At 36.8% G+C, this 1,126,083-nt stretch overlaps 18 protein-coding genes across 28 annotated transcripts; 9 read left to right on the top strand and 9 right to left on the bottom strand.

The window, feature by feature from the left end:
- Positions 1–23,784: 23,784 nt before the first annotated feature.
- Positions 23,785–30,914, top strand: LOC149088519 (chymotrypsin inhibitor-like). The gene is made up of 2 exons (XM_089248049.1): positions 23,785–23,952; positions 30,574–30,914. Exons 1-2 carry the CDS (start codon positions 23,883–23,885, stop codon positions 30,765–30,767), a joined length of 264 nt encoding a protein of 87 aa, XP_089104175.1. The 5' UTR covers positions 23,785–23,882; the 3' UTR covers positions 30,768–30,914.
- Positions 30,915–36,054: 5,140 nt separating this feature from the next.
- LOC149088518 (zonadhesin-like) lies at positions 36,055–58,021 on the bottom strand. 2 transcript variants are annotated; one of them, XM_089248048.1, is made up of 10 exons: positions 57,572–58,021; positions 53,868–54,047; positions 53,366–53,539; positions 53,084–53,263; positions 52,817–52,990; positions 44,229–44,402; positions 40,621–40,794; positions 39,386–39,562; positions 39,093–39,263; positions 36,055–36,322 (listed from the first exon to the last, which is right to left on the bottom strand). In XM_089248048.1, the coding sequence occupies exons 1-10, from the start codon at positions 57,645–57,647 to the stop codon at positions 36,141–36,143; spliced, it is 1,662 nt and encodes a 553-aa protein (XP_089104174.1). In that variant the 5' UTR covers positions 57,648–58,021; the 3' UTR covers positions 36,055–36,140. The 2 variants fall into 2 exon arrangements, with proteins under 2 accessions (XP_089104174.1, XP_089104173.1); XM_089248047.1 differs by having other exon boundaries at positions 57,563–57,925.
- Positions 58,022–81,781: 23,760 nt separating this feature from the next.
- On the top strand, positions 81,782–119,267 carry LOC149088517 (ubiquitin carboxyl-terminal hydrolase isozyme L3-like). Its single transcript, XM_089252071.1, has 9 exons — positions 81,782–82,015; positions 82,993–83,121; positions 83,497–83,653; positions 91,565–91,650; positions 92,521–92,568; positions 99,662–99,737; positions 99,907–99,965; positions 107,884–108,069; positions 118,920–119,267. Exons 1-8 carry the CDS (start codon positions 81,782–81,784, stop codon positions 108,019–108,021), a joined length of 927 nt encoding a protein of 308 aa, XP_089108197.1. The 3' UTR covers positions 108,022–108,069; positions 118,920–119,267.
- A 54,611-nt stretch (positions 119,268–173,878) lies between these two features.
- On the bottom strand, positions 173,879–233,507 carry LOC149088516 (uncharacterized). 2 transcript variants are annotated; one of them, XM_089248045.1, is made up of 4 exons: positions 233,037–233,507; positions 199,708–200,857; positions 195,576–195,635; positions 173,879–175,736 (listed from the first exon to the last, which is right to left on the bottom strand). In XM_089248045.1, exons 1-4 carry the CDS (start codon positions 233,175–233,177, stop codon positions 175,549–175,551), a joined length of 1,539 nt encoding a protein of 512 aa, XP_089104171.1. In that variant the 5' UTR covers positions 233,178–233,507; the 3' UTR covers positions 173,879–175,548. The 2 variants fall into 2 exon arrangements, with proteins under 2 accessions (XP_089104171.1, XP_089104172.1); XM_089248046.1 differs by lacking the exon at positions 233,037–233,507 and adding an exon at positions 218,990–219,065.
- A 19,651-nt stretch (positions 233,508–253,158) lies between these two features.
- On the bottom strand, positions 253,159–357,281 carry LOC149088515 (phospholipid-transporting ATPase VA). The gene is made up of 23 exons (XM_089248044.1): positions 357,054–357,281; positions 348,386–348,856; positions 282,245–282,452; positions 276,119–276,204; positions 275,726–275,832; positions 275,498–275,629; positions 274,379–274,509; positions 272,277–272,550; positions 272,101–272,141; positions 271,755–271,943; positions 270,019–270,364; positions 269,320–269,484; positions 265,807–265,892; positions 265,460–265,690; positions 265,170–265,250; positions 263,604–263,903; positions 263,413–263,467; positions 262,063–262,265; positions 259,265–259,465; positions 259,033–259,113; positions 256,336–256,440; positions 255,836–256,026; positions 253,159–254,166 (listed from the first exon to the last, which is right to left on the bottom strand). The coding sequence occupies exons 2-23, from the start codon at positions 348,847–348,849 to the stop codon at positions 253,929–253,931; spliced, it is 3,915 nt and encodes a 1,304-aa protein (XP_089104170.1). The 5' UTR covers positions 348,850–348,856; positions 357,054–357,281; the 3' UTR covers positions 253,159–253,928.
- Positions 357,282–364,769: 7,488 nt separating this feature from the next.
- On the top strand, positions 364,770–385,082 carry LOC149088514 (NEDD4-binding protein 2-like). Its single transcript, XM_089248032.1, has 10 exons — positions 364,770–365,204; positions 370,262–373,495; positions 375,180–375,281; positions 376,390–376,562; positions 377,525–377,643; positions 377,763–377,880; positions 378,227–378,442; positions 379,017–379,084; positions 379,751–379,975; positions 384,731–385,082. Exons 1-10 carry the CDS (start codon positions 364,979–364,981, stop codon positions 384,783–384,785), a joined length of 4,536 nt encoding a protein of 1,511 aa, XP_089104158.1. The 5' UTR covers positions 364,770–364,978; the 3' UTR covers positions 384,786–385,082.
- Positions 385,083–393,454: 8,372 nt separating this feature from the next.
- Positions 393,455–402,508, bottom strand: Vlet (COMM domain containing 10 protein valette). Its single transcript, XM_089248027.1, has 7 exons — positions 402,385–402,508; positions 400,452–400,542; positions 399,185–399,292; positions 398,822–398,893; positions 398,196–398,279; positions 396,322–396,486; positions 393,455–393,706 (listed from the first exon to the last, which is right to left on the bottom strand). Exons 1-7 carry the CDS (start codon positions 402,414–402,416, stop codon positions 393,668–393,670), a joined length of 591 nt encoding a protein of 196 aa, XP_089104153.1. The 5' UTR covers positions 402,417–402,508; the 3' UTR covers positions 393,455–393,667.
- Positions 402,509–402,660: 152 nt separating this feature from the next.
- On the top strand, positions 402,661–407,526 carry LOC149088512 (GPN-loop GTPase 2). Its single transcript, XM_089248019.1, has 5 exons — positions 402,661–403,067; positions 404,989–405,151; positions 405,836–405,960; positions 407,012–407,110; positions 407,244–407,526. Exons 1-5 carry the CDS (start codon positions 402,747–402,749, stop codon positions 407,454–407,456), a joined length of 921 nt encoding a protein of 306 aa, XP_089104145.1. The 5' UTR covers positions 402,661–402,746; the 3' UTR covers positions 407,457–407,526.
- A 651-nt stretch (positions 407,527–408,177) lies between these two features.
- On the bottom strand, positions 408,178–417,481 carry Tcs4 (Threonyl-carbamoyl synthesis 4). Its single transcript, XM_089248012.1, has 8 exons — positions 417,150–417,481; positions 415,988–416,087; positions 415,432–415,589; positions 414,519–414,648; positions 411,572–411,776; positions 410,668–410,947; positions 409,493–409,564; positions 408,178–408,538 (listed from the first exon to the last, which is right to left on the bottom strand). Exons 1-8 carry the CDS (start codon positions 417,341–417,343, stop codon positions 408,442–408,444), a joined length of 1,236 nt encoding a protein of 411 aa, XP_089104138.1. The 5' UTR covers positions 417,344–417,481; the 3' UTR covers positions 408,178–408,441.
- Positions 417,482–435,484: 18,003 nt separating this feature from the next.
- LOC149088510 (peptidyl-prolyl cis-trans isomerase D-like) lies at positions 435,485–454,843 on the bottom strand. Its single transcript, XM_089248007.1, has 11 exons — positions 454,694–454,843; positions 451,908–452,045; positions 451,694–451,800; positions 449,892–450,083; positions 448,078–448,203; positions 446,778–446,884; positions 445,094–445,183; positions 443,968–444,025; positions 443,026–443,112; positions 442,136–442,178; positions 435,485–439,606 (listed from the first exon to the last, which is right to left on the bottom strand). The coding sequence occupies exons 1-11, from the start codon at positions 454,758–454,760 to the stop codon at positions 439,518–439,520; spliced, it is 1,104 nt and encodes a 367-aa protein (XP_089104133.1). The 5' UTR covers positions 454,761–454,843; the 3' UTR covers positions 435,485–439,517.
- Positions 454,844–454,928: 85 nt separating this feature from the next.
- On the top strand, positions 454,929–474,702 carry LOC149088509 (AN1-type zinc finger protein 2A). Of its 2 annotated transcripts, none has more exons than XM_089248002.1 (9): positions 454,929–455,190; positions 456,936–456,978; positions 459,712–459,895; positions 462,179–462,223; positions 465,640–465,755; positions 466,359–466,509; positions 469,165–469,241; positions 471,988–472,057; positions 473,588–473,790. In XM_089248002.1, exons 1-9 carry the CDS (start codon positions 455,136–455,138, stop codon positions 473,612–473,614), a joined length of 768 nt encoding a protein of 255 aa, XP_089104128.1. In that variant the 5' UTR covers positions 454,929–455,135; the 3' UTR covers positions 473,615–473,790. The 2 variants fall into 2 exon arrangements, with proteins under 2 accessions (XP_089104128.1, XP_089104124.1); XM_089247998.1 differs by lacking the exon at positions 473,588–473,790 and adding an exon at positions 474,539–474,702 and having other exon boundaries at positions 454,957–455,190.
- Positions 474,703–479,683: 4,981 nt separating this feature from the next.
- LOC149088506 (uncharacterized) lies at positions 479,684–1,011,400 on the bottom strand. 6 transcript variants are annotated; one of them, XM_089247938.1, is made up of 20 exons: positions 1,010,878–1,011,400; positions 908,349–908,473; positions 848,563–850,125; positions 578,017–578,136; positions 525,418–525,575; positions 519,180–519,282; positions 517,004–517,055; positions 508,241–508,354; positions 502,868–502,975; positions 496,315–496,446; positions 495,758–495,877; positions 495,157–495,293; positions 494,791–495,010; positions 493,072–493,149; positions 492,854–492,958; positions 492,543–492,675; positions 492,290–492,438; positions 491,192–492,191; positions 487,414–488,288; positions 479,684–481,787 (listed from the first exon to the last, which is right to left on the bottom strand). In XM_089247938.1, the coding sequence occupies exons 3-20, from the start codon at positions 848,664–848,666 to the stop codon at positions 480,810–480,812; spliced, it is 4,686 nt and encodes a 1,561-aa protein (XP_089104064.1). In that variant the 5' UTR covers positions 848,667–850,125; positions 908,349–908,473; positions 1,010,878–1,011,400; the 3' UTR covers positions 479,684–480,809. The 6 variants fall into 6 exon arrangements, with proteins under 6 accessions (XP_089104064.1, XP_089104073.1, XP_089104091.1 ...); XM_089247947.1 differs by having other exon boundaries at positions 908,349–908,467; positions 1,010,878–1,011,352; XM_089247965.1 differs by lacking the exons at positions 848,563–850,125; positions 908,349–908,473; positions 1,010,878–1,011,400 and adding an exon at positions 815,008–815,097.
- LOC149088508 (uncharacterized) lies at positions 528,319–539,287 on the bottom strand. The gene is made up of 2 exons (XM_089247911.1): positions 539,007–539,287; positions 528,319–532,272 (listed from the first exon to the last, which is right to left on the bottom strand). The coding sequence occupies exons 1-2, from the start codon at positions 539,232–539,234 to the stop codon at positions 528,523–528,525; spliced, it is 3,978 nt and encodes a 1,325-aa protein (XP_089104037.1). The 5' UTR covers positions 539,235–539,287; the 3' UTR covers positions 528,319–528,522.
- On the top strand, positions 539,201–542,802 carry LOC149088507 (uncharacterized). Its single transcript, XM_089247923.1, has 2 exons — positions 539,201–539,859; positions 540,470–542,802. Exon 2 carries the CDS (start codon positions 540,474–540,476, stop codon positions 541,875–541,877), a length of 1,404 nt encoding a protein of 467 aa, XP_089104049.1. The 5' UTR covers positions 539,201–539,859; positions 540,470–540,473; the 3' UTR covers positions 541,878–542,802.
- On the top strand, positions 985,770–1,034,436 carry LOC149088505 (uncharacterized). 2 transcript variants are annotated; one of them, XM_089247990.1, is made up of 7 exons: positions 985,773–985,889; positions 1,025,302–1,025,374; positions 1,029,074–1,029,178; positions 1,029,957–1,030,070; positions 1,031,918–1,032,004; positions 1,032,204–1,032,342; positions 1,034,158–1,034,436. In XM_089247990.1, the coding sequence occupies exons 3-7, from the start codon at positions 1,029,109–1,029,111 to the stop codon at positions 1,034,171–1,034,173; spliced, it is 426 nt and encodes a 141-aa protein (XP_089104116.1). In that variant the 5' UTR covers positions 985,773–985,889; positions 1,025,302–1,025,374; positions 1,029,074–1,029,108; the 3' UTR covers positions 1,034,174–1,034,436. The 2 variants fall into 2 exon arrangements, with proteins under 2 accessions (XP_089104120.1, XP_089104116.1); XM_089247994.1 differs by lacking the exon at positions 1,034,158–1,034,436 and having other exon boundaries at positions 985,770–985,889; positions 1,032,204–1,032,346.
- A 7,526-nt stretch (positions 1,034,437–1,041,962) lies between these two features.
- On the bottom strand, positions 1,041,963–1,057,397 carry LOC149088504 (cardiolipin-specific deacylase, mitochondrial). Its single transcript, XM_089247902.1, has 12 exons — positions 1,057,312–1,057,397; positions 1,056,663–1,056,793; positions 1,054,626–1,054,710; positions 1,054,400–1,054,500; positions 1,051,523–1,051,604; positions 1,049,774–1,049,858; positions 1,049,593–1,049,620; positions 1,048,315–1,048,453; positions 1,047,270–1,047,359; positions 1,045,354–1,045,461; positions 1,044,680–1,045,188; positions 1,041,963–1,042,194 (listed from the first exon to the last, which is right to left on the bottom strand). Exons 2-12 carry the CDS (start codon positions 1,056,755–1,056,757, stop codon positions 1,042,089–1,042,091), a joined length of 1,428 nt encoding a protein of 475 aa, XP_089104028.1. The 5' UTR covers positions 1,056,758–1,056,793; positions 1,057,312–1,057,397; the 3' UTR covers positions 1,041,963–1,042,088.
- A 263-nt stretch (positions 1,057,398–1,057,660) lies between these two features.
- Positions 1,057,661–1,063,204, top strand: mIF3 (mitochondrial translation initiation factor 3). Its single transcript, XM_089253046.1, has 3 exons — positions 1,057,661–1,057,907; positions 1,059,279–1,059,525; positions 1,062,983–1,063,204. The coding sequence occupies exons 1-3, from the start codon at positions 1,057,687–1,057,689 to the stop codon at positions 1,063,148–1,063,150; spliced, it is 636 nt and encodes a 211-aa protein (XP_089109172.1). The 5' UTR covers positions 1,057,661–1,057,686; the 3' UTR covers positions 1,063,151–1,063,204.
- A 6,342-nt stretch (positions 1,063,205–1,069,546) lies between these two features.
- On the top strand, positions 1,069,547–1,106,129 carry LOC149088502 (P protein-like). Of its 2 annotated transcripts, XM_089247886.1 has the most exons (21): positions 1,069,547–1,069,700; positions 1,071,390–1,071,485; positions 1,077,655–1,077,849; positions 1,080,602–1,080,752; positions 1,082,632–1,082,704; positions 1,085,400–1,085,548; positions 1,085,678–1,085,790; positions 1,087,289–1,087,439; positions 1,089,740–1,089,811; positions 1,089,907–1,090,029; positions 1,090,533–1,090,657; positions 1,090,745–1,090,883; positions 1,090,993–1,091,128; positions 1,092,226–1,092,370; positions 1,097,588–1,097,636; positions 1,097,768–1,097,873; positions 1,100,731–1,100,858; positions 1,101,066–1,101,230; positions 1,101,327–1,101,414; positions 1,105,728–1,105,821; positions 1,105,940–1,106,129. In XM_089247886.1, exons 1-21 carry the CDS (start codon positions 1,069,651–1,069,653, stop codon positions 1,106,022–1,106,024), a joined length of 2,433 nt encoding a protein of 810 aa, XP_089104012.1. In that variant the 5' UTR covers positions 1,069,547–1,069,650; the 3' UTR covers positions 1,106,025–1,106,129. The 2 variants fall into 2 exon arrangements, with proteins under 2 accessions (XP_089104012.1, XP_089104018.1); XM_089247892.1 differs by lacking the exons at positions 1,069,547–1,069,700; positions 1,071,390–1,071,485 and adding an exon at positions 1,074,671–1,074,890.
- Positions 1,106,130–1,126,083: the final 19,954 nt, after the last annotated feature.

The raw sequence follows: 1,126,083 nt of genomic DNA, 5'->3' as shown, positions 1-1,126,083 counted from the left end.
AAAAAAAAATTAAATCCAAAAATGAAAAAAGACACAATGATTGGATTACAAACGACTTGATCAAAATGATAAATATTAAAGAAAAATTGTAAATTAATAAATAACTTTTTTATTCAATCCTAAGTGAGTTATACTTATTGATCCTTATAGAGAACAATGGAAATTCATAAATAACTTTATAAATAATAAGAAAAATATCCCTTTACCAAATTGTGATATAATCCACACCGATTAGTTAACTCTTTTAATACCAATTTTATTGATCGGGTGAAAAATGATGATATAAACAATCAAGAGAGCAATTTTACTCATATTGAAAATTCTAATATTAATTCATTTGTTCTTCGAGAAATTGATTTCACACAACTTGATAAAATTTAATTAAATCACTAAATAATAGAAAACCTGCGGGAAGTGATGGCTTAACACCAGAATGCTCAAGATTATCTGTCGTCACTTCAAGAATTGATAAAATTTTCAACAGTAATAATAAAGAAATTGTAATAATAATATTAATTAAATTAATATAAAAGTATTTTTTTTTAATATTAACTACCTTTTTGAGCTGACGCAGTAACGGACATGACAGCAACTACCAACAACGCAAAGAGTTGCAATTTTCCCATGTTCTGAAATTGACTCTTATTCGGTATTACAAGATAAATCCGAAGAATGAATGGATAGAGGTTTTTAGCTTTCGTGAAAGATAAAGGCTTTTTATATAATACGTAACATAAGCCTCCTGTTCGTTGAGTAAAATGAACAAACAAAATATTCTATTTTGTAACATCATCCTTCACCTGTACAAACCTTGTTTCAAAAGAGAGACGTGATTTCGTGTAAATGCTGATTTTCTTTGTATTATAATTAGACGGCAAATTCTTTAAACACGTGCTGACCGAAAAAAGCATTCCACGTGTTTTATCCGAAATGAATACGATGACGTTGGCATACTTATGAGAACTTTTAACTTTTCTGCGTGAAAATCTGTATTTACTTTTTTTCCAGGTCAAAGTCCAACTTCCACACATGGCGGAATGTCCGGTCATTCCATAAAGTAATACAATGTCTTAAATGGAAAAGATGTCGGACTAATTACGAACTTCTCTATAATTAATGGATTTTATAGCGCTGTAAATTAATTCATTATGTACATTATTTGTACGTGTTCGTTATTTGTTGTACATGGTATGCAGCAATGTGTGTAGCCGTGTGGGACACGTGTTTGACCATAGCACTACAAGAACATATGAAGCATGTAAGTCTTAAAAGTTCCGTCAGAAAAAATTTATAACTGAATGTGGTAGCAGTAATAGTGAAAAAATATCATTGACAGGAATGGTCATGTGATTGTTGGAACAAAAACACAGTGTAACATGGAGAATACGCTGTGAACAGAGGACAGGTTTAATATTACAACATAACGATGAAACTTTCTGCCGATTATACAAATAAAAGTACAATTGCCTGAACAACAAAAGAAGATGAATTTCGGGAAGAAAATTCGTATTCCTCCGTGGGGAAGTGGAATCGTCCGTGGGCCAGTGCTCTACCATTAAGCTACAAAGAACATATTTTATTCCCTTACGCTGAACGAGATTGCGCTAGTAGACAGCCTCCTAAAGCGGCAATAGCTCGGGACGATATTAGCTCTCAGTTAGCGACACTCAAAATAACGATGAACCCTCTCTGCCAATTATGCAAAGTACAATTGCTTGGACACCAAGCGTAGCTAAACGGTAGAGCAATCGCCCGAACAGTGAGAAAATGTTGGTCCGTTTCTCCACAGAGGAATGTGAACGCTTGGGTCCAGGCAATTGTACTTCGTAGGCTTAATATTGTCCGAAAACCACACACAACTATCTTAAGAAGTTTTTATCATCCTTTTCATGTGAATAAAATGGCATAATGCTTATAAAAAAATGGTCAAATGAATATCACTGATAATAAGGTATATATTTTTAGGTGTGACACATTTTACACCTGGAATGCTCATTGATTGATAGGTGACGCATCATTCTTTGTTCAGAAATAGTTGTGGAGGTAAATTCCGAATCTACGAATAGATATTGTGTTTGTATAGCTTATCCATTGTGTTCCGTTCAAGCAGGTGAACTGAATTACTGCGTCCTACATATAGATCGTTGTATGTATATATAACAAGTGAGAATTCGATTGCTTCAAACAATTCCAATTCGTAATCTGCAAGATCGAAACTCACAAGATGATTGGCAAGAAGACAGTTTTGGTCGCAATGCTCTTCTGCTTCTTCGGAAGTTTGTATGCACAGGACGCACCGGCCGCAGAGAGCTCGCTTGTACAGTACCCACTAAGTGAGTACAGTATATCTTTATTTTGTTATTTTGCTCATGAATAATTTTTATAAATAAATAGGAAACCGTGGTATAGCCAGTAGTACTAATAACAGAAATAATTGGATTTAATCCTTTAGCTGCGTGAATGTTCGGAGAATCTTTTGCATCCCTGCACGCAGAGGAAACTTCTTGTTGTTACATCGTTTATAGTCGTTTCTAGAAAATATAGATGGCACTTGAAAAAGAAATAAATTCGGTTTAATTTTCAGTTTTTTTTTTCTCAATATTTCGCGTGGCAGAGTGTAATGGAAAAAGTTGAGAGCTGCTAGGAATAGGGTTCGCCGTTAGGAAGATTTGATTTTACAAATTGCCTAAAAATCAGTTTCAGTAGTAGATGACCATATGTCCCACGTTTCATCCCGTGTTGTCCGTGACAGTCCCGGTTTTCATGTTCTTTTTCCTCAATCCCGACTTTTTAAGAAATGTAACGGTTTTACCCGTTATTTAGTCGAAGTTTTCTTGAATTTGTTACTGTAATATTATCTCATATAGAAGTTCCGAAAATTTCATGAATTATCTCATTTCGTTTGGAAGGGGAGTGGTGGATATTACCCCAATTACCCCCCCCCCCCGGCTAGGAACAAACAAGCATGACATCTATTACGTCAGTATAAGCACTGTAAAGCTACTACTACTTAACCGTAAACGAATCTCGTACACATTGCTCTGTGGAATTTCTAACGAATCGGTACATGCAGAAACATGTTGTGTGAGTGTAAGCATGGCCCTGACGTGCTTATGTTACTAGAGTCGTACTTGTTTCGTGTTCTTGCTAGTGCTGCCAGATTTTGAAGTGGAGATGGCAAATGCTTTGTTAAGTGACTGCCTGCTCTCTGCGAAGAGACTTTTTGGAATGGAAGACTTTCTCGCATTCGTGTCACGAAGTTGAAAAATCGCAGAAAATCAACTTCAGCCGACCACCACTCACCGATGAGAGTCCGGCACGATGCTCACACGACCGCACAGTGGCTGCATCTATAATACAGCAAGTATGTCCCCAAAATAGGAGACAGCCAATAGCACTAATGCGACTTAACGGTATTATTGACCGACAATCAGTTCATAAACTCTTCAGAAAATAATTTCATTATTTTATATCGGAAATTGTGTCCATGATTAAATCAAAAGTTGCTGCTATAAATTTAGTTAAGTTGAAGAAAAAGACGTATTTATTCTCTCGGCATTTTGATTTCTAAAATCTAGAAAATTTCAATTTTCAACAAGAGACAAATTTTAATTTTTTTTTTTAGCATGTGGCAAAATTTGGAATTATTAAATCTTGCAGATTTTGATTTTTGAAATCCGAAAAATTTAGATTTTCAAAGTAAGAAAAATCTCAATTTTTAAAATGTGTGTTTGGAAAGATGTGTTTGGCATCGCAAGGAGTGACAGAAAACGAATCACTTGTATAAGAAGCCACGCAAAGGTATATGATATCATGGAAAGAATTGAACGTTTAAAATGAAAATGGGCTGGATATATTGAAAGAAAACAGGACAAGCATCAGAGTGAAATGCAAAAACTTTAGAGGAGACCTTCATCCAGCAAAGGATTGAAGATGGTTGATGACGACGATGACCTTTATCGAATATGAGAGCTAACCTTCGGATTCTTTTCAAAACGGGAAAAATACATAGTATTCGTCATGTATTACCAACCTCTCTGGCCGTAACCTTTTTGCGGTCCTATGTCGAGGTGGAGCACTGGCATCTTGACTGCAAGTCAAGGTGGCAATGGATGGACGATCGCATCAGGAAACAACGGTACTTCATTATTACAACGGCTACTCGCGATAATAGGAAGGTCCCCTGTGAATTTGCTTTCTTAACTATAAAAAAAACCGCAAAGGGCCGAACATTCGGGAGGCTTCCTCATTCCGGGGAGGCGCTATAAAGTATGGTTTACAGAAATTACGCTCCGACATTTGCCGTGTGAGTGACGAGGTGATTGGATGAGTGGCCATGTGAGTGAATGAATGACCATAACACTGACTATGTTAGTGGGTGAATGACCGTATGAGTGAATGGCCATAAGACTAATCAAGTGAGTGGGTAAGTGATCGTATGAGTGAATAACCGTAAGACAACCAAGTAGATGGGTGAGTGACTATATGAGTGATAGACCATATGAGTGACCAATTCAACGGCTGAGTGGCGAGTGAACAAGTGAGGATGATGGTGGGTGACTGTATGAGTGAGTGACAATGTGTAACCGTTCGCCGCTGAGAGCAGCAGGTCTACAACGGTGTACTATTCCATCATTGCACTTCATTCATAGTTAGAAAAATTGATGACAGATGGCAGCACTACACATATTAAACATTACACAGAAACAAACTTCACGGAAGGTTTACTATACGCACAAACATTCCAACTTGTATCAAGTCGTTAGGAGTTCCGCAGAGGAATATGAACGAGGTGCATGTCTGGTTTAGTAGTAGTAGTAGTAGTAGTGTGTAACCGTATAAGTGTGGTCATTCATACTGTCACCTCCCATGGTCACTCATACGGTCACTCCCTTGGCCATGGCCATTTGGAAACTCACCCAATCACTTGGTGACTCACACAGTCAGTCACTTACTTGGTGACTCACTTGGTCACTCATACGGTAAGGGCAGGCTAAATGTACCGAGGACGAAACGTCGGGAACGAAATTTCCAGATTCCATAAAGTACGAACTGCCGAAAAAAACCACCTGAAAAAGCACAGGGTTAAAATGCATTTTTACGTACCTTTTCTCACGCCCGGATGAGTTTTAATGTGCTGATCCACCCAGACATTGTTCGGGTCTCAAGTGCATAGGAAGCCCCGTAATAACGAGTTTTCGTAAGTGCATCCCGCTAGGTACCCCCCCCCCCCCACAGATCATTTTACCTAGGGTAATGGAACTGTTAAGATGGCCCTGCACACACGGTACCCTTGCTCAGCGCTCGAGTGGCACAGTAGCAAGATGCTCGTCTTCCACTATGGAGGTTAGCTTCAAAGTCCATGGGTTCGAATCCGGATGTAGAACGTCAGCAACAAGTTCATTACCTACCGAGGACGGGGCGACCACTGATAGATAGAACCTTCATTTCCCCACCCAATTCCACTGATTAGAAATTGCCGTATGGCGATATATGACTGGAGTTGGTGTGCGGTAAAGTAGTGGTACCCTTACCCTATCTTTGATACATAGAAGACGAAACATTACACCAAAGTCATCGTAGCACGGCGTTTAGGTATCATTACTAATTTATCCTCTATATTATTTGGTGTCGACTGTATCATGAAACTTTATTGCGGTAATGCAATCCGACTAATGGATAATATAATTACCCAATTATTACTAATCCAGCTTCTTGATCAGACTTATTTCTGTGTTCATTTCTGTTTAGAAAGAAAAAAATATATTATTGATTTAATCATACTCTTTTTTCTTTGTTTTACTAGACCCGCCATGTTTTCAAAACAGCATTTATGATAGATGCGCAAGTACCTGTCCTAAACAATGCGGTTACTATTATGAAACCACGTGTCCATTTTGTAAACCTGGTTGCCGATGTAAAGCTGGTTACCTCACCGATGGGTATTTCTGCGTCAAGCGTGGAACGGGAATAAATTGTTAATAAGAAACGTCTCAGCGGATAGATCCTAACGTTGAGGAATTTCTCTCTTATCTTTGAATAAGTATGAAATAAATATATAATGAAAATATCACGTGCATTTTTACTTTTTGTAGTATTTTGACTCTTTGTTTTTAGTGAAGAATTTGAAAACACAGCCGCTCATAGCACCTGGGAATTGCTTTATAAAATGAAAACTAGTTTCGGAATGAGAAAGATAATTCAGAGATAATCTTAATTATTTATTGTCTAAATAGGCGTTGTGGCTACAAAATCTAAACTTGAGGTAGACTTCGTTGAAAACGTCGTTTTGGACAAAAATATCGATTTTTTTTTTAAATTTTGATGAGAGCCCCATTTGTTGTGATTCTGAAACCACCGAAGTTACGCCTAATTTAGTGTTGCGTGTTTACATTGAGTAAATCTGTGAATAAAAAAACGTGTTTTTCGAAGAATGCTCCTTTTGAAATTTTACTTGTGTTTAAAAGACCAGACCAGAATTGAACGTTTCCGTCGCCGCCTAGCCCTTGCAGGCTGTCTGAAGAGTTACTGATCACCAAAGGCGGTATGTGAAGGGGAAAAACAAGTTCGTGTATGTGCGTAAGTTGTGTAGTGTATGTATGTGTCGAGAATGAAAAGAACCAGGAGAGGATTAGTTTACAAATATTTGCAAAATGAGCGTTCATCGAGGTAAAACACAAAGCAACACAGTCGGAAGATGTAAAAGTCATAAAAGGGGAAAAAATAGCTGATGTTATGCTACCCAAACCCCCCCCCCCCCAAACATTACAAAATGTTACCAAATCGAGAGACACTAATCTGAGATATTTAATCACTACAAGATGAGTTCATGCCAAAATTTTGTGTGAGCAAGTTCAGTCGGCTGAATACTGATTAACACGCTAATTAGCATGCATCAGACAATGTAATTTTAACAAATTCTACTTGTACAGTAATCAATATTATTATCGGTTCCGTCATGTCAGAATCACGAATGTGCAAAAAAAAAAAAAAGATCATGAGAAATAACGTTTGAATGTTTACCCTACCCATGTTACTACGGAAGTTATTTTCATAAAATGTTTTGCAACATGTGCTTCAATAAGGATACACATTCGAGTTTCAGGCACAAGTTAGACAGCAAACCGAGGTATCCAAACAGCTCATAAAAAAAAAAAAAGGAAAATATGTACATTCGTTCTTCTGGCATGCGGCGGACGATATCAAGTTAGTACTTTTTTACAGCGTGAAAAAGTACTATTATTATTACTTATTATTTTTATTTATAGTAGTATCGAGAGAATCACTCGATTTCAAAATTGTATATTTCTAAAAAATTAAAAGCACAGAATATAGAATGATAAGTGATGTGTGAATATACGGGGGAGGGGGGGAATGTGTCTACGTTTTATGAACAATTTTTTTTTTTTTTTTTTGGACCAAATCGGATGATTCTTTTTTAATCACCCTGTATGCGAAAATCAAGTACACTTCCATCTTGCATAAGTGACACTAAGTACATCAAAAACAAAGTAAATATTTACATGATATTAAAAAAAATTGAATATCTTTGGAAGTGATTATCGCCTAATAAAAATCGAAACAAGCGTTCTGAAAGGCCTTTCGGGATATTATATTTACTTTCAAAAAATAAAGAAGAAAAATAAAAAAAGAAATAAAAAAATAAAAGATTTAAAAGAAAAGACCCAGGAGGTCGGATAAGGAGCCAGCTTTCCAATTGTAGGGTCCTCGTCGTGGATCTCATGTCCTCTTGCTCTGAAAACCAACGCACCAATAAAATTAGCATGTTTGTATATTTAAGGAATTAAAAGCGTCCAACAAGAAGGATACGAGTAGGGTATTCAGATGAATCCACCCCACAAGAAGTGCAATAATGTGGAAATACAGGACTCCGTGTAAAATACGGGACTGCAGTGATTATTGATACCCACAAAAATCTGGGCCCGACCACGGAAGGTGTGGGGGGGGGATGATTCTCTTACGAATACGTGCTATTATACGTACGTATTCTACTACGAATATGTACTATATATATACACAGTCGAACCCCGTTTTAACGAATACCGTTATAGCAAAAATCTCGTTTTAATGAACACTTTTCTAATCCCTCAAATAAGTTTACATAGGAGCAATGCTAGATAACCTGGAGTTCCTTTATAACGAAATTTCGTTTTAACGAAGTGATTTCTCCGGTCTCTTGGCGTTCGTTATAACGGGATTCGACTGTATATATATGTACATCAAAATAAATATTAAAATATTGTTTCTCTCGTGTATAACTAGTGCTGCCATCTATCGAAACAGGAAACGAATCATGAGCATTTGTTGCACTGGTTACGTCTTTCCAGGATAGAAAGTAGATTTTCATATCACGCAAAAAAGAAGATAATACTTTTCTTCATGGGCGGAGATGCGTGCCCCCCCCCCCCAGCGTCACAGGTGGAGTCGACTGATCTAATGTATGTATATATGTATATATGAGCTGACATCGTCATCATCATCGTGCCCCTCCCCCCATACTTCCAAATCAATCTCCGCCTATGCTTTTCTTATAAATAAACGTGAATCTATGACGTTTACAAACACATAAATAGTGAACAAATGAGATGATTATTAGAATATTAATGAGATGCCAGCACTTGAAATATCCACATAATAGTTTAGGTTGTTTTTTGTCCCCCTCCACGAAGATGCAAACACAATTGAAGTCTCTCCTAACTGAATATACATGGTAGCAGTCATACGTCCCTCATTTAACGAGTCATTCCCGTATTTCCACGTAATATATACGTTACTGCTAGAGTAACCGGATTCGGAAACTGTGAAAGATGGATGCCAGCTGCACTCTTGATGACGCCATTTTAACAAATTTCCATAACAGATGACGCCACTTTTCTTCCAGAAAAAAAAAAAGCAATCCCCCACCACCACAATAATTTTTCCCTATTAAAACAGAACCGCTATATACAGGGTGGGCAAAAAGTCCGTAGAAACTTTAAAAACGAATAAAAACCGAAAAAATAATCGAAAGAACGGTTAGCATCGCTAGGACACGGGGATTTTTTTGGCATAAAAAAACAACTCAAAAAATAGCCGATAGGTGGCGCTGATACGAGCGACTTCCGTGGAAGTATGCAAATGAGACGGTTATAAGAACTTGCGCTTCTAATCCACAATTAGTTCACCGTTGTAAACTATGCATATGGACCTACTGCACTCTACCGTTGCTAGATTTGTGACGATTGGAATGTGTTATACCCTGTGGTGGTGATCATGTGGAACACATACTGCTGTAATAAACGATTTGGTGGCATTCTGTTCGTTCTTTGCGTATCTTTTCTTGTGTACATCAGCGGCATCTATCGGCTGTTCTTTAAATTGTTTTTTTTCCTGTCAAAAAAATTCCCGTGACCCTAACCCTGCAAACCGTTTTTTTCATTAAATACAAATACAAATACAACGCCACAACAGGCAAATTGCCCAACGAGGTGGCTGACTTAAGAACATCATGGATCCCCGAGCCCCTACCGGGGATTAATTTATTTTTCCGGTTTTTATAAATGTTTAGTTTCTACGGACTTTTTACCCACCCTGTATATTACGGAAACTTGATAAATCCAGTTATGTATAATCAACAGCTATTGCGCGTGCTACAGTTACCAACAATTTTTATTAAATTTAATAAATTTTGTTTCTCACATTTACCAGTGATTATGTATAATCCCCAGCTCGTATCGGTAAATATGACGAATCGTCAATAAATTACTTAAATTTACAGGAAATTTTGCTTAAATTCCAGCCTAGAGTCACGGATTCAATCAATGGTGTTACTTATGTTTAAAAATGTTGATAAATGTAAAAAAAGCTAACACACATTGCAATGCTGATAATTTATATAATTTTTAATTTTATTTTTTTACTTCCATTTAATTTAGTTTTTATAGCAGTCACTCACCGAATCACCTGGTCACTTACACAGTCAGTAGCTTACTCGTTCACTCACGCTTGCTCGTTCAGTCACTTACTTGATCAGTCACTCGGTCACGCATACGGTCAGGGGCGAAATGTACCGAGGACGAAAAGTATCCGGGCAAAATGTCAGAGGAGGAATTTCCGTATCCCGTATTTGATTGCTTCTGCTTATGAAAATATGCCAAAAACGTCAACCTCGGTTTCATTGACAACTCGGTTATAACGACAAAATTTTCTTCCAATCTTCTATGTCGTTATGAAGTTTGACTATGTCTTTTTACTACGCCCCTAACGTAAACCTCGATACAATTCCGCGTCCAATGTCACAATTTCAGCACGTTTTTGTACGTAATTTTCTTTATCGGTCATAGAACATATATATGTTTTTATTTAATATTTTATTCTTCTTCTACGTGAATAAAAATTCAAGGCGATCCATGGATCGTAATACAATAAAAACCGATACAAAAAAGAGCGATCGTTTCCAATTTTCTCGATGGTTTTCACTGATCCCTTTTTGCTTTTACGTTCATGATGTTTTTTTTTTCTTCATTGTTTTTATTAGATCATTCCTTGACGTCAGACCATTTGTTTCGAAAAATGAAGGCCGAAACGCCAACCTTGTATTGGTCTACGGTTATTATTAAATATTGTTGTCCACACATGGCCACTGGCTAGAAAAAAAGAAGAGCAAATAATGATGTTTCTACACTTCACCTACTGAAGCACTATCGTCAATGAATCAAATTTTATTTGTGTTAGGTTGATTCAGGGCCGCGCTAGAGCTGTGGTGCTCAAAATGTAAGGTGTGCAACCCCCAGGGCGTGAATGATGGGTTATTCAGCGATACGCTAAAATAGTTTTTAAAAATTGGAAAACAAATTAAGTATCGAAAAATTTTACTTATTATTCGACATGTGAGGTACAAAAAGCCATTACACATGCCCATGGAGGAATTATACTCAACCAACTCTATCCAGGACTTTATGGCCTGCTTGCAGTCCTGGAATCAGAGCAGCCCTTAGAGGTGCGAGGTGTTTTGGGGGCACGCACTTACAGTAATAATGATTTCTTTCACAAATTCTGAATTTGCATCAGTTCTGGAAAAATTTCTGACATAAATTCTGAATTTGCATCAAGTTCTGGAAAAATTTCTGACATAAATTCTGAATTTTCATCAATTTTGGAATAATTTCTTTCATAAACCTTCAGTTTTGATCAGTTCTGGAATAATTTCTGACAAATTCTGAATTTTCATCAACCGGGATAATTGCGTTCTTGAATAATGAATTTTTATAAATCGTGGAATCCAGCATTTATTTCGTTCATAAATTCTGAAATTCCACCAGTTCTGGAATTATTTCTTACATTTATCCCGAATTTTCATGGATGCTGGAATTATCTCTGTCAATTATTTTTATTTTCGATTCATCGATTCTGAATTTTCATTAGTTCTCAGAAAATTTCCTTCATTAGGTCCTAATTTTAACTGGTTTATTTCTTTCACCAATTCGAAATTTTCTTTAGTTCAAAATTTTCGGTAATATTTTTGTCAATTTACATTTGTGCGTATATTATTTTGTATGGATATTTTTCAGCATTTCTGTTAATTCTGTAATAATGTATGAATTTTTTCGGGGGGTGGGGGGGAATGCTGGTTCCCCTCCCCTCATAGAATACATAAAATTGGAGCTAAGAGGCCCTGAAACTATTAAGACACCTCTGGCTCCGCTGTTACGCACCGGGCAGTGGCGTCGGAGCAGGGAGTGCTCGAGCACCCACGGAAGTTTGTAGAACGGGTCCGAGCACCCACGGAAGTTTGTAGAACGGATCCGAGCACCCATAGAATTGATTCAAAAATCTAAATTTCCTACATGAATCTCAAGACGGGCACCCACAGGTTCGAAACACTTCCGACACCCCTGGCACAGGGCCTCGCGTCTGGTAAAGGCAGCACTGCCTAAAATATTCTAAGGGTAACACGGATTTCTTGATTCAGATGTGAAGAAATGAAGCTTTTAATTGAGATATTATAGGGAAAAGAAGCATTATGGGCCAGGCAGCTCAGCATTGAATCCTCGCAAGAGGATATAGCTCACTGAACTCTAGCTCAGAAGCTCTGGGAGAGAGATAAACCTTATCTATCAATATTTCTCCACTAGAAATAGATAGGATAAAAAAAATCGATGCAATAAGTAGAAAGGGTCTCGCTCGTGAATGAGGGTGTAAATTTCTGTATAAGAGACGATGGCAATGAGAAGAAAATATGGTCCAAAATAGTGCAAAGATGACCATGGGCTAAAGAGACACCGGTCCAGAGCATAGTTTCCCAAACGTTTTGTTCCATCGTCTCTTTCTTCAGAGAAATGTTTTCTCTCATCGCCCCCCAACTCAAGTAAACCCATAGGATGCCATGTTAAACTCGTAGCTTCTATTCCCCCCCCCCCAGGACCTTTCGATCGCCCAAAATGGGGCGAAATTCCCCACTTTGGGAAACACTGGGTCTAGAGGAACATAAGTATCACGTTCAACCCTGTCATAACCTGATATTTGCCAGTTTACTGCCGTCTCACTCTCGAAGAAGCGATGTTGAAACCTGAAATATCTAAAGACATTAATTATGTGTGTTAAGCTGCTGCTCAGAGGCATAGAAGGTGTGTTAGACCCGCGGGTGCTCGACTTGGTATTTATGCAGGGTGGATATTATCGACCGTCCAATAATAATTGCATACGCGATTCCTTGTGAAAGACTAATATGGAAAAGTGTTTTCAGTTTTTTGATTTGACCAATAAATTATGGAGTTATATAACGCATTAAAAATTTATGACGTCACTTTCGAATCTAACCAAATTCACCGAACGTGCACCAAACACCCTAATCAAGATAGCTAAAGCTGTGCAAATGAGTTTTTTTCCCCTTGTCTATTCCCAAAAAAATTCGACTTAACAGTGATGATAAATGTGATCCCAAATGTGGTGATAAAATCACCACATTCGGGGAAAACAATTTTTACAATAGATCTCGCGCGGCTAAAGCTTTACAAATCTGGTGATAAATTTGCTAATATCATAGGACGAAGGGGTAACGCGCTATAAAAAAGGTTAGGATCACTGTAACCGATTGGAAAAAACGCCAATCGTGAAAGAGAATAACTGAATTTGACTTCGAACAGGGGATTGAATATTTCAGTTTATTTTCAATTGGCGGCACACAACCCGCTAGAAAAAATATTTTTTCGTTGGGTGTTTGGCCCATAATTTACCCTTAGAAAATTGGCACGTCACGAAATTCCAAAGCGTTATAACTCCCTTAATATTCGTCCGATCCTAAAATAGAAACACTTTTCTCTTTGCTCGTTTTTCACAAAGGATAATTACCCGAGTAATTTAATTATTGGGAGGTCGATAGTATCCAATACTGGATAGTATAAATACTGGGTTTACAAGATTCATTGAGAGACTGGTTATTTGTGGAGATGAAGATTACAAGGAAGAAAATTCATCACTGCCCCCACGAGGACACGAACCCCGGTCTCTCGCTTGCCGGACGAGTGCTCTACCATCTAAGCTATGGAAGCAGATAGAATATTTCAACCTTGGAGCGTATATATGTGTGTGTTGAAAGGCACCGTACCTGGACGGCGTCAACAATCAACTAATAGCGAATGACATACATAGCGAATGACATACATAGTGAATGACATACGCCAACCAGATGGCAACAATTGCATTTAGATCTTGTATTGACAAGTGGAGAGGACTTTTCTAAATGCAAATACTGGGTTTGCTTAATCTGGTGCAACTAAATACTGTAGATGATCGAGTACTAAATGCCACCCCCTGGGTGCGACGCCACTGTGAGTGCTGCCATCTATCATTTAAATGTACCTCTGATGTTGCCAGACTTTCCAACCGGGTAGTCCGAGATTTCTATACGGTCAGAAAAAGCAATCATGATATCAACTAGTTCACGCAGGCCATTATAAGCTTTAAAGATAAGATTTTAATGCAGGAATTCTCTCACCTCCCCCCCAGGCAGGTCGATAGTCCCCCCCCCCCGATCTCTTTCACTTTCGCGGCACCCATCGAGAATGAAATTGAAATTTTGAACATTTCGAGACCCCCATCAGATCTTCAGAAGCACCCTTAAAACCGCTAGAATCAGGAAAGGGTTTGAGAATTTTGCTTCCCGGTGCAAAAGCAGCTTTACGGTCGTCTAAAGCGGAATTTTCCAATCTCCCCAGTGTTCATAAACACCCTGGTGCACGCCCGATATACTATACCTCGCCTAGTGTTTATTCTGGAACCCCAGAATTCATTTTTTGGATTTGTCTCCCATGAACAATACACGGGTTTTTAATTTGAGAGAACTTTTTAATCAAATCGTAGTCCATTTCGTTATCAGGTGGTTTGTAAATGGTCGCTAATCGCTAGCGTCAAGTTTTTGCACAATTAAAAGTTTATATAAAACAATCAAATTGTTGACTGTAATTTTTGGGGTCAGACATTGTAATGATATATTGAGTGTCCCATGAATATGCGCGAATACTGAAAAAATTCATACGATTTGAAGAAACTGAAATATTTGAATGGAGTCTGGTAAAAGTTATCATCACGGAGGGGGATTTTTTTGGTGAAGAAAAATAATTTAGTTCAGATTTTTGTCGATAAGCGAAAATCCGGTAGGAATGATTGGATGAAAATTACTCAATCCTTACAGTTAGAAAAATTTATGGTAGATGGCAGCACAACACATAAAAGACATTGCACAGAAACACTCATGTCAGGTTCACAACACGTACACGCACATTCCGGCATGTACCAATTCGGTATAAAATGCGTACATGAATGTGTACGAGTGGGTTTCGCGTTATATTTGTGTTAGTGAACGATCTTGACCTCCCATGCTCTTTCCCTTTTGGAATAATCTCCTTCCTCTGAGGAATATTTAAAAATTTTCTATTCACTTTAGGCACTCAATTTTTTTTCCCGAGATTTACAGAGAATTGCATTAATGATTATTTACAGGCCAAAAATGGCATAATACATGATGAATAATGAATATTTACATAATTTTCGTAACAAAATGGGAGAAATAGGGCTTCCCTAAAAAAAAATGGGGGAAAAATCGATATTTTCTTCCAAAACGCCGTTTTCAACGTAATCGGATGCCTTAAGTTTAGATTTCGTAGCCAACGCTCCGATTTATATAATAAATAATTAAGGTTATATATCTCTGAATTATCTTTCTAATTCCGAAACGAATTTTCACTTCATGAAATGTGCATTGCCTGGTGTTATGGCCGCTATGTTTTCAAATTATTCACTAAAAAAAATAGTCAAAACACTACAAAAATAAATAAATAAATACAAATACTATATTCATGACTTATTTATTTTTATTTTATACTTGTGTGTGTCATGCTTTATTATAATATTGCATATCCAAAGACAAGGGTAATTCCTCGACGGTAGGATACATCCGCTGAGGTTCTGTTATGCTAGCCAACAGTTTCCGTCTCTTGGCAAGACGCAGCGATAACAATCGGTAACGTAACCATCTCTGCATCGGCAACCAGGCCTATAACCTGTACACGTGGTTTGATAATGGTAACCGCATTGTACGGGACAGGTACTTGCACGTGCATCAAAAGTAAAGTTTCCCGAACATGGCCATGCTGGTAAAACAAAGACAAACAGTATAATAGAATCGGTGATAGTTTTTTTTCTGAACTGAAATGAACATGGGGCCGCTCAAGTATTACGTCATCATCGATGGAGGGGGGAAGGTTCCCGATTTGCTGACTTTTGATGACAAGGGGGGAGGGGGTTTTGGATAATGTTTACGTCATCAACCCCCTTTTATGAAAATATGAAATATTTTTAATGGCATCTTTTACTCGTTGCGCCAAAAACGAGAAAAACCTTTCGATAGTTTGTGGGCAATTGAAGTAACATCCCCCTATTCATAAGTGCCATACAGAGCCACTTTAGTAATCTCAAGGTTTCGCGGATCCAAGTGATCTGGAAATCTGTCCGGGCCGCTTAAGTGCTCTGGAAATGTGTTCGGGCCGCTTAAGTGCTCTGGAATTGTGTTCGGGCCGCTTAAGTGCTCTGGAACTGTGCCACGCATCACTTAAATAATCTGAGAATGTACCGCGGGTAATTTGAGTGATGTAGAACCGCACTGGGGGCCACTTAAGTGCTCTAAAACTACGTCACATGTCACTCAAGGGATCGCATCAAGTAACCCTCAGGGCCATATTTGGTCCGCGGGCCAAGGAACTTTATGTGATTTATCATTATATGGCTAAGAGAGTGGGTCGCAATGAATTTATTAAAGATAAATTTTGAGTTCATAGCCTTCAAATAACATTGAAATTAACATAAATTGATTATAACAACATATAAATGTATTTTCTCTCCCGAAATTTCAATTTAAAAGAAAATATTTTTTTTGCATTAAAAAAAATAAATTTTTGATCGTGGGAAGCGGGCACGAGAGAGCCCCCCCCCACGCCCCCCGTGTACGTCTCTGATCCCGCCAATATGCGTTAGGTTTCAGAGGGGCAGAGCTGATGACGAAATTTTGCTGACAGGGGGAGGGTCAAAAATGGCTAAAAATTTGCTTACGTAATACTTGAACGGCCCCATAGAAATAAGTAAGAACAAGTAGCAATTACATGTATATATAATTGTAAACATTATAATATAATCCTTCTATTGCCTTATTATAATTATCATTAGTCGGATTACATTATCACAATGAAGTATCAAGATACACCGTCGGCACAAATCTATGGAGGATAAATTAGCAATGATAACCAAACGGCGTGCTACGATGAATTTGGTGCAATATTTATTCTTCCATCAAAGATTGGGCAAGGATGCCACGAGCAGGGCCATCTTAATGAGCACCATGTCCCCACCTAGGCCGGACAACGATCTCCGGAGCGATGGGGAGCCCACCTAAGCCACCACTTACCAAAACACTCGTTATTATGAGGCTCCCGACGCACTTGAGGCCCGGCTTGATGTATTCATTTTAGTGCCTGGGAGGGTGAACACGTTGAATTTGCTCTGGCTGTTAGGTAAGATGCCTAAAAATACATATTAAGCCAGGTTGGTACAGGGTGTCCCACAAAGGACTCCCTGATTATTTATTTGAAAGCCGTAGAAATCTGACACACATACAAACTAATTTCAAAATTTAACATATGTTATCGACAGATGGCGCTACATGCCTAAATCGCAGTACCGAGTGCGAGAAATAGTATGTAAACTGTCCTTCACAAGCAGTCGTTGCAATCGTATCACAATCGATTCAAAATCCTCACCTCCCGCAGAACAGATATGGTACAAACATAGACATAAAATAACTTGTTATATTATATTATTAATTGGTTATGGTACAAACGAAGAATGAAATTTACAGTCACTCTCTGTAGTTCCTCCACGGAAGTGGACGCACATGACTCACAGATCAAATCTTGAAACTCGTGAGGGGTTGCAGGATTGTTGCGGAAACAGTGTCTTTGAATTTCTACCACAGAGAAAGTAGTCTTTAAGTAACATCGGGTTAATATCTAGGTCAATCCATGTCCGTTCCAGTAAATATGAAATAGTTCAAAGCCCGTTTCATTATTCCCGAAGTTCTCTTCAAGAAAGCCAAAAACCGTTGTGGTTCGGTGTGGTTCATCTGTTCATCATAGGCGAAGATAGACTTGGAAGTCTGGGGGGGACGCATGATGATGATTACGTCAATTCATATATACATATATACATTATATCAGTCGACTCCACCTTTGATGATGGGGGGTGGGCAATGCCCCCACGCGCCCCCACCGTATCTCCGCCCATGCTGTTCATCCTCCAACCCGCAACGTACCGTTCATTAGTGATCGTTGGTGAAATCTCTGTGCTGCGAAAGGTGCACATTTTGAATCGAATATGATATTATTGCAACGACTGCTTGTAAAGTACAGTTTACAGCCTATAAAAGTGATATTGTCTCTTAACTACAGCTTCTTCTTCCATATTGTGTGTCCACGCGAACCCCCGCTCTGCGATGTTTATGCATGTACTACTGTAATTATTGTTATTTTTTACTTTTTATTCTAACTTTTCTTTTCTCCTGTTCCCTTCATTAACCGGCCAGACTACCGACTGGAGTTTTTCTTCCGGCACGACCGTTCCCTCCGGGACACTTACTTCCCGCGACAGAGCCTGGCCATTCTCGGTTTGTTCTGCTCAGTTCAGCCAATTCCTCGGACTCCGCATTGGGACTTCAGTATGTCGCGCCATCTGCCAGCACCACCTGTAACTATTATTGATACATCTGTGTATCCGATTTTTACGGCTTTCAGAACAAGCATACCATTTGTTTCAGTCTTCTATCGATCACCGTTTCCGAGTTATTAAATTTTAAAAGCAGTGAGTCTTTTTTGTGGGACACCATATGATGAATTTTACGTATTTTTCTCATTTTTAACAGAATCGGGCAGTTAGCGCTCATATACGATGATGGTATACGCTCCGACATGAGATACGATTTATTTTGGGTCGGAGGTGCGTAGATTCACATCAATTCATTGTTCAAGGCCACACCTTATATAGCAGAAAGCCTTCGCTCGAAGCTTTCACGTCACTGAAGTCGTCCATTTCACCTGTAGTCTTTGAATATAGCAATCTGACGAATGCGAAATCTTTGCCTTTTTTGCAGTAAGTATATTCAACGACTATAGGTGAAATGTGCGACTTCGGTGACGTCACGAGCTTCGCGCGGAGGCTTTCTGCTATTGAAGGTGTTGGCAAATGGTAAGAAAGTATGTAATCATGGGAATTTGCTGATGGAAAACGACACCCCGAAAAAGTGAAGATGACACTCGACAATGATCTAGACGATAATCAAACATCAGTGACCAGAGTAACACCCAGACGACCCTCTAGATTAGCAAACAGGCTAATCTCCTACACCATAACACCAAACATGGCCCCCGCTCTGTCCCTTGCGGGATATAAGCGGATTACCTTGCGGCTGGGCCATGCTGGAAGAACTCTCCTGACATCCGGGCCCGGCGAACATCCCCCGACTCGCAAGCCACCGGGTCCGTCCCACCGGGACCCCACTCCATTCCAAGCAGCCACACTCCGGGAAGCTCCCGGAAACCTCCGATGGTCAAGGAGTACAGGTGGACCGCCCGCCAGATCTCCGACCCAGCAAAAACATTCCGAGACACTCGGCTCCCCCAGTCCACGAGAGAACACCCCCGTCCGCCACTCATCGCTCAAAGGAGCAACAGAACGGAACCAAACGTCCGTCCCCCTCCGGGAGCCCGCGCCCGTCCATGCCAACACCGCACTCCATCCCCACCAATCCATCTGCAGATGGACCCGTGGGATCTCGGTCGCCAATCACTCGCTTCAGCTCCTTTGCCACCTGAAAGAAAACATGCATATATATTGGCACATGGAAGCACTGAACAGAAATGACAGCAAGTGCTTAATATCAAGTGGAAATTGTCAGGAAAGAACATGACAAACATCGCAGTTCTGTTAAAGGAGCGGGACAGAAGAAAAAAAAAAAAAACATATATATATATATATATACAGTGATATGGTTAAAAATATTCCCATGAAACATCACAGTCCATCCGATGAATATCCAGGATTACAGAGCAGTGGGAATTCGAGAGACTAGACACAAAATAGTCTCACAAAACATCACAGTCCAAAATGCATTCCAGAACAAAACCAGCGTTGTGGTAATTCATGGTTCACTACAGTAGATCGTAGGGCTTACAAATATACATATGGATACATGTGAGTAAATGCAAATACATAGAAAAGATTACAAAGATACATGAATATGTGAAAAAGTATAAAAAAGGCAACGGAAATCTGAAGAACATCATTGTCCTAATCTCCTACACCGACTTAGGAAGTGGCCAGGATTCAGAAGAGGAGGAAGAGGATGTAATGGGGATAGAAGGTGGCTGAATGGCCCAGCCGGCCCTAACGGGAAAAGAGGTAACTCAACCCACCGGACAACCTCCGGGATAGTAGTGCAAGAATAAGTATTCTGACCTTTGATAGAGGAGGGAAAAGAAGCTACGTAGGACTGGCCCTTTTGGAAAAAAGGCTAATATGCTCACCGGCATATCCTTTGATCTTACCTTGACGATGAACAAGAGGGAAAAGAAGATATTTAGCTCGGCCGGCCCAATAAGGGGAAAAGGCCCATAAGCCCACCGGTTTCTATTCGAGGATTTATTAGGATGAGGACCCTACAAGAGAGAGTGGAGAAGTTGGATACCCGTGTGGTCAGGGCAATGGAGCCCTGCATGTGAAGGAGAAAGAGAGTCCCGTGTGGACTGGCCACAGGGGCCCTGTACGTGAAGAAGGCGGATAACTGTGTAGTCAGGCCATAAGGGCCCTACACGCAATGCAATGAATATCTGAGGAACTGTTGAGAACTGACATTGCAACGAAACGGATGCGCCGTAATGTGTGTGCCAGTGTCGTGAAGCATCCAGATGTCTGCAAGTATGTTTTGTGTGTAACTTTTTATTGTTTTGACTTACAATGAAGCTCCGGAAGGGGAGCGATGGTTCTGGGGGCAGGAGAACTCGGTCGTGGGGAGTGATGTGGGTTTTTGTGTGGTCGGGTGGCGGCTGTTGTGGGACTTGGCTGAGGATGTTTAGTTGGGGTTGAGGGATCAAACGTCCTGGTGGTGCCGGGCGGAGATGCAGGGCTATTTTTGAGTTGGGAATGTGAAGGAGGCTGGGTGACGAGAGAGTTGGTGAGGGGCGCCCTGGGGGTTGGGTTGGCTTGGGGTGGCTTCGCTTGGCTGATACACCAGTAGGTTTTCCCGGTACGTCCGCGGTCTTATGACCACTGTGCTTAAATTGCAATAGCGATAGAGCCTGCACGTGCTCGGTTCATTCTGCATTCTGATGGAAAACGATAAAATTCTTTTGTGATGATTTTATGAACTGGTTGTTGGACAATAACTGCTAAGTCGAATTACTACTATTATTGGCTATTGCGTAGTTTTCGGGAATACCGGAAATACCCGCTGTATTAGAGATGCTTTACAAGTCGCTGTGCGGTCGTGTGGGCATCATGCTGGGCCCTTACCATGAGAATCCGCGTTCGAACCCCGTTGGCGGCACAGTGGTGGTCGTCTGAATTTGATTTTCTGCGATTTTCCAACTTCGAGACACGAATGCAAGAAAGTCTCCCGTTTCAAAAGTCTCTCACCGCAGAGAGAGCAGACAGTTTCGTAACATACATTCAAGCATTTACCATCTTCACTTTAATATCTAGGAGGCAAATGTCAGCACTAACAACAGTCGCTGTGCGGTCGTGTGGTCATCGTGCTGGACTCTCGTTCTGAGGATCCAGGTTCGAATCCCGTTGACGGCACAATGGTGGTCGGCTGAAGTTAGTTTTCTGCGGTTTCCCAAGTGGTGCCAATGCCCAAGTGGTGCCGGTCTCCCATTCAAAAATGTCTCTCCGCATAGAGCAGGCAGACCTACAACACGATACTGACGTAACATGGAAATTCAAGCATTTCCATCTTTACTTCAGAAAATGAAAAACAGATGGCAGCATGAACACGAAACAAGCGTAACTCGACAACATAAATACATTAGGGGCATGTGCCGATTCGTTAGAAATTCCGTAAACACGAAACAAGCACAACTCTGATAACATGAGCACGTCAGGGCCATACATACACTCACACAACATATTTTTCTGCATGCTCCAATTCGTTAAAAATTCCGAAGGAATCTGTACGAGATTCGTATATACGGTTAAGTAGTAACAGATGCTTATACTGACGTTATACATTACATTATTTGTTCCTAGGCCTTTTAACTCTTTTCCATTACATTCTGCATTACAAAGGTACAGAAAATAAATTAAATTTATTTCTTTCTCAAGTGCCATCTATATTTTTCTAGAAACGACTATAAACGACGTAACAACAAGAATGGAAATTTCGTTTCGGTGCGTGTGGGGATGCGGAAAATTATTCGAAAATTCACGCATTTAAAGGATTAAAGTGAATTATTTCTGTTATTAGCAAAAAGATAATTTTTTGTAGTGTTGGCTCTTTCCTACTTATTTTTAAAAATAATTCGTGTGAACGAAATAACTAAATAAAGATGTACTCACGTCGTGGGTAATTTACAGGCGGCCAGCACTGTGCATACAAACTTCCGAAGAAGCAGAAGAGCATTGCGACCAAAACTGTCTTCTTGTCAATCATCTTGTGAGTTTCGATCTTGCAGATTGCCAATTGGAATTATTTGAAACAATCGATTCTCCCATTTATATATACATACACGATCTATATGTAAGACGCAGTAATTCAGTTCACCTGCTTGAACGGGAAACAATGGAAGCTATGCAAACACAAAATCTATTCGGAGAATCGGAATTTAGCTCTACAACTATTGCTGAACAAATAATTATGCGTCACCTATCAATCAATGAGCATTCCGGGTGTAAAATATGTCATTCGATACCTAAAAATATATACGATATGATCCGTGACATTTAATCATTATTCTGTAGCATAATTCCATTTTATTCACATGAAGGTTGCTTACACCTTCTTAAGATGATAGTGGTTTTCGAACAATTCCCCCCGTTCGGATCATGTCCTTCATGTGCGGCAATTTTTCCATGCCAAGGACCCGTAACCATATACAACACTGAAGTTTTTCACTAGTACGTACGGCTACCTCATTCAATGCTAATTGCTACTGACGGAACTTCTGAGGACTTACGTTTGTTCTAGTAATGTCATGTTCAAACACACATGTTTCACCGCTACACAGCTTGCTGCATACCATGTAAAGATGCATAATGAATTATTTTACAGTGTTCTAATCCTTTGACTATGAAATTTTTTGAAATTTGAAAAATGTAACCAATAAGCGTATGGTCATATATTTTACATTCGGGCAAAAGTAACCGATGCATTTATTGGCTGCGTTTCTCAAATTTTATAAAAAAAACTTCTGTGAAACTTTTATAATGTAATCCTGGCCTTAGGCGTACTTTTGCAGTCTTCTTTAAAAATTGCGTTACTTATGGGATGATTGAACATTTTCCCATGTTTTGCAGTTGCATTTCGACTAAACACACACTTTGTTGTGGAAAAGTTGAATTTTCGTAACGCCATCGAATGAACTTGCATATAAATCCACTTCACAGCTTGTTGCATACCATGTAAAGATGCTCGATGAATTATTTTACAGTGTTCTAATCCTTTGACTATGATATGAAATTCGACAAATGCAACCAATAAGCGTATAGATTACATTCGAGCGAATGTAACCCACACGTTTATTGTGGCTGCGTTTTCCAAATTTCATGAAAGATCTTCTATGAAACTTTTATAGTGTAATCCAGGCTTTAGGCATCCATTTTCAGTCTTTTTTAAAAAATTGCGTAACTTTTGGGATGACCGAACATTCTCCCTTTTTTCGAAGTTGCATTTCGACTTGGAAAAAAAACGAAATACACATTTTGATGAGGAAAATTTAAATTTTCATAACGCCATCGAATGAACTTGCATATAAATCCAAAGACACGGAATGGTTTTTTTCGGTCAACACATGTTTAAAGCGTTTGCTGTGACTTTGCTCAATATAATTATACTCAAAGAAAATCAGCATTTACATCTCTCTTTTAAAACAAGATTTGTACAGCTGAAGGATGACGTTACGAAATACTTAGAAATACTTTGTTTGCTCATTTTACTTAACGAGTAGGAGGCTTATGTTACGTAGTATATAAAAAGCCTTTCTCTCAGTTTCACGAAAGTTAAAACGTTCCATCCATTCACTCTCCGGATTTATCTCCTAATATTGAATAAGAGTCAATTTCAGAGCATGGGAAAATTTCAGCTCTTTACGTTGTTGGTGGTTGCTGTCATGTTCATCACAGCGTCAGCTCAAAAAGGTAATTAATATTTAAAAAAATAGTTTTATTAATTAAATAAATATTATTATTATTATTAGAATTTCTTTTTTATTATCTTTTAAAATTTTATTTAATTACAGAGGGAAAAAAAAGACACTATTTGAAGTTATATAACGTGGATCCGTCTCATATTAACTTTTAAAAAGAATATCACAGAGTTTAAGATATCGTAATTTACTGCAGTAAAACCGTAACTTATACAGCTCTAAAAGATAATTTTTAGGCAGCGGCCTATTTAATAACTTCTCTTTTTTTGCAAATTCCGACTTTGAGTGATTTTAACGGATTTCGATTAACATGTTACTGTATGTAAAAACTTTTATTATATTTATTATGGTAAAAATATTTTTTTAATCCAGAAAAATTTAGCATCATAAAATACTCAAAGAAAATTAAGTTCTACTCATTCGTGTTGGTGTTTTCTCGATTCTTGAATGACAATTAAGTACAGCTTATAATGGCGTATAAAAAGCGATTGAGTTTCTACGAAAACTTTTATTTTCTCTCCGGACATTCTTCTAGATTCAGTTTATAAACGTCTTTCTTTTCAAAAAATTAGAACAGCCCAGATATTTACGAAAACACATCACGAAATGCTCAAATTGGAAAGCCAAAATTAACATTACGTTTGTAATTTGCATTTTAAACTTCTAAGAGTTTGTTCTCGAACATATCGGTAGCAAAAAAATTTGCGTGTAATAGATTGAATTGTGTCTTTAAAATGTCAAACTTCCTTTTCTTCTTTGTTTTAATAAATTAGAGCAGCGGTTCTCAACCGGTGCTCCGCGGAGCCCTTGGGGTTCCTTATGCACTCCCCAGGGGCTCCGCGACCCCTCGAGGGAAAAAAAATCAGTAAAATAAAAAGAAATAATTAAATATTTTTAAATAGTAAAAATAAATAAATGACTTTAATGAATAATTAAAAATGGGCCTATGGGACTCCGCCATAGAATTTTTTTACTAAAAAGGGCTCCGCGCAAATAAAAACAGGTTGAGAACCGCTGAATTAGAGCAACCTGAAAGTTGTTTCGAAAAATTGGAACATCTGAATAAAAACCGATTATCACATGATTATTTTCATGTAAACTTAGATCAACTTGATCGATTGAGTGTTGTATGTTTTCCCGGTTATGTATGTTTCTAGAATAGTTCAATCTCTTCGCATTACGGGAAGAAAAACGGGACATTTCTGCAAACGCAAAAATTACATGTGCATTTGCTTGGACAGTATGAGAAAACGCATGCTGATATCGTTGCGTACAAAGAAAGAACATGGTAATGGATTTATTTGTAATTCTCAAGAGTGATTTGAACTTGAGGGCTCACGCGGAAAGTGTCCTGTTGAAGTCCAATTAGTCCCTTGTCTTTATCGTTAGGTCGGCTGGACCATTCACTTCTGTCTCAGCGATGGTGCGACTGTATTTCACATATGTTTACCCTCACTTGAGTATGGCTCATTTTTTTTTTAATAAACAAATCACAAAAACACAGACATATATACAAATACAAACATACACATAGGTACAAACATAAAAACACATGAATACAAACTCTTTGTGACCCCAAGGGACTTAAAAGTCATTCCAGCAGGTCTAAAGGGGGTTATAATCACATATGTTTCAGACAACAGCTTTTATAAAGATTAGATATATGTTATATTGTATTTTTATTTATATATTTACGATTACGGTATACGTTAAGATGTTAGATTTCTCATTTTGAGAGTTATAATCACGGTTATATAATTAAATTATGTATTATGAATATCAGTTAGTACATTACATGTAACACCATACATATGCATATATCTATCTATACTTATATGCACAATAACAACGATATGCATCCTTTCATCATTTTACAATTTCTTTCTCTTTTCGTACACAGTGCACAGATTTTTATATCTGATTATAGCGTATTTGTTAAAATCATTTCATAATCATTATTTTAACAAAGTCGAATACTATATGATTTATGTTTTTTCTATTGCTAATTTGGTTTTCAGTATAAAATAAGTTTAAAATTAGGGGCTATGTAGGAAAAGCTCTTTTTATATAGCGTTTTGTTAGGCTTCGATACCTGATATACTCAATTGTATCTATCTGTGGTTCTATTTCGATTTTTTGTTAAATATTTTTCATTTGCTTGTGAAAATTTTATCGTTCTATATATGTAGTTTTGTCTTAGAGAGATATAGTGTGGCACTGTATTTTCGTACTATCTGTTATTATTTGAGATCTTATTCTATCATACATGCTATCTAATTTCCGGATATTGTCATAGTATGCTCCACCCCAAACACAAATTGCATAATTAATGATTGCATAAATCCGTGATATTCGATATACGGGTGTTGATATTCGATATACGGGTGTTGATATTCGATATACGGGTGTTGCATGGGGTAATAAAACGCTCAACGATATTCAAGTGGAAGACGTGGAGGTCCTAAATCTTCTAAGAAATGTATGTGCAAGCAAAGCACCAGGACCAGATGATATCTATCCCAGGGTTCTCAGGGAAGGTGCTAATGAATTGTTGGGGCCAGTCGCACAGATATACAGGAGTAGTGTTGCTGAGGGTATCGTCCCGAGAGATTGGAAACTGGCTAACGTTGTTCCTATATTTAAGAAGGGTAGTAGAGAAGTGGTGTCTAATTATCGTCCAGTGAGTTTGACGAGCTCCCTCGCGAAAATTTTGGAAATTATCATCAAAAGGCAGTTTGTGAAGTGGATAGACGAGAATAATGTATTGTCGGATAATCAGCATGGGTTCAGGAAGGGGAAGTCATGTGTAACTAACCTCCTTTGCTTCTATGATTACGTGACTAAGGCTTTGGGTAAGAGCAAAAATGTCGACGTGGTTTACCTTGATTTCCAGAAGGCATTCGATCGGGTCCAACATGGCAAACTCTTGAAGCGTTTACACGAGATTGGAATAGGGGGCAACTTGCTGAATTGGATAGAATCGTGGTTAAGAGATAGGTCGCAACGAGTTATGGTGAACGGGGAATTCTCTGGTTGGACAGACGTCACAAGTGGAGTTCCTCAGGGAAGTGTCCTTGGCCCCATACTTTTTTCACTTTTTATCGATAAACTCGATCAGGGTATCGATGGAATTACTAGCAAATTCGCAGATGATGTGAAGCTAATGGGGGTAATCGGGAATGAAAGCGATAGGGAGTTGCTCCAGACCAACTTAAACAAGATTGCAGCATGGGCAAATGAATGGAGCATGACGTTTAGCGTAGATAAGTGCATGGTCGCTCATTTTGGTTCGAACAACCCACGGTTCTCTTACGAGTTGAATGGTGTCACTATCCCGGATGCAACTAGAGTCACCGATTTGGGAATTCTCATTGACGAGCGACTTAAGTTTTCTGAACATTGTTCAGCGGTTGTCAAAAAATCGAATAGAATGCTTGGTCTCATTTTCAAAAAGGTCTCTTCGCGTTCTCCTAAAGTCATTCTTCCGCTTTTTCGAGGCTTAGTTCGTCCTGGACTGGAGTATGCTGTAAGGTTTTGGAGACCATACCTACAGAGGGACATAGACTTGGTTGAAGGGGTGCAGAGAAGAGCTACGCGTGTCCTTATTGGCACACAGGGCTTGAGTTATGAAGAAAGACTTCATTTTTTGAATATGTTTACATTGGATGAACGCAGGTGTCGAGGAGATATGATCGAAGTGTTCAAAATTTTCAATGGGATGGATAGGATGGACCATGAACTTTTAGTACACCGCCAATCGACTGCTTTTACAAGGGGACACCAGTATCGATTGGTGAGGGACAATGCAAGGTTATGGTGTCGCAGGGAATTTTTCTCCAATAGGGTTGTTAATAAATGGAATAGCTTACCCCCGGAGGTAGTAAATTGTAACACAATTGACACGTTTAAAAAGAAATACGATAAACATGTTGGGGTAAATCGGGAAGCTATCCATTCTTAGAATAAGACAACCATAAGTATTCTTTATGGGCATTGTATAATATTTTATCATGTGTATATATTGTTTGTAATTTGTGTTAATTGCATTTTTAATTGGGTTGCTGTATTTTTGAAACATATGACAACCATATTTTTATGGGCATCTTTTTATCAGCCACCTCGTTGGGCATTTTGCCTGTTGTGGTGTTGTATTTGTATTTGTATTTGTATTTGTATAAAATAAGTATTTCAAAAATTTTTCATCGATTAAGTTTTTCATTTTATATATGATTATTGCATATTTTCTGATTTTTTTTGATTAAAATATCACAGTGCGAGTTCCATTTAAGGTCAACAATTCAACAATTAATATGTTGTATTGTTATACCCAGATAATTGTACTCATGAACTTTTTCTATTTCTTGGCAATAGCAATCACTATTACCTTGGCAGCGACAATGATTATGTATTTTTAGGTGTATGCTTTCATTGATATTCATGTTTCTAGTTTTCATTTAGATGTATTTTGTTTTTTGAAAGTTAAGTTTTAGTTTATGTTTTATTAGACACATGCTATTATTTGTTAGGTCATCTTCTACTTTTTTTATTAAATCTAATGTATTTATATCTTCTACATAAAGCGCTGTGTCATCAGCAAAGGTTATCAACTTTCCATTTAATTTCAGATTGCATAAATCATTTATACATATCAAAAATAGTATTGGACCCATTACAGATCCTTGAGTTACTCCTTTCTTCACCTCTCGAAAGGAACTAATTTCTTTCTGAATCACAACTGCTTGTTGTCTTTTGTTATAGAATGACTCAAACCATTTAAGCATATTTCCTCTAACTCCCATTAAGAATAGTTTACTTGTTAATATTTCCAGATCAACGAAGTTAAATGCTCTTTTTAAATCTAAGAACACAGTTATGGAATACATATTATTATTGAAGCCATTGTGTAGATAGTTACTTAGATCTAATATTGGCATTTCTGTGTTTTTATTTTTTTGGAATCCATAGTTATTGGGAGAGAAGAAGTTTTGTCTATTTAGGAAATTTAGAAGTCGTTTTTTAACACATTTTTCAATTATTTTTGAAAAAACTGGAAGTATACTTATTGGTCTGTAATTTACCAGATCATTTCTATGTCCTGCTTTATATATATAGGATGAACGAGAGAGTATTTTAATTCATGATAAAAGATACCATTCAAAAGAGAATGATCAGTTAATTTTTTTAATGTGTTTAGGTGGTATTTTGAAATCATTTTCATCATTTTAGGGGTTGTCCATCATAGCCACTTGCTTTATTTTAATTTAGGTCTCTTGTTACTTGTTTCAGTTCTTCTTGATCTATCTCAGTACAATACATAGAGTTGGTTGAACTGGTAGATATACATAGTATTTTGTTCCATACAGTACATGCAAAAACTATTTTGTTCATTGGTGTCTAAATTCCTAGTAATGAAGTTATTTGCCAAGTCCATAGTACATCCATTTCATTTCATTTCATACCGTACACCGTCTACAGGCACTATCCACAATTGTAAATTGAGTATGGCTTAGTACATATACTATGGAGCCATATTCCTACAGCGATGGGAGTCCGTATTGAGCTGGTAGAGAAAAAGTTTTTGCGGTCATTATTCCGGAAGGCTTTAGGTGTGCATGCACCTACTTCGGATCTTCTCTTTTTTTTTCAAGATGACATCTTTCGATAGCAGACGTACAATGCGAGAACTATCATTTCTACCAAAAGTTTTTCATGGCAGAATTGATTACTCTTATTTGTTGAGCCTAATTAACGTATCCGTACCATCTCGCGAGCAACGGGCTCATAGTTCCCGCAATGTTTTTTAGTTATATCGTGCACGAACGAACATTTTGGATACTTCACACATTTTGCGAGAATGTACGAGTGACTTGTAAAAATTATTACACGACTGAATTCCCAGATATCTTTTGTGAAGTTTCCTCATTTTCCACTAGGTAATATACGTATTTCTCACTAATGCATCTTTTCATCTCTGAGTGTCTTACTTTTTTTCACTTGTTTTCATAAGTTTTCCATATTGATGTATTTCTGTTTACCTATCATTGTGCATTGTATTTTGGTGAAATGCATCTATTTTTCGGGATTTTTGTTTTTATTCTGGATAAACGTGGCTTTGTCTTTCTTGTATCGAGTTATTAATTTGTATTTCCATTACGTATGTACAAATTTGCATTATGTGCTTGTTTGAGGATTTTATGCTATTATTTTACTGTTCTTTTATATTTTCATTTATTTATTTTATTTGTGGCATTTATACGCCCGTGGCGGTTTTCTATCTCTGTAATTGGACTCGGCTTGTTGAGATATGAAAATAAATAAACAAATACATTGTGCTGTGGCCATCTTTGGCCTTGACCTCGAATTCAATGCATCAATATTTTGACCATGTCCAAGAAGCCGTATCGATGCTGCAGCCATTCACATAGGAAAAATTTGTTTCTATGAACGTCTAAAAGTGAATAAATGAATAAAGTGTTAGTAATGATTAATTGCACATGCATATGCGAATCAATATTTGACATGTTTTAATAATTTTCTCAATAAAATGCAGAATATATTAATTTTGCTTCTCGTGATCATGATAATTGACAATTTATGCTTGTATCCATCATAGATGATTGTCCAAAAAATGAAAGACGAGAGAAGTGTGGAAGCGCCTGCGAACCAAACTGTAAAAAGCCTAATCCAGAAATATGCGTGATGATGTGTGTCGACGGATGCTTTTGCGAGTCAGGCTACATCAGAAAAGAGCCCGCAAAGGATGGAGTGAAAGCACCTTGCGTCAAGAAATCCCAGTGCTCCAAGTAAAAAATACTACCATAAAAACTTGAAATTTTTTTCCCGGCCTTACTTCAACTTGTATTGTGATTATATGTGTGTGTGTGTGTGTGCATCCAGGTATAAATCCATGTTTATTCTAATAAATTAAATGCATTAAAAAGCATTGCACTCGTTTATCACTGAGGTTTTTTGAAAATGTCTACTAGCGTTACATTCTTTCGTCGTGATGGACAATAGCAAGCCGTTAAGTTTTCATTCGTTGAAAATAATGTCTGAATATAGTCTTATAGTCAGATTATCACTAGACTATGATTCTTTACTCAGAGACTGACCGCCTTCCTTACCTATGATATTGTTCGTCTCAATGATCTCTACCAGAATCAGCAGAAATCTGATGCTGCGTATACAATGGTACACTTCGTATAGGTACAACACCAAAAGAGTATAAATTAAATCTATCTATAAATATATAAAGTGGATGTAATTCATACAAATTTAAAATTTTATTCCGATCTTGATGAAATTTGTCATACTTGGCCTTCAAAACAAGAGGAAGGTCACCGTTTGCATGTGACTTCGAAAATTCACACCCACTGGGTCCATATTCAGGGCGTTTATATTAGACCGTTGTGCTCACGACACCCATCTTAGGTTCACGTCACCGTTGTTGCGTTCCCCCGCTGTTATATTTCATAAATTTCCATAGTATTCCATAAATTTTATTAGATTCCTTGAAATGACTTTTCTTTAACATAAACCTGTTTTTGCTGCTCAATAAAAATCAAATTTCAACTATCACTTCGAAGAATCAACTCTAGTTGAGGAAATTATAACATAATTTCTTAACCGATACTTTAAAGCAGTGTTTCCCAAAGTGGGCAATACCGCCCCCTGGTGGGCGATGGAATGGTCCAAGGGGGCGATAGAACCTACCGATTTAACATAGGATCCTATGAGTTTACTTGAGTTGGGGGCGATAGACGAAAAAATTTCTGATGAAGGGGGCGATGGAACAAAAAGTTTGGAAGACTATGCTTTAAAGTATTGAACTTCACCATGCTAGAGAGCTCACCTGCACTAAATTTCATTACAATAATAAATAACTTAGACCGGGAAATTCTGAAAAAAAAAAGAGCGATAAACATTCCCAAAATGCACATTAAATTAATTAGAAAACTTGTGTTTTAACTCAACAGCAGATGTCGCTAGTAAAAGTGTTTTGGTGCTCGTACTAATTGAATCTGAAATGTCGAAGATGTTTGAATACTCTCTGCAATGAAACTTGTGCCATGTTGTTATATATATTTGGGGGGCGGGGGCAAAAATTTACCATGAGCACTACAATTTGTAGAGAATATACCTTGTAATGGTGAATGTCTGAACTGATTGAAGAGGTCAACAAGCTTTTACCTTTGTTAAAATTTAACGTAGACAAGGGCTAAACGCATTTCGGAGTTATTATGTGGAGTTCCTTCCTCATTGGAGAAATACTTGAAACATTAAATATAAAATACGAAAACAAAGAACTAAAGCACCTTACATATTTATAAACATAAAAAGGTCATCATTTACAGCAAGGGTGCTCAATCGCTTGGAGAGTGTGGGCCACTTCATTGGTTTGGAAACGTGTCGCGGGCCATTTGAGTAATTTAGAAGTGTGCCACGAGTCACTCGGGTGATCTCACAATGTGCCGCGAGCCCCTTCAGTTATTTGGAAGTGTACAGCGAGTCATTCAGTTGATCTAAAAATGTGCAGCGAGTCATTCAATTGATCTGAAAATGTGCTACGAGCCACTTTCAGTTTTCTGGAAATGTGAAGAGTCACTCAGGTGATCTGAAAATCTGCCGCAGGGCCGCTTGAGTGATCTGGAAATCCGCCGCAAGCAATATAAATGACCTGGATATGAAAATGTTTTCGAATCTCGCTCCTAGTCACATAAATGATCTGTAAATGTGGCAAGAGTCACTAAAAATATTAATAAAAATGTCGCGAGCCGCCTAAGTGAACTGTAGATGTGTCACGGGCCACTTAAGTGACCTGGCGATGTGGCACAGGTGACTCAGGTGATTTTTTAATTTGTTTCCGGCCGCTAAAAGGTGGTTTACACCGACAGGGTTTAAACTGTAGTCACAATTTCTGGAAAGGAGGTCGACACGGATTGGTTAAATTCAGGTTTACAACCAATCTGTGTCGATCCCCCTATCAAAAAATTGTGACTATAATGTAAACCCTGTCCGTGAATACCGCCCTTAGTGATCTGGAAATGTGCCGGGGAACACTCAAGTGATTTGGTAATCTTTCATGGGACACATGCAGTTTGGTTATTTGTCGTGGGCCACATCAGATGACTCCAAGGGCCTCATTTGGCCCGCGGCTATGGGTTGAGTATATGTGATTTACAGTGGGAACTGGTGTCTTTTGCATTCAATTTTTTTCCCTTCCTTTCATTAAGATGTCCCTAATATTTCTTATGGGTAGTTAAGACTGCAGATAGAGAACACGCAAATCTTAATTATAGACCACCCTGTAAAACAAACAGTCTTCACACTAAATTTCCAATCTGTTATACGTATATAGTAATTTTTTATCTAAGTTCAGCCTAAGGTTCAGTCTAACTTTATTAACCCTCTATTTTCTGGTGTACATGTGAATATACATAGTAAATACAAAAGGTGTCCTATGTAAGTGCTGTAATGTGGCATTTATTTCATCAACCGTAAGTCGTAGAGGTAGGATTCCAATTTGAAAAATGCTCAAAAGGCGTTCAAAAATCACCCTATACCAGTTTTGAGAGTGAAAATACAGTGTGTAGCAAAATAAAAAAAAATCTGACTTTTTATACGGTCCCTCTGTCTTCTAACTTCCAGTTAGAAAGTTGTTGCCCTGTATCTCCTGAGCCCAATAGAAAAAAATTACAAATTGGCAAGTGCAATATTCGCTAAAATATTTGAATTCAAAAATCGGAGAAAAGTTATAAAAGAACAGCAAAAACTAACGGACAAGGGCGCTCCGTTCCATTATTCATTCTGTTCTTTTCCAAATTTTCTCAGATTTTTGAATTCAAATATATCCACGGATATTGCTCTTAGAAACTTGGAATTCCTTTTGTTAGCCTTAGGAGAGACAGGGCACCATCTTTTTAATTGGAAGTCAGATTACAGGGGAACCGTATAAAAATGTATGTTTTTTTTATTTTGTTACACACTGTATTTTCACTCTCTAAACTGGCACAGGGTGATTTTTGAACGTCTTTTGAACATTTTTCAAATTGGAATCCTACCTCTACGACTTACGGTTGATGAGATAAAGGCTACATCAGCACTTACAGGAAACCCTGTACAGTAAAAAAAACCATTATAGAAATTTATTTTATCAAAATTTTATTTTACCTTATAAAATATATCTTTCAATTTTATTTCAATGCAAAATATACGGCTACACAGGCTGCCCTAAATTGTTTGGACCGCAGATATCTGTGCAGCCTTTGACTTTAGAGAAACATGCTTCTAGTTACAAAAACTTTTCAAATCACGTGCAGTTTCTTAAAATTTGTTTGAAGACCCTTATGCTTAGAAAAGTAAAGAAATTTAGTTTTTATACAGTCCCCGTATGAAAAACTTCCAAATATTGAAATGTAACGAAAATGTCTTCGAAAAGTCAATCATTTTTTTAAATGCATTGTTTATCGAGATAATAAATTTATAAAATCACTATGTTTTGGCAACTTATCACTGTTTTGGATAGTTAGGGGCAGTTCAAGTATTACGTCAGTAAGTTTTTAGTCATTTTTGACCTCTTGCCCCCCCCCCTTGTCAGCAAAAATAAGCAAAACTCTGACCCCTTCCCCCTTGCCTGCAGCACTGCCCCCCTACCTCCTAACGCATATTGGTGGGATCAGAAACGTACGCGGAAGGGGGGCATTAGGGTGTTCGTGCACCTCTCTCTCTTTAAAAAATTCATTGCGACCCACCTTTTGAGCCATATGTAGTTAACCCTTGACACGCTGACCAAATATGGTCCTGAAGGTTATCTGATGTGCCTGTGGCCACCTCAAACCTAATTTTGTAAAAATGAACCAAGCCACACATTTACAAATCGCTTAAATGACCCGTGGCACAATTCCAGAGCATTTAAGTGGCCATGGCACATTTTCAGATCACTGAAGAAAGATCATACCTCAAAGATCACTTTCACATTCAAAGAGTAACCCGCGACACAATTCCAGAACACTTAAACGATCCGTGGAAAATTTTGAGATCGCTTGAGTGACATGCGGCAGTTTTAGAGCAGTCAAGCGACCCCCAGTGCGGCTCTATATCACTCAAGTTGACCCGGGACAATCCCAGATTACTTAACTATAATCCGTGGCATAATTACGGATCACTTGAGTGATGCGTTGCACAGTTCTAGAGCACTTAAGCGACCCGGAAACATTTCCTGAGCACGTGAAGGATCCGTGAAACATTTAGAGATCCACTAAAGTGGCTCTGTAGGGGACTTGTCAATAGGGAGAATGTTAGTTCCGGTGCCCAATAACTATCGAAAGGTATACAGAAATGTCCTCTCCACTTGTCAATACAAGATTCATTGAAAGACTGGTTATTTGTGGAGATGAAGATGAAGATTACAAGGAAGAAAATTCATCACTGTCCCAGTGGGGTCAGTCTTTCAATGAATCTTGTATCGGAAGGTATTTTCCGTTTTTGGAGCACCGAATATAAGATGCCATTAAGAATATTTCATATCTTCATAAAGGGTGGTTGACGACGTAAGCATCCTCCAAACCCTCCCCCCCCCCCTTGCTTGTCATCAAAAGTCAGCAAATCGGAAACCCGTCCACCCCATCGATGCTGACGTCATACTTGAATGACCCCTTATCATTTACTTAAAAATTGTCATTTATAGGGACTATACACAAACAGAATATGAAGACAATTATATTTTAACTTTTTTTATTCACGGTAAATAGCAATTACGAATTTTTAACAGTTTCTTTGACAATTACATAATTTTTACTGCATTTTACTGCTTAACGTCATGGTTGCAGAGATATCCACTGTGCAAAGAATTTGGGACATCTTGTATAGTGCATACTTTTTAGTATCCAATCGAAATGCGCACGTAAATTTCTCTCGTACGCGTAGATATGAAATATGCTCTTCGCATAGTACACCCATTATTATACACGCTATTCACCCGTTACTGGATTTCTTTCGCGTATCTTTGAACAGTCCATTACGTTCCCAGTGGAAGGTACGCGTACTACAGATCGGGAACTGCTGTCTTAGAAAATCGAAACAATGGACTTCGCTTTTTAAAAAGAAATGGTTTTATTAAGTCTAAATTTTATAAGTTCGAAAATTATACAGAAAAACAGCTCGAATTTTCGTGGAATGAAATCAGTCATATGACGGCCAACATCGTGATTCAGGAATGCATATTCTAGTCTTTTCATGTCTGTAGTAGCCTTTCCTGCATTCGCAACCCTCGTTGCAGACCAAGAACTGACAGTTGCCTTTTGTGAAACAGTCGTTGCATGGGTTCACGCATGTAGAATAGACCTCGTTTACAGGACAATTATCTGTTGAAAAATAAACGAAACAATAATTATTTATTATCTTTATTCGTTGAATCACCAATCAGAATCGAATAAAAAAGTTATTATTTGACAACTGCATAATTTTTATTGCATTCAATAAGATATTGTTGGTCCATCACAATCTAATTTTTAGTTGATCAAGACATTCACGGAAGTGATTCCAGAAATTAAACCAAATTTATAACAAAAATCCGTGAAAATTTCTGCATTAAAACCTGAATGTCAGACATCGACTGTCTATGTGTTTCCGTTCCCTGAGACAACCTAGGAGTTATGTCCTATCTGAGAATACTGATCATGGCAATTGCTGAAACGTTTGATGGAAGTGTAAAACGACACGTAAAGCCGGGTTCTCACCGGACACATTATACGAGTTTGAGTTGCGAAAAACCTGTTTTGGGGTGTTTCTGTTAATATGTGAAATTACACGTAAAACTCCGAGAGTTGGCAAATGGAATGTGACACGTTGAAAATCCGATGACATTCCAAGATTATCCAAATGAAAGTTTTAAATAAGTTAAGTCCAAAATCTTAATAATAATCTATCTTATCGTGATCGTAAGGGGTTGGGCATATCATTGTAACAATGAAGTGCAGGTTTTTCCTGATGTAGATTCCACCACGACACAGGACCGCAAAAGGTTAAATAAGCATGATGCTAATCCCTGAAAAAGTTGTTCAATTAATCAGTCAATTCCTCTCACACAGAAACACCGAAAGCTCTTTTGTGTTCATGTGAGCGTAGTAGTACCCGTGGTCAATGGGTTGAAGATGTCTGAAATGTATAGATCACTCGTCAAAAGTGATTTTTCTGACTCTTCCTGTAATTCTTATAAATAAGCACATAAGAGAGTTATTCAATGTACGCTAGAACAAAAGGATCGCAACACACTATCGGTATCGCTGGATCACAGTAGAAAAGGCAGTTCTAGCATAATGAAATGCTTCGAATGCCTTTCCTTCGCGCATTCAACTGCATAAGAAAGATCGGATACTCACGTGTGTGATTAGCCTTCGCATTCATGGATCGCAAGACTCCAAAAAAGTATCAAATGGTGACGAAAACGAATATTTTCCGTTCAGCCATTCGGTCGAAGTGATCTCTGAAATGTCAAACTTCCGCTTTTCAAGTGCTGGAAAGTGCTTTAGACGAAATCGATGTCTAAATTGATACAGGCTCAGGATATTGCAACACAATATTTGTTTAAAATGTGTTCTATCAGCGTTTCGCTATTAAATTATAATAATGCAGTGCTAATGCCAAAAAATGTGCATATCATTGAAAAAAAACACGCCACTATGAGATAGTACGCGATAATCCTCAGCATACGTAAACCGATGAGCCATTGAATTATGACACCAATCCCACTTACGTACCTGGAAACGGAGAAACAGTGTTTTAAGAGCCTTTTGAGTATCAGTCATCGTCACAGACGCAGACTAGTTTTTCTTGTAGTTAAACACATCAATATAAAATTTTATTTTATAGAATTATTCTAGAAAAGAAAAACTGACGCCAAACGGCATCTTCGCCAACCTTCTCCATGCGCATAACATGTGATAACATGATCCAATCAGATTCAGATTACGCGTTCGCGACGTACGAGTTTTGAGGCTCTTGTACATTAGAGAATGCGATGATAATGAGATGGCTTTTCAGTGTATACAGTTAAATCTCGATATAACGATATTCTATGGACAAAGAAAAATGTCCTTGGAGAGGGTTTATCGTTATATAGGGAGGTAGCATTAACATCAATCACCACCAAATTTATGTGATGTTGTCTATTCTCAATTGGCATTGTTTGTACCGCGACGGAATGCGTTTGTAAATATTTGTTTGCGGCAAAAAATTCTGTAATTTATTAATTGACGAATAAAACTCATTTATAGTTGTTCCACTCTGTAAAGTAGTTTATAACAGTGTCTCTCTCAACCGCCGGGCCGCGGCCCAGTACCAGGCCCTAACACTAGTCAAACTAGGCCGCGAGTGATTTGCCGTTCCTTTTTCCCCATTAATTTCTCGTTAGTTGTGTGTATGATCACGTCTTTTTTACTCACGCAAGACATTTACCGGGCCGCAGGTTTCTAAATGTTAAGACCCACTGGTTTATAAAACTTTCGTGTATTACACAGAAAACAGGTTTATAACAACTTCATTAACACTTTCGAAGAGGGTAAATAGTGCAAAATTATCTGTTGTTATTAAGAACCCTCTAAAAACAAACATTGGTGTTTGTTTCAAAAACATATACTGTAGGTGATTTTGAGTGAAATATATAAAAAATTTCGTTATAGTGGTTTCGAAATATCTTAAAAAAATATCGTTATAGATTGATTTTCGTAGTAAAGGATACCGTAGTAATCAGAGGCGCTTAACATTAGGCTACAGGCAATTACAAACAACACTCGAAAAAATATCGTTCTGGTTTATCGTTAAATCGAGTATCAGAAAAAATAACCGAGGGGTATATATCGTTACTTCGTTGTAGCGAGGTTTCACTGTGTATCAATTCTCTAAAATATAAATTTCAAGCCAAACGGCATCTTCGCCAATACGACAAAAGCAACCTTTTCCATGCGCATTCAAGTGAAAAAATGATCCAATCAGATTTCAGAGTAAGCGTATGCGACGTCCGAATTTTGAGGCGCTTGCACATTACAAAGGAGGTGATATTGCAATGGATCATTAAAGTATATTATGCAACGATGTCTCAAGAATAAATCGTATGACACGCTGACCTATACTTACACTCAGGACACTGATACTTTGGAATGCAAATTTTGTTTTGTGCAGATCTGGTGTATCCTGGTTTACAATCACAACCCCTGTTGCATACCAAAAAGTTACAGGCGCCAGTGATGGAGCATTCATTGCATATATCGACGCAACAAGAATATTGCTCGTTCAGCGGACACCCTCCTGTAGAATAAAGAAAATAAATTGTGTCTGTGGAAAAATTACATATATACGTTACATGAATTTAACATTCATAAATCATTATGAGTTAGATTCCTATTATAATAACGAGCACAATTATTCACCTGGTACACACTGGTTAGGTTCAACACATTTCCCCTCATCATTCCGTATGAAGCCTTTCTTACAGAAGCATCCTTTCACGCATACGTCTACGCAACTGATTCTTATTCCGTAGTTCTTGCAAGTTTGTGGACAAGCTGTTCCGCAACTTTGGTATTCTTCATTCTTTGGACACTGACCTGTAATCCGACAAATATTGCGATATTGTAGAAATACTACACAGGATGTCCTGTAAGTCCTGATTCGGCTTTTATCTAGTTTTCTAATTTGGAAAATGCTCAAAATGTGTTCATAAATCACTCTACAAATTTAGAGAGCGAAAATAGAGTGTATCTTAAAGGAAATGAGGCACCGCGCCCACCAGTTAGCCCCAACGAAAATGGTGACAAGCAAGGGAAAAGAAGCTAATAGCCCACTAGCTGCACAAGAAAAGAGCCCAACATCCCACAGCATGTCCTATATTATTATTTTCTTCTTCTTATTATTATTATTATTATTTTCTTCTTCTTATTATTATTATTATTATTTTCTAATTTTAATTTTCTAATTTTAATTTTCTAATTTTAATTTTCTAATTTTAATTTTCTAATTTTAATTTTCTAATTTTAATTTTCTAATTTTAATTTTCTAATATTATTTTCTATTATTATTAATATTTTTCTTCTTCTCTTCCTGTTCCCACGCTTACATGGCCGGACTGCCAGCTAGGGTTTTTCCGGCACGATCGCACACTCTGGGGGGTACCGAACTCATATCGCTGATGCGGCAGCGCCTGGTCAAGCTCAGTTCGTTTACTATTGTTTAATGTAGTGTGTCAAAAAATTATGGGGGGGGGGGAAATATCACAAATGAGGGAAAGAAGCGTTGGCCGTTAGTTTATGCTGTTCTTTCCCAACTTTTCTCCCGCTTTTGAATTCAAACATCTCAGCAAGTACTGCACTCTGAAATATGAAAATTTTGTTAGCTTCAGAAGAGACGGTGAAACAACTTTCTAATTGAAAGCACACTGCACCGTATAAAAAATTAGATTTTTATTTTATTTTATGACGCACTGTATTTTCAACCTCGAAACTAGTACAGGGTGATAAATGATCATGTTTTGAGCATTTCTTAAATTGAAATCATACCTCTCCGATGAACGGCTGATGATATAAAAACCGAATAAGGGCTTACAAAATACCCTGCATACGGAAAGATCTGAGTGATTCAAGTATATTCATAACTTATATCAACTCACCAGGACACTGCTCAGGTTTCACACATATGCCGTCATCATTGCGTACGAGACCATCCCTACAAAAGCATCCTTCCCTGCAGACCTGTATGCAAGCGAAATCTGTGTTGTAATTTTTGCACGTTCGAGGACAGGCTGTTCCACAATTCTTGTATATTTCATTGGCTGGACATTGCCCTGAAAACCCACATGAAATATAGAAGGTCTTAATTTCTTCTAATAAGACTTATTTATTTACGTTTCTATCGACATAAAATCCAGTTACAGTTGGAAAAGGAAGGAAGATAATCGCACAAAATATAACACAAGAAAACAAAAGAACACTTGAAATGACATAAAATAAACAATACATCCGATGGACTAATAAAAAAATCAAAAATGGATGAAACGACGAATAAAATGGACAAAAAGAGAAGTAAATGCAGTCGAACTTGGTAAATTCGAAGCTTTATGGACTCCCCCTTTGAGTATTATATCTAATTTAATGTTAAAATTTCTTGTGTTTATCAATTTTTTTTAATAATTCTGTATAATTCGGAGGAAAAAAAGCATGATTTTTGTAGGAGCAAATTTAGTTTGAAAAATTCCTAGAAGAAATCAGACTTTGATTTTATCGATCGAGTTGTTAAATAACAAATTTGTAAAATTTTTGGTGGTCGACTAAATTTGGTTTTATGTGGTATCCAACTTGAAGGCGCAAATGCGGCCGATCCCCCGTTAAAAAGTCTCGCCACACAAAACAACAGGTCTACAACGATACAACTATTCAATCATTACAACTCACTCATAGTTAGAAAAAAAACTGGTGGCAGATGGCGAGGCACTACACATTACAAGCATTATACAAAAACTAACTTCACAACACGTACAAGCACATTCCAACATTTACCATTCTGTTAGAAGTTCCGTAGACGAATGTGGCTTAATAGTCCCTTTGAAACTGAAATTACACTACGTACGTTACGCACGTATTAGGTAGCATTCCTGGAAGAAAATTAAGAAGTTGGGTTCTTGGGGGAAACAAGGGAGGGGGTCTCAAGAAGGAAATTCGAAAATTTTCGTTGCCTCAGATTATCCGGAATTTCAAGGAACGACAATTGATATCACCAGCCATAACTTCTAAATACCGGCAATTGAAGAAATGCCGCAGGAGAGGTTTGTCAATTATATTGTTTGGGGTGGTTTATAAATAACGCCAATTCTGATCGTTCTCTTATTTGAGACAGCGATTTCCATAGCAAGGGCCTCACAAGCCCTGGAATCAGGAAGAGAGAGATATAGTAGCTGAGATGTCGCTTGGTGTAAATAGCAACGCTGCCACCCCACCCCCTTCCCCCTTTCTCAAAATTACGATCTTTTCGAATAGAATCATAATTCGCAACTTTCGCTGAAATATGTGGTTTGAGCCAAGTTTCCCCCAATCAACATTTTTCTCAGCTAATGTACGACGAAATTCAGACATATTACTGTGTAAGTTTCTGGCATTCCAAGCCATAATGTTCAGGTTTCTAATTCACCGCTGTGGTGGTCGAGTGGTCATAGTGACGGACTCGCATCGCGGGGACCGGGTTCGAGCCCCACCGTCAGCACAGTGGTGGTCGGCTGAAGTTGGTTTTCTGTGGTTCCCAACTTCGAGGCGCAAATGTGAGCCGATCTCCCCATTAAAAAAGTCTCGCCACAGAGAACAACAGACCTACAAACAGTACAAATATTCACTCACTACACATCACTCACTTCACTTCTGAGATATAGATGGCAGCACTGAAAAATCATACACAACACTAGATACGCACTCAGACTGTTAGGTGCACGACTTACACTTCCGGCACAACTCACTAGGTAGTAAATTGCCTATGGCAATAGGCCTGAGTTGTGCTCGGTTTGAAAAAAAAAATCATAATTCGCAACTTTCGCTGAAATATATGGTTTGAGCCAAGTTTCGTCAATCAACATTTTTCTCAGCTAATGTACGACGAAATTCAGACATATTACTGTGTAAGTTTCTGGCGTTCCAAGTCCAGGTTTCTAATTCAAAAATTAGACATTATTACTGAGTAAAACGATGAGAAAAGCAGTTGCCGTAAAAGTATTTAGAAAAGATTTCAATTTTCTCTTCATTGGTTTTTGCGTCATAAGTTTTTAAAAAAGCAATCCTTAGTAACACGTAGCAGTTCTTGAAAAGGAAACATGTTATTGCTTTCATTTGCTGTGATTTTCTTAGGAAGTGAGGTAACTTCACCAGCAGGGTTACTACTGACTAGAGCTTCTTCTCGTAGAGAAGAAGTCGGGACGTCAGCGCAGTCTAAGTGTGTTCTACAAGACTATCAGAGTCGATGACTATCGAGCCTCTGAGTCAGTCAATGGAGGAGCGAACGTTTATCCTAATCCTTGGCTGCTTAGCACGGTGGGGAGCATATTGAGCATTTCTTGTATAAGTTGTAGGTGTTTGTTTTGCGACTTGGTTTTTGTGGTTTCAACGTAGCATACTGCGAGTACCCTGGCTAACCAATGTTTCCCTTCTGCGAGCGAATTGCCTCGTGTTTCACTTGTAGAGCGCCATCTATCAATATATTTTTAAGAATTTTTTTTTTTTTCCTTACGCCAAACAAAATTCCATTGCTTCAGGGGTATTCATGCAAATTTGCAAGCCATTCTGACGAGTGGTTCGTATTTTGAAATCGAAACTTTTATTTTTATGACTCTATACATATATACCGTATTCTCCAACATTAGCCGGTATGTCGATAGTTAGTGAAGGCAACCAGAATGCCAGAAGATATAAGTCACAGATTCCAGAAAACTCTTTGGACTTTTAAAGATTTTAAGCGGTTTTTAAGTTTGCCTGATCCGAATTATAACTGCCACATTGGAAATAAAAGCTTGTAAAGAACCCGCGATATTTTCGGTTGACCGAAATAAAGCAGATCGAGTTTGACGAGATATCTCAAGATTGCCGCTGTCAGACCTGCTGTGCAGGCATGGGTTCGAATCCCGGTTCGGGCATGGATGTCAACTAGGATAACATAAAAGAGTTAAGAATCGATTACATTTTCTCTTTTTCGCTTACCCGGCCGGACTGCCAGCTAGGGTTTTTCCGGCACGATCCCACACTCTGGGGGGTACCGAACTCATATCGCTGATGCGGCAGCGCCTGGTCAAGCTCAGTTCGTTTACTATTGTTTAATGTAGTGTGTCAAAAAATTAAGGAGAAAAATATCACAAATGAGGGAAAGAAGCGTTGGCCGTTAGTTTATGCTGTTCTTTCCCAACTTTTCTCCCGCTTTTGAATTCAAACATCTCAGCAAGTACTGCACTCTGAAATATGAAAATTTTGTTAGCTTCAGAAGAGACGGTGAAACAACTTTCTAATTGAAAGCACACTGCACCGTATAAAACATTAGATTTTTATTTTATTTTATGACGCACTGTATTTTCAACCTCGAAACTAGTGCAGGGTGATAAATGATCATGTTTTGAGCATTTCTTAAATTTAAATCATACCTCTCCGATGAACGGCTGATGATATAAAAACCGAATAAGGGCTTACAAAATACCCTGCATACGGAAAGATCTGAGTGATTCAAGTATATTCATAACTTATATCAACTCACCAGGACACTGCTCAGGTTTCACACATATGCCGTCATCATTGCGTACGAGACCATCCCTACAAAAGCATCCTTCCCTGCAGACCTGTATGCAAGCGAAATCTGTGTTGTAATTTTTGCACGTTCGAGGACAGGCTGTTCCACAATCCTTGTATATTTCATTGGCTGGACATTGCCCTGAAAATCCATATGAACAAGAAGATCTTAATTTCTTCTAATAAGACTTATTTATTTACGTTTCTATCGACATAAAATCCAGTTACAGTTGGAAAAGGAAGGAAGATAATCGCACAAAATATAACACAAGAAAACAAAAGAACACTTGAAATGACATAAAATAAACAATACATCCGATGGACTAATAAAAAAATCAAAAATGGATGAAACGACGAATAAAATGGACAAAAAGAGAAGTAAATGCAGTCGAACTTGGTAAATTCGAAGCTTTATGCACTTCCCTTTGAGTATTATATCTAATTTATTGTTAAAATTTCTTGTTTAATTCGATTTTTTTTTAATAATACTGTGTAATTCGGAGGAAAAAAAGCATGATTTTTGTAGGAGCAAATTTAGTTTGAAAAATTCCTAGAAGAAATCAGACTTTGATTTTATCGATCGAGTTGTTAAATAACAAATTTGTAAAATTTGTGTTGGTTGACTAAAGTTGGTTTTATGTGGTTTCCAACTTGTAGGTGCAAATGCGGCCGATCCCCCGTTAAAAAGTCTCGCCACACAGGACAACAGGTCTACAACGATACAACTATTCAATCATTACAGCTCACTCATAGTTGGCAAAAAAACTGGTGGCAGATGGCAAGGCACTACACATTACAAGCATTATACAAAAACTAACTTCACAACACGTACAAGCACATTCCAACATTTACCATTCTGTTAGAAGTTCCGTAGACGAATTTGGCTTAATAGTCCCTTTGAAACTGAAATTACACTACGTACGTTACGCACGTATTAGGTAGCATTCCTGGAAGAAAATTAAGAAGTTGGGTTCTTGGGGGAAACAAGGGAGTGGGGTCTCATGAAGGAAATTCGAAAATTTTCGTTGCCTCAGATTATCCGGAATTTCAAGGAACGACAATTGATATCACCAGCCATAACTTCTAATTACCGGCAATTGAAGAAATGCCGCAGGAGAGGATTGTCAATTATATTGTTTGGGGTGGTTTATAAATAACGCCAATTCTGATCGTTCTCTTATTTGAGTCAGCGATTTCCATAGCAAGGGCCTCACAAGCCCTGGAATCAGGAAGAGAGAGATATAGTAGCTGAGATGTCGCTTGGTGTAAATAGCAACGCTGCCACCCCACCCCCTTCCACCTTTCTCAAAATTACGATCTTTTTGAATAGAATCATAATTCGCAACTTTCGCTGAAATATATGGTTTGAGCCAAGTTTCGCCAATCAACATTTTTCTCAGCTAATGTACGACGAAATTCAGACATATTACTGTATAAGTTTCTGGCGTTCCAAGCCATAATGTCCAGGTTTCTAATTCGAGAATTAGACATTATATTACTGAGTAAAACGATGAGAAAAGCAGTTGCCGTAAAAGTATTTAGAAAAGATTTCAATTTTCTCTTCATTGGTTTTTGCGTCATAAGTTTTTAAAAAAGCAACCCTTAGTAACACGTAGCAGTTCTTGAAAAGGAAACATGTTATTGCTTTCATTTGCTGTAATTTTCTTAGGAAGTGAGGTAACTTCACCAGCAGGGTTACTACTGACTAGAGCCGTCAGCGCAGTCTAAGTGTGTGTTTTACAAGACTATCAGAGTCGATGACTATCGAGCCTCTGAGTTAGTCAATGGAGGAGCGAACGTTTATCCTAATCCTTGGCTGCTTAGCACGGTGGGGAACATATTGAGCATTTCTTGTATAAGTTGTAGGTGTTTGTTTTGCGACTTGGTTTTTGTGGTTTCAACGTAGCATACTGCAAGTACCCTGGCTAACGAATGTTTCTCTTCTGCGAATTGCCTGAAATGAAACACGAATTGCCTCGTGTTTCATTTGTAGAGCGCCATCTATCAATATATTTTTAAGATTTTTTTTTTTTTTCCCCTTACGCCAAACAACATTCCATTGCTTCAGGGGTATTCATGCAAATTTGCAAGCCATTCTGACGAGTGGTTCTTATTTTGAAATTGAACATTACAACATTTTGAAATCGAAACTTTTATTTTTATGACCCTGTACATATATACCGTATTCTCCAACATTAGCCGGTATGTCGATAGTCAGTAAAGGTAACCAGAATGCCAGAAGATATGAGTCACAGATTCCAGATAACTCTTTGGACTTTTAAAGATTTTAAGCGGTTTTTAAGTTTTCCTGATCCGAATTATAACTGCCACATTGGAAATAAAAGCTTGTAAAGAACCCGCGATGTTTCCGGTTGACCGAAATAAAGCAGATCGAGTTTGACGAGATATCTCAAGATTGCCGCTGTCAGACCTGTTGTGCAGTCATGGGTTGGAATCCCGGTTCGGGCATGGATGTCAACTAACACTAGCAAATTCCATGGACGGATCACGCTGGTCACTTGGGAATACGTGAGGATCACATAAAAGAGTTAAGAATCGATTAAATTTTCTCTTTTTAACCTTGGAAGAGTAGATAAACTTTGCGTAATTTCTTAGAATAAGGCAAGCGATAATGCCAAATCGAGTTAAGATTTGGTGTTCAACCCAAGTGGGATCCTCAGTCAGCGTGATAAGTGGTTATATATTAGTAAGGTTCCGGGACGAATCGTCAGGGAAGCTGCTAAACGAAGAAGCAAAAAAAGGGAAAAACTACCCTGAAAAATATAGCGCGGGAGCCACAGAGAGAAGAAAAGAGAAACGCTCCCCCCTGGGGTCTTTTTTCCTGATTATTATTATGATTGGTGTGGTGTTGTAAGGTGTGATGTGCTCGTTGTGTAGCACTTTTCTCTATCCTCCTTAATCAAAATAAATATGATTATTGTTTTGAAAGACGACTCATCAATGAGTACGTGTTCAGTTACTCCGAGCATCAGCTCCAGTGGCGTATTCAGCGAGCATCAGCTCCAGTGGCGTATTCAGCGAGCATCAGCTCCAGTGGCGTATTCAGCGAGCATCAGCTCCAGCGGCATAGTTGACGAGCATCATTGCTCCAGAGGCGTAGGTGGCGAGCATCAGCTCCAGTGGCGTATTCAGTGAGCATCAGCTCCAGTGGCGTATTCAGTGAGCATCAGCTCCAGCAGCGTAGGTGGCGAGCATCAGCTCCAGTGGCATAGGTGGCGAGCATCAGCTCCAGTGGCGTATTGAGCGAGCATCAGCTCCAGTGGCGTATTGAGCGAGCATCAGCTCCAGTGGCGTATTCAGCGAGCATCAGCTCCAGTAGCGTATCCTATTCAGCGAGCATCAGCTCCAGCGGCATAGTTGACGAGCATCAGCTCCAGCGGCATAGTTGACGAGCATCAGCTCCAGCGGCATAGTTGACGAGCATCATTGCTCCGGCGGTTCGTGTGGCGAGCATCATTGCTCCGGCGGTTCGTGTGGCGAGCATCAGCTCTAGTGATATACGTGAGAGCATTATTGCCCCGGTTGTGTGTCAAGTGAGAGCATCATTGCTCGGTTGTTTATCAAGTGAGAGCATCATTGCTCTGTTGTTTATCAAGTGAGAGCATCATTGCTCTGTTGTTTATCAAGTGAGAGCATCATTGCTCTGTTGTTTATCAAGTGAGAGCATCATTGCTCTGTTGTGTATCAAGTGAGAGCATCATTGCTCTGTTGTTTATCAAGTGAGAGCATCATTGCTCTGTTGTTTATCAAGTGAGAGCATCATTGCTCTGTTGTTTATCAAGTGAGAGCATCATTGCTCTGTTGTGTATCAAGTGAGAGCATCATTGCTCTGTTGTTTATCAAGTGAGAGCATCATTGCTCTGTTGTGTATCAAGTGAGAGCATCATTGCTCTGTTGTTTATCAAGTGAGAGCATCATTGCTCTGTTGTTTATCAAGTGAGAGCATCATTGCTCTGTTGTTTATCAAGTGAGAGCATCATTGCTCTGTTGTTTATCAAGTGAGAGCATCATTGCTCTGTTGTTTATCAAGTGAGAGCATCATTGCTCTGTTGTTTATCAAGTGAGAGCATCATTGCTCGGTTGTTTATCAAGTGAGAGCATCATTGCTCGGTTGTGTATCAAGTGAGAGCATCATTGCTCTGTTGTTTATCAAGTGAGAGCATCATTGCTCTGTTGTGTATCAAGTGAGAGCATCATTGCTCTGTTGTTTATCAAGTGAGAGCATCATTGCTCTGTTGTTTATCAAGTGAGAGCATCATTGCTCTGTTGTGTATCAAGTGAGAGCATCATTGCTCTGTTGTTTATCAAGTGAGAGCATCATTGCTCTGTTGTTTATCAAGTGAGAGCATCATTGCTCTGTTGTTTATCAAGTGAGAGCATCATTGCTCTGTTGTGTGTTGAAACGGCGGTAATTACGCGAGTACTGATTTTTTTTTTTGTTGGAAAGATACGTCAGTATTATTCGTTCAGAAAATGATTTTTTTTTTTTTTTGAAACGTCAGTTTATTATTGAGAATGTGATTTTTTTTTTTTTTTTTGAACAGCAGTATTATCGCACATACTAATTTTTTTTTTACAATTATCTTCGAATGTACGATTTTATATATATATATATATATATATATATATTTTTTTTTTTTTTTTTGGGGGTTTGTTTGAAATACGTCAGTATTATTGTGCATATATCTATCTATATATATATTTTTTTTCTCGAATGATTAGTCATTAGTATATGACGTAGACTAGGTGCGAACATTTATATAAGTGAAAAAAAAAACGCTATACCAAGCAACATGGCATACCTCGGGCGTGCAAGGAGGGATGATTTGGTGGTTTTGGCAGAAGAGTTGGGTCTGGTGGTCAAGGACGGATCGAACATATTGGACTTGAGGAATAGCATTCTCAAAAATAGTAGGTATAGAGGACACTAATTATTCAAGTCAAGTCAAGTCAAGTCAAGCATTCTCAAATGTGACGGCTATGACGAGGAGTTCATCCGAGAGCAGTTAGCCGTCATCAAGGGAGACAGGGAAGCACGAGAAGAGCGTGACCTAGCTGAAGGGAGGATGCGTGAAGAACGAGAACACCTCTTTCGAATGGAAAAACTCCGCCTGGAGATGGAAAGGACGAATGCGTCCACAAATGGACGACAGAATTTAACCTCATTCAGTACGGAACTGACGAGGCTTGTTCCAAAATTCGACGCCAAGGAGGATGACATCGCCTTATTTCTCATAATATTTGAACGCCAGGCGAATAGGATCGGGGTGGACAAAAGAAACTGGGTGTCAGCTTTGCTGACCTTATTGCCGTCAGACATAACCCAATTGATTGCCCGAGAATCGGAAGAGAAGTTTGATGATTATGAGTACATTAAGGAGATCCTCCTTAGGAAATTCAAATTAAGTCCAGAACATTTCCGGCAAAAATTCACCAAACATCAACGCAACCCGGCGAAATCATGGCGAGAATTTGTCTTCGAAATATCGAACTTCTTCGAAGAGTGGATCCGGGGTCTGGACGTTGGTGACTTCGAGACACTGAAGAGCCTTGTCATTACTGACCAACTAAAACGACGAGTTCCCGGCGATATACGTGACCATTTCGTGGACGAATGGGCCTCTTTCATATCTCCATCTATCCTAGCTGACAAGCTGGATGAATACGAAAGTGTGCGGTCAAACTTCAAGAAGGTGGTCTCGGGCAATGATAACGTGAAAGATGAAGCAGGCAAATATGGTAACAGTAGAAGTTTTCCTCCTAAAGCACCGAATTCCAGGCCAGGACTCAAAACCGAAACACGTAGAACCTTTGTGAAGCCAACTTGCTATTCTTGTGACTCGGTTGGGCACATATCGAGGGCTTGCAACAATAACGCGAAAGGGCATGCCGTTGTGAATGCACAGAGTCAATTAACGACGGTGGAACCAAGTGAAGCCTCGAATATTTTGACGGTGAAGGTTTCGGTTCCTGTGTCTTCTGCGAAGGTCACGGGGAAAATCGATGAACTTAAAATTGCACCCATCAAATGCGGAACGAAAAAATTTAAAGCGATTATTGATAATGGAGCTCAGATATCAGTTCTGAGAGAGGATTTGGTGCCTTCGAACTGCGACGGAGAAGGTACTATACGAATAATATCTGCGTTCGGGGAAACTGAGGTAGCGCCACTGAAAGTTATCCCGATGAGAATCGATGATGGTATGCACAGCGACATTCCTGTAACTTGTGCCGTGTCGAAGAAACTTGTTAACGACATGTTAATATGCTCAACTGCGTACGAGGCGCTGTCGGAAAGTTTGCAGCTCACTGGGTCCATTCGGCATACCGGAGACTCAACGATGTCGGTCGTACAACTCCTGGATTCGAACGTGGAAGGAGGGAACTGCATCCCTGATGCATCACAAGTCCCCGATAAAGGAGACAAAGACTTTATCGGTTTGCTAATTGGAGATGGCGATCTCGAGAAGGGCTGGGACTTCGTACGTCTGGGCCAAAGACCTTATGGCGTAAGGAATGGTGTTCTCACTCACTCCGAGAACGTAAACGGCGAAAATATCGTACAGGTTGTCGTTCCCACCTGCAAACGAATGGAAACGCTTCGGATGGCCCATGAAATACCTTTGGCAGCACATCTAGGGGAGCGCAAAACGAAACAACGCATGAAGTATTCGTCGTACTGGCCTACCATCAAAAAGGATGTTCAGAAGTTTCGTAGGAGTCGTCGAGAATACCAAGTCAGACGCACCGTCACGTATAGAGATCGCCTACCCATCCAACCAATCGTGAGACCCGAAAACCCATTCGAGGTCTGCAGCGTTGACTACATTGGACCCTTAGAACCCAAGTCAAGCAGAGGCCATACATTGCCAGAGTACAACACGTGGGACTGATATTTGATCAGGACGTAGAATTTGGAGATGTGGACTACGCTCCTGTTCACATAAAAATGAAATCAGTCCAGGACATTCAGAACCACGTAATGGGGTTATCTAATAAGCTGGAAGTTCACAGCAACGGCAATTACTCGAAACCGAAAGAATTTTTAGACGTGTTCAGCAGTCGGGGAATGTATATATTAGGAAAGTACACGGAAAATGTTTGTAAATGTGAATGCATTTCAGTGCATATGTATTACTAATGTGTATTCAGTATGGTATTTTCATTGATCCCACGATGGTAATTGTTGATTTTGTGATATTTTTTTTTTGTATGTGTGCTTGAACATGTTTTTCTTTGTTCATTTCTTTTCCTAAATGTGGTAAGCTCAGTTGTCTTGAAAAAAAAGATAGACAATGAGCTCCCAAGGGAGGACGAGTAAGGTTCCGGGACGAATCGTCAGGGAAGCTGCTAAACGAAGAAGCAAAAAAAGGGAAAAACTACCCTGAAAAATATAGCGCGGGAGCCACAGAGAGAAGAAAAGAGAAACGCTCCCCCTGGGGTCTTTTTTCCTGATTATTATTATGATTGGTGTGGTGTTGTAAGGTGTGATGTGCTCGTTGTGTAGCACTTTTCTCTATCCTCCTTAATCAAAATAAATATGATTATTGTTTTGAAAGACGACTCATCAATGAGTACGTGTTCAGTTACTCGACCACGAAGAGGGAGGATCGTTACTATATTCTTCCTCTAAAGACGACAGCCACTGTGTGTGGAAATGGGTTACTGAATTTCGTATTTTCCATATATTTGCCTTATTCGTTGGTGATTTCTCAGTATGATTTGAACCATGTCTGTTCTCTGCATTTTAGGGTATTCTGTTTTAATAACTATATAAGAGTTTTCGAGATTTATGTTTGCTCTTGCTACCATAAATCTTGGTTTATTGCAAATTGCAAAAATGCTATTCGTTCTCACAGCATAGATGAGCTAAATATAAAAATTAGAAGACTCCATAGTAGACTGCGAAGTATTTTAGTATTCGGCGATTATTTGTTCAAGATTTGAATAAGCTGAGCAAAAAATTAAAGCTTGCACAACAAAGCATAATTTTGTACTAAAGCTGGCAGCATATTTCTCTAATCTCTGAACACACAAACAAATAACAATAACAGCGGTTGGTGATAAGTATGTTAGAGCGATAAATAAATGCTCAATTCTTTATTGCTATCGAATTTCTGGACGAAACACGTTTGCTACCGTGAAAACTATTATTTTAGTCGGATTCGCGCATTCATTCAGTATTTAATATACATTGATAGCGGTCTTCTTAATATATCATGCGATTCTCAGAGAACTTCGATTTTCCCGGCATGCCGAGAATGAAGCGGAGGGCAAAGCTTTTTGGATGTTGGAGTCTGCTCCATCATTCAAAAAGGTTTGCTCCCCGATTTTCACGGCATGCAGACGAATGCGGGGGAATACGATACATAAAAGTGAAAATAGAAACATAAAATTTTAACACTTTTATTAGATTAGGTGCTTTTATCAATATGAATTCATTAATAAACACTGAATAACACATAGTTCGAGACTAAACTTCAAATTCTCAGAGATCCTTGTTCTTGAAAAAAAAAAATATGGTGCATTACTTACTGATTGGACATTGTTCTTCAGGAACACAAGTACCAGTGTATCCCATCATGTACTGTCCGGGTGGGCAGTCACAGCCTTTGACGCATTCATAAGGTTCGTCGCAAACTCCTCTTCTGTAGCAGTCATTGCAAGGATTCACGCAAGAAGTGTACACTCGATCTGCAGAACAACCTCCTGTAATCGAAAGTTATTCTATAAGTTAAATATGAATAGACAACCACAGGAAGTCGATATAGATACGATTGCTTTGAAATTTGGCAAACTAACCGGGAAGGCATTGCTCTGGTTTTACGCATTTGCCGTAGTCGTCCCTTATGAACTCTTCCTTGCAGAAGCACCCTTTCCTACAATCCGCTGTGCACTTTATCTGTGCTCCGTAGTTTGCGCAAGTTCGCGGGCACGCGGTACCACAGTCTTTATATACTTCGTTGGCAGGACACCTATTGTCTGAATTAAAAAAAAGAACGAAATAGGAAAAATACCAACAAATATTATCGTTCAATTATTTCATAATAGGTGACCGAGACTTACCGCGGACTTATTACTTACCAGGACATTGCGACGGTATCACGCACTTCCCATCGTCGTTGCGTACAAGACCACTCTTACAAAAGCAACCTTTTTTGCAGATATCAGGGCACATGATCCGAAGCTGGTAAGTTTTGCAAGTTTTTCGACAGTCTGTACCACAGTCTTTCCATTCTTCGTTTTTTGGACATTCGCCTAAATTTCATCATAAATTGGGTAAGAGACAGTCCGGTTATTTTCTTGTTATCGTATCGAGTTGAACAAGTGGAAATAGAGGCTCATTAATTCAAGCTCTTTAAATTTTTACCACCAAAATTAGCTGGTTTGTTGTGTTAAATTAAATACATTTTATCTGACTCTACTTGTCTTTTTTTCTGGAATCACCAGTAATGTAAATATAATGCAGATATCCGTCCAATGGCAATGTTTGGCTCCTTATCTATCTAATAGAAATACAAACAAATTTAATCTTTCAGTTATTTCCTCATGGATGACAGAGATTTAACACGTACTTATAACTTACCAGTAGGACATTGTGAAGGTGTCACGCACTTCCCATCGTCATTGCGTACGAGACCACTCTTACAGCAGCAACCTTTCTTACAAACAGCTGGACACATGTAATTTTGAAGCTTGTAATTTTTGCAAGTCTTTGGGCAGGCTGTACCACACTCATTCCATTCTTCGTTTTTGGGACATTCGCCTAAATTTCATCATAAATTGTGTAAGTGGTTATTTTCTTTGTTATCATATCTAATTGCAGAAGTGGAAAGTACAGACTCATTTATTCAGGTTCTTTAAATTTTAACCAAATTAGCTGGTTGGTTGCATTAATATCAATAGAATTTATCTGACTCTTTTTTTTCTGGAATCGCCAGTAATGTAAATCTAATGCAGAGCTCAGCCCAATGGCAATGATTGGCCCTTATCTATTTATCACATCGAACGGGAGATTCGGTAACCCACTAAACCATAGATGCACCTCATCCACATTACTCTGCGGAACTTCTAGCGAATTGGTTCATGTTGGAATAAGCATGCATGTACGTGCAGTGAGCTTCGCGTGGAGTTTTTTTTTTTTATGCGTAATGCTTGTTGCATGTTTACGTGTAGTGGTACCAGCTGTCATCAATTTTTATAACTACGATTGAAGTGTAATGCTTGAATAATTGTACCTTTGTAGGCCTGTTGTGGCAAAGAGTTGGTAAGCTACACGTTTTGCAAAGAATGTTTTGAAATACAGTATTTATGGTATTGCTTTTACGATCTTCCGTTAAAATGTCTCGCCACAGAGAGCAAGAAACCTACAACGGCACATTATTTAATTGCACTTTACTCACAAATTGAAGTACAGATGACAGCACTTGCAACTGACACATAATTCTTAGTATGTGTTATAATCTGGGGGAGGAGGCAATATGAGGGAATATAAAATAAATGCATATGCATTTGCATTTGTATTGATGCAATATATGCATTTGCATTTGTATTGATGCAATATATGCATTTGCATTTGTATTGATGCAATATATGCATTTGCATTTGTATTGATGCAATATATGCATTTGCATTTGTATTGATGCAATATATGCATTTGCATTTGTATTGATGCAATATATGCATTTGCATTTGTATTGATGCAATATATGCATTTGCATTTGTATTGATGCAATATATGCATTTGCATTTGTATTGATGCAATATATGCATTTGCATTTGTATTGATGCAATATATGCATTTGTATTGATGCAATATATGCATTTGCATTTGTATTGATGCAATATATGCATTTGCATTTGTATTGATGCAATATATGCATTTGCATTTGTATTGATGCAATATATGCATTTGCATTTGTATTGATGCAATATATGCATTTGCATTGATGCAATATATGCATTTGTATTGATGCAATATATGCATTTGCATTTGTATTGATGCAATATATGCATTTGCATTTGTATTGATGCAATATATGCATTTGCATTTGTATTGATGCAACATATGCATTTGCATTTGTATTGATGCAATATATGCATTTGCATTTGTAAATGAATACATATGTTCTAAGAAATTGAAAAGATGCATTTTAAAAACACATCTTTCTTTTTTTCTTTTCTTTTTTTTTTGCATGATGATTTTTTTAATGCATATTTTCTCATTTTTGACTTTTCCAAGATTTCTAGTGCATATTCTGGGGTGTTTAATGCATATTTTGGCATTTTAAATGCATATTTTGGCATTTTAAATGCATATTTCGGCATTTTAAGTGCACATTTTGGTATTTTAACCCACTAACGATGAATTAGATTTTTTTTTAAATACAAAAATTAATGAGTGGAACCGCTTCCACCATTTACTGACAAAGAAAAAACTTTAAATTTAGAATGGCAAATTTTGTTACCAACCGGCGTTAATGGGTTAAGTGCACATTTTGTATTTTAAGCACTTATTTTTCCTTTTTTAAGTGCATATTTGCATTTTGAAGTGCATATTTGCATTTTGAAGTGCATATTTGCATTTTGAAGTGCATATTTGCATTTTGAAGTGCATATTTGCATTTTGAAGTGCATATTTGCATTTTGAAGTGCATATTTCATATTTTTAGAGCATATTTCGCCACTTATTTTAAGTGCATATAACGCGGGCTCAAGTCATAATGTACTCATGCACTATCTATGATTCAAAAATGAATAAATAAATAAAATCAGCAAGTAAAATAAAAATAAAAGAATTAAATTAAAATTAAATGAAATAAATCCCAAGCTTTTAAAGTCACAAAAAAAATCATAGATTCAAATACTACTCGAAGACAAATCATCATAGGACCGAATATTTATTGAAAAATATTTCTATACCTGAATAGTCATCACAAAGCCGAATATTGTTGAAAATCGTTCGCAAAGTCGAATAATGAATGATAATAGTTCAAATAGCTAAATATTCCCTAAAAGTCGCTCACAAAGGCCGCTTGGCCGTCGATTGGTTTAAGGGAGCTGGCCTCTCCTTTCACTGTGCAGGTCTGCGTTTGACTCCTGATTTGGGCATGGGTGTCTACTAACACTATAGCCAGGTTTTCCTAGGAGCAGGTTACTACAGCGCGTGTACCGTGAGAACGCTGATTGGTCAAAAAAACCTGAATTTCAGGCTTTTAACCAATCAGCGTTTTCACGCTGCACGCGCTGTAGTAAACTGCTCCTAAGAAAACCTGACTTCACAAATTCCCTGCACAAATCACACGGCTCTCTTTGGAATACGTGATGATCACGTTATTAAAAAAAAAATAGTTTAATACTGTGTTCAACAAAGCTAAACATTAACTTGAAAAATAATCACCCAAGGCTGAATATCTTTTGAAAGAAACATAACCAACAATGCTGAATATTAATTGGAAAAAAAAAGTGATCAAAAACCCCTGAAAATATCAATTGTGAGGAAAAAATTGATTGGGGAAAAAATCATCTGAAAGCTGAATATAGCTTTAAAAAAAATTATAAAAAATAAAATACTTAAATCTTAAATTTCTACATCAATAGAAGAAACAACATTGCAAAACTGAATATAACACGAAAAATTATCGCGTGTCTGAATAGTGTTCGAAAATCCCTACTACAAGAGCCCTTGAAAATACTGAACATTGATAAATACATTGTGTTTTGAGAGCACGTAAGGCACGAGAAAAATTCATTTGATATACAAAGAACACTGTGATTAAGTCCAACGTTGGAGCCAATTCGGACTGTACCGTAACTTAAGTGTATCTTATAAGTGATTCGATAAGAGATAATGTAAATAATTATTGCATCGCAAAGATAAAGAAATTTTTTGACAAAATATGTCGCTTTCTATGAAAAAAAATACATAATGAGTCTCAACTATAAACTACTTTTAACAATTATTTCAAAAGCCGAAAAAATGAAATTTCAATTATTATTATTATTTATTTATTTATTTGATGGAAATGCTCGCACATATAAACTAATAATAAACTAATATTCTATATATTCAACTATTTCCGCTGAAATTCATGTGGAGTTCTGTTACAAACGATCAACACATGCTGTTGATTTAAAATATTAACGAAATATTTACAAAATTTCCAATTTTAAGATTGAAACTTTCCAAAATTTACCAATATTGCATGTCATGAATTTTTATATTCGATTTTACCTTTACTTCCACTCAGAGAAAGGATATATAACCAGTCTTAAATTTACCATATTCACCTCTTGCAGTAATCTCTTCACCAAGAACCACGGCAATAACAGCAAAGATAGTGGCTGCTCGTAAATAACTCGTCATATTGCTATATTCTACTTGTTACTATGTTGCTATAACCTTTAATACTTCTGTCACAGAAATAAATCAGGAATGTCTGGCAGTTTTCAAATTTCCTACGTTGATGTCGTAAATAGGATGATATTGTTCTCGTTTAATAAAATCTCCTCAAAAGTCTATTCTTTTCCAGCAATTACACAAGGCTTATATACATATATGCCTTATGTAAGTCGTATATAATTTATGTTACTTAGTAAAATATATTTTAGGTTCTTTCATGAATCAGCTGTGTTAATAAGAAATGAAGAAAGGAAAACGCATTTTGAAAAAAAAAAGAAGGCAATGTTCTGAAAAAAGAGCAAAAGAGCGTGACAGACACGAGATGCAAACTTTAGATTATCTATTTTTTCCATGCAGTCCCAGCTTTTGCTGAAACTGGAACTACGTCATATTAACACGATAAATTAAGACGAAGTTCACTTATATATGGAAAGAAAAAGGTCACACAAAGTGTCACATGAGGAAATGCAAGGTTTTCTGAGATGATAACGGTTTCTAGAAATGTGACGGTTGCAATCAAATTTGCTCGAGAATTAAGAAGATTGATAACATAAAATGTTAACGAAAGCTGCATAGAAATGCGTATCTCAGAATTTTCAAAAGCGGAATTTATTGCTTTGCCCTATGCACTGTGGCCGGTGATGTATGATACTGCCAAAGCCCGAAGATTGCCGATTCGCGTTCTGGCCAGCCCAGCTGATCCGGCCAATGTCCGAAATTCGGGCTTTCGTCGGGATTTGGCCGGCCCCTATATATCGATCCCTATGGTCGCCACGTTGGCATATTTTTTTTTGTGTGCGATAGTTGTGAGTATTTATAATTAGTCATAGCTAACCATAATTATCATCGTCAGTTATTAAAAATGTAATTCATTTTTTTTTTCTATCGCGTAAGGTTTTTTCACTCGATTTCATATGTTGGGGGAGGGAATAATTTAAATCCAGATATTTTGGAATTTTTATTTTATCACCTCATAAATACATACTTAACAATAAGGGGTCATTTAAGTATTACGTCAACATCAGCATCGGGGGGGGGGGGGTTCCGATTTGCTCACTTTTGATGACAAGGGGGGAGGGGGGTTTGAAGGTTGCTTACGTCATCAACCACCCTTTTTGAAGATATGAAACATTCTAAGCTGCTGACGAAATTTTGCTGACAAGGGGGGGAGAGGGGGTCAAAAATGGCTAAAAATCTGCTTACGTAATACTTGAATCGCCCCTCATATCGTAGTTCTGGCAATATAATTACAGGCTTTAAAATCAATGAAATTATATTTGGCAATGATTTACTATATTTATTCATAACGCACAGTTTCAATGTGATTTGTATGCTGCCTATGCATTACTATTGAAATTTAATTTTCACTTTATCTCAAAAACTCGATGCGACGAAATTTTTAAATTATTAAGATGGTCCCTTTACAACAATGACCATGATTCCTAGTCATGATCCTGCATCAAGCCACTGATCTTTCCGCCAAATTTTTCTGGGAATTACTGTAAAATCAACCTTACAGTCCGGACTTGTCCCTTTCAGAATTTCCCTTATTTAATCGCCCACATCTGATTCTTCGAAAACCGTCTGGAAGGAAGGAGATTAGTTCAGTGCTGACTGGACATTATTGCTCTCAAAGCCCAGTCCTTTTCTAGAAGCGGGAAAAACACTGATTCCATGTTTTCATGTTGGAATCCCCTTCAAACCCAAATCGTTTCATGCATGTCTGTAATAATTTCTTTCCTGTAAGTCCATTCTTGCACAAAATATGGATTCATCAAATGTTATTGGATAGTTTTCAATTTAAATTTGATAATTTCTTGCATCATCTAGTATAGAAGAACAGCTGCTTTTTGGTAATTTAATGAATCGTACACACAGATCAAAAATGGAACTAATCTATGAATCGATGAATGAACTCACTAGTAATGCATTCCTCCGGACTTACACATAACCCATCGTCGTCTCTCGCGAAACCTGGTTTACAAAAGCATCCTATTTGACAAGATTGTATGCAGCTGAATTCTGTTCCAAAATTTTGGCAGCTTAGTTCACTGGCAGATCTGCATTCACTGTATTCTTCATTCGTTGGACATACAGCTGTGAATGGCAAAAAAATAATAATTATTATTATTATTACACACATATATATATATACATATTGTTCAGAAATATATGATCGATGACTTCACATCTTAGTTGCTGACCTGAGTGTAAAATATTTCATCGTTTTTTAGTGAGTACTTTGCCATTTCTTTACCGTATATAATCCGGGCTTTAGTTATGAGGTAGATACGTTGAAACTTAATATCGAATTTAGAAGTAGGTTAAGCTACAAAGAGTGTTTCAAATAAAGAATAAATAAATAGTCAATAAGTATTAATTGTACTGCTGTGTCACGTTTGACATCTCACGTCGATTTTCTTTATGACACAGCGTCATCTGTGAGTGTAATTTTTAACAGTTTGCAAGCACGTGAATGAGCAAAAATGTAACTTGGAGCGTGTGCAAACACGTGAGTAACCAAAAGAGTGATCTAGAGCACGTGAAAGCATGTGAATGACCAAAAAAAATGACACAGAACATGTGTAATTGCGTGAATGATCAAAAGAGTGGCCTATCAAAGGAGCGATGTCAGTGAGCGACCAAAAGAGTGACCGAGAACGTATGCACAAAACAGTGTCAAGCATGTGAGTGACAAAACAGTGTCAAGCATGTGAGTGACAAAACAGTGTCAAGCATGTGAGTGACAAAACAGTGTCAAGCATGTGAGTGACAAAACAGTGTCAAGCATGTGAGTGACAAAACAGTGTCAAGCATGTGAGTGACAAAACAGTGTCAAGCATGTGAGTGACAAAACAGTGTCAAGCATGTGAGTGACAAAACAGTGTCAAGCATGTGAGTGACAAAACAGTGTCAAGCATGTGAGTGACAAAACAGTGTCAAGCATTTGAAAGACTAAAAGAGTGACTTAGAGGTGTATTTTCAGGAGTGGGGAGAAGCCAGAGCACAACAGAGTGGAGAGAGGAGTGGGAATTCGAAGAAAAAGTGGTCAAGGAAATTAAACTAGAATGGGAGAAGGGCGGCAAAATTCGGGCAGCCAGCAGGCGACAAGATCGTAAATGCGCCTTTGATAGTGTACCATGCTACTGGTAAATAACTATACACTAGAAATCATCTCACATTTCTAAATACCGTGAATATTTAAAACTACACTAAATTTATCAATTTCCTTCTTAATTTATTTAATCGTCTTTCACTGTTAAGAAGCTATTTTCAGAAATGTTCAGCGGGCCACATGCGTTGAAGAACCCTTACACTATGAAGTATGAATTGAGATATTTAAAAATTTGACCATATACTCAAGTGAATCGATATTTTTCTCTCAATGAGATATCATTACAGAATTACACATACATATGAAATTCATATTACATGCCTATGCAATTTACGTCGACCTCTTCGCTTATGTACTCCGCCACCGAAGAACATATCTAGATAACCAGAATAAGTTTCCGAAGACTGCGACCGATCATTACTGTTTGAAGATCGAATTCTATTCTGAAAAATCGTCTTATGAAATATATTTGCCTATGACCAATTTTTATTTTATTGACATAATCAGGGAAAATTTTCTGTTGCTGGAAATGTCATATTTTATTATGGGTTCCATCACGGAAATGCCCAGGTTATCTCGACCTAGTGTTTGGGCCAGCTTTGCTATAAATACTGTTACGATCTATAGATGATATATGGCGCGATTTGTTCGATGGCTCTCAGAAATACCGAAATCTGTTGGCAACAGCAGTTGATACCGGTTTCGGTTTAGCGCAAAGAAGTTCGATTGGCGGAGGGATGGACAGAACATTCCAGAGGGTTACGCCCCTCGAGACAGTGGCGCCACAAACCTTGTACTATGGAATAGAAATTTGTGGATTATTCTTTTTCTCGAAGTTTTGACCAGAGCTATAAATAGTGAGGCGATCATAAGAGGTGAGATTTCGATGAAAAGTCAGTTGTCATTGAACTTTGCGAGAAAGTTGTTAGCTCTCTGATTAGCTTGTAAATACGTGTGAATTGCTGCTCTGTAAATAAATCTGTGTTTGTCCGTCGAACCGCTTCATATTTTGTAATCTCGAAGTCTTGTGGAAATTTTCCGGAACAATATGCATATTCTTTCAATGTCTCGCATTAAAATGTTATAAAACCCTGCATATACGTGCCATATATCTATAATGCTCCGTTTTACTGATTTTTTTTTTCTGTATATAAATTCAGTACGGTCAACCCGCGACACGTTTTAGTTCCAAGTGTGTGATACGCGAAGATTGTCCACAAAAAGAGCTGCGAAATATCTGGTGATTGAAAGAAAATAATGTGAAAAGGAAAAAGAAATGTGTTTAATATATTTTTAAATACAGGCCTCAACTTTCGCTCAATCATTTTTTCCTGTAACTTGTATATATTTTTCTCATGCTTCTTTGAGCTTATAATCTGAAACTCTGTATATATTTTTCAAATATTGTATCTTTTACATTTTTCATTGTCTTTTTTCGTCAAACATGTTTTTTGAGAAGGCAGGCGTCGCGGAACAAGGACTGGCTTTTTTAATGCATTTAGGCATAGTCACCCTTCAGAAACGCCTACACTTTCCGAACCATGCATGGGGTTCCCCCTGATGAAGATTACCCCCCTGCATAGGTTGTATTTTACTCTCATAAAATTCGATTTTTTTTTTCCCCTTTTCTAAAAATAATTATTTCTTGTATACAGTCAAACCTCGTTAGTGCGTCACCCGGTTAACACGTCACTCCGCTTACCGGGTCACTTTTTTGGAAGTCCCAATTGTTCTCTGGTAGGAATTGGCACAGCTATGGCTTACTCCGTTTAACGAGTCACTCCGCTTACTAAGTCATATTTTTGCTCTCCCAAGAGTGACTCATTAACGAGGTTTGACTGTATATATATTTTTGAAAGAACAAGTGACCAGCACTAGAGCTTTTGTCAGTCAAAAGATATTTTTCACTACCTCTTCATTTTTGCATCTTCATTTCTCTCGTATAGTTCTGATTAACTAAACTGATTAAGATCACTTTAAAGGAGTCTTTAATTATTTAATTCATTAATTCTGATGTTATTTCCTTTGCATTAATCATGTTATTGTCACAAATTACGAAAATTATTTTTTTTTTCATTGATATAAGTTACATTTTCCCACTAATATTCTGAAATTATTTCTTTCATTAATTCCGAAGTTATTTATTTCATTAATTCTAGAATTAATCGCCTTTCAATGTTTCCAACCATTTTCTGAAAAATGACTGGCGAGCCACGACAAACAGCTGCTGGAGCCAAATGTGACCCTTGGGTCATGGGTTGAAGATCCCTGCCCTACACAAAGAAGTAGTGGGGCGGGGGGGAAAGGAAAGTAAGTGGCCGTTGAGGGGCCATGAGTTAAAGTATCGACTCAACGTTTTTTTCCAACATTAGCGGTTACTATAATCAGATGACATTAGGTGAAAATGACTGAGCGAAGTATATAAAGCTTGGGACTCGTTAAGATGATTTCCCATATTTTTTCAGAAGTCGAATCAGTTCTTAACTGCATGCAGTTAGCGGTCAAAGCAGGGGACGTGTAAAAAGTCCTTGCCCAGGAGCCCATCCTCATTCCTTCAGGAGGAGGTGGCTCAAGTCACGGGGCATACGTCCAATTAAAAAGTAAGTGGCAATGATACAATTGAAAAATAATCGGGGTATACGAAGTCCTTCGGGCACTTCCAGGGGTAATTGAAGCATTAAAAATTCTTAGCCATCATTCATTGATGCATTTCCCTCCAGCTCAGAAGAAAATGGCGTCTATATACACTAAAATTTGCCGAATGGTTTTTATTTATGTTGTTTTATTGATGTTGGTATTTACCTTCAAGAGTTGGATATTTATGTGTCATTTATGTGATTTTTTTTTTGAAAAGTGTAGATGTATTTTAACTAATTAGTTTTGATAAGAGGTTTCAAACCCTTGCGCTACGCGTAGTAGCATTAATCAGACGTGGGACCCCTTTCACCAATACGAATAGTTCTCTCTAGTTCCTTTTACGGAAAAACTTCCCATAACGATCATTCACCCCCCCCCCTTTTTTTTTGGGCCCTTGGAATAGAGCTTTAATGCATAGTATTCCACTCTGTAAAGCAATAAAGGTTCTCAGTGCTAAGGTCGGAGGGAGTATTTTAGCGAGAGATCTCATTGTATAATGTAATACAAATACATATACAACGCCACAACAGGAAAAATGCCCAACGAGGTGGTTGAGAAAAGAGTAGGGCTCTATTGATTTGGATAGCCATTGTGTCATAGATCTGGGGGGCTTCAACTTTTCTCGAGTGGTGAGCACTGTCTATACCCATCATCAAACGAAGAACACGCATTATGGCAACTTTGAAATCCATATACCTGAAATCTGCATTAATTGTAATCATTAATGCAATTTTTACAGGGTGTTCAATCGAAACGTTGATCAAGTGCTCGAGAGCATATGAAGTCGGACACGTTCATTTATCACTCTTGATGCTTCAAGCAGCGCCGTGCTGCTCGCAAGCAACAGGTTGAAGATGGCTGTCATAGATGAAGAGCAGCGCCAAATTGTTTTATTGTTAGAAAAAAAAAGTAAAGAAAAAAACTTTTCTTTTCCTCAAGTGTGAAGGAGCCTGTCAAAAGGTGATGTACCTATTCGTCTTTTCCCGTTTCAGACTTTTAGCAAAGTAGTGCCGTTTCATCGTCAGGTGATAACACCTTAACGGAGATGGGATGAGGTGTCTCTACTTTGGATAACATACCAAGTACCCATTGTATATTGTGCCTATTATACGTGATGCTCATTGGTTACCTAACACAAGTGAAAAAAAAATTACCTAATTGACTTCAAAAGGGAGAAATGCAAATTTTGCATAACTCGGGAAATAATTCTTTCTTTCCATTTCGAAAGTGTGAATGACACAGAAACTATCACTTATCAGAAAGAATCATCAATAATTCCAATTAAATTCTCAAATGAAATCTGAATTCTTCCGAATTGGCAATTCTTCATAGTGTCCGGCCAATCTGATTCATTCGAGGTTATGATATCAAATTTACTAGGACTATGAACAGGCGATTATGCATAAACACCAGAAAATGCGATAAATTCGTATTGGAATCACCATATAGCCAGTGTGCTGTATATGTGAAACGGGGTATTAGGTTTAAATGACGATTTTTTTTTTGAGCTAGAAAAATGTTACTTTGAATCGAATAATTTTAAAGCTGATATAACTTTTTTCCCAATGAAATAGAATTTGTTTTCAATGGTAACACTAAATGACAATTACTTGTCAAGTAAATGTTTTAAAGCTCCGTTGTGTGCCCGAAACGCCTCCAAAAGAGAATTGTTGAGGAGAAGAAATGCCAAGAAAAGAGATTTAAGCTAATTAATATTATTTCACCCGTCCTTTTTTTTTTTTTTCGTAAATGAATCATATGGTCCACGTGTGTTTGTACAACTGTACGGACGTTTGGCCTTCTAAAATAGAACGTCTCTTCCCAGTGTTCTATAATCCGTGTATGAACAGCTTAATGGGAAGATAATAGGAATCGCGCACGTGTTTAAACTAGACCCATGACGCTTTCAAATCCACAGGTTTTATTTTTAATCCGCACCTGCGAACGACGCTCCAAGCTGATGCGGACTGTCAAGTGATCAAATAGACCTTTTCTTAGTTTCGAAATTTTACGGGAACGTGAGACTGTGTGAGAGGAAATACCACGTGGATTCCTTACTCAAGGTCTCTTACTTCACATACTATCTATGCACGAAATTGGACGTATACGAGGGCAAGTAGAGTAATAGCCAGAATTTTTATTACAGTAATTTTTCAAAGAAATAAAAAGATCTAAAAATAACACATTCTTATTTTCGCTGTGCTCAAAATTTAAATTATATTTCTCCCAAAAAAATTGGCTTTACTTTAATCCCGTAATAGAAATCATAAGAGGGATGTATGTGAAGATAGAGTGTTGTTCGTGAGAACTCCGCTCCCGCATCATCATAATATCGCTGTGCCACCAGTGACTTTTTAAATAGATCAAACAAATAATAGTCGAAGGGGGATCAAATCCGAACTGTGAGGAGGGTGTTCCAGACCTGACTAGTGAATAGTGAAGTGTGTAGAAAAAAAAAGAAGAATGGCATAAGGAACACACCTACCAGACACTTTTCGGTACATTGATTGCCTAGGGACCCGGGTTCGAGTCCCGGTAACGGCAGAAATGAAGTTTTTACACAACTTTGCGTTATTTGACGTAACGGAAGTAAGTTGCTTTGCATTAGTCCGGGGTTATGAGCGGGGTTTCTATCTATCTATCGAGATCTATGTAGAACGTATGTGGATCTATTATAAAAAGTATCGTATTTTGTAATACACATTAGACAGTTCCATTCCAACCCCTCCCAGTGACTGAATAAAAAATGCATGATTTTAGCTTTTAAAAAAATGATAAAACGCGGAATGATTGGTGGTCATTCAAGTATTACGTCAGCATCGATGGGGGGGGGGGGGGGGTTTCGGTTTTTCTGACTTCTGATAACAGGGGGGGGGGGTTGCAGGAGGGTTTGAATGATAATTACGTCATCAATCACCCTTTATAAAAATATGAAATATTCTGAATGGCAACTTACTCCGTGTGCCAAAAAACTAGAAAAACCTTTCGCTAGTTTGTGGGCACTTGAACTAACATTCTTCCTATTGATAAGTCCTCTGCAGAGTCATTTTAGCGATCTCTATGTGTTCCGCGGATCGTTCAAATGATCTTAAAATGTGTCACGAGCCGCCAAAGTGCTCTGGACCTGTGCCACGCGTCACACAAGTAATCCGTGATTATGCCGCGGATCACTTATGTAATCTGGGAATGTGCTGCGGGTAACTTGAGTGAACTGCACCGGGGACGCTTAAGTGCTCTAAAACTGTTATATGTTTGGAGAGTAATACAGTCGAATCCCGTTATAACGAACTCCAAGATACCGGAGAAATCACTTCGTTATAACGAAATTTCGTTATAAAGGAATTCCAGGTTTTTGTATTGTTCCTATGAAAACTCATCTGGGGGCATTAGAAAAGTATTCGTTAAAACGGGATTCAACTGTAATGCATCAATACATTTATTTTATGAGATTATACGTCCCCCTGTACGTCCTCTTTAAAACCCTGTATACAGCGCAATTCGGAATTGATTTTTGCATATTTTGGCATTCTTGCATAAGCATGGAAGATGTTTGCATATTTTGGCCTTTTTCTGCGAACGCATTTGCATATTTTGGCCTTTTTCTGCGAACACATTTGCATATTTTGGCCCTTTTTCACATACGCATTTGCATATTTTGGCCCTTTTTCACATGCGCATTTGCATATTTTGGCACTTTTTCACATGCGCATTTGCATATTTCGGCCGTTTTTCACGTGTGTATTTGAATATTTTTGCTTTTTTTTTGCACAATCATTTCCATATTTTATCTTTTTTATATATTTTTTCATACTTTGGCCTTTTTACATATGTGTTTGCATACTTTGGCCTTTTTACATATGTGTTTGCATACTTTGGCCTTTTTACATATGTGTTTGCATACTTTGGCCTTTTTACATATGTGTTTGCATACTTTGGCCTTTTTACATATGTGTTTGCATACTTTGGCCTTTTTACATATGTGTTTGCATACTTTGGCCTTTTTACATATGCATTTGCATATTTTAACCTTTTTTTAGCATTAATGCACACAAATACATCAAGTCAAAGAATTTCAGAATAAATGAATCTTTTTTTGAAAGTTCTTGAAAATCTTGATCACTTTTTTGAATAATTTTTCAAATGAGTAAATTGTTCATAATAATTTTGATAACATCGGGTTTTTTTCCGCAAGTGGAATTTAGTGAATTAATGGAGAGATGCTTGCAATATTTCCCAAATATCATCCGTTTTATTGTGACGCTATTTCTGGAAATAGCTTCGAAATTCTCTTGTTACTGGTATTTCGTTAATGAGCAGCTACGACTCCCTAGAAATTAAAAATTCCTAAATAAAAAAATACGTAGAAGTTATTTGCATATGCAGTATGTACATATATGGGGATATTTTTTTGTGAATGAATATGCACTAAAAAAATAAGACGTGTGCATTTTTTGCACGGTGATTTTTCTGACTCGTATTTTCTCATTTTTGGTGCAGATTTTGGAATTTTTAGTACATATTTTGGGTTTTTTAATGCATATTTGGGCATTTTAAGTGAATATTTTTGCAATTTTAAGTTCATATTTGAATATTTTTAGACCATATTTCTCGGGCTCTAATAATCATGTATAGCCGTGTTTCTCAAATTTTCTGAAAGCCAGCACCAGTAAAATGTCTGAAAAAATTAGAAGGACCACTTGTGACCAGTATTATGGGGCGTGCCTGTAACTTTCGTTGTTGCGATTTTTATTTATACATTTGTCCCGTTTTTTTATTCGGCACTTATTTTAATTTGCAACTATTACTAACGCAGTGAAACACACACACACACAGGGTTTCCATAGTAGAAAATTATATTATGATAACTATATGGCAAAGATTGTAAATATTCATCTCACATATTTATCAGGTTCAACGTTTTTTCAGCAATTTTTCAGCAATTTTAATTATGATCGGTGATTGTGGCAATGACTTTTTGATGACAATCAGTGATGTCCCGTATTTTACGGAATATTATAGAGATCCAAATTTACCGTATTTTTCTCAATGAAATATGGTCATTAGGTTATTTGATTTTTTTTTTCGTGAGATACTGTACATTTTTATGGATGATTTGTACATTTTGGTTACTTCACATCCATATTTTTTTATAGACATAATTTCTTCAGCCACCTCGATGGGTAATTCACCTGTTGTGGCATTTGTATTTGCATTCATATAAGATATGTAGAAAACTGCGATTTTTGCAGCAGCCCTTCAAAAATTTTAAGAGTAATTAAAAAAATTGCATTTAAGGCATTAAATTGCAATTTTTGGCAAAATTTAGTGATATTCCGTATTTGAAATCGTGATTTCCTGCATTATCCTCGATGATGTATGGTGAACCTAAGTATGAAGGTATAATTTTATTTGAACCTGTAGGGATATTGCCAATATCAGTTCAATGGGTGAATAATTTTATCCAGTCTGCCACCAATGCCGTCACCACGGACCATCTCCGTTCCGTGGACCATAGGTTGAGAAATTGATATACATTGGCACCTGAGAATGACTATCAAACTATTACTTCGTGGTCATAAAAAAAACCATTTCACAACAAATATCAAATTGCTAGTTTGCCATTCTCCCAAAGGTTGGGGCTACCGGGGCAAAAGAACCGATCTACTCAGGGCAGCAAATAAGATACTCTCTAAGCCGGGCAAGCATGTATTGTGTCTCCCACCCGTGTAATTTTGAATAATTTCAAACAACTTGGCGTCCTCCGGTCCGTACTTGCGAACGGGACTTTCCGGATACAGTTATCATTCGGTTATTGTAATCAAACATCTGATTCCCGATGTGATCACATTAAGCAACGTGAACTTTATTAGAGACATTTCCAAACTAATGAAACCTGCATTGTCCATGAGAACCATGAGTATCGAAATGATTATTGGATAAGATATTTACAAAAAATAACTATTGTTATCTGGCTTATGTGAAATAAATTGTGAAACTTTGAAATAGATTATAAATACCGATTTCTGAATTACTTTATGAAATCAGTTAGATATGAGAAATTGCATCCGAAAAATAGCAATATTGCAATTTTCATTTCGATAATCCCCTTAAAAAAAATATCGTATTCCAAATCACAGTGCCGTATACACAATTGAATTTCTACTTATACAACGAAGATATCTTCCACCTGAAAAATCTCCAAGAAATATGACACAAACATGTATACAAGAGAAATAATGAATACAATGGCGAATGTGAACGTGAGTTCGTGGTAACGGTGAAAAATAAAATAAATACGTGTATATTCGAGACCCCAATAGCCGTATTGCGAAATTATACGCCACTGATGCCGGTTGTGGCTATTTCCTCAGTACACGTCATCAAAACCGTTTCCCTGGTGAAACAGCAGTGAGAGGGCGGAAGAGGGAGTTTTATAGAGAGAGAGAAGAGAAAGAGAGTAAAAGGGCGAAAGTGGAGCCGGGGCGCCTCGTCTGCTGCCATCGAACCAAAGTAGTAGACGACTCTCACACACACACACACACTTATTGCCTTTCCTGCTGAACTTGGACTGGGAGTTGGATCCGTCTTTCGACTTGGAGCCACCGCACACATTGCTGTCTGCGCAACATAAGGTGTCTGCTATCAGCCGGCGGCGTGTGCGAAATATTGAAAAATTACCAACCAGAGAGAAAACAAAAAGTCGTAAAAAGTTTTCAATTTTTTGCTTTTCTTGCCATTATCATCGTATATATTTTTTTTGTGATTTTTGACAATGGCTTGTGAAAAGAAATGGCTACCTTTGGAGTCGAACCCAGAAGTAAGTGGAATGAAAACACATGCAACATGTTTGTTGGGGAATATTTTAATTTGTGTGTGTGTGTGTGTGTGTGTGTGTGTGTTATATCTGGTGTGTATTATATTTGGTATTGCCTATGAGACGTATTTTCGTTTATCAGACGAAAAACTATCTCGTAAATCAGGGATCTGTCCAGTCGAAATTTTGGGTCCTTTTTCTCCGGACCCTTCTCAAAATTCTGAATCTGGAAAACGGACCCTTCACAAAGTACAAATTAATGAAACCATGAATTTAGCATTTCATTTTTTTTTGTTATTAATTAACTGGATCATTTCACTTCAAACAAAAAAAAAGTAATTATTTTTCACAAAATTAATGACCCTTTTCACAAAAATAAGGGAAATTTTCACAAAAGCAGAACCCTACAAAAAAGTCTGGACAGACCCCTGCATAAATACCAGAGAATACGTAAACAAAACTGAAAAAAAAATGAAGAAACTCAATATAGTATTTATTTCTCAAAAATAAAATTTGATTCTAAAAAATTGAAAAAAGACGTTTTATTTCAGGAAATTGAAATTTATTGTCTTAAAAAGGAATGTCCTTTTAAGGAATATACTCGTATATATATCGAACTAATTGGAAATATATAACAATATATAACATATGCACATTCCGTGTATATATAATTTAAATTTTATAGCATCAATTATTTTTTGCAATAGTTTCTACAAAGTCTTACTAAATTTTAAATTCACTGTTAGATTTCAAAATAATTACTATTCCAGCACAGCCACTTCTTTGGAGGTAAAATGGTAGTAAATTGCCTCTGTGGCGATAGACACGGGCAGTTTACGATTGAAAATGTAAATGACAAATTTCAATTCAGATAATTGACAGTTATTTTCTCAAAATAAAGTTGAGTATATACAGGGGTATGGCATTTTACTGGCGACCGTTGATTCCACAGGTATAGAAAAAGCTTCCAGAAAGCGGAACTTCGTAAAATTGCGGAGAAACAGCTTTACCCCGCATTTAACGCTGTTTTCCCCCTAATTTCCGAATTCGAATACCTTTGAATCGCACTATTTTTTTTTTCGCCATCATTAGGGACAGTGCAACAACTTCCTAATTGGGTTTTGGGGAACATGGGGACCGCATAAAAAGTATTTTTTTTTATTTTAACAACTATACAACCCCTTTAAACATGAATGACATATCTGAGTACTACACGTTATTTGAAAGCTTTTTCCAATCAGAAGTGTAACTCCAGGATCAACGGTTCACCAGTAAAATGCCGTACTCCCGTTTACTATGCATCCTATATAAATGTTAAATTGAAATTTGAGAGGATTTTAAAAAAATTGAAACTTAAAATTTCAGAATTTTTAGAAGTTTCAAATAAATACAAAAAAATCCAAATTTCAAACATGTATTGATTTTATCGATCAATACATGTTTGTGATATTGAATATATATAGTTCCCCACATCCTGCAGCCGGGGTCCTCTAGACTAGGATCTTTCACGGGGCCCCTCTACAGTGTGAAAAAAAAAATGTTGAAAATTATCCAGGGCTTCAGGGCTAGAGCCCTGTCTGCACTGCCCTTTTGGGGGCCATGCTCGTGCGACATTGGTGGCAACTATGAAGTATCCCAGTGAAGTGCACTGATTGGAAATTATCAGTGCACTTTAAAAAACAAAATTTTTAGAACATTATCACAGCCCTATTACTCCGTCACAGCAAAGTGCACTGATTGGAAATCACAACCCTATTACTGCATTCAATATAATTTTTACCGCGTAATATTTCGATTTACCCTGACCGATTTGACACATTCTTTGGGCAGGGCCGTAACTAGGATTTTTGCTGTCCGGGGCAAACATTATTTTGCCACCCCCTCAACTTTAAAATTCGATAATTTTATAACGGTGTTCTTTGTTCTCACCCAAAATTGCTAACCCCATAAATTTTTCTGCCTGGGGCAGTTGCCCCCCCCCCCAGTGGCGTCGGAGCCGGGGGTGCTGTGGGTGCTCGAGCACCCACGGTAATTTGTGGCACGGGTCTGAGCACCCCCAGAATTAATTGAGAAATCGTAATTTCCAATATAACGCTCAAGACGAGCACCCACAGGTTCGAAACATTTCCGACGCCCGTGCCCCCCCCCCATAGTTACTGCTTTGGGAAATGCTATTCTACATTGTAGATTAATATTAATTGTGCAAAGCAACATTAAAATCAATCGTGTTAATGTTATCACGTATTTCCATGAGAAAAATCTTCCGTCATATTTTTATGACTCAATTATTGATTTCCAGGCCGCTTTGAAGACTTAATTAGTTCCAGTCGATTACATATTAAGAATGGTTATTATAATAAGAATTATTTCTATAGTTTTCTTCTAATATGAAGAGACTCATTATCGGATGAAAGATTTATTGCCTCATAATATGTGTGACATTAATTTTTTACGTAGCCTCGTACATCTTGATGTGAGAAAGTGTTCAATTACATTCCCCGCTTCGAAATAGTGATTAATTACATTTTAAAATCGGGATAATGGGTGTTAATGGCATGTATCCCCGATATATCCATGGCAATTTTCTTATATACTTTAATTTTACTCACACACACACACACACACACACACACACACACACACATATGTATATATAAAAATTGCGTCAAAAATTTCAGTTAATGCGGCATTGAAATGGGTGTGTCTAGAGATATCCGAGTACGTGCTGCCATCTATTTTCTAAATCGATGGTAAAATGAATGTGTTTTTAAAATTTTGTGAGGGCTATCACAATCATGAATTAGTATTGGGCTATTATATTAACTGTTTAAAAAAAATCCTGAATTATATTTTAGTTTATCTTTAAAAAACATTAGTACTAAATTTTAATTAATCACGCATCGTTACTCATACTCGTAGTGAATAAATTCCTCTACAACGATATTCTTTCGAATCTTGTTTGGAATTGCTTATAGGCAAATGTCGAACTGCTCTCGGTACAACGATATGTTTTACCATGACAGCTAAATCCTTCTATAACGGTACTTTCTGAAGATATTTCGAAACCACTCTCTCTCTCTACAACGATATTATTTATATTTCACTCAAAATCACCTAAGCACTAATCATTCAACAGACTATATTTTGATTACGTTTTAAACAGGTTTTCGTCTCATACAGTGTCCGTCTTAGACAGGTTCCACTGTATTTTTAAATTCCTCACCGGTGTTCGTTCTATTGAAAGGATGTTCATCAACTTCGGTATTTTGACCCTCCGAAAGTGCTAATGAAGTTTCCGTGAAACTACCTCTCGTGTAGTACACCTAAGTGGTATGCACGAAACTACTTTACAGGGTGAAACATCCAAATGAATTTTTTTATCAACAATTGGAATTTTTTTTTTTTTTTGCTTCTAATGAATACCTTTAAATTTATGCATCTTTGTGCATTGCGCATCATCGTTGCGCGATTTAACAGCGTCAGTTCAGTAGAGATGCCAACAACAGCATAAATTTGGTGGCTCCTGATGATGATGCTAACTCTCGATATAACGGTAACCTCTCTACAACAATATTATATTTTTTTAAGGCCTGCAGCGTATCGTTATACTGAAGTCTCATTGTATATATTATTGAATGCTGACTAAAAATACTTTTAATAATTTGGTATTTATATATATATAGATATATTAAATACTCGTACATAGATTTTTTTTCAATGAAAATTCTGGAAAATACTTCAGTTTAAAAATATTTTCGTGGTACTAACGGCTTTTCTTTTGAAAATTTTAAATTTTCTTTATGCAGTATATTTGAAAAAAAAAACCCTATTTCTGGGATTTATAACGCTACATTTAATGAACAAAATTATCAAGAATTAGTATACGTAAGTTTACGTAGTTTAGTATACGTAAAAATATTTTTCTACTATTTTCATTCACATCGAATCACAAAATCATATTGTATGGCATTGATAAATGTTTAACTGTCGAAATAACCAAACAATTTTGTAAATTTCATTGCTTTTAATTACATTTTTTTTTTCATGTATTTCAGGTAATGAACAAGGTAATAACAAGTCATTTCTTTGCAAAAGTATTCATCCTCTTTCCATAAAAAAAATATTATACCACAAATGTGTCCAGTGAAGTTTATCTGGTTTTAAACCATCAATATGTAAGTCTCGTTTTAGTGGGTTTTTTTTTAATTTTACAAATGTCTCCAGGATCTTACGAGGAATGTGTCCTGAAGGAATGGAAATTCTAAGTTTAAGTGAAACTAAAATTAAAATAAAAACTAATACTTTACTGAAATTAAAGGAAAATATATAAAAATGCATTCACATCAGAACAAAAAGAGGTAAATTCATATGTGATGGTGGCACTTCCGTAAAATGTAAATATTGCAATCGTAAAAATTTTTGTATTTCTTTTACTCCTCGAATCTTTTTTGAAGTCGAAAATTTTTTAGATTTGGTTATTTCAGCGCATAAAATGAAACAAAAATCAGTAAATCAATCATGAATATCTCGGTGAATTTTCACTCAAATTAGTTTCAACTCACGGATCTGTTTCCTTGATATCTCGGGCTGAGATATTAACATTTATGTCTCTCTACCGTCCCCACCTGGGGGCCATTTGCTGAAGTTAAGAGAGGCTGTTAATGCCTCACTTCAGCGCCTCACGCCACAGTGCGTGAAATAAGGAAGGCAGGGTCTTTTCTCCAGTGGTTTAGATGGTAGCATGCTTCCCCGGTTTGCAAGAGGTCCTGGGTTCGAGGCCCTATCATATGACTTTTCTTTGCGCCTTTACCTCGGTATAACATCCAGATAACGTTTCCTTTGTTACACTAAAGTAAGGCATAATTTTTTCTTGTGTGTGTGTGTGTGCATCCGGGCAAATACGCTTACTTTCCCGGCTGATGAGGGATGTAGTAGCGACCCTGCTTGGTTCAACGCGATGCCTTTGACAAAGTTTGATGATGCCCTGGGGGGGGGGGCGGCACGGTATGCATTTCGAGCCCCACTAATGCAGAAGGATGTTTAAATTTCCTTGAGGATTTCAAACTTATCTATATATACCTTTGATGCCTTTACAGCAAGTGTTTTCAAGCTTTTGGAAAAAGCGGGCCCCTTCATTGGTATGAAAACGTTTTGCGGGCCACGTGAATGAGTTGGAACAGCGCTTTCAAAAGTCACTTAATGCGTCACAGAACACTAAAGTGATCCGTAAATGTTTCGCAATACTCTTGAGTGCTCTACAAGTATGCCGCGGGTCACTCAAATGATCTGTAATAATGCCACGGGTCTCTCAAGTTATTTTGTTATGTGCCACGGGTCTCTCAAGTTATTTTGTAATGTGCCACGGGTCTCTCAAGTTATTTTGTAATGTGCCACGGGTCTCTCAAGTTATTTTGTAATGTGCCACGAGCCGCCTAAGGGGTTTGGAAATATGTCGCGGGCCTGTTAAGTTCCCTGGAACTCCGCCACTGGTCACTTAAATGATGTGGAAATGTGCCACGAGTCACTCAAGTGATCTTTAAATATGTCATGGGGGTTCATAAATTACCTTGCAATGTCCCGCGGGCCACTTTAGTGATCTGGAACCCGCTGCAGGTCACTTAAGTCATCTGGAAATTTGCCACGCGTCACTTAAGTGGTCTAAAAATGTGGCGTGGGCCACTCAAATGATGTGGAACTGCACAACAGTGCACTCAAGTGATTTAAGAATTTGTCACTTGGTTCATTTTTACAAGATTAGGCTTGAGGTCATGGGCCACATCAGATGACTCCGAGGGATACACTCAACCGCGGGTTGGGCATGCTTTACAGGATTCAAGACGACAAACTAGTTAAATGTATTCATATTACTCATTTCTTTCCAATGGCGGTTCTTCGAAAAAGAACGGACTTTCTAGGAATTTATTGATCATAATAAGACGTATAGGCGTGGCTTCTTTTCTCATAGTTTTACCAATATTACTCCGGGTGATACATGGTTGATCAAATTTGTTCAGTAAATGGTTATGATTTCATGCAGAGTTCCCACATCTTCTTCATTATTACAAGACATTTCGCGTCTCTATATAATAGCGATAAGATATTGACGAGATGATGTTGCACAGCAGGGGATGGGCGTTGGATTGAGACGCATGCACCAGAGTTATTATTGTCTGCCTAATCTCCGCCAGCGAAAAAAAAACACCTCTCACTCCTTTCAAGGATTCTCCGTCCTTTCCAACATAGACCCATCATTCTCATCTCCGTCCATAAAGCCGTATCCTTTCCGGAAAAACGGGGATATATATGATGGACCTTGATCGATGTGCTCTGGGCGTCCACCGCATCCAATTATGTGCTATATACGTATATATATATATATATGTCGAACGATGCTTTGTTATGCTTTCCTACTAGACGACATCGCCCAAGCAGAAAATCATTTTTATATTTCTGGCCATATTCTTCTTATTTCGATTTTCTGTGTATTTTCAGCAACTCTTTGTGACTCTCGTCAGTTATTTTCCCGTCTATCCTGGGGGCAGTGCAACTGTCAACTATCGATTTAGATGGTGTCCTTGGAAAAGAGGCGTTTGAGTACACAGACTGTGGCTGATTGGAAATGGGTTTTTTTTTTTACGTAGAAAGGAGAAAAAAATATTAACGTTGAATATGTCAAGAGATTGACACAGTTAGTCCGTGCTCTGAGCTCAATAAATCATGTATTTGCTGTATCCTAATAAATCATTCCCACTCGTCCGCGTACTATTCACTGAAAAAACAATTCCTTGATTATTGAAATGTGGACATCAGCAAAACCTTTATTTAAATAGCATTGTTCTACAAATGAAAAAAATCGTTTTTCTGGGGATAACAGTCGTGATTCTTATATAAAAAATCCGACTATTGAATTCAAATCCGCAGTTTGTTTCTCGATGTCATATTTTTCAAGTTATAGGCAATTTCAGATTTTATTACTTTTTTCCCCGCTGTGTATCTATATAGACAAACTGTATTCCAAACAGAACAAAACGAAAAGTAAATACAGGCCTATGAATCATATATATATTTTATGGGAAAAACTTATTTAATGATAGAAAATGTCAACATATTTATGTTTTCCCCCAAGAATTTAAAAGGCTTATTTCTTTTCCCCTTGTGATCGCTTTTGCTCTCAAATAATGTTCCAGCAATAGTCAGCAAGCGTTGCAGGCATCTATTTCCCTCCATACTGATTTTTTTATGGTCATCATGACTTTACGAAACCTTTCATCATGTCCGTCGAAAACATCAATACAGTTGTCAGGAAAGTAATGCAGATATGTGTGTTACGCTGTAGTGGGGCGCGACGTTGTTCAGTAGGCTCGCTCATAAGTTGAATATAGCGATTGTTAATTATTTACATGTTTTATTTACAATTTATATAACTATTACAAACTCAACAGCGGGAGCGTGTGGCAGACGTAACGTGTGTGCCGAATGTAAACCAAACAACAATGATAGTCGGCTTTGACTACATAAAAATACACATGTTGCCACACTGACATAAATAATAATAATAATAATAAAAAAGAATGATAATAAACAGTTGAAGAAGGGTCGCTACATGTGAATCTAGAAAACACACTTTTAGGGACATGTTGCATCTTAAATCCCTGTACGAATTTATCAGCTGTTGAATCAATTCCTCATATGATTGTTAACTCTTTTCCTTCCTAAAAGTTCTGCGCTACATTCTTGAAACAAATCCATGCCATGGAAGCATTCGCGGAGATCTTGTTTCTCAATGTGTTTGCTGCTCACAATGACGATAAGTTTACGAGATCGCGCTTTCTTGGCCAAATTGCTGTTTTACCATAAAAGCAATTCCGCCGTAACTGCTCTATGGAAATATCAGACTTGGAAGAAAATTCGAAAAGGTCCAATGAATGTTAAAAACCTTTGGAGTATGATAACGAAATTTGAAACCACAGGATTGTTGGCTGTTCGTCCTGGAAGAGGAAGAAAACCCATTTCTATAGACGCAGTACAGGAGGTTTCACTTCAGGTGAAAACAGAGCTTCAAATTCTCGTGGTAGCACGCACTAGTGTCAGGCGTGCAGCAAAGGCGTTGAATAGGTCACGTTCAACTGTCCATAAGATCATGCGGAATATCCTCCGATATTATTCGTACAAACTTTCACTTGTGCAGCGGTTGCTTATGACGCCCGAACCCTGTTCTCACTGCAGTTTCTAACTCACGTTGAGGTCGATTAAGGATGGCCTTGGAATATCCTCTGGACAGACGAAGTGCATTTTCACTTGGTTGGTGCAGTCAATACTCACAACTGCCAAATTTGGGAACGAAAAAATCCGAACTCTATCTTAGAGGTTACGCTGCATTCACCAAAAGTGACGGTATGGTGTGGATTTACTGCATCATTTATTCTCGGTCCTTACTTCCACGAGGAATTATGTTCTACAGGTCCAGTGACATGTTCGATCACCGGGAAGCGATATGCATTGCTGTTACAGAACGAAATTGTTCCGGCGCTGCAAGCACGTCACTGCCTTGTAGACACAATCTTTATGCAAGACTTTGGGGGCATTTGGAACGTCTGGTAAGTCGTGACAATCCAAGAACTTAGCCTGACCTTAAAGGCATCATTTCAAGCCACGTGCTGAACATTTCCCCGCACACACTTCTGTCAGCTGTGGAACGTGCCATCATGCGATTTCACATGGTATCTGAAAATGATGACTATCATGTGGAACATGTTTTGTTGCAGTAACAATTGTAAAAGTGTTTAACAATTGCTAAAATTGTAAACGTGTGCCTAAATGTGTAATTTCTTAATAAAACGTCCTCTGGTGACGACATGTGCAAATAATTTTTCCCCCCGTATTAAATGACCATCACTTCATGAAGTCCTCCCCGTAATTTCACAATTTTCTGATGACTGGTTCCGCTTGTAGGCTACTTTAAAATAGGGTCTTTTAATTATGGACGCCCTGTATATACAGATTTTTTTTTAATTTCAAAGCTATTTCATTGTCCAGGTGACATCTAACACATTTATAGGTCTGTCATGCGTTATGAAAACTCTATGGTCATATTTGACGATCTCACGTAAGAGTGACTCATGTTTCCTCTACATGCATATGCCCACAGTGGCGCAGCATATGTCAAAATAAGTCTGATGATGGTCGTAAACAAGATGATCTTGTTCTGTAGTGAAAGTCTTGATTGAGGAAATGTGATTCGTCAAAGCATTCCTACAGTTTGTGATGCCTTATTTCTTACATAGATTACTTGTGGAGCAAAGGAGAGTGAGTTATCTAACATGCACCCAAGATATTGAGTTCCTTGGAAATTTATATCTTCTAGTGAACAAAATGTATTTACATTTTTGATGATTTAGCTTGATGTCATTTTCCTCACACCATTCCTCGACATCTTCAACTGATTCTTGAAGATTTTTGAGTCATTTGGCTCCTTTTACGTGGCATTCAAAAATTTTAACGCCTCTTCTTTATAGTTAAGATGTTCCTAAGCAAGCTGATAGGTCTAAAATTTTGAGAGAAAAGAGGATCTGTACCGGTCTTGTGAATAGGTTTACGATTGACAGTTTCCAGGCATTGGCGAAGAAGTTGATTAGAAGTATGCAATTAAAAAGGTTAGAGATGAAATAATAGATGATGATATACATGTTTAAGAGAAGGGTTAGAAATTTTATCAGAACCAGAAGCCATTTTAGTTTTCAGTTTATTAATGATGCCCTTTACCTCATCAACATTAGTCAGCCCAGCACAGCACCCACTCCGAACAAGCCATCCGCACGTAACCTATTCAGTATATTAGGCATGAACTGCTTTTCATAATTGTCGGCAAAAGTCTCTACAATTTCATCGTTTACGTACAACATCTGACCCTGACCATTGAAGATTTTATTGACTGCAGGGGATTTCTTTTTACACAGCTTAACTGCCTTCCATAGTGAACCCTCAGAAGCAGTGGCCTCCTCAACGAAATTAGCAAATTCGTTATAACAAAGTGTCTCCAGTCTCTTGGAATCCGTTATAATGGGATTAATTTCCAACCCTGCGTTATAACATAATGGCAGGAAATTGCAATATGGCGATATGGCCAGAGTTGGTGTTCGGTGAAGTACTTAAAAGAAATAAAAGCAATAAAACCTCAACAGTACATCCGATAGGCTGTCAAAAATATTTTTTTTTATAAAACCGACTGCAAATGGCAGTATTATTGGTGTGCGTGCCTAAGGGGTCATTCAAGTATTACGTCATCATCGATGGAAGGGGGGGAGGAGGTCAAAAATGGCTAAAAATTTGCTTACGTAATACTCGAGGAATACAAAGGAATTGAAATTGTTTAAAAACGGGATTTTTTTTTCATATAAACCTTTAACCACTTGCCTGATGGGTTTTAATTTTTTCTGCACAGAAAAAAAATGTCAGGTTTTTTTTTTTTTTTTTTTTTTTTCAAAATCATCAAATTTTGATTCACTTACATTTTTTTTTTTTTTTGAAATTAAAAAAAAAAATTGAGAAGCTCTCATTTGAATTTTTTTGCAAGGAATATAAATAATCTAGTTTTTACATAGATTATGTAACTGAACTAGATTATGTAATCTATGTATGTCATTAGATGAAAAGATTATGCATATGGATATCATTACATTGCTGTTGCACGAAGCCATATCGTTTGTGCAGATTTAGTTAAATGTTTACTTTTTGTTAGTGTCCTCTAGGGGCGAAAATTACGATTCTCGTGCTAAACACGGACAAGTCAGTTTTGGGAAGAAGCTTATGCTCATGTCTAGCACGTGTAAGTCAAACAAGTAAACACAGGAAACTCAAAGCAAAAATCAAATAGAAATGACTCGATTAGTTCAATTCGTTCCTCAAAAACTAATTTGTGAATAGAAATTGAAGGTAATATAAAATATGACTTTTATTTTTATACTTCTATTCAGTTTTTTCTTTAATATACTTTCTCCATATTCTTCTTCCAAAGGTATTTTTCAGGAAGAACTTTGTCCATTATACGTGTTAATTATATTCTTTCTCAGGTAGGAATCGTAGCACTTTCTGCGGACGATGCCATCACACTCACCAATCATAGGAAGGCTGAAAAATGCCGTGAAAAATCATGAAGAAGTCGTAGAGTATACTGAGGATTGGTGTGGCATCAATGCCATTGAACTGAACCACAACAAGTGGCCAATTTATTCTGTTTCCGAGAAAAACGGACCTAGGAAACGCTCCCATCTACATCGGTGGAGCAGCCGTGGAACAAGTAAGAAAAGTGAAATACCTAGGCTGTATTCCGGACCAGCCGATGACTTTTGGTCCGCTGATTGGCCATGTCAGGAACAAGGCCACCCATAGACCAACCCTAGGCATGCTCTCCAAAATGACATTTCCTCTAAAGCTCGTCTCTCCTTAAAGAATAAAGTCATATTATACAAATCTATACTTCGACCAATTATGGCATATGCAGCCCCGGTCTGGACCTACGCAAGTCATAGCAACATGCAAAAGCTACAATCTCAGCAAACCAAGATCCTAAGGTCTCTTGTGAGGGCACCTAAATTTATACGTGAAGCTGACATCAGGAAAGACCTGGGTATACCCCTTATACTGGACTTCATCAAGGAGCTATCTACGACCCACTATGACAAACTACAGAACTCCGAATATGGCCATCTCAATGAGATAGTGGATTACAACCCATTGCAGAGAACCATATACCGTAGACCAAAAAGGGTATTGCATACTGTGACTGGACACTCTACTGATCTTATAAAGAGAATTAAGTACTCTATTATTGTTTTTGTTAGAAATGTTTTCGAGAAAAGTGAAAAAAAAAGAGAATTATAAAAAAAAGGATAAATAGGAAAAAAGATAAAGTGGAAAAAATTTATACATATATATTGTGTATTTCTATTGTTCTGTGTGTGTGTGTTTTGTACGTAATTTTCCCCTAATTGTGATCTTTCGGAGCACATACTGCGTTTGTACTTTGGACATGACGTTGTATTTGATTTTTGTTTACTCTGCACACACTCATGCTCTACACATACATGTGCAAACTTGTCTTTCTCCTTCACAACGCCTGAGAAAGGGGCTATTTGTAAGTCGTCAGACAGCCTCATTGGACTGGGAAACGACGAAATAAATGAAATTATTTTCTGTTGTAAAAATTATAGAAACTCAAAACGTGTAGTTTTAAGAAATTTGGAACCTTGTCTTAGCAATGGTAAGCTTCAGCTTATTTGCATTTTTCAAGTTTTGTAAAGGAACATTTCTAAAACTTTTATAGTGCAATCCCGGCCAAAGTCAAAAGCAGTGGGTCTTAATTAGTGGGCTTTCAAGGATACTACAGGGGGTCTGTGAGCATGACTGAGAAAACAAATAACTCATTGTTTTTACATTGCTGTACACAGAATATTATCTTTTAATGGCCTTCATTTTTCTTCATTTTATTGGCACAGGGGTGCGTGGACTTTATCTTAATGACATAAATTTCCCCATGGAACACCAAACATTGAGAACCTTTGGTCAAATCCTTCCCATCCTCCCAATCTAAGAATAGTAGCTGAATTTGCATGCTGTCCCCCTGCTTTTAGAAAAGTTTATTTACATTTTTTTTAAAGGTTTTGAAAAAATTCTTTAAAAATGTTTTTGAAAATTACAAACAATGCAATATGTCGAATTTGTGTGATGAACAATTTTATTTTCAGTTTTTGAACCAACTTGGAGTTCCAGAAGAGTGGGGCTTGATTGATGTCATCGATTTAGACGACGACCATTTGGCGCAGCTTCCTAAAAATGTACAGGGCTTGCTGATGTTGTTTCCGACTGGAGAGAAGGTGAAGTTTTCTGTTCATTATAACAGTGAAAGACATCTGATGATAATGATATAGAAGCGATTCGTTTTCACTGCTAACACAATGCAATTAGTGAATGACATGAAATATCCAAGGCCTTACGATACTATTAATGGAATTGTTAGATGTTTTTTAAAATACATTTATGACACATTCATGAGGTTTTTTCCCGGTTTTGCTCGATGTTTACAATTTTATGAATTAATTTTTTTTTTTTAATCCATTCCACAAACAGTTATACATTTTTTAACTTGGTTCTGCTTTTTTTCTTAATTATAGCTGTATTTTCACCTTGTAGAATTTGAACGGAAATTAGAAACTTTTTGTATATATATATTTGTTTTGTTTTAATTTCAGCACGCGGAACATTGTGCCACGGAGCATGAAGCTATAGAAAACGAGGGTCAAGTGGTCAGCGATCGGGTCTATTTCGTGAAACTCGATTGCAATAACGCCAGTGGGACCGTCTCACTCATACACGCTGTCGCCAACACCGACGAAAGCTTCCAACTTAGTGAGTTACCCTGACGCATTTACATTCTTGGTTTGCGGAAATTTGTTTTTATCACTCGAAAATTACGTCGTTTATATCCGTTACATCATGAGGGTTTCGTACTCCAAAGGGTTTTTTGTCTTGTATCAGTGATTGCACAAGCATGGGATTATCAGTATCTTCAAGTAAGAGGTGTGTGATTTGCGGAGCAACTTTCCGAATTCAATGCACAAATTCATAAAAATTAGGACTTACAGCTTCATAAAACTTTAAAAATACTCACAACACTCACTGGTCCAAAAAACAGATGACAGCACGAACTTTTATAAATACAATAAAATTTCGATTAACCGTCACTTGTTTAACCGTCAGTTTCTGTGTGTGTGTGTTATGCATCATCGTCTAAAAAAAATACCGAAAAAACAGCCCCAGGTTTTAAGGTCCAAAAAGATCGGATCACTGCTATGGTCTGTGCAAATGCCACCAGCAATCATAGATCCCCTGCTTGTAATTGGCAAATCCAGAGAAAACCACTGCTTTCAAAAATTCAAATATGAACGCATTGCCTTATTCCCAAAAAAGTGCTTGGATGGACCAAACAGTGTTTTTTCGTGCCTCAAGTTAGAGCCCATGTGGCCGAAAAGCAATTGCCGCAGGAAGCACTGCTGTTAATCGACAATACCCGACAAAGTGATGATGGCAAAATAACATGTTTCTTTCTCCCAGCGAATACAACTTCACTTATTCGGCCTATATGGACCAGGGCATAATTGAAAACATGGAGTGACGTTACAGGACAGCTGTTATCGAAGGCTTGCTTTCATCCGATGATGCCATGAGTGTCAAAGAATTTTTAAAGAGACAACATGAAGGACGTTACTTTCAATGTCGCCACTGCCTGGGCTGGCCTTATATTCAAGTTGCAAATGCAACCGATAATCTTACTGGCCCCAAAGCAGAATGTTTTGCATTGTTCTGCAATGAGCTCTCGACTGACTGGAAATTTGCATAATAGTGTTTTCTACATTTTTCTTCATATGAAGAAAGTAGACTTCGGCATATTCTGCTTTGGGGATTATTGGTTGAATTTTTCAAGTTTTATGAAAGTACTTTTACAAAACCTTTATAGTGTGGTACCGGCCTTACTCATTTTTAAAGGGTTTTTATATTCATTTTCGTCCCAAGCGCGCAGTAAAATCACGTTAATATATTAAAAGATTTCTATTATCTCTATTCGGTTAGCTGTCACAGCCCTGGTCCAGACGGTGTCGGTTTTAATCGAAGTTTTACTGTATTTCTTCTTTCCTGGTTCGAAAAAGTCTCTCAGAAAGAAAAAAAAAATCTTAATTTCTCATTTTTATTTCTTTTTCTCATACCTCACGATGCATGATTTATTGTCAATTATATGAATTGCACTCAAAGCGTTATATCGAAATTCAACAAATTAGCTACTGCAATGCACACACGCCTCTTTCCCATCTATCGCACAGAACTGACATAACTAGGTCGATCGATGCCCTCGATAGTTATTGATTTTATTGGAATTATTTTACTTTCCGCTCATTTTTTCCAAATATTGAAGATGACCTTTCTCTCTGCCGTACTGAATCGCGTCTGGTCCGTATATAAGTCTTTCCTCCCAAACGCGTCTGAATTCAATAATGCGTCTACAGCCAAAGATGATATGTCCAGCACTCAAATTTATTTTAAAATTCAAATATACTGTATATATATTCTAGACTAGTATGACGACAATTCGTACCTCCGATGATGCATGCAATTTCATATTGGATTCCCCATAATTCCTTCGTGAAATTGATGGGAATACTGCATGTACTGTGTTAGGACACCTCTTAGGCTAGTATTCGGTAAATGGGTAGATTCGTAATGGATTCACACAGGGTGTCAGTAATCTTATTTGGATTCACTTCAGCCGCATTAGAGTTCTTTCGAATTAGCATTTTCGTGAATTGTATCAAATGTGGGTAACTCAAAGACAATACAGAACAGAACGGACCGTGCACGACCAGTCTCTGACGCTTACGCGATATAAGCTCATTGCCCCGGAAGGCGTGGTCGTGTTGGAGAAAATTCTGAGTTACAAGAAGAAAAAAGTAATAATAATTGGGGTCCGTATCATGGGATCTAAATGACCTTTGTCATATATGTGCATTCATATACAGTTACAAAAAAAGCATTTGTGAGGTCAGACGAAGAGCATCAGATTATAAAATGAATTTGGGGGGGGGGGGTAGCTATTTGTTTAGTAGCAATTTCTCTTATAATTGCTTTTTAAAAGGCAGCAAAACTTGTCAACTTTGACACCTCAGTGCATTAAGACGGTTTTGGATGAAACCGGACAAACCGTGGAAGAATATACAGTGAAGCCTCCTAATAAAAGCCACGACCCAGAAAACTTGGCCGTTATTGGGAGGTTACAGTTGTTAAGAGGTTCAGTAGTCCTAAAAAATATTGAAATTTTTAAAATTTTGAAAAATAGCTGTTTTTTGTAGCACAAAAAACGTTTACTTAGCATTTAAAATGTATGAATTTTGCATGAAAATCTTCAATTTTCGATTGGACATTTTTAAACTGCTAATTTCATTCACAACAATTTGCTATACACTAAATACAAAATGCAACTGGTTTAGGAAAAAAAACGTGACAATTTTATGAAGAAAATGCGTATTACGTGTGCTACAATCTTTGCATTTTCTTACATGTATTTGCGTATTTTTAGAGATGAGATCTCTCGCTGATTTCCCGATACATCCAGCTATCTATTGTTGTCTATAGGACAGAATTCTCTATTGGGGCTTACCCGAGCACCCTTGGTCAAACAGCAAGGAAACCAAGGGCTCCCTGAGCTATGACATAGTCACTCGCTATATTTAAGCCCTAATTTTTGCTTTGTTCTTTTGTGACCTGTGTCTGGTGCACTCGTTAGCTTGGAACCCCGGGGACTGCGAACCATATTTTTAAAACCACTAATATAAGGAAAAACCTACACATTGATTTCATGTTAGCAGGGTTCAGAAAAGAAAAACTCCTCCAGAGCAAACCCACAGGGTTATTTTCCTATGATATATGCATTATTTTCTTTCATTTTAATATCCAAAAGTGGCCGTAATTCGGAAATCTTTGTGTTTGGAGGTTGATTTTAATATTAACTCAATAGGGTGCGTTCTGTTCCAAGAAAATGTCACCGTTGTTCTGGGGTTAATGTTGTTTGGAGTTTACCGTTACGCGAGGTTTGACTGTATCTTGTGTTGTACGTTGGTATGTGTTAAGTCTGTGGCGTTTACTAAATTTCCATTCAGCAGTATATAACCGAATTGGTATTCAGTGCCGTCTTAACGCATGGGTCCACCTGGGCACGGCCCGGGGGCCTCGCAAAAATGGAGATGAGGTTGAAATTTTCTAGAATTTACCAGGTAGGGCCACAGAAAAAAAACTACTTGGCCCGGGGGCCCATGATGCTCTTAAAACGGCCCTATTGGTATTAGTTATCTGAGTAAGTTGAATGTATATATGGGATTTCGTTGATTTGCCGCTAAAATTTTATGTCATAATTTTAAAATCTAATGAACATGTTCCATGAATAATCATAATTTCATTAATTATATTTTATTTGGACTATTCACTGGTTCATAATGAATGTTTCTCCCAATCAATTTCGTTTCTTTATCCCAAGGGTGCTCAACCTTCAGGACATCGTGGGCCACTAGCGGGGACGTAGCGGGCCACTTAATTAAGGACCTAGAATAGCGCCGCAGGTTACTTAAGATATCAGTCAATATGCTGCGGTTCACTTAAATGATCTTAAAATATGCCGCGGACCACTCAAGTAATCTTGGGCTGTGATGTGCGGGTTACTTAAATGATATGTAAATGCACCATGGGTCGCTTCAGTGCTCTGGAACAGTGCCGAGGTGATCTGTAAGTACCCTATGGGTCACATAAATATTTAAAATATGCCACAGGCCACTTAAATGATATGGAGACGCAATGTGGGTAAATGCACCACGGGTTGCTTAAGTGATCTCTACAACTGTTCCTCTTACCACTTAAGTGCTCTGTAAATATACCGGGGTGACTCAAGTGTTCTGAAAATGTGCAGCGGGTCACTTGAACGATCTGTAAATGTGTCATGGCTCACTCAAATGTTGCGGAACTCTGCCACAGTGATTTGTAAATATGCTGCAGGTCACTTGAGTGATCTGGAAATGTTGCGCAAGCAACTCGAGTGATTTGTAATTGTGCCGCGAGCCATTTAAACGATCTGAGAATATGCCTCGGGCTACGCAAGTAATGTGGAACTGTACCGCGGGTCGCTGGAAATGCGACGCTCGGTTCATTTTTATAAAATTAGGTTTGAGTTCGCGGGCCTCATCAGATAACTCCGAGGGCCACATTTAGCTCACCGGCTATGGGTTGAGTTTATATTCTCTCTATCCCAATTATTAATTGGGATAATTTTTTCTAGGGGGGTTTTACTTTTGAACTTTCCGAGGTTGTCGAAGAAATAATTTCTAATTTCCAAAAAAGTTCTGAAATATACTCGTAGACAGCTTTTTGAAAGATCCTCCAACAAAATGATTCCCGATGTAGGGCGTTGGTTTGGTGAAGAAGGAAGCGAGATGTAATTACTCCACTGGAAGCGTCCACTGTTGGCGGCAGTTTTAATGATGATTATCGTGATCCCAGATGAGAGAAGCCTTTTCTTTACGAGTGAAGAAAAACGAAAAAAATAATAATAATGTGTGTGAGAACGAAAAGTTCGCTTTCACTCTTTTTTAGGGAAAAAGTTCACCGTCACGTGCCAAGACAGACGCGTGACAGGTGAGGAAGCCGCCACTGCCTCTGACATCGATCCATCGATCCATCTCACGCACACCGACGCAGAAAAAGTATACAGCTGTGAGTGAGGGAAGAAAATAATAAAGAAAACACAGTGTGTGTGTGTGTGTGTGTGTTGTTATACACAACAGACAGATCAATACATGCGAACGTGCCTTCTGTTTCTCCTTGACTGGAAACAACCTTTTTTCGACCTAGACAAATTTCTGTATTAAAAATTCTGAATATACGTGCTAGTAAAAGGTTTTTTTAACATCGCGAGGACCCGAAACCGACCATGACCCCCCGCTCTGTCTCCATAGGGAATATAAGCTGGTCACCCAGAGGGTTTGGGCCATGGTGGAAGAGCGATGCAACGTCCGGAGCACTAAGCACCGAAACACTACCAGCGGGCAAGAATCCACCGTCGCGAGGACCCAGGTCCGAACCCCACCGTTGCTATAGTGGTGGTCGGCTGAAGTTGGCTTTCTGTGGTTCTCAACTTCGAGATGCGAATGCGAACCGATTTTCCCGTTGTAAAGTTTCGCCAGAGCGCAACGAGACTACAAAACGATACAATTCTCTACTCCTGTTAATTTGTTTCTACACGTATAAAGTATCTATTTAATATATAGCTGCATGTAAGAGCGAAAGAGAACACGTAGGGTTGAGCGTGAAAAGAGAGCTCTAAAAAAATTTATCTACCTTATCTACTATACTCTTTTCTTTCATGTATTTTTTTTTAAATCCCCCTCCCTTTTTTTTTCTAACGTGTGGTTAGGTTAGGACAAGGTTACCAGATTTATCGTCGTTAAATAGGGACAATCCAAATTTTTTTTACCAAAAGCTTGTACGTGAAGACTTAATTATACATGCATCTCGTGAGTATTCCTCTAGGGAAATTCTAATGAATTAGTTCATGCTGGAGTGTGTTGAGTGGGAATGGGTGTGGCCCTAGCGTATTTATGATGTCCGATTTATGCGTGTTTCATGCACTAGCCGGGCTGCCATCTGGCTTCCGCATCAGAAGTGAAAGTGACAGTTACTTGAATTTATGCCATCAGACTGGTGCTGGTTCTATCGATGGTCTAGGATGTGATTGTTTGACTTTTAATGGCTCCATCTGCAAGTTTCGGTGCCTAAACAAAGTGAAAATATTTTCCTTCTCATTCCTTCAGAATATTTTGAAATGGGTCTGATATTTTTAGACTCATTCCCTTCCAGCATGGCCAATTTGTCATCACATAAGCCTTGACCAGAGGCGCCGACACGAAGAAAACACCATGGGTGCAGAAAGTTGCAGGTCGTCTCGTGTGTACGGGATTCAGTCACGTACGCAGGAAAGAGAAGATGCATTGCATTGCATTATTTTTTCAGGAATTATTGGGTGCGGGGGCAGCTCAGCCCTCGTACAAAATTCATTGGAGGAACTGTTCAAATGGCCTTAGCCCCTGGGTTCCAGTACCTATGGCATTGACTCATCAAAGCATGGTCGAATTTGCACTTAAAGAATTTCGAGGAATTGGACACTAATATTCTTAGAACTTTTTTTTCTATGAAAAAAATGTATTTTATAATTTAAATACCAAGTATGGAATCGCTAATAACAAAATGAAATGAGATATTGCAACATAAACTATAAAAAAAAGTCAATCAAAAATTCAGAACGAATGAACAAATTTAATGATTTAGGATGGTTGGTTCGAATTTTAGTCCTTTCTGCACCGTCGCCGCAATGGTTGTCGGCTGAGGTTGGTTTTCTGTGGTTCCCAACTTCGAGATGCGAATGCTAGCTGATCTCCCCATTAAAAAGTCTCGCCGCAGATAGAAATAGGCCTACAACGGTAAATCATCAAATATTACATTTCACTCATAGTTCGAATAGTACGTGGTAGATGACAGCACTATAACAAGCATTTCACAAAAACAACCTTCGCGTTAGCTTCACAACACGGACACGCGCATTCCAACATGTGCAATTCGTTAGAAGTTCCGCTGAGGAATATGGACGAGGTACATGTGTGGTTTAATAGTAATAATAATAGTCCTTTCTGCAGTTCAAATCCAGGACGAAGCTGTCAGATACCGGATGGGCTTTCCAGTTTTTACTACAATTTATGTCTGTGACCACTCATTTCGTAAAACGGCCAAACTTTGGCCACGGACATTAACAATGTATGTAACAGCTCTATCCAGTCAAAAATGATACTCATATACCAGACAGTAACGTCATAATTTGGCAAACCCACGTGGTTCTCCTCCTTCTCCTCCTAATCAGATCATGGTCCACCGCTCAGTCTCAGTGAAGAGAGTTTAGGGGCCATTCAAGTATTACGTAAGCAGATTTTTAGCCATTTTTGACCCCCCCCCTCCCCTTGTCAGCAAAATTTCGTCAGTAGCTTAGAATATTTCATATCTTCAAAAAAGGTGGTTGATGACGTAAGCAACCTTCAAACCCCCCCCCCCCACCTCGATGCTGACGTAATACTTGAATGACCCCATAACAAATGGTCGAAAATGACCTGGGCCAAGAAGGGATCCGATCCTATATATTGGGTTAAGTTAGAACAGCAATCAGAGAAAACAAATTCTGCGGAAGAGGGCGATGGAGAATGAAAAGCTTGGGAAACTGGTGTAAATGATCAAAAGAGTAGAAATAAAGTGAAAAGTAAAGCAAGGAATTATGTCAGTGAGCGATCAAAAGACATACCTAGAACATGTTCAAGTATGTGAGTGACCAAAACAGTGTGCAAGCATGTGAATGACTGAAAAAAAAGAGTGACTTAGGCACACAGGTGTATTTCCAAGTGGGAGGGAAGGAGCAAGGGGGTTACAACACAGGGTGGCGAATTCGAGTGAAAAAAGTGGTCAAAAAATTTAGCTGAAAAGGGGGAAGGGGAGAAAATATTTATTTAACCCACAGGCGGTAAAACCATAAATGCACCTCTGCGTCTGATGAGATGCAAAGCTGCGCGTCGTATGTGCTAAGTTATTAGTCTCAATACACGCGCATAAGATGAAATTATTATGACTGTTTCATCATGATCGGCATTGCCGTTATGATTAACTTATTTTCTTTCATTTCTTACGAAGGTGACGATTCGAGTTTGAAAGAATTCATTGAAAGGACGAAAGAGATGGCTCCAGAAGAAAGAGGCCAGGAATTGGAAATGGACGAGGTGATGACGGTTGGATAAAATAGCAACCGCATATTAACTGTAGAGTCAGACCTATCATTCATAAAATAATCGTAATAAGTGAATTATCATCATTATAAATCATCACTTTTATCACAAATGTTTTGAAATCCAAAAAAAAAAAAACCATGGATGCATGTAATTCAAGACGTCATTTAACTGACGAAAAAATGAAGTCATTTGCATGATTTATATGCGTTCTTTGCTTGCACGGTCCGTATTTTATGGGTCTTTACAGTACTTTTATAAAAAATGAACGAAATTTCTATATTTTAAAAACAAATCTGAAATATTAATTGATTTTTCTTAATAACACGAAAATAAGATTACGATTCAAATTACAGTACTGTTTGACTCAAGAAAAATAAGGAAAGACTCTCCGGATTGGTTGTATTATACTATGTCGGCCATACATTCAGCTTTTGGTTCCCAAAATTGGTGGCATTTAATTTCGATTAAATGACAGCGTATATCAAGGAATTCTAATTTAAACTGTTTCTGGGCACAAATTGACGACTATTGTCTGAATACATTAAATGGATATTGAATAGTTTATTCCATCTTTTGGCCAAACATGTTGTTCGGGGAAAACACGTTTACACAATAAATTATCATTTCAAAAGTTATATTTGCTTAACTTTGTAATTTTGTAATAGTAAAAAAAATTAAATGAAGTGATTTAGCTGAACTAGTGGATGACCACAAATGACCGCCTAACCCTAAGTGGATATTAATGGATATTATGATTTCGGCGGTTTTCCGCTTAGAGAGGTTTTTGTTGTATATCTAGTTTTCACGCTCACTTTTTGTTTTGCTTTGTATTCTGACAGTTCGTTTTCTGTATTTTGCTAGGCAATTTGCGGCGCTCATGAAGCTCTGGCACAGGAAGGCCAAACAGAGGTATATTTTTTCAATTTATAGCAAATCTAAGTACAGTCAAACCCCCACTTTTGCGGGCATCAGCGGGACAAAAAAATTCGCCACTGAAAAATGGGTGACTGTAAACGATGGGGGTGGTTATTGAAGAACTTTAAAAAATGGGTAGTTACAGAAAAATTTGGCCGTAAATAAGGATGTCTTACTATTTTTACGTTACCTTTAGATACGAGTTTATGGTGCACCAGCGGGACCGAAACTGGAAAGGAGGGAGTGACAAACGACTCCAGTGACCCAGACGATGGACCAGGGTGGGCACCGAATTCGCTTTTCAAATCATCTTTCTTCATTGCTCGGGAGCCCAAAATGCCTGATTGTCCCGATTAAACAAAGTATCTAGTTGCTGCCTTGATCACCAGGATAAGTGATTGTGCTCATGGTGTCCTGGGATCAGGACCGCAAGAATAAGCCAAAATCTACTCTGTCGCCCGGGCATTCATTATGACGTCCACCCTCTTCGTAATTTTTAACGGAAAAAGAGTAAAATCAACGCCTATATATATATCCTGGTCCAGCACATGGCCCGCTAGAGGGATAACTGATCGGTGACTGTCCCACAGTCCAACAGTTGACGTGATGGCTCCAACAGGGTGAAGTAATAGCTGACAGAGTTCTAGCCCCAAAATACCCACGTTATTTTAATTTTTCCCACATTATAAATAAATGCATTGCAAACAGTCATGGCAATATATTTTATATATGCAAAAATCATTTCCGCGAAATGGGAGAGATTTTTTTTAACGCGAATACATCGCGTTAATTTACAGAATACATCCCCCCCCCCCATACAATCAGAATAATTTGATATTACTTTTGCACATCTGACAATTATATTAGATTAAAAAATCCATGCTGAGATAGGCCATATAACAAATGGTTATATAATTCACAAAGCGATCATATGGCTTTCAAATATTACAATAATCAATTTAGTAAATAAATGTATTTACATAAAATATTCTCACTCTGCCATGTTAAAAATAAAATCGATCTGTAATGCTTAACATTGCTAACATTTGCAGCATTTTACAAAAAAACTGATGTAATTTATTTATAGTAATATTTATATATCTGTACTATGCTGTCGGTACATTATCAATAAAGAAAATGCACGGTATTCTCAGCGTTATAACTTCAGTATGATTAACCATTATTTTGCTTGTTCTAACAATTAAAATTCCTTTCTAAAATTTGTAACCAAGATATTCCTTGGTCTTAGCTGTGCTAATTTCTGTTCAGTTGGGTAGTTGGATGTTGAGCTGATAACATCCACATCTGAAGCATCTTGCTTCTCAAAGTACTTTTTTGGCCAGTTTCTTTATATATATATATTTGTTAGATGGATGGAATTTTAAGATCCGCGTACAGGTCGGTAAGTCTGAAGTGTTCTTGAGCACCTGTAAATCTCCTGAGAATATAATTTTGATGTTTCTGGAGATTGTAAATATTGCTTTTTTGAGCGAAAGCCCAAGCCTGCGCACCACATGTAAGAACAGGTCTGATCATAAATTATTTTCTTGTTCCTTAGTGATACACGTGTCTTTGAGTAGCAAAAACGGAGGAGACTTTCCATTGCAATTTGGGATTTTTTTATCACTTGCTTGACATGATACTTGGAATTTAGGCGAGTGTCTATGTATACTCCTAAGTACTCTTTGTCACTATGCCTGGGTCAATCGCTTGATATTCAATAAATAAGAATTTTGTGGAACCTTCTTTATGTGTCAAAAACATAAAAACACACTTTGAAACATTTAATTTGGCCCGATTTACTAAATTCTAGTATTCCACTTCTTCCATCCGCTCCTGGAGGTTGCTAAGAGCCTCAGAAGCTATCCTACCTGTGCATATCATGAGGAAGCATATAAAGATAAAAGGCTCCTTAGGATAATCATCAATAAAAATATTGCGTAATATGGGTCCTCAGTTTGATCGTTTCTCCTATTCCAACCTGAAAAATTTATTGATTACCGTGGGATAATCTCTATTTATCGTTTCCAGTAACAGGTTCATTTTAAGCTAGCAATTTAAATTTTAATGCACATTTTACTAATATAAATTTACCGCACAAAAATAATAACTATTAAAATTTAGAAGTAAATCTCATAATTAAACTAATATTATTGTTTAAAAAATATTTTTCAATATCATATTATATTGAATTTTTCAATTCCGTGCACCAATCATAAATAAGTATTAATTTCAATCATAATTTTTATTCGATAGGTGACAGCAGTTGAACCAGCTCAATGATGTTTTACATGCAATAATACATAATTTTAATTTAATAAATGTATATTACATATGTATATACAGGATGAATCCAATCCATTTTGTCAAATGAAAGAGGGTGATAGACGAGCCCAAGTGGATCATGAAACAACCTACCAAATCTGTCTTATCTCGAACCGTTTTCGAGTTACAGTGGATAATCGATTATGGGGGAAAAAAATGCGTCAAGTCTGGAAAAAAATTTGTGAAGTTTTCAATAGGCCTACAAGCAAACTAATTACATATTTAGAAAGAGGAGAAAAAATGCTACAAGGTGACATGAATTTCATCGAAATATCTGGTTTTAATAACGAGTTACAAACGCTGAAAGATTGGCGAGGTTAAAAATTGAATCGTCACCAACTTTTTTAATTGTCAATTCCACCAGCTTTCGAAAGAGCCTAGAACAAACCAAATTGGTCATCTAGTTCAGGAGACATTTAGCCTTTATTTACAACACATCGCTCCGACAAACGATGATTTCAGTGATGTATTGCAAACAAAAGACTGAATTTATCGTGAACCAGAAAGCCGATACGATTCATTGTAAGCTCTTTCTGAAGCTGATAGAATGGACACATTTTTGGCAGACTTGACCGATTGTAGGCTAGAAGAGTGTTTGCAGAATTGACAATTGAAAATTTTAGCGACCATTCGAACTTGGAAATCTTTCAGCGCTTGTAGCTCGCCATTAAAACCAGATATTTCTATGAAATTGGTGTTACATTATAGAAGAATTTCTTCTGCTCTTTCCAAATGTGTACTTAGTATGCGTATAGGTCTTTCAGAAACTTCAGAAACTCTGGTTTTTTCAGACTTGATGGTTTTTTTTTTTCTTTTCTGTAATCGCTTATCCACCATCATTCGAAAACGGTTTGAAATAGGACAGGGTTCTTGTAGTGTTTCATGATCCACTTGGGCTCGTCTATCACCCCTTTTCGTTTGGCAGAATTTGTCGCATTCACCCTGTATATTGCATATGCGAAAAATGGAACACATCCCCCCCCCTTAAATGAAATTCTTTTTAAAACATTGAAATTGAAAATTTCTGTAGCGGGCTGGACAGAACCTCTAGTGGGCCGTAGTTTGCCCATCATTATGTTAGGTTTATGCCTGGAGCTGTTGTAAAAGTTCACACTAGAAATCTTCTGAGTCACAAGAACAGATTAATTAATTTTACATTGATTCCTATGGGAATAATTATTTCGCTTCATGAACGGACTTCGTTCCTGAACCGAGAGTTGACTACATTGAAATTAAGAAATGTTACTTTCAAGTGGAACTTGTAACATTTTTAGTTGTATATTTGTAAATATAGATGGCAGCACACACATATCGAAATCTTGAATTTATTCATGACAGAAGTCATAGGATTCTAAAACTGAAAAAAAAGGACGCCCGAATGCAACCTGAATAATTTTCTTCAATTTCTGCAACAGATGGCGCCACTTTTTTCAAGAAACAAAACCCAACTACTACGATACTTTTTGCCGGATGATGTTAAGAAACTACATTCAATGCTCCTGAATTTTTCCGAACTAAAACAGAACCACTACATATGTTACGGAAATTTGATAAACCCGGTTATTACGCATAATCACCGTTCACCGGCTGCTACGCATATTTACCAACCATTTTTGTAAGTTTAGTAAATCGCATTTTTCACTATTACCGGTGATTGGAAATTTTGCTCAGATTTCAGTCTAGGATGATGGAGTCGATCAGTGATATTGCTTATGCTTTTATAAATGTGAAGAAAATATGCAGTCATTCTAAGATTCTTCAATTTTATGCATTTATGTGCGTTAATGCTAAAAAAGGTCAAAATTTGCAAATGCATATGTGCGTATAATCCGGGCTCTAGTTATGAAAAGGTTGTCTACAAAGAGAGGAACAAATATTAATGGTAAATAGCAGATGTTTGTGAGTTATAATTGTCATAATCAACAAAAAATGATACGTCGCTCTCGTACAGTTGTCAAACTCTTTTAATGCGGCTGTCCATTGGTTAATTTTCTCCCCCTTCAGACACACAAACACTCATGTCAATGAAGAGATATATGTTTGAGTGAAAAATAATAATTTCCCTGAATAAAAAAAAATTGAATGATTTCGGAAACACGAAAAGGGGGCAAAACGACGAATTTTTAATACTTAAGGTGGATGGTTGGTAACCCTAGACAAAACGTTCTGGGGCCCAGGGATATTCAATATTACTGCCACTTTCGGGATAAAAACGTATATACATATCCGATGACCATATGACCTGTATTTTACGGGGCATTACCGTAATTTTGGCCGTCCCAACATTTCTATAGAATGTCACGTTTTGTATTTTTCAACAAGGCTTACTTGAATTTTCGAGATCAAGAATTAAGATTATTTTCATGACTTATCGATTATATCATGACCCTATCAGAATTAATTACAGTGATCTAAAAATATTTATCTCACATATTTGGCACACACAGGGCCGCAACTAGGCACTTTGTGAGCCGGGGCAATCGCGCATTTTGGCACTCTGCGTAATGTATACGTAACACTTGAAGAGTGAATTCAGCACCCGCCCCCCCCCCCCGAGACCAGCGGCCGGGGTTCAGACCCGCCTGCTTCCCCCACCCACCCACCCACCCCAGTTGTGGCCCTGGTCACACACATCTACTTTTTTTGTAGGTAAAACTTGCCTTTGACAATTTTTTTTTTGATATAATTGACAACTTTTCCAGCTGTAATTGACAAATGTACTTGCTTCTGGCAATTCTTTTCGGCTGCAATTGGCAACTTTATTTGCATTGAGTAATTTTTTTTCTTGTCTGTCATTCGCATCCTAATCACACATTCACATCCCTGCCTAAACCCAATCGTAATTTGATGTTTGTTAAGTAATGACCTGTTACTAGGCGAATCGACTTGGCCTTATAAACCGATGGAATTTTGAAAAGCTAAGAATTCAACTGTGCTGCAACTGAAACTAAAATTTACTCTGTCGCCCTGGAGCAGTTTTCATTTTCGCGCACACCTCGTAATTTTCAAAAAAAAAGCGCACTTCCTAATCCAACTTCCGGGACACCAAAAGCCCCCCCCCCCTCCCCCCTCCTAGCTGCGGCCCTGGGCTTCAATAGCTTTCATGAGTCAGTATGTATGAAACGTTCTATATGTATTTTAATCTCAATTCACGGCTCTAAATATTTTGCGACCTAGTGCGGCAGGCAACCTCCACACACACACGCTCAAGAAGTCAGCAGGGAATGTAGGGTCAGGGGAATACAGTCAAAATAAGGTCAAATATAGCCGCTGGTCATTTTTATTTTTTTGTCCCACAAGAAAATCAACAGAGAAGCCAAGCACTTATCCAGGGAAGGGATAGTATGAAGGAGGATCACCTCTCCAGGAGCCGAATAATATGGGGAAAATTTGTCAGTTCCGTAAAATACGGGATGATTCGATGTTCCTATACAATAAGCCGCTTCTCCGACACATCAACCTAGATCAGCCAGCCTCCGCTCCATTCGCAGCTGGAGATGTTTGTCTTCGCTCTATTCAAAACTGAAAATGTCAACCTCGGCTTTATTCATGGTTGAAAATGCTTGTCCTTGCTTCATTCGCAGCTAAAGATGTCTGCCTTTGTTCCATTCGAAGCTGGAGATGTCTCATCCGGCTCCATTCGAAGCTGGAGATGTCTCCTCCGGCTCCATTAGAATCTGAAGATGGCTGCCTCCGCTGATGCGCGGTATAAAGGGCGCGGTAACTACCAAAGGTAGTACGCGGGAAGTACCTAAGGATGTTTAGAAGTGTCGCGAGTTCGATACTCGGTTCGTCCTTGTCGGAAAACTTTCCTCGCACAGAGGTACGAAAGAACGGCAACATGACCACAGAATATGGATTGCTACCACAGGGAGTCCCACATCGGAGGTTAGCACACCAACCTCTCGGTGAGTATGAAAAAGGCTGCCGTACGAAATCGGCAATAAATTGTAGGTCGCGGTCTAATTAGCCCTCGTGTGCAAAAAATGACCGTGGTGCGACAAAAATGACCGTGGTGCGACAAAAATGATCAACACTGATTCGCATTTGAAGATGTCTGCCTTCATTTAGGTGCCGATCAAGAGGTGAGGGGCAATAACAACGACCGGCCCTACTCAGAGCCGAATAATATAGAAATATTTATCTGTCCCGTATGATCAAACGAACTTGCACAATGCTGCTCCCCCTCCCGGCACATCGCCCTGAATCCACGCCTAACAGACGCCCACTAAAATTATTGGCTTTGTGTGGGGGTGGGGGGGCTTTCTTTGAAATTTCGATTCTGAAAAAAATTTCTATAAAAACTTTAGGAGAGAGAGAGAGAGAGATTAACTCCTTCACTTACAAGCTATAGGCAAGAAATTCGGATGATCTTTATTTGGTGAATCGGGGATAAATATGGTAACCTTGTCCTAACATAGCCGCACCTTAGAAAAAAAAGAAAAAAATAGAAGGAAAAGAAGTAGAGAGTAGGTACGATGTAGAGATTTCTCTTTTTTCACCCACGCCCCTACCTGTTTTCTTTCACTCTTGTATGTATATAGTAGAAGGATACATGAGATTTGGAAGAAAAATCACTAATAGGAGTACGGAAATAAACAGACGCAAAGAGAACAACTTTGTTCCATCGGGTTCGCTAGGATGAGGAGAGAGGAAAGAAAACAGGGAGCTTGTTTGAATTTATTCCGCTGGCGTTTGGACGCAATATTACGTCCTTGATCGTAAAGTGGTTAGTAAATTCAAATTTGTCGTTTCATTCCAGGCACCAGAACCAGATGAAGATATCAATCTCCACTTTGTAACATTTTCAAACATAGATGGACAACTTTATGAGCTGGGTAAATGGTTTATTATACATTTCATTAGTTAAAGAATGTGTTCCATGTATTCAAATTCAGTTGAATTCTTAAATAATATTTATAGATTATTAAAATATATAAAATATATTATTACACAACCTCTCTGGACATTATACATTATTATTGCATTTTGATTGTTCCGTTATAGATGCGAGAAAAGAATTTCCTGTGAATCATGGATCAACATCAGCGGAGAGTTTTCTTCAAGTAAACTGATTTTAATATTCAATTGATAAAGCTAATTGAGGATTTTGTAAATGATGACTTACAACATTGTCTTTCTCAAAAAAACTGAAATAGGAGACAAATAAGCATCCATCCTCTTTACAGAATAATATCCAGTATACAGGGTGTCCTGTAAGTCCTAATTCGGTCTTTATCTCATCAACCGTTCGTCGTAGAGGTATAGTTCTAACCTAAAAAATGCTCAAAATATGCTCAAAAATCACTGTGTAGCAGTTTCTAGAGTGAAAATACAATGTTTGTTTATGTTTTCATAACATAAAAAAAAATCTAAATTATTATACGCCCTCCCCCATTAGAAAGTTGTTCCCCCGTCTTTCCTGAGGCGAATAAAAATTTCCATGTTTCCAAGTGCTATATTCGCTGAGAGATATGAATTTGAAAATCGGAGAAATGATGGGAAAGAACAGCGTAAATGAGTGGAAGCTCGTTGTCCGTTAGTTAATGCTGTTCTTGCAGCTTTTATCCGTTTTGTAATTCAAATATCTCAGAGAGCAATGCACTTAGAAACGTGTGTGTGGAAATGTTTTTTTTTTCTCCTCAGGAGAACGGTCGATGAGATAAGGCCGTATTGGGATTTACACATGAACACAGGACACCCTTTATAATAAGGTAAAACCACTAACAAAATTGCTTTCTCCTTCAAGTTCACAGACCCCTCTAACTCACTCCAATGCACGCTATAATGAATATTTTTAGTATTTTATTATTATTATTATTATTATTATTCTCATAAGGTAGTGGTTCTCAACTTTCATTTCATGTATGTTAATTTTCCTCAAAGTGGCGAGGAGAAATACCCAAATTTATCATCAAAAATTTTCTAATTCTTCAGACATAAAATAGCAAATTTTCAGTCGCTCCCGGGCACCCTGTTGGAAACTACTGTCGTAATAGACTAGCATGCAAGTCGGCCAAGTCACTCCTTCACGTTGGATATTTTATCGCCAATACGCAAATAGCCACCTGTTGAGGAGCTCCATAGAAATATGTGTTCGGTCCTCTGGATACCGAGTCTCGTATTAGTCGTCAGACTACAGTATCCTCGCGAGAAGAGGCCCCTAAGACCATAAGACATCACGTTCTTGGCACCTTTGTCTACAAATACTACAAATGTAATTCAGTCAGAACACATCACTCACTTCACTTCTGAAATCACTCACTTCACTTCTGAAATCACTCACTTCACTTCTAAAATCATTTACTTGACTTATAGACCTGAGTTGTGCTCGGTTTGAAAGAAAGAAAGTACCTGAAAATACCATGACGCTCTGATTAACAATTGTAGTATATTTTATTGTTCTATATAATATTATAAAGCATCTCTGCACCCACATCCGATATTTCCTTGTTCAGGGTGCCATACTGCACCGTTTCCAAACGGTGCTTGGCAGTATACTTGCATGAAATGAATTTACCATAATCCGGGGCAACTTTGCTCCTACAATGGTGACTTTGCACCAATGCGGAAAAAAGTATTCAACGTTATCTTGTGCAGCTATTCTAATAAATATTTCCAAACAATTTATATTCCACTAGACAGGAGGCATGCACGGTCAAATCATGTATTTGAATTAGTGATGCATCCTCCATTTTGGATACACTTTGGTAACATATTTGAACTGCACAATTTCACAGCTGGAACTTTTCTCAAGGTAAACTTAAATTTTCAGTCACAAAATGATGATTGCATCAGTAACTCAAACGTATTGTGGTTCGCTCATAGTTCGAAAAATACGCGGCAGATGGCAGCACTATAACAAACATTACACAGATACAAGCTTCACGTTAGTTTCACAACACGGACACACACATCCCAACATGTACCAATTCGTTAGAAATTCCGCAGACAAATATGGACGAGGTGCATGTGTGGTTTTGTAGCAATAGTAACTCAAATACAGGAATTGACCGATAACGTCTCCTGTTGCGCGGAATCGAAACTGCTAGGAAATATTCATTGCTATATAGATAACGTTGAATTCTCTTTTCAACATTGGAGCAAAGCCACCCCAGTGGGTGAAAAGTAGCCCTGGATATAGACTAGAGGGGTGCAGGGGGGGGGGGCAACTTGTCCCGGGCAGCAATGTTTAGGAGGCGGAAGTTTTAGGTAGGAACAAAGAACACCATTGCAAAATCATCGAAATTTAAAATTGTGTAGGCGGGAAATAATGTTTGCCCCGGGCGGCAAAAATCCTAGTTACGGCCCTGGCGCCAGAAAAAGGTGATTACTATTTTCTAATTGTAATTTTTTGCTTATGCATTTATATTGGCAGAATATATCGTTGGTCTAGAGCATAGTTTCCCAAACTTTTTCGTCCCATTGCCCACTTCTTTTTAGAATTTTTTTTTTCTCCCATCGCCCCCCCCCCCAATCCAATCTAACCCACAGGATCCTATGTTATACCCGTAGCTTCTATCGCCCCCCTGGAACTTTCCATCGCCCCCACGGAGCTCCGCCATAGAAATTATATACCGGAAAGGGCTCCGCGGGTCAAGAAAGGTTGAGAACCGCTACTCTATAGGATCCTATGTTATACCCGCAGCTTCTACTGCCCCCGTAGCTGCGTTAACGCCTACGTTGAGAATCACTGGTCAAGAGTTTCGAGACGTACTCCTTTTTGATGTCATTTCAAGCGTTCCCCTACGTTTCAGAAAATTCGTCCTTTCTTCCTCCTTTTCCAGGTTTCCAGAATTCGTTTTCTTTTTTTTTCAAAATTTTTGTCTTTGCAACAAATCTTTGTGGTGTTTTACCATTCAGCATTAGCCGTTGAAATTTCCAGAATATATATTATTATTATTATGTAGTTGTTTTTATTCGGGAGACATCATTGTTGTGGTTAGTTTCGGATCAGAATGGGTAATAATTGTGGCGCCATCTGTTGTGCACATGTTGAAAGTGACCGAAGAGAAACCATCCGCGCGAGTTTCCTCCTTTCTCATTTTTCGAAGCTCGTAACACTACGTTGGTGAGACAACATTTTTAAGATTCAATCCTTTAATTGAAGTTAATTTTTTGATTTATATTTTTGAGTAAAGTGATTTAATACATATAATTTCATTTAAAGATTTGTAAATAACTGTAGTGTTTAATTGGTTACTAATTATGTATTCGGAATCGGTTTCGTTGGGCTGGAAAACGACGAGTTAAAAATTCTGTTTTGTTTTTTACTTCCACTAATAATGTGTACCTTTACGGAAGGTCAAAGTGTAACTGTTTGCTGCTGATGACATCAAAGTTGAGTAAAAGTAACCTGAATAGGTTAATGTGTTTTAACCGCTCTAGATGGTATCAATACAACTAAATTTTCTCCACACTCTTCCGATTCTGTGGATAGATAGAACCGCTCGCAACTCCGGACTGATGCGAAGCACCTTACTTGTGTCGGAAAAGTTAGCAGAGATTTATAGTGGTGTCTCCCCTTGCCCCGTGCTCGCAAGTATCGAATCACTCGCGTCGTTCTCCCCATGAAGACAGCCATCAACTCGATGCAACGTACAAGCCATTTGACAAAAATGGGTGACTGAATCCAATGACTAGGGAGAAAAATTGCACTTGCGCCCAGTGGCACATAAGAGCCGGAACCAGGGATTTCGAAAAAAGTGTGGAGAAACTGGCATGTTGAAGTGGGAGAGATTTAAGAATGGTCTAAATACATTCCAATTCCGTAATTGCTCGTAAAGAAATTACCATTTCGTTGCTTCTGATAGTAACCAATGGCAAAAAAAAACAAAAAAAACACTCTGAGCCACCAAATGCAAATATTGATGGCAAATGAATAGATTTGATTTGAAATGTACGGAGAGAGAGAGAGAGAGAAACCTCTTTTTTTAATACTTTCTCTAAAAAAATGAACTCTGGACGAACACCGTGACATTTCTTCGAAATACGGAATTTTAGGCAACTCTACTCAAATGTGTCATTTTATTTTTTGCGGGTGCCCTGAGAAAATGCCTCGCTTACCCGTGCGAATTATTCTTAGATAGGTGGTGTGTAAGAAATGCAGAGCTGGTTAAAGAGTTACACTCCTCTTTAACCAGCTTTGAAGAAATGTTAGGGATCACAATTTTATTATTCCTTGACCACTTTGGTGGCGCTGCGACGGACGTCATTAGCCTATAAGAATTCTCCAGCGAACTCTGTGCAATTGAGGATAGCGGACTTTTGCTAATTTTCAACACGTTTTCATTGAGTAGTTTCTTCATCAAGAAACCAATCTATAAATAATCATGAATCAATGAGGAAACGCAGAAGCGAAACCCGATTGATTATCGCTAGTTATTTACGAATTAATGACTAATTAATAAAAATCAAAACTATATCTACTCTCAATATGTTGACTCATGCAAAAAAAAACTGAATTAGAAATAAATTTTTATTAAGAAGCGAAGGCCATGAATTCCATTATTAATTGAAACCGTGAAATTCGTAGGAGTACCTACCGTAATAGTCGCAGTTTCAGTCACGATTCAATCAACGACTTTTTTCCTCGAGCTATCAAGGAAAATATATTTTTTTTCTAATGTGTATAATGCACAAATCTATTTTTGCTTTCAATAAATATTTTTCGTGACGGCATTGTATTACATTATACCAAATGAAACTCGGAAGAGAAGAGAAATAAAATTAATTCGTGAAAATCGTGAGTTTTCAGCCATGTTTTTTTCACCTCCTTCATCTGATATACAGGTTTGAGTGCTGATGAATTCCCATCCATCTCTCTTATCTTGATGAATAATTCATACTTCAATTCTATTTGTTTTTTAATTCCTAAGTAATGAATTCTAATAAATGGTCAATGGCTGTTTCGAAAATATGCAAATATCATACAAAGGAATAAGTCTATCAATAAAATCTTTAGACACGTAGGATTCACTGAACAGGGTATAAACCGTTCCTATAGTGATCGATCACTTTTTATATTAAAAGGTTCTTCATTGAAAAACTAACTATTGTAGTAGCCGTTGTGGAGGGCATTATAGTTCACTGATCGATCTATCAAATGTACAGGGTCTAAAATAAAATCTGTGTTTATTCTATTTACTGCTGAACGGACATGGCTGATCTAAATGAGAATTAGCCCCTAGTAGTGAAATTTGGAAGTTTGCGAATCCGGCTAGTGTAGATCAGTTTTATTTCTTTTAACCCTTTAAGCGGCACAGAAGAAATCTCACTGAATCTCCTTCAAAATGGACTTGAAATCATATCTTTTTTTTTTTCGACAAGTTTATTTAACATGATAAATAGCGCATAACAAATGTGAGAAACAAATTCATCAAGCGATCCCGTGGATCTGTACTGATGAATGACATGTACCAATTCGTTAGAAATTCCGTAGGGGAATGTGTACAAAGTGTTTGCACGGTTTAGTAGTAGTAGTACTCACAACAGGGCCGTAACTAGGATTTTTGCAGCACCCGAGGCAAACATTATTTTGCCGCCCCCACAACTTTAAAATTCGATAATTCTGTACATTCTGCGCTGTATATATATTTTGTACACATTGTGTATTAGACAATTATCAAAGCTCTCCCACTTCAACATGCCAGCTTCTTCTTCTTTCTTGCCCACAAGTCTTTTCCACACTTCTTTCGAAATCCCAGGCTACGGTCTCCGGCCCTTATGTGCCATTGGGCGCACGTGCAATTTTTCTCCCTAGTCATTGGGTTCAGCTGTCAATAAATCTTTGCTAACTTCTTCGTTCTTTGTTCCTATCTAAAACTGCTGCCTCCCACTAAATTTTGTAGTCACCTCCCCCCCCCCTTCCGGTTTCAGACCTGAGTCACAATAACCAAAACTATTGGTCATTTTTCCACACTTGGACAAAACCCAAGGAAAGACCATGTAATCACTTTGAACAACTAAAACGAGGAGCCTTAATCAAAGAGCTCATAATCTAGGCGCGATCAGTGCCTGTTTCTCACATGGAGAAATGGGCATGTGCCCAATGTCCAAACATTTCAATCCCCCCCAAATCATCTGCCCTCTGTGTATTTTATCTTAGTGAAATCGTAAGTACTAATCTGTCAGAGCCGTAACTATGATTTTTGCCGCCCGGAGCAAACATTATTTTGCCGGCCTCACAACTTTAAGATTCGATAACTTGATAACACGATGTTCTTTGTTCCTACCTAAAATTGCTGCCGAAACAGTTGCCCTCCTAGTTACGTCCCTGTTATCTGTGATGTAAAAAAAATTGAATATATCTCTCCCCTCTTGATTAAAAATAAAAATCTTAACAACGATAAATTAAAAAAAATCATTCTTTTTCATGCTTACAGACAGCCCTGTAAAATTTATTCATTAATTTTAAAATTATCTCTTTCCTTCATTCTGAAATTATCGCTTTCATTAATTTTGGAATTATCTCTTTCCTTCATTCTGGAATTATCTCTTTCCTTCATTCTGGAATTATCTCTTTCCTTCATTCTGGAATTATCTCTTTCCTTCATTCTGGAATTATATCTTTCCTTCATTCTGGAATTATCTCTTTCCTTCATTCTGGAATTATCTCTTTCCTTCATTCTGAAATTATCGCTTTCATTAATTTTGGAATTATCTCTTTCCTTCATTCTGGAATTATCTCTTTCCTTCATTCTGAAATTATCTCTTTCCTTCATTCTGGAATTATATCTTTCCTTCATTCTGGAATTGTCTCTTTCCTTCATTCTGGAATTATCTCTTTCCTTCATTCTGGAATTATCTCTTTCCTTCATTCTGAAATTATCTTCCATTAATTTTATTATTATCTCCTTCATTAATGCTGAAATTATCTCCTTCATTATTGCTGAAATTATCTCCTTCATTATTGCTGAAATTATCTCCTTCATTAATGCTGAAATTATCTCCTTCATTAATGATGAAATTATCTCCTTCATTAATGATGAAATTATCTCCTTCATTAATGCTGAAACTATATCTTTCATTAATTTTGGAATTATCACTTTTATCAAAGCTGAAATTATATCTTACATTAATTTTAGAATATTTTCTTTCATTAATTCTAGAATATTTTCTTTCATTAATTCTGGAATTATCTCTTTCATTAATTCTAGAATATTTTCTTTCATTAATTCTGGAATTATCTCTTTCATTAATTCTAGAATATTTTCTTTCATTAATTCTGGAATTATCTCTTTCATTAATTCTGGAACTGTATCATCGATGCTGAAATTATTTCCTCCATTTATTGTTTGAAAGTCCTGAGGATGCCATAAGAAAATAACGGGGGAATTGTGTTTGCTTTCACCGAGTCACGTGATCTTCCGAAAAAATGTTGGGGGACACCGTTCTCAGCACTGCCAAGGTGAAGACCGCTGACGTTATGCTCTCTCCTGTAATATAAGCTCGATGTGTTGGACCCGATCGAATGTCTTCTGGAAATCAAGATAAACAACATCGACGTTTTTGCTTTTAGCTAAAGCCTTAGTCACGTGATCATAATGAAGCAAAGGAGGTTGGTTGCGCAGGACTCCTCCATCCTGAACCCATGCTATTTTTCTAACAATGCAATAAGATAAAGGCCAGCGACCTCCTCGTCAATGAGATAAAGGTTATGGATCCGTTCAATAATATTTAACAATGGGTTAGAAACAATAAGTTAGTGGTTTTCTTATCCAAGTCCACAGACTCTCTGAAACCTTTCCAAGCAACCTTACCAGGAGTACGAGTACCCCTGGTTGAGAAAAACTTGGTTAAAGGATGTATTCGGTGGCCCCTCTGGTCTAGGACCCAGGGAACTAAACGCACCTATCCCCCCCCCCCCCCAGTTGTGACCCCGCTGATGGCCAGGGTAGTTTTAGCACACAGAAATTGCTTCTAGAATTAATATTATTTCTTTAATTACATTATCCACTGATTTCTCTGAAATCGTATTTGCAGGACGCTGTTGGAGCTTGTAAGAAGTTCATGGAACGTGATCCAGAGAACGTGAACTTTTCTCTGATGGCATTGGTCGAATTACCGGCCGAGTCAGAGGAAACTGAAGAAGAAGCCGTCGTAGAAGAGGCCGAGGAATGAACATCTTGAAAGAAAAATGCCGAAAAGTCAAGCACTTTAAAAAAAAAAGTACGTACGAAATACTTAAGGTATCCGACTACGCTTATAATGTAATTTTTGAAAGAAAATGTATTAAATAACGTGAAACCGAACTCGAGAAAAATTTTCTCGAATTAAAATTCGTAAAAATTATTAAATATTAGATACTATACAGTCGAATACCGTTATAACGAACTCTAAGAGACCGGAGAAATCACTTCACTATAACGAAATTTCGTTATAAAGGAATTCCAGGTTCTTGCATTGTCCCTACGGAAACTTGTGTGGGAGATTAGAAGAGTGTTCGTTAAAACGGGGTTCAACTGTATCGGAACTTTCGTAACGATTCTCCTAATTACACCACAACACAAAGTTTGTGTTTCCAATGTCCATGAATTAATTTTAAAAAATTGCCATGTTTGAAAATTCATTCAAACGTAGTAAAAATTTCAAAACTAAATAAAAGAATCCTCTCAATTCAACAAAGAAAATAACTTTTGCTTAATAAAGTAATATGTGCTTGTTAACTCAAATGAAATTGTCTTGATCAAAATATTTTCTCTTTAAAAATTCTTCAAAATTTAATTAAAATTTTCACATAAGTTTGATATTATAAATTATGCTGGGCTATGGAATGGTCCGGGGGGAGGAGTGATAGAAGAAGCTACGAGTATAACATAGGATCCTAAGGATTCGCATCAGTCGGGGGTGATGAGAGAAGATATATTTCTGAAGTGGGGGCGATGCAACAAAAACCTTGGGAACTATGCTTTATCTCTATGCTTGTCCCATTAGACCCAGAGGGCTGAAAGTTTATATTTTTGAAATCTGAACAACACCTGTTTATAATAAAAAAAATTTAACTTGTGATTTTATGAAAAGTGCAGTACTCTTAAATTATACCATTTGGCAATATCTTCACCAATGCAAAGAAATTCAATATTTCAAACAAAAAACAGTGTCAAACATACTTTTCAGGGTGAAAAAAACTGATTTCTTTTTCCTTTTCTCTAATAATCAGGAATGTTCTACGTTTGTGATTAATCACAGCATCTTGATTGTTGCCATTCAGATGTGAAAGAAATATTTGAAAAACAAATCAAAATTATTGTCTTTTTTTTCAAATATTCAATCTGTTTTCGCTCAGTTTAGTCTCAATAATTCAATTTTGTTTTTCCCCAGAAAAATTTTCAAAATTTTCAATTTTTTTTGTACTGAAATTTGGTCTTTTCTCATTAACTTCTCACTTTTCCCAGCATAAAAAAACTATTTCAAAATAAATCACAACTTTGATTCCTAAAACACATTTTCCTTCAAAGCAAAATATTTTTACTACAACAACTCTGTTTCGAGCATTGTTAAAAAAACATTAATGGCATTGTGTTTAAAAACTCTATCACATCCAGCATCAATGTCCGGTTTTTGCATTTCCTGGAAGGAAAAATATTTTTTGACGCATATGGAACCAACCCTTTCTCTTCAATCAAATTCAGTCTCACCGCGGAGTCCACACAAATAAAGGCAACTCCCGATACGTAAATAGAATTTTCTTTTGTCAAAGTCCAAAACAACCCCTTTCCATATGTATATTCCCAACGAAACATATGTTACGAATTTGGGAAGGATAGGGTTCCACAAAATCTTGTAGGTCGATGACCATCGTGGGCCATTGTAATATATATCTTCTACTCCCTCTACTTCTTTTCTTCGAACATGCGCCCGAGGATGAGCCAAGCCCTTATGTATGGAAAGTAATAACGGAACTACGTTTCAACTTTACACTGATGAATGTGTGTCCTGAAATAACATATTTTCTATTTTTTCCGCGTATTACCTGTATTCTTGTCCGTTTTTTCCCATGTGCTCAAGTAGAATCTCGAGCCGTTAACCGCAGAACATTGATCGAAGACCTGTCTGTGGTGCCGCGTCCTTTCTTAAAATTGATGTTTATCCAGTTTTTGCTTTTGACGTGGAGAAAAATAGCCCAAAATTTTCTGGAATTGTCCGATTTTTGAATATGTTTACGTGTGGTTGAATGCGAAAATTGATCTAATTGTGCACACGAATGTTTTAGCCGTATATACGTTTGAGGAAAATCACTACATATGGTCAATATTTCGGGTTTAGTATGCTCCTGTCGTGAACCTTTAAAATATTCTCAAAAAAATTTCCATCCCTTTGGTTTTGCCGCAGCTGCACATGATGCACATGACTAAATAAGGTCATGATCCGTCATTCTTTCAAGCAAATCAACACGACGAACATGAATTAATTTTTGATGCTTTTGGAAATGGTTGTATTTCATTGTTCATAAGTCATTGTTGCTCAGAGGATTTTCTGAAACTTCATTGTTACTTGAGTGTGTACCCTTGCGTAATCAAAATTATTAGTATTTCGAGCATTTATTGTGCAAATTATTATGGCTTCGAGAACTGTCCGTAAGACGTTGCTACTTTAAGAACCACCTTCTCTGATTGTTTCTTAGAAATTATTCAGAAAATGCAGAGAGTATTTTTAAAGTAGTTCCAAAAAGAAACAAAAAAAACCATTCGATAATAATTTCGAAAATGTTGTTGTAATAGTGGAAAAAATATTTTCTATTTGTAGGCCTAAACATATGCTGCTAAATTTTCCTAGTTGTTTGAAGGAAAAGCTTATCTTTTTACTTTTTTACTTTTTATGTAATAGATATAAAACATTTGTTAATTGTTCAAAAACATTTTGCATTTCATATAGTTAGAAAACCCTCAAAATCTTCCTCGGTGTAAATTCATTCTATATGATTAGTGTAACCGACTTACAGATCGATCGAAATTCATCTCATCTTAAAATATCGGTCAGAAACGATGTTTAACGTATTATTGATTAGAAAAATTATCATCTTAAATATTGATTAAAACTAATTTTTATTTAACATCAATTCAATTCGGTCCGTGGGACGAATGTTTTTAAATGTGGCCCGCAGCTCTAAATCTAGTATGAATATTAATCAATTAAAAAAATATGGAATTAGTCAAAATGAACAAACCAACGTTAGTTGGTTCCGGAAAAAATTTTGATCCTAAATTGCTAATTTTAGGTAAAAATTTATTTTTTCCCGATTCTGAAACGCTCGATCTCATTGCTTCTCGTGAGCAATTGCACAATTCCTCGTAGGCTCGAAATGAGCTAAAAGCAACTGAAGTAAACCGCACTCTCTGAACATTTGAGCACCCTGTCTCAAATATTGAAAAATATCCACAATAAACAATTATTTTGAATATTAATCAGAAATACTTTTGTTTAATTCTGACTGAAACTATTGATTTTTCCAATGATCTTCCATTGTCACCAGAAATATCATAATTGCCCTAAAATCTTCAACAAACTGTTGCTCTTAAACTTGCAAAACCATTTCCGTCTCAAATATTGGTAAAAAAACCCTGGTTAATTCAAGTATTGATTAAAATCCATTTAGAATCCTCATTTTTTGATTCCTCACGCTTCTGTTTCAAAATAAAATATTTTTTAAGGCAACAATGCTTAAGGACAGTCAAAAATCTTCATTTTAACATCCTCAATTACTACAGTCGAATCTCGTTTTAACAAATACCGTTATAGCGAAAATCTCGATTTAACGAACACTTTCCTAATCCCCCAAATAAGCTTACATAGGAACAATGCTAGGAAACCTGGAATTCCTTTATAACGAAACTTCGTTTTAACGAAGCGATTAATCTGGTCTCTTGACGTTCGTTATAACGGGATTCGACTGTATTTCAAAATTTTGCCTCGAACATTGATCAAAAAAGAAACCGTTGGTTTTTCAATTCCATTTTAGCAACAGACAATTATTCAGTATACGTGATAACAATGGTCAGTTGAGTTCGCAAATATGAATTCGGCACGCCGTTCGATTCTACGCCACTCTCCAATGACCATGTCAGTAAGTAGCCTGATCGAACTCCAACCTGTCAACACGGGGTCCATCATCCACCCTTTCCGCACAAAATAGCTACAGTTCCTTTCCATTGAAGACCATTCAAAGAAAAACGTTTCATTTTTTTTTTCTCTCTCTTTCTCACCAATGTCAGTATGGACCTTGCAGAAGTTCCAGCCAAAGAGAATCTCTCTTGATCCCGTCTCTTGCGTACGAACGTACGTCGAGGAGTTGGAAAAAGGTAAAAAAAAATTATTCTTTCAATTCATACATGAAATGAGGGGAGAAGAGAGAGACAGCCTAGGCATTTATAGCCTTTGACCTCTATTTGCTGACAAGCATATAATCCAATTTTCTGCCAAATACGCTACGATGCTTCCTGAAATGTGAACCTACCTAGTTTGTGTCCAATCTCACCACCCTGGTGTCACTTTTTTTTTACTCCCATACGTGTATACAGGACCCTTTTTTATGCGTGTTTTTCGTTTCCTGCGGGTTGTACTGTATTGGGGAAAAAATGCGTATTTTGTTGTAGGATTGTTCTGTATTTCCCTTTAAATTTCCGTGGTTTTCTTATGGTTTCCCTCGGATAAAAAAAAAATTATTGTCACGAGATTTTCCCACCATAGGAAGCTCATGTGCTTTAGAAATTAATTAGGTTCTTTTTTCATTTGAATTTTTCAAGAAATTCAAGTTTTCATAGTTTTGGTCAAATTTGAATTTTCATTGGTGGGAATCATATTATTGTTACGCGCGTGCGTTTATAATATTTCCTATGGAACTATTATACGATTGTGTAGGTGTGTGTGAATTGCGCATATCTCACCATGTGATTGGTTTGGCGTTTGGCAAACAGACCATAATCCCGTCTCAGTGACTCGGGTATTGGTAATCTTAGCAGATTTGACGTTCCGTATTCTTCCGAAAATCTTTTAGGCCAGCAGTTCTCAACCTTTTTTTTGAAATTGAACATCCACATCAATTCAGCTAAAAGCTACTGTTATTGTGTATAGCCGCGGAACGAAATCTTTCCCTCTGAGCATGAGAAATCAAGATACATAAATAATCACGGGAACCTCCACAACTCTATGGTTAATGCTAATTGCAATACCTTTGAAGTCATTTTCCTGTTACAAAAATTTTATACTTTATTGCTCTGAATTTCGAAACACCTACATTAGCGACAGACTTGGAAACGAAATATAAAGTATTAAATATATCTTACGGTACACCTGATTTATACTCGCGGCACTTTGGTGACAATTCAAACAGCTGTGATGCACGACCGTATTGCAGTAGACCGATCAGTAAATATTTATTACTAAATACGGTATCTCTCTCTGGCCGAACTTACGATAACTAGTGTGGCAAATATTTCGGGGATCTCAAACACGAAAGTTTCTTTCATTATACAGTATTTAGAATTTCCTTTAATATTTTTAGGTGATTTTTAATCTGCAATACAGCTGCCATTATAATGGTGCATACACAGGGTTGTCTCAACATCATCATTTATCCCCAGGTGAAGTGATGTTAAGTAGCTCCAATGATGTCATATCATAGATCTCTATGCATCTGAGACCAGAGGAGCCCACCAGAGCCGTTCTAATTAAAGCATGGGAAATGCATGCATAAATGAAAGTATCCCTTTCTTTGGCAATGTTACTCTCAAGCACAACATGAGTTTCTTATATTTTTCAAGTAAAGACATTTTATATTTTGAGTGAGTTTCGCCATTGATGCTTTTAAGCAACTCTTGAGTAAGTTGTTTCTCATGTCTCCCATAGAAGCTTCTACGGCCCAGAAATGCAAATTTCACTACTACCCTCTTGGACATTCAATTTTTACCTGTCAGTTATTCATGAAGTTTTTATAATTACCAGTAGAATTAGCTCAAAGGTACGTTTCCTATTTCTTGACAAGCCAAATAAGAACGATTTTTGACCTTTGCATTTTGAAGCGAAATGCCATGTGTGGAGGACAGACCAACTTAAAAGCACCATAGGAACCCACAGGCCGGCAAATTCTCGTAAATTTCAAATAATTCCAATTTTTGTGAGACCCCCCCCCCCCCGATCGCGGACAATTCACGGGTGAGCCTATACGTTAAGACGGCACCGAAGGAGGAGGTGAGATATGGCTTCGAATTCTTCAGTAATTATAGTTGACAAGCAAATAAATGACATTTTGGTATCGTTGAAATCCATGTAAATCATATAAATACGGTGATACACTATTTTTTGTGTGTTGCTTTTAAAATTCAAAAACACCTCATATTTTCTTAAATAGTAACACAAATGTTTTTTGTTGTCATTAATTGACATTTGGGTACTACATTTAATTAATATATAACACCCTCAAAATTTTCTCTCCTGGATGTTTTTATGCTTGCCGAAATTAAAGGGTTAAAATTAGTTTAAATTTATTTAACGAATTAAAATTATTTGATAATTTCACAGTGAATACGTAATAGAGATTGTTCAATATCGAAGAATTCGGAACAATTCCAGTCATCCGACTATTGAATTCAATCCAACAAATGATACAAACCAAAAAATGTACTATATTTAGAAAATACAGTTTCCGGTGCGTATTATTCTGGATGTATCGATCCTTCAGTCATCCATCGTATTCATCAGATGACAGTATCTATCTGGATGTGTCTTTGACCTCGAGACGAGTATTTTCAACCATCGATGATTATAATAGAGCAAGGTTTTGCTCCCACCAGTAAATCGAACCGTACCTATCCGTTCTTACCCCAACGTATCCATCCATCCAATACATAGTAAGTATTACAATATAACAATGTATCTATTCCAACAATGTGCATGCATGCTTCCCTTCACCACAGAACTGCACACTTGAAGGTACATGTCCCTCGTGTCACTCACTCGGTTCATTTTTCATCGAGGTAAAAAGACACAAAAAAGAGGCCAAAAAAAATGGCAGGTCCTTCTATGTACTTTTTTTTGGCTGCTATTCTTTCTGATGCAGAAGAAAGAGTATGTGGTTTGACGGGAGACTTTTACATGGATATCTTTCCACACATGCACATGAGAAGGAGTTAACAGAGTGAAGTTGAAGGGGGACAAAAACCCCAGTGAGTGGCTCTAGGAGCCATGGTGACAGGTCAGATCATTGCCGAAATTTACCCACGACCTTCAGATACGCTTCTTATAATACTCATAATATACCTTCCTTATTTTCCCTCCTCTTCAACGATTATAAAGTATTATATATACATTACCATCTATTATACATGCTGTATAATAGAAATTGAAGCCACGGAATATTTAAAAACAATAATTTTTAAAGTAATAATTTTTTCCAGTATTTTTATCATAAATGGAAATTATAAAAATAAATAAATTTAAAGTTGTTTTAATTTTATTGTTATAAATTTTTTATTGGTTTTTTCATTTTATCTTCTTCTTCGCTTCTTTTATCTTCTTTTGATTTTGAATTTATGAAAGAAATTACTATTACCGTAAATGTGGGACTTTTACCAAAACGCGACGCCCGGTGCGAACGCACCAGTCGCACACCCCCCAGCGGCGGATCTGTTCCAACGCATGACTTTTCCCATGGCTTGTGTGTTATACGTATTTATGAATTTACTTTGAAATCAATACAGGAGCCTGTTAAAAGTGGTGCGTTTGCTCCACTAAAAATCGTAGCCGATAGGTCTCAGTAAAATTTTGCATTTTTAAAAGCTACATAACTTTTTTAAGGCTATACAGAATTATTCACTTAGATTACATAATTCTATTTTGGAATTCTTAATTAAACTTTCAAGAATGATTATAATTTTACTACATATTATAAAAAATTCATGTAAATTTATATCGATTATGTACGAAATGGAATTTTTTTTATTATTCGTAACAAATTTTTGTCCTGGAAATATTATCGATGTTATAAAAATTGATGATACTGATAAAAAAATTGAAGAGTGAAAAAATATATCGGTATTTTTCGAATACAGTGTGTCCCATAAAATCGTAAATAGTTCAAAAATTCGTAAAAATTAAAGGAATTGTTATGTTAGTTCCAGTAACAGGAAAATTCAGGAGTTAAGCTGTTAATCGTGCACCCCTGAATTTTATAGGACTCTGATTCGTATGTTTCCAGTGGCTTGCTTTCTTGTAGCACCCTGTAACGGCGAAAATATGCACTAATTTCTTATTCTGTGCCAAAACAAAAATCCCTGTTCGTAAGAACAAGTTTTTCGCAGAAACCGCATGCAAATATATATGAATTCCTTAAATTTTTATGAAACTATTTATGAACGTATGTATATTGTTTAATTATGACTGAGATATTTCCCTATTTAAAAAACTACCGATTAAATTTTATAATTAACTTGTTTGCAAACATGTAATTAATTCAAAAATCTTATTCGTTATTTATGGAATACGAAATATGTAGCAAAATTATAAAAAAATAACAATTTTCTTCTTTACAGAACTTTCAGTGATTTTTTTTCTTAAAGAACTTGCTAACAAGAAAAAATTTGAACTAAATTGTTCCCTATCAAAAAATTCCCCCGTCATGAGAATAACTTCGCAAACGGAATTCACAAATAAACAAATTCCTTCACCTTTATATGAATTTTTAAATTATTTATGGGACAGCCTTTGCTTGATTCTGAGGAAAATGGCTTTTTTTTCTTCAAAATATTACAAAAAAATGTGTTGTTATATATTTTCGTCGATACTTCTAAGGCTGAACGGATCGATAATTCATCTGACAGGAAGTTTTTTAGATACGAAAGCCATACGTTGAAAGATACTAGTACTTCAAAATACCCGGCACCCGTTCTGTCCTAGGAACTATGCTCTATTTTGCTTAATCGATATGATGTTGTTGTTGTCGTGGCGATACTTACTATCCGGTTACGGACATATACAAGCGATTATTTGTTCAGCGTACCGTTTCGGTTTTGTATTCGGTTGTACCCGATTTGTCGTGCGATGAGGGTGTGCTGAAGAGGAGGATACCCGTCCGTACGCGACAAGTCGTGAATAATTTTTCTCAATAGGTTTTTTTTTTCATTGTCGATATTATTGTAATAAGCTCTATTGGGTCCAGTTGGCGGTAGGTGCGGCTATTTGATGATTGCTATTATGAATGGTACAATTCTCTGTTCTCGAGTTGCTTGACACGACCACCAGCACCAAATCCTTAAAGAGTACCTTCTCTATAGTTCTTCGTATCCACAGGGTGATTCCGATTTCATAATACAATTTTTAACAGTTGATTAGAGCGAATCGAAATAACATTTTTTTGTCAGAAACTGCATGAATGCAATCAATACGGCACTCGAAGCGATGGTCAACCTTGTATACAGGTCTCAAAAAAAAACAAAAAAAAACGAATGCTTCACTAAAACAAATTATTTACCTTCAATGTGCTCAGCTCTCGAAAAAGCAATCTATACGGCACTCGAGGCCTTATATACAGCTCCCACAAAAATAATAATTAACACCACAGTCGAAGCAATAACTCACCATATAAATAGCTCGAATTAATACTGTACTCGAGAAGCGAAGTAATGATTCACCTTGGTATTTAGCTCCGCAAAAAGTAATTTATACCCCAGTAGAGGCATTGATTCGTCTTGTATACAGAGCTCTTAATAAAATAATTAATACGTCACTCTAAGTAATGATTCTCTTTAGTATACAGCTCTCATTAAAGTAATTGATACGACACTGACCGCGCGCTATGTAAAGAGCTCTGAAAAAGGAATGATCACTGTACCGTACTCGAAGTAATGATTAACCTTGTATATAGCTTTCAAAAAAATTAATTAGCATATCAAGTAATGATTCACCTTGTATACAGCTCTCAATAAAAGTAATCAATGCGGCACATTAAGTAATGATTTTCCTTGCATAAAGTTCCATTTTTTAGCTCAATTAGTACGGCATACGAAGTAATGATTCACTTCGTATTCAGCTCCCAAAATAGTAATTAATACGACTTCCAAAAAATTAACTCAGATTTTTTTTTTCTGCTCCAGATAAAGCAGAGGTAACTTTGGGTAAGTAAAATATGACCCACCAAAATAAGGATAAAAAGATTGTGTGGGTCCCAATGGGTACCAATCAATATTCTAAAATAATTACCACCTCACATTATTATTATTATTATTTATAATTTTTCTCCTGTCATTGCTTAATTTTCACGTACCCTGAACCCCTAGAAGGCACGAGTACCACTAGATCGTCAAGAACTGTTATAAAGCATCAAATAGTTCCTAAATAGGCCTCTGGAGCCTGAATATGAAACTTATGTTTATGTCTGTTTCTTTGGCAAAAATGTTCTTTTTTCAAAGAACACTAAGAGAGCATGATACAAAGCTCTGAAGTTTGTACCATGACTTTGTAATCAGCCTGTACAAAACTTTGATTTTTATTTTCAAAAATTATCAATCATGACATTTTAGGATCTTTACTTTCAAGCAAGCGTTTTTCTCTTCCCATGTTTAAAAAAAAAAATCCACCATCCGGGAATCTCACCAGAGATAATCTTATCTGCAGTCAATAGGATTATTTCGAGACCTGGTTCTAACTTATTCAAAGAAAGCCAGAAAAACCAGGCATTGAGTTCTATTTTTAGCTGTATTTCTACTGGCTGTGTTCGAGAACAGAAACATGGAACCGAATATCCTTTACACTGGAACCGTCAAACCTAAGATAACCCAATATATACAAATCGGATTAGGAGAATCCATCCGTCCAGAAAGGATTAAGGTATTACCTTCCTTGGGAAGGATGGAGGAAATACTGTAGGTAAACTCGGTATACTTCTGAGGGGAACCAAGGACAGAACCAGATGTTTCTGGAAGCGAATGTTAACATTTAATAATTGAAATTCGATGATAATCTCACCTTAATCCTGAACATACGTAATATCCATCTAATGACTATGTATATTTTTGTCTTTTTTACAGATTGGCTATGTGCTACTGTGCATCGAAAGCATAGCAAGAACAGCTTAGGACCTTCAAAAAAAATCAAATTATTAATTAATGGGCATGTAATGAGTATTTTCCCCGATACCCATGATCGTGCAATCTAATTGTGCTTGATGTACTCAGCGTAAATACTATTGATTGTTGCTTTTTGTGCAAATTAGTATATATTTTTTTTTTTTGTTTAAAAATCTATACCCGATATATTGAAAGTTCGAAAATATGTGTATATGTTCTATTATTATATATCTTAGCACTAACATTATATCTGCATTACTTGAAACAGTGCGAGACAAAGGAAAATGAATAAAATATTCTTTGAGCTATTTTATACGTCTAGTGTCTTCTTAACTATAAAATTATTGAAAAATTTTGAGAAAAAATGAAATTATAATTAAATATTGCATATTCTCTATATTTTGGAAACTATCGGCATATCATGACCCTGATTGGTTCTGACTAGAGCCCCTGTAAAAACGTACATAAGGGCGTCTTAATTCCGCCAAACCAAATCGACATATGACAGCGTTTCTGAACTCAACGACCAGTAGTCGGAATGACTGAAATGTTTGACGGACCAATTGTGTCCCGAAATGAAGGGATATTCCTTTAATTTTGGTTTTTCCGATTTTTTCATACATTAACTATTGAATCTAATATTCACGAAGGTTATGAATTCATAGCGTTTTCATGATACTGTATATAAATTATATTATATGATAATTATGACAGTATTTACCTCACACATTTTTACAGGTTAAACATTTTTTCATAATTTTGATAGCAATTAGTGATTGTGCCTACTTCTGGCAATGTTCTTGACGGCAATTGGCGGTGCCCCGTATTTTTACCCTATTTAAAGAAAAGATCTCAGTTTAACGTATTTTTCTCAATGAAATATATCATCTGATAATTGAATATATTTTTCCCGTGAAATACATCTTCCTACTGCGAATTTCTAGGAATCCTTCATTTCCCTCCCCTTTTAGCAATAATTAGCAAATTGCACTTGATGCAATAAATTGCATTTTTTTGACAAAATTTACTGGTGTATTATACCCTGTATTTATCACATCCCGTAGGATCGCAATTCCTGACATTTTCCATGATGATATATGATGAATCCAAGTACGATGGTATAATTTTTATTTGAACCCATATGATTATTATTAAAATCAATTGCAAAGGTTGAATAATTTTTTCATTCAGTTGGAGAATCAAATCTAAATAGAATAAAGTTTATCAAGTATGCTTGTGGACCCCACAGGTTGAGGTTATGTATGACAATCCAATTAGAATTGCCAGATTTAATGACGTCATAATCGTTGACTTTGAGGGACAAAAAAAAATTATGATCACGTGGAATTTCAAAATGTTCAAAATCTTTTTTTTTATACTTTTGATATTTTTACACGTTTTCGTTGATTGTGGTCATAAATATGTAAAAACATTATCCCGAAAAATCTATTTGAAATAATGATTACGCTGAAATTATGGTATCCAAGAGCCAGGGTGTCTTACCGAGTTTGCCTGATGTCGAAATAATTTTAGGCTTCAGCCCTGGAGGCGGGGGTCGGGACAAAAATCTCATTATTACTTTTTTACGGCATAAAATTTAATCATTCGAGCCCGTGAACATTCCTGGCCTGAGAACCTGCTGAGCATTTAAACGTGGGAGGCCAAACTTCAGAATGTGTTGGTAATGGGTTTTACTACAGCGTAATTTTTTCTGTTTTCTAGTTATTATCAATAATTCTGCAGCTCATAGTATGCCTGTACTTTCATCTAAATATAATTAATATATTGCTCTTAATTATCGCACATAAAACCTGCGCTAATCTAGGTTTGGCAACCTCATAATGAATAGACGGAACACTGCGTTTCTCACATATCAACGCGAAATTATGTATATGCACAAGCATCAAGAGCGAGTCCTACGGAAAATGGATGGTTATGAATTAATTCTTTCACTCATTCATAAAGGTGATCACGATGCTTAAGGAGTATATAGATGCAGCAGGACCTCTCAAATCCGGACTATTCCGGACCCTATTGATTTCGGATTGGGGGAATCTTCCGGATTATGGATACACTTTTGTTTATTTCCTAAGTTTTCATATTTAAAGTAGTAATATACAGTCGAATACACTTATAACATACCCTAAATATAACATACGATTTTGTAATCTCCGATTTTTTGGCTCATTCACTTCCATGTATTTTTACCTCTGTTATTGCATACCCCCCCCCCCCTCTTAAAGCATGTACTGTGGATGTAACATACCAAAAACACTTTCTTAACCTAGAGAATGATTCGGATGAAACATACTCCTAACAAAAAACCTGAAAAAACGAAGCCAAAAAAGTGGCTTATTTGTGCAACATCCATTGTATTCTGGTGACATCTTGATTACTGTGGTTGCATGCCTGTGTGTGCTAGGTGGCTAGAAAGCGCTACCTGTTAGTATGTACTGCGAGAAATTTCTTGTTATTTAAAAATTAAAACATTAAATTTATGAACATTGGTAGCTTCTTTGTAAGTTAATTATAAATATGATGAAAATTATGAATGAAAACCATTAACATAAACCCAAATAATGTCAGTGAAATCAGTAAAAATTAATCATGTAATTTATGCTTATTCGGCATATCATATATACCGATATAGATTTTTGAAATTCCTCAGGACGCAATAATGTAATATATGCATGAACACGACTCATACATAAGCTAATTTGAAGGCCTCGCTTATAACATACACGTCGATTGTATAACGTACACTTCTCGGATCACCAATAGAGGGATGCTAAAAACGAACTCAACTGCACCTGTTTGAACACTTTGATTCATATTTTCCTTTGAAAAAAAGTTAATAAAGCAATATATGTGCGTAGAGTAACAGGTAGTTTTAATTAAAACCATATTTTCTGATTTACATACCGGTACTAGTTACCCATAGAGAAAAAAAAGGAAAATTCCTTAGTCTTTACACATTTTTTGTAGCCATTGCTCGGATCCAAAAAAAGGAAAACTGTAAAATAATTTTTTTGTTGTTGTTGTTTCTGAAGATTGTAAATGTAGCTCTATGTGGCTCTTCCGATTCCAATGTTCTCCACACAATTTTTGTACTCGTGTTCCACGTACTAGCTTTTTCAAGTTCACCTTTCATGTCACGTTAAATGTGGTAAATCGGTTAATATGCATTATAACCGGTTGTTATGCATACTTACCAATCGTCGACTGAGGTAGATACATTTTCTCAGGGCGTTCCAAGTCTTTTAGACTCCCACAAGCTTCCCTGTTCGATGCTGCTCCGTACGAGCTGAATGAAGAAGTTAAGAGAATGAAGAAGCTGAATGAAGAAGTTTAAGTTTGTATGTGATAGTTGAGTGTGTGAGAATACGTGTATAAGAGACGTGTCAATAAAAGGTAATAAAATTTACAGCCTATGTGTGCTGCAGGGCCGTCTTAACAGTATCATGGGGCCCCCGGGCCAATTGATTTTTCTGAGGCCCTACCAAACAACTTCTCGCAAATTTCAACCAGATCTCATTTTTGTGAGCCCCTTTTCGCTTGAGGCCTCCGGGCCGCGCCCGGGTGGGCCCATGCCTTAAGACGGCACTGGTGTGCTGTACTCAGAGTCAGTATATATGTTTCTTACCCCGACCCGGCGAATATCATTCGCCATACGGGGGTAAGAGTCAGTATACTGTATATGTCAAATTAATTGAGATCATTTTAGAAACTGAATTAGATAAGTTATGGCTTCCTGATTATGGTATTATGGTATCCTGCACCTAATAGAGTGTAACAGAGTATATATATGTTTATTCTAATGAATTGCGTGATTAAATACAATACAGTCGAATCCCGTTGTAACGAACGCCAAGAGACCGGAAGAATCACTTCGTTTTAACGAAATTTCGTTATAAAGGAAAATTCCAGGTTACCTAGCATTGTTCCTATGTAAACTTCTTTGGGGGATTAGAAAAGTGTTCATTAAATCAAGATTTTCACTAAAACGGAATTCGACTATGTATATAATTGCATGTGGATGCTATAGTAAATGCAATAAGTACGGGTAGAGTATCGTTCAAAGGAATTTTTGTAGTTAATTTCGAATAAATATATAATTACAAAAACAATTAATTAGCAAGATTCATCCGCGTGTGCCCTAAATAAAGGCTTGTTAGTCTTTTTCTTTCATGTGAAGTTTACGTTTTTTCATTGAATTTACAAAATTTTTGTGTGATCTAGATCCGTAATACTCTGTTTTCAAGATATTCGAGTACGGAAATTAATTTCTAATATATTCCGACAGATGGCGATACATAAACACACGATTCTATCTCTTTCAGACCCTGGTGCCACCAAATGTGTGGGTTGCTTTTTTTAATGTAGAATTGAAAATTTTGATCTCAGGGACAAGTCCTGGCTTGAAGGATTATGTAAGTTTTGAGTTACAACTACGGTGGTTACTGGAGGGGGGGGGGACTTTCATCAGTGGGGTAGCACTTAAAGTTGAACATTGAGAGAGTTTTAGGATGGCTTCCAGGAGCAAGTACTCCGGGAAAAGGGTGATTTATTACATAAAATTCTGGAAAAAGTTGTGTGAAAAAAATAAAGATTGGCTTCATTTATGATTTTAATTCATTTTTTGAGCATCAAAAATGCAAAAAGGTTTTGAAAATTCCAAAAAATGAATGCTCGTGTCTGAGAGGGTTATGAAATAGTAATTTACATCATCGACGACATTATTATCGATAATTATTCGTTTAAAAATTCCCTGCATCCTGTACATGGCCCGTATGTCAATATCTTTTGCGGGCATCCAGACTGAAATTTTCACCGACATAAAGTTAATTTGCAACGAAAATAAAACTAAAATAGGTTGGCTTGGGGCACCCGGGCTATATAGAACCCTATCAATCTTTCCCCCTTCCCACTCTTCCCGTAGGGATCAAGATTCCAACATTCTATATAAAATCACTGCTGAATATTGGTCATCTCTTCCTCCACGTTTTAAAAAAATTCATAATTTCAATTCTGACTCTAATTCAATTTTTATGCTTAAACTAGCTTACCCGTCGCGCGTTGCTGCGATCTCAGAAGAAAGGAAATTCAAGGAAATGAAGGAAACGGGAAAAAAAATTCAAAAAATGCAAAAAAAAACCCATGCCAGAAACCTTCGCGGGAGTGTACTCAACAACTTCCCAAAGTTTCATGGCGATCGGATGAATGGTGTAGTAACGCATAAAGGACAAACAGACATACATTCGTTTTTATATATACAGTCGAATCCCGTTTCAACGAATACCGTTATAGCGAAAATTTCGTTTTAACGAACACTTTTCGAATGCCCCAGATAAGTTTACATAGGAACAATACAAAAAACCTGGAATTCCTTTATAACGAAGTGATTTCTCCGGTCTTTTGGAGTTCGTTATAACGGGATTCGACTGTATAGAATAGTATATAGCCCACTAAAGAGGTGACACCGCAGTTCATTTTAGGGCCACAACTAAAGCAGAATAGATGAACCTAGAAAATAGGCGTAATGCAGGGAGAAACATAGGAGCCTCCTCCAAAGACGATGAAAAAATTAAAATTTAATGCTATCTTATAATGAATTTCTGTTTCTTAAATTGATTAAAAAAAATTTTTTTTCCTTGCTCACGAGCAGAGCCGCAACTAGCAGGCGGGTCTGGTGCCGCGGGCGCAAAACCAGAGGGAGGGAGCGTAAATTTTCCCTTTTAACCTTTCCTTCAACATTACAAGGGGGGGGGGTGCCGAAATAGCTGTTTGCCGCCCCGACTGATCAAGCATCAAGTTGCGGCTCTGCGCGCGAACAACAGGTGAATGACCAAGGAGGATTTGTCCGTCCACCGGACCAAGTGTCCGCAGGGCCGGACTTAGGCAGGTGCAAAGGGTGCGGCCGCACAGGGCCGCTAAACTGTTTGGCCGCAAAAGGGTATATAAAAATGTTTTGATTACATTTTGACTTCAACTTCTTAGCAAAACAATAGCTTAAAATTCAGTCTAAGATAGAGAACCTCTAAGGTTGAGGACCTGGGTAGATAATCGGTTTCCTAACCCTGGGAGCCCCAAATCTTCGAGTGCCTGGAGGTGCACTTGCAATTTTTTTCACTGGGAAGCGGACACTTTTGTCCATATTTATTGCCAAATGGCATTATTTTACGACTACGAATGAGTTTTACAGTCATTCTCGGGCACCATAGTACCCATGGACACCCTGGTTATTAGAAAACCCCCGTTCAGAGGGGCCGCAAAATACTCAAGACCGTCCCTGAGTGTCCGTCTGCCCAGCGGCGTATTAGCAGGACCGCTAAGCGCGCTAAGCAAACACCAAATTAAAACGAAAAAAAGCAGCGAAATTTGAATGGCCCTTGGGTGATGGAGTCGAAAATCCACCTCTGCGTCTCCTTTGAGTGTGGGGTTCTTCGGATAATTCTACTTGATTATATGGATTATAGTCACTATTTTTTCCCGCCATATTGCACTTGTGCTTCACATCTGCGTTTTTTCAACAGGTCTCTGTGGATAACCTGTTTTTTTAACAGGTCTCTGTGGCTAATCTGTTTTTAACAGGTCTCTGTGGCTAACCTGTTTTTTTTAACAGGTGTCTGTGGCTAACCTGCTTTTTAACAGGTCCCTTTTAATCACTTGCCGTGGTTGCCTTTACATTTGATATTTACATGTCCTCTCAACCTTGAATCATCTCAGGGCCGTTGCTAAGGGGGTTCATATGGTCCTGATTGAAATCTAGACTAACACCTAGAGCAGTCATCTTCAACCTCTGTTGCTCACATACAATCGCCAGGATCTTCGAAGCACCAACAAGTGTGCTCAAAGCTGGCATCCGAATTCGTACTCGCGAGCACTTGATCAACGCTTCAATTAAACACTTTGTAGAAGTTTTATTCAAGGATGCAATTATGGTTCCAGAAATAAGTATGTTGAAATTGTCGTAAGGAGAGCACTCTTCGTTTGGTGATGGGTATAGGCAGTGCTCCCTCGACTCGATAAAGGTTGAAGAGCCCTGCCCTAAACCAAAGGTGTCCAACCTTTTGGAGAAAACGCGGCCACTTCATTGGTTTGTAAACGTGTCGCGGGCCAATCAAGTGTAAATAAATATACCGCAGTTCATTTGAGGGATCAGTAAATCAACTCCAGCTCATTTGAGGGATCAGTAAATTTACCCCGATTCACTTGAGTGATCAGTAAATCAGCTCAAGGGTGTGCTCAATGCTCATTCCAGATTTCGTGCTTGCGAGCACTTTTCCAATGAAATACCCTGTAAAAATTGTATTAAAATATTAGGATTACGCATATTACATTGTCGTAAGGCATACATACTCATGGCCCGCGGGCCTAACGTGGCCTTCGGAGTGGTCCACGACCTCAAAACTTTATTTTGTGAAAATGAACTAAGCAGCACATTTAAAGATCACTTAAGTAGCCTGTGGTGCAGTTCTACATCTCTTCAGTGGCCCACGGTACATTTCCACATCACTTGGCTGACTGCGTATTTACAGATGACCTGAGACACAGTACCAGACAACGTGCCCGAGTGGCATGGTGGTAAGATGCTCGTCTACCATCGTGAAGGTTGTTGTCAGGGTCCCGGGTTCGAATCCAAGTGAGGATATCGATAAGATATTTTCCCTAACGAATTCGAAGGTGACCACCGATAGCTAATGCCATCTCACTAATGGCAGTAAATTAGTATAGCGATATGGCCAGGTTTGGTGAAGTAGTTCCAGACAGCACAAGCGGCCCGTGGTATATTTATATATCACTTAAGTGACCCGCGGCTAATTTATAGATCACTCAAGCGACCCGCGGCACATTCACAGATCACACAAACGGCCCGAAACACATTCTAGATCACTCAAGTGACCCACAACACAGTTCCAGATCATTTTAGCGCCTCGCAGCACAATTAAAGATCATTTAAAAGATCCGCAGAACATTCGCAGATCACTCAACAGGCTGTCGAGTACTTAAGTGGCCCGTGACACGTTCTCAAAATAATAAAGTGGCCCGCACTCTCCTAAAATTTGAGCATCCTTATCGCAAGGGGGGTGATCTTTGTTTGATGCTGAGCACAGGCAGTGCTCGCTACTCGAGAAAGGTTGAAGACCTCCCTGCACCCATCATTCTAATCCCCCCCGGGCGACGGCATCACATTTTGCCTCCCTTTGACCACTCGTCCATCATCACGGGCAGTGGACGTCGAAACACAAACTTGCCCCCGCGTCACAGAATAAATTTTTGTATCCAGTTGCTGCCCTTTATGATCATTTCTACGATTCACACAAAAATATCAACCAAAAAAAATATCCATATTTTTATGGTGTGACTTTCTTATACGGCCCATACCACAACGGGGGATGCCAGCCCTCTCCCCCCCCCTCAAAAACTCAGGCCAAAAAAAAAATGCATATTCTCACGAAAATTTTGGAAGGAAACACTCTTTTACGACTTTTTTCCTTGTTGTTCATTGAGCTCACACAGTGCCGCACATATGTGCCGCATACCGTTACGATATGAATCAGTGAAGGGAGAACCAGTATAAAGTTAGGAAAAACTGTACAATTGTACATTATTCTCCTACCCTCGCAGTACAGTACTGTACAGTATTCTCATCAGAGAGAGAGAGAGAGGGAAGATACATAATTTATAGGCAGGAGAGAGGGGGAAAATTTTTCTCTCGGTATCGATTTCCCGACCAAGGTATTGTACCTATTAAGGTACCTTAGGGGTTCCGGCCGCTATAAATCACGTGGACGATAATAGCGAGCGAAGAATAGCCACTAACAAACGCGGGCCCTCTATCGGCCCTTCTTGTAAACAGAGGGGAGGGGGGCCCTACACTGGTGTCACTCCCATGATACTGACATATTGGTAGGGAAAGGGCTACTATTATCATTACCTGGAAATTTGACAATATGTTTCCTCCTCGTGGGCCATATATTAAATGCTCGCTGAAGAAAAATAATAATATAAAAAAATATATATATTATATATATATAGGGTCTCCCTCCTGTATATAGACACACACACCTGTAATTTGAGACGGCTGTCTTCGAACAGGACAATGCAACAATGTTTTTTTCTCTCCAGCATTATTATCTATTATTTGATTTATGCCTTTTTAAAACTCATAGTGTTATTATAATGACTGTGTTGGAAAAAATGCCTTTTTTTTAAAAGCAAAAAAATTCAAGAAAGGGTTTTTTTTTTTACTTAAAAAATGGCTGAACAATGCTCTTAAGAAACCCCTAATGTTCATCATTTCCTTTAACACCTATTGTTGGGACTCAATATGGATTATTGATGGTTGGTTCAACAAGGTTATTATTTGAATAACAATCCATTTATTATTATTACATTTTTTTTTTTCGTCCTGCCCTATCTGATGGTTTATGTGTGTGTTGCTGAAATGGATGAGAGAATTTGACAAATGTCTTCTTCGGAATTTGTTGGGTTTTTTTTTTGGTTGCATATTATAAAATACAATGGAAACTATGTAAATTAGAAGGGGAGGAGCTACGAACCATTATGGAGAAGTTCAATTTGTTTTTTTTTTGGTGGTAATGTTCCGTGATTGGCTGGAGATGAAATAGTGGGAATGTGTGTGTATAGATTGAGCCGATATCGTTGGCCAAAATCCGGCTCTTTACCGACGTGAAAAGCTATCTTGTTAGCTGTCTATGAAAATTCTGGCGGTATGAGACTGAGTTTGGATATCGATTCTGGCATATTAGCCGATCCTTGGCTTCAAAATATAGGCTTTAATCTGTTTGGCTAATTTTTGCTGAAAATGGACATTATTAAAAATTGAAATCATTGATAGCTAACAAATACAAATACAACGCCACAACAGGCAAAATGCCCAACGAGGTGGCTGAGAAAAGATGTCCATAAAAATATGGATGTCATATACTTCCAAAAAAATATAGCAACCCAATTAAAATGCAATCAATGAAAATTATAAACAATATATACAAGTGATAAAATATTATACAATGTAAATAAAGAATACTTATGGTTGTGTTATTCTAAGTATGGATAGCTTCCCGATTTACCCCAACATGTTTATCGTATTTCTTACAAATGTCGAATCTGAGAAGATTATCAATGAAGGAGCCATTGCGCTTTAGAAGTGACAAAGCAATGTAAAGGCATATACATTTCTGGAACGCATTGCTAGGGAACCACGGTAACCAAAGTAAACATTCGGAGAGTAATTGTTGATACCCAAAAACCATTGTTGCCCTACGGTTTTTTGCCCATTTGGGGCATTTGCCCTGCTCTGACGAAATTTTAAAGTAGCCTATCGTTCAAGTCGGGTCCCATTTGGTATATATGCAAAATTTGGCAACGAACGATTCAAAATTATAGATTTGTATAGAGAACATACACACACAAAAAATCAATTTTATATATACAGTATAGATCATGTATACATTTTCTTTCGTTTGACTTCCACCATCCCCTCTAAAAGGGATTCGGCAGTAAATTGTCCCTAGTAGACGACTAGCCGGGGCCGAAGAAGACAGGCCACCTCTCTTTGCTTTCCGAAATTTTAATGTACTTTTGTCTTTTCTTGTGAGAAAGTGAGTTGAATTTCACTTATACGCTTCTCTCACTGAATTCGTCGTTTTATCTCGTTTCCTTGCCCCGATGGATAAGTGAGAGGCCGCTGTAATATTAGTATTGAGATAAGTCAGTAAGCATTATTGACCGAACGACACATTCCCATCTTTTTAAATTCCTACCTTTAACAAATTCAAAATTGCATTTCTATTCATAAAAGAATAGAAAGGTCCTATAAAATACAATCTCTGGCGTGTTTTGAATTCTGATTTCCAAATGTACAATCAACTTCGATGTGTAGGTTTCACTCTAATCAGTAAAAAGAGTGCATAATGTGATCATCGTGAGACCAAGAGAATTAAAGTACTATTAACAATGCGTTCTTATACCTACAGCATACATCCATACATGGATCGGTATTTCTAGCACGACGAAGGTTAAACAGATTCAAAATTCACTCCGTTAATTCCATGCATCGTAAATAAGCTGCGCCTTCTTTTGTTCCATCATTAATTAATAATTAATACTAGAAAAAATAAAATCCACAATGTAATATATTATTATTATTGTTAATAACACTCCTATGCAAGGCTTTGTGATGTGGGTTTTCGGAATGAAACCAATATATCGAGGTCGATGCTAATACGATAAGAAGCGTGTGTGTGTGTGCATTTTTCTATATCATCTCCCCTGTAATCAATCTTAAAAACCCCAAAGTAACCGCTAAATTATAGGTGTGCTAATATTATGGGTGGGTTTGGGCTGTCATCGGGGAACCTGATCATCGATTTCTCATTCAAATGAGTGACCATCACGCGAAGTATAGATTTATAACGATAGAAATATGTGAGTGATATTAACCTATGATAAGCATGGCCCCCACAATCGGGTAGCTGACAGGTCTCTATACTGGGGGGGGGGGGGGGGGGCTGAAAATCGACCACAATTTTCTTTTAATTTTTTAAACTATAGATTAAGGGGGAAAAAAATCGGCACCAGCTAGAAAAAAATGTTCCCAGGTACTATTGCTGTATACGGAATATCACCATGCCGACAGGTCAAAACTAAAATGAGAAGCCAGGATTTTTCTGCAAAAATTTTAACTTAGGGCCCTTTCTTGGGGATATGAGTGCTATGATGATAGACTACATGACGAATGCTTATGCCATCGAAAATAATAATGTTTATTTTCAGTCGTTTGAAGAATTATGACACGTTTAAAGCTATTATAATTAAGCTTCAAAACATGAGTCTTGCACTTCCTGTGGTAGTGATAACTACAATTAAACCTCGGTATAACGTCACTTCTGAGTATCGAATAAAAGTGATGTCTTACGCGGAGTTACTTCATATCGAGTAAGTCTAAATTTAACAAGTAAACATGCGTCATGAGAAGGTACATATATAAAAATTCACATTCGAAATTTTATTTACACATAGAACAGGAAGATTGGATCAGAAAAACACAAAGAAATAGACATTCACACATACACACACATTGAGTTTATGTTCATAGTATGTGAAAAAATCTGTTATAATTACAAGTTTGCTTCTCTGCAGGCTTAAACAATTGAGCCAACAACCAATCACCACCTTTTTCAATTGTCTCATAACGTTGAAATGTTCTTCAGGGAACTCGGATGCTGTGAGGAACTTGATAAGAAAACTTCTTCCTTGAAGTTTATAATATATAACTATAACAAAGAATTTCTATCCCATTAGCCGTGACTTTAAAAAAACTGATATTATAAGCAGGGTGACGTTAAAAACCATCGATGTTGTGCCGAGGTCTTACAACGTAATCATAATGGTATTCGGGAGGACCTGGAATTGAGAAAAATGAAAATCCAGAGAAGAATACCTGTCCGCCATGACAAGTCATTAAAGCCAACCCTTTCGTTTAGTCTATACTTTTTTTCATGGTTGCATGTTACATTCAACTGTTTATCTTAAAACACTTGGGAGAACCAAAAGCAATGAGACTATCGTGTGGAATCTTTGGCGTTATCATCTTATTAAACAAAGAGTCGGACCATGCACAATTAGAAGAATTTCTCTGTTTTCGAAAAGGCTTGGCTAGGTAACTTCTAGTGGTAGAAGGAATATTGGCTGCAATTGAAATTTAGAGTGATGTACGAGGCCCGTGTTTGACCGTGGCAAAGCAATCACCACACACCCCACGACTAACGTCAAAAACAACAAGTATAGCGTATGCTGTTTGAGTTCAATTCATCTAAATTATGGAGCTCTAATCGTACATGCAAGAAATTCAGTTCAAATATTTCATTTTTCACAAAAAAAAGTAACTTATTTGTTCTACCTGCTGTAAACAATACCACGATGCGATGCATTATCTCCTCTAAGGACTCAGATAATTTCGATAATTACCTCAGAGGAGGAATAAGTGTGGGTGGCTAATGACTAAATCTCCGAGATTCAAGCCTCAAGAGTTTCAAGACCGTATCGACCTACTTTCTTATGAATTCTTCACCGTCCCAAAGAATTATTAACTCGAGATTGCCCAAGGTATTCATATTTGTATCGATATAAACGCGTACGTGGCCACACTAAAGGCTCTCTCCGGATGGGTCAACGTGCCTTTCTTTCCACGTTAAATTTAGGCGTCTGTATGTGAAATCTCTCCCCTTTTTTATTATGATGATGAATCAATTTAAATGCATAAGTTGTAGAGAAAGATCCATCAAAGTCTTCACGCACCGTCATTGGCAATCACGGATCATTATATTCAAAAAAAAAAAAAAAATAGCGCATTAATAACAATAATAATAATGGAGGGCATCGGGAACAACAGTTAATGGTGTTAAGATAATGGCAATAAAAAGAAGAAAGAAATAGAAGGTGTCTTGTTGTTTCGTACTTTTGTTGGAAAAGGATTTTCTGTTTCTAAAGCTTAACCCTGACCGCATTACGACCATCATTCGAAGAATTCAGATGATAATCAAGAAGAGTTATCTGTATCCATTAAAACAGTCACTAGGAATTATACTTAATTATTAATCACACAGACATGCTTCGATTTTGTTTCACAAATTCTTTCGAAATATCGATATTCTTTTAACTTTCATATTAAACAAAATTTTCAATTTTAAATTGTTATTATTATTATTATTATTTTTGCATTTGTCAAGTATCATGATCATATTATCACATATTTTGCGTCATCAAGGAATTAACACCCATTCCTTGCATCAAATTCTAATGCACTTAACTCACCTTTGATCGGAAACACTGGCTTCAATATCTAATTCTAATGTCAGATCTTCTGTCGAAACACCCCCCTCCCCTGTTTGAAACTGCTGTTTCAGAGTTTCTGAACTCACTCGTTCTCAATCGAAAAGTCTTATTTCAGTTTCTTGCCATGGGAAACACCTGCTGTAACTTGTAACATAATTGTTACTCACTCAATTAGAAATCAATACTTCATTTTTCAACAGCAGTGTCGTACCTTGAATTTGAAATTCCCCTTTAGTTTCCGACATCACTGTTACGCTCTGCATCGAAAACACCCGTTTCAGTTTCTAGCATCACTTATTATACACCAAATCAAAACTATTACTTAAGTTTCTGATACCATTTTCCCACATCCTTTATCGGAAACCTTTCGATTTTTAGCATCACAGTTATACCCCCTGCTAGAAGTAGCAGTTTTCAACACCAATGCTACTTTCCCCTCAATCGAAAACTCCGGTAGTTTCCATTATCTTAGGCCCCTTTCACACGGAGCGGATGCGGACGCGGGTCCGCATACCCTTTCAAACGAGCGCTGAAGTTCGAAATTCGTGCATAAAAACTGTTTTTTCGCTATTTTTGTAATTAGTTTTCTCCTTCACCCCTGATTCAGTGCCCATAGGCGGCCTAGAGACATTCTTTGGTGGTTTTTATCATTGAGCCTAAAGATGCCTCCATTCCGATCCTCACAAGTAGTCGATGGGAGAAAATATCTTAAAATATTTTCAAAAAATTTTGAAAAAGAATCTGTCTTTTCGGAAAAATATGAAAGAAAATTCCAAAAACACATCCAATGTTCGAAAAATCCAATCCAAAAACATCCAAAACATTCGATGTTCCAAAAAAAAAAAAAAAAATTCAGCAAATATCAAAGAATTTGCAAGTATAAAAAAAGGGAGGGGTTGGGACTTTCAAAATGTCTGTGCTTAGAAATATTCACATCACAATTCTGTCTTAGGCCGGGATTACACTATAAAAGTTTTGTAAAAGCTCTTTGATAAAACGTGAAAAATTCAACCATTAAGATCATCGGTGGCATTTGCTTGAATGCAACCGATGCGCCTATTGGTTGAATTTTTCAACTTTTATAAAAGATCTTTTACAAAACGTTATAGTATAATCCCGGCCTCAAGTACGGATTACACTATAAAAATTTTATAATAATTCTTTTAAAAAAGCAACTAATAAATTTATCGGTTGCACTTGCAATTTATTAGTTGCTTTTTTCAAGTTTTATAAAATAACTTTCATAAACCTTTTAGAGTGAAATCCCATCCTTAGATTAGTCACTTCTGAAATATAAAATTTCATTTTTTCAAGTTTATAGACTAAATATTGAGTAAAATATACTTGTAGGTATCGGGGGAACCACCAAAAATATTCAAGTGCTAGGGTCTTCAAACGTCTTAATCCGGCCCGGAGTGAACACCGTACGTGGATAACGTTGTTTAATAAAAGTATTTTTTTTAGAGTTTAAAAAAATTAACAGATTAAAAATTAAAAAAAATAACAAATATTTAAAATAATATTTCAGATATTTATATTTTTTAAATAATTTTAAAAATTTAAAAAGAAAAAAATTAAAATTTTTAAATTAAATTTAAAAGTTATTAAAGTATGTATTCAATTAAATATTCGTAATGAACAGAACGGCTTATAATTTTGGTCCCGTCAGTGGCCGTTGTTGGCAGGTTTTATTGTATAAAATTGTAACGTATGGACAAAAGGCAGTTAAAGTTGCTATATCTCCATCTCAGAAGGAAACGGAGGGATAGACGTATGTAGGTACATTATATTAATGAGCAGGGACCATCATATGGTGTTTTTAAGGGTATTTATGGCAAATAATTAAAAAAATTCCGTGCAAAATCACCTTCAAAAAGTAACCAAAGATGCGGACGAATTCGCTCCGCATCCGCATCGTCTGAACAGCCCCGGATAAACCTATTGTCAAAACTTCTATGTGCGGTTGCGGAGCGCGCACTTAGGTTTTGACACATGCGGACGACGTCCGGACCCGCATGAACATTTCCTAGGTGCGGAGATTTTTCGGCTCGTCTGAAAGGCACAGTATATTCCAATTGTTAAAACTTCTTCCGGACCCGCATCCGCTCCGAGCGGATGCGGATGCGGAAGCGGGTCCGCATACCCTTTCACACGAGCACTGAAGATGCGGGCGAAACACCCGCATCTTCGAACAGCCCGATTCGAACAGCCATTGAAGATGCGGGTGTTTCGCCCGCATCTTTAGGTTGAAATTCGTGCATAAAAACTATTTTTTCGCAATTTTTGTAATTATTTTTCTCCTTCACCCCTGATTCAGTGGCCATAGGCAGCCTAGAGGCATTCTTTGGTGGTTTAGTCTAGAGCCACATAGAATATGGGAATAAAGATGTCTTAATTCCGATCCTCACAAGTAGTCGATGGGAGAAAATGTCTTCAAATATTTTCAAAACATTTTGAAAAAAAAAAAATCCGTCTTTCCGGAAAAATATGAAAGAAAAATTCCAAAAACATCCAATGTTCGAAAAATCCAATCCAAAAACATCCAAAACTAATATGTTCTTAAAAAATTCAGGAGATATCAAAGAATTTGCAAGTAGAAAAAAAGGGGAGGGGTGGGAACGTTCAAAATGTCTGTGCTTAGAAATATTCACATCACAATTCTGTCTTAGGCCGGGATTACAGTATAAAAGTTTTATAAAAGTTAGTTTATAAAACTTGAAAAATGCAACCGATAGGCCAATCAGTTAAGTTCGCTCGAATGTAACAGATGTGTTTATTGGTTACATTTTTCAAGTTTTATAGTGTAATACCAGCCTTAGGCCGGGATTACACTATAAAAGTTTTGTAAAAGCTCTTTGATAAAACGTGAAAAATTCAACCAATATTATCTTATTGGTTGAATTTTTTTAATACAAAATGTGTGTGTGTGTGTGTGCACCGGTTGCATTTCCTTGAATGCAACCGATGCGCCTATTGGTTGAATTTTTCAACTTTCATAAAAGTTCTTTTATAAAACTTTATGGTATAATCCCGGATTACACTATAAAAATTTTATAACAATTATTTAAAAAAAAGCAACTAATAAATTTATCGGTATTTGCTCTAATGCAACCGATAAATTTATTAGTTGCTTTTTTCAAGTTTTATAAAATAACTTTCATAAACCTTTTATAGTGAAATCCCATCCTTAGATTAGTCATTTCTGAAATATAAAATTTCATTTTTTAAGTTTATAGACTGAATATCGAGTAAAATAAACTTGTAGGTATCGGGGGAACCACCAAAAATGTTCAACTGCTAGGGTCTTCAAACGTCTTAATCCTACCCTGAGTGAACACCGTACGTGGATAACACTGTTTAATAAAAGAATTTTTTTTTAAGTTTGAAAAAATTAAAAGATTAAAAATTTAAAAAAATAATAAATATTTAAAAAAATAGCAAATATTTAAAATAATATTTCAAATATTTATAATTTTTTAAATAATTTTAAAAATTTAAAAAGAAAAAAATTAATATTTTTAAATTAAATTTAAAAGTTATTAAAGTATTTAGTCAATTAAATATTCGTAATGAACAGAACGGCTTATAATTTTGGTCCCGTCAGTGGCCCTTGTTGGCAGGTTTTATTGTATGAAATTGTGAAATATGGACAAAAGGCAGTTAAAGTTGCTATATCTCCATCTCAGAAGGAAACAAAGGGATAGACGTATGTGGGTACATCGTATTTGATGAACAGGGACCCTCATATGGTGTTTTTAAGGGTATTTATGGCAAATAATTAAAAAAATTCCGTGCAAAATCACCTTCAAAAAATAGCCAAAGATGCGGACAAATTCGCTCCGCATCCGCATCGTCTGAATAGCTCCGAATAAACCTATTGTCAAAACTTCTATGTGCGGATGCGGAGCCCGCACTTAGGGCCCTTTCACACGGAGCGGATGCGGATGCGGACGCGGATGCGGACGCGGATGCGGATGCGGGTCCGGAAGAAGTTTTAACAATTGGAATATACTGCGCCTTTCACACGAGCCGAAAAATCTCCGCACCTAGGAAATGTTCATGCGGGTCCGGACGTCGTCCGCATGTGTCAAAACCTAAGTGCGGGCTCCGCATCCGCACATAGAAGTTTTGACAATAGGTTTATTCGGAGCTATTCACACGATGCGGATGCGGAGCGAATTCGTCCGCATCTTTGGCTACTTTTAGAAGGTGATTTTGCACGGAATTTTTTTAATTATTTGCCATAAATACCCTTAAAAACACCATATGATGGTCCCTGCTCATTAATATAATGTACCTACATACGTGTATCCCTTCGTTTCCTTCTGAGATTGAGATATAGAAACTTCAACTGCCTTTTGTCCATATTTCACAATTTTATACAATAAAACCTGCCAACAACGGCTACTGACGGGACCAAAATTATAAGCCGTTCTGTTCATTACGAATATTTAATTGACTAAATACTTTAATAACTTTTAAATTTAAAAATTTTAATTTTTTTCTTTTTAAATTTTTAAAATTATTTAAAAAATTATAAATATTTGAAATATTATTTTAAATATTTATTTTTTTTTTAATTTTTATTATTTTTTTAAATTTTTAATCTTTTAATTTTTTCAAACTTTAAAAAAAATACTTTTATTAAACAACGTTATCCACGTACGGTGTTCACTCAGGGCCGGATTAAGACGTTTGAAGACACTAGCACTTGAATATTTTTGGGGGTTCCCCGATACCTACAAGTTTATTTTACTCGATATTCAGTCTATAAACTTAAAAAATGAAATTTTATATTTCAGAAATGACTAATCTAAGGATGGGATTTCACTATAAAAGGTTTATGAAAGTTATTTTATAAAACTTGAAAAAAGCAACTAATAAATTTATCGGTTGCATTAGAGCAAATGCAACCGATAAATTTATTAGTTGCTTTTTTTTAAATAATTGTTATAAAATTTTTATAGTGTAATCCGGCCGGGATTATACTATAAAGTTTTATAAAAGAACTTTTATGAAAGTTGAAAAATTCAACCAATAGGCGCATCGGTTGCATTCAAGAAAATGCAACCGGTGCACACACACACACACACACATTTTGCATTCAAAAAATTCAACCAATAAGATAATATTGGTTGAATTTTTCAAGTTTTATAAACTAACTTTTATAAAACTTTTATACTGTAATCCAGGCCTAAGACAGAATTGTGATGTGAATATTTCTAAGCACAGACATTTTGAACGTTCCCACCCCTCCCCTTTTTTTCTACTTGCAAATTCTTTGATATCTCCTGAATTTTTTTTTTAGGAACATATTAGTTTTGGATGTTTTTGGAATTTTTCTTTCATATTTTTCCGGAAAGACGGATTTTTTTTTCAAAATGTTTTGAAAATATTTGAAGACATTTTCTCCCATCGACTACTTGTGAGGATCGGAATTAAGACATCTTTATTCCCATATTCTATGTGGCTCTAGACTAAACCACCAAAGAATACCTCTAGGCTGCCTATGGCCACTGAATCAGGGGTGAAGGAGAAAAACAGTTACAAAAATTGCGAAAAAATAGTTTTTATGCACGAATTTCGAACTAAAGATGCGGGCGATTCGTCCGCATCTTCAGCGCTCGTTTGAAAGGGTATGCGGACCCGCGTCCGCATCCGCTCCGTGTGAAAGGGGCCTTAGGTTTTGACACATGCGGACGACGTCCGGACCCGCATGAACATTTCCTAGGTGCGGAGATTTTTCGGCTCGTCTGAAAGGCGCAGTATATTCCAATTGCTAAAACTTCTTCCGGACCCGCATCCGCATCCGCTCCGTGTGAAAGGGCCCTTGCTGTTACGTCCTCTATTTGAAACCGTTCCTTCAGTTCCTGGCATGTTCCAATCATGGGCCTCCTGTGGAAACTTCTGCTACAGTTTCAAATCAATGCTACTCCTTCAGTATCAGAAACTCCACTAATGTTTCCAACATCACTGTCAAGTCTTCCATCAGCAACCCTTTCTTCAGTTTCTGCAACGCACTCATGCACTATGTTGGAAACTCCCACCACAGTTTTCAACGTCAATCTTAATAACTCCTTCAATTGAAAACTCTACTGCGTTTCCTACATCCCTGTTTCATCATCATCAGTTTCAGCCTCACAGTTATGCCATCTGTACGAAATTCTTGGAATGGTTTTCAACAACAATGTTAACTCTGTGTCGGAAACTCTGCTATGTTCTAATACCACTGCCCCATCTTCCATCGGAAAACCCTTTCACTATTTTTCGCTCTTTAACACCCTCTATTAGAAACCCTTGCCTCAATTTCTAACTTCAGCATCACACCCTCTACCCTGTATACATCCCTTTTATTTAATTTTAGTCACAATTATCACAAATAGAAGAGACACATACTTCCTTAAAATTTTCAAAACTACTCCGAGATGACATTCACTAGTGGAAAAATTCTGAAAAAGTTTTGGATTAACTACTGATTAAATTAATTAATTCTGAGATTAATTTCAATCTGAAATCACTTTAAAAATGATTCTGTAATTATTCATTGCGGTAATTATACAATTATTTATGGTGGTAATTCTGAAATTGTTTTCCTTCTCAATATATCTTGAAATCATTCGTTTCAAAAATCATGCAATTATTCTTTTATTGATTGTGAAATATTTTCTATCAGAAATTAACAAAAAATTATTCCTCTCATGGATTTATAAGTTATTTCTTTCACCAATTCTGGAAAATTTTCCTTCATTAATTCTGAATTTTCATCAATTTCAATTTTCATCAATTTCTTCAGTAATTATGTCTTTCGTTTATTCTATAATTATTTCTTTAATATTTCCGAAATTACTTGTTTAATAATCAGTTTTCAATCATTTTATGAAAATGATCGGTGGACCACAACAAAAAACTTCGAAAGCAAATGTGGTCCTTGGACCATACGTTGAAGACCCCCACCCCCCCTGCGTTACAACATGTACCATTTCGTTAGAAATTCCCCAGAGCAGCGTTTCTCAACCTATGGTCCGCGACGATGGCGTAGGTTGTCCGCAGGCAGACGATAATTCAATTCTAACTAGATGGAAAATTATTCAATTGTTGTAATTGATATTATAGTAATATCCATATATGGATTCATAAATAAAAATGCATCTTCATACTTAGGTTCATTATACTTCATCAAGGAAAATGCGGGAAATTGCGATCCTAAATACGGGACATCACTATTTTACAGCCCAAAAATGCAGTTAATGACAAATTTACTAATTACTGCAAAAAGGGGGGGGGGGAAACATAAAACAATAAAAGACCCGATTACTGTAAAATAATGAGCATTGCCAATTGTCTTTAAAAACGTTGCCATAAGTCGGCAAAATCCCGAATTGTAGTTAAAATCACTGAAAAATAGAGGAAAAATACAGTTTAACTTGACAGTGTGAGATGAGTATTTGTATTTATACTCAAAATTATCATAAGTTATAAAAACGCTGTGTATTAACAATTTAGTGAATATTATCAATTTAAATAAACATCATTGAAAAAACGGGACAGATGTATAAAACAAATCCAGAACCACTATAAATACAGAAATATCCCGTAATACGGGACGCAAATGGTTCGTCGAATTGTTTTGGGCATTTTACTGGACCTTGGGTTCAGAAAGGTTGAGAAACACTGCCCCAGAACAATGTATACGAGAAGTATGTACGGTTAAATGGTAGAAAAGGGGGTACTCATATATAGCAACTACATAACAAACTCATTTCATTCACATTAAAATTACCATCGCTATAAAAAAAAATTCCTTATATATTTCATGGATTCGAAATCATGGAAGACGGAAACACTAATCAACAAGGGTTAATTTGAACTTAATAACCTAACTTGATAAGAAGAAAAACGCTTTAATTAAGAACATCTTCAACAGTTTCCTAAGAAAGAGCATCTCATATACACACGTGTATGAAAACTTTCTTAAAGAAAGAAAAAAGAAAGATTAAGGAAGAGAAGTGTGTGACGTGTAATGTGATCGATCGGCATGAAGCATGACCGACTATCTAATGAAACATGCGTTTCCATCGTCTCTTTCTTTTTTTTTCCCCCGTATCCCGCAGAGTGAAACAAATTTAAACATTATTATTATTGATTATCATTATAATCATTATTATTATTATTATTACCTGAAGGGGGTTCGAAGAAATAACTTTGTGTGAAAAAAAGGAGATATTTTTGTTCGGTGTTCTCCAACATGATCGATGTATCATCACATTGTGACGTTAGATTCCATGTTATGAACATGAAAAAAAAAAAAGGCTGATAAATTTCGTTATTATTGCTATTATTTTCTTACGGGGTCATCCACCGAGAGGGAGAGGTCGTTGATAATCCTTTAAAAGAACCCTTTCTCAACCTATGGTCCGCGGGCAGACTTGATAAAATTATTCATTCGTTGTAATTGATATTAGTGATATCCACATGGGTTCAAATAAAATTCTAGTCCTTTCATACTCGGCTAACACACACCACACATAATCGAGGAGAATGCAGAAAATTGCGATCCTAAATACGGGATATCACTATATTTTGCAAAAAAAATGCAATTCATTGTTTTAAATGCTAATTGCTAATTATTGCTAGAATTGCTGAAGGTGTGGAAACAAAGGGCAGTAAAGAGAAATGTATTCCACGAAAAAAATATTCAAATGATCTGATGACCATATTTCATTCAGCAAAATAAAATTCGGTCAACTGAGATCTTAAATAGTAGTTAGTAAAATACGGGACATTGGCTAATTGTCATCAAAAAACATTATCAGAAGTAGGCAAAATCACCAATCGTAAACTTAAATAATAAATTACGTAATTAAAATTCCAAAAAACAAAAATTTCAAACCTGACAAATATGTGAGATGAATATCATTCATAATTTTTGCCATAATTATCATATTTTAATTTATACTATGAAAACGCCGTGTATTCACGAATTTTTTGTAAATATTACAAATTCAAACAGTGAAGAAACGCTATAAATGTATAAAAAAAAATCGGAACAACACGGTAACGTCCATATAACGTCCCGTTATACGGTACGCAAGTGCTCTGCCAAATTGTTTCAGACATTTCACTGGTCCTTGCTTTCAGAAAGGTACACCTCCGAGGATTTAACTTCCTCCAAAAAAAATAAAATCAAAATTGAACATTTATTACTTCGCCATTTTCAACTTGGAAGTGACTACATAAATCTTCAGAGAGGACGAGCACCGTGATCTTTTTTGAGAAAAACCCACGCGATCGGGAACCGAAACGTGAACTTAAAATAACGATAATAAGAATTCATTGATAATCTTTTACGTTCTCCTATTTTTTTTTTTCTTTCTAGGTTATCATCGGGTGAATAAATATTCGTGACAGCATCAAACTCACTCATTGTCATTCTTATCTGTTCCAGTTCCTTCGAAGAAGTGTCCATTCTCAAGTCCTCAAAGAGAGAAGAAAAAAACACCAAATACAAGTCTGTGTGTCGAGAACTTGAAAATATCTGTCTCTTACTCTATATACATACGATATTATCTTATCTCAAACGACCAATGAAACTTCTTTTTTATGGAAATCCATCTGTATTTCGTTTCCGTTTTACGATTGTTGAGTCATATCTTGGCTTGAAATGTCTTGAAGTCATTCAGAGAATAATCCATTTATGTATTTTATTTATTTATTTTTGGAAGGGTCCGTTTGAAAACTGGACATTTATAACGTTTATTCATCTGATATGAAATGAGAAATTTGTGTAAGATATGTGAAAATAGGGCTAGGGGGATTTCTATGACTGCATATTTTTTATGATTGTATACATATTTTGCTATTTTTAGGGGGGAAGAGCATTTTTTTATGATTTTCAGATTGATTTTTAAGGAATGTTTTCATATTTTAGAACATTATGTTGCATATTTCAGCAGAACAATGGAGAAGGATGTTTTTTCCCTCCTTCAAGCTCTCTGTTAACTAGCTTAATTTTCCGAAATTGGCAAATTTTCGGCGACATTGGAGATTTTACTCACCTTTGGCATCGTTTTAGGGCAATGATTGGCGATTTCCCGTATTTTTCTCGGGGAAATATGGTCAACCTATTTATAAAAGCATATTTTTAGTTTTTCATTAGGGCATAAATACATTTTTTATGAAGCATATTCTGTCAGTTTCTAGGTCATAAGTATCCTAGCCTTACTCATTAGATCAGTGGTTCTCAAACTTTTGAACCCCCCCCCCCCCCACGCGCGGCTCCCTCGCCTAATTCGTGGTTCATCTGCGCAGGGCTGGAACCGGGGGGGGGGGGCAACTGCAGCAAAATTTATGGTGGGGCGGCAATTTTAGTGGGAACAAAGAACACTGTTATAAAATTATCTAATTTTAAAGTTGTGGAGGCGACAAAATAATGTTTTCCCCGGCAACAAAAATCCTAGTTACGGTACTTCATCTGTGGCTCCCTAAAATAGTTTAGTAGATATTTTCACTCTTATAAAAGAACCACTTCAAAGCAAAAATAGACGCATGAACCAATATCTCCAGCTCACCGCTGCGCCTTGGAAAAAGATTGGTGACGCTCCCAGGAGCCGCGACTCACACTTTGAGGAGCACTGAATTAGATACTTTTTTTTTCTCGTGTGTGTGTGTGTGTGTGTGTGTGTGGACCGCCTCGTCCTCTATCGGAAACTCCAGCCTTCGGGTTCTGAGACATCTCGTCCTCCATCGGAAATGCCTACTTTCAGTTCTGGACCGTCTCCCTCTCTCTCGGAAACTCCTGCCTTCATTTCCAAACCGTGTTGTTCTCTAGTGGAATCTCCTACCTTCAGGTTCTGTGGACCGTCTCGTCCTCTATCGGAAACTCCAGCCTTCGGGTTCTGGACCGTCTCGTCCTCTATCGGAAACTGCAGCTGAATTATTTTATACATGGAATTATCGAGCTTTCCATCAGAAACACCAACAGAAAACGTGTGCAACCAAAAAAACTAATGTGCAAGTAGGCCATTTTGTTTCTGTTTAGAGTTTACGGCTATTGGACTGCTGAAAGACTTCTCAAAATGATAAACGACATTTAAAAATATACTTCCTTTTATCAAACATTCACTTAACATGCCATGAGGAATCCAACATGTCTGCATTCCTGAATTACTCGAAGGACCCAGACGCGATTTTTTTATCGATTTCCACGGGTGTTTTTATTCATCTATTCGCCGTCCTTTGACGGTTGCCCATCAAAAGAACAAGGCTTCCATGTTTGTCTCATCATTCACCCTGTGAATGATGTAATAACTGGATGCTTTGAGAATTCGTTATTTCCATTACATGATGATGATATAAAAATGTTCGATTTTTATAAATCCTCGTCTAGACTTGAAGAGAAAAGGGAACCGAAAAAAAAAAATTAATCGGGAAACGATGTCATTATTTATTGATTGCTTGAAAGAATTCCATCCGTTTCCCGATGGGAGGATGATTCTGTCAGTCATTAAACATGATTTATAACCATCTAACATGAACGACGAGATAGGCGAAATTGATTCTAGGAGTATGCTATCCGGCATGCATGCATGCGGATTTTTTTTTTCTATTATCGAGATTTCTGGAAAAATTGCCGAGACGTTTTGTGTTTTTGAAAGGCAATTTTTTTTTTTCAAATATGCGGTACTTACAGGTAAATTTTTCCCACAAAAGTTATTTCCCTTCAATTTTTTTTCACTGAACCCAAACAAAAATAATATCAGAGGCTACTATGGTTTTAATTTTTTCAGAGGATATATGGTTTTTTTTCTGAACATTATGGTTTTACTGCCTGTTGACAACACGAATTTTGTCGCCCTTCTCTCATGCGCGCTATTCGATTTTCTTGACTACTTTTTCCTAGAAACCATCACCCTGTGCTATAACCCACTCCCCCATCACTCCTACAAGTGCATCTGTGCCTCTGAACTCACTCTTTTAGTCAATTCACATGCTGGCACACTTTTTTCGTCACTTACGTGCTTGTACACTGTTTTGCTCAATCACGTACTCAGACACTATTTTATTTAATCACGTGCTTGCACACTATTTTATTTACGCATGTGCTTGCACACACTTTTGGCCACTCACGTACTTGATTGTTGTTAACACTGTTTTGATCAATCACGTACTTGGACACTGTTTCGATCACTCACGTGCTTGCGCACTATTTTATTTGCTCACGTGATTGCACACTATTTTATTTACTCACGTGCTTGCACACAGTTTTGGTCACTCTCGTACTTGATTGTGGTTACCACTGTTTTGATCAATCACGTACTTGATTGTGGTTAACACTGTTTTGATCAATCACGTACTTGGACACTGTTTCGATCACTCACGTGCTTGCACAATATTTTATTTACTCACGTGCTTGCACATTATTTTGATCACTCACATGCTTGCACACTATTTCGGTCCTTCGCTCTGTAGATCACTCGTTTGGCCATTCACATGCTGGCTCTCGCTAAAAGTCACTCTTTTGCTCACTCATTAACTTTATTATTGTTAAGTTATGACGTGTATCATGACTATAAACAGAAATATTCATCTCAAATTCATCTTAATTCACCGCGATTTCTAGCAGCCTTAATTTTTACTTCAAGGCGCGAGTGCGAACCAATTTCCTCGTAAAAAACAATCTCCACAGAGAGCAACACGCCCACAACAAGATACAATTATTCAACGATAACACTTCGCTCTTAGTAAGAAAAATTCATGGCGGCACTACACATAACAATCATTACACAGTAACAAACTTCTCATTAGGTTCGCAACACGAACCCGCACATTCCAACATGTACCAATTCGTTAGAAATTCCGCAGAGGAATGTGGACGAGGTGCATGTGTGGTTTAGTAGTCAGTAGTATTAGTCTTAATTTTAATGAGAATTTATTAATTTGCTACTTTTTTTGGGGGGGGGCATGAACAATACCCCGTATTTTCTTATACTTAGTAGCTCAATTACCTAAATTTGTCTCTATAATAGTCCGTCTATACATGTGTTCTCCCGTGAAAAAAAGAAATCGGCCTGGGCACTGAAATGAATCTTTCAAACCGGACATCTAGCTAAACTACCGATTACGAGGGAAACGAGCCCAAAAAAAAGTGAAGAAAACAAAATTCAACATCATCGCATCTAATCACATGCTTCATTAATTCACGAAGAATAGAACCTTCCACCCCCCTCAAAAAAGAGAGAGAAGTGAAAACATGTTAAACTTTGAAGCCATAATATTGTACATCCGAATCATATTTCATGAGTTTTTCTTAGCGATGAAGGGAGTATGAAAATGTCCGAAGGTATATGGAAGACAGGGTAAAGAGATGACCTCTGGCTTCAAACGTCTTCTATTACGTCGTACCATTGCATTGAAATGGCCGCCAACCTCCGATCCCATAAGCGATTCATCTTCATTGCCCACGTTTTTATTATTATTATTTCTCCAGCTATAAAGCGATTGCTTTGGAAGTCACGTATCTACGCGCTATATCGCTGCCTTTTGTTTTCTTCCGCGATGTGCTTCTTTTTTTCTGTGTATAACATTATTATTTTACGATAATAGTAATAAGAATAATACATGCCTGAACTGTGACCCATACTGTTTTTCAACTCTTTCCGACGATGTTGGGCATCGTTTTTTTTTTTTTTTTACCTTTTTAATTCGCGTCTATCAGGAGAAGGCACTTGACCCAACCCTCCACTGCAATAGGGTCCATCGCATGTTTAGGAGGAGGGGGGGGGGGAGTGTGAGACAGACAGCACATGAGTCCGTATTTCCACCAAGTTATTAAAATTTTCATTTGGAGACATTCAAGTATTAAGTCAGCATCGATTGGGGGGGAGGGTTGGATTATGCTTACGTCATACACCATTCTTTTTCAAAATATGAAATATTCTTAGGGGTCATTCAAGTATTACGTAAGCAGATTTTTCAGCCATTTTTTGACCTCCCCCCCACCCCCGGTCAGCAGCTTAGAATATTTCAAGAACGGGTGGTTGATGGCGTGAGCAAACTTCAAACCCCCTCCCCCCCCCCTGTTATCAAAAGCCAGCAAATCCGAAACCCCCCCCCCCCCGATGCTGACGTAATACTTGAATGGCCCTTTGAGGCATCTTTATGGGAATGCCAAAAATGTGAAAAAACTTTCGTCAGTTTGTGGGCACCTGAACTAACATCCCCCCCACCTCATTGATAGGTCCTCTATAGACCTCCTTTTCTAATAGACCTTTACCGACCGATTCCCCACATTCTGTCTCACTCATAGACGGGGAGAGGGTGGGCTAAACTGTTTTGTGTCCACTCAGTGCGTCACATGCGTTGTCCTTGAGTGATTTGCTGGACTTCCTTCCTAAGTGGATACATGCTCTTCGAACCATGGGCGGAGATAAGGGGAGGGGAAGGCTTGTCAAAGGTGGAGCCGACTTATCTAATGTATATGTTTATATACGTATATGAATTGGCATCGTCATCATCATCATCATGCCGCCCTCCCCCCCCCCCCCGCAATCATCATCGTGCCCCGTCCCCCACACTTTAAAGTCTATTCCTGACTATGCTTCGAACCGAGAGGTGAGGATGTGGTTCACCGAAGGTGTGCATGGTCATTTTCGCCCTACCACCTAATGATATGCTAATGATACAATTTTGCGGGAATGGAGGATCGATAACCCCCTCCCCTCTGTACCGTTTCCTATATGATGTGGACGAGAAAACAAGCTGCGATGATTTACGGGACATGCAAAGAAACTACTACTCGTGACAACAATTTTCTTGCGTGATGGGAAGCTGTGAATTGTGCAACTAATTTGTGCGTGGGTGGTGTACCACCTACGTATTTGTGCGTATATTGAAAAGAAACCAACGTTCGATGAATTTATTTACTATTCCCCTGAAATACTTGATCACGGGTGGTGTGGGCCCACTTTGCACTTGGGAAAAAATTGGTAATCATTGGCACGTGGGTGAGTGGAGGAACGAAGAAGCAGACGCAATAGCCAAAGCAGTGACAATCAATGGCACACAATTAATTATAATATTATTACCATCATCTACAGCGAAGCAAAAGGCAAGAAAAGAAATACTCAATCTATGGCAAACCCGATGGAATGATGCCAAAACTGGAAGAAGTGTCCACAAAATAGTATCAAAAGTTTCATACAATGCAAAAAATTGGAGCAGAGAACTTGTATTTTTTACAACCAATCACGGACCTTTCCCAAATTACCTTCACCGCTTCAAAAAACGAGGAACAGATCATTGCCTATGTGGTGAAATCAAAACTTCCACCCATTACTTGACAACATGTAAATTAACTGCACATCTAAAGCACATGGCTGTGCCCGCTGCTAAAAATGCCACACTCTGGATCAGAGAGATTTTTAAAAACAAAAGTAGAATAAATAAAGTCCAGAAAATAAGAAGACAATGAGGGAAGACAAAGAGTGATCCCACAGACTCCATATCAACCATAGCACAAGTACAAACTGCACCACCTCGTCCCGTTCACAAAGAAAAAAGAAATTGATCAACTATAAGGAAAACTGACTGATGGCACAAGAACAGTATAATGCCGTGAAAATCGAACGATTTAAATAAAGGATGAAATCGATTTTGAATTTTATCTGATTTATTATTGATTTCAACATGCGATTTAGGATTTTATATTCGAATTAAGATTTAGTATGGAATATAGTATTATACGTTTGATTTCCGATTGTATACGTAGATTGTGAACTCGCAACTGATTTTATACTTAGTTTATAATTTTATACTTAGATTATGATTTTATAGTTGTTATGATTGTAATGTATGCTCTTTTATGAATAAATTGGCAGAGCTAATATAAATCCAGTCCGTGAGGACAATGAACCGATATTTCCATGTGGCGATGTGGCCTGGGTATCTTTCGGTTTGACGGGCAATCATTGGCTAGCAATGATCAGACATGAGCAATAATTTTATCAATCGCATCGATAGATAAATAGAAAGGAATTATACAGGGTGAGCAAAAAGTCCGTAGAAACTTTAAAAAGTGAATAAAAACCGGAAAAATAAACGAAATAAAAAAACGGTTTGCAAGTTTAGCATCGCTAGGTCACGGGAATTTTTTTAAGACAGAAAAAAAAAATAACTAAAAAAAACAGCCGATATGTGGCGCTGGTACGTGCGACTTCGGTGGAAATATGAAAACGAGACGGTTATAAGAACTTGCGCTCCTAATCCACAATCAGTTCACCGTTGTAAACCATGTATGTGGACCAGCTGAACTCTGCCGTTGCTGGATGTGTGACTCGCCTGCAATGTGTTATTCCCTGTGGTGGTGGTGGTGGTCATGTGGAACACATACTGCTGTAATAAACGATTTGGAGGCATTCTGTTTTCGTTATTTGCGTATCATTTGTAATTGTGTACGTCAGCGCCAGCTATCGGCTGTTTTTGAGGTTTTTTGTTTTGTTTTTCCTGTCAAAAAAATTCCCGTGACCTTGCGATGCTTACCCTGCAAACCGTTTTTTATTTCGGTTTTTATGCATTTTTAAAATTTCTACGGAACTTTTGCCCACCCTGTACTTCAAATTATAAACCATGATGAAGAAGACGAGAGCTCAATGCTCGGTGTACTTCGCACCAACGTGGCAACGGCTATCTACACCCACTCTTTAATTAATGCTTAACTAACGAATAATTAATAAACTTAAAACACAAGTGAAAACATAACAAAGCTCACTTCAACAGTGTCAAACGGAGGTGATCAAACTCCCTATGTATATTCTCGAAGGGCAATCCAATGTGGGGCGTATATAGGATCGACTTTCAGGGGAGGGAGGTACAGAAGGCTTAGGGAATGGGTCGCAATGAATTTCTGAAAGAGGAATTTTGAATTCTTGGCCTTCAAATAACATTGCGATTAACAGACAATATAATCATAATAATATAAATATTTTCTTCCGAAATTTCTTTTTTGCATCAGACGGTTTTTGATCGTTCAGGGGGGGGGGCATAGGGGGCTCGTGCCCCCTTCTCCTCCGTACGTCTCCGGTCCCAATATTCGTTAGGAGAGATAGGGGCAGAGCTGACGAAATTTTGCTAACAAGTGGGGGGGCGGGGGTGTCAGCAATGGTTAAAAACCTGCTGACGTAATATTCGAATCGCCCATTTCCGTGCCTACTACCGCAGGGAGTCCCCCATCGAGGGGTTAGCGCGCCAACCTCTCGATGAGTATAAAAAACAAGCATGCCGTTCGGAATCGGCAATAAATTGTAGGTCCCGGTCTAATTAGCCCTCGTGTGCAGAAAATGACCGTGGTGCGACAAAAATGATCAAATGATCAAACGTGCCATTCTCAGTCGTACGTACTTGTTGCTTAGCGGACGTAAAAAACTAACCAAAATAGTCATCAATTAAGTCACCAAACAGGAAAAAATACTGTATGCAAAACTTCCTTCGGTGGCCTACAGGTTACGTGCCCTGCGCGACCAAATCCTTTTCTATTGTTCACTTTTACAACAAGGGGCCATCCCTCATGTCGTGACATTATAATATTGAATTACTATTCTATTTCTGTAATCCATCTATTATAGAGATTGTGTAACATTTAGTTTAGTATGTGATGGGGAACAAAAAATCTTTTTTTTTAGTTTGTTTAAAATCGTTTTTATATTTTTTTATACCGTTCAAATCGTAAATTTTATGTCAAAATTTATGTGAAAATATATTGCCATATGTTCATATTTTATATAATTTACCCCGCAAAACTATTTCTTTCAGTATTTTAACGATAAATTAGTCGACATTTCAGCTCAAAATAGTGCACTGAAAATGTAAAAATAATTTCGGCCAGGTTTCCGGGTAAAATACCCCCCTATGCGTCGTATAAATGTGAAAATCCCATAAAGGAGGTATTCAAGAAGGTCGTATAAACGGTATATCTACTGTATCACTATAGTTCCACCTATATTGGTGATATGGGGGAAGTTTCAATAGAGAGGAAGAAAGGAAATCTAATCGATTACTCTATTCACACACCAAGATATCACAAAAGAAAGAATGGAGAAGGATTTGGTCGCTCAGGGCACACGATATCCATCTTGGTCGCACAGAGCACGACAACGACCTACAACCCCGGTTCAATAACGAATTATCATGGTGATGAAATTTTTGAATATCATCTCGGGCCATGAACTCCCATCACGGAGAGCTGATAAAGCTTCAACCAACGCCTCCTAGACTTACCATCTAGGACAGCGTTTCCCAAAGTGGGCAATATCGCCCCTTGGTAGGTGATAGAACGGTCCAGGCGAGAAAGGGAGTAATAGAAGCTACGAATATATAACATAGGATCCTATGGGTTCACTTGCGTCGGGGGAGGAGGAAGGGGTGACGAGAGGAAAAAATAATAATGAAGAAATGGACGATGAGACAAAAAGTTTGGGAAACTGTGATCTAGGACAGTGGTTCTCACCCCTTTTCAAGCCCGCGGCCCGGTTTCATTCATTTTTGTGACTCGAAGGCCCGGTCAAACACACGACCATCGGAAAATGAATGAGGAAAAATGAAACGGCTAATCACACGCGGCTCGGTATGAATGATATCAAGGCCTGGTACTGTACCGGCTGTTGAGAAACACTGATCTAGGAGGCTTTGTTACAACCCTGAGGCCTCAGGGATAAATCTTTAATTTTCATAAATAAATCTGACGCCTCAACAGGCATATTGCCCAGAAATAGAGTCTCGATTTCCTTTCTTGAAAGCCATGACAAAAAATCTAATCAAAGCCACTTGGACTAGTATTCATCCAGAACTTACGCTTTAGCCCCATATCCAATGAATAAATCTTATACATTTTTAGGGGACTCCATACTTTCTGTGGGCCCTTTCCCTTGCGAGCATCTATCACAGTTTCCCTTCCATTTGATTTTTACCCGCGTTCTCCTCAAGATTCATTTTTAGGTGGGCACAAAGAACACCGTGTGTTACAAAATTATCGAGTTTTAGAGTTGTGCGGGCGGCAAAAATCCTAGTTACTGCCCTGGTGTTTATGGACAAGTCTATCTCCTCCTATCAACCCGTTCAAAATGGATCCTTCTATTCGTCGGATCGAAAACTCCATTACTGCCGCCACCCGCAGACTAAACCCCATTAAAAGGAAGCGTTTTTTTTGTGTGTGTGATCGTTTCTTTGTAGCATTTGACGTCGTGGAAGGTTCGAGGTTGGATGTCCACCTGGGCGTTGAGTGACAACTAATCGATCTGATGACCCCTATCAGCAGGTTCTGGAATGTCTGCAATATTAACTCCATTCGACTTTGTCCTTCCCGAAAAAGCCTAAACCATTTAAAATCTATATGTATGCATGTTACATTTCCATTTTAACTTGATTACGCGCTTGTCAACCCGTTGACATTCGTTGCAGTGGCTAATGCCGTCCATAGATGGTAAGATAATGCTGGTCGTTCATTCATTCAATTCAGTCTCGATGAAAGTAAGAGTTTTTAAATTTTGCTCTTCCAAAAGCATTCGACTCAGTGGAAAGTGATTTGGGTCACTTTTGATCAACTGGTAATTTATTGATTTCTAAGAGTGCTTGTACACCAGTTGGACCTCGCTTATACGTCACTCAGTTATAAGACTTTCACGTTTATACGACGTTTGCCTTCGGTGGCGATCGGTTCCTATACATTTTAATGTTAAAATACTTTACTTATTTGACGCAAAACCTCAATTGTTCGACATTTTCATTTGACTCGAACTCCGAATCTTTGGAAAAAACGTCATTTACAACCATAAAATGCGCACAATTTTTGTATGCAGTGAAAATGCGTTGTTGCAACAGTTCTTCTTGCATATTGCCACCCCCACAAAAGCCATAAATTTTAGGTTAATTTAACCGAAAATTTATGGCTTTTGTGGGGTGCCGAAAATAGGCCAGTGAGCTGGATGATGGGCATTAATAGAGCGAACACTTGAAATGATTTTTTTACTGCTTGCTTTCGTTACTGCGAACACACTTGCGGTGAGCTCCAAAAAGAAAACGGGTTTCAATTGATTTGGCGGCAAATATGGCCCATAGAATCCCCCCCCCCCCTCCAATGCATACAGCTTATATTCTGTGTACGCCTATGTATATACATAGAGATGTAAAATTTTCGAGAATAATCTTTCGGAGAATATTCTCATCGAGGAGAATATTCGAGAATATTCTCTGCTAGGACTGCTATTATAAATAGCTTCAGAATACTCTTATAAGTTCTTGATGAGAATATTCTCTTATTTATAATACAGTTACATATAATATCCTTGAGAATATTCTCTGGAAGGACTACTTTCATAAATTACTGGGGAATATATTCTTATGGAAAATAATAATTATTCTGAAGTTATTAATAATAGTCCTTCCAGAGAATATTCTCCTCGATGAGAATATTCTTCAGTTACCGAAATCTTTCCAGAGAGTATTATCAAGAATATATGTAATAACATGTATTATAATAAATAATCTCGATAAATAACTTGAGAATAATAGTAATTATTTTTGATAAGAATATTCTCTAGTAATTTATAATAGTAGTCCTTTCCCTGTCTCTGTTTTGTTGTCTGTTTGTCTGAAGTTTGTAAACCACAATATTAAAGTTTGAAAGCAAGAAAATTAAACCAACACAGCTGAATTATACAACTTTTAAAAAAGGGAGTGATACAGAATTTAAGTGTATTTGTGCATTGAAAAAACAACAGTTCTGTATCTTCTTAGAATGAAGGTGATTGTATAACAATTGCTTCCTTTATCAATCAACTTTGATTCAATTTCTTTTGTTTTGAACTTATTTCTGAAAATTTATCTAATTTTAAAATTATTTTTTAATGTTTTAATTTAATGTCTTCTAAAATCTTTATAACCAAACTTTTAAAACCTCTCATCATGACCTGGAGAATATTCTGAGAATATTCTTGAACTGAAAAGTTGTCATTGGGGGTAGTTATACCAAAAATTGTTTTGTTGTAAATGTTTCAGGCAATTAAAACTGATTTATATTTCACAATATAAACAAAATTAATAAAAAAATTTAAATTATTTAAAAGAAAAATGAATATTCTCGATTATTCTCCAATTTTTCCATCCAGGACAATATTTTCAGAATATTCTCGTTCTCCGAGAATATTCTCCGGAGACCTCACATCTCTATATATACATATTAGTTAGAAAAATTTAGTTCTTTCTTTATCGCTTTTTTAAATGGTTATCAGTGCAAGAGAGCCAAACAAAGAATTAGTTTGTGAAATGGAACTTCACCATTAATTTCTTCGAATTTGTCTCTCCCCATTTTTTCTGGCAACCTGAGAAGCAGAGCAGTTCCTTCGTCCAGTGCATCCCAAATGCGATCACCCCACTCGTCAAACAACTTAATAGACAATGGGAGACACCAAATCCGCGTCCACCCGCCTCGCTGATCTGGGCGCTCAAACCTTTTCAATTGATAACCGAAGATTCAACCGCCACCAAAAATGTGGATTTTGTGTGGACGGGTCGTGGCGGGTAAAAACATCGCTACCACCCGCTAGCGGGTTGTCTGTGCGATTACGGAATAAACCTATTAGATGGTCGCTTCCCCCCCTCCCCCAATTGCAACCGCCAGCAACCGCCTCGCAGTCAGTTCTGGGGATGAACTGACTCGAGTCAGTTTATCCCCAAAGTCCACATTGTACGCAGTTGGAGGGTACAGGTCTGCCGATAAGAGACACATACGGTGCACATACACAGTAAGTTCTTTCGATCTCATTTCCTGTAAAATTTTCTTTCATAGTGGTTTGTATTACTGACTGTGAAATCCGCAGTTCGTACAATGGCGAGAAAACGAAAAGCTCTTTCTCGGAAAAAAAAAACCCTTGAAATTTTGAAATAATTCGATAAGAATTTTAAATTAATGATGAAAGATAAGCAAAACAGTTGGATATCCCTGAGTCAACTTATAAACAAATTATTGAGATTACGGTGGAAAACGAAAAAGACGATGACAGCAACGAAAATAATGAGAATTATGACAATAAATGAAGGCAAGGAAGTTTATGAGATGCCAAGCAATAAAAATCACATTCCTTAGAATTAAGACATATACACTCATGTCCATAAATTAAGGATAATTCAGAATCACATGGAAATCGAAATCTAAAGTAAAAATTTCACCTGTAGAATTATCACACACATCTGCAAGAATGATATGCAAATTTCAGGAAGCGACCAGATGATGCCGATAGTACTTCACAATGACGAGAGTGAAAGAGGGGGGGGGGGGGTATATAAGGAATGGTAGCAAAGAAGTGAAATTGTTCACAAGAGTTCTGTAAGGCGCTCAATGCCATAAGCGAATAGTCACAGACACAGAGGACGCATGTGGATGATTTTTTACGTGGTAGAATTATCGGCTGCCTGGAATGTGGGCGTACTCTGATGGAAGTATCCGAGGAACTTGGAATTGCCCAAAGTGTAATCTCTAGGCTTTGGCAACGATTCCAAGATAACGGAAATGTCAGTAGACGTTACAGTACAGGTCGCCCCCGAGTTACAACGCCGAATGAAGACCGGTATTTGGCAGTAACTGCCAAAAGAAGCAGACGGAGCACAGCATCCGACCTGTCTCGTCAGCTATCTGCAGCCACGGGTACCACAGTTTCAAGGCAAACCGTGTACAGACGTTTGGGAGATATTGGTCTATATGCTCACGGGCCTGTCAGATGTGTTCCGCTCACGGCAACTCACTGTCGGCAGCGATTAGCCTGGAGTAGAGAACATGCAATGTGGACATCGTCACAGTGGGCTTGTGTGATGTTTTCCGACGAGTCCAGGTTTAGCTTGCAGTCTGATTCACGTCGGACTTTCATATGGAGAACGCCAGGTACTCGTTACCACCAAGACAACATCATTCAACGACACCGTTACGGTGGTGCAGCATTGCTCGTTTGGGGTGGAATTATACTGGGTTCCAGAACAGATCTGCATGTTCAAACCGGAACCATGAAAGCCCAAATTTATCGGGACATCATTCTGGAACAACATGTACATTTGTTTAGGGGGTGCCATGGGCGCAGAATTTGTGTTTATGGATGACAACGCCCGTCCTCACCGAGCAAACATCGTAAACAAATGCCTTGAATCTGAGGATGTAACCCGTATGGAATGGCCAGCATTCTCACCTGACTTGAATCCGATCGAGCATGTGTGGGACATGCTTGGCCGACGAGTTGCAGCCCGTCAACCACCTCCTACATGTGTACCGGAACTTCGGAGAGCATTGCTTGCCGAGTGGAGTGATCTTCCCAAGATCAGATCGATAATTTGATACTCAGCATGCCTAGGCGTTGTACGGACTGTATTTCATCGCATGGGAGACATACAATGTATTAACCGTCATACCAACCATGTAATAGTAAGTTTTTGTAAAGGAGATATTTTTTACAATTGCTCCAGGGAGCAAAAACCGTAGTTTTTATGAATGGTATCATACATACACCATCGTTTTTGTTCTTTATCTTTTGTTTAATAAATGGGCTTTATGAACAAGTAACGTTTGTTTTGTTTCTGAACCTTTATTTGCCGGAGCTGGCATTATCCTCAATTTATGGACATGAGTGTATATAGCGACGAACCTATAAAGAAAAAATAATCAACTCTTATTCATGTGGAAAATATTGAAATCTTTTATTTTCCCCTGTTGTTATTCAATTGTCATCGAGAATCAAAAGACATTCCGACTAGAGAATATTTTGGGATGGCAACTTCACGTTAGGAAAGCCAGTGTGAAGTTGAAAAGTTATGGGTTTGAATGAACCATCACAAAAAGGTCGATATTCTCGGACCGATAGCATGAGATAACCTATGCAAGGGATCAGAGGATCCGGGGGTTTCTAAGGTCATTGAGTTGGTCATCCAGTGCCTTCATTTGGTGTCCTCTCTTCCTTTGACTTCAGAAGGACGCTCATGACAGTGTCCATCTGTCATACATTTCTCCCCCACGAGGTTTTGGACCTTACCTGTATATCCATAATAAACAAGATTTTGTACGGAACTAACTAACATTTATCTTTCTTTTCTTTTTTTTTTCTTTCGGGAGGTCAATCGGGCGACGTGGCGGCCGATTGTCTCCCCAGCATCTGCAGCTTGATTTGTGGGAGACCTTCACCGAAAATAATACTTTAACAACGATAAGGCACCTTCAACCCGACCGCACAGTGACTGCAGTTTCTGCCGGTAAATATCAGTACAACGTGCCACGAGAATGATGTCTTGTGTGCATGTGTCTAGTGTAGACGCATTTTTTATTCAATGCATTTTTGGTGAAAAAAAAATCTGAACTAAAATTGACCCTTTATTCAAATGAGAAGAATAATATTATTTACTTGAGGTCAATGCTTGTATCTATTATAATCTGTATAATTTTATTACCCATTGACTTTAAATATCACAATTGATTTTTCATACGAGCTCAACATGTACCCTATTGGATGTACTAGTAATTCAACCATTAATAAAAGTTCACACATGAAAAATTCAGTCCAGTCACAATCATCAGATTCCAGGCTATTAATAGTGGTAATATCCTTACTGGCCACCGTACTTGCATTTGAGAGAAGAATGAAGATAAAAATAAAAAAATGAGTGTCAACACTTTAACCCTTTGGTTCATTCCGAAGCCCGCTGATTTGGGGTGAAATGTCACCTGATTGAAAGTGACATCACCATCATCAATTTCAACGTTTTGCCCGGGCTAGAAAATTTTGTGGATGACGACAAGAAGAGCAAGTAGAATGAAATTATGATTCCTATTTCCAACCACACCATGTCGATGAGAGGCTGAGAAATCCCAATAATACTATGGATCCTAAATGCCAGGTTGGAACTGTTCCAATTCATTGTCAGTGAAGTCTTTACTAGTGGGCCCAAAGGCTTAAGTCAAAAAAGGGAGCCAAACTTAAGTACAACACTGAACGCAATCCCGACCTCCCATTGGATATCGGGTCATTGCCGTTGAGTGGAAATGGTCGGAAACTATGACAACCAACTCCAGTGAACAAGGATTTGACCGCAATTCAAGTTGGTATGAACAAGGGGTCCCAAATTACTGAAGAATACACGCATAAAATTATTTTAATGAACAAATTTTCTCACAAAGCCTCGGCCATAAACTCAAGGCGGTCTTAATGATGGTGGCTCAACATTGAGTTGGAGTGTTTTCCATTGACAATGTTTGGGATCTTTGGTACTACATGTACCAAGATCTCTGAATGCATTCGGTATGTACAGCTGTTAACCGACTGAGCAAGCTCTCAATTGCCTCGTCAACATTCTCTTTGGAACTCCTAACGACTAATGGGCACTTGACGGTAAAAGTAATCAATGCCCTCACCTTGCCACATAGACATGTGGTATACAAACTTAGGTATCCAAGCAACCACACGTAAACCTACTGAACAGCTAGCTATATTCAATTTCGGTTGTCATCCGTCCCGATGGACGAAGAGTGTACCAGTAGGTAAACAACTGCTCCTCTCGAATGTCGTGGTTATCCACTGCCTGGTTCGAGGAATTCTATGTAACGAATGGCAACCTCCATGATCGTATTTAAAACCTATCGAGCATCTTTAGAACCCGGTTACGCTGACTTTCCTGAGCTATGGAAAGCTACTTGACGCATTTGAGCATTCACTGCTTGCACCAATGAACCCGAAAATAACAAAAAAATTACCTTCAAAACAATGGTACGTACTTTCTAAATACACAAAAACTAAAAAAAAAAAAAAATTTTAGTTAATTTGTTCATTTAGAATAATTATTTCTTTTTCAGTTTTTCAGTCAACAGATATACTTATACTGATGATAACATGATAACATCAAATAAAAGACAATGCTAACAAAAAAATATACACCACCTAGTCAAAAATATCAACAAATAGCTCTGGAAGTGCACCATCTGGTCCGATTTTAAACGGATTCTACATCGGTAATATATAAAAGGTAAAAAAAAATTCCATCAGACTCATCGGTACATCATGAACTTTAATTCGAATCAGTTTCGGTACGTGTACAGCTTAGTACAGCTATGCAATTGCTATAAATTACTCCCATATGCAACATTTACGTCATAAAATTTCATCCTTTCTTTCAAATGTTAATCCGAAGGTCATGGATGGAAGAAGAATAATGCGTGGGGGGTGCGAAAAAACAATGGTTAATGAGAAATCAATTAATTATTAGCAATATTTTATTATTATATTTTTTTCTTCCCTTTTAAATCGATAATGAGATATGAAGTTGATGTTGAAAGACCAAACCTGCCAGCGTTATACTTTCCACCATCATCATCTTATTTCTCTTTTATTGTTTCGGAATACATTACAACGACGAATAATAATGGTTTCCATACTTTTTTTAGAGATTGATCTTTTTGTGGGTGCGTCATCTTGCCTTCCGGTCAACACCTTTCTGTGGTTTGCATGTCTCGTTGCAGTGAAGATGGAAAAATAATAATGACGATGGGGGATGATGATGATGATGATAATGACTTAATGACCTTCGTTGATTTGAATGGAATTTCGTGAACGCATTAATAGGGAATTGTTTTTGTTGCATCATTTCGCACCCACTCATATATGGACAAAAATTAATCGTCGTTTGGTCATCTTCGTCGCACCGTAGTCATTTTATACCAATGATTGTCAGTTTGAAAGACATCACAGACAGAAAACTAGAATATGTTAGAATAGCCATGTCTATGAATATGTTGGCGTTTTAGTGCCATCTGTCTTTCTAAAATGGACAGAATACTTCTAATTTGAAAAGATTCTTGCAAGGACTGAGTTGGTATTGAACTCATGAAACCGCTATTTTTGTTTTAATAAAAAAGTATTTTTAGATTTGAACTGCAAACCCGCAAAAATTCATCAATCGAAGTAAAATTTAGGCACAAATTTACATATAAACAAATATTTTAATTATAACTTATGAATGTGGTATATTTCGATTGAATTTTTCATGAATTTCGCATCTCTTCAAATCTATAACAAAATTGAAATTCATAAAATTTGGTATCTTGTATACAATCTCCGTAACTTGTATACTTTTTCTACATTTTTTTTTTAAATTTTCTCTCTCGTTATGTTTTTTTTCCTTTTTCCATGTTTAAAACTATTTTTTAAAATTACATATTTGTCTTTTTTGACTTTTTTAGGAAATCAAAATTCAGTAAAGTTTCAATCTTTTAGAGAATTATTAAAGTTTGAAAAATATGTTTTTTTTTTTAATAAATTCTTTACACTTGCGAAATTTTTAGAAAATGTATAATTTCCTATAAGTTTTAAAATGATTTTAAATTTTTGATTTTATCTAATTTCCCCTACATTTTCCTGCGTATAATCCCCAGTGATCCGCATAGGCAAATTTCATTCCCCAATAATGAAGTTTCAGGGAATGGTAGGGTCTATTGGAAACGATTTTTTTTCAAGTGTCAATTTTTCTACTCACTATACGCAAACTATAAATCATTGGAAAAACTATAGTTTACTAAAAATTAGTTTTTTGAAATTATTTGGAATTTAATTTCACAATTTCAAACTCTCGGGAAGATTAACTTACAGTCCGTGGAATTATACGCAGGAAAATATGTTATAAATAAACCTTGATAATTTTTCTGGATTTTCCAAAAAAAATATCGCGAAATTCTATTTCCATTCAATTATGATTAATATTCAATAATAATTCAATGTAAAATTAATCCATATTTTTATCTGACTTAAAGATAAATATTTGTATTTTAAATATGCCGATTTTTCCATCAAGAGTCTGAAAAAGTTTCACTTCCGTATAAGATATATCACATAAAATTATTTCGTATACATTAAATCCGACACCAAATCACGAACATGCAAATGCGTACATCATCGAACGCATATAACCATAAACATTCGTCACAAACAAAGCGTTTCATTGTATTTAATCCTAAAAGCGGAATCAATTACATTTGCACTTCCGCATTCGAAATTTCCCACAGTTCACATGTAAAAAGACTCTGTCTCATACCCAATGAAAGAAATCTCTTGATATTTATTTCAAACAACGAATAATGTTCATGCACATATATATGAATACAAATGAGCCTCAAGAGAGTGGACGTTTATAATGATAATGCGCTAAATGCTTTGCTAATTGAACTCGTATCAGCTTTTCAAAAGAAAATGTCTGAAGCCACATCAAAAGGCAAGAATCAAATTGAAATAATTGACTGTTGAAATTTAACCTTAAGGGGTCGTCATAACATATTAAGACAAGACACGTCTTTTTTTTTCATGTTTTATTTTAACATGTTAAAGTTTCTTTTTCTATTCGGGAAATGATGTCGTGGGAAGAGATTATTATCTCGTTTCTGATTCATTTTTTCTAAACGTCATATAATGGGTTTATCTTTACTTTAAGATTTATTCCAAGTTTTTGATATGTAAATGAATATATAGTTAATATATTCTGAAGGAAAACATTCTTAAGCGTGTATCTGTTAGTATGAAAGAGTGATTTATTTACTCGTTAATTTGTTGCTGTCGTTACTCATGAATTTATGGATTAGTGTATATACAGTATTATAATATTATTTTCTATCTTTCGCTTATGGACGATTTTCTGCTTTTTCAGATAGCGCTGGATTTCCGTCGAAATTTCATCGGCTCTTTAATTCTTTTTTTTTAAAGAAAGAAACGAGGTTTGTGAAATTTGAAAATTAACATGCTTTTTATTAACACGAAACAAAAAAAAGCTAGTGATGATTGCGTGGGATTTTTTTCATAAATTTCAGAATTTTTCAATTCTGTGAGTATTGCATAGAATAGAAAAAGATAATCTATTGAATTTTAGAATGTCAAATTCTAAAAACTCAGAAATATATTGAAAACATTTATAAATTTGGATTTTTTTCGGAAGTTTAAATCTATTTAAATATCCTTGAATTTTTCAGAAGTTCAAAACTCGGTAAGTGAATCTTGAGCTTTTCAAAAATTCAAAATTCAATATATAAATACTTAAAGGATTTCGGAAACTTAAGTCGAAAACTTTCATCCTATAAGACTAATATTTAAGAATAAAGAATTTGAAATTTAGAAAAATATTAAAATTAAAAAATAGGAAATTTAGCAGAAAATCAAAATGGGAAAAATTGGAAAACTTTCAAAAATTTGATTCTCATTTAAAAATTTAAGGAATTTTAAAAAAAAGTATAATTAAAAAAAAATTGTTTAAAACTGGTTTTTTTAAGTAAATTTCGAAAAGTGTAATAGATTTGAAAAATCTACAATTTCTTTGAAATTCCTAATTGTGCAAAGTATGTATTCTATTTCATTCTCATAAGAGCTAATTTCCTCCGTCCCTTAATTCAATCAAATTTAACTCTTACAGCGGCAATCCCAAGATATCTCGAACTTGATCCGCTTTATTTCAGTCACCTCGAAATCTCTCGAGTTCTTAACACGCTTTTCTTTAAGCATCCACAGTTATAATGCGGATCAGGAAAATTATAAAAGCCACCAAAAGGATTAATAACAAAAAAAACCAGAGGTTTTGCAGAAGGAAAAAATACAAAATCTTCCACTGAAACTTTTCCCAAAAAATCAGCAATTATTACGGTTTTTAATAACACAACTTTTGTAAACTTTTAATTATTTTTGAATACAGATTAATTTTAAATAGCCCCATATTTTTTTATTACAAAAATTACCAAACAAAAGAAAATTTCACCAGAATTCATGTTTAGAAATTTCCAAAGTACAGTAAAATCTCTCTTTTGCGGACAACGGCGTTACAAGAAAAATCGTCCGTGAAAGAGGGAGTGACCGTTAGTGAAATGCATACTTTAGTTATACACGGGGAAATTATTATTTGGGTGTTAGCATCTGAGTAGTGTCCGTTAAAAGGGGTTTTACTGTAGTTGTGATCCACAAATACGCAATTTTATTCATCGAATGTTAAAAAGATTTTACTTCGAGCGCGCGTGTTGAACATTTAAAAAATTCTAATGAATTAAAAAAAAAAATCGCATAAAAATGCGGCAAAAAAGAAGATATGGAAAAGTAAAAAAAAAAGACAGTGTGTATAAGATAAGCAGGAACACGTTTCTTTCCATAGGTTTTTCTTATCTTGAAAGTGAAATAATGCGAAATGTCCAAAAAAGATTAAAAAAAATAACCTGCGAAGTTTATGGTTTCCGTAATCCCACAGCTGCGTAAATATTCATTTACTTTTCATTTTTTCTTTACTCATATCTTCATTTTTTCCTATTTCTGCCGCCATTTTTTTCATCTTTTTGTCAAGGGAATCGGCTTTCATATGGTAATAAGCAGGGGAAATAACTTTTCATAACGCGAATTTTTTCGTAATAAATCCCTTGGATGTGAAATGTTCGTTATGACATATTCATATTCTATATCCATTTTGAAAGATCTATGAGAGAATATTTTCTTTTACTTTTAGGGAATCTTATTACGTAAAGTCATTAATTAACTTTATTATGAGATAAAATAAACAGAGAGAAAAAAAGATGATGTTTCGCAGGGCAATGACACTTTGCTTGAGTGTACCATAGTTACTAACGAGTAACGCGTGACTGAGATTATCACTTTCTATGGAATGTTCTGATATTATTTCAAGGTTAAACCTCATGTTAAATGATGAGTATTATAATTTATACGCGTAATATTCATATATGTTGCGGCCAAAGAGAGAGAGCCCGAAATCAGTTGACCCGAAAATATCCAAAATTCTGTGGAATTTCGGATGTTGACCGAAAGTGGCAGATAATCCCTATAATACCTATATCAGTCCTCCTAAGACGAGTGTCGTCTCGTCTTGACGCATGGTCCCATCTGGGTACGACCCAGGGGCCTCAAGTGAAAATGGAGCAGGATAATGAAATCTGGTTAAGATTTTTGAGATTAAGCATGCTAATTAGTAGACACACATTTCTAGTCAGATGGGAGGGGAGGGGAGGGGAGGGGGGGGGTCTCAGAAAAATCGATTTGCCCGGGGCGCCCATGATGCCTTTAAGACGGTCCTGCCTAACACAGAGGGTTCGCAAACTTTTTCCATCCACGGCCTCATAATGCCCTCTGAAAAAAAAATCAAGACATCCCGGTTTTCATCAGTAAATTTGCGTTATGTACCGGCTTTTATCAGGATTCGGACATGTTTCTCAGTCCCATGTTCTGTCAATCCTAACCTATACTCACGCCTGCCCAAGTCCGGTCCCGTACAGTATGTCGGCTATGATTATATAAGCGAGATGAACTATAACTTTATGACTTCTTTTCCGACGCCAATATAGCACGGCAATTGGTGCTTATCCGCATACAGCCAAAAATTTGCCTGTATTAGGATAAGCAGTTTTTTTTAGAAAAACTACTCAGAATACACACACGGGAACTTTAATTATAATCACCCTGTACATATAAATCCAGTGACGATATTTTTCAGCCGTGTAAAATATTGATTTTGACACCTATTATTCTGAGATTTGCCCAGCCCTGCTAGAGGCATGAAAAAAGGTTGACCCCTGGTCTAAATTGATGCTTTGCAATTACACTTACCCGACGGCCCATTGATCGCACACAAGATAAACAAGTACCCTGTGCACGTGTCATAGCGTCTTTTCCAACTCGCAAAAAAAATTCCAAAATCACTCCAAAAATCATAATCTCAATCATGATCAAAACCAGACCAGAGTAATGTTGTTCCCAGCCTTGAAGTATCTGCCACCAATTTCAACCTCACTCTTTAAAATCATAGTTCCAAGAGACCCTCTATGCATGTAAAACACCCCCCCCCCCTCCTCCCGGGTTATCCCATGCGTTAAGACGGCCCTACTGTTTATTAGCAGTCAGTGGGCACAGGCAGAGCCGAATTCAGAAAGTTTCAGTCAAACCAGACCGCAAAGCGTAATTAATATGCATTGACGACATATTCTGACTTTGCTTAACTCTTTAAACGGCAACGACGAGATATCTCGCCTCCTTAAAAGTCTGTTATTTTAGCATTGACAAGCCCAGATATTTTGTATAGTTTATTTCTCAATGGAACACTTTTCCCTTATACCCTTACCCTTAGTCTGCACCTGCTGAAAAAATCGGAAGAAAACCTACTTTATTTTAGAAAAAGGTGTTTTGAAGAGGTGTTATATTTTCTGCAGTGCCGCTTAAAAGGTCAACTAAGCACTAACTTGAAATTCTATCAATATATAGATACGCCATTTTCTAAAAACCTTATTTATATGCCTAAAAATAAATATATACATGCCTTTTTAATAAACACAAATACTAAAGCCTACAAATACTGATATAGGGCCATTCAAAATTACTTTTCAAGATAAGCTCGGTCTTCCACTCGTAAAATATGCATTGTCCAGTCCTTGACCTTGCAGGCCTAGGTTCTCGGGTATCAGACCAAAGGAAAAAAAAAGCAAGGGCTCGCTAGAGAATATCAGCTAATATCACGGTCGAAGGAAAAATTTCAAGTAAGGGCACGAACTATAATAAAAAAAAAAACAGCGAATATATAAACGAGCTTCGATTCGTTATCATCTATAAATTTTCCTCGAATGGATTCGTCACGTTTTTAATTGAGATGCATTAAAGTAGGAAGAACACAGACGTCGAGGCTTAATGGAAAAAAAAGGGAAACTTTCTATTGTAATTATGCAAATGATCCCGAAAAGAGTTATTTTCCATGATATGCTTTCTTTTTTTCTTTCATTTTATTTTACAAGGTTTGATGGATTAATTATCTTTTCCCCCGTTAATTACTTATTTTTAGTGGCTTTTTAATTACATTTTTTTTTTTTCGTCGTGGACTTTTGGGGCACGTGGCCCTCAAACGCCTCCGCGTTTCGAGCGGATTCCATATTTGGTGATTATAGAAATTCCATTTGAGATTCGGTACTTTTTGGATATCTGGAATTACATTGCTTCATCTTAACGAGAAGGACGCAGATATTCGGTTACTTCTTCGTAACTTTTTCTCCATTTAAAATGCGTTGATTTTTTTTTTTTTTTTGTGGAATTTAAATTTATTTCATGGCAGCGTATAACTATTATTACGTGAAGTTGATTTATGCATGAACTTGTGTAGTCAAATGGTCTAATAGCTATTTTTCCACATTTTAAAAACAATAAATATCTATTTCTGGTGATATCAGGGCCGCAACTAGGGGGGGAGCAGGCAGGTCTCGTGCCTCGGCGCTGTACCAGAGGGGGCGCAAATTTTATTCTCAAACCTCTCCTTCAACATTACATGGGGGTGCCAAAATGCGCACTTGCCCCGGGTGACCAAGCATCTAGTTGCGGCCCTGGGTGATATAGTATCAACTACAACAGAGTTACCTTTGGAGGTTTGCGACAAATGCACCGGGCTCTGCGATTTTTGGGGAGGAGGGTTCCCACACGTATAGTAACAGAAGTGAGAATAAGTATTAAATCAATCTCTCTTTTATTTATCAATCTCGAATTTACATGGTTGCTGAAAATATTTTTTTTCATTATTTCTGAATTTAAATAGGTGCGATGAAATTATTTCTTCCATTTATTCTCAAGTTATACCTCTTTAAAAAAATTATTTTTTCCCTTAATACAGGGGTTCTCAAACTTTTTCCACCGACTCCCCAGAGTTATTTAACAAAGAATCTCTTTGAAAACCTTTGTCTGGATCACTGCTCCGCGGTGCCTCTGACAAAGGGTGGAGGCACACCAAAGTGCCGCGGCACCCAGTTTGAGAACCACTGCCTAAAGACATTTTTCAGAATTTCTATATATTCTGAAATCATGCGTATATCTATGCTCTTTTAGATGTCGATGTTTCCATCCTGAAATTCAAGGGATAATGCCTGTAACGATCCTCCCCCCTATAACGTTTCCCCGCTTAATAAGACTTATTTTTTGGGTTCTAACTCTTGTAAATACTTTTCGAGATTTCTCGTTTAAAGAGTTTTCTCGCTTACAACGCTTATTATGACGGTTTTTTGGCCAGAACACGAAAACGTCGTAAGCGGGATCCACTTTATGTGAAACCATGGCTACAAAATTTGTTTGCCCCTTCCCCAACACGTTGAGACTGATAATGTGCTGAATACACAGCATCACTGACGTGTGTGGGAAGAATCTCACAGTTCAAAATACCACAGTGCTGCATAACTGTCGTCACCCAGTGGTCTATATCGAAATGATTGATCGAATATAAGGGAACCAAATTTTCTTCTCCCTTCAATTTCGTTATAACGGGGTCTAACTTCATTCCAAAATTCACTTCAACACACAAAAGCATACACCAGCCATGCAAAATAGCAAAACAATTTGAATACATCCAACGACCACCAACAAACTCAACTCTCTCCAACACACGAAGAATTTATCAAAGCTCTAAAAAAACCTAAGTTTTTTTGTTTTTTTTTACAAGAAAGGCTTCGCTAACTGCTAATTACCCTTAAATGAGCTCCCATCAAACACACTTGAACTTAATAATAGGGTTTAAATCTTCAATGGAGACCACCTGTTAGAGGTACAGATAAAAAAAAGTCGAATCACCTTCAATGGGTGTCAATTGTAAGTAAGAAAATGCTCGCAAGTACAAGCACTTCTCAAAAGCATTCAATGGCCACTTTCCTTGGCATCACGTCATTGCCATTAGGAGCCTATTCACTAACTGTTTTCTTGATGTCATTAAATCCGATGATATAGCCTCGAGGGTCATTTCAATCGATATCGAAGACGTTTCCTTCCTTATAAGACATGCATATTAAGGCTTTCCCCGCAAAGAAATACATGTAAAGAGCGGAAATTTCATCCCTTTTGACTTCTTTTTAATATTTTTAGCACGTGCTGGGATTTCACGCAGCGAAACAGAGCAAAAAATGGATTCTCTACCCCCATCTGAAGAAAATTATAACAAAAAAATGTTGTTTTGACGTTCTTCTTCGTCAAGGATGATTCGGACAGGTCTGTTAATGAGGTCCTAACCCCGTCCATCACCTTAACTTCAGAAAAGAAATTATTATTATTATTATTATTGTTATATCTTTTTACCTCAGTCAACGAAATTTCACGAGAAATTTTTATCTTTTAAGGTTATAGGATCCAGTTTTTTAGGTTAATGAACTCTGTTATTAAAACTGGATGATATACTTATATTCTGTATAAGACACATAGAGAGAAAGGTTAATGCATCTTTATATGTCTTGACTAGTCGACAAGATTTTGATGTATCGTCCTCGTAACGACATGAGACATGTGAGTTTTGAAGTATAATGATGTATTTGGTATGAAGGATTTGGGAGAATGGAAAAAAAAAAAACTAGGAGACGCCTTGCATATTGAATGTTAAGCCTATTAATAGCCGTTGGGGCCTTTATATGGAGTGAAATACTGGGTGGAAGAGAGAAATCCCGGACATATTTTACAAACCAACCAATTGACATTAAATAAAAGTAATACAGTCAATTCGTGGTAAGCAGATATTAATCTGCTGAAGTCGAAGTTTTGACTCGGCCCCAGAACTTTTTCCGTATTTTAGTGTTAAAATTTTCCCTTAACTCGAAGTTTTCTTCCTTTAAGTCGAAGTTTTTGGGTGTGGGAGAAATTTAAAAAATCGTATTTGGCAATAGAATTCATCATTTAGAAATAGAATTCATCATTTAGAAATAGAATTCATCATTTAGAAATAGAATTCATCATTTAGAAATAGAATTCATCATTTAGAAATAGAATTCATCATTTAGAAATAGAATTCATCATTCAACAGCAGAATTTAGCATTCAGCAATAAAATTCGACGTTTCAGTAACAGAATTATTCAGCATTTAGTAACAGAATTATTCAGCATTTAGTAACAGAATTATTCAGCATTTAGTAACAGAATTATTCAGCATTTAGTACAGAATTATTCAGCATTTAGTAACAGAATTATTCAGCATTTAGTAACAGAATTATTCAGCATTTAGTAACAGAATTATTCAGCATTTAGCTATAGAATTAGCATTTGAGAGCATTCAATTAACATAAGCATTTAGCAACAGACAATTTTTTTACAAGATTCATTTTGTTTGCACTTGCAAAAGTGAATGACTTTCTCACGAAAGACGGACAAAAATAGAGAGTATTGCATTTTTCGAGCGAAAATACTCGTCTTGACTTTATAATTCGTTTCATTTATACGCGTATCATGTGTATGCGTCCGTTCCCATAATAAAGTATGTACGTCTAGTTTATTTGTAAATATTCTATTCAATAATTAAATATAATTAAAGTAAATAACTTATTTTAATGCATCTTTCTTTCTCCCTACTCTCAAATTCGATTTCCCGATAAGTCGAACTAACGATAACTCGAAGTTGTTTGTCTGCCGCTGCATATTCGACTTATCGAGATTTGACTGTAGGTACTTATCATGGCCTAGAGCAGGGTTTCCCAAAATGGGCAATATTGCCCCCTGGTGGGGGATAATATGGCCCGGGGGGGGGGCAATAGAAGCTACGGATTTAACATAGGATCCTATGGGTTCACTGGAGTTGGGGGCGATGAGAGAAAAAAAATTCTGATGAAGGGGGCGATGTGTGGAACAAAAAGTTTGTGAAACTATGGCCTAGAGTAGTTGTGCGCAAACTAGGGCTCGGTTCTATCCGGCCAGTCGCAGACTTTTTAAATGTAGTGTTTTAAAATAATTTATTAAAGGGGTGATTTTTTGGATATGGAAAATATAGTTTTGAGGATTTAGTAGAAACTGATTTAAAAAATTTTGGTATATGTAACTAAAAATAGAACAAATATGCAATAAATATGCAGTAAGTTGTTAAAATGTATTTACTGTAATTTATTTTTTCACAGAGTTGTAAAGGATAACCCATTGTCTCATTTGCATCACTTTTCGTTTTGTTTTTTTGGTTCGTTTCTAAAAAAGTTCGCCCATCACAGGCCTAGAGAGCAGGGATCTTCAAAACCTTTCACGGCGGGCAAAATTGTAACTTCCCAGGAAGCCCGTTGGGCCACTAACTCATATAATTAAGTGGCATCTTCATTAGGACTGATCCGATTAATCGATCAATTGCTAATTGCAGATAAAAATTTTAGTTGAGTTAATTGACTCCATTAATCCGATTAAAATTAAATTAAAATTTTTAATAAAAAAAATCATCATTTATTTTTGTTTGATGAAACTGATAAGATGTCTTAAATTATATTTTTAGATCAACATCTTAGATGAGAGAGTGATCATGTATATTTTTTTAATATTTTGATCAAGTCTTTTGACAGGGCGATGAGATACAAGTGGATTCAAGGAAAATTAGTGATGATTTCAGTTTTATAAATGGTTTTTCTTTCAGTTATTGTTAGTTTTAGAGGGCAAGACCGAAATTAGTTGTCTCCATTGTGAACAGCATTTTTCGTACTCGGGAAACATCACTCGTCCCCGTCTCCCAGTACCATTTCAGATCTAATGACTACGCTGAAATTGTAAAAATGTGTTCACATTTTTTTCCTTGTCTCGGACTGTGACGTTCATTGAGCTTACCACAGATGTTTATTTTTCATTGTTCTCTGTTTTCCAGTGTTATATAACTGATATATAGCATATATAACTGATGTTTTCCCCCACCCTTTTCATGCATATGTACCTGGACTGTGGCGTGCATTGTGCTTCCACAAATATTTAATTTTCACATTATTTTGTGGTTACTATATATATTTTAATCCCCCCCCCCCCCTTATGTACTTTGGAAAAGTGCTCTCATGTTTGATCGGGTAGGGTGGATGGATTTGATGGGCTGGGGAAGGTGTTGCTACTTTTCCAACAGATACCCTTCACGTTAGAAGTTCCGTAAGGAATATTAACGTGGGTATCTGTCTGGTAGTTCAAGTTCAAGTACCATTTCAGAGCAGTTCTAAGAAGAAAAGTAATAATATGAAAACCAAAAGTAGTTTCGAAATCAGTGACTAACCTAAAATTATGGGGACTTTCAAAAAAACAGACAAGATCCCAGTGAAGAAATTCTAGGATCTGGCAAAAATGTGCAGCACCACTTCAAGCGTGGAGCTTTAATCCAATCTATCTATAATCAATATATTATAATATAATTATGTTCTAATATTTTTTTACATTCTATATATATAGCAAATACAAGAGTGAGAGAGAAATGAATAAAACATATTTTTGTATCATCAATTAATATAACAAATTTGCCTAATAAGTTTCTATAAAGTAATAAATACTATACCTCGTCCCGTACAGGGGTTACTTAAAAGTATTCGATTAAAGTTCAATTAATCGATAAAAATTTTCTGATCAACCAGTTGAAAACTTTAATCGATTCCCAGCTCTTAATCTTAATAAACGCGGCCAATGTGTCCCTAAATTGAACCAGGACAAAGACTTTTATTTATTCTAAAATTATTTCTTTTATTAATTGTCAATTCCGATTAGTTCCGAAATAGTTTATCGCTAATGCTGAAAAGTTTTTGATTAATTACTAATTAAATTAATTAATTCTGAGATTAATTTTGATCTGAAGACACTTTAAATGATTCTTTAAAAATTTACGTCTGTAATTCTCTGAAATCATTTCTTTCAATAACAAAATACTCTTTTCTCCATAGTGAAAAATAATTTCTGTCTGAAATTACGAAATTATTTCCCTCATTGCTTCTTAAGTTTCACTAATTCTGAGAAACCATTCGTTTCAAAAATTTTTAAATTATTTCTTTCAGTAATTCTAGAATTGATCGTTTTTCAATGTTTTCAACCAGTTTCTGAAAATGATCGGCGGACCAACACAAAAAGCTCCGAGGGCCAAATGTGGCCCGCAGGACATGTGTTGAAGACCCCTAGTATAGAGGTGTTTTCACTAAAATTAAGTTTAAATTTCCCTCACAGGCGTCGCTGTAAAACAAAAAGCTCAAAATAACTGTTTCATGTAACGCAAATTGTCATAAACATGACATTAGTTACACACTGCATGGTTCGCCTTTTATGTGTTATGTCCGAGTTTTTCGTTTTGCAGCTCCACCTGTTAGCGAGATTTTAATTTTTTTTCTTTGATTTTATGAGAAAAAAACTCCGCCATGATAAGTATTTTAGTGCAGAGACCGACAATTGGTTGATTTCATATAAATTATAAAAAATATTAAAATTATTATTATATTATTAAAATTATTTGATTACATTAGCTCCTCTTAACCAGGGGGGGCCCACTTGGGCATGACTCAGGGCCTCATGTCCTCAGGGGCCCCCCCTGCATAATGAAATCTGGTACTCTGACTTTCGAATGTGATAGATATAAATGTTCGAATCCCGTTATAGCGAACACTTTTCTAATCTCCCAGGTAAGTTTACATAGGAACAATACTAAAACCTGGAATTCCTTTATAACGAAATTTCGTTATAACGAAGTGATTTCTCCGGTCTTTTGGTGTTCGTGACAAGTCCAGTGCATAGGCGGAGATCGACTTGGAAGTCTGGGGGGGGGGGCACAATGATGATGATGTCAGCTCATATATACATATATGCATTAGATCAGTCGACTTCACCTTTGACGCTGGGGGTGGGGGGGGTGCCCACGTATCTCCGCCCATGGTCCAGTGACTAAGTTCTCCAGCTAAGTATGGGGCCCCCATGATGTTGAGACAGGTATAAGATTGTGACGTGACACGAAGAATTCGCGAACGCTCACATAACCTTAAATAACAATTTACGTGAATCTTTAGCTGGCTGATGGGTTCCTTCCAATGCATGACCTTTCACAATCACATCTGTGCCTTATGTTGGATTATAAATTTACTTTGAAAATCGTAATGTGAAAAGCAAAAATCTTAGGTATTATGATCATTGTAATTAAATATAATTTTCATTTCATTTTTTGGTGTCTGTGATTCATTCGAGAATCTTTATTTATAATGATCCTTCATCAGTTTTCAGTATACAAACTATACTAACGTTTTTAAGATGGCGATTGAATTGTTCGAATTCAATTGTTTTAAAAAGTGATCTAAAATTTCCCAACAATATTTTATACAAATGCAATACAATGCAACAGGCAAATTGCCCAACGACGTGGCTGAAGAAAGGTATCCATAAACAATATGGATGTCAAATACACTCGTGTGCAAAATTAAGAGAATTAGCACACTATGTCGAATTTCTGAAAAACTAATGGACAGATTTTAATGAAATTCGGTACGAATGCACAGTTATAACCGAGAAAGAGACGATATACATAAGTCATAGTACGCACGCATAATTGTCAGAAAAGCTCATCATTGCAGGAATGTCCAAAATTCACGTTGCGAGATCGAACCGAAAATGAGTCTAATACTGGGTATGGTAAACACTCCCTAAAGAAGGCTCCTCTTTGGTGGGAAGCTTGGTGTAGAGCAGCGGTTCTCAACCTTTTTTGACTCGCGGAGCCCTTTTCAGTGTATATAATTTCTATGGCGGAGCCCTGTTTGACTCGAGGAGCCCTTTTTTGTACATAATTTTATGGCAGAACCTGTGGTAGTAGGTATTTTCCTCGACTCGCCGCGGAGCCCCTGGGAAGTGCCCACGGAGCACTGGTTGATAACCGTTGGTGTAGAGGCGTTCTACTTTAGGAGTTGTTGGTATGGTCCCCTCTCACAGTCAGACAGGTCGCACAGCGCGACGGCGTGCTTGCACAATATTGAAAAATAATTTATCTAATCTTTGAACACGTAAATTGAAAACCGGGACAAACAGGCGTCCCGAAAGAACTTTTTTCGGGACATTACACTTTTTAGCAAACAAAAAAAACCGGGCCATCTGGTCACCCTACTCCAGTCTTGAGCAAAAAATAAATATTTTAATTTCTGCTTTGCTCTGAAAAACATATCCCATCAGAGTCCTCAGCAACCTAGGAGCCTCTTCCCCCGGGGATTCACGGACCTCATTATTAAGAAAACATTTTCTCCTTGAATAATAACAATTAATGAAAAAGACATGACAACCATATTTACGAAATTAATATAAAAACCATTTATTAACATATTTAAAAAAATATTCATAAATTACATGAATTCATGTTACGAAAAAAAATTATACTTCTGAACATGAAACAATTTTCTTTTCTTCTTTCAAATATGGCACTTGCGGAAAATTCACGATATTTTTCTATCATAACTAAAATACTAGTATTAGGAACATTTTTGATTTTGTTAATACGGGGAGGGATTTAAGGCACTTATAATAGTGTAAAATATTTAATTATAAAAAAAGCAAGACATTATTGTGAAAGCTTTTGTATCTACAACATTTATGGCTTGTAACAAGGTGCTGTTATAGTGAGCAAAACAAAGGATAATAATAATAATAATGATAATTACTGTGTTATTCGAAGTTGTTGTCCATCCATTGGTCGAGGTCGGTCCAACATTATCACGATTAGACCTCGCATTTCAAAGACGCACGTTCAAAATCACAGCTGATAACACTTACATAAGATCCTCACATTTAAGTCTTTGGGAACTATCTATTTGTCCTTAATAGGATTCCAGTCGTTATAGCTCGTCTACCACCGTGAAGGGTCAGCAGACCTCCGCAGTCTGCTTGTGACGTCTGTAAGTAGTCCATTTTCCCTCACACAGAGAATATTCGTGGAAAAAAAAATTCCCCTGCTCGTGCCAGTATCATCGTTGTGAGGAAAAGAAATTATCGGGCTCAGAATTGGCGATTTCTATGCCCCACATCCAATCACTATGCGGTATTTGTGAGCCAATCAGGAAGATTCTACGCCAAAATAAGAAGAAACGAAATAGGATGCTGTGTTTCAAACTGTGGCAAACTTTGTTAGGTAGTCTGAATGACGTTTATGGCAAGCAGTGCAGAGGCCTTCTATCTCTAGGAGGTGCTGGAAGGATGCGTCGCGGTCTCAGTTTCAATTCCGGGGGAAAGAATATACATATATTTTTTTCCCCTAACAAGCTTGAGGCGAACACCGATAGATGGAACCTTCATTTCCAACCCAACTCATTAAAGGCAGTAAATTGCAATATAGCGGTATGGTATGGCCAGAGTTGGTGTTTGGTAAAGTAGTAATTCTTATATAAGGACCGAAAAAAAAAAGTAATTGCCTCTCGAACTGTTCCTAATTCAGAAAACTGCTACAGAGCCGGTATACCATTTGATCACCATTTGTGCACCAAATTGATCAATGCGGATTAATATCAAATATGGCAACAAGAATATGATGACTCAAATTCCAAAAAAAAACCCTCCCAACAAAAAAATTAATACAACCAAATCCCATTTCTATACAATCATGAAAATCGATTAAAATTACCAATTTTATAGTAATTATATACAATTTCAAAAAAAGGCAATGTTTGACTCCCAAATTGGCTACAAAATATTATTGGCCCCTATTTATTATTCAACAGTATAAACATATGTATATAAAATATTTTTTTTCCACATATGTGGAAGACCAACGCACTGAAATCGTCTCGAATATTATTTACAAGGACTATGTCCGCGATGACGAGAAAATTTTCCACACAGTGGTCACGTCTCCTATCGGTCAACAGCTCTGTGGATAGTTCGATAGTTTTATCTTTAAGATATAACTTGCTACCGAATGTGCGTATTAATCACAAGCGAAACGTTGTCCTTCACACTTATAATGATTTTCACTTGATTTTCGGCATGTGTCTCTTCATGTGTAGGGCCAGGTGATCGGATCTTGCGAATGACCGATCGCACACTTTGCACTTGAAAGGTTTGGCGCCCGTGTGTTTCCTGTAGTGCCTGGTCAGTTCGTCCGAACGAGCGAATCTCCAGTCGCATTTCTCCCAGGAACATCGGTAAGGCTTCTCACCTGCAAAATAAGAACAAAACCGTTAATTAACATGGAATTTAATCACGATTCTTGACATAGTTTATACTTATTAAAGGTAAAAAAAATTCAAAAAGACTATTTTCAAGCACTTTTCTCAAGAAAATTCAAAAATTAAAGTGTATCGATATCGTGGTTAATCGATTTTTTTCCGAAGAAATGAACTTAATTGAATTTTTTTAAATAATATTCAACATTTAATCATATTTCAATTTGAGTTTGAAATTTCAATTTATAAAATATATAATTAAAATTTTTAAAGCAAATTATAGTTCTAATTCAAAATCATTTCATGTTTGAAACAGTACTGAAAAATTTGCCTTCGGATAAAATGACCATATGAAAACCCGTATTTAACGGGAATTATCGTATTTTCATGTGATTTTGGAGTCATGTCCAGTTATTTCCCATATTTTCAGCACAGCCTATTATAATTTTTATTCCTTACTGAAATAAAATATTAAAACTATTTTCCCAGCCTATATATAAATTATATTATGATGAAAATATAAACACTATGTATATGAAGATCCATTTCACATATTTGTCATGTGTTAGTTTCTATAGAATCCATTTATATAAACCTACATTTTCAATGCAATGATGGTGCTTTATTTTCTGTGTTTGGTGATTTTTTTAGCAATCAATCAATAATTGGCAATTTTGGTTATCTTTGGTATTATTTTTGGTGGCCATTGGGGATTTCCCCAAGAAAATATAGTCGATCTTCATATAGGATATATGTAACTGACATTCATTAATTCAATAGTTTAAAATATTTTGAAGCAATATCTTCAGCAAACTGCGCTGAAGAAATACCATAAAGATAAGTGACCATATGTCCTAGTTTGATCATTGTTCCGGAATATCGTTGTTGCTCTACTCATTTTTACCCCAGTGGGACATGGTTTGAGGTGGGGGGCAAAAATGTTTTGGTAGAAATTTACACAAAAAATTTTTTTCAAGCACTTTTGCTGAGCTCAGTTGCATCGTCTGGAATTCAGTTTTTGGTCTATCTGATATAGGCTGATCGAGGTTCCCGCAACCAGATTTTTCTTCAAGCTAATATTAATAGATTACATAGATTTTTCTATAACCATCTGATCACTGTATTGCCATCAGGCGTATTTCCTGAGAAATCATGTTTTTTTTTGGTCAACCCTAAGTATAGCCGAGAGCTTGGCTTGGCTAATGTCATGTACACACACGATCTGTGATCAGGAGTTGGGGTCACCTGTTGGAGTCACGTTTTCAGCCTTGAGATTCGCTGATCACCGATATTCTTGCAACCCGAGCGAAATTTCGTGCCGTATTGCGACCAGCTGTTCATTCTGAACAACGCCTGTTTTTGGTCAACCTGACATCATCGAGGTTCTTGCACAACCCGAACAAAACTTTTAAACCACCTGGTTAAGGCACTGTGATTAGCTGTGCCTGCTGGAGTCACACTTTTGGCCTTGAAATTTGCTGATCATTGAAGTTCTTTGCACCCCGAGAGATGTTTTGAGCCAGTTGATTGCTGTATTGCGACCAACTGCATCGGCTGGAATCTAGTTCTTGATCTTGAAATTCGCTGATCATCGAAGTTCTTGCAACCCGAGCGAAATTTTCTGAACATTCTGGCAGCCGTATTGCAATCAACTGTTTGTTCTGAAATCCACAGGTTTGGATGCAGTACTGTGAAAGCTGTACCTTCATCTTTTGCAACATTAATGTTTCAAGTTTTTTTTGCTGGATTATGAGCAAATTCGAATTAATAAATCAATGATTCTCGAACCGGACGTTGACCTCACCCATCAGATGTCTCACACGGAACGGAACAATGCAACGATGTATCAGTGACATCTACTTTACCTTTTACCTTTATATACAACTGTACTAAATATATACTATTTCTAATAGTGATTGAGTTCGGTCACATGGCATGCACACCGCGAACTATGATCAGATACCAATATTGCTAAACTTTGACTCGCTTCAATATTCAAAGCACTGCTGTACTGTTTCAGCATAATGCTAACTTTAACTCCATAGTCCAAGATGGGGAGGAAAAAACGAGAAATAACATCCTGGACAGATACGCATAGCAATTTTATTATCTAACATTTCCTCGTTAAGGATTTTACTACATTCAATGGAAAGAATCCATCTACGATGGGCGAACCAAAGGAGATGACGCATTCAATCTGAAATCGGCCTTGGGGGCCCCTCGTCAAGTTATTGAACAGAATGGGAAGTAATAAGGCGACGCGTAGAAATAACATTAAAAGAAAAACTAAGACATAGAGGCCGTCATTCCAGGCCTTAAAGGTCAAGCCTTCTTTTTTTTGTGGTCAATTATTTGACAGTGTTAAAAAAAAAAAACAGCATGGCGGCAAGCCTTCTAGTCCCTTGCGGGGCGAAACCAAAAAAAAAAAAACCCAGCTAAAAGTGCAGCTGTGGTGTATAATGTAACTAGTGTAACATAACGCTAGGCGTTCCATAATATGACTGAATGCAGTTGCTGCCATCTTTGTTATTTTTTTTTCACTCTTACAAAAATATACCAAAAAAAAAGTAAAATAAATCTAGAAAGATGTAGATTGAAAAAGTGTTGCCGCCGCCGCCCCTGCCTTGGTGAAAGGAACACACACGTCGTGGTCTTATATTATATAAGGTCTGTATAAGATTCATGATGGTTCGTACGTATATTTAATGCCTTTGCCTGCTTGCCCTTTGGTGAATGGGTATCTAATTATACATGAAATGAACAGAGGGGGGAAAAAAAGTTCCGAAGCCCTTTTATTTTAATGAATAAATAATTAAATGATTTTTTTTTAGTATATGTAAAGAATGTGACCATCTGCAGTAGATTTCTTCTGTTGTTGAAGATGGATATCGTTTGGCTGAGAAAACTAAATTTAGCAACAAGTATCGCGGAATTAACGTATGTTGACGGAATCAGATTTCTTTGGTGTGTATTGTTTATTGTTATGAATGATTCATACACGAGCATAGGATACCCAGAAGCGTCAGGATGTTATGCACCTGTGGTTGCCTGGCTTGAATTTTATATGGAATATTTTGATTTCCGAACGAGTTCTGGGGGTACTCAGACCGGGGATATAGAATACTGGCTAATCGAGAACCAAGGCGACCCCCACCACTGAGGATACCGTTTTAGCACCCACATACTTGGGTGGAGCCTTTAGGCCAAAAGTTCTTAACCTTTAGTGTTACATACAATTCCCTGAGCCAATAAAATGAAGGCTACGGACCACTTTGCAAAATAATATTCAATGTGTAGCAATGCAAGCTTGATTGTTGTATAATTTACGCTCATGCGAACCCCTTTAAATCTCCTCAAGGACCCCCAAGACAGATCGACCTTTAGAAATCACACATGGAATCTCATTCAGAGAAATTTTGAGTTTCCAACCCCCAAAAAGTTCTTGAATTAACAGAAAGTGGTTGAAATAGCATGTGAAGCGTTACTTTCGATATATATATATATTTCAATTCTTTTTTGCAAGATATTTCAAGAATTAATTGTAATTTTTGATCACCTAACGGAAAGGGGGGGGGGGGCGCGAGTTCCTTATGCCTTTTCCTCGCGTACGTTTCAGTCCCCAAGGGGTCAGTAGACCTCTGCTCTAGACCAAGATTTTTGCAGAATCACAGAATTTATAGCATAAAACTTTTAAATATATATATAAAATACAGCTTTGAGTTGAGAGCCCCCCCCCCCCCCCCCCGGCACGAATACCATAGCAAAAATCTAGAAATATCGATGGCTCTCGCACAAATTTCCCGGGTTTCGAACTGACCATGGTTTTACAGAAAATATTTGAATGTTTTCGCACATTATAATGATACGTTCAGGGCCACACTTGAACTTGAGAGGACCTCAGGCAGAGCGAGTATTTGGAGAACTCTCTCGACTGGAAAATCAAAGATATTTTCCTCATTTTTTTCTAACTAGTGAGAGCTTCTTTGGCATCAAAAGCTAAATTTTCATTGGTGTTATAGTGAACAAGTCACATACAACCATAAATTGCTGTGCGAACTAAAAAAAGTTAAAGCCTCTGATTATTCAGATTCGTGAGTCAGTTACTAAACTATGTGATATCTGGGTAAATTCCCTGAAATCTCCAACCGATCACGTATTAATCAGGTTCAGCCTAGGTTCCTATCCCAGCAAAGTGTGGCGTTCCGAATCCACCATTAAATTACAGATCCCATCACCAATTAACCCTCGCGTCCAATGAATAATCTTAACACGGCAGAAAAAAAAATTATTGAAACAGACACATATCACAAGCCATTCATCAAATAATGGACCGAAGACAGAAACTTTCTCCTCCACTGACTATCCCCACGCCCCAAAAAAAAAAATTACTACAGTATTTCCATCCGTAATTTTATATTTTCCACATAAATCACAAAAAAAAAAACTGTGGGAAAGAAATTAAAAAAAAAATGGCGTAACTAAAAAAATTCGCGGAACAAATGTTGCGTCTTTTCCGCCGTTACGTATTTAGTGCAATTTATTGGTATTTTGAAGCGAGGAAATCCCACAGAATACCCAAAAAACCAATGCGTAGGGGAAAAAAAAAAATTGAAAGTTTCTTAAGATCTCTTCTCCTAAGGAAAGAAAAAGAACAATACATGCGGAAGTTGCATCCTCAAGATTTTTTTTTTCCCCTTAGCCTATAGGCCTACCTTCTATATTAAAAGCCCACCTCCTATGAGAGAGTGAGAGAAGAACAGCACCGATCTATCTTCCAATTCAAGATTCACCCCTCCAATAATTCTTTATAAGGGCAAAAAATTTCACATCAGGACAATTGTTGTGGCAACAGCTAAAACGGACTCTTTCATTGGACAGGAAGCAGGTTGGTAAAAAAGCTGTTTTTTTTCCATCTAAGATCTATCTAAAAAACGGGACCTTCCCCCATCCAAAAAGTCGCCGCTATCTTAAGATTTATACCTTCCCCCCCTAAAAAACTTCGAGAGCCAAAGACCACACCCACGTGTTAGGCTCGTGCCCGCCATCTTGGGTAGCTTTTTCACGCTAAAAAAAAAATTGAACTAAACTGTTTTTTAGATGGGAGGGGGGGGGGCCCTCAAGCCCCCCTCAAAAAAAAAAAAATATTCCGAGGGATCGTCTTAAGAAAAAATTCTCAATACACGGAAATGCTGATACCTTCAGCATTTAAAGGGCGTTTCGCCTTTTCCTACTTATTATTTGTGTGGGGTGCTTGTGCTTCCGTCTTTTTTTTTTTTCTTTACTTATACTTCGGTGCTCCCTCCCTCTTAAATATTACTGTTAAGTAATATGCAAATGAGGTTCCAGTTTGATTCTTTTGAGAGAGAGAAAAGGGAAATCGGGGGTAAGGGATGTGTATAAAAAAAAAATTGTGAAGATAGCCTCCCTCCTCTTCAAGAAGATGATGAATTTGGGCAATCAATCTTAATAGGAATTCAATAGAAAAATGACTGGCCCTCTCTGTGATTTCAATATGGCGAGCGAGATCTTGGAAGCTGTGTAGCGGAAGTAAAAGCTGTGCTAAGAGGATTTCAGCCTTATTCTTTCTCCCTTCATGCTGCTCTATTTTCGTATAAGCGCCCCCCCCCCCTATTATTTTCGAATTTTAAGAAATTTTGTGCTATAAGCATTCGACCTTGTTTTGCATAGAAGCTGACTTCCACACTGGGCTCAAAAAGTAGTACCATCGGCGAGTTTGGAGATTATGGTTGCCGTTTCAGGCCTAAGCACAATATAATATGAATCCTGGCATGCATTGAGGGATTTCATTTTTTTGACTTATATACAGGAATAAAAAAAAAATGGGGCTATACAAGACACGCATTGGCTTTGAAGGGAGATGGAGGAAGTTTTACCTTTGGGAGTTGTGGTGCTTTAGAGAAGGGATGTCCAATACACAGCCAATCTGAAACAGACACAACATATGATTTACTAATTTTATTCAGTACCGTGTCAGGTAATCGTACCCTATAGAAAAAAGAACTCGGGCTCGTTTTATTTAGCTTGAAATATCGAGTTTGTCTCATCAGCTATCGTTTGCATCTTTATTTCGGCCATCAACGGTTCTTTTACCATCGTGGCCCTAAAGCAATTCTTCCAGTCTTCTAATGTGGCCCAGGAAAAATAAATGACTTGAACTCCTGTTTTAGAATAACTTTTTTTACATATAATTCTTTACGTTTTGCACTGAAGGTTGCATTGAAGGAAGCCCATCCGCTTCAGTTCACCACATGATTACTCAAAGGCTGCTTCAGGAGACGGCATACGGTTGTACCTTCTTCATTTCTAGTATATTTTATCGAATTGTCAAAACAAAGCAATGGGAGGGTGATCCGGTAAATTTGTGTTTTCAACAGCCCGGAAATCACTATGTGGAACTCTCGAGTCATCTAGCTAAACGTCGGTGAAAAAACTTTATCAACTGTTTTAGACAGAAGGTCATCACGCCAGAAAATAAAAACTTGAGCAGTCCAATGAGACTTTGCCAACGTACACGAACAAGGGCGTAGCCAGGGGGGGACGGGACTTAAGGGTATGTCCCCCACCCCCCGAAATGTGAGAAAATGACCGAGAAAAGGGAAAAAGATGGCCAAATCCATTGTTCTGTCACTTTGGTTCCCCCCCTCCCCGAACGAAATTTCTGGCTACGCCCCTGTACACGAACCAGGATGTTTCAAGTGATTCGTTCAAGCTGCAAGCCATTACGGATAGCCATCAGCCTGTGGCACCATTGATCAGAAATTTTTTGTGCTTTCCTGGATAAATTTTATTTTTCCAAAAAAATTCTGCTGAAACACTAAGCTGATTTGGCTTTCTAATAGCCGCAGCTCATTTCCGAGCGAACTACACTTGTAACGAACAATCCATACTATAACAGCAGTTACGCTCCATCCCTGAAATTCACGGAACAATAATACACCAATTAGGAATATAATCAATTCCCTTGAAGTGTGTTATACGAATGCACACAAATACGATTATCCTATTCTTTATGGTCTTTCAATTAATCCTTTTGGTGCGGGAACAACAAGGCCCACCTCCTTCCAAAGAAAAAGAAAAATCAGTCTTTTTCTGGTCTCCGAAAATTTCATCTGCGTGTTTCCGCCCAGCCGCGATGTTATTTATTTTTTCTTAGAAGTTTTAAGAAAGTATTAAAAGGGATGTAGAGAGAGAGAGGAAGTAATAAGAGAACTTGTCCAAGCATCGAATTACAGTTCAGGACAAGAACAAGAAAACGAGAAAAAAAAAAAGGACTCTTCTCGAACTACGTGCATTAATTCGGTTTTGCAGCATTAGTAATGGCAGTTGGTTTTCACAGTCGACTCTTTGTGCTTATCGTCTCGAAATCTTTTAGGACATTTTTAGGCTGCCGCTTTTGGCGGTGTATTATTCCCCCATCCACCACGGGGATAGATAGATGTGTTATCGGGATTCATCTTTCAAGGACTTATTTCATCGTCATTATTTTCAACTACGATTCTTCACTACGTTACTATTCTTCATTGATAAATCCGCATGAAATCAATACCCCACCAACAGGAGCGAGCTGCAAAGCCTTTAAAAATTTTGCCTATTCCAGAACAATTCGTCCGCGCCCCGAGAGACTATGGAATTTGTTGTCATTCTCTGCAAACTAGAATATTTTACGATGACACGCGGCAACGGCCCCAAAAAATTTGATGGGACGTTCTAAACGGCTTAAGACTAGTAATTTACTCTTGTTGGCCATGACTAGGGCAAGGGATTCGTAATTCTCAAATATTTGAAAAACACCAATTCGCAAACAAAAACCCATGCAACATAAATTCCTCATAAATATACATGTGCTTGTGAATGAACTTATATGATGATCAACTCAATACATAGCATGGGCGGAGATTAGGGGGGGGGGGCATTGTCCCTCCCAGCATCAAAGGTGAAGTCGACTGATCTAATATATAGATGAATTGACATCATCATCGTGCCCCTCCCCCCTCGGATTTCCAAGTCTATTTCCGCCTACGATACATAGCCATGTATAAATATTAAACCATCTGTGCTATATGCAAATACATATTTCCCCTTAGCAAACAGATGTGCACAAAAAGGTGGGGTAGCACACAGCAGGCCTGTGCTCCTCCCCCAAGACGATTGAAAATTTTGTAACAAATGTATAATATCGACAGAAAATACCTTTATATATGCTGTTTTAAAAAAAATTTCTGCTAATTTAAAATACTTTTTGAAAGATGGTAACTCGAGATTTCTATTGAAGTGTGCCCTCAAACCCTCCCATCCACCAGTGTCCTCCACCCGAAAGATAAGTCTTGCCTATGGGGGAATTCATGCTAAAAATTGATTAGGAAGTTATATAATTACAATCAGAGAAAGTAATTGCAGCATGAGAAAAAAAGGTACTGTATAGTTTAATTTAAAAAAAGAAAACATTCCCAGGAAGAGAACAGCTCACAAACACAGTAACGAAAAAATCGTTTGCTTGTGACTATTTTTTGCGCTACCGTAATGTATTACAAGATTCCACGAAACACTAGTTAGGGGCCATTCAAGTATTGCGTAAGCAGATTTTTTTGCCATTTTTGACCCCCCCCCCCCCCGTCAGCAGCTTAGAATATTTCATATTTTCAAAAAGGGTGTTTGATGACGCAAGCAACTTTCAACCCCCCCCCCCCCGATGCTGACGTAATGCTTGAATGACCCCTTATATCTTGGATATGATGATTACACTGAAGAAAATTCATCTCTACCTTTACGGAGACTCGAACCGAGTGCTCTACGCCTAAGATATGGAAACACAATATTTCTCCCTTGGAACGCATACATATGTTGAAAGTCTCCGTACATGGACGGCGGCAGCAATCAACCTAATAGCTCACGTCGGAGTCTTCCGACGTATATACGCTCCAAGAGAGAAATATTATATCTTTTTCCATAGCTTAGGGGGTAGAGCACTCGTCCGGCAAACGCGAGGCCGGGGTTTGAGTCCACGTGGAGGCAAATTTGAATTGTTTTCATTTAAAAAATCCGTATAATCGTATTAATTTGCTAAAATCGAACTAAATACGATAAAATCGTAACGGTTGGCAGGTATGCAACAATGATCGGGATTGCTATTAATAATTGATTGCAAAGGTCAGAGAGAAGGTTTTTCCGTCTTGTCTACAGACTCAGGAGTGATAGTCCGAGAAGTCATCGTACAGAAATTCAATGAGTGTCAGGGAAAACGTCCCAACCCATTTTATCAAACAGCAATTTAATTCCAAGTGGTCGCCAACGTGGTAGGACAAATATCAAGAGTTGATTTTTATTTGTGGGGCCCTGGACAAAGGAGCCATTCGAGAGGCCTCACAAGTATAGTCACTTGTGGTTAAACAAAACAATTGGCAAATCGAAATTTGACAGGCAATCGAAACAATTGACAAATTGTAGAAATTTTGACTGACCACCCCTCCCCCAGGGCAATGACTACAACTAGCGATTGTCAAGAGAGCCCTGGTGGTGTAGATTTGTAAGGAAAAGCAAATGTATGTTAGTTAGACTATTAGAAAAAAAAAATTAATAGACTTTGATGGGGTTATTTTTCTGGTAAACTGATTCGACAAGAACCATTAAAGCCTTACTCTTATATGAAACGGGAATGGTTTGCAAGACGTTGGCGAAAAAATGGGGCAGGGTTAACTGAAATTTCGTGGTTTAATTCAAGCTCACAACTAATCAGCTGGACAGACACATCGATTCCAAACCCCAGAGATCTCTCCGAGAGTCATTTTTCAATCCGTGTCCCATGAGACTCGTTCCAACTTGGAAGGGGAGGGGGGGCAACATCCAAACGCCGCGGCCTGCTATGGCCCAACGCATTTCCTTTCCGACTAGTAGGCTTTTTGGACAACGGTGAATAAAGTGTCATATTTTGCATCAAAAGAAGGGAAGTCGACAGAAATTCATGATTTACTGCCCGAAAAACGACAACAGGGTATTTTTACGAGAAGAATATGATGCACTCTCGCATATACGAAATATAGGCCTACCTACCCAAGAAGCTAATTTAGGTCGGAGAAGTTGGATGGAGATGAAAAAGAATGGCTATACATATACTACGGAAGTACTTAAAGGTCTAAATAGAGGTTAAGATCAAGCCTCTTTTCTTTTCTTCGATATTTTTTTTCCATAGGCGCTGAATAGGCGTCGCTCCGAAGAGTCTTTCATCATAGCGCCGCTAGAGGACGCTTGAGATGTCATCAGCATTGTTGTATGATGGACGATGGTGGCATGATGCAATAGGCAGGTTCAATGAGAAGAATTGAGGATCGAGAGAAGGAGAGGACCACGCTCACTCACACACACACACACAACCCCTTGGTAAATTGGTTGAAGATAAAATAGGTACGGTAACATACCTAGGCCTAGGTCGAAGGTATACTGCATGTGGGAAAGAAAAATCACCCCCTCCCCTCCCTTCTCAGCCTATTGACTGGATAGGTGGTTAGAAAGGGAGGTGCAATTCTACTTTTTTTTTTTTTTTGGGTATACAGTACGTACTTGCGAACGCCCCTCAATAATAAAGAGCGAGTGCACCTCCACACTACACACACAATGGATCCAGCCACTTAATAGAAAAGATGCGCAAGGGGTTGGCGTTCTTTTTTTTTCACCCTCTCTCATATACGCGCGTACCATACGCATTCATGGAGCTCGTCTCTTTTCTAGGTTAGTGTCTTCTTCCGCTATTTCACAAGTCATACCTATTTCTTTGAAATTTGGTGTCAAATGGAAAAATTTCCAAGAAAAATGCGTTCGCCCGTGATAATACGTATCAACTGTAAAAGATATTGCTAATTCCAAAAGACCTTGGATCAGTTCTTCCTCAAAATGGTTTTTGGACAGTGGCCACCATGAATCTCCAATCTTGAAGCGGGGTGCCTTAGGATAAGATCTTTCGTGGAGCCACCTTAAAAGAAATTTTTGGGGTATAAAAATTCGTTTCGGCCCAGGGCCTCAACTACGGGGTTCAGACGGAGCTGGTGCCCCTGGCACCAGACCAGAGGGTAGGGGATGCGAATTCTACCCTTCAACATTACGGGAGGGGGTGCCAAAATGCTTGCTTGCCCCGGCTGACGAAACATCTAGTTGCGGTCCTGTTCCGGCCACCCGTATGAAACATTTTAACGAGTTCGGAGACAAAAACACTTTCTTGCCGACATATTGCAGAATCCAGCAGAAGCAGAACTACCACCCGGACGGAGCCTTGTCATACAATGCTTAAGTTCAACAAACACACTGAGAAAACTCAAACCAATTAGGGGAGTATAGTTTTTATTTATTTGTGATTTTCTTAATGTGATAAAATAATGACAAAGAACATTGTTAGGTATTCACAAAAAAGCTTTTCACAAAAGCTAATTATCAACTAAATTTTAATAAATTTAAATAAACAATACATATCCCCTCATTGTTGAGGGGAGAGCACCGGTGAAAATCACGTCAAAAGGAAGCCATGATCGGAGGAGTCACATGGAGCTGGAGGGGGCCACAAAAACCTGTGAAATGAATTCAGATGTGGAGAAATAAAGTTTTCAAGTGAAATATGGAGAGTAGGACTAATTTCAGAAAGAATCCAGCACAACTACAGTACTTATAGAACTACTGCCCATCAGTGAATGTTTTCCATCCAGACACGGCTCGGAGGGGCATCATGATAATGGGATCTGATGTTATGTCACAGATCCCAGTATGAAATCTGATACTGTTGGTTTTTTTTCCCTGCCGAGAATAAGTATGTAAATTGGTAGGCAAGTACTCTTCCAGGCAGGTAGAGGCAGGCCTGATACTGTAAAGATTGCCCCCCCCCCGCATAGAATTAAGGCCGTCTTAAAGCATGGGCCCAGGACCTGATGTCGATAGGGGGGGGGGGCTACAAGATAAGATCTGGTACCATGATTTTCGAAAGTAAGTCGATACGTAAAGTGTTACCTCAAGCCATACATGCTAGCATTGGAACCAAGCCTCTCTGTAGTGGTAATGCTCATTGCCAAGGAAAAGGGAAAGGGGGAGCGGTCCCCCGAACATGAAAAAATCCAATTTTTTTTTTTCCATGAGTTTTTCATGGCTGAAATTCAAATCAATTATCTTCAACTTTGGAAAAAAATTGTGACTCTGATATTCTGTAACAAACTAGCAGTAACACTTTACTTCAACAAACACCATCTCTGCGTATCCTATATTGCAATTTATTCCCATTGACCAGTTGTGTTGGAAACGAAGGCGCATCTATCGGTGGTCATCACCTCAAGCTAGTTAGGGAAAATATCTTATCTATATTTTTCCCCGTGTATGAACCTTGAACTTGAAATATTAGACAGACACCCACGTTAATATTCCTTACCGAACCTCTAATGTAAAGGGTATCTGTTGTAACACCTTTTCCCGGGTATGAACCTGGGACCGTGAGAGCAACCTACAGGGTGGTAGACGTGCATCTTACCACCACGCCACTGGGACGCTCAGCAATGACACCTGGCACTGCCGGATTTTCTTCATATACTGGGAGCATTAAAAACGTTTACCAAAAGTAGACACACATTCCAAAAGCGATTGCTGATGGATAGTTTCTGACCCTATCGGGCATTTGCTTAACTTTGTCGAACTCATAAAGTAGCCTATCATTTAATTTTGGGCCTGTTTGGCACACCTACAAAGATTGGTATGAAATATGTAGATTTTTGAGAGAACATAAACTGAAAAGCCAAAAAAACTGGTACAGGCATGCGTATGCAAATAAAGAGATATGGAACCAATCAGAGTACGGCGCTGCGGTCGGCAACGCCTATATAACACGACAAGTGTCTGGCATAGTTGTTAGATCGGTTACTGCTGCTACAATGGCAGGTTATCGACAGACGTGACAGACGTGCAACCCTTCCGCAAATTGCTGCAGATTTCAATGCTGGGCCATCAACAAGTGTCAGCGTGCGAACCATTCAACGAAACATCATCGATATGGGCTTTCGGAGCCGAAGGCCCACTCGTGTACGCTTGATGACTGCACGACACAAAGCTTTACGTCTCGCCTGGGCCCGACAACACCGACATTGGACTGTTGAGGACTGGAAACACGTTGCCTGGTCTGACGAGTCTCGGTTCCAATTGCTTCGAGCTGATGGACGTGTACGGGTATGGAGACAACCTCATGAATCCATGGACCCTACATGTGAACAGGGGACTATTCAAGCTGGTGGAGGCTCTGTGATGGTATGGAGCGTGTGCAGTTTCCGTGATATGGGACCCCTGATACGTCTAGATACGACTCTGACAGGTGACAGGTACGTAAGCGTCCTGTCTGATCACCTGCACCCATTCATGTCCATTGTGCATTCCGACGGACTTGGACAATTTCAGCAGGACAATGCGACACCCCACACGTCCAGAATTGCTACAAAGTGGCTCCAGGAACACTCTTCTGACTTTAGACACTTCCGCTGGCCACCAAAATCCCCAGACATGAACATTATTGAACATATCTGGGATGCCTTGCAACGTGCTGTTCAGAAGAAATCTCCACCCCCTCTTACTCCTACGGATTTATGGACAGCCCTGCAGGATTCATGGTGTCAATTACCTCCAGCACTACTTGACATTAGTCGAGTCCATGCCACGTCGTGTTGCGGCACTTCTGCGGGCTCGCGGGGGCCCTACACGATATTAGGCAGGTGTACCAGTTTTTTTGGCTCTTCAGTGTATATATACACATAGGTGTCGAATTTTTCATTTTATAATGCCATCTGTGAGTGAAATTTAAACTTTATTTTATTTATCAATAGATCTCTAGGCCATGATAAGTCCCTTTTTATGTCAATTGGTTAGTTTGTCATTAATTTGATATTTTATTCTATGACGATGCGGTCTTGGCGTGACGTCATTTTGTACTCGATGGGATAATGGAATTCAAAGAAATCCTTGAATAAAAGAAGTTTATATTAAAAAATAACCTCAGATTTTTTTCCGTAGTTTCTTACGATTCGCCGTAGTTTCCTATTTTATGGTAGCAATCTGTAGAAACTACGGAAATCACGTAGTAGTAGTTGGCAAGTATGTTTGCTCCAAGCTTGGAACGTGGCCCCAGAACTTCACTTGGGGATTGACCTCATTTATGATTTTTTTTTCCCCATTATAAAATTGCTCAGAAAATGAATTTCATAACTGGGGATGCTGGACCAAAATTTTGTATTTTAATGTTTTAAACCATGCATGTTCAACCCATGGCCCGCGAGCCAAATGTGACCCCAGCGAGTCATCTGATGTGGCCCGTAGCCTCAAATTATAAAGCCTAGTTACAAAATTTTGTAAAAATAAACTAAGCGGCACACTTACAGATCACTCAAGTGGCCCGCGACGTAGCCTCAAATTATAAAGCCTAGTTACAAAATTTTGTAAAAATAAACTAAGCGGCACACTTACAGATCACTCAAGTGGCCCGCGACGTGTTTGAAATGGTCCCGCACTCTCCTAAAGGTTGAGCCAGAACTAGAGGGGGCGGGAGGAGGATGCAGCTGCCCAGGGTGGCAGTTTCAAGTGGGAACAGAGAATACCGTTATAAAATTATGGAATTTTAATGTTATGGAGAGGCGGTAAAATCATGTTTGCCCCGGGAGGGAAAAATCGTAGTTGCGGCCCTGGGTTGAGCACCCTTGTTTTAAACTGTACAGCACATGATATGCTATTAAAAAACAATCATTTTATTTTTGGTTTCTAGTCAAAAACAGGGGTGTAAAATTATTGAAATTTTGTGGGAGACACCATCCACCTGTGGCCACCTCAGGAAAATAATCCATTACGTAATATAACAATTTTGTTGTAAAGGGCATCTTTTTCCTCAGCCACCTCGTTGGGCATTTTGCCTGTTGTGGCCTTGTATTGGTATTTTTATTTCTACAAAAGAAATTTAAACTGGCGTTTTTTAGATTCAAAATTTTCAATTCATATAATAATTTTAATTTGAATTAATAAAATTCTTAACAATAAAATCATTTTGGCATCATCTTAATGTATTGAAGCATGCCTCAACCCTACCGGGGTCCCCAGAAGAAATCTAACTATTCTGTCTTCGTTATTTTTACAGAAACATTTACTGCGCCAAAAATAATCTTGGCATTAATGCCCGGGAAGATCTCAGCTAAATGAATGTAGCGAGACCCCCTGCATCAAAGCATTCCATCATTCCCTTCCAACCCCGTACTCATAATATAGTATTGTATCCCTCAGTAAATTCTCACATAATGAACTTTTCTGCACGTGTTGAAGAAAGGATTGAACCCACACACACACCTGTTGAACATGAGGTGCATTTATAGTAGGTGGATGCGGCGTATAGATACACTACTCGCACAGTCTTCTTCTACGGAGGAGAATCTTCAACATCTGCTTCAAGACGATACAACGTTAAGTGAAGACAACCGAAAAAAGCAGAGCTAATTTCGTTCCTCCCTCCAACCAAGACAGGGTCCTTCCCTCTACAAAGACGAGGTGGGGGCCTGCCTCCTAGTTCCAAAAGTGGCTTTTTATTTCCCTCTCATCTCCAGTATAGAATCATGCTGAATGTCTCTTGGACAATGACGGCCCGACGGGCGAACTTCCTCTCGTCGACAGGAGGGTAGAGAAAAGAAGCAATAATAATAAGAAAAGAAGACGAGGTGACAACATTCCCTACCGAAAATCTTCTTCTTCCCACAAGATTTTCGTTTTCCCAAATTCATCCCTCCATTTCATTACACAAGGTTGTACTTCTCCTCCCCATCAAAAACCACTGCTTTTTTACAACAAGCCCGATTCTCCAAAAAGAGATCCACTCGTTTTACCGTATGTCCTATCCAACTGCATACAACTCACAGGTTCAACGGACTGACTGTCAAGTCTTCATTTGAGTGAAAAAAAAAAAAAAGCGGAGTGAGAGTTTACCTTTTCCACCGCTATACCATTTCAATGTTTACCACTCTTGGTTCAGGAAAGTGTGTTTACACGTCGCGATTTCCTCCTTGTGTGTGTGTGCATTATATAGATATAACTGAACTGTAAAATTATTGAATGACACACAACGTACTATCGATTCCTTCTTCCCGATGATTCCATCGGAAATAGTGAAGAAATGTTTGCTATTCCCAGTGGATATGTCCTCTGCGATGTCTTAAAGAATTGAGGAAGACATTGGAGATTCAAGGTTAGGCCAGTTTCTAACGAATACACTACAGCCTCTACACCAATGCTCCCCTGTAGGTGAACCGAGTACGATGAAAATTCAGAGGAAATCAGTCTTCGTTAAATAAAAATTGTCCCCCCCCCTCCGCCTTGGAGACAGCGCCTAGTTTCAGGATTTTTCATGGTCATTTGTATGTTATTCGAAAATTTAGTGTAAAAAAAAGAAAATAAGATTCTTCATGTGGGGGTCCTTAGGACTTTATCCATTTAAGTGTTGATAAAATACAGATATTTTTTCCAGAAAATATATTGCCGTATAGGTTTATGGTGGGAGGTCCTTAGAGAGATTTCTGGTCAGCCGTGAGATTTGATAAGAAACAATCATCCCTTTTTCTAATTTCTAAAAACTGAGTATCACATCATAGGGGGCATTCAAGTATTACGTAAGCAGATTTTCAGTCATTTTTGACCCCCTCCCCCTTGTCAGCAAAACACTGATCTCCCCCCCCCCCCCGTCAGCAGCTTAGAATATTTCATATCTTCTAAAAGGGGTGGTTGATAACGTAAGCAACCTTCAAACCCCCTCCCCCTCGTCATCAAAAGTTAGCAAATCCGAAACCCCCCACCCCCGATGCTGACGTAATACTTGAATGACTCCATATTCATGTATAGTAGATCTAGCTTGTAATGTTCCCACTTAGAACGTTTTCCCGCTTAGTACGACTTATTTTCGTCGTCTCACCTCTAAGTAATTTTCATTAAGATTTCCCGTTTAAAGCGTTTTCCCGCTTACAACATTTTTCCACGACGGTTTTTTGGAAAACGTTATAAGTGGAATACGCGTATATAAGGATCCGTAGTCTTTATTTTATTGGCACATGTTGTTAGTGGAATCCCCATAATGTTACTGAAAAACTCCTATGAGGAATACTGGCCCAGGAACCATCTGTCAATATACGTGACCTGGAAACTTCAAGTTAAAATGTATACAGAAAGGCCAGGCCCAAATAAAGCCTAGAATTTTATAACTGCATAATTCTTGAATGAAAGAAAAACTTGATAAGACAGTATAATCAGGATTAGAAACCCGGCTATCGAGTGAAATTAAAAACAAGCACGTCGAGTACTTTTTGCTTATCCAGTAATAAGGAGTGAGAGCAAAACAGCACTTCAAGTAAAAAGTTGAAGAAGTCTCCGCGACCGGTATACAAACATGTACGTACAGTAAAACCTGTCAGTTTGGAATGATTTCACTGTACTAATACCACTTATGTTCCCTCAGAAGGTATCATTGGTTCATCACGGTCAGATTTTGCATTCTGGTGGGCTAATAAGATTTTATAACTGATCCGAGAGCCAAACATTCAATCCACCTAGATATTGAGTTGGTGGACCCATCGTCTTCAAAGTGGAATACAGCTATCAAGGGCCGTAACTAGGATTTTTGCTGCCTTGGTCAAACATTATTTTGCCCCCCCCCCCAACTTCGCTATTCGATAATTTTTTAATGGTGTTCTTTGCTCCCACTTAAAAATTGCCGCCCGAGGTAGTTGCCCCCCCCCCCTCTAGTTACGGCCCTGCAACTACCCCATTATTTCAGCAGCCGAAATGTTAATATAAAATCTTTCACCAACTAATTACTATCTAACCAATCACGTTTGACCCTTGACAGAGCTCATTCAACATAAAGTCTTGGACAGTAGGCCTATGGTAGACGCAATAACACCACAGATGCGAGATGACCAGGGGCCCTGGGGCGTATTTACAGGAGGGGGGGGGGGCTTAGCGGGTTGTAGTCCAGGGAAGCAAATTTGATGAATGATTGGTAGAATTCGTATAACCCTCAATAAATCTGCCTCTGCCTAGACGGCTAAAGGCTAGATCAGTGAGCGACCAAAAAGTGACCTAGAGATTTTGCAAACACGCGAGTGAGCAAAAGAGTTACCTAGAGTGCTTGCAAGCATGTGAATGGTGAAAAGAGTATGAAAGCGTGTCAATGACCAAAAGCGTGATTTTAAAGTATGTGCAAACTTGTGAATGACCAAAATAGTGACCTAGAGTGTGCAAGCATGTGAATGACCAAAAGAGTGACCCAGCAAGTTATCATGTCAATGGGAAATTAAAAGAGTGACCAAACATGTGAATGACAAAAACAGCGTGCAAGCATGTGAGTGACCAAAACAGAGTGTAAGCATATAAATGACTAAATTAACGACTTAAAGCAGCGGTTCTCAACCTCTTTTGACTCGCTGAGCCCTTTGAAGTAAAAAAATTATATGGCGGAGCCCCGTAGGCCAATTTCCTAATTATTTTTTCATCAAAGTTACAGATTTTACTATTTAAAAATATTTATAATTATTTTTTTTACTTTCCTTACGCGGCCGCGGAGCCCCTGGAGAGTGCACAAGGCGGAGCACCGGTTGAGAACCGCTTACTTAAAGAGTGTGTGAGCATAGGAGTGACTAAAAGAGTAACTAAGAAACACAAGTGTTCTTGCAGGAGTGAAGGGAAGCCAAGCGGGTTATTGCATAGGGTGGCGAATTCGAAGAAAGAGCAGTAAAGAAAATTAGACTAGAATGTGGGAAAGAGAGAGGGCAGCAAAATTCATGTAGCCCGCAGGCGGCAAAACCATAAATGCGCCTCTGGAGATGAGTGCACAGAAGTAATTTCAACTTTCCGTCCAGTGCAACTGTTGGTTCAACACACACAAAAAACGGTCCTTCCACCACGAAGCTGTAAAATATTTTCTTTATAGAGGTCTTGGCTCCCTAGAGTAAAATAACTACAACAGAAAAAGTCGTTGCTGGCATTCATGTCGTGCCACCGTATAGATTTTTTTCTGAAATATTAGCCGGCACACAGCACGATACCACCACTACTACTACTAGTACTACTGCTGCTTCTGGCCTGCATCCATCCATTCATTCTTTTTCCCAAATTTTCTTGAATGGGAGTCGGGCTCGTTTATGTGTCACGTCAAAAAAAGCGGGGGTAAAGATAGAAAAAAAAAGGGGGAACCCTCCCATCTTCCCTTGTCCCAAGCGTCATCTCCACGGGTCCCGACTCGGGTCCGACCCAAAAGAGAGAGGTCAATCTGTACAACCGAAACACGTGCGTGGTCGACCCCTCATATTCAAACGACCTTCCTTCCCCCTCCCGCTTTCCAAACATTCTTGTCATATTTATCTGGGAGCCCGCGTATTCTAGTAATAAGCCACGGGGGAATACGTACGTGTAGGCCTAAGTAATGCCACTGAGGGGGAACTTTGATCCATTCACTAAGTTCCGAAAGCTCCACAAGGTGTCTTCTCAATGCCGACTAGGCCTAACGCGCGTGATGAATATCTTGTTCGAAGAGGTCATTCTTCAGTATAAAATGATACATTGGATACTGGTTATGAGGTATTAGATTACGAATTTTTTTAATAGTCGTTATGGAACAACTTTCTTGTTTGTGGGGTTCCATTTCGATCTGTGTAACCTGAAACTGATATATGCGACGAGTTTTCCTCTCGACCTCTGCATCAGTTGCATATATTATCCTCTTTTTCTACCAATTCCACTAATTAATTCATTGAAATTAATGTAAGACATGAATAAATACTCACCAGTGTGTATCCGCTGGTGAGCCTTCAGGTGAGAACTCTTGGTGTAGACTTTTGTGCAACCTAGACGCAAAAGATAGACACGAATTCAGTATTTTTCAACAATAATAATGAAAGAAATACTGTGGAAAATGGACACTTCCCGTTAGCGGACATAATTGTCCGCCCCAGAGGTGCCCGTTTTCGGTAAGATCCTACATAATCACAGACATCCAAAAATCGAGCTCATTGCATCGCATCACGTTCTTTTATGCCGTCGCCCCCAGTTAGAGGCTGTCTAGGCTCCCAGCCTAGAGGCGCTCGTATTGAAAATCAGTGATGCATTTCTGACATAGCAAGTCAGAAGTGTTTCACACTAAAGGGTGCTTTTCTTTTTTAGCTCTATGTAGGAGATTTTCGAACCGTAATTAATTCTAGGAGTGCCCCAAGATTACCGAGACGAGCATTTCGATATGTAACTTCGAGGGGAAGTCTCTGAGACTCTGAATGTAGTAGCGATCTGATTTTGACCATTTTCGTTATATCCAGAGGCCTCCACATTCTGCATCAGGGCCGCTAGGTGGGGTATTTGGTGACCCTCCCCGGTCAAATTTTTCAAGGGTCCCTCAAAAGTTTAAACAGTCAATGACTGCGGCACCGCTTAGGAGGCGTTCAGGGGGGCCCCTATGTAGTGACTTTATTTTGAGGATAAAAAAATGACGAGTTGTCTTTTTTGACTCCCTGACTGAGTGAGGCCTTGTCAGCCCCACCCTTGAGTGAGCCATGACATTCTCCGCCCAGATGAACTCTATTGGAATCTTCAGAAATCTGAGTTTCGAAACCCATCAGGACACCCTGTAAATTAGATTTCCGAACTCCTGGGATGGAGCTAGAATTCATCCAGGGGATTCTAGTCATTCCCTGAAGACGTGCATACAGAAATTGTAGAGGGCTGCAAAATGATTTTTACTAAAATGTATGAGCCCAGCTCTACTAACTCCGGACACCAGTTATACCTGTGCAGGTGCAGTTTCTGGAACCAGTACTAGGTGATCTGTGGGGATATTTTACATTCTTCGATCTCTTTTGATCAGTTTGGATTTTTTTATACGCCGCGCGAATGCTCTAAAGTTCAAAATTTTCCAACATGATTTCCACAGATGATGCTTTGGGTGTAATTAGATTGGTTACGACTCTAAAAGTTATTAATTCAAAATAAAAAGAAGACGGTTAATGTGTTGCAAATGCTGATTAAGGCAACAATATTCGCACGCTAAATCATTACAGGGGAACTGATACTTTCACCGAAAGATTGGCATAATTTTCTCAGAATGGATGGAGATACCTACTCGAGGATGTCTCGATCGCTCGTCTACTCAGGGCCGTCTTAAGAACATCATGGGATCCCGGGCTAAGTGATTTTTCTGAGGCCCTACCAGGCAAATTCTGCAAAATTTCAACTAATTTCCATTTTTGTGAGGCCCTGGGCCGTGTCCAAGTGGGCCCATGCGTTAAGAGGGCACTGCTTCTACTCGTCCTTTTTAATGTGTATTGTTGGAAGTGCATTCCGGATTCCGGGAACATAAATGTTAACTATCCGGAACCGGATAGGTGACTTCAAATGAAGAAAGTTTAGTAAGTTCGTATCCGTGATTATCCGAATATTGAGAGAGAGGGAGAAAGAAAAGGTGTCAGAGATAAGTGCGTACCCCTGCAGTTAATAAATCGTTTCTGAATTCTTCACACACATTGTAAACAACACTCCCCAGTACTAAGCAGCTCAACTAATACTAGCACTCCTCAGCTAAATAGGCACTGAATTCTATTCATTTACTTACCAGTTAAGCCTATACAACACGTATTGTGAAAATAAATTAAATTTTCTTATCAGTTGATCTGAGAGTTGGGTGTCGTACGCCCCACAAAAAACGCGTTTTTTTTATCAGCAGGGAAGAGTACTTTTTAAGCATTCTTTACTTCTTATTACAGTCGAATGTGTTTATAACGAAGTCGAAAAAACAACAGCGAAACTATTCGTTACAAGCGAGCTCCGTTATACCCGTACCGGCTTGAAAAATAATGCATATAAGCAAAATGAAACACCCATTTACATGCAACGACACGCAATTTCCGATAATCTAAATATTCTTAAAATAAATAGATTAAAATAAAGTAATTTTATATAAAAAATTTAATTAAAAATCTTACATAATTACATCAACGTAATATGTGTCGATCATTGTTTGTTTCTTTCTTGATATGATCGTGGACGGAAAAAGCATCGGGGATTTTTCGATTTTCCTATGACGAGAATCTTTCATTTACCAATGCCATCCATGTTTGTACATACCATAGCCATGGCCCCCACAAGGGGGAGACTGACAGGGCTCCAGCCCTGTGGCCCCGGGACGATTCTCATCATTTTTTTTTATTTTTTCACGCCATAAATTCACTATAAAGGGGCCCCGTGAAAAGTCTGGTCTAGGGGCCCTGCTCCAGGATGTGGGGGCCATGACCATAGCTGATAGACGAAGTTTTTACCACTTCTGCATCCTTCTTCCCTTGAAAGTCATAGTTTTCGGAGGGAGCAGCAACTGATAAAATATCCCAGTCTCACCTGCATCGTATACATCCGCAGGTTTGTGACGGTAAAGATAAGTCCTTTACTAGTCTTAACCATTTTTCAGCGGCTTCACTGTCAACCGAAGCACTCACTTTAGCCGGAAATTAATTTACACGCGATACCATGGCGTTCGTTAAATCTTTGTAACTAACCTCTCGCGTTAAAATTATTTTTTACTATTAAGCATGCAAAATGTAACGGTTTCTCTTTCAGAAGCGGGGGGGGGGGGGGGGGGGCTGTCATTGGAACATTTTGTCGTCTCACTTCTTCGAACACCTTGAAAAGAGCCACACCAGCCAGGGCCGTCTTAAGAGCAACATGGGCCCCCGGGCCAAGTGGTTTTTCTGAGGCCCTACCAGGTAAATTATAGAAAATTTCAACCAAATCTCATTTTTGTGAGGCCCCTCTTCTTTTGAGACTCCCGGGTCGTGCCCGGGTAGGCCCATGCGTTAAGACGGCACTGACACCAGCACGAGCTCCTTCTCTGAATCTCTTCTTGGAGATGGTCAGCTTACCATCTGAAAACTTCAAAATTCTTCTTTTTCATTTCTTCTCTTTGTCTTCAAAATTGTGGGTATCGAACTTGGCGGAATGCCGAATTTCTTTGGAACCTCTTTTCCCCCCAATTTTCCGCTCTCGACCAACCGTATGGCTTCAATTGTTGAAGCAATAGATGACGTCTTGTGCTTGGGCATTCTCAAAAATTAACTCCCACACGAAAAATACTACCACAACCAACGTCCGAATCTAGCTACAAAATAGCACGAGTGCACTGAGATGTTGTTATATTGTTTGGAATAAAAAGCTTCATTTTTTCTTTCTAATGAGGTTTTCTATAGACAAAATAGAACTTGGCAAGCAAAAGGGAAGCAAAGAACATTATACAGTACTCAAAAACACCCTTCCAAGAAAAAAAAAAGGGGGGGGGGCATTATCAGTTGCAGCTACGCATTGTATGGAAAGGTAGATTTACTGATAAGATTACTGATTTAGATAAGATTACAAAGAAATTCCAGAAAATTCCTGCTTAAATACCGGTTGAAAATTCGTTATAGGCGTACTTTGCTGAAGTCGGTGTTCGTTTATAAGCAATCGAAATAACACAGATAAGCACTTCGAAATTCTCGGAACATGCAAAGACTTTGCTATAAGTGAAAATTCGTAATATCCGTGTCCGTTACAAAAGAGTTCGACTGTATTATAAGAGCATTTTGCTTTATGTTTTAGGGCCGGAACTGGGATGGGGGGAGGCAAAATTTGGGGGTGGCAGTTTTAGGTGGGAACAAAGAACACCGTTACAAAATTATCGAATTTTAAAGTCGTGGGGGCGACAAAATAATGTTTGCCCCCCCCCCGGGCGGAATTTGTTTTGTTTTTCTCCTCTCATAAATTCACTATAGAAGGTCCCACCAAAGATCACAGCCTAGGGACCCGCTGGAAGATGTGGGGGAGGGGATCCCTGGTGAGCCCAGTTCAAAAGGCATGGATCATTTTCGAACTTTACAGGCATCTAAAATTTTGTATGGCTCTTACCTGGAAATATGCATTTGTGTGTCCGCCTCTTCTCTAGGTCAGGATTGTTCCGCCTGTTGTAAGTACCTGTAGGCTTGTGAGGGAATTCGGACGGTACCATCGTCCCACTCTGATTGACTGCGACGTAAGCCGGTGGAGGTGATCTACGGACAACTGACGAGTCGGCCGAGTCACTTCCGGGTTCCGAGCTTGGGGGTGTCAACGGCAAGATGACCCTAGAAACAGCAAAGTGACCCATATAAGTGTTATGTATGGACTGTAGTGGACTTTGCTGCTGCTGGGAGGAGATCGGTGGCGTGTCCATCACAGTACCGTTGTATTGCTGCTGGATAGGCGGTGTCATGACTGGACTGCTGCAATTCAGTTCGTGTTTGACGATGATTTGCTGCTCTTGCAAGTTCATGTCATCTGCAACCGAACCGTAATCGGCAATTATTGGAAATGCGCAGGGTTGGGGTGACACGGATTCGGCTTTGATAGTCGGGGTAGTGTTATTAGTTGGCCTGGTACGATCGGGGCTGTTATACGGCGATGCACTGAACGGGGAGCTACTGGTCTCGTAGAAATTGTGGTTCTGTTGATGATGATGGTGGTGTTGGTGATGACCACTGGAGGCATCTGCACCATGAACGTCATGGAAAGGTGGGATAATACTCCTTGGACTCGAACTTTGATCAGGTACGAACAGTTCAGTCTCCTGCTGATTAGAAGCACGTACAGAGTCCAAGTTGCACAGATGTTGATCCCCGAAATTTATATACCTCGCGGGTGGTGGTGGTGGCGGCGCGATTATATCGCTCTGATTGCATGGAGAAGAAGAGTTATTGTTGTTGTTGTGGCCGTTGGATATCGGGAAGTCTGGCGGAGACATCTGATGCTTGAAGTTCGAGGCCGGAACGACCCTGCAGTCTCCTTGGTGTTGGGGATGCTGTTGATTTTGATTCATGTGGTTGTTGTTAGGAACTTGCCCGTTTGCGGACATCATCAACGAGTCGAACATCGCACCTAACACGTGAGGAGGCAGGACGACACCGTTCCCTTCGAAGAACTCGTCGACTTGCGACGCGCTTTCTCTCCTTGGCTTCTGGGAGGCGTAGGCGCCCCAGCCGTAACTTCTCGCCTGCTTCTCCAGGGCTGTATAAGGGGTAATCTGGAAAAGAAGGAAAGAGAGCTTTCAGTATAGCCACTGCAATTTACAAACAGACATAAATATCAATAATTTTAAAAAAAAACCCTCTGACGTTGGAACATCTGTTTAGGGGCAATTTCCGTGTGGGTTCAATTTCTTTCTGGTCCAAAAATTTTCCTGTGCATGTTATTTCTCTTCTATCAAGAATTCAAGGGGGCCACTTCTCTAAGGCCACACACATAGTGCGGTGACCAAGAGGCACGGGAGTGAAAAATAGGGACTAGCGAACAAAACTGCATTGTTCTGTTCTACACCGCACCTACTCGAGAAGCGAGGTAAACTCAACGAGGTGCGTGACTTGAACAAACCCATTTGCTTTCACCACGATTTGCTGATTTTCGCTATCTGCTGATTGGTCCATTCCTCCTTTTTTTTTTTGTTTAATTTCCCCCTTCTGTGGAGGGAAGAAAACTTACATTTCAGACCCCTTCGGTCAATTTCTCTATATTCCTTCTCGCTGACTATGTGCGGACGTCTCTCCCTTTCGTACAAGCGGCTCTCATACAGTTTGGATTCTCTATTTTTTTGGAACTTCTCCTGAATTTTAATGTGAGACAAATATGAATTTTGAATGCTAATTTCTTTCAAAAAAAAAACTGAAATTCAATGTCCACGCATTTGCCAACATGGCATTGAGACAGAGATTTGATTTCTGGCAGGATTCGAGTCGCAGCTGTGGTGGTCGAATGGTCATAGTGACGGACTCGCGTCGCGAGGATCCGGATTCGAACCCCACCGTCACGACAATGGTGTTCTGCTGAAGTTGGTTTCCCGTGGTTCCCAACTTCGAGGCACAAATACGAGCCGATCTCCGCATGAAAAAAGTCTCGCCACAGAGAGCAACAGGCCTACAACGATAAATCATTCAATCATTGCACTTCACTCATGGTTAGAAAAACTGGTGGCGGATGGCAGCACTACACATGTGACAAGCATTATGCAATCCGCACAGAAACAAACTTCACGTCTGGTTTCGCTACACGTACACGCACATTACAACATGTACCAATTCGTTAGAGGTTCCGCAGAGGAATATGGACGAGGTGCACATCTGGTTTAGTAGTAGTAGCAGGATTCGAGTCTCCAAATACATACAGTGAAACCTTGCTACAACGATACTTGATATATAGATAAGTCACTCTACAACAACATTTCCTGCCTAATATACTTATATGTCTTTATACTCTAATGTTAAGCTGCTGCCTCTCGATATAACGATAACCCTCTACAGCGGTATTTTTTTCCTGTCGCAGAGTATCGTTATATCGAGGGGTTTCACTGTATGTTAAATTCCAACTAAATAGACAAAGTTTAGCGCCATCTATGAATAAAATTTGAAAACTTTTTTTAAAGATGAAGTTACTGATCGATCACATGACAAGCAATATATATTATAGTTTTTACTACTCTCTCTCTCTGTTCCAGAAAAAAAATCTCATTAATTTAATATTTTTGACCAAAATTAAAATTTCGGTAATTGGAATTTAAAAAAAAAAATTCAAAATTTTAACTTTGAATTAACTTCGTAAATAAAGGACATCGGGACTTGTCAAATTATTTCATACTCAGTCAGTTAATTCCTGACTTGTTTTAGATGTTAGCGTATTTCTCAGGCCATTAGGAGCCCAGTTCAGATACTGCACTGTCATCAGAGCCGTCTTAAGAACATCACTAGGCCCCCTACGTAGTGTGCCTGACAATTTGCATGCTAACACTCAAAAATTTTAACCAGATCTCATTTTCATGAGCCCTCGGGAGTGAGACCGGTCGTTAAAACGGCACTGACTACCATACAGCAATTGGTTAATTTATTTATTCAGCAATCTATTAATTTTAATTGCGTAAACATAAGTTTTGTTTACCACCCTGGATTTTAGCATTATAATTTATTTAGGATTATTCATTACTCTGTCTATAAGGGAGGAGAAAGTTCTTATACACCGGTCATATACACCCCAGTTCCTGTGGGCACCGTAGCATGGTACCCCATGAAGACTGTGAACCACTGCGTTACACGATAGCTTTTACCACTTATCTCGTTTTACTATAATCAGAAAAGTTACAAATTTAGCAAAATGGGCCATGCCTCGCTATCAACTCCTTGCGCAGATCCTCCCAATCAACCACGTACTATTCACGTCATATCGAGATATATAAGACCACCCCCCCCCCCCACCCAGATTAGTGTTACTCGAAGTGTGAGTCGCGGCTCCTAGGGGCGTCGTATGAGCTGGATATACAGTATTCATTTGTGTAAGCATATTATTTATGCTTTAAAGTGGTTCTATTAAATGGGAGTAACCATGAATATCTGTATGAGCTCACGGTGATATTTGTTCCCAATATGTATTACCTTCATAGTAATGTTTATGTGCATTCCAAATACAGGGCGTCCATACTTACAAGACCCTACTTTAACGTAGCCTACAGGCGAAACTAGTCATCAGAAAAGTGTGAAATTTTGTGGAGGACTCCGAAGTGATGGGAATTCGTTTCAGGAGGGGGGGGGGGAGATTAGTTGCACATGTTGCCACCTGAGGGCGTTTCACTTCGAATACTGTAGTAAACATGTAAATTCATGTGATGTCACGCAGCAGCTGTTATAAAACCTAGAAACATTCGCGGAGATCTTGTTTCTACATCAGCCCGCCAGGCCTTTTGTAAGCCGTTGAAATAGCCCTGAGGGCAGGTCTCGGCAAATATTTTCGCATTCCGCAGATCTTGTTTGCTGCTCACAATGACTACTACGCGATCGCGCTTTCTTGGTCAAATTGTTTTACCATGATAGCAATTCCGCAGTAACCGTCCTACCGAAATATCAGACTTGGATTCGAAAAGGTCCAATGAATGTTAGAGTATTCGGAGTATGATAACGAAATTTGAAACCACGGGATCGTTGGCTGTTCATCCTGGAAGAGGAAGAGAAAACCCATTTCTATAGACGCAGTACAGGAGGTTTCGCTTCAGGTGGAAGAGGACAGAGCTTCAAATTCTCGTGGTAGTGTCAGGCGTGTAACACAGGCGTTGGATAGGCCACGTTCAACTGCCCATAAGATCATGCGGAATATCTTCCCATATTATCCGTACAAACGTTCACTTGTGCAGCGGTTGCTTCCACATGATTATGACGCTCGACTCCGGTTCTCACTGCAGTTTCTAGCTCGCGTTGGGGCCACTTCAGAATAGCCTTGGAATATTATCTGGACAGACGAAGCGCATTTACACTTCGATGGTGCAGTCAATACTCGCAACTGCCAAATTTGGGAATAAGAAAATCCGCACGTTATCTTAGAGGCTCCGTTGCATTCACCAAAAGTGAAGGTATGGTGTGGATTCACTTCTCGGTTCTTACTTCTACGAAGAGTTACGTTCTACAGGTCCAGTGACATGTTCGATCACCGGGAAGCGATATGCATTGCTGTTACAGAACGAAATTGTTCCGGCTCTGCAAGCACGTCACTGCCTTGCAGACACAATCTTTATGCAAGACGGAGCTCCTCCACACATTGCACTGTCCGTGTTAAGAATGTTCTTAAAACGCATTTCACAGAAGAATGTGTCATCAGCCGGCACTTCTCTAATCTATGGCCTCTCCAGACCTTAATTCAAGCGATTTTTGGCTTTGGAGACATGTGAAACGTCTGGTAAGTCGTGACAATCCAAGAACTTAAAGGCAGCGTTTCACGTCACGTGCAGAATATCTCCCCGCACACACTTCGGTCGGTTGTGGAACATGCCATCTTGCGATTTCACATGGTATCTGAAAATGATGGCTATCATGTGGAACATGTTTTGCTGCAGTAACAATTTTAAAAGTTTAACAATTGCTAAAATTGTAAACGTTTGCCTAAATGTGCCATTTCTTAATAAGACGTCCTCTGGTGGCGACATGTGCAACTAATTTTTCTCCCCGAAACAAATTCCCATCACTTCATGAAGTCGTTCACAAAATTTCACAATTTTCTCATGATTGGTTTCGCCTCTGTAGGCTACTTTAAAATAGGATCTTTTAATTATGGAACCCCTGTAGTATAAAAAAAAGAAAGTTTTCTAATGTAAAAAATAATATATGGGAGTAATTCAAATGTGCAATTGAGGCTCTGTGTGTGTATATATTGCATGACTATGCAATATATACATCCGTTAAAGGAAAGGGAAACGAACTGCCCCCAGCACTGTGTACGGAGGCTGTTTCTTCGTTTCCTGTCACAGTGGAGGCGCTGTATATATACCGTATATACTCGTGTGTAAGCTGGACCCCCCCCCCCCACTTTAGGACCACCAAAACCGCAATAAATTGAAAACCCGTGTATAAGCCGACCCCAAAAAAAAATCTCATATTTTTTCATGCAAAATTTCATGATTACGAAAATTTACAATAGAAAATGACTCCTTTTTGACTAACTTTTTAATCCGTTTCTTCTGAATCTCCAAGCTCATAGTAATCCATCAGATCATCATAGAGTGCGGCATCTTCGTTTCTATCTTCATCTGGGCTGTCACCATCATTGTCATTTTCAAAGAGGATATCATCTTCAGTTCCGTCCATCGCATTGCTGATGCAACACTTTTTGAAGGATCGGATGATAATTTCGGTGGAAACAGAATTCCACGCCTCATGTACCCATTGGCACACTAGGCCAATGTCAGGTTTCTTCAAGGCACCACTTTTTGTATAGTTCATTATCTGAACTCCACATTCGATCCACAAATTCCTCAAATAGTCTTTGAGAGGCTTGTTGATGCTCACATCTAAAGGCTGTACAATCGACGTTAGCCACCACTAACCAATGATGTCTTCGATTTCTTTGCCTCGGCTTTGACATTATCGGTTCTGTGGGGTTTGAACATGTCCCATACCTTCTCGAACACTGCTACAAAAATGACTACTGATTGCGGGGGGTCGACGTTTTCTCATCAAAAACTGACCAGAGTATAAGCCGGCCGACCCCCCTCCCTCCCACTTGGGGGAACGAATTTTTCCACAAAAAAACTCGACTTATACACGAGTATATTACAGTATTTTGTATACATTTTGTATTTAGACTATTGTCAAATCTCTCCCACATCAACATGCCACTTCTTCTTACTTGCCCACAAGTCTTTTTCACACTTCTTTCGAAATCTCAGGCTGCGGTTTCCAGCCCTTATGTGCCACTGGGCGCACGTGCAATTTTTCTCAATAGTCATTGGGTTCAGCTATCCATTTTAGTCAAATGGCTTCTATGTTGCATCGAGTTGATGGCAGTGCCGTCTTAACGCATGGGCCCACCCGGGCACGGCCCGGGGGCCTCAAGAGTGGAGGGGCCTCATAAAAATGAGATCTGATTAAAATTTACTAGAATTTATCAGGTAGGGCCTCACAAAAACCACTTGGCCCGGGGGCCCATGACACTCTTAAGACGGCCCTGGTTGATGGCTATCATCATGGGGAGAACGACACGTGTGATTCGATACAAGGGGAGCCACCGATATTAAATCTTTGCTTTTTCCGACACAACTCTGCCTCTTTTGAGGTAACGGAAGTAATGTGCTTCGCATCGGTCCGGGGATGTGAGCGGTTCTATCTATCTATCTATTATATGCAGGGCCGCAACTAGGTTTGCAATCCAGCCTGGTCAGCCGGGGCAAAGAGCGCATTTTGGTGCCCTGACTTTTTTGGCTGAAGGAGGGGTTAATTGGTAAAAGCTACGCCCACTATGGTTCGGCCCCCGGGGCACCAGACCCGCCTGCACCCCCGTAGTTGCGGCCCTGATTATATGGAAATACATATACCAAAGTATTTTCTGGGCAGCCGCAGATGAACCAAGAAATGGGCAAGGCAGCCACGAGCTGCAGCCAAAAGTTTGAGAACCACTGCCCTAGATGTTTACTTATCATAATTAATCCAAAGCAGGGCTGGAACGAACCGTTCAGGGCGAACCCAAAAAAATAAATCTAGGCCCTTTCCTCCCAGAAAAAAATTCTAAGCGCCAATTTTTCTTTTTCTATCCGAAGAAAAATGTCTAAAATAATGTTTCTTTTGACTTTTTCACGGCATAGTGACCCTTTCACGTTGGCAAATATGCTGCTATAAATTCCAAACATTTTGAGCTGCTCTCAGCCCGCTATTTATTAACTACGGAAGGAAAATGTTAGGAGCCAATACGAATTTTTTTTTTAGTCGCCATTGCTACCTGCCACCCGGGATTTGTCCATCCCTGATCTAGGAGGTATAAAAGGACAAAAACTCGCGTATTTTTATGTCACCCGGTCCCCACTACTCCGTGTACGACTCCAACAAACGGTTCAAAAAAATTAAAAGAATTCCGAGAATCATAAATATTTTTATAACCATTTCATTCCAAAAAATTGGAAAATCGACAAATTTTCACACACACGTATAAAAATCGAAACCAAATTTTTTTCCCACACTAAAATAACCATATTTCCTAGAAACATATGTCTCAAAAGAAGACATTTCCTCTACAATGTCGTCTCCGGAAAATTTTTTTAACAACTTTAAAATCGTAAAAATGCAATAAAAAACTGTGGTCACGGTGCACAGCTCCAGCGCACACACACACACCACACATACAGTACCATATATAGAAGTTTTTTTTTTTCTCCACCACACAAAACTCCGTATATTCTATTTAATTCTTTCCTCGATCATTGCGAAAGTTTCCGGTCACAATACACAATAGCGAAAGCCCCCCCATAATATATATTATGTATTTTTTTCTCTCGCGGGTGAAAGTCCCTTATACTGAAAATAGCGTATAATCTAGTTTTTTTCTCTCTCTCTCTCTTTTTACCTTGATCCTCCATTTTTGAATCCTAACACTAGTTCGCATGTTTTCGTTTTTCCGACAGGTATATATAAATTTTTTTTTTTTGTCCTTTACCTTATAAGGATTTTTTCGTAGGGCTTTACCATTTGCGAATTAGACTGGAAAAATCCCTATTTCTCCTCCTCATTGATAAAAATGGAGGGGGGGGGGGGAGAATTCTTTACCTCTCTGATATATAAAAATCCCAGGAAAATACAAGAAAAAAAGGTTCTTTTCTCTTTATTGCTGAGTGGCGTTATGTGTGTGTGTGCGCCCCTGTATCCTGTACCTATAGGTTGTTTTGGTTAGGTTCCCAGCGTGTGAACTAAGAAGTTCTCTCTCCTTATATATAAGGTGAGTTCTTTTCTCCTACAAATCTTCATCTCTTCCCCCGTTTTTATTATAATTTTTTTTTTCCTACGTAGGGTCATGTTCCGTTTGCAGGTTCCATTCATCCTTTCTTTTTTTTAAATAGTTCTTCTTTTTTTTTGTTCGTATTCAGGACTATTATCGTAGCGGAACTACAGTCGGATTTTGCAAATTACCATTCTGTTGAACGTGTGTATTAAAAAAATTAGGCTTGCATAGTGATATTTACTATGGTTTTTGGAGATATTATATATTTTTTGCAGATTCTGATAGTAATTATGGGTTTCTTCGTTAATAAGGACTCCAACCTTTTACGTGAGGATAGTAACATAGGACGCGGGGCTTGACGAAGTCCGAGCACCAAGTCATCATGGCGACTAAAAAAAATTGCACTTGCGCCTAAAATTTTCCAGGTGTTATTACTAAATTTTCGGGTCAGAGGACAATGCCAAATTTTCGGAATTTTCGTAAGCGTATCAGCCAACATGGAAAGAGGGGGGGGGGGGGGTCTCCATGTCCCGGGAAAGTGAAAAATAATATTTTGGACCGGTTTGGTAATGAAAAATATGCTTGCCTCTCTTGAGAAATTTTTATGTAACCGAATTTTTTATTCGAATTGTCAGGCTCTGATATAGGATCGTGATTAGTGTCGAGATTGGTAAAATCTAACAAGGAGACTTATAGCAATGGTTCTCAACAGGGCTTGGCAAATCCCATGTGCCAGGTCACCGTGACGCCTAAAATTTTCTAAATCTAGTTACTAAATTGCTCTGGCACCTAGATCCTTTTTCAATTTGTCAAGTCCTGGTTGTCGACATATTTGTGACCCTGAGATATTATGGGGGGGGGGGGTGCGTTAAAGAGCTACTGAAAAAAAATGTAAATGTGAAGATTTTTTTAGTGAATTGTATTCCATTGTCATACACGGCAATGTTCACGCGGCAAGTTTGGCATAGGAATGCATGAAATTAGGATGATTTCGGTCCTTGATTGCAATTTGTACGAGGTGCTTCATTGGAATGTTAATCAAGTGCTCGCGAGCACGAAATCGGACACGAGCATCGAGCACTCTGGATGCTTAAGGAGAGCGCCGTGGTGCTCGCAAGCAACGGGTTGAAGATGCCTGGGGTAGGAGAATTTTTTTTTGTTTTCTTGGGTCTGTTTAGCCGAAATTTGGGTCCATTTTCGGACCGTTCACAAATTAAAAATTAACGAAACCACAAATTAGGCATTTCTCTTGTGATAAATTAATGCATGATTGTTTCGTTTTCTACAAAATTACTTTGTTTTTTCACATAAATATAATGGAGATTTTCGCAAAAATAAGACCCCGCAAAAACTTCTGGACAGACTCCTGATTTTCGCGGGGGGAAGAGAAAACCCGTATCACTGCCCATAGAAACAGGGTCATCTGAAAACACATGGGTCTATCTGGGCATTGCTCGAATAGGCCTGATGCCCATTTGAGTGTGTGTGTGGGGTGGGGGGGGGGGTTACATGAACTACATCATCTAGTAATATAATTTTCAAGAGAAAATATGTAAATATTCAAGCTGTTACTCCCAGCAGTACAGAGGCTCAGGGCGTAACTTTACCTTATGGAGAGGGTGGTAATAGCCTTGCCGCACAGAACATTCAAAACGTTGAAGCTCTTTGAACTCCAGTTCAGATGAGCGGAGATCGATCTTATTTATAAAATTTTTGTTCACAAAAAATTTACTCGAAAAATCGATTCAGTAAGTAGAAAAGTTGTCTCTTCCTGAGTTGGGGGGGGGGGGGGAAGCATGAGAAGAAAATACGATCCAAAGGGGCCATGGGCGAAAAAAAGGGCCAAGAAATACCGATAGTCCAGAGTGAGGACCCAAGGCAGGGGATTCCAAACTAAAACGTATGTGCAACGAACCATCGATCTTCGTGGTGTCCCTGAAGCAGGACCGTAACTGGGCATCAGAATCATTTTTGTCCGTGCGCCCACTTGGCAGCCAAAGGGAAGGGAGCTCCTATAATTTTTCCATCCCTTCAACTGCGAAAGTCAATGATGATGATTTAATAACAGTGTTTCACGTTCCCCATGAAATTTGCGCTCGGGGTAACTTCCACCCTTTCCCTGATAACATACATTCCATGACCATACTTTAGGTAGAGCCAGAACTAGAGGGGGGGGGGGGGGCAACTGCCTCTTACGGCAAAATTTAGTGGGGGAGGGAGGGGCAAATTTTGGTATCTATCATAAAATTATCAAATTTTAGTGGTGGGGGAGCAGCAAAATCATGTTTGCCCCGTCGGCAAAATAACACAAAAGTTCTAGTTACGGCCCTGCTTTAGGGCACTGGTCATCATTAGAATCTTATTAAGCAATTGAAGACGACCAGTCGAATAAACCGACTTCAGAATTGATTAAAAAAAAATCATATTTTTTCAAATTTATAGTCGTCCGTAATTATTCCATTAATTTGCAGGACAGTCTCAATCATAAAAATTAGTTGGCATATTAATTGCATTGTATTTTGTAATATGATTATATCGTATGTATGGTAATTATATTGTATGTATTGTAATTGTATGTATTGTAATTGTATGTATTGTAATTGTATGTATTGTAATTGTATGTATTGTAATTGTATGTATTGTAATTGTATGTATTGTAATTGTATGTATTGTAATTGTATGTATTGTAATTGACATACTGGGAGAAGCTTTATGACAGTACGCTTGAACATAGCGTGTTTATCATTAAAAATTTAATTATTTTTATAAAGATAATTAAATATATAAAATATATTTTAATTTTCCCGTAATGTGTGTTTGGTGCCAGGTGTTCCATAAATTCAACAAAAAAAATTTTTAATTATAAAAAGTTTGAGAATTTTAAGTAGCGGAGTATGGTATATTATTGTGATTTTGAAAGTTGGAATTTTTTCACAATTAGTTGGAATTTTCGCCGGTAGGGGACACGGCATTATAATCTTGTTTCCTGATAATGAACAAATTTGAACCCTTTAAATAAAAGATGATGGGAATCAGCAACTAGCTTTTAAAGATTCTTTCTGTGAATAGGAATGGAATTCTAAGGCTTTTTGTTATATCATTATGCTTCTTTGAAAGACTGCGATGTAGAATCTAGTAGAAAAGACACATTTTGTGAAGTTGCTGTGATCCAGATGTTTTTAATTGACAAAAACATTAACTTTTTTTCCCCGTGTTTCGAAAAAAAATTCGACTTTTTTTTTTACAAGTCTAGAGTTCAAACCACTAACTGGTACGCCAGTTTTTTGATTTTCCATAATTTTTAAAAATATGCCTACATTTAAGGGAAAACCTATATACTGTATATATATATGTTACTGCCAAACTGGCCAATTATATCAATCCCTATGATTCGGAGGTCATCGCCGCATTGGCGTGATTTTTGTGATCAATTATGGTCATTTATAATTAGCCATAATTGTTATGGTTAGCTATGACAACCTTAGCGATCAAAGGAATCTTAATATCGATATCTTTAGTGATCCATACACAGGAATACATATAGGGATCGACGTATGGGGACCGGCGAAAGCGCGAAATTCGGACATTGGCTGGATCTAGGGGAAGCCTAGTTCGCGAAGTGGCCAACTTCGAGCTTCGGCAGTGGCATATATATATGTCCTAAAAATTTCTCTCCCCTCAATGCATTTTCAAAAAAAAAGGACTATATAAAAAAGTATTATATTAAAAAAATCCAATTTTTTTTTCAATCATGTAAGTGTAGGTTTCATCGGAAAATCTCTAAATAAATTCAAGCGTTTGAAAAAAGTACTGCGCGGTTCTATATAAATATGATAGCATATGATCTCGGATTTTTTTTCCCCATATCGATCCCCCACATATGCTCATTTTCCCCCCTTCAACCGACCTGCCATTGTGATAGTATCGGCAATGATCGACAGCCTGTAACCAATACATTAGAACCAATGATCCTTATCACCCGCACATATGGAAAGATTTAAAAATACAAAGACTTTTTTTTCTTGACATGTCTGAAATACATGTTTTTTTTTTGTATCTGATCGTGGAGGAAAAACATACAGCGTTTATTTTTAAGCATTATAAACGTGAATGTTTCCCAGCGGCAGGTTACTCAGATACACAGAGTCGAGCACCTATGGTATTATGTAGAATGGGACAGAGTGACCCCAAGATTAATTCAGAAATCAAAATTTTTCCTACATTAAGCTTAAGCACCGACACGTTAACAAATCCCTAGCTCCAGGTCACCATGACGACTAAAAACTTGGTATTGCCGCCTAAAATTTTTTACGTGTGATCACTAAATTTTTGTTTGAGGGACCCAGGTGAAGGAGAATAAAGTGACATCCTCATGGACAGGGCTGTCTCAACTCATGGCCCGGGAGGAGGGGGGGGGCCGGTTCTATAATAATTAGACCTGGTACTATATGATTTTCGGAGTAAGTATGTAAATCGGTAGGTGGCACTTCCAGTCGTGTAGAGGGAAGGGGGCCCTTAGAATGCCTGGGGGGCCCATGATGCTGTTCAGACAACCCTGCTCATAAGCATTGACTGAAGTGCAATGTTGTTATGAGCATTGAGCAAAGTTAATAGTGTCAAAAAATTTATGCGAAATCACTCATGACGTGATCATTGTGCATTGTTGTCATGAGATTCGTGCAAAATCATTCCTGTCAGGAACATTGAGCAAAATCATTGTTGCCTGTCATGGGCGGAACCATTACTGTCTGAAATTGATGAATCCCCAAAAGAGCGGAGCTCCAGGGCTTCACGGACCCCGATCCTTTTCATTTTTTTTCACACGATAAATTCACTGCGGGGAGGGGGGGGCATGGAAAATCGGTCATGGGGTACCACCTACGAATACAGACTGTGGGTCCCACTGCAGAATTTGGGGGAGCCGCGAAACCCATCAATTTCCCGAAGAATTTCGGAGAAAATCCACGTAAAATCTCAAGATTCCTCCGATATTTCTAGCAACTTTTCGGTCACGTGTTCACACATGAAGAATACAAAAGACGGATATATGTTCAAGCCAATTTCCAATGCGATTTTCCAGCTGCAGTTTAAGGTCCCGCGTAGGGCCCAGTGTGTGTGTGTGAAGAGAGAAGGAAATGGATCTTAATCCTTTTACCACTCTCACGGATCAAAATAAAACTTGTAAAATGTTCAATCAGAGCCTAGGAGGATAATCCTAAATAATCCCATTTTCGAAGCTCGGTATTCAATTTCAACACAAACCAGGCTCAAGGAATCCCTGAAAAAAAAAAAAAAAAAAAAAGAATCCCATAAAAAAAATTTTTTTTTTCCATTCCTCAGGTAGGTTTTCTGGGCCATCTGTTGTGGGAACCGGCAGAGTTATAACCGATAACTGTAATAGTATTACTTCTATCAACCGTAGGTACTGTACACACACACGGGAGATATCCGAATCTTTAAGAAGGGGGGAGTTGCATACACATACAGTATGCCATACTATGTATATACAGTACTACATACTTATAAAGGTTTTATATTCGCCTCCTTCCCTGTACAAACATTCACTTTAAATAAGTATTTCGAGAGCTTCTGTAAACATTTTGTTAAACGATTGGTGATGCTCAAGTTAGTGGACCCTATAACTGTCAATTTTTTGTTAATCACAAATCATCGATTAATAGAAACATAATAAGTTGAAACATAGTTTGTACTCAATATAGCTCAATTAGCTTATCTTTTTTCGGGCCAATCACCACGATTTTTACTAACTGGACAAAATTAGTGTCTTGATATTTTTCGAAATCATTGTTGTCTGGAGCATTTTTCATTATTGAAAACCCATCCATGTCTTTAGCGTTGACCAGACCCCACTCTTGTCTTCGACATTGTTAACAACACATTTATGTTTGGAGCATTGTTTAAGATGTATTAATGTTCTGAGCACTGTTGGAAAAATTGTTGTCTTTATATTGATTAAAAAACAATTTTTTTTCTTTAGCGTGGTTAGAAAACAATTTTTGTAATTGTAAAATGTTTAATCAGAGTAATAAATGTAATATCAGAGATGTAGCTTAACATTCATACGCATTCTCCTGTATAAGTCTTCTCGGCTAATAATATTGTGCAAATTAATAATTTTTTCTTTAATCAGTTTCTTTTTCCATTGTTGAAAATCTATTTGTTTCTCTTTCATTGTTGAATATATATTTGTTTCTTTTCCATTTTTCGATAGACTTGAACCACTCCAGAAAATTAAATAAAAACTTATTTTTGCTTCTACTGTGATTATTTTAGATACACAGAGCTTTTCTGATACCATAGTTGACTGGAACAATCTCTCTTCGGCTATTGTTGATTCGACCGTTCTAAAACCTAAAACAATATCTGTCACATTCATACGCATTCTCCTGTATAAGTCTTCTCGGCTAATAATATTGTATAAATTAATTTCTTTTTTCTTTAATCAGTTTTTTTTCCATTGTTGAAAATCTATTTGTTTCTTTTCCATTTTTCGAAACACGTTTCTTTCTACTAACTTAAAATATTTATTTGACCCTATGTAACAAAGTTGAAATCCTATTTTTGGTTATTAGTTTTATTCCGTTCTCGTAAGTTCTTTACCATTGTTGAAAACCTCTTAAGGTTATTTGCTGTATTCAAACCCTATTTATGTCTCTTATATGACAGATGACAAATTTAAGAACCCCATTGTTCGAAACCCATTTCATCTTTATCATTTTAGAAAGTCGTTATTTCCTAAATCAATTTTCGCCTGAAGAATTTTTTAAATCTCTCGAGTTTTCATTCTTATATTTACAACTGTTAAAAACCCACATAGGTACTTGACACCGGTAAACTCTCGTATTCGTGTATATCATCAAATCCAGTTATTTTCATTTAGCATTGTTGGGAATCAAGTTTGTTTCTTAAGTTTTATTTGGTTTTGTATTAGTGAGTTTTAAATAATATATTTTTGATTATAAAATGGGTATCGGAAAATGCTGAAGATTAAAAATGAATAATCAACAATGGTTTTGCAGATAAAAATATATTTACACTGCTCACACACACACACACAAATTTAAAAAAAAATGTTTTAAACAATAGTAAAGAGACAAAAATTATGTTTCAACAAGTAAATTTTCAATAATGTAAAGTAGCGAATATGAACCGAGAAACCAAAAATGAAATCAACAAAGTTAAATTGAAAGACTACTGTTACAGCCCAAAGCAATGCCGCAACGAGGTGGGGTGGGGGGCGCGCCTCCCCCCCCCCCCGAAATGTGAAAAAATGACCGAAAAGATGGCCAAATTTATTGTTCCCCCTCTCTCTCTCTCTATCACTCTGGTACTCTCCCACCAGAACGAAATTTCTGGCTACGGGCCTGGGCAAAGTAGGTCTTCAATGCTGTTGAAGAAAGGGCAAAAACTTGAGAGGTTTAAACAAACAAAAATTTATCGCAAAATAATGAAGACCAAAAAGAAGAAAATGCTTTAGATAAAATAGGTTTCAAACAATGGGGGTGGCAAATTCGTCATGTAAAAGACATAAATGGGAGATTCGATAGTTCTGCAGAACCATTCAGGTCATCTGCGTCACTGAAAACACATTTTTTGAATCTTTCGCCCTTCACAAAACCCATTTTAATCAACCATACCTTATTTAAAACTCACTGCCCACTATGAAACATTCACATGAAAAGTCATTCCGTGTAGAGTGATAACAATGTCTTTCCAAAAATGAATTTTTCAAAATCATTGTTGTTACGATAAGTGACTGAATGTAGCTATCTAAAAAAAAACAAACAACAAAGGTATTGCGAGGAATATAAATTAAATGAAATCAGGAATCGAAATTTGGGTATTACGCATAAGTTGGTGTTAAAAAAAAAGAATAATATCTCGAAAATAAACACTTGATCAGGCGACCCGATACTACGTAATTGATATTAATAATCATTTATAGAGAGGAATGTGTTCTTATTTGCATAATTTCAGCATTTATTTTCATTTAGGCCTGCAATTTTAATAATAATAAAAAATAACACATTAACTGAAATCGCCAGAGTAATTACGGGAACCCTTATCTACTACCACGACAACTAATCGAATGACCCGAATGTATGCTTACGAAACAGCCCAATTAAATCGATTGAAGAAGCAAATAAACATGACTTAATGGATAAAATACATCTGGTAACGGAAAACTATTATCGATTAATTTGGTCGAAAGCAATTTATTTCTCGTTCTTTTAAAAGAAAAATACAAATGGAGTATAATGTATTGAGCGATTTGTAGCAGTGAAAAAATTTAAATAATTAGAAAAACAACTGCAAATACTGCTACGATGATTACTTCCCGGATATTACGAGATAATGTCTGAAAATTATAGAATATACAGTACTTTTTGTATTTTTTTTTTTTTCCGTAATTAGAAATTGATGATTGTTGGATGCGATAATTTTATGATAGTATAGAAATACCAATTATATATTGATATTTATTTTATCAATTACTACGAAAACAAAATGAATGAAGAAACATCGAATGATGATAAGTAGAAAAAAAAAAACATAGTGAAGATGGTAAAATACCGTATTTTATCATTTTTACGTTGTATTTTAATAAGGACGTTTTATATTTTTATTTAAATATGTGATTTAGATTTTTAAAAAGAAACGCTTCATACATAAATTTTAAACCTAAAGTCGAATTTTATTCACGAAAATTTGTTTTCTAATTTCAATCATCGCTGCTTTTTATGATATATAGCACAACTCAAAATAAGTAATGAATATGGTAATGAAAAATAATCTTAAAGCCCTGAATTTTTATTTTCGTCATTTGATTAGAATTTTATAACTTTTTCATTTTAATTATTTTAACATCACAATCTCAGACAATATTTGTATTCATTAGGTCACATAGAAATGTTAAGGCAATGTTATTTCGAAATGATATATCGTATTTTAACATGTATAAGAAACCTCTCCCTGATTTTTTTTGAGTTTAAAATTTGGAAAAAAGTTGAAAAGGCATATTTATGAAATTATCCATGTATAAGGAGTCCCTCCTATTTTTAAGACCCAATTTTTGGCAAAAAGGGGTTCCTTATTTACATTAAAATCCGGCATGATACAGGGGTTCTAGACGAGAATTTTCCGGGGGCCCCTTTTCTGTGAATTGATATTAAATATAATAATAATAATAATAATCCCAACACCATTGGACTGAAGACCAGCGGTCTTCAACGAATGACCCATACGAGTCTCTCGAAGCTTTTTTTTTTGGGGGGGGGACCACCCAAGAAAAGGCATACATATATCCGGAAATACTCAAAGCAAAACCTTAATAAAAGAAATAATTTCATAATTACTTTTCAAAAATGTTTCAGAACTAATTAGAGAAATAAATATAATAAATAATTTCAGAATTAACGCAAATTTATAATTAATTTATGATTAATTTATGAAAAATAATTTCAGAATTAATGAAAATTCATAACTGATTAAAAAAAGAATTTCAGAATTAAAAGAGAAATAATTAAAAAATAATTTTTCAGAATCAATGAAAAAATAACTCCAGCTATGATGAAAATTGATAATTAATAAAGAAATAGTTTCATAACTAATGAGAGAAACAATTAATGAAAAAAGAATTCAGAACTGGGGGGGGGGGGTGTTTTCAACGCATTACCCGCGGCCCGTACGAGTCTCTCGAAGCCTTTTTTTCACGGCCCACCCACGAAAAGGCGTACATAAATCCGGAAATGCTCAAGAAAAAACCTTAATGAAAGAAATAATTTCATAATTATTTTTGAAAAATACTTCAGTATTAATAGGAAAAATAGATATAAATGAGGGAAATGATTCCAGAGTTGATGCAAATTCATAGTTAATGAGAAATAATTTCGGAATTAATGAGAAAAATAATTAATGGCAAAATAATTTCAGCATTGATGAAAATTCATAATAAAAAATAATTTCAGAACTAATAAGAGAAGCAATCAATGAAAAAAAGAAGTTTCAGAACTAATGAAAAACAATTAAGAATAAATAAAATTCTTCAATAATTAAATGCTCCTGTTAGACACGGGGCCCCTGAAAACGGTCCCTTTCGGCCCACTTAATGGAAGAATATAAGTTACATCAAGCCCTTAAGTGAATTTGAATACCATCTTACAATTCTACATACCACGCACACACACAGTATAAACCTGGCCCGGGGGATTTATGAATTAAATTCAGCCCTCAATGTTTGAAAGGTTGAAATACTCTTGCTTTTTTTTAAAGAAAACATAATAATGATATAACATAGGAAAAAACATATTTCGATTTTTAAAAAAACTATACATAAAATATTAAAATTTCGAATTACAATTTCTAATTTCATTTCAACATGCGACCACGATGAAAATTTCGACACTAAAACCTTAATTTACGAATAATACATTATTAATATCACCTTTTTTCCCCCATGCCCTTAAGATAAATGTTTTTCTAAATACAAGAATTACGGCTAAAAAACTGGAAATAATATAGGAAAATGGCCTATATCGAGCCCATCGACCTCTGTATGTAAAACTAAGGCAAAAGATCAACCAAAATTTGCTTCTTTTACAACGTAGTGTTATAATAACCCCCCACACCGCAAAACAGGAAACGCAAAATACTACACGTAAAGACAAAGAATAATTCGCGCAGGTCATCAACAATGATTCACGAAACAAACACTGGTCATCACGGATGTCTGTACGGTGTTGCATTAGCATCTAATTGCGAAATGATTGTGCAATAACTCTCCGTGGCTGCACGTGGAAAACCGCAAGATGACAAGACTAAAATGAAGATTATTTTCAGTTTTCAGACGGTCATAAAGTCACGTGGAATACATTACATTTTTCTCCAATTAGATAATTCTTACTTTCCATCTGGACGAGTCCATTTTCCCTCAAAATATCACACTTTATAGTGGGGGAGTCCAAACACGTACCAGTCTGTGCACATTCAAACAGAATAACAACAGTATTTTTGTGGTCCAGCAGCTAATCCCTACAGAATAAAGAAGTGAGGGAAAAAAGAACTGGACTGACGACTAGCTCTATTGTCAAAATTTTTTCACAAGTTTCGCTTTCTCTGCATATATAAGAAGAAAAAAAAAAGAAATTATCAGATAATCTGTATAGAGAAGCCTCCTGTAGAGAAGCGAATGTGCTAAATAATGCAGAATGGCTTTGTCCATTATAGGCATTAACTCTATTACCTCCCACATTCCTCTCTCATGAACAGTCACATGTATTATTGGAAATCTCCGTCCAGACCATTGTCTAATACGTGGCGTGCACCTGCATGTTCCGTACACCTTATTGTTGATGACAATGCCGGAGACTTGTGCAGCAGACTGGTATCTAGTCCCTATCTGTGACATCGTAGTAGTCGTACCTGTCGATGGTGAAGAAAGGATTCAAGCTGAGAAAATCCATTTAAAAAAAGAAAAATTATTTTCATTGAGAATTTGTACGATACAGATAAGCATGTCGGAGGATGATGTCACTCTCCGCTATCCATATACGAAGGTTTTTAACAGCTGGCTGATGCGAAGATATACGAAAAGTATTTAGGAAAGAGAGGAAATTCATCTGCTTTGAGAGGAATCGAACCCACGTCCTTTCACTTTCCGGGTCAACGTCCTAGAGTACCAGACTACAAAGGCAACGATTATCTCAATCTTTCCTTGGCCAGGGGCCGCATCTGGTGGCAGTGTCAGCAATTATGGGCTTTGGCCTGAGTTAGGTTCGATCGTCCCGTTAAGTGCACACGAGCTCCAAGGAAAGATTGAGATATTCGTTGCCTCTGTAGTCTAGTGATCTAGGACGTTTGCCCGGAAACTGAAAGAATGTGGGTTCGATTCCCCACAAGGACAGTTGAATTTTCTTCCTCTTTCCTAAATATATTTTCGCATCAGCCAGCTGTTAAATACCTTCGTATAGATAAGCATGTCGCTGAAACTGCCGGTATTTCGCAATATCGATTAGGATTATGCCACTTTTCCCGCCACATCCGAGAGCGTTGCCCCTCCTAGGAAAATGGTTTTCGAAGGGGGTCCGCGGGTCGTGAAAGGGATCGATAGAATGTTTTACGACGACGAAGAAGAACAATTCAAAAGAAAATTTTAAAAATCTTCATTACAGCGCAAAGGTCCTTGAAATAGACTTAGACAAGGATTTACAAACTTTTCACACGTCCACAGCACTCAAATATTTATCACATGGCTCCAAGCGGCCACCTTAAAATGCCGGGACACGAATCTGAAATCACAGCTAATACTATGTTCAAGGGATGCAACTAAATGCTTGGTTAGACGAGGCAAGAACTCTTTTTGAAAAACGCCCCCTTATAATTATGAAGGAGAGATTGGAGGGTTAAATTAGTGCCCCCTCCGATCCGACGCCCGGGGCATCCAACCCTCGGCTTCCAGTTGCGGCTCTTATGTTCCTCCCCTCAGTATGTTCGACCAATTTTGTCCCATAAACATATGGTGGCAGCACCCCGATCGATTGATATAAGTGCATTTTTAAGAACCAAGAGTTTTCACACTCTTTCCCCAATTTCGTTATTCTGGAACTTTTTTATTGATTTCCTGGCATCAGCTCCCCCCCCCCCTCCCATGGGAGACAGTCTCGGGTAATAAGATGGTAATGCCCTTCTAAAAGAGGGGTTGTTAATGAGGGATTCTTACAGGACCTGTGTTTCAAGCATGGGCAAACGGAGCACGTTCACGTTGCTCACAAATTTTCAGGGCGCCGAAGTTGGCTGCCTTTTTGTATTTTAGGCACAGCCCACATACCTCGTTTTCTTACATACACCTCTACCCCGCAAAGAAAACAACATAAAAGTTGCTCCAGAAATTCATATTTCCTTTGGGTCCGAAATTATGTTAACAGATCCTGGTTTCAAAAGTCCGTAAGCTGGGATGAAAAACGATTTAATCACCATTTTTACATAGTTTTATAGAATGCATTTCCATAAATGGATCCACGGCGTTCGGGTCTGTTGCCCCTTGGCGTAGGATCAGAATTGGCGCAAATTTAACCCTCCAACTTTTTCTTCAGCATTTCAAGGGGACACAGGGGTCTCTGAAACATGATTTCCACGGTGTTCGTTTTATTGGCGCAGGTATCCCTGGTACACAAAACCTCTTCTTCAGCATTACAAGGGGGCTCAGGGGTCTCTGGAACAGGATCTCCACGGCGTTTGTTTTATTGGCGCAGGGATCCCTGAAACACAAAAGGAACACAGAAGGTTAAGAACGCCTGTTCTTAAGAAGTGTAAAAATTACTAATATTGTAGGCTTTAAAAATTTTAATTAAAAAAATTTCTAACTATGTTTTTCCAGGAATTAATACCAACAATGGATTCCACTATTATTCTCCTCTCAAGGAAGAGACTGACAGGTCTCTAGCTTGAGGTCGCACCAAATACACCTGCCCAAAGGCAGGGCTTGATAAAATCAAAAAAAAAATACTTAAAAAATACGTAGCGTTTTAACGAAAATTTTGCATCCCCCTTAGACACCAATTTAGCAGACACATTTAGGAAAGTTTTCGCCACACAAATACCGATAACCTAGTTTCCACGGTGACCTGACACCTATGATTTGACCATCCTTGCCCTAAGGACGCTGCGGTGGTCGAGTGGTCATAGTGACGGACTCGCATCGCGAGGACCCGGGTCCGATCACCACCGTCGCCACAGTGCAGTGGTGGTCGGCTGAAGTTTGTTTTCCGTGGTTCCCAACTTCGAGAGCAACAGGCCTACAACGGTATGCTATTCAATCATTACATTTCATGCATAGTTGGAAAAATTGATGGGAGTTGGCAGCACTACACATAACAAACATTACACAGAAACAAACTTCACGTCAGGTTTGCTGCAAATACACACACATTCCAACACGTACCAATTCGTTAGAAGTTCTGCAGAAAAAAAAAACCATACACAACACTAGGTAGTCCCATGTCGATAGAACTGAGTTATTTATTTATTTATACAATATTGTTGGCCCTGTACAAGAGAATGAGATTGAAAATGACAAAGACATTGTTTGATATTGTATAAAATAGCTAGTGATAGTGGGGGATTCGACCATAGTTTGTTCCATTCACCAATGGTATGAAAAAAGAAGCTGCATTTAAAGCAGTCAGTGGAAGCAAAAATCGGTTTTATTTTAAGGGAATGGTCGAATCTTCGAGAGATGTAGGATGGTTTGGCTAAGATACCAGAAGTATTTATATTGAATTGACAATGAAAAATTTTATATAACAATGCTAATCGAGAGATGAGACGAAGAGTAAAGAGAGAGAGGAGATGAAGTTCGTTTTTAAGTTCGGACACGGAAATGAAAGATGACCAGCAGTCGTGAGCAAATCGGGTAAATTGATTTCAGATTGATTCGAGTTTGTCTATATTACAGAAGGTGTAGGGGTCCCAGATTTCAGCGGCGTAGGAAAGAACGGGGGACGTATAAGTCTGGTAACAAAGTAGTCTGATATCCCGAAGGGGAGTGTTTAAGGTTGCGGTGGAGGAACAAAAGTTTGTTCACACGCTTCTGGGGTAAACGTAGTTAACATGTTTGTTCCAACGTAGGTCGGCTGAGACTATGACACCGAGGTGTTTGATTTGAGAAACTTGGGATAACATTAAATTATTGATGGAGTGCAAGAGGAAGTAATTTACGGGTAACTTTCATGCGAACCGTTTTTGAGATATTGATTGGCATTTGCCATAAAGAACGCCAGTCCGCGATGGAAGCCAGGTTATGCTGGAGAAGTTCTTGATCAGATTCATGGTGAATGATACGGTGAATTACACAGTCATCAAAGTTGTGCTCGGTTTGAAAGAAGAGAAAAGCCCTACCCTAAGGGGGATCCGATCAAGATTATGGATTTTTGAAATGTTTCCCTTCCCATTGTAATCTTAATTTAGACATACAGAAATAATTTAAGTACTGTAATTATAAAAAAAATGAAATTAAATACACGTGCTGTGAAATCAATCCCTAATAATGAATTAAATTATTGTTTTCAATCTGAATATTTCATCCGGGAGTCTCATCAATGAAAAAAAGAGCACTTTCCTATACAAATACAAATACAAATACAAATACAACGCCACAACAGGCAAATTGCCCAACGAGGTGGCTGACTTAAGAACATCATGGATCCCCGAGCCATTTTTTGGAGGCCCTACCTACTACTGCTACACCACACATGCACCCCCCCCCCCGCGAAACCCCCCAATGAACCCCCAACGAATCGGTACATGCGGGAATGTGCGTGTACGTGTAGTGCAACCTGACGTAAAGTTTGTTTCTGTGTAACAAACATTTACATATGTTGTTCGTAACATAATCCGACTCAGCCTAGAGCGAGCATTGCATAATTAATCACTTAGCAAAAAAAAAAAAATAAACAAACAAACGAGAAACGTATTAAGATACGCCACTGGTTCAGTGACAGACACAGCTGTGGAAATTCGAAAACACACAACCCGGATGACGTTATATCCAATGGATATTATTAAACCCAGCAAATGCACAGCAGAGATAGCGAGGCATCTTAGGCCTAGTAGTTTTAAAAATAAGCTTCTCGGAAAAATTGAATGGGCGCAGGGGGGAAAAAAAAGAAAGGGTTTCGGATTTCATTCAATGTACCACTTCTAATTTATGGCTATAGGGACATTGTATTCCTTAAGAGAATACAAAAAAGAAAGATCCCAGGATCCATTTATATTATGGACAGCTTTCTCTGTCGTCTACATATATCAATTGATAAGCTGTGACTGAGTGAGTGAGTATTTCAACTTGGGAAAAAGGAATGGGCCGAGTCTGTGGCAAGTTGCGTGTGTCTGTCAGCCTCGGGTCTGTCACATAGGATAGGACATAGAGAGGAGCCAGAGGTCTCCACCCTCGTAATGCGATAAGCGTACGCCCTGTTTGGGAAGTTATGCGTTCTATCAACGAAAAGGCGGGTGGTTCTTTGCCATGTACGTTGGTTTTTTTTCCATGAGTATAATATGCTCTAGACAGAGAAAAAAAAAACTTTCAAAGGCATTTGTGTGGAAGTTGGGAAATTGCATAGCCGAATATTATACAGGATGATATTCCGTTACGGATGGTATTTAAGTTGATTCAATGGATATTTCAAGAATGGAGTCTGGAATGACTGATGTGGGAAAGATAACAAATAGATTGACCGTAGGCTGAGAACCGCTGCCTTAAATAAAATGCTATTTGAAAGATTGAATTTTGGAGGACTTTATCGTCTTTTAGGAGGACCTGTAGATATACTCATTCATTAACGCGCGAAATATGATTCAATTGTACCGGAAAAAAAGTCATAGCGGCTGATATGACTATACTAATGCTCTATAGCAGTGGTTCTTAACCGGGGGAGCGGAAGAGCACTTTGGAGGAGGGGGTGCGAGATGGAAAAAAAATTACATGTTGACTGATTATTCAGAAAAATTGAAATGATGATAAAACACGCCAATATTTCGATACCTCATCACTTGCGGTTTTCACTTGCAGAAATATGTCATACGAAATTCGCGTTGTGAAAGTTATTTCGATTAAGCGATCATGCAATTTATTATTATTAATTGAATATTCCATTTCATTATGTCACTAAAAATTCGACTCAGCATCTCACACTACAGAAAGACATTTCTCACAGAAACAGAATTTGTCCCAAAAATGTCCCCCCCCCCCCTGATTCTCACGAAACTCGTTAAATTCTGCCTGTCAATAGGATTCGAACCTGGAGGGTCGTTCGAGTTCAATTCCCACAGAACAAACCACAACACAACAAATAGAAGAATAATTAATTTACAACACTATTATAAATAAATCGGAATTTCCCACAAACACTTAAAAAAGGAGGGACCACCAAATAGGAGAGAATCTCCATATTCTCTACTCTTATCTTATATCATTTAACCACCTACGAGAACATTTCCTCAATCCCATTCATTTAAAAAAAAAGCAAAGAGAAACAAAACCACATCACAGATTCCCATATCCAGTACACATATAATGCGCAAGAACAATCAAATTTTATTGCCCAGCAATAAAACACACGCACAAACGCTTCGGGGAAAAACACCGGAAGAAGAAACACAGTGTTTTTTTTCTCAACACACAGTATATGCGGTTTTTTTTATTGAACAAGGGGCGTTAAAAAAAAAAGCAGGGCGTTTTATTGCTATAGCGAAAGATATAATAGCGGGAATAGCCTCCAAGGGACAAGTGACAACTTGCCTTGTGTATGTGTTTTGTCTCCAGAAAAACAGCTCCAAGAATGTCTTCAAACACAGCGTGTGATCACCGTACTGCGATTTCCCTCATTTCCCTCAAAAATATAAAAAAAAAACAACCTTAAAATAACACAATGGTGGGTAGAAGGAGAAGGAGTGGATGGGAAGGAATACGAGAGGGGGGGGGGAAATAAGTCTAAACACCTTACGGCAAAGTGAAGATTATATTGAAGGAAGGGGACTCTTCTTCGGCTATAATACAATCACATTCGGTGAGAGATTGACAGGAGTCCCGAACGCCCCATGGAGAATCTGCATGTGAGGTTTGAGAGTTGGCGATGTACAGTACTGTATGGATTAGCCTCAGGAAGATGCCGAGAAGAAAGAGGAAAAAAAGTTTTTACTGTATTTTCCAATCGGGAACAGATTCTATTAATAAGATGGAATTGATGAGCTCCAACTCCGTAAAAGTGCATTTTCATTCAAAATCGATAAGAATTTTTATGCAATAATCTGTCCAAAAAATTTTCGGGACCGATACAATAAAACCTATTTTAACGGGTAACACCCCCGCCCCACTTTTACGGCCAAATAATAATTTCCCCTTGTATAATAAAAGTATGAATTTCAAGCCCTTGAATAACGGTCATCCCTCTTAAACGGGCAGGGCCGCAACTAGGGGGGAGCAGGCGGGTCTCGTGCCCCGGGCGCTGGACCAGAAGGGGCGCAAATTTCATTCTCGAACTTTACCTTCAACCAAGCGTGCGCCAAAATGCACACTTGCCCCGGGGGGCCAAGCATCTAGTTGCGGACCTGTAAACGGATGACTTTTTTATTGTCCCGCCGGTGTCCGCAAAAGAGAGGTTCTACTATAGTGATATCTCATGAGCTGAATTTTTGCTCTAATCATCATAAGAATTACTGTCACTAGAGCCCAATTTACTCTTGTCCACCTCGGAATCATTTTTCCAGACATACTTACACTTCTCTTTCTGAAATTCTTTGAACCATTTCACGAAGATTCGGCTAATATATAAAAATTAATTGAAGGAAAAGGAACCGATGTTTTCAGAGCACGCGTGTTCTTTCAGTGCGCGACTCCTCGCATCAAGCCGAACAGTCTGGACATTCTAGGAGATTATCTTTTCCCATTTGCATGTATCAGACACAGAAATGAACTGACCGAATCACAAATGGATGAGGACACATACGAACTTAGGTTGTGTACATACTGGAAAACAAAACGATCTTCAGCATCTCTCATCTTCATGTAAATTCTCATTTATAAAGTTTTGAAGCTTTCATTTTAGCTTTCCGATCAATTCGCGTTCCTGCTAACGAACGTGATTCTGGAACGAATGATCTTCGTTAGCTCGAGGTGTTATTCTATTATAATCGCTGTTTCTCTCTTTTCGTGTTGAAGACGTGACCCGTTAGAAAGTATTTCAAATGCAGTCGACCTCACTTGAACAGAAATCAGCGGTTTCATCACACAAAATCCGATTAAGCGGGGGTATTCGATTATGTGAAGAACAATTGCCGTTTAGCACCGTTAGTATAGTTTGTAAATTGAAAACTGATGAAGGTTCAGTATTTAAAAAGCTCATGGAATAAATCAGACATCGAAATGCAATGAAGAATGTATTGATCACAATATCTGACTTTTACTCTCATTACGAATGTTAGCGTCCTCTATGGGCTCAACAGAGAACCAAAATAAAATAATTAATGTACATACTGAAGACAACTTGGAAACTTCGAAACCATATACTCACTCTAAAGTTTGATATTTGCCAGAACTTTTAAACGTTTTGTGCAATAAAAATAGTATGTATATAGTGGTTGATGTGTATCAACACACAATTGTCGCGTTGGATCTACTATTCCATTGAGCGTTAACATGATCTCTATAGGCGGAATTCTGGTTCCGAAGGATTTTATTCGTATAAATGAGGTATTTGTGTTTATCCGTTTCCCGATTAAGCTGTGTTGACTGTACATCTGATTCAGAGCTTGACAAATCAGAAAATAAGTTAAGCGCCTGCCGAATTTCTAAGAAGTCAAGCATGGAAGCATGGGTGCCCCCCCCCCCCAAAAAAAGCCGTAAACAATGTATTTTCCGACATTCCTGGGGCTTAATCACCTGTCGATGTTGAAAAGGACATTATTATGAAATCCAAAATTTTATATCGTCTTCAAACTCCAATTCAGCACGTACATTACAGAAAATTTTCGGCACCAATACCGATTTTCTAGTTACCACGGGGACCTAGCGCCTGGAATTTGTTAGATCTAAATACCTTGATGAGCTGAAATTCATGAAGAGAATTCACTTAAAAATAAAGGAATGTCCGGTTTAACGAATATCGCTTACAACGAGAATTTCACTATTACGAGTGATTTATGTCTAAGATGCAAAAAATATGCATTTATAGCGAATTAAAAATTAAAAAGTTCAGCTGTAACAGAGGTCTCAAAACTTCTTCTAGTCGCGAGAACTGTCTGTGCCCTCATCAAAAGAAGAGCACTCGTACGACAAATTTGATCCATGAATGCCTGAAATCAGAATTAGTTGTAATCCTTGGATGCAATTTGTACAGAGTGTTTGGTCAATTGGGATGTTGATCAAGTGCTCACGAGCACGAAATCGGACATAAGCTTTCAGCACTCTTGGTGCTTCAGGGGAGCATCGTGGTGCTCGCGAGCAACACGTTGAAATTTCCAGAGCTATAACGTCAACAAAATTCTCGAAAAAGCGCTGGTTTTTCTTCCCGTTACTTAAAGAATTAAATTAGGGAGATAGGGATAACTATAACTTATTATCGCACATGCTCCTTCTTAACATTATACTGAGGTACTTCTAATAAATAACGGGCACTGAAAAAAGTCATTTTTTATTATTCTTAGGCTTTACCCCGTGACTTTGGGCTTCAACTACTTTCAGTAAAGCTAACGATGCTCAAAGGACCAGAAAAACATATTATTATCGTTATATAGATTAAATATAATAACATGATAAAGCATCCGTTCGATAAAAAGTTTGAATGAAACAAATATTCTGTGTGAAATGAAGAGTTGATTAACTTGAAAAGTCTAATTAATAAATATTATTAATTACAGCATTCAACAGATTAAATTGAAATTTAATTGAATGTAATCAAAAATTAAATTGAAATTTAATTTAATGTAATCAAAAATTAAATTGAAATTTTCATGTGAACCAATTTTATAACGTTAATTTTGTTCTTTCTGTTAATTATTTTCCCCTCTCATTTCCATATTTTTAATAATTTTTCATTAAGCTAACAGAAAAATCAGCATCATAAACTTTATTTTATCAGTTTTTAATTGTCCTTTTTTTTTCAAGTTTAGTTACTCCTATCAAACCGATAGGCTACTCTCCTTGTTTTTTAATCTTTATATACCTCTTTTTTTCTCAGATCACGAGAAGTAAGAAGATACGTGTGCTCTAAAGAGATATCGTCAAGAGGATCGAAAGCATTCCACTAGCTTTTAAGAACGGGACGAATAGTGATTTGGCCGAACAACCGAATATTCTCTTGTTTCATCATATTATAAATATCTGAGTATTTTCACTGTATCTCCATAACTATTGCATTAAAAGAAAAATTTTTTTTGCAAATCATTTTTCGGGGAATAGTTTCTACATTTCATTAACTAGACGTTTTAGCGCTCAAGGACAGCATAAAAAATAAATTTCTTTATAGTTTTATGCGTACCAATTCTCAAAAAAATTACATTTGAAGAAACCGCGTGTTATTTAAAAACTTTCTGTATACTTCTAATGTCAGCGGTCTCAAAGATAGCCATGTGTGGTCAAACAATTCGAATCAGCCCTGATAAAAGTTCGTATTGATCGAAAACTATTTCGCTCATAAAAAAGTATATGCACGTAATTATTAAATCTGTTAAAATACTATAAACTATGCAGGGTCTCCACTTTGAGTATCCAATAGTTAATTCTAGAGATGGTACGAATATCCGACTGCTATTGGGTATTCGGCCGATTCGACCCTTCTGCCAAATATTCTTTTCGGCCGAATATCTGCGCAAATCAAAGCACAAGAAACTAATTTTTAAAAATTATATTAATTGAAATTTTTCCCATAAATTTTAAAATTTACTGATTACATTTTATTGTGTGGTAATCGTTACTTTCTGTGAAAAGAGGTTATGTCAGGGTGAATTTCTAGGATAAGCAAAACATGAATGTACCCAGACAAAACACTTAATAAGTTATTGAAAGAGGCAAAAGGGGCCAAGAATATCTAAAGAGAGAAAAATGAGAAAATAAGACGTACATTTTTTATTGCACATAATTAGTTGCGATTAAATAATGGTTAACATTTTTTTAATTAGATTCAAAATTGTAACAAGTCAAACATTATCATAGTTAAATTTGATTATCAGTCTTGTGGCAATAAAAATCTTTCAATTACCAGTTTTTTAATATTTATTTAAATAATGAATTGCATAACTGAAATTCAATATCAATCATTTGAAATTACCAATAATTTTACCAATCAATTTTATTTACAATTGTAGGGAATTTTAAGAAAAATTGATATTTTCGGCCGCCGAATATTCGGTATTTGGTCATTCGGACAAGTCATTATTCGTCCTATCTCTAATTAATTCCGGAATCATTATTCTTAGAGGAAACGTCCAATTAGAAACATATGATCATGAAGTCAAATAGTAAATTTCTTTCATATTTTAGCAAAAATATTCCTCCTAACGAACTGACACATGAGAAAAAATTCATTCTTTTATACGAGTAAAACCTCACCGAGTAATAGCTAATTTAAGTTGAAGCATGCATGAGAATTGGAAATGAGATTTCACATACAAATTTATTTCAATAATAACGAACAACTTAATTTATTCATCACGAACACTCCACCTCCTGATTTTATACCATCGGATGAAAATCTGAAGAAACTTATATTAGTTACTTGATATAAATGTTCATACGGTCTTTTTAGCTTAGCTGGGACCAGGGCCATCTTAACGTATGAGCCACCATGGCACGGGCCTAAAAAAATTAGAACTGGTTGCAATTTTCAAGAATTTCCCAGGTAGGGCCTCAGAAAAATCACTTGGCCCTGGTGCGTTTTTTAATAAAACAACCCTACATCAAAGCTAGAAATAAAGTACTGTATTCGGTGAATGAAACAGATTTTTCTTGGGCTAAGAAGCAGTCGTAAGGTCATTTAACGGCGACCGCGAAAGTCTTAATTCAAGAAAAATAAATCTTTATACTGTGGATATGTGTTTCATGCAGTCAAAACTGGATAAGTTGAATGTGCAGCGGCCAACAAAAAACTTCGAGTTGTCGTTAGTTCGACTTATCGAAAATTCCGATTTCAGAGTTGGAAAAAAAGAAGATTCATTAAAATAGCAGCGATGTTTAAGAATATCGTTCAGTAAAACATGCCAAACTACAGAGGATGAAGAAATTCACAAAGATAAAAATTACTTTAATGCAATGTTATTTATAATGGGAATTATTGAACAAGGGAATATTTAGAAATAAACTAAAAGTTAGACGCACATTTTTGACTGACTTTCTCTTCTTGTCTTTCGTGAGGAAGTCGTTCGCTTTTTGCAAACAGACAAATGAATCAGCTAAATGAATCTTCTAAATTCTATTGTTAAGTGCTAAGTTCTATTGCTAAAAAAATGCTAAATTCTATTACTAAATCCTGGTTTTTTTTTTAAAATTTGCCTCATTCCCGGAAGCTTCGACTTAAAGGAACAAAACTTCGAGTTAAGGAAAAATTTTAACCCTAAAATATACGGAAAAAGTTCTGGGCTGAGTCGAAACTTCGACTAAAACAGATATTCAAGTTATGAATTGACTTCATTGTCATTATCGCGTATACGATCAATATACTAACACGGCGCAACTTTTGGCCGAAAGCTAAAGAAAAAGGGATGATCATCCATATTAATCCCTAGCACATTTTAAGCTCGATATTCCAGTATTTTCCGGATATTACACGAAACGAAAACACAAACCGCAAGATAAATCACGACGATAAAAGGTGGACAGAAATAAAACAATTTTTTAGAACATTGTGGGTTTTTACGTGTGTGTGTCAAGGCGAACTAAAGAACCGTAGCCCGCGGTAACATGGCTAATTATGTAGATATTTCCAGTATTGCAGTTATTGTACTTACTTTTTAGAAACTCTCTCATTATGAGATTCAAACTTTTTCGTAAAAAGTCATTAATACCGAAAATCACCTGAATCAAATTTCTGCATGGACAAGAGGGTCATATTTTTTTCAGAAACTACGTAATTTGGGGACCAAATGAAGCACCTTTAACCAGAATTACAACCTAATTGATGTTTACTTTGCTCAAGAACCCCTTCCCCCCCCCCCCTCAAGTCAAATTTGAGCAATGGTCAAGTTCGCTTAATGAGGATTTAATGGTCTTTAATGAAAACAAGTTTAAACGAAGATTTCGCTCGCCGTTATCAATTAAATGCAATGAAATTTCAGTAAAAGGGGGTTTTGGTCTAGTCAGTAATTTTTCCTCAAATATATTAGTTTACTTCTAATTAGATCTAGGTATCATTTCTCCAAAGGGCCGATTTTCTGGTAGACGGAGGAGAAAGTTTTAATATTTAGTCCAATCTATTTTTTCTCCTGGTGCCAAATTAGTTAAGCCAGCGGGATCTCTCTTAACGGGAATTGCACGGCACCTCAAAATTACCCAAGATTTTTATAAGAATGCAAAAAAAATTTTCAATAATATACTTTGATATTTTCTACATGGCCACCAAAAATGAGTTGATAATTTGATCAAAATAATTCACTCTCTTTCCCCACCAACAATTTTTTCTCTTTTTTCCATAACTCAATCTAATCAGCATCGAAAACTGAGTCCAATTTCATTCAATTTAACATCCATCATGTCAAAATCTAGTTTGAACTAAAGTTCCAAATGGTGCCCCGCAAAATTGCTTAAGGAGATTTGGTGCACACAAATTTTCCAAAAAACACATTTTCGAATTTTTCAATTTTCAAATACTATGAAATTTTCTGCATAAGTTTTTTTTCTACCCTGTACTAGAAATATTTTTTTTAAATATTTTAATACAAACTGCTGACAGGCGTTATACATGCTAATGTTTTCCACTGAAATGCTCTTTTCCCAAACTAAGTTTTTTTGTTACATAAGGAACATTTTTTCAAACACCACTCATTCAAATGTCTTGAAACTTTGTGTGTGTCTCAACACTATGGTATTACATACTTTGACACGAGGAGTTTTTATTAAAATTATTTAAAAACTTTTTATGGCACAAAATATGGGCAAATTTTAGTGAGTTTTGAACAAGTTGCATGTTGTTGAACTTGAAATTCGAAAAAAAAACCAACTGAAATCCTAAATTCTCGAGTTAAATTGCACAAAAATATGCATAGTATTTGAGAGAAAAAAATTGAGGGCCTAAAGTGAATAGAAAAATTTTAAATGTCCCTTAAAGGGAAGAGATTTTTCTCATAGGAAAGCATGGGAAGCTAAGATCGTGCACCAACCCAAGTTAAGGGCACAAGAAATCACTGTGGGTTTGTTAATTGAATGAGTATATAAAAAAACAATTAATTAGTTAATTGATTCTTACCTTAGACTGATGAGACAACAGAACGGAATCAGTAGATACCGAAGTCGATTTGGTCTTGATCTGCAGAGAACAATCGGGAACAATTTGATCTTCTTCGAAAACTTGATCGATGTCGCATGCGATAAAAAAATCTTTTTCCATGCTTTTCCGAAAACAAAACAAAACGAGAAAAATGCGACTTTTTCTTTCAAAACAATGCGGAAAAATCCTCAATCATGAACGACGGCGATATAATGATGCACATAACATATGGAGAGGAAAGCAATAATCAATTGTTAATGATATAAAAACAAAAATCAATCACACGTCTTCATCACGCAGGCCCCGTGTGGTAATAATAACAAAATCACGAGCACTCATGTTTATACCACACTGTACGCGCGCATGTCTAGTTGTCCCGCCCGCTGCGTACGAGTGAATTGCGGTCCGTCCGTCCGTCCGCGCGTTTTTGCTCGAAAATGTTTTCTGAATGAGATGTTGACTCAGTCAATATCTCGCGCGGAGATGGACCTGTTCGTGACGTCACGCGTCTACAGATTCATTCTCAGGGTTGCCGTCATTTCTATCTTCATCTGATTGACGTTTCTCGTCGGAAATATTTGGCTATCTATTGCTTTTCTGGGAAAATGTATCACCCGTCTGTGGCGTCCTAACAGTTGACAGGGGTCTGCGTCAACTTCAAACAGGAGCCCCCAAATTCTTGCGAGCTTTCACCAATTCTGAAATTATTTCTCTCTCGTTGATTCTGGAATAATTTCTTTTATTAATTCCAGAATAATTTATTTCATTAATTCTAGAATAATTTCTTTCATTAATTCTAGAATTATTTCTTTCATTAATTCTAGAATTATTTCTTTCATTAATTCTAGAATTATTTCTTTCATTAATTCTAGAATTATTTCTTTCTTTCTTTGATTATTTCTTTCATTAATTCTATATTTTCATTAATTTTGGAATAATTTCTTTCGTTAATTTTGGAATAATTTCTTTCGTTAATTTTGGAATAATTTCTTTCATTAATTCTAGAATAATTTCTTTTTTCATATGGGATTATTTCTTTCATTAATTCTATATTTTCATTAATTTTGGAATAATTTCTTTCATTAATTTTGGAATCATGAAAAAATGATTCTAGAATTATTTCTTTCTTCAATTCTGGGATTATTTCTTTCATTAATTCTATATTTTCATTAATTTTGAAATCATTTCTTTCACTAATTTTGGAATTATTTCTTTCATTAATTTTGGAATTATTTCTTTCTTTAATTCTGGATCTTTATAAAGTCTTGAATTACTTCTTTCTTCAGTTCTTGAATTATTTCTTTCATTAATTCTGTAATTATTTCTTTCTAGTAACAGCGTCTTAACAGGTGGATCAACATTCCCTGAGCACACAGTCCTGAACCAAACACGTTGTTTCCAAATTACTGAAAGCATTCATTAATTCTGAAATTATTTATTCTATAAATTGTAAACTTCTATTAATTTTGAAATTATTTCTTTTATTAATTTTCTATTATTTTCATTAATAAACAGCGTCTTCACGGATGGACAAACGGCCTGAGCATAGGATTCCGAATCAAACAGAGCAACCTTCCCTCTCCACAAATTATCGACAGCTTTCACTAATTTTGAAATTATTACCATAAATTCTGTACTTTCGTCAATAATTCTGGAATCATTTTTTCGTTTATTCTGTAATAATAATATATATATATATATATATTTCTTTCATTAACTTCAAATTTCCGTCAATTTTGAATTTTCCTTATTTTTGCTTAGTGTGTTGATATTTTTCAGCATTCCCGTGCATTCTGTAGTAATGCAGGTTCTGTAAGCAAGGTCAATTGTAACTTTTCTTGTCCGACGAGACCAACGTGGAAAATTATAATTAGCGATTTGAAAAATTTTAGATATTTTTTAATGGTGATCGGTATTCACATTCCTTTTGAATTCTCATATTTCTTTCAAAATTTTCATTAAAAAGAAAAACATATTTTTCTCTATATTTTACACTTTCTGTATTTTTTTTAGAAAAACAAATTTGTTTCAAAATTTTTTTCAAGTCAGTAAATCCAGACATGCAGAATATTGTGTGATTCCAGTATCTATTATTTTAAGCTACATGGCCCCGTCGGGCATATACATTCTTGGAGGTTTGTTTTGCCCTGGTAAGGACCTTTAGGTAAGAATCTTTTGTTGACTCACAGGCCAGAAATTTTAGTAAGGCCGGCATTACACGATAAAAGTTATTTTATAAAACTTGGAAAACTAAACTAATAAGCGTATTGGTTATATTCCAGTTCTAGTCGATGTAACCAATAGGCTTATTAGTTGTTTTTTTTTTCAAGTTTTATGAAAGATCTTTTATTAAAAAATCAAATTTATTGATATGAATTAGCAGAGGGCCGTAACTAGGATTTTGCAGCCCGGGGCAAACATTATTTTGCCACCCCCACAACTTCAAAATTCGATAAGTTTATAACGGTGTTCTTTGTTTCCACCTAAAATTTCCGCCCCCACCTAAATTTCGCCACCCGGGGCAGTTGCCCCCCCCCCTCCCAAGTTACGGCCCTGTGAATAGCATCTTGGTATCAACAAATTCGTAGGCAATTATGCTAACATTGAAAACACTTCATTGCATTATAAGCAAAGTCTGACGATGATGAAGAGCTTTGTGATCTCCGGTATCATTGAGAGCATGGCCTTCTCAAGGGTCGGGGCTGCTAGGGCTTCAGCCCTGGAGCCCGGAACGATTCTCATCACTTTTTGTTTTCACGCTATAAATTCATCGTAAAGGGGCCCCGTGTAAGTCTGGTCTAGGGGCCCGCAAAAGATCCCAGTTTGGGGGGCCCTGCTCCAAGATGTGGGGCTATGATTGAGAGCCTTTTTCCCCCACACGTGGGCAGGGATTTTTTTGAAGAGCTCTTCCATATTGATTTACTATTGCGTTATTTATTGTGAAATAATTTCAAAACTTTGAGGATGCTTTCTGAGCTGGCCCAGTCAGAAGGCACCACTCCCTTGCGAGGGCCATCTACTCAGACAAATTTTAGTTATTCGTCTACACCACTTTCATTGACCTGGATATTATTTTTTTACTGACAACCAGATAAGAAAACAGTGGAATGCAAACTATCTGGCCCATGTAATAACCTTATTACCTGTCTTGATTGTCCAGATAACCTTATTCGTTTTTTTTTAATTACTCAAAGAAGCATTTCTTTTGTCCTAATTTGTCCAGATAAACGATTTATCGTCTTAGTATGTCTGGATAATCGCATCACCGCTCTCGATTATTTCGCGATAACCGTATCCTCTGTCATTACGTAGGCCTATTTTTCTAAACAAAATTCTCAGTCTCCGAATTAGTGGAAATTATAATACCATATTATATATACGGTGCCTCAACCAGATGCTTGGTAACCCAGGGCAAGCCTCCTGGCCACTAGAACCTCTAGGAGGTAATTCTCAGCCACCTCGTTGGGCATTTTGCCTGTTGTGGCGTTGTATTTGTATAATAAGTAAGCACAGATTTTGGCGCCTTCTAGAAATATTGAAGTAGGGGTTAAAGGGTGAAATTTGTACCCTCTTTGATCCGGTTCCGGGGCACAAGACCCTCCTGCTCCCTCTTAATTGCGGCCCTGATTATATCTCACATAATTCACTATAATCTCGTATTCTCGGAACTGCCGTCTAGATAATATTGTGTTATCAGTTATAATCAGTCCAAAGAATCAATATTTACTCTTAATTACATTTTTTTTCGCCCTATCGGGGGGATGGGGATAAGCAGATAAGCGAATACAGAGGCTCCTGGAAAGGGGGGGGGGAATGTCCACGTATACTCATACGCCAATAATACAATTTTTTTCATTTAACAATCACCCTTATTCCCCCCCCCGTATCCACTTATGGATAAGCATTTCTGCTGTGTTATACTTCAGGGACTTATAGTACATCCACAAGCATGCATTTTATTACCCTTATTTTATTGAATTAGCAGTTAAAGAGAAAAATTCAGTGCTCTCCGATGCCAGGGGCACTGGACCCACCGATATCCCTTCCAGGAGTGGATCCAGAGTGATTTATGGAGAGAAGCGACGACAAATTGTATGGGTTCGTAAGATATTCACTTATTTTACAGGGCAGAACCAACTTTTCCCATATTATCCGACCTTTTCCAAAAGCCGAATAATATAAGAAAAGTTGACACACCCATCCTCCTCTGGATTTCCATGCTTAAACCTGCTACATTCCTAGTACAGGCGTCCCTCGCTTCATGGGATTAATTGACTCCGCAAAATAGTCGCGTAAAGTAAGTTGAATTTAACATGGGGGAAAGATAGGGAGGTTGGTTTTCTTCAGAATGATTAAAAAATTGAACCCCAACAGCAAAGAAACCGTTTTCTTAATGAAGAAATTACTCAAACTTATGATAAAATCCCGTGAGAATTCAGTCAATATGAATGAATTAAATTAATACTTTTTCTGTGTCCACTATTTCTGAAAGATTCTTGTGTGAGTGTGGATGTTTTCTTTCCTGAAGAGCCTGGTATGATAGGCTGATAACTCTTTTTAATGAAACAGTCGTGATTCGGGTGACACAAGCAGCATTTTTCGTCTCCTTCTAAAAAAATTTAGTAGCAAAGCCAGAGAATTCTTCATATTTCTCGCAAATGTGAAAACTATAATTTCACTTGAACAGCTTTTTTTCGATGTAATTTCTTATTTCATTGTCAATGTGTTACCAAACGTTGTTCTTCAGTGAGATCTGGTGAGTTTGTATCTCAGAATTTGTCGTATTTGTCTCAACTACATAATCAAATCCAAGGTATATTTCGTCGTCAAATGATTTAACTATGTTATATGTTCGATTTGCAAGCCCGTTTCTAGCATGGAAGTTAAACTTCCAAGCTGAATTTTGCAGGTTGCAATTCTTAAAATGAACAAAAAAATCACGTAATCATCTTCGAAATCACATGAAGCGGAAAAAGGATACCTGTGTAATCTCTTTGAGAAAAATAGTTTCCTTCTCTCCTGCCCGGATAAGAATTTCTTCTGTGGACTGGATCCAATCGGATTTCGTGAGCATTTCTTCAGTCCTAATTTTCAACATTATGGGAACGACATGACACTTCGTTAAGGTGTAAAAACATTTGATTGTGGCCATGTTTTTGTGCGAAAAGTTCATTTGGATTCTGATATAATTTCATGGTTACACAATTCATGAGTTTTTCTTCTTCCCTGATCTGTCTGGATTAACATTTTTTTCTGTTCTGATCATTTTCTTCTGTTCGGATATGTCTGAAAAATCGTTTCTTCTGTCCCATTCTATCTGGGTAAGCGTTTTCGTGGTCCTGACCTATCTGGTTAAACATTTCTTCAGTTCTAATCTGATTTCATAAAGATATCTTTAGATCTAATCTGATTTCATTAGGATATCTTTAATTCTAATCTGTCTGGATAAGCGTATCTTCAGTCTTTATTTCATTACATGGGCGTTTCTCCTGTTATAATTTATCCGGATAAATGTTTCTTCTGTCCAACTTTGTTCATATAAAAACGTTCTATCGTATTTGCTGGTCTGAATGTGTGTTCTGTGTGAGCGACCCCACTCTTTAAAATTCAATGATTTTGTAACACACGGTGTTCTTTGTTCCCACCTAAAACTGACGCCCCCTAAATTTCGGCGTCCGGGGGCAGTTGCCTCCCCCTGCCCCCTTTAATTCCGGCCCTGAGTGCCTGATGGCCCAGACAATTGTAACATTCATAGATGATTGGTCAGCAAAGTTTTCAACATCCGTCATGATTATAGGGGTTATAGTAATCACTATCGATATGTTTCGCAAGATGAATGACTAAAAATAAGATACGCGTAATTTCATTTCCTTGTCGACGTGTCTGGATTCATCGAATCACATAGCAAAACGTGTGTCATCAAGGTATCGGTTGCAATATACTTTCACATTCCAGTCCAAACGTATCAAGAGATGTGATTAGATCATACCTTCAGAGATAAGTCGTACTTCATACACCTACAACTTTCTATATCCCAAGATAATGGGATGTAATATCTTTCTATATAGGTTATGAAGAGGGAAAAAAATGTAATAAAATTGTACGGTTTCGGTGCCATTTTGAAATGTTTACCTGACAATACGCAAGTCGCTGATAAGCGTGGTTGTTTTCTGGAAATTCGGTTTCATCAAAGAAAGCCGTTGCATTAAACACTAGCAACGACCATACAATGTTGTTGTTTTTTTCTTCTCCTTGTCAAACGTTTTCTTCGGAAAACCACTTAAAAGTTTTATTTTCTTAAAATACGATAACCGACATCTCATCTCGTCGAAGGTGAAATCTTTAAGAAAGAAAACCACCAGCGGAAAACAATAAATGATAACAACAACCGACTGATAATATTTGTTTCTAGCTTTTTTCTCACGTAATAACACACGATACCGTGTTTTCTTTTTCACACGGAAACTACTCAAACCATTCAAAGCCTAGAAGGACTTACGAAGCTGCAATCACACTGAGCCGCAAAATAGACCGCCGAAAAACGCAATTGAAATACGGTACATCGACAAATTATTTGACTTCACCTTTTACTTTTCGTCAAAACACTTTAGCTTGAAATTCTGTTTATTTATAGAGACGTTGAGTCCTACAAACATTAACATTTTTAAAAATAGGGACCCCGCTCTACCCTGGGAGTTTTGATGGGCTTCGGGTAGGACTTGACAGTTTTAGCAAGGCTCCTGCACGTTGACTTGGAGAGATATTGAGTCTTTTACAAACATTATATGAGGGGTTCACAACCGTAGTAGAGCAAGTCCATTTATCTTTATCATGGGTACTAACACCTTAAAGTTTTTGTAAAAGCCCTGCTTTTAGAAATTTTGTTTAAGCAGGACACTAAAAAAATGACAGTTTTAACTGAACTTTAACATATTTAATGCCTTTACATCACTTGAACTGAATTGATTGTCTATCAAAGACTTTAAGGTGTTATTATATATAATAAAGATAAATGGACTTGGTCTTTATGGCTGTGAACCCCTCATATATAACACTTGAAAAATTAAATGAATTCATCTCCCGCAAAACACCCTGTCACCAAGGCCGTCATAAGAGCATTGTGGGCCAAGTGATTTTTCCGAGGCCCTATCTGGCATTTTTTCGAAAATTTCAACCAGATCTCATTTTTGTGAGGCGCCCGGGTGGACCCATGCGTTAAGACGACACTGCCTGTCACCCGTTAGTTTCAATCGCAGTGTAGTCCATTATAACGAGTATGACTTATAATTAGTGTGTCTCTTTATAACGACTGATTTGCAATTCACTGTCAAATAACAAATGTTAAGGGCTCAAAAAAAATTCGGTTATAGTGAGCTGAGAATAGGAAGCGATCTCTATAACATCAAAAGAATTCTCAAAAATTCCAGATCTTCTTCAAAAATCGAACATGATGATTCTTGTCATATATGACGCGCTCCTTGTAAAATTCACTCAGAAGCAAGCTACTTCGAGAATATACAGAAATGGTCAAATCGTTTTTAGCCCCTTCTTTTTTAGGCTCTCCCCCACTACACACATGGATAATATGATGATTTTATACGACCTTTGTCCCTTCCAGTGACAAAGAGACCAGAACTGAGAAAATCGTTCAAAAATGATTTTTCGATCAGCGGGTAAATGTTGACGAGTCCTTACAACCGTGGAAGTGAGCAGTGAAATTATAACTGAGAATTTCAATTGTTCAGTTGGTTGATTCAATCTCTTTTAATAACGAAACTACGCAAAAGAATCTCAATAAATAAGTTTCTGTGAGACTAAAAAACCAATTTCACGCAATTGTAGTACTGTTCATTCGTTAATATTAGAACGAAACGTTCTAACCGGCGTTTCAATGCAGGTGAAGCAGCAATTTCCTATAATTTTTATAGAAAATTATTGAAGTTTTTCGGCAAACATAGTAACCGATATAATGGCACATAAAATTTACACCGTTGTGCGGCATAAAAAATAAATAACTTTCTGTATCATACCCACATATTGTTCATTTTCATGCTTGGACGCCGATTTTATACCGACCAATTTTATTTTAAGAAGGAAAACAAATTGTTTTGTTTCTATTCAATAGGTGGCAGCAGACGATCCAGCTCTGATGTTTCTCGCAGGTATAATAATAGGAGTATAAAATTATCAAATGTAATAATTCAGGTTTTAGGAAATTTTCCTCCCCTTGCCATTTTTTCCAGGGCGATCTTAAGAGCAGCATGGAACCCCCGGATGAATTGATTCTGTGACCCTACCTGACTATAAATGATTATAGTCAGGCTATATAATGACTATAGTCAGGCTATATAATGACTATAGTCAGGCTATATAATGACTATAGTCAGGCTATATAATGACTATAGTCAGGCTATATAATGACTATAGTCAGGCTATATAATGACTATAGTCAGGCTATATAATTACTATAGTCAGGCTTATATAAATGACTATAATAACCTTACCAAATTGGCATGCTTAATCTCGATAATCTTAATGAGATCTCATTATCATGAGGCCCCTTCCCTGCACTTGAGGCCCCCGGACAGTGCACAGGTGAGCCCATGTGTTAGGACAGCTCTGTGTTTACACTGGCTCGCAAATTGTTTCTCCCATTTATTCCGGTCCACGAACTTGTTCACTAAATTTCGCCTGTCCACAAGCATTAAAAAATATTAGAAACTGAATATTATTCTGAGAAAGCGGGGGGGGGGGGGGGTACGTGAATTTCAGCTTTTGCCCAAACACCCCATCACAAATTAACTAGTGAATCAGAGGCTAGGCAAAGTGATGATTGAATCAATATGACTAAAGTTGTAAATTTTTCATTTGGGCCGCCTCAAATGGTGTGAGCTGCCCAGGAGCCCCCACATCATTCTTGCGCTGCATGTATAAGCTTGGATTTTTTATACCGTATATGCGGTAGGAGGGGGTCTCGGCAAAAGCGAATGCAGGCTCTTCGAACGGGGAAAAAGCGGATTTTCTACCTCCACCCTTCCGCCTATGCTAATGATACAAATTCTTTGAGGAACGAACATCTTAACCCATGGGCACCACCCCGCACCCCAAGTGCAGAGGGGCTCAATACCCCGGAGACCCCCCCCCCCCCCATCCGAATTCCGGTGCTTATTCTATATGCAAAATCCCCCGGGCCCGAATCAGCCAAGCGGCCCTGCTGCAAGATATAGGAGCCAGGGCCGGACTGAAGTAGAAGCGAAAACCGAAAGGTGTGATCGCACCCGACCTCAAAACCGGATTTTATTGCATTTTAACTACGCATAATATTTCATGATAACTGTTTTAAAAACACAGAACTTGAAATTCTATTGATGCAAAACATGTCGATTTATTGATAGACAGACGCACATATGATAGTGAATCAATAGTTCCTACATCCTTTAACGGAGACTTGTTATTTGACAGGATCCCAGATAAAGATTTATATCTGGCTCCCTACATATTGATTTGTCAAGAAAATTTAGCTTTGAATATTTAAAAAATATAAGACACCGATACAAGAGAGCCCATTAGCCTTTCCAAATTGGGGCAGGGGAGGGAGGCATCTTAACAGCACCATGAGAAGCCATGTAAAAGGGATTCTCTGGGCCTGTGTCACCCCCATCAGTCATTCCAATTCAAAATCTTATTTTTCCATATAGGGCCGCAACTACATACTTTGTCACCCGAGACAAGCACACGTTTTTTGGTTTTTTTTTGGCGCCCCCGATTAATGTAGAAAGAAGAGTTATATAAAGGGTGAATTTGACGCCCTCCCCCGGTCCAGCGCCCGAGGTACAAGATCCGCCTGTTCCCATCCCTTCCTAGTTGCTGCTCTGATTTCATGTATTAGACATTATTTTGTTTTGCATGTTTCGTTAACGTGAGGCTCCTTATCGACTTGCACTATGCCCATGCGTTGAGACGGGCCTGCTTTCTGGGACCTCCTCGGAAAGGATTTCTTTTCTTCTTTTTTTTTTTTTTTTTGACTCATCTGAATTTCAATACTTTTACCGCCGCCCCCAAATCGAATTTCGGTGGATATATATATAGAGAAAAAATGAGTTGACCTCTGAGCCTAACCAACACCACCTATAGAACAAGGCCTCCGTACGAAGCTCGTCACGTCACTAAATAAGGCCATTTTACCTATTGCCATTGGATATAGCAGGTCAACGCATGCGATATCTTTACCTTTTTTGCAGTATTTCCAATGTTGGATATAAGCTTCGTGCGGAGGCCTTGTTCTATAGGTGGTGTTGGCCTAACCCCCTATATCCCACTATCTCTTGAAATATTGAAAAGGGCTGCAAAATTGTTCTCGCACCAGACCAGCAAATAATTAGGTCCAGCACTGGTAGGGGGCATGCTTTTGACTCAAAACACCACTGACTGACTGAGAATGGACTTGTTCGAGAGAGTGACGAGCTTCTTCTTAACCTATTTTACATCCCGGAACCTCCTTGGATAATGTTTTCAATTTTTTTAAATATAAAATTTAGTATTTTGTAATTAATTACTCAATTTTTATAAATTATTTTATCTCTCTTTTGATTCCCTTTTTGCCTTTGGCCTATGGTTAATACATATATGGTTTGGTTTTGGATTCTTTATTTTCATACCAGTTCAAAAACTAAACTAAAACTTATTACAGTTGGCGCACGTTATAGTGATTTTCATCGATCGTTCTGTCGAAAACTGAAAGTTGTATTGGGAGGAAATTATATACCGAAGAGAAAACATATATGTGATAGTTGCTATACGAAAATATTTGGGACTTATTCTACCAGTCGTTGTGATGGCAATGGGGCCATTCAAGTATTACGTAAGTAGATTTTCAGCCATTTTTGACCCCTCCCCCCCCCCCCACCCTTGTCAGCAAAATTTCGTCTGCAGCTTAGGATATTTCATATCTTCAAAAAGGGGTGGTTGATGACGTAAGCAACCTCCAAACCCCCCCCCCCTACCCCCCTTGTCATCAATAGTCAGCAAATCTGAAACCACCTCCCTCCTATGCAGACGTAATACTTGAATGACCCCTAAGTAAATTATTAGTCATTTTTGATCTCCCCCCCCCCCCCGTCAGCAAATTTTCGCGTCATCATTTCCCCCTACCTCCTAACACATATTGGGATCGGAGACGTAAGCGAAAGTGGGGGCATGAATCCCTTTATGCCCCCCCCCCCACGATGAACAAAAACCCTTTTTTATGCAACAAATAATTTGAAAACCGATTAAAATTTCGAAAGAAAATGCCTTTATATGTTAGTAATCATCAGGGCCGCAACTAGATGTTTGGTCACCCGGGGCAAGTGCGCATTTTGACGCCCCCTTGTAATGTTGAAGGAGAGATTTGAGAATAAAATTTGCACCCCCCCCCCTGGTCCAGTGCCCGGGGCACGAGACGCGCCTGCTCCCCCCCCCCTAGTTGCGGCCCTGGTAATCATCAAAAGTCAGCAAACTTGAAAGCCCCTTCAATCGATGCTGACGTAATACTTGAATGACCCCAATGGTCATTCATTATAGCAAGCGTGGACTGTATTACTTTTTTTCGAAATTTGAGAGAAAATTATTCAATGAAGTATTCTTCTCTCTCTTATTGATTCTAGCCGGAACCATATGTAATGTGTTTTTTTAGCAGCTGATAATGTTTTTAACCTTTTTACTGAGTCATGCTTAGGACAATATCAAGTCTAAGCGCAGGCATGCCAATAACACGAGGTACGAATGTAAACAATCCGCAAAGGATTTTGGGAGAAAAAGAAACTTTTTTGACAAATAATGAAATGAGGTGTAGAAATATCAGTACAATTTATATATTTTAGAGAATTGAAAAATTTAATTATTCTCATCGTGTATGTTAATTTTCTTGAACTTTTTTTCATCTCGCATCCCCGGTTAAAAACGACACAATCCTTCCCCCATATATGCGTATGCAGCGCCATCTAGTGATTTGAATTGCAACGAACCAATTATTTCTTATCCCAGTTGGAAAAAGTCGTTTAAAGAAAAATAATGGTCAGAATTTTTCCAAATTTTTTTTCACAAATGATTACGATAGGAAAAAAATATGTCTTGAAAACTTATTCAATATATAACTTTTTTTCTCCTATCATTACAATGTAAATGGAAAAACTACTTTATAAGAAACCACTCCCGACCAGTGCCGTCTTAACGCACTACACGGGGGCCCACAAAAATTAGATCTGGTTGGAATTTTCTAGAATTAACCAGGTAAAGGACCCACGATGCTCTTAAGACGGTCCTGCTTCCTACCATTCAGAAGCATCCGCATGACTAAAATTGAAAGGACTAAAAATTGGCAATCGTACCGCATGAACGGGACTCTATAGCACGGATGGAGGAGTGCGTCACATTGCAAATATTCATTAATTATTGGGGGGGAGTCTGAATCCCCCTCCCCCGAAATCCCGAAATGTGAGAAAACGACCCAAAAAGATAGCCAAATCCATTGTTCTGTCACTTTGGTCCCCCCCCCCCCCCCGAACGAAATTTCTGGCTACGCCCCTGTTCAGTTTATTACATTTAACTTCAATTCTATTGCTCTTCGTGTTTCCGTTCAAAAGATTAAAGGTGGTAATTTTCTAGCTCAAAATTTTTATTGCTTTGGATAATGTGTTGTTGAAAAAATTGTTATGCGTGAGAAATTTTGGAAACTATTGTGTTGTGCAACAGAAAATGTGAGTTCAGTGTTATAACGTATCGTTTAAAACTGGTCTTGCTCAAGATTCTCAAGAAAGCATTGTTGTATAATAATGCTTGGCTTTCTTACAGCGAAATAGCCAAACAATTATTGTTTTTACACTGGGGGCCACTCCGCGTCTGGTAAGGGCATACCCATTATGCGCCACCCCCCCCCCCCCCCCCAGCGTCAAAAGGTGAAGCCGACTGATTGATGTACATATGAATTGACATAATCATGGTCCCCACCCCCAGTAATAATCATCGGGCTTCTCAGACCTTCAAGTCTCTTTCTCCGTCTATGTCATGGGCCTCACAGACCAAATGATTTTCCAGAGGCTCTTCCTGGAAAATTCACATGCTTATATACGATATGCTTATATTCACATTTCCTGATCTCGTTTTTGCGAGACCCTCTTCTCTTAAGACCCGGGGCCATGCCTGAGTGGGCCCCCGTGTGTTTAAGATGGCACTGCAAACCACCCTTCGGGCACTTGGCTTGAGCAGTATTGATTTCTCAATTATTGATCAAGTACCCCAGCGGATCTCAACCGGTGCTCCGCGGCGAGTCGAGGAAAAAATAAAATGAATCAGTAAATCTGATAGATAAGTAAATAAGAGAGGCCTACCAGGTTCTGCCATAAAAATTATGTACAAAAAAGGGCTCCTCGAGTCAAACAGGGCTCCGCCATAGAAATTATATACTGAAAATTTCTCCGCGAGTAAAAAAAGGTTGAGAACCGCTGAAGTACCCAAGCACAGTTTGATTGACAACACATTCACAGACACAAGAAACCATTATTTATTATCACAGTTTATTTACCATGACCTGGAAACAAATCAATCACAATCTCTCATATACGTACATGATTTTCATTATTAAAAGAAATAATGAATACCATCTCTCATATCCATAAAATAAAAATAAAAATCAACATTTATATTTCTTTGAATACGAATGTAGTTGTGTCACTCTTTCTTGTGACTCATGAGAAAGGATTAAAAACAAGAGAATCCTATAAAGTAAATAGAGTTTCCTTCAGTTTAACAATAATGTCAATAAAACATCCAGGTAGGAAGAACATTTCTAGGGGGACACGAGAAATTCGCAAACAAAAAACATTTAAGGAGCAGTTACGTCGTCTTATGAGCAAACATAAGCAATAAGACCACTGAACTTGGCTTTAATTTGGAATCGCAATATCTATGAGGAGTGATGAGTAAAATATGAATGAATGGCGGAATTTTTAGTTATTATTGCTGTTTGAAAAATATCTGAATGTAATTATTCTCAAAGATTGTGCAGAGAGTGTTTATCAAGCATGATGGCAAGAAGACTCATGGTGCTTTTAGCACCGAGTCAAGTACCCTCAGAATTACATGGGAATAAAAATTTCCCAAGTAAGACTAAAGATTATAATCCATGGGTCAAAAACACTTCATAGGCGGAGATGGACTTGAAAGTCGGGGGGGGGGGGGTGATCCATACGCACAGTGGCGGATTAAAGTCGGTTGAGACCCCGGCGCAAAAGAAAATATTGGGTCCCTTAAATTGGAAAAAAAAGCGTGAAGTTTTGTTTTTCGGGGCGCCTGCTGCGCCCGCCGTTAAATCCGCCTCTGCATACGCATATACATAGGATCAGTTGGCTCCGCCTTTGACGCTGGGGATCAATGCCCCATGGCCCCCACTGTATCTCCACCCATGAAATACTTTAAAAAAAAAAAAATGCTCCTGACTCAAGCATATCCGGAACCGTACTTATAAGTATGTTCAATGTCTGTACAAGAGATATTTCTGCCCTTAATATTTCGTTTTGTTTGTAACACCATCCGTTGAATATTTTAAATGTAAAAAAGTTCTTAATAAAATTAAAATGAGTTACTAAATTTTAGGAACTTTTGACACTAGATACTATGAGATATCCGTACAGGCCCCGGAATGTTTGCATTGCACGACAAACTGTTGCCATTTATCCCTCGAGATAATCTAAATTATGTTTTGAAAGAAGCAGAAATAAATTAAAAACTTCAGGTAAAAAAATTGTATTTTTTACCTGAGGCGGATTAAGGTCAGTTGAGTTCCGAGTGCAGAAGAAAATATTGGGTCCTTTAAGTTGGGAAAAAGTTAAGCTGAGGTTTTATGGGTGGGGGGGGGGGGCTCACCGTTAAATCCGCCTCCGATTTCTACTCATATTTAAAAAAGTGCAGCTCCTCCAGGGGAAAGGGTACAGAAACAAGCGCCTCCCTACAAAAATTTCCAGTCACAAATTTAATTCTTTAAAAGGATTTGATACAAATTTAATGGCATAATTTTAAAAGTCTAGAGGCATCAAATGAATTTGATAAATTCGCAACAAACATTTTCAAAAGTCCTTAAAAAAGTAGTGTCCCGTAAATTATGGGTCATATGGTCACCTCGTGCAGAATGACAGACAAGATTTGGGGAAAAATGCTCACGATTATTGATTCTGGCATCTATTTTTCAAATTAGAATATACACTAGTGTGCAAAATTAAGAGAATTCGCACATTTGTATCTATTTTCACAAAAAGTACTGAACCAAAGGTACTAATAATGCCACCGAAATATGCAAATATTCAGAGTCGAATACGTGTGGGCGGAGCTGTGACCACGAAGGGGATGATAAGGGCACGAGGCGTTTTCCAAGATTCGCGTGCTCGTACTCCTCGGTGACATTCGTTGTTTCCCTCGCAAGAGTGTGGTAAATTTTATAAGCTCTCAGGTGAAATGAGTAGCCACAAACGTATGGATGACGAAATGAGATGGAATCATCTGTAGATTGGAGGCAGGACAATCACACGTGCAGGGTGGCTACAGAGCTCGATGTGTCATCTGCAATTTGTGGAAACAGTTTCAGGACACTGAATCCGTATCAAGAAGACCTACACAAGGTCTTCGAAGAGCCACGATGAGGATCGTTATTTATCATTTTCAGCTCAGCGCCACAGGACTGCTACAGCATCAGGTCTCGTGCGAGCTGCATGCTGCCACTGGAACTCGAGTTTCACGGTTTACTGTTGCCCTAAGACCCGCTATTTACGTCCCACTAACTGCAGCACACAAGAGAGCGCGTTTAGCGTGGTGCAAACATCAGCCAAATTTCATTAAAATCTGTCCACTATTTTTTCAGAAATTCGACATAATGTGCTAATTCTCTTAATTTTGCACACGAGTGTAATATTGGAATACAAATTTTCAAAATTTGCAGTTATGCAACTACTAAACCTAAAAGATGATTTCTCCAACATTGAAAAATAGGCTCACTGCACAAAATATTCATGCTAATGTTGCGTTGTGTGTGTGCGATAGAGCATTAATTATTTTCATAACCCATACATGTATACGAGGAGTTTTGTAAAGGGACCGACAAACTCTCTCTTTCAGAGGGTTGTTGGTAGACATCAAGAGGAACAAAATTGCAATGGAACATGGTGTAGCAAACCACATTGGGGAGGGAGGGAAATCGCATGCAGGTTTCAACGTCACGCTAGAACGACAAAAAGTACAATAACTACAAAACGATTTATTTGATTAATTATTATGAGCATTGTTGGAAGTGGCGGCCGCTAATGTCATTTCACTCTACAGCGACGAAAACTATTCCCGGACACACTCCAAGATACGCAGTATGCGTTTATACAAACGATACTCACAGAGCCATCTTAAGAGCATCATGGCCCCGGGCCAAATGATTTTTCTGAGGCCCTACCAGGCAAATTTTCGGAAATCTCAAACAGATCACATTTTTGTGATGGCCCCCTTTTGAGGCCCCGGGTGGGCCCATGCCTTAAGACGGCACTGGATACTCATTGAAACAGACAACTAACTGCTACACGAGTATCGTCTGTATAAAAGCTTTTTTTTTCTTCTTTTTTTTCAAGCCGAGCACAACTCAGGTCTATCGCCATGGGCAATTTACTACCTAGTGAGTTGCGCCGGAAGTGTAAGTATGTGTACCTAACAGTTTGAGTGCGTATCTAGTGTTGTGTATGATCTTTAGTGCTGCCATCTATGTCTCAGAAGTGAAGTGTAATCAAATAAATCGTTTTGTAGTTATTATTGTACTTTTTTTCGTTCCAGCGGCACGTCGAAATCTGCATGTGTTTTTCGCGATTTTCCCCCTGCGACACCATGTTCCATTGCAATTTTGGTTCCTCTTGATGTCTACTTACAACTGTCTGAGAGAGAGTGCCCGTATAATTGAATACACACACACTGACACATACATCTCTTCATTGATATACATTTTTTTCATGTGTTTTTTTTTCTTCTTTCTTTCCACACCTTTACATGCTTTGACCAATCAGCCTTGAAATTCCTAGAATACAAGAATCCAAGTTGCCTCTAAGCAGTTCTACATTCTAGCTTGCCCCAAGATATGAAAAAGACAGTCCGAAAAACAGCTTTGGAAGAATATTGTTGTATGCAACATCAAATGCATGTATTGAAGGGGAAGGGGTGTTACCTGTTCTATTCAGAAACAAAGAAAACAAACTCAACTGGGATTTCTTGTGGTTCCATCTGTTGTGAAAATGTGGAGAAGTGAGGTCATAAAGAATGCATGTGCAGCCATTTCTCAGATTTGAATCTGCAAACTTTAGCCCCACAATGCAAATAATCACTAACTTAGCTCAGAGTATCTAGTGCAATCAATCTTTAATAGATGGGGGCTACAAACAAGACCGCATAACATTGAGTCTGACAACTTCAACAGGCAGTGTATGTTTAGCTTTCACAAGTTTGCGAAAATCTCATTGAGCTCTCTCAGGAAAGAAATCAAGAAAGTGTGACACTCATTGTATGTACTTAAATATTATATATATAATGCCTTGTAATATAAATTATGTATATATATATGTACATCACAAATATATAAATATGACAAAAAATAGACAATACACTCAATTATACAAAGTTTGCACGGACAAAGATATACAAAACATAATCTAACACAAATTCAAACTACGAAACAACTAGAACAACTAGAATGGGAATATGTTATAGTCATTTGATTACTGGCCAAAGCAATTATAAAAACTGCACAAAGCTTTCCTAATAATAGACTAATGCTGCCATGGTCAAATAGGCATTGAACTTAAATGCCAGCAAATTAATTGACTAGGTTATACTAATAATAAAAATTTATGACTCTTAAAGCTTTAACATAGACCTTTAAATCTCTTGCAAAGGATACAACAAATAACAAATCAGTTTTGGCAATGAAAATCAGTATAGACTTGGGTGTCATGGAGTTACACCCTCTCCACATAGTCGAATTGCTCTTATGTCTATAATCAGAATTACTTATCACAGTATGGATCATCATCAGTCATTTGCAATTCGAATTGATTATATAATTGTTCGTGCAAAATGTCATATGTCAAAATTATCTGTTTTATTTAGTGCCACTAAAAGCTTCTTCACATTTGTTATGTTCTGTAAAAATGTCATGTTTCTGACCAATAGAAAGACAATATGAAATTCAAGATAGTTTTACAGAATACAGAAATGTGTGTGAAGATACTTTTAGTGGCATTAAAAAAAATTGAGAATTTTGACATATGGCATTCTGCACTGATATATACACATACTCGTACCTGACAGAAGACATCGATATTTCATTTATTCAAGAGGTATAAACTCAGGACATGTTACTGTGTTTCCGAACAATTTTTTTTTTACTTTTTTTGAGTCACTGGCTTGCATGTTTCGACCCTGCAATGGTGAACCATCTTCAGAATATCTAGATAAAAAGATAATTTCTCCCTCTTTAATAAATTTACAGCAGTTTATTCTTGAGCCATAATCCATGACCATAGCCAGAAATTTTTTTCGAAAGGTAGACAACAGGTATTTTGGAGGAGGGGCAAACAAACTGACTGTACAATAGACTTTACCTTGTGACTTCATGTACATTAGTCATTTTCTAACATTTTGGATAGGGGAACTTATCTATTTCAGTTTCAAGAGAGGAATTCCTGTAAGCTTCGGACCGCTCATGATAGGGGAACTGGATGTCAAGGTTCCTCCTTCTGGTACATCCTTGCCTTAATCCACCATGATGACTATGGCAATTGCTCTAAACCAGTGGTTCTTAACCTTTATTTCCATCCATCACATCCAGTGCAATATGATTTACCTTTAAGACAGGGTGTCATAAAATACTCTCTCAAAACTAATAAAGTGATTTTTGAACATTTTTTAAATTAGAACCATACCTCTACAATGAATGGCCGATGAGATAAAGGTCGAGTTAGGACTTACAGGACACAGGACACCCTGTATATATGTTTGCATAAGTGTATGCAGAATTTTCTCAAGGGGGGTTTACGTTTTTTCTGCAAAATAACACAATAATCTTGGCTCAAGGGGGGATTTGGAACCCCAAAACCCTGTACGCCAATGTTTGTTTGGCACTTGAGATTAAATTTTCTGACTTTTCCTGAGTCATGTGTGCTCAGGATAGTATCAAATCCAAGCACGGCATGCTGATATCACAAGTTACAATAATGTAAATAAACCAAGAAATATTTTGGTTACAAACAACCACTTATGGGTATAAATAATCACGTACATACAGGGTGCATTCGCAAACAGAGGGTATGGCATTTTACTGGAGAACCCTTTGTCCTAGAGGTATACTTCCAATTAGAAAAAGTTTTCAAACAACATGTAGTACTCAGATATGCCATTCATGTTGCAAGAGGTTGTATAGTTATTAAAATAAAAAAATTAACTTTTTATATGGACACCCTGTCCTAAAAAACCAAATTAGAAAGTTGTTGTTCTGTCTCTCTTGAGACTCACAAAGGAAATTTCACGTTACTAAGTGCAATATTCATTGAGATATTCGAATTCAAAAAACAGAAGAAAGTTGGGGGGAAATAGCTTTAAAAATGTGGGAAAAACCATTTTACCCACATTCAACACTGTTCCCCCCCCCCCAAATTTCCTTTGTTTTTCGAACTCAAATATCTCAGTGACTATTGCACTAAGAAATGTGGAATTTTTTTCATTGGCAACAACTTTCAAATTTGGTTTTGGGGTACACAGGGACTGTCTAAAAAGTTTTTAAATTTTTTTTTAATTTTAATAACTATGCAACCCTTTGAAATAGGAATGATGTATCTAAGTACTATACATTATTTGGAAACTTTTTCTAATTGGAAGTAGGCCTATACCTCTAGAATCAACTGTTCACCAGTAAACTGTCATATCCGGTTTACTATGCACCCTGTATATTTTGAGTATATATACTGTACCCTTTCCGGCACAGTGCTCCCATGGTGACCACCTCTTTATATTGATTTAGAAAAATTACTGCCCTTCAAAGGGTTAATGGCGTTTTTACTCAATCAAAACAGAAAACAAGTACAAACACTAATCAAAAAAGAAACTTTTGCAATGTGAACTCCATGTGATGCATTTTTACAAGTGAAAATTAATAGATAAGGTGTCAAAGCATCTGTTTAATTCATGTTTTCTGAGAATTGAAAAATTCAATTTTCCTGAATAGTCAGTCAACATGTTCTAATATTGTAATTTTTTCCCCATCTCACACCCCGGATTAAGAACCACTGCTCTAAATGAATGGTTTCAAGACTGTGATTGGTCTCCAATGACAAGAATTTCAGGCCTTTTGTACAACATAATAGGCCATAAAGTCAAAATTGATAGATTGACTGTGATTTGAGACTAATGTACCCCTATTTTTTTTTCTAATCAGCAAGAATTTTTCCACGCATGGTATGAAAGTATGTCATTCACAGCAATGATGCTTACGGTAATTTATTGCATGCTGGAACATTTTCACTGTATGCCGCTTAGTGGAGGAACATTATTGACGACCCTTAAAGCCGTTTATATACAAGATAATTTATCATACATTACAGTAAGGGTTCGGCTACTTCACAGATATGTTCTTAGGTTTATCCTTAATCAAATCCATGACTAGTATTAATGGTAACAAGCAAATAGGAATGACCACTGTCAGGTACTTGACTGGAAAAAATAGTGATATAGTCATTCACTCGTGTGTGTGTGTATATATATATAAAGTACTTCACACAAACAGTCTGCACTATAACAATAAAATCACACTAAATAAACAAATCATGTTATTAAAACGCTTGATGGAATATCACCAGGTATTTCACTGTTTATAGTGAAAACTTGGTTCATTTTCATGTTAAGACTGGAATTGAAGTCAACGGATGATTCATTCGATTCTCTGGACCAAAGCACTGACACTGGTGAGTTGCTAGAAAGAGTTTTGCAATGTTTGTTCTGCAGCAGAACTGCTGTAACAGAAGATGGCATAATGCTGCCATGTAATGCTCTGAGCACCAACCTGATGATGAGGGGGGAGAAAGAAATAGATTTATTATTCTATCGGAATACATGAAAATAATCTTCATAAATAGATACTGACATGTAGAATTTTTCCCTTCTCACAGCATTAACCTTTGTGAAAGAAAATGCATGTTTCCAGTAGCTTACAACAATATGATGTTATACATGTGTTAAAAGGTAGTTAAATTACATAAAATACAGCAGAGTCTCGAAACTTCATGCTTTCATTGCGGCTCCTATGGGCATTGCCAACATTTGTTCGGGGCATCCTTACGAGCTGGAAATCTTGATGTGTGCCTATTTATGATTTGAGAGAAGTGGTTCTTTTATGAATGCACAATATCTATCAAACTACTCTGGGAAACGATACTATGAATAGACCACGGGAGTCGCAAGTGACAAAAGTTTGAGAGACACTGCCCTAGGGATTGGAGCCTATATCAGCTTCCCTTAACCAGAGTCATTTGGTCCAAGTGATTGCATACTATAAGTACGCTAGGTCTTCAGTTCGACCACTACTGCAGTGTGATGGCCAGCTGAACTTAGTTTACTGTGATTTACAACTTTAAGGCTGAAATTTTCACCAGAGAGCAACAGGCCTACAATGACACAAATATTCAATCATTACACTTATTTCACAATTTGAAATATAGATGGCAGCACTAAAAATCAACACACTCGCACTTCCAGCACAACTCAATCGGTAGTAAACTGTTCATGGTGATAGACCAGAGATGCGCTCCAGAGTTTGAAAGAAAGGGTCTTGGCATTTTTTAATAAGCTAAGCTGGTGAATCAAGAGTAAAATAGGCAATAGTAAGAACCCTTACTCCTTTACAAGCTGTAATTTTTTTCACTTTTGTAATCACTTTTCAGCGATCCAAAGTAGTCTTGGTTCCATTCACCTTGAATTATTGAAACCCCCACCCTCTTGACCCTTATTCTAATTTAAATTCCTTTTCCTAATTACGCTCTCATTACTCACATCTCTACTGGTTATTGTAATGAACCAGTGAACAAACCAAACAATAAAACCTAAAAACTAGAATGAGGGAGAAGGCAAGATGAGCCATAATAGACAAATAAGGAGTCTGACTTTAAATTATCTTGTATCATAGGTGCTAGAACCTGGTTGAGCTCAACCAAAAAAATTTTGTGGAGGTCTGTGACTCCCTTCCCTCATCAATTATTTATGAATCCAGGCACATCATTTGAGGGGGGGGGGGGTGTCAGGTGGCAACTGCCCCCCCCCCCCCAGCTTTAAAAAACACAATAGAAAACTTTAAAAAACAAAACGAGGTGAAATATATATACACATGTATTGAATATATGCTCTTTGTCCCCCAGAAAAAGTTGAAATGACCAGGGCCTGCATGAATCTAAGAATATGCAATGCTGATCGCCCTCGACCCCGTATCCTGGAGCATGGTCCTCTGGCTGTGATCTTTGACCGACCAGACATTTCATGGGCCTATCTAAAATAAATTTTTAACATGAAAAAAAGAAAGAATAGTCCTGGACCCCCAGGCTGCAGCCCTGTTAGCATGGGTGGATACTGAGAGAAGGTGATCATCACAAGATAATTTTCAAAATTTTATGGACTTTATCAACAAAAAATTTCATGGATACAATAAATTTTACATGCTCTATCAAACATTTGTAACTCACCTTGGCATGCATGACAACAACGGAATGATTATAATACATAACCAGAATAATGGCATGTTCATTGCGTGCATGATGACCCAGTATGGACTCTGTAGCATCCCTACACTCATAACTGGCCATGTATTGTACACTATGGCAAATCCAAAATATATAAAAATGCTGATGAACATGGAGAGCACATGGAGATAGGTCTGAAAAAAAACCCATGGAAAAATTTTAAGAAACAGCGCAGGTTGTCTTTTTTTTGTTTTAGCAAGATTGATACGACAAAAAATTTACTTCGAACAAATTCAGATTGAACTCATCGCAATAGCTACGATTTCCTTACATAAATCACATTTTATCAATCAAATATTTATTCTAAAACTGCATAGAAAAATTGACAAGTATTTAAGAACATTAGTTGAATAAAAAGAAATTTATTTGCACTCAAAATTGATTTGCTTTCTGTACGTTATAAGCATTATATTAAAATTTCATAAACTATATGAAAAACTTACCCACGACCTCGTTTCAATGGCTAAATGTAATAACTGCACTAAAACACATGCTGTGCAAATTGTCGTGCCAAATTCCCATATGTCTACATTTGAGTCATTATAAGCCTATAAGATAAATCTTTTAAGTAAAATGAATGGTAAATTACGTCATTTAATTTTTTCTATTTAATACCAGATAGAATCAAATAAAGTAACTTTATTGATTCAAGATAACCACAAACCACATAATAATGTGGAGTTAAAACATAGCAATTCAGTTACGTCGTGCAAAGAGTCACTCTTTTGAGAAACTCCTTAAAAAAAAATTGTTCTATTCAGTTACTATGATATAATCAAACTTTTCGAATACAGTTGGTACCGCTTAATCACATATCAATGATTTCAGCCATGGGCGGAGATACAGGGACACTGGGGCAATGCCCCCCCCCCCCCCAGCATCAAAGGTGGAGTCGACTGATCTAATGTATATATGTACAAATAAATTGATATCATCATCATGCCCTCAGACTCTCTGCCAATGATTTCAGCATACAATATCTGATTAAGCAGGGTATCCGATTATGCAGGGAACAATTCAATTTCTATTTTACAATATTAGTACAGTTGGTATGACCTGTTGCTCTCTGTGGTGAGAATTTTTAAATGGGGAAATCGGCTTGCATTTGCACCTCAAAGATATATTGAAAACTGATGAAGGATCAGTATTAATAAAGTTTCTCAAATAAATGAGACATTAAAAATTTAATGAAAATTATATATATCATTACAATTTGATCACAAAATGCCTATGATTTTTACCTTTCATGAACGTAACTAGGCTGAGGCAACCAGGACAATGCATCTGGGCCCTGAGCTGACAAGGGGCCCCAAGAAAAGGTCTGCCCCAAAATCCCCGAGAGGTATGCTACAGCCCTGTTACCTTTCATTAGGAAATTTAGCGCCCCCATTGGTTCAACACAGGGAACATAAAATAATTACATGCATTGAACACAGCTTGAATACTAGGAGGCTAGTACCTGCTCTCAAATGTATTACTAAGTTGAGATTAAAAAAATACATTTTCCATTAATTCCAAATGTTTCATTCAATAAAAGCATTATGTGTATAGTGATGTGTCTTAACAGTTGATGGGCGAAGCATAACATTCAATTAAGTGAGAAAAAGTAGTTGAAATCATCATATTAAGCAGGAAACTTTAACATTGTCTCTATAAGAGAATGTTCTCTATGGGGTTGGAAGATTTTATCAGTTTAAGCTGGCAGAGTATCCGTTTATCTGCTATATGATTAAACGGAGCCAACTATATTTGGTATCTAAATTTTCAGCTAATTTACAGAGTTCCTTAAGACAGGGGTTCTCAAACTGTGCGCCTCCAACTATTGGCAGGGGCACCACAGAGCAGTGACCCTGACAAAGGTTTTTCAAAGATATTCTTTGTAAAACACCTCTGGAGAGCCGGCAGATAAGCATTGATAGAGTAAAAGGGAACACACATTTATTTCTCCGAGTTGTCACAATATTTAAAAAACACTATTCATAAATTTTTTTTATCAAATCGTTGTTTTTTTATGACTAAAATTACCATCTATTGATTATCAAAATAAATGGATTGGGTGACTACAAATTTTAGAAAACATTTATGAATGTTAATCTTGCATGTTGTTAAATAATCTTGTTAATGTTAAATTTGAAGTTGCCCCCCCCCCCTGGCTTTGGAAAATACACTAAAAATGATATATATATATACATACATTGAGTACATGTGCTTTGCCCCCCCCCCCCCCCCCCCAGTAAAAGTTGAAATGACGGCCCTAGATTTACAGCCAATTACAGGCCATGCAAGGGAAAAGGTCCTCATGTATAGGAAGTGATGGTTGGAATGCATTGAATTTTTTTAAAACTGGAAGGCAAAACACAAGGACTCAGCCATCAGTGAAGCAGAGTGTAATCGTAGTGTGGCTACGTAACTGTAAATAAGTAATTCTTTTTACTGGATTTTTTTTTTTTTTGCACAGATAATGATATATGCACTGGGCAGTCATTTTAAAAACAGGTAAAATGCATAATTACTTTTTTCGCAATTTTATTTTAAATGATTTTCTTTCCTCCTGGCGGTTTAACATTGTTTTTTCTGTTATCATGTTCCCCTTCCTCACCATTAGACCAGATAATCAAGGTTCTAGTGTATACATATATATACATTGTATTATTTCATATGCAGTGGGATATGCATATGCAGCTTAAGTTGGTATGTTTTGAACCTAAAATCTACTGTCTTGCAATTTTCAATGTTCTTTTAAAGACTGAAAATCTCCCCATAGCCTTTGGTGTAGAATCAATGCTTATAAAAAATTTCCCCAGTAAAGTATTTCTTGTATATTAAGTTCAACATCGCACTCTTTAGTAAAGAAATGAGAACGGTTATACAGAAGATACTTTGTGTTGCCTTGCCACGAAGCTTGAGCAGTTTAGTCATGTTTGCAGAAAAAAAATCAAAATTAGCATTTGCCTTAAAATTTGAATATAAAATGTCCTCTAGTGGTGAATGCCAAAACTTTTTTTAAAATTTTGCTTCATTAATATCCTTAAAATATTTTCATAGCTTTCTGATTGGCAGTTGAGGTTTTAAACAGCTCTAAACATGTCACCTCTAATTATAAACACTGTATGCATGGTTTTATAACCCAAATATCTTACTATGAATGGAATGAAAAATGTGATGATGCTTTGGTAAACCGCATCCAGCATACATAACCAGAATGAATATTTTGTGTGAATCTGAAAAAAAAATGAAGATAGTTATGAAAAAAATGTATAGAATGAAAACGGCTATAGGCTATCTATTATAATCTGATAATCAAATGCATGGCCAAGTATAATGAAACACAAACTGAGTTTATATGTATGCATCTAAATATATGCTACATACCCGAGATTTTTGGCCCCTAGCGTAAAGATGTGGATAATGAAGAAGTAAGTCTTCAGAACAATTTTTATCCAAGATTCCCTGGACTATTGGTGGTAATGAAATGAACATTACGTTGAATAGCATAAGATAAATGTCATCTATCATTACAGTTCCACTGAATCCACAAAACCACTGATACCAGCAAATCACAAATATAAAAGACTATGGGAAAAAATGGAAATAAAAATTTTGATAATTAATAAATTCATATACATATCCAGCAAAAAACAAAATATTATCAGTACAAGTATAGGGGGTGAGTGGATCCAAGGACTCAAGCATTACCATCAGAGGTCCCCTATGAGGTCGAAATTGCCATTAAAGATTCACTGAAAATAATATCAGGTCTTGTCTATGTACATTTCTATAGCATGAATCAAATTTTATTCTGTTCTCTTTTATGTTTATAAATGACAGTAATCATGGGGGAAGGGAATGAAAAACAAAATTGATATCCAACAACTTTGAATATTCAGCATTAACACTAGAACTACCCAGGGCTGTCATAAGAGCATCATGAGCCCCCGGGATAAGTGGTTTTTTTTGGAGGTCCTACCTGGTAAATCCTAGAAAATTTCAACCGCATCTCATTTTTGTGAGAGCCCCTGGGCCGTGCCCGGGTGGGCCCATGCGTTAAGACGGCACTGGAACTACCGTGCAGTTATTCTGACTACATTTCAAACTTTGATCATCATTAAAGATGGGCTAATTTCTAAAAGGTGGTAAAATACATTAAAATATAATCTATGTTTTGTCTTACATTACTAATTTTTTATATTCTTTTTTTAAAATAATTCTTCAAATCTTTTGATTGTGAAAAAGAAACTTCCTTTTGTTTCACTAACTGCAGTTAGTAATGGGACTGCAATAGCAATGTCGCAATAACAAATTAATGAATAAAAAGAATAAAAATGTATAGCATTTTTGTTTAAAAAAAATTCAAATTTAAACAAATTTCATGAAATGAAAAATTAATTTAACCAGATATCAAATTGATATTTATATATATTTTGATATGTATATATATTTGAATTTACCAGTCAAATAATAAATAAACTGACAGGTAAATTCAAATGGAAATAATAACTTGATTTGGTTATGTAGATAGTTAATATCAAGTTTAAATTCTATTTATTTTAATTTTTACTTTTGTCTAGTTTTTCTCTCCCTTCTATATTATTAACAACTTGTCATTGAATTAAAGTGAAAAGAAATTGTTAGCATAAAATTCTATCAGCTGGTCATTTGCTTTCAATTTAATTAATAAATATATTTACACCTGTTGATCAGATATACTCCGTTCTTTTTATCTTTCTTTCAGGTCAAAAGAAATAAGATATATGTGCATCACTTATAGAGATGTCGTCATAGGGTCAAGAGCATTTAACTAGCTTTTATCTACTGCTCTCTTCCCTGTCCCAGCTTTCTTCATCACATTATGAATCAACTGTTCTACCGTGTTCATTCAAATATAATTTTTTCACTCTCTCTCTTTTTATTTTCTTTCCAAATATTGTAAAATATGTAATTTAATTGCAAACTCTAATTTATATAGTATTGTCGTAATTGACTGGGGACAAATAAATTATGTTATGTTACAAATATTTGGTGGCAAATAGGTCACAAAGGTGCCAGAGGGTAAAGCTAACAACATCTATTGCAGATGCTCTTAACGTCACTGAAGATCATCTCATCTATAGACATTGGTTATAGCAGGTCGACAAATGTGCTATCTTTACCCTTTTTTGTAGTACATCCAATGTCTACAGGTGAGATGACCACCTTCAGTGATGTCAAGAGATTTGCGCGGAGGCCTTCTGCTATAGATGGTGTTGGTAAAGCCAAAAATGTGATCAACATTTTATTTTTGACCATGCGTTTTACAGCCATAGATCCAGGTTGATGTGTCAAAGAGTGAACTATGTGGGAATAAAAGTTGTATAGTGAGCTTAGATCCAGTATTTTATTGGACAGAGCCATTGTTTTTCCATATAATTTGGACTCATTATACAATCACATAATAAGTGGCAAAACGGTTTACCTGTTGGAAACCTGTAACGAGACAAAATTGTAACGACAACACCCCTTCTGCTACATGTTCCTTCTGCTACTAAATTCAGTATTAACTTCAAACACATAAAAATTTTTAACTGCTCCAGCTGGGATAGGGGTAGATGGGGGAGAGAAGACCATAGCTTGCAGAACCCCAAGGATTCAGGGAATTTGAGTTCCCAAGAATTTCTGAGGCCTGCCCTCAACATACAATGCAATTCATGTTTTCTTTCCTATGTGTTTTATTATATTCCTTATATGACAGATGTCTGACAACTCTATTAACCCTTCTTGTTTTGCCTTATCAGAACCTCTGAGTACAAAGGAGGGGGGGGGGTGGGGTGTCATCACATTCAGTTGTCGTGGAGCCATTTACATTCCGAAATTTTGAAACCAATGAATGATACAAAATATAAATTTGAAAAACATAAAAGAATTTTTCAGAATTGGGATTCCCTATACGACATTATTTCAAGACAGGTAAACCTTGTTTTTATGACATTTGTTTTAACCTAAAAAATCCACCTTTGTAGCTATATCACATATTTTTGCAATAGCGGCCAAACAGACGGTTCTGGTAGCTCTAACAGGGATGGGAATTTCAGTATAGTTCAGTGTTGAACATTAAATGTGAGGAACAAAGTTTTTTTTTTGGGGGGGGGGGGAATAATAACTCTATTCATTTATACTTAGATAAATGGACTTACAGCATTTTTGTAAAAAAAATACAGGACAGTCCTCGCAAGACGGTCATAACACCAGTGTCCATGGACTAAAAGAAGTCTCTCAAGGTAAGAGAATCGGGCAAGAGCAAAGTCACTAGCCATGACTGCCTGCATGCCTTCTCTGCCACTTATGCCAACACCAACATCGGCAACTTGAATCATGCTTACATCATTAGCGCCATCACCTGAGAAACAGAAAAAAAAAAAATTTAAATCAACATTAGATACTATGAAAAAAAAAATTTCCAAAAGGTTATTCATCTAAAAGTTTTTGATCAAAAATATGTATTAACAATCATATATAGACCACAGTTATACAAACTCCCTACTTCTACTTTTAACCGTATATGAACCTCGTAAACAATGACATATTTACAGGAGACTAAGCAGGCCATAGCCCAAGGCGGCAAATTTAAGTAATTGGTCGTCAAGAACATAAAATTATTACGAGAGAAAAATGGCAAAATTTATATATTCCACACGCTTTCCTGCCTGTGGCTCATAAACCTCCACACCTCTGCTAATAAACCTTCCTCTAGAGAATTTTTAACATTTTGGACGTGTTACGAGTGCGTATGTGTGTGATCTTAACGTATTTGTGTTGTCAGAGTTATGCATGTTTTATGTTCCAGTGGTGATGCCATCTGTTTTCCCACATTTTGAAGCAAAACAGCCCTAATTTGGCTGCGCAAACCCTTTATAACAGGCTAATGTATATAGCTCATCTTGTCGACAAACCAATTAGAAAAGAATATTTACCTATATCAAAATGTAATATAGAATGTAAATTTTAATGTACCTATGAATACAAAATAGAATATTAAACTATGAATAAAAATTAACACTCGCACAGACCACCCCAGTAAAATAGTAATAATAATAAGTATGTTCAAATTGATTTCATCAGCATCTTAATCCATATTTGGCACTAAGAGAATTTATTCAGATGACCCACAAAAGTGTTTCTTCAGATGAAAAATGGTCAGCAAGTTGAAAATTCATGCACGTAATGATATAAACATTTCTGTATTAACAGGGCGAGATTTAGGGGTAGCCTGGAAGAAGCAGGCACTAGGGCATTCAAAGACATTTCGTCAGTCAGCAAATATTTGATTAATTTTGAAGCTCTAAATTTTTCGCTTCACCCTACTTGTCCATGAGAAAATCAGGCCCAGTACATAAAAAAATATGTACATGAAATGTATATTTGTTACAGCAAATGTCCTCTTTAAGAATTGTTAATCCAAAGTCGTCTATCTTCTCATAGGCATTGGCCAGAATTTGAGCATATGTAACATGATCAATATCAAATTTTAATTTAAAAAAATTTACCTATCGCCAATGTTTTCACATTCAATACATCTTTAATCATCCTCACAAGAGATGCCTGTAATAAATGAAATTTTTTACGGTTATTTCACGTATAAATTTTTTTTAAAAATTCTAATATAAACTAAATTTTGAATAAAACATGTAACATTGATTATTATATCCTATTAAATGAGAAAATTTGAAACCCATACCTTTTGTAAAGGTGTCGCCCTGCAACACAAAACAGATGTGCAATGATGAGCTAGGCTCAGAAACATCTTGTCTAGATCCTGATCTAAAATATATGCTAAAGTTCGTCCATCAATGACTAGAGCTCTTTGCTTTCTCTGATGGTCACAAACCCTGTTGACACCTTGACCTCGAAAATATGGCAAGTTACTGAAGTAGCCGGTATCAACAGATGCTAGAGTTGAATCGGAACAGGTTTCTCCAGACACTATATCCCTGCTTATCTGATCGATATAGAACCTGATTGTGTCTTCTGTTGTTTCCTATGAGCAAGGAAAATATATATATGTTAGGTATGACACATTGTTGCTCATTGGTTGATATAATTTACTACGTATTTTGAAGCAGAGTTTTTGAACATTAGCATAATGTACTAAATTGTACATTGTTGTATCAAAGACAGACTTTTTTTTCTTCATGGAAAGACAAAGCAAGTGTTGTGGGAAGTTGCTTAACTTGTTCATGACTTAAGCCTATATGTATCTAGGGTTACCAGATTCTGAAACTTGGAAGTGAGGTCGCATATCTACACACACACACACACTCTTGGTATTGTTACAATGTTTGGAACAGATGGTGCTACTATGCCAACAGAGAACTGTTATACAGAATTTTTTTTTAAGGACATAATAGATACTCCTCATTAATGAACAACTCCCATTAACAGACACCTTTGAAATCTGTGAAACAGGGCCTCAATGTATTTTACTAATTTAATGGACACTCCTTTCCAAATGGCAGACAAAAATTTGTTCCATAGTGTCCGTTATTGAGAGGACACACTGTACTAAAGGATCAAGCAAAGAATGTTGCTTCATCCATTTTTTCTATTTCTAAATGGAAGAGATAGCCTCAGGGTCATCTTGACACATGGGTCCCACCTGGGCTTGGCCGGATAGCCTCTGAACACATGGGAACTACATGATGAGATCTGGAACTATGATTTTGAGAAGTATTTAAATTAGTAGGTTGGTATTATTTCTATCCAGGTAGAAGAGGTCTCGGAATAATAATTTTACCAGGTGTCATCAATGCACTGTTGAAAGAGTACTCTTCCCCAGTGCATGACATTAGCTTTGTTAAGCAAAAAAAAATAGTGTTCTCATGATGGATGTTGCAGGGTTTGTTTCTTAAAGAGTTTTATTACGTCTGTCTTTCTCAATGCTAGCATAATGCTGCTCAAGAGACCATAGCTGGAATAGCATCTATAATCTATGCTGCTTGAAAGCAGCTTGGGACTGCTGCTGTTTTTTTTAATTTTGACGGCTGTTAGTCAAAACTTATAAATATGAGTGGGGAAAACAATCTACGCTGATGAAGAGATATGCTTCACAGTGTATTTTTCCGTACTAGAAAGAGAAAAAAAATCCAGAAACCTGAAAATGAAGACAAAAGGGAGAAGGATGTCTGGCAATCCTATACATATCACTGCATAATTTGGGGGAGGCAGTCTGCAAGATATTCCCTCCCAGCAATGTGGCCTTACATTAAAGCACACTAAAGTCTTCTAAAAAATATTTGAAATGTACCTTAGACCTTGCATTGAGAGTTATCACTTCCATGTCAGTGGAAAATAATTTACACGAATATGCAATATTTACAGCAGTTTCCTGAAAAGAAAATGGTATTGAATCATTAAAAAAAATTCAAAAGAGTAAATAAACAATATTTTAAATGATAGAAAATTTTGAATGGAACCCCTCATGCGAGATACAAACTGAAATTTAATTAGCATCAATGTAATTGAGCACTGAAAAGGTTTCAAACAGAATATACAATTCATCAAGACCCTGAATGACATGCTAATAGCGTTATTTACCTGTTTATCACCAGTCAGTACCCATATGACAATACCAGCTGCTCTGAGGGACTGTATAGTTGAAGGAACACCACTCTGAAGTCTATCTTCAATACCCGTAGCACCCAGAATTTCTAGGTTCCTCTCGATAGCACATGCAGAGTAATAAAGTTTCTTTTCTTTTTCTTCAAAACAGCACTCGGCTTCTCTGTACCTTACGAGCCATGCTTCATACTCACTTGGATGAATCACCTTTGAATTGTTAATTAGTTTTACTACACATTATAATTGTGACAAAATATGAAAAAAATGCTGCAAATAAATTACGTAAATTAGAAAATTTTCAAAATATAACTTTTATTACTCACTTTCTTAGCCATGCATAGAATTCTAAGTCCCTTTCTTGAGTAACTGTTAACGTATTGCTGAGTTTTCAATATAATTTCTTTCATTTCTAAAAAAAATTAAATCTCATGATAAAAAATTCACTTGAAGTGCAAATTGATGGGCTCAGGAAGATGAAATATCCACATATGATATAAATGATTATGTTTGCTTTGCTGAGTATGATTATTTTGTTAAATTTAGAAATTATAATAGATCTGGAGGTGTTATTATGTTTGTTAGACATGAACTTGGTGCTATCGAAAAATTAGTGAAATTCAAAACGGCCGAAGTCATAAATGTATATATTGATAATATAAAACTAGATATTATGTTGATCTATATAGATCACATCTGTTCACCATAAGCGAGTTCAACTCAGAATTGAATACCTTCCTCAGAAAAAAAAGTAACATGTTAATCATTGGAGACTGTAATATAAATATTCTTGCTCACAACACCGATGTCAATTACTACAAAGATACAATGTGCATAAACGGATTTAACCCATTAATAAATCAAATTACCAGAGAATCTAGAGATGGGGGCACTTGTATAGATCACGTTTATTATAGAACAAAAATGAATATGTATCAAAAATTTATTGTGCATAATACCAAAATAACTGATCACTTTCCAATATTGGGATACACATCTAAGAAAAATGAGATCAAAACTCGCCCAAAAATAAATAAAACATTAATAAATCATAAAAAATTTGAGGAATTTGTGGTAAATATAAACCTTAACAATGTATATGAAGATAATAATATTTGTGATAAATACAAATGATTCCACGATATTATTACGTTGAATAAAAACCTATGGGAAACAAAAAAACCGATAAAACGAAAAAGTGATAAAAATTGGATCAATAAACATTTAATAAATAAAATAAATATCAAAGAAAAACTCTACAAAAAACACAAAAAATACCCCCATGTTAAGTATTATGAAGATACATATAAAAATTTCGAAAAAGCTCTGAAACAAGAGATCAAGATAGTGAAAAACGAATACTACAGGAAAAAGTTTTTAAATTGTAACAATGATATTCGTAAACAATGGCAATTTATAAACCAAACTATAACGAATAAAAATAGGAAAATTACCCTGCCAGATACAACAAACCACAAACAATTGGCTGAAAACTTTAATGCAGATTTTATAAATCGAAACTTAGATAGTGAGGATTCTAATATAAGTGCTTCTCGAAACTGTGATAGCAATGCATCGATATCTTCAATGATGATATCTGGCATTGGTAACAATGATTTACACAAGATAATATCTGAACTAAATGAACATAAAGCGACAGGATATGATGGTATAACAGTAAAAATGATCAAAATCATAGCCAGATATCATAATGACTTGTTACTATACCTAATAAATACTTCACTAATAAAAGGAATTTTCTATCCCAAACTCAAAGTTTCCATCGCGTACCCAGTTTTTAAAAAAGGTGATAAAAACCTTTTAGCAAATTGTAGACCTATTTCAGCACTCCCGGTTTTTTCAAAAATAGTTGAGAAAAGTATGAAAACAAAATTGATTAGTTACTTGAAACGTATAAACTTCTTTGCTGAGAATCAATACGGTTTTCAAACAGGAAAAAGCACTGAAATGGCAATCGCAAAAGTCAATGAATATCTAAACCAGAGCTTCAACAACAATAATTATTCAATAGCAGTTTTTATCGATTTAAAAAGAGCTTTCGATAATGTAGATCCATCTCTGTTATTACATAAGATGGAGAATGCCGTAATTCGTGGTAAACTATTGCGGTGGTTCGAGATGCACTGTTATGGACGAATACAGGCAATCCTTATAGAAAATGAAAAAAGTGATTACCTTGAAATAAAAAAAGGAATACCTCAGGGAACAGTACTTGGCCCCACACTTTTTCTGATATATATAAATGAATTATGCCTTCTAAATTTGCATGGTAGAATAGTGTCTTTCGCGAATGACACCATATTATATGTTGAAGGTAAAAATATTTCTCATTTGATAACTGAAGTTGAAGATGACCTTAGACAGATTAACACATGGCTAACAAAAAATAAATTACTTCCAAATGTAGAAAAAACAAAATGCATCTGTCTAAAAATTAGAGATATTAAACCAGAAACTACAATATCACTAAGATTACACGTTTGTAAATACCCCTCCCAAATTTGTTCTTGCAGTCACATAGAAAGAGTAAGAGAATATAGTTATTTAGGTGTAGTTATACAAAACGACCTAAAATGGAATAGCCATTCTAACAATGTTTGTAATATGATAAGAAAACAAATTGCAGCTTTATATAGATTAAGAAACATTGTAAGTCCAGAACTCCTTAAAACAATTTTCTACGCCTGGATCCAATCAAGAGTAACTTACGCTATTACAGTGTGGGAAGGTGCCTATCACGACAATATTAAGAACTTGAATAACATCTATAATCGCATAAAATGTAAGGTAATGTTATTTAATAATCCAGATCTACTGAAATCAGAAATTTTAATACTTGATCTAAGACAAATTTATGTGTATAAAATGATCATTTTTATGACTAAAAACCATAATTTATTTCTTAAAACTAATAACGATGGAACCTCAAATAGATACAACTTCTTGTATATAACTCCAAAAACAAATAAATACCTTGTTCAAAAAAGTATAAATTACCTAGGACCAACTATTTATAACAAATTTGTAAAAAAATTATCAGACCTTAGAATAAATAAACATCTCACGAGAGAAATTTTCACATTCTCAAACTCTATAACGAATTTTGAAAGGTTTATTGAAAATATAAATAGGTAACCAAGGAAAAATTTGAAATATCCATAATAAAAAAAAGAATGAATGAAATGAAATAAATATAAATCGAGCATGCCGTTTATTATATATAATATTTATTAAGCTCTAGGACGGACCAAATGGGTCCCTAAGAGCTGCATAGTGTATGTTTTGTCTTTTTTTCTGTTGTCTTTATTTTATTTTGTATATTTGTGTCCATGTATTTATGTGTGCTGTTTTGAATTATTAAAAAAAAAATTCTACTACTTTTAATAATTTTAATAAATTGGTTCAATAATACTAGAAATTTAAATAAAATCATAATTGAAAATTCTAAATTTTAAGTCAGATAATCCTACAGATTTTATGCTGTGTGTGTGTGTATAGGGCAGCGTGTCTCGGCAAAAGTTCTATTGAACTGCAGGGTTCCTAAAGATATCACTAGTAAAAAAGTATTGAATAGAAGGGAGAAATAGTTCTAGTAAGAACTATTTGGATAATGGATTAGAATTATTCGGATAAAAATTAAGGGTTCCCTAACTAGAGTAAAGTTGGGGAAACCCCATATAATAGAGTTCTCCAAAACACAGATATTATAAGGGTTAAAAACGTTGAAAAATGCTGTTGTAAAGAAAATAGTAGAATAGGTAATGCAAATGTTCTTGTGCATATTTGCATTCTAGTGAAAGATAAAGGTTTAATCTCACCTTTGGTCTTAGCTGGTGCTAGTAATGGCAATACAGCCGAATCAGCTCCTTTGCAGAACAGAATCTTTTGGCCAGTAAATGGATGTTCTAAAATGATTGACATCCTCTTACGAACTGCATCAAATGGAAGAATATGAAGCACTTTGAATTCAATGACGCCTTCACCTACATCAACGAAATACTTTAATTAGTACATATAAATACTTAAAATCATTAAATTTCTACTAAATGAAATCAAACATATATTCTTTGATCATTTAAAATCACTCTCTCAACCACTTATTTTTTCTTAAGAGCTTTAGCTCTCCCCTCCCTAGAAATTTTATTTTCAGTGTTACCACATTAAGCCAACAAATAGGATCCATTATTAGTTAGGTTCTTCCACTCATATGGACTATTCCAGTGCTTCACTCAGTGATGATACCTCCTCCACTTCTACTACTAAATTCTGCACAACCCTGATCTGTTGCCATTATTGGCAATTTATAGCTTTTTTTCTCTCCTTTCAAGATTAAGTGAGCTGTGCCGTCAAATATGTGTATATCTAGTTTTGTTGTCAAGTTTCTGCTGCCATCTATAGCTGAAATTGTGAGTGAAGTGTGATGATTGAATATTTTTACTGATGTAGGGTTGATTGCCACCAGTTCAGGAAACACACTGAAAAACAATTACATCTGGAATTAAAAAATTTAATCTCACCTGGAAGGGATAAAACAACAGAATCTGGCGTCCGTCGTAATAAACGGCAGTTATAAGCGAATGCTGCGTGGACTAAAGCTATCTCATCTGGGCTCTCAGCTTCATAAATTGGTTTCAATTCGAAAGATGTCAATGGTGTGCTTGATGTAGATGCACCAAAACTGGGTGGCAATGCTAAATTGTCTGGTCTTTTAGCTGGAGTCGACGCAGATGAGCTGTTTGGGGTTGTGGTATAGCTCAGGAGGTGGGCATATTTTTCATCCGTGCATTCCCAACTCTCACCACTGCTCTTATGGCGAAATGCTGTTGGGGTGGAAACATTAAGGCACAATCCACTTGAGTTCATCTGAGGAAGCGAAAAAAAAAAGCAGTGAATATTTTATTAATGATGTAATAAAGCTCGTGAAACAGCTAGAGAACAAATCTCTGAAATTTAATTGCAATAATAAAAAAAAAGTGTCTCTGCAGAGTGCAGACAAATCCTCACCAGGATGGTTACATAATACGAAAATTCAGACATTTTCCATTCAAAATATGGAAGGTAGGTGGCAGCACCGGTATAACACTGAACTAGCATAACTCTGGCAACATCAGTAAGTTAGGGTTCATTCAGAACACAAGTTGTCATCAAAAATAATGTTTTCTGTAAGCCATAAATGTCCCAAAATTGATCCAATGAAAATGGTCATTATGTCTATTTTGAAGACGTAAAAAATGACCAACTTTTGGAAGATAGATTGCATCATACAAGGAGGAAAAAATTCAAGAGCTTTCCCAAGTGGGGATCAAACCCTCACTCACTGAACCTTGCCTGAACATCATGAACCCGTGCCTTACCCGGACACTCCACCACAACAGTAGTACTTACGTTGCGCTATTCTAACATCAGTTTTCAAGTGATGACATAATGTATAAACAACTTTGTATTATTGCTGAATGGCGTTGCTTGCAGCTTTTTTCATTTCCTTTTATTATTTATCCTTTAAAAATAATGCATATAATAACTTGTGTTATTTATAAATTGTAAAAATAAAAAGAGAGATTTTAAAAATTAATTTTTCTTAAAAATGCATCTCAAAGAATTCACTGCATCTTTTTCAATCATTGACTGATTTCACAGATCCTCTGATCTTTGGTATAAAACATGATGTGGATTCAATTATAGTTTACAAAATGTGGCGATGCATTTCATGTGAACCATTGTTCATTGAGATGTTTTTATACTTCCCATTCAAATAAAATTGCAATAAAAATATTCCATTTGTCTAGTGACAATCAGTTAAGAATAAGTGAATGATTTTGAAACTCTCTTGAAGTTTATTATTTTGTGCAACAAACATTTTGGGTAATTTTTTATTTTAATCTGGAACAGGATAATCCGAGTCAGAAGAAATTTGTGATTTCTATGACATAAAATAATTTACCCATTTAACATAACATCATGAATAGTATTTCTTCAAGGTCATGACATTTCATGACCTTCATTGTTTATGGTCAGTAAATGATTAAAATGGCATGATTTTTTTCCCCCGCCTGACATCATTCAGAGAAAGTGACCAAATTTTCACATCATATTTGGCGTTAGGCAACTACTTGGGAAGTACCATCATTTAAAAATTTGTTAGAAATTCCCCCAGAGGAAACTAGGTGCATGTAGCATCTTGATTGCACAAATATGCATTTTTGACTCTGAAGGAAGAAAATGTAATAAAATAAAGAGATCTAGTTACACTCACCTGATCTTTATGTGGATACTTGGCAACAATAACTGTATTGCAAACAGCCAATAACAGGAAAAAATCTTGAATTCTTTGGTTATGGTGCGACAGGTGTACAATCTCAGTTGTCGTCGAATCAAGCCTCAATTGAATCTCCATATTAGACAGTTCCTCTAATAAACATTCATTTGGAATGACAATATCATCCTAAAAATTTTGATAGTAAAATTTTAAAATATTTAAAACTTTAAAATTTAATGAAGACAAGATTTTTACGATGAATTCTCACAACATAGAAAAATAAATATGTAATGTGTATTAATAATAATATGTATTATAAAATAAATATAGACATTTTTTTTACCCTGAAGGCCTCTTTCGCTTCATCGTAAGAACTACTGTCACCTAGAACACAAATAAATTCAGAACACTATTAAAGTAACTGAACTATAAAATAATTTTAATATTGATGATAATGACTCAACAATTTTTGATTACAATTTCAGAGAGATCTTGGAAACTCAAAACCTTAATAATTACCTCCAACACTACTGGATGGCGTGCTCCGCTCATGACAATAATCAATGCCTCCAATAGTGCACTGCCTGAAAACCATATTGTTTTCTGTTAGCGTCCCAGTCTTATCTGAGAATATGTATTCTATTTGACCAAGTTCTTCCGTAATATTCAAAGCACGACATTCTAGACGTTTGTTAGATGAACTATCATACAGATGGATGTCTTCGTGGATGAAATACACTTGTCCTAATTTAATTATTTCTATAGTAACATACAATGACAAAGGAATCATGACCTGTAAATAAATTGAAAATCAAATATTTGACAGATATAATACACGAAAAATATCAATGAATTAATTAAATTAATGAAGTGGCGGAAAGATCTAAACTGGATGGAATTATCTGGTTTGAGTTATATTATCTACCTTACATTGAAATAATCATCTTTATAATCAATGTGCAAATGGAATCTTAAATCCTACAAAACTAAAAATTGCAAACCAATTCTGAAATTATTTTTTATTCAGACAAACTCTGGTTTATATAAAGCATAGTATACAAAGCGTATTCTACTGAAACTGTTCAAAAACTTTGTTGACAATTCATACCTAGAAGTTTGAAAATTTCTATTCTAGATATAGCCAAATATCCATCACATGAAGAGAACGAGGATCAAAAGACATAACAATATCCTAGCTATGAATGAACTAAAAATAATCCAGAGTGGTAAATAACTTCTATATTGGATGCATGATATACATATTGTGACCACTGATAGGTTAAAGGGGAGTGCAGGGGAGGGGGGCGACCACATTCCATCCCCCCAAGAGCAAAAAAAAAAGTAAAATATTCTCTGTGATGGGATATCCCATATTTCCCCCCCCCCAGTTTGTTGCAACTTCCAACCCCCCCCCCCCCAAAGTTGTATTAATCTGTCACCGATTGTGATTACTTGCTTAGCCTCACTAATGAATATTTAATGTAATTTGAATATCTATAGCATAGTTTCCCAACCTTTTTTGTCTCGTCACCCTCTTCTTCAGAATTTTTTCTTCTCCCAATGAAATCTAACCCATAGGATCCTATGTTATACCGTAGCTTCTACCGCCCCCTGGAACATTACATCACCTCCAGGGGGCGTTAATGCCCACGTTGGGAATCACTGATCTATAGGATGTCTATAATTTAATTTCATTGTACTGAGCTCTTCATCAACCTTAAATTTTCATGAGAAATTAAGCAGTAAAAATTTGGGATAGAGTTAATGAAATTATAGGAGAGTGAATACAGAGCCTATAAAAACCAAAAGTCACTTCAAAGCTCTGCAGAACCCAGATTTTTATTAGCCCCTTAACTGCTGATGAAATATTACACAATTCGTTTCCCAGTGCCACCATTTTTCGATCACAAAGAGTTAAGATGTATAAATACACTCATGGTAGTTAATGCACAGACTCAATAGGCTGTATATATACGCCCGTGGCAGTTGAAGGGTTAATGAATTCCATCAGTAAAGCATGTTAAACGCTACAAAAATTTCAAAAAATTGTAGTCGGTAAAAAAAAATAAGTAAGATGACCATTATGCTATGCAAAATTTCCACTTACTGTCTCTTCAATCACAATATAAAAAAAAAAGAGTAATGCAGCATATTAATGTTTTGTATCTATAATTAAGAGGACGATTGTGACTCCACTTTTTCCCTATTTCAAATAGTAGGTCAACAAAAACATAATAAATTGTTGGAGGGATTTGAAGAATGGTTTTTTCCTAAATTTCTGAATTGCCTGTCTGTAACGTGTTTTCAAGTGTGCCACAGAATCATGGCCCCCACAAGGGCAGGGCTGACAGGGCTCTAGCCCTGGGTATAGGGATAATTCTCATTTTTTGACATTTTCACGCAATAAATAAATTATAGAAGGGCCCATAAGAAGTCTGAACGCCCCCCCCCCCAAGATCCCAGTGTAGGAGCTCTAGATCCCAGCTAGGATGTGGGGGCCATGCACAGAACCTTAATAATTCTAAATGTGCGAAAAAAATCAAAAAGTTAACAAAACCAAATTTAATAAATCCAAGCCTCAATTAAAAAAAATAAAGACAAAAAGTAAATATTGAACATACCTGGAGAACAATAATAAAAGTAAGGAACACAAAAAACGCTTCGAAAGGCACATCATACCACTCAGTATGTGATTCAACAAGGAAAGGCACAAGGTTTCGGTTTTCAAATGAGCTCAACCAGAATCCATGACCTTTAAAATAAAAGAGTCAACATCAAAAATTTATGGCTATACTTTAAACGTGAATATAATCCCGTAAAAGCAATGGATATGGAATAACATTAAAAGCAAGCTCTCTGTGCTCAATCTAATTAGAATGAGGATATGTTTGCAGATTATTGAAGGAAGAGAAAAATATTATACAATACTACGTAATTGTTAACCCTTACAATGGTAATCCTATGATATCTCAGTCTTTTTGAAACCCTCTCATTTTGGCAATCGCAAGCCCAGCTAGCTCTGTACAGAGAGCTCTGCCTGATAACATGTTTTTCTTCCCCCATCCTGTCAATCAACTGCCAATGGGTGGAGTCAGCTTTTGTTCAATGTCTGATAAGGGGCCATTCAAGTATTACGTAAGCAGATTTTCAGCCTTTTTTGACTCCCCCCCCCCTTGTCAGCAAAAGTCAGCAAAACACTGCCCCCCCCCCCCGACAGCAAAATTTTATCAGCAGCTTAGAATAACTGATATCTTCAAAAAGGGGTGGTTGATGTCGTAAGCAACCTTCAAATCCCTTTCCCCCTTGTCATCAAAAGTCAGCAAATCCGAAACCCCACCACCAATGCTGTCGTAATACCTGAATGACCCCTAACAGAAGGGGAGAGAAAGGATGTTTTTCCTTTTCCTTCTAGGCAATATGTGATTATGCATACAGAACAGACCAAGCACCACCAGGCTCTGTCGCTTATACAATTTTAGTTCATTGCCCAGAAGGCCGTAGTCGTGCCAAAATTCTGAACCACATAAGTAACAGACAATAAGTTTTTTTCTCTTCCTTGTTTTTTACTATCATTGTTTTTGGTGTTGGGGAGAAATCATTTATCAGCCCAAGCAATCAGAAAAAAGAATTCCTGAAAATAGATGGCAAATTTCTATAAGGTTTAGTGATTTCTACCGATTTCCAATACCTAAAACATATAAACATAATTTGCAACTACTTATCCAAAAATGTATGCTTACCTAATGCTCCAAGAAAACACAACAATAACAATATAAATACACAATAGACGACATCACGGTTCATCAACTTTTCCAGTTTGCTTCTCTTATACCTGGGTCCACCATTATTTAACATAGCCTTGGTTTCATGACCTGAAAATTATTATTATAATTTGAATATTACGTAAAGTTTTCTATGCACATATGTATGCAGGAAAAAAAAAATTGAAACAGATGAGAGTGAATTACCAGCATAAACCACTATGCCCTCAACAAAATCGGTATTCTTGACTATGCAGTCCCTTAAGAGAAGGTTTTCTTTGCTGATAGGAACCCGTTCTCCTGATGGGAATATCCTGCAATATTGATACATGTTTTTCCTAAATAACTATAAAATAGGCTCACAAAAATCACAATTTTTGTTGTGAAAAGTTATAGAAAAGTTAGAGAAAATTTACTCAAATAAGAATTCATTATATTTAAACAGAATAAAAGGGGCCTCATAGAAAAATTTACATGGTGACTCACAATTCTTAGGGCTTCTGCTGCCCATAGGTTGGTACCACTGCATCAATCTAACATAAGCTAAATTTATTTATTCTTATTAAATATAGGCTAATGCATGAAGAAAAATAGACTTACACACAACCATTGAAGCGATATATCCTATGATTTGGGGGATCACATTCTATTCTACACTGATACGTGGACGGATGGAATGTGTGCCCCTGCAATTAAAATGCAATGATTCAGTTCAAACAATATGAATGAAATACAATGATAAACAATTCATATACATATATATTACATACATCACATATATTCATATACATATATATACATACATCACATACATTCATATACATATATAGCATACTGTTTCGGTCCAAATCTAAAGTCTAGCCGATTCACGACCGGCCAGTCATTCCATATAGGCTTATTGCCCAAACTTTAGATAATGGAAATTTCATAGAGACAATGACACAAAATGCCTTACCAACACTGTCATATTTCTAACGATTTCAAGTTATGGTGGATTATGGAAGAAAAATGTGTTGTGTCCGAAAAACCCGAATTTGCGAAGTTCCTGAAAACCCCATATCTAAATTAATCACATATTTGAAAAGAGGAGAAAAAGTGTACAAGGTAACTTTTCCATCAAAATATTTGGATTTATTGGCAAGCTACAAGAGCTGAAAGATTGGCAAAGTTCAAAATCAAATTGTTGCCAAAATTTTAATCTTCAATTCTTCAAACACTGTTCCAGCTGGAATCAGTCAAAATCTATCAAAAACTTGGCCTTTATACCAGCTTTCAAAAAACCTACAATAAACCATATCAGTTTTCTAGTTAAGGAGAAATGTAACTTTTTTTGTTTGCAATACATCACTGAAATCCTAGAGTGTCACCTTATAAGATTTTACCTTATCGGATACATATTTTCTGTTCTTTCTAAATATGTGCTTAGTTTGTGCGTCAGTCTTTCAAAAACTTCACACATTCGGGTCTTTTTCAGACTCGACACATTTTTCTTCTATAATCGATTATCCACCATAACTCGAAAACGTTTTGAGATAGGACAGGGTTGGAAGGGTGTTTCATGTTCGACTTGGGTTGATCTATTAACTCCTTTTGTTTGGTGAAACAGGTCACATTCACCCTACATATTGATTTGGCATACAAAATTTTGAAAAAAACCTCATATTTATTATCATTTTAATTTACAAAAAGTGAAGTTGGAAAATTACAAGCTATTCAATACATTATAAAATGTAACATCGTGCAATTCCATGATTACAGCTCAAAAACTACTTTAACCATCGAAATGTACCAAATCTAACAGAGCCTGTTTTTATGTTTCAATATATCTTGACACAAAGCTTGTCGAATTGCGGCAAAAGACAAAAATGGAATATATATTATACTTGATATTGAAAAACTTTACTGGTAAAGCTTGTTTTGCCCCGTATTTTTAAAATTTCTAAGAGCTAATTCACAAGGTACCATCAGAATATTTGAAGTCATCAAAATTTACCTTAAATACAATTTTCATTGGTTATTATCAGAGACGAAGACACATTTGTACTCTTGTATAGTAATCATGGCTCCTACAAGGGTGGAGCTGACACCCCCCCCCCCCCCATCCGGGACGATTTTGTTTTTTTTCCTGTTATAAATTCAGTGCAGAAGGGCCCCCGTGAAAAGTCTGGTCTGGGGGCCCGTCAAAGGTTCCATCCAGGATGTGGGGCCCATTGTAACCATCCCAGAAATGGACAAGCACTGGAAAATTTAATTTGATTGATTTATTGCAGAGCTACATCTGTCCCAGATGCAGGCAATAATTATACAGAGCTTTCACAGATGCAGTGATGGTAACCCCGTCAAGCAAAATTTCCCACAAAAATTTCCCTTTTGACTAAATTTTTCCCACACATTTCTAAATTTTTGCTGCCATCTATCGGTGGAAATATGTAGTCAATTATTTTACACTAGAAAAGCATTGTTTGGCATTTATATATTTTTTTCAACAGAAATTCTTTTGTTTGACCAAATTTCAAAATTTCCCACAAACGCCAAGAAATTTCCCATATGGACTAATTTTGACCAATTTTTCCCACGAATATGGGAAATTTCCCACGAGTTACCATCACTGCACAGATGCAGGCGATTTCCAAAATAAATATCAGAACTACCGCGCATGAATTTGTAATTTGAAGGGTGCTGCCATCTATCTCTCAAGGTATTGGTTCGCGGGGGAAAAAAAGCGTGTATTATCGTTATGTCGTCGCGTGTATTAACTGGGAGGATAAAAGCTGGCAACACTAGTGATGAGAAACCTTGTAAAAAAAAACAACATAGCTTGAAAAACTTAGCTTCTATATAAGCTTACCATATTTCTTTGAGAGAAATACGGGAAAAATACAGGACATCGCCAATTATCGCCAAAAACCGAACAAAGTTGCCAAATATTGTTGAAATTACGGAGAAATCACAATGGCGGGAAATGAAGTATTACTGAAAATTGCAGTGGATTAAAATGAATTCCACGAAAGAAAACTTCATCAAGACAAATGTGGGAGATTAATATTCTTATTTATAGTTGTTATTATTTATCATAACATAATTTATGAGTTGAAAAATAATTTCAATCTTTGATTTCAATAAAGAATGAAAATTCAAGTAGGCTTCGTGTAAAATACGGGAAAATCGGGACACTTTTGCCAAAAAAGTCGGGATGGCCAAAGTACAGAAAATACGGGACGTATGGTCACTCTACTTCTACACTTTTGATCCTAGGAGTAGAACTTTTGCGCCGTTTGCGGCGTGAAAACGCTGATTAGTTAAAAACCTGAAATTCAGGTTTTTTGACCAATCAACGTTTTCACGCTGCGAGCACAATGTAAAACCTGCTCCTAGGAAAACCCGGCTTTATTGCCTATTTCATTGTAAATTTTATGCGACACACATATTACCGGTTAGGTTTCCAAGTTCGCCGCAATTGTTTCTGGTTTCCGGAATACGGGCACCACATATATAGTCAGAAGCGTCAAACAAGTGTGCGTGGATATCTTGCGGCAAACAACATACTGCGATGCGTAATTTTTTTCATATTTTGCAGACGGCAGCATGTGCTGTAGTGCTGGATTAAAAAATTGGTTCTATTTCAGTTAGAAAACTATTATTTGATTAAGCCAGTTAGTCTTGCTTGGTCAACGTCCACAAATGGATGGCGCTATCCGGCGTGATGGAAGAAAACACGCGCATACAGTGATGTGTTTGATTTTTTTTCAGTGCTGCCATCTATATTTCAGAAGTGAGTGATGTGTTATGATTGAATTACATTTGTAGGTCAGTTACTGTCTGTGGTGGGACTTTTTAAAGGGGGAAGATCGGCTCTCATTCGCGCCTTGAAGTTGGGAACCACAGATAACCAACTTCAACCGACCACTACTGGCGACCTTGGAGCCGGGACATCGCGACGCGAGGCCGTCACTATGACCACTCGACCACCACAGCGGCTAGGAGCAGGGACTGGCCCCGAGTATTTTGCGAATGGTGCGAAAACAACGGCTTAGTTGTTCCCTTTAAAACATTACCAGTTTGGCTGTTTTCCCCATCACCCAGTGTTCGTGGACACCCAGACACACGTCAGGTTTACATTGGCACCCAAGACTGACTATAGCCCGTTTCAGGTTAACTTTGCAGTGGAGAGAAAGGTAGAGAGTGTATTCCTTCGCCGCAAAATAAAGTTCCCATAAATCGTAGTTTTATGATGATCATTCATACTGTATAGGCTGACCATATTTCCTCGACAGAAATACGGGACATTGGGATTCCAAATATGGGAAAATACGGGACATCGCCAATTATCGCCAAAATGACGCCAAAACCGAACAAAGTCGCCAAATATTGTTAAAATAACGGAGAAATCACAATGGCGGGAAATGCAGCATTACTGCTAATTGCAGTGGATGAATTCCCCGAAAAAAATTTTCACTAAGACAAATATGGGAGATTCATATACTCATTTATAGTTGTAGTTATAATATAATTTATAAGTTGAAAATAATTTCAATCTTTGACTTCAATAAAGAATAAAAATTCAAGTAGGCTTCATGCAAAATACGGGAAAAACCGGGACACTTTTGCTAAAAAGTCGGGACAGCTAAAAAAACAGAAAATACCGGGACTGTCCCGGGAAATACGGGACGTATGGTCACCCTATTTATACAGAATATTTTAATTTTTTTTAATGATTTTGAAAAAATATCGTTTTGAACCGATGTTTCTTCGTTTGAAATTTTTAAATTAGAAAAAAATATTTTTTACCATTATCCAAAAATCTATAGCAACCACAACGACATTTTGGTGCGATACCCTAGAAATCGTCCATATCTTACCGAGGCCGCGCATCGATACATCGGTTAAAAGTCTTTTGTTGCCATAGCAACAAGTTAACTTGAAACGGACTATAGAGGGGCATCATGATGTCAATTCATATATATACGCATATACTTTAGATCAGTCGGTTCTGTCTTTGACGCTGAGAGAGGGGAGCAATGTCTCCCCTAGAGATGTGAGGTGATGTAAAAATTGGAGAATAATCGAGAATATTCATTTTTCTTTTAAATAATTACAAGTTTTTTACTAATTTTGTTTATATTGTGAAATATAAATCAGTTTTCATTGCCTGAAACATTTACAACAAAACAATTTTTGATGTAATCACCCCCAATGACAACTTTTAGTTCGAGAATATTCTCAATATTCTCCAGGTCATGATGAGAGGTTTTAAAAGTTTGGTTATAAAGATTTTAGAAATCTTTACATTGAAACCTTAAAAAATTATTTTACAATTAGATAAATTTTCAGAAATAAGTTCAAAACAAAAGCAATTAAACCAAAGTTGTTTGATAAAGGAAGCTATTCTTATATAATCACCTTCATTCTAAGATACAGAACTGTTGTTCACTTCAATGCACTTACACTTATAAATTCTGTATCACTGACATTTCTTTAAAAGTTGTGTGATTCAGCCCTGTTGGCTTAATTTTCAGGCTTTCAAACTTCAATATTGTGGTCTACAAACTTCAATATACCCATCTTCTTAACAGGAAGAGAGATAAGGACAAAGGACTACTATTATAAATTACTAGAGAATATTCCTATCAAAAATAATAATTATTATTATTCTCAAGTTATTTATCGAGATTTATTCAGAAATACATGTTATTACATATATTCTTGATAATACTCTCTGGAAAGATTTCGGTATTACTGAAGAATATTCTCATCGAGGAGAATATTCGAGAATATTCTCTAGAAGGACTATTATTAATAACTTCAGAATAATTCTTATTATTTTCTATAAGAATATTTTCCCCAGTGATTTATGAAAGTAGTCCTTCCAGAGAATATTCTCAAGGATATTATATGAAACTATATTATAAATAACAGGAGAATATTCTCATCAAGAACTTATAAGAATATTCTGAAGTTATTTATAATAGTAGTCCTAGCAGAGAATATTCTCCAAAAGATTACTCTCGATAATTTTACATCTCTAGTCCCCCCCACCCCATACCCGTGTATCTCTGGATTACAGGTGAAGATTATTGGTTTGCAGAATTTACGTGTACTTACGGGACTCCTCAGGGCCACGTAAACACGAGTCTCATCCGAGCACAGCACGGGGACCCATGGCCTCCACATCCGGTGGTAGGGACACTAGGCTGGGATCTTTAGCGGGCTCCCCACGTCATACTGTAAACGGTCCCCATCTATTATGCATTTATACAAATTTTTATGATAATATTATGCATTTGTTGTGGTAAGAACAAAAAAAAATGAGAGAATCATCTAGGGCGGCGAATCATCAGGGTGTTTTGCTGACTTTTGCTGACAAGGGGCGAGGGGTCAAAAATGGCTGAAAATCTGCTTACGTAATACTGGAATGGCCCCTTATCTTTTACACTGTTTTAAACTCTATTGTTTTTTTTCCCTTCTACTTTATTTTCCTTTTCCGTTTTGTAACGTGCGGTCAGGTTAGGAAAACGTTACAATGTTTATCACCGATTCGTCAAATAGAGGTCATCCGAATATGTTACCAATCGTTTGTAAGCGAATGGGTTAATCTGAGTCGAATTCCACACAAAGTTAATCTTTAAAATTGCATAAATCTCAAACCAGGGAATTTCGAGTTACCTTTTTTTGAACTGGGCCGTCAATATCATATAAATAATACATGCATAAAATTTATTTACGTACACTGTTATTTAGGAAGCATCTCGTCACTTCTCTCTGCTTCAGATTGCTTTCGCCATCCAGGTTGGCCGTCTCTATGTAGCATAAGCCATTCTCGTCGCTGCACCGAACCAGCAGGAGGTCAGCTGGGATCACCTCGTTGTTGGAAAGATGAACGAAATCTCCAACGCGGACGGACTTCCATAGCGTCTTCACGTAGCGGCCTGCCTCTCTGAAACGAAACAAAAAGGATAATTAAAAAGCAAAAATAAATGCGATATATATTAGAGCTTAATCTAAAATCGCTATTTCAAAAGACACATGGAAAAGTTACAACGTTATTTAAATCCCGAAATTCCGATTAAAATTCGTGAGAAAATCTCAGGATTTGTCCTTCACCAGAGACGACGACACAACTCATTACTTCCAATTTCTCACCCTGGATAACCTATCTTTTTCGCAAGCACGGGAGAGTTCAAGGTACCGCTAGTGCCTCGAAGTTCTTATTTCAAGTCGATTTCAAGGACCGCTAACGCCGAAGAAAAAACCGGTGTAAAATGATGGCTCGATAATCGGGACGTCTTCGGAGAACGATGGAGTGTTGAAGTTTAAAATACTGTTCATGTCTAAGGCCGGTATTACACTATGAAAGTTTGGTAAAAGTCCTTTTATAAAACTTGAAAAATGCAGCCAATAAAGTCACCGATTGCATTTTCTAGAATGTAACCAATAACCTTATTGGTTAGATTTTTCAAGTTTTATAAAAGGGATTTTATCAAACTTTTACAGAGTAATACCGGCCTTAAATGCATCTCGTTTTGCCGGGAGACATGCATACATTTCAGAGGGTTCTCCGTCCCGGGTACGTTTCGCCTGCGTTGACCGTGTGAGTGGCCGTATAAGTGATCGAGTTACTGCACACCAACTCTAGTCATATCGCCATACGGCGATTTCCAACCAGTAGAGTTAGATGGGGAAATGAATGCGCCATCTATCGGTAAGTGAAGCACTTATTTTCGATTGGCTTCCCTCGGATTCGAACCCGTGGACCTTGACGGTAACCTTCGTGGTGGAAGACGAGCATCTTACCAGTGCACTACTCGGACATCAATTTAGTGACTGGATGAGTGACCAAGTGTTTAACCATACGGTGGGCGCGGTAGCCCGGTCGATAAGATACTCGCCTGAAGTACCCGAAGGATGTTTAGAGGTGTCGCGAGTTCTATACCCGGTTCGTCCTTGACAGAAAACTTTCCTGACAAAGGGGTACAACAAAAAATGGCGACTCGACCGCAGCAAAAAATTGCTACCCCATCGAGGGGTTAGCGCACCAACCTCTCGATGAGTATAAAAAACAAGCCTGCCGTTCGGAATCGGCGATAAATTGTAGGTCCTGATCTAATTAGCCCTCTTGTGCAGAAAATGACCGTGGTGCGTCAAAAATTATCAAAATGATCAACTTAACCATACGGTCACTCGCACACTCACTTGGTCAGTCAGTCACTTATACTTGATCATTCACTCAGACAGTGTCACTCATGCAGTCACTCACTTATACTTGATCATTCACTCAGACAGTGTCACTCATGCAGTCACTCACTCGGACAGAGTCACTCATGCAGTCACTCACTCGGACAGAGTCACTCATGCGGTCACCAACTTGGTCACTCATATGGTCACCAACCTGGTCACTCATATGGTCCCTCATACAATCACTCATTTACTACTCGGTCACTCACGGTAGGTGAAATGTCAGGGCGAAACTTCCGGGAGGGGGGGAATGTACAGGGGACGAAATTTCTGGATCTCTTTTATCCGGCCGTATTGTTTTCCCATACCTGACCTTACCTGAGTGAAGCAAAGATCCCCAGATGAAACTTTCCCAGTGTGGAGGGGCCAAACCTCCATTGGCGTACGCAAAGGGGGAGGGGGGGGGAGAAGCAATATTATAGTGTTATTTTTGCAGCAAAACACGTAAACCATCCTTCGTAAGGGAAAAAAAGTGAAAACCCTCCCTCGAGCAAATTCTGCGCACGCCTATGCAAACCTCTAATATTCCCAGCAATTGTAAAAAAAAACCGTGGTACCGTAATCGATAGAATAGATTTTACAGCGCAGAGCTCACGACTACAAGTAGTAAGACATTTCGTGAATTCAGACTCACGATGGACTGATTTCCGTCGATACAAAAGCAATCACGAATCAAAAATTCAACAGCTGTAGAATATTCAACGGAGTAGAATATTTTAAAATAGGATACATCAAACCCCGAACAACATGGCGGAGACACTCATAAAACAAAACTCCACGCAACATAATTCCGATAATTCCAACATATTTCAACGGTCTAAAATGCAATTATTTTATGATAACCATTCCTTAGACTCACGGTCTTCCGGTGAATACCAATACAAAAAAGTAAAATGAGCGCTTATAAGACATTATACCGAGGGAAGTCAATGCAGTCAAACATATATTAACATTTCAAATTCAGACATGCATTGTACTCTAACGTCGCATTATTTCAAAATCTTTACTATTGAAAAATGTCTTTTATCGATACATAAAACAAAAAAATATAATATTAGAAGGACACACACAGTGGAGTAGAACAAAAAAAAGCATTTCTCTCTATACGCAACTGCTCTAAAGTAAGGCCATTTAGTTGATTAGACTGGAAGAATGGACAGCGAGAGCTAGAACGTGATTCGATGCCATACAATACAATGTACACGTCCGGACACGATAAATTTTCCTTTCCTACACCCATTCTCTTGGCAATATATTTTACCATACGTATTATACGAAACGAAAATCGTGGATATGATAAAGGAATGAAAGAAAAAAATAAATGCTTGTCGTTTTAATGGATTTCCGACTGAATTCTCATTTCCGTGTGCATATGTACTGTAATATTTCATTCTAGTTGGAGAAGGGCTTCATCCCTGGAGCTTTGGTGATCCTTGGAATTACTTTGGTGTCTCTGGTCATGCAATGTTTCTTTTCTGTGTGTGTGTGTGGTAACCATCATCAATTTTTTCTTCGTATAAATGTTATCCATTCACGTTAAACCAGTGCCGCAATCGTGTCAGGTGAGGATCCAGGACGATGCGTCAGGAGGGGGGGGGGGACGATCCCGTAAGTTCGTTGAGTCATCCCGTATTTTACGGGTCAAATTTTCCCCATACAGTGTTATTTGACTCTTGGTAGAGGTGATCGTACCTGTGCCCCCCCCCCCCCTCCCACCGTTTTGCGCGCCAGAGCGAAGGCAGACATCTTCAGCTGCGAATAGTGCAGAGACAGACATCCTCGGATTCAAATGGAGCGGAGGCAGGCATTCTGGGGCGGCACCAAAAAATCTCAGCATAGGTGCCCTACTGCGAGATGTGGGGCTTGAACGCCTGGTTTTCACTCACGATGTTGGAGTCCCATCAGCCTATTGGTAGGCATATTCACGAATCAAGAGTTTTGATTATAACCACCGCGAGAAGAAAAGCACCCGTACAAGAACTCCGACAGGTGGCTTTAACTGAGATAATTATGATGCTAATTATTAAATCATAGGGTGTTCATCTTAGCTGTCGGTGAATATCTCCCGAGTACGAAATCAAACATCTTTCCTCAAAGGTTTCAGTGAGCACCATGGTCCCTAGTAGGGTAGGGCTGGCTGGGCTCTAGCACGCGGGCCTGGGACAAATCTGTTTCTTTTCACCATAAATTCACTATAGGGGAGGATCCTCGCCTAAAGTTTCAGTTTTAGCTCTAGGGTGCAGGCGGGTTATATTAAGCACTGAGATGCTCGCGGGTAGAGGGAAAAATTTATTCTTACATGAAGTGTGCCCTATAACATTTTTTCCCCAGATTAGGAAAAAAAATGATTAGAAATGATTTTCTAGATGAGGGATTTTTCTAAATGGAGGCACATTGTCTTTCATTTCAACTGCATAGTTCTGTTTCTCAGCCCACAGAATCTGAGCATAACAAAATTCTACCTTATACAATATAGGGATTTTTTTTCTGCGCAACAAGAAACTTTGTATATACGAAAGGCATTCTCAGTCATTGTCAGGCTCTAAACGTTTATATTCTGTAAACTCATCCACCATGAAAAAATGGTGCCTTCCTTAGTTACTTTTGTCCACAAACAACAAACTTCCTGTATTAAAGCAAAGTACCTTCGTAGTTAGGCAGCCGTTTGAAGGCACATTTTGCAAATTTTACTGTTTTTTTTATCACGAACAAAAATCAATTGTTAAAATTTTTAAGCAAACTTAATGATTTTAATAATGTTATTGCTTATAAAATATTATGTAACACTTCACTGTATCTGATTAATGCAACGAATAAAAAAGTCAATTTCAATGAAAGAATTGTAACAGTTTTATTTGATAGGTGACAGCAAAAAATTCCAGTTCTAAGATGTAATTTTATATTGTCTTGCAGTGGTTCCAAACCTTTTGTAGCCCATAGTCCCCTTTGGACCATATTTTTTTTCTCGTGTGCGGCAACTAATGTCATTTTTTTATGCGGTGCATTTATCAAAATCCGGTTGCAAAATTTCAATCAAAGAATTGTAACAGTTTTATTTCATAGGTGGCAGAAGGGGGTTCCTTCCAAAGCAATGTTACTTCGCGAATATTTGCTTCCAGAACACTCTTCGTATTGTGACTGTTGGCGTTCTTAGACCAATGTGAGGCCAGGCGCATTGGAAGACCGGAAAGAAAGGCGGCTTCTTTGACTTATGTTGAAGGTTGGAAGGTCGCTCTCTTCGACCAGCCTTCAACATTTTACAATCATTGCCAATGGTAGAGGGGTCACACTACTTGCCCATGACCAACTTTGGAACGTATTGGGCCAGCCCTGACACGACTGTTTCCGAAGCAAAGAAATTTTGCATTTGACATTTTTCCAAACGTTACTTAAATAATGAATTGCATAGTGTGTACTTAAATGTGGTTTGAATCAAGATGGCCTTAAAGCATATATGCTCGACCTATGACCCGCGGGCCGAATGTTGCCCTCGGAGTCATCTGAAGTGGCCCGTGACCTCAAACCTAATTTTTAAAAATGAACCAAGAGCCCCATCAATAGATGGGGACTTGAATGACCCGCGACATATTGAGTGACCTATGACACAGTTCCAGAGCATCTAAGCTGCCCGTGATACCATTTCACGTCATTCAAGTCACCCACGGCACAGTTACAGTTCACACAAGCGGCTCATAACACATTTCCACATGAGTTAAGTGATTTGGGAATGTGTTGCGAGCCACTTGAGTGACCCATGGTACAATTACAGAGCACTTAAGCAACCAGCGGTACATTTGCAGATCACTTAAGTGGCAAGGTTCCAGAGCATTTAAGCGCAGTTCCACATCACTCAAGTTACCCGCAACACAGTTCCAGTTCACCCAAGTGACCCGTGGCACAATTCTAGATAATTTGAGTTGCCCGTGGCACACCAATGAAGTGGCTCGCACTCTCTTAAAGCATGTCATTCCTATATACATGGAACTCCTGAAATTCTCTAAATTAAACAGATATTTCAGCCGTTTTAAGAGCACCGTAGACCGCTGAAGAAAGTTGCGCTCTGGGGCACCCTACCCAGTTGAAAGTGCTTGCTTACGAATTATCCTACTCACAGAAACCATAGTACCAAATATCATTATCACGAGACCCCTCTAGCTGTGCCCAGATTGAACCAACATGCGTTAAGACTGCCCCGATTATTCTACGTGAACTTACCTATGTGAGTACACCCCCCTCCCCCTTCAAAGCGTAGGAGGTGGTGTGATCGCACCTGTCACAAACACGCCCTTAAAGGCAGGTCTGTTACTGAGATCTGCTAAATAATTTAGCCGTAGGTGGACGAAGACGCTTTTATTCCTTACCTACGATTTCAACGAAGGCATAGGCTGGCATGATAACCAATCGGCTGTCTGGCAAATTCGGAAAATATATTTTGAAGATATTAAAAAAAACACAATTTATCCATTGGGTAAATGAGACAAATATTTTTTCTAATTTAAATTAAATTTGATAAATTTAAATTGCTTAATGATTAAATAATGTTTAGAAATTTTTTCCAATTGAGATAGTAGAAATTCCATCGCAAGGATGGGCTAGGTCAGGCCTGTCATTTATGGGCGGGGGGCCGTTGCCCCCCCCCCCGGCTTTTGAAAATACACTAAAAATGGTATATATATATATATATATATACACACACACACACGAATATATATATACATACATTTAGTACATGTGCTTTGCCGCCCCCCCCCCCGGAAAAAGTTGAAATGACGGTCCTGGGTTAGGTAACGTTTCATCCTTTCCCGATTCATCCGTAAGTCGAAATAGTGCTGTTTCATCCTCAGTTAAAAAAAGTCACGTTCTGTGATTCTCTCTTCCCTTCAGCCCTCCTTTTCTCTCTGTCTTAACCCCCCTTCAAGCCAAAGAATAGATAACATTTCAAATTTGGATCTTTCTACAGCAGCGACTGGTCCAAAATCATGCTAATAACGATTCGCGATAACCGTGTGGTGCGTTTTAAAATATTAAGAGTGCTCTCAATGTGCCTGATTCTACACTCGCGAGATCGATACCCGTTTTAGGCCAGGATTACACTGTAAAAGTGCTTTTATAAAACTTGAAAAATACAACCAATAAACTGATCGATTGCATTAGCTCGAATGTAACCGATCAGCTTATTTGTTGCATTTTTGAAGTTTTATACAACACTTTTTACAAAACTTTTATAGTGTAATACCAGCTTTAAACGTTCATCATTCATATTTGTCATAGTTTGATCATGCAAATGCATAAAGTCATGCATTACTCAACACAAGACCTCGGGATCATCTGATGTAGCTGCGACCTCAAACCTAATTTTGTGCAAATTAACTAGGTCTAGGTGGAACAGACCACATAAATTTAGTAACGTGATCACAGCACGTATTCAAAAGATATCGTTACGATCTGACCAGGGAATTTGTTAGTGTTAGTACACATCCATGCCCAACCCGGGATTCGAACCCAGACCTGCAGAGTCAGAAGCTAGCTAGCTCCCTTATCACTGGACTGCCAGGCGGCGTCATATTTACAGATCATTCAAGTGACTCGCGGTACACTTCCACATCAATCAAACGGCCCCACGAAACATTTCTACATAACTTAAGTGACCCGCGGCACATTTATAGAGCACTTTAGTGACCCGAAAGTTCCACATCACTCAAGCGGCCTATGCCGCATTCCCACATGACTCAAGTGACCTCGCGACACATTTCCAAATCACCGGATTGACCCGTGGTCCAATTCCAGAGCCCGCGACACATTTTCAAACCAATTAAGTGACCCAAACCATAGCCCACTAAACGATTATGTACGTTTCGGCCGTGCCCAAACTCTCCTAAAGCTTGAGCAACCTTGTGACAGGTGCTGCTCTTCTAATGATAGACATGCACAGGTGCTCTTTACTCAAAAAGGTATTGAAGAGTCTACTCCGTACCTCATTTTTAAGATGCCAACATACGGACGGGAGGGAGGGAGATCTAGTGGATGAAACAACCTGAGGATGAAACGGCACTATCTCAGCAAAAAAGAGGATTAAACGGTAAAGAACGAATCCTGAAATGTTAAATGAATCGATAGCCATTACGATTTAAAAGCTGTCTAATTTGACCTGACATTGACAAGTTTTCAAAATGTAACATTAACAATCGAAAATGAAAGACGAAACTCCTTTCCTTGGTGCCAAACAATTTGTTCATCTTATCTCGACTGATAATGACTAGAGGCAAAGCAAGCATTGGCACACCTGTTGCGATCGAAGCGTCGTATTTTCCACAGCGCGCGAAAAAATACAATACCTGGAATTTATGATAGGCGTAATGTGTTTGTCGTTATAGATTACACCATTTTCTAGAAGAAAATATATCGGGTTCGGTAAAAGAAACCATTAAAGTCACGAAAATCGATTGAGGCAATTTTCTTTTGATGTGAAAGGTTAAATCTTTTCCAACTCTTTCGTTACCCGCGCAAAAAAAAAAGGAAATGCATTATTTTCAGTTCCATTTCTTTAATTTAAGGAACAGTATTTTAAAATTATTTCTCCAAGTTATCGTAAATAAAAGTCACATTGTTTTCTTGAAAATGAAATTCTCACGCTATCGCGTCGATTAGTCAGAGACGATTGTGCAATTTTATTGGTTAAACAGAACGTCTCCATTTCGAAGTTCAATGAACTTACAGAATATATAGGTATCCATTTGTGATTCAGATATCGAGGAATCGTATCTCATCAGTCCATTGTTCCGTATGAGTTCGAGAAACGTAAATCAGTATTATATTCAGTATTTAGCTCGTACACAAAAAAAATTCATTTTTTGGTGAGCTTGCTCAATCTACACTCATGTCCATAGATTAAGGATAATTCAGAATCGCACGGAAATCGAAAGTAAAAATTTCACCTGTAGAATTATCACACACATCTGCAAGAATGATATGCAAATTTCAGGAAGCCACCAGATGATGCCGATAGTACGTCACAGTGACGAGAGTATATAAGAGGGGGGTATATAAGGAATGGTGGCAAAGAAGTGAAATTGTTCACAAGAGTTCTGTAAGGCGCTCAGTGCCATAAGCGAATAGTTATGACACAGAGGAAGCATGTGGATGATTTTTTACGTGGTAGAATTATTGGCCGCCTGGAATGTGGGCGTACTCAGATGGAAGTATCCGAGGAACTTGGTATTGCCCAAAGTGTCATCGCTAGGCTTTGGCAACGATTCCAAGATAACGGAAATGTCAGTAGACGTTACAGTACAGGTCGCCCCCGAGTTACAACGCCGAATGAAGACCGGTATTTGGCAGTAACTGCCAAAAGAAGCAGACGGCGCACAGCATCTGACCTGTCTCGTCAGCTATCTGCAGCCACGGGTACCACAGTTTCAAGGCAAACCGTGTACAGACGTTTGGGAGATATTGGTCCATATGCTCGCAGGCCTGTCAGATGTGTTCCGCTCACGGCAACTCACTGTCGGCAGCGATTAGATTGGAGTAGAGAACATGCAATGTGGACATCATCACAGTGGGCTTGTGTGATGTTTTCCGACGAGTTCAGGTTTAGCTTGCAGTCTGATTCACGTCGGACTTTCATATGGAGAACGCCAGGTACCCGTTACCACCAAGACAACATCATTCAACGACACCGTTACGGTGGTGCAGCATTGCTCGTTTGGGGTGGAATTATACTGGGTTCCAGAACAGATCTGCATGTTCAAACCGGAACCATGAAAGCCCAAATTTATCGGGACATCATTCTGGAACAACATGTACGTTTGTTTAGGGGTGCTACGGGTGCAGAATTTGTGTTTATGGATGACAACGCCCGTCCTCACCGAGCAAACATCGTAAACGAATGCTTTGAATCTGAGGATATAACCCGTATGGAATGGCCAGCATTTTCACCTGACTTGAATCCGATAGAGCATGTGTGGGACATGCTTGGCCGACGAGTTGCAGCCCGTCAACCACCTCCTACATGTGTACCGGAACTTCGGAGAGCATTGCTTGCTGAGTGGAGTGATCTTCCCCAAGATCAGATCTATAATTTGATATTCAGCATGCCTAGGTGTTGTACGGACTGTATTTTTTCGCATGGGAGACATACAATGTATTAACTATCATACCAACCATGTAATAGTAAGTTTTTGTAAAGGAGATATTTTTTACAATTGCTCCAGGGAGCAAAAATCGTAGTTTTTATGAATGGTATCATACATACACCATCGTTTTTGTCTTTATCTTTTGTTTAATAAATGGGCTTTATGAATAAGTGACGTTTGTTTTGTTTCTGAACCTTTATTTGCCGGAGCTGGCATTATCCTTAATTTATGGACATGAGTGTATTTGGAGGATCAAACATTTTTTTTATAAACGAATGAATTGTTTTTTTTAAATATATTTTCGATGTCAATAGCCTGATATGCATAATCGTCTTCATAAATTGTATGACAGTGCCATCTAATGAACTCCTCCAATAAATGGATATGCAATGAAACGCGTACCCTTTCCCCCCTCTACATAATGGTTCGAGTCCCGTATATACAGGGCAACTTTCAGCCCCCGCAATATTTTCTTCATTTCAACGCATCTGCTCTGATCCAATTCGTACAAACAAAAATCGTCATATTCCTTTACAAATGAGTTCCGAAGCGAGGAAACCAAGTACTAAGCCAGGTTTGGTAGAACCCAGGTACTATGAAAGCTCATACAAGCCCCTCTTAACGGACACAATATAATAAAAGTATGCTTTTTAAACCCGCGGTTAACGATCACCCCTGATTTACGGACGATTTTTTTGTCCCATCGGTGTCCGCAAAAGAGAGGTTTTAATATATTCACATTGTACTGTTTGCAAATTGCGGTACAGTATGTTGCTGACGTTTTTTTCGCCGCGTCGCTTTAATACGTCAGCTATAAAGAAAGGATCTGAATTTCATTAGACGACGAAGGATGAATTACACTGGTCTTCCTTAAAGTAGAAATTTTCCTTTTTGAAACGAAGTTTGTAGCAGCTTTTTTCCCTATGCAAAAAAAAAAACTCTCTGAAAAGAACAAACTAACAATTCACTACGAAATACTAAGAACACACTGCGACTATTTAGGAGCTTAAAGGACATTTTGGAGTATCTAACACCATCGGAACTTGATAGATGGCGCTACAAACAATACTGCAAGAAATTTTTTTCGAGCAGACTAAATTGAACGAAATTTATGAAAAATGATTAATCAGAGGAAATGAAATGTTTAATTGAAAAAAAAAAAAGGTTGAAAATGGCCACTTTTGATCAGTGGAAAGCTGTATGCTGTTGAAGGTTCACGCTAGTGCATGACTACTAACTAGTAGCATTGAATGGCATGGACCAGTATTTCCCGACATTTCCGAGTAACGAGCACCGTTTATGCCCAACATCAAAACACTATCACCAATTACGAAAACTCTGACATGTATTCTAACTCAAACTAGCACGGAATAGTTTGATTAGGGCGACAATCAAGACTGACTCATAACATTGCGAACGTACAGGAATAAAGTAAGGAATATAGACCGCTTCCAATATCTTGGGGAAATTCACCTGTAGTTCTTATTCCTATAGAATGATCATTACGAGGCCAATTACTATCAGGGCGTACTATTTATAAAATATTCGTTTAATGTATAAAGAATATTTATATACATAACCATATTCTATTTCATTGACACAGTTGCAGTTCTAGAAAATTTTCACGAAAAAGGATAAAACACCTGGTTCTGTCAAACACACCATTTTTGTATGTTTTGCTTACGAAATAGAACAGGTGGATAGGATTATCCTTTAGATTCAAGTAGGTTTTTCCGTCAAAAATTCCGAGGTTTTTTCATCAATGGATTTTCTTTACCAATGCCATGGCCGTTCACATACAGTCTTCTCAACCTTATATTGACTAACGTAGCTGAACAAAAAAAATTACGTATATAATAGCAAAGACTAATAGTAATGAAAATAACATGAACAGCTTGAACGGTCATGAGAAGTAATAAAAATTGTCGATGCCGAAAATAAAGCCGTAAAATAAACCTGCCAAAGTACATGCAGAGAAATAACAAACAATGAAGATTATTGACATCCACACGAGCGTGACTAAGATTCCAAGGAATTATTTGCAACATTTCAGATATCCACATGTCAATTTCATCATCGCTTGGTGCATTCAGAATCCAATTATTCATAGGGTTCTCAAATTGTGCGCCGCGGTGCCCGCCAACTTTTGTCATGGGCGCCACGGATCGGCTGTCCTGACAAAGGTTTTTTTCAAGGAGATTCTTTGTTACACTGCTCTGGAGGGGAAAAAGCTTGGGAACCCGTAGAATTACCCATGGATTTGGAATCGACTAGGTTCACGGTAAAACGCCTATAAAAGGGAGCGGAATCGTCAACCATCTTTTAGCAAAGAACAGATTCGCCGCTTCAAATGATGTCTGGAAAATCATTGAAATACAAAACAAAAAAAAAAACCAGCTGGATAGGAGAAAGCAGAGTTCTTTGATACCCTAGGCTGACTCATCCACCATCTTTGAGAGAGGTGTGACGAAAATATTATCGCTACTGCCAAACGCTCTATATTCCCCCCCCCCCCCAATCCTTCTTTCTTTTAATGTATATGTCATTTGGAGCGGCATAACCAGTTTTTAGTTCAAAGATGAAGGACGATGTGCCTGCTTTCCTTTTCAGGCGCCTTAGGAAAATCTATTGGCTACAACTAAGATCACTAGAGAAGCAGATGTACTCATCGTCCTCCATCTAGGAGCGGGAAAAACCAGCTTATTGATTAAAAGTGACGTCTAATCGTTGAAAGAAAGCAGGATAATGAACAGAAATTGGCTATAACATTCATCATTCATATTAATGATGAATTGGCTTAAACGTCTGACGTCACAATTTTGCTCAAAGATCGCGGATGAGCCAGTCTATCATTCCATGGAGCCCCAGTACGCAGGATCATCGAGGTGACGACAACTCGCATCATCATCAGTTACAATCATATCTGTGTTAATCACCATGTTAGGACTTGAAACTACGTTTTTTTTTTTCAGTGTCCATAAAATTCACGGGACATGATGAAGGGGCAGTGATCTGGCTTTACGGCTATATAATATAGACCTACAGATGAAATAAATTCTAAATTTACATTTTACTTGTTCACGCATAATTCTGTTTTTGAAAAAAAAAAAAATACCATGTAATTCTCCGAATACAGAAGGTTATAAATACTGTATTATGGAATTGGGCTTTAAAAAAAAATGATGCATTAATGACACAAACGGTACATTTTTTTTTTCTTTTCGTCTCAAAGCATTCAAGGTCGCCACACTCTCCTAACCAAGCACGTCGGAGAAATGCATCATCCCAGAATGATATTCCGGGTTGTAGTGTAGAATATCTGTAAACAGAAAGGACTTACACAGAAAAAAAAAAAAAGAACTTTCGAGCTCAACCGACATGCCAATTAGGATATGAATTAGATATATTGAAAAATGAAAAGTCATCGCACCTCTGTATGCATTATTGAGTAAAGTAATTAAATGAAAAAGAAGATATAAAGAGACTAAGCTGCTTTGTCACTTGCATTATGTGTATGTATGCCAAACATGGATTCGAGAAATTAGCTGCGGTTAGACAAAAAAAAACGCCATGATTTGGAATAAGTTTGTAAAAATTTTGACCAGTTTTCCTTCTGATAGAAAACACATCGGAAGTGTTTCATACCTACTAGATTTCCATGCAGTTAGTAGCCAAAAATGCAAGAGTATTACTTGGAATACGGGACACATTTCTGTATAATACTGCATGATACCTGTTTCTTCCAGGGAGACAGAGCGGGAGTATGTTTGGTGATGGTGGTGTATAAAATACTGTATGTATATTATAGCTGCACATAAATCTCCCATATTTACAGAATATATGATCGCACCACACATGCTGTAAATTAGTGGTCCATCAAATTGTTTCAGACGTTTTTTATCAGCGGCTTCCCACAATAGTTTGGTAGATATTTCCCCATATAAAAGAACCAAAGCATAAGATAGACATAGAAATCAATATCTCCAGCTTGCCACGAAGCCCCTGACAAAGGTTGGCGACTCCCCTAAGGAGCCGTGACGCATACTTAGAAAAACACTCTTTTAGGGTGTGTACGGTTTTCAAACTCCTATGTCGTGAATGAATTTGTGTCGTGTAACTGTCCTTTCTGTGTTATAGAGTGAGAGTAATGGATACACGAAACTTAAATAATTTTCGAAGATCAGTAGGTATCCACTATTGAAAAGCTTCAAATTATAACTATAAGGACCCCATAAGCATCAAACTGAGTAGTTGTAGAATTATAGACCTATAGTATATCGTTATCGTAGACCGAGAATAATTTCGAGCCGCTAACATACAGCTTATTTCGAAAAGCCAGAGAGTCCCTGCAGCATATTACTTAAACGGGAACATAAAATAGCCGAAGGTAAGTCCGCTATCTCATCCGTTTCGCAACAAAAGCAGTTGGAGCGATGCTCGTATATATTTACAAATACCGAACGAGATATGTATTACATATAGATGTCATGTAAATTTTTTCGGAGCCTCCACTTCTCATAATTTATGGGGCGAACAAAGAAGTTTGCGTTTGCTCAATATTGTATTTCTCCCGTATTTGGTCGACCCATGCCAAATATTATGGCAAGAGACCATAGATCTCTCTCATTGTTTTATTCCAAGGAAAAAATCTTCTTCCTTAAATATATATAATCACAATATTCTATTACATGAGATCATTCCTAATTCATAATTATGGCATCATGTAGACAATGACGGGAGGGTAATTGATTGATAGATAGATACAACCGCTCACAATCAATGACCATTTTAGTAGGTTCGTATACTAAGAATTTTTCATATTTACCGGCTATTTTGTATAATCCTTAGCTCGTATTGGTTAATGTGATAAATCGCCATTACTGAAATATTTCCAGAGCAATATCCTAGACTGAAGTTTATGCATATGTTTTTTATGTTAGCACGTGTTGATAAATATGAAGAAAACCAATATTGACTGATGATAGTTTTTTTTTTCTTATTTAAATTTAATAAAAAAATTGTGGCAAAGTATGTGTAGTGCAGAGTTGTAATTTTGACCGATCAAAAACCAATTTCGACGAAAACATCAGTCAAAAGTGGTTTAACCACCGAAAAATGGTTCAAAGCATTGAAATGCATTGAGATGGTCTTGAAACTGATGTAGTATTAGTTTTAACTGTTTGTGTTTCATATTAAGCTTTGAATTAAAATCAATTTTTACTTTTAACGATCATAATAATATATTTTTTTAGAAAACAGGATTTCATTCATTTTCGCCGGAAGTGATTTTAACCAAGCATAAAACCTGTTCGTCAGCCATCAACTCGATGCAACGTACAAGCCATTTGACTAAAATGGGTACCTACTAAATAGAGGAGAATTGAGATAAATTGGCTGTACAGATATATATCTCAATGACTTTGCACCCCGGAAAACCACTGATTCTCGGCAACCACAGTTAACCGATCCATCAGATGAAAACACCTAGAACTTACTAGCGCAGATCATGAAATGATCAACTGAAAGAAAGCCTGATTTTACATCACCCGAGACCAGAAATACGCGAATCGCAGCAGAATTCCAGCAAAATCGATCTCATATTTTAACGGCAAACGAAATTTTCGTCTCAAAAAAGTAACTAAATTCTGGAATTATAAAATACAGAGAAACTTGCTACTGTATCCTGATTAGTCTTCTGATGTATAAGGTCTCAATTTCGATTCCATCAGTTGAAGAAATCGCCCGTAAGGAATGCGGCCATACACATGAAGCTTCATTCAATGACGATTTCGTGATATTTGATGTCAATCCTATCGAGACATTGTACTTGTAGTTTAATGCTAAAAAAACCTAGCCAAATGAAAGCCAGTTACTATAGGCTTTACAACAGCTACAACGAAAGAAATAGTCGAGTTCAATCTACAGATGCGCCAGGCGCATTGATCCCGCCTTGATACCCAGGGATGAATAAATCGTCAAAACTTACATTCCCGACTATGGTCAGCAAGTAAACCAGATGCTCGACGCATATAACTTCGAGTCGAGCACTTGGTTGAAAGAAAAAAAATTCATGTGTGTGTGTGTGTGCCCATCAACATTTTTACATGTCGGGCAGTAGATTTTTTCAGCCATGCTTCATAATGTTTTGACCAAAACCAGAAATGGTCATTGTGAAATGTACTCTTACGGCCGTATTCACCAACACAGTTTAACCTGCGATTGTAGTTTAAACTGTGTTGGTGAATACGGCCATTATAGTACCAACATGAGCTCTTCCATACTATTAGAGAACGCCGCTGTGGTGGTCGAGTGATTATAGGGATGGACTCGCATTACGAAGACCCAGCTTCATCATCCCCCCCCCCCCACAGTAGCGGTCGGATGAAGTTGGTTTTCTGTGGCTCCTAACTTCGTGCCGCGATTGCAAGCTGATCTCCCCGTTAAATAGTCTCGGCACAGAGAGCAACAACAGGCCTACAACAATACAAATATTCAAACATCACACTTCACCCAGAATTTGCTATAAAGATCGCACCACTATATATATACGCACTCAGACTGTTAGGTACACATATTCACATTTCCGGCACAACTCAATCGCTGGTAAATTACCCAAAGCGATAGACCGGTTTGAAAGAACTATCAAGCAAATGCATACGTAATTCTACGATTGAAGAAATGCCCACTTTTTGTATACCTGTGATGCTTTAGGATTGACGAACTTTAAAATTTGCACACAGAACCAGAAAACTAGTGTGTGAAAGCTCTATTCGAAAAAAAACCGATGTCCATTTGCATAAGAATTTTATATTGCATTAATTTTTTGCAAAAAGTATGAAATATTATTTTGACATTTCGTGGAGCATTCAATCAACTTTACGCAATTTATTTTTCCATGAGAAAATTTTGAAAGAGAACGAAACGGGAATTTAAAGTATAATATATAACTACATATAGATTCTATATAACATCATTCTATCAAGATCGACGCGCTAATGCATACACCCTGCATCATCTTGGCTGGAAAAATGTAAAGAAATGTAAATGAAGTGAATTATTTCTTCACAAGAAAAATAAAAAATTTGAAAAAATAAAGATTTTCCGACATTTATGTTTTTGATGCATTTATTGGCTATCAAAAACGCAAAAACATTTCGAAAATTTAAAAAAAAAAAAATGAATGCTCGGGTACGGAAAGGATATAAAGTTCACACGCGGAACCAGAAAACTAGTAAAACTTTAATCGACAAAGTTAATGTCCATTTGCATTAGAAATATTTATTCAATAGAGTTTTATTGCATGATTTAAAAATGAAATTTAAATATAAAATTTATGCAAATTTTTAAACTAGAAGGTGAACGAAAAGCAAATTAGAAATATACTGTAATTTACAAGCACTGTAGTTCAAGCTTCCAACTTGAGCGTTCTATTAATTGAGCTTGCCAGTTTTCGGAATGCTCTAGGAGCAAATTTCTGGACGAGAAACGAGATTTATGTTACAATAGCGAACAAGCCCGGTTATTACGCAAAAGTTGGAACGTATCACAATACATTATGCACCTCTTGAAAAATTCATACTAATTTCCTAGTCCAGTCTCGTTTTTTTACACTGAAGAGCGCCAAATTGACGTTTTCGGAATCGGACAAGGGCAACTAAAAGACAACTCAATTTCATGGTCGAACGGAAAAAAAAGAGGAGAAAAACTTCAAAAAACAGGGGCGGAGAAATGACAAAAGAGATTACTCTTCATATAAACACTATATGTTGCGCCATAACCCTTTATTATTATCGCTATGCACTTGCCAAGGACAACAATCATCTCTCTCTCTCTCTGGAAAGAGATTGAAGATAAGGTTCAGCTTAATAGGACTTATCTTGCATAATAAGAGCGAGAAAGAGTCTTATGAGAAGAAAATAACCGTTATTTCCTTCTTTCCATCTGGAGTATGTCATGACACCTACGGAAGAACAAAAACATGATGCATACGGGAAATTCGATACGCTTTCTCCAAAGAGAGAGATGATTCAATACACGGGATGAAAAAAAAAAGCCGCACGTTATGAACCATTAACATAATATTCAAAGCAATTACGTAGAATGAAATTTGATGAAGTTTCAAAGAGAGAGATGCGATTAAGCGTCACCGAGAAACTAAAATCAGTCCGAAGACTGGAAATTCAAGGTTAGATTAGATTTACAGAGTCAGGGAAAACTTTCATGAAATATTTTTAAAATTATCAAAAAACCAGCCAATTGACATTAAAAAAAAATGCGTGTTACACTCTCGTGGCGTAGAATTTTTTTTATTGAAAAAATAGTTTAAAACGGCACTCACAGATGGCGCTTATGAAAGTTGTAGTATGGTAAATTCGACATTTTTTCCAAAAATAGATATGAAGTGGTTAAAGTCAGACAGGTAGGTGTTAGTCGATTGATCCCTTAGAGGAGGTACGGGGAGGTTTAGGCTTCTATACCTCCTCTAAGATTGAGCCTCATTTTCAGAACAAGGAAGTTTTACTAGAATTGTTTTCATAGAGTTCCATGTTAAAATATTTTGTTATTTCACAATCTAGAGGCTAACTATTGAAGCTGAGACTTGGTCAATTTTTTCTTTCAATAGTTCAGCACTTCTAGATTGCATTTCTGAACTAAAATCAGAATTGTTGAAAATGTGACTCAACGCCACTCTGACTTCAACCTCCACATGATTCAATATTCGCAAGAAAAGACAAACGTTACAAAACCATTAACATTATATTCAAAGCAATTACATCGAACGAAATTTGATGAAGTTTCAAAGAGATGCGATTAAGCGTCAAAGAAAAACAGAAATCAGTTCGAAGACTGGAAATTCAAGGTTTTGGCATTAGATTTGATTGGCAGAGTTGGCGAAAATTTTATGAAACGTTTTGAAAATCAATTAAAAAAAACCCCAATTAATTGGCATTAGAAAAGTACGTTTTGAACTTATATGGCGTAAAAATGTTTTTTGATTTATTAAAAAATAACTTAGGATTTCACTCACAGATGACGCTTTATTATAAAACATGATGTATGGGGAAATTTCGACATACTTTTTTTCCAAAGGGAGATACGATTCAATACACGGGGGGGGGGGGGAAGCCAGACGTTATGAACTCCATTAGCAAACATTATTCAAAGTAATGACATCGAACGGAATTTGATATTTCATCAAGAAAGATGCGAATAAACGTTAACGAAGAATACCGAAATTAGTGACATTGAATCTGATTCAAAGGACTAGCGAAAATTCCATGAAATATTTCAAAAATTACATTTAAGGCTGGGATTACACAATAAAAGTTTGATAAAAGCCCTTTTACAAAACTTGGAAAAAAAACAGCCAATAAGCCTATTTGGTTACATTCACTCGGATATAAACGATGCGTTTCTTGGGTGCATTTTTCAAGTTTTATAAAATAACTTTATCAAACTTTTTCAGTTGGCATTAAAAAAAAGTGCGTTTTGCACTCACATGGAGTAGACAACTATTTTTTTTTGATCGATTGAAAAATAGTTCAGAATTCACTCACAGATAGTGCTATGCATTAATACTCAACGTAACACATAAATAGATATTAAAATTTAAACAGACATATTTCTCTTTATGATGATGAATCAGATCTCAATGACATTTACAAAACTTATTCCTTAGGATCCCGAAATGAGTGGTTTTGCATTTTGGCATACTTGTTTGCAGCCAGTTGCTAAGCATAATGAAAATGCAATCTGAAAATATCGCCATTCGATCGCCTTCTGGGATTCCAGAATCTTCCTCAATCTGTGTTAGCAGATAATTTGGGTTTAATAACGTAGCATTTGTATTCTTGGTAGAGTCGTGTTTTTTTAACGTTCGAAACAAACATTTTGTGGCTGCACTGGCGAAATTCAAAGCCTACTGAGATATCCAGTCTGGATCTTATCGTATAATCGGTATATTTTGCATATTTTTACAGCGTGTATGATGCCAAAAATTGTTAGATCGTAAGTTGTATTTAGGAAACTGATTTCGTGGTTTATCAATATGATCACTCCATTCTGACATTTCCAAGAACTACGTTAGTCACAAAACATTTTCTACGGAGGGAGCTCGCAACAAATCGAAACTGATGTGTTTCACCAATAACATCGTTCGATCTTTTAAATTCGCGATATCTGGGATACATCTACGATACACAAACAATGCTTTTCCAACAAATTCCCACAGCCTAAAGCAACAAGGACTGAGATCGGTGGCCAAATCATTCTGCTGCCAGAGAAATGTTTTGCAATACACGCCGTGATTGGGAACTGATGTAGAGTTGTGCATGTGATCTTGAATTAACATGGTAGAATCGGGGCATCGTCTTCACTGCAGCAGTTGTGAACCGCATTGGAATACCTGGCAGTATTGACAGGAAAAGACACTGGATCACTTTAAAATCGGAATTACTGAATTTGAGTAAAAACTCCGTGTAGAAAATATTAAAAACACTTGATCTGGTCCTAGCATTGGATCTTTGATGAAAAGGATGCCAATACGGTTCTATTAAAAATTGATCAAAGAGAGCGCCAGTGAGCTCGATTAACGGGAAATTGTTGATAATAATTATCTTCGTCTTTGGTTCTCTATGAGGAATTAAATACCCCGTAATGTTCTTCGTGCACTTGTACAGTTCTTAGATGGCTTTTTTCTCAGCCAGAGATATCAAGGAAACAGTTATTTTCCGGATATTATGCTGAGGTGAGCTCGGAAAGAAAAGTCATCACGTCTCCGCCGGGACTCGAACCCAGGCCCTCCCGCATACCGGGCAAGCATGCTACCATCTACACCACTGGAGACACATGAATCTGCCTTCCTAATTTCACGCACTGTGTCGTGAGGCGCTGAAGTAGAGGCATTAGTAGCCTCTCTTAACTTCAGGAAATGGCCCCCGGGTGGGACGGTTTAGAGAGATTTAGATGGCTTTTTTCTCAGCCAGAGATATCAAGGAAACAGTTATTTTCCGGATATTATGCTGAGGTGAGCTCGGAAAGAAAAGTCATCACGTCTCCGCCGGGACTCGAACCCAGGCCCTCCCGCATACCGGGCAAGCATGCTACCATCTACACCACTGGAGACACATGAATCTGCCTTCCTAATTTCACGCACTGTGTCGTGAGGCGCTGAAGTAGAGGCATTAGTAGCCTCTCTTAACTTCAGGAAATGGCCCCCGGGTGGGACGGTTTAGAGAGATTTAGATGGCTTTTTTCTCAGCCAGAGATATCAAGGAAACAGTTATTTTCCGGATATTATGCTGAGGTGAGCTCGGAAAGAAAAGTCATCACGTCTCCGCCGGGACTCGAACCCAGGCCCTCCCGCATACCGGGCAAGCATGCTACCATCTACACCACTGGAGACACATGAATCTGCCTTCCTAATTTCACGCACTGTGTCGTGAGGCGCTGAAGTAGAGGCATTAGTAGCCTCTCTTAACTTCAGGAAATGGCCCCCGGGTGGGACGGTTTAGAGAGATTTAGATGGCTTTTTTCTCAGCCAGAGATATCAAGGAAACAGTTATTTTCCTCACGACACAGTGCGTGAAATTAGGAAGGCAGATTCATGTGTCTCCAGTGGTGTAGATGGTAGCATGCTTGCCCGGTATGCGGGAGGGCCTGGGTTCGAGTCCCGGCGGAGACGTGATGACTTTTCTTTCCGAGCTCACCTCAGCATAATATCCGGAAAATAACTGTTTCCTTGTACAGTTCTGTTACGTACACGAAATCTTCTGTTTTGGCCAACAATTATTTATACCCCACTTATTTTATGCCCACCCGTTACTTACGGGAAATGCGCTCAGGGAAACAAACTGCCCAATTAGATTCCAGACAAAAACAAGAAATGAACCATTGACCATGAAATCCAAGGGAAAAAAATCACCACGTGGTCAGTTCTAGGAAACATTTCTTATTTTGGTCTTCATTTTCTTCTCTATCGGTCGATTAGGAGACAATCCAAAACAGGACACTAAAAGAAGGAAGACTACAATAATAACCTTTTCCGGAATTTCTTTTCTATAATTGTCCGGAAGGGGGTAAAAAGCATACTCAAACACGCAAAAAATAATGCTCTCGGATGATTGGTTTTTCTTTTGGAAGTTGACCATCAGGAGCACGCTATCCAAGACTAATGGAAATTTTCTTGAATAAAGAACATTATGCTCTTTTCCTGAACGCTTTCAAGTCTCCTAATGAAACACGGAAACTGTACGAACAGCTACATGCGAGCAAACAAATCTCTTGCACCAATAATTTTTTTGTTCAATCAAAAAGTTTGATCTACTTCGTAAAGACACCAGGAGCTGGACTTCTTTCATTCTCTATTGAGTATTTTAGTATGGATTATATTGGGTTGATTAAATACCGAGGTTTACATTGGATAATAATGTTTGATAATATGAACTCAGTCACTGCTAGGGGATACAATCGAGGTCCACGTCTAGCCGTGATAATGGATGTCACACGTATGTAGCCGATGACAGGGAGCAAAGGGGGGAGGAGAGGGTGTAACTTACTCTCCCGATGAGTCCACGTCGTCTTGAATATATATATTTCATGCGTCCTAGTTTTCAGCATTTGGTCAACAGAACGTTTCTTCAAAGCCCTTCTCCTTGCACTTTTTGGCTCCCCGAGTCCCAGGCCACACGATGAGGCATGGATTCAAAGAGTGCGTATGGAAATATGCTGCCGATATATTAATTGTCCACCACAGCTGAAGCTGTCCATAATTCACGTGTACATCTTTTTCAAGTGTCCAAAACGGGCCCAATAAAATTTTAGTCCGGAGATATTAGATTTTATATATTTTTTATATTTTATAGTATATAGATTTCGGATATCCAAGTAATTACAGAGAAGTTCTAATAATGTTCCACGAATCGAAATAAGAACAGTTACGTTCAAACCTCTCTTTCTCGACCATTGTGTTGATGAATATTGCCAATGATAGGCGGATTTTGTGATTGACGGTGGGGGAGGGGGTGCCATATGGATGGCTTGTTCGGCATAGCAAAAAAAATCAACCAGACTTGCTTCGAGTAAACTGGGTTTGAAATCAGTCATCACCGTGATAATGGATCAATTCTTGTGGTTCAATCGAGAATTTCAACGATTCCCAGAACAATGCTGAAAATGAAATTTCAGAACATTTTTTAAATACACTTGAATGTCGAAATTTCATTTCCCGATTTTGTGGAAATGTATAGTTCACTACAAACTTGCAGCACCTCTTAACCGATACCAAAATTGTTGAATGCATGGCCGACTCGGTTAACGAAAATACAGCAAAAGATGCCCCTTAAGAAAGAATTAGGAAAAAGTGACAAAGTGAAAAAATACTAATCATGCTGTAAAAACGCTGTCTCATTTACTGGAGAAAAACTGAGAAGATAGGGCCCCAAAATATTTGCAGCTTTTGATAGTAAATCTGCAACTAGGGGGGAGCAAGCGGATCTGGTTACCCACGTGCTGGACCCCAGAGGCGTAAATTTCACCCTTTAACATCAAAGGCAACATTACAAGGGTGAGCCAAAATGTGTGCTTGCCCAAGGCCTCCTAGTGTTATTTAGGCTGCTCCGGCTGACCAAGTATCTAATTCGGCCCTACTTGATAGTATAGACGACATTGATGCATATTGTTCGCTCTTTGAGCCTTCACAATCTAAGCTTAAGGATTATTTTAAATAAGATATGTAAATAAAAATTGAATTGAAAAAAAAAATCTAACATATATATATATTTTTTAGTATATTTTACATATACGGTGGTTAAACATACTACAGTCGAATACCGTTATAGCGAAAATCGCGTTTTAAAAAAACACTTCTCTAATCCCAAGATTACATAGGAACAAAATATGGAATTCCTTTATAACGCAATTTCATTATAACGAAAAGTCATTTTTCGGATCTCTTGGAGTTCGTTAATACGGGATTCTCGACTGTATATTTAATTTAACCAATAATTTCATTAGCAAAATATAGTACGGTATATTTAGTGTTTATGAATCGAAATTTTCGGTGTTTTTCCTTTGTTAAGCAAAAAAAACTATTTATCGAGAACTCTCTATTTCGAAATTTTTTTTGGTCTCGTCAGTTTCGAAATAGAGAGGTTTGACTGTATATCTTTTATCAGGACTGTACCAGAAACTTCTCACGGAGAAAAAATACCAAATCGATGAAACGATAGACTCGACAATTTTGTTCCATACACACATATATGTGTGTGTTTGGAATAAAATGGTCGAGTGTCATTTTCTCGAATTTCGAGGGAGAACAGACCCCTTAAGCCCCTCCCCCTGTGGTACGGCCTTATTATAAGTTACACTTCACGTCATTCGGAATCAATGACGGACAAATAAATATTTGTTGATCGGCATGCTGCTATATAGACACACACGGGAGTGTATAAGAGAGTCTAGCGACGAAACAATTATATTGTTTTGTCCTGCACCACACATAATCGAGAAGCGATGCGACGAAAAGAAAGAGGTGCGTGACTTGAGCAAACCTGTTTGTTCTAATTGGTCCGTTTCTCCATTTTTTTTTGTTTCCCTCTTCTGCAGAGGGATCATCATCATCACACCCTTAAATTTCAGATCCCCACCTCTGGTAATTTTCTCCATCCTCCTCCTCTTTTACTATGCGTGGACATCTCTCCCTCCACCCCTATGCATTTTTTTTCTTCCTATATATATATAGTCGCAAAATCTTCTTACTCATACCTCTTCACTCCACTATGAACGCAGTCATAATGATTGACCATAATGACAGCCTAGGCTCTGTTTTCTAACCCGTACGTGGGACAACTATTTGGCCACGATCGATGGTGTGCAAATCCCCTAATCGTGGTTGGAATGTTTACATTTCTAGACTAGCTAATGTTATCTATCTTCCGAATCAATAGAGTGACTAATGAGAAAGAACGTACATATTGTCAGAATGTCATATTGTCATATTCAAGCTGTGACAGGACTCTCTTAACGGGAGAGCCGAGCCCAGACCAAGTTGAGAAACCACAGAAAATCATCAGATGATGCATTCGGCATTGAAGAACCCACAAAGCAGATAATTAAAAACAAAAACAACATTTAGTTCAAAAGCCGAACACACCGCACTATGGATATGGAAGGGTAATTACATCATCGGATAGATCGAATCTACCCATTTTCTTTTCATATTCAAGGTCAAGAAGGTTATGAATTTCGGACATTGAAGAAAGGAAGAAAAGTGCAAGCGCCATAATAATAACAGTACGTAATGATAACAAATAGAAGAAACGCGTTGCAATCTTAAAAAAGGGGACAAGACCGACCTTGGACATCGAAAAGACACACATGCTGTATTGTGTAAATTGTATCTGGAGGATGGTAGATTGATGATAAGTGCATTTTGTGAGGGCGGGGGAAAATAAGGAGGAAGTGAATTGCAATGATATCGAATCAAGGAAGCAATCTTTTCGTCAAATATCCGCTTCATGTTACGTCGGACGTCGGCTCCCGATTCAATGAATTGGACACTAGGGGCCATTCAAGTATTACGTAAGCAGATTTTTAGCCATTTTTGACCCCCCCCCCCTTGTCAGCAAAATTTCGTCAGCAGCTTAGAATATTTCATATCTTCAAAAAGGTGTGGTTGATGACGTAAGCTACCTTCAAACCCCCACCCCCGTCATTAAAAGTCAGCAAATCCGAAACCCTCTCCCCCCCCCATCGATGCTGACGTAATACTTGAATGACCTATTTTTGGCGGCATTACATAAGGTTCCTTTTACGTTGCTTCTAATGGGCAGCGACACTTAGTTTTGGCACAAGAAAGAAATTATTAATGACAATTTTATTTCTTACATTCATGTCTCAATGTATAATGAAGAAACGGGCGCGGTAGCCCAGGTCGTAAGACACTCGTCTAAAGTACCAAAAAATGTTTAGAGATGTCGTGAGTTCGATACCCGGTTCGTCCTTGTCAGAAAATTTCCTAACACAGTGGTAGAACAGAAGCGGTGACATGACCACGGGTAAAAGATTTCTACCGCAGGGAGTCCCCCCCCCCCATCGAGGGGTTAGTGCACCAACCTCTCGACGAGTATAAAAAACAAGCCTTCCGTTCGGAATCGGCAATGAATTGTAGGTCCTGGTCTAATTAGCCCTCGTGTGCAGAAGATGACCGCGGTGCGACAAAAATGCTTAAATGAGTATAATGAAGGGGGGGGGGAAACCACAGAAAGCGATTCCAACCACCACACGGTTTCGAAGAACCAGCCCTTTGGAACTAAAGGTGCCCCAAAAATCTGGAGACAATTCTTTTTGAGACGCGCACTGTGTTAGACCATGCACATAGTGAGGCGACTACGAAATACGGGAGTGCAGAATAGAGACTAGCGACGAAAACAATTGTATTGTTTTGCTCTACATCGCACATATACGAGCAGCGAGGCAGAGAGAAAGGGGCTATCCAACGAGCGCGAAGTGTTTACACCTCGATCTGCTGATTTTCGCTATCGGCTGATTGGTCAGTGTTTTTTTCTTCCCCCTTTTTTTTTCTTTCCTTCCTCTTCTGTGGAATCATCACCAAACCCTTACATTTCAGAACCCCTCCTACCATTTTCTCTATCCTCTTCCTCCACAGCTATGCATTTTTTTTCTTCTTGGTTGCAATTCTTGGAACTAGTACCTCTTCGCTCCACTATAAATGCAGCCTCATCCGTTATGGTAAATGTGATAAATACGGTTATTACGCATAAACGCGGAGTATTTTGGTGAGTTCGATAAATTTCATTAAATTCATCACTTCTATCGGCTATTATGCATAATATCCAAGCCTCGTGTCGTTGGTAAGCATGATAAATCGTACTATGATATCTTATACATAGACCGACCATATTTTCTCGGGAAAAATACGTGGAATTGTGCTTCAAAATACAGGAAAATACGGGACATTACTTATTTTTGGCATCATTTTTGGCGAAGTCGCCAATTCAACTAAAATTACAGGAAAGTCACCAATCGAGGAAAATAAAGCGCCACTTCAAATTCCAGTGAATCAAAAAAATAACATGACAAATATGTGAGATAGAAATATTCTTATTTGTAGTCGTAATTATCGTAATGCAATTTATGAGTTGGGAAGATAGTTTTAATCGTTGATTTCAAGAATAAAAATCAAGTTGGCTTCGTTGAAAATACATGGTAAACCGGGACATTTTTGCAAAAAAGTCGGGACTGTCCCGGCAAATACGGAACGTATGGTCACCCTAATTTTACATAATTCAAACAAATTGTGTCGTTATATCGGGGTACTATCGTAAAATTATTATATCGGGGACCGACTATATCACACAATACTAGGCTCATTTTGAATCACAATTTTTTAATAATTTTTCATTCAGTTAGAATTAAATTATCAAGTCTGCCTGCAGGTGGTAGATATGCCTGTAGCGTAGGTGGTCTACCTACGTGATCGTCGCGGACCATAGGTTGAGAAACGCTGTCATATGCTATTCAACACTTTACATCCAGCGGAAAGCGAAAGAGTTGTCCCCTCACGTAACTGAAAACGATGACAATGAGTCAATACAGTATGAAGCATTCCAACACCCATTACGCCACCGTATCATACACGCCCCCCCTTGGATACAGTAATTGACACGAACATACAAATAAAATGAGTTGATTTAACAATAGATTGTTCGTTTTATAGCATGATCCATCCGCTTTACTTCGCCATCAACACGTCGCCTAGGAAAACGACTTTTGCGCCTTACATACACGAAAATAATAAGAACAAAAAGGTGTCACTATTTAGCCACGGGAGTGGAAATGACACATTCCGGAAACCGGAAAAATGCCGGCGGATCCGAGTCTGATATTGCGTTTCCGAATGTTTCCGCTGACATCAATTCAGCCGTTTCGAAAGGACTCTTGTCGTATTTCTGACCAGCTTGATTAGGTTTGTACGCAGGGCCACCAATGACAATCGCGAGCTCGGTGAGGAAATAACAGTGGTATCCCAAAAAATGCTTCGGTCCCATTCTAGATCCAATTTTATATGCATTTTTTGGAGGAGGGAGATTTGGAATCCAAAAATCCTTACATTATTACGGGGGAAAAAAGAATTCTACAAAATATCCATACAAAAAAATATAAACGCTATTAAATGTGAATTGTCACAACAATTTCCAAAACACGAATGAAAGAAATGATTAAAAACTAATAAAAATTTAGAATTCATGAAAAAAAATAAAATAATTGAAAGAAATAATTATAATATCGAGTCTGTAAATAATTCCGGAATCCATGAAAATTCAGAATTGATAAAAGAAATAATTCCAGAATCGATGAAAATTCAGAATTGGTGAAAGAAACAATACCATAAACGCTAAAAATCCCAATTAGTGAACGAAAATTTTAGAATAGATGAAAATCCACAATTAATGAAGGAAATAATTTGGGAGAATTGGTGAAATCTTTCAATAATTTACCCCCCGCCCCCTTTATTTGAATATCGGCTCAAAGTTCATTTGACCACATTAAAGTACAGAAATTCATTTTATCACCTGTACCAAACATTATTTCTGTGCCCTCCACCGTGATTTTGGACGAAAAAGGTGGAAGAATTTGGTGTCCTGGGCATCAAATAACATCGGATTTTTCTAGCTATTGTTCCGAGAGGCAGAGCACCAATAATAAATTCTAAAATTATATTTTATTTAATTTCAAACTCAGACAACTTTTTACTTATTAAAAGAATTTGACGTATTTTGCACTTCTATTACGGTTTTAGTTCGGAACCCCCCTAAGCTCGAGGCCAGGCGCGACTGCAACTGCCGCACACCCCGGGCGGCTCTGGTCGAACGTCTCTAGAAATTTAATTATAATTCAAGGAAACAGTTATTTTCCGGATATTATGCTGAGGTGAGCTCGGAAAGAAAAGCCATCACGTCTCCGCCTGGACTCAAACCCAGGCGCTCTTGCATACCGGGCAAGCATGCTACCATCTACACCACTGGAGACACGTGACTCTGCCTTCCTAATTTTGAGGCAGAATATCCGGAAAATAACTGTTTCCTTGATATCTCTGGCTGAGAAAGAAGCCATCTATATCTCTCTAAATCGTCCCACCCGGGGAGGCTACTAATGCTTCTACTTCAGCACCTCACGACACAGTGCGTGAAATTAGGAAGGCAGAGTCATGTGTCTCCAGTGGTGTAGATGGTAGCATGCTTGCCCGGTATGCAAGAAAGCCTGGGTTCGAGTCCCGGCGGAGACGTGATGACTTTTCTTTCCGAGCTCACCGCAGCATAATATCCGGGAAATAACTGTTTCCTTGATATCTCTGGCTGAGAAAGAAGCCATCTATATCTCTTTAATTATAATTCTTAACAGACGTAATTAATGATATATCTATGGGGGGGGGGGTGATTATAAAGGCTCGAACCAGTTACACCGGAATGAAAATTTCATTTTTTTTTTAAATTGTGAATCTAAATAAATCTCATCCTCAGAATTTGTGAGAATTCTGACAATATCCTCTGCATAAGTTCTCTTCTTCATATTCGAGGATCAAATTCCACAAGAAATGGATTACGTCAAACGCGTTATTATATGAAGGAAGATAACGAAGTTTACTTTACTTATGAAATCGAGTTGATCTTTTCATGAGAAATACCCCGAGCAAATATCAAATACCGGCAACTGATAAAAGAACATCCGGCTTTTAATATTTTTATACAAAAACTTGGTGGTGCAGTCTTATCTGGCAAAGAACTGGAAAAATAACACAGTATAGGTATAGGTTACGCTCAGGGACACACCCGCAAGAATTTTAAGCGAATACGTCTATTTCGTATTCGCAATATACTGCATTTGGATTTCAAGATGTGAAAAAATATGTTGTAAAGATGTATAAATGATGTGTTCAGATGTAAAATACAACTTTCCCGCTATTAAATCGCTCGCCGTGTAGAAATTGGATTTTGATACAACACGCGCGCAAGAATATTTCCCTATACATCTGGTCCGCACATTCATAAGTTTGTTGTAAAGACTTCGATGGCTCAGAAATGCGTATCGTCTTTTTTTGAACTTCCGTGAATAATGTCTTTCGGTGATTAAAGAATGAACTGAATTGCGAATAACAAAATACAAGTTTTATCCAGAATTACGGGAATTTGGATTTGCGTGATTTTTTTTGTGAAAAATGCACACTTCTGAAATTCAAGCATAATCACGGGATATGCTAATAAATAAATATAAATAATGCTAAAAGATTATAAAGTGATAATTGAGAACTGTTTTATATGATCAGAATACCATATAATGAAACTACGCTGATTTTTCAGAGGCTACGGTGTACTATATAAACATGAAAACTTTTCCGTCATTTAGAAATGGAATTTCAAGGCTTTTATGGTAGCTGCTATTAGTGCCTTGAAAGCCACAATTTCTTACCTGAAACAAAGTTTTATTGCCGGTCTTAAAAAAAGTACTTGATGTGATGCTTTTCGATGACAATTCATCCTGTCAGCAACCCTCACTTAATATCGACCTAAGGGCAAAAAATGCTTTCTTTGCCTCCAAAATCAAGCAGCCCATTTCGTTTCATATGGCTCTAGGAACATTCAAAGTATTTAACACGTTACTTTTAATTGAGTACAGTCATTTTTTTAAGGAAAGGTCTGAAGTCCCACGACAGGTTGAATTTTATGAAGTCATGGGAAAATACCACGGGGCAGTGAGAAGAAAAAGACGCATTTTTCCAAATTTCTAGTCCCAATTTAATTCATGTTTATTTGTATTTGTATCCAAAATTGCATCCCCGACTTACGCGAATTCACCTTAAGCGGTTATCACCGGTCTCACCTACCGCATAACTTCGGGGTATTACTGTAGAATGAAATACTAATGTGTTAGGAGAATGAAAATTTTTTATGGAGTCTGAATTTCTATGACGTTTGGGCCCTGGTTAGCCCGCGCAGACAAAGTCACTACTTCCAAGAACGATCGAAAGCCAAAACAGTCCGGCGGCTACATTTGCAATACGCGTTTTGCATATGGGCAAACAAAAACGAGCATGGGGAGGGTCATCTTAATGCAAGGGAACAATCGGGCGCCCTAGGGTCATAAAACTCCACGATAAAATTTAATTTCAATATTAATTGTGCGAGACTGAAGTCCTCCCCTTCCCATGAAGGCCCTGTCGTGTGTGCGGGGTGGGTTCTTTCTCCCATTCTCTCCCGTGTGTCTTTTATGAGCCGTTTGGATAAATTAGTGTGGATTCACATCTACAGACACTCACCGTATCGTGTCAGACACGGCAAACATTCTTTAACATAAAACCAATGAACGTATCCATATCTATCGTATCGTGGCTACGCAGACAACAAGGCAACAAGGTCGTCAGTTTTGTTTTCTTATTGTGCTTCCAAATTTTTTTGCAACAAGTTTTTCTACAAAGGAATAAAGATAAATTCTCAAACTTCCTATGCATATTCTATAATTTATGACAGCAGCAGCAGATGTTTTCTCCCGCCTTTCATTTTAATTGCTACTTTTATTTCTTAAAATACAGCCCAATATTTTTTCCTTCAATTCATTCGAAATATCTGTCAACGATATATTGTTTTAGGTTTGCGGAGAAATGTTACAGCTCGACGGATAAAATAGCTGCTTATAAATTTGTTAGTAGGAATTGATGAACACCTAGAACAACACCGAAACCAACGTAATTTTGGCAATTCATTATAAAGGTTTTTCTTGTCCAAGACAGGGTAGATCGACAAGTGACCCCCCCCCCCTTCCCCACAGGAAAGAAGTTCCAAATAGATTATGTGGACGTGCTCAAGAGAAAGGAAATAAATCTGTAAGAGAAAGCTGTAAGAAAATGTAAGTGAAAGCTTTATACAGGGTAAACGTGGCTTAATCTCCCAAACAAAAGTGGGGAGTGACAGACGAGCGCAAGTGGAATACAAACAACCCCACCAATCCTGTCCTATCTCGAACCATTTCAAGTTATGGTGGATAGGGATCATGGAAGAAAAATGCGTCGAGTGACAAAAAACCGAATTTGTGAAGTTTCTCAAAGACCTATACGGAAACTAAGCACATACGTGGAAAGAACAGAAAAAATCCTATAAGGTGCTCCTTATCATTTTCATCAAAATATCTAAATAACGAGCTGCAAGCGCTGAAAGATTGGTGAAGTGCAAAATCAAATTGTCGTCGAAATTTATATCCGCAAGTACCCTTCTAGCTACAAATCGGTCAAATTTGACATAAAAATGTGTCCATTGCAACAGCTTTTCAAAAGACCCCATATCGGTGCTCTAGTTCAGGAGAAATTTTACCTTCTGTTTGCGATACATCACTGAAAGCTCAGTTATAATCGAAGCAGCATTTTAGTAGATTTTGACGATAATTCGATGTCGTAGTTCGCCAATCTCTCAGCGCTTGTAGCTCGCCATTAAATCCAAATATCCTGATAAAAATGGTTCCAATTTATAGGATTTTTTTCTGCTTTTTCCAAATATGTGCTTAGTTTAAGTGTAGCTCTCAAAAACTTTTTTTTTCTTCAGACTTAGCTCATTTTTCTTCCATAATCTATCATCCTCCATAATTCGAAGACTGTTTGAGATAAGACAGGGTTGGTGGGATATTTTATGTTTTACTTGGGCTTAGTCTGAAACAGACTCTGAATCAGAAGCCAATATCATTCCTGCGATCAGGGAGGTAAGGGTCTACATTGTTGTAGTTTTTAAGGGTAAATGTTATTTATCCAGGAATGATCAGGAATATCCATGGAGAGATCAGGCACACTGGAGATGGCCTAATAAAATGGACTAAATTTGGTACCAGAACAAAGAAACAGTGCGCAGGATAAACGCTAAGCAAAGAGGTAAGAGAGTCATTTGTGATGTTCTTCAAATAAATGGGTTGCCAGCAGAGAAGTATAATAAATTATTAAAAACTTCTGCCCTGCACCTGGAACTTTGCTTTCCTACATAATTTTCTTGAATTTACTTTCAATTCATGTGTTTATATACTTGTTTAAAAGTAAAATAAATTCATGATATGTGTGATTTTACCAAAATTATTCAAGTAAAACTGTGACGCATACCAAAATATAGACTAAAATAGTGGAAAATCCGACTGCCACTAAGTTGTACTATCTGTATGTAGGGTTAACGTAGTGACAGTTATTTAGAGAAATATCTGTGCAAATAATAATTAAAAGACCCATCCGTAATTAAAAGATGAGTGATGATTATGACCTACAATATAATATTTTTTTAAAAATATTCATATTTTAACTTGGAACTTTACAGAAACATCAAAAGTTGTATCAGAATAGCCCCGGTTTAAAATACATAATCAATGATATCGTGATTTGCGTTACACAAACCTACCATATCTAAAAATATGAGCTCTCTTTCGCTTATTTAGATGTAGCTCGAACAAGAAAGGGGTGCTTATATTGAAATGCGGAAGTTTTATGAAACGCAAATCGTAATAAGCACCGATTTATGCACTGTCTGTGTCGCATTTCAATCAATCAATCATTTTATTCTTTAAGTAAACAATATTACACAAGAAACGGAGGGAGGGAGAAGAGTTTGTGTTATGTCAAGTTTTTCCTGATACAATGCTATCTGAGAGTGAAATTTTGAACTATTTCATAAATTTAAAAAAAAAAAAACCGTTCTATGTCATAAGTTTTTCATTACAAACTGCAGTTATGTCAATAAACTGATTTTTTTATTAATTTTTTAAATGTGTCATTTACTATTCGGTCATCTTTATATTGAAACTAATATCTATGAAGATATTGTTTCTTTTATAGAATTTACATACTCCCACGAACCTTCAAATTCATGTATACTATCTACATATACGAGTTTTTACAAACTAGGCCCTATATGTAGGTTACAAAAATTTCTTCTCACAACACACGATAGATGTTTGTATATGAGTGTAGACTAGACATACCCTAAGTCAGTGTTTCTTAACCTTTTTTTGCCCGTGGCCCCCTTTGAACCATATTTTTTTCTCGTGGCCCCCCTGTCTTACCCAGAGTTTACGACCCTTGTCTAGAAGCAAGATCCTTTATACGTATTGAATTGATTTTTTCACTGAATTTATACTGAACGAAAATTTTGCAAATATAAGCTTATAAGATTGGCCTCCAGACCACTGGCCTATAATTTATTGAGCTCCCCGTTAGTCCGAGTTCTATTCAGGGCCGTCTCAACATCATGGGGCCCCCCTAGGCAAAGTGATGCTATGGTAGTCTCATAGTTAGCTCGAAATAAGCAGCCTACATATTTCCTACTTATTTTCAAAATTTATTGTACTAAGGTGGGATCCACTTATGGACATGAGACCTCCGGGCATGACCCCTCACAAGAGTGGGACTGACAGAACTGCAGCTCGGGGCCTGATATGGTTTTCATAATTTTTTGTTTTTCACACTATAATTTAATATAGAAGAGGGGTTTGAGCAAAATGTAGCCGAGGGCCTGCAAAAAAACCCCATCCTAGGGATCTTGCCAGGATCCTGCTGCAAAATGTAGGCGTGAGGCACGGGTGGGTCCATACCCTAAGACGGCCCTGGGTTTTATGGGTGGTTTTGTTAGATTCTGTAAGTGAATAGTCACCTTAATTTTTCTTCTCAGCTCTCTGCATCCCTCCAAACCACCTGTCATGGCCCCTTTCTACATTTTCTTCTGTGGCCCCCCTGAAGTATCCCAGTACCACTAGGGGGCCATATGGCCCCCGGTTGAGAACCACTGCCCTAAGTCACGCAACAAATCACTCGATTTGTCGAGCAAGTCGCAGAACACGTGTTGCGTGACTTTGTATACGAGAGTGGACGGTACCCTTGGATTTTTTCCACCCAGGCAAGCCCACACACACTCATCTATTTATTTCCAAACACATTTCATAACAATGGATGAAATTATTTATTTAACAAAGGCAAATTCACAAAAAATCTAATGGCTATGACGCTTACTGGGTCTATGGGGATCTGGCCTACATTGGGGTAGGCAGAGAGTGCTAACACTTTTTTTCCCACCATACATTTCTAAAAATCCCTGGCCTAGGGGAACTCTCTCCACGAACTAATACTACACATGCACCTTGTCCATATTCCTCGGTGGAACTTCTAACAAATTGGTACATGCTGGAAAGTGCCTATACGTGTTGTGAATATAACGTGAAGTTTGTTTCCGTGTAATGCTTATGTGTAATGCTGCCATCAATTTTTCGAAATATGAGTGAAATGTAATGATTGAATAATTGTATCATTGTAGGCCTGTTGTTCTCCAGGAACTGGAGACCCTGCTAATAACTTCCGATGAAAGTAAAAAAAAAAAACCAACATGCATCGCAATGTTCAATGACAACATGGAAGCCGAATGGTAGCAATAAGTTAACACGTAGTATGATATAGTTTCCAATATGTAAATTATAGCGAATATTTTTTCTCCTTGAGGGAAAAAAAAATGTCTATAAACATATTCAACGCGCGCAATTTCATGTTAATTCAATCTAAACATGAAAAATTAATGTTCATGTTCGTGTGTTGATGTACATACCTCTTATATAACGTGTCAAAGCATTTCCAACCTTAGTTGTGTACAATGAAGCTATTTTTAGTGGCACCATTGAACGAACAATTCAAGTACGTCCGTTTTTTTCCTGGTATCACATCAAATTACACTCGTACTAACCAGTGTTATTTTTTCAATACCAACTCGTACTATAACGTCTCTCGCGTGTTTTCTCGAGTGTTACTATAGGGTTTCACTCGGTTATCGCAAGGAACATCCGCGTGTGCTTCCTCTCATGAATAAGAATCTTTGTGGTTTTTTTTTCCCCCCCGACCTACTCCATACAAGTGTCAACTGACTAAAAGGATAATGGCACTAGTTGGACGGAGCCTACTATGCCTGACAACTCTCTTTGTCAGAGGAAAGTACTTGTTGAGTAAAGAGAGAGATGTTAATCTTTGAACTTTTGCATATAATCGCGCAGTAGATTCATGTTTCCTTTTTATAAGGGTTGACCATCAGCGTTCTCCGATGGATTGACTCGCTTTGAAGTACAAGACAATAAAAAGATTATTATATAAAAATCGCATGCGTTTTATTTCGGAGAAACGTCCTCTTGAAACGACCGGCAAGATGGCATGATGTTTTGATTGTGATTTTTACAACAATAGCTTCCAAACTTACGGCAGCCATGGTTTTCTCATCTTAGCGATCATTTAACCGTAGTTTCTCTTGCCGTAGCGAGAGAAACCGCGGCAGAGAATCCCAGAGGCTTCCGGGGGCCCACGGCGATCCTTTATCAGAGGTTTTCTTGACCTATATCGATCCTTTATCTAGGGTTTCACTAACCCTAGTGATCAGTTATCCACCGACCTCTCACTCCGGAGATCAATCACAAGCTGCTCTTTTACCCCAGAGATTTATTATGTGTGATCGACTCACCCCAGCGATCGATTCACCCTTAGCGATCATTCATGTGTACAATTTATTCTTTTTCTTCAGAAAGCATCATCTGTGAGTGAAATTTGGAACTATTTTTCAAAATTTACGAAAAGAATAAAAAAAGGTCTGCACCTTGGTATTTTAGTGCAAATCGCACTTTTATGATAAATAGTTAAATTTTTATTAATTTGTAAAATGTGTCATTGGCCACCCGTATTTTACATCGGGTATCAATGGGGGCGGGGGGACTTTACCCTCCAATGTACCGTTTAGCAGATGAATTATTGTAGCCTATATATATATATACATGTTATTGTTATACTTTTATACTTAATTAACGTAATGGGGAAAAAATCGATCATTTTCGTGTGAACTAATTCGTAGAAGCACTATTGGTGTAAATTTCGCCAAGTATTTCACTATGAGTGACGTAATGGTTCATCACTCATTGCGACCAATCGCGATGTGCTAAGCTTTTTTATACTGTATCTAGGAATGTAAGGTTTGTCTATGCGCGAAGGGGAGGGGAAGGGCAAAAATTTGCTAAGGGAGGCGGTACAACGAATACGTGATAAGTTCATAATGCAGATTCATTGGTTCTCTATCTGCATGTATTGAAAACCATCGAATTTTGTAGAGATTACGACTCTTCAAAATGAGTAATCTAACATCTTAACATGTATCGTAATCGTAATATAACAGGTCTAATCATTATAATAAGCTTTTGTCTGAACCATATGTGTTTATAACTCCCTTTATACCTGCTGGAAGGACTTTCTAAGTCCCTTGGTGTCAGTGCCGTCTTAAGGCACGGCCCGGGGGCCTCAATCGAAGAAGGGGCCTCAGAAAAATCACTTGGCCCCATGCTGCTCTTAAGACGGCCCTGCTTGGTGTCACAAAGTGTATGCATTTGTGTTTTTATGTTTGTACTTATGTAAATATATATTTGTATGTAGCCTATGTCTGTGTTTTTGTGATTTGTTTATTTAAAAAAAAAGAATGAATTCGTAACTTCAAATTCCACGCGAATACGTTATCTCAACCAGAAACGACTGACAGTATTAAGGTTACTGTGTTGAAGTGAAGGCAAGGCCACGTGATGTAATATATTACATTTTAGACGACGGAATGACAAGAAAAAGAAACAAAGGGTTACTAAAATAAATCAGACGTGTCAGAGAAACGACATGGATTTATATATTGTATGTATGATCTTTACTTTGCCTGCCTCAGTGATTGCGTAAATGATTACCTGATCATGAAAAAAGAAATGAGAAACGTCCCGTGTTGAAGCCGCATAACAGTCCACAAAGACTGATTTAAGTGTGTTCGAAAGACATTTTGAAATTCAAATCGTGACGGGTCCTCGCTTTGAAATGCACAATCGTGATCTAATATCGAGTCCGTTTTTACGATCACAACTGGAGCTTTATTCCAAGATTTTGAATAGTCAGCATTACAATTCATTGTGTTTCTTGCTCAATAGGAGATAACTGACTCTCTCGTATTTCCACAAGTAGGTTGCGTCCGTAAAGCGTGTGATAAAAATTTTCGCTGGTAAGGAAATACGGTCAAACTCTGTTACAACGACATCAAAAAATTCCACGAAATTTTGCCGTTATAGCCGAGGTGTCGTCACAACCAAGATTGAAGTTTTCAATTCAGTAACTTTTTAAGAATGAAAAATATAATCGCGAATGCAATCGAATAGTGTGCATGAAGTTGTTTTATTATGAGATTTGGATGTCCCTATTCGATCGGGAAAAATACGGGAAATCAGGGGTAACAAACACTATAGAGAATTGCATGACCCATGCTCTGTCCCGTGGAGGATACAAGCACATTATCCAAAGGGGTTGGGCCACGCTGTGTCACAAAGACTGGATTTTTTCTCACTAAAACGTTGCTAATTGTCGGCGAAATTGCCAATTATTCCTTATAAATAACTCTTGGCAAAAGAAATGTTGTGCTACAGCATATCTGCAATGATGCAGAATGTATTGCACGGGGGAAAAAAGAACATGGCAAATATGTGATATTTGTATATATATATTCATAATTGACATAATTTATAAATTATACAAATTATCTTCATCAGAGATTTTAGTAAGGACTATGAATTAAAATAAGCTATTCGTTAAAAAAAAGACGGGACGAACAAAAATAAGTCTTTATATCCAAGGTCGTCCCGTTTTAATTGACGTTATAAGCAAGGTTCGTTATACATTGTATCCCACATCAGATATTTGGTGGTATCAGTAATCAGTGTCAATAATTGGCCGAAGTGGCCGTCGAGTGGTCATAGTGACGGACTAGCATCACGATTATCCGGGTTCGAACCCCACCGATGCCACAGTAGTGGTCGGCTGAAGTTGGTTTTCTGTTGTTCCCAACTTCGAGACACGAATGTGAGCCGATTTCTCCGTAAAAAAAGTCTCAGCACGGAGACCAACACGCCTACAACGGCACAAACATTCAATCATCACACTTCACGCACGAGTTGAAACGTAGATGGCAACACTAAAAATTCACACACAACACTATATACGCACTCAGACTGTTAGGTACACACACTCACACTTCCGGCATAACTCACTTTGTAGTAAATTGTCCATGGCGATAGACCGGAGTTGTGTTCTGTTTGAAAGAAAGTGTCAATAATTGGCATTACGAAATGCCGTAACAAACGAGGTCGTTATAACCGAATTCAACTGCATATATTATTTGTTTCTATACCTGTCTCTTTCAATCAATGTAAAGCCGTTTCCCGACGTGGGGCAATATGATTTTCAAGGAAGGTAATTTGATTTCTTAGTGGGAGAAATTCAAGATTTATGAAAATTCATATTTAATGAAAAAATACTTTTACAATCAATGAGAAGTCATATTTGCAATAAAAAAAGGGGTCTTGGAATAAATAAAATTCTCTAATAATGTAGGGTTCCCGATTTGACTCGAAAGCCTGTGGGACCCACTCGTCAAGACACCACTGTGTGAATAGAGACACCACATTATGATCTGTTGGCCAATGGGCTTCATGGAAATTTTACTTTTGGCCCCGTGCACTGTTCAAAGACTGAAAACCCCAGCTTTAGACCAGGTTATAATCTTTTGGACTTCCTCCACGTGTGAATAGAAGATCCCATTTGAAATAATTACAGTAAATTCCTTAATTAAAGGAGAGACACCCACTCTCTTTAGCGGACACTTTCTAAAAGTGGACAAAATTTTCGGTACCATGGATATCCGTTATCAAGAGGTGTATACACGTCACAGAAAAGGGACAGGAGCATAAGTAGGATAAAACATGCTAAATTTCAAATTATGAAATAAAAATTTTCGCATTGTAGGGTAGAAAATTTTCTACTAACTATTTTAAGTTTTTTTTTTAACTTGAACTTCAATTTTTCAGTTACATTTCGCTCTCTATCAACTATCCATTATTCTAGAGATGATCGGAATTTAATGTGACGAAACCGAAATATCCATCCAAATCTCACCAAATATTCTAAAAATTATATAATCAATAATATAATCATAACTCAAAAATCTCTCGGGACAACCGGGACGTATAGTCACAAAACATTCATGCAACTGAAAATAAAATGGTAAAAATCCAAAAAAACACGTGAAATTCCGAGGAATCTCTCACGAAACATCTAATGTATTTTTTCGGGTTTCAATTTTCTAGAATTTTTCCAGCAGAGCTTCGAAGTCATGACAACTAAAACATAACAACGGTCCGGACGTCAATCTAGGACGCATACAAGTTCTGTCATGTCCAGAGTAGTAGTCATCTGACATGTCGTGACTCAGACGTATATACGGATTTCTGTCCCAAGGGAGAAAAGTTCAAACGAGGCCACAGTAAAGATTGCGCACAAGCTTCACACCGCGTCTTTTCAAAACACGCAAACAAAAATTAATAAAAATGAAGGAGAAATATCAAGTGCAGCTGACGGTCCATCCTACGCAATTCTATCATTCTATTTCCTATTTTAGTTGATTACAAACACATTTTCTTTCTGGTCTCGGTATCTCAATGCCAAGCTTTTTCACACCCAGTTTTTTCTTATTCTTCAAAAAAAATGACGTCAACGACTAGATCTTGCATAAAATCACTGCAAAAAAATGGTTTTTTCGTTACTTTTTTTGCGGAAGTTTGACCTTGACCGTTATTATCATTATTATTTACTATTTATTAGTGGAGGCGGGCGACACACAAGGTTTAGAAACAATGCACATGTTACCAACCTCGTAGGCGATTCGATGCATTCATTTCTGAAAACGCTGGTAGCTAATGTATTGTGTTATAATGTATGCATTCTTATAATGGCCGGAAATTTTTTCTTGTTTTTGAGTAATCAAATAACTCAGTTAAAACTCTCCGGCTGCCGGTGTACGATGCACAATTCTGCTTCCCGTTACGATGACGAATATTCTAAGATTTTACATGCCATCTTTCATTGTCTCAAAAATGGTCGATGAGACCTTGTATAAGATTTATCATCGGTCCACGCAATCCATATCCAAAACTACTGAATGCAACGCATAGACCTATCACTTTTTTAAAAATTGTCGTCATGGAAGCGAGTTAAATGTAGCTCGGAACGCAAGACGACATTGGCCAAAACGGCTCAGAAGGATTCGAAATTTATTAGACGTGTTTTTTCGTGTGCATGGGGGGAGCTCGACCCCATCTATTCCTTCCTCGGCTATGAAAATCTGCAGATACTTCTAGGATTCTAGAAGTATGCAATTAAACATTTTTCCACATCCATATTTTCAATTTATATACTACATGGTGTTTTCTACAGCTCTATGCAACTCCCCTTGATCACCTCCAGCCAATGCTCCTCCTTTTCACTCGATTTTCAGGACCTGATCGAATTAGCAAAATATTTGGGGGGGGATTATATTCTTTTTTTTCATTTCAGTGGGTATTCTATATGTTATGAAAAAGTTACAGGACGGATTACGGACACAGTTACAGTTATTCCGTTTAAAAGCAATTAATAGAGTCAATAGAACTCGGGTTTCTTCCATAATACAATTATTTGTGCAGTAGAATCTCGAAAGTTCTAGGTTCCAGATAATCCGAAGGAGCTGAAATTTTTCACAATTTTTCCTTCTCTACACAAATCTTTTTTTCCCATCAAGACCCAGCTTTATTTCAGTTTGTCAGATTCTTCCAACGAATATAAGAAATTTTGATGAAGTCTTTGCATAAGGGTTTCTCATCTGCCCACATAATCCGCTAACATCGCTACTCAATACAACACAGGAGACTTGTCAGTTTTGAAAATTGTTATCATGATCATTCACGTTGGGGTCTTCCGTGTACTCCAACGCCAGAATTTTTCAGAGCCCCAATAGTAATTTTATAGTGCAAGAACACTACAAAGTACAAAACACTATAGTACTAACAAATTCCCTGGACAGATCTTACGGATCTCTTGGGAATACGTGAAGATCACATATTTAAAAATAAATAAATAAATAGCATTCATATCGGGTTTCTCGGATACGAGAGCCCTCTATCAGCTTCTCTTATATACAGGCCTCCGGGCTTGGCACCCCTAAACTTAATGAACTAAGTAGCTGAATTGAAAACAGAATAGGCGAGAGTGAATACGAATAAGTAGACAAAAGCAAGGTCCCGCCCCTCTGAAAGTCGATTTTTATCGGGGGGGTTTGGATAATCCGAGTTTTCAGTATTCTGAGGTAGCCTCAGTTCCCCTCGCCTCGTATTATCGAGAGACTACAGCAGTAAATGAGCTGTAGCAAATTTACATTACATTTTTTTGCAATATATCCAGTGACTATAGGTGAAATGTACTTCTTCAGTGAAGTCAAAAGTCAAAGTGAGCTTTGCGCGGAGACTTTCTGCTATAGATGGTGTTGACTATGTGTGCAGCCAAGGACCAGAGGTTATTGTTCCTGAGAGAATCCCTGTAATAGCATTTAATTGCAGTTCACATCAGTGGTAGGGACGTCATGCCATGTTGTCCAATATGGCTCTACGCATACAGTGGGCGCTTTTCACCATTGTCTGTCATTCACTTTCATTGAACAGTTCGATTTAGCGGCGGTTAACTGGTGTCTTTGAATTCAATCATGACGTGAATAGGTGAAAAAACTCATTGAAAAACACTGCTCACGAAACATGGTGAAAAGCGAACTTTGACTCCACATTCTCGTATTTCCATCGTATAATGTGAACTTTCATTTTTTCCTATCTTGTCCTTCCTCGTTTTCCTTGACCCATAAGCGAGTTTCGAGAATTCTTTTCATGTTCAGAGATAGGAACGAATAAAGCATCCAAAAAAGAAGAGAATACACAGACTGGGGGTTCTTATCTCATTTATTTAAAGAATTCAGAACGCGTTTAACCATTATACGAGACACAACCAGGTGGCTCCTTAACCGCTAATTGCTCATTAATATAATTATTATCAATTTCTTCCAGTAATCGGCCTCATTCTTCACTTGAATGGCTGGTTTTAGTCACAAGGCCATTAAGTTATTAGAACCGTGTACTTTCGTGAGCATATCCTTACGTTAAGATAAATGATAGATAAACTTCATAATGATCAGGTGAGACTTATGTGATTACTCGTGTAATCCCCGAAAAATACCTGGAATGTTTCTTGGGAATGATTGTTTTCTTCCATCAGAATAGTTAAAAAATATAAATTCAAAAGGCCACGGCTGGCGATTGCCAGACATTATGGACCATTCCATCGATATAACCCTGCTATAATTTTTTTAGAAAAAGACTATAAGGGGACAGAATCAGACCCAGAACACTTTCTTGAGAAACTTCTATACCATAGTTTCCCAACCTTTTTGTCCCATCGCCCCCTCATTGAGAATTTTTTTTTCTCCCATCGCCCCCAAACGCAATCTAACCCATAGAATCCTGTTATACCCGTAGCTTCTACCGCTCCCCCCCCCCCGGAACATTCCATCGCCCACGTTGGGAATCACTGTTCTATACAGTCAAACTCGGCTGTAACGACATCGAAGATTCCACAAAATTTTATCGCTACAGTCGAGGTTGAGACACGTGACAGTTTTTTTTAATACAAAAAATACAAGCAGAAGCAATCAAATACTGCACGTGAATTTTTTCATTTCTTTTGGTCGAGATGACCATATTCTCGATAGAGGAAAAATACGAGACATTGGGATAATTATTACTGGACATTGCCGATTCTCGAAAAAAAACAAAAACGTAGCTAAATGTTAGCGAAACTTAAAAACACATTGCTCATGAACAACCCTTCGCGAGAAATAGTGTGATACAGCAACTCTGCTTAAAACGTAAATCACGAAAACAAATGGGCTTGGCAAATATGTGAGACGAATGTTTATTATCATACTCATACGCAATTTATAAATCATGCAAATTTCCTTCATTTCTAATTGTATTAATGACTAGCTACAATACCCGGCGCTGCCCGGGTTTTCTTCAATGAGGCTTTTTGGATCATGCGATATCTCCCTCTTTCTTTGAGGGACATGCAAACCGTATCTAAGTTAACCAATATGGCGACGTCCTGCGCGACTCATGAAATAAACAAATCTAAATTTAAAGAAACGTAGAAATTAATAGTCCCCTCCCCCTTTTTTTTGATGGGTGCTAGGTATTTCGATTCTCTCCCCCTGAACTTCAAGTTATCTATTTCTGCCTGTTTCAGCTTCCAAAAATGCTTAATTAAAGCTGTGGAATTTTTTCGATGCACTTAACGGGGCCCCATAACTAATTTTAAAAACACCCTAAACTATATGAATTTATGCAAATAAATATCAAAAGACAATACGGAGACATTAATTTTCATGCTTGAGAAGATGTAAATAAAAAGTTGAAATCAATGTTATTTCATGGATATCCAACTCAAAAGTAGATCCGGCAAATTATTCATATTTTTAATTTTCTGGGCTTCGTATCTCCAATTGAATCCAATATTTCAAAAATCGAGAATTCAATATTTAATTTTTAAAATTATTGATGTGGCAGGAAACCCCCCCCCCCCCCACTAAATTTCCGTATTTATGCAGTTAAATCGGCAATTTTAATACTGATTTCTATGAGGATCACCCTTTTTCTGACCATCAAAGCGATGATGGTGATGATTATAACCTCTATTCAAAAAGGCTCATTACTGAGAGTATTGAAAATGTGGCAAACCATTATAAAGGCATAAACTATTATACATAACTGGCAGCATTAAAGAAGTGACAAACCATTGTAAAGACATAAACACGTCTGAAACTCATCGCTAGGGAACCACGGTAACCAAAGTAAACGTTCGGAAAGTGATTGTTGAGGCCCAAAAACCATTGTTGCCGGACAGTTTTTTGCCCATTTGGGGCATTTGCCCTGGGCTGACGAAATTTTAAAGTAGCCTATCGTTCAAGTCGGGTCCCATTTGGTATATATGCAAAATTTGGCGACGATCGATCTAAAATTGTAGATTTGTATAGAGAACATACACACACACACACACACACACACACACACACACACAGAAAATCAATTTTATATATATAGATTAGCAATCAAAGCAGGATTCGTTGGAAAAAAAAACCGGGCATTTTTATGAAATAAAGTCAGAAAGAGGCCGTTCAAGTATTTCTTCAGCAAATTTTTACCCATTTGTAACACCCCCCCCCCTCAGCAAAATTTCGTCAGCTCTGCCTACCTTCTAACTAAGGGTACGTCCATAGTGAACCGCTTCTCGCTACTCGCTTTATCGCGGCTGAAAACAGATCGTGAAAACTCATTGGGGCGGCCATAGTGCGCCCGCCTACCTGCTTTTACCCGCTTTAACCGGAATGAATTGTTATTTCTTTTTCCTCGCTTGACCGGCTCACCGCTTGAACTTTAAAACGGATACTTTCCTCTAAGTGTTCGTTTTATAGTGGAATAGTAAATCGACGGAGTTAATTGACTAATCGTTGATTAATTATGACATAATAAAATCAAAATCGTTAATCATCAAGTAATTAAGGAAAATTAACAATTACAGTGAATCCTATTGGAGTTTTTGTGAGAATTAATTATTGTTAATACTAATCATTAATTAGTTGACGTAATAAAAACGATATCGTTAATTAATCAAAATACCGTTGGATTTCGTTTTAGCGTTAATTCGTTAATTAACTAATTAAGTTGATTAACTAATTAACGATAAAACGAAATCCAACGGATTTTGCCGTTAATTAACTAATTATCGGCCAGTTTAGTTTTATCGTTATTAGTTGATTAGTTAATTATCGATCATGATTTAGTTTTATCATTAATATAAACTAATTAACGATAAAACTAAATCAAACGGAATTTTGTAACGATTAATTCTCGTTTTTCTAATCGAAAATTTGTTGTGGCACTAGAAGCGAAATAGCTGATTTATCATCAATTAATTAACTAACTATAATTAGCGATTACACTAAACCTATTGCAACTTCAAGGCGAGTCCTATTCATTTCATGTACATATTTTTTGTTGTCAACAAAAACACAATAGATCCCCACGTGATAGCTCCATGATGCCAACTGCTCATGCAAGCAGATGCTCCCGCGAGCAGTACACTATAACCACCACCGGCTAGAATCGCGCGAGATCATCTCGCCTTCTACAACTGCCGCGGTTTAAGCAATGAAGCGGTGCACTATAGACGTACCCTAACGCATATTGGTGGAATCAGACGTACGCGGCGGGGGGTGGGGGGGGCAAGGAGCCTCATGTGGGTGCCCCCCCCCCCAAATATTTATTTTTTCAATGCACAAGATATTATTTTAAAAAAATTAAAATTTAAGAATAAAATACCTTTATATATTATTATAATCAATTTCTGTGAATTCTAATGCTATTTGAAGGGTAAGAACTCAAAATTTCTGTTTAAGGAATTCATTGCGACCCACCGTTTAAGCTATATGTGGCCCTGGGGTTATCTGATGTGACATGCTCCCAAATCTAATTTTATAAAAATGAACTAAGCGGCCCATTTACAGATAGCTTAAGTGACCCGTGGCATAATTCCAGAGCATATAAGTAGCTAAGTAGCCCGTGGCCATGGGCGGAGATACGGGGGGGGGGTGGGGGTCGACTCCACCTTGCTTCGCCCTCCCTTCCCCCCCCCCCCCTCTGCGGAAAGTGGAGTCGACTGATCTAATGTATATATGAATTGACATCATCGTGCCCTCAGACTTTCAAGTCTATCACCGCCCGTGGCACTTTCCAGAGCATTTAAGTGGCTCGTAGCATATTCACAGATCACTCAAGTGAGCTGCGACACATTTAGAGATCCCTTGAGTAACACGTGGAACAGTTTTCAGAGCACTTCAGCAGCCCCTCAGTGCGGCTCAACATCACTCACGTTACCCGCGGTACATTCCTACATTACTTAAGTGATCCGCGGCATAATTACTTATCACTTGAGTGATGCGTGGCACAGTTCCAGAGCACTTAAGCGGCCCGGACACATTTCTTTTTTGGCGCACCGAGTAAGATGCCATTAAGAATATATTTCATATTATTCATTAACACTATTCTTAATGAGAATCAGTCCGGAACGACAACTATTGACGTTATAGCAGAGGTGACGTTACAATCGAGGTCGTTATAACAGAGTTTGACTGCATATGTAGTAAATAAGTTGCTCCGCGAGTAAATACGCACTTCAAATTTTCACACGCGGGCAAACTAATGTTTTCAAGAAGGGGGGGGGGAAGGAGAAAGCACGCATAAAAACAATAGGAGCTGTATCGATTATGCAAATATTGAGAATCGAAAACACAGAATGATAAGTCACTACGCAAAAGGAAGAAGCACTATTTTGCACATGATGATAATTGCGATAATTTATTTCATAGAACGTTTTCTTCTGGATATTCATTATGTCTAGGAATTCGTGTAGATAACATTTTTTTCCCCCAAGGATTTTCCTGTTATTTTTTTAAAAAAAGCACACACACAAAGGAAATGAAGACAAAAGAAAAATAGTGTAATGTAAAAAGAAAAAATGCATCACCAAGCTATTCATTCATGCAATGGCTGGTGGATTCTGTCTTTGCGCTCGTCCTCGAGCGAGGGCGGCATTCTCCATGTCAACAAAACCATAAAAAATAAACACGACCTTGTCCTTGAGGGTGAAAAAAATCTCTTTTTTTTGATAAAATTTCCCTGAAATTTTTTATGCAAAAATGAAATTGATAAATTTCAAGATCACGGTCGGCCCCGCTTAATCGAATAACGGATAGCCCGCTTAAGCGGATAAAATCCTCAGGGGAACAACAATTTCTCCCATAAAGACAATGTTGAAGTTCCCCATAGAACAGGGGGCACACAGCCTCCGACCCGCGTGCCAAATACGGCACGCATAAGATATTCCGGAAGAAAAACGTGAATACACACAACACGATAAATGCATGAGCTGATCATATATCCTTCATGAAAATACGGGAATTCGCCATCCATACGGATTATCCTCAATTATCGCCAAAAGGATTTCAAATGCAAGAAGAGTTGCCAATTACGGCCAAAACAATTTTCAAAAGCAAATGAAGTTGCTAAATACAGCCCACAAATTGACAAAAATATGTACAGTTGTCAATTACGGCGAAAAAAACTGTCAAAGGCAAGGTAAAGTTATTAATTATAGCAAGAAATTTTCAAAGTCATGAAAAAATGGCCAAATACAACCCAAGAAATTTTTAGACATGTAAAGTTGTCAATTACAGCCAAAACAAATTGTCAAAGACAAAGTTTGCAATTACAGCCAAAAAAAAATGTCAAAAGTAGTGATTTATCATGAAAATAATCTGAATTCTTGATACCAAAAATTTAAGTAAGTCTCGTTAAAAATAGAGGACAAAACAGAACATATTGTAAAAAAGTTGGGACGACCAAAATTACGGGAATGACCCGTAAAATATAGGTCACCCCCATATATACCAATACCTCCTAGACGTATTATCTAGCGGGGTATTGTATATATACCCAAGTTTCTGGCTCACGGGCTAGAAAAAGTTGTGCACCCCCTGCCCTAGAATAATTTCAACATTTCCCAGCTTAATCGAATATTACAATTCCCACGACAACTGTAAATATGCATTAACCACTATGTACATAATATTTTTGAGAGATAAAACATTTGGAATGTTTACCAGTTGTGAATTATAAAAAAAAATCTTAGTATCTTGTCTTCAAAGTATCTATCCATATTCAATCATTTTTTTTTTTCATTTTTGTTCTCTGTTAAGCCCATAGAGTGCGCTAATATTTTCAATGAAAGTAGGAATATCATAAAATCTGTAAAAACGACATGAATTCACGCAATGTTTCGGAAATTAGAAAAATAATCGCGAAAAGAACGAATTCTATTTGTACAACAGATTAAAAGTTTTGGCTGCAATTAAAAAAAGCCCAAACTGAAATGCCAAAAATTATGGAATCTCACAGGCTCAGATGTCAAAAATTCTGATGAAATTGCAGATTGGCGAAAGAACGCAAGAAAGAAATCTGATTTCGAAGGTGTCGACACTATTTATTAAAATGATTTCGTTGCTGAAAGTGCCAAAAATTCATTAACCAACAACGCCACGGTTAGGAAAAAAGCAGAGACAATAGCAGAAGATTTAGAAAATTCAAGTTGTTTCTGCTTCAGCATAAAATAGCGTAAAAAACCAGAAAGCATCATTAAAAGCATTGTGCTATAGAAACACCAAAGAGAAAACCGAAAGCATATTAGAAAGAAAGAGCAAAATGATGCTATAAAAGAGCTAGAAAACTAGAACAAAATGAGAAGGCTTTGTTATAGTTGCATTTTTATCAGATACGTTAAATTTTTAAACTGAACTGTTGAATAATTAAAATTTGCTCGACATAAATTACTTTCTCATTCTTAGAATTCGTGTCTGAAATTTATTTCGATAAGCAACATCTGAATCATAATATTTCTAACACACAAAAACGTTTATTTTCATATTTTCTTTAAAAAAAACCATCTTTTATAAATGACCGCAGTAAATGAGGCACGAATTAAGAAAATCACAGCTTTGAAAGAAAGCCTAGGAGTTCCTTAAACGAGACGAAAACACACACAAACAATTTATTTCTCAACCGTTTTCCCACCCAAGTTCATCATTACCACCATCATTCTCGTCGAAGGCCAGTAGTGTTATGGCTTTAAATGAACGCAAAACGAATCCATACAAAGAAATGACGCAGCCAAAAAAGAAAACCATTTGATGTCGTGTGGTGGCACACATATTCCTTCCACAATAGTTGCTATTTTCTCTCATCTACGTGATGTTCATACCGAATCGGTGATGCGCACTTCACAACGAGGGGCGTAGTAACGGGAAGTAGTTCATTTGAATAAAGGTCAAGATTATTACGGTACCTGGAAAAAAGATAATTTTCACGAAAGCTTTATGCTGCCTTTACTGTATTTTTAAAAGCTACGAATCGCACATTTGATCGATACGTTTACCTGCCAATTAGAGCCGATTATGCTTTTTATTTTCATTTACACAAACGCTCATGAAAATGTGATAATCATACGGTCAAAGGCGTGAGTTGGCGATAAATTTGAATGATCTGTATTAGACATATAGGCGATAAATATGAGGAAGAAAGGAAAAAACAATAAGGGTGGAGAGGAAGAGCACAGACAGTAGACAATTAGATAAAAGAGTTACGGAGAGATGAGAGATGTACGGCCTCATTTACGTGTTGTCTCTCTCACTTCCATGTAAAAGATACATTATATGGGAGGGATGACGAGGAGAATGGAGGGGAGTTGAGGAGAAAAGGAGGGGGGAACAAACACACAACTTTGTTTCATAGGGTTACAATAAAGCTGATGAAGAAAAAAGAGGTTGAAGATCGGATATCAAACAGGCAGCTGGATTTAATTTATTCCACTGGCATTTGGACGCAATATTATGTCCCTGATCGTAAAGGGGTTAAGTTGGAGCAAATTAAGTTCCTTCAGAGGCCAACTTAAATAAAATTGCAGCATGGGCAAGTACAACCCAGGAACCACTTACGAGCTTACATGAAAAAACTATTCCGGATGTGCCTAGGCGGATTTCGGAATGCAGGGGAGAGAGTCATAATGTTGAAAAGACTCTACATAGAACCCCTACTCACTGAAGGAAATTAAGCCCAGAGGGATCGAGAACAACTTTGTCTAAAAATGTTTTTGTTCACTTCAAGTTCAGTCAAAAAAATCGATTCAATAAGTTAAAAGGGTCTCATTCATGGATGGCGGTAGGGAGCCCATGGGCATAAAAAGTTAAGACACTGTCCCACTGGGGTAGGTAACCACAGAAAAATAAGTGTCGTCTGACGATGGCGTCAGAGCCGGGGATGCTGTGAGTGCTCGAGACCCCCACGGAAATTCGTAGCAAGATTCCGAGCAACCCCAGAATATAATCAAAATTCCCTACATAAAACTCGAGACGAACACCCACAGGACTGGAATACTTCGGACCAGGGTCGTCTTGAGAGCATCGTAGGCACCTGGGCCAAGTGATTTTTCTGAGGCCCTACCTACAAATTCTCGAAAAATTCAACTACATCTCATTTTTCTAAAGCCCCCTCTTCTCTTAAAGTGCCCGGGTGGGCCCATGCGTTAAGACGTCACTGCTTCGGACCCCTTCTGCCATCTGAAAAGCTCCAAGAAACATTCATAGAAATTTACGAAAACCTTGATGACCAATTTATGATAAACTTCATAAACAAGTGGATAGTCGCATCTGAAAGCTGAATAAACAACAAAATAAACGCCCCGATAAAATTCGTACCTTTATTTCTTAACACACGAGATCAATGACAGTCCATCGGATTATTATTATGATCCTAGCCTTGGTAAAAACAAAATAAAACAGTGCAATGAACTGTGCGGTGACCCTAAGCTATTTAATCTTTCCACACTTTAAAACAGATACTAGAACAAACAAGGTATATATAAACACGCGAGTTTTTTTTTCCCCTTGAAATCCACATACAAACCCTACCAAATATTCGGTGTCTTACTAGAAATTTACTCTAAGTATCATTTCTACCTGTAAAGTCGTTTCCGGAGATTCGGTTGGGCGATTTTCTAGTAAAAGACAAGCACAAACGGATTACCAAAGGATTAAGTGCACGTAAAGCAAAGAAAAATCGCTGTTAAATGTACGGTAGGTATCAAAAGGCGTAGTTATTCCATAAAATCTTATGTCTCCAAGTGTTACGCCGGTGGAAAAACAGCTGTTACAAGCATGGACAGAAATATCTTTCTGTCCTTGCGGAGAAGTAATGTCGTTAGTAGAGGAGACTTATGGACCTTTCAAGAAAATTGCTGCCCCGAGAAAGAACAAATTATACGTATTCGGGCACTTTTTTGTCTAATTTACAATGAGATGGAGTATTGACCATGACAGGACATCTATTCTCTGCGTATCAAGAAAATGATACGAATTTGGATTAAAGTCGTTGAGCCAAAAAAGTCGCTATTAACTGCTGGATAACCATTGCAGCGTTTCCTTCGTTGACCCATTACGCGTCATTGGTTGGATAATTCGGAAATGCAGGTTAAAGCCCCATTGTTAAATAAAACTCTAATCTCTATATATATATAGCAATTCATTATCGCTAATAATATGATTACAGGCGGAAAAAATTATGGAACTAGCGATAGCTTCTGCGTAATCACATACGATTCTCAAGTGTAGATCAGCAATTCCAGAGTAGGATCACAAGGTCAGCTGGAACGGTCTGCGAAACATTTCGCGAATTCTTGAAGCAACTGTATGATTAGGAAGCAGTGCCATCTTAATGTCAGGGACTACCCGGGGACCTTATGAAAATGAGATCTGGTTTAAATTTTCGACAGCAAGCATATCAATTTGTTGACAGTCATTTCTGGCCAGTATTAATGCGATTCGTGATCAGCGCACTCCACATGAAAATACTCAGCGAATACGCAAGCATTCATACAATCATCCTGGAGAAACCACGAGACACCCAGGCTCTGTCGCAAGAAACAACGTAAGCACTTCGCCCCCCGCAGGGGGAAGGAAACAAGGCATCTCCGGTAAAACCAAAATTTATTGATACGTCAAAGATTACATATAGTGCAAGGAAATCAAAAATTATGCAAATCGAAGAATCAAATTAATCAAGTTAAAGTAAATTGCAACGGGCACGGATAATAAATAATCATGGAAAGTTGTATAAAAATCGTATCGCAAAAGGCGCAATCAGAAATTTTATACAATCATCCGTCTATCAGTATCAAATGGATCAAAGGCTATGCAGGAATAGCGGGGAATGAAACTGTGCGACCACATTGGCCAAAGATCTTGGTCTTCCGTCGGAGATTGGCCTTAATCTCCCGACGGAAGAACAACTCTTGTTGCCTCGCAGTCACATCAAACAGGTGCTAAAAAGTGACCTCTTATAAAAGTAGCAACAAGAATGCCCATAAAAATGCCTACAAGGTATAGAAAAGCGTCCGTTGGAATAGCACCATTTGGTCTAGAAAGTGATTATGATAACTGAGCACGGCCCAGTCCCGTCATGTCTAGAACGTTTCAAGAAGTCGGACAACGCCAAGTGTGCTTGTGGTGAGATTGGATCTTTATGGCATTACCTGACATCTTGTCCATATACAACAAAACTCCATCTTGGTGCTATCCCCGAAAACGGTCGATTGTGTTTCAAAATTAGAGTTTTGAAGATACTCGAGTAAGGCAGATTATATTGTTCTCGATAAGAACCTACACCGCATACATACTAAGACGACTGGCAGTGCGCGTCTGAGCGATGACGAGTTCAAACCGGCAAGAGGCCCCAGTTATTGATCTTAAGAGGAAATATCACCTCCGACCACGTCGGAATCAACAGAAGTGGCCGGTGAATGGGAGGGTCTAAGCACGTTCACCTGTAGAGACAAATTAGGTCATCGACGACAAGGACGTATCAAGTGTGATTTAATATTACTCGATTTAATCATGTCGATAATTTAGATTGCCCGTTGGCTTAGATTGTTTATATATGTATTTATCCGTTATACGATTCCAGATTGACGATTGCTGACGTTTCAAGACGATTGTACCAATTCGTTCTATTTTATATTTTGTTGCTTTCGTCTGAGGTGGCTGTTTCTTTCGTTTTAATAAAACTTTCCGGATACACCCATCCCTCGGGAACGCTTCGATATCTCTCCGAGATGGGAAGCGGGAGTGTTTCCGGTCTTCAAAGGTTGGTCAGGTAAAAGGGGAGACCTCAGAAAAATCACTTTGCCCGGGGGGGGATATGATGCTATTGAGACGGTACTGTTAGGAAGCTGCATTTTTGAGGGGGGAGAAAGATGATTTTGAAATTTCTATTTGTGGAAATAATTTTTACAGCCATGTCAATAATAAGAACGAAACAAGAGAGCCGTTAATGCACGCGCAACGCTTTATATCTCAGCAATAACGATGAAGTCACGTGAATTAAAAAATTTTTACAAGGAAACTGCAGCGCCCTAACTTTGCACGATTACTACCAGAAAGTAAACTCAAGCATACTAAACAATAGTGATACAGCACACCGAAAATATAGTGCTGAAATTCTGCGGCAAGCATAAAAACATAAAACAGCAACCGGAATAATTGCCACATGAAATTTACACCGGTATGCAACATGAAAATAAATAACATGGGCATCTACCATCTTTTTTTCATGCCGCACATCGGTTTGAAACCAACAAACTATTTCACTTCAAAAATTATAACAAATAGTTTGGTTTTCATTTGATAGATGGCATCGGGTGTATCAATGCAACGCTTTTTCCTAATGTGTATAATAGAGCATATTATTCTTAAAGTAGAACATTCCCCCTGCTGCTATCTACAAAAAATTCACTCACTATACACGAAATGCATATCGTAGTGAATTGTCTGCTGCAAAATATTCCATTGCCTGTTAGTTACAACGCATTTTCATATTCGTCACACCAAAAAGTACGGTAATTGCTAGAATTTTTCGGGAGACATAAAAACATATTAACCGTTATTATGGTGAATAAAGTTTACAACGGTGTACATTATAAAATTGGAAAAAAATTATTATATCGTATTGTTATTCATTTTTATGCTGCACACTGGTTTTAAACGAGCAACTTATTTTGAGAATTATGAGATAGTTTTGTTTTCATCTGATAGATGGCAGCAAAAGTCCAACTGCTATGATGTTTATCGCATGTATAATTAATAGAGTAAGTATTAATGTGAACTCAGAAGTAAAGGAAATTTACCTCCCATTGTTTTTTTTCCCACAGGTTCGTAACTATTTTTGTCATTCACGACGATCCGTGAAATTGTTCACTTAATTTCACCGATTCGTAAGTAAAAAAAGCCTGAAGACTGATATAGAATGATAACCGCATATGCTCGCAAGTAATAGGTTGAAGATTCCAGGTGGACAGGGCCCTGGTCGTGTCTGGAGGGTCGAAGACTGGGGCCACGAGAAAAAAATGTGCTTCAAAGGGGGCCACGGGTAAAAAAAGTTAAGAAACGCTGATCTGAACCACTGGAAGACACGGTCAAAACACAACACGAGAATTTTTCACAGTTCTCGGTCGAGGGAAAAATTACATCAGATATCTATGCATTGAGAAGAACTTCGATCGCTCATGAGTTCGATATCGGTACATTCCTACTAATGAGCAAAGATCAATTCGCCCACAAGCCAATCGATAGCAATTATCACGATGTATTACATACGCGACTGGAACCGATTACGCTTACCTACGATTTCAGAGACCTATTTCGTTTCTCCTCTCAATAAAAAAAAATACCTTAAATAACGTAGAAACAAAATGCTCCATTTTCCCCTTGGATATGGGAATATAATGACAAGACTGAGTGGTGATTGATACGACGAAAGCACTTAGAAGAGATTGAAATAGTACTTGCTACCGCTACTCTCAACGTCGACCAATCATTTGCAGGCGAATCAATGGCAAAGTATTGGGAAGGAGGGGAGGGGGGTGGAATTACATGAAGTTGACGCTCTGTATGGGACTTGGGGAATCACCAACCACAGTTTGAAAATACCTATACTATAGATATCAGATATGTATATGTATAATTTAGCCAAGTGCAGAATCAAGCCGAAACATTGGAACCGATCTGTGGTTGAACTTACAAATGCGTGTTTCCCGCAGCAAACATATGACATGAGGTCAAGAGATGATGAAAGTAAAAATAAAACCTGGGGGCAGTGCTTCGTTTCGCTTTAATAAGGCGTATACAGTGCTCTCGCTGCTTGATTACGAGTCAAAATATTCCTCATATTGTATGACAATTCAGCACTTTTATGCGTGCATAGTCTAGTAGAATATAAAAAATTGCGAAGCATCAAATTTTGTTTTGACTCGGATACTACACCGGGTGTCCTGTAAGAGTTAATGCGGCCTTCATCCCATCAACCATCCGTCGTAGAGGTACGATTCCAATTTCAAAAATGCTCAAAAGACGTTCAAAAATTACCCTGTACCAGTTTACAGTGCGGCAAAATAAAAAAAAATCTAAATTTTTATACGGCCCCCCTCCTTTAACTTCCAATTAGAAAGCTGTTGCCCTGTATCTCCAGAAGCCAACAGAAAACAAATTCCATTTTTCCAAGTGTGATATTCGCTCTAAGATATTTGAATACAAAAATCGGAGAAAAGTTATGAAAGAACAGCAAAAACTAACAAACAACGCTCCTTTCACTCATTTATGCTGTATTTTCTCAGGAGATGAAGGCCGCATTAGCACTTACAGGACACCCTGTATAAACACCCCACCAATCGTGGGAAATGAAGCATCACTTCAAATTGCAGTGAATTAAAAAAATATGAGATGCATATTCTTGTTTGTAGTCTTAATTATCGTAATGTAATTTCTATGTTGGAAAGATAATGTTAATCGTTGGTTTGAAGAATGAAAAGTCAAGTTGGCTTGATTGAAAATACGTGAAAACCCGGTAATTTTTTGCAAAAAAGTCGGCACAGTCAAAAAAACGAAAAAAAAACAGGACTGTCCGGGGAAATACGGGACAAATGGTCGCCCTATGTACAGCTGCTACTCCCTCCGTTCAAAGTTACCTTTACATTAGTGCATAAGAACTTTCCTTTGCACCATGCATAACTGAAATATCAGATGAAAGTTTGAACGTAATTAGTTTCTTCAAAGTTCGGGATCTAAAATTTTTCGGTGTTAAAACACATTAGGGACGAGCAAACTTATTCCCTTTTAAGGAGGCCAGTGGCGTAACCAATACGCAATTCAGGTGAGAAAAGGTGTAAGAAAAATATGTATTCATTAGCGTGTGGTGTAAAGTGCGAATGCGATATATCCAGCTTCTCGAACACACTTCCACCCTTTTCTTTACCCGACGACCCTGAAAACAGAATGAAAAAAAAACGCACATACGTTGGATACGATAAAACAAGGACCGGAACAACACTTTTATTCACGGAAAAAAACGAAACGTAATACAATCGTTTCATTTGATCGCTAATGCCCTCCTTCCTGTTGTTATCACACACACATTACACCTAATCCTTGAAAGGTGTAGGAGGAATTCATAGAACACATCAAACATGAGACATAATGATTCTGATTAAAATAACGTCAGTGCAAGGTCGTCTAACTGTGTGATTGCTCAAAAAAAAAATCTACAATACAACACCAATAATAATTATACAGGGCTTCTGGCCTCAGAAAATCTATTCAATAAATAGAAAGAATCCCGCTTCTGGATTGGAGGGTGGGGGGCACGAGAAGAAAATTTGATTCGAAGACATGGGTGTTGATGGCTTGATCATGAACATGATTCAAAGGCTTTAGGCAAAAGTTAAAGGTAAAGAAATATTTGATAAATAAACGGCATTAAGTCCAAAATCTTACTTTTGATCATGCATATTGGGCGCACTGTAGAATTATTCATCTTATATTAATCACGATAGAAGCCAGGTCAATAGGGCGAGAAGTCCCCATCCCCCTTAAAATACGGGACAATCCGAAGCTCCTACACATCACCAAGGATCCACCCCTGAGCCAGGTGGATATGGTTGCTATATTCCAACAAAACTCAGTAAAACTAAAAGAACCATCCTTTGTCTATAACAGCGGTTCTCAACCTTTTTTTGGCTCGCGGAGCCCTTTTCAGTATATAATTTCTATGCCGCTCCTGCAGACATCTTTTTTATTTATCTATCAAATTTACTGATTCATTTTATCTTCCTTGAGTCACCGCGGAGCCCCTTGGAAGTGCACACGGAAACCCAAGGGCTCCGCGGAGCACCGGTTGAGAACCGCGGGTCTATAAGAAATCCTTCCCCATTGGAGAGGTGCCAAAAAAAATTGACCTCGATAATCCTTTCATAGTAGTAATCCCTCACACAGAGATTTCCCTGTATTTTTTTAGTACAGTGAAAAAACCACAGCAGCTAAAACATAGTCCCCCTATACCCCCAAAATATCTAAACGGATTTTATTAATTTAAAAATTAAATCTAATGCATTGGAGACTGTATACTACAACTCAGATTCTGAAAGAAAAAATTGTGATCCAAGTCTCTAATCTCATTTCTCAAGGGTGCCACGAACGTTAAAAGTTTGGTTATCCCTGAACCGTAGAGGATGCTGGTACTTATCTTGAAATGATATCGTATTTCATGGATAACTGAGAGTCAATGACCAGTTGGAAACAAATATGGTTTTTTGCACAAGGATTCCTTTTTCTTAACCCAGAAAACTGATATTAGTGACGAGGATTTATCAGATATTTGAATTGCTGAAGATGTTCACGGTCGAGCAGAATTTTGGGGCGTCATCAACACCAATCGAATCCAGATGATGCGCAAGATTCTTTTCAATGGATTTCGGTCAAGGTCGAGAATGGCATATTTTTCTAGGAGATAAGAAAAGCAATGCCTTCATTTAAAAAAACGCGTGTGACGTTTCACACATCCCGTTTTAATGCGAACCAGTAAACACGTTCTCGTTATAACAGGGGGGTAAAGGCACTAAAATTTTCACTGCGCATAAATTGAAAACCGTCACGTGAGGCAGCTCAACCAATCACTGTCCGAATTGAAATTCATTTTTCTTCCACCTCTCTCACTTCTTATCCTGAATATAGAAAATTTCATTGTGGTCATTTGTCTTCTGGACACGTTTTTCGGCCTTGCATTCGCACGAGACCGAAAAAAAAAAATGCCTAGTCAAGAACAAAAGGAAATGAGGACAATCCATTCATTTCCCTTGTGGCCTTCCTACACTTCCAATGCAGGTTTCGCCCCCAATAACGGCCCGATACGGGCAATAGTAACGGTTGCTATCCGGCCGGACTTTGAACTCTTTTTGGGTGGGTCTTTAAACGATCAGAGGATATCCTTTCAAACAAAAGCACACACACTCATACGCACTAAGATAAGTGAAACCAGCCCCATGGCATTCTTTATTCAAAATGACCATGAGATGTTCACGAATCTTTTCATCATAGCCAACTGCGCATTGAAATCATCTCTGACTGGTCACTTTTGAGGCAAGCCTCTTGTTACCGGCCGGGCAGTAAACGGGAACGAGGCTTTACCCATGGCCCCTACAAGGGGTGGGCTGACAAGGCTCCAGCCCTGGGGCCCGGGAGGATTTTAATCTTTTTTTTTTTGTTTTTTCACGTTATAAATTCATCATAAAGGGGGCCCCCGTGAAAATCTGGTCGGGGGGCGCCCGTAAAAGATCCCAGCCTAGGGGCCCGCTGGGGATGTGGGGGCCATGGCTTTACCCACTAAGTGTCTAATGCATTGAACATTTTAGTACCAAAATGTACAATTCATCCCCATGGTTGAGGAATTGCTGAAGGGACACATTTTTCCCCGATTCAGACTTTTTTCGCTATGTATCAGTCCACCTCTCTACAAGGCCGGTCTCAGAGATTTTTAGAGTTTTTATTCAACCAAAATATCACTTTCTTACCAACAATAACCAATGAAAACCTCCCTTGGCCCTCTCCACTATTACCCCTCTTTGATTCACCTTTAACTTCCTTTTTTTCCAAACCATCACGTCTAGCTTAAAGATTTCTGTCGTTAGGGAATAGAGATTCATTTTTTACGGACTAGATTAAAACCGCTTCAAGATGGCCGCTCTCGATTCCTTAGAAAACTAGTGGTGGAATTCCAACCCAGAAAAAAATACGCCACCTTGGGAAGTGGCACTTCGGAGAAGTTTCAGTTTATATGTGCTGGAAATGATGCTTAAATCCAATGTAACCGAGTGTGTTCATCACCTGCATCTTCGATTTGTTTTACAGATCAAACTATCACGCCATTGACTCGTATGCAGAATCGGCACAAGCGTTTCTATGCACTGTGCACTCTCTTTCCTGCAGTGCATTTTCTCTGTGATGAAATGATTTCCACCTTCTTGCTGATGTCCCGTATTGTGCGTTGTCTGTTTGAGTTTATTATCTGGCCGACTTCTTTCCCCAAAGCGTCCGCGATGACGAGGTGACTTATTAGAGATACGAGGGGGAAGGGTGCTGAGTACGCCTAGAAATGTGTAGGAGGTAAACTTGTTTCTTGAAATACGAAGCAGCAATTCTAGAAATTCGTAGGAAGAGTGCATAACCCCGTGTACTTTTTTGGCGAAGCTAATGTTTTCCCCTTCCTTTAACCCCTTTGCGAACTATAGACAACAAATTTGAAGAATTTATAGTTGAAGCACCAGCGATACATCTTAGAAACTGGTATCTTTGTTAATATTTGGGAATAAAGAAGGAATTAGGATTACCGATGAAGCGTTTCGATGAAGTAAAGAAGAGGGGGGAGGGGCAGAGAGCTCGAATGTAAGAAATATCTCGCCCTTAAACGGGAATATAGGTTAAATTTCTTCATTCTTTTTTTCCTTCAGTCATTAGGCCTACCCCCGCAGGTATGTGTGCTAGAAATTGGGGATCTCCGGGTTGAAATAACACTCAAAATAGAATCACGACAGCTGAAAGTTCGCCAATATGGGACTGAAAACGGTTAGCCCGATTAAATTTTTGGCAAATTTAGTGCTTATCAACATAATAAAACACAAAGGCTTATATAAACGTAAATACTTCAAAAGAAACGTAAATATGTAATTTTATTCAACATAAATAATTTAGCCGGAAGGTGTGTATATGCATACGTCCGGACATACGTTGAAGAGACAACATCTATGGGACTAAAGTTTTCTTTCCCTATATTTTATGCATGGCAATAAATTTAGTCGAAGGGGCTCTCCAAACAATACCATCACGCTGAATGAGCACGTGATAAGCGATAACTGCCCGTGAGAGTTTGTTGAGCTCCCTTTCTATATTAAGCTGACATTGTATAACTCTCTCCACGAGGCGAAATTCCAACCATTAACCTTTATTTTTACTTCTATATAATATAGTGTTAAAGCGTAAAACCATTTAAACTCCATAATACCAATATATTGAAACTCTCGTTTCGAGGTTTGTTTCTTTGGGCTATTAAGGGAGAAAAGCGAATGGCGTTGACGTGAAATTCTAGACTATTAACCCTGATGTGAAGAATTCGGGATTTCGTATTTTCTTCTCTTTTTGAACCACGCATAAACAGTGAGGAATGCAGTGTGACTTGAAATTCTTGAAAGTCATCATTAGAAGCTGTTCTAATGGTCGAAATCACTCATTTCTGGCCGATTTTCCTCTGAAATGATCAGTATTATGAACTTGTAGGGGAAAAACACTAGAGGAAAATTAATTTACTCCAGTCTTGCTATGAAGACTGATAAAATTATGAGTAACGAAAGATTTTTGGCTCATCAAAACATACACTAAAACATCACTAAGATTATAACCCTCCGTTTCTCAGAAAACCGGCAATTGGTAGCAAATTGTGAGCTTATGTGTAAGGCCGGTATTACACTATAAATGTTTTCTAAAAGTCCTTTTATAAAACTTGAAAAATTCAACCAATAAGCTTATTGGTTGCATTTGCTCTAATGTAACCGATAACCTTATTGGTTAAATTATTCAAGTTTTATAAAGGAACTTTTATGAAACTTTTATAGTGTAATTCCAGCCTAAGTCCCATATATTTGTGTGTGCGTGGCGTTCCGATAATTCTTTAAATTTTGTGAAATATGTATTAATTTATTCACGACCCAAATAGCAATTAAATATTTGTTTAATTATGGTTGATTAATGATCTTAGGCAGGGATTACACAATAAAAGTTCTTTCTGTAAAAGTGTTTTTATAAAACTTGAAAAATACAACCAATAAACTGATCGGTTGCACTTGCTCGAATGCAATCGATAAGCTTATTGGTTGTATTTTTCAAGTTTGATAAAAGCACTTTTACAAAACTTTTTATAGTGTAATCCCAGGCTTAAATACATTTTTGGAATGCTGAGTAACTGATTAAATGTTTATAACATTTTTAAGTATGTCTGACTTACCGAGTTAAGCATTAAAAGTTTTTATTTGCGCACAAACGTAATGTTTCCGTGTTTCCAATGAGTTATTTGTTTCCATTTAATTTGGAAGTACGTCGTGATCCGGCCTCGCGAGAGTTTCGTGAACTTTTCGCTCATCCTGTGTATTTGCTAATTAACCAAACGTCCTAGAGTCATAGTAGTGCGTGTGTGTGTGTTTGCTCATTGCTCCTCCAAATCATAGTCAGACCTTGGCATTGACAATAACTTCCGTAATTTGTGGTTTGTATGTTTGGAATTAATAATATTTCTCGAACTAGAAGAAATATTATTCAAACGATTTTTTTTTTCTAAAGAAACGGGTCCAAGGCCGTGATTACACTATAAAAGTTTGACAAAATCCCTTTTATAAAACTTGAAAAATCTAACCAATAAGGTTATTGGTTACATTCTAGAAAATGCAACCGGTGATCTTATTGACTGCATTTTTCAAGTTTTATAAAAGGACTTTTACCAAACTTTCATAGTGTAATACCGGCCTTACTAAACTTATAACTATGATAAAATCTCAAAAATTTATTTTATTAGATCTCACAAACTTCTCCATTACAAGGATTTTTTTTTTCTCTCTCTCGAGTACGAGGGGAAACAAAATGAAAACACGTTTGTTTAAAACAATTGCCTCCGAGACAGTGGTGTATACACAGGAGGATTTTCTCTATATTAGACTCCAGCTTCGAATGTCCGCATCTAAAGTGCGCGATATTCCCAGCTATCACCACCTGCTGACAAAACAATCAGAACCATTTCTCGTGCCCTTGGCTTTTATTCATTTTCTTATAACGTCATAGGCCCTGGGAGAATATTTCATCAAGACATGGTGATCTAGCATATGTATCTATCATTTCACTGATCATCATCTTCATAACAGCTGAATACCCCCCCCCCCCCATCCGAGAAGAATATCCATCAAGCTTCCTCTAATTCGTACTAGATTATTTTTAGTGACTTGAATAACTCAGAAAAATTAGTGGCCAATACGAAAGACTCATTATAACACATACATTTTGATCTAGATCAGTTTCCGGCATCGAAAGCCTATATTAGTCGCTAATGGATTAGCGCGTGTTGTTGACGGCAATTTATTTTTGGTTGCTGTCAACAGTGACTAATCGACATAAGTGTCTTTTTTTCTCTCTCCCCATTCTATTAGCGACGGCCACTCGACGACGGCCGATGAAGTCACTTCGGTTTTTCCACTTCCTCAATAGCAGCTAGTGCAAGTGAAAATACCGCCATGATGCCCAAGTGCACATCATGATGATGATTCAGATCCGATCCGCATTCTCGAAGAAACAGCGAAACTTCCCATTCCGCGTGTGTTTGTATGGTTTTCTGATTCTTCTCTTTTCTTCCTCGTCTTTGAATATCTATTCGGCATTATATGTGTGCCACTAGGCCAAGTTACGATGATACTGTATAATATTTGAAAGTCATTTGAATAAAAGTCTCATTCCCGCCTAGAAAAACAAGAGCAACCACCAGACCTTCTACTGCTTATTTCACCATCCTAAATAATTTGTTTTGCCATCTTCTTAAATCATCAAAACCAGCCTTCGGTCCAAAGCGGCTTGATATACGAGGCCGTCATAACAATGCCGGGATCCCGGGTTCATATTTTGAATTCATTTCCATAAAATATTTCTCTCAAACATCGCAATTATTCCAAATAATTCGACACAAAAAATTGAAAATCCGAATTTATAATTTTAGGGGTCGTCTGTTCACGATTTTTTCAACCATTCGGGTTGAATTGGCCCATCCCAGATGTCAATAATTCACACCTTTACTTTTGATTTCTCATCGGCATTTTCATAGTAGAAGCGCTACTATCTTGGTTTATACGATCACAAAAAAAAAAAAAAATATCTATACATTTTTTTTATTCCTATTACCGATAGTGTGAGGACCGGTCGCGTCATTACCTGTCGCATACTACCAATAGGTGTCTCTGCTCTCTGGGCACTTCGACACCCCACTAAATTTCCGTGACAATTCCGTAGTAATAGTGATCGAGAATCACTATTACTAGTTTCAATGTCACTTCTCTTCGCGTTACACTCTCTAGCCTTCAAACATGATTTCACGTATATCAACACTCCACCCCCTTTCTTATCAGATCTAATTCTCAAAAAAGTATCATATCCTGAGATGTGTAAGAAAGATTCATCCCCATCGTTTGCCCAAGATTCTGTAATGGCTATAAGATCCAGGCCCTCCACAACTATCATAGTTTCTAAAAAATCTTTATTACCCAAGCTCCTGGCATTTATTAACACGCATTTTAATTTGCCCGGTGATTTAGTGTCACTAATGGAGGCATACTCTGAAAATGTGCACAACTGAAAGAAAGCGATTTCAGCCGTGATGATACTGATGAATCACTGATACTTAAAATAATACCCTTATTTTGCATAACATTAGAATATATCTAGCAATCGAAACACTAAAAATTGTAGGAATAAAATGACCTCAAATTTAGCAGTGATGGCTTGTATATGATCCTGTAACTTATTCTTAGTGCAAAATGACTAAGTTTGACTATGATATGGTATATTTACTAGCATTTATATAATGCAATGTTTTTCCAATTGAAAACATTCCTAAACGTGCAAAACAATGCTTTGGGTCCCGCCAGCTTTGCTTTGATTTAAATTACTCTTTAAAACTGGATTTATACAACCTAAGACATTTTTAGGTGAGAATAAATGAGTTTAATTAGTGTATTAACAGATACTGCGAGGGAAGTTTTGATATGGAATGAAATTTTGGGCTGATCAGAAAACTCAAAATATATATTTTGTGCTCAGTAATTGTAATTCAAAATATGACTTTAATAAGTGTTTTGTTATTTAACACATCTATCAGGTTCACAAAAACTATTAAGACAAATAAATTCAACTGGTCGAATGGTCGACGCGTTTCGGCTCTTCAATGGAGAGCCGTCATCAGGACCTCGTGGTCAGAACTCACACGAATGAAGAGTGATGTTTACGTCTGGTCGTCCGAAGAGTTCGCCTTTGTATTTGCTGCGTCCGAGTGGTCTTTGGATGCGAATTGGGGAGCCATCTGTTGTAAAGTGTTGAAAGTTTTTTCACGACTGAGGTTAATAAAGCCTGTCCAAGCTGACGAAATAGGTGGTGTGCGGCTCTCCATTGAAGAGCCGAAACGCGTCGACCATTCGACCAGTTGAATTTATTTGTCTTAAAAACGTGGCAATTTTTGTATAAATTAAAACCAGGCAAAGTTACTCATTTTTTGTGATAAAAACTATTTGACAAAAATAACAGTAAGTTTTTTTACTGTTTTAATACTGAGCTAATTTCTCGGGTCGAAAACCCAACCCTGTTACAGATATAAAGGAATACTGAAAAATATCCACAAGTATATTAATTAGAAATATAAATTAATACAAAAACTAATGAAAATTTTGAATTGATGACAGAAATAATTACAAAACTAATGAAAATCGTGACCTAACGAAAGAAATCATCTGATAACGAAAATTTAGAATTAATGAATTAGAAATAAGAAACGTATAATTGAAAGAAAGGAATCCCTCTCCAATGAAAATTCAGAATTAATGAAAGCAAAAATTCCGAAATTGGAGGAAGCATACGTAATTCTAAAATTGGTGAAAATTCAGAATTAAATGAAAGAAATTGTTCCAGAATTCCATAACTGAAGCTCGGACACCTTATTTATTAAGAAAAAATATATTTAATGTATACGGTGTATATATATTTTTTCATTCTTTTACTGTAAGTGCGGGGCCGCCAAAAACGTGGGGCACAGTGCGATTTTGCACCTGTTGCCCAGCCCTAAGGGCGGCTCTGCATTTAGACTATGTTGGTCTATTTTATAAATTTTGATAGGCCGAGATGTCGCATGACATTGACGGCCTCCCTTCCTCCTCAGGGTCCCACACCTTGAACTTGACCTTCGGGGGAATCAATGGAAAGATTTCAGAGGGTCCGTGAGCCTGGATGTGGGGGGGGGGGGATATGCAACTGTACAAAAAAAAATTCTGATAAGACGGATATATGATCTTTCCATAACTGGTACGAGACCCCCAAGGGCCTTCATCTGACGGATACGACAAGGTCCTTAGATAAAAACAGTTAAGTGCCCGTGATCTCCAGAACAATGACTTTTTAAAACGTCTTTTTCGAGTTTTTCCATCATCAATATTGCTTTTGCTACGCCATAGTTCAGGATATTAGCCTCCTTCACTGTTTGATCGGGAGTGCTCTCAAAAATAAATCACAAAAAACTACGCCAGAACCACCAGTACATGTATCGTTGCTAATCGGATTTTTTCAAAAATTCCCAGGGTTCAGCAGAACATCAGCTGAGAAACACTCACTGCTCTCTACGGAGACACGTTTTATTCCAAACCCTCCAAAAAAAAAAGCCGAAACTAAAAATAGTAAAGACTTACTTGCTGTACACCCTGCATGTGTTGTTATTGACTCGATTATCCGACTTATACCTGCGGATATCCTCAAACCAGTCTTTGATAGCCGTAACACCAAGCACAAACACAACCGGAAGGATGGCGATTTCTTTACCGAAAGCGTTAATCCTCGGCACCCAGTTCAGAACCACGATCAGTATGAAGTAGAGGTTGGCGAACCTGTGGAACTGTTCGAACAAATTCTTCGGTACGAAAGACAGCGGAGTATACTTTGTGGTGCGGATCTTATTGTTCCTGTATCCCTTGTGAGGATTGTGCTTGGAAGATTCCGCAGCCGGTGGAAGGGACACATTCGAGACCACGGTCCTAAGGACCTTCTCTGGTGGCTTCTTTCTCCTCTTCCAGAATCCCAGCCTCTGCAACAGGGACAGCGACTCCCTGGTGCTGACGACTGAGTCCGCTTCGGATTGGGCTCTGCTGTCCGTCATTTCGGATCTAGACATTGAAAATGAAAAAGCTGTTTTACAAGGATTTCTTCACTACGAGAGTATGCCAACGACAAGCAAATAAACAAATAAATACCGATTTTTTTTTTTCTCCGTTGGTATAATGCAGATAAGACAAAAAAAAATCGTATTATCTAGAAATGATAAGCTCCCACATTGCAAGAGCGGCAGTTGCTATAAGAAATGCTAGCAAGAAATCAGCAACATCGAATTGCGTCATATATACACTTTATCTTCTGGTCTCGATTTTTGTTTAGTGCATACAAACTCGCCACTTCGATTTCTTTTGGCTATTTGTATTGATCTACGGTAGAACCAGTGAAGTCCAGCTGGGGTAACGGTAATCCGATCTGATTATGGTGAGGATTAAAGTATCCGCATCGAACCGGATTTAAAAACAACTGCGATTTTCGGTTACTGTAACGCAGTTCTGAAAATAACCCCGGATTATATCAGATTTTTTTTGTCGAATAAAGGACTTTTAATAATCAGGGTTGCTAATAGGGAAGCACAAGGGCATCTATATAATGACCTGGGTAACGGAACAACGTTCCCGAATTCACCTTTGCGCAATCAGAATTTTTCCAGTGCTTTTGGACCCCCCCCCCCGCCCCCTCCTTTTGCAATTTGGCACCCTTTCTCCCATTATTATTATGGCATAAATTATAGCATTTTCAGTTGTCGTCAAAATGGATGTTTGCCCCAGGTTTTGGGGTTCGTGTTGTTCGGGCCTGTTTATTTCCTTGTTGGACTTCATACCATTGGGAACTAGTCAATTTTTCTCATTTTTGGGGAGCATGGGACTTCGGTTGGTTTGATGAGCACTCAAGAGAGTTAAGGTTCGGATGATGCTCAATCTCTGTTGTCACTGCTAAGGCTAAAAACGCCAGAAACGTGAGCAGACCATAGAACAGGGCTGGATAAATCTTCAAAAATTTACAAGTTGGACATATATTACGTGAGCGAAACAATGTTTTATTTGCTAGCGTCGTGTATGTGGTTGAATAAAATACATGCCCGGTCAAAATTGTTACATGCCCCAGGCATGTCAGGCAATAGATTTGTCCAGTTCCTCCATAGGTTCTCGTAGCATACGCGATTTAATACAAGATTTAAATCCACAATGTAAATGATTTCTGTATGAGGTGGGTAGGGACCCTCGACGTCATCAGAAACACCAGGAAAATGCCAGCGGTCTTCTGCGGAGAGGACGTCTAGAACAGTTTTCTAAAGGAGTCTTGGCACCAGGGCTGGACAAATCTATTGCTGGACGCATGCAAAAATTTCGACCGGGCATGTATTTTTTTCGACCACATGCCCGACGCGGGCATATGAAAAAAAATTAGACTTTCGTTTTTTTAATTTTCTGGTCGATGATGATATGCAAGTGTTCCTAGACAAATGCTAGAAATTATACAAAAAAAAAAATTCTGCAGCCATGATGCAAAGGTGTAGTCAACGTTATATCCATGGCCTTTACGCAATACATGAAGTGTCCTGAAGGAATGAAAATTCTGCGATTGATTCTGAAATTCTAGAAAATACATATATACGCGCATTTCTTTTCTATAACCCTTTCGGACCCTGCACGCACAAATGTGCGGGTTGCTTTTTTTCGCTTGAAATATACATATTTTGTAAACCTTAAGAAGTTCAGCTCTGGTTTCAAGGATTGTGTGTGTGTGTTATTTCTCGAAGTCGGGGCTGAACTCACCGATTTGAAAAAAAAGACTACAAAATCTACTAAAATTTATATCGATGAGCTCTTATGATGTCTTTGTAGCTCTATTGAGCCCTTTGTTGTGCTCTGTGGCCAGGCGTCAGGTCCTGAACCATGTTTTCCTTCGTTGGCTTGTTGGCTCGGGTGAGCCCTCCGCCGTGGCCAGGTCTTGGACCACGTCTTCTTTCGTTGGCTTGTTGTTATGCAACACTATAATGCCCTCTGAAATTCATTTTTAAGATTTCACAGTTTTTATCACGATTTGTCCGTTTTTCAGTCACATGATCTGACTGGCCACCTTATCCTAGGCCCGTGCCTTCCGAAATCCAACCCCGTACCATTAATCGGCTATGATTCTATAAGTGAGGTGAATTCCGACTTTTCTTCCGACGCCAACAGCTCGGTAAATTGTAATTAGCGGTTCGGCTAATTTTAGATTTTCAATTAGCAACCCACATTCCTTTCGAATTTCTTTCGAAATTTTAGATTTTTCTTTTAATTATTATCACTTTCGACATTTTTTATACAAGTAGATAAATTTGTTCTCAAAATTTTGTCTATTAAATAAACCCAGTGATAATATTTTTCTGCCTTATATAAATAACTTTAAGTTACATGCCCGACAGGACATGCAAATTTTTGGAGATTTGTCTAGTCCTGCTGGACACCCCATTCTTTTTTTTTTTTTTTCATTATGTAATTTCTGTACTCGATTTTTCCGTCACATCGGTTAAATAGCTTTCTCGCACCTGTGAACGGCCTGTTAATAGCAGCCAAATATTCAGGGGAACAAGGTATATACCTCCTTGTGCTGCAGACTCTGTCTGGGCCTCGTTAATTATTAGCCTCGTGCAAGGATACGGTTTTCGTAATTTATTTTTGAAGAAAACGCTCGAAAAATTTGGAGAAAAAGTTCTCCGAGGCCTCGCAAATCTTGGGGCCCGACCCGTATCTCCAGGAGTTAGTGATGGAAACTTCTTTAATACTGCACTTCAATAGCATGCAATATTATAAAGCTTGACAAATCCCAGGCGGAAATAGCGACTTGAAAATCAGTATTGGCACCAAAAGTTTTCTAAACGTGATTGCTGAATTATAGTCTTAGGATGACACAAATTTTTCTGAATTCATTACATAGCTCCTTCATGTTGAAAAACAAATCGAAGCCCCGGAAAATAAAAATAAAAACCATTATTTAGGAATGTTTTTCTTGAGCAAAAACCATGGTTGTGACACCTAAAATATATATTTTTTGACTTTTCAAGCCCTGCAATATTCATCATTACAGTTGTATCTCGATCATTTGATCATTTTTGTCGCACAACGGTCATTTTCGGCACACGAGGGCTAATTAGACCGGGACCTACAATTTATTGCCGATTCCGAACGGCAGGCTTGTGTTTTATACTCGTCGAGAGGTTGGCGCGCTAACCCCTCGATGGGGGACTCCATGCGGTAGCAATTTTTTCTGCGGTCTTGCTGCTATTTTTTGTTGTACCCTGTGTTAGGAAAGTTTTCTGACAAGGACGAACCGGGTATCGAACTCGCGACGCCTCTAAACATCCTTTGGTACTTGAGGCGAGTATCTTATCGACCTGGGTTACCGCGTCTAGTTCTATCTCTCGACCACAATACATAAATGCAAAACAATATCCTCAATTCACTCTCAGTGGCGTTTTTCTTACAAATATCACTACTAAACCAGACATGCACCTCGTCCATATTCCTCTGCAGAACTTCTAACGAATCGGTACATGTTGGAATGTGCTTTTCCGTATTGTGAACCTATTGTAAAGTTTGTTTTTGAGTAATGCTTGTAATGTGTAGTGCTGCCATCTGCCATCAACTTTTCTAACCATGAGTGAAGTGTAATGATTGAAGATCTTATCGTTGTAGGCCTGTTGCTCTCAGCTGCGAGACTTTTTAACGGGGAGATTAGCCAGCACCTCCCAGAGATAGAAGGCCTCTACAGTGTTTGCCACGAACGTCATCAATACTACCTAACAAGATTGCCACATTTTGAAATACACATCCTATTTCGTTTCTTATTTTGGCGGAGAATCTTCCTGATTGACTCACAAATACCGCATAGTGATTGGATGTGGGGGGCATAGAAATCTCCAATTCTGAGATGATCATTTCTTTTCCTCACAACGATGATACTGGCACGAGCAGGGAATTTTTTCCCCTGAATATTCTGAGGGAAAATGGACTACTTACTGACGTCACAAGCAGACTGCGGAGGCATTCTATCTCTAAAAGGTACTGGATTAGCGCCTCGAAGTTGGGAACCACAGAAAATCAACTTCACTCGAAAATGAGGTTTGAACATGGAACTAATACCATAAAATTTCTCGCCATGTCCGACAACAACCGCATTACACGTCTAAAAATAAGGAAAAGTATGGCAGAGAGAGAGAGAGAGAGAGAAAGAGGGCTTTACGGTATTTCCTCCTACAATATAATATTTTAAGAATTGAATTATACAACACAAATGGCCATTATCATTATTACCATCACTGCAGATAAAATCTTGGGAAAACAAAGTCATCGAGGTCACGAGGCAGCTTTAAAAGAACTGGTGTCTGGTAGTTCTCCACGGGGCTCGCTCTTTTTCACAGAAAAGAAAAACAAATAAACGGATAGGAAGGGGAAATACAGTGTATATATGTATACCTGAAGGAAAAAGAAAAATCACCACGAGGTCTTGTCCGACTTCCAGTTATTAAAACTGGGAACAAAGACGCGTGCGAGGAATTGCAAATACGTTGTGACGGCCATAATATAACCATTACTTAACACCACTCTGTTGTTTGTTGTTAAACAGTGAGAGCGAAGGGGGGGGGGGGAAAGAGGAAAAGTCAAGCGAGATGGACCACGAGGGAATGAATGGGTCGTGAGGTCTATGCCATGAATTTGACCCAATTATCTTTGACCCATGACGAGAGAGATGCAGACACTTTCTATTGAGTAATCTGTAGCAAAAAAGTGTGCTCTCACTTTCAAAATTTCCAATTGATTTATGTACATTCATTATATTGTAAATGATTCCGGTGAAATACGAGTTTTGATAGATGCAAATGAAGTCGAGTTAACGTTCGTGGAAGCGGGGACGTCGGAAGCTGGAAAAGAGCAAGGATAACATTTATGTCGACCAAATCATTAAAATATAGAAGATAACAAGTCGTATACGTAATTCATCTATATTTCAAGACACCATAAGCGACGGATAATCGAAACCAATTCGGGAAATTCCCCTACTTTGCTTGAGATAAGCGATAGCGCCCTCTGCTACCCTACTTCAGCGTCCCTCGCCCGTAATCCGGCCACAACCTATCGCTAATGTGGGCAATTTAAAACCGTTTGACCCATCTTTCTGTAGCGAATGAGTTGTACCGGAAATTTCTGTATGTACCCGACAGTCTGCGAACGTATCAGGTGTTGTGTGGAGTGACGCTGTAGCAGTCTAGTGCTGATAACAGAATAGCATCACGAGGACGGCGGTTCGAATCCCACCGGTGCCACAGTGGTGGTCGGCTAAAGTTGGTTTTTTTTTTTTTTTTTTTTTTAGGTTTCCCGACTTCGAGGCAAGCCGATCTCCGCGTTGAAAAATCTCTCCACAGAGAGTAACAGGCCTACAACGGTACAGATATTCAATCATCAAACTTCACTCACATATAGATGGCAGTACTAAAAATTCACGCACACTAGATACTCACTCAGACTGTTAGTTACACCGACACACTTTTTCCCAGACCCTACTAGGCTGAAAAAGATCTCGGCAGCGGGAAAAATCCGGTTGCAGAGTCCTGGCATTCATTAAGTGTTGTGTGAAGTTAGTTCCGCCATCTATATTTAAAATTGTAAGTGAAGTGGTCCGCAAGAACCAGAACCTATGAGGACAGATTGTTCGTAAAAGGGGTCAGGTACGTGACGGGTGCATGTGTTTCAAATTAGAAGCGGCTGGACATGCTTTCAAAGAGATGTCTTTCTGCCGCTTACACCCACAGTATACTCACAAAGCCACATAGCACGTTATGGATTAGTGTACCATATTCTCACACGGGAGGTGTGACAGAGCTCTACCTCGGAAGCTCGAGATTTTTTTTTTTAAGGAATTTCTCCGACTAAAATTTTGGGATTGAGGATAACTAAAGATCCAGGTCTAAGCTCCCATTATAAAATATGAGGGCTCCTAGTACTAACCATCAAACTGTCGGGTAGCCAGGGGCGTCGGAAGTGTTTCCAGATCTGTAATTGTTCGACTTGACCTCTTTGGGTAGAAAAATTTAATTTCTGAATCGGGTGCTTAGGCCCGTATTACAAAATATTGCGAGTGATCATCACCCACAGTACACCTGGCTCCGACTCCAGTGCAGGTAGCTAATGGTCAGCAATTACAATCTACATTGGTGAGCAGTTACGATTCGGTTCTTGTTCACCCATCCAAGGACTTGTTCCATATTAGTATCAAACTAACTAGTATAAACGGCAATAATGGTTAATTTTTTTCCTCCTAATTGTCTATTAAAACTCTGAAAACAAAACTAATTTTAGACACCCCTCCAACACCCCATAAATTTTCTTCTATCAAGAGATGCCCCGTCATACTACCAATGAGGAGGCTGGTGATTTTGTAGCGCGGGAACATTTTCATTCATTTTATTATACAGAGGTGCAGGTGAAAAGAAACATGGCTTCTGGTGCGGGCGAATCTTGGGATATCCCACCTAATCTCGGACATTTTGTGACATATGGGTCTGAAAAATTGTAAAGACTTTTTTTCCTCTTATACCACACATCCTCCCCTTCCAGATCTCAAAATAGGGGAACCTCATTTCATGTCAGGGGGGATCTGAAAACCGGATACATAGATTTGTTCTCCCCCCCCCCCCATCCATCCATCCACAATCAGGGGAAGATCGTATTTTCCAACAGGAAGTGATGTAAAAATTTCTGGAGGGGGGGGGGGGTCTGCTCATCACCTAGTAAAGATATAGGTATATCCGACGCGACATTTTTACTATGATTATGTGAAATTCGCCGTACTTTAAGCATGCCCATGTACATTGTGGAGGAAGACACCCCCCAGTTAGGAGTTTTGATGGGGGGCTAATATTGATTCTCTAATAAATGTCTAAGGTAAAAATACTAGAGATGAATATAGTTCGACCCCGGGTTCGAATCAAGGGCCCTGCCAGAGCAGCGTTTTATTGAAGCAATGTTGTGGTGCTCTTTTTGACTGTTCCCCAGTGGCGTACAAACCATACATAACGCCTCAAAAAAGCCCGGTTAACGGAAGAAAGAAATGAAAATGTTTTGTAGCAACACTGTATTTGAGAGAGAAATACATCGTGTCAATATCGAGTTAGTTACGCCACTGAATTTATCGATTCTGGAAATTTTTCGAGTGCAACCGATTGATGGCAAACAAGATTGATGCACAATTGTTATTGATTGATAGCAGTGCCATTGCATAATGTATTTCATAATCGGAGTATACAAATGGAGAATTATGAAAAACACTACGCTTTCCCCCCCCCCCCACCAATTTCCTAGTAAAGTTCGTGTTAAAATAAAATACAGTAGATCCCGCTTATTACGTTTTTCGAAAACCCGTCATTAAAACAACTTTGTAAGCAGGAAATCTCAATCAGTATTATAGTAAAGGCTGGGACCACGAAAATTAGTCACATTAACGGGAAAACGTTATAAATGGGAACGCTATAAGCGGGATTTACCGTATTCAAGGTCGATTCTCAGCCCCCTTCCCCCAGACTTTGACCACGGCAGTCATAAAGAGGCTCAATCAGTTCAATCCGTGATTCCCAAAAAAAAAAAGCGCGGATTTTCCGAGCTGAGCCTATAGGCCAGGATTTTCAGTGAACTCTGTATTCATTTTATATGACAACTGTATTGCAGAAAATTTAAAAAAAAAATTGTATTTTATTTCCAGGGGCCCCAGGCTAGAGTTCTCAATCTTCACTTAGCAGGCGCTGATCCAATGTGCCGGGAAGGTTGACAAATTGTGTACGTTCGTAAGATTTTCCAGTATGTTACTGGGGTTGACAAATCAAATTTTTCCTTATATTATCCGGATCTTGGTAGAGGCACTCACCCCCCTCCCCCCTCTGGATCTGCGCCCATCTAGGGCTGTGATTTATATACAGTTAGTTCATTTGCACCCGCGGAAGTCATTTACAATTAAATTACTAGGATCGATAAATTATCAATATCAGCGATTGCAGGGCGGCTTTCACACAATAAGAACTGATACAAGTGATAACAGAATAGAAGAATGATATAACTCATTGTTACAATGTCAAGATCTCATATTCAATTATCCAACCTTATCATTCCAGAGAAAAAAACATTTTCAGCGATCAGAATTTAGAAATTGATCACGTTTAAAAATTTAGCTACAAATAATGTTGTCATGATAGGTTAATAACATATAAAAACTTACCATTTAGATATCGATTGTGGGATAATTTCCTTGACATTTTAGTGTGAAGCGCGGGCATCATAAGCCAGCGCTTATCTCGATATATCCCATGAAAAAAAAATGTTTGTTTTTTTACACGAAGGGAATAACTGGTATCTTTGCGCGCGTATATCAAAACTCGGTCTGAAGACTTGTTTCCGGATAACAATGAAACAGCTGTTCCACCCCGTGTGTTTGCCGCGCGTAAAAGAAATCTACCAAGCTTATTGGCTAGATCTAGTGACCAATCATAATAACGTTTTATCTGATTCTACGGACTTCAGAAAGTTTACCCGTTTCATTCACTTTGATTCGCTCTTTTTCTCACATACGATGATGGTGACGTCAAAGCTATCCCTTCCCAGACCTAAGACGCCTTCATATATTAAGGAGTTCTACCCAGACCAACACCTTCTAGAGCAAGCTAGAAGGCTTTAGAAGGTATTGCCCAGACGCGGGGCAAGGTACGTCTCAACAATTTCGGGGCACCTGAAACGTTTAGGACTCCCATTGTCCTGATTTTATAATTTATTTTTCTTTTGCGGGGGGGGGGGGGGGGGTGGGAAAGATCAACATTCTTTATTTCGGAATATACAGGGATACTGAAAAATATCCATGCAAAAAATTTTAGACTCATAATCAAATGAATATTAACACAAATTTGATGAAAATTCAGCACTGAAGATAATTTTAAACTACTGTAATAAAAGAAACAATTCCCGAAAGTAATGAAAATTTTAGAATTCATTAATTGAGAATAATTGAAATAAATAATTCCAGAGTTGATGAAAATTCAGAATTAACGGAACAAATAATTCCCCCAGAATTGATTTAAATTCGGAACCAATGGAAGAAATACATGTACGGTAATTCCAGAATTGATGAAAGTTTGAAATTATGAAAAAGAATTCCAGAATTGTGATAAAAAATTCAGAATTAACGGGGAAAATTTTTTCAGAATTGATGAATTTTCAGAATTATTGGAGAGGGATTCCAAAATTGATGAAAATTAAAAACTATGAAATTAATTACTCCGCAATGATGAAAATTAAGAATTATGAAATTAATAATTTTGCAATGAATGAATGAAAATTTAGAATTAACGGTATAAGAAAATTCAGAATTAATGCAAGAAATAATTTAAGAATTGACGAAAATTCAGAATTAATGCAAGAAATAATTTAAGAATTGACGAAAATTCAGAATTAATGCAAGAAATAATTTAAGAATTGACGAAAATTCAGAATTAATGCAAGAAATAATTTAAGAATTGACGAAAATTCAGAATTAATGCAAGAAATAATTTAAGAATTGACGAAAATTCAGAATTAATGCAAGAAATAATTTAAGAATTGACGAAAATTCAGAATTAATGCAAGAAATAATTTAAGAATTGACGAAAATTCAGAATTAATGCAAGAAATAATTTAAGAATTGACGAAAATTCAGAATTAATGCAAGAAATAATTTAAGAATTGACGAAAATTCAGAATTAATGCAAGAAATAATTTAAGAATTGACGAAAATTCAGAATTAATGCAAGAAATAATTTAAGAATTGACGAAAATTCAGAATTAATGCAAGAAATAATTTAAGAATTGACGAAAATTCGGAATTAATGCAAGAAATAATTTAAGAATTGACGAAAGCCCTCAATAATTTCCCGTGAGTGCAGCGCCTCGCACTAAGAGCGAGGCTCGTGCGACCGCACTTCAACGTCCATAATGGTGACTCTGGCATTTTTTGGCACTCTGAGGCATTGCTTTGAAATACGGGATGCATGACCAACACAAGGGTGGGGCTGATAGTCGAACCTTCCGTAAGAAGAGAACGAATTATTTCTACACAAAATGCAATTTATCAGTAATTAAAAGTTTTTAATAAGAAATTAGTGAAACACATAATTATTAATGATATTAATTAATGAACCATTAATGACTTAAAATATTGACGTTTTTCCAAAATGCCTCTGTTTTTCCTCAAATTACTCAATATGTTTACGATAACCGAATCTTGCGATCGAGCACTGTAATTCTCGCTTTCCCGGGATTGAGAGAAACCCCGGAAGCGTCAATCCCTAATCGGCATATTTTGTAAAGGCCCTGTCGGCTTACTCGGCTCTTTCTTGATAACTTCAGAGAAGTGAGATGGTAATGAAAGACGACATTTTTTTTTTTTTTTTTTATAATAATAACGTGATCCACACGTATTCCCAAGGGATCAGCATGATCCGTCCAGGGAATTTGTCAGTGTTAGTAAACATCCATGCCCGAACCGGGATTCGAACCAGACCTGCACAGTGAGAAGCTAGCTCCCTAACCACTCGACTGCCAGGCGGCAGTCAAGCGGAGTAATCATTATGTCTATGATTACACCTTCTTTCTTTCAAACCGAGCACAACTCACCTCTACCATCATTTATGGGCGATTTACTACCTAACGAGTTGTGCCGGAGGCGTAACTGTGCGTGTATCTAACAGTCTGAGTGCATATGTGGTGTTATGTTCGATTTTTCAGTGCTGCCATCTATATTTCGGAAGTGGAGTGAGTGATGTGTTATGATTGAATTTTTTTTCGCTGTTTGTAGGTCTGTTGCTCTCTGTGGCGAGACCTTTTAACGGGGAGATCGGCTCGCATTCGCGCCTTGAAGTTGGGATTACTCCTGAATATTTCTGTAAGTCGGAAGGATGAATTATGTTGCCTTCGGCATTGAGATAAAGCATTTGAATTCAATACATTCTCATTATTCCGATATCTTTGAATAGAAGCAAAATGCGCACAGATGTTGCTTTAAATACAAATCTTTGCACCAGGAATCCTGCTGCCATCTAACAAATGAAAACAAAACTATTTGTTGCGATTCTTCAACTGAAACTAAGTTTTAGTTTTAAACCGATGTGTAGCGTGTAAATGAACAATCTGTTGGTATGATAATGTATATTTTTATTTCTAAACGTAAATGCTTTTGTAAACCTTATACCCGTTAAAATATGTTTTTACGTTTACCAAAAATCATTCTTGCAAACACCAAAAAACATAATAACCGGTACTATAGCGCGTAAAATTAACTATAGTATGCAGCATAAAATTAACTATAGTATGCAGCATAAAATTAAATAACAAATGGTATCATACCACATATTGTTCATTTTCATGCTTCAAACCAATTTAAAACAAAAAACAATTATATTTTAAAAAATTCGTGTGGATAGTTTTATTTTTATTTGATAGGTGGCAGAGCGAGCACATGGCAAAACGCTATTTCTGGCATGGAGATAATTTAAGTATTACGTTAGCAGAATTTTGGCCATTTTTGACTCACCCCTCGCCCCTCAGAGCAAAGCACTGAACCCCTCTCTTCCTTTTTTCAGCAAAATTAAGTAAGCCAAAGAAAAACTCGAAGGCAAAACGCCCCCTAAAATTTGCCGTCTCCTCAAGATTGCCACCCATATAACCTTCATTACTCCGCGTCTAGAACCGATCTTGTTAACCGCGACTGCAAAACCTAACAGCATCATTGGGGGGCCCAGAGCAAGTGATATTGTGGGGGTTTTTCTACCTTATTGCAAGTACTGTATTAGAAGAATAAGGCCTTAAAATTTGCATACCTACTCTACTTTCGGAAATCATAGATCATTTCCCTATTAATATTTTCAATACCCTGTTGCTTAAGTAATCATAATTCGAACTTTCCCCCGCCTTGTCATCAAAAGTCGACAAATGCGTATCTCTCCCCCCCCCCCCATAGGTGCTGCCGTAATACGTGAATGGCCCCCTGTAATAGTAAAGTATAAAAGTCAGAAGGGTAGGAAATCGTGTAATGATTTTTTTTTTCGCAGGTTCTCAAATTATGTTTTCCATTTATTCCGGTCCATGAAATTGTTCAATTAATTTTACCGGTTACAAATTATAGAAGGTGGAAAAACATTATTTAAAGGGGGATGCACAATCTTTTCAGTCCGCGGACCTCCAATGCAGTAATATCTGCCGCTTGCTTGCCAGAAACTTGTATATACATGAGGTGACCATATGGCCCATATTTTACAGGGCATTCCCGTTATTTTGATCGTCATGACCTTTTCATAAAATGTCCCGTTTCTCCCTCTATTTTTAATGAGGCTTTCTCTAATTTTTGAAATCAATAATTGAGATTAATTTTATGACATATGTTTGACAATTTTTTAGCTGTAATTGAGAGCAATAACTAATAACTTTACTTGCATTTGTAACAATAAATATTTTTTTGAAAAATTCAGTAAAAGAAGTTGTCAAAAGAAACTTAACTTGCCCTCGACAACTTTTGCAGCATTTGGCACATTTACTTGTCTTTAAAATTTTTTGGCTGAAATTGGCAACCTCGCTTGCCTTTGACAAATTTTTTGGCAGTAAATTTTGGCTGTACAATTTTTTTCTGATAAACGGTGATATCCCGTATGAAATCCGATTTTTATGAGGGAAATTTAATCAGCCTATGACCTATGTTTATGTATGCATTGATACTTTTTCTACCAGAGCACCTTAAGTGGGCCGGATGGAACCTATTGGCGGGCCAAAGGTTGTTCACCCCTGGTTTAAATCATTGAAAGACAGTTAAGAATAATTAAATAACTTGAATAAGCCCATAGGAGAGAGTCGCTTAGATACGTATTTAGGGCACTGTAAGGTGCTTTCCAGATTCACCAGAAGCATTGTGCATTTGATATATACTGTATATATAAAGGGCCGTCTCAGCAGCTTATCGGACCCATGAAGCCCAAACAGTTTTTGCGGCTCTTATGATTTCATATGTCTTAGGATAGAAAAAGCGCCATCTGAAATTCGTACCCAATTACAGTATTTACAGAAATGCTGGTAAAACACCTCGACTGAAAAACAAAATTTATATAGATATAACTTACGAAAGAAATGATTTCAGAATTATTTAAAGAAATTCTTCCAGGATTATTAAAATTATTTCGTAACTGATAAAAATTTCTTATCATATAGGAAATGTAATTCCAGAATTTCTGAAAGAAATAGTTTTAGAATTTTTTTAAACTGATAATTTCAGGAATTGAAAGAGAAAAGACTTGATTTGAAAACTTAGTAAAAAAAAAATAATAATTTAAGAATCAATGAGAGAAATAATTTCCTGATTAGTGATAAAAATAATTTCCTATTTAACACAAAAATAATTTCACAATTATGGAAATAAATAATTTCAAGATTTATTAAAATGGCAATGATCTCAAAATTACTGAAATAAATGATTACAGAATAATTTGAAATGATTACAGAATAATTTGAAATGATTACAGAATAATTTGAAATGATTACAGAATAATTTGAAATGATTACAGAATAATTTGAAATGATTACAGAATAATGAAAGAAATAATTTCAGCATTAATAAAAGAATTAATTTCAGCATTAATGATAGAAACAAATCCAATATTGATGAAAGAAATTATCCCAGAAGTAAAGAAAGAAATAATAACTAATAAAGGAAATAATTCCAGAATTAATGAAGAAAAAAATCCAGAATTAATGACGGCAATTTTTCAGCATTAACGAAAGAAGTTATTCCAGCGTTAATGAAAGAAATTATTCCAGTGTTATACGTGTATATATGAAATATATATAATATATATATGAAACATTCATATATATAATGAAATAAATAATTTTATCTTTTTTTATCTTTATAGATGAGTTCTCGATCCTTTTTTTTAATCTTTAAAATGCAATATTTAGAGACTTCACTGCACATTTTAATGGGAAAATTGCCAGACTATGTTTTCATCGAGTCACGTGATTTCTTCGAATGCGATGTCACTGCCGTCGCGAATGTAAAGCGTTGATTCTTATGGTACGCGGATGATTAAGCATGTAATCTTTTTAAAATTGTATTAATTTATTATTTGAAGGTTCTTATGATCATGTAATTAAAATTAATGCAGAAAAAATTGATTACAAAAAAGGTTTAAATATTGTTTTATTTTAAAAATCAAATTTTAGCTTTTTAATGTCTATATATAAATTGCTTGAATAGCAGGCCCGTAACTAGGCTAGGGCAACCGGGGCACTGACCCTGGGTCCGAGCAAAATGGGGAGAAACATAAAATTTATACTCATTTTGCGTAATAATAACCCTTTCGAAAAGGACCCTCAAGGAAAAGTCTGTCCCGCACCCCGAAAAGGCACACTACGGCCTTGGTCAGTAGGATTACGGAATACTTTTTTTTGGGGCTGTTTCTTTTTTCCTCAGCAAGATTCAATAACTGGGAGAAGAATCCCCCCCCCCATTCTTTATTGAGAAAATTTCAGAGGAAGTGTTGCTATAGTGTCCGAAAATAAAAATACGTGATACATTGTTGTCATACAATTTTCATTTTTCGTCCATATAAAGGATAATCGAAAATTCATATTTAATGAAAGAAATATTTTCAGAATAAAAAATGTTCTTCAATAATTTGGGGTCTCTTGTTCAACACTGGCCCGTTGGTCCATCTGTTAAAGGCGTGTATACATTATTAGCGCGGATCATGCAATGAAAGCATTTGCAATTGGTTGTTTAGTAATTTGTATGGTGTTGTGAACGATTCTTGAGCAGTCTTAAAAAACTGGACCCACCTAGAATCGTTTTTTTTCAACGAACACAAAGGCAGGGCAGTCTTAAGGACATCATCGGGTCAAGTGATTTTTCTGAGACTCTTACCCAGCAAATTCTCCAAAAAAACCAACTACTCCCTCATTTTTCTGAGACCCCCCTCTTCCCTTGAGGCTCCCGGGCCGTCCCCTGATGGGCCCATGCGTTAGGACGGCACTGCACAAAGGAAGTTTGTGTACCCACGAGTGGATTAGAAGATCGTACGCTACAAGATACGCACGTTAATGTATACGCGCCTTAAGACGTCACTGTACATGAATGTATCAACATCGACGTCACTGGTCATCAACATCCGGGTCTTTCATAACAATTTTAAAAATAAAACTTTATCATCACGTCTTCAGTGGTCCTTAATTTTGAGATTAGATGGCAGCACCAACAATATGAATTGGACTGTGGAAACTTCCTCTTCACTTCTCCTCTGCTTCTTCCAAGGTTGTTTGTTTTAGACGTCTCCTTGTTTGCCAAACAGAAGAATTGAACTGTTAAATCAGTTCAGTTTGTGGGTTTCAATTGTAAGGAACTGAACTAAATGAAAAATTCTGCTCTTTCAAAAATGTATTTCGAATCCCCACATAAATCGTTTTTAATTTCCATATTAGATGGCAGCACCCCCCGTAGAAACAAATCAATGAAAACTCAGTCTTCACAGGTCTTCTGCTTAATTCACGGCCACAGCTATAAGTAAACTTTACTTATAGCTCAGAGTTCACGGTTCTCTGCTTTAGGCAGGGCCGCAACTAGATGTTTGGTTACCCGGGGCAAGTGAACATTTTGGCGCCCACTTGTAATGTTGAAGGAAAGGTTTGAGAATAAAATTTGCGCCCCCGCCTGGTCCAGCGCCCGGGGCACGAGACCCGCCTGCTCCCCCCGAGTTGCGGCCCTGGCTTCAGGAATATTCTTATTTGCTCAATTTCAGTAAAGATTACAAAGTTAGTTTCGTTGAAAATATGGGGAAACACGAGACATTTTTTTTTTTTTTCAAAAACAACAACGATGTCCCGTAAATTTCGAAATATATGGTCAGTTACTTTAGCAATTTAGGTCCCAGTCGTCTGATTGGATTGCGTCACTCTCCCTGGTAACGTGATCTAGTCGTGGCGATTTCTGTTTGTGAATGTTGTTGTTGATAAACATGTCTTTTCCGGAGATTTCAAATACCATCGGCATCGCCAATGTAAATATCCACTTGAATAAATGGCTGTTTGGAATGAAGGTCTGGAGAGCTTCATTATTCACATGAGCCCCGTATCGGGAACATGCCTAACAAGAAAAACAAGAGGAAGGCCAGTTGCCCTGGAGACGTCCCCTCGCAACAAAATCCGTCCCTCAGTCGATCCGGAGGTGGGGAGGTGATCAGAAATGTGTTCGCCGTCGGAGATGACGTCGACCCGCGGGAGTCCCTGCGATACATGCAAGATATGTTCAAGGGCAAGATCGATCCCGATGTCGTTGCCATGATATTTTCGGAATGTGCTTACGATGGTAAGTCATGGAAATCTTATTATTCATAATGAATTATATAATTGATAATAATTATAAAAATATATGCACTTTTTAAAACCATGGTGAAGCGTGTATTGAAAGAAAACTGGTTTCCCACGTGCATAAACACTATTCACAGGCGGAAATGGACTTTGGGGGCACGGCCATTATTGCTGGGGGGGGGGGGGGCACGATAATGATGATGTCAATCCATATATACAGATATACATTAGATCAGTCACCTCCACTTTTGACGCTGGGTATCAATGCCTCCCGTATCTCTGTTCATGCTCCTATGTAAGAGCCCATTGAAGTAAAAATTTAATTTGAGAGAGGTTGTGTGTGTGTGTGTGTGTACAGCACTAAAGCATCACCAAAAACTTGTATGTCCTTATATACAACAATAAACAACCAAGCTTCAATAAACTTCTTTCTTATTACATATTATACATTATTACATAGTATTGACGAATATAATAATTGTAATACCCTGTAATTATGTATTACTGTGTAATCATGTGAAGGTAAGCAACGAAAGGCCTAGTCTTTCTTCACCTCAGTATCTTGCTTTTTGAAGTGTTTTGTGGTAGCGATGTGTGAGAGAGAATGGGCGATTTGAGTCGTTCAGGAGCCCATTCAGAACAATTAGTATAATCCATGTTGGCTATGTGTTTGGCGAGAAAAACACCTGAAATCATGACGAGAAGTCGCCGAGAGTGAAATGGAGTCATGCTTTCAAACATCTTTCTTGCCAAAGAAACAAAGAGTAATACTGTGGCCATGGTCCCCACAAGGGGTGGGTTGGCAAGGCTCCAGCCCTGGGGCCCGGGAGGATGTCAATAATTTTTTTGTTTTTTCACGCTATAAATTCATCATAAAGGGGCCCCCGTGAAAGTCTGGTCGTGGGGGGGACCCATAAAAGATCCCAGCCTAGGGGCCCCTGCTTCAGGATGTGGGGACCATGACTGTGGCTGTTAAAACAAAAAAATGACAAAAACAATAATTAACAAAACAACGTTCTTGGACTAAATAAGAGATCATGATTAAAAATATATAACATCCTAGATATGGGATTAAAAATAATAAAAATCAAAACTTCCTTTTGGTGAAGATAAAGTTTAACTACTCTTATGGGGTACTACCCTTCCGCAAGTGCTAAGACCTGGGGCTGCAACCGTAGCACATCCTGGGGCATAACGTAGGGAAATAAAAAGCTTTTTTTTACCACTCGCCTGTTATCTTTTTTTCCTTCCTCCATGGTACTGTAATAATCCAAAATAGAAATCGGAATAATCCTTGGAGCTTACACTACACACATGTAATAATCCACTTAGTAAAGCAAAATCCACATGTGCATCAATGAAATTGAACGGACGGTACACTAGTACTACCGAATTAAAAACAAAAATTCACGATAATGCGAACTTAAAACTTACAAGAAGAGTTAATTCCGCAGGGTTTGAAATTGCTAGGCCTCATCCCAACAGAAGTAGTTAAACCCTGTCAACAATAGGGGAAAAAATTAGTGCTGAAATTTTACTGAGAGCAGAAAATGCAGCAACGCATGATGAAAGTGAAATAATCAATGTTCAACAATGCAGTTGTGTAGAGAAATTTTCATCCAATTGCTAATATAGTTGCATGTGAATATGCAAATAAGACATAAGAGAGAACATAGTAAAATTGCTACAGCTATAGCCATAGATGTGATTTTGCTTTTACTTTGTCATGACTCCTCTCCCTCCTTGGGGGGGGGGGAGTGTATGTGGGTTGCTGGTTTATTAATTTTTCATTTGCTTAGTTTGAGGGTTCAACAAGTAGAGCACTCATTAAAAACTTCTACCTTTTTGAAAAAAAATAATTTTGTACATGGTCTTGGGCAGTAACATTCATCGTCCAAAATTATGGCGCACATTTTGTGTATAGATTACACAACAGTTTGCATAACAAAGCAGTTGGGTGCATAGGCCTATTCTAGGTTTTGTGACTGTGATGATACCCAATAACATTCAATTGTCTTCTGTATTTTTAGGGCATGCAGAGGCATAAACAGTATTTACAATGCTTAGCACAGAGTTAGAAATGGAAGTGCTTGGTTTGTCAAAAGTGATTACACTGACTTTGAGCGCTAAAATTTAAACAATTCCTTTCAAGAAAGGGATGAATAATGCAATAAAACTATCTGGTCCACCTTGACTTATTTATATCGGACCTTGTAGTTTACGCATTTTGCACTGTGCTCTTAGAAGTGGTCTCTAAAGAGCATCATTCTTAAAAAAACCTGCATGTCTTCATAATTTGCTATGTGCATTGTCGAAGAAAGTTGACAGGCTGGACTGTGGAAGACTCCAAAAAAGGAATAATATATATTGTGAGGGGAGGCAGAAAAAACTATCTGTGGTTGCTAGTACCCTATTTTGGCCAAAAATTATTTTTGCAACTAACTCATTTCTGTCACTTTTGCATTGTCTCGAGTCAGTCCTACAGGATACTGAAATAGTGTGTTATGAAAAAACATATTCACATATTTTTTAAAAATGTATATTTTCTTAGGGATTTTTTTAATGCTTTGATTATGTTATCTAAAGGGTGGGAGCCCTGATAATAAAAAAATGAATAAGAAATGCTGCAGCTTACCTCAGTTTGAAATATATTGCAATATTTGTTAATCAATGAATGATAGAGCCTCGCTTTGAGAGTCGTTATTATTGTCAACTTGATGCATCTGAACCTCATTTGATTAAGTGAGAAAGAAAATGTAATTTCTTTACAATGCCTCTCCCTCTCTCTGGTATTAATATTATTTCACCAAGCAGGTTTAAAGCCCTAACAGACAAAGAAGGCAAGCACAGATAGAATAAACGTTTCCGAGGTGTCATATTTGGCGACTTTCTGAAGGGTATCTAAACTACTCGCCACCCTTTAGTTCACAAACCACTTCACATGATCACTAAAAAATATAAAGAAATATTTCTCAGGATTGTGTGTGTGTGCAATAATGGAATAGCAAGGAGGCTGACATGCTGGCTCGTCAGTCTACCAGTTGCATAAGTTTACTGATTGCAGAGGTGCAGACATGAAAGAAATAATGGGGAGGGGGCTGAAAATTCTGCCATTCGTCCCATATATATATAGGACTCAAGCCTGTATGCAGGAGGCAGAATTGGAGCATTATCAAGCTACTGTCTCGCAATTCTCTGATCCAATTAAGTGCACAGGTATAAAAAAGGAACAATCAAGACAAATTTCAAACCAAAACATTTATTTTGTAATTTAATTTGAATATGATAACAATTACAATACAATATACAATTAACACTAAACAATTAAATTAATCTCTTTCCATAGATTAAATTTACTTGAATTTCATAATTAGAGTATGTTAGAGAATAATCTTGTAAGAAGCAAGAGAGATCTCACCTAATAAGTTCAAAGGCAGTCCATGTATTTCAATATGACATCACAACATCCAAGTAGACTCCAGTGGTAATTGAATATCCAATCCCTCAAGAAAGACTAGACTTCTCGATCTCAATAGAAGATTCAATTCTGCAGCACATTAGGTGATGGAGAACACACTTCGCATCATCAGAGAAGTAAAACAGAAGGAATGACAATGTTTGATCATGTCAAATGACCTTTCATCAAGATGATCACTGAGCATATGGGGTTAGTATAGGGCATGGTTTCCCAACCTTTTTTATCCCATCGCCCCCTTCTTCACAAATTTTTTTCTCTCATCACCCCCCAACACAATCTAACCCATAGGATCCCATGTTATACCCATAGTTTCCACCGCCCCCCTGGGACATTCCTTTGCCCCCAAGTAGGCATTAACGCCCACATTGGAAATCATTTGTCTAGGGGAAGAGCCATGGTCGACCGACTTTCAGAATTTATCCGCACTATAGGAAAGTATTATATCAACTTGAGGCCCTTCAGCCTTTCACTAAGAGCCATTTTGACTGGACTAGAACACATTTACATATTAGATAAAAGGATCAATAAAACATGTTTAAAAACTAACTACCCAGACTAGCTGAAGTAGCAAGAATGAGCTTTGGCACAAAGAAAAATACTTCACATAATTAGTAGAATTAAACAACTACTAGTTGTTAGTAGACCCTAGCCGTCAACTGCTATGCACTGCAGCGAATGATTAATATGAGGATGTGAGAATGAATGCAGTCGTACACCTTTCTCGATGGCTATTTATATTTGAGAAGAATGAGCTGTATTTCAGTCCAGTCTGAGTACTGACGACCTTCGTCATATGAAGAGAAATACCATGTCATCATATCAGTTTTGCATAATGACACATAGCAATGAATATTTTCGAATATTGTCCTTTTTTTGGGTGGCAACAGTTTGAACAAAATGGAGGAAGTTGGCCAGGCCTACCCAAGATGTCAACAATGGTTAATATCAGTGAGATCAAGGAATTATATGCACCAACGGAAGTCTGTGGTTTACCATCTGCTAGTGAGACAAGGTATTTGACTTAATATAGTTACTTATTTTTATACATATTATTTCTCATCTGAAAATACACAACATAATTCAATTAATTATTATGAACACAGCAAGCACTGTAACATATTGTACAAGGGGCGATATGTTACAGAATGTTGCATTGTAATTGAATATTCATGAATTATTGTGGGGGGGGGAGGTATCGGCTCCCAGGTTCTGGTACCTATGATTCTTTCTAATTGCCATTTGAGTGGCACCCCATAGTAATACAGGTTCACCTATCATATAAGCAGATACGACTGTTCAAATGAGGGAGGTTGTATGGGGGGGGGGGGGCTCCACCCACCCGCCTATTTCAATAATACAATTTTTTAGTGAAGGGATGGGCGATGACCACCTTTGCCCTCCTCCTGTATCTGCCTATGGTCTATCATATAGACCTATTATGTTTATTTCATGAATCTTTGTGATACAACAATTTTTTTAAAATTTTCTGAAATTTCAAATGTTTATTGCATTGAAAATTCCTAATTTACTTTTGCCAGTTTCATCTTATTTTCTAATTATTATTTTCCTTCTTTCAGTGGACCAAGCTCTCGAGTCTTTAATATCTCTCACAAGCGATGATTTTTCTTCTTCTACTGTACCACAGACTGATCCCAGCGATTATACTACTACTACTCTGAAAGAAACAATTGTTCCACAAACTCAGGAATGCGAAAATTCTGAATTTTCGTACTGTGGCAGCAATCACCTGAATGAAGTTACCAAACCAATCACCGACATATGCAATCTGAAAAATTCTGAGACTGTTTCCTCATCGTCATCCACATCAGATTATCAAAATTTATTTTTGAAGTATTTGGAATCACCTGACTATAAAATATTCGAACCAACTAATTATAGAGCAGAACATGAAGAAATGAAGACTGAAATTCATAAAACTCATGTTACAGCTCACGAAAGTGAAAACCGAGGGATCCCAGAAAATAAGAATGCAGCTGAGTTGTTTTCCGAAGGTCATTTGAGTAGACCAGGATCTCATGGGTTTCGGTCTAAGCACATGAGTTCCTCTCTGCCATTTTATTCATCAGTGGTGCAGAAAAACCGTCATTCTTTCCCAAATATAAATCATAATATCACACTTCTATCTTTTGATTCACAAAAGAATTTCATCACTCCACGTGTGCCATTACAACCCAATAAAAAAGTGCCTTCTCCCTCTAAAGTTCAGCCATTTTCTGTTGGCCAAGATTACCAGGGAAGCAATGAAAATGCAAATCATCTTTTTAAGGTGAACGAGATAAAATCTGAAGTCGAAAATGGTGTGAAAGTTCTAATCATCTTAAGAGGATTACCGGGTAGTGGTAAATCTACTTTGGGTAGGGAAATTAAGAATGGTGGTGTAGTGTACAGCACTGATGATTATTTTTACAAGTCCGGAAGATACCTGATGGACTTTACGAGAATTTCACATGCTCATGAATGGAATCGGATAAGAACGCTCAAAGCTATGAGGAAAGGTTTCACTCCCATCGTGATAGACAACACAAACCTGGAATCTTGGGAAATGATTCCATATGTGGACTTGGGGTTGCAATTTTGCTATAAGATGTATCTTCTTGAGCCTAACACTCCTTGGAAGTACAAATTGAATAAATTAGCAAGAAAAAACTTGCATAATGTTTCCAAGGAAAAGATAGAAAGAATGCTGGAAAGGTTCGATCGGAATGTGTCCATAGAAGATATGATATCTCTTCTTAGGAAAAATAAACCAGCAAGTCATTTTGAAAAGAGTGATGTTCGTGTCGAAACTCATGTAAGTACACCTGATGGGATTGTCGCTAGTAATATGGCCAGTGGAATTAATACAGCAAAAATATCAAGTGATGTGAAAGATACTGTTGCTGACAGTTCTAGCTGCAGTGCGAAGTCAGACAGTGATGATTCTCTGCAATGCATATCTTCATGTAATGAAGCTCCAAAAGTCATCTCTTTAGAAGCTGTTATCCATAGAGAAGATGAGAATTTGTTGGTTTCTTCAACAAATGCTATACAAAGTGTTTCACATCAGTTAACTGTTGACAGTCCACCAGATACAAGAGACACAGCTGGTGGATTCGACACAACTGCCTGCAATGTAGAGTGTGGAAAAAACACAACCATTTCAGATAATGAACAAACAGTATGTGAAAAAATAGAGAAGATAAATGATCTGAATGAATTGAGAGATTTACTTCGAGAAACTAGTGAAGAGCCGCCCAGTCAAACAACATCCTCTACAAATTCGAGTGAAGATATAACTGGATGGGAAGCTATCACAGAACCTGATGAAGATTTCCAATGGTCCTCCACAGTCCCGTCTACTCCTTGCTCATCTTTGGGGTCTCGTGACAAGCAGTTTGAGAAATTTAATGATAAATCAAAGGACAAATCAAGTGACGATTCAATTAATCATGGTTTCATTTCTGAAAAGCTAGATGAAGAGATTTTTAATGAAATTGATGATGACAGGCATGATAAATCTTCAGCATACGCCACTGACAATCAAGAAAAATATACTTCACATGACTCAAGAGTTATCTTTAGCCGTGTAACTGGTTGCATGGGTGATAAAGATTATGTGCCGAAACCTCCAAGAAGTCGGAAAACATCTTATTCTATATTATCTGATGCCTGTGGTGATAAAAATAGCGTTAATGATATCCTGAGAAGTCAAAAACCACCATTGTCATCACCTCTTCATGCTCCAAAATCGCTTACTAATGTTGATAATGATGAGATGATTACTTGTCAAAATTCTGATTTTGATACCACCTATGATTCTAATTTTTTCAAGAAAGAAGCATCCCAGTCTAATGAGAACCTTAAAAAAAATATTTCAGTTTCCATCATGTGCTCAGAGCCAAACCCACAAAGAAAGTCATTATCAGAAGAGTCTGCGCTCAGCGAAATAGAAAATGGTGAAGATGAATCTACTGGTCAAGAAGTTAAACCCTCTAAAAAACGAGAGAAATCTAGGATTGCTGCCGATCTAGGAGAACTTACAAATCTCTTTGAGAAGTACAAAAATTGGTCTTTCCCTCCGGCAATGAAGAAAGATGAAAATCTATGTATTTTCCATGTAGAAAAAGAAGGGAAAAAATCATTTTATTCATGCTCACAAACCCAAACTGAACCCACCGATTTTGTAACGCTCTATCAAGTACAAAACAATCCCTTTTACATAGCGAGCATGAAAATATTAGTGCCACATGGTGTAGTAAGTACAACTGTCATCCCTGTTGACAGGGAGAATGTAATACCAATGTTTACTCGTCTTGATAAAGGAACTAGCACTGATGATTTGGAAACTAAAACAGAGTTATCTGATGACATCAATTTACTTAGGAAATGCTTCCCCGAAATATCTGAGGATGACTTCAAACATCTGTTGGAGATATGTCATCAGGATACCACGTGGTTGTGCAACATTCTAGTTGAGTGGGGTTATAAATATAATGTCCCGAAGCTCAAAGATGAGGGACAGTCTCCTCTGCCTGAGTCTTCAGAAGAATATAATGAGAAGATGGATGAATATAGAAATTATGAGAATTCGTTGGAAATTGCTTCCAGCGAAGCAGAAACAGGAAAGAGCATAGAAAATCAGCAAAATGACTCTGACATTGGGTCAACAGCAGATAGCAACCAGACATTTTGCTCGCAATTGCCATCATTTTTACCAAATTTTGAAAATCAGATGTTTACCTTGACTCTGGATGCAGCATTTGCATCCCAGTTGGAAGAGTTGTTTGGACCAGTTTCTGAGAATGAGGATCGTAAGTTAATCACAGTATTCAATCTTCTCAGTGAAATTCTGAGAAGATAGTTCCAGGGTCCATTGAAAGTTGACTTTCTAGATACTGTGTCTATATCTCTGGAAGAATCTTCAGTGGTGGCAAGCACAAAGTTGCTGTGATCTTCTTGACTGTCCAAAGACAATTGAAAAACAAAAACAGTCCTTTGATGATTGGTTCATTTAACTCAGTAGCGATTGGTATAATCAGTGAATAGTCTGATATCAGCCTGCTGCAAACTCAACCTTATCTTTCTTTTAATGCCTGTGCAGCTTCAACCACTGCCTCAGTTGTTTCTGGACAGCCAAGGTGATCACAATTTCACACCAACCAATGCCGAAGATTCCCCCTGCAGATGTGGACGAAACTTCTGGAAAGTCAAGGTCTAATGTACTTCCATGTCTCCCCGAAAATTAGCCCCAGCTAAAATCATCTATCTGACGCATTTAGCGTGTCGCTGCAACACATTACAGATATATTGAACTATTTAAAATAATAAGGTTTTATTCATTATTAAAAAAATACATAAGTAAATGATATCATTGAAATTTACACTTAAAATAATGTATAATATAAACAAAAATTGAATTTTCGTTAGACTTTGACTTTTATAAAAAAAACAAGAAAATTACTACTCACTGCGTTTCTGATGATAAATAGAAAAGTAGCATATGGCTGGTATTACACTATAAAAGTTTTAGAAAAGTTTTTTTATAAAACTTAAAAATCAATCAATAAGTGTATTGGTTACATTCACAGTTACATTAGCTCAAATGTAACCAATGCGCTTTTTCAAACAACCAATAAGTTTAACCTGTTTATAAAGTTTTGTAAAAGAACTTTCCTAAAACTTTTAAAGTGTAATCCCGCCCTATGACATATTCCGACTACCCAATGAATGCCGTTGTCATTCACGCATCGAATGCCAATGTGTTCGACGGAACATATCGTTTGCATTCGAGTGAATGTAACCAATAGGCTTATTGTGTGTGTGTGTCGTTGTTTTTCTAGTTTTATAAAAATCTTTTATCAGACTTTATAGTGTAATCCCAGCTATAACAACTACTATAGTTTGATGCTGGTGACCGAATGAAGTGACAAGTATTTCCGTCGGGCACAGACACATAGTAGCCCACCTCGTTTGATCCTGAAAATCTAAACTGAGCTTCATGTTTACTTTAAACCATGACACCCAAAAGAAATGTTTTATGAAGTTCAGCATTTACAACTTTTTGTCAATTTTTGTGTAACCATCATTCAAAAATGTCTTCAAAAACAGTTATTCTACCAAAAAATAAGCCTTAGAGTGGTTTTTCAGGATGCTCCTAATATAAGCCCTATCCCGAAAATAAGCCCTAGTGCATTTTTCGAAGCAGAAATTAATATAAGACCGGGTCTTATTTTCAGGGAAACACGGTACTACTCCTCAGCTAGGAACTATCGTTTCATAGTGATCCTGATCATGAAAGCCCTTATTCCTCTACCTACCATGAAAATGCATGGTGGTGAATTTTTCTGTTGCATGACCTGTAAATGCTTATTCGTATATTTAATATTCACTCTTTATATTTCTCATATGGTTAAATGAAAATTATATTTATTCATCAAAGTTTGTATATATTTTTCACTTTGTATAAATTTCTAACCACTGTCTTTCTTTTTTCAGGTTTTTTGCCAGAAAATTTGGTCCTGAACGTTGATCTGAATTTAGCAAAACATATGTACCATAGATGGCGAGCAACATTAGAGCATTCACCCGAACTTCTTGGTAAGTATTTAAGATCTTGAAGTGAGGTACAGTAGAATCTTGATTGTGTGTATGGGCTAATAATGAGGAGGAAGAACAAGAATAACTGAGAAACATGGTTAATCATTGCAGTGGAAATCCAGAGACATCTCTGGTTCTTAAATTGCTTTTATATCGGCAACCCCGAACCCAAATACCATTGTGACTTTCTCCCCAAAGTATAGTATAAATGTGTACCTCATAAATAACAGAAACAATAGTTTTTTCTCTTCCTTGTTTTATTATTATTATTATCAGTTTTGGGGAGAAAGCATTTATTGGCTCATAATCAGAAAACAAAAACTCTTCTTGAAAACAAGTGGCGGTTTCTAGAAGGTTTAGTGATTTCTACTGTGGCAGTTAAGCAGAAACTGCTTAGAGAGTTAAACCACCAGGAGTGAGAAAATAATTTAAAACAACAAAATTGTAAAGGCAAGATTTTGACAATTTGTCAGATGTGTATATTCTGGGTATGAAATATACATGAAAATTGAATTTTCAGCTCTCATGGCAAATTCATCGCTTCGGCTCATTCAATTTTTTTTCTTGATGTTCTGGCTATGGCCCGCAGGGCTTAAGTTCGGGAGCTGGGACAAATTCTTTTTTTTTTGGTTTTCTCGCTTAAAATCACACAACAGGGTCTCGTGAACAATCTGGGCTAGGGCCCTGAGGCATGCGTGAAGGATGGGAGGGTCATTGGACGCTCCTGCTCCCTTCTCGAAGCCAACCAAAAATTAGAAAAAAGGAATATTTTGATTAAGAAATTTGAAAAAACCCCCATGTTCTATTGTAACTAATTTCTGTTAATTTAAATGAATTTTGAAGAGTGATAACTCTCTCCCAAAATTTCTGGGGAAGAAAATTTTCGGATCCTTTCCCATTTTTTAAGCACATATTTGAAAATATAATTTAAATCTTGTTAGCAAATATTTTCTATACAAAACTTGCCTGATATTTTGATAAATAATTCGTGATGATCAGAGGTGGGTTTGATCATATAGTATCATATAATCAATTTTGGACACCTCCACTTAAAAAAATCAATTTGACCTTATTTTGTTTGGTTAATTTTTTTATTCCTGTATTGCAGCAAAAAAACCTTGCAACGATTCTATATCTCACTTGGAAAAGAGCATAACCCCAGCCAGCAAAAACATGAAAATCCAGCTTTTTATGGACATGATAAATAAATCCGGCGAACCTCTCCCGCTGTCTCAGATAATGGACATGGAACAAGCATTCCAGCTCCACTATGAAGAAGAGGTGTGCATTCACTAGTAACTTTCAATCACTCATGGCTTGAGGTTTTATAAATTATTATTATTGTTTTACTACTCCCTTTTTTTTTACTATTGTTAAACATTCATAAAAAGTATGAAAGAATCCTTTACCACGTTGATACTGCTATATGCAATAGAGTCATTATGGCCAGACCAACTTGTACTGAGGGCAGATTATTTTGAATTGTCACAAACAATCAATTTGAACCAAGATTTGCTATTTATACCTGGTTTCAAACAACTGTGTTACTTTTTTTAAAACTATTATCTCTCGCTAAGAGGTTGGTGTGCTAACCTATATAACCTGACCAAAGCACATGATCATGCATGTTTATTCGTACTGTTATCAATATTTTAAATCAACAGTTCTATAAGAAATATTAGTCCCATATTTTTATTATCCGTTCTGAAATCTGGCAACTCTATATTATACTGAACATAGTGTCACTAATTTGAAACGGAAAGAAAGCCTTTAGCGGGAGTATTCAATTCCACTCTGCTGAAACTGTCAAAGATATGATTAAGAATTGGTTCAAGTCCACAGTCTTTCTAAGATTAATGGTAAAATCTTCAAACATTACACTTCATTCATAGTTCGAAAAATATGTAGTAGATGGCAGCAAAAATTGGCAGATGGCAACACTATAACAAGCATTATGCAGAAACAAGCTTCCTGTTAGGTTCACAACACGGACACGTACATTCCAACATGTACCAATTTGTTCGAAGTTCCACAGAGGAATATGAACGAGGTACATGTGTGGTTTGGTAGTCTTTCTAAGATTGAAATTTGAATTTTACATTTTAAAAGTTGTACATTTGTATGAGCTGGAAAAGTTTGAAGTTCACTGTGTTCTGTAATTAGTTAACCATTCAGATTCATTCATTTAATTCGAATCAAGTTATATAGGAAAAAAAACCACATTTTCTACTTACCTATTTCAGATGAAAAAATCTGCAGTGGCAAATAATATGATGTCTTCCAAGTTGAAACGATTGGAGCTGCATAAAATGTTCCCTGGTGTTGATCCTCTGGCACTAGACAGCGTTTTTGAAGCTAATAAGTGAGACAAGTGAATTTTTTATTTTCTAAATTAATGTTTTATAAAGCCACTACTACTAAATACTTGGTTGGGTGTCAACGAATATATAAGCTGATATTCCCACTAATTTTTATCTTTAGTTATTCTCTCAAAGAAACCGTCCTTGCTCTGGAGGAAGATGTAGGAAAACCTGCAAAATTGACAGCTGAAAGTACAGGCGAAGAAGAAATAGCAGAGAATGATCCGTTCAAGGATTTTGTGAGTCTTCTGTTCTTGTTGTGTATACTTGTCATTACAAGTTGCATTGATAAAGGAAATGTTAAGAAAACAATCATGTCTTGTTTTGAATTTCATGCAACATTGAACTACAAAATTTCAAAATATTCTCAAAAGTCACAATTTTGAAATCTTGTTTTTTATGTAAAATTTGAAACCAAGCTGTGGATAAAATTTGAAAATTACTGAAAAATGTAACAAAATTTTAGTTTAAACTTGAGACCACAAATAGATTCGTTAAAGTGAATTTTCATGTGATTTTTCTTCCCTCTTATTTTTCTTAAAATTTAAGAACAAAAATAGTGTTGAAATGAAAAAAAAATTCTAGGTTACAGAAAACTGGTCTGATTGGATTCACCAAGATGGTTTTGCTGAAAATGAAGACATGGAAGAGCTTTCTGAAGAATCTATAACTTCTCCAGAAGTAGAATCGATAAGAGCTCAGGCTGCAATGCATTACCAGCTTCGGCAAGAGTGTATCAAAAAAGCTCAGTCTGCTTTCCGAAAAAGGATGGGTGATGTCGCCTCCTTTTATTCTCAAAAGGTAATTATTCTAATTATTCCTTTTTTTTTTTTTTATAAAATTTTCAAATGAGATGAAATCATCATTTAATCTTTTTCTTTTTTTCATGACAATCATTTTATTCACACAAGGTCAAATTAGACCAGTAACTACAGTTTACATCCGATTTAGAACAGCTTTTCTCTTCCTTATTTCTCACTGCAGTGTTATCCTCCATGGCAAAGATAACAGTTAATTGTTTCTTATACTGATTTTATATATAGTCTTGTCACTGAGATGTTTTTGCTAGTTGCACAAGAGTGTGGCTTTTTTTGTATGAGACATATATGGTTGTGGTGATTTTTGCGCTATCTATCTTGTGCCAGTGTAAGTGGTATCTTGGGTTAAGAAAGGTTTTGGCTCTGATGTATTAAATATTTATTTTGATCAGAACTGATTGTTTACAACATTTGCTCAAAATATTTCCTTTTACGGGAACAAGATTTTTAACTTGATGTACTTTTAAGTGGTAAGAAAAATTATAAAGTAATTTATGTTTCTGATTTATTTAGTCTTCCAATGATCATAAATTTTAAATCATTTTTTTTAACACCAGGGGGAATTCCATTTGACTAAGTTCAGAGAAGCAAATCGGAAAGCCTCTGTTTTAATACTGGAAAACAAGTAAGTGTTGTAATATGTTGTTAAGTAAAATTTAGTGAATTGGATTGACATGGTTCAATGTCATTGTTTTTGATCATTTCACACTGTACATCACCCAGGCTCTATCGATAATTGTCAATTTTAGCCATTGTCCTGGATGAAGGGGCTGGACAATGTTGGGTGCTTTACTAGGCATATATAATACATAAATATAAAAAATATTTAAAAAAAAGTTGATACAGATTTTAAAACATACAATTAAAAATTTCTATTATACAAAATTTATGTCTATGGCTTTGTAGCTCTGGTGAGTCCTTTGTTGTTTTCTGTGGCCAGGTTCCAGTTCCTGGATCACATCTTATCTTCTAGGCTTGGTGGCTCTTCGATCAATAAATCTTTCTGTGATTAATGTTTCTTTATTATAGAAATCACTTTTGTGCCATAAAGCCAGCAAAGTTACGCCAATAATGCACGGCTCATAGAATCTCCCACAGATATTCTGTCAACCCTACTATAATGAAGCCAGCTTATGACAAACATATAACTAAGAAATTTTTGGTCCCATTTCCCTAATAGAATGTTCACTCATTGGAACAAATTTTTCAGTTTATCGCTTTTATTTATTCATTTTTTCTCACTATTCCTCCTATATCTAATTACTTGATTTTCCCCCTTCAATAAATTTAGAAATAAAGGCCATGGCTCTCTAATACTTGACTTGCATGGGCTTTATGTACAAGAAGCGATAACAGCACTCACTAGGTTCCTGAATCGCAAAAAGGCAGAATTGATGAATCACAACTTGGGCGAACAGACAAGTGTCACCATAATAACTGGCCGTGGAGCTCATAGTCTTCGTGTTCCGAAATTGAGACCATCTGTAATGAGTTATTTGAATAGTAATGGATACAGGTTTGTAAAACATATGATTCACAGTTTTAACAATGTTGATATTTTTGACAATTTCAGGGATACAAGAGCTGCGCCAAACTGTGCTGAAACAGTTCTCTTGCTACATGGTGCACCAAGGTGCAGAATCCCTGCACATTTGAGCCAATTCTTGTTTGAGGTATGCTTAGGTGCTGCTGACGCACTGTAGCACTTGAAATACCCGGAATTTAGAAAAAGGAAGCATTAAAATTTTGTTCTCTGGATGCTTTCTTTCCCAGATAAAGAAAAAGGTACGGGGGGTGGACTTCCGTACAATTTTTTCCTCTTTAAATTCCCACCTTTACCATAATCGCGCTATATCGTGACCTTGGAAAGTATTTCTACTACTTTTAAGTGCAAAGTCCTTTACTGTTATTGATATAACCCGCAGACTGTCAAAGTCCCTGAATGAAGGGCTATATGCCAAATTTTCCGATGTTGGAAAGTTTTTCTCCTGCGGCTTAGTTACTGAAAGTAACGGTAAAAACAAAACTTGCATCTACCTACCTACGTTCAAAGACAGCGTAAATTCGCTTTGTTTCCCACAAGATTGCCTCTTTCAATGTAGGCCTTTGCGAAGAATCAAAAAGGGAGATTGGTTCACTCGTTTAAGTTAGCAAAATGTTTTGGAGCTCGTTAGAAAAAACGGAATCGTTAAAAAACTTCAGCTAAAATATCCAGCTTTGCCATCTAGCCACTATGCGGTCACATGGTTATCGTCGGCGGTTACCGATCGTTACAATTTCACATCGTGAAAATCTGGATTTGGAAAACAGTAACTGCTTATAAAAAAAATCTTGACCCATGCTGAACTTATTTTTGTTGCAACTGACCACGTTTTTTGGTCGAAAAAGCTTTTTTCCCGTTTCAACTCAGATTTTGCGCCCCTTCCATAGTGATGTCCAACATGGACGCGGGCCGCACCTGCATTGGTGGTGGGAGGGCATGCTACTGTCTGCTCTTAACAATAGTCAAAGGAAGAAGTTTGTACTGGGAGCATGCTCATTTTACATAACTTCTTTAAGATACCTATTAGGGGCCGTTCAAATATTACGTCATCATCGATGGGGGGGGGGGGGGTTCCAATTCGCGGACTTTTGATGACGTGGGGGGGGAGGGTTGATAATGCTTACGTCATCAACCACCCTTTATGAAAATAGGAGTTAGGATTCAGAGGGGCAGAGCTGATGACGAAATTTTGATGACAAGGTGGGGGAGGGTCAGCGTTTTGCTGACAGGGGGGGGGGTCAAAAATGGCTAAAAATTTACTTACGTAATACTTGAATGGCCCCTTATATATAAATGTCTTACCTTTCCAAAACATGTTGGAGAGAATGAAATGTTCGCACCTTTTTTTCTCGTTACTCTCACTCCCTCTCGTACAGAGAGTTGTTCCCTGTCTGCAATTAAAATTATTGCTGAGATCATGGCCCCCACAAGGGGTGGGGCTGACAAGGCTCCAACCCTGGGACGGTTTTCACCATATTTTTGCTTTTCACGCTGCAAATTCATCATAAAAGGGCCTGTGAAAGTGTGGTTGGGGGGGGGGCGCAAAAGATTCCAGCCTAGGGGCCCTGCTCTAGGATGTGGGGGCCATGGCTGAGATGTTGCTTAACATTGTATCACCAACAGAACTATTAACTCTGTGCGCTTAATGGATTGCACTACAATGGAAAAACTTGTAAGTAGTGACATCAGTTCAGAAAATAGATGGATAGTTATTGAGCAAACATATTGGAACTTTGTAACCTTGAAAGCAGCCCATAGTTCAAAATTTTGCCAGTTTTGGTGAAGGCTCTTTCATTTTTAGCACATGATAACAAAGAGAATGAAAGAGAGTTCAGTGTTAACAAAAGTCTGCTTGAACAGTGAAAAATATGTTCATACAATGGATTTATGGAATAAGACACGCAAAATCTTATGTTCAAGGGTATGAAAAATTTGAAAAAAGTTGTCATTGAGATGCTGAACTTCTGAAAGTGACTTGTGATTCGTATAGAAAGTATTGTAACAGGCTTCAGGTTGAGAAAACAGCAGAAAAAAACTTTTAATCTATTAACATGCTATTATGTTGAAAAATTGTTTAAGTAAATAAAGTATTTAAATTTTCTCTTCTTTTTTGCATTTCGTTTTTAAATTTCATCATTTCTTCAAATTCTGTGAGAAACTAACTTTTTTTCACAGAAACTCATATTTCTGCACTTTTTCGCTATAGGAGGATGAGTAAGATTTTGTTGTTCAAGCAGCAGAAATTCTTGCTGCCTAGGCTTTCAGTATGCATGGTGTATAATTTGAAAAAAGTCTAATAATTTTTATTTGTCATTTCATTAATGCATGTTTTAGCAGTGACAGATAAGACACTTCAGAAAAAAATTTTCATCTTCAATACGTGAAGGAAATCTATTTAGAATCATCCGTTCTAACCATTTTTGGCAAAACTTTTAGCATTTTAGAGAAGAATTACTCCCTAGATTACAGATGTAGTTCGTTTTTGATCCTGCTCAATTTTCAAAATTTCTGTTCCAAAAATGAAAGTTTGCTGCTTCAAAATGGATGAAGGGAACTTGCATCCCTGCAATTTATATCTAATTATCTGTAAATTAATTTAATCTTAATTATCCTGTAATGTTTAGTTGAAAATGGTGGTTTTTTTTTTTTTCAAACTGCCATCTTTGTAACCCTTTGTATGCTGCAGAAATCACTGAAATCCCTTTAAATGTAATATCTTTGGTTGATGAAACAGGCTTTCTGCTGGTTTTCAACAGGTGTAAACTAAGATATGGGGAAAAGTGTCCATCGAGAAAATATCTTTACAAAATATCTGGACTTGTCAATGTTAAAATAAGAGGCTTTTAAAAAAAGAAACAAAATATCTTTTGTGTGCATGCGTATGCGGGTGTGCCACTTAAAGGGTTAATTAATGAAAAATAAATAGGGATAACCAGGGCTAGTTAGTATAGTTTTACTTTTTGATTTTTCTATTTTTTCCTGTTATACAGCAGATGTGGCCAATACTACCGGTAGTGGTACTCATTGGCTATAAATTAATGATGAAAATATCGTTTAAAATTGTATGCTCATTTTGTCAAATCTGTTTAAAAAATTGTTAAAAACTATGTCAACTTGCTCCAGATGTTGGGCAAGTTGGCATAGCCTGATAGTTAATAGGATCTGAGGAATAAATGTAAGTTAGTAACTACACAACTTTTATTTCAATACAAAAATTCAGAAAAAAATTATGTGCATATTAAGCACTCAATATTTTGAAGAAAATGAATATATAAAGAAAAAAGTTACAAAAAACCAAAAAATAACAAAAATGTCATCATTCACAGCTTCATGTCCACCAAGAAAGTAGGTAGATTGCTCACTTCAACTGGTGGTTCTAATACAGTCGCACAATCTTGGAGTGGTTATACCAAATCGGATGAGGTAGTATATGAAACGTGTTCTATGCCAACATGCCCTTCGGCTGGGATGCCTACATAATTCTTTGCACAAAAGGGCTGCCTCACTGTTCCACAAAAGTTGCATGAAGCATTTCTCAGCACTTGAATACAAAATTTTATTGACCACTCTACCCATTACAACTGTTGAAAATGTCTCAACATATTCATGTGCTTCACAAAATAAAAAAAAGTTTGAGTAAAAACAAAAAACTTTCCTGGCAGAAAACACCAGGTGGCAATACTAGCATTCTCTGCTCAGTATGGTAGAGAATACAAGCTGTGTATGTCGCCTTACCCCTTATGCCAACTAGCCCAGTCTTCTCTACAGTGAGATACCAAATTGCTGAATGCTTCAAAATGATTATAGTTTTGTCTCCATGTATCAAAGTAGATTTATTCCAATGAAACATTATTTATATAGAAAATTTTTCAACAAGATATAATTTTCAAGGTAGAGTAAATTAACAAAAATGTGATTGTTATGGTAAAAAAAAATCAAGAGAATGGAATAATTTGTTTTGTAGAAGTTCATCGTATATTGTACCATGTTTTCTTTTGATTAACTTCTCATGGTTTCAAAAGTAAATTTGAGAAATCATTTTATATTCATAAGCTGAGTATATTTTATTATGAAGGTGCTGCTGGAGAATGGTAGAATTTTTTTAATGTCAGACAAATGGGCTAGTTTTTAGTTTTTCTAAATTGTTCATTATCTGCTGTATTTTTAATTCAGAATTTACACCTGAAGACAAAATGTATGGTTGCCTAGATTCTTACTCTTCAAAATAGATGGGTTGGTGTGTGATTCCCCCCTCCCCCATTATTTGACTAAATATGTGTTGTTTTTTATCTGTTTTTTTTATTGCCTTGATTAGCAGCTCGTAACAATTTACTGGTAAGAAGCAAACATTAGTTTTTACGAGACCACAAACAAAACATGAGATCCAAGCCCCTGATCATAAATGCCTTATTGAGATGAGCATATTTTGCTTTGTCTTTTTTTATACTGTATGGTCGATTGTTTTTTTCTCAAACTGAAATTTAGAAAAAAAGTATTTCATCTATTTAATCTATGTAGATAGATTAAATATAACAACTCACTTTTACTAGTAAAATGAGTTATGTTTTAATTTCTGTTTCCATTTGTTTATGTTCTATGTTTTGTTTCTATAAGCTTATCTTTTATTACACAGTTTACAAAAAAAAAAGGTTGTCTAGCATTAAATTTTGTTTTGTTTTTTCCATTGATTAACATTTTAATCTGATTTGATTTTTTTCCCTAAATTAGGTTTGATGAAATAAACTTGGGTGTTTTCAATGTCCATCTGTCTGTTCATGGATGAAAATATGAATGGAAACTTTTATTAGGCAAAAGAAAGCCAGATGTATACAGGTTATCAGAATTTATATTGGTGTGTGAATATGAGCTGTACTAATTAAAAGGAAGCACTTAACAGGCCAGCGTAAGGGATAAAAGAGAGGAGAAAGGCTTTTTTTCATAGTTAATACTGTCCAACAATTTTCTAAAGTTTTTGTGTGAGATGTCATATTTAAATTACATTTTGTTTTTGAATTTCAAAACTTTATTTAAATTTTTTATGTATTGAGTTGAATTTATTACTAAAAATGAATATTTTATCAAACAAAAATAAAAATTTAATAAGTAAGTACCCTGCAAAGATTCATAGCCAAAGTTTTCTTTCTCCTTGCTGACTATTATTAAGTGTTCATGCAATGTTTTGCTTGAATTTCATAATTCTACCTGTCTACCTTGCTTGGCTCTTTTAATAAACTTTAGCTATGATGAATTTGTTGAAATCTATAATAAACTGCTTTTCTTTTCTTATATTACATCTTGTAAATAGCGTAATGAACTTTGAAAATGTATAATATGGTTTGATTTTTGTATGAAGTAATATTTCAGAATGATGTTAAACATTAATGTATGATAGTTATACATTCTCAGGAGACATGGCTTAAATGAAATGTATTATTTTAATTCTGTCCACTGGATATAGGCTATATTTCATCATGTTATCAGAAATTTGTTGGCTGTAGGGTGATCGAGTAAGAATAAATATGCAAAGGGTACTTTTTTTTGCATTAAAATATCATTATGCGGAGGTAAAACATTTCAGATCACTCTTTTGGCACTTCAATTTGAGTAACAAGGTTATAAACACGCATATTCATGATTGTAGAGAATTTGGAGCATGTTCTTGAAATATGGTATAAAAAATTTTCCTGTGGCAAAAATATATGAAATGTGAAATGTCATTCAAGATATGCTACCATCACTTTCATTATGATTCTATTTTAGAAACATGCAGCGAACATGCTATAAAGTGTGATATATCATGAACAATAAATAGAAATAGGCAAAAAACATGGCCAACTGATGCCAGATCCTTTTGAATAAAAATATGATAATCTTCACACATACCCTAATGAATGAGACTTGTCTATAAGTAGAACATTCTGTCTTAACAGTTTTCTGCATAACAATTCAGTTGGTAACTGCCAACCAAAACAAATCCTTTCATCTCCAATGGGGGGGGGGGGGGAGACACTTTACAAAGTATTGAATTTTCATAAAAATGGTGGTTTACTATTGTAAGGGAAATCGAATAAAAAGTTGATTACATAAAGTTGAAACACATTGTGCCTTAGTAGTGTACATAAATGTTATGTAACAAATATATTCTCATAACTTAATGAGATGAGAATTGCTAATGCAATCTTCAGTATATTGTTTCTGTAAACAATAGAGTAATATTAAAGGTGTTATTTTCCATGTTTTGACGTGTTAGCTATTTTTACTAACTTTTCTCTGCTATGGTTGAAGTATTGCATTTGATCTTTACTTAGGGACAGTTTTCTAGTTCATCTTAAATTTGTTTCTTCTATATGGGATAATTATGCAAAGAAACTGTTTAGTAATCTTTAATTTTTATTGCCCTGTGCATGTGATTTTTATTATCAAGGTATCACCTTGATGTTTATTGATAAAATAAGAGATGGGACGAATATTTTATTGCTGTTCTTTATTTGGCCCAGCTGAATATCTGTGTAAATCAGAAGTATTCCACCTTTTTCCAGTCGCAAGCACTGCCTGTACCCACCATCAAAAGAAGAGCACCATTAGGGCGTTTTACATACGAATGAATGAAATGACGATGGTTTCAATCCTTAAATGCAATTCCCGCAAGATGCTTAATGTTTAATTGGAATGTTGATCAAGTGCTTGTGAGCACAAAATCTGACATGACCACTGACCACTCTGGGTACTTCAAGGACCACGGTAGTGCTCGCGAACAGCAGGTTGGAGACGCCTCGTGTAAATACAAGCACAACAAACTGATTTTAAAAAATTATATTACAATAGAATCTCGATATTCTGAGGGGGATGAGACCGAGGCCACCTTGGATTATCAAAGAACTTGACTTATCCGAAAAACAATAAAATATGATTTAAATTGTTGTTTTTACATTTAAAAAAAGACAAGCAAAAAAGCGGTACTAGCATACTTACTGTATATTTATAATAGCAATTTTAGTGGGTTTTTTTTTTTTTTCAAAACAGTGCTTTTGTTAGTAGCAACATCTAACCATCGCGTTCAAACATAGCATAGAAACACTTTCTTTTGCTGGTGTTTTTTGAAGTAAATCTGCATCATCTCACAGAGATTACAAACAGCACAGAGTAGAAATCTTACACTGCCATAGGATAAGTTAAAAAAAAAACAAGAATGTGAAAAAGGCACAACGAAGATAAGGGACTGGTTGAGAAGAGTTAAAGGGGGCGGGATCGATGATGAATAATGTTGAGCTATTGATAGCTTTCAACTTTATTTCCAATGATTTTATGTAATCAATTAGGGGACAACGCCATGTTCACCATTAGGAAGAAAATGGTCAAACTTGCTCCTTTTTCCCAATGACCCCCTGAAAGTAAAAATGCTCTACATCCATTCAAGGGAGTCTAATATTTTATTACATCATTGCCCACATTATAGGGGTGCCTAGTCCCTTTCAGACTGAAGTTATTGTATAATATGTACACAATACATAGAGTAATCCTCAGGAAAACAAGGAGGGGAATTCAGAACTTTTCAGGGCTCTGATTTTTGACACTGCTGTAACTGGAGTTTTCCCCATAAATTGAAAATTTACTGATTGTACCTTATTATATGATGTATCCCCTTTTTGGGTGAATTTTTAGGAAGAAGACATGAAACTGAACATTAAATCCTACTGCACTAAGGTGATAGTGAGCATGAATACTACACATGTTCACTAACTGAAAGATGTACCTAGATGAGATACGTTTTTAGCTATTGAGAGAGGCAAAAGAGGCAAAGAACATCTAAAGAGGAAAAATAAGAATATAAGTTGTAAATTTGATGATGCATTACTAGTTGAGAGTAAATAATGGTTGAAATTTTCTTAATTAGATGTTGAATTGTAACAAGTGTTGAAAAAAATAGATTCTGTAAGCAATATTAAAATACAATATATTATTGTTAAATTTGATTGTGCCAGTATCATCAATAAAAATATTTCAATTACTTGTTTTTAATATTTATTTAAATACTAAACTGTATAATTAAAATTCAATATCAATCATTTGAAATTACCAATAATTTTATTTTCAATTAAAAACAATTTTATTTATAATTATGATAAATTTTAAGAAAATTGATATTCAGCCAAAACAGCCAAACATTCGTATTCAGCCAAAACAGCCAAACATTCGTATTCAGCCAAATAACCATTCGTCCCATCCCTAGTTAAAATATTTATCTATGAGTATTCAATTTTTCATAACTATAACAGGCTTTTTGTGTCTGTCTGTTTTTAAGATTTCATTGTAATGTGTTCACCAAAGTTATCATTAACTCATTGAATGTATTTTCAATTTCCGGAAACAGGAATTGAAATCAAAATCTGTCATCTCAGTAATTATATATGATGTGATTTTACTTCGTTCACATCACTTGATTTATTAAGTTTCAATGTAGATTTTTTCATAACACTTATTACATATTTTTCATGAGAATTTTGAATTCTATTATATTGACACAAGATTTATATAAGGTTATGTTGTGCCAAACATATATATATATAGTTCACATCTGCTAAAAAAATCTTTTTAAAATGGTTTTTTTATGTAGGCCTTGCTGGCTCAGTCTGTAGGCAGAGCATGAGACTCTTAATCTTGAAATCATTGGCAAAGCTTGTTCTTCTACCCGAAGGACATGTATTGCTATAGCCCAATGATAAAATTTAAATATTATAATGTAATCCCCCTTTCACCTATAGCGAGTGTTCTCACAGTGATTTAATTTCCACTTTTTTTTTCAGCTCTGTTTTGTAGATGAGGTTAAAAATGTATTTAGAGTAATTTTCATTTATTTTTTGATTGTGTTTTGTTGCTTTGCTTTTCTAAAAAAATTGAATTTAAGTAATCAGGTACATGCGATTCATTCTCATGATTTCGCCTCATTTCAACTTGCCGCCACTAATTTTACTTTTCAATCACCTGAAATTAAATTTTAAAAAAATCTTTTGTTCTTTTTTTACATTTCTTATTTAGAAATAATAAAGTAGTAAAAATTTAAATAGTTTAATGTTAACATATGTGCGCACGGTAACACACAATTTAAACAGCTTCAAGTTCATTCTTGACTATTGTTTATGCCACTAGAATGATAATTCATCGATGGTCCTATTTTACACAATAGCATAGATAAAAAATTCTGATCATTTAGTATCAGAGTTTACTCAGTGCACTGATATTTTTATGTATGTTCCTAAATATATGATGGGTTTCCTGAATTTTTAATGGGTGAATACAATTCACAAAATCATTTGATGGGTTGAATTCATCTAAATTACTCATATAATTGGCAGATTTTTTTTCCCATCATTGCATGCCCTCTTGTTTGATATATTTCACAGCCATTTGTTTCATTAATTTTAAGCATTATTACTATTCAATGCACAAGTATTTAGTCTAAATGTATGTGCTCAACATTTGTGTAATGTATTACAGTGAAACCCCTCTTAACAGTCACCCTGCCCCCCCCCCCTCTTTTATAACCAAATGATTTATTTTAAATGCTATAAAAATTCTTTTTCTTTTACAATTACTCCACTTTCACAGACTTTTTTTTTCTTCTTTACCCATCGGTGTCTGCAATAGAGGGGTCACATTGTAGTATTTGGTTTTGTATATGGAATTGTATAAATGTAAATACAAATTATTTTTGAATGTTGTTCAATATTTTATATTGACATGAATTCTTTTATTCATTTTTTGATTATGATTTTTTTATTACTAGATATTATTTTGAATTAGGGAATAATATAACTGTGGTGAATAACATAAATTATCAAACAATTGGTTGATCGATTATTGTGTATTTTAGTGGCAATATTTACTGACATGGTTTAAACTATAGTCACAATTTTTGGATAGGAAATCAACATGGATTGGTTAAAAACCTGAATTTAGCCCATCCATATTGATCTATCCAAAAATTTTTACTATAGTTTAAATCCTGTTGGTGAATACCACCTTTAGAATTGTGAAGTGTATGAAATTTATAGTCTACACATGATTAGACTTAACTACATCATTTCATGCCTTGTTGGACGATTATATTTTCTCGCAAGTAAAATGATTGCACATCAAGAATCACTCATCAGTGACACAGTTTTCACGTTTGCTTTTCCTTCCAGGAAAGACTAGAATAATTCGACGTGACATGATGTGACGCAGTTAAGTCTCATCTCATGCTTCAAGGACCGTATATCCCTAGGCAATAGAACCTGTTCAAATACAATTTTTAAAAAACACAAAGTACATAGGGTGTCAGAAGTAATGGAAGATTTTGGTGGTGTGCCATTTATCTTTAAAAAGATGAGCAGCATTATAGTAAATGACAACGCACAATAATTCAGATAATGGGGATGCAGCACGTGACATATGAGACTGACGGTTTTCCGTCAGAATAGTGGAAATATAGTCAAATCTTGATAAGTCGAATGTGCAGCAGTCGACAAAAACTTCAAGTCATCATTAGTTTGACTTATCAGGAATTTTGGTTTCGGGGGGGGGGGGGAAAGATTTATTAATTAAAATAACAATGCTATATATTTAGGAATATTGTATTAGTAAACTATGTCAAACTAGAGATGAAGTTTGAAAAATTAAATTATCCTAACTTGACCATATTTAATTGATTGAATGAGAAATATTTAGAAATAAAATAGATGTATGTATAGCTATACTGTAATATGGAAATCGCATACTCATTATTTTTTTAAATGCAGTGATTTTTGACTGTCTCCCTTTTTTGTCCTTGTTTCGTGAGAAAGTCATTCCATTTTCTGCAAGCAGGCAAATGAATCTGCTAAATCCAATTGCTGAATGCTAAATTCTGTTGCTAAATGCTGTTTTTAAATGTTAAACTCTATTGCTATTTTCAAAAAATGTTCTCATTCCTAAAAACTTTGACTTGAAGAAAGAAAATTTCAACACTAAAATGTGGAAAAAATTCTGGGGCCGAGTGAAAACTTTGACTCAAAAAAATATTCGAGTTACTGGCGTTCGACTTATCATGAATTGAAAATACATAGAAGGTTTCACTGAGCTTGTGTGCAAACTAATCATGTATTTAGTCAAGGCATCGTTTAGAACTCGCACAACATGCAACTCACTCAAGAACTAAAGCTAATTTATCATAATATAAGATTATATATTTTTCAAGCAACATGCCATATAATTAACATGCAGTTTCAGCAAACATTCACACTACTTATATGTTTTAGATTTTTTTTCAAGGTTCTCTTGTCTTGCTGCATCTTGACTAAACTCTGTGACGTCACTTACTGTAGCTCTACTGCTAATCCATCAAGGCAAAAAATAATGAGCAATTTATTCTTAGTGTACTTCTGCTTCACCTTACATATTGCTGAGCAAATATGTATATATCATCTCAGATATTGAGTGCATTAGTCTCTAATTTTTGTATGATTCGTGAATATAACTGATCAAAAATATAAGCTTGTTTAAAATTTAATAAAAATTAATATTAAAGCATGGCATCAGTAATAACTAAGCGAGTTTTAAGATACTCTACATTACAACCAAGAATGTAAATGATTACTGATATAATTATCTTTGGCATTGTATCTAAATATTTGTCGTCTCTGTAATTTTACCGTACTCTGTTGATTTTGAAATGTCTATGTATCATTGAAGTGTGGATGAATCTACAGTATTAGTTACGGGTGTTTATTTCATTGTAGTGTGTGTACGTATATTGTCCATATTGATCTAATTTTTTCTGTAATTTTTTTTAAAGTTTCCTAAGCCATTTCATTCTCATTACTAATGTTGGTCAAGTGTATTTGTGGATATTATCTGAAAGATTTTTTTTTTCTTGTTTGCATAATGATGGCCTAGTGCAGTGGTTCTCAACCGGTGGGACTCTGCAGCTGCTCAAGAAAAATTAAAAAAGCCGCAAATTTGAAAAAAAAATTATAAATATTTTTAAATACGTAAAATATGCCTATGGGGTTCCGCCATAGAAATTATATACAAAAAAGGTTGAGAACTGCTGGCCTAGTGTGAAAACCTCTTAATTTTTTCTGAAAATGGGATTTTTGTGTCTATGGAAAGTAGATCTCATATCTCGTTCAACCAGACAAAGCACATTATCACTAATGAATGTAGTACCATGTGTCACCAAAATTGAACCCCCCCCCCCCCACATCGTTCATACCAGCAGTTGCAGTAGTGTGCACGTTTTTACTGCTCTTGAAAAATTGAAGCAAACTGACTTGCGAGGTTTCACACTAGGCGTCAATAAACAGTATATTATTTTCCTTGTTGATGGATCAGTCATTTTGAGTTTTTTCCGTAAATAAACTGAACTGAAATTTTATCAACATATAATAAAACTTTTTATATTTGATTGCCTTGACTTTAAATGGAGTCCATGCTGTCTTGAGACCACAATAGCTGTCAAATTCATTTTCTTAAAATTATTTTATTTTCAGAAAATACACAGTTGAGTTGTATTATTGTACAATCCACCTCTCCTTTCAACATCAGCTGCATGTAGCTAATATGTAGAATCCTCATCTTTCTGGTCAAATCCTTCTAAAACCTCCAACCAGCACTACATCATAGATGTCTTTCCTAATGATCGATGTACATTTGACCGATGGGCCTTTTCACATCGTGGACAGTGTTTTCCAGATTCGAAGCAACTGGAGATTTTGCTGAGTCACCAATTATATTATGTTCGGATTCCGTTTGACGTGCAACAGAACTGAGAGTTATTTGGTTTCCTTGGTCATTGGCAATTATTTCTATCTTGAAGTTTTGGAAGATGCCAATACATGAAAATTCGTTTCCAGTCGATTCCTACTGATGGTGCTTGAGACATTTCCAAACAAATATAAAAATGGCCAGGAAAAGTCTGCCCTGAAAGTTCTGTTTGATGATGATGACACTGTTGAATACCCTTGGGAAAATTATATTAGGCCAGAAAACCTGGGAGAGAACCTTGACCCATTTGAGAAATGGATTTAAGCCCAAAGAGAGAGAGAAATTCAGCGCCAGTTTATCGTTGTTGCCTTCATAGCACTTTGCACTTCATTAACATTTTATTCTACACATTTCCTTTCTTTGGTATGATTGATATCAATATTTAAGAAGAAAAGATGTCTGTGTAAAAAAGCCAGCTTAATTTTTTATTATATACAGAATGGGATTCTTCACGAATGATACATGGCATCAATCCTAAGCAGATGGATGGTCATAGCACCCATCTTAGTTACGCATATGCTTCAATACAAACGACTTCAATTTGAAGAGTGATGTCAAAATTTGACCTCATGATTTCTGGTGGGTCGAGTCGTATTCAATATGCCGCATGGTCCCTACACTGTATTATGCTTGAGATGCCCTTGGTCCAATAATAATTTACTTAACAAAATAATGGAAAAATTTTATTTAAAATTTAAAAAAAAAGACACAAAACATTCATATTTAATACAAACAGGAAATCCATTCTTTGATGAATTCAAAGTCAGTTTTTGAATTCATCACAATTTTTCAAATTTATTTCACACTAAATACAAAATTTTGCAAAGGATTTCTACAAACTGATTTTTTTCATTACACAGCTTTGACATTTCTTGAATATTTTCATCTCAAAGAATCAAGTTGTGCCTGAATGACCTCCAGCTATGGATGAAAATAAATAAATGTATTTCGGTAGTGAAAGAAAAACTATCAACTACTACATTTAAAAAGTTATGAAACTTATTTTATTACGGAAGAATGAATACAGATAGAACCTGTTTATTTGCTGTTTCTTTTGAAGTAACCACCCTGCACCCTGTGCAATTATGCATTTTTGCCATTGTTCATACAAAGATGTAAATGCTGATTGCAAGCCTTTTTTGTCACATCCTCCAGTGCCTTTGTTGCTGCTCATTTTTCAGTTTCGAAACCGGTTACCCTAAATCAAATTCTTTATCTGAGGAAAAAGGAAAAAATCACATGGGGCAAGATCAGGGGAATAAGCTGGTTGTGAAAGTATTGAAATGGGATGTTTTGACAGGTAGTTTGACACCAAGAGGGACCTGTAAGTCCTTAAACAGCTGCATGATTCGGTGAGGCACAAGTGACCAGATCTTTGGACGGCCAAATCATGGGTGCTCCATCACGATAATGTGCTGGCTAACAGGTTCATCCTCGTGTCAGATTACCTGTCAAAACATCACTTCCAATACTTTGGTAGCCTGCTTATTCCTCTCGATATTGCCCAATGTGACTTTTTAATTTTTCCCTCCGATAAAGAATTTGCTTGAGGGAAAATGACTCAGATTCAAGATAAGTGAAGCGAGCAAAGGCACTGGAGGATGAGACAAAAAAAAAAATGCTTGCAATCCGCATTCACATCTTTGTATGAACAATGATAAAAATGCATAACTGCGCAGGGTAGTTATTTCGAAAGAAACATCAAATAAACAGGTTCTATCTGTATAAAGGGGTAAGTTTGTCTTCTATGCCTATTTAAAAGCACACAAGCATCTTATGCATTTTCCTGTGCATTTCTTAGAGAGTTTAGGTACCTCCCATGTTTCTATGAGTATGCAAGCCTCAAACCATGGGCGGAGATACGGGGGGCATTGTCCCCCCAGGGTTAAAAGGTGGAGTTGACTGATCTAATGTATATATGAATTGACATCATCGTGCCCTCCAGACTTCCAAGTCTATCTCCGCCTATGCCTCAAACACATTTTCACAGGGTTCCTAAAGTATAAAAGGTTGTAAACCATTTCCTTAGGCTTCAAAGCAGAATATATGAAATCTGTGGTGTATGTGGCAGAACAATATGGAAGAGTTTTAAGAAAGTGTAGAAAACGCATTATTATGGTGATTTTTGCTGCAGAACATTTCCATTCAGCAGAGGGCTCATTGCAGAACAATACAAAACATTCTGCTTTGGGCGCCTAGGTGATACAAGACATTCGATTCAGCTAAGAGGATGAACTAGATGGATTCGAAACTTACACCTTACCATTTCAACAAGTATAGGAATTATTCTCTCATCAGAGTTGCAAAATACTTTTTCAGAGGTTTTCTTCAAACAAATGCCCAAAACATTTGTTGTCTTCCAAGAATTATTGGTCACCTTCAACGCAATATTTATTAATCCATGTCTATCACAATCAGCATACCACTCGAAAAATTGGATTTTTTTCCAGAGCATGGTCACCAAAAACTCTTTAAAAAACACGTCAAGCATTTCAGATGTATTTTTTAAAGTTTTATGCACAACATGTTATCGTAATCTGCTATACTTTCACACTTTTTTTTAAAGAGAGAAGGCAGATACTCAATGTTGGGGGGGGGGGGAATTCTATCAATTTATTTTTCTTATAGATCCATATAAAATTCAGCTACGTGATGCACAAGATCATGGGTCAACTTTGGGCAGTTGCATGTTACCTTAATTTCAGAATTACCAGACGTCCTCCTTTTCGATATCATTTCAAGCATCCTCCTTATGCTTTATAAAATTCACCCTTTTGTCCAGGTTTTCAGGAGTATTTTTCTTTTTTTTCCACTCTGAAACATATGGTTTTTTTTGCCGACACATTTTTAAACACTTTGACTAATTGCCATCGAAATTCCCAGAATAATTCTCAATTTGCCTCAGAGCAGGGCAGATGCTATACATTTTTACCATGGCCCAGCTTGATCCAGGACAATATGAAAAAGTCTGAAAAACAGCTCTGGAAGAACCAAACCACAACATCCATTTTAAGAATACCATTGTTTGCTCACCAACAGCTAATACTGTATGCTGATGTGGAAGTGTTACCTCTTCCATACAGAAATAAAGAAAATAGGATACAAACAACACTCAATGCTGATTTCTACGGTGAAATCACCTCAGGCAAAAGAAATGCTCCTGAAAGAAAAAAAACCTTCTGAGGGTAGAGAATGAAAACCAATTGTGTTGCTCCAGGCAAAGTAATAAAACTGACATGACTGTGTGAACAATGCATTATAAATGGGAGAGACGGATCGTTGTTTTTTTTAGCGCTTCTGTGTTAGTTTCGAAAAGTTATTGTGGTAGCAATTTTTTATTAGCATAGTGATGCCACCTGTTGTCGAACCTGGGAAAAATGACCTTTCTAAGGGTCCAAATCTGGTAACCCTACTCAACCCGACCACTTAATTTTCTGGAGTGGGGAAAGACAATCGAGTAATTTTTTATTGTATCTTATCACTGGAATACATGAATTCTCATTTTTACAAGTTCACAAATAACATAATTTACTTACTTTATCATACAAGGAGTATAGCTCTTGATGAGAAAACTCCATCTGCACTTTTTCTCGTCCTTCTGCAGATTTCAGAGTAAGCTCTAGAATTCCAAGAGGCCTCTTCATGCGGCTCAGAGTAGATTGAGACATTTGTAATCGTAACTGCCAATCGACATCCACGAGCTATGTTTAATAGAAGAATAATTACCGTAAAATTATATGATTAGAAACATTGAGGAATTTAGTAAGATTTTAATACATGTCGATTCTAGTCCCACGAGTCAAATTTGTGAACAAGCATACTGATACAGAAATCATTTATGTTTAGAAATATACGGTCAAAGGCAAACCGATCAGGAAAGGATGCTTAACTATTCGTTTATGATTATTTCTAAAATGCTCGAGGACAAGATTGACAAATTTCACCAGCCAAGGCAAATAAAATTTTAATGAAATGCTTAAAAATCTTTATTCATGGTTGCTGAATTCTAGTCTGTAATGATTATCTGACCAATACATGATCAACTAAACTATAGTCCAGGGGTGGGCACAACCTTTTCAGTCTGTGGGCCAGATATGTAAAAGTCCAAAAAACAGCTACTACTACTACTTAACAGTACATGCACCTTGTACACATTCCTCTTCAGAATTTCTATAGTAATACAAATCGGCACAAGCCAAAATGTGTATTCTGAGTTTATGTGTGGCCCTAACGTATTTATGTCATTGAGTTGCACTTGTTCTGCGTTTATGCTGCCACCCTGTCTTCCATTTTTTGAAATGGAAATGGAAATGTTTGAATTTTCATGTTGTTATAGATCTGCTTGCTCTCTGCAAAGGGACCTTTTGCAAATGTGATACCAACTTTTACATAACCAACACCACCTATAGAACAAGGCCTTCGTGCGAAGCTCGTGACTTTATTGAAGAAGGCCATTTCACCTATCACCATTGTATATAGCAGGCTGACGCATGCGATGTCTTTACCTTCTTTGCGATATATTCAATGGCAATAAGAGAAATGGCCTTCTTCATTGACATCACAAGATTTGTGTGGAGGCCTTGTTCTATAGGTGGTGCACTGTCAGGTTGTTGACACAACTCGCTTCCCATCTGAAAGAGATATCGAAGTGTTCACGAAGGATGGATGTTTCCGGAAAGTTTTACTGTAAACAACAAAACATTGTCGCCTCAGACGAAGGTAACCAAAAATAATATATGTATATAAACAATCGTCAATCTGAAATCATATAACAGATGATTAAAATCGAAATAACAAACGGCAATAGGCAATCAAATTATAAACAAGATTATACAATGATGGCATATAGTCCCTCCCATAAGAATCTAGTCATCGTCAGTTAATTGAATGATTGTGAATAATCTAAATCTAATGATTGTCAATAATGAATATAAAATTTTTAATCACAGTAAATCAGTTAATCACAGTCATCTATTGTCGAGCTTCCACATATCAGTCGGATTGTCTGCATCAGTCTTCAGTAGTTGTAGGTCCATTGTCGTCTAGGCCGCAAGTTGTATATCCTCACCTGACTGCTGCTCTCTTGCGAGGGCGGGTACGTGATGTAAGTAACTCCTCTCAGTCTTTATAACTGATCATTAACTGGGAAGAAAGCCATTTGGAACACTTAACTGACACTTTCTGATTCTGGTGATACAATCAAGTTGGAAACAGATATATGGTCAAACCAATAATTCAATAGAAATACCTGCCTAAAAGTTGATAGCTAACCATTCTTAGTAAGCAAGCATGAGATCATTGAGGGTGCCAATAACCCATTTATAACAATCATGAGAAATTGTGTGAAATAAAATATGTTATTGAGGATTCATCCAGGTTAATAAACACATGTATTAAAATAATAATTTACCTGTTTTGGAGTGATGACCTGCTTCTTAAATTTATCAGTGACATTTCTAGCATTCGAGACCCACGCTTGTACGATAGCTGAAGCCTAGTTGAGATAGAACAAAACCAACATTTGAATCGAAACACTAGCTAGAAAATGTATTTATAGGCTGGATGTGCACATCAATTCTTAAATTTATAACCATGAACGGGGAAGTAGAGATGAAGAAAAGGTGTCATTTACTATAAACTACTATAAATAAACATGCTATCCAAGATATAAAGAATTATTCAGAAGAAGATGGTGATTGCAAGAGATCTGATATAAAATATGCCTACTCAGAAGGTCCCTGAAAATTAATAAGAATTTAGTACAAAATGTGCCGCTAGATGGTGCTGTTGGCTGAGTTTCTTGATTTCACAATGTGCATCCATATAAAATTGAGTATGCAGCAGCTACAACAAGGTGATGCAGAAATTGGGGTACTTTGTGTAAGTTTCTTGCACCAATGAGAGACTGTTGATGATTCATGGCAGTGAGTGCATTTTTATTTCAAAGGGCAGGAGAATGCATACAATTGTTGTTATTCGGGCAACAAAAAATCCACGTTTTAATTTGACAGAAAAATAAAATTAATACATGCTTACCTTACTTTCGGAGACATCGAGTTGCAGCAACTGCTGATTAAGGATAGCCGGCTTTGCCAGATAATATATCGCCTAGAATTCAAAGATTATTAGCGAAATTAGACATAACAGCTCTTTCACAAATGCACGGAGTTAATCAAAAATACATGATTCACAGTCAAGTTGCATTATTGTGACCACCACTCATTTTTGACATGAACATAGTTACAGGGGTCTGTATAGACTTTTTGTAGGGTTCTGTTTTTGTGAAAATGTTCCTTATTTTTGTGAAAAGGGTAATTTTGTGGAAAGTGAAATAATCTAGTTTTTTTTCACAAAAGAAATGAAATTGAAAGAAAGAAAAGAAGATTGAAAAAGAAGCACCTGTTGAAAAAAGAAGGTCAGCGTCTCTAGAACTAAGCTGAGTTGTTCATGATCCAGAGAAAGTGCAACCTCCAACTTGCTCTCTTCTTCTTCTGTGAATGTAGGTTCCTGTAAAAGCATAAAAAGACATTTAATTTATTCAAAAAACAAAGAATGAAATGGGAAAGAAGGAAAAGAAGAGCAAATAATTTAAAAATTTCTACATACGCAGGAACAAAAAAAATTAAAATTAAATGTTACATTTTTATTTGTTTTAATATAATAATTGTATCATACTGTTGCCAGCAAAAAATAACTGAGTCACCGCCAGAGAGCGTTGCTGATGGAGTACTGGGAGAAAGAAAGAAAGAAAGAAAAGAATACCACAGGATAATAATAATTTAATTTTAAAAAATAGGACAGAAAGAATTATGGATGACAGAGGAATAGGTTGGCTCAAGAGAGGCTCTAGCAAAAGTGATAATAATAGTAGTATATACATACTGTGCATTAAGAAAGAATGTGTAAATGAAGTATGAATTAACTTAAGTTCAATTAGTTCAGTTATACTCAGTGCTGTGATTCAGTGTGAACTTGTGAATGTAAGTGAAGAACACTTGTATAACATTGTGAGTAGATAACAATACTTATTAACCTAAAAACGACATTTAAAAAAAAGGGGGAAATATGAGATGTTTGTAGCTCCTTTTATCAAAACCTAGGACAATTCAGCTTTCAGCATTTCATTCCCGCCCATTTCTTGCTCTTGCATCACAAAGTATGCCAAGTTTGATCCCTGCAGGTGGCACAGTAATGGTTAACTAAAGTTGGGTTTTTCTATGGCTTTTCCAACTTCGCAAAAGAAATGTGAGGCAGCCCACAATTTAAAAAGGTCTCCTTCAAAGACAACCAGTGGACCCACAACAGGATATTTGTGAAAAAAAAAAGCATTTGAAGGTGCTGAAAGCCTCTTAGTGGCAGATGGGCAGGGAAATATAACTTAGTATATATTTATTTACATTAAAAATGCTGGGAAACTTGCTCAAGATCAACAAAAAGATTAAAAAAATAATCACTAGCAAATAATAATTAGATTGAGGATTTTAAAACCAAGAATTTGAGCAGGGAATAGACAAGAAATGTTTTCTCCCCTATAAACTGATAGCAAAAACACACAACAAAAAATCATATAACTCAACATAAATATAATTCATTTAGTTCACACAAATGGTAAAAAAAGTATTTGATAAATGCATAGTAACTATTCAATGAATACCGTATTAATTACCTTCAGGTGAATCTTTTGAAGTATGCGAGGAAGTAACAAATTGAATTTTGCTTCATCCAACTCATTTATCAAGGATACGGCTTGCTGAATCCTGCAACAATAAAAGTCATATGAAAAAATAAATAAAATAATTATCTACGTTGCATTTAGAATAATAGGTAACAATGGAAACATATACAGCGATCTCTCACTTATACATTTCTCTCAGTTATAAAACCATTTTCTTCACCTCCAGTCAAAGATTTAACATAATAATGTTATTCACTTATAATGCTATCTCACTTATGCGTCTTTTTTTCCTTGTTCCCTTTTACTGATGCATAAGTGAGAGATCACTGTAGTTTAACTGTTAAGCTAAGGTTAAAACTATTTTTGTTACACAGTTAAACAGAAAAATGTGTTTAATAAAAGAATCAATATGTTAACACTTATTATGCCAATGATCTTGATACTTAATTCAAGAGTAATTTAATGAGTTAACACCCAAGACGAAACTTTGGCACCGCGCCAAGTTGTGTAGTTGTTCTCGAGTGTGTGAATGCCAAAATTTATCAAAAATATCCAGTATCTTTATTTTTGACAATTATTCGCCTTTGAAAATTTTGGGATATATTTTATTTTGAATGAATATAAACAGCACGAAATACGCAAAAATTTGGCTAAAAATAATTGGTTAAAGATGTTTCAATGCATTAAAAAAGAACAGCATTTGATAAATATTACTACCCAACATTAAAGTGTTGAAAATCTGAACCCCAAAAGTTTGAGTTTCTGGGTAATCTAAAAGGGTAATCTGAGGCCTCAAAAATTTTTGAATTTCCCTTTCTCTAAGTTTGTTTTTTTGTACACAAATTTCAGTTTGGAAAGGGACTAGGCAGCCCCCCCCCCCCTTGAATCGACAGAGACCATTTTAACTTTCCCTGAAAAAGAAGAACAAGTTGGACGGTTTTCTTCCTAAGGAGGGACAATGGTACTGTTCCCTAATTGCTTACATAAAATCATTGGAAAGGCAGTTGAAAGCCATCAGTGTTGTTTAAAACCAATTTCATCCCCGACACTTCTCAATTACTCTCTCATTTTCATGCCCTTTTTTACATTCTTAGTTTTTGAAACACATTAAGTGACATCTATATCTTATTTAAGAAGAGTACCCCTTTTTTAAAGTAAACATCAGATCAGAATGTGATTTTTGGCTGGTTCCTGGCTTGAGCCATCGTGCAGCTTATGAACTGGATCTTAGAGCCCTCTTGATCAATATCACTGCCCCCCATCCTCAAGCAGCCCCCCCCCCCCCACAAGGATGGGGGCTGACAGAGATCCAGGCTTGGGCCAATTACCATCATTTTTTTCATGCTATAAATTCATTATAGAACGGCCTGTGAAAATTCTTGCTTGCGGGTCCTGCTCCAGGATGTAAGGGCCTGCCATGGCCCCTATGAGTCAAAAAACTCTGGGATTTTTTACGCCCCGCCCCCTAAGGCAAAAACTTTCACGGGTTCCTATTTAATGAAATTAGAGTGTTAAAAAAAAAAAAAAAAAAAAACTAAGGTTCTGATCGGACTCCTATAGCTTGAGTCCTAATAGCCGCCCCATCTATATGGGGGGATGATTCACATTTGAAATGATAAATCCAGGGCATGACTTTAGCATGAGCGGCCCTGACCAGGGATTAGAGGGGGAGGAAAGCTGCGATCGGGGTTGAAGATTTTTAGTTAGTCAGTGAATATACACTGTTTACATTTTAGGGATCCCTAAAATGTGAACAATGTATATTCACTTTTGGGGTCTTGGGCAAAATGCCCCACTTGCCCATGCGGAAATCGTGCCCTATTATGCATCCAGTGTAAGAAATATAAGTTGGGTAAATTATTTTACATATTTTTCAACCAAAAAAAATAGCTGATCAACTCTAAAAAATAGTATAAAATATTACTTTTCACTCTTAATAAACAGTTGGGTCCCCATTGCCTCCGACTTGTTTACATAGTAATAATCGGAACGTCTGTGACCGCAAATGAAAAAAATAAAAACTTTTCAAACAATTAGTTGAATAAATGTGAATATTCATCAAAATAATGTAATATATTTATCAATACGGTATTTTAAGCTGACACAGATTCATTTAAGTGTTATTTCTTGGCAATATGAAAATATTTTTTGTGAAAAAAATTCTGAAGATATTCAAATAAACTGAGTCAAGACCGTCCGTATTTACGTTCCTGAATATCCGTCATTTCATGGGAATGGTCCCGGAATCCTGATCGTGTGCCCGCTCTTTTTGCATACGTCAGTACAATGATCTTCGGCCAACTTGCTATCGGGCCTCCTGGTTCCGGAAAGACTACTTACTGCAAGGCTATGAGTGAATTTCTAAGCTCTCTGGGCCGCAAAGTTGCGATAATTAACATCGATCCCGCGAATGATGTCCTGCCTTACGAAGCGAAAGTCGACGTGTCAGACTTGATAACTGTGGAAGAAGTGATGGAGAAACTACACCTTGGACCGAACGGAGGACTTGTTTACTGCATGGAGTACCTAGAGTCTAATATAGGATGGCTCCTAGATGCTATAAAAAAGCATACAGATTGTTACTTTCTATTTGATTGCCCTGGGCAGGTACTGTATGACTTCAAAATAGTTGTTTTGGAATTTTTTCTTTCAAGTAAGATATATTCGCCCCTAGGGTGCATGACAATGTTTGCCAAAGTCCAAGAAAGGACATGACGCCCCGTCCGTACAGTTCACTGCAGGGACCATAGGAAGACTAGCATTCGGGACTTGGATGTTAGTCTTTCTACATCTAATGGCTTACCTCAGGGTCTTATGGCATTGCCTTCATTGTGGGTTTTTGGACTGGAATTACACTGACATCAACAGTCCGTGGGAAGATGCAGTTGGGGGGGGGGGGGAATTAGTAGGCTATATCTATATTGATAAGATATATATCTATATAGAAAATTTTGACAGATGGCAGCACTATGCATAACAAGCATTACACAGAAAACAAACTTCATGTAGGCTCACAATACACACGCACATTCCAACATGTAACACTTCGTTAAAAGTTCTGCAGAGGAATGTGGGCAAGGTGCATGTATGGTTTAGTAGTAGTAAGTAGCCTATAAGGTAGCAGGTTTAGAGGGGCAAAAAATTTCGGTATTTAATTGGTGGTCAAGAACATTCAAAATATAATTGGAGAAGGGTGAGAGAATTTGAATGGTCTAACAGTAGCAAAGCATTAAATCTGCTTCTGGTCCAATGGCTGAGGTTATAGATAATTCAGTTTATTAAGGACATGCAGTGACCGTAGTGGCACAAAACATAAATATGTATGCAACACTGATGTTTTGTGCCATTATGGTCACTGGATATCCTTAATAAAGCTTATTAATCAAAACATGACATTTTTTTTTTTCCAATGCTGCTATTCAAATATGAGTTGCTGTCACACATCTTGCCAGGGTGAAATTAACATTTTTGGTTCAGCAATACACTGGGGCAGGGCCGTCACCCCCAAAGCAGAATGTTTAGCACTGCTCTGCGACGAGCCCTCAGCTGACTGGAGATTTTTTGCGGTAAATACATGACATGTATGGGAATAGTGAAAAAAAACACTATTACGTTTTTTTTCACTTTTTCTTGAATTCTTCCAAATTGTTCTGCGACGTACGTCACAGATTTTGACACATTCTGCTTTGAGGACCGTCATTTCAACTTTTTCTGTGCGGGGGGGGGGGGGGGGGCAAAGCACGTGTACTCAATGTATGTATGTATATATATATATACACACACACACACCATTTTTAGTGTAAGGGCTCATACTGGGCCCCAAACCACTTTTTGAAGAACTCTAAAAATATATATGTTGTCACCTTGCAGTAGTTAGAAATTTGTTTGCATAATTTCTAAAAAAAAAAAGAGCTATTTTTCAATTATATAGAAGTCTCTAATCTGGTTGTGCGCTCATCAGGTCCGTCCAGTAATCCAGTGTTTTCAGGCTGGTTCCTTTCATGCGTGAAAGAGGAAAACATGTTACTACGTGTACAGGAACTGACTGATATGAAACCCCTGTGACCAAGTGTCAAAAGTGTTTCATTAGTCAATGGATTCATGTTGTTTAAATTTTGGGACCCTGGGCGAATGCTCTATTTACCCATGCAGAGATAGGGCCCTGTACATTGACGGAGAGTAAAGGTCTGATGGGGGGGGGGGGGGAAGGAGGAGCATATATATACATCACCCGTACATATCTATGATGTTTAGATATGTGCGGGCTTATCACCACCATGGTGAACCCATGGTTCTGTTCATGTCTATTCACAGAAGTTTACATTACTTGAATGTGTTTTTTTTTTTTCAACTTCCTTTCTGTAATCTGGCAATTTCGACAATCCAGCATGAACCTGATCCGATATGTGCCGGATTAGTGAGTCTCTCTCTACTGTATTTAACAGTTTTGTGAAATGTATTGATATACATACACAATGCATAAGTCTGTGATGTATTTCATGGATTTTTTTTTCTTTGATACTTTCAGGTTGAGCTGTATACTCACCACAAGTCAATTCATAATATTTTTGCCAAGTTGACAAAAAATGACATGACGTTGACTGCAGTGCATTTGGTGGACTCTTTCTATTGCAGTGATCCTGGTAAATTTATCGCAGTTTTGCTGACATCTTTATCCACTATGATGCAAAGTAAGTCTATGAATAGAAATCATGGGTTGATCTTTTCGTGATCGTCATCTATATTTAATAAGAGTTATTTTAAATTTTGTATGTTTTTTTATAAAATGAAATATTTTAGAAAAAAATTACAAGTTGATGTCATATCAGAGAGTAAACAGAGTCGATTATCAACACTTTTTTTTTTTTAAATTTGAACTGGTTTTAATGATTTTTTTTTTGTACATTTCACAATAGCTGATGTTTTCAAGCTTTGTTTCTCAGTTTGATAGAAGTTTCTATTGGAAATGGCAGCCTTTAGAGTAATTCACAATAAACAAACAAACAAAACAAAGAAAAGCCACACAAGAAAATAGATGTAAAGAACATAAAAAAAATTAAAGTACACTTTGCTTCGAAAGATTAAAAGAGCATGATACACAACTTTATCAACAAATTTCACATGGAAGTTGCAGCCACTTTTGATGTCCACAAACTTGAGGCAAGGATGCTCCAGCAACGCTTTGGCACATAAATACCATAGAAAATGTTTGACACAATTTAAGTTCATGTGTTTTATTCAAAATTCAGGCTGTGAAATTCTTATCACTTAAATTTTTTTATTTCAAGTTTATAACGGTATGATATGGTGTATGAAATTCAATTTTTTTTTTATCTATATCAATGACAATTTATTTATGTGTTTCGTTCTTTAAGTTGAGCTTCCACACATCAATGTGCTGTCAAAGTGTGACTTGATAGAGAAATACGGGAAGCTGCATTTCAATCTTGATTACTATACAGAAGTCCTGGATCTTTCCCAGTTGCTTGGTTTATTATCAGTAAGTATAGCTCACTTTTAATTCTTCTCTGTGTGTAAGCTGTTATCTTCTTGTGCAGATTATTCAATATACTCCCAAAGAAATTATTCACTCGTCTAGGCAGAACCGTCTTAACTCATGGGCCCATCCAGACACAGCCTGCTGGTCCTCACAAAATTGAGATTTGGTTGAAATTTTCAAGAGTCAGTGTATATTTGCTACGGAGGGCCTCAGAAAAATTACTTGGCCCATGGGCCTATGATGCTATTGGCCAAGATGGCCCTGCGTCTAGGCAAACATGATTTAAAATTTTTCAATGTATAGTCTTTACACTAGACCCAAGTTTGAACCCCACCATTGCCACAGTAGTGGTTGGCTGAAGTTGGTTCTCTGCTGTTCCCAACTTTGAGGTGTAAATGCAAGCCAGTCTCTCTGCAGAGAGCAACAGGCCTGTAACAGTGCAATTATTCAATCATTACACTTCACTCATAGTTAGTAAATTTGATGACAGCACTACACATAACAAGCATTGCACTGAAACAAACTTCACATTAGGTTCACAACGCATGCACGCACATTCGGGCATGTACCAATTTGTTAGAAATTTTGTAGAGGAATGTGTGAGAGGTGCATGTGTGGTTAAATAGTGGTAGTCTTCACACTAGAGCCGTGTAACTCATATGCAAATATGTGTGGCATCAATCGCCCAGACAGGATTAATGTAGATAGTACTGCTTTAATGCATCAACTCAAGTAATAAATATGTTCCTATTGTCAATTATACTGGCATGTGAGAGTTGGTGGGATAGATTTTTACAAATGACCAATAAATTTGATACTGTGAACACAAGAGCCAATTTTTATTATAAATTCTCTGTGACCCCAAATTAATAGCAACTATACTGCACAGTTTTTCTGTTAGGTATTAATATGTAAAACCATGTATATGCAATGTGATTGGCTATTCGCTACTGGAATGTATAGCAATTTAGCTACTCAATTTAATGTAAATGTTGTTTAAACCATGTTTATAGTGTATTATTGAAATAATATCTAATATTTAATCTTTCAGGAGGACCCAATGCTGTCTAAATACAAGAAATTGAATCAAGCTATTGCTGATCTCATAGAGAACTACAGCCTTGTTTCTTTCCTAGCTCTTAGCATTGAGGTGAGTGCATTATCTTCAAGTCAAATACTGATGCAGTCAAAAAAATATTTTATCTATTGTTATTACATATCTTATGAGAATACGAGAACAGCCATTAATACTAGATCACTCTACTTTTTTTCTCATGTTATAGAGTAAAGACTGCATGACCAGGGTTCTGAAAGCAGCTGACAAAGCAAATGGTTACGTATTCGGCTTGAATGAAGAGAATCGCAATATTCAAGCAATGTTATCTGTTGCAGCTTCAGCCGACTTCGAAGATGCAAAGGTTAGTGAGATCCAAGAGAAATATATGGATACTTCTAGCTGTAGTTCTGAAAGACCATACTTTTCTTTAGGAAGGTAGTCTTCTGCCATTCCCTTTTTGTGTATATATATCTGACTGGTTCATGTGAATAAAATTCATTTACATTGTTTTCGAGTGCTGAATATCTTTGTCAAATCATAAATCATGTTCCTTTTCTTATGCCTACAGTAAAACCTGTCTATAATGACTGATCTGTATAGAATGATACTGTTAGGGACCTAGACCAAATATTGTTGTAGACAGTTTAATCATTTACTGCATTTCCTCTTGGATAGGAATTCTCTTGTGACCAAAGACAATATCATTACAGGCTGGTTTATCGATATAGACAGTGTTATACACAGGTTTCACTATATATATATATAAAAAAATTTCTATATGTATGTTCTCTATACAAACCTACAATTTTAGATTGATCTTTACTGCTAAATTTATGCATATAGATTAAACAGGGTTCGACTTGAATGATAGGTTATTTTATAAGTTCATTTCCTGGGCAGAAAAACTGTTGAGCTACAATGGTTCGTGGGCCTCAACAATGACTTTTGCAATGTTTACTTTGCTTACCGTGGTTCCCAAACAATGTGTTTCAGACATGTTTACTCATTTACAATGGTTTTTTGTTCTTCAATGAAAAAAACCTGGGCAGCGCCGGGTATATAAAACAGCAAGACATTGAATCACCAATTTAGTTGTCAGAAAAGCCATGATAGACTAGTTGTAGTATTTGGATATTGAGAACGTACAATTGAGAACCATATTTGAGCAAGATATTTATACAACTCATTTGTTATAATGCATTTAAAAATTTCATCCCTCAATTGGAATCAAATTAAATCTTCAATATTCATAAATAGAATTCAATACACAGTCCTCAATAGGCAAGGTGGCCAACTAAGATTTATAAATTCACTGTAAAGTTTGGAGCAAAACGCAAAGTAACACAAATAAATATTCAATAACTTCTTTTACAAATTTAAATAAATCTGTAGCGAAAATGTCCTGTACATGAAGTTGAAAAATCTCACTGACTTGCTGCATATAAACATTCCATCTTAGGCAATTTCACTTTTATTGATGCTTTTTGAACATGTGCCGTAATATCAATCCCTAAAGGTGCACTGCAAAAAGAACAGTAAAATATTGATAGCTATGCAAATAACTTTTCACTTAGTCGGTAGAACTAGTTTTATTACTTTATACTGGCATCATTATAATTTAATATGGAAAAAAAAGAACAAACTGACTGCCGTATTCACAGACATAGTTTAAACTACAATGACAGGTTAAAAAATCAGTGATTGACATGGATTGGTAAAAATCCTGAATTTAACCAATCCGTGTCGATCTCCAATCCTTTCACCTGTGATTGTAGTTTAAACTGTGTCTGTGAATACGGCCATGACAGAGCCTATTGGAAGCATTGTATAACAGCTAATTCTAAAAACTCAATTTTTTTAGAATTTTATTCAGAGCTGATATTAATGGTTCAAATTTTTAGGATTTCAATTTCCTCAACCACAAGTATTTACTTTGAAGGATATTTTTTCAAACACAATTTAGCATTCACAAACTAAACATCATAAAATTTAAGATTCAGTTGCTTATAAAAACATTTCACCAAACATGCAAACCCAGTAGAAATCTACTATACTGTGGATACAATCCAATAATAATCCACAATGATACTGAGGGAGCATAGTTCAGCTTTCCATTATGATGTAACTGCTGCTATTAAATTGCAGATGCACCTCGTGAACATTTCTCCAGAAAATTTGTAATGGAAGTGGCAGGTTTGTGAATTTATAGTGTTATGGGCTTTGCCTGTTCTCTGTGGAGAGATACTTTTAGATGAGAGGAGTTCTGCTTGCACTCACACCTCAAAATTAGAAAAGCATATTCTGCTGACGACCACCACTACTTTGAAAAGTATTGGTCGAATATCCTGACTGTAGCCTAATGGTGTATAAAAGGATATTTTCTTAATTTAATATAATAAAGAGGGATATAATAGTTCTATCCCATGATTAATAAGGTTTCTATCCAATCATTTTTGTATTATGAAACATACTCACTTTGATTCCAATAGTATTTTGTCATAATCATAACAAAGCCCAGTACCTTGCTTCAATTTTTCCATACCATTCCTTAAGAAGAAAGAAGACTATAAAGCAGATTTCTTTTTTCTAAGTATAATATTGCATAATTTTTTTTTTTTTTTTTTTTTTTTTTTGTGCTTAACAATATATCCAGTATTTCAAGAAAAGTTGAAATCAACTAATAACAGCTTCTATTAATAACCAATATAGAATTTCAAAAACAAAGTAAATGCCATTCCGATAGTAGTCAGTCAATTAAGCATAAGAATCTCACTTAAAATTGAGGGGCTAAATCTAAACTTTCATTGACTCAATCAGAAACATGCAAACTTTACTACAAAATAAATTTTTGACAGACAAATTGCATGGCTATCCTTATCTTTTTTCTTAGAACTTTTGTCTATCAGTTTTCCATTTTTCTAACAGCTACAGCATCAAGTGGGGACACTTGAAGTTGTCTATCTTGATCATAGAAAGAGAAGCCCTTCTCACCATAATTTGGGTATACCTGCATTGTTTCACTTCTGTTTATTATGCTGGTCATCTTTAACAACCCTTCAGACCCGATAATACATGCATTATTTGAAAAAAAACACAAGAAACTTGAACTAAGAAGAAGTTGCTGAAATTGAATTAAACTTGATATTCAAAAAATTGTCAACGAATAAGGCAAATACCAGGAAATACTAAATAATTCCTAATGCATTTCAACACGCTGTGGGTGTCGTCTTCAGAGGATAAGAGCATCACGCTGACCGAGTTTCTCACTTGGATTGAGTACCAAATCTTCAATCTCGGTTGCTCAGCAGAAAGAAAAAAACAATATATTTGTTTAAGTCAAACATCTTGGAAAGAATGAAGGAAAGCGCCTGCGTGTAAATCTTTACCGAGTGGGAAACACGGGCAGCGTGATACTATTATCCTCTGAAGATGACACCCATAGTGTGTTGAAATGCATTAGGAATTTTTAGTATTTCCTGGTATTTGCCTTATTGGTTGACGATTTTTTAATATTATTAGGCAAAGTCACATCTACTCTTCTGTAAACTTGATATGTGTGATTTTAACATTGAATGCTATATGTGTGTGATTGCACTACAGCAGTGGTTCCCAATTATGTTACTTTGAATATATATATGAAAAAAAATTACCATGCCACCATAATGCCATTATCCGTGCAGAGTTTAGGAGGTGGACAAAGGAATCTGCAGTTCAGTGAATTACACATCTCAGCTAATGCCTTTCTCATGTATGCATTACATGCAACACCACCTGAAAATACCAATGTCCTTTTGTCTGCTGGCATCAATCCATTATTGTCACAATAAACTAGTGCTCTATGGACCCTGTGCATCAAGTGTATTGAAAAGGCACGCAAAATGGAAGCACAGAAATCTTTCACACCAGGAATCACACCATCTGCAAGCACCCCTGGAAGAAGAGAAAAAAACCTTTATATGTAACAATGAAAGTTATTGCACAGGACAACAGGACAGTGTATGGTCATTACTCTAAGCAAGCAATTCTCAACATATTCTGACTCGTGGAGCCCTTTCCAATGTATAATCCATTGCATGACGGAGCCCCGTTTGGATCGAGGGGTCCTTTTTAGTATATAACTTATATGACGTCTTTTCTTTTAACCTTCAGACGTCTTTTTTGTTTATTAATCAAATTTACTGATTTATTTTAATTTCCTCGAGCTGCTGCGGAGTCCCTGGGAAGTGCATATGAAGCCCCAAGGGCTCTGCGGAGCACCGGTTGAGAATCGCTGCTCTAAGCATTTTTAAACATTCAATACTTCCGTTGCTGTTTTAATCTGGCGAAAACAAAGGGTGGCTTATTTGAGATCATATTGTTCATTGTAAATAGCATCCATGGTAATTGAGATGAAATGAAAGTGGTGTCAACTTTTGTTGATGTCACGTGAATAATGGTATTATGTAATTACTGTTTGGATGATCAAGACAATTCTAAATAATTTTAAAAAAAGTATCATTCTTCACTGAACAACTATCATAATTATTCATAACTAATCAACATATCACAACTCACCATTTAAACCTTCTTCATCCTCAATAGTCTTGATAGCATATGAACCATATCCCGCAAAAGAAAAATTACAGTCTCTTTGCATGAGCATGGCATGAGGGACTTCATATGCCAGGGGATTTCCGCCTTTTGCCATATGATCTATTGCGTGTCCACCGCTCATTTTGCTGCATTCTTCCAGATTGATCAATTTTAACCTCCTTGCAATCTGGAAAAAAAAATTAATTTTTTTTAAATTGTATATATTCCAATTCTTCCAAACAGCTTAGAAAAGATGCATTTAGAAGAATGGAAGAAAAGACCTACCCCCACCCATACACAAAGTCATCTTTGGCATCATGGGAGCCACTGGGACATCCTACAAGCTTGCAAATATTGCTTTTGATTGCAATTACCATAATTTCCTGTCAATAATGTAGCTGATTTGGAGGAAAATTATCATCGTCTACAGTGGCGTATAATCAGCATGTGAAAATTTCATTCAACAATTACAAAGTTCCAAGGATAAATCGGTTGTTAAACACATTTTTGTAGAGAAAATGTCAATTTTTCTACTCACATCGACACATAATCTCTAAATCCTGATTAACAAATTGATTGTCAAAATATTTATTTCTATTCAACCCTTACTTGAAAAGTCAAAGAAAAGATGTAGGGGTATATATAATCCACACTAAGAAATTGAAAAGTTTTTTTAATGTATACAAAAAGTAGATTATATACACAGGAAAATATGGTAGTTATAATCATGGGGGGAGGGGGAGGTGTCTCTCATGAACCTGGGATATATCTGGCAATAATCTTGCATTTATGATCAATTCTTGATCATTGTTAAATGCAGTGGTGTCATAGCGGATGAGCCAATGTGGCACAGTGCTCTGAGTCAAATAGAGGGACTCGCACCTTCAAGAGCATTGTAGATTTTTCTCTGTACTTTTTCCCCTTTTTACTTCAATGTTTTATTTTCCTATTCGTTTGCATTTAATCGTACATTTTTTATGGAACTTGAAAAGAAGCACAAACATTTTTGGGCTGCGTACCTTCGCTGAAACAGTCATGGTTAAATGGAATTGTTAGGGCTTGCCAAGCAAGTGGGGGGAAACCCAATGCCATTAATTTTTAAAAAATTAACTATGGTGTAGCCAATCTTTTTTTCCTGAAAAATTTTAAACCACAGTGAAACCTCGATCTAATATCTTGCGGACCAAGAGAAAATATGATTGTAGAGGGATTACTGTTATATCGAGAGGCAGCAGTTAAAATATAGCAGGGCTGGTCAAATCCCAGGTGCCACGGCAAATAAAAAATTATGATCGGCACCTAAAATTTTCTATATGTGGTTACTAAATCGGGGTCAGTCAAGACAACACAAAATTTTTGGAATTCACATCAGTGTATCTATCAACATGGAAGGGGGCAGCTAAAATGTCCTGGAAAAGTTTAAAGAAATATTATTTTGAACCTGTTTTTCTTCAAAAAAAATTTCTGGCTCCTAAAAATTTTTGGCACCTAGATTATTTTGTGATTTGTCAAGCCCTGAATTACAGGCATTTTCAAACAAAACTTTAAAAAATATCATTGTAAAGGGGTTTATCATTGTAGCGATTTTCAGTGTATTTGGAAACCATGGTATCTAACCTCTACCTCGTGGTATTACTTGATACAGTCTGTGCCGCTTATTAGAATTACGGATAATATTATCATATGGGTACTGTTATCACTTTTGCAAAGAACAGAAAGAGCCAATATCATGAAATGAGAAAAAAATTCAGTTATAATTATTGGGACTTAATATGATATGATCAATTTCTTTTCCCCGTCAAAAGTTTTTTTTTGCGAATTCTTAGCTAAGGTTTAACCAAATTTATTTTTTTCCTGCAAGTTATTGTTATCAGGCTGCAAGACTGTATAGGAGGCTAGAAGGCAATCTCTCCCACCTCCTTTGTAGACAAATATTTTCCAACCCCATGTTGTAATAAGTCTGCAGCATTCGCTGCATCCATGTACATGTGGAGCTGCTTTTGCGATGTCCTTCCTATAATGAAGGCAAAAAAAAAGTTTGACAAAAACATTCCTTTCCCTTCAGTTCGTGATCAGTTTCTTTCATTCGACTAGATTCAAATTTCTTTTTCCTGGGAGACTTTCTCATGGAATCTATGAAACATTTGAAAAAATATTGTAATTCATGATATGCATTCGACAGTTCCATTCTAACACTTGGCAATGGCTAAATAACAAAAATGTAGGATTTTGTCTAAAAAAAAGTCCTGATTTAAAATAGCATAAAACGAAATGAAACAATTGAACATTTTGCAATCAATTATGTGAGAAAGAAAAACACAGTTGTCATATTTTGCTGATACCCATTTACCATAAGTCCTGTTCGACCAAACAAGATTTATGGTCACCATACTTGTAAACAGGACTTTTTGGATATACTTATCATTTGGTTATCAGAAACCCAGAGTCCCTGAGATGTGAGCACATAAAGCAACACAGACTGTAACACTGTAACAACTCTGCCTAATTTTGAGTCACTGCAGCAGCACATTATGTTGTCATAACATACTCATTGGAAATCACATCGCTGTTACTCAATAACTGCGTACAATATAATTTTCATCCTCAAAACTATCTTGGGGATATCTGACAGATCTCACACCGTGCTATTTGAAAAAAAAAAATAAACAAATAAGATTTCTCGTCATGCTATAATTCATTCAGCTAGCACATCGTTCATTCGGCGTATGATGTGTGCTTATCAAACAGAATCTCCATTATTATTATGAACTAATGTAAACAAGTTTTACCGTTAATTACAGACACAACCTCATATTTGCAATATTTTGAATCTTATTCACATAATAGCAATCAGAAACATATGAAAACTGCAAATTTTTCCTTCTTTCATTATTCACTGATCATTCAAAGAAAAGTAAAATTACTGCACTTTATCAAGGACTTCCCCAGGTGAATTATTCAGCGATGTACCGAGCAGAAGAAATGTTTCAACATCCTTCACAACGGCCAGCTGGCAATGACCTCCAGATGCTAATAATACAAGGAATGGGAACTCTACACTGAAACAAAATAAATAGTTCTGTAAATTAAAGTAAATGATGCACATTTCTGATTTGATAAACAAGTTAATCACACAGTGCAAACGCTTGAAACATTCACCCATGGGGGAATGAAAACATAGCTATCAGGGTCTAACCCAGAGGTCTTTAACCTTTTCGTAGTCACAAGCACTGCCCTGTATCCCTTCATCAAAAGAAGAGCACGCTAATGCAGTGATGGTAACCTCATTAAGCAAAATTTCCTTTTTGGCTAAATATTTCCCACACATTCTGAAAATTGTGCTGCCATCTATTGATGGAAATATGTTATCAAGAAAACTAGAAAAGTATTGCACTGTATTTATGTATATATTTTTTTCAAAATTTTTTTTTTGTTCAACGAACTATCAAAATTTTTCACAAATTCTCAGAAATTTTCCACGTGGACTAATTTTGGGCAATATTTCCCATGAGTTACCAGCACTGCCCTTACGGCAAGTTTTTAACATATGTATGCATGAAAAATCAGGATGATTTCAATCCTTGAATGCAATTTTTACAAGGTATTTAATTGAGACATTGATCAAGTGCTTCTGAGCATGAATTCGGACAAGAGCATTGAGCACTCTGGGTGCTAAAGGGAGCACCGTGGTGCTCGCGGGAAACAGGTTGAAGATGTCTGGTCTCTCCTAAAAAAATATCAAGCTTTCTACCCCTCAGCAAAGTAAATCTGATAGTTTTAAATGTGATACCTAATTAGATTTCGGCACATAAAATTACTTTCACAGTGAATAAATAACTCACTCCTGGTTCATCCTAACGGTTAACGAATGAGCTTCCATATGATGAACAGGAATGAATGGTTTGGAATACTTCATGGCAAGATTCTTTCCCCGTTCCATGCCAATCTTAAGCGATGCTTTGAGCCCTGGTTTCACGGTTGCTGCAAAAGCACTGATTTCCTGTGAAGTAATGACGAATAATTAACGCATTTGAATTAGTAGCATTATTATAAGACTAATTTTATACTTCAGACACAAGAATGCTTTTAATCTGAATGGCTCTGAGAAAACATATAGTCCTGAGCTAAAATAGATTATCCTGAAGCAGGGCCGTCTTGAGAGCATCATGGACCCCCGGGCCAAGTGTTTTTTTTTTTTTTTTTGTCACTACCAGGTAAATTCTAGAAAATTTAAACTAAATCTTATTTTTGTGAGCCCTCCCCCTCTCTTGAGTTGTTACAGCTCCCCCAACCATAAGTTGCATTTAAGTAGTGATGAATATTTCAGAACTGAGTGAGAAACAACCAAATAAATTTGAACGATGTAGAATTAAAATATCAATAGTTTTTCTCACTTACAGAGACATCTATACCACTTTTGTGAACCGCTTCATTTATGACATTATCGATATTCTCTTGGTGTAAATAACTGGCTATGTGAGGTATTACACCACCATAACTGTAAGTATACATGAAAGAAATTAGAAACTAATGACAAACATTAACAGTCTATGCTAATTAAAACAATCGTCCCAGTACAAGTGATAAATTCTACATGTTTTCCTATTCATACATTATTCATATATTCATATGTTTATGTTACTCTTCATTCAATAGACTACCTACAGAGATCATTCAACTGTAGAGAGGCCGAACTCGCAGTGTCTTTGGGATTTCATTTTTAAAAGTAGGAGCAGTGCAGATTTTTTCCCATAGTGGTAAATACAGTAAAAAGACGTTTGTGAACACATCCTACCAATGTCTGCAAAAGCAGGAGTAGCATGTTTTTTTGCCATAGCGTTAAATACAGTAAAACAACTCTTTTGTGAGCATCATGTCGATATCTTTACCCACTCGATGTCTGCAGGCATCAGCAGGATGCTTGCAAAAAAATCTGTAAAAGAAGGGGTAATCTTTATTCAGAGGATTTGAACTGAATACTTTTATCAAAGGAAATTATTTCGCCATAAAAGATTATTTCGCCAAAGAAGACAGGGGAAGGAGGTTTACTGTATATAGATAGAATGAGCATAATCTGTATTTCTCGAAACATTCCCAAATTTTCAAGTAATTTTTGCCGTTCTGCTTTTTTTTTAAAAAGTGTACATTTTAAACGAGGCTTATTTGAATTTCTATTCACTACTGAAATCAAAGATTAAAATTATTTTTATGACTAAAAATACGAATATACATGTTTATTATTGTGCATATTCTCAGACATTTTGTCATGTTTGACGTTATTTTTATGAATTACATTTAAATACACTGCGATTTGGAGTGGCACTTTATTTCCCCCAATTTCAGAAATGTTTTAGTGATTTCAAACATAAAATTGGCAGTTTTGGCATCATTATTAGAGGCAGTTACCCATACCTGGGATAACGAATTCCCGTATTTTTCTCGAGGAAATATGGCCAGCCTACATTATATAGTAGTAAATGAGAATTTTTCACAAAACCTATGGAAGAAATTCGGGAGACTCGGCACATTAACCGATGATCGGATCTTTGATTGTACTCACTCGAGATGAACTTGCATCTGGGAACTGAGACCTTCTCCCAGCACGTTCCCGCAACTGTCCACAATAGCGGCGCCGGTTTCATCGCAGCTGCTCTCTATCCCGAGCACTAGCAATTTCTGATCAACGCAAAGTTTCCTGACATGACTCCCAAGCAAGTTGGAGGATAGAACTTTGCGGAAGAACTTTACCACCATTTTGTCATTCGGTCACTTTCAAAGTGAGTAGGAAACACTGACCAAGTGCATCAAAGCATTTACCATGTTCAAATTCAAAATGTAAATATAGACGGCCATAACAAAAGAAGCACTGACTTAGACGGTTGTGACTTGAACAAAAGTGAATGATGTGGTCTTGATCATAAGAAAAATGCTGTAATTTTTATTTCAAACCATATGTCCCGGTTCATTTATAGCTAATTTGTTCGTTAGCTCATTCGATTTACTGTTATTAGGTTTCTTGTAGTGCTCACATGACTATGAGTTATTACTACTACTCCAAGCAGAGCCGCAACTAGATATTTTTTCACGTGGGGCAAGCCGGCATTTTGGCGCCCATTGTAATGTAGAAGCAGTTAAAGGGTGAATTCAGCGCCCGGGGAACCAGATCCACCTTCCCCCCCTCCCTAGTTGCGGCCCTGACTCCAAGTACATGAATATTGTTTCGGAAGTCCTTGAAATAAGCAGAGGATGGAAACATTCACGGTGGTAGGGAGCCAGTCTGTTCAGATGGACCACCTTGCATCTTGACGATGGGGTCTTTGGAATCCGAATTACCCCCAGAAATGAAAGTGGTTCCCCCGAACGAAATTTCGGGCTACGCCCCTGATCTCTACGATGCAGCTGTGAAACGTGGTATACTCGGTATGGCGTATTTCCCGTACCGGCAGCCGCGACTGAGCATGCGCTCAGCAGGTGGCCTTTTTCAGGGCTTTTCCAGCACACCAGTGACTTGTCTTTCCGGTTCCCACGATCGTTAGTGGCACTCAGCGCCCCCCCTCCCTCCAGTGTGGTTCTATATCACTCAAGTTACCCGCGGAACATTCCCAGATTACTTAAGTGATTCGTGACATAATTACGGATTACTTGAGTGATGCGTAGCGCAGCTCCACAACACTTAAGCAATCCGGACACATTTCCTGAGCACTTGAAGGATCCGTGAAACATTCAGACCGCTGAAGTGGTTCTGTAAGGATCATCTTCCCTATCATTAGGGAAAATGTTAGTTCAGGTGCCCACAAAGTAGCGATAGATTTTTCTCGTATTTGACGCACCGAGTAAGATGCTAATAAGAATATTGCATATTTCCATAAAGGATGGTCGATGACGTAAGCATTATCCAAACCCCCCACCTTGCCATCAAAAGTCAGCAAATCGAAAAACCCCTCCTCCCCATCGATGACGACGTAATACTTGAATGACCCCTTATGTGTAGTGCTGCCATCTGCCATCAGTTTTGCGGCGATCGTCTGTAGAATCTCGCGATTATTAGAATTAGAGAGTTTGCAAGAACGTGAGTGAGCAAAAGAGTGACTTGGAGATCGATCAAGCATGTGAATAACCAAATGAGTGGCCTACAGAGCGAGAGGCCTGGTCAGTGAATGATCTAGAGCAGTGTTTCTTAACCTTTTTTTGCCTGTGGCCCCCTTTGAACCATATTTTTTTCTCGTGGCTCCCCTGTCTTACCCACAGTTTTCAACTCTCATCTAGAAGCAAGGCAAGACACTTTATTCATATTGAAACGATTTTTTCAGTGAATTTATACTGAATGAAAATTTTGCAAAGAAAATTGGCCTCCAGACCACTAGCCTAGAATTTATTGATCTCCCCGCTAGTCCGAGTTCTATCAAGACCATCTCAATATCATGGGGGCCCCTCTCTTTCGGCAAAGTGATGCTATGGTAGTCTCATACTTTAGCTGGAAATAAACAGCCTACATATTTCCTCTATTTATTTTCAAAATTAGTTGTACTATACAAAATATCATAAGGTGGGGTCACTTATGGGCATGAAACCCCTCACAAGAGTGGGACTGACAGAGCTGCAGCCCGGGACCTAATATGGTTTTCATCATTTTTTTTTTTTCATGCAATAAATTTCATATAGGGAAGGGGGGTCCGAAAAATTTAGCCGGGGACTTGAGAAAAACCCCTTCCTAGGGAACTTCTTGCAAAATGTAGGCTGTGAGGCCTGGGTGGGTCCATGCCCTAAAGAAGGCCCTGGTTTTATGGGTGGTTTTGTTGGATTCTCTCTCTCGCTGTAAATGTTAGTCACTAATATAAAATCTTTATTTCTTCACACCTTAATTTTTCTTCTCATCTCTCCAAACCACCTGTCATGGCCCCCCTTCTCCATTTTCTTCCATGGCCCCCTTGAAGTATCCCAGTACCACAAGGGGGCCATATGACCCCCTGTTGAGAACCACTGGTGTAGAACATAGTTTCCCAACCTTTTTTGTCTCATCGCCCCCTTCTTCAGAAATTTTTCTCTCCCATCGCTCCCCAAAGCAATCTAACCCATAGAATCCCATGTTATACCCGTGGTTTCTACCGCCCCCCTGGAACATTCCATCGCCCCCCAGGGGGCGTTAACGCTCACGTTGGGAATCACTGGTGTAGAACATAGTTTCCCAAACTTTTTGTTTCATCGCCACCCGCCTCAAGCGAACCCATAGGATTCTATGTTGTACTCGCAGATTCTATAGCCACTGGACAATTCCAACGCCCACCAGGGGGAGATATTACAAGGACCGGATTAAACATAAATCAAAATAATCACGTGCTTAGGGTATCAGTACTAAAGGGCACCACAAAACATATCAAATGGTTTTTTAATGTAAATTTTTTTTTCAATATCGATCATCCGATAGATAATTGTAAGACCAATTTATTGTGTAGTTGAAGATCATTATCACAAGGATGGCACAAAAGTTGAGAAACTAATAATATGGCAAATTGGACCACATTATTTTGCTGAGTTTTTTTTACTATCTTTTCACAATTTTCATAAAGTATGCCCAGGGCTGTCTTAACATTATCATACGCCCACATACAAAGCGGTGTTTTTTGAGAGAGGCACTACTACCTAGCAGAAAATTCTTGGCCCATGCAGTAAACCAAGTTCTACAGAATAAGGACATGATTTTTGTGGGTCATTAAGTAAATCAACTGTGTAGTTTGATCTATAGAAGTAAAAGAAATGCTACCAGGTGTAAATTACAAACTTGAGAATATATCTAGAAGAAGAAATACCAAATATATAACGGTGATTAGTCAGAAATAAGATACCTACCGGCAGGGCTGCAACTGACGATACTTGGTTAACCAGGGAAACCACTCATTTAGGCACCCCCTCGTAATGCTGAAGGATAGGTTGAATGGCGTAGCCGGTCAATTTGTCGCACTCAACTTGTCGCGCTCAACTCGTCGCGGTACAAATTCGTCACAGTGCCAATTGGTCACGGTACAAATTTGTCGCAGCTCCAATTCGTCGCAATACAAATTTGTCGCAGCTCTAATTCGTAGCTGTACAAGTTTGCCGCCGTGTCAATTCGTCGTGACGTCAATTTATATATTACAGCACAGAATCAATTTTCGTCGAACCGTCGATTCTTCACGGTACATTTTCCACGCGAGCTTGTATGTAGGTTTTTGTCTTACAAGTGAAATAAAAACATGAACAAAAGTGTACACGCAGTTAACTGAAAATAATTATTTTTTGTCAATGCAGAAAGGTCATCGAAAAATTAAAATTACAATATCTCTCTCTCAATTACATTTAAAAATTTAACTGCATATAAAAGTTTGATTATATTTGAAAATTCAGTTATAAAAATTTGAAATGTTAAATAATTGATTTTTGCTGTGTTAAAATTTCAATATGATGTGGAAAAATTTCGGTTTGTATGATATTCCCCAAATTACAGTGAGCCTATCTTTAACGGTAAATTTCTATCTGCCCCATGGGCTCGAGAGTTTCTCCCCAGCCCCTTTCGAGAGTCACCAACACATTTACCATTACAGTGTCTCCATAAGAACCTGAAATATTTAATTAATTAATAATTCAATTAAATTAATATTTAATTTTCACCGTATAAGCCGCACTTCCCGCTTTTGTTGGGATTTCTATTTCTCACAGCGAAGGGAGTTGGGCGCAGATCGAGGGTAGAAATGTAGAGTGCTTATGAATGACAATTCGATGAAGTTTTCATAATGTCCATAGGATGAGCACCGACAAAGGCAATTTAATCACCAATAAGAAAGATGACTATGGGTCAGTCGCATAGATATAACCATTAATCTTATGTTTATAATCAGTCGCATATCTTTGGCTGGCTTGTTTGAATATTTTCACATAGTTTTCATTAGCGTCTAAGCTTTTGGTACAAGGTTGGTATGCTTGGTCTACATATTTCTGTTCGCAAAAACATGGACTATTGCAAAACCAAACGTGGAAATATGTTGGTTTGCGTGTGTGTTTAAAAGTTTTTCCCCCATAATCCATGTTCCGAAATTATAAAAACATTTAATGCAATTCAAAATGAATTAGACTATAATTAATTTTCTTTATTTGAGTTTTTTGTTGTATCTTAAACAGAGATGCAGGTTATATGGATGACAAAAAATAATGTAGTACTTTTTAAAATTAAATTGTTTGAATTCAATTTAAAGTGCAATAAATTGAAATCTTCTACGTATCTTTAAACAAAAGAAAAAAATTATGGTAGTTCAAAATACCATCACTTATTGTTCTATAAATCATCATCGGGTTTTTACTGCGATATTCACGTTATATAAGTGTTCAAATAAAATGATACTCAAAGCACTGAAAATAAATAAAGGTTTAGATATTGTGGAGTGTTTTTATATGTACGATACGAATTGTTTTTAAAATTAAAATTATCCTAATAAATGTAGGCTATAATCAGAGGCGGATTTATAGTTTTCCCACCTCGGGGCTATTCAAACCTTGCCTCCCTTCTTCCTTTCTAATTCATGTTCTTGATCACCAATTACTTAATTTTGGTCACGCCCTTTCACTTGAACTTGTCATCTTGGGATAATGCCCGCATACCCCCTCCCCACCTAGGAAATATACCTCTAAACATAATCTTACATTGTCTGTTAATGTTAATTTACTTGTATTGTAAGAAGAAATTTTTACTAATCGTTGACTGGAGCCGTATGAGTGTCATGTACATGAAGTTACATACAATGGGCTAATTAAAAGTCTGATTTCATTCTTTTTACTCGATAGTTGTTACTTTAGAGTTGGAAAAAAAAAAAAAAAAATCAAAAATCGATTGACATTTGCAGTGGTGTCAGAGACAGAGATGCTGTTGGTGCCCAGGGTACTTTATGGAATGGGTATGAGCACCCAGAGAAATGATTCATAAATCAAAATTTCCTACTTCAAGATCAAGACAAGAACCCACAAGTTCCAAAACTTTCGGCATCCTTGGTCAGTCAAAGGTGTCGACATGAAACATTGAGGAGGTGGGGGAGGGGCTGAAAATCGCCATTCATTCCGTTTATAAGGGACTCAAGCCTGTACTCAGGAGGCGAAATGGTGCATTGCATTGTATATTCATGAGTTATTGCAAGGGCGTAGCCAGGGGGGGGGGGACTTGGGGGTCTGGTCCCCCCCCCCCGAAATGTGAGAAAATGACCGAAAAAAGGGAAAAAGATGGCCAAATCCATTGTTCTGTCACTTTGGTCCCCCCCCGAAATGAAAGTGGTCCCCCCCCCCGAACGAAATTTCTGGCTACGCCCCTGAGTTATTGGAGTTTGGGGGGGGGGCTCAAATGGCATCAGCCCCCAGTTTCTGGTGCCTATGGTCGGAGTGTTTTAATATTATTTCGGTGTGATAATATAAAGTGATTTGAAATGTACATTGCATTGTAAAAAAATAATTTGAAAATAATGCTTTTCGCAGCTGTTACACATAAAACTTAGATACATTGTCATAAAAAATTCCTTAAAGATATATTCTCTGCATGGATACATTTAATAGTGAATTACGGAAATCGTGCTGGGGGGCCACATTAATCGCAATTTATTATCTAGATGTGCACCCCCCCCCCCCCAACGCCCCTCGCTGCAAGAAATGGAAATCCCTACAGAAAGCGGGAAGCGCGCCCTATACAATGGAAACTAAATTTTCAAAATTTATTTGATCCCAATTTATTATTTGGGTGAGCTCCCAACGCCCCTCACTGCGAGAAATGGAAATCCCGACAGAAATGCTACTTATATGGTAAAAATTAAATTTTAAAAATTTATTGGATCCCAATATATTGTCTTGGTGAACGTTCTAATGTTCCTCGATGACTTCAATGAATACTTTCCTTCATTTGTTAAAAATTAAAACAGATGGGAAGGGGGAATATTTCCAATGAATGAGAAAAAAAATTATTTCCATTTTTTACGCCTAAAGCAACTACCCTATTTATAAGATCACAACAAACATATGAATTTTAAAACAATTCAAATTGTCGCGACGAATTGACAATACAGCGACGAAATGAGTCTGCGAAAAATTTGTACCGCGATGAAATGAGCCTGCGACAAATTTGTACCGCGACGAGTTTGTAGCACGACGAATTTACGCTGCGACAAATTGAAAGCGACGAATTGTCCCGCGACAAGTTGAGCGCGACAAATTGACTTAGACCCGTTGAATGGTGAAATTTGCGCCCCCTTTTGTGATGCGCACACGGCACCAGACCCACCTGCCCCCCCCACTACTTGTGGCCCTGCATATTGGTAATATTATGGCTGTTCTAACATCCAATGGTTTCTCCTTGGAGTGTTGTTACAGCCTTTATCTCATCAACCGTTCGTCGTAGTGGTATGATTCTAATTTTAAAAATTCTCAAAATGTGACCAGAAATCACTCTGTACGAGTTTTGAGGATGAAAATACTGTGTGCACAAAATAAAAAAATTAAATTTTTTAACGACCCGCCCCCCTCTAACTTCCAATTAGACAGTTGTTGCTCTTTCTCTTCTGAGCTCAACAAACAAATAGCATGTTTTTAACTGCATTATTCCCTGAGATATTTAAATTCAAAAATCGAAGGCAGGCCCGGGCTTAGGGGAATTTCACGGCCCAGTGAAAAAAACATTTTTGCGGCCCCCTCTAAAAAAAATTTATGTAGTTGCTCCCCGACTTACAAACTTTTAGAGTTACGAGCGTAAATCTTGAAGGGAAAATTTTTTCCACGAAGAACGCATTCTATTACTCATTTTTTTCCATTATTTCAGGAACGCGTTGATAGTTTGGATCGTAATCAAACACGGTCCATTGAGAGGGAATGACATTTAAATAAATTTTACAAAATTCATAAATTATTGATAATAATTAGCGGGTCCACCTGCTGACACTTCATCGTGGCTCGAACCATATTGAACAGACATAAATTTTCGTCGTACTTTTAAAGCGCTTCATCATCTCAAATATACGTTACAATTCGATTACTTTGATCATTTTTCGAATTTTTTATTGCTGTTTTTGTATAATCAATGTAAATGAATAGAAGTAAAGGAATCAAGTACTGGAATTCCATGGCCACACAAGGGTGGGGCTGACAGGCAGGATCGTCTTAAGAGACATCATGGGGCCCCGAGCCAAGGGATTTTTTGGAGGTCCTACCTGAAAAATTCTCGAAAACTTACGTCTCGTTTTTCTGAGGCACCTCTTCTCTTAAGGCCCTTCGGGCACGGCCCTGGCCGGGGGAGGCATGCGTTAAGACAGCACTGCCTAAGGTTCGCACCATGCATCCTCATTTTTTAGTTTTGAATCTGGTAACCCTATCTGAAGACCACATAATCCGTGTTTTCACTTATTTGTTTGATCATCAATATTGTCCGAATTTTTTTGTAGAAAGAAATAATTGTTTTTTCTACATAAAATCGATTATTGCAAATGTACGAATTTTGTTACCGAAATTTTCGTCTCATAAAAAAATTTTATGTTAAAAATAACAAGGAACACACTCTCCCTCTCTTTTCATCATCACATGAGTTGCCTGAAATTTCGAGATTTGATGGCAGCACCAATAGTATATAAATCAAGCCTCCATCGAGCTTATATTACTGGGGAGCGGGGGCTAACCAATACCTTCTAAAGCTTGCTCTAGACGGTGTTGGGCTAACGGACTGGTGTCAACGGTCCCCCTCTTGGCAGTGCTGAGAACTAGAACTCCTTAGGGGCCGTTCAAGTATTACGTCATCATCGATGGTGGGGGGGGGGGGGGGGGGTTCCGATTTGCTGACTTTTCATGACAAGGGGAGTAGTGTACGCGGCGCTTGACCGCGATAATGCCAATGTCCGCCGCTAGATGGCGCCACCAGAAATGTTCCCGATTTTTCGCGCGTTTTTGATCGACTTCCTTTTTTAGCCGAATTTAGCACCAGATCACCTGTCGGATATATTTTCAGGATCTCGAACCAGACTACCTGTCGACCGTATTTATTTTCAAAATGGCGGTTGGTCTTATTTATTTGGAAAAAAACTTTTTTCAATACCCTATCGGGATTCGAACCCATGACAACCGATAAACTATTTCGTTCTCCAGGTTAGTGTGCTAACCACTGAACCCAATAGACTTGCTAGACAGAGGCCTTATGAAATAAGTATATAAAAATAATAAAACGTAGAACGTTTAAGGAAGTGTATTAAAGAACGTCGCTCCTAATTTTGATGTGCCTATGATCGACGATCGTCCACGGAGTTATTGGTGAAAAGTGCGCATATTGTGAACCATATCTACTGTTTTTCAATTATTTTCCACGAACCATTTTTATTTAAATACATTTTTAAAAATTTTCTCAAGATGGTCGATCACGTGACCCACGTTGATGACGATACTAGATGGCAGCACTACCGATATTTAACTTCCGTGAAAATTATTCACTATGTCGTTATATAAAAAAATTTATGAAATGTCGTCCCGATTTTCTCTTTGGACATGAAGCTGTATTAGAAATGAATTTAAAAGAGAAAAAATTAAGTCGCCAAATTACGGCGAAAATGTCAATTTTGGCACCAAACTCTCTAGCTGTTTTCAAATCTCAAGTTTGAAAAGATATAGTTCGTTTGTGGTTGATGATGATGCTAATTAACCACTAGTGTTCAAATTATGCTGCTTCGAGAAGAGCCTTTTTATTAAAAAAATATCCAAGTTAATCAAACATGATTAAAAAAAAACGCTCACTTTCCAAGCGTTATTATTTTTACCCATCGTCTTTGGATCTTTAAGAGATTAGATACCAAAAATATGCACAAAAAAAAAACCACACACAAGTTTTCATTGTCAACATTTCTATATTTCCTTCCATAACGAAACGAGATTTGTAACTACACCCTTAAAAAGCTTATTCTTTAGACATCACTTCTTATACCACATAAATAAGAAAGATATTGTGTCTTCCCGCACTTTATTATTTTATTTCTATTTTAGTTTTTCATTATGTCACTTTATTCATGGCTTTTATTTTATTCACTTCAAACACTTAAAAATTTATTTATTTCACTTTATCAAACTTATTCTATATTTAATTATTCAAACTTTTATTCAAAAATGTTTAATATTTTCTTTATTTTATTATCTTTTTCATTTCGTTTATTTTTAATCATTCAAAATTTTATTTTTTAATGTTTCATCGTTTATCTATTTGATTTTATTATCTTTGTGTGAACATTTTATTTTCATTGATATTATTTTTTAAATTTAAACCTACTTTTAGTTTTTCATTATGTCACTTTATTCATGGCTTTTATTTTATTTTTTATTCACTTCAAACACTTAAAAATTTATTTATTTCACTTTATCCAATTATTCTCTATTTAATTATTCAAACTTATATTCGAAAATTTAATTTTTTCTTTATTTTATCTATTTGATTTTATTATCTTAGTGTCATAATTTTATTTTCAGTGCTAGCTTATTTTTTCATTTTTAGTTTATTTTTATATTACATTCACAACCACTTAAAAATTATTTATTTCACTTGTTTTAGTTCACTTTATTTCCATTGATATATATATATATTTTTTAATTCAAGCCTTTCCAACTTATTCTATATTTAATTATTCAAACTTTTATTCAAAAATTTTAATTTTTATTTATTTTATCTATTTGATTTTTATTATCTTAGTGTCATCATATTATTTTCATTTCGTTTATTTTTCAATCATTCAAAATTTTTTTTTTTTTTAATGTTTCATCGTTTATCTATTTGATTTTTGTTATCTTTGTGTCAACATTTTATTTTCTTTATGTTTTTATCGTTACTATCCATCTATATATCGTTTTTTCATTATCTTCGTTATTTTATTTTTATTTACTTAAAAGTGTTTATTTTGTCGTTTGAAGATTTTACATTTCTTAAATAATATATTTTTTAAATTAAAATGTCATGTGAATAAATTTCACGCGTAGTTCAAAAAATGAGACAGACTACAAGTTTATACAGTTCAAATATTTATTCATATCAAGATATCGATAGCATGCTCGATAAGTTTATACATTTGTCTGGAATTTAAATTAATTCCTTTTATCGTCGGTGTGTTATTGACAAAAACACGAATGTCATAAATTGTATTACATTTCGTGAAAAAAACACCATCACCAAGAGGTTGGGAACGAGAACAGTTTCCTCTAAATTTGAAGCTGGGGTCGTCGTACACATTCAACGCAAGGCTAGATAACGTGATAATCACGGACACAACGATGATCCCGATCAAGGCTTTCCCGGTCTCTTCACGGCTAAAAAATTTTCTCTGGGCCGTCACAGCGCTATCCTTTGATACGTCTTGCATAACTCTGCACGTATCACGATCTCCACTGGAAGTGACAAATGCTAGCGGGATTTCAGCAATTAATATGCTTCAGTATGAGAAATCGACGTGGTCTTTCTAGTGTTAAATTATATTTACGTTGAATTGGGTGTGAAAACCGTGTCTCTGACATGTCTCAATGAATAAAATTTTCATAACTTAAGAAAATATTCATTTCCTGGCGTTTTATGAAATATGAATGTTTCTTACATTTCTGCTGAAAATATTTCTAATGTTTATCAATCCGGAAGGTTACTTCGGCTTACGTACTATGAAATATTATATCTATATGTTTATTCGAGTTTTTTTTTTCATGAATTTTATGTTCCTTAGCAGACATTGTTATAACGAGAGGCATGTTTTTTCGAATAGTGATGAGAATAACAAAAGGCTAAAAATAAACTACGGTATCCGATATGATGGGTGTCAACTAAAGAGTGGACACGACATTTTAACTTTTATTCTTTCTCGCACCATTTTTCTCAGAAGCATGTGTGTATTCAATATCCGAGATTCTCCGTATCTATGGCACGGAAAAAACATCTGAAAAGACACTAGTGGGTTATAAAGGAGGTACCTGTGAGGCACAGCTCTTAAACGGTTTAGGGATACCGGCCCTTAACATTGAGAGATTCGGCTGTCCAAAGGCCACCCTGCTGAAAAAGAAGGTTATGAATATCGAGACCGGTGAACCCTGGCGTCTGGCAACATCGATGAGCTGTGGTCATCACATCGACGGGGAGCGACATCACTGCCCATTGGATGAGGTTTATTTGTATAAATCCTGGATAGCATCAGCCCTGGGTGTGAACTATAGGACGCTGTATGAAATCAGCCTATGAAAGCATGGTGTCATATTATTAAGTTTTTTTTTTAATAGTTAATTATATCTTTTCTTGAAATAGAACTATTTTAAAATATATCATACACAGAAATAACGGCTTTAAATTTTAGTCTTATCAGAACGCTCTCAATAAGCTTTGAAAAAAAAAAAATCGAACGTCTTCTTAAATTAAAACAGTAGAAGCTTTGACTGAATTTGTATGACGTATTGTTTCAAAATTTTTTTAAAACGATTGTTTATCGAGTTTTTCACTCGTAATAGTATATATATATATATATATATATATGTATATATTTTAATATTGATTTCACCTATATAGAATGTAAATCAATATACATTTTTAAAATTGAGTAGTCTTCTCATGCATATGAGATTTTCGGTCAGAAAATGGGTTATTACGGCCCTGTCTTTCAGCTGTTAATATATCTGTTTTAAAAATATTAAACTTAAATACACAAGCGTCGCCTGCTAACCTGATATTATTTTTTCTTGTATCGCTGTAGAACTACTACCCTGGTCATGACGGCTGCTTCCCTCGGTCGGAGAGAAAGCTTGCTTCCTTTTTTTTCTTTTTTTTTATCTGTTTATTGTTTTTTTTTTATCTTGCCGTATATCAGTCGCTCTTCCCCCATGTATATACCCCCCTTTTTTTATGAATAAATTTTTATTACCTTTCTCTAAAAATGGTCTTTAGTGTTATTTTGTGTTTTTTATCTAGGTATTTAACACTATGTAGTGTGTGGTGTATGTAGTAACATTTTTAAAAATCACTCGTATTTTTACTGAATCGATTTCAACAGGGAAAAATAATGTCAAGGGGGGAAAAATATGTTTTTTATCGTAAGGAGGGTAAGCCGCTATAAGTACCAAGTCGTTGACATGAAAGCTATATACGTATTTTTTTTATTATTATTTTGTTTATTTTATAAATATTTTATTTATCCCTTAATTGCAATGTAATTTTTTAATCGTCGGTACAGGCATTTGTCTCGGTTATGTTTCTCATAAATACCCTTCAATTTTTTTTTTTTGTATGTATAAAAAGAATAAATTTAATTTCATTTGAAATAAGAGTTTGTTAAAATTAGTAAAAGATAGTAAATTGAATGAGAGAAAACCGCTGAGAATTCGTTCATCTCGAGAAATTGAATATGTCGGAATTAAGGACTGGAAACCAAATGGCAGAGCTGATGACGAAATTTTGCTGGGAAGAAGGGGGGGTCACCGTTTTGCTGACTTTTGCTGACGGGGGGGGGGGGGGTCAAAAATGGTTAAAAATTTGCTTACGTAATACTTGAACGGCCCCTTAATACACAGGCTGACGCATGCGCCATTCTGGTCCTCGGTAGCGCCCTGCTCAATGTTATCTTACGGTAGGATCCTTAGGACGTCTTCCTTTTTTTGAAGTCGACTTACCGAGAATGGTATCCCAAAACATTTTTCTTCGGAAGATCACGTGACTCGGAGAAAACAAACAATACCCCCCCCCCCCCCATTATTTTCTTATGGCATCTGCAGGAATTTAAAACAATAAATGAAAGAAAAATAATTCCAGCATCGATGAGATAATTCGAGAATTAATGAAAGAAAATATTCTAGAATTAATGTATAAGAGATATAGTTTCAGCATTGATAAAAGTGATTATTCTAAAGTTAATGAAAGAGATAAATAATAAAATTAATGAAAGATAATTCCAGAATGAAGGAAAGATAATTCCAGAATGAAGGAAAGATAATTCCAGAATGAAGGAAAGAGATAATTCCAAAATTAATTAAAAAGAGATAACTCCTAAAATTAATGAAAAAGAAATAATTCCAGCATTAATAAAAGAAATAATTTCAGCCTTAATGAAAGAAATAATTTTAGCATGAATGAAAGAAACAAATCCAGAATTGATCAAAGCAATTATTCCAGAAGAAATGATAATTAATAAAGGAAATAATTCCAGAATTAATGAAAGAAAATTCAAGAAATAATGAAAGAAAATTCAAGAAATAATGAAAGAAAATTCAAGAAATAATGAAAGAAAATTCAAGAAATAATGAAAGAAAATTCAAGAAATAATGAAGGTAGTAATTCCAGAATTAATGAAACAAATTCAAGAAATAATGAAAGAAAATTCCAGAATTAATGAAGGAAATAATTCCAGAATTAATGAAGGAAATAATTCCAGAATTAATGAAGGAAAATTCCAGAATTAATGAACGAAAATTCCGGAATCGATGAAAAAAAATTATTCCACATTAAGGAAAGAAATTATTCCTCGTTAATGAAAGAAATGGTTCCAGTATTAATGAAATAAATAATTTATTCTTTTTTTACCTTTAGATGAGTTCTCTGTCCTTTGTTTTAATCTTTAAAAGCAATATTTAGAGACCGAACTGTAGATTTTTATGAGCAAATTGTCAGGCGGAACTTTGTTTTCACCGACTCGCGTGACTTCCTTGCATTTGATGTCGCTGCCGCCGCGGCGGCTGGTTGTTCCCTCCAGTAATATAAGCTCGATGTAAACCTCAGAATCTGTCGTCTGCTTCTCTCCAGGTTCTTTGTTTTGGGCGTCTCCTTGTGTCCTGAAAAAATTACTGAACTGGCAGGTAGAACTTCCAGTTCCGTTTGTGAGCTTACCTTGTAGGGAACCGAACAAACCGACTTCTTGTCTGTCGTCTGCTCATTAAGAGGTTCTTTGTTTTGGACGGCTCCTTATGCTCATATAAAATAACCGAACGTATAGTTTAAATTTCCAGTTCAGTTTACGAGCTTTGTTTATAAGGAACTGAGCGGAATAAAGAATATAGTTTTTTTACTTCTCACTTCATCATCACCACATGAGTAACTTTTAAATTTGAGATTAGATGGCAGCACATTACTAGAAAGTGGAGTGTGGAAAAATTCACTTTTTACGATCTTACCTGTTGTCTGCTTGTGTGGAGGTCCTTTACCTCCACATGGATGTCTCCTTCGGTCTTGAAAAAATTACTGAACTGGAAGTTTGATCTTTCAGGTCAGTTTATAATAAGCTTTGTTTATAAAGAGCAAAGCTGAATGAAGGATTTAGTTTTTTATACCTGAGCTTCGTCATCACCACATAAGGCACTTCTGATTTTGAAAGTAGGTCGCAGCACCACCATATTTTTAAAAAGGAATGTCTTAAAGTATTCTAGAGTATTAAATGAATTTCAATTCCCTTAAAATTGTTAGCGCCATTGTGAATTCGCTGCAAAATTCTACAAGGCAAAAAAAACTACTATTGTCGGACGGCTTAACGTTTCGAGTCACCCGGTATATACGTGACTCATTACTTCCTAGATACAATATCTATAGGACGCACTGGCCTAGCGGGAAGACTGGATGCATTTATCGCACCCACGCCCTGCAGCAGTGGTCGCTAAAGCTGGGATCTTTCTTGGGGCCTGAGAGGCCATATTTTTCACTGGTCCATCGGTAAAGAATTAATAGTATGGAAAAAAACAAAAATTATAAGAAACTAGACTGAAGCCTTTCAGCCCCCACAGAAGCCCATAGGCTGAGATAAACTTGGAAGTCTGGGGGGCACGATGATGATGTCAATTCATATGTACATATATGCATTAGATCAGTCGACTCCACTGTAGTGATGGGAAGCGGGGTGTGTCCGGTCATTCAATGTTCAATGTCTTAAGTAAAGTCTACGCTGCCGCCCGAGTGAACCGCACCCCTTGCAGCCTCGCTGAAGCCGCCCCTGTCCCAATACATTATCACACAGCAATGTAGTTTTAAAAAATTTTAAATTTTGCGGGTATTTTTCCTTATGTATGATTTGGTCTCTTGGAGTTCGTTATAACTGAAATAACTGAATTCGACTTTTTCTTTTGCAGAGGCAATGTATTGGCACCCCCTTTCAAAATTCATAAAAAATACCCCAGAGCAATCATTCTCTATTAGATTTTTATAAATATATTCCCCATCAGACCACTCAGTGCTGGCTGAAGATTAGCTTCGTGCTAAACTGGATGGCTATCCGTCTGTAATTGCATGAAAACGATGGGGTTTTTTTAAAAAGATTTCTTTTTTCACCCATCTACTTCTTGGATTACATTTACTACCAGCACTCAAAAGAATGTCAATGAATGGCCAACAAATCTTTGTCTGCTTTCTTTATGGCAGTCTTCGAACACACAATTTTCTGTCTTTACAAATACTCCAGTTTGCTTACACCTCTTCTATAGTTTGTGTCAGGGCCTACTGTCACCCCCCAAGTCGTAAAACCACCGAGATTACATGAACCACTTTTATTTCCTTCCTCATGTTAATGTTACTTGAATAGGGGAAAAATTGCGAAAAAAGATATTCTATGCATTTGTTTGGAATTAAATTTTTTTAGTCAGAGTGACTGAAAAAAATTTAATTTCACAAATTTCTTCATGGCCCCCGTATCAGTAGCCGTGGCTCCCCTTTTGCAAGATTTTCATTCGTGCCCCCCTGGAATATCCTAGGGCCCCCGGTTGAGAACGACTGATCTAGAGCGTGTGCAAGCATGTGAATGACTGAAAGAGCGGCTTTAGAGCAAACATTCTCAACCCATGGTCCTCAGAATAATCTAATGTAGCCCGCGATTTCAAACGTAATTCAGTAGAAGTTAACAAGTGCCAGAATACCAGATCACTTAAGCGGCCTGCGGCACATTTACAGGTCAGTGATGGAGAATTCACAAATTACTGAAGTGTTGTTCCAGATCACTCAAGTGGCCCTCACATATTCTTATTTCAATTAAGTGGTCTCTGGTACATTTTCAGGTCACTCGAGTGACCGAAGACATTTGACCACTCTAGACCAGTGTTTCTCAACCTTTGGAATCTCGCCGCAAGGTTGATTCCTTTTTCCTGATTGGAAGGCCTGGGTATGCACAAGATTAATGGGAAATGATAAATTTAATAAGTCCAATATTAAACGCTTGTTATTTGCCCTATCGTCATGCTTAGGTGTCCGTCTAGATCAGGCATCTTCAATCAGTTCCTTGCGAGCACCCAGAGTGCTCAATGCTCGTGCCCGATTTGGTGCTCACGAGCACTTCATCTAAAGACCTCTGGTATAGATCGCTTGTAACCGCATTCCAATGGTTATCTTTTGTCAGCCTACCTCCCTTGGGTAATTCATGGTTCATCGGCGGCTTTCTAAGAAGTTTGGCAGTTTTTCACCATATAAAAGAACCACTTTAAAGCATAGCGAGTGGGGACTTGGGGGTCTGGTCCCCCCAAAATGTGAGAAAATGACCGAAAAAAGGGAAAAAGATGGCCAAATCTATTGTTCTATCACTTTGGTCCCCCCCGAACGAAATTTCGGGCTACGCCCCTGGGTAAACAATGGATTTGTGTGCACAAATCCATATTTTTCAATCGCCACGAAGCTCCTAAGAACTCTGACGAACACTTTTGGAAGCACTGTGGTACTCCTTTAAATTCGGCCTGAAAGTTATGTTGCAAAAGAATGAATGGTGAAAGAATTCGATGTCGGTCTTGAACTCTCTCGTTCTGTCGCATGCGTATACTGTACGATTTCGTCGTTCGCTGTAACTAGTCGGTAAAGATCAACGCGATCAAAATAAAAAAAAAATGGATAATTTAAAAAAAAAAAATTCTTTCCCCAGGGGAAAAAATTGGTGCCCTTTCACCTGTCCTCCACAAGGGTGAGGCTGACAAAGCTGTAGCCTTAAGGTACCGGACAATCACCATTGTTTTTTCATGCTATAAATTTACTGCAGAGCCCCCATCCCCCCTCAGTGAAAACTCTGGCTTGCGGACCCACCAAAGATCCAACAGCCCTGCTCCATTATGTGGGGGTAAGATCATGTCCTTTCTACAGAAAACCAATATTGTTCCCAAGAGGACTCCCTACTGCCATGGTCTATTACAGTTCCCCTCCTTCTCTAGGAATTATCACATGATCTTGAGTACACTGCTTTAGGGGGGGGGGAATGTTACAAATGTTGAAAGGTGCAGTCAAGCAAAAAAAGAAAAGCTTTTTTGTTCATCCAGTCTAAATAGCTTTTTGCCCCAACTACATTATATATATACTTTATATAGTCTGCTTCAATGTAGGGTGGCTACATATTGGCATTATTCTTTTCTGTTGCTACTCACCCATCCATCCCCACCCCCAGAGAGAAACATGAGTTTCTGCCATCCACCACTCAGCAGTGTACAGTGGGAGGATGTTATAGGTCTATGAACAAAATATCAAAAATTGATATTTGCAACTGTTGAAGTATGCTAGACTTCGATTGTGGAATGAAAAATGTTTGTATAGGTGGGAACATCTTGATTTAAATGAAATTCCTGATGCATTTCTAAAGACTTAGATTGTTAAGATGAAACTACAGTCTAATTTGCTTATAACAAACATGGGTATTATAAATTTTCATATGCAACATCTTCCATGAATTTCGTCTTGCTTATCAAACCAGTACAGACAAAGTTATAACAAACATTTTTGTTTTTAGAAAATTTGACTGTACCTACCATGCATCTGAAGAAAAATATATTTTTACATGCTGTTAGATTATACAAGCTGCTAAAATGTATATGTAATACACCACTTTTGACATTTTCGTAAATGTGGAAAGAGATCAATATATTTCTCTACCAAATAAAACTCGATCATATAAATTATTAAAAAAAAACCCATCAAAACAATTTTATTGCTTAGTTAAAAAAAGTAACAAAACAGATCAAAACAATTATTCCGAACAGTTCAAACAAAACAAACTGCCTTAGGATAATTGTTACAATCTTATTATGGACAACTAAATCATTTCACTCGAGTAATTCAAACTAATCTGAGCATTCCAAGTGGTTATTGTATCAAAGATTTTAAAAACAATTTTTCAATAATCAATTGAAATGAGCACCATTTTGAATGCAATGGGAATACAAGCGCAGTTTAAGCTGGTAATGCATACGATACAAATGAATAAAAGTCAACAGAATTCAATAACAGTGATCTCTCACTTATGTGTCAATGCAACGGAATAAGGAAGAAAACAAATGCATATGTGAGAGAGGTGTATATGTGAATAGCATTATTTTGCAATATCTTTGACTGGGAGTGCAGAAAATAGTCTTATAATCAAGGCAAGGATGTTGATAACATTTGAATTTTTTTGCATTTTTTTTGGCACTTTCACGATATTTTTTCACTTTTTAAATTTTAGACAATGGACAGAATTGAAAAATTATAAGAATACTGATTGTGTGCACTGAGCACTTATAAGAAAATATGCTTAAATTTCTTGGAAAATAATAATAGAAAACATTTTCTGGCTTTCCAACCATAGGCATATACAGGATTTACTCAGGGTAGGGGATTTCATTTTCACTGCAAAAAAAAAACCACTACCCCCCCCCCCCCCGCCCAATATTCCAGTCAAAGCACCATATATAGCAACAGGGCCCCAGACTGGTGTCTTTCGTGGATACCTAGTGAGATTCTTCACAGGCTGCTCAATTGTTAATTTATTGTGCGAAAAAATAGAAAAAAAAGAGAATCATATCTCAGGCCCCCTTGTCAGCCCCCAGCCTTGTAGGGGGCTATAGCATAGCACAAGCCTGTAGTCAGAAACTTCGTTCAGAGGGGGACCACTTGCATTTCAGTCAAGGAGGCACCAAAGTGGTCAAACATTTGGCCATCTTTCCCCCCTTTTTTCAGTCATTTTCCCACATTTTGGGGGGGGGGGGCACAGACCCACAAGTCCCCCTTCTCACTACGGCCTTGGTGTAGTGCCAGTGTTCTTTTAAAATGGGTTCAACACTTAAGGTCCTTGAAAACTGATTCATGAATTTAAACTCATTAATAAGGAAAAATTGTTATTTTTATAAAATTTAAAAACATTTAGAAAAAAAATTTACACAATTTTAAATGCTATAAAAATTTAATTCTTAGGGTAAAAACATCCAGGCCTTGCTTATAACTCAGAGAAACCTATAAGTGAGAGATCAGTGTAGTTATGTAAACACAAAATACAAACTTTCACAATTATTACCATAGACTTTCACTTATCCGGCCATGCGCTAGTCCGGCCTGTCCAGTAAACCAGTGTTTTAAGGCAGTTTTTTTTTCCATTATACAACAGAAAAACATGTCACTGAATGTCTTGCACCAAATTTTATGTTATTTAAATAGGATTTTTTAAATTAATTCCAGTAATCCGTCAATTTTGGTAATACAACATACCCTAGGCTAATTTGTGTCAAATTAGAGAGAGTTTACTGTACTTCAAAGCATGCAATTTTGCAGTCGATATATTTTTCAGATCAAAACACAGCATGGCGAATAAAAAAATAATCACACTTAGTCATTTTTCTTCCCAATTTTTTTGTAACACAATTATTTGAAATACTCAATATCTAACGGTTATGGTAGCTAAAAGAATGAATTTAAATGGAGGTGGAGACAATCACCTTTGCTTTGTAACACAATTGCTTTCTAGACACATCGTTCTGGATCTGCGCCCGCATTATTTTGAAACAAAAATGGGCATATATTTCGATAAGGAATCTATGAAATCGCTCTTCATACACGATACCAAATATAAAATACAAGTGCCCCAACCCCCAAATAATGGACCTGGATCTTTGATTAGGCTAGAAATAGATGTTCAGATATTACATGGTCTTGTAAAAGTGATATCATGAACTATGTATGTCTTAATTTGTGATAAAAAATTCCAACAAAATATTAGAGTATGTGACATTTATTTAGCCAAGTATAAATAAAAATTAACATTTAAATCAGGGGTGGCCACCCCATGGCAAGCCATCATCTTAAGAATGGCAAACAAATGCTTTCCGTAAATTAAAAAAATTCCATTCCCCTTTTCAATCAAAGAAATTCTCTATAACTTTTAAACAGTTCTTTTCTTATGAACGATGGCCTTGTAGGCTGCCAAACCATTATTTAGAATCGTAGGTGCTCTTAAAATAATAATGTGATGACTTTCTATTCAGTATTTCATCTTTGGATGTAATTGCTGGACATCCAATGTGTACGAGATTCAGAATCGTCCGCATGAGGGACATACATTGTACTCATGGTGGGGGGGGGGGGGGCACTTAAACATTCTGAGTCCTCAGGTACCAGTATCTATGCCCAACCAACATGGTACAGGTAAGCATTTTCACAAAAATAAGAGGACAGCCGAACAATATTTTGCAGGACAATGCTCATGTCCCATAAAAACAGGATGCATTGTCTGCGAGTTACAATTCATAGAGTGACACGCACATAGAAAATATTCCTGATTGTGGCACAGCTTGGGAAAAAGGTTGGCCACCCAACTTAAATGAGAATGAGAGAATATATAGCACCAATTTTTATAAAGAGGTAACCCAGATTGTTGCACAAAATCAGAATATACAAATCCCCATTCCATGATAAAGGAAGCTTTGAATTAGAGAGCAATGTTTCTTTGTCATGGTCGATAAAATTAGCATAGTAATTGAACAAGGATAAACATATATACATTTGGAAGAGAAAATAAACTTTGCCCAATAATACTCAGAAATCACCATCGAAAAAAGCAAATACATGGTGGGCGAAGCTTATTTACTCTTCCATATTTTTGATGGTGACAGGTCTATCATCAGTGTATTTGCCCTTTTTTCATTGGTGATTCCTGAATATATATATTCATAACAATCATACTAGATGATAAAAATTCCTTTTACTTGATTTGCACTTCTCCGAAAAAAATATATCACCATATCTTGTAACATCAAGCTCATTCATTAAAAAAAAAAATTAAGCAAAAGAAATTGACCAGTTTGTAAAACCTTCAGATAACTCATACACTCCAAAGGTAATATCTTCAAAATACATACACAAATCCAACCAAAAATTTCAGACTATTCACGAGAAATATACAAAATGCCCACAAAGCTATTAAGATAAGTAAACAGATAGTTGAATTGTGATAACATTTAAATCACAATAAAGAACAATATATTTAAGGATCAATCAGATCATAACTATTCCAATAGAACTCTTTAAACTTTAGATTATAGGATTATAGTACTTAGCGATTATCTCGCATATAGATTCTGAATGATACGAACAATTCTATAAATATATCTTTCACATTCTGCAAAGATTACAGGATCTTACTCCGGTATAACTCAGTAATAATTGAAGAAAAAAATTATTAAACTTCAGTATCTAGACAAATATTGCATTAAGTTAATAATGAACGATACTAGTAATTTTTTTGATAATCTAATTTTTCTAACTATAGCAAATTCATAGGTTACAGAGAAATGTATATAATCCATTAAAACCCAGCCAAAAAAAAAAGAATATTGAATAAATCACATCTTTGCTCACAAAACATTCTATTGGATACAAACAAAATAAAAACGATAGCGAAATAGATATGCTTGTAAAGCAAATCTGTACTGAAAAGCATCAGGCATCTGGTTTTTTAAACAGTTGTGCAGAATATGAATATGAGCATGATAATGAGGGGGGTGTTCTGTCAGGTACTGTGTCATTTATACTATACTTTCAGAGGATGAAATTTACCATTTATATTTCTCGTGAAAAAATACTGTCTAACTCCATAGGAGGCACTTCGATACAGACATGGAGAGCTATTCAGCGCAAAAGAATGCGAAAAAGAACGAAAGATCAACTAGTGCATTCTGGGTGATAAGTCAAGCTTCAAGAAAAGTATTTAGCATAAGCTTTCCTCTCTTTAGCTTTATATGCTTGGACTTCACCTCTCACAGCTGCCAGTTCTGCCACTATTGCTAAAACAAGAAGCACATTTTGTAGGTTTATTTAAAACTAAAATAAATACATTTTTAAAAACTGAATAATGTACGAACTCTAGATTAGTGTTTCCCAATCTTTGATGTTCAAGACCTCCTGTAGTGAAGGCCAATGCTCCGTGGATCCTTTGTAGTGTCAGAACACTGATTTCAACATCAACCTCCCATAAAATGTGAAATATACTTTTTTATATGATTTGCAAACGGTTTCCGGGTTATTAGGCCATGGTCCAGGAGATTTTCTTCTTGACATTTCGCCCACATCTGAGGCAGGCATCATCTGAGGTTATTTGGACGTAAGTCTCTGCGGCAAGCGAGAAAGGCTTCGTACATCTACTGTCATCGACTTGTTCTCTATATGCATTTCTGAGACTTGACCGGCCGCAGAAGAACCGCATTGGTTGGCTTGTGTGGATGTGTTGTGCGCCGATTGGCTGCAAGTGGTGTCTGGAGACGATTGGCTGTCGAGGTCATTTTCTCTCTGGCATTCATCGGGGGCACATCTCGACTCTCTGTGCCGCTGAAGTACCGGGACCCAAGTGGGATGCACCTTCATCGTCTCCTCCTTTCGATTCATGTTGTGGTGCTTGAATATCCAAATAACCTCAGATGATGCCTGCCACAGATGTGGGCGAAACGTCAGGAAGAAAATCTCCTGGACCATAGCCTAATAACCCGGAAACCGTTTGCAAGTCATTTAACGCCGGCCATGAAAGCCTCAGACAATACTTTTTTATAATTTGCAAATCATAAAGAAATTGGATAAATTACAATTTGATAGTATAAAATGTGCCATTCATTGTAATATGTAAATGAAAATGATCTCGCAGAACCCATACAAAATACTCATGGACCACTAGGGGTTTGCGGACCATAGGTTGGGAAACACTGCCCTAGATTTTATTTTACTGGAATGATTTTTAAGGATTTTATGATTAGCATAAGTATAAAATTGAAACTAATCAAACATTTAATCATTAATTTTCACATGATCAACAGTTGTTTTACTTTTAAATTTTATCTGAAAATATGTTAAATTTACTTGCATTCTGATTAGCATTTCTCTCTCGCATGCATGCATGCACGAGTGCATACGAACATAAAATTCATAAAAAATAATTAAAAAAATGCCTTTTTTGTATGAAAATATTTTTTAAAAATTAGTTTTTCTTATTTGTGAAACTACATAGAAATGGTAAAACAACTTCATGCAAATCTTGTAAAACTTTATAATTACTATTCGGAATAGTCTATGGAAAAACTAAGAAAAGAAGCTCATGCACTGCTCAACTTAAATACAGAATGTGAAGTGGTATATTGAGCGTGAAGAGCAGAGATGCACAATCCCCCATACAGATCAAGTCAAATTTCGTACAGATCAAGGGTTTCTGCTAGCTTCTTAATAATTGCAGCCATTTGACCAATCAGAAGAAAAAAAAATATCTAAGTGGGTGAAAAGATTAGCTTAATAGATGAGCTGTTTAGTGACAAAGTAAACTGGCAATTATTATTTGGATAATTAAAATTTTTATTATTCACAGAGCAAAACATTGTAATTTAGCCCAATGGCAATTGGCAGTGATATATCCTCGGAATTTTTTTAAAATAATAATTCAAAAATTCAACAAAGGCTTAGAACACTGACAACCTTAACTGTCATTTTGAAGAAAAATACTTCTAATGGCAAAGAACAGAAGTTACAGTTTTTGGACATAAGCACTATTTGCCAGCTAGCCTGCCAACAAGACACATTATCACATGAAGATCTCTACATTTTTCCAAGGGATAAACACTGCTAGAGGCAGCATTACAACAAAGATGAATATGGGAAGAAATTTTCTCCTCATTTCCAACCATGTCAGCAGGTTAGACAATTGAAAGAACCTTGATTTTAACATATTGTTGACAAGAAATGAAGGAAAAACATTTTCCATTTATCAAATACTGATGATGAGAAAGGGTATTTTTTTATTTTTCCAGAAAATAGAGGTAGGGACATGGGGTTTTTACCCTTGCTTTATAATCTAACTGAACCTCAACAACCATATGTAACTAGGTTCCAATCACTTGCATAATTTCGAACCCAAAAAAGTGACTGCTTAAAAACAGTCACTGAAATAAAGCAGAGAATTTAGATAGATCTATAACCAAACTATAACATAACAGGACATGGTAATTTATCAATTCAATAAAACAAGATGATGGATGCAATATATCTGATCCTGAAATATCGAGGTCCTATCATGTATCAAACTGAGGATTGATTCCTTTTGCAGCATACCATCTAAAAATGTCTCGCCACAGAAAGTGACAGGCCTACAACAGCAAAACCTTTAATAATTAATTAATAATAATATAATGCAGAATCATTGCACTTCATTTACAGTTAGGAAAAAATTCATGGCAGATGGCAGCAAATGTGTCAAAACCAAAAGGACAACAGAAATGTTACCCAATGATTAAGCTTACGATTCTTGAACTTGACTTAAAGTATGAAGGATAGATTACCTTTGTTGTTAGGTGCTAACCGCAAAGCTTCTTCCAGATCAGTCTATCCATATGAAAAAAAAAAAAAAATTATGAAAATGGTTAAAAAATGTTTTTGATCTATTTTTTTGGATGCAAAAATACTTTGTGAAAATACAGAGATACCTCCGCTTACGAGTATTTCAGCTAACAAAGATTATGCTTGACATGGATGCATGCACTAAAATAAAGGAGTAGTGTTCTGAGCTGAAAAATTAGTACCAATCATCAGAATTACTGTCACTCAAGCCCAACAGATTCATGTCCAACCCAAAATCTTTTTCCAGATGTACTTCCACTTCTTTTCCTGAAAGTTTTGGACCTTTGGACCATGCAAAATGAAATATTCAGGCAATAGAAAATGCACAGAGAGAGAAAAAAAGAGCCTATGTTTTTAGAGCATGCACTCTTTCAGTGAAAGACTCTTAGCATTAAGCTGAATAGTCTAGACATTCTAGGAGCTTATCTTTTCCATTTGCTTGCATCAGACACAGAAATGAGCTGTCTAAATCTCAATTCAATTGGAACACCAACAAACTCGACTAGGTTTGGTCAATGTTTGGTCTGTACATAGTGTAAAATAAAAAGTTCTTCAGTGTCTCATCTTTCTGTAAATTCTCATTCATTAAATTATGAAGCTGTTCATTTTAGTCTTCGGTCAGTTTTTTTCTTATAGTGCTTCTCGGTGTTTCTTATAAAAACTTATCTTTAAATTTTGCACAGAACCTGGAACAAATCAGATGATTTTTCTTACAAATTTATGGGAAATCGTGATTTGGCTAACAAGCATGATTCCAGAATGCATTATCTTCATTAGCCAAAGTATTACTGTATTGTTTCCTTTGAAGTTGAAAAAAAAATTGTAAACTTACCAGGCTCCTTTCATAGTCTCTTTTGCCGTGGAAAGCCTGGCCCCTTCTAAATAAAGCCTTAGGGTTTTTGGGTTCTATGTCAAGAGCCTGTGAAAAGATTTGATATATAAAAAAAGTTAAATTTTAAGAAACTTTTAAGAAATAATTTGACATTAATGATTTCTAGGATGACACTAACAACATTTGAAGCACTTTTTGTATCCGTAAGTTTCCTTTATAGCTAACAGTTTAAGAACTGGATGTTGATAAACAATGAGAACTCCTTGCATACACAAAAAGACCTTAGTATAACGTCTATAATCATTAATGTCACTCTCGCTTATGATTTAAGTTTTAAGAGTTCTGAAAACATAATTAGCAAATTCAGCTTACTCATCAAGTCACCCTGCAAATGACGTCTTTTTCACTCTATTCCCAGGGGTGACATTTTATCGAGGTCTGACTGAAAATACAGTGAAACCCCTTTCAACCATCGTTCCCTCTTTTTATGGTCAAAAATAGTTTGTTTTAAAAATTTAATAATCTCCGCCTCTCTTTTAATGAAAGTAATTTTTTTGTCCCATCGTGTGTCTGCAAAAGAGAGGTTTTTACTGTAGTTTATGTATCAGAGATTGACAAATGTCAGGTGCTAGTCACAATGGCAACCAAAATATCATCATTGGTGCTTGAATTTCATTATGTATGATAACTGAATTGGAGTCTGAGCAAGAGAAAATGTTCTCCACGAATATACTGGGTTATTATGTAATACTAGATTGCTATGAAATTTGGCTAGTGACTAAAAATTCCCCCCCCTTCCTAATTCATTTTTCCTCTGCCAATTTATAATAGATAACCGTTTTAAAGTGAGTTCACATATAAGTAGTAATGAAATACTTGAATTTGAGTACCAACTAAAAAAAAAAAAAAAAATGAAACAGGAGAAAACACTTATCACATTACCTCATCACAGTCTTCTAAAGCGGAACCATACATCTTAAGCTTCAACTTACATGCAGCACTAGAAAAAAAAGAAAGCACCATAATTTGTTTTATTTGTGTCTAAAGGAAAAAATATTTAATTTCTCGCCTTGAGTTATTTCTTGAAGTTAACCTTGAAAATTTTCTTTTTTCCCCATTTAGGCAAGCTTCTCTTCTTTAAAGACTTTAACATACCACCACAAACATTGAAAAAGTTAGTGCTGACCACGAGTGTGTGTGCAACAGATAAAAATTGAGAAATAATCTAAATTATATCGATAATTTATTTCGAAATGATACAGGTACAGGACGAATTGAAATTGTTAGAAAAAGAATTATTTACTTATTATGACCAGGATGAATTACTGTCATCTACATATTACAATTTTTACATAAATTAACCCCCCCCCCTTCCAGTAGAAAAAAAAAATTCACATCAAGGACAGAAATTTTTAGACCTTCATAATGAAAGAATTGAAAAAAAAAAAAATGTTCATTTTGCTCCCTTAATTTAAAGAGCATGCTCACATGTTTTGTACAGTCAGACCCCCATAAGATCTCATGTCAAATAAGAAAAATTCCTATTTCCAAACATTAATAATAGAGAATATATTTTTTTGCCTTTTTATTGCATAAAATCATTAAGCTAAAAATATTTATTCTCAGTCAGAAATCTTTAAGCAAAAATCTTTAACACTCTGCAACTTTCCACCTGGCAGTAGAGCGGTTAGGGAACTAGCCTCTGATTAAGCAGGCCTGAGTTCAAATCCTGGTTTGGATATGTGGATGTCTACTAACACTAACAAATTCCCCTTGTCAGACCATACAGATCTCTTGGGAATACAAGAGGATCATGTTATTAAAAAAAAGTGTATATGAATTTTCCTGTCCATCTGTTTGTAATAGAAATTTATTTGTTCTGTTCCATCTACTTCATAATTTTTGGTTTATGTTATTTTGGGGTTATATAGATGTCTTAAAAACTTTAGAAGAATGTTTATTCCATCCTTAAAATATCAAATGAAACTCTGCAGAATTCCTTCCCCCTATGGAGATTTAATATTTTTTACATTCACAATAAACCATGATTAAGAAGAAAATGTAATACCTGTTTAATATGCAAGGTAAAACAGCTTGGCTGATTAATTTCTCAACATCACTGTTAACATCATTGACTTCAAGAAATTTATTCAGATACCTAGAGAAAAAAAACTTAGCTAAAATACATAAAATAATTTCAAAACAATATAGTGTGCAACATATATATTTTCTGAAATTAACAGTTACCAATTGTTGTTTTCAACTAATACAAAAATTTTGAAGTTCAAAAAAATATGATTCTATAGAGTATGAGAACCATTAGCAGGCAACTACTGTTGTCCAATAAGAAATTTTCATTTTGCACAGTTGAAAACATCCATGATGAAAAAAAACAATGATGAGAGAACCTAAGCATTACTTTTTCACACTCACAGAATTCTCATGAATACTCAAAATTTTAATGAAAATTTATTTTTTTGATGAGAACAAAAATACAAAAAATTTCATATTATGCAACTTCTTTTTAGCACTTGATAACAGATAAAATATAAATAATATATAATATATAAAGTTATAAATTTTCTATTCTTTGAGGTTAGATTATAACAGATCATTAGTATTTTTGAAGAAAGCTAATCAATATATGTAAGAAGTGACTATTTTGATAAAATCAAAATTCTGGCATATTGCCTTCCTTATGACACATAAATGTGAAAATTCCAAAAAAGGTGGGAAATGACATTTGAATGTTTACTCTACCCATGTTACTGCTTAAATGGATGTTATTTTCCTAAAATATTTTGTAACATGTTTTTCAATAGCGTGTAAATATTCACGTTTCTGGTCAAACTTAGATAGCAAAATAAATAATCCAAACCAGCTGATGAACTGAAAAAAGTGGAAATTTGCACATTCATGCCTCTGGCATAAGAGAAGACAATATCATATTCAATAAGAAAATGAACAAGCCTACTCAAATTATACTTGCTAACCTTTATTTGGCAGCATTGCTCTTGAAAAAAGCAACATGAGGTTCTTATATTTCTCAAATAAAAATGTTATCTTTTGAGTGATGGGGTAGTGTTTTTTTCCTTTTCTTTTAAGAGCTTAATTGAATTGAAATAGGGGAAAAAATATTGAATACTAAAAATAGCTTTTAATTTATGGAGAGAGCAAATATTGTTTGAGACATTTTTTTAGAACAAGAAATAATGAAGTGCAGTGTCAAGAATGTGAGATGGCAGATTATTGTAAAATTTTGGAACAAGAAACATGAAATGATTTCTCTTTTCTGATTTATGAATAAGTGGTATAGATGATGTATTGCTAAATCTACTTAACTTTCTTGACGTATTGAAAGGTAGATAGAGTTGATTTTTTATATAAAGAAGGATTATTGATATGTGAAAATATAGATAACGAAGCAGTACGGTATAGTTAGGAGCCGAAAAAAATTTGCACGTGGGAGTAGTTAATGTTTCTTGAAGTAAGCATTATGTTTTTGAAGTCAGATTGAAGCTAAATTTCACACTACACACACATGACATTCATACACTGATGAATTAAGAGCTAATAGTAAGCTAATGGTAAGAAGAAACCTAGAAATAATTAAAAAAATTTTTTTCTCACTGTGGTGATCATTCCAAGATAAATATGACAGATTGAGATTAGAAGTGAAAAGAAAATTTCTTATTAGCACTAATATTACATGAGTAAAATTTATCTCAAGTTTCCAAAATTCTTTCATTCACCTCAGAGCTTTTTTGTATTTCATATTGGCTGTAACGTAATCTTCTTTTCCAAAGTAAATGTTACCAGAAGTCTTTATCTTCCCAGAAATTTGCATCATGCTATCTATCTAGAGACACAACATGCAAAATTAAATGCTTACGACTCACGCAAAATAAACATCAAATTTATAACATGGTTAATATATTTCAACAATGTATACAGAGGGGGAAGAGATATAAAGATGTACTTTGAATTAGCAAACACAAGAAATCAGTGTGATAAGCAAAAACTTCAGTGTTGATAAGTGCATGGTCCCTCATTTTGATTTGAATAACTCCCTTTTCATTTGCGACTTGAATGGTATTATGGTATTACTATCCTGGATGCAATTACGGTCACCAATTCGGGAATTATCACTGACGAGTGGCTTAGGTTTCCTGAACATTGTTCAGCGGTGGTCAAAACAAAGAATAGAATGCTCGACTTCATTCTTTGAAAGGTTTCTTCGCATTTTCCTTGTCATTCTTCTGTTTTTCAGAGGCTAAGTTCATCCTGGACTGGAGTATGCTATACAGTTTTGGAGACCATACCTACAGAGGGACATAGATCTGGTTGAGGGGAGGGAGACAGAGAAGAGATACACATGCTCTTGTTGGTACACAAGGCTTGGGTTATGGAGCGAGACTTGGTTTCTTGTTTACACTGGAAGAACACAGGATTAGTGAAAAAAAGAAAACACAGGTGTCAGAGGGATATGATCGACGTGCTTAACATTTTCAATGGGATGGATGAAATGTGTGTGTGTGTGTGGACCTTCTGCTATTAATAGATCATCAATCAACTGCTTTGACAAGGGAAGACCAGTATTGTTTAGTGAAGGACAACTCCAAGTTGTGGTGTCGCAGGGAGTTTTTCTCTAATACAGTTGTTAATAAATGGAATAGCTTAACTCTGGAGGTCCTGAATTCTAACACAATCGACATGACAAACATATTGGAATAAATTGAGAAGCTACAATTATTAGTTTTTTCCTTCATTCTACATTTTTATATTGGGTTGTTGTATTTTGATTATATTTGGCGTTTATATATATTTTTAAGGGCATCCTTTTTTTTTCAGCCACCTCGTTGGGAAACTTGTTTGTTGTGGCTGCATTCGCATTGAATCAAAATATATTTTACAAACACATTAAAATCATTTCATTGAAAAGGAAAAAACAAAGCGCAGATAAATTAGTAAAGAATTGATGTTTTACATAAAAATCTAGCACTCCTGTCATTAAAATTATAAAGAAAAAAAAAGACAAGTATAATGTATTACATCACTGAAATTGAGGTCTTCGGCATCATCGGGAAATGGAGTAAATGTATCTTCTGTGCCGTCATTTTCTCGCAGACCGAAATCTTCTCCTGGTTTATACTGACCACAATTTTCAATGAAACACAGCTAAAAAATGATAAAAAGCATGCATTATTTATGGTTATTATAGAATGGTCATCTGAAATAAAGAATTTAAAATTTTCATTTGTACATTTCAAATGTACGTATAAAGGTGTTTATATGTGCATGTTTAGAGAGATCTGAAAGGTTCCATTTGATTCCAAAATTAAAGGGAGATAGTGAAACCTCAATGTATTGATACTGAGCAGCTAGAGAAAATATATAGTTGTATAGAGGTTATGTTATAGCTACATTGAGAGGTAGCATTATCATCAGACACAGCCAAATTTATGTTGTTATTGCCATCTCTTCTGAATTGGTGTTGTTACCCACAAAATGAATTTATGAGTGTTTATATACACAGTAAAAAAATATAATTGATTAATTCATGAATAAAATACAGTTGTTTCATACTGTAAAGCAGTTTACTGCATAACACTTTCGGTACTACATAGAAAGTAGCTTCACAGAAACTTCATTAATACTTTAATAGGGTAGATAGTGCAAAATACTGATGTTGCTAAACACCCTTGAAAGTGAAAAAAAAACTGACGAGGAGCTTAAAAATACACTGAAGGTAATTTTGAGCAAAACAAAAAATATCATTGCAACAGTTTCAACATTTCCTCAAAAAATATCATTACAGAGTTGTGACATGAAATCATTCACAATTGTATGGAGGGGAGTTCAACATTAGACCAGGGAAGAATCTCAAACCTTTTCCACCCATGGCGCCCATTACTCCAATCAGTGCTTATTTGCAGCTCTCTACAGCAGGATAACAAAGAATCTCTTTGACAAATCTCTGTTGTGATGTAGCTCCACGGTACCCTTGACAAAGGTTGACGGTGCACCAGGATGCTGCAGCACACAGTTTGAGAACCCTTGCAAACTACAGGCAATTCCAAACAAGATCTGAGAAAATACCGTTGTAGAGGGATCTTTCATATATTGAGTATCGCTGTAACGAGGTTTCACGGTATGTAAAAAATAACCAGCAGAAAGAAAATTTTTCCTGATTATTATTTTATCATCTGTGATAATGGATTCCCTATGAAATAATAATTGGAGAGAAAATAGGAAAAGTTATATTTGTATATAGCACCCCCCCTCAAAAAATGACAATTACTAAAATCTGTACTTTTTTCCTATTATACCGAAAGAAATATTTACCTTGTAACAATGGAATGCAAATTAGTTTTATTGCTCTGAAAGAAATAGGCCTACACTCTGCAACATTTGAATAAAAATTTACAGCAATTGAAATTTTGGTTTTTCACTTTTTAAGCAAGAAATGGCAAAAATACAGAATTTCAATTAAAATTTCATAGAACTTTCATCTACGTCCACAGGGTAATTTCTTTTATTTTAAAAAAAAATATAATAAAGAGATGCCTTGCTTTTACAATTGAAATTTCTTTTTTTCATTTCGGTAGTATACAAATTTCAATTTTTATATATTCACCTCAATTTTTATTTACTAGAAATACAACTATTGCAGAAGAATTTGCCTTATTTTGGTGTTTTTTACTTTTTTTGGTTTTTAATCTTAATTTTAGACTCAACCAACCACAGAATTTTTATTCATTTCAAACATGTGAATTTGATTTTCAAGACACACAGTGCAGAGCTCTTCAAAAAACAAACCTTTCATTTCATACATAGAATTTTCAACTTTGCAATATTTTTCATACCTCTGTTGGTCTGTCATTAGGATCTGTGGGAATACTCTCGAGGAGGGATGCAACTCCAAAACCCTTTTTAACGATACCGAAGACAACATGTTTGCCATTCAGGTGTGGGGTTGGCACAAGAGTTATGAAAAACTGTGATCCATTTGTGTTTGGCCCAGCGTTAGCCATACTGACAAGACCAGGTTTGTCATGCTGAAAAGAAATACAATTCCATAACATATACATTAAAAAAAAAAATTTTACAGCTTCAGTTGAAACAAAATACATGACTTCAGACACCGGGAAAAACTTTAGATGCCAGCCAAAATTCTTATGATTAATGATTAAAATTTAATCATTAAAGCCAGGGCTGGACAAATCGCGGAAAAAATCTAGGTGCAACAGTTTTTCAGGTGCCAAAATTTTTTTACTTGAAGAAAAAGGACAAATAAGGCTTCTTTTGACATTTTAGGGCATATTGACCCTTTTTTCATGTTGGCAGATAGGCTGCCATAAATTCCAAACATTTTGTGCTGCTCCAGCCTGCAATTTAGTAACTACACAAAGAAAATTTTAGGTGCCAAAATAAATTTTTTTAGTTGCCAAGGCGACCTGGCATTTGTCCAGCCGCAATTACAGTATATATATATATATATATACGGGGTGATTATAAAAAAACTATCCCGACATATGGGCCTCTAACTATTATACCATTCACAGAAACTGAATGAAATTTTGGCATAATGTATTTTGAGGTATGCGCTCAAGAATAATATGGAAAACAACAGTGTCACTCTAACAGTTACGGTTACAGTGAGAAAATTTCGAAAATATCAAATGGCAACACCAAGTTTTTTGTATTGGAATGCGATCTCCATACAGAAAAACACTAAATAGCGTTGGAATGGCACCTGTAGCACGAAAATCCCCGGAGCTAAGCAAGGAAAAAGTAAAAAGGACTTTGCTGTGCACCAGAGCATTAATGTTCGTTTCATTCGTCACACCGTTTCTTCGGCTGAGATCCCAGCCTGATTAGTCCTCCACAAGGTCATGTGGAAAATTTGTGAAACACAATAAAATGCTTTACTTTATGCCGCTTCTCTGTCCTTATTGGTTGTCCTCACTTTTAGCCTAACTACCGCCGGTGATTTTCATGCTACAGTTGCCGTTCGAACGCTATTTAGGGTTTTTCACAATGGAGATCGCATTCCAATACAAAACACTTGGTGTTGCAATTTGATATTTTCGAAATTTTCTCACTGTAACCGTAACTGTTAGAGTGACACTGTTGTTTTCCATATCATTCTTGAGCGCATACATCAAAATACCTTATGCCAAAATTTCATTCAGTTTCTGTGAATGGTATGATAGTTAGGGGCCCTATATGTCGGGATAGTTTTTTTATAATCACCCTGTATATATATATAATACATATATTTCAGAAAAATGGTTGAAAATGTTTTTTGCATGCATTTTCAGCAGATAGTGACCAGGGTCATCTTGAGCATAATGTTCCCCCCCCTCCCTCCGGCCATGGTCAGGTGGGCCCATGCATTAAGACAGTATTGTTAGTGACCCGTTTCCATTTCTTAGATAAGCAGACATAAATTAATCAGACTTGAGTGACAATAATTCTGATGATTTATGCACAAATTTCAGCTCACAACGTGGCTGTGTTAGGTCGGCATGCACATTCACGTCAACTAAAATGTTTGTTTTGTTAGACATGTCTGCATTCGTTAGCAATGGCAGTAAAATCACGTAAAAAAAATCCATAAGCCGAGGTATTGCTATATTCAAAAAGCAAAACTGATATCACTTACATCAAGCATGGGGCTTTCATCTTCAAAATGTTCGCCATATATGCTTTCCCCTCCAGTTCCATCAGAATTAGTAATATCCCCACCTTGAACCATGAACTGTCGTACAACTATATTGAAAACAAAACTTTGTCAACATCTAGGATAATCAAAATTGACTTGACAACCACTAAGAAAATTTTTCCCGCATCGCAAAATATAAGAAAACAAAACTTACTTCTGTGAAAGATACAGCCTTTGTAGCTTAAGAGCTTTCCTTTAACACCTATGCCTTTTTCACCGGTACACAGAGCTCTGAAGTTTTCAGCTGTTTTCGGAACAACATCTTTAAAAAGCTCTATGACGATTCGACCAACTAAATATGAAAACAATACAGATATAAGAATGTGATAAAACTTAATCTTAGTGACTTTTCTCTGAGAATCTGCCCCTTAGTTCACTGTTACAAAATTAGGTTTGAGATTGCGGGCCACATCAGATGACTCCAAGGGTCACATTTGATCTGGACGTTATGGGTTGAGCATGTGTGATCTAGTTGATTGTGGGTGGGAATAACTACTGAAACTATTTAGGGGTTACTGGTACATTGTCTTGGTTCATGTCAGTTTTTCTGGCTAATTCGTTTCTGTTGTGTTCTATCTCTGCATGCCTAAATGTTAGAATACCAAAATAGTGCTGTAGATTAATTAACAGGGCCGCAACTAATACTTATTTAGCCAGGGAAGCAGATATTTTGGCATCCTCCTTGTAATGTTGGAGACTTTAAAGGGTGAAATTTGCACTCCCTCTCGTTGGTATCCCAGACCTGCCTGATCCCCTTTAGCTGCAGTACTGACGATTAATCTCAATTTTATTTCAATATTACAGTATCAATATAATCATACATTCTAATACAATCAATTATATAATTATCGTAATCAATTACAGAATGGATTATAATTTTAAATGTAACATAGATAGCAAATTTTAGTTGCTTTTTTTCCCACTAATGGCCACATTTTCATGGTCAAGTAAGTGACTGTTTTTAGGTTTTACTGTAAATGCATACATACATTCAATATGTGGTAATAAATTCATTAATTCAATAAAAATCACTAAAATTTGTCGTAAAAATTATTGATAATATTTTATAAATATTATACAGGGTGAGCAAAAATCTGTAGAAACAAAAAATTCATAAAAACCGGAAAAATAACCAAAATAAAAAACATCTTGCAGGGTTAGCATCGCTAGGTCACAGGAATTTTTTAAGACAAATAAAAAAAAAAAAAAAAATTAAAATAACTAAAAAAACAGGTGATAGGTGGTGCTGACGTACACTTGTGTACATCTTTTCTTTGACTTACAAGTCAAAGAAAAGATACACAGATAACGAACAGAGTGCCTCCAGATTATTTATTACAGCAGTATGTGTTCTCCACATGACCACCACCACAAGAGATAACACATTGAAGCGAGTCACAAATCCAGCAATGGTAGAGTGCAGCACAGATCCAGAAGAATACATGACATCTCTTGGTGGATCGCATCTTTCAGTTCCGACATATTGGATGGACCAGATCGATACACCAAGGATTTCAAATATCTCCATAACCAAAAGTCTGCCGGTGTCAAATCTTGAGACTGAGGAGGCCATGGGAACCTGTAATGCTATTACTGATTTTGTCTTCCCCGAACATCTGTATCAGGAATGCCTTCATCGGAGTAGCAGTGTGACTAGTTGCTCCATCTTGCATAAACGTAACGGTAGAAAGCACATCTTTCATGCAAACATGGTATGACCTTCTCGTGCAGAAGCGTTAAATAATGCTGCACATTCATCTCAGCCGTTTTCCCAAAAATTTACTGAGCAGTGTTTCAAAGAAGAGTCCTATGCTGAACGAACTTGTGAACCCATACCACACTGTCACTTTTGGGGGAATGCAATGGTTTCTACGTATACTCATGTGACTTAGATGCCATTCAGATACGACAGTTATGGGTATTAACATCGCCATGAAGTGAAAAGTGAGCTTCATCTTTCCACAAGATGTTAAAGACCCAGGTGGGATTCTGTTCGATTTTGGAGAAAGCCCATTTCACAAATGCTTCCCTCTGTACGGTATCCAATGGTAAAAGTTCATGTCATGACTGCAACCTGTACGGGTACAGATCAAGGACTCCATGAAAAATATTGCATACAGAGGATGGTGGTAAGCCCAAGCATCTGGCAGCTTCACAAGCACTGCTGGGCTCTGTAGCTGATTCGGATACTAGCACTATCAATTTGACTGCAACATGCAGTGAATGTGCCTTCCTTAAACATGGTTGTCCGGCTCATGGGCGGAGATACGGGGGAGGTGGAGTCGACTGATCTAATGTATATATGCATATATGAATTGACATCATCATCATCCCCCCCCCCCAGACCTCCAAGTGTATCTCCACCTATGGTCCGGCTCTTACGTGATACTCCAGTGTTCCAGTTTCCTCAAACGGCAGAACAAGCTTTACAAGGTCTGTCGTTGTCAAAGGCCCTTTTCCAGTTCTCACATTCTTCTGAACGCAGAATTTACCCAAGGTAATTGTCACTGATTCCTGGTTCACATAAAACAACCTCACCAACAAAGCATTATCCTTCGCACTCAGCATCCCTGTTCACATACATGATTTACAACGGTAAAGTGGTTGTGGATTATCACACCAGCGCCTCCTATCGGCTGTTTTTTTTGTCTCACAACAATTCTCGTGACCTAGCAATGCTAACCCTGCAAACCATTTTTTATTCCAGTTATTTTTCCAATTTCTATTCATTTTTTAAAGTTTATACGGACTTTTTGCCCACCCTGTATAATATTAAACATATATTACATTATAAAATGATAAACAATATACAGCCTAATATTTTTTTCCATACTGCTAATTTCTGTGGTAGCATCTCTGGAAACCTCCCGTTTTGAACCATTGGGATATTAACAATAACAAAAAGGCATTTGAATTAATAGACATTGAAGCTATTTATACCTCTTTCTTCTCCTATTTTAATGTCCAAAAACACGTGGGGATTGTTACTATCAAAGGGGCACAACATGTTTATTTATGTCGGCTTACATACACTTCCAAGGAAAAAAGCCAGATACAAACAAAACTCTGCAAGCAGATCTAAAGGGAAGCAGTTTTTGTCTTCCCTTTACTTGGAAAAAAATCCAATCTCTAGCCGCTTTGGAAAAAATACAAAAGCGGAAGGTCCAAGTATTCATCTGCGTCCAGTTGGGAAACACACGATTGTCAATAAACACATCGATTGCCAATCGACGCGCTCATTCTGATGTAATAATAAATAATGCCTATTCATCTTCATGACTGTGCAAAAATCCAGGTCATAACGTAGTTGAACGTCGTTTGTGCAAAAAGTAACTCGGTTACCTGTCGATCTCTCGCTGTTGCAGTGTCCCTACAGTTGGTCATGGAGTTCCCAGATTTAGGAGACAACTGCCACGAAAGTTCGTGCAACAGATTAGGTAATATTTTCCCATTGAGTTTTTCATTACACGTTTTTTTTAGTAATATTTATTGATAATTATTCTAATTTATATTATTTACTTTGAAATTATGAAGTTATTTAAATTTAAAAATTATTATTTTAATTATAAGAAAAATTGTAATCCGTGTTCACTTTGAAATTTAAAAAATATATAAGCAATAAGTGGATTGACTTCATATATCCAAGATTTTCTACTTGGTATGTAGCCCCTATTGTGTACAAATTTCTTGGCTTGAGGGCAATGTTTCACCAGGATTACTTTTACGTGCCATATGAAAGCTTAATTATTTCTTCATTGGCTGTATAAAAAGTATGAAAATTTCTTTGAGGAAAATGTAATAGCTGGACAGTTTTTTTGTAAAGTAAAGGCTCAGTTACATTGGGCGAATTTACTAGCTATTCTCTGGTGAGCAAACATGTTTTAACCAGCGTAGCAATAATCAATGACTGATAAAATCGCTCACTACAGTAAAACCCCTCTTAACAATCAGCCCTCTTTTGCAGCCAAATAAGCCTAATAATTTCCCATTGCATAACAAAATTATCAATTTCAAATCCCCTCTTTTATGGGCAGATTTTTTTTTGTCCTGTTGGTGTCCATAAAAGAGAAGTTTTACTGTATATGAGCTAGCAACTCATTTTCTTTCCCCCCTTCCTTTTCTTTATTGTGGTCTTTTTCTTTTGTTGTGACTCAAAGTGAGGGGGGAAAAAAATTGGCACACCCGCGAGGGGAGGGGACTTGGGGGTCTGGTCCCCCCCCCCCGAAATGTGAGGAAATGACCGAAAAAAGGGAAAAAGATGGCCAAATCCATTGTTCTGTCACTTTGGTCCCCCCCGAAATGAAAGTGTTCCCCCCCCCCCCAAACGAAATTTCTGGCTACGCCCCTGCACACCCGTATTGCATCTGGGAGATAACAAATGCCAGCAAGTATCGAGAAAAGTAGCCCCACCCATCAACTTCCCTCGCACTATCAGAGAGCGGCAAGTTTATACGACATAACGTTATTACAGAGCGATTTTAGTAGAAGCGAGCAAAACCGCAAGTAAGTAGCTAGTGAACTCACCCAGTGTACTTGAGACTTAAGTCGTAAAAGCTAATTAACATCTATAATGGCTTCTTAAAGCTTGATAATTTCCTTTGAGGATAGTACAATCGACACTCATTATAACAACCCCATGTTACAGTGAGTATACCATTATAATGACTACCCTATATGTTTTCATTTCAATATAATGACCTCTCAATGTAATGTCTGTTTTCTAGGGAGTGAGGGGGGTCATTATAACTAGCGTCGACTGTGTAAGAGCCGTGTCAAAGCTTGTATTATAGAGGCAATGTAAAAACTGAATAACTTGTTCACTGGCTGTATGAAATTTAAATAATTTCTCATTGGTAGAGCTGTAAGTATGATTTTTGTGAGGAGAAGGAAATGATGGTATATGACTATGAACCATGAGTATATTATTCCAAATTGGATTTTTTTATTATATAGATAAAAACAATGAATGAGATGAATACAATATTTCTTTTGTATTCATCCTGTGAAGGCTCGTGGAAGATTCCATTCCATAAGCCTAGCTCCAGGATGTAGGGGGCTATGATGGTGTGAGTGCTATTGCTATTCTGCCTGTGCTGCGATCATGAGTTTTCTTTTAAATACATAAGGCCTGATATTAACACATAATTTTGATACTAATTGCACATGTTTTTCATGCTTTCAGATTTCTTGCCTATGAAGTGTGATGCCTGCTCTCAAATATTTTGGTAAGTGTGGTTATATAGGCCTACTTAGTTTTTCATTTTTTCGAACTGTTTATACGTGGTTTTGACGTCGTAAACTTGTTTAAACCGTGAAAAACCTAGATGAATAAATACTTTTGGATAATATTTTGGACAAATAATATAACTTACTTTTGGAGACCTACTTTGCCAAAAAAATTTGGTATTAAAATTGTGTATTACATTTTATACACTAATTTAATACAATAATAAAAACAACATATCAATTACAGTTTATATAATTTTTCGACAAAAAAAAAAAAAAAAGAGGAATCAGGGTTAGGTGCTTTATCTCGGAAACTCAGTATTAAAACAGTCAAAAACTTAGTGCCAGTGTTATCAAATTGTTTTATTTAACCTGGTTGATGTGTTAATTAACAAAAAACTTACTTGTATGTAGATTAAAATGATATTTGGAATTACGATACCCAAAGCATTGTTTTTCAGGTGTAATACAATGGAACGATACAGCTTCAATTGAAAAACCATTGTGGTATATAAATGCTAGTAGATATACCATATCCAGGGCTGTAACTAGGCTGGGACAACTAGGCCCGAGCCAAATGGAAGGGGGAGGGGGGGGGGGCAAAAATGTTATACTTATTTTGCATAATAATAATAATAATCCTTTCAAGAAGGACCCCCAAGGAAAAGTTTGCTGTGGGGCATGGAAAAGGTGTACTTCAGCCATGACCATATCAAACTTTGTCATTCTTACTTTTGCACTGAGAATAAGCTGTAAGGGTTTCTTAAGCATCCTATACAACAGTGGTTCTCAACCTTTTTTGACTAGCAGAGCCCTGTTCAGTATATAATTTCTGTGGCGGAGCACTGTTTGACTCAAGGAGCCCTTTTTTGTACATAATTTTTATGGCAGAACCTTGTAGGCCTCTCTTATTTATTTATCTATCAAATTTACTGATTCATTTTATTTTCCTCGAGTCGCCGCGGAGCCCCAAGGGCTCTGCGGAGCACTGGTTGAGAACCGCTGCTATACAGTATCAAATTAAAGGACATTTTACATTATAGTTCTAAAATTTAGTATTTTGATTGCTAGATACATTCTAATGTTATTCACAATAAGGGTATCATTTTAAGTATCATTGATTATCTAGGTAAATCAAAGTTAACAAAAATCAACATTAAAAAGTTCTTTCACGCCGTATATGTAAACACTTATTTGTTATAAAAAAAGGAGTATAACAGATGTTATTATCAAAAAATACACATATAAGCAGATGAAGAAATTTTGGAAGGTTGAAAATCATCTTGAATTGAAGAATATCGAATCATTCCATAGTTTTTCCTTCAGCGTTTACGCTATGCTCTGTTCAAAAATTATATATTTTATATTAAAAAGAACAAAACAGACATATAATATTTTTCCCAAAATAATTCTGTAGAGAGTATAAAATTATTTTACAGTCATATTAAGTATTTATTCTTTGTTTAACATAAGTGCCTAGCAGGGTTGTTTGGTTTAAACCAAATGGTTTTTTTTCAAAAAATCAAATAAAAGAAGTGGCCTGAATATAATTATTTTCCTTGAAAAATATCATATTGGTTCATTACCAGCCAAAATTTTTCATTCTTACCACATTTTATACTCTTGGGGTACATTCAGATGGTATATCTTTAGATGATATAAGTGGTTTTTTCCAAAAACTCTCATAAAAGTGGCCTGAATATATATATTTTTTTTTCATATGAAGTATCTTAGTTATTTAAAGTTATATACAGAAGCCAAAATCACATCAGTCTCATTCTTACCACATTTTCTAACCTTTGGCTAAATTGTGAAGCTCTATCTTTAGCAAATTCATTAATAAGGATTGCATCTCGCATCTAAATGTAATGGTGTATTACCTCACAGGATTTTTTTTTTTGCTTTGCTTTTTACCTTCACAAAGAAGCAGTAACAGTAGTGACGCCGTCATGCTAGGGGCAGGTGGTCCTATAATCCAATAAAGACACCAGCTGTCCCTAAAGGACAAAGACCAGTGTACCATAGTAGTTACGTTACCTCACCCACATTTTAATTTTCTTTCCCCATAAGAAGTAGCACATCTCGCACTGTATATCACCCAGTCTTAATATTCAATAGTTTTTCATTCTTTCATGGTTAAGCCCAGTTAATCAAGGTTCTACTGTATAGTAGAAACAGATTTATGAAAAATAATCAGCTATATACAGGGTGATTATAATTAAAGTTTTGATTCCAAACTATATAATAAGTACTAGTCAGAATGATTTGAAAATTTGCATGGACACTCTTGAAGCAATGGAAATTTCTTTGGCAAAAGAAAAAAAATGCGAGTAGTATTCAATTCATAGTCAATGCAAAGTTATGACTAACTAAAAATCTTACATACATATATGAATTATCTTGACAGTATATCATGTATTATAATTTATCATGTTTACCAATGATGCAATGCTTGGGTATTGTACATAATGGCCAGTTGTATATAAAGTGATTAATTTAGGGAAATTTGCCAAATTCACTAACGATGCTTGGGTACTATGCATATTCACCAATTAATTTAGGGTAATTTATTAAACTTCCCAAAATGCCAGGAAACTATGTATAATAACCAGATTTATCACATTTATCGTAATATTCATGTAGGTATAATATGTCATATATACCTACATGAACACTTTTATGGTGTGCTGTTTTGCTCTGAAAAGGTTTTTATTTTACATTTTATGATATAGCAAGGATCACATACAGTATGCGAAACACAGTTGCGAGAAGGCATACCAGAAAGACATTCAAGTTCCTGTCTGTCCTTTGTGCAATAAACCAGTTCCGAGTAAACGAAGTGAACCTCCTGATATAGCTGTTGGGCAGCACATTGACAATGATTGTATGTCTGACCCTGCTGTGAGTAAGAGGAAGGTAAGGAACAGTGCATGCATAGGTAATCATTTGTATTTACATATATTTTATAAAAGGCATGCTAAGCTATATTGTTATGGCTGTGTTCAAGTATATGCAGTATATTGTAGTATATGGGCAGTTGTGGCAATGTTTTTAAAAAAAGATTTTTCGAGATTGGTTTTTATGTAGCTATAAAATATTTGACTGTACAGAATCATAAGAGGCTCTTATATGCTGGTCTCTAACTGACTAATTTTTCGAGATTGGTTTTTATGTAGCTATGAAATATTTGACTGTACAGAATCATAAGAGGCTCTTATATGCTGGTCTCTAACTGAGTACGGGTCTGTGTATTGTGGATTTTATTTAATATAATTGCTTGTGTATCTGTATGATTATTTTGATCCACATAATCTTGGGTTTCATACTGAGTATTTTAATTAATTCCTACCTCATTGTTAAAATTGAAAAATGGCTATCATTGTGAAGTAGCATTCACCCAAATATGCTGTTCTCTACAGTTGCAGGTCTTTTTCTTAATAAAAGTGGATATACTTTGCGCTGGAGGTAGTCAAATAATTTGTGATATAATGTGAACCACAATAAACACAGAATGTCATTTTCATTGTCAGTGTATTTATCTGCTATCTTTTCTACGTCCACACCATGTATATTTTTGCAGCTAGTTTTTTAGTATTGGTTTGTTATCGGGACTATAATCAGAGTACACCTTTTTAAAATTGCAGGAGTTTTTTTTGTCAAATCAATGGTAGTCTGATATTCCTTTTCATGCTTATGATTCAAGTGGTAACCATGTTATTTTGACAGCTATTTTTTCCGAGTAGCCATTTTTTCTTTTTGGTTGGCTAGTTTTCTCCTATTTCCAATTGGTAGTTGTCTTGATAAACGGCTACCACTATTTTTTTTTTCTGTGAAAAAAAGCAAAAAAAAAAGCAAAATACAAAAACCCCACTTCCTCTATATTAGGAGTACACAACCTTTTCAGTCCGCAGGCAAAATATGCAGCATTTCTGCCACTAGTGCGCCAGAAACGTGTGTATAAGGTGTGACCAAATGCCCGTATTTTGTGGGATTTTCTCATGATATTGCATTCAAAATGTCTTTTTAAAATGTACCTTTTTTAACATATTTTTAATGACCCAGTTGAATTTTTGAAATCAAGAATTAAGATTATTTTCATGATTTATAAATTAATGATATTAATTTCTGATAATTATGACTGTATCATAATTAATTATAGTCATATAAATATATTCGTCTCACATATTTTTCAAGCATATATGTTTTTTTGCTGAATTAAATTTTGACTTGTAGCATCCATCCTTTTCTGCGATTGATGATTTTTCAGCAATAGTTGGCAACTTTACTTGCATTTTGACAATTTTTTTGGCTATTATTGGTACCTTACTTGCCTTTGAAAATTTTTTTTGACTGTTATTAGTGACTCAACTTGCTTTGATAATTTTTTTTGGCTACAATTGGCAACTCTAAATTGCCTTTGACAATTTTTTCATCTATAAATAACATTTTTACTTGACAAAGTTTTTCAGCTATAAATAATATTTTTACTTGACAAATTTTTTGGCTGTAAATAACTTTACTTGCCTTGACAAGTTTTTTTTGGGTTATCTTGTATTTTTATGAAGGAAATATTATCAGCCTTGGTATTTATTGTATTGGGTGTATTGATATTTCTATAGTACTGCGACTTTCAGAGGCTGGATGGAACCCCTCGGCAGGCTGCATTTGGCTTTCAAGCTGGAGGTTGTGTACCCCTGCTCTATACTAATACCTACTTAACCAACCATATCTTAATCTGATGTTTTTAAATAATTTCTTTCAAAAAGTTTTTATACAGACTTTCTGCCTCACCTGTATAAATGGAGCATGGTAGCCCAGGTCGATAAGGTACTTGCCTAAAGTACCAAAGGATGTTTAGAGGTGTCGCGAGTTTGATATCCGGTTATTATATTCTTGTCAGAAAACTTTCCTGACACAGTAATACAAAAGAAATGGCATCATGACCGCAGAAAAAATTGCTACTGCAGGGAGTCCCCCATCGAGGAGTTAGTGCACTAACCTCTCTGAGTATAAAAACAAGCCTCCCGTTCTGATTCGGCAATAAATTGTAGGTCTCAGTCTAATTAGCCCTCATGTGCAGAAAATAACTGTGTTGCGACAAAAATGACTAAATTAAATTGTGCAGTGGACATGTGGCTATGTTTACCAAATTGTTTGTCTTGGTGAGAAAGCTTGTATTTCTGATTTTTTTTCTTTCAGATCTATACAAACCGGTGCTCTGTCAGAGGCTGCAAGCAGAAAGAGGTAATCGCCCCCCCCCCACTTTTTTTTTCAATATGGCTTGTATTATTGTTAATCATGCTCAAAGGGTATGGGGAAGAAAAGAAAATTACTTTTAGCAATACCTACAATTTTCTGTACTTTTCTTGGTTGCATGTATCAGGGATGAAAATTCTACTGTTCCACATTAGTAAATTCATGAATCTACTTATCGACAAATAAGTCAGTATACCTTATAAATTATGAAATAAAATTGAACAATTTTCATCAAATGATAAATTTTTCTTGCTAATTAATTGAGCATGCACACATGATGAACAAGTGATCAGTGAAGTCTGTGCACTGGTTGAGGCATTCCAAGATATTCTTGAGGCATTCATTCAATTAAAATTTAATTCTTGGCGGTCGCTATTTTTTCATCAAGGTGGCGATTGTGATACCTATCTAGAAAACTTAATAGATGAATGAGAATAGTAGGTCTGCATTCTGCAAAATTAAAAAAAAAACCCTATGAAATGCTGTAGAACCTAGATTATCCGCGCTAATGGTAGGGAAGGAAAATATGAATAACTGCCCAATAGAAAAAATGATTAAACCGCCAGGATTGAAAACAAAAAACTGAAAGCAAAATAAAATTGCAAAAAGTGAAGGTATTCACATACTTTTGAAATGACTATCCATTGTATATATACAGTATATCTCTCCATAATTAAAAGATCCTATTTTAAAGTAGCCTATACAGACAAAACTAGTCATCAGAGAATTATAAAATTTTGTGGAGGACTTCATGAAATGATGTTAATTTGTTTCAGGGGGAAAAAATTAGTTGCACATGGCGCTACCAGAGGGTGTTTTATTAAGAAATAACACATTTTTAGGCAAGCATTTACAATTTTCACAATTGTTAAACACTTTTACAATTGTTACTGCAACATAACATGTTCACCATTATTTTCAGATACCATGTGAAATTGTAAGATGGCATGTTCCACAACTGACTGAAGTGTGTGCTGGAAAATGTTCAGCACGTGGCTGAAATACTGCCTTAAAGGTCAGGTGAAGTTCTTGGATTGTCACGACTCACCGGATGTTTCAAATGCCCCCAAAGCCAAAAATCTTATGGATTAATGTCCGGGATCAGGGAAGCCATAGATTAAAGAAGTTCTGGTTCTTCTGTAAAATGTGTTTTAAGAACATTCTTAACACACATTGCAATGTGTGGAGGAGCTCCGTCTTGCATAAAGATTGTGTCTGCAAGGCAGTGATGTGCTTGCAGAGCTGGAACAATTTTGTTCTATAACAGCAATGCATATCACTTCCTGGTGATCAAACATGCCACTGGACCTGTAGAATGTAACTCCTCATAGAAGTAAGGACAGAGAATAAATGATGCAGACCATTAAATCCACACCATACCATGCCACTTTTGGCGAATGCAACGGAACCTCTAAGATAACGTGCAGAGTTTTTGGTTCCCAAATTCAGCAGTTGTGAGTATTGACTGCACCATCCAAGTGAAAATGTGCTTCGTCTGTCCTGAGGATATTCCAAAGCATTCTGAATCGACCTCAACTCAACATGAGCTAGAAACTCCAGTGAGAACTGGAGTCGAGCGTCATAATCATGTGGCAGCAACTGCTGCACAAGTGAAAGTTTCTATGGATAATATCGGAGGATATTTTTTCCGCATGATCTTATGGACAGTTGAACATAGACTGTAGAAATGGGTTTTCTTCCTCTTCCAGGACGAACAGCCAACGATCCTGTGGTTTCAAATTTTGTTATCATACTCCAAAGGTTTTTAACATTCATTGGACCTTTTGGAATTCTCTTCCAAGTCTGATATTTCCATAGAGCAGTTACTGTGGAATTGCTTTTTTGGTAAAACAATTTGACTAAGAAAGCGTGATCTCGTAAACTTATCGTCATTGTGAGCATCAAACACATTGAAAAACAAGAGCTTCACGAATGTTTCTAGGTTTTATAACAGCTGCTGCGTGACATCACATGAATTTATATGTTTACTACAGGTATTCAAAGTGAAATGCCCTCTGGTGGCGACATGTGCAATTAATTTTTCCCCCGAAACAAATTCCCATCATTTCATGCAGTCCACATAATTTCACACTTTTCTGATGACTGGTTTCGCCTGTGGGCTACTTTAAAATAGGGTATTTTAATTATGGATGCCATATATATCACGTTATCCATGCAAAAAAAATCGATTGCATAAAATTACACTTATTTCCATGGTTATATAACACAACATAATTTATTTGTCCCAGTCAATTACGATGATACTATACAAATTACAGTTTACAATTAAATTACATATTTTACAATATTTGAAAGAAAATGCAAGAGAAAGAAAAAATATTTGAATGTACACGGTGGAACAGTTAATTCATAATGTGATGAAGAAAGCTGAGACATGGAAGAGAGCAGTAGCTAAAAGCTAGTAAAATGCTCTCGACCCTATGGCATCTCTGTTCTTGGAACACACATAAATCTTCTCATTTCTTTTGACCTGAAAGAAAGATAAAAAGAACGAAGTATATCAGCCCAATAGGTGTAAATATATTTATTAATTAAATTAAAAAGTGAAATATGGGAACCAAAAGCTGATATAAGAGAATTTCATGCTATGGTTTTTTTTTATGTTAATTCAATGACAAATTTTTAATAATATAGAAGAGAGAGAAAAAGCTAGACAAAAATAAAAATTAAAATAAATAGAATCTACACACTTGATGTTAACTATCTACATAACCAAATTGAGTTATTGTTTCCATTTAATTTACCTGTCAAATTATTTATTATTAGGTATAGGAAATTTTATATCAGATTAAATTAATCTAGCTTTTCCCAAGCATCAACTTTTGGATGAAATTGAAATTACCGTGGCTGGTTAATGTGCACTTGGATAATCGAGGCTGTACATTTGTAATCAGACTTGTATGATTGGATATCCAAAGAAATAATGAACTGAATAATTTTTTCAGTTCCACAGAGTTCCCAAAAAACATTATAAAATAAAAATTGATAGGCCTATCGTTTTAGTTGGGGGAATCACTTAACTGAATGTATATTCTCAGTGCGAAATCTTGAAACATAATGTAAATTACACTTTTTAAATAGGTAGCAAAATTTTTTATTCATTTTTTTGTCTACTTGCTTGCACAAAACAAGTAAAACTTGTGCTTTTATCAGAAATTTATACATAGAAAGATATATTTGTGTAATTTAGTGGACGATTTATTTGCGTGCATGGTCAAAAAATTTAATGAAACAGTCTCACTGTATTTTGCATGGCTAAATGAGCAGAAATTGCACTTTTATACTCATTTCGGTTAACTTAATGTGCACATGTTTAAAGGTGTAAGTAAATGTAACAATACAAACACATTATATATAAGTAAAATATTTTATGATTTCTGTAGCTTATGCCAGTGAAATGTAATTTCTGTGTGAAGAACTACTGTCTTAAGCATCGTCATCAAGCTGATCATGACTGCCAACCAGTCAGAGGGGACAGAAATGCACTGACGCCTGCTGGGTAAGTACAGTGCAGTAAGACTGTACATCCACGTGTAAAAAAAAAAACCTTTTGAGCAGATAGATGAAGGAATACCTGATGCAGGAAAGCTCAAAACAAACAAATCATCATAAAAATAATATTGCATGCCTGTTTTGATGCTGATAATAGCCTCTTTTTCAATGGAAAAAATAAAGGAAAAGAAAATGGTCTATTTTAGTAGAGAACTGCTTGGTTGAATGAAAAATGAAATAATTATTGGAGTGAACAGTTCAGTTTTCTCCTCCACCATCATTTTAGCTGAAGAGCTCACATTAGCCTGGAAACAGCTGTATGGTGTTTTGATTTGTGTATTTTTTAGCTTTTCTACACTGAATATTTCCTTGTCTATCCTCCAGTCATGTTTTTGTGCCTCTAGTATGTAAAGTGAGCCATGCAACCAAAAGTTTTATTTCTTTTGGTGATGTATATGCTTGTATAAGTGTAGAAACTGAATTTTAGTTCTAAAAAGAGAGTTTTATTATCTTTTTTCTTAAATAAACAAAATACGAGGATTTCCATTATCTCCATATGTGTCTGTACTGTTTTTGTTTATGTTTATTGAAAATATATTTTTCATTTTAGAGCAGCAGCAATAGCAAGGACTCAAAATGCCAGAAATTATCATGGAAAGAACAGTCCCAATTTACAGCATAAACCAAGTTCCCATAACAAGCCTGGTAATCTGAGTATGAATTCTCTTGGTGATGCTCTCAGTACTTACCAAAGTGGTCTGGTATGTGTATATGCATTTATTCATAAATGTTTTTCACATCATTGAGTGGACTCAATGCACTTCATAGTTATTTGCATCTTTAAGATAAAAATGAAAAGTAAAATGAAACATTTTGTTTTTAAGTCAATTTCTTTGAAAGGGGAGTAACTTCACTATTTTTTAAAAGTGAAGGTGCTTAATTTCTAGAAAATTTATATTCTTTTTGCACTAGTGAGTATAATGGACCCCCCGTTTTTCTACAGTTCAGTAAAAAATCTTTGTTCTGGAAGGTTTTTTTTTAAAAAACAGAAAAAAAGAATGATAAATTATGTGAAGGACAAAATACTTATATATATTTTTACAAATAGTAGTTCAATAATTTCCAATATATAAGGGGTTTCTCCAGACTTTATTTGTAGGGTCTCGTTTTTGTGAAAAATTTCCTTATTTTTGTAGATAGGGCCATTTGTGAGAGCGAAATAATCTAGTTAATTTATTACAAAAGAAATGTGATGCCAAATTTCCGATTTCGTTCATTTGTATTTTATGAGGATCTGTTTTTCAGATTCAGAATTTTGTGAAGGCCCCGGGAAAGGAACCAGAATTTTGACTACACAGACCTCCCCCACTCCAGAATATATATTACACTTATGAAGTACATTGATTTCTTCGATTATTATTAAGTACTAAACAGCTATTTTGGTGCCGTTAAGAAAACTGAACGTGGGCCAAGATGTTACACATCTGGGGTAACATAATGCTCCACTTCATAGGACATGATAATTGGCAACTATGTTGATTACACTGGGGAACAAATTTTTGTTGCTTTATACAAGCATTTCATCTTACCTAATTTGAGTATGCTGATTTAAAATCTGAATTTCGTTTTTTCCCGTAAGCTTTAGATTTTTTTCAAAATAACATTTTTAGTTTTTTCTGAATTTATTTTTTTTTGCACTTTGCAGGCAAGAATTTGAGCGTATAATTCTTGCGTTTCTGGACTTTATGATGGAAATCCCAATTGATGCTCCAACAGTTGTCCACCATCCTATTTTTGTCCCAGCAGCCTTGGTAGCGCACTTCCATCATCTTGAAATATTGATGAAAATGTCTCCCTGTTCACCCTTTACAGCAGCCAAGATTCTTGGGGGAATTGATCAAGGGGACTAAACAAGAAATGTAACTTTACACTCATGTTGCACCCGAGCTCACGAAAAGCCAACAGCATTCAGAATCTCATAGTTATCTGCCTTTCTGTTATCAAGAAAATTTGGTATAACTGTCTTAAAAGACATCCACGCAGACTTCTCATTTCGTGACAAATTAAGGATCACGCACAAGGGCATGAACTTGAGATCTCACTTGCTTTGATCTTTTCAAGAGACAGATCAGGAAGAAAAGAAACTATATATTCGAAACATTCACCATCAACATTCAAATGCCATGAAAAACTGCTTCATCAATCCAAGCTTGAGGTGAAGTGGAGGAAAAACGATTATCTCTCAGCTGACAATTGGATCACTCACAATGTTCGTCATGCCTTCTTCCAGAGCTTTATGGACAGGCCACTCATTCTGGGTCCAGTGTTTGTCTCGAGCTTGGCTGCTCCACATGCAAAGAAATCATGGAAATTTTGTGAATCCTCTCAGTTGGCCAAGTAGGATGTTAACCATTTTCAGGTCTGTACATCCGATGAGCATACCGTGCTATTCCAATCAATAAACCGGACATTCCAGAAACCACTATCATCAAGTGTTTAGCAGAACAAAAAAACGAGAGATTTTTTTCCCGTTAGCTTTTGTTAGCATGTCCTACTAGCATTTCCCGTTAGCATGTCCTACAAGCACACCAGGAGAAACTTTCCAATGAGACCCATCCTCCAATTTCTAAATATAAAGGTGTTGCCTTGTCTGTTCTGATCCCAACAAAAAAAAAAATTCTACCTTTCTAAGTGCAATATTCACTAAGATATTTGAATTGGAAAAACGGAGGAAATTTTGGGAAAAAACAACTTTAAAAAATACAGGTAAAATTATTTTTCCGCATTTAACACTTTTTTTCCCCCAAATTTCCTGTTTTTGAGTATCTCAGTGAATATAGCATTTAGAAACATGGAATTTTTTTTGTTATGATCAGAAGAGACAGGGCAACGTCTTTCTAATTAAAAGTTAGAGGACAGGGGGGACTGTATAAAAAAATTAAATTTTGTATCTCGATACATATACAGCCTCTAGTGAAATACATGACATATCTGAGATGGACATGTTATTTGTATAAACTTTCTAGTCAAAAGCATGCTTCTATAACCAATACTTCAAAAGATAAAGGGTGGTCTAAGGACTTGATTTCACACTGTGTATGATATCTAATTGCATAAAAACTAGAGATTGCAGAGAAAAATTAATTTCAGATTTAAAATCAGTGATCAGAAACTAACTTAGATCAGTTGAAAAATCTCATGCAACAGAGAATGTTGTTCCTCAATGTTATTAATAGCCTTTAGTTTTATTTCTTGATTGATTTTTTTCTTAGTTATGTTATGGAAGAACTATGGAATTCCTTGAATTATTGTATACACATAATGTGACATTTTTTCAGTGCATATATTGAGAAGATAAATTATTTATGTACATTGCTTTCTTTGAATGTTCTTAACTATTCCTTTTACTTTTTTAGTCGGAAGATGAAGCATTAGCCATTGCAATGCAGGCATCTCTGACTGAAAATTCTACCTCAGGAACACAAAGGCCAAGGTAAATTTTTTAAAGAATGTTTCTTTTTATTATATATTCATTTTGCAGAATTAAGTAAAGATTGTCTGAGTGCTAGCATTATTTTATTGTCGGATATAAAAAATGTTACAAATATTGTGAACATTATTTTATAAGCCTTTCAAGTCAAAAAAATTATTTCTTAAAAAGTTGCAGAATTAAAATTTTTATTTGGTTCTCTGGTCTTTCATGCCATGTTCAGTGAAACATTCTTCCTGCACCAGCATGTTAAAAAAAAATTATAGAATGTTACATTTTGTGAATTTCAGGCCAATTAATTATCAGAAAACAAATCGTATTACAGCCAAGATATAAGGAGCCGTTTAAGAATTCACATGAAATAGTCAATATAATTGTCTTTAGACTTTATTTAGTGGCATAAAATAAGAAGTTTTTAGGGTGCTTTTTCCTGATGAATAATGTAAACTACTTATAATAACCTTGAAGAATCATTTTGAGTTGTTTTCAAAATTATTCTTTGAGGTAATTTGGAGTATGACTTCCATTTTTCAAGTAATTCAACTTTGATTCACTTTTTCTAGACTAGTTTTGGTGGTAAAACAATGAATTTTGTTTTGTTTCACATGTCACCACCTGAGAATATTTTACTAGTGATAACTTGCAGCCTAATAGGCACAAGCGGATATGTGTCCCTTTGAATAGGAGGGTGTGTATAGTGAAGGTGGGGGAGGGATTATCTGCCTCTCCCTTCCCGCTTATGACAATAATGCAATTTTTTGGTGAAGGGGATTCCTAAGATGATGTCCAACAACATTTGAAAAATTTTATGCAATCAGAGATTTCTACTAAGACTGATGTATGATTAATTACCTAATTTTGATAACAGTAGCGATAGACATCCTGTATATTAGGGCATGGCCCAGGTGCCAGGGATACAAAATTGGTATAGGCACCTAATATTTTCTGTGTGTAATTGCTAAATTGGGGTGATCAGATGACACAAAATTTTCTCATTTCATTTCCTTCCATCTTTTAACATGGGAAGAAGTTATAAAGTTCCATAAGAGTTTAAAAAACCGTGATTTAGGACCATGTTTCTTGAGCAAAACCCATGCTTGGCTCCTGAGAAATTCGGCTGGTATCTAAATATTTTTTACATTTGTCAATCCCAATAAAATATTACATCTGTTTGACAGATGTAGAAGCTGTGCAAGTAGCAACTTACAAATACAAAGTTTTATCTAGGGATGGGACGAATAGTGATTTAGTCGAGTACTGAATATTCGCCTAATGTTTTGGCTGAATACTGAATTTCCTTAAAATTCATCACAATTATAAATAAAATTGATGGTAATTTCAAATGTTTGATATTGAATTTAAATTATGCAATTTATTATTAAAATAAATACTAAAAAACTGGTAATTGAAAGGTTATTATTGCCATGATACCGACAATCAAATTTAACGATGATACATTGTATTTGAATATTACTTATCGAATCAATTTCTTTTTCAACACTTCTTACAAATTTACATCTAATAACAAAATGTCAATCATTATATACTCTCATCATAAAATTTATGACTTATTTTCTGATTTCTCGTCTTTGGATGTTCTTTGCCCCTTTCAGTAGCTCAATACATATCTTGTCTAGGTACATCTTTCAGTTAGTGAACTTTTGTAATTCGTGCTCACTTCTACCTTATTGCAGTAAGATTCTATTTTCAGAGTCACGTTTTCCTTATCTTAAAAATTCATCTTGACATAACCTCTTTCATGGAAAGGGATATAAACCACACCATAAAATATAATCACTTAATGTTTAATTCATGGGAAAAATTCCAATTAATATAATTTTTAAAATTAGTTTGTTGTGCTTAGATATATACAGATATTAGCCCAAATACCTAAGTTAGGGGTTTTCAAACTGTTTGCTGACAACAGTTTTTTTGAAAAGATTCTTCATTAAACTGCTCTTGGGAGCCGCAGATAGGCATTGATTAGGGTAATCAGTACTTAGGGACTAAACTAAGGATTATTCAGCCAAATAAAGAATAGCAGCCGAATATTCGTCTCGTTTCTAGTGTCATCAATTGAAAAGTGCTAAGTTTATAAAAGTCTAACTGCTGAATTTTCATCATAAAACTAATAAAAAAATTGTCAACATGATTAATTGTAAGTTTTGATATTTAATTATTTGTGAAAATTTAAATTGTTTCTCTGTTTCAGGCAAAGTTTCCAATACAAATTTTAATTAATAGAAAAAAGTTTTGCTCTGCTTATAGAAAATTATCTTTTTTAAAATTTATTTTAGAGTAAAAGTACTGCTTTTGTTTTGTTAGAATCCATTGCAATTTAATAACTGCTTTTTAATTTGCAATTACATTATTAGGTGATTTGTAACCACAAGATATAGCAGTTTTCATAATTTCCTGTGTGTAGGTGAATCATTGTATTGCCCACAGGAGAAAAAATAAATAATATAAATATAATAATTGTATTCCCCAAGCAGCATATATCTATAGGCAGTTTGTATTGAGCATTGTCTAATGGTGATAATCAAAAGAGTTTCAGAGAGTAAAGAGTTGCATAGAATTCTTTTACTTAATGCATTCAAGCTATTTAGTTTTTAGGTCTAAGCCAAACATATTGTGAAAATTAGAAGGAACCACTCTAACACTTTATCACTAGTGATGCTAGTAAAAATAGTTGAAATTAGTAAAATCCTTTTCCCAATTTTTTTTTGTTATTTGTTTTGTCCCATAGGGATGTACAGGAACAAGAAGATAGGCTTTTAGCTGAAGCAATCGCTGCCAGCCAAGGACAGACAATCAGGGTAAGTTACTGAAGCGATTTTACCTACGCACAACTGCATAACATCATTTTATAATGAAAACCATAATTCCAAACTTTACAAGAAGAGCAAACAAAAGGACAACATCTCATTGAATAACACAAAAAGGATTAATTTTTTTCCCCATAGGGAGCAAATCGTTGCCAGTTTTTTTTTTCTCAAAAGCTTTAATAGGTGAGATATGATGTTCTCAATCTAAAATTATGTCAAAAAGTAATTTTTGGAAAAAATTAATGTATGAGGTTTTCATTGTAAGGTATTTAATTTTTATAATAAATGAATAAATTTCATGGTGGAAAGTCAGAAATTATCTGCACTCTCTCCATAACGTATTTTCAGATTTTTCACACTGCCTTCCACATATGTAGTTTCAGATCTGATACTGCTGCAATGAGGTTATTAAAGTTTTACCTTGATATTATTATTGTTCGTCTTGCTTTTGTTTCAATATGAACATGGTAGTTCTGACAGCAGTGTGCATGAAAGCAAAACAAGTAGCAGTGGTTTTATTTTTTGGGTCAGAATGCTTACCACCACTGGAAATTAATTAGAGGCTGAATGCATTGAGAAGTTAAAAAGTGGCTTGAGAATTGCAATTCATATGAAGAAGGAGCAGGACTCCTGTCAACCTGCATTACTGGACAAGAAGATTCTGAAAGCTTGAGAAATAATACTGAATCACAGGCGAGTTATTATCAACAAAGTTGTCCGCAGATTAGTTGTGGTTATGTTCATCAACTCCTATATTTGTGTCAATAAATTAAAAAAAAATTAATAAAATGCAAGTAATTTTTGACTTTCCTAATATCATTTGCATATGAACATTTTTAATGCAAATCGTATTTGCTCTCATGGAAATTTAAAGAATTTAACATAAACCTAATTCTGTTTATTATAACTGATGATTTGCTGTGATTTTTTAAAACTGAAAATGTATTTTTATCTCATAAATACTATTGCTTTTTTTTTTTTTTTAATCTCGGTGAGATAGAGAAGCATAGATGTCAATTCAAACCCTAAGTCCCAATCTGACCTTTGTGTGCATAAAATGCATGTAGAGAGAAAACATTCTAGTTCTGAGTCAAGTAACAGTGAAAAATCATGGACAGTACAATAAAATTCATAAATTGGTTCACATTGAAATATATATTCAGCAAAAAAATCGTAGGTTAATTTTACTGTTTTAAAAGCAGTGATTGTATTTGAAGCTGTAGCTTTTGATTGTATGAGTTCATTGAGTAGAAACATTTTATTAATCTCTTAGAAAGGCTTTTAGCTATCAATTTAAAGGTTTTTAAATATGCTTTTCATTTGCCATTTTTTTTATTTTTTAATGGATTTCAGTCTTATTTTGAGTCCTGTAATACTTTTTTTTTATTAAAAGTCCTCTGATTCTAAACACAGAAGTCATTATAGTATGTCAAAGAAAGAAAAGTTTGAACTCTTGTTTTATCGTTTGTCATTCTTTCATCCCTCAGTTTGAACTACATGATACAAATTATTTTATTACAGCAAAACAGTAAAAAGCAAAGAAAATGATAGAACAGAGATGAATGCTAAGAGTTTAATCTAAGCACCAAGAACGATCTATGTCTTTGAACAATATGCTGCTCTTTTTCAGAAACAATTTTGTATCATAATTTTTTTTACAAAAGCAGAGATTTATTTTGTGTAATAAAGATTACAGAATTAAATAAATGTTGATATAACTTCTTCCTTGCTGTTAAATTTTTTATGAGTGATTTCCAATTGCTCATACTTTCATATCCATTTCAGAAACTAAAGTATGTTCATCAAATCATTTTTAAAAATATCAATTGGAACATAGCCTTCAAATTTACAGTGCTTTGCACATATGAAGCACAAACTTCCTCTCTGATGCAAATTAAAATAACTTCTTGTTGGAAAAGTGAGGTTATACAATCACTGCGGCACTGAATTCAAAAGCCTTGATGCATACACCACGAGAGTAATGAGCTAGTGGTGTTATATATCATCAAGAGTAAATCCCCTCTTGTGAGAGTTTGATACCGCTATGAGATAGCGAGTCAGTAATGCTTGGTTAAATTTCTGTTTGTGAACCCTTTTAGGATGGATTCACATCTACAGATGTGACAAACATTATTTAACATAAAACCAATGAATGTATTCATATCTATCTTATGGCTACTCAGGTGCAGACATACATTTTTATGTTAAAGAATGTTTGCTGTGTTTGACACTACACAGTGAGTTGAGTGTCTGTAGATGTGAATCCACTCTTATCAGTAAATTGCTGATGCTTAAGAAAATCTTTTGAAATGGCCTAGTAGAGTGGATGAACTATTGAGATGTGTTATGTATAAAATATATTGTTGTTTATAATATTTTAAGAGTTTATAAGTTATTATTTATGAGATAATAAGCATCACGAGTTATAAAAAGTTATATAATAAAGTTTTTTTCCCCCATATGCATCTATAGCGTGAAAAAGGAAAAAACTGCTCCATTTCATAGCTGCCACCACTTTCACCGAACTCGCTGTGATCCAGCTGTCATTTGAAGTTTTATTCCTTGAAAATGTTTGAAAACTTATAAATGTTGCAAAAAAACCATTGTTTTTTAAAAGTTAAATTAGAAAAATCATGCACCAGCAAAAAAGCTTGTATTTCACTGATATTTTATATAATATACATATATTGATATATAGATTTAATGTATATAAATATATATTCTAATTTCTCATTATATATATTCATATGTTGACATCACAGGATCTATCCATTATTTTGTTGTAATGTTTTTTATTTAATGATCTTAATTTTCGAAGAGATTTGAAGTTTTAAAATATTTTTTGGGAATGCAGAATTATAATTTATTTCAATTTTAAAATTCCCTAGAGAGGTTTAATACAAATATAGTGTTTTAAATGTGAAATAAATTTGTTTCACCAAAAAATGAAATTAAAATTGAAGAATTTACATGAAGGGTAGTTTTTATTCATATACGATTTAACTAACACGGTTTAGTTACTATATACTTACACTATTAATACTTTTTTAATCAACTGAAATGTTACGCCAAGTTCTTACTTTAAAAAAAAGTACTGTTAAGCTACCCGCAACAAATCATGCTTATTTGAAATGGTAATAATTGGTAGCCACTAGCCATATAATTGAGAAGTTATAAATGCATTAAGTATAATCATATCTAGTAACTGACTGGGGTTCATTAAAAAATTGGCTTTGGTTCGATTAGCTTTTTTGTGCACAAAATGAATAGTGTTGAAATAACCCGGTAAAGAGGTCCAGTGTTACAATATATCAGAACAAGTCAGTGGCTTGGATAAATATGGTCAGACCATGGTGCAATGCCACCCCTGGGAATCAAAAATGATTCCCATAGATGGTGTCACTTGATAATGTGTGGTAATTATGCTAGTAGAACTTTTAAATACTGATGGTATAAACATAGCGATGTTAAAAGCGATAGCCAATATATAGATTGTATCGAGAAACAGCAGATAATTTAAAATTATTTTCAGCCGCAGTGAAAAGTATTATGTAACTGCATTTTTTTTGGGACATAGCCAAAAACCTCTCTTTCTCAAACTCTCATTTCTCAAAAAATTTGATATCTCAAGAAAAGGAAAAATTCTTGCATTTACTGTAGGCACTAAATCAATGCATTTTCACCTCTCTGTTTCAAGGTATTTTTGAAAAACTATCTCGAGAGCCAATCCCAGTGCCAGTAAAAAGAAAATGTCCTTTTCGTTTGCAAAAATCTGGCTTTTCTACGGTGTGAAAGAAACTGATAATCAAGTGTGATTGAGCATTGATTGCATAACTAAACCAATAATTTCATTAGTATGTAATAAAATATGGTACGGTAGTTTTTAGTTTTTATCAATCAAATTTTTTGCCATTTTTGGCTTTTCTCCTTTCTTATTAAAAAACCATCTCGAAATTTTTTCAGTTTTGTCAGTTTTGAGATAGAAAAGTTTGACTGTATATGTATTTTTCTCTATTCCCTATACAAAGGTTTTTAACAGCTGGCTGATGCGAAGATATATTTTAGAAAGAGAAAATTCAACTGCTCCTGTGGGGAATTGAACCCACGTCCTTTTACTTTCTGGATGAACACCCTAGTCTCCCGGTAGTAGCCTCTGTAGTCTAGTTCCTAGGGTGTTCACCCGGAAAGGGAAAGGATGTGGGTTCGATTCCCACAGGGGTAGTTGAATTTTCTCTTTCCAAAATATATCTTCGCATCAGCCAGCTTAAAAACCTTTGTATAGATAGTGGAGAGTGACATCATTCTTGGATATTCTTCTCTACCTGACATTCCCCCCCAAATTCACACCTATTGGAGGTATTATATGGAAGGTACAGGAAAAATTCATTATTGAGAAATTCAGCTGTAAACTATCAGAATATTTTTCATGATTTATATCATGAAAGTTTGTCGCATAACATTAGCATTTTATTTCTCCTGTTAATCTGTTTTAGTTTATGCTTCCCAGAATCTCCTTTCATTAAATTATAAGAGAGCTTTCTTGTTTTTGTGAATGAAAGAAATGACATTGATCTAATGGAATAGTTTGAAGGGTAAGCATTACTAGAAGGTGATTCTAAGCTAAAGAACAGTTGCCAGATGATATTTATCCCGCTTTTTGTGATGAATATAATCTCGTTCTGCAAGAATGAGAATTTGCTACTTTATATAGAATCAGTTTCAGCTGAAACAAGCAAAAATTTATTGCCTTTGATGGCAGACACTCACAGCATATTATTAGGCACCTACTTGCTGAAATTAAACGTTTAAATTATCCTATATACATGTGTACATTAATTTAACTGCAATCATCTGCTCAGAACAAGTTCAGATTTCGTGTAGTAAACAGGAACAGAAAACTGAAATGCTTACTGAAAAGCAATCCTTCCTAATCTTTCGGTGCTGTTTTTTCAAGTTTGTATGTCAACTATACTATTCATCTTGTTTTTGTCAAAAGTGCAAATCAATCAATGACATTATAATACGTTTTTATGCAAAACTATAAAATTTTTGAAAAATGTTTTTTTGGTTGTATGATATACACGTTTAATGTGTGTACGTGTCTATTTGTAAATATTGCAAATATATAATACAAACGAGACAGTCAATGTTTATAGCTTATATAGGGTGTAAGTGTGGGTTGTTAAAGTGTTGAAAGCATGGCTAATTCAAATAATTATGAGATGTGATATATTCATGATATGTCTTCAGTGTTGGTTTGATTGCTCTATTGGTGTTGACTGTACTAGTACATATAAGTATTAAGAAATGTTTGAATAGCCTAATGTGTCAGTAAATGTGTGTATTATGGATATCAATAGAGCTTTAGTGCTGCATGTTTCCACAAAAGGTGATATATTTTAACTTTGAATTCTCAGATATAAAACTGGTCTTCTGGATATTTTCTGAGTTTTAAATTTTCTCATTGACATCTAAAAGCTAACTAAATAACTGAACATTATGAAAGAGGTTGCCCATAGGCAGGGCCGTCTTAAAAGCATCATGCCCTCAGGCAAATTTATTTTTCAAGGCCCCCCACCCGACTAGAAACGGACCCGGGACCTCGCGACGCGAGTCCATCACTATGACCACTCGACCACCACAACGGCAGTTTAGTTATACTGAAATTTTCAGGTTGAATTTTGAGTTTTCGTAAAATTAAAAAAGGATAAGTAATAACGGAACTAACTTTGGAAACGGTAGTCAAAATTATGATTTGAAAGGTTAATAGGTGCTAAAAAGTTATAGTGAGCAAAAAATTGTTTGCTTTTATTTACTTGCGTGTATCAGCCTCTCCCACAAAATGGCTATCAACGGTATGTGGTTTCTTTTCAACTTGTCACAATAGGGAAAAATGTTTCTGGTTCAATTGAGCAGTGGTTCTAAAGATTTAGATACCCGTAGCTTCTTTGCTCTGTAATGGGTATATACAACTTATTAGACATACATCAATATTTTTTTTATTTATTTATTCAATATTGCTTGGCCGAGGTCTATATAAGAGGATGTGGTGGCTAAGTATGATAATACTGACGATTGATGTTACAGGGAAATTCGGAAATCATAGAACAATCTACAATATTTGGTGGTAGGCTGTTCCAGTCATAGTTCTTGAGAAGAAACTAAATTTATGACGATCTGAAGTAGCAAAGATGGGCTGTAATTTTTGGGAATGGTTGAGTTTAAAACAAAAATGTGAGGGTTTAATTATAATGCTGGAAGGAATGGATATTAAAAAACCCATGGAATTTTGAAAAGAAAAGTTAATTGAGAAATAAGTTTAAGAGAGGTAAGCGGTTGGATATTCAGTTGGGGCTTGAGCTCCGAAAGGACACGGATGAAGACCAACAGTTAAAAATGAAGCACGTGGACTTAGTTTGGATAGATTCTAATTTGTCTATGTTGGTTTGAGTATGGGGGGTCCCAAGTTTCACAGGCATAGGGGAGAACAGGGAGGATATAAGTCTGGAAGCACAGGTGACGGACATCATTGGTGGGGCTATTCAGGTTACGACGAAGGGAAAAAGTTTTTGGAGACATTTAGAAGAAATATAATCGTCAAGATTCCAGCCGAGACATGGGCAATTTATAAATAAATTGACATCATCATCGTGCCCACCCACCCAGATTTCCAAGTCTATCACCGCATATGAGCAGAGAATATAACGCCCAGGTATATAAAATGGGAAACCTCAGAAAGATAAGAGAATTGTTGATTGAGTAATGGCATACGGAAAATATTCTGTGCTAAATACAACACTCACTTTGATAATCTTTAATTTAGTTGGATGACATTGAATTAAGGAGAGAAGTGTAGGTTGAAAATATTCAATACCTATTTTTTTGTGTTTAAATACTAATATGTATTGCTAATCACGAACTGATTGAAAAATTCTTAATCAGGTGGTTCATAAATTTGCTATTGAATTCTGCTATTGAATATGCTGAAATTAACTCCTTTTTGCCCAAAATTAATTTTTTTTTTTCTGCATACACATGTAAAATATGTTTTTCTACATAAAAATAACTGTGTTATTAATAAGTTTATAAGTTCAAGTGAATTTTGAAATTTCATTAACACAAATGTGTGTGTGTAAAGCTTTTATTTTAAATACATTTCTTTTTCATCAATGTTTGTTTTAATAAATGCATTGAATTAAATTTTGAATGTTACCATACCTTGTTCACAAGGCTACTTTCACCTTTAAGGAAATTTTCATTTGCTTAATTACTGCAAAAATTATGATTAGAAAGTTGTTATCTTCTGATTTTGTCTCAAGTTATAAATCCTTTAACTATTATTACTTTCATGAACACATTTGTTGATATATTGCTGAGAGATTTTTTATTTTCTGTTCTGTTTCTTATAGCTGTTTTGAGTTAATGTACCTAAGAAGTTTTATAGATGGTGCACCACATTATATTCCTTGAATTACAGAACCTTGTTACAAGCTTACGTGTGCTGCCATCTGTCTTTTAAATCAGAAATTATAAATCGGCAGTGCTTATATCTTTCTGTAGTGGGTCTTCCAATTTTTTAATTATCCTACTCTGTGGTAAGATAAACAAAACACACATAGAGTAATTAATAGCTGACACATAACTTGCTTTGACTTTTAATGTAGCACACAAATCACTAAAATTTACAATCCTGAATAAAAATTCGAATTTTTTTCACGCATACACGTTTTTCATAGACACTTTTTATCTCATCATAATTAATTACAAAACCATTTTTGTAACGTTTCATCTGAACACATACAGTTTTTGTTTTATCTCAAATCTGTACACCTGTATACACATCACAATTCTCGGATATAACTATCACACATGCTATGGCATTTTTTTCGGCTTCCAATATTTCCATTATTGTATATTTGAACACTACAACATAAATTTTGGAGGAGCCAAATGGAACCAAATACATTATAAGTTCTTGTTTTCACCCAGATTTTTTTTTTTAACAAAAAGACATACTATTGTTTTTATTCAGTTTTTTTTGTACATACTATATATTTTTTAGATATTTACATACACACATAAGTTTGTGCACGTTATACATAAGTTTGAACCTTGAGAAAATCCAGTCATAATCGTGCAAATGAACAAAATAATTTTTTTAGGAATTTAAATATTTTTGTATCCATGAAATGTTGCCCATTAAATCAATGACCACTCACAATGCATCATGGAACTCATGGATATCCAAGAAATACTGGATGTAATTGTATACATAAACGCCTAAATGCTTCTTGTCTGGTTAAGCTCACATTAGGCACGAGCTTTGTCTGTTGGAATCCTTATGTATGCTAAAATCGTCCGCAGGGCATTTGTGATCATGTGCATGTCACAAAGGGAAGTACACAATGCATACTTGATGCTTTCAGCTCGATCGCAGTTTGCTAAGTAATAGACTAAAAACAAGAACTTCATTCATGCTGGAATCTTTTCTTTTTTTTGGATTCTCATATGTACCAGGTATGTCTATGTTTCCTATGTGAGAGTCTGTGAGCCTTAAAGCGTACAGGAGATCAAGATAACACGTTTATATTATAATTAATTTATAATTAATTAATCATGCAAAGACTAGATTCTATCTGAGCTCCTTAGAATAATACGGATTAATCTGTAAAATAATCGGGCTTTATATGTATGGTGATGGAAGGCTTTTGTTCGGTCGAAAACCGTGTACTGTAATTTGTATTTAGGCGGCGTGGAAGCTTCTCAAAGTCCTCATCAATGTGGTCAGTGAAGTCGCCAAGGAAGAAGCCTGATGCATGAGTCCAGCCATGTTTTGGTTTGGTATCTCCCCGGATGCGGCGCATTGTGCCGCGGATATGGTTCGGGAATAAGCCAGGGCCATATCCCGGAGCTTCTCGACGAGGGTACTTATCTGCGAGGGCTTCGTCATTTCCATGACCACTTGTTCACTGGCCGCGAAGATCCTGTCTAGTAAAGTTACGCACATGACCAGGTTTTCCTCCATCTTATCCGATGATTCTGTCAGACTCCTGACGAATAGCTTGGATGCGGTGACGAACTGGCGCGATTCAGTCATGAGGGTGTCGCGGACTTGAGCGAGTTTTATTGAGTCTGGGGCCAGTTGCTCGCACTGCGAGCATTCCTTGAGTCTCTGTTGGCATGTCGAATCTAGGTTCAACACCATCTCTGTTATCTCTTGCTTAGCGTCCCAGAATACACCTCCGGTGCTCTCCTGTATGCCATCCCCGTGTCCGTTGTTCTCTAGGGGTGGCCTGTACCCTCCGTTGTCGATGACCGTGACGGGTATGGTTCCCAGTCCAGTAACGCATTTTCGCGGGAGGGACTGGTGGTGGCTACGTAACTGGCCCAGCTTACGGAATGCGCAACCGTTGACGAATCCGTTCCTGCCGTCCTCGGGATATACGTGACATTCTTTTAGGACGTCATCCGGTAGAGAGGTCGGTTCGTTCGAGGATTCGGATTCGTAGCCGTTGCACATGCCGTTGTTAACACGGTGATCACCACTGCTGTATCCGTTTAGCATCGCCGTATTCATCACCGCACTTTCGTAGGCAGCTGAAAGGTCAGGCACTGCGTTTGCGTCGGTTCCGTTGACGTGGCCATTCACCAAGCGATAGTTCTGGGAACTTGATGATTGATGCTCGTATCCATTAGGAGCACGTCCACTGTCCATTTTGTCCTTCAAAATTAAAAAAATATTATGAATGCATAGATTATATTAAATATTGCTATTAGATGCGATCAAATGGAAATGTGATAAGGGAGACATGTAGAGAAATAAGAGTAGTAAGAAGTAGAAAGTAAGAGAACATTTTGCAAAAGCCTAAGGTGGTGCATAACCCCCTCATTACGCAATGTGGGAGATGCCATGCCCGCATTACATCATACATTTTGTGTGTTCGGAGAGACGAGTCCTTAATAAAAATCAGTATGGTAGGTTGACACAGTCCAGATAACTCTTGCTACTTCATATTAGCTATATTCTTCGAGAACCCGATTTCAGCAGCAGTCCGTGCGACAACCAACAACCGATGCTGATTGGCTTTCTTGAGCACACGGCCACCGTCAACAGTCTAAGCGTATTACAAGGCACACGACCCTAATAAAGCACTGGAACCTTTTCTGTTAGTGCCATAAAAAACAAAAATATTCTGAACTGTTTGAGTGAGGGTGGTATTCTTACACGTAATTAAGCCTGTTAACGTGTACAAGCCTGTTGTGTACAATAGAGCTGAAGTGCACTAATGTGACTGCAGGCTGATGTTCGTGAAGCAGCACCATTTGTCTGGAGGGAGGACGATCGCCCCTCCCAAGAGTCAAACAGTATGGAGAAAATTGATCCTAGCACACGTGCTTCCCGCTAAATTTCACTGGGAAGTAGCGGAGAACTGGAGAAAAACTGCGAGACACCCATGCTCTGACGCAAGAAGCAACGCAAACACTTCGCTCCCCCCCCCCCCCACCCCACCCCACTTCAGAGGGATCCGGCCATCTCCGGCAAACAAAGAATTTATTGAGGTGTCGAAGATTACACATAGAGCATCGTTATGAAAATTATTTAAATTGAATAATCATCTGAAAATCAAAATGCGACGGGCACCAATAATAAACACGCATGGAAAGCTACATAAAGTCAAATCGCAACCCCCAGGCGCTATCAAAACTTTCATCAATCAAGGTAATCAATCAACCTATGCATGACAAAAGGGCAACTTATTTCGTACTGACAGTTCCATCGATTGCTGGCGAGTACTGAAAAATTCACCTTACAGTCCGGACCTGAAGAGGAGGGGGGCGCTCTGTCTCTTTTACGTACTTGTTTCTTTCCTCGAAAAGCATTTTAAGAGGGAAACGGAGGTTAGCCTCTCGAACTTACTTGGAGTGAAATCGTGGAGTTAATTACTCTCAGCCCACGATTTTCTCTGAGAAGAATATACACGGGCCATGGGCGGAGATACGCCCCCCTCCCCCCCCCCCCCAGCGTCAAAGGTGAAGTTGACTGATCTAATGTATATACGCATATATGAATTGACATCATCATCATCGTGATCCCCCCCCCCCCAGACTTCCAAGTCTATATCCTCCTATGACACGGGCCGGCGAAACAATGGGATCTCTGCATTCAAGTTAGCTGTTATTTCTAAAAGAATAGGAAAGCCTTGAAATACATCAATACACACCGGATGCCATTAAACAGAGTCGTTTAATGGAAATTGAGCTGAAGTGCACTAATGTGACTGCAAGCTGATGTTCGTGAAGCAGCATCATTTGTCTGGAAACACAACACTGCGGAATATTTACGCGCATGCAGTAGTGTGCACTCCCTATTCCGTTTACACCATTTACGTTAATGCTCAATATCCTGTGCGCACTTAGTGAGTAGAACCAACGGAAGATAATATGGCGAGAGCTTCCGATCGTTGAAGGCAGGAGAAAATATTAGTATCGAGTCACGGAACAGAACAAAGTGAGCGATAATGGTGTTTTCCCTGAGAAGAAGGTTGGCGAATTGACCATGTGCAGCTAATCCCGAGATGAGATTACGGCGTTTATCTCGTTCTTTGTCCAACTAGAATGTTACGTGACTGCATTGGCACACGAAATATCCTTTCAAGAAGTTATCGTACAGAAGTTGCAAAAGTTCCCCCTTATTCAAAGGTACTTGCATTCAAAGCTCAACTTGCCGATATTATTTATTACGTCACATTTACTTTTAAATTAAATCGTCCCTATCGGCATTTCTCACCAACTTCTTGAATCTATTCATAGACAGCGTGCTCCATAATCTGAGGATCATGTAGATTTTTTTTCAGTTGTTAAAATGACGTGTAGATATGGCGTACGCATATACACATATTCTAGTTTTTTTCTTATTATGAATCATTTCCCTGTTTTCTAACCGGTTTGCTTGTACTATGTGGGATGATTGTACATTGTTTGAGGGGTGGTAAAGTGGCTGGCTACCTTCGATCACTTGGTGATTGTGGGTTCGAACCAAATCCTCTTAGAAGTAGTATGTAGGAGACTTTGTTCGAACCCAGATTCTTTGTTTTTTCATCATATGTATATATTTTTTTCGATTGCATAAAACAATGGAACCTGTACGAAACAGAACGTCAAGAGACTGAAATAATATTCCAATTTAGACAGCTTTCCATTTTATAAAGGTTGCGAGGCTCACACACATAAAAACATTAATAAATGTAGGAACTATTTTTCGATTCTGTGAAAGACAGGTTTCACTGCACAGTGGCACTTCGGCTTGCGAGGTTTTCGGCTGACGAACGTGATTCTGGAACGAATTATTCTCTTCAGTCGAAGTATCACTGTATTGGGCAAGTGAGCATGAGTTTGAGCCAGGCCCGTCATTTTGGGGGAGGGGGGGGGGCCCAGGCTTTAGAAAATACCCTAGAAATGGCAAGGGCGTAGCGAGAGGGGGGGACTTGGGGGGTCTGGTTCCCCCCCGCGCGAAATGTGAGAAAATGACCGAAAAAAGGGGTAAAGATGGTCAAATCTATTGTTCTATCATTTTGGTCCCCGAACGATATTTCTGGCTAAGCCCCTGAGAAATGGTATATATATATATATACACACACATACAAATATATATACACATACACTAAGTACATGTTCTTTGCCCCCCCCCCCCACCCCCCCGAAAAAGTTGAAATGACGGCCCTGGTTTGAGTACCATTTATCTCACAAAAGATAACTGAAAAATAGGGGATTTTTTTCTTACTCAGCAACATCGCGACCAATTTTTCTCCGGCTATTCTCGCAGCTTAACGGTACATGCATTAGAATGTACAATGAAAAGCACCATTCCCCCCCCCTCCTACATAAGGGCTCGACAGTATCCATACTACGGCTGGACAAATCTTCAAAATTTTATCACCCGAAAAATATTATGGGAAAAAAATGATTATTCATTTGCATAAACATATCGAAAGCGATATTTTTTTTTCAAATCGAAATTTTGAAAGAAATGCAACAACTTAAAAGGAAAATGGGGTCTCGCTAGTTGACGTCGGAAAAAAGCCGTCACCAAGTCACAATTCACCTCACTTATAAAACCATAACCGATTTACGATACGGGACCGGAAAAAACACACACACTCAGGGGGGCATTATAATATCGAATCGAGAGGCAATAGATAAAATTATTGTCAACAAAAGTCTGGGGTTTAGGTCAGTGTTACTCATCCTTTTTCTATATACTAGCAGATCACTGAAATTAAGTTAAAATTTTCGCGAACTGGAGAAATAATTTGCAATCCAGTGAAAAAAAAGATATTGGGAGGAAAATTTCCCAACCTTTTTCATATTTCCGCTTTCTAATGTTACTACGAGAAACCCTTTAAAGCTAGGATTCTTACTGTCATCTTATGGAATAAAAACAAAACCATATCTATTATAATTCTTAAAATCAAATGATTGCTGATTTTAAACCGATGTGCAGATGAAACTGAATAACGTGTGGGGTTTAAAAAACTTTAGTTTTTTTTACTTTTATGCTGTATTCCGGTGTAAATTTAGCTCGCCAAAATACCAGTTGATATGTTTTTTGGTGTTCAAAGAATTATTTAGAGGCAAATAAAATTAACCGGTATTTTGGTGCATAAAATGTTCACCGGTATGCAGTATTAAAACAAATATTATATAGTATCATAACATATTTTGCTCTTTTGCATGCTGCATACTGGTTTGAAACCAACAACTAACATTCGTTAAATAATTATAACAGATAGTTTAGCTGTTATTTGATAGGTGGCAGCAGGTATTCTATATTTTTGTGATAGATTTTTTTTTCTTTCATATTTTTGTCAGAAGGGAAAAGCGGCATAAATATTTATTACAATTTTGGAATCAATCGCGCAATTTTTATCCCTTTTGGACACTATATATACTGCATAATCGGGCCAAAAATATATATTTTTTTTGGAAAAAAAAAACGAAATTTATAAGTTTCTATGTAAACTAAAAGAAGTATTTTCTCTTCTTCTATAATACAATCAGAATATACTATTTCGCTGGAAGTGAGGTTTACCGTTTCCCAGAACCGCCCATGTGAAATACAGTACAAATTGGTTAATTCGAACTTTTACGAAACCTCCTTGAGTTTCCTATCTAATTTAATGTAAAAATTTATTTCTTGTTTTATTTGAATTTTTCTGGAATGTTTTGATAATTCGAAGGTGGAAGGGGAAAAAATCATGATTTCTGTATGAGTAAATTTACAACGGTTTTTTAACAGCTGGCTGATGCGAAGATATGTTTTATCAACTGCCCCTTTTACTTTCCGGGTGAACGCCCTAGATTACTAGACTACAGAGTCAACGAATATCTCAATCTTTCCTTGGAGCTCGCGTGCACTAAACGGGACCGTACATGGACGGTCGGACCTAACTCAGGCAAAAGCTCACATTTGCTGATAATGTCACCAGATGGCGACTTATCTGAGGTTGATGTCACTCTCCGCTATCCATAGAAAGGCTATTTTTAACGTATATTTTGGAAAGAGGGAAAATTCAACTGCCCCTGCGGGAAATCGAACCCATATCTCCTAGGTGGCAAAATTTAGGGCAGCAAAAATTCTAGTTGCAGCCCTGTCCGAGTATGTCCAGCTTTGATCCATTCCTGGAGACCCGTGGATAAAGAAAAATCCCTGAAGAATCCTTGATATGGTTCTAGAGAGAGATGCTAGGTGCAATACCCATACTTAAACGAATTCTTGGAGATGTTTTAAGAAATTTTTGATATGATATCTATGATCTGGTGTGTTTTACAGACAGTATCAATATGTTTAATGAAATCCTTGTCTACCAAGTCGAAACTAGAGAACCATTGGGTTACATGTTCTGGGGATCATCTGGAAAATATCTATCTACCCAGGGCCACAACTAGTGGGGAGCAGGCGGGTCTGGTGCCCTGGGCGCTGAACCAGAAGGGGGCACCGAATTCATCATTTAACTGCTTCTTCTACATTACAAGGGGAGCCAAAATGCCGACTTGCCCCGGGTGACAAAATATCCAGTTGCGGCCCAGTATCTACCCTTGGAATAATATCCGTATTGAAAGGAACTCTTGAGAAAATATAAGCATTCTCTACAACATTACCAGTACTATTTGTGTAGTTATTTATTACTATTTCCTTTTGATTCATAGAGATCGGGAGACCTAGGGATCCGCAGAAACTCGGATGAGAAACGCTGTTCTATATGAAAACGTTTCCCTTCTACGAGGTTGTGTCTGGTAAAACAAGTAAAAAATGATAGACAAAAAAAAAGAAAAAAGAAGAGTACTACCTGACTAGTTTCATGACTGGTGCTAGTTCCGTCGATTCCATTGATCGGACGACTGCAAGGAATGTAGCCATTCGCCTGCACTGTCACTGGATGAGCTTCAGCATATCCGTTGACCCGGCTTCTGTGAGGGATGTCGTCTCCCGTATTTGAACTGGCAGTGTCTGCAGGTGTCGGGCTGCTGTTGTGCTTCTTTTGTCGCGGTGGTCTCCTGGGTTTCTGATCGGTTTCGGCATCAGCCCCCTCGTGAAATAGAGGAGTACCGTTACTGCCACAGTTATGGATTGGTCCGATACCAGTACCATTAACGGGACCGTCACCATTGACAGGACTTATTTTAGGGTTTGTTATCCTTGACGAATCACCAACCGTATCGGCTGGGACGTCCGCAAACGCCGAGGCGAAGCTCTTGCCGTGCGTCTCCCTGATGGGAGTGACCAGAGACGCCAGAGACGAGAGTGGAGTCCTGTGAGACTCGGTGTCGTGTCTGCGAGGAATGGTGCAAAACTTGCTGACGGAATTGATGGTGTCGGCGTACTTTGAGCAGGCTAGTGTATCGTGCCCCTGGGCTACCATCCGCCTGACTTCTTCGGCGGCTTCCCGGAACCTTTCGAGGACCCTGTTCTGCTCTTCCATGAGTGTGCTCGAACCCGGTGGCGGTGGTGGTATGATATAAGCTGACAAGTCGTCGTCGTCTTCGGCGTTCGTCAGGCTGTCACCGCCTCCAGCGCTGCAAGACTCGTAACCCGAAGAAGACGGCGCGGACGACGACGAGGACGAACTGTAGAAACCGCTACCGTAGCAAGAAGAATTCGAGAATAGGATGCCGGGATGGCTCGAGTAGAATTGTTGGCACCCCATCTGGGATGATGCAATTGCTAGAAAACAGAAACATTACCATGAGAACACGAAAATACACCACACTCTACTTTTAAATAAAAGTAATTGAAAACAATCATTGAATTTGTCACTGAGCCTACTGAGGGGCGCGGGAGGGGGGGGCTGTGGAGAGCAAATGCATAGTCGAACCTGAGCCTCCACGCAAAATATTTCGCACTAACCCTGGGGTCTTAACCTATTGTGTTACAAGGACCTCCAGTGGCAATAAAACGAAGGCCAGTGAGTGACCAAAAGAGTGAGTTACAGACCATAGTAAGTTTGCAAGCACGTGAGTGAGAAAAAAAAGGGTGACTTAGAGAGTGAACAAGCATGGGAATAACTAAACGAGACGTACAGAGCGAGGAACTACTTCAGTGAGTGACCTAAAGCGTGTATAAGCATATGAGTGACCAAAAAAATGTGCAAACATGTGAATGAATAAAAGAATGACTTTAGAGACACAGTGTACTTGCAGGATCGGGGAAGGCCAAGCGGGTTATAGCACAGGGTGACGAATTCGAGGAAAGCGTGGTCCAGAAAATTACACTATAATTGGAGAAGGGCGGCAAAATTCGTGTAGTCCACAGGCGGCAAAACCATAAATGCGCCCCTGGTCATAATGTAATGGCTTATCGGTGTACATTGTTGATCCACTGTCAGACAAACTCATAAAACTATCAAATTAATACATAAACTTATGTGTCTTGGACGTTATAGAAGCATGGGCTGCGGGCTTCCGACAAATGCCTCAGCCTACACTTTTAGTTGACCGACTGCATTGATACTGTAGGAGATATTATATATAGAGAAAAACTTTTTGAAAATACAGTCCACGCCGCTAAATGTAATCCCATTCGAACTGAGTCGAATGATAACTATATTCGAAAAAAATCCTGTTTGCGAGAACGGTGACCATACATTCTGTTTGGTCAAATGGGACGTATGGTAAAAGGGTAGTGGTAAAACGTGACAATTACGGTTTTCTTTCCTACATAATTGGTTGCAAAAATGTTCAATATCGTACCGTTTTTTTAAAATTCTAAAACGGGTTTTTATTGCCCTTTAAGCTCAAGTCCACTATCATTCAGCCATTGTAAGGAGCTAGAATGAAACTATCCAATGTATATCACGAATTGCGATATTTTTTCCAATGTGTACATTGTGTACGTTTCATAGATCCCTTGAGAAAATCGCTCGGTAAAATAAATTTGAATCGGATCAAATGAAAGAAACTGCTCAAGAGTTGAAGGAAAGCGCTTTTTTTTGGTCATACATATGCCTTCAATATAGGAAGGCCATTGCAAAAAACAGCAACGTACATGGATCACAGCGAATACTACGGACAGATTACGGAGTACTGAAATGTTTGTCAACAAGCGAGGAAGCAGAGAACATCTTCTAGCCTCCTGCATAGTCTTGCAGTGCAGTTTGATAACGATAACTCGCAGGGGAAAAAATAAGTTCGGTAAAAACTTTGCTTCAGAATGCTAAAAAAAATAAAAATCGACAGAAAAAAATTGATAGTATTATTCGAAGTGCCAATAACTATAAACGAATTATTCTCATGTTACAGTGATAACAGTACCCGAATGGAACATTATCCGGGATTTTAAAAGGAGGCGTGTGTTACTTATATTCCGACTGTTTGTCTAGAACCCTGTCAGCCTAGAGCTTTTTCTGCGAAACACTATATATAAGTAGTATGTAGTGCTTCTCAGTAAAATGTCCAAAAGCCGGCTTTGACTAGGCTTATTATTTTCACGCAATATCCTGAATGCTGCTTATAGAAGAATAGCTGAATAGAAGTTTATTTAAGAGACACCACATAAAATCGGAACCTAGCCGAAGAGAAGTAGCATCGAGCATTTCAGCATTACCCGGGGGTAATCATAGGAGCTGTACAAATGCACCATAATGACATTCTTTCTGCCAGAAAATGGAAGCTAATATCATTCAAAAATATTCTGCTCGGCGTACGATTAATAAAGAGAATATTAATTGAATCCTATATCAATGCTAAAAATCATTTCAAAAGTTAAATTAATTCACGTTTCCAATCTCGGGGGAAATTGAGGAAATAATCGATTTCCCTTCTCACACCCTAACTCTACCACCCGTGGGAATGCTAGAGTCCGTCTCGATTTTAGGGGGGAGGGGAAAGAGTAAATTGGGGGAGAAATACACTAATCAACATCTGGATTGATGACGTCACGTGACAGTTTAATTGGTCGATCGCCTTTCCTATTCGAGTTGTGATTAGAGCGTTCTTTGGGTGTAATTAGACGCTACCGCCACCCCCCGTTTCTGTACCTGTAGCTCCGTCGGACGAACGTGGCTGGTATTTTGATTGATGGAACTAACGTTTTCGAGTTTAAATTGCATGAATCACCCTATATTATGAATTCAACTCTGACTGACGTCCCGGCCTTAAACTCCATGCTGGAGATAAATTACCCTGGCACCGTGTTCGGTGATAATGCAAGAGAGTTTCACTGGCCGATAGCATCAAGTGCACGAAAGACCATCCCCCCTTCCCCGGCGTATAATCCATCACAGAAACATGGACACACACACGAAATAGGAATCAGATTACTACGGAAACTATTCACGTGCACGACTATTTGGTGGCTTTATCTGGCATCTCAAACTGTCATACTACGAGCACTTAACGTCAGAGTAATCCGATCGTGGGAGTGAAGCGCCTCTTATTCAAGGGATTATAAGACCATTAGCATTTAAAGCACTTGGAAATACGAATTGGCGACTAACCGCTGTACGTAGGAACTGAGAGAGAGAGAGAGTGTGTGTCGCAAACTGATTATTGCGAGAGAGTGAGACACATAAATATGAATATACATCATTACGCAAGCGTGTATGGAAGGATTTTACAGCTATAACTTACAACTAGATATACTGCCTCCTTCGCCTTGCTGACTGAAGGACAGTTCCAAAGTCTGAGGTTGAAAACTGTACAGCGGTTTGGATGTCGTATCTACAGTGTCCGAAACTCCTTGGCTGAAGTCCATGTCACCGACGCTTGGAGGCGGAACGACAGTGAGATCGATAATGTCTGGATCCAGACAAAGAGCACTTTCTCCTACCGGCAAGTCTGTGGACTCTTGTAGCTGGCGCAAGAGTTCCTCGACGTCTTCGGTGTCTTGATCCATGCTGGCGAGGATATGCGGCGTGTGCAGACCAAAGCTGGACCACATCTTCCTTGCGACTGTTCTCGGCGATTCCACCGTGGAGGTCTGGTAATGCGTCGGGCTGTTTGTTGGCGTGCTTTCAGGCTCGCTTTCTGATGGCATCACGTCACTGCCAGGAGTGAGTACCTGATCGTAACCCGTTCCGTCCTCTTCGTTCCTGCGAATGAACAGCAGCGAGTCTTGGCATTTGGAAGCCAAGTTGGCATCTGGGTACTGCCCGGAATCATCGCTAAGGTATCTCTCGGCATCGTTAACTATTCTGTTCATCTCTGTGACTCTCTGTAAGACGTCATTACCCTTGACGTCGATCTGTTGGAGGACGTTGTCACCGCTTCCACTGTCCTCCTGTTCCTCCTCTAATAACTCCATAGTCACGACACTGTGGAGATCCACACCCGATGACACGTCGCCCTGACTCTGCAACTGAGCGGCTATCGTATCAGGTTGGTCAGCAAGCTTATGCAGCGCCGTCCTTCCTGATTCGGTAGATGGCACGGTAATCGAGATACCGTTATGGTCCTGACATGAATTATTATCTTTGGTAAGACTTAGCTCCGAGGTGCTCTTCTTGAAATTCGGTAGAGATGAGAGGGCAGCCACTAATGCCTCCATTTCGTTCATGTTATGATCCACTGACGACGGACTAGTTGCTATACTGAACTGGTCTCGTGAGTTGCTTCTGGACAGCTGTCGCTCCTGAAAGACATGAGGAAAGAATAAAAATGTCACCGAGAAGCTCATATGACATCAAAATCAGGAGAAAAAAATAGGAATTCGGATTAAATCGGAAATACCTCGCATGGTATGTACGGTGGAGGTGGTATCGAAAGATCAAACGACCTTAGTCTGGGTATTGAACCTTGTTGCGGAGGAGGTGAACCAGATGGTGGACAATAGCTCCATGGGGATTCTTGAACTGTATGTCTACTGTGATACGTAGGCACTACGGAAAAAAGACCAGAGCAAGAAATGCATATGACACTGCTATGTATTATGAACATGATATGTATTATGAAAATCGTATTTCAACTAATTTAATATAAATACCAGTTTCAACAGGTTCAGGGTCTCTTCCCTCCCAGTCGACGCATAGCTCTTCACCGACTAGATGACTGTAATAGCGTTCCAGGACAAGAACGAACTCCTCAGTCTCACGATCTTCCATGTAGAAGAACAGACACTACGGAAAGAGACGCACGCAAATCAACAACAACATTAGATGGCACAAAATGACCTCATAGATTTCGATCGTCGAAATAATAGACGAGACAATAAAATAGAGAATCAATGTACTTGATTTCACGCACGACTGTTTAAACAAAAAAAAAAAAAAAAAAAAAAAAAGACGCTATACTAACCTCTTTTTCAGGGTTCCGTAACTTGATCCTGATCTTGTAAGAAAAGTCGTCTTCTCTTGTGACTTCTACCACATCTAGTTCCGAGAACTGGGCAAGATTCATTGGCTGGAAAATAAGCAGTCGAAATATTGTTATTCATTAGTTGCACTAGAGTTTAGTCATCACGAACGTGCTTTGAATTCAAAATGAATTTTTAAAATATGAAGTGTTATACATACTGCAACGTTGCGGATTGTGCTGACTTGACTGATTCCAATTTTAGGGCCTATGAGGACAGCAAAATCCATGGCGGAGTTCTGAAAAAAGAAAAATAAGGTTGAAACTATGCATCCACAAACTGAAAAGGGCAGTAGAGGAAGAGTCGTAAAAATCCGCCGTCCTGGGCTGTTCCACCATCCCCCGGCTATTCTACTGGCTCTCCTGTTGTTGCTAGGCATGAGCGAGTTAGGCACTGCCCTAGCACGAGATGCGGAAGCTTCAGCCAGTACTGCCATTGCACCTGTTGTGTCTAGAGAATGTGTGTGCTGTTTGCAAATAAGTAAATTTTCCTCATCGTTCTATAGTTTTCACTATCTGTTCAACTTGTGACGTTTGTACGAAGGTGGGTGTTTTTTTAGTTTAGCCAGAATATAAAAAAATAAAGCATATTATCAGGTACCTGGTACCAAAATTTCATTTGTTTTCGTCCAGTCCTGTTAGCTATAGGGTCCGAACTAAAGTAATGCCGTAATAGGGTGATTCCAACACTCCTATGTGGGACAATTCTGTCATATGCCGGTATTACCTTTATCCAACCAGTAGTTTTTGAGGATGAGAACGCTGCTTTTGAAATGGCAGATTTCACTGTAACTAGCGCAACTCTTTCGGTATCAGGAGACCTTTATACTAATCCTCAACCAGGCACATCCTCGGAAACAGAATTCAAGAAAAAAATTGAAGAGCTTTCACAAAGGTCAGCAAAAGACCCTGGACCAAAAACCAAAACTGGTAAAGACATACAAAAAAAGGAATCAATTAGTATTTTAACATCCTCACCTATGAAGTCAGTCACCAGTCACCTTTGAAGGCAGTAAATTACAAAAAGTGTTGAAAGAAAAAAAGAAAGAAGACACTAAAGTAAAAAAGGAATTAAAAGAAAAACAGGGAGCATCCGATAAAAATAAGGTCGATAAAAAGACCGACAAAAACAATAAGAAAAAGTTGAAAATGGACAGGGCTCAAACTGAAACAACCAGAATCAAAGCAAATGGCAATAAATTGCAGTCTAAGAATCTTAAAAAAAGAACCAGCTAAGAATTATGGCAGAAGAAAGCTCACCTTTGATCAGTCGTCGTCATCGTCAGAAGATATTGACGAGAAAACCCTATGTGACGAGATAATGAAGATGATGACACTTTTGGTTTATTTGAGCATGATGGTGGAATGTGTATGATGTGCTCAAGTGGGCTCATTCTGAATGCAGTGGATACGACAGTCGAAAAAATTACATTTGCGATGTTTGCAAACGTACATAAAAATTTTCACATTTTATTATACAGAAAACCTAAACTAATAGATTTAGCTTATGGCGGAACTACCCCACGGCCGCTACGGAATTGCGACACTATGTAGGGCAAATCTGTCACTTTGCACAAAGTTTTTCTTTTTTACATATGTAAAGTTATAAAAGAATTTTTTCCCAAAAATAACAAAAGGTACAGAAATGATTTATTAATGTGTTTAAATATTAAATGTTTTTCAGTTACGTTCAAGTCCGGAAAAAAAAGGCTTTTGTCTTATATAAGGTGGTGGTATTACCCCCCTCTCCCCTACTTCACACTGGCCAGTCTGTCACCAATCGACCCTATAGTAGAGGTGTTGGCTAATCAAATGAATAAATCAAATATCAAAAATTGCAGCTAAAGACTATGAGATAAAAACTAAAGTTTGCAATGCACCTTGGAACACGTGACAAGGTATTTGGCACCATAACTCGGAAGTTCACTGACTATCTTTAGATAATGGAATTTGGCTTGACTGGCGCTAAGTTGCTTCTGGCCGGGTCCACTGAGCGCCTGATTTTGCTTCATCAGTTGACTCAATAACTTCAGTAATTCCTTTCGTTTCATGGTTTCCAGCAATGATATAGGCACAAACTTTTCCAAACCAAACTCCCGTCTAGAAGGTAAGAAATAGGAACACAAAACCACAGTTAAGATGCACGTCAAACGGAAATCAATTTCATACATCAGAAATTAAAAAGTGTAATAAGTACAAAATTAAATCGAAAAATTAAAGTGCGTTAAAACGAGTCTATCACTCACTCTATGGTTTTAACTGTGAGTTTTCCTTGGATGCCACTCGCCAGGGCATGCTGTTGCAGGTGCAGGGCCGCTAGTCTTAGCGCTACGTCATACTTGAGCTCTGGAGCGAGTCTCTCGTGTACGACATCATTGCAGCACTGAGTAATTAATGAATATAATGAAATAATTAGAACAAATTATTAACAAAATAATCTTATTGAAAATTATGACACTTTAAAATGTTTTTTCAATGGCCTATATCATTAATAGCTGTTTTTTTAATTATGTAACAGAGCCGTAGTTTAAAACAGTGGTTCGTGATCTTCTTTTGACCAATTCACCTTTGGACTATATTTTTTTCCCTGTGGGGCCCCTCCTGTACTAACCGAAGGGGGGTTAGTACACACCTTTAGCGTAACTAAGTTAGCTAAGGTCAGCTGCCCCAAAATTATTAAGATGACTCTGGTCCCGCTGTTACTTTCGCACCAGGGCCCCCGTGTCTCATAACAGCGGCCCTATCGGCTGGACCAAGTTTAAATAGCTCGGAAGGTTCTTCTGACCGTCATGATTATACAGTAGAACAAAATTTATGAAATCAAATCAAATAAAAAAAAATATTTACTTGGACATAAAAATAGTCGAAGGCCACAGGATCCTTTTGCATAAACTCATAGATGTCCTTTGGTACGAACGAAATGCGTAATAGGCACCTCAAATTATGAGCGCCAGGTCTCGCTGCTATCTGTAACATTAAATGAACGATTAATACTTTGTACTTACGAGCAATCGGAACACACTTAAGATGCATTTATTTATTTTTTGCAGCGATAGTGCTCATAGAAATCCTTTAAAAGGACCGTCAATCTTTGAAAACGTAGTGAAGTTTGTACTCGTATTCGATATAAAATCTGTAATGAAAAGTGATGTTCCACAAATTTTCTAACTGAAGATAATACATATTCATAGATGATTTTTTAAATTACAAAATTCTACTTTGAATAAGTCATGAGTTCACTGCAACATCCATCACGATCCTATTAATTATGAGCAGGAAAGAAATCTTTCCTTCAATTAAATATTTCAACTTTCTCTTGAGAAATTTTCAGAAGGAAACAAGATAAGGCCTTGAGATAAGAGTAGCTACAAGACGGAAGATTCATCTGCTAATTATCCCCGTACCTTTGCTAAAGTATCCTTGGGATTGAGGATTGATATTTTGTTTCTCCTCGCAGCTTTGATGTGCTCTACCACAAGTGAGAAATGTTCCAACGATGATAGAGACAATTTTTCTTTCAACACATTCAAAACATCCTACATGAGTCAAAGAAAAGAGAACATCGCATTATAATTGACTAGTTCATTAATTAATTCATCAGAAAAATTTCGAAATAATTTTTCTAATACACATTAGTCTGGAATTTTCTAAACTTAAAAAAAAAACAAAAAAAAACCCAAAAATCCTTGCATTCTCGATCAGTAATCTGTTTATAATTTTTGAAGTTAAAATAAAAATGAAAGAAATCTTGGATGACAATATTTTCTAGAGTTGTTCCAAGTAATTATCGTCTATGGAAATTTTATTCATTTATTTATCCATTTTAATAAAAAGAAGTAAACGAGTGGAATGTAAAGTCCAAATCACTACTTACGAGCTACTTGAAATGTTTTAATGCCTTTTGAAATCTTATGTAAAAATATGATGTTATTATTGGATTTAATTTAAAAATAACGCATTTGAAAAATTTGCGTAGACGTAAACTGTGATGCTGAAAATTAAAATATTCCAAGTGAGCAAAAAACGATTCATGCAGCAAAAACGAGTAACAGAAATGAGTTATTTAAAAAAAAATATAGAAAGAAGAAAAAAGAGCAGAAAGACGAATAAGGAAGGAAGAGTTCAAGAGAACAATGAAGACAGAGGGCCAAAAATAAGAAATAAAGTGATCTTATTAAGAATGCTAAAAAAATTCAATCCCACCGCAGAACAGAAATCAAAACTACCATCAAAACTCAAGAATTAACAATCGAATTCTTGAATCATCATTTTATAATTATTCAAAATTTGTGTTTCATTACTTGAATCATCATTTTATAATTATTCAAAATTTGTGTTTCATTACTTGAATCATCATTTTATAATTATTCAAATTTTGTGTTTCATTACTTGAATCATCATTTTATAATTATTCAAAATTTGTGTTTCATTACTTGAATCATCATTTTATAATTATTCAAAATTTGTGTTTCATTACTTGAATCATCATTTTATAATTATTCAAATTTTGTGTTTCATTACTTGAATCATCATTTTATAATTATTCAAAATTTGTGTTTCATTACTTGAATCATCATTTTATAATTATTCAAAATTTGTGTTTCATTACTTGAATCATCATTTTATAATTATTCAAATTTTGTGTTTCATTACTTGAATCATCATTTTATAATTATTCAAAATTTGTGTTTCATTACTTGAATCATCATTTTATAATTATTCAAAATTTGTGTTTCATTACCGTTATTTCATGTATAAATATTTCAGTCAACATCAAAATGAAAATTTGTTTTTAAGCCGAAAATAGATGCAATAAAAAAAATTGAATAATTAATTGCATGTAAATGATACGGAATTTGTAGTGTCAATAAATTTTGCAAAAATTGTCATTGAAATAATAACAAATAATAACAGATTCTTATAAATATTTTAGCGCTGAGTCCAAGAAAAACCGTAAAAAATTATATCACTCACCAGGGCTGGAGAAATCTCGAAAAATTTACACGCACGAGAGGTCATGCAACTTAAAATAATAGATGCCCGAATCAATATTTTACATGTGAGGAAAAAATTATCACTGGACTTACTTGAAAAAACAACAAAAAAACCTGATTTATTTGCACAAAAAATATCGGAAGTGATATAATTTGTTTTTTATATAATCGAAATTTTGAAAGAAATACGAAAATTGAAAAAGGAATGTGGCGCCCCTCAGACATGTCAACATTAGCTTAAAGCTTGTCAGTAGTGATGAAAAAGTTCAGCTTTGCCATGGGGGGGGGGGGGGAAGGGCAACATAATCACAGTATAAAATAAAAAAATCACTCAAAAATTTAATTTTTTAAAAATTTTTAATTGAAAGTTCATTAAATACAGTACCTCATCAGCACTGAAACCTAGAGGGCTCAGGTCACTTATCCCCCCCACCAGGAAGCAAATTTCCGAGGTCGCTGAGTCCATTCATGAATATTCAATGCAATTCCAACATGTGGGGTTTGCCGTCAAGTAAATACCCGACAGATGGCAGCATGGATACTGGGAGAAGGAAGGAGAAAGTCTTTCTGTGAGGACACGATATATCTGTCGACACCACTAATCTACGAACGGTGAGTTGTTCGTCTTCAACCGTTGAGTTCGCCATGTGCCGTCGCATTTCTCTTTCTGTGTAATTAATATATAAATATGTTTTAATAAATAATAATATTCGTTCCCGTGCCGCTCACGCCTTAGTGGTGACCCTAGAACTCGAAACACGTACCATCGACATCAATGGAAATGGCATTGAGGCCAGGACTTGTGGACAATTTGTGAAGCCAATTCACGCGGGAACTCACATCGTGCGTCACCTTCGTCCAAGGATTTACGCCGACAGCTTGGATATTTACGACAATCGCATGCCGTGCATACTTTCGCTTCTGAAGATCACTCAGCGATAATCACGTAAGTCCCAATTTCGTCCTTTTCGGGAGAGCCGTCAGAACCATGTATATAGGAACTGTAAATTTCCGTTTTATATAAAGTCGAGGTCCTCGCATATATCATTTTATTACGAAATTGTGTATATTGTATCGTACTTTCGCTATCAACAACAATAAACTCGAGCCACTCGGTTTTTTCTCGAGAAAACTGAGTGAGACAGAACAAAAGTACAGCGCCTATGACCGAGAATTGCTTGCTGCGTTCGCTGTTACCAAACATTTCCAGTTCATGCTCGAAGGAAGGCAATTTTGCATACTCACAGACCATAGGCCATTAACGTTTGCCTTCAATCAAAAACCGGAAAAAACTTCTCCTCGACAGACACGACGGCTTTCGTTCATTTCACAATTTACGACTGACATTCGTTACGTAAAAGGTTGTGACAATCAGGTTGCTGATGCTCTCTCCCGAATAAATGCGATCGAACTTTCCAGCCAAATCGATTACGAAGCAATTGCTCAAGCACAGACGACCGATCCAGAGTTGCCCGAGTTGCAGACGAATTCCTCATTGCAGCTTCAGAAACTTCTCCTACCTGGAACTTCAGCCGAAGTCTTATGCGACATTTCCGACGGAAGAGTCAGACCGTATATACCAAAGGACTTTCGACTACAAGTCTTCAAGGTAACTCATGGACTCTCGCATCCAGGAGTGAAAGCAACGCAACGACTCATCACTGAGCGCTTCGTCTGGCCGTCGGTCAAGAAAGACTGTAAAACATGGGTGACATCGTGCATACCATGTCAACGGACGAAAGTGCAACGTCACACGGTCAGCGACTCAGGAACATTCTTGCTACCGAACGCAAGATTCGACCACGTACACATCGATATCATCGGACCACTTCCACCAAGCCAAGGCAACCGATACGCAATAACGATGATTGACAGATTCACACGCTGGCCAGAAGTAGTGCCTGTTGCAGATATCTCGGCGGAAACCGTTGCAAGATCTTTTGTGTCAACTTGGGTTTCCCGATTCGGCGTACCTAGTAGAATCACCACCGACAGAGGTCGACAGTTCGAGGCACAGTTATTCCAAGAACTGGCGCAGCTGCTAGGAATACAAAAACTTCGAACGACATCATTTCATCCTCAAGGCAACGGCCTAGTCGAAAACTTCCATCGGCCACTAAAGGCAGCTCTAAAGTGCCAACTCACCGACCGATGGGTAGATGTCTTACCAATTGTTCTCCTTGGCCTCCGCTCAACCTATCGACCCGAACTCAAGGCCACATGTGCAGAACTGCTCTATGGTGCCACACTGAGGTTACCCGCGGAGTTCTTGGTTCCGAGTACCGAGCAGCCCACGGATCCACTAACATTCGCAGCACAACTAGCGAACACCATGCATAATATTGCGCCCGTTCCTACTGCTAACCACAATAAACTGAAGGTCTTCATTCATCCAGCACTTCAGACATCGACTCACGTGTTTGTGCGCAGAGATGCCGTGAAGCCTCCGCTCCAGTGCACTTATGATGGCCCGTTTCAAGTCATGCAGCGGACGCCCAAATACTTCGTGTTACGGATTAAAGATAAGCATGAAACTGTGTTCATAAACCGACTAAAGCCAGCATTTTTGCTGCAGGAAGATGTGCTACCACAAAACTTTCAGCCAGTGAAAACGACCACCGAACCTACCACTCATAGTGGGAGAAAAGTCCGATTCCCTGATCGCTATAAATCGTGACTGAAGTCACTGGTGGGGGAGTACTGTGGGGTTTGCCGTCAAGTAAATACCCGACAGATGGCAGCATGGATACTGGGAGAAGGAAGGAGAAAGTCTTTCTGTGAGGACACGATATATCTGTCGACACCACTAATCTACGAACGGTGAGTTGTTCGTCTTCAACCGTTGAGTTCGCCATGTGCCGTCGCATTTCTCTTTCTGTGTAATTAATATATAAATATGTTTTAATAAATAATAATATTCGTTCCCGTGCCGCTCACGCCTTACGCCCTTGTGGGCCGTATATAAGGAAGTGTAGATAACCTAGACCAGCGGTTCTCAAACTTTTTTTGACTCGCTTTCTGGTATATAATTTCTATTGCGGAGCTCCGTAGGCCTATTTTTTATTTATTCATCAAAGTTACTGATTTATTTATGTTATTTAAAATATTTATATACACTCATTGCCATAAAAATTTGCGCACCCAGAAGAAGTCGTCAAAATGAAACGAAATTTTACACATGTAAGTATTACGTTGATATAAGTAAGTGATTAGAAAATCCAAGAAAAAGGATCATTTATTGCAGAAAAAATTACAGATGAACAGAAGTTTTAGTACTCTGTGTGACCCCCTCTAGCGCGAATGCACGATGCGATACGAGCGGGCATTGAGGCATACAAGTTCCGTATGATGTCCTGAGACATCTCGTTCCACAGTTGCTGTAAATGCGCCTCTAGTTCGACCAACCTCGTAGGGTGTCCAACTTGCCGTCCCAAATGATCCCAGATATGCTCGATTGGTGACAAATCTGGGGATAGAGCAGGCCAGAGAAGGGTGGTAATGTGGCGGAGGCAGTCTTGTGACACCCTTGCTGTGTGTGGCCTAGCATTGTCTTGTTGAAAAATGGTTCGCGAGCTCGACCATGTACCATGCAAATGAAGCCGGGTCCAGACCCACCGCGCTGAATCACTCAAAAACCTGTTTTCAGCCCACAGCGGTTTTAGCGGAAAACCGGTTTTTATGCATTTGGGCATCAAGTAGAGTGGCGGGTTTAGACCCGGCTTTACAGATTGTCTTTCGCGCACAGACTATATAACATCAGCTCCGAGTTTGTCTTTTCTCGAACTTACATGCGTATACGAATGCATAGTTATGATAAAGATCTATGTAATGAAAAAAAAATAATAATAAAAAATAAAAATAAGTAAAACACCGCAAGAAACTCAAAGACCCGATTTCCGTGGTATTGGGTGTATCTCACTTAGTTTATTGCGGCCGTCCGTGGAAACTACGGACAATCCGTAGCAATTGGCAACCCTGGGTCCCCAATAGAAACCATAGTTCAAATTAACATGAAATTTACAGGACTGTGTTATTAAAAAAAACACCTACCACAATATAGCAATACATTCTAAGACGCGATCACGAAATACTTCAAGGTGTTGAATTTCACGGAACAAAGAAAATTCAAGATATATAAAACAAGGAAAATTGTATTTTGTTGCATTTATTCGGTGGCTGACAAGTAAATACGTATATAAGCGGAAGAAGCTTCTCATTTTGTATCACACGGGTGCCAATATAATTTGCATACTTTAAGTGTCTTCTCGTCTCGTTGAATAATCTTCATCGATCCGTCAGAAAGCGACGAATGGAATAAGAAATATTCAAAACAAAAGAAAAAATATTATTTATATTGAAGCTGAAATACATATTTTTTTATTCTTATCACTGAACTAATTTTCCATCTTTTATTTCCATCTGCGAATGCTCACGGGCATGTGAAAAAATTTGGAAAAAGTCTTTTCTTTTTTGTTTGTGGATGAGCAAATGTGTACACGTGAGAAGCTATTGCACAGGAAAGAAAAACACGCGATAATAAAAAAATAGGAAACGGGTACAAGTTTCCCATTTTCTCCAGGTTGAAAGAATCCGAGAATAAATATTCATGCCTTATACATTTATCTGAGTACCTGCCGGCAATAAATATGCATAACGCCAGTATTTCATCCATAAAATCTAAAAAAAAACACATTCATAGAGAAATGATGAATAAAAGAAATAACTTTGATTTTTAATTCTATAAAAAAAAAACAGGAAATATTTTAAATTCAGATTAGAATTCCTTCTTAACCTTATTACAGGGTTATTTCGACTTCCAATTATGTAGTTCATGAAAATGAAAACTTGTTTTCATTTGAGGAATTCGAAATAAACACTGTAGGCTTCTCGTTTAGTTTCACAAGAATTTTGGAATGAAATAATAAAAAAAGGATTAGGATTTATGATATTATATTTCTCTTACCTGTACAGTTGTGGTCGTATCATATTTGAATGACTTTGTTTGTCCGTTTTCTAAAAATACTTTCAGCACATTGGGTATGAAGGGAACGGTGGCATCGAAAGGGGACGGCTGAAAGAAATAACATTGAATTAAAATTGATGGGAAATAGAGGAGAATCAACTGCGCAATGAAAAAAAAAAATCGACGCAGTTTCACCTCAGACTTGGACCGGAACACATATAAGGTGTCTCATTAATTCGCAAATATTTTGAAAATTCATAAAAACTGAACGAAACGGTATATTTTTGATGTACAGAGAAAATAATTAGTTGAAATTTTCGTCGATAGAGGGCACTGCACGAAAGCACGTCACTGGAAATATGCGAATCGGCATTTTATAGGGGCCATTCAAGTATTACGTAAGCAGATTTTCAGTCATTTTTGACCACCCCCCCCCCCCCCAGCAAAATTTCGTCAGCAGCTTAGAATATTTCATATCTTCAGAAAGGGGTTGTTGATGACGTAAGCAACTTTCAAACACCCCCCCCCCCCGTTGTCATCAAAAGTCAGCAAATCCGAACCCCCCCCCCCCCCCCTCGATGCTGACGTAATACTTGAATGACCCCATAAAATGCAAGGTGTATGATTTTTACACATACAGCTCATTTCCGAATTTTCCCATTACTAGGACAAACAAGGTTTTCATTGTGGTGTTGACATTGGTGGATGTCAACGCCACAGCTACGTATACTTGGCTGAGCTTCACAAACGTTTCGGACATAGAACATATTCAAGGAAGGTTCGGGTCCAATCTACCCTACTTTGCTTCTATGCATTGCTCTCTATCGACAGAAATTTGAGCTAATTTTTTTTTCTGTCTCAAAAAACCCTTTTCCCGTGAATAACTTTTTTCGCAAACCGCATTCAAATACACCAATTTCTTCAATTTTTACGAATTTTTAAACTATTTACGAACTAATGGGACATCCTGTACATAAAAAGTCTTTTGAACACTGTTTATTGATGATTTTTCTACCCATTTTCGACTGACATTGGCGCAACGCTTTGTTAGAAAAAAAAGTAAGTGATTGTACACTATAAACTTTTTGTAAGAAACCATTTTTTGAGAATAAAAACCTTAGTGAAAGTGCCCTAGTATTTTTTAAAGTTTGTTTAAAAAGAATGAATTTTTTCATAATTTTTCGAAAATTTTTATAAATTTGAACCTGATTTTCGAAAAGTTTTTTTAAAATTCTGACCACAAACGAAATGATTATAAAAAATGTTTTCCCCAATTATTTTTTGTCACATAGCACATGGGATGTGCTGTAATTATAATTACTAATTATTTTAATTTAATTGAGGTAATTTGCGATAGTTAAAAAATCAACATCGAATTTTTTCGAAATGTTTCAAATATGTCATCAAAGCAACTAGTAATTAAGTGAAAACTGACTGCAATGTCGTCATGAATGGGAAGAGCGATAAAAAATGAATTTTTTAACACGATTCTGTAAAATTACTCATTTCATACAAATTTGAAATTCGCGTAATTTTTTTGCATCTCAATCAAAATGAGGAGTCTTCAACCATTCTCTCTCGCGCAGACACTGCGGGTCAAACAAGCCCATGGGCCACCAAGTCATATCGTGGTAATCTCCGTTATTAAACTCGCGTTCCCAAAATTATTGAACATTTTTATTCACTCTGAATTTATTTCTTTCATTAAATTTGAATATTTATTTATTTTCAAATAATTGTTTTCATTGATTAATTATTCTTTTTAATCAATTACTTCTTTTATTAAATCTGAAATTTGGCCCGATAATTCTGAAATTATTTTTCCACTAATTTTAAATTTTCATTGATTATGAAATTTATTTATTTCAAAAATTCTTAATTTTTTTCATGAATTATTACTTTTAAATATTCTGAAATTAGTCTTGACAATTCTGAAATTATTCTTGACAATTCTGAAATCCTTCTAAATAATTCTGAAATCCTTCTAAATAATTCTGAAATCCTTCTAAATAATTCTGAAATCCTTCTAAATAATTCTGAAATCCTTCTAAATAATTCTGAAATCCTTCTAAATAATTCTGAAATCCTTCTAAATAATTCTGAAATCCTTCTAAATAATTCTGAAATCCTTCTAAATAATTCTGAAATCCTTCTAAATAATTCTGAAATTACTCCTACAATACTGAATTTACTCTTGACAATACTGAATTTACTCTTGACAATACTGAATTTACTCTTGACAATACTGAAATTCTCATAATTATTCTCAATATTTCTGAAAGAATTCTCAATATTTCTGAAATTATTCTCAATATTTCTGAAACAATTCTCAATATTTCTGAAATTATTCTCAATATTTCTGAAACAATTCTCAATATTTCTGAAATTATTCTCAATATTTCTGAAACAATTCTCAATATTTCTGAAATTATTCTCAATATTTCTGAAACAATTCTCAATATTTCTGAAATTATTCTCAATATTTCTGAAATCATTCTCAATAATTCTGAAATCATTCTCAATAATTCTGAAATTGTTCTCAATAGTTATTCCCAATATTTCTGAAATTATTCTCAATAATTCTGAAATTGTTCTCAATAATTCTGAAATTAGTCTCAATACTTCTGAAATTAGTCTCAATAATTCTGAAATTATTCTCAATAATTCTGTAACTATTTTTTCATTAATTATAAATTTCATCAATAGTGAAATGTTTTCACAATAATTCTAAAGTTATTTCTCCCATTAATGTCGTTTTTAGCATTTATATAAATTCTGTAGTTATGTATGCGTTTCGGATGCCGAATCTGGCCTTTCGAAATACTGTATGTAGCCTATAAGAAATGATAGGGCTAAGAAACTGTTTTGACTCAGCCCCCCCGAATTCGTTACGAACGGCCCTTTAATGTATCAAATGCACAGCATTACTATTGAATCTGGAGAGTATAACACAGCAGTACAGATCTCAGTAGCCTTTTTTTTGGAACTAAATCGTTTTTCTAAATAAAAAAGCTAGTTTCTAAAAATGGCCGGCAGGCAACAGCGAAAAGCTTGGAGGGTCATATTTGGCCAGCTGGACATGGGTTGAAGACCCCTGTTCTAAATTCATCTGAAACTTTCATACTTGGTAACATTTTCATAAACACATTCCATGATTCAGACGCACCCAAAAATAATGCAAACAATCCTTGTTTGCCAATATCTGTGGAATAAATTGGAATGATATTTCTAGAGCCCAGAGTAAGAGTGTGGTGGAAAATCTTAATGATAATTTTGTAGTTTTGGAATTTAAATCATGTTTACTATAGTGTGTAGCAGGAGTCCAAGACAAAAACAAAAAAAAACATGAAGAAAAAAACCAATTTCTTCGTTGAAACTTTTATCTACATAACTAAAGGTTTCAGAGACCATTGGCCCGATGCCAAATGAGGTGATCTTTCTTCTCTTTTCCTCACATTCGTGTTTTAACTACACTTCCACCGATAAACGCCATTAGCTTGACTTTCTTACTTTTCTGGTGAATCTTGGCATTAAACCAGAAAAAAAAAAAAAAAAAAAAAAAGCTTTTTTTTAAATGCAATCTCGTTCTGGAACTTTCCATGCTTTTCACGGTCTTTGGAGGAAAAAATGAGGGCGAGTTGCATGAAATTAGTGGCGAAGGAAAACTCATTTAATGGAGTGCAATGGGTCACTTATTACTGTTCGCGTTCTTATTTATTTTAACTAAAGGACACGCCAATTTATTACTTTTATTATATACATTTATTTTTTCTGCAACATCATCAACGAACGGATTTCGTATTTTTTTTTTATGTACGTCGCGTGAATTTAACATTAGGTAGCGTGCATTGAAAATGTTCATATCAAATGGAAAAGGAAATGATGCGGCGGAATTTATCGCAAGATATGTTTTCCCTTCAATTGTATGATAATTTTCTTCAACTTCATTACACGATTATTTTGGAAATTTTTTCCTACAACACGATTTCTGTGCTGTTTAGGCAAATAATTTGGGAATTCGTGTAAATGAAAATCAACAGCATCACGTCTTTGCCCTTTATTATCACAAAGCCACTGCGGGTGCGACGATAATTGCTTTACAGCTGCATTTGATACGTTACATCATCAGTTATGGTTGCATGGAAATCATTTTATAAATGCTGTAATAATCAGCCGTAATTTCACTGTAATTTGGATAGTACGTTTACCCGGCCTGTATTTAACCCCCTCACGTACAAGCTTCTGGCAACAAATTTGGATGATCTCTATTTGACAAATCGGCGATAAATCTGGTAACCTGGTTCTAATCTAACCACACGTTAGAAAACTGAAGGGGAAAGAAAAAAAATAGAAAAAATGAGTAGAAAAGGAAAACAGTAAAATAGATAAGTAGATAAGAAAGTATACTGTAGATTTCTCTTTTCACCCTCACCCTACGCGTATTCTCTTTCGCTCTTCAAGGTATATACAGTCAAATCCCGTTATAGCGAACTCCAAGAGACCGGAGAAATCACTTCGTTAAATTGAAATTTCGTTATAAAGGAAATCCGTGTTTTTGCATTGTTCTTATGTAAACTTATCTGAAAGATTAGAAAAGTGTTCGTTAAAACGAGAATTTCGCTATAACGGTGTTCGTTAAAACGAGAATTTCGCTATAACGGTGTTCGTTAAAACGAGATTCGACTGTAGTAGAAAGATACATTATACTTGGGAAAAAAAAATCACTGATAGGAGTATAGAAAAAACGGAGAGGGGAAAAATAACAACTTCGGTTCACAGGGATGCAATGAAGCTTCGCGATGATAATGAAAGAGGGAAGAAAACCGAGGAACGTGTTGAATTTATTCCACTTGCATCTGAACGACATATTTCATCCGTGATTGTAAAAAGGTTAAAATCTATGAGAAAAATCAATACCAAACAGTAAAAATATTCCGGAAAATGCAAAATTTCAGACGTATATATATCTACAATCATAAACACACAACACGATTTTTTTTATAGAAAAATATATTGGAAGAAAAATATTTTTTTCAAGAGATCAGTAAAAAACGAAACAGTACACACATGATCATACTGAAACGTAATCAAAAATAACCTGTTGCCACATCAAAAAAGAGAAGAAAAAAAACAACAGTTTTTCTTACGTCACTATCGAGGATAAATTAATTAACGCGAATTAAATTACTGAAATTCCCATTTTTTTTGCTTCTCTTTCAAGATTGCGTAAACGAAGGCAGTGAGTGACGCGGGGTAAACGCGGAGAGTTGAAAATGAAATTATTACGAGAGATACTTGAACATATAAGAAAAACTATATTAGTAAAAAATAACTTCGTGAATAATTAGAAAGAAGAAATAATTGGTAACTCACAGAGTATAGAGGGGATCCATTGATCACGACGCCCTCAGCGAACCTCACGCGCGATGGATTCGACTTTAACTTGGCTTTTTTCGCTGCTGTTAGCAGAGCGCTTTTTCTTGTAGTCTAGAAATTAATAAGTACATATGATATCATTTTTTATACAGTTGATTATAACTTTACATGCTGATAAACATACAGGGTGCGTAGCAAACGAGGGTATGACATTTTACTGGCAAACCGTTGATCCTAGAGGTAGGCTATACGTCCAATTAGAAAAAAAAGTTTTCAAATAACGTGTATTACTCAGATATGTCATTCATGTTTTAAGGGGTTGTATAGTTATTATAATAAAAAAAATTATACAGTCCCCGTGTTCTCCAAAATCCAATTAGAAAGTTATTGCCCTGTCTCTCCTGATGCAAAAAAAAAAAAAAGAAAGAAAATCAAGTTTCTAAGTGCTATATTCACTGAGATATTCGAATCCCAAAAACAGGTTTTCCACATTTAGCGCTGTTTTATCCCAACTTTCCTCCGTTTTTCGATGGTGAATATCTCAGTGAATATTTCACTCAGAAACGTGGACTTTTTTTTTGTTGGCATCAGGAGAGACAGAGCAACAACTTTCTAATTAGGTTTTGGGGCACATGGGGACTGTATATAAAAAGTTATTTTTTTTATTTTAATAACTATATAACCCCTTGAAATTGAAACATGAATGAAATATCTGAGTACTACACGTTGTTTAGAAACGTTTTCTAATTGGAAGTATACACCTCTAGGATTAACGGTTCGCCAGTAAAATGTCTCCCCCACCCCGTTTGCTATGCATTCTGTATATTTAAATATACCAAACAAATTTAAACAATACCTATTTATAAATAAATGAATAAATAGCACACAATTTTAATAATTTTCAAGTGCAGTGAAACTTCGATATAACGATACTCCGTGGATCAAGAAAAAAATACCGTTGTAGAGCGATTATCGTTATATGAGAGGCAACATTATCATCGTATGCCATCAAATTTATGCTGTTGTAATTTTTTATAAATCGGCATTATTAGTACCATTATAAAATGAGATTTTATGCGTTTATTCGCCGCGAAAAACTGTAATTATTTAGTTGACTAATACAATTCAATTCGATGCATTGCCGCCGTAAAGTTGTTTACCGCGTTGCCCCTGTTGTGCCATACACCGAAAGTAGCAACACCAATTACTTCTTTATCGCCTTCAGGGGTTCTGTGGTGAAAAATACCGATGCAATAAGATGCATTCAGAAGAAGGAAAAAGAAGAGTAGTTAAAATTAAATTGAAAACGATTTGAAGCAAATTATTAAAAAATATCGTTGTAGTAGTTTTAGAAAAAATCTGAAAAATATCGTTATAGAGAGATTTATCGTTATATCGAGTATCGTTGTAGCGAGGTTTCACTGAATTTACGATGTCTGTAATAACAATGAAGAATAATGGAGGCATATCCTGAAAATGTGCACAGCTGAAAGAAAGCGATTTCAGCCGTGATGTGATTGGGGTCGTAGTTTTATTTATCCAAATTACTGGGTGTCCCATAAATTCGTAAATTACTTCAAAATTCATATAAATTGAAGGAATTGCTATATTTCAATGCAGTTTGCAAAAAAGTTATTCTCCCGAAGGAGGATTCTTTTTGGTATAGGAAAAAATAATTAGTTATAAATTTTATCGAAAGAAGGCGCTGCATGAAAGCAAACTGGAACGTGCAAATCAGAATCCTCTAAAATGCAAGGAGTACTAGTAATAGCTCATTGTGATGTTGACACTGGTATGAAGTCCAGTGTCAACATCATAAAAACACTACTGATGAAGTTGTTTTACCTCAGCCACGAATCGCCGGCAGGAACTTTACAAACGTTTTGGACACAGAAGAGATTGAAGAAAAATTACGGTTCAGAATTCTATGATTCACTTACGTGCAGCATCTATCGATCGATAAAAATTTAACTCAATTTTTTTTCTCCACAAAAGAAAAAAAAATCCTCTTTATGAGAACAACTTTTTCGCAAACTGCATTCAAACATATCAATTCCTTCAATTTTTAGGAATTTTTAAACTATTTACGAATTTACGAGACGCTCTGTACATAGATTTCATTGCTATGCAGTTACAAATAATATGAAGCTATCAAAACATTAACACAAATAACTAGCATGATATGTTCAAGTCTATACATAAAGATTTAGGTAGCAATTTCATCTTACAATTGCTTATTAGTTACTAAAACTGATTTTGGATTATAGTAGCGTAATTAAGGTAATTATTATTTTGGTTCATCACAGAAATAAGCAAGTTTTCAGCCAATTTCTAAAATGACTATATATATATCATATAATATACCATCAAAAGCCTTATAGTCCTGAGATAGAATTTAATTTTCCCAGTCTTACTTTAATTCAAAAGTTTAAGCTCGTAACTGGGAGCTTTTATATGAAAATCTCATCGGGATTCTTAATGAACATTAATTCTGCTATTAAATGATCTTATTACGGTTATGATTCTAAATTAATGATATTTCATTGAATTAGTTGTTTCAAGGGATATTTCCAATGTGTAAACTACTAATTATGAAATTAGAGTATATTAGAGTCTGATGTAACTGAAAACTGAACAAAAACATACAATGAAATAATAAATATGGGTACAATAATCGTGTTTCCATTTGTGTGTTAGAACAGGGGATTTTACAAATTAGAATAGAAAATTATTAGGGATTAACAACGTTAGGAATAAGATTCGAATTTTAGAAATCTCATTAGATACCTGTGCGCAATATGCTTTGGAATTTCAGCGGTACTAAAAAATGCCGTGAAACACTTATTGAGAACCTACAGCTCTATTAATGCTTTCAACTTTACGAGTATCTTCTAAACAACCGATAGCATTCCCAGACAGATTCCACGGCACCATCGGATGCCGTTTAGGAATCACCGAATTAAAGATTAGATATTAATTTCAATTTTAATGTCAGAATATAGAATAATCTGAATTTTCGCTGGGAAACGGAAATTCAGATTTATCGAGTATAGCTGTACAAACAATCCGATTACAGTTTGATTTCATGGAATAACAAATAAAATCAATAAACGGTACCATGACTTAATTCCAGTAAGTACAGAACCAGGGTTCGGGCCTCAAAATCTGAAGTAGATAATTCGTATTTTTCTTTTCAGTTTTTTAGATAATCGACTATTGAAATCGATTTCCATCTCTACGCAAGATTTATTGAGATCTTTATTCAAATGCATGAAACCAAAAAGTATCAGTTCCCATAAAATCAGTTCGAAAAGAATACATTGCAGCACGGAATTGATTGTGATGGCATTGAGAAATGAAGAAAAGAAGACAAGAAGACATAGAATAAGACTTTATAAAATAATCATCGTGGCAAAAATAGATTACTTCACTCCGATGATAAATATTAGGAATGGCTATTCAAATCAAAACTTTCCTCACAACAGTTCCCGTTAGCTGTTGAGATTGATCGTCGGAAGATTTTCAACACCCATCAGTGCATCCATCATTTTAGAAGGTGAAAACCCTAAAAATCATGAGGACGGGAATTTTTCCCACCTGGAAAGTTAGGGACTAAAAGAGAACCAAAATCTTCAATCAAAACACAACTACGTCAATATATCGAGTGAGTATATTTAAAGTATATCTATTCAGAGCACTCTGAGACCGAACAGGTAAACGAAACAGCACTAAACTTTGGTATTACACGTTTCAGTCTACGAGAAAACGATTTTGTATTTGTAGAAAAATTTAAAAAATGACCAATAGAGCTAAATAGAAAATATGACCAGTGATGAAATGATCGCTGTGATCATCGGGTAATGTTATCCAACTAAACTGAAGAGCCAAAAAAACTGCTAAAGGCATGCGTATGCAAATAAAGAGATATGGAACCAATCAGAGTACGGCGCTGCGGTCGTCAACGCCTATATAACACAACAAGTGTCTGGCATAGTTCTTAGATCGGTTACTGCTGCTACAATGGGAGGTTATCTAGATTTAAGTGAGTTTGAACGTGATGTTATAATCGGCGCACGAGAGATGGGACATCTCCGAGGTAGCGATGAAATTTGGATTTTCACGAGTGTACCGTGAATATCGGGAATCCGGTAAAAAATTAAATCTACGACATCGCTACGGCCGGAAAAAGATCATGCAAGAACGGGACCAACGACGACTGACGAGAATCATTAAACGTGACGGACGTGCAACCCTTCCGCAAATTGCTGCAGATTTCAATGCTGGGCCATCAACAAGTGTCAGCGTGCGAACCATTCATTGAAACATCTTCGATATGGGCTTTCGGAGCCGAAGGCCCACTCGTGTACCCTTGATGACTGCCCGACACAAAGCTTTACGCCTCGCCTGGGCCCGACAATACCGACATTGGACTGTTGAGAACTGAAAACACGTTGCCTGGTCCGACGAGTCTCGGTTCCAATTGCTTCGAGCTGATGGACGTGTACGGGTATGGAGACAACCTCATGAATCCATGGACCCTACATGTCAACAGGGGACTGTCCAAGCTGGTGGAGGCTCTGTGATGGTATGGGACGTGTGCAGTTGGCGTGATATGGGACCCCTGATAAGTCTAGATACGACTCTGACAGGGGACAGGTACGTAAGCATCCTGTCTGATCACCTGCACCCATTCATGTCCATTGTGCATTCCGACGGACCTGGACAATTTCAGCAGGACAATGCGACACCCCACACGCCCAGAATTGCTACAAAGTGGCTCCAGGAACACTCTTCTGACTTCAGACACTTCCGCTGGCCACCTAAATCCCCAGACATGAACATTATTAAACATATCTGGGATGCCTTGCAACGTGCTGTTCAGAAGAGATCTCCATCCCCTTTTACTCCTACGGATTTATGGACAGCCCTGCAGGATTCATGGTGTCAATTACCTCCAGCACTACTTCAGACATTAGTCGAGTCCATGCCACGTCGTGTTGGGGCACTTCTGCGGGCTCGCGGGGGCCCTACACGATATTAGGTAGGTGTACCAGTTTTTTTGGCTCTTCAGTGTATTTCCTGTGATGGTTTTTTTTACACGTCCCACAAATTTTACGCATATTCTACGTATACACATATTGCACACGCAGCAATATATTCTCCCATATCGGTAATTTTCAAAAAATATTATCGGGAATTTCTTTATAAATGATTTGGAAATCATAATTACCCTTTCAGACTCTAGTGCGACACATGTGTGGGTTGCTTTTACTCACTAAAACTTTTACTCAGTAAAAATTTTTTCTTTTGACCCCCAGGGAGTAAAACCCTGACTTGAAGGATTGTGTCAGTTTTGAGTTAGAATATGGTGAATATAAACTCTGGAGGCTTTCATCAGAGGGCAGCACTTGAAGTTGAATTTTCAGGGTTTTTTAAGATGGCTTCTTTCCAGGAAAAGGTGCGACATAAAATTTAGTAATAAAATTCTCGAAAAAATTGCATGCGAAGATGAATATACGCTGAACCATCTAGGATGAAAATTTCTTAACGAAGTTAATTATTTCGCAGCAAAAAAAATATGAAAAAATTAAGATTACTGAAAAAATAAGGACTAGAAAACATTTGTTTTTAATGCATTTTTCGAGTGTCAGTAATGCAAAAATATATCGAAAATTCCAGGAAAAAAAAAAAAAATATTAATGCTTGGATCAGAAAGAGTTAAAATTTGTTGCCGTTTACCGCACTAGTTCTTTCTCCAAAGCGCTATGAATGGGGATGGTCTTAATCCGATTCGAACCACATGGTATTTAGAATAAATTTATACGAGATCTCCAATAATTTCGAAACCAATACAAATGAGTACACTATCCAAAGAGAAGCCATACAATTCAGATTCTTTCCAATGAAAGCACAGTACAGAATTTTCAACGAAGCCAAAGAAAATTCAATCATCATATATTACTGAATATCTTGAGACAAAGCAATTGTTCTTGAAGCAAAAAGATTCAAAAGAGATCCAGATGAAAGCAAGTTTGACATGCACAAGATCTTTATTCAGAAATACGTTCTCCCACAGGATCGGGAATTCATATAATATTCAAACAAAAGAATTGAAGACTAAAAAACGTGAAATATTTATGCGTAAGAACGAAACCAATTAACTGCCCATGTTTTTCTTAGATGATACGTTAAAAATAAAATAAGCAATGGGAGAGGAATCTTTACAGAGGCTATCTTTTATCAGAAACGAAAAAGTAAAACAAAACCATGAGACACAAATTAAAGAACAAATTCTTTTAAATCGAAAAAATAATTGGTTTTTTCGGATACGAGGAACGGGCGATCATTCTTTGGAAAATCTGAAGTGAAATTCGATACCGTCTTTTTCTTTTTAAGATAAAACGAGAAATAATAATAACAATAATAATAATAAAATCCAAACAACAAAGGAGATGAAAAATGGGAAAAGCATAGGCTTCAAATCTTTCAATGATAAGTTATTGAATAACTATGCTATTCTTTGTCATGTTATTTTTAGAATTACTTAGGGAATCATTTACACAGGCGAAAGTTTTGACACTTAAATGGGAGGATTAACATATGTATGAATTGGTTTTTAACATATAAAAACGTTTTGTGAACATGTGAAAAAAAATGATATAATGACATTTTAAGCAAACTAAATTGATACCATCAACGAAAATTTTTTTAAATAGTGACAGATAATTGAAAAATAATAGTTTTCCTGCTTGGATATAGATGTTTAGTGACATTTAAAAATAATATAATAATGATTGCGTATTAGTGAGGCTGTAATGTTTCTGAATTTTATGATTTATGGAATTTGAATAAAACTAGAAAACAAAGTATTTGATTGTTAATTGAATTTGAATTTATCTCGCATAATAGAATAAAAAATTGCGTAAATTATAATGATATTTTTAACGTTTCCTCAATTAAAATGTAAGTTTAAACAGAGTAGTCGAACCAATTAAAATGCAGTAGACTCGAATATCCGGCCTAGTTTAAAAACAATACTAGTACATTAATGAATTACAATATTACCTTTTCCCATTTGTGTAATCCTTTATCAATGAACAGTAAAAAATAAGTTTGAATAATTTTTGTAAGAGCTTAGCCTACGTTTTATATACGTTTATGTTTCGCTCATTCTGAAAGTGTGTGAATATACTGTACAGCAGTTTTTCCCAATCTTTTTGATGCAGTGTGCCCTATAGCGAAGGTCAATTTCCACGCTGCTTCCCCACTAAATCCAGTAACTTCACATACTTAAATTCACATAAGCTGTGCAAAGAAAAAGGATAAGAGAAAATAAAGTTTCAGCAGAAACTCATTCAATTTTAAGAATGAAAAAAAAGCAATTTGATCGTTTTAGGCACGTTAATGGGTCTCTTGCACCTTCTCTAATAAAAGAACATATATTACAGTTAATATTAATTACTAGTCTGTCGTTGTCACGCTCGAGTTTATATGGTTTAACCAATCTCCTTCGTAAGTATAGGGTGTTTCAGAAAGCGCTCCCTGATTTTGAAATTTCATAACTTGGAAACAGTGATAGAAAGAAAGATAAAACAAGTAGATAGTTTAATGGGCATGTTTGCAATTTCGCCTGTTTGTGAAATTAGTTACAATTTTGGCTCACAGATGGCACCACAGTTCTTTGAACAATGTGATATTGTCCCATGCAAACATGGGTGAAATCGCATTGCAATGGGTATGAAATAGTTGCCTTGCATGCCAAGGACATAACAAAAATGACGAGGAATTTAAAGCCATTTTCCTGAAATGTCTCTGTGTCAATGGATCCGTGTGCCTCATAGATGAACTGTTCAAGCTAATATAGCGTTTGGGGACTCTTGCTATAAAAAAATGATCTTCGAATGCCCCCCCCCCCCCCCCCCCCCCACAGGAAGGAGTAGTGAAATAAAACGATTGCGTATACTATACGTACACTCTAGAAAACATTTTACTCTATTTTAGTATGTTCTCTTCCAAATGTCCCATTTTTTGACAAGCGAGAGGAAATGAGTTATAATTTATCCACCGAGCCCTTCGAATCTTTCCAATGGTTTTTCCAATACTCATGATGTTTGTCATAGATGCAAACGCTGAGATATATTTCAGTCTTAAAACTGTTCTAGCAAATCACACAGCTATATGTTCATAGGATTAGATACTCTTCAGTAAAAGATCATTAACATTGAGTGAGGAAAAGTAAGAAAAGGCTATATGAAAAGAAACTATGTACTGAACAAATTGCTGCTATGAATAAGCAGCAGCAAGCTGGGAAAAATTAATTTTGAACGTCATATAAGCCATTGCCTTAATATGAGAAAATTCGATGAAAATCAGGAATGAAATCATGTCTGTCAATAATTGTTTTGAACATTAAACTTCAAAATAAAATTTAGCTTGACTCAACTCTTTCATTTTGCTCTAGATATTCTGTATCATATTCTTTTAACAACTCTCTCACCGGCATTGACGAGATATATCGCTTCCTTTGAATCCTTTAATTTTAGCAATGACAAGCCCAGATATTTTATAAAGTTGATTTCTCAGCGGAAAACATTTTCCTATCCCTTTTACTTTGGGCCTGCTAGAGATCGGAGGAAACCTTACTTTATAAAAAATATATGACGTTTTAAATGGAGGTTCAGTGCTTTTTGCTATGCGGGGAAAAGGGTTAAAGCATATGGATGAAGATAAAGGAGAGAAAAATAAATACACATTACTTACATTATTCGCAAATGGCTGACATACTTTTAGTTTCACCGTATGCTTACAAGACCTGAAATAATAATAAAAAACACATTTAATATACTTTTCTTTATCTAATATACTTCAATACTTTTTCAAGAAGGGGGGAAAAACGCATAATGTTATATCAAACAGAACAAATGCTGATTTATAGCTTTTGATCCAGATTAACGTGGGAGTGAAAAGTTACAATAAGAACCTGATGTTGGAAACAAAAAAATGTAAGAGCGGTGTTTTTAGGCATATATTAAGGCAAGAAAAACCATGAAAATACACATAAAAAAAAAAGACAACGAAAAAGAAAATATTCCACATGGAACACGAAATGGGCAGAGACGATAAAATTTTAATGTCAGACAATAAATTACACTTCTAAAAGTTTCAACTTTTATGTCAATAACCAAGATAACGACAGACCAAAGGGAGAATTTCTTTCCTCTCCAAAAACCATCATTTTCGTCCTCAGAACGTAAAAAATAAAAAGAAATGTATAAGCAGTGGCGTATGTGTGTATAAAAAAATACAATGGTTATAAATTATCAATTTCCCCCCTCCCCCGGCATGTATCCACTTTGAAGGAGGTACATGCATGTATATTATGCAATCAATCAATACTATATATATTTTTCTTCATCTCAACCAGATATATTTTTTTAAAATTCCGAATTTGCCGTTTAAAAATTCCAAATCATCCAATCATTATTAATCATTCATATAAATTGATATGGTACAATAAGTAGAAGATATTTTCTGCTCTGATAACGCTGCTAAAAAAAAAATAATGCTTCCAAAGAAATTCCAATGGTTTAAGGATATATTGGGTCTGCTTATTTTAAAACTGGTGGTGGCTTTGCCGAATTAGTTCTAGCTTTTGAGATAATGCATACTCCCAACATTTCAATATAGTCTGCAGCAACTAATTTTGTGTGTGTCGAATTTTTACTTTCAATTTTTTTATTTTCTTATATTATTCAATATATTATCATGATCAGACGTCAGTGGTATTTATTTATTGATAGTAAGTTTGTTATTGATTTACATTTCTCATAGTTTCAATGTGATTTGTATGCTGCTTATGTACACCATTAGAATTTAACTCTTTCACTTTTGATCTCAAAAACCTAAGTCATTCGGACAAAACCAATGCCAGATTCGAAATCAGCACCCTAAAATCACTGAAAAATCATTGAAAACAGAATCAGTGTTTAGCAGTATAATTTTTGAAGAGAATTTTTAATTCCAGATGGAAGTGGGCTTCTGGAATTAAAAATTTCCGAAGTATTATCGCATTATTCACGTTTTTCTGATGTTACTGTATGTTGTTGATTCACAACAAAAGAATCCCCCTTCATTTTTGCGTTTAAAAAAGATGGTTTTATATTTTACTGCGCCCATATTTTGGAACTTGGTGCATTAGGAGAGATCTTTCAATATGTAGCTTTTGCTCTTACGTCTGAAATTTATATTCGATTTCAGATATTTTCATTCGCGCGTTAGCTTAACTTACACGTAGTTTACATTGCATAGTAGCTTTGCTAAGCAGCATGGGTAAATCCAATTATGAATTATAAATTTCGAATGTCAACAGCATTCTATCATAATTATGACAAGTCAGAGTTGAGATAGAAATATGAATTTTATAAAATTTTGAATTCCATTCCACTGCAATGAATGTACGGCTACTGTAAAAGTATCACTTTCAGTGAAACGCATTGTTTAAAAACAACAGAATTTAATTTTTCTCGTCATTTCTCACAGTCGAATGAGGCTGTCTGACGACGTACAACATTGTTTAAATTTTGTTATGAAGGAATATTGTCATGAAAGACCTCGTAAAAAGAACAACTGATGAGGTAATTCTTTTGGAACGATTATTGCGTAGAGCACTGTTGAAGAACGACCTTTTTCCATTGCTTGCTGATTTGTACTTTGATAACGAATTTCTACAAACATTCTATTTTGAAAATTTTGTTGGAATGTTGCTGTGTGTGTAACATTTTTTATTGAAAAAAATTGACGGTAAAATATGAATCAACAAATTAATACAATAAATAAAGATGCAATACTGAGGAAAGTACGTCATAGCCAATTATTTTCAATCTAAATTTAAATACACACTATATAGTAGAAAACCTTAATTTCAAACTGAACCAACCTGACTAATTCAATGACTCTTTCCCTTGGAGACTTCACAACGTCTTCGCCATTGATCTCCAGAATCTGATCTCCTGGAAGAAGTTTTCCTTCACTAGGACCATCTACATTAAAAAAAAAAAGAAAAGAAGAAATGTTGTGTTATTATGCAAGTAGAAGACATTGTTATTTAAAAAGCTCCAAGAAAACAAAAAAGATCAACGGAACTCCACAAACTAATAAATTGAAAACAAAAAAAAAATATCAGAATTTTTCTCATCTATTATTTTTACTCTGGAATATTCAAAACAAGTGTTGATAAAAAGCTTAGGGTAGAATAGAAGAACTACATTCTGTGAAGTGACGAAGTAAGAAAACGAAAACGAAGAAAAAAAAAACGACATTGATTGAAAGTAAGAAAACATTTACTGGAAAGAAATAAAATGTTCTACATAAAAATTGGATGAGAAAACAAATCACGTTTGAAATATATTGGAAACATGATCAACGTATGTTTATTTACAGGAAAACCCCGATACATTTTTTTCCAAAGATTTTCGTTACACGTTGGACACTGAAAAATATTCGGACGGGTGAATTAGTTTTTTTTTTGCACGTCGTTTTTTATAGCCTAAGAGATAGTTTTCTAAGATTTTACAGATGGAGGAAAGCTATGTTTTAGATGATATTCAAATGAATTTGACATTAATAGCTTAGTAAATGAGTATACAGGGTGATTCAAAACTCAACGTACAAACTTTTTCGGGAGGTAGAAAACACAAAAACAAAACAGAATCACATAGGAATGCAAACCCCAATTCGATAAGCTGCAGGATAAACGAAGATGCAAATGGGTGGAAAAACTCTTTATTTAGTAATAATTTCTTTATACGAGGACAGAGTACGTGTACACGTTAAGTTTCACAAGTGCTCAAAGTTCTTACCATCTACAGTCATGCGCGCTTCACAACGGCGACGCATTGATTGTCGAACCCTTTCAAAAATACCCGGCATTTCGCGGACGTTTGCAACTGTGACGAGGTCGGCGTGAGAGTCAACGGGCGTCTCCTAGACCACGGCTTTCAGGATTCCCCACAAGAAATCTAGGCTATATAAATCGGGCTATCGTGATGGCCATGGGACGGGTCCTACACGCCCGATCCATCGAGGCGGATAACAGCACTTTCAAGCGTGCATAACTGGGAATGGTAAAAACTTTGAGCTATTGTTGTGAAGCTTAACGTGTACACGTGTTGTCCTCGTGTAAAGTATCACTAAATAAAGGGTTAATCTACCCATTATTGGCTTGTCATTTCTGCATCTTCGTTTATCCTCCAGCTGATCAGATTAGGGGTTTCCGTCATACATTCTTATTTGAATCTGTTTTGTTTTTGTGTTTTCTACCTCCCCTAAAAGTTCCTACGTTGAGTTGTGAATCACCCTGTATAGGGATGAAATTACTTAATAAACAAAAATCAAAGATTTTATTGAATCACGCGGTGCAGTCGAATGATTTTGCATTTCACGAAAATTTCCTCACGATCTCCGCATGCTTTTTGCAAATTTCTCTGAGGATTTTATTGCGTATCACGAGAATATGTTACTTAAGACAAGGTTTTAAGCATCATATAGACAATAAAGTAATATAATCAGAAAAGTAGGTGGAAAATTTTTCAAAGAATCACAAAAAATTAATATTCGCTATTTTCAGAATATTACTGAAAACGTTTTATCAACCATTCGAGGGAGAGAGAAAAGAAAGATTGAAAATGAGAATACTATAAATGAGAGGCAACGTGGAAAGAATAGGGTAGAATGAGAAAGAGAATCAGAAAAGGACTCCAAGGAATAATAGAGGAACATAAAGAAACAATATTGAAGAAAGATAAGAAAGGAAAAATTAGGAAAAGAGGGAGAAGGAAAATGGGATAAATAGGAAAGAAAGATTCGAGAGAGGTAAGACAGAAAAAAGATGAGGAAAAAGAGAGGAATATAAATGAAGGAAAAACAACAAATTGAATGAGAGATAGAAAGATAAGAAAAGAGGAAATGAGGAGCGAGAAATATGAGAACAGTAATGAGATAGATAGAAAAGGAAAAAGAGAGAGAGAGGAGTGAAAATGAAAAAAAAGAAATAGAATGAGAGAAATAAAAACGTCAATAAGGATAGAGTCCTGTGAGAAAAATACGAGAACAGAATTGGAAGATAACAAAGAAAGCAATGAGAGACAGAGTGAGAGAAAGACAGGAGTGAGAATGAGGGAAGAATAGAATGAGAGAGATAAGAAAGAGGCAAATGATAAAAGAGAAAAACAGAGGATCGAGAGCGAGAAAAAGGTAATAAGATTAGGAATAAGGGAAAGAAAGAAAAAAATATGGATGGCCGAATGAGAGAAGGAGGGGGGGGGGGCAATAATAAAAAAGACTAAAAAAATAGAATTGATGAAAAATAAACAAGAAAACAAATTTAAGAATGAAAATGGTTGAACAAAGAAATATTTAGCAAGAATGAAGAAGAATGAATAAAAAGTAAGATAATGGGAAGGAAACAAGAGAATTACAGAGAAATAGAATTACAGAGAAATAGAATTACAGAGAAATAGAATTGATGAGATTGAAGAAAAGATAAGTTGAGAAAAAATAGATAAGAGATGAGAAGAAATGAAATAATGAAAAGAAGAAAAACGAAATAGCGAAAAGAAGAAAAATGAAATAGCGATAAGAAGAATAGGAAAGATAGAGAACGAAGGAAAAAGACAATATAAGAGAAAATATGAAAGGAATACCTTCGATCAAATATGAAAGAAATACCTTATATCAAATATGAAAGGAATACCTTCGATCAAATATGAAAGAAATACCTTATATCAAATATAAAATAACGAAGTTGCAGTAATGTAAAATTTAAAAATCTTCCAGGCATGAATTTCATTCGAAATCAATAAACTTAATTTTCATATTTTATAATCGCGAAACTTCAAATGCTTAAATTTCCCTCTGGATTTTTGAATTCGGGAAAATACGTTTGCATACCTTAATAATACATTAAGAATTTCCTATAATTGGGAATTTTAAAAGCTTGTGAAACATAAATATTACGTGAAATGAATAAAATAAATGTCTTGACATTTTGAAATTTAGGGACTAACCATGATAAACGATATATAAAACTTATCTATCCTTCCGTCCATTCAAAAATAAATACAGTAAATCGAAATCAGTCATTTCGAATCAATAATCAGAGTCAATGTAAGTTTCGAAAAAATATTGCGAGAAAGAAAAATTTGACTTCCGATTCTTTCCTTCATGAGAAACCGATTACAAAATTGATAAATTTGAGATTTTTTCCCTATCTTTTCGAACTTCATCGAGTTATGAGCGAGATGATTTATGAAAGCATCGGAAAATAGATCGATGTTCTTTCAATAAAGAAAAATAAATGGTTCGAAACATTAAGTTTTCTCTCTTAAAAACAAGATGAGATTTTTATTGAGTTTTTCTTCCCGCAGAATATTTCTTTTTGTCACACTTTGTACTCTTTTGTCCCCAAATTTGTGCATCATTATCACAACGAAGGCCGTTCTAATATACTCGAGTTCCCGGAAAAAAAATTCTGGTCTCTTGATCTGTAGCATTCAGAAAAAGCACACATAATCCCAAAATTGTACGGAAATGCTGAAAAATACCGAAACAAAAATACGAGCACTCTTGAAGAAAAATGAAGGCAAATTCAAAATTGCGAGGAAAGGGAATTATTAAACTATTATAAAAAAACAAAAACAATAAAAAAAAATTAAATGTATAAAAATAATCAGCAATAAAGAAAATTTAGAATTATTCAACGTTATAGTTTCAGAACTATTGAAAGATATAATCTCAGAACTATTGAAAGATAATCTCAGAACTATTGAAAGATAATCTCAGAACTATTGAAAGATAATCTCAGAACTATTGAAAGATAGTAACTATTGAAAGTTACATTCTCTTTCATAGTTTCATTCTTACTAGAAACTATTGAAAGTTACATTTTCAACTATTGAAAGTTACATTTTCAACTATTGAAAGTTACATTTTCAACTATTGAAAGTTACATTTTCAACTATTGAAAGTTATATTTTCAAAACTATTGAAAAAAAAAAGTTACATTCTCTTTCATAGTTTCATTCTTACTAGAAACAATTGAAAGTTACATTTTCAACTATTGAAAGTTACATTTTCAACTATTGAAAGTTACATTTTCAACTATTGAAAGTTACATTTTCAACTATTGAAAGTTACATTTTCAACTATTGAAAGTTACATTTTCAACTATTGAAAGTTACATTTTCAACTATTGAAAGTTACATTTTCAACAATTTCAGAATAATTGAAAAAAAAAATTAAAAAATTAGAAAAAGAAAATTCAGAATCAAAAGGAAGAGGGAAATCTCAGAATTATTGAAAATTCGAGTTAAGGAAGGAAAAACATTTCAAGATTAATTAAAATTCTGAACTAAATAAGGAATAAGAATTCCAAAATTAAATGAAAATTCAGAAATAAAAGAAGGAAAGACATTCCATAATTAATAAAAATTCAGCATTAAAAGAAGGAAAGAAATTCCAGAGTTAATGAAAATTCGGAGTTAAACAAAGAATAAGAATGAGTAAAAATTCCGAAATTAAGGAACATTCAGAATTAAAAAAAAATTCATCCAGAATCGATGAAAGAATTATTTAAAATCCAGAATTCAAACGAAAGAAATTTCAGAAGTAAATGAATAGTTTCAGAATGTAGGCCTTCCATAATTTAGAAGATCTTTTCCGACTCGGGGGCTCTGAGACCGGGCCCCATTGGCCCTACTGTGGAACACCACTTAATCATACACACACAAAAAACATTTATGTAAACAAAAAATGTTTTTTTACGTTTTTTATGTCCCAATAAATATTTCTACTATCTCATCCACGCATACATTTGTTTTCTATTTGGAATTGAATATGCATCAAAATAATATTTCTACACTAGAACATGGAACTACAAAAACATTTTTTTTTCCTGTATGCATACATTTTCATAGATCAAAAAGAAACGATAACCTAGAACTTGATACTGTAAGTACGTTTTTCTTTTCCATCCAAAAGTTAGTCTATATTGAGGATATTCAGTACAAAGAAAATCCACCGTCTCCTGTTCGACAAGCAAGTGAATATTTGATACAGGAAAAAGGAAGAAAATATACATATAGAGAGGGTACACGTTGAGACATATGGTAAGAGGGCATCAAGATGTAACTCTTAGCAATACTACTGTTGCTTTCCTTTTTCAATTGATGGTATATGGTAAGGCTTTCGAGAGATACTTCGAAAGAAAGAATGGTTCTGGCTGTAAGATTGCTTTTAAAGGGGGGAAAAAAAACCCCGTTGACTATTCAGTTCAAACGAATGCCCAATGCATATTCTATGATGGTGAGATGCTATTGAAATCTATGGGAACAGGTTGGTAGAAGGTAACTGGAAACGTTAAATATGACATTATGTGGTTTAGATAATAGAAGAATATAAAAGAAAAGTTTCCGAATTTCAATTCGTTATGAATTTTTTTCTTTCAAATCGAGCAAAACGCCATGGGCAATTTACTACCGAGTGAGTTGTGCAGGAAGTGTGAGAGTGTGTACCAAACAGTCTGAGTGCGTATCTAGTGTTGTGTCTAAGGTTACCGGACGCCCTCCTAAAGGAGGGTGTGTCCTCCTTTTTGATGTCATTTCAAGCGTCCTCTTAAGTTTCGGAAAATTCTTCGTTTTGTCCTCCTTTTTCAGGTTTCCGGAATCATTTTTCTTTTTTTTCCTCAGGGAATTTTTTTCCCACTTTGGAACATATATTCATTGACATCAGTGTTTTCGTAGTTTTATTGGCTTTTTTGTCCATTGACCAATAGCCGTCGAAATTTCCAGAATTTGTTTTTTTTAAGCGATTCTGTTTTCGTTGGGAAAAATTGTTGTTGTGGCAGGTTTTATTGGTCAGATTAATGGCGTCATCTGTTTTGAAAATTGGAGGAAGTGCACTTGAAGGTGCGCGTAGGCGTCCTCCTTTCTCAGTTTCGAATCTGATAATTCTAGTGCCGCCATCTATATTTCAAATTGTGAGCGAAGCGTAATGATTGAATATTTGTACCGTTTGTAGACCTGTTGCTGTCAGTGGCTTTTCAACGGGGAGATCAGCTCGTATTCGCGAATTCGTTGTGATTTAAACCTTCAATGAAATAAATTAAAAATACCATTTACCTTCAGTCACGAACCGGACAATAACGGGCTTCTCACTCCCAGCAACGAATCCGAAACCCTTCTGTGGGTCTCGAACCAGATCCACGTCGCGTGGCTGAGGTGGCTCCTCATCTGAATCTTTTCTCGGGTCTTCGTTCGTTGTCGTTCGATTGACATGACTGAAAAGTAAGAATAGAGGTTCATTAGAGAAACGTTATTGCTATTTTTGCACAATCCAAATAATAGATATTGACCAATCCATATAACAGAAATTTTCCAAGAAAAATCAAGCAAAAACAAGATGATAATACACGAGGGAATGCAATTTCTAAAATACGTGTTGTAGTAATATAGCGAGCAGCGTGTCTTCTGACATACCTTACATACAAAATGGTGAGCGGACAGTTGAAACCCTCGTTGGAACGTAGAATAAGGAGGATGACGATTTTAAGTCATCTCACATCATCACCAAATGATGGCGAAAGTCAAGAGGGAATGAGAATTCCGACTGGAAATACATTTCAACTCTGACTAGTAAGTTAGCAGATCCAAATTTTCGCGAACTAAATTGAAAACATGGGATAATGAAAATGCAGATATAGATGCTATATGAATAAACACTCTGTTGTCACCCTTGCCAATGGTCTCTAGAACCCAGTGAAAAATAAAGATTATTGTTATGTGAGTAAAATACTAATGAGAGTACAATACTGATGAAAATGATGCTATATGAATATATGATCTAGGTGTCCTGCTGCCATCCAGGGGCGTAGCCAGAAATTTCGTTCGCGGGGGGGCGGACCACTTTCATTTTGGGGGGGGGACCAAAGTGACAGAACAATGGATTTGGCCATCTTTTTCCCTTTTTTCGGTCATTTTCTCACATTTCGGGGGGGGGGGACTTGGGGGGGGGGGTCTGATCCCCCCCTCGCTACGCCCTTGCTGCCATCTATCCAATAGTGACAAAACTATGTTATAAATCCTTAAAGTAAAACTGACTGTTGATTTCGAATCTATGTGCATCATGAAAATTAATAATAGATCGTATAATACGTACTATTTTATTGTTTTATTTTTTTGATGCACAACAGTGTAAATTTTATGTACCAAAATATGGTTTTAATGCTTGTCGCAGAAGCAAACATAAAAGATATAGTAACTGATATTTTGGTACATACAATTTGCACCAGTATGTAGCATTAAAGTAAAAAATATATATCATACCGTATATTTTTCAATTTAATGCTGCACACCGGCGTAAAACCAACAATACATTTTACTTCAAGAATTCTAATAGATAGTTTAATTTTTATTTGATAGGTGGCAGCATGAGTTTTAGCTCAACGATTTACTCACATATACAATAAGTAGAGTATAAACAGTATGTAATGTCAGAAAGTCAGGGAATTTTCTTCCTATTTTTGTTTTCACCGGTTCTCATCATATTCTCCTATTTATGTCTGTCCAAGGCATCGTTCACTCAAGGTTGTAGAACACTAGTGAATGAAAACATTTGTTTAAGAAAGACTGAGCTGCCAGTGTGCTACGAAAATTGAAGTATTCACGGGGGGGGGGGGGGGGCGGACAGGTAGCTCACTTAATTATTCAATTATTTTCTTTTTTGATCATAAGGAATGTCACACGGGCAGATTCATCGACATATCTGAGGAGAGTGAGGTACGAATACATTGAAAAATTCGTGCATTGGACTGTTTAACCGAGTCGGAGGGGGGGGGGGGGTAGGGAGAGAAGGAAATGATGAACTACGTTCGGGCTGGTCGTTCGTAACCGCTGACGAACTTTTGCGTACTTTATAGACATAGTTTCTCACATTCTCCCGGTCTTCCTTAAAAAGTCACACAATTGCGAACCTTGCAATGCCTCATGACATTTACGCTATACACCCATAAGATCCGGCGATGAGGTCACATTTCTTGTGGCCAACAAGCTTAAGACAGCTAGATCCTCAGTGAGTCAGAATAGCTCGCGTTTGTGCTAATGTTGGAAAAAGATGTTGGAACACTGCACTTGTAAAATATTAGGGGGAATAAGGCATTAAAAAATTGCCAAATAGCTTTTAGTTGAAAATAGCTCTCGTATACGGGGGGGGGGGGGGATTAATTTAAATTTTGAACCCCCATCATTTCAAAATTATGATTAAACCATTGACGTTGTATTGATTTAAATGTTAACGCTTACAAGTACCTTTGATAAGTTAATATAACTTATAAATACTGTATTTTTCTGAATAGACCCTAAGTAGGGTGATTTTAGCGGTTTTGGTGCACAATAGGACTGCGCATTTGCTGCGCATCAAACAATAGGGCTCCCCACTTGCTGCGCATCAAACAATAGGGCTCCCCACTTGCTGCGCATCAAACAAATGGGTGCTTCGCACTTGTTGAGGCTCGCTAGATGGCGCTTCCTATGACGTCATTCCTAAATTATCGTTCTTGCCTATGATGTCATTCCCAAATTATCGTTTTTCAGGGGGGTCATTCCTAAATTAAACTTTATTTCCCAAGTGATGATTTTTTTAAGGGAACATTCCTAAATTAAACTTTTGAATTCATTTTCTGACTTAGAAAAAATTTGCTCCTAAATTAAACTTTATTTCCTGACTTGTTTTTTTTTTTTTTTGGAGGGATGCTCCTAAATTTTTTTTTTCCATCCCAAGTGATGAGATTATTTCAAAGAGGGGTCATTCCTAAATTAATCTTTTCTTCCACAAATTATTGTTTTTTTACTGACTTAGTTATTTTTCTAATGATTTTTTTTTTTCATTCCTAAATTAAACTTTTTTTTTCACATATCAAGCTGTAAAATAAAATTCCCTCAAAAAGAAATGTTATTGACTTTTCATCATACTCAAGCTGAAAAAAAAAAAATCACACGTAACTCAATTAATGACAGAAGCATTGATGATAAAGAAAATTAAATTTTAATGATACACAAAATAAATGAGAAAAAATATATATACAAGAATAAATGGAAAAAATATATATACAAAATAAATGGAAAAAAATATATACAAAATAAATGGAAAAAAATATATACAAAATAAATGGAAAAATATGTTAAAATAAATGGGAAAAAATATGTACATCAGTGTCCATGTAGCACTGTTCATCGAATGGCATAGTGGCCATACGCATATGTTTTAATGCCATCACCGAGAATATAGCGTTTATCGTCGCGAGGGCACAGCGACGTTTTGCGGAGGGCGACCGTTTGAAGTTTGTGGTTACTGGAGGAGATTTTTAGCATGGTGTTTTTGATCGAGGAGTTGTTGCGGAGGCAAGCCAGATAATCTTGATGTTTTAGTTGTTTTTTAACAACCGCACGAACGACCCCTTTGGCGGTCTTTTTCTCCGCGACTGCTGTGACCATGCTGTACATTTTTGATCTTAATCCGACGAATTCCACAACGGGTTCGCCGCCGTTCTCGTCCTTCATGACGCCCACCACTTTTTTATTCTGCAGGCTAAACAGAGGATGATCACCGGGATAGTTTGACGTGTCGAATCTGTGGAGCTCCTCCCTCATGTCTTTGTAAATGTCACCGGTTTTTATCTCGTAGAGGAATGAATCTGTGTCTGTGAACAAAACTTCCACACCGGGTCCGTACTTTTTCTTCATAAAATTATAATGGAAGTCCGCCATCAAGTGTTTGGACAGGTCCAAAATCGTGACACCGGTATATATGGGCCTGTCCAGATGGATTTTCGTCTTCAACATCTTGATGACGGCTAACTCACCGGTGATTATCCTGAAGCATTCGAATGCCGGGGATGATATTAGCTTCCTCAAGCTCTTCTGATTGTTGGCGAGACGGATGTCGACGTGCTTCCTCAAATTTTCTAGCGATTTCCCGTACACAGCGTTATTGAGGAGCTTATAGAAGTCCTTTTCGAATTCGCACCGGGCATTTTTCCTCTTTTCGGTGTTGAACGCTATGTACGGGCGTATCCAAGGCTCTTGTGTGAATTCGACTGCACGCCGAACACCCGTCAGCTTCATCCCCAGCGACGTGTATAACTTCAGGCACCGGTAATGGATGACGTAGGAAGTTTTGTTCATCAGATTTGGTGAGAGCTTTTTGGATGGTTTATCACCGGGTCTTCTGATGAATGGAGAGAGCATGTCACCAGTAATTTCAATGTTTTCTGCCGCCAAGGGGAAACAATTGTGCTCGTCGTGCAACTTCACCGGGTATTCCATGTCCACTTCTAAAATATACCCCTTGACGGCGTTGTCATCGATGTTGAGAAAATCGATGCTCTCAAGTTCACTGGGGGACAACCATCTAAAGTCTCTCACCGGGAGGGGCTCCATCATACACTTTCCGTATAAGTTGTTCACATCATAGTACATGATATATGATGTAGGTTCACTGGGGTTATAACCGGGTATTAACGGGTTGTTGGCTCGCGCATACCGCTTGGAGATCACTGAGACCCCACCTCGGATACCTTTCTCCATGAAGAGATGCATGTCCGGATCGTTGATCAATTCGAGCTTGACACCGGTCATTCGCAGACATGCGTTCCAGGCCAATCCCGGGGATGTGAACGTATGCACCGGGTCGATCTTGTAGTTTTCTTCGCAGAGTTTTCTAAAACTCTCGAACACATCCCCGAGAAGCAGCACGTCAGTCTTCACGTAGAGGTTGTGGTAATCACCGAGGTTGGAACACCGGAATTCTCTCCAAACGGTATGCGCATATGTATACTCGTCACTGGTTATATGTTGATCCCCCAGAGAGGTGTAAAAGGCCTCTCGTGGGGGCAGCACCGGATCTTCGAACTTCTCAAACGAGTCAACGTACTCGTACGGATAACATCCTTTACGTTGAAGAAGATGACTCGTAGCTCCAAAACATTTCTTCATGTTGTTGAAGTCACCGGGGTTCATCGCTTGCACGAGCGAATCCAACGACGCCGCCAAGAACTGGTTGGAATCCAGGAATCGCAGGCGACCGAGAGAAAAGGAGATAAATTTCTCCATATTCCTCCCGATCACCTGGATCCTGCGATCGGGGTACCGGGAAAGTCCTTGCATCAGGAAATGAGCGTCGTAGTTTTGTAAATTGTGAAATATAACCGGGATGTGACGTCTTAACCTGAGCTGGAGATTGCACTTCTGATGCAGCGCCGCTCTAAAACCACCGGTGATGTGACAGTGGTCACGAACCCTGTCGTCACCGAGTGGGCGGTCGCACACCATACAAGTGGTCGCATTCCCGAATCTCTCTTCATCTTCAGCTGTCATCTGCAGAGGCACCGGGTTGTCGAGCTTGCCCATAACCACTCGTTCTTCTTCGACGAGACACCGGAAGAAGACGTCCACGCAATCTTCACCCCTGTACACTGTGGGCTCTTTCACGTATACACCATCGGGCCCCACGACCGTATACGCGAATCCACAGGGGCGGTGAAGGCTCTTCTGGGTTGTGCTAGAGAGAGACGGGTTCGGCTTACAGCTGTCCACCTTCTCCAAGATCGCCTCAAAGTCCGCATATATGACGTATGGAACGTGCAGCTGGTAATGGTTGTTCTTGAAGAACATCACGTTGTCGTCTACACCGGGATACGTCACTCGTTGCAGACCGTGTGTCTGGCAAAGTGGTTCGTGCGCATTCAGCTGCTCGAGGGAGGAGAAGCGTTGCAAGCAATAATTGCAAAAGTGGGATGCACCTTCATACTTGGTCGTGTAGGAAAGCAAACGAGACATGTTTTGGATGAGGCAGTAGTGCGACGTTGTCTCGTTGCTGATGAACAAGAGGTTGATTGGTGTACCAGACACCACCTCACTAATCCTGAGAGGAAAGACTTCTCCCCCCTCCAACCCAAAGACGTTAATGCGCACTGAATTCGCAGCTTCGAACCGTGGGATTTGTTTAAGTGTCACCGGGTATACTAATTCACTGGTATTCAATTCATTCTCATACTGAATATAGTTGAACACCCTTTCGGGGTTTTGCTTCACCGGGTGTAGGGCAGCCAACACACACCAGAGAAAGCATTTCTCATCATCGTTCTTTACATTTACCACTGCTCTTCTGCTGGCTACCCCCTTTGGCAGCGGAATATAAGTGGCGGCCGCTAGTGGTTGGTATTGCGCCGTGTTTAGCTCAAGCAAGAGCACGCGCTCGAGCACCCAACCACTTCCGCTGCCTTCAAAATCCTCTGTCGCCTGCTTTACCTTTACGAAGGCTATTTGTAGGTGCTCTTCTATCTGGTCGGCGGTTAAAGTGGTGAGCATTTTACTTCGAAGATACCCGTTGCAGAACTCGTCCTCACCGTCACTTCCTTTCCTGGAAAATACAGCAGTCGCGACGATGTTCCATTTCAATGACCGATGTGTGGCCATATCCTCCCTCAACAGCCGCGTCAACTCCTCTCTGACGCTGTCGAGGAAGGTGGTCATATCCATTTCGGTGTCTGGGGTGGGGATCAATTCGTGCGTCGACAACATGTCGAGTGCGCGCCTGACTTGCCCTCCTCCTCCTAGCTGTGCTCCTCCTTGGGGTGCTCCAAGCTGCTGCTGTGCCCCATGGCTCGGTGATGGCCGCTGTGGTGGTGCTCCTCCTTGCGCCCACTGTGGGGACGCATCATGCTGGGGTGGTCCTGCTCGGTGATGGCTCGGTGATGGCCTCTGTGGTGGTGCTCCTTGTGCCCACTGTGGGGGCACACCATGCTGGGGTGGCGCACCATGCCCCATGGCACGCTGGTGGCGCATCAAATCGCTCTTGCGGTGAAACGCTGCATCGCACACCAAACACTTGTGGCGACGCTCGCCATGCGTTAGCCTGTGCTGATTCAGATTCCTACGCAAGGAAAACTCCTTACCACACGTCTCGCATAGATGACGCTCCTGAAAAACAAATAAAAAGGTAACGTAACACACGTAAGTCTAACACATGAAGAAATGGAGGAGAGGTATAGAAACCCACGTCTTCCCGCTAGTTTCGGTGGCGTATCCGCCCTCAAACGCGTGTTAAATAAACCTAAAAAAGAAATTAGTGATTGGTTGGCTGGCGAGAGAGCGTACACGTTGCACAAACCAATTAAAAAAGTATTTCCCCGCAACAAAACAATAGTGGCTGGTCTAAACAGTCAATTTCAAGTCGATTTGGTGGACATGCGTAATCTGACACCTCACAACGAGGGCTACAACTATCTTCTCACGTGCATCGACGTCTTTTCCAAGTACGGTTTCGTCGTGCCTCTCAAAAGGAAAACCGGTGACAGCGTGGCCAAAGCTTTAGAAAGCATCTTTCAACAACGTCAACCAGTGGCGCTACAGAGCGATAAGGGGCGCGAATTTATAGCGTCACCAGTCCAGCGCTACCTCAAGCGTCAAGGTGTAAAGTTTTTCACTACGGAGAACGAACAGATAAAGGCCAGCGTGGTGGAAAGATGGAACAGGTCTCTCAGAAACTGGATGTACAAGTACTTCACTGCCAAGAACACGTATCGCTACATCGACATGATCGAAGACCTCGTGTGGAGTTACAATCACAGGTATCACAGGTCTATAAAAATGAGGCCCGTGGACGTGAACCCCGGAAACGAGCCGGAGGTGTGGAACAATCTCTATGGGGATACACCCAAGAAACAAGATTGCAAGTTTAAAGTGGGTGATCACGTGCGCATCACAAGATCAAAACACACCTTCGAGAGGGGGTACGATTCTAATTTCACCGAAGAGATATTCGTGGTGACCGAGTGCGTGAAAAGGGAAATTCCCGTTTACAAGCTCGAGGACCTGATGGGGGAAGAAATCAAGGGCACATTCTACGCTGAAGAGATGGTAGGTGTAAAGATGGGAGAAAAATTTCCGATTGAAAAAGTTTTAAAGAAGAGGAGAAGAAAAGGAATTATTCAATACCTCGTGAAATTTCGGGGGTATCCGAAAAAATTCAACGCGTGGGTGGTCCTATAAAAACCCGGAAACAGTGCGCGCATCTGTCATTTCAGAGATGGCTTCTTTCTATCTCACTCTACCCAGCGATGCTTCCAGAGACTTTTTTCCCGACAACACGCTCTCGAGTTTCGTGGTTAAACTTCCAAACACCCTGGAATTCGAATCCGAGATGGAAGTCGCACTGTCGGAGATAATTTATCCCCATTCATTCCACAACATCACTCAAGAGACAAACACTTTCGAATTCGATGTCGGAAACAAGATAATGAAGACCGGTCGCATAGCCCCGGGTTTCTACGAGACGACCCCCGAACTGATCAAAGCCATATCCACTCAAAATTTTCAAGACAAGATTGGTGTGACGTACAATAAAATCACGAAAAAAGTTAAGGTGAACCTCAAGAAAGACACCAAGCTCAGTCTCAGACACGGTATAGCCGAAAACCTGGGTTTCGAACCCGGCCTGATAGAGGGTCCGACCATAGTCGAGGGTCCTTTCACAGCCGATCCTAAATTAGACTTTCATCTCTTGTACGTGTACTGCAACCTGGTCGAACCTCAGGTCGTGGGTAACACCTACGCCCCGCTACTGAGAATCGTGAAAACTAGCGGTCAGGACGGGGATATCGTCAGCGTGTCTTTCGAACGCGCCCATTACGTGCCGCTGGCCAGAAAGAGTTTCGACATCGTTCACATGTATTTAAGGACGCACATGGGCAAGTTTTTCACATTTCAACGTGGAAAGGTGATAGTGAAACTACACTTTAGACTGCGACATGCATTATAAACCGTACCGGAGCTGTGCACACAGCATCAACGATTATTATCTCGCTCAGGCTGGAAACGGACTCGGATATTATCAGGGTAGCGCCCTGCAGAGGGGGTATGGTCTCGGATCTATATTCAGCTCTCTCTTCAGATCGGCCGTGCCCCTGTTGAAACGCGGTGCCAAGGCAGTCGGTTCTCAACTGTTGCGCTCTGGTGTGGATTTCGCCAACGACATAGTTCAAGGAAAAGACGCAAAGATCGCAGCTCGCGATCGTGCCAAGGAAGCCGGAAGGTCCCTCACGGATAAGGGGGCCAATAAAATCAAGTCCATGCTCGGAGGAAAGAATAAAAGGAAGAGACTCGTCAAGAAAACCGTCAGTAAGAAGAAAGCTAGAAAGCTGTCGACACCCGATATATTCAGCGATGGTTTTTTTTAATCCACGAAAATTCTCATGAGTGTTTGAAAAGCGAAGCCGACCTGTTCACGGTGCCGCCCACGGAAACCTCTATAGAATCAGCCGAATGGGTCCAGTACCATCCGATATCTCAAGTGCGCGATTCGGGGGCCCCCATCGAATTTCACGTGGCCGGAAGTGCGGAAGAATACGTAGACCTTTCCGCCACTCAGCTGTATGTCAGAGTAAAGGTGACAAAACCAGAAACCGCCGAAGCGGTCTCGACGGCGAATAATTTCTTGCATACCCTTTTCTCTCAGATTGACGTCACGTTGAATGGAAGAACGCTCACAAACTCATCACACACTTATCCGTATCGAGCTTACCTGGAAACGCTGCTTAACTACGGATCGGATGCAAAGAAAGGACCCCTGACAGCCGAGGGCTACTACAAGGACACTGCAGGTCACATGTCTGACCTAACCAAGAACGAGGGGGCCAAGAAAAGAGCTAAACTCTTGGAAAACTCTTTCGAAATGATGGGCGTACCTCACGTCGACATATTCTATCAACCGAAGCTGATGCTCTCTCTGGTGGACTTGAAGATGAGACTGGTTCGCTCGAAACCCGAGTTCTTTCTGATCACAGCTGCTGAGGGTTGCGACGTGGTGATCGAGCAAGCGAGTATTTTTATGCGTAAAGTAAGAATGAACCCGGCTGTGGCTGTAGCGCATGCCATGGCGCTCGAGAAAACAACAGCCAAATATTGCATTAACCGCGTGATATGCAAGGTTTATTCGATATCCATGGGGAGTATGAGTTTCGTTCAAGATAACGTATTTCTCGGGGTCATGCCCAAGAGATTGGTGATTGGTATGGTGGACACGGAAGCATTCAACGGAACGTTCAATTTGAACCCCTTCGACTTCAAGCACAACAACGTCAACTTTGTTTCTGTTTCTATCGATGGAAGACCAGTACCCCATACACCACTTCAACCCGACTTTAGGAACAAGCACGTCATCAGAGCCTACAACACGCTCTTCGTAGGCACCGGTAGACCCGGTGAAGATAAGGGATGCGACGTGAGCAGAGTAGAATACGAAACCGGCGGTTACTGCCTCTTCGCCTTCAACCTGATACCCGACATGAGCGACTGCGGACACGTGCACCTACAAAAGCAGGGCAATCTGCGAGTGGAACTCAAGTTCTCCTCAGCCTTGATCAAGACCGTGTCGGTTATCATATTCGCCGAATTCGAATCGCTGGTGGAAATAACAAAGTCCAGAAGCGTCTTGTGTGACTTTGCGGGATGAACACTAAACAGATAGAGCGAGCCCTCTCGACACACCCCCACACCCGAAAGGCTTTCCTAGGTGTTTTTGCGAGCGATAACTTACCCGAAAACGTGATCAAGTATCCCGCTGCACTGGTTGTGAATACAGACAGAGAGAACGAACCCGGAACGCATTGGTTGGCTATTTACATCGAAAACGAAGCGAGAGCTGATTTCTTTGACTCTTACGGGAACCCACCCACTTACTTCAAGAAGGGGGACATAAACAGATTTCTACGCCGCTACTCACGCGTCGACTACAATGACGTCATGCTGCAATCAGATAAGACAACCGTGTGCGGACACTACGTGATTTTTTTTATCTATTCTCGATGTATCGGCGAAAGTATGAATAACATTGTATCGCGTTTTAATATGCAAAACGATATGCGCGTTGCAAGCTTTGTAAAGAAAAATTTTTCTGTTAAATAAAAGAGAAAAAAAATTCATTCATTTGTCATTTACTATGGAACCTTTCAAGCTGACACATCCGAGCACCGTGCTCATTGCCGGACCCACCGGTTCGGGAAAAACATATTTTCTCAGAGAACTATTAAAACACAGAAACGAAATGTTTCGAGAGCCTCGTCCGAAACGAGTTATATGGTTTTACGGCGAATATCAGACTTTGTTCGAAGACATGGAGGACCACGTGGAATTTCGAGAGGGAAGCAATTTCGAAAGCGTGGAAGAAGACAGCTTGGTGATTTTAGATGACCTCATGAACGAGCTATCGGGCGAGAAAAAATTAGCAAACCTTTTCACAAAGTACAGTCACCACAGAAAATTGACCGTGATTTTCATAGTGCAGAACGTGTTTCACCAGGGGCGGGAAATGAGAAACGTTTCTCTGAACGCGCAATATATGTTTCTATTCAAAAATAGAAGAGATGTCAGTCAGGTGACCCACCTGGGACGTCAGCTGTTTCCCAATAAAATCAAATTTTTCAACGAGGTGTTCGAGGATAGCACGAAAAAACCGTATTCGTATTTAATGGTTGATTTACGACCCGAGACGGAGGAGGAAATGCGCCTGCGCACTAACGTGTTACCTGGGCAGACGCAATATATCTATAAACCCAGGAAATGAAACTTTCCATTTTCGAACATGACGGCTGTGATAGAGGTCGAGGGTTTCCAGCTGTCGGATAGAACATTCATAATCAAGGAGTTGGCGTGGTGTTTCATGCATTCGAGAGAAAATTTTCACTATGTATATAAACCGCCCAAAAAGTTTTCGGAATTATCTCCTAGAGATAGACACCAATGTCTCTACGTCACCAACAACATACACGAAATATCGTGGTCGGCGGGTGATGTACCTTTTGAAATGCTGGAGCAACATTTGCAGCGATTATCAAAAGTCGTATTGTATACTAAGGGCCACGACAAGTGTCGGATGCTACTGCAGCAGTACGGGTTAAAAGTTTATAATCTAGATGCGATTCTCTGCCCCAACATTGTGGACTTGCCAGAAGTGAGCGCGAACTGTTTTCTCCACGAAAACATGATAAAGCACTGCGCGCTGAAGAAGGCTATAGCATATAGCATATGGTTGGAATAAAAACATCGTTATTTTAAAGTATGGCATTGGAGAAGCAACAAGTACTCCGTCTACTCTCTGCCTGTCCGAGGAATAAACGTAAGGATTTGTTGAAGAAATTACCGAAATCAGCATTAAAGACAGTCTGCGAGTGCTCACTCAATATTTTGAAGGGTGTCATACCGTTATCCTCAAAACAGAAAAATAAACTGAAAAGGCACAGAAATACACTTCGCAAACTCGCCTGCAAAAAGACGCCGCTGTACGAGAAAAAGCGCGTGCTGATTCAGAAAGGAGGTTTCTTGTTCCAGTTAATCCCTGCCGCTATACAAACCCTCGCAACTTTGTTCATGAAATAATGGAATACGCTCGAAAATACGCTTTGATCCCAGAAAATTTGTTATCGCGTCACGTCACCACAAAAGAGCAGCTTTCTGAGTTGGACAACGAGATGTTGAAAATACTGCGAAGCAAGGAGCCCGAAGCTATAAAAATTAAACTCTATCAGAATCTGCTGAACAAGAGAATCAACGTAGCCGAGAATAATCCACCGAAAATTCAAGAAGAGAAGAAAGTTGACGAATTACCAATAGCTCTGATTTCTGTCCCGAAATCGCAAAGAGGGCACTCAGAAAAAATTATCACGCATATAAATAAGCATCCGAACATATTAAAAATTAATTCTAACGGCTCGATCGTTTATAAGAGCAGGCTCGTCAAAGGAAGCGACATTCGTGAGTTGATATCAAGTGTGCTCGGTCGGAGAAAATCACCCGTGGTGGGTCAAGAGATTTTCCTGAAAGCGCTAGAAGAAACCGGAGCTCCGAGAGATTATATAAAAAATCCATTCTTGAAACATAATTGGTTAGAGCTTTGAAAAATGGCTACAGAAGAAAACAAGGCTGATGTTCCGTCATTCGATCTACCTAGCTGCTGGTCCTTGGAGAGCCAAGTGATAAGACACAAGAGAATTTATACGATAATCATACTCCTGCTGTTTGTATTATTCACATCAATTGCTACGTTCACATATAAAACCCAAATGAACTATGAAAGATGTAATTCCTCTCTTCCGCTGGGAGGAAATATTTTTCTCACGTATTGTAATAAAACATATGATATACGTTATTTCAACGGAAATGCGCCTACTACGAAAGCTGTTAATCTAACTAATGCGCAAATGTATAAATTGATTCACGAGTCTGCTGATGTACAATTGAATAAAAAAATTTCTATTTGAATTCTTGTGTCGTTTTGAAATTGTTTCGCGACATGAAATTCCCAGATGTTTCGCAGCTCTACCATTAAATAAAGTTTAAATACCTTACATGAAATAAATTTAACTTGAAATAAATTTACGCCTGAGAAATTGTTTCGCGACATGAAATACAACTGAATAATTTTTTTTTCGATGAATGAAAATTTAACTCGCGACATAAATAAATTTGATTTGAAATTAAATTTAACTCGAAATAAAATTTAACTTGTAATGAAATTCCCAGATGTTTCGCAGCTCTACCATTAAATAAATGAGTTTAAATACCTTACATGAAATAAATTCAACTCGAAATAAAATTTACTCCTGAAAATTAATTTGGAATAAAATTTAACGCGCGATAATTTAAAAAAAACAACTAACCTCTTTCTTCTTCTTCTCTGACGGAGCATATCCACTTGGTCCAGCTTCTACTGGCGCAGGACGCTTCAGGCATTGCTGGATGAAATTCTCCTCATCCTCAATCATTAATTTTATATCGCGATCACTAACTAAATCCTCGTTGAGACATTCATTGACGAAATTATCGTCATTTTCCAACAATCTAACTAATTCTTCTTTACTTATACCGAAATCGATAAAACTAGCCATTGCGCGAACGTACGAAGCGAAAGCTAAAAAACTTGATGCTGTCTGGACAAAACTCAAAAACGAAGTGAGAGGATCTGCAAAGAAGATGATACTTTTAATGAGATAAAGGGTTAGGAAGCGATAACGAGTCTCGTGTGCTATGCGTCATTACTCGGGCAGACAGTACTCATATAGTTATCAGTGTCGCGTGCAGAATAATCGAAGCAACGCGAGTGATGCATACTCACGTCAATATCATTATCAGTGATTTATGTAACATTGGATAGTGTATCGTTAGATATTGGTACTGTATCAGTGATGCATGCTCACATGAATATATTGTATCAGTGATTCACGTGAATGAGATAGTGATGCTACTCACATCATTATCAGTGATTCATGTAACATTGGATAGTGTATCATTAGATATTGGTACTGTATCAGTGATGCATGCTCACATGAATATATTGTATTAGTGATTCACGTGAATGAGATAGTGATGCTACTGGGTGCACTTTGAGATTCACAGTATATTCCTATACTTATGCTTATCAACTGCAACTGCAGTATATAAACTGCGGGACAGACACAATTCCTTAACTTAGTTCTCTCGCTCGCTTGGATACACTTCTCTCTCCGCAACTTGGTAAGATTTTTTTTTTCTATGGCTTCTTGCGTGTTAGATTTTGAGGGATTCTTGCTTAAAAGTGGGATATATGTTGTTAAGGAAATGGCTTGCTTTGATTTAAGCACAGGGAGAGTATATCACTCTCTCTACAAGCCGCCATTCTCTAGCAAGGAGCTATCCGAAGAAGATTTCCCACAAATGCTCTGGGTTAGCAGAAATCTTCTTAATATTAGATGGGGGGAAGGGCTTTTCGATTATAATTTAATGAAAATTCATCTCACCACTGTTAATAACAGATATAGTTGCATTTATGTGAACTGCAGGCAAAAAAAAAAATTTCTAGAGCAACGATTCAACCTGGAGACAGTGAAAGTCTTAAACTTCCCAAAATCCTTGACTTCTTGCGGGTTTCACCCTCTGCAAAAAGGGCATTGCGCAAGAAGCAAGGTCGTAGCATGCGCTGAATGGTTAGATGCATAAAAATTTAATTTTGTAAAATAATAATAATAATAAAAATTTAAAAAACTTAAAAAAAAAAAAAACTTCTGTTAAAATATATATTTCGCAATTTTTTTTTTTTTCATCTTGAGAGTTGCGGAGAGAGACTGTATGCGTTGTTTTCATTTAGACAGATGGAAAGCCTCCGCTATGAATACGCTCGGAACGTACTGGATACTTCCGTTGCGATACTACACCAGCTCGAATCTGAAATCGTGTACCGTCCAGCAGAGGAATGCGTCTTCAAGTTTGGCGACAAGACTTATCCGATGCCCAGACAGCATGCTGGGTATGGTGACGCTGGCCTACACTACACCTTTTCCGGAATGACCCTCCAGGCCCAACCGTGGACACCTCTCCTCTTGGATTTGAAAGCCGTGGTCGAGAGCATCTCAGGCCATGACTACAACTTTGTTGTCGTCAACCGATACTCTGATGGAACCAAGAGCATCTCCCCGCATTCCGATGACGAATCACAGCTCGTCAAAGATTACCCCATCGCTTGCCTCTCCCTGGGCGCTGAAAGAAAGCTCGTGTTCTCTCGACGGGGGCACCAATCCGTGGACCGAATCCTGGAACACAACAGCCTGCTGACGATGCTACCTCCAACCAACCAGCTGTGGCGTCACGCGATACCTAAAGACCCAAAAGTAAAAGACGTCCGACTCAGCCTGACGTTCCGGAAAATGGTTTCGAGTAACAAGCGCCCATCACCGAACACTCAACCACCATCGGCTAAGAGATCTCGCAGCAGTGGATTCAATAAGGAAGCGCCGCCTCCCAACATCTTTCACGTGAAGGAGAACTTTTTCGTCAGCGTCGTGATCTTCAGTGGTGAAGTGCGCGTACATATTCGAGAATTTTTCGAACGCGATGGACTCATGCACCCAGCTAAAAATGGAGTGACTCTTTCGCCGTACGTGTGGGAATGTTTGAGAACCGAATTCTCTCGTCGTACTATGCTGCAACGCGTTGATAGAACTTTCCTAGTGTCGGAGAACCTGATCGTGGACTACAGCGGTGATGATGTGCTAATTCAAACTCTACATCGCGGGGACAACAAAATTTTCAAGTGCTCCGAAAACCCCCTCAAAATGACTTTCCAGGCAATCGAGGCACTCTTCTGGAGCGAGGATGATAAACCACTTCATACCGTGATCAGTGAGCTCGTGCAGAAAACGCTCTGCTTGGACTATCTGAAAGTGTGTGTGCGCGAAAACCAAACTAAAGGAACGAGTTCTATGGATATCACCGACATTTTGGCTAAATTGGTGAGTGAAAAACTTTTTGCTAGCATCGAAAAAATTGTTGACTGCCATGGGTGTTCCATGGGATATGCTAATCAGTTGGGTCATGAATGTCTGCAGTTGAATGATAATTTAATGTTTTATAAATATTTTGATCATGCTTTAACCCTGATTGACTTTCGCGAAGTCGCTAAAACTCTGGCGGAAAATTACGATGTAGCGGAAAAATGTTTTAATGCGATTGATTTTGATGTTTTGAAATCTAAGATAGAAGAAATTTATTTGAAATAAATGAAAATCATATAAAATGACTTTGTATTTTATTGCTCCTTTGGTTTATTTTTACTTTTCAGCTTGGACATACAAAAGTTTATTTGTGACTTGAAAAAAATTTTATTTTAAAATTAATGAAACGATTCATCTTTGTTTAGTTTAGAAAATAAAGTTTAATTTAGGAATGAAAAAATCATCAGAAAATAAAGTTTAATGTAGGAAAGATCCCCAAGTTAGAAAAAAAAAAAAAAGTCTGAAATTAAACGATAATTTGGGAAAGATCCTTCTCTTTGGTGATATCTTCGAAGTGACGTTATGGGAAAATCTTGGGATAGAAAAAAATTAAGTTAGAAAATGCATCCCTCCAAAAAATAACAAAGTCAGAAAATAAAGTTTAATTTAGGAATGACCCCTCTTTGAAATAATCTCATCACTTGGGAAGTCAGAAAATAAACGATAATTTGGGAAAGAGTTGAAAGAACGGTAATGAACTTTAAATTTCCCAGGGTGTTGAGAAAAAAAAAAAAACCAAGTCAGAAAATAAAGTTTAATTTAGGAGCAAATTTTTTCTAAGTCAGAAAATGAATTCAAAAGTTTAATTTAGGAATGAAAAAAAAAAATCATTAGAAAAATAACTAAGTCAGTAAAAAAACAATAATTTGTGGAAGAAAAGATTAATTTAGGAATGACCCCTCTTTGAAATAATCTCATCACTTGGGATGGAAAAAAAAAATTTAGGAGCATCCCTCCAAAAAAAAAAAAAACAAGTCAGGAAATAAAGTTTAATTTAGGAGCAAATTTTTTCTAAGTCAGAAAATGAATTCAAAAGTTTAATTTAGGAATGTTCCCTGAAAAAAATCATCACTTGGGAAATAAAGTTTAATTTAGGAATGACCCCCCTGAAAAACGATAATTTGGGAATGACATCATAGGCAAGAACGATAATTTAGGAATGACGTCATAGGAAGCGCCATCTAGCGAGCCTCAACAAGTGCGAAGCACCCATTTGTTTGATGCGCAGCAAGTGGGGAGCCCTATTGTTTGATGCGCAGCAAGTGGGGAGCCCTATTGTTTGATGCGCAGCAAATGCGCAGTCCTATTGTGCACCAAAACCGCTAAAATCACCCTACTACCCTAAAATAGTTGTATGGAAACCTCTTTATTTTATGAGCCAGAGTTTTATTTCCGTGAAAGAGCTGAATAAAGTTGTATAGGGATGACCATTATCTTCTTCCAGATTGCTCTTAAATCCATTCTCTCTGCAGTGAATTTATTCAGAGGATTAGTTGAGATTTCATTTATCCACATAAAAGAGGACATCGACACTTATCTTGATGAAATACACGGCAGCTGATAAAAAGAAAAAGAGCGCAAAGCGTCGCCGAAAATAAACGTTTAACTCAATGCAGTATACGTAATACATAAAGAAGAGGAGAAGGATTATTCGGTAGAAAAGTAACGAATAGGCAATGAATGGCCGAAAGCGGTAACTATCCGAGATGTGCTGCGTCGTTGATTTAGGCTGTTAAACCGGACGTTTATATGGAGACTCGAGTGCTGTGTTTACCACGCATGGGTTCGGAACCCATTTCTACCGCACTTCTATATTGCACACACACAAGCAGCGCTTCCATAAAGTTTAATGTCCCTGAAATAAACGAAAACGTTCCATAAAAGGCGTCCAGTCGTCAACGTTACGAGTTGTGTGTTCAAACTAAGATAAAGGCGTTGAGTCTACACACCGCCTCACAAAACACTCTTTTGTCCGTAGGATTCGGATAGTCAGGCTTATATCTTTAAGGAACATTGACCGCGATCGAGATCTCTTGCATCATTCAAACGCAGCGCTTCGTAACTTCTTTTGCCTTTGCAATAATAAAAAATTTTTAAGTGATTTCCATTAATACGGAGACGAAATAATATACTATATATGTTTTAATGAATCATTGGAATACCAGACACCAAGGTCTATGAATCAGTCGTAAAATATCCACGGCCTACGAATACCATGGATATCTTACAACTGATTCGTAGACCACGGATATTTTTAGGTGCTTGACAGGCGGTGGGTATTTTTTAGGTGATCGACACAAGCCACGGATATCTTCCACGTGTTTGACAGATCATGGATATTTCCCAGGTGATTGATAAACCACGAATATTTGCAGGTAATTTCTAGGCCAAGGGTATTCCTAGATATGGAAAATATTCATGCTATTGAACAGAGTCCCCGCGACTTAATTTTGTTGCATTTTTTAAAACAATATTTTCTCAGCAGCTTCCTCTTTAAGCCAACCTCCATAGGCTACTATATTGTATCTATGGCTTCAACAACTATCCTCCCTTCCCGCAGGAGAGTTCCAGCGCCCTCCAAAAGGCAATGTCGTCCACTTTGGGAAATTATAGGGCAGAAAGTTCTTGAAATAATATCAATGTCTAGGAATAATATGGGGAGAAGGGGTTATTCATGGGTAACCCGGTAAGCGGTTCTTAAAATTTTCCTGACCCGCATTATAACTGCCGTAATGCAAATAAAAGCTTGTTAAGAACCCAAGATATTTCGGGATGACCGAAATAAAGCTAATCAAGTTTGACGAGACATCACGGAATTGCCGCTGTAAGGGTTAAGGAATCATCTGGGAAATATCCATGGTCTATGAATCTCTTTGGAAAATATTCATGGTAGTATATGAATCACTTGGAATGTATCCATTCGACCCTTGAAATATAATTTCCAATCTCTACAATGTTAATATTTTTACAGTTATTCATTAATACTAGTGTTTCTAGCGGAGCCAACAACGGTGTCAGATGCCATTCCATGGCTCCATATAAACGCCGGTTGAGAAACGCTGTTCAAACGCATTAAATTAAATCAATAAATGATTCACTCACCACACAGTAAATAAATTCATTTATCTACTAGATAATCATGGCAGCCGCAGGGCCGGTTCTGGAAATTTTCTAAGTGTAAGAGAATAATATTTTGGCGATAAAAAATCACCTCGCCCCTTCAGTTGTCGCCCTTCAAGTGGGCGCTTTCTGTGACCGCGTAGTTCACATTATTTAGGATTCGGCCCCGCGCAACGAGTATGACCTTACCATAGATACTGTCTGTTCTGAAAGAAACGTATACTAGATTCCACACTGCAATTTATATGGCATTAGCGCCTGCTCGCTCATAATTGGCAACGAGATTCTGGGAAAATAAATAAATAAATCGAGCCCATAATTCTAGACTGACGGCAAAAAAAAAAAAAAACCAGCATTGTCATCACAAGGCATTTATTTTTTTTCCTCCGACAAGAAGAGCCTCACGTCGATTTCAGCGGCCATTTTTGCCGTGAGTTATGAAGATAAAATTTCACGAACGAAAGAGCCACCCTTTCCGACGGCTCCTTCACATATCTTGTGAGAGCAACATATACGCAAATTCGTGATGGAGAGCCTGAACAGGAGCCTTTCCTAGAAATTTATCTCTCCATCCTTATATAAAATTCAAATGATAGGTGGTTGGAGGAGAGTCAAGACTAGGCGGGATGGTTTAAACCAGCGCCTTCTATCAAAAAGACTAATGTTCAATGATAAGTATTACCGGGGGCTTTCCGTTTCAGTCTGAGAGGGGCCCAACCACCCCTTTCTTTTTGCTTTTTTTTTTCGTCGATTTTTCTAGGAAAAGCAATACTATTATTCTTCAGGCCATGAATAAAAAACCAAGACTTTCTAGTGGCCATTCTCTCTCTCTCACACACACACAAGCAGCATTTTTGTTTTCTGAATCCTCAGATGCTATAAGTCACAGTGAGCTTTCCATCACTGCATCGTAAATTTCTCTTCAGTTGTCGTGCCCGTTTATATCTGTGTTCCAGTGAAGAGTGACGATCAGACTCCAAGGTTCTTTCATGACAAGATGGACGATTAGACGTGCTCATCCCTCCGTGGCAATTTTTTTCTTCCGACATTTGTGGATTTTGGAATGGCACGTGTATGCTAAGAATTACCCAAGGCTATGCCACAATTAGTTTAAGAATGTTAGGCTGGTTTTTAAGATTTTTAAGCATTGGGATTGTTGTAAATTGGTAATATTCAAGTCTGAATGGGATTTTGTTATCTGTAATTGATGCAGGCGTAATAATTTTTTAAGACCTCTTGTTGGCAGCAACTTTCTATACTAATGGTTTCACAAACACAATGAACCTGATTAACAGTTATTTTTTGAACAATACTCTCGTTAAGGTTTTTCATACCAAAAATGACCAGATCAGCAATTGCTTTAAACAAAATGACTTGGGCATGGTAGCATGTGTGACATGGGCCGCAGGGAGAAATATTTTCGGTTGAAAAAAAATAAAGTGTCCTACTACTTGTACAATAGATTGATTATGCAGATATTAATGCTATATGAACAAAATGCTAATGATAGAAAATGATACTGTTTGAATACATGCGCTGGAATCCTTTTTGCCACCTATCAAATAAAATCAAAATTATTTGTTATAAATTCTTCAAGTAAAATTGACTGTTGGTTTTAAACTGGTATGGAAAGTTAAAATGAACAACATGATACTATATATATTGTCTATTTTTGAGTTATATATTGGTGTTTATTTTATGCGCCATAATATCGGTTACTATGTTTTATAACAGATATAATAGATAGTTTTGTTTATATTCTGATAAATCGCAGCAAGTGTATAAGCTTAATGATTTCTCGCGATATATAATATAGGGTCAGAAAAGGTTAGAAAAATTTTTAAAGTTTTTATTTCTCTGATTTGCAAATTATTTCTGCCATTTATGCCGGTCCGTGAAATTGTTCGCTGAGTTTCAACGGCCAGTAAATAGGGGAATGCTTAAGTAATATACAATGATATTAGAATATGTAGACGGGTTGTGTGTATGACCAGTCATCTGCTTTCAAAATAAGTGTTACCAATGCACAGAAGACGTAAGATACACCGTAATCTTCGTGATAGTGCCACTGAATTTGTTCCATTAGTTACGGGAAACTCCACGTGACGCGCGTGTTATCTTATACGAAGACTATAATGAAAGCGTTACTGAACTATTTGATACTAATAGTACGGAATTCAAGGGATTCCTCGAAATATACGTTAGATTATAAACTACTCGAGCAGGAATTTGTAAAGTAAATTATACTACAGCTTGTCTTCCTAAAATTAAATCCCAATCTGCATGAACGGCAGAGTGCATTTACGTATATGAGAGACACTGAGAAACTACATAATTAAAATTAGAATTCCTAATGAACGAAACCCTGATTCCGTTCGTAAGTGTAACAATAATTCCGATATTAATAAGGTACAGTATAGTATTAGTTACTTGTATATATTCTAAAACTGAGAGATCAGCAATGATGTTACAAAGAGAAGATAGGATCATCGAGATTGTTACAATTCGTAAACACATGCATTAATTGTAGATATTTTTTTCACATTAAACTCACTTGATCAAGGAAATGGTAGAACTTCCGATAAATTTTACAATTAATATCAGAATTTAAGTTCTGAATCCATATTCAGTATGTTTCAATTGTTATATATATTTATATGCAGTGTCAAAAAGTTTATGACGTAGTACATAATCATAACATCGTAGTACATATCGTAGTACATAACCCCCTCCCGACCTCTCCCCCCAAATGACGGGCCTGCCATGTGTAATTAAGTTGACGTGTAGCGAGACCATTTGTAGTTTCAATTACGTGTTTGTTGCAAGACCATGCATAATTTTAGTGACATTTCGCAAGAGCAAATATAGTTCTGATGACTAGATGTGTTGAAAACTATGTGTACTTCTAATGACTTATGTTTCGAAACTACGTGTAGTTCTGATGATTTGTGTTTCGAAACTACGTGTAACTTTGATGACTTGTGTTGTGAAAATATGCATAGTTCTGATGACTTTTGTAAAACTATGCATAGTTCTGATGAATTTTGTGAAACTAGGCGTACTTCTGATGACGTGATACGAAACTACGTGTAGTTGTCATGATGAGTCACGAAACCATCATTCCAGTGACATTCCGCAAGACTATGTATAGTTCCGATCACGCGTGCCGTGAGACCATGTGTAAGACCATACAAGTTAGATCAAACATCTATACAACGTTACGTTGATATGACTTCGTGCACATACTCGAGTGGTCACACTCACGCATATGAATGATTTTTTCTTCAATGAGATGGGTATAGTCTCTGCTCGCTCCTCCACAAAGGTTGAAGAACCCCCATACTATACAAAGATATGGAACTGGGAAATTTTATTACATACAAAATCTTTTAAAATCAGAAATTATTTACCTTTGCCCCTCCCCCCTCCCGCGCAAAAACAGAATCAAAATCAACGCAATGAAGAAAAATGCTATAACTTAAATGGGGCAAAAAACATGAATTACTTTATTACTTTGAAATGGTTTTTCTTTTATAGGGCATGGACATTTCAAGTCCAACCCATTTTCAATTTTTATATGTATATAGATAGATACATATAAGAAAATAAAAATGCCATTAACGGAGAAACCGAAAATAGCGATTGCGGAAAATTGGCGATCATATGCGGTTTCCTGAATCTCGAGCAGATACGTGATCTGAGAGAAGAAACCGAGACTCAGAAAATGAAAAAAATAATAAAAAAAATCTCACACATAAAATAAATTGCACCAAAACATAATATAATTTCCGAAATTTTATTTATTTATTATTTATATTTTATAATACGGAGTTTTGGTCACAGTAAAGTAGTCTCTCGGGACCTCTTTGACATTTTCAGGATATCCCTGAGCAGCATTTATAAGCACGGATCCTGATATAACGGAAAAAATCCCAAAACGGCACTTTATTCAGAGTTTGGTGATGGCGACGGCAAAAAGATATATCTTTCTCATATAAAAAACAATTTATAAATCTAAAAAAATTTTCTTAAAAAAATTCCAGTTTTCCCCTCATTTGAATCTGAATACATGTATTGGCTATACCGAAACCTTTCTGAAGGTCCAATCACTTACAAAGAGGCTATTTCTTTGTATGGGAATACTTTTTTTTCTGGTTCGTAATTCTAATGATACATTAGTTAATCATTTTTTTAATTTTTTGCCACAAAAAGCCTGCAGTTTTCATGTTCTGCAAAAATGCCATATGTTACTGACCAACAAACTGCTGTATAAATGTATTATGACATTTTTACAGAAAACGGAAACACATGTGTGGAAAAAAAAAAAAATTGAGAATTTTGACGTATCACATTTTGCGCGAACGGCAACGATATCCAATTTACTACGAAGAGATTATGCCTTCATAACACTTGAATACATTCGTATTGCTTAATTACTTTATTTTAACAATTACAGCCATACAGTCTTCCAAAAACTAGAACGCCCTTAGGTCAGGTGATTAAAACTGGTTAAGCAACTGCCGATCAAATCATTTCCTTTGGCATCTTTAACGCTCTTTTGCCATCCTATAAAACAGGTCTGAAGAGCCAAGGCAAAACGAAACTAAAGACCCGATATAAATTACTTGGCGACAAAAAGTGATTTCAGTCACTATAAACAATACTCCTCCGTTTCTTCACTAAGGGGCCGTTCAAGTATTACGTAAGCAAATTTTTAGCCATTTTTGACCCCCTCCCCCCCCCCTTATCAGCAAAACGCTGACCCCCCTCCCTCCCCTTGTCAACAAAATTTCGTCATCAGTTCTCCCCCCCTCTGAATCCTAACTCATATTTTCATAAAGGGTGGTTGATGACGTAAGCATTATCCACCCCCCCCCCGTCATCAAAAGTCAGCCCCCCAAATCGGAAACCCCTCCCCTCCCATCGATGATGACGTAATACTTGAACGGCCCCTAATAAAAAAAAAATAGATTATAAGGACATTTCGAAGTATAATTTGGTCAGTGGGGGCTAGCTGTACTTACTTTCCCTGGTATTCGAGACTAGAACTGAAACCTTCATCAGGTAACTACAGCACATGGTCAAACGTCGATAAGTCAAATGTGAAGCGGCCGACGAAAAAAGTTCGGGTTATCGTTAATTGACTTATCAGAAATTCCGATTTCAGAATGGGAAAAAGAAAGATTTGTTAAACTAACAGCGAATATTAATTACGAATATCGTATTATTAGTAAAACATATCAAACTACTGAAGATGAAGAAATTCCGAGAGAGATAAGTTATTCTAATTCAATCATATTTAATTATTATTGAGAATATTTAGAAATAAACTAGATGCACATACTATATTATGGAAACGGACGCATACATGATACTCGTATACGATAATAATCTTGTATAGGTTTCATTTATAAGTATATACAGGATCACTATCTGTCAAAATATGCAGTGATTCATGAGTGTCTCTTTCTCTTTTGTCGTACTTCTGCGAGAAAGTCAAGCAGACAAATGAATCAGTCAAAATGAATCTGCTAAATTCCAGTGCTAAATACTGAACTTTATTGCTAAATACTAAATTCTGTCGCTAAAATACTCTGAACTTTGAAGGACCGGACACACCCCACTTCACATCTCTCAGAGAGAGAGCTGTTTCCAAAGGATGTGTCCAGAAATTTTATTAAATAACAAGTAACGTAGAGATAGATTTAGGGCAATCGGGCCCAATCACAATGATCAATTTAAAAATCTCTCATAACATCCGTCGATCGCCTCTCGGCACCAGGAGCGTCCTTGAGGTTCGGTGAGTGTCTTCTGTTACCTAGTATGTCGACATTGCACTCATGTTTACATAGTCAATTCAGATTCTTGCTGCTGAATACTAAATTCTGTTGCTAAATGTTGAATTTTATATTTTTTTACTAAATGTTATCTTTTAAATTTCTCTCATTCCTAAAAATTTCGACTTAAAGGGGAAAAAGCTTCGAGTAAAGGGAAAATTTAAACACTAAAATAAGAAAAAGTTCTCGAACTGAGAGAAAATTTCGACTTAAACAGATATTCGCGTTATCAGAGTTCAACGTATCTCGAATAAACAGTATACATACAGGTTAGTAAGGGAAGTCCGTAGGCCACATTTACTGGCGAATCGTGGATCCTAGAGGAATACTTCGTTAGAAAAAGTATTCAAATAACGTGTACATTTCAGATACATCAATCCCCTATTGCTAACGTTTGTAGTTATTAAAATACAGAAACTAACTTTTTACACGGAAACACTCTCCACAAAGACCCAATTAGAAAGTTGTTGCCCTGTCTCTCCTGAGGCCAACAAAAGAATATATAGCCCCAAGATGTCGTCCTCGAAAAAATAGGAAAAAATTCAAACATTCATTCCACCCAAAAAAAAAAAAAAAAAAAAAAAAAAAAATCAACGGTGGAATGCAAATTTTTACAGCCACAAACATTTATTAAAAATGAAATAGGTGGCTACTCATCGCCTCTCGGGATTCTTGGCGAAATGTGTAAAAAACGGCTCTTCCTTTCCTCCAGCTCCTCTGTACTAGGAACTAGTTTTTACTTCTTTTTTTTTCTCTGTGATGTGCCTGATAAGGGTGGATTTATATCTCACCGTGTTATGCCAAACCTATAGCTCAAGAAACTCTGGCAGTAAGTGCATTTCGTACGACCAATCTCGGAAGCCTTGCGAATCAAATTTGGTCGGGAGCCATAGCTCAAGAGCCCCTGGCTGTTAATGGATTTGAACGACCCATCTCGGAAGCCCTACGACAAAAGTTTGGGTCGCGACCCGTAGGTTAAGAACTCCTGGTACCGTCTATATGCGATCTTCTAACACTACTCACCGGGACAAAAGAGCACGCTTTTAAAACTAGGACGTCCGGTCAGTCCACTTCCCGTCATAATCGCCACAAAGAAGTCGAAGTACCTATGTCCAGTGATTGATCTATCAGCAACGTTTTTGTATTATTTCCTCTTCCCCCCTCCCTAATCTTCCATAATACAACAAACACACCTTCAAGCGTCGTTAACTCCAGGAGAACTTCTCTCCGCTAATGAATTTAATGGCCCACGTTCCAGAAGAGACGGCGTCGATGGCAGGTTATATAGATGTGGATCTATACCTTTCATCCCCTCCCCGTCCTCTCACGATGTCGTCCATCTTATGCCTGTCGCCAACATGTGCCGTAAACCATAATTCAAACCCCCTTTAGTCTTTATTTTTTTTTCTTATTTTATTTTATAATCTTCCTTTACGCCAACTTTCACTGCTGGTATAATAAATGACTTGCAACCCCCGCTCTTTTTTTTTTTCACTACCCCCTTCCATACAAGTCTGTTCAACCCAGCCAATCGCGACCTTTTTCTTACGCCAAAAGCCAGAAGTCATTCGACTGCAACAGCTTTAGTTAATGAGAATAATTCCCTGGCGATTTTGGCGATGCTTCATTGGCTTTTGCAGAGTAGCGAGATCTGGAACACATAGGAAGGGTTTTTTTTGGTTTTCCACCGAACTGAACGGGTGATTTGATGCTAGTGGAAGAATAAGTAGAGAGGGGATCTCGAGGCGAAATGACTTGATAGATTGTTCCGCTTAAATTACGTATGTTGCGGCGGTGAAAATTTAATTTTTCCTACCGTAATTAGCCCAACAAAACAAGATAGAAGGCTTTAAAATAATGGCCCGTGTAATGCGGTAGGAGGGGGAGGGGGTGTTAGATTTTTCTAATGCCCTCTAATACGTAACAATTCGAATTATTGTTTCTACGTGGGTGAAGACCCTTTTTTCTGCTCTTTCTCTATATTTCAAAAGTAACAGCAGCAACAACGGCCATTTTTACGCTAGCGAAAATATTTTCCAATAAAATATATTTCGTGCGAAAACATTTAAAAATCACACGATGGTGGAATTTCGAGACTAAAACAACATTCGGCATTGAGCAGTTTCAGAAGAGAAATATATACGACCCTAGGAATTGATAAAATCCTACAATTTTTCTTTTTCTTTTATAAGTTCATTCGAGTTTGTAGTAAATTATGTGATGCAACTCATAAGTTTCCAAATTCCTCTCTAGAGAGGATTTTTCAGTTTTCTTTTTATAATACTGTATTTCCCGTAAGGGGGGAAAATGCCAAAAATCCGTCCCGTCCCCTGCCCTAAATTCGTTCCTCTCTCTAATTTGCATGTACAGAGCTGCTATCTAGCGAAAAGTGTCAGGAAACACTTCAGAACCCTTCAGTTGACTACTTGCAGTGACGCAGTTGCTTTGCTCTCTCATTTATGCTTTAATTTTTAAAAAAATATCTTTTGTTATAACTTGTTGCAGTGCGAAATCAACTTTGAACAGTTATAGGGGGTGGGGGAGCTACGGAGTGTTTATCAGTTACGGCCGTATTCACCGACAGAGTCTAACTTTAAACTCTGTCGGTGAATACACAGCCGTTAGTGATTGATTTATAGATCACTACTTGAATGTTGGTTGCATTGTGGTCATAGTCCTATAGCTGCAGTTGTTTAGTCAGGAGCAATCAAAACTTTTGCTACAGCTGAATTAATAAAACCTCGTTATGTATGTTCTTGCGATATGCATATATTTTTTTTCTTGACAACTAATTATATAATATAATTAATGAGCATAAGCAAATAGAATAAATGCGTAGATAATAACTGAAAACGGTGGGGGAGAAATTAGGACATTTCTGATGAAAATCCAAAATTCCCGTCGTTATGATTATTTATTTTGGTTAGAAAAAATTTATTTAGAACAATCATACAGCACCACAGAGTATGGAGTTGAGTTACTTAAACCAGTTTTTTCAAATTATTTTTCACTCTAAACAAATTTTCAGAATTAACGGTTTTGTTTTTGGGTGACGGTATTTTTGGGCACTTTCCTTATTAAAAATTTGATATCAAGGATGCATTTTTTTTTTTTTTTGTATTTCAGTGACATGTGCATTATTACATATAATGCACTTTTTCTTTTCGAAAATGTTTGACCGACTACTCCCTGGAAAAAAGGGTTCTCATTAACTAACACTTTTCGTGTTTTGAGTATCATTGATTTCTGAAACCTTGGTGACAATTTTTTCAAACATAACTTTGGCAATTTTGCGTTCAAAACATTTTTAAACTCTTTTTTTTTTGCAACAATGTTTGAAACACTTTTTTGGCACCAATGTTCTCGCGTACAACAACGATTTGTATATTTTGGATTTTAATGCATATTTTGGCATTTTTGAGTGCGTATTTTAGCATTTTAAGTGCATATTTGCATATTTTTAGAGCATATTTCGTCACTTTTTTAGTGCATGTAATCCGGGCTCTAATAATCAGCTACTAACTCTGTCGGTCTCAGTCTACCTAACTCTAGCTAGCTCTCATGTGTGCTAAAAATGACAGTGGTATGTCACGCATGACGATAAAGTCGAGATGTTAATTGGAGATAAGTGTAAAATAAGAATAGTAATAGATTTCACCTCTGATCTTCAAAAAGCTGCAATCATTAGCAAATGCTAAAAAAAAATTAGCGTGTTGAAAAAAAGCCGAGTAGGCCCCCCCCCCCCCCTATAAGTAAAAAGTCAGAAATCCAAAAATACAAGATACTTTTCCACGTCGGTCGCTAACAACGAACGGTATGCAACGCCATTTACGAATAACGTACACTGAAAGCATTACCCAGTTAATTTCCGAAACTCTCATTAGCACTTTGCATGAAATGTGTAAAAAATAAAGAAAAGGAGGCAAAAAAACATTACAGGGTGAATAGAAAAAAAAATCTGGCCATTAAGACAACCACGGCTGATTACCGACCAGGACTCACACACACACACTATTTGTCCCGGAAATAAGGGGAAAAAAGAATGAAATAGGGAACATGGAAAATTTTAAGGATTTTTTTTTCTAAAAAAAAAGGAAAAATAACACTGAAAAAAAACGTCCAAAAAAGAAATTTAAGCGAAAAAAATTAGAATAGATAAGGGAGTGTTAATGCAGAAAATGGGCGTTTAGATAAAATTCTCTCTTTTCCACGAGGAGAAAGAATATTTATTTGTGTTTTGGAGAGAACACACAGGTATTTTGCATATCAGTCTGCATGCATGATAAACAAGAGCATTTCCAAGTCTTCAACGGAAACACAGTGCATGTGGAAAATTCACTGTATGAGTTTTTGAAATGTACAGGGTGGGCTGAAAGTAAGCGATAAATTTTAAAAATTGATATAAAATTAACAAATTGGTTACGTTGTGTTTGCGTTAAAATCATTGTCATTAGCAAGAATTTATGTCGGAGAAAAAAAGTTCAAAATTCCAACATTTAAACCAGTTTCTTCAAACTTTTCCTACTTGTAAACCGGTGAAATTAAGGGGAATAATTTCGCGGACCTGCGTAAATACGAGAAATAATTTTATAAACGGCGGCAAAAAATAAAACAATAAGATAATTTCCTAACTTTCTGACTCTGATAATATTTCATATATTTATACACTTCATTCTAAACACTACTATGCAAGATGATGATATTTGAGGTGGAATGTTTGATGCCACCTATCAGATAGAAACAAAACTATTGGTTACAACTCTAAAAAAAAATTGATTAATGGTTTTTAGCCGCATTGTGTGTTGAAAAATGAAAATAAACAAAATATGATGTGTATTAACACAATATCGTTCATTTTTATGCTGCACACCCGTTTGAACTTAATGTCATAATACCGGCTTCTGTGTTTGCCTCAGAAGTTCAGCAACTACTTATCAGAGTGCTGAATATGAATATGTAGGGCTATAGGATAGTTTGCGATGTTATATTTTGTTTTCATTTCTTGTAGATAACAAAAGTGGTTCCAGTGTAGCAATAACATGCTGCTTTACTATGAGAAAAATGCCCTCTGCTGCCCTCTACAAAATAAAAAAAAAAACCATGTTAAAATTTTTCAAGTAATATTGGTTGTTGGATTGCAATCAGTATACAGCAAGAAAATCAACATATGGTTTGGTACTATATATTGCTTATTTTTATGTGCGCCATAATGCCTGTTACTCTGTTTTTATGTTTGTCGTAGAATTTCAGTCCTTTTTTTGTTGTTGTGCCGAATTACATATTCATATACGTCACATTAGTTGCACAATCGCTGCTTTGTTGAAAGGTTTTGTATATTTGGCTTCAGCGTAGTTTCTTAGATATGAGATGTACAGCATTAACTTCCATTCCATTTCCCTGTTTGATTTTTAACTCTCTCCGACACGGTTGTGCCATTTTTTTTCCACATGAACAGACATTTAAAAAGCATCATCTCACCCCACAACAATGCAGCTCAAAATTATTCGCTTTGAGAGTGCAACCAATGATCGTATCGGTTATATTCGAGCGATAGTATCTAATAGGTGTATTGGTTGCTTTTTTTTCACGTTTCATTTCGGGTCTTTCATCAAACAATGATAGAGTTATATATAAAAAAAAATATTTTATAAAACTTGACAAATGCGACCAATAAGTTTATCGGCTTTATTTTTCCAGTTTTATAAAAGGACTTTTATACAAATTTTATAGTGTGATCCTTGCCTTAGGCTGGGATTACAGTATAAAATTTTTTGGCTTTCAGCACCCGGGTCAGACGTATCACTCAAAGACGTAACCCTCCTCGAACCATACATAAGCCAAAATCGCCTTGAAGAACGAATGGGACAAAATCCCTCAAGCTCTCGCAAACTATTTACGGCCGTATTTACCGACATGGTTTAAACTGTAGTCACAATTTTTTGGATAAGAGATCAACATACATTGGTTAAAAACCTGAATTTCACCATTTTGTGCCACGTGGAGATACCTGTTTCATTTCGCATTATAAAGATACTTCGAGATGTCTATTAAAAATGTGCCAAGATTCATTTTTTTGAAGGATGTTTATCGTTAGAAATGACGAAAAACAACACTGTTCCTTAGCATTTATTTGTCAAGCAGTGTAATACTAATATCATCCAAGTGACAATTACAGTGAAAATACTTGTATCAACGTTTTTGATTAAATAACAAATTCAAGAAAACTTTGACTTCAAAACGGAAAAAACCGTGACATTTTTTTTCAAAAAGTCGGGGCGGAGAAAAAAACAACAACAACAAAAAAACAGCACTAATCCAGAAAATACGAGACAAAATACGGGAAGTATGGTCACCCTATCCACAACAGAGTTGTGGGGACCACCCCTCCCAACAGGCTGAAAGTGACAACATTTGAGTTTACTCCCTGCCCAATGTATCTAACGTTGTTTCTAAGTTTTGGGTTTTAAAAAAGCTATCTTTGACAGAACCTTTTCTGACTAGATATACTACTTCCAATTTGCAAATGTAGGTGGTGTTAAAGCAATGATGCACAAAATGACATTCCATGATGCATCAAAATTTATACAATTTAAAAAAAGAAATTGTGAAATATTTAAAAAAAAGGCCTTTTACATAAAAATATATTAATACAAAAATGTCCATTAAGTTGTTGCGTTTTTATTCCTTGTTCACGTAATGACCCTCGAGAAAATTGATTAGGTCATTGAAGTAACGATACACTCTCTGTTTCCTCTCGAGGGAGCGGAAGAAAAATAGGAATAAATTTCTTAGCATTTAATGGTTACGTTATAAAACTTTTGTTATTATACGGTTCCCTTGGTAACATATTAAGGTTGTTTCTTACTCAACCTTGACCTATATACATAAATAGTAGGTATGCATTTTTTGGGTGTGACTATAAATGGGGGAAACCATTAATTTTTATTTTACTTTTTTTGTAGTATATTTTAATGAGAAATTTGTTAGAACCTCGTTACATCCTATGCACGAGGGGGGTCATCACGATGAATGAACATTTCGCTAGCGTTAAATTAAGTTTTTGTTTTCGGGATTGCTATGTGTTGCATGGCAATGATATCAAGCCCATTATTTGAAAGTCTCTTACGCCTTCCCCCTTCCTAACCCGACCACAAACATTAGAAAATAATAATTGTGGTACGAAAAAATGAAATTGACACCGAATACACTTCAATGTAAATGTTCAGATATTACTATGCCTTGGGGGTTTGGTACTTGTATCTACCACTAGCAATATATCCTGTTTCCATACATTATAGCTGGTCGATTGGCTGCAGTAGTTAATGTCTCAGTATGTCTAAAATAAGACCAGGGGTCCATAAACTTTTGTGTTCTACGGACCTTTATGCCAATAAGAAGGCCACGGACCCTTTTTGCTAATAAAATGAAGGCCAGAGGATAACTTCAGCCGAAAAAGATGGGAAAACAAGTCAATCATTTTCCTGATCCAAGCTGAAAGACCCTCCAAGGACCCGAAAGAATCAGTGGACCACTGATTATAATGAAGTACCTCTGAATTGGATGGACGCGGAGTGTAAGAGGGTACCGTACTCTCCTCACTGATCCCAGATCGTTCGAAGAGCATCCTTTTCGAAGGCCTTTCTCTGTAAGAATATGCCACCTAGAAGCCGAGAATTGGTTCCGCTCGTGACACTTGTGGAGAAATGAGTTGCAATGAAAAGCAATTGGATCATCATATTTCCGCAACCTGATTGAACTTATGCTTCGTCGTGTGTCAGCCGTTACTCAGCCGAAAGTTGGTTCTACTCGTTAGAGTAGGTATCCCGCTAATTCAGCGTTTCTGAACCTATTTGCCCTTGCGGAACCATTCAAGCAATATGCATGTTTTAGGAAACCATTCACACAATTCACCATTCACAATCTAGGTATTCCTTGTAGGTCAGCGCTCTTCAACCGCAGGTCCGGGAAACATTTCACCCAAATCATGTAGCCGCTACATGATATTAGACTATAAAAATGAAATAGTCTTCATTATTTTTATCTGTTTTTTGACGGTCCGCAAATTATTTCTGTTATTTTGGACTTCGTTGGTTCTCGAATTTTTTCTATTTATGTATTTGTTCGGTCGAAAATCTTTTAATCCGACTTCTACATTTCCACCCTCGGCCGGTTCGCTCCTCCTTAGAGATCGAGATGGTGGCCACGGGTTTCCCCGAAGCCACTATATCGACATCGGGCTTAGTGCGGACGCCTGATGTACATAGCACGACTGGGGTTAGAACTCCCAACCTCAAACCATCCGCCAGATCAGGCTCCCAAAGTACAAAGCTGGGTTACACGAACACGCCACGGTTCGCAGCCATCCAATTTCCACTGGTCCGCAGATGCAGAAAAGTTGAAGAACGTCGTTCTACGCAATCACTGAAATGACATAATTTCAAAGGGATTTCTTGAAATATAATATACACGTTTGAAGGAAGCATTTTTAAAACATGCATGATCTAGAGCAGAAGTCCCCCCTTTGAGCCGTAAGCACTGTCTATGATAGTGACGGGAAAACTGCGGCCCGCTTGGAATTTCAATTTCAGTGTTTCAAAAAAAATTCATTATAAGGGATGACCACCCCCCTTTTTTTTGCATATGGAAAACATAGTAGTGAGAATTTAAATAGAAATTGATCTATAAAACCTTTTTTCATAAGCAAAAAAAGTGAAGCACACAAGTGCAATAAATGTCTATAAAGTTGTTAAAATATGCCTAGTTACTGTATTTATTTTTCCACAGTAGTAAAGAATAACCCATATTGTCTCATTTGTCTCATTTGCAATGAAACCGTGGCACACTTCAAAGACAACACATTCCGCTCACTTCATCTCTGAGCACAAAATTCGAACTACTGTATTTCCCTCTTTCTAGCCGGCATGCTGGAAAACAGCGAGGGAGACCAGCATGCCCAGAAATCGAGTCATAGATTCTGGAAAATTCTTCAACACACTGCATCATTATTTGAAAAATCCATTGAATTGGTTAACTGCATGTTGTGATCCTTATTAAACCTTGATTTTCTTGGCTTGCCGGGAACGGACCAGACCCCAACATTCAAAAAGCTGATTTCCCTCGAGTTTTACGGCGTGCCAGCTAATGCGGTGGAAATACGGTATGAATCAATGTCCGAATATGTCCGGCCCGACAAAATTTTTTTTTCTCTTTGGCCCGTTTTAAAAAGGTTTGCCCATCAGAACCACGAGAGCAAAAAAACCCCATCAATATAGCAACTTCAACAGGTGCTCACGCTCAAATTAGCATATTGCTGATCCTTGAATACAATTTGAAAAAGGTGTTTGAATGAAAAATCGATTTAACCTTCACGAGAAAGAAATCAGACATAAGCATAACAAACGGCAACGCAACATGCACCACGGTGCTCACAAGCTACAACTTGAAGATGTTCGGTCTAGACGAGAATTGAAATAATATCCGAAGATGAGGTCACTCCGCTATTACCACGAAGGTTTCGACGGCTGGTTGATGTGAAGATAGATACAAGGAAGAAAATTCAACTAGTTTTGCGGGGAATCGGAGCCACGTGCCTCACTTGCCGGCCTCACATCGGCCTCACTTGCTGGGGTGAACGTCCCAGAGCACTAGACTACAAAGGCAACGAAGCTCAAGCTTCCCTTAGATCTCGCGTGCGCTGAACGAGACCGTACACAGACAGCCAGACCAGGCAAAACAAAGCTCACATTATTGATATTGCCACCAGATGGCGACTTATCCGAAAATGATGTCGCTGTCCGCTATTACAACGAAGGCTTGAGATGAATCCAGGAAAGAAAAATTCCACTGCCCTTGCGGGGAATCGAATCCATGTCCTCTTGCAGTTGAACTTTCATTACTGGATATATTTTCGCATCAACCAGCTGTCGAAACCTTCCTAGTAATAGCAGGGAGTGACGTCATCTTCGTATAAGTCGCCATCTGGTGGTAATACCAGTAATGTGAGCTTCGTTTGGTCTGAGTTAGGCTGTCCCATAGACTAAAGATATAATTATTATTCTTCTTATATTATTCTTACTCTGTGGGCTGTCCATGTACGGCCCCGTTCAGCGCACACGAGCTCTAACGAAAGATTGATGTTCGTCGCCTTTGCAGGCTAGTGCGCTCACCCGGCAAGTCAGGGGATATGGGTTCGATTCCTCACAAGGGCGGCTTCATTTTCTTTCCAAAACATTACTATATATGTCTGTTTCTTGCTATACTATTCATTAACGTTTCTCGCGCAACCGTTCAGCAATGTTACAGGATACCCAGAACCCAGAGGTTTGCGTTACCCCGGGTGATAAATCCTCTAATTCATTGAACGAGTTGTAATGATTCAATAGATAAAAATAACGCGTATATCAAATTAATATTGGCAGATGTAGGCTATACAGCACTTTTTTTTCCCCCAACTCCTTAAATTAATCTGTAACACTGAAGAAAATGAAATTTAATGGGAAGAGCGCCAAGAATAAATCAAAAATGAAACATGGGGGAAAAAAATTGGGAGAAGAATTAGTAATATATAAACAGAATAAATAAAATAAACATATTTATGAGTGATGTGCCCGTAATGTCGGACGGCGCGTTTAAAACGCCTAATTTTTCATAAATTTTAAGCTCGAGTAAAGTTTACTCTAAAAAAGGCTACGGGGCCCTTTTACAAATAGCGGAGCATTAGGATGTCAAGTGGAGATTATTAACATGTTTTCCCACAGCGCTTGAAAGTTTGTATTAGGATGAGGAAAAATGATTATTTTCATTATTATTATTTTTTTTTTTTTGTTATGGTGTCTTGAAATAACGCCAAGGAATATACCCCCTTTTTCTTTTTTAAATTTTATTTTCGCACTTAAATAAATTATTTCTCAGTTGGGAGCCATTTTTCTCTTTTACTCATTCGAGGAGAGGTTGTTTTTCACTTGATGGAGACTTTTGAATGTCACGAAAAAGGTCTCTTGAAGACGTTGAACTCTCTCTCTCTCTCCACGAAGAATTTCTGACTGTCCATATTTCTTAGAGAAAAATACGGGCAATTGGGAGTCGAAATACGGGACATCTCGAATTAATGCCAAAAAGGATACCAAAGGTAAGCAAAGTTGCCAACTATTGCTAAAACAACTGAAAAATCGCCAATGGCTAAAAATGAAGCGCTACCGCGGATTACAGTGGATTAAGAAAAAAAAAAAAAAAATAGAACGTTTGATGTTGCAAACATGTGAGATGAATATTCTATTCATAGCTGTAATTATCATAGCATAATTTATGTGTTTAAAAGAAATTTCAATCCCTGATTTCGATAAAGAACAGAAATACAAATAGGCTTTGTTGAAAATATGTGAAAAACGGGACACTTTCCCAAGAACGTCGGGATGGCCGAAATATCGTGAAAATGCGGGAATGCCCTGGGAAACACGGGCGAATGGTCACTGTATCTATGATGGAAAATATATAGCAGTGGGCTGATGTCCACAAATCAATTGTATATGAAAATGTTCAGTAGGCTCAACTGAAGCTGCTATTACACAGCTCTGCAAAAATATATTTTTGTTTGGTGGCTGGAATTTTTTTACTCATTTTGACTGCATTTGGTGCGCGGGTTTCGAGTATGAAAACAGTTTTTCCTCTATCAGCTCTACTTCTTGAGATTCAACACACCTAAATTACGAAATATGTTACGAAGTAGTTGAGCATCTTACTTGGATTGGTTCATACTTTTTCTTCCTTCCTTCTGTATACTGCTATCAGCTGATTGTATGAAGCCATATTTGTTGACATTATCTATTGTATGTATCTTTTACAATTCATAAAGTTCTGTTTTCTTTCAAACCGAGCACAACTCCGGTCTACCGCCACAGGCAATTTACTACCGAATGAGTTATGCCAGAAGTGGTTCTTTGTTTTGAAGGTTGATGAAAAAGAAATAATGACACATCCATCCTGATACATTTTGTTACTTATGGTAGTGAGCACACCCTACAAAATGAACAGGAAAGCCATTCTTGATTTTGTTGAAAGTGCTTACCTTGAGTGCTCTGGCGTCATGCTTCATGACCAAGATCAAGTTCGAACTCCACACATCGTGTGTAAAACTGTAGGAAGGGAAGGAGTCTACAACTTGGTTTGGGGAGGGAACCCATAAACCACTTTGAGGACTTGATTTTATTTTGTGAATATCACTGGCATAAACCAGTAGGTAGCTTGCAGAGGCTGATTCACAGCCTCTGCAAGACACATTGCTCACTGAACTAAAATGAAAGAGGAATATTTTACCATTGCTTTGACAATGAAGAGATCTTAGTTTTCGCAAACATCGATGGGTAATTTGTGTGGACTCGAGAATGGTTAAGTTTCTGCTTGATCAGCAAAGAGAACTACAAGAAAAATCCTTACTTCTTGTGGTTTTGGGATAGCAGAGCCGAACAATACCACTGGATAAAAAAAGAGCGGCTTACAAGAGAGAACATGCTAGAGAAAGAAATGTCATTTGTGAACCTTTAGTCAGAAGAGACAGAATCATCTTGCCTTCGCTGCATATAAAGCTAGGGTTAAGAAAACAGTTTATGAAAACTCTTGATAAAGATAGCCATTGCTTTGCATAAATAGGACGAATAATGCCAGGAATAAGTATAGAAAAATTTATCATTCAAACTAACAAAATCAGACAGCTCAGAAACGATCCTCACTTCATGGATTCAGAGCGAAAGGTGAGGATCTCATCCGCACTTGTTGTCAAGAATTTTCTGGACAACCACACGGCTGAAACTATGTTGAACTAGTCAACAGCATATGAGCATAAATGTTAATTTTAATTGCACAGCCGTTTCCATGGAAATCTTGGCGATACCAGTGAAAAATAAAATGAACGATTTCACCAGGACATAAAGACAATAGAGGTACTATACCAAGACAGATAGGATATTCATATGATGGTAGATTACTGTTGGAATCTGATGAGAGACTGTAAACAAAGTCCACTCAAGAATTTCGAATAAAAGAACCTTTCGGAGTGGATCAGAATAACTTTTCCCTTTGATTTTCATTTGATTCTTTTCATTTCCAGTTTTAAATTAAGCTACTGTAGATTTGCAGGAGTTTTGCTGTGTTTTTTTTCAATGAATTAAAATGATCTAAAAGATTTGAGGAAAATGCTTTTTTAATTTAACATCTATACCGTAAACATAATTTGTTGTGTTGACGTAATGTAACGAGAAACTGTCATATCTCACAAACAAGAGCTGATGGGCAAAAACTGAAGCCATATTTGCTTTCAGCACATGAAATTCATATATATCAGTTCGAAAAAAAACTCCGGCACCAAATTTTAGTGCCGGGATTTTTTCAAACTCATTTTATGTGTGTTGCCCTGTGTTATCTATGACATGCGTATAACGGTGGCTCTCTGAGTGTGCATCGTGGCTCTCAGAGACCCCCCCCTCCCCCGTCCACGGATAAGATATCTTACCTATATGTGATGTCGGCCAAGTTGTTTTTGGGAGTAAAAGCTTGGATTATAGTTTGAAAGGTAAGGGATCCAAGAGAAATCTTTCAACTGACCCGGCCCGGTCAATGGTGGGATAATGGGGAAAATGGCTTGGCAAATGTGCATAGTGGTCTCAACGTTTGGGCCCACTAGTCCAGGCCTTAAGTTCATAACGGTCTTAGTGATAATCCATGATTTTCGAGAGTCCGAAAGCATTTGACTTGGTACACAGCCACTTTCAGCTAGTTGAGGGACCTCAGGGCAGACATCACTTTGCTCGGGGCCCATGGTGTTCTTTTTTAAGAGGGCTCTGACGTGAAGGAGCCGTGGGCTAATTATCACTTTAAGGAGAGAATTTAAAAGTTTGAGAATTAATGGGCAAGAAGTGTAGAAGAGTTCCATACTTAGAGTAAAATAGCGTGACCTATGATCAGTTTGGTGATAATCATCATCATAAACGATAATGCTGACCGCACCAACACCATAAACTTTCATCTGGCTCTATTTGGTGAAATTAAGCCAGATTTTAGCGCCAAAATAGAGCCAAATTTTCGATCTCTAATTTATAAACCAAATGGAACATCCGTCGAACTTTGGCGTAATAGAATCAGCACTAGAGGAACCCTGCCCTCCAAGGCTATCATATGCATTCTAATATTGGAAATTGCCTCGAAAGTTCATATTGGCCAACCATGCTGTTTTATGTATGTATTCCAAAGCATGTCAGACACTACAACCGAACTAGGATTGAATACAAAATTCTCCATAAGTTGGACATCGAATGTATGGTAATCACTCAGTATAGCGCTCCGAGACAACGTATGCAAATATTTCGAGTTCTTACAAGATGATCCGTTGATGCAAAATTTTCAAGAAGTGACACGCAGCTGTTGAAGATGTTCGTGATTTTTGCAACGTTTCCAATACATTCGTTGACAAATTCAAGAGTTATGCGTTAAACATCCTAAACACCTAATTCCCGCGAGATCTCTGATACAACATCTCGAACACATATTTCATGTAACAGCAACCTGAATAAATGCGTAGTCATATTTTATGGAATTAAATCGGGAAATACCATGTACAGATTTTAGATAGATAATATTAGTTTTGGTATAATTCGATAGCGTTCGGAATTTCTTATAAATTGCTACACATGTCTCCACATGTAGTATCAACTATCGAAATCTGTTTCGTTTATCAAATTTAAATATAGCAAAGGATTTGCCTCCATTTGCCATTTTATCCATGGTTCGACTCTACATGTATATCTATTTATTCCATTGTTTTAACGCTCACTTATATAAAAAGTTATTCAGCTTTGAAATGTTCAGTAAATTATTTTTTCAAGTGCGAATATTGAAAATCAAAATTGGATCGATGTCTTTTATTATACAGGGTGTCTTGTAAGTGCTAATTCTCGGCCTTTATCTCATCAAACGTCCATCGTAGAGGTATGATTTCAGTTTAAGAAACTCTCAAAACGCCTTGAAAAATTACCCTGTTCCAGTTTCGAGAATGGAAACACAGTGTGTCACAAAAAAAAATAAAAAAAAATTTCATAGGGTCCCCTTGTCCGATGCTCTGTCTCTCCCGAGGCAAACAGAAAGAATTCAATGTTTCTAAGTGCAATATTCGCCAAGATATTTGAATTCAAAAAGCGGAAAAAGTTATTAACTAACAGGAAAACTAACACAGACGACGTTTCTTTCCCTCATTTATACTGTCCTTTCCCAACTTTTCTCCGACTTTGAATTCGAATATCTCAACGAATATTGCACTTGGCAAGTTTATTTTTTTTGTTGGCCCCAGGGGAAACAGTGCCACAACTTTCTGTCTGGAAGTTGAAAGACAGGGGGAGCGTATAAAAATTTAGATTTTTTATTTTGTGACACACTATATTTTCACTCTAAACTGGTGCAGGATAATTCTTCAGTCTCTCTCTCTTCATTTGAGTCATGGACTTACAGAATACCCTGTATAGAACGAGATGTACCGGATGCTTCTATTAAAAGTATTCAGAGCTCTTTTATAGGAAACAAATCCGCGAAAAATCATGAATCATGGGAAAATGATATTTCCAAAACAAGAATATTTGACAAACAAAATTACCATATAGAGGCCATTATGGCATTGTTTGAGGGTTCTTCACAGCTAAAGTTGTTTTACAAGAACCTATTCTTGAACGCTCCTCCAATTCGTCACCAAATTGCTGAATTTTTACACGTACAATGACTGATTACTCAAGTTGAAGGAAATTGGAACTGCATTAAGGACGTTTTCTTTTGTAATTAAGAAAACTTTCCAATTAATTAGCTTTTTAATTTGAGAACATGATTTTGAAAAACTTCATGTGACAAAGAAATTTGAGAATTTTTTTTCCTATTTAAAAAAATATATATTTCGGTTCATGTGGATGAAAAAGAAATTTCGAGGATAAAATTTGTGAAAATTTCATGCTTTTGAAAAATCATGAAAAAATCGTTTCGTTATAAAAAAATAAAAAAAAATAAACAAAAACATTATGATATTCATTGGATCTTTTAATTTCTTGAAAAGTTTTTTTAAACAGTGCTGCGCAAACGCAACGTGAATGAATTAAAGAGAAGAATGAATGATAAAGAGAATTAAAGAAATTAGAATTAACAAAAATTAATAAAAAATTAGAATTAATAAAAATTGATAAAAAATTAGAATTAATAAAAATTGATAAAAAATTAGAATTAATAAAAAATTAGAATTAATACAAATTAATAAAAAATTAGAATTAATAAAAATTAATAAAAAATTAGAATTAACAAAAATTAATAAAAAAATTAGAATTAAAGATAAAAAATGAATTAAAGAAGAAATTATATTTTTCCAGACCAGTGAGAATATCTACATTCCGCTGCTTTAAAGTTTGATTTTCGTTCAATTTTCACGGCACCACATTGCCAATTATTGACAACTTTTGTTTTGCAAAAAATTGCTTTCCTGTGGTCTAAAATGTTTACTAACGAAATTATTTCCCGTTTCGTCTACGATATCCTGTGCAGAGAGCGAATTTAGATAATTTAACAGAAACAACCTGACCCATTAAGTAATATACATTCTTTGAAAAAAACATTAATTTCGTTTCATCACTATTAATAATCTACGAGATACAACCATATGATTAATATTCATCATCACTTGAACTAATATATCTTTAAAAACGTTATTCAAATAAGTAGCGTTTCTTAAATAGATGAAGAAATTAATTATGAAACGCACATAATAAACAAATAAAAAATGATTTGAAACTTAAAAAAAACCATGTAAAAAAATGTTTTTTAATCAAAAGTCAGTGAACGGACTTTACGTTAATGGATACGCGAGACGCATGCTTAATGAACGTCTTCAATCAACTAACTAGTTGTAGCGTATATAACAACTTTTTTTTTTCTCTAGTGCTAATTTTAATTATTTGTATAGTTCGTGTGAAACATTTTTGTAAAAAAAAAAGTAGAAATGAAACCACACAAACACGAAGTTTGTTCATTAGCAAGGAAAAGTCACGTCTTTTTCCTCTGATGGCGACAGTCACGTCTGGAATGAAATGTCTCGCGATTCCAAAATAAACCTCATTACGTTGAAAGAGTGGAGAGGGGAAAAAAAAACTAATAATAAAATATAATAACGATAACACGAACATCGTCCATAACATGTTAGACGGACATAAAATTCCGCGGATAAGTGTAAATTTTGTGTAGGAGGATAATTTTTCCCTTCTTGATAATTGATTTTGTGAAGTAAAAGGTTATTTTTGGAGTTTATTAAAAAATAATAAATACGAAGTATATTATTTAAAAGTTTTTAAAAAAAATAATATCTATTAAATTTATAATTGAAATGGAGAAAAAATGTATCAATTCAAGTAAACATTAAGTGGTTATTTGAAAAAAAAACACGAAAAGTTCATATCTTATTTTTCGTGATAAATTTCTAAAAATGCGCCCATTTTATTCATTTAAGAGGCTGAAGTTAAATATAAATTTGAATCAATTTTCGAAAGTCCAGATCATTGATTCTTAACCTTTCATACTTGAGCAGACCCATCTTGGAAGACTCATGGGCTCCAGGGCAAAGTGTTTTTTCTCAGGCCATCCCTACCTGGCTACCACCACTATTACTTAACCGTACACGCACCTCGTACACATTCCTTTACGGAATTTCTAACGAATCGGCACATGCCGGAACGTGTGTTCTGAGTGTATGTGCCGTAACGTAATTATGCTGTCGAGTAGCACTTGCTTGGTATTCGCGCTGCCATCTGCCTTCCATATTCTGAAGTAAAGATGGAAACGCTTGAATTTTCATGTTATGTCAGTATCGTGTTGTAGGTCTGCCCGCTCTCTGCGGAGAGACTTTTTTTTTCTTCGAATGGGCGATTCCTTGCTACTATTACTAAACCATAAATGCAACTCGTCAATATTTCGCTGCGGAACTTCAAACGAATTGGTACATGTTAGGATGTGAGTGTACGTGTTATTTACATTTGTTATGAATCTAACGTGAAGTTGGTTTCTGGGTAATGCGTGTTATAGTGCCGACATCTGCTAGGGTCGTGCCTGTGTGGACCCCCATGCATTGAAACGGCACTGCGCTGAAGTACTCCGTGGAAATGCGTAGTTCCTTTCCAGGACCTCTAGAAATGCATTAAAGTCTTGAGTATTCCCTTGGAATGCTAAAGAAAATTGCATATTTTTAACAATGCGTAAGGCCCCTTTCACACGGAGCGGATGCGGACGCAGGTCCGTATACCCTTTCACGCGAGCAGTAAAGATGCGGGTGTTTCGCCCACATCTTTAGTTTTAAATTCGTGCATAAAAACTATTTTTTCGCAATTTTTGTAATTATTTTTCTCCTTCACCCCTGATTCAGTGCCCATAGGCAGCCTAGAGGCATTCTTCGGTATTTTAATCTACAGCCCCATAGAATATGGGTATAAAGATGTCTTCATTCTGATCCTCACAAGTAGTCGATGGGAGAAAATGTCTTAAAATATTTTCAAAAGATTTTGAAAAAAAAAATCTGTCTTTTCGGAAAAATATGAAAGAAAAATTCCAAAAACATCCAATGTTCGAAAAATCCAATCCAAAAACATCCAAAACATTCGATGTTCCAAAAAAAAAACAATTCAGGAGGTATCAAAGAATTTGCAAGTATAAAGAAAGGGGAAGGGGTGGAGACTTTCAAAATGTCTGTGCTTAGAAATATACACATCACAATTCTGTCTTAGGCCGGGATTACGCTATAGAAATTTGATAAAAGTTCGTTTATAAAACTTGAAAAATGCAACCAATAGGCGGATCAGTTACGTTCGCTCGAATGTAACAGATGTGTTTATTGGTTAAATTTTTCAAGTTTTATAAAAGAAATTTTAATCAAAGTTTTATAGGGTAATACCAGCCTTAGGCCGGGATTACACTATAAAAGTTTTGTAAAAGTTCTTTGATAAAACGTGAAAAATTCAATCCATAAGATCACCGGTTGCATTTGCTTGAATGCAACCGATGCGCCTATTGGTTGAGTTTTTAAACTTTTTTAAAAGATCTTTTATACAACTTTATAGTGGGATTCCGGCCTTAAGCCCAGATTAAACTATAAACATTTTATAATAATTCTTTTAAAAATGCAACCAATAAGCTAATCGGTTGCATTTGCTCGAATGCAATCGAATTTATTGGTTGCTTTTTTCAAGTTTTATAAAATAACTTTCATAAACCTTTTATAGTGAAATCCCATCCTTAGATTAGTCACCTCTGAAATATAAAATTTCATTTTTTTCAGTTTATAGACTGAATATCGAGTAAAATAAACTTGTAGGTATCGGGGGAAACCACCAAAAATATTCAAGTGCTAGGGCCTTCAAACGTCTTAATCCGGCCCTGAGTGAACAATAACTGAGTAATAACATTGTTTAATAAAAGTGTATTTTTTTAAGTTAAAAAAAATTAAAAGATTAAAAATTTAAAAAATAATAAATATTTAAAATAATTTTAAATATTTATATTTTTTAAATAATTTCAAATATTTAAAAAGAAAAAACATTAAAATTTTTTAATTAAATTTGAAATTTATTAAAGTATGTAGTCAATTAAATATTCGTAATGGCTTATAATTTTGGTCCCGTCAGTGGCCGTTGTTGGCAGGTTTTATTGTATAAAATTGTGAAATATGGACAAAAGCCAGTTAAAGTTGCTATATCTCCATCTCAGAAGGAAACGGAGGGATAGACGTATGTAGGTACATTATATATTAATGAGCAGGGACCATCATATGGTGTTTTTAAGGGTATTTATGGCAAATAATTAAAAAAATTCCGTGAAAAATCACCTTCAAAAAGTAACCAAAGATGCGGACGAATTCGCTCCGAATAAACCTATTGTCAAAACTTCTATGTGCGGATGCGGAGCCCGCACTTAGGTTTTGACACATGCGGCCGACGTCCGGACCCGCATGAACATTTCCTAGGTGCGGAGAAATTTCGGCTCGTCTGAAAGGCGCAGTATATTCCAATTGTTAAAACTTCTTCCGGACCCGCATCCGCTCCGTGTGAAAGGCCTCTAAGGAACTTCGATGACCTAAGAAATGTGTACAATGTTTACTTATCCCTAAATATACGTATGAGGTGTGATTCTAGAAATGAGCAGGTCAATTTACAATTTTCTAGTTTGCAATTTTTTCCCCTTTACTCCCTTTTTTGTAGCCTTAAAGATTTGTGTGTCTGCCCCGCCCCCCACCCCCCGGATTTAAGGTTAAAGGTCCTCATATTTTAAAAGTTGTCTTTTGATAGGAGTCGTCCTTCACTAGTGCACCTGCAAATATCTGTAACGGGGGAAAGCAATGACCATATTTTGTCTGAAATAATGCATTTAATAATGAATTCTTATCAATTCTAGCGGGTTCGATTACTTTCAATTTGACAATGCACTGCCATTCAAGTTAAAAGTAAGGTAATCATGATTCAAGAAAAGCTTATCTGGTGGTCATGTCATGTAATGGCCACCTGAAATCACTAAATCTGAACCCTACCAAGTATATTTGAGATTTCACGTAACGTACTGTGAACGGAGAAAAAAAACACATCGGAATGCCACAGGACTTCCGTCCATCCTACTGAATACATGATGCGAATTGCTGACGGAAAACGTCCGAAAAAGTTTGTGGTCTATTCTCCATCCTATATCTGCAGTTGTACCAAAGCCTGCCAGATAGTGGGAGGGGGCTTTGGTTCAGCGCACCTGCTACAGAGTTACCAAAAAATCAGAGTTACCAAAAATCAGGGTTCCGGTTCCTGGCGTGAGGCGACGTGTTTACAGGGGCGGCATTTTTTATGTCAGATTTGTTATGATGGTGTTTTCTTTCTTGCAGATTTGTACACATCGAAATCGTTTTGAGGGGGGAAAGTGAGAGTGGTAAATAAGTACAAGTAAATACAATACTTTAGAAATGCTAGTCAAACTCTTTTGCTATTCAATGCCCCTCTTTTCCTGCTCTTCCAAAAATTCCGCTCTCTTTAGGTCTCTACAGAAGAGTCGGACATAGACAGCATGACCATATTTTCTCCAGTCGCATCCATCATTCAGGGAGGTCCAAATTTTAATAAGGGATGAAAACACGAGTATTTTGTTCTTCAGGTTCAGGTCTCTACAGACAGGGTCGCAACTAAAGAGAAGCAGGTGGGTCTAGTGTCCTGGGCGCCGCACCAGAGACGGCACAAATTTCAACCCTTTTACCACTCTTTCAACATTACGGGGGGGGGGGGTGACAAAATGCGTACTTATCCCCTGCTGATCAAGTGACCAAGCCTCTGGTGGTGGCCATGTCTACAGACGTGGTTTTTAAAAAATTAGGTTCCTTCTTTTTTGTATAAAGGAACTTTTCAATCAAAAATTTTCAAGGTGACTTCCCTTTTGGCAGAATCCCTCAGCAAAATTTGACTCCCTATTCATCTTCCGACAAATGCCCCCCTCCCCCCTGTTTGCCAACACCATATTAGAGATTGGCCTATCACTGGTGCGGTGCTGTTTCGGCTCAGGAATGTTTTGAAAGCTTTTATTTGTAAACCAGTGGTTCTCAAAATGAGCATCGTGGCTCCAAGGGGCGTCGTCAACTTTTGTCAGGACGTCGCGGTGAGAATGCGATATTTATATGCAGTGCCGTAACTAGGAAGGTGCAACAGGTGCTCTAAGAAGGGGGGGGGGAAGAGGCAGAATGGGACTAAATGCAAATTATTGCACAGGGCACAAGAATGGCTAGTTACGGATTACAGCACTGTTCACGCGTGCGTGTTCGTTCATTTGGAGTGGTTTGTTCTTAGAGTATTTTTGGGAGCCGTGTATAAACGTTGACTAGAAAAAGGAAGCCACGAGTGAACAAAGTTTGAGAACCATTGTTGTACAACTTCAGTCTGCTACCGGAATCGTCTGTGACAGACTAATTTTCTTGCAAACAAGATGCCATAAAAAATCACTAGCTTTGTCGTTTTTCTACAGCGGTTTTCACTATGTTTCAAAAATAATATGATATTTTACTTGTTTTGATCCGACTTAGGGCCGCTACTAAATGCTTGGTCAGCCGGGGCAAGCACGCATTTCGGCGCCCCTTTGTAATGTTGAATGAGAGGTTAACTGACGAAATTTGCGCCCCCTGTTGGACAGTGCCCGGTGCACCAGACCCGCCCCCAGTTGCGGCTCTGACCTGATTTAGTCTCCCAGCCCTAATTGTAATTTGACAGCCCAAAACATCAAACAGAAACGCCCACACTATATTAGTGGCAAGTTTGTCTCAGACAAAGAACACCTCAAATTTTTGAGTTATTTTTTTTCTGTGAAACTGGACTACTGTTTCTCAAAGTGCGCGCCGCGGGTCCTTGGGGCGTCATGAACCGTATTTACTTTGTTAAGAACGTCACGGCGAGATGTTGACATTGATGATTTCCCATTCAGTGTTTTGAAGTGACTTTTTTTAGACTATTCTGGGAAGGCGTGGAAAAAGTGCTCGCAACAAGGGAGCCACGGTCGGCAAAAGTACGCAAATTTGTGCCCTAAATCACACCAACCCTTTCCCATTGAGTCGTGACCCACATTTACCGAAACCACTGTATTAGGGCAATAGACGTCAAGAAAGAAAACTATTTTCAGACAGACAAAGGGTGGCAAAATTTCTAGTACTGTACAAGCATTGCCGGTCTTCTATCACCGGAATTTCCAGATAAACTCATACATTTTGAACTCTACTTTATCATCAGCCTAATTTCCTTGCGTTCTCAGATGAAATTTTTTTTAGAAATTTAGCCATACAATGATGAAATATCTACTTACATTTTTATAATTATTGAACAGATAGATGGAACCTTGTGTTGTTATGCGTGTGAGAATCACCATTTTTATGGTTATTGTCATTCTTTTAAACTGAATAAGTCACGGGGGGGGGGGGTATTTTACTCTCTTACATAGCAATATACAGTGAATAACATCAATGCATACGTCGTTCCTTCTCTAACTTTAAACTCCCTCACAAAAGTGATAATTAATCCAAGGTTCCCTTACACCAGAGCTCTTTCAACAGAGCAACATGGGCCCCCTTGGGTATGGTGATACCCTAGGGGACCCCCCTCAGCTAGCTAAAAGTGGCTGTCCAACAGCTGAAACTACTGGGTTGTCTACCTATATTTCCGAATTAAGGGCTATCGGTATTTCACATCCAAAAATGCACATACCACGCAAAGCAGAATAAAGTTTAAACTTAATTTAAAAAAACCTAATTAAAAACGTCAGCAGAGTTCCATTGATGGATAAAAATTTGATAAGTTAATCTACATCGTTATTCAAAGTATAAAACTGAGATATATATCGTAAAATATCTTATTTAATACTCCGAGTAACGAACGGTATAATTGAAAATGGGGGGGGGGGAAGTTCGAAAAATGAATTAATTCGAAGTATCCACGCAGTGCACAAACTAAATTAACACACAGCAGGGAAGGGGGGTGTGAAGATTACCTTGAAGGAAAACAATAAAGGAAAAAAAAAATAACCGAACTCCCTCAAACATGGTGGAAGGAACTCTTTAAGAAGAGAGCAGCTCCGATACTTAAGGTGTGATAGAAGCGGATATCTCTTCGAGAATAGATTGAAATTTTGTAAAAGAGCGAGCGAAAGGGGGGAAAAAAAAAAAAGATTTTCTTTTTCTTCCAATTTTGAAGTTTTAATGAAGAAAATGTATTCAGAACACGAAATTTTCGAGTCTTTTCTCAAAACTAAAATGGAATCCATTCGCTTAATTAGCAGTTTCGGTAACGAGAGTTGGTTTGAGTCTCACTCGGAAAAGATTAACTGTTGTACTTCGTCTAATTAGAAGGGTATTAAGAAGAGAATGAGGCACTGGGACTGGTGGTTCTGCTGGTGGACAATTCCCTTCTCCTTCGGCGAAAAGATCCCCCCCCCCCCACTGTGTTCATCAGAACCCTTTTCCTCCGAGAAAACTTGGCAATGTCCCTAACGAAATTGACTTATTCTTTATATTCTTTTCCACAAAGACAGATAAGTCTTCACTTTATTTAGCAGCAGTAGATGTCACTTAAATTAACATTGAGATTACCTTTGAACGAAGAAAGAGTCGAGAGATGTCTTACCACAAAGATGGTCTTTTGGTCTTTTTGTATGAGACGTATCGAATCTCTAAAATGAATTACAATTGATCGATCGATTGATTTTTTTGCACCCTTATTTCTCTTGACAATTATTATACAGGGTTTCGGAAATAAAGGTATCTAAAACCAATGGGTTGTAGTGAGGTCACCAATGACTAATTATAAATATAAGAATTCCTGCTCTCTTAAACGAGCATCGCACGTACGCGCACGCACACACACACACGTTCCGGCGTATGGCATGAATCAATTCGTTAGAAATTCATCGTAGTAGTACAGCTGTTACAATAAATGCCCTAAGACTAATGAAAGCTAAGTTTTACTGAGATGAGTTGGTGAAAGCCCCAAAATACGCTTGTTAACGTTTACATTTCAGACTTTTACCAAGTCAACAACCGTTTTCAATGGATAAATTAATCATCATGAACTTATTACTTCCTGCCGCTATTAATTAATAATTAAAATGAATAAACTACCATCAATAAATTAGTTTCTGACGACAATTATGCAATTATTTAATCAATGAAGAATTAATAAATAAACAATTTACTCCGATGAGTAAAAGCATGTTCATAATGAATCAATCAACCATCATGAACTTATTAATTCTTGATGCTTAAATATGAATTAATTACTTAATAATTATATCCGATTGAAAAATAACCAATGAATGATGATTATTAATTAATTTATAATTATAAGTGCGTAATTAAAAATTTCACTTTGTGTTGACGACTTGCTGCTCGCACTGCTAACCAATTATAATTGGTAAAAAAATTATAATTATTAATTACCAAGCGACCAGGAACTAATAAGTTAGTTCATGATGGTTAATCGATTCATCAAAAACGTTTTTGACTTGGTAGAACTCCGAAATGAAAGCCTTAACAAACGTATTTCGGGCTTTTTCCAACTGGCTTTGGTAAAAGACCTAGGTCTTATCTATAAAACCTAGGTTTTTTAGCAGTCCTCCGGCTTTTACCGCAACAGCCATTACTTTACGATACTTCTAACCGGACACCCTGTACTATAAAGTTTCGAATACCTACATTTACTTTAGAAACATTTCACGTTCTCTGCACGCTCTCGCGGCACCTACGATTGATCTCAAAGCACTCCATCGGTACCCTAAATAGCCATGACCCACTCGTTGGGAATCACACCTCTATTAACATGCTCGACGACATTTTGTCCTAAAAATATCTCGAGGCACTCCCGACTGGTCTTTGATGAGGTAAAATGTAATGGCGGCCCACAGAAATGGCGGAGTATCCTAACGACAAAAAATTCCGACGAAAAGTAACATACGGCTGTTATTCTGATGTCTTTCATTTTCCTTAACCTCAAAGGGAATCATACCAATGATCCTAGTCAGAAGGGAAGCAGGCATATAAGCCGCCCTTATATATTTCTCTGGAGTAAAGGGAATTACGGGCAATATTCTCAGCACTTTGTCAACATGCGTTCATTTATTTTGATCTAGGCAGACTTACAAATTACTTTCTCACCGACAAAAGAAGCCAGAAACAAGAATAGTTCTTAAGGAAGACTTTGTCTCTTCTTTTTTGCAATCCTTAGTCCATGTTCATGAATGTATACATGTGAGGACCAAAAGAAGAGCGGATCTGCATAAATGACAAACATAGAAATATGTATCCAACGATTGCTTGTGAGTTTAATGATTATGTTTAATTACATTTATTACTCGAATTAAAAGAAAACATTAAACTATAAAAATTCAATTTTGTTTAATTTATTCAATAATCATTTCAAAGTTTTTAAAATTTTATTAAAAAAAATTATCTTTATAAATGAGAATATTTTTTTGAATTTGTTATTATATTACAATCAATTTACATTAAATCACATTATATTACAATCTTAAATTTTATGAGTTTTAATTTTTTTTATGTATTTTTGTGTTTTACGAATTTTTATATTTTTTAATTTTACCGATTTTTTTGAATATTTAATTTTATTTTAAAATAATTATGTATTTTTCCAATTTTATACAAATTTAAATTTAGCTTTTTTTTTTGTTAGTTTGTATTGTTTTCTCTCTCGTTGTTTTTTGGTATGGGATTTGATTTTTGGCAGTTTATAAATTTTTATTTCAAATTCTTATTGCTATTTCATGATTTTTGGAAATTAATTTTCTGCAAATATAAATGCTCATTACAATTATGCTGTGTTATTTGCACTCTTTTGCACACAATACTACAAAAAACTTTACTTAAAAAATTTAAATAAATTACTAAAAAAAAATTTTCTATACATTTTTATAAAATCTTCACTAAAATCCGTGACTGACAGAGTGGACAGCATTTCTTTCAGGGATTGTCGGGCGTATTGACATCTTCAGTCTCTCAGAAAGTGCACTAAAAAATCCCGGAAACCATAATTAGTGATACCGGGTTCCAAATGGGTAATTCTAACCCCCATCAAACTCCCTTCATCATTACTGATTCAAGAACAGTAGCGCGCTTCGCTAGCTTAAGTATTAGCTGTCATTAAGCATTATGGGGGCGAAACCTTAGATTCACCTGACACCCTAAAAAGGCGCCTTTAATTATTGCTTTTTAAGTAATTATTTCACTCAAAAGAGCTCTACCAGGGTTTCATGGACTTAATTCCTTTGAATATCTGAATGTAACTTACCTCCTGTCGCCAATTTTATTTATCTGAAATAAATTACTTTCAATTTGAGTGAATTCAAATTTCTTACAATCACTACTTTTTTGTGATATCTTCTAAAGGAATGCATGCAATTGTTTATTAGTCAATCAGTAGCTACGTCCGTTCTTTATAGACAGCCAATTTTTATTGATGATTTTCATTAATATCCATGTTTCAAAGTACTTAGAATGACGTATAGATGACGCATAAATATGTTTTTGTCCTCTGGTATTTAGTGGCCTTTTTGTGTCAAGAGGTTCGAAATATGCATTGGTTTTCAAAGAGCTGCAAGTGCCAAGAAATATTCATTTCATTCAGAACACGCTATCTATCTTCCCCAAAAGGAAATAGAGGTACTGAAATAAAGAAACGCGGGAATTTTTTCCATCGTGGGTGGGAAGAAAGTCAATCTACAGGCAGTTAAAAGGTTAATTTTCTAATTGTTCATCGAAAGTTGTACCTTTTTTGTTGCACGGAAAGCGTACAGAAATTTTCAACTTCATAGATAAATAACGTAAGAAGACTTACTTGATGAAGTATGTTTTGCCATCCCGATCAAAAGCAGCCTCCCATCCATAAGGAAGTCCCACTCCTCCGGAATCCCAAGACTCAACGGGTGGCAACCATGACGATGTCTTGGTTTCATGGCTAAAAAACGAAAAACAACGAATAAATACAAATAAATATAGGTAATATAACAGGAATTTACAATGAAAAGCTCAGTTTAACTTGAAATGTTTCCAAATCACTATATAAGAATACTTCGAGCCAAATAAAAAACACGAAGCGAGAAACCACTAGCTCTAGAAATCACATTCCAGGTTATCATTCAGGAAAATGAGTTATCAAACCGGAAAACATGCTAGACATCTCAAACTGGAAAAATACCTGTAGGTATGTACTAACATACATGTATATCGCAGTTTTGAAGAGTTTTGCTCTAGTGGGGAATGAAACTCAATAAACACTCGGATCTCTTGAGTAGTAAAAACTTTTTTTTTTTGGGATGAATTTGTGGATCGATGAGATTCTTCAGCCCTTGGGCTGTTTGAGGTGCTTATATTACATGTATATATACGTAAAAAAATCTTGTGGAGATGTATCTTAGTCTATCTTAACTCGAAACTTGTAGTAACCACAAACGAAGAAGAGCGAGACGCTTCGAGCAACAACTTTCATCTGCGAGTTCCATCATCGAGAAAGTAAATTCGTTCACATGGTCTGAAGGCAAATGGATTTTTCTTCTCCTTAACCCTGAAATTCCCATAAAAGTTGGCGATGCTTTTTCTTATATGGAAGAATACTTTTATTTTTCGTACGTTGTTAATTTATTTTGTGGGAATTGCGTGGGTACTTTTTGAACAATAATAATAAAATGTGAATGAATTTTTTTTTTCACTTCAGTTTCTGGAAAAATGCATGTAATCAAAAATACTATTTTTTATTAAATTAAGATGATGAAAGAAAACTTGTTTGGTAAATATAAAGCGTGATATAAAGAAATGATATTGGTTCTTGCGTTGGTATTGATTAGTTTGATAATTCAGAAAATTGAAAAAGTTTCGAATTTTTTTTTTTGTTTCTGTGGAACCGAGATGAAATTACAGTTTATGTTGAAAAATTAGTTTTTTGAATTTGTCTAGCGGCGATAGACGGAAAATTTTCTGTAGAATTAAGTCAATATCTATTCAGGAAAGAGTTTTTGTTTGTCAATTATAGCTTTAAGGATTATACGGTAGACTCGTGTCCTATAACGATATAACAGTAATCGTATAGAGTATAGCTCCTTGAAACCCTTAAGCTGTAATTGAGTAAACGAGTGACGTCAGTATTACCAATATAGCCAACCGCTTTTCCCATCCTGCTCTTTTCTTAACGAATAGACATAAATTCGAGCGGCATACCAGCTTTTTGTACAAAGATGAAGGACGACGATTACGCTCTCTTTTACAGGTGCCTTAGTATACTGCATGCAGAAAACAGTTACAAAGAGTGCCTCTGCGAAGTAACGAATCCAGTTTTCCACCCAATGAAATGCCTAATAGCGCACATTTCTAGGTATATGTCCGTGTAGAATTTTCCCATTAACCGATTCACTTACAAGCAATTGGTAAGAAATTCCGATTACCTCTGTTTGACCACTCAGTGATAAATATGGTAACCTCGTCGAAACCTAACCGCATGTTAGAAAAAGAAAGGAAAGGTAAAGTAGAAAAGTAAAGAAAAAACAAATGAAAAAGGAAAACAGTGCAATACTTAAATAGAAGAGAGAGAGAGACTTATCTATTACATATATACTCTCTTATCTCTCCCCCTCCCCTCTCTTACAGATAATAGAGTAGGTGCGAAATAGATTTCCCTATTCAACCCTCACCTACGGGACCTGTACTTTTTCGCTCTTAGATGTACATAGTAGAAGGATAAACATCACAGAGGTAAAAAGCACGTTCATTTTCGTAGGGTTGCAACAAAGTTTCGCGGTGAAGAGGACAGAGGAAAGAAAACTTTTTTTTAATTTATTCCACTGGTGTTTGATGGTAAAGTGATTAAAATAGACGCTTCGCAAAGTGTCAAGACTGGATTTGGACATTATCAAATACATACATGACCACACACACAAAACAAATAAATTAGAAAGTTCGAAAGAATCTTTTATTCCTATTTCTTGACCAAAAATTTAAAAGTTTGCCAGTTAAGAAAATATCAAAAACATACAAAAGAGGAAAAAAACATTTCTAGCCATATCGTGACAATACACATTCCGATATCGAACCATTAAAAAAATATCAATAACAACATTGAAAAGAAAAATGACAATCAAAAGAAGAAAAAGCTATAAGTTTTTTCTACATTAAAAAATACCAGAAAAACGAGCATATGGTGTACCCGGATGATACATCAAAAGATATTATCCTGTGGAATTTCCAACGTTCAATTACTGTCCGGAAAAAAAAAAAATATATAACGTTCACAGTTTCTCCGTAAAAGCGGGAAAAAATCCGCTGAAAAGGAAGGATAGAATTTCTTAAATTTGTTATGTGAGTGAGAAAAGGTAATTAGCGCTGTCAACTTTATTTTTTATAATTTTCGTATATATATATTTTTTAAAAAGAAATATATTTCATTTTTATTTCTAACTTATCAAATTTTGTTGCCTGTCAAAATCGGATATCCTGGAATTTCTACAAAAAAAAAGGAATGGAATTTTTTCCTTTTTTTAAAAGGATAATGTGCTGATCGCTTTTCAGAGGTTTGCGGTTTACGGATAGAAAAATTGTTTTTTTTCTATCGAATGTGGCTACGTAAGAAAAATTTTGATGTCTATATTCAAGTTACAATTAATTTTTTTTTCCATTTTAATACGGAGTGTAATTTCAGTAATTTGACATTCTTTGTTACACTTTTATGGTTAGTGATTGTCATACATCGAAGGAAAAAAATGTTTCATATTTTCAGAAGCATTTGTTTTTCCTGTGTGACCTTTTATTTTAGTAGATTTAGATTTTTGATCATGGGTTTTCTTTTGAAAATTGCCCATTTTGAGACTCGCTAGCAACTGTCAAAGTTTTTAAGTGGAGTTTTGAATCACCTGGGTTTAAGGATAATTAACTGTGTTTTGCATTTCACCTGATCAATAATTAATCAACACTCGTGTTTTCACAATACTCTTGCCACAAAACAACGTAAAAAAATTAGTTCTTGAACGATTTTATACGAAGTGTCCCATAAATTCGTGAGTAGTTTAAAAATTCATAAAAGGTCGTGGTAGCCCATGAGATACTCGACTAAAGCACCAAAGAGTGTTTACAGGTTTCACGAGTTAGATAGATACCCGGTTCGTCCTTTTGTCAGAAATTCTTCTGACACATTATCAAAAGAGAAACGCTTACATGACCATACAAAAAGATTACTACCGCAGAGAGTCCCACACCGAGGGGTTAGTGCACCAGCCTCTCGGTGAGTACAATAGAAAAGGCTGTTTTAGAATTGGCGATAAACTGTGGATCTCGGTCTAATTATTGTCGCACCATACGTCGCACGTATTGTCGCACGTACATTTTGTCGCACCATAGTCATTTTGACTATGGTGCGACAAAATGATCAAACAATCAAAATTTATAAAAATTGAAAGAATTGGTTTCGTTGGACATTTTGCCTGTTGTGGCCTTGTATTTGGTACATTTGAATGTGGTTTGTGAAATAGTTATTCTCACGAATGGGGATTTTTTTTTTTGACGCAGAAAAAGATTTCGTTAAAATTTTTGTTGATAGAGGGTGCTGCATGAAAGCAAATCCTAGAATTCTACACCAGAAGCTTTCTTCAATCTCTGTGTCCGGAACGTTCACAAAGCTTCGGCCGGTGTGTTTCGTGGCTGAGGTAAAACAACTTCACCAATAGCGTTTTATCAACCAATGTCTACATTACAATGAAAACCTTAAGTGCCAGCAACAGGAAAATTAAGAAATAATCTGTTAATCGTACAACCTGCATTTGATACGACTCTGATTTGCATATTTCCAGTGATTTGTTTTTATGCAGTGCTCTCTATATACAAAAAATTGAACAAAATTCCTCTATGTGGAAAAAACTTTTTTTCGCAAACCGTATTCGAACATACCAAATCCTTCACTTTTTATGAATTTTTAAACTATTTACGAATTCATGGAACACCCTGTATATTGGAAGCATCGTGCAACTTTCATTTGGTCACGTAAATATTTGAAATTTTTTGAATTTTTCTCATTTCTATAGGAATCCAAAGGGCAGTTTTCATATTCTGTGCAGCTCTTATACCACTAGAGAAGTGATCAAAGTAATTTTTTTCGGGGGGTGGGGATGCATGGTTTGATGTCTCGCAATCGTGAGCCTCCATAAGGGTGGGGCTGCCTGGGTTCTAGCCCTGGGGCACGAAAAAATTCTTAATTTTTCTGTATTCTCAAACTATAAGTTCACTATACAAGTGCCCGTAAAAAAATCTGATATGGGGCCCACCACAGATTCCAGCCTGAGGCCGGTATTACACTATAAAAGTTTGATAAAATCCCTTTTATAAAACTCAAAAAATTCAACCAATAAAACTCATAGGCTACATTCGAGCAAATGCAACCGATAATCTTATTGGTTGAATTTTTTAAGTTATTTAAAAGGACTTTTAGAAAACTTTTATAGTGTAATACGGGCCTAAGAGCCTTGCTCGTCATATTCTTAGAAAATAAGAAAGCGAGTTTTTAATGAAACTAAGTTTTTTTTGCTTTCATTTTCAGCTTTTATTGTACCTCGATCACTGCTTATGTATTATATTTATTTGACTTCACTTATCGCAATTGAGCCCCGCGATAACATTGATTTGCAATTTAACTTTTTTTGGATTAAATTGAGGTTTCATGGCAATATTAGATTATTCACTGCTCATGCGTGATAATCAACGGTTATTTTACCACACAACGTCCCGTGTTGATAGTTTACCATAATTCTACTTTTTCTTCTATTCGTGTCATTGTCGGAATAACGGGATTCGGAAATTTTTCGCCCCCAGCATTTCGTCACCGGTGCATTTCGCCTGCCCTGACTGTGTGAGTGAACGATTGATTGAGTCACCCTATAAGTGAGTGAGTGACTGTGTGGTTACTGAATGACTGTATGAATGATGAAGCGAGTGACTGTGTGTTTGACTGAATGACTATATGAATGATTAAACGACTGTAGAGTAACTGACAGTATGAGTGACTGTTTGAGTGACCAAGTGCATGGCTATACGAGTGATTGTTTGAGTGACCAAGCGCATGGCATGACTGATTGTTTCATTTAATCGTGTGAGTGAAATTCAGTGATCGTCATTATTGATGTGAGTGACCGTATTAGTAATCAAGTTGGTGACTGTATGAGTGACCGTTTTCGGGATCAATTTAGTGACCGTATGAGTTACCAAGGGAGTGACCGTTTTCGTGATCAAGTTAGTGACTGTATGAGTGATCAAGTTAGTGACTGTACGAGTAATCAAGTTAATGACTGTACGAGTGATCAAGTTAGTGACTGTATGAATGATTTAGCTATTGACCGTATGAGTGACCACACTCATTTCGTCTCGCGTACTGTCTTTGACTCACGACCACCCACATAGGCTTCGGAAGTGTTTCAGACCCATGAGTGCTCAGATTGAGTCTTATGCTGGAAACTGCCATTTGTAATTCAATTCTGGAGGTGTGAAACTTATTCTACAAAATTCTGTTGGTGCTCGAGCACCTGAGCGAGTGTTTGTTTATTAATTCTTCAAAATATTCTTATTTTAGTTTCACTTTTTCAGTTCTGGCTTTAAAATAACGTGAGTTGAATTTTCGCAGTTTTATTTTATTTTCAATAAAAATTATATGCTTGATTCGAAATTTATTCATTTTTTCAAAGGATCCCAGTAAGTTTTCGATTTTTAAAACTAAGTAAGCTAAAGAAACAAATCCATTGGCTATATATTAACATGACTGTTTCTAACATATGAACCCCATTAAGGGTCTCATACCTCTCAACACGGGGAATACTATTTAACCACTGATTTATTAGAAATTTTTTCCTCATATTTTCGATTAAATATGCTATCTAAAATTTTATACCAGCATAGGATATCTTTAATATGTGATTTAAAAACTTTCAAAAAAATACATTAAAAACTGCTCGCGGGGATGGCAAAATGGCATGATAATAATGTAACCATACAATGTTAAAATTAAAATGAAAGAAATGGTCGGTTTCGTAAAATTAACTAAAAGATTGAAATCGCATTGATTCATTCTTATTTAAAATTTAATTCCAAAAAATATTTTTTTATAAATCAAATATTTATGAATGGATCTAAAATCTTTTAGTTCATTTTATGAAATGAACCGTTTCTTTCATTTTAATTTCAATATTGAATGGTTACATTGAAGTCATGTCATTTTATCATGTCCGCAAGCTGTTTTTAATGTATTTGAAAATTGAAAAAAAAATTATGTATTAAAGATACGTAAAATTTTATACCAGCACACAGGATAGCATATTTAATCAAAAATATGTGAAAAAAATTCTTATAAATTAATGGTTATACATAAATAGTATTTTTAATGATGTTTTAAGTTTTACCCATGTTAAGAGGTATGTGACCCCTTAAGGTAAAACAGTTTCATATTCTCCCGTTGAGACAAATTAATATTTGTTTTATTTTCGCAATATTCGAAAGAATTTTATTATTTACTGTTTTTTTAGATTTGAACCAGTTCACGGAAGCCATACAAATGTCCATACAAAACTCAGGTGCAATACATAGTAAATATTAATTACAAAAAGACGAATAAAGAGTTTAATACATTTCGACGTTATTCTACATGGAAGTAAAATGAAATCATTCATATCTTTTTTAATAGACGTCACAAAACTTTCAAACTTTATAATTTTCCATGTGTTAAGATGTTGAAATCACATTAGTGTTTCGAAAATGAATGTTAAAAGATGTACGTAATTCATAAACGAATAGAAAATGAAGTTTATCTTGGAAGTAAGACACGAATCGTTTAATAGTGTTATAATGTACCGTAAAAGTTCAAATTACATTGAGAATCAATAAAATATTATTTTTCTCATTCATAAAAGGAACCGAAAATTTTTGCTTGAAATTTAAAATTTGTGAGAAAAAATTAAATATTTTACAGTTACTTACCAGAATACACCCAGCCATGAAAATATTAACAAGAAAATTCGAAGCATAAAATTGTATTTTTCTTCAATTTTAAAAATACGTATTCTTATATATACTCTCTCACTTACTCTAACTTCAAGAATTCTTTAAAATTTTCATTATTCAAAGAAGATTAATTTTTTTCAAAAGATAAGCCGAAAAAATCATAAGAAAACAGTTCGTTTTAAAAAACAGAAGAAAACATCAATTTCTATTTTAAATAGGTTTTTTTTTCCCGCAGTTACTAGAAAATTTATTAATGGAAAAAGAGATTTAAAGGTTTTAAACCGGCAACGGAAGGAAAAAGTAAACGGGATATTAAAAGAAGGATCTAATTGAAACCAGAAAAATAATGTTTATCTTATCCTCTAGTAATTTCAATTATAATTAATTTTTCAGGATAGTTTTTTTTTAGATTTCATCACGATGTTTTAATGTGTATCTTCAAAACCATCTAATATTTGTTATTCAATTATTAAAAAAAAAATTATCACGTGACCCGAACATTTCCATATCATTAAAAAGCTTATTTTCTCCCAGTTATATTCATGTCTTATCTGAAGAAGAATTAATCATTAATTAATTATCTGATGACTTCGTTTGTGAACTTGTTCAGTAGATTACTTAATTAGAGTTTTATTTTCTTTAAGCATTTAAAAGTTTTTCCTCCTCCATGATTACCGAAGAAATTTCCAAACATTATTTTGGAGGTTTATTCGGTTCATTTTCAAGACAATTAAATACTCGATAGTGCTTATGATCGATCAGAAACTTCTAATTGAAAATTGATGTTTGATAACTTTTCTGAAAATTTCGGATATGTGTATCTCACTGTACAGAGTCAATTGATTACACATGCACAATTAGATGATGAAATGAATTGTTTTTTCTGCATCAGAAAAAAACAATGGTTTTATTGTTAATGAATTGTCAACTAATTAGTCGAGTGATTTTAATACATTTGTTTATCAGCTTAATTAATATTCATGGGCAATTATTAATTCAGAACTAATTAATTGGATAATCAAAATAATATTTTTGCGTGTGAAATCGAATATTTATTTGCATTCGCGAATGTGTAAAGGATTTTCGCTCTGAAAAAATTACTTCAGTTTTTGAATTGATATAGGTTTTTTGGCTAAATTCAAAAATTCTAAACGTTTCTCCCTAATTTTCTCTCTATTTTTACCACCTCTAGAGAAGAGAATATATAGAGTATTTCTACTTATAATAATTGATCTTTTATTTTTTAATACAGTATTTGCATTATAGAATATTCATAAGTGCTTCCATTGAAGTCTATTTAAATATTAAAATTACTAATTTACTAAAAAGTCTATTTTACTGAGACTAAAGTTCTATTCATTTATACCAATTTCTATAAAAGTCTATTTTATGGTCTCATTTTTTAAGGTCTATTATGTTCGATTGAAGAATATTTAAAAATCATATTCAAGTCTATTAACAGAATTTATAATAAACTCTCTTCATAATTAATTACACGATATTTAGAAGCATCTATTTATGTCAGTTTTTAAAATTTCTGTTGCAGACTACTTTTAGAATTTCTAATCAAATCGATTTTTAGATTTCCAATAAGATCTATTTATAGATATAATTTTGGTTGGAGCCGATTTTTAGAGTAACTATTGAAGGAAATATACACTTATTTTTAGAATTTCAAATAAAATCTATTTATAGAATTTCTAATATCGTCCATACCTATTTCAGATATACACAATATTTCTATCATAAATTGCTATAACGTATTTCAAATGTTATTATAAACCAAAAAGTACACACATGCGTGGAAATTTTCACGTTTTCGGAGAAGAAATATAGTAGATAATAATAGATCAGCAGGAAATAATAATAATGATAAAAAATAATATTTTTCTGAAGAGGAAAAGTAATATCGGGACTTTGTGTCAGTTAAAAGTCTCAAATTCTTCGAACGTTATTAAAGTCCTTATATTCCTCGGTTCGCGTATTTCGTATCACTTAAGAGAAACCATTCTCCGAGCGAAAAGTTTCTCTTCCTCGCATACGGGATATTTTCTTTAATATTCTCAATGCACCCTTGACATGCTTCAAAAATTAAATAAAAATGTCACGGGAGAAGGAAAATGTATGAAAATATAACGTAATTTTATTCGCGTCTGTTTTAATCGAAATTATTATGGGAAACCTAGTTTTTATAGCATTGGAAGTAAGAGTACATCTAATTCAGCTTTTCTCAATCTTTCTGCCTTTGCAGAACTTTTGAAATAATATTCATGCTCTGATCGATTCTTGAAACTATATCACAGTTATAAGGGATTAAAATGATATAATCCTAACAATATATGTATACAACTACGCATGGTCTAGGAATCAGCTGACAACTATCCGTGGCGTAGGAGTCACGTGGAAAGTATCCATGGTTGAAGAATCACTTGGAGAATCTGTGATCGAGAGAAACATTAAATAATATTCACGCACCAGAAAAATCCTTAAAAATATTCGCGTTCCAGTAAATCCTTAAAGAATATTCACGTCCCGGAAAATCTCAAAAACAATACATATTTACGTTCCAAAAAACCCTTAAAATATCCACGTTCCCCAGAAAATCCTTAAAAAATATTCACGCTCCAGAAAATCCCAAAAATCATAGTCAGGTAAGAATACTTTGAAAATCCTAAAAATAATTCCCACGTTTATTTTTTATGAAAATAATATTCATATTATTTACAATATTACTGTTATACCCTGGAAACTATCCATGGTCATGGAGTCACGTGGAAAGTACGCATTGTCCAAGAATATCTTTGAAATAATATACATACTCCAGAAAATCCTTAAAATAATATCAGCGTTTCAAAAAATCCTTAAAATAATATTAGCGTTTCAAAAAATCCTTTAAATAATATTAGCGTTGCAAAAAAATCCTTAAAGAATATTAGCGTTTCAGAAAATCCTTAAAGAATATTCACGATGAATAAAATCCTTGAAATAATATTTACAATATTAGTAAAATATTACAAATTCCGCAAACTCTCCCCGGTCTAAGAAACAGAAAAATCCATGGTCGATAGAATCAGTGAAATGTTTTCACAATTAACAAAATCCTTAAAATATTAACGTTCTCAGAAAATCTACAAAATAATATTAACGTTCCAGAAAATATTTAAATATTCACGTTCGAGGAAATCTGTAAAATCCAGAGAATTAATTATTTTTTACAATATTACTGTTACTATTTTCAATGCAGAGGAACCCCGGAGATTCCCTGGTTGAGAAACGGTGATTCAATCATACGGATATTAACTGGAATTTGGTGCTATTATATATTTATTAGAATTTGGATGGGTACATTTAATGGAATGTATCTGAAAATCTGAATAATTAATGCCTGCCCCGGTTTCATACATGTTTCGTAAGAGCAACAATGTAACATAATATTCCATGAAATATTATGACCATTTCACGTCAATAATTTCAGCTTTTCCACATAAACAAGCGGTCAATTGATTGCGTCCGTCCACATAGATAATGTTCTACGATGGATGATTATTTTATGAAACACATAGATCAGATGATCGTACACTTTCTACTGTCACCGCCGATCATATTAAGTACACGTTAAAATAAATATATATCCACATGCCAAACTTCATGGCTAGAGCCATTTTTTGATAATCTCAAACGCTGACATTGAAGACATATTGTGGGAGGAGTAGAACATTTTTTGACATTATATTGCTCGGCATAGCTGACTTACGGAGAAGATATGTATAATGGATGGCAAAAAAGGGTACTTTACGTGTCTGGAGGGTTGCTCAGACTGAAAATTCCAGACAGGTAAAGAAGATGGGCGAGGAAATCGTTAAACACACGGGAAGAATAGAGCATATCTTGTTCGCTTTTCCGGCAACAAACACGGAAGCCACCCGTTGTTTGTGGATGCGGCGTTTACATAATGCGTCTGACGCTTACAGTTTGTTATCGCAGCAGGGCCGAAGAGCAATTTTTCAGTGTCATTTTCAAAAGATTCACTCGCTCCCGGTCTAGCCCTTAATGATCACTTGGAGGGGGTAACAGAGGTAAGGATACCAACCGCCACCGACATTCTATGATGCAGGTGGAGGTTGGTGGCTGATGGCTTAAAATGTTGTTGTTGTTATAGCATCTAGTAGTCGGGTAGAGAACACAAACCCCACCATTCCCCTAATTACTTGAGCAGCAAACGCAAGCGGAATTTGCTTTTCCTGTCTCGTGGTGTGTTCAGCTTGCTAAAGGATCGCGATTCTCTTATTCTCTCTAATCAAAGGTACCAGGATGGAAAAGGGGGTGCGAAAAAGAAATAAGGTAAGATGATTGGGATGTATGCAACGTATGGACCACGAAAACTAGAATCGATAAAGAGTACGCAGTCGTGGAAAATCACGGGGAAACGTATTTCCTCCGTTTCCTCCCATTTAATGGGACTTCCACCTCATCCTCTGGGAACGGAAAAGGCACATTCACCAACGGGACCAACGATTGTTCAACAGTAATGTCGACGATATTGTCTTGTACGTGAGAGAGAAAGAGAGAGAGAAATGAAAGAAAATAATTGCCGAAATAATTAGCAACGTTATCTACCGCAAAACGTCTTAGGAGTGATATTTATTGTCTTTCGAGTTGTTTGAGAAGTTGGCGTGATCCTCAACTATTAGCATAATGTTCGTGAATCGGAGACATTCGTTCATCTGGAAGAGCGATTCTTAAAATTTTACAACGACTAGGCCGTAAGCACCATTAAAAAATGAACTGTGATGCATATAAATTTTGAATAAACTTGTAAATAATTTTTTCATAATGGCGCGAATTCATTGGCATGAAACGCAAAAGTAGACTCATCACATTCAGAAGAGGTGAATCGCGAGTTGGATTTATTAGAAATCAATACTTCCAAGAAAACACAAACGATGTTCAGCGTAATATTCGTCCACAGTTGTTGCTGAAACACATATCAGTTGAAACCTTAAGGCTCGAGAGAGGAAAAAAAAACACCCCAATATTCGAGAATTTATATATAGCCAGAAGTTTTCTGCTCAGGGGTACGTTAATTGAAAGAGATCAATATCCCTTATGGATTACAATATATCACGAAAACAAATGTTTATACAGTGAAACCTATATGAGACGGAAGTCTGTCTTAAACGGAATCAAAATATAGTCTGTTTAACGATTAGTACTTTGATTTGCACCTTTACCCACTGTAAGAAATACACTGCTTAACCCTTTCAAGCGATTTTTAAAATTTCAAAGATCCACTCTATAACCACCACTGTGGAAATGAGTAAACTTTCTGCAGAAATTACACCTTTTTTTTTAAGAAGAATATATTTCTTTCCTGATGTTGTGCAATGATAAAAGCCCCCCCCCCCCACAACCGAGAATAATAATATATTAAAAAACAAGGAAGAAGAGAGAAATACTCTATATATTTTTCTATTATTTATTCTGTACGCATATTCTACCTCGACGGGAAAAGAAACAATCAGTCTCGCCTTTTGTTGCCAAATTTTAAACAAAAGCTGACTTTGCAGTTGACTGGTAGTTGATTTGGTAGGATGGGAGGGGGCGAAAAAGCCCTTTGTACAGAACTAGCTGGGCTCGATATTGCCAGAATAAGAGGATTTTGAAGACGCGAGGTAACTCGTAATTGCCGAAATAAAGGGCATCAAATGAGGTGAAATATCTAATCATAACCACTATAAGGGTTAGAACAAAATAGAACGAGTGAGTAATACTAATTGTTATCAATGCAGGGGCGTACGCAGGATCTACCTTTGGAGGGAGCACAAAATGCTAGGAGTGGCACAAAAATTTTCTTTCCGAGAAATTTTGAGTTACCATTTTTGAAAAAGCATTTAAATTAACGGAAATTGGTTTACGTAATACATAAATGGTATTTTCTTACGATATTTCAGTTTTTCCACTGAAATATTAAATTTTTTCTTCTAATTTTTTGTCTGCTTAGGGAGAGGTACACGGGTCTCTTGATCACTTCCCGTGTACGCCTCTGCATCTCTGTCAAGAAACTTAGTAATGAAGGGAAATAAAAAAAGACGAATATTATTGAATTAAAATGACTTGAAAAGTCATCGATTGACTTCAAGTACCAATGTTTTCATCGTATTGCTGCCAATTCCACTTGACTAGTAAAAGGTGTGACATCCGTATTTCTCTATCGAGAGTGCAAATATCAACTAGACTGAAATTTTAAAAGCTGCAAAAGTTGATCGATAATCGAGTGTCGACGTCTCGTACGAATCGAGATAAATGTATATGTAATTCGAAATTGTTCCGCTAGAGTAATTAATTACAGGACTCGAATTCACAGTGAATGTGACAAAGTAAACATCTACGAACTGAGCGAAACGGTAACTAACTGCAACTAAGATGAAATAATTACCCAGTGCAGATGGAAAGCGATTCGAATGTCAAAGACATTCGCTAGGAATGAGAGAGTTCAGTTTATACACTTCAACGTGACGTTTGAAACCAATGCTCAGAGAGTTTTGTGTACCTCAGTATCAGACCTTATTTCACCAACTTCAATTTTGAAGAATGTAACTTTTCAAAACATTTGCTAAAAATGTTCTCTTTGCATGTCGAGTATTCGTCAGGGCTGGCCAAATCTCCTAAAAATTTACATGCCCGGTCGGGTATGTGACTCGAAATAATGCATGCTCGAATCAATATTTTACATGCCCGAAAAAATATCACTAAATATTATTCCTGGATTTACGAATTTCATTGTAAAAATCATTTCTCATTGTGTAAAAGAACGCACAAAATTTCGTCATGCAGTATTTATACATATAATTTCCTCTGCAACAAAATAATTCATATAGGTTACTGAAATTTTTAATGTAAATCATCATACGAATCTGCCTTATCGCTAAATGTGACTGATGTAGATCAATATTTGACAGAGATCTCCAGACAGAAAAAACATAAATAAAATATTGTGCACTATAGCATTACCTATCTAGAGTTCTGATCTACATTGTCTAGTAAGAATTCACCGTTATTGTATGTTAACCTATCGGTTCTACCATAAATCTTTTCTTCTAAAATTTGTGTTTTCTTAAAAAGAATAAAAAGAAAAGACAGAGAAAAAGAATGAAAAAAAAATTCTTGTTTTAAATGAAAAATATCTCTCGGAATTGCTTTCTTCATTTTTACTCAATAAGGGAAGCTATTTTTAGAAGGAAACAGTGTTATACACTCGTATATTTCTTTTTAACCTTCATTCCTTTAAATAAGGCTTTACGTTAACATTTTGAACGGATATCTCTTTTTCTTTCTTCATAGTTTTCCATTCTACCACCACTAGATCTCCATTAATGGTCGGCGTATCTAATCCTTGAGCAGTTTAAGTTTTATCCTTACCCTTTTTTTTTTTTCTTCTATTCTTTCACATTCCTTATCCAGGGACCATAAAAATAGTTTTTAAGAATTTCGATGTCTTCGAAGAAAATAGGAAAAAACCGGAGAGCCTTTTCTACATTTTTTTTTTATACATACTTCCTTTTCCCGTCCGTATCAAGTCATTAAACTTGAATTGTCCTTATCAAAGAGAATAACAACGATGTTAGAATGTTTAATCGAGGTTTTCTCTTCGCTCTGCTTTGAATTATATTATTATTATTCTACTTTTTCTCCTCCAACCTAGTTATTATGTAATTCTTTTAAGCTCTGAAAAGGATCGAGGAATTTTTATTTTTTTTTTGGGAAAAGGAAGCCTCTTTGGCCCTACAATAAATATTTAATGGCGAGACTTTGAAAGAGAGAGAGGAACACATTACACGTATAACTAGCCTAGGTCTTTATCCTTCCGCCTCACTTAGTAACCCATGACTTTGCTCGATGTAAAAATTCCTTTTGTGTTGTATGGGTAGGCCCTTGTTCCTCATGTAATATTCAAGAAAAATTATTGGCCCGAGTTTTTGGTATTTTACTTTATCCGTGGCTCTCTCCTTTTCCTCGTTTCTTTTTTTTTTGGCAAGGAGGAGGCTTTTCTCATCGAAACAACCGATAATGGTGGAAAGACATGGTGAATGTGGCTTACAGTGGTGACTCTCATTTGCATATTTATGTAAACTCATCTCGATTCTTGTACCTAAACGTGAAAGTATTTTCTTTTTTGTAGTTTCTGTGTTTGACTTTTCCCCCTCTACGTGTTGGAACGAGAACTCGTAGTATATTTTACTGTATGACCCGGAGTTATTTTGATTAACTTTTTTGTTGCCGTTTCATACGCGTTATTATTGTTATGTTATTACGTGAGATTGAAACACACGGGGGTGATAGAATTCGATCATTAGTACACACGCGTGGGGATATTACCATAATTTTATCTGGTAACGTCTTCATTGAACGTCGTCGACTTTGAAAATTTCATGAGAGTTTTATCATTAATTTCTTGAAAGTTAACGAAGCATTTTTAGATTATTTTCGGTGAATTAGTGCACGAAACTGGTCTATTAGATGTTAATATTTTCCTGTTAAGTGACTAGGGCATTGGCCTTTAATCTTTCAGACACCGCAGGTTAAATTGAAATTACCTACGAAGACCGCGGACACCAATTCATACTGAGATATTTACAATTGTAAGAAGAATCTAGATTTGCAAGGGTTTACTCATTTACTTCACTATGACATCTTAATAGAAGGGGCCAATGGGGTCCCGGATTGAATAGGGACAAAAATAATTGAAGACTTTTATTTGTTCTGAAATTATCTCTCATTAATTATCAATTTTGATAAGTTTTCAAACAATTCTGAAGTCTCTGATTAATTACTAAAAAAATTTAACGATTAATGGTTACTAAAAATTTTAATATAATTACTAATTAATTTCTGACTAGTTTTAATCTGATATCACTTTAAATAATTCTGCAATTCTTAATTTTTGTAGTTCCGAAGTTATTTCTTTCGTTACCTTTAAAATTAATCGTCTTTTAATGTCTTCAACCATTCCCTAAAAATGCTCGGTGGGACACGACACACACACACGTTGATTTTTATCAATTTCAAGTTATTAAGATTAATTTAAGGATCGAAAGGACTTCCCGTTAACTCTAATAATAGACAGCGTTTATCATTTAGAGCTCATTGTGAATAGGTAATCATCAAAGTTAAAAAAGCAAAACACACGTTGAACAAAATTTTCCACACACTTGATCTTCTCTCACTATTTCCAACAAACTCACTTTATACAAAATGGCGGTTCGACCCATTTTACTCTACGCCACTCCGGTCTGGATGTATAAGAAAGAGTAAAACACTAATCTTATCAACTTGGAAAGATTTCAAAATGTCACACTCCGTCACTTTCTCAATGTGGTGGTATATATATGTGATATCTCATTTTCCACAATATTTTAATTATTATTCACCTTTTGATCATCATATAATAACTTCACTCTTCTTATTTTATACAATATATGATAATATTATACGAAGTAAGGGCATGGTCCTTCCCCCACCATCTAATTTGATTTTGCTGGATCCATTGTATATTTCTAGCACAAAGAGGGCGCCAGAAAATTTAAGAATTTTCTATTACGCCCTATTCAATTAATTTGCTTAGTGCACTAATGTTTTCGAATCGGCATAGATATGATGAAGAGGCTATCAGCTGAGACTACACTCAGCGAAGACCCTCGTTCCATCATTCAAATACTCTCAAACTGTAGAGCTGACAAAAAGAAAAACCATGTCGGATGACGTCTAACATCGATGAAAAACAGAATGATCGTAATGCCGGACAAGATCCAAAATAAGATAGACAAAACTCCGAATAAGAGTAACCACTCCATCCACTAGTGAGTAGTCAACTACAGTTGACAGAAAAGCGAAAAGCACATTCATACTCCAAAAAGTCGATAGGTAACTTGTCAAGCCATTATAATTGAATTATACTCGGATTTTTTTTTTCTATTTCTCTTCATTACCAAGTTTCCTTACGCTGAAGTAGCCTACCTAATTAGTATTACACTCTCCCCTTCTCCTTCTTTGCTCCAGGCTGAATTTTTCTTGGTATGACGGATACATTCGCTCCTTTGATCGATTTTCATCCATATATGAGGGAGATCGATCCTCTTCAATTAGCGTACCCCGAGGAAGAGAATTTCGGGAAATATAGGAATTTTTTCCAAGCCTCAAGACATCGACTGATATGTGTTTCAGCGACAACTCGGATATATGCTGAATGCGATTTCATTCTATTGAATATTATTATTATTATTACGTGAAAATAACGAAAGAAATGCAACAAATTCCTTATTCATAATTTCCTATTTTATAATTTGTTTCTATCTACCAGTAGAACGTTGTAGCAACGCACACGGGGATTGATACTGCTACAGAGGCTTATCTCGTCTGCGAGATCTTTCCCAGCACGGGTTTTTATGAGCAGAACCTGGAGTGTGGATTTTTATTTACATATTGTTTATTATTGGGAAAAAACACCTCACAAAACATGACAAATTATATTGAAAGCCGAAGTCAAAAAGCCACCAGTATAAGGGAACGTTTGGTTTAGAATGTTTCAAAATATGTCTGATAGAGTATTCAGCCTATTATTTAATTATTTTTGTACTGTAACATTCTTAAGTCCCCTATGATTTTTGGGTAGTCGTTTGTGATCACGGATTTGCATATGATGTGGAAGTATTTACGTATTACGAAAAGACAGACATTTTCAAGTATGCCAAGCCAAACTGTGTCGTCAGCCCCATGAGAAAATAAGACATTGCGAATGAGTAACTGTATGGAATGACTTAAATAAAATTGATTATTGCAGTTGCTGTTTTCAACAATAAACACGGCCAGTGTTTGTAACGGTTACATATATATATGGGGTTTACAATTACCGTATATACTCGTGTATAAGCCGAGTTTTTTTGTGGAAAAATTCGTTTATCAAGTGGGGGGTCGGATTATACTCGGGTCAGTTTTGATGAGAAAATTTCGACCCCCACAGTCAGTAGTCATGTTTGTAGCAGTGTTCGAGAAACCGGCATTATTGGTATGGGATATGTTCAAAACCCCGATAATGTCAAAGAAATCGAAAACATCATTGGCTTTGATACCAGGTGGGCTAACGTCGATTGTACAGCCTTTAGATGTGAGCATCAACAAGTCTTTCAAAGACTATTTGAGGAATTTGTGGATCGAATGGATGAGTTCCGATGATAAAGAAACTACAAAAAAGTGGTGCCTTGAAGAAACCTGACATTGGGCTAGTGTGCCAATGGGTACATGAGGCGTGAAATTCTGTTTCCAACGAAATTATCATCCGATCCTTCAAAAAGTGTTGCATCAGCAATGCGATGGACGGAAATGAAGATGATATCCTCTTTGAAAGTGACAATGGCGATGACAGCCCAGATGAAGATCAAAACAAAGATGCCGCACCCCCTATGATGATCTGATGGATTACGATGAGCTTGGAGACTCAGAAGAAACGGATTAAAAAGTTTGAATCGTTTTCTATTGTAAATTTCCGTAAAAACTATTAATTTTCCATGTAAATATAAGATTTTTTTTCCCCTCTGAAATGCGTGGATTTTTTGGGGTCGGCTTATATACGAGTCGGCTTATACACGAGTATATACGGTACTTAATAAATATTCAAAACGAAACTTTTCAAAGATTCATTATTCACTTTGAAGCTGAATTTCTGGATATTGATTCAAGTAAAACAAATGGATTGCTATTATACCGAAAATGTTTACCTTAGCAATTAAGTTCAGAAAACCCGCAACTAAATGGGGCGCCGTTATGTTTACCGGAAAAAAAACCCCAAATCGCTGTATACTTGTTTGCATATCGTAAACAAAAGCCACGGGAAGAAAAGTAGTATGTACGCAATACTTTTATTGAATGAATCAATTAAAAGTAATCGATGATTCTCATGTCGGAACGGAAATCGATACCGAGTTTTACAACATTCATTTAAGTCTCCTTTGGCACTGGCTCTCGCAAAACACTATCAGTATATCGATTAGAGCTCCGAAATGGACGGACTCATTATATATATACAAAAAAATCAAACAAACTAACCACAATGGGTTTCAACGATTACCTATAACTTCATCAAGCAGAATCTCCGGGAGGTACGATGTCTACGATGCATACATACATTTTCTAATATAAAATGACAGATACTCATGATTAAAGAGTGTTTTTTTGTTTTATTTGTGGGAGAAAAAAACTATCACTGTTTCGATTCAGCCCATAAGCGATAAATAATATTAAGTACTGTACATGGATTTCTTCCAATGGTAAGATTTAGGCAAGGGCATCAATCCTTATTTTTTGGACCAATGTTCTTCAACCTTTTCCTACTTGCGGACCGGTAAAATTAAGTGAGCAACTGCGTGGACCGCATTAATGAATGAAATATTTTGTGAACCGGCGAAAACAAAAATTTCCAAACCTTCTGGCTTATTATATTTCATATATAATTAATATTTCATATCTATTATTAAAAATGCGAGAAACTCTTGATTGGGACCTCTACTGCCACCTATCAAACAAAAACAAAACTATTAGTCATATTTCTGCAGTAAAATTGTTGGCTTTCAACCGGTGTACACCATGGAAATAAATATACAGTATATGATAAAATACACTTTTTTCTTTATATACTGCACACCTGTGCAAATCTTATGAGCTTAAGTACCGGTTACTGTACTTTTTATGTTTGCCTCAGAAACAAGAACACAATAACCGCTATTTTGGCGCATAAAATTTTTACCGTTGTATAGCATAAGAATAAAAAATATTTAATATCATAATATATTTTGCTCGTTTTCTTGCTGCATATACCAGTTCAAAACCAACCAACTACAAATTTTATTTCAAGAAACAGATAGTTTTGTTTCTACCTGATAGATGGCAACAGGTGCCCTAGCACAACGATTTCTAGCATCGAAACGATTTCTTTCACGAAACTAACGGACTTCAGAATATTTTGCGGCAGCTAACCCACTACGGCGTGGGATTATATTTTTGTAAATGAGACAGGAGATGTTCTAGTGTATTACAAACTACTATTGTTTTCCTGAATATAACCAACGTGCTTCTTTTTAGACGTTGAAAAACATCTGCTTTTCTTACTGCTGATGAAATCCCCTGCATCATATCTACCGTGTTTTTTTTCCCCTCAGCAGTTGGAAAATGTGTTAAAAATTGATTGTTTTTTTTAAAACTTTAAAGATAAGTAAACTTTACTTATGGGGGTAGAAGAAATAATTTTAAATACAAAAACATTCTATACTATAGCCCTTCCATTCCTTAAGATTACAATGAATGTAATTTTCACATGCGGATTATACACCGCTTTGGAACGATTACAAGATATTATTTCTTAAATTTAGCGAAATTCGCATTGTACGCCTAAAAATACAGTAACTATACAATTTTTCTCAACCTTTTTATATGCACTTGAAGACCGGTGAAATAAGTGAACAATTTCACAGGACCGTATAAATAAATGTAATGTAAAATTTTTTGTTGAGCAGCATTCGTAGTATGTCGCAATCTAATGAAGAGACTAGAGACGCAAAATATTATGTTTATCTTCTTTAATATAGATCAGTCCATAGGACTTTATCATCCAGGGGTACATGCCTGATAGCGAATCAAGTCAGTATAATATAATTTTAATTTGTCATTTTCCCCTAAGATATAGACTGTAAAAAAATGTTGATTTCCTTTTGTTTGAATCATGGGCGGAGATACGGGTTGGGGGGGGGGGGCACGCCCCCCCAGCACCAAAGGTGAAGTCGACTGATCTAATGCATATATGTATAGAATAAATGAATTGACATCATCATCATCGTGCCCCCCCCCCCCCCCAGCAGTAATGACCTTGCCCCCCAGACTTCCAAGTCTATCTCCGCCTATGGTTTAAATGCATAATACCTTTAAAATTTTTCCCACCAGTTTGAATTTTTCTCAAAGATTATGGGAAATCGGATGTGTCTTGTTCTTCGCTGTTTTCATACAAATTCCCCCACCGCAATCTGGAGGTGCCGGAAAACAATCTTACAATTGTTAGTTGGAAAATACTTCATGATAGTAAACTCTATACCTCTGTACTGGTTACTTTACGATTGTTTAAATTAGTCATAAGGTAACTGCGAGTTCAATGTTGAAATGTTGCGCTAACATAGTCATTTCTCTGAGCAAGGAGTGGTCAACCTGCGGCTAGCCATGGTACCAAGAGAGGTATGCGAACGCTGTTCAAAAATTAAAGAAATTATATTTCGTTTTGCAATGAAATACTCTTCAACTTTTAAACAATCCTTTTCTTATGAATGACGGTCTTGTAGGCTGCCAAACTTATATTTAGTATATGGTAGGCACTCTTAAAATGATAACTGTGTGAGGTAACCTTCTGTTCAATGCGTTTCTATTCGGTTTTCGTTTTTAGGCGTAACTGCAGGACATTCCATGTGTATAAGACTCAGGAAAGTTCACATGGGGGGGGGGGCATGCATAATTACATAGTATATTCTCGAATTCTTGGGAGGGGGGTGGAAAAGGATGAACCCTCTTACAAAATACGAAGTACAGATGACTGGATACCAAGCTAAGATAATTGGAAAGTAAAGTCAGATTCCTCTGCGGGGAATCGAACCACCAACCTCGCACTTCCCGGGCGCGTACTTTATCATTAAGCTACAGAGGACAAACTCTTTCCTATGAACACCGTGTTCCTTTGGGCTGGATGGCACTGAGCAATAGACACCCTCCTAACTCAGCAGCAGCTCGTAATGGGCGACATAGAACGAAACGATGAAGAGGTTCATCGTTTCGTTCCCTTTGACAAAATTTATTGGGGAGGAGGCCCCAACCAGCGTGAGCTTTCGGGTTCCGGTGTCTATGCATTGTGTACGCAAGATGACCAATTCTACCAATATAAGTAGGCGCCATACACAATATACATTGCGATAATCTAATTCATGACTCAAAAATAAAAATGATTTGGAACTCAAAAGAGACACAAACTGAACGTTTTTGCGGAAATACGAGGAGACTCGAGCAAAACTTTGCAGGAACGGCGAAATTGCTGGTGTCCCGTAAAACGGGGCGTATGGTCCGAGTGTTGAAATACGTAGAGTGGTGCGAGCATTGAAAAATATTCATGATTCTGGCACGGCTTGGAAAAAAACGTTGGCCAGCCCCTGCTCTAAACCGTAGTTAATTATTTCACCTACAATACGGAACTACAAGTCACATAGTGGGACGCTTAAAGAGAGATCGCATAACTAACTCCGAAGGATCCATCCGTAAAGACTGCATGGAAGTTGTTATTTTACGAGTTTCTAAGAAAAAACCTTAATAACGAAGTCTCGACAAAAGTCCTCTCGTTTCTTGAACAGAGTTTTCCAGACAAAAGGACACAATAGAAGAGAGAAATACCTATACATATATATATATATCTTTCTATTATTAAAAAAAATACTCGCGTGAGCAGTTCGAGACTTTCAATTCCGGCGAGAAAAACTAAAATAACAAGTCACGCGACGGACAAAAAATAAAATCGATTTCGTCTGTATTTTGCGTTCTTCTCAAAGCGCGGAAAAACAATGCTACTGATGCAGAAATCGGCAAGAAAAATAAGAAAATACTCATAGAAAAACTTCCCTTCCTCTCATTCATTATGTCCTCATGTAAAAAATTTCATCTCTTCTTCACCCCCTTGTTGAATAAAATAACATAAAGAAAGAATACCCAATCCATTATTAATTCTGTAATATATAAGTCCCCTTTTAATTAAAATTCATTCGGACCACGAAATCGAAGTCTCTATTAGAAAAGAAAAAACAAAGTCACGAAAGAAAATTAATATGTAAGAAAATTGGGAAAACCAAAAAAGAAGGTATTTATAGGGAATGACGTTAGTTAGCGATATTAATGAAATTATACGAGCATCTTATTGACTATCCGGAATGATTATGATTATGCGTATTTATAATTTCGAGCAATTAAAGCTAGTATATTGGTTTACAGAAGGGGTATTCAACTTTTCAGATACCTCGGACCAAATTGAAAAATTGCACATGAAGCCCGCGGTATACAAAAACATACTGAGGAATTTATAATTTCGATAAGAATCTTCATGCTTTTCATGTAATTTACAGTGACGTGGATAATGGGGGGGGGGTCTCCGAGTGAAATGGGAACAATAATTTACTCTGAAATTATTTATTTTATTAATTATCAATCCCCCCCCCCCCCCCGTCGATTCTAAAATAATTTCTTTCACCAATTCTGAAAGCATCGATTAATTTTCATCTGAAATCACTTTAGATGATTCTTTATAATTCTTTGTTTCAATAATTGTGAAATTATTTCCTTCTCAATAGGTATATGATAAAATAATTTTTTTCAGAAATTATGCAATTATGTTTTTAATAATTGTGAAATAAATTAGATTTCTCAACCATTGCTGTATTTTTAACATTGTTATTATTCTCAACTAATTTTTTTTTCACTAATTCTGAAATTTCTTTCGGAAATTCTGAATTTTCATCCATTCATACAGGAATTATTTATGTAGTCAATTTCAGCATTATTATTTTCATTAATTTTAGAACTATTTTCATTAATTTTAGAACTATTTTCATTAATTTTAGAACTATTTTCATTAATTTTAGAATTATTTTCATTATTTTTAGAATTATTTTTTATTTTTAGAATTATTTTTTATTTTTAGAATTATTTTTTCATTAACTGTAGAATTATTTTTTCATCAATTTTAAAATATCTTTCATTAATTCTATAAAAATTTTTCAATGTTTCCAACCATTTTCTGAAAATGATCGGCGGGTTACAATAAAAATCTCCGAGGGCCACATGTAGCCCACCGGCTATGCCTTGGGAACCCCTGATTCAAAGGGTGTGAAAAATCGCTCTATTCTAAATCAACAGGGTCCCTGTGAAAAACCTTACGGAGAAAAAAAGTACACCGTAAATGAGTGAATCAAATTTTTAGTCGTTTTGTTCAAAATTAACGGTACTTGATGCGCTACGATGTCAACGACTTCATTGCAAGATGGTTCGAAACTTCATTTAAACATTTTAAGGAGAGATATAGAAAATCAAAATGAGAGAGAGAGAGAAACCATATCCGCGTTGATAAGTATGATCGGAAATGTCACCTAAAGGTGATAGAGAGATAGGTGGAGCATGGGCGTACGCTACGTCGACTTTTGGAGTTGGGTTTGGATTGGTCACAAATAATGTCCCCAAGAGAAATTTTGAATGGCTAAACCTCAAAAAAGCATTTTAAACCAACAGAAATCGATTAAAGGTATTTATTTCTTTCAATATTTTTATTATTTCACAAAAATATTTAAAAATATTTTTTCATTTTTCATTGTAACGACGTTTGCTCTTGTGCTTTTCCCTGCATATGCTTCTGAGGTGGAATAATTCACAAGCGCTTTAGATTAGACTAACACCATCACTTCGCCGACTATCTGGGATGATTGAAACCAGAGGAACCGAGCGGTTCGTATGCTGTGACCAAGAATCAACCTCAGCTATGCAGTTTGCCTATGAATTTAATCTCGTGGCAAGAATAGGTATCGCAGCAATTAGTCATTGCAATAGGCTGCGATCCATTGACTACTATCATTACTATAGAGCCGCAGAAGCTCCTCGTTAGCATTACTCTGAGGAATTTCTAATGAACTGATGCATTCCGGGAAGTATTGGGAGTGTCCAGACCAGACCAGACCAGACTTAAAATTTTGCGAAGGTGACTGGCCCTTAAAACGGGCCATTAGCCAACATAAGGGCTGGGGCCCCTTGGGGACCCCCGTTCAAATTTGGAGTGTGTTCTCCCCTAAGGTAATTACGAATGTCTAAGGTTTGCATGACTGCTATTGATTGTGACATATTGACCACTCAGCTCTCAATGCCTAGAAAATGCCTTGAGTCAAAGAAGGCATTGGGCAGGGCTGGACAAATCACAAAAAAAAAAAAAATCTAGGCACCAAAACAATTTTTAGCACTAAAAAAAATAATTCACCCGTAGAAAAAGGACCAAAATAATGCATCTTTTGACTTTTATGGTAAACCTCTTTGATGTTGGCAGAGATATGCTGCTATAAATTTCAAACATTTTCTGCTGCTCTCAGCTTGCACAATTCAGTAACTATACAATGAAAATTTTAGGTACCAATACCAAGTTTTTAGTGCAAAGGCATTTGTCCAGTCCTGGACTAGTACCAAAAAGGTTTGGTTGGTAATGCAGCCAACCCTGCTTAATCGGATGACGGATAAAATAACTCCGGCACAAAAATTCCCCGCTTAATATGCAATATTTTCGACGACTATTCTCCGCCTAATCGAATATTACGCTTCACACGTCAACTGTTATTACACATCAACCACTGTACACATGTTTTTATTGAATGAAACATTTGAAATTTATAGAAAATGTGAATGTTACTAAGCTAAGATTCAAAAATAAATAAATTACAAAAATACATTTTTGAGACTAGGTACCGGCTTCCAAGTATTTCAAGTTTTCTTCAATACGTATATTTAATTATTTTATTTTTGTTCTCTATTAAGCCAGTAGAGGGCGCTAACCTTTGTTATGAAAAGTAAAAATCTTAGGTATTGTGATCATTGCAATTAAATATGATTTTAATTTCATTTTTGATGTCTGATTTATTCGAGAAGCTTAATTGATATTGATCCTTTATCAGTTTTCAATATACAAAGTATACTAACGTCGTAAAATGGCAACTTGAATTGTTTCCCGCATAATCGGATACCCCGCTTAATCATTGATATCCGATTAAGCGGGGCCGACGGTATCTGTAATATGTCTAAACACATATCTCCTTCCTAATATAAAAGGATCCTGGACAAAATCCTCCTCTCGCCCATCCTCATTAGCTTGATCAATCCATTGATTAGCTATCTTACTTTTTCGAAAATAACAAGAATTTTCGCCATAAATTTAGATTCCTAGGCAACGGGTTTAGTATTCCATTAAAAGAAAATCCAAATTGGCAACTTGATACGCCAAGAAACAACGCCATTCATCATCTTTGAGTAAAAGAACGCCCTCCAAAAACTAACCAATCGCAGGGCATCATTTCCTAAGCTGTTCATTTGGTATTAACTATCAACTTTCTTAGTTTTACGTGGAATTTCGAATCACCCTGTACATGAAAATAATAATCCAAGTTCCTTTAAGAACCACCTAAATTCTGAATTCCACGTAGCATGTGTAAATGCCGAACATTTCCCGTATTTAATTGCATTTTTAATGAGTGTTCGGTTGATTGCACATCCTTAATAATGACCAGTGGTTAAGTATTCTGATTGGTATTCAAATACTAATAATCATTGGTAGCATTTGAATGCGGGATACGGCTTATTGGTAATTTAATTGAGAAACTATGGAAATAGTTCGTAGCCGCAATCGGGTCTGAATGATAATTATCAAGGGTAAAACTATTCAGTTTTGAAGCGTTTCTGGCGTTTAATATTATCCAGTATTGAACAGTAATTATTCGGCGTATGAATGTTAATTAACTTTAAATATCAATATCATTTCCATTATTTTATAAGTATGCAACTGGCAGATTTTAAACGTGGAAAAGATATTTTTCTTTGTAAGATTACATAAAGAATCGATCAAATGAATAGTTTTTAATGAACTAATAGTTTAAGTTAGCTAATAATTTTTAATCGTCAATTAGTTTAAAACTGATTATCAATATATGCGCAAAGAGAGAGAGAGAAAGCATTAATATATATTTATTAAATTTGGTATTAATTTACAGCACATTATCGATTCAATTGATTCAATAATTATTTGATTGTATTTATCTTACTGATCGGATAATTATCTGCAGATAGGATGGAATAAAAATAAATGTTTTCAAAAATAAATTTGCGAGTAAAATAATTTCTCAAAGATTTATCGATGGCGTATAGAGAGAGAAAGAAGATGCAAGTGAAAAATTTGAAATTTTTTCCACAAAAACGTGACCAACAATCCCTTCAACAAAATTTGTACGACTTTTGCGAAGAGAATTTGATATTTGCATACATCGTTATAAATTTTACAACTAGTTTTATTTACAGAAAGCACGCAGAGGTAATTTCAAACAACTCCGAGCTTAACAGGTACCAAATCACTCTCAATACCAATCCATTCCCAGCATTAAAAAAAAAGAAAATTCAATCAATAACTAACATCAAGGGACTACGATTCTCACATTATCTAATTACAATCAAATGAAAAATGACGCAAAAAAAGATATTTTCCTCCTTAAAAAAAAGAGATAAGAGAGATAAGAAACATATCTGTTAAAGACATTTAAAGATCGCAATTTTTATCTTGAAATATGTGAGCGTCGTTTACAAGAGATGAAAGCAGCGAGCCATTGTGTAGGATAATGGACGAAATAATAGCTGCGTAGTATAGATACATTATATAAGAAAGAAATTTATGAAAAAAAAAGTCCTAGAAATAGGAAAAAAAAATTGGAAACAGGAGTTTAAGTGGCGCCACTCAATTTCTTTTGATTCTCCGACAGTAAGTGCTTTTGACAGCACAGCCTCCTCCGGTTTCTATTGTCAATAAAGTTGCTCTCCCTCTCTCTCTCTACTCTCTAATGCACTGTGTATCTCTCTGTGCCCTCTCACTCCTCTCTCTCTACTTGTAAAAATACTTAGGCTGTTGAAAGGAAAGGGCCGAGCTTAGATAGAGTAAAAAAAAAAAAAAAGGAAATGAAAACATTACCAAAGACCAGACGTTTTCTTCACTTGAGTCCATCTGATACGAATCAACACTTAGAAAATGTTCATTTGTATATACTGAAAGAATCTAGAGGAGATGACGATTTTTTTTGTGTGATTCCATTCAAATTTTGAATATTAGTAGCATTATTTTAACAATTTCTGATAATTACTGTTGAAATTTTCAGCAAGATTATTTTTTTCTTATAAAAGAAAAATTCATTATAACTGTATATAGAATTTCGAGAGAAGGGTAGATTGAAGAAGATGTGATTTTTTCCTGATGAAAATTTAGAACGACTTAGAATTCCGATAAGTAAAACTGTACCAGAAATTAAAAAAAAACAAGTACCGAATATTATTAAACCGGTGTGCACTTTATAGTTTTTAAAATACAAATTAAATAATTTTTAAATACAAATTATGAATAAAATAGTATAAAAATGTAAAAATATAAATTATATGAATTAAAATAGTTTAAAGACATGAAAATATAAGATACAAAAGTTCAAAAATAAGAATAATGGATTATTAAATTCAAAATTTTTCAGCCCAAATAACGCTATTTAAAAACTTTTTAATACAAATAATGAATCAAAGTTAGTTTAAAAATATAAATTGCAAATTACCATACACATAATGCAGGATTTTCTCGAGGGAGGGGAGGGTTGCGTTTTAGAATCTCAGCTTGATGGAGACCAGTGTGTGAATTACTAAATTATTTTTAAATTAGAATTGAAATTTATTTGAAATACTAATTACAATTTAAAGTTATCTCAATTTTCAAAGACCTAAATTAGAAGTTACGAAATTCACATTTGTTACAAGATTTTACAATTTTCAACAATCAAATTTAATTTTTCAATGAGAAAAATTGAAAATATGTTTTCCACCTTACCTCATATTTTTCACGTATGTCCTCGCAGAAACTCGAGTGGCTTTATATTTCATTTCAATAAATAATCAATATTTAATTTGAATGACTAGAAGTAGAAGCATAATGTCCTCGAATGCAGATTTTTCCACAGCAAAGACAAAAAAGAAAAGTCAAATATTTCCTCTTTTGCATCGCGACTTATGTTCTAAACAAACACTATCCGCGACATAATATTCTCGATTGCGTCTCGCAAAAATCCCACACAATACTTGGTTATGATATAAAATTGCTAATAGTTCACTTTGAATAGGTTCCAAGGAAAAACCTTTCATATAATAATAATAATAATAACAACAGAACAAGCCATCTTACGAAATGCACCGGAATTCCATTAATGTAATGTACACACAGAGGAGGATGAGGAATAACAAAACTTAATGGTCCCAAAAAAAGTAAGAGAAGTCTTTCGAAGCGGGTTCTTTCGTTATTGGTAGAGAAATAATTACGCTGTGCATTATGAGGAGAGTAGAATGAAAAATCTCGGACCACCTCTTAAATCATTTCTGACGCTTGGAAATTTTTCTTGCGTGTGAGTTGCAAAGCCTCTTTTGTGTTTGATTTTCAATCCACTTCTCATTGGAGCTCTTCTTTTCAATGTTGATGTTTATCTCCTAGGAGAGGCAATTCTTCGTGGAGTTCATCATCAAGATTAAGAAGCATGAAAAATTCTATTGAATTTTTATGGAGTTCCCAATAAGAACTTAATGCAAATCTTCCAGAGATCCCTTTCTAGACATTTTTAAATTTCCTTTCGGCAGATTTTTCGGGTTTTTTTCCCCAAGCATTAAATGCTATCTTATCCAAAGCAATGGATTTTCTGAGAATAATTCCATTCGAAAAGCGTTGAAACACAAAAACTTTTGTCCGAATGATTTCCGGCTATCGATTATTGATCAGCAGTTTCTAATTTTCCTCTGTTTATACGGTCAAGAAGTGCACAGTGTGATATCTTTCACATTATTTGTCGATTCATATATACCGATGGATTCAGTGGATATCTTTTCCCATGTGGTTATGTGGAAGATCGATAACTAGATTGAGAGTTTACAGTTGCACGTCACGTCTACCAGCTAGCTATTCGGTCGATGAGTCCCTTGGCCCGTGATTTCCCGTGGCAAGTACACATGCATACCCGACTATTGGTAGCAGATGACAACACAGGGGGTAACGGACACAGCATAACAACACCAACAACAAAGTTCCTATATTTAGGAAGGAGAGAATAACCGCAGCACAGAGCACTTTGCGAAAATGTAGCCTCTCTGTATCTGCGTTCCTAGACTTACGGATCCATATTACATACAGACAGCGTAAAGATAAGGACGAGCACCCCAAGAGGAAGTAAAATGCGACATATGTGCGGAGTCAGACGCATCTGCGAGTCGATCTTAACGTCTAAGGCGTTCCTCATAAGCAGGATTTCCTCCCATCTAATGTGAGTTTTACATCCTAAATGGTTCGGGACATGGAGTGGGATAGAAACGAGCCCACGGTTCTTAAGAAAGAGAAAAAAAGAAATGCATATTTTCGGTGGGAGAAAGAGGAACGGATATGGACACACGTGCTGCACACTTTTTAGTCGCGTGCACCATAATGACGTCACTTCCCCTTAAGAAAGTTATACATACTCGAATGTCTTGCATTTGTTTTCTTCATCTTATCCTGTTATTGAGGTTATCACGAGTTAGGAGGAGAAGGAAATAATAATAATAAAAAGAACTATGAAATACAAGACGAAACTAAAGAAGTTCAACACTTTTATAGTGCGGTGGGGGCGTTCAAGGATTGATTCAATTTCATCTTGTTAGCAGCCATGGATCTTTTCTCAAGTGTCGTGTTTCGTAAATGATACATTAGGTCTTACGTAAAAGGAGAAGTGGGCAATGAATAAACTATTTGTCGATCTTGAGACGAGAATGAAGTTGCGAAAAAGGGATATTCAGTTTTTTTATGTGGAGAGAAATTTAAAATTCAAATCAGAACAATCGCGGTGAAACTTAGTTACAGTGACATTAAAGGGAGCATGTTATAATCGACTAGCTACAGTATAATACCCAGTGCTCTCCATATACTGGAAGCATTGAAGAAGTTACAAACCATTGTAAATGCATACACATGTCTGAAACACATTGTTTTGGAACCGCAGTACGGTAATTAAAGCAATCATTCCGAAAGTCATTGTTGAGGTCCATGCACCATTGTCCCCCGACAGATTTTGCCCAACTCCGAGAAGCTTTCAAAGTGCCTATCATTCAAGTCGGGGTCCTGTTTGGTGTATATGTATAATTTGGCGGAGATCGGTCTAAAAATTAGCATAGAGACACACTCACAGACAGAAAATCAATTTTATACTATAACCGATTTTGGTATAAAATATAGAGGGTTTGTGGATTCAAGTTCTTATAATATTCTTTATTATATGTACCGTTGGTTATAGAAACAAAGATTTCAAAGCATCCAAACAATGTGCTCATTTTAGATATTTATTTCACTAGGCAGCCTACGCAAAATTTGACTTTTTATACGATCCCCGTGTGCTATAATCTTTAATTAGAAAGTTTTCCCTCTGTCACCACTGAGATCAACAATAGATATTCCAGGTTTCTAAATGCATTCCTTGACGTAAGCTCTGAAGTGAACTCCGTTGGTCTAAAGCTCCAGCTGAAGGGACCTTCAACCTTTTAAGACATCGCGGGCCAAATTAAAACTTCCCACGAAGACCGCGGGACAACAATGTTTAGAATTGTAAGATGGACTCCAGATTCGTAATGGCATCGCGACATCTAAACAGAAGGTCCAACGGGACCCCCCCCCCCCCCCCCGAATTAAACAGGGGCCAAAAATAATGGAAGACTCCATTTATTCTGAAATTATATATATTTATTTTATTAACTGCCTTTTTTTTCGATTGGTCCTGGAATCAGTTCTTTCAGCAATTCTGGAAAATAATTAATAAATTAATAAAAGTTTGATTGATTACTTCTTTTAATTATTCTGAATTTACTTCAAAGATTCTGTAATTATTTTTATCCCGTTCACAGGTAATCATGGGGCCCTAAAAACTGTTTGGGCCTCACGGTTCATTGCTCACTGGCTTTCAGGCTAAATCAAATTATTAATTTTCTCTCAATCGTCTTCCGATGTCTTTAGCCATTTTCTAGAAAAGGTCGGCGGGCAAAGCTAAAAAGTGGCCCGTGGACCATGTGTTGAAACCCCTCTTCTTTGGTCTAGAGATTCTTGAAATACCAAGCTAACTCATCAGCCATATTCGAGTGAAAGTGCGACGTTAGTATTAACGCTATAGCCAACCGCTGTTCCCTTACAGCATTTTGTTTTTGTTTTTCAAGGATGTCCGAGACAACGCTTGGAACACAGCATAATGCCTGTTCTTTTACTCAAATATGGACGGCGTATCCGCTCATCACTGCTACAATCTAACTGCAACTGTTGAGTGGAGTCATAGCAGAGGAGCCGTTATAACAGTGTACATTTATGTGTACTGAACATAAACTCTACTACATTTATGTGCCGTTATAACAGTGTACGTATATGATGAGAGTATATATCTTTTAATTAATGAATTAAATTTCGAATCTGGATAAATTTCATAAATCACACAAACTTTACATAAATCACGTTTTTGAGGTAAAAAATGATATTGATTAAGGCATCCGGGTATTAAAAACGTCATTTTTGAAAAAAAAAAATACCGATTATTTTTAAAATATTTTCATAAACACGCTATTTTTTGTCATTACAAAACAGGCCTTCTTTTGTTTATATGACGCTTTGAACCAAAGTTATGCCCACTTTAGTGTTGCGTTATTTCATTAAGTAATATGTGAGTAAAAATATTTTAACGCGATTTACGAAGAATGCTATTTTGACATTTCACTTGAGTTTGAAACATGGTTTCCAAAAATCTACTGATTGCATCATTGCACATTTTGAATATAATATTTTGCCATATATTGTTACTGTTATGAACCGAAATCTAATGTCTAACACTTATATATGCCTAACTAATTACAGTGTTTCATAGACGATATTCATGATGAAATTTCAAAAAATTCACACGTACATCAACAGATTTGAGTGTAACTTATGAGCATAGAAACACAATCCTCAAAATTTTAATTCATAATCTCTGCACCGTTACTATCTAAATATACTGTGAAAATAACAAAACATTCCATTCGGAGAATTTTTTTGCAATAGTGTTTCGAATTTTGCTTAAAACTTGACATAAAAATGACTTTTTCATAGAAAATTACACGGGTAGTCCAAAATGTATCGACTGTTTTTACCATTTCGGGACACTGTCTATCAAAAAATGCTATTAAAGTTCACTTAGTACCATTTTAAAGAAAAGTGCTCTCGTACGAAATCGGATACCTTAAAACATTAATAAAATACAACGTGATTAAAAACACATTTACGGAAAACATAAGCTTTGCATAATAGTCAAATTTTAATGAAAAATTAACAATAATTTTTACTGATCTGTAGATTAATTTTAATCCCCCAAAGAAAGTTACAATCAACGATATAATGACGTTGATTTCTATCGAATTCTCCAATTTCTAATTAACGCGCCTCGACAAGGTTCAATAAAGGTCATGACGAACTCTTTCCAGAGCGTGCTATCGAATAAGTCAGTAATGTCCACTCCTCTCTATATAACGATTTTTCTCGACTTCGTATATTATTAATACGCGTACATTCCTCATTGTTCATTGCCGCTTTGTTCGGGAAACGCTTGTTTTCGAATTAAAAACCAAGAGGAGAGAAGATGAAGAGCGTCACGCAAATAACCCAGAGGATGATAGATTGCAGTTGGCGCAATTAAGTTTCCGGAACGATATCGGCTCCAAGAGAGAGAGAGAGCTTTTATGCACAAAATTTCTGTTCTCATAACCCGACTTTTCTACTGGGAAAAAGGAGGTTATAAACACAGTCAAACGTTTGATAAATGACCCTGTGCCAAACTTCCGCCGCCGCCGCCGCCACTGAGAAGTTTCAGTTAGCACTGGTAGTTCTTTTTCATTTGCATATTACCAACACTATGGACGTTGCAGTTGCATGTTGTACGCTCGAACCTCTCGTGATTCATTTCGTTAGTCATCGTTTTGTGAAATGTGGTCGAAAACGCTCGGAATATCTATCATAACCAGCAGTTCCGGATTAAAAAAAAAAAAACAGGAGTTCGTGAGAAATGAAATCCGGTATCGACTTCTGTCTCGTTTTGCCTTGCATTTGCAAACACAAAAGATAGATGGCGACCACAATCTAGGGATGGTAATTGGTTTTTCCTTTGAGACGAAGAACTAACTCATCACGAGTATTGATAGGCAGTTAAAGTACCGTGATCTCATTTTTTTGGAATAATACGGTATTTATAGTTAGGCACATTAACGAATAAATTGTCTTAAGAGGAGTTCGTAAAAGTTTGAATCACCCAAAATTAGAACTAACCAAGTTCTATTGTATTTCTAAGTTTTGAGTTTTTCTATCTAATTTAAGGTTAAAATTTCTTGTTTATGTCGAATTTTTTTCGAATGTTTGGACAATTCGAAGTTGGAGGGAAGAAAAATCATGATTTCGTACGGAAAAATTCTACAAGTCAGACTTTGCTTTTCTCGACCCAAATCTTCAGAGACAAATAAAACTTACATACCAAAAAATTCTATATTTCTCAAATCTTTTTTCTTTTTTTGATAATTTAATGCCAATTTTAACATTGTTCATCTGGAGTGCACATCGACAATGTGTACCACTTGATGCCGATTTGATACTTTCTACCTATGGGTGAAGGTGTCATTCAAAATCTGAATCTTTTTATCGCAATTAAGAGTATCGAAAGTACAAATTGTAATACGTTAATGAAAATATATTTTCTTGACAGCATAAGAATGATAAACAAAATCTGGGAAAAAGTTCGTGAACAGTTTCATAACGGATGATCATGAACTGCTTCCGTGAATCAGGCTGTGAGCATGGTCAAGAAATTCCCATCGTCAACAATTCACTGTTCTGATTTTAGACCAAAGAAATGATGAATTAGCTAAAATGAATTATAATTATGAATTATTAAAATTTTGGAAACAGTTTCGTAACTGATAAAATTTTAGTAATTGGTAATTATTGTCTTTTGTGAATGTAGATGATTAAGTTAAATTTGTAATCATTTTACGGATCCAGGACAAATTAACTGGATAATTCACATTTTGGATAATTGGAACTCTTCCCCAGTGAGTTTAGACTTCGAATTGACAAAGTTCGAATATTACTACTGAACCACACATGTACCTCCTTCATACTCCTCTGCGGAACTTCTAACGAATTGGGACATGTTGGAATGTGTCCGTGCTGGGAATCCAAGGTGAAGCTTGTTTCTGTGTAATGGTTGTTATATAGTGCTGCTATCTAAAACCTACTTTTCAAATTATGAGTGAAGTGTTATGAAATGATTGAAGATTTTATCGTTATAGGCCTGTTGCTCTCTGAGGCGAGACTTTTTAACGAGGCGATAGGTTCGCATTCGCGCCTCGAAGTTGGGAGCCACAGAAAGCCAACTTCAGCCGACCACCACTGTGGAGAACCAAGTTCGACTGTGTGTGTTTAATGAATCTACATCGAATCGAAATAATGATAGAAACACGCGAGATTATTCTCTTTCCAAAAATTTCTACTAAGGTAGTGTTTGTGGATACGTGGGACATTGTTTTGTTCAAAATCTCTCCTTTGACCGAAGCCTCATGTCAAAAAGATATTGTAAAAAATTCATTACAGACTATTAACTAAAGATGAGCTTAAAATCCTTAAAATGTCTTTCATGTTCGTTTTTGATAATGTATCGAATGTTATTCTGACTGAAGATCATTCATCATAAACCAAAAGATAGTTCGGAAGTTTGTTTTCCACGTATCACCTTTGTCATAAACATTTAAATTGGGATGTGACCCATACACTCTATAAATATTGTTTCTGGTAGGTTTTTATTGAACAGAAAAAGAAGTGAATAGAGTGGAAGACTGTTTTTGAAGAGTTGCAATTTGCTACACCTATTTCCAGAGAAGTTATTATAGCACTGTTTGTATAGCTCTTATCAAATTGCGATATCATTTGAAGGCTCTTCGTTGATTGAAGCATCATTTCTAGAGATTCTTGTGTTTGATGAATTGTTATGACCGTTATTATATACAGGATGGGCAAAAAGTCCGTAGAAACTTTAAAAATGAATGAAAACCGGAAAAAAAACCGAAATAAAAAACGGTTTGCATCGCTAGGGTCACGGGAATTTTTTCGACAGGAAAAAAAAAACAACTCAAAAACAGCCGATAGGTGGCTCTGGTACGAGCGACTTCGGTCGAAAATATGCAAATAAGACGATTATAAGAACTTGTGCCCCTGATCCAAAACCACTTCACCGCTGTAAACCGTGTATGTGGACCTGCTGCACTCTGCCGTTGCTGGATTTGTGACTCGCCTGCAATGTGTTCCTCTGTGGTGGTTGGTCATGTGGAACACATACCGCTGTAACAAACGATTTGGAGGCATTCTGTTCGTTATTTCCCTATCTTTTCTTTAGCTTGTGTATGTATTAGCGCCATCTATCGGCTACTTTTTTGAGTTATTAATGAATTGAGTTTTAAAAATTTCTCGTGACCTAGCGATGCTAACCCTGCAAACTGTTTTTATTACGGTTATTTTTCCGGTTTTTATGAATTTTTAAAGTTTCTACGGACTTTTTGTCCACCCTGTATAACAATTGTATGAATCATTGCATATCGGTTACATTGGAGCGAACGTAATAATAGACTTATTGGTTGTTTTTTCAGGTTCTGTGAAAGATGTTTATCAAACTTTTATGGTGTAATCTATAAAAGTTTAGTTGCCTACAGCCGCGATTACACTATAGAAGTTTGTTTCTAATAAATTCATTATTTTATCGACTGAAGCATTGATTTTCGACATCATATTCGTATACAAAACCTTTTTCGAATGAAACTATTTGTAAATCGTTTGCGATCTAAATTTTTTTTAGACCTTTATTGACTGTGTTTTTTGTGTGTGGAGCTTTTACTGATTGAACAATCATTTGTTGAACATGGTTTGTTGAGTCTTTATCGAATAAAATGTGATTTGATCCTTTGTTGATTCAAGCTTTTGTAAAGCATTCGTTTTTTTGCAGCATTGTTTCATAGAGTACACTTTGATAGAAATAAAAAGTTATTTGTAAAGCGATGTTGATTAAAGCAGCTTCTTTTTAGGGCTTTCACCGATAGGAGCACTGCTCGCAGAGCTTTTATTGACTATAAAAATTTACTTGTAGTTAAGTAAAGACTTTTGAGACAAGGTATATAGCACCGTTGGAGAAGAGTCAGAGTCACTAAAATATTTCCTACAATCACACGAGTTGCAGTATATATTTTTCACTTTTTTCTATAGAGTTTAAAAATACTCGTTGCTTCTGTAGCGTATTGGTGTAGCGCACTCGTTTGATCATTTTTGTCGCACCATGGTCATTTTCTGCACACGAGGGCTAATTAGACCGGGACCTACAATTTATTGCCGATTCCGAACGGCAGGCTTGCTTTTTTTTTATACTCATCGAGAGGTTGGTGCGCTTTCCCCTCGATGGGGGAACTCCCTGCGGTAGTAATTTTTTGCTGCGGTCAAGTCGCCGGTTTTTTTTTTGTACCCCTGCGTCAGGAAAGTTTTCTGACAAGGACGAACCGGGTATCGAACTCACGACACCTCTAAACATCCTTTGGTACTTTAGGTGAGCATCTTATCGACCGGGCTACCGCGCCCCTAGCGCACTCGTCCAGATTGTGAGGGGACTGTGATTCGATTCTCTGCAGAGGCAGTGGGTCTTTCCTTCCTGAATTCATTTTCGCATGAGCCAGCTGGCTGAATAGCGGAGAGTGACACACACACGCGCACGCAAACACACACACACACACTCTCTCTCTCTCTCTCTCTCTCCCTCTCTCTCCATAATATAAAATCCAAAAAAAAAAAAAATTATTCACTGAAATCGATGCAATTGCATTGAACTTTTTTTTTTCCTAAAAAAAAAATGAGCCAAATTTTCAACAAGAAAAACGAAGAATAACATTTAATGAGAAAAATTAATGAAATTTTTCCTCATTGAAAAAAAAGTTTCGGAATATATCTAAAGCTGTTTTCATTGAATTACATTAAAATTTTTTCCAATTTTTTTTTTCTTTGAGCAAAGTAAAAATTAAAATTTTCCTGTTTTTTGAAGTTGTTCTTGAAAATATAAAAATTTCCCAGTATAGCGGTATTTCAATTTCGTGAGGGGAATCTCGAATTTTTATTAAATTAATAAAAATAGGAATTTTTTACATACGAAAAGTCAACATAGTTTTAGATAAGGGGGTTCTTAACGGTCTGCGCTCTATAGACGCCCTTCGTATTAACAAAACGAGGGCCACGAAGATTTCTACAGTATTTCAACTTTATAATTTGTTTTGCTTCCCATTCAGAACCCATCGTGTAAATATAATTAGAAAATTTAATTTTTTATGTCGAAATCACATGATTATTTTAAGTCTTGCCAAGTTGGCGATGAACATGGCTACCAATCGGTGTCCTTGACTACCTTTGTGATAAGGCGGGATGTTTCAAAAACCGAAAAAAAAAAAAATCCTAGATACTAACTCCTCGGGACCAAACTCATTCCCGATTGTGGGTCGAGATTTATTTATTCACCAAGTTTTCATATCTAAAGCAGTAATATATTACTTGAAGATTTGGTCGGCCACAAGGGTAGGGATCCAACCACGGGGCATGGTAAAATCGTATTATTATTGGTCTTTTACACTATAAATTCACTATAGTGGGGGAGGGCAAACAAAGACCTGAGCTCCCGGATCCAAGATGTAGGTAGCATGCTTTTGAAGATGTAGCGACTCATATTTTCTACGAAAAGATATTTAACCCCATCGAATGTTCTAATTCATCTTCTTTCAACGAAATGTATTTTATGTATCTCCGGGTAGAAACTTGCCAAAAATGGAAGTTATGATGGCAAAAATTTGAGTTGAGATTTCTAGTTTTCTTGACCCCCATCTCCTCCACGTGGATTCCATACTAGTTATCATGATGTTGCTCTATTGTGTGCAAGAACAGAGGTACTCGCCTCCCCCCCCCCCTTCCCGTTAATTTTTTTTGTCAAATTTCGGAGCTTCATAAGAAAAGAAATAATTTCAATTTTCATTCAAATTTTTTCAGAACAGATGATACTGAGTATATTTATATTCACATAAAATTTTTTTCAGAATTTTATTGATAAATTTTATGTAATTAATACCACTTTCCTGGGGGCACTTTCTTCTGGAAGCCATCCTGAAGACACATAAAATTCAAAATTGAGTGCTGACCTCTAATAGAAGGCCTCCAAAGTTCACCATATTCACTATATATATATATTTTTAACTCAAAACACGCGAAATCCTTTACGTCAGGGCTGAGCTCCCCGAGGTTTAAAAAAAAAAATCTTTTGAGGAAAAGCAACCACCAAGTTTGTGACCGTGACCAAGTTAGTGATTACATTTACCCATGTAACCACAAATGTAATGGTTGCTTTTCCTCACCAGATATTATGAATATTTTTTTAAATATTTTTCAAAATGGATAAGTTAACTGACGTCTCATCCAAGCTCATGGGATACCCCCGAAACCTCCCCAAGCCCACCGTCCCGGTTGAGAAAGACTTTTCGAGATTTCATCTGATATTTTTCCTGTTTTTAAAAGAATTCCCAGATATAAATTTTCAATGCAATCAAATGAGGTCGCATTTCTGTGAATATCTGAGAGTTTGCCTTTTATATGTTTAGGGTAAAAACAGGAGAAATAAACAACTTCAGGAAACAGGGGAAATAAATGTGTATTGATATAAATTTTTATTTATCTTATATCTTCCGCGAAATTACCTCATTTCCGAAAAAACCGAGCATCGATATTTTTATTTTTTAAAACTTTCGATTCCCGTATCTCGATATATGATCAAAAATCCAAACAAAATTCTCTCCCTATTTTCAAAAGCCCATTTTCATTCTTGGTGCTTCCAACCTCCGCCGACAAGTTATAAAATGGCTATGATCGTCAAAGATGTGGATGCCCATAATTTTTCATTACGGGTTATCACACAGATATAAGGTAGTAATGTTTTTTTTTTCTCTTGAATTTTTTGAAGTGTTATGTGTTCTTTTCTCATGAGATATTTGTGTTGCCATCCGATGGATATTTCGGAAATAGAAAAAAGTGTTTCGTAATGCACCATTATCAACTGAATTCGGGAAGTTTGGGTCCTCTTTGAACTCTCTGATGTTCTTTTGTTGGATTGCTGGGGGGGTTGTGAATTCCGACTTTTATCCAAAATATTAGTTTTAACAGACACGTTTGTCATTTTTTTTTTTTTTTTTATACTTAGCAGAGTCCATTTAAAAAGATTATGCATATAGGTACCACGACACTTGTTTAAAAAGCTTGTGGATTGATGTAACTATTCGAAAACGAGTTCGTAAAAGGTTCGGTGCTTACCCTTTCAAATAGTGGTCTATTCAAATTTTCTTGAGATTCTCGCTGGAGATGAATATAAGCCATGGCGATTCAATCGGTGGTTTAAATTTGATGTTATTGGCCAAACGATTCGATTTCGCAAGCAAGAAATAGTACATATTCGGCCTCGTTCTGACCCATAAGCGGATACAGGTTCTTCGAACGGGAGTGAAGGGGGTGAATATCCACCTCTTTCCTCCCATCAATAACACAATTTTTCCTGCCACGGGGCGATCGCCCTCCATGTATTTCTCCTTTGGTTCTGACCCCAACAACTAACTTTATTTTTTGTTTGGTGATCGAAAGTTAAGGTTTGATTACCAACCTAATAGGAATTATTGGTCAGTTGTGATTGGTAGCGGGTCATACCTTTCCTCCAAAAAGAGGATGTCTATACTACGGTGGTTCCCATTCTTTAGTACGCATGACCTGCACTGGGGGTACGCAAGCCCTCCCTGAGCCGACATTTTAGTGTTTTTGCAGTAAAAAATGATAAAAATCTCTTTGGAAGGAGAAAAAATGCCCCGCTCACCCTAGAAAAAAATCCTGCGTACGCTTATGTGTACTTCTGACCTACTCAGATGTGCTTGAAAAGTGATCACCAGGGTGGGCAAGTGAAGTAATCAAAACGAAGCTCACAACCCTTAGTTTCGATGCGATCTACAAGTGAGCGAATTTGGGAGGACGCACATCCGCCATGACGCAACGCATTTATAGTAGTACGCAAGCCTCTTTAACATTTCGGGAGGCGGAAAAGGAAAGATGCAAGTAGTTATTTGTGAACAACATAGGAGTAAGCGAACTTCACCACTACCACCTAGATAACTTAGGTTATATAGGAGGTCGTGACTTCACACAAATTTCAGGGAATATAAAAGCTTCTAAATGCGTCTGTAGGGGGGTACAAAAGCCTCGTACGCATGTCAAGGGTTGAGCGTGAGCATCGTAGGCTTTTTCTATAATCCCGTAATCCTTTCTTTTTCCCTACAAATTTTCAGGGCATTACTTGGAACAATCAAGTTTGCGAGCCACTACCACAGTGAGTTAAAATGTGTATGAAATTCCCGATTTTCTTTGCAATCTGCTTTTTTCCCCCCTCTTCATTGCATTAAAACCACTCATCCCCTATCACAAAACGCAGGAGAACGTCCGACCCAAAGTAATCCATAAGCTGCCGAATCTATATCTGAATCCAGATGAGATAAAAGATTTCCATCCAACCGATGAATCTCAAAATTTCTACGAAGAATATAAAAATAAATGTAACGAAAAAAAAAGACGCGATTTAGTCTCCAAACTTTGAAATCTCAAACAGAAACAAAATTTTATACAAACACCACAAAAAAAAATGGCAACAGCAGAAAGAATGAAAGAAAGAAAAAAATCCAAATAAAAGCTTTCCTCTCTTTCTTTGCTTTTTTTTATATATATACACTAGAAGGACAAACTTTTTATCCGAAAGAAAAGGCTGACGCGGCGCATTTCACCGAGGCCCGTGTGTCACACGCAAGCGCACATAAAACCTGACAGATCAGAATAAATGGCTATCGACCACCATGAGGGAAGTAAAAGTTCTTTCACTTTTCCCGATCCCGGGAAAAATACATAAAAAGGAAAGAAAAAAAAACTGGAAAGAAAATAACACCATGATGCGGGATAAAATAAATAAAGAATGGAAAAAAAGGAGTCGAATGGAAGATTTCAAGATCGAACTCTGGGAGTTGATCGGCACTTTATTGGTCATCACCTGGAGAAAAAGCCCGTTGAAAGCGCAGGAAAGAAAAAAAAAATCAGGAGAAATCTCTTTTTTTTTCTCCTGGGAAAAAATAAAAACAGGAAAAAAATTTTTACGGTCAAGATTATATTTTTGTGCGTTTTTTTTCCCCCCGCTTCCCGACCAGAATTTTATGCGTTCGTTTTTACGACTGTTACATCCGTGAATATCTTAGTGCGATTTTAGAATTCGCATCGGCAGTAACAGGGTTTTCCATTTGGGTTTATATGTACTGGAAATACTTGCTCTCTTGGGAAGAATTCCGAGTATAATACGGCTGTATTTTAAAAGAGAAAGTGCATCAAATAATAAGGGATATGGCGGATGGAGCTGTATAATGTTTTAGGACTGAGAGAGGTCCGTGACCGGTTTTAGTGAGGAATTTCAAACATTTCCTCGGTGTGTAGAGCGTAATAATTTATGTTACGGTATTGAGAAGTTATGCTCGATGAAATAATATTTCAGTGCAGTGTCGGAAGTAAGCTGTTAAACCTTCTTTCGGGTTGGTGGTATATGCTATTTCGTATAGCAGTAAAAAAAAATGCAACTCAAAAGGTGATATTTTTCGAGATTATACTAGCAAAAATACCTGGCAATGTGCCCGGGTTTTCTTCAATTACTGGAAGGATTGCAAAAGTGAGAAACCATTATAAAGGCATAAAACTATTTATTATATATAATACTCGCAGTATCAAAGAAGTGACATATCATTGTAAAGGCATATACATGTCTGGAACGCATTGTTTGGGAACCACGGAAACCGAAATAAACATTCCCAAAGTGACTGTTGGGACCCAGGAACCATTGTTACCCGACGGTTTGTCGCGCATTTCCGACGGACTATTAAAGTAGCCTATGTTCAATCCCGGTCCTATTTGATATACAGTCGAATCCCGTTATAACGAACTCCAAGAGACCGGAGAAATCACTTCGTTAAAACGAAATTTTGTTATAAAGGAATTCCAGGTTTTTGAATTGTTCCTGTGTAAACTTACCTTGGGGATAGAAAAGTGTTCATTAAAACTTTTTTGCTATAACGGTATTCTTTGAAACGGGATTCGACTGTACATGCAAAAGTTGGCGAACGATCTGCCTAAAATTGTAGATTTGTATAAAGAACAAACATACATACTTTCACATTAATATGAGATACACGGCAATGCCCGGATTTTCTTCAATTACTGGGAGGATTGAAAAAGTGACAAGCCATTATAAAATAAAATAAAACCGAACAGATTGCTCGGTTTCATTCTTTCGTGTTCCCATAAAGTGATCCTTCCACTTTTCGGGAGCTTAGTTCATCGTGGATTGGGTGTATGCCGTCAGGTTTTGGAGACCAGAGAGATTTTGAGAACCACGCGTGCTCTTGTTAGCACACAAAGCTTGAGCTATGAAGAGAGACGCGATTTCTTGAATGTTTACATTGGAGGAAGGCAGGTGTCGGGGAATATGATTGAAGTATTCAAAATTTTCAAAGGGAAGTAGAGATCCAAGATCATGAAGTAGTGAACACAAAATTATCTTGTTCATCCAGACAGAAGTTTTTAATGACTACTCTACTTGTTGAATTGAACCCTCATACTAAGCAAAAGAAAAGATAATAAACCAAATGGCCTATATACACCCCCCAAATAACCTTGAAAACAATACAATTTTTGCTTTGGCAGAATCATTAATTGCAACCTACAACATTTGTAATGTTTGGCAATATATCGAGAATTCCCTGCTCAATTCAACCTATTCACACGAATTCTGTTGATAGGATTTGGTAGGAAAAGTAGGACACAACCGAGAAAGTAGTCGAAAACTATTTTATCAAAAGTAGGAAAAGTAGGACGAGTGGGAGCCCTGCTGTTCTGGCCTTTGTTTGCGTAACAAAAATCAGATTGTTTTCGAAAATGTACACGAACAATGAAAATTCACGAATTAAGTCAAATAAACAGGTTAGGTTGGACATTTTATATTAAGTGGAAAAACGGAAATGAGTCGTGTCAAATTGTCCGAAAGTTATTTCCATAGTATTCGAACAGTACGGAAGGGTTTTTGTTTTGGATTTGGGGAACTCTTGTCTTGGTAGGGCTGGTGCAATTAATAGGGCCGGTAAAGCAATCAATTGTTGATCGCAGTTACAAATTTTATGCGAGTTCTCCGACTCGATCAATCCGATCAAAATTTACTTAAGAACTTTGTACTTGATTTGTTCAACCCCTTCCCGATCACCGACGTACTAATGCATCCAAACGCCAGTGGAATAAATTCAATCAAGTTCATTGTTTTCTTTCATCTCTCTTCACCATTGCGGAGCTTTATAGTTACCCTATTTCAACTGAAGTTGCTTTTTCTTTACCTTCTTTCTTTCTGTACTTCTAATGATTTTTTTACACACAATGTATCTCTCAACTATATACATGTAAGAGCGAAAGACAACACGTAGGGTGAGAGTGAAAGAGACTAAAAAAAGCCTTTCTTACTACTACTTATCTATTATGATTTTTTCCTTTCATGTATTCTTTTTTTCCTTTCCGTTTCCTTTTTTCTAATGTGTGGTTAGGTTAGGAAGAGGCTACCAGATTTATCGCCGATTCCTCAAATAGAAAAAAAATCCAAATTCTTCTTGTCAAAAGTTTGTAAGTGAAGAGGTTAAATTCAATTGTTCCAAGAAGGTATCATGTTCACGCGATCACGATCGACTTACAATGCGAACGCGATGCGCGGCGGGAAGATGCTTTTTGACTGGGTGACTCGCCAAAGCAACGTTTCACTGGCTACTGACGACAATCGGGGGATCGCGGATCGTTTACGGCGCAGCCTCGACCTTACTAACTAGACGCTGCTACATGGCATGCGCAAGTGACTGGCACTTCTGAGCGTAAGCGTTGACTTACTGTCCGCCATCGAGCGCCTTTTTTGCGTTCTCCATCGGACTCGCTCGTTATAACGCCCGGCCCATCGCGAAATCTACGTTCTTGAGCTGCTCCACGAAGTGACGCGTCTATAAACCCAGGACCTTCCCACGGCGTACACTGTTTTCTAATCCCTTTATATATTTTCTCAACTTACATGACGACGACTCTTCCTTGTTGCGGACAACAATGGCTGCTGGAGCTCACTGTTGGACAGCACACTAGACATCAATCTCATTGTTCCGTTCTCCCAACAAAACATTTTTGACACAACATTTTGTGACACAGAAATACTTCGGTGTTCATCGAGTGAAAATTTGAAATCAGAATTAATCAGATGAAAAATTCCAGAGTTGAAAAATCAAGCATAATTTAATGAGAGGGAAAATATCATGAGAGTTGAAAATACAGAATTCATGAGGGAAAATCCCAGAATCGGCGAAAATTCAGAGTCAATAAAATGATGTATTGCTAAAAATTCAAAATCAATGAGAAGGCAAAAATCCCAGAATTAGTGGGAATTCAGAATTAATGAGGGGAAAAATTCCAGAATTGATCAAAATTAGAACTAACTAAAGATTGGACAATAAGCAATTCGAGTCAATATATTTATACTTTTCCAACATAATGCGCTAGAATGTTTCAGTCTCATTACCCTCACGATAGATGTCTGGTGGACTGATTACCCCTTTATGGTCACGGACGTAATATTGCATCCAAACGCGGTGGGAATTCAAACAAGTTCTCTATGTTTTCTTTCATTTTTCTTCACCATCGCAAAGGTTTTATAGTTACTCTATCTCAACTATGAAGTTTCTTCTTCACCCTTCTTTCTTTCTAAACTCTTATTAATGATTTTCTTCCCACACACACATATAATGCATCTTTCTACTACATACACGTAAGAGATGTACCATATATGCATGTCTAGATCCATCCAACTATTGCCTGGAACGCACAAAACCCTTATTCTATAATTAGTCGATGGTGATATTAACGTGACAGGACTGCGTATAATCTAATTTTAGTTTAATTATATTTTTACTATCAATATTAGACGAAACTGATATACGTTGATGTGCATTTTCATGTTTTGTGATCTCAGTTTCTTCCACGAGGAATCTATGATGGTATCAGGACACTGTATGGAGATCACCAGATACGGATGACCCACCGGATATAGTTTTGCGTTCTCGTATCAAACGAAATATAATCGAGATCAAATACTGGATCTCCGACGAGCTACACATCCATTACCATAACTCCGCTAAATCAATAAATATCGAAGAAACTTATCCCTGCAAGGGAAATATTTGATTTCTCGCTAGCTTTGTGCCCAGATTAGTGTTTGATCGTAATATACTTTGACGAAGGCTTCTAGAAAACCAATCTGAATCATATTTGCATCGTGGATATCTGATTTTCCCAATAAGTCGAATACGATTACGATGGATTCTTTGTTTGCGCGGAATCGATAAGTAGAAATCGGATTTATATGGATGACCAATCAGATGGTAGTTTAGTAAATATTACAAATTTATTTGTCCTATCGACAACCTATTGCGAAGAAAACCCACAGAACTCTATCGTAGCGAAATCTGCTCGATCATTTCCAGGACCAAAACTCAAAAATTTCTCTGGAGAAAACTTGTAAGAAAGAAATATAATAAAGAAATCTCCCAAATGTGTTTCAAGTTTCAGTTTTTGTCCCTTCACTGAATTTTACCGACTTTCATCAAAAATTGTAATATTTTCCGGACTTTTGCCAAATGTTTGACATTCCCCCGACTTTGCCAGGTTGTAAACCCTGTATCGTATCCATACCTTATAGAGCAGGCGGGAAAATCAGGGGACATTGGGGAGGATTCCGGGGAAGGGGCCCATTAGCTTGGATAACGCAATTTATTGCTTTTACAATATTTCTTACTAAACACTATTCTGTAATGAGGTACGTGGCATTCATCTCATCAGCACGGGGGGGGGGGGTGTCTAGAAACACAAAAAGTTGTAAGAATCTCTGTTTTCTAGTGTTCTGGTTCATTCTAGTGTCCCTGAAGAGAGCGACATCACTCAATTTGAAAATACTGGTTTGGTAGGCAGCAGAAAAACACAGGATAGGTAGAAAAATTAAAGTAGAGGAAAATCATTCAGTTTCCGAAACTTTCATTACACGCAAACCACACGGATTTTGGAGCTTCTTACATCTTGACCATACTGTGGATAAGGATTCCCAGAAACGTCGAAATCTTCCGAAGTGAGAAAAAAAAAAAGAGTCTTCCATAAGGAATTTTTTTTTTCGTGCTCAAGATGATCACCTTCTTAAGTACATTCCTGTACACCAAAATATGATGTTTTCCTGATACTCCACGGTACATCCGGATGATAACAGGCGCCAAAAATGGAACATCCCTCGTGAAAAATGGCGGAAGTTCTAAGAAACTTTTTCTTCTTTTCGATGGTTATGGAACTGAAAGGATAAATAGAAAGAAGAAAAGGAGGATATAAAAATAATAAAAAAAATTGAAACCTTCATAGATATATAGAAAAACTGGGCTCATATCTCCAGATCCCGGAACGTGACGATCATTTTCAATTTCTCTCCTTTCCTGTATCGAAGGGAGAGAAGTAAAAAGAAAAAAAAAGCGTGGTGAGGGACATAGGACAGCAGCACCAGCAGCAATATAGATGCTTATTTGGTGTGACACCAAAGAGACTCTACCCCAAGTTTTTCCTGAAACAACGCTTCCTGTCCGTTTACTCTACTTTTATATCTCTTACAACTACCCCGTTTCTCATAGGGTATTTCACTCGAAACACCGCAGCTTTCCTTCCGGAAAGAGAACGGAATGTATATATATATATATAAAAAAAAATAAGGAAAAAATATCCAGAAGGATTTTTGAGAACAAAAGAGATTCTTTCCAGTGACGTGATTGGTCGTTTATTTTACTTTTCACTTTGGAAAGTAGCGAATAGACTTGACTTGAAGAATCCACAAAAGAAGTGAGATGCGTGGGATTGACCGGGAAGAGAGAGAGACAGAAAAGAATGGAACCATTCAACACTGGATATTTTTCTTCTCAGTGTGATCTGGAATAATCATAGAAATAGATACCAGTTGGTTTTTAGTTATTGTTAAATACATTAAATTTCATATTCTTCAGACACAATTGTAAAGTATAATTATTAGATATTGTTCGTAATCTGAAAAAAATAATTATATAAAACAACGATGTTGTGCTAAACTCCATTCATTTTCCTCGTCCTGTTCGAAAATTAGCGTTATTTAGCGAGAATTGGCCAAAAATTATTTGGCAATAATTGGTCATATTTGGCGAGAATTGATAATATTTCAATGATTGGCGAGGTTTTACCGAGTGTGCAGGTTATGTCGTTACTGAAGAATTAATTAATCGCCTTTTACACAGATATTTCAACATATTTCACCATATTTTTCTTCAATTTCGCATAAAATGTTATTTAAATTATTAGAAAGATAAAGATGGACGTATATTTCTTTAGAAGAAAAAAAAAGATACAGGAAAACTTTCAGTTATCTTTTCGTCAGTCCGGTATATTTCAATTCTGCCTGTCTCCCGGACTGTGAAAAATCCAGGCTGAAATTGGTTTCGTCAGCATTCAAACACGTATACAAACTTCTTTTCTTTCTTTGAATGGTCAAACGGATTTATTTCTCCAGGGGGCAAAAAAGAAACTATATATACATTTATTTCTTTTCCTATTTTTATTCCAAGAAAATACTCTTTGACAGACAGGATACATTTCAGTTCTTTTGTAAAGTGTAGCCATTTCTATGGAAAGGAACGGGTGGACTGGAAATGAAATCTTTTGGATTTATTTATTTTTTTTCTTCAAAATAACCCGTGTTATTGATCTTGAACGAAACTTTGAAATGTTTTGTGTGATAGACTTGGATGGTATTTGAAAATATATGTATATATATATATATTTTAAGAAAAAGTCAATGAGCGAAATTAATAGATGGGTTAATTTTCATCATGGATAATTTTCATTATAAATGGATGAATTTTCATCTGCTTGTGGTTATTTAGCCACAATAACCAGCTAAAAATCTAATATCTATACATAGGCATAAACGTTGATGTTTTTTTTATCTTGATTTGCGGAAGGCATTCGATCGGGTCCAACATGGTAAACTCTTGGAACGTTTTTACATGGGATTGGGGCTACTTGCTGAACTGGATAGAATCGTGGTTAAGGTATGGGAACGGGTTATGGTGAAGTGGAATTTTCTGATCGGGCAGGTGTAAAGAATGGACTCCCTCAAGGAAGTGCTCTTCGTGGGGGGGGCATAATTCCTTTTTTCTCGGTGAACTCTATCAGGGTGCCGACGGGCTTGTTAGCAAATTCGCAAATGCCGTGAAACTAATGGGGTAGTCAGGAATCAAAGCGAAAGGGAAATGCTGCAGACGGACTTGAATATAATTGCAGCATTACCTTTGGTGTTGGTAAGTGCATGGTCGCTCATTTTGGTACGAACAACCCACGTTTCACTTACGAGTTGAATGACATTACTATCCGGGATGCAACTAGGAACACCGATTTGGGAATTCTCATTGACGAGTGGCTTAGGTTTTCTGAACATTGTTCAGCGGTGGTAAAAAAAAAATGAATAGAAAATGCTCGGTTTCATTCCTAAAAAGATCTCTTCGTTTGTTTTCTTAAAGTCATTCTTCTGCAATCCTGAGGCTTAGTTCGTCCTGCACTGGACTATGCCGTAAGGTTTTTGGAGGCCATACCTACAGCGAAACATAGACTTGGTTCAAGGGGTGCAGAGAAGAGCTACGAGTGCTCTTGTTGGTACACAAGGCTTGAGCTATGAAGAAAGACTCGATTTCTTGGATTTGTTTACATTGCAGGAACGCAGGTGTCGGGGGATATGATCTCATCGAAGTGTTTAAAACTTTCAACGGAGTGGATAGGATCAACCATGAGTTAATAAAACTTTTTTCTTCCGCGATATATACTTTTATATTGGGTTGCTGGATTTTGGTTATGTTTGATATCCATATTTTTTATGGGCATGTTTTCCAGCTACCTAGTTGTGCAATTTCCCTGCTGAGGCCTTTGTGTTTGTAACAAAAATCAAGAATTGTATTAGAAAATCTACAAGAACAATGAAAATTCACGAATTAAGCCAGATAAACAGATGAGGTTGGACACTTTACATAAGTGGAAAAACAAAATTGAGTCCGGTCAAATTTCATCAAACGTTACAACCGTAGTATCCGAACAGTACGACAGGGTTATTTTGATTTTGGGAGCTTTTGTCTCGGTATATTTTCGAAAAAATTGATTAAAAATCGTGTTTAGACCATTCATTTGAAAAGAATGAGAATTTCTGAACAGTAATTGATTAGATTTAGGTTAAACTAATTATTTGTGTGATTAAAATGCCAGGGAATTACTAATAGTTGCGCAGGCGCGTGTATTTCAAATATTTTGGCTTACATTATCATTCTTCCTATTACCACTTTGACTCCTGGATCACTTACCACAAACTGGATGTCCTGAGGATGACTCATTCTGAAAACTAAATGCAGATGGAAATTCTATTTTAGAAACCTTCTCCTTCGATACAACAACTCTTTTTCATAGTTGAAACATTAATTTTCATATTCAAGAGACTTTTTCAGTATAGCTTGGTTTTTGTAATTGAATGACTCTTGTTTTAATAGATGAATGACTCTTTATGGTCGTTTAATGGCTCGTTTTTATAGATGAACCAAACAGTAGACGGGGGCCATCAGGTTCGCGAGTTCGATGCGGGGGGACATGGATAACAAGTTTTTCTCTACCGATCCTGGGGGTGAGGTGATGACACTTTTTTTCGCGACCCAACTCGGTCAGCACTAAATTGCAGTATGGCGATAAGACCAGAGTTTGATGTGCGGTAAAATAAAAAGTAGTATCCAGAGGACCTGTGCGTCCACCCTCCACAAAATGCACTACAAAATGATTTTTTTTTCAACCCGAGCAACACAAAATGATTGGTATACGAGTACGTGGAATCACGTGGTTAAGACTATTGTACAATTAGTTTGTTCCCCAAAAAATCATTCCACTCTTCCCTATCCGGATGTTAAATGACTCGTTTTGGTAGTTAAATGACTATGATAATTTAATAACTTGTTTTCCCAAGAAGACAGAATGACTTATTTCAATCGCTGAAAGAAATGAGCATCTAATCTAATGGTGGAAGGGAAATAATATTTGAATAAAACTTTCTGGACACGTACCATATGAAAGAGCTGTCGCAGCATCAAGTATAAATTTTGCATACGTAATCTATTCAATACGAATTTCGAATATATCTAAGACAGAGTCAAAAGCATTATTCTTCATTAGTCAAAAGCATTCGGTCTCAAAGATTCTGAAAACGAAATTCAATTATGAAACAAACATCTTGTTTTGATTTGAAAAAAAAAAAATACCAATATATATTTTAATTAGATGCGTATAAAAATATTTAAAGAAATTGAAAAAAAGAAGGAAAATATGGCAAAAAAAAATGTCAATTTAGTGCCTTAAAAAGGAAGAAAAGAAAAAAGAAAATGTAACTGGTGCTTTTGAAACGAAGCACCTCGAGCTGTTGCAGCATCACAAAAACTCAAAAATGATGCCTCGCAGAGCAAGTTACAACAGCAGCAGCAGCTTCGGCATAGACTTGACTTGGACCTAAAGCTGGTTTTAATGATGTCTGTTTTCCCACTTCTCTTCTCAGTGTAAGAGGAGAAAAAAAAATGATTTCCATAACGCAACATTTCCGGAGAGAGAGAGAGAAAAAAAGGAACCAAACTTTGTTCAGCAGTAAATATTACAGGACGGATTACGTCGACGGACGCAGAAAGTAAAAGAAAGAAGCATTTTCTTCACAAAACAAAGACCAAGAATGGTTATTATACAAAATGGAAAATAAACTTGCAAGACTTTCGAAGGGTAAAGACTTCACCAAGATGGAGAGGAAAGCGTATCGTCGAATAGGGTACGATCATTTAGCTGGAAATGGAAATATAGGGGAGGGGGAAAAAAAATTATCTGACTTTGATGATGTAATTTATCGTTAAGCGTTTTCGGTCCCGAAACTGAATCTCAACTCCCATTGACGAATTCATTAAAACTCCAGGCACTGATATCCGGTTTATGTGAACGGTTTTATGCCCGTCCAGAAATGATAAGGAATGTAATATTAAATGAAAGTAGGTTGTTATCTAAATGAACTTGAGAATTTTCCGCTTTAGATGTTCTAGATACGTGAAATGAAGAGACCTTCGTAGAGAATAACGATTGCTTTCAGGGGGGAAGAAAAAAAACGCCCGTGAAAAGGTGAGATAATCAAATATATTTCTGAGAGAAGCTTTACGTAACGGAATAAATCTTCAACGAATGATATTAGGTAATGCCGATTTCTGATTGTTAGTTCTTGTAGATGCTTGAAAGTCATTAAAGAAACAGTATTGGGACAGTTAGGCTTTTGAAAAACAAGAGTCAAAGCTAAAAATCGAACTGTGAAATAGCTCCGGAAGAAATAAATCTTCATCCAAACACCTCTGAAAAAAAAAAAATGAAGCTTCGATAGAATGCATTCAATGATGGCCACAACAATCGATTAGGCTTAATCAAATGATACCCGTTTCCGCGGTTTATCAGCGAAGAAATAAAGGTGTATCAGATAGCGGCAGAATTCAATAAATCAATCTATAAGGGAGCCAATGTGTTGTGTTCATTGGGACTCACTGTAGACATTAAGGCGCTGAAGAACCAAACACATCCGAGTTACAATCTCTGTCACGGACATCAAGCCTTTCCCGAAAGATGGATGTTCTTGATAAAGTTCGAAGATAGAATTAACGGCTATGGGAAAATTGTAAACATTTTGAAATTAATAATTATATAGGCAAGTATCCACCTTCTCAAGGAAATGACAAGAATGTGAAGCTATCACGATTAGGCAATGCAAAATGTTTTCCCGTGGTGTGATTTTGCTGAAAACTAATGTTGTCTTTCCACCATAATTGGACATTACAAGATGCTATAGCACGAAAATGGTACGAGATTCTCTACCACTCATGCTATAGCCACCGATCTGTCACCACGTAACTTTCAGACCCTTGATAAAAAGATTTTAAGAGAAATGAACGAGGACGAACATCATTTCGATACAAATACAGTCGGCCCCACTTAATCGGGTATCAACGATTCCAGCACACAATATCCGATTATGAGGGGAATAATTCAAGTGCCATTTTACGACGTTAGTATAGTTTGTATATTGAAAACTGATGAATGATCAATATTAATAAAGCTTCTTGAATAAATCAGACATCAAAATGAAATAAAAATAATATTTAATTACATTAATCACAATACCTAAGATTTTTACTTTTCATTAGGAAAGTTAGTGCCCTCTATTGGCTCAACAGAGAAAGAAAACACAATAATAAAACGTATGTATTAAATACAACACTTGAATACTTGGAGGCCACAGAGAGAGTGTGTAAATATATTCTTTATTTAAATCTTAACTTAGTAACATATTGTCAAATAATTCCAAATGTTTCATTTAATAAAAACATTATGTGTATAGTGGTTATATGTATTAACAGTTGACGCGTAAAGCGTAATATTCAATTAAACGGGGAAAATTCATTGAAATTATCATATTAAGCAGAACTTTCCCACTGTCTCAATGCGAGAAATTTTGGTGTGAAGAGGATTTTATCCGTTTAAGTAGGGTATCCGTTTATCCATTATCTGATTAAGTGGGGTCGACTGTACATTCTGGGTCACTTATTCTGAATATCTTGCCTAATGCGCGATCAGCCTATATGAAGCTTGCCTAATCAGTCATTGCAGCGAGCTAAATATTTTATTCAAAAAGACGGTATATGTCTTCTCTTCAAGATACAGTATTGGACGATTGTCCGAATGTCTGTGATTTTGTGCATTCTGATTTCCTCATAGATTGCTTCGCTGGAATCTGCCAAATGAAATTAACGTCTTAATTGATTCACATGAGAGGGTTTGATTTGATAGACCCATACAAATTTGAATACACACAAAGGCCCATCAAAAAAAACCTCGGATACCCTACTTAGTCTAAAGCTAGTCGATTTCACCATTAATGACATTTGTTTTGCATCGATACATTAGGGGCCATTAAAGTATTACGTCAGCAGATTTTTAGCCATATTTGACCTTCTCTCCCCCGTCAGCAAAATTTCGTCAGCAGCTTAGAATGTTTCATATCTTCAGAAAAGGGTGGTTGATGACGTAAGAAACCTTCAACTCCCTCCCTCCTTGTCATTAAAAGACAGCCAATCCGAAACCCCCTCCCCCCCTCGATGCTGACGTAATACTTGAATGACCCCTTAGGATCATAAGTGGTATTAACATAAAATAGCGTCACGTGAAAAAAATGCTGGAAACCCCATCTCATATCTTAGAAATTTTCCCAAATATATAAGATATGTGGGTGAAAGAGCAAGAACTGGATAAGAAATAACCAAAAGTTTCTTCTTTAAAAAATATAATTTATTTTCTCGTCTCTCTCAAGCAGTTTCCGTGAGTTCTAGCAATTAGCACCATCAATAGGCCACTCCATTTTAAAAGGTTCTAGTCCAGTAAATTCACAGTAAAAGGGCAAAGTGCCAAAAAGACTTTCTCCTATTTTTTTTTTTTTTTGTATTCACTCGAATTTCAATTAGGTAGAATAAAAAAAAAGACTTGGACAGTTCAAATCCTCTTGAAATAGTACAATTTCTCGAACAAATACTTAAATACCTATAAAATATACAAACTTATTCAAATCATTGAATCCGCATTTCCCATCTACACATTTTCCCCAAGTCATTCGAGTTGATGACAGAAATGGCAAGAGGCTAAACACATCTCTCCAAAGGAGCAGCTGCGGGCTTATCAATCATGTCTCGAAAAAGAGGTTGGTTAATAAGCATTCACCAAAACAGAAGAAGCCACCATTCATATGCGAATTCCTTAAAAGAAGTGGCTGATATAGCTAGGAAAAAAAAAAAAAAAAAGGAAGTAAAAACACATTTCCTAGCTCTATCTTCCTTACAAGTGCTTGCTACTTATAGGAATTTAAAATATAACTGAGCACATGTGTGACTGGGACTCAAGGACCCACTTGATTATGTTTCTTACGTCTCTTTCTTACGAAAGATATGGAGAAAAAAAAAGGAACAGAGAGAGAGAAATGCTGATGTTGCCACTCCAAAAAGAACCGAAAAACGAATGAAAATTGCCTAAGGAGTAATTCATCTTCACGTAAAGAACAAACTGCAAAACATTCCTATCTATTTTTTTTTGCAAGGGTACTTGATGAGAAGAGGGAAAATTTTCGAGTTGTTTTTTTTCTTAGAGGCATAATAAGTCTAAGTCTCCGAAAATGTACAATGAGATTAAGGAGATAGAGTCGTAGAAATTCCTCAAGTGTTAGATTATGGAAGTCTTTTCCCGGATAAATAATAGAAAAAGAAAAGCGTTTCCTATTTTTTGTTTGAATGACTAAAACATGCCCGGAAGGAGATTTCATAAGCATTTATTTTTGGATTGATTAACGTTTTATTGGAAGGAATGTAGATAAAATCGGGAATTTTTTCGGGATTCGTGAAAAAGTTATGTGCGTATAAACTTCGTATAGTTACTCTTCAGTATCAAGGATTTTTCAAACTGTGGGGCGCGTCTCCTTAGGGAGGTACTGAAGTTTCGAACAAAAGGAGCGAGAAATTTCGATTTTTTAAAACCACTCGGTGTGATAAGATTTTTTTTAAGCACTGTCTTGATTTGCATTCAGCACGGAGAGGTCCGTGTGGATTTTGAGATCTCGTGGGAGCCGCTATAGCGAAAAGTTTGAGAACCCATGTGTTATCGATGTGAGATTGGTGTGTGAGAAATAAATCACAGGAACAACAACTCACGGAGGAATTAAATCGCGGTTTTACTGGTATTTTATTATTTTTTTTAGGTGAAGAGATGGAGTATCAGATTTGTTTGAATATATGACGTTATTTTGAGTTTATTTCGTAGATGGCAGTAATCAGTACAAACTTAAGTACTCCAACTACAAACATGCATGTATACAGGGTGCCCTGTAAGTTCTAATGCAGCCTTCATCTTATCAACCGTTCGTCGTAAAAGTGAGGTTCAACTTAAAAAAAAATTCTCAAAATGCGTTCAGAAATCACTTTGTACCAATTTCGAGAGTGAAAATACTGTGTCATAAAAAAAATCTAAATTTTCATACGCGGTCCCAGTCTTCTAATTTCCCATTAGAAGCACAGAGAAAGCCAACCAATATAGTTTATAAATGTTATTATTACACTGCACAATCGTTATTACTATTACCAAGCGTTATTGCAATGTACCGTAAGCATTCTTTTGCGGTTCTATGCTATTAGTAATTCGTTGGGGAAGTCAACTATTGCCCCTTTACTGTTTCTTTATTCTAAGAAACAGTGTTTCGGGAAGGTGTTGGTATCATTATACAGGGTGTCATGTAAGTCCTAATGCGGCCTTTATCTCATCAACTGTTCGTTGTAGAGGCATTGTTCGATTTTAAAAAAAAAATGTAGCAGTTTCGGTAGTTCATGCAGTGATATGTAAACTGTGAATACGTAATAGTGTGTGATAAAATAAAAAACAATCTGCATTTTATACTTTCAAGGTGGTTTTTAATATGACTTCCAGGAGAAAGTGCCTCCGGAAAAAGTGTGATTTATTACATAAAATTTACTATTAAAATCTTGGGAAAAATTATACGTGGAGATGAATATACCCTGCATCATTTTGGCTAAAAATGTATAATGTAAAAATGTATGTGAATGAATTTTATTTATTCATTCAAAAAAAATATTTAAAAAATTGAAAAAAATAAATATTTGCTTACATTTATGTTTTTAATGCATTTTTTTTAAGTATCAAAAATGCAAAAACGTTCCAAAAAAGTGAATACTCGGGCCTGAAAGGGTTAATACATAACATGAAATAAAATTCTGAAGATGCAACAAATTTAGTATTGCTTTACGGCGGAATAAATAAAATGAAGGGAACCATGGACGAGAGCGGGTGAGAAAAGAAACGCGACAAGAAATAAAACAGAGTTCTTGTCACCACTAGAAAAAGACAGACACCAGTAGCATCAAATAATACATTTTCTCGAAATTTCTTACAAAGTGCTGTCAAGTCAGAAAAGCCAAATAAAAAAAAAAAAATTTCCACAAAATTGCGCAACCGACGTGTCAAACAAGGACGAGGAGGAGCCACCGTCAAAAGACCACGACGTGGCGTCCAAAAAAAATAAAATAAAGAACCGAATTCTTGTTGCCACCGAAAGATAAAAAAAAGATACGAAAATTTGGGAACAACGAAAATGGGAGAAAAAAATCTATGAGATTTTTCTCGTCCAAACCGAATTTTCTTGTTTTAAGACTTTTGAAAAACTTTGTATATAGATATTAAGGCACCAAAAAAAACACCCCCGAACATTTCTTTCGACGCCATGATTTTACCCTCACTTTACAACGCATAGGAAAATAAAATATATGAGAACTCGCATATGTTTTTTTCATGGAAGTAAGTAGAGGCTTTTACAGGACCTTATGTTAGAAGATAGTAGAGAATTTCAGGGCATGATAGCGAAATGGAAAGCTAAAATGGAGGCTTTAAAACTCGCCACCATTGTAGTTTTTTTCTTTTGGAGACTGAGCTCGTAACGTGGGAAAAAATGTTATATGTGTTTCCTAAAAACAACAAATCTCACCTCATGTTTCTGCTAGATGACTTACAAACATTTAGGTGTTGCCAAAAAAGCGTATAGTTGCCAAACAGGAAAAAAAAATATTTCTTCTCTTCTCCTCTCTTGCTGGTGGAGATATGTTCTAAAATTATGATTATTTTTGTTCGTGAAAATGGAGCCGAAGGATTTAAGATATTGTTTCGAAAATACGTAGTTGAATTTAAGGATAGGTTTCCCTATCTATGATGATAGTGATATCTGATGTTTGGAAATTCTATCTATACATATTTGGGCATTTTGGTATTTCAGAGATGCTTTCCATATCGACGGATGCATAAAGCATTTCAAATCATCCTTCGCATCATCGATATTTTTTCTAAAAACGTTTTGTGGATCTTGAGTTCCCACAATTTGGTGAATGCCAGGTTTTACGATTCTATATTGTTCACAGTCCTCAAGAAAATCTTTATACAGTGAAACCTGTGTATAACAGTACTGTCTATAACGATAAACCTGCGTATAACGATATTTTCTTCGGTCCCGACGAATTTCCTCATAATCGGAAATAGCTCAGATACTTGAACTGTCTACAACGTCAACCCGTCTATAACAATATTTTTTCTAGGTCTCTACAGTATCGTTATAGACAGGTTTCACTGTATCTGGGATTTCAAGGCAGTAGTAAATAGTCATTTCTACCACCACAACCGAAGATACGCACATTTCTCTTACTTGTTCTCATTATGAAACTCATTATAAATAATGGGACACGTCAGAAAGTATTGTGTTGCTATCCTTGTGGAGATGGATAGACTGCTAGAAGGAAATGCTATTCTTTCTCTTCGTGGAGAGACGCTTTTTGTAATATGAGTATAGACTTTAAAATCCCAAAATCTATGTATGCGAAAGCCTTTGCAATATAGTCCTTCTTTTAGATCGAGATACAAGTGAAGTTATCTTTAATGATATCCGAGGTGGGAACATACACTTCCTGGTCAAAGGAAAAAAAAAAATGTTGAGACCTATTTTCAAGTACAGTGGTACCTCGCCTAGCGAAGATAATTCGTTATGGATTCATGTTCGTTAACCGAAACGTGATTTTACATAGTTTTCTATAGAAAAATCGCCTTATTTGTTCCAGGTACTGCCCAAAATTTAAAGGTAAGTTTTTTAAAACACCAGGAAAAGCACTGTAAAAAGACAAAAACTGATAGGAGGGTAAAATTGATTGCTTCGAAATTAGATACATGAGAATTAGCTGGAAGAGGGACACTGAAGATCTTTTTTATTTTACATCATTTACACAACCCAGTCGAGTTCGTTGGTGTCCTCATCCATTTGTGATTTGGTCCGGTTATTTCTGTGTCTGATGGAAAAAATCAACTCCTAAAATGTCCAGACTGCTCAGTTCGATGCCAAGAGTCTTGCGCTGAAAGAATGCGTGCTCTGAAAATAACAGAATCTAGGCTCTTATTTTTAATACATTGGCGATTATAGCTTCATTTTAATTTTGCATGAAACGGCTCAAAAATTTTCGGAAAGAGAAGTGAAGGTACATCAAAAAAAAGGTTCCGAGGTGGACAAGCATTAATCGGGTTCGAGCGACAGTAATTCTGATGATATATGGCGCTGAAATTCAGCTCACTTTTATGTTGGTGTGTGCTTTCAAGTCAACGAAAATCTTCGTTATGCGTATTCGTTAGCCAAAGCAGAAAAATCCCGAAAAAAAATCTTCATTACCTTAGCCGAAAAATTCGTAAGCCGAGGCGCGTTCGTTCGTCACTGTAGTGGACTATCATCCACCAAGTTCCCACTTAAATCCAATTGAGATCCTATAGAGGAGAAGGGTCGAGAGTCATCCGACTCTTGCTAGATCACATAGGATCTTGGTGAACATTGATGCGAATCTGTTAAAATAAGTGTTGAGATATTAACTCATAAATTTATGTCATAACGAATGCATGTTTAACTCGTGTAAACTGTGATCCAATAGAGTGTTAGAGTGCGTGACTTTTTATTTTTGGCCAGGGTAGTATATACGCTGATGTTACGTTTCAGCATTTATAAATTATCTCACGTAAATTCTCCCACGTAGCATAAACATTTATGGATAACTCATTACATATGCCCGAGTTTAAACACCACCACCTATAGAAGATAGGATAACCTATCTTCTGTAGGTGGTGTTGGTTTAAATGAGTATCAGGGACTATTATACATATCTCCTTGCAGAAATGAATGGGACAAACTTAATCTACTCAACAAGAGTGAAACATAGCCTTGTGGTTATTTTACAACCATGTGAATGCGAGCACCGTTGGCTTCAGTGCCAAGTACTAACGAGAAACTCAAATAGAGATATGAAACCTTGTACTGGCGCTAATTTAAAACGGCGTCCATAAATCTGCGGTCAAATTATACTTAGTTCAAAAACAGCTCCATTTCACTGTTGTTTGTCTATTTAACCCTTTATTCGACCGTGTTGCTCTCAAGCAACATGAGTTTCTTATATTTTTTGAATAAAGGAAATTTATACGTTGAGCTCGTTTCAACATTAACGCTTCAAACCAACTCCTAAACATTCGATTTTTACTTGTGAGCAGTTCATTCATGAAGTTCCTGTAATAACCAGCAGAATAGTTCAGAGGTACATCGTGTCTCATATTTCTCGACAAGCCAAGCCAGAACGATTTTTGATCCTTGAATTTTGGAGGGAATAAATACCATGTACGAAGGACATATATTGCTGTTCATTCTTCAAGAGTGATAGAAAAGTAAGTTGGCAAACAATAAATGGTATTTTTGTACTATTCATTTCTACGCAAATCATATAAATACACTGTGTTCCCCGAAGAGCAACATCCATATTTCTTTTGAATATTTTGACAATAATTTTTTTTTTGCCATGAATTAACATTCAGGATACCTCACTCGCTTAATATAACCCTTCAAAAATGATCTCCTCCTCTGGATATTTCAATGCTTGCCAATTAAAGAGTTGAGAGTGAAGAGAAGCAAATGAAAATATTCACTATTTGAGCCTACGCCAAGCGAAATATCAGCTTCCGGGGGTTTTGCAGCATCCGCCGAATAGATAGATAATGTTCATTGATATTGTGGGTTTGAAACTAGCTTTCACAATCCTCAAAATATCTTTTCCCGAGCCGGAGAAGAAATGTTTTTCTTTGAAAGAGACAACAAATGAAAAGGCCCTATTTTCACTCGTAGAAAAAAATGGATGCAGCTGAAATTGCTAAAGATGACTCAATCAAGAGATACATCGGTCGAAAATAACACTGGGGAATTTGATAAGCAGTAACTTTGACATACATAGTTTTTTTTCCTACTTTTTACAGAAGTAATTATCGCAATGAACTAATAATAATAAAAAAAGACTAATGAATTTTTATGAACCTCTACGTGAGTTTCTTTATCCTATCAACGTGAAGAGATGCCTCTAAAGTATCGAAATTTCACTAATTAGAAATAAAGATCACAATTCCGTTTTTTAAGGAAGGGAACTAATTAAAGGCACATGATACCGAGGTTAATTTTATCGCAATATGAAACCGATACCACTTATTCTTCTGATCCCGCATTATTCAAATTCCACTATAATTACACAGAAAAAGGAAATGCTTTTTTTTTTGCTCATTTCCAGCACTAACGAGATTTATCTCAAAGAAATCCTCTGACTGTAGTCTTTCACATGTATAATTCTTTGATAATTATTGATACGAATTAGAAATAATTAGGAATGTTTCAAACAAAAATGCTCCTGAAGAGTTATTTCTAATATTCATGCAGTCGAATCCCGTTATAAAGAACTCCAAGAGACAGAAGAAATCAATTCGTAATAACGAAATTTCGTTTTAAAGGAATTCATTGTTCCTATGTAAGTTTTCGTTAAAACGAGATTTTTTCGCTATAACGGTATTCGTTAAAACGGGAATCGACTGTATTCATTTTAGTTCATATTTTCAATAATCAATAAACTGTTCTGTACGTTTGTATATTTTGGTGAAAATATAAATATTTCCGAAAATTACTTTTATAGTTACTGATACAGGTATGAAAGGGAAAATAAACTGAAAAATTAGGTAGAGGCACCCAGTGGCGTAACTAAGCAGGTGCACCTGCACAGGGCCCACTTGGAAGGGGGCCTAAATGCAAATTCTTGCACACTGCAGAGGAATGGCTAGTTACTCAATATCCGTGGGCGTATTCGTTGATGTTCAAATTCAAATACAGGTCAGTATATTCATGCATAGGCCTAGTGGTTTCAACTTTTTGGAACGGCTATAGTGTACAATCCCTTTGTTCTGGTCTGGAGGCACCATACTATTGTGTAAAATAATTGTTGTGATTATTATGAAAAAAGAAACGTACATGCATTTACCTGCATCACAAATGGTAAAAATATATTCACTATCCACACGAATGTGTTTCTGTAAATTCTGGACAGTTCTTTTTTTATATTCAGGCATAGAAGTTAAGGAATTGGATACCCTTGCAATCCAGATTTCCGCTGCCACTTTCACTTCCAATGTGGAAGGCAGATGGCAACACTTCTCGAACCCGACTCTATACGTTGATATCATAAATACGTAAAGGCCCCACACATACGAAATATTCCGTCCGTCATGCCCTACTTCGCTAAAAATTTACTTGAGGAATGTTTACGAGGTGCATATATGAACGGTGTAACACAGTCAAACCTCTCTACCTCGAAATTGACGACAAATATTTCGAGATATGGAGTTTTCTTTGTAAGAAAGGAAAAACACGCCAAAATTGAGGAAAACTCGATTCATAAAAACTAAAAATTACCGTTCACTACATACTAACGAAATTATTGGTTGAGTTACACAATCAATATTCAATCACACTATATGCAAATACGCTAAAATACCTTCGAATTTTTCTTTTGTTCAATTCAATTTTATTTACATATATTATTTAAAATAATCCGTAATCTTAGATCGATGTAAATATTTTGCTCTTTGAGCCTTTATAACTTCATCTTTATTAGCAAGTGCTGAAAATATTTCCGGCCCTATTTCTTCTCAGTTTCCTCCAGAAAATGGCTTAGCCTTTTTGCAGCATGTGTTTAGCATTTCTCACGGTTACTTTTTTCTAATTCCCCTGTAGCATCTTCTGCTGCGTTTTCGTTGCCCGAGTCGGCCATATATTCAGCAATAATTTCGGTACCAGTCAAGGGGCTGAAAATTCATAATGAACTTGTTCATTTCCCCAAAATCGGAAAATGAAATTTCTCGCTTCAAGTGTTTTCTAGTAATGACCCAATGGTTCTCTGAAATTTCATCAGCAACATTGTTCCGAGATTCGTTGACGTTCGAGTGAACCACCAGACCTGATTCCTTCATCACTGAGATGACTAGCTCCAAACCCGAAAGCTTTCTTGAAGAAATTTTTGATTGACTGTTGGCCGACCTTTTTTTTTTGCCATGCTAACAAGCCATCTGCATGACATCCACCACATTTGACTATCATAGTATATATCCGCTTATGATTGGCAAGATCCATTAATACAATGGGCTGAAATACAAATAATCCTTTCTTATCAGTTTCTTTCAACTCGGGGAGAAAAAGTCAAATTTACGCAGACGAAAAGGAATAACAGTATTTTCTGTTTACAATCAAATTGGGCCCCGCTTTCGAGATAGAGAGTTTTTCGAAAATTACTTCGAGACAGAGGTGAAAATGCGTTTATTTAGTACAGTAAATGCAAGGAATTTTTCGTTTTCCGAAATATAGAGTTATTCCAGAAAGAGAGGTTTGACTGCAGTAGTAAACACCTTAGTCTCTATTCCTGCCCCTCTTTTTTTGAAAGCTAAGTAAGCAAAAATAAAATCCCCCACAATCGAACAATTAAGAAATTTGAAGCTAGACGCCAAGAGATTGAAGCCGCAAACGTCAACACTTTTTGAGAAAACATCCAGACATTATCGGAAGATATTTTTTTTATAGACAGATAGAGCCCTCTGGCGAGAGAATCAACCTGTACATGACGCTTCTAGACATGAGATGTTACTTGACTTCACCTTCGCATGCGATATTCAACGATTTAGCAAATCGTAGCACGACTAAAATCAGAAGACTAATTATTACAGGTTTCATCCTTCCCGTTTAGCGTCTCCATTACAAAATGCGTTTTCAAAACAAATTGAAACCAGATATACATAAAAGTAAAAAAAAAAAAAGATTTCTCACGGTAGAATGACTGTGAAAGTGCTAAAAAAAGGTAGATGGATACCTGAAGAGAATTTAAACTACCTTTCTCAGCACTTCCATAAAATGGTCCGAGAGTGAGTTTTAAAATCATTTTTAGATAGAAAGTGTCACAAAATGGTGAAAATAATTATTAATTTTGGAACTACGTCGTGTGATTTTATATGGAAATAAATCATTTTTGTGTGAAATGTTAAGAAAAATTCATGTGATATTCGAAACATGATTGCAAAATATTCTAGGAACGAAATGGTTTGTTATTTTTACAGCACATTCAGCTAGAAACATTAATGACGCAGATTACGAACCAAAACGTAAAGGATTGCATGGTGTTTGTTCTCATACGCTATAGTCTAATCTGTTGATGTACGCGTGAATTTTTTTTTTGGAATTTCATTCAACATACCGTGTATAAAATACTGTAATTAGACAAATACATGTGATAGACCTTAGATTTCGGTTCTGAATCTGTATGACAGAATATCGTATTAAAATTCTGTAATGAAACAATGAATAGGTTTTTGGCAATCATGTTTGAAACTCAAGTAAAACTTCAAAAAAGCATTCTTTGTAAAACGTGTTCAAATTTTTCATCCACAGATCACTTAAGGTTAAAAAGCAACCCCAAAGTGGGCGTAACTTCGGCTCTAAGCACCATTTAAACAAAACAAAGCTTGGTTTAGAACAGTGCTTCTCAACGTGGGCGTTAACGCCCCCTAATGTTCCAGGAGGGCGGTAGAAGCTACGGATTTAACATAGGATCCTACGGGGTAGATTGCGTTGGGGGGCGATGGAAGAAAAAAATTTCTGAAGAAGGGGGTGATGGGTCAAAAAAGGTTGGAAAACTATGGATCACAAGAAATGTGGCTTTCGTAAAAATCGAAAAAAACACACACACAAAAACCTAATTTCCTTCCAAAATGACGTTTTGAATATAGTCTAACCTTATACTGAAATAAATATGGTCATCAACTTTTTTTTAACATTGGCCAACCGAGCACACACAAAAAAGAAAAAATACATTGATTCATTTTTCATTGTTTCTCACTTCAGATTCAGAAGATAGGTGGCACCACCTTATCACATGAAAAGGGGACACTAAATCAGTGTTTCCCAAAGTGGGCGATGAAATAGTCCAAGGGGGCGATAGAAGCTGCGAGTATAACATAGGATCCTATGGGTTCACTGGAGTCGGGGGGGCGATGGAACAAAAAGTTTGGAAAACTATGAACTAAATCATCCGGTTTTCTTCCCCAATTAATATAAACTCCACGTGGCGCACTCTTTCGAAATGAATTTACAACAGCGCTGCCGTTTCTTTTCCGGCGAATGGTTTGAGCTCCAGTAGCCAGTCATTTGTAACAGCTACATCATTATATTATTATATATCATTATATTATTTCTATTAAGTGGATATGCCACACATCCTAACAAATGATTAATCGAACCATATTTTATATATCCGTTGTCCAGCAAATGATATACTTCGTTTCAATGTTGTCCATCGGTACAATGAGCACTGTCCTCATCTTATTTTTCACCTCAACACATGGTCATCGATATTTTTCATGGGGGAATATAGAACGCGTAATGGGAACATCTGATGAAAATAATTAACCGGGGATCTTGAGTTGCAACTCTGTTCCAGATACTAGACAAGAGCCATTTGTTAGTTACGTAATTTTTTTTTTCAATCCCGTCCAGTGGCGTAAGGACTGTCTTACATAACCGAAACCTCTCACTCACCCATCTTTTTTAACAAGGGTCCGAATAGACGCGCTGACACAATTCCCAAGGGTCTCATTCAGCAGAGGATGAATGGTGCGGCACGAAATCACTGTCGTCTCCGTCCGTCTCATAAACATTGAAGAAAGTGGGTTCTGCCATATCCACGGATTCTTAGGTGGTTGCAGAAGGGAGAGTTTGGTGTTCGTCCGGTGAGTGTATATATATATATATATATATGTAGTATCTCATCTGGGACGGAAAGGACCAGCAATAAATACGGCCATAAATTGTGACCACGTATATATATATATATATACACCGCAGAGGACTCATCGCCTAGTTTTAGGTATTGCTTGCACAAAAAAAAAAAAAAAGTATTTTCTCCGTCCATTGTGAAATATTGCCTTATTCCAGCCTGACAGCTATAACAAGGACCATCGTCGTATATTCGCTACAGTTCTGTGGCCAGCTGGCACATAAGTGAAAGAAACATAGCTTCTTGTTTCTGCTATTATGGTTCCACTTTCTGGAGACATTCATGGGTATCTGAAGATTCATGTACTGACTACATATTTTGTGAAAAAAATGATCATCGTTGACTGATGCATTTTTAACAGCTACCATCGATACCCTACATCCACGAGGGCCACTCTGGAGCAATATAGATGACGGGATAAGGATTATTATGACCATTACTCATGCAGGGGGGGTATGCTTTGTGAGGATCTGGAGAAGGTTTGGGACCATTCAAGTATTACGTCAGCAAAATTTTTAGCCATTTTTGACCCCCCCCAATTTCATAAATTTCTAAATATTGTGTAATTACAGTAGGAATTCAAAAATACTTTCAGGAAGAAGCTAAAAATATTGCAAAAGACCAAATTATTAACCAGTATGGATCTCTTGATCCCCTAGGCAGATTTTTTCTTCTCATCTTGAATTTATGTAAGAAACGAAATTGTAAAAAATTGTAAATGTTCGAATGAGGGAAACATTTGAAGGAATTGAAAATGGGGGAAATATTCGAAAAATTTGTTTCAGGATTCAACCATTAGAGTGAATTTGTGGCTAAAAGTTTTTTGGGGTGGCCTAGCAGAAACCGACACATCTACCAAATTGCACCAGACATCATTACTTCTCACTAAAGTATTACTAATTCGTGCAAAATATTGCCTATTTATGATCATCTTCTTGGATAGTTTTCGAATCGGTCGGGACACCGAAATGTGTTTCAAAAACCAGAACGTCTGCTCACGCTAATATGGTATGAAGCAACGTGCGACTCATAAAATGAAAAAACACGTCACAGCTGCAAACAAATGGGATATCAATCATTCACGCACCATTAAATACAAAGACTGGTCATACAATTAATTTCATACACAATAATATCACGTGATTAAGGAATCGCAAAACTGCGTCACTGAAGCAATCGGCAAAAAAAAAAAAAATAATTCTGAGACACATCAATTACGTTCCCTTTCGAATATGATAACTCCTTTCATTATCCAAGAAAACGATCCAAGGGGTAAAAAAAATGAAATAGGATTTTTTTCTTCCGCTTAACCGAATTTCCCATTATATATTCATGCGTTCTGATTTCCCAGAAAAACGTCGTAATAGTGTCTTCTTTTTTTAAGAAAGGATGTTTTATCGCAATTGATAGGGAGCGCGAAGACCGACTTGGAAGCGACAGTCGTCAACTTCAACGACACTTTCACGGTCGGAAAGTTGAAGGAATCGGAACTAAAGCGGCTGTGGGAGGCAACACACGCCTCGTCGATTCCGTAATTTTCCCAATTTTTTTTTTTTTCCTATTTTCAATATCACCGTCCGAATATTCACTCTGTCGCAATTTAATTTTTCACGGGCGTTAAGTCAATGGCCTCCCTCTCATTGACGATCGATATAAAGTATCGCCAATGTCTCTGTACAGTATTCAGCAGCTCCATTGAGGATTCTCATTCCTCTCTCTCTCTCTCTCTCTCTCACTGACTCGCTCTCGCTCTGATTCTCTGAACTGATAGACAGGCACAGAAAAGTGATAAGATCACACATCGTTGAACGTCAAGATGAAAGCCAAACACATTTTTCAACTGGAAAATCACGAAGTATTTCTATTGTATAATAAAAGCAATATATACGGGGTGTTTCGGGAATAAGTGGAAATATTTCGGAAGTTGCGGATAAGAAGTTGTATTACGTGCAGTTCAGTGAAATACTTCCATAGGAATTTAATTAAAATTGAATTGCTTGGATGAACTTATAGGATTTCCTCAGAATTAATGATAACGAGATCAGGAAATTACTTTGACTATCTTTTATCTGTCTGAACTCGAACAGCTCTTTAAAGTTCGCTTGAGCACGCGGACGTTAATATTGCGTCAATAATGCTGCACAGTCGAGTTAAGAGGCTCTAAATATGCTGATCTGAGCTCATCATTTCCAACTCTCGGATTTTGTCTTGCATATGTTATACATGTATAAATACAACTATTGGTAAGAATAACGCGTTTTGATAATACAGTCGTTATTAGTCTGTAGTGAAGTGGTTCTCAATCTGTGGCAGGCGTACCGCCGGGGTATGTGACCGGCTATTCAGAGGTACACAAAAAATTATGAACATTTTTGTTTATGCGGCACAACATACAGGGGAGCACGTAAGTCGCCGACACATTTCTATGGGCACGCACACCAACTACGAGTTTCTAAGCGTATGCCAACAAATTTCAAATGATGCAAACACATTTTACGCATTTCTAGAAACTACGCACACTTCTCAAGCGTTGCTAGGAGTTTCAAACACCTCCTAGGCCAGGGAGAAAGTTTCTAACGTTCCCTATGCGTTTATAGGGATGCGTAAGCCTTCTGAGCATCGTTAGGAGAGATTAGACACCTCCCACATATTTCTAGGCGTACGCAAGCCTTTCAGGGCTCACCACCATACATTTCTGTGGATTTCTATTTCGCATTTTTCAGGATACACTACCCTCCTACGCATTCCGAGGGGAGTGCACACATTCCGAGTATTTCATAGAATACGCTAACATACTACGCCCCTTCTAAGAAAGATGGGGGAATTGGAACATGAAAAGTTAACAATTAACACTTTAAATTAAGAATATAATATGGAAATGAAATATATCTCAAAAGAAAAATATTGTTTTTACCGACATTTTTCTCTGACGTAATGCAAATACCAGCACTTACCTGAAAGATAAAAGAAATATACATAAGATAAATAATTTGCATAAATATACAAGAATAAAAAATACATAAAAAAGGAATATTTTTACAACTTTAGGGAAATTATGATAAACAAAGCATTTTTCCCACCGAAATTAAAAAAAAGCGGTGTATTGAAGTCATAATGTACAGGCATATATTTAAATATTTAAGACGTTTATATAAGGCTATACTCGAGGCGTAACCTCATCAAAAAATTTAGCATTTTAAATTATTTTTCGAGTCTTTAAATTTTGATGCTTTAGGCACATGTCGAAGAGTCAAAACTTAAATAAGGTTGAAGAAAAAGTGCATTAATTTTTAAAGGTGTGTGTATAAGAAGAGGATATTTACGATACATTTAAATTAAGATGCTTTAATTCAAATGTGCATTAAAAATGCCTAAATAAGGTGAGGATGTGACTTGTTTACTTCATTGGATAATTAATCAATACGCAATGACATTCAAAAATAATATTCTGAGATGAATTATGCGTTATCGGAGTGGCTCTAAGGAGGAAGAGAGAACTCTTGTATCCAAACCTAAATACACATTATAGGGTGATTTACTTTATGCACTAGCTGTTACCCAAGGCTTCACTCGTGTGGATTTGGTTAATCTAAAAATTTTTCCTTACGACCCCCTCCCCCCCATTAACTGTAAAATTTTGAAAAATCCCTTCTCAATGAGTATTTAAATTATAAAATAAAACTAATGCCTAAATTTCATATCTATAGCTTCAGTGGTTTTGGGTCGGCGATGATGAATGAATCAGTCAGGAAATGCTATTTTATATATAGAGTGTATAGGTAATAGGGCGTATGGCATTTTACTGGCGAGCCGTTGATCCTAGACACATACTTCTAATTAGAAAAAGTGTCCGAATAACATGTAGTACTCAGATATACCATTCATGTTGCAAGGGTTTGTGTAGTTACTAAAATGAAATTGCTAACTTTTTATACGGCCACCCTGTGCCCAAAAACCCAATTAAAAAGTTGTTGCCTTCTTTCTCCCGATGAGTTCAGAAAACGGAGAAAAGATGGGAAGAAACAGCATTAAATGCGGGTAAAATGGTTTATCCACATTTAATGTTATTTTGCCCAAACTTTCCTTCGTTTTATGAATTCAAACATTCCACACAACATCTCAGCGAATATTACACTTAGGGCGGTATTCACCGACATGGTTTAAACTATAGTCACAATTTTTTGATAAGTGATCGTCACGGATTCGTTAAATTCAGGTTTTTAACCAATCTACGTGGATCTTATCGAAAATTGTGACTACAGTTTAAACCATGTCGGTGAATACGGCCCTTAGAAACGTGGGATTTTTTTTTGTTGACATCAGGAGGGTCAGGGCAACAACTTTATATTTGGGATCATGAGCACAGGGTGTTGGTATAAAAAGTTAATTTTTTTATTTTAATAACTATACAACCCCTTCCAACATGAATGGCATATCTGAGTACTACACGTTATTTGGTCACTTTTTTCTAACTGTAAGTAGGCCTACGCTTTTAGGATCAATAGCTTTAGGATAAAATGCCACACGCCCTGTTATCTATGAACCCCTGTATATAGATTAAATCCTAGATGGATAAATTTATGGTCAACACGAATGGCATGATCGGAGCTTCCCTATTTAGGTGTTATACGTCCCTCGCGATGTAGATGTGTATACAGGCCTGAGAGATGTAACAATTCTCAAGCCAGAGAGAGAGGGGGCGTGAATAAAATGTCAACGTTATTTCACAGTTGCGTAAGCGCGAGGCGCTTCCTGCTGTTTCATAACACCTCGGGGCGACATATTTCACGGAAATAAGCCAAAATATTTTCCACTCCCGCACTGTCTGAGTATCGTTCCCGGGATTCATACATCTGAAACTCCAGAACAAGATGCTGGAATGAACACAAGCTCGCCCTGCAACAAAATGTCCTTCTCCGGAATAAAACTGCGTGCGAGAGAAAGATCCGCTTTATTTTTTATTTATATATGAGTTTACACTTAGAAAACGAAATTCCCGTTTGTTTTTCAGGAGAGAAGATTCAGCTGTTCAGTTCCGGAGCAGGATCATGTGCGATGATGTCGTACAATCAGAGCAACAGAAGTCGCTGTTTTATATTTCTTCTGTGTTATCATAAAGGATATCATGAATTCAACAGGACGGAACGTATTGAGAGATTTCACGGCTTCGGAAAGTCATGCTTGAAATGGAAACGGAAGACAAAAGTGTTATGCTCCGGAATCTTATTTTTAAAATGAAATTTCCGTCATAAATACGTTTACTTGACTATTGTTTTCTGGACACAATTTTATTTATCATTTAGACAACTCCTGGGTGTTATACTCCTGAATGTTTCAATTTTTACGACAATTATATACTTTTTCCATTTGAAATAGATTTAAATAAGGTATGGGACAAGATACTTCATTTTGCGTTGATGAAAGTCTGGTATAGATAGGATTTTCAAAATACATTTGGCCCCGCTTAATCGGATAACGGATACCACGGCACCAAAATTTCTCCCATAGAGACAATGTTAAAGCTCCCCGCTTAATATGATAATTTACCAAAGACTTTTCTCCGCTTAATCGAATGTCACGCTTCACATGTCAATTATTAATACACATCAACCACTATACACAATGTTTTTATTGAATCGGACATTTGGAATTAATGGAAAGTATGCTACTAAGTTAAGATAAATACATTTGAGAGTAGAAACTGGCCTCCAAGTATTCAAGTTGTCTTCAATACGTACATTTTAATTATTTTATTTCCCTGTGCAGCCCGTGGGGACACACGGGTCGAATAGAAGCTCAAAGAATTGATATACGTACCGGTAAACTTCGAGAGGAATTTTAATATTGGTATTAAAAAGCGTGTCAAAAGCCAGTCGCGTGGATAGTATTGACCATCCGGAATGGGTAAACAACATCTTGGGATCGTACCGAGATGAGATGGACTTTTCGCGTGGACCGGGCAGACTACTTGAAGATGTTAAAGGATGCGTACACACTCCTTCTGTTTGTTCATAAGATTACTTGGAACCAGATTTGCGATACATGCACGTATTCTTATTACACGAGGATTTTTTTTTAATTTTTCTCATTTTTCAACCAGAATATTGGTATTTTAATTTTGGAAACGTGTCAGTCCGCTTCAACGTAAAATGTCATCAACTTGCCTTGTTGAAATCTGGAGATAAAATGCTTCTTTGTTTTCGATACGAATAATCATAGTGTCCGAGTGAGGAACTCCCTTTAACGGCATAATATGAACCCCTGCCATCAAATATGATACATTTTTACTCTTCGAAATTGTCAATGGCTGCGTAGAAGCAGCATATAGAAGGCCTCCGCAGTCTGCTTGTGACGTCAGTAAGTAGTCCATTTTCCCTCAGAATATTCAGGGGAAAAGATTCCCTGCTCGTGCCAGTATCATAGTTGTGAAAAAAAGAAATGATAAGGCTCAGAATTGGCGATTTCTATTGCCCACATCCAATCACTATGCGGTATTTGTGAGCCAATCAGGAAGATTCTACGCCAAAATAAAAAGAAACGAAATGGATGCCGTGTTTCAAAATGTGGCAAACTTGCTAGGCAGTCTGAATGGCGTTTATTGCAAACAGTGGAGAGGCTTTCTATCTCTAGGAGGTGCTGGTAGAAGTCGGTTGAAGTTTCGAAGCGCCAATGGAGAGTTGGCATCTACTTCGAAAACATTTCGTCACAATGAGCAGAACACCAAAATGCATTCAGCTCAAAAATACAGAGGCCACAACATGACACTCGCCCAACGATGTGACAAATGTCTGTAATAAACGTTATAAGAAATTTGTGTCACGCAAAAAGGCAGTATCGTGAGAACATAGAAAATTATTTTCGTCATTTGAAATAATAAATGTAAATAGTCTGTTAGTCAGGTCTATTGTTGAAACCGATTGCTCAAATAATGATCAGAAAATCAATTTAATACACAGTAATTTAACTTGTCACGGACCGCACAAAATCATCTCACACGCCGCATGCGGTCCGCGTGCCAGCTGTTGGCCATCACCAATATAAGTCAATAGCAGATGACGCTAGCGTGAACGTTTTTTTTGTGGCAAGAGCATTAATCCAAACAAAAACTGCTGGAGATGTTTAAATTAAATATCTTGCGAAGGGACTTGATACATGACAATTAGCGGCGAGTGTCTGAACTGATTGCAGTGGCCAACAAGGTTTTCCCAAAATTTAGCGTAGACCAGAGTTAAACAAATTTCCGAATTATGCATAATCCACAAATTATACGCAGGAAAATATGATACATTGACAACACGAATGTATTTTTCAACTCCAACTTCCAAGATTATTTCCTCGTATCCCTATTCACGACCTTAAGCACAAGACTTATAATCTGAAAAAAGTTCTCGATAAATAATTGAAAGATTTCCTTGTCTTCGGGTACCAAAGAGGTATGGTCATCCTCGTCTAATTGATAAGGAACAAGAACAGCTATTACACACCGAGAAGAAAGGCGGGGACACGAAGCTATCAGTTCACATGAGATTCTGTTGTTCCGGTTGATGTTTTACGGGGTACTTCGACATCAATTCCAGAGGAAACCACTTCGAACATGTGTTTACTTTTCCGGCAAAGCATCAAGGATTTCGGGGAAGGTAAGAGCAAAGTGAAAACTCCTTTGTCCTCTATATGTTACAGCTGGATGTTACACAGCCGCTAGGAGTTGTCTCCCTCTGTCAGTAAAGACAGCAAACATGGATATGTTTAGCCCTAAGGGGAGAAATGGGAAAGGATACACTGCACACAATGTTTCCTACCTCCTACTCTGCTTTTTTGTCCTTATTTTCCTTCAGGACTCCTCTATCTTACGTGTTTGAAGTTCTTAATTAGTGAGAAGACATACAACGAAGGGGATTTTCCTTTACCCATGAATAAAGTGGTAAAACTTGGAAAAAGGACGGGGAATTCCCTTCCTTTTGTTGAAAAGTTTATGGCTGACTGGGCATAATGAGTTAATTAACTCGTCAGGAATTTTTTTCCCCTTTTTAAAAATACATACACAATTTTTGGGTGTCAAAAATCATTTTCCAAGTAAAGGTTGTAAATTTTAACTTTCTAGAACGAATCTTGAATAATTAGCAAGACGATATATTGCTTCGAGAGACGAAACTTTACTATTTAAATTAATTAAAAATATGTTTGGAATTACCTACTTTAACCAATTTAGCTTCATGAAAACTTTTTATGAAGATGTAGAGCAAATTTATAAATGTACGTAGAAAATTTATAAATCGTAAAATTGCTGCCATGGAAATGATAAAAGTCTATGAAATGTTTTATTTAAGGTTTTATTGAATAAGTATTCAACCAATTATAACGTTTCTAAAAAAGTTTAAAAATGGTAAATAATATAATTTTAAAAAATTGAACGGAACAGTTTCCAAAATCTGTTGTAGATTTTTTTCCAGTTGTAAAAACTATAATCAGTAAACATTTGTGAAATTTTCTTTGTATTCGCTTCGGCAGGAAACTGTTCCGTTGAACTTTTTAAAATTATATTATTTACCATTTTTGAACTTTTTTAGAAACGTTAACTGGTTGAATACTTATTCAGTAAAACCTTAAATAAAACATTTCATAGACTTTTACCATTTCCATGGCATCTATTACGAACACTGGGGGGCCTGAGAATGGAACTTTCTCAAGTTTTACAAAACTGAATCGTGAAAGAAATTTTACGAAATTGAACCATGAAAGAAGTTTTGTAAAATTGTACCATGGAAGAAATTTTACAAAATTCTAAAATGAAAGAAATTTAAAAAAATAGTACCATGAAAAAGTTCCAAAAAATTTTACCCTGAAAATTTTTTTATAAAATTGAAATAAGAATGAAAATTTAGCATTGAAAATTTTAGAAAAATCTAAAAATTACCGAAAAACCTCGAAAACATCAGTAAAATTCGAAAAATAGGCAATCGAAAAAAAAACTTATGATTGTTTAAAAACTTAATTTCATTGCAAAATGTTGTTAATTAATTCAAAATTATAAGTCTTTCTAAATGTAATTCAATCATTACGAATAAATTTGATGCACCAATTTATAAAAAAATTTTGTTTCATTGTTTACGAACCCTATGTAGTAAAATGTGATTAAGGTAAATTATATTTTTCCCAAGGCCAAGGATTACTATAAAAGTTTTATAAAATCCTCTTTATAAAACTTGAAAAAACCCAACCAATAAAACTCATAGGTTAAATTCGAGCAAATGCAACCGATAATCTTATTGGTTGAATTTTTAAAATTTTATAAAAAAAACTTTAACAAAACTTTTATAGTGTAATCCCAGCCTAAAATTAATATCTCCATTACTATACAAATGAAAAATTGAATACTAAAAAATATTGTTGAATTTGTATGGCGAGGAATCGAGAAATTCCATGATGAATAAGTTGTCAAAGAAACTAACAGAAGTGAGATATTTTATTTTCAATGGTGAATGCGAATAAGAAAACGTGTAGACAGTCACTGCTCTTTTCACACGTATATACACACACACACACACACTACTGTATATTTGCTATCCGGGAAAAGAAAGCCGGAATGAATAGAAAAATGATTGCCGTGTCACAAGGCAGAAGATAGAAAAAAAAAAAAGGACAGCAGTTGGAGAAGAAAGTGGCCAAAGGGACCGACCAGGCGGGAACATCAGCTGTAAATCTCGGGGCTGTACAAAGCCCCAGCTGACAGCAGCACATGCCTCCAACACACACTGAAGAATCCCTCCATTGTGAACACTACTAACACATACCGGAAAAAAAAAAAAAAAATGGGAATTAAAAGCACAAAATAAAAATCAAGTCCATAGAGAAAAAAAATTTATGGCGGTCCATATACACAGTGCTATATCGACTTTTTTTTCTCAGCAGCCATGTAACGCCCTTTGCACAAGAACATCCTTCAACAGAAAACTTTCTTTTTACCCAAAATGGAAAAAAAAAAACTATCAAATTAATGTTTCTTCACCAAAAGCGAAGAAGAGGAGCTTTTGGTAAATCAACCGGGGAAATTTCTTTAATTAATGTAGTTAACTGCTGAAGCTTGAATAAATTTATTTCCTTCATTATTTCTCTATTCCCTCAATCTCCCTTATGGCGAAATTTTTTTTGATTAATTAATTCGGTAAATTAATTCCATAAATAGTCTGGCATCAAAATATGAATAAGAAATTATTACAATATCGTGATAAGAGAGGATTAATTAAAACATATCTTGTGGTCTACGAAATTTACATTAATTAATACTATTGAATATTTTAGAACCTGAGAGTATGTATTGAAACTAAGAATTTATAAATATTACTTGAATACGTAATGAATTAATTCAACTATGTATATACGTATTGTATAAATGTATAGAAATTTATTATCAAGAAATGAAATTTACATGTATGTTTTGTGTGATTGAGAAAAATGAAATTACCAAAAGAGGAACTCATAAATTAAATAATTGAAATGTAATAAAAAATGGAATAAAGTTTAATAAAAATATTAAAATATATTATTAAAAACGGAAATTTAATTAATATAAAAACTAAATGTAATTAAAAAAAATCAATAAAATTGAAATTCAATAATAAAAAGTTATTTAATAAAAATGAAAATTTAATGCATATAAATTTAAATTTGAATAATAAGTAATTAAAATGAAATCAATAAAGTAAAAGAATAAAAATAAATCAAAAATTGATGCCAAAAGGGATTAAAATATGCTAAAAATTAAAACGAATTAGAAATTTGAAATAAATTTAAAAAAATTAATAGAAACAAAAAATTTAAATTAAAAAAAATTAATAGAAACAAAAAATTTAAATTAAAAAAAATTAATAGAAACAAAAAATTTAAATTTAAAAAAAAATTCAAATTGCTAAAAAAATTAATGTGAAATGGGTAGCATTATAAAACCATGTATATGTATACGTGAAACCAAAGTTCTTAGAAAATAATGTGATACTACACTGCATTTTGGAAAAGGAAGAAATTTTAATTAGCAAAATGACAAAAAATAAATTAATAAATTATATGGAAAATAAATAAGCAATTAAAAGAAACTAAAAATTGCAACAAATTAATAAGGTAAAAATGTAAAGCAAAAATAATTAATACGTGAACTCAATTCATAATTGAATAATTTTTAAGGTTTAACAACCAAATTTTCCCCAAAAAACTAAAATAAAACGTATGAAATTTCTTCTTCTTCAGAAATAAGATTAGATGGAATTTCTCAGTGTAGAATTTATTCGAGAATGAAAATTCTCATAAAATAGAATTTCTATCTGGATCCTCAAAAAACTTCACGTTCCCATACAGGTGCTAAAACTCTTTGAATAACCTATAGGAAAAATATTCTACTTTATACAGAATCAAATTGCAGTCTAAGCTTGCAAAAAAGCGGTTTATTTTTTCTTCCGGGGGAAAGTGATCCAAATAGAATAAAAAGTTGGATCTAACAGGGGGTTCCAAAGAAAAAAGTACAAAACGAAGGATTTGACTTCGAAAAATACGCATAAAAAGGCCTTGTAAAGTCACATAAACTACAGCTGCGCGGCAGAAAGTGCAAATACAATGGGATTTAAAACGACTTTCGGAACACATTAGATGCAGATGTCTCGCACACGATACGACCACCGGTTTGGGTAAGAAGAAAAAAAATTATATATGTGACCTAAGCACAAAAAAATGAAATTTTAAAGTTGAAAGAAATTTTTTTTTTTCAAGTACCGGTAACTAAAAGACTGTCCAGGAAAACTTTCGCATTTAATTAAACTTTCCCGAAAAAAAGTCCGTTATATAATTTTTTTCCTTCTTCGTTTTCTAGTTAAATCGGCGGTGGATGAGGAAAAATGGATGAAAAAGTTCTCCCACGAGAGTAAAATGATCATAATTTTCGAAAAAAAAAAGGGGAGGGGGGAGCAGTGAAATTAAAACAATTAATTTTCCCGAATTTTTCCTCGGTATTAGATAGAAATTCTGTTATGACGGAATAAATTCATGGAACATCTGGATAAGAATTAAAAATTCATGGGTTTCTGACATTTTTAAAAGTTTAGGAATTGGAACCGTGTACCATACTTGAATATATTAAGTGTAGTCATGGGCGGAGATGGGGGGGGGGGGTGGTCCGTGGGGGCATTCCTTCCCCCCCCCCCCCCAGCGTCAATGACGGTGAAGTCGACTGATCTAATGTATATATGAATTGACATCATCATCGTGGTCCCCAAGCAATAATGACCATGCCCCCCCCCCCCAGACTTCCAAGTCTATCACCGCCTATAAGTATAGTTCGTTTTCAATCCATCTTTTGGGTAAGTTTTAAAATGCAGTAAAACCCCCTCTTAACGAAACACCCCTCAGATGCTGTCACCCCTCTTTTACGAACAAATAATAATTTTCTCCTTGTATAATAAAAGTATGCATTTCGAACCCTGATTAACGGTCACCCCTCTTTTACGGATGATTTTTTTTCGGTGTCCGCTAAAGAGTGGCTTTACTATGGTGTGTACGATCAACCGAAGACCTCTTGGTCCATCAAAGAGGATTCCGAAAAACCCCGCTTCTTTTATAACTCTTTTCTCTGTCCTCTGAAATACAGTAAAACCTCTCTTTTGCGGACACCGGTGGGACGAATAAATTCGTCCGTGAAAGAGAGATCACCCTTCTTTCAAGGACAGGGGGTTTGAAAAAGCATGCGTTTATTATACACGGGAAAGTCATTGATTCGCCGCATAAGAAGGGTAACCGCATCTGAGGGGTGTCTGAATTTTTGAAAACTACTATTTTGAATGCTATGTTCATTTTTATGTGGGTTTAAGTGCGTTTTTATCAATTTTTTTCAAACTGCCGGCGAATTTTGAGGTTTTGTGAGATTATCGTTCACTGTGGACTCTCTCAGAAAATTAGAATTCGGACACAGGCTTTAGGATCTAAAACTATCTTAGGATAGAAAACTAATTTCAGATGCAAAGCCACACCAGTCCGTCCATGCAATCCACAAACCAGCTCATCCGTTATAGAGTCTTACTAAACGAAAATCTCCCAGTTCATGACGCTTGCGAACCAATAACTCCTCTCAACGACACATTGACGAGATATCGCGTGTTCGTTAAAAGCCTCTCATTTTAGCAATTTGAAGCCCAGATATTTTGTAAACCGGATTTCCTCAATGGAAAGCATATTTTTATCTCCATTTACTTTGCACCAGCTATAAATCGGCAGAAAGCCTACTTTATAAAACAAAATATGGTATTTTACGTGGGGATAGTGATTTCTGTTATGCCCGTTAAAGGGTTGAGCATGTCACTCGTATCAGATTCTAAAACTTCGGCTTGATGAACAATGCCAATTATTATTAAAGGGCTACACATCTCTTGCTCATCTAACGAACAGGATGTCCCAGAAGTTCGTGAATAGTTTCAAAATTCATAAAAATTGCAAGCACTGATATATTTGAATGCGAAAACGTTATTGTCACGAGAGGGGATTTTTTTTTTTGACTGAAAATTTTTTTTAGATTACACTTTTATCGATAGAGGATGCTGTACGCGTGAAAGTAAATCACAAAATTCCAGACCTGAACCTTTCTTCTATCTCTTCTGCGTCTGAAACGTTCGTGAATCTTTTGCTAGAAATCCACGACTGAGGTAAACAACTTCATGAATAATGTTTTATGCACCAATGTCAATATCCCAATGAAAACCTTATGAAGGCGTAAATGACAGGAAAATTCATAAGTAAGCTGGTAATCACTGCATTTTACAGGACTCTGATTTGCATATTTCCAGTGATTTGCTTTCATGCATTGCCCTCTATTAGCAAAAATTTTAATTTTTTTCCCTGTACCAGAAAAATCCTCTTTCACGCAACTTCGACTTTTCGCTAACACTGCATTCACATTCTCCTATTCAAATTGCGGATTTTTAAACTATTTAAGAATTTATGGGACACCATGTATATCAACACTCAGTCGAGCTCGATACAAGTACAATTGAAAAATTTGTTTAAGGTGGATTTGACATCGAATGAGCCCGGTGAAGGTTTGATAGATGCTAAGTAGAATATTGCAGGGTATTTATCTCATCTCTAAGCTTTCTACAGCTCTTACTATTATTCATCAGAAAGCTCTGAAATTCAGGAAAGACTCGATGGGAACATGGAAAAGGTAGTGAGAAATAGCACTTTTTTAATTTCAAAATACACCTCTAGAGGGCATGCCATTGCTTTATTCGTAGCTTTACATTGCAACGATTACTTTTCATCCAAAATATTTTTACACCTCTTCCTCAAGACAAAGTTTCGGAGTTTTAACGAATGGAAAACTTCAATTACAGCTTCCTTGTATATCTCAAAATAAGAGATGTGTTAAAAACAAAGGAGTGTATCTAAAATATAGAATCAAAAAACAATATAAATCCTAAGTTTTAGTTTCAATTTCATGGTCCAAAGCGCACGAGATATAATTATTTCCGAAGAACTTGGAAACTATTCTCATCTCGTACGTATAGGCCGTATTTAGTTTCCAATGTTGAAACCGCAAACTTGACTAATGTGTTTAAGATATGCTGCTCGAACACGTATTTGTGTACACTTATTAGTGTCATAAGTACAAACTGAAATTCTCGAGTCTTATATTTACGTAAGCTGACGGCTTCAAACCGCATTTGAGCGTCTAAAAACTAAAAGTAATGTTAATGTTTGCTCTGGTCGCTCTCATCCTAGACGTTAGAGTTGACGCGGCAAACTTCTTAATGAAATTCGAACTTTCTCAACTCTCTTAAGAGAGCAAACACTCTTTCGGAAAACATCATCATCCAGAATTTATGTGTTTATCCACAGAAGCAGCTTGTTATTTGCGGTTTTTGGAAGTTTACTTCTTTATATTTTGATACGCCTCGGATATATATATATGTACGTGCAAAAGCAACGCGACCAGGAATTATTTCTTTAAAGATCGCAGAGCTTTTATCACAAAGTATATAATTATGAGACTCCACGAGAGTACGAGTTTATTTATAATGAAGAGATGGGATACAATGGCCCTGATTGTGTTTCGCGCCTTCTAAAATTTCTTCTAGGAAATCCGTCGTTAAATCTGAGAATGGAGGGTGGTGGATGACAGGAATGTTATCCCAGATGCTCTTTAAACACGGGAAAGGAATGCGAGAACGAGGGCGTAGCCGCGCTCCAAATTATCTTGATTTATGCAAATGTCTAATGATATTTAATCGGCTGAAAAGCAGTTCATTAAAAGGAATTTCAACGCGAGCGACGCCCTGCTATTAAATCAACGCTTTCTAATCTCTTCTCTGTGATTTGCAAAAGCAAGTCGCATCCGAAACTGATCTCGCAACACAATCCGTCGGCGATAATTAAAATTGGATGTAATCATCTCCACGAAAATGTTATTTTAAGTGAGATTTAATCTCGATCATGGGGTGGTTTCTTCGGTCATTTTGCGTATTAAAGGATACTGATTACCTCGGAATTTACCGGGATCCTACTAACAAGGACATTAAATATGTATATATTTTGCGGAATTATATTCGAAGTTGAAGATTATTAAAAAGTCAATAATTAAAAATATAGCAATAAATATTATAAAATTTAAACTTTGTTGAGGAAATAGTGATATAATGATGTATTCAATGCTCCTCCAACGAGATTAAATATCAGAAAAGAGGTTTATTTTATTCTGGAGAGAAATACAGAGAAAAATTCTACATTTTGAAAATTCTAAATTGTACATCATCTGGGCATAAATCTGTTTTAGAAAGTGGATCCGTATAAGAAATTATCAGAAGAGACCCATTTTCATAGAATGCCATAACTAGACTAAACTAAGTAGCGCTTAAGAGCCAAAATCTAAGCTCATTGTGAACGTTGAAACAAAAATTAAGATTGCGCTTGGCATGCCAAAACCTAAGATTGTCGTAAACGAAACTATTCTCATCTCATACAAAGGTAGCGGTTTAAGGTGCAAAAAGCTATACTAAGCTAGGGTTGAAGACACCAAAACTGACCTAACACTGAAGACACCAAAACTAAGCTAGCACTGAAGACGGCTAACCTAAGTTCATTGTAAACGTCAAAATTAAACTAAGCTGATGCCAAACATGGTTTAAAATAAGCTAATGCTAAACATGGTTTTAAACTAAGTTAATGCTAAACATGGTTTTAAACTAAGCTAGCGCTAAAGCCAAAACTGAAATAAGCTAGAGCTAAAGCCAAAACTGAAATAAGCTAGAGCTAAAGCCAAAACTGAAATAAGCTAGAGCTAAAGCCAAAACTAAAATAAGCTAGCGCTAAAATTGCTAAAATTAAACAAACTAAAACTATCTAAGCTAACCACAAAAAGGCGCACTACGGGAGAGATTCAATATGTATATACAGTGGGGCTGAGTTACGAGGGTACCATCCCTGCACAGTGAGTGCTTGTGTCTTTGTTCGTATGGAGCATGTGCAAAGGGCCTCCCACTAAAATCGGCTCTTTTATATTTTAGTCTCTTTCTCTCCTTTCCGCAGAATATTGCCACACGCGAAATTTATTCTGACAATATAATTTTTCTCAAAAGTTATTCATGCCAATTTTCTGTCGCAATGCCCAAAAGAACGCTTTTTATAAAGGACCCACCTTCCGGAAATCCATGTTTGCCTAGAGCACGAACATGCAGGAAACAGGCCCTGGACACAGAACATGGAGTTCAGCGGACCCACCACTAACTGATTTTCTGAGGAACGGAAAGGCAAAATTTCTAAATTTCTTTAGACAGAAAAAAAAAAGTCACTAATAATGTCACAAGACGTGACGTATCAAGCTACATCCTGGTTTAGAAACTGAACGTAACATTGACTAAAAACAGACCATGACGTCCAACCTGCCAATTTCCGAAAAATAAAAGCTCACGGGCTTTCTAAAAGAATGAAAATTCAACGCGATTTCACGAAACATTTGCTTAACAAACATGCCAAAAATTGGGTTCATCCGGCCATGTCCCTCTTTCTTCAAAATAAGAATTTCGTTTCTCCCTTTTTCTTTTATCTATTTATTTAATCGCATTCCAATAATGATGATGCGGAAACCTATCAAACTCTGGAGTTTAATGGGATCGGCAAATAGGAATAAAAAATAGGGGGAAAAAACAGCAAAGAAAGCCGGAATTTTCCGCTCTTTTTGCTTTCTCTCGGTAGTAATGCAGCAGCAGCTTAAACGGTTCACAAGCAAGTATGAGTGATCTTTCTCCTCAGTATGTGATGAAAAAAAATTTTTTTTTCACTATTTTTTCACCTTTTCCTCACTATTTGGTCGTATCCATATTTTTTCCCTCCTCCCATGGAATGTTGTCCCAGGATTTTTTTTTTCCCCCATCCTTATCTTTTTTTTCCCCTCCGGAATAGACGAGAGAGGTTGGGAAAAGTTTCCGCCTAGGTCATCCATTCAAGAGAAGACAGCAGGATGACAAAATCAATAATAAAATGTGAATGAAAGGGTGGTGTGTGGAATCTAACCTATCCCCCCCAAAAAACAAAAAATGTTGAAAAATTGGAATCCCGCGTCACTAAAAAAATTGACGACTGACTAAAAGGGTGTGGCACTTCCTGGATTTTTTTTCCTGTTTTTCTTTTTTCGGGAAAATTCCTACGTGCTTTCCAGAAAAATCTACCTCGTTTAGTTAATGAAATCCTCAAGCAATTTTTATGTGGCGAGGTATGCACCTCATTTACAGAAAGAGAGATTCTACCGTTTATGACATTTGGATGAATTTTTTTTTTGCAATTTTTCTCCTAAAAGTTAGTCTGCGTTAATCTCGTAATTATGAGTTCGTATCTCCTCCCTGTAATTACGCAAATCCTCCCGTAAATGCTCCGCTCAGAAAAATAGTGAAAAAAAATGTTCCTGATAATGAAATTACTAAATATACAAATGACGCTGTAAGTGGTTGCTTTGACGATGTTTCCATAGCTGCATCTCTTGAAATGTGTTAATCGTCCATTAAGCGATAGGAACTGTGATTTTTACCGAATACTTGTGTGTAGTCCCTTGATGAGTTATCTCTCATGCATGCATTTAATACCTAATTTATTGTACTATTGATTGAATTTAAAAAAGAAGACAACTCTGGTAAATTAATATTTTCTAACATTTATAATTAAACTTTTCATTAGCACCCATTTTATTGAAAGCCAGTGCGCTTCTTAACCTTTTTTCGACCACGGGCCTCCTAGACCATATCGCTTGGCCCGCCTGTTTCACCCAGGGCCTCAGCATCCTCATCCACCAGCGAGACTCTTTCTGATTATTAAACGATTTTAATCTTTTTTAGTAAATTTATAGTGAGAGGTCGTCTTTGGGCATCTGAGCTAGAGTTCAGTGAGCTCTTCTCTTGACACCCTTCCGTTCCTGGATCCTATACTTAGCTGGTAGTAAGTAGGTAACAGCTTACTCACAGGGTGTCCCATAAATTCGTTAATTGTCTTGAATATCCAAAAGAAATTGGAGGAATTGGTTTTTTTTGATGCGGTTTGCAAAAATGTTAATCTCCACAGAGGGGTTTTGGTACGGAAAACAAATTAGTCCAATTACTTATCAACAGAGAGCGATGCATGAATAAAAATCATGAGTGATTGGTCCTGAAAGTTTCTTTAATCTCTGTAATTAAGATCGTATAATATCGTAATTTGGCATATTCCGAGATGTCTACAGCCTTCACTACCAACCACGGAATTTCAAAAATGTTGAAAGGAATTAATGTAGAAAATGTGTGTGTGGTGTTAGTTTGCACGACATATTAACGTTCTCACCGACACTGACGAGATATCTCGCCTTTATAAAAGGCTTCTATTTTAGCAGCGACAAGCCCAGATATTTCGTAGAGCTAATTTCTCAATACAACAAATTTTCCTATCCCCCTTTTCTATGAACCTGCTGAAAATCGGAAGAAAGTCTACTTCATTAAAAAATAGGTATGACATTTTATAGGGGTTTAGTGATTTCGGCTATGCCAATCGAATGGTTTATAGTCTAAAAATAATTTTAAAATTTCAGTTTCAAACTACAAATAACACCATAACTTAAAAAAACAAGCAAATACACGGTGAAAACGAAGGAATACAATATAAAGTTCAGATCATGATCGTTTCTGTAGCGAACATTCAGAAGAAACTAATTGAATTTTTTTGATCGGAAGAACAGAAATTATTGATCAAAACTACGATTTCTCTTTCCCTTCCCAATCAAAATATTTCATCAATCTTATGAACGATTGGCTGTTGGAAGTCGCATAACCACATACACGACAGCAGCTCTTCAAACACTATTATTTTTCAAGCATTGCAAAGAAAGCATTTTTCTGGGACATGCCTGAAATATATATATATACATAGATTAATATATGACGGCTCACAAACGATTATCGTTCATATATTTAATACTTTTTCCGCTTTCTATTTGCGTTCACGTCATACAAAAATAAAGGACGAAATTAAAACGCATGAGAAGTTGTGACAAGACCATCTCATTAAATAACGTGATCCATCTTCTTACTCATTAATCATGTTCCCGCTGGGGAGGCATTTCTCTAATGTTATGGAGTGATAAAAAAGAAACTCTTTGTTAATAATAAAAATTCGGAAAAATATCTATACATATGAGCATGGTAAGGGAGAATTATATTCGAATTATGGGTCATAGCATGGTCATAAAATTTTAAGATATGCATGTAAGTAATTATCCGAATATTTGTTTGATAAATTTTGAATGATGTTTTTAGATAAAAATATTTTGGAGTTCATACTCAAATTTGAATTATTTCCCGAATTGGGTAGAAATTCAATTCTTATTGAATAATGAATTTCAAGTTTTTGTGAATTTTTCCAAAATTTTTTGATCAAAAAAATTTAAAAACATATTTTTTAGATGAATATTTTGAATAAATTTTCATCTCAAAATTTAAAAAAAATCGGGGAAACAAATTCATTATCAATGATTTTTGAATAATTTTTTTTTTAAGTTTTAAGGGATTTTTGAAACAAACCGAGAAGTTTTATAAATCTATTTTTTAATATAATATAGTACATAAATATTTTTTCTTTTTAAAATTATTTTTTTAGTAGTAGAAAAATATTAGAATATTTCTTAAAATATATTTTAAGCAATATTTCTATTTAAAAATCGATTTGAAAAGAAATGTTTTGCTGAAAAAATTACAAAAAAAAAATCATTTTTGAGAATCAAATCAAAAATTTAAGATACTAAAAATTTATTTCAGAAAAAAAAATTCAAAATATTTAGAAAACAAAATTGCAAAAATAATTATTTTTTGAAAGTTATGAGTTTTTTTCGAAATTCGTAAATCAACTGAAAGTTCTGTCTCAAAAATATCCGGGGGAAAGTTCTTAAAAAAAATTAATTGAAAAACTTGTATAATTTTTTCAATAAATATAGGAAATTCTGCGACAAAATAATTTTTTGAAAGTTCTTTTAGAAAAAAATTTAAGTACTTTTTGAAACTTCTCGGGAAAAAAAATCCCACAAGTTCTTGAAATTTTCGAAAATAATAGTATCTAAGATTTCTTTTTGAATAGAAGAAATGAAAGAAAAAAACCTAATATTTATTGATATTAAAGTATAGTAGGCCTATATATCAATAATCTTTTTATGCTTGAAGGCCTGTCGAATTGATTTAATGGTCACATGATCGATGCCAAATGTGATTACAACAAGTGTGAAATCATGAGAGACATGGTAGTGAAAACATATCAAAGAAGCGTTTCGAAACGAGACATTGTGCAAAGGATGCTCCCAGTTTCTACACATACACCAGCGGATATCATTCAGTTTAGCTGGACCAAAGTGGCTGCTTAAAGGCAGAGCACATGTGTATTTATGTCTTTGTTTCACCACGGTACACACACACACACGCATATGGCTGACTGGTTGCCAGAGTTAATCAGCCGTACCCTCAATTAGTGGCCGTAAACGCTAATGGAAGCTCTTGTTATAAGCCTACACGCGTAGAGGACCGTTAAATCCTAAGTGGGAAAAGAGGCTATGTGGTGGCCAGCCACTAGTTGGTTTTGAGCCAGCAAAGCTTTAGTATTAGAACCCTCGTTATACCGAAAGCGCATACAACAACGCTTCAGTTATTAGCAGCAGGTATATCTGACGACGACGACGACGGCAACGTTACACGAACTTGACAGTTGTCAGTTGCATAATTAACTTCTCGTTGTCATTCCTGCCTGGGAACACGACTAATTAAGTGGCCAGTTGGGATATATGGCATCATGGCTGACACGAGGCGAAAGATAGAAGAGACGGTGTCACTAAAACGAAACGTTCTAAGCATAGCTTTTCCTTAATTAATACTGACTCAACGGCGATCAAAACAATTAACGTGGGTCGTCATTACACGGAAACGCCATTAACTTTTCGCTCTTAAACGGATAACGTTTTTTTTTACTGTATAAAACGGTACATTGCAAAGAAAAGTTTATTTTAATAGTAATACAGATAAGATACATTGCATAGAAAAGAAAACTTAATTGTTAATTGAAAAAAAAATCTTCGGAGAGAGATATATTAAATTTTATTGATATTAATTTTAAAATAATGAGTGATGAGAAAATATGAATTCTGAAGCAAATTAAATATCCTTAAATGAAGACAAGACTTTATAAGCAATTATATCGGCAAAAACACGGTTTCTACGGAATCATCATCATCATCAATAGTACATTAATCCTAAGACTGGTTCGCCCCCATGTTGAAGCAGCCGCCACTCATCTCTGTCTTGGGCTTCGTTCAGGGCGTTGGTTATAGCTGGTACATTCAGCGTCATTTAGTAGCGTTGAGATCCAGGTGGCGCAGTGCCGGAGAACATGTCCCAACCAAACCTAAACGATGTTATTTTTGTAGTTGTTGACCTTTAATTTTTGTTGCGAACGTTTCGCTTATATTTATTTTCATCCCGTTCATCTGGACCTTGCGAGGGTAGTCTCGTCAACGTTGAAGGGCATCTTGCTAATAGCCTAATAGCGCAAGGCAATACGCAGACTTTATCGTTCTCACTATCCGGCCTCCTACTCGGACACCAGCATTGTACTGATGCCAGCAGTGACTCATAGTCACTCACTCACTGATACGGCCACTCACTTGATCATTCACATGACCATTTACTCAACCGTACAGTCAGTCACTCACTCATACAGTCAATCGCAAACTCACTTGGTCACCCATATGGTCATTCACACAGTCAGTCACTCACTCGGCCACTCATACGGTCAGGGCAGGGGAAAAGCCAAGGGTAAAATGTGCCGGGGACGAAACTTACCAGGGGCGAAATTTCCAGATCCCGATGGCTACACGTGACCAATTGCTCAATAGTTTGTGAATTTTTGGCGTATACATGATTTTTCAAGGGGTTACAGACCTGCCATTATATTGAGTAGTCTACTAGTATGGGGGGAAGGGGGCAATCGACAAAATTTGTAATTGATTTGGACATTAAGTACAATTCAAAATTTACTGACTTTCAATAAAAATTCAGCAACAGTGAACTTCTAATGCGAACCGATCTTTTTTTCGTTATTCGCTTACAAAATGCTACTTAGTCATTTTCCGGACATCTTCTATACCTCCTCGTAATCCAAAGCAAGTTGAACTCGGCTATACTCATCAAATACAGTTCACCGCTGGAATCCTTGAAGTTAATACGCATCTTTCATATTTTGTATACGGATAATTATACGGAAATAGCACAATAATATACATGGCTGGAAAAAAAAAATTAAGACTCCATGGAACAGAAGAAAAAAGCTCAAGACAGAGCAATGAGAAACATGATGACTTCAAAGTAATAGTTTCCGAGATTTATACGCAATTTTTTGTTCTCTGCAGCCTTCTCCTTGAGAAGTAGTCAGACTGAAAAAGCATAAGGAATGGTTGAATGGAGATGAAAGGACCAACTAAGTTGGATGGAAACAAATTCCGCAATGGAGGAAACTCCATAGATGGAAGGAGTTGACAAGAAAAAGAGAGGAACGAGAATTTTTCTTGGTCCTTTTTCTCTAAAAGATAGCAGTAAGAATGGTAAAGAAACTGAGTTAAATGAGCAGTGTAGAGAGAGATAAAAACGGTTCATTATAGCGGAGCAGACCCGGAATGAATACTCATGCATATAAATAAAATACAAAGAACAGTTGAATACTCTCTCGGGCATCTTAAGCACACTCTTGGCCATTTAGTCGCGTTGAAATATACATACAACTGGCGTTTAGTGCGAGAGGAATATCAGGAAAAGAACGTACAATTAGATTATAGTATGTTGACCCTCTAATGTCACTCGAATACACGGTTCTTATGGTATTGCTCTACTAAAATAGTAGGAACGAAGGAAAATTTTCTCATTAACTAATCATAAGTAAGGCGTTAAAATGGGAAAATTAACCGATCAGTTATTGGTTAATATTAAAATTTTTAGTTTGTGTTGATCGATTGGAAAATTTCGATTAAAATTTTCTAGCATAAATGTGAATTGGTGTTTTTTTCTGAAAAAATGGATCGAAAGTTCCCTTTAAGAAAAGCATTTAAGTAAAAAAGTTGTTTTGAAAATTACATTGATGAAGTGAAAATACGAGTATAATAATAAATTAAACAAAAATGTTTCTACCAATTTTTTTATCATAGGAAATTATGTTGATTCAAGGAAAATTCTGTGGCTGCTTGGGTTTTAAATTAAATTTAAAGTAATGACCCTTTATCTACCACATCAATCATACGCCACAGATTGTCAAATAAAACGGGGTTTCTTAACCTTTTTCTGCCGCGACGCAAAATCAACAAGATGATCAACTAGGTAATGAAACGTTACAGCCATTGGATATATGCGTGGATTTAGGTATTGCAATGAGCCGCATTCTGGATTTTACTGATCATTATCATGGCATAGTCTGCAAAGCTAATAGAATTTCATATATGTTACGTACGGCATACCGTAAGTGTGATGCGCATACGTTGTTATATGCTTTCTGTGTGTACGTTCGCCCGACCCTGGAGTTCTGTTCGCAAGTATGGAGCCCTTACAAAATCAAGGACATACAGCTCCTCGAAAAGCCACAGAGGTCGTTTACTAAACGAATACCTGGCATGAGCGGTCTATCTTATTGCCAGAGACTTCAATTTCTGGGTTTACACTCACTGGAATGGCGTAGAATCGCTGCAGATCTGAAGATGTGCTACAAACTAGTCCACCAAATTGTTTATCTACCATCGAGAGAGCCTTTCTTTGAGATCATAGACAGGCGAGTTAACCTACGTAGGCATAGCTTCCAAATAAGAATACCAATGGCTAGAAGGGATTGCTCTTTCCACGGATATAGATGCCGTGTGGCAAGAATATGGAACAGTCTTCCATCAGAACTTGTATGTGCCTCCTACGCAAGATTTGCTTCCACTATTGGGGATTTCGACCTGGCTCCGTATGCGAAGTGCTTCCCGTACTGACTATTATTATTATTATTTTTCCTTCCAGTATAAGTGCATTTCATGCCTTCTGGGGGTTATTGTAAATAAATAAATAAATAAAATCAGCTTCGCGACGCATGGGACTTTTTTTTCGAAATGAGTCAAACCAGTAGTGGCGCAGTGGCGAGATGCTCGTCTTCCACTATGAAGGCTACCATCAAGGTCCCTGGGTTCGAATCCGGGCATGGAACGTCAGAAGCAAGTTCTTTACCTACAGAGCTTAGGGCGACCACCGATGGATGGAGCCTTTGTTACCCATCCAACTCCACTGGTTGGAAATTGCCGTCTGGCGATATATGATCGGCGTTGGTGTGCGGTAAAGCAATAAGTACATTTATAACAGGTTGTAAGCGAATGCGAACGACTCATCTAGTAAGCCCCCTGCGAATGAAGTTTGAGTCGTGACTTATAGCTCAAGAATCCCTGGCTATAAGTGAATTTTGGTGACCCGTCTCGGAAGCCCCAGCGAATCCCGTTTGGGCCGAAACTCAATCCCTGACAAGAATCCCTGGTTGTAAGAGTTTTACGATCATTTTGGGATAAAATTTTCATACCATTCGCGATTTCAAGAATACGCGACTGTAAGGTTTGTACGACCCGTTTAAGAAGCCATTGCGAATAAATTTTTGTCATGATCCAAAGCTCAAGAATCCCTGTTTTTAAGGTTTGTCCCCTATCAATTTCGGAAGCTACTGCGAATCAAGTTTGGATCGTGACCCATAGCCCAAGAATCTCTGGCTGAAAGTAGATTTGTTATAGCTTAGTAGATTGTCATAGTAGATTAGATATAGCAATACATTGCGAATAAAGTTTCCGTCGTGACACATAACTAAAGAATACTCGGCTGTAAATGGGTTTATACGACCCATCTTATACGCCCCTGCTATCTAAGTTTGGGTTGCGACCCATAGGTTAAGAACCCCTGATCTAATCTAATTCTTTAAGTAGGTACTGTCGATAGAGATAAAAGTTTAAAACAGATCAATCAGCATCATATAGTTGTTGGTTATTTTATTTCTAAACGTCTTAAAGATATTATTAGAATGTCGTCACATAATGAAACCAAAATAATATACAAAATATATATTTTATCATGTTCGGTAACTATCTTTGAAAAATGGGTTCAATTAATTTTTTTTTTGTAAAATTTGTGCCTCAACCATAACGAAATGGGAAAAATATTCTAATCTCTTAATATGATGCTGGGCATGATATGGAATGTAAAATGCATACCAATTAATAATAATTATGCAGAAAAGCCCTCTTCATTAATAAAAGAAATGTAGTCAACAGTGATTAAATTGATTTTAAAAGCATTTTTTTTTTTCCAGAAGTCGGTCCTCGAAACCATAATTGGGTGCCTATTTGAGACACATCTAAGTGATACTTGATCTCAGTCCCTTTTGTAACGTGGATTGAATCTGAATCACTTGTGTGATTCGTGTCCCCAAATTTAGAATATTGACCAAATTGAAATAGTACAGCGTCATCTACAGGGTATTCCATAAATTCGTAAACAGTTTAAGAATTCATGAAAACTTAAGGGATTGGTATATTTGAATATGGTTTGTGAAAAAGTTACTATCACGAAGTGTAATTTTTAGTGATACGGAAAAAAAGTTGGTTCAAACATTTGTTCACAGAGGACGCTGCACGAAAACAAATCATTGGAAATATGTAAATATAGAGTCCTATGAATGCAGGGTGTTCGGTTAACAGCTCAATTCTGAATTTTCCCGTTACTGGGCCTTTTGGAGATTTTGCAGTGTGTACTAACATCAACATAACATGTACTTGCGAATTTATATTGAAATATAAGAAACTAAACTGATTTGAGCTGATGCTTTTCGGCCTGTTAAAAGTCTCACCACAGAGAACAACAGGCCTACAACAGAACAACTATTCGATCATTGCACTTCACCCATAGTTAGAAAATTGGTGGCAGATGGCAGCACAACACATAACAAAAACTACATGGATGCAAACTTCACGTTATGTTCACAACACATACACGCACATCCCGGCATGCACCAACTCGTTGGAAATTCTGTAGAGTAATATGTACGAGGTGTATGCTTGGTTCAGTGGTGGTGGCGTTTTTCGGCCGGTGAATGCAAAGAAAATATGGCTGTGTAGCTGTAAGCTAAATATAGTTGAGAATAAATGCTGAAAAGTAAATGACACAAATATTGGAAAGTTGTACAATAATACTGTATTCATAAACTTATGTGGGAAATATTTGTGTGAAAGAGGAAGATTTTTATGATTGTCAGCGTTTCCGAAGAATTGGCATAGGCATGCTTTATGTACGATTTAATCTGATGGAAGAATGTAAAACTCTAGGGGTACTAAAATTCTGCTCACGAAATGTGAATGGTGCTTCCTGGGGTAAGACAAGACTTTTTTTTTGGCCATGGTTAAGTATCTCATAATCTCGTCTGACATCATCAGGTTCTCCGAGATCGCCCATCCTTTTGGGAAACAGCTCTAATCATCCCAAGATAGTCTCTCTGGGAGGTCAGCGGTCATGTCTGTCACTACTTCACCAAACACCAACTCCGACCATATCGATATATAACAATTTACTGCCGTTAATGAGATGGGTTGGAAACGAAGACGCTTTCTATCGGTGGTCGCCTCCAGTTCGTTGAGGAAAATACATACATCCTCCCTCGGGTTTGAACCTGGTACCGTGACGGAAACCTTCACGGTGGTAGACGAGCATCTTACCGGGCTATTTGTCGGTCACTGGCGCTTACATAAAGTTTCCATTGTGATGTTGATATTCGTGGATAAAGCAATATGGATGAGATGGTTTTACTTGAGCCACGTATCATCGGCTGAAGCTTAACAAACGTTTCAGACACAGAAGCGATTGAAGAACGGTTCAGGATTAATCACTTCTACCCCAGCGACCTCTACCGAAAAAAATTGAACTAAATTTTTTTTTCTGTACCAAAAAAAACCCTTCTTGAGAATACCTTTTTCGCACACCACTTCCCACAATATACCAATTCCTTCAAAGTTTTATGAAATTTTATACTATTTACGAATTATGGAACACCACAATATATAAGCCTAGAAATGGTTGTTTAAAAAATATATAAAATTGATGACGATAACGAACATTTCAATACAAATTTCTTCTCATGCGCCAATCGGTTGATTTTACACTGCTAAATTTGTAAAACTTCTTTCGGACTTCCGACATACTCTGTACATCACTGTCCACAATATACTACTCACAGAAAGAATATACAGTTATTTCCAAGAATAAAGTTCAACCTACCCGAGTAAAGAACTAGAAATCATCGAATTCTAGAAATGTTAATTTTCTAACATAACAAGATAAATTAATGGTTAAACATTGATCTAAAAGTATTCCGTGAGAGATTTTCCGCATATTTAAAGCATATTATCGCTGCCTAGTTTTTCGAAGCTTAGGGGAGAGGTTCTTGAGATTTGATTATTCATTACTCCCTCGCGAAAAAAATTCTAGGAATTTAGTCGTTTTTGGGGGAAAAGAAGAAGCACAAAAAAGTAAATTTATAGGGAATTTGTAAACTTCTGTCGGATCTCCCTCACCTATCGCTAGGCCAATGTAATTCGTTTTTCCCTTTTCTCCCGATCGTATTTTTTTTTTCTGCTGCTCCTAAATTCACTTTCATTTGCCCCAAACCCGATTATTACGGCCCAGGGATCGAAGGTTTTTTTGTCCCCAGAGCCCAAAGAAGTTGATCTTGTTAGGTGGTCCTGTTTAATTACGTCAGCTCCCAACCTCACTTAGCAATTTCCTTCCAACCGTTTATCGTTTTCTTTTCTACTAAAACCTCTCTCTTTCTATATTTTTTTCGCTCTAACGTATATTTCTTTTCCAGGGGATCCTACAAGGGGGAATAACTTTCACGTAAAACGCGAACCTGTGTCACCTCTTTCAGGAAATCAGGAAACGTATTACGCAGCAGCAGCAGCTGCAAGAAGAAAAAAAAAATTATATAAATTGTATATACGTATAGAGAAACCTGCGGTACTCTCGGGAATCCTTCTTTGGATGAACAACTATCTTGAGACCGATAGCCAACCAAGAAATAAGATAAAAGAATGGAAAAACACACTTTTCTTATAAAATACGATATTTTTTCCCCCTTATTTATTTAGAGTATTATGCCTATCTGTGTAGAAACTGGCAAATGCCCACTTGTTATATTGCGGAGTGACAACAAATATTTGTCGTATAACGTAACGTTAAATGCAAGCACAAGGCCACAATAGGCAAAATGCCCAACTAGGTGGTTGAGAAAAAGATGTCCATAACAAATATGGATGTTGTATATTTCTAAAATACAGGTACCCCCAATTAAAAATGCAATTATAAAAACTAAAGACTATATATTCATTATAAAATATTATACAATGTCCATAAAATGTATTTATCGCTGTCTTATTCTAAGTATGGATAGAGCTTCTCGATTTACCCCAACATGTTTATCGTATTTATTTTTAAACGTGTCAATCGCATTAGAATTTACTATACTCGGGGGGTAAGTTATTCCATTTATTAACAAGCCTATTAAAGAAAAATTCCCTGTTACACCACCACCTAGAATTATCCCTTACCAATCGATACTGGTGTCCCCTTGCCAAAGCAGTCGATTAACTATTCATGGTGCATCCTATCCATCCCGTTGAAAATTTTGAACGCTTCGATCATATGCCCCCGACACCTGTGTCCTTCCAATGTAAACATATTCAAAAAATCAAGTCTCTGTTCACCTTGTGCCAACAAGGACGCTCGTAGCTTTTCTCTGAACCCCTTCAATCAAGTCCCTCCGAAGGTATGGTCCCCAAAATCCAACAGCATACTTCAGTTTCTTTTCTCAGAGAAATTCTGTTCCCTAGAGATTACTTTGTTCAAGCGTTTACGTGTTACCAAAAACATCGTGTTCTATAGATATATAAGTACGTAATTATTCATAAAAATTTAAGAAAATAAAAACTATATCGATTAATAAGTATGAGAATTACCAATAAATCCAGTACAGAGTACACGTGCAAGGGAAAAAAAAACCACATTTTTACAGAAAGCCTGTAGATATCTCTTCCTTTGATAAACAGTAAAGTTTGAAAGAAAGAAAAAATTTTAAGGCAGAATTACCATAAATTCAAAACTGGATTTCTCTTCCTTTTCTTTCACTGTTTTTTTTTTTTAAATCGGGTAAATAGCAACTCATGAATAAATCATGAGGTAAAAGCGATAATTCATGCTCGCGCTGACATCGGATCCCTGAGTCACATGCAAATAACATTTACGGCAACCGGAAGACAACAAGGCGCATGCATCCTTCTTTGGATCGATAGCTATACATATACGAGGATACATATATTTATTCACATATTTTATATTATATGCACGATATATAGTTTGTGCTTGTATGTATATATATATATTGTATCACAGTTTTTCCACGAGCTGTGTGAAATTCCAGAATATGTGGACAGGGAATAAAAATTCAAAACAATATATATGGGGGAAAAAAAGTCCTGGAAATAATTCTAAGTTTTTAAATTAATAAACGTGAGAGTGAAAAAAATGTAAAAAAATGAAATCAAATTTCACAAATGAAAAGACTGTTTTTGGAAGAAAAAACATGAATATTAAGGTCCTTCCGAGAATCAATGCACTTGAAAATCAAATTGAAAACATACGGCGTTACGTTGATTAGATTAAAAAAAACGGAAGAAAAAATGAAAGTGTAAAAATTTATTTATTTGTTAGGAGTGCTGTGTAAAATTAAATGACAAGAAAAAGTGGGATAAAGAGAAAAACTAAAATAAACGTGTAACTGAGATGGAAAATAATATTAAAGGGGAATCTATGTAATGCATATTTACAGTGAGAAAGAAAGGAGTGAATCGAGTGTTTTTGATAATCTTATGGCTGGATCGTAAAAGATATAATAATAAATGACCGAAACAAAATGGCGGGTAATATAAAACGTATGAATAAGAATCGGGGGAGGGAAAAAATAAAATTGGTAAGTACAAATGATAGAGGAGGAAAGAAAAGGTGAAGATAATAGTGTGATAGAGAAGTAGGATAACCGAGGAAAAAATAGAAAGGAAATAGGTAGGGAAAAGAGCACAAAAAGATTAAAAATGTTATGAAGAGAAGCAGAGAGGGAGAGTAGAAAAAAAAAAGAAATTTGGTTCAGAGAGAGTGAGAAAACAGGGGAGAGGAATATGGTCAGTGTGGGGCATTACATAGTGATAGAAATGTGAATAGGGGAGGGTTTAGTAGAAAAGACAAATTGATTGAAAAAGTAGCAGAAACGAAGAGGTATATAGTTGAGAAAGAAAGGAGTGCAAGGAAAGAAGGATAGACGGAGAGAGAGGGGGGGGGCGCAAAACAGTGATCGAGAAAGCACAGAAAAGTGAGAGAGAAAGCGAGGCGAAAAGAATGAGAAAGATTGAGTTGAGATAAGGAGAAAGAGAGGGAAAGAAAGCGGGTGGAGCTAAAAGAAAGCGAGAAAGAGAAAGAGAAAAGTGAAGATCACAAAAAAATGAGACAGAGAGAAAGAGAGAGAATCAGAAAATAGATATAGCCGAAAGAGAAAGATTGGAGAGCAGGGAGAGAGTAAAAAGGAGGATAGATAACGCCCTAGCCTATAGAATAATTAATGAATGAATGTCTAGTTGGCCGTGATAGAATTGAAAGAAAGAAAGATAGAGGAGTGGAAACATAGAAAGAAAAATCAGCAGAAAGAAAGAGCTGAGGGAGAGGGAAAAAGAAGCAGATATGAAGAGAGAGCTGAAAGAGGAAGTGGAAAGAAAGACAAAGTTGACAGTGAAAAAGGAGCTGAAAAGAAGAGAGAGAGAGAAGAGAGGAGAGGAAAAGAAGCAGAAAGGAAGAGAGATAGAGCTGACAGCGAAGAAGAGGGAGAGACAGAAGCTGAAAGAGACAATACGCGGAGATGGAAAGAAATATAGAGACGGAGGGGGGGGGGGTAGTAGGTCAACTTCAGTGATATAACGGGGCGGCAGTAATAGAGAGAAAGAGTAGAAAAGAAAGAGTATTAAAACTGAGAGAGAAAAAACATGTACAGCATATAGATACATTCAAAAGATGGATGAAGAAAAAAAAGGTAATGGTAAGAATGAAAAAAAAATTAAGGAATGATAGAGAAATATAAAAAAAAATGTACCATGTAGTTGAAAAAAACTTCGACTGAGAGAGATACACTGAAAATATCACAAAAAAGATATAAAAACAGAAAATGAATGATCAAGAAATTTTTGAGACTCTAAAGAAAAGTCATCCGGAAAGTCAAGATGAAAGTCGAAGAGGATAAAACGTTTACCGATAAAGGGGATAGAAACACAAACACACACACCCGAGAGATAAAAACAGTAAGAATCCCATTCATTTTACTTAAACCTTTCTTTTCACCGTTTATAAATAGACCAAAAAATTAGTTTTTGCCAAAAAAATTTATTGATTATCACGTGGTATGTACTTCGCGAGATGCTTCCAACAATTTCTGACACGAGAAAAATGATTTATGGATCGATCCTAATTATACCCATACCCATCATTACTTGTACGGAATGAATATTGATAAAGGAAAATTAATATTTCCTTTTAAAATTTGATTACACGTCATTGATGATCCCACTCAAAATTTCTCGCCTCCTGAAAAAAAAAAATCTGTTTTTAAAAATTCTTTTTATGAAATTGAAATATAAAAATTTCAAGTGATGATGAATAAATAAGATATTTATTGTTAACTTTTCAGAGTAAATTTTGAACGTAATAAATTTTATCGCGTGTTACTTCGTTCTCATAACATTCTCCCCATTAGCGGGTTGAACATTAGCAAATATTGTTTTAACACGAAATCTACCGTAAATAATTAATGATACTCGAGCCTTAGGGAATTTATACGAAGAGTGTTTTAAAAATTTACATTCCCGTCATAAGTAAGATTTCAAAGTAAAATGGGAAATGAAACTAAGTTTTACGGAAATATTTACAGCAGTATTTGAAATTCATTCTCTTCACTACTGCTGTCCTAACATAACGATCGGGTTATCGTGCATTTCCATTACACAAGGCTTTATGCAATCTAAATAAATGATTTGTAAATAGTTAATTGTGACAATTGAAAAGATTCATACCATAAAATACTTTTCTTTAAGAATCAGATATTGAAATTTTAGAGCCATCATGAAGTTTGTAACAAGTCAAAACAATTTCGATTATCGATATTTCATTTAGAATGAAATCGAAAGTATGAAACATAATTTTGGAATTTAATAAATATTTAAAAGTATTAAAATTCGAATTCAGAAATATCTATAGAATATGAATGTATTTTTAATGATTATTTATTTATTGAAACTCTTTAAAAAATATATTTACTGGAATATATTTTTGAAATAGCAATCTATATATGTCCACAACTTTGCTGGTAAATGCAAATATGTAAATTACGAGTTAATTATGAAGTTTTGCATTTATAGGAAAATATCTATCCGCAGAGCCAACGTCAAAGAAATAATCATAAAACAAGGCACACATTACATTCCATACAAGAATTATTATTTATAAAACGGGCATTTCATTTAATAAAATCTGAACACTTGTGTAACAATATAATATTACATAAATGCCAAAGTCTATATTCGGAGATACTTAAACTGATTTACGATCTAAAATTCTTGATGCCACCACGAGAAAATTCCCCAGTATGAAAACGCACTCTTATTTTAAAAGATCTTTAAAATTCTACTAACTTAAGTGACCACGCACCAAGCCATACGTGCCTTTAATACCGTATAAATCCCTTTCAATAAAATCCCCCACGATATCACGATGCATACCAAACATAGTATAGGGAAATATACAGTACACAATAGACTATTCATTCATAAAGTAAAATATAACTTTTATTATCTTCAATATTTATTTCCCTATTATACTACTACAAAGACATAAAACTATACCACACAAAAGGAAAAAAACGCTATTAAAATGCCAAAAAGAAAATAGGAAAAGGAATACACTTGAATAAAACGGAAAAAATGCGAACGCTACCGAAACTATCGAAACACCAAAATTTATTCTGATTTTTTTTCTGGTTTTTTCTGTGAATCTACACGTAAGGGATAAAGTCTTCCACCTTCACTTATCCTTTTCAAAATAAAAACCTAGAAAGTTCTAGAAAGATCCATATAACAAACAGCTGTGACCTCACAGAATACTTTTTTTTTATATATTTCTCCTGTATTTATGCCTATTTTCTTTTACCAGCAGGATCCTGAATTCATAGGGACAGGTTAAGAGAAGAAAACATTAGATGTATATATATAGATATCAAGAATTTTATATTTATTTTTAAATTTTGGATACGGAGACAAATTTGAGCTTTTCTTATGTATTTATTTATTTTTATTCAGTACATTGCTGTCCGCTCCTGTATTTGACATGAAAGCATTGATTCGTAAATAGCGAGTTCAACGAGCATGTGCGGAGGGTAAATTTCTATGGTGACATCATCCGGATAAGAAAAATTTTGGTTTGATAAATGATCTTTTCTGTTGGGTTTTCTTTTCTTTACAAATGAAAGGATTCCATTTTTTTTGGAAAGGAATTGGATTTTTTTCTTTGTATTCTTTCACTGAATAATAGGAATTTTTGTCTGTTGCATTTGTGAATTTTTTTGAGATCGAACACTCGAATTTTTATGGTATCTGAGAAATTCGTAGAAAAACACAGCAGATCTTTATGTACATTTTTTTTTATTTGCTTATTAATTGATTGAATTTTATCAATTTTTTTAACCCTCTATTGTCTGGAGCATATTTGAATATACATGACCGAAAAAAACACCATTATACCAATTTCTTTTCCTGCATTTTAGATTCTTTTTAATAATATTTTTTTTATCTAGAAAGAGTCGATTCCTTGTCGGTGTCATTTTTTGAGAGCTACTGAAATTTTGTGAGTTGAGATTTATAAAATTGCAACAAATTGACGGAATTGAAAATAAAACTGAGATGAAAACTCTAACTTTGCTAAACAAGATTCTATCTGTTTATAGAAAACAGTAAAATTCAAAGTGCAGTAACACCGCGCTACATTATAGAAAACAGTAAAATAAAGGTTAACTGTGCATTTTACTCTTAATTATCAACTGTAATTTTAAAAAAATGAAAATAATTACTCTTAAAGTACAGTTACACCGCGCTACAACGATACTCGATATATAACGATGCATCCTTTTATCTCGATATTTTTTGAAAAAGTGTTTGGAATCGCTTGAAGTCTGATGTTAAGCTCCTCTCGATACAACGATTTCTTTCATGTTAATCCCTCTATACCGATAAATTTTAAGAGGATATTTATAAATTTTGTTACGGCGATATATATATTTTCATATTTTGCTCAAAATTACCTTTAATATATTTTCAATTTCGCCATCAGTTCTTGTTCTTTTTAGAGTATTTAATAACATCTGTAATATGCGTTATTTACCCTCCGAAAGGGTTAATGAAGTTCCCGTGGTACACAAAAGTATTGTGAGCTGATACTTATATAATACGATAGGCGGCGCTGGTACGAGCGACTGCGGTGGAAATATGCAAATGAGACGGTTATAAGAACTTGCGCTCCTAATCTTCAATCGTTATAAACCATGTACGTGAACCTGCTGCACTCTGCCTTCGCTAGATTTGTGACTCGCCTGCAATATGTTATCCCCGTGGTGGTGGTCATCTTTTCTTTCGTGTACAGCGCCACCTATCGGATATTTTTTTGTTATATTTTTCCCTTAAAAAAATTCCCATGACCTAGCGATGCTAACCCTGCAAACCGTTTTTAGTTCGGTTCTTTTTCCGGTTTTTATGAATTTTTGAAGTGTCTACGCGGACTTTTTGCCCGCCCTGTATTATGCCAGTTAGAAATAACCTGTTCTGCGGACTTCTCGCTTGTACAAACCTCGAACAAATATTCTGCGACGGTCCCGTTTCTTAGATGTATAATGTTCATAATCAATGACCTGTGAAACCCGATTTGTTTAATTCAATTATTGCTATATCATTATTAGTGTTCGCGCAGTGTAAATACGCCTCGGTTTAATCATGCAATTTTGCCCTTTCGTTCTTCATATTACTTTGATATTGCATGGTTCTCTACTTGTCACGATTTATTTTCAAATTTTTTAGCTGCTTCTATGAATCATCTTATTCTTGAATTATTTCCGTATCATGTTATTATGCATTTTCCGTTACGTATTATTCCGTATCGTGTTTTTAATCATCATTCCGCTTGTTTATGTGTACAGTATTTGTATTTCTCTTCTCTTGTCCCTCTCTATAAATTAGATGCTTCTATGAATTTCCGTATCATGTGATTACGTATCATGTGATTACGTATCATTCTGTATTGTGTTTTTAATCATTGCGCTTGCTTATGTATATTTGTATTTTATCATATTTCTCTTCTCTTATCCATCTCTGAAATTAGGCAAGGCTGTTGAGAGATGTGTATAAATAAATAAATTAAGTGTAATAAAGATCAGAGATGGGACAATTAAAATTTTAAAAGTATAATATCGTCTTGAAAAAACTAAAATTTGTAAAAATATGGGAAGAAAAAAACTATCGAAAACAATTTTAAGTTGTCACAGAAACATTAATGTCCGTAAGAAACCCTTGAGAGAGAGGGAAAAAAAGCAAAAGTAAACTTCAGCGATGGACATTCGATAGGACAAAAGAACAAAGTGAATCAATAAAATAAATAGAAAAAAACGGAGGGGAAGAAAAGATAAAAATATATACGACTGATAAATTTTGCAGGAAACATAAAAAATTAAACCCAAGTTTTATTATCAGCAGTATAAGAATCGCGTGTTTTGAGCTCATCATTTTCTTTAGAAGAATAAAAGAAAAAAAAAATACGATGAAGATTAGAATGAAATGATAATGGAAGTTCAAGATGGAGGACGAAAAAAAAATATATAAAAACAAGAAAAAAATATAAGAAATTTACCAGAATTCAAATATCTATCAGGATAAAAACAAAAATTATAAGAAAACAGCTTAAAGTTGAAAGGAAGAAAAGAGGGGAAAAAAGTAATTTAAATCATCATCAGAATCAACGAATATACGAGAAGTACGAAAAATAATAATAATAAAAGGAATACTTCGTGAAAAACGAGAAAGGATTGGCGATTTTGCAATTCAACATCAATTTTCCAAACTATAATTAGGTTTCTGTGGAAAACGAAGAAAGAAAGAAAGTAATAGGGGGAAAAGAAATTACCGTAAAAGAAATTTTTGAAATTAAAGACAGGACAATATACATCTTTGAAAAGAGGAAATTAAAATTTATAAGAAGAAAATTGATTGAAACTCATTCAAAAAGAAACTGAAATAGATAATTTTTTTTTTAATGGGTATTTGCGATTTTCATAAATAAGAAATGGATTTAATTGTCCGTATGAATATCTCGTAATAGCTATCCATTGCAATGATTTTATACGAAAATTGCTTAAGGATTTGGATGTTACATTATTGGCCGATTGGGAGCAATGTTACATGCATTTCAAAGATGATGGCTAAATTGTATAATTCGCGTACTATGGAATTTAATGGCAGGCAATCTCAATATTTTTAGAAATACGATTACAAGGATGTATAATAATTGCATTTAGTTATTATACACCCATTTTGATTAATTTTACGGTGATTGTATCGATGTTCTCGATGTCCTTAGGATTGAGATATCATATTCGTTTGCTGGGAAGGCGGGGGCGGGGATGCAATGCAAGAAAATTACGTTTTGATATCGGGGCTGAAGTTACTGCGCAAGGTGGCACTACTGTAGAGTTCATTATGGAAGCGAAGTCAGCTGTTGATGAAAGATTAGGAGAAGCAGCGTGGTTTTTAGTTCTCTATACATACAGGGTGTCTTAGCATGGGACGTAAGTGCTAGCATGGCCTTTATCTCATCGACAGTCTGGCGTAGAGGTATGATTCCAATTTAAAACAAAACGCTCAACAGGCGTTCTAAAACTTTCCTGTACCAGTTTTGAGAGTGAAAATACAATATGTAGCAAAATAAAAAAATCTAAAATTTGAATTGTGCTCTAACTTCCAATTAGATAGTTGTTGCCTTTTCTCTCCTGATGCCAACAAAAAAAAAAAATAAATAAATAAAAATAAATAAATTCCATGTTTACAAGTGCAATATTCACAGAGATATTCGAATTCGAAAAAGAGAGGAAATTTGGGAAAGAACAGCGTTATACATGCAATTAACAGCGTAAACTCGCATTTAACTCTGTTTTTTCTCGAATTTCTTCAGTTTTCGAATTCGAATATCTCTGTGAATATTGCACTTAGAAACGTGAAATGCTTTTATTGGCCTCAGGAGAGAGAGGGCAACAAATTTTTAATTAGAAGTTCGAGCTCGGGGGGGGGGGGGCGTATAAAATTTAGATTTTTACTTTGTGACACACTGTGTTTTCCCTCTCAAAACTGCTACAGGATAATTTTTGAACCCTTGCAGAGCATTTTTCAAAGATAAATCATACCTCTACGACACGACAGACGGTTAATGATATGAAGGCCATGCTATCACCTACAGGACACCGTGTATAAACGGGACATTTTTCTAGCATGGGCAAACGATGCACGTGCCCAGAACCCATAAATTTTCCTCCCGAGGTTGGCTGCATTTTATATAATAAACTTGGGGTCCTCCCTCTCTATGTTTCTGCCTCAAAGAACACTGTATATAAGGGACGTAAAATAGATATTGCCCTCATACAGGGACCGAACTTATGAGAAACAGGCTCTGTTTATACGCCATATTCAATTGAGAGGTGGCGGAAATGTCATCCTAAAGCACTAAGAGTGACGGTTAAAGATCAAAGATCGTCGTGATATCTAAAGTTTATTGAAAAATAAATTCGACGTTGGTTGAATTTTGAGCATTCCCGTCCGAAACTACTGTTAATGGTGAACCATGGGCTACAAAATGAACCGCGCACCAATACGTAGTTCAACGAGGGAAATGTGGGCCGGTTTTCCTTTTGAAAAAGTCTTTCCGCAAACCTCCAACATGATACTCACAAGCCACACAAATTCAAGCATTTGTCATCTTCACTTCACAACATGGAAGTTGATGGCAGCACCAGTATAACATGGAGCATATAACATAACTCTGACAGTAAATACGTTAACGTCATTCATACACGCAGGACACATATTCGAGAGTGTGTCAATTCGTTAGAAATGCCCAAAGAAATGTTCACGATTTTCATGTGCTGTTAAGTAGTAGTTGAACGAGTGTCATCTCCACGACCAAGAAATTTGCGAAGAGCATAATCAAAGATCTAAAAATAATAACTATTTCTAGCTTATGGTCACACTAATTATCCCACATCATGACAAATAAGAGTTACATGTGAAATAAGTGAGATGTCAGTCTATTAACATCGGACCTGACAGATAGGTCACACTGCACCGTTATGAGCACCTATCCCTGAGATAACTTGCAATCGATTTACTGAGAATGTACAGGTTTGCCATACAGGTCCGTCAAATGAGTGTACGAGGACATCTGACCTCAATTTATTCCTAAAATTGAAACAGCTCATGTGTCGATACATGCACAGGCAGGCATCAATACTGGAAAATCTTTCTGCAGAAGGGTACCTGAACAAGGAAACAGATATTTTCTGGATATTATGCCGAGGAAGGCAGTGGTCTGCTCGTGTCTCCAGGGGTGTAGATGGTAGCAAGCCGGCCCCGTTTTGCAAGAGGGCCTGGGTTCAAGTCCCGGTAAAAGCCAGATGACTTTTCTTTTCGAGTTCACATCGGCATAATATCCAAAAAAATGTCCGTTTCCTTGATATCTTGGGCTGAGCAAAAAAGCCATCTATTGGTATCTGAACAGTCTGGAAGCTGAACAAAAGTGGTATTTTTCGGAACTTCAACGGAATAAGCAAATGCATGGTCGATGGGAAGATACTATCATAAAATATATATATATGAATAAAATGGCTGCGCCAGAGCAATTATGGAACACGACACGCGTGTGTATTTATCAATGTTCATACCAGATGTCTAATGGTCACTAAAGTTTGTTTTAGATACATCTTCCCTGAGAATTGGTATCCCTTGGTACATGAACAGATACATAACGCCAATGAGGACAGAAATTTAATAACCATCGGGTATTACATTCAAGGATTCAATATCAGGGTAAAGAGATACACATTCGCGAGCCCTCGAGTGATAGTACATGTAAAGACCGACATAAATATTAATTCGCAGTCCAGTTTCTCGACGTATAGTTTAGGTTAGCTTATGAGCATTAGTAGCTCCTCGGGAATTCCATACAGCCCATCACCGATTCCGAAACTCGGACAACAACAATCCATTTAACTTTATGGCCCTTATACTTCCTGTTTATAAATCAGAGACAGCGAAATGGCATCGGGTGTTTAGGTTCGGAGAAAGGAATGGTAGACCAATACGGAGTATATGTGTATTTTCTTAAGACGTCCCACGCGCAAAAGGGCACCCGAAAGGAAATATAAAAGGGTCTTTAAAGAGAGCGAGAGGGGGGCTATTGGCGTGTGTGATGAATGGCGTACGTGGGCTATCTCAGCAATAACGCCGACGGCAATGATGACTTTCGAGTCCTTCAATCCCAAAGAAGAAGTGAAGTTTATTTAGACAAGGGCGAAAAATACCACGGAAGTTTTTTTTTAAGAGACAGGGAGAAGAATAACAAAATCGTGACGGAATACACGCACAAGGAGATGAAAATGCATTTATACAGGAGAAAAATAAATATAAGAGAGGGGGAAAAAAAATGTCAGGCTGGAAATGGTTTGAAAATAGGAAAAAGGAGAAATTTTTCTTGGAAAATTCTCTTGAATTTTTTTTCCCCCGGTACTCCCATTTTTTCTCCAGAGCACTGCTGGCAGGAGTTAGAGGTGGTGGTTATAAGGTTCGGCATCAGGAAATCCTCGGGGCTAACAGATCATGAATTATGTAATAGGTTTGTGAAGAAAATCTCTGGCCCGTTATATACGGTAGTGGACGATAGATAAGTCGATTTAAAATAAAATGAACGAAGGATATCGTGGAGGTTTTTTGTTTTTTAGTGCGAGATTTAGCGAGAAATTGCTTGTGTAAGATGTAGTTTTCCCTCCATTTTTTTTTTTCATTTTATATCTGATGGTTCTGTGATAGCTGCAGCTGCACGAGACATTTTTCACGTGAAAGAAACGGTTCCGATCTTCCTCCGAGTGAAATTCCAATTATGACGGACGCTCCGTGTTGAAACACCACGAATCAATGTAATGACCTCTAAAGTAATAAAGGGTCAGACGATTTTTTGGGGTCGCGGAATGGCTAAATAATTTCTTTGTTCCGATCCGGATTTCATGGTTGTCATTGATTATCATTGTGGAAGGGGAATTTCGGGCTGTCTGGCTATTGTGAATTGATTGGATACTGTCAAAGACATTGACCAATGTAAACACATTTCATCTACATTACGTTGTTTAGCCTTCGAGGAAGAGTAAACATAATCATTTGACTATCGTGAAAGAGTGAACATGATCATTTGACTATCGTAAAAAAGTAAACAATCATTTGACTATCGCGAAAGAGTAAACATAATAATTTGACTACCGTGATAAAGTAAGCATACTCGATATACACTGTGGTGAAAGAGTGAACACAATCAATGTAAACATGATTATTTCATAATAGATGAAAACACGAAAAAATATCAACCGGTATTTACGACACATGAAGTTTACACCGATATGCATCATAAAAATGACAATATACGGCATCATACCGTATATTGTACATTTTGATGCTGCATATACAGGTTTTAAATCAACAACCTATTTTACTGTCCAGACTTGAACAGATAGTTTTTGTTTTTATTTGATAGGTGGCAGTACGAGTCCTTCCAGCTAAACTCTGTTTTTCGAATGCATATTAATAGAATATAAATCAGAAATTTGGGCAATTTTCCTCCTATTCATTATTTTTGTGAATTTTTTGCAAATTAATCATTGATGCCGGCCAAAGAAATTGCTCGCTTAATTTCACCGGTTCCCAAGTACTGCATTAAAAATTTGAACAACACTGGCCTATATCATTGTTGGAAAATTTCGGACAGTTTCGACTATATTCAGTGCAGATATGTTCAATGTGAATAGTTCGACTGCCGTGAAACTAGAATAATTTGAATATAGTTTGCGAAAAAGTTATTCCTACGAAAGGGATTTTTTTGGTACAGAAAAAAAGTAAAAAAATTGTAGATAGTGGACGCTGCGCGAAAGCAAATCAGGAGTGATTGGACTAGTATCTTTCTTCAATCTGTCCTGTGTCAAAAATGCTCGTTTTGCTTCAGTCTGCGATTCGTAACTGAGGTAAAACAACTTCACCTGCAGTGCTTCACAAATACAAGTCCACAACAGGCAAAATGCCCAACGAGGTGACTGAGAAAAAGATGCCCTTAACACAAATATGGAAGTCATATATTTCTAAGATACAGCAACCCAATTAAAAATGCAATCATAAAAATCTTAAGCTATAATATATACAGGACAAAATACTTTATAATGCAATGTGCCACATAAAAAAATATTTATGGTTGCCTTATTCTAAGTATGGATAACTTCTCGATCTACCCCCAACATGTTTATCGTATTTATTTTTAAACGTGCCAATTGTGTTAGAAATTTACAACCCTCGGGGGTAAGCTATTCCATTTACAGTCGAATCCCGTAAAAAAAGAACTCCAGAAGGCCGGAGTTAGTTATGACGAACTTTCGTTTTAAAGGAATTCCAAGTTTTTGCATTGTTCCCATGTGAATTTATCTGGGGGGGGGGGATTAAAAAAAGGGTTTGTTAAAATGAGACTTTCGCTATAACGATATTCGTTAAAACGGGTTTTGATTGTATTAACAGTCACTAACCCTATTAGAGAATAAAAATTTCGGCTGGGTATGCGAGGGGAATCGTATCCACAACCTTCGTTATGTGTATTCCATGCTCTAACGATTGTACTAATTGCGCATTAATTGAGTCATTAACAAAAGTTCTCTGTATTCTATTTATACGCAACATGTTTATCAGATCATTTATTTGTCTTCTACATTTTGGGGTTTTGAAATATATTTGCGATTAACCATCTCCTTGTGACTCGACGCATCAAGAAAAGGTGATGCAACACTCCCGTTTGGAATTACTATTCTAACCCTGGATAACTAAACATTCGTCTAATAGACTACCGACCCTTGATAGTTTTGCGAATTCCAGATGCTCCCGTTGCGCTCACACTTCTTAACTAGAAGTTCTTAACCCATCTTCATAATTAGTAAAACGATTTTTTTTAAATTAAAATATTCTTAAGTTAAGCTAATTTGTTTGAAATAAATAGAGGAAATGTAAAAATATACTTGTTTTTAATTCGTAAAAACGAGTCGAACGATTTGTTACCGAGTAACCTGATTTAAGTTTGATTATTTAGGACTAATTAATTAAATGCATTTTTGAGTAATTTTGAGCCATCGGCATTAAAACAACTCGATTAAAATACGGTAAAGCAAGTATCGAATAGAAAACTGACCTGTTCTCGAAATCTTCAAAAATGGCTGACAATTATATTGATGGTCTTAATAACAATAACGATTATTAATCCGCAAAGAGTAATTATCTCTTCTTTTTATAAGTGCAAGAGGAATTCATATGAATTTAAGCAATTACGAATCAACTGGTTATGACACAACATAATTACAAACAAGTTTGCAGCATCGAACAAACCGATAATGACTGCAGGATATACATAACAACGCAGAAATATTTCAGAAAATTCCGATAAAATTCTTAGGGCAAGGTATTTCTGAATATTTTTAGAAGAAAGAATATTTTTACGGTAATTATGTAAGTGGGATTAATTAGTTATGTAAATGATTACGATAATTTATACTGATCACAAACTGTGGAACACAATGTTCATCTAACGACATCATTAAAATGATGCTCTGAAGTTGAAATTTAGTTTTGATTTACAATTCAAATCATGGCTCTAGTATTATAACTTTTTTTTTTAAACTCAAGTGCCTTAACGCTTATTCAAAGAAATGCGGTATTACGAGAAACAAAGGATATGCAGGGTGTGCGCAAACGAATGGCATGATTTTAAAAACTTATATTTTCAAAACTATTACACATAATATAATCTCTTTGATGCATACACAACAATACAGAAAACATTCAAAGTTTTTCTTAGCATCGCTGAATAGATGGCAGAACGGAATGTCTGAAATTAAAAATGGTGACAGTGAGAGAAAAAAGTTTGTGTGTGCTAGAATATATGCGAGGGTTGTTTCCGCTTGTTCTGTGCAGCGTGCATTTAGAAATTTGTAACTGAAAAAACAACAACAGCAAAAGAATGGTGCAGTCAATTTCAGTCACTGCGTTCAACGGAAGTGCTACTACTACTACTTAACCGTACATGCATCTCGTAAACATTCCTCTACGGGATTTCTTACGAATTGGTGCATGCAATAATGTGCGCGTACGTGTTGTGAGCGTAACGTGAAGATAGTTTATTATATGTAATGCTTGTTATGTGTAGTGCTGCCATCTGCAATCAATTTTTCTAACTATGAGCGAAGTGTAATCACTGAATAATTTTACTGTCGTAAACCGGTTGCTCTCTGTGGCGAGACTTTTTTTTAATAAGGAGATCGCTAGTATGCAATCTAATTGTGCTGCATTATATGTAAGTGCTGCAATCTATTGTGCGATGTTGAAAAAAAAAACCTTGAAACCTTTATTTTTATGCATTATACATATTATGTGTAACAGTTTTGAAATATAAATTTTATAAATCCTGTATATAAAAAGTTCCGATTGAATTATTACCAATTCCCTAAACTACATATAATATTAGGTAGATCGTCCCAATTCAGTGAGTATTAATAACAATAAAGGCAGTATTTACCAGGACTGCTAAATCGATATACCGTGGTAGAGAATTCAAAGCAGAACTTACCTATAAAAGAGAAACAGAACAAATTAAAGTCACTAAAATAACGTGCGAATCAAACATTTATATAAAAAATATAAAGAAATATACTTTTCATTTATATTTTTTTATTCAGGTTAATATACATGTTCCACGTTCGAGAATAAATTTAATTTCACCTAGTTTCGAAGTCAATTCCAAATAATATAAAAAGTTTAAAAAAAAAAAAAAACCTTGCCTGCATTCAAAATACAATAAATTCAAAATACAGTGAAACCTCCCCTAACGGACACTTTTCTGATCCCCGGTGTCGTGGAATAGGGCTTTAATGCATTTCACTCCCCGTTATAAGCGGACAGTAAAATATCTGATTTATTAAATTTTGGCCATAAACCAAGATTTATAATATTCAATTCAGATTATGTTTAATCCCAAGCTCACGTTGGTAAATATGATATATCGTTAATTAATTACACAATTAACTAAGCATAGCTATAATACAAATACAACGGCACAACAGGCAAATTGCCCAACGATGTGGCTGACTTAAGTACATCATGGATCCCCGAGCCATTTTTTGGAGGCCCTACATACTACTACTACTACACCCCCCCCCCGGAACCCCCCAACGAATCGGTACATGCGGGAATGTGCGTGTACGTGTAGTGAAACCTGACGTGAAGTTTTGTTGTTTCTCTGTAATGCTTGTTATGTGTAGTGCTGCCATCTGCCACTAGTTTTTCTAACTATGAGTGAAGTGTTATGATTGAATGATTTATCGTTGTAGGACTGCTGCTCTCTATGGCGAGACTTTTTAACGGGGAGATCGGCTCGCATTTGCGCCTTGAAGTTGGGAACCACAGGTTCAAGGTCGGTGACTCCGAATGGTAATATTGGTTTTGTTTACACATGCTGATATGTGTGAGGAAAGCCAACATTAAAAGACAGTGTTGCGATGAATGTTTGTATCTTATATTCGTTTATTTTATTTCAATTTAATATTTATTGTAAAATATGTGTATAGTGCACGTTAAATGTATCATGTACGAGAGAAAAAAGTAACCATTTGGTTTAATGAAGATAAGAATGGTTATAAAATTTCCCACATTAATCAGATTTTTCCAACTGGTAATTATTTATTACTTTCACCGGTGATTATGCATAATGTGAAATTTAATCAAACTTTCTTTATCTAGATGACTGGTGAGTATGCATAACCACCGGGCATACCACTTTCACACAGTAACATATACATTTTAACATTGAAATATATAGTGGCCAATTCCAACGGAAACCAAACGCCGTATAAATGTGAAATAGTCATATTACTCTGTATAATATACCTCCCCATTCACGGACAAAAGTTTTGGTCCCATGTGTGTCCGTTATCGATAGGTTCCACTGTAATATACGAACACCGTAACAACAATTCCTAAACTCGAAATTTAATACGAAGCATTCATCGAATTTGAATCAGTTATACTAATAAGGAAAAAAAACTAATACTGTATACAGACTAAAAAAAAATTTTTTTTGTTATAATTTTTATTGTTAAAAAATTTACTACACGTTTCATGGAAAAAAAATACCCTAAGAGAAGATTGAAAAAAAAAAAAATCATTTATTTTCCCGAAGATTAATTCGATTTTTGCTGCTCGGATTAGATTTTTGAAGCACTTCATAAGATTACTAAAGACAAATTGATATTTTATATGACATGGGAGTGAAATTTTTATTTAAAAAAAAAAAATTCTGGAAGAAAATATTAGAAACAGCGTTCAATAGTACATTTCTTTTACATAAATTTAAAAATATATTCTTGGGAAAAAAAAAAATATATATATATACTAATTTACTGTAGAAATTAAAGAAAAACCTTTTCTAGAATTTTTTCCCCCTTTGAAATTTTTTTCAGTAATTTGTATCCGAAAATTAATAGTTTTTTTTCCTGTTAAAAAACAAGAAAAACACACAAAGGTTTCTCTCTCTGTCTTTCTTTTTCTTTAAAAATTTTGTTTCTTTGGGAAATTTCCTTCAAGGGAAAGAAATTCAAGAGACAGGGAAAATTCTGGTCTAATGAAGTAAGACAAAAGAGCTCAAGTCGTTTATTTTCCCATCACATTAATGTAAGATGAAGAAAGAAAAGTTAAGAAGTATGAATGCCTGTTTCTCTCTATATATATACATATATATCACATTTTTTTTGTGTGAAACTACTCACAAATGGAAACTTTGGATTTTTAAAATTAAAAGAAAAAATCCCATTTTTCAAACGACAAAATTAATTTCCTAGCTAATAATGAATCCCATTCAAACATTTAATTGAAATCAGTTTTTGATTTCTTTTTGAATGGAAAGGGGGAAAAACAAACAAAATTGATTCAGACAAAAGGAGAAAAAGTTTATTTAACGATGAATAAATTTCGATTTGTTACAATTTTTTCTTGTTATTTCTGTATAAAGTTCCAGTATCTCATTAATTCAGAACAGGATGATTTTCAAGGTTTTCTCTTTTTTTTTCAACTAAGTAGCAAATATATAGAAATCTGTGGTAATTATGATACTCGTATTAATTAATTTTAGGATTATTTTCTGTATTTGAATTACATAATATGAATTTCAATACATCAGTTTTGTAGTACAGCATCTGGGCTATTAATTTTTTTGCTTTGGATACAGTTGAACAGTCTCTAATATATTTTGAAAACATTTGCTTAAATCATAGCGTATTTTGGCGGAATTTTTGAGTGATTTATAATGTTTAAGAATATTTTTGTAAATTTGCATCATATTTTTTGGAAACTGTTTGCACACTTCATAATGTATTTCGGTTGCATTTACAGAATTTGTGTGTGTCGTATTTTTGCGATATTTACAGTTTGTGTGTGTCGTATTTTTGCGATATTTACAGTTTGTGTGTGTCGTATTTTTGCGATATTTACAGTTTGTGTGTGTCGTATTTTTGCGATATTTACAATTTGTGCGTGTCGTATGTTGGTGTTACTCGTAGAATGTGTGTGTGTCATATTTTGGATGTTTCATAGAAAATGGCACAGGTTGTCCGAATTGTATTATTGTTTTCACCATTTTGGGCCACTTTCGATCAAAAAAATGTTATTAAAGATTACTCCAGGATCATTTCTATAGAAAATGGCTCTCGAACGTAGTCGGATACCTTAACATACTAGTCATCGACTGTATAGCGACCATTCCATTACAGCAACCGGTAGGAGAAGTCCCAAATGTTTTCATATAACGACTACCATATACGTTTAACTCTCGATATAACGTCCGTTTCTCACGGGACGAAGGGGATCGTTGTACCGAGCGCAAATTTTTTTCAATTTCCTCGAGCAGCCGCGGATCCCCTGGAGAGTACACAAGGAGCCCCAAGGGCTCCGCGGAGCACCGGTTGAGAACCGCTGCCTCAAACTATTTTGTTCCGTTTGATTAAGAGCTACTTGTTTCAACAAAGCGTATGAGCGTCGGTTTTCCCGCCACGGATACCCTGGCGCTACTGCGTTTACGAATAAATAAATATAACATATTTTGATTTATAAATTATTTTCTTGATATCATCACAATCTGTGACAAAATTCGGATACGTTTAGTTTCATTGTGCCATTTCAGCGTAAAGAAAACTAAACTCACGTACCCAATTACCGCCATTCAGAGCTGCGAATCATTTCCAACCGCCCCTCGTAGAAGATCAAAGCAATACCCGAGAATTTTAGGTCGTAACCGAGTTAGTTTAAAATCAATTTCGATTCTCTGTCTACTACCATTAGGCCGCTTTTCAGATAAAGAAAACATAAAAGACCCTTATTTGAGAAGAAACTGTTCCTTATCTCTCTCTCTGTCTAGAGCGAGTTTCAACACTAATACTTACCAGAATACTCTCTACTCGAAGTCAGTTCGGCAATGAGAAATTAAATTAAAAAATAAATAAGAATTTCCGAGACACTCCTTAGTGTCAGAAGAAGGAAAAGAGAATAAGGTTCCGAGAGAATGTACAGTTAATTTCTCGACCGGGAGAGAAGTTTTCCCGAGGAATCTGTCGCAAGAGATAACGTAAATATTCGGAAAATGTCGACACGTATCCGGGCATATCAAACACGGTTTCACAAGCAGCTAGCGATTACATCAACGATTACTAGAGGAAAGTATTTTTGAAATAAATACAAAAGGAAAAAACAAAAATAAGTCATACACTGGAATGTAATTTACTCATGTCGACTTCGAGGATGATCCATGCATACTTCTTCAATTTATATTAGATCTACTGCCACCTACCGGCAATAGCGTAACAACACGAGATGAAAGAAAGATAGATACAAGAGGAAAAAATACGGGACAAAAAATATATATATATAAATAACGAGTCTAGCTAGGACTGACATCTAAATTAAAATGTCTAAGCCCAGTAGTGACTCTAATTTCCGGGATAACTCCCAGATTTTTTTTTTTTCCGCGGCACCTTTTTCTCGGGGAAAATAGAGAGAGAGGGTTTGGAGGGGTTCCCACACTCTCCTTTACGCCACTGTATCGATATTGGAAGTGGCTGCTGCTGCTGCTACTGCTGTCTCATTTGATGATGATGTATTAATGTTATTGGGTTGATGCCAACTTTGTGCAAAGCGGGATCTCTATTCTGGAAGCACATTAGGGAAGAGTAGAAAAAATTTGTACGGATTTATATGTGTGTGGGAAAGGGGGGGGGGGTTGTGTAAGAAAATATAACTACCAGGCGGTTAAACAACTTAACAAATTTATCGTTCGAGAAATCTCGACATTTATATCGCGTGCGAGTGTGCGCGTGAGTGTGTGTGTATATGCAAATGCTGCTGGAGGGAAGGAAATGTATTGGAATCGATGTCAGTTTTGTGAGATTGACCTCATTTGATTTTGGCGATGTGTCACGCCAGAGGATGCGTTAAACTCGCATATTTTCTCCTGAATATTGAATTAAATATGCATGTATGCATCTCAGAGGAGCCTAAATGAAACACTAATGTTGCAAAATAATTTTGCTGCAGCGGAATTTAAGTTAATGATGATTCGGATATTTGTGGAATTTGGAGACTTTCCTTAATTTTTTTTACTGTTTAATGCCATAGTTACTTTTTTTTCTGCGGAAAATAACTTTTAATTTCTTTTACTGTTGAAAAGCCAATTTAGACAAACTACATTGTTCCGAAGAGAATTTGGATAAACGACATTATTCAAAAGCCAATTTAGGCAAACGATATTTTTCGAATGCCACTGCAGACAAATGACATTGTTTGGATGCCATTGTAGACAAATGTCACAGGGTTTGAATGACACTTTAGACTAGGGGTCTTCAATGCAAAGACTGCGGGCCACATTTAGCCCGCGGAGCTTTTTGTCGTGGCCCGCCGACCTTTTTCAGAAAATGGTTGAAAACATTGGAAAAACGATTAATTCTAGAACTAATGAAAGAAACAAATTTCGGAATTGATAAAAAAAATAATTCCGAAATTAATGAAAGAAATGATTTAAAATTTTTTTGAAACAAATATATTTTCAGAATTAATGAAAAATATAAGTTCAATAAGAGAAATAATTTCGTGATTTCTAGTAGAAATTATTTCACAATCAATAAAAGAATAATCGCATAATCAACGGAGGAAATGGTTTCTGGGCCCCATTGGCCCCCCCTTGAATTAAGATGTCACTAAATTTGATGAGTTGTTGGCCTACGAGCTTCGTAGAAAGTTTCAATTTGGCCCGCCGTGTCTGAGAGGTCGAAGACCCCCCTACCTCCCCCCTGCTAACGACCTAAAAAGAAAGCCATTGTAGACACCAGCCTTGATAGAAAGCCATTGTAGACACCAACCTTGATAGAAAGCCATTGTAGACACCAACCTTGATAGAAAGCCATTGTAGACACCAACCTTGATAGAAAGCCATTGTAGCCACCAACCTTGATAGAACGCCATTGTAGACACCGAGCTTGATAGAACGCCATTGCACACATCAACCTTGATAGAAAGCCATTGTAGACACCAACCTTGATAGAACGCCATTGTAGACTACGACATTGTTCACGAGTGTATATTGAAAACTACACTCGCCAGTCAAAAATTCCTGGACTACAAACCGCAAACAACGACTCCAGCTTTGTTCTACAGAACCCTGGATTTTCTTTAGGTTCTCCGTGGGAATGATTATTTACATAGTCATTATCGCATACATAAGCTCTGAATATTATTTCGATTTAATCCAGTATAATATTTACATTAATATTAGCAACGATATCATCATTGTATGAGGGAGACGGGTGAAAATAAAGAGAAATCTCGCTTATATATACCCACTCATCATTAGAATTCGATACGGCACTCATCGTTCAGATGATATCCTCTTAAATCCAGAGCAATTGTAGCAGATGAGGAAACGTCAAATAAAAGGAACAGCCGGACATTCAGGATAAGACTCCGGGAAAGTAAAGAACTGTATCCGAAACGTATAGGGGGAGTAAATAAGAACCGGGAAGAAATAGCAGGGGAGGAGGGAGAGGTTGGGAATTACCCGGATTTGTGGAGGGCGTCTCTCACCGGGGAGCAGATGCCCAGGGATCAGCAAAACCGGACAAAGAGGTTTCCCCTCACCGATCTATCAATCAAGAAGCTCGGATGGAGAAAACCCTGCGCATTCGGATTATAATCTGCTCGCTCTAGTCATCGGATGACTGGGTGAATTCCGGTGCTATTTCTAGTCTGAGGTTATTGATTTCGTGGATATATATATGATTGGAGAAAAATTTTTATATATACGGATAAATTCTTGCGTCTATTGCTGTTATTCTGTCACTTGATACGGCGTATTCCGCGATATCTGATATTTACAGCAATATTCGACGTATACATAGTATATTTTTAGTCATATGAGGAATTTCAGCCCCAGTAAGCTTTCTGGTAATTCCACGGGCGTACTGGGAGTGTATGACGCTATAGTACCAGAGGAAATCCATAGTTTACAATTTTGTACAAATTAAAGGAATCAGTATATTTGAATGCGAACATATATTTTGTCAATGGAGGGCGATGAGAAAGCAAATCACTGGAAATATGCACATCAGGGTCCTGTAAACTGCAGGGTGTACGATTAATAGCTCATTTCTGAATTCTCTTGTTACTGGCGTTTCCATAAGGTTTTCATTGGTAGATAAAACATTATTGGTGAAGTTGTTTTATCTCAGCCACGATCTTCAGCTGAAGTTTTACGAACCCTTCGGGCACAGAAGACATCGAAGAAAAGTTCGGGGTCTAATCACTCCTGCCGGACTTTCGTGAAGCACCCCCTATCAAAAGAATATTGAACTAATATTTTTGTTTCTGTTACAAAAATAATCCCCCTCTTTCGTGAGAATAACTTTTTTTTTTGAATTGAATAAGCAGCACAATAGAGAAAACAGACAATAAATTATAAACGAACACTTTTCGACCCAAAGGGATATAAATAACATTACATGGGGTCGTACTAATGAACTATATACAAAATTTCTTGGCAAAATGGAAAGGTATATTCTACAAAAGCTGCAGACAAGTCACACCAAATATATTGCTTTCACATATTATACTAGACTCTGATGGATTACATATGATATATTACAGATATATTTTCCTATACACTATATATACATATTTTTCTCCTTAAAATGTACAAATTCATTAACCATCGAATGAAACGAACCGCTCAAATATACCAGTTAAAATATACTATAACCACAGTCAACATATTTGAATGTGGTTATGGTATGTTTTGAATACATATTTACAATACTTCAATTTCAATGTATTTTCAAAATGTTTACAAATTTATGGGACACCCTGTAGTTTTAGCCATATGAAGAATTTCAGCCACAGTGAGCACTTTCTAGTAATTATACCATGAAGTTTTAATGTTACATACATCGAAAATTCATTTTGCCAAATCCGGCTATACAGGTGAATTACGCCATGGTAAGGAAAAGTATGCATACCCGAAACTTACGAAACTGATAGGTTAAATTAGTTCTCATTTAAGTTTTATTTTTTTTCCAGCAATTTCGCTAATCAGATTAACTAAAAATTTGGTGGCCAAATAGGATAAAATATTAGCCAAACTAAAACTGTTTGGCGACATAATCGAACGTACAAAATTGAGTGGTTTGGTGTGGTTCTCATTGACGTTTTATTTTCAATTTGGCTAGATAGACTGACTGAAAAACTTTGTAGCCAAATACGGTAAAATATTAGCCAAATTAACACGATGTTTGATAACATAGGCAAAAGTACACATGACCTTTTATTTGCTAACAGGACGAAAAGTTTTGGCGCTATGACGATTGACAGCGAAGAGCTAAGCTGGTGTAGCACATCAGTGAGTGACTAATGTAAAATGGTCGACCTTGAATGAACATAGGAACAATAAGACATCATCAATCAATCAAATAGACTATGATGATAGTCCACGGTCCTTAACTATCTGAAAAAATGGATGTGTAACGCTGATTGAATGAGGTAAAGTCCTTCATCTATCCTATAGATTCTATAGGATACTCGAGATAAGTACCAGTCTGCCGCCGCTTCAGTGAGTATCACACGTGGAGGATCGATTATCCGAACACGTCTGAAATCTGTCCCAAAATATCGAAAGAGACAGTCATAAGAGAACGTACAACGATGACGTCAAAGACTGATTGACCAAGAATGAAGTTTGACAGTGGCGTAGCTCTCTCATCAGTCACATTCTTCCTTGAAATTACGTCCTGATTAATGTGATACAGAGGATCCGGAGACAACGGGTCTGTATGCTCGAGATAATACCCAGAATGGAAATGACCCTGAGCTCTTCCAGCATGAGAATACTGTATATCCGAACAAATATCTCCAGACATTACGTTCATTTATTTTAATGGATGAACAAAAACCACTACTGGAAACTTACAGCAATATATTTCCGTACTTTATTTTATTTTCAACAACCACCCCAGAAGGCATGTATTATACTGGGAAAATTTAGGTCAGTGGCTCTTAGGCTTTCAGGCTTCAAGTACCCCTGAAACGTGGTTTATATCAACGGTAAGCGGTTTGGGTACCCTACTTGGAATGCATAGAAAGTGAGAGTATCTTTTGGAATGCATAGAAAGTGAGAGTATCTTTTGAAATGAGTAAAAAGTGCGAGTATCTTTTTAAATTCGTAGAAAGTGTGAGTATCTTTGATAAGCGTACAAAGTATATTTTGAAATGCGTAAAAAGTGTGAGTATCTTTTGAAGTGTATCTTTATCGCAGAAAGTGTATTTTTCAGAAATGCTCAAGCAGCAGGCATTGCCCTAGAAATCCATGAGGGTCAATATATGCTCTGAGGTTTGTGAACTGTAGAGTCCATGATGTATGGTGTGGTAGTATATACTTGAGGAGCGTATATAGTAGGGAGTCTATGCTTTACATGAATCTGTAAAGTATCCCTCACATTCGAATATTTCATATCTATCGCCATTACAGAAAGCATTCATTTTTCGAGTGAAAAAAAACCCCCCAAATTCAACAGAAAATGCCAATTTCCTGGATTTTCGACGGTCAAATCGGTAATTGATGCAAATATGTATGCTGTATGGTGATCATACCATCCTGTTTATAAGGACCCGATGGCTATATATATATTTTTTTTTTTCTTGATGTCGTTTTGGCTCGATGCAGTGGTGACATAATTTCACCTGCAGTTCGGCGATGACTTGTGACTACATTGATACCTCAGCTAACGAAGATTTTTTCGGGGTTTTTCTGCCTCTGCTAAAGAATGCGGATTCGGTTAACGAAAATATTCGTTGATCTGGATGCACGTGCTAACATAAAACCGTCACGTCGAGAGCTAAATTTTAGCACCAACAAACACATCAAAATTACTGTTACTCGTGCCCGAGTAACTCATGTCTACCTCGGAATATTTCTTTAGGTGTATTTCTTATACTCCTTCTGAAATTTTCTGAACCATTTCATGCAAAATGATTCAGCTAATGGAAAATGCATTGAAAAAGAGGAGCCAATGTTTTCAGAGCACGCGTTCTTCCAGTGCAAGATTCTTAGCATCAAACTCAACAGTCTGGACGCTGTAGGAAATTTATTTTCATCTGCACGTATAAGACATAGAAATGAGCTGACCAAATCGCAAATGAAAAAATGGGGGGATACTTACGAACTCGACTGGGTAGTATCAACATCAGCTTCAGTCTACTAAAGGCGTTGATTGTATATACTGTATTTATGTTATTGCCAAAGCCTGAAAATTTCCAGTTCGCGAATTGGCCAATTTCGTTGTAAATTGACTTGGCCAATTTCCGAATTTAGGGCTTTGGCCAACCAGTTCGCGAAGAAGACCGGAGATCCCTGGATAACAAAAGACGTCATCGAAAAGTTTGCGTATTTTTTCGTGATAATTATGGCCACGTTAGCTATGGCAAGCCATCACATAGCGGTCACGATGGGGTAATCATTTTTTATTTTATTTATTTATTTTTTATTAAACAAACAGCACAATAGACAAAACAGACATAAAAAAAGAAATTTAAACAAACACGTTTCGGCACCCAAAGGTATATAAATAACCTTCCATGGGTCGTATTGATACATTACATAGAGAATTTCTGGGCAAGATACAAAAAGGTATATTTCACTACAATTGCTGTGTGTGTGTGTGCAGGCAAATATATTGCACCAAATATATTGCTTTAAAATGTTATATTATAGTCTGATGTGTCAAAATACAGGTATATTATCTTACAACAAATATATAAACAAATTTTACTCCTTTTAATTTGCATTTTCATTAACCATCGAACGATATGAACCTCTCAATATCTGCTATTTCCAGTATACGATCTTTTATAGCCTTTTTAAAGATATAAAATGATTGCTGTTGTCTAATAACATCATCAAATTCTCTATATATTCTTGGAGGAAGAAACATTGATATTTTGAAAATTGTTTTTTTAGGTAATGGTATATGATATAAATATTGTGATCTCATAGTGCTTCTTTGTATATTCACTCTGGGATAGCAATCAGGAATACTAAAACTTTATACAAATAAAGTTGACGTATATTAAATTGGATTAATGATACTTTATTATGTGAAGAACTGTTGTTTTGTATAATGTCACTTCCCTTTGTAATCCCTAATGTAATTTCTCTTCAAAACTTCACAAAAAAAAACTATACATGTTCATACTATTATTTTTATAGTTTTTCTCCCAAATTTCTCTAGTCACATGCAGATAATCTAATACAGCTACTATATGTGTAGCGATGTATCATACTTTGGTGATGGAAAAAAAATTGTTTTGTCGCCTACTTGGACTGTCTTACATCAGTACATCGAACTTTGGCCAAGGATCTAAGGACACTTTGCCGGCCAAAGTTCGAATCAATTCTGAAATTCGGACTTTGTCAAAATTCTTGGACTTTTCATGAATTAACTGCACTCCGCGCATTGGCGGTGATATACGATAAAGTGAAAAAGATGGCTCCAGTATTTCATCCTCCTATAAATTATATGTTTCCAAATTTTGAAGCAGTTCATTTTAGCTTTCGGTCATTTTATCTTTTTATAGCGCTACTTGGTGTTTTTAAAAAAAAACGTATCTCTTCAAGTTCTTGGGCCATATCTGGAACGCATTAAATGATTGTTCATGGTAACCAAAGGGAAACCGTGTTTCGGCTTATGACCGTGATTCCAAAACGAATTATCTTTGTTAGCCGAAGTATCACTATTTGCTCTAATTGGAAATAGCTGGCTCGACAAAATACGGCTAGAACACGTATCTGAAATTTTCTTTGGCTAACATATTTGCTATACCGAAGGATCTAAATTTATTTTTTCATAAAATGGAAACGCTGCTATATAGACAAATACCTTGAGTTCCGAATACAATTGCCATTTTCCCTTTATTCCTACACAACGTACAGTTTCTCCCTATTGCTTTTAATCTAAAACACGAAACTCTACCATCATGGCAGGATTCCAGACAAAAACGCATGTTCAACATCCAAGCAATATACGATCCAAACACATTCTCAATTCAGGATCGAAAAGTCCTGTGACATTCCTCAATCTTCAAGTTGGGAACAAATCTCACACAACATTGGAGAAACGTAACACTTTGATCTCATCTGATATACCATTGAATCTAAAAATTCGAATGGGCAAGGACATGGATTCCGCATCCAATACGGTTCAAGATCAAGTAAACAAAACCAAAGGATAAAAATTGAAATGGGAAGGGATACACACAAAAAACCCGATATCGGGCTTTTTTCAGGCTTAACGTCTGCACTGTTGGTCCCACAACAAGAGCCTATGCTCGTGTTTTTTGCTTCTCCTCACAGGAATCCTCGTAAAGAAATCCGATATAAAATGAATTTTCCTCAAGAAATTCGATTTTTTTTGTTTTTAGTCTTGATTTCTCGACGAATTCGTTTTCGACATGGGACACGAGAACAACGTTCTTTTCTCTTCTCGAACGTAAATAAAATTCACAAAATAACTCTCGTCGATATGACATAAGCCCTTGATGCAATATATTGGGATCGACTCAAACAATGATTAGATTCCCCATTGGAGAGAACGAAAATAAAATGTATTTCTTGGACAATATCATTATATATGGTATGTATGTATATATATATTTTTTCTATATTATCTTGTTTCTCGTTTACATATCGAATAATACGTAGCCATGTTTGTTTGCATAAAATGATCTCAACCGTAATTGTTTTTAGACCCATATATGTGGGCGATATCGAATGGATAAGACCATGAAAATATTTGTGTTTGGTTCCCGAATATTGTCGATATCGCTTCTGGTGATTCAAATACATGCGAGGACATATTTTTCTCAATTCATCGACAGAAAAATAAGATATAAACCCATGAAATTAATGAATAGAATTATATAATATTGTGAAAAATATATAGTATATTAATTCGTAACTATGTTGTATTCCTTAAATATATTTGGATATTTATTGAATAGGAACAGGCTCGTCATTTAGGGGGGAACGTTGCCCCCCACCCTGGCTTTTGAAAATACACTAAAAATGGTATATATATATAAATATATATATATACATACATTGAATACATGCGTTTTGCCGCACCCTGGAAAAAAGTTGAAATGGCGGCCCTGCATAGGAAACGATTTAAATTGATAATGAAATGGTATTTGGTAGAAAAACATTTTAATAATAATTATAGGCCCATATTACAATTAACAAACTCTAATTAAGCACAGTTTTTTTTTTAATTACGATAAAAAATTATTGATATTGGGAACTATTACCAATAGAAATCATGTATATTTTTGTATTATGACTGTAATAAAAATGAATAAACTTCTTTCTATATATTCTTTTTTTCAAATAGAAGATTGCAGTTATCAATTAAAACAATATAATACAAATTAATAATCAAAATTATCTTAAAGTTTTAAAATTTTTCTAAAAAATCATAAATTTCCAGAAATATGCATTGAATAGCAAATATATTTCCATTTCATAATTTTTTTGTAGTTTTTTAAATTTCTAAAACCTATAAGAGTTTAATAAAATTTTTAAAACTTTGTTTTAAGTTTCGACAAAGAGGCCTACGTAATTTTTTTTATAGTCTGAAAAACAATCATAAAATCTATTTGAAGTTTCTAAAAATTGTACTTAATTTAAATAATTCATATTTAATCTTCCAAACAGAAATTTATAATGAATTCAAGTTCGTAATGGTTACTGAAAATTCGTGAATCCATTTCTGAAAGTTCAAATTCCTAAAGGCATTTAAATTTTTTACAAACATTCTGAAAATGTATATAGAATTTTTCAAAACTTATATATAACCTCTGGAAATAATTAACTTTCAGTTTCAAAAAATTTGTTCCAAATTTCTTAATAAGACGAATTAAATTAAGTTATTTGAAAATCTGTGATAAATTTCGAACAAAAAACTTACGTTGATCTCTTAGAAATTTACAATGCATTTTTACAAATGTACGTTAAATTTCTAAAAACTGATGATTAAATTTTTAAAAGATTGTTTCGAGTTCTTAAAAGCATACATTTATTTTCATTCACTAAAATTATACGCATTCTAAAATTATAAATCATTCATATATTCCTGAATATATGACTGAACGTAAAATTTCTAGAAAACATTTATTACAAAAAAAATTTCCCTTTCTACAACTTTATATTAAATTTCTAAAAACTTAGTTCCAGTTTCGAAAGTTCCATGATAGTTATTATACGCACCAATATATTGCATGATACATTAACTTTTTGATAATATCAAATATTTATTTTATTTTATCACATTAAAAAAAATCATCCCATTCATGAATATATTTGAAATTGGCGAAAGTATCGATTTATGTTCAAAATATAAAAAAAAATTAAATTACCCTTTCTTTAATACTTCTTGACATACCCACAGATTATAAATTCCATTAGAAGATTTAAAATTTCAAGAATATTTGACAAAAGAATAAGAAAACCAATTTTCCAATGTCAATAAAAATTTAAATGGAATTTAAACGTATCCATTTCGCTGGAAAAAAAAAATTAGAAATACGGCGGCTTTCAAAAGAAATAACATATTCAATGCCATTTTAATGAGATCTGACAGATTGAATCTCGCTTCATACCATAGCCTGAAGCAAAAGAAATACTGAAGAAAACTCAATATGATGGGAAAATTATTCCCTCCTTTCCCCGTTTTTGCAAATCATTTTCGAGAATTTTCAAAGAAAAATACGTAAAGTAAAATTTTGAGAAATTTCCCCTTGATTTCTTCAATTTTTTTTTTTTTTTTTACCAAAATGATTGGGGCGTGTAGAGAAATAGCTGAGTTTAAGAGTATACCCAGGGCACAGGAATTTTCCAAGAGAACCGTAAATCTATGCCTTGAACGAAACACGTACATTTAACAAACGGTCTCTCACTGCCCTTCTTACCTCGTCCCCTCATTTATTTCTGGTTAAGGTATCCCGGGAGAGAGGATAGAAAACGCAAGTAAACACCTGAAAAATACTGAACACTTTCTAGAAAAGTAATTGCTGGAAAACACACTTCTCCGCCTTCACCTACGTCTCTAGAATTTTGTAAGTACTTGTACTTGAGACATGGAGAGAGTCGAAAACCCTTCTTGTACCTCTGGATTTCCCCCAGATCCGTTCTCACCTGTGTGTTATGTTGTGCAAAAGGTTCCACCTTTTAAATAATTCTACTTTGGGCGTATTTTAAAGTATTTCGGTATTCAAGGTACGACGAGTAGTACTTCTTTTTTTTCTTCTTATTCTGGAGATGGGCTCTGACCTCCCATTTATCAGTAGAATGTAGTACTCTGGTATTTTCCGCTAGAGAGGAGCTTTTTAAAATTCTGTATGTTGTGCTGGTGATTTAAGGAGAAGTTTCGAGTTGTTTAGAATGGGAAGACGCGAAACTGAATTTACCCGCTGCTATAATACATTTGGTTTTATTTATTTTCTTGCTGAAAACTTTTAAGAAATTTGAGATTTTTGTGATGCAAGTATCTGGATTTATTTAGTTATTTTTCGATTCAGTTTAGAGTTTTCTGACGTTTAGATTAATTTATCAGGTTGATACTATATAATAGGAAGCGGGAGATACGGGTGTAGTTTTTGTACGGATATGATCAACACACAAACTGTACGAAAAATAAAATAAAATCCCGATCTTGTAAATCATGTAGAAAAAAATAAAATTACATTCATTGGCATTTCTCACTTTCAATGTAGAAGAGAGATGGAAACACTAACGAATCACTTCCATGTCAGAATCATGGATGCGTGCGTTCGGGAATGAAAAATTGCCGATACCTATCCAATAGAAGTTTTTAAGAAGAATGCTGAGAAAAAAGTAGAATATTAATAGCAGTAGTTGCTTGCTGTTTAGTGCCTCTTGAAAGCGTGTCTAGAAATGTGTGGGCATTGTGCTGCCATCCACATTTTCCAAATAAAGTAGTGATTTGAGAATACATTTTCGGATTATTGCAGGGCTACCACTCACTGTGAAGATGTTTTTGACGGGGAGCTCGCGTTTGTGTCTGAAAGTTGAGAAAATGAAGAGAATACTTTGTCTATTTTTTGTTACACGCCATTTCATTTATATCATAGCATGATCAAAATCCATTGGCTAATAATATTTATTAATTTATGGAATTTAACAATTAATCGTATAAATAACGAAAAAATGCAACCACCATTGCAATTTTGCATAATTCAAAAACTCATAGTACAGGACATCACAGATAGACAGATAGAGAGACCATCCCGGGATGGTTTGCGCTCTTTCCAAAAGGGATGGACGGTCTCGGAGAGACGGGCCATCACACATGAAAACCAATAGACTTTGTGATATTTTCTTGACGGTTTTAGAAAACTAAAATCACACGTAATTGATATATAGAAATTTCATCTATTTAGTAACGTTTATATTGGTCTTAAAACAAAAATCGCATTGAAAAAGCATTTGCTTTAACCCTTCCACATCAAACATGATCAAATCTTACAAGAATTTTTCTCATATATTTCACCCAAACAAACAAACAAAAATAAAAACATCAGTTTTGATACAAATAAAAATTCACATAACTCATCATATAATTAGTCCGAATCAACTTTCCATTAAAAAATTTTTCAACGTAAAATCTAATTTTCATCTAAAGGATAATAAGTCAATTGACATGTATTTTCAAACGTATTCCTCGTGGGGGGAAAAAAAAGAAATTACCTAGTTTTTAAAGACCATGCAAAATACGTATACAGCAAATAATAGCTGCGGCAACGGCATCAAAAGAACGTCAACGAAGACGTAAAATATACACTGCGAGTAAGAAAAAAAGGAGTGAGAGAAGAGAACCTTAGGAAAAAAAAAATATATATATCTTAGCATTTTCTCTCCGATAAACTTACCCGGAGAGCATAAAATTTGATTTATCATATACAGCAAGTAAGCGGAAAATAGAAACTGGCTTGGAATGGTTAGATGTGATTAATGTTTAAGGTATCAGAAAGGAGGCGAGAGAGAGAGGGAGAACGATATCGTTGAAGAAAATTCAAATAAAAAATATATATTTTTAAGATACTCGATTTTTTCTTCCCCTTGAGCTGGAAAAAATTCCCACTTTCAGAATTTTTAAGGTGAAAAAAATTTTTTTTTTCCCTTCCAGCTCAAAGTTTTTCTTTTTCCCTCGTTCAAAAGAAAGTGAGAAAAGAATTTTCACAGAAATTGGGAGAAAGAATCAAAAGAAAAATATCTTATATATATATATATATATATATATATGAAATCACGCAAAGAAATTTTATTTTGCGTTTGATTCTTATTTTTATGTCGATATTTATTTTGTACGATTTTTTTTCCTCTTATATTATTTCTTACAAAAAAAAAAAATAAGTCACGCTTTTCTCAAATATCCGAGTTCGTGTATCAACGTTATTGTAACATTTAAAAGGAATTGCCAGGAAGTCTATCCATGGCGATATCTGACAATTGACTGAACAACTATTTCTATCTATTCTTGCTTTTTTTTTTCTTTCTTTGGATTCTTGCACCATAAGGAAATATTTCTGACCAGAGGTCACGGAATGTTTAAGGTCACTGACCTTTCTTGATTTTTTTTTTTTTTTACACTGCAGTTGAGAAATTTTTGTATGAAAGTTTGTGTCCCAACCAGGTTGAGCCAAGTTAAAGTTTGTTTAATCAACTTATCTATTTAATGGGGAAATATTTTGTAATGTTGGAGTATTGGATTATGGAAATTTAATGCGAGTAAGATATTCCAAACTTGTGAATTTTGTATTTCGAAGTTGTTCAGATTTTGATTAGTTTTCTAATTTTTCTAGTTTAAATATCCACAAAATTAAAAAAATTGAATTTTTCATAATTCCAATAAATATCTCTATTTTGAATTTTTTTTTCTTATATTACAGCTAAAAATGACAAATTTGATTTTTAATGTCTCATTTTTTAATAAATTATATATACACTGCTGGCCACCGTAAATGCAACACCCTGAAGGAAGCATGCAAATAATATGAAATTTACAACATGCATTAGCGGAGGTGAGATATGCAAATGATTAGAATTTCAGCGCAGACGCACATCACGCGCGCCTGTGGCGCCACTTCAAAGCGCTATTCAAGGCTTGGAGATTTCGACGATTTGAAGTACGGCAATTGTGTTTTTCTTGTGGTTTTTTCAAAAAAACGATCAATTATGCCTCGTAGAAAACAGCGATAATCTTTTGATCAAGTATCCGAGTTCGACAAAGGAAGGGTAGTGGCCTACCGAGATTGTGGATTATCTTTCAGGGAAATCGGTAGTCGTGTTGGACGAAACCAAACAACTGTAATGCGGATATGTGATCGTTGGATGCAGGAGGGTACGACGGACCGAAGTGTTCGATCGCATCCACCTCAGTGCACCACTTCACGTGATGACAGGCGTATTGTGCGTATGGCAGTGACGGATCGCTCAGCCACATCACGAACCATAGCACAGCACATTCGGTCTGTACCGCATCATCCAGTGTCTGCGCGTACCATTCGACGCCGTTTACAGCAGAGTGGTCTGTCCGCAAGACGTCCATTGCTTCGTCTACCCTCGACGCAGAACCACAGACGTCTCCGCCGCCAATGGTGCGATGAAAGAAGGATGTGGACGGCACAATGGAATGAAATTGTCTTTACTGACGAGTCACGCTTCTGTCTGCAACACCACGATGGTCGGATTCGAGTCTGGAGACACCGTGGAGAGAGGATGCTGAACAGCTGCGTTATGCACCGCCACACTGGTCCTGCACCGGGTATTATGGTATGGGGCGGTATTGGATATCACTCTCGCACTCCTCTAGTACGCATTGCCGGTACTTTAAAAAGCCAGCGCTACATCTCCGAGGTGTTGGAGCCAGTTGTCCTTCCTTACCTTCAGGGCTTGCCCACAGCCATATTTCAACAGGATAATGCGCGACCACACGTGGCACGCATTGTCCAAAGGTTCTTCGTCAATCGCCAGATTGAATTGCTTCCCTGGCCAGCTCGCTCTCCGGATCTTTCGCCGATAGAAAACATGTGGTCCATGGTTGCTCAACGATTGACCCAGATTACATCCCCAGCTGCCACACCAGATCAACTTTGGCAACGCGTGGAAGCTGCTTGGTCTGCTGTACCCCAAGAACACATCCAAAGTCTCTTTGAATCAATGCCGAGGCGTGTGGCAGCGGTGATCTCCAACAATGGCGGCTACTCTGGCTACTGATTTTGGCAGGAACCACACTTCACAGAAGTCTATAAATTTAATCATTTGATGCTTGGTCAACATGCTATCTACAAAATAAATATTGTTGCGATATCTCTTGTCTTTCTTGGTGTTGCAATTTGGGTGGCCAGCAGTGTATATATAATATATAGATATGTTGTATTCCGAAGTTCAATTTTTAATTTTAAGAAAAAAAATTGTCAAATTTTTCAACTTTCTCCAACATAATTATTTTAAATGAACTTTTATTTTTTGATTACGTTGAAGAATTTCTTTCTCTTGTTCTTTATTAAAATTTTTAGGTGAAATTTTCATAAATAATTTAAATAACTTTTCAATTGAATATTCCCTTCGATTTTCTTCCCGTTATCAGTATTTGAATTTTTCTAACAAATTTTCCTTTTGCTTTTCTACGAAGCTTCAAAATCTTTCTAACCAATTTCTCTCAATTTTGCAACTGAATTTCTCTTTCAAAAAAGTTCCCGTCTTCCATTGCTTTTTTCTCTTGAATTTCGTGTCCACAAAAATTTTTAACAAAACTTTAATTTTCCGCAACCGAGTTTCAACTTCTCAACTTCTTTAATTTTTCTACATTTTTAAATTAATATTTCCTCACTGTGCTCCACAGCAATTCAAATTCATGTAAAAAAAAAAAAAGAACTGGAAAGAAATTCCACATATAAAAATATAAAATTAAAAATTAATACCTAAATTTTTGTTCAAAATATTTCCCGGAGAATTTACATTTTGTTTCATATAAAACATTCTATTTTCTACCGAAATTCCGAACAACAGATGCTCAAAATAAACAGCAAGGAACTCCATTAAAAAAAATGTTCACATTGACAAGATTCCGACACAGATTATTTGTTTTCTTTTGAAAAAAAGAAAATTCCAAGAATTCATGTCCGTACGAGCTGGTTTGTCTATTTTCTTTTCTTTCGAAGTCTAACATTGAACGAAGATGGACGAGGTTCATGCCAGATAATTTTTCGTTAACCTAAGACACCACGTAAAAAATTAGTTATTTGCTTTATTCTTGGTCAAGCAGAAGCACTTTGCGGGAGGGGGGGGGGGATCGTCTTCTTCAGATACACACACACGCTTATACTAGATCCAGTTCACGGCTGGATGACCACCTTGAGAACACTCGAAGCAGTTGTTACGGTGGTGGCGTTGAGGATCTTGACCATACCATCACACAAACTATGGACCCACGGTGAAGTGAGTGCGAACGAACTAAAGGAGATAGATACACATGAAAGATGTTCACTAAGGCGTGGAGAATCAAGTAAAGAAACGTGTGAAAGAAATCCCAAAGATGCAGGGAATCGAAACTGACATCCATTCAAAAGGATGCCCCTTCTCCTTCAAGGAGAAGAGAGAGACGATTCCCATCGCACAGATGGAATGTATCTATCTGTTCAAGAGAAAAATTGAGGGGAGAGGAATAGGAGCAAAAGAAAAACTTATTTTTGGTATTTTTTGGAATTTTTTTTATTTCTACCGGACGTTTTATTGACTGAGAGAAAGAGAGCTCTAGAAAGAGTCAACACACAAAACCATAACGATAAACTATATGATGGATGGTGTAAAACGATATACACAAACAAAGATGGCTTGATGCCGCTGGATTCTTGTGGAATCCTCCTTATATCTATATTTTGTTGTTTTTTCCCTTCTCCTGAGATATTTTGTTGTTACTCTGGAGAGAGAGAGAGAGAAGGTCCAGGATAGGACAGTACATGGGAGAAGAAAACCCTGGAAAATGATATATTTATATATATGTATTTTTATGCCTTCTCTCTCCTCTCCTTAGAAACATCGCATTGGATCAATCAAGCTAACAAGCTCTGTTTGGTATTAATGGTTTTCCTGCCGAGAGACTGACTTTCTTGCAAAGCTGCTTTATTTAGACGTTGCTCGCTGGTCCGGGCGATGGCGAATCGAATCAATGATGGCAAACGGCCAAGATTGCATATGGGAGGGGTGGATAATATTATATGGAATTATTAAGTATAATCTGACTAAATCCCAAGAGCTCAAATATTTTTTTCTTTTCTTTCCTTTCAGGTAGTGATCCACGTTATTTTTTATCTTTGATCGAAGGGATACAAGGGATATTAAATAGGGAAAATGATGTATTAAGATGTTCGCTGTATATATTTTACACAAGAGTGTTTTGGTTCAGGGTTTTTCTGCATTTATTTTAAAGATTTTTACTATTGAAAACAAAACATAGATTCTCAAAGGGCAAAAAAGGTTCTACGCCGAGAAATATCAAGGAATATGTACGTAACAGTAAGCAACAGTTTTGGGAATATTGTTAGATCCTGCAATGTGTAGTTATGGTTGACATCTAAATCCGAGGTTGGCGCTTAAGATTGCGTTACCCCTTGAGAATGCGCCTTAATTGGCAGGATTTTATTGAGACGTCTATTTCCTTCTATAGTATTTAGTGATAATTGTTATACCAATTTTATTTGTTGTACTAAATATAAATCTCTCTGTTGACATCTGTAACCCTCCTACCAATACTCCTCCAAATGCTTTAGGAAAAGGAAGTCGACGCAGTCGGCGAAGTAACAGTCAGTCATGAGTCAGTCATAACAGTAACACATCATGATCAGAGCAGAAGATAATAAATAGAGTTACCAAATTTTCAACACAGATTACGGAAATCCACAGCAAACCATATTTCATCAACACGAAACCAAGAAATCCAGCCAATTATCGTCAATTGGAACTCAGCAATGGCTTAAATGTCCTATCAGTACCACAATGAAAGAAAAAAAAATCGCCAATGCGAAACTAAAAAATAGGACTTGCATTCGAAAATAGCACTTGAAAGGAAACAAGCGAACACCACTTCCTTCCTCTTTTGCTTTGTGTTTACTATGTAAAAAATTGAATGAAATTGATTGAATCAGATTGGATATGCTTAGAAAAAAAACACAGATGTTTCATTTATTCATTAAAATGTAAAATATGAACATAGACTGGACACGTCAGGAAGACCTTAAATATTATTCGATCTCAAAACTATGTTCGTGTGTATAGTTATCAAATCCCATGTTTCTCTTGAAGACTATTTCAGAAGACTTTTCTTGAAGACTAAGTCAAATTTGCATGAAGATTAATGTTACTGCTCAAGACGTTCATAGAGACTTTCTGTTTATTGTGTGACGGGATTAAAAACGGCTTCAATCAGACTTCGAAGCTCAGGTAAAAAACGTGTGTTTTCCCCTCCGTATTCTCATCTCAAATTGAAGTGTAACAACTTGTACCACCATCTTCCGGAAGACAATTAGAGTATTTTGAGATTTTTATTTCTATCTACCACTGAGCGAAGTAAACAGCACAAGTCCAGTTCCGTCACCAATATATAGTCACTGATTCAATCAACATGATTGCAAGCGAACCAATCGTGACCGTGAAACACTTTTCCGAATGTGCGGAGACAAAAGCCTTGTCGATCGGGGAGAGTGTCCATCATAGAAGGATCTGAAAAGACCAAATAACTGACTGTACCTCTTCTTTTGTCTATTGACACTGCGACATTGCAACGCATCCTAGTTCAGAACAAAACCTGCTGGATACAGTATTGCCCGAACGCTTTTATCTGAAGTGGGATTAGGTTGAAACTCTTCATCGCATCTGCCGTTAGTCGAACAGACAAAGTAAGTGCTATCGGTGGAAACTATTCACTGTACTGGTTAATCCTGAATTAAATATCAGAATATTATGATTTATTTAGAAAAACTATTGTTTGTATCTTCAGTTTATTGTGTTCGATCTGAAACTATACCACTCCACACATTGACGTGTACCTAACTTTAATTATTTTGTAATGGGGTCTATAGTCGGGGGAAATTCATTTATGGTCATGTATTTGCACAGATGAAGACTGATTTCATATCAATGGATATATCTCGTTCTGTTGCTAAAATTACTACTTGGCCGTATATACACCTCATACACATTCCTCTGGATGATTTCTAAAGAATCGGTACATGCCAGAACGTCTTGAGTGTATGTATATGCATGACACCGGGACACTGCCAATGGTCCCGTGCCGATTGGGGGACCCCACAAAAGTATACATTTGTGTGGCATAATAATAACCCTTACAAGAGGGGGCCCTGAGAAGGCACACTAAGGTCCTGGTATTTATGTTGCCAGAGTGGTGCTTGTTTTCGTGTTCTGCTTGTCCTGCAATCTATTTGTCATATTTTGAAGTTCAGAGGGGTAAATTCTTGAATTTTAATTTTCCTGCAATGTAAGTACCATGTTGGAGAGTATGCTTGCTCTCTGTTGAGTGTGCTAAAACTACTGAAAACAGAGTTCTCAAATACCCATCACTCTTCATTGAGTCGCCTCCGCATCTTAATAAAATAGGCGCTGGTGTACCAAGTCAAGGTGGTGAATAATCGGCCCCCCTGTTTTGTGACACTCAGTTTTGAGAACAAACCTCTAGATGCGGAGGCCTATCACAATATTGCCCGGCACTTCATAACCTTACTCAGAGAGAATGAACTCGACAGCTGCGTATAATAAGCAACTGGGACCAGCGATATCGCAAATTACACCATGACAATTTTTTGGCGACAGAATCATCTCTAATAACACGGTCGACTCTGGCTACCAAGATAGATGGGTATTAGCGGTCAGTATCAGGGCTGGACGAGGCATATAAACATTTTGACTAGGCATGTATTTTTTTCGAACATGGGCATATGTTAAATTTATAAATACATATATTAATGTAATATATATATAAATTTAACGTATTTTAATTTTTTTATAACCGATTATGTAAGTGTTCCTACGCAGATGCACGAAGTTTCACAGGAATGCTTTCTTTGTCAGCCATGATGCGAATGTGTAATCGATGAAATGTGATCAGTTTTCACTAAGGTCATTTTCATGGACCTTCATATATTGCAATTAGGCTGCTTTGAAAACGGAAAACCTTACTCTTCCAGCGAAATAGCATTTCCTGATGGTATTCTTGCAAGAAGAGAGAAAAGACATCATAATTTGCATAAAAACGTCCAAAAAAATTGTATATCATATACAGTCGAATCCCGTTATAACGAACGTTTCTAACGAACAAGTTTTTCTAATGTTCCTGTGTAAACTTACCTGCGGGGATTACAAAAGTGTTCGTTAAAACGAGATTTTTCGCTATAAAGGTATTCGTTAAAACGGGATCCGACTGTATATGGGTCTTGTTATACAGCATATAAAGTGTTCGAAAGAGATAAAAATTCTGCGAAAGTTCAACAGAATATTTTTGCGCAATTTTTCACAAAATATCGGGGAAAATATCCATTGAAAAAATATCTGAACTCTGCTGCCACCTACCAAATAAAAACGAAACTATCTTTTATTTTTCAAGAAAATTTGGTTCCTAGTTTCAAACCGGTATGCGACATGTAAATGACCCAATTGTGTTATGTAATATTATATGTTATTTATTTTTACATTGCATGCCGTTGTAAATTTCATGCGCCAAAATACCGGTTGATACGTTGTCATGTTTGTCTTTAGATTATTTTCTGTAAACGCCAAGAAACATATTAACCGGTATTTTTGGTACATGAAACTTACACTGGTGTGCAGAAGAAAAAAAAAATGAAATGAAATAAAAAATTAAAGAAATTATGATTTCATGCCACATGTTGCTCATTTTCATTCTGCACAACGTTTTTAAACCAACAATCATTTCATTTGGAGAATTGTAACAGATAGTTTTGTTTCTATTCAATAGGAGACAGCAGAATTCCCATCCCTACGTGGTTTCTCGTATCTATATTAGCAAAGTATAAATGTGAAATATTAAAAAGTAGGGCAGGTCCGATTAATCGATCATTTGTTGATCGCAGTTGAAAATTACAGTTGAGTTAATCGACTCGATGAATCGAGGGGTGTCCGTCAAGAGGAGTCTTACTGTAATATTACATAGTTACCAACACTATGTTTGCTATGAATGCAGTAGGAAACATTCGATTAAAATTCGATTAATCCAGGAATTTTTTTGATTAACTAGTTAAAAATTTTAATCGATTCCCAGCCCCATTAAAAAGTCAGAACGCGTTAGGAAATTTTCCTCCAAAAAATTTTTTTCCACCGGTTTGTGAATTATTTCTCCCATTTATGCTGGTTCGTGAAAATGCTCATTTAATTTCAGTGGTCTGCAATATGTAAAAGGTTTGAAGAACATTTAACTAAACCGTAGAAGGCTCAGGCTCTTTATATATGCCAAGAAGTAATTCTATCCTATGCATCAAGATCAGATACTATAATGCCGAATAATTTTTTCTTCTTCAAGATATCCCGGTTTTTATCATTGAATCCAACGATAATATTTTCCGGGCATGTAAAATTTGGTGATTCGGGCATCTATTATTTCAAGTTGCATACCCAATAAGGCATGTAAATTTTTGGAGATTTTTCCAGCTCTGATCCCTATTACCTTCTTGACAGAATAGGAAATATGGAATCTACAGATGGACAACATTGCGGACAAAGGTTTTAGACACCAGAATGTTTCATCACATCACAAGGAACAACGTGAAACTTGTGAGCAAATGTATCGAAATCTAAGAATAAGGAAATCTAATACATACCTTTCAGCAAAGGTATGTATTTTTATACATATAAGCGCATTAATACTTACTCATATACTGGTGGGTGCAATTTAAAATTGAATGGTCTGTATTTCCAATATCCCTCCAGTATAAAAAAATCATCAGAGTTGAAAAATACAGCGCTTCAAAGTTGAGTTCAAATTTTTTATCAGCATTTTTCAACCACTAAAGAAAATGAAAGCAATATTTTCATTGGAAGAATTATTTCCCCGAAACTGATTCTTCAGGGATTCAAGACAGTAAAAAAAAAAAAAAGAAATCCCTGGATAAATTCTTACAATGTCTTGGAACGACCAACCGTATCTGGTTTCGCTAGCTTTTATATGCGTTTTTCCCTATTCTTTCCTTTAACCGAACACAAATTTCCAATATTAACGATTTCATACCGTTATCTCGGAATACAATATTGATTTCTCCCTTGACAGCTTTCCCGATTCCTTGTATCGATTTGAAACACGGGTTCTAGCTCGAGAGCTAGATGATGATGAAAAGTCATATCTCTCTTTTAGCTAACGTTTACTCAAAGGCTCGCTCTCATCTCTCGTTTGACTTAGAGCAGCAGCAGCTCTTTAGTATAGAGATAGGCTCCCCGGTCTCTTGTGTAATATATGCCTTCTCGAGAATTCCTTTCCCCTCATAATAACGCTTCGGAAGGCGGAAACGTGCTTTTGAAGGGAATCCCTGCACAAGATTGATAACATCGGGAAGAAGTTGTCACCGGACGCTCTCTGCATTCATAATCAAGCCACTGACCGCTCCTGTTACGAGGAGTAACAAGGATGAAACAGTATAAATCATGTCCCATTCCGTGGGAGCAGGAGGAGCAGAACACGGAGCAGAAACTTGCAAAATTTCCCGATTAGAACGTCCCTTGCGTCTTCAATATATATATATGGTGGCATTTGATTGGAAGTTGTACTTTACTAGGCTGACCGTATTTCTTCAAAAGAAGTACGGGAAATTGGAATTCCAAACACCGGAAAATACGCGACATCGCCAGTTATCGTCAAAAAGAGGCAAAGCTGTCAAATATTGCGAAAATCACGGAAAAATCGCCAATGGCGAGAAATGAAGCACTACGGTAGATTAAAATGAATTCGATGAAATAAAACGTTCACCATGGATACCATACCAGATCAATATTTTTTATAGTTGAGTTAATTTATGAGTTGGAAAATAATTGTAATCTTTTGATTTCAATGAAGAATAAAAATGAAAAAATAGGCTTGATTTAAAAACCGGGACTGTCCCAGGAAATATAGGAAGTACGGTCACCCTATACTTTACTCTATTTTTGCTATTTTATCACGGTCATTTCATACTTAAGACGCGACGGCTGATTAGAGTAGAGAGAGTTACCAATTTAGATTTTTTTCCAATTTGTCTCTGAAACATTTCGATTTATAAATTTTTGGCTAATTTTGTTGTGAGGAATCTCATTTACATAAATTCCTACTTCCACGGCGATACTCAAATCGATCTCCAGCAGTCCGGAGACTAAGAGACTAACTAAACGACTCACGTTAACTGTTTTCCCTCACAAGGCGCTACAAAAAACACTTTAGGAGCTCAGGAAAATGAGGGGAAAAGTAACACATTTTTTAGTTCCTCACCTTCACACGATCACAAGAGCATTTGCCAATACTACGTAGTGAATATATAGGTGGGAAAATTTATTAAAAACATATCTATTTATCACTGTACATAAGGACAAAAGATCCTGACACAAGAACAGTGAACTAACTAAAAATTAACAGTTGCATGCATGAGAAGCGTGAAGTGAGTGGGATGTGTCATCTAAATGTGAAAATGCACTACAAACATTAAGAAATATATCAGAATCGCAATACTAGAGTTGCGAGGAGACTAGTAGCCTACATGAAGTCGCCAGAGTCAACTAGGCAGTCTAAGCAACATGAGTATCAACACCAGTCTTCAAGGGGAACCCAGTGCGGAAATCAACCTCTAGGTCAGTGGGTTTCAAACTTTTGTCACCCGCTACTCCCTTACCCAATTCGTGATTCATCTGCAGCTCCCCAGAATACTTTGGTAGATATTTTCCCATGTAAAAGAACTACTTCAAAGCATAAATAAGCACAAAAATTAATATTACCCGCTCTCCTCGATGCCCTTGAGAAAGGTTGGTAACACCCCTAGGAGCCACGACGCACACTTTGAGAAACACTACTCTAGGTAGAAGGAAACTTCAGGAAACCAAATTTAGCAGGCCCTGAAATTGCACCTCTCAATTCAGGACAAGTTAGCCAACGTTGTTTGGTCGCTGACCAATCTCTAACACTAATATCCGAGCCCGTATACTCTTCTATGCCCACGTGAAATCAAATTTCTACGTTCTCCCGTTCAACCTAATTTTTTTTGAACCAAACAATTTCAACAATCCATTCAGATGAATAGGATCATCAGTATAACTCTTCACCGTTACGCTCCCTCCATACTCGAATCTTAGCGTCCTAGTATTAGAATCAACTAATAATTCAGATCAGGGCTAGTGCGATCAGCCATTGAGTCAATCAAACATTTTTCACGCAGCTAAGGGAGGTATTCACCGACATGGTTTAAGCCATAGTCACAATTTTTTGGTAAGAGATTGAAACGGATTGGTTAAATTCAAGGTTTTAACCAATCTATATGTTGATCTCTTATCAAAAAATTGTAACTACAGGTTTAAACCATGTCGGTGAATACGGCCCTAAAGGTTCCAGATTTCTCTTCATCGCAATTAGATTGGTTTCAAACAATCACTTTCGGAATGTTTACTTTGGTTATGGTGGTTTCCCTAGCAATGCGTTTCAGACATGCATATGTCTTTACAATGGTTTGTCACACCTTTGATGATGCCTTTATAATGGTTTGTCATTTTTTCAATCCTCCCAGTAATTGAAAAACATCCGGGCAGCACCGGGTATTATAGCTACTACTTCACCAAACACCAACTCTGGCCATATCGCTATAGTGCAATTTACTGCCATTAGTGAGATGGGTTGGAAGTGAAGGCGCTGTCTATCGGTGGTCGCCTCGAGTTCGTTAGGGAAAATATCTTATCAATATCCTCCCTTGGGTTCGAACCCGGGACCCTGACAACAACCTTCACGATGGTAGACGAGCATTTTACCACCATGCCACTCGGGCAACGGGTATTATAGTTAGCATACATGTGAAATTGATTGTATGTGTGTGTGTTCTCGGATACAAATCTCCAATTTTAGATCGATCGTCGCCAAATTTTGCATATATACGAAACAGGATCTAACTTTAACGATAGGTGATTTTGAAAGTTCGTCAAAACAGGGCAAATACCCGAAATCGGCGAATAGCCATCGGGAAACAGTGGTTCGTGGGCACTTTCGGAATGTTTATTTTGGTTACCGTGGTTTCCAAACGATACCTTTCAGACGTATTTACTCTTTTACAATTGTTTGTCACTTTATGAATGCACCCAGTACACAGAGAAAACCCGGAGCTAGTATCTCATAAAATTAGAACCAATTCTCTCGAAAAAAAGTAGTCCTCGGACTAAGACACCATTAACGCAGATTAAACTGATACTCCACATTCCACCAATCACTTGATAAGTGATTGCTCCTTCGTAGATGGAGTCTTGAGGAAAACATTCAACATAGATATAGAACCGGATCGATATCCCATAAATCTCCATCATGAAGATTGACAAGATCGATTCCGATGAATAAATACGAGTAATGTAAAAATTTTACGAGTGTCGAAACATTCCCAGGAGCGCTGATGTTTCGCAAGATCTCGGCACTAAGTCATAAATGAGCTGAGGCCGAAATCTCTCTCTCTCTCTCCTCAATCCTTTCTACGTACCAAAACTTTTCTTCAAACGGAAGAGGGAAAACTCTTTTTGAAAAATGAGAACCGGCACTCTCTTAGATTGGTTTCGAACTTATTCCTCGGGGTCAAATGAATGTAAAGAAATGTACGATAGAGACTCAAAACAGACGCGAGACTCGGAATAAATCTGTCTATGCGACATGTCTCTATAACCCAAACTTTTTCTTGTGCCTGCCTGCCTGAATGCCTGAGTGCAATGCGACACACTGACACGAGGACAAACTCATTGAGTTAACAGAACTGGTCGCTCGGAACGGACTCTGAAATGGCTTCGAAGCCAATAAACTACCGGAGGAGAAACGGCAGGAGTAAAAAAATTGTATAAAAAAAGTGGGAAATCTTAGAGAAAAAGATTTTATTTTTATTTTTTACTTTCTTATACAGCATATATATATGAAGAGCTGAAAATCAGTGCCCAGAGGAAAGAGTCAGAGAAAGTAAGATGGTGTGGCCGTATGCCAGCTGCATGGGTTATGAGTTCTCTGCTCAATCGAAAAAATTTCTCTTCTTTCCAAGAGATTCCTCTAAAACTTGGAAATTTTTTTCTATTTTCCGTTCAAGTTAAACTAGATCGAAAAGTTGGCGTTAGTAATAAATTCCTTCTTTTTTTTGGAAGGTTTCTAAAGGGGAAGTGCCACTGAATATATGAGATATTTTAACTCGAATTTGATTTTTCGCCGTCACGTTACGGTAAATGTGATAAATCGGTTAATATGCGTAATAACTAATCGTCTCGGTAATTTTGATAAATTTATCACTTTTATCGGCGATTATGCATAACACCCTAACGGTAAATTTGATTTAATACTAAAAACCATCATCACTTTCACCTCGCCCCTCCTAACCGTGTCATGGCTGTATCATGATTATATAACAATTATAATCATGATACGGCCATGACACGGTTAGGAGGGGCGAGGTAGAAGTGATGATGGTGAAATCATGAAATAAATGGGAGTTCGTTATACCGTCATCCGACTGCATTTACCAAACATACTAGACCTATTTGGGAATTTTTTTTTTCATATTTATCAAATCCATCAATTACATAAAGGTATGTATAATCACCGGTAAAAGTGACAATTGAGACAGAGTGGCGGGCCGAGATCTGTCTCAAAATCACTAAAAACATTAAATTTGATTATGAAATTTTACTGTCTATATAAACACGGTGTTCACAAATTCGTAAAAAATGAAGGAATTTGTGTATTTGAATGCGGCTTGAGAAAACGTACTTACGAAAGAGGATTTTTTCGGTTAAAAGAATTCGTGCAATTTTTTGTCGACAGAGGGCCTATGAAACCAGTCTAGTAATAGTAACTGAACCTGGACCTTTCTTCAATCCCTTTTGTATCTGAAACGTTTGTGAAGTTCATCAGGTGATTTGTTTCAGAGATAACACAACTTCACCAATAGTACTTCATCCGCCAATGTCAACATCGCAATGGAAACCTTATGTTAGCACCGAATACAGGGAAATTCGGAAATAAGTTGTTTATAGCAGCCTATACCCTACATTTCGACTCCAATTTCTATATTTCCATGAGATTTGTTTTCGGACAGCGCCCTCTATCAACAAAAAGTGGAGCTAACCTTGTTTCTGTAATAAAAGTTGCGGGGGAAAAAAATCCAAAGGCTTATATCCCGAGAGGGACAGAGCCTGGGTCGTGTCTGGTTTGTCGGGGAAAAAAATCCCCCTTCCGTAAGAATAGCTTTTTTTGCAACCCGCATTCAAATACAGTCAAACCTCGTTAGTGCGTCACTCGGTTAACACGTCACTCCGCTTATAGGGTCACTTTTTGGAAGTTCCAATTGTCCTCAGGCACAACTATTGCTTACTCAGTTTAACGAGTCACTCCGCTTACCAAGTCATATTTTTGCTCTCCGAGAGTGACTTATTAACGAGGTTTGACTGTATATAAAAGTCCAGTTTTTATATATTTCTAAATTATTTACGAATTTATAAGACAAACAACTATTTTAATTAAAAGTTTCCGATCGATTTAGTTCAGATATATTTTTTCCTAATTTGAAGATTTTCAAAAATATAAATATGCAGGGTGGTTAAAAATAAACTGACACCACTCAGTCGCATGTAGCGCCCATTCTGGTGGAGATATTTTGAAGAAACTTGGTGTTTAGAATATATGGACCATTGGGGGGGGGGGGGGGGGGAAAGGAAAGTTAAATAAAAAAAAAGTTCGATTTTTGATCACCAGGTGAAAATATTACGATTTTTTTTATCGCACTCACCTTTTCCCTCGTGGTCCAAATAACATATATACCGAGCTTGAATGAAATGCGTCCACCACGACTGGCGCTACATGAATCGCAGTAATGCCAGTATAATTACGCTGAGTAGTGTCAGTTTATTTATATACTTGGTGCCCGAGTGGCAAAGATGCTAGTCTTCCACTATGAAGGTTACCATCAAGGTGCATGGGTTCGAATCCGGGCATAGAACATTCGAAGGAAGCAAGTTCTTTACCTACCGAGCCTAGGGCGACCACCGATGGATGGAACCTTCATTTCCCACCCAACTCCACTGGTTGGAAATTGCTGTATGGCGATATATAACCGGAGTGTGGTGTAGTTGTTTATGGGGCCGTTCAAGTATTACGTACGCAAATTTTCAGCCTTTTTTGACCCCCCCCTCTTGTCAGCAAAATTTCGTCATTAGCTCTGCCCCTCTGAATCCTAACTCATATTTTCATAAAGGGTGGTTGATGAAGTAAGCATTATCCAAACTCCCCCTTGTCAGCAAATCGGAAACCCCCCCTCATCGATGATGACGTAATACTTGAACGGCCCCTATTTATACAAGTACTGACACTACTCCGACCAATGTAGCGCCCATTGTGGTGGACGTAATTCATTGAAACTTGGTATATAGGTTATTTGGACCGGGGCCGCCCCCCCCCCGGATAACTGAAGATAAAATAGCGCCACTTTTTTCACCAGGTGGTGAAAAGTCGAACTATTTTTTTATTGAATCTCTCTTTTCTTCATGGTCCATATATCCTACATATCAATTGTCATCAAATTATCTCCATCAGAATGGGCGCTCCATACGTCTGAGTAGTGTCAGTTTATTTTAAACCACATTAACCTGGACCTCATTACCCTTTACCACATTAACCTTTTTACACACCTGGTATATGAAATAAATCAACACGTGTATTTATTAAGAAAAATAGAAATTTATCAATTAATCGCACTTCCCATGTGTGAAATTATATAATTACATTGTAATATATATGTATATAAATTAGTATCTTCTTAGTACCTAAAGTCGACGAAATAACGCATTGGGTATAAATTAAAAATATTAGCATTTCAATCCTATTTGTTTTTAAATAATGTAAATAAAATTCACTGATCAAACATTATGGGCTATGAATATAACAAAATAAAAATAATTATTTACCAAAAAAACTATGCAAATGAATCTTATTAATTAGAGTAGTTGTTTGGAACTTTGTATAAGGTACAAAAATAAATATTTTATGAACGAAAATTTATAAAAACATATCAAGCATATTTGATTAAGAAAATATTCAAAAATGTCTTTTGATAAATTCAATACATTTCAAACAGTTCACAAAAAATAAATTTTTATAGTGAAATGTGTATTTAGATGAATGGAAACGAATCCTTTTCCTTTGAAAATTTTCTAAATAAAGAAGGAAAATGTTATTCAATGAGCTTCCGAGAAAGATAACAACGAAACCATAATTAGGCCATTCATTGGTATAATATTTGTCATAATTCTGAAAATAAACAGGCTAAAAGACCCGAAATATTTAAAGATAATCTTTAGTATTTTGAATATTTAAATATCCTTAGTATCATCGCAATAACAATTATTTTAAAATGCCATTCAATTTAGACGGGAAAACTTTCAATAAACTCCATAAAAATATCAACCGTCAATTTCTTTTCGGTTCAAAATTAAATAAAATTAATTATTATTTATGAAAAAATTAGAATTTTTCTGAGCTAAATTAATACAGTTGTGTAAAAAAATATCAAAATGGTTCAACTTATGCAAATTCAAATAATCAAGTAGAAATGAACACCCATTTGGAAAAAATTATAGATACGTTCTTTTTTAAATCTGTATTCAAGGCTAATGAATATTCTGAAGCAATTAAAAATATTAGCATTTTAATCCTCTCTATCTGCAAACACCAAATGAAAATGTATACTAATTAAACACTTTAATTATACTAATTGTTGATGTAGCAATGGATCAACCAATATTTATCTCTTATTAAAAATCGGCGTTTCTTATTTAAAACAAACAAATTTTTGTATTAAGAGATGGTATTTTTTCGGCCCGAAATATATTGAGAAATTGAATTTTCTGGATGTTAAGCAGAAACTAATATTTGGAAAGAAAAGTGTTTTGTCTCCTCCGAGGAATGAGGAACTGAAAAGAGTGACTCTGGTGTATTGGTTAGCACACTTGCCCGGTATGCAAGGGGATCCGGATTCGGTTCCCGGGGAGACAAATCACTTTTCTTTCCAAATATTAGTTCCGGCATAACATCCAGAAAATTAAATTTCTCAATAAACAAACTTTTGTTAAGAATTGAACCAAGTTATGGAAAATTCTGAAGTTCTCTGAATTCTGAAGTAATAATTAGAGAAAAAAATTTATATGATTGGCAAAAAAAAAAACTAATTTTTCGAATAAATTTTTTTAATAAGCACACATTCCTGAGCATTAAAAAAATTAATTTTAATAGAAAATATTTGTAAAAAAGAATAGAACTCTTTGAAATATTTTTAGAAGTCATAAAAAAGAAAATATTGAATACATTATAAAAATGTAATTTAATAAATCTCTCTGAGAACATAAATAACCACACCATATTTCAATCATAATTGCATATAAGAAAAAAAAAATCCGAAAAGATCCAAATTAGAAATATTTCAAGATAATCTTCATAAATCCCTACCATTCGATAACATTCTTCGTATCATCACAATGAGAATTATTTTGAAACCCGATTTAATGAAGACATTCATCAGCAAAAAAAAAAATTCAATAAACCTTACCGTAGATAATGAAAAATATTTCTTATCAAATTCCGTTGTGAATCACGGATAATAATCATTCCCGGAAAAAAAAAACACAATGTTCCATCTGGCGGAGGAAAAGAATTTAGGAAACATGTAAAGATTCCACAATCTTTACGATGTGCGGAAAGATTCTTTTTCCCCCACTCATGCATCTCAATCAATTTCTGCACCACACCATCTACCCTACCGTGATTCCAGGACAACACACGGCTAATGGTGAGATCGATACCCATTTTTTTGTTATTGTTTTTTCCTGTTCTCCCGTCCATTTTCCAAACGATCGAGACACAAAAAAAAGCTAGAAGTCAAAAGGGATCTATTCTTAAAGACACTCCGGTGGAGTTTTTAAAGAGAAAAATACTAAATGTTTGCTCCTAATATAGCGTCGATCTTTCAAGACGAGGTGAAGTATGGTGTGAAAAAGAGATACGAGATGATAGTACGCACATACCAAGAACTATTACCGACTGGTATACAAAATCTCCGTACACTCTTCGAGGAATATCTTTCTGGAAAAGAGCTTTCACCCATCGAAGAAAACATTAAGATAAGAAGGAATGGCAATGCGGTGTAGGATTTTGAGGAATTTCTATGTTTAACCTCCGACTCGCGAAACAAAAACGTTCGAGAGATCTCTGCAACACACAAAACACCTTTTATCTCTTAAAACTCTCTAGGACAGATTCTCTTGGTATTACTAGCATTTTACGGATGCGGGTGAAATTATCGCAGCTTCTTTTGTCTCTTAACTCACCTTCAATGAGGTTTCCGTGCCATCCATCGTTTAGGATTCTTCACGAGTGATCTGCATGACAAAACGCAATCCCTTCCCTGCTGAGTAAGAATCCCACGAGAGGAGAGCACACCATTTACTTTAGGATGTAAGCGAGACATAATGAATGTAGACGCGAAGAGTTACTTTGTAATCAATCATTAATCAATTTTAAATAAAAAATTAAGGATGTCCATATGATCATTGATCACTTTTACCGAATTTCGGCGGTGTTATTATGTACACGAGATTAAATTGTTAATTCTCAGGTTTAATTTAAAGTCGATCCAGAATGGCTGCGTTTCATGTCTCGTACCTAAGGGTACGGACAAAGTGCACGCTGGTTTCCGCTTCTGCGAGTCGGCGCCGTTACGGGTCAGGTTTTTAACGCATTTAACCAATAAGCGGTACGGGTAGTGCCGTCTTAACTCATGGGCCTACCCGGGCACTTCAAGAGAAGAGGGACATCAGAAAATCGAGAAGCAGTTGAATTTTCCGAGAATTTTCCAGGTAGGGCCTCAGAAAAATCACTTGGACCGGGGGCCCATGATGCTCTTAAGACGGCCCTGGGTACGGGTGGTCAATTTACAAAAATATTTTTCTGTTTTGTGCCGCCGTTCGCATTTGTATGTACATATATTCAACGGCAACACTGTTGTCATGACACACATGTCCAGGCCCCCCCCCAACCCCCGAGTACCCTTCGGAGGGACCCATTGTGCATGACGGTTACCATTTGAATTGTTACAAATAAGTACTACTACTTTTTTATGTTTTTCGTAACCATTAAAAATTTTGTTTTTGCTTTTTCTATATTTATTACTTTTCTTTTTTTAAATCTTTTCTTCTTTTGTCTTTTTTCCCTATTCCCTTTGCTTTCCCTGCTGACCACCGGCTAGATTCTTTTCCCAGCACGACCACGCCCTCCGGGCCATTGAGCAAAAATCACAAATGTGACAGAGCCTGGTCAAGCTTGGTTTATTCAATTCAAACAGTAGTACAAAATTGCAGAATCGGAAATGAGAGCACTATGTTCGTACTCTAAGGGTGTATCACATTTTGATTTTTAGAAAAAAATCCAAGGAATGTTGGGTTTTGAGTTTTTTTTATAATCCTTAATTATAGAGAGATGGAAGGGAAAATTTGCTGTTGGACTTTTGGTCTTCCGACGAATCGGTCCCTGCATTAATCAAGCGCTCATTAAGAATAAGGAGGAGAGAAAATCCTAAAATCATAACTTCAGGATTTGTTGACGTTGTCAGCCTACCACCTCTTCGTCCTTAAAGAGAATTCAGTCATTACGAACATTTAGTCCTTAACACGAAAAAGTTTTGACTGTCTTAAGAATCTGTCCCATCTGGGAATGAAGAAGGATGAGGAAATGGTTAATCCCACACTAGACACATCAAGTCCGAGTTTGGTGTCTCCCCCCTCCCCAATAAGGGAAGGGTACTGACGAGGCTTCAGCCCAGAGGGGGGGGGGTCTATTCTGGATAATTTAATTTTCGGAATAATCATATATTATTTTGTTTTTTTACGCTTTAAGCTAACTATGGTGAGGCTCGTGATAAATCCTGCTCTGGTGCGGCCTGCTAAAGATTTCAACCTGGGAAGGGCATGGTTGAAGAGCTAATAAATCAAAACTACTACTGTTATACATACAGTAGTAGGGCGGTTTACAAACCCACCCTTCATTTCATTTAGATTGATAACTTCCTCGTCTTTTGCAAAATTTTCGTTTTAAGCCTTTTTCCGTAGTCCCCGGCTGAGGATATTAAAACAAATTTTGATTATTATACGGCCCGGTACTAATTTTGAACCAAGCACTACCCCCACGAATCAGACTACAGGCGGTGATCACCAGGCTACCAGACGGCTACATAAAAATATCCTAAATATGTTCCCTTCCAAAGTCACCTAAAAAAATACATGCAGATTCCTACATCGACATACAAATGTAACCTTGAAAGTATTTTTCAAATCCACATCAAAAACTTGAGATTATTCATCGGAAAATAGCAGAATTATACTTTCCTAAAAATCGTAATTATACGGAGGGGGGTGTGAAAAATCTCATTGATATTCACAGAAAATTTAAATTTTTCCAAGTTTACGAATCACTCGCAATTCTTTTTCTTTCAGATATTTCAATTCATAATTGTACATTAATGTTAATTTTTTTTTAATGCAAATATCATACGACGATCTGGAATAGAATAAAGGTATGTGATTACTATTTCTAGAATATTTACATATAATTCCTTTGAGATAATGATCAATCGGACATACGATTTATCTGAATATAAAACGATTGGAATTCTTTTCATTTAAACGTAATTTTCTTCTTTTTACACATTAGAATAAATAGCAAAAAATTGTTTTCTTTAATGTTCAAGTTCTCACATTAATTTCAATGCTGTTATTTTTTTGCTATCATTGTACAAAGGTTATTTTACAATACATACCGCTTATAATACTGCATTAATAATACACTCGAATACCGTTAGAGCGAAAAATCTCGTTTTAATGAACAGTTTTTTAATCCTCCAGATAAGTTTACATAAGAACAATGGAAAAACCGGAAATTCCTTTATAACGAAGTGATTTCTCCGGTCCCTTGCAGTTCATTATAACGGGATTCGACTGCATGCATTATCCCATGCCGTTCAAATACCGTCCTAGGAAAATACAAGCAGTATTAGAAATAGGTTTACTACCAAGAGCATGGTGACTGGTGAGAATGCTTTAATACAACAATCAAATTGCACTCCTAAGAATAATCATTCATTGATAGCTTGATCTTTAGAAGACAGATGGCAATACTTGGACACATACATACATGCATGGAACTCATACATGCATAAATTCACAGTTGGGTTACGCAACGATCTATTCCGACACAACCACCTAACGGAATAAAATGATACTAAATTGATTCTTAGGGGATGGATCAGTTTTTGTATGCATATTCAAATTAGCAAAGGAAAGGGGGCACAGTTGAATTCACGTCGGTCTGGTGGCTCTGGGCCCATTTAGTCTTAAAGGTCTGTAATGTGGTTGGAACTTCATTGATAAAAAGAACTGAATTCCATACCTGACCAGATTAAACCAGTCTATGAGATAGGCACTCTTAGTTCACGCCATCCGTATGGGGCCTAGTTGCCAAATGACAACCCAGGGTCCTGCTCGAGTGACGCAGTGATAAGATGCTCAACTACCCTCATAAAGGCTTCCGTCAGGACTATGGGTGTGATCCTATGTGAGGACTTAGATTACAAGTTCTTTCCCTACCGAAACTAAGGCGACCAACGATATGGTGCCTTCATTTCCGACTCAACTCGATCACCGGAAGAACATAATAAGTTTCTTCAATTGCTGTATGGTGATAATGGCGGCGTCCCACATCTTCGAGCAGGGCTCCTAGGCTAGACTTTTCAAGAACCCCTATACTTAATTTATAACGTAAAAAACAACAAAAATATCGGATTCCTCCCTTCTCTGGAGCCCTGCCAGCCCAACCCATGTGGAGGGCCATGATGGCGATATCACCGGAGTTGGTGTGCGGTAAAGTAGTGGTACAAAATCCCTTCTGGGATGAAAAAACAAGATTCAAGCACTTTGTGTTGACATTCGGAAGGTAGAAGATTTATGATTCAAAGGAGATCCCTAGATGGTTCGTAAAATAGTTCGTTACGCGGTCCTGTTATAAATCCTTTTGTTGCGCCACTGGTTTCAGTGTTATCTTGGAGTTTTTAGAGGCCTGGGATGGGACAGACATTTTCTGGCGTCCTCTTAAGCTACGACTTCATAACACGATCTCAAGAGAGTCCATCGATCTATTTATAAAGTATGCTTATCAAATACTCTTGAATAAGAAAACCTTTGGTTTTTAAAATTTGTGACATCAGTCGGTGACATCTCAACGGGTCCTGAACCAAGGACCACGAACCAAATAGGATTCTCGTTAATTGACACTAATTCTGAAATTTTTTCTTAAGTTCTGAATTTTTATCAATTCTAGCAGTATTTTTCATTAATTTTGGCAACATTTTTGATTAATGCTGACATAGTTTTCATTAATTTTGACACACTGTTTCTTCTCTTTCCTATCAATCATAAATTTCCTTAAATTTTTCGTTAGCGGTTCGATATTTTTGCATAAATATATATTTTTTTCCCCGCATTTTAAGAAAGTCTGGTTTAATTGAAGCACATGATAACAAATTCAACTACTCTAACCAATATAATACCTCATATGACATGTTTGCGAACACCATTTAATCATACAACGTATCTCGAACATTCGGTGTTGTATGACAGACTGCCTACGATCCCCTGCAAGCATTTTATAACATTAAAAAAAAAAAACCCCACGAAAAACGCGTAGACAAAAGCCATATGACATATATCACGCAATAAAATTTCCCATTCGATTCTCGAACGACATTTTCGAGACATTTGCATAAAAACTGCGCAAACAACGATAATATCGGACGATTAGGTAAAAAGAATTCCTTTGTATTGTGGTATACGGATGTGAAAATAATAAAAAAAGAAAAGACATATGCGGCATATTTCTGTCGAAGAAACAGTCATTCTGCAAGGAAAAGAATGTCAAATTTCCACATATGACAGAAGCGAAGAAAAAAACCACAATAAAATGAAAGAAATAGACGTCGAATATAAGAGATAAACGCGGGAAATGTTCAAACGTTGAACAGATAAAAATGCAAAATATCTGACAAATGCTTTAGCGAAGAAATATAATGAAATACAGAGATAACACTTCATCATCAACTGAAACAAAATATCAAAGTTTTTTCTTCGAAAGAAGCTCATTTGAATAAAAAAGAAAAAAACCCCATTTCCCAGAACATCATCCCACATCTCTTATAAAGTAAAATATTTCCCTCAACAAAAAACAAACTAAAAGTATATAATTTGAATTTTTCGTTCATTAACGAGTTCATGCTGAATAAAATGGAGATTTCATGTGAATGTGGAAACTCACACGGATTTTCATCGTTATTGTGTTAGTCACGTGATGCTATAATTCGACTATTACGAATCAAAATATCATGAATGTGACGTTCTGAGCGAAAAGATTATGTTGATTGTGCATAGAGAGAAATTTACATTTTTAGTACACTAACCATAGCTACCATGTCTTGGAGAAATTTAGGCTGAGATTTTTTTGACTGGCCACGTGTGTGTTGATAGGTTCGATTTTTCACCGGTCCCGTCTCTATTGTAGTGGTTTTCAACCTCCAACCATATGCCCATACCCCTGTGATCCTGGGATATTCTAATGTGGGCCACGGGTGGAGGGGGCGGTTAAGTAAAACAGGAGTAATGATGGATGGTGAGCGGGGCAATGGAAAACTTCGGAAAAAATTCAGGCGTGATGATTTTAAGTGAAATATGGTGGGGAAGAAATTTGATTATTTTCAAAATTCAACGGAACTGCCCAGAATGAGATCCATCTTTGTGGGCGCATGAGGGCACAGTTCCGGACCTTATGGCTATGAGGGGCGTGTATGATGAGGTCTGGTGCAGTGATTTTAGAGAGTAAATATGTAAGCTGTTACTTCAAGTTGAGAATGGGGTCGCAGATTATCACTTTATCTTTTAACTTTGAGACGGCCCTACATAGAATCCCCCCAAGACGCAAGCTCATTGTACTATAGCTAAGCTATCCTGGATTAGTGTGTGAGTGTGAGCTCTGGAAGGGACGACGAGAGGAAAATATTTTCTTAAGGATGTCATGGGCTGAAGAAGGTTAAGAAACAATACTCATTTATTACGTAAAAACAGAGATAATGTCTAATAATATATACACACATACATAAGATTTATCCCTCATAGACAGGAGTCTTGTTTGATCACCCGAGAGTTTGAAGGACATGGCACCAATCGCTAATTTGCTTCCGTGTCAATCATATCGGACACTAGCGCCAGGGTGTCGCAGTGGTAAGATGCTTGTCTTCCACTATGAAGAGTACCATCAAGGTTTACTGGTTCGGATCCGGGCAAGAGCATCATGTCCTCGATATAACGATATCCGGCGGACCAAGACAGTTAGTTACATCCGACATTAACCCAGGCCTCTCAAAGGATGACTTACTGCCTGCTACCCCCAAGGGGGTGGATTGAAGCGTAAAAAAAAAACTTCCATCACACTCCGGAGTCTCAGACACCTGCATGGGCAACGCCCCTCCAAGCATCTGATTCTCCAGACCATTCCATCAGGGTAACCCAGTGGGTCTCTTCTCACTAGACCACGGTCTCCCGGGACTGTTTAGTGAATTCAAAATCGGTACATACAAAAATAGGTATAAGCTGTGGCAGCTGTGGAAACAGCACATCGCAGGCCCTACGCAAATTCCAGATTATATGAAGATATTTACAATCAGTACATGCACAAAAATGGACACCAGCTGCGGGAGCTGTGGAAACATCCCATCGCAGGCCTTGGGAACATTTCAGATTATATGCAGATATTTACAAAGAAAATAAGCGTTGACTTTGGAGAGGATTTTGTTGTTGAGTATAAGCGGACCAAGACAATATATCGTTGTAAAAAAGTTATCGTTATATCGAGAGGTAGCACTAACATCAGTCGTCACCAAAGTTATGCTGTTGTTGGCATCGCTTCTGAACTGGTATTGCTGGTACCACCATAAAATTCATTTATTCGCAACAAAAAGATAATTTTGATTAACCTCTTTGCACCTAAGCCAAAATTGACCATTAAAAAATTGATTGATTTGTGTTTGATAAAGAAAAAAAATTATTTAATTTTTAAATTAATTTGGGTTGATATCTTTACTATGACTGTTTGAATTAGGTACGCATATGGATACCTCTCTGGAGTGAAAAGTTTAATATATAGAATTCTCAGTCGTTCCACACTGTAAAGTGGTTTACTGCACAATACTTTGATATACTCCACATAAAGTAGCTTCAAGGCGACTTCATTTACACTTTCGGACGATAGATGTCTCAAAATATCGCGATGTTATTAAATATCCCGTAAGGAACAAAAACTAGCGAGGAAGTGAAAAACATATTAAAGGCGATTTTGAGAGAAATGTAAATAATATCGTTGTAGCGGTTCGGTTTAGAGAGAAATGTAAATAATATCGCTTTAGCGGTTCGGTTTAGAGAGAAATGTAAATAATATCGCTTTAGCGGTTCGGTTTAGAGAGAAATGTAAATAATATCGCTTTAGCGGCTCGGTTTAGAGAGAAATGTAAATAATATCGCTTTAGCGGTTCGGTTTAGAGAGAAATGTAAATAATATCGCTTTAGCGGTTCGGTTTAGAGAGAAATGTAAATAATATCGCTTTAGCGGTTTAGAGATATCGTCAAAAAAATATCGTTATAGAGGGGTTCATCGCAGCAACGAATATCGTTGTATCGAGAGGAGTTTAACATTCGACTATAGGCAATTCCAAACAAGATAAGATTTATCGTTATATCGGGCATCCTTGTAGCGAAGTTTCACTGTATAATTTACCAACATAAAATTTTCGGTAGTAATATTCAAAATATTCCCCCAGATATATATTTACAAACATCTATTTTCATGAAGACGGTTATTGTCGCCGAAACCTGGACGAGTTTATTAGCCATTTAACTCGTTTAAATTCAGTAACCACGGCATTTAAAAATATATACCTTCTAATAATTCACGGTAAAAAAGAGTTTTCCCTTCCATCCGTGAGTACGTGTGGGCTTCGGTACACATATAAATCCCAAACTCAGCGGTTTCCGTGCCAAGGTAAATCCTCCTTTCAGTGGCCCTAATCCGGGGGCTCCTCAATTCAGAGACCGAATTTCCGTTTGAAGGATCGAGAGAATTTCTCTCCACCTTTCTCCCAGTTTTCCACTTCAATACAGCATAGTAAAAGAGACACACACAGTACCCCTACACATATATATCTTACTAAGGAGGGGGGGGGGGTCCTGTGCTCCAGCTCTTTACCTAGGAGCTTAACTTAAAACCTTTTATACAAGGGGGGGGATGCCGGGTAAACTATAGCATCCGACCATGAAAGCCATTGGATCGGAGACTGGGAAACTCTTCTCCATTTTCCCACCATCTCCACAAAACCCTCCTTATTCACCAACGAGGCTTATCCTTTTTACCGAACTAAAATGAAAGGCGGTGGGGGGGGGGGGGTGCAGAAATATTACCGCTCATTAAACAAAACTCAGTTTGGAGGAAAATGCTTCTTAAATATGCAAATTAGAAGATTTGTTCTCCCAATGTCCCACAGAAGCTGTCTTATATTGTACTTATGTAAATAATGATACGGGTGGGTGGAAACATTATTAAGTGACTTTTATTCTCTGTTTACGCCATGTATATGCATGGTAATATGAGAAAATAATTCATGAGTTGACAATAACTGGGCTCGCAGTTTTGTTTTATCTTTACCTTCCGATAAATTCGATCCCGTTTTATTCACGGTGGGATTAGAAAACGCCGTGAAACTTTCAATAAGTTATGCATTAATTGGAGCTGGTTGCATTGTACTGATCCAAGTACCGTATCTTGTATCATCGAATAAATTAATGTAGCTGGATTTAAATTTTGAATTTTTAGGCTCGGTTTCAGTGATGACAGTGACATTTTCTAATGATTGTCGAAGTTTTCCGTGAATAAATTTGAAGTGATCCTGGACTGGTAAATTGATAGAGTTAGTCTAGCTGACTGTGCAGGGTGTTCCCAGGAAAATCTGATTGATAATTTCACCGACTTTTTCCTGACAAAAAATCTTGCAAAAAATAAAATTCAAAATCTTTATGAAACGTTCTTCAGAAACATTTCTAAATGTGTTTCATGTTTTATATTTTATTTCAAGTTTTCATAAAATATTTGCATATTTCTCTGACTTTTGCCATATATTTTACATTCCCGCTGACTTTCTTCCACCGTTTTTCATGTTCTTGACTGCCTTATTTTCTCCTGACTCCAGGTCACTGGAAATCTTGCCGAGTGACTTCAGTTTAATCACTACCCGAAGTTATGGACATTTTAGGCAAATTTCTGTCAAAATTGTAACGCTGTTTCTTTGCTGTAAACTGCGAATCCGATCAAAATGAAGAACAGAAGAAATTTTTTACCGAAACTAAAATCTAGAGACAAACCAGTAAACAATCAAATGACTTTTATTGCAGCAGATAATTCACAGTGTAAAGCATTTCACCAACGATCGTGGGCGAGAATAAGTAGTATGGTCCACAAACATCTCGTTAGGACAAACCCAACAGTAATACTTATAAACTACAGTGGACAAAACCACAGTCCACAGGAAAAGGATTAACGAACACCCGGTTGAAGGAAAAAAAAAGAAGAAAACTTGGCGTTTAATCATTCCTTGTTCATTTTATTCAAAGCCAGTGGCTATACAGTGAGATTGGATAGCTTAGCTGAAAATTCTTTTCAATTGCTTCACTTTGAAAATTCGAAACCAGAGTATTCACGTGAATCACTTTGCAGATATGCTACCAAAACATCCTATACCTGTAATTTTTCGTTTCCATACCCACAAAGAAAACATTTCATTCACATTAAACTCTAAGAAATTAATTAGATTTAGCTGGTAGAGCTCAATGTCATACTTGATACAACGCATATACGAGTATGTTGCACAAATTAGGAACTGGGAACTCCATAGATATCAGTGGCATTGTAATTATCAGAATATAGTTTCAGAAAAAAAAATCATTGTCAACGAACGATATTTTCGATATCCTTAAGAAAAAAATCCATTATTTGGTCAATTAGAAGAGATAGTATTTTGCAACCTACGATTATTGAAGAGAAATTAAACTGAAATTGTAAAATAGAGTAAAAACTGTTTCAAAATGAATAGAATGTAATAAGAATAGTAGAAAACGACACTTCCGTCTTATTGTTAATTCAAAATTAAAGTAATAGGGTTTTAAGCAACAATAAGAATGTCAAGAGACAATCATAATGAATTATATATCCCATAACTTCGATTTTGAATATGATAACTTACCTCGGATATGGAAACGCTCTGGATCTTTTGCCCGATAGGCAGTGCGCCATATTTGAATTCCTGTTGCCCATTTAGAAGCGCCCAATTAATCCACACACACACACACGAATAACTTCACCCTTCCAGCACAAAAATATACAAACACATCCTCAAAGATATATTAATTCCTGAACAAGTCGGTAATAATCCATCGTAACGCAATCTTCAATAACTCATCCATTCTTTTCAAACCACGATAAAAACAGGAAAAACGAAACCAATCACTCTTGGCATTATTTTGTAGCGAATCGATACTTTTTTTCAAAGCAATATCTGACACAACAGTCAATAGCATTTGAAGACTCTCCTGGTGGCAATGCAATCAATCTTGCTTTACACGGCATCGTTTAAATATCCAACGTGTGATCAATCAATCACGAGCGAAATTGCTCGGATAATTCCGATCGATCAATCGTTCTTTCACGCAAACAAGAGAAAAATCCGACATTTATTTTTTCCATAAAAATTCAAATTTTCAAATCCATAGAAGATTGCCCAGGTATGAAATATGTCATTTCTATATTCCATACATCTTTCGTAATCATTATAATGCTGAAATATTCCAATATGAATTTCTTATTGTAATTAGGGATCCATATTGATCATATTCACGTTGTATCCACACCACGATTTCACTACAATATTACCTGACATGATTCTCATTCATTTTCATAAAATTTAAGGAATGCATTTCACCACTAGGGAAATTCAAAATAATTTGGATGTCATTCAAGTTGAAAAAAAATGAAAACCAGCAACTTGATCGCACTACTTTTGGACCCGTTGGTACATGAAACATGGGAAAGTATCAAAATATTTCGGGCAAATGCAAGAAGAATAAGGACATTGATCTTCACAACATCACTTTGTTCCAACCACGGCAAGAAAAAAATATAATTTATCGCCTAAAAAAATATAGTATCCCGTGCCTTGTGGGACAGCAAAACTATTCCATACAAAAGTTTTAGATTGCTTGAGAGACGGGCAGACAGAGGAAGAAGCGCCGTGAGCACTGTTGTACTAAAATAGAAATAAAAAGTAGTTTGGATTTCGGTGGTATTTATTTATTTTCGCAGCCGCTCCTGCGGGATAACAGAGAGGAGTGAGAGGAAAAGTATGAGAAACTTCAGCTAACAGGAAAGGACAGAGGACTGAAAGCGACTGGCCGCATTCGTATCAATGAAGGTTAGCGAGGGAAAACACTACCTATTTGGCCGCTTGGGGGCGTCTCTGTTGCCCCGGATAACATACACACACATACATAACGAAAAAAAGGATTTAGGTTTTTTTGGGATCAGGATGAAAATCGAGTATGTATTGTGGGCGGAACGAATAGAGAGAGATACAGAAGAGGAGAAGTTCAAACTTTCCGATGTTTTCAATCCTATCAGAAGTTAAGAGTTTTATAAATTTTGTTGTTGTTATAAGATAGGTTTTGGTCAAGTGGTCAGTTTGAATACAGTAAAACCGCGATATAGCGATTCTGTACGGACTAAGAAAAATATCGTTGCAGAGAGGTTATTGTTATACATCGAGAGGAAGCATTATCATCACACCGGAAAACTTATTCTGTTGTTAGCATCTCCTGAATTGCTGTTGTTAGTATCAATATAAAATGCATTTATGCGGGTATTTATTCAAAGCAAAATCATAATTGTTTGGTTAAATGAATGAAATTCAGTACTGTACAAAAATTTTGTGTACTACACGGAAAGTAGCTTCATCTATTAACGCTTTCAAAGCGAGGACAGAGCAAAATACCGATGCTATTGGACACCGTCGAAAAAAAACAAAAACTGGTGAGGAATTTAAAAATGCTTAAAATGATTTTGAGAGAAATATTAAAAAAAAAAAAATCGTTACAGCAGTTTCGAAATCTCCTGAAAATTTATCGTTATAGAAGGAATTATCGTAGTAAAAGATATCGGTGTATCGAGAGGAGTTTAACGTTAGACTTTAGGCAATTTCAAAAACGATTTGGAAAAAAATATCGTTGTAGAGGGATTTACCGTTGTGACGAAGTTCCACTGTAATAGATTCAAAATAAATATTGTTCATTTTAACCACCTCACCGACATTGACGAGATACCTCACTTTCCCGAAAGACTTATATTTTAGCTTTTGTAAAGCTGATTTCTCAATACAAATTTCCTTTACTTTGAACTTGCTGAAAATCGGGAGGGAAACCCGCTGCATAAAAAAAAAATTATGGCATTTTATAGGGGGGTTTGTTGATTGATGCTATGCCAGTTAAAGGGTGCCAGTTAAAGTTTTAACCCTTGAATGCGTTGCTTCGTATAGGGTTATTATAACGTTCATTAATGCAGCCAGTTTGAAGATAAAAATTCAGAATCACGTTTGCACATATGATGAAGTCATATTCTTTCCATTTTGAATTTGCAGGTAGACGTTATAATTAACGACAACAACTCTTTGTTTGTTGCAGAGCATGTCTGGCTGCGATTTCACCAATTTATTAAAATGTTTTGTTTTTGCATTTCTTTTTTTTTACTTTTAAGTTGCAATCGCACTATATTGTACTATAGTTTGAATCCCGAAAACGCGGTACGTAGTGAGGCTTTGCACGTCTTTAATAAGGCTTTGTATAAGCAGTGCAAATCAAAATAGGTTTCAATACGTGTCTAACTATGAAAAAATTCTCAGCTCGAAAAAAAAATTGAGCAAGTAAAGGTTAAAAGAAAATAATTTTCTGCTCACTTTCTTTCAGTATTTTATAGGCATTTTTTGGCAATCCATAAAATTTTGTGGTTTTTATTTTATTATTGATTGATTGTGCAATTATTCATCAGCTCATTTTTGATTGAGTTTTTTTTTATATTAATTCAATATATATAATAAACTGTTAATTTTTCTAATAAGAAAATGAATGATAAATAATTTTTTGGTGAGCGCTCGTGACAACACTAGTCCAACGAATACTATCACTGATAAAGTATGATTCTTGATTGATGGAAATTTACGAATGGGGCTCGAAGCAACTGCAAGATTTTTCGAATAACTTTTATTGCAACACGGATAACTTTGACCTGTATAAATGAATACCTTTTGAATATAGTGAGAACGATAAAAGCGACGATTGTAACTCAAAATAAGGAATGCAAAATTTCATATTTTGATTTATAATCGTTGTGTGTTTTTATCTTTCTCTCAACTTTGAAAAGTGCAACATTTTTTTTATTTTTTGTACAGAACCCAAAGCAACAATGGTATTTTTACCAGAGCGCATGGGAAACGCTAATTTTACGTAAATAATTTGTTCTAATAACTACTATTATCAATTACTAATATTTACTTAAGTTTTTGACGAGTAATATTATCACCAGCATCCGAAAATGTATTTTCTTTTGGACGCAAAATCACTATTATTTATTGCGTTGCAAAAAAACAACTTCCTAAACATACAAATATAAATAATTAGTAATGATTCAAAAATACTTTAACGCAAGAAGTATAAACAAAATATTGAAATTTTTTATTAATTCAAATTTCAATAAATTCAATTTAGTAAGGTTTATTTATTTATTTTTTTTCTAAATTCTTTGGAAATAGTATTCAATAAAGTTCATTTAATTTAGTACAGTTTACTACTAGACCGTACTATATCATTTATTTATATTTTGGTTTAAAAATTACACATTACAACATATCTATAAAAAAATCATCTAAATATTCAATTTTAGTACATTTAAAACGTCTTCAATGTTTTCCCTTTCATTCACGTTCCCGTAATAGAAAAATAAATATCTGAGTGAAAATGTAACTTACGAATTAAATGCATTGAAAAATAAGATAAAAAAAATTACATATTTAAATTTAAGTAAGACAATAACAAAAAAAAGGTTAAAACCGAAAAAGAATTATCTATCCTTAAAATGCCCGGATTTCAAAGGAAGAAAAGCTTCCTACCCCCAGAATCAATAGGAAAATGTCAAAACCCGAAAGAGCTGAGTGAATTAATAGAATAAATGGTGGAATAACGGGCGGAAATTTAAAAGGAAAGATAATAAAGAAAGATAATGGAAGAAATAAAGGAAAAATACCTAATAAATAAGAAAAGAAAAGAAAAATAAAATAATAGAGAAATCCTCTTTTTCCTCCCGAAAACTTTGCTCCAGGGCGCGGAACACAATAATTGCCTTTAATATAGTTTCCATACAAGACAAAGGGAAAAGAAATTTTTTTGCTATTCTTTCAATGAAAAGTATTACAAAATACGGAATTTTATGGAATGAAATTTCTTCTATAATAGAATCGGAATGATTTATAATTTTACGGAAATTCAAAGAAATTACCTTTTTTTTTTTCTTTCATTTCTCTTCTTTTTTTTTAAAAAAAAATTCATTTTTCGCTAATGAAGATGTTGTAATAAATCTCGATGCAAATTGTTTGAAAGTAATGAAAAGTTTCGGTTTATTTTATGGTTTTTTTTGTTTTTTTTTTGGTAGTATAATTTATGAGAGTTTCAATTTACTTCTGTTTTTCTTTCGTTTCGTAATGAAATCGAAAAAGTTATTTTTATCTATTGTATAAATTTTAGTTTATCTTCTTTTTCAATCTTTTTTTTAACGGTGGAGGAATGAATGTTTGAAAATATTGTGGTGATGTCTGTTGGGCATGTTGTTTCTGGTTCGACAATGCATGTAATTATTTCAGAGGTTAATGACGCTCTATCGCATTTTCCAAATGCTTTTTAGTTTGCGTGGAACCCATGACGGTTGCGACTCTTTTTCATGGATCACGCAAAAAAACAAAAAAACCACATGATGTTTCTCTAATACAGATATTTTTATTGCTCCTACGATGAAAAATTTTATGTGTTTTGTCGTGTAATTGCGGATTTCTTAGAAAAAAACCAATTAAAACATCATTTTATATCGAATTAAGAGTGCTTTAGGGCGAGAAATCCCAAAAACTGCCTAGAATTTCTTAATATGAAGCAATTCTTAAAGTTCTCTATATATTCCAAACGTCTCATTTTAAATGAATTTTTTTTCCGGCATAAGTCATTAGTTCGCTCGGCATGGTTAACCAGTTAACGCCCGCACCTTGATGCGCTGTGAATTCCGTTTCGATATCGGGATGTTTTGTTGAAATTGCACCAATTAAGAATATTCCAAGATATATTTTTTTAATACAACAACAGGAATCATGACACTGGACGACAAGTGTTCTCAATAGAGGACAGCAAAATATGACAGCACATGTATTTGAAAAACACCGAAGTGAAACGGAATTGAATGGTACTAGTTATTCACATTAAACTTTCCTTCTTTCAAACCGAGCACAACTCCAGTCTATAGCCATGGGCAATTTACTTTTACCTTTTTTTAAAGAATCGAGCAATTTACTATCTAGTGAGCTGTGCCGGAAGTGTGAGTGTGCGTACCTAACAGACTGAGTGCGTATAAAGTGTTGTGTCCGATTTTTCAGTGCGCCATCTATGTTTAAGAAGAAGTGAAGTGTAATGATTATATATTTGTACCATTGCACTACGTAGGTCTATTGCTCCCTGTAGCGAGACTTTTCAATGGGATCGCATTCGCTTCACGAAGTTGGAAACCACAGAAAACCAACTTCCGCCTACCACCACTGTGATGACGGTGGGGTTCGAACCCGGGTCCTCGCGGTTGTTTCCGCTCCCTCACAAGCTGATAACAACCATTCATCGGACTCAGACTATGATCCTCTGGCATGAGATACGATATTTTGGGATTGTCTCACGGTGTCTTTGTGTGCGACTTCTAATAGACAATGAAGTTCCTTGATTCCAGTTGCTGTCAATGGACAATGTCGCCTGTCTTGTATGTATCATATATATGAGTGTTTATATGTTTATATATCTTATATATGTGTGTCTATAGTTATTTATGGGCCCCCCCCCCTTCGTGGCCTGCTGGCGACGTGCACATGCCCATGTAACCTCAAGTTTTTGTCTTCTTACCCGCTGGTGGTCTTTTGGTGCTTAGTGCTCCGGATATTGCATCGCTCTTCCACCATGGCCCAAACCCTCTGGGTGACCAGCTTATATCCCCTAAGGGGACAGAGCGGGGGCCATGGTCGGTTTCGGGTCCTCGCGATGCGAGTTGGTCACTATGACCAGTCGACCTCCACAGCGGCATTCGCATTAAACTATAACCTAAATAATCAATTGCTAAAGAATCATTCACATGAAAAAAGCAATATAATATCGATTATATAAAGTAGAAAACAAAAGTACCCATGAGATAATAAAATTCCCCAACATTCAAGAGTTCATTTCTAAACCAGAAATAGCTTTTCGAGAACTTTTTCGATGCCAATCTCTGTGTAGGGGTGTTGGCATCTACCCTGTGCTAAAATATTTAGTATCTGAATATTTAGCAAGACTAAAATATTATACAGTATAAAGCAAAATTCTCGCTGTCCTCAAATGAAGACGCTGGGCGGAAACAAGTTAAAATATATTCTTCCTGATAGAATATTCATCCTAGAAACAGGGAATGGTCATTTGCCACTATAGTATTCCCGGTAATGGATCTATTTACAGATTTCTCGAAACCAAACATGCCAGTTTTATTGGATTTTGTGAAACCAAACAATGCCTTCTACCGATGAGGAAACATATTGTAAACAAAGAATTACGAACAAGAAATTTTAAGGAATAGATAAATGTGAAATTTGTTGTTTTCACCATATAGGAATGTTAATTCAACAGCGCCCAAATAGGCCTTCTAGAGGGTAAGTATGCAACTTGCGTCTATTGGGCTTAAAATTGGATATTTTAGTGCGTTCTGCGGGTTCTTGCACATTCTTCTACTTACAAGGAAAGGGTCAAAAGGTGACGTCTTCAGAAGTTTTTGGAAAAATTATCACTGATTTTAATCATTTAAGTATGAACAAAAATACAAAAGAATCCTTCAGAATTATTATAGGTCACTGAAAAAAAAAAGATAAAAAAGGAATTATTAGTATTTTAAACACCAATAAAGGCCAAGAATGAATTTAAAAATCCTGCAACCCTAGACTGACGCCACTCAAACAATGCATGGTCAAGTACAGATCCGGCAGAGCCAAGAAAAAAGGAAATGACTCGTTTTTAGAACCACAGAATCTGGAGGCAAAAAGGAAAAGAAAGTGAAAAGAAGTTTTTTTTAATAGATATCGCCAAGAAGTCGCAAGAGGCGATGAATAGCCGACACTGTTATCAGTTTTGTGATGATTTTTGAAACTTTAAAAATAATTAGCGGCGGAATGCAATTATTAACCTTTTTCTGGGTGCAATGAATGTAATTAAATTTTTTTCATTATTTTTTGAAGACGACATCTTGGGACTTTTTCTTTTTTAAAAATATCATAAAAAATTATTATTCCATGGATTTTCCAGAGTAGATATTTGGTGTTTGTGTCAAAGAAAACTTTTGTTTGTGAAGAACTTTATCTTGATTCAAAATGGAGGTCCTAAAAAAAGTTCTATGTCCAGCCGGCAGGTCTCAATCAATACGGACGACGAACCGAATAATCCAATAGCATTTTTAAGACTTTCAGGATTAGCTAAACCAAGAGATGTTCCATCTGCTCATCGTATGAGAGATGCTTAATTCAAAATTAGGGCTGGCTTGAAGGGATTCTTAAATTTTTCTTTTTAACCTTAGCAAGGATTGAAAAGGGAACTCCACTCACTCTAAGGACGAGGAAATGGTACAGCCCTAGTTTAAGTTCAATTAGTTCAATTTCTGTACTTTTCATCTGCCAAACGGAATAGTTGGATTTGGCATGATGCAGCGCATGCCGCTTAATGTGATCACATTGAAACTCTGGGTATCTGATAACAATCACAGATTAATAATTATATCCGAAAACAATCACGATTGCAAGTACGATGACCATATGTCCCGTTTAGTCAAGCGGAACGATTTGAAAACAGGACAACTCCTGTTTCCTTTCTCGCATAACCGATTTTAAAATGTTAAACTATGACAAAAAAAACATTCTTGAAATATTTTTTTTTTCTCTCTTCTGAGCTAAAATCATTTTTTCTTGATTCAGAAATTACGGGGAATAAGAATGAAACTACCTAATGTGTATCGCGAATTACAATACTTTTTATAGTCTACGATACATTTCACAGATTCCTTATGAAAATCTTCCGGCCGAGTAACTGTGAATGTGGTCAGTTGAAAGGAACTCGCCGTAAACTGAAGAAAGGGACTTTTTTTCCATCGCACGGATTCCTTCACTACAGGAGTCATCGTAACGTGGTCCTTAGCAGCTATTACGACCTCCTGCATAGTCTTGCAGATTGAAAATAATAACTTTTTGGGAGAAAATGAGTCTGGCTCAACATCAGCTCCAAAATATGCAAAAAGAAAAAACTTCCGACGAAAAGAAAAATCGACAAAATAAACCGAAGTCCTGATAATTATAAACGAATTTTTTCCAATGTTATGGTACAGGTCCGTTCCGTACTTGACGAAAGTGATAGCAATACCCAAATGGCATCATTATTTATAATTCTATTAGACAGCGTCGACTGTACTATTAAGAAATTCTTCGGCTATGCATCGAGGAGAATAAAAGGAGTTTAAAGATTCTACAGGTACTCACGAAATTCATCCATGATAGACGATATAAAATATCGTGGTGTTCAAAAACTATTTTTACAACGAAATTCAATTTACTACAATTACTGAACTTTGTTAAAAGGCATTCAAGTTTTGAAGAGCTCAACGTTCATATCCCGAGTAATAATTACAAGTATATACGTATCTTTCCTTGGTAATAATTAAGAAAAATTCCGTTTCGTGAATGAAGAACATAATGAAAATCAATACACACACACAAACCGAAGTCGGAATGAAAGCGAATCTACTAACTCAATTAATTGCTTTAATTACATAATCATTCGAGACGAACACGTTCCAGACAATTAATAACGAGAAGAAAAATTCATTTTTAATTCTTTCGTCTTTTGGAAACACGGGTATAGGTATGTCCTATAGTATCTTAATTAAATTTTTTCCCCCCTCGATAATAAAATTTGTGATTTCACGGAAAAGTAATTAATTTATGTATTTTAATCAAAAAGTCCTGCTTTGAATTTACAAGTTTCTTGAACACCGAAATGTGCTTGCATTGGCAATTTTTTTTCTTTTTTGTTCTTTCAATAAGGAAAATTCGTGTTTCAAAGATTAACATTTTCCGCATTTGGTGCATTTAAATTTTGCACGATGCAACATTACAGCTGTTAGCGACAATCTCCCGGATTTAATTATTAACTCGATCCTTACCGATAAATACGTGGCGTCTTGATTGTATGGAGATCGACAGAGAAATCATTAATTATATAATTATATTATTCGTTATTTTATGCTTGGAAATGATGTAATTTTGTTCAATAGAAGCCCACGGGAGAGATCCGTGAAAATTAAAAGAAAATAGATATTTTTTAAGCAATTACTAATAATTATGACAAAAAAAAATGGCATTTCTAACAAATAAATCGTGTGTTCCTTTCCAATTCATGTACATCTTATACATAAATGTTAAAGTATGTATGTTCTTTATACAAATCTACAATTTTAGACCGATCACCGCCAAATTTTGCATGTACAATCGAATCCCGTTATAACGAACTCCAAGAGACCGAAGGAATCACTTCGTTATAATGAAATTTCATTATAAAGGAATTCCAGGTATATGCATTGTCCCTATGTAAACGTATCTGGGGGCTTAGAAAAGTGTTTGTTGAAACGAGATTTTCGCTATAACGGTATTCGTTATGACGGGATTCGACTGTATTCCAGTTCCAAACAGGACCGGGATTGAACCATGGGCTACTTCAAAGGTTCATCAGAGCTGGGCAAATGCCCGAAATGGGTAAAAAATCATCGGGCAACAATGGTTCCTGGGCCCCAACAATCACTTTCAAAATGTTTACTTTGGTTACTGTGGTTCCCTAACAATGCGTTTCAGACATGCACATGCCTTTACAATGGTTTGTCACTTCTTTTATGCAACCAGTATTATAGTTCATTCCTTTATAATGGTTTGTCACTCTTTCATTCCTCCCAGTAATTGCAGAAAACCCGGGCAGTGTCGGTATTTTTGCTAGTTTATAACTTAAATAAAATCTCGCCACAGTGAACAATTAGACCAACAATACTAAAATACATACATACATTTAATGCATGCCATCTTTACCAAATATTTGTTCCAAACATGGAAGATACATTACAAATTTTCTTAACACACACACAAAAAATTCACATTAAATTTTTTTGAGCACAATCTATTCTTTGGTAATTTTCACCCCACCTTTCATTTTAGTTTATAATAATTTCAATTGTAATAACTGTTTTAACAGAACTAGCGTCAAATACTAATCATTCAATCTTGTATTTGTGTGAAACGAAAATCATAATTATACGCATAGTATCACTTTTCGAAATATACCGATAATTGTAAAATAACTAAATATAGTATTTAATTTCTTTTTACAAACACAATTTAGACTCATTACCTACGGCGCACAACAGCGTCAAAACAACTTTAATCTTACAAAGCCCTTGGGGGACCACATTCATTATGATATAGACTCGTCTTCATAACCATCGCCTGAAAATTTCAACCTTTCAGCAATCTATTTTGGTCATGAATTCATTTTTTCGACAAGGGGAAAACTAATTAGTATTTAGCAAACTCCTGCACATCTTCGGAAGATTTTCAAAAGATCGTCTCAAAACCAACCATTAGCCCCAAGAAAGGAGAAATACCATTTCGGCTCCCAAAAATGGTAAAAAATGAAGAAATTCTAGAAGGCAACGGCAAAGTAATTGATGAAGTAATTTTTAGTGACCATGACACTTAATTTCAGTTTACCATGTGACAGTAAAAGAAAACAGAACAGGATAAGTTCAAGAAGGTGCCTTTCGAATTGAAAAAAAATATATAATTTCATCACGCGCGTGAATATAGGGGGATATTAAACGAGCTGCTTGGATTTCAGATTCTTACGCACGTACTGCAGGGTAAATTTTCACGAAATCTATATTCCCAGTAAATATTGGATAACCTGAAGTAGTTCGCTATATATACCATACGCTATCTATCGTAAGAATAATTCTAAATCCCATCGTTACCCATATAGTCCCCCCCCCCACACACACATTTGACTGTTTTACCAATACCTGCATTTGTGAATCAGATAAAACTCGACGTTTATCATCCCCAATTTCCAGTAAAATGCACTCCCAATGCCATAAGTGGATTGTCGGAAGTGTGCCTCAGTCTTCGGCATCATTCGGAAAGCTCTCCACACACACTTCGATTGAATGTGTCATAACTAATAAATTCTCCAACCTCTTAAACCGATAAGAGAGTTGTAGTATCCGGCTTGATCGCAAAATATCCGTGGGCATAGAACCAATGCAACACACACACTGTATGTATGTATGTGACGGTGGGAAGATGGGGGAAAATCTCATAGACCTAATTGCCAATCTATCCTATTGCATTGTCTACCGATTGCCCATACGAGAAGAGAGAGAGACGGAAAGGTAGTAATTTTCCGCAAGAAAATGGTTGGGAATCGGTCTTTTTTTTTTATTCTTACGGCTCCACTTTTACGTTCTCTCAGTAGCGTATTTTATTTTTTTCGCCCTGTCATATTACATTTACAGCGTTATTGATCCTGATGGGTAATTTTCTGCACGGCCTGCAATGTTCTGGCAGCAAAAGACTTATCGGATTGGTTGCTTCGTGGAGCGATTCGCTTTCTCTCTCCTGGGGGCATCGCTACCTAGCGTTACCCGATACGGAATGATGCAGTTAACGGCATCTCTACAAAATAATAATAATAATAAAAACGTTTCCCCGCATGGATGTGTGTGGGACGAAAAAAATAAATAAACGTTGAGAAAATTTATTGCAGGTGAAAACGTGTGAAAAAGAAGAAGAGATGGCGGAGAAGTGTGATCAAATACTATTCTAGATGATGACTAGGTTTCTCACCGTAAATTCATACCTGTTTCATGGAGTTTTGAGGGCCGCGGGAGATGGGATTTGTTTTGGAATTGCCAGGCCGCGTGTCGATAATTCTGACTATTGGTTTTCAATCGCATTCAATATGATTGGATTCAATCTTCTACCGTAGAAGTATTAGAAATAATTTATAAATGTCATACTTTAAAATTTAGGATTAGGCTATTAGAGTTGAACAGTAGGGCTGGTCCGATTAATCGAGAAATTGTTAATTGCAGTTAAGAATTTCCGTTGAGTTGATTGGCTGTGGATCAATATCTTATTAGAATTCAATTAAAAGTTTCATTAAAAGTATGTAAATTAAGTTTATCAATTTGACGAAACCGATAATATCTTAAATCGAGGGGTGTTCAACCTTTTTGAGAGTGGGACACTTCATTGGTTTGAAAACGTGTCGCGGGTAAATTGTGATTTGGAAATGTACTCTGTGTAACTTAAGTGATCTTGAAATATGGCGTGGACAACTAAAGTGATGTGGAACTGCACCACGGGTCACTCTTAAGTAAATCTGCCACTTAATTGATCTGGAAGTGTGCCGCACACCACTTAATAGTGAAAATGTTCCACGGGTCCCTTAAGTGATCTGTAAGCGTGCCCCAATCTGTAAGTGGTTTGTAAATGCACAGCGGGACACTTAAGTAATGTGAATCCGCATCGCGGGTCACTTAAGTGATCTGGGAAGTGCCGCTCAGTTCATTTTTGCAGAATTATGTTTGTGGTCGCGGGCAATATCAAATGATTCCGAGGGCTACGTTTGGCCCGCAGGCCTTGGGTTGGGCATGTATGTCTTAAATGATGTTCTTCATAGCCTTTTAGATAAGTAACCATATTTAAATAGTCTTGAATCAATAATTTTTCTTTGGGATTAGGCAATACAAGTCGATTCAACGAAAACTGGGGAGGATTTCAATTCCAAATTGAGTTTGATTGGAGTTTTGAAAGGAAAGCTCAAAATATATTGTCTCCTTTGTTTTGGGTGATCGGGAGCCCCCCTCCAGTAGAGAGATGCGATTTTAATATTATCGCTGAAAAAAAAAAATTTCCCGAGAGTAACATGTTTTCCGTTTGGGAAGGTAAATTGAGACGCAATGGCACAACATAGACCGTTGTACCAATAATAGAACTCATGATTGCAGGGGTTTAAAATGGCATAGCAGCCAAAATATGTGGGTATCTGCAGTAAATAACTGAAGGCACGTGTAACAGAAGCTAGTATATGGAACATTATTCAGCGAAAAAAAACAGATTTCGCAAAAAGGGAATGCAGACCATTATTCGTCCGAACCCTTCATATGATGGCTATTCAAGTGGCTCATATTCGGGTAAAAAATAATGCTCAACGATCACGTTATTGAACCCCTTGGTCACTGGCATCCTTCCTTCCAGAGTTATGACATAATTGAGGGGTTCCCGTTCCAATCTAATACAAAAAAAGACGGGTAGATTTCTCTGGTTAAGATGGACAGAGGTCTAAGAACGCATGAACCCTCAAGACAAGAAATAAACCTCAAACAAACAAAAAACTACCACTGAGAATTAAGTGAATGTAAGCGCAATGTAATTGCTTTTTCAGACAATGCCCAACGCTAAGCACCTGAACAAATAACTTCTCTGCTAACGAAAGTGCTCACTCAGAATACGATCGGTATTCTCCTTCCCGAAATCTTAGCGAAATGGCTGTCAATACTCCCCGATAAGTGCCTGGAAACATAAAGCTCCCCCCCTCCCCTTCATTAAATCCCGCACAAGACATAAATACCCCCCCCCCCTCCCGCCAGAAAACACCGCCTATTTCACATCGTCAAAACTGCGATCGAAGCGAAGAGAGCCATTCTTGGCTTTCGGGATGGGAAGTGCTCGTTCGAACTTCCTCTGGTTTGATTGCAGAACTTTACTGCTTACCAACCCTCCGCCTAAACAAGGCAGTTTGTATGCTTTCCAGAGAAGCAAGGCTAACATGCAGTATGGGTGATGAAGCCGTCGTTTGCCAGGAGATAAGAGAAGTGGGGGGGGGGGGGTAGAGGGGCCACGAGGTTTAATTTAGGAAAACTTGCTAACGCACGCGAGTCCCACTTATAATGTAGTTAGACCTCCGAGTTACACCATTCTGGTATTCCACCTCCCTGTTTCCGGCTGGAAAGTGTTTTAAGGTGTTTCCAGAAGAAAAGGGAGACACACACAGACAGGACTTTAGATACAATAGTAGTAGCGAAGTGGGAAGTCCCTTCCTGTTGGCTTCGGTGATGATGTCTTTGTGATGGGTCGCTTCATGCATAATTCGGTGAATGTGGAGCGAAAACGATTTGGAATTTTCCATTTTACCTAGTCGTTTGGGGGAAGAGCGAATTCTCTACGGTTATTGCAAGGACGAGAACAGAAAGTAATTCTATTCAACTTGTTAACCACTGTCGATATTTATGGACAGCACAAATATTTCTGTGAAATCATTGTTTGTGGAATGATTTGCGCTTTGCGGGAATGAATGCTAGAGTATGTGAGAGTTCGCTGCTAAACTGCGTCAATGTAAATGAAAGATATAATTCGCCAAATAATAAGAGCTCTCCGCCAAGTGCACCAAATAAAGCGTTAACCTGGATGAAATTTTCTCCCATTTGAATAAAGAATTGCCTGAAAAGCTGAATTGCAGCAGATAATAGAAAACCGGGAGAAGCTGTGGTTATTATTATCTTGAGTTCAGATTGAAATCGTAAAATACTGGCACCAACAAATTTTGCATTATTAGAGTGGGGGGGGGGGGTATTTCAATATGTTGTGGGAAGTACAATAACTAACCAAATATTTTGTAGGTGAAAAAAACACACACACACACACGATTCATTTGAATGATAAATTTATCTCAGCTGATCGTTATCTCGTTGAGATATCACGATGGTAGTGAGAGAACGGAGGGGGGGGGGGGAAACACACACACAACATTTTTTCATAGCGTTACAATGAACCTTCGCGATCAGGAAAAAAGAGGTTAAAGAAAGAGTCAGCTGGATTGAATTTATTCCACTGGCGTTTGCACGTAATATTACGTCCCTGGTCGTAAAGGGGTTAAATTCTCTATGGCAATGCACATAGATTAAGTCTTCAGGCATAGTGTCTGAGAGCTCATTCATAATCCAAAGAGTTCTTAACTGAAGGCTCACGGATCTCTTTGAAGTCATTGGAGAGATTTCATGGGCCACCTTCAGCTTAGATGAGAAACAACAATTTCCTCCTTGCTTTTGCCTTGCTATATACTTAATATTATTTTGTAAGGTAAGGAGGTTTGTGGCTTTGATTTTATTGGCACGGGGATTCGTGGAATTCATCTAATTAGCACAAAAGGTTCGTGGAACATAAAAGATCTAGAATCCCCTGCATTGTTTCCCAATAGTGGGCGATGGAATGGTCCGGGGGGCGATAGAAGCTACGGTTATAACATAGGATTCTTTGAGCTTGTTTGAGTTCGGGGGGGGGGGGGCTATGAAAGAAAAAATCTCTGAAGAATGGTTGATGGAAATAAAATAGTTTGGAAAACCATGGACTAAAGTCATTGATATAACTTCAAATAAATAATCTAAATTCATTTAGGTTTGCGTCGGGAAAACAAGGCCACCATTCGACATCTCCAAAAACAAAACTGGTGCACTGTCTCTCGTGAATCTGTAACCAGAATGCATTTCTCAGAATAACTCATTTTAGAATAACAGCGCAGATATGAGAGAACAGATCTAACTGTATCAAATTTTCTTACTAAGGCCATGTTTTTAATGACTATCAAAATTTTTTGTAAGCTGTTGACCATTATAAGTACTTTGGGTCCCTCATTAAGCTTTTGCTTTTCAAGGAGTAGAAAAAAAAATTGTCCTAATGAACACGATCTAGACAAATTATTTACAACATTGTCAAACAAATTCCAAATCTAAAAATGTTACTTGCTTATGAATGTTTCGTTCAAGTTTGTTCACGTATTTGGTTAATTATTGAATGCACTGTACGTTTATTACTTTAATGTTGAAACCACCCCAATTAAAAGCATGAAAGCATTACAAAATAAACACCAAATCAGCCAGTTTTTTAAGGAAAATTTCATTAAGTAAATTGGTTTCGGGGTAATTCTGAGGATTCAGCATAAGTCTTTGGCGGTAGTTTTTTTTACGATCTTAAAACAGCTAATTAAAAGAACCAAATTGGTCTCATTCACAAGTTGATCACCACCGTGAAGCTCATCGGCGTAAATTTAATAAGATTCGCGAATGTTTCACAAATCATTGAGTAAATCAACGTGTATGTGATAATTAAAAAAAAATTTTAACTTAATAATAGTCTAAAAAAAAATGAAACAATATCTATGCTGGGTAATATTTCAGTCAGAACTAAAACGGGACAAGGAGCCATGTAACACAAATTATTGTGAATAGCTGCTAAGAAAAGGCTTAACAGTGAAACAACCCTTAACTAAAGCTACAAGGTGGGAAAGTGCTTTTTATTCAATTCTTCCGCGGGAAGTGTGTATGTGTATGACAGAAATGCGCATGATCCACGGGAGTAGGAGGGGGGGGGAGAGTCGAGGTACTCGGGCCCTTGGATTTCTTTGCCGTTGTCCGCGGATGATTTAAAAAAAAATGGCTAAAACATTGAAATACGATTAAATTAGAAATAGGCCAGCAGTCGACTGAGAGCTATACTGTGGTATATTGAACATTGAAGGACCGGGCACACTCCGCTTCCCATCTCAGAGAGATATCGAAGCTTTCCCGGGGGATGGGTGTATTCGGAAATTTATTAATTTATGTGAAAATAACAATGATATACATATATACAATAAATAATCTGGAATAAATAATCGTACAAATTGTGATCATATAGCATCATCCACAGATAATCAGTCCGTAATCGTAACAGTCCTTATATAAATAATCAAAGAATAATTTTTGTCTTGTATGTGATAGAATCTGGAAGTGAGTTTATCCAATCTAGAATATACCAATCTCAGCAATCAAGCTGTAATAAGATATAAATTGACGTCTATATGTCCGGCATCTCCATTTCATTCACACCCGCCGGAAAAGATGAAACAGTTGGCACTTGTCTTTTTGGGCGTTATACTGTGGTATAGTGAAACCGATCACCGTTCTTTTACGGTCAAATACTTTTCCCGAGCATAATAAAAGTATGCTTTGAAAACCCCCTGATTAACGGTCACCCCTCTTTTACGGGCGAATTTTTTCGTCCCACCAATGACCGCAAAAGAGAGGTTTACTGTATTTAGAATTGTGAGATGCTTTACGGATTCGCTGGTAACGTCTCGCGTTTGATACACTACCGGGGCCTGGTTGTTTTAAATATTTCGGGCACCTCGAGCCTCAAATAGTTTTTGCCCCCACCTTTCCCCCTACTCCGGACTTCATATATTACAGGACGGAAAATTTGGCATTACCTGATTACAAAAAATTTACAGAAATTCTGAAAACACCTTAATGAAAAATAAAATCTGAATCTTTGAAGTAATTTTAAGACAAATTGAGAATTTAAAAAATTTCAGAAATTGCCGAAATAAAAAATTACGGGATCACAAAAATAAGAAACTGGAATTACCAAAATGAGTAATTTCAGAATATTTATTATAAAAAAATCGGTAATCCTTCATGTAAATCATTGATAAAGATAATTTAAATAGATTTATATCCATAAACATAAATACTATAGCGAACTTTTCACCACGATATTCATACTATTTCACTCTTGATTTGTTTCAAATTCAAATATTTGATTCAAAAATTTGATCTTCAAATTCAAATATATTTTTCAATGTACTTGTATGTAAAGTATACGATAAATTCGTAAATAATTTAAAAGTGTATAAAAATCGAAGGAATTGGTATATTTTTGAATGCGGTTTGCGAAAAAGTTATTTTCACTAAGTGGGGTGAGGGGGGTTAAACCTGATTCGAATTTTTATCGAAAGAAGGCACCGAAATTATGTCAGGTAGGAGTGACTGAACCTGAAGCTTCCATCAATCTCTTCCGTATCCGAAACGCTCGAAAAGCTTCAGCTGGCGATTCGTGTGGCTGAGGTAAAACATCACTTTTTCCACTAATGGTCAACATCACTATGAAAACCTTATGTAAGTGCCAGTAAAACAGAAATTCAGAAATGTGGTGTAAACCGCACGACCGGCATTTTATGGGAGTGTGATTTGCATATATCCTGTGATTATGTCCTGCAACGCCCTCTATAGACAAAATTCATGGCGAATATTTCGATGAAAGCCCGCGTGTTTTTGGCAATTTTAGCACCATTTCAATAAAATTTAGGGATTTTAAATATTATTTTCGTGATTTTAATTCTAATGCCGGTATTTTTTCGATGAAATATCACAACCCCACTTATTAATGACCTTAAAAATGGAACACACACACACACACACACATCACAGTGAAATTAAATCACGATTTTTAGTTATCTGGCCTGTAGTTCTTCTGATGAGAGAAAAATGAGTTCGAAGAAGTTTTGGAATTTACGAACACATGCAATTTTTGGCTGTTGCATACTTTATTATAAGAAAATCTCCTCTTCGTGAAGGGGGCGGAGATGTCACACACCATCTCTCTCTCTCTCTCTTGCCCTATTCCTCCGAGAAACCAATTCTCCCGCAAAAGCTTTTCCGTCTCTTTACACGTGAGTGGCGTTCGAGCACAAAACGCGTTCGATGCCTGATAACGTTAGAGAAGAACGACCATGTATCAAACACACAGGGAAAGAGAGAAAGAGAAGCAATAGGATACATACAGCAACGTCGCCGTCGACGAACGAACGAACGACCAAACTAACGGCCATCGCGCATCTATCAAAATTGATGCTTCGAGCGATGACTGAGAGCGAAAATTCATCCATAACGGGTGATGGAGCATCACGCGCGACTGGCTAGCCGTATAGCAGCACATCTCCGAGAGCTAGGACGCATCTCTCCCACTCACTCGACTACCCGCCATCGTCTTCCAGAATGGATACACATTCATACATATCAGCCACCCCTGCACATGGTGGACGAACAGAATCTCAAACCGCGCCCTAGCTCTTTCCCGACGTTATGGAGTATCTTTTCCACGCGAATATAATAACGCCCTTGAGCAGCAAAGAGGACGCGTATATTGAATAGTGGACATCAACATCTACAGGAGACGTATAGAGATATCAGGGAGGAAAAAGAGATGTCCATCCCGCGTATACGAAAACAAAAATAATAAATAAAAGAACGGACAACGAAAATATGGTTGGAAGGATCCACAAAAAGAAAATAGCTAGAGGATGTCCAGTGGCGTAAACCTGATGGTGATGGTAACAGCTGAGAGTTATCCATCACTTGTAAGAATCTTGTATTAATATCAACAGTGGACAGGGATATATGTATGGGCGGTGAGAAAGGCAGTGACCATAACCTGACTTGAGCTTGTCCAACCTCTATTTCTTTCTTGCATTTACGGGGCGTTTCAAGAAAAAGACTACGGAACTTTTAGATATGAACGTGATAGATGGATGAAACAGGTTTCGACGATTAGGCCAGAAATTTTAAATATACACCGGTTTGTGAAATTAATTGCAATTTTAACGTATAGATGGCACCACAGCCGTTTTATTTCACGACTTCTGTCTGTGGGACAATTTCAAAGTCATTGTTTGCAGCGGCAGTCCTCAGCCGCAGCATCAGCTTGAATAGTTCACCTGTGTGAGACATACGCATCCATTGCAGTAAGGGCGGCATCGCAGGAAGGTGGTTTTAAACTCTACACGTTTGTCATGTCACTGCCAAGCAAGTTCACCATATCGGATTGATTGTTTCCTGATTTGACTCATGTTTGTGAAGGACAATGCCATCTTTTGTTTACTATTAGAGACTAAAAAAATAAACTGACATTTATGTTTTAATGCATTTTTTGAGTATAAAAAATGCAAAAGCAGTTTGAAAATTCAAAAAACTGAATGCTCGGGTCTGAAAGGGTTGAAAGGTTGTGGCGCAATCTATTGACCGAAGTTGTTACTATCTTCACAAACCGACGTATTATTTGAAATTCCGAAGCTTATTTTTCAAACGTATCACATAATCGCATTTATCTATTTGGCGCCTATTTTTTTTCACTTTTTTCCGCATCTAATTATCGTATTTAATTAACACCTTGTACATATGGAAATTACTATAAGGCACATATATTGGAACTTGGAAAAAAATAATAAAAAGCCACCCGGACGAATGGCATTTAATTTGACGAGTGTATAAATTAAAGCTTTGGATTATAACCACCATTCTTTTATTCTAATTGAGTTCACTTTGACGCATGCAGTTACCACTAAGATAAATATGTGGGTTGGACCTCTCTCCATCCGGCAGTGACGTGTCATCGAAGAGTTGTGGTGGCATTTTCTTAGTGATTTATCTGCATTTAGGCTAAATTCTGTATAGCTATGACCGTGACCTGGATTTGACTATGCTTTCTTTCCCACACAAAACACATACATGCACACACACTAATTATCTTACAAAACTGACAGTCTATTTTTTTCCCCCTTCTTCATAGGCCTTACTGGGCCCGTTCGTAACCCCACAATCAGCCAAGAGCTGGGCATGGGGGGTAACAATTTGATTCTGTTCTGTTCTGTTTTCAAACGTATCACTTGCGTTATGTCTATTTCTTTCTTCGTTTCTAATTTACGGAAACGACAAACATGTTATATCCAATCTATTATCAGTTTTATATCAGTATTCTGTTTGGAAATTTTCCAGTCATTTTTGTGGAAGTTCCCAAAACTGTTGATTCTTGGTGATGTCGCATGTTTATCACCGTGTGATACATCATGTTGAGGAAGTCCTTACGCAGCTATTTTTCTTCTCAACCACTAATCATAGACAAAAACGTCTAGTTGCAAAAACGTTATGAATGACACAAATAGTCATAACATAGGTACATTTACGTAAAAAAACATATGTTTTTTAGTTTAAAAATTTATCTACGTAGTATATTTTCCCCACAGCGCTACAACCATGCCTAGAAAAAGTTTCTCCTTGCTGCAATATGACAAACAAAACAAGTTTGATTACAGTAAAACACAAAAATTAAACGAGATTATTTAATTTCAAAGTATGTGAATTTTTTTTGTGATCCATTAGTAATTGAAATTCTCTAATAATCTTACTACAGAGACCTGGTTAAAACTGATATCTTATGATTTCGTGAGTATCAAAATTTAACTGTTTCACTGTTCAATTTATAGATGATAACCGAGTGTCATCATAAACCTTAAAATTTAACGTCTCATTCAATAAATAACAGTCGAATAACAATGGAAAAGTATTATACAGGGTGATTCAAAACAAACCAATACCACCCATTATTGGCTTGCCATTTCTGCGACGTCGTTTATCCTCCAGCTGATCAGGTCGGGGTTTCCGGTCATACATTCCTATGTGATTCTGTTTTGTTTTGTGTTTTCTCTACCTCCCCTAAAAGTCTGTACGTTTAGTGTTGAATCACCCTGTACATTTTCAGAAAGACAAACATTTTTTCAAATATATCTACAGCGCTCTTAAAATATAAAAATTTAAATTTTGTAGTAAAAAAATAATAATTTGCTTGCATAAAAGTGCTATAATATGAATATTTTCCTATTTAAAATATTTTGGGAATTGGAAGTTCCTGTCTACGTACGACCAACGGTTGATGAGAAAAAAAGCAAACGTCTATGTAAGTACAAGTCTTTCTGGACACACTGTATATTTGACTCAATCCGTGAAAAAAAATCCGTTTTAAGAGATTTATGAGATATTCTATCACGAATAACGTAGTAGATAAATTAAACGAATATGAATTATAAAACGGGAGAAACTAATTAGGGACGTCACGTGACAATCGCTGTTCACGGCATGTGACACAGCTTCGGCTAATTGCCATTTTGTGTCAATATAAACTCATAGTTGCCGATTCGAACTTCGCGACGTGTTCCAACGTTACAAATTTGTCTTGTAACGTTTTTCGTGGGGTAAATATTTCAAAACCACATCGGGCGAAATTTACTGCACCTGACAAGCATGAACCATAAGGGTAATCATTCGTGATGCTTCCCATAGGGAAATTGGTAATTATTGTTTTCCTCTAAGTCTCTCGGATTTTAAATGTTTACCAAAAGGCCTTAATTACAACTCGAAATACCACTACCAGAGAGAGAGATTTATTCTCTAACTTTAATTACAGAAATCTACCGTCTGTAGTTTCTAGCCATTATGCTTATGCTACATTTTACTCACGGTTCTTTAAAACGGTAATGAAAATTTTGGATACATACCGTCATTTGCAGGCGTCTCTCTCTCTCTCTTTGTCTCTCCTCTGAGAGAGGCAGCAGAGTTGGAGGGGACAACAAACGGAATCGACTGCGACCCCTTCCGCGGTGAACCTCCAATTAAAGACATTCTTAATGGCTTTCTCCAAGGAATTGTCATGAGGAGTCTCAAAGCGTCGTGTCACGTGTTAGTGCTGCTATCGGGACGCAAGGCCTCGCTGCCTGCTGTCAGAAAATCTCTACTGCTCGTGGGAAGAATGTATACATTTAGGTGTGTAATTGAGAAAAATTTCCAAGTAAATAGCCCCATTACAGTCAGGTATGCAGGAGATATTGCCTATTTAGTCCAAACGCATCCTTTTCTAACGTTGTTTTTATTTGAGATATTTGAGCACTTATATAAGTGAACTTTCCTGAAATATTTAGGATAGTCGTAATGGAAAAACAGTTTTTGACTGCAACTGGAAAAACAGACTTTAAATGTCATGTGAAAGGTCCAAAACTCATGGAACAGACACTGATGACCAAGCTTGAAAAATCCCGGGTGCCCTGTCTCCATTGAGATCGAAAAAAATTGCATTGACACGTACATTTCATACATGCGATTATTAAATTTTAGTGTAAGGCCAACACAAAATTTCTGGAAATTATGCAACATACGTTACGGTAAATGTGATAAATCGTTTATTAAACGTGCTTACCAATCGTCTTGTAAGTTCGATAAATCTAGCACTTTTACTGGCAAATATGCATAATACCCACACACAAGCGTCGTTGGTAAATTTGATAAATATTTGAATTTTATCGCTTTTTATCTGTGATTATGCATAATACCCAAGTGTAGTTGAATTTGATAAACAAGAAAAAAATTACAAATGAGTATAGTATGTGTGAATATAACTGGACTCCGATACAATGATAACACATTTTACGGTCGTATCCCCGATATAATGATAATATACGTGTATGTATTATCATGTATAGTAGAGGTTGTTTTTAGCAACCTTGTTTTTAGTCGCGATCACTGCCTGTATCCATCATCACAATAAGAGTACCTTTTTCGGCAAGTTTGACACGAATGCATGAAATCAGGACGATTTCAATCCTAGAACGCAATTTGTACAAGGTATTTGATTGGAACGTTGATCTCGCTCGAACTCGCGAACCCGAAATCGGGCACGAGCATCGATCACGGTGGTGCTCGCGAACACTGGGTTGAAGATGCCTGATGTATAGTATATCATTGCAGTATTTTTTTATCATGTTTACCAACGACGCGATCCTTGGGTGTTATGCATATTCGCGCTGGTAAAAGTGATTCATTCAGGGAAATTTATCAAACTTACAATACCTCATACCATCATACGATGAACAGCTTCAGAAATAATAGCACATTTACTTTACTCTTTCAGCTAAAAGTAGTATTTTAACCAGCGTAAAACTATACTTCAGTTCGAAATTTAGCATTTCGAGATTCATTAATAAACATAGCCCGAGTTATATGCAGGTGCATATGCATTTATATATTTTGGCTTTTTTCTAACATTAATGAATATATAAATGCATAAAAAATCAAAGAATTTTCATAGAATTTGTAAAGGTTTATTCAAGCGCTTTCATTTTTTTTCTATAATTTTTCAAATAAAAATTGCTCGTAATATTTTCATAATACCGGTTTCTCTGCCCCGCAGAAAAGATTAAAACGGTTGCTATTTAAAGAATATTGCAAACATCTCTATTAATTCACTCATGTTATGAAAATATGATGAATAATATTCATTAAAAAAAATTGTAAAAAAGTGATTGAGGTTTAATACGCCTTCAAAAATATACACTTGTTCAGAAAAGTTTTTAATTTTACGCATTTATATGCATTAATGCTAAGAAGATCAAAATGCAGGGTGTTTCAAAAAGAATCATCCGGCTTGAAATGTGTATATTACGAAAAATATTGAACATTGACAATTAAGATTAATTTTATTTTACATGGCTAATCATAGTTTTTTACAAACCAAATTAAAGGTACTCAATATGTCCGCCTTAGGATGAACGGCATATGTCTATACGGTAGTCAAATTCGTCTTACACTTGAGCGAGCATGTTTGCATCCACTGCGAGTGGATTTCTGTGGATTACGTGCGAAACTCTATACGATGCGCTCCACATTACCGTGTGACATGCGGGGACGGCCAGGGGATTTCCCTTTAAACAGACAACTCGTGTCTCAGAATTGTTTATACCATCGCCTAATACTCTGAGCGGTAGGAAGTTCGACACCAGGGAATTGTCGACGAAAAGCACGATTAACAGTTGGTTACGGACTCGCACTTCGCGAAGCTTAGAACACAAAACGATTTCTGTTGTGCAGTCGCCATTTTGACAAACACTGAAGTGGCGACGGAAGGAAGAGCGTTAGCGCTACCTGTCGGAAACTGCGTGAAACTCGAAATTTCTCTCTTTCTACCTATACATTATTCGATCAAAACGGATTAAAAGCTGAATAGTTATGATTTTTTTTTAAATCGGATGATTCTTTTTGAAACATCCTGTATTTTCTAGAGACACCGTCAAATGATCCATTTTTATAAAGAAATAGCGACGAAATTCTTTTGTTACTGGTATTTCGTCGCTGAGCAACTACGATCAACTAAAAATGAAAAATTCCTTAATAAATATGTAGCAGATATTTGCATGCACACGTGGCGATATTGTTTTTTTTATATAAATGAATATGCAGTAAGAAATGCAAAACATGCATTTTAGAAGCATATCTGCTTTTTTTTGGTGATTTTTTTACTCATATTTTCTCATTTTTGGTAAGTGTTTTGAAATCTAGCTTTTTCAGAATTTTTCGTGCGTATTTTGCGTTTTTTGAGTGCATATTTTAGCATTTTTAAGTGCATATTTTAGCATTTTTAAGTGCATATTTATAGAGTATATTTCGCTATTTTTAGTGGATACAGCTCTTTTAATAAACAATGGCAATAATCTAAATACCACGAAAAAACTTCGAGTACCTGAAATGTAAAAATGTAGATATAATATTACACGTGGATGACGATACAATCCGAAAATTTTCAGTGTAATTCAAACCGCTTTTCAAGCTTTTTTTTCGGGATCTTCGTCTTTTTCAATTAAACTTCAGAAAGTAATTTAATACGAGATTGGTTTGATTAAATATTTTCTTTCTTTTTCAGTTTAAAACGCTAGAAAATTTTCTTCTTTTACCTGAAATTCATCTCATGCATCACTCAAGTTTAATTGCATTTATGACTAATGAGGTTTTTGTTTTTAATTTTCGTCTTTAGTTTCGATTTCAATCACTATTCTACCTTCTTTTCGTTCGTGGAAATGCGATCTTATGGCATTGGTTTTGCTGGGTTTTTTTTTCTGCCGGAAAAATTTAAAATTTATTCTATATAATCAATCTACTATTCTCAGTTCGCAGGAATTTGATATGAAGAATTTTTTTTTTTTTTCATGGGAAATAAAATTCGACAGAGCTGTAAATTTATTTTAAAGCTCATAATTGATGTAACTTGAAATGTAAAAACAAAATTGATGGAAATTAGAAGTTTTTTTTTTGAATAATTAAAACATTCGTTTCAAAAATTTCTAAATTTATTTATTTTATTTGTTGTTTAATAATTTCTTTATTATTTAGCACTCGCGATTTAAATTTTAATCCGTACATGACTTGCTCAAAGTAGAGAAAAGTCGATTCCAATTTTATTTTTAAAGGAATTTCAATTTGTGTGATACTTTGTATATCATACACTTTAACAATTTAAGATTTTTTTCCCGTAAAAATTGCTATTAGTGAAAATCATAAATGATATTATGTTGTATATATCGAACAATAACTTTCCTTATATATCTATTTCAATATATCTAACTCCGAAATTGTAATATCAATAAAATATCTTTTAAAATTATAAAAATGAATTTCTAGAGAAGGAGTTTTCAGTTTTTCTCGAGTCGTGAGCACTGCCTATGCTTATCATCTAACATAGAGCAGCCCTTACGGTAGGGTGCTCGATCATTAGGAAAGTGTGGGCCAGGCCCGTTGGCACCCCCCCCCCCCGGGTTTTCGGGTTTTGAAAATACACTAAAAATGATATATATATTTATATATATATACAAATATACAACTATATATACATACATTGAATACATGTGCTTTGCCCCCCCCCCCGGAAAGAGGTGAAATGACGACCCTGGTGCGGGCCACTTCATTGGTTTGAAAACGTGTCACGGGCCCGCTTGAGTGATGTGGAATAGCGGCACCAGTCACTTAAGTGATATTTAAGTGTTCCATGGATCGCTTGAGTGATCTGGAACCGCGTTGCGAGTAACTTAAGTGATCTGTAAATATGCCGTGGGGCACTAAAGTGATCTGTAAATATGCCGCGGGGTGCTCAAGTGATTTGTGAATATGTCGCGGGGCACTAAAGTGATCTGTAACTGTTTCGTGGGCCGCTTGAGTGTTCATTTAATGTGCTACGTGCCACTTACGCCATCTGTAAATGTGCTGTTGTCATTTAAGTGATCTGTAAATGTACAGCAGACACCACTTGAGTGATCTGTAAATGTACCACGGGCCACTTAAGAAATCTGGAAATTCCTGTCCCACAAAAATCAAATAAACTTAACGTGACAAAATTTTTTGATAAATAATGTAACACTAAAAGATTATCCAAAAGTTATTCAGAAATCAGTCACTACATTTGCATTCACGGATAACTCACTCAATGTACCGAATCAATCATTTTAATGATTATGGCTGCGTTTTTTATATGTGGACGACATATTATTGAATAATTCGATATTTTTCAATTTATTTTTAAAAATTTATTTCTTATAAAAACCTTTTCTTATACAAATATAACGCCACAACAGGCAAATTGCCCAACGAGGTGGCTGACTTAAGAACATCATGGATCCCCGAGCCATTTTTTGGAGGCCCTACCTACTACTACTACACCACACACATGATTATTTGACGTATAAGATTTGCATTTTTGTCTAGAAGCAGTGGTTTTACATTCAGTTCAGTTCATGAAATTCGATAAAATATACAAATTCTCTTAATTTATTTCACCAGTGTACTTTTCACAATAATCACTGTATATATTCAAAAAAAGTAATTTTTGAAATTCTGAAAATGAAGGTCTAGAAGTTTTTTTTTGTTTTTTTTAAAATTTCTACTCAGTAAAGTCGAATGAACTTGACTTTATTTTTTTGATAAGTAATTAACGAATAAAACATTTTATGAATAAATTGGGAAACCCCCCCGTAATATGGAATTTTCAATTCCCCAGTTCAAAATTTCAAGTGAAGATTCGATTTAAAATATTATATTAAAGGACTTTTTGATGTCTAATACACACATTACTGAATTGTATACGTCCGATTGCTTTTTCTACATTCCTTCAAAAATCTTTGAGCACCGTAAACCAGGATAACTCTTTAGGACAAGCATTATTTTCATAATTGAAATTACGTGGTGGGCTAAGTTTTCATGCTATCGTCATGTTCGTGATCAAGGATTGTTTACAACAATTAGTAGAATGCGCTGAGGTGCTTATAAATATATTCTGATCGTTGGTGCCTTGTTTCTTTGATTTATTAATTACCATAACTTTAGGAAACCTCTTAAGACCTTGCTTAGTCGTACATCAGGTGAAAAACAAAGAAAAAATATTAAATTCATAATTTTGTAGTGATTAATTTACTGTTTGAACTACATTATTTCTGTATGTTAATTACACAATTTTTACGTAATAAAATGTAAATATATTGCATTTGACGGGTAACATTAGGACATATAAAATACTAATATGGTTTTCAAACAAAAGCTCTTCCTAAAGTTGCAGGGCGTTGTCCTAAAGTTTAGGACAACATAATTGTCTCTTCCTATTTGTTAAAAAATAGTTTGAATAAGTGGACATGGTAAGAAAGCTGAGGGGATATAGCTGAGTTACAGCTATACCCTCCTTCCCGCAGAAATCATGTTGTTAACACTCGATACCATATTCAAAAACGAGTAGTTCTTGTCCTAAAGTTACTCCGGTTTATGGTATACGCAAATTATTCAAAAATGTAGTCGCAAAAATATTAAAAAAATAATAATACTGTTTGCATATCAAACAAAAACTTTTCTCATATATTTCATCCAAAGTTATAAAATTTCGCTCAAAAATTTCATTTTTCATCAAAATTGCCTTCAAAATCCTAGCAGCTTTTCAAGGTGTTTAACAATTTTTCAAAAATCAGATAAGCTCCGGCGGTATTCTCTTGATAAATAATTTGAAACGCGTTAAAAACGCTGCCGATTAATCGGGATTAATTAATCGCGGAGCAGCAACACATTTCTGCTGATCATAAATGAAACTCATTAAAATTCATAAGATAACAACATCGTTGTAATAATTAGTTCCCTTCCTCCGATGATGATGTATTATCACAATCGCCTTGTAACACTACGAGAGATAGTTTCCGCGGAGTTACTTAACATTTAACGACGGAAAGCGAAGAGGTCAAGGAATATGTATGGTACGATGGTGCAGTGTTTAAAGTTGCACGAATCTCCTGTTACACATTTAGTTACTGAGCAGTAAAACTGTATAATACATCAAAGTCTTGGTCAACGTAATCTTCAGAGATTAGTTGCGCATTAAACCAACGAAAAGGCATCGGGGGAAAACACCGACGGCAAAGTAGACGACCACAGGGTTTTCACGATCATTCACCGAAGCGATCGTTAAAGGTTTTGCAACGATGGGGACGAGCTTTCACTCTCATATCCACCCCAACATGGACGACATACCAATACCTCACTCACTTGTACCAGTTGCCCTCCTTCGAAAATTAGATTTGACTAACAGCTGACGCACCTCCCACGAGTTTCTGAGCGAAAATTACACACGCCACACTCACTCTCTCTCTTCACCTTCAAGAGAGATACCCCCCCCCCTTCACATAACACTACTTACTCCTCCTTCGCAAACTCCTGCTGCATCCGAATTCTCACCTCTAAACATTAAATGGAACGATTCATCAAATTGCCACCTAATCACTAGGTGATGGTGAGCGAGCCGTCATGTGCCACTTCAGAAAAAGAGTGAAACAGCGTCTGTCCAAACAACCAACCAACCCCGGAAAAGCGTCACCTCTCGCTCGCGTTGAAAAATAGCAATAATATGATTATAAAGTCCCATCATTTTGCATTTATATCTGAAATATTTCCCAAAAAAAATTGCAAACTATTCCCTGTGGGCTCTGGTCTAAATCTAATGAACGAAATCAATGTCTTTGACGATCGTTATAAATAGTTATTTCAAATTATATCCGTTATTTTATGGCCGTAATTTTAAGGTGTGATTGGAACTTGAAATATTCATTTATGTTTATTACATTGTGTGAAATTTAAATTGAATTCATAATTAATGGCTTTTATTAGTCCTTTGAGTGACAGTGACGGGTTGAAGTTTCTTGGCGGAGGTGTAAGATTTGGCGATTGAACATATCGCCAATGGAGTGATAGAGGATTCTTCATGAATAGTCCGACGTTATACCATTTGAATGCAGAGAATTCACGGATCAACAAGCATGAAAGTGTACCACGATTTTAGGAGGAAGCATATTTAATGATGAAACTTTACATTTTGAAATAATTCAGATCTTCCAAATACAAGCGTCCACATAAATTGCAGCTATGTTTTCCGGAATCTTACTCGGCATTTATGGGGGGGTAACTAATATGAATGAGATGTAAATCTTGTAAACAAAGTAAGTTTTCATATTAACCACTTTACGATAAAGGACGTAATATTGCGTCCGCCAGTGGAATAAATTCAAACAAGTTTTCCCTGTTTTCTTTTCTCTCTTCTAGTCATCACAAAGCTTTGTGTTAACTCTATGAAACAAGGTTTTTTTTACACCCTTCCGTTTATTTAGATACTTTTATAAGTATCCCCCCCTACATATGTATCCTTCGACCATATACATGTAAGAGCGAAAAAGAACGGGTAGGGTGAGAGTTAAAAAAGAGAAATCTACTTCGTACCTACTCTCATATCTATTGAACTGTTTCCCTTTGATTTCTTTTTGTTTTCTTTTTTTCCCCATCTAATTTTCTTCACGTGCGATTGGATTAGGACAAGGTTACCATATTTATCACCGATTCATCAAATAGAGAGCATCCGCATTTCTTGAGAATAGAACCGAAGGAATTTAGGGTAATGTATGCTACTTAGTTTTCACGAACGTGATGGAAAGTCGTTTCACACATTTTAAAAATGAATATAAAATCGAATGATATTGGAACGGGAGAATTAGGTCTACAGGGAAATGCGTAAACATTAAAATAAATTAAAAAAAAAAATCTTGGCTGTAATATGCACTGGAGCTAATAGTATCAAATTTTCGCCGCTGCTGTTGTTTACATGTTTAATGATAGTGTCATATGTATGTGAAATTTGGAAGCTTTTTCTATTCTGAAAAAATTAAAAAAAATATCTTTCATCATGTAAAGCTTATTGCGAAACACATTTTCATCTCAAATCGATTGTTTTTGTATTAATTATTGAAACGTTTTATGCATTTTCGGGTTCGTCCTCATGTATGTTAGTGGATATGAACAGTAATAGGTATATCTCAAAGTGAACAATATTACTTCTTGATGGGGCATGGGAATGGACTTGGGTGGGGTGCACTGATATGTGTAAGTTTCATGTAGTCTGCATAAATAATTGCAAACTTGAATTTTCGATCATTGATCATTTTTGTCGCACCACGGCAATTTTCTGCACATGAGGGCTAATTATATCGGGACCTACAATTTATTGCAGATTCCGAACGGCAGGCTTGTTTTTCCATATCCATCGAGAGATTGGTGCGCTAACCCCTCGATGGGGGGACTCCCTGCGGTAGTAATTTTTTTCTGCGGTCATGTCGACGTTTTTGTTGTACCCCTGTGTCAGGAAAGTTTACAGACAAGGACGAACGGGGTATCGAACTCGCGACACCTCTAAACATCCTTTGGTACTTGCGAGCATCTTATCGACCTGCGCTACCGCGCCCCTTGGATTTTCGATATACAGTGAAACCATGCTACAACGATACTCGATATAATGATTAATTCCTTAACAATAACCTTTTTATCCCAAGTCTTGCTTAAAAATAGCTATCTATACTAATTCTAAAATGCCTCTAGACATAACGATAATCCCTCTACAACGATACTCTTTTTGGTCCACAGAGTATCGTTACATCGAGATTTCACTGTACCTTTTTTATGATGAGCGCAGAATTGGGCGTATGAGGGCAGCAGTAGAGAAGCTTTAGTAAATAAATTTCTTCAAAGTAAGCACCGCGTCAGACTTAGGAACGGATTACACTATGAAACTTTGATAAAAGATCTTTTACAAAACTTGCAAAACAACCAACAAGCCTATTGCTTACATTAGCTCGAATGTAATCGATAAACTTATTGGTTGAATAGTTTTAAAAAGAACTTTTATAAAACATTTTATAGTGCGCTTTCAGCCAAAGATAAAATTCACACAACAACCATATATTTCTCTTATATATATATATTCTACAAGAAGATATTAAAAAATGCCACAAATGTTAAGAAATAATTTTTCCTTGATTGAAATATAAGTTTACTTGATTATTTGAATGTTGTATGGCGATGTTCTCTATCAATTTCTGGAGATTCAGTCTGTAGCTGGGATGACAAAATAAAAGTTTGATAAAAGTTATTTTATAAAATATGCCACGAATAAGATTATTGGTTACACTATAGAAAATGCAACCGAGATAATTTTATTCGTAGCATTTTTTAAGTTTTATAAAGGAATTTTTTTTATCAAACTTTTATAGTGTAATCCCGGCCTCTAATTAACGTAAGCACCGCAAAAATAAAAGAATATGTTCCTAAAAACGTAAATGCCGTGGCGGAGAGACCTATAAACACGGTACGTATTTATTAAATTCAATGATTTATTTTAATTATTTTATTTGAATGAAAATCAAAACTAACCTCAGATTCTGTTTTCATAAAATATTTTCATGATTTGTTTCAGTAATTGATTCGAAAATGTAGAGAATGTCACTTACCTAGAGTGAAAAAAAGAGAAAATAATTAAAATAAGGGAATATAATTGAACAGAAACATCAAACATGAAAATAACGGCACATAATATGCAGAGTGATTCCATAATTCTCCTTGCCGCCTTTTACTGGCGAACCGTTGATCCTAGAGGCGTACTTCCAATTAGAAAAAGTATTCAAATAACTCGTATATTTTAGATACGTCATTCGCATTGCAAGGGGTTGTTACATTATTAAAATAAAAATGCAAACGTTTAACCGTCCTAAAAAAACCCCAATAAAAAAATTGTTCCCTTGTCTTTCCTGAGGCAAAAAAAAAAAGATAATTCCACGTTATCAAGTCCAAAATTCGCTGAGATATTTTAACTCGAAAATCTGAGGAAAGTTGGGAGAGAACAGCGTAAACTAACGGACAACACTTCTTTTTCTCATTTATGTGCATTTTGCGTCAACTTTTTCCAATTTTTTAATTCAAATATTTCAACAAGTATTGCACTCGGAACGTGGATTTTTTCTTGTTCTCAGGAAAGACAAGGCAACAGCATTCTAATTGGGGTTTTTTTGAGGGGTCAGGGGAAAAGGTGTCCGTATAGAAAGTTAACATTTTTATTTTAATAGTTGTGCAACCCCTTGCAACACAAATGACGTATCTGAAATATACACGTCATCTGGATAACTTGTCTAAGGCCAGTATTACATTATAAAAGTTTTCCAAAAGTCCTTTTATAAAACTTGAAAAATTCAACCAATAAGATTATCGGTTGCATTTGCTCGAATGTAACCTATGAGCTTCATTGATTGGATTTTTTTAAGTTTTATAAAATGATTTTATTCAACTTTTATAGTGTAATTACCAGCCTTAGGCCGGTATTACACTATAAAACTTTGATAAAAATTGTTTTATAAAACTTGAAAAATGCAATCAATAAACACATCCGTTACATTCGAGCGAACTTAACTGATCCGCTTTTTGGTTGCATTTTTCAAGTTTTATAAACGAACTTTTATAGTGTAATCCCGGCCTAATGACATGTATGCTTCTAGGATCAACGGTTTGCCAGTAATATGCGGCAAGGGGGAATCATCACCCCCATATACAATTAACATACAATTAAGAAAAATCTCAGCAATATCGATATGAAAACTTTTGACACGATTAGGTTTTAGAGAATTTTTATACATTCATTCAATTTCATCCATTAACTAACAAAAAAATACCTAACACAACTACGCTCGTATATGCACATTATAAGTGCATATTAGACCGCAGAGACCCTGCATAACGTATAAATCACACCAACCGAATGACGTACGGTCGGTCGACAACACTCTACTGGGTTTGGTATCGCAGATACATATAATAAATATATGGATGACCTCGTGGTGAGGTTGTGACATTACCTCGACCGAGAATAATGGATTGATCCATGGGGGGGAACCTCCGTATGTCGATAATTGCTTCAATGGAACCCTAGAGATTAACCTCGAACAAGCATCAAGGCTATTCTAATAAATAGCATCGCGTAATAACCTCATTTTGGAATAATGGATTTTATTTGAAAATTATTTCATATTTAACGAATGTGATTTAATTAGAAATAAAGTATTTAAAATGGGAACCTACGGAATTGAAGGATTAAGACTCCGGTGGGGGGAAAAAGGAAAGATAAATGGGATTGATTGAAATTTATTTACATACGTAAAAGAAATAGTCATTAAAATAATTTTAATTTTTTTTTTCTGAACTTTAATTTCCAAATAATGCTTTTTTTTTTTGGTAGCTTAATTGATATCGATTTTAAGTTTCAAAAAATATGCCAAAAGACTTGCCAGTACCAGTGAAACAGTAAATAATCGAGAAGCTGTGGTGGTCCAGTGGTCATAGTGACGGGTCCGAACCACACCATCCCCACAGTGGTGGTCGGCTGAAGTTGGTGCAATCATCATCATTATGAGGAAAAGAAATGATCGGGCACAGAATTGGTGATTTCTATGCCCCCCCCCCCATCCAATCACTACGCGGTATTTGTGAGCCAATCAGGAAGATTCCACGCCAAAATAAGAAGAAACGAAATATGATGGCTGTGGTTCAAAATATGGCAAACTTGCTAGGTAGTCTGAATGACGTCTATGGCAAACAGTGCAGAGGCCTTCTATCTCTAGGAGTTGCTGACCGATCTCCCCTTCAAAATTCTCGCCGCAGAGAGCAACAGGCCTACAACGGTATATTATTCAATCATTACACTTCAAGCATAGTCAGAAAAATCGATGGCGGGACACTTCACACATGGTTACAAAAATGGATGGCGGGACACTTCACCCATGGTTAGAAAAATGGATGGCGGATGGCAGTACTACACACACTACCAAATATTACATATAAACAAACTTCACGGAAGGTTCACTACACGTACACACACATTCCAACATGTACCAATTCGTTAGAAGTTCCGCAGACAAATAAGGGCGAGGTTGTATGTTTGGTATAATAGTAGTACAGTCGAATGCCGCTATAACGAACTCCAAGAGACCGGAGAAATCACTTCTCTATAACGAAATTTCATTGTAAAGGAATTCCAGGTATTTGCATTTTTCCTATGTAAACTTATCTGGGGATTACAAAAGTGTTCGTTAAAACGAGATTTTCGCTATAACGGTATTCGCGATTGTAAATAATCCATCATTGTATACTTTGGTGTTACAAATACTACTACAAACATGCTTTTTTGAATTTCTCAAAACACTTGAAACTTCTGCTTCTCCCGTATATTAGTTTTTAGAAAAGCAGAAATTTTGAATTGTCGCTGAAGTTTGAAGCGCTTTTTTACACTTTTTGTGAATACGGTAAAAAACCTACCGGTAAAAAAATTACCTAATTTAAAAAAAATAATAAATTAAACAAATCTTAGTATTGAAATTAGGGTTACCACTCCTCCTCCGTTTTGATGCCATTTCAAGCACCCTCCTACGTTTCGGAAAATTCGCCCTTTTGTCCCCCTTCTGCATAAAGAAGTCGGAAAAGACAGGAATACGGGACACATAGCCACACCACTCATGTTGTACATTAGTGGTCCATCGAATTTTTTGAAACATTTCGCAGTCTTTGGGTTCAGGAATGTTGACAAACACTGCTATAAAAGAATGAACTTGCACATGTTGAACAACCATCATGTTATCTGAATATGAATACAGGGTGTCCTGTAAGTGCTAATGCGCCCTTTTTCCTCATCAACCGTTCGTCGTAGAGGTATGATCCCAATTTACAAAATGTTCAAAAATTACCCTGTACCAGTTTTCAGACTAAAAAACACAGTGTGTCACAAAATTAAAAAACAAAATCTAAATTTTTATATGGTGCTCCAATGTCCAATTAGAAAGTTGTTGTTCTGTATCTCCTGAAGCCAACAGAAAAAAATCCGCGTTTCTATTACATTCGCTATGATACTTGAATTCAAAAATTGGAGAAAAGAACACGAACAGAAAAAACCATCGGGCAACGCTCCTTTTCCCTCATTCATGCTGTGCTTTCCCAACTTTTCTCCTATTTTTGAATTTGAACATCATAGCTAATATTGCACTTACAAATTATTTTGTTTGCCTCAGGAGAGACAGGGCAACAAGTTTCTCATTTGAAGTTGAAGGGCAGGGAAACTGCAAAAAAATTTAATTTACTTTAATTTAGTATTACTTTATTTTACCACACATTGTATTTTCACTATCGAAACTGGCAAAGGGTAATTTTAGAACGTCTTTTGAGCATTCTTAAATTGAAACTATACCTCTACGACGGGCGTTTGATGAGATAAAGGCCGCATTAGCACTTACAGGACACCCTGTATTCAAATTTTAAGGATAGATGTGATACTCTGCCTGTTATTCTAATCATAAGTTGTTAATAACTTGAATTGAATAATAAACAAAATTTCATCCAAAACTGCAACAACACAGAAAACAAAAATTCAACTTTTAATTCAATAAAGTTATTTTGGGGGATTTTCTTTGAAAATGGAGGGAACAAAACAATTTAAGTTTCAGGAAATCACCGTTAAAACAACCGAATACCATAATAATAATAAAAGAAGTAAAGTGAGAGAGCAAAGAATGGAGTGGGAGGAATGAAGAAGAAGAATCTGTATAGAAGGTTCTAGAAAAGAGCAACTGAACTTCAATTTCCGTCACTGCGAGATAGGTTTCCGGATCAGGAGTACGAACCCAATATAAGTAAAAATCTCCCTTCTCTAACAAGTAAAGCTCCGGAAATTTTTCCAGATAACAGCCGAGGGGGATCGACATTTTATTTTTGCTGTCGTTTTAGACCTGTCCCGGAGAAGGTCGAATGGCCATTCCGGAACGGAAATATCACTTTTTTTTCTTACCCGTCCGTAGAGTCACCGATCTCGTCATGCTTATCGTAGTGACAGTCATCTTAGAGATGATCCATGGCAAAAGAAAAACTATATATATATATATATATATATATATATTCGATTATAATATTAATATAGGGTGTCCGGAAAATGACTATATATCTCTGAAGGCAGATAACGTATAAGACGATATGAAAAAATATGCTGCTTGATGCCCAGTGACGTATTTACGGGGGGACTTAGCGGGTTATAGCCCAGGAGCAACAGATTTGAAGAATGCGTGGCCAAAGAAGTTAGTAGAATGGGAAAAGGGCTTCAAATTTTGTAAAACACGAAATAAATCCGCCTTTGTCGTGACAGTAAACTAGGTCAGTGAGTGATCAAACGAGTGACCTAAAAAGTTTGCAAGCATGTGAATAAACAAAAGAGTGACCTAAAAAGTTTGCAAGCATGTGAATAAACAAAAGAGTGACCTACAGAGCAAGGGACCAGGTCAGTGATTGACCTATAGTGCGTGCAAGCATGTGAATGACCAAAACAACACAATGGAGCATGTGCAAACGTTTAAATGATCGAAAAAGTTACCGATGAAACAAGGAACCATGTCAGTGAGCGACCAAAAGATTAACCAAGAGCATGTGCAAGTATGTGAGTGACCAAAAGAGTGACCAAGAGCATGTGCAAGTATGTGAGCGACCAAAAGAGTGTGCAAGTATGTGAGCGACCAAAAGAGTGACCAAGAGCATGTGCAAGTATAGGGGGGAACAGAACAGTATATATGAGCGTAAAAGTCACCGAAAGAGGGACTTAAAGACACAGATGTACTTGAGGGAGTTGGGGAGGCCAAGAAAGAGTAATCAAGGAAACTAGACTAGAATGGGGGAAGGGCGGCAAAGGTTATGTAGCTCACAGGCGTCAAAACCATAAACGTGCCTCTTGATGCCCTCTTACGGGTGAATTTGTCTAATTTTGAGCGGTACCGAATTTTCAAAAAAGTTATAAATTTTTTGATGGAGCATGGGTAAAGATATGGGATGATGGGAGGCGGAGTTATAGAACACATTGACGTACAGCATGCATCGCTATTTATTGCCAAAATCGTTAGGTTGCTTAATAATGGATGTGATACGCCTTCATGGAGCATCTCGAAAATCTCATCATTAAAATCCTCCAGTTTCCCTTGAATCACGGCTAAAGATTTATGATTGGATAAATCTGTTCTGCCTTAGAAAGGAACACCACGCGTTTTTTCCTACCAGACATTTATTCCTTTTCAACTTGATAACCAGAAACTTACTTTAATTTGCTTAGATTGAAATATACTATAGGAAAGTTTCGAAATTTCCCACCAGCCGGCACTCGTATCCTATATTGTTATATCACTACCTTTTTTTTCCGGAATTCTATTATTTCAGTTATACAAGTTTGTGAAATTTTCCGTGTTAAATATCTCTCTTGAATGTATATATATATATATATATATTGATCCCGGGCATCTAAATATGATCCAGGGAGACGAAATGATTATAAGAGGTTGTGCATGTGACGGTATAATACCTATCGTGTTAAACTGTTCATAATTCGTGAACGGATGAAGATAGAGCGATGGAAGAATTATCTAGAAGTACTAAGCAGACATCAGCAACATGATGGGATCAAAATAAACGCCCTCCAGTGACGGATTATTAAAGTTTTTGGCGTTATCTCGTCAGTTAAGTTAGCTACTAACAAAATTTCGTAAGAAAACTGTGGAGACCCATTTATTTGAATGATAAAACGTAAGGTTCATCCGAAATATGTGCACTGACTGCAAAAAATTCAATAATTTTTGACACTTATGTGTATTTAATGTATTAACCCAATATAACTCTCTCCCGATATATATGTATATACTAAAATCAGAGAGTGACTCTATATCTCTAAGATAAAACTCTCTCTCTCATACCGAATTATAAAATTTTCACAAATAAATGAGAAATATTTAACAAAAAAAAATCAAAATAGATTCAACTAGATACAATCGAAAAAGTATGCCCAAGTGCCAAAACCTGATAGCCCAAGTACCATAACACTGTATAACAAGAGACTCTATTACACGTTGTCCCTAAGGTACTAAACTCATTCTACAATGGAAATCAATTTAACAATAAAAAAAAAAACAACAAATTATTTAGTTTTTCACTGTTAAAAATATTGATTATAAAGCGATTATGGCAACTGCATTGTAATTAGATATTAAAAAATATGTAAAAAAAGAAAAATTATATAGTGTTTAATGAATGTGTCCTGGCCTGTGAAGTGCTAACGTGGCCTTTATCGTACAGGTATGTTTTCAATTTCATGCTCAAAAGGTGTTCAAAAATTACCCTGTACCAGTTTTGAGAGTGAAAATACAGTGTGTCACAAAATCATAAATCTAAATTTTTATACGGTCCCCCCCCCACCCCGTATTCTAACTTGCAAGCTGTTGTCCTGTTTTTTCCAAGTCTAACAAAAGATTTTCTATGTTTTTAACAGCATAAATAAGGGAGAAAGGACGTGGTCCGTTACTTTTTCCTGTTATTTCTCAACTTTTCTCAGATTTTTGAATTAGAGTGTCTCAGTGAATATTGCAGGCAAGAACATTGGGTTTTTTTGTTTGGCTCAGAAAAGACTGGGCAACAACTTTCTAACAATTAGAATCGCATAGAAATTTAGATTTTTTATTTTGTGACACCGTATTCTCACTCTTAAAGCTGGTGCAGGATAAATTTTGAACGCCTTCTACGACGGATGGATGATGAGATAAAAGTCGCATTAGCACTTACGGGACACCCTGTATATGTGAGAAGCAAATAACACTTCTGTAGGTCGATTGCAATAAATTGTAGACCTTACGAAAGAGCCACCAAAGTTTTTAATCCCTTTAATATTCTTGGTTTTGAATAAGTCACCGGTAATCACTGATGGTATCAGATAAAAAGGGAAGGACAAAGGATTATTTACTACTCACAAAAATTGACCAAAATTATTTACCAATAAATCTATTTAGAACACACGTAAACCGATCCACTCTTACAGATGAAATTTATCTGGCTCATTTACCTCTCAGGAATACTATCAAAAAGCTTATAATAGAATTTCGAACAAGTATATACCACCGATTTAAGTAAAATGCTTCTCCAACTCGCATAATTTATCGACTCGTGGAACTTTCGAGAAAACTAGGTTAACTATTTCCTCTTCTACATTCCAGACGATCAAAAATCGATATAATCTCGCAGTTTAATCGATATAAAGTTCATAAAAGGTTCCAAATATAAATAGAATTCGGAATTTGTTTAAAATGTTTCTTTTGCACAATTTCGAGCGGCTTCAAGCACAAAGGGATTATTGCGCTTTAGTAATAAAGAACCGTCACTTTTTCGTGGATTATTCCGCTTGGTGATGAGGGAAAAATGAAAATTCACGGATTATTCCCCTCTGGTTGATGAGATACAACAAAAATTTGCGGATAATTTTAAAAAATTTCTCCATTGAGAAAGGATTTTTCAACCATTTCACCAGTATTTATGATAATCTCTTTTTCAGGCAATGACGAGCCTAGAAAATTTTGTAAATCACACTTCTCTATCAAACATTTTTCACCCTCCCTCTCTTTTTATCTCACCTCATAAGTTTATGAATGTGATACATATATGTTACAGTAAATGTATTATACGTAACAACCGGTTATTATGCATAATCGAGAGAGAACTTTGTTAAGTTTGAGAAATTTATCACTTTTTACCGGCAGAATTTTCTCGCGTGGAAGGGGGGGGGGCTACAATTTTCTTCTCAAAAGGGGGGGTTACGTTTTTTCCAGCAAAATAACACTAATATCTAGGCTCGAGGGGTGGAGGGTTAGAACCCCAAACCCCCCTTTGAGTACGCCAATGCATGTAGTGTATCATCACATCCGGGTACGATCGTAAAACTCGTTATCGTTATATCGGGATCCGACCAGATCCTTCTAGAGATAGAAGGCCTCCGCACTCAGCTTGTGACGTCAGTAAGCAGTCCGTTTTTTCCCTCACAATATTCAGGGAAAAAAAATTCCCTGCTCGTGCCAGTATCATCGTTGTGAGGAAAAGAAATGATCTCGGGTTCAGAATTGGCGATTTCTATGCCCCACATCCAATCACTACGTGGTATTTGTGAGCCAATCAGGAAGATTCCACGCCAAAATAAGAAGAAACGAAATAGGATGCTGTGTTTCAAAATGTGGCAAACTTGCTAGGTAGTCTGAATGACGTTTATGGCAAACAGTGCAGAGGCCTTCTATTCCTAGGAGGTGATGATCCGACGGTGTATTCGTCACTCATAACTAGACTCATTTGAAATTCTTTTCATATTTATCAAATTCACCAATTTCACTAGCGCAGAGGTTCCCAAACGCAGTGCCCCTTACTTCAATAAACGCTTATCTGCGACTCCCAGAGCAGTTTAATAAAGAATCTCTTCGAAAAACATTTGTTGGGCCGGCGCTCAGTGGCGTTCCTGACAAAAGGTTGGCGGTACACACTTTGATTTCTGTGGTTCCCAACTTCGAGGAGCGAATGCAAGCTGATCTCCCCCATTAAAAAGTCTCGCCGCAGAGAGCAACAGACCTACAACGGTAAAATCTTCAAACATTACACTTCACTCATAGTTCGAAAAATATGTGGTAGATGGCAGCACTATAACAAGTATCACACAGAAACAAGCTCCACGTTAGATTCACAACACGAACACGCACATTCCAACATGTACCAATTCGTTTGAAGTTTCGCAGAGGAATACGAGGTACATGTGTGGTTTAGTAGTGTGGTACACGCGGTTTGAGAATCCCTACACTAGGGTGTTATGCATTATCACAGATTGAGACGATAAGAGTTTCAAGTATTTATCAAATTTACTAATGGCGCTTGTGTATCATGCGTAATCTTCGGTAAAAATGATTTTTTTTTACAGTTTATGAAATTTATTTACCACGCTTGGCTATTATGCATATTCACCAGTAAAAAATAATAAATTTATCAAACTTACCAAGACTATTGGAAAAGTACGCATGACAACCGATTTATCATATTTACAGTAACGTGTACATTGCACTATTTTTTCTTACGCGAATGGGATTTATCTTTTCAAAAAATAATGATTACAGATGCGCTCATCACACCATGAGTACTCATTAATAAAATGCAATATTATGCATCCTTGGAGGAATTCCATAAAACTTTTCACGCGAGTTATGTGAATACTTGAAGGCTTATTTGTCTCCGAAGTAGCATGACCACAAGGATACGAGAAGCAGTTTCTTCTCATTTTATTAACCGTAAACCCACTCATTCTCTCTCTCTCTCAAGGCATTCCACCCAGCGGGTCGTAACATACAGTAGTGCGTTAAGGGTCACCAAGAAATCTCTCTGGCCGATCTCGTTCCAGCTTGGATCTTTTATCTAGATTTCTATGTCTCCCCAAAACTTTTCGTAATTTCGGAGTCTTTGTGGACCGATAACCCTCCGAATAGTGTATCGAACGAAGCGAAAACTACGATTAGGATATCCGCGTAAGGAGACAATCCGGCGTAGAGCATTCCTGCGTAGTAACGAGGAACACGTTCCAATCTTTTCTTTAGTATTCCAAAGCTTTGGGTGGGACGACAACATCGAAAACCCTATGGAATGTCGGGAGATGCCTTAAGAGAGTAAATAAGTTGAAAATTACAAAAAGGATTTCACAAGCGCCAACTTATACAGATGCATTTCATCTGCGATTTTTCTGTGAGTGTGCCACTTCCTCATGCTTAACCACACACACAGTCGTCTGGCCAATTAATTCCACTGTGCGGTGCTCCTTTTTGTGAAGGTGCTCACGCTTTTCCCATTGTTTTGGAAGTTTGAAGCTATTAAAATATATTTTTGGATTGAATTTTTAATGTAAACATTCAGACTTTATTATAAGTATAAATCTTATATTTCTCCCCTTGTATGTCACTAATTATAGGATAAAATGTATGTAAAAAAAAGCGGTTGAGGATGCAGCCGTGCCAAAGCTGGCAAACATAATAGTAATAATATAACCCCAGACCTTGAAATATATAATTGTTCGTTCAACTCTCCATCTGGTTGCGAGATAATAAAGTAAAAGGATGCCTGTGCAGGTGGCAGCAGCTGTATGACGAGTTATTCCGCCATATGCGTGTGATAAAGACCGAAAATCAGTGTGACGTATATGATGTCGTAGGCACCACTGTTACGTATGGCCATCGTAGCTAGATGACTGATCAAAACATGGCCTAGAAAAAAACAGATTAGGCGAAAACCAAATTTCCTAGGTAAAAGAATTTTTTTTTTCAGGGGAAAAAAATGGCCAAAATACTTTTTAGGCTTTTCTCGACCCGGGTGACCTTTTCCTACGTGGGTATGGAAACGCTTACATTCTTTCCGAAATTTTCGCGTTGTTCCCAGATTCTAATTTAGTCATCACACAGGAAAGTTTAGGCACTAACGCCGATTTGGGATTTTTCAAGAACTGTGCCTAAGAGTACTCGATCCGATTTTTCACTCATGCTTTATACTTGAACCGATACGTAAGGGGTCATTCAAGTATTACGTCAGCATCGAGGGGGTTTCGGATTTGCTGACTTTTGATGACACGGGGGGAGGGGGGTTTGAAGGTTGCTTACGTCATCAACCACCCTTTTTGAAGATATGAAATATTCTAAGCTGCTGACGAAATTTTGCTGAGGGGGGTTCAGTGTTTTGCTGACAACGGAAGGGGGTCAAAAATGGCTAAAAATCTGCTTACGTAATACTTGAATGGCCCCTAAGGCAATAAAATAAGCGCAAGTAAAGTTTATTTCGTGCTTGGCTCGAGGACTGAGAGGTGTGCCTTTCCCTTTGTCTCTTTTCAGTCCTTAGTTAAGGTCGCGAAAACATTTTTAATTGCCTTACGAAACATTCTTAATTACGACCAAGCACTCTCTAACGATAACGTAGTGGTATAAACTAGGATTTTCGTTAAGGACTAGGATATGTTACACCGCTAGAATTCTCGTTGAAGACAAGGATGTGGTACACTCCAGGGATTGTCGTTGAAGACAAGGATGTGGTACACCCCAGGGATTCTCGTTAAAGACAAGGATGTGAGAATGACCTCGCTAAAGGATGAAGCGGCGGTGCATATGAGGACTTCCCCCTTTGAGACGAGGAGATAATACACCAACATGAACTGTTCGTATGAAATGTTGTCTCCATTCAAAAATTAGCGCTGTCAAGGATGAGGATGTGGTAAACTTCCAGGATTCCCGTTAAAGACAAGGAAGTGGTTCACATCTAGTCCATTTCCAGGAATCAGTTCGCATCATGTCTTGTGATCAATCAAATTGAATTTTTCGGAACGAAAGAGATTGATTTGTTTGTGCCATATCAGTTTTCTGGAGAAGATCGATATGTGTTTGAATGGTATGCCCATCATCTAGTTTTGCTTGATAGTAGAGCTCCCGGAATCGTAAATGATCATTAGCCTACACGATTTCTATCGATCAGGGAATAGTAAAATCAATGACGTTTGCGGTTGTTACATGACTGTGAAATAGCTTGGAATCGAAAAAAGCACATTCTCTTTGTATGCATCGAATGTAGTTGACGGAACATCGATTTCAATCGATTTTTCCCGTGTCTGTACATTATGTCCAGCGAGACGATCTGCAGTTGGTTATTCTATTTCCCTTTTGATTCTGCACCTGCACTTTTGAAGGATGAATGTTCCTTGATCGCGTTGAATTTCTTGTTGGGTTTCCGATAAGTGCTCGACGGAGTGCGTTGTTGTCTTAATGGTATTGGACATCCAATAAATCAATCGGCATTTCATTGCCTAAGGATTCGTTTCTCCACGGCCATGTCTCTTAGTGATTATACTTTCTGTTTGGTTTTGAATTCTAGCGATTTAGCTAGAATCTGAAGCGATTTAGATACTTATATATTAGGACAGGGCAGGACAAATCGAAAAAAAATAAATAAAATAGGTACCAGCCAAACTTCTTGGGAGCCGAACACGTTATTTCCCCATAAAACAGTTCTAAACAATGCTGTTGGTTTTTTTTTTTTTTACTTTTCCGGGACATTGTGGCCCCTTTACATGTTGGAAGACACATTATTATTATGAAATCAAAAAATTATGTGTCGTGCTTGCACTTCAGTTTAGCAATGACGAATTTGAAATTTTAGGTGCCAATACAGATTTTCTAGTCACAATGGCGACTTGGCACCTATGATTTGTCCCGTCCTGTATTAAGGAGGTTATCTCATCTAATGATGGAACTAATAGTAGGCACTAGGCAAATCGAAGTAAACGACCTGATGGCGTTGGAAATGATTCTGTACGCGAATGAATGAATTAGTGTTAAAATATTGCTGTTGGAAAGTCCTTTAAGATGCTGATAGGAAAGAAACTGATTGAAAATCGATACCAAAAGCTACCGAACCCATTCATTCAACAGCAATTCATCGTTTACGGCCAAGAATGATTTCCTGTCAATATACCATTAAGCGCTCGAGTAGGTGTGACGTAGTAGACGCCAGGATAACTGCGTTGGCTAAATGGGCAATATCGCCCTCATTAACGCTGAACTTTGGCAAATACTCAGAGGTGCATTTATGGTTTTGCGACGTGTGGGGTATAAAAATTTCGACGCTCTTCTCCTATTCTAGTATAATATTTTTGACCCACATTTCCCAAATTTGCCACCCTGCACTGTAGCGCGCTTAGCTCCCTGCTAATACGCCACTGCTCATATGGCAGTCAAGTTGTTCCCTCATTAACATGCTCTCTGTTGTGTTTTCTTTAACACTTTGTTAGCCGAGTGGATAACGCATGGGTATTTATTTTGATGAGTATTTATTATTACGTTAGACTTAGATAGATTACATACATATAGATAGGAAGAATTTATAAAGCGGAAAGAGCAGAACATTTAGACATCTTGTCTACTTGATGTCCGAGGTGGAACTCACTAGTTCCCCTTACACAACACTACGTGGCGTTGTATGTTCTTATCAGTTTAGTTCTTTTAGTCATTTCTTATAAGGACACCACATTCCTCCCCGCTAATTTAAAGATCCAACCGGACAGGAGCTTTCCTGGTTCGTTGGGAACGTCGCAAAGGAAAGGAAGTACTGGACGTCGCTGGTGCCTTAGCTGGTGTTGGTAGATCGCTACTGATCTCTGCCGGAGTTGTCTGTTCTTCTGGAGCAAACTGCACTTCGGAGTCAGCAGCGACAGGAGTTGATGAAAGTTTGCCTGGAACTCGGGGTATCACCAAGCTTGGCTGGACTTGATTGCCAGCTGCTCTCATCTGGTCGATGTGACGTCGGAAGAGAGTTCCATTTACATCTACAGTGTAGTGCAGAACTCCGTCTTTGTTGAGAACAGTTCCGAACTTCCACTTGTTATTGGCGGATCTGTAATCTCGCACAGCCACACGATCTCCTGGCTCGAAAGTTCGGTCATAGAAGTCTGTGACCTCATTTCTGATCCTTTCTTGAACCCTGTTCTTGATATTTGGCAAGACTAGGTCTATCCTAGTTCGGATTTCTCTTTTTAGGAATAACATTCCTGGGCTTTGCATGGTAGTCGCATTTGGTGCTTTTCTGTAATTCAACAGAAACGTGCTCACTTTTTGGTAGATGTTTCCGGGAAATCTTTGCATCGCCCGAAGGGATTGTTTTAAGGTGTGAACGTATCTCTCTGCCTGCCCGTTGCTTGATGGTTTGAAGGGAGCACACGTTTTGTGCTTTATTCCATTATTCCTCATGAATATTTCAAACTCGTGTGATGTGAACTGAGGACCATTGTCACTCACTAACACTAAAGGCAGTCCAAATCGAGAGAAACAGTCCCGTAGGCATTCAACTGTCTTGAACGTGTTTGTTGATTTCATCGGGTATACTTCCATCCATTTAGAATGAGCATCGACTACGATCAAAAACATATGCTCGAATATGGGACCTGCGAAATCTACGTGAATTCTCTCCCACGGAGCACTCGGGTATTCCCAATGGTGTACCCCTGCTTTCACCGGATCGGACTTGAATCTGGAGCAATCTGGACAGTTTTTAGCAGCTTTTTCTATGTCGCTATCAATGTCCCTCCAGTAGACGTAGGATCGAGCAATTGCTTTCATTTTAACAATGCCCAGATGGCCTTGATGGAGTTCATCAAGAATTTGATTTCTAAATTTCTTCGGAATAAAAACTCTTTGGCCATGCATTATACATCCGTCCTGCAAGGTATACTCGGCTTCCTTCCCTCCTAAAGGTTCACCGAATTTCAATTTCCTCAGCAATGGACCCAACTCGTCATCATTTTGTGTCTCTTTTGCTAAATGTTGAGCTTTCACTGGTAGTGTTTCGATTTGATTCAACTGGAAGAGTTCTATGTCATCCTTGACAACTAAGTCTTCCGACCTTAAAGGTAATCGGGAAAGACAATCTGCATTACCATGGTTCTGTGTGTTACGATAAATGATATCGAATTGATATGCTTGTAAGATCAAGGCATAATGCAGAAGTCGAGTAGCCGTCAACACTGGTAGACCTTTCTTCGAGCTGAATATCGCTACCAAAGGCTTGTGATCTGTTATGAGAGTAAATCTTCGGCCTTTCAAGTAAAGCATAAATTTCTTTACTGCCCAGATAATTGCCAAAGCTTCTTTATCAATCTGGGAGTATCTCTGTTCCGTTTTCGTCAGCGTACGAGAAGCGAAGGCAATTGGTCTTTCTGTTCCATCTGGTAAGACATGTGATAGAACTGTTCCTATTCCCACTGGAGAAGCATCCGAAGCAAGAGTAAGAGGTAGTGTAGGATCATAGTGCATCAAGATTCGCTTTGAGCAAATTTCCTTTTTGATCTTCTTGAATGCAGTCTCACACTTTTTAGACCAACGCCACGGAACGTCCTTTTTTGTCAGCTCATTGAGAGGATAGGCAATGGTTGCCAGATTAGGACAAAATTTCCCGTAGAAATTTACCATGCCCAGAAAACTTTTTATTTCCTGAACGTTTTTCGGTGCGGGAACTTTCAAAATTGCTTCAGTTTTCTCATTTGTTTCACTTAGGCCATTTTCATCAATTTTGTGACCTAAGAAATTTATTTCTTTTTGAAAAAATGTGCTCTTTTTCAAATTTAACTTCAGCCCATGCTCCTGACATTTTTTGAAAAATTTTTCCAAAGCCCTGAGATGTGACTCGTCATTTGTTCCGGTCACTCTGGCGTCATCCATAAAAACTTTTACACCATCTATTCCTTGGAATAGTCCATCAATGTACCTCTGCCATATTGCTGGAGCTGCATTTAGGCCGTACATCAATCTTTTACAGGCGTATAACCCCTTATGAGTGTTTATGGTTAGGAGTCGTTGACTGTCAGGGTGCACTTTCATTTGCAAATATGCATGACTGAAATCCAATTTTGAAAATCGTTTACCCCCATTTAAACATGAGAATATTTCCTCAAACGTTGGTAAGGGATGCTGAGGCACCTCTAGCTTAGGATTTAATGTGACAGAATAATCTGCACATAACCTTATGGATCCGTCTGGTTTCACCACGGGAACAACTGGTGTAGCCCAATCTGAAGTTTCAACTCGCTCGATAATGCCTTCTCTTTCAAGCCGGTCTATTTCTTTTTCAACCCGGTCTTTTAATGCGAAGGGCACAGTTCTCGCTCTACGAAACTCTGGGGTAACATTTGGTTTTAGCTTTAGTTCCACTTCATGGTCATTTATCTCACCCAATTTGTTGTCGAAAATTTCTTTATAATCATCCAACAATTTTTTGAGATCCATGTCATTAGCGGTCCTCACAGCCTTAAGAGAGTTCCAGTCTAGATTGATTTTGTATAGCCATTCACGGCCAAAAATCGTGTCTAAATTTTCCCTCACCAAATATAAGTTCAAGTGCAACTTTTGTTTTCCGTACTCCACTTTCACAGTGACATATCCCGCTGGGACAATTTTTTCTCCATTGTATGTCCGGAATACTAAATTCGTAGGTTGAACTTTTTTCTTCGAGATTTTTCTGAATCTCTGTAAGCTCATTACTGATACTGTTCCACCCGTATCAACTTCCATACTCACTGGTTTATTGTCTATGTTGACAGTAACCATCATCGGAGGCTTTTTCGGCTCTTCACTCAATACCCACTCTAACCCAAACATGGAAACGTCATTTTTGTTTTCCTCAACTGAAATCTGTTTCTGTTTGTTAGGTGCCGATTGAGTCTTCTTTGCCGCGTAGCAGGCTTTTTCTATATGCCCGATTTTTTTACAGAAGCGACATTTGCTAGCAATAAATCTGCAGGAGTCTTTATCGTGATTTGTCCCTGTGCATCGTATACACGGCGGATATTTGACAGCGGCGGCAGAGTAGTTTCTGTTTTGCGTGGGCAGTTTCGTTTTCCTCTTCCCCGCTTTCACTACCTTCAATTCTGCCGGCTTCCCGATAATCTCATTCGCCCCCTGAACAGCTTTCTCCATCGCCAGCGCGATCTTTATTGTTTTGTCTAGCTCGATGTCGTCTTCCTCAAATAAACGATCGAGGATCGCTCTATCTCGGAGCCCACTAACGAAAACATCCCGAAGCATGGTGTTCAACATCTCTTGTTTATAATCGCACGCGATTGCGAGATGTCGCAATTCGGCTATATACGAACTGATGCTTTCGCCTTCGTTCTGCTTTCTGTTTATAAACATGTGCCTACTCGGTATAATCAATGCTTTAGGATTCAAATGGTTCTTCAAAACATTCTTTAAAATGGCGAATTCTTTCTCTGATGGATTGTCCGGAGACAGTAAATTTTTTAACAAGTTGTTGAGCTTTGCAGAAATGCTCGAAATTAAGACTTTAGCACGTTTTTCTTCTGGGACATTTTGAATGTCTAAAAACGCCTCGAAACGTTCTATAAACGAATCGAAAGTCTCTGAAGCTTCATCATATTTATCAAACGAAACCGTCACTTTTTGGTTTGTTGACGTTGAGCCTCGTTGCTCTTTGAGAGCTTCCATTAGAGCTTGATTCTGTCTTATTAACTCTTCAACTAAATTTTCCATCGTCAGAGATGTATGAAAAACTTTTTCTCCTACCTTTTGCAGTCTTCGAGTAAATACTCTATCCAACTTTTAAGATGGGCCTCGTCGCCACTTGTTGTGTTTTCTTTAACACTTTGTTAGCCGAGTGGATAACGCATGGGTATTTATTTTGATGAGTATTTATTATTACGTTAGACTTAGATAGATTACATACATATAGATAGGAAGAATTTATAAAGCGGAAAGAGCAGAACATTTAGACATCTTGTCTACTTGATGTCCGAGGTGGAACTCACTAGTTCCCCTTACACAACACTACGTGGCGTTGTATGTTCTTATCAGTTTAGTTCTTTTAGTCATTTCTTATAAGGACACCACACTCTCCCCCATTTTACTACGATACTATACCTTTCTACTTTTCAAACAGAGCACAATTCAGATCTACTTCTATGGGTAATTAATTTACTGCCGATTCAGTTGTGCCGGAAGTGCTTAACGGTCTGAGTGCGCGCATCTAGTGTTGTGTCTGATTTTTCAGTGCTGCCTTCACTTCAGAAATGAAGTGAGTGAAGTGGGAAATAATTGAATATTTGTACCGCTTGTAGGCCTGTTGTTCTCTTTGACGAGACTTTTTAACGGGGAGATGGGCTCGCGTCTCAATGTTGGGAACCGCAGAAAGCCAACTTCAGCCTACCACCATTGAGGCGCCAGTGGGGTTCGAACCTGGGACGTCGCGATTCGAGTCCGTCACTCTATGACCACCAGTGGCATACTACATAACCTACTTCACCAAACACCAACTCTGGCCATATCGCTATATTGCAATTTACTGCCATGGGTTGGAAATGAAGGCGCTGTCGCCTCAAGTTCGTTAGGGAAAAATATATTATCTATATCCTCCCTCGGATTCGAACCCAGGACCGTGACAACAACTTTCACGGTGGTAGACGAGCATCTTACCACCACGTCCTTCGGGCCATACTACATATAACCGTACATGTACCTCGTGAACATTTCTCTGATGAATTTCTAACGAATTGGTCACATGCAGGAACGAGTTGTATGTGTTATATGCGTGTCCCCAACCTGTTCATGCTGTCAGAGCTATGCTTGCCGACTACTCCAGTACTAGTGCCGACATTTGTCCTCTTTATTTTGAGGTGAAAAAGGAAAATGTGTCCAAATTTTCACATTTTGTAAGTATCGTGTTGAAGTTCTACATGCTCACTGCGGAGAGACGGCTCACATTCTCGAACGGCAGAAAACCAACTTCAGCAGAACACCGCTGTGCCATCAACGGGATCCCTTTTAATGAGTGCTACCCATATTACGATCAAGTTCTGGTTGTTGTGAACTTCCACAACTATGCCATTCCAGTTTCCAGCAAGCCTTATTAAACACGTCATCGGGTGGCAACAGCCTATCTATTTGGTCCCACCAGCCAGTAAAGAGAAAAAATGTACACTTGTAGGCTATCACCTATTGTTTTCCGTCGGTGATTATGGTTCCCGCTTCACTGATGCTCTTTTGAATGCACTGTCTTGAATGTGACCTACCAGTTTGAATTTCGTACAAAATAGCCTGCATTCCAAAACAATTTGACCAAGTTCAGAAACTCGGAGACTAAACAATATTTTTTATTCATCTGCAGAAAAAATATCTACAATAGGAGGGAGAACCAAATCATCAACAAAAAATAAATTGAAATATTGGAGAAATAAAAATTTAAAATTAATTTAAATTTTCCAGTGTTAAAGAGGACCTTGTATTCGACGCGGGGCTCCGTTAGAACAGCGGTTAAGACGGGTTTTCCGGAAAGCAGGTTTTCTACGGTGCGTGCAGCGTGAGAACACTACAGAAATTCTATTAGGAAAACCCGGCTCTAGGACCAGAGGCACATTTATGGTTTTGTCGACTGTGGGCGAAACACAATTTTGCCCCCCTACTCTCATTCTAGTCTAATTTCCTTGATTACTCTTCGAATTCGCCACACTGTGCTATAACCCACTTGGCCAACGTTTCCCCTTCCGCAAGTACATCTGTGTCTCTAAGTCACTCTTGAGATGCTTGCACACTGTTTTGGTCACTCACATGCTTGCTCACTGTTTCGATCACTCACGTGCTTGCACACTATTTTGGTCTCTCCCCTTTTCACACACTCTAAGTCATTCACCTGCTTGCACACTGTTTTGGTCGCTCACATACTTGAACATGCTCTTGGTCACTCTTTTGGTTGCTCACTGACATGGTTTCTTGCTTTATAGGTCACTCTTTTGATCATTTAAATGTTTACACATTCTTTTGGTCATTCAAGTCACTCCCTGACCTGATCCCTCTCTCCGTAAGTATCTCTCTTGTTTATTCACATGTTCGTTCGTGCTCTAAGTTACTTGTGCTCACTCACGTGTTTGCAAACTATCTAGGCCTCTCTTTTGATCACTCACTGACCCCGTCCCTTACTGTCCCGGCAGAGGCGGATTTATTTATTATACAAATTTTGCTGCACTTCCCACATTCTACTAATTTTTGGGTCATTCATTAATCAAATTTGGAATGGGGCTGTAGCACGCTAAGCTTCCCCCCCCCCCCATTTCCTCAAAAACACCTCTGTTTATGACGACGCTGGCAATAACTATGGGTTGTGCATGACACATGGTTTCGGAATCGCAACCTCATTAATCAAAAAAGATTAAACTCTCAGAAATTCCACGACGAAGAAGCATGAATTACAGCAAGAAAACTTTTAGAGAAAGTAAATGAAATCCATTCAAAATGATACTGTACCACACAGTGAGGAAACATTTGACCTCTTAGGACTAGGAGGAGAGAAATAAGCGCCATCTAAGAGAGCTCCACGAATCTACAGATAATTTCGTAAAACTACTTTTTTTATGCATTTTACTTTAGTGACAAAAACGTAAATTTTTCTTTTCTTCTGTGTCAGTTTTATTCCGCATTGGAATTATATTAAATAAGAATTTCGTCTCAATTTAATAAATGAAAATTTATTGTTTTTCAATCAATTTGATGAAATTGAAATATTAGATATTATGCTCATTTGCTTTATTATTCGCTTTTACGGTGATTTATTGATTTATAGTTGCTGGGGGTGGGGGGTTTGAATTGACGGGGGACCCTAGAATTCATTTGTAATAATATGCTGACAATATTCCAATGTAATAATATGCTGACAATATTCCAATGTAATAATATGCTGACAATATTCCAATGTAATAATATGCTGACAATATTCCAATGTAATAATATGCTGACAATATTCCAATGTAATAATATGCTAACAATATTCCAATGTAATAATATGCTGACAATATTCCAATGTAATATTATGCTAATCTTTTTCCTTTAAAGTATAGTTTCCCAACCTTTTTTGTCCCATCGCCCCCTTCTTCAGAAATTTTTTTTCGCCCATTGCCCCCCTACGCAATGTAACCCATAGGATCCTATGTTATACCCGTAGCTTCTGTCTCCCCCTGGAACATTCTATCGCGCCCACTTTGGGAATCACTACTTTAAAGCAAAATACTTATTGTGCATGTCCGGAAAATTCACCCACAACAGTTCAAAGAGGAAAAAAATAGTTAGGGAAACCTTAAAAGGAGGACAAAAAAGATGAATTTTGCGAAACGTAGGACACTTTAAATAACATCAAAAAGAATTACGTCTCGTAACTCTAGTCGCTTCTCGTCATTTTGGCTAAGAGCAAAGTGTAGTAACCCTAATAATTACGGTGTATTTATGGTTACCAGATTCGGAAACTGAGTGAGAAAGGAAAACACCTGTGCGCCACTGAGCTATAAGGAGGGTGACCATACGCTCCGTATTTCCCGGGACAGTCCCGGTATTTGTTTTTTTTTGGTGTTCCCGGTTTTTCCTGTATTTTACACGAAGCCATTGAATATATATTCTTTATTGAGGTCAACGATTGGAATTATTTTTCAATTCATAAATTATGTTATGATAATTATAACTATAAATGAGAATATTAATCTCCCACATTTTTGTCTTGGTGAACGTTTTTTTTCGTGGAATTCATTTCAATCCACTGCAATTTGCATAATGTTTCATTTCCGGCCATTGTGATTTTTTTTCGTAACTTCAGCAATATTTGGCAACTTTGTTTGGTTTAAGCGTCATTTTTGGCGATAATTGGCAATGTCCCGTATTTTAAATCGTAATTTCCCGTATTTCTCGCCAGGAAATATACTCAGCCTACCTAGTGCGTAAGAAGCTGTGCGTAAGAAGCCTTCATATACGGCGCATTATGGGGTTCTGTATTAAAGGGTTCTAGCTGGGAGCCCTTGATGACGTCATTTTCCTAAATTTGCGCAACAGATAGCGCCTATTTTTTTCAAAAAAAAGAAACCACCATTACCACAATTATTTTTCCTAACTAAAACAGAACCGCTATAAAATGTTCCATAAATTTGATAAACCCAGTTATTACGCATATTCACCGGCTATTATTCATAGTTACCAACCGTTTTTGGGAGTTAAAAAATTTTGTTTACCGGGGATTATGTGTAATCCCCGCCCCAGCTCGTATTGGTAAATATGATAAATCGTCAATAAATTACTTGAATTTACCAAATATTTTGCTGAAATTTTTCAGCCCAAAATTTCGCCAGTGATGTTCTTTATGTTCAAAAAATATTGATAATGTGAAGAAAATATGCTATTTTATGCATTCGTGTAGATTGTTACTGAAAAAGTCAAAATTTGTGCGAATGCATTTGCGTGTAATCCGGGCTCTAGGTTTTCCGTGTAATCCAGGCAAATATTAATGATATAAAGTTACTGAAGTAGCTTGGAGGCAACTTGGAGTCTGGGAATTTCTAGGGAGTTTGTGAAAGCGTGTAAAAATGCGTGGGGGAAAAATACATACACGCCAATGAAGAGATGTGTTTCAGAGTGATAAAACAAAATTTTCCTAGAAAGAAAGAATTATTCCGGAAACTTGAAAAAAGAAAACAAAAAGACGAATTTTCTAAAGCGTTAAAAGAGGACGCTTGAAATGACACCAAAAAGGAGGACGGATGGTAACCGCAAAATATATTTACGTGATTTTATATTCACTCCAACCAACTGCACGTTTTTGTGCTGCCATCTACCTGACTATAATGAAACTTCATATTGTAACTGGAAAATAAAATTAAATAAGCTATTTGGATGAAGAACATTGAATGTTTTTAAAAATATTCAAACGTTGTTTTTTTAAAATCTTAATCTGATAAAATTTGATACAAATTATTTTTCCAACTTTCAAAATTATTTAAAATATTCTACTTTCCTTATTTTCAGTTGAAAAGTATTTTTTTTTCGACGAAAGAATTCAACAAAGTGATTCTTTAATTGACGCTTCTATATATTCCGCAGTTTTATCATTAATTGTTAGGTGGTTGAATATTACAATATTTGGTGGTTGATACATACAATTATCAGTTTTATAACATGAATTTTGTATCGATTTAAATTTTCAATTGTCATTTTTGTAACAGCTAAAGATAAATCAATTTTCAATTGCCCTAATTACTGCACAGTGCTTGGAAATTTTAATATGTAATGCAAATTTAAAATCTGAAAAAATATTTTCATCATGTGCTGCCATCTAGTGACTCATAGTTGACCTCAATAATGTTGACTTCTGATGACAGATTTTTTTCTTAAAAATAACAGGAAATTTTCCCAATATTATATTCTCTTAAATATCGTACCTTAATTAATTACTAAAAATATTTCTTATTGAAATCAACATTGTTTATTAATTGTTTGAAAAGTAACTTTTTATATAAAAAATATTTATTTAAAAATTAATGCCATTAGTTAACTGTGAAATTTAAATATAAATTTGGTAAGTTCATTACCATTACTGAAGAAAGTATGTCCAAAAAATCTATTTTATTTAAAATTTTTTTATCATCTTTCATGCATTTTCTGCACAAAGCTATACTAGATTATCAATTCTATATCTTTATAAAAATTGCATCATGCATACTGGGAGCATTAAAAAGTGACAAATCATTGTTTGGGAAACAAGCTAACAAAAGTAGACATTCCAAAAGTCCAGAACAGATTTCTACGTTGCATGTTTTACAGGCAATTTCACGTCTGCATAAATGACATAAGTACAACTGAACTGCGACGTTTTTTCCATATCCATTCATTGGAATGCCGAAGAAGAAGTTACCTTCGCTTTTTGTATAAAATTGTCAATAATATAACTGATGACTACTGCTACCTCCTTCAACTTGTTGATTTTTCTGTGCCAATTGGAAATAGGCCTGTTCGGCGAACTTTTCGCCTCCCTAAACCCCGAACAAATATTTTACGACGGTCCCCTATTTTTGAGATGTGCAATACACAGGGTGATTATAAAAAACTATCCCGACATATGGGCCCCTAACTATCATACCATTCACAGAAACTGAATGAAATTTTGGCATAAGGTATTTTGAGGTATGCGCTCAAGAATGATATGGAAAACAACAGGGTCACTCTAACAGTTACGGTTACAGTGAGAAAATTTCGAAAATATCAAATGGCAACACCAAGTTTTTTGTATTGGAATGTGATCTCCATTGTGAAAAACCCTAAATAGCGTTTGAACGGCAACTGTAGCATGAAAATCACCGGCGGTAGATAGGCTAAAAGTGAGGACAACCAATAAGGACAGAGAAGCAGCATAAAATAAAGTGTTTCACAAATTTTCTACATGACCTTGTGGAGGACTAATCAGGCTGGGATCTCAGCCGAAGAAACGGTGTGACGAATGAAACGAACATTAATGCTCTGGTGCACGGCAAAGTCCTTTTTACTTTTTCCTAGCTCCGGGGATTTTCGTGCTACAGGTGCCATTCCAACGCTATTTAGTGTTTTTCAGTATGGAGATCGCATTCCAATACAAAAAACTGGTGTTGCCATTTGATATTTTCGAAATTTTCTCACTGTAACCGTAACTGTTAAGAGTGACACTGTTGTTTTCCATATCATTCTTGAGCGCATACCTCAAAATACCTTATGCCAAAATTTCATTCAGTTTCTGTGAATGGTATGATAGTTAGGGGCCCATATGTCGGGATAGTTTTTTTATAATCATCCCGTATATAATCAGTGCGATGTGAAACCCGATATGTTCAATTCAACTATAAGAGAATTTCTTAAGAGTTATATGTGGGGTATTGAATATACATGTTATTATGCTTTTCCATATGTATTTCTATTGTTCCACTCGTTTTTGTTTTCTTGTAATATGTTGTATTTGCGTTTTTGTATTTTACTTCTCTTATCCATCTCTGTAATTGGGCAATCCTTGCCTGTTGAGACGTGAATAAAAAAATGAATAAATAAATTTGTCCAACTCAGACGAACTTTTAGTTGGGGTAATTGGTACACATAAAAAATTTGGCAAAGATGGGTATGAAATTGCAGATTTGTCTAGAGAATATACACACACAGAAAATCAATTTTATGTACCATAAATAGATGTCGAGTTTTTCGTCCTACAACGACATGTGTGAGCGAAATTTGAATTTTCTTTTATTTAAAAAAAAAATCAGAAACAACTCTAGTCCGTGATATGTTATCTTACTATAAACCGCACCTACTTAACCGTAAAAATAGAATCTGGTTTGTCTACTTGACAACAAATAAACGGCGTGGAAACGGCATTAACATCTGCATACATTTTAAAACACTTGAAGAATTTATAACTTAGCTCACTACTAAAACTACTTGACGCGTGTAAACGGGACATAAATGTAAAAATATAAGAAATTTAGAGTTAATCAGGCCATAATGAAGTCAAGCCACTAGTGAAAAAAGTAAAGTTCTGATTGGGGCCCAAGTTTCTGATAGAATCCCAGGCTGACTCAGTGTGCAATCAGGCCGGTTCTTTTCCCATCCATTAGACTGAACTCTCATCAGCAATTCAAAACATTTTTTTTTTATCTCACTGGGAAAGGTCAATGTTATTGGCCCAAGAGGTATTCGAAAAGAAAAGAGAAACGATTCACTCACTCTCAATTTTTCATGCACACCTCGTGGCATCTTTCCGTAATATACATTTCTTGGTGCGTGAGCAGAATTGGAGCTCGAATCCTACAAACACTGCTATTGCGCTATGTCACCATAATCTAAACGACATCAGATACTCGTAGTGGCTACTTAATGCAACGAATCAGTGGAAAAGAAACACCCTTTTCTGACCTTCTCAATTTTTTTTCTATTTTTAAGGTCAGCGGCAGTTTTTTTCTGCCGGCTTCGGACTTGACAGGACACGTCAAGACAATCAAGATTGGAGGAGATAACAAAGAAGAAAGGTATATAAACGACGTTATTAAAACACTTTGTAGTCGGCACTGAAAGGAATGGACGTAAAAATGTCCGGGGTGGAGTCCTTGATCTTGACCAGTGAGTTATTGCTCGGAAGAATACATATTTCAGATGTTTCGTGCAACCGTGATGATTATTCATACATCGTTTTCGCTGTTGAGGAAAACATCAAACACCTAATTAAAAGCAAGGTATATTGTATAGTTCCTCATGGCAGAAGTATTTCATGTCTTGGAGGAAAAATAATTAACGATTTAATTACCAATTTACTTTTTTCCCCAACGGCAATGATATTGTATAGTGGATACATCTTTAATAATATTTAGGAGATCATGGAAAACTACTACGAAGAAAGAATCAAGTTGGCCTTTCAATATTTCCTTTACTTAAAAATGTAGCTTTTATTAATTAATGCTTCAAAGGGTTCTCGTTGGCTTCGTACTAATCGTTAATGAAATATGTGAACAGATGGAGAAAAAGTTTAGCGCTAAATTTGATGAAAACATTTGTGGATTGTTGGCTATGAATCACGGATTAAGTATTAGGATATAATTCATTTTCGTAGGCAAACTGTTTCATTGAGGTAAAAACGGGAAATTCAGTCAGCGTATAAATGACTCGCATTTTAACCTATTGCGTGGCGATGCATGGTGATTTTGGTTTGATTTTTAGTAACAACAGATACCTTGGCTTATTGTTTGGCGTTGGATGCCAAAAACAATAAGCCAATATATATATAGTCTTATATCGTCTATTCTGTTTGCTGCTTATTTTTGATCGTCGTGAGACAGGTTAGCCTTACCCTACTGTTGACAGGTTGGGGGTTCTCCAGATACAATGAGGTGAGGCTTCTGCTTGGTGAACGTGGCCCTGCGGTCAACGGCTTTAGCTTTGTAGCTGTACCTAAAAACCACACGACAGATATTAAGAAGGTAGGCACCACCAAGGGCGTAGCGGGGGGGGGGGGACTTGGGGGGTCTGGTCCCCCCCCCCCCGAAATGTGAGAAAATGACCGAAAAAAGGGAAAAAGATGGCCAAATCCATTGTTCTGTCACTTTGGTCCCCCCCCCCCGAACGAAATTTCTGGCTACGCCCCTGGGCACCACCCCTCGAACCAACTGGCTCTCGACTCCGGAATTATTTCCGTTTCGCCCTGTGAGATCTGTACTACGCATTATGGCGGCGATCGGTTAACTAATTAAACCTGTATGGGCAATAGCCTGGGTCAGGGGTGTAACTAATGAGTGTTATATCGTCGATTAGCCTAACTGACGATAACCTCTTGTATCCGAGTAAAAATGGCCAAGAAATATTTCAGATTGTAGTATAGTGTAAGGATTCACTATATTTTGTACATGTTGACTTGAGACTTTATTATATATATTTATCACTATTAAAATTACTATTGGTTAAACTTAACTATTTACATCGCAGTCGAGTACGAACACACCCGGACATTTAGAAGTCTCGACTCTCTCTGTTGGTATTACACATACACATATATAAGTATACACTCGCAGCATTCAGCGGCAATCATGGATGACTAACACCATCAGCTGGATTATTGGTTGCTATACAGTAGTAAATTGCTATTAATTTAGATAGGAATGGGACATTGAACCAGAAATCACCAATTATAGCCAAAGAGTAGATAAGTCATCTGGTATTACTCACAATCAAGCCAAAATATGGTCTAGGAAAGATGATCACCGTCGGGACTAGACATAGGATTTAGTCACCCAAATGCGTCGAATTGAAGATTCGATCATCGAGATGATAAATAAAACATTCAATTTTTCTGTGAATTTGATATTTTATTCACTCACTAATGGCCATTCGACTCACTAAAAACGAAACATTTCATATCGATTTGGCGCAATAGCGATTGCCACATAGTACGACAGACTGGATACCAAGCGGAGATGAGGTTCGGAAAGAAAATTCACATGCCTCTGCTGAATTCATGCTCTTCCGTGAAGAGGCACGTGAATTTTCTTTCAGAATTTCATCCATTTCCAGTCTTTCATACATTATATTAGCGTTTCCCAAAGTGGGCGATAGAATGGTCGAAGGGAGGGAAATAGAACCTACTGATTTAACATAGGATCCTATGGGTTTACTTGAGTTGGGGGGAGATGAGAGAAAAAAAATTTCTAAAGAAGGGGGCGATGGAACAAAAAGTTTTTGAGATACTCTGCTTTACATGAACAGCGCAGATTGGCATCGCGCGTCTCTCTAATAGCGATTGCCACATACTCGATAACTCTACAGAAAGTTGTTATACATCTCGAACCTGATAAACCAGTGTTTCTCAACCTTTTTGAAAACAAGGTCCAGCAAAATGTCCGAAACAATTTAACGGATCATTTGTGTCCCATATTACGGGACATTCCTGTAATTTCATAATATTTCATTTTTTTTTATGCATTTGTCCCGTTTTTTCAACAATACTTTTATTTGAACCGGGGGTAGTAAATTCTAACACAATCGACATGTTTAAAAAGAAATACGATAACCATGTTGGGGTATATATATATAAATCGAGAAGCTATACTTTCTTAGAATAAAGACAACAATAAATGCTTTTTATGGACATTGTATTATAGTTTATCATGCGTATATATTGTTTTTGTAATTGCATTTTTAATTGGGTCGCTGTATTTTAGAAATATATGACATCTATATTTGTGATAGGCATCTTTTTCTCAGCCACCTTGTTGAGCATTTTGTGGCCTTGTATTTGTATAATTTATGGTAAAAATGATAAAATATTCGGTTCACATGTTTGTCAGGTTTAACGTTTTGTTCTCAATTTTTTTTTTGGAATTTTAATCACGATTTGTGATTGTGCCTACTTCTACCAACGTTTTTCATGACAATTGGTGATGTGCCGTATTTTACGGATTTTACAAATACGGATAACCACATTTAAGATCCCAGTTAAAATCGAATTCCATTTTTCTCATTGAAAACAGATTCTTAGCAGATAATTTAAACATTTTTTTCCGTGAAATACATTTTTCATTTACTGAAATTTGTAGCAGCCCTTTATTTCCACGCCCTTCAGCAATTTTAGCAGTAACTAGCAAATTGCATTTAATGCAATGAATTGCAATTTTTGGAAAACTTTTCGTGATATTCCGTATTTAGGACCACCATTTTCCTGCATTCTCCTCGATGATGTACGGCGATGCCAAGTATTAAGGCGTAATTTTATTTAAACCCATGCGGATATCAATTACAATGGATGAATAATTTCTGTGGTCAGATGGCAAAATGTCACAAGTTGCTTTTCCCAAAAAATTGAGTTGTTCGCATTCTGGTGTCTTTCGTCAAAATTTCGGAAGTTGACAAAATTTCGCCCATCTCTTTCAGTTTATGAGGAACCAACGGAGACAAATTGCAATAAGTCAGAAAATCCACAGCATCACATTTTTTTACAAAATATTGCTTAAAAATTTGCCCTAATGAAATTTAAAAAAAAAAAGTGACTTATTACATTTTGCCATCTGAGCAGAGATTTTATCACGTATGCCTGCGGACCACCTATGTCACGGACGCACAGGTTGAGAAACTCTGAGATAAACTAATAAAAATCACCAATTTTACTGCAGAATTTTGAGTCCGGGGGAAAAACCTCGTATAAACTGGTTGTAACTAGATAAGAAACGACATTCAATTCCGGCGGGAAAGTTTCACAAGATGAACTCAAATGATATAACGTATCGGCATGACCATCATACATCATGATGAAAAAGTACAAAAAAAAAAAACGACGGTGCCAATTCTTAAAGATAATGATCCCTCAAGAAAAACGAAAGGGATCCAAAAAGAAGAGGGAAAAGACTCTTTCCCAATGAATTTTCAGACATTTCTCTCTTTTGTCTCCAACGTCCAGAATCGAAATAAATCATATTTTCTTTCCTCGTCAAACCTCGTGGAAAAACAAAATGGATAACCATTTTTTTGTCTAAGACAGATCTTTTCAATATCCTATGGTCAAAGCAGCGGCAAAATAGAAAAGAAGAAGCCAATTTGGCATCATAGTACGTAGTTTCAGTTACTTCGTTTCAATAACATTAATAATGATAACAGAAACTGGAAAGTGTGGGAACGAAAAAAAAAAAAAAATATGTATATGGAAAAGATAACCGGCTTTCTATTGTCCGGAAAGAGGATGGCTTGTGAGCAATGAAAGGCGGATAAATTACGAAATCGTTTTCAATGGACACCGAGCGTTAATGAGGACATCGTAGGTCGAAATAGCCATTAATTTACTTCTTCTTCACGTGATCTTCACGAAAAGACTCCCGATCAATTTGAATAGACTTTCATGAGTCCAGCGGTATTGTGGGGTTAATAGAGACACAACGAAACCATTGAAATATAACGTACGGATCTTATTATCTAATCATATTTATGTCCAATTTTTTTGGTTCCCAAGCATTGAATTTCTTTTCAGAATTTACGTAGGAAGTCAATTAAGAATAAACAGAATACAATCATTAAGAATGATATAAAAATTGATCACGTGACCCCTTTTTAACAGGAATTTCCTGGATCTTTTGAATTCCCCCCCCCCCCCCACACAACTTTTTGATATACATTAAATGTCCATTATGACGACAGTTCACAATCAGAGGGAAAGTTGTCGATATAACGGGCTTCTCGTTATACACGAATTTTAGTTTTTGGCACTATAGCAACATAAATCGGGAAAAAAAGTACACAGGATCCCACTTAAAACGTTTTCCTGCTTAGCATGACTTAATTTCACTGTCACACCTCTTACTAAAACGCATCGAGATTTCCCGTTTTGAAGCGTTTTCCCGCTTACAACGTTTTTTTTTCATAGCGGTATTTTGAAAAATGTTATACGAAGGATCGACTGATGTAAATTTACCTTTTTTTTCATTTTATTTTGAACTACTTTTGCTAAAATATACATCTGGAGTTAACTGTTATGTTGTTTGTTTAAACAATTTTTTTGCACTCCCGTGAAGTGCAGCAGTTTTTGCAACTGGGAGTATTCGTTGCACTAATGTTGTTAGTTGCACTCCAATAACATTTAAGGCAGAGAAAATGATTAAGACCTGTTTGTGTCCAATTGTTATAGATTCCAAGAAGGGGGGGGGGGAGATGATATTTCAAGGGAAATACGTAACAACGATGTCAAAACTAGAGGTCGCGCCTCACCTGCTCAATCAACATCCCTACAGATAAAATTGTGTTTTTCCACCTTCTATATAGATAACAAGAGTAAAGAGATGGGTAGAAAAAAAAATGCTACAATCCCGTCCATTTTATGTATACCGTATTTTCACATGTATAAGGAACAACGTTTAGCGTAAAATTGGTATCAAAAAATAAAAGGGGCTTCTTATACATGAAATAATATTATAGATTTGTATTTTTCAATTTCTTTTTCCAAATTTTCAGCCCAAAAAAAAAAAATCAGGGAGTTCCTTATACACGTTAAAATGCAGCGATTCTCAAAGAAAAGAAAACATATTTTCCGAGAATTTACGTTGTTAATGGTGAATGTGTTTTGATTTTCGTTCATAAACAACTCGTTATAAGCGAATATTTTTGGTATCTTTAACATCATTTCTTTGACAATAACTTTCGAATTACTCGTAATAGCGAGATTCTCGTTGTAAGTCGTACTCGTTATAACGGACTGTCCTGTAAATGTCCTCTTTTTCTTTCGAAGCTTAAAATTTGAATTCATTATCTTCACTATAATCATTGATACTCACAATTTGCATAACTTTAGGAATGTAAAAATATTCAACTTAATTTCAAAATGTTTTTTACTCGCAGCTAATTTTTTTTTCTTCGGCCTGCATTACAATATAAAAATTCGATAAAAGTTCTTTGATAAAACTTCAGAAATGCAACCAGTAAGCAGATCAGTTACATTCGAGCGAATGTAACCCATCCGTCGACCGAATAATCTTATTCCAAAAAAGCCTCATTGAAGAAAACCCGGGCAACGCCCGGTATTATAGCTAGTATCTAATAACGGTGAAAACGGGTAAAATGGTTTTTCCGCATTTAACGCATTAACGCTCTTTCCCAAATTTCCTCCGTTTTTCGAATTCGAATATATCTCTGAATAGTACTCAGAACATTGGGGTTTTTTTTTTTGGGTTGGCATTAGGAAAGACAGGGCAACAACTTTCTAATTGGGTTCTTCAGCACAGGGAACCACAAAACTTTAGAGAGAGATATTTTCCATACACTGTATTTTCACTCTATAAACTGGTGCAGGGTAATTTTTCAACGTCTGTTGAGCATTTTTTAAATTGGAATCATACCTCTACGACGGACGGTTGATGAGATTGGCCGTGTAGCACTTACAGGACACCCTGTATAGAAATGTTTCCCAAGGTGGGCGATGGAACCTAAGGATTTAATATAGGATCCTATTGGTTTACTTGAGTTGGGGGCAGGGGCGATCACAGAAAAAAATTTCTGAAGAAGGGGGTGATGGGACAAAAAAGTTTGGGAGACTACGGTATAGTATGAATGGAATTCGGTGATATTATATAGCCATAATTCTTTTTCGCACGTGTTTTCTCACGGCCCCGGATGAGGGTGTTTGCGCCCGCTTCTTCCCACGTGTCACACGTACGTATGAATCAAACAACGTTATATGTATGAGAAAAAAATGGTTGCTTTTTTTTTTGTGCACGGGAAAAAGAACTGGTTTCCAAAAAATCAATGATGAGAAAAGCCTAAAAATAATAATGAAAAAGCGAAATCGCAACCGGAGTATCAATGACGTCATGATGACGTCACCCTAAAGAAACGGATGACGTAAGTCACCATTGAATTTTTACCTCCCTTCTTAAAAGAAAGCACATTATGATGATAGGGATGAATGGTTTTTGCACATACCATCACCATTCAAACACCACCTCATCGACCATTTACCAACTTCAACCCCCGGGGATACACGAACGCCATTGGTTGAAAATCTCCAACATATTCCTGGTATGCCGTAATATAATTGCCAGTATATGGTAGAGGAAAGTAGAAAGATTGAAAATGAAAAACATATGTACAAGCTCATGCACACAGGAAAAGAAAAAGTTTTTTTTCTCTCGACTGCCTGTGACTTGCCTCCTCGAAGGAAACACCTTGTGGAAGATAATAATGTTTGGCAGAAAAGATCACTCATAACGATAACCATCGTGATAACCTTTGTTCGCGCTCACTCGAGCACATGCGTATATTCAATATTCTATTAGCGTTTGGGGGCTGGAGAAATAGTGACTATTATTCTGACGTTTCGTAAGGCCTTCAAGAATCTTGTCTTGCGGCCGCAAACAACTCGGATAAGGGCTTCCTAAATCTAATTACACAACAGGGAAAATATATTCTTATATTATTATAATCGCAATGATGTGTTTTCTACTTTCCCATAGAGCATTTACGACACGTCACACATGAAAACAATCCGACAATCTTTCATCACATACTGCCACTCACCGCCTGGCAGTCGAGTGGTTGGGAGCTAGCCTCTCACCGTGCTGGTCTGGGTCCGAATCCCGGCTCGGGCATGGATGTTTACTAACACTAAAAAGTTCCCTGGACGGATCATGCTGATCCCTTAGGAATACGGTTATTTTTAAAAAAAAATGAAGTGGTGCTAATTGAAGCTGATGAAACCGCCTACAGACGGCAAAAGTATAATTTTAATGACACGATTATTGCTAGTATAAAAATGCAAATTTCTTCATCTTGAAAAAATTTCCAAAGTGACATATATATATACACCACTTGATTTCTCACCCCCCCCCCTTCCCAAATAAAGAATGAATGGCCGTGTCTCCTGTAGTGTATGCGGATAGCCATGCCCCACCCCCACAAAGGTGGGAGGTGGCTGACAGGGCTCTAGCCCTGGGGCCCGTGACAGTTCTCGTTATTTTTTACTTTTTCACGCTATAAATTAACTACAGAGGGGGCCCCGTTAAAAGTCTGACCAGGGGGCCCGCAAAAGATCCCAGCTTAAGATCCCCACTCCAGGATGTGGGGGCCATGCGGATAACTCGGTTGCACGGGGACTAGATTCTCAGCGGAGACCAATATACTTTTCTTTCAGAGTTCACCTCAACATAATATCCAGAAAAAAGGGCTTTCCTTCACGCTTCCAACTTTTTTTCTGGTTAATTGTTAATTACTGTAATTTATTATAGTATTGAAATTTGAGTAAAGTATTAAAAATTATAATTCACATAGTTCATTGCCCTATATATTTGAAATAAAAAAATGCTATAAAGTACGTTTTGTAATTTCTATTACGCATGAAAATACATGGAACTGCATGAAATTGTAATTATGGAACTGTATATTGAAACTGTGTACATGGAACTATAATTGCGTGAGATTGATATTTCATTTCTTGCGGCTTTTGTGTGTGTGTGTTCAAAGAGTACGTTGCGGTTTTTCACGTTAACCGACACACATCCGTTTTATATATAGTAATGTCCCAATTCTCTCCTACACAATGTTATTTTCGCCTTGTTTTCTTTCCCCACAATCCTAACAGGTGTGCATATATCCATTATATACTCGCGGTTATGTACCTGACGTGTCAGGTGATGGCTGTTGTTCTTATTACATTCATCCTCGTTACCATATTCACTGCAAAATTAAGAGTAGAAATGTCTGAGAATCTCCTCCTTTTATTTATCATTGGATATTAAATTCACGTTGTTTTTCGTTTCGAAAGAATTCCAAGGTTGTGAATTAAATATGGAAAGCTTACTCTTTTCGTTTTCGCCATCATTAACAGCAGGCATTTTCAACCAGTTGCTCGCGAGCACCACGGTGCTCCCCGAAGTACCCAGAGTGCTCGATGCCCGTATTCGATTTCGTGCTCGCGAGTACCTCATCAGCGTTCCAATGAGAACACCTTGTAAAAATTGCAATAACGGATTGAGATCATCCTGATTTCATGCATTCGTATGTTAAACCTGCCGTAAGAGTGCTCTTCTTTGAATGACGGGTACGGGCAGTGCTCGCGACTAGAAAAAGGTTGAAGAGCTGATTTACAGCTTAGTAATATAGGTAAATATTCTTTGGGGCCACTCAACATAAGAGAACGTAATAAAGTCAATGAAATTTAAAAAAATAAAAGGTAAAGTGAACTAAAATATAGATAGAATAAACAATCTAAACAAATATCGATAACGTAAACTAGAACTATTCAAAAAGATTGAAATATTCGAAATTGTGAATTTTAAGCGTTTCCAGCAATAGAAAAATAACTTACGTACATTCAAATGCGGATAATAAAGTAGCCAATGCGAAAAAATAATGAAATGATTCGCAGTATTTAATCATTGGGCATAAATACACAGGCAAACTCGGTTAGAATGATCTCGGTTGTAACGACACACCTCGGCTATAACGTCAGTAAATGGTAGTCTAAGCTGATTTCCATAATAATGTTAATGAACCTTGCTTATAATATCGATTAAAACGCAACGACCTCGGATATAACGACATATTTTTTGTTCAGATTGCTTCCGTTCTTATGGCGAAATTCCTAGAATCCTAAAATCAGAGCACATTATATTTACGAAATGTTTATCAATTGGAGGTACCTAACATTGAAAAAAAAAGATTTATTGTGCATGTTTGACGTTCCAACTTGCTCATTGATGACTTGTATATACGGGATGATTCCGTACTTTCCCAAGTAATTTTCCCTTTCTAGATAAAATTTTTAAATAAAAATGTCCCTTTTCTTCAACAAAGCTTGCCGGAATTCATAATCTTTACTAGAATAACGGCTGAAAGTAATTTGCGTAATTTACAAATTGTGTTATTTAATGAATATGACTATAAACATTCATCTCGCATATTTATCATGTGCATTTTCCCCGTGAAATACATTTTAAATCACCGCGGACTTCTTGTGGCACCGCATTTCTCGCCAAGGGTTGTTTGTAAGCAATACTTGGCAATTGTGCCGACATTTGGTAACATTTTTGGCGAGAATCGGCGATGCGAAATACGGTCACCCTAGTCACAATAAAATAATTTCAATGCGCAGCATCTGATTTTTAACAAAAAAAAATCTTGAAAACATCAACCCTCGGTTGTTACCACAAAACCTTACGTAATCTTTAATGTCATTATAACAGAGTATTTTTTTAACTATACACCTGAAATAAACTAAAAAATATCGATAACGTAAACTAGAATTATCGTAAACAGAACCGAAATTGGGAATATTAAGTTTTATCAGCAATAGAAAAATAACTTCATTAAAATTCGGATAATATAACTAAAGGGAAAATCTTACAAAAACGTTTATTCATTATTTTATTATATTTATAATAATTATAATAATAATATTATATTATTATTTATAATAATAATAATATAATAATATTATATTATTATATTACATTTATATTTATTCATTTATTCAATCGGGATCCGGAAATGTGTCATTCCCCGACGTTTCGTCCCTGATATTTCGCTCCTGGTACGTTTCGTCTCCGGTTCATTTCGGCCCGGTAATTTCACCCCAGACATTTCGCTTGCCTTGACCGTATGAGTGACCGAGTAAGTGAACAAGTGAATGGGCGTCACTCACTTGATCACTCCCACGACAAGGTTAATGCACGCGAAATGTCCAAATCACTTGGCCACTCATACGGCAGGGTAAGTGCAGGTAAAATATCCGGCGGGTAAATGTCCAACTCACTTGATCATTCATACTGTCACTCACCCATTCACTTCTTCACTCACAGTCACTCACCCATTCACTTCTTCACTCACAGTCACTCACCCATTCACTTCTTCACTCACACAGTCACTCACTTGATCACTTTTATGGTTACACAACCACTCACTTCGATACTCATACAGTCACTCAATATTACTCACTCGGCCACTGATACGATCAAGGCAGGTGAAATTTCTAGGGGTGAAATGTACCGGGGACGAAACATGCTTGGGGCGAAGTGTCGTGGGCAGACTTTCCGCAAACCTATTTAAGCATTGGTCATAAATACAGCATAATCTTGCTTAAAAAAACATATTTATCGACAAAACATACGAGCGTTGCTCTTAAAAGAATCATGAAATCAATTCCAGAAAAAACAGCCATGTACAACATTTTTTTTTTTTGAACGAATCGGATCAAAAACAAGAAATTCCTAAAATTCCGATTGCGTTACATGCGATCCAAAGTTTAAAATATATTTCAGACTTTTGTTTTTGATATGGCCTTGGGGTCTTTAAGTTAAGAACTTGTCAGATCCAGAGGGCGATTCATAGTTAACTTCCCAAACTCGATCGTAAATTTCCTACGAAAAAAATAGAAATAATCGTGACAAAGTAGAAGGAAAAATAACAAAAAAAAAAGGGAAGAAATCCTAAGAATCATAAATCCTGTTTCTTCCTAGAGGATCACGAACTGTAATTGTCGTCTCGAACTAGAGCACCGTGAGGTGGAAAGAATTCACACACTCCTGCAGATGCTTAGTTGACGCGAATTTCCATCCAGATGATACTCCAGTTAACTCAGCAGTTTTATTTTCTCGCTGATTTATCATTTATTCTGTGGAAAAGATCGACTTTTTTCCCCCCATCTTACGGTGATTAGGAAGAAAAACTTCTATTTAATGGTATTTTAAATATCTTGAGTGTGCGATATGGCTATGACGCTATTAATATATAGTAAATAGTCAAAACTCGTAAATAAGGGGTCGTTCAAGTATTACGTAAGCAAATTTTTACCCATTTTTGACCCCTCCCCCCCGTCAGCAAAATTCAACAAAACGCTGACCCCCTCCCCCCCCCCCTTGTCTGCAAAATTTCGTCATCAGCTCTGCCCCTCTGAATCCAACTCATATTTTCATAAAGGGTGGTTGATGACGTAAGCATTATCCAAAATCCCCCTCCCCCTTGTCATCAAAATCAGCAAATCGGAAATACCCTCCCCCCCATCGATGATGACGTAATACTTGAACGGCTCCTAAGTCACTCTTGGGAGACCAAAAATATGACCTCGTAAGCGGAGTGACTCGTTAAAGGAGTAAGCTATGATTCCCGTCTCTTTATTGATGGCTTCAATGCAGGGGAAAAAACAAATTTTAATTATTCAAACGACTTCCAGTCATGAAAACTGATTACTCGAGCTTTTCTTAATCAATTAATGTTTATTTGCTACATAATTAATTGATTAAGAAAAACTCGAGTAATCAGATGTGTTTTAATGTTATTTAAATGTTTTTTTAATAATAATAATTTAATGTTTATTTGCTACATTATTACGCATTTGTGTGAACATCACAAATATTACCTTTTTCGATTTTTCAAAGTTCGCAAATTTTTCGTCACGTTTATGGAAACCAAAGTATTGCAGTCTTTTAAGGCAGTTTAATTCTTTTGGAGAATTATGAATGAAAATAAAATATTACGAATGAGTTTGAAAATTTTTTTTTTCATTTTTCAGTGAAAATAAACACTGGCGAGTTTTGTTTTTGTGGAATTGGAAGTTGAACAAACGATTCTTTTATCCAAAGAAGACAGAAATTGGAAGTCTCTGTCTGTTGTGTTTTCTAGTCCCGATACAAATATTCTTAATAGGTCGATTTTCCATGTTCCTCCACTATAACGCTGCTTTAGTCCGTAAAGACGAACGAACTTTTTTTTTTTTAAATTTGGAGAGCATTCCGACAGTAGGGTGGAGGGTGAACACACACGGTTAGAAATGCTCGACAATCGTCCAGCTAAGATTTAAAACGTCCAAAACCCGACAAAAATATTGAGCGGTTTGAACAAAACGTTGTGTTTTTCTCTCTGAAAAAAACAAGAAAACAAAAAAGACGGATTTCTGCCATGGACACCTGTTCAGTAAAGCTGACCAAGAACGACAACTCGCCAAGAAAAAAAAAAATTCCAGCTGAACCCTTCCCAAATAAGAAATAGCCAAATGGTGAAAGAATCTGTCAACAAGCCTGTAGTGAAAGGTTGGAAATGGGGGGCTTCTGCTTGCAAATGCTAGGTAAATCTTTGACGTAATAAGAATAAACGTTGAACTTATAATATATAATGTACGGAAAGTTTCCGATTTGAATAGTAATTTTCAGAAGACAGTGCTTTCACAAAGTGACTCCTCAAGCAGAGTAGAGTGACGCATTATCGGAAGTTTAATAACATTAGAACCCCATAGATAAGGGTTTCTCAAACTTTTTCCACTCGCGGCACTCCTTTCCTCAATCAATCCTTTTAGCTGCAGCTCCCCAAGCAGTTAAACAAAGAATTTCTTCAAAAAAAAAACCTTTGGCAAGGCCACTACTGACAAAGGCTGGAAATGGGGGAAGCATCATCACCAATGGGGGGGAAAACGCACCAGGGTTGGCAAAGATTGGAGGAGCACAGTTTGGTGATTTTGGATGGAGATGTTGGATTGGGATTGGAGATTTTAGAGATTGAGAATCCCTGCCGTGGAGGACAATTTGGATTCCCAAAAAATGACCCAGTAAACGAAGTGACGAGTTACTCGGGTGATGCACTAACGAGGTTTGAACGTAATATACATACATTAACTTATCTCCTTTACAACGAATGTTTTTTCTGATGGAAACTTGCTATCAAACAAATTGTGTGAAGGCATTATTTTTCTTTCTTCCAGGCTCGAAGTTGTGATTTCTGTGTCGGCTTAACCCTGATGAGCCTTAAAAAGATGATTGTTCTCCTCAAACTTTGCTTCTGTGGTCAGGAGATCGATATGTGAAGTGGATATTTACCATTGGCTGACTGGAACATTGAAAATGACGGAAAAAGAACTTTTCGCAGTGATTAAGTTCCGCAGAGGAATATGGACGAGGTGCATGTCGGGTTTAGTAGTAGTAGTAGTAGCGATAAACATTTTAAAAACTGCAAATAACTTTCATAATGCAAGTCACGTACCTGGATGTTTAGGATAAAATAAAATTTAAGTTAAAATAAAATTTTTAATTTAAAAAAATTATACGACTCTTTCCATTTTTAATTCCATATACATTATATACATGTTTTAGCTCCCAGAAATAATTGTCATAATATTTTAGATGCGTTAACCCTTTTATACATGCTCCAAATGGAGAATTCTTTGGTAAAGGCACTCTTTTGAGTAAGCGCACCAATGCTTTCTTTGAATTTTTCGAAATCAGCGTGGAGAATGTGCCATTTGGCGGAACATTGGATGTTCGATTTTTGTACAGACTTCTATGTATTTCCAAGAGCTCAAGGGGATTTTTTGGTTTAACGATTACCTAACAATCCGTTAAGTATGCGAACAGGTATACTCCTAGCGTCTTTATCAGCCTTTGACTTTTTTGGGAAGTTATTTGGATTCCACATTCTTTACTATAAAATTACAGTAGATATATGACACATCGCATCCTCCACACTGATTTCGAAAAGAAAACATGGGTGCTTACTCAAAGAGCACATTCACCAAAGAGTTCTCGACTTGGAGCATCTATATAAGGCATAACACATGGAAAATATCCTGGCAATTATTTTTGGACAGCAAAAAAAAAGGGAATACGAAGTGTATAAAAGTACAAAAAGATAGAAAAAGTGTTATTTTTAAAATTTTAAATCTTATGTTTACTCAAATTTTATTTTCTGTTAAATGTCTAGAAACACGTGGCTTATATTCTGTGAAAGTAAAATACAAATTTTAGAATTACTAACTGTGGGAAAAGGTTTTTTTTTTCTTTGTCAATTACACAATTCAAGTCACCCAATGGTAAATGACCCATTCCCAAAATACCGTTCCTCTCACCACAAAAACAAAGTTTAAAAAAAATTGATGCATTCAGTCTAATTTAGTCGTGAATCATTGGGAAATGTGGTCTGATAACCAAGATTAAAAATCGTGTTACATTGTGAAATTGATGTCGATGTGATGCAACACCACTCTTATTCTTGTAACAACACTCTTTGGGGGGTTTTACCGAAGACATGGTCAACCAATCCCCAATTGTGCAAATAAGCTCAAAGAATGCTTACACGAAGGCCTTCTATACTGTAAATCAGTAGTTCTCAACGTTTTTTGACTCTGAGCCCCTTTTAGTATATGAAAGAGCCCCGTAAGCTCCCCCTACCCTTTTTTAAATTCATTTATCAAATTTAATGATTTATTTCCTCGAGCGACTGTGGAGCCCCTGGGAAGTGAATACGGAGTCCCAGTAGCTCTGCGGAGCATCAGTAGTAGAGAAACACTGCTGTAAATTATTTAGCAAGAACTCAGAAGCCTTAATGCGCAATCTTGGGATAATGGGAAAAAAGTATTTGAAAATGTTATCAACAACATATTTATCCTTTGAGCCCACCTCAAAAATGAACGGATAACTTGCATGTTTATTCTTTTTTCCATAATCTTTCTTTATTCAATTGTTTCAAATGTTCAAATTGTTCAAATGTTTGGCGAATTATTGGACTCTATATTACGTGGAAGATCCAGCCTTCTCTCATGTTTGGGCAACCATCGTTAACATTATACTGAATTTTTTTGCGACTGACGTTGGTTCTATAGTGGGCGGAACCTCCGGTAAACAGCAAGAAAAGGCCGACCGGTGATTTCTAAAATCTTCATAGGGTTCTTTCTTGAGCCAAATATGGGGTTCTTGAACACAATTTGTGAAAATTCCTACTTTCTCCGGGTAAAGGCAGACACAAGACTCTGTGAGACACACGTCTCTCTCACATAAGACGAAAAAACACCACGAAGATACATTAGGTCGGTGATTCTCAAATTTTTGTCACTCGCGGCTCCCTTGCACTATTCATGATTCATCTGCTGGTCCTTGTAATATTTTACTGTGCATCTATAAAAGAACCACATCAAAACTAAAGTAGGCACACACATCAATATTCACAGCTCGTCGAAACCTAGGAGCCGGGACGCACACTTTGAGAGACACTGCATTAGGCCGTCTTTGGGAATAAAAGTTAATTTACAATACAGCTCACTCATTCTAGAATAAAACGGTAGAAACAGACAATTCTCTTACGATGGATCGGAGATTAATATTAAACAACCAATTCGTTGCCTTTCAAACAACAATACTCGAATTTCATTGTGTCAATGATCTCTTTCTGCCTTTTAAAAGAAAACTTAAGCAACCACCATTCGACTTCATCCAAACACGTAATTCCAATATTTGTCATACATTGTTCTTGAAAATTCTAATGAATCTTCAATTGTAGCTCTTAAACCGTCTTTCTGAGCTTTCTGAGATTCAAGCTCATTGTCTATCATATAACAGACTGTTTCGTTTGACTTAAGGTGAAGATGACTAATTAATTTGGAGTGAATACAAGAGGCGACGAGCACTTGACAATCTTATCGAAAAGTTAACTAACTTCAGTCCTTGAATGAAGTCCTCCTTTGGGAACATTTTTCTTTTCAAAAGTCTTTAATGCTCCATATGTTCAAGTTTCAAAGCAACGAAAATTTTTCAACACTATTGATTTTCTTTTTTCGTTGTTTCAAGAAAATGTGATCAAAGATCCTTGAAAATTCCCGAGTGTCTTACCCTCTACCTTTTGTGATTTTCAGTACAGATAGTAGATTCGAATTACATGACGTGGCAGAAGAGAAAAAGAAAATGGTAACTGAATTTTTCCCACAAAAGAAAGGAAGTTTGAAAGGAAGTTTTGTTTCTCTTGTTCCTGAAATTTTATTTCCTTTCTGGAGGAATCCCCCCTCTCTCCAGGAATCGATATATAAGAACATTTGCTGGATGATGACTGTCAGGAAGAAAACGGGGTGAAAAAAAAATAATACAAAAAGGAAAGAGTCCCTAAGAAAAGGATTTGAACTGGATTCACCGAAGGATTGTTCCTTCAAGACGGTGAAAAAAAATGAATATGATTTTCATGCAAATACCATACAGCATCTGTTCAGGGTGAAAAGAATTCAAATGCTAAGGAAATGTTAACTTCCCATAAGAGGGGAAAAAATATACAATTCTCATGGCTTTAGGGGGTATCTCGGTCTCCTTTTATATGTCTTTGAAACCCGAAATTTATATTTGAGAGAAGACATAAGATTTATCTTTTTTAGAGTTTATTGTAGATTCCTAGGTACTATCGATAATACAGCTTTATTCGCTCCCTGTGTTTTTAGTTTTTTGTTTTTCTGATGCGCATGCAATGAAGTATGACAGATACATCAAAGTACCTTTTAGAAGATCTAGAAATGGATTTCGGATCCGGAAGCCAGCGTTGTGTATGGTGAGGAAGCCCCTAGCTGTATTCACGGTAAGCTTGTGGACAAAAGAAATTCGTATCACAATACGAATTTTAGGAATTTATTTGTACTTTTGTGCAAAATGAAGCTGATTATATTTCTTTTATGATTTTATGAACTATTTCTTTCATTGTTTTCTCAAAAACTTAAGTTTTGTTTTTTTCCAAAATAAATATAATTTTGTGGGTAAACAATTTGGTTTAAAAGGACCATGTAACTAATCATTTTCCGAAAGCATTTTTATCAAGTTTTAATCGTTTAAAATGCCTTTATAAAGACAAATGTGCATACATGTTGAAAGTACATTTGCCAATCATACCTATTGTGAAGGAAATTTTATCAAAAACATCGTCATCTGCATTTTGTATATAAACTTTTATCTCGAATGCGCAGTCTCTAACAATCTTTATCGAGTGCGCATTTTATGAACACGTTGTCAACAGTATTTTATAAATAGCCATTTTTCTGAACATTTATGCTGTCGAGAATGCTCTTCTTTTTAAACATCATTATCGAGTGCGCGTTATCCAACCACCGTTATCAAGTGCGCATTTTACGAGCAGTATTATTATTAGGTACATTCAGAAACATTGTTATCGATAATGCACATTTAATAAACTTAGCTTTATTCACTTCCTGTGGGTTTTTTCTCCTTCTGATGCGTATGCAATGAAATATGATAGATATATCAATGTGTATCGTTTATAAGATCTGGAAATGGATTTCGGATCCCCAAGCCAGCGTATGTATGGCTAGGAAGCCCTGACTGTATTTACGGTAAGCTTGTGTGCAAAAGAAAAGTTAATCAGAATACGGATTTTTTAGGAATTTCTTTATTCGTTCTTTTGAGCAAAATGGAGCTGATTCTATTGCCTTTAAGAATTTTTCTTTCATTGTTTTCTAGAAAATTGAAGTTTTTTTTTTTTTTCCCATCAAAACAAATAGTTTTTTGTGGGAAAATAATTTAGTTTGAAAAGAACATGTAGGAACTATAATTATTTTCTGGAAACATTTTTATCAAATTTTAATCGTTTAAAATACACTCACTTCATTAGTTACTCGAAAAAAAAACATACAAATACAGAAGGAAAAAAAATCAAGGAGCTCTCTAAGTTGCTCTCTCTTACTGGCTGTCACTACTTCAAATGAGAATGTCTTTAGAGTTGATTTTTCAAGGGTGCTTTTCTGAAAAATCGCGTGAAGTGGAGGAAAAAAAAAATATTGCTGTTTAGCATACTATTCATGAAAATCGCTATCGAGTGCACATTTTATGAGCGTCCATGTTGAAAGGACATTTGTCAATTACACCGGTGTTTAATATTTCTTTTGTCAAAAGTTTATCAAGTTATCTAGCATTCTGTAAACATCGTTGCCGAAAATGCGCATTATCCAAAGATGCACTTGATAAGATTACTCATAAAATGTACACTTGATAACGATGTTTGGATAATGTGCGCATATATTCAGTAACAATGTGTTCGTAAACAACGTTACCGAATGATCATTTTACGAACACGTTGTTATCGAATGCACATTTTTGAAATATAGTGTGCGTTTTCTAAACATCGGTATCGAATGTGCATTTTCAAAACTCAAGAATCCTCATTTTTTCTAAACATCGCTATCGAGTATTGATTTATTATTTATCCTTATGAATACGTGAATTCATAAACATTGTGAGTGAGATTCATTCGAGAAATACAGATGATTACGAACTGAAATGTTCAAATACACCACACCCACATCATTTCATCAATTTTTAGAATAATCAGAAAATTTTCGGAAGCGACACGATATTATAACAAGCGAATTTTTTTAAAAAGCATATCGTTTCATCAAGAAGTTTTTCAGAATAATGTCATCGATAAATCACGGAAATTTACGAAAATGTTGAATACTGTAATTTAATATGTAATAGATCAAAAAAGAAAAATAAGGATGCGGAAACAGCAATAAAGATAAGCAAAAATAGCAGGATAATATTTTATCAGTGAAATTGATGGAACTGCGCATCAGCAGCATCGTTATTTGTCTATCGCAAATTCAAACATACACATGCTAAAACAAGTCTAATACAATGAATAAAAATGGCGCACTCTAAAACGACAAAAAATTTCAACAACTGACGAGAGAAGGAATTTCGAAACGGCAACTCTCAAATTAAAAGCCGAGAAAGAGCTGTCTCTTCCAATAGAGCTTCTAAAACATTCATGTTACAAAAATTCACAGAGGCACAGAAACAGTAGTTTCGGAATATCTCGAGTGTTGGTGGTCTACAAATTGGACTTTCACTGTAACATAAAGGCTCTTTTGCTCCAAGGCTCATATTGATTTAGATTTCGTCATTCCTTTTCCGCAGAAAAGGCCACAGAAAGAGATGAAGGGAACGAGATCCTGACATGGCACATGCAGCAGTGATTAATCTTGCAAGAGACCCTCTCTCTTTTCACGAGATTCTTCTCCCCTCATCTCTCTCTCTCTCTCGTCAATCGATTCTCCCTTTACTTACCATGCATACATGAAACATTCTTCCCCCCCCCCCCGAACCTCCATTTTCAAACACATAACAGCTTGCATTATCGCGACATAAGCGAAATTGCTGCTCTCCAACCACGGACATTTGGTTATCTGACCTTATCGGTGTCGGGATAGCCCTTAATGGCCTGCTTACAGTCTCTCGTGCTATGAATTTGAAATGGAAACGTTGAACTACGAAATCAGAGCGGAAAATCACTCTTTTGTTTCACATTGTCGTTATTGGAAAGTTTACGTTAAAAAAAAGGTCATATTTTTATGTATAGTGGCTATACAGAGCGAGAGAGAGGGCGATTCCCTTGGCGGCATTTTACTAGCAAACCGTTGATTCTAGAGGTATACTTCCAGTTAGAAAAATATCCGAATAACGTAGACCGGACACGTTGTTCATGTTTCAAAGGATTGTATAATTATTAAAGTATAAAAGTATTAACTTTTTATATGCACACTCTGTGCCCAAAAATCCAATTAAAAAGTTATTGCGCTGCCTCTCACGTGGCCAACAAAAAAATCCCACATTTATAACTGCAATATTCGTCGAGATATTTGTACTCAAAAAACGGAGGAAAGTTAGGAAAGAACAGCAAAAACTAACGGTCAACCCTTCTTTTTTGACCTTATTTATGCAGTTTTCACAACTTTTGAATTTTTGAATTTTTAATATCCCTGCGAATATTGCACTTAGAAACGTGGAATTTTCTTTGTTCACCTCAGGAGATACAGGAAAATAACTTTCCTTTTGAGTTTTTTGAGGACAGAATGTCAGTGAAAAGGTTAATTTTTTTTTTATTTTAATAACTACACAATCCCTTGCAACGTGAATGACGTATCTGAGTACTAAACATTATTTGGATATTTTTTCTAATTGGACGTATGCCTATAGGATCAATGGTTCGCTAGTAAAAGTATATTTGGCGTAAACTTTTTCGCCATATCATTCGGCTATATCGGTGTTTTGATGAAATTTCTCATTTCACAGACTGCAAAACCAATTTAATAGATAAGAATCATGAGCCTATTGCTGTAATGAAAAATGTGCGTTGATACATGCACCACTTTTTAAGAAATATTGTTCACGTTATATTTTATACAATTTTAAAACGCCACGATTATAGCGTTAGATTTGTCGCAGAACGCATTAAAGGGAATTACGAACTCGTTAGACACATATTTTCCACGAGTTTTCTCATATTTATCAACCTAAATTTTTGGCACAAATATTGCTTTACGCTTTTGTTGAAAAAAATATTCATCGTTAGTATCATACCCCGGTCATTTTAAGCACAAAAGGGCAAATCAGACCCTCAACCAACAGTTTAGAACCGATGGACATGCTCACATGCCATTTGCCGGGATTCGAATTAGTGGTCAGTGAAAAATTCCTCGGCTGTTTGACAGCTGCAACTTTCGTCGCCACAGTGATGATCGGCTGAAGTTTCCAACTGTGGTTCCCAACTTCGACTCACGAATGCAAGCCAATCTTTCCCTTTAAAAAGTCTCGCCACAGACAGCAACAGACCTACAAACGGTACAAATGGAATTCAATCATTACTCTTCACTTTTGAAACATACACAACACTAGATACGCATACGCTGTTAGGTACACACACCAACACTTCCGGTACAACTCACTAAGTAGTAAATTGCCCATAGATGGCAATAGAGTCGAGTTGTGCTCGGTTTGAAAGAAAGCAGTAACTTTCATTGTGTATGTACACAGGAACCCCGCCGATCCGAAAACCCGCTGAATCCAAACAGCTAAAAAACACAGCAATAGATAATAAAATAAAATAGTAATAAGGTGATCGCCGAACAATTGAGGAAAAGACACTCGCTCGGAGACGTCCTAACAATATCATGGATTTTGAGCAAAGCAGTGTGGCTCCTACATAGCCTTTCACGATCGATTAGGATTGCAATGATAGGTTACGCCAAGGGTCCCGTTCGTGGGGGACCATTGACCAGCCAATAGGGTCTGTAATTTTTGTCCAACATGTGAGGATACCCGGCTTTCATTTAAAAAAACGAAGCTATATTTGAAGAATCTTGGAGCCAAACAAGTCCCTGTCCTAATTAGTTATGGACACCAGGGACTCTCGATGATGGGTGGTTCAGTATCAGCTGGTTCTTTTTTCCTTCATATCTATCTAAACGTTATCAAATAATAGAAACTTCAATTTACAAACGAGTGAAAAAATATACATACGGAATAGAGATAAATATTTACCATTTTCCGAGTTTCTTTCTATAAGTCCTGCGAGATGTAAACGAATGCACTCTGGCAAAACCGAACATCTTCCCAGAAAAATGAGACGGCCAATCGACTGGAATCAAGTCGATGAATGGCACTTGAACGGAATTCTTGGCGGGTAGCCCTTGAAGCACGTTGCCGTCGTCATCATCACCGCCCTTGTCACCAACCGCATGTTTTTAAATTGACTTCTGACGCCTTGGATATGTTTTTTTTTCCTTCTCTTTTATTGTACTTCATCTTTAAAGGCATCAAGTTTTGTTATAATAAATTGTTTTTCAAGCGCCGCGGTCGTTTTGTTGTTTGCTTTGACGTGTGGAAGAGGAATTCTATTTGAAGGTGAAGTGGTCAGTGACATCCAGGGCATTCAAATATTCTCATATCCAAGTAAGTTGTTTGGGACTTCGAAAAATTTGGCCGAAAGTAGAAGTTATTGTATACTAGCTATAATACCCGGCACTGCCCGGGTTTTCATTCAATGAGGCTTTTTGGATCACGTGACATCTTTCTCTTTCTTTGAGGGACATACAAATCGTGCTTAAGTTAACCAATATGGGGCTTTCCCACGCGACTCATGAAAGAAACAAATCTAGATTTAAAGAAACGTGCCATTCAAGTATTACGTAAGCAGATTTTTAGCCATTTTTGACCCCCCCCCCTTGTCAGCAAAAGTCAGCGAAACGCTGACCCCCCCCCCCCCAGAAAAATTTCGTCAGCAGATTAGAATATTTCATATCTTCAAAAAGGGTGATTGATGACGTAAGCAACCTTCAAACCCCCCCCCCTTGTCATCAAAAGTCAGCAAATCCGAAACCCCCCCCCCGCCTCGATGCTGACGTAATGCTTGAATGACCCAATACGTAGAAATGAATATACAGGGTGTTTCAAAAAGAATCATCCAATTTAACTATTCAGTTTTTTATCTGTTCTGATCGAATAATGTATAGGTAGAAAGAGGGAAATCTCAAGTTTCACGCAGTTGCCAAAAGGTAGCGCTAACGTTGTTCCTTCGACCGCCATTTCAGTGTTTGTCAAGATTAGCTTTTCACACAGAATCGTTCGAGATCTTGTGAACTACCGCATTCCTAAATGATAAATCGGCCGTACGGGACCTGACGATTCAGTTAAACATCACTGGCCTCCAATATCGCCGGACCTCACAGTGTGCGATTTCTTCTTGCGGGGTTTATAAAATACTACGTTTATGTGCCTCCCCTTCCAGCTACGTTAGCCGAACTGAAGATACGCATAACAGCAGCAGTAGATGCAAACATGCTCGCAAAAGTTTGGGACGAATATGACTACCGTATAGACATATGCCGTGCTGAACATATGGAACACCTTTAATTTTGTTTTTAAAAAAAACTACGATTAGCCACGTAATATAAAATAAATCTTAAGTGTCTCTGTTCAATATTTTTCGTAATATACGCATTTCAAATCGGGTGATTCTTTCGGTGATTTCGGTAATTTCTTCGGTGTACTTTACGGGTCCATAGTTTTATTTTATAACAACCTAAACTATATGAATGTGTGTATGCAGTTGAATATTAAAAGACATTAATTTTCATGCTTGAGAAGATACAAATACAAATACCACGCCACAACAGCCAAATTGCCCAACGAGGTGGCTGACTTAAGAACATCATGTATCCCCGAGTCATTTTTTGGAGGCCCTACCTACTACTACTACACCGTACATGCACTCCGCCCCCCCCCCACCCGCGGAACCCCCCAACGAATCGGTACATGCGGGAATGTGCGTGTACGTGTAGTGAAACCTGACGAAGTTTTTGTTGTTTCTCTGTAATGCTTGTTATGTGTAGTGCTGCCAGATATACATAAAAAGTTGAAATAAATGTTATTGCAAACTCAAAAGTAGTTCTGGCTAATTACTTCATATTTAATCTCCTGGGCTTCGTATATCTCTCAAAGTGAACTCAATATTTCAAAAATCGAGAATTCATTTCAATTTTTGAAATTATTAACGTGGCGGAAAATCCCACTAAATTTCCGCATTTCTACAGTAAAATCGGCAATTTTAACACTGTTTTCTATGGGGATTATTATCCTTTGCCTGACCCTCAAAATGATGCTGATGATGATTCTGCTTCATTACTGGGAGGATTGAAAATGTGGCAAACCATTATAAAGGCATATGCATGTCTGAAACGCAATGTTAGGGAACCACGGTAACCAAAGTAAACATTCCGAAAGTGATTGTTGAGGGCCTAAAACCATTGTTTCTCGACAGTTTTTTTACCCATTTCGGGCATTTGTCCTGCTTTGACGAACTTTTAAAGTAACCTATTGTTGAAGTCGTTAGGTATATATTTGTGGCGACGATCGATCTAAAATTGTAGATTTGTATAGAGAACATACACACACAGACAGAAAAGCAAATAGATTTTGAAAAATAGTTTCTACTGTATCCAGAAGATATTTTATCAGACGTATGATACCATGATAGTTTAGTAATTGGTACCAGTATCGTTTCGTAAGGAACAATTCCAGGTTGTCGTGTCGCAGGGAGTTATTCTCTAATAGGGTTGTTAATAAATGGAATAGCTTTCCTCCGGGGGTCGTGAATTCTAAGACAATTGGCACGTTTAAAGATAAGTGCGACAGACAAAGTGGGATAAATCGAGAAGTTATCTATACTTAGATAAGACAGCCATAATCTTTTTATGGGCATATTATATAATATTAATTATTAGTTTTTTTTCTCTCAGTGATATATGCTTTTATATATACAGTTTGTCCAATGTACATACAATCGACCAACGCCTAATTCACGAACAATATCTGCCTTTAGGTGTATTGGCCTATATGGCATTATGACTTTCACTAACGAAAGAAGCTGTATTTTTCCTTATAGATTGTTTAATTCTGCCACGCCATCGGATAGATCGACACTTTTTCTCGTCCGTCTTAATAAATCCACTTGAACGGGGTTTTTTTTTGATCGATCCTTATGTATATTTCTGAACTGGATAACTCCCATTAATATCAGAATCATTTCTTGCTGAGTGTAAACCTATCATCCATCTTCTAATGTCAGTGATAAAGATTACGCTCCCGCGTTCTGACATCGATAATTCTTATATCAAGCATGGACTAGAAACGTCATTGCATATTCAGGGGACGTCGTAATTGGATCCAAGGGAGGAAATCGAAGCAGAAGAATCTCCAACGATTACTCATCGGAAATATCTCTCCAGTATAGAAGTAATGTCTTTGCTTCGATCTATCTCTCTATCTATCTATATATATATATTTTGTTTTTTCTGAAGAGGCTCTCGTGAGTTTGTTCTTCAAGTCATACCATCCGACAAGAGAGAAATGGTACATTTGCTGTTGTTGAGCGATGTGTGTCCTCATGCAATCTCTATCTTTCCAATATTTTTTTAGAAGTGGGACGCACTTGATGACGTCCCTTCGATACGGTTACATTGATCAACTTCAGATCCTTATAGAAGCACTCAAAGCAATTCATTTCCTGTAGAAACTCGATCCGATTTTGCGGGAATCTCAGAAACTTCCAATAATCCAATTTCAAGTGGTCCGATCGATGTAAAAGCATTTGCATACATCGGATTCATTTTTACGTACTAGTACTGTTTGCTAGACTATTTTCGTTTGATTGAGTTACGATCGCGTATGATTCAAACTGGATTGGTTTGGGAAAGATATCTAAGGTATGATTTAGACTAGAGTGTTAATTTAGATGCTTTTAATGTGAGTAAGATTGGATTAATTTCTGATAAGGTAGTGTCGCAAATATAAATCAGATTGCTTTGAGATAAGATGCCTGAGATGTGATTTGTTTGAGAAAACACTTCTCGGATTTGTTCAAGATAAGACTATGGATATGATTTAGGCCGTGATTGCCCTATAAAAGTTTGATAAAAGATCTTTCACAAAACTTGAAAAAAAGGACAACAAATAAGATGGTTACATTCACATTCGCAAAAATGCAACCAATAAGCGCATCGGTTACATTCGCTTGAATATAACCGCTTATTGGTTACATTTTTGAAATTTCACTATAAAATTACTTTTCGAAAACTTTTATTGTGATCCCGGCCGTAGAGTGAATCGTTTTGAATAAGACGGATATGATTCATGCTGAACTATTTTGTGTGTGGTTGGATTTTGGTTTATGTTGGTTTGGTCCAAGATGCCCCGGATGTGATTTCGTCTTGGTTTAAAAAAACAGATCAGGGACATGATTTCGTATTGGTTCAAACAAAAGGAGTCTGGGATGTGATTTCGTATTGAGGGGCCGTTCAAGTATTACGTCATCATCGATGTGGGGGGAGGGTGGTTCCGATTTGCTGACTTTTGATGACAAAGGGGGTGGTTGGATGGTACGTCATCAACCACTTTTTATGAAAATATGAAATATTTTTAATGGAATCTTACTCCCAAAAACGGGAAAAATCTTTCGATAGTTTGTGGGCAATTGAAGTAACATCCCTCCTATTGATAAGTGTCCTACAGAGCCACTTTAGTGAGCCTCTAAATGTATCGCGGATCATAAGTGATCTGGAAATGTGTCCGGGCCGCTAAAGTGGTCTGGAACTGTGCCACGCATCACTTAAATAATCTGAGAATGTGCCGCGGGTAATTTGAGTGATGTAGAACCACACTGGGGGCCACTTAAGTGGCCCTAAAACTACGTCCCATGTCACTCAAGGGATCTCTAAATGTGTCACGGATCGCTTAAGTGTTCTGGAACTGTGTCTCGGGTCATTTAAGTGATCTGAAAATATGCCACGGGCCGCTTAAATGTTCTGGAATTGCATCACGGGACACTTGAGCGATCTGTAAATGTGTCGTTTAGTTCATTTTTACAAAATTAGGTTTGAAGAGGGCAGGCCGCATCAAGTAACCCCCAGGACCATATTTGGTCCGCGGGCCAAGGAACTTTATGTGATTTATCATTATATGGCTTAGAGGGTGGGTCGCGATGAATTTATTAAAGATAAATTTTGAGTTCATAGCCTTCAAATAACATTGAAATTAACAGAAATTGATTATAACATATAAAGGTATTTTCTTCCGAAATTTCAATTAAAAACAAAATTTTTTTTTTGCATTAAAAAAAATAAATTTTTGATCGTGGAAAGGGGGCACGAGAGAACCCCCCTACGCCCCTCCCCCGTGTACGTCTCTGATCCCACCAATATGCGTTAGGTTTCAGAGGGGCAGAGCTGATGACGAAATTTTGCTGACAACGGGGGGGGGGGGGTCAAAAAAGGCTAAAAATTTGCTTACGTAATACTTGAACGGCCCCCCCCCCCCCCCGATTAAAAAAAGGAGTCTGGGATAGGATTTCGTATTAGTTCAATAAAAAGGATTCTAAGATGGAAATCCATATTGTTTCAGAAAAAAGGAGTCTGGGATGTGATTTCATATTGGTTAAAAAAGAGAAAAAAAGGAATCTGAGATATGTATTTATAAATGTATGATGTATAATCAAATTTTTTTAAATTTGATCGTTCAAATGAGATTCCTCGAATGTGATTTAGATTGAATAGATTCCAGAAAAGACGTCTCGGATGCGATTAGGATCGAATCGAATTAGTTTAATCTAAGAAGTTACGGATATGATTCAGATTAGATGTCTGCGGCTGAACAGTTGTGTAGCGATAACGACGGCCTCTCATCGCGAGGGCCCGGGTTTAAACCCCACCTTGGTTTTCTGTGGTCCCAACTTGGAGAAATGAATGCGAGCCGATCTCCGTCACAAAATCTCTCCACAGAGAGCACGGACCTACACAACGCTACAAATATTCAGTCATTCCACTTCACTCATAGTTTGAGAAATAGATGACAGCACTAAAACTACTCGGGGGGGGGGCGACTGTAATTCGAATGAGCCCTACCAATTGAATTGAAGGTACGGGTGCGAACTATATTATCGACATAATGGACACCAGTCATATTAAGACTTGAAATCAAGACCTCAGCACATTGAAATATATTTGGCAACACTTATTATTATTATTATTATTATGAACGATGGTAATGTTAGGTCTAATGATGGGTTAGTAAAACTCTAACCCTTACTATGCCCTTACCGATCGCCCCCCCCCCTAAAATAGTATAGATATAATAAACGCAGGCTATATTCCAAGGATAAGATTGATCAACTTGTTTATTCGAAAAGTTCAAGGGAAAAACATTTTTGTTTTTCCAAGTCCCTAGAAAGTAAGCTAATTTTGCTTAGTAAACAGATGATATTCCATCCATAATGTCATCACCATCGACGCCAAGTTTATGATAGCCTATGCCATCGTACGTCGTCGGGCACAAGGGGACTGACTAGCCGTCCGTGTTTACTTCGTCAAAACGCTGCTGAAACAGCACAAATGTCCTCACGGGAACCGATAATCGTTCTGCTCCAGTTTACATGTTCCCACCGCAAAATAACGACGCCGTCATTTTCATAATTACCGTAATTGGAACATTTGTACCATAGGGATCGCGAATGCGTAACTATATACACTACGCCGTGATTGAACGGTTCATAATCCCATTAACTGTCGATCATTAGCAATCATTAGGACTAAATGGTATTCGTACGGAATCGGCATGCTGTGCTGGGATCCCTGCTCATTCACGCTCTAATTTGCTTATTATTATTTTTTTTTTTTCATGTCATTATGATCGCCGTGTTCATTATGGCTGAGCATCTGTTCCCAGAGGGAGAGTCCATCCTACTTTCATGCACTATCACGCCAGGAGCATATTTTACATCTATCGATACGCTAGAAGCTCTGGAAAACGTTGAACTGGAGCAGTTCTTAAGTTTGAAGTGCCAAATGAAGTAAGAGTCGAAAGAGTCCCACAAGATGCTAACTAATAATATCATGTATTGTACAATATGACAGTGTTGAGCCTGGGTGTCTCTCGGTTGCTATCACTTTCTAGTATCAATATGAAGCACGAGTTGCGTGGTGGTAAGATGCTCGCCTAGCACCGTGAAGGATGCCGTCACTGTCCCAGATGATTCAAACCCGAGGGAAGCTATAGATAAGATATTTTCCCTAACGATCTTGAGGCGACCACCGATAGACAGCGCCTTCATTTCCAACCCATCTCATTAATGGCAGTAAATTGCAATATACGACATAGCCAGAGTTGGTGTTTGGTGAAGTAGTCTCAATATGGATATTTACATTTTGTGCGGAAGTGTTAATATCGTGATGGCTTCAAAGTCAAGGGGGCCACAGAATCACTGATCAGCTGAATAAAGTTTTGAACTTGAAGATGCGGATGCAAACCTTCTGATCACAGTGTAAAAAAATCACTAAATTATTCCGCAAATACACACACACCTATTCACCTATAGGCATCCTCTAATCCAGGGGTCTTCAACTTTTAAGACACGGCAGGCCAAATCGAAACTGCTAGCGGCCACCGTAATAGGAGGCCAATAGGACCTCGAGTTCAAACAGGGACAAAAACAGCTGAAGCTTTTATTTTGTTCTGAAATTATATCTTTTATTAATTATCAGTTTTGTTTATTTCTGAAAAAATATTTTCACAAATTCTGATAAAGTTTTTGATCAATTACACACTAAATTACTTAATTCTGAGATTAATTTCATTCTGAAATCGCTTCAAATGATCCTTTAATTATTTATTTCGGTAATTCTGAAAAATAATTTTCCTTCTCAGAATATCTTGAAGTCATTTCTTTCAATAATTATGCAGTTATTGTTTTATAGATTAAATAAAAAAAAATTTCCATCAGAAATTAAGAAATAATCTCTATATATAATTGACTTATAAACTTTTTTTCACTTACTCTGAAATAGTTTCCCAAAAATTTCAAAAATTATCAGAGTAATTCTTAATTTTCATCCATTCTATAATTATTTCTTTATTTCTGAGTTTTCATCAATTTTGTAAATTAATTTTTATATAAAATTTATTCTAGAATTATTTCTTTCATTTATTCTCGAATTATTACTACTTAACCTTTATTAAACCAAACGCGCCCACACGTTAATATTCCTAAGGAACTTCTACCATATGAGGGACGAGCTGAACAAGCAAGCAAGCAAAAAAAAAAATTATATGAGGACAACATTCGTGGCAGACCATATGTTGACATCCCGGGTCCTAAGTCAGAAATTGTATCAATTTAAACAAGCAACATGGTTCGAAATATTGCATACAGGATGAGATCAGAAGAAAAAATATATATATGTATTAAAAAATGTTGCAAAACCACTGTAAAAACAATTAAATTTTCAGATTGTGCACAACATACACTCTGGGGAATTATTTGTGCATAGCTAGTGCAAAACTACACAGTACGGAACAGAAATAAAAGAATATACGTCATTAAGTATATAGGGCTAGGGGAAATTGCATAGGGAACACATCCTAGTCCACGTAACTCAACGATGACAAAGGGAAAGCAGTACACATCCCAGTTCATCATCAACTGCCTGGAGCAAGAAAACACATCCCAGCGCAGTTTCTCCACCCGCTCGACCAGCCTTCAGCCTTATATGCACACAGGACGCTTGAAATTATGATGTCGCTTGCGTCAGACGAGCCATAGCTCTGGTCATGGGTGACTCGTACCATGCATCAATATCCTGATTAGATTCATCAGATGATGAGGGAGGATTGGAAATCTGGTTGACATGCAGCAGCCCCAAATTTGATTCCAGGAAGGCGAAGAGATTTTGTATCTTCTGCAGACACAGCGAGCTCTCCTGGCGATTCTTTTCGTCCATAAAAACTGTGAAGTATCCGATCCTCAAGAGAAAAACAGCGGTAAGAGATGGTAAAAGTGGAGATGATGAAACAATGTTGTAGCGTTCCCGTTCCTATTTCGCCACAGAAGCAGAAACAATTATTGGACACTCTAAACCTCTTACTACTACTACTTAACCGTACATTTACCTTGTACACATTCCCCTACGGAATTTCTAACGAATTGGTACATGCCGGAATGTGCATGTACGTGTTGTAAACCTAGCGGGAAGATTTTTTTCTGTGTAATGCTTGTTATAGATCTGCCATCATCTTTTCTAACTATGAAAGAAATGTATGATTGAATAACTGTAGCGTTGTATCCTGTTCTCTGTGGTGGGACTTTTAACGGGCAGATAGGCTCGCATTTAAACCTCCAAGTTGGGAACCACAGGAAACCAACTTTAGCCGATTACCACTATGGCGACGTTGGGGTTTTTTTTCGAATTACCCTGTTTCTTTCATTTATTCTAGAATTTTGTTTTTCATCAGTTCCACAATTATTTTCTTTCATAAATTTCGAAATTATTTCTTGCATTGCTTATAGAATTATTCGTTTCATATTATCATTGTGTTCAAGACCGCTGCTCTCGTCTGTACCATTCCGACACAGCTCATCACATTTAAAGTGGAACGGTAGTATTACTATACGACGATGAACTTGCGTGGCAACACTCCCTCCGAAACGAATTACACCAGGTACCCCGTAAAACAGGGCGGGACAAATTAAAAGAAAAATTCTGGAGCAAGCCAATAATTAATGTCTCGATGTAGGACCTTAGGAGCCAAGCATTTCTTTTTCAAAAAAAAATGTTCCAGCATAACCCCCGTTTTTTTCGATCCCTTTCCAACAGTAGAAGTAAAAAGGTTACTCTCAACCACAATTAAGCGATCATCAGATGCGGAAAAATTTCAATCGCCAAAATCATTTTTTCTTTAGTTCCCATGGTGACCTAAGATTTGTCAAGCTCCATCGTAAAGATGACAAACTCCGTGAATAAAAAGTGTACAAATAACCCTATTTCTATGAGAAATAGTTTCCATACAAAACGCAGGAAACGAAATTCATGATGTCACATACGGACGGAAAAATGCCGTCCGGTTTCCGCCTCCAGCCGTAGCCTTTTGTTAGTCGTTCGACCGGCTGCATCAGCGCCAACGGACGGTAAAAGTACGTCCACCGTAAAAGGGCCCTATTCAGTGTCATCCAAAAATATCATTTTTTGAAAGTAATTGGGGAACGCTGGCCCTATTCTTTCTTCAGTTGAGTGCTCCCCACCCACTGTAAAAAAGACAGTCGGCAATTTTCTTTGTCCGGACAAAACCGGTGTGTGTGAAAGGAGCCAAAGCCGCCAACGATTTGTCCAGTGTTTCTTCACCGGATGAAACACATTTCTTTGTTTTCGTTTTTCTTGGAAACTATGGTCAGGGCCCCCACATCCTGAAGCAGGGCCCCTAGGCTGGGATATTTTACGGGCCCCCAACCAGACTTTCACGGGCTTTTTTATGATGAATTTACAGCGTGAAAAACAAAAAAATGATGAAAATCATTCCGAGCCCCAGGGCTGGAGCCTTGTCAGCCCAGCCCTTGTGGGGGGGCCATGACTATGGTGGTGAAGATATATCCTCATCAACCCCATATAGTATAGATGGAAAACTTTTTCATCTCTACTATATGGGGTTGATGAGGTCTTTATGGGACGCCTTGTCCTACGAAGACCGTATTTATGTCCCAAATGAGAGGCTAACTCTGTTAATGCCAGAAATTAACCCTTTTAATTCCAAATAATATTAGGGGAATTGACAAAATAGTGAGAGAACATATCGAATCCATCGAGACATTAATCTTCACTATATTACTTACATCCTTCAACACACAAGTAAACCATTCTTGGCACCGCGCCAGAGAGAAACTAGCTTCCATAGCTATACTACGAACATATATATCTCTCAGTATGGGAGACACATTACCTCCGTGACCGTAATCTGTCATTTCAAAACAACATAAAAATTGAATTAAAATGCCATAAATTATGATCCTTTCTCGTAAAAGGATATTCCATAAATAAACGCAAGAATAGTTTAAATTATAAACGTTGCGATTGGTTTCTGAGGAAGCTTTTCTCATGATGAATGGTGGTGGTGCAAGTCTTCATATTGCAAATGCCTCTGTGGTTAGTATAACCCAGAAATGGGAAAGTCATAAAACGGCCTGCGAAAACATCTGGTCGAAGAAATACCTCCAGTTTTTTTTTTTCTATATGTACTAAATATTATTCTAATCATCGTTGAGGAATGCGGAAAATTCCATTGTGGAGGAAAATGGGAGGAAACAATCCCATCTCGGGCCCATATATTTAATATATTTTAGATAATTATTGTAATAAAATTAATATTTTATTGAATAGTATATGCAGTAGAATCTCTCGATAATGGACACCCATGGTACCGAAAATGTTGTCCGCTAACGGGGAGTGTCTGCTAATAGGGAGGTACGATGTATAGTGGAACCTCGTTTATACGACTTTCACATTTATAGGACGTTTGGCATTGGTCACATTTGGTTCCTATAATAGTCTAATGTACATATACATGTTAAAGTGATAAACTGGTGGTTATGCATAATCACCAAATCAAGATGATTTGATTGCGCGCAATTCTCAAATAAAATTGGAAAGTCTGATAAAGACGGAAAAATGCATAACCTTTCTTCTCTTCATTAAACCAATTAATTATTTTTACCCGTACACGATAAGTGCACTACTCATATTTTACAATGGAAATTAAATCAAATTAAAATAAGTATGAAGATAAAAACCATTCTCTTCAACAACCAAAACAAACATTATCATTCGAATTCACCCTCCGGGACCATAGTTACGTTCAGATTATTAATACAAATACAACGCCACAACAGGCAAAATGCCCAACGAGGTGGCTGAGATGCCACATAAAAGATGCCCATAAAAATATGGATATCATGTATTTCAAAAATACAGCAACCCAATTAAAAATGCAATTAACACAAATTAACAAACAATATATACACATGATAAAATATTATACAATGCCCATAAAGAATACTTATGGTTGTCTTATTCTAAGAATGGATAGCTTCTCGATTTACCCCAACATGTTTATCGTATTAAGCGCTCTCTAATAATGATGCATACGTAATGAGGCGTAAAATACATCAGCACATACCACATTCAGAAATAGTGTTATAAGGCAGTATTACAGTCAGACCCGCTTATAACGAACCTGTTACGAATTTTCATAAGTAACGGAGTTTTCCCTGTCCCGTGAATGTCGTATTTCATCTCTATGTTATTTTGATTGCTTAAGCAAAGTACGCTTAGAACGAATTTTCAGCTGGTTTTGAAACGTGAGTTGACGTGAATTGCTTTGTTATGTTATATCTAAATCTTCTCATGTATAAATTTACCTTTCTAAAAGGAGTTTTTTTCCTCTGAAGAAAATCTGTTTCAGAACAAAGAGTAATTGAAGAGATTCAAGAGATTCATAAAAAGAACTCATATTAATATATTGATGTGGAAGCACTTCTTTTTGAATTGTTCGAAAAAGTCATGCGAATATATGCAACAGTGACCCCGGCCTTTGCTGAAAGAAAAGACATTAAATTTTGCATGATTGTTAGGCAAAAATTATTTTACTGCAAAAAAATTTACCATACACAATCATATCAATTGAAAAAAGACAAACAACTATTGACAAACATTTATGTTGAATTACCGGAAGATTTAAATTAAATTTTAACTTTTGTTCACTATATTTCTTTTATCTTCATTTATTTTAAAAATTGCTTAGGATCTTGAAAAATGCTTACCGTGTAAGTAAATTATGAGTCATTACATTCGAAAGCATAATTTTCAAAACCAGCGCGGGTACAACGAAGATCACTTATAACTGTGTTTCCGACTTCGTTATAAGCGGGTTCAACTATATAAAATTTGGACCACATTTTATACAAATACGAGGCCACAACAGGCAAAATTTCCAACGAGGAGGCTGACGAAAAATATTTCCATAACAAATATGGATATGACATTTATAAAATACAGCAACCCATTTAAAAATGCAATTATAAAGACTATATATACATAATAAAATATATTACAATGCCCATAAAAAATATTTATGGCTGTCTTATCTAAGAATGGATAGCTTCTCGATTTACCCCAATATATTCATCGTATTTCTTTTTGAACGTATCAATTGTGTTCGAATTTACTAACCCCTCCCCGAGGTATATATAAGCTATTCCATTGGTGTCCCCTTGCCAAAGCAGTCGATTCATGGTTCACCCTGTTGATAATTTAGAACAGTTCGATCATATCACACCTCCGACACCTACGTTCTTCCAATGTAAACATATTCAAAAAATCAAGTCTCTTCATAACTCAAGCCCCGTGTGCGAACAAGGACGCGCGTAGCTCTTCTCTGCACCCCTTCAACCAAGTCAATGTCACTCTGTACGTATGGTCTCCAAAACTATATTCTATTTTATGCTATACTTTCAACAATTCTTTAGATTTTTTTTTTTTTACATTATGACTCCTATTATGTAAAGCTTAAAACAATTATTCAAAAACGCAATCCAAACTTTACTTTGTTTGTTTCTTTTTGGATGTGGTAGATCCGAATAGAGTTTACACCTCATCATGTATACATTATTATCAGAGAGAGCCGGTATTTTATTTAGAAAGCAAATCAGAACAAGATTTTTCACCTTGAAAAAATAACTTTTTTGTTTTTTACTAAAGAAGAAATTACGGGAAACCAGAAATCGAATTGAACAACGCCAAGTATGTAGAGCATGGAAACTGGGACGAGACAGAGAGAGAAAAAGCTAGTAGTGTTGGAATAACGTCCGTTTCACATGGGATATGCAAACATAAAAGGAAAAGCACATAACAAATAAACAAAACAAAAAAAAAACAGAGAAAACTCAACCAATGAGATGTAGAGAATGAAAAAAAAAAGCCCTTTCCTTTCTTGCTTTTACTTCCTTACGAAACTATCTTTTCAGGTGAAAAAATCTGGCAGCCATTTTCCTCGCCAACGGTATTGGTTAATACCTAACAACTTCCATTTTTTTCAAGTTTTTTACGCATGAGAAAAAAACTAAACCGCCATGCACAAAACTTTTGTTTTAACAATTCAACAACAACAACAACAAAATTTATTAAAAGATTTAGGACAACGGGTTAAATATTGTGTAGGGTATGATAGACACAAAACACAATATGGCGGAACCGAACTGAAAGAATACAAAAATGCGTTGGAAGCCGCAGATCTGATGACTTCATTCTGTCGAAAGCATCCTTAAGACAATGGAGAGAATACCAGGAATAATAATAATAATGAAAAAATAAATATTGTGTTTTTATCTGTATTTTCCTCGTTGTTGATCAACGATGATATGATCGATATCTTTCTAATTTTAGTTCCTTTTCTACTAATTTTTAGTTGCTTCTAGAAATCACAATATCGTTAAGAATTCCATTATTGTAAGGAAACGACAAATATTTTCTTTAAAGAATACTTTCCTCATTAAATTAAAAAACCGTATAGGTATGATTTCAATTCCAAAAATGCTGAAAATGTATAAAAAAATCACCCTGTATCGGTCTTGAGAGTGAGAATACAGTGTGTCATAAAATAAAATAAAAATCTAAATTTTTACACGGTCCTCCAACTTTCAATTAGAAAGTAGTTGCCCTGTCTCTCCTGAGGCCAACAAAAAAATTCTACATTTCTAAATGAAATATTCACCGAGATATTTTCATTCCCAATTATTCTCCAATTTTTTATTCGAATATCTCAGCGAATATTGCAATAAAAAGCACAGAATCGCTTTTGTTGGACTGGGAAAAGACAGGGCAAATGTTTTCTCGTTGGAAGTTTGAAGACGGGGGACCGTATGAAAATGTAGATTTTTTTTATTTTGTGACACACTGTATTTTCACTCTCAAAACTGGTACAGGGCAATTTTCGAACCCGTTTTGAGTACGTTTTTTTTTTAATTGGAACCATACCTCTACGACAAACGGTTGATGAAATAGAAGCCGCATAGAACTTACAGGACACCTTGTATACTGCATATACGTCATTCTGCAAGCATTAAATTTCTTAATCCGGTATTTCATTAGACATCTAGAAAAATCACCAGAAAATTCACGTAGAATTTTAACACTTTTGATTTGTGAATTAATTTTCAAAAATTTTCTCATTACTTTTTATCTATTTTTAATGATTATTTTTCTGTGCAGAAATGGAATTCAATTTACTTTGTTTCTTTATTTAGTTGGCATTTCTGTCATTCATTCAAGAAAGTTATTTTCATGAAATTTTCATTTGTCTATAAATTTTTGAAAAACAAAATTGAAAAGAGTTCTTTGAAATAGATTTTCTGGACATTTTTAGGGATTTTCATTTTAAATTTAAGTTTTTATTTATGATTTTTTTTGGATGTGCTTCCAGCAGATTTTAAAATTTCATTCCAAATATTTTTTACAAATTTTAATTTTAAACTAAAATTCACGTGTAATTTTGAAAATTAGATATTTCTGATGATATCGAAAAAAAAGAATAGTATCATGAAATTTTCACTTCTATATGTATTTTTTAATTATTTTTTCGGAAAATATTCTTCAAGATAAACTGAAGAGCCAAAAAAACTGGTTCAGGCATGCGTATGCAAATAAAGAGATATGGAACCAATCAGAGTACGGCGCTGCGGTCGGCAACGCCTATATAACACAACAAGTGTTCGGCATAGTTGTTAGATCGGTTACTGTTGCTACAACGGCAGGTTATCGAGATTTAAGGGAGTTTGAACGTGGTGTTATAGTCGGAGCGATGAAATTTGGATTTTCACGTACGACTATTTCACGAGTGTACCGTGAATATCGGGAATCCGGTAAAAAATTAAATATACGACATCGCTGCGGCCGGAAAAAGATCATGCAAGAACGGGACTGACGAGAATAATTAAACGTGATATGGGCTTTCGGAGCCGAAGGCCCACTCGTGTACCCTTGGTGACTGCACGACACAAAGCTTTACGCCTCGCCTGGGCCCGACAACACCGATATTGGACTGTTGAGGACTGGAAACACGTTGCCTGGTCTGACGAGTCTCGGTTCCAATTGCTTCGAGCTGATGGACGTGTACGGGTATAGGAACAACCTCATGAATCCATGGACCCTACATGTCAACAGGGGACTGTTCAAGCTGGTGGAGGCTCTGTGATGGTCTAGATACGACTCTGACAGGTGACAGGTACGTAAGCATCCTGTCTGATCACCTGCACCCATTCATGTCCATTGTGCATTCCGACGGACTTGGACAATTTCAGCAGGACAATGCGACACCCCACACGTCCAGAATTGCTACAAAGTGGCTCCAGGAACACTCTTCTGACTTCAGACACTTCCGCTGGCCACATAAATCCCCAGACATGAACATTATTGAGCATATCTGGGATGCCTTGCAACTTGCTGTTCTGAAGAGATCTCTAGCCCCTCTTACTCCTACGGATTTATGGACAGCCCTGCAGGATCCATGGTGTCAATTACCTCCAGCACTACTTCAGACATTAGTCGAGTCCATGCCACGTCTTGTTGCGGCACTTCTGCGTGCTCGCGGGAGCCCTACACGATATTAGGCAGTTGTACCAGTTTTTTTGGCTCTTCAGTGTATATGTCCGAGATTATAAGGGCTACTTAAAATTCTATTAATCGATTAACATTTTTGGTTAACCAATTACAAATTTAAATCGATTCCCAGCTCTAGTTCTAAATTTCAGATTCGTTTTTAGTTTTTTTCTAAAAAAAATGCTCACAAAATTCGCAATAAATCGGAGACGAACTGGGAACTGTGTTTGAATTTCTATGCGTAAAAATTTCTGAGTGAAACTCACTGCTATTGCGGAAGGAAACAACTTTTCGGGAAAGTTATCTTTTAATCACCCACTCGAGACTTTGATTCGTATCAATCAATCATCATTTAAAAGTAATTCTTTCAAGAGATCACCGGATTTTTCATGCCGAAAGACCCTCGTGTGAATTGGCTTAATAAAATGAATTAACTACTCTTCTTCCAGAATTTAATTACTTCGATTTTCTGGCTCCTTGAGGGAACATTTCCCGAAGAAGATTACATTCCAGGGAAGTTCTGTTTGGGCACTTAATCTTGAAACCATAAGAAAAAAATTAATGGACGGGAAAAAAAACATCCTCCAATTCAGGTTTTTCATTTACAGGGTTGACATAACCTTGAAAATAGGAAAAAAATAGAGACGGAATTTGTAGTTCCTTTCGTACAAGTAAGTATTAGGCCGTAGTCCCCGATCCTAGGCCCCACGTAGAAGAAGCTGAACCATCTTCAGTTGCTGAAGATATGATAGGCTTCTGGGGCCGTGAGTCGGATGAATGGCCGCTTCCAACAAATCCCTCAAAATAGCCCCACCATGACACTGAAATGTTTTTTTTTTTCATTGCCTTTGAACAAGATGGCGACTGAATTTTCTCAGGCAATTTAAGGAGGATCTTTCAGCGGAACATTTTCCCATGCTCTTAGCCTCATTTTATCACTTAGAACTGTGAAAAATAAAAATAGGCCTACATAAGTAATATTTTCTCTAAATAAATTTTTTAAAATTTTCTCTGGTTTTTGCTATAGCATTTTTTCCCACTTGATGCAGGGCGATTTTAATTAAAGTTCCCGTGGTGTGTACTTAAGAGCAGTTTTTTCTTCAAAAACTACTCACACACACACCCGAACACAGCCAAATTTCCAGGATATCTTAATGAGACCATGGGGAGAGAGATTTATGCGGTAAAGAAAAAAGTTCAACTTTATGATGACTAGATGGCGCTATAAATCGCGCTTTTTAAAATTAATTTTTCCCATGGACCATATAGCGTATATACCAAGTTTCAATGGAATACGCCTACCAAAACGGGCGCTACATAGGTCGGAATCGTGCGCAATAGTCAGTACATTGGCCCGAGCAGTGTCAGTATACTGAAACTACTCAGAACTACATAGTGCCCGTTCTGGTATACGTATTCCGTTGAAACTTGATATTCGACGCTCGATATAATGACCCTCTTCATCCCGTCGAAAATGGACGTTACATTGGAAGGGTTGCTGTATCGAAAGAAAATAACATATAACATAACATACAATAAAATAACATAACATATCATATAATACTGCAAAAAACATACAGTACGGTAGTCGTTCTATGAAAATATTTGAGACATCCTACATGTCGTTGTAATGGAATGAGCGCTTAACATGGGGGTCGTTACAACGATCGTTCACTGTATATATGCTGTATGGACCATGAGGAAAATATAAAATGCAATAAAAAAGCGCCACTTTTTCACCTGGTAGTCGAAAATTTAACTTTTTTTTTCGTATCTCTCTCCCATGGTCTCATTATGATATTCTAAAAATCTGGCTGTAATCGGATAGGCTGTTGAGAAAAACTACTCAGAATACGGGAACTTTAATTATAACCACCCTGTATTTTATAAATAACTAAAAAATTAATTTAATGATTAACTTATGGGTATTTTTATAATCACTTCCTCCGCAAATCACGATATGTGCCATATACTGTATTTCAGAAAAATGTTTTCCATGAATGTAGGACTTTGTCTTTTACATTTGAGAACTTTGTTTCTTAAATTCATGCTTTTTTACAGATATTTATCAAAAATGTTCGAAAATTTTCCTCTGAATTTAGAATGATTTTAGTGAAAATTTCAAAAATTAAATTTCATTCAGTTTATACTTTCATATTGAATTTAGATATTTTTGTTGAAATTTTTCTTTGAAAATTACTTAATGTTTGGATAAGTTTAAAACATGCCCTAAACATTTATTTTACAGACAATTTTTAAACTTAAAAATGAAAATTCTACTTGAAAAGTCTATGATTTTTCGGATATTTTTGCACGAAAATCTTCATTTAAATTTACATTTATTTTTTCTTCTCCTTCAATGCATAGCTTTAGATGAAATTTGCTTCTTAATATTCAGAGATAGTTTTTCGGTAAAAATATCTAAAATAAATGTACAAAAAGGAATTCTTTTTTTGAAAATTCGTTATTCTGATGGGTAATTATGACTAACCAATTTCTTGAAATTTTGAAAATTATTATAATTATTGCAAATTCAAATTTTTTTTTCTCAATTTCTTTTATATAATTTTTATTTTGAATTTATTCGAAAATTTTTGGTTGGAAATTTGAGAGAAGTTTTTCACGGAGATATAGACACTGGTAAAATATATCCTCATCATGGAAACTGGGTACATTACACGCACTACACAAATTTTTTTTCTTTCAATTCCACCAATTTTCAGGAAACAAGTATTGCTCACACTAGTCTTAAAAAAGGTGCATGTGTGGTTTACTAGTAGGATTAAAAAACGAAAAAAAATAAGTCCAAAGCATATGGAAAACATAAATCAAGCCAAATATTCGATACTGGAACTAAGCCAAAATACGGATTAAAATCAATCTTAGAAAAAAATATATAAGAAAATTGTTGTTTTTTTTCAGTTTTTCTCAAGGAGAAAAAAAAAAAAACCCCGTCAAGAGAACTTTTTCTTCGGTTAAAGACTGTCGCCTTATGAACAATCATAATTACGGTAAGAAATCTTGGCGAAAATTGACAGCCTCTTGGCGGCTTCGAGTGCAACCATCAATCACAGAAAAGTTGTTGTTCCCGTGATAACTTTTCCGGGGGAATTCATAACCAGGAAACGACAGAATACAATCGATTATGTAATCATTATTAAAAAATGAAGAAGAAGAAGAAGCCATTAAAGCGTATACAAACAAAACATATGCACATACCGCATAGCCAACAAACAAACAAACATACGCCTGAATTATTGGGTTAATAATTTGCTGATTACTTCCATCTTGACCTACTTTCACTGTTCGTAGATTAATGCCGGACAACCACAAGAAGAAAAAAAATGAATAACGAGTGAATAAAATACGTTAACAAATTCCCATTAGGATACTCCATCAAATTAAAGTCTTCCCTAGAGCATAGCCATACCGAATTCCGCTACTGCATGAATGGTGCACGTTGAATGCTCACGAGAACAATAAGATTTACTTTGGTGCTTTTATTTCTTTTCCCCCGTACTGGAACCGGCATGATACCGTGTTATAGAATACCTTAATGCGTGGCAATCAAGCTCTTACAACCATTACCCACCGTTTTACTTCAGATTAGTCCATTTGCCATTAGTGCCTGCCATTTATGGCCAAAAAATACGGTTATGTCCTAGGTTCTTTTTAAAATTTCTCGAACCTAAGATTAATAAAAGGAAGGAAAAAAGCCTGCATCAACGCTATATGGCAACGGGACTCGATAGGTATATGACATTCAGTTTTCTAGCACATAATAAAATATTACGGTCAGCCCCGATTATTCGGGTATCAACGATTCCAGCACACAATATCCGATTATGCGGGGGGAACAATTGAATTATTATTTTACATCGTTTGTATATTGAAAACTGATGAAGGATCAATATTAATAAAGCTTCTCGAATTATCATATTAAGTGGGGGGGAACCTTGCGGAAGGCATTTTGGTAACAAAGGGTTTTATACGTTTAAGCGGGGTATCCGTTTACATGACTAAGTGGGGCCAACTTTCTATGTAGTCGCAAGACAAATTTGAGGGAGAGAAAAACGAGGTGGTTACGATTCCTCGCAGAAAAACAATGAATATCCCCATCCCACCCTTAACAATACACTTTGGGAAGCGCCAAATAAAAATGATACTTTGTGACTCGCCATATAGAAATGATACTCTGATATACGCTGATATTGAAGGACCAGACGCACCCCACTTCACACCCTGATACACAAGAGAAAGAATGCATTTGTCAAGACACAAAAAGAAAAATATTCCTCAATACGCCGTAAAGAAACAATTCGATATTTTGTGGCACATCACACAAGTAATGTGATGCTCTGAGGCACATCGAAGAAGTAATACGATGTTCAACGCATGAAAAAAGAAACAAAAACTGATGCTTTGCGACGTATCATCCATCATGTTGATAGTGTGATGCACAACTCGTCAAAGTTTGAAGGAAAAAAAAAAAAGTCATATCGAACATTACGACGAGTCGAGAAAAAGATAGAGGATCAATGAAACATTTGAAGAAAATAAAAGATCACTTGACGCGCGATTCAAACATCTGAGGATTTGCAACAAATTGTTTAAATAGTTTGAGGATTTGCACACGTCATTTAAACAATTTGGGGCTTCGCTGAGTCGATATAAGTCGTTATGAATAGATAACGGGGATAAGACAATTGAAAGATGCAAAACATTATAGCCTACTTCAGTAAAACGCAATGAAAACAAAAGGGGGACACAAGATTTTATAATTAAAACGATTGATTATTACTAAACCAACCAGTGCTTTTCAACAACACAAAACACACAAACAAATAATACGTTTCAAAGATACTTCAAAAAATCCTTTAATATGGATAATGTAAGCAATCACCGGAATAAAAAAGCGTTATTTACGGAAAATAATAAGTCTAACATTGAATTAAGTGATGTCGATTCTTATTCAAAATCAGTAAAGACAATTTTTAAATTTCCACAGAATGGGAAAAAAATTCATAAAAAAATGAGCTATATTAGCGTTTTACGAGCATAAATACATTTTTCATGAGTAGTTCATGTTTATAAGGGGACCATCAGATACATCGCCACCTATTCAAGCGCAATATGAATGGCATTATGCAAATAAAGACCTCGTAAAACTCTACAGCACAAAATTCAACAAAAGGGACCTCCCAGAAAATCCATTTATCAGGGCAATAAACACGCTTCAATGCTTTTAACATTCAAAAAAAAAAGTACATATAATCATCATTCTATTTATCTACAAGTAATATAGCGATAAAATTTGAAATAGCATCCATTCTGATATTTTCGGGATAAATGTCTTCCGACGAAAGAATTTGCTAGCGAATATTTTTCAATTGCTTTTTCACTCCTCTCATATTCGTATTGGAAAATAACACTAAACGGAATTGTATGGTTATTAAAGAGTACATATATGTTATTTTTTTGCTTCTCAAGAAAACATGGATATCTTAATGGCGTACCCGAGTGTACTAGAGTATATATAGTACGGTTGTGTGTGTGTGTATCGCCTTATCTTTTCAGAAAGTAGAACTCAGAAAAGAGTGTATATCTATGTATACACATTGCATTCCTTGAATGGACTTCTCATACGAGAAAAATGCAGTTTCTTGGCTCGAACCCAAAAAAACTCAATCATTCCTCTCTCTCTCTCTCTCTCGTCTTATTTCTTATATCTTGTTTTTTCTCCCCGTCTCCATATTATTTACTCCCTCCTTGGCCTACTATCGTCCATTTTCATATCTGCTAAAGTAAAGGCTCGACGATTTTCATACCCAGCTGAGAAAACTAGTTATTGTAATGGTAATAACAATAATTATATAACTGGACTTTGGTCAAACACAGAATGGTTCAATCCTCGTTGTTTTGAATAAAATTCTCAAAATTATTATCTCAATCAAATAATGTCGGCCATGAAGAAAAGCTATTATTTATAACTCGATACGAATCTTGCTAACGCGGAATCATTTGGCGCGTGCATTCAGTTTGTAAGGCGTTTATTTAATGTGACTAGAAATCAATTCAGATTTTCGTGGGGAAAGTATCTTTTTTCTTTTCTTTTAGAGAGTGCACCGTAAGATGAAAGTATGAAAGTACAGTCGGGTGCACTTATAATAAATACACTTATAACAGGACTGGACCAATCGCTTAAAAAATGTAGGCAATAGAAAAATGTTTTAGACGCCAAAAAATTTTCACCCGGAGAAAAAGATCCAAAATAGTGCCTGTTTTGACTTTATCGGGGCATAGTAACCCTCTTTCATGTTGACAGATACGTATATGCTGCTATGAATTCCCAACATTTTGTGCTGCTCTCAGCCTGCGATTCGGTAACTACACAAAGAAAATTTTACGCACCAATACAAATTTTTTTGTCACCATGGTGACCCGGCACCTGTGATTTGTCCAGTCGACTTGTAAGAAATAAAATGTTATAATATACCCCGGATATAACATATGGTTTTGCGATCCCATTTCGGCCCATTCGCTTTCATATATTTTCATCCCTACCCCCATTATTACATACCCTACTTAAAATATACACTTTGTGGGTATAACATACCGAAAATACAATAAACTAGAAAATTCTCTGAATCGTACATGTTTGTTATTTGTTACCCACGTTTGTAAGCCTCGTGGCACACGAGTAGTTGTTTCTGTAGGACCGAAATAAAGAAAAAAATCTAGAAAAAAAAAATTCGGAAATAACATACTGTAAACAAAAACCTTGAAAAAGGAAGACAAAAACTGTCTTACGGTATTTGTTTATTGCTTGCTGGTGATATCTTGTGTGTTTGTATATCTTGATGTTTTCCCCCTTCTCAGAAAGAAGTGGGGATTTTTATAATAATGAAAAATTTATTGTCGAAATAATTACGGGCACATAGCACTGTAATGATCAGCAGCTAAAGAGCGCCGCATTATAGTAACAGTTCTTTTTATTTTGGCATGATTTGTTGCCGTTCGGAAACGACTTTAAACTTCTGGTCCCGGGGTCACCGGGAGAAGCAGAAACCGAATAAAATTATCACATATCTTATAGGTATAGTGGAGAGCCCGAAACATAGGAAGGATTTGAAAAATTTAACTTTTCTGTGTCCATTCTTTTGTTGGAAGTGCAGTAATCTTTACCAGGGTGCATGATGAAAGTGATATTTAATTCTTGAAGAGAGAAGAAGAAAAAACGGGAATTTTTTTTGAGAATTTTTTTTGACGTTATAGTGAATGCGTCCCGATTTTCAGCTCGCTATAACCGAATATTTTAGTATCCTTAAACATTAACTATTTGTAAATCACTCGTTATAGCGAGATTCTCGTTAATAAGCCATACTCCTCGTTAATAAGCCATACTCGTTAAATCGAATTTTCACTGTATCTGCAGATTGATATTACAGATGCTCATTTTGATTTGTGTGCGTGTGTCTTCATTTGTATATAGAATCATCGTGGACCATCAGGAATAATAGAACGATCAATTTAGAATAGGAGTGTTATAACCCTTACACAAAATATTTGAATAAAAAAATATTTAAATCAATTGAGCTACTGAACGAAGCAAACAATAATTATTATACTTTATGACAAAAAAAAAAAGAGCCACACAAAATGACAACAAAATTGATCTCTTCCTCACACACAGAACCTCATTATGGTCCCGACCTTATAATACATTATTCAATCCACCACTGTCGCCAATTTTAATTAAAACTCTCCAGCGTTGTCTTATTGCCTGGAACATAATCTGTTCCTCCGCTGGGGTCTCGCGATTTTCAACTTCCAGCCTGTTTCGAAATCTCAGACGAGGGCTGAGGTGATAGAAGAGCCTCTCGGCCATTCAGATTTTCGTCTTCAATTAATTAGTTCTCGGGCTTGTTACAACGTTTCCTCCTTTATTCATCCCAAGGACGTCGTCTTCCCTATCAAATGAAAGCTCTCGTGTGTGTTCTTGTTATTCCCCCCATCAATACTTAACCAGCAGGAGAACTCGACAAATGAGGTTCAAGGATTTGTGCATTTTCCTATAGTCCTCTTCACTTGCTTTTTTGGTTTATATTGATAGCAGTGGGTGGCTTAATAAATTCCTCGTCATCAAAGGGGGAATTCGACGGTTACCTTCTTCTTTGAAGAGCCGTGGGTCAATGTAATACCTGCCATTCTGTCTGCAAACGGTAACCTGCCTCGTCTATGAGTCAGCATAGGAAAAAAGGGGTAAGGCTCACAATGGAATAAAACAACAGTTTGGCTAGGAATACGAAACTAGATAGTGTGGGGAGAAAGAAGGTAGTTTTTGGAAGACTTGCCCGAAGGTTGGCGCTATTATTGTCGGAGAATGGCCACGCCAAAAGCGAACAGAAGAAAAAACACACACCAAGCTAAAACTTCACAGCAGAAAAAGAAGAGCCGGAATACACAAATAAAACACACACCACCTATCTTTCTTCTTTTTTGGACTTAGGAGGAAAATTATAATTGATGAAGCACCTATCAGTTGGTGTACGACCGACATCAAATTTGGTGTATATGGTTTATACATGATCATAGATTTCGTGCGACACGAAAGACAGACCACTGAGAAAGATTGTCTAATAAGAATCGCATAAAAAAACTAGTGAAAAACTTTGCAAAACTCGTGACTTGTTGTTTGACAACGTCAGCCCTTGCGTCACCTACGTACTATCTCCAAGTCCTAACGGGAATCCAATCCTTAACTTATGACGATTTCAATGGTTCCCTTACATAGGAATTTCTCCGGGGATTTCTTAGAACGGGGATATTGTTACTGTACATGTTGCGAGAGTGAAATGATCCTGTTTGTGTTTCAAAGTTAATGGAGGTTTTTTTCTTGATAATATACGCAAGGAATTTCTTTCAGAGGATTTTCAGTTGCTGACCTTCAGAAAACAATTTAAATGAACATAAATTGATTAAGATAACAGAAAAGATATTTCCATTGGATATTATTATTTCACAAAAAATATTTTCAGTTTTGATCGTCTTAAGGAGGGGGGGGCATAGGTCCCGTGCCCCTAACCTGCGTACGCCTCTGAGGGTCATATGGCGACAGATTGAGAACTACTGCACTAGACTGTCTATGGCATACATGCTCAACCCATGGCCACGGGTCAAATGCGATCCTCGGAGTTATCTGATGTGGCCCACGACCTCAAATTTAATTTTTTTAAACTGAACTAAGCGGCACATTTCCAGATTACATAAGTGACCCACGGCACAGTTTCAAAACACTTAACTCGCCCGCAGCATATTTCCAGATTAATTAAGTGTCCTGTGTCGTATACCCAGATCATTTAAGTCATCCGCGGCATATTTACAGAATTTACAGATCACCAGGACACACTTGAGTGATTTGCGACACATTTAGAGACCCACTGCACATTTACAGAACAGAGTAGAGCACGACCAGGCTTTGTCGATTATCCGATTTTAGCTCATTGCCCCGGAGGGCGCTGCCGTGCCGGAGAAAATTCTGACCGACAAGGAGAGGCCCCCCCCCCTTCCCCCCTTGCAGATAGCTTAAGTGGCCCGCGAAACGTTTCCAAACCAAGTGACCCAGACTGTCCTCAAGGTTGAGCATCCTTAGTCTATGCTTGTCTGCTCAGATCTCAGGTTTGGTTCCTTAATTTTAAGAGAGAGAGAGTTAACTGGTTTGAGCATGGCCCCCACAAAGCGGGGGGGCTGACAGGGCTCTAGCCCTGGGGTCCGGGACAGTTCTCATCATTTTTTGATTTTTTCACGCTATAAATTAACTACAGAAGGGGGTACGTAAAAAGTCTGACCGGGGTCACGCAAAAGATTCCAGCCTGGGGGCCCCTCTCCAGGATATGGGGGCCATGGGTTTGAATAAAAGTTCATTTTGTCCACAGTGACCTGTGTGTGTGTGTGTGTGGCTATATTCAATACATTATCCCTACCCTCAAGGATAACATCACAAACAAACAACGCACACCATAAGTGAAGGTAAATTTTCAGAGACGTGGTGACGTTGAACAAAACAATAACAATAATTGACGACATTTTGTTACTTTGTCCGCCGACGTGCGGCACCGTCCGATTGCACGCGAGATGTAAAAAAAAAATATCACCGAGCACAAGGAATGCGCAAAGTTTGCCAAGAAAGGATAACCCATTGTTTCGAGGAAAAGTTGTTGTTATATGTGTGTGTTTTTTACCCTCTTTCACAGGCCAGACAGAAAATAATATTCAAGATTTACAGCGAGATTTCCTGCTTCTTGTGAAAACAATAGGATAATTTTTTCGAATAATCCCGTGAAAAAAAAATAAAAAAAAACATATATTTTCCCTTTCATTTTATTATTATCATCATTTTCTTTTTTCACTTATGCTTTCCATCATGGGATAAACATGAATAATGACGTCTCTAATAGTGAAAGGTAGAAAAGATAAAATAACTTTTCTTGTCAAATTCAACAAAAAAAAGTTGACTTTAAGGTTCATGAATGGAATATACATTCGTGGTTACAGATTAAATACATTTCTTTATTCTTTTTTCATGAAATATCATGATCGGTGGATTAATATAATAAAAGATCAAGCGTTTAGAATGATAGTAATAAACAACCTTAAGTATTTATTGATGTATATGAACAGGCAAGTAGCAAAAAATGTCTTGCTTGGAGCTAAAATCAGGTATTTCTAGTGTTTTGACTTTCGTAAAAGATTTCCAGTGTCTCTTATAATATCCATTTTGTTTCGAGGAATGTTTCGAATAGTCTGTGAAAGCCTCGCTAAGACTATGATTTACATGTTGTTTTTTTTTAGCGTCTCGCAGGGCAGTTTGAGGGGATTATGAGGTGCATTATGGCTTCCTCGATTTTCAGGGTATGAAGGGAAATACGGTAATTTACATTTAATTGTGTGTTTATAGTTTTGTACGGATATTTCTCGGCATTTTCTGCTTATTTTTAAGTAATAGATACCTGTTCTCAACAAATATTTTGTGGGTTTGTAGGGGGGGGAGGGGATCCTGAACTGAAACTTTTTGTGAGCCAGGTAGCTCTGGTTGTTTGGGATATCTCTGGGGGGGGGGGGGTTCCGCGAGAAAATGCAATGAATTGCAATAATGTTCCAGAGAGCATGGATAATATATCGAGCGTTTTTAGACGGTTGTTTCCTAAGGTGGGGGCAGAAATAGGCATCATACGATACCTGTCGCCCCCATGAGACTCTACCTATACAAGGTGATTCAGAAAATATGGGAAAACTTTAAGAGGTGGTAGTACACGCAAAAACAAACAATTTCCATCAAAGAATGCATGGTCTAACATGAAATGCAAACGTGCTACAGGGCGCAACATGTCATGGATTGTGGCACACCAAGGATACGGCCCACAGCTCGTGTGCTTGTAGTGGGCTGAGCTGCCACCATATCCAAAATCTCGTCTTCCACACCTGCTGTTCTGGCAGTCCTTATAAGATCTGCATCAGAACGGGAAGCAAAAAAGGATCCAGTTTCGCACAGCTGCCGATGCAAGCGCGGAAATATTTTCGGATTGGGCAACCGCCTGTGGGGAAAAAGCTAATCGTACATTCGTGATACCTCTGTGGTACTTCCGTTTGCAGCTCCGTAAATGAAATGCATGTCTGCTTTTTCAGTGCCACTAAAATGCGCCATTATCCCGTATGTTGCAACTGTTAGAACGGTTGCATGCTGGAGTAACTTCACAGGGCTGGCGTCTTCACCTTTTATTCACTATGATGCAGATTTGCATACGGTTTCTTCTTCTTCCCCAGGTTACATTTTCATGCATTTTGTTCTTTTTCTCCCGATAAATTTCAACAGGAATGCCGTTTTAACTTTTGCGGAGTTGTTTTTGTTCATGTTAGACCATGCATTCTTTGATGACAATTGTTTGTATTGATGTGTACTATCATCTCCCCATCTTTTCTGAATCACCCTGTAGACACACTCCAGGTATAGACATCATACAAAGGCGCGGTAGCTCAGGCCGATAAGATACTCGCTTCAAGTACCAAAGGATGTTGAGGTGACACGAGTTCGATAACCGGTTCGTGCTTGTCATAAACTTTTCTGACACGGGGGGGTACATCAGATTTGGTGGCATAACCACAGAAAAACATTGCTACCGCAGGGAGTTCCACATCGAAGGGGTTAGCTCACCAACCCCTCGACGAGTATGAGAGAGTCTGCCATTCGGAATCGGCAATAAACCGTAGGTCCCGGTCTAATTACACCTCGTGTGCCGAAAATGAACGTGGTACGACAAAAATGATCAAATATGATCAAGATATCATACGATAGTATACGCTGACAGAAAAACAGACGCAATGAACAGTTTTTTCTTTGATAGGGTGGCGAGACCAATAAGTTTGGGACTATGCTCTAGGCCATTAAAGTTTTCCAAATGATGTCCTAGAGAATGCAACCTCAAGGTTCCCTACAATGTACTTCAATGGGTGCGAAAGAATATCGATATTGTTTCAAGGGCTGTCTTAAAAACATGTGGAAATTGTTTCAAGGATTCCCTAAATCAACATAGAAAAATCCCAAGGGTTCAGCAAAGGCAAAATGGTTAAGTAAAGCCGTCCCAAAGTAAACCCTCCGAGCTCACAGAACCAACGCGATTTACAATTATATAAGCCTCACAAATTCCCTTCAATATTCTCTCATGACTACAGCTATAGCACATTTGCGTTTTTTCACGAGGGCAGCTATAGTGCAAACGTCTAAGTTCAATATAAAAATAGTTACTTTATTATTAACATAAGCTTAGTCTTTCGCGGTGAAAAAGATCATAAAATATTTGGGTTATTTATCCTACAGAGAAAATCTTTGTTACAAAAATCTCACCGCATCATAAAATTATCGAATGGTAAACATGAAATAGAAGAAAAATGTTTTTAAAAATATTCCCTACAGGTTTTCCTGAAAAATCTGCTTGATTATTTTTCATACAATATATAGGGTGTCCCATAAATTCGGAAACAGTTTAAAGACTCATAAGAACTGGAGGAATTGGGGTATTTTAATGCAGTTTGCGAAAAGGTTATTCTCAAGGGGATTTCTTTTGGTACAGAAAAGAACTTCAAATTTTTGTCCACAGAGGAAGGCGCATGAAAAGAGTAACTGCACCTGAACTTTTTCTTTCAATCACTTCTGTGTCTGGAACGTTCGTAAAGCTTCATCCGGCGATTCATGGATGAGGTAAAACAATTTAACCTCATTTAAGTAATACACTAATAAATTCGTAAATAGTATTTAACGAAGGAGGAATTGGTGTATTTGAATGCAAATAACGAAAAACTTTTTCTCACGAAGGGAAATTTTTCGAAAGAGAAAAATTAGTTTAAATTTTTGTCGATAGAGGGGCCAGGGGAGCCAATCACTCCGGCGAGAGCAATTTGACCTGATTTTCTCTTGTGTCCGAAACGTTCATTAACGTTCTTTAACCGTCGATTCTCGTGAGCTTCACCAATAGTGCTTTATCCATCATGGCCAACATCACAATGAAAACCTTATATAAGTACCAGAAACAGAAAATTCAGAAACGAGCTGTTAATCTCACACCCTGTATTTTATTTGATTTCCGTATTTCCAGTTATTTTCTTTCGTGCAGTGCTCTCTGTCGACAAAAATTTAAACTATTTTTTTTTTTCTATACCAAAAAGAACCTCCCAACATGTTTTTCGCAAACCACATTCACTAGCTCTTTCAATTTCTATGGATTTTTAAACAAATTTATACGAATTTATGGGACACCCTATATTCGCATGTTTCAATGACGTTTGTCAAATATTTTACGTTTTCTCTGACCATTTTTCATCTCCCTGACTTTCTAGGTCGATGTTACTCGAATTAGCCGTCGTGTCACATCAATTCGATGTCGCAATAGATGACGTTGTCTCAACGCGTCCAATAAGAAAAACAAAATGAAACGGGGCGCATCATCAAGGACTAGACACACTCACACAACGTGACAAAGTTCCGAATCACGTAATTCCAATTCCAATGTACGTCAAGGACCGTGTCACTCTCTACTACTTACCTTAGTTAATCTCGGGAGATGATTTGACTGCGTGGGTAGCCAGTTAGCGGCTGGTACAGACTAAACGTTCTGTTGTTTTTTTTTTTTCCTTGTGACTGACTCACTCACTTATGGCCCTAATGAACGAAAACACGTGCTGGTAGTTACGCTATTCCATAAACTTGGTGATGTGGGTTTTCCACGTTTCTTTTTGCAATAACTGCAATTATGCAAAATTTGAGAACGCATCTAGATAAAAACAAAAATTCACCTTGATTAAAATTTTGCTTTATATCAATATGGCCAGGCTAATGATTGTTATGAGCACCTGAAAATGTTTCTATTATAATCATCTGATTGCAGTCCGAGACTCTGAGGATAACAAAAAAATTCTGTGAATTATTACTGAGGAAAGTTGGAGGATTATCAAATTGAGCCTAAGACCGGCATTACACTATAAAAGTTTCATGAAATTTCATGTATAAAACTTGAAAAATTCAACCTATCGGTTGCAGTTTCTTGAAGGTAACTGATAACCTTATTGGTTAAATTACTCAAGTTTTATAAATGAACTTTCATGAAACTTTTATAGTGTAATCCCGGCCTAAGAAAAATTGGAGGATTACCAAATTGGAGTCTGACGACAACAAAAAAATTCTGTGAATTATGACAATACGTCGAACAGCATAAGAATTTCCGGAAAAGTGGAAAGAAATATTAGTTTGGATCGTTTTCTCCTCGAGAAAATCATTCTTGGCTAGTGAAAGTTTTTCTGGGCCTGAATTTGTTTTCCGTGATTCGTCAATCCCTGACTCCAAGTTGAAATGCCAGTCAGTTCTCTCAGAATTCACCATTGCAAGTTGAATATTTAACTCTTTCTTTAAGCTTTGGAAGTATGTATAGGTCTATTCCAATGTCTATTCCTACCTACAGAGGGACATAGAATTGGTTGAAGGGGCGCAGAGAAGAGCTACGCGTGTCCTTATTGGCACACAGGGCTTGAGTTATGAAGAGAGACTTCATTTTTTGAATATGTTTACATTGGATGAACGCAGGTGTCGAGGAGATATGATCGAAGTGTTCAAAATTTTCAATGGGATGGATAGGATGGACCATGAACTTTTAGTACACCGCCAATCGACTGCTTTTACAAGGGGACACCAGTTTCGAACTGGTGTTTTTACTGGTGGAAAAAAAATTCCACCAGTTTTTTTCAAATATATAACATCCATATTTTTATGGGCATCTCTTTATCAGCCACCTCGTTGGGCATTTTGTCTGTTGTGGCGTTGTATTTGTATTTGTCTACTTCACCAAACACCTACTCTGGCCATATCGCTATATTGCAATTTCCTGCCATTAATCTCATGAAGGCATTGTCTATTGGTGGTCGCCTCAAATATAGGAAAATGTCTTATCTATATCCTCCCGCGGGTACGAACCCAGGACGTGACAACAACATTCACGGTGGTAGACGAGCATCTTACTACCACGCCATTCGGGCGACCAATGTCCAGAGTCTGGGCAATTCCTTAAATAGACGGCCATTTTTTGGATTTGACACACTATCTTTTTTTTTCTTTTGGTCACGATAATAGTCACGATGCTAAAAAAGAAAAGCACACTAGAGAATGTCTTTTCCCCCCTTGCAATAAAACAGTCTTTTATCCTTTTCCGGGACTAAGTGACCTTCATCTTCATGTTGATTCCAAAAATTTAGCATAGTTCTTATACTGCAATTTAGTCATCACTCATTGCAATTTTTATCGCAAAAAAAATCTGAAAAATTTCGCCATGGCGACTGCTACAACTTAACCGTAGATTCACCTCGTACACATTTCTGTACAGAATTTCTAACAAATTGGTACATGCCGGAATGTGTTTTGAGTGTGTGTATGACCCTGGTGTATTTATGCAACACCATCTACAGGAGGCGGCCTCCGCACGAAGCTTGTGACGTCACTGAAGATGGCCATCTCATCTTTAGTCATTGGATATAATACAAAAAGGGGGTAAAGATGGTGAATCTATAATGTAATTCTGGCCTTAAAATTTTGAGAAAAGTACTTTTATAAAACTTGAAAAATTCAACCAATAAGAGCATTGGTAACATTCTAGCAAATGCAATCTATCACCTTATTGGTTGTATTTTTCGAGTTTTATAAATGAACTTTAATGAAACTTGAAACTTTTATAGTGTAACACTGTAAAAGTTTGATAAAATCCTTTTTATAAAACTCGAAAAATCCAGCCAATAACGCTTATAGGTTACATTCGAGCAAATGTAACCGATAATCTTACTGGTTGAATTTTTCAAGTCTTATAAAAGGGATTTTATCGAACTTTTATAGTGTAATCCCGGGTTTAGAAATATTTATGAATCAAATGACGAGGATGTTTTACTTGAATCAACAATTCAGTGGTTTCGCGGAGCTTTATATCCGGCATAAAAGATGATATTTGAGTCGAAGTCTAGAAGGTGGAAAAATGAGTTAAAAATGAAAACTGACCACCCAAAATAAATAAAAAAACAGCAATTCTAAAAAAAATACAAAAATATGATGGATCAAGTTGAAAAAACACTGAATGGGGATCGATATTCAGCATTTCTGAAAAGCAACAGAAAAAAAGACGTAATTTCGGACGCCTAAAACTAATTCCATGAGAGAGACTTGAATGTTTTATCACATCAAGACTTCCTAGACATCATTTCACTTTTCATTTAATTTTCTTGCTTCCTACAAAATTCTTCGCGTGGAAAATCATTTCCTGACATTTACTGTCAAATCCACATATATATTAATTTTTATTTCCCGGCTGAATTTTCTGAAGGACAGAATTTTGGAAGAGTCCCAAAAAAATAGCACGGGACTATTTCGAACACAAGTAAAAGTCTTAGAATTTCATTCCGACGGCTAAAAATGCTAAAATAACAAATTAAACACATCATTTGTACTCATGATAATTTATATATAATACCATAAAATATCACTTACTTCATATAATAGAGCCTGCCGGTCTTGGTGATGTGTGCCGTGCATCCCCTCCTGATCTTTTGGTTCACGTGTGAGATATATTTGATCACTTCACCATCCATCATTTTTGTATATCCATAAGTATTATCAATATATATCCAAACACACAAGGAAACGCATCCACTGACACTAACGGAAACTGTTTAAAATACTTCGGTGAATAAATAACAAGTCGCAAAAGGTGCTTTTGAAATCACTTCCACGTGTGCGTCGAGTTACTTAATTTCTCTTCCTCAAAAAAAAATTTCTAGTTATAATTCGAGTACATTTCACTGTATATGGACTATTTCAGGAATTATTTTCGTACCAAAGACACCGCCACCTAGAAAACAGAACTTCATCTTCCAAAAAATCAAATCTCAATCACTTTTTTTTCGGTTTCTCCAATGAGACCTTCAGAGAGTTCAGAATTCTATTTTTTTTTTCTTTAATCGTTACCTCGAACTTGAAGTAAGGTAATCCTTCAAATGACAGATCTTAACCAGGTGACAGCGATAGTAAAGCGAGGCCATGCTCGACATTTCCCTCGTCGAACGAAAGCAGCGATTAGAAATTCTCGCGGGTCAATAACTCTGGAAACGATGTGACCTTCGCAGAGGATATTATCCGACCCTCGTGATTAATGCGATTAAACAGAATCAAATGACTGACTTGGTATAATGACTCGTGGAATTGAATTTATATACACAATAATTGGCAAGCAATCCAAATGCACGCACAAATTCGAGCATCAAAAGGTTACGTATGTACACAACACAACACTAATATGATATTTGATCGCCAATGGTATCCAGTCGTCGGAAAAATTAATCATTACCAATTAGCTTGGGAAGAAACCACGACGACACATTGAAAGATTTTTGCAAGATTCCGTAACTCGGAATAATTTGGCTCCATTTTTCACCCAGCATGAAATCTATAGATATCCTGGTCTTGGAATCATCGTTGTTTTGTACTGCTTGTTTTAACTCGGGTCACTGAAAACAATAGCCACTGACTGCCGGAAGGAGGAGTCACACAAAATAACGCGTATGAGAGATGTATATACACTCACTCACATAACACACAATGTTTTGTTGTTCGGTTCTTTACAGAGAGGTAGGTCGACAAGACTATTAGTAGTAGTATGCAAGAGCGCGGTAGCCTCTCTCTCTCTCCTATCAAAGGCGGTGTACGCAACGTACGCAAGGAGAGGTCACAGGCAGACTGAAAGAATAAGAAGAATAGCTTCTTTTCCTCGACTTTTTCACTGGATACCTTGAGAATAACCGAAACACGTGCAAAAACCTGTCGACGGTGCTTCCCCCTCGCGTCGACGCTCGTAAGTAACAAGAAGCAACATATCGTCGCCGCATTTACTATGAGAACATTTCCACCTCGTCTACTAGCGTTGCAGCTGATAGCTAGCTGATGGTCGAGATGATTATGATGATGGCGGTGGTACCGGCTAGCCAATCCAATCGGCGCCAGATAATTTTAGTCGTTTTTCTTCTGCATCACAATACCTCTGACCGAAATGGCGATCTGAAATAGATTTTTCAAAAAAGAAAACAAAAAAGTCACTAAAAATGACCAATAAAGATGGTGATCTTAGGAAAATAAATAAATAAATAATGGAACTTAATGACTAGATAATGAGTATATGAAAATGAATTAATGATTACATATAAACGAAAATGATTGGCTACCGTAAGAAAAGACTTCAATTCACGTACATTTAATAATTAGAGTTTTAAATGTAAGTATTAAAAAGAGAATCTTGATGGTCTAAGATAATGGAAAAAAAAAAAGATCGCGATATTTTCACTGTACATGAGGGATGAAAAAGCAGTTAATTGCAGTAATTAATCAGAAAAATGATGAAGTATATTAATGATGGATGACTATGTTCGGTGGAGGAATACTTTTTGGTTTGGATTCATAAATGGTGAATGTTTTCTTTTCTTTGGTGTTCAACACTGTAATGTTTAATTATTCTGACTTTTCTCTTTGATGAGAAATAATTGAATTAAATTAGATAATAAAATTTCCTATATATTCGGAGTTTTCTTAATGTTTCGCATTTTTGAAGAAAAATTTTCATATTCTTCAATTGCATAACATCAAATTTAAGAACAAAAAACATTTCTATTTTCAAATATTTTTGGTCATTTTATTTTCGTATATTTTTTATTATTCAATCGTTTACAAACATTTTTTTTTTGTCAAGTTTTTGAACATTTTTTTGTTCAAAATTGTTGGATATTTAATTTTAAATATTTCCTGAATATCGAAATTTTTCAAATGTTTCTTGGAAATTGTATAAAAAATTTAATATTCAACTATTTTTCTTTGAAACAGTTTTTGTTTTTTCTTCAAAATATATATTATTCCATTTTTTTTCTCAAATATAACAAGTTGCGAAATGAAAAAGATTTTTTTTCATTTTTCTTTTAAGCATGCCCTCATTTTTTTGAAGTACTTTTTTGCCATTTAATTTTCGAATATCTTTTTATAACTATTTTCATTATTCTAATTTCAAATATTTTAATTTCTTCTTTTAGTTTTCCTTTTTTATGTTCTAAAAAATGTAATTATATTATTTTCTTACTGTTTAAAAAATTTCAGAATAATATTAGTTTTTGTCAATTATTAATTTTTGTTTCAGAATTTGTGATTAAATACTATTTTTATAATAGCTTTTCACAATTTTAATTTCGAAACGATATTTGTCGTAACTTATTTTTCGAAGTTCCGTTTTCAACTACGGTTGCCTTTCATAGACAATGTGAATGTCTATGAATTGAATTTAATATATAATATAACAGATTATATATATATAATGTAAATTAAATGCAAAAAACGATTATTTGTAGATATTTTGATTTTAAAAACAATACTATTTTTTTTATCATTTTTGTTTCATTACTTTACTTTTATATTTTTCACACTTAAATTTAAAAAGTTATAATATTTTATGACACTCTTTATGATATTATTGATTTCTTTCGTTCAATTGTTATCAACGGCTTTAAACAATGCCCATCAAACAATATAGTTATATCACCAATGCTTTTCATAAAAATATGCACATTCTTTTTCAGTCCCTCAACCCATTCACCGAGAAAACTCTCCGTCATAAATTAGACTAAATTTATGACCATTCATTTGAAAACTAATTGGAGAGGATGGATTTCCAAAACAAAAAATACGAAATAAATACAAAAATACGAAAAAAACTCACTCACTGATATAAAGTGTCTCATCGAGTAAGAATTTCCCAAATTAAAACTTTTGTTCTTCCACAAAATCAAAGAAATCAACGAAAAAATCTTTAGATTCTTCACCCAGAAGAAAAACAATAAGATCCACTGTTTTCTTAACTCTCAAGGACGCATACATATATATATAGTACGTGATATAAGTTAACTAACGGAAAGAATCATTTCAACTGGTTAACTGACATAAGGATGAGAGGGATATTCCACGATTAATCAACTCTTTTGTTTCCACTCCGCTTATAACCGGTTATTAAGCCGGAAAGAATCCGATAAATCAATTCACATCCTTTCAACTGGAAAATTTTGATACCCTTGAATACATCCAAAAAAAAATTAGGTTTATGTTTCCTAAATGTATTTCGTCATCTATATCATATCAGTTTATAATGTTCGCAGGAAAGTTATAAAATTATTCCACTAATATTTTTGGTTGCATAGCTGCCAACTTTAGAGAATGAGAATTACAGTATGTTTAAGGAGGTTTCTGCGCGACTGCATAAAAGTAAATATAAAAAAAAATTCTGCATAGAAGTAAATATAAAAGGGGTTTTTGAAATACAATGTAACGATTTTTCGTTAAAGAAAGTAAAGACTGTAGGGATATTTTCCCTCTTTTTACAAAAACGTGACATCGTGCAAGTTATCACGCCAATTAGCACGAAGTCGCCAATCATCAGCGAGCAGTGGATTAAATTACTGTACCTGCTTGACAGCTCACAAAAACTCCTGTCATATATCGCCGTACAGAAATTTCCAACCGGTGGAGTTGGGTGGGGAATAAAGGCGCCATCTATCAGTGGTCGCGCCAGGCACAAGGTAGGTAAACTTTATTCTGATATTCTTTGGCCGGATTCGAACCAGTGGACCTTGTTGGTAACCTTCATAGTGGAAGGCGAGCAACTTACAACTGCGCTACTCGTGCGCCAAATTACTGTGTCTTTTTATCCCCCACCCCACCCACGCGGCGAAAATTATTTTTTTTTTGTTATTTGATGAAATGACGATAATTTACAATAAATTTGTGACGTCATTGCGGGGATAAAAACGGAAGCAACGGTTTTTTTCCCGGGTTCATGAATATTTCACACCCTCCCCCCCCCCCCCGAAAGAGAAGAGATTTTTCACAATCGCGGTCGAAATTCGGGAGATATAAGAATTTTTCGGGGGTCCGGAAGATGGGGTAGAAATTCGGGACACTTGTCAGCTACGTAATTGTGGCTATTTGGAATAATCAAATGAATAGTTGACGAAGGGCCCTAACGATAAAATATACGTTGCAATTCAAAGAGCCTTTGGTTTGAAGACAGAGATATAGTTATTCGGTGCATGTCTTTAAAGAAGGAATTCTCAGCCAACTCTTCGGGTGTTTTGCAAGTTGTGGCGTTGTATTTGTATTTGTATTATGCTATAAGAAGACATATTCTTTGAATTGCTCTTCAAGTCAGTGTTCGAAAATAACCTGTTTTTTTTTTCCTCTCTAGACGGGGAGGGGGTAGCAAGTGAAAGTCACGCACCCGGACTATAGGATGAGTTTCCTGGTGCTCCCAAGCTGATGAGATGAATGTGTTTATGAGGACACACGTGGGTTGCCATTATCGTGCAAAAATAACACTCGCAGTCAACATTTCAGGACCCAATGCTACTAAACCACATATGCACCTCGTCCATATTCCTCTGCGGAACTCTTAACGAATTGGTGCGTGTTCGAATGTGTGTGTCCATGTTGTGAACCTAACGTAAAGTTTGTTTCTGTAGTGCTTTCTTTCAAACCGAGTACAACTCAGGTCTATGGGTGATTTACTATCTGGTGAGTTGTACCGGAAGTATAACTATGTGTGTACCTAACTGTCTGAGAGATTATGTAGTGTTATGTTTGATTTTTCAGTGTCGTCATCTGTATTTCAGAAGTGAAGTGATGCGTTATGATTGAATTACATTTGTATTGTTTGTAGGTCTGTTGCTCTCCGTGGTAGTGTAGTGCTGCCATCTGCACATCAATTTTTCCAACTATGAGTGAAGTGTAATGATTGAATAATTGTATCGTTGTAGGTCGGTTGCTCTCTGTGACGAAACTTTTTACAGGGGGATCAGCCCGCATTCGCGCCTCGAAGTTGGGAACCGCCAATAACCAATAACCAACTTCAGTGAACCACCACTATGGCGATGCGAGGGGGGGGGGATGGAATCCGGGTCCTCGCTATGCGAGTCCGTCACTATGACCACTTAACCACCACAGCGGCGCCGGATCCACACTGCATATTTATCTCGAAGTGGATTACCAAGCTACGCTACTGATTGAGCTCCTTGAAGACGATGATGACGAACGACCGCTGCTGATCGAGTTCCTCCGCCATCGAAAATGATCCAGCTGAAGCTGTGAGAGTTAACTGGACGGTAATCACATTCGTACTGATTCACATCAAAGACTATTGCTCTCTATCCATGGTAGTCTCCTCGTGATCCGTGATGACAGGTTGATTTTATTAACTCATAACCAGTGCCGTCTTAAGGCATGGGCCCACCCGGGCACGGCCCGGGGGCCTCACAAAATTGAGTTCTGATTGAAATTTTCAAGAATTTGTTTGGTAGGGCCTCAGAAAAATCAATTGGCCAGGGGGCCCCATAATACTCTTAAGACGACCCTGCTCATAACATCACCCACGTGGCTCGGTAAGAAACAAGAAATTTGTTTTATGTAATACGTGCTGTTTAATCGTTTCTCAGCCTTCGTCACCTTGTAGTCTATCGAAGTTGGCTTTTTCTAGTGGATCAATAAAATTGTCTATAGATTGAGACGCTTGATTGTTGGGACACTAGTTGAGTAATTAGATTTACTGCCGTGGTGTCCGGTGAAGTTTCACCAGAGTTTTCTTTCCAATAGTCAACCTCCCACGGGTGAGACCTCCCTCATCCTTGACCTTCACCAGAGCATGATTTCCGTCCATATCAGTATGTTGGTCAGTTATATTGTTCTTTTTTCTTTGTATACCTTTTCCTGGGTAGTTTATGTGTTGTTTCCCTTATCATTCATTTTATTCATCATCTAATATACAAGGTGCACAGGAAAGGCATCTCAACTTCGGGAGAGAGGAACTTGGGATCGAAAAGGGCTACAGCTGTGCAATTTAGATCACCCGATGCAACAATATTGAATAAAAGAAAAGGCTAAAATTTGTATACAGCGCTAAGTAGGTGAAATTTGCCCCTCCCCTTATTATACGAAAAGAGATTTATCTCCTAATGGTTGGACGAAAATTCCCCGGGATATCGGTGGCGCAAAATGTAGATTTTTACTCCTTTTAAAGTACTAAAATAAGTAACAATAACGAAATATTAAAAGAAATATACAACGATTGTTTTACAGTCGTTAAATAAGAAACTAAAATTAGCAGCAGTCTAGAATTTCAGCTATCATTATCTCAGCAAATTTTTATGCAATGTTAAGGTGTTGTGCACAATGTCACAAACCTCACATTATAGTGACCATTCCATTACAACGACCGGTAGGATATAACTCCCAAATGTTTTCATATAACGAATAACCTATATGGTTTTCTTTTCGATATAACGACCTTCCAACATAACGAACATTTCCGACGGGACAATGGGGTCGTTATAACTAACTTCGATAGTATTTCTATATAATAGAAAGAGTTGTAAATTTTGAACATTGACATTTTTTTGATCGGAGGCAAAAAAATACACGAATTCAAATTTTTATATATTTCCCATTTATTCTTTTACGCACTTTTTTCCGTACTTCGATAATTTTACTACACAATTCATTTGCATAGCTGTAGTATATGAGTTATTCAAGATCGAAAAAGTACTTTCCTACGCACTTTGTTTCTACTTTTCCACTCTGTATTAAAATCTTGGCCATTATTATACTTATTGATCACTAGCAAGCATTAGAGGATGTAAAAAGTCATGATTTTTTCCTAATATTACACAAGGGAAGACTGAACAGCTGATTTACTAAAACTATCTTTAGATATCAGAAAAGGATTTTGATGCATTGCTACATTACTTTGATGTATTGCTCAAAAAAACAGATGACTAAACAATCTACCATGTGTGTAAACATAGATGACATATAACGGATTACTACCTCTATGATATTCAAGGGCATTTTACACAAAGCACAATCAGAAAATAATAATAATTTTCCTCTACACTGGTGTGCAAAAATTAAGGACGAGGTCGTTTTCCTAATGTAACGTCGTGCAAAAGTGTTCCAAATCGACACAAATAATACCATAAGATCCCCAAGACGTAGGAACATGGGAAAAGTAAACAAAACTTTCCTAAGGATAAAAAGGAACTTTATTGAAAAATTAGCTTCAAGTACAGTTTGACAGAAGTCCGAACGTCCATACGACAAGTGACTGGCAAGGAAAATCCAGCCTTTATAAGGGGATATGATAGGACCTCCCAAAAATTTGATATTTTAAGTAACTGAACGTCGATTGGAAACTTTTTGTAACTGAAAGTATGCTTCTAAAGATATACGTTGTGCAAACAATTTGGGACAGCCTATATATCATCATAGATGGGGGCCCTTGAAGAGTCTTATCTGGTAGCCCACCAAAGATCTCAGCTTAGGATGCCATACTGTAGGATGGGGGAGGGGGGCATTAGTCTCCGTGCCGTGCCCCATTGAGCTCGTTGGGACTCAAGAGGTTTTAACCCTGTCATCCTATTAGAGGCATATTCGCGAATCAAGAGCTTTTATTATAACCATCACCAGAGCTCCCGTGCAAGAACTCTGGCAAGTGCTTTAAATAATCATGAAAATGCTTGAATTAACCATGATTAATCTCTAATCATTGAATTATCGGGTGTTTATATGAATTTTCGGTTTCTTTTACGCTATGTGCTCAATATTGAGGAGGCTCCACTAAAGATGTCAGTCTTGGGAGGCCTGGCTTCAGGTTGGGGTGTGCCATGATGCACACAGAGATGCTCGCGGGGAAATGAAAATCATTATTTCCTACATGAAATGTGCCGTCTTTGTTTCCTTCCAGATGGGGGCATAATGTCTGTTATTTTTCATGCATTGACCAGTTTCCCTGCGCATAGAACCTCAAAACAAAATGCTACCTTATACAAGGCAAGGAAATACCTTTCTTCGCAGCAAAAAATCTCTATGTATGTACACGGAAGAATTCACATTCTTAGTCATTCCCAGATTCTAAACGTGCATATTTTGTAAACTTATTAACCATGAAAAAATAATGTCAGTCTTAGTTTTACCCATAACAGTACGAAAGCCACTGTAATAGAGGTCTAGCGTTGTCGTCCCGTCAACAAAGAGACACTGAGGACCCATGGCAATTCTAAAAAAAGATGCACGCGAGGGAGGACCTCGTACAATAGCGGACACCAGTGACTGAATTACCTTGGAAGATGTACGAGTACCAAGCATGAAAACTCCTCAAACGGGAACCCCACCACCTCCGAACCGGTCCCTCTCGATGATGTTGGAGGGGTTACTGCATGTTCCCCGCTCTCTCTCCAGATGTGTAGGCATCCAAAATCACTAGCCAGACTGAATCTCCTTTCATCCTTTCTTTCCTTAATACCGAGAACAACTCAGGTCTATCGCCATCTATGGGTAATTTACTACCTAGTGAGTTGTGCGGGAAGTGTACTTAAGGGTCTGAGTGCGTATCTACGGTTGTGTCTGATTTTTCAGTGCTTCCATCTATATTTCAGAAGTGAAGTGTAATGAATGAATTACATTTGTACCGTTTGTAGGTCTGTTGCCCTCTGTGGCGAGACTTTTTAAAGGGGCAGATCGGCTAGAAGTTGGGAACCACAGAAAACCAACCTCAGCCGACCACTACTGGGGTGACGGTGGGGATCGAACCGGGGTCCCTGTGATGCGAATCCGCCACTATGATCACTCGACCTCCGCAGCGGCTGAAAAGTCCGCTTTCATCCGTAAAGAGTACTCCACCTCAATTTTTCAATTTCTTCCTTAATTTTTGCACATCGGTGTATTATTTTTTCTTAAAATAACTCAGAATCGGTTCACAAAAATAATTGTGGAACAAAAGTATTTGAATATTTTGTTTCTAATTTCAAAATGTATTCACATCATTTTAGTGACTTTCTTTTTTTTGGATACGGAGAGGATCACGAATTCGAAATATTAATGGATGCTGCCTTATCTCTTCCTTGAAACAGAGCGGTGAGCCATGTTCTGGTGGATGCTGCCATCTACCTTTCAAATTAACAAGCAAGGAATGCAATGTTTGTGTTTTTTGGATTATAGTGGGGCTGCTGCTCTTCTGAAAAGGCGTTTTCAATAAAAGGTTTGCTCACATTCTCATACGTAATTTCACAGGAAAAATAACTCAGTGAAAGATTTATTTTTCCTATGTGCTTAATGATTCATTTACTTAATTATAATAATTCACATAATTCAATTAACTATAATATTTTATAAATATTTAACCCCAAAATTAATTTATCGCCATTATAAGAGGATTTCGTCTTATGACTAATAGAAGGCATGTATAGAGGGTGTGCCATAAATTAGTAAATAGTAGAAATTCATAAAAATTGAAGGAAATATAAAATTTGAATGCGGTTAGCGAAAAAGTTTTTCTCGAGAAGGGGGATTTCTTTTTTCTGCTTCACTAAAAAAATTAGTTCAAGTCTTTGTCAATAGGGGAGCCCTGCGACCTGATTGGAGCTAAACGTTTCTTCAATTTTTAATGTGTCCGAAACTTTCGAAAAGTTCAGCCGGCCATTCGTGGCTGAGGTAAAACACTATTTCACCAATAGTACTCTATCCACTAACGCTAACATTACAATGGAAATCTTATGCACAAGCAAACAGTAACAGGAAAATTCAGGAATTAGCTGTTAATTTTAAAACCTGCACTATATAGAACTGTGATTTTCATATTTTCAGTGATTTGCTTTCCTGCAGTGCTGCCTATGAACAAAAATTCGAACTAAATTTTGTGTCTCAAAAAAAAAGATCCCTTTCCGTGCGAATATCTTCTTCGCAAACAGCATTCACATACACACAAATTCCTTCAATTCATGAATTTTCAAACTATTTACGAAATTACGGGGCACCCTGTATTTACAAATGACACCCTCTGCCACAATATAAAGAGCAAAATATTTAATAAAATACCCCAAAAAAAATTGATAACGCGCCGTATAAAATACTTCAATATAAAAAAAAAACAAGTAAATACAATAAAAATTTATAACCACCTAATGATTAAAACTAATAAGACATATCATTATAAGTAATGGAACGTGGACAAATTTCCTACAATCAGAAGAATTCCCTCATAATTATACATACCAACCAATACGTAATCTTCGACAAATTCAAGGATCAATGATAAGAATAGCCCGAAAATAAAATTTATTTTGCTAATGATATATTCATATTATTCTATATATAATTCGGAGATCCATCATTATTATAACTTTCTTAGATCCTTCTAAGAAAAGACATTCTCTCCTAATGGGAGAGTCACATAAAAATATTTTTATACTGGTAATAAATCATTGAAATAGGAAAAATACAATTTTTTTATTATTATGAATCTACATCGAAGAAAAATTTAATTAAGGAGGAATTCGTCGATCTCCAACGTAGAAATAATACATAACTTAAGATAAATCAATATTTAAAAAAAAATTATATTAGAGAAATTTAATCTTATAAAGAGGAATCTGATAAAATTTTACATGCAGTTATGAATTGGAATTCGGGATATGCTTTTTTACGATTTTATTTTGCGAAATCCTAGATTGGGTGGGAATTAATTTACATATAATTTATATGACTGTTTATACTGAATAAATTTCGTTTTTATGTTTGTTATATTTCCAAAGAAACATTGGTGATATTTGAATATTCTGTTATTGTCGTCGGAATAAATTAGAAATATGAAGGAATGCGACGAATTATTTAATTTTGACTGAATAGCCAAGAGGTCAAAACCGCTTTATATGCTAATTTGATTGATTCGATTTAGGTCCTCGGTTCAATTTTAGTTATATATAATTGTTTCACTGTATAATTGTCTGTAATAGTTAATTGAAAATATTCTGAAGTGAAATCGTAAAAGTAATTTCAAAAAGAAATTTTATTGATTAAATGCATGTGAAATAATACTTTGGAATAATAATGCTGTGGATTTTTTTATGTTTATTGTAGCATTTTTGCTAGTTATATAGGCTAATATAGTTGAATCCCGTTTTAACGAATACAGTTGTAGCGAAAATCTCGTTTTAACGAAAACTTTTATTATTTTCCAGATTAGTTTATATAGTAGCAATGCAAAAATCTGGAATTCCTTTATAACGAGATTTCGTTATAACGAAGTGATTTCTCTGGTCTCTTGGAGTTCGTTATAAACGAGATTCGAATGTAGTAGACAAATAAAAAGAAAAAAAGAGACCGAATTGGCGAAAATGATTGTGATCGGATAAAAGATGAAAATTGTTAAAATATTTTTGACGCAGCTAAACTGCGTTCGCCGACCATGTCAAGTCAGCCATTGGGAATTAGTGCAAATAGTGGCCAAAAAATCATCCATGTGTAGTTTACTACAATCAAACCAAAATTATGCCAACAAGAAAATAACCATCGGGACAAAAGACGAGGAAGTCCCATTCATGCCGAAAGTTTTAGCCAAATCAAACATTTCGCGGCAATTATACATAATTTGACTGACAGTTGGTCGGTGTGAAATATATAATTCATTAGAAAAATTTTCCAATTGTTTTTTGAAAATGAAATAATTGAACTCAATTGAGTTGAATAAACCATTGTTAAACCAATTAAAATATATTGTTTACATTTGTTTTCTTATTGTCATTTTTGAAAATCGGGGCACATGCTTAAAAAATTTCAGACTACCGTAATATTATTAAAAAAACATTATTTTTTAAATATGATTACGGTATAGTTTACCATTTAATCAGAATGATAGAATACATTAAATCGAACCCGGATTCATTCTGATTGTTATGAATGTAGTGTATTGTTAACAATGCCAGCAACAAGTTTGGACAAGGAGAAACATCATCATGTTAAACAATTCAGTTGGTTGACTATGAGACCCCGCTGATAATACAGTGGGTTTTCTAAAAACCTTGACTTTTTTACCAATGCTCCTGGAAACGCCGATTTTGAGTAAACCCTGGCTTTTTAACCCTTTGCGGTCGTATGTCGAGCTGGAATCGACTCCATTATAAAGACCCTTTAATATCTCAGAAAGCCCCTAATATGTTAGATGTTGTGCTTTTTTTTTTTTTGGAAAGTACTGGATTAAAAGAGCTTATAAAAAACACAAAAGAAAACTTCCAGGGCTCTTCCTGAAATCATGCTTTCATGGAGTCGATAGAAAGTACAAGGCATAAAGTATCAATGAAGACACCGAAATACCAGAAAACCTCTGAATCCCAAAAGGGGGTTAACAATGTTCTTCAAACAAGAAGTTCCGACTAACACTCGTATTTTGAGCAATCCCTCTGAGATTCGTGTAATTCCTGATTTTCAATCAATGATCCCGACTCGACAAACAATGGTTTCCCAAAGGCTATGACACATTCCTAGTTCTATAATACCGGATCCATCTAGAGATGTTAGAATTATTGTATATTTGCCATAATATCCGGCAATGCCTGTTGTGGGCATTTTGTCTATTGTGTCTCTGTATTTGTATTTGTATAATGATCAGTTTTTCTTCAATTACAGGAAGGATTGAAAAAGTGACCAACCATTATGAAGGAATGATTTATCACACTTAATACTGGCAGCATTAAAGATGTGACAAACCATTGTAAAGGCATAATGCATGTCTGAAACGCATTGTCTGAGAACCACGTTAATCAATGTAAACATTCCGAAAGTGACTATTTAAGCCCAGGAACCATTGTTGCTTGACTGTTTTCCGCCCCTTTCGGGCATTTTACAAGCTCTGACGAACTTTTAAAGTAGCCTATGTTTCGATCCCGGTCCTGTTTGGTATATGTGAAAAATTTGACGACGATCGGTCAAAAATTGTAGATTTATATAGGGAAAAAACGTACATACTTTCACATTTATATGCAAGATTCGGCAACTGACCAATCCCTGTTCTATATCCAGCCATAAATCACGATTTACTTGAAATGATCGATTTCAGGTCATAGAAATGATTGAACAATGCATGAAGTATCGGAGGGAAATGATCACAATGGGGATTTTAAGTATAGATCCGCAATAAAATAATGGGTTTACTCGACTGCTTAAGTCGAGCTTGTGGTGAGCGAAGCACCGGCATTGGAAGACTGTACAGCGTGAGTGAAATATAGTTAATAATTTTTTTTTGCGCTTTTGAACACGAATTTTCACTGGAATCGAATGTTTTTTTTCACGCTATATGGTGCATGCGTAAATAGTGGAACATGAAAATAGTCGCACTGTGTGTGCTTATCGTGAGAAATGGATTCCAGATTCGACAGCACCCAAACACGTCTGCGTAACATTTACGGCAAAAACGAATTCAAAAAAACTTATATGTAACGTGTAACACATTGAAGATGTATCATTTTTACAAGAACTTTAAAGTGAAGAAAAACAACCATACATTCGTAGAATCGTTTAGAAACGCGCCATGTTTCACGGAAGAACATCCTTTACGTAATAGTGACACTCAGTCGCAGGAACTTCCTGAGAGGATATAACACGATTCCCGTGTCTGCGAGTTATGTTAGGACTTCTTGATGTCATATAACGAATACCGTTGTAACGAAAATCTCGTTTCGACGAACACTTTTCTACCCCCCCCCCCCCAGATAGGTTTACGCAGGAACAATGGGAAAACCTGGAATTCCTTTGCAACGAGATTTCGAAGTTATTTCTCCTTTCTCTTGGAGGTCATCATAACGGAACCGGACTGTACAAATTTTGTCCTAGCCAATACCCGAAGCGTTCTTTAATACAATAATTGTGAAAAAAAAAACTTTGTTGATCTGCATTATTAGCAATTTGAATTTTATTGGAAAGCGAATACGAAATTTAATGCCCTCAAGTGTCATGGAAAGGCATTCCGACTACGTTGAAAAAGCCAATTTTGAGGAAAATAACGATGGGTTCTTTTTACTAAGTTTTTTATGAAAGCCCTGTGATTCCAAAACAAGTTTTGTTCGGGTTATATGACGCGGTTATTTGCCATCCCAATTTCCCGTATTTTTCTTGAGCAAATATGGTCAGTCAATAGTATGGTTTATTAGCACATTATTATATTTGCACTATAGCTTTTTTTTTTGTGGGGGGGGGGGGTATTTCTTATTCAAGTATACAGGGTGTCCTGTAAGTTCTAGAACGGCCTTTACCTCATGAACCGTCCGTCGTAGAGGTATGATTCCAATTTTAAAAAAATGTTCAACACGCGTTCAAAAGTTACCCTGTACCAGTTTTGAGAGTGAAAATACAAAAAAGTATAAAGTACAAAAAAAAATATTTAATACTTAAAATATAAAAAGTATAACAAAATAGAAATCTAAATTTTTATACGGTTTCCCTGTGCTCAAGAACCCAATTATAAAGTTGTTGTCCTGTCTCCTAATGCCAAAAAAGAAAACTCAATGTTCTGAGTGTAATATTCAGAGATATATACGAATTCGAGAAACGGAGGAAATTTGGGAAAGAACAGCGTTATAAATGCGGAAAAACCGTTTTTACCCGTTTAAGGAACAGCACCAACGAGGGAAAGAAGAGTTCTCCGTTAGTTTATGCTGTTCTTTCCAAACCTTTTCTCCACTCTGCTTGAATTCAAAAAATATTTCGAATATTGCACTTGGAAACGTGGAATTTCTTTTGTTGCCCCCAGGGGAGATAGAAAAGCAACTTTCTTATGGGGGTTTTTGAGAACAGGATTTCCGTATAAAAAGTTATTTTTTTTATTTTATTTTAATAACTATACAACCCCTTTGCAACATGAATGGCGTATCTTAGTTCTACCCGTATATAATTTGGATACTTTTTCTAATTAGAAGTATCAACGGTTCGGCTGTAAAACGCGCCAAGGGGAATGTAGAACACCCTGTATACTCCCAAAAGTAAAACATTCTCCTCATACTCACTCTCTTAGAAGAGAGAATCATTGTCCAAAAAACGGCAAAATATGAACAAACAGTAAAAAGAAAAAATACATTTTTATGCTCCTCGATGAAAGAGGGGGCAAAAGCTTTTCCTGACGCAAAACGCCGTAGATCATTTGTTCTTAAGCGTCCTCAGCTTCTTCTCCCCACTCGATCCTTGTCGTCTCAGGATCGATAAAGCAATTTCTGCACAAAATGGAAACGAACCTTTTCATCCTTTCTCCAACAACAAGGAAGAAAAGAGAAAAAAAAAATGTTCTCTTTAAGATGCGATAAACGAGATCTCATCCTAGATTATAAGAAAACTGCTGGAATGCCTTGAAGGCCATCCAGTTTTTTTATATATACATATATATATATCTACCGTTGTCTTTGATGCATCCCGGAATTTTCCCGACTCTTTGATCAGTTCCGCAGACGTATCGCAGATCGGATTAGTCCCTCTGCCGGGAATTGGGTATTAGACTTTCGCGCGAGAAGTTGAATATTTTTATTATATTTGATTGAATTATTTTTCCGCGTCATAATAAAATTGACGAGACGAACCTCTTTCGTTATTGATTAAGGTATAAGAATGGTTATGTTTTCATGGGAAAGAGCGTTGTTCTGGATGATTTAATAATGGATAGGTGAAATTATATCTGTGGGTGAAATTATTCGATTGCATTCATGGGAAAGCAATGAGATTCAGCTTCTGGCGTCGTTCGTTTCGATGGGTGTCGTGTGTAAGTACCGAAGCCTGGATAATCAAGCGGAGATCGAGATGTAAGTTCAGGAAGAAAATTCAAATTCCGCTGTGGGGAATCGAACCACCAATCTCTCACTGTCCGGGCGAGTGTTCTAACCTTTGAACTATAGAGGACAGGCATTTTCATTCCTTAAGCCAGGTTTTCCTAGGAGCAGGTTTCTACAACGCGTGCAGCGTAAAGACGCTTATTGATTTAAAAAAAAACAACCCCTGAATTTCAGGTTTTTAACCAATCAGCATTTTCACGCTGCACACAGCGCAGAAATTCTACTCGTAGGAAAACCCGGCTTTAGAGCATGTGTATGAATGCTGAACCGGACAGTGAGAGATTGGTGGTTCGATTCCCCACAGAGGAATGTGAATTTTCTTTCCGAACTATATACATCTCGATCTCCGCTTGGTTATCCAGGCTTCCGTACTTCGTTTGAACAGCGGAGAGTTTTTCTGGCTATAGTTGTATGTAAGTGTTTCGTGGGATTACCAGAACGGCTTGGTTGCCGATCGGTGATGATTGACGGAAAATTCAGCGACCAAAAACTCACCGAAAGAAAAATTCGTCCGAGGATTAATTCAACGACAACACTTCACCGTTGAAAGATCGTGTGAGCGAGCGAGTGACTCAGATGTGGAAGGTTATTTTTTCACCCACTTAGGGCCGTATTCACCGACATGGTTTAAACTGTAGTCACAATTTTTGGATAAGAGATAAACATAGATTGGTTAAAAACCTGAATTTAACCAATCCGTGTCGATATCTTATCAAAAAATTGTGGACTATAGTTTAATTTAAACCATGTCGGTGAATACCGCCCTTACTCAATTGCTTACTTGATTCTCTCATTTACTCATTCACTCAATTCCTCATTTGCTCAGTTACTTGCTCACTGATTCATTTCTCACTCATTCACTAATTTTCTTGGTCACCCACTCGTTAACTCGTCCTCTCAGTTGCCAGCTTGGTCATTCACTCCATAGATCTTTCTTTCTTTCTCTCTCGATGACGAATTTTGGTCGGCGAATTTTCGAAATCCGATCGGTGGTAGAGTCTGGAGTTCCTTTGGTGCAAAAGAAGAGGTTCTTCTGGAATGCACTATTTAATCCAGATCACTAATTATATATAGCCATCACCGGATAACGTCCAGAAAGCACCCCCCCCCCACACGGGTTACCATAAACGTCATTCAGACTACCTAGCAAAAGTTTGCCACATTTTGAAACACAGCATCCTATTTCGTTTCCTCTTATTTTGGCGAAGAATCTTCCTGATTGGCTCACAAATACCGCATAATGATTGGATGTGGGGCATAGAAATCGCCAATTCTGAGCTCGGTCATTTCTTTTCCGCACAACGATGATATTGGCACGTGCAGGGAATTTTTTCCCCTGGATGTTCTGAGGGAAACTGCACTACTTACTGACGTCACAAGCAGCATTCGGAGGACTATCTCTAGGAGGTGCTGGTCCAGATCAGAGGTCTTCAAACTTTCTCCAGTCTCGAGCACCGCCTGTATCCATCATCAAAAGAAGAGCACCTTTACGACGAGTTTGACATACGAATGCATAAAATTATTCTGATTTCAATCCTTTCACGTAAAATTTGTACATAGTCTATGATTGGAACGTTGATCAACTGCTCACGAAATCGGACATGAGCATCGAATACTCTGGGTACTTCAGGGAGCACAGTGGTGCTCGCGAGCAAAGGGGTTGAAGATGGCTGGTCTAGATACACATTATAAGATTGCTTTTCGGTCAAGTGAGTCCTTACACTGTCGGGTGTAATCTATTTCGGGGAAAATTACATTGGGATGTACAAGGACGAAATTCAGTTGCACTGCATTCACTTGACTGACGACTTCACCACACACCAAAACTCCGGTACAGGATGGGCAAAAAGTCTATAGAAACTTGAATGAGTCCATAGAAACTGGAAAAAATGAATAAATAACCGAAATAAAAAACGGTTTGCAGGGTTAGCATCGCTAGGTCACGGGAATGCTTTTAACAGAAAAAAAAACATAACTCAAAAAACAGCCGATAGGTGGTGCTGGTACGAACGACTTCTTTGGAAATATGGAAATGAGACGGTTATAAGAACTTGCGCTCCTAATCCAATCAGTTGACCGCTGTAAACCGTGTATGTGGACCTGCTGCACTCTGCCGTTGCTGGATTTGTGTGACTCGCCTGCAATGTGTTATTCCCCTGTGGTGGTGGCGGTCATGCGGAACACTTACTGCTGTAATAAACGATTTGGAGACATTCTGTTCGTTATTTGCGTATCTTTTCTTTGACTTGCGTACGTCAGCACAACCTATCGGCTGTTTTTTTAGTTATTTTTTTCCAGTCTTAAAAAGATTCGTGACCTAGCGATGCTAACCCTGTAAACCGTTTTTTATTATTTATTATATTTTTTACCGGTTATTTTTCTGGTTTTTATGAATTTTTAAAGTTTCTACGGAGTTTTTGCTCACCCTGTACATATTTTTTACTCGTTAAACCGCCGCGGCTCTTTCGTCCCTAGAGTGTGATTCTTTCACAAAATACCAGTGCGGGCGTACAAAAACTCCAGATTTCTGAAAAATCATGTTTAGACCAGGGCAAGCATGATGGGGCCCTGGGCCAAGTGATTTTTTCTGAGGCCCTACCTGACAAATTTTCGAAAATTTCAACAGGCTCTCGAATTTCTCTGCGGGTCCTCTTTCCTTGAGGCCCCGGGTGGGCCCCATGCGTTTAGACGGCGCTGGTTTAGACACGCATTTTGGCCATTTTGTTCTTGCTCCTTTCCCCTCCCTAGTGTCATCTTTTTCGCGGGCTTTTGCGGAAAGCCTGACGCTGCTGTCATGTGACACTATTGCGACCAATCAGGTGGGTCGAAACTAGGAAGTTCGGGAAAAAAGTTGTCGAAAACGAGGCTTTTTTCGTAAGGTACTGGGGGGACAGACGCAAAAAGACGAGTCTCCTCTCGGAACATGAGAGGGGGGGCATGCAATGTTTTCCATGCCACAGGAACGTCAACCTCTACCCGGCCAGATCATAGAAGACGACGCTCCTGGGCCACCACCTCTCATGATGACTCTCCCGTGGCCACCTCTCTGTATCCGCATCCAACATTGGTCATATACAAGACGAGTGTGGATGGGAGAGTCTGAAGGGGGTCGACCTCAGCGAACGTACCTCAATCAGATCGAGTACGTTTTTAGCAAAGGATAGCTTAGGAGTACCCTAATTAAGTTAATAACAATGTACCTACCTATATAGTTTAAAAAAAAATTGGCTCTCGAAAGAAATTTCAATCGCTGTACTGTTGATATTTGACTGTGTTGACTAATGAGTTTGCCGACCACTGTACCAAACCGTACATACACCTTGAATTGACGCACGCCAAAGTATTTTGCCCTAAAAACATATGTGGCCCTAACGTATTCATGATGTCAGAGATGATGCATGATTCACGCTCAAGAAGTACTGCCATCTACCTTCAATATTGAAATTTATCGTGTTCATGTCGAGTACCGTGGTGAAGTCCTACTCTCTGTGGAGAGATTTTAAATGAGAGAACGGCTCGCGATGTTGGAAAAGCAAAAATAACCCAACTCCAACCGACCACGACTGTGCCACCAATGGAGTTCGGCCTCGCTATGCCCACCCGACCTTACAGTGGGTCAAGTCTGGTGACTAGGAGGTCACCAGACATTGTGGAGGCAATCAGATAAGCAGACCTAAAATTCGAAGCAGGCTCGCAGCCGAAAAAGAGGAAGCTTTCACATATTCAAGGTAGTAGATTCGGAATCAATTTAGAAATTACCATCACTAATAAATCAACATGGGAATCAATCGATTACGAAATAATCCAATTTTTACTATTTAGATAATAGTATCCCTGGCAAATGACTGATAAACCTTGTATTACATATACTGTAGTATGATTTTCAACGATGATCATTTACTAAATATTATGTGTATTTTCCTTGTATAGTATCATAACAATAATAGTAGAAGAAATATTTCGTGATTTTGCTAAGAACAGACGAAGAATGTCAAGGTTTTCATCCCCCGAATCCTCTTCCCTGTCCTTTCAGATTTCTATGAGAGATCCTCGAAATGCAATCATTGGAAAAGACAGGAACCGGAGAAAGAAAAAAAGCAAAGAACATTATTTCGAAAATCATGTATCATAGGATCGGGAACAAAACAGGAATTTTCTGTTTTCATATAAAATGTACACATTCCATTTTCCTATATTATATCTTGAAACATATAAAGTATATTTCCAAGTTACCTACAAATTTTACATGATACAGTCGAATAACGAACTCCAAGAGACCAGAAAAATCACTTCGTTATAAAGGAATTTCAGGTTTTTGCCTTGTTAATATGTAAACTCGTCTGAGGGATGAGAAAGTGGTCGTTAAAAAGAGATTTTCGGTATGACAGTATTCGTTAAAACGGGATTCGACTGTATAAAGAAGAAATATTGATTACAGGGTAAATTAAAAAACGTTATGACGACAAGATGGGTTTGCGCGTGCTGTAAGAAGATGTACCTGGTGCGTATAGTCATCATATATCCTCCGATAAATATCAATCCGATATTTATTACTTTGGTATAATCATGTTGGAAACTTTTTGAGCAAATGTAAGCCAAAAACAACTTGCTATAACAAGAGTATAAGCTTATCATATCTCCCAGAAATGTCAACTCATTATAACGTAATAATTGCAAAAAGCATGTGCGTGCATGTGTTGCCGTAACCAGAGGTGCATTTCTGGTTTTGCCGCCTGTGTGTGGGCTGTATGAATTTTGTGTCTCCCTAATAATTTTCTTCGAAACCCTTACCTCGAATTCGTCAGCATGTGCTGTAAACCCGCTTGGCCTTACCCCTCCCCCATTCCTGTATGTACACCTGTGTCTCTTCAAGTCACTCTTTTAGTCATTCACATGATTGCGCAATGTTTTGGTCACTCACATTCTGCTTCTACATTGTTTTGATCACTCTTTTGGTCGCTCACTGACATAGTTCCTTGCCTTATAGGTCACTCTTTTGATCATTTATACGTTTACACATGCTCTGTGTCTTTTTTTTTTTGGTCATTAACATACTTGCACGCGTTCTAGGTGACTCACTGACCTGATCCCACGATCTGTAGGTTACTTTTTTGTTCATTCACATGCTTTGCTCGAGCTATAAATCACTCTTTTGCTCACTCACGTGCTTCCAAACTCTCCGTGTCACTCTTTTGCTCACTGACTTAGTCCCTCTGTATCGGCAGAGACAAAAATTGTATTTAGGGTAATACAAATTTTGTTGCCCTTCTCTCATTTCAATTCTTTGTGAATCATACCTCAAATTTTCCGCCCCTCTAAACTTCCGCCTTGGGTTATATCCCGCTAAGCCACCTGTAAATACGCCACAAGCCACAACGTCTTCCTGATGTCAGAGATGATTCTGGATTCGTGCTCAAGAGGTTCTGCCATCTACCTTTCATATTGGTGATGGAAGTGACAGATGACTAAAGTTTCGTGATTTATGTCATGCCTTTCAAATGGAAGACCGGCTAGCGTTCGCACTTCGTTACACTAGCGCACCTGCTGCCATCTACGAAAAAATGAGGAATATCGCACACCGTAGTCAGTTGTCCACCGCAAACTATCCCATTATCCGTTTGTTTCAACTGTTCTGCATTCATAATCGCCACACGAAAAGTAATTGCTGGTTATTCTGTTGAAGAAAAAAAAATAAAAACACCGTAACCGATAATTTTCGCGTATAAAATTTACACCGCTGTGCAGCATATCATATTGTTATTAATTTTTTATACTGTACACCGGTTTTAAATGAACTACCCATTTTACCTGGACGTCAGACCCTGCCGGACGTCCTCCTACAATACAAGCGTCCTCCTACGTTTTAGAAAATTCGCTCTTTTGTCCACCTTTTTAGGTTTCGGGAATTATTTTCTCCCTTTTTTTCTCTCTGGGAAAAGTTTTTTCCTCTCTGAAACACCCCCCACACATGCACACACATTTTTATACGATTCGACCAACAGCCGTCTAAATTTCTAGAGTACGAGAACCCATAAGTTGCTTCCAAGTACGGCAGATGCTATTTTAACAAGTGCCCAGCTTGCTCCAGGATAAATTGAAAAAGACAGTCTGAAAAAAAAACGGCTCTGGAAGAAGAAAGCAAGAAGATCCATCTTGAGAATACAGTAGAGTCTCGTTTATCCGACCTCCAACCCCCCAAAAAAAAAGATCAATCGGCAACAAGAACTGCAAGTTGCGAGGGTGAGCGCAGTCTATTTTTTTGTTGCTCCCAACTCTACAGCAGCTCACCAACTCTACTCAGTTACCCGAGTATACAGTGGCGATCTCTGGGCAAGGACCTGGGCTGACGTAAGGGCTTCAAAAATTCCCAATTCATGGAAGAAGCTGCTAGGCAATGATGTTAAGTTAATGGAAACGAAAGCACAGATGGAAACGAAGAAACCATTCTACCACGATGCATCTCTGGAAGAAGTCGAAAGGATAGATGAAGGATAACGATAAGTATGAAATAACTAATGAAAAAAAATCTTCGCTCTTGTCAATTGCGATCATATCGAAATTGAAGATCAAGAACAAGAACCAACTGTTGAGCCTCTCGGAATTTCACATAACGACGGAGTCAAGGCTCTAGAAAGCTGCAATTAATTACATTGAGCAACAAGCTACAGGAATCGATGTAATGATGCTGCAAAGATGACGAGAATTGGCGGAGAAGAATCGGCGCTCGGGGCGAGGTAGCCCAGGCCGATTAGATACTCGTCGGAAGTACCAAAACATGTAAGAGGTGTCGCGAGTTCGATACCCGGTTCGTCTTTATCAGAAACTTTCCTGACACAGAGGTACAACAGAACCGGCAACATGACCACAGCAAAAGATTGCTACAGCAGGGAGCACCACATCAAGATGACCAAACGTCTAGATGAGTATAAAAACAGTCTGCCGTTCGGAATCGGCAATAAACTGTAGGTCCCGGTCTAATTAGCCCTCGTGTGCAGAAAATGACTGTGGTGCGATCAAAATGATCAACAAACGGCACTCGTCAGGAAAGCAGACTATGATCAAAAATTTCTTTAAATCATCATAGGACTGAACTTTTTAAATAGTGTATTCAACTTCAGAATATTCTGTAAATTCATTTTTCAGTTACTTTTGCCTATTATTTCGTTGTAAAACATGATTATTAGGTTCGTAATGTGTAAAATTATAACATAGTTTGGCGTTTGATAGACTTTTTCTTAACGCCTCTCTAATATCCGATGGTCTGCCGGCCCGTTTATGTCGGATAACCGAGACTCTACTGTACTACTTATTTGCTAACCGACAGCAAAGGCCATGTACTGAAGTGAGGAGGGAATGGGGGATGTTAGCTCTTCTGTTCAGAAATAAACTATGGTGCAAACAACACTCAATGCTGATTCCCATTGCGAAATCGCCTCTGACAACAAAAGCAACGCCCCGAAAAAGAAAATATATTCTTCTTAGGTTTAGTAATAAAAATGACCACACTGTGTGGAAAGTTCATTATATAGTCGAGGGTGGATCGCTATGCCATCTTTTTCTCTAACGAGTAATTTCGAATAATTCTAAAATTAATAAAAATTCAAAAAATTAGAATTTATGAAAGAAACAATACTTCAGAACTAGTGAAAGCTTCCAATAATTCGGGGCCCTCCGGGTCTGAGGGGTCCTTCAGGATCATTCATTAACATGCTGTAGATATTTAGATGTTCAAAGAACAATATGCAGGGTATTTCGTAAATGATAACGTAAGTGCTAATGCGGCCTTTGAGATAAAGGCCGCACACATTCGACAAAGGCAGCCTTTATCTCGTCAAAGCGTTTGTTGTAGAGGTATGGTCTCAATTTAAAACAATGCTTAAAATGTGTTCAAAAATTACTGTGCTCAAGTTTTGAGAGTGAAAGTACCGTGTGTGTCACAAAATAAGAAATATAGATTTTTATAATGCTCCCTTGTCCTCTAACTTCCAATTAGAAAGTTGTTGCCCTGTCTGTACTGAGCCCAACAAAATAAATTTCCAAATTTTGAAGTGCAACATTCGTTAAGATATTTGAATTCAAAAATCGGAGAAAAGTTGGGAAAAGACAGCAAAAATGAGGGGGGGAAAAAGGAGCGTTGTTCGTTAGTTCTTGCCGTTATCTCCCATATACGTCCATCCTAATATACGTACATTCATCCCTCTCATCGAAACCCAGAAACTTTTCTCCCAACCCGTCTGTAATCACCACAAAGTTTGTTAATCGCGACAGTACCAAATTGTTCAGGGAAAATATGTTGTAAAAATTTTGTAAATGCTTTTTTTTTCTTTTTTGACAAAAAACAAAGTGTTCTTTGTCACGAAGCTGGGCTGGCAGAGATCTCCGCAAAGGGATAGGTCCAGTGGCAAAGTCCCAGCGTTCATTCATTCATTGCCGTTATTTCCCAACTTTTCTATTTTTTGAATTAAAATAACTTAGTGAATATTGCATTCAAAAACATGATTATTTTTTTGGGCCTTAGGAGATACAGCGCAACAACTTTCCTAATTGGAAGTTAGAGGACAAGGAGGCCTCATAAAAATTTAGATTTTTTTTGTGACACATTGTATTCTTCCTCTCAAAACTGGTTCAGGGTAATTTTTGAACTCCATTTGAGCATTTTTTAAATTGGAATCATACCTCTAAAACAGGCGGTTGATAGGATGAAGTCCACAATAACACTTGCACACGACACCCAGTCAGGGGCGTAGCCAGAAATTTCGTTCGGGAGGGGACCACTTTCATTTCGGGGGGGGGGCAAAGTGATAGAACAATAGATTTTGCCATCTTTTTCCCTTTTTTCGGTCATTTTCTCACATTTCGGGGGGGGGGGAGGAGGAGCCAGACCCCCAATTCCTCCCCCCCCCCCTCGCTACGCCCTTGCACCCTATATAATAGTTCCACTTGTACTGTTATATCATGAAATCTTTTCCCAATGTACCAAATTTTTATTTCATTTCATTGAAGAACTAAAGCAAAAAAAAACAAATTGAAGTATCTTCAAAGAAAATTACGTAAATGAGACTCGACTTACGAAAAATAAAGACTAACGTACAAAGAAATTGACTTTCCCTTGACTGGAGAATAACATATACATGAAAAAATTTGCAGTTTTCGCATTTACTATCTGGGGAGTCATTTCCCATCCACCGTAATCTTGATATTTCTTTAATTACAGGAAATATTAATCAAAAAAAATCGCTAATTAACTGAAGAATATTTTCTACTGGATTTAATTAATTTCTAAAAAATATATATTTTTTTAAATTTTTATGAGTATTATAACAGTATTTAACATTTGATATAATCTAATAATGAATAATATTACTATTATAGTTTGAAAGATAATTTTACAAAACAAAAGAGATGATTTAATTATCTCTCGGTATATAACAAAAGAAAAATATAATGCATATTAATTGCTGTTTGCATTTTTTTTTTTGTTCCTGAGCATTTGATTGATTATGTTTTTGGAATTTTTTTCGGAAATTAAAACGTGGATAATTGAAATAAATATGGGAAAAAATTTAATTGAGTTTTTTCTTTTCAATAACTTTGAGGTTTTTTTTTTAAATTTCCCACCAATTAATTAATTTTGATGTCGCTTTTAATGAACTTTTTTTTTTTGTACGGATGTGTCTCAAGAGAAATTGCTATTTATTATTTATACGCGAGAGATAAAGGGATTATTTTTTTAATAATTTTTATATACCGTAAATATTAATAAGTATTGGTTAATTTTGGTATATCAGTTGACTGTTCTTTAGTCGGTGGGCGGAGATACGGGGGGGGGGGGCCAGTGGCGTAACTTTAGAAATGAGTGGCATGATGAGAGAAGGGAGGCAAAATTTTATAACGACGGATCCACCTCTGCAGAGAGTGAGAGACTAGGACTGTGAGTGACCTAGAGAGTTTGAAAGCATGTGTGTAAGTGAAAGAGTCACCTAGAGCATCTCAACCTTTTTGTCCCATCGCCCCATTCTTCATAAATGTTAACGCCCCCAACGTAATCTAACCCATAGGATCCTATGTTATATCCGTAGCTTCTACGCACCCCCCCCCCTGGAACTTTCTATCACCCCCAAGGGGGCGTTAACACCCACGTTGGGAATCACTGACCTAGAGTGTGCGCATAGGTGGATTTAACGGCGGGTGCACCGGGCCCGCACCCTCTACTTCTAAAAGGGGACCCCAAAAAACCAAAACTTCACACTCTTTTTTTTAATTTAAGGGTCCCAATATTTTCTTCTGTGCCCGGGGCCTCGACCGACATTGATCCGTCACTGAGCGTGCGCAAGCACGTGAATGACAGAAAGAATATGCAAGCATGTTAATGACCAAAAGAGTACGAAAGCATGCGAGTGATCAAAAGAGTATACCATCATGTGCTTGACGAAAAACGTGTGCAAGCGAGTGACCGAAAAAAAAACTTAGAGGCACAGATATATTCATGGTGTCGCTCTATGATATTATGGTCAGTGCGCTTGTCCGGTATGCAAGAGCTCTTGGGTTCGATTCCCGGTGGAGAGAAATGAAACATTCAGGGCCCGAGTGGTGCAGTGGTAAGATGCTCGCCTTCCCCTATGAAAGTTGGCGTTAAGGTCCATGGGTTCGAATCTAGCTAAAAGAACATCAGAAGTTCTTTTCCTATCGAGCCCGGGGCGACCACCGAATGATGGCGCCTTCATTTCCCATCCAATTCCACTAGTGGGAAATTGTCATATGGCGATAAATGACTGGAGTTGGTGTGTGGTAAAGTAGGCATATATTCATAGCCGGGGGACGACAACAAGCGATTTATAGCCCAGGGCGTTGAATTCGAGGAATGGGTGATCAAGGAAATTAAACTAGAATAAGAGAAAAGCGGAAAATTTCGGGTAACCCACAGGCGGCGAAACCGTAAATACACCTCTGACGGTGGCGACCCCCAGCGTCAATGGCGGAGCCGACTGATATTCATTTACAGCGTGATTCTAAATTCACGATACAAACTTTAAGGGCTGATATAAATTGTTATATCCAGTGACCATTTGACACATTTCTAATATGCGGCCATTTTCTCTAAAGGGGCTTTGCTGACCGTCCACATTTCCTTTCCAGACAGTTCCGCCCTAACGCATGGGTCTATCCGGGCACGGCCAGGGAGCCTCAAGGATCTGTTTGATATTTTCGAGACATTGTTAGGTAGGGCCTCAGAAAAATCAATTAGCCCGGGAGATCACGGGGCTCTTAAGACGGCTCTGCTTCCAGATAGTTAAAAATAACATTTCATTTATTTTTTAATGTTTCAGAGCTACTGCCATCTACCTTCCGAATTATGAGAAACTCAAGAGCTAGAGGATATTTTTCTGAAGGTTATTTCCGGTTTGAAGGTCTGCCGATTTCAGTTTCACGATTTATTTTTTAGCTCACGCTTGCTGCACAAAATTGTAAAATACCTCAAAAAAAAAAACAAACTGTGCCTGTAAGTCCCAAATGCGCAAACGCATGTGAGTAGCACTGCGAGAGAGTCCCAAACGATTACCTATTCCTATTTCCGTAGTGATTCGGTGTATTATAAATAAATAAAATAATATTTTAAAATATTTAATATGAAGACTAAATAAATCATTAAATAGGGCAGAACATTGAACACCAGATAGATTTTATTTAAAAAGAGTAATACGACAAGCATCGAAATCGACTTTTTCAGGCTTATCTAATGCATATGCAAATAAGGATGAACATTCGCAGACTTAATCGTATTTGGTATTCGATGTAATGACAAGGTGAGCCAACTTAGTCTTGGATCAGAAGGATATATTTCGCCAGAAATACATTTTCAGTTCCATTTGCATATTGCAATGATGTGGCACAGGAATGTATTAGGAATAACTTAAATGTCATGGCTCTTAGAGGAAATATATGGGGCGTGATTAGAAGCTGGTTTTTTCATTGAAATATGAAATCTTTGATATTGATACGCTCTTCTTTTTTTTTCATGATCTGACATCGATCCTATCGATTGCACAATGCCTGATGTGCTGTGCACGCGCGTAGTGATCCGAAGACCCACGAGAGTACCGTTGCTTAATGTAGTTATAGGCCATAGGCACTGACGTGAAAAAATTAATTGATGGGGGGGGGGGGGTGGGAACTGAAACTGTTGCTCATCCAGTATATACAGGCTGGAGTTGTTTTCCGTGGTTCCGAACTTCGAGGTGCAAATGCTAGCCGATCTCCCCGTTGAAAAGTCTCGCCACAGAGAACAACATTCCTACAACGGTGCAATTACTCAATCACTTCCAGCCACTCATAGCTGGGGGAATGATGGCAGTTGACAGCTCTACACGTATAACAAGTAATACGCAGAAACAATCTGCACGTTAGGTTCACTACACGTACACGCTCATTCCAGCGTGTACCAGTTCGTTAGAAATTCCGTAGAGGAAAGTTGCATGTACGGTTAAGTAGTAGTTGCATGTACGGTTAAGTAGTAGTTGCATGTACGGTTAAGTAGTAGTTGCATGTACGGTTAAGTAGTAGTTGCATGTACGGTTAAGTAGTAGTTGCATGTACGGTTAAGTAGTAGTTGCATGTACGGTTAAGTAGTAGTTGCATATACAGGACTCCAGCGCGTACGCAGCAGAGGGAGGATGCATTACATTGGTTTTTTTTTCAAAAACTATTGGAGGAGGGCCCGGGTAGAAAATTTATTATGGGGAGGGAGCTCAAATGGCCCCAGCCCCTAGGTTCCCATGCTTATTTTTTAGACAACAGATTCTTAACCTTTTGTGTTCCATGATCTCCTGTGCTATAAAATGAAGACTGTGGGTCCATTTACCGAATTCTAGTCAGTATTTGCAACGTATTAACAATGAGTTGATCGTTTTCTTTTATCCAAAGCTGAAACCTCTCTAAGTGCATCCAAGGGGTACGTGGGCCTCTGATTAACCCCTGCGGTAGACGTTAACCTCATCGGCTTTAGGCCGGAAGGCAAAAGCAAATGATCGGAAGCAATTGCCCCAAGGAGTGAAAAGACTTTATTTCGTACTACTACTTCAACCGGACATGCATCTCGTACACGTTCCTCTACGGAACTTGATAAATTGGCACATGCCAGAATGTGCGTGTACTTATTGTGAACCTAAGGTTAAGTGTGTTTCTGGGTAATATTGTTGTGCAGTGTGCCGCCATCAATTTTTCGAACTATAAGTGAAGTGCCGTGATTCAACACCAGCCGTAAACCACTGTGGCTATGATGGGGGTCAGCTGTTTTTTTTTCCTACTGCCATCTGTCTTCCATATTCGTAGTAATATATTCAGGCAGATGCCTCAATTTTCTTCTTCACGTACGTGTATCGTATTCAGGGCCTGCCTGTACACTTTCTCAAATAGCTGTTGCGCGGGCGTTCAGAAAACCGAAAAGAGGAGCACAAATTCCGAGAAAAGCAGGAAAAGGGCAAGAATTTATAGAAAAAAAGCAAGCGGAGGAAGTTCCCGAAAAAGAACAGCGGGTACAGGAATTCCTCCCAGAATCGGGAAATATTTACCTCAATCCATTTTCTCGTTAATTTTTCCGTATAAAAAAATGCAATTAGTAAGAAAATACATCAATAAAATAATGAAAGTTCCGAAAAAAATATATTTTAATGAACAAAATTTTTTATAAATTCCATTTTTTTTAGACGATAAAATTTTTTTTAAATATTAATTGGACTGAAGTTTTAATGAGATTCTTGGAAAATACTTTTTTATGTTTTTCTTTTTGACTCTTTAAAGAAATGCATTTATGTCAATTATAAAAATTTAAAGCATCATGTATTGGAAAATTGTGACCGCTTTAAAGTTGTTGAGCACCAAAATGTAGTTTGGGAGTTACAATTTATTTTTCTAAGAATCCTGAACCATCTTATCACATGGCCTTATCAACGCCCGGACGCTCTCTCTTATGAACAATTCCTACATCTCCAGTTACATTCTAGAAATTTAGCGCATCGTGATTGGCCGAAATGAGAGATAAACCATTACGTCACTCATGGTGAAATTTTTGCTGGCGACGTTTAACAATTGATACATTTAGGGCCGTGTTCACCGACATGGTTTAAACTATATAGTCACAATATTTTGATGAGAGATCGACACGGATTGGTTAAATTCTGGTTTTCAACCAATCTATGTTGATCTCTTATCCAAAAATTGTGACTACAGTTTAAACCATGTCGGTGAATACGGCCCTCGATTGTGCATGCTTCCAAGGTCTATAGTAGGAGTAATAGTTATAGCACGAGACAAACGTACCGAATGTTGTGTGTTCGATTCGGTCTGAAACCCCCACCAAGTTTTTTCCCCATCTTTGCTGTGATTTACTGAGAAATGTTTCCATTTTTGTTTCTGATTAAATCAAGTGCGGTTCAGGTGCATTGAGAAGACAATAATAACGGTTCGCGAAGCTGGGCCCAGCTACCATTTACTGATTTAATAAAAAATTCTTTCGTTTTTTCGTTAATGAACTTTGAAATTCAGTTTCCTGATGTCTTGCTAGCTGTTTTGGTCGCAGTAACCAATCACCGGCGTGCTAATGCTTCCCGTGTTAGTAAGAAAGTAGGGATTGTAATTACGCCACCCGAGCACCGTATTTACTCCTATTCGAGACGAGGCCTCCGCAAGAAGCTTGTGGCGTCACTGAAAAAAGGCCATCTTATATACAGCCATTGGATATACTAAAAAAAGGGTAAAGATGGCGCATGCGTCGGCCTGCTATATCTCGTGTCCCGTGCTGAAGCTCTGCCAATCCCATCCTATCGTAAGACCTCGAGAGGAAATCTGACGCAGTGGTTTATAGCAATAAATGTGTATGTTAAGAACAGAAACCCCCCTACGCATATTGGAAGGGGGGGGGGATAGGGAGACCATGCATCCTCTGAAGTCTACCGAAAATTAAAAAAAGTTCGATTAAAAAATTGAAATATTGAAAGAAAGTACCTTTTATGTGCTATTTTAACAGATTTCTACTCATTTTAATGCTTTTTGAAGGGATAACTTGAAATTTCTCTGGGAGACAATTTTTTTGTATTGTCGATCGTGTTTGTATTACAATCGATTCTGCGTACGCGACGCGGCGCTGATTGAGAGAGAGGTCTAAGCCCTCTTTCATTTTGCCCAGGGGGTGTGATGCAGTTCAGGCGGCAATAAGAACAATTAGAGCATTTGTCCCGTAGAACAGCTTCATTATCATCAAGGATTCTGCGAGACCTCCAACTCTACGTTGGAACTCCAGTTCTAGTAGAGTTGCTCGGGGAACCCTTGATGATAATGAGGCTGTTCTACGGAACAAATTTTTGAACATTTATCCAAAAAAAAAGTTTGTTTTTATTGCCGCCTAAACTGCATCACATCCCTTGGGCAAAATGAAAGAGGGCTTAGGCGCTACCTCTCTTAATCAGCGGCGCGTAAGCGCGATCGATTGTAATACAAAAATACAAACACAATCGACAATCCAAAAAATGTCTTCCCAAGAAATTTCAAGTTAACCTTTCAAAAAAGCATTAAAAGTAGCAAAAATAGGTTAAAATAGCACATAAAAGATATTTTCTTTCGATGTTTAATTTTTTTTAATTTTCGGTAGGCTTGAAAGGGTGAATGGTCTCCCTATCCCCCCCCCCCCCCAATATTCGTAGGGGGTTTCTGTTCTTAATATGCACATTTATTGCCATAAACCATTACGTCAGATCTTATCGCGGAACCCCTTGCAACTGAGGTCCCAGCTTGAGGTCTTACGAGAGGATGGGACTGGCAGAGTTCGAGGCCGGGGCACAAAATTATTCTCGTCATGTTTGTTTTTCATACTATAAGTTCATAATGGGGGAGACCGCGTAGAGTCTTATCTGGGAGCCCACCAAAGATCTCAGCTTAGGAACCCTACTGCAAGATGTGGGAGGAGGCATGGGTTTCCGTGCCACGCCAATTGAACTGATGATTTTGACTCAAGAGGCTGGAGCACTGACATTCAATATGCCTCCCATCCTATTGGGAAGAATATTCACGAATCAAGAGCTTTGAATCATCACCAGAGCTCGCGTCAAAAACTCCTAGCAAAGATATACTATTAACAATACTTCATATTTTTATGAAGAGTGGTTGACGACGTGAGCATCATTCTACTTTACCTCACACTCCGGTCATATATCGCCATATGGCAATTTCCAACCATTGAAGTTAGGTGGGTCGCCTCAGCAGGTAAATAACACTGTTCCTGATGTTCTTGCCGGATTCGAACCCGTGGATCTTGACATAATCTTCATAGGGGAAGACGAGCATCTTACCACTGCGCCACTCGGGTAACTACGGTCACCTATCACCATACAGCAATTTCCCTACAGTGGAGTTGGGTGGGAGATGAAGGCCGCCATCTATCGGTGGTCACCCCAGGTTCGGTGGGTAAAGAATTTGTTTATGTTGTTTGCCCGGATTCCAATCCGTGGACCTTGACGGTAACCTTCATAGTAGAAGACGAGCACTGCGCCACTCGGGGCGTTCTTCCGGAATATGAAGGTCGAGACCCTCCCCGAGCTACACAGATGGTCGCGACGTCTGTAAGCATCATTCAAACTGCCCTCTTCCCCCACCCATCAATGCTAACGTAATACTTGAAGAGCCCCTAAAAGCTAGACTAGACATCTCAGTAAACTTTCACTCCCCCCCCCCCACCTTCGTTGGCACAAAAGTTTCATTTCAGTTATGAAAAGACACGAAAGCCTCGCTGTCTGCCGTAAAATGGTGAGAGCTACCTGGGCGTACTTGTTCACAAATAATGGAAAAAACAGGATTATTTTTCTTATGGTCTAGACTTAATCGAATACGTCACGAAAAGGGATTTATTTATTTACTTTTTTAGGAATAGTTCTGGAACACAAAATAAGGATTGATTGTTTTCCAGACAATGGGGGGAAAGAGAGGATTGGATACGAGAGGGAACAAGAAAAAACGCGAGACAAAGGTGAGACTCAGGCACGAAAGGAATTGTTCGAACATCTCCAAGAAATATTAGACGTGATAAGAGTAAATAGTAATTGCGAGGGAAGAACTGGAGGGAAAACCCAGGAAATACTTTCCCCCCCCCTCTACCGTACATTTTCTGAATCAGCTGTTTAGTTTCTACGTCCTCTTTTCCGTGGCGGATAACATTCCGGAAAAGAGGTCACACAAATGTTTCAGGAATTCGCTCAACTTAACTAAATGGCATCTAATAGGATTAGTTGCTGCTGCAGTCGCATGAGAAAATGCACCGGACTCTTCTGATCAATCTGTCCAGTTAATCTATCCAATCCACTCCGCTTTTTATTTGATTTTTCCTGCTCGGTTGTTCTACAGATTCGACGCATGATATAGCATTTTCCCCGTTCTGTGCGTACAATACTGACGAAATTACACTTAGTGACTGTTTCGGACTCCCATATTTATCTCACTTATTACGATTCCAGCCAACGGAAACAGCACTTGGGAAAATGGAAGGTATAAATTTGGCGGAGGGTTCTTGTTGTCGGAATGGAATTCCATCTGCTTGTTCGTTGAACATCAGGAACAGTGTTCTTTACCTACCGAGCCTGAGGCGACCCACCTAACTTCAATGGTTGCAAATTGACATATGGCGATATATGACCGGAGTGTAGGTAAAGTAGAATGATGCTCACGTCGTCAACCACCCTTCATAAAAAAATTCCACTTCTGTCTGTCTGTTACGGGTGGCCAGCTAACATTTGGGTTATCTGGTTAGAGCAGTGGTTCTCAAACTTTTGTCACCCGTGGCTCCCTCGTCCACTTCATAGCTCCACTGTGGCTACGCACGATAGTTTGGTAGATATTTCCCCATGCAAAAGAACTTCTTCAAAGAAAACTTAATAGGTACTACATAAATAGGTACGAAACCATTACCTCCACCTCTACGCTACGCACACTTTGAGAAACACTGGATTAGAGACTGAACCCAATGCTATGCTAGTGAACTCAAACATACACAATTATCAAAGCTAGGGACTCAATCATGGGCCAGGGGTTCTCAAGCCGTTAGGCATTCCTCCCAGCGACGCATTCAAGTACCCTTTGTCGGGGTTGACCCGAGAACATAATTTTTTTTAAACCACTAACGGACGTTTAAAAAAAGGTGGAGAAAAGTCTGTTTCTACGGACTTTTTCTCCACCCTTTATAAGACACCAAACAAGCATTTTTGGTCATTGAATGTGCAGTCGATCCGCAATAGCAAACACGGTAGAGGGTGCTTTTATGGAGTGTACGACAACATTTTTCACCAAGAAAATATATTTTCACGCGTATTTGTCCCGATATGTGCTACCAACCACTCGGGGATGCAGGGGGTTTGTAATGTGGTAGGTCTCCTCGTGGTACACCCTGGGTAACGCAAAATTTACCGCAAGACATTATATCGGTAAATCACTCACTGTTTAGTGCAGCATAACCTGAATGGTCCTCGCACGAATGAAAACTCTAATCTAATCCGAAGGTGAATATGCACCAATAAAAACCATTTTTTTTTAAAACTAAAGTTTGGCTTGTATTCGTGCGTGGACCACCAAGGTCATGCTGCACCCAACAATGACAACCCACGTGCGGATCCAGAGAAATGTGTTGGTAGGTTGGTTTGATTGATGTGTAAAACACGGGACAGCAATGTTTTCCATATTATTCAGCTCTTGAGAAGAAGAGTGATCGCCCCTCTCTGGATACTTGCTGTGACAAGCGGTATAATGACGTGGTAAAAATTCTACGCTACCCAGGTTGCACCATGAGGAAGCCCACCACATTACAATACCTGCACCCTCGAATGATTGATACGTCATATCGCAGCTAATGCGTCGGAAAAATATATTTTCTTTTGCTGAATTGCTGTGGTGCACTCATTAAAAAAACCCTCTACCGCCTTTGCTATTGTTATTCAACCCCACATTCTATGACCAAAAATGCTCTTTTAGGTGCCTCATATCGCCTCTTAAAGTTTGTTCCATGAATTTAGAATCACCCTGTAGCCATCCGAAGTTTCCATAGGGACAAAAACTTACTTTTACGAGAATAACTTCTCTTCTGCTAAGCCAAATCCCAGCTTGCACCATTTGAAAATTAACTAACCGTATTACCGCTTAAAATCAGGCCCGTCATTTGGGGAGAGGGGGGCAGGGGGGGGGGGCCGTTGGTCCCTTCCCCTGGCTTTGAAAATGGTATATATATACCATTTCTAGTGTATTTTCAAAAGCCAGGGGGTATATATTTGTGTATATATATATATATATATATATACATACATTGAGTACATGTGCTTTGCATCCCCCCCCCCCGGAAAAAGTTGAAATGACGGCCCTGCTTAAAATAATCGCTGTCGGAATTTCAATCTCCACTAAACAGATCTTCTAAGGATCAATCTACATATAATCATGCGCACACTTCAAGGATTCCATTATCTGAACATGAATTATGCCACTATATCTACATGAGATATGATGCACTGATATACGCTAAACACATCCTAGGGTAGCGTAAACGCTCATTTTCCGCCCTATTTCAATCATACCTCGACTAGTTGGTAGTATCTCTAACACCATTCGAAAGGAATCAACATTATATTAGGATGCAAATCATTAATGCACATCCAAACAGACCCCTGAAAAAAAAAAATCAAACACGTGTTGCCCCATTTCACGCGCAACGCCGACCGCGGATATTTTTGCATCGATGCCTCGGCATATAATCTCCGATCGCTTCGAAGATACAACCACTGACAACCGCGAAAACATACCGCATAATCGATCGAAAATGCGCAACATAATCAAAATATATATTTTCCCAAGGGAACGAACGAACCCTTGATTGTGAACCGTACGAACAACTGATGCGGACCTGTGATCAGTGAGAACATTCAAATGAACTTGTACCCTATACACACACATACGGGGGAACATGGGAGAAAATAGTATAAATAAGTACATTTGATATTCAGATCGAGTATGCACTCGTTGTCACACGAAAAATAAAAAAAAAATAGGGAAAAAATAATCTTGTCTAGGAATCATCGAAATTACATCATCGAAGAATTCGTAAAGACGGGACCCGAACCTGCCCCGCCTGAGGCTTGGCTTGATATGGCGTATACATATGAACGGGAAAAGAGAGATCAAAGCAACCACGAATGTGTAGAGAAATCGAAAACGTTGCGTTAAAGTCACACATTTTCGATGCTGTTTCATTTTCTTTTACCCAGTCTGAAAGCTGCCGTTTTATGTGTTATGTAAGTGTTTTTATGGGTTTTCCTTTCCTTCGACGATGCTCTTGAACTCTAAAAGACTTCTTTTTTTTTTTTTTTTTCTGGCGTTTATTCTACAACCTGGGATGTTCTTTACTCAATTGTGAAACGGCAAGTTACGTCCGAAAGTAGCAGTCTTTAGTAGTGTTATGTAGTCACAGCTGTGCAGTCTTTTCTATAGCTATCGAATTGATAGTTTTAGAGGTGGTTTTTTTTTTTTCTGAGTTAGAGATGGGAATTCTGTCGTTGGTTTCGTTGTCACATAACGCCCATTCCCTGTTGATGTCGTACCAAGATCTTTTCGCAAGGTTATACGGAATGTCCGTGACTAGGGGGGGGGGGGGGCCATTCAAGTATTACGTCAGCAGATTTTTAGCCATTTTTGACCCCCCCCCCCCTTGTCAGCAAAATTTCGTCAGAAGCTTAGAATGTTTTATATCTTCAAAAAAGGGTGGTTGATGACGTAAGCAACCTTCGAACCCCCTCCCCCCTTATCATCAAAGGTCAGCAAATCCGAACCCCCCCCCCCGTTGCTGACGTAATACTTGAATGACCTCTAACCCTTTCAGACCCGAGCATTAATTTTTTAGAATTTTCAGAATGTTTTTGCACTTTTGATACTAAAAAAACCTTAAAAAAATAAATATGTCAGAAAATCTTTATTTTTCCAATTTTTTTTTTTTTTGAGAAATAATTCACTTTTTTCAAATTTTTTCAGCCAAGATGAGAATGCAGGGGATATTCACATCTTCACACAAATTTTTTCCAGAATTTTACTGCAAAATTTTATGTAATAAATCACTCTTTTCCTGGAGGCACTTTCATCTGTCCCCTCCCCAGAGAGATCAACTTTAAGTGCTGCTCATTGATGAAAGCTCCCAATGCTCAAAAGCTACACAATCGTTTTAGCCAGGGCATAACTCCCTGTGGTCAAAAGAAAAAACATTCTACTGGGAGAAAAAGCAACGAAGTGCTGTGCCGTCGATGGGGGATTATTCAAAATTTTTCCATACAAATTTACAACTTTCAGTTACTTTGAGGCGCTTTTTATAGCATTCACACTGATTGCCAGTCAGTGTATAGATGCAACGACGTAAGGTTCAATGCATGCTTTTGGCTAGCTGAATTTATATTAATGGCGAGTATTAGATGCCGAGTACAAACCAAGTGGAATGTAGAGCCTCCCACATCTGTACCAACAGCATATCTTTGCGGCAGTTTATTTAATTACACCTCAAATGCTAGTAAACACTTGGCAATAGGTCGAATACCGTTTGGGTATCTACAGAGCCACCAATGATGCTCACTTTGATTATCAACCTATAAATAAACTAGAGTTGTGTGTGTTACCTTCTTTAAAAAATACAACTCAAATTAATAACTAATAACGGGCGATTCTCTCACTATCGCCATTACTTTTGAATAGAAAATTTAACTTTCCATACGATCTTCTCACTTCTAATAAGGAAGAGTGTTGCCCTGTCTCTCCCGGGCCCTAAAGATGCCAATGTTCATAAGTGCAGCATTTTCCAAGACATTTGAATTTAAAAAAAATGCTAAAAATAAAAATAAGGGAAAGAACAACATACGTCAAGGGAAAAACTCAATACGTGCTGAAATAAAACAGTCCGAAAATTCGAAAGATTCTTTAAAATTGCAGGTTCTTAAAACTTTTCTTAATTTTGAGAGAGATGTCCCCCTTAACTTTCAATGAACAGGATCTAGGCTAATATTGCAAACTTGGATTGATGTTTGCTGGGCTAAGTAGGGAAAAGGTGACTATTCTCTAATAGAAAATTAGATGACAGGGCACAACGGTACAAAAATAAAAAAAATTCCCATCTCAGTACATATACAGTCCCTAATAAAAGAAATGCCATATCTGAAACAGATATGTTATTTGAATACTTTTCTACATTTTTTTTCAAACCGAGCACAACCCAAGTCTATCGCCATCTATGGACAATTTTACTACCTAGTGAGTTGTGCTGGAAGTGTAAGTGTGTGTACCTAACAGTCTGATTGCGTATCTAGTGTTGTGTACGATTTTTCAGTGCTGCCATCTATATTTTAGAAGTGAAGTGAGTGATGTGTTATGATTGAATTACATTTGTACTGTTTGTAGGTCTTAAGCCGCAAATAAATATTAAATATTACAACAGTTGGCTACTCAGCGTTTTTTTGGCGATATATCTGTAAAAACTTTTCATTTTCTGTCCTCTCTAGATTCTCTGTTCTAGAAACTAGTTTTTCTCTCTTTTTTTTTTTTGTCTGAGAGCTGTACTTTGTCATTGGTTGTTTGAATGAAATCAACTCTAAAGACCGAAACACAATCAACTGTAGAGACGTGATTGCACGTCACGTCAGTGCAGTGTGTTCTTGGGTAGCGGGATTTTTAAATTCATTCTTGACCTCTATTGGCGTTCAAAATATTAATATTCACAATTTTTTTGTGTGAGCGACCCATAATAATTCCGCCGGATTTTTTTATAGTATTGTGCATATTTAAATAAGTAGAATCAGTGGTAATTTTTTCAAAACTTTTTGAAGGTGTCACCTTCGGAACCTTTCCTTGTCGGCCATCTCTGGACACCTGAGAAGCTCATACATCGAATCCACTTCCGTAAGTAAACAATCGCTTCCATACAGACAAAACATTCGTATAGTACTGATTCTATTGGACCATACTGTCTGAATGAATGAACGCCAGAGCTCTGTCACCGGACTTATCCCGTTGCCGATATCTCTTCCAGCTGAGCTTCGTGACAGAGTCTGGAACACGAACCATACTGTCTGCATGTTGCCGCAGAATTCTCTCACCACAACGCCCACCGTCTACATTCTTCCATTAAATTCACTTCTGATCATTTTTGTGTTTTTGAAATCCAAAAAATAAACAACATTAAGCAGAATATAGCTATATATATATATATAATTTATTTTCTGTGTGTTTGTGTGTGTATATATACGTTCTGTATACAAATTTACAATTTTAGACCAATCGTCGTCAAATTTTGCATATATACCAAACAGGACTCGGATTGTGAACGATAGGCCACCTTAAAATTTCGTCAGAGCTGAGCAAATTCCCTAAACGGGCAAAAATGGTTCCTGGGGCCTCAACAATCACTTTCGGAATGTTTACTTTGGTTACCGTGGTTCCCTGGCAATGCGTTTCAGACGTCCATATGCATTTTACAATAATCATATCGATTACGTCTATATACCAGAAATGTCTCAACAAACGTTTTTCCTTCGCCTCAACCTCAAACATTCTACTCGGGACGTCCGACTTCTCTGCCACCAAACTTATATTTCCCCCGTTCTTTCTTATGCAGCTGAGGTCTGAGACCCCCCCACACCTCTAGTAACATCGACAAACTTGAATCTATCCAAAATAAATCCGCCCGCTTTATTCACGACTGCTGGTCATCTTTAAGTTCAGTTTTCTGATCTTAAACTCGAACTTAATCTCCACCCACTCGCTACTCACCGACTTATCTCCCGCTTAGCCATGCTTTACAAGATTATTCATGGTAATTTAAATTTCGATACTGTATTCTGACTAAGCCTTCCTATGTTTCCAATAGACTTGCCCGACCCAAAAAATTGAAACTTATTGTTGCCTCTACAGATTGTTTTAAATTCAATTTCTTTCCCAATACCATAGTTGAATGGAACAAGCTCCCCTCTACTATTGTTAACTCCCCCCACGATCTCCGATTTCTTGTCAAATGTTTCAAAGCATATGTGTGTACAAATCTACAGCATCCTCTTGTAAAGGCCTCGGGCCAACAATATTGCATAAATAGTGAAACTTCGCTTGATTTCCACTTTCAAGCCCCATTACTTCACATCACTACACGATCATAGCTGACAAACTGCAATAATGCAAAATGAACACAGTGATAATAAATACATATAAAAAAATGGGGGGGGGGGAAACCAAAGTTATATTCAGATATTGAATATCATTCTTTTTTCTCTGTCTTCAAAACAAAAAAAAAGCGATAGGAAGAAAAAAAGGTAATATATCCTTCAAATATACATACAATAAATAGTCCTTTCCGATTTATGAAGAGAAAGGCTTTTGATGGATGTCCTAAAAGTTGGAAGTGCATCCAGAGAAACGTTGTCGTATAGTCTCAAAGCCTGGAAACAGGCTCTTCAACAAAGGAATATGGCGGAATGGAACGTTTTCTCTCTCTATACCTCTCTCTCTCCAAAGTTAAACGGGTCAATTCACTTTTCCACATCAATTTCCAAAGCTATTTCTGAAACTTTTCAGGTACGATTTTTCTCCGCGATGATTTATGGAAAGTGCTACGAGAGTGAGAAGCAAAATCGGGATTTAAACGCGAAAATAATGGATTCCTAATGATAAAACGGGAATGCATTCCCGATGTGTGTGTGTGTGTCCATAACCATTTCTCTTACGTGTAATGTATCGAGCACGCGACCAGTTCGGACTGCTGTATCTGTCATAAACTGCGTGTGCGTACAGAGACAAATAGATGTGAATCCGCCTCCATGATTCCATGTTTACCCTGGAATGTTCGACAAGGATGTACTAATGATAATGATAATTCATTTTTGAGTGTTTTAAATGAATGATTCGTGGGACTAATATTTCATATTTTTAATGATGATACTTATAAATGAATCAAGTGTCTGAAATTTTCTGATGAATTACTCGTAGTTCTGTACTAATTAATCTGAATGAATTATTTGATCTGAAATAAATATTATATTCGATCACTAACTGTGGATAGGTATCTGTCTGTGCAGAATGATTCAAATTATTTGCCCACAGGTCTGTCTCTCTGCAACCGTTGACTTTGGAAGTGTATGGGGCAGGGGTTCTTAACCTATAGAATTGTTTAAATCCTCTAACAACCAAGGACTCCGAGGGGTCTAGGTCAATTCGTCGCGATCAACTTGTCGCGCGACAATTCGTCGCAATCAATTTGTCGCAGCGTCAATTCGTCGTGCTACAAACTCGTCGCGGTACAAATTTGTCGCAGAGTCAGTTCGTCGCGGTACAAATTTGTCGCAGAGTCATTTCGTCGCGGTACAAATTTGTCGCAGAGTCAATTTGTCGCGGTACAAATTTGTCGCAGAATCAGTTCGTCGCGGTACGAATTTGTCGCAGAATCAGTTCGTCGCGGTACAAATTTGTCGCAGAGTCAGTACGCCGATCAAATAAATTTTCAAAATTCAGTTTTCATGGTATTCATGCCACACTTCCCGCTTTCTGGCGGGATCTCCATTTCTCGCAGCGAGGGGCGTTGGGCGAACACACGAAGATGATAGATAAGTTATGATAAAATAAATTTTTAAAATTAAATTTTCACCGTATAAGCCGCACTCCCGCTTTCTGGCGGGATCTCCATTTCTCGCAGCGAGGGGTGTTGCGGGAACACACCAAGATGATAAATTAGGATCAATGCCCATCCCAAAGCACAATTTGCCTAAGGGGTCATTTAAGTATTACGTCAGGATCGGGGAGGGAGTTTCGGATTTGTTGACTTTTGATGGCGGGGGGGGGGGGGGGGTTGAAGGTCGCTTACGTCATCAACCACCCCTTTTTGAAGATATGAAATATTCTAAGCTGCTGGTGAAATTTTGCTGACAGGGGAGGGGATGGGGGTCAGTGTTTTGCTGATTTTTGCTGACAAGGGGGAGGGGGTCAAAAATGGCTGAAAATCTGCTTACGTAATACTTGAATGGCCCTAATTCACTATTGAATATGTATCTGCCATGTAGAGAATACATCTTTGAGGAATTTTTTACCGACAATATATCTAAGGCTAGCATTACACTATGAAAGTGTTCTAAAAGTCCTTTTATAAAACTTGAAAAATTCAACCAATAAGATTATCGGTTGCATTTGCTCGAATGTAACCTATGAACTTTATTGGTTGGATTTTTTGAGTTTTTAACTTGAGCAACTTATCCGGTGCAAATTAAATTTTGAAAATGTATGTGATCGCAATTTATCATCTCGGTGTGCGCCCCAACTCCCCTCGCTACGAGTAATGGAAATCTCGAGAGAAAGCGACAAGTGTGGCTTATCCGGTGAAAATGAAATATTAATTAAATTAAATTATTAATTATTTCAGGTTCTTGTGGAGATACTGTAGTGGTTAATGTTGGTGGGAGTCTCGAGTCCACATGGGACAGATACAAGTTTACACTTAAAGAGAGCCTCCGCTGTGCTGTAATTTGGGGAATATCATAAACACCGACATTTTTTTACAGAATTTTAAAATTTTATCATAGAAAAAATGATTTTTTTAACATTTACAATAATTGAATAATAAAACATTAATATCAATTGTAATTTTAATTTCGATGTAATTTCGATGATTTTTTTCGAAATGACAAAAAAAAAATTTAATAAACTGTGTGCATTTCTTGATGGAAAAAAACTTTTCTTCATGTTTATTTTTTCACGTATGTGACAAAAAACCTACATACAGATCGCGTGACGAGTTGACTCTGCGATAAATTGACGTCCCGACGAATTGGTTACACGACAAATTGTCACTGCGACGAATTTGTACCGCGACGAATTGGCTCTGCGACGAATTTGTACCGCGACGAATTGGCTCTGCGACGAATTTGTACCGCGACGAATTGGCTCTGCGACGAATTTGTACCGCGACGAATTGGCTCTGCGACGAATTTGTACCGCGACGAATTTGTATCGCGACGAATTGGCTCTGCGACGAATTTGTACCGCGACGAATTGGCACTGCGACAAATTGATGCGCGACGAGTTGAGCGCGACAAGTTGAGTGCGACAAATTGACCGGCTACGGACTCCGAGCTATGGGGTCCCGACTCAAGCGTAATTCGCAGGGCTTCCGAGAAGGATCGTACAAATCCACTAAGCCAGGGACTCAAGCTACGGGTTACAACCCAGACTTGACTGGTAATGGCTTCCGAGATGGGTCATAAAAATCCACTAACAGTCAGGTGATCTTGAGTTTGGGGGTCACAACCCGGTCATGCTTGGCAGGGGATTCCGAGATTAGTCGTAAAAATTCACTTACAGTCCTGTTGCAAATACACTTGATATAGGGTGTTCCATAAATTTTTAAATAGTTTAAAAATTCATAAAAATTGAAGGAATTTTTATATTTGAATGCGGTTTTTTGCAAAAAAATTTTCATGAAGGGGAATTTCTTATTAGTACAGAAAAAAAGCTCACATTTTGTCGACAGAGGGTGATGCGCGAAAGAAAATCAAGGGGAATATGCAAATTAGAGCCCAATGAAAAATGCAGGGTGGACGATTAATAGATCATTTCTAAATTTTCCTGTTACTGGCGTATAAGATGTTCACTGTGATATAGACATTTTTGGGAAAAACACTCTTCACCGATAGTTGTTTTGTTGACTGTTTTACATCAGAATCGCTCGGCTGGAGCTTTACGAACGTTTCGAATACAGAGATTGAAAAAATGTTCAGATCTATTCACTCCAGTTCTCGCGCTCTCTATCTACAAAAATTTGAACTAATTTTGTTCTCCTGTACCAAAAAAAAAAAAAAAAAAAATCCCCCTTCCCGAGAGAGAATGTGTTTTTTTCGCAAATCCCATTCACATAATTATACAGGTTCCTTCAATTTTTATTAATTTTTAAACTATTTACGAATTCACGAGACACCCTGTAGTTAAATTTTTTTTAGATTTTCTATAAGCTCTAATTGGTTTTCATTTCCTTCTTTGGCATTTTGTTATTTTTAGCAATTTTTCTGATTACGCTAAAATATCTACGGTGTATAGCTAAATAGAGAGAGTGTTATTTACCTGCCAAATGATTCTTTTCAATAGCGATCGACAGAAAAGAAAGCCTCATTTTTAATTAATGTTGTTTTTGAAATCACTCGATGTCATCAATCGAAATAATGAACAGTGGAAAGTTATTTTGAAAAAAAAAATGAGTTTCTGACATTTTTAGGAGTTTCAGAAACTAGTCGAAATGCACGATAATCATTAAATGAATGCAAATAAAAAATTATATGCATAGGGTTTTTTTTTCTCCCCCTCACTCCAAACGAAATAATGCTAAGCGTAGTAATAGTCCTTTCCTTATTTAGAAAAAAAAAAGTGAGAATGTTGTCTAGTCAACAGAAAGATTTTTTTATCGTATTGTCGTTAGCATGATGTCATCATGCAATCACCGTTCTGCGAAAATGACCATATTAGCAATTGTGCTATAATCAGCCCACGGTGAACAATGATCACCGATTTCCATTGTTCTGACGACAGCACCCGAAAATTATTCTGGACTGGACGTCACTTCCACTCCTCTTCCAAAAGAGCTCCATAAACGACTCACTAGTAGTGTTTATTGTCCATGAGCAAAAAACGGAAGCATTTCCTCTTTCATTTTCATGCAATATTATTAGTTTTCATCCTAAGCACCGCAGTTTTTTGAGCAATTATTTTTGAATCATTTACCCCTCGCATAATTGTTTTTTTCCTGATCCGCATTGGGCATATCAGAAATAATTATAATTAAATCCCTTAAAATGAAACGTTTTTATCGTGAGAAGAAGGATTCCGATTTTCAGCAAGTGTGCAAAGTAAGGGGCAACAATTAAAATGTTCCGTGGAGAAATCAACATAAATTAAATATTTGGGCTTTTCATGTTTGAAATAAGAGGCTTTCAAGCAACCGAGAAATCTCGTCAACGACAGTGAGAGGGTTGGAGAGCCTCATACTTTTTATGTGGTTAAAATCGCCCAAAAACTATGCTTAATAAACATAAGATTATTTGCCACAGATTTATATCACATTTGGTACACATATTTTCCATTGCTCATGCTATGCCATGTGTTGTGCAATGTGTTTTACAAACCTCTAATATATATATACGAGTATATTATTTCGAAGATGAAGGGAAAAAAATGTAATGTCATCACCTTTTTTGTAAGCATGATAAAACTGCATGACATCAGTGTAATTGAATGAAAATTGATTCGAAATGAAGAACATTTTTTATTACATGAAATCAGGCAAAATATTTGAGAACTATTCATAAACATTTGATTTACAAGAAAAAATGAAAGTTCTCAAATTTCGCATTTTAAATTTAGTTTCAAATGAGGTCGAGTCGATGAAATTTCAATATTTTGCCTCATTTGATGAACTCAGTTAGATTTTCTTTAGCCTTTGAATCAATTTTTATTCAATTGCAATGATGTCATGCTATTATGATTATATCATGTGCACAAGTTATTAGAAATGCATTTCCCCCCTCCCCCCGTAAATGGTTGAAAATTTCCAGGAAATTAATGCGGGTCGTCATCCGCTTAATAAGCTCGTAAGTAGCTTAAAAATTCATAAAAATTTAAGCAGTTGGTACGTTCGAATACGGTTTGCGAAACAGTTATTCTCACGAAAGAATTTTTTTTGGTACAGAAAGCATTTTAGTTAAATTTTCCGTCGATGGGGGCGCTTCACGAAAGCAGATCACAGAATTTCAGACCTGAACCTTTCTTCAATATCTTCTGTGCTCGAAACATTCGTAAAGATTCGGTTCGTGGCTGAAAAAATTTAACTAATTTTTTTATGAACCAAAGAAAATCCCTCTTTATGTGAGAATAACTTTTTCGCAAACCGCATTCGAAAAAACCAATTGTTCGATTTTCATGAATTTTGAAACTATTCACGAATTTATGAGATACCTTGTATTTGAGCTATGCGAAACATTGCGTTGACATAGAATAGCATGCACAGTACAAAATATGCATGAAAATATACACGTATTTAAAATAAATCAATAGTTAAATAAAATTTTCAATGATATATCTGTTAGAGCATAGTTTTCGAGTCTTTTTCGCCATGTTAAAAGATATGAGACACCCCCCCCCCCCCAACCTGTAATAAATAGACTGAACGTTGAAAAGCTTCTAAATTTCTTAGTGCTGACCATTTCGAAGCCAACAATGATTCTCGTATTGTATTGTGTGTGTGTGTCTACTATAGTTTCTTACTAATGGAAGTGTTTTTATTTTACACAGAATATACACCATACACCAGAGTTTTGCTAATACGCGTCTATATGCGTATTTTACGCATCAAAATTCAATTTCACTCCTCTAAAATCTTTTTAGAAGTAAAACTATTCCTTCAAATATTGGGTTTAAAACATTATTTTTGAAAAAAAAAAACGTTTGCATAAAAAATAAAATAAACACGCAGTGTAAAATTCGGCATCGATTAATTTGCCATTAATGGCTAAAATTTGTTATAAAGTGCAGTGCTATTAGCCCACTTGGCTAATCGTCGTACGAAGGCTCCCTTATTCAATTTAAAGTTTGCTTTGTTTTTAGTGACACTGTGTGAATAGTACCTTCCCTTTTTAAACAGTCATGTATGACTAGGCTGACTGTATTTTATCAAAAAAAAGGAGGAAATTTTAGATTTCAAATATGGAACTTTTCGCCAAATAGTCACCAATTCTCAAAAAAAAAAGAAAATTGTCAATTATTCCTTAAGAACCAGTTTAGGAAGGGGAAAAAGTCTATAGTGAAATGAAATTTGTTTCACTAAAAAAAACACATTCAACATGACAGATACATGCCACGAATATTTATAGTCATAAGAATCATCACACATAACTTATGCAAATTACCTTCATGCACAATTTCATTAAAAATTACGAAATTTGAGTCAGCTTTGTAAAAAGAAAAAGTGCTCAAAATATAAATTCTGAAACCATAAAACCATAACCAAACTAAAGATAACGTCAAAAAATATCCTTAAAAACCTCTTTTTATACAAAAATAGTCCTTAAAATTTTGCAGAGTGAAATTACTTTTTCGGATAACACCGCTGCACACTATGTGAAGTGGTCAATTCAATATAGTATTACATTTATATCAGGATCAGACATCGGTGGTCTTTATATTGATATTAAGTTAATTATTAATTTACATTTCACACACTTTGAATGTGATTTGTATGCTGCTTATGTTTTTTTATTGAAATCTAATTTTCACTTCATCTCAAACACTAAAACCAATGCCAGATTCGAAATCAGTGCCCCTCCCAAAATCACCCTAAAATTCCTGAAAATCTTTGTTTAGAACAAAGGAAATGTTGAGCAGTGTTATCATACGCGAGTAATTAAATTTTTGCGATGTGAATAGAATGAGAAAGACCCAATATTAAAATTCACTTCACGCTACAAATTACTTTCAGGAACGAATTAAGCTATTCGACGTACCGGTGCCATATCATAATAAATATAACATACAACAAAAAAATAACACGAAGGTTACAAAATATATTGACCAAGTATCAACTCCTACGATCAAGTTACACCAAAACTTTAATTATGCCATCAAATCAGTTCGATCACAGACTAAACAAACTCCATTAAAGCTCATAAATCATTAAAAAAAAAATCTAATAATAAATCATAAAAAAAAACCGTGCAAGAGAAAACTAATCCATAAAAAAAACCCAGGAAAAAAAAACGCTTAAATAAACAATATCAATTACCAAACTCATTTATTACGTAAGAATAGCACAAGAAAAAAAAAATCCGAAGCCATTAGATAGATTAATCGAAAACTCACTAAAAAACAACATCGAACAGTATAAAAGACAATAATCGTTGAAATAATCCGAAAAAATATATATATACAAATCGAAAAAAATACTGTAAATTCCAAGAATCCGGACTATTTTATGCTTTCTTCAAATACGAAGAAACTTTTTCTTGGAATATTCCAGACTATAGAAAAAAAAAAAAGAGCAATAAATAAAAATAAGTGGATAAAAACAAAAAGAATAAATTCCAGGAAATAAAAATCGAAGAAAATGGAGAATTCCTTTTTTTTTTCATGTTTTTTTTTTTTGGTATGTACATATCTTTTTTGTTATTGTTTCCTTGTATCTTCAAGGTCATGTGAAGGGCATGTTGAAGAATCCCAACATCTGGCCATCGACCTGTTTCTATTTTTTTTTTCCTTCTTTTTCTTCAAATACCAATATTTCTTCCTTATCGGAAAATAAAGATGCCCTGACCCATATTTTGAATATTATATATATATATATATATATCATAAATTTATTTTCTCTTTCGGATATGAATAAATACTTGTGTAAATACTTACATCCGTATAAGTGTTATTTGTTTATTTTATGGAATTCTTGACCCAATACCGCTTGAGTTGGTACGACGTGGTAAAAATATATTCGAGATTTACTAGGCATGGTAAGATTATGGGAATTATACCGGCCGATATTTTTACTTAGTAAGTATAATATATTTGGGGTATATAATTCAATTGTAATATGAATTTAATGATTTAAATTATCATAATTAAAATATAATTATTTATATATACTCGGACTGATGTAAAAATAAGAAAGCTTTCGAAAAATGTTAATATCAATTAAAAATTTTTAGAAGAATTGTTAACAAGCTAAAATGATCTTAAAAAATTTCACAAAATTCTAGAAATTGTTTAATTTTATTTTAAAAAAAATATTCAAATTGGAAATCAATAAATATATCATTGATTTTATTAATAATTTTGAAGTAAAGTAATATCAATTTTTTATTGTTTCTCACTTGAAACCGTGACGGAGGGAAATTCAAATAAAAAAGAAAATTATAATTTAATTTAATTTATATTTGTAAATTTCGTTATTAATAAATTTGTTTATTTTCATTCGACGTGTAGTTGTATCCATAAAAAAGACTGCAGACCTCTACCCGACCAAGTTTAGTTTTACCCTAACTGCTGCATCATTCAATTTTTCTCAAAAAATTTAGGTTTGCTATCAGAGGAATAGTTTCCTATAGTTCACAATTGAAGCAAAAATTAAAAAAAAATAAAGCAACAATGAAGTTTGCGAAAAAGAAAATTTCTTTCCTATCTAAAAGTTTCCTATATTGGCACGCCAATTATGTCAAAAAATGCGTCAAAATGTAGGCGGAAACACACTTTTACCATCCTGCAGCCTACAATCTGACCAAATTATTTGAAATATCCGTAATATGAGTTAAAAAAAAATCCTAGTTGTAAATAATCCGTTTTGCGAGTGTATATTCCTGTCAAGCGTCAACCTTCCTATTCAGACCAGGGGTGACCAACTTCTTTCTGTTCAAGGGATAACAAAACTGTCAGCTGCAGCGTCGCATTACGGCTGTCACACCAGTAAATAAGTAAAATGACCCGAAAAACTCGCACATTTGTACACGCCATGACTAACATGGTGAAACACGGGCAATTTAGTCGCTAAAGTTCTACACTGGGCATTGCATTTCTTTTCATCTTCATAAACATATTCGTTGTTTATCTGGTTGCGCTCCCAAGTAGAAATGATGCATCAAAATATAGTTTCCTCCAGCAAATTATTCCATGAAATCCATTCATAGTTTGAATTTCACAAATGAAACATTTGTTTCAGTTTTTCTCAAATTATATTTTGGCAAAATAGACAATTTTCCAAACGAGGTACCAGAAAAACAGGAAAAAAAATTACCGTTTGTGTGTTTGGAAAGACAGTGTGGGGTTAACACATAGTAAATTATTCGTCACTAATACTAATGAATGTAAGTAGTTTTCCGCTGTTGGAACGAGAATACCTCAAATAATGATCGTAACTTTGATTTAAAACTTTATAAATTATTAATTTTAATTTGATAATTTACTTTTATCTTGTCGGGGCCCCCACACAAAAACCACTTCGCGAGTCAGCTGTTGGCCACCTCTGATATAGACTAACAAGGAGAGTGAATTTGGTGTCCAGTTTAGACAGTGTATTTTTCGATTAAATACGCACTTGTCGAACACATATACGTAATGTATGTGTGTATGATACATGTATATATAATGTGATATTCTTACTTTCTCTGTATTTATTCAAAATATAAATATTTCCCCTCATATGTGTGAGAAAGTTATCCATTTTGATGTTTTAATATATTTAATATATCGTCACAAGAATTGTAAAAAAAAAAATTACAATGTATATTTAGTCAATGTAAATAAAACGAAAAAAAAAATATTTTAAATTTAAGTATTTTTTAAAGATTAATTTACGTAAAAATTTGTATCACAAGTCCAATTTGAAAAACCACATAATTAACGTAGTACATATTCGACGTTAGTTGCATTTGCTAGATAAAATCCAAGTAGAAAAAAAAAACTATTCTTTTCGAATAAAATAGAACTAGTCTAGTTACATACTGTATGTGTGTGTGTGTCTGAATTAAAAGATTCGGGTTCAAGTAAAAGTTTAAAAAAAATTTTTCTCTCAATTCGGAAAAGACACGAAAAATAAGAGAAAGAAGAGACAAGAGACGACTTCAAGAGCTTTTCGTGTCTGCGAAATGTCATTAAATTAATGTCTGAATTTTCTAGAAGAAAAAAAAAATCGGAACATGTCACAAGGAGAGAAGTCAGAAGAAAAAAAAATTAAATTCCACGGAGTTAGTTCAAGTCGTTTACTTCAAGAAGGAGAAAAAAAATTAAGAGATAATAAAAGAATTTTTTTTTCTGCATTTTATGCAAAATAATACGAGAATCTTGTGTTAAGAAAATTAGAAAGCATTATGATATTTTTCTTATTTTATTGTAACAAAAAATAAGACGGGTTTTTATGTAGATGTGAAAAATGGAAGAAAACACGAAAACTAAGAAATGAAAGTCTCCGTAAACAATAAATGTACAAAAGGCATTGAGGTGAATTTCTCCAGAGGGAGAAATAACGTAACTCTACGGTGATGGAGAACTTCCTTATGCCACGGGATATTAATATATTTACGAATGTACGTGCGAGTTAATTTCCGAGGAACCTAATCCCGGACTATTTCTAGTTTTCTATTATTCCACTGTTGAATATTTCTTTCTAATCTGATGATTATTCGTTGGAGCCTTCGGTTCTCATCTGTATTCCTGCACAATTCCGATTTGTTCCCTTGATACGGTAATTGGATCGATGCGTGCCATGAAGTTCGATTCGGTACCTTTCAATTCGATTAAGTTTTACAGTCGATACGTGCGTTGATATTTACGACGGTCTTTCTTTTGTGTTCCGCTATGCTCTGTGTGACGGAGGTCTTTGAATCTGTTGTTAAAGTTGAGAGTTGGGACAGTGAAGATATGGGATGATTAGCTTTAGTTTTCCGTTTCTGAATAAAATGGGCTCATTTTATGAATATTGATAGTAGAAGATTTCGTCGTAATAGGATCGTCGTAATCTGAAGAAATTGTTAATCTAGCGTTGGGACCTTGTAATATATCCATGAGTATATTAAACCACATATTTATAACATGTTGATTTCAGCCGATTTTCTAAATTTTGACACTCGAAACAAATTAGAACACTCTCGAATGGTTAATGTCAACTTGGAACCGCAAAGTGAGTAAAAAACTCCTAAACACATTAAAAAAATCAATACCAAACCACCCAATTGACATAGAAAAATGCGGTTTGTACAGAAATGTTTATCAGGGCGTAGAGCCCCCCCCCCCCCGGTAAATAATAAAGAAAGTTTAGAATTCACTCACACGTTGCGATGCATCACGGAAAGTTCTACATAACACATAAAATACCATTCAAACAGTGCATAATTAATGTTTATTACGATCTACGTAATTTAAAAATTGGGGTAGGCTGTGCCGCAGATACTGTAGCAAATTTTGGCGTGAATACGTTCTTTGCATAGAAGGTGCTGACATAATGCAATTGGTATCGGATTTGTTCTTGGAATAGCTAAAAGACGAAATCAATGTTGTCTATTTGCATTAGGAATTTCACAGATAGCGTAAACCAATTTCGTTACGAATACAGGTCATGGGTCTGGTGCCAAGTCCGGAAGAGATGAACCGAAGTAGCACATTGGATTTGTCTTAACGAAATCTTCCCGAAGGCATACAAAACACTGATATATTCTGAATAATTCTTGAGATATGAGCGTTTAAATTATTTCGTTATGAAACTTTTTTGTGACTGCACCCAGTATCTTCAGATGATTTAAAAGACGGATTCGCATCAAAACTACTACATTTCAATCATAAGTGTATACAGGTTCCTCGAACGGGGGGGGGGGGTGGTCAAGCGAATCACCGAGAGTATGAATAGTGAGGGAAGGGCGAATGTCCATATCTCCCCTGCCGCCTATGCGAATTTTTGAATTTTTGACTAAACGGGTTAGTACCTACCGCCAATAGATTTTCAATTTTGAAAGGTGACTGATGCAGCTAATTTTTTCGAAACAATTGTAGGTCCAACAATATGCTGAAGTACCTGCCATTACCGAAATCAGAACAAAATCGCGCTTAGGAAAGGTCAATTTTGAACCAGAAATCAGTCTTGCAATCCAATTTTGATGTAACGTTTATCACTTCTTCTCTTTAAAGTGGAACCTTCCCAAAAGGACACTTTTCTGATCCCCGGTCCCGTGGAATAGGGATTCAATGTATCGCAGTCCCCGATAGCCGCACAGTAAAATGAAGCAAACTCAGTTTTTTTTTTCGAACCCTAATTTATTAATTTTTGGTCATAAACCGAGAATTTATCGCATTCAACTAAGATTGTTTAATCGCAAGCTGGTCTTGGTATAAATATAATAAATCGTCAATTAATTTTTTTATTAGCTGAACATAAGTATGATCCAGAATCGTGAATTCGAATGGCAACATTACAAGAAAGCCAACATTACAAGACAATCAAGGAAACAGTTATTTTCCGGCTATTATGCTGAGGTGAACTCGGAAAGAAAAGTCATAACGTCTCCGCCGGGACTCGAACTCAGGTTCTTTTGCATACCGCCAGAGTTGCCGAGATCTCTTCCCGCCCAGCTTCGTTGCAGAGTCAGGAACAGACCATCTACACTACTGGAGACATGACCCTGCCTTCCTTATTTCACGTACTGTGGCGGCACTAGTAGCGGCACTAGTAGCCTCTGTTAACTTCAGGAAATGGCCCCCGGGTGGGACGGTTTAGAGAGAGATAGACTTTTCTTGCCGAGTTCACTTCAGCATAATATCCGGAAAATAACTATTTCCTTGATATCTCGGGCTGAGAGGAAAAAAGCCATCTATTACAAGACAATGTTACGAATGTTTTCATCTTCCTCGTACTATTTTAATTTAATTTCAGTTGCAAAATACGTGTAGAGCACGAATCATGTACGGGTAAAAATAATTAATTAGTTTAATGGAAAGAAAAAGGTTATGCGTTTTCGCATATTATTTTTCTATCAGACTTTCCAACTTCATTTTTGAATAATGCATAATTGGCGGTAAAAGTGATAAAATGTAATGAAATTTAATCAAACTTTCTTTATCGAGGTGATTGATGATTATACATCACCGGTGTTTCGCTAATATACAGGGTCTTCTGTTAATGGACAGACAAAACTCAGAGGGTTGTTAGTAGACATCAAGAACATCATGGAAATTGCTATGGAACATTATGTCGCAAACCAAGCTGAGAGGGTAGAAATCGCGAAAAACGCATGCAGATTTCGACGTCACGCTGGAACGACAAAAAGTAAAATATAATAACTACAAAAAGATTTATTTCATTAATTATTACAAGTGGTGGCCGCTGACGTCATTGCACAGTATACAACGACGTAAAAACGATTCCCGGATTTTTTTTTTATTTTGATTAATTTTCATCTTGTTTCAAAATTTGTAAATTTACGTTCCTGGATAGCTCTAGAGCAGTGATTCCAATACGTGGGCGTTAACGCCCCCCGGGGGGCGGTAGAAGCTACGGGTATAACATAGGATCCTATGGGTTAGATTGCATTGGGGGCGATGGGACAAAAAGGGTTGGGAAACTATGCTGTATATAGCAATGAAGAGTACAATTTTTCTCCCTATTCTACTTGGACATAGGACCGCAAAGGGTTAATAACTGATGTTAATCGTTGATTTCTCAACGAATTTTTGTACAAAATTTTTTATAAGGTAAATTTCTTTCGGTGAAGTAATAAACAAAGGTATCAATTTCCCTAATCTACATTTCCTAGATTAGGGAGCCTCATGAAATCTCCATCTTACCGTAAAAAGTCACAAACTCCCTTTGATCGCCTACTACTTAGTCCCTGAGAAAGCTCACTTCCCGAACAATCGATGGATGGATGCATCGTGTTGTTTAGAGCTTACTACACACGTTATTATTTGGAATGACACTTTTTATATTGTCTTAAAAGTATTGTCTTTCCTAGACACTGAATTTTACGGATACTTAGGAGCATTCTAAACGTTTTCGTGAACAGCTAGACGACACTCACTGTTAGCAGACGCTTAAATTGCTGAACACTTGCATTCCGTATTTTGTGCTATCGGAATTCTTTGAAACATTTCAATTCAGAGAACACGACGAAGGGAAAAAACCCCCCAAAAACTAAGTGACATACGCAAAGGATACGAAATCCTGTCAAGCAAAATCGGAAAATACAAAAATCGACTTTTTCCAAGAGAAAGTATAAAAGTATAGATTTTCGTATTTGTCTCCTCCTAGGAATATTTTTACTCGCTTCATATATGTATGTATGAAGGCGACGAAAAGAAAAATTTCCTAAAATCTTTGAACAAATTTCTTTCGAGAAATTCCAAGAAATTTATTCAGAACATTTTATTTACATATTGAATAGAATTTCTAACATATAGATTCCTTTACCTCAAAAATGTTCCGAAACCATCCTATAGGTCATATTCAGGGTGAACGTGACATATTCTGCCAAACGAAAGTGGGTGATAGACGAGCCGAAGTGGAACACGTGAAACATCCTACCAACCCTGTCCTATCCCGACTCGTTTTTAGGTTATGGGGATAATAGATTATGTGAGAAAAGTCTGAAAAATCCACATTAGTGGACTTTCTGTAAGATCTACATGCAAATTAGTCACATATTTAAAAAGAGCAGAAAAAAATCTTATAACGTGACACCAGTGCCGTAACTAGGCAAGTGCAACAAGTGCGCAGGCCCTACTTGAAAGGGGGGGGGCCTAAATGCAATTTTTGCACAGGACACAGGAATGGCTGGTTACGGTGACACCAATTCCATCGAAATGTATAGATTTAATGGCGAGTTACAAGCGCTGAAAGATTGGCAAAGTTGAAAATCGAATTTGCACCAAAATATTTAATCGGCAATTTTGCAAACGCCCTTCTAACTAGTTCCACCAGCTTCCGAAAGACCTTATTACAATAAACCATATCGATTTTCTGGTTCAGGGGAAATTTAGTCTCATGCTTGCAGTACATCACTGCAATCAGAGTTTGGCGAAGTAGATATTGGACGAAAATTTGGCATTGGTGGTTACAGATTTTGGCGACACAATTTGATTTTGCAAAAAAGTCTTATAAGGCACAGCTTCCCAAACTTTTTGTTCCGTTACCCCCAACCCCCCCCGGTCTTCAGAATTTTTTCTCTCTCATCGTCCCCCATATCAATCAAACTCAGTATATAAATACTGTACCTGTAACTTCTATCGCGCCCGCGGACCTTTCCATCACTCCTGGGGGGAGGGGGAATTTCCGACTTTAGGAAGCACTGCTGTGTAAGGTGACATGATCTACACGCAGCGGTTCTCAACCGGTGCTCCGCGGAGTCCTAAGGGCTCCGTGTGAACTCCCGCTCGAGGAAAATAAAATTAAAACAGTAAATTTGAAAAAAATAATTATAAATATTTTTGAATAATAAAAATAAGTCAGTAACTTTGGTGAATAAATAAAAAATAGGCCGACAGGGCTCCGCCATAGAAATTATATACTGGAAAGGGCTCCGTGGGTCAAAAAAGGTTGAGAACCGCTGATCTACAGCAATGCTTCTGAACCGCAGGGCCCTGCCATCAGTCAAACGGGGCCACGAGGATTCACGGCTGTTTCATTTTTCCTCAACTATTTTCCATTAGCCGTGTGTATGAAAAGGGCCTTCCACTCACTGAAATAAAATAAAATAAAAATTAAATTAAATTAACCGGACCGTGGGTTTCCAAAGAAAAAGTGGTGTACAAGATATCTATATTTAATATGGGAGAGCTGCAAGAGTTGAGAGATTGGTGAAGTGAGAAATCGAATTGTCGCCAAAATCAGATCCACTTCCGAAAATGCTGATTTCAGTGATGCATTGCAAACGAAGGACTGAATTCTCCTGAACAAGATCACCGACATGGTGCGTTCTTCCCAAAGCTAGTGCAAGACGAGTTTTTTGGTAAATTTGACTCATTTTAGCTAGAAGGGTGTTTGAGGAATTGGCGATTAAAAATTTAAGTGACAATATTTGATTTTGAGCTTTGGCAATCTTTCAGCGCTTGTAGCTCGCCATTAAATCCAGATATTTCGATGAAATTCATGTCACCTAATGTGATTTTTTCTGTTATTTCTGAATATGTGGTTATTTTCCTTGTGTGTCTTACAGAAACTTCACAAATTCGGGTTTTTCAGACTTGACGCATTTTTTTTTACCCCAATAACTGATTATCCACCATAACTCGAAAACGGTTCGAGTTAAGACAGGGTTGCTTCTATCACCCCCTTTCGTTCGACAGAACAGGTCACGTTCAATACGTACAATTCATTTCATCGTGGGTACTGGAAAAGCAAATTAATATATATTTTTTATGATGAATTTATTATTTATCTTCATAGTGATGATATAATTTCATATATATTTGTAAACTCTTAAAAATTTTACATTCAGAATTCCGAACGCTATGATTCGGAATAGAGTAGGGACAGAGTAATGCGATACTATAGTAGAAGAATGCAGAAAAAAAAAATCACAATTTTCAACGAAATTTCAAGAATTTCTTCTTTCCGTTCTCGAAAAATCTAATTTTCGTCCGAAATATACTCCTATGATGGATATCAAATACGAAATTCAAATGTGTACATACGTATATACAAATCCTCTTAACATACTTTTCCTTGGTTTTGGTTTCATTGGCATCTTGTGAGATATACATGAATAAGTAATAAATATTTATTAGGTAAAAGGCTGAATTTATATAAATCTTTCATGGGTTTTCCTGCTATCATATATGCATATTACCAGGTTTTGATGGAAAGTAAATATCTATCGAATGAGATTATTTTTGAATAAGAAATTCTTTCTTTCAATTACGTATTTATATTTGATCGCCGTACTTGGTAGGTACAACTGTTTATTTATACAGCGTTTTTGTTGCTGTTTACACCATGGGTGCCCAAACTTTTCGACTTGTGGGCTGTATTTCGCCAAACATTGTTTTTGAGGGTCGTATAAACATTGAATCACCTCTCCGAAGGCTAAATAAAACCTGAATTATTATTTGGAAGGTGTATGGAAACTAATTTTTCTTTTTGAGAACTGTATTAAATTATTTATTGGCAGATGCATGAAATGTTAATGATTTTTATAAAGCTGTATAAAAAGTGAGTTATTTTTCAGAGCTGTATGAAATCTGGATAATTTTTTTACAGCTGCATAAAGCATAAACCTTTCAGGTTCAGTACAAACAAACGGGGGGGGGGGTGTTTTTCCTCACTGTAGGTATTATTTTTTAACCTCGGAGAATTCAGCCACACGTAATTCTTAAAGTCAGGGCAGAACCAATACTCCCCCATAGATAACATCCCTCCACTATCTATAGGGGTTGTTAGCTGAAACAACGCCATCTATAGCGGAAGGCCTCCTCGCGAAACTCGTGACGTCGCTGTAGAAGGTCATCTTACCTATAGCCAATGAATATAGAAGGCCGACGCATGCACTATCTTTACCATTTTTTTGCAGTATATCCAATGGCTATAGGTGAGATGGCCTCCTTCTTCAGTGACGTCACGAGCTTCGAGCGGAGGACTTCTGCAATAGGTGGTATTGGCTGAACTCCCTGAGGTTAAAAAAATAATACCTAAAGCAAGAAAACGTAAGCACGTTTGTGCGTAGAGGGTCTGAAACATCGAATTAATTATTGCGAGCTGTATGAAGAATGAATTATTTTCTGACAGCTGTGTGGGAAAGTTGGATCATATTTTAGAGCTGCATGAAAGCTTAATTAATTTTCTAAGGGCTGTATGAAAGCTTAATTAATTTTCCAAGGGCTGTATGAAAGCTGAATAAGTTCTTTATGGGTCATATTGAAGCTGAATCATTTCTTCGATGTAAATTTTGAAGAAAATTAAATGCTTATTCGAGGGCCGTATAAAAAAGCTAAATTTCTGCTTCGACGGCCGGAAATAAATGAAAAATTGCTGAGATGAAATCAGTTTAGTTATGCTTGTTCTATCTAACGCAGCAGTGTATTTGAAGCGTATCGTCCTGTAGGACAGTGTTTCTCAACCGCCGGGCAGCGGCCCAGTACCGGGCCCTAACACTAGTCGCACCGGGCCGTAGGTGTGATTCGCAGTTTCATTTTCCCATTAATTTCTCGTTAGTTGTGTGTGTATGAGCGGACCTTTCACTTGCGCAAAAGAGATTTACCGGGCCGCGGGCTTCGAAAGGTTGAGAACCACTGCTCTAGGAGAATCCTATCCTTAAACCCATTGTTTAGTCCTTAGCTGAAGACGAAAAAAGACATTTTTACTTGCAAAATTTTAATCACCCTACGAACCAGTGACCCAGCGGTTTTCAATGATATGGATGTGGTTGACACCCTGGTCTAATTTGCACTTGTGCTCATGAGAATGATCAATGTTTCATAACAAACTATTCATAAACTTGCCAATCATTAAATTTTCTAGCACAGAGAGAGAACCACAATAAATCACCTCAATTACTGTTAGCTTTAGCGCGAACATTGGAAAAAAAAAAAAGATCAACCAGTAGATTAATGAGCGATGTGATAATTACTGCTTCTTTTCCTGTTATTACAAGAACGAAATGTTTACTCTGACGACGTCAAACAACATAATTTGAAACGTCAAAATGGAATCGCCAAACGGCTCAACACACACACACATACAAAAAGTAAAGTGAGCTTTCGAACAATCTTTACGCAAACCCAACTCTTAAAACACTGGCGCTTAAGTAAAAGCAAACAGCAATAAACTTCGTACTAGGGAAAAAGAAGATACACATGTGTTTGCTTTGAACAAAAGCATAATTTAATCTGTTGACACAAAGACTAAGCACACTTTCCTCCATAAACGAATTATGTATAATTTTTATTCATTCCTTTATTTCCTGCTTGAAAATTAGAAAGAATGTAAAACTATATGTAAAGAAAACGAGATTAAAATGTGTTGCTGAACTTTACCTTTATGAAGATTACGCTCCACAATTGACGTCAGTCACTGTTGCATTTAGAAATTATCTCCTAAATCTTTGTTTTTAGTAGATAGTCTTGATAATGCATTCTCTACGGCATGTACGGATCTGTCACTAAAATAGAAAAGAAAATTTTAATGAAGAAAGTAAAATAAACACAGTAGAAAAAAAAAACCTATTACAAAAGTTATTGTTATAAATTTCCAAAAAAGTATATATATAATAAAATATTCACTCATTTCTTTTTATCTTAAATACTAGGGTTAGTCCGATTGATCGGGTCGGTTAATCGATCAATTGTTCGTATTGCAGTTGAAAATTTTAAGTTGAGTTAATCGGCACCATTAGAGTCCGATGAAAATTCGATTAAAATTTTTTTTTATTAACAATTTATAAAATTTCATTTGATTTATTTAACTAATACCATTAAATGTCTTAAATTATGCTTTTATCGTATTATATTTATTTTATTTTATGTTTTATCGTATTTAGGTAAAACTATTTGAATCAATATTTTGACCAAATTTTTAGACACAAGTGGATTCGATGAAAACTAGTGATGATTTCTAAATTTACTTATTTAAAATAAAAGACGAGATCCACGTTAGGAAATTCCAGGATGTGATAAGCATGTTCAGCATATCGCCCCACTTATGCCAGAGACACGAATGTGAGCATTTTCACTTTTGGGTTAATCAGCCGGTTGGATCACTTATCTTGCTAACTTTTGCCAGAAACGTAAATGTGTATTCCCTATTGAAACAAATTTTACAAAACATTTTAGAACAACTTTCATAGTGTAACATGGGTAGAGTAAACATCCAAAAGCCGTTTTTCAAGTTCTAGAAATTTGGACATTCATGTTTCTGGCGAAGGGGGACGATATTAAATAACTTCAAGTAGGCGACCTTCATTTGTTAATCTATTTATATATTTATTTACATCCATTCAGTGGATAAATGCGGGAAATGAATAGAATATATTTTTATAGCATCAATTAATACTACATAGTTACCAACACTACGTTTGATATGAATGAACAGCATTTGAAAATATTCGATTGAAATTCGACTAATCGATTAAATTTTTTTGATTACCACTTATTCGAATTCCCCCAGCCCTATTCAATACAAATATCAGTTCATAAGTATGGAATTTATTATAAAGGAGACGTATATAGTAAAAAATATGCGATTCCATAAATTTTTTCCCCTAAAATTTTATTCAGAAATAAGCATCGCATAAACGCATCACTGCAAAAAAAGAAATTAAAACACAGTTGAGAGTCCGACGTAGCGTATGTGCAGCGTCTTTCCATAATTTTAAAATTCTATTACCAATAAATTTAGTTCTTTTTACGTATTTTAAAAATCAAATTTTCAGAAATTCTATCTGGTGATTTTCGAACTGAATTTTTTTTCCTAACCATGAACAGATTTTTTTTTTGAAAATTGAAATAAAATAGTTTTCTTCCCACATTGACTAAATAAAATTATTTTATATCGGTTAAAAATTAATTGAAAATTTACATCAATAAAAAAATATATACTAAATCAATGCATAACTTTTTGAAACTTCTCAAATGTATCGTTTATGTAATCATATATACGACTATAACAATTGTGAAATGTGGGCATGAATTAGAAAGCGATCAAAAAATTTAAATAAATTCAGTTTGTTGTATATTCATAAATTTTTATTGCTTCACAGATAAATATTTTATTTTGGAAGTATTTACCAAATAATCAGTATATATTAGTTCTAAATATTTTCAAAATAATACAAAGGGCTGATATTTGAAAAAAAATTAATGTTCTTTGATACTTTTAAGCTATTATTAATACGATACATGAAACTGCATTACTCATACGACCATAAAATAGTTATGCAGTTTCCATACGGCCCTCAAAGAAATTATGCAATTTTTATACCATATTGCTCGGAATAGAGGAGCGTTGCGATTCGGCTTTTATCTTTCAAACATAAGCAGAACTATCTGTTACAATTCTTCATGTAAAACTGAAGTCAATCAGCTTTTATATGACTGTCAGTGAACCCATTCAGCTACTCAGGTTTTATACGACCGTCAGAGAAGTTATTCAGTTTTTATATGACTGTCAGAGAAGTTATTAAGCTTTTATACGACAGTCGGAGAAGTTATTCAGCTTTTATACGACTGTCAGAGAAGTTATTCAGCTTTTATACGACTGTCAGAGAAGTTATTTAGCTTTTATACGACTGTCAGAGAAGTTATTCAGCTTTTATACGACTGTCAGAGAAGTTATTCAGCTTTTATACGACTGTCAGAGAAGTTATTCAGCTTTTATACGACTGTCAGAGAAGTTATTCAGCTTTTATACGACTGTCAGAGAAGTTATTCAGCTTTTATACGACTGTCAGAGAAGTTATTCAGCTTTTATACGACTATCACAGGAGTTGTTCATTCTCCATACAAAAATTGAGTTCGCTACCAGAATTAAATTTGTGGATTCATAATCAACTGTACAGTTATGCAATTATTATTGTTAGTACAGTGGTACAATTATAATTGTGCATAAGGTGCAATTATAATTGCACTTACAGTGGATGATTATCATTGAATAAAAAATATTTCGAAAATTAATTTAGAAAATTTAAATTTGTACTTAAATTATGAAACATCTCGAGAAGAACTGTGAAAGTTTTATGGATATGAGAGAAAACAACATCCAAAACTAAACCTGCAATTAACGATACAGAGAGAGTAAATGTGTGAAATTGAATAAATTTTCCATCAATATCAAACTGTTAATTAAAGATGACACTAATGGGGTTTAATTCAAGCTATGATGATAGGTTCCTTATGCAATTGAAAGATGAAAACAAAATATTAATCCGTTCCATAAGCCTCACATCGCATTCCTTAAAAGAAATTTCTCTGGATAGTAAGCTATTCAAAGGAAATTGTTTGGGAAATAAATTGCTCTACTTTTCCAACGTGAGAATATGTAAATTTGGATTCAAGAGGCTTTTTTCTCCTCAAAAATGTATACGCAAATTTTTTTTTTTTTCCCGACGCTTATACTAAGGGATTACGTGAATTGTATTCAAGTATAAAAAAGAAAAAAAAACTTGGTTTATTTTAAGAAGAATCCGTGCGAGAAAAGAAAACGGTATGTGTAAAAATTTCTTTTAAAATTTCTTTTTTTTCCCCTTTTTACGAATCGAACACTCTTTTCATATTGAAATATTTTCTTAAAACATCTTTTTTTTTGCTTTCTTAATATACAAGTGATCTAATTGATTGGACGCGTGAGCCTAAATTAAAAATAAATTAAATTTATTTACGTAACCAAATTTACGGGAAAAAGTATGAAATGAACAGTTTATTTTTTTTACAATCTGTTATTGCATTTTTTTTTTTTTTTGAAGTTTTTTTAAGCAATGACCTCATTAATTAGTTTTCTTCATGGATCAATATCGGAAAATGATCAAAAGAGAAATTGTTTGATCAATTTTGTGACACCACGGTCGTTTTTATCAGTGAGTACTTGGCTAAATAGACTGGGAATTATATAGTTTAGTTCAGCGGTGCTCAACCTTTTCTGATTCGCGGAGCCCTTTTCAGTGAATAATTTCTATGGAGGAGCACTGCTTAACTCCAGGTGCCCTTTTTTGTATATTATTTATACGGCGGTACCCTTTAGGCCTCTTTTTTCGTTTGTTTATCAAATTTATTGATATATTTTACTATTCTCCAGTTTCCGCGGAGCCCCTGGGAAGTGGGCTCCGCGGAGCACCGGTTCAGAACCACTGGTTTAGTTGATAATGACGAATCGTATGATTTGTTTTCCCATGTGAAGAGTGTTCTGATTCTGAAACACGAATTTATAACAATTTAACAATTATTTTCGTTCACGCGCACATTCGTTTACCAACGAACAATATTATCATCAGTCTCTGCCATATTTCGCTTGGATACACAAAACCGTAAGAAGGGAACATATTCATTTATAACAACAGTTTACTTGTATAATCACGGCGTCATCAATTTTTATGAATTGCTCGTTCGTAAATATTGACATAATAATATGCATATTTTTTTTTTCTTTCCTCCGGCTCCCTTGTCTGTCGGGCTATTACATATTATCTTCTTTACATAATACGTATGCATGAGATGCTGGTGCTGAAAGCGTTGATTTATGAAGGATAACCGGATTAATTTGGGAAATTCGAGACGGGAACTGGTGGAGAGATGCAGAGTATCCTGGAAATAATGGTGCAGGTATTAGAAAAGATACGATTTATCTGCGCTTGAAATTTAAGACGTAGAGATTTATAATACAGGGTGATCATAAAAACACATGCTTGATTTCCAGCAGATATTGAACGGGAAATGTGATAATCTCATCCGGACCGGACTCTCCGCAGCATTTACAACTCCAGTTCATTGAATGGTTTGTGAAGGTGCGTGCACATTGTGGAGTATGTGAAAATGTTCAAAGAAAAAAATATCAAAGTTAAAAAAATTTGTGGAAAAGAGTGATTATTTACGAGGTGCTCCATAAAAAAAACTTGAATGTATTTCCACCAGCTATTTCAGGACGAGTTAATCCGTCCATGTGAAGAGAGTGATTAAACTAAGTTTACCATATAGGGGAAGCCCAGTAAGAATTCGACCTAAGAGCCAGGATAAATGATTGAACGTCAGAATTCCGTCACTGGACGTATCCCGTTGCCGAGATCTCTTCCACCCCAGCTTCGTGGCAGCGTCTGGGACAAAGTATGTGCACCTAACAGTATGGTGTTGCGTGAGAATTCTCAGTGCTGTTATCTATATTTGAAATTGTGAGTGAAGTGTAATGATTGAATATTTGTACCGTTGCAGGCTACGAACCGGGCTGCGGGGAACGCAGCGTAGGCACGCAAAACGTAGGGTTTTTTAATATTTATTTTATACCACCAGTAAATGACGCTTTATTACGTTAATGTAAAATGCTCACACTTACAAATAGTCACCTCTGCATTTGAGGGACACTCCGAATCAGGGAGTAAGGGATTAATTATAAAGGGCGTCCCGTAAATTCGTAAATAATTTAACAACTCATAAAACTTGAAGGAATCGGCATATTTGAATTCGATTCACGAAAAAATTATTCTCACGAAGGGAGATTTTTTATATATATAAATAGTTAAAATTTTTGTTGATAGGGGGAGTGCTGAACAAAATCCCGGCACAAAAAAATATGCAAATCAGAGTCGTATAAAATGGAGGGTGTACGATTAACGGCTCATTTCTGAATTTTCCTGTTACTGACGCTTAGAAAAAGTTTTCATTGCGATTTTGACATTGGTGGATAAGGGGTCATTCACGTATTACGTCAGCATCGGGGGGGGGGGAGAGAAGGGGTTTCGGATTTGCTGACTTTTGATGACAAGGGGGGGGGTTTGAAGGTTGCTTACGTCATCAACCACCCCTTTTTGAAGATATGAAATATTCTAAGCTGCTGATGAAATTTTGCTGACAGAGGGGGGAGGGGAAGGGGGCCAAAAATGGCTGAAAATCTGCTTACGTAATACTTGAATGGCCCCTAAAGCACTGTTGGCTAAGTTGTTTCACTTCAGCCACGAATCGCCGGCTGAAGGTTTACGAACTTTTCGGACACAAAAAAGAGGTTGAAGAAAGGATCTGTGATTTGCTTTTGTGCAGCGCCTTTTATTGACTAAACTTGAACTAGTTTTCTTCTGTGTCCCTCTTCGTGCGAATAACCTTTCCGCAAACAGCACACATTCAAGTATAAAAATTCATAAAAATTGAAGGAATCGGTAAACTACATTCTTAAGAATTTATGACGCATCAGTACTATGAACATTATAATTCAAATATCTCAGTAAATATTACATTTAGAAACATGGAATTTTCTTTTGTTGGCCTCATTGGAGACAGAGAAACATTTTTGTAATTGGAAGTTAGAAGACAAGGGGACAGAGACGGTATAGAAATTTAAACTTTGTAAAGTTTCCATTAATACATATTTGTTCATTTGAACGACATTTAAGCTGATAAGACATTTTTTCTAATCGAAAATTGTCTCTAAAAACCAACGGTTCAAGAAATAGCCATTGAATATGGACAAGAGTGGACAACACTCTGTACCTTTTTACATTCACATCCAAAATGGATGAACTCCCTGACCCCCCTAATTCCAGAGATCGATCAACTGTTGCTCTTCAAAACCACTCGATGTTACGACATCGTCAAGATACGAGACGTAAACGGTACCCGAATCCGTGTAACATCATGAAACTTCCCGGAATATTACTGGAAGTAGCTGTATGTATTTCCCTATCCCGGAAGTATTGTGAAGCTTCATTTCCGTGAACATTCTCCTCACACACACACACACATCCCTCTTTCACCACCTAGTTATGATTCGTCGTGTCCTATTTTCCTCGCGGTGTTGTCCCGGACCGAAACTGATTTTCCATGCATCCTGACTGGAGTAAAAGGGTAGTAGTGAGTATCGACCAATTTCCTCTCTCCCGAATCCTTTCAAGTATAGGAGAATCCCAGGCTCTTTGTGAATCGGAGTACAGGGATTGAGGCGATTTATAAATAGCACGGCTTTCTCTCGCTCTTTCTTTGATGTACACTAGGCATTTTGGCTCCTCCTTTCTTGTACCTTTGCACTGAAAGGCTTCTTTCTTTTCTTTTTTTCTGACCACGGTAGCAGTAAAAATTTCAATTTTTCTGATGAGGAAGAAAGTCTCTCCAGTTTCATTCGCCGAGAAATTTTCGCCTAATTCCCACCGAAAATCTATGGTTCCAGTGTAGATGAGTTCAGGTATAGACCGGAATTATAACTCGAGAATAGTAATGTAGTCAAGACGCCGCTTAATAGGATCATGGATAATGTTATATTTATCACTTCTGCGAAAACGGACCAATATCATTACATGGGGAAAGAATCATTAATAATCATTATCAGGATGATGTCATAAAAATTTTTTGCGAATTCTGAAATTAAGGTTTGACTAAAAGTAATTTTTTTATCCTGTAAGTTATCGTTATCAGGCTGCAATACTATGTAGGAGGCTAGAAAGCGTTCTTCCTTCCTCCTTTTGATGACAAACATTCCCGTACTTAACTTAGTAATCGGTCCGTATTATTCGCTTTAGTCCAGGGAGGTACTCAACCTTTATTTAGCCGCGAGCACTGCCCATGCCCATCATCAAACGAGGAGCACCCTCACGAAAACTTTGACATAAGTATGCCTGAAATCTGTATAGTTGTATTTCTTGGATATAATGTTCACGGGATGATTAATTGAAGCTTTTATCAAGTGCTAGCGAGCACGAAATATCAGACGCGAGCGTGGAGCACTCTTGATACTTCGGGGAGCACCATGGTGCTCGCGAGCTACAGAAGATGGCTGCTCTAGTCCATTTATGTGTGGGGCTGCTTTTGCAATGGCCTTCCTGTAGTGCAAATATATAAGGAAAAAAAAAGGGCTTTCCTTCGGTTCTTGATCAGTTTTTTGCAGCTCTAAATACGGCGTTTTACCCGCGTTTAACGCTGTTCCCTCCCCCAAATTCTCTCCGTTGTTCGAATTTAAATATCTCATTGAATATTGCGCTTAGGAACATGGAGTTTTTTTTTTTGTTGGCATCAGGAGAGACAGAACAGAGAGAGAGCGTGACCAGGCTCTGTCACTTATGCGCTTTTAGCTCATTGCCCCGGTCGTACCGGAGAGAATTGTAAAAGACAGAGGGAGATTGAGGGGGGGGGGGCTCGTAAAGTACAATATCCGTTATACATACAATCGTTGTGACAATATATCTTCATTGGATATTCTTCAGGAGACAGGGCAACAACTTTTTAACTGGGTGTTGGGGCACACGAGGACTATAAAAAGTTTTTTTTTTTTAATTTTGATGACTATACAACCCCTTGAAACATGAATGACGTGTCTGAGTGCGACACGTTACTTCTAAACTTCTTCTAATTGGAAGTATACCTCTATAGGACAGGGATTCTTAACCTTTCTATAGCCGCGACCCAAAATCAGCAACAAGATGAGCTTCCCGACCCGTGTGACTGTTGTTCGAAATTAGTGAAAACAGTGACGCAATAAGTGCATTTGTAACAGGACTGTAAGTGGATATTTACGACTCATATCGGAAGCCCCCGTCAAGCCAGTCCGGTTAGTGACCCATAGCTCAGGATCCCCTGGCTGTTGGTGGATTTTTGTGACCCATCTCCGAAACACTCTGCTAATCATGCCTGGATGGTGACCCATAGCTCAAGTCCTTCGCTTGCTGGATGTTTACGACCAAACTCGGAAGCCCCAATCAATGAAGGTTGGGTCGTGATCCATAGGCCAAGAATTCTTGGATGTACGTGGATTTGTACGACTCTTCCCGGAAGCCCCTGCGAATCAGTTTGGATCGTGACCCATAGCTCAAAAATCCCTGACTGAGTAAATTTTTACTACCCATCTCGGAAAAACTCTGCGAATTATACATAGTCCTTAGTTATTAGTGGATTCAGATAACGCGACCTATCTCGGGAGCTCCCAGCGACCCCTGCTCTAGGAAGATCAACAGTTCGCCAGTAAAATGACGTACCCCCTATTTTCTAAGCACCATGTATATAAAACCGTCCCAGAAATAATGAACTATTTCAATAGCACTAACACACTATACACATAATTAATGCGACAAATTCCACAAAAGACATTGCCAATAATAAGAAAAAACTTAAATTATGCAGATGTAATACAGTGAGATCCATTTACTGTTTAAAAAAAATTAAATTCCGAATTTTTTATCAAAAAAAAAGAAAAAAAACTTACACTGTGATCTCTCACTATTCAACCCGAATATTTCTAAGATAAGATTAACGAGCGTGATACTATTGGAAACAAAGTAATCAGTGTTGTTGCATTGTAATAACTTCAAATTATGACTCTCATCCAGACCTGATAAAAGGATTGAAAAATCCCTACAGGTCACAAAACTGTATATTTATTTTTTCCTTTATTATTCCTTTATGGATATTGAATTGCTTTGTATTTTGATGTCCACTATGTTTTTTGTACTTTTGTCTGATTTTTTGTGTATGTATTTAAAATATATATATAAAAAAATGATGCAACCATATGTTACATATGAATTTATTTCATTTATGATTAGTGTGATCGTATTTTAGCAAGGCGAGAAAAACCGGGATCATGAGAAAGAGACATTAAATTCGTTTAGAATGTTGTTAAAAACGAGTTTGACTGTACAGTAAAATCTAAAATCGCACTCTTCCAGTATTAGTAAGTGGTCAAATGTCATCATGTCAAGTCCGGATTATATACAAATTGCAGTTGGATATTTTGGGGTTTTTTTTTTCAGTATTTATGCGAATAAATGCATAAAATCAAAGAATTTCTAGAATTAGTGCATATTTTGAAAGTTTTCTTTAAGCTCAAACACATTTTGTTTTATAATTTTTCAAATAAATATTGCTAATAATATTTTCACAACATCGGGGTTTTCTCCCCCCCCCCCCCCCACACACACACATGGGATTTAGTTAATCAATACAGAGGTTCGCAATATTGTATTTTCCGAAGATCAACCCATTTTATTTCTAAGGCTATTTCCAGACATATGCCAAACGTGTTCAATTTCTTTTTCTTCTTTTTTTTGGAATAGAGTCAGAATTCTTTTGTTACTGGTATTTCGTTACTGAGCAGCTGCAACAAACTAGGAATGAAAAATATGTAAAACTTAATTTGCATATGCAGTATATACACGTGTGGAGATATTTTTTTTGTAAATGAATATGCGCTAAGAAAATAGAAAATGGGAATTTTTAAAAGATATGCTTTTTTTGCATATTTTTTTAATGCATATTTTCTCTTTCTTGGTACATATATCAAAATTGTTAACTTTTTCAGGATTTTTCTCTCTCTCTTTTTCAACATATTTTGAGTTTTTAATGCATATTTTGGCATTTCTAAGTGTACATTTCGGCATTTTTAAGTGTACATTTTAGCATTTTTAAGTGTGCATTTTGGCATTTTTAAGTGTACGTTTTGGCATTCTTAAGTGCATAATTTGACATTCGTAAGTGTATATTTTGGCATTTTTAAGTGCATATTTGCATATTTTTAAGTGCATATTTGCATATTTTTAAGTGCATATTTGCATATTTTTAAGTGCATATTTGCATATTTTTAAGTGCATATTTGCATATTTTTAAGTGCATATTTGCATATTTTTAAGTGCATATTTGCATATTTTTAAGTGCATATTTGCATATTTTTAAGTGCATATTTGCATATTTTTAGATCATATTTCGCCACCTTTTTAGTGAATATAATATAGGCTCTAGTCATCATCGAGATTTATCTCATCACACACATAGGCAAGGTTTTTAATGCAAAAACATAAAAAAAAAATCGATGAATGTCTAAATTCTGGCTGCAGGGTGTCCACCCAGTAGCCGGTTGCCATTATTACGTTATTATTGCTGTTGTTATTATTATAATGGTAGCACGTTCTAAATGAACCCTCAGTATCTTATTGGTTATTCCGATCACGTCCATTACCAAAAAAAGATTCTCCGATGACAAACAAGTAGTAAAAATATTTTCAACAAGTAAAAAAGCAAATGGACCAAAATAAAAAACGAAAAGAAAAGACCATAAACTATGGAAAACGTGAGAGAGTTTTATTTTCATTTTGTTCGATTCCAATCAGCGCTAATGTTAAGGGCTCAAGATGGCGTCGGAATTCTGGGTTACCATCCTGTCCAAGTAGGTTAATGTCGCTAGTTTTACAAGGAGATGGGCTGTGTAAGAGAATATATTACACTTACAAATCGTTAGTCGAAAACTGGTTCTGGTTCTTGGTAAAAGAAAAGAGAAAGCTGTCAGTTTGTCCATTACCTGGTTGTGTCGTTGTCTAGCTAGACTATTGGGATGCGACAGTGTTTGGATTGAGAGACGGGATGTCATAATACCAGACGTGAAAGAAAAGAGAGAGAGAAATGTCTTGAAAGAACCTTGTCGTTGAGTTTTTATTGCGATTTTTTGTTTTTTCTGCTTTATTGCTGGTCAGTGAACCCGTGAGTCGTAAATTTACGACATTTTGTGCTCATATGACTAGCTGTGATGAAGGCAGGAAGTAAGAGTTTGGATAATATGATCCAAAGAATTATGTTCAAGTAAATTGTTTAACTCATTTTCAGTTTTCCATAGTCATTTCGCAAGTGCGGAAATGGACTGTGAGGATTAGTCCCCCAATTCCCAATGCGCGGAACTGTCTATACACCAGTACTATGTATGACGGCTGCACCAGAAACTGACAGATGTCTTCATTAGAAAAATGAACAATCAATGAATCAAAACAGTTATAGGCGTTGTATTCGGGCAAGTGCCAAGCACAAACAATCGAATCCCATTATAACGAGCTCCAAGAGACCGGAGAAATCACTTGGTTATTGCGAAATTTCGTTAAAAAATAATGCCAAATTTTAGCATTGTTCCTATGTAAAATTATCTGGAGGATTAGAAAAGTGTTCGTTAAAACGGGATTTGACTGCATCGCATTTAACGTCAAGAAATGTAATGCTCTATAAGATGCATAGTTCTATATTGTTAAGTTTATGAACCACCCATCCGGTTTCATCTTTTGAAAATATAGTCACAGCAGATTATTTACTATTTAGACCAAATAGAACTTAATCTGAATTAACGACTGAACTACCAGCAAAATTGTCATTTACAGATTATATATGCTTTCGGTGATTACTTACCGCTATTCATGTAGATTTTATTGCAAAAAGTAATTATTTTCTATCAAACCGCAAACTGTAACCAACTAATTTCAATCGTCTAATTAAATTATTTTTATCTCATTATGGCTAAATAGAAAACGATGTCCATTTTGAACTTATTAAGCATTCTAATGAAATGAGATATTTCGAAAAATTCAATTTAAAATCCTCTTTTTTTTTTTCTCAATTTAAAAACATTACAAAGAAAATACACAAATCCGAGTCAAAAATATTTTTCTTTTACCGTAACTCTTAGAAAAACGATGGGAAGTTATTGCGAAATGTTTCATTTCAAACTAATATCAGTCTCGGAAACTTATTATTAATTCACAGAAAATGAAACATTAAAAGATCCTAAAACGAAAATTCAGAAAAGAAGTTAATTTGTTTGAATCTTTGAGATTTTATTTTATTTTATTTTTTTCAAAGAAGTAAATTTCCATTTTCAAATTTACATCTTGAAGAATTTCTAGTATCTTTTTCTTTTTTTCCTCAATTGATGCCACTTATAGGATTCACTCGTTTTTGACTCTAGGCAATTACAGGAAAATAAGCCCTTTTTTTCAAATTAACTCAATTTAATGGGTTTCTTTAACTTATGCAACTGACATTCGGATTAAGAGGAACGGAAAGAAATTCTGTTACGGTATGTTAAAAGCTACGCCATCTTGAAAATAACAGACTGTTTTTCATTTCTTCTTCAAAACGAAATTGAATTTTTTGTTATCACTGAGACGTTTCTCGTATTTATATTCAAATAAGAATTTGGAAATTTGTGGAAAATCAATCTATAAAAAAAAAACATTAAAAATTTAAATAAAAAACTATTAATTCAAAAAAAAAATGAATAAGAAAAATACGAAAATGATCTAAAAAGTTTTTTGAATTAAGTAAAAATTGAAAAAAAAAGAAAAAGAAAAAATAACAGAAGATAAAAAAGTAAACGTATTTGATGTAGTTATTCAAGAAAAACTTTGCCTGGTTTTCATTTCAAAGAAATTTTTAACACACGTTTTAGAAGCAAACAAATATAAAAAACTAAATTTATTTATCATTGAAATATCCGACTACATTGAAAACGCCATTTTGAAAGGAAATATCTGTTTTTATCTTTTAATGAAAGCTTTGTTTTTTGTGATCCCAAAATAGGCCTTGTTTTGTTTATATGACGCCCAGGACCGAAGTTACGTCTACTTTAATGTTGCGTTTTTTTACATAAAATCAGTCATGAATACAAACTTTAAACGAGTTTAACGGAGAATGTTGTTTTTGACATTTTACTTCAGTTTGAAACGTGATTTCTAAAAATCTATATTCATTGTTAATTAGGAAATTTTAATATAATATTCTGCTATGTATTGTTGAGGTTATGATCAAAATCTGAGGTCTATCACACGTTGGTCTAATTAGAATGCTTTATAGACGATATGTAGGATGAAATTTCAAAAACTTCACACGTTCGTTAACATATTTGAGTGTGACTTATACCATAGCATACCATACGATCCAATAACTTATGAATGCCTGCACCATCACATGCTGAATGTAAACTGTGAAAATAACAGAGAATTCCATTCATAGAGCTTTTTGCAATCGTGTTTCGAATATTACAAGAATTTTGCTTAAAATCCGACATAAAAATGACTTTCTCACAGAAAATCTCATAGGTGTAGTTCAAAATATTTTTTTCTCACCATTTTTAGACACTTTCTATCAAAAAATATCCTTAAAATTTACTCCAGAACCATTTCATCAAAAAGTTCTCTCGAACGCGGTCGGATACCTTAAAACAGGTTGAAAATTTCTCTTTGAATATTTATTTATTTTTTATTTTTTTCCTAAAATAAGTTTCTTTAAAATTCTTAAAAATCGATTAAAATTATCGATAAATGATGATCGATTAGTAATTAAAGATTTCAGAGAGACTACTTTGCAAAAAATCATCTCTCAGACATTTTCCGAAAAATATATTTTTCTTCTACATTAAATCATAAAATTAGAAAAATTCTTTATAATAATATTTTAAAGACGTAAATTTTTTTTATAAGACATTAAGAATAATACATATATCTTCATTATATATATATATAATTTCAGCATCTCAAACAATTCTTAAATTCAAGAATTCTCGAATCTAATCAGAATCGAGATTTTATATAGAACTTATAAAATTATTCGTTTTCTATTACACATAAAACCATAAAATTAATAGCACAAAGAATTACACAATATCCGTAATATACTTGCTGCTGCCCGGTAAGCACTAAATCATTGAAAAATTTAAAAATTCAATGTCACAGCGTTGAAAAGCTAGCAATCACTTACCCCGGAAAGGAAACAATCTAATGTAGAAATTAGAGAGCTGTGGTGACACCAAATGATATTTAATGGCATGAATGAGACGCAGCGAACGTGACGATGAATATTTGATCCAAAAATTATATTTTTCGCTGGTGTATATATATTATTTGATGAGCAGTGTGCGGACATCTGATTTTCAAATTAGAGATGATTGTTATGTAATTTTCATTATTCATGTTGTAGGTCTGCCGGCGTTCTCATGAGACTATTTTTATAGGAAGCCTCAAGTAATGGGAACCACAAAATATATGAAACTCCGTCATTAATGCTTTCGAAAGTATTCTGACTAGCCAAAATCGCATATGTTGACCTCATTAACAATTCACTCTGATCGAACCGCGACATTTCTGCAAGTAAGTAAAATAATATTTCATTAGAAAATTGAATAGAATAATATGAGAGAAAGTAAAATACTGTTTGAATTTAACAATAATTGTAACTAGTTTCGAGAACAACAGGCCTGCAACGGTACAATTCTTCAATCATTACGCTTCACTCACAGTTAGAAAAATTAGTGGCAGATGGCAGCACTACGCATAACAAGCATTACACAGAAAAAAACTTCGTTAGGTCCACAACGCGTACACGAAAGTTCCAACATGTACCAATTCGTTACATGTTCCGCAGAGGAATATGGACGAGGTGCATATATGGTTTAATAAGTATTAACTAGTTTCACGATTAACATTCGGGATTGTTTCTCACACTTATTTTCCTGTGATAATCGCAATTTGCTGAAGTTAGAGCTCATTCTTATACATAATATTTTGAAATTATATAAGAAGAAAGATAGCAGAGAACTCTCGAGATAAATTAGATATCGATTCAAATTTTAATTATGAGAATTTTATTAAGTGGAAAGCGTGAAACGCAGACAAAAAAATCAATGAGAATTCTTGTAAAAATTCTCAGTAAGGTTTTATAGTAGATGAAACGCAATGAATTGTAAAAACATGAACAAAGACTTTTTCTGGTCTTGTTCAGAATCGATAACGTAACATTATAAAATATACGAGAGAGATAAAACAATCGTGAAATACGTTTCTTCGGAAATGACACAATCGAAATTTCGCATTGAAAAGCACGTTTTCTTTGAAAAAAAAGGCAATTTTCGTATGAGAATAGCAAAATCAATACTACTTTAAGGAAATAGGGATTACTATTGCGTGTCGTTTGGATATTCGAAAATGCCTTGAATATATAAGGTATTGTTTTCAATCTTCTCGTAATGTTAATATGATGGATGATTTTTCGAACTCTGGGAAGAATTAACCGACTTTTATTTCGATCGTATGGATGACACGAACTTTCACAATTTTTAATATTTATCGTGAATTATTCTGTACCCGTTATAAACAAGCAATTTTGTGGTTCTCGATGCAGATAAGATGGAAATATCTATAATTTATATTGTTTCACCCACTCTAATTGTGTGATTCTAACAGAGGGACAATCGATGGAATATGATCAAGTGTTTTCCTAGATGTTTATCGATAGCAATTTTGGAATTATTAATTCTTCAAGTATAGTAATCTCAAATGACCTTGCCAAAATTCTTGATTAAATTGCAGTTTTTATATTTTTCTTATGAGATAAGTGTGTTAATTAGAGATGAAAATTAATAATCAGAAAAAAATTTTGAAATGATTTTATCAGCCACCTCGTTGGGCATTTTGCCTGTTGTGGCGTTGTATTTGTATTTGTAGGTTTGTAATTTTTTTTATAATAAATGTAATGAGTAAAAAAAGGATTAATAAGTTGTGAAATCGGCTGAAGTGGTTTTTTTTTCAGTTTAATTAGAGTGATCAATATTAATAGTAATATTTTAACAGAAATTTATGAAATTCGAGAAAAAAATTTCATTTGGAAGATGTAGAGTTTTTATTTGGAAAGTAAATATATATATGTAAATATAAAAAAAATAAGTAAAAAATAGAAAAGTAAGAAAAAATGAGGTAATAGAAAAAAAATGGAAAAGTGGTGTAAAAATATCAAAAATGAATTTGAAAAGAAAAAGAAGTAAGAATGAAATAGAAAAGAAGTAAGAATGAAATAGAAAAGAAGTAAGAATGAAATGGAAAAAAAAAACTGCGAAAAGTGAATTCAAAAATGAAGCAAAACATGAATTGAAAAAAATAACTAAAAATGCATTGAAGGAGAAAGAGAAGTAAGAGAAAAAGAAGCAAAATAAAATATTAAAGCAGTAAAAGTGCATTAGAGAAAAAAAAATGAATCGAAGAAAATGATGTAAAAATGGAGTAAAAATGAAGAAATCAAGAAGTAAATATAAGTTATAAAGTGAAAAAAAAGGAAGTTGAATAGAAATGTAAAAAAGTTTGAAGAAAAAGAAAAAAAATTGAGAAAAAGAAATAATGTAGAAAAGAAGTAAAAAAAGTAAAATAATGGTTTTGGTACATAGAAAGAGTTAAAAAGAAATGAAACGGAAGCAAAAAGTAAATTGGAAAGTATACTAATATATACTGCTCACGGTAAATTTCCAACTATAATTTACACAGTCTATTCAGTTCTCCCCTCCCCTTTCATTTATTATATACTAGCCATAACCCCCCCCCCTTCATTTATTATAAACTGCCCGGGTTTTCTTCAATTGCTGGGAGGATTGAAGAAATGGTAAAAACCATTATAAAGGAATAAACTGTTGTACACATACTCTTTCTTTCCAACCGAGCACAACTCAGGTCTATCACCATTTATGGGCGATTTACTACTTAGTGAGTTGTGCCGGAGGTGTAACTGTGTGAGTGTACCTAACAGTCTGACTGCATATGTAGTGTTGTGTTTTGATTTTTCAGTGCTGCCATCTATGTTTCACAAGTGAAGTGAGTGATGTGTTATGATTGAATTTGTACTGTTTGTAGGTCTGTTGCTCTCTGTGGCGAGACGGGGAGATCGGCTCGCATTCGCGCCTTGAAGTTGGGAACCACAGAAAACCAACGTCAGCCGACCACCACTATGGCGACGGAGGAGTTCAAACCCGGTGAGTCCGTCACTATGACCACTCGATCACCATAGCGGCTTGTACACATACTGGCATCATTAGAGATGTGATAAACCATTGTAAAGGCATATGCATGTCTGAAACCCATTGTTGGGAACCACGATAACCAAAGTAAACGTTCCGAAAGTGCTTGTTGAGGCCGCAAAACTATTGTTGCCTGACAGTTTTTCGCCCACTTCGGGCATTTGTACAGCTCTGACGAACTTTTAAAGTAGTCTACGGTTCAATCCCGGTCCTGTTCGATATATATGCAAAATCTGGCGACGATCGGCCTAAAACTGTAGATTTTTATAAAGAACAGACGTACATACTTTCACATTTATATATAAGATATCATTATTATTTGTTATAATTGTACTGAATGTTCGGTAAATATCTACTCTATAATGCTGTGATTGCCAGTATGAGCCAAGTCGGCTTATTGGCAATTTTTTTTCCTGTTCCTTGCATAATATTTCTATCTTGAAAAAATAAAATATATTAATTGATTGAAAAGTTAAAAAAAAAAATTAAGAAATGCAAAACAAAAAAAAAAATATAAAATATGGTAGAAAAGTAAAATTTAAGAAAAATAAAAAATAGAATTATTTTAAAAAGTATAAAAGAAAAGACATACACGTGTGATTATTTTTGAAAAGCAGAATTTTTTTAAACATATTTAAAACTGTTTTAAAATTTCTAAACATTTTCTAAATTGTTTTAAAATTTCTAAAAATTTTCTAAATTGTTTTAAAATTTCTAAAAATTTTCTAAATTGTTTTAAAATTTCTAAAAATTTTCTAAATTGTTTTAAAATTTCTAAAAATTTTCTAAATTGTTTTAAAATTTCTAAAAATTTTCTAAATTGTTTTAAAATTTCTAAAAATTTTCTAAATTGTTTTAAAATTTCTGAAAAATATTTAAATTTCTAAAAAATATTTAAAATTGTTGAGAATCAATTAAAAAATCCACAATCTATATATTATTGATTTCAGAGAAATTGCATTAATTAAACGTTACTCACAATTTTATAGAACAATATGCGTATAAATAAACATTACGATCTGATAAATTTGGAAATTATATACTTCAATTTCCCAACCCGCAATTCATAGACCTAAAATATATAAGCCGACAACAAAGAAATTCCAATGTATAATAGCAGAATGTGTGTGTAGTAAATATTTCTGGAAATACGAAAATATCGTATATTTTTGTAGTGCTTTTTCATATCTCATAAATATTCCTCCCAGGTTCCATACATCCTTCGAGTTTATTTGTCGTTATTATGCGTGAGATGGGAATTCCATAGATTCCGTACCAATAAGTATTCCGCGAAGCAAAGCACTCCGTGAGAATGTAGGTATATCCCTCCCTCGTGAACTGTATAATTTTAAGAGGAATCGGTCATCCTCTGGGGAAGATTCTTGGATTCTCTCTAAGAATCTCCACGAAGAGAGAGAAATTAACTTCTCTCTCTATATATATATATATACACACACATACAACTATATCAACCGATTCCCACCGATTAAAGCTGGGATGTTTTAGCTAAAAAGCCTTCTTACGAGTCATTTTCTCCGTCCCAGAATCCTTACATTCACTGACTTCAAGACTTAACACGAAATTATTCTCGAAATGTTCTGTAAGACGCTGCGGCTTATTTAAGATGATTAAGCCTTTGAGGTAACAAAGGGATTTCCAATTTTCCTTCTCACCTCTCGCGCTCAATTCGTTCCGCCGTGAGTGAAATTATGTATGTACATAAAATATGCATAAAAGGCTAAATCTGCGCTTGATTCGGAAGAGTTTGGCTCTTTCGGTGTTGCGTTTACGGTCACCCGTCATCTATGATAATGAACAGTTAATGTTATATTTTGTATGTCTGTAGTTAGAATGTAGCGCGTAATTTACTTGAAATTTGTTGGGTGGATTTTCTTGTTTAATGCGCTTTCTTCTTTTTTAGCTCATAAACCACTCTCTGGAAAAGGCTGTAAATTTCTGGTTTAATCTAGCGGAAAGTAGAAAAGGTAACAGTTGTTTTTATTGCTTGTAAGAAGTTAAAATATGTTACCATCTTGGATATTTCTGTCAGTGTTTATTACCTTAATTTCTTTATCGGATATTGAAAACTGTCTCGTCAAACGAACCAGTGAAATTCCATGCCGTTACTTTACCCTCTCACAAGTACTGAGGAAACATTTCGCCTTCTTGAAAGCCTTTCATTTTAGAAGAACTTTGTAAAGCTGATTTGCCAATGGAACGCATTTTCATATTCCCCCTCCTCTCCCAACTTTGCACCTGCTGAAAATTGCAAGAAATAAAAATTTTCTTCATAAAAAAGATGTAATTTCGCAGAGAGTTCAGTAATTTCTGCTATGCCGGTGGAAGGGTTAAAAATCTCCAACAATCAAATTGGATTTCCGAACAGTAGCTTTTTGGGGGAGAGAAGGGGAAGGGAACTCTCCAGGGTTGTTTAGTCAGGGTTGTACACTGCCTTAATGCGAATCAGTTTTGTCGCCAAGTACTCAGTTTAGTTCTGCATTAGCTGTATAAGCTAATTTATAGTAAAACGCCATATATAAGCTAAGGACGCCAAAAAATATACTCGATGCGCGTTTGCTAAACTGGTTCTTGAGACCCGTCTTATCACATCAGCAAATCCCATTAGAATGAAAAACTGATAACTGTTTCACACGCCATTTCAAAGGATAAATTTCTCATCATATTAACACAATTGTATAAATACCGGAGTCGACAGTCTTGAATGAAATTTTTGTCTTCCATTTCTGTCGATCGTAACTGTGCCAAATCATGAGTAAATGTTACATTTGACAAGTAAATGTTACATTTGACAAGTAAATGTTACATTTGACAAATAAATGTTACATTTGACAAGTAAATGTTACATTTGACAAGTAAATGTTACATTTGACAAGTAAATGTTACATTTGACAAGTAAATGAAAAATCTAATTTTAATAGAGTAATGAGTGTTCTTCAGTCCATGACCCAGACAGTGCATGAATTTGGCTAACCTTTCATCTATTTCCACTTTAAATTTTTTTTATCTGATTAGCCAGTATTTTACAATATTTCATTAAAGAAGCCGGCAGGAACCGCTTCCGTGATTTAAACCGAGACCTATTAGGGCAGGGTCGGCAATTCGGCTAACAGCTCAAAGGGCTAACATCAAAAGCAATTTTCAATCTTCATCAACCGTGCAAAAAAAAAAAATTAGATAAATAAACGGAGAAATTTTCCTAATCTATATTAAAAACATACACTAATTAAATGCTTCGCTAGCTCGAAAAATCATACTCAAAATAATTAAAAACACGAGCATTACCTTAATAAGTAACATGTAATTACATGCATTAAAATACACGTGACAACCTCGCACGCTTGGTTTTGGAGGTTGACTACAAACAACTTGATTCCATATTCATGACATGGCCATAAAATGCGAAGACCTTTAATAGGAGGGAGACGCGTGTTTTACGTATAATCTCTCTTATTGGCCTTATTTCCCGCATCTCTAAACAGCTACTTTGTAGGTAATAAAAGATAAGAGCACCACGCGTTGCTGCTCATTGCATTTTGTGTAATTTAGTTAAGTTACAGCTCGCAGCCAGCGGCCATCGAAATGAAAACAGCGTTGACGTTTGAAGCGCAGAGACCCATAATGAGTTTTACTTGTAATTTTACTGTTTTTTTGGCTTTCATTTTCTGGATTACTGGATATGTCCACATATATTAGATACTAGCTACAATTCCCGGCTCTGCCCGGGTTTCCTTTAATTACTGGGAGGATTGAAAAAGTGACAAACCCTTACAAAAGAATAAACTATTATATATAATACGGGCAGCATTAAAGAAGTGGCAAACCATTGTAAAGGCATATGAATGTCTGGAACGCAATGGTAGAGAACCACGGTGATCAAAGTAAGCATATCGAAAGTGATTGTTGAGGCTAAGAAACTATTGTTGCCCGACAGTTTTTTTACCCAATTGGGGAATTTGCCCAGCTCTGAAGAACTTTTGAAGTAGCCTATCGTTCAAGTCGGGTCCCGTTTGGTATATGTAAAATTTGACGACGATCGATCGAAAATTGGATTTGTATCGAGAACGAACGAACGTGCGCACGCACACACACACACAAAATAAATAAATTTTACGTGTGTATAGATTTTCTCAAAACGCCACGGTGGGAAAAAATTGTTAAAAAAATTACTTCAACGGGTGGTTGATAAGCCCACGGGTAAAAGTATATTGTGGTTGAAAGCCACCTGGCTATAAGTACCAACCTGTAATGAAATTTCACCGAAAAACAATTCATCGACGAAAAATTCACCGATTAACAAGTTACCGACAACAGTTCGGCATGAGTCAGTGAGCCACTGACAAAGTGGTTAGTGTTGGTGAGTGAGCGACATAGAAATAGAGTAAGTGACTTAGCGAGTAAGTGTCATGATGAGCGACCCAGTGGTAGACTGAGAGATCTAATGAGTAAGCGAGTGACAGAATGAGTGACCTGGTGATTGAGTGCGTGAGAAAATGAGCGACTTAGTGAGTGAGCGAATGACAGAATAAGTGACCAGCTGACTGAGTGTATAACAGAATGAACAAACCTAGTGAGTTGATGAAAGAATGAGTGACCTAGAGAGTAAATGACAAAGTGCGCGACCTAGAGATCAAGTGAGTGACCGGCCTACTAAGAGTGTGATCGAATGACATAATGAGTGAAATTGTGAGTGAGCGACCTGGTGAGTAAGTGATATAATAATATATAATCGGCAATGATATATACTCAATGATAAATAATCAGCAGCTTAGTAAGTAAATGATAGAATGAGCTACCTAGTGATTGACTGAGTGACCTTGTGAGTGAGCTAACTCTGTGACAGAGGCCGCTTTCACTCACTCCTTCACTTGCTCACTCGATCATTCATTCGCTCATGTCAAACTAATGTCGGTGAATTTTCCGGACACTATTAATGCACATCAACCATTATGCACAATGTTTTTATTTAGTGAAACATTTGGAATTGATGGAAAAAATATGTTACTAGGCTAAGATGTGAAATTATAATTTTGTCAACGTCAATTGCCCTCAAAAAAAAAAAAAAAATAAAAATAAAAATAGCCCCCCCCCCCCATGCATCTGAGCCTCTCTAGTGAGCCCATGTCTTGAAACGGAAAGGCTGTCAATATAGTGGGTATTTAGGCCGGGATTACACTATAAAAGCACAAGTGCTTGTGTAAAACTTGAAAAATACAACAAATAAGATGATCGGTTACATTCGAGCAAATGCAACCGATCAGTTCATTGCTGGTTGTGTTTTTAAAGTTTAATAAAAGCACTTTTACAAAACTTTTATAGTGCAATCCCAGCCTTATACTTAAGGCTCGTGCGTTAAGACAGCACCTTGGTTCTATGAACAGTTCTGCTGGATTTTGAAATGTGTCACTTTTTATTCGTCTATGCAGATTATACGTAGGGAATTACACCAGCATCTTTATAACTGTGCCAAGAAACTCAACCGCCAAACATGGGCAAAAACTAACCATCGACAATACAGCGGCAACCCCCCATATAAAGTGTGTTATCATAATCATCAATTCATGACGATCGATATCAAAGCCGATATAAAATTCAGTGCGCGATAATCATGCAAACGATGACTCGAAAAAAAAAATAATAATAATAATAATAACCCCTCGTTGATATTCGAAATAAATGATAGTCACTCTCGCTCCTGAAAAATGGACCTACGACTACGTTAAGTGATAAAAATTTATTCACCATCGAATGATAATGGTGATTACATCCGAAAATATCGTTAGAAATCAATGCTAGTGACATCTTCATTCCAATTTTTTTTTCCAAGTGAAATTCCTTGACAATTTCCTTACATGTATAGAGTTGATATATATATAAAAAAAAAGTCATTTCCTGCCCAAAAAAGGGACGCGAATATTTATTTATAGCTTAAGGCGCTGAGAGTGTGCGTCCCATGACAGACATTGAACACACACACACACGGCAAGAGAAGATTAAAAGAGAAGAAAACTATTAGTTCCGCTTCGAATACCTTCTTCTGAATCTGACAAACGTGAATGAATAATATACATGCATATGCGGAAAAAATATGAAAAAAGAAAATCCAAAAATTTCGTACACGATGGAATAGTGTGGGAAAAAAAAAAATGCTCTTCCAGAACTAACTTGTAGCACCTATTAGTTGCGAGTGTGTCTTGTGTGACTTCCTTTTATTGCCACGCAAATGTCTTTGATGTCTGTTTTTCTTAGTCTTGAGGAAAAAAGAAAAAAAAATTGTTTTTCTTATATTTTCCAGCAACAATTGCTTCCTGAATTGTTGTCCTTTTTTTGGATCCAAATACAGTGGAACCTCGTTTATACGACGTTTCAATCGACCGGGTCAAAACATCGTATAAATAGCCGGTATTACACTATGAAATTTTTGTTATAACTCTTTGATAAAATTCGAAAAATCCAACCAATAAACTCACCGGTTGCATTTTTCGAGTTTGATAAAAAAAACTTTTATCAAAATTTTATAGTTTAATCCCGGACTTACATCCCTATGAAAGTTTGGTAAAAGTCCTTTTATAAAACTCGGAAAATGCAGCCAATAAAGTGTCACCGGTTGAATTTTCTAGAATGTAACCAATAACCTTATTGGTTAGATTTTTCAAGTTTTATAAAAGGGGATTTTATCAAACTTTTATAGTGTATTACCGGCCCAAGTCGCATAACTGAGACTTTCCTTGCGGAAAAAAAAGGCTCCACCTCCCCTCCCAACCAACATACAGTACAAAATATCCATTAAATTTACTCAGAAATATTCAAATAAAATCATTGTGTTTGATTGCAGCTTGCGTTTTCACTGTCTACAGCAGTATACGTTCAACCCATGGCCCGCGTAAGATGTGGCCCTCGGTGTCATCTACTGAGACATGATTTTATAAAAATAAACTAGGTGGCACATTTCCATATCAGGTAAGTGACCCACAGCACAGTTTCTGATCGCAGTATCCCGCGGCACATTTTCAAATCACTAAGGTGACTCACGGCATATTTGTAGATCACTAGAGCGACCCGCTGCAGTTCCAGAGCACTCAAGTGACCCCGAACAATAGTTCCAGATCGCTGAAGCCAACCGCGGCCTATTTACATACCACTACTAAACCATACATGAACCTCGTTCATATTCCTCTGTGGAACCTCTAACGAATTGGTACATGTTGCCATGGCCTATTTACATGCCAACGCGGCACAGTTCCATAGAACTAAAGCGATTCATCGCACATTTCAAGATCATTTAGTGACCCGCGGCACGTTTAAAAATAAGCGCGGCCCAGTTCCAGATACGAATGACCCACGGCGCATTCCCACATCACATGAGTGATCCTCGGCGCTGTTCCAGCAGATCACTTAATTAAGGGGCTGTGACACATTTCAAGTCAGTGAAGCGGTTCGCACTTTCCTAGAGGTTGAACATCCTTGGTCTGAGAAATCAGGGGGGGGGGGTGTGTTCAACCTCTAGGAAAGTGCGGACCGCTTCAACGCCTTTGGTCTGAAAAATCGTGGCCAAGCGGGGGCCACGGTTGGTCTGAAAGTCAGTCTAAGAAATCGAGCGCATTTTATGGATATAAATTACGTTATTTTCAAAAAGATTTGGAATTCGAGTCGAAGCGACAGCATCGAACAATTGAGGTGTTTCCAGTCGAATAAATGAATTTTTTTAGCATCAAAAATGCACCAATTGCGACCGGAGCGAAACGTCGTATAAACGAGAAGGTCGTATAACTGAGCGACGTATAAACGAGGTTTCCCACTGTACACACACACCAAACACGATCATGGCGGAAATGGGCTTCACAGTGAGTTTTTTCTCTCCCTTAAACACGTTCGAATGGCTATTACACTACGTACTACCCTTGACCGATGTTTTTTTTTTTTCTTTTCCTTTTCTTTCACGGAATGTGGTACAAGGATCGTTCGTGACGTATCTGCGAGATGCCATTGGCCCCTGTCGTGTTGTTGATGTTGTGGAAAGTTGATGGTTACAGGAAAAGTTTGAGAGAAAGTATGAAATATATCAATTGAGATTTTTATAAACAGTTTGGTCATTGAGTATTGCACACGTTTTAATGCTAATGAAGTTTGCTGCTCGTGGTAATATGAAGTTTTCATTAATTCATAGTTTATTACATAGCACCAAAAGACTTGAAGAAAATGTATTTGGCTCAGTCAATTCTCTCGCGAGGGCCTGTGTAACAATGAAGAAGCTGATCGCTGGGCAAAAGAAGCCGCAGAAGATGGAACTCCCACCAACGACATGAAGAGCCCGTCCCTCATATACTGCAAAATCCAGACACGGGTGGGAGATGCTAAGGTCTATCGCCATGGCCAATTTACTACCCAATGAGTTGTGCCGGAAGTGTGTGTACCCCAACAGTCTGAGTGCGTATCTACTACTCCATAAACTCTGGTCATATCGCTATATTGCATTTTACTGCCATTAATGAGATGGATATATAATATCTATATCTACCTTTGAAGACCGGACACAACCCGCTTCCCATCTCAGAGAGATGAAGCGTTCCCGAATCTCTAAGAATATCCAAATATATCCCGAATCTCTTCGAAGATCTATATCAAACGGGGTTCGAACTCGGGACCGTGACAGCAACCTTCACGGTGGTAGACGAGCATCTTACCACCACGCCACTCGGGCGCAAAATTCTCATCTCTGCCCCTTATCGGGAGTGCGCATCTAGTGTTGTGTCTGATTTTTTTCAGTGTTGCCATCTATATTTCCGAAGTGAAGTGAGTGAGTGAAGTATAATGATTGAATAGTTGTACTGTTTTGTAGGCCTGGTTGCTCTCTGTGGCGAGACTTTTTAACGGGAGATCGGTTCGCACTGGCGCCTCGAAGTTAGGAACTACAGAAAACCAACTTCTGTCAACCACCAATGTGGCGCCAGAGGGGTTCGAACCGATGCTTCTCGACTATTATATGGGATTCGTCGCTTTCCGAGATGATAGTGTTTATCGGAGAGATCGACTCACCATTTGCGCCTTGACGTTGGGAACCACAAAAAAAAGAGAGAGAAAAAAACCTTCAGCTGACCAACGACCGCGTTTTTTACCTAAACCCAACTTTTTCTTTTCAGCCTAACCGTACTATTTTTTCACTGTTGTATGGATGAATATTGCTGGCTTATACTTTCCGGCATCCACACTAACATAAGCGGATAGAGACTCCTCGTAAGGGGGGGGGGGAGCGAATTACCGAATATAGTAAATATTATTTTAATAGAGTATAGCAGTGGTTCTCAACCGGTGCTCTGTGGCCGCTTGAGGAAAATAAAAAAAAACAGTAAAATTAAAAAAAATTATTATAAATATTTTTAAATAGTAAAAATAAATCAGTAACTTTGATGAATAATTATGTAATGGGCCTACGGGGCTCCGCCATTGAATTTTTTTAACTAAAAAGTGCTCCGCGAGTCAACAAAGGTTGAGAACCGCTGGTGTATAGTAACGAAGGGGACGAATGTCCATCTCCGCCCTCCTGCAAAGGTATCACAGCTATACGCCATCTATAAATATTTAAAAATTAATATATTTTAAATATTTTTGCAAAATCTCTCTAATCTTAGAAAATATTTTTCAAAGCTATCCCAACTGCTCAGGAAAAAAACTGCGTACATATATGATAGAGCACTACATAAGCAACACCTAGAATGATTCCGAATGTTTTTTAGCGCATGAAACTTATATTATACGCAGGAAAGTACGGTAAGAGCATTCAAGGGCTTCCCAGATCTTGGAATATAGAGACTAGGTATAGGAATTGCTTCAAGGATTCCTTCAGACCTGGATTTCTCAGTATATTTCTAGTACCTACAACACGATACTGACAAAAAACATGAAAAATTCAAGCATTTTCATCTTTACTTTATAGAAAATGGAAGACAGATGGCACCACGAATACAAAACAAGCGCAACTCGACAACATAAATACGTTAGGGCCATACATGCACTTAGAACACACATTGTGCGGGGTGTGCCGATTCGTTAGAAATTCCGTAGAGGAATGTGTACGAGGTGCATGTACGGTTCAGTAGTAGTATATTTCTAGGACCAATAAAATATCTGAACTAATTTGACAGATCGCAATTTTTTAGTATTGAGTTTCTAGAGTTTTCTATTTAAAACTTTATTTTATTTAAATTAGAATCCAATTTCTTTCGTTTGAAATCAATTGAACTGAAAAATGAAAATTTAAAGTTAATGAAAATTTGCGATTGATAAAAGAAATCGAAAAAATGGGAGAAATAATTCCAGAATTTGTAGAAAGCCTTCAATAGTTTAGGAGCCTCACTCGAATCGGGGCCTAACGCCCAGCCGTTGTTGGCTTATCCGTTAAAACACCACAGTCCTTGGAGTGGCCCTTTCCCCTCTGTTATTCTCGCCCCCAGCCCCCGCGTCTGGTAACATCGGCCCTGGTTTGATGATTTTAAGAATTTTGAAAATTATATAACAATGAGAGAGAAGGATCTTTGCATTCATCCATTTTCCATCTTAAACCTCGCGGAATACACGCCAATTACTCCTACCCTGTATTTCAGTGGTTCTCAACCGGTGCTGCGCGGCGACTCGAGGAAAATAGAATGAATCAGTAAATTTTATAGATAAGTAAATAAGAAGCCTGCAAGGTTCTGCCACAAAAATTATGTACAAAAAGGGGCTCCTCGAGTCAAACAGGGCTCCGGTTTAGAAATTATATACTGAAAAGGACTTCCGAGTCAAAAAACGTTGAGAACCGCTGCTGTATTTTATTAGATCGTACACAAATTTTTCTGCAAACCATTGCGTGAAAAATCGGTAATGTCGTGAAGACTCACGATCAGCACTCGACATGATACGACAATCATCATCATCATCATACCGGAAACTACAGCCACTTCATGCATCACCCACTGACACTGGTGCAGTGCCAAGAATAATTGCAGAACGGTTACAAACCCACAACTGGGAGGATAATTGAATTATACGACTATCGCCCTTCCCTAAGTGGCACGTACGCCATTCGAACAGAGCCATTTACGCCTACGCACATAGTCACCAATACGCAAACCGCGATAATAGTTATTTTTATTCCCCGCGATTATAATGCAAATGCCAGGCGCATTACACCCTATTGGCAACAACCTGCATTTGAGAAACCTGCTTTTTCTTGGACAGCGTTTCACATCAAGGCGAGCCACTGACACATTGAACTTTGACCTTGGGCAAAAAAAAAAGCCTATTTTGAAAGTATTGCATGCACCTACCTCGTTGGTTGAGTGATGGGTTTCGAGATATTCGATCGGTGAGCGAGTCCTCGATCGAATCTGGACTCAATTTAACTGGATGGAGAAACGTTTTACGGAACGTGACGCTTTTTATTTATTCGTTTTCATTCTGGTAATGCTGAAAATAAATGTTACGTTATAATGAAAGTTATCGTCCGTAGCGAAATCTCCACAGACTATTATAATCGCTCATAAAATGTACACTGTTGTTCGAGATTAAAGGAGCTAATACATTTTTTTATCGAATTTCTCAAAAGGTACTGAATGCGTTGTCAAAGTAACGACAGGGCCGAAACTAGATGCTTGGTCACCCGGGGCAAGCGCGCATTTTGCCCCCCCCCCTTGTAATGTTGAAGGAGAGGTTTCAGAATTAAATTCGCACCACCTCGGGTCCAGCGCCCGGGGCACGAGACCCGTGTGCTCCGTCCCCACCTCCTAGTTGCGGCCCTGAGTAACGATGCAATAGAGAGATTATTTCGAACATGCAATCGTATTCGAGTGCGTTTGGAGTGTTGAAGGGATCAACACACATATTATTTTTATTGAATGAAAGATTTGGAATTAATGGAAAATATTTTACGAAGTTGAGATGAATACAGTAGGTGCTGGCCTCCAAGTATTCGAGTTTGTCTTCAATGTACGTACATTTAATAATTTCATTTTTGTTCTCTGTTGAGCCAGTAGAGGGCGCTAACTTTCCTACTGAAAAGTAAAAATCTTAGGTATTGTGTGATTAATGTAATTAAATATAATTTTTATGTCTGATTTATTCGAGAGAGAAGCTTCATCAATATTGATCCTTCATCAGCTTCCAATATACAAACTATACTAACGTTGTAAACTTAAAATATTCCCGCATAATCGGATAACCCCCCCCCCCCCCGGCTAAATCTCATTTTGTGTGCTGAAATCGTTGATATCTGATTAAGCGGGGTCAACTGTGTTTGACAGAGGCCCCCTGACTACTCAGACAGGGTTTGGTTGGTTGAGAGACTTGGTGACCTGTTGGTGACTTTTCAGTGGTGCAAGAATTTAGTGAGGTCTCACTTTCTCTTTTTTCATCGTCTTTTCTTCTTGTCTCATCTCCATTAGTACTGACTTAATAGGCGAGCATTATTAAAGTGATCATATTCACTTGCAGTCATATCTATGGACCTGTGAACCTGACTGAATAAACAGTTGAGAGAGCGATTGCGTGTCAGCAATAGCCTTCGACACCCATCCAGAAAGTAAGCCCACCACCTCAAACCTAATTTTGTGAAAATGAACTAAGCGGCATATTGAGATCACTTGAGTGACCCGCAGGACAGTTCCAGAACACTCAAGTAGTCAGTAGCACATTTAAAGATTCCCCTCAAGGGATATATGGCACAGTTTCAGAGCACTTGAGCGGCCAGCATTGCAGTTCTGCATCACTCATGTTACACGCGGTACATTACCAGATTACTTAAGTGATCCGCTGCATAATTATGGATCACTTGAGTAAAGAGCGGCACAGTTCCAGAGCACTCATTTCTAGAACACTTGAGCGGCTTGTATACATTTCCAGATCATTTGAAGTATTCGCGGAACAACGTAGGGGATTTATCATTGGGGAGAATGTTAGTTCACGTGCTTATACAAACTAGGAAAAGGGTTTTTCTCATATTTGGCGCACCCAGTAAGATGCCATAAAAATGTTTCATATTCTTATAAAGGATGGTTGATGACGTAAGCATCATTAATCCCCCCCCCCAAGCTATCAAAACTCAGCTAATTCCCCCCCCCCCAATCGATGATGACGTAATATTTCTTGAATGGCCCCCAACAGTGTTCGTATATATCTAGTGTCATGTGAAGTAAATGCCATGTGGGGTTTTAGTTATAGCTTTGTTTTTTATTCAGTAGATGGCGCTGTGAAACGAATGAAAATGCATGGGATTAATATACGGCAACGGGTGGTTGTCGGGGAAAACGGCGGAGAAAAACCACATTTTCTCATGTCTGTTTCAATGTATCTTCTTGTATTTTATATGTTTGTGCGCGTAATAAATGCTTCGAAAACTGATGTATTTTTTTCTGTGAAGAGTCTACATGTATGTTTTAAGTTATCAGTGAAGTGTAATGAAATATATATGCTCTATCTTGAGGAATAAATCTGTTGCTTTCTTTGACAATACATACGGGACGATTTGCTCTCGGAAAGCTCCTATTTGCTCCTCGAAGCTTGAAACCACGTTTCATGTTTTTTTCAATGCTGTATGGATAAATATTGCTGTCTTATACTTTTCTGTATCCATACCAAATTTGATTCTGTGCTCGGTATTTTTGATAAATTCTGTCCCGCCGTTTTTGAGAAACCGTGTCTCGAATTTTTTAAGAAATTTTATACCTTTTTCTTTTATCTATTATTTGTATTTTTTTTTTTCTTTTGAGAAACCGTGTCTCGAATTTAAGAAATTGTATACCATTTTTCTCCCCTTTTTTTTGAGAAATTATGTAAATGATGTCTGAAGTTTTCAAAAAAAAATTTTTTCTTCTTGAGAAGTTATAACCCGAATTTTTTAAAGAAATTGTTTTTCATTTTAGAAATTTTGTCTTTTTTCAGAAATTCTAGCCCGGATTATTTTCTTGTTTGGTATTTTTTTGACTGATTTGTGCAAGATCTTTGTCGGTATTTTGTAATATTAAATGCAATTACAGTAAAAAACCTGCCGTAACGGTAACCTCTGAACAAAGGTCACATTTTCTTGGAACGGAACGCATCCCATTGAATTAAAATTAAGGTTAAACTCCGAATAACGACCATTATTGGAAATTAAAATGAAAGATGCATGGTTTGCTCAAGATTTGCTTTGAAGGAGTTTTTACTTCCTTGAGCCTTTCGAACATAAAAATAAATATGGGTTCTTTCCTATGTCAGTGGTTTTCCACAATGTAGCCCGTGGACCACGAGAGTTCCTCAAGTAGATGCTAACGTTTACGCTAGATGGGTTTCAGAAAGAACAAAGCAGAAATTAGAGTTAGAATTTGGCAAGCCGGCATGTCATCACCAAAGCACTAAATTGAAAATAGGCCTACTGCCCTAGATAACAAAAATTAGCTGATTGCACCGGATGATGAATCTGATCTAAAGAACGCATGTCTCAGGATACAAGGATTATGGCACAGCTGGTACGCATGGCATTTTTGAAAGAAATTAGCGTTGGAAAATCAAAGTTTTCCATGAAAAACACACGCATCTCCATTTGTCGTGTGGTATAAAACAGTTTTTCTAATCAGTTATACCATGGGTTGTTATAATTTTACAAGAAACCACAAAAATTCAATGTTTCAGAAATACTGAGCCTCTCTTAACAACGATAACCTCCCAATAACGGTCACATTCGCTCGGTCCCGTTAGTGACCGTTGCTGGGAGATTTCACTGTATAATTAATAGAGTGATAATTTGATCAAGGCTTTTTTTTTTTTTTTAAATTCTGTCCAGTATTTTTTAAGGAATTCAAAAGAGACTGTTTTTATTCTCTCTCACTACCAAACACTATATATCTTCTCCACCTTCGTGAAGTTTTCTAAAAGAAGTAAAGTGGCATCTTGCGTGATAGACCGTTCATTCAAACGAAGTTGGACGTCGAAAAACAAAAACAAAAAACGACGAGAGAAGATGAAAACTTCACTTAACACCAGCCGTTTACACAAAACCAAAAACAGCAACAATTCCTCACGTAACCCGCTCTTCTTGACACACAATCGTGTCCATCCCGAAGAAAAACAGCAAAAAACCACATCTCGAATAGGAAATCTACACTGTCTTTTTAGCAGTTAGTAGACAAGACCACACAAACAAGAAAAGAGATCGTGCTTTAAATAATAATAATAATATATTGCAAAAAACTCTCTCTTTCTCGCCAAATTTTACTCGAGGAAACCAAAAACGGAGGAGAAGGCGAACTATCCCTGTAGGTGCGTAATTGCTTGCGAACAACAACAAAACAAGCCATTATCACACAACATGCGGTACGTAATTGTCGTACAAAAGATGGCGGTCATTCAAAAACAAAAAGATCGCAGGTAGAAGAGCAAAGGAAAAGGTCATGTCTCAGGACTTGAAATAGAAAGGAGGTAGTAATAATAATATTCTTGGGTCTTTTAATGGTTACGGTGCACGGAATTTAAAATAGCCAAAGTTGCGCACACCATAGTTACTTTTAAATAGCGAATTTGTAGGATAGTACGTGAAGGATGATGATAATAATAATATAACGATGATGGAGCACGCCATACATTGTTTCCCGTATACTTTATTGCGTGGTGATGTGCGTCCAAATTTGAATTTCAGCTTATATACATGGGGAATGTTTGTTTGTTTTTTCACATTTAAAAGTATAAAACTAGGAAAAAGACTTTAAAATTGTTGGATTTGGTTCTGTAATTTTTTTTAGGGGTAATTGGAAGTATGTATCTTGTGTGAAAGAAATACTGTTGCAGCTGCATATTTTGTTCTTCATTTGATGGATTCGCATTTTTCGTCGCCTTTGCTTCTATTTCTATGCGGTATTCCCAATGGCGATGAGAAAAAAACAAATTATACAAGTGTAATCTGTAATTTAACAAAAGATTCATTGAATTCATTCAAAGATTCATTCAATTCATTCAAAGATTCATTCAATTCATTCAAAGATTCACTCAATTCATTCAAAGATTCATTCAATTCATTCAAAGATTCATTCAATTCATTCAAAGATTCATTCAAGACAATTCATTATTTTTATCGGTTTTTTTTCTGAATGTTATCCTTAAGAAGGCTCCGTGGCCTCTATTTCATTCATGCGGCCTTAATTCCATTGTTTAAAGGGATTCTTGTCCTTCCTTTCATTGTTTCTAGTGACTTTCTCTATTGGCCCTCATACTATCGTTGCAAGATACGTCACTGTCATTTAATTATTGCAAGGGATATCCGTAGCTTTCATTTCGTTATTTTAAGGGGGTTTGTGGTTTTTATTTCACTTTTTAAAACGGTCAATGTCCTTCATTTCATGGTTTCAAGGAATCCGTGGAAACGCAAATGGTTAAAAACCCCTGATATTTGTTAAAAAAACATTAGTACCTGCTCCCAACCTTTCATGCTTCAAGTAACCTCTGTAAAAGGTTATCATGTCTGCTTGGTACGCCATTGCTAATTATTTTTCGCGCAACCCTCAAGACGCTGAAGTTATCCTTGAAGCCTACGTTTTTCAACTCCTTTCCTAAAAGTCAGAAAATTTTTCCAACAAAAGCTATCAATGGAATTCGGTATAAATCAGAAAGTAAAATTTTGTGTTTCCAAATAATATTTAAGTGTGAAAAATCTCTTGTAAGCTACTCAAAATAAAAAAATAAAGAGGAAAATTTACTCTCATATATTTTGTTATATTTCATGTAAAAATCTCTGGTAAAAGTAATATTTCTTGAATCGGGGGAACATTTTTATAAAAATTCCAATATCATTTTCGCAAACTATTCGTAGGTTTATGGAAAAATGGGAAATGGAAAAGCAAAAGAGAAAAGGCGCCATTTATCGTATTTTTTCATTCTAAATCCCGGAACCAATTTGTCTTCACATACAAAAATGGAAAGAAAAAACTGCTGCATAAAAAAAAAATTGCAATATCAATATTTTACAATATTTTATCAGGAATTTTAAATCGATCTGAAGACGTTTCTCATTTTGGATAACATGTCTTCTATCAAAAGATGTTACAGTCGACGCTGCTTAATGTGATCGCATCGGGACTCGGAAGTGGTTCCTGAGAACAATAACCGGAAGATGACTATATCCGAAAAAAATCTCGATCGCAAGTACGGCGACTATACATTAGAAACTCTCTAATCCGGTGCATATCAGACCAAGGTGTGCCGGATTACTAGAAGATATTTGAAGAAGTCCATTTGAATAATACAGTAAGACGCCGCTTTTCAGAATCACGTATTTTCCCGTCCTACAGTTGCCTTCATACATGAATCACAGCAAATTAAGTATGCAATGAGTATTCTCCATTAAATATGGAAATGTTTGTCGGGGGGGGCGGGGGCGGAGAAAAGACCTTCTAGCGTCCTACTTCGTTTTGCATCCTTGAAAACACTCATTGATCATTTTCTGATCATTCTTGTCGCACCGCGGTCATTCTCTGCACACGAGGGCTAATTGGACCGGGACCTACAATTTATTGCCGATTCTGAACGACAGCCTTTTTTACACTCACCGAGGGGTTAGTGCTCTAACTCATAGTTTCCCAACCTTTTTCGTACCATCGCACCCCCCTTCTTTAGAAATTTCCCCTCCCCCCAACGCAATCTAACCCATAGCATCCTATGCTATACCCGTCGTTTCTACCGCCCCCCAGTGGGAGTTAACGCCCACGTTGGGAATCACTGTTCTAATCCCACGATGCGGGACTCCCTGCGGTAGCAACCATTTTTTTGTGGTCATGTCGCCGTTCCCGTTGTACCCTTGTTTCAGGTAAGTTTCTGACAAGGACGAACCGGGTATCGAACACGCAACACCTCTAAACATACTTTGGTACTTTACGCGAGTATCTTTTCAACCAGGGCTGTACTGCACCCGCCTGGTAACGAAAACATACAGGGAAAGAAACTGTTAAACCTTGGCTTCAGAATAAACTTCCAACGGATTGATAACATTATCCGAAGTCCTGGTTACTGTAAACTAATCGTTTCTCCACATTATGATACAGGTCCGTTCCGTTCTTTGCAAAAATTGGCAGTAACATTATCCATGATTTTAATAAGCAGCGTATACTGTATTAGTAGGATATTTCTTTTTATGACTACATATAAGAGATCAATTACTTCCTCTTAACTATCATTGTTGGCGGACGCAAAAAAAAAAAAAGATGGCGCAAGTATTTATGGGTTGATGACACCTGAAGAGATTTACGTCCTCGTATAATAAAAATGAGCCATTTCTTTCGATACGGATATATGCTGTCATTGCCAACAAAACACGGTAAAATGGTTATGGATTATGTCGTGATCGATTGAACAGATAAAAGAGCGATTATCACCGATAATCATTCTTTCTTTTCTTCACTGCTATGACTGCATATAATCATAGCTTAGGACATTTTATTATCTGCCAGAGACATAATTGCAAACGTTTTTTCCATTGTCCTTCCAACAAGACATGACATTGAATTTCCTCCGATGTCTATGGTAACTGCGGACAATTATCACGATCATTGTGACGGTCCTTTATAATGGCGTGGAATACAATGGCGGTGTAAAGGGGTAACGTCACTGGTATTTAACTTTTCTTTTTTTTTCAAGGTAATGAGTTACGTATGTGCTCGATTCATGGTGGACTTCGGAGCCAAATACTGTCATTTAGTTATACCTCCAACAGCTGGGGATTTCGCCAAATGCTTCTCTCATCGGATACGGAACCGTATTCTGCCATTCATTTGTAGCTGCAATTTATGGGGATTTCGCCAAATGCTTCTCTTATATACCGCAGAGGTCTTCAAACTTTTTCTAGTCGCGAGCACTGCCTGTACCCGACGTGTAAAGAGCACTCCTTACGGCAGGTTTAACATATGAATGCATGAAATCAGGATGATCTCAATCCTTGAATGCAATTTTTACTAGGTTTTCTCATTGGAACGCTGATCAAGTGCTCGCGAGCACGAAATCGAATACGGGCATCGAGCACTCTGGATACTTCAGGGAGCACCGTGGTGCTTGCGAGCAACGGATTGAAGATGCCTGTCTTACCGGGTTCAGACGACCCCTTGTATACGACCCCTTAAACAAATTTAAAACTTTAAAGAAATGAAAGTATGTTTCGAAAATCAACAGTTACAGAGATATCCGCTGTGCAAAAAATTCGGGACAGCCCTTATATGCACATGTATCACACGTTGGCGATTAAAAACAATGGATTTGGTTCCTACCGTGCCGTCCTACATCAGCACATCGAGCTTTGGCCAGGAATCTCCGGCCACTTCGAGAAATGGCCGAATCATTCCTGTAATTCAGATTTGGCCAAAACTTTTGGCCAATTCGTGAAGTGTCCCACCCCGTCGCAAATTGGCCGCACTTCGTGCTTTGGCAGTAATATATCGAGTACATGTTCGTTGCCCTCCCTTCGGACAAAGTTGAAATGACGCGGCTGAATTTAGTTACACCTCCGATGTCTTGTCATTGGCGTACGCAAAGGGGAAGGGGGATTTCGGGGTCGACCCCCCCCCCCCTCCCTTTTCCCCGTGGAAGAAAAAGAAACTATCTTCTACACCTTTTCGAGAAAATCTTGCCACGCTACTGACTGACGATATTGCCAATTGCTTCTCTCACTGAATTCGAAGAGAAAATACGGCTATTTAGCTGTATCTCTAATGGCTGAGGATTTTGCCAGATGCTTCTCTCATCGGATTCGAGAAATCGAATACCGTCAATTTATTTGTACCTTCATCGGCTGAGGACTTCATCAAAGGCTTCGTTAACTGGATTCGGAGCCGGATACTGTCACATTTAGTTCTATATCCAATGGCTAGTGATTTCGCCTATTGCTCCTCACCGGATATTCGGAGCCATAAACTGCCATAGTTGACTAAGACCTGTGAATAGTTGCAGTCCACAGGAGAATGCATAAACAGAACTGAAACTAAATACTTGGTCAGCCGAGGGCCATCACTCATTTTGGCGTCGCAGGGTAATGTTGAAGGAGAAGTTGGAAGTGTGAATTCGGTTGCACCCTCTGGTCTAGCACACGAGGCTCCATAACCACCTGCTTCAACCATAGTTGCTGCCCTGGACGTAAATGGATGTATTTGATTGGTCAGTGACAGTACATAACGAGATGAACAAAGAATCATTGGCCAAGTCTCAAAAAATTGCCGAGAGGAAACACTTCAAGTCGTTATTGAGTCACTATGACCTACCTCATGGAGGTCATTATTCAGTTACTGTGACCTCATGGATTCAACTTGACATGCTGGATACATCCGCCATATCGGCAGCATCAAATCGGTGCAGTGTGGTAAGAAATACGATCACTATACATAGAATTATTTCTCTGTATCTCCAGCGTAGAGCAACATCTTTACTACATCAGTGAAGTAATGATCAAGATTTTCTCTCTTCAATGCCAACCAATTTTTGACATCGAAGCCCATCAACAGCGGTCGAGAGATTTATAGTGGAAAATAGTCGGTAAATCAGCTATCGATAGCGATGTAAGGAAAGACATCATAACAGATAGAAGGTAATTCTAGCGACGTGAGCCAGAATAAACGTCAGCGAGCAATTTCCCGGCCAAAATCAATGAGCTAAGCTAAGCTGACAAGTGATATTAATTGCGACTTAGTTTGTTCGGCCATGTGCATGCACATATCTGAACGCGTCACGGCTTTATTCCTTACATAATAATCTATCAATGTCTGACAAGGCGTTATAGGAAATGCATCTAGTCATTGCGAACGTAAAAAAGTGCAGCATATCGCATAACACGCGTAAAAAGGATTTTAATGAGGATTTCTCGGTTGCACGACTGTTCCTTTCGCATTTAACATTAAATAGGATTAACTCGTAAAAATAACGCTGCATTACACAACGCACGTTGTCCCCTCGCTCGATCGCTGCAGTTATGAGGAGGAAACGGCGTCTTTCAGAGCGAAACGCATTTCATGCACGAGATGATTCCGAATTTTGCATAACCTTGGTGTAACAGCCCGTTTCGTGTTGAATTTTTCCATTTTTCTCCAGGCTCGTCAATTGTAATATATCACAATTGACGAAATACATCACAATTTACTTCTTCAATTCATATATATTACAGTATTTTAAAACTTCTAAAATTACTTGCACTTCGGAATTGAATTGAAATATATATTTCACATTGGTCTAAGTATGTATGACTGATTTTAAACATTTATCAACATATTCCGCGCTCAGTGGCGTCGGAGAAGGGGTGCTGTAGAGGGGGGGAGGGTATTCTGAATCGATTCAGAAATCAAAATTTTGTATATAAAACTAACAACGAGCACCAACAGGTTTGAAACACTTCCGACGTCCCGGTCTGCACGTTTAGGAAAAGTATTTTTCTTCGAGGTTGTGAAAAATTCCTATACGCTATCTTCAAAGGCATTTACAATAAATGCAGCACATTCAGCTATAACATATTCTAACCGAATTCTTAAAGCCACTACATTATTGGGGGAGCTGTTTTGTTCAGGGGTGAGAAAAGGATGCTAGAAGATACAAATGCAACTCCGCAACAGGCAGAATGCCCAACGAGGTGGCTGAGGAAAAAGATGCCCATAACAAATGTGGATGTCATATATTTCAAAAATACAGCAACCGAATTAAAAATGCAATTACAAACAATATGTATACATGATAAAATATTATACAATGCCTATAAACAATAATTATGGTTGTCTTATTCTAAGTATGAGTAGCTTCTCGATTTACCCCAGCATGCCTATCGTATTTCTTTTTAAACGCGTCAATTGTGTAAGAATTTACCACCTCCTATGTAAGACGTTTCTAGCCACCATCATACATCTCCAGAAGACCAGATCATCCCTATGGTTAAAATTTAAATGAATTTTTTTTTACCATTTATTTTGAACAAACTTTGCTGACTACGTTATTTTATTCATCAGCAGGTAAAGAGAAAATTTCCCTAAGAATTAATTTTTTTTGATAATTTTTTTCCCCATTTTTCCTGTCCGATTTCAGGAGAATGGCCCCTTATACAGTATAAAGATAAATATTCATGTCACATATTTGTCATGTTCAATTTTTCATGAAGTTAATTCCCTGCACATTTTCACAATAGGCTTTTATTCCCCATCCAAACAATAATTAATCATCTTAGTATCTGGTAATTTCTCCTAGAACCACGGATTTTTGGCAAAAACGTGTGATTTCCCCTACAAAAAATACTAAAATAGTGTAAAATTATTTTAAAATTGAATTTTTTTTAATTCATCTCTTAAATATCCGGATTTCTGTCACTGTCAGTTAATTGGGTTCAAGCCAATTTTTAACACACGTAATAAATAAGTTGGCACGTTCATAACAGAGTGGAAAGTTCATATATCATACAACTACGCCCAACAAGTTACATCAACACCTAAGAAGCCAACCCAAGTGAAGTTCATCATTTCTCTTCTTGGTGACTGACTCTAATCTGGTAATAATTATATCCCCGGAAATAACGGTGGAAAAGTCTCACAAAACGCGACACATAACATGTTTCCACCCGAAACATGAAACAGATATGAACATCAAAAAAGCTACAGAAAAGAGCTGTTTACCGAGAGTAAATTAATGCGACTTTAATTAACATTAACCCGTTACAGGAACTGCCAGAGCATGAAAACGAAAAAGGTTCGAGAAAATTCGGTCGAGGATAAAATTATCGATTTTTTTTATATTTCCTCGAGTACATATGCTAATTAGGTACGGGATTCACTTGCGCCTCGGTTCCAGTGTCAACGGCACCTGCGACAAATTGTCAAGAATAATGACAAAACTGAATAATACTTTTTTTCCTCACTTATTTGCCATGTACAGGAGTCATATCAAATATCTACGACGTTTAATGCTAATAATCGAAAACATTATAGAATACCGATAAAAAGATACGCAAGAAAAATTTAATGCAATAATAATCCTAATATTAATCTGATGTCTTTTATCCCTAATACATTTTCCGTCTACGGCTGGTATTACACTATAAAAGTTTGATAAAATTCCTATTATAAAACTTGAAAAACGCAGCCAATAAGGTCAACGGTTACATTTTCCAGAATGTAATCAATAACCTTATTGGTTAGATTTTTCAAGTTTTATAAAAGGGATTTTATCAAACTTTTATAGTGTAATACCGGCCTACCTAATATTTGCACGTAAATTTTACCAATAATTTTTAGTACTGATTGGGTACGCTTGGACTGGTGACAACCGGAATGGCCGGGCCGGGCCGGGCCGTGCTGTGATGTATTCAGCCACTTTATGGCTGTTAAACATAATTTAAAACATTGGCTAAATATGTATTTTTTAGTTTTCCCTTTTGAAGCTGAACAAAGCCTATATTGCTTGATATTTATCAAAATAATATAATCTCATGAAAACCACACACACATATGAGTCCAGGGCTGTCTGAACTCATGGCTTAACTCAACAACGCCTGTTAACCTTTTTCACACGAGGGACCTTTGATAACCTTTTATAATAGTTAATATAGTGTGCCAGACTTTTAGGAGGCATTGCTCCGCCCAAAGAGCCATGATGCTGTGAAGGTGACTCAGCTAACATATTATTAACACACGCATAAATCCTCGCAAAAGCGCGCAAACATATGCACAGTATAAGGGGTGACTAGATGCCCCGGTTTGACATATTTGGATATTTTACCATTCATTAATATACAATATTTTGTAAAAATTTGTGATATTCCGAAAGAATCGGCTAGGTTTCCTGGAATCTTATTTTCACATCTAGTCACTCACCCTACAATATGCTTACACATACTTACAGACAGAGGTGTTTTCCAGCTAGGGGATTTTTGGCAGACCCTTACGCTAATGGCCTAGTAAATTTCCTAGTGCAACGTATGGAAAAGTAGCCAGTATGTGAAGTCGATAACCGGGTTTCTATGATAGAGCCGTGTCTTTAGGAGCCAGTATACGGACAGCCTAAGTCTCGGTAATTTTCAGATTAATTTATTACCAATTTACCATCCAAAGAAGCTAGTTGCATGAGAATGTGTTAATATGTATCTGCAGCTTAATATAGTTGTCCAGTTGTGTTTCCAAAAAGGTGGTCCTCATACTTCCAAAGGTCTGTAAGAGGTGTTAATGTAATGTAATGTGATGTAGAACAGCGCAGACATTAGAGGGAGATTATTGCGAGCGGCTATGGAAAAGTCACAGGAATTTTTGGTTTCGTCGGTGTTTGAAGAAGCGCTTGAATGCTAAATTTCTCATTTAGATGCAATGTTATGTGCCATTTGTAGGTGCTTTTATCTAAGCGTATTCCATCTACAATTCAAATAAGTCGTAATAGTCATGTTTCAGAGGGCATTGTAAGTCTGCTACAACTAGAGAGACTATTTTAACGAGAGACTTTTCAGCGAGAGAGACTATTTTGAGGAAAAAAAACCGGCTCTGTTCATGTCACCATGTGTGAATAAGAAAAAAAATGAAATTTCAAAAACTTTAAACATGTAATTTATATGTTTAGAGACATGAATAAATGTTTTTGGCACATGAAATTTCTGAAATTAATGAGTTAATTCCGTGAGAGACCAACCATAATTTCATTTTATTTCTATAAATCATATTTTATCTTACAAAATCTTCTAGAAGCTGATAAAAGAGAATGTTGAAATGAATATCGATTCCCCTTGTTTATATATAACAGTCCTGCATTCGGGATGTTTTACGGAGAGTATCTGACATGCCTGCTGGACAAATCTATTGTTCGAGTCATGTGGAAATTTCGACCATCACATGCTTGACGCAAGCATACAAAAAAAAAAAAATTAACGCTTTACTTTTTCTTTTCTTCTACTATAGATGGTGATGCAAGTGTTCCCACAATCATGCTTGAAATTCTAGAGAAATGCTTTCTTCTGCAGCGATGATGCAAATATATAGTCAACATACTTTGATTTAGTCTCACAGTCCAAATATTTAGCAGCCCGGTGTGGACATGGGCTTTCGGCTACTGCTACAGGGTTGTTCTGGAAACCTCACTTTTAGCAAAATTTGTTTCTCCTGACAGAAAAGTTGTTTCTCACTGAAGCAAATACATCTTAGTTGGTATAAAAACGTGAAAGTATATTCTTCCAAAAAATAATTATTATATGGCCTTATAATACAGCATGTAAAGTGTCTGGAAATTATAAAAATTCTGCGATTTATTCCGGTTTTGCAGAAAATATTTATGCGTGTTTCTCTTTTACACAAAAATGCAGGAATGTCGCTGCCACCTATCAAATAAGAACTAAACCATCTGTTACAATTTTTTGGATGAAGTTAGTTTTAAACCGGTGTACAGCATAAAAACAAACAAAATATGTTATAATACAATATATCATTTGTTTTCGAGCTGCATACCACGGAACATTTCATGCTCTAAAATACCTGTTGATATTTTTTTACGTTTGCCGCTGAATCAAGTTTTGTAATTTCCAAAAAAGAAAAAAAAACATAGCCAGTAATGCTTGAAAACGAAAATATTGAATTTTCATACCTCAAGTTGTTCATTTTCGTTCTGCATATCGATTCAAATTCCGCAAATTATTTAATTTTGGGAATCAAAAACGTCAGTTTTGTTTTTATTCAATAGGTAACAGGAAGGGTCCCAGCTTAACGCGATTTCTCGTATTTATAGAAAAGTATAAATGCAAAATGTTTAAGTCAGAAAGTTAAGAGATAAATATAATATAATTTTGTCCATCATGCTTTTTTTTCACCGGTTCACAAATTATTTCTACAATTTATGCCGGTTCGAAAATATTTTCATTTAATTTCAATGGTCTGCAAGTGGAAAAAAAATTGAACAGCACTGAACTAAACCGTACAAGGCCCAGGTTTTTAATCCCAATAGATAATTTTATTCTTTGTCTGAGAATTGGATGCTAAATAATGTCCTCTGAAAAATTTCTTTCGTTGTTTCCAGGTTTCTGAATCGCATGATCTGGCCATCCTAAGCCGGTACCTGTCCAAGTCCACTCCCGTACCGTTAACCTCTTTACGATCACGGGCGTAATATTGCGTCCAAACGCCAGTAGAATAAGTTCAAACAAGTTCTGTGTTTTCTTTCCTCTCTCTTCACCATCGCGAAGTTTTATAGCAACCCTATTATCTAAGGAAGGTTATTTTTCTTTCCCTCTTTCCTTTATGTAAGAGCGAAAGAGAAACTGAATAAAACAACTTATCTATATTATCTATTACACACACACACACACTCTCTCTCTCTCTTTTCCCTTTTATATATTTTCTTTCTTTCCCCCTTCTTCCTTTTCCAACGCGTGGTTAGGTTAGGACAAGGTTACCATATTTATCGCCGATTCGTCAAATACAGAAAATCCAAATTTATTGCCAAAACCTTGTACGTGAAATGGTTAAAATCGCCCATGATACCATCAGAGAGGAAAATTGTAACTTCATGACATTTTTTCCAACGCCAACAGTGCAGAAAATACCATAATTAGCCGTTAGACTGGTTTTAGATTTTGTGAACACACATTCTTTCTGATCTTTCGTAATTCAAAATTTCCTTTTAAAAAAGAATTAATTCACTTTCGATATTTTTATGCAAAAAAATCAATTTGTTTTTTAACTTTTGACGTAAGTAAATACCAGTGATAATATTTTTCGTACATAGAGTGATAAATGCCCGAATCAATGTTTTACAAGTCACATGCCCGACCAGGCATGTAAATATTTTTAGATTTGTCCAGCCCTGGCATCCGAATTACATAAACATTCTACGGTTTCAAAATTAAAGTAAAATATGGGGGGGGGGGCAATCCAAAAAAAAAAGAAATTCGAGAAGTTAAAATTCCAAAATTCAGCGCCTAACCAAAAAAATTTTCAACCAGCAAAAAATTTGTGTCTCTTTCTATATTTCACGGAAGTAATAAATCACCCCTTAATAACTGCATCAAAATTCACCGAGATACGAGATATCTTAATCGAAATCTTGAATTTTCGCTACTTTTAACGTTTTAAACGTTTTATTGTAACAAAGCCTCATAAAAATAATTAGAAAAGTAGCGAAAATGAAGAATTTTTTTAAGAGAAGCAATCACCGAAAATTTATAGCCAAACGTCAATGATGGAAAATTTTTCAATGTAATAGAGTCGCAACGTTTAGTAAGTTTTTAGATTGGGAGCCAAAAAAAAGATTTATTTTTCTATTCCCACAATTATTATTTCACAAAAAAGTCACTATGACAAATTAATCTCTTTGTGTGTGTTGATATTTTTAAATACAGTGAAAACCTCCCAACAACGGTCACTAACAGGACCGTGAAAATGTGGCCACTATTGGGAAGTGGCCGTTATTGTGAATAGCTGGTTTTGTTCTGAAGGGGGAAAAAACAAATAAAATTTGCGATCTATATAGAATATAAAATTATAATCCGTTCTGTAATTGATTGCAATAATTATGTAATTGATTATATTAGAATATATGGTTGCATTGATAATATTACAATAATTTATTAATCGATCTATATACAGCACTATTCTGGCATCTTAAAATTTAGGCTTGCAATACTGAGATAGAACACAACAGAAACGACGGAAAATAAATCATATGGACCAAGACGGTGTACCAGCAACCCCAAATAGTTCTCACTCATGAACAACTAGACCAGGCATCTTCAACCAGTTGCTCGTGAGCACCACGGTGCTTCCCTGAAGTACCCAGAGTGCTCGATGTTCATGTCCAATTTCGTGCTGGCAAGCACTTGATTAACGTTCCAATTAAACACCTTATAGAGCAATTGCATTCAAGGAGTGAAATCACCTTTTTTCATGCATTCATTTGTCAAACTTGCCGTAAAGGGTGCTGTTATTTTGAGGATGGGTACAGGCAGTGCTCGCGACTGGAAAAAGATGGAGGACCTTTGAACTAGGCCATACATGCTCAAACCAATACGCACGGGCCAAATAAGGCCCTCGGAGTCATCTGATGTGGCCCGCGATCTCAAACTTAATTTGTTATTTATTTATTTATTTCACAAATACAAACATGTAATACACAAATACAAGCATGCAGTACACAAATCTAGACATGTGTTACACAAATACAAACATGTGTTACACAAATACAAACATGTAATACACAAATACAAACATGTAATACACAAATACAAACATGTAATACACAAATACAAACATGTAATACACAAATACAAACATGTAATACACAAATACAAACATGTAATACACAAAAAAAATGGGTGCGCACATATTACAAACAAACACTTTGTAGCCTCAAGGGACTGAAAAGTCCTTCCAGCGCAGGCCTAAAAGAAGGAATAAGCTGTAGAATATTTTTTTCTTTCTTTTGCAACAGCATTAAGAATGAACTAAGGGGCACATTCTCAGATCACTTCCGTGACTCGCAGCACATTTGCAAATCACTTAAGTGACCCGCGGTGCATTTAGAGATCTCTTAAGTGGCCCGCGGAGCATTTACAAATCACTTCAATGAAACGCGATGCATTTGGAGATCATTTGAGTATCCCGCGGCATAACTATAAATCACCAGAGGCTTTTTCCCTCTCGACTGCCTTCAGTAAACCCAACTAGCATTTGTACCTATGAAAAGAAAGCATGCACAATATTTTTCTCCCATAGAGAGTTAGGAAGAGAAAAAAAAATCACCTTGAAAATTATTTTGCTTATAGCGATATGCATATTTTTCCCCGACCCCATGTTATTACTTGTAATGTTGAGTCTATGGGACGCGTTCGGTTCCAACAAAATGTGGCCGTCGTTCGGAGGTGGCCGTTAGAGGAGGTTTTGCTGTATTTAATTTATTTTTAGAATCAACCATATGGAACGTTTATTCTTTACGGACACTCTTGAAAAACACCGTATATCACAACGCGAATCCTGTAATATTTATTGAAAATGTACGAGATATAATAAAATCAATAGCAGTAAATATTCTTTACGTCATGAATATGAAAATGAAGGTAAAACAACCTTTGAAACAATGTTCTAGTCTACTAGCCAACTATACATCAGACCGAAGAGGATGCTTAGAATAATTTTCAATGGGATTCACGTATACATTATTTCACTAAAATCGAGTCGTGTGAAGATATTATTCACTTCGTTACACTTTGAAGGTTTCACAGAAAATAAATTAACATCCACGTTTTATGTTATCCAATTATCGTCAGTAAAAAATCGCTGAAATACTGTTATAAGTAAATATGTTAATTACAGAGTTTTGTAAGAATTTCGACATTTATTTGGGTATAGAATCATACATATTTATGCTCATAACACATTCGCTATCTTTCCGTTAACTGGTATTATTAGTATTTGAAATTATCTTTCAGTAACATAATTATGAATAATGTATTTACTTTGATACGCGTGTGAACGTGAATATCGTTCTGTTGCTTTGTATAAATGGACGTCATTAAGAAATTTACTTCTTTCAAATAAGTTATAAAAAAACCTCCGTTTCCTTTATTTGAATTTTGCAACCGGCTCTTCCATTAAAAACTTTGTCTGTAGCAACAAAAATAATATGACTTTGTTGAAATTAGGATATTTCTCTATATTTATAAACAGTTCTCTTTTCAATATTTATTCGATTTTTAAAAAATTTTTTTTTGTTTGTGCTTGTTTTTTTGCATATTGGAATATTTTTTATTCTTTTTAACAAACGAAATCATACATTTATTTTTGTTTGACTACTTTTTCCTTTAATTATCTAATTTTTTCAATCATTCTTGTCAAAAAAATTTATTTTTTTTATTTCAATTTTTGTAATATTTCTGCATTCATTTAAATTTAATTTTTAATTTTAATTCACATTTAAATTTAATTTTCAATTTTAATTCACATTTAAATTTAATTTCCAATTTTAATTCACATTTAAATTTAATTTCCAATTTTAATTCACATTTAAATTTAATTTCCAATTTTAATTCACATTTAAATTTAATTTCCAATTTTAATTCACATTTAAATTTAATTTTTAATTTTAATTATCTTTCGATTCATTTCAATTACATTTAAATTTAATTTTTAATTTTAATTATCTTTCGATTCACTTCAATTACATTTTTGATTTTATTTCATTTTGATTTTAATTTTTTTCCCCCATAATTTTCAAAATCATTTTTTTACATTTCTTTCAAACATTCTTTTAAATTTTTCTTTTTCTTAAAAATAATTACATTTACTTTAAAAAAAACAGTTCTTTCTTCCGCATATATTTTCATCATTTATTAATTAATATTTAAGGAAAAACAATGTGTACTTTTTCTAAATTCTCCCCTTTTACAATTTTTTTTCATCTTCATTAGTTTAAGTTAATTATAACTTTCATATAATTGAATATTTATCAATTTCCTAATATTATTTATCGTTTAATTTTGCCTATATGTTTACAGGATGATTTTTTTTTTCATGACTATTCAGTTATTAATTGTTATTTTTCACCCATTTATATCAGGAAAAATACTTGTAAAATAATTACGGCACGTTAACAGGTCGTCGTTTTTCAACAAAATGGTACGTTTTCTACTTTTAGGTAAATCCCAATGAATTTAAACACAAAAATAGACAAAACACTAATTCGATCTGTTTTACTTCTCGCAATTGGCTTCCATAAATTTCAAGGTTAGGAAATCATTTTTTTATCTGTAATAAAATATTTTATTACGCTGTTCGTGTTTATTTGTGTGAGCAGATGATACTAAAATATATATATATTATATCCGTTTATGTATAATCATTACTTTTCTGACAGAATCCAGAAGACAAACACGATTTCGATTCCACCTGTTTAAACATACATAAGGTCATTGACAGATCTATTCATATCCGAAACTAGAAGCTTGCATTTGACGCCGAGGATGCTTCAAGTCTCTCTTTTTTGTTACTAAATATACATTTATTCGCATTTCATGGTGTTTATTTAAAAAAATAATTCATTTAATTTCCGGGTATTTTCCGCGACGAATACATTGACTTAGTGGTTTATGAGAAAATAGGTTTCAAGTTTGATGTTTGAAGGATTTAATTTTTTTTTCCTATGCAAAAGAGGATTATTAAAAATAATCTAACCTAGAGCATTGTTGAAGAACATTTTTAAAGAGATTAATATTGCAAAACCATTGGTGTCTAGAAGAAGTATCATTGCTTGAAAAAAAATATTTCATTTCATGTATTTTTGTGCATTATTGTATCCTTGAGGACGGAGAATGGAAGACAAAAAATTCACCCAGATTAGTTTTTTATCTGGAGAATTAACGAAAATTTCTTGACTCTGAGGAATTTGTTGAAAATCATAAATTGCCCGCAATGTTGCAAAATGTTTTATGAATTTTTGATAAGAATTTGTTGTCTAGGCCCCGACGGTTCCCAAATACGTTTAGTCGTGGACCCCCCTCGGGAAATTTTGGTGTCTGCTATGGACTCCTCCCTCTCATTTATAGCAGCAGAAACTGCAGACCTCTAAAAGCGACAATGTTTCTCAATGTTCTACGACAATGGAGGACACTCTATCCAGAAGGGCTGGACAAATCCCGAGAGGCAGGTCCAATAGCAATAAAAATTTTTATTGGAGCCTAGAATTTTCTTTGTGTAGTTACTAAATTACAGGCTGGGAGCAGCACAAAATGTTTGGTATTTATAGCAGTCTATCTGCCAACATGAAGAAGAGTCACTATGTCCTTAAAAAGTCAAAAGAAGCATTACTTTGATACGTTTTCTTCGGGTAAAAATTTATTTGGAGCTTGAATTTTTGGCGCCTTGATGAACCTGTAAATACGTAATATACATGTTTAGAGACATGAAGAAATGTTCTTGGCACATGAAATTTCTGAAATTAATGAGTTAATACCGTGAGAGACCAACCATAATTTCATTTTATTTCTATATATAAATCATATTTTATCACGCCAAATCTTCTAGAAGCTGATAAAGGAGAATATTGAAATGAATATTGATTCCCTTGTTTAACAGTCTTGTATTCGGGATGTTTTGCGGAGAGTGTCCGACACGCCTGCTGGACAAATCTATTACCCGAGTCATGTGAAAATTTCGACCATCACGTGCTTGACACGAGCATACAAAAAAAAAAAAAAAATTAACGCTTTCCTTCTACTATAGACGATGATGCAAGTGTTCCCACAATCATGCATGAAATTCTAGAGAAATGCTTTATTCGGCAGCCATGATGCAAATATGTAGTCAACACATTCTGATCTAGTCTCACTGTCCAAATATTTAGCAGCCCGGAGTGGCCATGGGCTTTCGGCTACTACAACTGAGTTGTTCTGGAAACATCGCTTTTAGCAAAATTTGTTTCTCCTGACAAAAAAGTTGTTTCTCACTGAAGCAAATACATCTTAGTTGGCATAAAAACGCAAAAGTATATTCTTCCAAAAAATAATTATTATATGGCCTTGTAATATAACATGTAAAGTGTCTGGGAATTATAAAATTCTGCGATTTATTCTGGTTTTGCAGAAAATATTTATGCGTGTTTCTCTTTTACACAAAAATACAGGACTGCTGTTGCTGCCACCTATCAAATAAAAACTAAACTATCTGTTACAATTTTTTTGGATGAAGTTAGTTTTAAACCGGTGTACAGCATAAAAACAAACAAAATATGTTATAATACAATATATCATTTGTTTTCGAGCTGCATACCACGAAACATTTCATGCTCTAAAATACCTGTTGATATTTTTTTACGTTTGCCGCTGAATCAACTTTTGTAATTTCCAAAAAAGAAGAAAAAAAACATGACCAGTATAATGCTTGAAAATGAAAAAATTGAATTTTCATACCGCAAGTTGTTCATCCTCATTCCGCATATCGATTCAAATTCCGCAAATTATTTAATTTTGGGAATCAAAAACGTCAGTTTTGTTTTTATTCAATAGGTTTTATTCAATGTGGTCGGCTGAAGTTGGTTTTCTGTGGTTCCCAACTTCAAGGCGCAAATGCGAGCCGATCTCCCCGTTAAAAAGTCTCGCCACTGAGAGCAACAGTCCTACAACTGTAAATCATTCAACCATAACACTTCACTCATAGTTAGAAAAAAAAAACTGGGGGCAGATGACAGCACTACACATAACAAGCATTACACAGAAACAAACTTTACGTCAGGTTGCACTACACGTACACGTACATTCCCGCATGTACCGATTCGTTGGGGGGTTCCGCGGGGGGGGGGGTGCATGTGTGGTGTAGCAGTAGTAGGTAGGGGCTCGGGGATCCATGATGTTCTTAAGTCAGCCACCTCGTTGGGCAATTTGCCTGTTGTGGCGTTGTATTTGTATTTGTAACAGGAAGGGTCCTAGCTTAACGCGGTTTCTCGTATTTATAGAAAAGTATAAATGTAAAATTTAAGTCAGATAGTTAAGAGATAAATATAATATAAAATTTTGTCCATCATGCTTTTTTTTCTCTCCGGTTCACAAATTTTTTCTCCAATTTATGCCGGTTCGTAAACATTTTTCATTTAATTTCAATGGTGCCTTGATTTTTTTGCGATTTGTCCAGCGATGCTACCCAGTACTAGTAAATGCGATGCGAGAGCAATTCCATCTACTGGACTGCAAAAGAATTCCTATCGAGAGCTGCCGCAGTCCACCAAAGTTACAGCGATGCTTTTGCGCGTAAATTCATTTTTTAAGTATAATTTATTTATATGTATTTTTTTTAAAGCTTAGCATTAATCTTTTATATGATTTTAAACTTGGGCTGTGGACCCCGGGAGGGTGTCCACGCACCTCCCAATTGAGAACCGCTGTTCTAAGATATTGCTGAATAAAAAACTGTTACCTTGATATTGTTGAAACACAAGTCTGAGAAAGAGAGCAACTAGGATTTCACAGTTTTTAAAGGGTCTATCTCAGAATTTTACATCAAAAATAGTCAGCATATAAACATCGCTATCTTAAATATCACCCGCCATAACATCGCTTGTCAAAAAGTCACCGTTCTAAACATCGCTAGATGTTTTGCCATCTATTCAAATAATTTGTAATCTATTTAGTTGTTTTTAAATTTTGCATTTGGCGATGTTTTGACGAGTATATCAGACATCTTCAACCAGTTGCTCACGAGAGATTGCCAGCATAAACATCGCCTGTCATAACATCGATAGATTAAACAATAGATGTTTCCTTAATATCTCTGGCTGAGAAAAAAGCCATCTAAATCTCAATAGATGTTTTGTCAACCATTTTTATTATTCGTATAATTGCTTTAAAATTTTTCAGTCGGTGGTATTTTTGTCAAGGTGATGTTTCAACTGGTGATATTTAGGTACGATGCCGCACATAGGAATCTCCAACCAGTTGTCCGTAGTAATAGTGGAGTAAAGAACCGAAGGATGCTGGATGCGCACTGACGTCCGATTTAGTATTCATAAGGTATCAATCAACTCCCAGTTACCAATTCAAGAATTAATACATTCGACGCCGCTTATTAGAATCAAGGATAATGATGATGTTAAGATGTTAATAAATAATGTTATCATTTGGGTATTGCATCACTTTCGCAAAGAACGGAACGGGTCAATATCATAACATCGGAAATAATTCGTGTGATCGGGACTTCGGATGTTATATTTTCTGTCAATTGCTTTTTTTTTGCACATTCTGAAAAGCTGAGGTTAAACCAGACTTGGCTAGAACAGAGATTGGGCCACCCAGGGCCGTAACTAGGATTTTTGCCGCCTCCCACCACTTTAAAATTCGATAAGTTTGTAACGGCATTCTTTGTTCCCACCTAAAACTGCCAACCCCCCTCCCTGAATTTTGCCACCCGGGGCAGTTACCCTCCTCTAGTTCCGGCCCCTTGTCAGGGAAGACGCGGAGCAGCAACCCAGACGAAGGCTTTCTTAGAAGCAATTTTAGATAAACGTCTTTAGGAAGTCGCGGACAAGCGTTGATTAGAGAAAAGGACGTCGTGGGTCAAAAAAGCTTGAGGACCCGTGGGCTTGAAGGTGTTCTCTTTCCACCAACCCCTCCTCCCTTATTGACAATCATTTGATGTAATCCATATACGCGTGAATCTGCTCTTTTGCAATGGCCTTCCTATACTGAAGACAAATGTATGACGAAAAAAGCCCTTCCCTTCCGTTCTTGATCTCACTTTCTTTCAATTGATCGGATTCAAGTTTCTTTTTCCCGAGACGAGACTAGGGTAGTATGTCTCATAGACAAGGTATGTACGAAACATACTGTACATTCAAAAAATATCATAATTCGTGATATACATTAGACAAGTGGTTTTCAACGTTTGGAAGCCGCGGCCCGGTTTCATTTATTTTTGAAAGTGGAAGGCTCGGTCAAATACACGACTAATGGAAAATGAATGGGGGAAAATGAAAAGGCAGATCAGCATAATATGAATGATGTCACGGCCCAGTACCGGGCCGCGGCCCGGCGGTTGAGAAACACTGCATTAGACGGTGCCATTCAAACGCCTCACAATGGCTGAATAAAACAATATGAAAAAGAAAAAGGTCCCGTTTTAAAATAGAGTTTTTTTTAAAAATGAAACGATTTTTGAACATTTTGCAACCGATTACGTGGGAAAGAATAACTGTTGTCCCGTTTTACTAATACACGTTTATCATATGTCCCATTCAACCAAATGGGATGTATGGTTAAAGTACTTGCGATTGGAACTTTTACGGATATAGTTATCATTCGGTTATTGTCATCAGAAACTCGGAGTACTGATGTGATCACATTAAGCGGCGTGTTGCTGATTTGAGTTTGATCTTATGTGATAGTTCCCATAATGGTGCTCTTTTCTTTTGGATTATATGCATAACGCATTGATTGCGACTCAAGTTTTAAGAGGATCTTGCCAAGATGATTGTTCTTGAGATAGCTAATGAAATACTCTCCACTCAACATGAATTTAAAATTTCACTAATTCATTGTTTAAAAAACAATGTTTTAAAATTTCATTAATTCATTGTTTTTTTAAACAATGAATTAGTGAAATTTTAAATCCATGTTGTGTGGAGAGTATTCCATTAGCTATCTCAAGAACAGTCATCTTGGCAAGATGGTCTTAAAACTTGAGTCGCAACCAACGCATTATGCATATAATCCAAGGAAAAAAAGAGCACAAAAAGTTTTTTTAAACTTGCTTATCTAATCATTCTTTGAAAAACTTGCTCACCTAATAATTGCTTAAAAAACTTGCTTACCTAATCATTGTTCGAAAACCTTGCTTATCTAATCATTGTTTGAAAAGCTCGCTATCTAATCGTTGTTTGAAAAACTTGTTTATACTTAATCATTGTTTCAAAAACTTGCTTAACTAATTATTGTTCAAAACAAACTTGCTTACCTAATCACTGTTCAAAACAAACTTGCTTACCTAATCACTGTTCAAAACAAACTTGCTTACCTAATCACTGTTCAAAAAACTTGTTTATCTAATCATTGTTTACTAAAAACTTGCCACTTAGATTACTGTTAGAATATTGATCAGCTAAGCTTTAAAATAATATATCAAATTATGGTATACTCCAAACTGACTTAGTAAGTCACTGTTAAAATACCAAAAGAGAAAAATAACATTTCAAAGGTGATGTTTTGTTATAAGAGAGAGCAAGAGCATTCCTGAATAATTAAAATTCTCTGTGAAAACGTGAGGAAAAACCATTAAAAGAAATTGCAGGAAATACTGCCAATTAGAAAAGATTAACAACATTTTCTGCTAGAAAAACAGTAATCACAGTACTTCATCCATATTAATCCCCGAACTTCCAATCTTCGGATAACATGAAAACACTATTTAAACACTTCAAACATTTCCTCATTTTTCATCATTTCTTTTTTTTTCAAAAAAAGACAACAAAATACCCGTTTATGTGCCATTTTCAATTACTATGTTCATAAATATACGTAAATAAGGAAAAGATAAGGCTGTGTATATGTGTGTGTGTGCGTTTTTACGCATCTTTTAATTCATTATTAACAAGGAGAAAAATAACGAGACTCGGAATCCCGAATCCAAGGTTAAAACGTGACTTAATATTAAAGAAAAAGTAACTTGTTTTTCTTTTTCTAATAATACGAAAAGTCTTCGCATGATCACATTATTATTATTATTATCATCATCATCATCAAAATAAGATATGTCAAGCATGCAGGAAAACATTGCATCACGTGATAAGTGCAATTTCTTTGCGTAGTTAATAATTATACAACCGGGGTTAGAAGATGTGCGCCATAGATAAATGACACTAAATCAAGAAACGCTGTAGAAACCGCCGCGCCCATATATAAGATTATATCAATGCTTTAAAATGGGGAGTAATACATAAACGTTTAATACCTGCTGAACTTCTGCGTGATCTTCATTTCGAAATCTTACATGATTAGAATATCCGAATGCGTAGGATAATCAGTGAATAAGGTGCTATGGAATTAGTCAGCTATCGTGCTTGGAGTTGGTGGGATGAGAGAGAAGAGGATTCGGGGTGATGCGTCGGGAGGGACGACTAATTGCGTTCACAAATGCTTTTGGTCGTGGTCTATAAATCTTGGTGTCTGCCATGGGACCCCCCCCCCCTTTTTGTCGTGGATCCCAGAAGATTGTAGTGTCTGTCATGAACCCCCCCCCCCCATTTATAGCAGCAAAAACTACAACCATCTATCAGGGAGAACATTCTCGAACAATGGGGAACATTCCATCCTGTACTAGTAAATGTGATGTGATAGCAATGCCATCTACTGGACTTCGAAAGAAATAAAACAACGTTTTATGCTCCTATCGAAAGCTGTCACTACAAATACAATTTTTGTCACATTGTAACAATATTACTACTGCAGTCTGTCAACGTTGCAGAGATGCTTTTGCGTGTTACTTTAAGTAAAACTAATATATTTCGTAATTTATTTTTTTTTTCAACATGGCAATATTTTTTTAATAATTCTTCAATTGGGCCGTGGGCCCCCAGAAAGTAGCCCTGAGGGGGGGGGTCTGGCGGTCCAGGCACGCCCCTCCCTCCCATTGGGGAGATCTAATGGGCAAGAGTACACACGACTTGCATAAAGTTCTAGGAGTACGCATAACAGAAGGGTCATGAACTTAGGAGAAATTTAGTCGTGTCCAAACGACTTCTATGCATATTTATGGCTAGGAAAGCCTCCTTTCACACGGCCTTCAAGCCTTTCTTAGGAGTACGCACGCCTACGCTCACCTAGTGACACACAAGCCTCCCACGCATTTCAAGTAATGCGCAAGTTTTCTACGTATTTCTAGGAGGTATCGAATCATAAAAGTTTTGGGGGGGGGGGAACCACTGCTCCACTGACTCATCATTTCTCAGTACTATTTTGACGAAAATCAAAACAAAGAAACCAAAATTGAAGGAAAAACTTGGAAAACTTAGTTTCACGAGAAAAAAAAAAACGAATGAATAAAATGGATAAAAATTGAGTGATGTTCTTGGAAACAACAAAATTTCCCAATCCTCATCGATTTCAGTCACCGACGTTTTCTGAGTAAGAAAACGAAAGGAAGGGAAAGAAAAAAACTCCCAACAACTGTTCTGTTTGAGCAGATTGTCATCATCAGACCATCATTGCCATTTGTCAGATGGTCAGGGATGCGTGTCATCGTCAGATTTTCTAAGAAGAATGACTATATGTGAGCGAGAGAGAGTGTGTTTCGCGCCACCAACTGCACCAAACAGTCCATAAAGTAAGGATGCTCGAGCGGAACGAATATTTACCGATGTTTCAAGCCGATATTTAAAAGATTGTTTTTTCTTTCTCAAGACTAGATGCTAGAAGGTGTCGTCTTATAGAAATTTCAACAGGGCCAAAAAATTATCCAACGCATTCACCTTCTCACCTTATATTCTTGAACGGTGTTTGTAAAATTGTGAAGAATGTGGTGGAGACTGTAAAACAAGCAAATGCCCTACAATATTGTAGAAAATTTTTGATGGAAGCATTTACTCATGATTGTTACGCAACAATACTCAGTTAAAATCCCTCAAAGAACGCCAATAAGGCTTCAAGAATTCCTATTTGCCCAGGGCCCCGAACGTGTGAGCAACGGTCTCTGCATCTTCGGTCGTATTCATTGACGTATTTCTTGATGCTACAAGTTCCTATTATGACACCGGGTAGGGTTTAATTATACAATTAAAGCAGGTCTGAAAAAAATCGTGAAAGAAATTTTAGGCACCAAAAAAATCTTTACCCGAATTAAAAGGTCCAAAATAATGCCTGCAATTTAGTAACTACAGAAAGAAAATTTTAGGTGCCAATACGTGACATGGTGCCTGGGATTTGTTTAACCATAAACTAAAGATTGATTGTAAATTCAATTGGCACGTTTAAAAAGAAATATGATAAACAAAGTGGGATAAATCGAGAAGTTATCCTTACTTAGAATTAAGACAACCAACACACACACACAATATTTTGTATGGGCAGGGTTATTATTACATAGTATTAATTACCGATTTTTTTTATTTCGTGTAATATGCTTTTGTATTGGGTTGCTGTATTTTGGTTGTATTTGGCATCCATATTATTAAGAGCATCTTTTTTCAGCCACCTCGTTGGATATTTAGCCTGTTGTGGCGTTTGTATTTGTATTACTTCTATCGGTTTAATGGCATAATTGAGGAGGAGGAGTCTTGACTGGTAGAAGACGGGGGGGGGGGGGGAGTCTGGAACCGGGATTCCGGGTAAAACAGAAGGGTTCAAAATTATCGAGAAATATTTCATTCATCAAGAATTTGTACTCAATTAACCCTTTCGCTTACAAGCAATTATCAAGAAATTCGGATATCTTTTTTTACGAATCGGCGATAAATATGGTAACCTTGACCTAACCGCAAGTTAGAAAAAGGAAAAAATTTAAAATTATTAGAAGAAAAGGAAGAAAAAACAAATGAAAGAGGAAAACAGTATAATAGATAAGTTGCATGTTAAAAATATATAAATATAACAAAATACAGTTAATACATAAAAGAGCTGTTGCTGAAGGGAAAAAAATCAATAAAAATCATATAGGCCTGATGGAAGGCCCTTACCGTCCCTTGGGGCTACAGAGTGCATGTGATATATGTGTGTGTATCTTGTGTCGTTGTCTTTGTGTAATTTACGTTTGTATTTGCATTTTGTATTTGTATCTTGTAATTTGTTGTTTGTTTTAATTAAAAAAATAAAAAATAACAGATTTATCTTTTCTTCCTTACCCTACCTGTTCTCTTTCACTCTTACATATATAGTAGGATACATCGTGCGTTGGAAAAAATCACTGATAAGAGTATAGAAATAAACGGAGGCAAGAACAACTTTCATAGGGTTTCAACAAAGCTTTGCGATGGTGAGGCGAGAGGAAAGAAAACAGGCAGAAGTTGTTTCAATTTATTCCACTTGCGTTTGGAAGCAATATTACGTCCTTGATTGTAAAGTGGTTAAGCATATTTACGTCAAGGTGTTTTCTGCATTTCAGTGTATTTTGAATGCATGTAGCCTATGGATCTCTGGGTAGGGAGGTTTTCTCCTCGAAAAATACATATTACCATGATTCTCAAAGGGAGGCATCCAAATTTCTGGTCTGCCGCAAGCTTTCCAAACTCTTCGAGACAGTTCTGCCTGAAGTTCTGACCGTGTGAACCAATTCGCTGTATAAATAGATCGACTATACGAAGCCCGTTTTGCAAGTGAATACAACTGTACTTTTAATGTGGAATTATGACGATTTTTTTAAATGAATTTGAACAGCACCTCCTACAGATAGAAGGCCTCCTCACCCTGCTTGTGACGTCAGTACGTAGTCCATTTTCCCTCAGAACATTCAGAGAAACAAATTCCCCTGCTCGTACCAGTATCATCGTTGTGTGGGAAAAAAAATGATCGGGCTCAGAATTGGCAATTTCTATGCCCCACATCCAATCATTATGCGGTATTTGTGAGCCAATCAAGAAGATTCCACGTCAAAATAAGAAAGAAACAAAATAGGATGCCGTGTTTCAAAATGTGGCAAATTTTCTACGTAGTCTGAATGACGTTTATGGCAACCAGTGCAGAGGCCTTCTATCTCTTGGAGGTGCTGATCTGACACACGTAAAATTTATTTTCATAGTAAAATTTTGAACATCAAATTAGTTATAAGAAACCATGCAACTTATTTTGGAGTCTCAGTTCGCCAATACGTATTTAGAAGCGTGATTGAGAGAGACGCATCAAAATTCAATTTTACTCTGAATTTCGTTGAGGAGTGAAAATATTCCCTCAAATTTTAGGGATTTTTTTTAATAGTGTTATTTCTCAATGATAAAACGAAATACCCTCGTTTTACAAAAATGTTCCTAAAAATTTTCGAAAGTTGTAAAATTATATTTTCGGATAACACTGGGTCAGGAGTAACTGGTTGACGTGAAATTTATCCAGGAGAGCATTAAATAGCTAGGAATGCTCAGATATTGTCATTCCTAAAATCCAAACCATATACAGAAATCCCGAGATAATAATTAGGGTGGAAACTAATGAAAGCTGGAATAAATTAAAATAAGTTCGGCGGGAGACCCGTCAGCCATGGCGACGCATGCCTGGGATGTCTTATGGATTTGGCGTGGGGGCCTGAGAAAATTTTCTTAGAAAGTGAACGAATGAATAACTAATTTTCAGACTGCTTTAGTGCAGAAGTCCGTGAATTTGGATTGGTTGTATGCCAGTAGACTTGAAAATTGGCTTCTAATTAATAGAAGTTTTTGAAATTGTTCGCTATGGTTGTCATATTCACGTAGGTCCAATTCACCACACGTGTTCAAAAGAGCGCGTATGGGAAGTTGGTGATTCCGTCAAACTTTCCCAGAGAAGTTGAGAAACGCTGTTCTAGACATGCTATCTGAAATTTCTTATCCAACCAAGCTCCTTCAGAAGAAAAAGCTATATTAAACCCCTCTGTAGCAAGAATTCTTGACTAATGGGTCACGATTCAAATTTGAGCCGCAAGAGCTTCTGAAATGGGTCGTAGAAATCAACTTTTCGATGCTGTTTTATTTGTTGTAACTAATTGAAGTAATTTTGTTGTAACTAACATTTGTTGTAACACTAGTTTCAGGGGCGTGTTAACGATTTCGGTGGCTAGGGTTGCAATACCGACATTTTTAAGGCTCCTTTGTGAGCCATGATTTTATATGCATTATTTTTTTTTGGGAGAAGTTAGCATCTAAAAACTTATTTTCAGAAATGCTGAGAAATATCCATGTTACTGCCAAAGCCCGAAGTGCGACCGTTTCGCGACGAGGCCCGACCATTTCGCAAAGTGGCCGGATATCCCTGGCCAAAGCTTGATGTGCTGATGTAAGACGGCCCGGTGGGAGCCAAATCCATTTTTTTTTTCATCGCCAACGTGCCATATATGTCTATATATAGCAGTTGTATTGGATTGTGACTCCGTGTGACGAGAGAGAAAAAAATTCGAAATTTGTAAGGAAAAAACTATGAAAATAATTATATAAGAATGTCGTTTTTCTGCCAAATTTTGGAGGAAAAACACGATTACTGCAGCGTGTCTGCGGTTTGATGGACTGCCATAACTAACATGGGCATAATTATCACGAAGATATACGCCAACTTGATTATCTCGTATCATGTCTATTGTTATAGGATTTTGGCCAGGGATCACCGGCCACTTCGTAAACTGGCCGGCCAATTCTGAATGGTCAATATTTAATGAAAATTGCGAATTCGCGGAGTGGCCGGCCCGTTTCGAATTGGCCAATTTCGGGCTTTAGCAGTAACATCTATATAAACATTTGAACACACTAAAGAACCATTTAAAATTAATTATTGATGAGAAATTTTGAATTATCGATAGATTCAATCATAATTCAAGAATAAAGGGAAAACAATTGAAAATTAATGGGAGAAATAATTCCAGAATTAATGGAAATTCAGAACTTATGACAAAAATAATTTCAGCGCATTAGTCAATACTTTCAATAATTCGGGAGAGAATGGGGCGTATTCAAATATCCAAGTCGTAGCTTTGGGGCTAGGCTCTGTTGGCGCCTTTTTTAAGAAGCCATAGACTGGTGTTTCAATAATGCTGAAAATTAAACATAGTCTTAATCAGGGATATTTAATAATAGTTGAAAATACAAAAAAAGTTGATGGCGGTGTTGATTTTTGGTTGCGGCTGGAAAAGGTCAAGAGCCCCTGCCCTGTAGCGATATACTTCTAACAAAAAACACAAGTTAACAAATTATTACCCCTTCAGTTGCCAATGGTGATTAAAGGGGTTAATAAAACGGACATTAAGGACAAAATCTCTTGAAGGAACAATAGAGAAGAAATGATTCCAATTATTGACAAAAAAATGTAACAGCATTCATCATTATTTCAGGGCAGTTCATCTAACCACATTTTTTTTTTTCATGCTATTTCCAGAATCAATTTGAACATCGTTAGCATTAGACGGTCAGTCTGCGGTCCAGTTAATCATAAAATTCAAAAGGGAAGAGCAACAACCGATCGTTATAATATTAGTTCTTACATCCTGAATATTATTTTTCCTCCAAAAACCCAAGAAGAAAATTATAGTCGCGGAAGAAAACATTACATTGGTGAGGGAGAAAAAAATTCCATTCATGTTATCATGAAACGAAAAATAATGTTATTTGGAAAACAAAATAATTATCATTTCGAAGATAATTCTAAATGTTTTTTGTCGAAACACCTATAAATTTTAATCTATTTTTTGATCCAAAAAAATGTTCTTTAAGAGAAATCGAAGAAATATAATCTTGTATTACTTCGATTATTTCTTTTGTCTAAATTCTTAAGATTTTTTTTCTTTTCGAATGGGAAGATAAGATCTTATACGTAAAATAAATAAAAAATCGTAAGTGGAAAATAAGAATTATCTTATTTTTCTCTTTCTCTCTGTCGGAGATAAAGTTTCTTTGAAGAACTAAAACTTTGAACAACATTTTTTGAAATTTCATTACGTACGAAAAAAAAAATGTATATGGAATTTCTTTCTCCTTTCTTCTTAGAGAAATTTTTCCTCTTGTTGCTAAATATCAATTTTCTTATAATTTCTTACGAGAGGGAGAAAAAATGTAAAAACTTAAGAACGTGGAAAATTTCTGAAGATATTTTTTTAGTTGTATTCGGATAACAAGCCTTACAATTGTTTGCTTCTTTCTGCTGAAAAATATTCATGTGTAATTTAAAAGAAAATACTGATAAAATAAATAATTTAATAAAAGTTGAAATTTTGTCTTCATTTTTTTAAAATAATGGATTAAAATTTCAGTACAGATGGATGATTTTTTTTTAAATTTTAAAATTTTGGTATTTTCTCAGATTAGATAACGCTTTTGTTTTTTCTAACATTTCTACTTTTATTATATAATGTGACACTGTACGCGTTATCCCATACTATTTATAGTATTCCTTATACAATCGAATCCCGTTTTATCGAATACCGTTATAGCGAAAATCTCGTTTTAACGAACACTTTTTTAATCCCCCAAATAAGTTTACATATGAACAATGCTAACGAAACCTGGAATTCCTTTATAACGAAATTTCGTTTTAGCGAAGTGATTCCTCCGGTCTCTTGGCGTTAGTTATACCGGGATTCGACTGTAGTTTATTTTGTTATTGATTTTATTTTATTCATTATACTTTTAGTTTTATTTATTATTTTTCATTACTTTGTGTACTTATTTGCACAACCTCTAGCATCAGTGCTCACTAATCTCCAGTTCCACTGAGTTTAGGTTCGAATCGTAGGATGGCAAATCGACTTGTAAGGTCTTATTATTAATGACACAAAATCATCTACATAAAAAGACCTTAAGCGAGTTTATCAAAACTGTTGCTAGCAATCGCCGTGGTGTTCACTGAAGCACTGAAAATTGTCCGATTCTTGCATCTAGTTTTATACTCTATAGGTTGGCACCCCTGATGGACACCCTAATTATATAATTCTATTGAAATTTATAATCAAAATTCATATTATATTGTCAGACTCAGTTCAAGTGCAGTATTTGCCAGAGATGAAATATACGTGCCTTTTTTTTCTGATGCGGTGCACGGACGGCCGTAGGAGTGTTATCCAAAAAAATAATTTTCGTAAGTAATTTCACTCCTCTCTAAAATTTTCAGAGGAAATTTTGTAGAGAGGAGAGTATTTTTTAAATGAGAAATAGAAGTAATTCTATTTAAAAAAATGACCAAAAATTCCAAGTATTTTCACTCCTTGACGAAATTCGGATAAGCGAAATTGAATCACGCATCCAGATGCGTATTAGCGTGATTCAAGCATCAAAATTCAATTTCGCTTATCCGAATTTCGTCAAGGAGTGAAAATACTTGAAATTATTTGGAAGGAATAAAAAGAGAAGAGCAACAACCAATTTCTTTTGGAATGCTTGAAATTGTTTGAAGGAACCCTACCTGTGTCAGATTTCATATTTTAAGCCTAACATCGGCTAGTATTGCTCCATGAGTTATCGTAAGTTGAATAGGGCCAACGTAAAAATCAGGAACCTAGAAAAATTGGTCCCGTGATGAAGATGAAATAAGAAAAAATTCCGGACGATAATTTATGTTTCATATAGGAAACTTGCGATTCTGAGAAATTTCGCTGCATAAAATTTTCAAAGCTTCATAGCTGTTTGAAGCTTTGAATGAAAATTTGATCATTTGAATGCAATGGTGGTAATGGTGGTTGAATGCATTATGTTAAATTTTAACATTCAAGTTGAGAATAGCACAATCATCAATTTTCAGTTTTACCATATAGAATTAATATTTAAAATTGTGTGTACGAGTATAAGACATATTCCCGAATATTTTTGACCCTATTTACCAGCATTTAAATTATCCTAAAGTACTTAATTCTATAGCAAAAATGACACTGGAAAATTAATTCAGAAATCACAAATTAAACTTTCAAAGCATTTTTACTTCGCTATATATACAGTAAATATGATGTAAATGCGTGATTACGGCGATGATGAATAATTCTAAATACGTATTACGTTTCCTCTCAGCCCATGAAGAAGTATAATGAGTTGAAAACTTCACAGCGTTTACAGGCGGATTCCAGGAAGGTCTCATGAATTGCAAAACAGGAGCTAGGAATGGTAGATTCTGGTAGTGGTGGTGGTGTATGGTAGAGAACCTTTAAGGACCGGCTACGAATAGAAAGCAGGGTTGCAAGTATGGCACTGAAGTTAAACCGAAGACTGAAGGAACTTTTTCGACGCTTTTTTTTAACGATGATATTCATAACTAGGGCACCCTGAAGACAAAGCATCCATTGAAGATATCCATTAGCATAGAGAGGTGCTATTTTTTGAAGGAACTCGTCCGCGTTGCACGAGCGGGTAGACTAGAAATAGCTTGAGTTCATGATTCCGGAAAATGTTTTTTTTAGGAAATGATGAGGAATGGAAACAGCATCTAGGTATTTTTCGAATCACAGAGGTAGCATGACGTACGAATACTTCGGCTATAACTATCACGGGAGTTCAGCTTGAAGGTTTCGTGAAATTGAAAGTGAGGGCTTTTTTGCAAGTACTTGAGAAGAGTAATTCGTAGCTATATATCAAGAACACTTCATTATAACATGTATGGACATGTAAAAAAATCACAGTGCATGTTCCCGAAGAGGAGCTGGAGCGAAGGCTTTTTCACCAGAGTATGAGAAGTAAGAGTCATTCACAAATATCAGGAACAGTTCACGTACCTTGCTGGAACATGCAAGAATAGGGTATGTTTTCGAAGACGATAAAAAGAATGATGCGTAGAGAGTGGATTATAACAAGGCACGATGGACTTCCAGAAAGATGGGTGAAGGGATTATTCAACATGGAGTGAGAATTTCGAACAACTCTCAAGCAAGAACTCACCAGTGGCAGCAGTATTTGCCACTTCAGTGGTGGTGGTGGTTTTCCATCAGCAGTTTCACGACGAGACCGGCACCAAGGATCGACAGCAGGCTGTGGTCCTTCTTATCACCCATCCCGAACATCTGAGGAGCGGCAGTGGAGTAGTCGACCGTCGACAGGACGACGATGGTCACGATGGCGAGCAGGGCTAGCAGCTTCACGAAGGAGAACATTATGGATGGAAGTCGTTCGTTAGAGAGAGAGAGAGACTAAAAACAAAGAGTGTTCTAACTCTGAAGAGAAGGTTTGAAGAACTGATGCTTGAGTCAGGTTCGAACCCTGGTTATATAGGCATTGGGCAATAGAGGGAAGAGGAACTATGGGTAATTGAATTCCCTTCCGACGACTAAAATCCCTTCCGCTTACATAATTGAAGAAAGCATTTCTATCTCTGATTTCCTTAGGATTTCCCTCTGTTTAAAAAAGAAAAAATGAAATGAAATCCATGTCTTTTTTAATCCGAATCTGAAAAATAAATGCGATTAATACATTTTAATAAAACGCTCGGCTGCCTCGGAATGTTCCTGTAATCGCTGATTTTTACCGACTAATTTTAGAAAAACTTTGAAAAAACCCCGTTTTAAAGATAAAGGCCGCTATCCTGTGTATATGGTTTCGTAAAATCTGAATACCATTAGCATAGATTCCCTCATTAATAATGCAATTTTTTTTTAGGTACCGATAGGCATGGCCGCACAGCATGGACGAATGGGCTGTAGGATAGCACAACAAACAACACCGACTGCGTGTTAATCTTGTCCTACGGAACTGTTTTTCGCGTGCTAATTGTTACAGCGACTCAATATGACGTTATCTGTGGTTAATATACTAGTATTGCATCATTAACATGTGAGTGTTATAAACGTAGTACAAAATAATGTAATAGTTGGGCCCATAACGGCATATACATTGCTATACAGCTTGCGGAATTTGAATTCAGCTCTGCTGTAAAGGTAAGGCTTTGATATTAAACATATTACAATGATATTAAAGAGGAAATATTTGGCATAAAACTAGAGAGAATTAACGATATATATATGATATGTTAATGTCATTTAATGCTATTAACATTTCAGTCCGGTAATTATACATAATAACCGATTATTATGTATACTTTCCGAAAATTTTGGTAAGTTTGATGAATTTTTCTAAATTAATCACTTTTACTGTTGATTATGCATAATACCCAAGCATCGCGTCGTTGGTAAACAAGAAAAATCGTAATATATGATGCATATTATACTGGGGTACAAATTTTACGATCGGGGTACAATCGTAAAATTTGTTATCATTATATCTGGGTCCGACTATATTATCACCCCATATATACTAGACTCATTTGGAAATTTTTTCATATTTATCAAATTCACTAATTACACTTGGGGCATTTGTATTATTATTACAAATTAATTACAAACATAAATTTATATTGATCATTTTGTAGATGTAGAATTTTATAACACAGATTAATCACAGATTAAAAGGGCGATAAATGTAAGGGCGATAATAAATAAAAGGGCGATTCAAGTATGCATGAAATTTACAAACGACACTTAGTTCTTATGCATAATAGCCGGCAAAAATAATTAATTTAGAGGAATTTATCAAATTTATCAACGAAGCTTTGGTATTATGCATAACCTCCGGTAAAAGCGGTAATGTTTTAGTGTATTTATCGTATGTTCTCGAAAGTTTACAAAATGTCTATGTTCAGTACAGATTTTATTGAAATTTGGTCATCTTGATAATACAGTCGAACCCCTCTTAATTGAGCTATTTAACATCTAAATATGTACATGATACATATTTAGATGTTAAATAGCTCAATTAAGATCAGGGGCGTACACCTGATCGCCTTTGGAGGGGGGCACAAAAGTCTTGCACCCCCCCACTAGCATTTTGTGCCCCCCCCTCCCCCACAAAAATGTTTTTCTTCACGAGAAATTATGAGCAATCGCCCTTTAAAAAGCATTTAAATTAGCAGAAATCGATTAATATAGCATATATAAAAGGTATTTTCTTTCTATATTACAATTTTTTCACCGAAATATTTTTTTCCCAATTTTTGGTCGACTTGGGGGGAGAGCACACCCTTCCTCCCTCCGTGCGTACGTCTCTAGTTAAGACATTATACTTTGGGTTGTGGGAAAGATGAAAATGAATTTATCATTTTTTCTTGTTTTGTTTTGGAAATGTCTTGCGACCCACAGTTTGGGAGCCACGGTTCTATGGGAATCAGCTGGATATAACCGAATTCAACTATGACGTTGTGTTTACAAGCGCTTCCTTTGTAGGTTGAATAATTATCATGCGAACACTGATTCCACATAGAAATTCCCCTCATCCCCAGGGCGCTTTTATTCTCACGTGAGCAAACGGGACACGTGCCTTTTGTACTCAAGCACAGACCACGTGTTCTTTTTCCCTGCGTACGCCTTTGCCTAAAAGAAAGCTACATATAAAGGGCCCCTGAAAATTCATATTTGCTCAGAACAATGCCCACCATATTCCTAATGCCCTTCATATTGTCTGATGAATAACAGTAAAAGGCTGTAGATACAGCTCTGAACAAGCCAATTTTAATTATTCATAGACATCCTATGGCATTCAGAAAATAAGCCTGGGATAATGCTCCATAATAGAAGACATTAAGTTAACATTATAGTGATCGAAGAGTTATTTCCGTACATGTCCGAATTCGTTCATACATCAATGCCTCCATAATGACTGAAGTTGAAATGGATTGTACACAACACACAGTCGAATACAATTCATAAAACTCTCCCGTCTTAAACCAATGGATCAGTAAACAATGTTGACTGACTTGCACCACTCAAACTCGGGAAGCCCGAATTTCCCCTTGTTCTTAAAGCCGATGAGCACCAATTACTCGAACACGTCCAGAATGTCACCATGTTCTAATCCAATTTACGACACACGCGCCGACTAATATATTCCTATGCATAAATTTCAGTATAATCACCAAGTGGTCATAATCCACTCCGTCGTTGTTTCCGTCGGACTGCCGAGATATAGCAAATTCCGATCGTGCAACAATTCGTCGATACATGGACGACGTTATTTATCTGTGTTTCCCGAGATGAACTTGCATCCAATCATCATCCCCCGATATTCATCTCGATAATGACACGTTACACAATTTTGGATTACAGCAGTAATGGAGAGCGGATTAATTTAGAAAGCATTATTATTAGCAGTACCTTTAGTAGCCGTCTTGTTCTTAATCTTGTATCCGCACGATTCATAATTATCTGGACTTGTTATATCCGAATAGCTGTATATGAGACTTTTTTTTTCCTAATTCGCCCATATTAGTTCACAATGCACTAAGTTATGATTATAAAGTAAAAAAAAAAGGAATCTCTGCAACCGTCACTTCAAATTTAGAAGATGGATAGAGACATTTTTACCATTTAACCAGTGCAAATCCGACATTCGTGTGCATACCAATAGTTACCAAACTGTGGCACGTGTACTCCTGGAGGGGTGCGTGACAGACTATTCAGGGATATGCGAAAAAGAATCAGCAATGACGGAAGAAACTGATAAAATATTATAAAAATGCAAAACATTGGATAAGAGGCCGTAGTGTGCCATACCGTTTACGGTATATTATATGGTACATGATAAGTACGCAAGCTTCCTACGCATTTTTAGGAGTACGCACTCCTACTCACTGTTCTAGTGGAGTGCAACAATCATGCGCATTTCTAGGAGTACACAAGCCTCTCACGTATTTCTAGAGAAAACACTGCATAACAAGCCTCAGTGCAGCAATCTTATGCAGCGCAAGTCACTTATTTTAGTAATATATGACATCCATACTTGTTATGGACATCTTTTTCTCAGCCACCCCGTTAGGCATTTTGCCTGCTGTGGCCTTGTATTTGTATTTCTAGAAATACTGCATACCAGCCTCAACGCGTTTCTCCAAATACGCACATTTCTAGAAAGACAAAAGCGCCTTCGTCCATTTCTAGAAAAATACAACTCTGATATGTTGCAGAGATATATATTACATTTCTAGAAATGTCGGTGAATACCGCCTTAAGAAACCGAAACATCTTTAAAAAAAATTGCCAGAGGGCATTATAGTGACCAATCATGAGGCCCATCGGCCCCAAAAGCCCGGGCCTTGTACGATATTCTTCAATGTTTTTCAACTTTTTCCTCATTGTAGACATAAAAACCTATTAACTAGGTTATTTTGACGCATAAAATATATTATTTGTTTTTATGCTACTATGCAGTATAAAAACGAATATGGAATTGTAACACATTTTGTCCGTTTTCATGCGTATCGATTCGAAACCAACAATCAATTACACGTAAAAAATTATAGCAGATAGTTTAATTTTTATTTGATAGATGGCAGTGAAATTCCCCTATTTTTGTGATGTGGGTATTTTTTCCCCCGATATTTTTGTGTGGAAGGGAATGGGTGCAAATACTCTTTTTTTGGACAACTATACGATCACAGAATGTTTATCCCTTTCGGACAGTTTATACACTGGTGAAAGGAATTAAGAGAATTTGCAGACTTGGTCGATTATCTCTAGAACTACTGTACCGATTTTAATGAAATTTGACATGTACATACATTGATACAATACAAAACAAATAACCATTCAATAATTGTAATACACACGCATGATCGTGCGTAACACTCGTTGGAGTCGGAAGGTATGAAACAGCGGTTGCAGAATAAACAAAAAAATGGGTTAATAGGGGGTATGGTCCCCTCTTACAGATATACAGGTCTCGCAGCGTGATTTCATACTTGAGATAAGGCAGTTTATCATTTCCTGTGGGAATTAGTCCCACTCGTTCAGCAACGCTGTTTTCATTCCCTGGATGGTTCTCGGAGGGGGGTTCAAAATTGCAATTGCCCTCCCCAGAGCGTCCCAAACATGCTCTATAGGGATAAGGTCTGGAGATCTGGCTGGCCAATCCATCCTGCGAATATCCTCACTCTCTAGAAAATCGTCGAGCAGAAGAGCTCTATGTGGCCTCGCATTATCGTCCATTAAAATGAACTCAGGGCCAACTGTACCCCTGAAAAGGTGAACATAGGGCTCCAAGACCTCATCCCTATACCTCACACCTGTCACAGTGCCTCTTTCAAAGACATGGAGAGGTGTGCGGCCATCCAACATGATGCCTGCCCAGACCATTAAACCTCCTCCGCCATAATGGTCGATTTCGCGGACATTGGAGGGTAGGTAGCGGGTCCCTGGTTCTCTCCATATGAACGTACGGCGAGAATCGGTGCTTAGGCTGAACCGGGACTCATCAGTGAAGAGAACGGTCGCCCATTGATCCATACTCCAATCTCTATGCTCTCTGCACCATGATAAACGGATTCTCCTGTCCGTAGAAGTGAGCGGGATGCAAACAGCAGTTCTTCTTGCAAACAACCCTCTCTCATGAAGTCACCCTGGATACACGGGTTTTGTGGCTGCATACAAGTCACGAGAGAGCTGAGAAGCTGTAGCACTCCTGTTACGCCTCGCTATAATCGACAAATGGCGATCTTCTCTGGCCGTCGTGGCTCTTGGACGACCTTGCCCAGGCTTTCTCTCGATGGATCCGGTATCCTGGAACTGTTTCCATAAGTTACACACGACGCTGGGCGTTAAATTGAATTCTCTACAAATCTGGACTTGAGATTGGCCTGCTTCTAGCCTCCCCACAATTCGCCACCTCATTCCATCATCTAAACGTTGGTGGTTACTCATTTTTACTGTTACAATTTGAAATTAACCGATTGCTGCAAAATAACGCCAAGAAACTCGCCGAGGTGTGCTAGCGAACGAAATGAATCTTAACTTACGCGCGCTTATAAAGCCTGTTTCTCTACTGGCTCCGCCTACACACACGTGTACGCTTACGTATTTGACGTACAAGATTTGCATTTTTGTCTAGAAGCAGTGGTTTCACTCTCTCTCTATGAAGTTTTTTCTCTTCTTCGTAAATGAATTAAATCAGGATATATCATTTCTCTTGAAGTGAGGTTTTCCGTTTTCCAAATACGCTCCAGTTAAGGTATATGAGGACCCATTACCACACCGAGCTGCCTAATATTAGGACCGTGAAACTTGATCACAATACGATGATATTTGTGCCATGGCTGCCAAATTGAACATTTCTGTGGAATTCCACGCATGTGTGTAGGAACCATTTGCACCATCGTCCATGAAAAACTTGAAGAAACGAAAATGTTTAAATTTGTTTCTTTTTTTTTCTTTTTTTCATGCGCCAGCGTCGAGAATGAGGTCGAAAATAATACATGCCCAGTCGAAATTTTTACATGCCCCACACATGTCGGGCAATAGATTTGTCCAGCGCAGATGCCAGCCTTCAAGCTACCGTACGCATACGTAATATATGCTCGCATAACAGCTGCAGGTACGTAGGTTCAGCTTACTTCGATCATGGTGTGTTCTCATACGTGTGTGCTCCTCTGAGGTGTTGATCCCATATGCAAACATTATGCCGTGATATCGATCCGGGGTCACTCATAAAAACCCTAGATCTATCTGCATCCATGAGGTCCGATAGTGTTTACTTTCGCAGTTTACTCTGAAGAAAGAGCAAAGGGAATATATTTGTTGGATCTTTGCGCTCTGATATTGATTGTCTTTCTTCCTCATCCTTGTATGCTTAGCATTCATATTTCCAGTGTATATAGCATGATTTCCTACTCTTCCGTGACAGTAACAAGGATTCTAATAACAGAACTATGCCTTTGATCACAACGTTATCGAAAAATCCTGAGGGTGAATTCAAGTTTAAATTCCAAAGGTGTATAGATTAGCATTCGTATTTTTTGACAGTTTTAACCATTTTATAGAACTGTCCGATTTTTTTTTATAGAGCTTTCTTGAATTCGCAGCTGTTACAAACATCGCTGATGGAGATCATTTTCACAACTTGGTAGTGCTACGATAATTCTGACCAAAAATACAGTGTGTCCCAGAAATTCATAAAAATTGAATTCGTATATTTGGATTGGTTTGCGAAAAAGTTATTCTCATGAAGGAGGACTTTTTTTTTATTATAAAACAAATCACAGGATCTTGGACCTGCCGATCGTCCCGTTGAAAAGTCTCGCCAACAGGCCAACAACTGCACAATTAATATTCAAAACATTACACTTTGAAATGATGAATATTTATATAGTCATGCGCATTCTCAAATAAAATTTATAAATTATGCAAATATCTTTATCCTCGACTCTAGCGGAGAAAATTCACGTCAGCTTCGTTGAAAATAACGAGACATTTTTATAAAGAAAAAGTGGGGAAAAGGGCAAAACTGGGGGAATATATAATGTCCCGTATACCTTCCATGTTACAGTTAATGAGGAAGTCAAAGTGTAAAATTAAACAAGAGAAGAAAAATTTAACTAGGGCTGGGAATCGATCATAAAATATTAATCGATAATCGACTGATTAATCGAATATTTTCGAGTGCCAATTCATAGCAAACGTAGCATTGGTGAAGCAAACTACAATGCTTAAAACAATTAGGGGAAATGTAAGTTTTATTTATTTGTGATTTTTGAACATTTTCATTGATAAAATATAGACAAAGAACATTGTTAGGTATTCACAGAAGAGATGTATTATAAAAGTTGATCAACTAAATTTTAATAAATACAACATATCACCTATTTTTTTTTAGCAGTGTAGATAATTGATGCGGTAAAAATATAAGCAATTCTATTCCTTTCACGCACCATGCACTAAATGAATGCAAACAAATAAAGAAATAGATTAGAAGAACGAGCTATACCCGTTTGAAGTTATTTAATGTTGAACATGATTGTCATGTCCTGAAATTTTTTAACTAGGAGAGAGAATCTTGTCTTTTTCTCTTTTAAAATCTATTTTAGGTTAGTCACTGATTTCGAAACTAATTTCGATTTTTAAACTGTTACTTTTTTACCTTGAAACTGCTCTGAAATGGTATTGGAGGGGTAGGGGAGGGGAAGCTGATGTTTTTCGAATAAGAAAAGTTCTGCTCACAGTGGAGACAATAAATCTTGGTCTTGTCTTCCAAAACCTCCATGAAACTCAAATTTGAAACTGAAATCATCACTAGTTTTTGGTTGAATCGACTTGTATTTCCACAAGTAGAAAAATTTAATGAAAATATTTTCAAATATGGTCATTTATCTGAAATCCTATGTATAGGAACATAATTCAAGACATCCAATTGGTTTAGTCTATAAATAAAATTAAATTATAAATTTTTAACAAAAATTTTTTATCGAAGTTTGATCAGATTGGTCGAAAAACGATTAACTCAGATAAAATTTTTAAACTGCGATTAACGATCAATCGAACCAGCCCTATTCTTAACGCAATTCACTACGTTCAAATGACGACTTTTTTTTTTTTTAAATTGTCGAAAATGGTTTCATGAATTTATTTGGAAGAATGTTTTACACAGAATCCAAAACACTTTTATTCTTATACACACAATAAGTCAAAACAAAGTCTTGGCTGATTTAAATCATTTGGAACAATGGTTTTATAGGCAAAGAACAATTTCCAAACGCGTTTTTTGATATTTTTTTATTTTTTCGTCGCATTATTCCACGCGAAACCAAATTTCTCAAAAACTATGCAAGATATCTCATGAAATTTTTCAACAGTGTTCAAGATAACATTGGCTGTGCAATAAACTAGGACCTTGACCATATGTTTAGAATTCAATATTATACAGCTGTTTGAATAAAAAAATTGAGTTTTTTGCGAAAATTTATGTATTGTTTCATGAAAACTGCCATATCTTAGAGAATATTTTGTGTAACTCAGAACTTTTAGTTCATTGCACGGATAACAGTCATAGCAGCATGCAGCACCAAAACTATTCGAATATATGTTGTAGTTTTCAGGGCACAATGTAAATTACTGAAAATAAGCTAATTCTGATTACATAGAATAAAATGTATCAAAAAGTTATAGAAATATTTCAGATATCTCAGTGGACTTTCTTGCTTTTTTGTACAGTATTATGCCAAGCGCTTATTAAAAATCCATAAGTTTTGAAAAAAAAACTGCCCCGGAAGTGGTCAGTTGCCTTAACGCACGATATCAGAGATCCGTAGAATGAGACATTGCTTCAATGCGACGAACTCCAATTCCAGGAATTTCTTGGAAAAACGCTATAAAATCAGAAGCAAAAACGACGAAAAATGTGTCGTTATATCAGACACATTCTGAAGACACGTTCTTGCGTTTTGATTGACGTTATAAGCAAGGTTCATTAGCATTATTCGGTATGGTAATCACCCCGGAATATTGACGTTATAGCCAAGCAGTGCCGTCTTAACGCACGGCCCGGGGCCTCAAGAGAAGAGGACCCTTAGAAAAATTAAAAAATGAGAAGTAGTTTAATTTTTCGAGAATTTGCCAGGTAGGGCTTTAGAAAAATCACTTGGCCGTTGGATGGTCATAAGACGGCCTTGTAGCTAAGGCGTCGTTACAACCGAGTTTGACTGCATAGTCCGAAAACTCATCTTACTTTAACCCCGTATATGTACTCTGAAGTAAGACCTTCGCTTTTGAAGGTTCCTTCTTCTAGGGATAAAGAGACGTCTATTTCATTATTCAAGATTCTGCGTTGTGAGGCAATCACTTTTTTTCCCAATAAGATTCGATTTTTATATTCTGAAAGCTTTTGAAAGAGGCCCCGTCATCATTTCCTCTTTTTTAAAAAACGAAGAGATTATCTTTTCGACTTTTCCCATGTGCGCTCATGATAAAAATTCCATTCTGATATTTTAAAAGGGAAAATATTTTCAAGGCACTGATGGAAAAAATATGTTGAATACATTATTTTTGATACGGGATGTACGTATTGTGAAGGCATTCTATTTTCTTTAATGAAGCCAGATAAAATTTCAGAAATCTTAATTAGTATCGTAATGGCTTCATATTACGTCGTTTTGAATTCAATTCCGTTTCCGTAAGGACTTAGCTTGGACATTAACTTTTATGAGACAAAAAAAATTTTTGTTAATATAAATTCGGTAGATTCTGGAAAATATAAGTTTATTATTACTTTGGAAGCGGCTCATCAATGTTTGAATTATACTGAATTTTCAATTGAAAAAAAACTAATTTCCAATTTAATTCACGAAAAATTCCAATTAAAAAATCATCTAACTTCAATGTTTTTTTCAAAATTACCAAATATTGATTCACGAAAAAAATTGCAAATATCACAATTCAAATCATACGTACATGAAATCATTAAAAATCGAATTAAAGTTATATAATAAAAAAATTGAATTTTCATTTGATAATTGAAAATTGGATTATAATTTTATCCACGCTGAAAAATTAAACTTTCGATTGTTAATTATGAAAATTTTGTTCACGATAGAGAAAAAATGAAATGAAAGTCAGTTCAATTCGCAAAAAAATACCAATTTCATTCATGATAAAATGAATGTATAATTCAAGTTCAATTCACAAAAGATAGATTTATATTATCTCACAGAAAAATATGAACCAAAATTTCATTCACAAAATCTAAATTATAATTTAATTCACATAATACATGAATCTAAATTTAATTTGGCAAGCTCTTATTAACTAACTAGGCCAACCTTCGTATACTGCAGGACATGTGCTGAAATTATAAAAATGTACAATTGAAATTTATTGATAAAAATATAATTTTTAATTTTATTCACAAAATACAAATTTAAATTGTATTTGAAAATTATAAATTTAAGTTCGTTTTAAAAAAGAAATTTTGATCTAATTCACAAAGACAAGTAAAATCACAATTAAAAACTTTGGGAAATTGTTATAAGACCACTAGATGGCGTTGGTTGAATTCTTTGAACCATAGCTTTAAGGGGCCGTTCAAGTATTACGTAATCATATTTTTAGCCATTTTTAACCCCTTCCCCTCCCTTGTCAGCAAAATTTCGTCGGGCCCCAGTGCGATTCTACACCACTCAAGTTATCCCCCCGCGGCACATTCACAGATTATTTAAGTGATCCACGGCATATAATTACGGATCACTTGAGTGATGCGTGGCACAGTTCTAGAGCACTTAAGTTGCCCGGACACATTTCCAGATCACTTGGATCCTCGAAAAAATTAGAGATCACTGAAGTGGCTCTGTAGGCCACTTAGGGGCCATTCAAGTATTACATAAGCAGATTTTCAGCCTTTTTTGACCCCCTCCCCCCTGTCAGCAAAATTCCGTCAGTAGCTTAGAATATTACATATCTTCAAAAGGGGTTGTTGATGACGTAAGAAACCTTCAAACCCCCCTTGTCATCAAAAGTCAGCAAATCCGACTGTATAAATACAAAATATTACATACACGTCACGGTGAAAGTGATAATCCGGTAATTAGTTGTAATCGCCAGTTGTCACTAATTTTTCATAATAAGTGGCTGCAAATAATTAAACACAAGTTTTTACATTATTACACCATGCGTAAATCAGACGTGGAACGAAACATATAGCAAATAAAAAATTAGAAATTGATTCTCAATCATTATCTTATTTAAAAACAACTACAGCATTAGATATAATATAATGGGCAGATCGATTATAATATATGATGCCAAATAAATTTGCCAGCGAACTATATAATGCCGAATAATAGTAAGCGTGAACTTGTATCCGGTCCATGAGCCCGAGTCCACTCAATATTTGCCACGATCTCGATAATTCCTATAAAAAAAATTGGGTTTAGGGCTTTCATATTATTATCACCCGATTAAATGTGTTGAATTACAGTCAATTCGTGATAAATCGAATATCTGTTTAAGTCGAAGTTTTCACTCAGTTGAGAACTTTTTCCGTATTTTAGTGTTAAAACTTTCCCTGAATTCGAATTTTTCGGAATAAGAGAAATTTAAAAAAAAATAGAATTTAGTAATGTGGAATATATAATTTTAGCTATAAAATTTGGCGTAAATATATATAAATGGTCATAATTACCACACAAAAAAATACTCCTTCGTGGCAATGACCCCGAATCATAGGGATCGATATACAGGGTGCCCGATATATACTAATGCGGCCTTTATCTCATCATCAACCGTCGGTCGTAGAGGTATAGTTTCAATTTAGAAAATGCTCAAAAGACGTTCAAAAATCACCCTACATGAGTTTTGAGTTCCGAAATGCAGCAAAATAAATAAAAAAAAATCTAAATTTTTATACGGTCCCCGATCCCCGTCCTTTAACTTCAAGTTAAAAAGTTGATGACCTGTCTCTCCTGAAGCCACCAAAAAGAATCATGTTTCAATTCAATTGAAACTTTCCTAAGTGCTGAGATTCTTCCTAAGTCCCAATCGAAGTTGGGAAAGGACTGCATAAATGATGGAAAGGAACGTTGTCCGTTAGTTTTTGCCGTTCTTTCATAACTTTTCTCCGATTTTTGAATGTGAATATATTAGCGAATATTTAAAAACTATTTTTTGTACGCCCCGGGAGATACAGGGCAACAACTTCTTAATTGGAATGAAGGGCACACACACGGGGGGGGGGGCGTATAAAAATGTAGATTTTTCATTTTGTTACACACTGTATTTTCACTCTCAAAAATGGCACAGGGTAATTTTTGAACGTCTTTTGAGCATTTTTTTTTTAATTGGAATCATACCTCTACGACAGACGGTTCATGCGATAAAAGCCGCAACCGCATTCATAGGACACCCTGTATAGAGGTTAGAAAAAGTCCGGTGAAATCCAGGAATTCGGATATTGGGCGGGTGAACTAGGGCCGGCCAATTCGCGAACTGCCAACTTCGAGCTTTGGCAATAGCAAAAGACTCTAACAAAAAACCAACTTTTTCCTCTGAAAATCATTCAAGTTCAACATAATGTACGCGTACCATAAGTACCGCTGGATAAACAAATGTGGAAGATCAGCCCGAAAGAAAAAGAGTCAATATGCAAATAAGTGCGCATTATAGGCCTACACATTACATACTAGGAACAGCCATCGTCAATAGTACGTAAATAAGTACGTTTTAAGTGCTGAAATTATTTCTTTTTTAACTATGATGTTGTTGGTGCAGGTGCTCCAAACTTTCATTACATTTTATTTGTTCCCCCCCCCCATATCCATCCATGGTTCTTTGTCAATACCGGATATACATTATCAAGGAGGAAAGAAGTAGTGCGCAAATAAATAGAAAATCCAGTATCACATCGCGAAAAAAAACACAAAATCTACTTTCATTGATATACAAGGCTATCACCGCATCAAGGGACAGGTTTGTTAACTTATTGTGCTATTTTTCCTGTAGATGGTGTGGTTTTTTTTTTTAATAGTTCTCTAGGTCATTGTGATATCATTGTCTGGAACATTCCAACATGCGTTACTGCATTAATGGTCGAAAAACATCATGGATGAATCTATCAATTACGTAGAGAGAGATGTATTTTCTAAAATGCGTGGGTGACACCATTTTACTTGAATCAATTCCAATTATCAAATTTGTGCTTTACTATCACAATTTCTGTTTTGGCACCAGTTTATACAGGATGCATTGCAAACATGGGGTATGGCATTTTACTGGCGAACCGTTGATCCTAGAGATATACTGCACTTCTAATTGGTAAAAGTTACCTAATAATGTGTACTACTCAGTTATGTCGTTCATGTTTCAAGGGGGGGTTCCGTAGTTGCTAAAATACAAATAAAAACTTTTTTTAGATTCCCCGTGTGCCCCAAAACCCAGTTAGAAAGTTGTTGCCAAAAAAGTCTCTCCTAATGCCAGCAACAAAAATTGCACGTTTGTAACGGCCGTATTCACCAACACAGTTTAAACTGCAATCGCAGGTGAAAGGATTGAAGATCGAAACGGATTGGTTAAATTGCGGATTTTAACCAATCCGTGTCGATCGCTAATCCTTTAACCTGCGATTGTAGTTTAAACTGTGTTGGTGAATACGGGCGTAAGCCATTCATATTTCAAGGGGTTGTATAGTTATAAAAAAAATAACTCCCTATATATACAGGCCCTGTGTGTCTCAAAACCAAGTTCGAAAGTTGTTGCCCTGTCGCTCTTGATGCCAACAAAAAAAAAAAAAAAAAATCCACGTTTCTAAGTTCAATATTGAGTGAGATATTCGCAAAATGGAGGAGAGTTAGGAAAAGGTAGCCTTAAATACGGGTGAACCGTTTTATCCGCATATAACGCTGTTTTTATCCCAACTTTCGCCCGTGTTTCTCGAATTCGTATTATTCAGATACGGCCGTATTCACCAACACAGTTTAAACTACAATCGCAGGTTAAAGGATTAGCGATCGACACGGATTGGTTAAAATCCGCAATTTAACCAATCCGTTTCGATCTTCAATCCTTTCACCTGCGATTGCAGTTTAAACTGTGTTGGTGAATACGGCCGTTATCAGAGTAGTAAACGCTATTTGAATACTTCTTCCAATTGGAAATATGCCTCTAGGATCAACGGTTCCCGTAAAATGTCGTACCCCCCCCCCACCCTCGTTTGCTATGCACCCTGTATAATCACTGGTAAAAGTGAAAAAAAATATATATATAGTGAAACTCGTCAAACTTATGGAGACGATTGGTATATTCGATTGTCATCATCCCTATTATATTATACCAACCATGGCTTCAATGCACTACTGCATTTAATTGGTAGAATGATGAGAGAGGGGGGGGGGGTATGAGATGTTAAAGTCTCGTCTACGGCACCCCCGATATACGAGTGAAGGTTCAAGTGCTTTATCCACCAATGTGAACATCACAATGAAAACCTGCTGTAAGCGTCAGCAACAGGAAAAGTCAGAAGTGTGTGTGTGTGTGGGTTAATACTCGTATTATAATACTCTTGATATACACAATTGCATAGTCACCGATTTATTAAATTTACCGTTACATATCGCAGTTTCCTCGTTCGCACACAATCGGCTTCAATTTAGAGATTCCGTTCTGAACCATGTCATAAAAATTTGTTCAATCACTCTCAATCAAGGAATGAGCTACATTCAATTATTTGCCATCCATATACATATTAACTCAATGAATTAAAGTGTCATAAAATTAATTCCATGTCATAACACTCATTTCATTAGCAAACAGACCAATTAGTCTAATCCAGGTGCAAATAATATCCTATGATGGCCTGTTTATAGCCATTATACCCCGTCTTCCGGTAACTGGCAAGTTTAATTGGCTATTACATGCATTGAAATGACCATTGAGATTTGGGGAAAATTTAAATTATTACCGAATTTTGAATCTGATCGTTGATTCCAGTGCTTTGAGGTAGCTAACATGCATTCACAAACCTCGTTATGAGGCAAATACTTCCTGAAAATGAATATTATAAGCTCCCTCTCTCTCTCTCGGGTCAAAATTACAAGTGACACTCATATCCAATAAATTACAGCCAGACTCGGTTATAACAACATGGAAGAGTCCGCGAAATCCTGTCATTACACAACCCGAAGTTTTCAAGACTTTCTGTAAGTGGGAAGAATACAATCAGATGCGATCAAATACAGGGTGACCCACAAATTCGTAAGGAATCTAAAAATTTATAAAAACTGAAGGAAGTGGGAACTCGGGCGGTCATTTCAACTTTCTTCGGGGGGGGGGGGGGAAAGCAAAGAACACACTCAATATATGTATACGTATATATCATGGGCGGAGATACGGGGGGGGGACGTGTGGGGCAGTGCAACCCCCCCCCCCAGAGTCAAAGTTGGAGTCGACTGATCTAATGTATATATGAATTAACATCATCATCATCGTGCCCCCCCCCCCACAGAGTCTATCAAGTCTATCTCCATCTATGGCAGATTCCCAACGTGGGCGGGCAATGGAATGTTCCAGGGGGGCGGTAAAAGCCACGGGTATAACATAGGATCCTATGGGTTAGATTGCGTTGGGGGCGATGGGAGAAAATAATTTCTGAACAAGGGGGCGATAGGACAACAAAGGTTGGGAAACTATTGTCTACGGTATACATGTTTCACTTTGTCTATTTCTATTGTATTTTTTAAATCCGTGGGAGGGGGGCAATCGCCTCCCATGACACTCTCCTCCTAATGAAGAGCCTGGAACTGGTATTTTTGAATGCGGCTTTGTATGTGTGTTGTGTGGGATTTTTTAGTACGGAGGAAAAATAGTTTGAACTTCTGTCGATAGAGGGTGCTTCACGAAAGCAAACCACTGGAAATATGCAAATCAGGGGGTCATAAAATATAGGGTGTACGAGTATTAGCCCATTTCTGACTTTTCCTGTTGCTGACGCTTACAGCAGGTTTTCATTGTGATGTTCACATTGGTGGATAAAGCACTTGAACCTTCACTCGTATATCGGGGGTGCCGTAGACGAGACTTTAACAGCTCATGCCCCACTCCATCATCGCTCTGCCAGTTAAATGTAGTAGTGCATTGAAGTCATGTGGTTGGTATCATAGAATAGGGAGGATGAAAATTTAAGAGTCGTCTCACACCATCTCCAATATGGCGAAAAATTTAGAAAAGTGCATCTTTAGCTGGTGTTAATGTCAAGATCTTTTACCTCAGCCACAAATCAACGACTGAGGCTTTACGAACGTTTCGGACAGAGAAAGGATCGAATTTTAAAAATTTTTCCGTTGAATTATATGATTTGCTGTTGTGCAGCGTTCTTTACCAACAAAAAAAAATTTTATCTAAATTTTTCTTTTGCAGCAGAAAAAAAAATCTCCTTTTAAGCAAACCAACTATGCCAATTTCTTCAGTGTTTCCATGCGTTCTAAAACTATTTATAAATTTATGGGACACCTTGTGCTGTGCGTGAAATCATTTCACCATGTTCAGGGTGGACCATATTTTTGGTAGAAAAATGCCGGACATGTCCGTTTTCATTAAAAATGCTACAGATTGTTAACGAAATCGCTAATTATTGCGTGTAAATAAACCTTGCCGTGGGGGAAAGAAGTGAGGAAGTGGCTACAGCATGTCTGCAAGGTATCATGTGAAATGGATTTCACGGGAACAAAAAAGTTAAGCACATGACAAATACGTGTGAAATGAATGTTTTTATTTGTATGCAACCGGTCCCGCTTATAACGTTCACACTTACAGCGTTTTCCCGCTTAGTGCGACTTATTTTCGTGGGTCCTAACTCTAACAGATTCTCATTAAGATTTTCCATTTAAAGCGTTTTCTCGCTTACAACGTTTTTTCAAGACGATTTTTTGAAAGCGGGATCCACTGTATATAGAGTCGTATTCATTATTAAATAATACATAACTATCAATCAAATTATCTATCATGTAAATTATCTCAATCACCGATTTTAGTAAAGATTGAGGATTGAAACCATCTTCTTATTAACAAAAATGTCAGACAAAATTATTGGAATATTCCGTGTACTGTAATAATATAAAAAAAATTATCATTCAGTATCGATAAGACAATAGACGAACGCTGCCTCAATGTAATGCATGCTGTATATAATTGTGGGATTCTCTTGAGAAAACTTAACGAAAACGCGTCGGAAAGTGTCCTTATACCGAAAGTCGTTGCATTTTCATCTCCGTTATAAGCAAATTCCATTAAACATTATTCGCGGGAATCATATGGACCACCAATTATTGACGTTACACCCGAGTCGTCGTTGCAACTAAGGTCATTATAAGCGAATGTGACTGAATTTTCTCGGCAATTTGAATACCTCATTATGAAGTCACGACTGAACACGAACGCGATTCTTATCGCTTTCGAGCGAGTCTACCAACATACATCATTTGTGCGAATCCAGTATTCGGGGAGAGAATTGTTGATTCAATAATGACGTCAATGAATTTCGAGATGCCACAATAGAGAAAACCACAACAAAAGGTGTCTCAAAACTCGTGATACCATACAACGTGTAAACACAACCGACACGCCTATCGACTCCGCCATGACTACACATTAATCTTAACAACGTCTTCACTAAGCAATGAAGTCATCTCGTAACTGGCAGAAAATAGCTGCGTCTGGTTTCGGTAATGACAATTCAGGAACTGTCTTGAAAAATATTATTCAGAATAAGCCATTATATTTCGAAATCATCGTGACATCACATCGTAAATTACCCGCCATAGCATTCGTTAAGTCCGTATATATATTGTAAAACGCATGAGATATTCGTGAATATTGGATCATTAAACTACACATAAATTAATATTTTTTTGTCCGAAACAAAGAATGGCGGGAGGAATTAGCGAAAAACAATGCTGAGAATATGTGTCTTTGTTTTGAACACGAGAACGCACGTTCGAGAAAACGAGCGTGTTATAACGTTCGGGGGGTATTTTAACCACCTGCCGCAAAGTCTTTTCTGAGAGAATATGGACGTGTATATATGAACAGCTGAGGCTACAAAAAAAATAAACAAAAACAAAAAATTCATGAGCTATACTAACTAAAAAACACAGTTTTGTTTTGCCTATAATTCCCGAAAAATTCTAAATCATCTACAGTGAAGTCTCGAAAATCCAAGCCCCGAAAGTTCGAGTTTTCGGATAATCCGAGACGCTGAAAATTTTCGAATTTCTTTCTTGAGACTTTTTCCCCCTTCACGAGACAACCCCCAACTTCATTATATTTTTTTTCTCATGAATACTACGGTAGTACGCACGTTTTGTACCGTAATTTTTCAGTTTGGAAGGGACTAGGCAGCCCTCAGCACCCCCCCCCCTACTGTGGTGGTTGAGTGGTCATGTTCGCACTCACATTGAGGTCCTGGGGTCGAATCCCACCCTCGCCACAGTGGCGGTCGTCTGAGGTTTGTTTTCTGTGGTTCCCAACTTCGAGGTACAATGCAAAAAAGAAAAAAAAAGCCTATCTTCCCGTTAAAAAAGTCTCGACACAGAGAGCAACAGGCCTGCAAACGGTACAAATATTTGAATCATTGCACTTCACCTCTGAAACATAGATGGTAACACTGAAAAATCAGACACAACACTAAATACGCACTCAAACTGTTAGGTACACAGGCTTCCGGCACAACAAACTAAGTATTAAATTGCCCATGGCTATATACCTGAGTTGTGCTCGGTTTGCCACAAAAAATACTTTCAGCTCTATAATCGGTAACTGGTGTAATAAAATATTAGATCCCCTTGAATGGACGGCAGCCCAAGGATTTCCAACATAAACATCTCGCGGAACCCCTTGACCCCCCCCCCCAGTTATATGGCTGTTCAATGGAACCCTTGATGATATAATGAGGCTGTTCTACATATAACTCAAAGAAGTTTTTGAATATTATTTTTTGCCGTCTCAACATCATCATAGCTTTAGGGCAAAATGAAAGATGGCTTAGGCCATAGGTGGAAATATAGACTTGGAAGTCTGGAGGAGCACGGTCATTTTTGCTGGGGGGGGGGGGGGGGGCAAGATGTTGATGATGTCGATTCATCTATACATATATGCATTAGATCTGTCGACTTCCCCACGACCCCCGTATCTACGCCCATGGCTTAGGCACACCCAACCTACCTCTTGATTTGCACATATTTGGTGTCATAAATCACTGTGCCAGATCTCAGACACCGAGACGAAGAAAACATTGGAGGGGCCTGAAATTTGCTGGTCGTCCCGTATACACGGGACTCAAGCGCATACGCTGGAGAGGGGGGAAGGTACATTGCGTTGTTTCTTCCTAAGTTATTGCGGAGGAAGGGGTTCAAATGGTCTCAGAATCTAGGTTCCGGCACCTATATGCCAGATCTTATCGTGGAAGCCCCTATATAAATGAGGTCCCCGTGCCTCTCGGGTGGGACCGTTGAGTGCCCCGTAAAATACAAGTAAATTCTTCAATCCAAGAATCCTCACTTCTAGTGGATAAAAAATTTCCAAAAAAGCATTGTTTTTACAACTTATAATTTCCTGATGAAAATGTAAAGTCACTGTTTTCAAGTTGTTTAGTCAATATCAAGTGGACTGATTTTCTTTCTTCTCTGTTTTTAACGGCAAAATCCAGTTATTCCATCCAATACATAGGATTCTAACATGGGGGTTACTTACGCTCATTGGCCAAGATCACTATAATTTTGCTAAAAGACGAGGAGCTGCTAAAGAGGCAAGGGGTTCAAAATTCTTAAGTTTATGTTATGGAAAATGTGATAAATCGGTTAATTATGCATAATCGCCAATCGTCTCCTTAAGTTTGATAAATTTACCACTTTTACCGGTGATTATGCACAATACCCAAGCATCGGTAGTAAATTTGATAAATACTAAAATAATTATCATTTTTACAAGTGATTATACGAAGAACCGTTGGTAAACTTGATTAAATACAAAAAAAAAAATCATTTTTACGGGTGTGTACATAATATCCAAGATTAATTCGATAAATACTTGAAATTTATCGCTTTTACCGGTGAATCATGGATATTTATGGGTCGTGACAATCCTTCAAATCGGGGTAGGTCACACTGTACTATAGACTCATTTGCGAAGTTTTTTCATACTTATCAAATTCGTCAATTACACTAGGGTATTATGCATAATCACCTCTAAAAACGATAAATTTAAACTGTCAAATTAACTAGGTAAGCTGGGGATGATGTATAATGCTGCAATACAAATATGCTGCTTATAATTATGCAGCGATTATCTGTAATCACTCGTAAAAATAATTATTTTAGTATTTATCAAATTTACTACCGATGCTTGGGTATTGTGCATAATCGCCGGTAAAAGTGATAAATTTATCAAACTTACGGAGACGATTGACGATTATGCATAATAACCGATTGTCACATTTACCGTAACATGCTAAAGCCTTTTAAACCCCTTGTCTTCTTAGCCCCCGCTTCGCAATGGCGGACAATGGCAATGTCCCGTAATTGCTTAATTAAAATCATTGGAAAGGCAATTGAAAGCTACCAGTGTCACTGATAGCTATCACGCACCATCACTGATCCCATACCCAACTCTTCTGAATCACTCTCATATTCGCGCTCTTTTCACATTCTTAATTTTTTGACACCCCATCGTATGACATCCATATCTTTTATTCGAGAATAAAAACACAGCAAGTATGCAAATACTGCTTTTGCTTGTCTTCTTTTTTCAGTAAAACCAACATTTCATGCATTTCTCATCGTTTTCCGGATAATCTACGAGGTAGCCTCGGTCCCATTCACCTCGGGTTATCGAGACTCCACTTCAACTCGTGAGAGATAAAAGAGCCGCCATCTCTATTTCAAAATACAAGTTCACAACAAAAGAGTCATGAAAACATCATTTTAGATCAAATTTTTATTTATAAAAGAAAAACAAATTTGATAAACCTATATGTTAAAATATATTATATACTTACGGATACAAGTTAAAATGTAAGAGTTAAGGATTTGAGATTTCCAGAGAGCCTGGATATTTTCCCACGGGGGAAACTTTTTGCAACCTTTGCAAAGGGCAAACGAACAATGCCAATAGTCCCTTTTTGTACTTTTTTTTTTTTTACCTCGGCTGGGGCTTTTTTTTATTCTTGAAACGAGGGCAATTGCCCCCGTCGCATCGTAAATTCAAAAGAAACTTATATTGTGAAAGGTCGGAAAACTGCAACCAAATGTGTGTGTGTGTGTGTGCGCCTAATAACTAAAACTTTATTAACTTCAATAATATTAATTGAAATATGGAAGAAAGTAAATAGTGGGAAATTGCGTTCACATCAAAATTGCATTGCTAATAGCATAAAATCCATAGTGTATTATTACACTCATGTCCATAAATTAAGGATAATGGATAATTCAGAATCACACGGAAATCGAAAAAGTAAAAATTTCACCTGTAGAATTATCACACACATCTGCAAGAATGATATGCAAATTTCAGGAAGCCACCAGATGATGCCGATAGTACGTTACAATGACGAGAGTGTAAGAGGGGGGGGTATATAAGGAATGGTGGCAAAGAAGGGAAATTGCTCACAAGAGTTCTGTAAGGCCTCAGTGCCATAAGCGAATAGTTATGACGCAGAGGACGCATGTGGATGATTTTTTACGTGGTAGAATTATCGGCCGCCTGGAATGTGGGCTTACTCAGATGGAAGTATCCGAGGAACTTGGAATTGCCCAAAGTGTCATCTCTAGGCTTTGGCAACGATTCCAAGATAACGGAAATGTCAGTAGACGTTACAGTACAGGTCGCCCCCGAGTTACAACGCCGAATGAAGACCGGTATTTGGCAGTAACTGCCAAAAGAAGCAGACGGAGCACAGCATCCGACCTGTCTCGTCAGCTATCTGCAGCCAGTTTCAAGGCAAACCGTGTACAGACGTTTGGGAGATATTGGTCTATATGCTCGCAGGCCTGTCAGATGTGTTCCGCTCACGGCAACTCACTGTCGGCAGCGATTAGCCTGGAGTAGAGAACATGCAATGTGGACATCGTCACAGTGGGCTTGTGTGATGTTTTCCGACGAGTCCAGGTTTAGCTTGCAGTCTGATTCACGTCGGACTTGCATATGGAGAACGCCAGGTACCCGTTACTACCAAGACAACATCATTGAACGACACCGTTACGGTGGTGCAGCATTGCTCGTTCGGGGTGGAATTATACTGGGTTCCAGATTTGCATGTTCAAACCGGAACCATGAAAGCCCAAATTTATCGGGACATCATTCTGGAACAACATGTACGTTTGTTTAGGGGTGCCATGGCCGCAGAATTTGTGTTTATGGATGACAACGCCCGTACTCACCGAGCAAACATCGTAAACGAATGCCTTGAATCTGAGGATATAACCCGTATGGAATGGCCAGCATTCTCACCTGACTTGAATCCGATAGAGCATGTGTGGGACATGCTTGGCCGACGAGTTGCAGCCCGTCAACCCCCTCCTACATGTGTACCGGAACTTCGGAGAGCATTGCTTACTGAGTGGAGTGATCTTCCCCAAGATCAGATCGATAATTTGATACTCAGCATGCCTAGGCGTTGTACGGACTGTATTTCATCGCATGGGAGACATACAATGTATTAACCATCATACCAACCATGTAATAGTAAGTTTTTGTAAAGGAGATATTTTTTACAATTGCTCCAGGCAGCAAAAATCGTAGTTTTTATGAATGGTATCATACATACACCATCGTTTTTGTTCTTTATCTTTTGTTTAATAAATGGGCTTTATGAATAAGTAACGTTTGTTTTGTTTCTGAACCTTTATTTGCCGAAGCTGGCATTATCCTTAATTTATGGACATGAGTGTATTTTGAATTTAAATTTTTTTTTTGAATTTTTTTCCATTTTTACCGATTTTTTTTTTCCACTTTTCACCACTGTTCCGGCAAAAAATTCATTTTTAACGACAAAAACCTAACCCGGACCTTTCCCATATTGTGAAGTGTCATAAACCCATTTCTCAGTTCACCGCAGTAACACAAAGGTTTAGGTACAGTATTTTAAATATCCGTATGAAAAATCACATTCCTATTTTTCCCTACAAAAATATTTCTATCCCACGAAAAAAACCCAAAACAGTTGGTTTTTTCAACAGTCCTTAAAAATGTCTATTTCCCCCCTAAATAGTAGCTAAATTGATCGATGACGAAAATCGATTTTTCCTGAGCAACGAACAAGACTAAGGAAAAGAAAAACAAAAATCGTATCTCAACTCAATCGACTACTGCCACTGGAGGAAATGACTTCACTATATTGCTCAAATTGGACGAAATTCGTGCCATTCAACTATTAGGGCTTGACATGTAGTTATTCGGTATGAGCGAGACCTAAATTCTTCATTCCGATAAGGAAAATATACCACGCCGGAAAACGATTGTGATTGGCATATTCAAATATCCCAGTTATAGAAAATTCCATGTCCTAATAATGTCAATGGAGGGAGCAGTCAAATTTAATTTCGGGAGAATCGACAGAGAATTCAATCATGAATTCAATATATTTTTATCTTTGAAGTTCATCTGAATATCCAAGTTCTAATCTAAATAAGATTTTTCTATTCTAGTAAATTATTTTCAATATTCGCGTGTCTAGACAAATACAACATCCACCCAATTCCGATTTACTTTAATATAAATTCAAAATAGTTTTGAACAATTCATATTTTTATAACTATGTGAAATAAAATAATATTAATCTCTAAAAGCAGTGTAAAAGATTCTTTCATCAACATTTGGTTTCGATAAAAGTATTCCTAATAATAAAAATTTAAATAAAATTGATAATATATATAATATTATTTTCACTCGAAGTGGTTTATGGATTTGCCACCCTTTTCCCCGTTCTAGTCTAATTTTCTTGACTACCCACTCTCCAAATTTACCATCTTGAGCTACAGCCGGCTAGCCCTGTGCTGTAAATACAGTCGAATCCCTTTTTAACGAATACCGTTATAGCGTAAAAATCTCGTTTTTAAGAACACTTTTATAATCCCCCTGATAAGTTTTCATAGAACAAACGAAATTTCGGCTAGCCCCTGCTGTAAACATATCTAGTGCAGTGATTGTTAAATAAAGGTCCTTGGAAAGGTTTCTGGAGAATACGCAGTTCGGATGAGAAAACAGTAAATTGTTTTACATTATGTGCTAAATATTCTTTTCTTAGGAGTCCGTCGCTTTCATCTTGTTGGCGATAGGGTACCTGGCCTGCATCCAATTGATACAAAAGGTCCGTGGAAAGCAACAAAGGTTAAGAACCCTGATTTAGAATGACCACATTTCTTCCAAATCGAGTATTTTACCGATATACAATTTCCATCGAGGTAAAAGAATTCACAATTTAGAAATATTTAAATTAACTCCATCAAAATAAGAATTTTTAACCAAAATGACGAGACAGTCAAAATGATATGAAGAGAGAAAAAATTATCCCGTAAAATATACAGAGCGTATAGTTAGTTACCCTGATTATAGCCCTAGTTTCGAAAGCAGTCGTTTACGTGTAAAAAAAAACTGATGTAAAAATTTATTTATCTCACACAACAGACATATGCCCAAACAGTTGAGTTATAAAAAAGGGACATAAACAGCAAATTGTAATACAAACAAGGAATAATACGCAAATAATAATACACAAAATATACGCACATAACTTTCAGATTTTTTTCAAGGGGATAAAAGTATGAATTTATTTCTATGAAATATTTAAAAAAATATGGAGAGAAATTCATGAACATATAGCTGAAATGGAGGTTTTTTTTGGATCTTTTATTAATTTGTAAAAATAATTGATCAATTTTAATCACTATTTATTCATTGAGTATGATAATTATTATAATAGTTTTGTCCAAATCACACTCAGATGTTTAAGTCTAAGGAATTAAATGAATATATTCTTATTACATTCTTTTCAAATTAGTACTCAAGTATGAATTAGTAATCACTTTCAATATCACATGATTTTGATAACTTATAATAAGGGGATAAATTTATGTATATTTCATTTGTATTAAATTTTGTTTCAAATACAGTTCGCATTAATTTATCCATACACAGCGGCGCTTACGATTTAACAAATAATTATTTTCGCTTTTTTGATACAATGGTTTTCCCAGAAATTAACGTGCATGAAAATTAAATTTCATTCCGAAAAGATGCGGCGCATACATTAAACAAGTTTTCCCCCCAACTGCGGCACTGACGCCAAGAAATACGGTAATAAAATTTGCCATGTCACTTCAAATATAACAGAATCAAAAAGTCTCATAACTTTAACATTCACAGTACAAATTCAAATTCTCACGCTACCGGATAACGTTATTCATTGACATCACAACGCGAAAAAATACGATAAATCATTACACCGCAGACACAACAAACAAAACAAAAACCGCAATTACATACAAATTTATTAACTAAACACATATTTATTTAAAAAAAAAACCACACGTTGAAACTTCTGTGTAACCGCAATGAAATATTGAAATATATTTCATGAGTTGTGAAAAGACCGACCGCAATTGTTGAAGTTTCTCTTAAAAAGACATCAATTTCGTTTCTTTATTAGAGATGAAGTTATTCATTTCAATCTTATTATCAGGAAGTGGATTTCTTTACTTATTTTGTTCATTTCCTGTCATGTTAAAAAGACTTTCTCCACCGTGGTCAAAAACCTCATTAACTTTCACTTAGAGGCAGACTATCACAAAACAAGCGCGCGAAAAAATAATTCACGAATATTTCTCTCCAGGGGATGAACATATATAATTCAACTTTTAGTTTCAAAGTTAAACTTGGCAAACATATCATATCCAATTTTGGAAGAAAAAACTAAAATGAAAGCTCCACTTATAACCAGATAAATGTGGTTTTTTTTTTTATCTTGGGAAAATTTTAAACAAATTACTCTTTAATCTTTAGAAGGATCAAGTAAATAGCGGAAGTGCTTAAAAATCCCCCCGGAAAGTGAAAAATGATTTTTCCACAGCTGAAAATAAGCAAAAACCTTGTTACTTATAATGTTAACATTCACGGGGAGTGGGAAAAAAAAAAACCAAGTCTTGACAATAACTTAGCGATCATCGAAGCGAGTAAAATCTGTTCCGAACAGAAAATTATTCTACTTACAAAAGAAAAGAAAATAATAATGTAGTATAAACCTTGAGCAAACAACTCTGATAATTTCCAAAATCCGTATTTTATCGCACTTTTTTTTAAAAAAAACGGTATAAAAACCAGCGTTTGGTTCTTGAATATTTCACAAGCATTGGTGTGGACAAACCATGTAGTACGGAGCGGTTTCTCTGCAAAAATTCATTTTGTTTTAACGAAGTAATGATAAAATAATTCGGTATAGAAGTGTTTGTAGATATAAGCATGTGTGCACACACACACACAGGGCCGTCTTAAGTGCATCATGGGCCCCCGGGTTAGATGACTTTTCTGAGTGCCCTACTAGTCGAATTCTTGAAAATCTCAACCAGATCGATTTTTGTGAGGCCCCCGGGCCGTGCCTGGGTGGGCCCATGCCTTAAGACGGCACTGCATGTGTGTGGAATATCTTGACAATTTCATATTTTTGGTTTCATACAAGAATATTCTCCGAAATTTTTTCACTGATATTTCGAAGAATATTTTTCTTTAAATAAATATTTAATATTTTTATTCCAAATTTTTCTTTAAATATCTTTAAATTTTTTCTAATTCTAAAACTCTAATATTTCTTTCGATTTCTATTATTATTTTTTTTTAACATCTAATGATTATTTAACACTAGAAGCGCCGTTGGTGTCATTTTGATCCTTTTTCCAATTTTCCCTGCGTTATCTCAACACACAATGCAACGTCGAAGCTGATATTTCCCGACTTTTCTTAAAATACTTCAGGGAATATTGTGATAAATTTTTATACTTCTATGTTAATTTTTAAAATAAATAATCATAAAAATACCTAGGACAGCTAACAGGGGGTCATTTTGACCCCCATATGACACATGATCGATTTTGAAGTAAATATCTATAGATGATTCGTGAAACAAGAATTGGGGTGGCTACCTGTGTTCAAAGAAATAATGTCACGCAATTGGTACCATGAAATCATGCGGTATCTTAGACTTGACGTCTGAAGCATCATAACAGAGCGTTTGGCTACTAACAGATTTGCTCCCGCTTCAGGCATTTGGTACAAACTGACGGGTAAACCTATTAGCGAATAGTCCGCAACTAAGAATAACCGTTGATGAGCAATTGTTGCCATGTAAATAATGATGCTAATTTATCCAATGCACGGCAAATAAGTTTTGCATCAAGTTCTGGTTAACAACTGTTGCGAAATCCACAAAATATGTTTTGAATTGTTATCTGTATTTGTGCAAAGATAAAGAGCGACCAATCAATGCGCAATTTTGGGAGTGTGTGATATTGCTGCAACCACATTTAAAGTCCGGGCGCACCATCACAACAGAGACTATTTTACTTCTGTGAAACTTGTAGATGAACCTTCCGTGACGAAAAACAAAAATTACACGTGACACTTCAATGCTACAATATTTTCCTGTTGCATTGAGGAATTAATATTGTATAATTTGCACTAAAAAAGATGCGAAACTCGCAGGTAGCCTGCGAGTTATAAGAAAAAGTATTTTACGAAAAAACGTTATAAAAGTATTTTACGACGACCTTTCCATTGTCACACTCAAAATGCTGGCATAATTTTCAGGGAATCCTCGGGCTCCCCAATTTCACTCCGAGGATTTCTTCTTGCGCTGGTGCTTTACGCAACAAATACCCTCCAATTTTCCTAAACACCAAAAAACGAAAGAAATCTGCCTTCAACTATGCGAGAGACAGAATAAAGCTTCTGGCAGCTGCGAAGGATGCTAGAAACCATTTTATGGAAAATGTGCTGCTGACACTCTGTCAAGAGTGCTTATTGATCAATTTGTGCTGATGCCGAACGAACTTTAGATCTATCTTCCATTGTGGGTTTGTTCATGTTCATGAGTATAATTTTGCTTTGAGACATGTACTAATTTATGATACGTGTTGAGAGAGCCATATCGCCATTTTTTGCTCTATTATAATTAACAAGTCAAGTCTTATACAGTCAGACCTGGGTTTCGTCTCTCTGGATACCATCAAAATCACCGTCATCTCTGGACACCAAATAAAAACGACTTCGTAAGCGAGGTGATTTAATAACGAGTAAATCCCTTTTTGCCAATTATGCCAGCAGAATTTAAAAAAAAAGTAACGTTATAGGTGGGATGACGTTAAAAGAGGTAAACGTTATAACGAAGTCTTATTATAAATGGTCATTTAAACGTCATTCTTCAATCAAATAACAGTTATTTTCAATAGGGCTTGAATTTCTTATGAGGGTCAAGTTAACCCCTAATGGCGGTTTTTGGTTAGTAAAAAATCTGGCTGTTGTAGTGTTAAAAAATCCTAACATACAGGGTGTCCCATAAATTCGTAAGTGAAAAATTCATAAAAATTTAAAGAACTTGTATATTTATATATAGAAATGTCCTCTCCACTTGTTAATACAAGATTCATTGAAAGACTGGTTATTTGTGGAGATGAAGATTACAAGGAAGAGAAAATTCATCACTGCCCCCACGGGAACTCGAACCCCGGTCTCTCGCTTGCCGGACGAGTGCTCTACCATCTAACCGATGGAAGCAGATAGAATATTTTAACCATGGAGTGTACAGGCGAGAGACCGGGGTTCGAGTCCCCATGGGGGCAGTGATGAATTTTCTTCCTTGTAATCTTCATCTCCACAAATAACCAGTCTTTCAAGGAATCTTGCACTGGTATATTTGAATGCGATTTGCAACAAACATTTATTCTCACAAAGTGGGGTTCACTTTTGTTTTTTTAAGTAGCCTACTTAAAAATTATTACTGAAAAAATTAGTCCTGTCTTTTTGTCGATAGAAGACACTGCGTGGAAGCAAATCATTTGAGGTATGGGAAATAGAGTCCTGTAAACTGCCTGCTTTTAAGCCCTATGAATGTTTAGGACACACAGATTTGAAGAATGGTTTAGGACCAGAATTTTGTGATTTGCTGCAGCGCCATCTATCGATGAAAATAAATAATATAAAATAAATATATAATGATAAATTAAAAATAATTAAAAAATAAAAATAAAGAAATAATATATAAAAAATTTTAATTAATCACTTTAATTTGAAAATAAAATTTAATGTATTTAAATTTGAAAGAATCAATCTGTATATATAAAATTGATTTTAATGTTTTAAATCAGTTAATATCAACAATCCGGTACTAATTGCTGGCGACTGGAACTGTAAAAGCCCTACATTCTTCAGCCGTTCCACAAATAGACAAGGTAGAGTTCTAGAAAGATTTTGTAGGAATAATTGCTTGTGCATTCATTCATCGAACATTCCAACCAATTATCCTACTAGTCGATTTTATCGACCCGATGTTCTGGACTATGGAATCTCCAAAAACTTCAGGCACAACATCTTTTTCGAAACAACTGCCAAACTTAATTCAACTCACAACCCTATTATTTTCACCATCGATATAACTAGACCAAAGGATATTCCATATCAACTAGTTACCAACTGGGAAATCTTCCGCTCTACGCTGGAAACATTACCAGTGTGGAACTCAGCGGAATTGACGACGAACTGTATTGAAAATGCAGTAGTTGATGTGACTGAACAAATTAAAACAGCTATTCAAGCCTCTACCAGGAAGATTAAGGCAAAAGAAAACAGATTTGGCATTTCGGAAGAATTACGGGACAAAATCAGACTAAAAAACCGGGTCCGAAAACTCTGGCAAAGATTTAGAAGACGGTCTGACAAAACCACTCTAAACAGACTAGAAAAGGAAATAAGACAAGAAACAACTGAATATGTCAATGAGAGATTCACCCACTTCATTGAGGAGGCCACAGCATCCGATGGCTCACTTTGGAAGGCGTGGAAAATCTGTAAACGAAAATCTCCAGCGGTGGACAAAATTACAAACGAACAAGGTCAACTGTTGTATACAAATGAAGAGATTGTTGAAACGTTTGCTGATAACTATGAAAAGCAATTCATGCCAAACAGTCTGCAATCTCGAAGTATTGCTTCAGCTCATCATGGAAAAGTTCAAGAATTCCTGGATAGAGTTCGCTCGGATGCCTTGCGCGGAATGGGTGCTGCCGGTTTGACCAATGTTGACGAAATCAGGGGCATGATTAACAAACTCAAAACTAAAAAAGCTTCTGGTCATGATGAAATTTCAAATCTCGCTCTTAAAAATCTTCCTCTTTCTATCCTCAAATCATTCACTAATATATTTAATAGCATGCTTCAGACAAGCTATTTTCCTAATGTCTGGAAACTTTCTATTGTCAAACCTCTTCATAAATCTGGAACTGACCCACTTTTCTCTCAAAACTTCAGACCTATCAGCTTACTCAGTAACATTTCTAAAGTCTTTGAACGTATCTATATTTCACGTCTTGACGCTTTCCTGTCCTTCAACAGCATTCTTCGAAGTGAGCAGCACGGATTCAGGCGGGGGCATTCTTGCGTTACTCAGCTGCACAGAGTTACCGAGTTCGTGATGACTGCGTTCAACTACAAGGAACATGTCTGTGCTCTCTGTCTGGATATATGTAAGGCCTTCGACAAAACGAATCACACGACCTTATTATCCAAACTAATTGACCTGGGTTTGCCTGACTATTTCATCATCTTTTTAAACAGTTACCTTTCCAATCGAAGATTCCAAGTCAAAAATGGCAACTGTCTCTCAACTGTTAGACCAATAAGAGCGTCTGTTCCGCAGGGTTCTTGTTTGGGACCACTGCTCTTTGCGCTATACATCAATGACTTCCCAGCTCCTCAGCGCGGAATGCTTGGTCTATTTGCTGACGATGCCATCCTGTTGACCAATCACAAAAAAGGGAAAAAATGTATTGAAAATTTACAAGAATCAACTGAAGACGTTGAGGACTGGTGCCAAGACAACGATATAAAGTTGAATCATCAAAAATGTCAATATATTCTCTTCACAAGACGGTACAAGTTTCCAAGAACTCCCATATACATCGGCAATACGGTGTTGACAAGAAAACTCCAAGTCAAGTATCTAGGTTGTATACTAGATAAGTCGCTCTCATTTTCTCCTCAGGTGATGTACGTAAGAAATAAGGCCTCACAAGCAGTTGGGATGCTATCCAGAATCACATTCCCACAGGCCAGGCTAACGTTGAGGAATAAAGTAATTCTTTTTAAAACTATTATTCGTCCTATTCTGACATATGCTGCCCCAGTGTGGGCTCATGCCAGTCTTGCAAATATGAAACGTTTACAGACACAGCAGAACATCATTCTTCGTCAGTTTACCAGAGCCCCCCTGGTATGTGAGAGGAAAAAACATCCGTAAAGATCTTGACTTACCACTAATCTTGGACTATATCAAGGAGCTTGCCAATGCTCATTTTGACAGGCTACGATCTTCTGAACACCCGCATCTTAGAGAAATTGTCTATTATGACCCTAGAATACCCACAGTACACTCTAGGCCAATGGACTTGCTGAGCGTGGATTGGGTGACGAATTGATGTAATTTGCAGAACATTTTCATGATTTTGATTTTTTTTTTTTTTTTTTCAAAACAATTTATCAATCTAATGTCAGTTTTGTTTGATATTGCGGATGCTGTGATCGCAATTCAGAGGCATTTATATGTTGTTGTTTTTTCCGCAATTAATAATTTTTCTCATTTATTCGATATTATTATTATTATTATTATTTTTATTTATATTATTTATTTATTATTATTATTTATTTTTTCTCAATTTGCGCTTGCATAAAATGGTGCATTGGGTTCGTGTCGTGTTGAAACTGATGTTATTACAATACAGAGATGGTATGTGTCATGTCTTCATTATAACTTTTTCTTTGACGTTCTTGATTATGGTTATATGACTGATGACGGTTCAACAGTACCTCAAACATCTCTGGTTAGTGTCTCTCGATTATGTAAATATTTATAATGTTGGGGTTTTTGGGTAGCATATCATCAGCTACTTCCCTTAAGACATTTCCCCCTTGTTCTTCGATTGTGTTGTGTTTTATCTCGATGAGCATTCATTTCGCGAAGATTTGTAAACAATACTCTCCTGGCTCATTCATTCTCTACACACACACATACACTACATACCTTACACACATGCACAAACTTGTCTTTTTCCTTCTCATACCACCCCTGGTGATCTGTAAGTCGCCAGACAGCCTGCAAAGGCTGGGCAGCGACGGAAACGTTCAATTCTGGTCTGGTCTGGTGTTTTAAATCTACAATTTTAGATCGATCGTCACCCAATTTTACATTTATACCAAACGGGACCCCACTTGAACGATAGACTACTGAAAAGTTCGTCAGGTCAAATGCCCGAAATGGGAGAAAAACTGTCGGGCAACAATGGTTTTTGGGCCTCAACAATCACTTTCGGAACGTTTACTTTGGTTAACGTGGTTCCGTAGAAATGCTATACTCATATGCCTTTACCCATTGTCACTTATTTAATACTGCCAGTACATATGCGTAATAGTTTGATTTTATAATGGTTTGTCACTTTTTCAATCCTCCCAGTAATGAGGATTTTTGAGTAGAAGTCAGAATCAGCATCACTTTGAGGGTCAGGCAAAGGATGATCCCCAGTGCTAAAATTGCCGATTTTACTGTAGAAATGCGGAAATTTAGTGGGGTTTTCCGTCACATCAATAATTTTAAAAACTGTATTAAATTGTCAATTTCTGAAACATTCAGTTCGTTTAGAGATACGAAGCCCAGAAAATTGCATATAAAGTAATTACCCGGACCAATAAAATTGATTTCAACTTTTTATTTATATCTTCTCAAGCATGAAAATTAATGTCTCCGTATTGTCTTTTGATATTAAACTGCATAAATTCATATAGTTTAGGATGTTTTAAAATTAATTATGGCCCCGTAAAGTACATGGAAGAAATTCCACAGCTTTAATTAAGCATTTTTTGAAGCAGAAATAGGCAGATGGATGACTTGCAAGTTCGGGGGGGGGGAGGGGGAATCGAAATACCTAGCGCCCCTTAAAAAAGGAAAAAAAAAATATATATATATGCATTTCTACGTTTCTTTCTAATCTAGATTCGTTTCTTTCACGAGTTGAGCAGGAAGGAGCCATATTGGTTAACTTCGATGCGGTTTGTGTGTTCCTCAAAGAGGGTGATATCACGCGATCCAAAAAGCCTCATACACCCGGGCAGCGCCGGGTGCTAGCTAGTATTATGTAATTTCTTGTTTGATATTAACTTCATTACTTGCCTCTTCATTATAAAGAAGCCTATGGGACTCTAACTTAAAAAGTACTGTATGTGTATCCAAAATTCGTATTTTCGGATTAAGATGCTTATTTCATATATACATATATGAAGAAAAGTATTTTCTATAATTTCATTATAAATTCTTGAATTTCTGTTTGCAAAATTATAATATTTCTATATAAAAAAAATATATTCCTCTGCTTTTTTTAACTATATACTCAGATTTCCAGTCAAAACTAATACTGAATTATACTTTTTAATTATACTTCTTAAGGATTTTTTCAAATTATAGAAATTATACAATTCTAGCACTTTTGGGTGAAATGTTTAAGTTTAATGTTTATAATTTTTTTTTTTAAGTTTTATGGAAAACATTCCTTCCATATTGCCAGACTAAATTTTGTTACATACGAAAAACTATTTATTTGGTGGTGTATTTCTATGACTAGTTAGTTATTATCTTTGATTCCATGGAGAGGTTGATAGGGCTCTAGCCCGGGAGACCAGATTATCACCCTTTCTTTTTTAAAAAAACTTTACACTATGAAAACATTTAGAACCCTAAATTGAGGCCCCCAGCCCCAGTACAATCCGCTCTAGAATATGAGAATATACAATTCTGTCTGATGTTTAGAGAGATGAAGAATTTTCAAAACGTAGCCAGATCAATGGCGCTACAATGTTTCGTCACAGAGAGCAACAGGCCTGCAACGAGACAATTATACAATCATTACACTTCACTCGTAGTTAGAAAAATTGATGGCAGATGGCGTGGCACTACACACAAACAAACTTCGTCAGGTTTACTACACGTACACGCTCATTCCAGCATGTACCAATTCGTTAGAAAGTTCCGAAGAGGAATGTGGACGAGGTGCATGTATGGTTTAGTAGTAGTAACCAGATAATTTATATCATGAGGCTATTTTAGTTTTTTTTTTCTTTTCTTTCTTTTCCACTAGCTTCTGGTAAAAGATGCGTAAACACTAGCACACCCATCTTGCAACGCACGCCCCCCTGTAGCGGTTCTAATCCGCTCGTGGGTACACGAACTTCCTTTGTGTTCCTTTCTTTCCCTTGTGTTTGCTGAAAAAAAACCGATTCCATGTTGGTCCAGTTCAAACAGCTCAAGAATCGTTCAAAACACCGTGCAAATTGCTGAACAACCAATTTCGAATGCTTTCATTGCATGATGCGAGAGCTAATGTATACGCGCCTTACAGTGTATACGCACCTTAGATGTGTTGGTATCCACGTGCCACAGTTATTGTATTTTGTCGCCATCAGTCGGATGTCAAATCAGGTCTGTTTATCACTTTTTTTTTTTTTCAATTGGAATGACAGAAAAACGGAATTCAGTCACCGAAGTTCATAGTCATGGCTGAATTTCAAATCAGATTATCTTCTTTCGAAGAAATTCTGGAACTAAAGGAAGACTTGATATTTCCTTCCTGTACAGGGTGTCCCATAAATTCATAAATAGTCTAAAAATTGGAGGAATTGTTTTTTTGTTTTTTCATGCGGAAAAAAAATTAGTTCAAATTTTAGAGAGTGCGCTGCACGAAAGCAAATCACTGGAAATATGTAAATCAAAGTCCTATAAAAACGGCGTAAGATTAACAGCTTATACTTGAATTTTCCTGTTTTACTGGCGCTTACATAAGGTTCTCATTATGATGTTGACATTGGTGGATGGAGCTATATTGGTGAAGTTGTTTTACCTCAGACTCGAATAGCAGGCTGAACCTTAACGGACGTTTCGTATACAGAAGATATTGAAGAAATGTTCAGGTCCAATTACTACTTCCGCGCTTTCGTTCAGTGCCCTCTTTCAATGAAAATTCAAACTGATTTTTTTCTATACCAAAAATAGCTGTGTACCACATAAAAAAATCGAAATACATGAAAATACTACGCGAGCAGTGCGTACTGGTAATTGATAACGCTATCATCACGTTTTCCAAAGAGATTAGTATGATCCGTCTAGGGCAGAGGGGGGGGGGGGTGTGGTCAACCTTTTTCCCAAGCCGTGCCGCAATCAAGATTTACCATGCGCGTGCCACCGTACGAATTTTAATACGCAGACCATACGGCCCGTTTTCATGGGACATGAGCATTATCTCATTTCCCGTAAAATATTGTTTGGCTGTTCTCTTATTTTCGTAAAAATGTTCAGTTTGGCATTCTATAGAGTTCTAAATTGTTTTTACTCTTGAGTCATAAATTCGGTTATCGTGATGCAAATTTTGTATGTATGTACTTACATCGGTGCAATTTCGTATTACCTACACCATGTTGGGCATTTAAATGCCGTAACCCCAGAAAACTCAAAAGGGCTTGGGACTCCCGCCCCAATAAACTTTGTAATAGGAATTAGCCCCCGCCCCTTTTTCAAAAATTCATGGATATACAATGTAATTTGCATTATACAATGCATGTTCCCCCCTTGCGGACGATCCCGAATCTTGTACACATGGGACGTCCAGCAGCTATACCCAAAGGTAAAAACAACAGAGAAATGCATTGAATAGAAAGTCGTAAATATAGGTTAGGCGGACTACAAGACCATCATTTATAAGAAAATGATTGTTTAAATGATGGAAGAATTTATTTGATTGAAAACAATGATATATATAGAATTTCTTTAACTTTTGGTACGCATTCGCTTGTCACTCGACTGCCACGCGGCAAAACCTTTTTTTACTACGATTTGCGTTACATTAAACCACCACATATAGCGTTCTTTTTATCTCGGGCTACATCTGAACGAGTAAGATGGCGCTCAAATTTAAATGCGGTTGTTTTATGTAACACAAATCGAGAAAAAAAAACATTAATTATACACTGTTATGTCACATTTTTGCGTCACGTGGAGCTTTCATTGGTTCAGCGCCATCTGTGAATGAAATTTGGAAACTTTTTATTATTCATTTAAAAACTCGGCACCTTGATAAGAACAATATACAGTCAAACCTCGTTAGTGCGTCACCCGGTTAACACGTCACTCCGCTTACTGGATCACTTTTTGGAAGTCCCAATTATCCTAAGGCAGGAATTGGCACAGCTATGGCTTACTCCGTTTAACGAGTCACTCCGCTTATCAAGTCATATTTTTGCTCTCCCAAGAGTGACTCATTAACGAGGTTTGACTGTATTGGTGCGAAATGAACCTTTTTCAAGTCAATTGGTTGATTTTCCTTTAATAATTTGAAAATGTGTAATAGAATAATTCAGGACTTCTCACCCCCACCCTGTATAATTTTTTTTCATCTTCATTATCACTTGTGGGGGGGAGAATCCTTGAGTGCAGGGCCTTGTGAGGCCGCCTATCTCCTAAGATGGCTCTGATTAATCATTTTTTAAAAATTATTCTGCGTATCAGAGTAAAAATTAACTTATAAATTCATATGATTCACCTATCATTAATAATCATCCGTCTCTTTATCATAATTATTCTTTAACCCCATTGATTCCATTAAAAATAAAAACTTCATTCTTTATTAGCACGACTGATTATAATGTATGACTGACAATCATAGGCTCCGGAATCTGAGGCTATTTCAGTTCATCCTCCTCCCCAATAAATGAATATGCAATGTGACTCTCACCTCTCCCTCCTACATACGGACTTGAGTCCCGTTTATACGGGACGACTGGCAACTTCAGCCCCCTCTCAGTTTTCTGCGGCTCTGCTACTACAAACAGTATCTTAAAATATAATCTTTATTCACGATATAAATAAAATGAAGTAACAAAATATAAACAAATTGTAAGATATTTATTAGATTTAACATAATAGCACATTCATTTTTATTGGAGCATTAACAATAATAGAAAATCCACGAATACACAGTTAAAACCCCTTTTATGACACCCCCCTCAGATGCGGTCACCTCTCTTTTACGGCCAAAAAAATAATTTCCCCTTTTACAATTACAATACGCATTTCAAACCCCTGATTAACGGTCATCCCTCTTTTTCAGAAAAAAATTTTTTTTTTTGTCCCACCGGTGTCCGCAAGAGGTTTTGCTGTGTAATAACCATTTACAATGGTTATATTTGAAATAAATGTTACGGTATAAGCAGGGCCCAAGCCTGGAGGTATCCAGGGGCCTGTCCAGCCAAAATTTGGGTCCGTTTTCCGGACCCTTCACGAAATTCCGGATCCAAAAAAACGGACGCTTCACAAATTACATATTAATGAAACCATAAATTTGGCATTTCATTTCTTTTGTAAAAAACTAACTAGATTATGTGGCCGCCCACAAAATTAATTACCTTTTCAGACAAAAAATAAGGAAAATTCTCACAAAAACAGGACCCTACAAGGAAACAAAAAAGTCGGTTATCTGAATAAAGTTGAGAACAATCCCATCACGTAATGTTATCGAGCCCCCCCCCCCCCATTCAAAACACACCAGAACAATTAATGTGACATTCCATTGATGTAAAATTGCCAATTAATCAAATGATTTAAAATTGAAAATCTCACCTTTCTCTTGTCTAGTCTCTGAGAAATGACATTTAAAAGGACGTCTACACCACTTCCGGGCAAATCCACCGGGTGATTATTCTTGCATCAAAACACTGTCAATACGTTTCATTCTCGATAATCCTATCCTAACACAACAACACCTATCATGTCACACACACAAACTCATCGAAATAGAGGTTCAGACTATGCACACGGTAGCATTGGGAACAACAAACAAATCCCAGTCGATGTTATACGAAATTGTTTGTTTTTTCGACACACGAGAACTAATAAATAAAGCATCACACATCGGACATGTTTCGAAAACCAGATTATACTGACGTTAAAAATAAAATGAAACATGTACAATCATGTTTAAAAAAAAATAAGAATAAATAAAACCTGACAGTCTTTTTATTTTGTTTAATGTGATCGAGCACAGCGGCGTCCATGACAAACTAAAACCGGCTGAGAGATCAGCGAAGTGATGATGCCGCCGCTATAGGAAAATAACACGGGAGAGGGGGAGATTGTCTTGTCACATCCATCTGAGCGCGAGATCAAACGCGCCAAGAGATTTCTCGCCAACGAACGCCAAAGAGACAGTTTGTGATCGAAAAATACATATCATGTATATCGCTCGTGTGACATTATTCAAATAAATTTTCGGAAACGATGAGACTATCGACCAAGAAAATGAAATATGTTAGTTTATTTTATTACGTTAATCACTCCGCTCTCCAGAGAGAGGGGGGGAGGTGCTGACAATAAATGCCATAAATTTATTGCCAAATAAATTTTTGGAAGTTTTAAAAGAAATTGTGTTAATTATCCCCTCTAAAGGGTAAGGCTGACAATATTAATAATATCAGTACCAATAATTTCTAATAACTTTATGGCATTATTATTGTGATAAATTTTTATGATATAAAATTATTAGAAAATCAATTTCAGGGATTTTTGAGAAAATAAAATTATGTATAAATCACCTCCCTCTAAAGGGGGAGGCTGACAAATTAAGGAGGCTGACATATTAATGCCGTAAATTATTATCATGCCAATAATTTCTAATATATTTAGTATTATTGTCAGAAATATTTATGCCATAAATTTATTAGAAAATCAATTTCAGAGATTTTTGGAATAAAAAAAATTATGTAAATCACCATTCATTCCCTTTAAAAAGGGAACTAACAGTTTTATGCGATGAATTTATAAGAAAATAAATTTCAGGGATTTTTTTAAAGAAATTATATTAATGGCATAAATTTATTTAAAAATACATTTTTCTCGGAAGTTTTTGAAATAAATTAGTTAAGTCACTCCGCTCGCTAAAGGGAAGGGATGGTGGTGCTGACAATAAATGCCACAATTTTATTAAAAAATAAGTTTGCCATAAATTTATTACAAAACAAATTTTTGGAAGTTTTGAGAGAAATTGTGTTAATTATCCACTCTAAAGGAAAGCAGACAATATTAATGCCGTAAATTAATATTAATGCCAATAATTTCTAATATATTCATTGCATTATTATTATTGTCATAAATATTAATGTCTTTATCAGATATTTTTAAACAATTGATTACAATTTCAGAGATTTTTGAAAAAATAGATTATGTGAATCACCTCCCTCTAAAGGGGGAGGCCGACAATATTTGTTATGAATTTATTAGAAATAAATCCAGGTCATGGTCATAGCTCCACAGAATTTAGCCTGAATGCAGATAAATCACTAAGAAAATGTCACCACAACTCTTCGATGACACGAAATAACCCTCATATTTATCTTTAATCCTTTCAAAATTTTAAAGGATAATTTTGTGAAAAAAAGGAGGTTAAAAAAATTACCTAAAATTTGAACCTGAAAAAAATTACCTAAAATTTGAACCTGAAAAAAATTACCTAAAATTTGAACCTGAAAAAAATTACCTGTATTTTCACTCCTTAATAAAATTTGGAGAAGTAAAATTGAATTTTGATGCATGAATACGCATTGGCGAACTGTGTGGGATGCTTCCGTGTATGCAGAGTTTTTGCTACGCAGAAAAGACAAATTCCCCATATCGTATAAGGTAGCATGATATTTTTCATTCCACACAGATATACAAATTCTGTGCGCAGAGAAACAACAGGTCAGGGCAGGTAAAATTAAAGAGAATATGCGCACTTCCTGGAAAACCCTTGGTGCCACCGAAACAAAACTTTTTATTCAGCTCAGCAGGCTGATGTTTAGTATTTTTTATAGATGACAGCAATGTGTAACGATATTATTTGTTATTTACGCACTCTGTATGCGAGAGGAAGCGTTGAACTATGGTTAACAGAAATTCTCAATCTTGGACACGAGGATGCATGCACACGCATCCTTGACTAGGCTCCTTATATATGTTTACAAGAGATGGCGCCACTACACCAACAATAGCCAACAATCTGTTTTTCAACCAAAATAGAACTGCTCTTGCGGTGATTTTGAACTTAGGGTATTTATTAATTATCAAGCATTGGGTGCGTTCATGGGCATGGTAACCCAGATCGATAAGATACTTGGTTCGTCCGAAACTTTTCTGACACGCGGGCACGACAGAAACGGCACATGACCCACACACCGAGGCGTTAAGCACCAACTTCTCGGTGAGTATAAAAAAAAAGGTTGCCATTCGGAATCGGCAATAAATTGTAGGTAAAATGCAATAATTTGTAATAATTAAAGAAAAAATGCTGTGATACATAAACATAGGTTCTACACATCCATATTTGTTATGGGCATCTTTTTCTCAGCCATCTCGTTGGGCATTTTGCCTGTTGTGGCGTTGTATTTGTATTTGCAAATGAGAGGCTGACAGGGTTTGGGCCTAGAAATCAACAAATGATATTTAAAAAATTGATTAATATATTAATTATGACCCGAGAAATTAATAATTAATATTAAAAACATTATTTCCACACTACCAGTTGTTCTTATTCTTCTGTATTCGACTACCCCAGTGACCCCTTTTCAGAAAAATATTTCAGTATATATATAATATTATGAAAATAATTTTTCTGTCATATCCAAAAGCTTATAGATTCCCCTAAAATTTTTTCAAGCCCACCAGTTCATTTAATTAATCTGAGCCAAGGGTCACTCACTTGATCTGTAAATATGCTGAGGGTCAAGTAAGTGGTCTAGAAATGTTCCGCGGATCGCTTATATTATCTGGAAATGCCGCGAGTCACTTAAGAGAGCTAGAAAATGTGCCTCGGGCCACTTATGTGATCTAGCTAAGCGTCCTAGATGAACTTCAGTGATATGTAAATGCGCCGTGGGTCACTTAAATGGTCTGAAAATGTACCGCGGGTAGCTTAAATGATATCATTATTGCTCAGTGATCAGTGATCACTCAGTATCAGTGATCAACAACACATTTATACATATCGTATAAATGTGTTGTTGATCACTTAAGTATTCTGGGAATGTGCCACGGGTAACTTAAGTGATCCGGTTACGTGTGCTGCTTAGTTCATTTTTAAAACAAAATTTTTCAAGTTTGAGATCGCGGGCCACATTAGATAACTCCGATGGCCAAATTTATCCCGCGGGACATGGATTAGACATGCATGCGATAAAAAAAAAAAAAATGAGCAATGAGTGCTAATCAATGAAACAATTTTTCTACAATGAGTGTTTGTTTGCCAAAGCTAATAGCTATCGTCGTTATTATTGTCACTTTTAATGACAAAATCCAGAGAATCCTTGAATAATGTGTGGTTCTCCATCCCCCAGCTAACAAACCCTTCCCTCCGTACAGTAATTTAAAAGAAGAAGAAAAAAAATCAATTTGTTTAAAGATACAGGGGGGTATCAACAAACGTTGTTGAAAAGATTATTATTAGATATCATAAGATAAATAGCTTGAGATCAAGACTAAACTTCCCAACCTGAAGATTTCTTCCTATCGCCAATCATTTGGTGTATAATCATCATCATCCATGAGAAGAATCCAACCCTCTCTTTCCATGGAAGCCAACCGAATCAGTGGTCCCATCGGAATTCAGTTTCTCTCTCTCTCTTCCCCCCCCCCCCCGTTTTTCTTACCTTTACATCTTTCTTTCCTTACTTACCTTATTATTATTATTATCATTATAGGATATTGGAAGTTCGTCTCTTAAAGAAACGTGGAATGCAGAACGCCTCGAGCGATTCTCTCGGATTTCGAGAGAAAAAGCAGTAGCAAATCTCTTTCTCTCCTCTCACTCTATAGAGTGAGAGGGTATATATTATTTCAATAGAGAATTCACTTATTGATAATTAGCAGAGTTGTTTGTGAACAGTATTTTTTTTTGATGGTCTATTCACAATCACACACTTACTTCTTCGAACGGGGGGTTGTGGTGGTGGTGGGGGGGGGGGGGGGTTTCTTCAAGTGAAAGTTGATCACCCAAAGCAATTCGCTGTATAATACATTCTATCCACACACACGTTTTCTATCTTTCTTCGCCTTAATATACAGTGGAACTTCGGTGAAAGAGTGATTCGGTTCACATAACTAGCAGAAATTCTACCTTGGTTAACGAGTGATGATTCGCGTTACGAGCAAAAATTATGTGCTTGTTTTGTTTTTTTAATTTAATTTCACGTTATCACAACTGAGAGAATGGTTTCCTCGCTTCCGTCCACTCACGTGCCATGGAAAATTGTGGATAATATTCTCCCCAGGAGTTTTCAGTCAGCGTCAGGGCCGTAACTAGAGGGAGTAACAGGGGGAGCAACTGCCCCAGGCAGCAAAACTTGGGGGGAGGTTAGCAGTTTTATAGGTGAGAACAAAGAACACTGTTACAAAAATTATATAATTTTAAAGGTTTAGGGGCGTCAAAAATCCTAGTTACGCTCTGGTCAGCGTACCTTATTCGGGAAATGAACACACTTGGTTGCGTGACTGTTTACGATACGAAATTCATACCGTAACCATACGCGAATGCACTTAAAATTTTTGTTTTTTAAATTCTGCTTGGAGAAAACTGTGGGCTGATTGCATTATTGAACGTGACTTTTAGAGATTAGTTCATGAACACCAGTAGACACCAGTTGTCGTAGAGATTTTGTACTTGGAGAAGACCATGTGACTAGAGCTGGATGAATATAATATGCGATTGGAGAACTTGCGGAGAACGCGAGTTGACCACAAACGAATTGATGGATCTCCATTGCACGCAACAGAAAGAAATTATGGGCAAGTCGCCCAATTAGCAGTGATGTAGTGAGAGCAATGAATCTCTCCAATGACAATGCAATTTCTCATTTGCGAGAAATCCTGAAAAGGAGGCAAAAGCAAGTGCCATAGTTTCCATTATTTCCTATGGGTAAGTTTGATAATTAATCGTTAGAAGAAATTCCTTCCACACTATACCAGAGATTCTTAATCTTTTGCATTCTAGGACCCCAGCGACCCTTTTACAGAAAAATATTTCAAAATATAATATTATAAAAACTAATTTAAAAATAATTAATTATTCTGTCATCCAAAAAAGCTTATAGGTTTGTTCCCCACTAAAATCTTATCATCAAGGAGTCCATGGACCCCTTCCCCCACTGTAACACCATTTACCGCTGCCTGCTACAATATATATTAGATTTTTAAAATATTTTTCCCGTGGACCCCAGGTGTTCCACGGACTACTTGGAAATAGCCTGGTGATGCGAACTATGTGTTTAATTGATCTCGATATGAATTCTTGCAGTTAGAAAATTTCCATCTTTAATGGACTCCTCGGAATAATTGAATACTAAATTATGAAAGAAAAACGAATGGATTATTTTCTGTTTTCTTCACTTAATGTGCATATTTTAAAAAAAAAATTGGAATTATCGAGCGCGTGTGGAATTCCGATGACGAGCGGAACGAGGAATATCATATTTTTAATGGAAGAAAGCTGTTCGCTGAACACTAAAAAAAAACTAAATATAGTCCATGATGGAGTTGGTGTTTTTCTTTTCTAACCTTTACAGACCTTTTATGTGGTCTTTCATAACATTTAATGGAAAATCGATCAGCGATGAATTCAGAATTGAGAGAAAAAAAATTGTGTAATGTATATTCTTAAAGTTTGTTTAAGATCCTAGATGTGCTTTTGTAAAGTAAAAGCTTTGAATCGTCTATTCTCGGTCCATAACTTCGGCCGATGAAACCAATACAAGGTGGTCATAAAACAACTTTGTCGATACAGGTATCCCTCGCCTAACGCGATTTTTTGAATTCCGTTGATTTTTGGAATTCCAACCTGCAAAATTCAATTTCCAATTACTTTAAATAACAGTTGCATACTCAAAAGTAACATTACACAAGAGGCAAATGGCTGTCAATACTGGGGTTATAATCACAAGAAAATTAAAAGCTGATACAAACTTTTGATGGAAAAAATATATAAATTCAAATCACACAAATAATCATAATACAAAATCGACTTAATTAGTAAGTACAAAGTATCACGAAATGAGCAAGTAATATATGTACAATACGTTGAAGTAAAAAAAGAGGTAAGAAATGTATACACGTACATATTGTGGCTGGCTTTGTACATATTGTGGTGCTACTTCAACTAGACATTAAAAGTTAGATTAATAAGTTTTGCAGTGTGTGTGTGTTCTCTATACAAATCTACAATTTTAGATTGATAATCGCCAAATTTAGCATTTACACCAAGCATGGAGGGCCCGGATTGAACGATAGGCTACTTTAAAAGTTCGTCTAATTCCTGAAATGGGCAAAAAAACTTTGTCGGGCAACAATGGTTCCGGACCTCAACAATACTTTGGTTACCGTGCTTCCCTAACATTGCGTTTCAGACATGCTGCATATGCCTTTATAATGGTTTATCCTCCAGTAATGAGGCTTTTTGAATAGACGTCATAATCATTATGTTCATCATAATCATCAGCATCACTTTGAGGGTCAAGCAAAAGGGTGATCCCTATAGAAATCAGTGTTAAAGTTGCCGGTTTTACTGTAGAAATGTGGAAACTTAGTGGTATTTTCGCCACATCAATAATTTAAAAAATTGTATTGAATTCTCGATTTTTAAAATATTGAGTTCGCTTAGAGATATACGAAGCCGAGGAGATTAAATATGAAGTAATTAGCCGGACCGGCCTTTTGAGTTGGATATGCATGCAATAACATTGATTTCAACTTTTTATTTCTATCTTCTCAAGCATGATGTCTCCGTATTGTCTTTTAATATTCAACTGCATAAATTCATATAGTTTAGGATGTTTTAAAATTAATTATTGGCCGATAATGTACATCGAAGGAATTCCACATCTTTAATTGAGCATTTTTTGAAGCAAAAACAGGCAGAGGAATAACTTGAAGTTCAGGGAGGGGAGGGGGCACCCATCAGAAAAAAAACTATTCATTTCTACGTTTCTTTAATCTAGATTTGCTTCTTTCATGGGTCGCGCAGGAAGTCGCCATATTGATTAGCTTAAACACGGTTTGTATGTCCCTCAAAGAAAGTATGTCCTCATCCAAAAAGCCTCATTGAAGAAAACCCGAGCAGCGCCGGGTATTACAGCTAATAAAGCATAATTTCACACAAAATGTCATACATTTATTGTGTGAAGGTTTAACTCTTGGGCTTGCAAATTGAAAATATAACATAGTTAAATCCTTTCACGGCGAAATAAGTTGGATTTGATGATGTAAAGCTGAGACAAATACGAAAGAAATTCTCAGATATATAACTCACCAGATCTCACTGATGAGCAACGTTTTGTAACACATTTACAATGCCATGAGAAATTTGATCGAAAAAAGCTGTTCCGGTGCGAGTATATTTGCGAGAAATACGCGGAATTCTCTGGCTTTGCTACTAGTTTTTTAAGGAGACGAAAAATGCTGCATGTCACTCGAATTTCGTCGATTTCATTCAAAAGAACCTATCAGCGCCTTAATGCCCGTCGCCTAGAGAAATGCAGATCCCGACAAAAAGAGCTAAGTTTGGCTTACACGGTGAAAATTAAAATTTCAAAATTTATTCTACCGCAATTTATTATCTCGATCGGTACCCCCAACGACCCTCACTGCAAGAAATGCAAATCCGGACAGAAAGAGCAAGAAGTGAGGCGTATACAGTGAAATTAAAATTTTCATTTCGACCCTGTCGGTATTTTGACTCGTCGGATTTCGACCCTGTTGGGACTATTACCCAGACCCCAGCCTATCATTCCAGGCTTTTAAGGAAAGAAAACGTATGCACTCACTAAAATCAATCAGAAGTAGTCAATATATAGGAAAAGTACTAATTTAGTTCATTCATATCGTCTATATGATTATTCATATATCAAGTTCGAATAATTAATTTATTTATGAAAGAAAGCTTCCTTTTCTGTTGGACTCAACTTTTTCAACCCTTCTGAAGAAACCCCCCCCCCCCCATTCCTATCTTTCCCCCGTTAAATTTACCTCTACGCGATTTCGTTTTACGCGACAATTTTGTGGAACTAATTAAACGCGTAAAGCGAGGGACGCCTGTATACGAGCCCCTGGTGGCCGTAAAAATCAACGAATTGGGATGAAATTCGAGGTATAGGTGTTTCAAGTACGCGCTCGAGGATGTGAAGAAAAAAAAAGACCCTAGCTCTCTTGCGGTTGCGGCCATAACGAAAAAAAATCGAAAAATTCGAATAGCAACACCCATCTTTTTTGCATTGCAAAATGATCAGCGTATCAAAAAAAAAACATAAATGGCGTTGGAACGGTACCTGTAGCACCATAAATGCGAGCGCAAGTTGCACACAAAGAAATGTCTCACCAAGGGATCGGTGCGCTAGACACTCGGTCGGGGAATTTTTTCAAATCTGCCGATGTCCGTGACCGAGGCGTCCCTGACTGTTTAGCGCAACAACCCCTTAGTGAAATCTTTCTTTGTCTGCGTCCTGCGCCCGAATTTATAGGTTCTACTCAAAAGAGAGATTTTACTTTAGTCAAATTCATGGTGATACAGGTACCGTTCCAACGCTATTTATGTGTTTTTGATACGCTGATCATTTTGCAATTCATAAAAGTGGGTGTTGACATTAGAATTTTTCAAGATTCAGATGGGAAGCAGCGTTCTCCGTCCGTACAAAAAACCCTTGTACAAAGTCAGAAAATCCGGAGTATCCTTCGCAAATATAACTATCATTACGATCATTCTCTCAAAATTCTGATTGCATTGTTAAGGCCTTACCAAAAGATGTTCATTGGCGAACTCTGATGACTTGCATTTGAGCATTTTATCCACGTTTGTCTGATCTACTGTAAATCCTCAAATACAACACATTTTATCATTACAACAGAATCAATCATACCTTCATGCTAAATCTTTAATTTGCACGCCTATTTTTAGAACTGTAATCCAACTCCAGACAAAATTTCATAGGTTGCGATTTTTTACACAGATTTTTTTAAAATCGCGTTACAGCGAAAAACGTGTAAAGGGATAACTCGTAAAGCGAGGGGTACGTGTACCCTGCATATCACTCCGTTCCAAGATAAAATAAGAATTCAGTTTTAGCGAAAATTTCTATTTCAGTGCAAAAAAAAAAAAGACATGAATTAAGTTCCACGACTATTACAGTAAGCACATACATCCATAATTCATCTGAATAAGTAGTCAATACTGTAAGATATATTTCGTATCTTTGACAACGTTAATGGGAAGATGATGCTGATGGGATACATCCAGTAGGTACTTCATTCGCTGCCGCCACTGACATTACGTCCTTCACTGTATATTAGATGAATGATTCCTGGTGTCCATCTGAAGCCAAGCAATGAATTACATTGTTTTTTTCTCCACCCTTTTCAATTCCACTTCCCTGAAGATAAAAAAAAAAAAGCTGACAAAACTTCACGAGGAAATAATATTTCAAATAGATCTTTCCAAGGTCTTGCGTCTGGTCTTTCATACCTTGAATGTGAGCTTGAAGTAATGGCTATTGATAACTTGGTCATGTTGTTACGTTACGACCAGTGTAAGAGAAAATAAAATATCCACGGTCCAATGGAAGTGTTAAAAATCCGCAAACACGTTGGATTAGGTGAGGCTATTGAAATTGTTATGAGAGAGAAATTATTGGAAGACCTTGTAGATTCTTTTATCACGTTACTTTAATGCATAATAACCAATATAATGAGAGATTTTTTTAAGAACTCCGTATCCAATGACTAACTATATTTTTCAATTATATAGGCCTATCCTGTCCGTTTTTTTTTATGTTGTTATGATAGAAAATTCCTAGAAGATGATGAAAACGCGAGAATGCTTTCATTGTTCTAAGGGGAAACTGTATAGTTGTGCATTGTTCCCGTCATGGTCGACCTCTGTATGAGTTTGCTTAGATCAAGTCTTCAAAGCATGGGCCCTTGGAGCTTTCTTTGTAGAGGCTCGCCTTCGAAAAGGGTAATACACATCGTGCCCCATAAATCCGTAAATAGTTTAAAAATTCACTAAAATCGAAGGAATTGGCATATATGAGATGCAAAAAAGTTATTCTCCCACAAAGGGATATTTTTTGGTGCAGAAAACAAATGGTTAAAAATTTTGTCAATATATATATATATATATATAGGGGGCGCTGAGCGAAAGGTAATTATATATAATTCTGTCTCTGGAACTTTTCTTCAATCTTTTCGCTGTCGGAAAGGTTTGTAAAGCATCATCCGAGGAGATAAAAAAGAAAAAAACCACCAATAGTGTTTTATCTACCAATGTGTCAACATCACAATGAAAACCGTACGTAAGCACCAGTGAAAGGAAAATTTAGCAATGCACCCTGCATTTTATAGAACTCTGATTTGCATATTTCCAAGGATTTTCTTTCTCATTTCCCTTCTTTGTATCGTTGAAAATTAGAACCAAATTTATTCTTCTGTACCAAAATAAAATATATCTCCCCACCCCTTCCCCCCGTGGGAATAACTTTTCCGATAACCGCATTCAAATGTACCAATACCTCGCCTCCAGTGCCGTCTTAACGCATGGGCCCACCCGGGCACGGCCCGGGGGCCTCAGAAAAATGAGAAGTAGTTGAATTTTTCGAGAATTTGCCAGGTAAAGCCTCAGTGAATTTACTTGGCCGGGGGCCCATGATGCTCTTAAGACGACCTTGATCTCTTCACGGGCTTCGGCCTCAAGAAAAATAAACAAATACTCTTAAACTTATTAATTAAAATATACCAATCCATGCAATTTTTATGAATTTTTGTTATTTAACGAATTTATGACAAATACTGTAAAAAGACCTCAATAAAATTGGTGAAAGAAGTGTAATTTCAAAATTACTTTCAGGAAACATTTCAGAATAAATGAGAGAAATAATTCCAGAATAAATGAGAGAAATAATTCCAGAATAAATGAGAGAAATAATTCCAGAATAAATGAGAGAAATAATTCCAGAATAAATAAGAGAAATAATTCCAGAATAAATAAGAGAAATAATTCCAGAATAAATGAGAGAAATAATTCCAGAATAAATGAGAGAAATAATTCCAGAATAAATGAAAGAAATAATTCCAGAATAAATGAGAGAAATAATTCCAGAATAAATGAACATCATATCATATACTGTGCTATTATTTATTTTTATGATGCACACCGGGTGGGTTTATGGTTTTACAGTCTGCGGGCTATACAAATTTTGCCGTCCCCTTCTCCAATTCCACTCATTTTTTGACCATTCATTCCTCAGATTTACCACACTTCGGAATTCGCCGCTATGGCGAAGCCTCCTACTTCCCCCCCCCCTCCGCCTCCAGTAAATACTCTCCTGGTGACACCTAGGCTCTTTCGAACAGCCGATGTAAGCACTGCGTATAGTATCAGGATGGTGATCGGTGGCGGGACTAAATTTTTATTTGGTTGATTTTTGGTTAAATCAAGGGCAAGTGGGTCATATTGCACGTCGAAAATTTCGTCGTTGAGAAGTTGGTATAGATTTTTATGGTTAATGTCTCGACGTCTAACATACAGGGTGATTCAGGAAAAACATCGCCAAACCGAAAGGGCAATTCAGGCGTACGATAACAGTCCAAAATCACATGCGAACATAGAGCACGAACGCTATCCGGAGGTGCTACAATTGTTGTGGTGTTGCGTCATACGCTTTAAATCAATCCCGAACACAGCAAGCATGAAGTCTCAATTCTGACAACATATATTCGTTAGGGGGGGGTCACACCTACACCCAGAACATATATTCCGGCACGTACCAATTTGTTCGAAATCGCATACATGCACCTCAGACACATTCCTCTGTGGAATTTCTAATGAATCGGCACATGCCGGAATGTGTGTTTTGAGCGTATGTGTGTGGCTCTAACTATTTATGTTGTCGAGTTGTGCTTGTTTCGTGTTCATGCTGCCATCTGTCTTCTGTATTCTGAAGTAAAGATGAAAGTGCTTAAATTCTAGTGTTACGTCAGTATCGTGCTGCAGGTCTGCGGAGAAACTTTTTGAAATAGGAGAACGGCTCGCATACGCACCTCGAAGCTGGAAAACCGCAGAAAATCAACTTCAGCTGACCAACATTGTTTTTAATCTGCATCCTAAGGAAGAGAGTCCAGCACGATGTCCACACGACCCCACAGCAACTGAGAAACTCTACTAATACTACTGCTAAACCACACATGCACCTCGTTCATATTCCTCTGCGGAACTTCTAACCTTCTAACGAATTGGTACGTGTTGGAATGTGCGTGTACGTGTTGTGAAACTTCCGTGAAATTTGTTTTTGTGTAATACATGTTATGTATATAGTGTCGCCATCTGCAATAAATTTTTCTAACTATGCGTGAAGTGTAATGATTGAATAATTCTACCGTTGTGTGTGTAAGGCTGTTGCACTCTGTGGCGAAACTTTTTGAAGAGGCGATCGGCTCGTATTTGCGCCTTGAAGTTGGGAATCACAGAAAATAACTTCAACCATCACTGTGGTGACGCCGGTGTTTGAGAAACTCTATTGTAGAGTTACACCAGATTCTGAGATTTGAAATGAGAAGTGCATACATGCCACGGCCCCCCCCCCCACAAGGGTGGAGCTGACAGGGCACACGCCCTGGCGTCCGGGACAATTACCCATCTTTTTTTTTCACCATATAAATTCACTATGTAAGGGCCCGTGAAAAATCTGGCTTGCAGACCAGCCAAAGATCCCATCGATCAAAGCACTCAGACTGTTAGGTACACATACTTACACTTCCGGCACAACTCACTAGGTAGTAAATTGCCCATGGCGATAGACCTGAGTTGTGCTCAGCTTGATAAAAAAAAAAAAAAAACACTAGAATAAAGGCTATCAGCCTATAGCCACTCCTTATCGAGTCGCCTTAACTCAGCCTAGTTACGGCCCTTCCTTTGACCTCACGCTCCAGACCAAGAGAAATGTCTATTAAATGCATGTACATTTTGTAGAAGCGTATGCTGGTTGGTCATGGCCTCCACATCCTGGGGCAGGGCCCCCTAAAAGCTTGGATCTGTTACGGGCTCCCAAGGCAGACTTTTCACAACCCTTTCTATTGTGAATTTATAGCATGAAAAAACAAAAAAATGATGGTGTTTGTCCCGGGCCGCCAAGTCTGTAGACATGTGGCAGGTGCAAGGGCGATCGGAAATTCGAAGTGCGAAAGCGTGGTAACCAAGCGAAATAACCACAGAGGTATGTGAGTTTTCTTTCAGAACAATCATCTTCATTTCCGCTCGGTTATATCCGTACTTCGTATGAACAGCGGAGAACGACGACACATTTCCCTCAATTGCAGGCTGGCCATATTTTCTCGAGAGAAATACGGGACATTAAGATCCCAAATACGGGAAAATAAGGGACATTGCCAATTACCGCTAAAAATGACGCCAAAACCACACAAAGTTGCCAAATATTGTTGAAACTAGGGAAAAATCAAAATGGCGGGAAATGAACCATTACTGCAAATTGAAGTGCATTAAAATGAATTCCACGAAGAAAAACGTTCACCAAGATTAATGTGGGAGATTAATATTCTCTTTTATAGTTGTAATTATCATAAAATAATTTGAGTTGAAAAATAATGTCGATCTTTGACTTCAATAAAGAGTAAATATTCAAGTAGGCTTCGTGTAAAATACGGGAAAAACCGGGACACTTTTGCTAAAAAGTCGAGACGATCAAAACAACACAAAATACCGGGACTGTCCCGGGAAATACGGGACGTATGGTCACTATATTAGACACTCAATTAGACATTCAAATGATGTCCCGTATTTGTCTCGATAAATATGGTCATAACAAAATTAAAGAACTGTGCACCATCAATGTGGAAATTTTTAAGACAGATTATTCTTTATTTTAGAAATTAAAAGTTTTAATTCAGGCTATAAATGAAATCTTAGATATCAAAATGCGTCTAAATATATCCGAATACAAATTTGTCTTTTTTTTTGTACAGGTTCAGCCAACACCACCATCATCATCAGCATCGTTATAGCAACGATTTGTTGATGGTCTTTGACATTTTAAAGGTAAATAGAATTATTGTGTATTTGTCCAAAATTCCGTGAATTTAATTTATTTTCATCGATTTCATTCACTTTAATTTCGATTTCATCAGATTTTTGTCATTAATTTTCACTCCAAATCGAAATAAATCGCTTACGTGACGTGTTAGGGGTGTGGGCCTCTCGCATTATAATGATGTCATTGATCCCGAAATTTCGTCAATTAAATGTCCTCCTCCTATTGCGAATAGGGTTAAAAAAAAAAAATTAGTTATTCAGTGAATAGGTCTGTTTACATTTTGTGCCACCATCCGAAAAATTAAGGGGCAAACCCCACCCCCCCTTTCCTGTAAAACGCCCCACATGCTTAGGGAAAAAGTTGGCACTCGGCACTAAGTTGGAAACTTCGGTTATGTTGCAGGCTCGTAACGTGGCTGGGGCAACGCCGCCCCAGATCCCCGAGTTGAATGGGTTCCCCCCCCCCAAAACCCTCCTTTTTTCTGAGCGAATCCCTTCACGCAGTGCTCACAACTACGGAAAGGATGAATACCATTGGGTTTGGCTCATAGTTTCCTAAACTTTTTGTTATATCGTTCCCATGGCCCCCACAAGGGGTGGGCTGACAAGGGCCCAGGACAATTTTCACAATTTTTTTGCTTTTTCACGCTATAAAGGGGGCCCCGTGAAAATCTTGTCGGGGGGCCCACAAAATATCCCAGCCTAGGGGCCCTGCTCCAGGATGTGGGCGGCCATGATCGTTCCCCTCCTTCAAAATTTGTTTCTTCTCATTGCCCTTTCCTCCATCCCGCAGCTCAAAGCCAACACTCATAGGATCCTATACTACACCCACAAAGCTTCAACCACTTCCCCTCCCACGGAGGAGGATTGGCCACTACTGGGAAACACCGGGTTAGACCATGGTTTCCTAAGGTGTGGGATATTGTTCCTTGGAGATTAGGGTATGGAGACTACCGATACAATATAATAGGACCATGGCGTGCCTACTCTGGGCAGACTTTTTCTTGGGGGCTCTCTTAAAAGGGCTGCAAGCCACTTCATTGGTTTGGGAACATGTAGCGGGCCACACAAGCCACCCGTAAATGTGTCAAAGGCCACTCGAGTGATCTGGAACCGTAACTGTGGAGATTTAAAATTGCACCGCAGACTGCTTAAGTGCTCTAAAACTATCCCACTCAATACTTTAATGATCTGTAAATATGTCGTGGGTCACTTAAGTGATCTGAAAATGTGCTGTGGGTCACTCAAGGGATCTGGTGCACTGCTGCAGTAACTTCAATGGTAACGTTAAGACGTCAATGGTAAGACGTTAAGGGACTCATTCCCTTAACGTCTTTTAAGGGAATGAGTCCCTTAAATGATCTGTAAATGTTCTGCAGGTCACTGGAGTGATGTGGAACTGTACCATAGGCCTCTTAAGTGCTCTAAAACTGTATTATGGGTCACTCAAGTGTTGTGAAACTGCACTTAAGTGATCTGAAGCTGTGCTATGGGTAATTTGAATGATGTGAAACTGCATCGCGGGTCACTCAATGCCTCACTTGCATAATTATTAGGCCTCACACATCAATATGCTGATTGTTAGTTATGCTGTTAATTTTTTATAAAATCAGGTATGAGATTGTGGGTCAGATTCGACCCATGGGTCATGTGGGTTGAGCATATATGCTTTGCGGCAACATTTACATACATATGTGATTCACATAATTGTCATTCTCGAATGCAATTTTTACAATGTGTTTAATTGGAGTGTTGATCAAATGCTCATGAGCATGAAATCGAGCATGTACATTCTTGATGCTTCAGTGAATAACATGGCGCTCTTGGGCAACTAGTTGAGCTAGCCAGACATTTTAGGCATTACTTGGAGGTTTTCCCCCAAATTGCTTACTTTTGCTCAGTGTGTGGGGGCAAGTCGAGTTCTGATTGTAGTAGTAGCCTCAGTGAGAGTGATGTCTAAGTCCACATTGGAGAATAGCCTTTAAAGCAAAATTCTGTTTTTCGTATTTATGAATAGCCTCAATCCTCTCTCTCTACAATATAAGCATTGACCCGAGAGTCATTGGTAAATTTTTCTAAATTAATCATTTTCCCGGGTCATTATGGTAATGATTCATTAAGTACCCAGGCGTTGTTGGTAAATTCAATAAGTACTAAATAAATTATCACTTCTATGGGTCACTATGCATTATACCCAAGCGTCGCATCGTTGGTAAACATGATAAATTTTCCTTATATCATACTCTGCACATGATAATTAATCCCATGTATTGTATCGTTATATCGGGGTCAGATTGTAAAATCTGTTATCATTATATCAGGGTACTACTTTATTCGTCACACATGCTAGACTCATTTGGATTTTTTTCCCCATATTTATCAAATTCATCAATTACAGTAAGTTAGCGGTTTTCAAATATTTTCCACCCACAGCACCCTTTTCCCCCCAATCAATGCTTATCCTCCCCTACCCTAGAGCAGTTCAACAAAGAGTCTCTTTGAGAAATCTTTATCAGGGCTGCTGTGGCACAGTTTAATAACCCCTGCACTAGGGTATTATACATAATCACAGATAAAGGCGATAAATTTTAAGTAATTATCAAATTTACCAACAACGCTTGGTTGTTATGCATAATCGCTGGTTAAAGTAATGTTTTCAGTATTTATGGAAGTTTCTAACGATGCTTGGATATTATGCATATTCACCAATTAAAAAGGATAAATTTATATAAAACTTATGCATAATAACCAATCTTCTTTTGTTAAGTAACTGGTTATAATCATGCATACAACCAATTTATAACATTTACTGTACCATATATACCCATGTAAAAATTATTATAATAATGGGTACTTATTTTCATCTGATGAGACGATTTACATTTTAAGCAAGAAATTAAACAATTGTGTTTTTCTAAGTAAACATATGCATGACTTGTATCACTCACCAGCCAGAAAAATTAAGTACTCAGTATTATAATAATTTTTTTGAAACTTTTCATTATAAGCGATGTCCCTTATAATAGGGTTCATTGTGATAGCTTCTAACATAATTTCTCATAACTCTGACACCTTTTGATACTGTCGTCTCATTGATCTAGGCTAATGTGCCTCCATAACTGTTTGGTAATTAATAAAATTATAATACTTTTTGCCAGTTCCTCGAGTATTATATACATCGGAGTTTCCCCTGCATATGTAATATTTTATTTAGTACTAGCTATAATACTCAGTGCTGCCTGGGTTCTCTTTAATTACTGAGAGGATTGAAAAAGTGGCAAACCATTATGAAAGCATAAACTATTATACATAATAGGCCTACTGGCTGCATTTAAGAAATGGCAAATACAGTAAAGGTATATACATGTCCGAAACCCATTGTTAGGAAACCGCGGTAGCAAAAGTAAACATTCTGAAAGTGATTGTTGAGGCAGAGAAACCATCATTGCCCGACAGTTTTTCACCCATTTCGGGCATTTGCCCATCTCTGACGAACTTTTAAAGTAGCCCATCGTTCAAGTCAGGCTCCATTTGGTATAAATGTAAAATTTTGCGATGATAGATCGAAAGTTGTAGATTTGTATAAAGAACACGCAGAAAATCAATTTTATATATATAGATGGACCATAATATAATAATAATATAAAATAATAATTTTATATAGATGTATGACTATAATTTCAAAATTTTCCTTGTTCATTTCAGGTGTGCATAAGCCAGTGTCACATAAAACAAAAGAAATGGCAGAACATATGGTGAGACTTCAAGATGAATTACACAACATACCATTAGCCGACGAAGATGCAGAAGGTGGTTTTATTATTACTTATTTGTATTCACTCAATGTTCTAACAAAGGTGGAGGTTTCTTTCTGCAAACCAATAAAAATTGAACTTTGTTACATGATGATAAATGCAAGAATTTTGTTGAATCACAAATTCATCAGATTTGGAAATAAAAACCCTTTGAAACATATACATGACAGGTTGATGTTGCTCTGGCCATGTGCCTTACTTAGTTAAGCCAGATCAAGGCTAATAGAGATTAGGTTGATCAAGGTTATTTATTTGGAATGTAAACAATATCTTCAACTTGGCTACAACATCGTCAGGAAATGTTTGCCTCTGCAGCTTTGGAATTTTGTCTCCATTCAAAGACAGCTGCTTAAGCTAGTGATGTTTTTATGGTTCTGCCATTTGTTACAAAAGTTTATTCATCTTCAAAGTCAAAGGAAAGTAAAAGGCAGAATTTGGTAACTCCAACTCAAAGCAATCTGCTTTGAGTTGTTCTGCAACAAGCCTTTGGCTGATTGGAAGTATTCTACGGTGTCTGTCATACCAATTCATGCAAGTGACGCCAACCTGCTTGGGTAGTTATAAGTACATCCAGTCCTTTGGGTTCAGGTGCCTCCATCGAGTGGTGCCTAAGTGCTAGACCTGTCTATAAACCCCCCCCCCCATAGTTGCAGCCACGTGTGTATGAATGTAGCCAGTGAATATTTTTAGATGTGTGAAATATATGGTCAACCATAAATTTTATAAAGATTATCATTATTACTACTATTTAATTTTAATTTTGTAAATCATAGATGAGAGTGACACAGATTACACTGACTATGTCGAACACAGGGATCCAGGTCATCAGAGCTATGATTCTATCCCATCTGCATTCACCATTGGCTCGGGAAGCTCTGCTCCACCATGTAAGTCAATCATATATTTTTTCCCTTTGATCGTCCTGTTGTTATGCGTAAATTATGTCTATATGGTCACTTCCTGAGACATAGATCCAATAGAAACACTGTCAAGACTCTCAAGATCACAGAAAATCACATTTTTATTGCAAGAAATCCCTACATGAGACACCTTTACCTACATGAAATCCTTTATACACCAACTTCTCAGCGAGAGAGAAATGACAGAAAAAAAAATTGTCTGACATTGCCATTATTAGTTATATGCTGCAAGTCTTAGTTTAATTAGCCTTTGTGCTCAAAAAATGACCAGGATTTAAGAATACTGATTAACGCTAATCTTACTTTATGGCAGGGGGTTCTCAAACTTTTTTCACCTGTGGCACCCCTTTTCCTTCTTCCCCAAAAAACAGTGTACCAAAGAATTGCTTCAAAGAACCTTTGTTGATGCACAGTTTGAGAACCCCTGCTTTATGGGTTTTATTTATGTATATTGTCTGTCTGCCATAATAAGTAGATTTGCCATGTCTCTCACTAAAGAGAGCTCAATCCATTAAAAGCGCAATTGAATTGGGAAGAAATTAAAAGAAATTTTCATGAATAAATTGTGCACCAATCTATAGACTCTGCCACGAAGCTGGGCTGGAAGAGATCTCGGCAATGGGATAAGTCGGGTGGCAGAGACCCTGGCGTTCATTGCCATTGCGCACCGGTCTGGAATAAGTTTTTTCTCTAAGCCAACTCCCAAAATCAAAAGTCAACCTTACTGTTAGTTTTCTTAAATTAATAAGATGTCAAAATATTATGTTAATTTTGGCATAGGATGGATCACAACACTGCCTTATGTAGTCTTTCTAGATCTTGTGTATTTTCTAGCTGTAAAAGGTGTCGTAAGTCTTGGAAATGTAAAAAAAATATAAGTATTCCCCACATTAGCCAGCCTGCCATAAAACTTGAGGGACACCAGCTTTTTGAATGTTTCGGTCTTGGTTCGTTCCTTTCATGCCAGAAAAATCAGAGTTTGCCAGATGTTGAAAAAATTTCCAGCTGAAATCATCCTCAAAAAGTAGCCAAAAAGTCAGGCCCATCAAGGTAGGAGCGTTTCCTTCCCAGCTTTATAAAATACACTAGAAATGGTGTATATATATATATATATATACATTGAGTATTTTTTTTGCCTTCCAACCCCCGGAAAAAGTTGAAATGACAGTCCTGCAGAAAGTAGCCCAAAATATTTGAACTTGTGCTGCCATCTGGAAAACAACAGATGAACTAAAGTTTGATGGTAATCTAGTGCACAAAGCAGTAGTTTATAGTTTTTTTTTACATGCAGTCAGATTTCCCCCATCAGGAAAAAAAACCTTTTTTTTTTACCCATTGCATTCATTTCTGAAAAAATTGTAGAAGTTTGGGCTGCATCTTGGTATTCTCTCCTAGGCCATTTTAACACAATGAGAAGAGGACATTTTTCTCTACAAAAATTGTGCCACCCAGTTGCGCTGATATCATTTATGAGCTATTAGTTGATTGCTCCCGCCATATATCGCAAACAGCCATTCAGCACATACTCACTCCAAGGAGAAAACATTATATATGTTTCCATAGCTTAGGGGGTAGAGCACTCATCCAGCATGTGAGAGACAAGATTTTGAGTCCCCGTGGAGGCGTAGGTGAATTTTCTTCTTAAATTAATCTTCATCTTCAGATATAACCAGTCTCCAGAAAATCTTGTATTAACAAGTGAAGAGGACATCTTTCTCTACATATTCTGTGTATTCTGTTCCTAATGTATATGTTCCTGCAATATTTAATGTATTTTCAAACATTTTAATTATTTTATTGCCTCGTTTCAAAAGCTTTGGATCCAGAACTCAGTCCAGATGAAATGGAGGAAAAAGCTCGTCTAATCTCCCAGGTTTTGGAACTGCAAAATACTCTGGAAGGCAAGTGAAGAGTTAAATGTTTTCAGTTTGTGTTGTAATATAATCATACATTACGCACATAATTTGAATATATATTTTTTTTACATTGTATATAGCATGGTTCAAATCAACATGCAATGATTTTAAAATTGCACAAAGTTTGTTTTACCAGATTTGTCATTCAGAACCTTTTTTAAAAAATTATCATTCTTTGAAATAGATCTTTCGCAACGAGTAGATGGCGTGAAAGAAGAAAACCTGAAGCTTAAATCAGAGAATCAGGTGTTGGGTCAGTACATCGAAAATTTGATGTCTGCTTCAAATGTTTTTCAGTGCACTTCTCCAAAGAATAAGAAAAAGTAATCAATTTTAATAACTAATACAGATAATTTTATTCAGAATCAATTTACTTTTCTTAATTATTTTCTTTGATTAAAATGTTAATTATAAGTATTCATTCATTGAAGTTAAATTTTTTATAAGCTAATATTCACTGAAGTGCCAGAGAAACTAGTACAGACGAGCACTTGCAAATAAAGGAGAAATGCAAGCAATCGAAATAACATGATGTGGTCAGAAGCACCTACATAAGACATACATAACATAAGGTGTCTGGAGTTAGATTGGTTTCTGCTGCTAAAATGACAGGTTTTCACGATTTAAGTGACTTTGAACATGGCTTATAGTAGTTAGTGCTCATGAGATGGGCCTCAGCATTTCCAAGGTAGAGATCAAATTTGGATTTTTTGCATACAATAATCGCAACAGCATACCATGAATATAAGTAATCCAGGAAAAAACATCAGATCTCCAGCAAAGGTATGGGTGGGAAAAGATCTGGAAGAAACAGGACCACTCACAGCTGACAAGAATTGTTTCACGAAATAGACATGCAACACTGCCTCAAATCACTAGATTTCAATGTTAGGACATCAACAAGTGTCAGCATGCAAACTGTACACCAGTCCTTAGTTGATATGGGCTTTTGGAGCTGAAGGATCACTCGAGTACCTTTGAGGATTACAATGCACAAAACTATGCACCTCTCAAGCAATTGGACTTCATCCTCTTCCATTAGCCACCTAAATCCCCATACATGAACATTATTGACTAATATATAATATGGATACCTTGCAACATGCTGCAGAAAATCACTTTGCTCCATTATGGAACTGTGGGCTGCCCTGAGAGAATCATGGCATGAATTGGCTTCAGGATACCTTATACACATTAATGGAGCCCATTCCACACCATGTTGCAGCAGTTTTGAGCAAGCACATCTTTGTAACATGATACTTACATAACAAAAATTCAAGCATTTATTATTTTTACTTCAAGATATGCAACACAGATGGGACGGCGACACTAACAAGGGCACGAAACAAGAACAACTCTAACAGCATAAATATGTTAGGGCCATGCATATACGTACTCACGCAAGATGTTCTGATTCATTAGAAATTTCTCAGAAGAATGAGCTCGGTTAAATAGTAGTAGTACCACATCTGAGTACTTGAGGGAGACCAACATATTAGGTGGGTGTACCAGTTTTTCTTGTACTTCAGTGTATATGTTACTGCCAAAGCCTGAAGTGAGGCCAATTCACAATGGAGCTGGCTACTTCGCGAATCAGCCAATGTCTGAATTGTGAAAACGATTTGGACTTTGGCCATTTCGCGAAATGGCTGAAGATCCCTCGCCAAAGCTAGACATGCTGATATAAGACAGCTTGGTAGGAGCCAAAGTCCTTTGTTTCTAATTGTCAACGTGTGATGCATGTCTATGTAGCAGCTGTATTGGATTAGCTCCATGTGATGAGAGAGAGAAAAAACTGTAAAAATAATTATATGAAGATTTTTTTTTCAAATTTTCGAGGAAAAAATGATTACAGCATCGTGTTTGTGTTCTGATGGGTTGCCATAACTAATATGGACATAATTATCATGATGATGATTCCGAATCATGTCTTGTTTTCTGATTTTGGCCAGCTGAGTCAACATTTAACAAAATTGGCCAATTTTGGGCTCTGGCAGTAGCATATATATCTATAAATTATGACTATAGTATGGGTATAAACTGCTTTATTTCTATATATTTAAGTTAATTATTGTATCAAAGAAAATACATTGCATTGGAAATATATTGACATGCATTTATTTTTAACATCCTTGCAGAATTGGCAAAAAGTAATGAGGAGAGGTAAAAAAAAAAAAAGCTCAACTTGCTACAACTCTTGCCTCAATTTAAACATTCCGAAAAAAAATTGACACATGCCTGCATTGCGCTATGCACATTGGGTTTTCATCACATTGTGGCTTTAGATTGAACACAGCAGCAGCAGTGATCTATCTGTACAGTTAAACAGATGCAATTTATGTTTTGTACTTGAGTTTTATATATTTTTGTTACCGCTTGTACATATTTTGTGTTTATTAAATTGATCGTCACGCTAAGATCGTGCTGATGATTTTTTTGTGTTTTGGTGTAAAAGTAAATTGCATACATTTTATAGAAATAAAAAAAAAACAGTTATAAACTTGTGTGTGCAAAAACAATGTTCAAGTATAAACGTGACATTCCAGATCATAGTTGGCTAAAATTTTGGGTTTTCTCGGCCACACAGAAGAAAAAATGTATAGGGCCATATTCAGAATGAGAAAGATAGCTGATGAGAAGCCATTTTTTTAAAGCCAAATATACTATTTGTAGTGGAGGAAAAAGTGGCACAGCTATCTTTTATTTTTGGTGAAAAATATACTTGAAGCAAACCCCAAATGATATTAATATACAGCCCAATTCCCAACGTGAGGCCCCACACACATGGGCAGGACAATCAGGATTCATGAAAACTCATATTTAATGAAAAATTTGTATTTATATAATCTCTGAATAAAATTTTCCAATAATATAGGGCCCCATTGAGTTCACCTGTTAAGCAGTCACTGTGATACCACCATCATCGTATGGAAAGGGGGGTGTTATAATCCTCCCACCTAGCCAAGATTAGTATTATTTTGCAGGAATAAACGTAACCCTTCCCCCCCCCCCCGGAGGAAGAAAAAAATTGAAATCCTCAGAGAAAATCCTGCTTATGCAAATACCCATTAAGCCCAATAGCAAATAACAATGATTTATTAGCCATTGGGCTCAATAGGATTTTTTTTTTGGCCAACTGTCTCAGTTGAAAAACCGCTTTAGACCAGGGTGATAGATTTTTGGCTTCTTTCACATGGATAGAACCCTTTTCAAATAATAAAAACTACAATAAAACCCTCAAACAAACACTCCCCTTTAGCAAACACTTTGCTATTCATCAACGGACTCTTTGTTAGCGGAAAAAATTGGGTGGCTAGGACAAAACCTGTGGGTGTCAGTTATCAAGTTCAACTGCATATGTCACATTGATGATGATGATGTCAAAATTCATATATACATTAGATCAGTCTATTCCACCTTTGACGACCATATCTCTGCCCATGATGAATTGGTATATATACGTTTTTTGAACCTAAAGTGAAGTTTGTTTCTGTGTAGTGCTGCCACCTGTCATCTATTTTTCAAACTATGAGTGAAGTTTAATGAGTGACGATTTATACCGTTGTAGGCATGTTGTTCTCTGTAGCGAGGGTGTTTAATGGGGATATCAGCTTGCATTCATGCCTCCATCGATTGACTGAAATATAATTTTTTTGATTTTTTTGCTGTGGTCAAGTTGTTTTGGTGGCAGATGTTGTATCCACTACTGCAGCAAAAAGTACACACAACTTCAGAAAAAGAGCCAATGCATTTTCCTTGAAGGAAAGGTGTTTCACTATTCTCTTGATATTTAGGGACCAGCTTTACCACGAAGATCGTTACAATAAACCTGATTCTGAACATGTATTATTCTCTTGTGTCACACAAATCTCAGGCATTAGATTGTCACAGCGATTAGAAAACCTTACTGACACCTGACATTTTACCCTAGATGTTTTATCCTCTGTGCATTTTGCCCCTAACCATAATGAGTAACTAAGTGATACAGAGAGTGACGATATGAGTGATCAAGTGCAATTGACTGAATGAGTGACCATATAAATATTAGTGATGAAGTGAATGCGCAATTGACTGTGAGAGTACAAGTGACATATTGGATGAGTAAATGACCATACGAATGATCAAGTGGTAATTTTAGTGACCATATGAGTGCCCACACATTATCTTTGATTCATATGGTCACACACTTGGTCACTCATATATAGCCATTCACTCATAGGGTCACTCACACAGTCAAGGGGCAAAATTTCTGTAAACTCATTGAGCCATAGAGATCAATAATAAAATATAATCAGAAATGTTTAAAGCTTATAAAAAAAAACAGCGAATTTATTCAAAATTTCACACTTCCAGCATAGTAAAACTTATTTTCACATAAAATTGTGTATAATATCAACAAGACTATTCCATATGAAAAACAAGCATTTAATCAGATTTTTAAAAAAATTCATTGAATAATTAGCGCCCGTTTGCTAAAACAAACTTTCATTGACAATACCTGCTTTTCTTTGCATAATCAGATTCATCTTCAGAGAAGTTCCAAATGAAGCCAAGAAAACTTCAATATAACATGTTATTTAAATGAGAATAACAACTTATTCCTCAGCGATATACCTGAGTCTTAATTTGGGCTTTGAAAAAATTATAAAATCCCTGATCTAACTTCTACGAGGGGAAACTATCAATTTACAGTATAAAAAGTTTATGATGCCAAGGTAAAAGGCCATTACATGCACACATTTAATTCATGCAACATTCACTTTTAAAGAAGAATGAAGGCTTCACTGCTTTTATCTCTAGGACAAGATAGTTTCAGACTAAGGAACCAAGATCCATAAAAATTCTTGAATTGCAGTCGAGTCTTGATAATCTGAGGTGGATGGGACCGAGGCCACCTCAAGTTACCCAAAAAACAATAAAAAAATGCATTGAATGGTGGTTTTACGTGAAAAAAAAAGACAAGCAAAAAAGCAGTGTTAGCATCTTTTTTTAATATCTTGAATAAGATATAGATGCCATACGATGTGTTTGAAAAAATGAAGAATGGGGAAAGAGCACGAAGATGAAAGACAATTGAGAAGAGTTAGGGATGTTCATGTGGTAATTTTGGGAGGGCAAACTTGGGTCTATCACCATGGGCAATAGGACAAACATTAGAAGGCCTTCTCAACTTGAGAAAAAATGTCTGGTTTTTCAACGAAGATATTTTGTTTAAATTCTAATCCAATTAGTATGGACTCGTACAGAAATAGGTCCAGCTTGAATCATCGACTCCATATCCTGGAGCAGAGGCTTCTAGGCTGGGAACTTTGGCAGGCCCCTTAAACCAGACTTGCATGCCCTTCTAATAGTGAATTTATAGCAAGAAAAAAATTATGGTAATTGACCTGGAGCCCCATGACTGGGCTCTATTAGCTCCATTCTTGTGGTGGGGGGGGGGGAGAGCATGTCTCAAATAGTACTTAATGTTTCAAGAACTGTTTTTTCAATCACCAACTGAACTTCCTTGGCATCACTCTCATTATTTGAGTTGTTGTGATTTGGTACATAAGACTTTTGTTATCACTTTTGAAAATATATAAATATATATCAGTGTTGTTATCAAACTCTTTCTTTAAAAGAAGGTAATGTTCCTCTTGTATGTAGTACTCTTGCAAACTTTTCCATATAGTGATGAGTTAATTGAAATTAGCAACGAGTAACCAAGGGTTTAATAATAATGCTATCCATGAAAACTGGACGGGACCGAAGAAAAATGACAACTTAACCAGAGTGACGACAAACAGAGGTTCCACTGTATTTCTCTTGAATTTCTTAAACAACGGCCAGAACTGTCAACTTAGATAGCTTTCTAAGATTCTTGTAAGCTGTTGAGAACTTTTTCTTTGGCTAAAATTCATTCCAAGGCACCAGGGCTAAAGCCCTGTCGGCCTACCCCAAGGGTATCAAAGTCTTGTGTGCAACAAGTTTGGCTAGGTGTGCAGAAGACATTTTAGGGTAATCTTAATAATTAAAAAAAATAATATGATATGAAAGAAATCACTGCAATTTTATATCTTTTTTTTTCCTCTACCTTTGAAAATTTTTATTCTCATTGTGAAAGGTGCCACCAATATAAAAATCTTGAAAATCTCTGGTAAAGAATGGTAACATGACCCTCGAAACAAAATTAGCATCTTTGTAATTCACTGAAATTCTAACTAATTTGCATATCAATATCAGTAGTATCCAATAACTACGGTTGACGCTCATTTTTTTAAGAATCAGACTCCAATTAATTGTTTCAGAAATAAGAAAGAAACAAAGCAATGGCATATTGTTTGGAGCCAGAGGACTAGTTTGAAAAAAAAAATGTGTTGGTTCACAAAATCAAGCGTTGACTTCATATAGTAGGTTGGTTAACTTTAGGAGATAACAAATGCATTCATTATAATAACAATAAAAATTACAATGCAGATTTATTACAAAAATAACATGTACTTTGAACACATTTACGATCTAGTAATAGTCGTTTCTTACACTATCCTAAGTAAAAAAAACAACCTAATCTCTGAAAGCTCGTAAAATGGCTACCATGCTCAAAAGCTGTCATTAATACCCATAACTTTCAAAAATATTGTTAAAAATTGTTCAAACACTCCGTTAATATCTCATTATATTGAATCATATAAAAAAAGGTAAAATCATGTGAATATCGTTCTATGAAAGAAAAAATGTTGAGTCATGCTCTATATAATAGCGGCCCACAAGTCATACTGTAACATGGTACACTCTAAAGACATCTGTATATCTGAAATATATATTTCGGCACTTATTACCAGCTTTGTTAGACAGAATATTTGATATTTGGTGTCGAGCACTGTTGTCCTATGTCCTGAAGAATACAAAAGTTAAAATTTGCTTCTACAGCTGGTTAATTAGCATATTTATCGGCGTATATAACGCAGAGAGTTACGTTTCAATGTGTAAAACGAGTGCGGCTGCACTGGGCTCCATGTTCTCACTAATAGTACTAAAAAATCATTTTCTTTGTAATACTGCATTTTGGGTATAAAAATATTTCTGATACTAAGTAGGTAATATATTATGAATCAGCAAAAACTGATTGTCCAGTGCATAGCTGCCAACCTAATAGAATGAAAATTGGTGAGATATTCGCGCAGATACGTATTGTATGCAAAACATTAGAGACCAATATAAAAGGGATTTTCGTTATCAAGGTAGGAATCCTGTCCCCCCCCCCCCATCTAAAATGAAGTGATAAAAAATTCTGATAATGATCTAAAACTGCATCATGATACAAGGTGTCAGAGAAAGAAGATCTTATTCTAAACATAAATAACAAAAATACAAAAAGGTGTAATGAAATTGAGTTTGCGGCAAAAGAATGAAGAAATCTAACATTTTTTGTTAGTACCAATTACCTGAGGTAGATGGCGCTAGTTTCTCGGCAGCTGTAATAAGAAATGAAAATGGATCGTGCAGGAGAAAGCACAGTGTATACTGTGATTAGTGGAAACAAAATCACCAAAAACCATACATAAAAAAACTTTCACTTGCCAAAGAACTTTCACTTTATACCAAAGAAATCCACCAAGTATGCCTTCAATTTATGCACGGATGCAGAAGTTTTAAGACAGGAAATGATGAGTATGTAAAAAATTATGGCTCTCCATCGACATCTGAAGAAATCGCTGAGCAAATCAGAGACGAATTTCAGTGGAAAACATGAACGAGACAGCCTCAAACTTTATTTTTGGTGTGGTCTTTTACACGACACTGTCATTGGTCCATTCTTCTTTGTGGAGGAAACAATCAATGGTGATGTGTATCAGGATATTCTTGAGTTGTATGTTATTCTACAATTGCAGCATGTACAGCCAAACGGTTTTGTTCTTTTTTTTTTTGTCAGCAGGAGCTTGCTCCACCTCATTGGACACATACTGTGCGTGAATTACATGATGGATTTAATGATGGAAGACCAATACCTTGACCTCAGTGATGGGCCAACACTCCACTGGATTTCTTTTTGTGGGGTTATGTTAAAGACATTGTTTATCAAACATCTGTTTCTGATATTTTCGTTTTAAAGGAGTATTACTGATACAATCAGTAATAATCCTTTAAAACAGTATCAATATACAATCAGTAATACTCACCGTTAAACTGCAAATGTTTAAAAAAAGATACTTGGGTAGAAATCAAGAAATTTACATATTCAACATTTCTTGTGTCTTTAAACTTCTATGCATTCATGTAAAAATTAAAGGCATGTTTGGTGGATTTCTATGACACATCAGACAAAACTTTCTTGGCATGGTTTTCGCTGATTTTGTTACCTACCTACACACTGCGCTTTCTCCCATGCAGTCTACATTTTTGTTTCTTATTACAGCTGCCGAGAAACTAGCACAGTCTACCTCAGGCAATTGCTATGAAAAAAAAACTGTTCGATTTCTTCATTCTTTTCTCGCAAACTGCATTTTATTTCAACTTTTGTTTTTTTATATTAATGTCTAGAATAATAAAGATCTTTCTCAGACATTCTATATATGTATATTAGAAATTCAGGGGCAAAAAAAGATCTAAATGGGAAGAATAAAGATAAATTGACCAAAACCGCATATTGGCTAAAAAAATTGAGAGCATAACTCACATGTTGGCCAGTCATAGAAAAGACGAGATATCATACCAGTCATTGCCAACAGTGAGTTAAATTACCTATCAGTAACAATGCTCTCAACAACACTCAAATGAAAATCACCATCGTGGCTGAAGCTGAACATGGAAAACCAGATGCACCTGGGTTTTCATCACTTATATAATTATGAACCTTACTCTCTGTCATGCCTGAAAACAGGAGAGATGGTCACAAAACACACATGCACACACTATTTCCCAGGAAGCGGAATATGTGAAAAAAACTATGATGTATGTCGCAGCACAATCTCAGAGAATTTTCAGAAAAGAATTCCTCTGTGTAGAAAACAAAATGATGAGAATTTTTACCACAGATTATTTTTAGTCATCTGAGGGCTTATTGTAGAATAATGCAAAACATTTTGCTATGGGAGTTGTACTGCTGATTTGACTGTTGAGTGGCCAAATCGTCCTAGGCTTTTTGGTGAATTCCACCTTTTCGTCATAGAAATGAGGCTTTTTTAAGCGATTTAGCACAATGGTGATAACTAACATCCCGCATATCCCCAAAGCAAAACATGCAAAAATTTGCACCATACATCACAGAACAATCAGTGCTACTGCTGAACAATCTGGAAGAATTTTTAAAAAAATATGGAAAACATTATTGAGAGAATTCTTACCACAGAATATTTCCAGTCAGCCAAGGGCACATTACAGAACAATGCAAAACATTCTGCTTTAGGGCTCTATGTGATGTCATTGCTTTTGAAGTAGGGGAAACAGTCAACAGACTTTTCCAGGTAAATTCTTTATAGGAACAATTTTTCCATAAAAAAAATAATGATTTCTTGTAATTATGGTGAGAATTCAGTGAGTTTTTCGGGAGATCAAGTAGAAATTTAGGAGACTTGGCAGCTATGGCAGTGAAGCAGTTTCGTGATTTTTCTTGCACCAGGCTCCTTGTCCAGAGTGGTTTAGTAATAGGTCTGAGAAACAAGATTTGTTTTATAAGCTAGTGCAAGGAATTTGATTCAGTGTACATAAAAGAGAGGTGTGTCCAATAACCCGCAAATACAATAATTAACTATGATTGGTACATGCAACATATACTTTGGTCTTTCCAAAACATGGGTACAAAATTGATGTGTCTTGATGCACATCTCATTCGACCAAATGAAATCAAGCTGCTTCTATAAATCATATATAACTTGTACCACAATTTTTCTGATTCAGGATTTATGAAAAAAAAAACATCACAAAGACTTAAATAATTAAAATCACCTGCAATAATCCATTTGATTCAATCATTTCTATCCCAAAACAATAACAGAAATAGCTTTTTGAGTATTTGTGTTCGTGACATTAAGCTGTGAACATTATCTATGGCATTCATTCCTCGACCAGAAACTTTTGAAACGAAGCATCATCAAGAATTAGCATCGCATTCAACAGCAGCTTTTTTCCCTTCACTGCTTATACTACCGCTGTGGTATTTTTGAGCTGTCCTATTGAAAGCATCTATTATGGCTTTCCTGGGGATAAAAGAACATTTTGAAAAAATTATTTTCCGGTGCAATAAACCCCCAATATTTTGTTTCACACATTATGCTGATCAATCAAGAATAATTATCCATTGAGCACTAGAAGGACCAACATTTTGTTCTGCCTAGAAGGACTGATACCAGTCGAAACGACCAGATGTGGATTTTCATTATGAAATCTCAATTTTCATTTTTTTTTAATGTAGGTATGAGTGTAGATAAGCAATAGGATATATTACCAGAGTTTTTCAAATACATTTTATAATCAAATTTTATTTTTAACGTTCCAGAAACACACATACTGTATCTACTTTTTGACAGTGTTTAAATGATTTTTAATGATTCTTTTTGATGAGAATAGGTTTTCCAAATCATCTGACGATACTGGGTGCATTCCCAAAAAAAAGTTGCTTGATGAAATTGTTTAAAAGCTTATTTCTCAGGAAGTATTCAAAATATGTGAGTGTTTCTGATGTCTGCTCTGGTAGATCTCTTTAACCCTTTCCGACTCAGTGTGCCGAGACTGGGCACACCTAAAAATTCTTTTTTCAAACACTGAAAATGAATGATAAATAAAATGAAAATTTGTTTTTACGGATTACTTTGAACCTTCTTCATCAACACTAGATCACAGCACCACACAAGCCGATCGAGCACACTAATCTCTTTATTCTGTATAAGTTTTAACTTTTTACATTCAAAGTAGTGGTTCCAAACCAGTGCTCTCCCTTGGGGCTCCGTGGCCACTCAAATGGGAAAAAAACAGTAAATTAAAAAAATTATTATAAATATTTTTAATAATAAAAATAAATCAGTAAATTTGGTGAATAAATAAAAAATAGGGCTATGTCATAGAAATCTTTTACTGAAAAGGACTCAGTGAGTCAAAAAATGTTGAGAAACGCTGAACTTGAGAATCAATTTCTCATTTAGTATTTTTTGTTTGATATATGTTTCATTCAACATTGCATATTCATGCATGATGATAGGATCTAAATGCTCAGTTTCAGTGGAGAGGATTCAATTCCAGGAGCGTCTAGGAAGATCATACCCATGGTGCTTGGTTTGAGCTTCAAGTTAAAAAATTCTAATTTTTTAATAAATTCTGGTGTGCTAAGATGCATGCCAAAAATACCAGGGGTGTTTGATCACCCATGGCTCCAATGCAACAGTTTTACCAATAACGCTATAAAACCAGATCTCTAATGTAAGAAGTTTAAAAATCTTCCACATTTAAAGAAAAACGAGTCTTGTTTTAATACGAGAAACAAATAAGATATCAAATATTTGTTTCTCAGACAAAAATCTCTACCTACTGTAATGACTAACATTCAACATAGACGGCCCCTAATCTCCATATACCACATTGTCTTTGTTATCAAATAACTAAAAACCTGTTTGTGCAAGCATGTAAAAAAAATAATCTATAACTAGAATAATCTTTTCCTCTCTTCACTAAAACAAGGTTTCCACTTTTGGCGGACTTGCATTAGGGAGGAAAAAATTTATTTTATTGAAAGGAGCAAGAACAAAAACACTACAGAGGTTAGTCATTAAATGAAATGTCCTACATTTGTATTATATTTGGCAATATTTCGATATGTTTTTTTTTTTAATTTGAGAAAGTTATACAAATTTTGTTGACAAGATTTGGTGGAAAAGTAGGATAAAACCTAGAAAGTATGAAACCCAAGACAAGTGGGAGCCCTGCATTAGAAACACATTTTATGCATACAGATTTTTTAGGCATTGAAAACTCTCATAGCTTGTTTTGTTATTACATAGTGGCATCTGACATTGTTGCTTTTTTCCCTGCCAGTAGTGCTTGTTGTTGTTGTTAGAAAAATTCTGACTCCTGAACAAATGAAGGTGTTTAAGCTGTTTAGCTGATTTCAACAAGAACAAAATTAACTTTCCCACTTTAATTTTTTTCCACAAATTAACCAAGCATTTCTTGAGACTACATTGAATGTTGTGGAAAATGCTCACTTGCAAATGGAGGATATGGGTTTTGGAATTCTTTCCAGCCATCTGATCAACACTATACTTCATTTTGTCGTAAAACTTGATGGTTTCAGAAATTGTTTCTCATTTTGAGAATATATATTTCAATTTTGTAATTAGTTGATCATTAAGGATGCTTTCAATTAGCCGAAGTGGGCATATCTACATTAGTAGAAATTTGATGCCACAATTCAACTAAAAATTTGTTTTGCCATGAAAATGCCTAGAATGTTACCAGTCAAATTGACTGGTGATGGTCTTTCTAGGTATGACTAAATATATCTTGGCAAATTTTTCTTTTAAATTTATCACAGTTGGACAGCGTAATATTTAAGCATTCTTAGGAAAAGTCATGAAATTTCAACATTATAATGATTGTTCTTGGTTCATTGGGAAAAATTGAGTGATAAGATCAAAAACAGCCAAAATGACGGCATGGTCCTTCTAGTGTAGAGTGAGGGACAGCTCTTACCTGAAAACTCCTTGGTTGAACAAGAATGCTGCAATGTGTCCTGAGTCAATATATCTGATTTCACAACCTGGCCAAAGTTCTGCTATCGATTTGATGCCTTCGATGGGAACATACGCATCATGCTTAGCGGTCACTACAATTGACAAGGATGGATCGACAGGTGTTGAGAAATTGCCAAGGTGAGTACATTCATCCATCATGCCCCTCATGAAATCCAAAGCCTCGACCCTCAAACGATCTTTTGCTAGAGCTTTTGGAGAAAGTGAAGGATTGCTTCCAGACACTGAGCTAACATCTCTAGAAATATTTTTACCGGGTGTGATAGCTTTAGGTCGTTTCTCTAGATGACCAGAAGCTTGTATGTGATCAGATATTGTTGATGAATTTGTTAAAGACTGTGAAACATCATCCATGGTGGTGGTTCTCTCCTCGGCTGCTAGCCTGTTCATGTGTTCTAGACTGGTAGGATATGTGCGTGAAAAATGAACACCTGCATGAAAGGCATCGCTCTGGAAATAGAAATGAAATTTGTAAAAGTTTTCTTGCTATCAAGTCCACAGTATTTGTCATCTTGCTTTTCAAGAAGTAAAATTACTGTATGATAATTTTAAAAGCTTGCATTAATCAAGAACTTTAAAAAATGTATTGTTGAAAATGATCAGACAAAAAATTACCTCTTGATCTAGAGAGTGGACCATGCGTCTAATTTCCTCCTGGTACACGTGGTCAGTCGAATACTGATTTTGAAGAAGTGGCCAGGCTACAGCTTCACTCAGCACACCCTGAAATATGTGGATAAATAATCATAAAAACTATCCTGAAATTCTCTATATTGACCAACTTTTGAGGTAAATATTATTTCAGTTCCTGAATTTCTGAGATAAAGCTAAAAAATATGATTCAAGCTGTAACTTCAAAATTCTAACCCAGTAGACCTGCTGGAAGAATCTTTGGGTTCCTTGAGGTCACAAAGTGTATGTTTTTTTTTAATGTTTATATGTTTCTATGTATATGTTTGTGTCTGTACATGTATGTGTTCTGTTATATTGAGAAAAAAACGATATGAGTTGTTTAAATGACACATAGACAGAGCTAACAGCAACTCAATTTTTTGCTGAGGCGATCACGAATTTACTAAACCACACATCCACCTTGGCCACATTCCTCTAGGGAACTTTGAATGAATTGGTACATGTTGTGAACCTAATGTAAACTTTGTTTCTATGTAATGCATGTTGTGTGTAGAGCTGCTACCTGCCATCAATTTTTCTAACTATGAGTGAAATGTAATGATTGAATATTTTACCATTGTATGCCTGTTGCTCTCTGTGGTGAGACTTTTTAACAGACAGATCGGCTCGCATTCGCTCTTTGAAGTTGGGAACCACAGAAAACCAACTTCAGCTGACCACCACTGTGGCGACGGGTTCTTGGGATGAGAGTCCGTCGGTGATGAAGAAGTAGCAGCACTGTACTGTTTGTTCTTTTCAGTAAGATTAAGTAAAGTACTAACTTCTATTTCTCGTTAAACCAAAAGTATTATTCAAGAGCAATGGAAATTTATATGTTTAAAAGTTAACAGGGAAAGTGCCATGCAACCTTTTGCAGTTATAGCTGAATGTGTTTCAGTTGCTGTCCATAGAGTGTCATCGAAAATGGAATCTTCTGAGGTGTGTTGTCAAAATACCAATGCTGTTAGAGCAAAAAAGGTAAGAAGGAAAAAAATAATCAAGTTATATGAAGAATTTGTTTTCCTAATTTGGCTGGGCACACACCGGTTAGACAAGACACATTTAGACAAGCCTAGTCTTTGTTTTTCATGTTGATTTGTATGACACCAATGTTTCAATTTGTATGATTAACTGGTGTGCATTGCACCGTACAAATGAACATGAACACTAATGACTAAGCTTGTCGAAAGTAGTCTAGTTTAATCTGTGTGTGTCCAGCCTTAAAGTTATTGACAGAAAAAAAAGAGATGAACAGTGTTCTCTCCAAGCTGTGCATGTGCACAGATATTTGTGTGGCTAGAAATGCTTCTGTGTATGAAGAGTTTTGGCGGTGCAGAAGAAAATTCACTATTTTGTACATAGATTTTTTTTGTCACTATATGCAAATGTGTCCCCACAATTGAAAAAAAATGTTGGAGGGCAGATTGTAGAGTTGAATGCATACAACAACTCAATACCAATTTACTGTCAGGCATCAGTGAACAAAGTAAGTTATGAATCCTTTTGTGAAGTAACTATTATTTAAACAAAAAAAAATAATTAGTTTTAAACAAAGCTAAAGAGATCTCATGACTGCATATAGAATAATTCTATGCTCAGATTGCAAAATATTGTCACTTTCTAAAAATTTCATGATGGCAAATTTGTAAACAATATTCTGCCAAAATATGATACTGAGGTTTTTTGACTCACTACAATCTGCCTCCATTGTTTTCTCATAAAGTGAAACAACCACCATCCAAATTTTCATGGAGACTCCAGAATGCGAACAACTTAATTTTTTGGGAAAAGTGACTTTTTACCATCTGAGCACAAAATTGATGCTTTCTAGGTTTTGAGGGGAAAAAAAATTGTCTAACCTTCGTGAACACGTGAGAAGCTGTACTCCATGATAAACATGGGATAATTGATAAAGGTTTGTGCCAATTACTGCCAGCAAGAGAAGCCATCTATTAAGATTAAGATTCAAGATAGAAAAAAAAAATTCAATTTAACATGTGATATTTGAACATCAGAAAAACACAATCGTAATTCTACACACACACACACAATGCACAATAAATTCTGAAATAAGTAAAAATCATTATAGCAGAACATAATATTATAAACAGAATCAAGAGTTCAATCTTTTTAAAAGTTTAGATATATTCAAACATTATCATTATTAAATCCCTAGATATGAGTAGTCACTTTGGAATTCCCCACTTGTTAGCTAAATGATGAATCACATATGAATTAGTTTCAATAATAGATTGCTAACAATACAAATCACTGCTGTTTATCAAAAAATAAATAAAATAGAACAAACTCAAATGGGCATGTAAGATTGAAATGCAGGATTTATTATTTATATTACTAGGGCTACGATTTTTATGACCTAAAAACTGACAAAATATGCTCCATAAAAAATATATTTATGCACAAAAAAAACTAAAAATATACCATAAAATATGCTTTTATAAATAGGCTGATCATATTTCCTCGAGCAAATTACAGAAAAGTGCCAATTATTGTCAAAAATGATGCCAAAGGTTCGCAAATAAAACTGCTTATCATTGCTAGTATTGCCAAAAAATCGCCAGTCACTGCCAAAAGCAATGTTAAAGGTAAGTAAAATTGCTGATTATTGCTAAAATCGCTGATTGCGGGAAATGAAGTTAGGGGAAGAGAGAGCTTGGAGAAAAAATCTCTATTGTTATGCTTGAAATAGACGAAATAATGCTCCAAAAAATATGAAAATATGCCTTAAATTCTTAAAATTGTCAAAATTACACTAAAATTACTGAAAATCATGAAAAAATGCTGTACTGTGTAAAAGTAGTGAAATATGCAAAATGCTTAAAAATATACAGTCAAAGAAATCCTAGCTATTATTACTATCTAGAAATTATAAAGGTTACTTACATGTCCACCCATAGATATTCCAGAAATTCCTAACGGTCCGAAACCTTGTTTTTCACACCAATGGAACAGTACAAGAGACTCAAGGATAAGGCAGCCTCCCATCACAAAAATATCAGACACATTATGCAAACTGGATCGTCTAAAAAAATTTAATCATTTATCAAATAGATTGCAGTGGTGAAAATGTACATCCTAAAAACTAATTTTGGTTGCATCTAAAATGGAATTATATCTTGAATGAGAGAACATACCTGCCTCAAAATTATGCACAAAAATAATCAATAAAATTTTAAGGAATGACAAAGTGAACGACTGAAAATACTACCACCTGATATGTCGCAAAATTACACCTACAAACTTTGAGGGATAGTAGAGAACATATAGATAGACCATATTCACACAGAAACGTGCGCAAATGGAAGGTGCGACGGAAGACTCCAAATATATGTTGTACCACTATGCATCTCTGTTGGTAAGAGTTAATCTTTTGTGGTCCTATGTGAAAGTAGACTTGACAAATGAATCAATGACAATTGACAAACTCAAAAAAATGATACTTCATTTTTATGATGGCCCCAACAATTAAAGGAAGGTCACTGTGAATTTGGCTTCTGGGTAAAACTATTGAAAAAAAAGCAATGGAAAAATTCAGAGGCTTTCTTTATTGACAGAGGGAGCGCTACAAAGTACAAACTGTGCCAATGAAGTATCAAAAAAGCCTCTGGACCACTAAGGGTTAACTTCGAGCATCTGTTGCGATATCATTTTATTTAACATGTAAAATTGATCTATTATACTAGTTTCAATAAAGTTTTCTCACAACTGACTACCTTATCACACATTTCTGTATTGTTTACTATTCTAAATTTTGCTCATGGCATCAGTCATATACATGATCCATTTACATGTTTATATGCTGTGTAAAAGATATGAATGTTGCAGCAGGAAAAAAAATTGTCCTTTAAAAGCAAAAGCCTTCAACCTTTTCTCAGTCACGAGCACTGTCTGTATCATTACCAAAAGAAGAGTACCCTTACAGCAAGTTTAGCTTATGAATGCATGAAATCAAGATTATTTAAATCCTTGAATGGTGTTTTATTGGAATGAATCAATGGTGCTTAATTTGAACGTTGATCGGGTGCTTGTGAGCATGAAATCAGACACAAACATCAAGCTCTGGGCACTTCAGGAAGATATTTGTGGTGCTCGCGAGCAATGGGTTGAAGATGCTTGTTTTAAAGGAACATTATAGTAAATGAGTTTCATTTGAAAACTTACTTTTGAGTTTTTGGTTTCCTTGAGCCATGTAACAAATGTTAAAGAAGTCTCTAATGAATTATAAAATACTATTATAAATGATAACCAAAACAAAAAAAAGTTAAAATTACGTGCTACTGATATTTCGGATTCCACTAGACTTAACCTATGAATGCATTATACAAAACATCTGAAAGGATATAGAAAGGGTTTTCCAACAGAATGGAGCCGATTCCAGCTTCTTTCAGCAGTGGTCTGGCCATAAGCACTCTTCTTCTCCAGTAAAACTATGAAAATGAAACACAGAAATATCTATGAACACCACATTTATACAATTGTAGATGAGCACAAGGCATGGGCAGTGCGAAAAAAAAAAATGTTTGAAATGATGCATTAACATGTTCACCATACTTTATCAGATGAAATCTGGAATTTAACTATTGTTTTATTGAAGTTTACAAATTAATATTTGTCAAAAAGTGTTTGATTTATGCTCAATAGCAATTCTGAACAGTTGAAATGCCATTAACTTAATTGATAAATATTTGAAAGCTATGATTATGACTATGTCTAATTTCTGTAAGATCATATTTTTCACACCAAAAATTATATTTGATAATTGCTGCATCAGTTTAACTGCAGCAAGCCTCCATAACTCTTAGTTTTTGATGCAACAATTCCTTATGTTAAACGTTTGAACAAGGCAAGCCAATAAATATACAGCTACTAATAACAATAATTGAAAAGCTACTTTCGGAAATAATTCAGTAAAATGGGCTGTACAGAGATTGCAATCTATTGCAATTAACAGGGTAGCAAAGTGGCACACTCGGTTCAACTTGAGCATTGATGTTGCGCGCATAATGTCAGCTTGAACCGACTCCAGTCATGACCTCCTATATATAAAGTGCATAGCAAATGAGGGGGGGGGGGTGGCATTTTACTGGTGAACCGTTGATCCTACAAGCATACTTCCAATAGAAAGAAGTTTCCAAACAATGGGTAGTACTCTGATATGTCATTCATGTTTCAAGTGGTCGTATAGTTATTAAAATGAAAAAAATAACTTTTTGTATGGACACTCTGTCCTCAAAAACACAATTGGAAAGTTGTTGCCCTGACTCTCCTGATGTCAACAAAAAAAAAATTACATGTTTCTAAGTGCAATATTCACTGAGATATTCAAATTCTAAAACCAGTGGAAAGTTGGGAAAACAGCTTTAAATGTGGAAAAACTGTTTTACCTGCATTTAACGCTGTTTTTAGAATTTGAATATCTCTGTGTATATTGGGTTTGAAAACATGAATTTTTTTTTTTTGGCATCAGGAGAGCAACTTTCTAATTGGGTTTTCAGGCACACGGGGACTATATAAAAAAGTTAATTTTTTTAATTTTAATAACTATTCAACCTCTTACAACATGAATGAACTACATATTACCTGAATACTTTTTCTAATTGGAAGTATGCATCTAGGACCAACGGTTTGTCAATGAGTCATACACCTTGTTACCTATGCACCCTGTATGTGTAATCTTGGTGGTCATGCTACAGTGCAACATGAAATAGCCCTTTATAGCCCTGGGTGCCATGTGCGGTTAAGTGGTAGCAATAGTAAAAGTAGTTAGTGGTATGAATATTGTCAGCATAATAATGATGGTTAACATAATTTTCGGGGGTTGGTAAGTTCTTGCAGGAGTGGAAAAAACCATGGTAAAAACTGCCCAAGCAAAAATAGTTTTTGCTATAATTTTGCCAGTAGCAAAATTTCATAGAAACAAAAAAATTAGATGTATCTGTCTCAAATTTTATGAATAAATAATTATAAAACCAATTTTTTATAACAAATCTGGGTGATGCATATTTTATTTGGATAAAGCAATCCATAGCTCATTTTATATACTTTATAATCAATTTTTAGTGATGAGAAATTAAATAATAATGAGACTAACATGGTCGCCTGTTCCAGCTAGATGTAGGCACACTGGTCGAAGAGGTTCGCAAGGCCACACTTTTGGCAGGATCATCTGAAATCTATAAAAGAGGAAGGGGGGGGGGGAACTTTTTATTATTTTGCTAATCACAGATTCTTCACATTCAAAACAAAATAAAACTTACCATGTTTACTCAAATTCAACGCAACCTCAAATCTAACATTCACTTTATTCAGCAGCTGTGAAAATGCATATTATTTCTTGATGGTAGCACAGATTCTAATATGCACTGATATAAGCAGAAGTTTGGTGTTTGAGATTAAAAGTTGGTGTATGATTCGGGAGAACATAGAAGCTTAACTCACAATTTCAGTTAAATCAAGTTAGATGTAGAACCAAAAATTTACAACTACCACGATTTTTAATATGACAACATTGACTAATTTGGGATTAATAACACCGGTCTACAAAAAAATATTTTTCCCGTTTTGATAACTGATTTTTATGTTATTTTCAGTGCTGATTTAGAAAAGGTGATCAATTTTTTTTTCCCATCACGTAATGTTTTTTTACAAAACCATATAATATTTCGGGGGAAATAACTCAAATCCAAATATTTTGGCATTTTTATTTTACCACCTCATGAATACATACTTCACATTCATATCTTAGCTGTATTTAGATCCTAAAACAATGAAATATCTTTGGCAATTATTTACTTTAGAGGTTTTCTGTTAATGGACTGACAAACTCAGAGGGTTGTTAGTAGACATCAAGAGCAAAAATAAACACAAGAGACAAAAATTGCAATGGAACATGGTGTCGCAAACCACGTTGAGAGGGTGAAGATAGCGAAAAATGCATGCAGGTTTCGACGTCCCGATGGAATGACAAAAAGCACAACAATAACTACAAAAAGATTTATTTGATTAATTATTACAAGTGTTGCTGGAAGTGGCAGCCACTGACATCATTGCACAGTCAACAATGACGTAAAAACGATTCCCAGACACAAGCGAAGATACCAGTTATGTTTTTGATGTCTGCCGCAGCGACGACAATCTGAACTATGAGATCCTCCGGTGTGTCCACAGGCATTGTATAAACGAATGATTTAAGGTGACCCCATAGGAAAAATTCACATGGATTGAGATCCGGCGAACGTGGAGGCCAAGCAATGCATTCTATGCATAATCCACCTCCTTGGGTATGTAACATCGAGGTGATTACGCACGGAAAAAATGTGCAGGGACATCATCATGCATGAACCACATGCCTTGCTGCACTGCAGCTGGCCATCTGCTCGACCGTAAATCAGATGCATATCAGCATATTCCTCGTTCGTGTAGTCAGCCATCATGACACTCATCGAAACAGACAACTAACTGCTACACGTGTAACTACTCCACAATAGCACTAATTTATGTTGTCTGTAGCGCGTGATCCTATCCCAGTGCATGCGTTTCGCGATGCTGATTGCAAAACCCACGAACGCATTCAAGTAATCAACCGACATCCACCTTTCGTCTCCTCTGGACTCGGAGCCTGCATGCATTTTTTGCAATTTTCACCCTCGTGACATGGTTTGCGACACCATGTTCCGTTGCAATTTTTGTTCCTCTTGATGCCAACTAAAAACCCTCTGAGTTTGTCTATTCATTAACAGATCACCCTGTATTTATTCCTAAAGCACAAATTTCAATATAATTTGTATTGTCATTGAAATTCAATTTTCACTTTAACTAAAAAAAAAAAACGCATCAGGAAAATTCACCAACCAACAATTCACCAAATGGAAAATTCGCAGACATCGGTTCAACATGAATGAATGAATGATTAAGTGAGCAAGTGAATAAATGATCGAGTACACAAATCAAAGAGTGAGTGAGCAAATGATTGAAAAAAAATGAATGAGCAAAACTGGCCTATCACTAAAGCTAGCTCACTCTCGCTCACCAGGTCACTTAGTCAATTCTATCATTCATTCAATTCTAGCTCATTCTATCATTCACTACTCACTGGGTTGCTCCCCCGTCACTGCCTTACTAGGAACTCATTATATCACTCACTCACTAGGTTGCTTACTTACTCCCTAGGTCACTCACTCAAAATGTTGCTCACTAACTCACCAGGTGGCTCACTCTGTTACATGTGCTCAATCACCAAGTTATTCACTTACTGACTAGGTTACTCATTTTGTCACTCACTAAATCACTCGGTCTTCCACTGGGTCACTCACCATGACACTCACTCACTAAGTTGCCAATTCACTCACTAGGTCACTTACTCTATTGCTTTTTTGCTCACTGCGCCACTCACTTATTAACACTAACCATCTGTCACTCACTCACTAACTACTGTATCATTTACTGACTCGCTCGCTTGCTCACTCACTCATGTCGAACTGTTGTCAGTGAATTTTTCCAGTGGAGATTTTCAATCGGTGAATTTTCCTAGTGGTGAATTGCATGACTGTGAATTGTTGCCATACATTTTTGGGGGTGAATTTTCTGTAAACCCTCAAAAAGAAGAGAGCATTCCCCCCCCCCCCCCCAGCATCAAAGGTGAAGTCGACTGATCTAATGTACATATGTATATATGAATTGACATCATCATCATCGTGTTCCCCCCCCCAGCAATAATGACCATGCCCCCCAGACTTCCAAGTCTATCGCCGCCTATGGATCACAGCACACAGTTTTAATGCGATTTGTATGCTGCTTATGTATTGCCACAGAAATTTAATTTTCACTTTATCTCCACAACTAGATACGATGGAAATTTTTCAATTATCTTTCCAGTAATTAGCATACAAAAACTGCAAGAAATGCTAATTATTTTTGAGAAAGTATTTTTTCATCACAGACCTGTGTAATCAATTGAATATTTGCTTACCGTGCAGTTTGGCATTCTTCTGGAACAACCTCTGGTAAATGATCTACAAAGGGACTCATAAAATGGCCATCAAATATTTCATAGTGAGGATGACTTTCAACCTATCAAAATACGGATACAATTATAATGAAACAAGATTAAAATTTTTACAAGATGCATTATTACATGAAGAAACATTTTTTTAACAAGAAATCTGTGAAAATGTAGATTAAGATATGTTACTTGCCTTGTCAATTATAATAGGATGATCAGGAGAAACCAGATGCTGGCATGTCTCTCTATTCGAAATTACTTTTCGGAAAGCAAAGAGCCTACAAAACAAAATGAATATTGCGTTAGATCGAGTGCACCAACTCCTGCCAATTTGAGGAATTTATCCGGCTCATGAAGCAATTTTGCAAAAATATGAACTTATTTAAAGATATGCTTTACGACATGCATGTAATGAAATGTGATAGAATAGACTTCTATAATGACTTACTGATTTTGACATAACTGCACAGAAAATACCTCAGAGCCAATCGGTTTTGGCAGTGTTTTCATTGATATTTGGCCTATACAGATGATCCCTCCACCATTGTTGCATCGAAAAAATTGATGTTATATCAAATAGTCATTACATCAAAAGGGAAATATGTAGGATAGTTGTTATGAGAAACATTAGGGCAGCTCCCTTAAAGATGTCCTGAGACAGATGCTGCTACACCAGGGCCTGTGGTTTAGAAAAGGGGGAATTCCGCACTTACGGTAGCAGTCAAATATATATATATTTTTTGTAGTAAACAAGATCTATAATCTTCAAGTGATTTGATTCTACTACTTTGTCGCACACCAACTTTGGTAATATCGCCATACAACAATCTCCTACCGATGGAGTTTGGTGGGAAGTGAAGGCGCCATCCAATGGAGGTCACCCCAAGCTACATAAAAAGTGTTGTGAGTTTGATACCGGGTTCGTCCTTGTCAGAAACTTTCCTGACACAGGGGTACAACAGAAACGGCAACGTGGCCACAGAAAAATATTGCTAATGCAGGGAATCCCCATCAAGAGGTTAGCATACCAACCTCTTAATGAGTATTAAAAAAAGGCTGCCATTCAGATTCTGCAATAAATTGCAGGTCCCAGTCTAACCATCCCTCATGTGCAGAAAATGACAGTGGTGCGACAAAAACAATCAAACTATCAATTCCAAATTTTCATTAGTTTCGGGTCATTAAGTGCTAATTATCATTCGTTTTTAACTTATTTATTTCATCTATTTAAGATTTTATTCAGAGCTAAAAATTTTCATTGATTCAAAATTTTTGCCTTAATTTGCATTACCTTTCGCATCTTCTAAGTATACCCTACCTACCGTTTTTTCCAGTATGTTGCATTCAGCAACTTTGTTGAAATATCTCGTTTAAGATTTATTTGTCTCGGGTTTTACATTGATATTTTTAATTTTTTGCATACTAGTTGTTTTTGTTTTGATCCAACAACAGTGTTTTTATTGGTCCAGAGACAGTTTTTGACCGAACTTAGGGGATTTTTTTTTGGTCCTGACCATTCATAGTATTATTTAAAAGGGAGAGAGAAAGAGTCCTAGTTATTATTATTTTGAATCAGGTATCTGGTCTAAGGACGATATATTTTTAATCACAATCTCTTACTTAATCTAAAATGTTATATATTTTTAATCTTGATCCCTTATTTGGTCTAAGAATGTTGTTTTGTTATCGTTTTTGTCATTCATTTTTACGGCTACAGTATTAACTCCTTTTTGGCGGCAATGTGTTGGCTTTTTTTTCCTTTGGCAAGAAAGATGACCGAAATCACGACTCTGTTCCACTTTTAGCAAATTTCCCATGCTTTCGAACATTTTTCTCGGTAAAGAAAAAAAAAGTCACCAGCACATTGCCAAAAAAGGGATAATATTATGGCTGACTTAATTCAAGGCCAATGAAGAGATCATGTGGCTTTATCAGTCTAATCCTCAGACAAGGCCAACTCAATGTGTTTGTTCACATTCCGTTTGACTTGCTGAGGATGAACATAGAGAATATATCCATATGCGAAGAGAATATATTTCCTTGGTCGAACAGATAGAGCGACGTGATCTCAAGCTTTGTGTTGAGTCGGCTGTGATTACAGCTGTTCCAAGGGGAAAAAGGGGTCAAATTACTTATTTTTTTTCCAACCAACCTCTTAGAACTCTGACAATGACAAAGAGAAACAATGATGTAATTTAAGGAACAGTGAACACGAAATAACAAAAATTACCTCTTCAAATTCTCTGGTTTACCCCAACCTTTATTGAAAAACGTAGTGTGGATCAAGCTTCTGTACACCGTGTCTAGTTTGCTAAGTGATGGCATAACGAGATGATCTCAAATCACCTAATTTTATACAGCCTAATAACGATAAAAGAGATCAGAGAAAATCAATCAAATCCTTGCTGATGATACACAGAAAACACAGGATCTAATGTGAAAAATGATCTATGTTTTCCTCACAGAAAACATAGGACTAAATTTCATAATCAGTGATTCTTATGGAACCTTAATCAATAACTATAATCATTAATGATTATTTCAACTTACAATTTATACCCTCATTTTGTAATTATTCACTATTTTAAATGAGGATGTAAACAGGGCCGCAACTAGGGGGGGATCGGGCGGGTCTGGTGCCCCGGGCGCCGAATCAAAGGAGGCGCAAATTTCACCTTCTAACCTCTCTTTCCTCATTATGAGGGGCGCCAAAGTACATGCTTGCCCAGCTGCCAGTTGCGGCCCTGGATACGAATCACTACTTATAGAAAACATACTTCAAGTATTATAAGAATAATTAATCTATAATGTCTATAACTAAACCATCAATGATAATATTCAGAACAAAATTAAACTATAATTAGCTGTAGAACCTTCACCGGGTTGTGGTAACGTGAACAGCACATGGATGGGATATTGATGGATAATGATATTATTAATAGCTTATCAGGTCATCAATGTAAACAACATCTGATCATGGGCTCAGTTAAGCAACATGGGAGAAAGGGGCGTGGTCTTCTTTCTTAATTAGGGAGGAAAAAATAAATTAAGAGGAAAAAATAGATTAATAAAATTTTAAAAAAACTGAATGAATAATGGCAATTTTAACATAGCTGATGTTTAAATTTTCAATTTTTTTTCAATACCTTTTGAAAAAAAATTCTCATTTGTTTTCTCGGGGAATTTGCTGTAAAAGTCGAATGATGCAGTCAAGTCAAGTCGAATGGTTTGTTTGTTTACCAACAAACGAAGGGATGCTAAGAGCTGTAATAACGTTAAAGGCTTTGGGTTACCCGAGGCGGTGCTTGTTGAGACACTTCAACGAAATCGATTCGGTGAAAAAGAAATCCAAGAATGACAAAAGGAAAGTCAAAGAAACTGTTGTGCTCGTGAACTTGGTGGACGTGAATAACAAAATTTTAGGTTTGAAATCAAAAACAGATGCGGATAATTTAGCCAAGAAGCTCAACCTTTCGTAAGTGTCAAATACATCTGAGATAAATTCATTAAATTTGCGTCATTAGTCAGTGCCGTCTTCAGGCATGGGCCCACCCGGGCACCTCAAGTGAAGAGGGGCCTCACAAACATGAGATCTGGTTGAAATTTTCGAGAATTTGTTTGGTAGGGCCTCAGAAAAATCAATTGGCCCGGGGGCCCATGATACTCTTCTTGAGACGGCCCTGTCATTAGTATTTATTATAAAGGCACTTATTTGATTTTTTTTTATTATTATAGCAAAACCCCTCTTATAACGGATACTCTTCAGATGCGGTCACCCATGGGCGGAGATACGGGGGGGGGGGGGGAGGCCCACGCCTATGCGGTCACCTCTCGTTTACGGCCAACATAATAAATTCCCAGTGTATAATAAAAGTATGCTTTTCAAATCCCTGATTAACTGTCATTTTTTTGTTACGAACAAATTTTCTTTTGTCCCTTTGGTGTTCGAAAAGAGAGGTTTCGCTGTACTATGATTTTCGGGTACTTTTATATTATCTGTGCTAGAAAGATAAACTGCCAAAACTAGTACTAGCAATAATGTAAATTATAGCAATCCTCATATCTGTAAGACAACCACGGTAACCATATAGTTAGCCATTTTCATGTGATGGTAACCTTATTACATTAACCATTAGTGAGTGACTTGGAGTGTGTACAAGCATGTGAATGACCAAGAGCATGTCTAAGCATGTAAATGATAAAAATAGTTGCCTATAAAGCAAGAAGCCATATCAGTGAGCAACAAAAAGAGTGGTCCATGAAGCACAGAACAATGTCAGTGAGCAACGAAAAGAGTAACCCATAATGCAAAGAAGCATGCCAGTGAGCAATGATAAGAATGACCCATAAAGAAAGGAACCATGTCAGTCAGGAATGAAAGGAATGACCTAGAACGTGTGCAAGTATGTGATTGACCAAAACAGTATGCAAGTATGTGATTGACCAAAACAGTGTGCAAGTATACGAGTGATCAAAACAATGTGCAAGCATATGTGTGACCAAAACAGTGTGTAAGCGCGTGAACGATCAAAAGAATAACTTGGAATGAGCATGAGCGACTTAGAGAGACAGGTGTACTTACAGGAGGGGGACGCAAGCAGGTTATAGGGCAGGGTGGCTAATTTGAAGAAAGAGTAGCCAAGAAAATTAGACTAGAATGGAAGAAGGGCTGCAAAATTTGTGTAGCTCACAAGCGGCAAGACCGTGAATGCACCCTTGCTCCCGGTGATTCCCAAAAGCATGGAATTGTTTTATGTTTGATTACAGCAAAAGTGCTGTATGTTTGTTCGTTCATGTATTTAAATTCTGAATAGATTTTTTTTCAATGTGTGTATATTTAATTTAGCTTGAAGCAAGTGGATGACCCAAGATTTGGTAAAAACCATCCAACATTCAAGTTATTCACCAGCTCTGATATTTTCAAGCAAGAACCAAAGTCATCGTCTGAAAAGTCCGTGAAAAAGTTGCCGTTGAATACCAGAATCTCTGATCACGATTTGACTGTGAAGTTGAAGACAATCAAGAAATGGATAAGCAAGAAATGTGATGTTCATATCGCTATCGGTAGCAGTGGCGACACAGAGACTCAACGGGTTTGTTATTAATAATAATTACTATTTAAGTTAATTATATTTCTCATTTGTTTGAATGTACATTTAGTGGTATATTTGAAGGGTGCTTAGCAGGTGACAAGTTCAGACAGGGCAGAAAATTTTAGGAATGAGTGGCTAAAAAAACTGGTACATAATAGGAGAAGGGCTACAATATTTTATAGGCCTAACTACGAATTCGCCTCTGCCTAGAAAGCAAGAGACTAGCTCAGTGAATGACCTGGAGAGTTTACAAGCATGTTAGAAAACAAAAATGAGTGAGCAAAAGAGTGACCTATTGCTCGCACAAGCATGTAAATGGCGAAACGAGTGGTGCAAGCATGTGATTGACTAAAAGAGTAGCCTAGAGAGTGTGTGAGCATGGAAGTGGCACAAACAGTATGCAAGCATGTGAATTTGTGAATTACTGATAGAGTATGCAAGCCTGTGAATGACCAAAGGGGTACGTAAGCTTGTGAGTGACCAAAAGAGTATGCAAGCAGGTGAGTGACTTAAAAAGTATATAAGCACGTGAATGACTAAAAAAGGGACTTAAAGACACAGGCATATTTACAGGTGGGGGGGGGGGCAAGCTGGTTATAGCACTGGGCAGCAAATTCGAGGAATAAGGGTCAAGAAAATTATTCTATAATGAGAGAAGGGCGGCAAAATTTGTGTAGTCCACAGGCAGTAGAACTGTAAATATGCCTCTGTGTACCTGGAAGTGTATGAAGAGAAACATGTTTCTGTACAATATGAATTTACTTATAAAACGAAACATTTCTCTCTCACCATTTCTGAGAGTAGTTCTTTATTTCTGTAGGTGAATTTGAAATTTTTCTGTTTGGCATATGAAGGGGCGATTCCTTGGAATGTGCAATAGTATGCTTCTCTCCTAGAAAAACTTGAGGCATTAATTTCATTCTTGAAACTAAATTGATGTGTATTTAAAAACATTCCTGTAAAAATTGGTCTCATGGTCACCTTGTATAGCTGTGGTTCTTAACTAGGGGTTCTTGGAGAGTTTTCAGGAGGTCGGCAATCTTGGATGAGATCACTACATTGCTTCTATATTACTATGAACTGAATATGCTGCCAAATTTTATTACTGCAAGGGTCTGTGCAAAGGTTCTGTGAACCACAAAAGCTTAAAAAGCACTTGTCTTACACCATAAGCCAAGGCTAGAATTCATAGACAGAGGTAAACTTGAAAGTCTGGGGGGGGGGGCGACACGATGATGATATCAATTGATATATACAAATATACATTAGATCAGTTGACTCCGCCTTTGACCATATGGGAGGATTTCACAGTGGGGGGGGGGGATGTAAAAATCATGGCTCCCCCCACATTCCCTGCCACAAAAGTTCTAGTTACTGCCCTGCATAAGTGGATACAGGTTCTTCAAGCTGAGGTACGTGTGGGATACTACCTTTCACCATGATTTTGTATCTACCTGTACCTTTAATACCTTTTTTTAGTGAACGGATGGTAGGAATCAGTGCAAAAATAGCCACCACCTCCTCTTTGCCAGTAAGAGAAGGACAGAGACACTTTTACTGAATAAATATTCAGTAGCTACGGACTCGCGATGCGAGGATCCGGGTTCGAACCCCACAGTGGTGGTCGGCTGTAGTTGGTTTTCTGTGGTTCCCAACTTCAAGGCGCAAATGCGAGCCGATCTCCCCGTTAAAAAGTCTCGCCACAGAGAGCAACAGTCCTACAACGATAAATCATTCAATCATAACACTTCACTCATAGTTAGAAAAACTGGTGGCAGATGGCAGCACTACACATAACAAGCATTACAGAGAAACAAACAAAAAACTTCATGTCAGGTTTCACTACACGTACACGCACATTCCTGCATGTACCGATTTGTTGGGGGTTCCACGGGGGGGGGGGGTGCATGTGTGGTGTAGCAGTAGTAGGTAGGGCTCGGGGATCCATGATGTTCTTAAGTCAGCCACCTCGTTGGGCAATTTGCCTGTTGTGGCGTTGTATTTGTATTTGTATTTGTATATTTGGTATGCAATAATATAAGAAGGAGTCAATTTTTTCCCCATCAAATTTCATTTCATGGGTAACCCCCCCCCCCCATTTCTCCTGGAATTTCTGCAAAGACTTTAAATGGTTCTGCAAACTCCTGGTTATGAACCCCAGCTTCATACAGGGCCAACTCAACATATGGAGCCCACCTGAGCAAAATCTCTGAGGACTCATGGTAATGAGATTTAGCACTGCAATTTTTTTGAAGGTATGGAAATTGGTAGGCGGAGTACTTCCAGCTAGGAAGCTAAGCTGAATAGATGATTTCATTGGTGGTACTGAAGTAGACTCTATTACCAGATTTAGGAAGTGCTAATAAAGGGTTATGAAGGGTAGAAGGTGTGAATATAAGAAGTATGTGTGTGTGTAAGGCTCATATTACACTATAAAAGATATATAAAAGTTCTTTTATATAAAACTTGACAAATGCAACAGATATGCTCATTGGTTGCATTTGTCGAGTTTAACAAAAGAACTTTTATAGTGTAATACCAGCCTAAGGAGGGAAGAGGGAATGGAGCTAGGAACAGGACTGTAAGTAGGCTGGAGCAACCATTGCCCCTCCCCTCCCGAGCTTAATGGGGGGGGGCCCCCAAAAAAATATACACCTATTTTGCATAATAATAGCACATCCGGAGGGCCCCTAGAAAAAATCTGGCCCAAAAAGGCACATGCATTTGCATTTGTCGAGTTTAACAAAAGAACTTTTATAGTGTAATACCGGCCTAAGAAAAGAGGGAATAAAGCTAGGAACAGAGCTGTAACTAGGCTTACATCCTGGAAAGGACAGAGCCCGGGTCGTGTCTGGTCTGACACAATTCAGACTCTGTCCCTTCCGGGATGTGAGCCTTTTACCAGTGTGGATTGCCGTAACTAGGCTGGGGCAACTGTTGCCCCCGAGCTTGATGGGGCCCCCACAAAAATATATATCTACGGTATTTTGCATAATAATAACACATCCGGGAGGGGCGCCCTAGAAAAGTCTGTCCCGAGAAGGCACACTACGGCCATGGCTAGGAAGGAGAAAAATACATCATTTTGCTCTGGGGTTTAAGGTGCCTGGCTCTATATGGTCCTTTCTTTCTTCTACTATCAAATTTAGATAGCAGCACTAGGCACATTGCACAACTCTAAACATGGAAATATTATTGAATTTAGTATCTTCTGTTGTAAGTTTCTCAGATAAATGTTCATGAGACATGTGTGCGGTTGCAAAAGTAGATTAGAAAGTAAAAAAAAAAAATGTCTGCAGGCTTAAAAATTGATATTAATGTTACTTCAAAGTGCAACAATGCAGCATTATGAGTTTCGTTAGGAGACAACATCCAATAGCATGTGCTGAATTTTTAATTTAGTTATGTGCATTCTTTGTAATGACTATACGTATTATTATTTTTTTTTTCATTTCAGAGAAACATTCTGAAGAAAATTCAAGCCGAATTGAAAGATGAATGCAGGCTTATAGACGTGAGGCAAAAAGAAGACGCGCTGAAATTCATAATTCTTCCACCCAAAGAAATTGCCAATTCTAAAGTTTCTAAAGATGATTCTGCATCAGAAGACAAAACCGAAGCCTAGACTGTTTTTAAAAAAAAATAGTGTTTATAATAAATAATTATTTTTACAAATTGACAGCTTTTTTTTCACGAAATTTAGTGGTGTAATCGTTACTATTTATTTATGCAGAAACTGTGCATGACTGTACAATGATGATCATGGGTAAAAATACTGCAATAAGTAAGCAACACTTCTTAAATACGAATCATGAATGACTCTGACCTCATAAAATATGTTAGCACAATGCATATACATTCACTAGACACTTTCCGGCATGCACAAATGTTGGCTACAATTAGCGATATTTGGTATTTTTCTCAATGCAAAAATATGGTTACCCTGAGTTTTATTCATGTCTAATTTTTTATTTGAACCCATAAGGATATTACTAATATTATGTTAAAAATTAACAATTTTCCATTCAAATTATGTTATTTATATAGTCTGCTTGCGGACGCTCCTTTCGCCGTCATGGACCTCAGGTTTGGGAATGTTGCTCTAGGAAATTTCTAGTTGGTGACATAGTTATTAGGCTGATCATCAACTGGAGGCGATCAAGATGCGTAGAAAAGTGTGGATTCATCGTCCTCTAGAACAGAAAAAAATCTGTTTTTGTTACTCCAAGTGGTGTAATGCTCCCAGAGAGGAGTGGTCTTAGGAAACTTTAGTCAGCCTTGGAACCCCAGGCTGACTCATCCGCCATCTTTGAGCGGAGCGGGACGTCAATATCGTTATAATCAATCGCTGTTCCCTATCCTGCTTCTTTTTAACAATTATAGACGTCGCTTAGAAGAAAAACCCGGATTTGCTCAGGGCCGGCATAAGGCAACGAGGTGGCATGATTACAGGGACGACATTTTTTACGACAGACATTATAACGGCGTTTTCACTTTCACAAATTTTTACAAATCGAAATAATTTTGAAGGAAAAGCACGAGTGTAAAAATAAGCGAAAGTAAATGCAATACTTTACATGCTTAAATACTCTGTTAAACTTCTTGCTATTCAATGCTTAATTCATCTCAACCCCTCCTTTCTTGCGCTTCCTGTGCCACCTGTCTCTATAGTCCGTTTCAGGTTAACTTTGCAGTGGAGAGAAAGGTAGAGACTGTACTCCTTCGCCGCAAAATAAAGTTCCCATAAATCGGAGTCTTATGATGATCATTTATACAGAATATTTCAATTTTTTTAATGATTTTGAAAAAAAATTTAGTTTTGAACAGATGTTTCTTCGTTTGAAATTTTTAAATTAGAAAAAATATTGGTCAGCACATTATCCAAAAATCTATAGCAACCACAACGACATTTAGAAACAACGATATCCTAGAAATCGTCCATACCTTACCGAGGTCGCGCATCGATACATTGGTTAAGAGGCTTTTGTTGCCATAGCAACGAGTGATGAGGTTCCCTCGTAGCTTCCACTTCACTGCAAAGTTAACCTGAAACGGACTATAGAGAAGTTGATTTCTGATGGAGAAAAAAATTGGTTCCTTCTCCTTTTTTTGTTTAAGGATCTTTTCACTCTTTATCAACATTTTTCCACTTTTCTTTCTTTTGTCCAGGAGTGTTTAAAGAAGAGTGTGGACCATGGGTCTCCGTGCCATGCCAACACCTCCTAAAACTACACTTCCTATTACTACTCATAGCTATGGCGTGGGTTGGAGCCCTGTCAGTCTATTAGAAGGCATATTCACGAATCAAGAGCTTTGATTATTAGCATCACCAGGCGAAAGAGATCGGGAGAAACATCATTAGGTTTTTTTTCCTCTTACACTATAAATTCATTATAGGGTAGACCCCACCAAAAATCTCAATCTTATTAGAGGGGGGCATGATAAGCACCGAGAATCTCGGGGAAAAAAGAAAAAAAATTTATTCTTACATATTAAATGCGCCCTTCAACTTTTTTTTTTCCAGAATAGGCAGCACATAGTGTTATTTTAAATGCACAGACCTGTTTTTCTGCTCACAGATTCTCGATATATGTGTGGAATGACAAAATAGCATGCAGCCTTATACGGGAATTTTCTTTGGGCAGCAAAACACTGTACACGCAAGACCGGCATGAGGCGACGAGGCGGCATGATTACAGGGACGGCATTCTTTATGACAAATTTATTATAACGATGTCCGAAATTTTTGCACATCGAAATAATTTTGAGGGGAAAGCGCGCGTGGATAAATAAGCGCAGGTAAATATAATACTTTTTCATTGTTGAAATGCCCTATTCAACTCTTTGTTATTCAACGCTTAATTCATCTCGACGCACTTCCTTTAGAAGAATCTTTAGTGTCGTGTTGTTTGGCTCCGGAATATTCTGACTGCCCATTTCTGTACACCATATCTGTTCTCTATACTAGGGTAAAGTTTCTCGCAGAACCCTTGATAATTATAAGGCTGGTCAGCGGAATCCTTGATGATAATAATGAGGCTATTCTACAGAACTCAAACAAATTTTTGTACATTTAATCTAAAAATAAAGCGTGTCCCTATTGCTGCCCCAACAATATCATAGCCCCAGAGCAAAATGAAGGAGGGCCTAGGCAGAGCACCCCGTATAATTTGCATATTTATTGTCAATTTATTTTCGAAAATCATTACGCCAGATCATATCGTGGAAGTTCCTATTCCATGCAGGACTGAGGTCCTTGCATGCCCCCCCCAAAAAGAGTGGATCAGACAGGATTCCTGCCCGGGGGCCCGATATAATTATCAGCAAATGTGATTCTATTTTTGTTTTTCACACTACAACTTTATATTGGAAGGGGTCCGCGAAGAGTCTGAAATGGAGGCCCACAAAAGATTTCAGCCTACTGCGGGATGCGGGGACCATGGGTCCCCGTGCCATGCCAACAACTTCTAAAGCAGAACTTTCTGCTTTAGAAGGTGTTGGCATGCCCGGTTGAACTCATGGTTGGAACTCACGAGATTGGAGCCCTGTGAACCTCTTGTTTATTATAATATAGCCCTCAACAGAAGAACGCACCCGCACAAGAACTGTGACACATGGCTTTAACTGAAGTTATGATAAGATATAAGTTACTTCATGATGCTAATCATGGAATCATAGGCATCGCCATCATCCTAGTTGTCGGTGAATATCTCCCGAGTATGAAACCAAGCATCTATCCTCAATGGTTTAAGTGAGCACTATGACCCCCTACAAGGGTAAGGCTGGCAAGGCTGTAGCACGGGGGCCCGGGATAAACCTCCTTGTTTTTCTTTTTAACAATATAAATTCACTATAGAGGAGGTACCACCAAAGATCTGTCTTGGGGGGGGGGGGGGGTGGCTCAGCTCTAGCATGATGGGGGGGGGGGATGATGAGCACAGATATACTCGCCATGGAAATAAAAATGTTTTTACATAAAATGTGCCCTTTTATTTTTTTTTTTCCAGATGGGGCACATTGCTTTTTATTACACCTGCACGGATCTGTTTCTTTGTTACAGAATTTAGATATCTGTGCGGAATGATAAAATAGCATGCTGTTTTCTACGATGTAGGAAATTTTTTTCTGCACAGCAAAAAACTCTGTATACATGGGAGCATTCTCAGACTCTAAACGACCATATTTTATAAACTTATTCACCCGGAAAAAATGGCGCCTTTCTGAGGCACTTTTGTCCATAACCAATAAAGGGGTAAAAATGAAATTTCATCAGCAAAAATATGCCTTCTAGAAAATATTGAAATATTGAAAACAATTATACAGTACAGTCAGTGCCGTCTTAAGGAATGGAACCGGGCACGGCCCGGGGGGCCTCAAGAGAAAAGAGGGCTTCACAAAAATGAGACCTGGTTGAGATTTTCGAGAATTTGCATGGTAGGGCTTCATCTTATGACGACACTGAGTACAATATCATATTTACATGTTAGAAAGACATCAGTGGACTAGAACCCCTTCTACCACCTATCAAATAAAACTGTTACAATTCTTCGATTGAAATTAACAACCAGATTTTTAGTTATTGTGCCGTATGAAAAAAAAAGAAAGTAAAACATGATATTGGTTAATATTTTATGAGCAATAATATTAGTTAATCACCGAGTTTGCTTTGAAATTTTAATAGTTGCTACTTGTATGAGGTAAAATAACATCAGTAAAACTTGCCAAGTGTTGTTATCCGAATCTGAGTTAAAAACTTCTTAATCACTCTATAGGCTCTTAGAGGCATTATGTAGTGAAACATCTTCATGGGAGATGTGATATAAGACGCCTATAGTCCGTTTCAGGTTAACTTTGTAGTGGAGAGAAAGGTAGAGAGTGTACTCCTTCGCCGCAAAATAAAGTTCCCATAAATCGGAGTTTTATGATGTGTGTGTGTGTGTGATCATTTATACAGAATATTTCAGTTTTTTTAATGATTTTGAAAAAAATAATGAAAAAATATCGTTTTGAACCGATGTTTCTTCGTTTGAAATTTTTAAATTAGAAAAAAATGTTGGTTACCCTTATCCAAAAATCTATAGCAACCACAACGACATTTTGGCGTGATATCCTATAAATCGTCCATTACCGAGGCCACGCATCCATACATTGGTTAAGAGGCTTTTGTTGCCATAGCAACGAGTGATGAGGTTCCCTCGTAGCTTTCTCTTCACTGCAAAGTTAACCTGAAACGGACTATAAACAAGCATTTTGTATCATAAAAAGTGCGGTCGAATCTCAATAGCAAAGGCGGTAGAGGGCGTTTTTGGAGAGTGTGCACAACAGCAATTCACCAGAAACAAATATAATATTTTCCTGACAGATTTGCTGCGATATGTGCTATCAACCATTCGAGGGAGCATATGCAACTTCGGACTGGATTGGAGTTTGTTTTATATTGGTGCAAGGAACATCAAGGTTATGCTGCGCCAAACAATGATAAAACGGTACAATGACTGGTGGCAGAATTTGCTTAATCCACGTTTCACAATGAGAAGGTCTACCACACTGCCCTATAGTAGAGGCACCTAAACACATAAGGGCTGAACCCCCCCCCCCCCTCATAATGACTGAAAAAATAATGCAATGTCCCTTCTCTCTTCTGCATTCGAGTCCCGTGTATAAGGGACGACCAGCAACTTTCAGCTTCCCTCCCAATGTTCTTCATGTCCTCTTCATGTCGACGCCTTATACCCTGGACACGAGCATTTTCGTACGCAAGATCGACCTTTAGAGGGACTCACACACACACACATTGGGTTTGGGAAGCACAAGCAACCAGAGAAATTTGGAGCTACTAACCTTCTCTCAAAAAGCATTTTAAATTAACAGAAATAGGTAAAGATAACATATAGTTTAGAGGTATTTTCTTCCGATATTTTAATTTTTTACTAAAATATTTGATATTATTTTCAATTTTTTATCGTCTTGGAAATGAAACGTCCCCTCCCTCTCTCCCCCACGTTTTCTCCTGCGTTCGCCTCTAGTCCAAAACGTATGAACTCGGGACTGCTACTTCGCTAGGGCATTTCTCAGAAATGTATAAATAAAAAGGTAGGAAAAACTTGTCTTTATGCTACGCGTGTATAGGCCAGTGTTTCTCAACCGCCGAGCCCTGGCTAGAGTCGAGTCATACCGGGCCGTGAGTGATATTCATCATTTCATATTTCCCCCATTCCTTTCCAATCAGTCGTATTTATGACCGTTCCTTCCACTCAAAAAAGAGAATCCTAACGGGCCGAGGGCTTTCAAAGGTTGAGAACCACTGGTATAGATAACATAACGCGAAGGATCACGGTTTAAAAAACTAAGGAGGAGAGCGATTCTTGGATTTTCAATAAATAAATTTCGTTTTTGGGTTTAGAGAATAAATATTAATTTAATTAATGTCTTCTCATAAGAATATGCGCGAAAGCACATTTGTGGTGCTTGATTGAACAAGAAACACCCTTCAAATTGTGTTCAGTAAATTTTATGTCGAATTTTAATGTGTTATATGACATACCGTATTACAATGTGTATAAGGATTTTCGGATATAGTTATCATTCGGTTATTTTTTTTTTCAGAAATCTCTCTCCCCAAAGCAGACTGTGCCAAAATGTGCGACGTACGTCGCAGAACAACCAGTGCTGTTGCAGAACAATCTGGAAGAATTTTAAGAATAGTGTAGAAAAACGCTATTATGTATATGCGAATTTTTACCGCAGAACATTTTCAGTCAGCTGAGGGCTCGTTGCAGAACATCGCAAAACATTCTGCTTTGGGGACCTCGAGTCCCGGTGTGATCACATTGAGCGGCGTGGGTTGTATAATATCAAAACACTTTCCCTCTGATACTACTTTTCTTTTATCGTAATCTTAGCAAGAAATGCCGGTAGAGATATCTTTAGAAAGAGTAAATATTTGTACGCACGTATCTTTCGAGACCATTATTGGGAGAAATGCGGAGATCCACTTATAGGATCAGACTTTTTATCAGGTAACGCACGTTGGCCGGTTGTTGTACGAGAAATTGCCATTGGTGACCGGTAAAATTTGCGAGTTGTGTTTCTGGCCTCGATAGGTTCGTTTCACTGTGGATTCTGATGGTGATTGGGTACTGGGAGGTTATGAAAAAGAAAATTCAGCAAACAAAGTAAGTGAAGTGCATTATGAATAATTAAATACATGAATTAGTTACCACCCACACTTTACATAATAAGTACTGTTATATAACGGTAAATGTAATAAATCCGGTTATTATGCATAATCGCCGATCATTTTGGTAAGTTTGATAAATTTCCCTTAAGCTATCACTTTTTCAGTTTTTACCGGCGAATATGCATAATACCCCGAGCATCGTTGGTAAATTTGATAAGAACTAAAAACCATCACTTTTACCTGCGATTATGCATAATATCTAAGTGTTGGTAAACGTGATGAATCTCGTGCTCTATGATATATTATACATGATGATTCATACATGTATTGCATCATTACAGGTCGGGGTATCCCAGGTCGATTAGATACTCGCCTGAAGTACCAAAGGATGTTTATAGGCATCTCGAGTTTGATACCCGGTTCGTCTTCGTCAGAAACTTTCCTGACGCCGGGGTATATCAGAAATGGCGACATAACCATAGAAAAAAAGTTTGCTACCGCAGGAAGTCCCACATCGAGGGGGGTTAGCTCACAAAACTTTCGTTGAGTATAAAAAAGATTGCCGTTCGGAATAGGCAATAAATTGTAGGTTCCGGTCTAATTAGCCCTCGTATGCAGAAAATGACAGTGGCGTGACAAAAATTATCAAATGTATCATTGCATCGTGGTCCGATTATATTCATCACACATACTACATCACACATATCATTTTAGACTCATTTGGAATTTTTTTCATATTTATGAAATTCACCAGTTACACTTGGGTATTAAGCATAATCACAGGTAAAGATGATAAATTTTGAATATTTATCAAATTTGCCAACAACGATTGGCTGTTATGCATAGTCGCCAGTTTTTTGCTGGTAATTATGCTTAATCACCGGTAAATTAAACTCAATTTAAAAGCATAATTAAACGCAAAAAATTATTATTTTTTTAGTATCTATCAAATATACAACGAAGCTTAGGTATTTCCATATTCACCGGTAAAAATGATATATTTATCAACCTTTTTCAAGACGATTGGTAAGTATGCATAATAACCAATTTATCACATTTGCCATAACATATACATTGTTTACATAGTTTATTTTACACAGAATAACTTACACGCAGCAATGCTTTAAACGCAAAATTTTTCATGATTCATTTTTTTTAGTTGAGAATCAACACACTATTCTTTTTTAATTTTTTGCGTGACTTCCGATCATTTGATCATTTTTGTCGCACCAAGGTCATTTTCTGCACACGAGGGCTAATTAGACCGTGCCCTACAGTTTATTGCCGATTCCGAACGGCAGGCTTGTTTTTAAACTCATCGAGGAGTTCGTGCTCTAACCCCTCGATGCGGGACTCCCTGCGGTCATGCCGCCGTTTTTGTTGTACCCCTGTATCAGGAAAGTTTTCTGACAAGGACGAACCCGGTATCGAACTCGCGACACCTCTAAACATCCTTTTGTACTTTAAGCGAGTATCTTATCGACCTGGGCTACCGCGCTACGCGACGCCCGATATTCCGATATAATGATCTTATTCGTTACTGAGTTTTCAATACGCTAATATTTCAGGTAATTTTTGTTCTGTTCCTACGAGTGATGTTATACCGAGGTCTGGCTATATAACGAGCAATGATTAATATATTGCTGTTGATTACTCTTGAATATTTTAATTTCTCTTTCATTAGGTGGTTGAAATTACAACCCATATCATCGTCATCGACATCTGCCGGAGGATCTGATGACGAAGAGACTAGATCCCAAAATGAAACGGATTTCTTATGGTAACCCCACATTTGTTCATTGATCTCTATGTTTGATAGATAATTATAGAATAGTGACTAAATTTCCCGTATTTTAACTTTTTTTTTCTTTTTCATTATTCCAACTCCAGTATTTTTCATGACTGCCGTTAATTATCTGTGTGTTGTTATTATTGTAACCAGTGATAAAAGCACAATTCAACGGTAACATCGAGAGAGAGAGAAATATAAAGCTCTCAAAATAAGCTATCAAGGGTTGCCTTTCACTCAAATTCAAGAAAGGTTTTCATGTACTCGAGCAGAGGCAGAAGCATTTGTTAAAAAATTATTTATATATATATTCTGGCTTCAACATATGCAGAAAAGATTTCTTTGGCATTTTTGAGGATACCGGGGGGGGGGGGGATCAGCAACTTCTTTCAATTGCAACTGATACCTTCAATCATAAAAATTCGTTATTTTTTTCATCGTCATCAAGTTTCGAGACATTTAAGTTCTTTTTACATGTGAAATAAAATACCCCGGGAAGTTACCCATAACAGTGATTTTTCGCTGCAACCCGTTTACGTGGCGTTTAGTTTATGCCGGTATTCCCCCTCCCCCTCTTTCCGGAAGTCGTCACTAGTTACGTGGGTTGAACGGAAGTTATTTTGTTCCAGATGGCTGACGAAGGAGCTTACAGTAGCAGCTCGATATAAGCTCGATGTACAGTAGTTTTCGCGGCACAAAGGATTATGCGAGAGGAGGTCGGAGTCACCCACCATTATGCCGCAACAACGCGATGGGACTCGTTTGACGGATCTACATCCCTCCTTTTTTTACCCCATGAGGAAAAAAAAGTTTCCATGCAGGTAATAATCGCCAAATTGACCCCCAATCTTGCACATGTAAACGGGGCTTATGATCCTTCAAGTGACCCACCCCCCCCCCCCCCCCCCGCAGTGTCCACAGCGACATATAAATCCGCTAATGAAAATTTTATTCCTCAATAATGAAATCTTAGGGAATGGAATTGGTTTTTACGCATGCTTTTTTGCATACAAAATGTATGTAGATTTTACTACTCGCATTTATATGCCATCCATACAACTTTGATAAATTATTTCCTTATATAAATATCTATTTCTACCCAAACCTGTGAAAAAAAAAAAAAGAAACCACCTATAGATAATATGCAGATGTATACAGGGTGTCCTGTAAGTGCTAATGCGGCCTTCATCTCATCCACCATAAATTGCAGAGGTATGATTCCAATTTGAAAAATGCTCAAAAGGCGTTCAAAAATCACCCTGTACTAGTTTTGAGAGTGAAAATGTGGCACAAAATAAAAAAAATCTAAATTTTTTACGGTTCCCCCGCCCCTTGGCGTGTAACTTCCAATTAGGAAGTTGTTGCGTTGTCTCTCCTGACGCCAACAGAAAAAACTCCATGTTTTTAAGTGTGCAATATTCGCTCAGATATTTTAATTCAAAAAATCTGAGAAAAGTTGTGAAAGAGCAGCAAAAACTAACGGAAAACATTTTTTAAACTCATTTATGCTGTTCTTTTCCAACTTTTCTCCAAATTTTTAATTCAAATATCTCGGCGAATATTGCAGTTAAAAACTTGGAATTACTTTTGTTGGCTTCAGGAGAGACAGGGCAACAACTTTTTAATTAGAAGTTAGAAGACAAGCGAAACATAAAAATATAATTTTTTTATTTTGTTACACACTGTATTTTCACTGTCAAAACTTGTACAGGATAATTTTTGAACGCCTTCTGAGTATTTTTTATACTGAAGCTCCATCTCTCTACGACGGGACGGTTGATAAGATAAAAGTCGTATTATCACTTACAGGACACCCTGTATAATTCACAACAATAAAATTCCGATTTTTTTTTCTAGTTTTATCCTATAGTTATGTTTAGGTTTATTCGGATTACACGCAGGAAAAAAAAACACTAGTGTGTTGAACGAAACGATCATCTGTACTTCATGCTAGTTTGCTGCACTGGAACACTCGCTGTAATTTACTAAAAATAAAAACTGCGCGACCCGTACAGGACCGGTTTAAAACCACAAACCAATTTTTATCGAAGAATTATAACATGTAGTTTCATTTTTATTTGATAGGTGGCAGCAGGGTGAAATTTTTGAAATTCCATAAAACATTAATTAGACAAATACAGGTGATAAAAAAAACCACATTAGATTTTACTTCTTAACCTCAAACAATATATGATAGAATATCATATTAAAAATTTGTAATGATACAATCAGTAGATTTTTAAAAATTATGTTCCAAACTCAAGTAAAACGTCAAAAGTAGCACATTCTTCGTAAAACGCGTTCACAGATTTATATTCACATAGTACTTAATTAACGTAATAACTCACTAAAGTGACGTAACTTCGGTTCTGAGGGTCATATAAACAGAAACAGGGCCTGTTTTGGAATCGAAAATAATATGGCTTCCATATAGACAATAAAAAAAAAATTATATTTACTTCCAAACTAACGTTAGCAACGTAGTTGGATAACTTAATTTCAACGGTCTGCAAGTAGAAATTTTTTTAAAAACACTAGTCTACAGCATTTGGCAGGACTGAAAGGGACTGTGCGATGGCCAGTGGCTAGATTTCCCGAGGAGGCATTTGGAATTTTACTTCCAAAATTCATTTCGACATTGCATCCCGTTCTTCTGCAATTTTGTGTAAAAAGATTGATTACATCGAAGTCAACTCTTTATCTGGTAAAGGTGCAGTCCTTACACCGAACAATAAAGAAGCTCTTACCAGATAAGTGCTTATTTTAAAAAGGTAAGTGCTTACCATATAAGTTACAAGAGCTTACCTTATTACAATTAATGTAATATAATAGGTCTCAAAAAGTGTATTGCTAAAATGCGTTGTGAAATCCGGACTCAGAAATCCGACTAAACTAATGATGAGAATCGGAAAAACCTCGAAATTAATCAATTACTGCAATTACAATAATTATGCATTCAAGATAATTATTAACTCGATGTGAATTTCTCTGTCCCAGTAACGATATGATTAACTAGTCGGATAAGTGTTCTTTAAAACAAAGTTATCGGAACCCATTTCAAGCAACAAAAGATAACATCGATAAAACTATGCACGACCACTCGTAATATCTTATCATTAGAATGACAATGATTGCCACTTTTCCTGAGACTTTTTGGCTTTTCGTGTATGTACATCACACCCACTAAGCCAACACAACACAGCTACATTTAGGGCACGTGCGAAAGCACGACACACTGTGATAATGCATCATGTTTTCATGATATTTGTGTCTTTATACTTGTATACACCGATGACATTGTAGCAAATTAATTAGACATTCCGATTGAGGTTTTTGAATAGCCATTAGGGTTATGGAAAATAATAATAAGGTCGAAAAGGATGCTTCTCCAGAAAGGTTTGCTCTGATTAAAAATTCTCCTATACTATTAATATTCCTTTACTTATCGTACATTATTGTACTTTCGAAGTTCCTTCTTATGAATAACCATTGTAATAAAAATTAAGGAAAAACAATAGTGAAAAATATGTATTGGAAAACTAGTAACGAAAGGAATTATCAATGACTTTTTTAAAACAGGCTTATTTAAAAACTCTTATGATAAATATATTTTTAAAGGAATCAAATTTTAAAAAAATTGTGAAATACAGTCATTTCGCTATAACTCGAGCTCCGATAGCTCGAATATCTATTCAAGTCGAAGTTTTCAGTAAGTCTCAGAACTTTTTCCGTATTTTTTAGTGTTAAAATTTTCCCTTAATTCGAAGTTTTCTTCCTTCAAGTCGAAATTTTTGGGAATGAGAAAAAATGTTGTATTTAGCAGATTCATTTGTCTGCTTGCAAAACGTGAGTGACATTCTGTCGAAAGAAGAGAAAAATAGTCAAAATCACACACTGCATTTTTTGCCAGGAAATAATCTTGTATACACTTTATTTATGACTCTTTTCACGTTTATACGAGTATCACGAATGCGTCCGTTTTCCACAATACATTGTGTAGCCTACATCTATTTTGTTCCTAAATATTTCCATCCAATAATTAAATATGATTAAATTAGAATAACTTATCTTTTCGCATTTCTTCATCCCCAGTAGCTTTACCAAAACGATATTCGTAAATAGTGCTGTTGTTTTAATAAATTTTTCTTTTTCCCAATCTGAAATCGGAATTTCCTTTAACTCGAAGTTTTTTGCCGGCCGCTGCACATTCGACTTATCGAGATTTCACTTGTACTTTAAAGATAACAATATAACGTGATCATCATTCCCAAGGTATGATCCGTCCAGGGAATTTGTTAGTGTTAGTAAACATCCATGCCCGAACCTACACCTGCACAGTGAGAAGCTAGATCCCTAACCACTCGACTGTCAGGCGGCGAAGAGTAAATATTCAATTAAATTATTTAATGATTTTGAAATTAATTAAGTTTTGAATGAATTTCTCTTTTAATGAATGAATTTCATGAATTTCCATAAAATTTTTAATTGAATTTCCATAAATTTTTAATTGAATTTCCATAAAATTTTTAATTGAATTTCCATAAAATTTTTAATTGAATTTCCATAAAATTTTTAATTGAATTTTTATATAGTTTCTGATGATTATCGATCTTATTTTATATATTTTTTAAATTTGCGCTTCAATGCCTGAATTATTTTTAGTTAATTTTTTCATTTTTAATTATTTTGTATAATTTTCAATGTAATAGATGAAATTATTCCAATAAATCTTTGAATATTTTTAAGTTTCGAAATTGTTTTTTAATGGATTTTTCCAACATTTTTTTTTTTTATTTTCACAATTTTTTTTCTAATTTATAAATTATTTTAAACGTATTTTTAGATTTTGGTTTCGACGAATTTTATTCAGTTAAGAAAGGTCAACTCTTACATGTTAGTTTATATTAAGTAGACAATTCACATGATATGTAAGAAATATAATATTAAAAAATACATTTTTTTATTTATTCTCGTAAATTGGGTTTTCGAATTATTAATGTACACACATCAAAAATAGTAATTTTTTCCCCTCTCATGTAAGCTCATATTAAGGAAAAGTACAGACACATGAATTTGATGATATCATGCAAATGATACGGTTAATTCAGGACTTTTTTAAAAATGGAACTGCAACTTCAATTGATTCTTTTATCAATATTCGTCAACTATAAGCCATAATTACAACCGAACTCGATTATAACGGCATCGAAAATTCCACGAATTTTTTTCGAGGTGTCTTTATAACTGAGATAGAGGTTTTTCAGACCTTTAAAAGAATAAAAAATATAATCAGATGCGCAATGAATTTTTTTTAGTATGAACAAAGTTGAAATTTCATTACGATCACTCTAAGAGTGACCATATTTTATCGAGAAAAATGCGAGAAATTAGGGTCAATTTTCAGCGAAATTGTCAATTATTGCTTACAAACAATCCTTGGTGGTACATGAAGTGCTATAACTAGTCTGCGGTGAGTTGAAGTGCATTCACGACAAAAAAGGGTTCAATATGCCATATAGGTCTACGTGTGATGAATATTCTAGTATAGTCATATTATGAAACTATCTTCGTCTCTAATTTCAGTTTAGATTATAAATAAGGGAAGAGGAAAACTAAAAGAAAAATACTGTAAAAAATTTCCCGTTTACGGATCTCATATTCTTAAATACTCGTTGTTAGATATCAAAATAATAGCAGATGAACATTCCCCTGAAGGTGATCAGGTCTAATTATAAGAATTTCGAGGGGGAAACACCATGGAAACGGAAACAAAAGCGGTTAAAAGAGTGTCGTTTAACTCCGGGGTAGTTGCATTTTCATTGGGGTTATAAGCAAAGCTCATTGGCATTGTTCTCTCTAACGGCACGTATACAGTAGCGAGCGGATCATGTAATGTAAGCATTCGCAATTAGTTATTCAGTAATTGGAACGGTTCTGTGAACAACGAACTAATTCTTTTTGAGCCGTTCGAACCGGACGACTTAGACGAACGGGAGCTTTACTTGCTCCGGGAGCCTTACTTTGCATGTTCTGCTCGATAATTTATACTCTCCTTCAGCTGCGACCACCAATTATTGACGTTATAGCAGAGGTGCCGTTACAACAGAGTTCGTTATATCCGAATTTGATTCGATAAGTCAAGTTTTTTTTGTATTCTTAGTGAAAGTGAGAGACCGGAGGGCCAAGGAACGGCATCGGAAGAGATGGAGAAACTGATAGAAGACACCGCTCGTAGATTTTTCTTGTACGGGCCGCAGACCAAAGTCTCGTCCAGTACCAACAGCAACGAAAATAGCCCTCTCCTGGCCGCTGACTACAGTACTCGCAGTAATGGCCGTTATTCCTATAATACCAGGTAAATGAGCTTTATAGAGTGTAAGTGTAACTCTCCTTCGCTTACAAGTTATTGGCGAGAAATTCGGATGATCTCTTATTTTACGAATGGGTGGTAAATATAATAACCTTGTACTAATCTGAACGCCCATTAGAGCAAGGGAAAGAAGTTGAGGGGGGGGGGGGAGGTGGAAGAGAAGTAGAAGAAAAGGAAGATGGAAAAAACGAATGAAAGGAAAACAGCGTAATAGATAAGTACAGATAAGACAGGATAGAGATAAGAGAAAGTAGATATACAAAATAGATTTCTCTTTTCACCCTCACTCAACCTGTTCTCTTTTGCTCTTACATGTACATAGAAGGATACATCATATGTGGGCAAAAAAGTCACTAACAATTGTATAGAAATGAAATGCCGGACTCGTGATGCGAGGATCCGGGTTCGAACCCCACAGTGGTGGTCGGCTGAAGTTGGTTTTCTGTGGTTCCCAACTTCAAGGCGCAAATGCGAGCCGATCTCCCCGTTAAAAAGTCTCGCCACAGAGAGCAACAGTCCTACAACAGTAAATCATTCAACCATAACACTTCACTCATAGTTAGTAAAAAAAGCTGGGGGCAGATGATAGCACTACACATAACAAGCATTACACAGAAACAAACTTTACGTCAGGTTGCACTACACGTACACGCACATTCCCGCATGTACCGATTCGTTGGGGGGTTCCGCGGGGGGGGGGGTGCATGTATGGTGTAGCAGTAGTAGGTAGGAGCTCGGGAATCCATGATGTTCTTAAGTCAGCCACCTCGTTGGGCAATTTGCCTGTTGTGGCGTTGTATTTGTATTGTATTGTATTGAATTGAAAGGAAGGTAAAAAGAACAAACCCGGGTTCGAACCCACCGTCGCCACAGTGGTGGTCGGCTGAAGTTGGTTTTCTGTGATTCCTAACTTCAAGGCACGAATGTGAGAGCCGATCTCTCCGTTAAAAAAGTCTCGCCGCAGAGAGCAACAAACCTGCAATGATACATTATTCAATTCAAGCATTACACTTCACTCATAGTTAAGAAAACTGATGGCAGATGGCAACATGCCCCCCCAAGGGCGGGGCAGACAGGGCCGCGACAATTCTCATCATTTTTTTGTTTTTTCATGCTATAAATTAACTATAAAAGGGCCCGCAACAGATCCAAGCCTAGGGGCCCTGATCTAGGTTGTGGTGGCCATGGATGGCAGCACTACACAACACAAGCATTACACAGAAACAAACTTCACGTCAGGGGGTTCGCTACACATACACGGACATTCCAACATGTACCAGTTCGTTAGAAGTTCCGCAAAGGAATATGGACGAGGTGCATGTCTAGTTGAGTAGCAGTACTAAAAATTATAATTGATTAGTGTTCATGAAATAAAATTCAGTTGCATGTTTTACCCTGTAAATTAGCTTCCCTCACGACACTTTCTTGTATTACACAGGAAGTAGCTTCACGGCAATTATGTTTTACTATGTAATGTTCCCAATTGGGAACATTGGCCGTTAAAAGGTTAACTTTTTTGGAGGGGAGCAGGTGCAAAATATCCATGTTATTAGCCATAACCGAAAGAAAAAAACTGGTAAAGAAATTTAAAAATATATTGAAGGTGATTTCGATTGAAATGTAACCGTTACCGGTGTATCAGTTTTACAATCTCCTCAAAAAATATCATTAGGGGCCATTCAAGTATTACATAAGCAGATTTTCAACCATTTTTGACCCCCCCCCCTTTGTCAGCAAAACACTGACCCCCTCTCCCCACCCCGTCAGAAAAATTTCGTCAGCAGCTTAGAATATTTCATATCTTCAAAAAGGGGTGGTTGATGACGTAAGCAGCCTTCAAACCCCCCCCCCCCCCTCCTCTCCCCTTGTCATCAAAAGTTAGTAAATCCGAAACCCTCCCCCCCCCCCCCGATGCTGACGTAATACTTGAATGACCCCTTATAGGGGATTTATCGTAGTAAAGGGGATATAGTATAGTATCGAGAGAAGAAGTTTAACATTAGACTCTCTATAGGAAATTCAAAGTTAAATTCTAAAAAATATCATTGCAGAGAAATTTATCATTATATCTAGTATCGTTGTAGCGAGGTTTCATTGTAATTGTGCTTAAATAACGAAAACTTAAAGTTTCGATATTCATTTATCTGAATAACCGGTTTTAAAATTATTTTTCTATATTTCATATGATTTTGTTAGATAGTATTGATAAAAAGAGTAAATATTGTTCTTCTCTTCTCAAGAAAGTTGTTAATTTAGCATAGCTCAAGATGTTCGAATGTTCTAGAGCATTTTCAAGATGTCAGTCTCTGTAGTAGTTTCCGCGTTATCTCAATTTGTCAAAGCTCTCCAAATACGATATGGTATCAGCACCAATGGCTGAAAACAATGATCGAAAAGCCAATACTCGAATGGAAATTGCATCTATCATTGTCGATCGGAATTCAAGGATTCAAAATATTCTTTTTATTTCTTTTCCTATTTATTTTTATATTGCATTTAAACATCGAGAGCAGGGATTCTTGACTATGGACCCCTTGGGGTTCTTGAAGAGATTTCAGGGGGGTTCGTGTAGGGGGGGGGGGTCTCTTATATATCCCGTAAGTCATCAGACAACCTGAACGGGCTAAGAAAAGACGGGGAATTTTATTTTGGTCAAATACTTCCAATTAATTTTGCGTAGGCCTGTAACTTAAAAAAAATATATCTACATAATTACCAACTTTTTGTTCATAAACAGTGGCTGTGAAGTCAGGAATGAATCGGCTGTATCAGTCGAGAGCTGTACTTTTAGTGGATCGAACAGCACCGAAGAGAACCGAATCGAATGCAGTTATTTCTTGCGTAATATAAAGTTGGTCATCCTCGTCGGCATTCTACTGTTCTGCATGGTGAGTACACTGCATGTACAGTTGCGTAGCTAAAATTTCAATTTTGATTTCAATATTTCAACAAATCCGTTTAACATTTTATTCTGAAAGCGGTTTCAAAAAATTTTGGAAATAATCTATAACAAAGAGTTTTTATACTGCGATTCCCGAGTTCCTGGCGATCCTATAGTACACAGGGTGCATAGGTAACAGGGCGTAGGGCATTTTACTAGCAAACCGTTGATCCTAGAGCCATACTTCCAATTCCAAAAAAGTATCCAAATAATGTGTATTACTCAGATATGTCGTTCTAGTTGTTAATAGGGGTTATATAGCTATTAAAATAAAAAATAAACTTTTTATACCGTTTGTGTGTGTGTTGAAAAATCCAATTAAAAAGTTGTTGCCCTGTCTCTCTTGATGCCAAGAACGAAAATTCTACGTTTCTAAGTGCATTATTCGCTGAGATATTCGAATTTGAAAAACGGAAAACAGTTGGGGAAAAACAGCGTTAAATGAAAGAAACCCGTTTTATCCGCATTTAACACAGTTTTTCCCCCAAATTCTCTTCGTTTTTTGAATTCGTATATCTCAGCGAATATTGCATTAAGAACCGTGGAATTTTCGTTGCTGGTATCAAGAGAGACAGAGAGAGAGAGAGAGAGAGTGAGAGAGAGAGAGAGTGAGAGAGAGAGAGAGGGCAACAACTGTTTATTCGATTTTTGAACACACGGTATAGAAAGTTAACATTTTTATTTCAATAACTATACAAAACTCCTTGCAACATGAATGACATATGTGAGCACTACGCATTATTCGGATAGTTTTTATAATTGGAAGTATGGCTCTAGGACCAACGGTTCGCCAGTGAAAATGTCATATTCCGTGCTATCTATGCACCCTGTATATGCTTTTGACATCCATTAGTCAATTTAGTCCCACTAGCTACCGATTTCGGCAATTTTCCAGTAATTTTAATATCAAGAACCATGGTCCGACTTTCACGTGAAAGGACCATTGACAATCAATGAATTACTCCCTTCCCTACACTACTATAGTGGAAGATCTTAGGTTAGTCAGTGACCATGTCTATTGTTCAAATCAGAACAGTATATTGAAATACTGTCTGAGGCTTTCATGGCCAGCGTTCAATGACTTACAAACGGTTTCCGGGCTATTAGGCAATGGTCTAAGAGATTTGGTATATGTCAGTTTCACCCACATCTGTGGCAGGCATCATCTGAGGTTATTCGGACGTAAGTCTCCGCGCTGCAAGAGAGAAAGGCTTCGTAGATCTACTGCACTGCCATCGACGTGTTGCGGCCGATCAAGCCTCAGAAATGCATATAGAGAACAAGTCGATGACAGCAGGTGTACGAAGCCTTTCTCGTTTGCCACGGAGACCTCAGATGATGCCTGCCACAGATGTGGGCGAAACGTCAGGAAGAAAATCTCTTAGGCCATGGCCTAATAGCGCGGAAACCGTTTGCAAGTCACAGTACAGTATATTATTTAAATTTTCGGATACTCAAAATTATTATGGAGCTTGGCTTGCCCATGTGGAAATAAAACTCTGATTACAATGTAATTCACCTACTTTTTTTTTGTGGAAATGTGATGGCAGAATGACATATGATAAAAGATCATTGAGAAACCTGCCATAAAACATTGTCCTGAATTTGTTTTATTGATTATGTTTAAAAGGTTTTACGGTCCCAGTCTTGTTATGGTTAAACCCTCTCCTTCAGATATACCTATTATATTAAAAATAATCTTTGTTCGGTAGTGATATAGTGACGCTTCATACTTGGTATATGTCAGTTGATTCAGATAAGAATTTAATTCCATTGAATTCTGAATGTTTTTGTATTAAGAGAGATCATTTTGTGTATTTTTTTAGGTAACTCTCAGTTTCATAAAAGTTTCAGAAACGTCTTGGACGGAAGTATCTGTCATTCGACGAAAACCAGCCGGTATCCTTTCATTAATATGCACGGTACCTAAATTAGACACGCACTCCCACTTTTAGATTAGGTATTTGTACTATTTTTACGTGTTTTTAGATTAGATACTCGAACTAATTTTTTACGAACTTTTAGATTACGAACTACGTTTTACCTACTTTATATTAGATACTTGCATTACTTTTTACATAATTTTAGATTAGATAATCGAACTACTTTTTCTACTTTTTACGTACTTTTAGATTAGATATTCATTGGCGTACGCAGGGGGGGGGGGGTTCTAACTCTCCTCAAGCCGATATTATAGTGTTATTTTGCCGGGAAAAACGTAAATCCCCCCCCGGTTAAGAAAAAAAAATTGAACCCCCGAGAAAATTCTGCGTACGTCTATGTAGATACTCGTACTACTTTTTACGCACTTTAGATTAGATGTTCTTACTTCTTTTACGTACTTTCAGATTAGATACTCATACTTTTATCTTGTCAAATGTAAGTATACTGTTATAAATAGATTATAGTCTATGGCAGGAGTATATAGATTCTCTCGTTTTTATTGAATAACAAATCAGCCGTTCCACGTTTCTATCTCAAATTTCTTATACACGAACCCCCATGTTGATGAAGCCATTTCAACATAATTTGAAAAAAAAATTCTAAGAAATGAATTGAAAATTAAAAATATGAAAAACAGCCCGCGTCTCAAAAAGTATATATAGACATCAGCATAATTTTAATATTTACTATTTCACAGTTGCGCCATTGCCATGAATGATTTGAAATACTTAATCGGGCATGCTGAGAAACTATTTGCGACCTCAGAGTTTCTGGTGGAAACGTGACTTTCAGCCTCCCCTGGACTTATAGGAACGGAATTCGCTACTTCAACGCCGTAATACTTGAAATATGACGACATAGGGAATAAATATGAAGATGAAGAGATAATAGACCCCACCCCAAAGGTTTTGCATTATATTCGTAGGACTCGTAGCTGATCAATTCTAACTCACGTCACTTATTGTCAGTAAACGTTGCACTAGTGGATGTAGATGTGGGAATAGGCAGCGTTGACCTGTTGAAACGACTAAAATGACCCTCATTGTGCTCCTGACTGGAAGTAGAGAAGGGTTCCTAGAATGTTCCGATTGCCTTTGGACTTCCACCGACCTAACAGAAACCAATGCCAATCGTTCCATTGAATCCGAATGCTCCCCTATTCCACGACAAATTGCCCTCCTTGCTGACAGTTGTGGAAAGTGTGAGATTCGTATCTGAAGTCATGCTAATAATATGTACAGCCATCGGGCCCATCTAGAATTGAACTGTTTTTCTTGCCTGAAGATAATAGTGAACCCCATTCAATGCGTGCCATTCTGGCCCAAATCAATTGATCATTTTTGTAGTGTTGCTTCAGAAGAGATCTATAGCGCATGTTTTGAAATACATGCCTACTGCAGTCCAGCAGTAGGCATGTACGACGTTGTCCTCATCGCCGTTGGCACAATTCCTGTACTGCTGGACTGCAAACGTCCTTTGATACAGGAATTGATAACCTTCGTAAAATTTGACGAACGGATAATTTCTGGCAAGATGCTAAACGCAAAATATCTCTATCCATCCAAACTGTGGCCATTTTAGGCCTCCCAATTCATTATCCCCCTCTACATTATCACTTTCAGATAATATTCTATATATATATATATAGATCTGCTGCGCCCTGCTATCTTTGTAATATCTTTTTCAGCCACACCCTTCAGTCTTTAAACGACAGATTTTATCAGCATTCCTTACGATGTAACGAACGTTTCGAAGCATAATGAAAACTACCTGGAATACAAGTTTTCGGATGAGCATTTATAATCTTTCAAATGATTACGACATTGCAGCTACGTTAAAATATGCGAATATCGTGATCTCTCACTTTGCTAGTTTTTTCAAGTAAAGTTTATATATATGTATACTTTTGAAACAGGCTGTTTTTCATTTTCTAACTTTTCCCCAAACTCATTTCTTGAGAAAAATTCGGTTCAGCTATTGTGAAATGCCTTTACTGTCATGAGGTTCATGAAAGGTTTTGGAGACCACACATATACCTACAGAAGGCCATAATCTTGGCTGAAGGTGTGCAGTGCTACTCCATGTCCTTGTTTGCACGCGGGGCTTCAGTTATGAAGAGAGTCTTCATTTTTTGAATACTTTTACATTGAATAGAAAAGCTATCCATACTTAGAATAAGGCAACCATAAATATTTTTTATGGGCATCGTATAATATTTTATCATGTATATTATACATGATTTCGTTTTTATAATTACATTTTTAGTTGGGTTGCTGTTTAGAAATATGTGACATCCATATTTGTTATGGGCATCTTTTTCCTCAGCCACCTCGTTGTATATTTTGCCTGTTGTGGCCTTGTATTTGTATGTGGAACGGTTGATTTGTTACTCAAGAATAACGATTAGCTATATACTTTTGCGGCAGACTATAATTATTTCTATGGTTTGAAAATAAAAATATAAACCTGGTGGACCCATAAAAGTCACTCATTTAAAAAGTCAGTACATTAAACAATCACCAATCGCCCATTTCTAACTACAGTTAACTACTGTAGAAAAATAGATGGCGGCAAGTACTGTACGCAAAAGCGCACATTCTCATCGATGCTTGGTATTATTATATTGTGTTCCTTGACGAAAGTCTGAAAGCGGTGAATTTCTCAGAGCCATCACTGATCTGGGAACCATACGTCTACGTTCAAGCTCGAGGCCCATTTCTACCTCAAGGCTTTCTCAACATCAGTCAGTATTACGTATCTTTTACTATTACGAGAATCGACATCAATGGCACTGTTCATGTAAGTTTATTTCAATGGATCTTGATCCGATGCAAAATACAGCAATAAGCATGAATAGATTTTTCTACCAAAATATATATTGGAATGTTTCTAATTTGAATATTTAACGGCACACACATTAAATTTCAGAAAATTTCCCCGACATGGAGGGCGCCAGTGGCTCCACCGAACGCCGTTCAGGTGGTTGGATCGTCAGTAATCGTGAATAAATTCAATCTTCCAGACGACGAGAAATTCCAAGAGTATGTATATATTGTAATTTCTCACACACACACACACACACACATTATGAATACTTTTACTTATACCCCTTTACAGTCACGGACGAAATATTTCGTCCAAACGGCAGTGGAATAAATTCGATCCAGTGTTTTCTTTCCTCTATCTTCTCCATCGCGAAGCTTTATTCACGAACCGAAATTGTTTTTCCTTTTCGTTTTTTTCCTATACTCCTGTTTGTGGTTTCCCCCCCCCCCACCCCACATATAATGCTATATTTGACAAGTTTTCATCGACTCAAAAATTTCCATTTTTAGGGAGTGTGAACAAACGGAATGACCTAGACTATTTTATTTATTTTTTGTTATTCAGAATGAATAGCAATTATAATTTTGACAATAACAGAATTTTTGCAACTGCGAATTTAATTTACGTTTTGCAATTTGTGTATTTGCCTTAATCACTAGCGATAAATGCTGAAAACTTCAAATATCTCCACTTTTCTTGCCGCACTTCTCAGAGAAGCATTTGCATCTCACTAATTAGAAGTTTTGGCATCAGGAGTTTACATAGAAAGTCAATTTTAATATTTTTTGTATGTATACGACCCTTCAAACAAATTTTGAGAGTCTGAGTAGCTGCACGTTTTTGTAAACTTTTTGTAATTCAAATTATGTTTCTAAAGTCAACGGTTACATAGATATCTCCTATGCAAACAATTTGCATAATTATTGCCGCCAGTTATATATCATAAAACTTCAAAGAAAAAACACCCCTCGGTTTTTTGGTAATATTTACAGCGCCATCTACTAACTATTTATGATACTAAATACTATAAAATTTCATCTAAGCATCCAGTATCTGCATTTTTCAGTGAGCTACTGTTGTTTTTTGCACCGAGGATTTATTTTGATTTGTCTCTTTTTTGATATGAGAAAGACAGACTCATTTCAAAACGGAATATTTCATTATCGAAAGCAAACAACACAATACAAATACAGTGAAACCTGCCTAAGACGGACCCTGCATGAAACGGAAACCTGTCTTAAACGGAATCAAAATATAGTCTGTTTAATCATTAGTGCTTTTATTCGCACATTTATGGAACGGAAATATGTATAAAGCGGAATATGATTTGAGTTTGTTGACGTTCAGATTTTTCGTACAGGTTTCACTGTATTTTTTGGGCATAGGGTGTGAACATAGTACGTCCACATTTATGATTCTGGAAACCGATTGGTTAAAAAAACCCCAAATTTCAACTTTTTTTAATCTTAAAATTCGAGTTTTTAACCAATCGGAGACGACGCGGATTTCCAGAATCGTAAATACGGACGCACTATGTCTACATCCTTAAATGAGATTTCAGTGGCATCGAAGGCATAATAGATTGCACTTCAAACAAGACCCGGACACCAAAATTGGAGAACACGATTTTTGTCTATAGGTGGTCTATATATACGGTTTACATTGCATTTATATAAGGCTTTCTTAGTGCTTATTTAGTTTATTTTGTCGCAGCAACTTGTATCAAGTTTCCGTTCAAACCAATGTCCGCCAAGGATTTGTAGTGCTAGGTGTTTCAATCAATCTCCAGACGGAAGTGGCATCGGAAGAGGTCATTATGGCAGCTGTGTTGCTGGTCGGTCTCTACGTCCTCATAATTTTCGATGTAAGTACTTTGTATCATGAAAAATTACACTAATCTAACAAAACAAAAACAACATTTTTCTTTGTCCCAGGGTAGAATATGTGATTTCTATGTTGGCTTACCCTGGACGAGCCTGAAAATGATGATTATTCACTTCAAACTTTGGTCAGGAGATCGATGCTTGTGAATTGGTCATTTATTATGGGCTGATTGGAAGAATGGAAAATTGAAAATGATAACAAAGAACTTTTTGCACTGATAAATAATTTTATAAAGGGTTAAAATTAGTTTAAATAAAATTTCAAATTTAAAAAATAATAAGATTTTCCATTTTTATTTCCATATAAACTCCATATTCTCCTTTTTTTGCTCCCAAAAATAGTTGCCAAAATATTTTCAATGTATTCTCCCTTATATAGATGCTCCAGGTCGAGAACTCTTTTCTGATGGTGCTCTTTAGGGTAAGCACCCATGCTTTGAATTTTTGGGAGATGAGCGTGTGGGGAGAATGTGATTTTTGTCATTTGGAGAAGCGGTGGAAATTTTCATTTTTGTTTAGATATTTTATGTTTTTCCACAAGAGGCCCAAGATGGTTTTTGATCCAGCGGTTACCTAAGAACCACCCGTATTGCATGCGAACAGATATATACAGTCTAATCCCGTTTTAACGAATACCGTTACAGCGAAAATCTCGTTTTAACGAACACTTTTATAACCCCCCAGATAAGTTTAGATAGGAACAATGTAAAAATATGGAATCCTTTTATAACGAAATTTCGTTATTACGAAGCGATTTCTCCGGTCCCTTAGTTATAATACCGGTCCCGTTATAATGGGATTCGATTGTATATCCCAAACACTTCTTTATCAGCCTTTGACTTTTTTTGGGAAGTTATTTGCATTCCGCATTCTTAACTGTAAATTACAGTACATATGACACATCGCATCTCTTTCACGCTCCATCTCGAAAAATTCAAAGAAAACATGGGTGCTTACCCAAAAGAGCACCTTCACCAAAGAGTTCTCGACTTGGAGCATCTATATAAGGCATAACACATGGAAATATCCTGGCAATTATTTTTGGACAGCAAAAAAAGGGCAGTATGAAGTATATAAGAGAGCAAAGAGATGGAAAAAGTTCCATTAATTCTTAAATTTAAAAATTTATTTTAAATCAATTTTTTTTTTCAAAAGTCTAGATTTAATAAAAGATATACAGGGTGTCCTGTAAGTGCTGATGCAGCATTTATCCCATCAACCGTCCGTCGTAGAGGCATGATTTCAATTTGAAAAATGCTCAAAACATGTTCAAAAATTACCTTAATTAATTTACTTTTAATTTACTGCACCACTTTTAAGAGTGAGAATACAGTATTTCACAAAATAAAAAGGTCTAAATTTTTATACGGTCCCTCCTGTCTTCTTTATTTTTCAAATTTTATCCCAATTTATTCCAGTTCAAGATATGTTATAAATTACAATATATTATTAGAGTTGACAAGAGGCCAGGGTCTTACTTCAAATTAGTAAATATTTTGGCCCTGTCTCTCCTGAGGCCAACAATAAAAAAAAATCATCCATGCGACCTATTCGAATATCTCAGCGAATATTGCACTTCGAAACATGGATTTGTTTTTTGTTGGACTCATGAGACAGGGTAACAACTTGCCTATGCTTACATCCCTGGAGGGACAGAGTCTGGGCCGTGACTGGTTTGTCAGGGTAACAACTTACTTATTTGAAGTTAGAGGACAGAGTGACCGTATGAAAATTTAGATTTTTTTTATTTTGTGAAACACTCTCAAAACTGCTACAGGGTAATTTTTGAAAGCCTTTTGAGCATTTTTTAAATTGGAATCATACCTCTACGACGGACGGATGATGAGATAAAGTCCGCATCAAGCACTTACAGGACACCCTGTACATTCTAAAAGTTATTTACAGTTTTTTAAAATATTATCAGTGCGAACAGTTCTTTTTTTCCCCCATTTTCAATATTCCAGCCACCCAATCAGCCAATGGTAAATGACCGATTCTCAAATATCGATTCCCCCTATAGAGTTATAATAATAATGTAATAAGCGTAATAAATACGATAATAAGAGAAATATATATCTAAGTCTATGATGGGGGATCCCCATCCCGCAAAAACAACGTTTAAAGCAAAAAATTGCTGTATTCAGGCTTTTTTAGTTGTAAACCATTGGGGAATATGGTCTGAAAAAAGAACAAAAATCGTATTACATAGTGTTATAAATATGTAATGAAAGTAGCAAAAAATATTACCGCTCTTACTCTCATAGCTTTACTCTTATTTCAGCTCGTCCACAGGACCTTGGCAGCGATGATAGCTGCGACGACGGCGATCGCTTTCCTCGCCTTGATAGGAGAGGTGAGCCAGTCTTATTTGGGATGGCACGGAATTATTCTGAAGAGTACTTAATTATTCACATTTGCAATCAATTAAAATCAACGTTATTCTTTCAGAGACCAAGTCTCAGTGATGTTTTGAGTTGGTTGGATGTCGAGACTCTCAGTCTGCTTTTCGGAATGATGGTGCTGGTATCGATACTGTGTGAAACGGGTTTTTTCGACTACGTTGCAGTACTGGTAAGTGGCTCCAGCGGCTTTTAATAATGTATGTGTTACTGCCAAAGCCCGAAGTTTGTCACTTCGCGAACTGGCCGGCCCCGTTGATCCGTTCAATGTCCGAAATTCGGACTTTTGCCGGCACCTATATGTCGATCCCTATACATTCCTATGTATGAATCATTAAGGTACCGATATTCAGATTCCTTTGATCGTTAGAGTTGCCATAGCTAACCATAATAATTATGATTAGCTATCGCTAATTATAAATGGCCATAATTATCAGAAAGAAATACGCCAACGCGTCGATGACCCCGAATCATAAAGATCCATATAGGGATATATGGGGATCGATATATTGGGGCCGGCTAAAGCCTGGTGAAAGCCAGAATTTCGGACATTGACCGGCCGGGTCAACTGGGCTGGCCAGTTCACGAAATGGCCAACGTCGGGTGTTTGCAATAACACATGTACAAAATTTCCCCTCTAAGAGATTTCTTTCAACTTAACTCCTTCCACTTCAGGCATTCAGAATAGCTCGTGGAAGGCTATGGTCTCTTATGTGCTGCCTGTGTTTGGTCACTGCGATATTGTCGGCTTTCCTCGACAACGTAACGACTATTTTACTGATGACTCCCATCACAATACGGTACGTAAAAAAATGACCGCAAATTCGATGATTCGAGAAAACTTTCGCCAATCAACACTCGATAAATGATAAACTCTTTCCATCCAGGCTCAGTGAAGTTATGAACATGGATCCTAAATACATGCTCATCGCACTGGTGATGTTCGCTAATGTGGGAGGCGCCGGTACAGCTGTCGGTGATCCGCCGAACGTCATAATCATATCCAACGAAGAAATAAACAGAGCTGTAAGTAAAGTTTGAAAAAAAAACTGATTTTCTTATAATGGGTTTCACGTTGTGCGTAACAGAGTATATCATTGGCGAAATAGAAATAAGTACTTTTTTTACTTTTCAGAACATTGATTTCGGGCTTTTCACCCTCCACATGTTTCCTGGAGCGTTGATAAGTCTCGTTGGAACCATGATCATGATCCGGATATTATATAGAGACGTGTCAAAACTTAGGTTTTCTGATCCACCAGAAATTGTAGGTAAGTGGTCCAACGAAGTTTAATGCTAAATAAATAATGAGACAACATCTAATTAATTACATAAGATAGCTTTTATACAATCCATTCAAATGCTATTAGTTAGATAATTACTGTAATTCACGGTATGCAGTTATGGTTTCTCATTTCAACAGTTCCATACTCATTCTTAACAGCCTTAATAGAGGTTACAAATACCTAAATACGGTCATACCTTGTTTGAAAAAAAAAAATGACGGCATGCAGGTTAAAAGATATTGAAATTTACAAAGAATGAAATTAATTCAAAACATTTGGCAATATGATTTAGAAGCTGGACAATAGCTGATGTCAATGAAACTGAGATTTCAGCGCTAGTTTGTATTCCATGTACATGATATATTCATAGGGTTTAAATTTTTCGAAATATTCAGTGATTAATTTGAGTTTTTCATCTGAGCTCTCTTGAAAGCTCTCTCCATAATGTACACTTTAGCGTAAACCGCATTTTGATACTACAATTTGTTGATTTTATTAAAATTTTTTGGTGTGTTGCATTATTATGTACTGCTGTTGGAGTGATTTTTTCCCCCACGTATAATGTATCTTCCCATCTAGATGTAAAAGCGAAAGAGAACACGTAGAGTGAGGGTGAAAAAAGAAATCTACTGTATACTCCCCTTATCTACTTATCTATTACACTGTTTTCCCTTTTCTACTATTTTCTCTCTCCCCCTTCTTTTTCCTTTTTCTAACGAGCGATTAGGTTAGGACAAGGTTACCAGATTTATCGCCGATTCATCACATAAATATCATCCAAATTCGTTGCCAAAGGCTTGTATGTGAAGGGGGGGGGGTTAAGGCAAACCCCCCTTGAGACTGTGAGGGGTCATTGCCGTTCCTTTATATGATGACTATTATTAGCTATAGAGGGGCTGATGGAAAAAAGAATTCTCAGGGACCGTCTAGGATTTTCTACTAGCGGAGGGGGGGGGGGGGGTGCCATCGTTATGGGAGTCTTTGATTTAGAGTCCTAGTTATAGAAGTTATTTTTCCCTGTGTGTGAGCATTTATACCTCCATGTATAATCTTTTTCCCCCTTATATTAAACATATCGGCAGAAATGAAGCACGAGATTGAAGTATGGAAGAAAGCTTTCCATTCCCTCTCAGGATACTCCAAAGATGAGGATACTGTGAGAGCTATTCTTGAAAAGAAAGTTACTGCCCTGGAAACGCTCTTGAGAAAACAGCTTTATGACGCCAAGTAAGTTCGAGCAAAAAAAACATTTTGGTCGCAATTATATAGTCATGTGATATCCATATATATACAGCAAATACAGTCGAATCCCGTTATAACGAACGCCAAGAGACCGCAAGAATCACTTCGTTAACCAGCTGAGGGGCCGCGACGCATATGTGAGTCAAAACTCTAGTGTACCAAAAGGGGCAGCAACTCACATATGCGTTCACCAAAAATGGCTTCGAAAGTGCCAGCAACGCACATCTGCGTCGGAGAAAACCAGTTCCTTCCCCCATATCTTTTGTATTGCACCGGACACTAATACTTAAATGTCATACACCCCTTTCCTTTCTCCATTTTTAATCTTTCAGACTGCCCCTCACTTGAAGATCTCTAAAATAAAAGGACACGGGAAAAGAAGAGTCCTGGGGCACATGTACCTTCCTACACATTGATAACACAAATACTCATGCATAGACGAACACAAATGAACAATTGAGTGTTGTTTGAAATCGGTTTTCTTCGAGGATTATCACGAAGACTACTTTGGGTTGGGAAGGTATTAGGAACTCAGCAGTGAAATAAAAGCATTCTTGGATATCAGATAATTCCCGTCAACAAAGGGAAACAGATTTTCTTGTAAAAGGCCTTGATAGACTGTAGCATATTTCATTCTGTCAATTTATCAATGTCGCCAATTTTTATTAAACGTTGTGTTTATCATAGAAATTTTATGCAACCTTTCAATAATTGTGTATTGCAATTGAAAATTAAATACCTATAGCAGAGCAATAAAATCATGAGCGGAAACAGAGGGGACTGGTCGCCTCTACCGAGTGGCGTATGCAGGATCAACTATCGGGAGAGGCATAAAAGACGGGGAGGGGGGGGGGGGCACAAAAATTTTCTTCCTAAGAAATTCTGAGTTACTACCCTTCAAAAAGCATTTATATTAACAGAAATTGGTAAATATAACATATAAAGAGTATTTTCTTTTGATATTTCTTTTTTTTTACAAAAATTTAGTGAAACTTTCATAGGCGCCAACCCTATTCTCTGGCCAACTTACCCTTTGCGGGCAGTTTTTCTCGGAACGGAAAATAGGCTCCATAGACATAATACAAAAATAACCCCTATTTCGCGGCCACCTCTGTATGCGATCAGCGGCTAACTTGTCGTCTTAGAGGAGTTTCACTGTATAATTTCTTTTTCCTAATTTTTAATGGGCTTGGGGGGGGGGGGGTCGGTGCACGGGTCAGCCTCCCTGCCCCTTTGCCCTACCGCCCTCCGTTTATCCAAAAATAAATCTGTATTATCATAGGCGGATGGTGGAGGAGGAAAACACGCCCCCTCCCCCTCGTTCGAAGCGCCTGCATCTGTTTATGAATGAAATACAGTGTGAATCCCCTCTCTTGCGGACACCCTGCGGAACAAAACAACTTGTCCGTAAAAGAAGAGTGACCGTAAAGAATAAGTTTTTCGTTTGTGATTGAGAAATTACTCTGTGAAAAAAATTCATCATTTGAACATCGGTGACAAAGTGTTCAGAGGTGGATCCTTTGATCTCAGATTTATTTTTCTTGTAATCCTGCACATAGTAATGAGCAGAGATACGGAAGTTCACGGGGAGGGGGTTCAACATAATTTTTAGGAATTTATTCAGCTTTATTAGCTTTGCGTTGAGATAAGCAGACCATTCTTCAAATACAGATAAATACCCCGTATTACCTGTACAAAATACATTCCTACATTCCTATTCATTCTACTAGCAAGTTTGAAAGAAACGTAACATCAGTACAAGTGAAAAGAGATAAAGATTTTCCTTTCCCCTCTAAATCCCTCTTCCTGAAATTCTTTCTTTCCTGACAAGAAACTATCTCAAAAACGGTTATTCAGTTGCCTATAATCAATTGACTGCTTCATCACCTTCATTTTAACTTGCGACAATATTGAAACAATGTAAAAAAAAAAATGAGTGACAAAGAAGAGCTTTTTTATCAAGCTCGGAAAATGAATCATCTAACATAATCCGTTTCCGAGTCGGAAGAAGAAGACATAAATGATGTAATATGAACTGCTGCAAACTTAATGCAAGAAATCCTCGAGAAATATGCGAGAATATTATTAATATTGCAAATGTGTCGCTAGTTCTCCATGCCTTGCAATGCGGAACATTTTACGGAATTTTTGTTGCCTACTGTATTTTTATGGGGACTTTTTCTCATTCTTTTATTTTTCTACTATCGGTTCAATTCACAAATTTAATAATTACTACTTCAATTGTCTTTCTTATATTCATTATAAATTTCAAGTACTTCGTTTACCCCACATCTGTATGTTAGAGAAAATACTTAATAATAATAATACATTGAAAAGCTATCAAAACTCATTTTGTGAGAATGGTATGAACTCATGTATATATGTTGCAGTAAATATGAAAAATCAGTGATTACCCATAATCGCCAGTTATTATGCGTAATCACCAATCGCGTAGGTATAAAATAAATTAATTTTCCTACATTTATCACTTTTATCAGTGATTAAGCATAATTCCCGAATGTATTTGATAAATAACATAAATATGGAAGAAATCATGCAGAAATATCCCCAAATTCAACCACTTATCAGTTTTTCCCGTACTTGATGGGAGGAATTAAATTAAATGAAAATAATGTTATAATGATAAAAACATATAAATTATAATCTATCTTGTAATAATATCTTATAATAATCTATCTTATAAAGGGCAACAACTTTCTTGTTGAATTTTTGGGCATAGTATGTCCGTATAGAAAGTTAAATTTTATATTTTAATAACTATAGTACCCCTTGCAACATGAATGCGTGTCTGTGCATTCACGACTTCAGTAAATTTACAAATTTAAATAAAGCCTCGTTGAAAAAAACGGAACAATTTGCATAAAAAAAATAATCAGAACAAAAATTACAGGAATGTCCCGTAATAGGAGACACATGTGGTCCGAAAATTTGTATGAGACATTTCAGTGGTCCTTGGGTTCATAAAGAAACACCGAACTAAAAATGTCGAGTCTTAAAAACGGAAATGACATGGCATTAAATTAAATTGGAGTTTTTTGACTTTTTTTAGCCGTAACACAAATTCAACAGAATGATCAACTTTAAAAGCCTTATATTTGTATCTGAAAGCGCCTATTAAATAACAATACAAACGCCTATAAAAAAAGTTTGTACACACCTATACAAAACAAAATGTTCGATTTTCATTATTTGTGAAATTAGTGGAACAGCAAATATAAGGTATATTTATAATTCAGATGGATTTGTACAACCCATTTGTGAAGCCGATGCGATAAGAACCCCTAAAATAGATTGATGATCTAAAAAAAAAAATCAAGTATAAATTATATGTTCAAGATCTATACACACTTTTCCTCCTTTATTTTTTTAACACCTAAACTGTAAATTATCTCATATGCAGAACACTTAAAATACAAAAATTTTTCAGCATATTTTCCTCATCTATATTTCTGAATAGTTAAACCGGAACAAGTAAGTAACTCTCTACTCTGTCAGTACGATTGAGCAGGTTCGACAAAAATCCAGAGGTACACTATTGTTCAGCCTAAAGAATAGAGGCATTAAGTGGGCGTTACACAAATGCCACTTCAGTCAAATCTCTAGCACCCCTTGCTCGATGTCCTGCAGAGCAGAAGGGGGGAAAGCATTTTCTAGCTGGCCACTTTTGAAAACATTTTGTTGAAGGTGAAGTGTTTTTTTTCAAACCATTTTGTGAATCTTCTGTGATCCTCGGAGGGTTAAAACGAAATTCCGTTATAAAGGAATTCCAGGTTACCTAGCTAGTTCCTATGTAAACTTATTTGGAGGATTGGAAAAGTGTTCGTTAAAACAAGATTTTGACTATAACGGTATTCGTTAAAACGGGATTCGACTGTAAATATACTTGCTAATATTAAGCTTCAAAATTCCATAGCATTGAAAGAGGCTGTGATTCGTGTTCCTGGGGAATCCGTCACAAGTCTGCTTCCATGTGCTTCAGGGCAGAGCAGTTTCCACGGATGAGCCCTAGTGCCTATCCAGGCACGGCCTCATATCCGCAGGGGGCATCCATGGTACTACTTTACCGCACACCAACTCCGATCATATCGCCATACAGCAATTTTCTACCGATCGAGTTGGGTCGGAAATGAAGGCGCCATCTGTAGGGAGGAATCACCCCAGGTTCAGCAAGCGAAGAACTTGTTATCTACGTTCTTCCCCCCGGATTTGACCAGAGGACCTGACGGTAACCTTTTCATGGTGGTAGATGTGCATCTTACCACTCGGGCCGACAATGAGATACTGGTACAATACAGGGTGATTCAGAAAAGATGGGAAAAACTTTGAGAGGTGATAGTACACACCAATACAAACAATTGTCATCAAACAATCGTCTAACATGAAACGCAAACGCGCTAGCGTTTTTCGAAACGGCCTCTCCGCAAATGTTAAAACGGCATTTCCCGTAGAAATTTATCGGGAGAAAAAGAACACACACCATGCAAATGTAAGCTGAGGATATACGCTAAGTATTTTCATACTGAAATGCATGTCTGCTTTTTCAGTATTACTGAAGTGCGCCATTGTCCCGTACGTTACAACTGTTTGAACGGTTGCAGGCTGGAATAACTTTCCAGGGATGGCGTCCTCGCCTTTTATTCACTGGGGCGCAGATTTGCATACGGTTTCTTTTTTCTTCCCCAGGTTATATTTGCATGCATGAGCATGAGTATTCTTTTTTCTCCCGATAAATTTCAACAGGAATGCCGTTTTAACGTTCGCGAGCGGCTGTATCGAAACGCGCTATTTCGTTTGTGTGTTTCATGTTCAGACCCATGCATGCTTTGATGACAATTGTTTGTATTGGTGTGTGTGTGTGTGTGTGTGTGTGTGTGTGTGTGTGTGCTATCACCTCTTAAAGTTTTTTCCCATCTTTTCAGAATCACCCTGCATATAATAGAGAGTGTATTGTACTAAAAATTTCGTAGCTATACGAATAGTTAGACCCGTAGGCCTGGCTGAAACATCAGATGTGGCCCCGCGGTTGAAGACGTCTGCTCTTCAACCGCTGACCTCTTTCTCCAATATAGCAAGCTCAAACCGAGACAGAGACGGAGCTATGGTTGGGTTATTACAGCTTAAAGTTTGATTTTCTTACAAAATATTCTATTTAACCAATACGTAGAAATGCCATTTTTCCAGGGTATCCAGTCAGCATTTCCGAGAAAACTTGAAAGAGCTCAGCGATACGGTGAGTATAGGATCATTTTCAGCATTATTATTGGATCGGCTAAGTTTCCCTTGATGCAATAAAATGCCTTAAAGTAATTTAATGTAGTGTGTGTAATGTGTGTGTGTTATGGTTTTTCTTTTTTTTCCCAGTATAAAATCAAAGACGGGCCACTTCTGATCAAGTCTCTGGTAGTTATTGGCGTCGTTATAATATTGTTCTTCCTTCAATCTATTCCTGAAATTGAACTGAGCCTGGGTAAGGAAAGTTTCGATTTTATAAAAAAACAATTAGAATAAGTAGTCAATAAGGGGCCATTCAAGTATTACGTAAGCAGATTTTCAGCCATTTTTCACCCCCCCCCCTTGTCAGCAAAAGTCAGCAAAACACTGACACCCCCTCCTCCCTGTCAGCAAAATTTCGTCAGCAGCTTAGAATATTTCATATCTTCAAAAAGGGGGTGGTTGATGACGTAAGCAACCTTCAAACCCCCCCTCTCCCTTGCCATCAAAAGTCAGCAAATCCAAAACCCCCTCCGATGCTGACGTAATACTTGAATGACTCCTAACTTATTTCGTGTTCACACAACCAATTCCGCTCAAAACGGTATCTACTGTGTATATGTTACTGCTAAGGCCCGAGACTGGTCAATCCGCGACGGGGTCGGTCACTTCGCGAATTAGCCAATTTCGTTGAATATTGACCCGGCTAATGTCCGAAATTCTGACATTGGTCGGCCAGTTTGCAAAGTTGCCGATGATCCCTGGCCAAAGTCCGAAACAAAAGATATGATTTGTAATACATCGTGAAGTTGACGTATTTCTTCGTGATACAGTCGAATCCCGTTTTAACGAATACCGTTATAGCGAAAATCTCGTTTTAACGAACACTTTTTCAATCCCCCATATAAGTTTACATGGGAACAATGCTGCGTAACTTGGAATTCCTTTATAACGAAATTTAGTTTTAACGAAGTGATTCCTCCGGTCCCTTGGCGTTCGTTATAACGGGATTCGACTGTAATTACGTCCACGTTAGTTAGGGCAGGCTATCAAATCGCAGTCACGATGCGGTAATCAATTTTTTCTCCCCGAAATTTGTTTATGTAATTATTTTTACAGTTAGTTTTTTGTCACAAATTTCACTATTTTTTCCTCTCGTCACATAGAGCTAATCCAATACAGCTGCTATATATAGACATGTATCCCACTTTGGCGATTAAAAACAAAAATGCATTTTGCTCCCACCCGGCTGTCTCCCATCAGCACATAGAGTTTGGCCGAGGGTGTCCAAAATGGCCAGTCAAAGTCCGAATCACTTGTGCAATTCGGACTTTGGCCAAAATGCGAAATGGCCGACCCCGTCGCGAATTGACAGCACTTCGGGTTTTGGCAGTAAGATACATAATGTAGGTTTCGTATATGTAAGTTTTCAGGTGCTGCCATCCTTCATCTACAGACGAAACTAGCGATGAATGAATATTCTTATGAGCGCAATTCAAATCCAAATGATGTAAGGTCTTTCTCTCTGCCATTCGTTCTGGCAAGATTTTTTTCAAGGATGGGGGGGGGGGGGCGACCGGTTTGCATTTGTGTCTACACTCATGCGTGGAATTTCAGACATGCTTCCTTTAACAGCAAGGATGCAGTCAACGTATTTTCTTGCCACTGTGGTGGTCGAGTGGTCGTAGTGACGAACTCGCATTTCGAGGACCCGATTTCGAATCCCACAGTCACCACAGTGGTGGTCGGCTGAAGTTGGTTTTCTGCGGTTCCCAACTACGAAACGCAAACGCAAGCCGATCTCACCGTTAAAAAGTCTCGTCGCAGAGAGCAACATGCCTACAACGGCACAAACATTCACTAATTACACTTAATTCAAGATTTGTAGTATAGATGGCAGCACTAAAAATTCACACGTAGCGCTATATACACAGTCAGACTTAGATACGCATACTTACACTTCCGACACAACCCAATCGGTAGTAAATTGTCATGGCGATAGAGACCGGAGTTGTGCTCGGTTTGAAAGAGAGTAAAGAAAGAGATCAACACAGTGGTTATGCGGCCGTCCACCTGGCGGAAAGCGCCAAAAAATCAACTTTTTTTTTTATTTCACAAAAACTTGTAATACACAAATTCACACATGTTCACACATGTTACTCCTGTGGTCACACACTTAGTTACTCCTGCGGTCATTTCTAGGGTCACTCACACGGTCAGGGCAGGTAAAATACCAATCGATAAATGTCTACCGATATAAAATAACTTAGAATCTCATTCATATGTTCACTATACGGTCACTCATACCATTGCTCATGCGGTTAGGGCAGGTGAAATGTCAGGAAGTATATGTTCAACTCACTTGATCACTCACAGTGTCACTCACTTGGTCAGGGCAGGCAAAGTGTCACAAGTAGATGTCAAACTCACTTTATCACTCATACGGTCACTTACATGGTCATTCTCACCGTCAATCATCTGTTCACATATATGGTCATTTATACCATCGCTTATACGGTCAGGGCAGGTGAAATGAGAAAGGAGTAAATTTCCAGTTCACTTGATCACTCATAGGGTCACTCACTTGGTCACTCACACGGTCAAGGCACAAAATACCATCGGGGGCTAAATGTTCAACTTACTTAATCATTCATACGGTCACTCACACCATCATTCACATGTTTACTCTTACGGTCATTTATACGATCAGGGCCGTTTAATTGCCACGGATAAATGTCCAGCTCACTTGGTTACCCATACGGTCACTCACTTGGTTACCCATACGGTCACTCACTTGGTTAATCACTTGTACCATCATTCATATGTTCTTTCATACAGTCACGGCAGGCGAAATATCAGGGAAAATGTCCAATTTCTACATCACTAATATGGTCACTCACCGGGTCGCTCATATTGTCAGGACAGGCGAAATGTCGGGGGCGAAGATTCCGTGAACCATGTATGCAGTACAGATATATTTTCGTTAAAAAAATCATAGTATAAGATTTATATATATTATTATTATAGGAGGCCCCGGGTGGGGTCATTAAACTTACCCTTAGTAACACTGAATGTTAATAATGCCTTGTATAGCATTCATTTCTTGGTTCCAGGTTGGACCGCAATACTTGGAGCCATAATTCTACTTATCCTGGCAGATTTCGACGAGTTGGAGAGCGTTTTCAGCAGAGTCGAATGGTCAACTTTACTCTTTTTTGCGGCTCTTTTTGTTGTGATGGAGGTGCGTATATATGTATATCACGATGCATCATGGTCTACGAATTTTTTGACTAAAAGGTCCATTCAGGCTTAATAGAAATCATTTGCCTCGTCCATAAATGATTTCGACACGTCATTGTCAATACCGACAGTCGTATTTGAGTACCATGGAACGTGTCATGTGGAAAGTTGTAAATGAACCGACCTTTTACGATACATTATTTCGCAGGCTTTATCTCAACTGAAACTGCTGCTGTATATAGGACAATGGACGCAGAGTGTTATCAGCTCCGTCGGAGAAGAACAGAGACTGGCGGTGGCCATTATTCTCATACTGTGGATATCGGCGATCGCGTCGTCGATCATCGACAACATCCCTTTCACTACAGTCATGGTAATAATGTTATAGTTGGATTCACACAAACGATATTGGTGAAAACATATGAGACGTTCGATCGCAATATACGAGTATAATACTCTTTCTTTGCAGGTCAAAATAGTTACAGAGCTGTCCGTCAGTCTGAACTTGCCGTTGACGCCATTGGTGTATGCCCTCGCTTTCGGTGCTTGCTTTGGAGGTTTGTATTTCAATTGCCAAATTTATACAGGGTGGGGGGAATCAAATATGAGCCGGAATTATTTTAAAACAAATTTTCAAAGGAATACAAAGATACAAAAGTAAGAAATTATTTTTCTAAATATAGTCGAATCCCGTTTTGACGAATACCGTTGTAGCGAAAATCTCGTTTTAACGAACTTTTTTCTAATCCCTCAAATAAGTTTACAAAAGAACAATGCCTAGAATTCCTTTATAACGAAATTTCGTTGTAACGAAGTGATTCTTCCGGTCTCTTGGCGTTCTTTATAACGGGATTCAACTGTAATCTCCAGATTTTGAAATGTATTTTTCCAACGAATTGGCAGTTTTTCCCCGGATTTCCTTTCTCGAAGAAAGTAGGGTTATACAGTAGAATCCCGTTATAGCGAACTCCAAGAGACCGTAGAAATCACTTCGTTATAAAGGAATTCCAGGTTATTTAAAAATGTCAATATGTAAACTTCTCTGAGGGATTAGTAAATTCGTTAGAACGAGATTTTCGCTATAACGGTATTCGTTAAAACGGGATTCGACGCAACTCCGAAAGCTCCTCCACTACGGCATCCTCCTCGAATCACTGTTCCCTCAATGCCTCTTTAAGCTGTCCAAACAAATGACAGTCACAGGGTGGACCTAACAACGGTACAAACATTCAATCATCACACTTCACACTCACCTTATTTCTGAAATATAGATGGCACCACTGAAAAATCAGGCACAACACTATATGTGAACTCAGACTGTTAGGCACACACATTTACACTTCCGGGACAACTCAATAGATAGTAAATTGCCCATGGCGATAGACCTGAGGTGTGCTCGGTTTAAAAGAAAGAAAGTCGCAGGGGCAACTATAGGAAGGGTGTTCCAGAAATAACGAGGGAATCATCCCTTCAGCTTTTCAATGGCTAATGTAGCAGTGTGGCCTGGTATTGTCGTGGAGAAGAATGGCACAAAGAAACCAATTAGAAGACTTTTTACTCCATGCTCCAGCCCAGCGGTTCTAAACCGGTGCTCCGCGGAGCCTGATTGGCGCGGTGGCGCAAGATGCTAGTCTGCCTGCGTGAAAGTTGCCGTCAGTTTCCAGGTCAGGCGAAGAATGTAGATAACAATGTTTTTTTCCCCTAACGTGCTTGAGATGACCACCGATAGATGGTGTGCCTTTATTTCCAACCCAACTCATTAACGGCAGTAAATTGCAATATAACGATATGGCCAGAGTTGGTTTTTGGTGAAAAACATTTATGCCAATCATGCAACTTGAGTTTTGGAGAGTGTGTGCTTTGAACTGTGCGTAGAGGCTCCTGAACATTTCAGACGATTTTACATCCTCTTTAGCCAGAACATTAATAATAATGCGTTGCGTAATGGATGTATGTATCTCTTGATCGCTTATTACGCTACTGGGTATAGATACGAGTTACCTGTACTGTAGACGAAAAGAAGAGGTAAGACATTGCAAACATCCTAATTAGCCATCAGTAACTCTTCGAGAATGCGGCCAAATGTGGCTCTTGGAGTCATCTGATGTGCCCCACGACCTCAGGCCTAATTTTGTAAAAATGAACCAAGCGGCACATTCCCAGATCACTTAAGAGAGTGACTCGGGATGCAGTTCCTCTTCACTTGAATGGCCTGTGTCACAATTGCAGATCATTCGAGCTGCCAGCGGCACATGTACATATTACTTGAGTTACCTGTGGCACGATTCCAGAACACTCAATTCGCCGACAACACATTTTCAGATCACTTAATTGTACAGCGGCACACACACCCACACCATTAAAGTGACCCGCAGCATTCGGCGTATACTTTCAAAGACGGGACACTTAATGTTTTTCCTTGGCCCGCAGCATATTTACAAATGCGTGAGTACACTTCCAGAGCACTCAAGTGACCCGCGACACGTTTACAAACCAATGAAATGACCCGTACTCTCACTTAAAGGTTGAGCACCCCCATTAGAGGGTAATCTACTTACACTCAACCCTTTTGAAATGAAGTTCCGGGTTATGTTTGATCCACCTAAGGACAGGGTGATCCAAAAGTCAGTTAACATTTAAAGTTCAATAATTTACAAAATAATGTACGTAGAGGGATGGAAATTGATACACGTGCTGGAAACGACATGGGGTTTTTTTTATTGGAACCTCAAACAATAATTACAAAAATCGCAGACAGGTAGCGCTTCATCTAATAGCAAAAAACGAGAGAATTAGCATTACAATTCATCTGTTAGTAAAAATGAATTAAAGATAGACTTAAAACAAAAAAAATCTATTCAGCGCCATCTGTTGACCATTTTCGTAATGGTCTTTTCAAGATTTGAATAGAACCCCACGTAATTTCCACCATGTGTGTCAATTTTACAAAAGGATATTTATAAGTATTGTGTGTTCGATACACGGTTCGTCCTTGTCAGAAACTTTCCTAACACAGGGTTACAACAGAAACGGCGGCATGACCCACAGAAAAAGATTGCTACAGCAGGGAGTCCCATACCGAGGGTTCAGCGCACCAACCTCTGGGTGAGTATAAAAAAAAAGCTGCCGTTCGGAATCGGCAATAATTTGTAGGTCCCGGGCTAACTAGCTGCTGTGCAGTAAATGACCGCGGTGTGACGAAAATGATCGATGAGTGACAATTTCTCTATCACTCTGACGAACATTGTTCCGTGAATTAAATTGAACTTTCAAATACAAATACAAATACAGCGCCACAACAGGCAAAATGCCCAACGAGGTGGCTGAGAAAAAGATGCCCATAAAAGTATGGATGTCATATATTTCAAAAATACAGCAACCCAATTGAAAATACAATTCACACAAATTGTAAACAATATATACACATGATAAAATATTATACAATGCCCATAAAGAATACTTATGGTTGTCTTATTCTAAGAATGGATCGCTTCTCGATTTACCCCAACATGTTTATCGTATTTCTTTTTAAACGTGTCAATTGTGCTACAATTTACTACCTCCGGGGGTAAGCTATTCCATTTATTAACAACCCTATTAGAGAAAAATTCCCTGCGACACCATAACCTTGCATTGTCCCTCACCAATCGATACTGGTGTCCCCTTGTAAAAGCGGTTGATTGGCGGTGTACTCATGGTGTGTTCATGGTCCATCCTATCCATCCCATTGAAAATTTTGAACACTTCGATCATATCTCCTCGACACCTGCGTTCATCCAGTGTAAACATATTCAAAAAATGAAGTCTCTCTTCATACCTCAAGCCCCGTGTGCCAATAAGGACACGCGTAGCTCTTCTCTGCACCCCTTCAACCAAGTCTATGTCCCTCTGTAGGTATGGTCTCCAAAACCTTACAGCATACTCCAGTCCAGGACGAACTAAGCCTCGAAAAAGCGGAAGAATGACTTTAGGAGAACGTGAAGAGACTTTTTTGAAAATGAGACCAAGCATTCTATTCGCTTTTATGACCACCGCTGAACAATGTTCAGAAAACTTAAGCCGCTCGTCAATGAGAATTCCCAAATCGGTGACCCTAGTTGCATCCGGGATAGTGACACCATTCAACTCGTAAGAGAACCGTGGGTTGTTCGAACCAAAATGAGCGACCATGCACTTATCAAAGCTAAACGTCATGCTCCATTCATTTGTCCATGCTGCAATCCTGTTTAGACTGGTCTGGAGTGACTCCCTATCGCTTTGATTCCCGATTACCCCCATTAGCTTCACATCATCTGCGAATTTGCTAGTAATCCCATCGATACCCTGATCGAGTTTATCGATAAAAAGTGAAAAAAGTATGGGGCCAAGGACACTTCCCTGAGGAACCTAAGCCACTTGTGACGTCTGTCCAACCAGAGAATTCCCCGTTCACCATAACCCGTTGCGACCTATCTGTTAACCACGATTCTATCCAATTCAGCAAGTTGCCTCCAATTCCAATCTCGTGTAAACGCTTCAACATTTTACCATGTTGGACCCGATCGAATGCCTTCTGGAAATCAAGGTAAACAACATCTACATTTAGCCACTAGAGGTACTGCTATTTTGGATTTAGTTCTTATTAGTTCTGAGGATCTAGTTGAACATGTTTCGGTGGGGGAAGAGTTTTTTTCTAGTGATCATCGTACAGTCAGATTTCACTGTAACTTTTCCTTGGGTAACGTTGATAACAAAAGACTGGTTCCTTTCAAATGTTAACTGACTTTTGGATCCCTCCCCCATGTATAAGAATGACCTTAAAATTTATAGTGATTATTTATCCCTTTATCAACGTGGATAAGTGATATTATTTTTCTTGATTAATGGGTAGGTAATGGAACTCTCGTTGGAGCTTCTGCTAACGTGGTTTGCGCAGGTGTTGCTGAACAACATGGCTACCGCTTCACTTTCTACGACTTCTTCAAGTGAGATATACCTTTCGTTCCGCTATAAGACTCACCAAGAAAATTTTAGTTTCACGATGAATCTCTCGGTTTTTTTTTGTTTCTGTCAATGTTTATACGAAGTTTTTATTTTTTTTAGGGTTGGCTTTCCTGTGATGATCCTCACTACAAGTTTGGCGATGGTATATCTGATTGTATGCCACGTTGTTCTTACTTGGCACTGAATTTGCAGAAATTTGGACTGTTTTTCGGGAGAGAGAGAGAGAAACTGTTGGAAACACAAATGTAGAATCATCATATGTAAATAAACTCATTCATTTCAATTGCAATTTCGGTATTAAATTCGAGTTAATTTAGCAAAGCTGAAAATTGCTCTGTGTATGTGTGTGTGTGTGAGAGAGAGAGAGAGAGAGAGAGTGACTATAGGACCAGCAAATTGCGGGGCTTCCAATTTTCGTCAGTTGAATATTAAAAGACAATACCAAGACATTAATTTTCATGCTTGAGAAGATACAAATAAAAAGTTGAAAGGGACCATTCAAGTATTACGTAAGCAGATTTTCATCCATTTTTGACCCCCCCCCCCTTGTCAGCAAAAGTCAGCAGATCCGAACTCCGCCCCTCCCCCGATGCTGACGTAATATTTGAATGACCCCAAATCAATGTTATTGCAGGGATATCTAACTCAAATGTAGGTCCGGCTAATTACTTCATATTTAATCTCCTGAGCTTCGTATCTCTAAGCGAACTCAATATTTCAAAAGTCGAGAATTCAATATAATTTTTAAAATTATTGATGTGGGGGGAAAACCTCACTAAATTTCCGCATTGCTACAGTAAAATTTTAACACTGATTTCTATGGGGGATCATCCTTTGCCTGACCCTCACAGTGATGCCGATGATGATTTTGCCTCATTACTGGGAGGATTGAAAATGTGGCAAACCATTATAAAGACAAACTATTATACATACACACTTGCAGCATTAAAGAATTGACAAACCATTGTGAAGGCATGCATATACACGTCTGGAACGCATTGCTAGGGAACCACGGTAACCAAAGTAAACGTTCGGAAAGTGATTGTTGAGGCTCAAAAACCATTATTGCCCGACGGTTTTTTTGCACATTTGGGGCTTTTGCCCTGCTCTGACGAAATTTTAAAGTAGCCTATCGTTCAAGTCGAGTCCCATTTGGTATATATGCAAAATTTGGCGACGATCGATCTAAAATTGTAGATTTGTTCAAAGATTGCACGCACACACACACATACAGAAAATCAATTTTGTATGCAGTCGAATCCCGTTTTAACGAATACCGTTATAGCGAAAATCTCGTTTTAACGAACGGTTTTCTAATCCCTCTAATAAGTATACATAGGAACAATGCAAACAATCTGAAATTCCTCTATAACGAAATTTCGTTATAACGAATTGTTTTCTCCGGTTTCTTGGAGTTCGTTATAACGGGATTCGACTGTATATAGATTAACCCTTTGCAGCTCACAGGTTTTCTTTCGCTACTTCGTTGGTACAGTTCGTACTTTGTAGCGCTCTCTACAGCAATCGGGAACGCCACTGGATGCTAGCTCTTTTATTTTTTGAATAGTCCATGAGAGCCGAATTCACACAGGGGCCTTCCGGTCAAGGGCTATTACATAAAGTACCATATTTCCCTGATGTCACGATTCCACCTCGATATAGTACCAAAAAGGGTTAAAGCAAAGATGCCAACCTTTAGGGCAGTGCGGGCCAGTTCATTAATTTTAAAACGTGTTGTGGGTCACTAAATTGATTTAGAACAGCACGGCTGTTACGTAAGTGATCTGTAGATGTTCTGAGGACCGCTTGATTGATCTGGAGCTGTTCCGCGGTTCATTTAAATGATCTGTAAATGTGCCACGGGACTATTACTTACTCTGAAACTGTGCCACGGTGATCTTTTAATATTCTGCAACTCACATAATTGATCTGTCACTGTGCCAGGGGTAACCTAAGTGATATGTAACTGCGTCATGGGTCAGTTAAGTGATCTGGAAATAAATTTTCAGTAGAGTAATCCACTTGAGTGATCTGAAACTGTACTGTGGATCACTTAAATCATCTGTAAATGTGCCTCAGATCGTGTAAGTGCTCTAGAACTATGCCACGGACCACCCAAGTGATCAGGAACCGTGACGCGGGTCACTGGAGTGATCTGGAGTTACTCCGCGGATCACGTAAATGCACCGTGGGTCGTTTGAGTGCCCTGGGATAGTGCTGCGGTAATTTGTGAACACGCTGCAAGTCACGTGATTGATCTGGAATTGTGTTGCGACCCACTCAAGTGATCCCAGACAGTGCCTCCAGACCAACCATGGCCCGCGCTCTGTCCCTCTAGGAGATAGATGTGATCTGACCATCCAGATCACATTTCTAATAACATGTACAACCGATGTACCATGCTAATTTGCTAATATATAATCAAACTTCATATTACGAATATCACAAGACATAAATGTTACAGATGCGTATTATCCAAAACATGCAAAAAAAACATGATGCAGCACAAATTCAAAATAACATGGGCTTATAAAATAAACTATGTGACATAATGTATATCAGGACTTTTAGAATAATTGAATATCTTTGACGTTGTCATGGTAAAGGAAATCAAAGGTCAGTCGGACATCAATGTCCATGCCAGTGCCGCGGGTCACTCGAGTAATTTGGAATTACGCCGCTTATTTCATTTCTTACAAAATTAGGTATAAAGTTAAGTACCACGAAGGATGACTCCGTATATCGAATTTCACCCGTGGGCCATGGGACAAGCATGTGTGGGTTGAAAAGTATCTTTTTTTTGTGTGTGCATTTAAAATGCGACATAAAAACTCAAAGAAACTCACAAACACACACTACAGTTAAATGAAAATTCCCTTATATGAAATGAAAGTGATTCTTACGCTAGAGAGCTTTTCTGTTATGAATCCATGACTGCATTTCAATACGGGAAGAAATACTATTTCCCAAAAATATTTATTTATTTACACACACACACACACGTGTATATCGTCTCTAGAACGTCATTCTTACGTATCTTATTCAAAAGATATTCAACATCTCAGTAAACGAGAGGGTCGACGGAATAAGCAAACGTCACATTGAGTATAGTTGGGATGTTTCACCCTCTGTTCGTAGATTGAAAAGAAAGGACAAGATCTCTTCTCCTGTCCGTGTCCAAAAATCTTTTTCCCGACTGCCCTGCATATAAAATGTTTTTCTTTTTCCGAAAATATTCCAATCGCAAACAATATTTTCCGCATCTAAAGCGTTTATGGGTTTTAAGTCCGTAAGAGTGTGGGGGGGGGGGGATTCCCCCCATTCTTTCTTTTCTCATACATGTGCCAAATCTGTTGATATCTATGTGGCTCCGTGTACACATATATATGTATGTGTGTATGAAGGAAACAACGAGACTGAGACGTACACAGATATAGAAATAGTGACATTTTCATCCCCAAAAGAGAAATTGTACGAATAAATGCTCGAATTGCGAGGAATCTGAGAAAGATTGGCTCAAGAACCGTCAAAATTTTTTTTTTTTTAAATACCCTAAAATCGTAATCGGACGAAATTTTTTTCAATATTTGAATTTCTGTTTTAAAATTTATATTTGAAGTTCCGGGGTAGAAATTTTCATTTTCCATGTTTACATGCAAGATAAATGTAGTCTTAGGAATGGTTGAAATTAACTTGCCGTATAAGTTACGTTTATAGTTGGACGGAAATAGAATAAATGTTTCATTGTTTTTCCGTACTCTATAATTGAATAAATATACCGACATGTTGCGCAGTTTTTTTTCTGATGAACTGATAAACATTAGAAGTAAGCAGTTTCAGAGTAATTAGATTAGTATTTTTGTCCTTCATAACTTTGTAGTAAAGTTTATATTGTTTGTGGTCAAAAATTGAAGGTTTTTACATGCTCTACATACTTTTCCTATAGAACTAAGACTCTTATACCTTGTCACAATATTTTTCAAACTTTAATATATGCGTGTAGGTTGTTCAATTTATTTATAATACTGCGAGGATTAATGCAGAATATTGAAATCATAGGCGGGGGTAATCATCCATGATCAGTTCCATTTCCTGATCGCCCTTCGTCATCCTGAATTGTGTCGCTAGGAATTCCAAAATACTTGTATATCATAATTCCCTCGGGCGACTATTCACGCAGCATAAAGGGTATGAAGCATAAAAATGAATAGAGAAAATGAATACGATAATATAAATTTTTTAATTTTATGATGCACTCTGGTGGGAATTTTCTACATCATAATGCCGGCTACCATTGTTTTACGCATTTTTGACACATAGCAAAAAAAAAAAAAAAAAAACAATAATTGCCTTCTGGACTCCTGCTGCCAACTGTGAAATAAAAAAAAACCTAATTATTTCCATAATTCCCCAAGTAAAATTGATTAGTAATTTTAAACTGTTGCGCAGCATGAAAATAAACAGCACATCGGTACGCAGCATGGAATATACAGGGTGATTATAAAAAAACTATCCCGACATATGGGCCCCTAACTATCATACCATTCACAGAAACTGAATGAAATTTTGGCATAAGGTATTTTGGTGTATGCGCTCAAGAATGATATGGAAAAAAACAGTGTCACTCTACTAATCAGGCTGGGATCTCAGCCGAAGAAACGGTGTGACGAATGAAACGAACATTAATGTTCTGGTACACGGCAAAGTCCTTTTTCCTTGCCTAGCTCCGGGGATTTTCGTGCTACAGGTGCCATTCCAACGCTATTTAGTGTTCTTCAGTATGGAGATCGCATTCCAATAGAAAAAACTTGGTGTTGCTATTTGATATTTTCGAAATTGTCTCACTGTAACAGTTACTGTTAGAGTGACACTGTTGTTTTCCATATCATTCTTGAGCGCATACCTCGAAATACCTTATGCCAAAATTTCATTCAGTTTCTGTGAATGGTATGATAGTTAGGGGCCCATATGACGGGATAGTTTTTTTTATAATCACCCCGTATATAATAATATATGGTTCCACGCCATGTGCTATTTATTTTTGAGCTGCGCGAAAATAAAAGGGGACATTTTAGAAATGTCACTCGATGAACGCAGGCAAAAGCACCTGAAGCAAGAGCGACCAGTGACCATATACAGTTCAACAGTCATTGTTGGTAGTATATTGTTGATCAATACAAAGTCCCTCTCGTCTGTTGAAGACTTCTAGATAAATGTAAAAACGTTACAACAATAACAGTAAAATACTTCTTGCGAGAATCTATAAAAGGGGAAAAAAATTTTCAAAAGTATTCTTGTTAATATAAATTAATAGACCGGTTTCACAACCGAAGAATCAATCAAAATGGGTGGTTATGAGGGAAAGCAACATCGGCGATAGTCGACACAAAAATACTAGAGGAATATATCTTTAGTATCACATGTATTACAGATATGTCTGTCTAGTGTTGCTCTGTTTAGCCATAGCTGGTGTTGCAAAAGGGAAATTATGATAATGATAATGACATAATGTTGCGAGTGGAGGTGGGATTCGAGGAGAAAGTTTTTCTGCTTGATTATTTCATTATTTGAGCAAAATTATGTTTTCCTGCCAATTCATTTCATTATCGAGGTTCCAAGAAACCATCACGTGATTCTAATGCGGTGTTATCAGGCGTGGCGGGGAGAGTCTATATATTAGCTCTTAGAATAAGCGTGGTATAGACAGTTATTTCAGTGTGACTGAAACAACTGCAGCAGTAGATGTGAGCGGAGGTTTTTTTGGTGGGATAGACTTTAGACTTGTCTAAAGCCCACATCTACGAGAAAAAAAAAGTATAGAAACGTGTAAAGATCATTGAATTGCAGCCGCTGTGTGGCCGCGTGCTCCAGGTTCAAACCCTCGTTGACAGCACAGTGGTGGTTGGCTTGAAGTTAGTTTGCTGCCGTTTTCCAACTTCATGACGTGAATGCGAGCCCCGATCGAACAAATAACAAACTAGGGAAAGGTTTTTCCCCCTTTTTTTCGCGCACTCAGTGAAGATGCCATTAAGAATATTTAATATTTTTTATAAAGGGTGGTCGATGACGTAAGCATCATTCAGACCCCCCCCCCCAGTCATCAAAAGTCAGCAAAACCCGAACCCCCATCGATGCTGACGTAATACTTGAATGGCCCCTTGCCCAGTGGATTTATGGTGGCAGTACCATAAATCTGCCTCCGACTATACGATTGCTTTAGAAATAAAAGTTATGACTGAAATTATGCCCATTGGTAATACCCTGGCGTTTGACGAGATACGAGTCTTCTTGAGTAATGTCAACACAAAAATATGTCTGAGGAGAAATGTTTCTGGATGATGAGTGCGGAAACTAATCTTCTTATTACTAATAATAACAATAGTGCACCGAATTGATTAATGACACCATGTGACCCGTCTCGACACATCCGACATAGAATTGTTTTTTATGCATTTTTTTAAATAAATATGTCCAGTTTCCTCATTGGCCCCAGTGGTAAGATGATCGTCTTCCAATATGAAGGTTACCTATCGTCAAGGTCCACTGGTTCGAATTCAGACATGAAGATCAGATACGAGTTCTTTACCTAATGAGCCTAGGGCAGTGGTCGGCAAACTCATTAGTCAACAGAGCCAAATATCAACAGTACAACGATTGAAATTTGTTTTGAGAGCCAAATTTTTCAAACCTTCGACCCCTTCCAACTTGTCCACACTCGTCTCGTATACTTGTTTCGTCTATCTTCTTTTTCGTTCATCCTCTCTATATATCCAAAAACCACATCTCAACATACCTCTTTCAATCATCGAAACTATATCTTTTTTCACTCCACAACGCTCCCTAAAATTAACTTAATGAACTTTACTTAAAGTTTATTAAGTTATTACTTTACTTGTTGTCTTACGGATGTCTGGCTCCCTTCACTGGGAAATGTGTGGAAGACGAGTTCAATGTAAGCTCGTCCGACGAGACGTTAGCAGGAGGACGTCGTCGATGAAAGCCCAAGGCGGGCCTTCTTGTGGGTCAGAGGCCCCAGGAGCATCGTCATTGGATGGTTGCCCCTGGTGGATGGCTCCTAGCAGTGTTGACCGATGTTGGATGGAGAGAGGTGGCCATGGAAGAGTCGTCATGAGAGTGGGTGGTAAGGTGGTGGTCCAGGAACGTCGTTTTCAGATGTGTGACCCCTGGTGGATCACTTCTAGCAGTGCTGATCTATATTGGATGGAAAGAGGAAGCCTCGGGAGAGCCGTCATGAGAGGTGGTGGCCCAGGACCCAGGAGCATCGTCTTCTATGATCTGGGAGAGTAGAGGTTGATGTTTCTTATTATGGAAAACCTAGCATGCCCCCTCAATGTTCTGAGAGTAGACTCGTCTTTTGCGTCTATCTACCCCGAGTACCTTAGGAAAAAACCTCGTTTTCGACAACTTTTTTCCGAAATTTCCCGTTTCAACTTAAAATCCAGTTTTGATTGGTCGGGAAAGTGTCACGCGACAGCAGCGTCAGGCTTTCACTCTTTTTTTTTTCGGCAAAAACACGTGAAAAAGATGACTCAATTGGGAGAGGAAGGTGGGAGGACAAAATGGCCTAAATGTGTGCCTAAACAGGTTTTTGCAAATATTTGGAATTTTTGCGCCTTTGCGTTGTATTGTGTTGTGGAAGAGCCACACTCAAGGGGCCAAAGAGCCGCTTATGGCTCGCGAGCAGCGGTTTGCGGACCAATGGCCTAGGGTAACCACAGAGAGCAAACGAGCCTACACAACGGTGAACTCGTCAATCATTGCACTTCACTCATAGTTAGAAAAAGGGATGACAGCACTACACATAACAAACATTACACAGAAACAAAACTTCACGTCAGGTTCACTACACGCACACGCATATTCCAGCATGTACCAATTCGTTAGAAGTTCCGTAGAGGAATATGGACGAGGTGCATGTGGGGTTTAGCAGTAGTAGCCTAATCCAAATCATCAGAAGACCATTTGATACGCGGAATTTTTCAGTTTTCAATGCAAAACTTATCTAGGGCCACAACTATATGCTTCGTCAGCCAGGGCAGCCAAAATTCTCGCGGATAATGTAGAAGCTTTCTAAAGGGTGAATTCTGCGCTTCTCTACTCCAGCACCCGGGCACCAGTCCCGCCTGCTCCCCCGCTCTTGTCTGTTCGAAATCTTCAGTGGCAAATTTCAATAGTCATAGCTAGACTTTCAGCTGCATAATAAAATTTTTCCGTGGCCTCATAAAAATCGTAAGTATTATTCAAAATATTTACCAGAGCTATGGCTTTGCCACGTGCTGGCTATTCGAATTACTCTGCCTTTTTCTCGTTATAAAGTTCCTGACCAGGAATTACTAATATTTGCCGCCCCTTCGAACTTGCTACCCCAGCCCTCTTAACACCTTCTACATACGGCACCAGGGCCGAAACTAGGGAGGAGCAAGCGGGACTGATGCAAGGACCGTCGTAAGAGACATACAATGTATTAACCATCATACCAACCATGTAATAGTAAGTTTTTGTAAAGGAGATATTTTTTACAATTGCTCCAGGGAGCAAAAATCGTACTTTTTATGAAAGGTATCATACATACACCATCGTTTTTGTTCTTTATCTTTTGTTTAATAAATGGGCTTTATGAATAAGTAACGTTTGTTTTGTTTCTGGACCTTTATTTGCCGGATCTGGCATTATCCTTATTATTATTAGGGTGGGGGGGGGGATGCTTAGCTCGGTGGTGGCTCGCTGAAAATAACTTTCGCACCATAGTAGGTGGCTTCTCTAGCTAATGAGTCAGGAAAGAAATGAGTTATTGCTTGATGTAGCTCAACGGGACCGATCTCCTTCGAGTTCTTGCTCACAACTTGTGTTTCTAGAATGATGGACCCAAGGACTTGCTGCAAATAACTCGCGATCAGATGTTCGGCTGCTGGTAGGATCGTTAACCTACTTCCGAAGAGGCGGTCAGTCAGAGGATTCAAATCGACTGCTGGAATGTTGTTGTCCAGTTTGAACGACCAGTGTAATGATTTTTCATGAAGCAGCGAGCGAATGCGGGGCTTCCTGGTATTAACGGAATTCTTCTTAGGAGTGTGAAGCCGCTTAGGTTGGGATGGATGACTGAACGACGTCTTCCTCCTTTTAATCGTCAATGGCTGCGAAGAGGCGGCGATTTTCCTCTTTGTGTTCTTTGGTTCCGTTACTTTACTCGGTGGCACAGGCGATGAATTTTCGGAACTTGCAGCAAACATGGCTAAATCCGGGGCTAAACGAAAAAATAGAGAGAGAAAAAACATGGAAAAAAATATCAAAACCGTACCGAAATTGTACATACCGCACATTCAAAACTGTACAAATTGTCAGGCATCAACGACCAAGTGATTATTAAATATGCCGCAGGTAACTTGATTAATAGGGAAATGAAAGCAAACTGCACCAAGAAAGTACAAGTTTATGAATACTCTAAACTCTAAAGAATAAAACCCGAGAGTTAAGATAGTGCCAGAGAGTGACCTTTGACCTTTGAAAACCAAACACACCCCGCTTCCCATCTCATTGAGATATCGAAGCGTTCCTGGAGGATGGGTGTGTCTGGAAATTTTATTAAATATCTTCAGAATAATAAATAAAAATATCACATATAGATTGCACATATAAATTCACATATAATCAATGTTCGTCAATGGACGTATCATAATATACGGAGGAAGAAATTAAAGAACTCCGAAAGGTATAACCGCCAGATCACGCTCATCTTATAGTAAAGAGTTGATTTTAATAATCGTAGTATCGCCAAGACTAATTAAGATTGATTGTCTCTGGAATATAATCTCAATTTACAAGTTGATTAGACGGTATTCGTCAGTACAAAATGTCGATAGGCGCAACGTCGCTTGGCTCTGAGTAGATGCGTTTCAGCGACGAGGCCGCAGATCGTATATTCTAGTAGGGTCCGGGCGAAAGCACCTAGCTGGTACATAGTCGTCATCAGCACCTCGTTTACGCTTCGTGCCAACCCATTTGGTATGGATATGATGAAAATTTTTGTCCAGGAATTGGATCAGCTGGCGAAGTCGGCCGAAGTTGATTGGGCTCTGAAGTACGCGTCGCTTCTAGCAAAGCTTTCCATTATCCGGAATGTGGCCGAAATGGAACGGTTTAGTGTGCGGGCAGGAACACAGACAATGCTGTAATGTCCCGACTTGACCACAAAGACACTTGTCATTGTTGGACTTTTTTAAAACGTTCTAAATATACTGGTAACGGACCATGCTCTGTAACCGTAATAATCTTTTCGCGCGACCAAATGAAAGGATGCCATCGAACATGCCGTTGGATTCTATATGCGTCCTTCTGGACGTTATGAGACGTTACCAGAGAGTGACAAAAAGAGAGCAAGGAACCAGGTCAGTGATTTGAGGAAAGAGTGGTCAAGAAAATTATAGAGTTTGAGAAGGGCGGCAAATTTTATGTAGTCCTCAAGCAGCGAAGCCATAAATCCAACTCGCGTGGAGAGCGAGGGACCAAGTCAGTGAGTGACTAAGCGAGTGACTTAGAGAGTCCAGGACCAGGTCGATGAGTGACCGAAAGAGGAATCTAGAGAGTTTGAAAGCACTTACGTGATCAAAACAGCGACCTACAGAGTTTGCATGCATATGAGTGGTCAAAAAGGGTGCCGGGGGAGGGGACACACACATAAGAATTCTCTCGAATTATGCAATGCGTCACTCAAGTGATCATTGAATATGCCATGGGCTACTTAAATCATGGGAAAATGCACCGTGGGTCGCTTGAGAGATCTGTAAGTATGCCGCCAGTCACCGAATTATTACTTGAGTGATCTGGAAATGTGCCACAGACCGTCAAACCGAAAGATACCCAGGCCACATCGCCATATGGCAATATCGGCTCATTGTCCACACGGACGGGATACCTCTGGCAATTTATTCATAAAAAAACATACATCACAAAATATACATTACAATCATGACTATAAAATCCTAAATGACATATTGAAATCAATAATAAATCAGATAGATGTTTTATAAAATATAACGTACGACGTTATCGCGGAAGCCACTGCGAATCAATATTTCGGTCGTTAACCAGAGCCCAAAAACCCTGGCTGTAAGGGATTTTATGCACCTTATCTCAGAAACCCCTGCGACATAAGTTTGGGTCACGACCCTGAATTATTTTGCTACTGTAACTTTATTCTAATAAACTTAGGTTTGAAGTCGCAGGTGACATAAAGACAACTTCGAAGGTTTAACCCCTTCACGATCACGGACGTAATATTCCGTCCAAATCCCAGTAGAATTAGTGAACTACATTAAAAACGGGGAAAAAAATATATAGTATTTACCCATACCAACCGCTGTTAATGGGTAAATAAAATCGAAACTACAAAAGAAATTTATAAAAAAAAAAACCCAACAAACTTACCAGCCAAAGAGAGGTTGTCAAACGCTTGACGAGCCGCGCGGTCCATAAGCGCCTCCGGTAGGATTGTAGCGGCCTTGGCGTCCATGACAAGTACGGTCGGGGCTAGTTTGTTACCCTGGGCGAGCTCGAAAGAGAGCTTTCCACAAATAGAGGCCAGAAGTTCAACTGCATCTGGAGATAGCGTTGGAGAAGCTGAGGCTACGATGGACAAATGTTCTGCAATAGAATTGGTGAAGCTCCCTTCAGACATCGTCGATCTGGCTATAGCTGCATCCAAATTGCTTACGGTTCTCGTAGTGCTACACGGTGGAATTTTAAAATCACGAATGCACTGATTAAGGAACTAGTAGAATCTCAAATGAGAATGGAAAAAGGTTTCGTGTTGACAGCCTTTTTAAAAACTAATTTTCTCTGTCTATGTCTTAAAAGTTTATCGCCAATAGGTCGTCTAAGCCATTGTTCCTATATCTGGGAACATATGGCTTCCCCTTGTGGTACTGCGATACTTTAAAAAGGGGGGGGGGTTCCCAGGGTCGCAATTAAATGCTTGGTCACCCGGGGCAGGTGCGCATTTCGGCACCCCCCCCTTGTAATGTTGGTTGAAGGTAAGGTTTGAGATTGAAATTTTCACCTCCTCTGGTCCAGCGCCCGGGACACGAGACCCGCCTGCTCCACCCTAGTTGCAACCCTGGGGGCGCCACGGGTAATGAAATAGAAGGAGATCCATGACGCAGAGCCTCCTCTAGGGGTGTGTGACAGCTGCGGTTGCACTTTTGGGGGGGGGGGGGGCAGCACTAATAATAAATTATTGGTGGCTTTCACCAATTATGGAATTATTTCTCTCTCCCCCCATTATTCCCGAATTCCATTAATTTTGGAATGAAGGGGGGGGGGGGGTTCAAAACACTTTTTATTGCTCCGAAATTGTTGAGACGCACTTGGCTAATATTTTTGCAGTGGGGCCCTGCTTCTGCTGAAGGTGGCCCTGACATAGCAGGTGGCTAAAGGGGCCGCAGAGAACTGTGAAAAAAAAATCTCAGATAAGAAGAATATTACCTTTCAAGTGAAATATAGTGAGAGAAAGTGGGGCTACTTTCAGATTTTAGACGAAATGCTTAGAATAAGGTCATCTTAATGAATGGGCCCCACCCGGACTCTGATACATACCGCGTCCGGAAAATTCACCGCCATGCAATTCAACGATAGGAAAATTCACCGCTGGGAAAATTCACCGAGATCAGCTCAACATGAGTGAATGAATGATCTAGTGTGTGATGTAGGCGATTGAACGAGTGAATGAACTAGTGAATAAATGATCGCGAGCAAGTGAACACTTTTGGTGATAATTGGTGATGTCCCGTATTTTCCCGTATTTGAAATCCCAATTTCCCGTATTTCTTTCGAAGAAATATGGCCAGTCTAGCGTTGATGAAACAAAATGATGAGAATTCTTGCTCTGGCGATTTTTATCAAAATTCATGTTTACATTTGATACTTTCTATGATCAATGTTGGATCTTCCTCAATCTTGAAAATTTATACAATTCAGAAATTTTAATTTACCATGGTTTAGTTCGAAGCTTAAGTTATTTAATGCTTTGAATTATAAGAACTTAGTTTATTAAACTTTATTTTTTAATTTTAATTTCCTCCATCTTTTTTCATTCAATTAATTACGCACATCTGTTTACAGTTCCTATCTTTATTAATTTTGTTTGCAGTCTTCCCGCACATTCCCGCATGTACCGATTCGTTGGGGGGGGGGGGGGGGTGTGGGCGCGGGAAGGGGGTATGGTGTAGTAGTAGTAGGTAGGGCCTCCAAAAAATGGCTCGGGGATCCATGATGTTCTTAAGTCAGCCACCTCGTTGGGCAATTTGCCTGTTGTGGCGTTGTATTTGTATTTGTATTTTTTATGAATTTTTCAGATGAGATTTTTATTTCCAAAATTTTCCGGCTTAATCTTTCTACTATTTCGGTTACTATAAATTAACTACAGAAGGGGCCCGTTGAAAGTATGACTGAGGGGCGCGCAAAAGATCCCAGCCTAGGGGCCCCGCTACAGGATGTGGGGGTCATGCTTATAGGGTCGGTCGCAAAGAATTTATTAAAGATACAATGAGTTCTTAGCCTTCAAATAGCATTGAAATTAACAAAAATTGATTATAATAACACATAAAGATATTTTCTTCCGAAATTTCAATTAAAAATTTTTTTTTTGAATTAAAAAAAAAAATTTCCATCGTCGAGGGGGGCACTAGCTCCCTTCCCCCCCCCCCTTCGTGTACGTCTCTGATCCCACCAATATGCGTTAGGATTCAGAGGGACAAAGCTGATGACGGAATTTTGCTGACAAGGCGGGGGGGAGAGTTCATTTTCAGTGTCCGAAAGAGGAACAACACTTTTAAATGTTTGAAACTCATCATTCTCATTATTTTTGAGCCCCTTTGAACAACTAAATTTAGCATAAATTTACATTTTCCTTAGTTGTTTCATCAAATTATTTTTCTCTTTTAAAAACAGCTGCGTTTCGTCTGCAAATTAAATTGGATATTTGCTTCCTATGGCAATCACCTTTAAGTCACTTTATTGGGATGTCTTTTTCGAGATTTCTAAGCCTGACAATAAACTTTAGTTTATTTTTCTCTGATTTGTCAGCCACCGAGGCTAATTTCGAAATGCCCCAATTATTTTGAGAGCTGCCGGCTTTAAGTCACTCAGAAGAGTGCAATTATCTTTGCCCCGAAATTACGATCGGCAGGAAATAAAATAACTTACCGCGGTACTCAAGAGTCGTAGGTTGGCTACTGTTATTTCAAACAAGTCCCTTGCCCTTGCTGATCTCCTGTTTGAGCGTCTGCTCTGTTCGAGTCACGGAGAGAGAATTGGATTCATTCTCATCATTTTTAAAATGGGAAACCAAGGCATTGTTGATTTTCATTGTCTCTTCCTTTCTGTTGAAGTACATAGTTCTTGTGCTTTTGAATTGCAATTTGAATCTTACTGTTTCAAAATCACTATTTCTGTAGTATCTACAAATTCAAACTTACTATATTTCTGTATCTAAAAAACTTACTGTCTCTGAATCTATACAAGCTTTTTCTCAATCCAAATACTTGTTTAAGAATCCATATACTTACTATTTGTAAATGTGCACAAACTTACTGATTCTGAATCTCAATCACACATCTTAAGAATCCAAAAAAAATAATTCTCAATCGCCCATTTCTTTCATACACACAAATTTTTTTCTGAATTTATATTAACCGCTTACGAATGGTCGAATTATTTGATTAATGATATTATTAACTGTTTCAGTGTGAACGGGCTCCAAGGAAAGATTGTGAGACTCGTTGCCTTTGTAGTTCAATGATCTCGGGCGTTCACCCGGGAAGTGAAAGGACGTGGGTTCGATTCCACTTCAAAGGCCGTTGAATTTTATCTCTTTCCAAAAAAAAAAATTCATCTTCGCAACCTTAGAGGAGAAATATATAGCCTATATTTCTTCTCGATGTTCGCAACAGCCAGCTGTTAAAAACCGTCGCATGGTGGAGAAGAGTGACCGTCATCCTTTCATAAGTCGCCATCTGGTGGCAGCGTCAGCAGTTGTGAGCTTGGCCTGAGTCAGGTCCGGCCGTCCATGTACGGTCCCTTTCAGTGCACACGAGCTCTAAGGAAAGAGTGAGAGACTCGTTGCCTTTGTGGTCTAGGGCGTTCACCCGGAAAGTGGAAGGACGTGGGCTCGGTTCCCCGCAAAGGCAGCTGAATTTCATCTCTTTCCAAAATAATTCATCTTCGCAACAGTCAGCTGTTAAAAAAAAATAATACCTTCATATATTACAGTCGAATCCCGTTTTAACGAATACCGTTATAGCGAAAATCTCGTTTTAACGAACACTTTTCTAATCCTTCAAATAAGTTTACAAAGGAACAATACTAGGTAACCTGCAATTAATTTGTAACGAAATTTCGTTATAACGAAGTGATTCTTCCAGTCTCTTGGCGTTCGTTATAAAGGGATTCAACTGTATTAACTCTGACATTCAATGCAACATTTTGGACATATAATGAGAGAGAGAGAGAGATTCATTTTTTAAAACTGACAATATTTTTTGGATTGTATCACACACAATACCACACCACAACAATATTTTTAGAATAATACAAAACCGCTGATTGGACCATTGTCTCGAAGTTTATTGAACAAATCATGATCTTCTAAAGCGACCGCGAGAAAATATTTCAAGGAATATTGAAAGCTTCCATTTTTTTCCCACATATTGATGACTTACTGGGAATAAAAGAAGCCAAGCACATATCATAGAAATCAAAGTGAAAAAAAAAATGGCAACAGAACATTTTCTCGATTTTGCTGTTCAGTCGAGAAGAAAATAGACGTCACCTCTCACGGAGAAGGTAACAAAAGATCTAAGAAACATTCAGACGTTTGAATCCACGTACGAGCTGTTTATGAACACGCTAGTTCTGAGTCTATAATTAATGTTTCTGAATCCACATACGAGCTGTTTCTGAATCCCCGTACGAGCTGTCTGAACACGCTAGTTCTGAATCTATACATAATGTTTCTGAATCTATACATAATGTTTCTGAATCTATACATAATGTTTCTGAATCTATACATAATGTTTCTGAATCTATACATAATGTTTCTGAATCTATACATAATGTTTCTGAATCTATACATAATGTTTCTGAATCTATACATAATGTTTCTGAATCCACGTACGAGCTGTTTCTGAACACGCTAGTTCTGAATCTATACATAATGTTTCTGAATCCACGTACGAGCTGTTTCTGAATCCACATACACTATGTTTCTGAATCCACATACACGATGTTTCCGAATCCACATACACTATGTTTCTGAATCCACATACACGATGTTTCCGAATCCACATCCACGATGTTTCTACATCCATGCTTACTGTTCCTGAATCCATACTTTATGTTTCTGAATCCATACTTTATGTTTCTGAATCCATACTTTATGTTTCTGAATCCATACTTTATGTTTCTGAATTCGCACAATTACTTTTCCATAAATCCGCATATGTATAATTAGAGTTTCTAAATATATACTTACCTTTTCTCTATATACAAACTTACTGTTTCCGAATCTATACTAATTAAACTTTCTCTGAATCCAAAAAATCTGTCTCCGAATCCATACAAGCTTTTTTTTTTTCTGAATCCACATACATACTGCTTCAGAAAACCACACACTTACTATTTTTAAATGTATACTTACTGATTATGGATACAACTCACACGCACACCTCAAGAATTCACACAGAAGCATTTCTCACTCATACATTGTCCATACACACAAATTGTTTCCTGAATTCATACAAACAGTTTAAGAATCATCGAATTACTGGATTATCGTAATCAACAACTCTGACGTTCAATGCCACGGATTGAATTAGGATTTGAATAATTTTTTCCCTTTTTTTTCGATGCCAATTTTCAATTTCATTCCAATTCATATTCCAATATTCCAATTTCTTGGATTGGATCTACGTGTAAGTATAGATTGTAATAGTGGTCATTCAAGTATTACGTCAGCATCGATGGGGGGAGGAGGGTTTCCGATTTGCTGACTTTTGATGAGAAGGGGAAGGGGGTTTGGATGATGCTTACGGCATCAGCCACCCTTTATGAAAATATGAAATATTCTTAATGGCATCTTGCTCGGCACGTCAAATACGAGAAAAATCTTTCGCTAGTTTCTGGGCACCTGAACTAACATTCTCCCTAATGATAAATCCCTTGCAGGGCCACTTCAGCGATCTCTGAATGTTTCATTGATCCTTCCAGTGCTCTGGAAATGTTTCCGGGCCGCTTAAGTGCTCTAGAACTGTGCAGCGCATCACTCAAGTGATCAGTAATTATGCCAGGAATCACTTTCAAGTAATCTGGGAATGTTCCGCGGGTAACTTGAGTGATGTAGAACCGCACTGGGGGGGGGGGGGGAGGTGCTTAAGTGCTCTAAAATTGTGCCACATGTCACTCAACGGATCTCTAAATGTGCCACGGATCATTTAAGTGTTCTGGAACTGCGTCGCGGGTTACTTAAGTGATCTTTGAGTGTGCCACTGGCCTACTTCAGTGATCTGAAAATGTGCCACGGGCCACTTAAGTGCTCTGGAATTGTGCACAGGTCATTTAAGCGATCTGTAAAAATGTGCCGCTTAGTTCATTTTTAAAAAATTTGGGTTGAGGGGCAAGCCCTATCATATAACCTGCAGGGCCATATTTGGTCCGCGGGTCAAGGGTTTTACCATATATGGCTTAAAGGGTGGGTCGCAATGAATTTTTTAAAGAGAAATTTTGAGTTCTTACTTTTCTAATAGCATTGAAATTAACAGAAATCGACTATAATTACATATAAAGGTATTTTCTTTCGAAATTTTAATTTTTTTAAATGTTTTTTACATTAAAAGTTTCTTTCTATGCCTCCCCCTCCCGCGTACGTTTCTGATCCCACCCCGTTTTGACGCGATTTTTTTATCTTTTTTATACAGTCGAATCCCGTTTTAACGAATACCGTTATAGTGAAAATCTCGTTTTAATGAACACTTTTCTAATCAACCAGATAATTTACATAGGAACAATTCAAAAACCTGGAATTTCTTTATAACGAAGTGATTTCACCGGTCTCTTTGAGTTCGTTATAACGGTATTCGACTGCATTTTATCTTTCAGAAGAAGAAGCAGCAGCATCTCTTTTCATGCAACATCTCTTACATCTTAGAACTTGCATCGGAGTTCGATTGGTAACGACAGCTGTGCGGGGTTTTTCTTCTTTTCTGTAAGTTGGCACAGATGCTATTGCGACCATCCTTCTCTCATATCATCTATTTTATACTTGTTTATTTTATTTATTTACTTATTTCTTCGAAGATCTTCACTTTATTCTAAGATAGAGGTTTCAACCTTTTCCCAGTCGCGAGCACTGCCGGTACCCACCATCAAAAGAAGAGCACCCCTTACGACAAGTTTAACATACGAATGCATGAAATCAAGATGATTTCAATCCTTCAGTGCAATTTTTACAAGGTGTTTTAATTGGAACGTTGAACAAGTACTCGCGAGCACGACATTGGACACGAGCATCGAGCACTCTGGGTACGTCATGGAGCACCATGATGCTCGCGAGCAACGAGTTGAATATGTCTGTTCTAAGGTCTAAGCTAGGCATGGACAAGACCCCACGAGGAGAAGAGGAAGAAGAGACGGGCGTATAAAGATCGTGTATGAGCGGGATGTTTTACAGTAGCTTTGACCATGGTCCCCACAAGGGTTGGGCTGACGGGGCTCCATCCCAGAGGCCCGGAACGATTCTCGCCATTTTTTGTTTTTTCATGCTATAAATTCACTGCAGAAGGGCTCGTGAAAAGTCTGATCCGTGCGCCCGCCAACGGTTCCAGCCTAGAGGCATTGTTCCTAGATGTGGAAATCCTCTGCCTCCGTCACTGAACTCAAGCGTCAACTCAATATGCAACCGCTTTTTACCCGTAGACATACCTCTCAATTAACTTTCCTTTTCAAAATCCTTTATGGCCATTTTCATATCCACACTTCGAATTTTCTAACTCCAGATTCATACTCTTCAAAAAGAATTAACCATTCACAAAAATTGAAACCCATCTTTGCATATAAACAGATTGTTTCAAATTTAGTTTCTTTCCTCGAACAATAACCGACTGGAACAACCTCCCGTCAAACATTATTGATTGTACAAGCAGTTTCTAATTTCCTTTGCAACATCAATCGTCTCTGTCAAACTTCGCCACCGCATTCTCTTGTATAGGCCTCGGCCAACCAATATTGAATAAATAAATAAATTCAGGTCACCCTGGTTATAACCATTTAGATTACTGCACTGTAACCTAATATGCAAAAATGTCTGGAAAAAATCACACATTCAAAGCTCAAGCTCAGATTTTATTTCAAGAATACAAATTGGTACAAAAAAAAAATTCCACCGTTCCCTGTCAGAGAGAATACTGATAATAGTAATTATAAAAAAAAAGTTCAAAATATGTATTCTTTACATTTCATACAGGAGGAAAAAATATGATTTTCTATAGAATTTCAGGTATTTTCTCCAAGATCTACTCTACTCAGCTTCTGTCATAACTATATGACAAAACTGACATTATTTCAGCATGTTATCGGGTAAGCAATTCATCTTGACAAACACGGATAAATAATGGCAGCATCTTAGTGGAGGATCAATCTAAGCTCTAATACCGAAGAAAAAAATCATTATCTCACACTCATTTGTATTGAATTAAATGCAAAAGCAGTGCTGTGTGAATACTTCAATACTGTTAGTCGTTAATGTGTTATAGGATATACTCAGTCGATTATCTAATTACTAGTATTTTTTTTTAAATCCGCACAACAGCTATCTCTACATTATGCACACATGCTGTTAGTAAATATTAGTGTTATAATATGGGAATTATTCAAACAGAAACAGTGCTTATAAGATTGTCAAAACTACCGTAATAACCGCAAACTATAAGATTAGTTTCAAACAAAGGTGGCAGCTATACAAATTTTCATTAATGAAGAGAAATCGATTGCGTTACATTATGGATATTAATTAATTATAAATAATACATACTAAAGCATACTGAATTATTTGGCTGTGTTAGAATTGAAATTATCTGCATTTGATCATAAATTTAACTTATGCATTATTTAATTGATAAATAATTCGAAAGACAAAATTTTAAGAAAATTATCAAAAAATTTAAAAAATTTAAATT

The sequence above is a fragment of the Pholcus phalangioides genome, unplaced genomic scaffold (assembly GCF_987345545.1).
Source record: "Pholcus phalangioides strain wild (caught in Gottingen) unplaced genomic scaffold, Ppha-v1.0 ptg000003l_1, whole genome shotgun sequence".
In the NCBI taxonomy this organism is placed as follows: domain Eukaryota; kingdom Metazoa; phylum Arthropoda; class Arachnida; order Araneae; family Pholcidae; genus Pholcus; species Pholcus phalangioides.
The sequence above is the reverse complement of the archived record's forward strand: the minus strand, read 5'-3'. Positions and strand labels throughout refer to the sequence as shown.

What these genes read in the sequence shown, in the direction of transcription:
- LOC149088519 (XM_089248049.1), top strand. Translation starts at nt 23,883, where the DNA reads ATGGGAAAATTTCAGCTCTTTACGTTGTTGGTGGTTGCTGTCATGTTC. An exon ending in CACAGCGTCAGCTCAAAAAG is followed by an intron (nt 23,953 to 30,573) that starts GTAATTAATATT and finishes TATCCATCATAG; the next exon opens with ATGATTGTCCAAAAAATGAA.
- LOC149088518 (XM_089248047.1), bottom strand. Translation starts at nt 57,647, where the DNA reads ATGACGAGTTATTTACGAGCAGCCACTATCTTTGCTGTTATTGCCGTG. An exon ending in ACCAGAGCAATGCCTTCCCG is followed by an intron (nt 52,991 to 53,083) that starts GTTAGTTTGCCA and finishes TTTCGATTACAG; the next exon opens with GAGGTTGTTCTGCAGATCGA. An exon ending in TGAAGAACAATGTCCAATCA is followed by an intron (nt 44,403 to 52,816) that starts GTAAGTAATGCA and finishes ATGGATTTTCAG; the next exon opens with GGCAATGTCCAGCCAATGAA.
- LOC149088517 (XM_089252071.1), top strand. Translation starts at nt 81,782, where the DNA reads ATGCAAAAGCTACAATCTCAGCAAACCAAGATCCTAAGGTCTCTTGTG. An exon ending in TATACCGTAGACCAAAAAGG is followed by an intron (nt 82,016 to 82,992) that starts GTATTGCATACT and finishes TTTTATTTTCAG; the next exon opens with TTTTTGAACCAACTTGGAGT. An exon ending in AGGAATTGGAAATGGACGAG is followed by an intron (nt 91,651 to 92,520) that starts GTGATGACGGTT and finishes GTATTTTGCTAG; the next exon opens with GCAATTTGCGGCGCTCATGA.
- LOC149088516 (XM_089248045.1), bottom strand. Translation starts at nt 233,177, where the DNA reads ATGGAAAAAGATTTTTTTATCGCATGCGACATCGATCAAGTTTTCGAA. An exon ending in TGTTGTCTCATCAGTCTAAG is followed by an intron (nt 200,858 to 233,036) that starts GTAAGAATCAAT and finishes CTTCTTTTCCAG; the next exon opens with ATTACCCCTTATACAGCCCT. An exon ending in ACACAAATGCATATTTCCAG is followed by an intron (nt 195,636 to 199,707) that starts GTAAGAGCCATA and finishes TTTTGCGTCTAG; the next exon opens with GTTGCACAAAAGTCTACACC.
- LOC149088515 (XM_089248044.1), bottom strand. Translation starts at nt 348,849, where the DNA reads ATGACGGACAGCAGAGCCCAATCCGAAGCGGACTCAGTCGTCAGCACC. An exon ending in AGTATCCACATAAAGATCAG is followed by an intron (nt 270,365 to 271,754) that starts GTGAGTGTAACT and finishes TCGCTTCCTCAG; the next exon opens with ATGAACTCAAGTGGATTGTG. An exon ending in CATTTTTCATTCCATTCATA is followed by an intron (nt 256,441 to 259,032) that starts GTAAGATATTTG and finishes TTTATCTTATAG; the next exon opens with GCTTATAATGACTCAAATGT.
- LOC149088514 (XM_089248032.1), top strand. Translation starts at nt 364,979, where the DNA reads ATGCCTAACAAGAAAAACAAGAGGAAGGCCAGTTGCCCTGGAGACGTC. An exon ending in AGTTTCTGAGAATGAGGATC is followed by an intron (nt 373,496 to 375,179) that starts GTAAGTTAATCA and finishes TTCTTTTTTCAG; the next exon opens with GTTTTTTGCCAGAAAATTTG. An exon ending in CCTCCTTTTATTCTCAAAAG is followed by an intron (nt 378,443 to 379,016) that starts GTAATTATTCTA and finishes TTTTAACACCAG; the next exon opens with GGGGAATTCCATTTGACTAA.
- Vlet (XM_089248027.1), bottom strand. Translation starts at nt 402,416, where the DNA reads ATGGGGACCCAACTGTTTATTAAGAGTGAAAA. An exon ending in CTGTTTATTAAGAGTGAAAA is followed by an intron (nt 400,543 to 402,384) that starts GTAATATTTTAT and finishes TTATTGTTGCAG; the next exon opens with GATTCAGCAAGCCGTATCCT. An exon ending in TGACCTTCTTTTTTCAACAG is followed by an intron (nt 398,894 to 399,184) that starts GTGCTTCTTTTT and finishes TTTGAATTCTAG; the next exon opens with GCGATATATTATCTGGCAAA.
- LOC149088512 (XM_089248019.1), top strand. Translation starts at nt 402,747, where the DNA reads ATGATCTTCGGCCAACTTGCTATCGGGCCTCCTGGTTCCGGAAAGACT. An exon ending in TATTTGATTGCCCTGGGCAG is followed by an intron (nt 403,068 to 404,988) that starts GTACTGTATGAC and finishes TGATACTTTCAG; the next exon opens with GTTGAGCTGTATACTCACCA. An exon ending in AGTTGCTTGGTTTATTATCA is followed by an intron (nt 405,961 to 407,011) that starts GTAAGTATAGCT and finishes TTAATCTTTCAG; the next exon opens with GAGGACCCAATGCTGTCTAA.
- Tcs4 (XM_089248012.1), bottom strand. Translation starts at nt 417,343, where the DNA reads ATGGTGGTAAAGTTCTTCCGCAAAGTTCTATCCTCCAACTTGCTTGGG. An exon ending in CAGATGCAAGTTCATCTCGA is followed by an intron (nt 416,088 to 417,149) that starts GTGAGTACAATC and finishes GTATACTTACAG; the next exon opens with TTATGGTGGTGTAATACCTC. An exon ending in CTGGGGAAGTCCTTGATAAA is followed by an intron (nt 411,777 to 414,518) that starts GTGCAGTAATTT and finishes TTTTTTTTCCAG; the next exon opens with ATTGCAAGGAGGTTAAAATT.
- LOC149088510 (XM_089248007.1), bottom strand. Translation starts at nt 454,760, where the DNA reads ATGTTGTGCCCCTTTGATAGTAACAATCCCCACGTGTTTTTGGACATT. An exon ending in AAGACCTCAATTTCAGTGAT is followed by an intron (nt 446,885 to 448,077) that starts GTAATACATTAT and finishes TTGTGTCTCTAG; the next exon opens with ATAGATAGCATGATGCAAAT. An exon ending in GTTAGCACCTAACAACAAAG is followed by an intron (nt 439,607 to 442,135) that starts GTAATCTATCCT and finishes TTCTTGTTTTAG; the next exon opens with CAATAGTGGCAGAACTGGCA.
- LOC149088509 (XM_089247998.1), top strand. Translation starts at nt 455,136, where the DNA reads ATGGAGTTCCCAGATTTAGGAGACAACTGCCACGAAAGTTCGTGCAAC. An exon ending in CTGCTGTGAGTAAGAGGAAG is followed by an intron (nt 459,896 to 462,178) that starts GTAAGGAACAGT and finishes TTTTTCTTTCAG; the next exon opens with ATCTATACAAACCGGTGCTC. An exon ending in GCCAAGGACAGACAATCAGG is followed by an intron (nt 472,058 to 474,538) that starts GTAAGTTACTGA and finishes ATGCATCTATAG; the next exon opens with CGTGAAAAAGGAAAAAACTG.
- LOC149088508 (XM_089247911.1), bottom strand. Translation starts at nt 539,234, where the DNA reads ATGGCTAGTTTTATCGATTTCGGTATAAGTAAAGAAGAATTAGTTAGA. An exon ending in CAGAGAAGAAGAAGAAAGAG is followed by an intron (nt 532,273 to 539,006) that starts GTTAGTTGTTTT and finishes TTTGTTTTTCAG; the next exon opens with GAGCGTCATCTATGCGAGAC.
- LOC149088507 (XM_089247923.1), top strand. Translation starts at nt 540,474, where the DNA reads ATGGAAAGCCTCCGCTATGAATACGCTCGGAACGTACTGGATACTTCC.
- LOC149088506 (XM_089247938.1), bottom strand. Translation starts at nt 848,666, where the DNA reads ATGATGGATGGTGAAGTGATCAAATATATCTCACACGTGAACCAAAAG. An exon ending in ATGGATCCCCTCTATACTCT is followed by an intron (nt 502,976 to 508,240) that starts GTGAGTTACCAA and finishes TATTTCTTTCAG; the next exon opens with CCGTCCCCTTTCGATGCCAC. An exon ending in AGGAGGCAGTATATCTAGTT is followed by an intron (nt 488,289 to 491,191) that starts GTAAGTTATAGC and finishes TCTGTTTTCTAG; the next exon opens with CAATTGCATCATCCCAGATG.
- LOC149088505 (XM_089247990.1), top strand. Translation starts at nt 1,029,109, where the DNA reads ATGGCAGAACATATGGTGAGACTTCAAGATGAATTACACAACATACCA. An exon ending in AGCCGACGAAGATGCAGAAG is followed by an intron (nt 1,029,179 to 1,029,956) that starts GTGGTTTTATTA and finishes TGTAAATCATAG; the next exon opens with ATGAGAGTGACACAGATTAC. An exon ending in GGGAAGCTCTGCTCCACCAT is followed by an intron (nt 1,030,071 to 1,031,917) that starts GTAAGTCAATCA and finishes TCGTTTCAAAAG; the next exon opens with CTTTGGATCCAGAACTCAGT.
- LOC149088504 (XM_089247902.1), bottom strand. Translation starts at nt 1,056,757, where the DNA reads ATGCCATCACTTAGCAAACTAGACACGGTGTACAGAAGCTTGATCCAC. An exon ending in GAAGAATGCCAAACTGCACG is followed by an intron (nt 1,051,605 to 1,054,399) that starts GTAAGCAAATAT and finishes CCTCTTTTATAG; the next exon opens with ATTTCAGATGATCCTGCCAA. An exon ending in AGGAAACCAAAAACTCAAAA is followed by an intron (nt 1,048,454 to 1,049,592) that starts GTAAGTTTTCAA and finishes AAATTTTTTTAG; the next exon opens with ACGATCCAGTTTGCATAATG.
- mIF3 (XM_089253046.1), top strand. Translation starts at nt 1,057,687, where the DNA reads ATGCTAAGAGCTGTAATAACGTTAAAGGCTTTGGGTTACCCGAGGCGG. An exon ending in GCCAAGAAGCTCAACCTTTC is followed by an intron (nt 1,057,908 to 1,059,278) that starts GTAAGTGTCAAA and finishes TATTTAATTTAG; the next exon opens with CTTGAAGCAAGTGGATGACC. An exon ending in GCGACACAGAGACTCAACGG is followed by an intron (nt 1,059,526 to 1,062,982) that starts GTTTGTTATTAA and finishes TTTTCATTTCAG; the next exon opens with AGAAACATTCTGAAGAAAAT.
- LOC149088502 (XM_089247886.1), top strand. Translation starts at nt 1,069,651, where the DNA reads ATGGTGATTGGGTACTGGGAGGTTATGAAAAAGAAAATTCAGCAAACA. An exon ending in ACATCAATGGCACTGTTCAT is followed by an intron (nt 1,085,549 to 1,085,677) that starts GTAAGTTTATTT and finishes ATTAAATTTCAG; the next exon opens with AAAATTTCCCCGACATGGAG. An exon ending in GACGACGAGAAATTCCAAGA is followed by an intron (nt 1,085,791 to 1,087,288) that starts GTATGTATATAT and finishes ATTTTGTCGCAG; the next exon opens with CAACTTGTATCAAGTTTCCG.